This window comes from Bos indicus, chromosome 15 (assembly GCF_029378745.1).
Source record: "Bos indicus isolate NIAB-ARS_2022 breed Sahiwal x Tharparkar chromosome 15, NIAB-ARS_B.indTharparkar_mat_pri_1.0, whole genome shotgun sequence".
Classification (NCBI taxonomy): Eukaryota; Metazoa; Chordata; class Mammalia; order Artiodactyla; family Bovidae; genus Bos; species Bos indicus.
Window position 1 is genome coordinate 14,033,623 of NC_091774.1, and position 1,153,433 is coordinate 15,187,055.

The 1,153,433-nt window shown below is 40.2% G+C and overlaps 6 protein-coding genes, 1 long non-coding RNA gene and 1 pseudogene across 21 annotated transcripts; 5 read left to right on the forward strand and 3 right to left on the reverse strand.

Moving 5' to 3' along the window:
• The first annotated feature begins 62,898 nt into the window (after positions 1-62,898).
• On the forward strand, positions 62,899-63,982 carry LOC109568775 (protein phosphatase 1 regulatory subunit 14C pseudogene; annotated as a pseudogene).
• A 31,647-nt stretch (positions 63,983-95,629) lies between these two features.
• On the reverse strand, positions 95,630-137,864 carry LOC139187128 (uncharacterized). Of its 2 annotated transcripts, none has more exons than XR_011570767.1 (4): positions 137,269-137,864; positions 121,442-121,609; positions 97,501-97,565; positions 95,630-95,854 (listed from the first exon to the last, which is right to left on the reverse strand). It is a non-coding gene; the product is annotated as an uncharacterized lncRNA (long non-coding RNA). The 2 variants fall into 2 exon arrangements; XR_011570766.1 differs by lacking the exon at positions 137,269-137,864 and adding an exon at positions 122,576-122,958.
• Positions 137,865-192,132: 54,268 nt separating this feature from the next.
• JRKL (JRK like) lies at positions 192,133-195,956 on the reverse strand. The gene has a single exon (XM_019975593.2). It carries the CDS (start codon positions 195,339-195,341, stop codon positions 193,767-193,769), a length of 1,575 nt encoding a protein of 524 aa, XP_019831152.2. The 5' UTR covers positions 195,342-195,956; the 3' UTR covers positions 192,133-193,766.
• Positions 195,957-196,018: 62 nt separating this feature from the next.
• On the forward strand, positions 196,019-229,346 carry CCDC82 (coiled-coil domain containing 82). Of its 4 annotated transcripts, XM_019974977.2 has the most exons (10): positions 196,019-196,111; positions 196,407-196,587; positions 198,335-198,418; positions 201,458-202,200; positions 202,673-202,904; positions 212,933-213,016; positions 214,456-214,580; positions 217,653-217,823; positions 223,383-223,568; positions 227,376-229,346. In XM_019974977.2, exons 4-10 carry the CDS (start codon positions 201,472-201,474, stop codon positions 227,442-227,444), a joined length of 1,596 nt encoding a protein of 531 aa, XP_019830536.2. In that variant the 5' UTR covers positions 196,019-196,111; positions 196,407-196,587; positions 198,335-198,418; positions 201,458-201,471; the 3' UTR covers positions 227,445-229,346. The 4 variants fall into 4 exon arrangements, with proteins under 4 accessions (XP_019830536.2, XP_070623670.1, XP_019830543.2 ...); XM_019974979.2 differs by lacking the exon at positions 196,019-196,111 and having other exon boundaries at positions 196,232-196,587; positions 198,338-198,418; XM_019974984.2 differs by lacking the exons at positions 196,019-196,111; positions 217,653-217,823 and having other exon boundaries at positions 196,227-196,587.
• A 2,581-nt stretch (positions 229,347-231,927) lies between these two features.
• Positions 231,928-634,647, forward strand: MAML2 (mastermind like transcriptional coactivator 2). 2 transcript variants are annotated; one of them, XM_019974975.2, is made up of 5 exons: positions 231,928-232,847; positions 501,292-502,824; positions 614,920-615,123; positions 625,002-625,113; positions 630,326-634,647. In XM_019974975.2, the coding sequence occupies exons 1-5, from the start codon at positions 232,329-232,331 to the stop codon at positions 631,342-631,344; spliced, it is 3,387 nt and encodes a 1,128-aa protein (XP_019830534.2). In that variant the 5' UTR covers positions 231,928-232,328; the 3' UTR covers positions 631,345-634,647. The 2 variants fall into 2 exon arrangements, with proteins under 2 accessions (XP_019830534.2, XP_070623669.1); XM_070767568.1 differs by lacking the exon at positions 231,928-232,847 and adding an exon at positions 295,430-347,206.
• A 38,537-nt stretch (positions 634,648-673,184) lies between these two features.
• MTMR2 (myotubularin related protein 2) lies at positions 673,185-783,438 on the forward strand. 5 transcript variants are annotated; one of them, XM_070803343.1, is made up of 17 exons: positions 673,186-673,431; positions 682,026-682,096; positions 715,422-715,527; positions 738,012-738,211; positions 741,290-741,365; positions 747,918-748,012; positions 748,175-748,285; positions 750,356-750,457; positions 751,541-751,624; positions 760,161-760,310; positions 761,063-761,251; positions 769,172-769,357; positions 772,792-772,998; positions 776,084-776,176; positions 779,250-779,363; positions 781,174-781,350; positions 782,047-783,438. In XM_070803343.1, the coding sequence occupies exons 5-17, from the start codon at positions 741,320-741,322 to the stop codon at positions 782,206-782,208; spliced, it is 1,716 nt and encodes a 571-aa protein (XP_070659444.1). In that variant the 5' UTR covers positions 673,186-673,431; positions 682,026-682,096; positions 715,422-715,527; positions 738,012-738,211; positions 741,290-741,319; the 3' UTR covers positions 782,209-783,438. The 5 variants fall into 5 exon arrangements, with proteins under 5 accessions (XP_070659440.1, XP_070659444.1, XP_070659441.1 ...); XM_070803340.1 differs by lacking the exon at positions 738,012-738,211 and adding an exon at positions 684,321-684,504 and having other exon boundaries at positions 673,187-673,431; XM_070803341.1 differs by lacking the exon at positions 738,012-738,211 and having other exon boundaries at positions 673,187-673,431.
• An 8,268-nt stretch (positions 783,439-791,706) lies between these two features.
• On the reverse strand, positions 791,707-833,376 carry CEP57 (centrosomal protein 57). Of its 3 annotated transcripts, XM_070803345.1 has the most exons (12): positions 832,810-833,376; positions 829,939-830,016; positions 816,830-816,986; positions 806,276-806,455; positions 805,796-805,917; positions 803,706-803,822; positions 803,029-803,106; positions 801,131-801,238; positions 800,506-800,583; positions 794,734-794,972; positions 794,037-794,181; positions 791,707-792,905 (listed from the first exon to the last, which is right to left on the reverse strand). In XM_070803345.1, the coding sequence occupies exons 3-12, from the start codon at positions 816,948-816,950 to the stop codon at positions 792,675-792,677; spliced, it is 1,419 nt and encodes a 472-aa protein (XP_070659446.1). In that variant the 5' UTR covers positions 816,951-816,986; positions 829,939-830,016; positions 832,810-833,376; the 3' UTR covers positions 791,707-792,674. The 3 variants fall into 3 exon arrangements, with proteins under 3 accessions (XP_070659446.1, XP_019830913.1, XP_070659447.1); XM_019975354.2 differs by lacking the exon at positions 829,939-830,016 and having other exon boundaries at positions 832,810-833,375; XM_070803346.1 differs by lacking the exons at positions 829,939-830,016; positions 832,810-833,376 and adding an exon at positions 821,299-821,321.
• A 558-nt stretch (positions 833,377-833,934) lies between these two features.
• FAM76B (family with sequence similarity 76 member B) lies at positions 833,935-855,479 on the forward strand. Of its 4 annotated transcripts, none has more exons than XM_019975356.2 (10): positions 833,935-834,186; positions 835,037-835,101; positions 836,181-836,235; positions 837,267-837,422; positions 839,881-840,080; positions 843,698-843,745; positions 843,935-844,015; positions 844,664-844,796; positions 847,843-847,944; positions 852,842-855,479. In XM_019975356.2, exons 1-10 carry the CDS (start codon positions 834,100-834,102, stop codon positions 852,929-852,931), a joined length of 1,017 nt encoding a protein of 338 aa, XP_019830915.1. In that variant the 5' UTR covers positions 833,935-834,099; the 3' UTR covers positions 852,932-855,479. The 4 variants fall into 4 exon arrangements, with proteins under 4 accessions (XP_019830915.1, XP_019830914.1, XP_070659449.1 ...); XM_019975355.2 differs by having other exon boundaries at positions 833,938-834,186; positions 844,661-844,796; XM_070803348.1 differs by lacking the exon at positions 833,935-834,186 and adding an exon at positions 834,215-834,725.
• The last annotated feature ends 297,954 nt before the right edge of the window (positions 855,480-1,153,433 follow it).

The window sequence follows — 1,153,433 nt, forward strand, 5'->3', positions numbered from 1 at the left end:
AATATTCATTGGAAGGACTGATGCTGAAGCTGAAGCTCCAGTACTCTGGCCAGCTGATGCAAAGAGCCAACTCATTAAAAAAGACCATAATGTAGTCGGTAGTAACCACAGAGTTTTAATCTATTCCCTGTACAGATGGCTAACAAACACATGAAAAGATGCTCAACATCGCTCATTATCAGAGAAATGCAAATCAAAACCACTATGAGGTACCATTTCACACCAGTCAGAATGGCTGCGATCCAAAAGTCTATAAGCAATAAATGCTGGAAAGGGTGTGGAGAAAAGGGAACCCTCTTACACTGTTGGTGGGAATGCAAACTAGTACAGCCACTATGGAGAACAGTGTGGAGATTCCTTAAAAAACTGGAAATAGAACTGCCTTATGATCCAGCAATCCCACTGCTGGGCATACACACTGAGGAAACCAGAAGGGAAAGAGACACGTGTACCCCAATGTTCATCGCAGCAGTTTATAATAGCCAGGACATGGAAGCAACCTAGATACCCATCAGCAGATGAATGGATAAGAAAGCTTTGGTACATATACACAATGGAGTATTACTCAGCCATTAAAAAGAATACATTTGAATCAGTTCTAATGAGGTGGATGAAACTGGAGCCTATTATACAGAGTGAAGTAAGCCAGAAAGAAAAACACCAATACAGTATACTAACACATATATATGGAATTTAGAAAGATGGTAACAATAACCCTGTATGTGAGACAGCAAAAGAGACACTGATGTATAGAACAGTCTTATGGACTCTGTTGGAGAGGGAGAGGGTGGGAAGATTTGGGAGAAGAGCATTGAAACATGTATAATATCATGTATGAAACGAGTTGCCAGTCCAGGTTCGATGCACGATACTGGATGCTTGGGGCTAGTGCACTGGATGCTTGGGGCTAGTGCACTGGGATGACCCAGAGGGATGGTATGGGGAGGGAGGAGGGCGGAGGGTTCAGGATGGGGAACACATGTATACCTGTGGCGGATTCATTTTGATATTTGGCAAAACTAATACAATTTTGTAAAGTTTAAAAATAAAATAAAGTTTAAAAAAAAAAAAAGACCATAAAGCTGTGAAAGATTAATGGCAGGAAGAGAAGAGGGTAACAGAGGATGAAATAGCCGGATGGTATCACTGACTCAATGGACGTGAGTTTGAGCAAACTCTGGGAAACAGTAAAGGACAGGGAACGTTGTATACAGCAGTCCATGGATCTTGAAAAGTCAGACATGACTGAACAACAACAACAAATTTTCCTCTAGGGTCAACTTAGATTCCCATATCATCAGATATTGTTAAGGTTCAGATTTTATTGTTATTTTACCAGCATTTTAAATTCTAATTTTTCAAAATTAATATTACTTTCAGAAGACAGTATACATATTTTTAAAAGATAAAGTTAGTTCTGTTGCCATAAAATGTTAACTTTATAATGGATAAGAATGGAAATTTCAGCCCAACATTCTCAAAAATCCATTTATGTTCTACTGACAATTAAATTTTCCTTCAATTTTTCTCCTCCTTTTGTAACTCATTCACAAGGTCCTTTTGCTCCTTTCTGAAATGTTAAATTTTGAATGCACTATTTACTACCACCAGTTTTGTTGTTTCTTGGTTCTATATAACAGATAGACTAATAAGTGCCAAGAATTTTCTTCGCTAGGTACTTGTAAATCTCCTCATAATGTCTGTGTGTTTGACAACCTTCCTCCCCCTTGATAATCTTACCAAGAATTTCTTCAAGGTCATCAAACTTGAAATATATATTTGTAATCATTATATAGTAAGGTCTTCAAAAGGAGGACTTGTTTGGACATTTTTTGGTACAAAGTGACATTTATTCTTCGGCCAGTATCAATAAATAAGAACAGGGACAATTTATATGTGTGTCATCATTCAGAAAATTGACAAAAATGGCTAGAGAACTGTCTCTTAAGTAAACCAGTTATTTAGTATCTGGGTCAGAAAATGTATAGTGGTTAGGTTGATTTATCTTCCATGTTGTATGCCAACTTCTTCTTATCATCTGTTTCCTGCTGCTGCTGCTGCTGCTGCTGCTGCTGCTGCTAAGTCACTTCAGTCGTGTCCGACTCTGTGCGACCCCATAGACAGCAGGGATTCTCCAGGCAAGAACACTGGAGTGGGTTGCCATTTCCTTCTCCAATGCATGAAAGTGAAAAGTGAAAGTGAAGTCGCTCAGTCATGTCCGACCCTCAGCGACCCCATGGACTGCAACCTACCAGGCTCCTCCATCCATGGGATTTTCCAGGCAAGAATACTGGAGTGAGGTGCCATTGCCTTCTCCAATCTGTTTCCTAAGTGTAACCTATCAACTTTGAGAGATCACTCTCAGGATCAACAACAGTGTGTTAACATCTTTGAAGGCATTCATCATATATGTAAAAATCAAGAGTAAATTCCTTCTAAGAGTATATTTCTAAGATGTTTTTGGAAAGGGACAAAAAGTGTAACATAAATAAAAACAGAACACTTTAAAATTGGAATGCAGAATTCTGACTGTCCTGTCTAAATTCATGTCATAAGTAGAATCTGTGTTTATTTTTTTTCTAATTTTATTTTATTTTTAAACTTTCCATAATTGTATTAGTTTTGCCAAATATCAGAATGAATCCGCCACAGGTATACATGTGTTCCCCATCCTGAACCCTCCTCCCTCCTCCCTCCCCATACCATCCCTCTGGGTCGTCCCAGTGCACTAGCCCCAAGCATCCAATATCGTGCATCGAACCTGGACTGGCAACTCGTTTCTTACATGATATTTTACATGTTTCAATGCCATTCTCCCAAATCTTCCCACCCTCTCCCTCTCCCACAGAGTCCGTAAGACTGTTCTATACATCAGTGTCTCTTTTGCTGTCTCGTACACCGGGTTATTGTTACCATCTTTCTAAATTCCATATATATGCGTTAGTATACTGTATTTATGTTTTTCCTTCTGGCTTACTTCACTCTGTATAATAGGCTCCAGTTTCATCCACCTCATTAGAACTGATTCAAATGTATTCTTTTTAATGGCTGAGTAATACTCCATTGTGAATCTGTGTTTAGAAATCACAGGTATTACCTTGATATTTTCTCCTTCTTTCATCACTCCTAAAAGGCCGTATGTGCTTTTATTTTCATGTCTTCTCCCTATCCCACCATATAAGATTTTCTTACACTTATTTACTTTTGATTTCTCTGTAGTTTACCCTATGTGATCTTCTATACAATACCAAATCCCTACCAGTTCTGCAAAACACATTTCATATTGCTTTAAAGTGTGGTTTTTCTCAAACCCCAGATGCAGTAAATGTGAAACACTATGGCATGTGTAAATGCAAGTCACTACATTCATTTGGCTAAGACAACTTAATTGCTTGCAGAAGCAACTCCACTTTCATCTAGGAAAACAAGTCCAATGATCATTGGAAAGTGAGAATAAAAAAGAAATAATCCATCATCTGTCTGCCAGTGGCTCTTTTATAACACCTCTCACCACCAAAGAGTCAATGCTGGAGGGAGGGATGTCAAAGAGAGTGAGGATGGTGAACTGACAGCTAATGTTCCAATGAAATTACTGCTGAACCAGAGGTAGAAAAATAATACCAAGCAAATGTTTCAATTAGGAAAGAGCTGCATGCAATGACAGCTCTGAGAGCTTTTGTCACAATAAAATGTATAAAAGGAGAAAATGGTGTTTCTTAGAATTCTGAGCTTCTAAAGGGAGCAAATTAGAGAGATCTGGTAAGCTGTGAATAAAACAGAAGGCAGTCGACATTACCCAAGATTTTCAAAAAATTGTAACATATATATTATTATGAAAATTCACTACACCTCTTCTCTAACTCAGAAATGCATATGGAGTATTTAGAAGACCAAGGTTACAGAAGGAGAAGCAGGTGAGTCTAATCCCAACCAAACTACTTGGATATTTCACAATTGAGGCAGCATGGGATGGATGTTGGTGACAGAATCCTAAAGAATCCTATAAATGACCCTATATTTTAAGACCATCTGCAGATGTACAGGAGTTTGAGGGAGTAAAGGGAACTACAAGAGAAATCTTAAGGAAAGAGGATGCCCACTTGGGGCAAATGATTTATTTTGATGACCTCTGAAGATTTACTTCCACTGAAAGGCATGCTCAGGAGAGACCATAGTGCTTAGGTTGCTAAAACTGGCAAGAACTCTGCTGCCCAGGACAGATGACAGTAGGATATACCTTTGAGCTTCATACTGGTAGTCCCCAAGGATATTGTTTTATTTCTACCATTTGGTGGGACCTGTGAAAGCCTGGAACATTAGAGTTCCCTTTTGAGTGTGAGGTACATGAAAAATTAATCAAGGAGAATGCAGAAATTCTCTCTCAATTGAGCTGATATTAGATAGCAGTTTGTAGAGCTGTTCACTGGATGTTATCCTTGAAAAGATCAGAATAAAGGTCATCCAGTGACTCATTTTGCAAATGAGTAGAAAAACAAAATACCATGGAGAACTGTCTCCCAACACTGCCTTTCACTAATGGCTGTCCAAGGGATTAACATTTCTTCCAAAAATATTCATAGACCAAAGGAAGTACCACACCCCTACTCATACATTCTACCTTCAGAAAGTAATTGTATAAAAAACATTTATTCAAATACAATTTTCAGCATCTGATGCAATTTTTATCTCCTCATGCTCTTATCTACCATTTTGTAATGAACTTAGTGATTCTATTTCATAGTAAAATGCTCCATAATATTTACTGAGTATTTTTATAAGCCAGGTATCTTGCCAAGCACACAACATGCCTTATATCACTCAAAGCTTGCAATGAACTTATAATGAAATATTATTATCTCTATCTTATAGATAAAGAAACAGGACTTCCAGTCAAGATAGCATGGTAAGTCTCTGTAAGGTACATACACTCACACGTCCACCCACACAAAAAAGCACACACTCATGCACCAAACACACACATGTTCAGCCAACTGACACTGATATTCCAAAAAGAGTTGATAAAACTTAAAATGAAACATTATAGAGATGTAGCCATTTTCAAATATAATATTAATGACTATATATACCTGAAAAGCAACAAAAATAAAAAGCAGAAAGCAGAGGTAAAAAACAGCTTCCAGGGTTTCACATCTGAAAGTAGGCAATGGAATCTGACTCCTGAAAGGGATTGGAACTAAAACTATTCCCACAGAAGGTGAGGATCCAGAGCCAAACTCATTGCTTAAATAGGATAAAGCTTCCCTATTGGTAAAAGAGAACTGTAAAAGGCTGACCATTGTCATTGAACACATCTTAGATAAATGCTACATTTTGATAGAAACAGAAGGAGCAAAAATGCCTTCCTTACAGTATCTGGGCTTAGTCACCCAGAGGTTTCGTGACTGTTCTCTGATACACATAATACCAACATGGGCCAGGGGCTTGGAACACATAAAACAGTTCTAAAACTGGATGTACCAGAAGGATAACTAGTGAAAATAGGAACCTGAATATGGGGACAGGGAAGGGTAACAAATAGGAGACTAAAACAAGATGATAGACTTAAACCCAGACAGATCCACAAGTATGCTAAATTTTTTTATAATAAGCACTCCAATTAGAAGATAGAGATTTGGGAATGGATTTTTTAAAAACCCAACTACATACTTTTAATAAGAAACATGTTTTAAATAAAGACACAGATGGGTTAAAAGAGAAGAGATGGAAATACACATACTATTAAAACTCTAATCAAAAGAAAGCTGGTATGATTCAATTAATACCAGCCAGAGGAGACTTTAAAACAAAGAATATTTCCCAAGACAAGGAAAGGCATTTCATAATAATAAGATGGTTGATGGTTTATCAAGAAAACAGCAGTTCTTAATGTATAAGAACCTAAAACAGAGCATCAAAGTAAGTGAAACCAAATTAACAAAACTAAAAGAAAAAAAAAAAGATCATGTTTGGAGATTTCAGTACTCCTCTATCATTGATAGAAGAGCTAGGTGAAATAATCAATGCAAATTTAAAGAAAATTTTGAATAATACTGTCAACTTGTCCTAATCAAATGATAATGCAACACATCCAGAAGCTACAGCATACACAGTCTTTTCAAAAGCACATAGAATATTCACCAAGACAGACCATATGTTGACCTCAAAATAAACCTCAAATTTCTCAAAGTATTGAAACAATACAAAGTATTTTTGATCACAAAGAAGTTTAACTAGAACTCAACAATAATGATGTATCTAGAAATTCTCCAAATACTTGGAAATTAAGCATACATTTCTTAATATCCTAGAGGTCAACAAAAAATCAAAAATGAAGTTACAAAATATTTGAACTTAATGATAATAAGAAAACAATATGTCAGATTTTGTGGGATGCCACTTATGGCATTACCATAAGAAGTTATAGAGAAAAAAAAAGATTAAAGTAACCTAAAGGTAAATAGAAGGCTTTCCAGGTGGTGCTAGTGGTAGAGAACCCACCTGCCAATGAAGGAGACTCGAGATGTGGGTTTGATCCCTGGGTCGGGAAGATCCCCTGGAGGAGGGCATGGCAACTCACTTCAGTACTCTCTCCTGGAGAATCCCATGAATAGAGGAGTCTGGCAGGCGCCAGTTCATTGGGTCACAAAGAGTCAGACATGACTGAAGTGACTTAGCATACACGCACCCAAGATAAATATAAGGAATAAAATATAAAAAATACTTTCTCTAAATTAATAAAGATCAAAAATCAGAAAACAAAAATTAAAAAAAAAAACTCAACAATGAAATTTGGCTTTTTGAAAGATAAAAAATTGATGAATCCCTAGCAATTCTGATCAAGTTGAAAAAAAAAAAAGAGAGAGAGAGCAAGAAACACAAAATACCAATATCAATAATGAAAACTGGTACATCAAGACAGATCTTACAAACATTAAAAAAAAAAAAAGGAAATATAATTAACACCTTTAGGCATGCATTCTTCAGTCGATGGGGTCACAAAGAGTCAGACACAATTTAGTGACTGAGCAGCAAAAAGGCCAATACATTTGATAAAGTACATTAAAAGAACAAGTTCCCTCAAATACACCAATTAGCAAAATTAAAGCAAGAAGAAATAGGTAACATATATAGCATTTTCTTTGATAAAAGAAATTAAACCAATCATTTTTAAACTTTCTGAAAAGGAATCTCCTTCCAGGATGGCTTCAGGGATGAATTCTATCTATCATTAAGGTTAAAAAAAAAAAAAAAAAAGTCACCCAATACCACCCACACACTTTCAGAAAACAGGAAAAGGAAACACTTTCCAACCTATTTTGAAACCAATAGTACCATAAAATCAAAACTTGATAATGATATTACATGGAAAGGACATCTTTCATAAATATAAATGTAAAACATAAAATAATAGCAAATCAATCCAATATTATATTAAAAGGATAGTAAAATAAGAAAGGGAGAATTAATTCCAATAATACAAAGGGAAGAACTAGATAACCTCAATAAATGTAATAAAAGGATTAGTCAAAATCCAGCACTGCTTTAAAAAAAAAAAAAAAAACTCAGAAAACTAGAAATAAAAGGAAATATCCTCAATTTGATAGACGACTTCCACAAAAAGTCTACAGCAAACTTCACAGTACTAAAATATTAAACATTGTTACTCAAGTCACAAAAAAAACCCAGGAAGTATTTCTGCTCTCAGCACTTCTGTTCCCATTGTACTGGGATTCTGTCTGATAGAGTAAGGGAACAATTTTAAATAATAGTCATAAAAATTACAAAAGAAAAAGGGAAACGTGATTGTTTCTAAATTGAACAAGTGTGGGTGCATGTGTGCTAAGGCATTTCAGTCGTGTCCAACCCTCCGTGACCCTATGGACTACAGCCTGCCAAGCTCCTCTGTACATGGGATTCTCCAGACAAGGATATTGGAGTGGGTAGCTATGCCCTCCTCCAGGGTACCTTCTCCACCCAGGTATCAAACCCATGTCTCCTACATCTCTTGCATTGGCAGGCAGGTTCTTTACAACTAATGCCACCCGGGAAGTCCTTAAACAAGTGTACACCTAAAAAATTCAAAGGAGTCTAAAAAAAAAGTACTAGATCTCATAAATCAATTTACCAAGTTCAGTTGTGTCCTACTCTTTGCAATCCCAGGGACTGTAGCCCACCAGGTTCCTCTGCCCATGGAATTTTCCAGGCAAGAATACTGGGGTGGGTTCACATTCCCTTCTCCAGGGGATCTTCCTGACCCAGAAAATGAAGCTGGGTCTCCTGTATTGCAGGCAGACTCTTTACTATCTGAGCTGCTAGGGAAGCTCCCACCAAGTCTTAAGTACAAGGTTAATATATGAAATATATTTGTTCATGTCAGCAACAAACAATGGGGATTGAAACATTTTTTAATTACTATATTTTTTAGTAGCAGAAAAAAATCTAAAATAACCAGCAATAAACTACAGGAAGCTTGGGGCTGGTGCACTGGGATGACCCAGAGGGATGGTATGGGGAGGGAGGTGGAAGGGGAGTTCAGGATTGGGAACACGTGTACACCTGTGGCGGATTCATGTTGATGTATGGCAAAACCAATACAATATTGTAAAGTAATTAGCCTCTAATTAAAATAAATAAATTTAAATTTAAAACAATAAAAGACATTTAAGGCCACTATATAGAAAACTATAGAACATTATAGAATATTCTGAGAGAAATTGTATAAATAATACTTACTAAATAAATAAGGAGGTGTATCAGGTAGCATAATGGTAAAGAATCTACTCACCAATGCAGGAGACTCAGAGACGTGAGTTCCATACCTGGGTCAGGAAGATCCCCAGTAGTAGGAAATGGCAAATCCATTCCAGTATTCTTGCCTGGAAAATTCCATAGACATAGGAGCCTGGTGGGCTACAGTCCTTGGGATCACAATGAGTTAGACATGACTGAGTGACTGAGTGCATGTGTGCGTGCACACACACACACACACACACACCATATCAATAGGTTAGAAGACTCACTATTATAAAGATGCTTTTTGTCCTAATATTGGTTTACTAATTCAGTACAATTCCAGTCAAAATCCCAACACATTTTATGGAGAAATTGGCAAGCCAATACTGAAATTTATATAGATATACAAAGGATCTAGGGTAGGCAAAGTAAACTTCAGAAAGAAGGACAAAGTTGAAGAAAATACACTGCTTGGTTCTAATAGTTACTATAAAACTGCAGTGGTTAAGATGGTATCATGCAGACATAAAGACAGAAAGATAGAATGGAACAGAATAGAATACAGAAGTATGTGAGAGAGGTAGGCAAGAAAATTGTTGCAAACCTAAAGACCACTAAACATAAAAGAAAAATCATAAACTATGCATTGTAAACAGTAAAAACAACAGACATTGTTAAGAAAAAAAGAAAAGGAAAGCCAGATTGGGAGAAAATATCCACAACTGTGGTTGCTGTTCAGTCGCTAAGTCGTGTCCAACTCTTTGGGACCCCATGGACTGCAGTACACCAGGCTCCTCTGTTCACCATGTCCATTGAGTCAGTGATGCTATCTAACCATTGCATCTTCTGTTGCTCCTTTCTCCTTTTGCCTTCAAATTTTCCCAGCATCAGAGTCTTTCCCAATGAGTAAGTTCTTTGCATCAGGTGGCCAAAGTATTGGACCTTCAGCATCAGTCCTTCCAATGAATATTCAGGACTGATTTCTTCTAGGATTGACTGGTTTGATCTCCTTACTGTCTTGTCCAAGGGACTCCCAAGAGTCTTCTCAAGCACCACAATTCAAAAGCAACAGTTCTTCAGCACTCAGCCTTCTTTATGGTCCAACTCTCACATCCGTACATGACTACTGGAAAAATCATAACTTTGACTAAACAGACCTTTGTTAGCAAAGTAATGTCTCTGCTTTTTAATATGCTGTCTAGAGTTGTCCTAGCTTTTATTCCAAGGAAAAAGTTTTTAAATTTCATGGCTGCAGTCACCATGAGCAGTGATTTTGGAGCCCAAGAAAATAAAACCCATCACTGTTTCACTTTTTCCTCTTCTATTGGCCATGCATATATTTTTTTTTCCAACAATGTATCTTTTACAAATCAATAACATAAATGACTGAAAAGCCAATTAGAAATGAACAAAAGAATTCTAAGAAGTTCTTTAAAAAGCTAGACATACAAATAAAAAGTGAAAGTGAAGTCACTTAGTCGTGTCCAACTCTTTGCAACCCCATGGACTGTAGCCTACCAGGCTCCTCCATCCATCCATGGGATTTTCCAGGCAAGAGTACAGGAGTGGGTTGCCGTTTTCTTCTCCAGGGGATCTTCCCAACCCAGGGATCAAACCCAGTTCTCCCACATTGTAGGCAGACACTTTTACCATCTGAGCCACCAGGGAAGTCACCATACAATAAGAGATAATATTCAAATAAAAGTTTCATATCATATGTCATGAGTGAAATATAAATTGAAACCATGAGATGCCACTACACATGCAAGAGAATGGTAACCATTAAAATGGTTGACTATAACAAAAGAATATGAAGCACTTAGATAATGGATCTATGGTACAATCAGTTTGAAAAACAATAGTAGATTTTTTAATACATTTATGACCTAACAATTCCACTGTTGTTTATTACCAAAAAATTGAAAACTTGTCCATAAGCATATCAATTGCTGCTTTATTTACTTAACAAAAAAGAGTGTAGTATCCAGAAACAGGAGACTGTGTGGTGTCTTGAAATCCAAGTGAAGAAAATATTTCAAGAAGTGGTAATCAATTGTATCAATTTATAATGTTCTAAGTAATATGAGAACTGAAATGATCACTGGATTTAGGTAGGTCATTAAAACCTAAACAATATTAAGTATCCTAAAATTTAGTACAATTTTTAAAATTATTTTGCTTAATATAAAATGTTTCAATTAAGAGTAGAAATTGCATTACAATCTATTTTCCATTCTTCTGCCTTGCAACTTTGTTTCAATACACTTTTGGGGAACAAAAAAGGTGTAATGTTCTTCTTAAAATTACCTAACCTACTCTTTTAGAGTTTCCATAATAATCAATCCATTTATATCATATTGTTTTAATATACCTAACAGTCAATGTTTGCACAAAATATTAGCAGCTTTCACAATCAATAATTTTTACAACATTCCCTGTTGTAGTAATAAATTTATCCTTATGATCCCAAGTAACTCACAGGAATTTCAAGATATAAAGCATAAGTGAGATTTTGCATTATAGATATATGCTTACTTAAATGTGAAAGTGAAATTCTCAGATAATAGCAATTCAAATGAAAGTTTTGGTTTACTTACCTATATGAGTATGCTGATAAGATGGTAGCTTTCATGAGCACATAAACAGGCCAGATATGTCTTTGAAATGGACATTAGCTCTCCGACCTTCCTACTAGCAAGTATGAACAATATGAGACCAGGATGGTGAGCTGGTTGAGGCTAGTATGTGGAAGACCTGAAATGTTATCACAGAAATTTGACCTAAAAGCATCAAGTGAAAGGTTAAACTGAGTGACCTTTAAATACCTCCATCTTTGAATCTTTATAGCTCTGTAGTTCTAAGATTATTTCTCCCTGGAATCATTATTCACACAGACCTAGTAATTTTTTTTTTTTTTTTTTTTAGAAAGATGGTGTATCAGTTCCTGCAAAATTTCATTAAGCAGTAAGGAAACTATCCATTAAGTATTGTGCCCTTTAGGATAGTCTTCAAAGTGCTAGGTAGGTAGAATAGGGGAAAGGAGTCCAAAATGGCGGTGGCTAAAAGACAAGAAAGGGGAAAGCCCGCAAAAATAGAACAAAGGAAGGTCCAAGGACCAGAGTGAAGACCTCAGGTAAAACAAACAACACTCATGGCTGGCCCAATTTACATAAGAAAGGCCCGGGGCGGGGTGGGGGGGGGGGACAGTTAAAAAGAGGAGCCAAAGCCAGCGCGAGCACGCACACACGCGCTCTCTCTGTCTCTCTCTCTCTCTCTTCCTCCACCCCGCTGCTGCGTGCTGGGGCACTCTTCTCTTCATGTCTTTGGATCGACGTGCCCTCATGCCTCGAAGATGAATTTTCCTGCTATCTTCTAAATAAAATAGAGCTGTAACACTGAGCTGTAACACTGGTTTGTCTAAGAGCTATAACATGGTCCGTTTGAGATCTGAGAGCTATAACATGGTCTGTCCAAGACCCAAGAGCTGTGACACGCCGAGGGGGCTTTAATATCCATCACTCCAAATCTTTGTTGTGATGAGACAAAGAACCGAGGAGCATACCCTCGCATGACATCTATGGTGCTGTGACTCGGGTTTAACCTGGCTGAAACAACCTCTGTACAGAAGAGGCCAAGCACAGCAGAAGCCCACCTCAGTGAAAGCTCCCATGGTAGAACCGGAACACCAAGAAAATCCAGCGCAAGGAAAGGCCCATCGTCCTGGAAACCGGACAGCGAAAAATGAGCTCAGCAGAAAGCTCACTTGGCCCAGTCTAAGATTCCAAAAGATCTCCGGTTAAGGTAGGAGGTCCTCGCTCCTATGGCTGGAGGGACATATCCCTAACGAAATTTTAATTCCTTGACGATCTCTTGTTTCTTGTTTCCTCGAACCTCCTGCAAACATGCGGGCAACAGTGGGCACAACTGAGGGACTCTGGAGAGGCTACTCCTCAGCATGTCCCAAAGGCACTATCTGCTGAGCCCCAGTAGCTGTTACACAAGCCAGTGGGGGTTCTTCTGTCCTTTCTCTTCTCTGTGCCAAGAATCAGACCAATGAAAATTGTGAGCACTGGTCAGATATCTAGCAGATTTTCCGACAGGCTATGAAGGGGATTCCTTGGCACGTTTTTCCCACTGCTTTTTCCTCCTGTCCTTCAGCTCTCTTTCCCGGAACTTGAGCCCGACCAAAACCCAGGATGCCCGACTTCAGGACCTAATGAAGCTCAGGCTCTGATGTCTCGTTGCAAAAATTCAGTGAGAGACAAACCGATAGGTGAGAAGTGGATTTGTTAGGATTCAGAGAAAAAGCGCTGCACTCTACAGGGTACAGGCCAAGGAATGTGGCCTGGCTAGGTTTTGCGAGCCAGGCGAATTCATATGCTAATGAGTGGAAAGATCATCCCAGCCATTGGGGAACCACCCACTCCTCTGTCTTTTGGCAGTGGCTTAGAGCTGTCCTGCCACCTCTGGGTGTGTCTTTTGGCTTATAGATTGGGGATTAAGATTTACTTGAATTTGACTTGTCATCTTGGACCCAATTGATTATAATTGGCTTACATTATGCCCTTGTGCTATGTCATTCTTTCAAAGGTTGTGCTCTGTCCCCTTCCCTCCTGTTTCATGCTCTTTTCCTCAGCCCCAACAGGGCCCACGGTGTCACCTCTACAATCTTATGGAGGCACAACCAGAAAATAGTTGGCCCTTGGGATGGAAATACTGTATAATATCCAATCCCTCTAGATATTCAGCCCTTCACCTTCCATGTTTCCTACAACATGTGAAACATCAACATCTCCCAGTGAACCCACTAGGGTGGGCGACAGGCACACAGTGCCTGCTGGAAGTCCATCAGTTGGCATCCCTTCAAAGGCAATTGGGCTTCCAGGGATAATGTTTGCCACTTTGTGAGTTAGCCCTGCATGCTGTTTGGGCCCAAACCCCTACCACCCTTCTCCTAAAGTTACAAACATTCCCCTGGATCAAATCTCCTCTCCACTTTTGTGGAACATTTGGTCTGTTGCCTCTTAACAAATTTGTTCTTAAGCCAATTACTAACTCCTATAATCAGGACTCTGCCCCGTTGTAGGCAACATTGCTCCACCCAGCCTACTATTAAAATACCTTAATGTCTCTAACAGAGCCAGATAAACCACTCCTTTGTCACTACTTCTGTTATTACCTAAAGTGGATCTATGACAACGAAATGCTTACCATTGGAGACACCCTAACCTGCTCTTATGGAGGACTAGGGAAAGAAATCAGTGATTTATAACCCCTTAGAGCAGTACTACAATCCCCGACAGAATGTGGTCCACTGGAGAAGGAAATGGCAAACCAGTTCAGTATTCTTGCCTTGAAAACCCCATGAACAGTATGAAAAGGCAAAATGATAGGATACTGAAAGAGGAACTCCCCAGGTCAGTAGGTGCCCAATATGCTACTAGAGATCAGTGGAGAAATAACTCCAGAAAGAATGAAGGGAAGGAGCCAAAGCAAAAACAATACCCAGTTGTGGATGTGACTGGTGATAGAAGCAAGGTCCGATGCTGTAAAGAGCAATATTGCATAGGAACCTGGAATGTCAGGTCCATGGATCAAGGCAAATTGGAAGTGGTCAAACAAGAGATGATAAGAATGAACATCGACATTCTAGGAATCAGTGAACTCAAATAGACTGGAATGGGTGAATTTAACTCAGATGACCATTATATCTAATACTGCAAGCAGGAATCCCTCAGAAGAACAAGAGTTCTTGTTCTTGGTTCATGGTCAGCACAAGAGTCTGAAATGCAGTACTTGGATGCAATCTCAAAAACAACAAAATGATCTCTGTTCATTTCCAAGGCAAACCAGTCAGTATCACAGTAATCCAAGTCTATGCCACAACCAGTAACGCTGAAGAAGCTGAAGTTGAATGGTTCTATGAAGACTTACAAGACCTTTTAGGACTATCACCCAAAAAAGATGTCCTTTTCATTATAGGGGACTGGAATGCAAAAGTAGGAAGTCAAGAAACATCTGGTGAAACAGGCAAATTTGGCCTTGAAATACGGAATGAAGCAGGGCAAAGACTAATAGAGTTTTGCCAAGAAAATGCACTGGTCATAACAAACACCCTCTTCCAACAACACAAGAGAAGACTCTACACATGGACATCACCAGATGGTCAACACCAAAATCAGATTGATTATATTCTTTGCAGCCAAAGATGGAGAAGCTCTATACAGTCAGCAAAAACAAGACCAGGAGCTGACTGTGGCTCAGATCATCAACTCCTTATTGGCAAATTCAGACTTAAATTGAAGAAAGTAGGGGAAACCACTAGACCATTCAGGTGTGACCTAAATCAAATCCCTTATGATTAAACAGTGGAAGTGAGAAATAGATTTAAGGGCCTAGATCTGATAGATAGAGTGCCTGATGAACTATGGAATGAGGTTCGTGACACTGTACAGGAGACAGGGATCAAGACCATCCCCATAGAAAAGAAATGTAAAAAAGCAAAATGGCTGTCTGGGGAGGCCTTACAAATAGCTGTGAAAAGAAGAGAAGTGAAAAGCAAAGGAGAAAAGGAAAGATAGAGGCATCTGAATGCAGAGTTCCAAAGAATAGCAAAAAGAGATAAGAAAGCCTTCCTCAGTGGTCAATGCAAAGAAATAGAAGAAAACAACAGAATGGGAAAGACTAGAGATCTCTTCAAGAAAATTAGAGATACCAAGGGAACATTTCATGCAAAGATGGGCTCAATAAAGGACAGAAATGGTATAGACCTAACAGAAGCAGAAGATATTAAGAAGACGTGGCAAAAATACATAGAAGAACTGTACAAAAAAGATCTTCATGACCCCGATAATCAAGATGGTGTGATCACTGACCTAGAGCCAGACATCCTGGAATGTGAAGTCAGGTCGGCCTTAGAAAGCATCACTACAAAAAAAGCTAGTGGAGGTGATAGAATTCCAGTAATCTATTTCAAATCCTGAAAGATGACACTGTGAAAGTGCTGCACTCAATATGCTAGCAAATTTGGAAAACTCAGCAGTGGCCACAGGACTGGAAAAGGTCAGTTTTCATTCCAAGCACAAAGAAAGGCAATGCCAAAGAATGCTCAAACTACCACACAATTGCACTCATCTCTCACGCTAGTAAAGTAATGCTCAAAATTCTCCAAGACGGGCTTCAGCAATACGTGAACCGTGAACTTCCAGATGTTCAAGCTTGTTTTAGAAAAGGCAGAGGAACCAGAGACCAAATTGCCAACATCCGCTGCATCATGGAAAAAGCAAGAGAGTTCCAGAAAAATATCTATTTCTGCTTTATTGACTATGCCAAAGCCTTTGACTGTGTGGCTCACAATAAACTGTGGAAAATTCTGAAAGAGATGGGAATACCAGACCACCTGATCTGCCTCTTGAGAAATTTGTATGCAGGTCAGGAAGCAACAGGAAGCAACAGGAAGAACTGGACATGGAACAACAGACTGGTTCCAAATAGGAAAAGGAGTACGTCAAGGTAGTATATTGTCACCCTGCTTATTTAACCTCTATTCAGAGTACATCATGAGAAACACTGGGCTGGAAGAAGCACAAGCTGGAATCAAGATTGCTGGGAGAAATATCAATAACCTCAGATATCCAGATGACACCTGCCTTATGGCAGAAAGTGAAGAGGAACTAAAAAGCCTCTTGATGAAACTGAAAGAGGAGAGTGAAAAAGTTGGCTTAAAGCTCAACATGAAGAAAACGAAGATCATGGCATCCGGTCCCACCACTTCATGGGAAATAGATGGGGAAACAGTGGAAACAGTGTCAGACTTTATTTTGGGGGGCTCCAAAATCACTGCAGATGGTGACTGCAGCCATGAAATTAAAAGACGCTTACTCCTTGGAAGGAAAGTTATGACCAACCTAGATAGCATATTCAAAAGCAGAGACATTACTTTGCCAACAAAGGTTCGTCTAGTCAAGGCTATGGTTTTTCCAGTGGTCATGTATGGATGTGAGAGTTGGACTGTGAAGAAAGCTGAGCACCGAAGAATTGATGCTTTTGAACTGTGGTGTTGGAGAAGACTCTTGAGAGTCCCTTGGACTGCAAGGAGATCTAACAAGTCCATTCTGAAGGAGATCAGCCCTTGGATTTCTTTGGAAGGAATGATGCTAAAGCTGAAACTCCAGTACTTTGGCCACCTCATGCGAAGAGTTGACTCATTGGAAAAGACTCTGATGCTGGGAGGGATTCGGGGCAGGAGGAGAAGGGGACGACAGAGGATGAGATGGCTGGATGGCATCACTGACTCGATGGCTGTGAGTCTGAGTGAACTCCTGGAGTTGGTGATGGACAGGAAGGCCTGGCGTGCTGCAGTTCATGGGGTCGCAAAGAGTCGAACACGACTGAGCAACTGAACTGTACTGAGAGCAGTAAGAGGATAAGGCTTATGACTGTTACACTGTTTCCCAGTCTCAAGGCATGGGCTTGGACTGCTTTACATCATGACATCTATTCCCATCCACGTTGGACAAACCAGCAATGAGTTAAGATTACAACCCCTTAATCCTACCCAGCACTGGTCACACTGGAGATCTTGGGGACGCCTAAACTCCAGTCCGGGGGTCCCAGGAGGTCATCACGCCTTGACCTGCCTAGGGATCTGGTCCTCAGAAGGTTGTCACGCCTGAAGCTGCTTGGGGATCTGGCAGTCCCAGGGGTCCCAGGAGGTCATTACGCCTCGACCTGCCCAGGGACCCAATTCTCAGGAGGCCGTCACATGTCGGCCTGACAATTCGATCTCTAGGAGGCTTGACAATTCGATCTCTAGGAGGCTTGACAATTCGATCTCTAGGAGGCTGTCACGCCTCAGCCTGCCTGGGGATCTGCACCCTGACCCAGGGACGCCTGGCTCTCAGGTTGCAACAGTACTGGGTAGGATAAGCTTCAGAAAGACTCGCCCCTAAAAATGGAAATTGAAAGAGGCCTATTAGTTTTTTTCTTTTTCTTTTCTCCCTGTCCTGACTGTCTTTCAGATGGGAAATAACCAATCCACTTCCCAGCAGACGCCTTTGAGATGCATCCTTGATAACTGGAAGCTGTTCGCCCCTCTAGCTCTAAGGAGAAGTCGCTTAAAATTCTTTTGTGCCACTGCGTGGCCACAGTATCCACTGGGGGATGAGGAACACTGGCCTGAGGATGGGACTTTAAATTACAATACCATCCTGCAATTAGAATTATTCTGCAAAAGACAAGGGAAATGAACAGAGATCCCCATGTCCAAATTTTCTTCCAAATAAGATATATGAAGGAACTCTGTCTTAAGTATGGGATTGTCGTATGCCCTAAAAGTGAGCCCACTAGGCAAATGGTGTTAGGCACAGGCAACTAAGAAAAGGAACCCCCCGTAAAGGCTCACCTCCCACAGCTCCCGAGTTGCCTAGTGCTCCTTCCTTGTATCCAAACGTGCCCCCATATCTGGGAGCACCCCCTCCACAAAAGCCAGCTCGAATTTGTCCCTTAGTTGAAACTAGAGGAGAATTTGGACCAACCCGGGTCCATAAGCCCTTCTTCCTCTTAGAACTAAGACAGATCAAACAAGACCTGGGAAGCTATATAGATGACCCAGGCAAATATATAGATACATTCCAACATATTACCTCGGCCTTTGACTCTACGTGGAAAGACACCATGGTCATATTTAGTCAAACTTTATCTGATCCTGAACATACCAGGGTCTTAAAGGAAGCCTGGAGGTATGCAACAGGGCTTCACATGTCCAGTGATAGATACCCAGTAGGGGAAACTGCAGTCCTCTCCTCCGATCCTAATTGGAATTATAATGACCCTGAGCACATATGGGAAAGGGATCATTTTCTAATCTGTGTGAAGGCAGGAATGAAAGCAGCCCAACAAAAAGTAATTAGTTATGCCTGGGTCTCAGCAATAACTCAGGAGCCCAATGAGAATCCCATTGCCTTTCTGGAGAGGCTAAAAGAGGCCCTCCAAAAGTTTACCAACCTGGACTTAGACTCTTACAAGGGATGGGTGATTTTAAAGGACAAATTCCTGTCCCAATGTGCATCAGATATCAGAATTAAGTTACAACAGCTACAGCAGCAGGACCCTGCTGCCTCTTTAGATGAGATGGTCCAATACCTTTTATAACAGAAAACAGGAGAAGGAAAGAGACAAGGCATGCCCAGATGCTGGCCGCCCTCCAGAGAAGCCCTATGGCAAACCCCGAGTCTTTGAAGGACAAGGCATGATACAAATGCCTAATCTGTAGACAGGCGGGGCTTTGGGTCAGAGTGTCCAAACCGTGACAAGTCTCCTAAAACAGCTTGCCACAAATGCCATCAACTGGGACACTGGGCGGCACTATGCCCTCAGGACCCAAGAGCTTCAAGGTCAAGCACCAAGCCTTCCCTCACGATGGTTCAAGAGGACTGAAGTGGCCCGCTCCAGCCAGCCCGGCTGTCACAGATAACCATCACAGGCTGGAGCCCAGGGTGCAACTGGATGTGGCAGGTAGGTCCAAGAATTTCTTGGTTGACACGGGGGCTACCTACTCTGTCTTGATCTCCTATTCCAGAGCCTTCTCCTCCCAAACCTGTACCATTTTGGGTGCTACAGGAAAAACAACTACTAAAAGATTCACCCGAGCACTTCTTTGTTGCTGGGATGGACAAATATTTTCCCACCAGTTTCTGGTGGTTCCTGAGTGTCCTACTCCCTTAATGGGAAGAGACATACTCACTAAACTGGGGACCACCCTTGTGCTGGGAAGCTTTTCAGCCCCTAGAGCCCTTTAGCTCCTGGTTACTACTGAAGAACCCATTACACCTTCTCCAATAGGAAGGGACCAAAAACTATGGGAAGACAAAATTAACCCCCAGCTGTGGGACCAGGGAATTCCTGGACGAGCCCACCAAGCTGAACTGGTCATCATTGTCCTCCAGGATCCCACTCGATTTCCTAACCGGAAAAAATATCCCCTCAAAAGAGAGGCTTGGGAGGGACTACAGCCTTTAATAAATAAATTCCTTGCTTGTGGGCTATTGGTCCCCACCAGTTCACCATGTAACACCCCAATCCTCTCAGTAAAGAAAAAGGACAGAACCTGGCGAATGGTTCAAGATCTCCGGATCATAAATGAAGCTGTAGTCCCTCTCCATCCCACAGTACCCAACCCCTATGTAATCTTGGGAGAAATCCCACCCAGTGCCAAGTGGTTTACAGTCTTGGATCTCAAAGATGCATTTTTTTGCATACCACCAGCTAAAGAATCCCAATATCTTTTTGCCTTTGAGTGGGAAGCCCCAGGAGAAAAACACCAACAGATGACTTGGACAGTATTACCTCAGGGGTTCAGAGATAGCCCCCACCTGTTTGGACAGGCCCTTAGCCGGGATCTCCGAGTTCTGGACCTAGGACCTAATGGGAAAATATTACAATATGTAGATGAATGACCCACTAATCTACTCTCCTGATGAGAAAAGTGCCCAACAACGTAGAATTCAGGTTCTAAACTTTTTGGTAGAAAGGAGATATAAAGTCTCCCGTGCTAAGGCACAGATGATGGAGACAAAGGTCACTTACCTGGGAGTTCAGATTACACATGGGTCTAGGAGGCTGTCCTCTGATCAGGTACAAGGAATCCTCCAGTTGCCCTTCCCCCTCCCCCCCCCCCCACCCCCCGACTCAAATACAATTGCAAGCTTTCCTGGGGCTAACTGGGTATTGTAGAATCTGGATACCCAACTATGGACTAATTGCCCAGCCCTTATATGAAAGCTTAAAGGGACGAGATCATTCCATCCCACTGATGTGGGAAACTCCTCAAAAGAAGGCAGAGGCTACACTAAAACAGGCCTTAACTCAGGCACCTGCCTTGAGGTTGCCAGACCCAGAAAAAACATTCCAACTTTATGTCCATGAAAGAGAGGGAATAGCCTTGGGAGTGTTAACTCAAAGGTTGGGATCTGAGCCCCAGCCTGTAGCTTACTTATCCAAGAGGCTCCATCCAACCGCCTGAAGCTGGCCCTCCTGCCTTCGAAATCTTGCAGCTATTGCAATCATGATAGAAGATGCTTTAAAACTCTCCTTTGGAGGCAAACTATTTTTACCAGACACCAAGTAAAACAACTCCTAAATGGGAGAGGCCATTTATGAGTGTCTGATCAACGAATCCTCAGATATCAAGTAATGCTGATGGAAAATCCAGGCTTCACTATATCCCCTTGTGAGGTTCTTAACCCAGCCACCCTCCTGCCTACCCCCGAGGGCTCTCTCCCCTTTCACTCTTGTCTAGAAACCTTGGACCACTGGACAAAACCCTGAGAGGAATTGTTGGAAGATCCTCTAACCAATCCTGGGGAAATCTGGTACACTGATGGAAGCAGCTTTGTCTTGGATGGAAGAAGAAGAGCCGGGTATGCAGTAGTCCCCAATTTTGAGACCATAGAGGCTAAGCCTCTGCCACCAGGTACTTCAGCCCAATTAGCTGAGCTCATGGCCCTGACTCTAGCTTTAGAGTTGGGAAAAGGAAAAAGAATAGCCATTTACACTGACTCCAAGCATGCCTTTCTGGTGCTACATGCACATGTGGCTATTTGGAAAGAAAGGGACCACTTGACCACCTGAGGGTCCCCAATCAAATATGATGATCAAATTCTTAGACTCTTGGAGGCAGGGCATCTGCCCACTGAGGTTTCAGTCTCCCACTGTAAAGGACACCAAAAAGGGAGCACGGAAGTGGCACAAGGGAACCAAGCAGCTGATCAGGCAGCTAAGAGAGCAGCATTACAGAACAATGACCTTATAGGGATTGCCACCTTAGTTCCACAGACTACTTTGCCAGAAACTCCTTCATGTACTAAAGGTGAGACTCTTAAAGCTAAGAGTAAGGGCTGTCAAGAAGATCATATGGGGTGGTTCCAAAAGGAGGGACTCCTTTTTCTGCTTGGGAACCTCCAATAGAAGTTGGTTAACTCCTTACATGCCACCACTCATTTAAGGGAAAAGACCCTCCAAAGATTACTAGAAAGGTCCTTCAGAAGAACAGGCTTCCAAACAACTATAAGACAAGTGGTCTCCTCTTGTCCCACTTGCCGATTAAACAACCCCCAAGGAGCTTGAAGACCCCAGCTGGCCCAGCCCGTCCAACGATGTGGGACCTATCCAGGAGAGGACTGGCAGATGGACTTCACCCAGATGGCAGTTCCTCAAGGGTATAAATACCTATTAGTCATGATAGATACATTCACAGGATGGATTGAAGGCTTTCCCACCCAGACTGAGAAGGCTGAGGAGGTGGTAAAAAAAAAAACTATTCCATGAAATCATTCCAAGATTTGGTCTGCCCAAGTCATTACAAAGTGACAATGGGACATCATTTACTTCTAAGGTCACCCAAGGGGTCTCTAAAGCATTGGGCATTACTTATTACCTCCATCGTGCCTGGAAGCCTCAGTCTTCAGGAAAAGTAGAAAGAGCTAATCAATTCTTAAAATCAGTGATAAAAAAAATAACCCAAGAGACCTCCCTGAGTTGGAAGGAGGCTTTACCAATAGCTCTTCTCCACACCCATATTGCCCCTAAGAAACAGGTTGGTCTTAGTCCATATGAGATGCTATATGGGAGATCTTTTGTTTATGTCAATGACCTCTTCCTAGATCCAGAGGTTCGGACTCTCCAGTCTTATACCATGGCCATTGGACAATTCCAACAGGATATACGTTTGTAAGGTATAAACCAGGACCCAGAAGAGTCTAAGGAGTCACCACTATATGTTCCAGGGACTCAAGTCCTAATTAAAGTCTGGAAAGATGGGTCCCCAAGGGCTCAACTCCAGCCCACATGGAAGGGCCCCTACCCTGTAATAGTTTCTACCCCCACAGCAGTCAAGATACCAGGACATGACTCCTGGATTCACTACTCACAAGTCAAGCTGTGGAAGAAAACAGAAAAGGACAATCGATACACCTGTGATCCCCTAGGAGATCTCAGATTCCTATTCAGGACTACAAATGAGTGCCATTCTAATGAATACCCCCAAAATCTGCTTTCTGGGGACAAGATTTCTCAGGATAGCTCTAAAGACCCAACACAGCTTGGTAGGGACTGTACCCCAAAACAGACAGGAGATAGATCTTCTGATCCCTGAACAAGGAGGGACTTGAGCCATCCTGGTGATGTGAATTTAAAATTGGCTAATGCCCCTACTAGTCCTTGTTATGCTATACTGATGATGCTTATGATTATTCCATGTACTATCAATTGTCTAACCTGTTTGGTCTCTGCCTAGGTCAACAAACTACAACATATAGTGCCAGTTCAACAAAGATATAAAACTACAGCCAACCGTGGAAAATATCACACACCCTTAGATGGATATTGCTATAAGGACTCTGAGGCCTGAGACTAGAAAGAGGGGGAGGCCCAATACCCCTTGTCATCCCAGTTCAGCAGGAAGTAGCCAGAAAGACCTCAACCCCCTATTCACAAAGAATTGGGCCTCCCATCTCTTGAGGGGGGAATGTTAGGTAGGTAAAATAGGGAAAAGGAGTCCAAAATGGCAGTGGCTAAAAGACAAGGAAGGGAAAAGCCCATGAGTGAAGACCTCAGGTAAAAAAAAAAAACAATACTCCTGGCTGGCCCAATTTACATAGGTGGGGGAGAGGGCACATAAAAAGAGGAGCCAAAGCTAGCTCTCTCTCTCTCTCCCCCACACACTGGGGCACTCTTCTCTTTGCCTCTTTGGATCAACATGCCCTCACACCTCGAAGGTGGATTTTCCTGCTATCTTCTAAATAAAATAGAGCTATAACACTGATTTGTCTAAGAACCATAACACGTCTGTTCAAGACCTGAGAGCTATAACACAGTCTGTCCAAGACCCAAGAGCTGTGACACGCCGAGGGGGGTTTAATGTCCATCACTCCAAATCTTTGTTGTGACGAGATAAAGAACCAAGGAGCATACACTCGCGTGACAAAAGCATTCCAAACTGAAAAGCTTCAATTCTTGTCCTCAGTATATAAGAAATAGGGCTAGAAGGAAATTGATGGGTTTATAATAATTTGGGGGGTTGGTTTTGTCCCATGTATTTGAGTCACACGTGTTGTAAAGGAATTAATCGGTAGAGTACAAAGTTGATTTCTCCCATGCTTCTTAAGTCATCTGCCCTCCAGGGCCTGGCTCCTGACCCCAGATATTGAAGCTCCTATAAGCTCAAGACACACCCAAATACAAAGGGTCTGTGTTGATCAGGGAAGCCCAGAAGCCAGGTTGTACCACATGGAACATAAAATAGCAGTCCTCAGCTGGGAGCCAGAAGAACTGTATCTTAGTCCTGATAAATATTTGTAGCAAAAGAAAAGAAATACTCTCTGAATTTCAATTTATTTGAACACTTTTTCACACCTTTTCTTATATATCTCTACTTCCCACAGACTTTGAGTTCCTTGAGGACAAGAATCATGTTTATTTTATCACTTTCCCTTATACAGGAATGTAGGCCTGGTGCTTTGCCCTGGAGATGGAATAGTGAACAAAATTGATATTTACCTCCCAACAAGTAAGTTAACATAGTAATGAGAGGGTAACAGGCAGGAAGGCCAGGGGTCTCCAAATGGAGGAAATAGGCTGCAAGTGCCAGACATTTTTAATCTCTCTTAAGCGCAGGAGGAAACAAACTAGCGATATTATTTTTCCTTCTCTATACAAAGTTAAAAGGAGGTTTCTCTTAAAATACTGTGTTGCCATAATGACACCTGGTTTCACCTGAAGTTAACTATTCTCAAACCTTGAGTTAACCAGTGCATTTTTCTTATGGAAATGTTTGTCTTAAGCTATGTTAATGTACTATGCATTTACCCCAGACTCTGTCTTCAAGTCGGTTCCACCTAATGGCTCAGAACCTACTTGACAAACCAGTATGTTATACTCAGACATTGTTCCCCTAATCTATGTAAACGAAACTATTTGTATGGTAATCTGCCCTTCTACAAGATTCAAGTCAATCGTTTTATGGCCCGGGATGAATCTTCTGGTGCCAAGATTATCCCAAAATGCATCTTATGGATGAGGGGCCTGGTGCTATTCTGAGTTTTAAGACATTCCTTTCTTTCATTAATAGACTGCTAGTGACTATATAACATCCAGCTGAAGACTAGCAGGGGGGTACTCTTTCTGCCCCTTTCTGATGCCTATGTCAGAAGCTTTCTCTATCTCCTTTGTACTTTAATAAAACTTGATTACACAAAAGCTCTGAGCGATCAAGCTCGTCTCTGGCCCCAGATTGAATACTTCTCTGGAGGCCAAGAATTCCGATGTCTTTTCATTCAGCAACAACCTTTCAGTAACACATAATAAATGTTTGTAAATTAGTAACAATGTATCACCAAAGCAGAGGCTCAGTATAACTTATCCCTGAAAATTAAGGAGCATCTAAAATGGAGTAAGGGACCCTTCTTTAACTCTACATTTCTCTGTGCATAGCAATATTAGTGATTTTGCTAAATTTTATTGGAATTACCTCTTCATGGTTCCTTTCTCATCTGACTATGTATTCTTGTAAGGAAGGGGCTATTTATAGTTTCTGTATCAACCAGCATGTATCACAGGATCTGACACTTTTGTATGTGCTCAAAAATACTTGTTTAACATATGTTTATCCTTTGTAGTTTCCCAAGAAGAGAATTAACTCCTTTTTACCTGTGAAGTACCTATAGGACATCCAAGTGCTGATACTAAGTAGACATTTGGAAACCCAACAAAAAAAAGAACAGATAGGGTTCAGTAATCAAGTGAAAATTGAAATGACAAAATTGGAAAAAAGATTATTTAATACTTCTATGGTTCCTTTCAGATCCTGCACTATACAGCACCTATGTAACTCCTGCCTTGATAACTTTAACTTGAATTGTTGGCTGGGTGTTCAGTAGTTCAGTATTCAGTCATCTCTATGTGTTCTACTGAGTTATCAATTTGCTTCAGTCACTCAGTTGTGTCCAGCACTTTGCGACCCCATGGATTACAGAACACCAGGCCTCCCTGTCCATCACCAACTCCCAGTGTTCACTCAAGACTCACGTCCATCGAGTCAGTGATGCCATCCAGCCATCTCATCCTCTGTTGTCCCCTTCTCCTCCTGCCTCCAATCCCTCCCAGCATCAGAGTCTTTTCCAATGAGTCAACTCTTCACATGAGCTGGCCAAAGTACTGGAGTTTCAGCTTTAGCATCAGTCCTTCCAAAGAAATCCCAGGGCTGATCTCCTTCAGAATGGACTGGTTGGATCTCCAGTCCAAGGGACTCTCAAGAGTCTTCTCCAACACCACAGTTCAAAAGCATCAATTCTTCAGTGCTCAGCCTTCTTCACAGTCCAACTCTCACATCCATACATGACCACTGGAAAAACCATAGCCTTGACTAGACGGACCTTTGTTGGCAAAGCAATGTCTCTGCTTTTTATTATGCTGTCTAGTTTGGTCATAGCTTTTCTTCCAAGGAGCAAGCGTCTTTTAATTTCATGGCTGCGATCACAATCTGCAGTGATTTTGGAGCCCAAGAAAATAAAGTCTCTCACTGTTTCCATTGTTTCCCCATCTATTCACCATCGAGTGATGAGACCAGATGCTATGGTCTTTGTTTTTTGCATGTTGAGTTTTAAGCCAGCTTTTTCACTCTCCTCTTTCACTTTCATCAAGAGGCTTTTTAGTTCCTCTTCACGTTCTGCCATAAGGGTGGTGTCATCTGCATATCTGAGGTTATTGATATTCCTCCTTGCAATCTTGATTCCTGCTTTTGCTTCATTCAGCCTGGCTTTTGCATGACATACTCTGCATATAAGTTAAATAATCAAGGTGACAAAATACAGCCTTGATGTACTCTTTTCCCTATTTGGAACCAGTCTGTTGTTCCATGTGCAGTTGTAACTGTTGCTTCTCGACCTGCACACAGATTTCTCAAGAGGCAGGTCAGGTCATCTCTTTAAGAATTTTCCACAGTTTGTTGTGATCCACACAATCAAAGGCTTTGGTGTAATCAATAAAGCAAAAGTAGATGTTTTCTGGAACACTCTTGCATATTCAATGATCCAACAGATGTTGGCAATTTGATCTCTGTGTCCTTGGCCTTTTCTAAATCCAGCTTGAACATCATATGCTTCTGCATTTATTTTACAAAAATTGGCTCATATATAAAGTTTCTCCACTGTAATAAAATCCTTCCTACTCAGCTGGTGTAGATCTAACTCATTCTTACCAATGGTTGCATAATATTTCATGGTATGCTACTCATTAAAGTATATGACTACATTGTGAAAAGGAAGAGATCTAAAAATGCCAATGATCAAAAAAACCAAAGTTTTCCTTTCATCTCATAGTTCCAGACAGTTTTTCCCTCTCCATACACTGGCTACTTTGTTTCATATAGCTGTTTGGGGTCCAGCTTGATGGCAGTTCTCCTGTCCTGGACACCTGGCTTTCAGGGTTTGCTCTAGTCATTTCTAGCCCCACCCTGGGTGGAGAAACAAGCCTGAAGGATGCGTGTGGATCTAGCAATTGAATAAGTCACTTCTAGTCACAACCCATTGACAAGAACTAATTTACAAGGCCACGCCTAGCCCTGGGGTTTGTGGGGGGGGGGGGGGGGGTGAGGGGGCTGCCTTGGAAGACTCTGGCCAGGCAACCACATACATCCCAGATTTGCCCTGACTTCTTTAGAAGGAAAGAATAAACGTTGGTGGTCAACTGGCACTTTCACCACAATATAGACTTACCAAAATATCTTTAACCTTTCCCCTAATGATTTATCTCTATTCTTTTTTATTTACGCTTATCTTACTAGTGTTTTTGTTTACAAAAATTCCATGAAATGGAAGTATGATTTAATAAAGGTGGTCACATTGCTTTCCCAAGTGTGTCGTATTATTCTGCAATTCCACTAGTAATACATGGGACAGAGTGCTCTTTTCCCACCCTATTTGCTCCAACTCAAGATATAATCATTCTGCATTCTTTTGCCATGCTATTGAGTAGCAATAAATAATGTAGAAGCTCACTATTAATTTTAATTGGCATTATCTTGACCACTATAAAACTTTAGCTTCTATTATATATTTGCCGATCATTTGGATTACTTTTCTCTGAATTGGCTTTTAATAGCCTTTGTCTATTTTTCCATTGAGTTATTACTCTTTCTGTTGTCAATTTTATCTTGCTGACTTCATATTTTTAAAAATACAAAGAGATCTGATAGTCATGAAAATACGTATTTGTTGATTGATTTCTTCCCCCAATCCTCTCTGTACTTCATAAAAATCATAGACATTAATATATTCCAAAGGGTAATGTTTCAAATGCACTAGAATGTTTTCATGATCCCTTATAAATCTGAATATACAAGCCTGAGCTTAACCTGTTCTTTAATGAATAATCGATAGTGCAGGCTGATATTTTATTTAACAGTTTTAAAATACCACCACAAAAGGTAGGAATCAAGAAGTCTTCTTTTGTCAAGAAACACACAATCCCAGGCCTGCTAAACTACTCTGCCAATTGTAGAAGAGCTAATTCGTTGAAGAGGAAAGTGATCATCTTGTAAATAGAACACCAGGCCCCTGGTTCAAGTACACTGTGATTTGAGATTGATATGCAAGGCATTTGATGGGCTTAATTTGATCCCCAGTGATATGTAATCAACATTACAAAATTCTCACACATCACCAGGATGAATTTGGATAATCTTCCATTCTGCATTCAGAAAAACCCCTAAGCAGAGCACATCTGTAAGACTGAATAATTACGTCTATCCTCTTTCAGAAAGCTCAAGGAAGTTTGCAAGCAATAATTAAGTCCTGGAACATTTTTAAGTCATGGGACGAATATTTTCTCTTTATACACAAACTGCAGGATGAAAACAGTCAAATGATTAAATGAAAGAGCTAGTCAAAGACAGATCCCCGAAGGCTGATGTCAGAATAATACTCAAGCCACTATACTCTGTTTCTCTCCTTGTTATTTAAGAGGCAGGTCTCTTTAGGTCCTGGTTTAGCAAATGCAAGCAGCATAAAGGAGCCTACTCTGGAGCCAGTCAGCAGATAAACAAGATAATTTCACTTTGCTGAGAGGCCAGACTTTACTGTTCATAAGCCTAAGTTGTATCACACAAAGGAAGATTAAAAAATAAAAAAATGTTCGAGGACCTACGATGCTTTCTTTTGAACATTTGACAAAATTTGCCTAATTTTAAATAATAATAATTGTGTTTAGAATAATCTGACTAAAAGTATTAAAATCATTTTACTTTCATTTTCTTTTTCAAGGTACTTAAAAAGGGCTATCCTACCTAGGCTGGCAAAATTCAAATAAAATCTATTTTAAAATACATATGGCTAATAGAAGAATAATTTTCTTTAGTTTTGATACATTTGTAATAAAATTATCTTTTGTATATTTAATACATTATTCAGTATGGTAAAAATAAATATCAATTATGTATATGTCTCTGTTTGAATTGCAAATTTTATATAATATATGCACCTTGAATGAATGTTTATTTAGCTTTTGTCTTTTTAGAATTTTCCTTTTTCTTTAGTATACACTTTAGGGACATATGCATAAAGTCATTTTATTAAATCTGTTAAAGGTTTTCAAAATGATATTCACTGGGTAGAAGAAGACAGTTTATTTTTAGATGCACATTGCATTCTTGATATAATAATAATAATATTTAACTTACTGATAACCGTTTTCACAACTAAAACTTAGATTGGATTGTATGACTTGCAAACCATTTTCTATATATGCCATTTCACCACAACAATCTCATGAGTTGCATTTTATTATTATTCCCTTTTCATTGAAAGAGAAGTGACAATTCAGACAAATTAAGAAATCTTTTTCAAGGCCACACAGTTTAGTGACATAGCAGGGGCTGGAAAGCAGGTCTGCTGATTCCAAATCTGATTCCTTCCTACTATCTTGTTAGTTGTTATGAACTTATCTCCAAATAGAATTTTTGTTAAGGCTAAAGGGATCTTTAACTTAATCATAAGACTGTGCTGACTGGTTTCACTTTAAATTTATCTCCACAATCATAGATTCTCAGCACAGCCTGGCAGCCCTCCTACTTCTCATTTGTAAATTTGCTCTTCTACTCTCAATTTCATATTTTCCCTTTGTCTTCTTTCCTCAAACTTTTGCCGCCTACATATTCCTTTTCCCCTTCAAACTTGACTCATATTTCCCTAAAAAATCCTATGAGGACCTCCCAACCTCCCACCAAATCCACCAGGCTACCACAGTTGTTCCCTGACTCTCAGTCTCTACTTCTATTCCAGCAGAAGACAACCCTCCACTCCTATCAAAGAACAATCCCTCCAGTGGTCCTCTACACCTCAGGTCCTTTCACTTTCTTATAATCTTCCATCTTCATTAACCCAATATCCCAACTTAAAAAATAGACACCAAGAAAACTTCCCATGACTCCACATCCTATTTTCCTATACACGCCTTCTCACCAACCCAGGTAAAACTTATGAAGTGTTGCTTATACCCACCATCTCCATATTATAATGATCCACTCATCTTTCATTCCTGAGAAACCTATATGCAGGTTAAGAAGCAACAGTTAGGACTGGACATGGAACAGACTGGTTCAAAACTGGGAAAGGAGTACGTCAAGGCTGCATATTGTCATGCTGCTTGTTTAACTTCTATGTAGAGTACATCATGTGAAATTCTTGCTGGATGGATCACAAGCTGGAATCAAGATTGCTGGGGAAAATATCAACAACCTCAGATATACAAGAGATACCACTTTAATGGCTGAAAGCAGAGAGGAACTAAAGAGCCTCTGGATGAACATGAAAGAGGAGAGTAAAAAGACTGGCTTAAAATTCACCAGTAAACTAAGATCATAGCATCCAGTCCCATGACTTCATGGAAAATAGGAAAAAGTTGAAACAGTGACATATTTTATTTTCTTGGGCCTCAAAATTACTGCAGGTGGTGACTGCAGTCATGAAATTAAAAGACAATTGATCCTTGGAAGGAAAGCTATAACAAACCTAGACAGTGTATTAGAAAGGCAGAGACATCACTTTGCCAAAAAAGATCCATATAGTCAGAACTATAGTTTTTCCAGTAGTCATATATGGATGTGAGAGTTGGACTGTGAAAAAAGCTGAGCACCAAAGAATTGATGCTTTTGAACTGTGTTGTTGGAGAAGACTCTTGAGAGTCCCTTGGACTGCAAGGAGATCAAACCAGTCACTCCTAATATTCCATGAATATTCACTGGAAGGACTGATATTGAAGCTGAAACTGCAATACTTTGGCCAACTGATGCGAAAACCCTGGTGGAAAAGAACAAAAGACCCTGATGCTGGGAAAGATTGAAGGGAGAAGAAGGGGATGACAGAGGATGAGATGGCTGGATGGCATCACCAACTCAATGGAGATGAGTTTGAGTAGACTCCAGGAGTTGGTGATGGACAGGGAGGCCTGGTGTGCTGCAGTCCATGGGTTGCAAAGAGTCGGACAAGACTGAGCAATTGAACTGAACTGAACTGATAGCCAAAGCTATGGTTTTTCCAGTATTCACATACAGATGTGAGATTTGGACCATAAAGAAGGCTGCAGTCTAAAAAATGGATGCTTTCAAATTGTGGTGCTGAAGACTTCAGAGTCCCTTGGACCACAATGAGATCAAACCAGTCAATCCTAAAGGAAATTAACCTTGAATATTTATTGGAAGGACTGATGCTAAAGTTGAAACTGCAATACTTTGGGCACCTGATGCAAAGAGCTTACTCATTGGAAAAGACCCCGATGCTGGGAAAGATTGAGGGCAGGAGGTGAAGGTGGCAACAGAGGATGAGATGGTTGGATGGCATCACAGACTCAATGGACATGAGTTTGAACAAACTCCAAGAGATAGTGAAAAACAGGAAAGCCTGGCATGCTGCGTCCATGGGGTTGAAAAGAGTCAGATAGGACTTAATGGCCAAACAGTAGCAACAACTCATCTCTCAGGCTCCCAATCCTTCTACTTCACATAAAAATTACTTCTAAAGTCACATCAGTTCAGTTCAGTCCAGTTCAGTCACTCAGTCGTGTCCGACTCTTTGCGACCCCATGAATCACAGCACGCCAGGCCTCCCTGTCCATCACCAACTCCCAGAGTTCACCCAAACTCATGTCCATCAAGTCGGTGATGCCATTCAGCCATCTCATCCTCTGTCGTCCCCTTCTCCTCCTGCCCCCAGTCCCTCCCAGCATCAGGGTCTTTTCCAGTGAGTCGACTCTTCACATGATGTGGCCAAAGTATTGGAGTTTCAGCTTTAGGATCAGTCCTTCCAATGAACAGGACTGATCTCCTTTAGGATGGACTGGTTGGATCTCCTTGCAGTCCAAGGGACTCTCAAGAGTCTTCTCCAACACCACAGTTCAAAAGCATCAATTCTTTGGTGCTAAGCTTTCTTCACAGTCCAACTCTCACATCCATACATGACCACTGGAAAAACCATAGCCTTGACTAGACGGACCTTTGTTGGCAAAGTAATGTCTCTACTTTTCAATATGCTATCTAGGTTGGTCATAACTTTGCTTCCAAGGAGTAAGCGTCTTTTAATTTCATGGCTGCAATCACCATCTGCAGTGATTTTGGAGCCCCAAAAAATAAAGTCTGACACTGTCTCCACTGTTTCCCCATCTATTTCCCATGAAGTGATGGGACCAGATGCCATGATCTCAGTTTTCTGAATATTGAGTTGTAAGCCAACTTTTTCACTCTCCTCTTGCTCTTTCATCCAGTCTCCTTATTGCCAATCCAATGGTCACAACTCCACCTTCATCTCCCTCAAATGTCCTTCAGGAAGTGAAGTGCTAACTCTAGGCGCTAACTCCTCCATCTCCTTCCTACATTTCTGGCCATTCCTTTTCAGTTTTACTTGCTTGTTCCTCCTCCACTGTCAATCTCTAATCTTTGGAACTTTCCACTTTTCTATTTCCTTGTCCTAAGTAATCTCATCTTCCTCTCTACACTGACTTTGATTATCATCTATACAGTGAAAATTCAAAATGTCTGTGACTCTGCCCTTACCCCTGCTGTCTAAACTCATCCACAAATATGTTCATTCGCCATCGATCAGCATTCCACAGCTTAAAAGTCGAAAACAAAATTCTCTACTTTTCTTCTGCAAACTCATCTCACTGTCATATTCTCCACCTCAATAACCCAGGTATTCACATCAAAAACCTAATAGGCATTCTGGAGTCTTCTTTTCCCCTCAGATCTCCAATCTAATCAGTCAACAAGTCCTGTAAACTCTGCCACTGAAACATATACCCACACTTGATTTTCTCCATCTCCACTGCTGTTGAGCAGACTGATATCATAGCAGAAATTCTCACTGTTCTCACCTCAACAACTAACTGTGGGACAGCTAGTCTTTCTGTCTTCATTGTTGTCCACTCATATTTTCTTCAACTAGTCAAAGTGATACTTTAACAAGATAAATACGAGCAAGTCACCTCAAACTGAAAACACTTATTTTTTCTCATTGCACTAAAAATGAAATCCAAATCTCTTACCATAAGTAATAAAATCCTCTATAGTATTCAGTTCAGTTCAGACACTCAGTTGTGTCTGACTCTTTGAGACCCCACAGACTGCAGCACTCCAGGCCTCCCTACCCATCACCAACTCCCCCCGAATTTATTCAAACTCATGTCCATTGAGTGGTGATACCATCCAACCATCTCATCCTCTGTCATCCCCTTCTTCTCCTGCCTTCAATCTTTCCGAGCATAAGGGTCTTTTCAAATGAGTCAGTTCTTCACATCAGGTGGCCAAAGTTTTGGAGTTTCAGCTTCAACATCAGTCCTTCCAATGAATACTCAGGACAGACTGGTTGGATCTCCTTGCTGTCCAAGGGACTCTCAAGTCTTCTCCAACACCACAGTTCAAAAGCATCTATAATTACCACAAAATTCTAGAACTTCATTTCTTACCATTCAGAGAGATGATATTGCTTGTTATTCTCCAACTTCATCAATCTCCTTTCAAACATTCAAACATACCATGCTGATTTCTACCTCAGGATCTTTACAGCTGCTTTTTCCTCTCCTCAGAATTCTGTTTCACTGCTTAGTGACACCTCTTCATGATTTCAGATCTCAGTTAATATGCAACTTTCTCAAAGAGGATTTATAAGATCCCTTTATTGAATACTGTCATTTCTTAGCACTGAAATTATCTTATCATTTTTATAGTTTTGAGCTTTCCTAATAACTTCTGTACTTCCCAGACTAATACAATATCTCCAACTACAGAAATACTGTCTTTCTAATCCATATTATCATCTCTGGTGTCTAAAATGCTCTGAAGCATACTAAGTGTACAGTAAATATTTTGTAATGAATAACTTCAAGTTCATGAGTATTTGCTCACATTTAAAAGAGAAAATTCTAGAAACAATCCAGTCTGAATAACGTGTTCAGTAATTTTTAGTCTTCCTTTAAAACTCTTTAGGATATACTAAGTCTTTTGTAAAAAAAATAAAATAAAATAAAAACTCATCTATCCTACCTACCAGTACCTTAGCCCAAGTTTCTGTGGCATAATTCCTAGGCTACTTCAATAGCCTTATTATGTTCTCCCTACTTCTGCTTTTTTCTCTTTACAATGAATTCCACATATTAACTTTTAAAATATAAGCCTGTATACCATTCAAAATCTTCAGTGTCTCTCCGATGTACAAAATAATGTCTTATCTCTCCATGGTCTAGTTCCTAAACCTCCAAGTTCAGACGGTAAAGAATCTGCTGCAGTGCAGGAGACCCAGGTTCGATCCCTGGGTCAGAAAGATCCCCTGGAGAAAGGAGTGGCTACCCACTCCAGTATTTTGCCTGGAAAATTCCATGGACAGAGAATACTGGAGGACTACAGTCCATGGAATCATAAAGAGTTGGACATGCCTGAGTGAGTAACACATCCACTTTCATGCTCATACTGTGTTAATTTCTAAAATTATGCTTCTTTCATGCTCTTATCCAAATCTTAATGACCTTTAAAATCATTCTATTTTACCCTTGATAGACCTCCTGTTTGTTCCAACTACCACTGATCTCCCATTGCCTTTAAAGAAATCAGTATCTGTATGATATTGTAGCAATATCTGTTGACCCTTGATATTAACTTAATGCTGTTTTGCATTATTACTCAAGTATTTATGCAACACTTTTTTTCACTCACTAGTTATTTACTGAGCATCAACTGTCGACAGATATATACTGGATGTTACAGCTATATAAATACTAAAGTTCTCAAAGAAATCACTCACAGTCTACTAGAAGGGAATAATGCACGTGCTATGTTATTTTAATCTTTTCTAATACTTGCATTAATGCTATAAATTTCCCTCTAAGCACTGCTTTCACTGCCCACAAAATTTTGACAAATTATGTTTTCATTTAATTCAAAGTTTTAAAAATTTTTAAGATTTCCTCTTTGATACTTGTATTATTTGGAAATGTGTTGCTTAATCTCCACATATTTTGAGATTTTCCCATTATCATTTTGTTCTTATTGAATTCTACTATGGCCTGAAAGTAGAAATTTTACAATTTCTATTCTTTTAAATTTTATACAGTGTGTTTCATGACCTAAAATGTAATCTATCCCAGTGAATGTTCCATGTGAACTGAAAAAACTGCGTTCTGTGGTTGTTGGATAAAGTAGTCTATAGATGTCCAGTGTCTAAGTGATTGATATTTTTGTTGAATTCAACTATGTCCTAACTGATATTCTGCCTGATGGATGTGTCCATTTCCAATACAGGGGATTTGAAGTCTCTAACTCTAATAATGGATCCATCTATTTCTCTGAATTTCTATCAGTTTTTGCTTCATGTGGTTTGGCACTCTGTTGATATGTGCATACAGGTTAAGAATTGTTTTGTCTTTTTGGAGAATTGCCCACTTTATCATTATGTAATGCTCTTTATCCCTGGTAATTCCCTTATTTGAAATCTACTGTCTGAAGTTAATATAGCAATACCTGTTTTCTTTTTATTACTTTTAGCATAGTACAGGCTCCCTCTCCATTTGACTCTATTTGGGTTAGGAAAGGTTTCTAGCATTCCTACCTACTAGAAACCTTTCCTAACCCAAATGACATATAGTGAAGAGTATCTGCTTTCCAAAAGTTCACCTTACACCACTTCACTTTTACAACACCACCACCAAAAAAAAAAAAAAAAAAAAAAAGCCCTACATTAGTACCCATTTCTTGTTAACTGAAAGAAATCCAACGAGGATATTCACTTTTACAAAAAAAGTCATCACTATACTAATGTATGTCTTTTGTAAAAGCAAAGTGATATAAGCAAATTTTTGGAAATCAGGGGATACCTGTATGCTTCTCCATGCATTTGCTTTTACGGTATATCTATATCTAAAGTGGGTTTTTTGTACACAAAGTATAGCTGGATCTTGTTTTTTAATCCACTCTGACAACCTCTGTCTTTTAACTGATGCATTTAGACCACTGTCCTTCAAAGTGATTATTGAGGAGTGACATCAGCATCATGGTGACATATGTCATTCCTTTTTTCTCTCCCCTTTAACTTACAACTAATTGTACATTTATAACGAACAAAATGCCTCTCACCAGGACACCCAGCAACCAAACTCAAAGGCAGGGAATATTGTGACCTAACTGATAAAGAACTAAAAATGCCTATTACAAAAGAAAAAAAAAAATCAACATGCTACAAGAAAACTCAGAAAGGCAATTCAATAAATTCAGGAATAAACTTAATGAATAGAAAAAGTTCTTCACCAAGAGATTGAAATGACAAAACTGAACCAAAAAGACATTCAATAGCTGAGAAAATACTGAGCATATTGCCTTGGAAAATCATGAAGTTACAAGGTCAGACAGAAACAGAGGGAAAAAGAAAAAATGGAGGTACAAAGCCACCAGAAGGCAAATAAGATGGCAGAAGTTAAGTCCTGACATATCAATAATCACTCTAGATGCAAATTGAGTGAGTTCACCAGTAAAATGGCACAGAGTGTCTGGATAGATTTTTAAAAGGAAAACACTCAACTATATGCTGCCTACAGGAAACTCATTTCAGTTCTAAGGACACACACAGCATCAAAGTGAAAGAATGGAAGGTAATACTCCACACAAGTGGAAACCAAAAGAAAGTAGAGCTAGACATACTTATATCAGACAAAACAAACTTCAAGCCAAAAATGGCAACAAGAGACAAGGTTATTAGATAATGATAAAGGGGCCAATACATCAAGAAAATATGCATGAATGCGTGCTGAGTCACTTCAGTCATGTCCGACTCTTTGCAACGCCACAGTCTGAAGTCCACAGGCTCCTCTGCCCATGGGATTCTCCAGGCAAGAATTCTAGAGTGGGTTGCCATTTCCTACTCCACAAGAAGACATAACAATTTGTAAATATATATGGACCCAATATCAGAGCACTGAAATATAAGGAAATACTAAGTCTAAAGGGAAAAATAGACAACAATACAACAGTAGTACAGGAATTCAATACCCTACTCTCAGCAATAGACAGATCATCTATAAAGAAAATCAACAAGGAAACGCTGGATCTAAGATATATCTCAGACCAAATGGATTTCACAGCTATATATAGAACATGCTACACAACAACAGCAGAATACACATTTTTCTTAAGTGGCATGGAACATTCTCAAGAACAATAATAGGAAATAAAAGAATTCTTAGCAAATTTAAGAAGATTAAAATCATACCAACTATCTTTCCTGAGCACAATGGTATGGAACTACACATCAACAACAATAGGAAAGCTACAAAATCTATGAATATATGGAAATTACAGAGCACTCTTCTGAACAGCCAATGGATCAAAGAAGAAGTCAAAGGAAAAATAAAACTTTATCTTGAAATAAATGGAAAGGGAAATATAACATATGAAAACTTATGCTGCTGCTGCTGCTAAATCGCTTCAGTCATGTCCGACTCTGTGTGACCCCATAGATGGCAGCCCATGAGGCTCCCCCGTCCCTGGGGTTCTCCAGGCAAGAACACTGGAGTGGGTTGCCATTTCCTTCTCCAGCAAAAACAGTTCTGGGGAGAAAGTTTAGACTGATAAGTGCATATATTAAGAAATTTAAAATATCTCAAATAAACAACCTAACTTGATACCTCAAGGAACTAACAAAAGAACAAATTAAACTCAAATTTACTAAAAGAAGGAAATTATTATAAAGATTACAGCAGAAATAAATGAAATAGAGACCTGAAAAGTAATAGAAAGGATTGATGAAACTAAGAGCTTGTTCTTCCAAAAGATAAACAAAGTCAACTCTTTAGCCAGAGTGCCCAAGAAAGAGACAAGTCTCAAATACATAAAATTAGAAATGAAAGAGGAGTGATATAAGTGTACTACAGAAATACGTGGAAGCATTAGAGGGCACAATGAACAACTGTATGCCAACAAATTAGATGGCCTAGAAAAAGCTTGCTCAAAATATACAACTGAAACAGAAAGAAATAGAAAATCTGAACAAACAATGGGTAAAGACATTGAATCGGTAACGAAAAACCTCCCAACACAGAAAATTCCAAGACCAGACAGATTCACTGGTGAATTCTACCAAACATTTAAAGAATTGACAACAGTCCTCAAACTCTTCCAAAAAATAGAGAAAGGAACACTTACAAGCTCATTCCATGAGGACAGCATTACAGAAAAGAGCATCACAAGAAAAGTATAGAACACCATCCCTAATGAATAAAATCACAAAAATTCTCAACAAAATATTATCAAACCAAATTTAAGAAGACATAAAAATTATTATTCATCATGACAAGTGGAATTTATCCCTCAGACACAGGAATAGTTCAACATATGCAAATCAGTATGTTGTAACACATCACGTAAATAAAATGAAAAATAAAATCACATGATTATTGCAATAGATGCAGAAAAAGCATTTCACAAACTATACCAATCTTTCATGATAAAAACCCTAGGTAGGTTGGGTATAAAAGGAACAACTAAATTACATTCCTGTCTTACATCACTCACAAAAACTAATTCAGAATGAATGAAAGATTTAAGCACAAGACTTGAAACCATAAAACTCTTAGAAAAAAAAAAAATGTAAGGAAGAAGTTCATCAATATTGGCAGTGACTTTTTTTACATGACACCAAAAGTATAAACAACCAATCAACAAATGGGACTACATCAAACTTAAAGGCGTCTGTACAGCAAAGGGAATCATCAATAAAAAGCCAAACCACAGAAAGGGAGAACATTTTAGAAAATCATCTATCAAATAAGGAAATAATATCCAAAGTATATAAAGAACACAGCTCAATAACAAAAAACAAACAATTCAATTTTAAAATGGGCAAAATAAACAGACACATTTTTTCCAAATAAGATATCCAGATGGTCAATAGATATTTAAAAATATGCTTATTATCAGTAATCATCAGGGAAATACAAATCAAAATTACAATGTTCTTGTCACCTCACACTTGCTAGAATGGCTGTCATCACATAAATAAGAGATAACCAGTGTTGACAAAGATGTCAAGAAAAGGGAACCCTTGTACACCATTGATGAAAATATAAGTTGGTTCAATTACTATCGAAAACAATATGGAGACGGCTCAAAAAAATCAAAAATATATCTGCTGTATGACCCAGCAATTCCACTTCTGGGTATATACTTCAAGGAAATGAAGACAGACTCTCAAAGAGATAGTCTTCTTTATTCACATTCATGTTTATTACAGCATTATTTATAATGACTAAGATATGGAAAACAACCTAAGTGCCTACTAATGGAGGAATAAATGAAGTTGTACTCAGTGTTCTTCCTTTCTTTATGCAGATCCAAAGTTACTAACCTATATTATTCTTCTCCTCTCTAAAGAATCTCTTTGAACATTTCTTGCAAGGCAACCCTATCAGCAACAAATTCCCTCAATTTTTGTTTGTCTAGGAAAGTCTTTATTTCATCTTCATTTTAAAGGATGACTTCATAATTTACAAAATTCTGGGTCAGTGGTTATTTTCTCCCAGCACTTTACTCTATTCCTTTCTTTTCTTGCTTGCATGGTTTCAGAGGATTAGTCAGATGCAGTTTCTGTTACGGTTCCTCCCTAGATAAGGTTTCTGTGGTTTTTGCTGAGATATCCTAAAGCACAGAAATTTTTTCCTCAGTCATGTCTTGTCTACCAATAACACCATCAAAGTTATTCTTCACTTGCGCTACAGTGTTCCTGATCTGTAGTATTTCTTTTCAGTTTTTACTTAGGATTTCCATCTCTCTGTTACAGTGTTCATCTGTTCTTGCATGTTGTATACTTTATCCATTAGAGCCCTTAGCATAGTAAGCCCAGTTGTTTAAAACTCTTCATCTGATCATTCCAACATCCCTGCTAAGTCAGGTTCTAAGGCTTACTCTGTCTCTTCAAATTGTGTTTTTTGTCTTTTAGTCTCCAGGTAATTTTTTCTCAATAGCAAGATCTGGTGTACTGGATAAAAGGAACTATCATAAATATGCTTTTCATGATATGATGTTGAAGTGTGGGAGGTAAGGCATTCTAGAGCCCAACGATTAGGTATCGGTCCTTTAGTAAGCTTATTCCCATGAACCGTGAACTTCACAGGTTTTCTTATCATCATTCTCCTCCCCAACTTAGGCAGAAGAGGATTGCTGGAGTGGACTGGACTTCAGTATTTCCGTTCTCTCAGATGAGTTGGGCTCTAGTAATACCCCAGCAGGTTAGGCTCTAGGTAACTAATTTCCCCTAAGGGTAGGCTTTGTCAAGAAGAAGATAGTGGTCTGGCACTTTTCATTTCAAAAGGGTTCCTTTTTCCCTCCCTCTGCTAGAAGCATAAGGAGATTTTTCTCTTATATTCACTGTGAAAACTTGGTTTCTTGCAAAAACATAGGGGCCTCTCTCATACAGGTTCCCCTGGAGTTTTTAACTCTCAGACTTCTCATCACTGAAGCTGTGGCAATTTGTCAGTTGCAGTTCTGATTTTCCTAGTGATTTGTGCCTAATGTCACTCAACTGATAAAAGACAGATTCAACATAAGGAGCTGGGTCTGAATGACCATAAAGTTCAATTTTAACACTGTTCCTGAGTAAATATTTTATAGATATTAATATATTTTTATACTATCTTAATAAGAAACAGTGAAAAGTTTTATATACAAGTACACTAAAACCTCAGAAATGTAAAATATCCTTCTGTAGAATAAAGTCTCATAAAACAGCAACTATGAACTCCATTTGGAAATGAGGGACCTGCTCTCTGAAATCATACTGAAGGAATTTGATATTTTATCTGAATTAACACCTTAGCTTCTGACAAGCAATTCCACAAAGCATAAAGCCTTCCTGAAGTCTTCCTCTTATTGTTCTAAACACTGGAGTCTAAGATTCCAGAATATTGGCAGCTTGACTTGTAAACAGCCTCTCTGGATCTTTAAACTCTTCTGAGTGTCTGGTACCAGTAGGTAAACTAGGCATGGAGAATGCAGTGGGGACTCCAGGCTCTCTGAGTGTTCCTACAGAAAGACTCAGAGCAAAGATACTGAAGAGTGGGTGTACCTTTGATGGAGTGAATGAGAATATGCATTGATGAATGGAATTTTCTAAATCCATAAGGCTATAAAATTTTAAGGAAAGTGCATTGCAGATTTTTATCCTGGTGCCCTTTAGACACAGAAAATTGGCAGCCCACCTGCTGCCATCCCACCAGCCCAGGTCAACACAGACCACTGTATTCCAACATCCACTGTAGTGGCTTTAATTAAGTTATTCTGACTTTTCAAAACAGCAATAAAAGCTAGTAGTTAGTGAAAAAAACCTTCAGCGTGCTAAAAGAAAGTGCTAAGAGAAAGTACTAAAAGAATTCCAGCTGGAATTCTATGCCAAATTAAACTATTTTTTAGCATGGATAAATGAAGACATTTTCACACAAACAAAACTAAATGAATTCATCAACAGACCTCATTGAAAGAAGTTCTAAAGGGTGTTATTCAGGCAGAAAGAAAATAATTCTAAATATGAGGTATGGAATACAAGATTGTGCAAAAAAATTGATATGGGGAAATCCAAACTAATGTGACCATGTAAAAATAGTAGTAATGTCTAATTGGTGAAGTGGAAAAGGGAATAGGATCAGCCTAAAGGATTTGACACATATATTGGGCATATTTAAGGAACATCTACTCAGAGGGCAGTAATCTAAGTTAGTGTTCTGTTTCAAAGTTTTGCTTGGGAAGAGGGTAAAGATCTTGGTTTATTTCTGAATTTGCCAAGAGGTAAATAAGTAAATGGGCTTCCCATGTGACACAGTGGTAAAGAATTCGCCTGCCAGTGCAGGAGATATAGAAGACATGGGTTCGATCCCTGGGTCAGGAAATGACAACCCACTCCAGTATTCTTGCCTGGAGAATCTCCATGGACATAGGAGCCTGGTGGGCTACGGTCCATGGGATTACAGAGTTGGACATGAGTGCGCAACTGAGCACACACACACAAACACACACACACACACATAAACATACACACACACACACACACACACACACACACACACACAAATAAATAAATATGAGAAGAATAACTCCCAAGCAAGTGAGGCAGGGAGTAATAATGAGGGAGAAGAAAGAAAACAAATTGCCTACCCAAAAGGAAGAAGAAAGAGAAAACAAAAAGCTTCTAAAGAGAGAAAAAAGAAATAAGACCAAAAAAAAAAAAAAACTCTATCAATACTTTTAATCACTTCAATTAAAAGACAAAGATTATCTATTGGACTTAAAGAATTGTTAAGCATATTCTATTTCAAGAGACACAAAAAACTTTAAAAACATAAAATTTTCAAGTGAAAAGATGGAAAAATATGTGCAAATTAAATTTTTATCAAAATAAGTGTGTTTTTCAGATATAATAGACTTTGAAGCAAAAACAGTTAAACAAAAAGGTTGATACATAAAGGGTTTTATTCTCAAAGAAAATATAAAATTAGAAGATATCTCTAACTTAATAAAAATATTATATCCGTTATTGAATTCTCAATAATTCTCTAACATTTATCTGAATAACTATTACTTTTTCCAATAATTTCAGATTTTTCTCCATGACAAAATAATGACAACATAAAATTCTTTTAATTTTTATTAACATGTCTAGCCTGTGTGACAAAATCACTAAAGAGATTTTGCATAAAAATATAAAGTTAAGAGAAATAAGAAAAATGTATGAAAGACAAAGTTATCAAGGCTTACATATGTGTAACAGGAGAATGTTCAAAGCTATGGCATAGGTGTATACTGCCAAGCTGCAGACACTCAGCTGGGCTACGTGGATGTTCCTTTGTTTAACTGCTCCAGCTCTTCTGTCCAAGGCAGTCAACCGAAACAGAATGTATACGGTGCAGGACTCAGAGTAAATGAGCAAGGACACTCACAAGCAACTCACATTATGATGCAGAAATTGTTAAACTTAGGCTATTCAAAAATCCTGTATACATGGGCTCAAAATGTTCAATTTTTTTTCTTAGAAGATGCAAACACTTAGAAGATACATACCAGCACTTCCAAAGCCTTACAGATCTAAGATGCAACTCTAATACTGTCTCTCCCCAAGGTCCCTTTGGTGCTCTCTTCTGAGCTGTGGGTATGTACATGCTTCCGTTATATAAGGAGGTTTTTGCTCACAGATATCATCTCTTAATCATGTATTTGAAGTATCCAGCACAATGCACAGCATATGGTTGGTGTCTGATAACTTTTGTTTAATAGTTGATAATGAATTGATTGATTTAAATTTATATAGGAGCTCCTTTAAAGGAAGTAAACCTTTTTTAGCCTGTAAAATTGAGTTCAACATTGAAGTAATAATAAAAAGTGCTTAGCATGATATCAGGCCTTCAGTAAGTGCTCAATAAATGCTAACTATTAAAATCTCTGGTGCTGTTTATAGAATGATAGGTAGGTCAAGCCAGAAATTTTTAAACCTGCCTGTCAACCATATTTAATTAAACAAGGAATTTATGTATCACATTCAGAACTCAAAAAAATGAAGTTAATCTGTAGGAAAGACACTATGAATGATTTACTACTGCATAGTTAGAAGTCAGGATGCATTATTCACTTAAATCCTGTTTGCCCAAACCCAGAAATGAGATACTTTTTATGTCAAGCTACCTGTGCTGAATATATTTCAAGTAGATTTAATTACATTTGAGGAGAAATTCAGGATAAGATCTATGTAAATGTGTATATTCACCATTAGCTAAATTTTATCAACTTGCTTATACAAAATTAGAATTTTTCCATCCTCTGTCATATCTCCTTATTTGTATGTATCAGATATTCCTCAAGCCTTTCCCATTAAAAAGCAGTCTATTTCTCTGCAAAGATGTATTTAATGCCATTGACTCAACAGATAAAGTAATGGTTTTTGAAGATAGTTTTCTTCAATAATGTTGAGCATTGTAAACTCACAAAATCACAAATGGATTGTCCAAAATTAGACCTATAAACAAACAAAAATGTAGAACTTTCCTGGAACATGAATTTTTCATTAGAAAATTACCTATAGCACCATGTAGTAGAAAGCAGGCTTTAGGATCAAGCCAAGTATCTTAATCAATAAAATGGGGAAATAATACTCTACCTCTTACTATTGATTTTAAAAATGGAATAAAGTATGTAAAACACCTAAGACACTGCTTGTTATATAAAATACTAAGGCAATTTGTTAGCTTTCCTTCTTCCAAAAAACAGTAAGAAACTTTTTCCATGTAGAATTATGAATTTTCTTTTCTTTCCCTGTTATAACAAAGTATCTGGGCTTTGAGATTTGTGTTCACTTTAGCATCACAGCTTCCTGAACCATAGAGTTAGATCCTCATCTTAGAAGAGATTTTGTGTGATTGGTACAGAGCAAAGTTCTCTCTCCTTAGTTTTACTTTTGGTTCTTTGCAAAAATAAACTTTCTCTTAACAAAGGGTTTCTTTCTCAGGTCCTGATAGGCTTGACTCTCATTCAAGGATTTTGCTTTGACCTGATGTAATTTAATTTACTAGGATTCTCCTATCAGCATTATTAGACAGGAACATTTCATTTTTTAACATTTACTTAGCCATTTTTAAATGTTTAAATGCTTTAACCATCTTCCTTTAAGTAATGATTTTCCAGAATAGCCCTTTGTAATAGTTAAGCTATATTTGAAAGAATGTGGAGGAACTGGAAATAGTCCAAAGAAGAGCAGGGAAAATGATTAAAGGAATGGAAAATAAATTCTCTTAGAGTAAGCTACAGAGTTGGAGCTAAAAAGAGAAGCAAAGGTGTAATGTCACTGGTCTAGTTCTCCAAACCCTCAGACGAATCAGTTGGTGGCATTAGACAAACTAGAGTGGAAAGCCAGCACGCATACTTCTGAACCACAAGAGTAGAGAAAGTCTTCAAAGTCTCTCTAGTTCCAACTTCTGATTACTCTAGTCCTTTGCTGATTGCTCACTTCAATTGTAAATCAGAAGCAGAAAATGAACTGCCTTATATGAACTAACTCTGGTGATGGTTTGGTAATTTGAAGATTATGAGTGCGTTTTTACAATGAATAGGGTCTCCTTAGAAATTTGGGGGATTAACTTCACATCCAGTTATGACTCACCAGGACACTAGGATCTTATGAGAATCCTGTGATAATTAGTACCTGAGTCATCCAAGGAAAAACTGTCTATATTCCTACTCAAACACCAGTTCTTATTCTGGGAACAAGGGGAAAATGTATAGGTAATGACACTCTTCCAGTTTATAGTCCTCAAAAGCGTGCCTACACTAGTTATCTCGTATTTTCCTCTGCTCTTTGTCACAAAATTCCTGAATTACCTGGGAATCTACATAAAATGGACTTCATGCCATGTGGCTCCCAGTGAGAGGTGCCGGCAGATCAGAGGACAAAAGGAGAAGGTGGTCAAGACATCCCCTGCCTGACTCACTGCCTGCTACCGAGTTAGCTGAGGCTCTCCCAAAGCGCGGTGTTCCTTTCAGCAGGTGTTTCCCACATAGCTCTCTTTCCACGTTTGGTAACCACTTCATCTCCTTGGTGAGTGGGCTTCCCTTGTGGCTCAGCAGGTAAAGAATCCGCCTGCAATGTGGGAGGCCTGGGTTGGGAAGATCCCCTGGAGAAGGGAAAGGTTACCAATCCAGTATTCCAGCCTTGAAAATTTCATGGACTGTATAGTCCACGAGGTCACAAACAGTCAGACACGACTAAGCAAATTTCGCTTTCACTTTTCACTTTTTTCATCTCCTGGGTAACAGCTCCCTCAGTTGCTAGGTATAGGGCCCTGAACTCTTCTTTGCTGATTTGTTTAACCCCACTTACTTTATAAGCACTTCCCTTGTTAAACTCTGCTTATATTGCCCAGTTTGAATGTACAGTTTTTTTCAAGAATCTCAACTGATACAGTACCCCATAAGAATAAAGTGGTATACATGCACAGTCAAGGAATATGGATGCTTCTGAATGCTTTTCTCTGAGCTCCATAATTAAGAATTACGTTATATATGCATGTCTAAATGTTGCTGGGCTTCCCTGGTGTCTCAGATGGTAAAAAAAAAAAAAAAAATCTGCCAGCAATGCAGGAGACCCAGGTTTGATCCCTGGGTTGGGAAGATTCCCAGGAGAAAGGAATGGCTACCCACTCCAGTATTCTTGCTTGGAGAATTCCATGGACAGAGGAGCCTGGTGGAGTACAGTCCATGGAGTTGCAAAGAGTAGGACACAACTGAGTGACTAACACACTTTAGACAAGACAAACACTAAGTGATGCTAAAAGATTAATAAAAGTAAATGTCTCAATGTTATCTAGTCTTAAGCTCATAGAAATATCACCCCTCATTTTGTGTATCTCCAGATTATTCTGCTTATAAAGGGGAAACTATCATTGGTCAGTACAGTACTGTGACTTACAGACTTTCTGAAGCATCTACTCAAAAACAGTTTATATTTCCAAGGGCTGAATAATGTTTTGGGTGTCTTGGGGAAACACTATTGTGTTTTCCTTGATAGTCACACTCAAAATACTTCTGACACTAAATGTGTGGGGTTTTTCCCCTACATCAACCAATGTTCCAACAATAGTTGTGTGTCCTACAACTCAATTCAGTGCTGACACTGTCTACCTGGATTTAGTATCAGATTCCACAACTGAAAGGCTCATCAGTCACACCAGGCTCCTCCCATTTCAGATGCCAAGGGCAAGTTCCAGGTTGTCACCTGCACTTTTGACTGGTCAGCTCTAAATCAAGTTCCCATGATCCCCTCCTCAAGTTTGATCATTTGCTAGAATAGCTCAGAGAACTTGGGGAAATAATTCATACCTACTAGTTTATTATATAATAAAGGATATTGGAAGGATATGGATGAACAGCCAGGTAAAGAAATATATAGACCAAGGTCCAGAATTGTCCTGAACACAGGAGAGTCTGTCTCCATGGAATTAGGACACATCACACTAATCCCAGCACACACATCCTGCACATGAATGCCTTCACCAACCTGTAAGCTCCCCCAAATCACACACTTTGGGGATTTTATGGAGGTTTCATCATGTAGGCATGATTGATCATTAACTGTTTTCAGCTATTCTCCCCTTCCTTGAAAAAAGGGCTGAGTAAGGGCTGAAACCTCCAAGTTTCCAATCATGGCTTGATCTTTTTGATGACCAGCCCCTATCCAGCAGCCTGCTAACCATCACCTCATTAGAACAAAACACGATCCTATCATTAGAATATTCCAAGGAATTAAGGAACTCTGTGTCAGGAATAAGAGTCAAAGATCAAATACACTCCTAGTAACCTTATCTGGAGAAGGCAATAGCACCCCACTCCAGTACTCTTGCCTGGAAAATCCCATGGATAGAGGAGCCTGGTAGGCTGCAGTCCATGGGGTCGCTAAGAGTCGGACACGACTGAGCGACTTAACTTTCACTTTTCATTTTCATGCATTGGAGAAGGAAATGGCAACCCACTCCAGTGTTCTTGCCTGGAGAATCCCAGAGACGGAGGAGCCTGGTGGACTGTCATCTCTGGGGTCGCACAGAGTCGGACATGACTGAAACGGCTTAGCAGCAGCAGTAACCTTATCAACTAGGAAATTACAAGGATTTTTAGGAGTTCTGTGCAGGAACTGGAGGCAGAAACCTATATATAAATGTTTTCTATTATTTCTCACTGGACTATTTTCTTAACTTTTCTTCTGTGATTAAGCTCCCCAGGTTTTCTAAATTCAATCAAAGTTTACTGAACCCTTAGTATTGCCAAGTAAAATATTACCAATGAGTGTAGTGCAAATCCCAAATCCAGGATAGAATTAAGTGGAAGTGTTACTTTTCCTGGTTACCTCCCCCCTCCACCCCCTGCCAAGGAGCTCTGCTGCTGCTGCTGCTAAGTCGCTTCAACTCTGTGCGACCCCATAGATGGCAGTCCATCAGGCTCCACCATCCCTAGGATTCTCCAGGCAAGGATACTGGAGTGGGTTGCCATTTCCTTCTCCAATGCATGAAAGTGGAAAGTGAAAAGTGAAAGTGAAGTCGCTCAGTCGTGTCTGACTCTTAGTGACCCCATGGACTGCAGCCCACCAGGCTCCTCCGTCCATGGGATTTTCCAAGCAAGAGTACTGGAGTGGGGTGCCATTGCCTTCTCCAGCCAAGGAGCTCACAATCTAGTAAATGAGGTAGAAATATAAATGATCAAATATAAGACAAGACAGAATGAACTAGTAGGTCAATATTCATTTATTGAATATTTACCAGGCAAAGTGCTTGGTATTGAAGATAAAAAGATTAGTAAAATTGGCCCATACTCTCAAGATGCTCACAAATCTAGAGCGTCGCACATTGCAATTCACTGTGAAGAGTTCTTTGAAAGATACAAATTAAAAAGCAACTAATTCTTGTGATGGAGCATTTGAGAAAGATCACAAAGGAGATGGCATTTGAGGAAGATGAGGGACCTGCCTAGACAAAATCAAAGAAAAATGAAATTACATGGAGCGTTTAAAGACTGAAAAAAGGAAACTGGTGTGAATAGAGCATGAGACAGGCTTCAGTGGTAAAGACTCCACCTGCAATGCAGGAAACACAGAAGACTTGGGTTTCATTCCTGGGTCCAGAAGATCCCCTGTGGGAGGAAATGGCAACCCGCTCCACTCTTGCCTGGAGAATTCCATGAACAGACAGCCTGGTGGGCTACAGTCCATGGAATCATGAGGAGTCCCACAAAGAGTCAGACACAGCTAAGTGACTGAACAAACAGCATAAGACAGGGATGGGAGACACAAAATTACGAATTGGGACTTGGGGGTCTAAACCCTGGAAGAGTAAACTGAGGAGATAGTTACCATCAAAGATGAATTATTCACTGGGCTATTACAGCAGTTATAAGAAAAGTAGTAATGACATGCATCTGAATGAAATAAAAATAAGCAAATACATTGGATTTTCCCTTCCCTACTACACAATCAGTTCATATTTACTCCTACCTGACTTTTTCTCTTGTGCCTTATGAAGAAAGAATAATAAAAAGTCCAGCACATTTACAGATGAATGGTTTGACTTCACTTTAACAAAAATATTGAAACCCTATTCTTAATAGTTCTTTTATTTATTTATTTGGCTGCATCCGGTCTTAGTTAAGAATGCAGGCATCGCTAGTTATGTTGCATGGGCTTGGTAGTTGTGGCATGCAGGCTTAGTTACCCTGAGGCCTGTGGGATTTTTGCTTTAACCAGAGATCAAATCCATGTCCCCTGCTTTGGAAGGCAGATTCTTAACCACTGATGACCAGAAAAGTGTCCCCACTCTTTCTGAAGCACTATGCCAAGCACTAAGGAAGAATACAAAGCAACAAGATATTCTCTTGCCCCTCTTTTTATAAAAGAAAGAAGAGTGTTATGAAATAACTTGTCCAAGGCATTCATCTATGTGAAGGCAGCCTTAGCAATATTCCAGCTACTAGGATACTATGAATAGCATCTTCTTACTCCCCTAATTGCTTTCAAAGTATCTCTATATTATAAATAATACTTGACAAGAAATTGTACGATTCCATCACCTGCAACAGTGATAAATTAAGACTCAAGACCTTTACATGTTGATGTTGATCTCCACCAGAGCTTCCCAACAGAAAGCAAAACTGGAAAGCAGCACCAGGAAGTCTGAGAAATGTAGTTTGCAGAAGTCAGATCAAAACAAGAAAATGACAGGGAATGAGTCTGAGATCAAACAAACCAACGTCCTGCATACTCTATGTATGTTCTCCCTTGCCATCAGTAAGGTGTCTCAGCATCCTTGCCCCTCTTTCTCCTTGTCTGTATGCCTTCCTTCAAGGAAGGTCAATGTCTGTGTCCTTAGCCATTCATTTGTGAGAAATTGCTAGTACTTTAAGAATACACTGTACCTGGACAGAGGTTCCTGCAAGAAAAGCAGTATAATCACCTACAGAAAAGCAAATCAGAGGTGGTTTATGGGAAAGTTTCATATTTCAGAATGTCCTCAAAGAATGTTTAATGGCATCATCAAGCTGTTTTATGAATATCCATTCCTAAAAACAATGGTGATCATTGTCTAATACAGGAGTTGGGGAACCCCTTCTTCCCCACCTTGCCCCAGCGGCACAGCAGGAGGTGAGCAGCTGGTGAGCAAGCAAAGCTTCATTGCTATTTATAGCCAACCCCCATCATTCGCATTACCACCTGAGCTCTGCCTCCTGTCAGATCTGCAGTGGCATAACATTCTCAGAGGAACACAAACCCTACTGCGGACTGGGCATGTGAGGGATCTAGGCTGCTAATCTAATGCCTGATGATCTGATTCTGCATTATGGTGAGTTGTGTAATTATTTCATTATACATCACAATTTAATAATAAGAGAAGTAAAGTGCACAATAAATGCAATGTATTGAATCATTCCAAAACCACTCCCACCCACTTTAGTGGAAAAATTGCTCTCCATGAAACTGGTCCCTGGTGCCAAAAAGTTTCAGGAACATAGGTCTAATAGATTCAGGAAACTGAATATTGTCTTACCCTTTTATGAACTGTTTCTTAAAGTCACCTTTCTGGTACAATTGACCATGTCCTCCTGTGAAATAGAACTGTGCAGTGATGATATTGTAATCCCCAGCATTGTTTGAGCTCTTTAGAGTACCAGGTATTGGGCTAAACACTTTTATGAATCATCTATTTCTCCTAATCACCCCATGAAGTGGGGTGATTCAAAACACACTTTGAAGATAAAAGAAATGAGAGGAGGTTAAATAAATTATCAAGGTCACATGGCTTGGCAGACTAATACTCTAATCTAGGACTTAAAGACACTAGAATGCCCCCCCCCCCTCCATTTAACTATTATACTGGCTGGTAAAATGCTGTCGACCAGCTATTTCTTTGCATATCTTATATCTTTCATAGAATACAAGAGTGGGCAAGGTAAAAGAAATACACAAAAAGTGCATTCTCACCAAATATACGAAGCAAAAACATTACAAGCTGTCTTCTTAATCTCACAACAAATTAATTCTAGAACTCAATTTTGTCTTCAATAACTCTCAAGCCATCTAATTTTGAAGCGTTTATTACCAAAATGCATTTAAATGCCTATCTGTGCATTCTAAACTCAAGCTCTGTAGATCAATAAAACTCAAATTGCTTTTTAAAAAGAGATTCTAAGACTTATATTTTAAATACTTCAAAAGCAAGATCAAGATTACAAAGTGAGTTCAAGCTATGGAAAAACGCTAAGGAATATCAAAAGGTTTTCCCAAAACAAGCCAACTGATGCTTGGAAATTAGGAAAATAAGAAAGATAAACATTCTTAATTAAGTCAAACAGCAAGCATAAGAGAACATTCGCATCAAAATAGGAATTATTTTTCCTCTTCATCCTTTGTAATTCTCCACATTCAGCTATGTGAATACTGATAAAACATTTTTTTAACTTTGTCAAGAAGTAACTTCAGAATCACACTCCTCAAAAGTTATTTTCACTAATATTCACCTCATTATCCATCACCACTCTTAGTCCTTTAGGACCAGCGACTATCTGGTTCACTATTGTAGTCCCAGTAGCCCACAAAGCACGTGTGGGTAACTGTCAATGTTTATAGTATGCAAAATAAAAGAATGAATGCATCTACCCTGAAGAAGATTGAGATTTGTTTCATTCATTATCAAAAGACACTATAATTGATGAAAAAATACTGTCATCCACTGACTCTTATCCTTTCATATCAACTATCCCCTGAGGTCAATGTCTTTCTTAATACTTTCAGAGCAACTAGAAAAATAAGATTCTACTTGTTGTACTACCATGGCCATTGCATTAAGAAAAGTGTTTGTAGGAAGCTTTAAAAAATTGAAAAGCTAGAGATAATCTTGGATCTGCTAATTAGCACTATATATGCCAGTTATAGGGCTTTCCAGGTGGCACTAGTGATAAAGAACCTGCCTGCCAATGAAGGTTAGAGGTAAGAAATGCCAGTTCAGTCCCTGGGTGGGCAAGATCCCCTGGAGAAGGAAAAGGCAATCCACTCCAGTATTCTTGCCTGGAGAAACCCTTGGACGGAGGAGCCTGGTGGACTACAGTCCATAGGGTTGCACAGAGTCAGACATGACTGAAGCGACTTAGTACAGCAGATGGCAGTTATAAGAAGTGATAACAATCTGAAACAAAAAGATTTAGGAAGAGTACTTTGAAACAGTTCAAATATCACCTATTGCCCTGGCAAGATTATTTGCCATGCCCCTTTCAAAACTCTCAAAAGTACCTCAATTTAGATGATTAATTATACAGTTGTTCCAATTTTAATTTATTAATAAGTTCAATTCAGTTCAGTCGCTCAGTCATGTCTGACTCTTTGCGACCCCATGAATCGCAGCATGCCAGGCGTCCCTGTCCATCACCAACTCCTGGAGTTCACTCAGACTCACGTCCATCGAGTCAGTGATGCCATCCAGCCATCTTATCCTCTGTTGTCCCCTTCTCCTCCTGCCCCCAATCCCTCCCAGCATCAGAGTCTTTTCCAATGAGTCAACTCTTCGCATGAGGTGGCCAAAGTACTGGAGTTTCAGCTTCAACATCAGTTCTTCCAATGAACACCCAGGACTGATCTCCTTTAGGATGGACTGGTTGGACCTCCTTGTAGTCCAAGGGACTCTCAAGAGTCTTCTCCAACACCACAGTTCAAAAGCATTAATTCTTTGGCGCTCAGCTTTCTTCACAGGCCAACTCTCACATCCATACATGACCACTGGAAAAACCATAGCCTTGACTAGACGGACCTTTGTTGGCAAAGTAATGTCTCTGCTTTTCAATATGCTATCTAGGTTGGTCATAACTTTCCTTCCAAGGAGTAAGTGTCTTTTAATTTCATGGCTGCAATCACCATCTGCAGTGATTTTGGAGCACAAAAATATAAAGTCTGACACTGTTTCCACTCTTTCCCCATCTATTTCCCATGAAGTGATGGGACCAGATGCTATGATCTTAGTTTTCTGAATGTTGAGCTTTAGGCCAGCTTTTTCACTCTGCTCTTTCACTTTCATCAAGAGGCTTTTTAGTTCCTCTTCACTTTCTGCCATAAGGGTGAGGTCATCTGCATATCTGAGGTTATTGATATTTCTCCTGGCAATCTTGATTCCAGCTTATGCTTCTTCCAGCCCAGAGTTTCTCATGATGTAAGTTAGGATACCCCAAATCTCCTTCTTAATTGGTTCTGCTCTTATTCTATTTTTCTAAACTGTTTTCCTCATTTTTCAGACTGCCCTTCTCTCCCACTCTGTATTTATTTTGTCATTAGCAATGTGAATGAGTGATGAAATAAATATTATCTATTATTAAAACAAATTGCCAAAATACACTTTTGGTAAATAGTTGGACCTTGCCTAAATGAAGATCATAAAGAAAATAGAATTTTTATGAGTTCTGGAACAAATGAAAACACTCAGAATATATAGCATCAGTTTATGGCCAAAATATCTCTAGTTTCTTTAAGCAAAGTTTTTTTTTTTTTTTCAGTGTTACAAGTTTAAGGCCAGTTTTACTACAAAATTAAGGCAACTGAAGCACAGTTGATTCATTTTTTCAACTATCTCAGCCATCCATGCAAACCACTCCAAAGTCATTGAAGCCATGAAATCACTATTGATCATAAAGACAATTGAAATTAATAATCAAGTTCATAAGAAGATTGTATGCATGACCTTGCTTCAGTGGAGAAATAAATATGTATTTCTAATGTGTCTTCACAAAAGATGTTTCATAGGTTTCTGGTAAAGAAGAAATTTTTCTGAATGTATTCAATGGCGGAGAATGCAAGTCATTCCATGAATTCTCATTTTCTCGTTCATTCTTGCATAAACTTATTTTCTAAGGCCCTAGTAAGAGCCAAGGATTGTGTTACACACCAAAGATAGCAAAGACACCGTCTAAGAACCTAGTAGAGAAGACAAATCCCTAAAGATCGTACAATATGTTAAAGAGAGTGCTGTGCTGTGCGTGCTGTGCTAGGTTGCTTCAGTTGTGTCTGACTCCTTGGGACCCCATAAACTATAGCCTACCAGGCTGCTCTGTCCATGGGATTCTCCAGGCAAGGAGTGGGTTGCCGTACCCTCTGGCAGGGGATCTTCCCAACCCAGGAACTGAACCCAAGTTCAGTTACGTCTCCTGCATTGGCAGGTGGGTTCTTTACCACTAGTGATACACGGGAAGCCCTTGTTACAGAACCATGCTCCAAATGTGATGCAGTCACAGGAAAGAAATGATTAGCTGCATCAGGAGTGAGATAAGACCTTACAAAGGAAAAAAAAAAAAAAATTCCGTAGCATTAATGGTTTTCCTTGATCTGCCCAACTTTCTTCTCTATCTTCATGTAATATTTCCATCTAACTTTTCTCTTACCTATAATACCAGCTACTGGAAGTTTCCCAGATGTACCATGCTGTGTGTAATTTCCATGTGTGCTCAGTCACTTCAATTGTATCCGACTCTTTGGGACCCCATGGACTGGAGCCCACCAGGCCCCTCTGTCCTTGAGGATTCTCCAGGCAAGAATACTACAGTGGGTTGCCATGCTCTCCTCAGGGTATCTTCCCGACCCAGGGATGGAACCTGTGTCTTCTACATCTCCTACATTGCAAGTGGATTCTTTACCCCTGAGCCAGAGCAGAAGCCCATGATATATCCATACACTGTGCCTCTGAATGTGGAAATTCCGACTGCTGTGTTCTCACCCAATGCCTGTTTAATGGATTCCTATATCTCCTTTAAGATCCAGCTTATGTCTTTCCTGACCACCAATCCTGAGAAATTCCTCTTTTGAAAGTTTTGCATGTTTTTTCAGTGTGCTTTAGGTAGAGTTTTTCCTATATTCACCTATGATCCCCTGGTATCTTGCACAGTGTGTTTAGTAAGTATTTATTGAATGAATAAATGAAAAATTTAGCTAGATCTTAATGAGCACCACAAAATAATTAAAAGCTAAAATTTTATATGTATATAATATTGACTGTGTGACCCAGCATTTCTACTTCTAGTTATTTACTCAAGAGAAATAAAAACATATGTCCACATAAACATATGTACAGGAATAATACTTTATCCATAATAGACAAAAACTGGGAATAATCCAAATGTCTGTCAAGAAATACTACTCAGCAAGAAGAAGGAATTAACTATTGATTCTCAACAGCATCATGAATGAATATCAAAAATGTTAAGCTGAGCAAAAACAGCCCAGACACAAAGCAATACATACTGAATGGTTCAATTTATATGAAACTTTTGGAAAGACAAGTCTAATCTATGATGATAGAAATCAGATCAGTGGTTGCCTGGGGACAAAGAATAGTATCGACTGAGAAGGGATACAAGGGCACTTTTTGAAGTGAATAAAATAGTCTATATCTTGATTGTGGTGGTGGCCAGATGGCTATTTACATTTGTCAAAGAGTGTCAAACTCTACACATAAAAATGTAACCATTTTGTTACATATAAATTATACCTCCATAAAGTTCATCTGTTAAACTTTAAGATAATTTGCATCTACAGGGGCATATCAGATCTGGTGAACCAGAAACTCAGAGATTTTGAGTATCCTCCTTAATAAAAAATACAAAAATACATTAACAGCTCCTAAAACGAAGATCATGGCATCCGGTCCCATCACTTCATGGGAAATAGATGGGGAAACAGTGGAAACAGTGTCAGACTTTATTTTGGGGGGCTCCAAAATCACTGCAGATGGTGACTGCAGCCATGAAATTACTCCTTGGAAGGAAAGTTATGACCAACCTAGATAGCATATTCAAAAGCAGAGACATTACTTTGCCAACAAAGGTCCATCTAGTCAAGGCTATGGTTTTTCCAGTGGTCATGTATGGATGTTTCAGCTTTAGCATCATTCCTTCCAAAGAAATCCCAGGTTGATCTCCTTCAGAATGGACTGGTTGGATCTCCTTGCAGTCCAAGGGACTCTCAAGAGTCTTTTCCAACACCACAGTTCAAAAGCATCAATTCTTCGGGGCTCAGCCTTCTTCACGGTCCAACTCTCACATCCATACATGCCCATAGGAAAAACCATAGCCTTGACTAGACGAACCTTTGTTGGCAAAGTAATGTCTCTGCTTTTGAATATGCTATCTAGGTTGGTCATAACTTTCCTTCCAAGGAGTAAGCGTCTTTTAATTTCATGGCTGCAGTCACCATCTGTAGTGATTTTGGAGCCCAGAAAAATAAAATCTGACACTGTTTCCACTGTTTCCCCATCTATTTCCCATGAAGTGATGTGACCAGATGCCATGATCTTCATTTTCTGAATGTTGAGCTTTAAGCCTACTTTTTCACTCTCCACTTTCACTTTCATCAAGAGGCTTTTTAGTTCCTCTTCACTTTCTGCCGTAAGGGTGGTGCCATCTGCATATCTGAGGTTACTGATATTTCTCCCGGCAATCTTGATTCCAGCTTGTGTTTCCTCCAGTTCAGCGTTTCTCATGATGTACTCTGCATATAAGTTAAATAAACAGGGTGACAATATACAGCCTTGACGAACTCCTTTTCCTATTTGGAACCAGTCTGTTGTTCCATGTCCAGTTCTAATTGTTGCTTCCTGACCTGCATACAAATTTCTCAAGAGGCAGATCAAGTGGTCTGGTATTCCCATCTCTTTCAGAATTTTCCACAGTTTATTGCAATCCACACAGTCAAAGGCTTTGGCATAGTCAATAAAGCAAAAATAGATGCTTTTCTGGAACTCTCTTGCTTTTTCCATGATCCAGCGGATGTTGGCAATTTGAACTCTGGTTCCTCTGCCTTCATAAAAGTAAAAATCCACAAAAGCAAAGATATGGAAACAAGCTAAGTGTCCATCAATGAATGAACAGATGAAGAAGATGTGAGATATATCTATCTATCTATCTATCTATATATATATATATATATATGACACAATACTTTTTCAACCTTAAAAAGTTAGGGAAAACATGTACTAATGTATTAACACGTCTCTCATAAAAGAAAAGGGTCATAAAGTAAACTTTCAAAAAATAGGGGATACCTGTATTCCATTATCAAGTATATTACTTAAAAAAGTCATTTTGATCAGGCATCAATGAAAATCAAATCCTCTACTTAAGATTTTACACATTCCGGTGTTTGGAAAAATTCTCCCTAATTTGGCTTCTAGTTTTTACTTTTCAAATATTGTGTCTTCTCTCCTACCCACACTCCTGGAATCAAGTACTGCAGGGGACATTTGAATCACCGTAAGATCTCTGGCACTAGATGTTCCTGACCTAATGATGGTTAAGTTGGCAGATAGGACACTAGTACACTGAAATGTCCTGCAATGACATCTAGCAATAATTTATTTACACCAAGAAGTGACTGAAAACCATATAAACATACTATCAAACCCAAACTAAATGTATCTGAAACTCCACTTCATCTTAGATTTCCCACAGCCACATCAGTGTCACGGACACGAGGGTAACAAAGGGAAAAATTGGAGGGAAAAGAGATGGAAATTAGATTTTAAGTGATTGCTCTCAGAAAATACAACTTCTGCAAATTTTCCAAAAACATATGACCATTTGAGTACATTGCTTAATCTAATTCATTAGCTGCACAGTAAATCCACTCTTAATATTTCTTGTTCATTGATACAACAAATACTTTATTTTTCTAGCAAAGAAAAATTACAAAGATTCTTTCTGGACATAATCATGAACTTGGTAATCCTTAGTGAAATTTAGCATGAAGCTGTGTAATTCTATATTAATGATGTAGGCCAAAATGTTTCATATATGGGACTGAAGAGGACTGAAAAATGAGTTTCTTGGTTGGTTTCAATTTTGATAGTTACATTATACCTGCCAAATATCTGAACAATTCACATGCATCTTGTATCAGACTCATAACAGCTTCATGGAAACAATGAAAAACAATAGTACTTGCTGTGTAGCAAGGGGAATATATTTTTTGAGATTTGAAATCTAGAGTCAATGTTCTTCAAACAACTTAAAGGAGGGAATGACCAGCTTTCTGAAAGAATTTTTCCACTAAGCATTTCTCAAGAGGTTAGACAATCTATATATGTAATATAGAGATGTATAGACATTTACAAACACTCTTTTTCATTGTTTCTGGGGAAATGATCTTTCTCTGAGATTGTAAAATGGCTAGAGGAAGTACAAATGCTGATTGATCAGTCTGAGGAGACTAAAATGTATGAACTGGAGCAATATTTGCAATAAATCTTGTGTTTTCCTCAACACCTTGGGACTACTCAGAGAACGTGACTCTGCTTGCTATATATTTTAATACTTTCACAAATACTTTATTGCATTGCAACTCAAGTTTTGTTTAAATTCTTTTTTTAATTTTAGAAAGCAAATTTTATTAAATATTTTACTTCAAAAAATGTAGGTTAGCCTTCAAAGATACAAAGTATTTACATCAAATGATATTACAACATGTAGATGGTTTGTATCTCATTAATTTTAAAGATTAGGCAAATATAAAAAAGGGAAATTGGCAAATATTTCCTGCTCCAAAAGAAATACCATCTTTGTTGCTTCTAAGTTTCCTTCTCCATCTACCCAAGTGGTCAAGTAAAGGGGCATGCAAATAATTCACAGTCCTATGTTAGATCAGTAGACCACCTAGAATAACATCACAGAAGCCTTTAATAACCCTGGTCTACAGCTCACCCTCCTAGAGGGAGGGTGCTCTTGAGACAGATGGACTTCTACTTGCTTGCTCTTGAGACAGATGGACTTCTACTCTCGTTTAGCCCACGAAACCAGCTCTGTGTCTGCCTCATCCCCAGTCTCTACTCCCATTGCCCTACACTTGGGCATTTAACCTCTCTGGTAAATGGATCCTAGCTTTATCCATGGACTAAGACATGAACTTGGACTTTCTTTCCTTAAGACTAACTCTTTTCCAGAGGGATTTTTCAGTCCCTGTTGGTAGGAGAACATCTCACTAGTCTTACAGACATGTCAAGACACACCTGAATCCTGAGTAGAGCATAGCTTAGCTTCAAGGGATGGATCATACTATATTATGATTTGAAGTTGAGACAGAAAAAACTTTCTAACAAATAATTCATATAAACAAGTTAATGAAAAAGAGATTAATTGTGTGCATTTAAAATAAGCTGAGTTTATGTATGAAGAATTTAAAAATCTTATTTTTTAAACACTGGCAAAAATAAATCATTTTTTGGAAAGTACCTGTTGATATTATGTACATTTGTCCTTTTAGGGCCTCATTTGCCTGTTGCCTCTTTTAGAAAACTGATTGTTACCCCAGAAGCAATGAGTGGTTAACTCATCTTAACTCAATGCTGAATCTGAATCTTTACAAAAAGAATATAATCCATGAAAGCTACTATTGTTTTGTTGTATGACATAAAACAATGTTGCTGAATAATAGAATTCTATTAAGCACAAAATAATTCAAAAATTGGTTATATTTCCATTTATAACAGGAAAAATAGCATATAATAATGATATGGCAATATTTAAGTTTTCTGTATGAGAATTCTAGGATTTCTGCTCAATACTGTCATTTGCACACAGAAATTAAGATTTCTATGAACTCTAATAATTTATCTTTATTTCCACTTTAAAATTAGGTTTCGTGGTTATCACCATCTCAGGATTAAGACTATTTTTAGATCTCAGGTTCAAAATATAAATGGAAAAGGGATAGCACTATGTAAAAGCATGCTGTCATTATACAGAGTGAAATAAATCAGAAACAGAAAAACAAATGTCATATATTAATGCATGTACATATATATATATATATATGCATATATGGAAACTAGTAAAATGGTACTGATGAGCCTATCTGTAGAGCAGAAATAGAGATGCAGACATAGAGAACAGACTTGTGGACACAGAGAGGGAGGGGCTCAATTCAGTTCAGTTCAGTTCAGTGGCTCAGTCATGTCCAAATCTTTGTGACCCCATGGACTGCAGCATGCCTGGCTTCCCTGTCCATCAGCAACTCCTGGAGCTTATTCAAACTCATGTCCATCGAATCGGTGATGCCATCCAATCATCTCATACTCTGTCATCCCCTTCTCCTCCTGCCTTCAATCTTTCCCAGCATCAGGGTCTTTTCCAATGAGCCAGCTCTTCACATCAGGTGGCCAAAGTATTGGAGTTTCAGCTTCAGCATCAGTCCTTCCAATGAATATTCAGGACTCATTTCCTTTAGGATGGACTGGTTTGATCTCCTTGCAGTCCAAAGGACTCTCAAGAGTCTTCTCCAAGAAGTCTTCTCCAAGATAGGGTGGGATGCATTGAGAGAGTAGCACTGAAACATATACATTACCATATGTAAAATAGATAGTGGGAAGTTGTTGTATAACACAAGGAGCTCAACCTAGTGCTCTGTGTCAACCTAGAGGGATGGGAATGGGGCTGGGAGGGAGGCTCCCCAGGGAGGCAATATATGTATGACTATGACTGATTCACCTTGCTTTATGGCAGAAACCAACACAACATTGTAAAGCAATTATCATCCAATTAGAAATAAATTAAAAACTATTTTAAAGCCAAAACAAATATCACTGGGGGCCAGCTATATCTAACAGAAAAATAAATCTTCCAAATATTAAAAAATGCCATTTTTCTTCTTCTTCCTTTTTTTATAGAGGTTATGAAGTTGATGCAATCAACTATACATAAAATACAATAATATCAAAAATTTTCCAAAATTTTATAAAATCAAAGAGAACTAAAAAGAAATAGAAAATTAATGAACCCCAAGGGGAGCAGTAAACTTACATGTATAGAACACATACCATGTGTAAGACACTACAAATACACCTTATTAAATTTTTGACACAATATTTTTTAAATGACATTATTCTGATTAATAAATTATATAATTAAGATTTTTTAATTTAAGTAAACTTCTCATGTTATATGATTAGTAAATAGCAGAGCAAGAGTTTGATAAGAGTTTTTCTTAACTCAAAGTACAGGATTTTTCTCCCACATACACTATGCTGCCTTCAAGAAAATTAACTCCTGGGAGGCAGTCAAAAATTTTCATGGTTACCTGTTTATGTTCTGATTTATTTTACAGGTTACAAACCCAAATAATGAGTAAAAGACTTTTTAGACCTGCCAATGCCAAGGTTAACAGATAGCTGCTTCTCTACTGGTTTCAGTTGCATTCATGTGTTGACTTAAAAATCTTCAAGTTCCCATGTTAGCATTTGCTAAGTAATGTGTTCAATTCAAAAGTCCCAATGAGGATCCTCTACTACAACGTTCTCATTGATCATTTTCTCTAAAAATAAAATAATGAGATCTCATGGCATTGATATGCATTAGTAAGGCAAAGGAAGTAGAATTTGCTTTTTGATTTTCAAGAGACTAAAGAACTCAGTATGAGTCTTCTATTTCACTCATTTACTCATTTTTCCATTCATTCGTTCATTCATTAAACAGAATGCATCACATGCCTTATATTATTTTTGCTATGTATATAAATAAGTAAATGAGACAAAGTTTCTCTCCTCATAGAACTTATATTTTAGAAGATCATAGGGTGGAGAAGAATAAAATTTCAAATATTTATTCACCAACTCCCTTCCAATAAGGTAAGTTTGTTGGCTATGTCCCTCCGTTTAAGTCTATTCCTTCTTCAGGTGACCCTCTCTACACAACTAATCTATCCTGATACTCAGTTTGAGAGTAACTTGTCCAGTATACTTTTTGGGTTATTTTAACCCTGCCCACACCTTCATTAAACTCCTATCATGACGCTGTTTGGTTATGTCATATATTTCTTACTATCTTGGAGCAAATTTGGAAAACTCAACAGTGGCTACAGGACTGGAAAAGGTCAGTTTTTCATTCCAATCCCAAAGAAAGGTAATGCCAAAGAATGCTCAAACTACCACACAATTGCACTCATCTCACACACTAGCAAAGTAATGCTCAAAATTCTCCAAGCCAGGCTTCAACAGTATGCGAACTGTGAAGTTGCAGATGTTCAACCTGGATTTAGAAAAGGCAGAGGACCCAGAGATTAAATTGTCAACATCTGTTGGATCATAGAGAAAGCAAGAGAGTTCCAGAAAAACATCTACTTCTGCTTTATTGACTATGCCAAAATGTTTGACTGTGTGGATCACAACAAACTGTGGAAAATTCTTCAAGAGATGGGAATACCAGACCACCTGACTTGCCTTCAGGAACAGTTAGAACTGCACATGGAACAACAGTCTGGTTCAAAATTGAGAAAGAAGTATGTCAAAGCTGTATATTGTCACCCTGCTTATTAAACTTACATGCAGAGTATATCATGTGAAATGCCAGGCTGGATGAAGCACAAGCTGGAATCAAGATTGCTAGGATCTTGATAATAATCTCAGATATGCAGATGACACCACATTATGGCAAAAAGTGAAGAAGAACTAAAGAACCTCTTGATGAAAGTGAAAGAGCAGAGTTAAAAAGTTGGCTTAAAACAACATTCACCCCGGAGCTGGCGGCTGCGAGGAGCAGGTGCCGGCGAAGCCCTCGCATGCCGCTGCCCGGCCCGAGGTGGTAGCTGCGCCCGGCGCTCCGCCTGCCCTCCTCCGGGCCGCACTTCGGCTCCCACGCGCGCGGGGACATGTCGGTGGCGACGGGCAGCAGCGAGGCGGCCGGCGGGGCCGCGGGCAGCGGTGCGCGGGTTTTCTTCCAGAGTCCCCGGGGCGGTGCCAGCGGCAGCCCGGGCTCGAGCAGCGGCTCGGGCTCCTCCCGGGAGGACTCGGCGCCCGTGGCCACCGCGGCTCCCGCCGGGCACGTTCAGCAGCAGCAGCAGCAGCAGCAACAGCGGCGCCACCAGCAGGGAAAAGTGACGGTAAAATACGATCGCAAGGAGCTTCGGAAACGGCTCGTGCTGGAGGAGTGGATCGTGGAGCAGCTGGGACAGCTGTATGGCTGCGAGGAAGAAGAAATGCCAGATGTGGAAATTGACATTGATGATCTTCTTGATGCAGACAGTGAAGAAGAGAGGGCTTTAAAATTACGAGAAGCTCTTGTAGACTGCTACAAACCAACAGAGGAGTTCATTAAGGAGCTGCTCTCTCGGATAAGAGGCATGCGAAAGTTGAGCCCCCCACAGAAGAAGGCTGTATAATTCCAGCCCAGGTGGAACTCTGCTGGAGACCCAGGAAGGAATTTGGACTTCACGAAGACTTTTCATAAATAACTGTTGTCCTTATGAGCAACTTTTTTGGGGGTGGGGAGGGGTGGTATCTATTAGACATTTATTCAAGAGTGTTCCTTTTTTGGTTTTTAAAGGTTTGGTTGGTGTAATATTTTAATAGCAAAGATATCACAGACTCTGGCTTCAGCCCAACCAGAGAGCATCAAATCAGGCAGACATGCAAGGAGGGGCTGGACCAGGCAGCATCTTCTTGGAGAAACCAGATGTTAAGGACCTAATGATACAGGGATGATGGTTTTCTTACAGCTAGTTTGGTAATACTTTTTTCTTGAGTTGTACATTTGACACAAAGGTCGAATTTCTTGTACTTGTATATATCTACAGGCAACTAAGTTAAAATGTGGATGTGAGTTTTATTTCACACGGATGGAATAAACTTGTGGTCATCCTTTAATTGGAGGTCATGGCATGTGTGTTTTCAAGAGGCCACTAGGTCTTCTTCATGTGAGTGCTGGAGACCGCCAATGTTCACTTTCTACACCAAAGTGAAAAGAACTCAGCGTATCCGTTATTTTAATGAGCTACACTATGACAATGTGGAGTTGGTCAAGGGCTTAATTTATGGACTTTGTATTATTCTGTTAATTGGGATGCTTTGCCAGGTCATGTACTTATTGCCTCATTTGTGGTATTTTAAAGTTTTCTGAACCATTTCTTTGAATGACTATTCAAATTTCTCTAGAAATGTTCATACTGTCTGAGGGGTGTTTGGCGGTGGAACCAGAAAGCGCTGTGTAGCAATTCATTCTGTGCTTTCTACCAAATACCATATATTATTCTCTCTCCATGAAAGCAGGTCATAAGGAAGTGAGCAGATTATATCTTCCTCCTTAGAAATAGATCTGGGCATTTCTGTGCCTGGAGGGCATCAGACCAGATTGGGTGAGCTGAGCGATGAGCGGGTGTACAACTGAGAAAACCTCAGCTCCTCTGGAGAAAGTCGATGCAGGAGCATTGGCTGGTTTGGAAGTGTGGTAGAGATTTCCTTTCTGGCTTCTCTCAGTGGCTTATGGTGAGGACTCTGGCCCTAATTGTGCACCCTGATCCGATCCCTTTGCTTGGAGCTGAGCCTGGGGCATCTGCTGAGCCCCTCTCAGTTCTATACCGGCTCCTTGGAGAAGGATCAAAATGCAGTTGGATGTGGGTGGGGTCAAAGGTCAGAGTAGAAACTCTTGGTGTCCTCCAGGAAGCCCCCACTGCCTCCCATAGAAACCCCCCTCCCTACTGTAAGGTGTCTCTAGGTGGCCCTGTCAGAGGACAGGGGTCAGGCATTTTATATCAAGGGTGCTCTGAACATATTTTATTTTTTAAAAGAACTATGTTTGTGAATTTTAGGTACACTGGCAAGCTTTTGAAAATGTATTTAATTTTGTAATGTTTACCAATGATTTATTTACAAGCTATTTACTCGAATAAACGAAGCTGCTTACAAAAAAAAAAAAGAAAAAAAAAAACTCAACATTCAAAAAACTAAGATCATGGCATCTGGTCCCATCACTTCACGGCAAATACATGAGGAAACAATGGAAACAATGAGAAACTTTATTTTGGGGGCTCCAAAATCACTGCTGATGGTGATTGCAGCCATGAAATTAAAATACACTTGCTCCTTGGAAGAAAAGCTATGACCAAACTAGACAGCATGAGAGATTAAAAAGCAGAGACATTACTTTGCCAACAAAGGTCTGTCTAGTCAAAGATATGGTTTTTCCAGTAGTCATGTATGGATCTGAGAGTTGGACTATAAAGAAAGCTGAGTGCTGAAGAACTGATGCTTTTGAATTGTGGTGTTGGAGAAGACTCTTGAGCCTACCTGGACTGCAAGGAAATCCAACCAGTCAATTCAAAAGGAAATCAGTCCTGAATGTTCATTTTTGGAAGAATTGATGCTGAAGCTGAAACTCCAGTACTTTGTTTGGCCACATGATGCGAAGAACTGACTCATTTGAAAAGACCCTGATGCTGGGAAAGATTGAAGGCAGGAAAAAAAGGGGATGACAGAGGATGAGATGGTTGGATGGCATCACCAACTCAATGGACATGAGTTTGAGTAAGCTCCAGGAGTTGGTGATGGACAAGGAAGCCTGCCATGCTGCAGTCCATGGGTTCGCAAAGAGTTGGACACAACTAAGCAACTGAACTTATCTGAACTGAACATAGTGACCTAGAAAAAAAGAAGAAATGATCCAAGGAACATGATCTAAAAATTGACTTTTGAGTTAAGATGCCTCTGAATTTAAGTCTATGCTGCTATTGATTGCTGCTTGAATTTCAGCTAAACCAAGTATAGTTTAAGGACTATTTTTAGAAAAGAGGAAATACCTAGAGATTATAATAATGATATCCTTCATTAACCAAGCAGAAAGTTTCTTGTCCCATCAGAAAGCTTCTTGTCTCATTAACCCTATCATCTACTCTATAGGCCAGCTTGCCAAAATACAGAGCAGATATACTTTTCAGGATAAAATTGCATGAGAAGGAAATGATAAAGAGCACTTTTTTCATATATATGTAAATATACACTGAAATGAAAATGTCATATTTATATAGAATTTTATAGAATTCTGTATATATAGAATTATATAGAATTCCTTGCCTGTTCAAAACACTCACACAAGTATTAGATCATTATGCTCTATCCTACAACAACCATGAGCAGCAATATTAAAAAATCATCTTCAGCAGCAGAAAACCTGGTGGCAATAGAAAACCGGCATCACCATGGCATTTTGAAAGCATCATACTCTTGAAAACTCATAGAAGGATCCCACCTATAACTTAACACGATTGTGTCTTTAACATAGACTTCTTTCTAAGATCATGAAACATTCCAGAATTACATATTTACTTTTGATTGGCAAAAATATAGTAAAGTTGTGGACTGTGATGCTGTGCTATCCATTAGAAATTGTTTTCAGGAATTAGTTCTAAATTATAGATCATCTTTCTCTGCTGGAGCTTCCCTCATGGCTCAGATGGTAAAAGCATCTGCTTGCAATGCAGGAGACCCGGGTTCAATCTGAAGACGGAAATGGCAACCCACTCCAGTACTCTTGCCTGGAAAATTCCATGGATGGAGGAGCCTGGTGGGCTACAGTCCATGGAGTTACAAAGAGTCGGACACGACTGAGCAACTTCACTATCTCTGCTAATTTTTTTTAATTTTTTGAAATTTATTTATTTTTAATTAAAAGATTATTGCTTTATAATATTGTGTTGGTTTCTGCCATACGTCAACATGCATCAGCCACAGGTATACATATGTCCACTCCCTGTTGAACCTCCCTCTTACCTTCCACCCATCAAGGTTGTTACAGAGCCCCAGTTTGAGTTCCTTCTAGGCTGTGTGTAAACCACTTCTTTCAATAACACTTTTCACTTTTCCTACAAATAAGTTTCCGACACCAGGGATACCTAGACAAGATTAATATGACTTCCCCACTCATATAAATCTTTTGATTTGTTGCTGAATGGACTGTTCTTCGGCACAGCTATCTAACTTCAAGGGACAATGCTGTTTATCATTTGGTCTTGAAGGCAGTCGACCACATCTGGATATTATAGTACTTTGAATTGGGAATCCATGAAATATAAATGTGCTGCTATCAGCAGTGAGCAGAAATCAAATGAATCATGCTGGTTAGACATCCAAAGTGGTTTATACCTCCTTTACATTCCTGATATGTTAGTTAAAAATAAAAGACCGTTAATGTAGGAGGTACAGATATTTTTGGCAGCCAGACTTCAAACAGAATAAACTCAGGAGATGTCATTAAAAATTTCTAATATTTCATGTTTGTACTCTTCTCCCAGTGTTTTTAAAGAATCTCAGCTAAGCTGTGCTACACACCATAGCAAAATGTAAGACGGGCTTGCCAAATGCTTATCACCAAATATGTCCCTAGGTATTAAATTGAACTGTTTTATGAGACTGTCACCTGACAGGATTTAGCTGTGTTAGTTTACCTTTCTTATCTTTTATTGTCCATAATTCAGCATATAGGATATTGTCCATAAGCAAAGTTATGACATGGGCATTATTTTCTCTAGTAAACAACTCACTAAGCTTGGCAACTTTTGGTTAAAAGCAATATGTGGATGTGAAATTAGGTTGATTTGCTTATCTGCACCATAGACTGGTTTTGAATGCAGTTCTAAAAGAAGAATTATATAAATAATTTCATATATTTATACTTTCATTCATTTAAAAAGGTACCTTTTACTATCTTATGTTGTAGAAAGTTTCAAAACGCTTGCCATCATAGACCTTACACTATGAAATGTAAGTGAGGCAGACAATCATTACTGACAAATTTTCAATAATAGCAGCATCATTTTAGCAAGTTTATGGAAGCTAACAAAGCTGCTCTGCAGTACTATGCCAATTCAATGCACAAATTAATTTACTCATTCAAAAAACACTCAATGAGTGTCTATCATGGACAAAATGCTATTCAGACACTGGGGAACAAATCTCTGCATTAAACAGACATGAATATCTATGCCTATGGAATTTACACTCAAGGGGATGTAGACATACAATAAATACGTACTTTTTTAGATATTGGTAAGTGCAAAGGAGAAAAAGGAAGAAAATAAATATGGCTTGTCAGTAGAGAGCAATTTTAGATGGAGTAGATAAGAGGCATCTCTGGAAACATGACGTGGGAACACATGTAACTATATTTTAGGGTAAACATTCACTCGTCAAAGTGAATGGGTTTCTCACAGGAAAAAACATGAAGTTCCCAGAGGCAAGCATGGTCTATGTCCCATCTCAGGAGAAGGATGCCCAAAGCAAGCTATTTCCAAATAACCATAGTGAGATGAAAAATCTACATCTTATGGAATAGATTGTACCTTAGGATTAAAATATTCTAAAAACTCACTAACTGGAAACTTTAGAAAAGTTTTAGGGTTATGTTGTGCAAAGTGATCCTGTAGTGATAGTCTGTACACAGTTTTGATCTCATAACTTCTAACTCTGACATGTTTGAAGTGTTCTCTTTTAAGCCACCTTCTCGTTACTCTTAAGCTGCTTTTCGCACAAAATTCATTCATTATCTTCAATGCTATGTGGTTCACTGAAGCCCTTGGGCATTTTAATTTCTGAAGCAGGGAGTGAAGGTTGTCCTGAATTATATTGTAAATACTTACATAGAAGAGTAGCGCCCTCTGAGACCTTCAGAAAGTCCCCACACATATACACTATCCTACTGGGATTCTGTAGAATAGCAAAAATAGATATTAGAGAATCTACATTATATCCAGAGATGCAACCCTATCCTAGACATTACAACAGCAGAGATGGTGGTGACATTGGGATTGTTTGTTCTGCACGTTGAACTGTAGCCTAATCAAGTGTTAGTTGTTCAGTCGTGTCTGACTCTTTGCGACCCCATGGCCTGTAGCCTGCCAGACTCCTCTGTCTATGGAATTCTCTAGGCAAGAAAACTGGAGTGGGTAGCCATTCCCTTCTCCAGGGGATCTTCTGACCCAGGGATCCAACCCGGGTCTCCTCCATTATAGGCATATTCTTTATTGTCTGAGCCACCAGGGCTAATTAAATGACCTCTTAAAGTCAGTAAGAGTACATTTTGTTATGTCATTGTTTGATTTTACAAATCATTTCCTCTTACACTTGGGAAACTCCTGACTTATTGCTCTATCTTATTCTTTCTGATCTTTGATAATATTTCAGTTTTCATGTATGATGCAACTTCTTTGACCATTAAGTTTCTGGCAAGAACCAAGTCTTGCCTACATGGGCAGTTGCTCTTTTTACTACTTTGCGCGACCATTTTTCCTGGTTAAAATAGACCACAGTCCATGGCTCACCATTTATTCACTCAACAAGTAATGTCTGAGTACCTACTATGGGCCAGGCACTGATCTGAGTGCTGGGAAGAAAATGGGGCAAAAGATAAATTAGGAGCCTGCTCTCATGGAGCTGACATTCTGAGGAAATTCAGTAAGCAAAGGAACGTAACTGGACAAATAATTTAGGTAGTAAGTTTCATAATGAAAATCAAGTAAATGTGGAAAGAAATGAATGATAGATGTTTCTATGGAAATCCTCTCAACTTGAACTGAGTTTTTTATTTTGTCTATTATCCTGCCAGATTCCCTCTTGTTATCCTTTTATAGTAATACCTTCCCTCACCCTTAGTCCCTGGCACTAGCATGCGTAGCTTTGGATTTTTTAAATCTTCGTATAAATGAATCATACAGTATAACCTTTTGGGATTGTGTCTGATAGGTACAAAAGGTAGTGTGTACCACTAATTCAGTTCTTCTTATTGCTGAGCAATATTCCATTGTATGAATGTAGCATAGTCCGTTTATGCAATTACAGGTTGAAAGACATTGGGATTATTTCCAATTCTGGTGATTATGAAGAAAGCTACTATAAATGTTTGTGCACAATTTTTGTGTGAAAATAAGTTTTTATTTTCTAGAGTTTAAATACCTAGGACTTAAGACTACTGGGCTTCCCTGGTAGCTCAGCTGGTAAAGAATCTGCCTGCAACTTGGGAGACCAGAGTTCAATACCTGGGTTGGGAAGATCCCCTGGAGAAGGGAACAACTACACACTCGCAGTATTCTGGCCTGGAGAATTCCACAGGCTGTATAGTCCACTGGGTCCCAAAGAGTCAGACATGACTGAGCAACTTTCACTTTCTAAGACTACTGGAGCATATGGTAAATACATATTTACTTGGTAAGAAGCTGTTAAACTATTTTACAGAGTACCTCTACTATTTTACACTCCCAGAAGCAATATATGAGAGTTCCAGAAGCTCTACATCTTTGTCAGAACTTGGTACCACCAGTATATTTAATTTTATCCATTTTAAGAGGAGCATAGTGGTATCTCATCCTGGTTTGAATTTGCATTTTCCTATTGGCTGATGCTGATCATCTGTACTTGTTTGCTATCAATATATCCTCTTTGATAAAGGTCCAAGTCTTTCATCATTTTTAAATTTCCTTACTGTTAGGCTCAAGAGTTCTTTATATATTGGAATCAAGACCTGAATTTTAAAGTTCTGGTTCGAGATGATGGCATAGGGAGATCCTGAATTCAGCTCCCTCCACAGACACTTGAGTCTAAAACTATTTATGAAGCAATTTTTTCTGGAAAAACTGAAAGTGTGGCTGAGCAATGCAAACAAGAAAAAAAAAAAAAACATCAAAATAGGTAGAAGATACCAGGATGCAATCGCATCATGAACCCCATCCCGCCCCCACCAGGGCTTCCCTGGTAGCTCAGATGGCAAAGAATCTGCCTGCAATGCAGCAGACCTGGGTTCAATCCCTGGGTTGGGAAGATCCCCTAAGGAGGGGAATGGCTACCCCCTCCGGTATTCTTGCCTGGAGAATTCCATGGATGAAGGGGCCTGGTGGGCTACAGTCCACAGGGTTGCAAAGAGTCGGACACGACTGAGTGACTAACACTTTCACTTTTCACCCCCATCACAGTGACCCACAGTTGGAGAGAACTCAAAACCTGGAAGTTCATCCTGAGAAGCAAAACATTTGAACCTCACATCAGACACCCCAACTTATAAGATCTGCTCTTGAAAGACAAGCTTCCAAAACATCTAGCTTTGAAAGCCAACAGGGCTCTCAAACACAAGATCCACAGGACTGTTTGATCTAAGAAACAACTCTTAAAGGCCTCAGCCAAGGTCTCAGGTCAGAGGTGACAGATCACACCCAGAAATAAAGTGAAAGAAGCTCATTTGCTAATACCAAAGTGCTGATTCTGAGGGGCAGTGGAGCGGTGGTTTAATCCTAAATCATGTCTGACCCTTGTGACCCCATGGACTGTAGCCCGCCAGACTCCTCCGTCCATGGGATTCTCCAGACAAGAATACTGGAGTGAGTTGCCATTTCCTTCTCCAGGGGATCTTCCCAACCCAGGAATAGAACCCCAGTCTTCTGCATTGCAGGCTGTTTACCAACTGAGCTTCAAGGAAAGCTCCCCTGAGGGGCAGGCATCTAATTTAGTGTGCACATCTAGGAGTTTGCCGGAACCCTCTCTGGGGATTAAGACAGCAGGTGCCACTTTCACAATCTCCCTCTGCCTGGCTCCAGCCAGCTGGTATCATCTATATATATATTTTTTTAATTCTAGGGCTTTTATTTTTCTCTTATTTTTTCTTTTTCCTGTGGATATGATCTCTACACTTTCCCTCTGCCTTTCTACAGCCAGTAGGCCACGTTGTGCTCCCCTTCTTCCACACTCCAAAACACTATCTTCTAAAAGGCAGGATTTACACACATTTGGTGCCTGAATTTTGTGACTGCCGCCCAAGGGATGCCCTTTGATTGCTGGCTCTGGAGACCAGGGGAGACTGCATTGCTGGGTCCCATGGGACTGTAGCAATTGTAGAGAGTTTTTGCAGACTCTCACCACCAAGGCACTGCAGACAATAGACTGAAACATACACTCAGGTTTTCCATGAAAGAGGCCTATTTGCTCGTGCAGGACCTCTGCCCTGAAGGGCAGGCTCTGTCTGGCATGCTTCTAGTGGCTAATGGACTTGCTCTCAGGGAACAGAGGCCAGAGAACACATCCTTTGTGCACTCCCTCTGCCTCACTGGTGTGTCCACAAAAAGGAGCTTGTCTGGCACCCCCATTTTTGCAGTTGCCATCAGGGTACATGGTCTGGCTCTGGTGGCCAGTGGGGCTTATGCTCACCATTCCCCGGGACTGTAACCAACAGAAAAAGAGCTCTTAAATATCTACCAACCCAAGGGCACAGCCTTCCCAGGTAGTGCTAGTGGTAAAGAAGCCAGCTGCCAAGGCAGGAAACATCAGAGACTTGGGTTTGATCCCTGGGTTGGGAAGATCCCCTGGGAAGGAAAAGGCAACCCACTCCAGTTGAGTGGAGAATCCCAAGGACAGAGAAGCCTGGCGGGCTACAGTCCATAGGGTTGTAAAGAGTTGGGAACAACTGAAGCAACTTAACATACACACATGCACACACCCAGGGCACAGCAAGAAGCAACAAATACAAGAGCTGTCTTTCTGTGAAAGAAGGCTGCTAGCTAATCATCCTAGCTGCAGCCTGAGGGGCAGGCTTCCAATCAAACTCACATCTAAGGACTGGCTGTAATCCCTTCTAGAGACCTCTGAAGGCAGGAGCTACATGCAATCTCTCCTGCTGCTGCACAAAAGAAAGCCAAAATCTCCCAGAGGGGAGCTTTTATACATTTCTGTTGCCCTGACTCTTAATGCCTGGTGCTCTGATTTTTGTGACTGCTGCTGAGGGGACATGCCTCAACCCCTGGCTCTGGTGGCTGTGGGGGCTTGCATTTCTGGATCCCACAGGACACTAACAATCAGAGAGACCATTCTTGGTAGGTTACCACCCCCAGTACACTGCACAGTGACTGAAATACATATCTACTTTTTCTGTGAAAGAGGCCTAGCTCCTTGTCCTGGAGCTTTAGCTTGAGGGTCATGCTTCAGGTTTGACTCATAACTAAGGACCTACAGAGCTGCTCTCAGGGAACATAAGATGGTGGATGCCATCCTTCTCTCACCCCAACTCACCAGAATCTCCCAGAAAAGAACTTAGACACTCATCTGGAGCCCCATTTTTGGGACTACCATCCAAGGGACATCTCTATTAGCCTTGCTCGAGTGACCAGCAGGGATTACTCTTGAAGTCCCAGAGACTGCATATATTTTCATACTTGGGGACTTCTCTGGCAGTCCAGTGGTTAGGGCTTTCAGTGTACGGGGTGGGTTTGATCCCTGGTCAGGGAGCTAAGATACCAAGTGCCTTATGGCCAAAAAGCCAAAGCATGAAACAGAATCAATATTGTAACAATTCAATAAAGACTTTTTAAATGGTCCACATCAAAAAAATCTAAAGGAAAAAATAGCCTTAGTCAAAGGGTCTGGCTTCCAATCAGCCTGAATATAGGTGTTGAGATCCTCCCTTTTGGGACATTGACAGTTCTGGGAGAACTCTTAACTACTAGGAGATATTAAGCCTATAATAAACTACTTGGGGAATCATGAGGAATTGAGAGACTAAGACCTGGGGCAGAATTCAATAACAAGTTTCATCTACTCAAAGCCAGTCTTCAACACTGAGAGACATGGTTGTTCCATCTGCTGTATATAAACCGATACTGAGAATCAAGCAAAATGAACAGGAGTGTGTTCCAAATGAAAGAATACGATGAAACCTAAAAAAAGAATAATAATAACAACTCTAACAAAATGGAGATAAGTAGTTTACCAGATGAAGAGTTGAAAGTAAGGGTAACAAACATGCTAGCCAACCTTGGGAAAAGAATAAATGAACTTAGTGAGAATTTCAACAAAGAGATAGAAAATATAAGAAAGTACCAAATAGTAGTCACAGAGTTGAAGAATACAATAACTGAACTGAATGATATACTAGAGTTGTTCAAAAGCAGAATAGATGAAGTAGAGGAAACGATCAGTGAATTCAAAGACAAGTCAGTGGAATTCAGCCAAGGAAATAATAAATATCAATGCCAAAATAAATAAAATAGAGACCAAAAAAAGAGTTGAGAAGACTGATAAAACTAAGAGATGATTCTTTGAAAAGATAAAATTGACAAATTTTGAGCTAATGTGCATGCTCAGTGGTGTGCAACTCTTTGCGACCCCACGAGCTGTGTAGCCGCCTGGCTCCTCTGTCCACGGAATTTTCCAGGCAAGAATACTGGAGAGAGTTGCCATTTCCTATTCCAGGGGATTTTCTTGACCTGGAACCAAACTGGCGTCTCTTGTGTCTCCTGCATTAGCAAGCAGCTTCTTTACCACTGTACCACCGGGGAAGCTAGTGAAAGTCACGCAGTCATGTCTGACTCTTTGTGACCCCATGAACTCTGGGCCATGGAACTCTCCAGGCCAGAATACCAGAATACTAGAGTGGGTAGCCGTTCCCTTTTCCAGGGGATCTTCCCAACCCAGGGATCAAACCCAGGTCTCCCACATTGCAGGCAGATTCTTTACCAGTTGAGCTACTAGGGAAGCCCAGGAATACTGGAGTGGGTAGCCTATCCTTCTGCAGTGGATCTCCCCAACTCAAGAATCAAACCAGGGTCTCCTGCACTGCAGGTGGGTTCTTTACCAGCTGAGCCACCAAGGAATCCTAGACTTAAACACACACAAAAAGAAAGAGGACTCAAATAAACCAACCAGGAAAACAGTTGAGATGTTACAATGGATACCACAGAAATAAAGAGGTTTCTAAGAAACTAACTATGTTCAGTTTTATATTCAGAGTTGGACAACTTAGAAGAAATGGATAAACTCCTAGAAATATAAAACCTATCAAGACTGTATAAGGAAGAAAAAGAAGATCTGAGCAACCAATTACTAGTAAGAAGATTGAATTTGTAATCAAAAACCTCCCAATAAACCACAGTTCAGGGCCAGATATTTTGGTGAATTCTATCAAACATTCAAAGAAGAATTAATATCAGTTCTTTTCAAACTCTCCCAAACTCATTTTACAAGATTGGCATTACCCTGATAGCAAAACCAGACATGGATAACCCAAAAAAAGACAATAAAAGGTCAATATCCATGATTAAAATGATTCAAAAATCCTCAACAAAATATTAACAAACAAAATTTAACAATACATTAAAAGGATCATATAACATGATTAAGTGGGATTTATTCCAGGAATGCAAAGATGGTTCAACATCCACAAATCAATCATTATGATACACTACATTAACAAGACAAAGGAATGAAAATTATACAATCATCTCAATAGATGCAAGAAAAGCACGTGACAAAATTCAGCATCCATTTATGGTAAAAACTCAACTTTTTGAGAATGAGCTGTGAGTATAGAGAGAATGTAATAATAATAACAATATAATAACATTTTTTAAATTATAATGACAATCATTAGAAGAAATCTGAAAAAAATAAAAAATATGTTTTTAAAAAACAAACCTAATTCTATCACTCAGAACAAATGCAGAATATTTTAGTACACTTCTTTCTAGATCCCTCATCTCTGTAATTATATTTTTACATAGCTGTATGAAAATATATTATGAAAAATTACTGTTTTTAATACCTGAATTTTTCTCATGATAAAGGAGGTACATGTCTATAGCTACAGAATATGAAACTTGAAAAAATTTAAAAATTTAGAAATCAATCATTCAGAAATTTCAATGACAGCAATTTTCCTATTATTTCCTTATGATATTTGATGTGTGTGTTAATCTTTTAGATATCATACTGTATGCACAGATTTCTGGCAAAGTTACCAGAGGAGTAATCAAAAATCTTTGTTGAATCATTACATGAAGAATTCGGTAAAATATAATTAGTGCCATCTTGTATTTTCTTAGTCTTAAAATCTATATAAAATAAACAAAAATAAGAAAACACTGTTCAAGCTGCTTCAAAATTGTGTAAGCTCTGTGGATGGAGGCACTTTTACTGTTATAGAGTTGTGATAGCCACTAGCATTGACCACAAATTATTTTCTGTTCTGGTACTTTGTAGGTTCACACTTGATTTCTCCTTCCTTTCCTCTTTTGGTTTTGTCACTTATCCTGGTCAACGAGTTGTGAACAAAAGTGTACCCAGTACATCTGAAGACAACCCACTTAGTTGACAGTTTACACCCTCCACAATTCTCACCACCCACCCCCCACCCCAATCAGGTTGATTTGAAGTGTTTCAGGTGGTCCAGTTCAGTCAGTTCAGTTGCTCACTCGTGTCGAACTCTTTGTGACCCCATGAACCACAGCACGCTAGGCCTCCCTGTCCATCATCAACTCCCAGAGTTCACCCAAACCCATTCCATTGAGTTGGTGATGCCATCCAGTGATCTCATTCTCTGTCATCCCCTTCTCCTCCTGCCTTCAATCTTTCCCAGCATCAGGGTCTTTTCAAATGAGTCAGCTCTTCGCATCACGTGGCCAAAGTACTGGACTTTCAGCTTCAACATCAGTCCTTCCAATGAACACTCAGGACTGATCTCCTTTAGGATGGACTGGTTGGATCTCCTTGCAGTCCAAGGGACTCTCAAGAGTCTTCTGCAACACCACAGTTCAAAAGCGTCAATTCTTCAGTGCTCAGTTTTCTTTATAGTCCAAATCTCACATCCATACATGACCACTTGTATGGAAAACCATAGCCTTGACTAGATGGACCTTTGCTGACCAAGTAATGTCTCTGCTTTTTAATATGCTGTCTAGGTTGATCATAACTTTCCTTCCAAGGAGTAAGCGTCTTTTAATTTCATGGCTGCAGCCACCATCTGCAGTGATTTTGGAGCCCCCCAAAATAAAGTCAGCCACTATTTCCATTGTTTCCCCATCTATTGAACATGAAGTGATGGGACCAGATGCCATGATCTCAGTTTTATGAATGTTGAGCTTTAAGCCAACTTTTTCACTCTCCACTTTCACTTTCATCAAGAGGCTTTTTAGTTCTTCTTCACTTTCTGCCATAAGGGTGGTGTCATCTGCATATCTGAGGTTATTGATATTTCTCCCAGCAGTCTTGATTCCAGCTTGTGCTTCCTCCAACCCAGCATTTCTCATGATGTACTCTGCATAGAAGTTAAATAAACAGGGTGACAATATACAGCCTTGACGTACTCCTTTTCCTATTTGGAACCAGTCTGTTGTTCCATGTCCAGTTCTAACTGTTGCTTCCTGACCTGCATACAGGTTTCTCAAGAGGCAGGTCAGGTGGTCTGGTATTCCCATGTCTTTCAGGATTTTCCAAAATTGATTGTGATCCACACAGTCAAAGGCTTTGGCACAGTCAATAAAGCAGAAATAGATGTTTTTCTGTAACTCTTGCTTTTTTGGTGATGCAGCAGATGTTGGCAATTTGATCTCTGGTTCCTCTGCCTTTTCTAAAACCAGCTTGAACATCTGGAAGTTCATGTGGTAGTACCTGGGTTTTGGTCCCAGGAATATTTGAATGGGCATGGCAGTATTTGTGAGAAATAAACCTTTTTTTTTTTTTTTTAAGCCACAGAGATTTTGCCTTTATCTGCTACTGCAACCTATTCTAATGAGTAGAGAAGTTGGTACCTAGAATATGAGAGTTGTCATTAAAAATAATCTAAAGTTTATGGCATTAGATTTGGGCCAAGCAGCATGTTGAGAGACACTGGAAGGATGACACTCTATGTGAAGCAATTATGAAATATTTGGTAACACACTCACTTGCAATCAGTAGTGTGCTAGAGCTGGCTGTGTCCAGATCTGCATCCAAGAGATAATTGTAAGTATCTCTTCCAAACTTCAGGTTTTGTAATGCATGTTGCTAACTTAAATCTGCCATAGTGTGAGAATTTATACCACTAAAATTGGGAAGCACTACAAATCAAGGCTTTTTTTTATGAAGAGCCAGCTATTAAACATTTACCACCACGAAACCAAATGCTATAATTTATAAGACAGACTCCACATCTAACGACCTTGCATTTCTCCTGGGAGGTTAGCAATGTGTCCCAGTTGCTGTTTGTTGTACTTTGCAAAGTACTAAAAGAAAAAAGTAGACTCAGGAATTAAAAAAAAAAAAACAAAAACTGTTCCAGTTTTAAGCAGGAATAACAGAGACTAGAAATTTATATTTAGGGACTCCTAGAAGTGGAAAAGGCAATGGCACCCCACTCCAGTACTCTTGCCTGGAAAATCCCATGGATAGAGGAGCCTGGTGGGCTGCAGTCCATGGGGTCACTAAGAGTCGGACACGACTGAGTGACTTCACTTTCACTTTTCAGTTTCATGCATTGGAGAAGGAAATGGCAACCCACTCCAGTGTTCTTGCCTGGAGAATCCCAGGGATGGGGGAGCCTTCTGGGCTGCCGTCTATGGGGTCACACAGAGTCGGACACGACTGAAGCGCCTTAGCAGAACTAGAAGAGCTTAGTGTTTCTCAATCCGAAATAAGAAAAATTAGAACTTAATCTAACAGCAAGAATTAAATCAAGGTATATCATTAGACTCATTGTTAAAAACCTCTTAATGGATTAAGGTGGAACAGTGTAAATCCTTTCAATTTGTCAAAATTATTCAAGGAGAAACAAACCTTAAGTGTAGTTCTCTCAGACAGATAGAGTATGCTACCGCTAAGTCGCTTCAGTCATGTCCGACTCTGTGCAACCCCTTAGACGGCAGCCCACGAGGCTCCACCATCCCTGGGATTCTCCAGGCAAGAACACTGGAGTGGGCTGCCATTTCCTTCTCCAATGCATGAAAGTGAAAAGTGAAAGTGAAGTACCTCAGTCGTGTCGGATTCTTCGCGACCCCATGGACTGCAGCCTACCAGGCCCCTCCGTCCATGGGATTTTCCAGGTAAGGGTACTGGAGAGGGTTGCCATCGCCTTCTCTATAGATAGAGTATGCTTACTGGCAAATAGAGGGGACTAGAATCACAAATAAGAAGCCTACATTTTTAAAATACCTGTAAGTCAAATAAATCTGGAGCCTGTGAAGGAAGAGTAAGGAAATAGAGAGTTGGTGAGGAAAGGGGAGAAGAAATTCTTGAATTAAGAACGGCTCTTTGACCTGCCCTGTGAAAAGGAGGCACACTGAAAAGCAGATCAACCAAAGGGAAGGCACATCCTCTAATTCTCAGTTTTAGGTAGAGTCAAAGAGGATAATGAAAAAGGAAGAGCCCCAGGGATGTTAGAGCTAAGGCCTAGAGAACCATGGACTGAAGACCCCTCTTAGGAATCAGAATCAGGACTGAGGCAAATAGGATAGCAAGCCCTTGCAAATTCTCCCTAATAATGATGCTTAGAATGGCTGTGAACCAATGACTTCTGTGAGTCTTCCTTTCTATTACCAAACAAGAATGTTTATTCTGCTTGTCCTGCTCAACCATTGTATATTTGATTTGAAAAACACATAGCTAATCTTTTTAGCTCACAGATCTATGAATTAAGAGGAGCCACATCTGGACCTAATGAAATCACTAGGGCCTTCCCCTAACATCCACAATATAAACCACCATGAATCATCAGAAAATCCTAGACAATAACTGGAGGTTACATTATGTTACAACTGGTTGTTAGGACTGGATAAGATTGTTTTTTCACATGCAATAAATGATTATAATCAAGAACAAACAAATTAAAAAATGCTGGCAATAATATGTAGAGAAATTAGAAACTTTAACACATTGCTTGTAGAAATGTAAATTAGTGCAGACATTATGTACAGTAGTTTGGCATTTCCTTAAAAAGATAAAAAATAAAATTACAGTTTGATTCAAGAATGCCATTCCTAGACATATGCCACAAAGAATTGAAATCAGGTGTTCAATAAAAACTTTTACACAAATATTTACAACGGCATTGTTGACATTGGCCCAATGATTAAAAAAATTCCATCAGTGAATGAATGGATTAGCAAAATGGGGGTAGATCTATAAAGTTCCATATCATTCTGTCATATACATAAATGGAGCAAAATGGTGCATCTGCTCTAGAAAAGAGTATGGCGGTTTGTCAAAACCTTAAACATAAAATAATGAACAATCTGTTAATTTCACTTCAGTACATATATTCAAGTTTTGAAAGTAGAAATTCAAACATATATTTGTACACCTGTATTCATAGCAGCATTACTCAAACCAGCCAAACTGTGAATGCTACCCAAGTGTCCATGGATGAATGAATCTATAAACAAAATGTGATATATATACAAAGGGATATTATTTAGCCCCAAGAACTAAGGAAATTCAGACAATGCCACAACATGTATGAGCCCTAAAGTCATCATGCTAAGTGAATTAACCTGGTCACAAAAGGACAATTGTATTATTACATTTTTATGAGGTATCCAGAGAGGTGAGATTTAGAGAAATAAGGTAGAATGTGGTTGACAAGGGTTGAGGAGAGTAGTGTTTAATGGATGCAGTCTCACTGGGAAAAAATGAAAAAGTATGAGAGATGGATGGTAAAGATATTTGTGCAATAATCGGCGGCCAGGAGGACCAACCCCACATCCAAGAAGCAGTGGCTGCATGGGCGCAGGAGGGCCTAGAGGAGCTATCCCACGTTAAAGGTCAGGAAGGGCGGTGGTGAGGAGATACCCCTCGTCCAAGGTAAGGAGCAGCAGCTGCGCTTTGCTGGAGCAGCCATGAAGAGATACCCCACGCCCAAGGTAAGAGAAACCCAAGTAAGATGGTACGTGTTGCAAGAGGGCATCAGAGGGCAGACAACTGAAACCATACTCACAGAAAACTATTCAATCTAATCACACTAGGACCACAGCCTTGTCTAACTCAATGAAACTAAGCCATGCCCGTGCAGCAACCCAAGACAGGCAGGTCATGGTAGAGAGATCTGACAGAATGTGGTGCACAAGAGAAGGAAATGACAAACCACTTCAGTATTCTTGCCTTGAGAAACCCATGAACAGTGTGAAAAGGCAAAATGATAGGATACTGAAAGAGGAACTCCCCAGGTCAGTAGGGGCCCAATATGCTACTGGAGATCAGTGGAGAAATAACTCCAGAAAGAATGAAGGGAGAGAGCCAAAGCAAAAACAATACCCAGCTGTGGATGTGACTGGTGATAGAAGCAAGGTCCGATGCTGTAAAGAGCAATATTGCATAGGAACCTGGAATGTCAGATCCATGAATCAAGGCAAATTGGAAGTGGTCAAACAAGAGATGGCAAGAGTGAATGTCAACATTCTAGGAATCAGCGAACTCAAATGGACTGGAATGGGTGAATTTAACTCAGATGACCATTATATCTACTACTGCGGACAGGAATCCCTCAGAAGAAATGGAGTAGCCATCATGGGCAACAAAAGAGTCCGAAATGCAGTACTTGGATGCAATCTCAAAAATGACAGAATGATCTCTGTTCATTTCCAAGGCAAACCAGTCAATATCACAGTAATCCAAGTCTATGCCCCAACCAGTAATGCTGAAGAAGCTGAAGTTGAACGCTTCTATGAAGACCTACAAGACCTTTTAGAACTAACACCCAAAAAAGATGTCCTTTTCATTATAGGGGACTGGAATGCAAAAGTAGGAAGTCAAGAAACACCTGGAGTAACAGGCATATTTGACCTTGGAATACAGAATGAAGCAGGGCAAAGACTAATAGAGTTTTGCCAAGAAAATGCACTGGTCATAGCAAACACCGTCTTCCAACAACACAAGAGAAGACTCTACACATGGACATCACCAGATGGTCAACACTGAAATCAGATTGATTATATTCTCGGCAGCCAAAGATGGAGAAGCTCTATACAGTGAACAACAACAAGACCGGGAGCTGACTTTGGCTCAGATCATCAACTCCTTATTACCAACTTCAGACTTAAACTGAAGAAAGTAGGGAAAACCACTAGACCATTCAGGTACGACCTAAATCAAATCCCTGATGATTATACAGTGGAAGTGAGAAATAGATTTAAGGGCTAGATCTGATAGACAGAGTGCCTGATGAACTATGGAATGAGGTTCGTGACATTGTACAGGAGACAGGGATCAAGACCATCCCCATGGAAAAGAAATGCAAAAAAGCAAACTGGCTGTCTGGGGAGGCCTTACAAATAGCTGTGAAAAGAAGAGAAGCGAAAAGCAAAGGAGAAAAGGAAAGATATAAGCATGTGAATGCAGAGTTCCAAAGAATAGCAAGAAGAGATAAGAAAGCCTTCCTCAGCGATCAATGCAAAGAAATAGAGGAAAACAACAGAATGGGAAAGACTAGAGATCTCTTCAAGAAAATTAGAGATACCAAGGGGACATTTCATGCAAAGATGGGCTCAATAAAGGACGGAAATGGTATGGACCTAACAGAAGCCGAAGATATTAAGAAGAGGTGGCAAGAATACACAGAAGAACTGTACAAAAAAGATCTTCACGACGCAGATAATCACGATGGTGTGATCACTGACCTAGAGCCAGACATCCTGGAATGTGAAGTCAAGTGGGCCTTAGAAAGTATCACTACAAACAAAGCTAATGGAGGTGATGGAATTCCAGTTGAGCTATTCCAAATCCTGAAAGATGATGCTGTGAAAGTGCTGCACTCAATATGCCAGCAAATTTGGAAAACTCAGCAGTGGCCACAGGACTGGAAATGGTCAGTTTTCATTCCAATCCCAAAGAAAGGCAATGCCAAAGAATGCTCAAACTATCGCACAATTGCACTCATCTCACATGCTAGTAAAGTAATGCTCAAAATTCTCCAAGCCGGGCTTCAGCAATACGTGAACCATGAACTTCCTGATATTCAAGCTGGTTTTAGAAAAGGCAGAGGAACCAGAGATAAGATTGCCAATATCCACTGGATCATGGAAAAAGCAAGAGAGTTTCAGAAAAATATCTATTTCTGCTTTATTGACTATGCCAAAGCCTTTGACTGAGTGGATCACAATAAACTGTGGAAAATTCTGAAAGAGATGGGAATACCAGAGCACCTTAAAAAGCACCTGATTTTCTTGAGAAATCTGTATGCAGGTCAGGAAGCAACAGTTAGAACTGGACATGGAACAACAGACTGGTTACAAATAGGAAAAGGAGTACATCAAGGCTGTATATTGTCATCCTGCTTATTTAACTTTTATGTAGAGTACATCATGAGAAACGCTGAACTGGAAGAAACACAAGCTGGAATCAAGATTGCCAGGAGAAATATCAATAACCTCAGATATGCAGATGACACCACCCTTATGGCAGAAAGTGAAGAGGAACTGAAAAGCCTCTTGATGAAAGTGAAAGTGGAGAGTGAAAAAGTTGGCTTAAAGCTCAACATTGAGAAAACAAAGATCATGGCATCCGGCCCCATCACTTTATGGGAAATAGATGGGGAAACAGTGGAAACAGTGTCAGACTTTATTTTTGGGGGCTCCAAAATCACTGCAGATGGTGACTGCAGCCATGAAATTAAAAGATGCTTACTCCTTGGGAGGAAAGTTATGATCAACCTAGACAGCATATTCAAAAGCAGAGAGATTACTTTGCCAAAAAAGGTCCGTCTAGTAAAAGCTATGGTTTCTCCTGTGGTCATGTATGGATGTGAGAGTTGGACTGTGAAGAAGGCTGTGCGCTGAAAAATTGATGCTTTTGAACTGTGGTGTTGCAGAAGACTCTTGAGAGTCCCTTGGACTGCAAGGAGATCCAACCAGTCCATTCTGAAGGAGATCAGCCCTGGGATTTCTTTGGAGGGAATGATGCTGAAGCTGAAACTCCAGTACTTTGGCCACCTCATGCGAAGAGTTGACTCATTGGAAAAGACTCTGATGCTGGGAGGGGTTGGGGGCAGGAGGAGAAGGGGACGACAGAGGATGAGATGGCTGGATGGCATCACTGACTCGATGGACGTGAGTGAGTGAACTCTGGGAGTTGGTGATGGACAGGGAGGCCTGGCGTGCTGCAATTCATGGGGTCGCAAAGAGTCGGACATGACTGAGTGACTGAACTGAACTGAACTGAATGTAAATATAGTTAATGTCACAGAACTATGCACTTTAAATGATTTCCCAGCTGGCGCTAGTGGTAAAGAATCTACCTGCCGATGCAGGAGACTCAGGTTCAATTCCTGGGTCAGGAAGATCCCCTGGAAATGGAAATGGCATCCCACTCCAGCATTCTTGTCCAGAGAATCTCATGGACAGAGGAGCCTGGTAGACTACAGTTGATAGGGGCACAAAGAGCTGGACACTGAACACACAAGCATGCACAATAGATTTACTCATCATGAAACACATGAATGAAGTACTGACACGTGTCATATATGAATGTTGAAAACATCCTAAGTGAAAGAAGTCATACAGAAAAGTTCACCCAGATTAGACTCATCTTATGTGTTTTAATTCCATCAAGGTTGTGAAAATGAGGGAAAGTCACAAGAACACTTCAAGAAAAACAAAACTGGATGAGAATGAGAAAAGATATGTTCATGCTCTAGGGCAAGTGGTGAAAGTGGAAGTGGGCTGTGGAATTTATTATAGAAGGTGAAAATCACAATGATTTCTCATTTGTGAGTTAAGTGGGTGTTCCCTGGGACAGTGTTCCTTTTGCAGGTAAAACATAATGGAAGTTGTCCTTTAAATTGGCATGTGTCATAAATCAAGGAGTACTGAGGACACTGAACTTACACATAAGAGTACATTGTACTGCTACTGCAAGTTTTCTGTACGTTTAGAAAGTAAATAACTTTTCAAAACAAACATGTCAATACCCTGCCAGAAAAGTAAAATAAGATGTCAAGCTTCATTACAGGGGCCAAACCTTACTCAGATTCAGTTAACTCAAAATGGTTAAGCTGATTGCTCTTGTAGGAATCTATATATTATTAAGAAGTAATATGGGAAGATTATATTAGTAGTCACTATGTCATCTGTGTTGTGAATGACTTGAGATATGGTAGAAGCAAAGGGATTTTTGAATTACAATTTTCCATATCAAATCACCAAACAGTACAAGTAATACACGAATTTAGTAAAGCTGCATAATACAAAAGCAATACACAGAAAGCAGTTGAGTTGCTATACGTAATAAAGAAGTAGAAGCATCAGAAAGAAAAATTTAGGAAGCAATTCCGTTTACAATCGCATCAAAAGGAATAAAATACCTAATGCATTGCTCTTCATCTTGTTCATGTCGCCACTTGTCTCACTGTATCTCACTGTCCTCACTGTTTGCTGAACCCAGGGTAGGTAAGGCACGAGCTAAGAGGCTGGAAGGAGACTCAAGGAGCCACAGGAACTGCAGACACATTCATTCTCTCCTGGTTGATGCTGCAGCCATAGCAGCAGCCATAGCATAACCTAACATAACACAACCCCTCTCCTGACTGGCACAGTGGTCATAACAGTAGTCTCTCCTGGCTGGCACATTTCTTAGGTGGAGCTCACACAGGTGTACCACACAAAGTAGCCTGTGACAAAGTGAGTACCTCGTAATGTGCTTGCGCAATGCTATAAATGATCTCAGATGTTACATTGTCATTATCTACAAAACGTGGGGCCAGAGAGCCTGAACACCCCATCTTGGCTAATTTTCTCTCTCCCCACACTCTGCCCCTTCAGGGTCTCTCAGCTCATGTTCTATGTGCAGTCCACCTTGTACAACAGTCCCTTGGCAAGTAACAATAACCCTTGGATTTGCATCTCACAATAGCAGTAGCTACAAACACAAACAGTTACAGCCCCAATACGTAGCAAAAACCCAACATCAGGTGTCACCTGAAACTCATGTTGCAGTCCTTGCCCTTGTGGGGCTAGAATAGCCACCCACTGCACGTGGAGTGCCTTTATCTTCCATGGCCAAGTCCAGTCCATTGTCTGCCCTTGTGAGATTGCAGGAAATCCTCCACAGAGGCAACTCCACTCCTGCAGGGTTTTTAAGGACCTGCAAAACCCCCCACAGGCGCGGGGCCACCCCTTCAAAGAGGAGATTTTTGTGGCATTCACAGTCCACCCACAAGATTGCAAATGCTTTCACATTGTTATAAATCTGCAAGAGAATCAGAGGTTAGTAGCACATCACAGGACACAGCCTTCACAGTTCACTGTTCCACTAAATCTACAGACACAACCTAGATCTACATCACAGGACACAGCCCTTACAGTACACTTCCACACAAATCAGCCCACATCTGCATCCACATAACCTGGATGGGCCCCTGCCGGCTTAGGCTCCCTTTGGGATCCTCACATGTTCAAAATGGCATCTCACATGCTGTCCCTCTATTTCTCTCAGTAAGGACCCACAAATCTCCATCACAGGTGCCAGGCCCACCCTATGTCCCAGAGTCACAAAAGCCAAGCTGCCAAGGTTTCCCCTTACATTTGCCGAAACTGCTTACCCAAGTCAACCAGCTCCACCTGACTACATGTTCAATACGTCGTGAACTCAGTCACATCGGGGGCCCCTTGAGGATGCCCCCCCCCCCCCAGGCTATAGGCTGCTCATGCTTCACTTTCTGCTTCACAGTGGCCTCACTGTCAAGCAGGGACCTGCAGTCTCACAGAGTTCATCATCAACATCCTTAGTCTCACAATATTCATCATCACTGTCACTTACCACCTCACTGTCAGAGGTGCTGGGTTCTTCAGGGCTGCAGGGTTCTTGCTCTAGGCTCTATAGTGTGGCTCAGACAGTAAAGCATCTGTCTACAATGTGGGAGACCCGGGTTCTATCCCTGGGTCGGGAAGATGCCCTGGAGAAGGAAATGGCAATCCACTCCAGTACTATTGCCTGGAAAATCCCATGGACAGAGGAGCCTGGTAGGCAAATCCATGGGGTTGCAAAGAGTCGTACATGACTGAGCGACTTTACCACCTTGTTTGGCAAATGAGAACTCACCGCTTGTAATGCCTTTTCAAGGCTATCTGATAACCCATCTACCACTTCCCAGTCTTCCACCACAGCCCACACCAAGAGGATCGTGGCCACGTGGTACCACATGCCACCTAGTGGTCACTGGCTTCCTCCATCCAGTGGCGCCTCAGGCTCCTCTATCCACTGGATATCTGCCAACCACGCCAGTTGTATTGCACTTCATCCTATTCCTGGCACCAGTTGTCTGCTGTATCTCACTGTCCTCACTGTTCGCTGAACCCAGGGTAGGCAAGGCACAAGCCAAGAGGCTAGAAAGAGACTCAAGGAGCCACAGGAACTGCAGACACATTTATTCTCTCCTGGTTGATGCTGCAGCCATAGCAGCAGCCATAGCATAACCTAACATAACACAACCCCTCTCCTGGCTGGCACAGTGGTCATAACAGTATTCTCTCCTGGCTGGCGCTTTTCTTAGATGGAGCTCACACAGGTGTACTGCACAAAGTAGCCCGTAACCAAGTAAGTACCTCGTGATGTGCCTGTGCAGTGCTATAAATGATCTCAGCTGTTAGGTGGTCATTATTTATTAAATGTGGGGCCAGAGAGCCTGAACACCCCATCTTAGCTAATTTTTTCTCTCCCTACACCTAGGTATAAATTGAACCAATGACCTACACAATGAAAACTACAAGACACTAATAAAAAAGCTGAAGAAGAAAACTGTAAATAAAAAAAATATTTTGTGATCATGCATTGGAAGAATATTGTTAAATGTCCATCCAGCCTAAGCAGTGTATACATTCAGTTCAATCTCCAACACAATTAAAGTGGCATTTTTCAAGAAAAAGAACAAAGAATCCTATCATTTGTGTGGAACCAAAAAGGACCCCAAAGAGCCAAAGCAACCCTAAAAAAGGAGAGCACAGCTAGAGTCAACTCTCTCTCTGACCTCAAACTATATATCTAAGTTACAGGAACCAAAAAGGTATAGAACTGGTACAAAAACAGACACATAAACAAGACAAACAGACCAGAAAATGCAGAAATAATTCCACGTCTGTGTGATCAGATATTTTATGACATATACCCAGGACATATACCAAGGGAAGGACCCCCAATAAATGATGCCAAGGAAATGAGATACCACACACCAAAGAAAGACACTGGAAACTGTCTACACCATGCACAAAGCTACCTAAAATCCAGTTTTCCACATCAAGCCTTTTCTCTGAAGCCTCATCTGAAAATGGACCCCCTCAGCAGTCAGTCATATATAGGACATTTCTCCTCACTTTTCCTTCACCTTTCACTCCCACAGTGGTGCCTCCCAGCAGGTCCTGAAGATACTGGACCTCAGTCTACACAGACGAGGCTTCAGTGTTGTCCAGAAGCTGAAGTTCCAGTATGTCCTGAGGAGACCCACATCCCATCTATGTCCACTCACTCGGGCATTGTCTGGAAGCCAAAGTGATGGCAAATCTCAGACCCAGTTCAACCAAAGTTGTGATGCTAACTAGCTTTATAGGAGTCCACATGTATTAAGAGACTCCGTGAGAAGGTTACATTAGGAGCACCATGTCTATAGATGACCTGGCAAGTGCCCATGGTGGGCAGGGTCCTCCCCTAGGACTCAGGGACTGCAGAGAAAGAGATGCTGAACCAGGAGTTCTGGCTCCGCAGGGACCAGGCTCCATTCCAAGCAGCAGGAGTGGAGCTCTGAATTAAATTTTTTAAATTTTGTCCCATGGGAGAAAGACAGTATATGTTGCCTATAGGAAAGAATGAGCTAAATATTTGTGACCATATAGGTAGAATGTGATTGTTTTCAGTGATGGTCACTATAATTTCCAGCCCCACCTCTTCCAAAGTAGGATTTTACTCCTTCTTGGCTTCTTTCTGGATGGTTGAGTTTATTTGATCTGGAAATTGAGTTGTGAATAAAAGTAACACAAATCACTTATGATCCAGAATTTTTAACAGCCAAGGGCATGACCGTGCATAGGTCATTTTTTTCCTCTTCCATGATGATTGGCAGTGACCCAAATAATGACTGTTCTGACAACCTAGAACCTGGAACGCAGATTATACACAGAAAAGCCCCCTCTTCCAAGATGGAAACTGTGCCATGAGTAAGAAATAAAACTTTTTCATTTTAAGCCACTAAAAATTGTATGAGATTTTTTTAATGCCACTAGATATTTTATGACGGTAAGCATAAATTAACATTTATTTACTAATGATTTTTACTTAAATTCTCCTCTGAAAGTATCCCATTTTTAAAAATTTAGCTGCTTAAACAAATGTTGTTTATAACAGTATTATGATCAAACAAGTGAAGAAACGTCATCTAAACTTTGTAGCAACAGGTATAGCACAAGAAATATGCTTCCTAATGTTAGGAAATGTGATGAAGCAAAACCCAGGAGGGCCAAGTTTTGCCCACAGAGATGATGTTAAAACGTTTGCTTGCAAAGCTTCCTTAGATCATCCGTTTTTATTTATATCTCACTTTATCATCTCAACTGTTCTCATCTTGTGCTACTATATGTCAAATACTATATACTGGAGAGCATTTTTAAATTAATAATTTGCTACCCAAAGTAGATCATTTAAAAGATATACTCAGTATGAAATCAAATTTCAGTATGATTTTGTCTTCGCTTTGTGATATTTACATGTAAGCCCTGCATGTTATTTCTTTTTCTCTTGTCTTACTCAAGTAAGAAATCATTAACTATAGAAAAGATATGTAGATGCCACATTGGTTCACTGTTAATTTATGTTTTCTTTGTTTAAACTACCTTCTCAAATATTAATACTGGACATATTATACGTTCCAAATGTATTCAATTTCCAGGATGGAACATGCCTCATCCATAGTGCCTGTTTTAATAAACAGAAGGAAGAATTTCTGATAATCCCCACAGTTTGATGCTCTAATACTCTGAAGCAATACAGCTCATGAAAAGTTATACTCTCCAGAATGTTCTATTTCCAATCAATTCATATTCCCAAATCTGATCTTTTATCTATGGACACTATACTTGCAAGAATATAAGAGATTGTTGTAAGTTTCTCCTACTTCATGCTTCATGTTCTTAAAGTTGTAGTCTTTTTTAAGTAGAAAATTGTGCATAGGAATTCAAAAATATCAATGAATCACAGAACCAACAATCTTAAGAAGAGATGTGAGAATATAAGGATTACTGCTTAGTTTTCTGGTGGGCACTAATCCAGGATCTCAGCCCAGATATCCAGGTGAGAAAGAAGTATCTTCTAACACTCATCCAGCTAGGTAGGGCTTCTATGTTCTATGAGGCAAAGCACATAACAGGTACAATTTTTTCTCAATCCAGTTTTATGACTGACACTGTTGGTTGCTGGTACAATAGACATTTTCCCATTCTTCCTTGCTAAAAGAACCTTGATTGGGTGCTTATGTGTGTGACAATGTGCTTATACCTAGACCAATTATTGGTCACCACCTGGCGTGCTGCGATTCATGGGGTCGCCAAGAGTCAGACATGACTGAGTGACTGAACTGAACTGAACTGAATGTATTACCTTTGAAAGTGAGTAAGCTAGAGGGTGATCAAAAGAATTCATGCTTTTGAACTGTGGTGTTGGAGAAGACTCTTGAGAGTCCCTTAGACTGCAAGGAGATCAAACCAGTCAATCCTAAAGGAAATCAACCCTGAATATTCATTGGAAGCACTGATGCTGAAGCTGAAACTCCAATGCTTTGGCCACCTGATGTGAAGAATTGACTCACTGGAAAAGACCCTGATGCTGGAAAAGGTTGAAGGCAGGAGAAAAAGGGGGCGACAGAGGATGAGATGGTTGGATGGCATCACCAACTTGATGAACATGCGTTTGAGTAACTCTGGGAGTTGGTGATGGACAGGGAAACCTGGCGTGCTGCAGTCCATGGGGTCACAAAGAGTCAGACACGACTGAACTGAGGGGGTGGTCATGTGACCCAGTTCCAGGCAATGATGTAAAGTCTACTGAAGACTTGGGGTGGAGGGGGAGGGGGAGGTTTTCCTTTCATAATAAAAGAGTGGCCTGCAAGGAAATAGTTTGTTTTCGTTTTGTTTTGTTTTGTTGGCCCCTTTCCCCTTCCTTCCTGCTTGAGATAATGTTGTTTTGGGATGAAATATCTGGCGCTGTGGCAGCTATCCTGGTACAATGAGATGAAAATCTGAGGACAAAATACCAACACACTGAGGATAGCACTAGGATTAAATGAAAGATCCTGACTTCTTGATGTTGATGTTGGGCAATGGAAGCATGCAGAGAATACCTGACTTAAGGCTATTTCTTAAACAATAAATGCCCTTATGTTTCATACACTGTGACTCTCTTATTTGTAATTGAACTGAATCCAACTAACTTATAGAAGCACAGTTATCCTCTTTAGAATAACTTTTCCCCAGGTTTTGGCAGTTTTTTCTTTTTTTCCCTATGTCTTTGCTTTCCATATTGCTAGAGAATTTTATCTTTTTTAACTTCTTAAATTTTTTAGTGGAAATAAAGTTAGCACTAGGGGTGACTAACAAAATTCCACTTTAAATTGAAATTCCACTATTCATCTTTTGATGACTTTACTTTAAAAAAAGACTTGAAAGTCTCTGGAATGGGCCCCCCATACCACCACTCTATCCCTTTTTCTTCTATAAAAAGTGTATAATTCAAATAATCAGATTATCTTTCATATGGGTAGCACCTTACAAACAGATTTAACAGGCATTAACTCATTCGATTCTCAATTCAAAACATTCAACAAATATTTATTGTACACTTTAATCTCAATGCCCTGGGCTAAGTGCTGTGATGACTACAAAGATAAGGAATAGCTACTACTTCCATACAGTTCACATATAGTTGAACTGATAATCATATACACCTATCTCTAAGACAATTGTGACTGTTGTAAGTATAATATGAAATATAAGCTCTGTGGTTTTGAAGTGAGAAGTAGAAATTAGTGAATTCTCCATGGGGGAAAATCATTGAGTTTATGGCACAAAATTGAGTTTATGGCACCAGACACTAGCTACATCCTTGTCCTCTTTACTACTAAAAGATTATATTCATATAAAGGCTGCAGCAAACAGTATAAGAAACATGAAAGAATGATTTATACAGTGCACATCTGAATCCAGGTTCTGTTAGTTTCTGGTTTTGTGATTTGGCAGAAGTTATGTGACCTCCATAAATGTGTGTATTCACCTGTAACAAGGAGCTAACAAAAAGCCAATATTTCAGTGTTTGTTGAAAGGTTCAAAATAACAAACATAAAGCACTTAGTAAAAAGTTCATCTTATAGTGTTTGTTTATTATTTTTTTGTATTGCCATTGTGTTGTTGTTGATATCATTATTGTCATTTAGTGATACCAAAATGGGAACGAGGTTCTGTTTAACCAAGGTCAGAACATACAAAAGGTTCAAAATGTGAGGTTGGAGGCAGCATATAAGGGATAAAAGTGCAAAAAAAAAAAAAAAAAAAAATAGATAAACCAGGCAGAAGCACATCTTATTTTGTTCTCAATTCAGTTGAAGTTTGGTTCTGCTCATATATTCTGTGGGCCTTCCCAGGTGGCACCAGTGGTAAAGACCTCCCACCCCAACCACCACCAATGCAGGAGGCGTGAGAGATGTGGGTTCAAATCCTGGGTTGGAAAGATTCCCTGGAGGAGGGCATGGAAACCCACTCCAGTATTCTTGACTGGAGAATTCCATGGACAAAGGAGCCTGACAGGCTACAGTACATATGGTAGAGTAAAGAGTTGGACATGACTGAAGTGACTTAGCAGGCACACATACATCCTTTACATCAGCAGTCCCCAAAATTTTTGGCACCAGGAAGCAGTTTTGTGGAAGACAATTTTTCCATGGCTGAGGTGGGGGGATTTGTTTTGGGATGATTCAAACACATTGCATTTATTGTGTACTTTATTTCTATTATTATTATGTTGTGATATATAATGGACACAGTTCACCATAATGCATAATCAGTAGGGCCCTTGAACTTGTTTTCCTGAATTCAGGTGGTAATGCAAGCAATGGGGAGCAGCTTTAAATACAGATGAAGTTTCTATACATCTGTGTCTCTTTTGCTGTCTCGCATACAGGGTTATCATTACCATCTTTCTAAATTCCATATGTATGCATTAGTATACTGTATTGGTGTTTTTCTTTCTGTCTTACTTCACTCTATATAATAGGCTCCAGTTTCATCCACCTCATTAGAACTGATTCAAATGTTGATGTATGGCAAAACCAATACAATATTGTAAAGTAAAAAAATTAAAAATAAATACAGATGAAGTTTCGCTCTCTTGCCCACTGCTCATCTCCTGCTGTGTGGCCCAGTTCCTAATGGACCACAGACTGGTACAGGTTCCATGGCCCAGGGGTTGTCCCGTTTTATATGACTGGGCAAGAATACATTTATTCAACAAATAAGAGATGGCATTTTATAGTACCACCAACACAGACTGATGTTGAAGCTGAAGCTCCAATACTTTGGTCACCTGATGCGAACAGCTGACTCATTAGAAAAGACCCTGATGCTGGGAAAGATTGAAGGCAGGAAGAGAAGGAGACGACAGAGGATGAGATGGTTGTATGGTATCACCGACTCAATAGACATGAATTTGAGCAAGCTCTGGGAGATGATAAAGGACAGGGAAGCCCAGCATGCTGCAGTCGATGGGGCTGCAGAGTCAGACATGACTGAGTGACCGAACAACACAGGAGACTATAACCTTCCTCCTGTTTCAACTTGTGATTCCTATACTTGCTGTAATTTAAGAAACTAGAAAGCCTAATATGTTTTTTCATAGGTTTTATTATTACTTTGGTGTGGCAAGGGCAACAGATCAGGAGATGATTATCACTGGAAAGACAGTTTATTACTCACGGTTGCCAAGAGAGGGCATGGTACCCCATGCAGGGCAACATGGGTCAGTCAAAAGAGGAGAGGAAGGAACTGTGGGAAAGAGCATTTATTGTGGTTTCACAAGAAGAAACAAGCAAGACAGGGTAAGCCAGCTGAGGCTTGGCCACCTGACTAATGTCAGCAGGTTGCTCCTAGTGTCTAGCAGCTGATCCTGTGGTGATCCAGAGCAGGTGGATAGTGAGAGCTACATTCAGAAGGTGGCTGCAGGTGCGTGCTTTGCATTGGTTGGTTTGAATCTGAAAAGCACATTCACAAGGAAGTGCTTTACTATCTCAAGGAACTGCCAAAACCCAGATGGGGCGAGTCCTCCAGTGCCAGCAAGGCCCCAGATATCAAAGCATCAGAATGAAGAAAATAAAAGACATGCTTAACAGAGTATGTGAAAAGTAAAAGGAAATTGAGCCTGAGTTTGGGTCACTGCAGCTCTTTTCAAGTCCCAGGAGTAAAGTACTTGAGGTTTGGACTGTGAAACCATCTGTTCAGGAATTTCTGAGGCTGACTTTCTAGTCTCTGCTGTATTTCAGGTGGTAGAAGCTCCTGGTTAAGGAAGGTATTTTAACTGATAGAATATGTCATTAAAAATACCCTTGTTCTTGTTCAGCCACTCAGTTGTTTCTCTTTGAGACCCCATGGACTGCAGCATGCCAGGCTTCCCCATCCTTCACCATCTCACAGAACTTGCTTTAACTCATGTCTATTGAATCAGTGATGCCATCCAACCATCTCATTCTCTGTCGTCCCCTTCTCATCCTGCCTTCAGTCTTTCCCAGCATCAGGGTCATTTCTAATGAGTCAGTTTTTCACATCAGATGGGCAAAGTATTGGAGCTTCAGCTTCAGCATCTGTCCTTCCAATGAATATTCAGGGTTGATTCCCTTTAGGATTGACTGGTTTGATCTCCTTGCTCTCCAAGGGACACTCAGGAGTCTTCTCCAACACCATAATTCAAAAACATCAATTATTTGCTGCTCAGCCTTTTTATGGTCCAACTCTCACATCCATACATGACTACTGGAAAAACTATAGCTTTGACTATATGGACCTTGGTCAGCTAAGTAATGTCTCTGCATTTTAATATGCTGTCTGGGTTTGTCATTGCTTTTCTTCCAAGGAGCAAGCATCTTAATTTCATGGCTGCAGTCACCATCTGTAGTGATTTTGGAGCCCAAGAAAATAGAGTCTGCCACTGTTTCCATTGTTTCCCCATCTATGAACATGAAGTGATGGGACCGGATGCCATGATCTTAGTTTTTTGAATGTTCAGTTTTAAGCCAGCTTTTTCATTCTCCTCTTTCACTTTCATCAAGAGGCTCTTTAGTTACTCTTCACTTTCTGCCATAAGGGTGGTGTCATCTGCATATCTGAGGTTATTGATATTTCTCCTGGCAGTCTAGATTCCAGCTTGTGCTTCATCCAGCATGGCATTTCACATGATGTGCTCTGCACATAAGTTAACAAAGCTTACTCCTTGTCAAAAGACCAGTCCAAAAATGAAATGTTCAATTCTCAACTGGTATGAATAAATTTCCTTCTTCTAGACATTTAAGTAATCCCCATAGCTTCCTTGGTGGCTCAGACAGTAAAGAATCTGCCTGCAATGCAGGAAATCCAGGTTTGATCTCCAGGTTGGGAGATCACCTGGAGAAGGGAATAGCAGCCCACTCCAGTATTCTTGCCTGGAGAATCCCATGGACAAAGGAGCCTGGCGGGCTACAGTCCATAGCCCACGGGGTTGCAAAGATTCAGACATGACTGAACAACTACACTTTCATGTTCACATAGCTTATAAGAGTATTTTGTTTGTTTTACTTGATTTAAGTAAATTTTATTGCAGATGACCCTGAAATTTTTAACTGAAATTCATGCAGAAGATCATCCTAGATCTGAAGCTATTTAACATTTTCTTCCATCCTTCATCTTGGGGAGAAAGTGCTCTTCATTACATCCAAAGATATATGGCCACCAGTGTGGAAGAGAAAGTTGAGTAATTCACCCTGAGAAGATAAAATCAGATTTCCAAATGACCCTGGCAACAGGAGGAGTCAGAAATAAAAATCATAACTTTGAACTAATGTTAAGGAGCATTTTGAAATGAAAAACAAAGTGCAAAAATTCAGGATGAGCAACAGCTGACATTATGGAGCTACAAAGAGAGACTCACAGACATTGCTGACCTCAAGCTAAACAGGTTTCAGGAGTGGTTCTGTTATTAGTGGGGAAAAGTGAACTTTATTCTTTGAGATTCATAAATAAAAGAAGCAATAACATGAGGAATTCATGTTATTTCTGTATTTTTTGCACTAAATTAATTCAAGGGAGATGTATAGAATTTGGAAATGATTCAAAAGAGAGCAGCTACAATTTAAAAAAAATTTTTTTCAACAACTGTTTAGAATTCCCTGATGGTCCAGTAGTTAGGACTCTACTTTTTCACTGTGGTGGCCCAGGTTCAGTCCCTGGTCAGAGAACTAAGATCTTGCAAGCCATGTGGAAATCCCCAGGACAAGCCAAATTAATTATTTAAATAGTTTAATCTTGGGAACAGAAAGTTAACTGGGATTCTCAGGTGTCTACTTTATGTACATATACACAGAAGTGGCAATTGCCCACATGGTGTGAAGGTGCTCTTGCCTAAAAATATCTTCTGCCAATTAAACATAGTTTTACTATTGGAATATTATTCACAGCACCACAAAAGAGGTAATCTAAATCAAACTAATACTATCTTAATGGATATTCTAGATACCACCTAAAAGTAGCCAGTTAGCCACTGATTAAATACTTTTAGTAATGGCATATTAGCTATCTGATGATGATGGTGATGATGACTCCTATCATTCACTGACCACCTACTGTGGGCTACAAATTATGCTAAGACTTCTTAAAATATATGATAACACTCAATTATATTTTTAGTAGACAAATTGGAAGCCTGGCATGGTTAAGGCACCTGACTAATATTGCACAAGTCAGGTATATCTCATTTTATTGTGCTTTATTGTGTTCCCTAGATACTGTGTTTTTTTATATATACAAATTGAAGGTTTGTGCAACCCTTTGTTGATCAAGTCTATTGGTGCCATGTTTCTGGTAGCATTTGCTCACTTCATGTCTCTGTGTCACATTCTAGTAATTCTCTCGATATTTAAAACATCTTATTATTATATTTATGATGATGATTTCTGATACGTGATCTTTGATGCTATTATTGTAATTGTTTTGGCATTCTTTAGCAATAAAGTATTTTTCAATTCAAAGAGGTTCTTTTTAAATAAAGTACTTTTAAAATAAGGTATGTACTTTTGGGGGGATGAGGGGGACTTTCCTGGTGGCTCAGTTACAGAATCAGCCTGCTAATACTGGAGACACAAGTGATGCAGGTTTGATCCCTGGGTCAGAAAGATTCTCTGGAGCAGGAAATGGCAACCCACTCCAGTATTCTTGCCTGTGAAATCCCATGGACAGAGGAGCCTGTCAGATTAGCCAGGCTACAGTCCATGGGGTTGCAAAAGTCAGACTCAACTGAGCATGCAAATAGGTACTTTTTCAACATAATGCTATTGCACACTTAAAAGAATATAGTATAGTATAAATATAACTTTTACATACACAGGGAAACCAAAACATTCCTGCAACTCACTTTTTTGTGATATTCACTTTATTGCAGCCATCTTGAAGTGAATCCGCAATATCTCTGACGTATGCCTGAAGTTAAAAGTACACAGTCTGATTTTAGCATCTCTGCTGTTGACAAGACTAGGGAGCTCACCATTAAATACATAAGGAAACCCATACAAAGAGAAGTTAAGCAATATTCCAAGGTTTCGTGCAGGTCCAGCCTCAAGTTTGGCTCTGAACAGGGGGTCTGTCCAACTCCAGGGTCTTGGCACTGTCCCCTTGTGCCACACTGACTACTTGCTGACATCCAGAAACCTTCTCACACACTCACCATGCTCCTTCTCAAGCTGTTACTCTATGGAACTGCTGCAACTTGAATAAAATTGCAGACTCCTAGTAAATATCTGTTGAATAAATATAACTGAGTTGATGCAATAGCAAGCAAGCTGCATCATAAAATAATTACAATGTGATATAGAATTCAAGTTCCATGAAAACAAACAAATCTATCTAAAGAAATAAATATTGCTTTGCTGCAATTTGGTTCCCAGAAAAGGTAGCAGAATTCAAATCCTTTCTGTCTATCTGTGTAAATTTGCAAGGATTTTCTCTAAATCTGGCCACTGCATCATGGTTAACCTATTTAAATGTGTGGCCTTTGTTGTGACAAAGAGGTGGCAGAAATTCAAAGCCTTGTTTACTAAGAAATGGAGAGATTGTCAGAGAGCACATCTTTGGGCTCCCTGTGGCATATAGCAAATTCCCACTGGCTATTTTTATCCTCCAATAAAAAATAAAATAGGAGAGAACAAGATGGCTGAGGAAAAACTGGAAATAGAACTGCCTTATGATCCAGCAATCCCACTGCTGGGCATACACACTGAGGAAACCAGAAGGGAAAGAGACACGTGTACCCCAATGTTCATCGCAGCACTGTTTATAATAGCCAGGTCATGGAAGCAACCTAGATGTCCATCAGCAGATGAATGGATAAGAAAGCAGTGGTACATATACACAATGGAGTATTACTCAGCCATTAAAAAGAATACATTTGAATCAGTTCTAATGAGGTGGATGAAACTGGAGCCTATTATACAGAGTGAAGTAAGCCAGAAGGAAAAACATAAATACAGTATACTAACGCATATATATGGAATCTAGAAAGATGGTAACAATAACCCGGTGTACAAGACAGCAAAAGAGACACTGATGTATAGAACAGTCTAATGGACTCTGTGGGAGAGGGAGAGGGTGGGAAGATTTGGGAGAATGACATTGAAACATGTAAAATATCATGTAAGAAACGAGCTGCCAGTCCAGGTTCGATACATGATACTGGATGCTTGGGGCTAGTGCACTGGGACGACCCAGAGGGATGGTATGGGGAGGGAGGAGGGAGGAGGGCTCAGGATATATAAAATTAAAAAAATTTAAAAAAAAAAAAATAGGAGAGAACAAGATGGCTGAGGAGTAGGTGGATGTGAAGTACATCTCTCTCCATGGATACATCAAGAATACACCTTCAGACACAGAAGTACATTCAGAACACCAGCTGAGAGTGTACAGGCATACCTGATCAGCAGAAAAGAACATATAGACCCACACAAAACTCGGTAGGATGAAGGAACTAGGGTGAAAAACAGGAGTGTTAGTAGGACTGGACCTGCCCTCCACAGTGGGGAACTGAAGCAGGGGTCTGATCCCCACAACAGGGCAGTCGTCTGAGTCAGAGGAGAAACATTTAAGGCTGAGAGTGAAACAGCTGATCTGCGGCAGCCTGAATAGAATGAGAATCAGACAGTCCTTGCCACAGTCATACATACCCGGGACAGGGATGCAGGTCCCCTGGAAGGGACAGCAGCTGGGAGCTAGAGTTTAGGGATTGTGGAGCAATCCCAGGGCAAGGGCTGCTGTTGACTGTGGAGAGACGGATCGAGGGGGTGTGAGGGAGGAGACCGTGGTGGGAAATGCCTGTGGAGGAAAGCCAGGCAGCCACAGAAGCAAGGCAATATTGCTGAGTCACACATAGCGGGTGGAGCCATCACCATAACACCTCTCTCCCCACACACCAGCATCAGCAGCTGAACAATAGAGAGCCTGGCCCATCAAATGCCTGACACTGAACTACAGAGTAGAACTCCAGCCAGGGGGGGCCCTCTCTGTGCCTGACACACCGAACAACAGAGAAGGACCCCAGGCAAGAGAGCCCTCTAGGTGCCCAAATGGGCAAAGCTAAGGAGAAAGACTGGCCAAAGAGGCCTTCTGATCATCAGCTACAAGAGGCTTGAAAAAAGACTCTGATAGGGCCATAACTCATGCAGCAGAGGCAGTCCATGTCCCTGCACACTTGGTACCACCAGGGTTCCCGCAAACCAAGCAGCTGTGCCACCTTCATGCTCAACTCTCACTGGGGCAGAGCTGCCACAGGCAAAAAAGTCTTGCATCTATGCATGCAGGGTCACTTCGATTATGTCTGACCCTTTGTGACCTTGTAGACTGTGGCCTGCCAGGCTTCTCTGTCAGGGAGGGGGTTCTCCAGGCAAGAATACTGGAGCATATTAGCCAATACTGGTTGCCATACCCTTCTAGAGCACTATATTTCTTCCTGCCCTAGCTGCCAACTCCCCTGAATACCTGGTGCTGCCAGAACCCCTGCAACCCAAGCAGCCGCACCACCTCCACACCTGGCCCTCACAGGGGCAAACCCAAGTCCTCCAGGGCAGCCTCAGGAGCTAACCCCAGTGGACAACCCACATGCAGAAGTGGGAATAAAACCACAGTTGAAACCCAGGGGCAGTGCAGCTAAGGAAGACCCAAAACCTTCCCACCAGCTGTACAAGCTGCAGATTAAATCCACACGATCAACTAGGCAGACTCTGTGTCTATGGAATATATAAAAGTACATTTAGAGTGCCCACAAAAGAAAATGCACTAGTTCTGACAGCTGTTGACATTAGAGGCAACAATACACAGGAGTAGGACCAGATTAGAATCTGAGCTGCCCCCACAGCAGGTCCAGAGACCAGCACAGTGTTGGAGGGCATCCTAGGGAGGCGAGGTGGACTGTGACTCTCAGCGAGGGAAAGGACTCTGACAGCAGTGACTCAGGAAAAATATTTATTATTCTCATGTTTTGACTTGTTCTGTAGATTCTTTTGGATTTTTTTTCTTTTCTTTTTTTCCTTTTTTCCCTCCTCTGTTTTAGTTGTTGATTTTGTTGGCATTATGAAATCTAATTAATCTTTTGAGCTTTTTTTTTCTTTTTTTTTCTCAGTCACATTTTTTATTATTGTTATAGACCTCTGCCTCTACGTTGGGCTTTTGCACTTCTGTTGTTTTCCTTTTATTTTTTTTTCCTTTTTTTCTTTTTCCTTTATTTTTTCTCTTTTTATAATTTTAACTTTTATTTTTTTAATATGCTATATTTTGTCTACATTTATTCCTTTGTTTGCCTTTCCTACTGTTCTTTCCCCTTGCAGTTAATCTTAGTGTATATAAATCTTCATCTAAATGTATTTAACTTTGCCTATCTATTCTTTCTTTCTATTCTTTCTTTCTCTTCCTCTCAAACTACTTGTTAATTTTTTCATTGCTTTATTCCCCACTTGGCACCTTGCTTTAGTTTTGTTTTCCACTTTGTGCTTTAGTTAGTTTTGTTCTTTTCTGGTACACATAATTTTTTTTTTTTACTTTTTTTTAACTTTTTTTTTTTTTTTTTTTTTTTTTACTTTACAACACGTGTATACCCATGTAAACATAATTTTTTATTTCCTTAGTTCACTGGGTCAAACTATTGTACTTTATTTTTGATGGACTGTCTTGACTTTACTCTTGGAGTAGGCATTGGCGAACAACTCCAGTACTCTTGCCTGGAAACTTTCATGGACAGAGGAGCCTGGTGCCAACAGTCCATGGGGTCACTAAGAGTCAGACACGACTGAGCGACTTCACTCTCACTTTTCATTTTCATGCATTGGAGAAGGAAATGGCAACCCACTCCAGTGTTCTTGCCTGGAGAATCCCAGGGATGGGGGAGCCTGGTGGGCTGCCATCTATGGGGTCACACAGAGTCAGACATGACTGATGTGACTTAGCAGTTTGACTTTACTCATGGGTATATATGTATACGTGTATATTCCATTATTTTAGTTATTATTTGCCTGATTTGTAACTGTCATTTGTCTGGGGTTCATCTTTACTTTCTCATTTTTGGATATTTGTTTAAATCTCACTTAATAGCATAGCAAACCACTTGTGGAATCTTTGTTCCTGACCAGAGATCAAGCCCCGAGCCTTTGGAGTGGCAGCACTGACTCCAAGACCCTAGACTACCAGAGAACTAACCCTAGGCAGTGTCAAATAGTGAGAACTCACACAGAGGAAACCCCTTGAATACAAGATCAAGCATCACCCAACCACCATTAGTACCCTGTGCAGGACGCCTCATCTAAACAACAAATAAAACTAAAATATAAACTCAATCATCAGCAGACAGGATTATCACCTCACTCAGCCTTGCCCAGCAGAGGAAAAATAAATGAACAAACACAGAAAAATTCAGCACAATTCTCAACCTACACAAACCACTGGACAAACCTTAGGAGGGCAGAAACCAAAAGAAAAAAAGTATTCAACCTTAAAGCCTGGGAAAAGGAGACCTCAAACACAATAAGTTTAAAAAAAAAAAATAATGAAGAGGCAGAGAAATACTACACAAATGAAGAAATAAATGAAGAGGAATTAGGCAAACTACCTGAAAGAGATGGGAATACCAGACCACCTTACCTGCCTCTTGAGAAACTTGTATGCAGGTCAGGAAGCAACAGTTAGAACTGGACATGGAACAACAGACTGGTTCCAAATAGGAAAAGGAGCACGTCAAGGCTGTATATTGTCACCCCGCTTATTTAACTTATATGCAGAGTACATCCTGAGAAATGCTGGGCTGGAAGAAGCACAAGCTGGAATCAAGATTGCTGGGAGAAATATCAATAACCTTAGATATGCAGATGACACCACCCTTATGGCAGAAAGGGAAGAAGAACTAAAGAGCCTCTTGATGAAAGTGAAAGAGGAGAGTGAAAAAGTTGGCTTAAAGTTCAACATTCAGAAAACTAAGATCATGGCATCTGGTCCCATCATTTCATGGCAAATATATGGGGAAACAGTGTCAGACTTTATTTTTCTGGGCTCCAAAATCAATGCAGATGGTGACTGTAGCCATGAAATTAAAACATGCTTGCTCCTTGGAAGGAAAATTATGACCAACCTAGACAGCATATTAAAAAGTAGAGACATTGCTTTGCTAACAAAGGTTCATCTAGTCAAGGCTATGGTTTTTCCAGTAGTCATGTATGGATGTGAGAGTTGGACTATAAAGAAAGTTGAGCACTGAAGAATTGATGCTTTTGAACTGTGGTGTTGCAGAAGACTCTTGAGAGTCCATTGGACTGCAAGAAGATCCAACCAGTCCATCCTAAAGGAGATCAGTCCTGGGTGTTCATTGGAGGGACTGATGTTGACACTGAAACTCCAATACTTTGGCCACCTGATGTGGAGAGCTGACTCATTTGAAAAGACCCAGATGCTGGGAAAGATTAAGGGGAGGAGGACAAAGGGACGACAGAAGATGAGATGGTTGGATGGCATCACCGACTCAGTGGACATGGATTTGGGTGGACAGCGGGAGTTGGTGATGGACAGGGAAGCCTGGCATGCTGTGGTTCATGCGGTTGCAAAGAGTCAGACACAACTGAGTAACTAAACTGATACTGATACTGATACCTGAAAAAGAATTCAGAATAATGATAGAAAGATGATCCAAAACCTTGAAAACAAAATGGAGAAAATACAAGAATCAATTAACAAATACCTAGAAGAATTAAAGAATAAACATACATATAAAAATAAACAACACAATTACTGAAATTAAAAATATTCTAGAAGCAATCAATAGCAGAATCTCTGAAGCAGAAGAATGAATCAGTGAGCTGGAAGATAAAATGGTGGAAATAACTTCTGAAGAGCAGAATAAAGTAAAAGGAATGATAAGAACTGAGCATAGTCTCAGAGACTTCTGGGACAATATCAAATGCACCAACATTCAAATTATAGGGGTCCCAGAAGAAGAAGAGAAAAAGAAAGGGTGTGAGAAAATTTTGAAGAGATTATAGTTGAAAATTTCCCAACATGGAAAAGGAAATAGTCAATCAAGTCCAAGAGGCACAAAGAGTCCCATAGAGAATAAACCCAAGAATAAACATACCAAGACACATACTAATCTAACTAACAAAGACTAAACACAAAGAAAGAATATTAAAAGCAGCAAGGGAGAAGCAACAAGTAACATATAGGGAAAGCCTAAACATTTAACAGCTGACCTATCAGCAGAAACTCTGCAGGCCAGAAGGGACTGGCAGGATATATTTAAAGTACTGAAAGTGAAAAATCGACAACCAATATTATTGTACCTAGCAAGGATCTCATTCAAAATTGATGGAGAAATAAAAACTTTTCAGACAAGTAAAAATTAAGAGAATTCAGTACCACCAAACCAACTTTACAACAAACATTAAGGAGACTTATATAGTCAAGAAATATGAGAGAAAAAAAGATCTACAAAATCAACCCCAAACAATTAAGAAAATGGCAACAGGAACATATATACTTTAAATGTGATTGGATTAAATGCTCCAACCAAAAGACACAGACTGGTTGAATGAATACAAAAACAAGACCCATATACATGCTCTCCACAAGAAACCCACTTCAGATGTAAAGACACATATAAACTGAAAGTGAGAGGATGGAAAAATATATTCCATACAAATGGGAAACAAAAGAAAACTGGAGTAGCAATCTTCAAATCTGACAAAATCAACCTTAAAATAAAGATTACAAGAGATAAGGAAGGACACTACATAATGATCAAGGGATCAATCCAAGAGGAAGACATAACAATTGTAAATAGCTATGCACCACAAAGCTAGTGGAGGTGATGGAATTCCAGTTGCTGCTGCTTCTGCTGCTGCTGCAAAGTCACTTCAGTCGTATCCGACTCTGTGCGACCCCATAGACGGAAGCCCACCAGGCTCCCCCGTCCCTGGGATTCTCCAGGCAAGAACACTAGAGTGGGTTGACATTTCCTTCTCCAATGCATGAAAGTGAAAAGTGAAAGTGAAGTCGCTCAGCCGTGTCCAACCCTCAGCAACCCCATAGACTGCAGCCTTCCAGGCTTCTCCCTCCATGAGATTTTCCAGACAAGAGTACTGGAGTGGGGTGCCATTGCCTTCTCCAGTTGAGCTATTTCAAATCCTGGAAGATGATTCTGTGAAAGTGCTGCACTCAATATGCCAGCAAATTTGGAAAACTCAGCAGTGGCCACAGGACTGGAAAAGGTCAGTTTTCATTCCAATCCCAAAGAAAGGCAATGCCAAAGAATGCTCAAACTACTGCACAATTGCACTCATCTCACACGCTAGTAAAGTAATGCTCAAAATTCTCCAAGCCAGGCTTCAGCAGTACATGAACCATGAACTTCCAGATGTTCAAGCTGGTTTTAGGAAAGGCAGAGGAACCAGAGATCAAATTGCCAACATTCGCTTGATCATGGAAAAAGGAAGAGAGTTCCAGAAAAATATCTGTTTCTGTTTTATTGACTATGCCAAAGCCTCTGACTGTGTGGATCACATAAACAGTGGAAAATTCTGTGAGATGGGAATACCAGACCACCTGACCTGCCTCTTGAGAAACATAAATGCAGGTCGGGAAGCAACAGTTAGAACTGGACATGGAAAAACAGACTGGTTCCAAATAGGAAAAGGAGTATGTCAAGGCAGTATATTGTCACCCTGCTTATTTAACTTATATGCAGAGTACATCATGAGAAACGCTGGACTGGAAGAAACACAAGCTGGAATCAAGATTGCCGGGAGAAATATCAATAACCTCAGATATGCAGATGACACCACCCTTATGGCAGAACGTGAAGAGGAACTAAAAAGCCTCTTGATGAAAGTGAAAGTGGAGAGTGAAAAAGTTGGCTTAAAGCCCAACATTCAGAAAACGAAGATCATGGCATCCGGTCCCATCACTTCATGGGAAATAGATGGGGAAACAGTGGAAACAGGTTAGACTTTACTTTTCTGGGCTCCAAAATCACTGCAGATGGTGACTGCAGCCATGAAATTAAAAGATGCTTGCTCCTTGGAAGGAAAGTTATGACAAACCTAGACAGCATATTAAAAAGCAGAGTCATTACTTTGCCAACAAAGGTCTGTCTAGTCAAGGCTATGTTTTTTCCAGTAGTCATGTATGGATGTGAAAGTTGGACTGTGAAGAAAGCTGAGTGCTGAAGAATTGATGCTTTTGAACTGTGGTGTTGGAGAAGACTCTTGAGAGTCCCTTGGACTGCAAGGAGATCAAACCAGTCCATTCTGAAGGAGATCAGTCCTGGGTGTTCTTTGGAAGGACTGATGCTAAAGCTGAAGCTCCAATACTTTGGCCACCTCATGTGAAGGGTTGACTCATTGGAAAAGACTCTGATGCTGGGAGGGATTGGGGGCAGGAGGAGGAGGGGACGACAGAGGATGAGATGGCTGGATGGCATCACCAACTCGATGGACATGAGTTTGAGTGAACTCCAGGAGTTGGTGATGGACAGGGAGGCCTGGCGTGCTGTGATTCATGGGTCGCAAAGAGTCGGACACGACTGAGTGACTGAACTGACTAACTGGACTGATGCACCCAACATAGGAGCACCTCAGTACATAAGACAAACACTAACAGACATAAAAGAAGAAATTGACAGTAACACAATAGTAGTAGGAGACTTTAACACCCCACTCACAACAATGGACAGATCTTCAAAACAGAAAATTAATAAGAAAACACAAGTCTTAAATGATACATTAGATGAGATGGATTTCATTGATGTCTTCAGGACATTCCATCCAATTGCAGAAGAATACACCTTCGTCTCAAGTGCACATGGAACATTCTCCAGGATAGACCACATCTTGGTTCACAAATGAAACCTCAGTAAGTGTAAGAAGATTGAAATCATATCAAGCATGTTCTCTGATCACAACACAATGAAACTAGATATCAATTACAAGAAAAAAGGGGCAAGAAACACAAACACATGGAGACTAAACAACACGTTTCTAAATAACCAAAAGTTTACTGAAGAAATCAAAACAGATTCAAAAAATTTCCAGAAACAAATGACAGTGTAAACACAATGCAAAACCTATTGGCTGCAGCAAAAGCAGTTCTAAGAGGGAAGTTTATACAATACTATCTTACCTCAAGAATTAAGAAAAACATAGAATAGACAATCTAACTTTACACCTAAAATAACTGGAAAAAGAAGAAGAACAACAACAACAACAAAATTAGTAGAAGGAAAGTATCATAAAGATTTAAGCAGAAGTAAATGAAAAAGAAATAAAAGAAATAATAGTACTGATTAATAAAACTACAAGTTGGCTCTTTGGGAAGATAAACAAAATTGACAAGGCTTTAGCCAGACTCATCAAGAAAAAAAGACAGAAGAATCAAATCAACAAAATTAGAAATGAAAAAGGAGAAGTTAAAACAGACAATGCAGAAATACAAAGGATTACAAGAGAGTATTATGAACAACTATATGGCACTAAAATGGATAACCTCAAAGAAATGGACAGATTCCTAAAAGTTCAATCTTACAAGACTGAAACAGGAAGAAATAGAAAGTTTGAACAACCCAATTACAAGCACTGAAATTGAAATCAACAATTTCCCAAAAAACAAAAGTCTAGGACCAGATGGCTTCACAGGAGAATTCTGTCAAACATTTAGAGAAGAGCCAATTCCTATCCTTCTAAAACTCTTTCCAAATATTGCAGAGGAAGGAACACTTCCAAACTCATTTTACGAGGCCACCATCACCCTGAAACCAAAACCAGACAAAGACAACACAGAAGAAGAAAACTACAGGCCAATATCACAGATGAACATAGACGCAAAAATCCTCAAGAAAATTTTAGAAAACACAATTCAACAACAAATCAAAAAACTCATACACCATGACAAGTGGGGTTTATTCCTGGAATGCAAGGGTTCTTCAATATAAACAAATCAATCCATGTGATGCACCATATTAACACATTGAAAGATAAAAACCATATGATAATCTCAATAAATGCAGAAAAACCTTTGACAAAATTCAGCACTGATTTATGATGAAAACTCTTCAAAAAATGGGCAGAGAAGGAAACTACCTCAACATAGTAAAGGCCATATGTGGTAAGCCTACAGCAAACATTATTCTCAATGGTGAAAAGCTGAAAGCATTCCCCCAAGATCAGGAACAAGACAAGGGTGTCAACTTTCACCACTATTATTCCACATAGTTCTGGAAGTCCCAGCTACAACAATCAGAGAAGGAAAAGAAACAAAAGGAATTCAGATTGGAAAAGAAGAAGTAAAGCTCTCACTGTTTCCAGATGACATGATACTGTACATGGAAAACCCTAAAGATAGTATTAGAAAATTACTAGAGCTAATCAGTGAGTTTAGCAAAGTTGCAGGATACAAAATCAATACACAGAAATCACTTGCATTTCTATATACTAACAACGCAAAATCAGAACGAGAAATTAAGGAGTCAATCCCATTCACCATTGCAACAAAAAGAATTAAATATCTAGGAATAAACTTACCTAAGGAGACAAAAGAACTTTACACACAAAATTTTAAGATACTGAAGAAAGAAATCAAAGACAACATAAACAGATGGAGAGATAGTCCATGTTCCTGGGTAGGAAGAATCAAAATTGTGAAAATGACTATACTACCACATGCACATGCAATCTACAGATTCAATATGATCCCTATCAAATTACCAGTGGCATTTTTCCAAAAACTAGAACAAAAACTTTCACAATTCATATGGAAACACAAAAGACCCTAAATAGCCAAAGCAGTCTTGAGAAAGAAGGATGGAGCTGGAAAAACCAACCTTCCTCACTTCAGATTATACTACAAAACTACAGACTGCAAAGTTACAGTCATCAAGACAGTATGGTATTGGCACAAAACCAGAAATATAGACCAATGGAAGAAGATAGAAAACCCAGACATAAGCCCATGCACCTGTCGGTACCTTATTTTTGACAAAGGAGGCAAGCGTATACAATGGGGCAAAAACAGCCTCTTCAATAAATAGTGCTGGGAAAAGTGGACAGCTACGTGTAAAAGAATGAAATTAGAACACTTCCTAACACCATACACAAAGATAAACTCAAAACGGATTAAACACCTAAATGTAAGACCAGAAAATGTAAAACTCTTAGAGGAAAACATAGGCAGAACACTCGATGACATAAATCAAAGCAAGATCCTCTATGACCCACTTCCTAGAGTAACAGAAATAAAAGCAAATGTAAACAAGTGAGAACGTATTAAACTTAAAAGCTTTTGCACAGCAAAGGAAACTATAAGCAAGAACAAAAGACAACCCTCAGAATGGGAGAAAATAATAGCAAATGAAACAACTGACAAAGGATTAATTTCCAACATACGCAAGCAGCTCCTACAACTCAATGCCAGAAAAACGAACAACCCAATCAAAAAGTGGGAAAATGACCTAAACAGATATTTCTCCAGAGAAGTCATACAGATGGCTAACAAACACATGAAAAGATGCTCAACATCACTCATTATTAGAAAAATGCAAATCAAAACCACAAAGAGATATCACCTCACACCAGTCAGAATGGTCCTCGTCAAAAAGTCTACAAACAATAAATGCTGGAGAGAGTGTGGAGAAAAGGGCATGTTCTTGCACTGCTGATGGGAATGTAAATTGATACAACCACTGTGGAACACGGTATGGAGATTCCTAAAAAAAAAAAAAAAAAAAAACTAGGAAAAAAACCACCATATGACCCAGCAATCCCACTCCTAGGCAATATACCCTGAGGAAATCAAAATTGAAAAAGACACATGTATCCCATTGTTCATTGCAGCACTATTTACAAAAGCTAGAACATGGAAGCAAGCAAAATTGTCCATTGACAGATGAATGATAAAGAAGTTGTGATACATATACACAATGGAATATTCAGTTCAGTTCCAGCGTCTAGGTCTTTTCAAATGAGTCAGCTCTTTGCATCAGGTGGCCAAAGTATTGGAGTTTCAGCTTTAACACCAATCCTTCCAATGAACACCCAGGACTGATCTCCTTTAGGATGGGCTGGTTGGATCTCCTTGCAGTCCAAGGGACTCTCAAGAGTCTTCTCCAGCACCACAGTTCAAAAGCATCAATTCTTCAGCACTCAGCTTTCTTTACAGTCCAACTCTCACATCCATACATGACCACTGGAAAAACCATAGCCTTGACTAGACGGACCTTTGCTGGCAAAGTAATGACTCTGCTTTTTAATATGCTGTCTAGATTGGTCATAGCTTTTCTTCCAAGGAGCAAGCGTCTTTTAATTTCATGGCCACAATCACCATCTGCAGTGATTTTGGAACCCCAAAAAATAAAGTCTGTCACTGTTTCCACTGTTTCCCCATCTATTTCCCATGAAGTGATGGGACCAGATGCCATGATCTTCATTTTTCTGAATGTTGAGCTTTAAGCCAACATTTTCATTCTGCTCTTTCACTTTCATCAAGAGGCTCTTTAGATCTTCTTCACTTTTTACCATAAGGGTAGTGTCACCTGCATATCTGAGGTTATTGAAATCCTTCAATAAAAAAATTAATTAAAAAGTAAAAGAAGATGGATAACTCAAAAATAAAATAAAAGTTTTTAAAAATGAAATGGAGAGAGAAAACCAAACCACTGCACCTTCACCAGAAAATTGTTATCAACAGTAAATTTCACTCACTGTTAAACTAGATTCTAACCGGGTTCTGAGTCATTAAGACCTTGGGAACTTATCATCTGTTTGATTCACCTTTGAACCTGACTAAATAATCTCAACCAAGTTAACCATGTTTAAACATTTGGTAAAATACTCCCTTCCAGATGAAATGTGAGAGTCAGGGAGCACTTAAAAAGAGCTAAAGAAGATGAAGTGGACTGTGAAATTCTCAAATAAAATTATAAATTTAACAGTGTATGTATTTGGTCCTGATTGGTGTATAATCACTCAACTAATAGAAAGAAACTAATTTGCCATTACAGCTGTTTTGAAATTACATTTAAAGGCAGAATCCCAGTGCACTAGGAATTGCAACCACAGAGATACTGATGAGATTTTAGCTGTTAAAAAAAAAGTCTTTCTCTTTCATCTCACCATTAATAGTTGCTACAAACAGTAACTAAAAATGGAATTAGCATTGAAGTCTTGCAGGAGCAATGACTAAATGAGTAAGTTGGCACGTTATTCCAAGCCTGTTTCCAAGATCAGGGACTAGGAGACCACTTACTGAGCTTTGATGATGACTAATTTGTAAAAGTCCTTTTTACCAGGACCTAAATGCTGAAAATCTTAACCAAAAATGGCCCAAAGAATTGGGAATGCTGAAAAATTCCTTCATATTCATTTTATCTTTGAGAAGGAGAAATAGGTGTGCTCATACTCTTTCAAGAGCAAAACATCAGTTTATAACCTTGACAAATGAACGGACTGTGACAAGCAAGATTAACAGAGTATCAGACACTGATTATTTGGTGTAGATTGTTGCAAGTCAATTTAAATTATTAATGATTCTTACCTACATGGATAAGGCAATCTCTCTACGTAAATCTGTATTACAAAGCAAGGTTACTCAACCTTAATGCTATTGACATTTGGGGCCAAATAATTCCTTGTTGTAAGAGGCTGTCATGAGCATTACAGGATTTTTTGCAGTATCTCTGACATCTACCCACAAGATGCCTGTAGTATACACAGTCCCGCCTTACCAGTTGTGACAACCAAAAATATCTCCAGACATTGCCAAATGTCTCTAGGGAAGCAAACTAGTCCCTGGTTGGGAACCACTGGCATAAAGTAGTATCAGAAGCATATATGAGTTAAAAGGGCAGCACCACTTCCTTATAGAATATGAGGTCAAATTTCAAAAACTGTAATTAATTTTAGTGATTTTAATAGTGGCCATAAAATGGTTTAATTTCTCAGGAGGAAAAAAAATGGTTATTATTAGAACTTGGGATTCTCAGAAATCTATTTATAGAGCAAGGCTAATAACTTTAAAAAAAATCCAAGGTTAAAATTATCTGAGAGTGTACTAGTCCAGCAGTTAAGGGAAAACCCAGAACATAGGGGGCAGAGAATGGTGCTTACCTAGTGATATTTGATTGAAAACAAGCTGAGCTTGCCTCGCTGAATTCATGTCCCCTTTCCTCAGTACCCAACAGTTGATGACTGAAGTCAACACTTTCTATTTTTAACTTTAAGCAAGAAAAATGTTAATCACATCATTTCTTCATTTTTAAAAACATAATCTAGTCTCTTAACAAATGTGTGCTGCTGAATCCAGAAGATAAAGCTGATTTTCCTACTGTAACATACAATAGACTTTTATGACCTTTATTTTTCCTTATCTAAATTCTCCTCCAATCTTGAAATTAAATCCTAACAAAATTATTTTTACAAAAAAAAAAAAAATAGCATATGTCTTTTCTTCTAAATAATGACCATATAAGCCAGTCTGAAGACCATCTAGATATTCTATGGTATTTTGAGTTGTTCATTGATAAAAACAAAAAATAGTGTGTAATATAAAATAATATATCATATGAAAGGATGAAGTTATTCCATTCTGTAAACAGGAGAAATCTATAATCAATCATTAAGATATGGTCTATTTTGTTGGTATTAATGTTGCTAATCCATTGTCTTCTACTCAAACCACCAAAAGTGTGTGGCAGAGAAAATATACTTGCCCAGAAAGTCAACAAAGCTAGTTACAGTCCTCATTCTGTCACTGGCTCCCTGCATGAGCAGTTATCAGCTCTTGGCTGCCACTTCTTCACATGTATATTTAAATGGACAGAATCAGTGATCTCTAAAGTGGTTTCCAACTGCAAAAGTCCATGATTCTTTGTATTTATTTTCTTCTTAAATATGTTCGACACTACAATTTCAACAGCAGGATAGGGGAAAGATGAATGAAATGATATTACATCTCACATCAGTTCAGTTCAGTTCAGTCGCTCAGTCATGTCCGACTCTTTGGCACCCCATGAATCACAGCACGCCAGGCCTCCCTGTCCATCACCTACTCCCAGAGTTCACTCAGACTCACATCCATCGAGTCAGTGATACCATCCAGCCATCTCATCCTCTGTCATCCCCTTCTCCTCCTGCCCCCAATCCCTCCCAGCCTCAGAATCTTTTCCAATGAGTCAATTCTTCTCATGAGGTGGCCAAAGTACTGGAGTTTCAGCTTTAACATCATTCGGCATTGGAATCTTTTCAAAGACAAATTCCATGACACAGGGAATGGTCTGGCAGGATATAGCTATTCTTCTACTAGGAGGCCTCTGAATGTAGCAGGAATCCAAAGAAAGACAATGTAACAACAGGCTAGAGTTCTTTCCATGTTCAAGACAGCAATTAGGAGATTGGAAAGTTCTGTGAGAGTTTGGGGTTCTAGAACTGAAAGTGTTCTTGCAGTCCATTAGTCAAACTACAAAAGAGTGCATTGCAGAGACATAAACTGACATACTCAAACCTACAGCTTTCATCAGCAGAGCTAGAATCAAGATCTTAGTTTCTCTGCTTCCCTCTCCCCTGAAATGTATTCCACACTGAAAAGATGTTTATGAAACATTTGACCCAATTATCCAGGAGTATCTATGTCCTCATTATTACTACCTAGAAAGAGACACAGGAAGTGGTGAAATAGCCCTTTTGAAAGGAAATATATTGAATAATTAATACAGTGGGCTCTTCCAATAAGTTTGAAGAGTTAGTCATTCCTAACGCAATTTTCTTTGTGGAACTGAACAGAAAACAATCCTCATGTTCTGCTTTCTGCATATTTCCCAGAGATGCAGTAATGAAGAAACAGAAAATCAAATCAAGCAAGAAAGTATTTGGACATCATGAGAAGTAAATTAGATTTATGGTTTTCCACCTGGTTGCACTTCAGAGTCACTTGTTGAACCCAGATACCACCTAAGACCTACAAAACAAAGACCTCATAGGATTGGACCTGAGAATATGCCATTTTACAGCTTGAAAAATGATTTTGATGTATGTCCCAGATTAGAAATCATTGGATTAGATTTAATGTTTTTTAAGTTTCCTTCAAACCCAAGAGCCCTTGATTCTTTATAGCTAAGTAGACTTGAGTGGGAGTTTACTATCGTGTCAAGCCTGAGCAGAAATAAGTGAGAACTGAGAACCTCACCTGCATAGAATCCCATCTGGCTCTGGGGCACTATTAAGAAGCATTCAGACAGGTGGAGACTTATGCTGAAAAGGTCCTCTGAATACAACTATTCCCCTTAGGGTACCTGGGCCTGCTGAAAGTGAAAGCGTTAGTCACTAAGTCATGTCTGATGCTTTTTGACCCCATGGACTGTAGTCCACCAGGCTCCTCTGACCATGGGATTCTCCAGGCAAAAATACTGGAGTGGGTTGCCATTTCCTTCTCCAGAGGATCTTCCTGACCCAAGGATCAAACCCACGTCTTCCACATCATGAGCAGACTCTTTACCATCTGAGCCACCAGGGGAGGCACCAGAAGTGCCTGCTGAATTCCCCCAAAATGTCTCTCCTTCAGAATCTTAATGGGGAAAAAAATCATTTGAATGGATGAAGCTGTTATGCCATCTGAAGAGTCAGCACATACATTAAGACCATAGTCTCTCAGATTAAAGCTTTTGATTTACCTTTTTCTTCCCAGCCTGAGGATAGAGTGCTGAAACTGCTCTGGTCCTATACTGTGATACTTGAGTGACAATCAGACACAAGATACCCACAGTATTTGGCCAAGTGGGCATTCAATAAATGGCAGGAATTTTCCATAATCCTGGCACTATCCAGTGAGATATGAGATTGTGGAAAACCAAGAAACAGCATACAGGACAGAAATGTGGAAGAAGCAACTAGAAGCAAAAAATTCCCAAATAAGACAGAGGAGCATTCCATCCACTGACTTCAGAGCTTAACCTAAGCTTAAATAAAATGATATTCTCAACACTGTACAGCAAGGAATACTCCCCCATCCCTGTCTCTTTCCCCCTCTCCGTCTGTCCTTTCCTTCCATCTTTCCGCCTTGCTCTTTCTTTCTCCCTCTTCACATACACCATACCCTCTCCAGTAAAGAAATAAATAGTGGCACCCTTACAGCACAACAGGAAAACTAGTGTAGCTGGCAAAAAAAGCAAAGCCTTCTGCCACTAGCATCACCAGGCAGGTTGTACAAAGAGGAGTCACGACAGCCTGCTATTTTATAAGCCAAAGTGGGGGTGACCACGAGCAGATCAAAGCAAAGGAAATGTACCATAAAAGAGAAAGCACAGCTTTCAGCAGAAAAAAAAAAAAAAGCTGGAAATGTCCATAACACTTCTGCAGCCAATCTGGCATGCAAAAGTGAGAAAAAGAGAGGTTTTTGGATCCAAAATAATCAACCTCCTTTGTGGGTAAAGAGGCAGGACTCCAGGAAGCCACAGGTCCTCACCTAACCACTATAAGTCAAAGACAAGATGGGCATCGTGGACAAAGCACCACACACCCACCGCCCACCACAACCAAACATCTTCTAGTGTGAGAGAGATGCAGCACTAAGATCAGTCTAGGACTCTCACCATGTACCAAAAACCTGCAAGCCTCATGATTCTCAGAAGCACTTGGGCTCACTGTAACTCTAGGGAGAATTTCACAATAGTGAAGCTTATTTGGAAAACCACCTGCTGCTATTTTTTTGCATCTTTGTAATTTTTCTGATTCCCTCTCCTCTTTCTCCACCCCAAGAGTTAGTGTTTCTTCAATATCCATTATGTGTTAAGATGCTCAGATACAGGGATGAGGGCTGCAAAGGTGAATAAATCTTGGACGTTGTCTTCAGTGTATCTGGTACCCAAACAGATAGTGAGATGGTGTGATGTGAGAAGGACCCAGGAGAGTGAGAATCAGGTAGGAAGCTTGGTGCTTAATCTGCCAAGGAAATCAACCATGTTGGAAATGGACATTAAAGGGTCAACAAGTATTTGTGGCTGACAGAATGGAAAAAGCAATCTAGCAATCCCATTCCTGGGCCTGTACCTCAAAACCATAATTCAACAAGCCACATGTATCCTGATGTTCAGTGCAGCTGTTATTTATAACAGCCAAGCCATCTAAATGCCCATCCACAGATGAATAGATAAAGAAGATGTGGTATACACACATACACACACACACACAAAATTGAATATTATTCAGCCATTAAAAAATATTGAAATAATGCCATTTGCAGCAACATGGATGGAAACAGAGCTTGTCATACTGAATGAAGACAGTCAGAAAGTGCATGCGTGCATCACCTGGGAAGCCGAGAAAGACAAATATCACATGCTCAGGTGGCACAGTGGTAACGAATCCACCTGCCAGTGCAGGAGCTGCACAAAATGCGGTTTGATTCCTGGGTCAGGAACCCACCCCAGTGTCCTTGCCTGCAGAATCCCATGGACAGAGGAGCCTGGTGGGCTACAGCCCATGGAGTTGCAGAGAGTCAGACATGACTGAGCAGACAAACACACACACACACATTGCTTATATGTGCAATCTTTTAAAAAATAAGGGTACAAAGGAATATAGATACAAAATAGAAATAGTGTCACAGATGTAGAAAATAAGCATGGTTTCCAGGGCATAAGGGAGGGGATAAATTAGGAGTTTGGGACAGACATATATATACCGCTGCTACTGCTAAGTCACTTCAGTCGTGTCCGACTCTGTGTGACCCCATAGACGGCAGCCCACCAGGCTCCCCTGTCCCTGGGATTCTCCAGGCAAGAACACTGGAGTGGGTTGCCATTTCCTTCTCCAATGCGTGAAAGTGAAAAGTCAAAGTGAAGTCGCTCAGTCGTGTCTGACTCTTCACGACCCCATGGACTACAGGCTCCTCCATCCATGGGATTTTCCAGGCAAAAGTACTGGAGTGGGTTGCCATTGCCTTCTCCGATATATATATTACTATATGTAAAACAGATAATTAATAAGAACCTACTGCATAGCACTGGGAACTCTACCCAGTACTCTATAATGGCCTATAGGGAAAGAAAATAAATGAATAAATAAATAATTTAAAAAAAAAATAGATGTATGTTTATGTATAACTGAATCAATTTGCTATAGAAAAACTAACCCAACAGTGTAAATCAACTATGCACCAATAAAAAAAAAAAATTTTTAAGCAATCCAGACAGAAGTCCTTATGGGGATATACTTGGGGGAATGACTATGTTCCAAGTGGGATTTAGCCCAGGATAAGGCATACGTCAGGGGTTCCCTAGGCACTCACAGACATGACCTGCTTCACTCCCCTCTGAACCAAGTGCCCGCACAGGCCCAGGGTGGCTTAGAGCCCGAGGATGTGGCTGGGCACAGCTTTGTCACCTCACCCAGGCTTCCATACCCCTTAACACTCCAGTTCCAGAGACATCTCCCTCCCTGGGCTCGCCAAACTCTCAGGGAATTATTCCCTATGGTCTTAGAGAAGTTAAAAATCTACTTTTCCTAGTGGATGTTTTTCATTTTAGAAGATGACTTGTATTGACCCAAATAGAAAAACTGGAGTGTGAAATTATTTGGGGCAGAAGACTCTTTTTCACTGCCTTTAGCCTTTCTTAGGTTCCTCTCCCCATTTCCCCCACTTACCATATTTCTGAGCCAGAGGAGCACAGGTCCCCTGCTTACTGACACTCTAACTCTGATCTTTGATTTGCTGCTGATGCTATTGTTATCGCCGCTGAAAGTCACATCACTTCTTGCAGGAGTTCAGGAGATTTCTGCCTCATCTCTGCTACCCCTCCACACAACAGACAAGGTTCAAATGTGGAGCGTGGTTCTAAATGCAACTTACATTGCGGCCTGGAGCACAGACAAAATTCATCCAAGGTTTTGTGAGCTTATTGGGCTGGTACCTGTAACTCCACCTTTAGTTCTTCATACTTGTTGTTGTTAAGTTGCTAAGTTGTGTCCGACTTTTTGTGACTCCCTGGACTGTAGCCAGCCAGGTTCCTCTGTCCATGGTATTGTCCAGGCAAGAACACTGGAGTGGGTGCCATTCCCTTCTCCAAGGGATCCTCCTTACCCAAAGATCATATCCCTGTCTCTTGTATCTCTTGCACTGGCAAAGAGTCAGACATGGCTTAATGAATGAACAACAACAAATCTTGCATTCACTCTGATTTGTAAAAGAAGGCAACTGTCAGCAAATGTTTGAATTCACGACTAGGATCACGTCATGTGGGCTATACTCCTAAATCATCCTCCACTCTAGTGTTGACATGCTACCAAGCTGGAGGATCACTTGTTCAGCTTTGAGCTGAGAGACATAAACAGACATTTCTCAGTGGCGCATCTTATGTCAATAGTTCATATGTAGTGTTCAAAAGTGTCCAGTTCACTCTTAAGGAAAGGCATTCCAAATGGCTTGATCTGACTCACTATTTCACAACAAATAATTTGGAGAGTCTTATATTAAATAAACCAATCATCTTTTATTCTACTGTGGAATTGTCCTCCAATTGGAAATATATTGTGTTGAAGTTTTCAATATCAGTACATGTTTGCTTCATTTTAATAAGGAAAATACATTTTATTTTATGTTGCATATAAGCTAAGATTTCTTGGAATGCTATCATTAAAATTATTCCTTTTGAAAAGGCAAAATCCTATTTGGATGTCTCTCTCTCCTTTGAACAAAACTGCAAAGGGGGTTTCGGACAAGGTCTCAAGCCCTGCATTAGGCAATTCACTGAGAAACAAACAACCCAAGTCTCAGTAGCTTGCGACAGCATTTATTTCCCATCCCATGTCTGCACCTGTGAATGGACTAGGACTGCAGTCCCATTCCCTGTGTCCTTCTTTTCAAGCACCTCAGATAAAGGCACAGCCCTATCCGGGAAATGCTCATTTTTAGGGCAGAGGCAGTCACATCGGAAGCTTCTGTTCAAATATAGCATATGTGTCATTGGCTCATAGTCCATTAGTCCCCAGAAAAGTCGCATGGTCTAGCCCAACATCAATAAAACAGGAAAATACTCTCTGTCCAGGACAAGGGAAGAAATATTTGAAGACAATAATACAATCTATCACGGACCTTTCATGAATATTTACTTTCTTTCCCTTCTTACTCAAAATTACTCACCTGCTTGCAAGCAATACACCCAAAAAGTTGCATCCCATAATGGCTTTAGGTACTAGGTTGAAGATCTCATGGTAGTCTCTAAACCAGGCTTGAAACAACCCATACGTACCCACAGACAGTGGTGGAAGGGAACAGAATAGCTGCATTAAAAACCACCACTCAAAAAGAGGAAAGATGAGAAATATTTAGCCATCACTGGTATGCAGCAACTTTGAGAGTCTGCTGGGCAAACATCATGAGTCCCACCTTAGGGGAGGGAATATTCCGTGGGTCCTGCTACCCATGGGCAGCACCCTGGTCCCTCATTCTCTGTGACTCTGGACCCCATCCTCCAGGACACCTTCCATTAATGCTATTGGATGAATCTATGGAGGGCATTCTGGGCTTCCTAGGTGGGGCTAGTGGTAAAGAACCCACCTGCCAGTGCAGGAGACATAAGAGGCTTGGGTTCGATCCCTGGGTGGGGAAGATCCCCTGGAGGAGGGCATGGCAACCCTCTCCAGCATTCTTGCCTGAAGAATCTCCAGAGAAGCTTGGCAGGTCTATAGGATCACAAAGAGTTGGACACGACTGAAGCAACTTAGCACGCATGCGTGAAGGACGTTAGATACTCTACCACCCCAGATTTCTCAGCCTGCTTCTTGCCCAAATAGTCTCGAAATATCACAGTCTCTTTTAATGGTGTAGGACAGTGCTTTTGGCACTACAACTCTTTCAATGATCTTAACAAATTTTCCTCTCTTGGACTCCATTTCCATCTGCAGCTATCTCCACCACACTTATTTGATGGATGTAAGGTTTTCTCTAGCCTTAATAAACGGTGCTACAGGCTTGATCAGCTCTTCCAGAATCCTGTCTCTAGGAATTGTAGCCACTCCTGTAATTTCATCTCAGCCTTTGTCTTAATTAGTGGTTTTGGCTCAAAGTATTTCTCCATTTGACCTTTGACCAGTTGAAGATTAAAAACAGTCCCATTTTTCTACCCTAAAATCCCAGAATTTGAGCCTATTTTCTCTTTAGTTTCATCTTGCAAGTAGACCAGTTATTTTCTGGATTCATTTCATTTGTTAAATAGCCTGTCAAATGCAGCAAATAACAACTAACTCACACAAGGACAGTTCTGTTTAAACACCTTTCCACCTAAAGCTATAATAAGTTCATCACATAGGCTATCTGCCTCCCAAGTTATTGCTGCTGCAGAAGAAAAAAATTCTATTACATTGATCTGATCACTCTTTTTAGTTTCCAACAATAGTTTTTTTTACACCACCTACAGCTTTATCTAGCAGTTGCCACCTATTTTTATTTTCCTGCAAAAGTACCCCACTCCTCATACCCATTTTTATATTACTCAGCTTGCTGCACAAAAAACAACCCCCAAACTCCAGTGGCTAGCAACAACACAATTCTTGCTGACTTCATGTGTCAGTAGGTGCCACTCAACTCTGAAAAAAAAGTAAAGTGTTAGTCGCTCAATCATGTCCAACTTTTTGTAAACCCATGAACTGTAGCTCGCCAGGCTCTTCTGTCCATGGAATTCTCCAGGCAACAATACTGCAGTGGGTTCTTCCCGACCCAGGGACCCAGGTATCTCGCATTGCAGGCAGATTCTTTACCATCTGAGCCAACAGGGAAGCTCTCAGTTCCGAATACTTTGGTTCTGTTTCATGTACTATCTTCACATTCAGGGACCCAGGCTGAAGGGGCAGCCACTATGCATAAAGTATGCATTCTTGAGACAGAAAGGAATAGCAAGAGGTATTAAATCACATTTAAAGCTTTTGCTTGAAAGTAGCATAGTTACCGGAGAAGGCAATGGCACCCCACTCCAGTACTCTTGCCTGGAAAATCCCATGGACGGAGGAGCCTGGTAGGCTGCAGTCCATCGGCTCGCTAAGAGTCCGGCACGACTGAGCGACTTCCCTTTCACTTTTCACTTTCATGCATCGGAGAAGGAAATGGCAACCTGCTCCAGTGTTCTTGCCTGGAGAATCCCAGGAATGGGGGAGCCTGGTGGGCTGCCGTCTATGGGGTCGCACAGAGTCGGACATGACTGAAGCGACTTAGCAGCAGCAGCAGCAGCATAGTTACTTCTCACATTCCGTTGACCAAGTTCAGCATGATGGAATGGGGAAGTATTTTCTCCCAGGAAGAAGGTGGAGTAAAATGTTCAAATAACAATACCATCTTCCACATACATTACTGATAAACAGAGTTGTAAAACCTCAGATTTGTGGATATATAAGACCAACCCCAGAAAATTAGTGCAATGAGCAGGATCTTTATGAGATCAATTATATACTCATAATTCTGAAAAATAAGGAAAAGAAACCAATGAATTACTTGGATTTGTGTGTGCAACACCACAAAGATATGGTACCATAGTGATCAATATAACATGTTTCTATAAAACATGAAAGGAGAAGCATAAAGTTTCTTAATTTTGTACTTAATTTGTCTATTTTGTAAACCTAAAAAATTAGTGATGAAGTGTATTTTATGTATAGTTGCACAGGCAATCCTAATTTGCTGAATTTTTCCAGTTTACATTTGATGCAGTTAAAGACTTTGCATCACAATCAAAGGGAGCTTTAAGGGGGGTAAATCTGCCCAGAATCATGGGGGTGCTTCTTTTTATTTCTAAACAAATCACAAACCTTAGTAAATGCAGTTATTTTCATTTGAAAACGAGCCCTGCTGGGCTGAAACCTTCAGAAAGATGAGAGGGTGAATAGTGCCCTCTAGTGGTGAGTCAAAGCTTTTCACTCGGAAATAGAACAATGTGGGATTTTCAATTTCCTCGTTTATGCTTCTTGATCTGGACCCTGAAATTGAAAAAGTAGATTTTTAGAAACATATCAGTAACATTCTAACGTTCCTTTCCCCTGTGCCTGAAACTTGTTTATTTGATATTGAGAAGTATCAGACAATTCAATACTCCTCACATAGTAATAAAAGATGCTATTTAATCTTACTCTCTAATCCTTTAGCTGTCACAAATGTATATTCAATTTTATTTTTAAGAAGAAATAAAGTTTTTAATAACCCGGAGATTGAACTGGAGCAATCTGCAATTTAGATTTTGTTTTTATTGATTACCGGCCAATGTAATCACCAAGAAGAAATATCTAACAAGTTTCTAACTCCCGATATTTCCAAGATGATTACACATTTTATTAATCAAGGTCGCAGTCACCTCATTTTATTGGTGTCAATGAAACCCTGATGCTTTGTGTTAATTAAGAATCACCGAGGCAATGAAACAGATATTTTAAATGCTGCTGCTGCCGCCATTTATATGTGAGCTCCGGGTGCCCTCTGCTGGACAAAACAAATAGTTGGTGAAAAAGCCGCTTCTGTTCAGTTGTGGTTCAGCTGTCCCCTGCTGAGTTTCTATTCGAGCTAAAACTCCATTAATAAAAAAAAAAAAAAAAAAAGATATAAGCATTCAACTCATATAGAGATATGGGATAGGGCCTTATATTAAAATCCTGGAAGAAAAAGTCATTAAGGCTTTACTGTATCTACACGAATAATGTTCAAACACTGGACTTTTCTTCATTACTCAAATCTCATTTCAAATATGACTGCCTCTTGAGAAATTAGAAACTATTAGAAAACAAATGATGGTCAGATTCTTAATACTTTGTATCGACTTAATAGTGTAAATATAGAGTGAACTATATTCTTTTCAGAAATAAAAAAGTCATGGTCAGTATTCTAAAAGCTGACTTTTCAGCACTTAGACATGTATTTCTTCTTTCCACTAACAGAGCTAGAATCTAACTTACATGATTTTCGTCCCCTGAAGAGGAATGCTCTGTTCAAGTGCTGGGGCTGGTCTGCTCGAGGGCTCTCTAAGGTACCAAGGCAGTGTGTCCACTGTACAGCTGAAAACGTCAACATTTACAGTTACCAGCTCAAGTTTTAGAGTTGAAAGTTAGCAATATGGTCTTGGAGTGAAGTGGGGGGTGCTATTTTTTTTTTTTTTTTGGACATTCTGTAGTCAAAAAAAATGCTCTGGTATTGGCAGGGGCAATTCATTAATCCCATTGGTTAGACTTCTGTCGGAATGGGATCTTGCCCTTATAAAGCCTAGTCTGTATTATTTTTTAAAAAATTTCTCCTTCTCCTAGTCTTTCTAAGCTCTGAAAGACCTAAACTTATTTCCTGGAATTCCAGAAAAATCAATCTTTAAAAAGAAAATTAAAAAAACAGAATCTGTGTTCCCTGAACTCAGAAGCAAAACATCTTTTGTCTGCAAATACCTTTCTCTTGAGTATTATGAGTTGTACCAAAATATGAGATCATAAGCTAGTAGAAATGGAAAGTATAATGAACTTCCTCCATCAGCTGTTTTGTTGAGTTTAGTCGCTTTACAATGTTGTGTTGGTTTCTGCTATAGAGCAAACTGAATCAGCCATATGTATACACATATCCCCTCTTTGGGGGATTTCCTTTGCATTTGGCTCACCATATAGCATCGAGTAGAGTTCCCTGTGCATTACAGTAGATTCTCATTAGCCATCCATTTTATACATAGTAATGTGCATATGTCAGTCCCAATCTCTTGATTCATCCTCCACCCCGCTTCCTTCTTTGGTGGCCATGCATTTGTTCTCTACATTTGTATCTCTATTTCTGCTTTACAAATGGGTTCACTTGCACCATCTTTCTAGATTCCACATATATCCATGAATATACAACTGCCATTAGTTTTTAACTATTTCATAGTGGTAAGGTATGAATAACATAATCTGAAATATGATTACTATTGTAGATGTCACTTTTCTGCCATAAAAATGTCACAGGTTTCTCCCCAGAATTCCTACGTTGAAGTCCTAAACCTCTCCCCAGTTCATCAGAATGTGACTGTATTTGGAGATGAGATCTTTGAGTTGAAAGAAGGTCACTAAGATGGATTCCAATACCACATGGCTGGTGTCCTTATAAAAAGAGGAGATTTCAACACAGTAACACACAAAAGACCACGTGAAGAAACGTGGAGAGGATGGCCATCTACAAGCCAAGGCAGGAAGCCTTGGAAGAAGTCAGTCTTGCTGAAACATTGATCTCAGACTTAACCTCCAGAATTGTGAGGAGATAAATTTCTATTGTGGAAGCCTCCCACTCTGTGCTACTTTTATGGCAGCCTTAGCAAACTGATGCAAGAGGTGAACTTGGCGTATTTCTGGTTCTATAAGGTCAGGACAGGGCTTCCAAAGCTGCTTTTAGCATTTTCTTCGAGTTTTTTTGCCTCATGGTTGATAATCAGCCAATACAGCTCCAAGCTTCAGGTCTACATCCAAGAGAGAAAAAGATGGAAGAAAATGCTCTTTCTATCAAAAACTAAAAGATGTGACTTATTATTTTTTACCTGGACTCTATTATGTCAAGTATCAGAAAACTCAAAGAAGGTTAAACCCAAAAAGCACTGGTTTAAGAATGAGAAAATTCAGGGATAATGCCAATTTTAGGCTGACCAGATTCACCGATCAAATGATGTTATCTGGAGTGAGTCTCCCTCTCTTTTTTAATCTATTTATTTTTTATTGAAGGATAATTGCTTTACAGAATTTGTTGTTTTCTGTCAAATCTCAACATGAATCAGCCATAGGTATACATATATCCCCACCCTTTTGAACCTCCCTCCCATCTCCCTCCCCTTACCACCCCTCTAGGTTGACACAGAGCCCCTGTTTGAGTTTCCTGAGCCATACAGCAAATTCCCATTGGCTGTCTAATTTACATATGGTAATGTAAGTTTCCATGTTACTCTTTCCATACATCTCACCCTCTCCTCCCCTCTCCCCCTGTCCATAAGTCTATTCTCCATGTCTGTTTCTCCATTGCTGCCCTGTAAATAAATTCTTCAGTGCCATTTTTCTAGATTCTGTATATATGTGTTAGAATATGATATTTATCTTTCTCTTTCAGACTCACTGCACTCTGTCTAATAGGTTCTGGGTTCATCCACCTCATTAGAACTGACGGTATGGAGATTCCTTAAAAAAACTAGGAATAAAACCACCATATGACCCAGCAATCCCACTCCTAAGCATATACCCTGAGGAAACCAAAATTGAAAGAGATACATGTATCCCATTGTTCATTGCAGCACTGTTTACAATAGCTAGAACATGGAAGCAACCTAGAGGTCCATTAACAGAGGAATGGATAAAGAAGTTGTGGTACATACACACAATGGAATACTACTCAGCCATAAAAAGGAACACATTTGAAACTCTCTTTTGATTTTTCTTTTACAGTATTGCCTTTCCTCTCCTGCTTCTCAGAGATATTCATAGATATTCCAGGCTTTTTCCTCATGGCTACAAGATGGCTACTGTAGCTCTCACCTCACATTTTTTCAAGATCTGTCTAGCAAGAAAGAGTTCCTACCTCCTGTCATCCATGGGTAAGAAGACCTATGCTTCTTCCTTTGGCTCATCCTCCTGGCCTGATTATGAAGAATACTTCACACTGTTATCATAACCCAAGCGCTAAGAAGTCTGTGGTCACATAATAATGAGATGACCATCAACATTTTAAAGAGTAAATAACTCCTCTTTATTAAGCATATACTTTGTGCCAGGCTTGGTTCATCATCAGCTTGAATCATCACACAACTTAATGCAATAAAAATGTTATCTGACTTCAAAAATATTATCAAGTATTTATTTATCTTTAAATAACTAATCTTAAATTAGTCAAGTAAGTTGGCACAGATTGGTGAGGTAGAAAACAGAGCCAGGGATTTCATAAAGTTTCTAACTCTAGAATCTTCGTCTTCGTCACCAGTTAGCTCCACTTGAATCCATATTGTTTTCACAAAGCATGAACAGCTGTAGCCTTTTTTCTCCATTTCAAGAACCTCCCCTGCCATCTCTTCTGCCCACAGTCACCCAGTCTCTGCTTGCTAGGATTAAGCCTCTCCTCTATTCTTCAACTGAAAGGCTAATTGCTAACAAATAAATACTTGTCCCACCTTCCGCAGTCACTCTCCTTTTAGCAAAGAAAGACCTTCCCTTATTCAGCAAGGAGAATCATTTGAATTCTATGTAGTCACTCAACCTTTGCCCTTTACAAGCTTATCCATCTTTTTAAACTTCTCTGATTTTTTTCTTTTTCATCATGCAGTTTTACTTTCCTTGAAAAATAGTTAAGAGTCAGTCCTTAAAATATGCTGGTGATGCAAAACACTTGAAAATAAATAGACAGCAGTTCTACCACTAGATAAGGATCAAAATGAGGCCCTGTTTTATATTGTATTGCCTTCTTTTCACCAAAGATCTATTTTCAGTGCAGAGGTCCGGTGAGGTCAATAGCACCTCTGTGCTTAAATCAGAAGCTTGCTCGTTATTATCAGTGGCAAGCAGAGGGAGTATGACGCTGAGTGCAATTACAAAGAAAGTCGAAAGATATGCACCCTGTTTCTTTAGAGATAGAAAATCAAGAGGCTATACAATCATATTTGACAGATGCTGCTCTCAAGGCCACATCAGCTAGGAGGCATAATCTGGAAAATGAAATGTTAAAATGTAATTTAGCCTCATCTGAAGATTTGCAGGAGTTCTTTCTATTCTTCATCTGCACCCCCAACTTCTTTCTTAAGGAGAAGTGCTCTTCCTCTGACATCCTTAATAACTCTGTTGCTGCTGCTGCTGCTAAGTCGCTTCAGTCGTGTCCGACTCTGTGCGACCCCAGAGACGGCAGCCCACCACGCTCCCCCGTCCCTGGGATTCTCCAGGCAAGAACACTGGAGTGGGTTGCCATTTCCTTCTCCAATGCAGGAAAGTGAAAAGTGAAAGTGAAATCGCTCAGTCGTTCCTGACTCTTAGCGACCCCATGGACTGCAGCCTACCAGGCTTCTTTACCCCAGTACATAAACCTCATCGTATCACTGTTGTCATTTATGGAAGTGTGTGTGTGTATGTGTGTGTGTGTGTGTGTGCGTGTGTGTGTGTAAACATGCTCGGTTTTTAGTCATGTCTGACTCTGTGACCCCAAGTACTGTAGCCCCCCAGGTTCTTCTGTGGGATTTCTCAGGTGAGAATATTCGAGTGGTTTCCATTCCCTTCCCCAGGGAATCTTCCCAACCCAGCCATCGAACCCATGTCTCCTGTATCTCCTGCAATGACAGGCAGTTCTTTACCACTAGTGCCAGCTGGGAAGTGTCCACCCCTGTAGACTGAGTGTTCCAGGAGTGCAGAGCCTACATCTTATTCATTGCTTTCCAAGCCATGCCTGGCACAGTGCCCAATAAGCAGCACTTAGTGCATGTCTGTGGTTTGAAGGGGGAAATGCTGCACAGAAACGGTGGCTAGTCCTCAGCGTCCTCTGTGAGCACTTCTCCTCCACCCACTGCTGCTGCTGCCGCTGCTAAGTCACTTCAGTTGTGTCCAACTCTGTGCGACCCCATAGATGGCAGCCTACCAGGCTCCCCCGTCCCTGGGATTCTCCAGGCAAGAACACTAAATGGGTTACCATTTCCTTCTCCAATCCACCCACTGAGACAGCATCAAATAAACTTCAAGAGAATCTCCCCCTCAGGGGACAAAGGTCCCTGCCTACCAATGCTGAAGTGAAAGGGGTTGCCAGGACTGTTTCCAAAAGTTTCTATACCAGTCTTGTCAACAATACATTTGATGTCAGGCTCTGAGATTCACTGGCTGAGATGACAACTTTCCAATGAGTAAAATTCTCAGCTGCTGCTTTGGGATTGTGTTTATTTGTTATTTGTTTCCTACTCCCCTGCCCTGGCACCCTGCCAAACCAGAGAGGGCGCTCCTTCCCCCTTCCTTTACTTCATTTGGGTGTGTGTCCTAAGTCACTTCAGTCTTGTCTGCCTCTGTGACTCTATGGAGTGTAGCCCACCAGCCTCCTCTGTCTTTGGGATTCTCCAGGGAACAGTACTGGAGTGGGTTGCCATGCCCTCCTCCAGGGGATCTTCCTGATCCTGGGATCAAACCCACATATCTTATATCTCCTGCACTGGCAGATGGGTTATTTACCATGAGTGCCACCTATACAGAGGCTGGCAAAGACCACATGAAGTACTTTCCACAAAACTCTTCTACCCAGAGATCCCTCTTCTCATCTTTTGGATCATACATCTCCCCTTACTGGTTCTATAGGCAGAATTTTATTTGCAGTGCATATTTTACACTGGACAATTTACTATAAATAAGTAGGCATGGGAAGAATATGGGCTTCCCCAGAATATAGGCTTCTTTATTTAGCAATAGAGTCCACCAGCAATACAGGAGAGGCAGGAGATGCAGGTTTGATCCCTGGGCTCAGGACGATCCCTTGGAAAAGGAAATGGTAATCCACTCCAGCATTCTTGCCTGGAGATTTCCACCGAGTTGCCTGCCATGCTGCAGTCCATGAGGTTGCAGACTCGAGAATATGGATTATTCAAGACAATTACTAACTGTGGCAGGGTACCCTAAACCTGGATGGTAGGGGCTGTCAAAACTTGTTAGGAGGCTGTAAAGTGCATCTGAGATTTTTTTTCAGGGCAGAGCCCACCTTGTCCACTCGTGCCTGTCATGCTGCTTGGCACATGGTAGGCACTCAGTCAATATCTCCTGAATAAGTGAATGAAGACTCAAACACTGCCTTGTAGTAAGGGTTCATTAAGCCTCAAATAACTATATTCACCCATATATAGCTTTTGAGGAAATTTGTGTCTACATGTTCTTGAGAATTCTGAAGGTAAGATCCAGAAGACTACATGATGATGGTTCAAGATCTCTGATCTTCAGTTCCTTGTAGGAACAGTCAGAAAGAAAGAAAGGAGGGAAGAAGGAAAGAAAGAAAGGAGGAAGGAAGGAAGAAAAAAAGGAAGGAGAGAAAGAAAGGAAGGAAGAACAAAGAAAGGAAAGGTGGAGGAAGGGAGGGAGGGAGGACGGAAGGAAAGGCAAGGGAGGGTGAAGCAGACTGATCTGGTAACAAAAAAAAATTAAAATTATATTTTAAAAAAAGATCATAGACTCTGAAACCAGACTGCTCACGCTAAAACTAAATCAAACACTTAGTAGCTCCATGACTTTGAACAAAGCCTCTCTGCACCTCTCCCCTTCATAATAGGCACAGTAAAAATGATAGTGCGCATGACACAGGGCTGTGTAAGGACAATTACATAAGTTACTATACGTAAAACACTTAGAGTTTTGCCTGGCAAACTGTAGGTAGTCAACCAGAGTTTACAAATATTGTAGTGTGTGAAGCTCACTCTGCACCCCACAACTGAGCTTAATTGGGTTTCATAAATGTTTTGTACATTAAATTATTGTGCAGAGAGGCTATCCCCTTGAGAGTGAAGGATGGAACTTTTTCATTAGTAGGAATAAAATTTTTCCCCATCTGTCATTGTTTTAAAAAGTAGTTACAGGACAAGAAAAGAAAACGCAAAGGGCAGGTCTTGATCTAGTCAACTGAAGAAATATTCAGTCACAATGGATAGCTCACTGTTTAACAATATTTTTTTAAGCTCGCTCGCGCTCGCGCTCTCTCTCTCTCTCTCTCTCTCTTTTTGACCATGTCACACTGCATGTGGGATCTTAATTCCCAACCAGGGACAGAACTTGCACTCCCTGCCTTGCGAGCACAGTCTTAACCACTCAACAGTAGTTCTTAACCACTGAGGAAGTCCCCAGCTAACTGTTATGTTAGTCCCTAACACAAGAACAAATAGCCAGTAGTAATAAAAATAATAACTAACATTCATCTTTCTAACTGGATATATGTTTACTTCAATTCAACCTTATAAAGTAGGAACGATTACATGCGGAGGCTGCCCTCTGGCTGGAGAGCCAGCACCATGTACAGGATCCGTATTAGTCAGGGTAGGATCGGTTTTCTTGTGATTTAAACCCTCATAGGCTTAACACAAAACCAGTTTATTTCTCACTCACATTATGTGTCCCTTGGGATCAGCAGGAAACTCTGCTCCCCACACCTACCATTAGCTGCACAATTTGAAACATGCAGCTTCCTTATTGCTGCAGCAGCAAGGGGGGAAGTACATATGGGGCTTTCTGTGCTTCGGGCCAGGAGTGACCATGTCCTGTTTACTCAGCACTGCTGCTTCTTTGACGTGGGCCACACCTTAGGAATCTCTGAAATTTGGAGTGCCACGTCAGTGCCTGGGACTTGGCTAGGACTGGCAGTGTGGTCCAGGAGGTTCTCAACCCAGACCAGGACCTGCAAGGGCCCTAGCCCTCAATGCTCCTCTGGGAACTTTCTGACCCTGTATCACATACACGGAATCAACCAGATGTCCCAAGGAGCCCTGAGACCTGTGCCCATGGAAGCATCCTGGTACCATGAGTCTGGCTCTGGTTCCGGGAGGCCAGTCTGGTGCAGCAGACACTACTCCTGCTGGCCAGCAGGATCTTATACCAGATCAGGCTGCCGAAATGGTGATGGCACGTTCATTTGTGGTGATTCTCACTCACATTGGACAAAAATGTGTTCTGGGCTACCATCTGTTCCCCCCACCATCCCTTGGGCTTAAACATGTTTGAGCCTTAATGTCAGCTCTGTCTGTGTTCAGTTCACAATGCCATCTCCAGTGTATAGGACCCAAGCGTGACAGCAGGCATTCTTACTCTGTACCTCCCACTCTGACCTGCAGCACAGATACCACCCCTTTTGAAGGCTCTGTGTCACGTGACAGAGAGTCAGGAGGAAGGGATATATGTCTTTTTCAAGGGTAAACTTTTAGATCACTACTCCTTGATCTCAATGGACTTTTTCAATTGAGGTTTTCTTTTGCTTCCAATTATGGCAGCAATACCATATTCTTCTGAGTCTGTCTGAAGCAGTGCCAGACAAGGAACCAGACATTCCCTGTGTGAATGAGACCACTCCTCTCCTCTGCCCAGGGGCCTATCCTCCCTGCTGGTGTCAGTGTGTGGAATTCAGGGATGCTGTCAGCAAATATTTTGAAAGAGATCACATTCTAGAAATGCAAGGAGTGCATCCTTGAAGGCTGAAAAGAAGACATGGCTGGTAGGTGTGATGCAATTTACTTCCACCGTAAAATTTTAAACAGTACACTTAACATGACCAAAATTGAATTATCATTCACATTTTCTTTCATACAGGGTCCACACTTACATGTGTGGTCATCAACAGAAAAGCCTAGCAACAACCTTTGACAGAATCATTAGAAGCCAGTATTTAGAAGCAGCAGAATAGGTAATGCACTGTCAGAAAAGATGGTGTAATCAGAATGAAACACAGGGAATTAGAGAAGCACAGAAGCAGAAAGACCTATATTATTTCAAGACAAAAAAGTTTCCAAATAGCCACAGCCTTGTAATAATGGTGGTGCCATCTTTTAGCCCCAGTGGGAGATATGAAATTAGCCAGAAATGGTGCATTTGATAATAAAGAAGTCCAAAAGATGGTTCTTGATCTTGAATGGAAAGAGATGGTGGCTGGACACTACAAAAACCTTTATTTTCCCTGATTGAACAATAATCAAATACATAGTTATTTCTTCTATAACCACTAGTCTCACTCTTCATTGATAAATAACTATACTTACATGACCCCATGACTGTGTAATATATATTTAGATTGAATTGTTTAAATAGGCAGGAGTCTTGAAAATAATTTTTGCCCAGGATCACCCCACACCCTGAGTTGATCCTGCTTCCATTCACAACCATTGATCAGAACTAATCTTGTGGCCTTACCCAACTGCAAGGGGAATAAAAGTATATCCTGAGAACCCAAAATAAGAGGAGAACCATATACGATAGACAGTAGTAATCGTTGACACAGGAACTGGCAAGGATAGAGCTGACCTGGGTTTTCAAAGAATGGTCACGTTTTAGCAATTATAAGTTGCTCCCTATGGGCTTCCCTGGTGGCTCACTGGTGGAGATGTAAAAGACGTGAGTTCAATCCCTGGGTTGGGAAGATCCCCTGGAGAAGGAAATGGCAACCCACTCAGGTATTCTTATGCCTGGAGAATCCCATGAACAGAGGAAACTGGTGGGATACAGTCCATGGTGTCACAAAGGGTCAGACCCAACTAAGCGACTAAACAACAGCAAGTTGCTCCATGAGTTGCCATTTCCTTCTTTATCCCACAGCTGTTCTAAAGCCTCATCAAAAGTTAAGCCCTTGCCTACACTGTGCTGCACCACAGTCCCGTGCAGTGCTGAGAGCATAGATATGACAGAAGTCAGAGTTCCCAGGACTGCAAGAAGCAATCCGCAGGCATATCAGCTGTAGCCTTGGACAGGGTGGAGATGAGGATTTCAAAGCCAGGCAACTAAGGAGACAAAGAAATGACAGAACGGATAGAAAAAGAATTGATACAGAAATTTCTAGATAATTTCCTACAGACACTAGAAGAAAGAAGAGAACCTCTAAGAGAGGTGTGAGGCCCTGATGTGGAATGGGACTGACAGTCATTATAAACTTCAGTACACTTGCCTCAAAGTATCTGAAATTCTACTATGAATACCTGTCTCCTCTTCAGACTTTTGGTCTATGGTTCAGTTCCTCAAACTTCCCTGGTGGCTCAGACAGTAAAGCATCTGTCTACAATGTGGGAGACCCGGTTTGAGCCCTGGATTGGGAAGATCCCCTGGAGAAGGAAATGGCAATCCACTCCAGCACTATTGCCTGGAAAATCCCATGGACAGAGGAGCCTGGAAGGCTACAGTCTATGGGGTCGCAAAGAGTCGGACATGACTGAGTGACTTCACTTTCACTTTCAGTTCCTCAAAGCTGGATGTGACACCTAGACTCTTTCACCTTTATAAAGGTAACTCCACTAAAGTTACAGTGGGCATCATAAATGTGAAGTTATGTTATCTTTTTCTGTGACTTTTACATTTTTTGAAAGATTTTTTTAAACTAAATGATGGCCTTTGAACTTTGATCATTAGGAATTCAAACAGCTGGTAAATAAGATATTTGGGGGTGAGGGAACTTCTTGGTCCCCCTCAAACCTCACATTTGTGTACTTCTTCATCAGAGTGGCATCCACTACATGCAGGCATCACAAGATGATTGGCAGCTTAGGTACTGATCCTGCCCCCATAGTATCAGATCTGTTCACCTTCCTTCAGAGCCTCGTTTTAGGCTTTAACATGGGCTTACTGATACTCTAGAGACACAGAGCAACATGCCTCAGTGGCACTGATGGCTTGGAGAAATTCAGGCCATCACAATAATTCAATGGAAAGTAACTCCTTGGATGAAAGGGAGAAAGGTGAGGGAGGAGGGGCAGGGAGCGCAAGACGGGAGAGCAAAGGAACTACTGCTGATGTCACGAAGCAAGGTTCGTGGGATGAAGTTCCACGGAAGGAAAAGCGAAGCTTGCATACTCAGGAGATTCCTGTATGTAAAAGTGAAATGTGTTGTAACAAGGGAATAAAAGTTAAATGGTTGGGGGGTGGGGGGGACACATGAAATCAATAGATAGCAATGTCTGCAACTTTAAAATCTGCTATTTAGCTCCAAGTTCAAGTCTTATGACCAACAGAATTCAAGCATCCCTCTGGTACATAAAATCAATGAAGGGAAGAAAAAAATTCTGTTCTTCACTACAGCAACATCAGCATGTGAAATTATCTTTGAAAAGTTTCGGGTCAGGCATAGTGTCCAAGAGGAAATGGGCTTGAGACCAACTCAGTGGAAAGACTGGTGATTGACAGAAGGTAGAATTTCAGGAGGTGAGTGAAGGCAGCAGAGCAAGTGTTCATTCATCTATTCAACATATTTGCTTTTTAATAACTTTTGGGGGGAGGTCGTGCTGCATCTTGGTGTGATGCACAGGCTTCTCTAGCTGTGCCATGTGGACTCCAGAGCACACAGGCTCAGTAGTTGTGGTGCACGGACTTAGATGCCCTAGGAAACATGGGATCTTAGTTCCCCAACCAGGGATCAAAACCACGTCCTCTGCATTGGAAGGTGGGTTCTTAACCACTGGACCACCAGTGAAGACTCCAACAGAATTTATTAAGTATCTGTTCGGCAGTATGCTAGATGGAAAATACATAGAAATATATAATATATAGCCTCTCTCTCAAGGAGCCTCTATGTGGAGTGGATGAGAGACTGACAGGTTAACTCTAATTATAATATAGTAGGGAAATCATGGAGAAGGCAATGGCACCCCACTCCAGTACTTTTGCCTGGAGAATCTCATTGGACAGAGGAGCCTGGTAGGCTGCAGTCCATGGGGTTGCTAAGAGTCTGACATGACTGAGCGACTTCATTTTCACTTTTCACTTTCATGCCTTGGAGAAGGAAATGGCAACCCACTCCAGTGTTCTTGCCTGGAGAATCCCAGGGACAGGGGAGCCTGGTGGGCTGCCATCTGTGGGGTTGCACAGAGTTGGACATGACTGAAGTGACTTAGCAGTAGCAGCAGCAGCACCAGGGAAATCATAGAACATAAAGAAGTATTGATCAACCTTATATAAACAATTTCTTCTGTTCATTTTCAGAACTACAGGAGTCCTTAAGAGTTCAGAGAATGAACTGTGTACTTCGGCAAGATATATGAGACTTCCCTCCCACCACCACTCAAAATCTCTCTCTCTGCCACCAGCTACCCCATTTTATTTGATAGAATTGTGTTTGCAAAAAGTAAATGACTTAGTTAATTTATGCTCTCATCTAATTCTGCATCTCTCATCAAGTATTCAAGTACTATCCTATAAGCAATGTTGCTGCAGAAACTTTATCAGAATACCATAGAGGAAATTATATTCTAACAGTAGGCTGCCAAAGATAATTTACAGAAGAATAGTATTGACTGTCAATTCCTCCCAATAAAATCTGTGGACCAGTAACTTTGATAGAATCTTTAAAATGGCTCAAAATGAGAAATTAAGGCAGAGTATTGGTAGGGCTTCAAGATCTTGGTTGAGTAGTTTTATGGTGGTCTTGCAAATGGAAACTGGTTGAAATTGGTCAGAGTTTTATCATTATTGTTATTATCATCCAAATGCCTCTACCAAGATGCATTGAGGTAGGGTGTCTTGATGGGTAAGCTATTAGTCCTGTTAAGCTGTTTCAATGATTAACTTTTCTTTTTGACTTTTCTTTTTTTCATGAGCAGGCATTTCTTAAAGCAGATAACCAAGTTATTTTTACCTGGTCCCAGCACTGATTAACATAAGAACAAGAAACAACATCTAATCCCAGTATTATACAGTACAGAGACAAGAAAAATTTGATTGCAGTTCTTAGTAGTCACATAATTTCTTTTAAACATGTTCCCATTTAACAAGTAAAATTCCCAGGCTAAAAATGGATTAGAAGGACCATTATTCAAGTTAATACAACATCTATCCTGCCATTGTTAGCCACAGTGAATAATTAAAAATTAAATACAGATAAAATTAAGAAGTATAAATAAGGGGAGAGCACAAAAGTACTAACTTTTTAAAAAATCCAATATATTCCAAATACTCATCTGGACACAAGATTGTGATGAGGAATAAATGCAAAAAGATCGGTAGATATCACTAATCACCAATGAAATCTCTGAAGTACAAAAATAATCATAACACTTCACTTTCTATGAACATATATTTCTTCATCCAAATGTCCTAAAATATGATTTTTATTGTCTGGCCTCAGCTTCATCACCTACAATACTTTACTCTTATAATATACATAAAGTTCTTTCAACTATACCTGCTTTTTTAGACCTTTGAACACACTCTTGCTTCTGTCTGCAGTGTCTTACTCTTCTTTCCCCAGCCACCTGGATAATTTCCATTTATCTTTCAACAATGAATGTAAGTGGCACATATTTAAGAAAATGCCATGACACCGCCTGGTTATGTTCAGTGGTACTCCCCTTTGACCCTAAAGTAACCCATGAGTTTCTGACTCCCTACCAGATTTCACACCGGGTTATGTTTGCTATTCAGCTTGCCTCTAACATCTACTAAGAGCTAAGGACTATGCTTTCTTCATCCTGATATTCTTCTGTGCTTCGCAATATGACTTACACTTACTTTTTTAAGCTTTTATTTTGTATTGGGGTATATGGCACCCCACTCCAGTACTCTTGCCTGGAAAATCCCATGGACGGAGAAGCCTGGTAGGCTACAGTCCATGGGGTTGCTAGAGTTGGACATGACTGAGTGACTTCACTTTCACTTTTCACTTTCATGCCGTGGAGAAGGAAATGGCAACCCACTCCAGTGTTCTTGCCTGGAGAATCCCAGGGACGGGGAGGCCTGGTGGGCTGCTGTCTCAGGGGTCGCACAGAGTCGGACAGGACTGAAGCGACTTAGCAGCAGCAGCAGCATAGCCAGTTAACGACGCTGTGACAGTTCCAGATGAACGTCAGTGGAACTCAGCCATCCATATCCATGCATCCATTCTCCCCCTAACTCCCTCCCATCCAGGCCACCACACGACGTTGAGCAGAGTTCCATGTGCTATACAGTAGGTCCTTGTCAGTTATCCATTTAAAACATATCAGTGTGTACATGGCCATCTCAAACTACACTTATTTTTATTAAACTATTTCTAGTGAATGTAGTTGGAGAGTTTAAACCTATATAAAAGGATATTGACCAAAATGAGTTTAAGTGAACCCTCATATTATAGTAAATATGCTTTGCATGTGTGCTTTATATTTTGAAAAATTTTCCAAATTATTTCTTTAAACGATACTATGGAACTTTCTGAATTGTCATAAACCAAATGGAAAAGTATTGATTTGAGAATACTGAAGTTTACTCCTTATGCCTATCATGCCTTAGCCCACAGGGCTCTTTGTCAATCCAGAACAGTCAATTCTAATTAGGGAAAATTCAGATATTCAGCCTACCCAAGCAAGGGAAATGACAATATCCAATTTGGAGGATAAGTCTCTCGAGCTTCAGGAAATATTATCAAGGCTAAGCAATCAATACACTGACAGTAAAAATAAAGACACACTGAGAACCACAAACCAGACCTCGAGTAAAGGACAATTGCTAGATAAGATTGCCCAGGAAGTAATCATAAAAGATTTTGTACCAACCTCCCAGTAATATCTTAGAGAATTTAGTCCATTAGACATAGCTAGACAGCCACTTTCAGTCCTATTAATAATATATGAAATATTTTTAAATGACAACAAACATGCACCTATAATTATGAAACAACTCACATCCTCAGGTTTAGTGGTGTTAGGTTTTATCTTTAAAAGCTCTGTAAAGTCTCTTTGTGTGCCGTGTGTGTGTGCTCAGTAATGTCCAACTCCTCATGAGCCCGTTGACTGTAGTCTGCCAGGCTCCTCTGTCTGTGGAATTTTTCCAGGCAAGAATACTGGAGTGGGTTGGCATTTCCTACTCCAGGGCATCTTCCTGACCCAGGGATTGAACCCACATCTCCTGTGTCTCCTGCATTGGCAGGCGGATTCTTTACCACTAGTGCCACCTGGGATGCCCTGTAAGGTCTAATGAGGTTGAATACTTTATAGCCACAGATAACTTACCTGTCTTCACTTTCCTCGGCCCTAGTCAGCTCTGGGCCTTAGTGCCCTTCATCCATAGGCTCACTTTTGTCTGATTCAGCAAGAAGACATGAGCAGAGAAAGAAATAACATCTGAAATCTGGCATGAGTCCAGGTGTGGGAGATCAGGCTCTGTCCTCACTGGCCACATGCCCAGTCCATTGCCAATCGTCCACCTCAGATCCCGAGTAGCAGCCGTGTGTTCTGTAGAAACAAGAGTCTTTCCTGGAACCCCAGCCCACTTGCAGGAGTTGTTACAATTCACAGGCCTTGAGAATACTCGATCACCAGGAATGTTCTTTTGGATGCTATCTACACACTGAAGGTTCACCTAAAACTTCACTCCATGAAACATCATTGGATACTGTTTTAGGCAGCTTGGGCTGCTATAGCAGAATGCCACAGACTGGATTCCTTGAACAACAAAAATGTATGTCGCACAGTGGAGGCTGGAAAGCTCAAGATGAGGGTAATAACCTTTTAGGTTTCCGGTAAGAGCTCTCTTCCTGACTTGTCGACGGCCACCTTCTCAGTGCATCCTCCATGGAAGAGAGAAAGAGTGAAAACGGACTCTTTGGTGTTTCCTCTAACAAAGACACTGATCCTCTGGATCATTACCCCATCCTTATGACTTCATTGTATAAGTCATCAGTTCAGTTCAGTTGCTCAATCATGTCTGACTCTGTGACCCCATGGACTTACACAGCCCATGGAATTCTCCAGGCCAGATTACTGAAGTGGGTAGCCTTTCCCTTCTCCAGAGGATCTTCCCAACACAGGGATTGAACCCAGTTCTCCCGTATTGTAAGCGGATTCTTTACCAGCTGAGCAACAAGGGAAGACCTTGTAAGTCATAAGGTAACCTTAATTACCTCCTCATAGGCCTTTTCCCCAAACCCAGTTACATTGGGGATTAGGACTGTAGTATATGAATTGGGAGCAGCAGGGCATAATTCAGCCTGTAGAAGATATAAACACTAATCTAAATCTAAATTAAGCCTAGTTATCTAAGTACAATCAACAACAATAACAAAGCAACGTCTACTATTTATTAAAGGCTTACTTTCACAAAACTATTTCTAATTTTTAGAATAATATTACTTTTCCCTACTTTGTAGCAGAGGGAGTTGAAGGCTTGAGGTGTAAAAGCCCTAATCAAGGCCATACCACTACAAAAGGACAGAGTTGGAACTCAAACCCATATCTGTAGGAATTCAAAGTCCCAATGTAATGTGTCTACCATGACTTCTTAGGTAGAAACTATAATTCAGATCACGGATCAAGCTTCAGTCCCAGTGTCTTCCCTTTCCCCACCTGCCTGAACTGTGATCAGTAGTTTGCCTCATAGACACACCTGAGTTTTGATAATTATGGAGATGATAGCAAGTCAATCAAAAGGTCTATTCAATACCTAAGATCAGGCACTCGGTAGAGCACTAGATTACTTCTTAAATATCTACACATGGCTGAAAAGACTAATTTAGAACCAACAGATTCAGATGGTACTTTGGTTACTGTAATCAAATTTTGCAGCGATCTGCCTCTTTGATTCATGCTCTTCTTATTTAAAATTCTGCATTGCTCTTTATGATATACCAGCTGTTAAACTGCCATCACATCCATCTTCCTCTATCTTTGGCTTCCCAGCACAGCATCCATTTATTCTTTAATTCAAAATACATGATTGAACCTTGAACAACACAGGTTTGAACTGTGCAGGTCCACTTATACAAGGACTTTATCCAACAGTGAATACTACAGTACTTCATGAAATGGGGTTGGTTAAATCTGGGTTGCAGAACCATGGATACTGAGGAACCACAGATATAAAGGGCCAACTGAAAGTTACATGTGGCCTTCCCAGGTGGCTCCAGTGGTAAAGAATGTGCCTACCAATGCGGGAGATGTAAGAGATATGACTTCGATCCCTGGGTCAGGAAGATCCCCTGGAGGGAGGGTATGGCAACCCACTCAAGTATTCCTGCCTGGAGAATCCCATGGACAGAGGAGCCTGGTGGGCTACAGCCCAGGGGGTCACAGAATTGGATCTGACTGAAGTGACTTAGCACACACACACAGGTAAGTTATATGTGAATTTTTGAGTGCATGGAGGACCAGCACCCCTAACCCCCAAACCCCCACATGTTGTTCAAGTCTCACCTGTACTTACTGAGCCCCTACTAGCTGTCAGGCATGTGGGATACATGAGAGAACACAACAGATAGTATCCCTGCCATCATGCTAATATGCTAGCATATGGGAACAGAAACTAGTAGCCACACTAAATAAGCAAAATATATAATGTGTAGAAATTATAACACAGCCTATGGAAAAAGAAAGGGCAGCACAAGGTAGGGGAGAGCAAGAGCATGAGAGGAGAGGGTCATGGTAAACCTCTCTGAGAAGGAGGCATGGTCAAAGATATAAGGAGATGGCGCATATCTGAAGAAGAGCATTTCAGACACAGCAAACAGTAAAAACTTTGAGTGAAAACAGGTCTAGGAATGACTGAGGAAGAGCAAAGAGACCAGCATGGCAGGAGCCCAGTGAGCAGGAGAAAAGTCAGAGAGTTAATGGGGCACCAGATAATGAAGGGCCTCTGGCCATTGTAAGGGTTTTCATTTTTTACACTGAATAAATCAGAAAATGATTGCAGGATTCTGAAAGGAGCAACAATCATGACCAAACTCATATTTTTAAAGGATAATCATTATCCTGGCTTTTATATAAAGGACTGATTTTAGGGGAGCAAGAATAAAAGCAAGGAGGCCAGTTAGGAGGTCTTTGCAATTTTGTCGGGCAGGCGGGTTGTGGGGGGCATGGTGATGGTGGTGGTGGTGGTGGTGATGATGGTGGTGGTGGTGATGATGGTGGTGGTGATGGTGGTGATAGCGGTGGTGGTGGTGGTGATGATGGTGGTGATAGTGGTGGTGGTGGTGATGGTAGTGATGATGGTGATGATGGTGGTGATAGTGGTGATGGTGGTGATGGTGGTGATGATGGTGGTGATGGTGGTGATGGTGCTGATGGTGCTGATGATGGTGGTGGTGGTGGTGATGGGGGGAGAAGTGGTTAGATTCTGGGCATATCTTAAAAGAAAGAGATGCCTCATCACATGGATCCAGTTCTGCCAGTTCTTGAGGCAAAGGACAAGAAGCATGTCAACAGACTTTGACCTCAATGCAGGACTTCCCAGGTGGTGCTAGTTTGTAAAGAACCCACTTGCAAATGCAAGAGATGTTAAGAAACATGGGTTCGATCCCTGGGTGGGGAAGATTCCCTGGAAGAGAGCACAGTAACACACTCCAGTATTCTTGCCTGGAGAATCCCATGAACAAAGGAGCCTGGCAGACTATAGTCCATAGGGTCTCAAAGAGTCAGACACGACTGCAGGGACCTAGCACACATGCAGGAGGTGGGGTATGTAACATAGAGTCTAACATAGTAAGCACTTATTACTCACCAGTCACACTAAGAGTCCACCTAGTAAGATAGAAAACTAAAGCACAGAAACATTAAATGACTTGAGATCTGATGACTCAGGGACAAATACCTGGAGCTGATGCATCAAAGGTGGATCACAGTAACCTCTAAACTGCAGCAGTCCCTAACTCACCACCAAGGCAGCAAATCCATAATAAAGCAGTGACAACTAATGAACTTGATTCTGAAATGAATGAATCTCTTGGCACAAGGTGATTCTGTATGGGATGACAGCTAAGTAGAAATATGGCTGCTGCTGCTGCTGCTGCTGCTAAGTCGCTTCAGTCGTGTCCGACTCTGTGCGACCCCATAGACGGCAGCCCACCAGGCTCCTCCGTCCCTGGGATTCTCCAGGCAAGAACACTGGAGTGGGTTGCCATTTCCTTCTCCAATGCGTGAAAGTGAAGTTGCTCAGTCGTGTCTGACTCTTGGAGACCACATGGACCACCACCTACCAGGCTCCTCCATCCCTGGGATTCTCCAGGCAAAGTACTGGAATGGTTGCCATTTCCTTCTCCAAGAAATATGGCAGTTTTACATATTATCCTACTTCTTCAACAGTATATACATTGTGATTTAACACTTCTGTAATGGCTGGGGACAACATGAAACTTTACTAGAGCACTGGGTTCCAGAAAGCAGAACTGCTTATGCCATCTGGCTTTGGGGAAGGTTTGGGTATGATTCTTTGTTAAAAGAATATTTTGAAGTTTGAAATGAGAAAAAGAGACTAAGTGGCTGGAAGAATATGAGCAGTGTTTTTGCAGCATAGCCTCAGGAGAGATAAAGTGAATTGATTCAGAGTATAGTTAGGCTTTTGGGACTGCATTTCTGCTTCTGAGAAGGAGGAAACAAAGATGAAAGAGAAGAGGCTGACATGGGTGCTGCTCTCCTATGACTGGCATTTTCCTGTAAGGGAACAAATCCAAATGTGAGGTCAGAAAAACTCAAGTGAGCACCCTACCCTGCTCCAAGCTAAGGCATATGCTTATAGATTCCCAAGCTCACTTTTCATAAACATCCAGAGTTCTTCATGCCCTCAATGCTTTTAAGTCTTCCAAGTAACCTCTTATTTTGAACTAGAAATCATATTTTTAAGTGAATTTTTAAAATATAATCATGGTGCACTTCACTGCTGTAATAGGTAGAATTCGGGATAGTTCCCAAAATATTCCCATCCCTCTCCTTGTATGCAAACTTTCTCCCAGTGACTCAATCAGACACTCATCTAGTGCTGCTGTTGAGAAGTATGCTGCTGCTGCTGCTGCTGCTAAGTCGCTTCAGTCGTGTCCGACTCTGTGCGACCCCATTGACGGCAGCCCACCAGGCTCCACCGTCCTTGGGATTCTCCAGGCAAGAACACTGGAGTGGGTTGCCAATTCCTACTCCAATGCATGAAAGTGAAAAGTGAAAGGGTAGTCGCTGAGTCCTGTCTGACTCTTCTCGACCCGATGGACTGCAGCCCACCAGGCTTCTCCGTCCATGGGACTTTCCAGGCAAGGATACTGGAGTGGGGTGCCATTGCCTTCTCCGGTTGAGAAGTATACAGGGATAATAAAAGTCCCAAATCAGCTGACCTTAAGACAGGTAAATATCTTCAATGGGCCTTCAGTAAGCCTGACCTAATTAGTTGAGGCTGTAAAAGGAATTTGTCTCCTCCTGGTGAAAGAGGTTCAAAGACGGGGTAGGGTGGGGGTTTGGTGCAACAGAAATTCTTTGTTTCTCATTTTGAAGATGGGGGAAGCCAAATGGCAAGGAATGCGGGTGGTTTCTAGGAGCTGAGAGCAGTCTTCAGCTGACAGCCAGTAAGAAAACAGGAAAAAAGTCCTATAACCACAAGGAACCAAAGTCTTCCAACAACCTGAGATCATCCCCAGGTCCTCCAAAAGTAACCCAGTCTGGCCGGAACTCTGATTTCAACCAGTGAGACCCAGAGCACAGGCCACCTCCATGCCATGCCAGACTTTCTACACACAGAACTGTGAATTGCTAAACGGGGATTGCTTTCCTCTGCTGAGCTTATGGTAATCTGTTACAGAGATAAAAAACTAATACAATTGCTAAAGGTACATTTTAGAAAATAAATCACTAGTAGAACTATTTAAGATGTGATTAATTCATTGGAAAAAAACCTTTCTTCACAAGGATACTTTCCTTCATCTTCATCATCTATCAGAAGTTAATATTTCCTATTTTGGCATTTCTTAAAGCAAGCTATGTCTTACCTATGTGGTTGCTAAGTGCGAATCATAAGAGCTAAGTTTTATTATGAAACTTAGTCAGAATCAACTAGCAAAGAAAACAATTCTAAAAATGATTTCAGTAAATATGTTACAAATTAATTAATATGAAACCATCTGTGAATAAATTAGTCTACCCCTCAGTAGTTTCTGATAGATCTCATTATTCAAAATATCTCCCATTTTTCTTACTTGCTAATGAAGTTTATGCCACTTAAACTTTAAAAAGTAATTATTAAATCATATTATCAACAATATCTACTTTTCTACATATAATCCATATATATATTTAAACATTTTTAAAGCCTCTGCAGAACTCGAAGGAAAAAAGCTATATTAAAATATAACATCATAGTTTTTAAATGTAAAGAAATTCTAATTTGTATTTTGAGAATTTTAATCAGAATACAGGCTTTTCAAAATTCAAAACATTTCAACTTTAAAATGTTGATTTTCATAGAATAACTAGAACAATGTATATATACTAAAAATATTATTTAATATACCCCCCAAAATCCTATGCTTTCATATTTAGTACAAAATATTATTATAATAATACTCATATAAATAAAGCCTATATGTTCCCTCATACCTGTTGTTTCACAGGTAGCAGCAAAAACAAAAGTATTCAACTGTGACCTAGCGCTTCAGGGACAGGCAACTGCTGTTGCCAAGAGACTGAAACATCAGAGGCAGAATCTGGATTCTGGGATCGTGACTCAGTAAGATTTCTGGCACTTGCTGGATGTTAAAGGAATTTAATTGCCAGGGAAAACACAAACTTGACCAAGAAGGTCCTGTGATGGCTCAACTCCTAAAGCAATTCCCAGTCTTTATAAACTTGCCAGGAAAGTATTCAGCTAAAGCAGTAAAGCCCTAATGAAATTAGGCAGACTATTGACTACACCTGACAGAATTTCACTTAAGCAATAAAAAGGTATTTGGGGGCCACGTCAGCTACAAAGTCCAGAAGTTACACTGCCCCGAGGCACAGCTAGATGAAGTGCACAAATACTGTGTCCCTCAGACTCTCCTCATGGAGCAGGCATGAGCATCCCCAGCACCCCAAGACTGGCAAAGTACCAGTCTGACAGCTCCTATTGTATGAGAACATCTGCAAATCCCCTGAAGAGGTTCTGAGGAGTCTTGACAGCCCTGGTTTGGGGGCATATGCCCATGTCTGTAGCTGGGAGAAGAAAGGAATAGGTGTATGGTAGGCTAAGATTGTTACCAAGCCAAACTTGGGGACACTCTCCCATATACAATAAAGTCAATCTACTGATCGCAGGTTGTGGTGAAGCAAACCACAGGCTTTATTGCAGGAACCAAGCAAGGAGTACAGGTGGCAAATATTTAAAAGACCCTTAACTCCTTGATGGATTTCAGGAAAATGTTTTTAAAGGCAAGCTGACAGAGACAGTTGCAAGGTGCATGATCAGCTTGTGCACAATTCTCTGATTGGTTGAGGGTTAGGTAACAGGCTGCTTTCACAGGGGTTAACATCATCAATTGTTAGACTCTAGCCAGTCTAGGGTTTACATGCTCATGGTCATCATGAAGTTACCTGCTTCCATCTGGTGGACATTTTAGTATCTGCAGAACAATTCAGGGATGTGCATCAAACACCATTATCTATGTCCTTCACTAAGGAATTAAAGATTCTGTGACTGCCATGTGGCTGATTTACTGTTTAAATGGTTACTGAGTATCTTGGCCCAACTGCTGTTTTCTTTGTTATTACACATTCACATTCTTTCAATTGTTCATTCTTGAGCCAGCCTTTTGTGACTCAGGGGAGGCCTGGGAGACTAAAGCTTTCTACAAACAAGAGGCAGGTAGAGGACATGGAGGTGGGGGATGTCTGTCCCAGAAAACCCCATAGAGTCCTGCTTGGTTGCAAGGTGTGCAGTTATAATCAAAATACATTCATTTCCTTTAGAGAGGTCAGGTTCTGTGATCAGAAGAGGACTGTATGCCAGAAGATACAATATAAAAGACCCGAAGGAGTCTTTACACTTCAGAAGGGGAATACTCATCTATACCAGACTCAAGGATAGTCATTGATGATGGTGGACCAGGGAGATATTCCTGGCAAGGAGAACCTGTAAAAAAAAATTAGTCTGTCACCTGGAGGAAATCAGTCTGCTAGCAGAGCAGGGAGACCCTTTAGATATCTATCTAGCAAATGTCATATGTATAACAGTACAGCAACTTCACTGCATTCATTTCCTTCTATGAAATAGGAATTTTTATTATAATTAAAGGTGGGTGAGGACAAATTCTAGTGTCATGGGTAAAAATATAATGAGCTGGATTTACTGGAAAAACATAGATATCAAGAATTAGAATTCAGAGGCATAGAGTCTGCTTTCTCTCATCATCACCAAGAGGAGTCTGAAAAAATAAGCACATCATACTCCTTGACACCACAAGGTCCTTGTCTGCAGGAGAGGGATTGCTACTGAGTCCAACTCATTCTGGTCAATGCACAATCAGGAGATGAGGTGTTGGGGCAAGGAATAACAACTTTATTCAGAAAGCCAGGAGTCTGAGAAGATGGTGGACTATGTCCTAGAGAATCATCTTATCAAAGTAGAATTCAGACTTCTTTTATACTTAATAGAGAAGGGGTGTATTTGGCTGTGCACACTTCTTGGGCCAGAATCCTTTGTTCTTGAAGCTCTCCATATAGGTCATGTCACAATGTTCCTGTAAACTTCAAACAAGACAAATGTTATTCTCTATTCTGCATTTTTTAATTTCTATTTGAAAGGAGAAGTGTTACAACCGTAAAGATCAGAGGCTTGAAATGGGCTACCCTGTATATTTTAGGCTACAGGCAATTCTTAAAGCAAAAGCAATAGAATACAAAGGTTAAAGTAAAAGAAATAGCTGTAATACGGAGTCAGACTTATTCTTTCCTATTGCAGGATCCTGACTTTTGACTCTCTTAAAATGCAATCATGATAAGGTTGGGATAAGCATTATAAATTGAAAGGATTTAGGCACCAACGAGTCTGAGTAGAAATGCCAGCACAGTTGGGAATTGTCTAAGAATGCCAGCTGCTATCACTTTATTACTTGGAAGTAGTAACTGCTGTGACTGCTGGAAAAAGCCCTCTGTTACTGTGGGTCCAGACACAGCCACTCCTTCCAGAAGAGAAGGAGCGAGCCTCTGTACCTAAGCTGCTGGACAACTTCCCATTTCTCTTCCAATACATATTAAGTTTGTCATTTAGCCACAACTGCAGGGTCAAGAAGAGCCCATTCAAACTTAACCTGGTGTAATAAACACTACCCAAAGATGCTGGACTTGGAACAGAATAGAGAAATTGGTTGGGTCATCTCCTTTTAGAGAGGGTTTAGGTGTGGGATTTTGCTATTGTTCTTGGTCTTAAATGTGGGAAAATTTATAATGTGATTTGGAATGTTTCTAGAACTGGGAAAGTGGAATGAAGTCTTGGTGTAGGAGTCAGTACCTATGGTTTGCTAGGCAGTCCAGGCATGGCAAGGTGTAAACAATGTCAGCTATTGTTTTTGGCTAACCCATGGGGTCCCAGTGGGTTTTTCCTCATCCTTCTTCACCTGGCAAGAGGCCCACGGAAGCCTACTTATTCATTTCCCTCCTTTCTGTAGATACATTGTTTGAGTTATTTAGAAGCTGATGTGTAGCCTAAATAGCCCCAGGCAGAATCATTCCCTGGAATCAACTGTAAAGTACACCTTGCTACATCCATCCCTGCTCAGAAATTTATAGTGATTTCCCATTATAATTAAAGTCATATCCCTTACCATGGCCTATGAGAACTTCATGATCTAACTTCTATTTCCTTATCAATTTCTTCATCACTTGCCATCCTATGATCTTGCCAACACTCTTCAGCCATAGGAGGTATCTCTTAGTTCCTACAACATGTTAAGTTCCTTCCCATCTCAAGGGTGTTTTCTTTGCCTCACATTCCCTTAGATTCTTCTTGTGTTGATTCTTATAATTTTAAACTTATGGAAAAGTTACAAGAATAGAAAAATCAATACTTGTATACTAATTGTCCAGATTCCTCAATTGCCCCATTTGCTTTTTTATTCTTCCTATACATTTTTGTATGGTCTTGGCATTTATTTCAACCATAAGAGCTTACGTTGGAGACATTATGCCCCCTACTCCTAAATACTTTTATGTGCCTTTACCAAAAATAAGGACATTCTCTTTCAGAACTAGAACGTAATTAACAAAAATCAAGAAACTTAACAGGAATACAAAGCTATTATCTTATCCACTTTGAGTGTTAAAATTTCATCAGTTGTCCCAATGATAGCCTGTATCACAATTTTTGCTTTTCAGCCCACTATCTCATATAAATGCTTCATGTCACATCTCTTTACTCCTTTTTATCTGGAAATGTTCTCAGGCTTTATCTTTCTTACTCATTCATACATTAAACATATGGGAAATATCTTTTATACCTATCAAATATAGGCATAAATGTTTGTAACATCACGTGACTTCAGATTCCTTGAACTTAAATATTTTCTTCTAAAGACTGTTCTTCATAGGAATTGTTATATAAGTGTTTATCAAGTCCAAGCTTGTACACCTCACTGTATGACAGTCCAATAAGTCAAGAACTGAGTTGTTGGGATGGGATACAGCACCTTTATTTGGAAAGCCAGCAAACCAAGAATATGGTGGAATATGGTGCCCTTAAGAACCATCTTTCTCAGGTTTTGGATGCTAGTTTCTTTTATAGAGCAAAGACAGGGAACTGAGGAGATAAAGTGAAAAAGGAAATAAGTTGTTGTACAAGTTTCCTGGTTCCAGCCAGACTTCTGAAGGGATGTGTTAATTTCTTATTTCCTGTAGCCATTCACAGATGGACCTAGTCAGAATGGTTCCTGTGAGCTAAACAAAGGTATCTTAGCTTAACATCAGGCATGGGAGGTAGGGTTCCCAGAGATGCACCATTATGTATACCTTATATAGACAACATCTCTTTATAGTGATTAACTTGTAGTAAAAGCAGTTAGAATACAAAACTTAAAGTAAAAGAAACAGATCCAATATGGAGTCAGATTTGTTCCTCTCTATTTCATAGCCTGTAATGCTAAGATCATAATAGCCCTTACTTGCATAGTAGCAAGATCTCAGGTTCCTTCTCCTTGAAATACCCTATAACTAGGAAGCACAGTATTTGCAGACTCCTGTCAATGCCTGACTTTTGCTCTTGCATAACTCTGTACTGCAATTACCCTTCTAACCATGGCCTCCCTGGACTCAGGACTCTGCTGCCAGCAATTAGGTAACAACCAAATCATCTCTGAGTTGCTGCTGAAACTATACTCCATACAATTAACAAGAGATAGTAAGCAACAGACATTCTTGAACTTGTCTTACAGGTGAGGAGATAAGGGAAGAGCTTGTTAAAACTCCCTTGCTTGTAAATTGCCTTCCCAGTTTCACACAGACCAGTTGTTTTACAGGAACTTGGAGTCAGCTTCTGTCCAGTGTGGGGGCTTCCCTGATGGCTCAGACAGTAAAGAATCTGCCTGCAATGCAGGAGACCCAGATTCAACCCCTAAATCAGGAAGATCCTCTGGAGAAGAAAATGGCAACACACTCCAGTATTCTTGCCTGGAATTCCATGGACAGAGGAGCCTGGTGAGCTACTTTCACACTTTCACTTCTGCCCAGTGTGAGCCAGCTACAGCCAGTTGGGACCACCAACCCTAAACCTGGGCCTCACATATGTCTGATGAATGGCCTGTTGATATCAGAGGACTGGAAAACTCTGCCCTCAGTTCACCTGCTTTGTGAATATACAGAAACTTGTCGTCCAGAAGCACCTTCTCAAAATACCAATTACTTCACCTCTTCCCTGCCTCCAAGAACCTTTCCCCAAGCCTAAGACCATCTTGCTTACCCCATCCCAACCACCCTAACTTCAGGGAAGCAGATTTGATAATTGTACTCCCATATCCTTGACTGGCTGCCATATGAGTAAACTCTTTCTAGGCCTCAGGATCTCAGCGTTTGGTTTGCTGCATGTTGGCAAACGCACATGGTTTGGTAACACTGGGGCTGCTCCGTCTTCCACACTAGTCTCTAAAAGAGCAGTTCTCAAATTGAAGTGAAAGTGTCAGTTGCTAAGTCATGTCTGACTCTTTGTGACTCCATGGACTGTAGCCTGCCGGTCTCCTCTCTGTCCATGGGATTCCCTTCTCCAGGGGATCTTCTTGACCCAGGGATCGAACCTGGGTCTCCTGCATTACAGTCAAACTCTTTACCATCTGAGGCACCAGGCTTCCCTTGCCAGTTCTCAAATTGGCACATTAGAATCAGCTGGGCTACTCTTAAAAATTCTGGTGCTCCAGGCTAATTAAATCAGATTTTTTCTGGAAAAGAGAGATTCAAGTAGAATGATTGCTATCTCAAATCCTTTCTAAACATGGATACAGGTATGATTAATTATCTTTATCAGAACCTAAGCCAGTTTCTGCATCTGAGCTTTATGGAGTAAGTAAAGGGAATTTACAACATGTAAAATTTAAAAATCACCTTAACTTTGGCTACTTTATATGAATCCAGGCATCCTATATCATTCTCATGAGGCTTTTGCAGGGAACCTCCAGGTGTAGCTACTAGGCTGATTCCTTGTGGCAAAGAAAACTTCCAACCACCACTGGAAGTGTCTACAAGAATATCTAGACTAGATTCAAGAGAACAGTCACAAAAGGAGCTCCTTCTGTAACCAATCCAGAAGACTACCTCCTCATCCTCATTTCCTATTCCAGAGAATTTGTAATAGGAAAATCCACCTCCTTCAACACAAAGTCTGCTTGGTACCCATAGTAGCGGACCCAGCCTTGACCCCATGGGCAGTCTCACTAGATTGAGCATCTACAAACTAGTTTAGTTCTGTTTTATGGTCTTTCCCTGCCAGCATTCATCCCTGCAGTATTTTTGGCCTAAATTTCTAAAATACTGCTCAAACATAATCAAACATACAAATATCAAGCATACAAATAAACAAATGAATACATAAAAATAAACACATGTACACCCACATTTGCCCACATGTTCACACACAGTGAAGGCACATTGCAAATTAAATTTTTCATTTACACAAGAATTATCTCTCTCAAAAAAAAATACCAAGAGTTCTTCCTGCAATATAAAAACAATGTTTCACGAGCTGGAATCAAGATTGCCGGGAGAAATATCAATAACCTCAGATACGCAAATAACACCATCCTTATGGCAGAAAGTGAAGAAGAACTAAAGAGCCTCTTGATGAAAGTGAAAGAGGAGAGTGAAAAAGCTGGTTTAAAGCTCAACATTCAGAAAACTAAGATCATGGCATCTGGTCCCATCACTTCATGGCAAATAGATGGGGAAGCAGTGGAAACAGTGGCTGACTTTATTTTCTTGGGCTCCAAAATCACTGCAGATGGTGACTGCAGCCATGATATTAAAAGACACTTACTCCTTGGAAGGAAAGTTATGACCAACCTAGACAGCATATCAAAAAGCAGAGACATTACTTATGCCAACAAAGGTCCATCTCGTCAAGGCTACGGTTTTTCCAGTAGTCATGTGTGGATGTGAGAGTTGGACTATAAAGAAAGCTGAGCACTGAAGAATTGATGCTTTTGAACTGTGGTGTTGGAAAAGACTCTTGAGAATCCCTTGGACTGCAAAGAGATCCAAGCAGTCCATCCTAAAGGAGATTAGTCCTGAATACTCATTGGAAGAACTGATGTTGAAACTGAAACTCCAATACTTTGGCCACCTGATACAAAGAGCTGACTCATTTGAAAACACCCTGATGCTGGGGAAGATTGAAGGCAGGAGGAGAAGGGGACGACAGAGCATGAGGTGGTTGGATGGCATCACCGACTCAATGGACATGAGTTTGACTAGACTCCGGGGGCTGGTGATGGACAGGGAGGCCTGGCGTGCTGTGGTCCATAGGGTCACAAAGAGTCAGACACAACTGAGCGACTGAACTGAACTGAACTGAAAGAGTAATTTAATCCTTTGAACAGTTTATTTTGCCATTTTCCAAGCATTTCTATTTTCTCATTACATTCTATTTGTACACACACACGGTGGCTTTTCCAGAAGAAAGAACATTCTGCCGTAAATATGAATCCAAACCAGAGCCTCTTGCAAGAGGTAAATAGTCTGCAACTCTGACATGACAGCTCTTTAAAAGCTACTGTTATTCTGTCCAATGTTTTAAATATTGTAGAACAAACTCCACCTATGCTGAAGCTCAGGCCATGATGTGTTCTTCCAGAGCAGTATCTGCAAACAGAAAGCTTTTCCTAAGTACCAAGCCTAGAGCAAAGTTTCAGCTCTGAGATGATCAGAGAAATTGACTTCTGCATATCCAACTTCAACTTGCTCCAGAAACAAATGACTTTTCTCTCAGTAACTGCCAAGTCTTTCTGTCAAGCATTTTCAGTCTTCTTTTGGATTTGACTCAGAAATGCTATTACAGATACATCAGGTTTATTAACCCTGAATCATTCTTTACATAATTTGATGTTTCTTACAAGAGAACTTTTAAAAAATAATTGCATAGGTTTTCTTTTTTTGTTGCAAAATTAATAACTGTGCATTGTAAAAACTTTTGGAAAATGTATCTATGCAAAGGGAAAAGGCATTATCATTAAGGTCATCACCTAAATTTTACTATAGACATCTTATTGTAAACTTTCCCTCTACTGTTTTATGTGATATATGCATTTTAAATACAGAAGTGGAAACAAGAATTACAAAGTTTTGTGATTCATTTCTTATGACAAAATTATTTTTCCATGCCAATGAACAGTCTTCTACAAGATCACTTGTTTTTATAGTATATCAAAATAATTTACATAACCAGTCCCAAATTGTTAAGCAGGTTGTTCTTTATTTTCTCTTTTTATGAACAATATCTTTGTAACACAACCTTAGTCCATATCCATAGTTCTTTCCTTGGGATGAATCCCTGAAGGCAGAATTACTGGATTGAAAGTTGTGCAAATCTCTAATTTAAGAAAACAACCATTGCTAAAATGCTTTCAAGAAAATTTCATCCAATTTACCCTCATTTCAACATCTTTGGCAATAAATGACCCTAATTAATTTCTAATCTTTTATAATTTGATACCTAAAAATATGGACTCTCACTTTCTTACATCATTTTACATATTTTAATATAATGTTCTGACTACATGCAAAGTTGAACTTTTTTTAATTTATGAATTTATGAGTTTAATTTATGAATTGCCTGATGATATCTTTCTTATAGATTTGTAAGCTCTCCTTTATATGGAAGACATTAAAAATAAGTTGGCTTCTCTAAATGTTTCAATTTTTTACCACTCATTTCTCTTTCCAAAAAGTTCACAGTTATTTAACATGTATTTATTCAGTCAATATTAATAATTATATAAGAAAATCAACCAAACTTTGCTTACTGTCTTCAATTTTTGAGGTCCCACTTAAGAAAAGTCTGCTTCTCTCCACACCCTTGCCAGCACTTATTGTTTGTGGATTATTTTATGATAGCCATGCTGACTGGTGTCAGTGTAATTTTGATTTGCATTTCTCCAATAATTAGTGATGGTGAACACATCTTTTCATGTGCCTCTTGGCCTTATGTATGTATTCTTTGGAGAAATTTCTATTTAGGTCTTCTTCCCATTTTTTGATAAGTTTGCTTGTTTTCATGATATTAAGCCACATGAGCTGTTTGTAAATTTTGGAGACTAATCCCTTATCAGTCACATCATTTGGAAGTATTTTCTCCCATTCTGAGGGCTGTTTTTTCATTTTGTTTATGGTCTTCTTTGTTATGCAAAAGGTTTTGAGTCTAATTAATTTCTATTTGTTTTTGGTTTTTTATTTCTGTTACTCTGGGAGACAAAAAGATACTCCTGAGATTCATGTCAAAGAGTGTTCTGCCTAGGTTTTCCTCTAAGAGTTTTACATGTCTGGTCTCATATTTAGGTCCTTACTCCACTATTTTTGTGTATGGTGTTAATGTTCTAATTTCATTTTTTTGCATATCTGTCTAGTTTTCTCAGAACCATTTTTTGAAAAGATGGTCTTCCCTCCATTATATAGTCTTGCCACCTTTGTTGTAGATTAATTGACCATAGGTGTGTGGCTTCATTTCTGGGCTTTCTATTCTGTTCCATTGGTATATATATTTCTATTTTTGTGCCAGGATCACAGTGTTTTGATGACAACAGCTTTGTAGTGTAGTTTGAAGTCAGAAAGTCTGATTCTTCCAGCTCCATTTTTTTTCCTCAAGATTGCTTTGGCTATTCAGGATCTTTTTTGTCGCCATAAATTTTTAAGATTTTTTTTTGTTCTAGTTCTCTGAAAAATGCCATTGGTAATTTGATAGGGATTGCACTGAATCTATAGATTGCCTTGAGTAGTATAGTCATTTTGGCAATATTAATTCTTCTAATCCTAGAACATGGTATATTTTTCCTTCTGTTTGTGTCATCTTTGGTTTCTTTCATAAGTGTTTTACAGTTTTTGGAGTACAGGGCTTTTGTTTCCTTATATAGGTTTATTCCTAGGTATTTTATTGCTTTTGATATGATGGTGAAGGGATTGTTTCTTGAATTTCTCTTTCTGATCTTTCATTGTTAGTGTATAGAAATGCAACAGATTTCTGTGTATTAATTTTATAACCTGCAATTTTACCAAAGTCATTGATGAGCTGTAGTAGTTTTCTGGTAGCATCTTTAGGATTTTCTATGTATAGTATCATTTACAAACAGTGACAGTTTTACTTCTTCTTTTCCAATTTGGATTCATTTCTTTTTCTTCTCTGACTGCTATAGCTAAGACTTCCAAAACTATGTTGAATAAAAGTGGTGAGAGTAGACATCTTTGTTTGTTCCTGATCTTAGAGGAAATGGTTTCAGCATTTCACCATTAAGTATGATGTTAGCTATAGGTTTATAGTATATGGCATTTACTATGTTGAGATATGTTCCCCCTATGCCCACTTTCTGGAGAGTTTTACCATAAATTGGTAATGAATTTTGTCAAAAGTTTTTCTGCATCTATTGAGATGATCATATGGTATTTATTCTTCAGTTTGTTGATGTGGTGTATCACACTGATTGATTTGCAGATATCAAAAAATCCTTGCATCCTTGGGGCAAATCCCACTTGGTCATGGTACATGATCCTTTTAATGTACTGTTGGATTTGGATTGCTAGTATTTTGTTGAGGATTTATGTGTCTATGCTCATCCATGATCTTAGCCTGTAATTTTCATTTTTTGTGGTACCTTTGGATTTGGTATCAGGGTGATGGTGGCCTCATACAATGAAATTTGGAAGTTTTCCTTCCTCTGAAGTCTTTTGGAACAGTTTCAGAAGGATAGGTGTTATTTCCTCTCTAAATGTCTGATAGAATTTACCTGTGAAATCATCTGGTCCTGGACTTTTGTTTGTTGGCAGTTTTTTAACCAAGTTTTGATTTCAGTACTTCTGATTGGTCTGTTCATATTTCTATTTCTTCCTGGTTTAGTCTTGGGAGATTTTACCTTTATAAGAATTTGTCCATTTCTTCCAGGTTGTCCATTTTATTGCCATATGGTTGCTTGTAGTAATCTCTTATGATCCTTTGTATTTCTGTGGTGTCAGTTGCAACTTCTCCTTTTTCAGCCCTAATTTTATTGAGTCTTCTTTCTTTTCTTGATGAGTTTGGCAAAAGACTTACTTCAGTTTATCTTCTCAAAGAAACAGCTTTTAGTTTCATTGTTCTTTGCTATTGTTTTCTTTGTCTCTATTTCATTTACTTCTGCTCTGATCTTCATGATTTTTTTTTTCTTCTAATAGCTTTAGGTTTTGTTTGTTCTTCTTTCTCTAGTTGCTTTATGGGGAAAGTTCAGTACAGTTCAGTTCAGTTGCTCAGTCATGTCCAACTCTTTGAGACCCCATGGACTCCAGCATGCCAGATTCCCTGTCCATCCCTGGAGCTTACTCAAACTCCTATCCATCGAGTCGATATTGCCATCCAACCATCTCATCCTCTGTCGTCCCCTTCTCCTCTCACCTTCAATCTTTCCAGAATCAGGGTCTTTTCCAATGAGTCAGTTCTTCACATCAGGTGGCCAACATATTGGAGTTTCAGCTTCAGCATCAGTCCTTTCAAAGAATATTCAGCACTTATTTACTTTAGGATGGACTGATTGGATCTTGCAGCCCAAGGGACTCTCAAGAGTCTTCTCCAACACCACAGTTCAAAAGCTAAAATATTTCGACACTCAGCTTTCTTTATAGCCCAGCTCTCACATCCATACATGACTACTGGAAAAACCATAGCTTTGACTAGACAGACCTTTGCTGGCAAAGTAATGTCTCTGCTTTTTAATATGCTATCAAGGTTGGTCACAACTTTTCTTCCAAGGAGCAAGAGTCTTTTAATTTCATGGCTGCAGTCACCATCTGCAGTGACTTTGGAGCCCAAGAAAATAAAGTCTATCACTGTTTCCACTGTTTCCTCATCAATTTGCCATGAAGTGATGGGACCGGATGCCATGATCTTAGTTTTCTGAATGTTTAGTTTTAAGCCAAATTTATCAGTCTCCTCTTTCACTTTCATCAAGAAGCTCTTTAGTTCTTTGCTCTCTGCCATAAGGGTGGTGTCATCTGTGTAGCTTGAGGTTATTGATATTACTCCCAGGAATCTTGATTCCAGCTAGTGCTTTATTTGCCCAGAATCTCCCATGATGTACTCTGCATATAAGTGAAATAAGCACAATGACAATACAAAGCCCTGATGTACTGCTTTTCCAATTTGGAACCAGTCTGTTGTTCCATGTCTAGTTCTAACCGTTGCTTCTTGACCTGCATACAGATTTCTCAGGAGGCAGGTAGATGGTCTGGTATTCCCATCTCTTTCAGAATTTTCCACAGTTTGTGGTGATCTACAGAGTCACCATGGACTCTAGCATAGTCCATGAAGCAGAAGTAGATGCTTTTCTGGAACTTTCTTGCTTTTATGATGATCCACAGATGTTCGCAATTTGATCTCTGGTTCCTCTGCCTTTTCTAAACCCAGCTTCAACATCTGGAAGTTCACGGTTCATGTGCTGTTGAAGCCTGGCTTGGAGTATTTTAAGCATTACTTTGCTAGCGTGAGATGAATGCAGTTGTGCGGTACTTTGAACATTCTTTGGTATTGCCTTTCTTTGGGATTGGAATGAAAACTGACCTTTTCCAGTCCTGTGGCCACTGCTGAGTTATCCAAATTTGCTGGCATATTGAGTGCAGCACTTTCACAGCATCATCTTTCAGGATTTGAAATAGCTCAACTGGAATTCCATCACTTCCACCAGCTTTGTTTGTAGTGATGCTTCATAAGGCCTAGTTGACTTCGCATTCCAGGATGTCTGGCTCTAGGTGAGTGATCATACCTATGCGGTTATCAGGGTCATGAAGATCTTTTTTGTACAGTTCTTCTGTGTATTCTTGCCACCTCTTCTTAATATCATCTGCTTCTGTTAGGTCCATACTATTTCTGTCCTTGATTGTGCCCATCTTTGCATGAAATGTTTCCTTGGTATCTCTAATTTTCTTGAAGAAACCTCTAGTCTTTCCCATTCTATTGTTTTCCTCTATTTCTTTGCACTGATCACTGCTGCTGCTGCTGCTAAGTCGCTTCAGTCCTGTCCAGCTCTGTGCGACCCCATAGATGGCAGCCCACCAGGCTCCACCATCCCTGGGATTCTCCAGGCAAGAACACTGGAGTTAGTTGCCATTTCCTTCTCCAATGCATGAAAGTGAGAAATGAAAGTGAAGTCACGCAGTTGTGTCCAGCTCTTCACGACCCCATGGACTGCAGCCTACCAGGCCCCTCCGTCCATGGGATTCTGCAGGCAAGAGTGCTGGAGTGGGTTGCCATTGCCTTCTCCACACTGATCACTGAGGAAGGCTTTCTTATCTCTCCTTGCTATTCTTTGGAACTCTGCATTCAGACACTTATATCTTTCCTTTTCTCCTTTGCCTTTATTTTTTTTTTTTATTTTAACTTTACAATATTGTATTCGTTTTGCCATATATCAAAATGAATCTGCCACAGGTATACATGTGTTCCCCATCCTGAACCCTCCTCCCTCCTCCCTCCCCATACCATCCCTCTGGGTCGTCCCAGTGCACCAGCCCCAGGCATCCAGTATCGTGCATCGAACCTGGACTGGTGACTCATTTCATATATGATATTATACATATTTCAATGCCATTCTCCCAAATCATCTCAGCTATCTGTAATGCCTCCTCAGACAATCATTTTGCCTTTTTGAATTTCTTTTTCTTGGGGATGGTCTTGATTAGTGCCTCCTGTACAATGTCATGGTGGAGAGATCTGACAGAATGTGGTCCACTGGAGAAGGGAATGGCAAGCCACTTCAGTATTCTTGCCTTGAGAACCCCATGAACAGTGTGAAAAGGCAAAATGATAGGATACTGAAAGAGGAACTCCCCAGGTCAGTAGGTGCCCAATATGCTACTGGAGATCAGTGGAGAAATAACTCCAGAAAGAATGAAGGGATGGAGCCAAAGCAAAAACAATACCCAGATGTGGATGTGACTGGTGATAGAAGCAAGGTCCAATGCTGTAAAGAGCAATATTGCATAGGAACCTGGAATGTCATGTCCATGAATCAAGGCAAATTGGAAGTGGTCAAACAAGAGATGGCCAAGAGTGAATGTCGACATTCTAGGAATCAGCGAACTCAAATGGACTGGAATGGGTGAATTTAACTCAGATGACCATTGTATCTACTACTGCGGACAGGAATCCCTCAGAACAAATGGAGTAGTCATCATGGTCAACAAAAGAGTCCAAAATGCAGTACTTGGATGCAATCTCAAAAACGACAAAATGATCTCTGTTCGTTTCCAAGGCAAACTATTCGATAACACAGTAATCTAAGTCTATGCCCCAACCAGTAACGCTGAAGAAGCTGAAGTTTAATGGTTCTATGAAGACCTACAAGACCTTTTAGAACTAACACCCAAAAGAGATGTCCTTTTCATTATAGGGGACTGGAATGCAAAAGTAGGAAGTCAAGAAACACCTGGAGTAACAGGCAAATTTGGCATTGGAATATGGAATGAAGCAGGGCAAAGACTAACAGAGTTTTGCCAAGAAAATGTACTGGTCATAACAAACACCCTCTTCCAACAACACAAGAGAAGACTGTATACATGGACATCACCAGATGGTCAACACCGAAATCAGATTGATTATATTCTTTGCAGCCAAAGATGGAGAAGCTCTATACAGTGAACAAAAACAAGACCAGGAGCTGACTGTGGCTCAGACCATGAACTCCTTATTGCCAAATTCAGACTTAAATTGAAAAAAGTAGGGAAAACCACTAGACCATTCAGGTATGACCTAAATCAAATCCCTGATGATTATACAGTGGAAGTGAGAAATAGATTTAAGGGCCTAGATCTGATAGAGTGCCTGATGAGCTATGGAATGAGGTTCGTGACATTGTACAGGAGACAGGGATCAAGACCATCCCCATGGAAAAGAAATGCAAAAAAAGCAAAATGACTGTCTGGGGAGGCCTTACAAATAGCTGTGAAAAGAAGAGAAGCGAAAAGCAAAGGGGAAAAGGAAAGATATAAACATCTGAATGCAGAGTTCCAAAGAATAGCAAGAAGAGATAAGAAAGCCTTCTTCAGCGATCAATGCAAAGAAATAGAGAAAAACAACAGAATGGAAAAGACTAGAGATCTTTTCAAAAAAATCAGAGATGCCAAAGGAACATTTCACGCAAAGATGAGCTCGATAAAGGACAGAAATGGTATGGACCTAACAGAAGCAGAAGATATTAAGAAGAAATGGCAAGAATACACAGAAGAACTGTACAAAAAAGATCTTCACAACCCAGAAAATCACGATGGTGTGATCACTGACCTAGAGCCAGACATCCTGGAATGTGAAGTCAAGTGGGCCTTATAAAGCATCACTACGAACAAAGCTAGTGCAGGTGATAGAATTCCAGTTGAGCTATTCCAAATCCTGAAAGATGATGTTGTGAAAGTGCTGCACTCAATATGCCAGCAAATTTGGAAAACTCAGCAGTGGCCACAGGACTGGAAAAGGTCAGTTTTCATTCCAATCCCAAAGAAAGGCAATGCCAAAGAATGCTCAAACTACTGCACAATTGCACTCATCTCACACACTAGTAAAGTAATGCTCAAAATTCTCCAAGCCAGGCTTCAGCAATACGTGAACCGTGAACTTCCTGATGTTCAAGCTGGTTTTAGAAAAGGCAGAGGAACCAGAGATCAAATTGTCAACATCTTCTGGATCATGGAAAAAGCAAAAATCTATTTCTGCTTTATTGACTATGCCAAAGCCTTTGACTGTGTGGATCACAATCAACTGTGGAAAATTCTTCAAGAGATGGGAATACCAGACCACCTGACCTGCCTCTTGAGAAAATTTGTATGCAGGTCAGGAAGCAACAGTTAGAACTGGACATGGAACAACAGACTGGTTCCAAATAGGAAAAGGAGTACATCAAGGCTATGTATTGTCACCCTGTTTATTTAACTTATATGCAGAGTACATCATGAGAAACGCTGGACTGGAAGAAACACAAGCTGGAATCAAGATTGCCGGGAGAAATATCAATAACCTCAGATATGCAGATGACACCACCCCTATGGCAGAAAGTGAAGAGGAACTAAAAAGCCTCTTGATGAAAGTGAAAGTGGAGAGTGAAAAAGTTGGCTTAAAGCTCAACATTCAGAAAACAAAGATCATGGCATCTGGTCCCATCACTTCATGGCAAATAGATGGGGAAACAGTGGAAACAGTGTCAGACTTTTTTTTCTGGGCTCCAAAATCACTTCAGATGGTGACTGCAGCCATGAAATTAAAAGACCGCTTACTCCTTGGAAGGAAAGTTATGACCAACCTAGATAGCATATTCAAAAGCAGAGACATTACTTTGCCAACAAAGGTCCGTCTAGTCAAGGCTATGGTTTTTCCTGTGGTCATGTATGGATGTGAGAGTTGGACTGTGAAGAAGGCTGAGTGCCGAAGAATTGATGCTTTTGAACTGTGGTGTGGGAAAAGACTCTTGAGAGTCCCTTGGACTGCAAGGAGATCCAACCAGTCCATTAGAAGGAGATCGGCCCTGGGATTTCTCTGGAAGGAATGATGCTAACGCTGAAACTCCAGTACTTTGGCCACCTCATGCGAAGAGTTGACTCATTGGAAAAGACTCTGATGCTGGGAGGGTTTGGGGACAAGAGGAAAAGGGGACAACAGAGGATGAGATGGCTGGATGGCATCACTGACTCGATGGACATGAGTCTGAGTGAACTCCAGGAGTTGGTGATGGACAGGGAGATCTGGCGTGCTGCAGTTCATGGGGTCGCAAAGAGTCGGACACGACTGAACGACTGATCTGATCTGATCTGTACAGTGTCATGAACCTCCGTCCATAGTTCATCAGGCACTCTGTCTATCAGATCTAATCCCTTGAATCTATTTATCATGTCCACTATGTAATTACAAGGGGTTTGATTTAGGTCATATCTGAATGGTCTAGTGGTTTTCCTTACTTAATTCAATTTAAGTCTGGATTTTGCAATAAGGAGTTCATTTCTAAGCCACAGTCAGCCAGTAGTCTTGTTTTGCTGACTGTATAGAGCTTCTCCATCTTTGACTGCAAAGAATATAATCAGTCTGATTTTGGTGTTGACCATCTGGTGATGCCCATGTATAGAGTCTTCTCTTGCGTTGTTGGAAGAGGGTGTTTCTATGACCAGCGCATTCTCTTGGCAAAACTCCGTTAGCCTCTGCCCTGCTTCATTCAGTACTCCAAGGCCAAATTTGCCTGTTACTCCAGGTATTTCTTGACTTCCTATTTTTGCATTCCAGTCCCCTATAATGAAGAGGACATATTTTTTGCGTGTTAGTTCTAGAAGGTCTTGTAGGTCTTCATACAACCATTCAACTTCAGCTTCTTCAGCATTACTGGTTAGGGCATAGACTTGGATTACTGTGAAATTGAATGGTTTGGCTTGGAAACAAACAGAGATCGTTCTGTTGTTTTTGAAATTGCATCTGAGTACTGCATTTTGGGCTCTTTTGTTTATGATGAGGGCTACTCCATTTCTTCTAAGGGATTCTTGCCCACAGTAGTAGATATAATGGTCATCTGAGTTAAATTCATCCATTCAGGGAAAAGTTAGGTTGTTTGAGATTTTTTTTGTTTCCTGAGGTAAACTTGTATTGCTATAAACTTCCTTCTTAGAGCTGCTTCTGTTGTATCTCATAGATTTTGGATTATTGTATTGTCATTTTCATTTGTCTCCAGGTATTTTTTTATTCCCTCTTTGATTTCTTCAGTGATCTTTTTTTTTTCTAGTATTTTTTTATCCTGCACATGTTCACGGCTTTTACGATTTGTTTTCTTCTAGTTTACTTCTAATCTCATATTACTGTAATAGGAAAAGATGTGTGATAAGATTTCAGTTTTATTAAATTCACCAAAGCTCATTTTGTGGCCATGTATGGATGTGAGAGTTGGACTGTGAAGAAAGCTGAGCACTGAAGAATTGATGCTTTTGAACTGTGGTGTTGGAGAAGACTCTTGAGAATCCCTTGGACTGCAAGGAGATCCAACCAGTCCATTCTGAAGGAGATCAATCCTGAATGTTCATCGGAAGGCCTGATGCTAAAGCTGAAACTCCAATACTTTGGCCACCTCGTGCGAAGAGTTGACTCACTGGAAAAGACTCTGATGCTAGGAGGGATTGGGGGCAGGAGAAGGGGACGACAGAGGATGAGATGGCTGGATGGCATCACCGACTCGATGGACATGGGTTTGGGTGAACCCCGGGAGTTGGTGATGGACAGGGAGGCCTGACGTACTGCAATTCATGGAGTCGCAAAGAGTCGGACACGACTGAGCGACTGAACTGAACTGAATGTGTCATTTAAGGCCAGTGTTTCCTTACTGATTCTCAATTTCTCCCTTTATGCCTATTATGACTTGCCTTATATATCAAGGTGGTCCTAAGTTTTATATATATATATATATATATATATATATATATATATATATATTTACAATTGTTGTATCTTCTTCCTGAATTGATCCCTTGAGCATTATGTAAACATTCTTTGTCTCTTAATACATTCTGTAAAGTCTGTTTTGTCTGATAATGAGTATTGCTATTCCAGCTTTCTTTCAATTTCCATTTTTATGGAATACTTTTTCCATCCTGTCACTTTCAGTAGGTCTGAAATGGACCTCTTATAAACAGCATATATGCAGGTCTTGTTTTTGTATCTATTCAACCAGTCTATGTCTTTTGGTTGAAGCATTTAACCCACTTTCATTTAAGGTAATTATTGATATGTATGTTCCTATTACCATTTTGTTAATTCTTTTGGGTTTGCTCTTATAGGTCAGTTTTCTTCCCTTCCTCTCTTGGTCTCTTCTCTTAGGGTCTGATGACCATCTTTAGTGTTCTGTTTGGGTAGCTTTTACTTTTTTCTTTGTATCTATTGTAGTTTTGGGGTTTGCTGTTCCCATTAGGTTTTGATACAGCAGTCTATATATGTACAAAGTTGTTTTACATTGCTGGTCTCTTTTCCACCTAGAGAAGTTTCTTTAGCATTTATTGCAAAGCTGGTCTGGTGGTGCTGAATTCCTTTAGCTTTTGCTTGTCAGTAAAGCTTTTGATTTCTATGTCAAATCTGAAAGAGAGCCTTACTGGGTATTCTTACTTATAGGTTCTTCCCTTTCATCATTTTGAATATATCATGCCACTCGCTTCTGGCTTGCAGAGTTTCTGCTGAGAAGTCAGCTAATAACCTTATGAGGAGTTCTCTTGTATGTTTGTTGTTTTTTCCTTGTTGCTTTTAAATACTTTTTATTTGTCTTTAATTTTGCCAACTTGATTAATCTCAGCATGTTCTTCCTTGAGTTTATCTTGCCTGGGACTCTCTGTGCTTCCTGGACTTGGGTCACTGTTTCCTTTCCCCTGTTACAGAAGTATTCAGCAACTATCTCTTAAAATATCTGCTCAGGCCCTTTCTCTCTTTCTTCTCCTTCTGGGACCCCTTTAATGCAAATACTGGTGTTTTTAATGTTGTCCCAGAGTTCTCTTAAACTGTCTTCATTTCTTTTTACATTTTTTTCTTCATTCTTTTCAATGGCAGTGATTTACACCATTCTATCTTCCAGGTCATTTACATGTTCTTCTGCCTTAGTTATTCTGCTATTGATTTCTTCTAGTGCGTTTTTCATTTCAGTTACTGGATTGTTCAACTCTGTTTGTATTTTAGTTCTTCTAGGTCTTTGTTAAACTTTTATTGTATCATCTCAATCATTGCCTCCATTTTTTTTTGAGATCCTGGATCATCTTCACTATCATTATTCTGAATTCTTTTTTTTTTTTTTAATTGCCCATCTCTGCTTTACTTAGTTGTTTTTCTGGGGGTTTATCCTGATCCTTCTTGTGGGACTTATTCTTCTGCCATTTCATTTTGTCTAACTTTCTGTGATTGTGTTTTCTGTTCCATGGGCTGTAAGACTGTAGTTCTTTTTGCTTCTCCTGTCTGCTCTGTTCAGTAAGAACTTTTACTACCAACTTTTTGAACTCCATGTATGATAAACTGATTATCTCTGTTTCTCAGGGGTTTTTTGTGGAGAGTTTTCTCTTGCTTTTTCAATTGGGAGTAGTTGCTCTGCCTTATTTTATTTACCTTTCTCTGTTCCTATGAACTTAGGTGAAACATGTATCTATCATGATCTTGAAGAGGTGTTTTTATATGGGATCATCCCCACATAGGTTGTATGTGCTAAATGTCTTCAGTGCCAGGGCTAAATTTGATTTAGACACCAGCTGTATCTTTCCTTGTGGTGTACTGGCCACTATCACCTTGATAGAGGGAGCTAAAGCCTGCACAGGGTATGAGGTGGGACTTCCTTTCTGCTCAGTGGCCCTGTCAGGGATGTGATCTCCCAAGTTGCTGGAGCAGGAGCCCTGAAGTTGGACTCAAGCAGGATTTGTTCCCTGTTAAAAGTGTAATTTTCCTTCTCCCTGAACTGGGGCCTTTACCCCAATGAAAGGGAGTGTTGAAGTAATTTGTGGCCTGTGTGCTTACAGAGGTCCAATGTACTGCCTGTGTCAACATCTGTGATTCTAATAAGATGCACCCCAAGGTTGCATCCTTTACCCAATTGTGGTCATTCCAGATTAGAACAGTGCTGTGGTAGGGAGCGAATGGTGCTGGAGCATTCAGTTGGCTGGGACTTGAGTTCATGGTGGTTGTAGGAACTGAGGTGGCTGTGCTGCTAACAGAAGGGGGTTGCTTCTGGAGCACTGCTTAAATGCTAACAGTGGCCACCACTGCCCTACCTGGACTACATCCCAGATGCCCAGACTGCCTCTGCATGCCTAGTTCAAGTTTTTTTCCAGTTGCTGATAATGCTAGATCTGCTGCCAAGCTGTGGCATGAATTGAGCAGGGAAGATACATTTGCTTATCTTAGATTGGGGGGTGTACCAATACGGCCACAACAAGGATAGATCTCTCTCCACCCTCTCAGGGGGCAAGGCACACCCATGCATGCCCACAAGTGATGTCTAGTCTTCTCCAGCCTTTCTACTTGTCTTAGCAATTCTCCAAGCAGCCAAGGATATCTTGTCTTCCCTGCATAAGACCCCAAAACTGGGACATTAAGCTCCTGCCTTAACCCACTCATCCCCCTGGACAAGCGTCTGTCCCTGTACAGCCTTCTTTTCATCTTAGTCCCTTCCCAGAGGCACAGGTCCCAACTCAATGTTTTTGGGTGGTTTTTTTTTTTTTTTTTCCCCTCGCTATTTGATTATGTGGGAATATTTTTTGCAGCCTGGGTTACATAGGAGTTCTGCCAGGTTGCAGATAGTTTTCCATGAGAATTGTTCCACATGTAGATGTATTTTTGACATATTTATGGGAGGAGGCAAGCTACGCATCCTCTCTTCTTCCTCTACCATCTTAATCCCCATCCACATCACCTTACTTTTCAATGCGATTCGTGTGTTTGTCTATGTCCCTAATTAGACTATAAGCATCTAATGGGTAGGGGCTGTATCTCACCTTCCCTACTTTTATATTCCTAGTTACACAGTTTTGGCACATCAGCAGCATTTCAGTGAATGCTTTAAATCATGGATTAATTAAAAATAAAACCTCTTATGCTAAAGAACCAAATCAACAAAAAGTAAGATAATAGAGAATACACTTACATTCCTAACCATGCATTTTCAGAGACTCCACTCCATATTACAGGTAACCAGATGGGTCCCAGGCTAAGGGAATGGAGTGTAGTAAAGTAAGAAAAAGAGGCGAGGGAAAAAGCTGGCTTAAAACTCAACATTCAAAAAACAAAGATCATGGCATCTGGTCCAATCACTTCATGGCAAATAGATGGGGAAACAATGGAAACAGTGAGAGGCTTTATTTTCTTCGGCTGTAAAATCACCGCAGATGGTGATTGCAGCCTTGAAATTAAAAGACACTTGCTCCTTGGAAGAAAAGCTATGACCAACTTAGATATTAAAATGCAGAGACATTACTTTGCCTACAAAGGTCCATCTAGTCAAAGCTATGGTTTTTCCAGTAGTCATGTATGGATGTGAGAGTTGGACCATAAAGAAAGCTGAAAACTGAAGAATTGTGGCTTTTGAACTGTGGTGTTGGAGAAGACTCTTGAGAGTCCCTTGGACTGCAAGGACATCAAACCAGTCAGTTCTAAAGGAAATCAATACTGAATATTTATTGGAAGGACTGATGCTGAAGCTGAAGCTCCAATAATTTGGCCACCTGATGCGAGCTGACTCACTAGAAAAGACCCTAATACTGGAAAAGACTGACAGCAAGAGGAAAAGGGATGCAGTAGGATGAGATGGTTGGATGGCTCACCGGCTCGATGCACATGAGTTTGAGCAAGCTCCAATAGTTGGTTAAGGACAGGGAATCCTGGCGTGCTGCCGTCCATGGGATCTCAAAGACATTCAGACATGAATGAGTGACTGAAATGAACTGAATGTAAGAACTGTCGGCGGCACCAGTGGTCCTAGCTTTTCATTATATCATAACGTGCAAGAAAATGAGATTTTGTAATATTAAAAAATGAAACCTCTAGACAATAGATTTAAGAAAAGGTAAATTCAAATGTGGATTACCTCTTGACTCTTGCTCTGACCTTGGTAAGTTAAGGCAAACACTGAACAGTGAACTATTAAATAATTAGCACCTACTGTTTACTAATGTAACTCTTCCATTAAAATTTTAATAGGTTCAGAAATTGCAGATTCCGCTTTCTCTTTAATTACTCTCCCCTGTTTCCAAGAATAATCAAGTTAGCTATAGTTTAATTATGTAAACTCGAAATGCCATTAAAAAGCAGAGTCAATATTCTGAAACACCACAAGATGGGGATGTTACTCCATTTAAAATGGCCTTTTTTCTCCCTTTAAACTTTCTTCATAGGGCTTAATTAATACTTCCTCAAAATCAAGAGTTCAAGATCTTCTATAGTTCCAAATAAAGTTTGAATCAAAACTATTTAAATAACAAAATTGTAACAGTGATTTCCAGTTAAAATGTGTCCGGGAAGTATGAGTTCTGTTGCCTCTTCTCTCTTTATGCACATTTGTGTGTGTGTTATCTTCTAGGAGTTGGCCATCCTTTCTTCCTGTTACGCTATTGTTCTGTATGCATAGCTCCCATGCTGTGACTCTGCTACCACTATAATCATCTCTCTAAATTGTGTCCAGCTCATGTTACCATCCCAGGATCAAACAGTCACGTCTGCATTTGTCTTGGGAACATGTGTGTATGCCCTCCCTTCTGTTTCTATTCTTCCTTATCCCTTCTGTTTTTCCCATTTAAAAAATCTTAAGATAGCAGAAGATCCAGGTAGTTCACAGTCTCAAAAATATTTCTTTCTTTTCCCTACCCTTTAACTCTATTTAACTACTCCTATTTCTCTCCCTTACATTCACTAAATGTTTGATTTTTTAAGTAGCCATTATTATTAAACCAAATTAAGATATAGAAAAACACTTTATGTGTTTTATATGTTCCCTGAGTAAGGTATAGGTGTGTGTGTGAGAGAGAGTGTGTGTTTATAAATATTTTTTGTTCCTCTGGATGCCTTGAAGTTGATACAAAAGGAGTCTCCTATTCAATTGAGTTACATGATTTGTGGACACTGACTTAAGCAGAAAAGTAAATCTCATTTTGATCTACTATACCAGTCAGAAATCACAGTCTGCAGGGAGAATTTGACTTAGTTATCTATTGATCAAAATTTTGTGTTTTATCTAACATAGACTGAGTTGCTTGATTTCACTATCAAATTCATGAAATAAAAAAATATATATATATTTAAGTTACAATGGAGAGAACAAGATGGTGGGGGAGTAGGTGGACGTGGAGTTCATCTCTCTCCACAGATACATCAGGAATACACCTTCAGACACAGAAGTGCATGCAGAACACCAGCCAAGAGTGGACAGGAGTATCTAACCAGCGCAAGAGAATATGTAGAACCACACAAAACTCGGTAGGACTAAGGAAGTAGGGGGGAAAACTGGAGTGTTAGTAAGACTGGACCTGCCGTTGGTGGGCGGGGGAACTGAAGCAGGGGTCCGATCCCCACATCGGGGCAATTATCTGAGCCAGAGGAGAAACATTTAAGGCTGAGAGTGAAACAGCTGATCCGTGGCAGCCTGAATAGAATGAGAATCAGGTAGTCCTTGCCACAGCCATACATACCCTGGACAGATATGCAGGTCAGGGACGCAGGTCCCCTGGAAGGGACAGCAGCTGGGAGCTGCAGTTTGGGAATTGTGGAGCAATCCCAGGATGAGGGCTGCTGTTGACTGTGGAGAGATGGACCTAAGGGACGTGAAGGAGGAGACTGTGGTGGGAAATACCTGTGGAGGTAAGCCAGGCGGCCATGGAAGCAAGGCGATACTGCTGAGTCACGAGTAGGGGGTGGAGCCATCACCATAGCTTCTCTCTCCACACGTCAGCATCCTCAGCTGAACAGTAGATAGGCTGGTCCACCAAACACCTGATGAACTGAACTACAGAGTAGGACTCCAGCCAAGGGCCCCTCTTTGTGACTGATGCGCCGAAAAACAGAGAAGGACTCCGGGCAAAGGAGTCCTCTAAGTGTCTGGACAGGAGGAGATATGGAGAAAGACTGGCCAAGGAGGCCTTTTAATCGCCAGCTACAGGAGGCTCAAAAAAAAAAAAAGAGAGAGAGTCTGATAGGGCCATAACTCCTGCAGCGGAGGTAGTCCGTGTCCCTGCACACTTGGCAATGCCAGGGTCCCTGCAAACCAAGCAGCTGCACCACCTTCATGCTCAACTCACTGGAGTAGAGCTGCCACAAACAAAATAATTCTTGCTTCTATGTGTGCAGGGTCATATTGGTAGTGTCCAACTCCTTGTGACCCTGTGGACTGTGACCTACCAGGCTTCTCTGACAGGGGTTTCTCCAGGCAAGAATACTGGAAAGTATTGGCCAATACTGGTTGCCACACCCTTCTAGAGCACTATATTTCCTGCTGCCCTAGTCGCCAACTCCCCTGAGTACCTGGTGCTGCCAGAACCCCTACAACCCAAGCAGCTGCACCACCTCCACACCTGGTCCTCCCTGGGGGTGACCCAAGTCCTCCAGGGCAGCCTCAGGAGCAAACCCCAGTGGACAACCCACATGCAGAGATGGAAATAAAACCACAACTGAAACCCAGGGCCAGTGTGGTTAAGGAAGAAGACCCAAAAACTTCCCACCAGCTATACAAGCTGTAGATTAAATCCACACGATCAACTAGGCAGACACTGTGTCTATGGAAAATATAAAAGGCCACTGAGAGCTCCCACAAAAGAAAACACTAGTTCTGATGGCTGTGGACATTGGAGGCAAGAACACACGGGAGTAGGACCAGATTAGAATCTGAGCTGCCCCCACAGCAGGTCCAGAGATCAGCAGTGTTGGAGGGCATCCTAGGGAGGTGAATAGACTGTGACTCCCAGCAGGGAAGGACTCTGACAGTAGTGACTCAAGAAAAACATTTATTATTCTGATGTTTTGACTTGTTCTATAGATTCTTTTGGATTTTTTCTTTTTATTTTCCCCCTCTGTTATAATTGTCAATTTTATTGACACTATGATATCTAATTAAGATTTTGAGCTTTTTATTTTTCTAAGTTACATTTTTGTATTCTTGTTATAAATCTCTGCCTCTACATTGGGCTTTTGCTGCTCTGAGAAGTTCCCCCCTTCCTTTTTTTTCTCTTTTTTAAATTTTAGTTCTTTAAGCCTATTAATATTTTCTCTACATTTATTCTTTCCTTTGCTTTTCCTACTGTTCTTTTCCCTTGCAGTTAATCTTTAATGTATATAAATATTCTTTATCTAACTCTATTCAACTCTGCATTCCATCCTTTCTATTCTTTCCTTCTCTCTGAACATATTTGTTAGTTTTATTTTCATTGCCTTATTCCCGAATTGGCACCTTCTTTACTTTTCCAGTTCGTGCTTTAGTTAGTTTTGTTCTGGTAGATATAATTTATGGTTTCCTCTGTTTGCTGGGTCAATCATTCTACTTTATTTTTGTTGGACTGATTTGATTTTGTTTATGGGTGTATATGTATATGTATATGTGTATATTCAGTCACACTTATTATTGTTATAAACCACTCCCTCTACGTTGGACTTTTGAAGTTCTGTGGAGTTGGGGTTTTTTGGGGGTTTTTTCTCTTTCTCCTTCTGTTTCTTTCTTCCTTTCTCCTTTTTATAATTTTAATTTTTTTAAGCCTACAATATTTTTTTCTACATTTATTCCTTTGTTTGCCTTTCCTACTGTTCTTTTCCCCTTGCAGTTAAATCTTTCATGTATATAAATCTTCTTCATCTTCCTCTATTTAACTTTGCATGTATATCCTTTCCTTTCCTCTCAACATATTTGTTAGCTTAGTTTTCATTGCTTTATTCCCCAACCTGTCACCTTGATTTAGTTTTGTTTTACAGTTTCTGCTTTAGTTAGTTTTGTTCTTAACTGGTAAGTGTAATTTTTATTTCCTTTGTTCACCAGGTCAAGCTATTGTACTTTATTTTTGTTGGACTGTTTTGACTTTGTTCATGGGTGTATATGTACACGTGTATATTCCATTATTTTAATTATTATTTGCCTGATTTTGTAACTGCCATTTGTCTGGGGTTCATCTCTGGCTTCTTATTTATGGATATTTGTTTTAATTTCACTTAATGCAGCAGCAACAGCAGCCATAACTTGTGGAATCTTTGTTCCTGAGCAGAGATCAAGCTTTGAGCCTTTGGAGTGGGAACACAGACTCCAAGACCCGAGACTAGCAGAGAAATAACCCTAGGGACTATCAAATAGTGAAAACTCACACAAAGGAAACCACTTGAATACAAGACCCAGCATGACCTGACCCCCAGAAGCACCCTGTGCAGGCCGCCCCATCTAAACAACAAACAAAACTAAAATACAAACCCAATCATTAGCAGACAGGATTACCACCTCACTCAGCCTTGTCCATCAGAGGAAAAACAAACAAACAAAAATTAGCACAAATCTCACCCTATACAAAGCTTATACAAACCACTGGACCAATCTTAGGAGGAGAGAAACCAAAAGGAATAAAGAATTCAACCTTGAAGCCTGGGAAAAGGAGACCTCAAACACAATGTTAAAAAAAGAAAAATAATGAAAAGGCAGAGAAATACTACACAAATGAAGGAACAAACTAGAAACAAATAAATGAGGAGGAAATAGGCAATCTACCTGAAAAAGAATTCAGAATAATAATAGTAAAGATTATCAAAACCTTGAAAACAAAATAGAGAAAATGCAAGAATCAATTAACAAAGACCTAGGAGAATTAAGGAACAAACATACAGAAACAAACAACACAATTACCAAAATTAAAAATACTCTAGAAGGAATCAATAGCAGAATATCTGAAGCAGAAGAATGAATCAGTGAGCTGGAAGATAAAATGATAGAAATAATTTCTGAAGAGCAGAATAAAGTAAAAAGAATGAAAAGAACTGAGGATAGTCTCAGAGACCTCTGGGACAATATCAAATGCACCAACTTTCGAATTGTAGGGGTCCTGGAAAAAGAAGAGAAAAACAAAGAAAGAGAAAATTTTTGAAGAGATTATAGTGGAAAATTTCCCCAACATGGAAAAGGATATAGTCAATCAAGTCAAAGAGGCACAAAGAGTCCCATACTGGATAAACTCAAGGAGAAACCCATCAAGACACATATTAAACTAACAAATACTAAACACAAAGAAAGAATATTAAAAGCAGCAAGGGAGAAGCAATAAGGAAAATACAATGGAAACCCCTTATACTTAACAGCTTATCTTTCAACAGAAACTCTGCAGGCTAGAGGGAATGGCAGGATATATTTAAAGAACCGAAAGGGGAAAATCTACAACCAAGATTATTGTACCTGGCAAGGATCTCATTCAAAATTGATGGAGAAATAAAAAGTTTTTCAGACAAGCAAAAGTTAAGAGAATTCAGTGCCACCAAACCAGCTTTACAACAAATGTTAAAGGGACTTAACATTGCCAAGAAATACAAGAGAAGAAAAAAGACCAACAAAATCAACCCCAAACAGTTAAGAAAATGGCAATAGGAACATGTATATCAATAATTACTTTAAATGTAAATGGTTTAAATGCTTCTGGCTGAATGGATACAAAAACAAGATCCATATATACGCTGTCTACAAGAAACCCACTTCAGACCTAAAGACACATATAGACTAAAAGTGGGAGGATGGAAAAATATATTCCATGCAAATGGGAAGCAAAAGAAAGCTGGAGTAGCAATCTTCATATCAGGCAAAATAGACCTTAAAATAAAGAAGATTACAAGAGGTAAGGAAGGACACTACATAATGATCAAGGGATCAATCCAAGATGAAGACATAACAGTTGTAAATACCTATGTACCCAACATAGGAGCACCTCAATATATAAGACAAACACTAACAGATATAAAAGGAGAAATTGACAGTAACACAATAATAGTAGGAGACTTTAGCACCGCACTCAAACCAATGGACAGATCATCAAATAGAAAATTAATAAGTAAACACAAGTCTTAAATGATACACTAGGTGAGATGGATCTCACTGATATCTTCAGGACATTCCATCCAAAATGCAGAATATACTTTATTCTCAAGTGCATGTGGAACATTCTCCAGGACCGACCACATCTTGGGTCACAAATCAAACCTCAGTAAATTTAAGATTGAAATCATATCAAGCATCTTCTCTGACCACAGTGCAATGAAACTAGATATCAATTACAAGAAAAAAACTCTAAGAAACACAAACACATGGAGATTAAACAACACATTTCTAAATAACAACAGGTTATGGAAGAAATCAAAAGAGAAATCAAAAAATTTCTAGAAACAAATGACAATGAAAACACAACAAATCAAAACCTATGGGACGCAGCAAAAGCAGTTCTAAGAGGGAAGTTTATACCAATACAATCCTACCTCAAGACAGCTAAAACAACTGGAAAAAGTAGAACAAACAAACAAACAAAAACAAAATTAGTAGAAGGAAAGAAATCATAAAGATCCGAGCAGAAATTAAGGAAAAAGAAATGAAAGAAAAAATAGTAAAGATTAATAAATGAAAAGCTAGTTCTTTGAGAAGATAAACAAAACTGACAAACCTTTAGCCAGACTCATCAAGAAAAACAGAGAGAAGAATCAAATCAACAAAATTAGAAATGAAAAAGGAGAGGTTACAACAGACAATGCAGAAATACAAAGGATTATAAGAGACTATAATCTCATGGAGGAGGAGCCACCCCACGCCCGAGGCCAGGGGCGGCAGCCGAGAGGAGCAACCCCACGTCCAAGGAGCGGTGGCTGCGCGGGCGCAGGAGGGCCGAGAGGAGCTACTCTACGTTCAAGGTCAGGAGGGGCGGCGGTGAGGAGATATCTCTCATCCAAGGTAAGGAGCAGCAGCTGCACTTTGCTGGAGCAGCCGTGAAGAAATACCCCACATCCAAGGTAAGAGAAACCCAAGTAAGACAGTAGGCGTTGCGAGAGGGCATCAGAGGGCAGACACACTGAAACCATAATCACAGAAAACTAGTCAATCTAATCACACGGATCACAGCCTTGTCTAACTCAATGAAACTAAGCCATGCCATGTGGGGCCACCCAAGATGCCTGGGTCATGGTGGAGAGGTCTGACAGAATGTGGTCCACTGGAGAAGGGAATGGCAAACCACTTCAGTATTCTTGCCTTGAGAACCCCATGAACAGTATGGGAGGCCTGGCATGCTGCGATTCATGGGGTTGCAAAGGGTCGGACATGACTGAGCAACTAAACTGAACTGAACTGAATGCAAGATATTAATAATTGGGTAAACTGTGTGGGGAACTTCCCTGGTGGCTCAGTGGTAAAGACTCTGCCTGCAGCAAAGGAGACACATGTTTGATTTCTGAACAGGAAGATCCCCTGAAGAAGGAAATGGCAACCCACCCCAGTAATTTTGCCTGGGAAATTCCATGGACAGAGGGGCCTGGCAGGCTACAGTCCATGAGGTGGCAAGGATCCAACATGACTTAGCGACTAACCCACCACCATCAATCTGTGGGGGCATGGGAGCAGTAGGGAAGAGGAAGCAAATGAGAACTCTCTATACCTTCTGTATAATTTTTCTGTATACTCATAAATCTTCTAAAAATAAGTCTATTAATAAAAAACAGGTAACCTTATCACATTTTATGATACTTTATAATGGATATTATTCAGAGTGGCTCTGTGAAATTAACTGGAGCTCTAGTATAACATTGTCAGTTTCAAAGAAAACTCTGCATAAGGTGCATACATCTAGGTAGTCTAGTCATCTAAGGTACTTTCGACATTTTAAGGGATTTTTATCAGAAAATCTTTTCATTGTATGAAAATCATTCATACACGGTCCAAGCTTCTATTGTGGATGTGGGAAACTCTAATGATCTTAATATTGAAGATGGAGTTATGACCCTAAATTCCAAACCAGGGGTTGTGTCTTATTTATCTTAACATATTCTACCTTAACTAACCTTTGTATCAACTTTAAAACTTTTTGTCAAATAAATGATTGAATAAAGAAATTGCTGAATGAAATAAATCAATGCATATGTAGGTTGTATAACAACTTGTAATTGAGTCCTACTTGTAACTTCTGGTTTTGAATTACACCAATAAAAAAAGTATTTGGTATTCATCACTCCTCCTTTTTGATTTTGCTGAGCAAAAAGATAATTATAAACCCAATCTACAAAATTTTTAATTCACTTTGGCTAAAAATTTTTAAGAGTTTGAAGGTGTAAATCTCAGTTAGCATTTTAAAGATAAACTCAAACAAATGGAGACCTGTTATCATGAATGTTTTAAGAAAATGAATCTCATACGATTTGAATCAAAATGGTAGAGTAGAAGATCCTGAGCTCATGTCCTTCATGGACTCACCAAAATACACCTTGATGTAGTGCAACTATCTCTGAGAATGACTTGAAGACCAAAAGAGATATTCTACAACTAAGAATATTTTTTAAAGGCCACATCAAGAAGAGTAAGAGGAGAAGAGATGACGTCTAGTCAGAACACACACTCCCAATTGGCAACCCACAAGCAGGATGGATATCACAATTGTAGAGGTCTCTCTCGAGAAATGAGGGGTCTGAACCCCACAGTGTGCTCCCCAGCATGGGAGACCTTCATCAAGATGACTAGCCCACATAACATCTGGTTTACATCCAGGAGAGTTGAACGGTTATGGGAAACCAAAATTCCACTCTTGAAGAGCTTATGCACATACCTGCTCCAAGTTCCAGTCCTGAATCAGCAGCTTGAAAAGCACTTGGTCATATAAGAAGGCGATTCATTGACTGATTTTATAGTATGCGCCAGAGGGACAGGGATCCGAAAGAATTTTCTCTTGGACTGGAAATGAAGGCAGGCAGCATTATTTTGTTATCCTACCTGCCCCAGCACTGGCAGGCACCATTTCTGTCACCCTTCATCAACCTAGCTAACACTGTGCCTTGCCCAAGCATACCCGTGAGTACCACCACTTCTCAATTGACTATACCAGCTGCCCCTCCAAAGTGCCCTGTACTTCATCCCACTTGGGAGGCAGCACTGGCCAGCCACAGCACTCCTCCAAGTAGTTCCTGCACCAGGGAACCAGTCCTATCCCACCTGGTGAGTGGTCTTGAACAGCATCAGTGCCCCACCAAAAGGCTCTTGCTGCAGGGGACCAGTCCAACACACTAGCATGCCTGCAGCAGTCACAGCCCAAACACAAGAGGGGGGCCACAGCCTACACAGGAGATAGACCTGGAATATGTGATAAAGTGACCATAGGGAGTTGTGCCACTGCACCCCAAAGGACATATTCTACATGAGGCACTCTTTCAAAACTGGGAAATGTAGTTGATATATCTACTATATAGAAATAAACACAGAGAGAATTAGGTAAAATGAATAGACAAAGGAATACCTTACAAACAAAAGAAGAAGACAACCCTTCAAGGGAAAAAATAAGTAAAACAGAGATAAACAACAACAACAACAAAAAGTAAAACAGAGATAAAGAATTCAAAGAACCAGTTATAAAGATCCTCACAAAACATGGAAGAAGAATGGATGAACTCACTGAGAATGTCAGCAAAGAGAAAATATTAAAAATAATCAGAACTGAAGGCAATAACTGAAATGAAACACATGCTACAGGAAATCAACAGCAGATGAGAGGATGCAGAAGAATAAAGGCAGGATAGTAACACAATCAGAAAAGCAAAAGGAAAAAGAATTCCCCAAAACAAGATCAGTTTAAGCAACCTCTGGGACAACATCAAGCATACTAACATTTGCATCGTAAAGATCCCAGAAGGAGAAGAGACAGAGGACAGAAAACCTATTCAAAGAATTAATGGTTGAAAATTATCCTAACCTGGCAAAGGAAACAGGTATCCAGTTCCAGGAAGCAAAGATTCCCAAAAAGAATAACCTAAAGTAACCCACACCAAGACACACTATAATTAAAATGTCAAAAGTTAAAGATAAATACAAGCTTAAAAGCAGCAAGAGAAAAACCAGTTATGTACAAAGGAGCCCCCATAAGACTATCATCTGATTTTTCAGCAGAAAGGTTATAGACCAAAAGAGACTGGCATATTCAAAGTGAAAGTGCTCAGTTATGTCTGACTCTTTGAGACTCTATAGACTGTAGCCTGCCAGGCTCCTCTGTCCATGGAATTCTCCAGGCAAGAATACTGGAGTGGGTTGCCATCCCCTTCTCCAGGGGATCTTCATGGTCCAGGGATTAAACTCGAGTCTCCTGCACTGCAGGCAGATTCTTCACCATCTGAGCCAACAAGGGAAGTACTCAAAGGTAAAAACTTACAAACAAAATTACCCTACCCAGCAAGGTTATCATTCAGAATTGAAATACAGATAAGGAATTTCCTTGATAAGCAGAGCTAAAGAAATTCATTACCACTGAAGTGTCCTTACCAAAAAAAAAAAAAGTGTTTTCTTTTAAAGGAAAAAAAAAAGTTCTAACTACAAAGAAAATTATGAAAGAAAAAAAAGAAACTCACTGGTAAGGGCAAATATATACAAAAGATAGTGGATCAACTACCCATAAAACTGGAAAGAAGGTTAAAAGACAAAAGTAGTAAAAACCAAATGCATCCAAAATAAAGTACTACACAGAATTTTAAAACATTAGCAAGGGTGTAAAAGTGCAGTTCTTTTTAAATGAGTTCAAACTTAAGTGACCATCAACTAAAAATCAATTTCTATATACATAGATTGTTATATAGTAACCTCAAGGTAACCAAAAGCAAAAAAACCAATAACAGATACTCAAAAAATAAGGAGAAAGGAATAAAAAATTAATACCAAAGAAAGTCATCAAATAACAAGAGAATAGAACAAGAGAAGAAAGGAACAGAGAAGAATTTTAAAGACAACCAAAAAGCAATAAAATGGCAAGAAATACATATTTCTTAATAATTATTTTGAATGTAAATGGGCTAAATGCTTAAGTAAAGACACAGTGTAAATAAATGGATATAAAACAAGACCTATATACAAGATGCCTACAAGACACTCACTTCTAAAAACACACACAAAATGAAAGTGAACGGATGGAAAAAGATATTCCATGCAAATGGAAATGAAAAGAAAGCAGGGATTGCATATTTATGTTAGACAAAATACACTTTAAAACAAAGAACGTTACAAGAGAAGAAGAGTATTACATAATGATAAGTGGATCAATCCAACAAGAGGATATAATACTTGTAAATATCTATGCATTCAACATAGAAGCCCCTAAAAATCCTTGTGAATTTAAGTATAAAATGTCATTGAAAGATAGGCATAATACCTGCTTCACATATTTATTGTCTAATTCTTTCTGGATTTGCATTGTTCTTTTTAAGATTCTAAACTGGTGTGTTTTGATGGCAAAAAGTGGTTCTTTGAAATCAGAGAAATCAACTAAAAGGCTTCATTCCAAAAATCATACTTACTGTTAAAGAAAGTTCCTTAAGGGTTAGAACAGTGCCTGACCCAGAAGTACTGAGTAAATATTTATTGAATGCATAAATGAAAATTTCTTAAAGTATTTTTATTTTTATTTGGTAATATGATCAGCACTCACCCTACGACAATTCAGTGTGAAAGAATCACGGAGCCTTATGGTTAAAAAGGTAATCTCATTCAACAAACAATATGGTGACTGAACCCCTTCTTTAAAAAGGCCTAGTGAATAGGCTGTCTAATGGATCTTCTAGCTCTACAAGTGATGGAAAACTCCATACTTTTGAAGAAGTCAATTATGTCTGAAGATAACTGCTGGGGTCCAGCCCCAGCAGGATCAAGGGGTACCCTCAGGATGATGACCTAGGCAAAGGATAGCAAAGCAGAGAGCAGGGCTTGATCTTCCTTGATAAACACAGAAAGCCAATAAAGCTCCTGGCATGGAACTTGCTCTGCTCACGGAGGCTGCAGGCGCCCTCTCGGTGGGGTGAAGATACAGGATGCCCCCCTCCCTGGTGAAGACGCAGGGCGCATTTCTGATCGGGTCTTAGAAGCCCAGGCAAAAAAGTGAACTCAGAGAGCCCCTGTGCCCCAAGGACTCATCCTGAAAGAAGAACAGAGAGAGAAAAGGAGGGAAAAGGAAAAAAAGAACAACTCGGGGAGACCAAGCTTCAGTGAGCGAGGCCCATAACTTTATTTTCAAAAGGAACTTTTATACCTTTACTTGTACATAGAGGGAAATGAAAGATGCAAAGTCATACAGAGTCAGCCCAAACATTACATCTGTTTTGTCTTTATCAAAACCAGGATTTTTTCTGCATACCTTTCCCATAAACAATGTTGTGTACAATATCTTCTGGCCTTGGAGGCCTGTGGACATTTTATGACCCTTTTTTTTTTATAAAGGCTGCTGCTGCTGCTGCATCACTTCAGTCATGTCCGATTCTGTGTGACCCCAGAGATGGCAGCCCGTCCCTGGGATTCTCCAGGCAAGAACACTGGAGTGGGTTGCCATTTCCTTCTCCAAAACCAAGAGTCGGACACGACTGAGCGACTGAACTGAAGGATATTGGCAATTTGATCTCTGGCTCCTCTGCCTTTTCTAAAACCAGCTTGAACATCAGGAAGTTCACAGTTCACATATTGTTAAAGCCCAGCTTGGAGAATTTTGAGCATTACTTTACTAGCGTGTGAGATGAGTGCAATTGTGCAGTAGTCTGAGCATTCTTTGGCATTGCCTTTCTTTGGGAGTGGAATGAAAACTGACCTTTTTTTTTTTTTTTTTAACTTTACAATATTGTATTAGTTTTGCCAAATATTGAAATGAATCCGCCACAGGTATATCTGTGTTCCCCATCCTGAACCCTCCTCCCTCTTCCCTCCTCCCTCCCCATACCCTCCCTCTAGGTCGTCCCAGTGCACCAGCTCCAAGCATCCGGTATCGTGCATCGAACCTGGACTGGCGACTCGTTTCTTACATGATATTATACATGTTTCAATGCCATTCTCCCAAATCTCCCCACCCTCTCCCTCTCCCACAGAGTCCATAAGACTGATCTATACATCAGTGTCTCTTTTGCTGTCTCGTACACAGGGTTATTGTTACCATCTTTCTAAATTCCATATATATGTGTTAGTATACTGTATTGGTGGAAAACTGACCTTTTCCAGTCCTGTGGCCACTGCTGAGTTTTCCAAATTTGCTGGCATATTGAGTGCAGCACTTTCACAGCATCATCTTTCAGGATTTGAAATAGCTCAACTGGAATTCCATAAAGCCTGCTCACTCAGAAAACTTATTTTCCCTTGAAGTGTTTTTTCTTTATATTTCTAATCTATGTCAGCCTCAGAAAGTGCTAATCAAAGTTACATCCTCACAGAGCAAAGGTGCAGTAAGTTACAACAAAGAAGGAACCAATTAACTCAAAGGTCTGATGTGGTTAATTCCAAGGCTGCTACTCGTTTTTCTTACATTTCAACTATGTTAACCAATGCACTCCCGGGTGCCCAATGGATAAGGGATATGGGAACTTGGCAGCAAGCATTGGTTTAACAATGAAATCCTACACCAGCACTATCCTAATAGTTTTTAACTCTTTGAAAGGCTCTATATTTTTAGAATGTTTTAGACTTCCCGTGTCTCTCATGGTTGGGAGGCTGTGAACAGTCACATGTGTAGCTGCAAGAGTCTAGATAAACCTGTCAGGCAAGATAGAAAGCCATCAGAGGGGTTTGAATTGAAATACTCCTATCATGCCCAAGAGACTTATTAACTAAAGCCCTAAGTTGATTTTTTCCAGAGAAAGGTGGTCAGGGATAGCCCCCTGTTAATGACAGAAGAGTTGGTGAAAGGCATAATATAATAAACAGTAGACAGATTTTGGTTTTGGGGTAGATGCTCGAGCAGATTCAGGGGGTCCCTCGAGGCCTGATCCGCCTTTGCCTGTCAGGTCTCTTCCGCATGACCTTTGTCATGGGTGGGATCTCCCATGGTGGCTCCTGGCAGATAACTCTCAGTTCAGTTCAGTTCAGTTGCTCAGTCGTGTCTGACTCTTTGCGACCCCATGAATCACAGCACGCCAGGCCTCTATTTTCCTTCTTATACTTATTAGTGATAATCGAGAGGACTGGCCTGGGAATCGAATGTTGAAGTTCCCTGTGATCCGACTGATACCAACTAGTAGCAACTTCAGTTCAGTTCAGTCGCTCAGTCATGTCCGACTCTTTGCGACCCCATGAATCGCAGCATGCCAGGCCTCCCTGTCCATCACCAACTCCCAGAGTTCACCCAGACTCACGTCCTTCGAGTCAGTGATGCCATCCAGCCATCTCATCCTCTGTTGTCCCCTTCTTCTCCTGCCCCCAATCCCTCCCAGCATCAGAGTCTTTTCCAATGAGTCAACTCTTCGCATGAGGTGGTCAAAGTTTCAGCTTTAGCATCATTCCTTCCAAAGAAATCCCAGGGCTGATCTCCTTCAGAATGGACTAGTTGGATCTCCTTGCAGTCCAAGGGACTCTCAAGAGGCTTCTCCCACACCACAGTTCAAAAGCATCAATTCTTCGGCACTCAGCCTTCTTCACAGTCCAACTCTCACATCCATACATAACCACAGGAAAAACCATAGCCTTGACTAGACGGACCTTTGTTGGCAAAGTAATGTCTCTGCTTTTGAATATGCTATCTAGGTTGGTCATAACTTTCCTTCCAAGGAGTAAGTGTCTTTTAATTTCATGGCTGCAGTCAACATCTGCAGTGGTTTTGGAGCCCCAAAAAATAAAGTCTGACACTGTTTCCACTGTTTCCCCATCTATTTCCCATGAAGTGATGGGACTGGATGCCATGATCTTCGTTTTCTGAATGTTGAGCTTTAAGCCAACTTTTTCACTCTCCTCAAGAGGCTTTTTAGTTCCTCTTCACTTTCTGCCATAAGGGTAGTGTCATCTGCATATCTGAGGTTATTGATATTTCTCCTGGCAATCTTGATTACAGCTTGTGTTTCTTCCAGTCCAGCGTTTCTCATGATGTACTCTGCATTTAAGTTAAATAAGCAGGGTGACAATATACAGCCTTGACGTACTCCTTTTCCTATTTGGAACCAGTCTGTTGTTCCATGTTCAGTTCTAACTGTTGCTTCCTGACCTGCATACAGATTTCTCAAGAGGCAGGTCAAGTGGTCCTGTATTCCCATCTCTTGAAGAATTTTCCACAGTTGATTGTGATTCACACAGTCAAAGGCTTTGGCATAGTTAATAAAGCAGAAATAGATGCTTTTCTGGAACTCTCTTGCTTTTTCCATGATCCAGCGGATGTTGGCAATCTGATCTCTGGTTCCTCTGCCTTTTCTAAAACCAGCTTGAACATCAGGAAGTTCACAGTTCGTGTATTATTGAAGCCTAGCTTGGAGAATTTTGAGCATTACTTTACTAGCGTGTGAGATGAGTGCAATTGTGTGGTAGTTTGAGCATTCTTTGGCATTGCCTTTCTTTGGGATTGGAATGAAAACTGACCTTTTCCAGTCCTGTGGCCACTGCTGAGTTATCCAAATTTGCTGGCATATTGAGTGCAGCACTTTCACAGCATCATCTTTCAGGATTTGAAATAGCTCAACTGGAATTCCATCAATTCCACTAGCTTTGTTCACAGTGATGCTTTCTAGGGCCCACTTGACTTCATATTCCAGGATGTCTGGCTCTAGATGAGTGATCACACCATCGTGATTATCTGGGTCATGAAGATCTTTTTTGTACAGTTCTTTTGTGTATTCTTGCCATCTCTTCTTAATATCTTCTGCTTCTGTTAGGTCCATATCATTTCTGTCCTTTATCGAGCCCATCTTTGCATGAAATGTTCCCTTGGTATCTCTAATTTTCTTGAAGATATCTAGTCTTTCCCATTCTGTTGTTTTCCTCTATTTCTTTGCATTGATCACTGAGGAAGGCTTTCTTATCTCTTCTTGTTATTCTTTGGAACTCTGCATTCAGATGCTTATATATTTCCTTTTCTCCTTTGCTTTTTGCTTCTCTTCTTTTCACAGCTATTTGCAAGGCCTCCCCAGACAGCCATTTTGCTTTTTTGCATTTCTTTTTCTTGGGGATGGTCTTGATCCCTGTCTCCTGTACAATGTCACGAACCTCAGTCCATAGTTCATCTAGTACCAGATTAATCCTTTTATTGAGCCACAAACTAATTTCCTGCTGTTAGCAGATCAACAGGGAAATAAAATAATTTGTTGAGTGTTACCATGGGCTAAGAGCAATACATAACTGTCTCTGCTGAATTCCAAGTACCTAGAGCAGTGTCTGGAATATGTAAGCTCTCTGTAAATATTCATTAAGCATTATATTGTTAATGTACACTGCATTAATTATTAGTTGATATTAAACTATCCATAGCCTTCTTTTTATACTAACTCCCACAAACCACATTCTTCTCTTACACATATAGTGTTGAGCAGATTTGGACAAAAGAACACCAGTTGTCTTTGATAAATTTTAATTCATTAGATGATATAATTTATCATAGTCAATCATGTATGGATTTTTTTTAGTGCTACTCAGTTTTAACTATTAGAAAAGGGTATCCTAATCTAGTAAACAGAAATGTTCCATGTGTCTGTTTTAATTTTGAAGCTTTTTGTGTATTACCCATTTTAAAAATGTTATGTAACTTTGTATATTGTCATGAACTGACAAGAAATATATTGAATCCCTGAAAGCAAATCTCCTCTTTAGAATATATGCCAGCCTCTTTGTTAATCCAAATCAGTTTTAAGCTATTATTAGACTAAATTCATATATTCCAACTATTTAAGCCAGAAAGGTGACAACAGTCTGATTAGAAGGCAACTCTGTTAGCTCTAGGATATATGATTCATATTAAAACAACTATCATATAACTGTAAAAACAAGACACGTTAAAGACCAGGCATCTGTGCAATTCAATAAAACATTCACTACTTTAAGAGAGATTTCATGAAAATTCATTTAAGACAAAGCTCCCATCTTAGATATTTTAATACTTTTTGAATATAACCATTATAGAATACTTTAAGCTTTCTGCTTTTATTTGTATTTGGATCTTTCCTTTTTTTAAGCCAGCATTTAATCTCTAGGTAATATAGAATGGGTATTTTGTATAAATATCTGGAATATATGTTAAACAGTATATTATTTGTATCAAGTGTTTACAGAAACCAAATATTTAGTTAGCCGCTCAGTCGGGTCCAACTCTTTGCAACCCCGTGGACTGTAACCTGCCAGGCTCCTCTGTCCGTGGGATTCTCCATGCAAGAGTACTGGCTGCTGCTAAGTCGCGTCAGTCATGTCCGACTCTGTGGACCCCACAGACGGCAGCCCACCGTCCCTGGGATTCTCCAGGCAAGAACACTGGCATGGGTTGCCATTTCCTTCTCCAGTGCATGAAGGTGAAAAGTGAAAGTGAAGTGGCTCAGTCGTGTCTGACTCTTAGAGACCCCATGGACTATATAGCCCACAAGGCTCCTCCGTCCATGGGATTTCCCAGGCAAGAGTACTGAAGTGGGTTGCTATTCCCTTCTCCAGGGGATCTTCCCTACCCAGGGATCAAACCTGAGTCTCCTGCATTGCAGGTGGATTCTTTACTGTCTCAGTCAACAGTGAAGCCCTACATATTATGCTGCTGCTGCTGCTGCTAAGTCGCTTCAGTCGTGTCCAACTCTGTGCGACCCCATAGACGGCAGCCCCCCAGGCTCCCCCATCCCTGGGATTCTCCAGGCAAGAACACTGGAGTGGGTTGCCATTTCCTTCTCCAATGCATGAAAGTGGAAAGTGAAAGTGAAGTTGCTCAGTCGTGTCCGACTCTTTGCGACCCCAGAGACTGCAGCCTACCAGGCTCCTTTGTCCATGGGATTTTCCAGGCAAGAGTACTGGAGTGGGGTGCCATTGCCTTCTCCGTTACATATTATAAGCACTTCTAAATGATAACCTCAAAATAATTCTGGTTTTAAGAACCAATTGAGATGACCCAGAGGGATGGTATGGGGAGGGAGGTGGGAGGGAGGTTCAGGATGGGGAACACGTGTACACCCGTGGCAGATTCATGTCAATGTATGGCAAAACCAATACAATATTGTAAAATAATTAGCCTTCAATTAAAATAAATAAATTTATATTAAAAAAAAACAATTTGTATGCTAAAAATTATCAAAAATCTTCATCTCATTGATCACTAAAGTACGAGTCATTTTTCTAACATGCAAAATGTATGATTAAATCTAAAGCTCATGATCACACAAACCTGCAAGAAGAAACTGGGGGAAAAAAAAAAAGAAACTGGGGAATGATTATTTAAATTTTTGGTTATGGAGTAGCTAAATATTTGGGATGAATGAACAAATGATGAATAAATGACAAAATTTCATAGAAACATTAAAGGAACTTACAGAGTACTTGAATTAAAAGAAGGTGAATGTTTATCTAAGGGACATATTTTTTCTCATATGAAACATTATTTCCCTTTAAGATTAGAAAAAAAGGAGATTCTACTTATTAGGGTAAAAATATAGCTAAAAAATTAATTCATGGATAATTTATTTTTCTACATCACATTCAATTGTTTCATTTGTTAAAGTATCTATAATAAACAGAATAAAAATAAGCTAGCTGTAAATACTCAAGTGAAAATAGAAAATTAAGTTTAATTAAATGGTTAAATACAGCTCTTTGTTTTCAGTTGCCAAGGAGCTCTCATACTTTTCTACAACAAAAAAATGTGTCTTTACATGCCTCATACCAAAAAAAAAAGCCTTATCAAGTAAGTTTTTTATAAAGAATGAAATATGTACATTTTCATATAATATAATGTGTATAATATGTACCCCCATATAATATGTACTGACAATTCCCTATTACTTGTGTCAATAATAGTACCAGACAAATCCATTTAGGGTCTTTATCATTATTCTGTGAGGATGTGGAGATCAAACAGTAGAAGGAAGAGAACTGAGGCTCAGGCTATAGACAAAAATCAGCTGCTATGAAGGCATACGCTTTGTTAGATGGAGAGACAAAATGCATTATGTATAAAAAGGGGGAATGGAAGAGATACTTGGCTGCTTGATACCATTTATTCCCTTAATATCAGAGTGGCATCAAATACCAACCATCTCTCTCATATTTTGTCAAAAATATGATTAGTGAAAAAGTAGGCTCCCTGCTATTTGGTTTCTTTTCAACAGAAACTAAAACCACAAACTGTTCTCAGTCAACCTGAAATTATCCCAGTATGATATTTCTAAACTGTATTAAAAATAAATCTGCCATCATTGTGATGAATCATTTAATAAACATATTTTTATTTTTCTTATTAAAAAAGATAAATTATATAAATGCCTGTCACTAATATATTCCTTTACTTATACATCACTCCTTTTCAGCTTGATCTGTTCCTTTAAACTTGATGAACTTTTTTTTTTTATAAAATATTAGATTTGTATACTTGTAAGTTATTTGCAGCCAAATTTGATCTTTTTGTTTGATACCTTTAGCATTTACTGAAATGCCACTCTCCCCTTATGGAGATGTCTTCAAATTGAGAATGTTCAAATACTGTATAATTATAATATGAAAAAATAAGTGTCTTGACTTCTGTCTCATGTGAAGTGGAGATTAACCCTTTTATTCACACTAAAATAAGAGAAAGAAGCTTAGAGCATTGAAAACAGAGCACCAGAGCCTGATTGTATATATTGGCTCAACACATGGCAAATATCAACACCTAAAGTTGCCAAGCTTGACCTTTAATTCTTCCCTTCAACCACAAACCCCTATACTTTCAATTATCTCAAACTCCCACTCTTCATCTTTCATGCCCTCTAGAAGTACAGGAACCAAGAAATTCCAGATGTACAAGCTAGATTTAGAAAAGGTAGAGGAACTTGAGATCAACTTGGCAATACCCACTGGATCACTGAAAAAGCATTAAGTGAAAGTGTTAGTTGCTCAGTCACATCTGACTCTTTGCAACCCCACAGGCTGTAGCCCGCCAAGGCTCCTCTGGCCATGGAATTCTCCAGGCAAGAATATTGAAGTGGGTTGCCATTTCCTTCTCAAGGGGATCTTCCTGATCCAGGGATAGAACCCAGGTCTCCTGTACTGTGGGAGGATTCTTGACCATCTGAGCCACCAGGGAAGCCAGAAAAAGCAGAATTCCAAAAGAACATCTACTTCTGCTTCATTGACTACACTAAAGCCTTTGACTATGTGGACCACAAGAAATTGTAGAAAATTCTTAAAGAGATGGGAATACCAGACCACCTTACCTGCCTCCTGAGAACTTGTATGCAAGTTAAGAAGCAACAGCTAGAACCAGACATGAAACCACAGACTGGTTCAAAATTGGGAAACGAATACATCGAAACTGTATACCATCACCTTGCCTACTTAACTGGACTCAAGATTGCTGGGTGATCACAGGAAACTAACCAAAGTGATCACATAGATCACAGCCTTGTCTAACTCAATGGAACTATGAGCCACACTGTGTAGGACCACCCAAGATGGATGGGTCATGGTGGACAGCTCTAACAAAACATAGTCCACTGGAGAAGGGAATGGAAAACCACTTCAGTCTTGCCTTGAGAATGCTATGAACAATATGAAAAGGCAAAAAGATATGACACAGAAAGATGAACTCCCCAGGTTGGTAGGTGCCTGTGTGCTATTGGAGAAGAGTGGAGAAATAGCTCCAGAAGGAATGAAGATGCTGAGCCAAAGCAAAACAAATGCCCAGTTGTGGATGTGAATGGTGAAGGAAGTAAATTCTGATGCTGTAAAGAACAATACTGCATAGGAACCTGGAATGTTAGGTCAGTGAATAAAGGTAAATTGGAAGTGGTCAAACAGGAGATAGGAATCAGTGAACGAAATGGACTGGAATGGGCAAATTTAATTCAGATGAATATTACATCTACTACTGTGGGCAAGAATCCCTTAGAAGAAATGGAGTAGCCATCATAGTCAACAAAAGTCTGAAATGCAGTACTTAGATGCAATTTCAAAAATGACAGAATGATCTCTGTTCATTTCCAAGGCCAACCATTCAATATCACGGTAATCCAAGTCTATGCCCCAAACAGTAATGCTGAAGAAGCTTAAGTTGAACGGTTCTATGAAGACCTACAAGACCTTCTTTAAAACAAACAAACAAACAAAAAAAAAAAACAAAAAAAAAGATGTCCTTTTCATCATACGGGACTGGAATGCAAAAGCATGAAGTCAAGAGATACCTGGAGTAACAGGCAAGTTTGACCTTGGAATACAGAATGAAGCAGGGCAAACGCTAACAGAGTTTTGCCAAGAGCAGGACAGATCATAGCCAACACCCTCTTCCAACAACACAAGAGAAGACTCTACACATGGACATCACCAGATGGCCAACACCGAAATCAGACTGATTATATTCTTTGCAGCCGAAGATGAAGAAACTCTATACAGTTAGCAAAAACAAGACAGGGAGCTGACTGTGGCTCAGATCATGAACTCCTTATTGCAAAATTCAGACTTAAATTGAAGAAAGTAAGGAAAACCACTAGACCATTCAGGTATGACCTAAATCAAATCCCTTACGATTATACAGTGGAAGTGAGAAATAAATTCAAGGGATTATACCTGATGGACACAGTGCCTGATGAACTATGGACGGAAGTTCATGACATTGTATAGGAACCAGTGATCAAGACCATCCCCAAGAAAAAGAAATGCAAAAAGGGAAAATGGTTGTCTGAGGAGGCCTTACAAATAGCTGAGAAAAGAAGAAAAGCGAAAAACAAAGGAGAAAAGGAAAGATATACCCATCTGAATGCAGAGTTTCAATGAATAGCAAGGAGAGATAAGAAAGCCTTCTTCAGTGATCAACACAAAGAAATAGAGGAAAACAATAGAATAGGAAAGACTAGAGATCTCTTCAAGAAAATTAGAGATACCAAGGAAACATTTCATGAAAAGATGGGTACAATAAAGGATAGAAATGTAAAAGAAGCAGAAGATATTAAGAAGAGGTGGCAAGAATACAAGGAACTATATAAAAAAAGATCTTAATGACCCATAACTGCAATGGTGTGATCACTCACCTACAGCCATACACCCTGCAGTGCAAAGTCAAATTGGTCTTAGGAAGCATCAACATGAACAAAGCTAGTGGGGATGACAGAATTCCAATGGAGCTATTTCAAATCCTAAAAGATGATGCTGTGAAAGTGCTGCACTGGACATGCCAGCAAATTTGGAAAATTCAGCAATGGCCACAGGACTAAAAAAGGTCAGTTTTCATTCCAATCTCTAAGAAAGGCAATGCCAAAGTATATTCAAACTACCACACAATTGCACTCATCTCACACACTAGCAAAGTAATGCTCAAAGTTCTCCAAGCTAGGCTTCAACAGTACATGAACTGAGAATTTCCAGATGTTCAAGCTGGATTTAGAAAAGGCAGAGGAACCAGAGATCAAATTGCCAACATCTGTTGGATTATACAAAAAGCAAGAGATTTCCAGAAAAAAAAATCTACTTCTATTTCATTGACTACACCAAAGGCTTTGTGTGGATCACAACAAGTTGTGGAAAATTCTTGAAGAAATGGGAATAGCAGATGACCTTACATGCCTCCTGAGAAACCTGTATGCAGGTCAAGAAGCAACAGTTAGAAGCAGACATGGAAAAATGTGCTGGTTCCAAATTGGGAAAGGAGTACGTAAAGTCTGAATATTGTCACCCTGCTTATTTAACTTATATGCAGCAACACCATGTGAAACACCCGGCTTGATGAAGCACAAGCTGGAATCCAGATTGCTAGGAGAAATATCAATAACCTCAGATACGCAGATGACACCACTCTTATGGCAGGAAGCAAAGAAGAACCCTCTTAATGAAAGTGAAAGAGAAGAGTGAAAAAGCTGGCTTAAAACTCAACGTTTAAAAAACTAAGATCATGGCACCTGGTCCTATCACTTCATGGCAAATAGATGGGGAAGCAATGGAAACAGTGACAGACTTTATTTTCTTGGGCTCCAAAATCACTGCAAATGGTGATTGCAGACATGAAATTAAAAGACTCTTGCTCCTTGGAAGGAAAGCTGTGACCAACCTAGACAGCATATTAAAAAGCAGAGACATTACTTTGCTGACAAAGATCCATATAGTCAAAGCTATGGTTTTTCCAGTAGTCATGTATAGATGTGTGTGTCAGACCATAAAGAAAGCTGAGCACTGAAGAACTGATGCTTTTGAACTGTGGTGTTGGAGAAGACTCCTGAGAGTCCCTTGGACTGCAAGGAGATCAAACTAGTCAATTCTAAAGGAAATGAGTCCGGAACATTCATTGGAAGGACTGATGCTAAAGCAGAAGTTCCAATACTTTGGCCACCTGATGTGAAGACTGACTCATTGGAAAAGACCCTGATGCTAGGAAATATTGAAGGCAGGAGAAGGGGATTAACAGAGGATGAAATGGTTGGATGGCATCACGAACTCAATGGACATGAGTTTGAGCAAGGTCTGGGAGTTGGTGATGGACAGGGAAGCCTGGTGCCCAGCAGTCCATGGGGTCACAAAGAGTTGGACATGACTGAGCAACTGAACTGAACTGAGGGTGAAAAAAGAGTGAAAAAGCTCATTTAAAACTCAGCATTCTAAAAACAAAAATCATGGCGTCCAGTCCCATCACTTCATGGCAAATATATTGGGAAAAAGTGGAAACAGTGACAAATTTTTTCTTGGTTTCCAAAACCACTGTGGACAGTGACTGCAGACCTAAAATTAAAAGACGCTTGCTCCTTGGAAGTAAAGCTATGACAAACCTAGACAGCATATTAAAAAGCAGAGACATCACTTTGCCAACAAAGGTCTGCATAGTCAAACTCTGGTTTCTCCAGTAGATGTATGGATGTGAGTTGGACCATAAAGAAGGCCAAGGACCAAAGAATTGATGCTTTCAAACTGTGGGCTGGAGAACACTCTGCAGAGTCCCTTGGACAGCAAGGAGATAAAAGCAGTCAATCCTAAAGGCAATTAACCCTGAATAGTCATTGGAAGGACTGATGCTGAAGCTGAAGTTCCAATATTTTGGCCACCTGATGCACGGAGCCAACTCATTGGAAAAGCCCTGATGCTGGGAAAGATTGAAGGCAAAAGGAGAGGATGGCAGCAGAGGATGAGGTTAGATAGCTTCACTGACTCAATGAACATGAGTTTGAGCAAATTCCAGGAGATAGTGGAGGACAGAGGAGTCTGGCGTTCTACAGTCCATGGGGGTCTCAGAGTCGGTCATGATTCATCGACTGAACTAGTCCTTTAATCTTTCCTATTAATAATATAAAAACTAACATATTAGTTCACACAGTATTGTACATTATTTTATTTAATCTTAACAATCTGTAATATTATTCCATCTTAAAAATAGGACTCAGAGATTTAGAGACTTTTCCAATATCACATGGCTAGGACTTCTGATATCAAGATAAACAGAGACAGCAGCTGCTTCATTCTTATCTTACATCAAATATATAAATAATAGATAAATATGTATATACCTTGAAAGGAACCAAGTAGAGCTATCCTCAGAGAAGGAAATGGCAACCCACTCCAGTATTCTTACCTGGAGGATCCCAGGGACAGAGGAGCTTGTTGGGCTGCCATCTATGGGATCGCACAGAGTCGGACACAACTGAAGCCACTTAGCAGCAGCAGTGGCATAGCTATCCTCAAAACAGGAAGGTAAACTTTTGGAGGACCATAAACTATGTGTGAGAAAATTGTATTCTATATAATGAGGCTATGAGAGCTGGGACCAGGAATCTGGATATAACAAACCAGGAGACCTAATGCAAGAATCCAGGCATATATTAGGAAGCACCTGCCTCTTAGGGAGTTGTTCTAGAGCACCCCCTGCATCAAGGTAGGGCCAGATGATGAGTGCTTATCATTAGAACGTGAACAGAAATAATGTGTATCATTTCTGATACAAGGAAGTTAATAAGCAGAGTGTACTCTTTCCTCTCTCTAAAGAATCTCAGTGCAACAGTTTAAATTTCCCTTCCAGACTGGAATACTGCTTCTCAACTGAAGACACAAATTTAGACTTCTGACAACTGGGTGACTGGAAGCAAATTTGGGATCTTAAGCAAGGAGGTAATGGAAAAGGATGAAGTCACTCAGGAGTAGTAAAAACCAAAACCTTAAAATATAGAGGGTATAAAGAGCAGAAGCCACTGAAGGAATTAATAAGCAAACTAAATCATAATGGTTTCCTTACATAATTCTTATCACATTATACTGGTTGTTTTAAATGCTTATAATTAGACCAGATGGCTTTGTTCTTTTCAAATACATCATTTTTCTACCTTGATTTCAAGATCTGTAGGACATGAACCACTCTTCCCCTTTAAATACAGCAAGGAATTCCACTCCCTTCTCCCATTTACCCCACAAAAGCCCAAATCTCTCATAAAGGAAGTTTCTTAATTTCTGCATTATCCCCTGCAGGTAATCCTACTCTCACAAAGTCCTTGGCTATTATGAATGTGGGATTAGAGAAACTCTGTAATGCAGTTGATCAAGGCTCACCAATGGAAAACCTCATAAGACTAGTGAGATTGAGACCCTATGGATAATTTATAATTTAAATTCTTACCTGTAGCCAAGTGATCTTAAGCAATTAAAAGTATAAACTGAGCATCAGTATTTCCACCTAATTCATAATTTGGGGTAGTGATAGAAATACACTGCTTAGAACATAACATGGTATTCAGTAATTGGCAGCTTTTATAATTATGTTTAAGAAGAGTCTAAAACAGAACTTTTTATCTACCATTGTTGACAGTTTACAGAAACAAGCAAATAGCTATAAGCCTATGAATGAAGAGTGGTTTCTCACAGGATAGAGAAAGAGTCACAAGATTCACACTCAAGGCCACAACACAGTGAATCTTTTACTAGATATTAAAGTTTAAAACCACACAGCTTAACAGTCATGTTGACTTTACCACTAGGTGGCAATGATACAGCTGAATTTCACTGACAAGGTTAATTTAAAAACTGAGCAAATACATAAATTCCAATATTTTTAGTACATATTTTCATTTTAGAAAAATGAAAAATACTTTTATATACAATTTAATTTACACCAGAACATGTAATTATCTGATTCAATATGTATGCTAATTTCTGACGCTTTCTCTTCCGAGGCAATTCATCAAACAAACAATTTTAAACAGTTGTTGACACAGGTAAGTCTTTTTTAAAAATCTGAACATACATCATAAAGAGAACAGAAATTATGGAAAGCTACAAATATTTCTGAAACTTTAGAATTCACTTTAGAAAGCTTTAGAAAGTCACTACAAAATGCAAGTGTTTCAGTGAAAAAGTTTAAACATTTCAAAAATGACTTTTTTAAAATTTAGGGCCAAAACTTTTAAATTACAAATGAAATTAATATTTATATAGGCAAAGTCTTTTCAATGCCTTGAGTAAACCTACATTGTTAAACAAGTATCAAAATTCTGACAAATGAAATACCATTTTACAAATGTTAAAATAATTGTGATGAAATTCCTTAGAATCTGTCACTTTCCATAATTATTTCAGCTTTCCTCATAACAGATCATAATTTATGGCTTATTAAAAATAAAAACTCTTTTTCATTCTTTTCACATAAAGGAGAAATTATCACCAAACTTTTCAAATTATAACACTTCAAGTATATAGTAAAAAAGAAAAAAAAACTTACAAATACCCAAAATATTCCCTCACATATAGGTGGGTGCTCATATCACCATAGGTAACTTTACAAAACCTGTCCTATAATTAGATGAATAAATACTAGACCTATACTGTTATCCAATTAATAATACAATAAGATCCAATTAAAACAAGTCTATTTATTCCCTTTTTATAAATAACCTAAAGTTCCCCAAATTTTCTCCTCCCTGTTTCTACAAATGAATAAGTCAGAATATCAGCTTTCCAATAGTTTGCTAAGTTTTCTAGCTTTCGAAGTTAGCAACCACTTCCTATATTTATTTCATTTCCAGAGAAATCTTCCCTCTAAAACAAAGAAAAGCATGATTCCTAAGTTATTAATTCACAGATCAGTTTTCTCATTTTGAATTATTATAGATCACTCATTCCATCATTGTATACAAATATACAAATAATCACTTAAGATGGTTAGCACAATAAAAGATTACTGTGGCTGCCCTCACACAACAAATAAAAGATTCCAGGAAAGTGCTCTACCTGTTCACTGTTACCTGTAACTTCTGCTAGAAAATTTATGGAATACCACTGTAATGGAAGGGATAATTGTAGATCTATGAAAGTGAATACATATGCGTATATAACTTACACCTATACAGAATCAGCTTCTGATTACACAAATAAAGAGACAGATGCTACAAAACACATAATCCTTAAACTGCTTCAGATATCTATATTTCACAGGGCTGTGTCTGAGAACTCAGAACACCAAGAAAAGCCATATTGCAAAGAAGTCAAGAGTTACACAATTACCAAAACAATACTAACACTGATATGCCATTACTGACTTGAGTTTGCCATCTTTTGTTTATTTCTGATGGTGGCTCGAAGTTTACGAATCACCAGTCTATCAGGCAGAATCATATCACCTTGTTGTTCTAGATAATCCAATAAATTTTCAGTCCATTGGAGAGCAGCTGCATGATTAATATGTTTCTCTGGAATCAGTTCTATTTCCTCCTCCTCATTTTCACTGGATTCATCTGTGTGACCTTGTGCTCTTTTGATGATTTCGCTGTCAGTTAAGACTTCATAGCCTGGTTCAGTACTGTCCACTTCAAGCCATTTTTCAATGTTCTCAGTAGGCACATTTTCCAATCCTTTGGTGTGTTGTAAAATGGTAGCGATGGCAGCCACTGAGATATCTTCTTCATCGAAGTCCAGGCCTTCTTTCTCCTCTATGGTAGGGAGAATCTTCTTCCATGCTCTGCTGATGGTAACTGGCCTTACTAAATTCCATGCCATTGCTATTTCATAAAGTGCATCTAGTAGAGTTAGCTTCTTCCAGAATGATCTCAGGTCATTGCCTTCTTCCAAGTTGTTCTGGAGAAGACGTGCTCGGTAGTTCCTCTTCATTGTAGCTATGACTCCCTGATTCAAGGGCTGAATCAACGAAGCTACATTAGGTGGTAAATATTTAGCAAATATTTGGCCATCATCTGACCTGAGGACGTTTTCATTTGGATGTGTTGGTGAATTATCCAACAAGAGTACAGCCTTTTCTTGCAACCCTTTGGATCTTAAGTGCTCTCGAACTTGGGGCACAAAGATCTTATCAAACCACTGTCGGAAAATGGAAAGATCCATCCATGCGCCTTTTTGGCTGAAATAAGAGACTGGCAGGTTTGAGGTGTCAGTTGACTTGAAGGAGCGAGGTTTCTTTGCTTTCCCCACAACACAAAGCTTAAGTTTGTGTAAACCTGTTGCATTGGCACAACACATGATAGTGACTCTTTCTTCCATTGACTTGTGCCCAGGGACTGTGCATTTACCTTTGATTACCGAAGTCCTGGAAGGCAGGCATTTCCAAAACAGTCCAGTTTCATCTGCATTGTAGATTTGTTCCGGCTGCAAATTCTCTCGTTCAATATAGTCTCGAAAGTTGCTGCAAAAATCCTCCACAGCAGTCTCATCTCCACTTAATCTTTCGTTTCTAATATTGATCTCTCTAATGCTGTGCCGCTGCTTAAAACGAGTTAACCAACCAGCAGAGGGGTTAAAATCACCATCCATTCCCAAAGCATAAAAGAAGAATTCTGCCCTTTTTGCGCAAATTGGTCCAGACACGGGATTCCCTTTTGCTCTTTGCTGGTTGAACCATTCTAGCATCGCTTTGTCCAGTTCCTCATACATGGATGGTTTCATAGATTTCCTCTTGGCCAGAAGACTTGTGGAGTCTGAACTGCTTGCGTAAGTTATGATCTTTTCCTTATTTTTCCTTATATCTCGAACGGTCGTTTCACCAATTCCATAAATCACTGCCAGTTGTTTGGAAGAACCTCCATCTTCAAGTTTCTTTATTATATCAAGCTTATCTTTAATGGTCAACACCACACGCTTCCGTTTCCCTGACATGGTGAGGCTGTGGGACTCAGTTCCCACTCACACGGAAGCAACCCACACAATTCTACCTACTCTCACTGACTCACTTTAACACAGCCTTACACACTCACTCTTTCAACCTCACAGGGAACCCCGTGGCCCTGACCCCGTCCCTAGCTGGGCTTGGCCGGCGGAAGTTTCAGGGCTCAGGCCTTTAACTTTACTTGGGCAGCAGAGGAGGCCCAAGTCACCGCGGATAATCCGGATTACAAACATTTGTTTTATTCCCCCAGAGGCCTCGAGAAAGACTATCTCCCCATCGCGACCACAAACCTCCTTCAGGCCCAGATCGCGGGTCAACAGCCGTCACTAACCCCTGCCACACCCCAAAGTTACCGCCGAGAGCGGAAGAGTCAGGGAGTCGGGGACTGGCCCCCTTCCCCAGAGGGACGTGACGCTGGATTCCTTCCCCAGCAACCAGACCTTTCCACAGCAAGCCCCACTTCCCCGCGTCGGGCTTACTTAGTCTGCACAGTCCTCCCGGCCCCTCACAAGCCCGCCGAGACCCTCTCCCAACCTCAGTCGAAACCAGGACCCCTCGGCGGCGCCCTGCCTAACGCGCGGCAGCCGCTCCTCCCACTAGCGCACGCTCCCGGAAGACGCCCCCTCCCGCCACGCGACCCCGCCCCTCGCCCCGCCCAGAGGCGGGACTTCCCTTGGCTCCCGGAAGGAGGAGGAACGTCGCCTGTCCGGACTTGGGTACCTAGGCGGAGGCGGAGGCGGAGGTTGGGGAGGTTTGAAAGGTGAGAGCGCGGGGGCGGCGCGGGCTCCCTTGGGGCGGGGACTCGCTTTCGCTTCTGCTGCTGAAGGTTTGTTCGAGGGGCGGGGGAAGCCGCGCCTCGCAGCCTGCAGGAGGGAAACGTTCCCGCGGGCGCTCTCGGGGTGGGCGGGACTGCTCCCCGCCCTGCGCTTCGCTCCTCGCGCGCGCCGCGGGGATTGCGGCGGGCTGGTCGCCCGCTCCTTCCGCGAAGGGGAAGTGGGCCGGCCGGATGGGCGGGACGCAGTGGGTGACTTCGCGCGCTTCTCTGGTGTTTCCAGGTTCTCGTTTCTGGGGGTCGAGCTCCTGTAAGCTCTGGGTGTCTGTGACGTTCCGCGCGGGTTCTCGCCAAGCCGTGTCGGAGGGTCCCGCGTCCCAGTTGCGGCGCCCTTCCCATCAGGTGGCGAGTGGCGGGCGGGCGGGCTTGCTGCGCCAGGCGTCTGTGGCCCGCGGAGGAGCCAGGTTTGTATCACGAGATACAACCAGAGTATCTGGTGTTGTGCTCTGGTGTTAACTCCGAGAGGCTCTGTTCCTTCCTCAGCCCCTCAGCCCCACTCTATTTAGCGAACCGTCTTCAGGGTTATAGACTTCGGTGAATGCTGTAGTAGTCCGGGATGCTAGCTGGCAGGATTCACTGTATGCGAAATTGTGGAATACTGAACTGTGAGCCTCAGTGGGGGACATTGGCTTTTTCTATATATTTCTTGCTATTTTCCTACTTCTGTCGTGTAGCGCTGCCCTGTTTTAGTGGAAGAACTATGATACATTTGTTCCCAGCAATACGGTAAAAGCAAAAAAAAAAAAAAAAGGAATCATATTCTGTAGTCCTTAAATCATGTATTACTCTGGCTTGTTTAGATGCTCCTTTCATCAGATTGTGAGCTCCGTGGGAGCAGAGACGGTGTCGTTAAATTCTTGAGAAACGCCACAGCTCCGAATTGGTGCTAGCACATAGTATATGCATTCAGTGCTTTGGTTTGTTACGGTTTCCTGTCCAAACTGTCATACAAAAGGAAACCTTAAGGAGGGGTCATGTTTTTCAGATAGGGCGCATCCCTTCTGGTAGAATTTCAGGTAATGGTGGGAGTTCCACTGCCCTTCAAATTTTTAATTTTTAAACTATCACCTACATTGTTCATAGGGCAAGTGGGTGATTCTTAGAATGAATCTTTTTTTGATAAATTAATCTCAAAATCTAGAATAAAGGATATTTCTTCTGATGAGAAGTTCAGGTAGCATCAAAGTACCCCCTTTAGTTACCCCTGTGTTAGAGAAAGAGCATAAGGCTTATGGGTTATCGCCCTGACACTCTTTGGCAGAAAAGATAGTATGTGCATCTTAAGTGATTTTAACCATGAAGCACAAAGATGCGATAGTACTGATCATCTTCATTCACTTATTTAATGCTTTCTGTTTGGAGCCTCTGTTTTTCTCTTTGCCTAAAAGGTAAGGTATTATTAAAACTTTGCTTAAACAATGATTTCAAGAAATTGAGTGTATACTCAGCCTATGTAGAAATTACATCCATTTGCCTGGACTGTTTTCTGAGTGAATTCTAATGCTCAAGAGATGTTTTACCATCAACCTTTCATTTGTCTCCTCAAGTTCAGTTCACTCACCTTTTCCCTCTGTCATCCTTCTTCTCTCCCCAGCTCACAAAGTAAAAGTATCCACAATTTAAAAAAAGAGCCAGCCATAATCAAATTATCTTTTTCAATGACAGAATTTGGGACATTATTGACATTAAACAGCAGTTTTGAAATAGGAAAGAGGCCCTGGAAATTTGGCACTTGGCCAAATGAAATTTTATTTGTTTATATAAAGTTTGCCTCCTCAATATTCAACACTGAAGTTTTCCAAAATCAATTTTTTTCTCACCAGAGACTACCTTTCTTTGGAATCTTTACATTTGGATTCAATGGGGAATCCCTTAAATTTTGTGATCAGTGTCATCAGTATGGTGGTAGAGGGAAGCCTTCAAATTTTCATCTCTGTTGCACATTCTTGTTTTGCGTTTTGGATAAATAATTTATAGTTTCTGGCCTAACTCCTGTGCTCAGTTACATAATTTAAAAAGCATGTTTGTAAACTTACTAAGACTATTTTAATGATTATTTCCTGAAACTAAAATTTAGCATGAATGAGAGATACAGTAATGACTTTTTGAAAGCATAACTTTTCCTACTTTGTACACATATAATATTGGCAGCAGTCATTGTGTAACGCTGGACTGGGAATCAGAAGACCTGGTTTCTAATCCCTGTTCGGTCACTAACGAGCTGTGTGATCTTTGGTAAGTCATTTAAAATCTACGTCCTTGGCTTTGACTTTTATAATTGAAGATAGATAATATTTTCCTTCTAGGATCATTGTCAGGACTTTAAAATATATCTGAAAATGCACTGAAAATTGCTATACATAAAGGGTGTTTTAATAGCTTAACTCTGTGGCAGTCACAGGTATTTGTATAGTGTGACTTTCTTAGTTGTTTCTGCCATCAGGAGTCACCTCTTGATATGATAAATAGCTGTTTTGCACATGGTACAGTTTTGTAAGATAAACATCCAGCGTGTATGAAACTGCTTTGAGTACTAATAAAAATGATCTTTTACTTTAGTGTTCCTACTGCCCATTCTTTGTGTATCTGCTGAGGCCATATTTGTCTTTGGTTTTCATAAACTTTTTTTCCATTATTTCTCCCAATTCAGAGAGATTTTTATAAAACAGCCTTACCTTCTTGTTACAGTGAAAAGTACATATACAGTTAGCTTGTGCAAATTTATAACTATATGTGCTTTAAAAATACTTCTTTGTACTGCTGCTGCTGCTAAGTCACTTCAGTCGTGTCCGACTCTGTGTGACCCCATAGACGGCAGTCCACCAGGCTCCCCTGTCCCTGGGGTTCTCCAGGCAAGAACCCTGGAGTGGGTTGCCATTTCCTTCTCCAGTGCATGAAAGGGAGAAGTGAAAGTGAAGTTGCTCAATCCTGTGACTCTTCCTGATCCCATGGACTATAGCTTACCAGGCTCCTCTGCCCATGAGATTTTCTAGACAAGAGTACTGGAGTGGGTTGCCATTGCCTTCTCCAACTTCTTTGTACTACATGGCTTCAAAATACAATCTACATAATTTACCTAGTGCTTAATAAAAAGAAACAGTAATCTGTTTAAAACTTGAAAGAGAAACTGGATGGACATATTTTGAAGCACTATAGTGTACAAAAATCCATACTTTGAAAAGCAATATAGAGATCTTTAAAAAAAAGAGTACAGTTTTATTCTTTGCTGATATTAATACAGATCTTCTGGAAGATGCAATCTGACTGTAATTTCAAATAGCAGAATATTTGGTCTATGGACTAGGATTTGTTCGATTACTGTTACAATGCCGAATGTATTTTGTAGCAGTTACTGTCATAAGATTGCCTACATTATAATTTCTTTTGTATAGTCTTAGCAACTGTTGTTCTTATTTTGTACGAGTTGTTACCATTATAGAAGCAGTTACATTGTCTTATAAACATAACAGAATCTGTACAATCAAATAGGTGATATCTCTCCCCCACCAAAAAAAAGTAATCATCTTGGGGAGCCATAAACATCTTGGGGAGTGTTACTTGGTTCAGTAACACTTCCATTGCTAAAAAAAGATGTGACATTCTAGTTTTGGAATTACTGTCAGTTTGTAGCACATTTAAAAAATATCTTTAATAGTAGTTAGTCTTCATCTTTTCAAATTGGATTTTATTTCTGGAAGCTGGTAACAGTCCCTTCTGACTAGGACAAGTGAATAAAGTGGATATTTAAACCTCTCTTTAGTATAAAAAACAAAGTGTAGTATTTTCATATTTTTTGAAACTATGGTTTTTAGAAAATCTCCAAAATCTTCTGTGCCATGGTAGAAATATTGAAACAATACAACCTCAAAAGTGATTTATTTAAAGGAGATAGCACTCAGTTAAATACGTATGTTCTTACATGAGTATTTTGAGGTCATCTCATTGCATTGTGATCATATTTCTCTTTTCCTTAGCAGTCATAGAAGTATAAGTGTATATGTATATATATATGTTACTGTTTTTCTAGTTATCTTGTCTCTAATTGTTCCTTTATACTTGTGGATGATTTTGATGGTGCTCCTGCTGACTCAGTGTTAAAGACTGCCTGCAACGCAGGAGACCCAAGTTCGATCCCTGGGTTGGGAAGATTCCCCTGGAGAAGGGAATGGCATCCGACTCCAGTATTCTTGCCTGGAGAAGCCCATGGACAGAGGAGCCTGGCGGGCGGTAGTCCATAGGGTCACAAAAAGTCGGACACAACTGAGTTACTAACACTTTCGCTTTGTTTCACCCTTTTCTGAATCAGGAACTTAGAGCATTTGTTTTCCTTCCAAATACTGTGCTCTGTTTCGCCATTCAGCTGTTTTTTCATCTATGCTATTGGATTGTTAATAAGTTTTCTATTGGATTATGTTGTACCTTTAGTTTTTAACGTTTTAAGCCATTACCATTTTACTGAAGTATATAAAGGCTGAAATCTTAGTAGATAAGTTATTGCTTAGTTTTGCATCATTAACTTTTTTTATGTCTATTACTACTCTACAACTTTCTTCATAAATATGATTAATCTTTTGTGATATAATTCATTTCTCTGTTCAGAATCCTTCTTTGCTTATGGGAGGAATCCTTCTGTAATGCCACCCTACTTTTCTATATCAGTCCCTTTTTTTCCAGCATAAAGCCTTTTTTCGTGTCTTCTTGGTCATACTTATTTACTAAACGTGTTTGTTCTCAGTGCCAAAATTTTGACTTTATCATTTTTTCCTGACTGAAATCCCTTTTTCTTTCCTTCTCTCTGTTCAGATTTAATCATTTCTTCAGAGGTGTATCAAGTCATAGCTGTTCAACAAAATCTTCAGTGAAATACTTGCTGTTCAGATCTTCCTGCATCTTTACACTTTCATTGCAGTTACTTTTTATCACTAATTTTGTACTAAATGAATTCTACCTTGTATTTTTCTTAATTATTATGTTTCAGTGTTTTAGTTCTACACATGGATAATAATTGAAGAACAAAACCATGATTTTTGTATAACCCTCTTTCCTTAAAATATATATAGCATAATTCAGAACAGATGTTCATATGATGCTTTCATAGATGTTCAATAAATTATTTGTTGAATAAGTATTCTGCCATCTTCCCTCAGTTATTTCATGTGATTTTACCTTTGTGAACCATTTAATAACGTCAAATAAATATAGTTTGTACCATAAATGCATTCGTTGTTGTAATCTGATTGTCATTATGATATTCCTAATAACTTTATTTTGTAGAAGCTTAAGTGAAAATGGTACATGTTAGAAGACATGAATCAAGGAAAAATTCTAAAACACAAGGGCATGAACAGAAATCTCGAGTCGATTGGAGGCGGACTAAAAGAAATAGTCTCTTGCAGTTATGTGAGAGTGGTGACGAGCTTGAGAGTGATGAAGGTGGTGACGAGCTTGAGAGTGATGAAGGTGTTGACAGTAATGAAAGTGTTGACAGTGACGAAGATCCTGATAGTAACAAGGGGCCTGATTGCATTGAGAAGCCAGAAGATGAAAGAGAGCTTAAGTTAATTAACGTTGAAGGTGAAGGAAACAGTAGTAAGCATCTCATTAACACTGACAATAGTTCAACATATGAAGAAGAACAGAACAAAACTAAACATGGTAGTATTGACTTAGCAGATCATGAAAAGGGTCCAGGTCAAGAGGAGGGTGATCTCAACAAACACACTGGACAAATAACAGAGGAGGATTTAGAAGAAGAACACATCAAGCGAGGGAAGAGAAAAAGGATCTCCTCTGTGATGTGTGACAGTGATGAGAGTGACGACAGTGATATCCTAGTTAGGAAAGTGGGTGTTAAACGTCCACGTAGAGTGGTCGAAGATGAATGTTCTTCAGTGGAGATGGAGCAAAAAAATCCTGAAAAAACTTCAGCCACAAGAAGGCGAGAACAGCTGCAGAAACTGGAAGAACTCTCAAAACAGAGATCTCGTCAGAGACATAATAGTAGTAGAGATTTTGAGGTGTGTGATATTTTATTGGTTTTCTTACTGTTTTTAAATACTTATTTAAATTATTTAACTTTTATAAGAATTAAAGTGCTGAGTCTTCTCTTTTGCAATAATTTTAGAATTTATTTTTTAGTCAAGTATCCTTGGGCATGTTTGATTGCAGTATTGCATTAATAATATATTATTATGAGCCTCATTCCTTTGTTCTTTTTAAAAATTTAAAGATTTTGTCTGACTTTTCTCATTTTTTATTTCTACTTATAACCTTAATGTCCATTTTAAACATTTTATCACTTACCAGGGTATGTTATCTTTTTCCTAATTTCAAAAGTTCAACATCTAACATGACAAGATTTTTTTCAACCTTAAAGTATTAAATTTTCTCCAGATCATTTTTTGTTTCAGATTTGATCTTTTAATTTCACATCCATAGTGACAATTTTAAAGGTACACTTTATTAAAAGATATGTTTTAATTTAATTAGGACTCTGAAAAGAAATCCTCCCCCAGCAGTGATGAAAATGATGTTGAGGAGGAAGAGGAAGAAGACAATGATTATGAATTTGATGAAGATGAAATCACTGATGAAGATGGAGATCATTATATTATTGATGGCTTTGTAGTACAAGATGAGGAAGGTGATGAAGAGAATAAAAGCCAACAAGGAGAACAGTTGACTACATCACAACGGAAATCAATAAAACAGAATTCTTTTTGTAAGTTAAATATCAAGAGATGTTTTATCACTTATTGTAATTATTATATTATGTCGAGTATTGAATCAGCCTTTTACTATCATATTCTAAATCTTTGATTAGGAACTATGGTTTCATTTTCAGGTAACTTTGTCTGTCTAATAATAGTTTATTCCAGTGGTTTGTGAAAACCCTTTAAACTCTTAGAAATAATAGAGAACCCTAAAGAGCTTTTGTTTTTGTGGGTTGTATCTATCAACATCTACCATGGTAGAAATATAATAGAAATTTAAAATATGTTTATTAATTAAATGACTTAAAATTCTTGTGTGACAAGCTCATTACGTGTTAATATAGATAACACTTTCATGAAAAAATAACTTTTCCAAAAAAATGAGAAGAATGGCATTGTTTTACATTTATATTTAATATCTAGCCTAGTACAGGGCAGCTGGATTCTTGTATCTGCTTTTGCATTCAGTCTGTATTGACATTAAATTAGATGAAAGCAATTTTGTTTCGTAGAAGTAGATAGCTGGAAAAAGGAGGGTTGTTTTTAAAGCATTTTCAAAATTGTGAATATTCTCACTGACACTGCACCAAAATTCAACAGGTTTCTTAAAGAACTTGTTCTTAAGTTTCTTAAAGATTAGTTGCAGTTTGGAGTCTGAAAGCATATAAATGAACTTTTAGTACTTACATGTCACTCCATTAATACGTCTTTCAATTTGAATGGATCTTTTACCTATTCATGATTTTGTAACATCATGCGTTGGTTGTTTGGAAAATATTGCTTCGCTGGTTATGTGAAAGTGAAGTCGCTCAGTCCTGTCCAACTGTTTGTGACTTGGACAAAGCGCTACATGGACTGTAGCTCGCCAGGTTCCTCCATCCATGGGATTTTCCAGCCAAGAGTACTAGGGGTTGCCATTTCCTTCTCCAGAGGATCTTCCCGATGCAGGGATAAAACCCGGGTCTCCTGCATTATAGGCAGATGCTTTACCGTCTGAGCCACCAGGGAAGTCTATATACTGATTATATCTCTTTCTCTCTTTAGTCACTCAGTCGTGTCTGACTCTTGCAACCCCATGGACTTTAGCCCACCAGGCTCCTCTGTCCATGGGATTCTCCAGGCAAGAATACTGGAGTGGGTTGCCATTTCCTTCTCCAGGGGATCTTCCCAACCCAGGAATCAAACCTGGGTCTCCTGCATGGCAGGCAAATTCTTTACTGTCTGAGCTATGAGTGAATCTTCCATATTTTGACACATTTCACTATATAATATTTTAAAAATCACATTCATTAATATCACCACCAGTATCATCAAAAAATTCTTTAGGTATTGGGAAATTGTCAAGCTCATAGTAGCAAATACAAGTTTTTCAAAATTCTGATTTCTGCTCAAATACCAGTTTTTATCTTCAGTAACAAACACTGTGAGTTCTTGAAATGACAGATTCTCTTTGTTCATTTTTGATAAAATATTTGGCAGATGCCTGAATAACCATAGTTGGTCAACGGTTCTTTCAGGTAAACTTGGTATTTCAAATAAACCTGAAAAATGAGGCTCCCAACTTAGTTTTAAAAGAGGTATACTCAGATTCATGACTTAATAGAAATGGTAATTTTTACTGCTTCATCAAGGACATTTTAAATGAAAGTAGCTTTTTTACTGAATGCATAGAAATGATGACTATAGTGATTACTAGTAGTTTGATTCCACAGCCGTGATTCATGTTAAGGGGCCAGCTACCCTATCCGTAGTTACTTTTGCACCATCAGTGACAATGGCAAAAGCAACAGATAATTATCTTAATATTACAGCTTTGACTTCACCAATCCCCTTAAATAGACTTGGAGACTTACAGGGGTCTGTAGACCACACTTTGAGAACCACTGGTGTTATCTGGACTTTTGAAGTGTTATGCAGTGAAACCTGTCAGGAAATTAAAATCATTTTATATTTACATATAATAAACAATAGGACCCTAAAATATTAGGGTGTCTTTAAATGTGTATATTATTGTTCTGATCCCTATAATTGTACATAAATTTAAAGACTGTTTTTATGATGTTTTACAACTGTGGTAGAAACAGGATGTTGGATGAAAACTTTTTTTTTCCCCTTCAAAAATGCACATTTCCAAAAGGCATTTAAAAGGCATGTTTACTAAAGTTAAGTACAGTATGATTCAATTTAGATACTGTGATTTAAATAAAATAGTAGATTGAGGTATGAATTAAATTTCAAGAAAATCAAATAAATCAGGTACAGAGATGCCAGTGATAGTCATAGGCATCTGTATGTTGAAAATTAATGACTGTTTTCCTTATATCAGTAAGCACTGGTTCACATGCCATCAGGACATTTGAATCTCAGAGAAAGTCAGTTAGGATGTGTCCAATCATTCTGGATATTAGTATCTAGGATGTGATAGAACATATACTGAGAGATACCTACTCATAGGGGCTTACCTGGTGGCTCAGTGGTAAAGAACCCGCCTGCAATGCAGGAGATGCAGGTCAATCCCTGGGTTTGGAAGATCCTTTGGAGAAGGGAATGGCAACCCACTCCAGTATTCTTGCCTAGGTAATCCCATGGACAGAGGAGCCTGACGGGCTACAGTCCATGGGGGTTGCAAAAGAGTCAGACATGACTTAGTGACTAAACAACAACCACCCACTCATAGCCACTCCAAATAAAAGTCCAGCACATGGAAAGTATCTTAACTCTCTTCTCTATCCTACACTTTTATGCTTACCTTTGGTTTTTTAAGGGAAGTTTTAGATTTACTGAAAAGTTGAGTGGACAAGTACAGAGAGTTTCTAGATAACCCATCACACACAGTTGTCCTCTTATTAACATCTTGCATTATCTTGATATATCTGGTGCAGTTGATGAGCCAGTATTGATAATTGATACATTATTAACTGTAGTTCGTAGTTTGCATCTAGGCTCAGTCTTTGTGTTGTACATTCTGTGGGTTTGAGAAATGTATACTGATGCAACAGGTATCCACCATTACAATATCAGAACAGTTTCACTCCTAAAATTATCCTGTTCTCCACCTAGTCATCCCTCCCTCCTACCCCTGAACCCCTAGCAACCACTGACCTTTTTAATGTCTCCATAGTTTTGCCTTTGCCAAAATGTTTTTATCATGGGAATCATACAGCATGTAAGCCTTTTCAGATTGGCATATTTCACTTAATAATGCATTTAAATTTCCTCCATGTCTTAAGTGCATGATAGCTCATTTCCCTTTATCACTGAATAATAATCCATTGTATGGATGTACCACAGTTTTTTTATCTGTTCACCTGTTGAGGGATTATTTTGGTTGCTTCCAAGTTTTGGCAATTATGAATAAAGCTGCTATAAATATTTGTGTGAAAATTTATCTATGGACATAAGTTTTCAATTCATTTGGGTTAAATATCAAGGAGCCCTGTGCTTGTTTTTAATACTGAGCCTCTACACCTTAGAAGGAGATGTACCTCATTTTTATGCAATACATTTTATCCTTTATGTTCTTAATTGCAGCTTTTCCTTCTGACTCTGTCCTCACAATCTCCCTTTTCTCAACTTGTAACGGTATTAATGCCTTTTCTCCCTTGAGTTGTCATGTTCTTCTGTTAGCTGCTATTCTAAACTAATCTTTTTGTTCAGAGTTTCCCAGCAACTGCAAAGCACTGTACTTAGACTGTTATACCCATCAATCCAGTGAAATTGCTCTTACTAAAATTAGTGACAACTTTTAAGTTGCCAAAATGCTCTTTGGTCCTTATGTTAGCCTGATGTTGCTGTGTGTTTTGCCACTAGCCATTGACAGTTTTCATTTTCACAGGTTTTTGTTTTTTTGTTTTAGCTTCTTGTCTTCCCCTTTATAATATTGCATTCTTGTTTTTCCATTTGCCATGTAAATATTGATGTTTCTAACGGTTCCATCCTCACACTGCCTTCATTTTACTTGTGCTTCAGGCAGTCTCTGCCCCATAACTTCAGCCTAATCTCTGGGGAAGTTCCCAAGCTTTTATTTCCAGCACAGACTTCTCCATAGTGTAAGGCCCAATTTTTTAATCTTCTTACTGAACATTTTCATCACAGTGTCTTTCAGACACCTCAGACTCAATATGTACAAATCTAAATGATTAAGAGGGAGCATAAGGAAGTTTCGGGGTGGTGATAGAACTTGTGTTTTTGATTGTCATGGTGGTTACACAACTTTGTGTTTTGGTCATAGAACTATGCACCAAAAAGAGTGAATTTTATGGTATGTGAAAAAGTAAAACTCAATAAAGAAATCCAAATGGCCATCCCCACTTTCAAAAAATAACCTAGGTGGTTAATCAACTTCTCTTCTCTTTGTAATCCTAATACACATTAGACCTGCTGACACATTATAGGGACTTATTTAGTTGGATGGATGGATGATTAAAATAAACATATCAACTGAAGCTTCCTGAAGACAGAAAAATGTTAGGTATTACCAGATTTATTAAAACATCAGAGGAAAAACAAGCTACATATTTTAAGATGATAATTAATGACTTGGTTAATGTTTTTAATACTTATTGGTGACTGCCATTTATGAATATAGTAAGTATATGTAGTTTTTATATGCCAAGGGATTATGTTCTAAAAGTTGCTGTAAATTCATACTTACATTAGAAAAGGGAGAGACATTTCTTAACTCCAAATTCAGTTCTCAATTGAGACAATCAGTGGCATATGCAATTTTACCTTTTTGAAGAGAACAGTTCTACTATAGGAGGACATTTTCTCACTTCCTTGCTGTCTGCCATTTGGCTCTGAGAGGTATGTTTACCTATAGCACTTTAGAATAGTTTCCTTCCTACTGTATGGTTGAAGGACTTAAAGATAATCAGAGTATTTTCCTCTTCTCATCAATCCCTATTATTATTTATTCATATTTATTCTGAGACTGCAACTCCCAGAAAAGATACCAAAGGAAGTAGAGGGATGGACTAGCAGTGGCTCAATGAATTCCAGATCTATGTGGTTCACATGGTAATCTTATACACGGGTAGAGAGAGGGGAATACCTTCTGATTTGTAGGTATTAAAATTACATTATTCTTCTGGTACTCTATCATAGGTTCACAGTGACAGAGAACCAAGTAGTAAGTTATCAGAGTACATCTCAGCCTACTAGTGCCTTGGTAGAAAAATACTTGCTAGATTACTGGAAGTTAGAGTGAGTGAACATTAACTTGGTCCACCTAGCAATTAAGCAGAATCGTTCTATCAGTACACTGTGTAGGAGTAAGAACAATCTCACAACAGTTTATGTTAAATATTAAATCCTCTCCTCTGGAGAACTCCTCTTGTTCTAAGATAAATAAAAAGTACCTGTAAAATCATATGGCACAAAGGAAAGGTGATGTTACCCTGAAGACCCAAGCGAAGAAGATGCTCATGAGAAAATGTTTCATTAAAGGAAACGTAAGAAAATTGTACAAAGCATTTGCCTTGCAATCTTAAGGAAAAGAAATAGGAAATCATAAGGAGAGAACAATTGGAGGTGAAAGAGAAGTAGTTAAAGATAAGCTGCCAGAAAATGAAAAATATAAAATCAGAAATGAAGTATATATTGGAAGCAATAGAGAGCAAGTTAGCAGCTTAGAAATCTCATCAATAATATGTAGGTTAAACCCAAGAAGTTTCTAGTGTAAAGAGAAAAAATATTTCTGCAGAGAAGATAAAAGAATAGAAATGAAGACACTATTTCACAAATTCTTAGCTGGGAAAAATACATAACACATGGAAATCTGAAGAAAGAAAGTTATATAACCTTAGTGAGATATGTAAAAGGAAATTTGAATGTTCTGAAAGGCTTACCTTGTTTTTGGATATATAAAGACATGCAGATGTGAATTCAAAGGTATGATAGAAGAAAATATAACTTGAGTTGCCAAATGCACCTGTTTGTGGCAGATTAAAGAGGCTCACATCCTAAGCTGATGAAAAAGATTTTCAAATAGGCATATGAAGGAATATCTACAAGAGTAAAGAAAAAGTTCTCTAACCATTAGAGCTATAAAAATGGCATAATATTAGGTGCCATATTAATGTGTTACATATATCAAAAGAGAAAAAAATAATTTCAATAGATTCTAAAAACGTACTTGATAAAATTCAGTGCCCACACCTAACTTTTTAAGTCTTAAAAAATAGTATGAACATGTGTACTTTACATAACGAAGAATATTTTAGCCAAAAACCCAACATTGTAATGAAGCTCTAAAGATATTCTCTTTAAAGAACAAGACAATATTTCCTACTTTGTTCTAGATGTTTTCAACAATGCAACAGACACCAAAGTAAAACAAGAAATACAACTATGGAAAAGGAAAAGACATTTATTACTGAACATAATATGACTATATATACAGGCTATCAGTTTCTGACTGACTTAACCAAAGATGGAAAAGAGAAAGGATGTGAATATATTGAGAGAAGGAGTAGATACAGCATCTATTTCCATATTTTCCGAAATAGAGGGACACCTGTTAGAATAGAAAAAGGGTTCCTTTTATTGCTCTGCGCCTGCCCTTTTACACTGGACTCATATCTCCATTTGACGTGAAAGTAACCAACAATGCATGTGCCTCTACCAAACAGAATACTTAAAAACCTCTCTTGGTTCTGGAAATAAACTTAGCACTAGCAAGACCACATCCTTCTCAGGGTTAAGGGAGAAAGCGTTCAGTGCCCAGGAATTTGCAAACAGTATCTCTCCAGCTCTGCGATTTTCCAGGAAGCTCATGTTCCTTAGAAAAAGGCCTTAAGAATGACTAATGCACAATAAATGGGTAAAACTCAATAGTTTTCTTACATACTGTCAATAATTATTTAGAAGATATAATGTGGGAAAATTCCGTTTACACTAGTGAACAAAATAGTTACTAGGCCTAATCTTAAGAAGAAAAGCATAGCTTTATAGGTACAGGAATCAAGTTTACTGTGGAATAGAAAAAGAAATGTGAGTAAAAGAGATAAGAATGTTTATGGGAGGTATTAATAATAAGTTATACAAGAAGGTATATCTTCTGAAATTCTGCATTCAGCTTTGTGAACACAGTCTTAAAGTTTGCTTGGAAGAACAAATGTATGAGAATAACATTTTCAAAGCACAAAATGAAGTAGAAGGACTTGCCCCCACCAGATATAAAAATAATTATAAAATTTCAATAAATAAAGGAATGTAGTACTGACGTGAGAAAACCAGATCAGTAGTGGGAAGGTCACATGCTAAACAAAATCTTAGCATATATGTGAAATGCATGATAAAGGATGCACAGAAAATCAACAGAATGATTAAACTGATGATTGAATATAGGGGAGTTGATTACCTTCTAAAAATAAAGATGCCAAAACATGAATATTACTGGTTTTCTCCTGCATCTTTTTGACTTTTTTTATAATCAAGGAGGAAAGTTTTAAACAGTATTTCTGGGGTATCCTATAGAAGCCCATCCAATACAGGGATTAAAATGATGAGAAAGGCTCTGAGGAGGTCAGGATTTGGCTCTGCTTCTATCTAGTTGTGTAAGCTCGGATAAGTTATTTCATCATCATAAGTGTCCTAAGATAAAGGATTAATCCTAAAATAAAGGATTTGAATTTTATTTTCTTCAATTTCCCCATCCAACACTAAAATTACATGTTCTGAAGTATGAAAAGATTAAATCTAACTACCATGCAAAACACCATCTTTGTACGGGATTCTAACATGAAGTCAAGAGTCAGGTTGTCTGTTCCAACCTTGGTTCCAACATTTACTGGTTCTGTCATCTTGGGGAAGTTTTTCTTCCTCTCTGTATCTGTTTCCTCAATGAGAAATAAACTGAGAGTATTGATAGTACTTTGTAGGTTTGTTGTCAGAAATAAAGCAATGTATGCAAGTGCATAAAATGTTGCCTGGCCTTTACCTGCTCAGTAATATTTTTATTTCAACTTGAGAAAAAATTATGCCAAGAGCATAATTCCAACACCACCTACCCATCCATTCAAGCACAATGAAATCAAGGCCCTCTTCCTGACTCTTGTGAAGGAGATTCTGACACACATTAGTAGGAAAGGCATGCTGTGTTTAGGAGAAGAACTCTTCAGATGATTCTGATTCTCTGCCCTTTTGTTTCACTCCCAATCTTAAACACTATTAGCACTATCTTTGAAATAGAGCATCAGTTATTCAAACTCTATAACAGGTGAGTAACACTGGGTATTAGCATATTTAAGACTGGTCAATTCAGTGGAATAAAAATTATATATTCTGTTTCAGTTTTTTGATACTTAAATGCATGTGAAGGAGGGTCCATTTGATTTTTTTTCTCAACACAACAGTATTTCCAGAACAGTTTTCACCTAATTCAGTTTGGGAAGTGCTGCTGCTGCTAAGTCACTTCAGTCATGTCTGACTCTGTGCGACCCCATAGACGGCAGCCCACCAGGCTCCCCCGTCCTTGGGATTCTCCAGGCAAGAACACTGGAGTGGGTTGCCATTTCCTTCTCCAATGCATGAAAGTGAAAAGTGAAAGTGAAGTCGCTTAGTCATGTCAGACCCTCAGCGACCCCATGGACTGCAGCCTCCCAGGCTCCTCCGTCCATTGGATTTTCCAGGCAAGAGTACTGGAGTGGAGTGCCATTGCCTTCTCTGTGGAAAGTGCTAGACAGAATTTAAATGCATTTTAACATTCATAAATCAAGCATGTACCAACAATATACTTTTATATCCAAAGGTGGATGAAAGTCTAGTTGAAATTGAATTCTATTAAGCTATTATTTCATTTTTCAACTGTATTCATAAATGGCTATTGTTAGGTTTTTTTGAAATTTTCAATTAATCAGGTCTTTAAAGCCTAAGGTCCCCCGTGCAAATATATGCTGTTGTTCAGTAGTTTTATTACTGCTTTATTTTGGGCACTCTAGCACCTCACTGTTCATCGCAGCACTGTTTGTAATAGCCAGGACATGGAAGCAACCTAGATGTCCATCAGCAGGTGTTTTCTTAAAGATGGTTGCATAGTAAAAGTTTCCCTGGAGTCTAAGATTTATACAATGCTTTTAGTAACTAAAATGTAAATTAAAAGATTTCTTCATGTTAAATTTCATCTTTGTTTTATTTCAACTGAAATCAAAGTCAGAATCACTCATGGATGTTAATACTATTGATCGGTTTTATTTGCTCTAACCCTTGTTGATCATCTACTTTTCTGGAAACACTAAGGCAGTTGTTAATGTCTTCACAATGCCCAGAGCAGGGACAGGTGTCTTTGATGACAGCTTGGATCAAGGAAGGGGTCGTGTTTGACAGAGAACATTTCCACAGCCATAGTAAACCTTGACCCAAGAGAAATGGGAAACAGTAGGAACCTTCTCTTATCATTTCGCCTGACCCACCACAAGAGATGATTCCATGGACCAAACTGAGTTAGTAGGAAAGTAGGCTTTTATATTTGGCACGAAAAAGAGGAGACATAACTTTTCTTAATTGATGTGGAAAATCCTAAATCTGTGGCATCAGAAAGGATATTGAGTTTTTATAGCCATTGTCGTTCTGGCTAGGGTAGCAATTTCCTGAATAATTTCATATGTAACATGTTTTAGAGATAAGGAATAAGAGAGGAGTTCATTCACATACTGAGCAATCTACCTTTAGAGGTTTTCTTCCTTGCTGTAATTGTCAAGTTGATAATTAAATTTGAGTGCATTGGGGATAAATTTGATTTTTTCCATAAAATATCTTAATATTTCCTAAACAGTTTTACCTTAATAAGTTTGGAAAGTGAAAATGATTTGAAATAAGAACTTGAAACTGCGTTAGAAGTCAGTAAATCTGGAAAATGGAGATTTTCTCGGTGACCGGACAAGTCACTGAGCCAGCTAGAAAATTAGAATAATTAAGCAATTTCAGTTTATAGCATTAATTTTTTAGCCTTGGAGAAAGAAACTTATTGTATTTAAATAACTTTTTTGTCTGCCAGATTCTAATATTTATTTTAAATTAATTTCATATTTTTTAGGTGACCACTATACTCACTTTGAAAGAGTTGTGAAGGCTCTTCTGATCAATGCTCTAGATGAATCTTTTCTGGGAACATTATATGGTAAGTTAATAATATAAATGGAGCAATCGGGTTTTTTTCCCAATTTTTAAGCAATCTCATTGTTCATGTGTATGTGTATACTAAATAAAACCAAGGAGACCCAATCTTAAGGCCCTCCAGTTGTTCCCTCTAGAATCAACTATACCAAAAGTCCATTCACATCACACACTTGTTGGTGTTTATTATTTGTGATATGTGAAAGTACAAAAGGAATATTTTCCCTCTCCTTTGAGAGTTCACAGTGAACTTGAGGATATAGGGCATATATTAATAAAGCAATAGGGTAACTCAACACCAATGCCTTGTCCCAGCCTAAGCTTTAAGCTCCTTTAATTTCACCAACCTCTCCTTTGAGAGTTCACAGTGAACTTGAGGATATAGGGCATATATTAATAAAGCAATAGGGTAACTCAACACCAATGCATTGTCCCAGCCTAAGCTTTAAGCTCCTTTAATTTCACCAAACATTATATGCTTTTTTATGCTTTTGTGCCTTGTTGTTTCTCATTAGAGTATAATCCCTTTCTACTCTAGATTTTCTAAGTGAGTGTAAAGTAATTTCCACTATGAAAGTTATCTGTGACCCACTTAAGTAATATTTCTCATTCCCTCATCTATGCTGTTATCCTGAGTGTGGTGGCACTGATACATATGCACTTCTCAAATGTATTGAAACTGTATTTTTGCCTTCCTCCCTTCTTTAAGAGTGTGGAAAGAACCATACTTGCTATATACATACCCCTTGCATCTAGCTCAGAATCTGCCTCTTAATAAAGACTATAAATAATGCTGAATATCTACCTACATGCCAAAGAAAGATTTCATTCAAACTGTACTGAACAAATATCCATTGAGTGTCTACTAAGGACCAGGCATTATTTGAGGAAAACTGCAAGAATATCGCAATAACTATATGACATAGACGAATCTTGCCCTTGTGTTGCTTAAAGTCTACTGGGAGAGACAGACAATGAGTAAACAAAGATATAATATCATGTCAGCTAGAGATTCGTTCTTGAAAAATTATAAAACAGGATAAGGAGACCAAGAGTATATAGGACAGAAAAGTCTGTGTTAGATTGCTCAAAAAGGTCCCCCAAGTGTTATCTTCTGAACAGAAACCTGAATGAAGTGAGGGAGGAAGCAACGCATGAATCTAGCAGAGAGCACAGCAAGTGTAAAGACCCTTAGGAAAGAATAAGTTTGAGGTGTTCAGGGAACAATTAGAGGGCCTGCGTGGTTTCTTCCATTCCCTAATACTGTAATGGAATGATTTTCTTCAACCTTACTGGTTTTTTGTTTGTTTGTTTGTTTCTAATCAACCAACCAAGTATCTGCTTAAAGCTATGGGAAGAAATCTTTAACTGTTCCATTATTTAAATATTTTATAAGGGCAAAGTGATTGTTTTTGTTGTTGTTGTGATTGTTCCCCTGAACAGATGGCACCAGGCAGAAATCATATGCACAAGATATGTTGACTTCTCTTTATTATTTGGATAACCGCTTTGTTCAGCCTCGTCTAGAGAATTTAGTCTCTAGAAGTCGTTGGAAAGAGAAATACAAGGTATACAGTTTTATTTGTTTTTGAATCTCTGGTTGAGGGTGGGGTAGGATAGGAGTGACAGTCTTCTTGGAATTTCAATAACCAGTCACACTTCTTTAATTAATCTTCTAAATTATTAGCATTTTTCTTTGTTAGATAATCAGCTTGTTTCTTGTCTCTTCTAAGGCTATAATTGTTTTAATCATTCCCACTTGTTATATCTATCCAATAATTAAGTAGTTATAAATGATAATTTTAAAACATCTCTAGGGCTTAACCCATCTGGTAAAATGAGGAAATTGTCTCACAGGATGTTAACTGTTGCAGTAAAAAAGAGCTCCGTTATTAAAGAAGGTTGAGAAACAGTAGGTTTAACTTAACTGCTAGAGGGCTTTTCAAGAAGCATTATGTGTGAATTTATATTGTAAATCATCAAGAACACAATATAGAATATAATAATTTCCAAATTTGTGTTATACTATGAGGCTTCTTTTCGTAAAATACCTATTATTACCTTCTAGGATATTGGTTCCCATAATAGAGAAACCCTGACCTATGTGGTCTTTGACATCCTTCTCCACCTTAAGATTTTGTAATTCTACCAATTTGGGAGAAGATTCTTTTTAATTTATAAGATCTAATGGAGTCCATGTTATCCCCCTAGATTTCTATTTTATGATCTCTAATAGTAGAGGCTGTCCTATATGATTTACAAGATTTTTTTTCCTCCCTACTTCTAACTTTTTATCTTTTAATAATTAGCAAGAAGAAAAAGGCAAGATAGTAGAAGTTCAAGTTCTATATAGTCAGTCTTTCTAGCACCTAAATCATTAGCTACTCTCCCTCATTTTGTGTCAGGAGATTTGGCTTCATCCAGTGCCTGCTGCTGCTATACATTGGAGAAGGAAATGGCAACCCACTCCAGTGTTCTTGCCTGGAGAATCCCAGGGACAGGGGAGCCTGGGTGGGCTGCTGTCTGTGGGGTTGCACAGAGTCGGACACGACTGAAGTGACTTAGCAGCAGCAGCAGCAATGCCTGTTCAGCCTTGTATTACTTGAAGATAAATTAGCTACAAATGGTTTAGGTTTAAGGAACAATTATGGGATTACAAAAGAAAAAAAGAGTTAGAAGACTTCAATTTGGAGGATAGATTGAGTTTAGGGGGCTTCCCTGGTAGCTTAGCTGGTAAAGAATCTGCTTGCAATGTGGGAGACCTGGGTTCGATCCCTGGGTTGAGACGATCCCCTGGAGAAGGGAAATGGTACCCACTCCAGTATTCTGGCCTAGAGAATTCCATGGCCTGGATAGTCCATGGGGTCACAAAGAGCTGGACGTGACTAAGTAACTTTCAGTCACTTGAGTTTATATATTTCTTTTTGACTTTGAGTGATTTTAACTTCCATGCATTCCAGTTCTTCCTCAGATAGAGAAAATACTTACCCACTTTAAAGGGAAATATTTACTGATTTTTAAGGTAAAGTACATGGCACAGCTCTTAGAATATGGTATAACATATATCATTGTCTTTAATAGAAATAAAAGTAGCATATTGATCATTTAATTTTGCCAAGTAATTTATATGCAAAGTAAAATATTTTATCTGATCTTCAGAGTAACCCCCAAAGAAAGGTACTACTAGTTCCTCTATTTTACAAATGAGAAAATTGTAACCCAGAAAAACTTAATAACATAAGGTTACACAGCTAGTAATTAGTCAGGCCAATGTTTGAACCAAGCACAAACCTTAGGTTTAGGGTTTCTCAGACTTCAAAGCCCATCAATTCTGCTGTAATATGTTTTGCATACTATGATAGGTTATGCAGAATTTGGATAACCCAATGTTGAAATGATAACTGTAAGTTACAAGATAATATTAGCTTAAAAATTTAGACACATAGATAATCAATTCAGTACGATCTTGTTCAAAATAGGTTATGCTGCAAGAAATAAATAATGTGACAAAGTAAACCAACAGTGAAAACCTCAACAGCTTAACTAAACAAAATTTTATTTTTCACTTGTGTGTTCACTGTGAGTCAATAGGGGTGCTCTGTTAATTGTAGTCACTCAGGGAGCCAAGCTGATAGAACTTGCATCTCAGTATGTGCTTTGAATTCCAGAGAAGCAGGAAGGGAAGATGGTTAGTCACCTATTTACTCTGAATGTCAGCCTATAGTGACACATGTCATGAAGTACCATGAAATAAGAGAAACAATAAAAAGTACAAGACAATGTTGCTGTGAATTATAAATGTAAAAAGGAAACTCTACTGGATACTTAATTACTGTCAGGCTGATAGAGAATGCAGATTAGTGACCCTGTTAATATGCTCATTGTGTGCAGCTCAAATATTGTGGTAAACTAATCCACACTACTAATGAGAATAGGAGTGTCTAGCACAGGCCTAGAGCCTAAGCAGAACTGCTCAAGCACAAGTAATTTCACAGCTTAATAAAGCTTATTTATGAATGCCAAATATTTTCTCTGTTTATTCATTGCTAACTCAGCTATTAGACTGGCCATAGCAATACTGGCAATCTAGCAATCCTGGTTCAAACTTGTTTGTTTTCATAGTACTTTAGTAAGCAACTACAGGAGAATTAAATTATTTCTGGGATATTTTGTGGAAAATATAATTCATGCAATGGAGACTAAATGTGATCTTTTTTTTTTCTTGATTTTTATTAACCTAAATGAATTGATCTTTTAATTATATTATCCTGAATTTTTTTTCTGCTCATTCTTTCCTATTTTAACTAATTACAACATCTGGAGATAAGAGAGAGATGAAGTAAATTAAAACCTTAGTAGTAACTTACAAGTTTGAGAGAAATGAAGCTAGTTTCTTTCTTCATCTGGTTTCTTTTAACAGCCTAAATTATAATCCATTTTTAAAATTTAAATATATCTTGTCAAACACCTACTGTGTGCTCAATACTAAACTGAGACATACCAGTGTGTTTTGCTCTTATATCTTATTATATTATTATGATTCCTATTCTTAATTTTAATTTGGTTGGGCTCTTATATTTGATTTTGTTGTTGTATTTCTTATCCTTTAAACTTTCATTACATTTTGAAATTATTTTCAGGAGCGAGTAGAAAATTATTCTAGTGTAGATATCCAATTGAAGACATCTGAGAACTGTTTGTGCCAGGCTTGTGGGTTGTATCGCCACTGTGAATACTCAGTGCATTTATCAGGAAAGTTGTATGACACCAGGACCATGGAAACAGATGATTTCATGTCACACGATAAACAGGTATTTTTCCCCCTCTCATTTTAGTTCTTAAAAATCAGAAATTTTCACTAAATAAGCCTGTATGGTTAACCCTAACTTCTTTTCACAAATGGAGAAAGCACCAGGAGAAGAAAAAAGAGCACGGGGAAAGAGTGTGCCATTTTTTAATGTAAAAATGTGTGTTATACATCAGATTCACTCCAAATTCAGTCAGGTACTAAAATCAGTGCATGTTGTCTAAGTGTACATCACCCAAACTAGGAGAGGGTGAGGGGCATGAGCGAGAGGGGATAAGGATGAAAAGGGAGGTAACTGAGCCAGAGGAAGAAGAAATCCCTTTTGAGTCCCAAGGAGAATTTGACCCCAATGGAAATTTTAGGCCAGATCGTCTACCAAATTGACAATCTACAAACAAATAATTAAAGATGGCAACCCACTCCAGTACTCTTGCCTGGAAAATCCCATGGATGGAGGAATGTTGTAGGCTACAGTCCATGGGGTTGCAAAGAGTAGGACACGACTGAGTGACTTCACTTCACTACAGATGGTAAAGGGTCTGCCTGCAGTGTGGGAGACCAGGGTTTGATCCCTGGGTTGGGCAATCCCCTGGAGGAGGGCATGGCAACTCACTCCAGTATTCTTGCCTGGAGAATCCCATAGACAGAGGAGCCTGGCGGGCTACGGTCCATAGGGTCGCACAGAGTCAGACGCAAATGAGTGACTAACACTTTCAAATTCACCCCAGTAATGAGGTTTGAAGGAAAACTGTGCTTCAACTTAGACTACATCAGCGGTGTTTCAGAGCCTAGAACCATCACTGTATATTTAAGGTACTATTAATTTTGAATGAATAGACAAAACAGAAGAAAATATTTTAAATACATGAAGTATCTGATAGACAAGAGCAGAACAGTACAGTGTGAAGACAGAAAAAAAAAAAGATGCAGATGCAGACTACTTCTCTTTATTTTTTACTCTTTGTAAAATGATTACACTTACAAGTACAAAAAATATTAAAATTGAGAGCTTCCTCTAGACTTCCCTCTGTAGATTCCTCATCCACTGATACAGAGGACCAACTGTATATTTATTTTTAAAAACTCCATGTCTACATGGGTCCATGCAGTTCAAACCTATGTTGTTCACGGTTTAACTATACTATTTTTACACCTGTGGTTGGTTTAATCTGCAGATAGAGAAGCCCAAATGTAAAACTCTGGCATCTGCAGATTTTGCTATCAGGGAGGGTCCTGGAACCAACCCCTGAGGATACTGAGGAGTGGCTATAGTTTTAGCTACAACAGTCTTGGATAGAGTACTGAGATCAGAGCTCTGGACCACCAGCTTGTGGTGATATCTGAGGGCATTACAGGAGAAGGAAATCACCTGGAGGAAAGAGACTTGAGATCTGAAAGGCAGTTAGGAGGACTAACAAGTTTTTCAGTTTTGCCCAGAGTCTGTCCAGACTCCTCAAGACACTTAAGATCCAGTGAGAAGAGGCAGATGGCCATGTGTAATAAAAAAGGTGAAAAGTGAAAGTGTTAGTCATTCAACTGCCTCCGACTCTTTGCCACCCCGTGGACTGTATGGCTTCTCTGTCCATGGAATCCTCCAGGCAAGAATACTGGAATGGGTTAGCCATTCCCTTCTTCAGAGGATCTTCCCAACCCATGGATTGAACCCAGTTCTCCTGCACTCAGGCAGGTTCTTACCATCCGAGCCACCAAGGAAGCCTAACCACGTGTAATGCATCCATGCAAAGAACAGGCTGAGAGGGAATAGAATCCCTTAACTCAGCTTGTTGCACTTAACGTTTTTAGCTGTGCTTTGTTACTCAGTCGTGTCCGACTCTTTGTGACCCCGTGGACTGTAGCCCGCCAGGCACCTCTGTCCATGGGATTCTGCAGGCAAGAATGCTGGAGCGGGTTGCCATGCTCTCCTCCAGGGGATCTTCCCAACCCAGAGATCGAACCCAGGTCTCCTGCATTGCGGGCGGATTCTTCACGTCTGTGCCACCAGGGAAGCCCAGTGTTCTTAGAGACCTGGAAATAGACAATAGACTTCTTCCCATCCCTCTTTCCTTGAAGATCTTTTCTCTTTCTTCTCCATACTTTAATTTCCTTAAGGAACTGGTTGCTTCTCTGTATATGAGGGCCTAAAGAAATACCTCAAAAAGCTACCCACAGTGTTAAAAACGTGTTTAAAATGTGCATAATGCATGTTCATTGTATTTCCTTGCTTCAGTTTGTTAAACAGTGTCGATTCACATTCCTACGTGTTATGTCTAATAAATTACAGATCAGATATTTCTGTTGCTTTGCAGTCACCATCTTCTGCTTTAGGAAAATTGGATGACAATTTTTAGCTTTGTTTCTGATTAATCTTTGGCTATGTCAGGCCCCTAGTTCACACTGATAACTGAGATGACTCAGTTATCTTCAGATTTATCAGTTCATAGAACTATACTAACCCTACACAGTGGATTAAGGATCATTTCTGTATCACTTATCTGCTTTGAGATAATAATCACAAAACTTACCATTTCTCTTTCTCTCTGGCAATTTTTAAAAATATTGTCTTATCTTGTTAGAATAGCGTCTCTATTTTTTTTTTTTTTCTTTTTCTTTTGGCTACACTGTGTGGCTTGTGGGATCTTAGTTCCCCAACCAGATACTGAACTTGGGCCCTTAGCAGTGAAAGCACTGAGTCCTAACCACAGAGCCCCCAGATAACTTCCCCCAAGTAGTGTCCTTAATGTTTAGAAATGCAATTAGTTAATTAAAAGTACTGTCTAAATACATTTCTGGACATTTAAGGACACTATTCTAGCAGTATAGATTTGATTTACTTGCTTTTAGAACTTGCTGTGTTGTATAAACATTAATTCATAAGGTATAGTTGTCTGTGACAATACACTAAAACAGGGAAGGGGTGAAAGGAGAGGTCCACTTGCAGTGTATGCAACAACTATGTACATTTACTGTGTATATTTACTGCTTTTTATGAAGCCTTACTAACACTGATTTAGGCTCTTCCATATAAAATGTGCTCACATTTGGGGGAAAAAAATAGTATGAGAATATTCTAAAGGTAATTTTGGGTTTATTGACCTCCAGTGTCACTAAACTAAGTGTAAGGTAGACACCAAGAGGGTAGGAATTAGAAATGAAAAGGATTCTCAGTAGATAGTTTTGTTTCATACTGGAAAAAGAAATTAAAATAGAAAATCTTAAACACTTCTCCTTTCCTTTTGTTCCAACTCAAAATCTTTATACAAATAAATTCTTGTTTTGTGGAAATACAGAATACAATGTAATAAAAACAAAAAATTGTATTATTCTTCTACCATATCTTACCTAGACCAGCCATAAGAGAGTTCTCCTGCATCATCTACTTGAATGGCAGAAATGGACTTCCCCGTAGAGTTCACTGCGACTGTTGTATTATCTTTGTATTTAAAGTGGGAGGTATTGGCAGCTGAACTGTAATTTATATGACTGGTTTGATGATAATGTTTCAATGGGAACAGTGCTTACAGTAAGCAAGCCATGAACAGTAATACCTGATTGTTTCTGATGATCTGAAAAGCAGATTTTCCCAAATCATACAGAAATACGGATGTGCTTTTCATCAGCATTTTGAAATTTTAAGAAACGTTAGAAAATATCCCAAATGCCATCTTTACAAAACAATGCATCAAAGCTGTTACTGACCATCATATTTAACTTTTATTCATTTTTGCCAATATACTTTTGTATTGTTTATTTAACTCATCACCTGTGTGATCCCTACAGTGTGACTTCAGAAAAACAGCACAGTTCTTTGCCAGATAGACTACAAGTTGCATAGGTCAATAACGTAACTGTATCACTCTTACTGAATTCACGAAAGCATAACCCATCATGTATGTAGACACAAAGACAAATAACGTAAATTAGGAGGAACTTAGTCTATTTCCTGAGGTTACTCCATGAGAATAAGATTGGTCATGTTATAAAATTTGAAGTCCTTTCTGATGCATTTTCTACAGTGAGTGAAATAATGTAGGTACAGTTACATTTAATGAGGTCAGTGCGGTGACACTGTTTTCCAATTTTAGCTATAGATGTGTGTAACAAAGTACACATTGAAAACATTCTAAAAGAGAATGGATGGTTGAGTTCACAAGAAGAGTATTCTTAATCATAAGATCCTAGAAGTCCACATAAACATACAAATAAAAATTTTTACAGTTTGCTAATAATAAAATATTAATGTTTATAATTACATCAGACTCATTAATTAAGGGGCTTCCCTGGTGGTTCACCTGGTAAAGAATCCACCTCCAATGCAGGAGACCCCAGTTTGATTCCTTAGTTGGAAAGATCCCCTGGAGAAGGGGTAGGCTACCCACTCCAGTATTCTTGGGCTTCGCTGGTGGCTCAGACAGTAAAGAATCTGCCTGTAATGTGGGAGACCTGGGTTCGATCCCTGTGTTGGGAAGATTCCCTCGAGGAGGACATGGCAACCCACTCCAGTATTAGGGCTATGCAGGGGGCACTAAAGAACCCGCCTGCCAGTGCAGGAGAGGTAAGAGATGCAGGTTCAGTCCCTGGGTGGGCAAGATCCCTGGAGAAGGCAATGGCAGCCCACTCCAGTATTCTTAATCCCATGGACAGGAGCCTGGAGGGTTACAGTCCATGGGGTCACAAAAGGTCAGAAACAACTGAAGTGACTTAGCACACATTAATTAAGATAAAAAATATAACTAAACACAAAGTTATTTTTTGCTTTGCAGAATGTTTTGGAAAAAAAATATTTGGTTAAAAGTGCTCTATTTTTAATATTGGTATGAGAGCCTGTTTGAGTTTACATGTTTGTAACAGGAGTTCCCAACCTCCGGAATCTAATGCCTGATAATCTGAGGTGGAGCTGATGTTATAATGATAGAAATAAAGTTCTATCCCAAAATCATTCCCCTGTCCAGGTCTGGGGGGCGGGGGGGGGATGTTTTTCATGAACCTGGTTCCCAGTGCCAAAAATGTTAGGGATTGCTGGTTTATAAGATAGAAAATTATCATAATTCAGGCATTTTTACCTCAGTAACTGTGTGTATAGTAGCTTGCATGCTTTTCTTGCTTTGGGGTATGGCTATCCTTTTGCCTTACAAGCCATCTTTATCCTCTTTCCCAAACTTGACTAACTGTTTTCTAAAGACTTAGTTCACACATCACCTAATTTAGAACTGTTCTTTTTTCTGGATTGTGTTAATTGTCCCTTCTCGGTACCTTGATTGCCTCTTGTGCATTGCATTTGGCACGTTGTTGTTTTCTCCCAGCAGTGTAAATTCCCCTGGTATAGAAGGCACATATTTTATTTCTGTATCTCCAGTGCTTAACTCAGTACTTGAAACATAGCAGTTGCTCGGTTTTTTGTTAACTTGGTTGTATAAATAAAAGAAGGTAAAGGAATTATTGTATAAAAATTTTGAAAAATAATGCATGGATTCTATTTTAAAGAAAATCTGAAAACCAGAAAGGCTGTACTTTCACTACTATATATTCATTTCATATACCAGATGATGTTTATTTCTTGATTTAGGTGTTTACTGTTGGCAGAATTTGTGCTGAGCGAACCAGAATTTACCATAAACTGAAACATTTTAAATTCGAGCTGTACCAAGAGTGTTGCTCCATTGCAAAGACAGAAGAGGTTGAGGATGAAGAGGTTAAAGAAACAGTGGAAAGAATTTTCAGTCAGTCAGAAAACAGTGGCTGGATTAAGGAGGTAAGGTGAATAAAGAAGAACAATTTCATTCAGTAGGTTCTGCGGCCTACTACTGATCAGCAAAAGGATATGAATTATGAGAATAGAAGACAGTGACTTTTAAAAGAGAACCTCTCCTTCTCTCCCTGTCTTTGTATTTTCTCTTCTTCCACCCATTCCTTTCATGCTCATCATTGTCGTACCCTGAAGAAGTGCCCTGATGTTCTAAGTGTTCACTTAGCTCATCAGATACATTTTAATCAGCAGTAATACAGTCCTTTAATGAAGGACTCTGTCCTTTCACTTTTATGTATGTGTGGTTTTCCTTACATATATATTAAGTCCCCTTATTTTCTTCGACAAAGTTTAGGACTCACCTCTGCTTGTCTGCTTCCTATCTTTAGAATAGTTCTTGAGACCTGAGAGTGAAGAAGCCCTGGTGCCAATCTGAGGAAAGGACCTCGGCTGCCAGTTCTAATACACCCACATCCTCTTCCTGAGGACGTGGGACTGAGCAGTGAGCACTGTAACTGAAGATGAAGGGGAATGCAGAGGTTTCAGGCCACGGCACTGATTTTGATTCCTCCATATCCTGTTGATCACTAAATTTGATATCAAGGATAAAGTGGGGATTTTGAAGAGTGCACTGGATTCCCGAAGATCTGCTGGCAGCTCATAAGCTCTGGTCTGCTCACAGAGCTTTTAGAATTGTTACGGTACATGGAAAGAATGCAAGGATGCTAACATCGCAGTCTTCTAAAGCAAGTCCAGTTACATGACTGTGTAAGAGAGAACAGATAGGAGATTTTCAGGTATCAACTCAGATAGGAGTTGATACTCAGATCAACCATATATTTAATCTTAAAAAAAAAAAAAGCCTGAGTTATTTATATCATAGGGAAATTTGTAAAACAGGAAAATAAAAAGAGAGCTTGGAGAATAAATGCACGAGCCAAGGGAAAGAACACGAGAACAGACAAAACAGAACTTCTTAGGACATGGCATGTCCCACAGGGGTGTCCTGAGCCAGAGGAGGACATCAAGGTCGGATTCCCTTTTGACAGTTACCCACCCACCACAAACCATCAGCCAGGGGTCTCCTTGCCTGCTCCCCACATCTTGACCCTTCAGTTGTCTAGTTTCATTTTACTCTCTTCAGCTTTGTTTCTTTTACTTTGCTTCCACTTCTCTCACTCACTCACAGTTCTTTCCTCCCTATCCTTCTCTGTGCTTCCTCATTTGCCATGGGGAAGAGCCATCACTTATCCAGTAAGTCCCAACTTCGTTTTCCTCAGTGACATGAAATTCTTAAGTGCTTTTATTGATGCATCGAAGTGTTACCAACCCTCTAGTGGACTTGAAAGACCTTTTGGGATACCAATTAAAAGAATTATGTACTAGGTGTAGCAAAATTACTGTTGTATTGTACATACTATATAATAATTTTATATATGGGAAAGAACATTTAACTTCTTACAGAAAGAAGTAAAAGCATTTCCAAATCATGTACCTTAGAGAAAGCTTAACAAAGTTTGTGAAAACAGAAGGGACCTGCAAGAAGAAAAAGATTCTTAAGAAAGCCAAGCATCACATTATGCTTAAAAAAATAACACAGCATTGGGCATTGAAAGTATTTCAGGATGGTGCATATTTAGGACAACATGCATATTTTTTCACATAAAATACCAAACAACTTCGTTCTCTTTTTGAGAGCCCTCCTACTTTAAAAATATTTGTCAGTAGATATTCTCAAAAGATTTCCTAGAAACCAAAGAAGTTTATTAGCCAGTGTAAACCCATAGGCAACTTTCTGTGCTATGATTGAAGTGCAGAATTTATCAGGTGCCCTGACATTGCTCCACATCACTCCGCCTCCCCATCAGAATGTGTTTGCCTTCGAGTAGTAGCACTGCCTGTGTTCCTGTGCTGCATGCCTTCTTCTTGGCCACAGCTACCCTAAATCTTTAGAACCTGGGCTCTGTGCTCCTTAAGTGGCACGTACATGGCACTTTCTGCTCTTAGCTATCAGTTATCAGTGTGAGCCTCTTCTCTCACCTTGTACAAACTCTGTTCCTGTCTTTCCTCCCCCAGCTTGTGTTTCACACCTTGCTTTTTCCCTTACCTGCCTCTTCTTCCTCCAAGCATTTTTCTTCCATTATCTTGGAATCTCTCAGGATTTCTTCCCAAAGACCTGCCAACTAGACTGACTTCATTCTTCTTCTTCTTCCTCCTAACAGTTTAACTAGGAGATCTGATTTTAACCTAACGATAGTAAAAGGATAGGAGCAACTCAAGTGTAAGAAAAGAAAGAATGATAAGAAAATTATGATAAAATATATAATAACTATAATAGTAAAACATGCCTCGTTCTAAATTAGAAGTGAAGAACAGAATGTCATATGCCACTGGCAAATGCTGACAAACGATTTTTCTTTGAGAGTACCTTTGATGGTGGGATTTCCAGGGAAGTTGAAGACAGGATTGTTGGTATGAGGTAGTGAACACAGAAGACCAGGAAGTGAAAAAAGTATGTCAATAGGGACATCAGGTTTCAGTCCCTATCACCATAAACGTCAGAGCTATCAACACCATCTCTCGTTTTATTGGAAGCAGAAGCAGAGCTCATAAGGAGAGCTAAGAAACCGTTAGGTCAGTTCATCTCCCCAGCAGAAGGAAGCACTTGAACTCTGTCAACCTTGAAATCTCCAAACCGTCCCAGCTCCTCTCTCCTCTTGTCCGGCCCTGGTCTTTACTCTCCCATCTTCATTGCTGTCACTCAGATTTAGGCCTTCATTACCTAAATTATTATAGTAGACTCATAACTAGCTGCCAAACCATTCTAGACTGGATGTTTTACCCTTAAAAAAAAAAAAAAAAAATATATATATATATATATATATATACATCTCAGATTGTGTCAGTTTCCTGCCCTAACACTTTCATGGGGTCACAAAGAGTCAGACACGACTGAGCGACTGAACTGAACACCTTTGTCAGCTTTCCATTGCCTGTCACATTATTGCTAAACTCTGTAACCTCATCTTTCATACTTTTTATTCTCTGACCACCTCTTTGGTTCAGTCTTCTCTCTCAGTTCCCCTGGAAAACCTCAGACTGCAGTCAAACCCTGTACTTTTCTGTCTTGTCACTGTTTTGTGGATTTCTGTCTCCTAGAGAAAACTCTCCACCAGACCGTTGCCTACCAAGTCTTTTCCTCTAGGACAGCTCAAATGCCACTCTTCCTGGTCACCTCAGCTAACCATAACCTTTCTTCTGAACCCTCATAGCAGTGTCCATGTTCTTTATGCCCCTTGTTATTGGTTGTCATTGGTGAACTCTGTTCTTAGAGGCAGGGAAAGCAATGGAAAGGGCATGGCAACCCACTCCAGTATTCTTCCCTGGAGAATCCCATGGATGGAGGAGCCTGGCGGACTACAGTCCATAGGGCCGCAAAGAGTCAGACATGACTGAAGCAATTTAGCATGCGTGCGGATTAGCAAAGTATATGATATATGTTACATGTTTAACAAATTTTTGTTGAATAAGTTATTGAAGTTGTTACACTTCTACTATAAATATGATAATAGAAAACTTACAATTTACCAGACAGTTATGAAGTTAATAATAATGTTCATTTTGATCTCTTACCAATGCTTTCTATGAATTAGAAATGCTTATTTGAAATTGAGTCCCTGTTTATAATAAAAAGATATTTGTTCATGATTGCCATGAGATAGACTTGTTCCTATTTGTGTCTGTAGATTGAAAAGGCCTAGTTTATCTTCACTGCTTTGAGGAAAATAACTAGCTTTTTTATTGTATACACAGAAATATGGTCAACTTCAAGAATATCTCAATTTGGCGGATTACTTTAAAGAGGAGAAGTTTGAATTTTAACACATTTCCTTCAGAGAAGATTTTGTAAATTCCTGTAAATGTGAAGATCACAAGTCTTGTTTCTCTGTATCATGTGACCTATTCATATATTTTATGTATAGCTTCATGCAAAATATCTTGTGTGAAACATGTTCATCTTAATTTCCATGAAACAACACTCTGCAGTCTAATAAAACTTTTATCTACTGTACATAGAAAACACAAGCCTAACTTTAAGTGTATTTGAAAGTTGTATAACAGTGCCTTTATATCAAAGTTGTGAGAATGCTGATGCTGACTTTTCATGTGAAGAGTGCATACCTTTTTAAAAAGTATGAAATGGAAATTTTTAATCATGCATCTCTATTCTTATTTGTCTGTTATATGGAAATAATCCTTAGCTATATGAAGTTGCAGTTGAAAGTTGAAGATATGGTGTCCAAAAAGATATAGGGCAGAGTATAGGAAAAATGATGGCCAATTGGGAAGGGTGAAGATCGTGAATGATTTGTCAAAAAAGAAGTCCAAGGAAAACAAAAGAATGATCTCTAAAGTATCTGTAAAGACTTTGGGAGCATCATTTCTTGTATGTGACACTACAGACAAGTTTGAACCAACTGAAGAGTGAACGTACCAACTGAAAGTTAAAAATATTTTATCTATTCTTATAAATAGCATTCACTTAATTTATAAAAATGAAAGCACTAATGACTTTAAGGACTTTTAATGGCAGCTGACTCAGTTCCTAGGTCATGCTTCTTGTTGACTTGAAACATTTTTCTTGTTAGAACAGTATTCTGACTGTTGCTCAGGAAATGCTGATAAGTAGTTTTGCTGATGTCTGAGGTCATTGCAACCAAGCAAGCTTCTTCAGTAGGTGTTTGGAGAGTACAAGAGACTTTTGTACGTGATTACACCAAAAGAACTGCAAAGAGACAGGCTGTCAGGAAATGAAAATTAGCATGGATCAGGGGGCCAAAAGCAAGTAGTCTAGAAGAAAACACAATGTTGAAAAATTACAGTTAACTTTAGTAGGTATCATGACATACTGTATTATTTTATTATCATCATTGATAATATCACTGATTCTATATAACAAAAAATAGTTTGTAAGCTTACAAGTCTCACATACCTATGAAGTTTTGAGATCTTGACATTTATCACTATAGCATTAAATGCTTTATGTTAGGTAGCTATGAACAGTAAAGATGATGAGGAAGACAGATGGACAAATAAAAAGGAACTAATGCTTTAAAAAAAACTCATAGGGCCCTTACAGAAGCTTTAGAGATATAACAGGGAACAGTTCCATAAAAGGGGAAGACAAGGAAAAAAGAAATGTTTATTTTATTGGCAGCTGGATATAATTGAGCATATTTTCTCACTTGTCTGCTCTCATACTCAAATGAGTAGTTCTATTCACTACTCATTTCTTGGAGGTATTATAGGACTTGCTTAGACTCCAGCATGTTGATTGAGGTGTAATTGCAGCCCTGGAGCTATTCTGGGTATAGTCTGGTTTCCCTGTAACTCTTTGCACCCTTGATACTGAAGCAGCAAGTCCAGTGGTTAAGAAAGGTTAGGTTTGAAATCAGGCTTGAGTTCAAGTCCTGATCTGTTACTTCCTAGTTAGTTTAAATAGTTTATTTTCAATAAGCCTCAGTTTCCTCATTTATAAAGGGTTAATAATTCCTGTCCCTCAGGATTGTTGGTGGATTGGAGGGAGATATGCAAAGTACTGTGCCTGAAACAGTGACTAAATAAGTAGTAATGATGTGAATGGAAATGAGGTGGTGGATGATAATGATGTCGGCTTGAATTTAAATGGCTGTAAAGGGCAAATGTGTACAAAAGACTGTAAAGGAGTGTCCTACATCACTAGAATATAGTAGGAAAATTCATTAAATTGTTGCTGGACAAGTTTTTAAGGTGTGTTCTTGTCTAGCTTAGAAATAAAAGTTTATATCATTTAGAAATAGCAGCTTTGACCAAAAACTGTGTTACTTGTCAAAATCCATGCTACTGCAGAAGTGTAGCGTGAACAGTGTTTACATTTATTAAAGTTTTTCTCTTTTATCAAGTATGATTGCTGAATATAAAGTGCTGATAGTAACAGAAGATAATGTATAATGAATACACCTTTTAAAAACCAAGTCTGAAATGATCAGAACTCCTTCACTTTTTAATGACACTTCATGAGAGAGTTCTCCTTTCAGATTTGCATACCTAAAAAAGATATTTCTGCCTTTCTCCATGAGTGATGACGAACTTAGCCTTGGAAGGGACAGACAGCAGTATGTTCCAATGAAAAGTTAAAAGTTACATTCCATCAGAATGCACTTGTCCCAAATTCCAAAATAACATTCTAGAATTCGTGAAAATAAAATGAACTAATGTAGGCCAGCCTATCGAGAACTAAACTGTAGATAAATCCAGTCTTAAAGTGTTTGCACTGATCTTACTCATTTCTGTCCACAGCTCAGTTTGAAGCAGGACCTTGTCACTGAGATGCCAGAGGTGGTTTAAATTAACAAAGCCCCATTGCTTGACACCTCAAATCCAAATGACTTCCAAATGAGCATAACAGACTATATGGTCCTGACTAGAACAATATTGTGCTCACTTTAGTTTATCCTCCATAATTGGTAATCGGCAGAATCCAACATGCATTTTGAGAGCTTAAAGGTAGGATTATCTGAAGATGAGGAGACAACAATGTGTGTCAGAGATCTATTTGTTTTGTGTTAGTGAACTTGAAACTGGACTTCTGTATAATGATTTTCCTCGTTGTATATGTAAACAGACTACCGAGAAGGCCCCAGATCTTGCATTAGGTTTGTCATAGGGAATCTTGTATTTTCAGAAAAATCTGTTGTGTTTTTTTTCTTTCTGAGAACTGGTATTTGTAATTTCATCGTGGTAGAATATTTTAGTTATTTTTACTGATATGCTTGTGATCCCAGATTGACTTAACCAGAGACAGACAAAACAGGCTAGCAGGTAGACAGACTCGCCTGCCCTTTAGGAGCTAACGATGTTAATTTCTTCTCTGCACCCACTCCTCCGTTTCTCCCAATACGCACACACCCTACGCCTCCCTTTCTGACACCCAGGAACATTTCCTCCGTGTTCACCTAACTCTCGCTAGAGTGCTCAGGGGTGTCATTGACAACATACTGAAAAATGAAAGTGATATCCTCGGGGGGTGGAGAGGGGAAAGCGTAACGGAGATCTGGCAGGGAAAATACATCCCCTGGCCGGGAATTTCTGCACCATTTCGGGCTGGTGAAGTAGTCGGGTAGAGGTTGGGGAATTTCCCCAACGTCCCGCCCTCCTGCCCGAGCCGAGCCGGAGTGCGAGCTGCGCGCGCCGACGCCGAGATGCACAGGCTTCGGGATCCTCCACTTCTTGCCGCTGGGAGGCCCTCTGCGTTCCCCTTTCCCCGCGCCGGCCGCCTTGCTCGCCCGTGCAGTGGCACCCGCCTTCCACCAGGGAGCCTCGGGCGAGCGCTCCCCCGCCCTCCGCCCCCCACCCCCCTGCAGCTCGCTGGCTCTCTCTTTCTCCCTCTGTCTCACTCTCTCTCTTTCTCTCCCTCTCCTATCGGAGCACAATGAAAGCCTGTGTATCGCCGTGACTCCGGGCGGCGGAGCCAGTGTCAGCCCAGCGGCGAACAACAGACGGGAAAAAGAGAAAGGAAAAGACCGGCTACTTTCTTTTCCATCTCTAAAAGCGGAGCAATCCAAGAGATAGAACCACATTGCTTATTGCGAGTCCAGACCCTCAGATCCACTGGCCGGGGATGGAATGTACAAAAGTGGACAGAAAAGTGGCTGGACATGACTCGGTGCAATTTGCTGGAAGTTTGTAAGTTTGACCATCGTTTGTAAATTACTCTCGGAAGAGTTTGTCTCTCTTGATACTGTATTAGAATCGAGCCGGGGGTGAGGACTAGAAACGTAAGCGGGAAAGAAGAAGGAAAAAAAAAATATGTTGAAGGATCTCTCTCTCAGTGGCTAGTGACTTCAGACTGCTTTCATTTAAGGCTGGGAAACCTTAGAGGGAATGAGGATTTTACCGGTGATTGGATTAGCTGAAGAAAAAAGCATGGTCCAGAAGTCCAATTACTGACATTAACAATTGAAAAGCTGTCTCCCTCTTTGGGGAGAAGACCACATCCTACAGCACCCCCCAAAGAGGAGAAAACACCGGAGCAAAGGGAAAGGGAGGAAAAATTAAAAGCCAAAAGACAGTCTCTGTTTGATTTTTGTACGTTTTGAACATTGACTTCAAAAAGCTTCTGAAACAGCACTTTAAAAAAAAAAAAAAAATTGAGGAAAAGTAAAGGCCGTGGGTTACAGAGAGCATGGTAGATATGGGTTCCTCTGCAGAAACATCCCCATAAAAGAATCTTCGGAAACAACTAGGTGAGGGGGGGGAGTCCAGCTCTCTATTAATACCTCTCACAATTCCCTTTGCTGTCTGTTCCTGTCTCTTGCTTGACAATCCCTGAATTCTTGCTCTAACCCCCAGATCGTGTGTTTACAAAGTACCTAGTGGCTCTTGTCAGCTTGGTGGGTGGGGGGGGCGGGGGGAATCCCCACTAACTCGCTCCAACTTCTCCAGAGCTGTCAAATACAATTAGAGCAAGTTGATCAGGGTTTGTTTCCAACTTATCCTCTGCCATTGGTTTCTGTTCTTCCTCCTCACCCTCTTTTTACTCACTCCCCTCCCCCATACCTTCTCCACTACGCACCCCCCCACACCGCCCCCAGCCTCTGAAGACCTCTATTCATGTGGTCCTGAGCTCTGAGCGCACATTGTCAAAAGCAGATTTGCCTGTGCTAACCGGCTATAGCCTCCCACCACCTCACCATCCCACGGGCAGCAATCATTGTGTCCAGTAAGATGGGGGACACAGCGCCCCCGCAGGCCCCCACGGGAGGGCTAGGGGGGGCCCCCGGGGCGGGGCTCCTTGGAGGGGGCTCGGTCACCCCGAGAGTGCACAGTGCCATCGTGGAGCGCCTTCGAGCTCGCATCGCCGTCTGCCGCCAGCACCACCTGAGCTGTGAAGGACGCTACGAACGGGGTAGGGCCGAGAGCTCGGACCGGGAAAGAGAGAGTACCTTGCAGCTCCTGAGCCTCGTCCAGCACGGCCAGGGGGCCAGGAAGGCCGGCAAGCACACCAAGGCCACTGCCTCCACTGCCACCGCGACAGCCCCTCCGCCGGCGCCCGCCGCCCCTCCGACGGCTTCCCAGACGGCAGCGCCCGCGGCCCCAGCGCCCCCGCCGGACTATCATCATCACCACCAGCAGCACCTGCGGAGCAGTAGCAGCAGTGGTGGCAGTGGTGGGATCGATGGCGAGCAGCAGCAACAGCCACCGGCTTCCACCCCAGGGGACCAGAGGAACTCGGCCCTCATTGCGGTAAGACACCTGGTTTTCTCCTCATTCTGTCGGTGGTCTTGTGGCCTTCGGTCAGGGCGGACGCTGGTCTCGGCCTGATGCCGAGTGGAAGACAGTGCGGAGGGCTGCGGTGCCACCTGACCACCCCAAAGGCCGTTGGGCGTCTGGTTGGTGCTGTGTTGTTAAACCCTTCCTCCTCAAGTTCTGCGGTTGCTTGTGCATTGGTTTTCCTCCACCTGTAGAGTATTTCTTAAAGGGTAAGAAACTTGAGTTTCCCAGAGTTTTCTCTGGGGTCGGCAGACTGCAGAAAGGTTGGCTCCAAGCTGCAAGATCTGAGCCACTGAAGAAGGCCTTGCCTCAAGGAACCTCTCGCTTTGGCAGGCCAGCGCTGATTAGGCCCAACAAGCCATGCTTAGCCTGAAAGCGTGTGTTTAGCAGCCAGTCCAGCTGACCTTTAGCCAAGCCTTTTCCTTCTTGTCCCATTTCCCTTTCCTTCTTTGAAGTGGCCCCTTCTCCTTGGGTCAAGAGAACACAAGTGGTCATCCCTAACAGAGCAAGTTCCCTGAGCGCCCCCTCACTCAAAAACTTGGGGAATTCTCCCCAAGACGGGTGAGGGAATGTTTTTGAGAGGCCTGCTCCCTGGTTTCCCTACAGACTCCCCCACTGTCCCCACCTAGCTTCTTTCCGCAGGCACTGCAATCAGAGAGTGCTGACTTGCAGCCTTCAGTAAAGTGTGCAGGCACCAAGGGGCTGTTTCCAGTTTTTCGTCCTAGAAAGTGCCTTGTCCTCTGCCACTCCTGGCGACAGAGTACCCGACCTGAGAGTTGTGATTAGGCTTCTGGCTGGAAGTTCTTCCTCAGAGGCGCAGACACACCCCACCCCAAAGGGAGTAGTCCTTGACTCATTGGTTTCTGATGCCAGTCCTGGTCAGGTGATCGCCTGGCCTGTGCGGGCTTTCCCCCCAAAGCTGCTGGGGCCATGGCCTCTGGGTAGAAGGTGGAGCCCCGCAGCCCTGTGGCCCTGCAAGCTTCCTCCGTTTCTGAGTTCCTTGGGGCTTCAGAAGTCCCGTGTCCACTCGCGGAACAGCTTCCATGTGCCCAAGCCAGCCCTAATGAAAGTCAGCAACAGGAAATGGCCATCCAAGCTGAAATGTCCTCAAAAAGCCCAAAGGAGAGGAAGGCACTGGGTCGAACTCTTTCTTGGAGGGAGCTTGAGAAGGAGCTCTGGGGAGAGAGCATCCTCTAGCCAGGCCCCTGGAAGCTTCTCTGTGGTTCCTCCGTATCCCTGGCCTGGGTCTCTGGTGGTGAAGTTTCTAGAAAGTCTGGGGGCTGAATTGGTTCTGTTCTGTTCCACCACACACACACATTTTGCCTGGGATGCCTAGAACTGCAACTTCCTGGTGCCAATTCCAGATGAGAGATAACAGCTAACAGTTAAACTGCTCAATGTTTGTTGTTTTATCCTTGGATACAGTTAGCCTGTGGGGTTATTTCATGCTTTCAGGCCTAATTTCCATTCCTTTCCACCTGCTATATCCTCACCTCTCTCTGGAATTCCCTAGGACAGCAATGGGAGTTTGTTTCATGAAAGAAAGATGCTGGGGGTGGGGAGTAGTGGGTAAAGAATCACTCGAATGGAAAGAAGAATGAGGTTTGTATGTGTGTGTGTCACTGGCATTTGCGGCCAAAAGCATCTAAATGCCTTGATTGTCCTCAGTAAATTTATAATCTGTCTGCAAGTCTCCCAATAATACAGCCTTGTATGCTTCACAGTCTCCTGGTAAGTGTTTCTGGGGGTGATACAGGGAACTAGGCGCCCAGCCCCAGAGAAGACAGATCTCTGTCCTGAGTGCCAAGACTGGATGTGGCCTTCACATCCCAGCGGCTGCAAGGAAGGTGTCTGCTTATGGCCTTGTTCTTTCATTTTTTTTTTTTTTTTGCTCTCCTCCTACTTGGAAGGAAGCTGAGGCTGCCTCTTTTTCTTGGGGTTTTGGGGATGCGAAATGAAACCAACTTCAGTGGTGATTGTAACTTTATGTCAACAGTGTCCGTGCTGGGAGGTGTCTGGCCTCTCCCGGCTGGAGGCTTAGTGCCCTAAGAAGCCAGAGGTAGCTGCTCTGTCCCTCCTTTTCTAAAGGGGAATCTACTTTCTCTCTCTCTCCTCACTATCAGTCATCTCCTGAAACACCCCCTTAGAGGGGCTCCCTCTGCAAGCGCCGCGAGGATTGATGAGATGTGCTGTGCATGTAAGGAGTGAAAAGACCAGTGTATTTCTGATGGTGGCTTTTCACTGCAGACCTGTGCCATGACAAGGGGTGATCCACCACCCCCCTTTTGGTTATTGGAAATTCCCTTCTCCATTTTAGCTTCTAAATTTGGCTCTTTGTTACTCAGCATAGTACTCAGAGATGGTGATGCAAGTACTGTATTAACCTGATAACATTGTGTCCAAAGGGGAGGCCTGGGCGTTTGGGAGTGATTCACTAAGCCAGTTAAATCTGCTGGTCTCACTTCACTCAGGCTCTTCTTTTCAGAAACACCATCCATTTAAAGGGGCCTTTGCACAGAATGGGTGTCCCTTCTTACTGCTCTGTCCATAACCAGATTGATTTCTGTCTCGGTGTGTGGAAGGTATCCCTTTAATAGTTTATTCGTATGCCCTAAGTGGCCATAAATGTCCTTTGAAGAAAGGGAGAAAATATTGATCATCTAAAATCGAATATGCACAGTGCCCTCAGACGAGAGGTCTGTATCCTGCATACCTGCTAGTACAATGCCGTGTATAAAGTCAGTAATTTTTCAGTGAGAGTGGAAAGAGAACCTCCATTCTTTGGGTGATTGTTGACTTTGAGGGGCGTGATACCGCAAGACATGTACAATGTCTGAGATTTTCAATAGCCTAAGTTTCCAGAACAATGTCAGAATAACCTCCAAGCCGGTTCTAATTCTGTCCACATAGCCTAATTCTGTAGCCCTTACTCAGCCAATTTCTTCATTTAGCTCAAGTTCAAGTTCAGAGGAAGCCCCTTTACTGCAGAGACGGCAGGAACAGGGCCTTTCGGAGGGCCTGGATTGTAAGGGTTTAAGCAGGTCTGCCTTTCTAACCACTTGGAGCAGGCTTTCGGCACTAAATCATTTCCCGGTGAAGTATGTTTGAGTCTTTGAATGAACTGTGAAACTGAATAATTGCTGGTCCATGGGACAGAAAGGTTTAGAGCTTCCGTGGTGCATTATTAATCTTTCCCTTTTGCCTGAGACAGGCTCCTTTTTGTTGTTGTTGTTGCTTAGACTGTGTTGCTAGGATAGATAGATAAGTGGTTCCAAGTCATCTTTGGCTTCAGAGATTATCTTCTCCCTAACATAGTGTGGAGGAAAGAAAACAGATCGGACAAGGAATCTGTATCCTCGGTTCTGGGCCTGCTTGATCACTAACCAGCTGGGTGACCCAGGACAAGTTACTTAGCAGTCATCTGCAAGACAGAACAATAATGCTGCCCTGGCTTGTTGAGAAAAGAAATGAATGTGTGTGTTTCTGGATAGTCTTTGGAAAAAATTAAGCACTGCAGAAATGCAAGGCATTATTACTAGTATTACTAATAATAAATGCTAAACAAGGAATCATAATACCAGTTTTTCCAGGGATTAAAAGTGTACTTAAGCTTTCAGTGTCTGTTTTAAATAGTGAAATAGCTTTTATTGTAAATAGAGGGATTATATTTCAAATTCAGTGCTGTCAAGATAAAACTGAGTTATCAGTGTACTTAAGCGTTCTCAGAGGTCCCAGGAAATCCTAGTTAAAATGTGCAACAGTGTGAAAGTGTTTAGGGTCTTCTACGGCCCTTGCACAGACCTAAGCAGCTTCGGAAAGGTGTGTCTGTCAGAGTGTGTCAGGAATATTAGAAAAGTTGTTTGCACAAATGGTACAGGAAAGTTAAATATTTTGTCAACAATAGTCTAAAATGTTAATTGTTAGCTTAAGAAAGTCAAACAAGTTAAATCATTGCCAGAGTTCCCCAGTTATTTTTAACTGATAATAATCAAGTTTCCAATTGACAATTCAGAATTGGAGGGCTGTGCGTGGGATGGGGGCTGAGAATAGAAACACTTCATTGGCCAGATCTGCGAGTCTGTAGCTGTCCATGTGATGAATATCCTCCCTGGGACAGTGATAGGAGTGTTTACATTATTTATATATGCAGCCATCATTTCCTTAAGAACTGACCTATTTTTGTTCTGTTTTCCAGAACAAATAATAAAGAGAGAGTTCTTATTTATCCAGGACCTTCCTATGACTTCTTTCCAGTAAATATAAGATCTCACAAAGGCAAAAGAGTTCAAGTGGAGAGAGAAGTTGGTACAATCCTTTATCAAAAATGGATGGAAAGCTTGTTTTGCCAGCAGAGTAATGCAATTATGTCACCAAGACATCTTGCTTGTTTAGGTCAATGTTTGTTTATAGAAGGCCTCTGTTTTCTTTGAAATAATATCATTGCTAGGTAATGTTTATCAAGTTTTTCTAAACCTTAAAGTTTGACGCTGTATGACTCCCCTATGCCGGTAAACCTTTTGTTAAGTTACAAGACAAACATGGGTTTTCAAATGAAGTAGCTTGAGTAGCTGTTTTTGTTTTCATTGTTGTTGTTGTGTGTGTTTGTGTTTAGCCCTGCTATTTAATCTCCAAAAGCTTATTAGGGAAATTTGGGAAAAAAAAAAAATCCAGTTCTGCTATGCGTGGCAGCTAAACCATTCCAAGTGGACTCCACGACTTCCTTGTGCTTTAATCCTGTCTCTTTTATACATTCATAGGTAGGATCATGTTTAATGAAAACAATTCTAAATTCTTTCTTCTGCATTTTCATGATGATTTCCCTCACACTTTAACAGGTTCTGTGGGAGAATGGGAAAATACAGCTAAATACCTAGTCCCTTCTTACTTACAGGCTAGTTGGCAAATCAACACCATGTTTACACGGTAACAGTGAAATGCTTAACTGGGTAGAATGGACCAAAACTGATAAAGAAATTCAGAGAGAAAAGAATAAATATGTATTGAGCCCTAGAATATCCAGACACTGTTATTATGTGTTTATGTAATGCTCAAAAAAAGAGAGAGGTGACTAGGCAACATTAGACTAGTTTACAAATAAGGAAACTGAGGCTTAGAGATTTGATAAGTAGAAGAATTTCATGCACAGATTTTCTAGTTGAATCTTGTATGATCCCTACTTCACATCTTCTACCTGTGTGAGCTTGGGGAAATAATTTTCTTCTTTTGGGGTGTGAGTATCTTCATCTGTTGCTCAGTAGCAACCCAAATTGGATAGTTGTTATAATCTGTCTCAAGTATAAAATCTCATTTGGTTGGAACTGTGGGCATCAATATAAGCAGACATGATCTTAACACAGCACTAGTGTCTTTGGAGGTGCTCTGTTCAAGGATGGACAAGGATGTTTCTTTCCTTAAAAGTGGCCCTATGTGATATTGCTGTTTTGGATTTTTGTTGCAGTTTAGTCACTAAGTCATGTCCGACTCTTTGGAGCCCCATGGACTGCAGCCAGCCAGGCTCCTCTGTCCATGGGGTCCTCCAAGAAAGAATACGGGAGTGGCTTGCCATTACCTTCTCCAGGAGATCTTCCTGACCCAGGGATCGAACCCACATCTCTAGCCTACTTCAGCACTGGCAGGTGGATTGTTTACCACTGCACCACCTGGGAAATCTTCATCTGTAAAATAAAGCTAATATTCTTTAGCAAAACAATTAATGTAGTGCCTGACACATAGTGGGTGCTCAAAACAAGAGTGCTGTTAGTCGTCCAGCAGCAGAGAGAGTCAAACCCAGGTCAGGCAGTGCTGTAAGGAGAATGTAGGTTCCCAGCAGGCCTGGGAAGAGCAAGAGAGAAGATGGAAGTGAGTGCCGGGGCCAGTGAGTGCAGATCTGGGTAAACCTTGGTTGTTTGGGGACAGAGAGTGGAGCCTGGCTGACCCTGTGGTTGGATGTGAGCAGTGAGGGGCCCATGCAAAGTCGATCCTCCCACCCCGGAGGGTCTCGAGCTCCAGCAAGAGTGTATCAGTGAAGTGAAAGTCACTCCGTTGCCTCCGACTCTTTGTGACCCCATGGACTGTAGCTCACCAGGCGCCTCTGTCCATGGGATTCTCCAGGCAAGGATACTGGAGTGGGTAACCATTTCCTTCTCCAGGGGATCTTCCGGACTCAGGGATCAAACCCGAGTCCCCTGCATTGCAGGCAGATTCTTTACCATCTGAGCCACCAGGGAAGAGTGTATCGGAGGCCCTGGGAAATGGTCTGGCAAGGAAGGCTCAGAGGAGTCAGTGTCTCTGAAGCAATAACAATCCTTCATATACTTGAAGACAAGTATTACATTTCCCCTCCAGCAGCCTCTTCTCATCGCGCACTGCCTAAGTGTTCTCTATTACCTATCTTCAAGTCCCTTGAGCTGCTTAATGCCTTGCTATTTACACACTTCTCCCATTCACTGTGAGTTATATACAGTGTGACATGGCCTTTGGCATCGAAAGGAGATGGTTTTAAAAGCACAGTTGCTAGACGCAGAAGAGAAGCTAAAAGAAGCAGAACCAGCTACACCTCTTTTGATAGGCTGGCTAGGCCTTCCAGCTCAAATCAGGATTGCCCTCGTGGGTTCTCTGGATGTGTAAACTGACCTTTCCAACAAATGAGTTTACTAACTTGGAAAAGGTCTTTTCATTAAAACAAACAAACAAAAAATCGTGCGCAGAAATTTATAAGAAGCTGTGAGTCCAGATGGTCTTTGAGATGCGCTGGCTTTCTTCCTTGCTTTTTAATTGCCGGTGTGTTACAGACATCTTACTTGCCCTGAGGTCGGTCGGTAGCAGTTTCCCCTATTTGGTCCATGTTCACAGAGCACAGGGATGGCTCCCGGTGGAGTGGATGGCCAAGGGGAAGAACTAGCAACTCCTTCCGGCCTTGACTGGAGGCAGGATGCTGAGATACCAAGCACAGCTCCTGTGGGCTCTCTCTCCACCGCTCAGCTCTGGCCCTTTCCTACGCATATCCAAGGGTTGGGTGGAAAGAATGAAAGCTGTTCTGTTTCCTTGGAGAGAGGATGTAGAGAGAGGTTTACACATTCTCAATGAGGCTTGAATAAAGCTAGAGAGTAGGGTCGAAGGAATGGCTATAACAGTATTTGACATGCATTGTGGTCCCCGTGGGTCTTAATGGTTTTAGCAAAAGTCCTGAAATTTCTTATCACGATTGTGAACATGGGTGCTCTTTAGAGTTTGGGGAACTTATCCATTAATTCAATAAATAATTTATTCTATACAAAGACAATGAATATATCCACGATGAGCAATTTGATATAGCCTTTGTCTTTTTAGAATTTACAGTCTGAAATGGGTGGGGATGTTTTAACATCAGCTGACAGAGGCAAGATAAGCATAGCACTTAAGAATCTGGGGTGGGGGAGAGACGATCTAGTTTCAAATCACAGCTCCTCTCTCAGTGGCTCACCACTTCTTGGTTAATTAAACTCTCCAGTCTCAGTTTTCTCACCTGTAAAATGGAATGATAGTCCTAAAACTAACTACATAGGGTTGGTGAGTGAGGGAGGTAACTTCCTAGCACCTAGAGGAGGCTCAGTAACTTTTAACTGTTGTTCTTATTAATGTGAGAAGTGATATACGCAAGTCAGAGTCACGGTTTTCCCGCTCAGGATTCTACCTCCAAGAGGATGTCAGGGATATTTTGTGGAAGGATACGGCTTTTCTCTTTTTGTTTATTTTAAATGGATAGTGAAGTATACCACATTATCCAGTTTCCTTAAGGAGTTTACTATGGAGATGCTGTCTGGGACGGGTTTACATTTCTCTGAAATGGGTTGACTAGTACCCTTCTTCAGAACAAGATCAATTAATATCTCTTCCACTCCTGGGACTCCAGGATGCCTCATCTAGAACTTGACTAGAGTCAGAGATTGACTCCTTGCCTCTTCAAGAATAAAGGCTCGGTTTCCATTCAGTTGCCCAGGGAGTATGGTGGGTGGGTTGTGTGAGTCAATGAGAAATTGGGACTATCTGTTGAGAATTTGGAATGATTAGAATGGAAGAGTCCAAATTTACCCATTTAACTGAATTATTCATTCAGACTGATGAATAATTCTTAAGGGAATCTGGTCAGAGAGTCACAAAGAGGTAGCAGTTCCCTGCTGTGGAGATTTAAATGTGCGCTTTTGAGAGCCAGGTCCCTCTCTCGAGTTGCTAGGGAATCGGTCCTCTCACAGCAGCCGCACACAAACACGCAGCCCGAATCTGCCCTCTTCCCAACCCCGACCTGGAGCATGCTGAAAACGTCAAGCCTTGATGTGGTTCTTCGCCTGGAATCTCTTCTTTGCTCAGTACCTCCTCAAGTGTGACTTTCCATAAGAAATGCGAGGAGAATGTTGCCAAGGTTTCAAAGCAAGTTTCTGTGAGGATGATTCTTAATCAAAAGCACAGTGTTTCTGTGAAGTGACAGGATTAGAATGAGAATAGTCTTGTTCTCGGTGGATGATGTTTGAACAAGGACAGATTTGCTGGTTCTAACTCAGCACAGACTGTAGTTAAAACTTTTCTTTTAGTCTCTTTATTCACCATCATTTAAACTCAGACCCTCCTCCTCCTCTTGAAGGATAATATTCTGTGGCAAGGTACAATCAAACTCGTGTTGGGTTCGTTGTGCTTGATATTTGTTTTTAACAGTGTTCTTGCTTCCTGAGTCATAGCCGGTTCCTATGTTAGCGTGGAATCATTAACATTGTCGTTTTAAAAGTTCTCTTTTGTCAGAAATGTGGTTGAGTTTTCCAGCACTCTAATAACTCTCACCCACATGAAGCCCAGCATCTTGAATTCCTCACTGCACAACAGGCTTCTTTTCAGGTAGCTCTGAAGAATTTGAACAGAAAGTTAATTACATGTCTTTTCTTTTTTTTTCCCCAGAAAATTTACTTAAGGCCAAAGTTTGCTTCAGCTGCTAATAACTTACCAGGGCTTTGTTGGATACATAGTATAATCTCTTAGAGTCATGGTAACCAGGGTGCAAAGAAGTGGCTTAATTGAATACAGTGTGTACTGTGCTGTGTCTTTGGAATGACGATTGCCGTACTTCAGTGTACACTGCTCATTTCTGGAGGTCTCTGGAGTCTAAATTATGTAAAAATAAAAACATCCTCTGGCCGAGCAGCTGAGAAGCTAATTTTTCATTGTTGTTCACCTCAGTAGGCCCATACTTGCTAAACCGGCTAAGGCTTGCACATGTGATTGCCACACTGCACCGTGTAATTTCAGACAGCAAAACCTGTGTGCTGGTGGTATTATCCTCTTTGGTTGTTTCACAGAGGTGTTGAAAAAGAGCAAAGTACAGACACAAGGGTAAACGAGAAAGAGCAGCGGTCCTCCTGACGGAAACACCAGGCACAAGCGCGCGTTTAGGAGAGTTGCGCCCAAGTCCTGTAGCCATCGCACCGACAAGAGCTTCTTTTTCTCGCTTAGATTCTTTGCATGTGGGTCTTTTTGCAGGCTCAGTCCCCCAGAGAGAGATTCTGAGCTGTCTTTGTGCTAAATTAAACATCAGTGTTCTCCTTGGGAACCTGATCTTGCAAAGACTAGGCAACAATATCTTTCAGAGAACGCTCCCGGCTCCCTCAGGAAGAGACCAGCTCAAGAGCCTTCTTGCCTCCACTGTCGGCTTCGCTGCTGTGAGTGTGTGTTGTATGGGAAATGTTTTGTCTAACCTGGTCTAGACGCGCTTAGAGCAAGGGCCTGTACTCTTATTCTTGGTATAATGCTGGAGGACCCACGCCGCCTTAGAATATAATAAATGGAGATGATCCGAACAGCACCCAGATCGTGGAAGATTTCAACCACCCATGGGAAGGACATTTCTTGGCTCACTACCAGCCCCCTCCCCCAATTCCTAACCTACAGCAATGAGACAGGCAGTACGTGGCAAAATAGAAGCCATCTCATTTCCAACCTTCTCTCATCTCCATCTTGCCCCTCCCCCAAGAGGGCTATTGATGTAAAAATAGACACTATTCTATCAACGTATACAGTCTATAAGCCCTTTAAGAGATAACGGATCAAACCCTTTTCTCACAATTAAGAAATTAATTAAGACCCATTTAAAAAATTAAGACCCATTTAAAAGCAAACACTCCAGGTTCCAGTAGCAGTCGAGATAGAGCTAGAAATTTCTGACATCTATTCCCGCTTATAAAAAGTAGTCCCATTAATAAATCTATAAAAAGAACACTGAGGGGTAGTGTGGGATTTATATTCAAGGTTTGCAGTGCAGGAGACTCCAGTTCAATTCCTGGGTCCGGAACATCTGCTGGAGAAGGGATCAGATACCCACTCCAGTGTTCTTAGGTTTCCCTTGTGGCTCAGCTGGTAAAGAATCTGCCTGCAATGCAGGAGACCTGGGTTTGATTCCTGGGTTGGGAAGATCCCCTGGAAAGGGAAGGGCTACCCACTAAAGTATTCTGGCCTGGAGAATTCCATAGGCTCTGTAGTCCATGGGGTCGCAAAGAGTCAGACGCTACTGAACGACTTTCACTTCACTTTGGTAGTAGAAGGAACACAGAATTCAGAGATTATGGTGAGTTGTTTTTTAAGTGATCCCATGATTCCTTCCGTGCCACATGCCCTTCGTAATGTGACTTTAACTCTCCTTCCATTGGGAAGTGGATGCTCTTTCTTCCCTTGAAACTTGAATAGCCTTGTGACTTGTTTTAACCAAAAGTATGTGACAGAAAATGGCATTGCGCTACTTCTGAGGATGGGCTTTAAGAAGTCCTTCTGGATTTAAAATTTGTTAAGGGTTAGTCTTAAGTGTTCTTACCATGGATAAACAAATAAGTAAATAAAAATAGAGGACAGGAGAAAACTTTGGGAAGTGATGGATATGTTTTTGACCTTGATGGTGATGATTGTTTTCTGGGTGTTTACTTATCCCCAGCTCATTGAGTTGTATATGTTAAATAGATACAGCTCTTTATTGTCAATCATACTTTAGTAAAATGGCAAACAAACCAACAGAAAAATAAAACAACCTGCTTGGGACACTGAGACCACTGTATCATGAAGCTGGGCGTGCCAGCTGGAGGATGAGCATCCACATGCTGAGAACCGAGGTGCCCCAGCCTCCCACCAGCACCCACTGCCAACACAGGAGTGAGGCCATCTTAGATCAGCCAATTCTCCAGCTCAGTGCAGCCAGGTGAGTGAATGGGCCCCCGTGGGGTCAGCAGAGGACCTGCCCAGACAGCTTAGAGGATCATGGGAAATATTGCGTAATTGCTTCAAGCCACTAAGTTTTGAGGGTGGTTTGCAACTTAGTAGCAGTTGACTGAATCAGAACCAGAAAACCTTAGCATGGAAGACAGTCTGGTCTCTTAGGTGTATTACCCCAGGACTGGTTACTTAACATCTTTGAAGACTCACTTTCTGCTTTTTGGGATAATAGAAATTATCTCCAAAGGTTGTGAGGATTGTATAATGATAATAATCCATAAAAGAACCCACCATGTTGTCTGGCACGTGGTAGAGCTTAACAGACATTAGTTTCCTTGCTTCCTCCTTAGTCTCTTCACCCTGTATTATAATTCAGCTCCCCACCCTGCTATTTTACCATCTCACTTTCACTTCATGGACATCAGTGTTCTCATAGGCTCCACCAGCTCACCGCTCCTCTGCACAGTTTATTTTTTCCCTTCCGGATGACGGCTTGGTGCTGTCGTTCCTCCTAAGTACCAAATTTCCAGCGATTCTTGTTACGCTTCACAGAACACATCTGCCTTCGGTTGTCTCCTCTTGAAACAGAAAAGGGTTAACCTCATAAAGACGTCACTCCCCTTGCACTCTTATGCTGCCCCTGGGAGAGTCAAGCAGCATAGCAGATATATATCGGCAATGTAATTGCCTTCGGTCTTCTAGGTCACAGAAGACTTTGCCAGTGAGTATGGCGCCTGGGGGAAAGTAAACATTCTGTCTTGAAGAGCAGAGTGTCTAATGTCTCCCCTTGTTGTTGTTTTTGTTTTTTTTTTTTTTTTGGTAACAAATTATTCTGAGTGCCTCATTTTTTCCCTCTTATGCATCACAATAAATGAACAAATAAATAAAGAGGGAGTGATACAGTAATACTATATTTTCCTTCTTATACTTATTAGTGATAATTGAGAGGACTGGCCTGGGAATTGAATGTTGAAGGTCCCCGTGCTCTGACTGATACCAGCTAGTAGCAACTTAGTCAAGCCCTTTTACATCCCTGGAAAGTGCTAACTTTCCTTCCTGGAAAAACAATGAGGGGCACTTGGTAAGTGTCTTGGTCTGCCTCTGAGGACCCTTTTCAGTTGATACACTTTGAATACTTCCCTGATATTTTGCTTCTCTTTTTCAACCTTCAATTTCTCCTTAAATGTATCTGCTAGGAAGAATGGAGGGGCTCCCAGGTGGCTCAGTGGTAAAGAATCTGCCTGCCAAGCACTGAGCGCCAAAGAATTGATGCTTTTGAACTGTGGAGTTGGTGATGAACAGGGAAGCCTGGTGTGCTGCCGTCCATGGGGTCGCAAAGAGTCGGACACAACTGAGAAACTGAACTGCCAAGCAGGAGATGCTGCTTTGATCCCTGGGTGGGGAAGAACCCCTGGGGCAGAAATGGCAATTCACTCCAATATTTTTGCCTGGGAAATCCCATGGACAGAGGAAACTGGCAGGCTATAGTCCATAGCGCTGAAAAGAGTCGGACACAACTGAGTGACTGAGCATGAACAGGAGGAAGGGAAAGAAGAGGTGTCAAGGATGAAAATGTTTTGGTTTTTAGAGGAAGTGTTCATGAGGAGGGTCTGAAGTAATCTTGGAAGCAAGGTCCAGCCAACTGTGGCAGAGGGCAAGGGTACAGCCGTGTTAACTGCTCAGCACCGTTCCTGGAAGTCATGAACATGTAACTCTACATTGTTGTTCAGCAGCTAAGTCCTGTCCGACTCTTTTCAATGTCATGGACTCTAGCACGCCAGGCTCCTCTGTCCTCTACTTTCTCCAGGTGTTTGCTCAGATTCATGTCCTTTGAATCAGTGATGCTATCTAACCATCTCATCTTCTGCTTTTGCCTCCAGTTTTTTCCAGCATCAGGGTCTTTTCCAGTGAGTCAGCTCTTCACATCAGGTGGCCAAAGTATTGGAGCTTCAACTGCAGCATCAGTCCTTCCAATGAATATTCAGGTTGATTTCCTTTAGGATTGAGTGATTTGATCTCCTTGCTGTCCAAAGGACTATATCACACTATGAAAGTGAAAGTGAAAGTGAAATTCGCTCAGTCGTGTCTGACTCTTTGCGACCCCTTGGACTATACAGTCCATGGAATTCTCCAGGCCAGAATGCCAGAGTGGGTAGCCTTTCCCTTCTCCAGGGGATCTTCCCAACCCAGGGATCAAACCCAGGTCTCCCACATTGCAGGCAGATTCTTTACCAGCTAAGCCATAAAGGAAGCTCAAGAATACTGGAATGGGTAGCCTATCCCTTCTCCAGTGGATCTTCCCAACCCAGGAATCGAACTGGGGTCTCCTGCATTGCAGGAGGATTCTTTACTAACTGAGCATTTGATCTCCTTGCTGTCCAAAGGGCTCAAAAGTCTACTGTATGTCACTCTATATCTGACCCTATTTAATGGGATTTAGGATTCCAGTATGAGCAACACAGTTGTAGGACTAGAGTTTGCTTTATTAAATTGACTTTGGGGGAAAAACACTAATTTTCTTCACCCAGATCCTCCCAACTACACTTGGAACATTTCTGTGTGTAAAGAAGTTTTCCAATCTAGTACCCCTGTGAAGTAATTACAAGAAATATAAAACGTAAACTGAAAAGAAAAATATTCTTGTAGAGCCTTCCTTCCTCAAAAATTAAGTAATCTTTTTTCTGTATGCATCAGTCTCTCCATCTGTTTGTCTCTCTTTCATATACACAACAATTGAAAAATGCGGATTAATGGACACAGAATCTGCTCCAAAGAAAGGAAAATTTACCCAACCAAATATTCAATCTTGAGAATTTCTTTAATAGTACTCTTTTCTTCCCTATCTCTTGATTTAGTTAGAGCACAGCTCTACAAATTGAATCTTTACAACTCCTAGAATCTTGCGGGCCTGTGGGTCACATCTTTGGCTCCCTGTGAGTCCAGTGCATTTTCTTTCACAAAGCAAGATGGGGCATGAGTTGTGGTTGTTGTTTATTTTGTTTCAAATGGTTGACACACTCGGCTTCTCTGTTAGAGTAGAGCCAGAAACATGGTGATCTTTTTCCTGTGCATGCCTGCTAAGTCGCTTCAGGTGTGTCTGACTCTTGGCAACCCCGTGGACTGTAGCCCACCAGGCTCCTCTGTCCGTGGGATTCTCCAGGCAAGAATACTGGAGTGGGTTGCCATGCCCTCCTCCAGGGGATCTTCCTGACCCAGGATTGAACCCAAATCTCTTTAATCTCCTGGATTCGCAGGAGGGTTCTTTACCATTAGCACCACCTGGGATGCTGATATTTTTCCTAGGAACTTCTAAATTCGTCAGCTTTACTTCTAAGATTTTTTTTTTAAGTTGAAAATGCTTCATATTATGTTTTGCAACGTAGCTTTTCTTTTTAAAAATTCTAAGATAAAGGAAGTTGTGTTCCCTTTTTTACCCAGTAGATTGGGTATCACTTTTGCTTAGAAAATGTGCCCCAAATTCTCATTACACACACACACCCTTTGTTTATCATGGTTATTTTTCATCTATATAATATAGTATTATTAGTATGTAGAGACACAAGTTGATTATATGGGTGACTTTACAGAGAAAATAGAAGTGAGGAAATGTATGAAAGAGTATAGGGAAAATTCTTTTAAAAGGAAATTGCTCCAGAAGACATGAGTATGCCAAATTGCAGAGAGTAGGAGAGAGAATATTATATCCCAGTGGTAAGTATGGAGTGACAGATCTCCATTTGGTCCAAATTTCACTGCTAACTAACAGCATGACCTTGGGACCAGTCCTCTTTTCTTTCTTAGTATCCCCGTCTGCAACACCAAAAATTTGCATTCATCAGCGCTTTGCTTGGTTGGATTATTCTTGAAATACACTTTTTGGCCTATGTACCACCTTCTTGGAGAGACCTCCGTGGCTGCTCTAACTCATGTAGACATACAGCATTGATCTCTTCTCACTCGACTTCCCCTATCCCCTTCATAGAGGTTTTGTTGTCTTCATAACTTTTATCACTGTCTGAGTTCATGTTGATTCCTTATTTATCGTGCACCTCCTGTCTTTCTCCATGGGGTATAAGCTGTATGAGACCAGGGATCTTCTCAGTCTTGTTCACCCCATGTATTCCCAGCCCTGAGCAGTTCCTGGAATGTTTTGGATTCACAGTAAATATTCATTGTGTGAAGACTAGGATTAGTGACTTTTAAACTAGAAATGTCTTAGGAATCCTTCAGGGATATGTGATGGGCCTCCAGAGTCTCCACTTCCTGTTTAATTACGGGTATATTATATATCTGTGTATATATTATTTATATAATATGTATAGTATATATGTACATATACAAAGTTATGTGGGGGCTTCCCAGGTGACTCAATGGTAAAGAATCTCCCTGCCAATCAGGAGGTGTGGGTTTGATCTCTGGGTCGGTAAGATCCCCTGGAGAAGGAAATGGCAGCCCACTCCAGTATTCTTGCTTGGGAAATCCTATGGACAGAGGAGCCTGGTGGGCTACCGGCCATGGGCTCGCAAAAGAGTCAGACATGACTTAGCGACTAAACAACAACGTATGTAATTATATATGCGACCCCATGGACTGTAGCCTACCAGGCTTCTCCGTCCATGGGATTCTCCAGGCAAGAATACTGGAGTGGGTTACCATTTCCTTCTCCAGGGGATCTTCCCAACCCAGGGATTGAACGTGGGTCTCCCACATTGGAGGCAGACGCTTTAGCCTCTGAGCCACCAGGGAAGCCCATATAATATATACACATATGTAAATAATATAGACATATGAGTAAAAACTTAGTAATATATATATATATATAAAGCATATATAACATATATATAAACACTAAGGCACATGTGTATATCTATATTAAATATAATATATATAAACATCTTTATGTCTTTATATATATGTGTGTATATATATATATAAAGTCAGGCATATATTTATATGCCTTAATGTGATTAAAAACATGGCTCCAGTGACACAGTTATTTGAAGGATAAAGGGACATGATGATCTAAGATTGCTCCCAGATTGTAATTTTGTAGCCCACTATCTCATGAGTAGAAAATATTGGTGCAAAGGAAAGGATTATGGAATAGAAGTGACACGTATTGAGCACCTACTGTATGCTGGGTCCTGTGTCAGGCCCTTGGACCACACAGAAGAGACAGAGTTCCTGTTGGATGGAGTTTATATTTTAATGGGAAAGGGTGTAGGGACAGAGAGGAAGCAAAGGAATGATCCGTTTAACTAGTAATACAATAATGCACAGCTTATTGGTCCTTAAGTGGCTGACTGGAGATGGATCTGTGTTGATTAAAAGGAAGCAAGCACCCTGGGAGGTGGAAAGTGATGACCCTAAACGGTTACCCTCAGAGCTGGGAGATGGGCTCTTTGGCTGGTGCCTGCTCTGAGCCAGGACAGCTGCCCGCACAGGGTTCCTGCCGGTCCAGGCTGGGTGCTGCTTTGGCCAGGCTGTGCAAGATGCCGGTTCTGATGCCACTAGTGAGGGAAGCCGTGTCAGCCACCTTCTGTTCCCTGAAGCAGTTGTGATCATTTTGTTGGCTGTCACTGAAATTTGAGAATTAAGGAGAAATGACTGAAAGGCTCCTTTGGAGGAAAAGAAGAATATTATCCGTCTTTAGCTATAGAAACAGAGAAGCGACGATCAGGAAGTTAGCACCGGGACCGAAAGGAGATGGAAGCACAGCAGGATGTCAGACAGCAGGCAGAAGCGGGGCCTGGCATTTGCAACAGTCACCGTTGTGTTTCCCTACATGTGCACAAGCCATGCAGTTCTCACAGAAACCCTGTTTTGCGAATACCATGAGTGTAGCTTTTTTATTCTAATTGTGGGAAACAAAGTCAGAGCAGCTGAGGAATGCTAATAATATCTTACTTTTGAATAGCAAATCTGCAGTTTGTCACATGTGTATACACAAGCTATCTCTGTTTATCCCCTGGGGTATTATTATACCCATTTTAGAGACAGCTAAGTGGCTCCCTGCCTGTGCTAACTCCGCTAGTGACCAGAGCCGTCCTGACCCCTGGGTTCTGCAGGGCGCCCAGCTGGCAGAGTGCAGTAGCTGGGCCCCAAATGCACCACTGAATTTGCATCTACGATGAGGACATTGAGTGTCTTAAGCTCCCAGAAGCACACCCACACATATTTTCGAAGCAATGACTCGCCTAGAAAGAATGGCAGTCATGAATGGCATGAGGATGTCAGACACCCTGGGCACATCCAATCTAGAATAAGAGAAACTGGAAAAAGAGAGTCTTGCTTTGTTTTATTTTTTAATTCATTAATTTGTCAGAATACAAGTTGAAGTGAGAAAACTGTTTTAATTCATGAAAGCCTAGATTTTATTTCTTGTGAGTCTGGTAAGTCAACCCGCAGGTCTGGGGAAAAAGAACTCCAAGGTTGCTATGAAGAGAAACTTGATCTTGAATCAAAGAAGCAGATTCATGTCTAAAACCAAGATTGGTCTAAATTTTTCTCCTTGCTGTTGCTTATTTTGGATTCAGATCTTAGATGGAGCTTAAAGGAAAGACCAGCAGCTCTCTGCCGAAAAGTGATTTTGAATGTACTCAGATCCAGGTTGAAGGTGTTTTCCAGGCTGATGGGTGTCTTCTTAGTACCTGGAGAAAATATAGGTGTTCATAATTGTTAGAATTTTTGTTTCAAGATGGCAAAGTGCCTAATTTTCTATGTAGTTCCACTATTACAGTAGTGTCAAACCTCTTGTAAACAAGCGTTTGGTAAATGTTGTTGAACTAAACTGTGGTGAGCATGCATTATTGAAGGGACCCAATCCTTTATATTTCTGTGATTAAATGTACAGTGCACCAACTGTGAAACATTGGTCTTTAAGATATTCTTTTGGTTCAACATTTTAAAATTACACTTACTAAGTGTTTAACATGTCAGGCACTCTTCTAAGTGTTTTTTTGAGTAATAACTCATGTTTCCTCATAATCCATGATGAAGTAGATAGGTATGACCTTATCTAGATTGGACAGATGAGGAAGTTGAGGCATAAGATGGAGATATTGGCCAGGTCATTCAGTCATGCATGTGGAGTCCGGGTATGAACAGAGTGAATGAAGCCACCGCCCATGTATATAGTCATGGTAAATGACTACATCTAGGAGAAGGTAATTATACAATGTCAGACTCCAGCTCACACATGACCCAGGCTTGAGTTTGGAAGCCACGTTCAATGAGACATTTGAAAGTCAATAATGATTAGGATCATCGTCTGAAGTGCAGATAGAATTCAGAATGAATGCCTACGGGCCACAGGTTATTCTTTGAGACAGTTGCCATTTTCCCATTTTTTTAAAGATAGAAAGTGCTTGAACATATAGGATCTGTGAGTAACAAATATGTTTCAACTTGCATGCCAGGGGAGATTGATAGTAGTTACCCAGAGGACTGCCTAAAGGATTCTAAGGCAATATTCAAACTGGGTGGGAAAGAGGGCCATGGTGGTTCATTACTGATATCCTTAAAATTAAGGAATCCAAACCTGGAGGATCTGGAATATAGATTCCTGGTGAAATGTTGACTTTTCCCATGGAAAATGTATCAAGAACTGATTACACTGTGAGTGGGCCCTTTATAGAAGAAATTTAGGTTTACATAAGTTCATTGGAACTTAAAAGCCTCTTGATGAAAGTGAAAGAGGTGAGTGAAAAAGTTGGCTTAAAGCTCAACATTCAGAAAACTAAGATCATGGCATCTGGTCCCATCACTTCATGGGAAATAGATGGGGAAACAGTGGAAACAGTGTCAGACTTTATTTTGGGGGGCTCCAAAATCACTGCAGATGGTGACTGCAGCCATGAAATTAAAAGACACTTACTCCTTGGAAGGAAAGTTATGACCAACCTAGATAGCATATTGAAAAGTAGAGACATTACTTTGCCAACAAAGGTTCGTCTAGTCAAGGCTATGGTTTATCCAGTGGTCATGTATGGCTGTGAGAGTTGGACTGTGAAGAAAGCTGAGCGCTGAAGAATTGATGCTTTTGAACTGTGGTGTTGGAGAAGACTCTTGAGAGTCCCTTGGACTGCAAGGAGATCCAACCAGTCCATCCTAAAGGAGATCACTCCTGGGTGTTCATTGGAAGGACTGATGCTGAAGCTGAAACTCCAATAGTTTGGCCACCTGATGCAAAGAGTTGACTCATTGGAAAAGACCCTGATGCTGGGAGGGATTGGGGGCAGGAGGAGAAGGGAATGACAGAGGATGAGATTGCTGGATGGCATCACCGACTCAATGGACATGAGTTTGAGTGAACTCCGGGAGTTGGTGATGGACAGGGAGGCCTGGAGTGCTGCGATTCATGGGGTCACAAAGTCGGACACGACTGAGCGACTGAACTGACTGAAGTTCATTGGTGGTGTCTTAAGACAAGTAAGTCCCATGAAGACATTATAACATCTGCTTTCTCTCTCTTGAGAGCTCAGATAAGGTCACTGAGGCTTTCTTCAGGATTTTGTAAGGTGCAGTGCAAACTCAGTTGCACTTCCTCCCTGACTTGCAATAAGATTACCACGCCCCCAACCCCTTTTGACATGGAAATTCGGGAGATGCCATTACTCATGATCAATATTCTGAAGGAAATCCATTTTTGGTAGAAGCAGAGACAGAAACAATGTAGAAATGGGCAAATCATGCCCTAAGCATAAGTGAGGTCACTGGAACTTTCTTTAGGGAATCAAATCCTGCTATAATTGCTTTTAAAACATTTTTAGCAAATTTGTATTGAGCAATTGTATTCAGCCCACAGTAGGCACCAGGAATGGAGTGGTTCTGTGTCTCTTGGAAAGTATTTGCATATTATCAAGAATCTGCTTTCACCCTGGAACAGCAGTCCCCAACCTTTTTGGCACCAGGGACTAGTTTTGTGGAAGACAGTTTTTCCACGCACCCGAGAAGTGGGGAGAGGAGATGGTTCAGGAGGTAATGTGAGTGATGGGAAGTGATGGGAAACTGCAGATGAAGCTTTGCTTGCTTGCACCCTGCTCACCTCCTGCTGTGCAGCCCAGTCCCTAATAGGTTGCAGCCTTGTGGACAGGGGAGGTGAGCTGGGGTTGGAGATTCCTGCCCTAGAACATAAGAGATGTAGCATCTTGAGTTCTGGCACTCCCTGAATTGAATGCAGAATTTTGTGTGATGGCATACACACATTTTCCATGCGAACCTGGTCCATAGCTTTGTCAGATTCTCCAAAAATTCCAAGGGTTAAAGAACCTGGAGCTGAGGCTTGTGGTTTTGGGAAGAAGAGTCTAGGGAAACTAGGGTGGTATGATTCTTCAGTCTGCACAGGGCAGCCAGTTCTCAGAGATCTGGATGTTTCATTTCTTTTGCATATTGTTCATTCTGGCTTCAGTAATCTGAATAACAAGCAAGGTTTCTTCATGCCTAACGTAGTTCCTTTAACTTGGACTTTTGTTATCTATTTTGTTATCTATCCAAACATTTTCTTCTTTCCAAAAGGCAAGCAATCCTCAGGTAGTGGCTGGACTCTCCATTCTGTTTTGCTGTGTTGTTATGAGCCCCAACCTGCAATGTTTTCCTTTGTTTTTAAGTGACTGCCCACCATTTTGAGCCTTCCTTCCCTCCCACCTTGACCTCTTAACTCCAAATTTATGTCTCAGTGTCATCATGGGGAACTTTGCGATGGAAAGGGAAAAGCTGAATTGGAGCTTCGTCTCGGGGATTTTTCATAGTAACACTGACTCTTTATTATTAGCTGTGCACTCCAGGCTGCTGGAGTTCATATTTTGGCAGTAGACCATCAAACACCCTATTTTTAAGAGCCTTTAACTTAGTTGTAAACATGTGCTGTGACTGGGAACTCGCTTTCTTTACTCATATTTACCAAAAGTGGTTTAACTGTTGAAAAGTTGTTATAAAAAAAAAAAAAAAGCTCAGACTTTGGAACTGTTTTTCCACTCGTCTAACTCAAAACTCTGTGCGATCTAAAAAAAGAAAATTTGGCATTTAGTTGCTTAATTTGATGGTCCAGTCATATTGGTAATTTGAGGGGAGGAAGGAATGGAACTGCTGGGTCATTTTACTTTGACATATGCCCATCAGACTTGCATGGAGGGAATAATGGTTGCTATACTTGTTTACATGGTTCACCAGAACAGCTCAAAGAAAAGCAGTCCAGTACACAGAGTAAATTGCTTATGTCCTTACAGTCTTCTATATTTAGAATAAAAGCTTTCTATGGACATATTTCCTGCACACTCTTAATTCTGCAGACTATACTGGTCCCATTAAGAGAATATAAATAATACCCCAAACTCGTCAGCGTGCACCTATATACATGGATCATTGATGCCTGGGGGCCTTAAAGTCGTATTGAGAAATTTGGTGAAGGAATCACAAATATGTTTATTTCTTTTATCTCTGGGAGGAATTTCAGCAAGTATAACAAAACACATTTTAATCTTTTGAAGAGAATGTGACTTATAGCCCTAAAGCTTAAGGAATTCAAATGTTCAAAAGGAGGGGTTCAACTTTGACATCTTCCACTTGTGATTTAAGATTCTAAAAGTAACGTTAGGCAAATTCTTGTGCTCCATCATAAGAGAAACACCAGCTTTCCTTGAGAGTTGAGCCTTTCTAGAAATCATTTGCAACAAAAGAAAGCAACTGTGTTTCCAAGGTTGGCTGCATTTAGGAGGCGGAGAGAATAAACACACACAGGAGTGTTTGTGTTTCAGGGGTCATGAGCCCAGTGGGCAGCCATATGCCATGGGAGATGTCTGGCTTGGTAATCTGGCCAGTTGAGGAGGGCATCTTTTGTGTGCAGATCCTGCCGGAAGGCATCTTTCCTCAGTGTTATTCTCACCCCTCAGGCTGCCTCTAGCTGTTGTGTCCTCCCCACATCCCACACAGGTGAGCACCTACCCCTGCAGCACGTGGATTCCACGATGTCTGAGGACACTGGCCTCCTTGGTCCTTGTCCCATGGTGTGTCGTCTCACTGCCACTCTTCCTGCTCCAACTTTTAAGTCACTCACCTTTTCTCCTGTTTTCAAAGACAAGAACCTTCTGGTCCTGGTGGACATTCCTTCGGTTAAACATGCGCATGACCCTCACAAGCTCTTCTTGTCTCCCTCTTCTTAAAGTGATTAACAAATGGAAGACTCTCATGTATGTAAATCCAGAAATTCACAAGAGCATGTCTCCATGCGAGAAGAACGTGAACAGAGCGAGAGGAGAGGAAGACAGACGGCCCCACAGTGGCCTTGTGCCCGCTGTTCAGGGACAGGCCATGCCGTTCTGCTAGGGGCATCTCCAGAGTCAATGAAATGGACTTCCTTCTCTCTTTTTTTAATGTAGACTGTCTTAGACTCACTCAGACAGCAAAGCATCTACCTGCAGTGCAGGAGAGCCAAATTCCAACCCTGGGGTCGGGAAGATCCCCTGGAGGAGGGCATGGCAACCCACTCCAGTATTCTTGCCTGGAGAATCTCATGGACACAGGAGCTCCTGGCGGGCTACAGTCCACGGGGTTGCAAAGAGTCAGACACAACCGAGTGACCTGCACTTCACTTTGATGTGGACCATTTTTAGTCTTTGTGGAATTTGTTACAATATTGTTTCTGTTTTATGTTCGTTTGTCTTATTTGGTTTTCCAGCCGCGAGGCACATGGGATCTTAGTTCCCTGACCAGGGATCGAACCCGCACCTCTGCATTAGAATGTGAAGTCTTAACCACTGAGCCGCCAGGGAAGTCCCTGAGCTTCCGTCTAGAGTTGCCATGAACCTGAGTATACCAGAGAGTTAGGGAATGAGCTAAAAATTGTGTTCTTTAGGCAACTGACCAGAGTTGCTTTAGGGCTGCAGTGATGCTGTAAGTGGTACGTTTCATAATGACCCTTTTCCACTAGACTCCTGGTGCGTCATCAGACCTTTGATTGTACTTCGTTATTAGGTCTCCATCTCTTATCTCCTTGAACTACCCTGGAGGGTTCTCTGTAGCTTCTGCAGCATGATCTGATGGTTTTCACTAAGTAGTTTTGCATAATCTTTTGAGCACAGTATCACTTTAGGTAATTTACCGAATTCAGAAAAATCACAACCAATTCTCTCTCAGGACAAGTCTTCTCTGTATGAGCTGTGATATGTTCATTGAGTTTGTGGTACTTATTACAACCTGAAAGGGATCTAATCATTTTGTTTAACGGGTTGTACTTCCTCCACTATTGAATGTGAGTTTATAAAAACTTAGAATTAAAATTAATTTAATATCAGCAGGAAAATTTTTCCTAAAGATCAGTAAGAATATCTCTTCCCTCCCATGGGAGAGGAGGGTACTTGCCCCTGATCTGAAACTCTTTCAGAATAAACAGAACCATAAGACCACATCTGTGCCCTCCTGTAGCTACAAATGTATGCACATTAATGTTCAGTGAGTAGCAAAGAAAAAGTGGCCATCACGAATAAGAAGAACACGTATTTATGTTTTTAAAACTTTCGGGTGGGAGAAGAATTTGCAGAATTAAATTCTTAGAATTCTCTATAAAAAATTTTTAGCATGGATTTTTGTTCAAAAGTTGGATTTCTTGTTAATGAATAAAAAGATGAGTTGCTTGAATCAGTTATCTATTGATGCATAACAAATTACCCCAAAACTTAGCTGCTGAAAGGAGTAAACACTTCCTGTCTCATGTAGTTTTAAGGGTCAGGGCTTGGGGATTGCTAGTTCAAGGTGTCTCTTGAGGTTGTAGTCACCTCGAGGATTGACTGAAGATGGGGAATCTACTTCTAAATTCACTCACGTATTGGGATTGACAGGTAACACAGTTAAGTTTAAAATGGCTAACCAGCAGTGGCCTGCTGTATAGCACAGGAAACTCTGCTCAGTGCTATGCGGTAGCCTGGATGGGAGGGGAGTTTGGGGGAGAATGGATACATGTATATGTATGGCTGAGTCCCTTTGCTGTCCTCCTGAAACTCTTACAAGCATTGTTAATCGGCTGCACTCTAATGTAGAATAAAAAGTTAAAAAAAATAAATAAATTCACTCACGTGGTGGTTGGCAGGACCCAGTTCCTTGCTGGCTCTTGGTGCCTTGCCTCCTTGACCTCTCCATAGGCTGCATGTGCATTCTCAGGTCACAGCAGCTCACTTCCCGTAGACAGAGTGGGCCAAGAGGGAGAAAACCAGCTCGGGGATCACCGTTTTTTACAACCTAATCTCAAAAGGGACACACATTTGCTTGCACCGTATTCTGTTGGCCACATGGACCCACCCTGGTACAGGGTGGGAGGAGAGAGCATGAGACAGGAGCACCAGGAATAGGTGTTGTAGGGAACCATCTGGGAGGCTAGTTAATATCTTAAATGAGTAAACACTGGCCCATAAGCCAGGTTGCCATGTCCCCTACTATGATGTTAAGGAAGATTATACTACTGACTGTTCTAAAACTAGAGCTTTCATTCATTTCACTTGTGTTTATTGAGAGCCAGCTATGGGCACTTGGGATACATGAGGGAATAAAACAAAGGTCCTCAGCCTCATGAATCTTAACACTCATGTTTTATATTCTGCTTTGCATGCAGCAGATTCCATGGATCTGTGGGTCCTGGTGATTACAGTTAGTACCTGGACTTCACACCATTGTTGCAGGAGGGCTTGCATTTGACCAGCTTCAACTGGAACAGGGGTAACTATTTTATCAGCCAGAATAAAGGTAGACTTCTTGAAATATGTCATAACAATATAATCTCTCTAGTGATTGCATTCTTTTATTAACTCGATGTCTCAAATGATGACTTCTTTGTCTTTGATCAGTAAGTGAGGAAGTAGAGTACATTACTTAAGAATTAAGGGAAGTAGCATGCATTACATAAGAATAAAGGTTTGAGGGTCATACCCTCCCAGATTTGAGTCACACTCTTCTACTTTCTTACTGTTCTCCCTTGGGTGTGTTGTTTAACTCATCTGAGTCTCAGTTTTGTCGTCTATAAAATGGTGCAAACAATGTCATCCTTCTTGGAGCTGTAAGCCATAAATGACTGAAAGCACTCATCTGAAGATTTGTTACATAGATATCACTCAGTTTTATCTGCCTTTTCTTCATTCTGACTGCATCTGTGTACTGCACACAGACTCATTACCAAAGGTGCTGTCAGAAGTGACCCCTAGTTCAACCCACACTAAACCATTCAAGACATTAAGAAGCATTGTGTTGTTAGTTCCAGAAGTATGGTTGCTGCTAGTGTGTAAGTGGAAAGAATAGCTCAATCTGGGCTTCATAATTTGTGCTGAAGCCTTTGGTTGATCATCAGGACTTTACCATTTAGAAATGTAAAAATATTTTCAATATCCACCTGCTGGTTTCCTACTGATGCTGTTTCTGTTGAATATACTTTACTGATAAGTCATCTGTCAACAAAGAAACCTGGAGAAGACAGACTCATGTGCTCAGGGGTTTCTCTCTCATATTAGTCTTGGGCCCCTGAGCTAGGAAACCCCTGATTTTTCACTGAGCGGGCAGCTGCTTCCTGTCAGAGAGATGCCTGCCTTCCCAAGGCTGGGAAGCCTGTGGCCTCACTCTGGGTTCCTCTCTCACTTTCCTTCCTGGAGTAATATCATTAGAGAAACTGGCAGTGAAGAGGAAGGGACCCTTGTGACCGCCAGCGTCGGAAAGAATATACAGATTGAGCAGCTAGGTATATTTTAGTGGAGGGAAAAGTGTTAGTCACTCATGAGTATGACTCATTGAGACCCCATAAACTGCAACCCACCAGGGATTCTGTCCATGGCGTTCTCCGGGCAAGAATACTGGAATGGGTAGCCATTTCCTTCTCCAGGGGATCTTCCCAACCCTGCAATCAAACCTGGGTCTCTTGCATTGCAGGCAGATTCTTTACCATCTGGGCCACCAGGGAAGCTTGGGAGGTGCAGTATAATTCTTGGAGATATCTGGTAATCTGGAACTCTGTGCATTTTACACGCCCCACCCCGTTTCACTGGGCAAGAAATCTATACATGGGTGATACATAATCCCCTCAACCGTTGAAAGACATGAACAAATGTGACCAATTTCCAGGCAGTTGTGGGCTCTGGACTCTGGATTAGCTTAAGAAGAAAGGAATTCTAAAGACACCAGGAGGGTGGAGAGGACTGGGGAGCAAGGAACAGAAGCTTGAAGTCAGTCTTGAGTTTGAATCCTGACTCTGATACTGTGACCTTGAGGAATGGTATTTTTTAACCTATCCAAGCCCATTCATATAGAAAATTAAAATAATACCAACCTGTGAGAGTATGTAAATCACCTAGCAACTTGAACAATAAAAAAATAAACAAGCAGAAAAAGAAGATCCCAGAAAGCATTTTTTTTCTCCCTACGCTCTATCAGTTTTCTAAGTTAATCAATGTAGATCGTCACATTGTTTTTCTCAGGAAAAGATATTTACAGCTTCCAGGACTTCAGTTCTCAGCACTACTCAGCACTGGGGAGTGTGTTAAATTGCTGAGCTCCCCCAGCAGAAATTCAAAAGCTCTGAAGTGGGATCTTTCTAGAAGGGTCTCAAGCCACATTTGGAGGCACAGGCTTCGGAATAACTCCAAGTCTTGTAAAGTTTTGAAATTACCTCAGCGTAAACATTTCAGGCATTTGTGGAGATCAGATGGGAAACACATTCTTGTAGCTTTTGAACCACAGGTATTTTAGAGCTGTCAGTGATTCCCTGTGCCTTCTGGGTGCTTTGGAAGGCACCAAAGCAGAGATTTGTGAAAGTGCACCTTCCAGTCTGTGGATAATCTGTCAGCTTACTCTGTGACCGGGATGGAACCATTTACTTCTTTCCCTGGGCACCATTTAAAAATGCAAACATGAACAGGACACCCAGGAATATCTGTGGAATGTAGGCCTGAAGCTGAATGACAAGTAAAACCAGAGGGTTTGGAAAGATAAGGAAGGCCAAGAGGCTGAGTGCTTAACCTTGAAATGTGACTGCCCACCATGGTAGGAAGGACACTTGGAGCCCCAACAGCAGAGGAATCATCTGATTCTCTTATCTCTGTCTACTGGATCGTTTTCTCGATTCCTCCAAGACACAGCTTGAATCCCCTGTCTGGTCACCATCTTGGCCCAGGTCAGTACCTTCTCTGTACCTCAGCTACTGCAACAGCCAGTACCTCAGCTGCTGCAATAGCCAATGAACCCATGTCCCTGTTGGTACACATGCAGCCACACAAGTGACCTTGCTACATGAGAGCATACACGTCGTGTGTGTGCGTGCGTGCTAAGTCGCTTCAGTCATGTCCATCTCTTTGAGACCCCATGGACCATAGCCCATCAGGCTCCTCTGTCCCTGGAATCTTCCAGGCAAGAATACTGGAGTGGGTTGCCATGCCCTCCTCCAGGGGACCTTCCCCACCAAAGGATCAAACCTGCATTTCTTAGGTCTTCTGAATTGACAGGCAGATTCTTTACCATCTGTGCCACCAGGGAAGCCCATACCCTCTGCTTAAAAGTCTTCAGTGGCCGCCTGTTGCATTTAAAATAAAGTCCAAACCCTTTGCCCAACCTTATGAGTCCTGCACAGTCTGTTCCCTGCTGTATTTCTCAAGCCACCCTTGCCCTGCTTACCATGCTCCAGCCACGTGTGGAGCACTTATCTATCCAAGTGAGACAAGGTCTTTCCTTCCTAGAGCCCTTTCTTGGGTGATTTCTCTAACTTGCCACCTAACTGGCTCCCACTTAATTTTTAGATTCCTACTTAAATCATGGTCTTGCTAAACATCCCTTCTAAAGAGGTTTCTCTCCTGATATTCTGTATTTTTGCCATTTCTTTGTCTTCTATACAACAGTCATTACAATTTGCATTGTCTTTTTAAAATTTGGAGAAGGAAATGGCAACCCTCTCCAGTATTCTTGCCTGGAGAATCCCATGGACAGAGGAACCTGGTGGGCTACAGTCCATGTGGTCGCAAAGAGTCGGACACAACTGAGCGACTAACACACACACTTTAAAATTGACATTTTTTTTCCCCCATTTTGGTCCATCATCCTCTTCAGAGGACATTCTCTTCTTCACCAGTGTATCTGTGGTGAGTATTTGGTCGCTTGTGGAATGAGCAGAGGTACTCTGACTTACGAGGGTATGAAGAAGGATTTATTAGCGGGAATCACTGCTTCTGTTTTATAAGCAGTCATCCTTCTAGAATATTCCATGGAAGGCAATGTAGGAATGTGCCACAAGTGACTCACTGACCCAAACTGAAATTCGAGAAACCATAGATCCTCTGATTCTGTTCTTCAGAGAAGTCGCAGGCTGACATATTGCCCAAGTGAGAGCAAGGCTGGGTCCATGTGGTAGAACATGTGGTTATCACAGTTCACTGGTGCTTTTGGCAACTTTCTTGGCTCGGTCTGACTGTTGATCTGACCATTGGAAAGAAATGCATTCTGAAGTTCAGTTATAGAAAACTGAAGCATGTGTCGACAGGAGCAGGATCTCCACAACTTCCTCGCAACCAGCCCCTTTGTGCCTGCAGACACTTAAGGTGAGCTGCATAGCCCAGTGCAGGGTGATAAGGAGGTTTTGGGCCAGCTGTCCTCAGGGCCATGCCAGACTGCTCCCTTCTCTGTTGGATCTTCTGGGTACCATGAAGGAGGAGAGTGTGTCATTCTGATCTGTCAGTATAGGTGAGTGAATGCTATCTGAGGACAAACCACTAGTATTGACGAATAGAACATGAAAACACTCTGATTTCAAAGAGACAAAAATCTTTAAAGGGGCATATGAAAGAAATGTGGAAGCCATTCTCAACATCCTGGGACTCAAGGGCTAGTTTAAATGTTAAAGTTCAAAAGAGCTAGCCTTTGAATAAATAAATGGCAACCCACTCCAGTACTCTTGCCTGGAAAATCCCATGGACGGGGGAGCCTGGTGAGCTGCAGTCCATGGGGTCGCTAAGAGTCGGGAACGACTGAGCGACTTTACTTTCACTTTTCACTTTCATCCATTGGAGAAGGAAATGGCAACCCACTCCAGTATTCTTGCCTGGAGAATCCCAGGGACAGAGAGAGGAGCCTAGTCGCCTGCCATCTATGGGGTCGTGCAGTCAGACACGACTGAAGTGACTTAGCAGTTCTATTTTATATAGTACATACTAAGTTTATGGGAAATCTAATCCCAAGAGGTAGCAGGCTGAATGAACAGAGAAGTGTGAAATAAATTAGATCAACGTAAATATATTTTATATGGCTCCCCTGGTGGCTCAGTGGTAAAGAACCCACCTGCCAATGCAGCAGACCTGGGTTCGATCTCTAGTCAGGAAGATCCCCTGGAGAAGGAAATGGCAACCCACTCCAGTATTCTTGTCTGGGAAATCCCATCAACAGAGGAGCCTGGCAGGCTACAGTCCATGAGGTTGCAAAGAATCAGACACAACTTAGCTACTGAACAACAACAACAAAATATATTTTATAGATGATCAGAATGTGTTATTTAGGGATTGTTTGGGAGTATTATTTCTAATCTTTGAGATTTACAATAAGGATAACCATATTCTCCCATAAAATATTCTTTGGTACTATTTAGTCCCTTATCCTTTCAGTAAATATTTATTCAGCACTTTCTGTACACATGGAACTATATCATGACCACAGTCAAAAGTTGCCAGTTGTCCCTTGGGGGCAAAACCTGTCTGATTGAGAAGCTCTTTTTTAGCATATTCTTTAGAACTGAGGTAAATGGCCCAGGTTGCTGGAAGTAGATGAGGAACCCGATACTGTGTATCTCAGAAGCTTCCCAGTGTCTCCTGGGCACCTGGATGGAAGCTCTAGAGTTGATAGGTAGAAGCTACCTGCTGTTTCGAGTAGCACCAGTGTTTGGTCTTGTACGTCTCGTAAGAGCACATTGCCTCCCGGCTTCTGTGTCGCCGCGTTCCCGCTGTAGACTGCTGACTGCATTTGTCCCCTGGCCTACAGTCTGGACGGCTGCGGGCGGGTATGGAGTCCTGCCTGCCCCTGCCACTCCCATGGCAACTTCCCCTGTGAACCGTTTGGTGCCTCGTGTTTATTCTGGGTACAAAGTAAGTCTCCATTATCTTCTAAACAGAATAATGGAACAGGGTTGTACACCAGGCAGGAATTTGGGAGGCCTCTTGGAAAAGGGAGGAAAAGGTTGAAATATTTTCCTTGTGTTTTCGGTTATCTCAGCAGAAGGAATTGAAACAAAGAGAAGGCAGCGGCAGTGCCACGGGGCAGAAGGCTCATTATCCCTCTCAGATACGGCGGGGGGCGCCAGAAGGGGGAGGAGGCAGTGATTGTCTGGGAGTGGGTGAGGCCTCGTGAATAAAATCTGTGGTATGAGGAAATGGGAAACAAACTGGTCTTATTTGTATTAGGAAAGAGGGGGCTTCCAAGATGACTTGAAAATGATTCCAAACTACCATGCAAGAGTTAAAGGTGTGGACTGTGGAAAAATCCAGAAATGTTGCCCATGCCAGGGCCTACAGGCCGCTCATGTCTTCCCAGAAGCTGTGTGGGCTGGCTGGTGGGGCTACCAGACCCACTTTGGCTGTCTGTGTTGTTATCTGTAAAAATCTCAGCAGCCAGGGTTCAAGCTGAGCGAGGTCCCCTATGCAGAACTAGTCCCAGGAGACCTTAGAAGGTTTCCCTTCTTGAAAGCATTCTGCTTCAGTGTACCTCAAGTTTTTTCTTTTCATTTCCCACCCGAAGACCCCACTGAGGGAAGAAAACAAGCAAAAGAAACCTAGGAAAAAAAACACGCAAATTACTGGGTGCTCCTAACCAAACTACTCCAGGGCGTGTTTTCAGGATATACAGGGCATTTGATTCAGGCATCAGAATCACCTGGAAATGCTTGATAAAATGCGGATTCTGGGGTTCTGTCTCACAGCTAGAGAATCCGAATGTGTAGCCGTGCCCAAATAGCTGCATTTTCTTTTCTTTTTTAAAATTTTTTTAAAAGTTTAATTTCTTTTTAACTGAAGGACAGTTGCTTTCCAGTATTGTATTGGTTTCTACCAAACATCAATGTGAATCAGACATAGGTTTACCTGTATCCCCTCCCACTTGAACATCCCTCCCACCTCCCTCCCCATCCCACCCCTCTAGATCGTTATGGACATTTTCAATAACATATGAGAACTTACGTGAGGACCCGGATCTTTGTCTTTTATTCATAAAGGTCTCCTGGATACCTAGATCACTTCCTAAATACCGAAAATATGATCAGATCAGATCAGATCAGATCAGTCGCTCAGTTGTGTCCGACTCTTTGCGACCCCATGAATCGCAGCACACCAGGCCTCCCTGTCCATCACCAACTCCCGGAGTTCACTCAGACTCACGTCCATCGAGTCAGTGATGCCATCCAGCCATCTCATCCTCTGTTGTCCCCTTCTCCTCCTGCCCCCAATCCCTCCCAGCATCAGAGTCTTTTCCAATGAGTCAACTCTTCGCATGAGGTGGCCAAAGTACTGGAGTTTCAGCTTTAGCATCATTCCTTCCAAAGAAATCCCAGGGCTGATCTCCTTCAGAATGGACTGGTTGGATCTCCTTGCAGTCCAAGGGACTCTCAAGAGTCTTCTCCAACACCACAGTTCAAAAGCATCAATTCTTTGGCACTCAGCTTTCTTCACAGTCCAACTCTCACATCCATACACGACCACTGGAAAAACCATAGCCTTGACTAGACGAACCTTTGTTGGCAAAGTAATGTCTCTGCTTTTGAATATGCTATCTAGGTTGGTCATAACTTTCCTTCCAAGGAGTAAGTGTCTTTTAATTTCATGGCTGCAGTCACCATCTGCAGTGATTTTGGAACCCAGAAAAAGGGCACTATAAATACTTATTGAATGAATAAATGAGACAAAGCCTCATAGAATTTGTTCATTAGGTTTGCTCTTCTACTAAATAATAGCAGGAACCAGTGGCAGGAGAGAGGCATCCTTAATGGGAGGAAGATAGACTAGAAGAGAGGAAGGGGGAAGTCAGTTTGAAGAATGGGGCAATTTCTGGGAGGCTAGGCTTAGGTGGGGCGCGAAAATGGAGACTGACTGGAACTCTTAGTGGATCTTGGCAAATGAAGAAAGAAACTTGAGAAAAGGGAAATGCAATGAGACCGTGGTTACGGCAATGGTTTTTTTTTAATTTTATTTTATTTTAATTGGAGGCTAATTACTTTACAGTATTGTAGTGCTTTTTGCCATACATTGACATGAATCAGCCATGGGTGTACATGCAGTGGTTCTTAAAAACCTCAGTGAGCCTCCCAGAGGGTTTGTTAGACCTCTGATGCTCCTCCCCCTACCTTGAGTTTCTGATTCAGCAGCTCAGGGGCGGGGTCTGAGGATTTGCATTTCTGACAGCTTCCCAGGTGATGCAGCTGCTACAGTGAACTCTGAACCATTTAGTTGGACTCTTAGTCTCAGGAGTCAGATGGTTTGGGGTATGCACCCCAGCTCTACACCTTGCTACTTGTGGGACCCTGACAGTTTCCCTAACCTCTGTATCTCGGTTTCCTTCACGTGTAATATGGATAATAAAGATAGTTAAACATGGCAAGGCTTACTGAGCTGATGTGCATGAAGTTTTTAGCAAAGTCTAACACTTCCAAGCACCCACTATCTTAAAAATTATTATTTTATCTGGTGCCACTACATTTTTGGAGAAAAGCGAATATGGTTGTTATTCTAATGAAAGAGGCGATATGACTCATAGAGCTTTAATAACAGGATGGACTTGATCAGATTCCAACTTAGCTATTTGTTTCTCTGTCACAATATAGTATGTAATTGGCTGGAATTAATTCCTGATAAGAAAGCCATCAAAGGCTAATTTTCACAACAGGTAAACATAAATGGACTGAGTAGAGATGGATGGCACTAATGGTATTTCAGCAGTGTGAATGTAGTTAATGCCACAGAGCTATACACTTAAAAATGATTAAAACAGTAGAGTTAAATGGTAAGTTAAAAGAATCTATAAAGAATAAATATACACATATATGTATATGTGTGTGTGCTCAGTCGTGTCCCACTCTTTGCAACCCCATGGACTGTATGTAGCTCACCAGGCTCCTCTGTCCATGGAATTTTCCAGGCAAGAATACTGGAAAGGGTTGACATTTCCTACTCCAGGGGATCTTCCTGACCCAGGGATCAAACCCATGTCTCCTGCAGCTCCTGCACTGGGAGGCGGATTCTTTACCATTATGCTGTATATATGTATATAACTGTATCATTTTACTGTATATTTGAAACTAACAAAACATTGTAAATCAACTATACTTCAAAAAATATATATGTATATTATTGAAAAAATTTTTTATTTAGTGTATCAGAAAAAGTAAATAAATAAAATAGTAAATTTTAGTTGCATGTATTTTACCACAATTAAAGAAAATAAGATAGATGGCCTCAGTATTACTTTCCCCTCCATCCCTTATGATCTCCTATAGGGAAATTCATTTTACAATATATGTTAGCAACTATTGTCCAGATCAGCCTACTTAGTTTGAAGAGCGGCTAAATTTTGAAACACATATTGTACATCCTCTGGGAGAGCTCTCTAGGCATACCATTGTCAATGCAGTCTCTGATAAATCAGTTTTAAAGATGAATCCAGCGATGTTTTAAGGTCCCTAATATTGAATTGCAATCGCTTCTCATACACAAAAAGCCCACCTTTCTGGATTCTCGCTGGATGACTGAAAGAGAAAATGCCCTTAAGGACTTGGCCTGAGACAGTCTATCTTTTGCTTTGAACGTTCCCTTTGTAAGATGATGAACTTGGAGAAATATGGGCCATTCATACATTCTGGTTACATAGGCCTTTATCTGGTGTCTATAACCTCTTTTTTTATGCTTACATACTACCCTGGCAAGAAAAGATATCTTTGTTCTTAAAATCAAATACTACAGTAATAGGAAAAAAGAAAAAAGACCTCCTGATAAAAAGCATAAGAAGGATTTGGGAAAAATCATTTAGAAAATCAAATATAGGCAACTTTTAATTGCCCAACTCAGAGTGAAACTCAACATCACAGAGGTAGTCCCCCTATTATAAGCAAGTTAGATCCCCAAAGCTTGTAAGCACGCTGTGTATAACTTGGCGTACATTTTCCTGTAACACCTTCTACATGTAAGACTGTAGTTTAAACTTAAGCATGGATCTTGGAAAATCATAAAGAGGTCTTTGCTGGCCTCAGCTATGAGAATCCAGTCTAGGTTGCACAGTCTCTAGCCATCTGTAGCACCAGCCGCTGCTGCCATCCCCATGGGAGGCAGGTTGCAAGTTGTACATTCATATCTCAGCAATGACTAACATTCAAGGTTGGAGCTATTTCAGAAATCGCAGTGTGATTTTATAAGATGCTTTGCAGAAATATCTTAGGTAATAAGGATTTCTAATGATTTCATACAGTGGAATTAAACTATTTTGTGACTATCCAACTCTCTTTCTTTCTTCCCACTCTTCAGCCTCTTCTTGTATTTCGTATATGATTCTACTGCATGCCAGGAATGTGCTTACATAATTTCTCAAACTCTGAGTCAATGTATTGTAAATAAACATAGTGAAATGTAATAGAGTGATGAAGAGCTATTCAGACCTGGATTTTACTGTGGACAAATTACCTAACCTCTTTGAGCTACAGTGTTCTTATGTATAAAATGGAATAAGAACTCATAAAATGTTATCGTGAGAATTAAATGAGATAAAACATAAAAAGTGCTAAGCCTAGAGCCTAGACATAGTTGGAACTCCATTAAGTGTTGGCCATTAGTATTATTACATGCTTTCTTGAGCTATCTATTGCCACTTTTTTGGCATATGGTTAATGCACTCATCAGCATTTGCATAAATGGTGTTTTAAAAATATGTGTGATAAGCATCCTTTGTATTTGCATAGCAGGTTATAGCTTATAAAGGAATTTCTTCTTTTTTTTTTTTTGGAATCAGAGGAAGTGATGATCTCTCCTGTCTTTGCATAGAAGGAAACAGGCCCCAAGAGGAGACTTGGTTTGGATTGATTTAGGCAGAGTGAAGAGTCAGTCAGAGTCCAGACTCTTTGATCCAGTGCTTTCTGTGACTATGAGGAAGTGTCTTCTAATCACTGATACCATAGTATTGCCAACCTAAAACTAGGAGGAAAAAAGCTTACGTGTTTCTTGCTTTAATAATTCGTTTTTTAGAAAATATATCCAAGAAGTCACGCTTTCCGAATAGGGCTTCAATATTTAGTTTTCTTCCATGTACTGAGAATTTTTGATTCGTGTGCAACAATGTGGTAACTTGAAAAATGATTCCAGGGATTTCATGTTACTGGCAGTTTCAGCTCACCCTGGGGTGAAATCTTACATACTCTAGCCACCCCTAAGGTGATAATGTTGTTGAGATGGTGGAAACCATGATGAATTCTTAAGCAGAATGAATCTCCAAAAGGTTGTTTCAGTATTTTTAGCCCTTTTAAGTGACTTTGACTTTCCAAATACTGATTTTTAGATTACTTCATTTAAAAAAGAAAACAAACTTTAGAGTCTTCCTTGGTAGCTCGGTGGTAAAGAATCCTCCGGCCAATGCAGGAGACACGGGTTAGATCCCAGATTCAGGAAGTTCCCACGTGCTGCACCCATGTGCCACACCTACTGAACCCACACTAGAGCCCGGGAACCACGACTGCTGAGCCACAGGCCCCAGCTACTGAAGGCCATGTGCCCCGGAGTCTGCGCTCCACAAGAGAAGCCACCACAATGAGAAGCCTGCTGCTGCTACTGCTGCTAAGCCTCTTCAGTCGTGTCCGACTCTGTGCGACCCCATAGACGGCAGCCCACCAGGCTCCGCCGTCCCTCGGATTCTCCAGGCAAGAACGCTGGAGTGGGTTGCCATTTCCTCCTCCAATGAATGAAAGTGAAAAGTGAAAGTGAAGTCGCTCAGTCGTGTCCGAGTCTTAGCGACCCCATGGACTGCAGCCTACCAGGCTTCTCCATCCGTGGGATTTTCCAGGCAAGAGTACTGGAGTGGGGTGCCATTGCCTTCTCCAAATGAGAAGCCTACGCAACCACAACTAGAAAGTAGCCTTCACCTGTCACAATTAGAGAAAAGCCTGCACAGCAGGGAAGACCCAGCACAGCCAACAATAAATAAATTTGTAAAATTAAAAAAAAAAAAAAAACTCTACACTTCTGACACAACAATAACAGCTTTGGTTGTTTTCTCTTGAGTAGTCTCCTTTGCCTATCAGTTCTCTATGTATCTATAGTAAAATTTCCTTTTTGACATAATCACAATATAAACTTATAATTTCTTGGTTACAAGTGTGACATTAGTTTTTAAAAGAGCAAGTAGCAAGTGTTCTTCCTATCTGTCATCATGCAAATGTTGGAAATTAATAAGAGTCTCAAAAGTCATCCATTTGGGAGATGTAATATAATAATAGTCAAGTAGAACCCAAGCTCTACCATTTATTAACTGAGCAAACTGAGAGAAATGATTTCATTCTAAGGCATTAATTCCCCCCTCTATCAAATGGTGATGTAATTGAACCTGCCCAACAGAAGGAAATGGCAACCCACTCCAGTGCTCTTGCCTGGAGAATCCCAGGGATGGGGGAGCCTGGTGAGCTGCCGTCTTTGGGGTCGCACAGAGTCGAACACGACTGAAGTGACTTAGCAGCAGCAGCAGCAACAGGCTTACTGTGAGGGCTAAGTGAGAAGGTGTGCTCAGTAGTAGGTTCGATACCATCATCCCATCACCCCACCATCACCATCATCACCATCCATGATGGTCTCAGTAATCTTGGTACTGAGTTGTATGCCTCTCTCTATACAGATTCGTGGTTGTAGGTGAGAATTAATCATTTACAATTATGAGCAGAATAATGTGCGATAAACTTAAATTATGCAGTTACTACAGTCTTCCTACAAAACCACATCTATAGGGTTAAACTGAAGGGCAGTTTTGAGGCTTGGGCCTCTGAGTGTGAATGCATTGTCAAGCCCTTCACAGTAAAATACAATAGCATTCCAGATCTCAGTATGATGTCAGATACAATGGATTACTCATTTCAGTCGGAGTTTATTCTCTCCAAAAACCCAAAAACATTCATCCAGAAATTTCAAGACATACCGATGAAAACATTACCAGCTAAGTCCACCAAGGACACTTGATTTTCTCTCTTTAGCTCTTTACTTTGCTGAACTTAAGCAGTGAATTGTCTTTGTTTTGTTTTATTTCTTTTTGTTGCACTTTTAAATTTGGACAGGAATATGCAGAGCAGAAAGTATATAGCACATGTGTTGTTTACTGTGCATAAATGAAGGATTCATTCATTCAACCAATATTTGTTCAATATCTATTGTATTCATTCATTCAACCAATATTTGTTCAATATCCATTGTATTCAAGACACCAGTTTAGGCACATGATTCCCGACTTCAAGGACTTTAGATTCTAATAGAGAAATAGATTAAAAGCAAGCAAACACGACAAAAAAAAAAAACTGTAATAGCAAGTAATTTTTGACCACAGAGTCCAGCTTTCTTTAAATTTAACATAGAGGAGTAGGAATTAGCTATGAAAATAATTTTGGAAAGTGCATTCTGGGATGCTAGAGCAACTCTGTCCCATACCTCTTTTTTTTTTAGCTCAGTGCTTTATATCTGTGATCAGTTTCTTATTGATAAAAATTATATCATTAGATTGAAGGGTTTTGGAAATGATTGGATAATAGAAAATAAAACATAATGGAGTCTGTGGTAAGTGAAAAAGTGATGTCAGAGTTTAGAGTAATATCATAATTATTTAAATCATCACTTGAATAGACTTGGTGGGTTCGTATTCGAATACATGTAGAATCTTAAATAACACAGCAGTCACCCATATGTATCTTCAAAAGCCTTCAGTTACATTTCAGAATTCTGCTATTGTTTAGCAAATCATAGGATTTTTTTCCCTCCTGGTGTAGGATATCATTGAAATACCTAGGTGTAATTACTTCCATACTTTGTCATTAGTGTTTTATAGTCTTTATTACATGGGCTAACCCCCCAAATTGTAGCTGTGCTGAAATGAAATTTCCTCTGAAATTTTTATTCTAATTCTGAGGCTGAGGGGATCCCAAGTGTAATCTATAGCACTGTTTAAGGTTTGAGTGTAGAATTATAAAACCTTCCATGAGTATGTGCAGGGCTTCGCTATAATTCAGAATGGAGCAATCAGCATTCAAAACCACACGAAGCTGAGACTTGCCTTCCCCACCCCCCAATAAAGTGATCTCCACCCATGAGTCACAGATCTTTCATTCACTTGGGTTTGGTTTTAGTTCTGCTCCTGAACTCTCGTGGGCCATCCGTCGCCTAAAAATCAAATTAATACACAAGGAGAGATGATCATTGTAGGGTATTTGTGGGAGCCCAGACACTTCTTATGAGAAGAGATTGTCACCCCCAAGGATGTTATTTGAATCTGAAAAGAGGCGGTCGTAAAGGAAGTGGCACCACTTTAATCTGCTATAGGAAGCTGCCACCCTGCTCTAGGCGGCCTTCCCATCTGAGCAGAATGAGCATTCCGTTGGAGAAAGCAGCTGAGGTTTGAAAACGGTTCCAATTTTGCAGTTTGAGGAATGTGTCAGAGCTGCAGCTTTAAGATGGCATTTCCCCCTCTCCGCTGTGGAGAGAGTCCGGGCTAAAGTGAATGGGGGTTTTGTATGAAGGTTGCGGGCCAGCCAGAGCCACTTGATAATCAAGGCAGCAAAGCACATTAATCCTTCGGGAATATACTTTACATACGGCTTCTCACTTTTCTTTTAAAGTGAAAGTATATGTAAAACTTCCGTGTGCTCCTGGAGCTATCCTGCCTTTGATCTCATTTTAAGTTCTGTACTGAAGGCAACTTGATCTCTGTCGCTATCTCCTTTCATAGATAATAATGAGCACGGTTCTAGGAGGCTGGCTGCAATGATATCCTTTGCTGTTAGAAAAGGGGAGCGGGAGTAGGGATGGGAGCGATTGTTTGCTGTGTTGGTGACTGTGGTGTTGCCATGGGAAAGCTCAAGACTTCAGGAGAGTTTGTGTTTTGTTGGGCGAGGTGCCAAGCTGTTGTGACTTATTACAGCCCTGTGAGTGAGCCGCATGGAACAGTATCCTGTGTAGCAATTCAAAGGGCAGGATCGCTTTAATCAGGGAAAGATAGAGCGCTGAGTATTCACAGTATGCTTTATTTCAACTTGGAAATGATAAACAAAGCCAACATTTTGGTAGTCTCTGGGTTGGCTCTTTTACCTTTGGAGGAAAAACAAGTCAATTCTTTGCGCTCACCCCAACTCAAAGGCAAAATAAAACGCTTCTGCTTTACATAGAAAGACCCCTTGTGGAGAATGGTGTGCTCTCAAATAACCACTCCGCCCGCAAATGCTAGTTCATCTTGACTCAGCTTCAAGAAAAGCAAAACTTCACAGGCAGAGTTGATTTGGTGTGAAAAAAAAAAGTAGAAGTTTGGGAAGGTTACTTCTCGATTCAGACTTCAGACAGGCCTTTGCCTCACTTACCTGGGAGATTCGTCTATGTGTGCCACAGGGTCCAGCTTGGAAAGTGGTCCTGCCTAGATGTTCAGTCATTGTCCAGTCACGCCAAAGGCAAGGAGTTTTTGGTGGGGTTGTATGGCAAGTTGATATATAGATTCACGTAAAGGAAAAATCTGGAGCCTTGTAAATTATTTCGGCTTTTCAGGTCCCCAAATGCTGGCTCTGTCCCCCTTTCTGCAGTAGTCAACACAGCCCTCATTCTTTAGGAAGATGCCAAGTCTCCATTTCATTTTGTGCTGTGTAGACATTGCCTAGAAGTTCCCTTGGTGCCAAGTCTTTTGAAGCCTTTTGATCCATTCCAGGGAACTCTTGGAAGAGGAGAGAACTTCACGATTTCCATTTTTAGCCTAAAACAGATGTCAGCATGTTAACTCTTCTTCGTTTGGTGTCGGAGGCCTGGGCCTGAACAGCGATCACAAAGATACCACTGAAGTACTCCATGTTTTCTCAATATATTCTCATCCAGAGACTTGTAAGAAATACATATGTTGCAGATAAATGAAGTACCTGTCTTGTGGCATAACAGGAATAAAGGTATTTTTCATGTCTTAAAATACTGGAGTAAAAGTTTCACATGATAGATTTTCAATATTCATTTTACTTTATTTTTTTTTAAGATTTGAAAGGCTTTCATAGGTGGGTGAATAAAGAAAGTGTATGATTTCTAGCAGAAGATGATTTACTTCCCAGCTGTCTTTTTTCTTTTTTAATATGTCCATTTTCTATGAGTATTTCAGTTTATCTTTTAGAAACACTTTTCTGAGTGTTATTCTTGTGTTTGTTGCCAGATTAGCTATTTATTTCCACCCAATTTGACCTTAGAGGGACATATTTTATGGAAAAACAGATTATTTTAATCTGCTTTAATTTTCAGTTACTATATTTCCAGTTAACTGTTAACAATAGTTTTTTATAATATAGGAAAAAAATTCCTTTGTGTACTAGATGACTCAGATAGTAAATTACAGATATCTAGGTTTTGGGGGTTAGGAAATTGATGAGTTTTTTTTTTTTTCTCCCAAGTATTTTCTGTTTAGTGCAGTTTCACATGTATTTTAATATAAAACAAATTGTCTCATTATCATCATCGTTGTCATCATTGTCTTTTAAATAGACCTTATTTTAAAGAAAAATTTTACGTTCACAGCAGCGTTGAAAGGAGGGTACAGAGCTTTTTCCATAAATATACTCTCTGACCCCACACATACATAGCCACCCCCACTTCAACAACCCTCCCGCCACAGTGGTACATATGTTACAATTGATGAACCTTCATTGACACATCATTAATACTCAAGGTCCCTAGTTTACATTAGGCTTCACTTTTGGTGTTGTATCTTCTATGAGTTTTGACAAATGTACGATAACATGTGTCCACCATTATAGTATCGTACAGAAGAGTTTCACTGCCCTAAAAATCTGTGTACCACCTGTTCATCCCTCCCTCCCCCTGACCCCTTGCAACTATTGATATTTTTACTGTCTCCAGTTTTACTTTTTCTTTATTGTTTTAAAATGCATTATCTTTAATTTTTAAATATTTTTAAAGTTACTTTAAAATTTGAAAGCCACTTAAAATGAATAAAAGTGATTTTTTTTTTTAATCTCAGAACTTTATTTTTGCATTAAGAACTTGTTACAAATGGAATAATTCCTCCACCATACTTGGGAATTCCTTGACCTATATATATTTCAGAATGCCATTCTCAGTCAAGGGAATTGCAGACTTCTGGGGCTCTGGAATTTTCAAAAAGTGGTTTAAGTCAGTAGCTCCTTGAGTAGAAGCATAAATAGCATAATACATAACAGCATAACATGGCACAGACACATTTAGCTTTTTCTTTTCCAATGAGCCTTCTTCCTGGTTGACCCTGGCGTAGCTCAATGTGATCTGGGACTGCAGTTATCTACTCAGGTCTCCATGGCTCCTCTGCCTGGTCCAAGAAGAGTTATTTGAATACATTAATTACTTGTAGATCTATAAAAGGTTGTTAAGGAAATTAGGGCTAATGGGAAGCATGAACAACTTTTGGAAATAGATGCCACAAAATGTAAAAGGATGTTCTTCTAGTTGTCAGACAAACCTTGGTTTTACTCTCAGGAAACAGCATTGGATGGATAGGGTTGGGGCATCTCTCTCTTCTCTTCTAAATTCACTTCAGCCCACTTCCCATTTTGTATTTTAACTCTTGCAATACTTCCAAGCTGCCCTCTTATCCTTTCAACATATCTCCCATCCTTTTGCCAGTTAACTGATTAAATACATCTCTTGTTGTATCAAGTCCCTGCTTTAAATCTTTTAAATGGCACTCTTGGCCTACAGAAAAAAATCTGAATTTCCTTGCTGCTGCTGCTGCTGCTGCTGCTAAGTCGCTTCAGTCGCGTCCGACTCTGTGCGACCCCATAGATGGCAGCCCACCAGGCTCCCCCATCCCTGGGATTCTCCAAGCAAGAACACTGGAGTGGGTTGCCATTTCCTTCTCCAATGCATGAAAGTGAAAAGTGAAAGTGAAGTCGCTCAGTTGTGTCCGACTCTACAGACCCTGAGTTTTGTGAATCCCAGTGTCGGGCAAATTCTAAGTTTGTTACTTTACTGGAAACAACAGTGGTGGAAGCCAGCCTGACTCCTTATTCTGAGAGGTAAGAATGTGAACCCAGCCTCAACAGGACGGCCTGTCTCCCCCCACAGAATTGTAACCCTGGGGTCAAGGAGGGCTTGAAGCTGACTTGTAAGAAGTAGGACCCAAGCAGCCTTCATAGCTTCAAAGGACGGGAATGGGTGGATCCTGTGAGCATCAAAACGTGCTGAGTTGAGGAAGAAGCGGCACGTGTTGATGTGTATTGAGGGCCATAGTGGCTATTTACTTTCTTGTAAATTTTTCTACTCCTTATTTTCTTGTAAATAGTAATTTTACACTAAGTATTTGCTCATACAGGGCTCACTGACCTACGGCTGTCATTCTAATGAATGTTTGCTTTCACCTTGTCAGATGCTTGGATCAGAGGTCAGGTAGGATGGGGAAGGTGTCATCTCTAGAGTCTAAAGTGAACCCAGGAGTCAAAGAACTACCCTGGCCTTGTATGGGTACCAAGGGCAGCTGCTGCCCATCTGTGTCCCTCTGGGGCTCATTTGGTGTGTGTGTGGGAGGGGGCATCTGTTGTTACAGGACACTTACTATCTTGTCCAAAGGCCTATGACACAGTCATTACCACTAATGTACGCTCTTGGAAAGGAAACAGCTCAAAAGAGGAAAGGAAAACAGGTCCCTTTATTTTCCTTTATTTAAAAATTCTTAGATAAAGAATTATTAGGATGGCTGTCTCCACAGTTTTTTGTGTTGGTATGTACTTATAGCAGGACTCATGAAAACTGGTTCCTACTTGCTCATTACTCTATGACCCATTTGTTAAGGAAAACTTGCTATAATTCTATATTGTAGATAACTATAATTCTAGCAAGATGAGTGAAGGAAACAGCATCAATGTCAAAATTTACATGGATGGTCTGTGCTGACCAGAAGTCTAGTAAAAATGAATGGTTGAATTCATTATAAATTGGCAGAGTCCTTTTAGAAAACATTTTGGGAATATCTTTCAAGAGCCACAATAATATCTGTGCCCTCTGACTCAGTAAAGTCATTTCTGGGAACCTCTCAGAGGAAAGAATCCAAAAGATGGAAAAAGTGATATGCGTGAAAATAATCATTGTAAGGTTATTTATTATAATAACAAAAACGCTTAGAGACATCCACATGTACAACAGGAACATAATTAAGTAAATTTTACCTATATGAAAATCTGATTATGAAAAGCCCTGGAAAATAATAGAGATGAATTATAACAGAAGTCTTAAGATGGTGTGTCTTTGTGTATAGTCTTTGGTTGCGAGCAACAGACATGACTCTGGCTCATTTAATCAATGATGTAATTTGTTAGAGGGTCAGGGGGTTGCTCACAGAATTCGAGAAAAGCCTGAATAACCAAACCTTGGGAAGGGCAGGAATGAAGACAGCTCTGAGGCTCTAGGCAGCAGGAACTGGAAAGTCCTGTCTCGAGGGTGCCTCCTCAGGGGAGAGTCAGCTCTACCTGGTTTCTGTCCAGGTGTCATTCTCCGCAGTCTCCAGAGAATCAGAGTCCCTTGGATATGGCTTGGCTCATATGTCCACTTTGTGCACAGAGGAAGGAGGCCCATGATCAACAGTCCCACCCAGATCAAATGCAGAAGGGGCGGGTGGCAATGCTAGGGAAGTATCGGGGATCCTATTCACAGGGAAGAGGGAAGAGTGGATATGGAGCAGGCCAAAACAACACATGTATAGGATATGGTGAGATTTATTTTCTCTTCTCTTTGTAATCCAAACTTTCCTATATTTTTAAAATCAAGTAATTTTAATCAACAGCACGTCTCTCTTAGAAAGTCAGTATGAATAGAGACAACTCGCATTATATTGTTGCAGTAGTTAACACACACTGAAAATATTGACTGCATGAAGCAACTGAAGCATGAAAACAAATCTGTGTCTCTAACAGTAAGTAGAAATATCTTAATAAATGGAAATACTTGATGGGGCTTTGATGAGGATAAATGATGTAACACATGAGAAAGTTCTTTGAACAATGACTAGCACACACACAGAAAGTGTATATGAAACCCAAATAGAGATTTTAGGTGTGAAGAATGAGGTTGCAATAGCTCTTCAACGTTTATGTAGTAGGCAGAAAGCAACTGCCAAGTTATATATGGCAGGTGATAATGACTGTAAAATGTGTGAGTTATGGTTAGATTTTCTTTGCCAGTGCTATTAATTTTTTTTTTTTTTTTTAAGTAAAAATGTCAGCACCAAAGAACCTGGCAGTCTATAGAACCTGGTCGAAAAAGAGTCAGACATGACTTAGTGACTAAACAACAGCAACGTTGCACATGAGTGTATTACCTGAGTATGAATCCAAGAAGCACAGTTCATAAAGTGACTGAATAATTTCCCCAGCTTTGTGTTTCCTAGAATATCTCTGATGATGGCGTACATGTATGCTTAGTCACTCAGTCGTGTCCAACTCTTTGCGACCCCATAGACTGTAGCCCACCAGGCTCCTCTGTCCATGGGATTTTCCAGGCAAGAATATTGGAGTGGATTGCCATTTCCTACTCCAGGGGGATCTTCCTGACCTAGGGATCCAACCCGAGTCTCTTGTGTCTCCTGCATTGGCAGGCAGATTCTTTACCACTAGCCCCACCTGGGAAGCCCTTGATGACGGTATAAAAAACAGATCTATTCACAGATAACAAAGTGTTAGTCATTCAGTCGTGTCTGAGTCTTTGCAACCCCATGGACTGTAGCCCACCAGGCTCCTCTCTCCATGGACTTTTTCAAGCAAGAATGCTGGAGTGGACTGCCATTTCTTTCTCCAGGGGATCTTCCTGACCCAGGGATCGAATCCAGGTCTCCTACTTTGCAGGCAGTTTCTCTACCATCTGGGTCACTGGGGCATATACTTTTAATTTACGACTGTGAAAAGATGCATCATATAAGTTAGGAATTTGTTAGCATATATAAACTCTAGAGAAAAGTTCTAAGAAATATATTTGTTCATATCAGTTAGCCTTGGATCATACACAGAGTGGCGAGATAGTCATTCTGCTTTTGATACGTGTCTATGGACTGAAATTGATTGGTTTGGCCCCACAGTCTGAAAGTGGAATGGTTCTGCCCTGGAGTTTGATTACTACCAACCTAGTCTAAAGAGAGTTACTCACAGACAGGGCCAAGACTAGAATGAGGAAATCAAGACACATAGGGCATAAACTTTAAGAGTGAACTCGTTCTCAAGTCCTACATTTACCCAGTGTGAGTGTCTTCATAAATTCTACACTTCACTGTAGTCCCAGTCCTACTGACAGGAAAGCTGACATTTACACAGATTCAGAATTGCTAATTTCTAGGAAAAAGGAATCTGTTTTTACCAATCAGTCAGTCTCTCTGTTTAATTTTTGTGTGATAGAGTCCAAACAATATCTGAGACCCTTGGTCAGTTGGTATTAAAATCCTTTGTACCAAAGGACTCATTCAAAATCATGTGGCTAGCTATAATAAAAAATATTTAACATTTATCAAGTGCTTACTGGGAGCTAGAAGTGGAGCTAAGCATTTTACATTTTATCCTCCACATATTCCTATTCCCATGGTGGAGATCACCCACACTGAGGCATAGCCATTTAGATAATGTGACCAGGATCCCAAAGTCACCAAGGTCCCAGAGTCAATAACAGATTCAGGACCTAACTTCAGAGTCTGACTCCAAAGTCCCCATTCTTGACCCTGCTGTTATGGCACCACCATCCTGGCCTTTTACCGGGTTATTTCTAGTCCCTCCCTCCATCCTACTCACCTCCATAAGCTCTGGGGTCATGAATCCTCCCTTATGATGTCATCTGGTCCAGGGAGCCTCCCTTTCTCCCAACAGCTTATTGTCCTTTCACTGACTTCCCTTCCAGTTCTTTCCACCGTGCATGCTGAAAACTGTTTTCCTTTGTACAAAAAACCTCTCCCCATCCTGTTTCCACGTGGCAAGCCACTGCCTTTGCCTCCAACCCTTCAGTGAAACCTGGTTCTCTCCTAAGAACCTTTCCTTCCTTCTTTTCCTCTCAGGTAAAAGACGGATAAGCTTGATGTACCTCAAAGCCCTGATGTACCACGATGTACCACTTCGTGTACCTTATGTGTCAGCGTTATCTTAGTTCCACACCGCCTCTTTCAGCTTCTCCCTCCTCCTCTGAAATTCACACCATTCAGTTTTATTGCCTTTAATACGTTTTGTCATAGCTGTCTGCCGCTATTCAGGTCACTTCCACGCTTTGACAGCTGCCAAGGTTTCTCTTCCTCCCATCTACTGTCATCACCCCAGCAGATTTCACATTCCTGAAGGAAATGCTTCAAACACGCCAGCTCTTAGTTTCATGACTTCTGATTTCATTAGCGTTCACCTCAGCTCCTCTGAGAACTGGATTCCCATGGTCTCACCCTTGATTTTATCAACACCTCAGCCTGTCCTGTCAATGAAATCTCAAACTCTGATTATCACACGATCTCCCCTGCTTCCACGTCACCAGTGTCTCACCTCCTGTTCTTCCTTGTGGAGACCTCAGCAATCTTGACTGTTCCACGGTGTCTTCCTCTCTCCACTTCCTCTTGATTCTTTTTCTTGTTTTACCCACCCTGAGTCTCAAGGGTGGCAGGGGAACTAACTCTCTCACCAGCACTTTCGATTCTGTGACTTCTGTAGCACCTTTTCTCACTGTTTTGGTTTTGCTTTCCCAGAAGCTGGATCATGAGGAACTGAGTGGAGATAGTGGCCTTGGGAGGTGATTCTGGGAAGTCCGTGTAAGGACGTGGGAAAGTGAGATGGAGAGAAGGAAGCCGTGACAGGTGTGTTGAGCAGGTTGCTGCTGCGGGTAACCAGGGCTCAGCTTGACTGTGGAGCTTGGGCGAATGTGTGCAGCATGTCTCCGGGTTGCCTTCCCACCAGAGGCGTAGTTCTCAACCAACATCCATGGGTCGTGGGCTAAGGGATGCTTCCAGGGGAACTTCTTCCCTAGAACTTCTTGTCCTCTCCTTGTCTAAAGGCCAAGCTTGCTTCCACAGCTAGAGAAAGCCTCAAGGCAGAGGGTCGGAGCTGCTTGTATGTTAAGAAGTTGTGTGCAGAGGAAAGGTGGGTGCCAAGAATATATGGGTGGGTGCACAGGCAGCATCTTTTGTATTTATCTCCTCTGCAAAACGCTCAGTGTGGGATTGATCCTACAAGCTGCCTTCTGAATCCCAACCGTACTTTGTGCTATTCTGAATATCTAGTTTCTGATCTTGGCAGAACCCATAAATAACATTCTATGATCTTTTAACTCGTTGCCTTGCTTTCACGTTCCTTGGGATTTATGATTACAGTCAGATAGATTGAGTTCACATTCTGGCTCTACCACTTTCTGAATCTGGGCAGATAACAAACCTTTCCAAGCCACGCTTTCTTGTTCTGTAAAATCGGAATATTAGTGCTGACTTGATTTTTTTTGTTGTTGTTATAGATTGTTTGACGCAATAATAAATATTATTATATTTATTATAATATATACATATAATGTTTATAATAACACATACATATATTAACATATATAACATGTATTTTATATAACATAGATATAAATATATGGATATATGACCTAGCATAGTGACTAACACATAACAGGAACTCATTAGCTCTTCACCTGCTTAGTTACCTCCTCATATATAATCCCAGTGTTTGTAGCAAATGGCCTTGCCTTGTGTATCTCGCAGAGAAAGCAGACCATCAGCTCTTGACTCCACAACTTTTCAGTGCCCTCTCAGCAGAGAATACCTACCCTGTGTTTATACATTCCTTGAGTCTCAAAGAGAGGGTTCCTCTTCCTGTTCAAAGCTAACCTTTAACTCAGCCCATTTCTATTCATCCAGAACTTCATACCATCAGTTACTAGCATTCTTCTCCCGATCCCTTAGCCTTTCCATCCTCACGCTTTTTCTACAGAAAACTTTAAATAGTTATAATCATTTGACTCTTCTACACACTTCATTTTTACTTGACCCCAGTTGAAGCATGTAGCATGCTGTTACTAATTGAAGCACTTAGAAGATGTCCTTATATCACATAGCTGAAAGTATCAGTGCTGCAGAAAGGCTTGCAGCTTTCGACATGATCATACAGACGTGTGGGGGATATCCTAAAATGGTCCTGTTTCCTGGGCATAGTAGGTTTCTGGGAAATTGGGGGAAGCAATGAGAAGGTGAAGATGGGGTATAGGTGAAAGGCAGGAGTTAGGGCACGGAATAGGATTTATAGTCTATAAAAATCAAGGAAATGGAAATCTTTATAACTGTGTTTAAAAAGAAATGTTAACATATGGGTATTTCTATATTTCTCCCCTTATATAAAGCATCATTGGCGTACCAAAAATACTTTTATAAAGTTTTTAGACTTTAAGATTGTGAAGACAAAAACAGGTTAACAGACTGCAAATAAAGCCCCTCGGTGTTGCTTTCTATAGCAAGTAAACATATCCAAAAAAGAAAAAAATCTGTTTCTGTTATAGCTGTCAATTTACCGTTAGTATTGTTCTGTTATTTTGCAAACGTTTACAGAGTGCCTACTCTGCGGACTTTGTCGTTGATGCGCTGCTGTGCTCTGTGAAAAGACAAGAGCAGAAAGGGGAAGTTCATCTTAGTCTATGCCATGTACTGAGTGAGTCACTGGTCAGTTTGAACCTGTTCTTTTGATATTCTGGATGCTACAGCCAAGGTCATATCACTGTTTCTTATTTAATGGGAATTAATGAAACTTTTTCTGATAATTTGGGCTCCTGCTTTGACCAGACCTATAATTGCCATAATTTTATTGTTAATATAGACTCTGCAGTTTTATGGAAGGGAAGATGTTCTTTCTGTTAAAAGTTGACTGGGTACCACAATAAGGATTCAATTCATGTGAGGATTCTACTGTGGACTGAGTAAACAAATGAAGCATTTGTCCTCTTTTCTTTCAGTTTTCCTGTTTGTTCAGTGGCTATTATACTATTTTTTCTTTGTCATTCAAGGGTTGTTTCAAATATCTTGAATCATTTCTTGGCCACCAACCCAAAATGTTCCTTTCCCTTTTGTCCATTAAGATGCAGTACAATTAACAAGGCTCATAATTCTGTGTTCTTTAAACATTTTAGAGTTTAACAACGAATACTCTAACATTCTAATCCCTTCTTTCTCTTATTCACATCTGTACTTTATCCTTAAACTTTTGACCGGACAGTTAGGCACTTGAGGGTATTGCTTTTCAGCTTGCGGGCCATGACCCATTAGCTGGTCATGAAACCAAATTAGTGAGTTGTAACCACAAGAAAAAGTGAAGTGGGGCAGAAATTAATGAGTTGCACTGGTAAGAGTGAGTATTACTTTCTGAAATTTTGTTCCAGTTGTGTGTGTGTATGTCCTGGGTATGATCTAAGATACATTTCTTGATGTGGGTTACAGTCAAAATAGCTTGAAAACCGCTAAGAAGCAGTGCAAAGCCTACAAAGAGGAATTTGTGTTAGAGGAGTGATCAGCAATTCACTTGAGTATTAGTATTGAAGCTACTGCTTTATTGTTTATTTTTAACACTCTCATCAGACACCTCTTGGTACATGTATGTTCATGTGTGTGTGTGTGTGTGTACATGAGCAGCAGAACAGTGGTAATTTGATTGAAACCACAATGTAGTTTAATACAGTTGGGATTTTATCAAATAACATGACTGCACACTTAATCACTGTTGTGCTGCCAGGTTGAATCATAATGTAGGCTTCTGAGGGTCTTGGGATGAAACTGACTGCAGATGATGGACATTTGGTTGTCACTCTTGGGTCTTCAGCAGTGTGTCTGTGTGGACTGTCTTCTGTTTGTAAACAGAAGATGAGCTGTAGCTCATCTCACTTGGGCATGCCGGAAGCAGTTTTGAATGCATTGGTGTGAATCTGGCCTTATAAATTAGTTTGAAAAATGCCAGTTCACTTTTATGTTTCTATATATAGTAGAACATTTTATCCTGACCGTCTCTGTTTTTGTTGAAAGTTTATTCACCTGTGGTTTTTCTATGCCTCTTTAAAACTCTCTTAAAATATCAGTGTTTTCAGAAAAATTCTGACTATTGCAAAAGGGAATTTGTAATAGAAATTACATTTGCATATTTCAAAGTTAAATCCAAACTAAATAAGGCTTTCATTCACCCGGTGTTACCTCAGTTTTGGTGGAGCATCTGACTAAACTTTAGCTGGACAAGATTATTTGAAACTGTATGTCTACAACTGGGAGAAATTCCTAAATATGCCCTTATATTGAGGCTGCTGTCATTGCTCTGAATTCAGTCTTCTTGGCCAAAGGGAACAAAATTAACTTGTATTCAAATGCCTCATTTCCTAGTAAATTCTCTTAGGTATTAGAGACACAGAACCTTAAAATCCAACAGCTTGGGTTCCCAAATGCCACTTATTAGTTTTGTGGCAGAGAGCAATTTTCATAGCCTCCCTGAGCCTTATTTTTCTCATGTGTTAAATGGAGGTAATAATACTGTTTACATTATAGTGTCAATGAATCAAGGTAATGCATATAAAGGATAAAGCATGGTCCCTAGCATATTGTAAGTTTTCAGTAAATGCTATCTCTTTGTTTATTCTAGAAGAGATTCTCTTCTTATCAAAATTATATGAGAATTATATGAAGTCAAGATTTTTTTCTTGTAGGACATTTGATTACTGTACCTCTGAATAAACAGTGAGCTTCTTAGAAATAGTCGTTTCTGCCATCTCTTTCCTTTAGAATCCTTAAAGTTTTTCCTGTAAAAATTCATGCAGAAGATGCTCATAACAAGATGCTGATCATTTTAGCTACAACTGATGAAAATTTCACAAAATGATTGTTTCCTTTTCTTCCATCCTAAGTTAACCATGTGGTTTTAGTTAGGGCAACCACATTTTTAGAATTAATTGATGTGTTAAAAACACACACACACACACATTAAATGTTTTCGTATAATGGGTTACCTTTGATAGAACATCCTTGTTCCAGAGGAGAGAAAATTCACATCTCAGCTCTTTGTAAAGCGTTTCTGGAGCTGGCATTGTTGTCAAAAGGAAAATATTTGAGCTTGGCATTTGTAGGGGTTTCCTTTAAGAAGTACTTATTTCTAGGGGACAGAACTGCTTTGGGGCAAGAATAATTAAGAAAGAAGATATTAGTCTTTTGAAGAACTTTTAAAATGAATGTTTAAAAAATGAAAGCTAAGCCAATGCTGAAAATAATACTTAAAATTCACTAGTATCCCTCCAGAGTACTTTCTAAACTTTGGGCATTCAGCATTTATTTTCTAGCTGCAACTGGATAGTCAGTGCTTGCCTGAATAGCCGAGGTTAAATAAAGGGCTAAGAAAGTATTTATCCAATCCACTTTTGTAGACTCTGGATGTATGAACCATTTAAGTCATTTTATAGTTTTCCTCTCTACTCTTCTGCTAAATGTAGAAAACCTTCAGTGTTTTCATTTTTATTTGAAACTTTGACCAGTCTGTTCAGATGTGACTGTTTCACTTTCACTTCCTCTGATTGGGCTGACACATGAGAATGGCATGCTATCAGAATGATTATTCTTCTGTATACTTTCCATGGGCTGTGAAGCTGTGTCTAATTTTTTCAACCTGACATTTCTGAGGGTCCTACTGCTTGAGTCTTCAAGGTTGAAGTCCTGCTCTTGTTACCATTGCTATTTCCTTTTAGTTGGCAATGCTTCAAACTTTCTCTTTTTAGAGGCATTTGACTTATTTAGAGTTATTATCTTCATGTGCATCAAAAAAGCTGTATGATTTAACATGCTTCAGATAACCAAAAATGCAAACCCTATGCCCTTCCTCCCTTTCAGCATATGGGAGACTGAGGAAAATTATTCACTCTTCTAATGATTTCAAAGATGTAACAAAGTTTTACATCTGATTGCAGTGGGTTTTTTTATTTACTTGTTTTGGGTTTTTTTTTTTTTTTTAATGCAGATTTATCAATATTTTATTTGGGTTTTTGTCTCTGATAGTCTTATTTTTTTTTAATTAATTTTATTTTATTTTTAAACTTTACATAATTGTATTAGTTTTGCCAAATATCAAAACGAATCCACCACAGGTATACATGTGTTCCCCATCCTGAACCCTCCTCCCTCCTCCCTCCCCATACCATCCCTCTGGGTTGTCCCAGTGCACTAGCCCCAAGAATCCAGTATCGTGCATTGAACCTGGACTGGCATCTCGTTTCATACATGATATTTTACATGTTTCAATGCCATTCTCCCAAATCTTCCCACCCTCTCCCTCTCCCACAAAGTCCATAAGACTGTTCTATACGTCAGTGTCTCTTTTGCTGTCTCGTATACAGGGTTATCGTTACCATCTTTCTAAATTCCATATATATGCGTTAGTATACTGTATTGGTGTTTTTCCTTCTGGCTTACTTCACTCTGTATAATAGGCTCCAGTTTCATCCACCTCATTAGAACTGATTCAAATGTATTCTTTTTAATGGCTGAGTAATACTCCATTGTGTATATGTACCACAGCTTTCTTATCCATTCATCTGCTGATGGGCATCTAGGTTGCTTCCATGTCCTGGCTATTATAAACAGTGCTGCGATGAACATTGGGGTACACGTGTCTCTTTCCCTTCTGGTTTCCTCAGTATGTATGCCCAGCAGTGGGATTGCTGGATCATAAGGCAGTTCTATTTCCAGTTTTTTAAGGAATCTCCACACTGTTCTCCATAGTGGCTGTACTAGTTTGCATTCCCACCAACAGTGTAAGAGGGTTCCCTTTTCTCCACACCCTCTCCAGCATTTATTATTTGTAGACTTTTGGATTGCAGCCATTCTGACTGGTGTGAAATGGTACCTCATAGTGGTTTTGATTTGCATTTCTCTGATAATGAGTGATGTTGAGCATCTTTTCATGTGTTTGTTAGCCATCTGTATGTCTTCTTTGGAGAAATGTCTATTTATGTTTTGGTTTTGAATATATATTCTAATCTGCCGCAGGCTCACAGTTAGTACTGAATAAGTGGATTAAAATGATCAAGCTCCAGATTTGTAGTATGTATAACACGCCTCCTGAACTGGACAGAAACCTTGTTTGTGGATGCTTTCACAGTAAAAATGTAGATAGATGAGACAGGACAAAGGTAACGTCGTGTCCATTTTCGCGAGTGATTCTTTTTCAAGAACACATAGTTGCACACGGCTTCATAGCTGTTGCTTCAAAAAAAATGTCCATATTGTAAGGTATGGATACCATTGTCAAGCATAATCCAAGCGATATATGTTTACTTTCCATTTGAAAGTCAGTATGATATTTGAAAAAAGCAACATAAAGTAGAAAATTTACAAGTAATGATTAACTCATATATCAGATCTACTTTCAGTAACTTGAATGCACTCAGGGATTTTTGGGGCCATCTTATGTGACACTTTGCTAGACTCTGATCCCTATTTCTTCACTTGTTTTTATAGTCCAGTCCTATAAACTCACACTGTGCTGTTAAAAGAGCAGACTTATTCACAGATTTCCATGCCATCACGATAGCCATATATCAATGCACTGGAAGGAATAGAGAAATAGAAAAAGATTAAATTATTACTGCAAAAAATTAGAATAGTATTTTTTAATTGAAGTTCAGTTAATTTACAATGTTGTGTTAGCTTCAGGTATATAGCAAAATATATACATACAGTTATATGTATGTATGTATGTGTATATATATAAGAATATATGTATATATGTATGTGTATATATATAAGAATATATATATATATTTATATATAAGAATATATATATTTATATATATCAGATCAGATCAGTCGCTCAGTCGTGTCCGACTCTTTGCGACCCCATGAATTGCAGCACACCAGGCCTCCCTGTCCATCACCAACTCCCGGAGTTCACTCAGACTCACGTCCATCGAGTCAGTGATGCCATCCAGCCATCTCATCCTCTGTCATCCCCTTCTCCTCTTGCCCCCAATCCCTCCCAGCATCAGAGTCTTTTCCAATGAGTCAACTCTTCTCATGAGGTGGCCAAAGTACTGGAGTTTCATTCTTTCTGGAGTTATTTCTCCACTGATCTCCAGTAGCATATAAATATATATATATTTTTTTATATATATATTTCTTTCTCAGATTCTTTTCTGTTATAGGTTATTTGTTGTTGTTGTTGAGTCAGTAAATCATGTCTGCCTCTTTGCAACCCCATGGAGTGCAGCATGCCAGGGTCCTCTGTCTTCCATTATCTCCTGGAGTTTGCTCAAATTCATGTTCATTGAGTCAGTAATACTATCTAACCATCTCATTTTCTGCCACCATCTCTTTTTGCCTTCAATCTTTCCCAGCATCAGGGTCTTTTCCAATGAGTCAGTTCTTTGCATCAGGTGACCAAAGTACTAGAGCTTCAGCTTCAGCATCCGTCCTTCTAGTGAATATTCAGGACTGATTTCCTTTGGATTTACTTGTTTGATCTCCTTGCAGTCCAAGAGACTCTCAAGAGTCTTCTCCAACACCATGATTCAAAAGCATCAGTTTTTTGTCACTCAGCCTTCTTTATGGTCCAGCTCTCGCTTCCGTATATGACTACTGGAAAAACCAAGCTTTGACTATATGGGCCTTTGTTGGCAAACTGATGTCTCTGTTTTTTAATATGCTGTCTAGGTTTGTCATAGCTTTCCTTCCAAGGAGCAAGTGTCTTTTAATTTCATGGCTGTAGTCATCATCCGTAGTGATTTTGAAGTGCAAGAAAACAAAAATCTGTCCTGCTTCCACATTTTCCTCTTCCATTTGCCATGAAGTGATGGGACCAGATGCCATGATCTTCATTTTTTAAATGTTGAGTTTGAAGCCAGTTTTTTCACCCTCCTCTTTCACCTTCATCAAGAGGCTCTTTAGTTCCTCTTTACTTTCTGCCATTAGAGTGGTAGTATATGCATATCTGAGGCGGTTGATATTCCTCCAGGCAGTTTTTTTTTTTCCCCTCCAGGCAGTTTTGATTCCAGCTTGTGACTCACCCAGCCCGACATTTTACATGATACAAGTTAGATAAGCAGGGTGATGATACACAGCCTTGTCATCCTCCTCTCCCAATTTTGAATCAGTCAGTTGTTCCATGTCCAGTTCTAACTGCTGCTTCTTGACTTGCACACAGGTTTCTCAGAAAACAAGTAAGTGATCTGGTACTCCCATCTCTTTAAGAATTTTCCAGTTTGTTGTGATTCATACAGTGAAAGCAGAAGTAGATGTTTTTCTGGAACTCCTTTGCTTTCTCTATGATCCAGTGAATGTTGGCAATTTGATCTCTGGTTCCACTGCCTTTTCTAAACACAGCTTGTACATCTTGGAAGCTCTCGGTTCACATACTGCCAAAGCCTAGTTTGAAGGATTTTGAGCCAACCCTGCTAGCATGTGAAATGAGCTTAATTGTATGGTAGCTGGAAAATTATGTCATTGTCCTTTTTCGGGATTGGAATGAAAACTGACCTTTTCCAGTCCTGTGACCGCTGCTGAGTTTTCAAATTTGCTGATATATTGAGTGCAGCACCTTAACAGCATCATCTTTTAGGATCTGAAATAGCTCAGCTGGAATTCCATCACCTCCATTAGCTTTGTTCAAAATCATGGCCCACTTGACTTCATACTCCAGAATGTCCAGCTCTAAGTGAGTGATCACACCACTGTGGTTATCTGGGTCATTAAGACCTTTATTGTATAATTCTTCTGTGTATTCTTGCCACCTCTTCTTGTCTCTTCTGTTAGGTCTTTACCATATCTGTCATTTATCATGCCCATCTTTGCATTAAATGTTCCCTTGATATCTCCAATATTCTAAAAGAGATCTCTAGTCTTTTCCATTCTATTGTTTTCCTCTATTTCTTTGCATTGTTCATTTGGGAAGACCTTCTTATGTCTCCTTACTATTCTCTGAAACTTTGCATTCAGTTGGATGTATCTTTCCCTTTCTCCCTTGCCTTTCGCTTCTCTTCTTTCCTCAGCTATTTGTAAAGCCTCCTCAGGCACCCACTTTGCCTTCTTGCATTTGTTTTACTTTGGAATGGTTTTGGTCACTGTCTGTGGTACAGTGTTACAAACCTCTGTCCTTAGTTCTTCAGGCACTCTGTCTACGAGATCTAATCCCATGAATCTATGCATCACCTCCACTGTATAATCATAAAGGATTTGATTTAGGTCATATCTGAATGGCCTAGAAGTTTTCCCCTACTTCCCTCAATTTAATTCTGAATTTTGCAATAAGGAGCTCATGATCTGAGTTGCAGTCATCTCCAGGTCTTGTTTTTGCTGATTATATAGAGCTTCTCCATCTTTGGCTACAAAGAACATATCAGTCTAATTTAAGTACTGCCATCTGGTGATGTCCATATGTAGAGACATCTCTCAAGTTGTTGGAAAAGGGTGTTTGCTATGACTAGGGAATTCTCTTGGCAAGACTCTGTTAGCATTTGCCCTGCTTCATTTTGTACTCCAAGGCCAAACTTACTTGTTATTCTGGATATCTCTTGACTTTTTACTTTTGCATTCCAGTCCTCTATGACAAAAAGAACATCTTTCTTTGATGTTAGTTCTAGAAGACATTGTAGGTCTTCAGGTAACTGGTCAACTTCAGCTTCTTCAGTATCAGTGGTTGGGGCATAGACTTGGATTACTGTGATGTTGAATGGTTTGCCTTGGAAATGACCTGAGATCATCTATCATTTTTGAGACTGCACCCAAGTACTGCATTTCGGACTCTTTTGTTGACTATGAGGGCTACTCCATTTCTTCTAAGAGATTCTTGCCCACGGTGGTACATATAATGGTCATTTGAATTCAATTCGCCCATTCACCCACTGATTCCTAAGATGTTGATATTCAGTCTGGCTGTCTCCTGCTTGAATACATCCAATTTACTTTGATCCATGTGCCTATCATTGCAGTTTCCTATGCAGTATTGTCCTTAACAGCATCAGACTTTCACCACCAGACACAGCCACAACTAAGCCTCATTTCTGCTTTGGCCCAACTGCTTCATTCTTTCTAGATTGCCCAGTAGCATACTGGACACCTTCTGACCTGGGAGGCTCATCTACCAGGATCATATCTTTTTGCCTTTTCATGCTATTCATGGGCAAAGGTTATACAAGACGTTGAATATAGTTCCCTATGTTAGCAGTAGATTTGTATTATTTATCTATTTTATTTATAATAGTGTATATATTAATCCCAAACTCTTCATTTCTCTCCCTGTATTCTCACTATCCCCTCTGCTAATCATAAGTTTTTTTGTCTATCTATGAATTGATTTCTGTTTCATAAATGGGTCCATTTAAATTTTTTTATATTCCACATATAAGTGATAGCATATAATATTTGCCATTCTCTAACTTACTTCACTTCATATGATAATCTCTAGGTACATCCATGTTTCTGCACATGGCATTATTTCGTTCGTTTTTATGGCTAATTAATATTTAATTGTGCATATATACCACATCTTCTTTATCCACTCACCTGTTGATGGGATCTTAGGGAGCTTCCATGTCCTAGTTATTGTAAACAGTGCTGCTGAGAACAGTGGGGTACACGTACCTTTTCAAATTACAGTTTTCTAGTTTTTTAAGGAACTTCCATCTGTTCTTGATAGTAGCTACACCAGTTCACATTCCCACCAACAATATAGGAGGATTTCTCTTTCTCCACACTCTGTCTAGCTTTTATTGTTTGTATACTTTTTAATGATGGTCATTCTGACTGGTGTGAGGTGATACTTCATTGTAGTTTTGATTAACATTTCTCTAATAATTAGCTATACTGAGCATCTTTCCAAGTATATGTTGGCCATCTATATGTCTTATTTGGAAAAATCTGTATTTAGATCTTCTGTCCATTTTTTTTTATTAGTTTTTTTTTTTTTTTAATTAAGCTGTTTGAGCTGTTTGTATGTTCTGGAAATTAATCCCTTGTTGGTGGCATCATTTGCAAATGTTTTCTCCCAGTCTTTTGTGTGTGGTTTCTTTTGCTATGCAAAAGTTTTTACGTTTAATTAAGTCCAACTTATTTATTTTTGTTTTTATTTCCAAAACTCTAAGAGACAGATCCAAAAAAATATTGCTGTGATTCATGTCAAAGAGTGTTCTGTGTATGTTTTCCTTTAGGAGTTTCATACTAACTGGTCTTATATTTAGGTCTTTAATCCATTTTAAGTTTATTTTTGTATATAGTGTTAAAGAATATTCTAATTTCATTATTTTTTACATGCAGCTGTCCAGTTTTCCCAGCATCATGTACTGAAGAGACTGTCTTTTCTCATTGTATATTTTGCCTCCTTTGTTACTCATTAATTGATTAATTCCCAGGTGGTGCTAGTGGTAAAGAATCAACCTGCTGATGCAAGAGACTTTGGTTCGATCCCTGGATCAGGAAGATCCCTTGGAGGAGGAAATGGCAACCCACTCCGGTATTCTTGCCTGGGAAATCCCAAGGATAGAGGAGCCTGGTGGGCTACAGTCCATGGGGTTTCACAGAGTTGGACACAATTGAGCATGCATGCAAGTAAAAAGCAAAAGCATGGGTTTATTTATGGACTTTCTATTCTGTTTGATCTATAAGTCCATTTTCGTGCAAGTATCATACTGTTTTGATTACTGTAGCTTTGTAGTATAGTGAAGTCAGGGAGTCAGATTCCTCCAGCTGCATTCTTCTTTCTCAAGATTGTTTGTACTATTTGGGGTCTTTTGTATTAACATACAAATTAAAAAATTTTTTCTTTTAGTTCTGTGAAAAATGCCATTGATGATTTGATAGAGAGTGCATTGAATCTGTAGATTACCTTGGGCAGTATGGTCACTTTAACAATATGATTCTTCCCATCCAGGAACATGGTATATCTTTTCATCTGTTTGTGTCATCTTCAATTTCATTCAGCATCTTACAGTTTTTGAAGTAGAGGTCTTTTCCTCCTTAGATAGGTTTATTCCTAGGTATTTTATTCTTCTTCATGTGGTGGTAAATGAGATTGTTTCCTTAATTATTCTTTCTGATATGTCATTGTTAGTGTATAGAAATGCAACAGATTTGTGTACATCAATTAATTAATCCAGCAACTTTATAGAATTCATTAATGAGCTCTAGTAGATTTCTGGAGAAGGCGATGGCACCCCCACTCCAGTACTCTTGTCTGGAAAATCCCATGGGCGGAGGAGCCTGGTAGGCTGCAGTCCATGGGGTAGCTGGGAGTCAGACACGACTGAGCGACCTCACTTTCACTTTTCACTTTCATGCATTGGAGAAGGAAATGGCAACCCACTCCAGTGTTCTTGCCTGGAGAATCCCAGGGATGGCGGAGCCTGCTGGGCTGCTGTCTATGGGGTTGCACAGAGTTGGACACGACTGAAGTAACTTAGCAGCAGCAGTAGATTTCTGGTAGTCTTTTGACTTTGTATAGCATTATGTCATCTGCAAACACTGACAGTTTTACTCCTTCTTTTCCAATTTGGATTCCTCTTATTTTTTTCCTCTCTGATCACTGTGGCCAGAACTTCCAAAACTATGCTGAATCAAAGTGGCAAGAACGGGTATCCTTGTCTTGCACTTGATCTTAGAGGAAATGCTTTCAGCTTTTCCCCATTGATTATGATGTTAGCTGTGGGTTTGTCACATATGGCATTTATTATGTTGAGATAGTTTCCCTCTATGCCCACTTTATGAAGAGTTTTTTCCATAAATGCATGTTGAGTTTTATCAAAACCTTTATCAGTATCTATTGAGATGATCATATGGTTTTTATTCTTCAATTTGCTAATGGGCTATATCACATTGATTGATTTGCAAATTGAAAAGTCCTTGCATTCCTGGGATAAATGTTCATCAGTGATATTGGCCTGTCATTTTCTTTTTTTATGATATCTTTGTCTGGTTTTGGTGTCAAGGTGATGATGGCCTTACAGAATAAATTTGGAAGTGTTCTCTCCTCTGCAATTTTTTGAAATAGTTTCAGAAGAATAGATGTTAGAACAGTCTAGTCTTTAAGTGTTTCTGGGAATGACTAATGCATTTAAATGAATTCTGGCAACAGATATCCAGGGAAATTTCTACAGAAGAGAGGCATCATGGAGTACAACAGTGGAAAGAACCCAGTCTTCAGAGTCAAGTAGACCTAGGTGTACATAATGACTGTTCTATTTAATAAACATAAGCTTGGGGAAAATAAATGCACTGTTTATGGTTTTAGTTTTCTCCTCTACAAAATGGGTAATAATATCCACCCTATAGAATTGCTGTTTGGATTAAATGAGAAAAAGTGTCTCTAGCATTTAGTGCAGTGCCCAGCGCACAGGGCCATCCAATAGCTGAAAATTAATTTCCTTCCCTTCACAGGCTTCTCTTCCTTTCTTGAAGTCTGCCTATTTCTGCTACCCAAAGTGTTATTTTTAAAGCCACTTAAAATATAGTACTAGACTTTTATGATTCTGTGATAAATTAAGGTTTTTTTACATCAAACCAATTATATGCTGCCTTACTCAATAGTAAATATGCTTAGCTAGAAGAAACTGACTTATCTGAGTTCCATCCAAGGATGACAGCAGTGGTTCTGTGCTACAAAGTAGAATGGTGCATGGCAGTAACATAGGAGGTAATTTGTTATATGTGTTCACTGAATGGTGGCATTTCAGTATTCAAGTATTCCTAAAAATTCCTAATAATAGTGCTTTTCCTAATACGTGATATTCCTAACATATGCTGCAAAAAGATGTTCTAGTGGCGCACAGAACTGTGTCAGGAGAGAGCTAGACTTCTCAGAGTCTATCTTGTGGTGTTGCAGGAGGTCCTGGCCAAAGGTGATATACATCCAGGAGATGAAAACCGTAATAGCAAGTGGTTATCTTTTACATTGGCAGATGTTCTTATACCTTTCCAAGTGATTGTGATTAGCAGCAATATTTTCTGAATAAAAATGTGATATGGGCACACACACACACACACCCTTTTATGTGCATGTACGAATATTATACATGTACATGCACAAAAGATGAAAGTTTCCAAAAAGGTCCGAGGAGGCCTTAAGTAAAGTACTACCAACAAAAGGGAAAACAAGACTACAAAATTAAAGGGAAAAATAATGTTCTAAAACAGTGTTTTGAGTCATCTCACCTAAGATTTCACTTATCTGGAAGTTATCTTTCTGAAATCTCAGCAATGTAGAATATATCCAAGGACCAGGCAGTAAATAACACAATGCTTATGAAGAACTAATATAAATATCATAGAATCACAGAGCGCCGGGTTTGAGTTAATCAAATTCCCACTGGTTATCTATTTTCCATATGGTAATGTATATGTTTAAATGTTAGTCTTTCAATTTGCCGCTCGCTTTCATTCCTGCTCTGTGTCCACAGTCTGTTTTCTCCGCGTCTCCACTGCTGCCCTGCAAATGGGTTCGTCAGTACCATCTTTTCTAGATTCCACATATATGCATTAATATATGACATTTGTTTTTCTCTTTCTGACTTACTTCACACTGTATAATAGGCTTTGGGTTCATCCACCTCATTAGAACTGACTCAAATGTGTTCCTTTCTCTGACTGAGTGATATTCCATTATATATATGTATGATAGAGCAAATGAGACAACTGACAAAAGATTAGCCTCCAAAATATACAAGCAGCTCATGCAGCTCAATACCAGAAAAACAACCCAATCAAAAAGTGGCCAGAAGACCTAAATAGACATTTCTCCAAAGGAGACATACAGATGGCTAATAAACACATGAAAAGATGCTCAACACTGCTCACTATTAGAGAAATGCAGTCAAAACTACAATGAGGTATCACCTCACACTGGGTGGACTGGCCATCATCAAAAAATCTACAAACAATAAATGCTGGAGAAGGTGTGGAGAAAAGGGAACCCTCCTGCATTGTTGGTGGAAATGTAAATTAATACAATCACTGTGGATAACAGTATGTAGGTTCCTTAAAAAAACTACCATATGACCCAGCAATCCCACTACTGAGGGTATACCCTGAGGAAGCCATAATTGAAAAAGACACGTGTACCCCAGTGTTCACTGAGGCACTCGAGGGGTGGGATGGGGTGGGAGGTGGGAGGGAGGTCCAAGAAGGAGGGGACATATGTATACCTGTGGCTGATTCATGTTGATATATGGCAGAAACTAACACAATATTGTAAAGTAATTATCCTCCATTAAAAATTTTAAAAATCTTTTTTTAAAAAAGTAACTATCACATAGTTCTTTTAAAATTTTCTATTTTTCAAGCCTTTAATTATCAAACATTTTTTTCAAGTTTTTATGCCTTCAGAAATTAGATTAATTCATCTACAAAAAAAATTTCTCTGATATCATGATCTCAGCAAAAAATGACAATTCTAATAAGATGGAAGGGGTCAGAAAAATTATAAAAAGCAAAATGAAACACAACAGAAAAGCCCAGTAGCCAGAGACTATGGCACATTGCAGTACATGTGGAGTGTTTTGAGGGCTTTTCCACTTTTCAGTACAGTGTAATAATGATTGTTAATAATGGTGGTTCTCAGTTATTTAGACAGATTGGATTATGGTCAAAATATTCTTTAAACAAGCAGACAGTGTGTAAGACAATTTCTGAAAAATTCCAAGGCTCATTTGTGAAAGTAGGTAAATTTGGCACTTCAAGGGTAAATATCAAATATCTGAAATTTTACTTACATGAAACAATATCTCATCAGGATTTGTGAGGATTTGTAATGCATTTGTGGATTGTGGAGGTAGAATGTGATTCAGGCAACATGGAGCACATTAGAATCTTGAGATCTTGATTGCCTCATCAGTCAGCTTGGCCTCTGTGCTTCCACCAGGCTTGCCTGGCAATTGACTGTCCATGGGGATGAACGGTGCCTATTTGCAGGCTCGTGGAAGAAGCAGAATGGAAGCACCACAGTTATTTTGGCAGTAGCACTAGCTTTAGAAGTAGCAGCATCAATTACTATTTAATGAGCCACGTTCTCCCCACTGTCTTTTTCAAGCCACCAGGGTACCATTTTGTGCAGCAGAGTGGTAAATCAAACGGTACTCTACTGGGTTGAAAGAGTAACTGCATCACTTTTAGAGTTCAACATATTACCTGAATGTGAGAAAAGCTTTGGGGAGAATAAAGGCCATTAAGTGCCCCCAGGGTGTAAGATATTGCCCAAAGTACCAACATTTCCCCATTATTCTATGGGGCCAAATGGTTATCAGCCATCAAGAGGAGTTTGTCCAATGGTACTTGGTGTTCATTCTCTCCGAAAAGCTAATGAAGGAATAAAATATACTACTATTAAGTTTCAGAAAAGTGAGGGAGGTTAGAGACCTTTCCCCCTGATTCCAAGTATTAATTTAGTTGATATTTATACTCAATCTCCCTTCAAACATTTTAAGTAGTTTTATGTAATAAAAAGGACATTAAGTAATAAAAAAAAAAATTCAGGATGACCAAAGAAAGGAAATTCTGTTCCTCTGAATATGTGATGTGTGTGCCCAGTTCACTGAGAAAGTTAGACACATCAAATAAATACATGATGCCAAGTAAAAAACATGCTCTTAAAAACAAATCTAGCCACATTACCCTGTCCTACCTACACTCCATATTCCATGAATTCTCTCCAAAGGACTCAGGTGAGCTAGGTTTATGAATTTTTTTTAATTTAAATAAATACCCAATGTAATATGTTTAGTGACGATAAGCATAGTCTGCTCTTAACTAAAGTCTGATGGTTTTAGGCATCAAAAGAAACCAAGAAGGTTAACATTTATGGATATATTAAAACTCTGGACTCCATATTTCAAATCTGTCAGCAACTAAAAAATCATTTTATTAATTCTTCATCCACACGAGTTATATGGAATTGCACAAAATTTACGAAGTGCCTACTAAGGCTCCAGGCAGTGTAGCTATCAGGCTCTGTTCCTTGACATTAAGAGTCAGTATATTCCAGGTAATTTTATAGTCTGTCTAATCATATAAAAGTTGAGTTATTCCTGAAGCTTAATTGACTCATGCATAAATCAAAGTAACATTACTTAGGTGAGATTAGATTCTGCATAGAGTTAAAAGGATGAACCAGAAAAAAAAAAAAAAAAAGCATACAGGCTGAACACAGCTGTCTCATTCCCAGTCATGGTTTTTGAAAGCCAAATGTCAGGTAGAACTAAAGGCTTCGATATCAGTCCAAGTCATTTTCTATCCTTGTGCCATTTCATGACTAAAATACTAAAACTGAACATAGGCTTCAAAGAAGGTTAGGAAAGGAAGCAGGCTTTACCCATATCATGCTGCCTTTCCTCACAACTCTAACCCTACTTAAGTGCATGCATGCCACAGCCATATAGTCAGAAAAACACAAAGTATGAAAAAACATATTAAGAATTCAACCTGCTGGCTTCACTTATTAGTAGGAAAGTTACATTTTTTTTCATCTTCTAAAAAATGTTTTATTGAAGTATAGGTGACTTATAATGCGGTGTTAGTTTTAGGTGTACAGCAAAATGAATCAGATATATATATATATATATATATGTATATCTATCTCCATTCTTGTTAGATGCTTTTTCCATATTATTGCATTATCCATGTTATTGCAGAATATTGAGTAGAGTTCCCTGTGCTATACATATACAGGAGATCCTTATTAGTTTTCTATTTTATATATTGCAGTGTATATATGATAATCCCAATCTCCCAATTTATCACTCGCCCCTCCCCCCGCCATGTTTCCCCTTTGGTAACCATAAATTTGAGATCTGTGAGTTTGTTTCTGTTTTATATTAAGTTCACTTGTATAGTTTTTCATTAGATCCCACATGTAACTGACATTATATGATATTTGTCTTTCTCTGTCTGAATTCCTTCACTTAGGATGATAGGAAAGTTACATTTTTAACTTAAATGTGACCTTATCATTCCAGGGCGACCTTCACTGTATAATATAAAAACGTTTAAAGTTTTGCTAAACTTTCTGAAAATCATGAAAATGCATTTAAATTCATAATGTCTGAGTATTTGTATGCCACATATTTATTACCCTCAATAGCTTAATTTAAATTCACATTGGAGGCTAGTGAGCAGTCAGACTTGGTATTACATGAAGAATCATGGTATTACCCTTTACTGCTTAGCAGTTTGATTATCATTGTACAGGCCAGGTGGAAAATGTACTTGTCTCTTTTATTCCTTGTTCTAGATGGTAGCCAATTCACATAATCTGCAGAACAGTAGATATCCAGCCTCAAGTAACAGGATCCAGCTCGTGTTAAAAGATACTGCCTGTTTGCTCTAAACTCTGAGTTCTTTTTCTGCCATTAACTATTTCCATATATTAAGCAAGAATAGAATATTTCCTGTGGTTTTCAGGTGCTTTCCAAGATTTGTCATTCAGATTTATAGCACCCGATGTAAATATTTCAGTGACAGTGATAAATGTGTCAGGATACCATTCCACTTTGTCTCAGAGTTCACATGGGGCCCTTTTGGGATTCAGTGTCTCAGTTCCACAAATTTGCAAGCAAAGTGTATTTAATGATCCAGTTGATAAGCCCCTCCTTTCATGCAGTCTTTGTGAGTTAGTATGAAAATAAAGGACTAGTTTTTCCTTAGCCTTTTAGCTATTTAATCTCCTAACATGGAATTAAACAATAAAATGTATCAAAAGGAGAGTATTATGATGGTGAGAACATGAAAAGATAACATCAGTGCTTGATTCTTTCCTTACTAAGGTGACTGAGTATTTAATGACTTTACTTTGTAAGTTCACTTACTGTAAAGTAATCTACTTGCACTAGATTGTCTATTAGGACTGTTCCAGCTCCCTGTGTTTTGATTCTAAAATAAATATTATATTTAAAATTTCTGCCCTCTCATAGAAATTTTCAAACTAGGAAAAAGGACAAAAATCAAAGTTTATGTTTCTATAATTTTGTGAAATTAAATTTTCTTAGCGTATTCTGCTTAGGTTGCCAGTCTAAAACCACTGGTAAGGCCCTGCCCACTGAACATTGAATTTTGTTTTGCTTTTAAAAATGTATCCCATCCAAGGATAGAAATAGACATATGTATTCACATAATCCCCCTGCATCCTCCTGAGGGTTTTCATCAGATGAATTTCCCTCAAAGGGCCTTTTAGCTACCAACAGCTTCTCTTTAGGACATATATACTTCTGACTGTGGTCATTTGTTAAAGAGAATTTTAGCAGATGTTATTAATCAAATAAATTTAAGAGAGCTATTGCTTTTCACTTTCTCCCATGGTGTAACACACATATAATAACAGGTTGTCTGTGGTCCCCTTCATGAAACTCTCTGGTGACAATCATCTTTATTCATGTAAGCTCAGTTTACATCTTTTCTTCTTCGGATCTGTTAAGTGCTGGCTGCTGATTTCTTTCCACAATATCTCCATCCATTCAATTTCATCCCTGAAACATTCCATCAGACTGCCCTCTCTTGTGAATACATTCTTACCTTTTTTTTGAGCTCTAAAATATACAACTATCCATGACTGCATAATTTGGAGGCCATGTTAAGATCACTGGTCAATACCATGACAGTGTAAAGATTTGTTTAAACTGCGTAGTTCCCCATTGAAATGGTTGAATAGGTTTCTGTCTCAGAGATTAATCAGAAAGCTTATATGAAGCAAAAGTTATTTACCATCCTTACCACATACTTGTTTTTCTCATATATTTATTTTGACACACTAGAGAATTAGCATAGTCACTTATTCAACAAACATTAATTGATAGCTGATTTTGTAATAAGAATGATAAAAATGAATGATATAAGCCACAATTTATTGAGTGTCTGCTATATGCCAGATTCTAGGCTCTTTTATTGGAGAAGGCAATGGCACCCTACTCCAGCACTCTTGCCTGGAAAATCCCATGGGCGGAGGAGCCTGGTGGGCCGCAGTCCATGGGGTCGCTAAGAGTCTGACACAACTGAGCGACTTCACTTTCACTTTTCACTTTCATGCATTGGAGAAGGAAATGGCAACCCACTCCAGTGTTCTTGCCTGGAGAATCCCAGGGACGAGGGAGCCTGGTGGGCTGCCATCTATGGGGTCACACAGAGTCGGACACGACTGAAGCGACTTAGCAGGCTCTTTTTATAAATACTAAGAATAACAATTTAAGAAATTAAATCTCTTCTTCCTTTAGTGGGATTCACATTCTAAGTGAGGAGACAAGCATAAAAGCAAGTATTTGCAATACGTGCTTCAAGAGAAGAGGTGGTTTGGTATAATGATTAAGCAGAGAATTAAATGTCAGAATATCCGTTTACATGGTTTGAATCCTTGCTTAATACTAGCTTAGTAGCTGCATGACTTTGGACAAGTTCCTTAACCTCTCTCTGTGGTTCAATATCTTCATTTGTAAAAAGAAGAAAAATCAGGACCAAGAGATACAGTTGCACAGATTGTGCCCTGCACAACTCCATGAAGTCTTACGTGGCATCATTCAATAGTTAATGATGGGTGCCGCACAGGCTAATGATGAGAGTTAACAGAGAAAATATTTTTAAAGTGCTTAAACAATGCCTAGCACCTTACAGGTTCTGTTATTGTTTTTGTTTGGGGCTACCCTCCAGGCTCCTCTGTCCATAGGGTTTCCCAGGCAAGAATACTGAAGTCAGTTGCCATTTCCTTCTCCATATTATCACTGTAAAATGCTGAATTAGAAAAAGTGAAGACATTCTCTCTTTCTTTTTTTTTCTGACTGTGCCATGAAATCTTAGTTCCCAGGCCAAAGATTGAACCTGGGTCCTCAGCAGTGAAAGCGCAGAGTCCTAACCACTGGAACGATAGGGAACTCCCAAGAGACTGACTCTTCATTAGGAACAAATATTCATGGAGATTGTTCAAGAAAGTTAAGACATTGATTCAAGCTCATACCATTCTTTCATTAATTCCACTACTGTGGGGATTCGTATTCCTGGGGAAGGAAGTCTGCGTTGCTAGCAGAGTTCTAGTCCTGCATAAGTCACACTCAAAAAGTGTGACTTATTTCGAGCTGAACTAAATGCTATCATAGGTACTTTGGTGCCATCAGACTGGTGTTGACTCTCAAAGCCCCAAACAGCTAGTTCTATCCTAAAGACGCATTCAGTGTCATTGCTTGATTTACTGCTATATTTCCACATCTCTCCTTTGGAGAATGGCTTATCAATTCAGTATTGAGGACTAAAAGAGAAGAAACTGAAAGAGAAGAAACCATTATTCACTTAGAAAGATGAAACCATTGAAAAAAATAGTAGAAACAAGAACAGGAGGAAAAATGGGCTAGAGATGGTGATGTTTGATATGGAACGTGTGCAGTTAGGAGTATTAGCAGGTGAAATAGCAGATGGAAATGTTTATTGGATAGTTGAACTATGGGTCCAGGCCTCTGGAGAGGACTTAAGTCCAAGGACAGTAATTGAAAAGCTACATGCATGTCTTTGAAGATGAAATTTGTAGAGGTGGAAGATCTTTCCAAGTAGATAAACTGCAAGTTTATTATTAAATCAAGAATTGCCTACATTCCAAGGCTGTGCGTGGAAAAGTGATTTTTTTTTATTTGACTAGTAGGCAAGGGAGAAAGGAGTCTTAAGAACAAAAGTAATATTCTATAGAATCAAATGCTTACAGAAGTATGTAAGAGGATGAGGATGGAAAGAAAAGTGTAATAATCAAAAGGTTATACATGAACATCTAGAGAACAGAAGGACACGTATTTTCAGTGAACTTGGAGAATAGAAGTTATAGATGGGGCAGTAGAGATTGTGGACATAGCATTTGTGAAAAATTCTTTCAAAAATGTTAATAGTGTAAAAAAGAAATAGTTCCTAGGAAAGGAATTAGAGATCAGAATAGCATTATTTTTAGATGAGCACAATGAATACATTTAGCTGTTGTTGCTGTTGTTGAGTCGCTCAGTCATATCCAACTCTTTGTGACCCCATGAACGCCAGACTTCCCTGATTTTCACCATCTCCAAGAGCTTTCTCAAACTCATGTCCATTGAGTCGGTGATGCCATCCAGCCATCTCATCCTCTGTCGTCCCTTTCTCCTCCTGCCTTCAATCTTTCCCATCATCAAGGTCTTTTCTAATGAGTCAGGTCTTCGCATCAGGTGGCCAAAGTACATAAATAAGTGAAGAAGAGATTGAAAAGTAAAAGAAAGCAGGGGTAAATCGCTAGCGCATAATAGCTCCACTGAGAATGACTGGCGACTTGTGAAAACAGTTGGGCTTTGGAATGTAGAGGAAGGCTGTTGGTTGGTCCAGTAGGTTCATGAGTCATCATGTACCTCTTCTAGCTTCTTAAATGCTGGCTTCAATCACATTTCTCACCTTCTTAATGACTTCTCCAGCTGGAGACTCAAACTTAGTTCTTTGAGGGCTATGGGATTGTTTCTTTAGTGTCAGTTTTCATTTGCAGGAAGATTATAGCACATTTCATTTTTATTGGTATAAGGGCATCTTGATGTTCTCTTTCTATTAACCCTGTAAGTAGACATCAAAGAAAGTAGTACTAACCTCACACATCTTCCCCAAAAAAAGCACTTTAAAATGGAGTTGCCCTTGCTTAATTTCTGGTTAAAAAAAAAAAAAATGGATGTGACATTAAAATAGATAAAGAGGCTGCAATTATAATTTTGGTGTTAGACGTTAAGGCCACAGAGAGTATAAAGTTTAATAATTCTGCAGGGAATGAAGAAGAAACCCTACACCTTGACAGTTACCATCTCTTTAGTTTATGGCTTATTTAGGTTTCAGTTTTATAAGTGATCAAAAGTTAAAGTTTGTGGATTACACAATCTTTTGTTTGCCCTTGTTGATGGATTGGTTCCTGCTTTCCTGAGTTTTTAGTGGAAACAATTATATCATATAAGAAACTATCTCACTTGTTTCTATTCCCTGGCATCATATATGGAAAAATACAGCAGTTGGTTGAATTGTCTGCTAGAAACTGGCCTTTAAAGGAGAATATAAGAGGAAGAAATTTTGCAAGTGTATATTTTAAGGTTGAATTGAAAAGGGGAGGGGGGTTTAGGGGGGATGACTGAGTTCACATTCCAGTTTTTGAAGGTAATTTACTAATTGATGAAGGAAGTTACCTCTGAAATGTAGTATAAAATTTTTTTAATTTATTTAGATTTGAATGATAAAAGTTCAACGTGATTACTGTTGTAGGAAGATGATATCTGACCTTAGTTACGTTGTCTAAGCAGGATTTTCTGCCTTATTTGAACCAAGAAATCTTACTATTTCCTCTCCAATTGAATATTTCCAGCAAAAAGTATATCTTCTGACATTAAGAAGGAAAGACTACTTTAAACAGAATGAGCTTTAAGAAAAATATTTTTTTAAATCAGGAAAATTGCTACAAACTTCTGTTTCAGTTTTGAACACTGACCTAGCCTGGCCTACTGTATGAGGGTGGACATCAGTATACCTTGTCTTAGGCAGTAGATGTGTCCTTGAAAAGTTGTGTTGGAAACCAATTTTGGGATTAAAAAATAAATCACTCAAGTGGCTTGAAGTAAAAAAAATTCTGTTGTGAATTTTGTGAGTCTCTTGTGCAGTGGAGAATGCCTCCATGAGGGGCATTCACACCCCAAATACAGACACACAGACGTTTCTTTCTTTTCAATTCTTGTTTCTGTGGTTGTTATGGTAGTTTGTTCAGTATATCAGAGGGTCTTAAAGAGGGGAATCCATCCAACTTTCACTGCAAAATGTAATAATTCCCCCTTACAAATCAGAGGCAGATTTTATATTTTTGACGACCAGCTAATTCAGCTGATAACTGTAGGTAGAAGCCACTGTTCCTTTCCCTACAACCAGAGCCTCCCGCCATCCTGTGAGCCCAGGCGGGAGGGACCCCTGAGTGGAATCCACGGGGATGGCTGCCCTAGTGAGGCTCTGGGGTCCCTGTGTGAGCGCCCCAGGGCTGCTTGCTCCTCCTCCCCGGCCATAGCCATGCAACCCCAGGGAGTGTGCACCCTTGGCAGCAACACTAGCAGCGTCTTGGACAAGTGCTCAGTGTCCCATCCCCCGTCCTCCCCAGCCGTGGCTGTCCTCCGCGGGAATTACCCTCACGTGGCTGCTTGTGGGAACTGTGTGCCGGGCCTGTGCTTAGTCGCTTCAGTGGTGTCCAACTCTGTGTGACCCCTATGGATGGTAGCCCACCAGGCTCCTCTGTCCATGGCATTCTCCAGGCAAGCATACTAGAATGGGTTGCCATACCCTCTTCCAAGGGATCTTCCCGACCCAGGGACCGAACCTGCATCTCTTAGGTCTCTTGCATCAGCAAGTGGGTTCTTTACTGCTAGCGCCACCGGCCACCTGTGGCTCCCCCCATATTCAGTTAGATTGTTCAATATTTTTAATATTACTCCCAGTGACAACCATGTTGAATGTTCAGTTTTGTGGTCGATTTAAAAGCAAAACTTGTAAGCGTGTGATTTGAAAAGCTGCAAAGAGTAAGTACACTAATTTCCCTTTTAATATCACTGCTTCTTAAATAATGTTCCCATGTGCTACATTTGAAACCACCATTGCAAACTGCAGCTCCTTCATCTGAGAGTTAAACTGATGTCCTGTGTTCCAATAGTGTATCCGGTTAGGTGTTGGGGATACAGAAGTGAAGATATGGTACCTACCCTGGGAGCTCACAGTTGAAAGTAAGAGATGTATGTGCTGTATGAAAAGGGTAAAGTCTGCAAAATGGTGTTATGAAGGTAAATTAAACTGAGTTAAAAATTAAATTATACCGGGGGAAAGGACTTCTAGCCACTACTCATCGTTATGACTCAATATAACTCAATATGACTCCAGTTCACGTTGCAAATAGGGCATGGTGTGGTTGTCTTTAAGTAATGGAAATAGCTTGGTGTGAGGCAATTGAAGCCTTCGTTATAAGGCGGGTTCAAGCCCCAACCCACTTGACTATCTGTCAGGCTAATTGCTGATGTACTAAGATCCCTTTCAATTACCAATTTCCATGATTCCATGAAATCATCTCTGACCTCCTAAGAAGGAAATTTTTAAAAAATAGAGGATATAAAACAGAACAAACCAACCAGAATAGTAAAAATCTGAAGAAAAGAAATGAGTCTGGGCATTGTGCAGGAGAAAGAAGGGGTTCAATAACAGTTTCAAAATCTGTAGCTTTTCACGTGCCAGAAAACACATTTCTAGAAGGTGACACAGAGAAATTACTGCAGTTCATTGCCTTCCTTTAAAGTTTTTTTTAATTAAATAATTTTAGACTATTTCCCCTTTCTGTGAGAAATATAAGACCAGAGGGGCATGAATACTAATTTTTCTGTTTTCTTTTTACTCCACCTACCAACTCTACAGTGTCTGCTTTCCAAAATTAGTTTGAAAGCCCACAACCTGTGTCTGAACTGGGCAAAACAGCACAACAGTTGACACCTGGAATGAAAGAATAATTGTATGTGAGTCTGTTAATGGCTGTGTAGAGCTCTATCTCTATATGAACCTATTTATAAATACATTTTCTACATGACAGATGCATTTAGAGTAGAACTGATCCCAGCGTAAAATGGCATGAATAAAGTATTATTTCCAATAATGCCCTCACTCAAATAAGAGAAATGAGCTCTTGTAGTTACCATTTCCTCTATAACTTTTTTTGAGATGAAGAAAAATCCTTTTATAAAGTGCTTAGTTCCCCTAAGGACACAGACACGCTGTGGGTTACGATACATCCTCATCTGTGTAGGGGTTTACAGCCGCTCCTATAGCAGCCCCACAATAGTTCCTGCTGCCAGTTCCAGGTTGTTCAAACCTATGGGTCAGCAAAGACACAGGTGAGCCATAGGTATGGCTCATTCATAAAAGGAGAAAGTGCTTTCATGAAAAGCAGGTTAGGGGACTGGAGGAAGTCCAGGGGACTAAGGACAGTGAGAACTAGATTCAATACCCTAGTTCTTGGCTAAGCCCTGAGAAGTTGGTCAGTGGTCTTCCTCTTCCTCCTCTCCTTGTGTGTCTTCCCTTAAATTTTGTACAGAACTTGGTAGTTTGCAGAGGACTTCGATATACACCATCTCCTTTGCTGCTTCTATGTTCTGAGTGTAGGAATGAACAAAAGGTCATCATTAAGGACAGATTGTGAGTTTATGCCCTGAACACTGCAAAGTCCATCCCAGCAATGGGGAGACTTTCTTGATATTGCCTCTCTCCCTATAATCAAAATATAATCTATAATCAACTTGATCTTAGAGTCCCTCACTCTCTGCTCTCTCCTGGGTGATGGTGGATAAGTCAAGGGTTTTAAAACCTTGATCCTGTGCCCAAGCCCACACAAGTCAGCTGTGTGATTGCCATGTCTACTTGGATGACACCTGGGGGTCATGCCCTCTTCAATGTCCTAAACTCACATTTGTTCTTTCTCTCATATTCTTTATGATGGTCAATGATGGTCTTTCATCCCAGACAGAACCCTAGTGGCTCAGACAGTAAAGAATCCTCCTGCAGAAATATGAGGGTTCTTGTAAATTCCACCCTCTCACTAACCTTTCAGTTTCTATAAATGACCCAGTTCCACCCAGTTCCTCTCTTTTCTGCTGCTTTACTCTCTCATCTCATCCTCTCTTCTGGATTATCCCCACTGCCACAATGTTAGCTGCTCCCGATCTCACATTTACTCACTTTTACTGCAACAAAAATATCCCAAGCAGTTACCCTGATTTCAGGCTAATCCCTTCCAATATGAAGCTGCCAGGGTAGGTTTCTTAAAATGTTTATCATTAATTCAAAATCATCAGCAAAGTCCACAAAAACCTCTGTAATACGATGTTGCTGAACAAAATACTGGCAGCCCTAGAAACACAAGAACTATATTGGAAGGACTGATGCTGACGCTCCAATATTTTGGCACCTAATGTGAAGAGCCAACTCATTGGAAAAGACCCTGATGCTGGGAAAGATTGAGGGCAGGAGGAGAAGGGGGCGACAGAGGATGAGATGGTTGGATGGCATTACCGACTCAGTAGACATGAGTTTGAGCAAACTCCAGGACATGGTGAAGGACAGGGAAGCCTGGCGTGCTATGGTCCACAGGGTCACAAAGAGTCAGACATGACTAAGTGACTGAACAGAAAAAGAAACACAAAACTCCCTTAATGTCGCTGTGCTGGTCCCCCCACCTGGAATGTTCTTGCAGTCTGTTTAGAAAACTCCTGTGGACGCTTTAGTGCTTAGGGAATCATGGGTCATCTTATTAGGAAAGATCCACCACCTCCGCAGCTTGCTAGCCTGAGTTTGCTCCTCTTTCACCCTCTCCTAATACTCAGTCCACCGTATGGTATTACGTCCCATCGCTGCACTTCACGCATTGAACTCTGTTTTGCTGGGCTGTCCACCTCACTTCACTGTGAGCTCCTCAAGGCAGAGACTGGTTCTGAGGGGCTTATTAGCACAGTGACCAGCAACAGATGAAGCATTTGGTAAATGTTGAACAGAATCTGTTTATTTTTTCCAGAGCACAAAGCATGCATGAAAGATTAATTTACTCCACATGGGAAGTCGTTGCCCAGACTTACCAAAAGATCAGGGCTATATAAAGTGGTGTTACTTTTTCCCCCCCTTTTCTTTATTAAAATACTAAAAAGAAAATCACAGTTTAAAAGCTGGGACCTATGTAACTTATTTCTGATGTGAAAAATTACAGATGCATATTCCCACAGCACCTAAACTATTCCCTAGGGCCGTGCTTCTCCAAGTGTGGTCCCCAGAACAGCAGCAGCAACATCACCTGGGAACTTGTTACATGTGCAGATTTCTGGACCCCATCCCAGACTGTATGAACTGGAGACCCTGGGGATGGAGTCTGTGCATGCTCAGTCGCTTCAGTTGTGTCCAACTCCTTGCAACCCCATGGACTCTAGCCCACCAGGCTCCTCTGTCCATGGGATTCTCCAGGCAAGACTACTGGAGTAGGTTGCCATGCCCTCCTCCAAGGGATCTTCCTGACTCAGGAATTGAACCCACATCTCTTGTGTCTCCTGCATTGGCAGGTCAGCTCTTTACGAATAGTGTTTAGCCCTCTGTTTTACACAAATCCTCCGGGTGACCCTAGAGGTTACCCTAGTTTGACAACTACTTCCTGGGGTTAAAAAAAAAAAAAAATCTACCAAAGGATATTAGCATTTATAGAGCACCTGTTATGTGCCAGGCCATATTAACTTTGTTATTAACTTTTTCATGATGCCAGATTAGCACTTAAAGATTTAAATCTGCTAAGATACCTTTTATTCTGTTTATTCTGTATCTAAAAGTATTTTAGATACAACTGTCTTGAGTTTGCAATAGTTGCTGGCCAGGTAAAAATGGTGCATCCTCCACAAAGCAATTTTCCACTGCTCTCCAGGAGTGATTCTTCACTTTTTTACACTGGTTTGTGGCACTGAAGTGACACTCCAAATATATTGCCTTGAATCATAGATACCTACACAGCTTGCTTATCTCTCGAACTGTGAGCTTTTACAAAGTATAGACCCTGTTTTGTGTCTCTACCCTGCACTCTACTTTAGATAGTACTTTCCACATATGGGGCTTCCCTGATGGCTCAGCTGGTAAAGAACCCATCTGCAATGCAGGAGACCCCGGTTCAATTCCTGAGTTGGGAGGATCCGCTGGAGAGAGGATAGGCTACCCACTCCAGCATTCTGGCCTAGAGAATTCCGTGGACTGTATAGTGGGATCACAAAGAGTTGGACACGACTGAGCGACTTTCACTTCACTTCCACATATGAGCTAAACACGAGATAAATATCAGTTGGATGAGTGAATGACTCGTACATTTATCACAGTACTGTCCAGATTTAGGTTTGTACCATTTAGTTTGTTGCACTACACAGTACAGGGATTAAAAGCTTTCTTTTTTTTTTTTTCATCTAAGAAGCTGTTTATATGGAAGAGAAGGGGAGAAATAATTATGGAAATGGAGAAATAACCATATTTTCCCCTCTTTTTTTTTTTTTTTTTTGGTAGCTGTTTCTCAAGCCGCATCTGCCTGATTGTTGTTTTAAAGGCATAGATATTTTAAAGTGTGGATTAATGTAACTCCATGAATCTCAGAAGCTACCAGAATTGAATAAACTGTCCCAAGTATATAGTCCTGTTTGTTCGGTACCGTGGACATCAATACAAGTTGGCGTGACTTTAACACATCACTCTTGGCTTTGGAGGTGCTCTGTTCAAGGACAGACAAGCATGTCTCTTTCCTTAAAAGTGGCCCTCTGTTTTGGATTTTTGTTGTTGTTGTTTAGTCACTAAACGTGGGCTGTAGCCCACCAGGTTCCTCTGTCTGTGGGATTCTCCAGGGAAGAATACTGGAGTGGGTTGCCATTTTCTCCTCCAGAGGATCTTCCCAACCCAGAGATTGAACTTGTGTCTCCTGTGGCTCCTGCATTGACCGATGGATTCTTTACTACTGACCCCTCGGGGAAGCCTGTTTTGGATTTTAGGACTAAGCTTAAAAAAAGGGGGGGGGGCACTGAGAAGGGAAAGAAACTGTTCTTGCTATCCTCCCCCACCAGCAAAGAGACCATCGTCTCAGGATGAGGAATGGCCAGCGTACAACACGACACTGCAGAGTTATCAGGGATCCAGAGTGAATGTGCATAGTCTTCCGCAAAGTAGAATTAATCAGGCTAAAGGAAGAAAACGAAACACAAGTCTCTTACACTATATTCACCCCCCATTGTTGCTTTCTCTAGAAATGGAGAATGAGCCAGAAGACTTGTTATTTATATTCCATATTTTTTCCTTGAGATTCTGCGCTAATTGCTATGGACAGAAGATTTGAAAATTGTGATTTCCCTGCTCTCCTTCTTGCCTTGAACTTTATGAATTCTTAATACATCCGCCAGGCTAGACTTTTCCCAGTCATTGTAAAATCCTCTTTCTGAAGAAATGTATGTTTCTGGAGGTTGTGAATAGGGTCTTCTATGGACTAAAAATGTTCAGTTAAAGTAGACATAGAAATGAGTAAAAACGGAAATGAAATATTTTTATTGATTTGTAGCATAAGGAAGCATTTTGGCCTAAGCGCTACTATTTATATTGCATGAATGTTTGAATTACTGAAAAGTCATAGGTCAGGCAACAGTTTTTCTACCCTTTCCACTGTCCCATACGGAGAGCTGTACTTACAACAGCACTGATAGTGAACTTCACTTGAAGGTGTTGCAAGGTTTGAATTCTATAACAAGGAAAAAAAAATTCCTTGGTTTGTGGACAAAGGAAAATATGTAAGTTAGGATGTGCTTAAGAACTAGTTCATCAAATATGTTCTGAGCCATTATTCTGAAGGGATCTGTCATAAATGTTATTCCCTGCAGTATTGTTTTTAATAGTTGGAAGGGGGAAGTAACCTTAATGTCCACCCATAAGGAACTGACTATATTAAGATACATTTATTTAATGGAATATTATGCAACCATTAAAATTCAGGACATTTATATATATTAGGGCTTCCCCGATGGCTCAAATGGTAAAGAATCTGCCTGCAATGCAGGAGACCCCAGTTCAATTCCTGGGTCAGGAAGATCCCCTGGAGAAGGGAAAGGCTACCCACTCCAGTATTCTAGCCTGGAGAATTCCATGGACTGTATAGTCCATGGGGTTGCAAAGATCGGGCTTCCCTGATAGCTGTATATGATGGAATATTATGCAACCATTAAAATTTAGGACATATATATATTACAATAACATGGAATTAACTTGGCAAGGTATTAAATGAAAAAGGAGGCACCAAAATATCATTTGTACATGAACTCATTTATCTATCTCACATATCTAGGCCGAGAAGGCAATGGCACCCCACTCCAGTACTCTTGCCTGGAAAATCCCATGGATGGAGGGCCTGGAAGGCTACAATCCATGGGGTCGCTGAGGGTCGGACACGACTGAGCGACTTCACTTTCACTTTTCACTTTCATGCATTGGAGAAGGAAATGGCAACCCACTCCAGTGTTCTTGCCTGGAGAATCCCAGGGACGGGGAAGCCTGGTGGGCTGCCGTCTACGGGGTTGCACAGAGTCGGACACGACTGAAGTGACTTAGCAGCAGCAATAACAATACATATCTAGGGCTTCCCAGGTGGTGCTAGTGGTAAAGAACCCACCTGCCAATGCAGTATGATAAGAGTCACAGGTTCCATCCCTTAGTCAGGAAGATCCCCTGGAGGAGGGCATGGCAACCCACTCCAGTGTTCTTGCCTGGAAAATCCCATGGACAGAGGAGCCCGGCAGGCTACAGTCCATGGGGTTCAAAGAGTTGGACACGACTGAGTACGCACACACATACATGTCTAATGTGTATTTACATATATGCAATGGGATGAATGACAGCAGTTCAACAAAACAGTCATCGTAATGACCTCTAGGTGGCTGGATGCAGATGATACTTGTTTCTCTTTAGAGCTTTCTGTATTGTTTGAATATTTACAAAAGATTATCTTTTTAAAATAAATTAAAAATGTAAAAAAAGAATAGGTTGTATGAGCATATAGCTATATGAACTACATCACTCTATGCGGATTCTGTTTCAAATAATGTTTTAGTTTTCCAGTGCAATTCACCATTGCTACCCTTTTCATTTAGAAATATATGTAATGGATAGGTGACCTAATTTAATATTTCTGATTTTTAAAAAAACTCACAATAGATATAACTATGAGATTCATAAAGGATAAAGAAAAAATTGCATAAATGCACTAAAAAAATTTTTATTAGGATCAGAGAAATAAAAATATAATAATAGGAAAATTGTAGTAGAAATAGAGAGGTATGAGTAAAGATGTCCATAAAGAGAAAGATGAGAAATACTTTGAAAGAGAACTAAGAATAAATGAAACTACCAAGCAAATTTGCAAAACTCCAGAGACAGGACAATTGAATGATACTATCTTATAATGGTGACTGCAGCCATGAAATTAAAAGACGCTTGTTCCTTGGAAGAAAAGCTATGACCAACCTAGACAGCATATTAAAAAGCAAAGACGTTACTTTGCCAACAAAGGTCTGTCTAGTCAAAGCTATGGTTTTTCCAGTACTCACATATGGATGTGAGAGTTGGACTGTAAAGAAAACTGAGCGCAGAAGAATTGATGCTTTTGAACTGTGGTGTTGGAGAAGACTCTTGAGGGTCCCTTGGACTGCAAGGAGATCCAACCAGTCCATCCTAAAGGAAATTAGTCCTGAATATTCATTGGAAGGATTGATGCTGAAGCTGAAACTCCAATCGTTTGGCCACCTGATGGGAAGAACTGACTCACTGGAAAAGATCCTGATGCTGGGAAAGATTGAAGGCAGGAGGAGAAGGGGACAACAGAGGATGAGATGGTTGGATGGCATCACTGACTGAATGGACGTGAATTTGAGTAAACTCCAGGAGTTGCTGATGGACAGGGAGGCCTGACGCACTGCAGGCCATGGGGTTGCAAAGAGTCTGATACAACTGAGCAACTGAACTGAACTGAACCTTATAATGAGCATGAATTATGTGTTATAATAATTTAAACTAAGGATTTGAATCCCACAACAGTCCTAAAAATTTTGTAGTTTTTAATCTTCATTTTTTATATGAGAAATGAAGGCCTGGGAGAGGCAAGCATCTTGCCTTAAGTCACAAATATGGTATCTCTTTGCTTTTTACCAGGCATCCTAAAGGTTATTTTATTTAAACCTCAGAATAATTCTGGTTAAGTATCTCTCCATTTTACAGATGAGAAAACTGAGTCTCGTGGTCACAGAGTTGTTTGTCTTAACCCACATAGCTATGTCATAAAATAATCCAGACTCAAACTTAGATACCTTAACCCTAAATTCAGTGTTTGCTTGTTTGTTTTTCTTTTTTCTTTTAGCATTGTGGAGAATAGCTTGTAATAGAAAGGAAAAATGTAAATAAAGTAAACAAAGGGATAGAGATGAAAGCTACCAAAAAGCTTTCCAAAATTAACAACCATTTGTATAAACATGTGAAAGTAAATTACTTTCATTTGCATGAAATTACTATTTTGGGCTAGCGTAATTTTTCCCAAGCCAAATATTGATGAAACCTAGTAAATTCTGTCCCTTTTAATCTAAGTTGAACTTTTTTTTTAACTTCTCAAGAGGTAAATAAATGATTCTTCCAAAACCTTTGCAATTTTATGGGAAAGTAAGACAGACCATGCAAGAGAGACAAGATTATTGCCTTAATTTATAAACAGTGCAGAATTCAGATTGTTTTTCATTGCTATCGAAAACAGTACCATACTTTCAATGCAACTTGATGCCAGTTCTGATTGTGACTTTCCTCCTTGTTTCTATGGTAACAAACTTTACTGGATCAGCACTATATAAAAACTTTTTGCGTTGAAACAGGCTAGGAAAACCTGACTCTGTGTGCCTGATATACATAGTAGGGGCTGAATAAACATTTACTGGATGAAAGAGTAAAAAAAAAGTCTCAGCCATACAATTGCGTGCTAATCAGATGTGGTGCTAAAATTTGCATATGCAAACATCTTCATGGGACAGAACAAACTTTAGCAAAACGGTAAGGTGTAGGGTTGTTTTTGCTTCACTTTAGACCCAGATTGTAGCACAAAGAGAGCTAAGTTGAAGGTTTAAATGGCTTAATTGTGCAGCAAGTTAGAAGTTAAAGGGTCAGAGTAATGTTAAGTAAATGAAGCTGTTTTGGAGAAAACCTGTAATGCTACATTCCAGGTCTCCAAAGGCACAGTGCCATTTTTGTGTGTGTTAAATCAGTTTAAGGCCAAATACTGGTGTTTGCTGACTTCCAGAGCTTCCTTATGTTTCCACTCTTTGCAAAGCAACATAGCCAAGCGCACGATATGTGGTGGGCTGCTTCTGAGATTTTGCTTGGAAGGTATTTAAATACATGTTGTTTTTTGGGTTTTGTTTTGCCTTTAGCTCATAATTTGGTCTGTTTTTTTAAAACTTTTAAGTTTCTGGCATACATGCGTGCTGAGTTGCTTCAGTTGTGTCCAACTCTTTGCTATCCCATGGACTGAAGCCCACCAGGATCCTCTGTCCATGGGATTCTCCAGGCAAGAATACTGGAGTGGGTTGCCATCTCCTGCTCCAGGAGATCTTCCTGACCCAGGGATCAAACCTGTGTCTCCTGCGTCACAGGCGGATTCTTTACCCACCAAACTACTTTGGAAGCACTAAGTTTCTGGCAGTTGACCATTTACATTTTAAAAGATGTATGAAAATTATCATCCAGGTAAGGTGGGTATCTTTTGTGAGATCATGGAAACCTTTTAACATGGAAGAGTAAAGTAGTATGTGGGTATGTGGACCAAGGTTTTTTTTTTTTTTTAAACACATTATCAATTAACGCAACAAATATTTACAGAGTTCCTGCCATGTGCCAGATACCGTAGTAGGCATACAGTAAACAGAAGTTCAGCTCTCATGAAGCTTACATTCTAGTGGGGAAACCAAAATAAAAGCAAAATAAATAAATGTTAGATGGTGGCAATGCTGTGGAATAATATGAGGCAAAGAAAGGGGCCAGCTTTAAATAGAATGATCGTGCAAGCTTCACTATGAGGGTGGCCTTTGAGCAGGGACCTGAGTGAGGTACAGGAGAGTGCTGTGCACATAGCAGATAGAAGATCGTCAGCAGCCTGATCTAAAAGAGCAAAGGGTCTGAGACAGGGGCATCCCTGGCATGTTCTAGGAACAGCAAAGTGGCCAGCGTGGCTGGAGCAGTAAGCCAGGGAGGGAGAGAGGGGATTGATGTCAAAGAGGTGTTGGATTCTGGAAGAGGACGTGGGAGGCGGATTGTGAAGGACCTTGTAGACCATCGTTGAGAACTTTAGCTTTTGTTCTAAATGAGGTGGGAACTCCTTGGAGAGATTTAAGCAAAGAAGTGGCATAATCTGACTTGGGTTTTAAATGGATCGATTTGGCTGTTGTGTTTAAAAAAAAATAAAAAGACTGGAGGGAGAAAGGCCAATAAATTTAAAGATTGTATAGGAGCCTGTTGTATTAATCCAAATAAGAGATGATGGTGTCTCAGAACAGACCAATATTGGCAGAAGTGTTACGATTTGCTGGCTTCTGGATATCTCTTCATGATGACTGCGCTCTTAATGGCTTGGCTGTTAGGGGAGGAGGAGGAACCAACAACGACACTTAAGTGTTCTCCTGGAGCAAGTAGAAGGATGGGGTTGCTCCAGGCTAAGAAGGAGGAGACTGTCTTCTTCACAGATCAAGCTTTGGGGAAAACCATTAGGAGCTTATTTTAGACATGTTAAAGCTTAGATATCTAAGAGGAGATATCATTTGGACATATGAGTCTGGATTTCAGAAAAGATACCTGGGTTAGAGATATAAATTTGACAGTTATCAATGACTAGAATCATAGACATTATTTAAAGCTCGATAAGAGGCTCGATAAGAGGCCTGTGGGCTGAGCTCTGGGTCTCCCAACATTTAGATGTCAAAGAGATAGGGAGAGACACCCAAGGGAGATGTGAAGGAGGGGCGAATGAAGGGGAGGACAGATTGGGAGCCAAATGAACCCATTTCAGAGAAACATAGAGCAAAAGGCCCTTTTTTGATGGGCTGCATATATTTACCAGGATATGCCAAAGTGAGTAGAAGGAAAAAGGAGCTGTTTAACCTTGGTCCCTTTAGAATCACCCATCTAAATACTTTCTCAGGAGTATGTCACCCAACAGTCATTTAGGCCGACCAGAGAGCTGAAGCAAATGCGTGGTGCAATCATGATTCCTGTGACCAGCTGTCCCAGAAATCTCACCATAGCCACAGAATCATAGATGCTGACTTCCGACAAGTCCTGAAGGGAAACCCATTTTAATCTACCTGATATAAAATTCCCACTGTGAATTCATCCTGCCATTATTCTTAATCATCTTCAGTAACAGGTGACTTCACATTTTCGAGAACAGTGGTGCTTCTTTGAATTCCTCTAACTAGCAGCAGCTGCAGTTAAAAATGGCCAAGTCCTTAACATGGTACATGAATGAAGTGAACTTATAATGCTGACATTACATTGATTTATAACTTTTTGAGGATGTTTCTGAGTTTTCAGAGATTTAACTTAATCCATGTATGCCTTCATTCAAGCAGTCCAGCGTTTGCTTCATTTATTTTCCTCCAAAGTCATATTTTTGACTTTTCAAATGTTTGTTTCTGGGCAAACAAGGAAGAAAATATATTTACCTTTAAGATGCATGTGTGTGTATGTTCAATCGCTCAGTCATGTCCGACTCTTTGCGACCCTGTGGACTCTAGCCCGCCAGACTTCTCTGTCCATGAGATTCTTCAGGCAAGAATACTGGAGGGGGTTGTCATTTTCTCTTCCAGGGGATCTTCCCAATCTAGGGATTGGACCCAGATCTCCCGTATTGCAGGCAGATTCTTTCCAGCTCAGCCACCAGGGAAACCCTTTTTAAGATGTATGCTTGATTATGTTCTGGTTGAAGAGGAAGTTTCAGACGATTAAATAAAGCTAGCCAAATACCATCATAGCAGAACCTTCATAATAAACTAAAATCCTAGAGAGCAGAGGTGACATCCTCCTGGTTATAGAGGTATGTGCCTGTCAGGAAGAGAAAGCCAACTCCATGTTTGCAGAGTCAAGATGAAATCAAATGTCATACGGCTTCACAGGGGCCATATGTTGATGCCTCTTCCTATAGGAGGAATCGCTGAGTCGTTCGAAACAGAGTGTAAAAATAACAAACGGGCTGAATGAGCAGGCACAGTCAGGGCCTAGGAAGTGTAAGAAGCCCCCTTTTTGGTTTTGCTGATCCATTGGTGGGGGAGTAAGTCTATACACCATATACTCCAGCTCTTTTTGTAAACAGACGCAACTCACAGTCTCAGCCTGGAGTGCGGCCAGCTGAAACCAGCTCCTGGAGGAATCAAACCCCTGAAGGGGAAGCAGAGTCAGCAGTGCTTTCCTTATTCCCCCGCCTGCCAAGGCTACCCCGATCCAAAGCTTCTCTTCCACCTCCAGGCAGCACAGGGCAGTTAATAAGGCACGGAGAATGGGAAGCACACAGCAGCACCACGTGTGGTAAGCGGTAGGTAATTACATTTCAGTTGTTTAATTAAGTTTCACTTTCTGGCTGCCTTGGGGAAACTGTAGGGAAGGATTTTTGTTGTTGTTGTTTTCCCCTGATGCCTCCTTTTCTTTTGTCGCCTGGCTAGAAACTGAGCAGTTCCACAGTGTTGTTGAAATAGATACGCATGCTGCATTTGTGTTGGCTGAGTCCAGCACTTATAATCATATATTTCCTCTCTTTGGTCTCTGTGTGTGCCACTGTCTTAATATGTGGGGTAGGAATTTCATTCAATGAAGACATAATTTTTCTATTGTCTTAGGGCTTATTGAAACCAGCTCATTCTCTATTAGAATGTTTTTCTGTACTTCAGCCATCGGCTCAGCACTGACTCCGTTATTGTTTTTCACCCTTTTCTTTAAAGACTGTGTATTTTCTATCGAAGTCCAATGAGCTGATAAATTTTCTATACTTGCAAGGAAATCTTTTTCCTTTTTTTCCTACATTGTGCACATATTCCTAATATACAATTTATATTCCTCATATAAATTCCTATATATATATATAAGAATATATAAATTCCTATAGTGTGTATATATACTATAGGAAAGTATACTATACTATATAAAAGTGTGTATATATCCCTAAATATACAATTTAGGCACTAGGAATGCTATACCCTTCCTCGGAAGGCTGTGTGGCCATTCTTTCATTCTCTTAAAAATTACCTGTGGACCTACTATGTGAAAAAATATGTGATGTGCTAAATGGAAGAGTTACTTTTCCATAAGGTTATGGTTTAGTTAGTCTCCAGTATTTCTAAATTTATATGCCTTGAATATTCCGTCACAGAGGGGCCCCACTATGACATACCTCCCCGAGTATGATGATTATTGAGGTGTGTCCTTGGAACACATCCAGCCCCAGAAGGGGGCAAGGGTGTCGCAGAACAGGAAACCTAGAAGCGCATCCTGCCACTCAGCACCTAGGAAATAACATATCAATCAGTTTCCAGCTTCTCTCCTGGAAGTGAAGCCTGCATTTGAAACTGGTTGACTGCTTTGAGAGAGAATTCATTTTTCTCAAGAGATGTGGTCAATTTCACCTTATCAGTGACACTCAGAATGGCACCAGAATCTGGGTTTTGAAAGGCTGTCATCCTCTTAAAAGTCCAGCCCAGGACTGACGTAGGAGGGCCACAGTCGTCACTGATGAGTTGCCTGTTCCTTTTTCTTCTGAGCTCAGTTTCCACGCTGCAGGCTTCAGTGCACTGCAGCTACCTCAGAAGCCGTATTTCAGTTGTTCCCTCAAAGGATTACACTGCTTGCAGCAGTAATTCATGAGCAAGGTATCACTGTCATTTTCCTGTCGCATTTTCTGCCCCTGCCAACTCTTGCCTCCTCTTCCAAGCACTGGGGTCAGGAAAGGGCACTTACTTTTCTGTCCGTTTGCATGGACTAAGATGCTTTGCACTGAGCGTATTGGTCTGCCAACTTCTAGAGTCTGTCCACCTCTGTGGCAGTTTCTACCAAGATCCAACGAAAAGTCAGCTGACACTGTTTCGTGCCCTGTGCTATGCCCAGTCGCTTCAGTCGTGTCCAACTCTTTGTGACTCCATGGACTGCAGCCCACCAGGCTCCTCTGTCCTTGGGATTCTCCAGGCACGAATACTGCAGTGGGTTGTCATGCCCTTCTCCAGGGGATCTTCCTGAGCCTGGGATCGAACCCACATCTCCTGTGTCTCCTGCACTGGCAGGAGGATTCTTTACCACTGAGCCACCGGGAAAGCTCTTGTTTTGTGTCCTAAGGAGTAAATAGTATGTTTTGTTTCCATAGCAATTTGAATTCCTTATGTTAATGTTATAGCCCTGGTATGGCTAAGTCTCTGCCATCTGCTAACTTTTTGCTAAAGTCAGAGGGTCTTGCTGTTCAGAACTCCTCTTCTGATGAAAGGATTTATGTGTACGGCTGAAGAAACGTGTATTTAGTGTAGCAAATATGTCAGGGACTTGCACTCCTTTCAGCCTTTTCGTTTCAGAAGCATCTTGAGAAGTGATCCAGTCTCACATCTCTTTATTACAACATCGGGTACGATTTCTAATGCTTCATTTGCAGACCCTCCTTTATTAGCTTGAAAGATATAACTTGAAACTTCAATAAGGTAGAGTCCATGAGGAGAGATTCCAAAATGGATAAAATAAAGCTGAGGGAAATTAAAACAGCTTGCCCAGTCTGACTAAGAGGGTCAGGAATAGAACCTGACTCCTAATAGAACACATTTTTGTGTGGGTGGCACAAAAGAACAGGACATGTTAACAATCAGAAAAAGCTCAAGTTCAGCCATAAAGCATATTTGTACACACTGTTGCATATTGTGTTCAAATGACTTATTTTTGCCTCAGTCTGTTCCAGTGCACATTCCTGCCAGAGGTAGGTATTGGTTTGGAGATCATTTTTTCTCCTGCAGCACACAAGAGTCAGAGTTTCCAGATACGAAACTGAGTAGGGGGTCTGGGTCATACAAGACATGAACTGGTGGGGTCTGTGCTTTGTAACCAATTCAGCAACAGCTGGCAACACCTTGGTGTACGAGGAGGCTTTACAAACCCGGTCAGTTTCCATGGGGATGCAGAGTTGCTGAGGCAAATGTGGGCAAATGTAGGAAAGACAGCCCAGGCAGGAGACACTCGGGTACACGTGGCCACAACTCAGGTTACAGGATTCAGGGAAGTGATCCGGCTCTTATGTGAATTACAGTCAGAACCAACATTTACTTCACAGGGATTTTCTTTCATACATTATCTCAATTTTCCCTCACAAAGGCCCCAAGAAGGAAGTATGTTAGCACACTGTTACAGATCTTTTATGAGGGCAAACATAGTCTCTATCCGGGAGATTTCAACAGGCTCAAGGTTATACAACTAAGAAATAAGGATACACACAGTCAGGTCTCTTGATTCCAAATTGGGTGCCCTTTCATTTTTACTTTTGTATTTGTGTTTATTTTTTTATTGACGTATAGTTGATCTGCAATGTTGTGTAAGTTTTAGGTGTCCAACAAAATGATTCAATTATATATGTGTGTGTGTGTGTATCTCAGATTCTTTTCTCTTAGAGGTTATTACAAAATACTGAGTATGTTTCCCTGAGCTATGTAGTAGGTCCTTGTTGGTTATCTGTTTTATATGTAGTATTGTGCTTCTGTTAATCCCAAACTCCTAATTAATCTGCCTTTTGAGGTCCCACTTCCCTGGTGGCTCAGACAGTAGAAGCGTCTGTCTACAATGCGGGAGACCCGGGTTCGATCCCTGGGTCGGGAAGATCCCCTGGGGAAGGAAATGGCAATCCACTCCAGTACTCTTGAATGGAAAATCCCATGGACAGAGGAGCCTGGTAGGCTACAGTCCATGGGGTCACAAAGAGTTGGACATGACTGAACAACTTCGCTTTCACTTTAATGAGACCAACAACTTTGCCTACTCCAAGTGTTCTTGTGCCACCTCAGCCTCCCTCCACACCTGCAGAGACAAAGTACAGACTGAAGGCATTTCTGCTGTGCTTACAGGTGTGTGAACTCTCAGAACCCCACTCCACTTTCCGCTTCTTTCAGCACCATCTTTGCTCTCCCTTGGGGGGAATGCAGGTCACAGTGGGCTCATCTGCCTCTGTGGTCTTCATCCTTCACAGTGGACATCCGACTTCCTTTTATGGCATTCTGGATGAGTCATTAATAGTTTGATTTTTTGATTGAGAAACACTTTAGAAATGCCGAACATATTACTGTGATGAAATAACAATGACTAATATCGCTCTTAAATTGTTGGAATTATAAGGGCTTCAGCCTTTTTTTTACTCAATGTGTTTGTTTTGGTTTGTTTTATCTTGCCTTTCAAATGGTCTTATTGGCTTTGAAACGTTAGCAAGCAGTGTTGTTCTCTTACAGTTCTAGCTCCAACTTTTAGCAGCCATAGGAAGTAGATTCAAAACATACCTGAATTAGACATGGGATTTTACAGAACATTTTATTTTTACTGATTTGTGATAAAACTGAATAAACCACAATTGGTTAAAGTTGTGATAGTACAACTAATCTTAGGGTGAATAAAGTACTCTGGAGAAGTAAATTGTTTATGTAGACATAATAATACCATAGTATACTCAATCCAATAAAATACACAAACTAGAATAGGAATTTTCAAACGTTGAACTCCTGGAGGAGCAGTATAGTGATTACTGTCATACTTAGCCATGTAAAGATCTATAAACACTAGATGCAAAGTAAATGCAAAGTCTTTGGTTTATTAATGGATAACAGGATTGAAAACAAGCCAGAAAGTGCAGGCAGATGAGATTATAGTAAACCATAAGAATATGGCACTTGCAACCAAAAACTTGCCATTTCTGGGGTGGCAGATGAAACAGAGCATTAAAACAAGGGTTTTTAAAACATGGATTGAATTTTTTAAATGAAAACAAATGATAACAGGAAGAGAAAAACAAGAGGAAACAAAATGAGCAGGAATCAGAATACTGGGGGAAGTTTTTTTACTTGGATTTCTATGAATTCTAAGTATGCAATCGAGAATGCATTGAGGGTCAAGTTTAATCTTATCTATGAGAACATTATAAATTACTTTAAGTCAGCACATTTAGAAAAATAAAGAGCTGAATGTGTGACAGCTTTTTGTTTTATCATCATATGTAGAGTCGTGTCTGACTCTTTGCAGCCCCATGGGCTGTAGCCTGCCAGGCTCCTCTGTCCATGGGATTCTCCAGGCAGTACTGGAGTGGATTGCCATTTCCTTCTCCAGAGTAATCTTCCTGACCCAGGGATCGAATCCACGTCTCCTGCATTGGCAGGCAGAGCCCTTGACGATCACACCCTCTGTATAATTTTAGTCTACTTACATCTCAATTTCACTTTTAGTGACACTTAGGTCCAATTAGTGGTGCTCAGACTTTGGTGTAGGTCAGCATGTCGCAGGATGCTGGTGAACAGGGCAGATTTCTGAGTGACATCCCAGAAATTCTGGCCAGTACTACCTCTTGAGTGGGACCCAGCCAGATGCAAGGACTATAGACCACCTTTTGAAAACACTATCAGAGAATCATCAATCAGGAGGGAAGTGGCTCTTTGAGCCAGAGAATGTCATTCATTTTTATGAACTCTGACTCTATCGAATATAAGTTTTAAAATTTAAATTTTTGTTCATGGTGGTGGATTGGAAATATGACATCTTGCTTGTTAGTCAAAAAAAGGATTATACAGTTGTCTGTGATTATACAACTTGGTTGCTTATAATCAAACTTTTTAGAACATAAAACTGAAAGAATGACCTAATTCAACTCTTGATTTTATAAATGAGCCATATGAGGTTCACAGAGTTGAAGTAGCTTGCAGTATCATGTACGTTGCTAGTGACCACATAAGACTGTTTTGCCCTTTCCATTCCTTATGTTACATTTCTCTTAAAATTCTCTGATAGTGGTCCAGTATTATAAAAAGGACGGAGGATAAGCCAAGCATCCCATTAGCTGATATCTTTGCCTTATACAGAAAAATAAGTTTAGAACCTTGGGTAAAAATATATGCAGTCAAGAAAAGCAATTGCATAGTAACAATTATATGATATGTCTTGTCCTTCCTCTAAATAAATGTCATGAACTAGGGAATGGTGTAATTATGCTAAGTTGTTGCAGACATAAAAGTTTGAAACAAATTATGAGGCTCCAGGAAAGTGTCCGCTTGCAGTGCAGGAGACCCAGGTTTGATCTCTGGGTTGGGAAGATCCCCTGGAGAAGGAAATGGAAATCTATTCCAGTATCCTTGCCTGGAGAATCCTATGGACAGAGGAGCCTGGCGGGCTACAACCCATGGGGTCGCAAAGAGTCGGATATGACTGAGGGAATAAGCTCGCACATGCAGGATATGATAAATTGGTTTTACCTTCTAAAGAATATTAGGCTTCACTTGAATTTTTCAAAGCTGTCCTTTCCCCACAAAGTTTTCTGAGAATAAATTTTTTTTAAGACTTTTTTTTCTTCATGTGGAAGGTGAAGTCTTAACTACTAGACCACCAGGGAAGTCCCCCCAAAACTTCTTTGGTCTGCTGCCCCTACCAAATCCATTTTTTTTCGAGGGGGGAGGGTTTGTTGTTGTTCCGTTGGTCAGTCGTGACCCCATGGACTGGCGGCATGCCAGGCTTCCCTGTCCTTCACCATCTCCCGGAGCGTGCTCAAATGGGAGGCTGCAAATAACTGAACACTGATTGGTGGTGCTTAAAACAAACAGGGATGTTTCTTCTCACATTTACCGTATTTCTGGAGATAGGTCATTGTTGGTATTTGGTTGAGTAGCTCAATAATATCAAGGCTCAGTATCAGTATCTCTGTGATGCTCCTCTCCTTTCTCTCATAGTCTCAAACTCCAGGTGCCATATTGTCACTCAAAGTAGGACGAAGAGCTGGGCAACGGAGAAGAGCGTTGGAAATGGGGTGTGGGGTGGCAGAGTGTCTGCCACTCTCTTCGTTCGTGAAGAAACTTTTGTTTTTCGAGCATCATCTGGGTCTCATGGGGCACCTCCAGTTTGAGATGTCCTCTCTTCTTGTTCCTTCTTCTTCCTACCTCCATCCTTCTAGACTGTTCTACGTGGCCCCCAACACAAACACACCACACAGAGTGACCACATACCCAAGCCAAGTCAGAACCTGCATTTCAGAAGAGTCCTTTGATTGACAAGCCTTTAGGAATGTGTACGGGTGTCCCTAGGGCTATAGGAAGTTTGTTTTTTTTTTAATTATTATTTATTTTTAATTGAAGGATAATTGCTTTACAGTATTGCATTGGTTTCTACCAAACATCAACATATAGGAAGTTTTGCTGAATACACTCTCTCTGTGGATGTCCAGCAGCTCTTCTTCCCTGCTTCTTTAAAAGAATGATCAAATCCAAACATGACACACTGATGTTTTAAAAAAAAAAAATCAGAAGTCAGTACCTTGAAAGCGTATCCTAAGGCTTTTTTTCAGGTAACCTTTATACTGAACCATAAAAAGATTAAAGACATCTTCTGCTGGACTCAGGCCCTGTCATTCATGCTGAGATTGTTCGGTAAAAGAGGTGCTGACACCTTTGCTAAGAGGAGTCAAGGTCTTCCAAGCAGGAAACTGGCTTGATGACAATACGCTGACTTGTCAGTTAAGCCGGTGGCCGCTCTGGGCAATCACAGATTGGCTCTCGTTCTGACTTCTGACTTTGTGTGTGTGTCGGGGGAATCTTATGAGTCATGGTTAGCCTTTCCAGCCTGATTAAGTTTGAAGGAGCCTCTGGATTTTTGCAAAAAAAAAAAGGAGTTTGCCAACAGTTGTCTTCGGCACCCCCACTGGAGAAAGTCGGTTCAGAAATGGAAATTCTAGACAAACAACTGAAGCTAAAGGACACCTCCATGTGTAAACGCTTCCAGATGCAAACAAATTTTTCATTTCACTCTCTACAGTTTTCATTTTAAAGGGTTATTGAGATGGAAGCTTGGAGGAAAGTGCATTAGAATCATTTGCCCTGGTTTCCCATCCGAGTGAGGCCGGCTCACAGTTGCAAGGGGAAAACACTGTCTAAAAAATAAATCTTAATCAAGTCCCTGTAGTCTATCAACACATGCTTTTCAAAAGAAGCAAACGAAGAAACATCTGAGGAAAATAGGACTGAGTTGGTGGAACATCTTGAAGAGGGCTAGTCCCCTCTTAGAAAATTAAAAAGACATGCGGTAGCCTAGGAGCGTCAGTGCTTGTTAAATAGAATAACATAAAGGAGGAAATTCAAGATACAGCCATTTTAAAGTTTAAAACAACAATCTGCAATTCTTTGGATTCTCAGGTTGTTAGGATTGTTTTCACCCTTTTGAAGCGGTGCTGAACAGAGTTACAAATAGTGTTTTTGTTTTTAAATTGTTGGGCCAAAAACAATAAAAAATGTAATTTGGCCTATAAAATATTCTCTGCTCCCACCCAGCAAGCCTTCCTCCTGCTTCCTACCAGTCATCCCGTCCTCCTTCTACAGCTTCCTGTACAAAAGGCTAGGATACCAACATCTGCCTGAAGCAACCACACATGCATTTCAACCAAATAAATAAATAAAAAGGAACAAAAGTCTGGGTACACTAATGTTGCTCTTATTCTCAGCGGCTGACTGCCATTAGCCCTCTCTGGTTATAATTATAAGGTCTTTTAAGCCTTAGGCCGATGGGCCTGAGCTCATGGGTGATTTGGAATTTGCTGATAGTGGCTGGAATGAAGCATGGAGAATCTTTTAAACTTAAGGTCTAAGCTCACTGAGTTAGACCACTGTATTCTTGGGCTTAGATGTTTACTCAGTAAATGAGGCTCCTCGGTGGTAATGCCTGGACCATTGCCCAGCCATGTGGAGGGGGCGTGAGCGTGGATGTGACTTTTTGGGGGGAGCCTTCTGCAAATAAGAGCTAACGGGACCCTATTGAGAACGTTCACCTCCCAGCTCCTCTGTGCCAGCACAGTGGATAACAACAGGATGTGGGTTTCAAACACGTGTAAACTTCTTCAAGCTGCCTCTTTCAGTTTCACTCTTTTTTAAACTAGAAAATAATAATTCAGCTATTTAAAAAAAAAACCTTTTTTTTCTCACTACCAGTATTTTTTTTGTCATTGTCATATCCCATATCAGGACTTGATTCCATTCACATTTCTACAAGCCACTCAGGTAACTGAATTCATATCAACATGTATTTAATTAGGACATTATGCAAATGAAACAGCATATTTATGACACAGGTAGATTATGATGTACACTAAAAAAAGTTTCACTTTCTGTAAATGAGGAAATAGATTGTATTCATCATCAACTAAGGGTATTCTGTACCTCTAGAACTTGGTTGATGGTTTTAATGAACAGGACTAAAAGATGCAAAAGTCGCAAGCATGTTGGTTGTAAAAATCAAAGGCATTTAGCTTTAAATTAATTTCTTTTTAAATAACTTCTGAAGTTTGAGTAGGCCATAAAATTAGAATCTGCATGCATTTTTATCAGACCAGAGAATATAAGGCAGAATTGACTACCCATTATTTATATTTTCTGTTGTTTCTCCAATTCTCACCCTCCCTTTCATGGTCTTTGTTCTTCATCTCGATCTTCTCTTTCTTACATTTTTCTTTTCCCATCACCCTCAGGACACAGAATCAAGAGAGAATAGACGATGGTCACAATTGGTAAGAAGAGAAATTTTGTAGGTTTTTTTTTTTTTTTAATTGCAAGTTTTGAGTTGTTTTTGTACTTGAGGTATGCACATGCTACAAAGATTGCCATTTCAATTCATATTGTCTCGAAAACTCAGACTCCTTTCTAGTTTTTCTATATATAACGAAGACATTGGTGGATTGTAGGCTCTTTTAACTATGTTCACCGAACAAAATACCTTGAAAGGGACACAATTCCAAGTCATGTATCAAAGATTCGATTTGATGTATATTTACCAAATGCCTGACATCCCTATGCATTTTGTTGATTCGTTATAATACAATAGAGTGAATTCATGTTCTGTGCTGGCACTTGCTCTGTGATGAAAATCCAAAATTAAACAAGTCACAAGATTCCTACCTTCAAGTTTATAGTCTAATGGAAGAGTTGTTGTTATTTTAGACGCTAAGGTGTGTCCGACATTTTTGCAATGCCATGGAGTGTAGCCCGCCAGGCTCCTCTATCCATGCGATTTCCCAGGCAAGAATACTGGAGTGGGTTGCCATTTCCTTCACCAGGGAATCTTCCCCACCCAAGTAGAGTATCAAGGCTGTTCTTCTACTTGGCAGGCGGATTCTTTACCACTGAGCCACCGGGGAAGCCCCTAATGGAGGAGAAAGGAGTATAAAAAGATCAAGTTCAGGGTGATGAGAGAGTGTTACGATGACACAAAGAGCTGTGATTTTAAAACGATGATGCAAACCAGTTACCTCTTGCTTACGGAATAGATGGGCTACAGAAATCTGGTAATAAGACAAGTTTATATAAACTGAAACATTTTCCTACAACTCCACTGTAAAGTTGGATATGTTTTCCCAGGAAAATCTCCAAAATGCCTAATGCAAAATTTGAGATTGCAGAAAATACTCTGTTGTGCCTATATTTGGCCTCCTGAAAATTGTCTTTACAAGGCCCTCCCTGCTTTCATTCACAGCTCCCATCCTGCTCTTACTGTTTTCTTCTGGGTGTATTTCTCTATTTCTGGGACTACCACTGTCTTGGGACCGGAAGCATTCTTTTCTTTCTTACTGGGATTGCCTCTGTCTTCACACTCAGCCTCAGCAGCTCAGTTTTCCTCCTTCCTTTCTGTTGAGAGATTTATGGCAGCTCATAGAGTCTAACAAGACATATTCCAGCCTGGCATGTTGTGTGGTTTCAGCTGTGGAAGATGAATGACCTCTTATGTCTAGCTCAAGAATAAATATCTAGCTGATATTTATTGATTAATTGAATAAATACATATTGACGGCCTACTCTGTCCAATCAGAACACAATTTTTCACCTCCTGAGCTTACCAAGTAGCATGGGAAGATGAGCATTAAATACTCATTTGTTTGTAATTGTGATTATGGCTGTAGAGGGCAAGTATAGGTTTTTGTGAATAAATTGAAGTGAAACAGAGTTTGTCTAGAAGATGTAAGAAGATCAAGAAAGGCTTCCCTGAGGAGATGATATTTAAACTGAGATCTGAAGGATAAGTAGGAAATTCCTCCAGGCAGAGGAAAGAGTACAGGTTTGAGGGCAGGAAGAACATGGTAGTTTTGAGGAACTTAGAGGTTGGCGAGGCTGTGTGTGCGTGCATGCCAAGTCGCTTCAGTCATGTCTGACTCTTTGGGACCCTATGGACTATAGCCTGCCAGGCTCCTCTGTCCATGGGATTCTCCAGGCAAGTACACTGTGTGTGTGTCAGTTGCTCAGTCGTGTCCGATTCTTTGCAACCCCATGAACTGTAGCCCGCCAGGCTCCTCTGTCCATGGAGATTCTCCAGGCAAGGAGGCTAGAGTGGGTTGCCATGCCCTCCTCCAGGGGGTCTTCCCAACCCAGGGATCAAACCCCGGTCTCCTGCATTGCAGGCAGATTCTTTACCATTTGAGCCAGGAAAACGGGGAGGATATAAATTATAATCTAAATGTATTGTCCCCACAAAACAAAAAGACTGAAAATAAACAGTTCAGGATTGGTGCAAGACTCAGGAGTTCATCACAGGCTTTTTTAGGTATCACTTCGTCTTGTCTGAGTCTCAAGTGGTCCTAGGCATGACGGTGCCATTGGAAGGGAGAGGGCAGGGAAAGGTGTACAATGCCAAGTTCTTTATCAGAAAAGTTAGAAGCTTCTCTGAAACCCTCTTGTGAACTTCTGCCTGTGTGTCATTGGCCAGAACACAACCCAAATAGTAAGGAAAGCTGGAAAAGTGAGAATGTAGATTTACCAGCTGTGACCCTGGAGGCAGCCCAGTGAGAAGGGATCGGGAATGGATATTGGTTTCCTCAGTAAACAGTGTCTGATGTCAGCATTCTCCAGCTTCATGATCTTCGGCAAGTAACTCAACTTCTCTAATCCCTCTTCGGAAAAATGGGAGCAATGAGACTCTCCACCTCAATTGTTGTGGGGTTAACTGAAAGAATTTTTGTGCTGAGAACATAAGACGCGTTCAACCCATATGAGCTCGGGTGACATGCTTGACAGCTATGCTGCAGTCAGGTCCTGAAGAGCTCTGTAAGTCGTATTGATCATTTTGTGTTGATCCTTAGCACAATGAGAAGGTATCAAAGGATTTTAAGCAAGGAGGGGCATGACCACATTTGTGTTTTCAAAAGAGCCTTCAGTTTCTCCCCTAACAGATACAGCTGGTTGTGTGACATAGCAAATTGTCAGCACAAGGCTTTGCTTACCTGTGTTCCCTCCTGGATGACTTTTAATACTTTTTTGGCAATCTAAGTTGTTTTGAGATGTGTGAAATGAGAATCAAATGCAGGTGTTTGACTTCCTTTGATTTTTTAGAAAAACATCTTAACCCTGGGGCAATTTAATGCCAGAGTATCAACTTACTTTGATCAGGATTTTCAAATCTATTTGGCTGATAGTACACCTACAGAATAGGAAAAAAAAAAAAAAATCACAAAGATTTTACTTTGCTCCCTTGAGCTACTGCCCTACTATTAAGGACCACAGCAAGCTTACATGTTTAAAAAAAAAAAAAAAAAGGAAGAGCTCCAGCATTCCTTTCACACTCCCACTCGCCCCCGAGGTTCTTCCACTTCCTTCCTATGGCTTTTTTTAGAAGCGAGTGTGTTTTTCTCACGTCCGGCAACAAAGGATGTTTTTGAGCCACCACTGAGGTTTGTGTGTGACTGACTTTATAACTCTTTCTAGAAAGTGCTATCTCTATTTGCATAGATTAAGTCAAACTTTATCTTGAGTGACAGTCTCAAAAGACTATTTTTGTTTTTGTAAATGGATTTTTGCTGTTATTTAACCTCAAATAAATTTACTGATGTGTTTAAAATAATCTTAAGAGGACCTGTCAAAATTCCTTCACAACTCCTACATGAGTTTTAATCTCAAAAAAAAAAAAAAATTTTTGTTTGGATGATTCTTTCAGCATATTGTATTTATTCCTGTTACCTTGTTAAAGAGTTTATCATCTCTTCCTTAAATATGTCTGAAAGTGTCAAAATGTGTGTAGCTGGATGGCATGGTAGCTATGTATAATCTTTGGTGATTTTCACAGAGAAACATGCTTGTAACAGTCACCATGCCCTGTGCTGGGGCTATTGGATGTCTTGACATGAGGTGTTTTTATCTAATTGTAATTCTCTGAGCAATGAGACAAGGTGAAATCAACAAAACTCAGATGGCCGAGAATCGTGCCATAAATCCTGTGAGAGAATTTACCTTTCCATTGTCAGATGATATAAATCATTTAAAACATGTGCTGGAAGAGCTGCCCATTTTCTCGAGGGGAAATAGGGTTTACATTCCAGGTTTTACTTCTCAACCAAGAGAAAGATATTAAAAGAGCCTCCAAACCTTTTAGACACATTTTGGTGGCCAATCTATCCTGTGCTGCCAGCAGTAATCCCGCCAATGACATTATAAAGAGGCAGCATTCCATTGATTACAGGAACAATGGCCTTAGCTGCTTGGTTGGTAAACAAGATTGCACTGGAGATAAGTATCTGCCTTTAGTAAATGACAAGCCCCACCTATAATCCAGATAGGAAGATTTCTACTCCTTGTGAATTTTGTGATTCCTTTTCTGTTGGAGTTAAAGAAGTGGAGCTTAGCTTCCAAGATCAATTTAATGTCTAAATTCCTTGGCATTTGTCATGTTAAATCAGCACATCTCTGGAGGGTGGCTATAGTTATTTTAGCATTGATTTACCTCTAGTGGTGCAAAGCAAAGGAAGATCCAGAAAATCAAAGTCAGTTTTCGTAGGCCTTTTCTCAGAAACAAAGGGAAGCTGTGGTGTTGATGGGTTTTTTTTTTTTTACCTCTCATCTTTGCCTTCCATGCAAAATCACTCTTTATATGAGTTTCTTTCCCATACTGAATATCTGTTATAGGCAGAGCCTTGGGTATTTCTGTGGTTGGGGGATTATGCAAAATAATTTGAAGGCACACCAGCAGACTTTGAGGAACTAAGTACTCATTTAAAGAGATAAGATATTATAGTGGGAGTTGTGAGAGTGGGCGTGCAGTGTTGTGAGAACCCAGGCTTTCACATTATGCCTCATCTTGGATCCGGCCTCTGCCTACTACTTGAGCAACCTGTGCAGAGGATTTCATGTGGGTCCTCATCTGGAAGATGGAGGTAATAAAGACTCTTGCCTCGAGGTCGCTATGAAAGGGCAGCAAGGTCCACTTGACTAAGAACATGACCTAAACCAGACTGCTTGTGTTTAAATCCCAGCTGTACTGTTTGTAGCTGATATAGCCTTGGGCAAATCTCATCCTGGCTGTGTACCTCAGCTGCCTCATCTGAAGATGAAGACGATGCCGGTACCCACTTCACAGCGGTGCTGAGCATCTAAGGGGAGAGAGGAAAGGGAAACGGCTGAGAACAGTGCCCTGCAAGCAGCGTTACCTGAGGGTTTGCTTTCATTTTTGTGGGGATTCAATAGAACACATGTAAAATGCTTGGTTCACATGGAGGAGGTAACTAGTAACTATTACATTATGCAGAGAGCTCAACACAGCGTGTAGTATGTTTTCAGGACTCAGTAAATGTTTGTTAACATCATTATCTAGTGCATATGTCTTTGTGTGTGTGTGTGTGTGTGTGTGTGTGTGTGTATAATAAGGGAGAAAAGCACATATTCCCTAACAACACAAAAAACATAACTTATGGGTTAAAGTCTATAAGACAGAATGGATATCAGCCAAGCCACACATCTAGGAGAGTTCTTCCTATACTACCGGGCACCTGTTTTGTCCTTATTTAGAAGCCTATTTTTTCCACTGATGCTTCTCAAACATTTTCAACTGTGGTGGAACCCCTGAGTGAGTGAGTGAAGTCGCTCAGTCATGTCCAATTCTTTGCGACCCCGTGGACTGTAGCCTACCAGGCTCCTCTGTCCATGGGATTCTCCAGGCAAGAGTACTGGAGTGGGTTGCCATTTCCTTCCCCAGAAGGAACCCCTAATATTTCATAAATCAAAGGAATAATCACAACTGATTGTTCCTCCCACCATAGAAAGTTAAAATCAACTTGGCTTTTGGGCTTGACTAGAAACCTAATTAATAGTAATCACAATGCAGGCATGTTCCCATTTATAAATACAGTCCCAAAATTCAGTTATAAAACAAGAATTTAGATCGTATAATACCTCATAAAAATAATGTTACAATGATCATTAACATTCAGGCCTACCTATATAATTATCCCAGTATATTGAAGAAAAAAATGGTACTGCACATTTCTGCTAACCATGTATGAGTCGCGGCATGTAGTCTGACTTCTAGGTCGAGACGTAGAGACCTCCCCCCTGTGAAAATCCCAGAGGCGATGGGGATGAGAATCACCTCTTGTCTGTCCCCATCATCTTTAGTTTACTTGAGAGATAGGGGTTCGGGAGATATGGTTTTCATTATGCAACTTCAACCTTGGTTTTCTGTGCAAATCAATGGCAGAAAAGAAAGAGGGGTTACAGGGTAAAAATCACCATTGCTGGGACTTCTCTGGCAGTCCAGTGATTAAGACTCCAAGCTTACAATGTTATGTGGCAGCATGGATGGGCGGGGAGTTTGGGGGAGTATGGATACACATATATGTATGGCCAAGTCCCTCCGGTGTTCACCCAAAACTATCACAACATGAAATAAAAAAATTTTTTTTTAAAAAAGGACTCTAAGCTGCTCCTGCAGGGGCACAGGTTCAATACCTGCTCAGGGAAATAAGATTCTGCATGCTGCACAGCACAGCCGAAAAAAAACAAAAACATAAACATTATTAAAAATCACCATTGGTAAGTATGTGTCGTCTGTAAAGATTATTTTCTTATTAAGACCTTTGGCACGTTTCATTGTCCCCTATGTTCCTTTCACCCCCCACTCCACCTCTCCACAAATTACCCAAGGCCATGGTCCTAGGGATAACTCCACTTGTTGCTATCAGAGTTTTTCCTCCATGTACTCCTGATATGATATTGAAAGGCTTTCAGACTAAGACATCCCTGAAATCCCTCGTTTAAAAAGGCAATGTTAGAAGAAAACAGTTTGCAATGTCATTATCACTGTTAATTCCAAATTGAGTCAGATTTCACTGTTTCACCCTCACTACTGAGTTTGTATGCAAGGGCAGCCTGGCGGAGAAGCCAAATACTATGCCATTCTAGATGTGTCCATCAGGTGGTACTTCACACAGAACAGAAAGTGACAGGAGCTTTCTTGAGGATCCAAAGCTGGTAATATGACATCAGTTTTTCATTCATTCAACGAACACTGACTGAACTTTTAATATATGCCAAGCATTCTGATGGATGCTAGGTGTACAGCAGTGAAAAACAAATAATATGCCTGCTAAGGCTAGGCTGATGATAAAATACACTAACAGGTGAAGATAGTGTAGCATAAGGTGATAATTGCCATGAAGTGAAGTGAACTCGCTCAGTCGTGTGTCACTCTTTGTGACCCCACAGACTATAGCCCACCAGACTCCTCTGTCCATGGGATTCTCCAGGCAAGAATATTGGAGTGGGTTGCCATTTTCTTCTCCAGGGGATCTTCCCGACCCAGGGATCAAACCCAGGTCTCCCACATTGCAGGCAGACGCTTTAACCTCTGAGCCACCAGGGAAGCCTGGTGGGGATTAATTGCCATGGAGGGGATTAACTTTGGTTGGTTCTGCAGGAGGAAGTCAGGGAGCAGGCCATGTGACCATCTGGGAGAGGAGCTTTCAGGCAGAACAGCAAGGACAAAGCCTCTGAGCCAGGAGCATCTTTGTTGACACAGATGTTCCAGCTGGATCAGAGGAAGCTAAAGGAGATGGGTGGGAGATAAGGTCAGAGGGGTAGCAGGGGTACTTTGTAGGGCTTTGTAGACCACTGGGAAGATTTGCTCTTATTCTAAGTAAGAGAGGATGTGTTTTGAAAACAGAACTTTAGGAGTGCAATGTGTTGGATGTCAGGTGTCAAAGGAAGTGCAGAAGCAAGGATAACTCAACCTGTGTGGCTGTGTGCCTGAACTGTCATTTACTGAGCTGAGGAATATTATTGAAACATCATGTCTGCCAACAGGGGAAGAAGGAGGAGGGAGAATTAGAATTTTTATCTTGGACATGTTTAGTTTGATATGCCAATTAGACAACTTAGAAGATGTCAAGTAGGCAGGGGATAGGTTGGATGCAATTCATGGGTGAGATCTGTTCAAGGTGTACATTTGGGTATTTAGGACCACAAGACTAAAAACACCAGAGAAGAAGTGTAGATAGTTTTTTGGCTTAAACAAAAACAAACAAACCTATAATGGTAACTGGAGGCCATTCACCATCCTTATATCTTTTGGGGATTTTTTTAGAAAAAAAATTAGACAAAATATTAAAGCAAGCTTACAAAAGTAAAAATCCTTTGACTATCTTATTCTCTTTATGAGGAAAAGCCTGTTGTAAGATGTTTGTTTGGTTACTGTTTACTAAACCAACCTGATATCTAGAACTGTTTTGAGCTCAAAAACACAACCATAACATGCTTGATTAGAAGCTTTATATTATACTATAGTGATAAAAGCAATAGGAGAAATAAATGACGTATATCCAGTGATACTAAGGAAAAAAAAAGAGAGATGTTTGGACTGAGTGCTAAGACTCTCCAGTACTTAGAGGTCAGAGAGATGAACTGGAACTAGCAAAGGAGACAGAAGAACTGTGTCAGTGAAGAAGACGTGAGAGAAGACAGTGCCCCATAACACAAGTAGAGAAAGAAGTTAAGGAGAGAGTGTTTGTCCCTGTCAAATGCTACCAATAAATTAGATAATTTGAGGACTGATAATTGATTATAAAACTTGGTGAAAGTCATGATTTTCATTCAGAGCTGCTCTGAATAAACCAGCTCTTCTGGTCTGTAGTATGTACCAATTTCCATGCTGTAAATACTTCCATCAAGCTACCTATAGTTTGAGAGGAAGCTTGTAAAATTGTTGAATTTAACCGCTGGCTCCAGCTAGCTCCTGTGTACTCTGCTTGACAGGAGCCGTTTTGGTGGATGGATGGGGAGGGAAGTGGATTCATAGGAGATGAACTAGAAGAATTGGAGACAGTGAGTATAGACAACATTTTTTGAGGCGTTCTGCTATATAGAGATAAGGTGATAACCAGATCAAGATGTGTGGTCAAGAGTTTTTGTTTCTTTGTTTTTGGGGTTTTTTTTGGGAGGGGGGGTCTTTATAATAATAGGAGGTAAAGCAGCATATTTATATGTGATGGGAACGATTCAATTATAAATTGTTGAAGAAAGCAGAGAGAATTGCTGGAGAGAAGGCCCTGCTTGGGAGAAAGGGAAGGGTTGAATGCACAGGGAGAGGTGAGGGGTGGCTTGGTTTCAGCTGAGAGCCTGACAATTCCCTCGGAGTCCCAGCAGAGAACAGGGCAGCACTGCCCGATAGAACAGTGTGGGCCACAGCTGTAATCTTAAAATTGTAGTTGCTATGTTGAAAACACAAACAGGGAAACATTAATTTTAGTTCTTTGATTTAACCTGATATATACAAATTATTAAGACATGTACTGAATAGAAAGCAATTGTTTATGAGACATTTTACATTCATGATTGATAAAATTACAAAATCCTGTGTATATGACATACAAAAGCACATCTCAATGTGGACTAGTCACAGTTCAAGCGATCAGTAGCCACAGGTGGCCAGACTGGAGAAGGCAGGTATAAAAATGAGTGAAGGGCTTATTACGTCTTGCGGGGTGGGTCGGGGGGGATCGTAGAAGTTCTGTTTGCTTCTATTTTCTCAGTGAAATAGAATTCAAGGTAATCCAGCAACTGGGACTGAGAATTGGGCAGAAAGTGCTAGAGGTTTGAGGAGAGAGAAAAAGATGTGGAACAGTCATAGAGGAGAACAACAGAGTGAATGGAACCGGAGAAACGCACTAGGAATAGGGCGGAACTGATGGCGCACTTGAGGCTGTTGTTTAGTTGCTCAGTCGTGTCTGACTTTTTGCAAACTCTTGGACTGTAGCCTGCCAGGCTCCTCTGTCCATGGGGCTTCCCAAGCAAGAGCACTGGAGTGGGTTGCCATTTCCTTCTCCAGGGGATCTTCCCGACCCAGGGAGAGAACCCATGTCTCCTGCATTGGCAGGTGGATTCTTTTACCACTGAGCCACCTGAGATCAGTGATGCAGAATTTAACGTGAGACATGCAATCCTGAGCGAATGGTTTTCTTCAGCCACTTTCTGTCCTGCAGAGGTGGGGCAGGAGCATCTGCAGCGTGTACAAGAGTTGGAGTGAACCGGGTTGAAATGAACTGGAAAGCAGATGCCAGGCAGTCCATCCAGTAGAAAATGCTAAACTTTGCCCATAGGAAATCTGCCCTTTATTTTGTCTGATCTAGGCTTTCTATGTGTGGGTTGGCGGGTGAGGAGGAGGATGAGACATTAGGCAAGAGCATGTGGGAGGGTTTAAAAGCATAGTGACATTTTTCTTTTCGGCCACTGAACTCCTATCTTAGAATTCTTAGCAAGCTCTCCAAGTTCTTTCTCCAGGGTTGCTTCACTGAGCTGTGGGTGACCCATCTCTCTCTTTACTTAGAAGTCATCAGACTGTTTACTGAGGTTTATTCTTTTTGCACGGTCTGAATCTGATATATACTTGTCAGGACACAGTGGTGTGTTGAGCTGACTCTGTGTTGGTTGGAGCCCAGGAAGATGTTAATGAGGGCTCTCTGTTCTCTGCTTGTAACCTGAAGCTGCCAGTCAACAGAACAAATCAGAGGTTTCCAGCAGCACATTGAGGTCCTTATGTAAGGCAAATCACACGCAATTTTTGTCTTTGCAGAATTTCTTTCTGTATAATTATTCTTTTGATCATGCTACACATGAAAAGAAAAGCAACTGGGGGTATGAATCATGTCCTTGTTTTACTTGGAATTCAGAACTGAGACAGGGTGAAGAGTCTGAGAATTGCTGGTCTGAGGGAGGTGGTTCTCCGTTCTTAATCGACAAACTGGGTGCATGTCCTTCCTGCACGGTGTCCTCAGAGCAGACTTACCCCCTTGAACCCCCATCTCTCAGCCATCTTGCGTAGCTCCATTCCTGGGTGTGATGCTGAAGGGAGTATGGTCCGAACTTTCTCTACTGTGCATGTGGGAGTGCTTCCTTGTTCCTCAGCAAATAAGTTAGGGCCACTGGACTGCATTCGGACTCTTAATGAAATGTCTCAGGAATTTTCTCACTGGTTTGATATTAAAGGGATTGAGTGCTTAATCTGTACTGTGCCTTCGACTGCTTTTGGAATTAGTGGTTTACAAGGGGAGTTTGTGGACAACAGGAGTGGAGTTCACAAGTCCTCTGCTGTCTTGATGCCTTCCTTGACACCCGGACAGGATGGATCGCTTGAGCCCTGGTGCTCTCGTTGTATTTTGCACGTATTTCCCCCGCGTCCCTGAACTCGAAGTCCCTTTCGGAACTTCACGATTTTGCATCTGATGCTTCTTTGACCTTCCCCACCTGTAAATATCTGCTTATCCCTCAAAATCCAATAAATATTTGCGGAATGGATAAATGAGATGCTTTGTAGAGGAGAAGGCCATCCCTGAATTAGTCACTTTTTCTTATGAGTCCCACACACTTGGGTTATGCTTCATTTGGGGCACTTATCCGGTTCTTAAGATGAATTTACTTCTGGGTCTCTCAGGAACTCTCTCCAGTATAGGGCTGTTTTATGTACTTTTGTGTTTTTAGTGCTTAGCATAGTTAGTACATGGTGATGTGATGAGCCCTCACATTTTTGTTGAATGTGACATGCAAAGAATTAAGCATGATAGTGTGATTGACGTGCATATAGAAATAGTTGAATTGGACCACACTTTTATAGCCCATGCAAGGTCGTATTGAAAGTAAATCAACCAACTTGATGCATTTCAGATGAAATATCAAAACAAAGATGTATTGGCTTTAGCCCAAAGCAGAAGTTTATATAAAGGATGTAACCTTTTGCCCACCACACCCAGGAATTAAACTAAAAAGAAATCTAAAAATCCATTTATAGGTAATTTCTACTTGAAGCTTATAGGTATGAAAACAGATTTATTTAAAGTTTAATAACCAAATTTCATGTGGGTTCTTGTTTGGGAAAACTTTCACATGACATTAATATGCCGTAAATTGTGATTTACAAAAACATTCTCACATCCTGTCTGGGGTGAGATTGTAATTTGTCCGATGAACTTTCCACTGAAAAAGAAAATGGCAAAACTGACAAACTAATCTAGCTATGCACGTTTTGTTTTGGAAACTTGCTATTCCCAAATGTTCCCTGAATTTATTTTTGAAAATTCTTTGGGAAATTCAAGGGAAAAAATTGGTCTTTTGAGAAATACCTTGAATGTTAGATTTTGTATGTCAAAGGAGTATTGGATTTCTTGTTAGCAGGTTTTTGTTTTTTTGTTTTTTTTTTTGACCTTTTGCTTTTTTTTTCTTGTACTATTTATTGTTTCTACTATTTAGTAGGTATGTATTTTATTCTGATGTCTGAACTTTTAAAATATACTGTGTTTCTTATGTTTCAATTTGATAAAATAGATGTATAAGTTTAAAAAAATGTTTTGTGTATGTCTTATCTATTTGATTGAATGCGTCTTCCAGATAATAGACATTTCATATTGGATGGATGGATGGGTGGTTGCTTTGAGTGCAGGTGGATAGGTACAAGTCACAGCTTTGCTACATACTAACTCTGTGGACTACAGCAAATTAAAGATATAAACCTCTGTTTCTTCAAATGTGCATACTCATAGTTCTAGACGGGGTTGTGGAGATTAAAATAAATTATGCATGTAAAGAACTTTGTATCACAGTTGGCACATGGTGAGGGCTCAGAAATATTAGCTGTTGTTATTACTCATATTAACATAAGAATACATGGCTTTAACCACATAACCCATTTTTTTTTAAGAGTAAATTGTTACAACATGTAAGAATTATGAATGTATTGACTGTAGCAGATTTGATACCAGTAATTTTCTAATCACTATTGCTCAAATTCTTCCATCCATAGGAACAGGGAAGGGTAAAAGAACCGGAAGCTTCTTTATCTAATTTTAGAATTACAAGCATAGCTTAGATATGAAAACATTCAAAAGCTTTACTATGATACAACAGCTGGTTGTATTATGTACCATGCCTTATTAAAGCAGCATCATTTCGTGCAGTTTAAAATGTTTATAAATTCTAGGTAAGCATTCTTAAAATAGGTCTTTCCCTCTAGGGTGACACCGAGATTCCCAAAAAGGGTGATAATATTTTATTAATAAAAGATCTTTAATGGGGTTGCGATCATTAGGCAGCATTGCCCTCAGATTGTACAAACTTTCACCTAGCCTTCTCTAGAGGAAGAACCAGCCTGATTTTTTTAGGCAAAAGAGTTAGTCACTGAGGTCTGCTCTAATTCCGTTTTCCCAAAGAGAAGCCTGCGCAGAAGGAGGGCGCGCAGGCAACCGGAGGGGTTAGGTCGCGCTCAGCGCAGGCTGGCTGTTCCAAGGGCACTGTCCGCCTTCCCCCTGACTTGCACGGCCGGGCACCCCTTCTCGGCGGCCTGGGGGCCCCCCAGCCCCAGGCTGATGCCAACGGGCGGTAGGCTCCTCGGCCGAAGCTCTGCTAGGCCCGCGCGCCGCGGCTGGGCTGCCTCCCGGCGCGCGCGTACACACGCGCAGCTTGTTTGGAACTTGAGCAACGCCTCCTGTTTTCTTTCCACCCTATTTCTGTTTGTGCAGAGCTGGCCTTTTCTGGCAGGAAGTGCCAGCCATTTAAGGAGTGCAGGCGATTCCCGACAGCCGGCCCCCTCCCCCGCCGGGCCGCCTTGCTCCCAGCTAATTGGCCTGGAGACCGACCGGGCTTAGCCCTGCGAAGGTTCGCATTTTAAAAATGTCTTCTTTTGTCAGCTTGAGATTTTCCAGCATTTAAAAGCGGAAAGGAAGCGAGGAATACAAGGAAGCTATTAAAGATATATTAAATAAACTCTACTGGGAGCAAGCGTGTGTTTAAGAGAAAATCTGTAACTTTTGCAAGGGAACTTTTGGTGATTGCTTATTATTTTAACAAAGAGGGAGGGAAGGAGGGACAGAGAGAGTTGGTTTTGTCCCTGAACTGGAGAAGCAGATGTTTAAAGGAGAGGGGCAGGAAGCAGCTCTGACAAATGAAAGGATTTTTGATTGAGTTCATGAGCTAAAGTTTCCTGCCAGTAATTCATTCAACCCTAGGCTACATAAAAGAAAAACCCTCATAATTGAATTTTAATCGCCCAACTTTTTAACATACAACCAGAACAGTCAAGTAGAGCTGCCACAGGTAAAACAGAAATAACGCTGTAAACTGATCGTAGATGATTATTTATTGGCAGTTTTTAAAAAATTATGATCTCCTTTGCTTCATACTGCTCCTCCTTTTATGGGTGCCTGTGGACCAGAGGCTATCCTTACAGTCTGTGTAAGTTAAAATCCTTTGTGCAGACTTTTTTTTTTTTTCTTTAAGCTGTTTTGTGAGCAGGTGCAGATGGCTTTCATGATCTGAGCCAATTGAAATGTTCTGTTTCAGCCTGCAGAAACTGAGGTTTTAAAAAAATGAAACAACCGCGTTTTGTGCTGTATCTATAATTCAGCTGGAAAATGTGTTCTCCATTTTATGATGAAATCTGCCACTTCTGTTTCTTCTCTTAATGAATTTGGTTTGTTTACAGCCTTAAGGAAATCTTGTCACTAAAAGCCACCCTCAACATGCCTGCAGTATTTTTCGGTCTGATGATTTCACAACCAGGGCCATTGCAAAATAAGAGTAAATGGGTTTTTTTTTTTTTTTAATCCCTGGAGATTTTTAAGAACTTTTTTTTCCTTTCTTTTTTCTTCACAGTAAACAGTTTCAGGAAAACTTGGAAGCATTTGAGACTTCTGTACCTTTTCGTAAATATAATATTAAATAAGCCAGTTTTCTTAGTGAAGTCTTAGAGTCTTATACCAAGTGCAGAAAGTAGGGAGTCCATGCATCCTAAAAACTCTAGGTTTGGTGCTTGCATTAATGAGTCCTCCCACAAAACAAAGTCAAGAGCAAATTAACTCCTCTGGAATACAGAAGGTTCTGTGGCCCTCACTGGTGATAAGCCACAGCTCTGTACTCAGGCACACTCATATGGGCAGGCCATAAACCAAATGGCCATAGCCAAAATCCAGAAGCACAGAATGGGCTGCACCTTGAACTGAACAGACCCAAATGTCAAACTGTAACTGAACCAAAACATGTCCATAAGAAGGCCTGATGAACTAGTTTAAACCAGCATGATACTTACGTACTTTCTAACATGACTGAACAAAGCCAAACTAGAACTTCAAAAAAATTCCACAGACTTAGCTTGAAACAAACCAAGAGCTCATTGGTCTGGATCTGTGTTCCTGTGTTGTTTACGGGATCCCAGCTAGAAATGAAGGGTTTGGATCCTGCTCTGATATCGACCCTCACGATAATGACTGATCCGAGGCTACCAACTCAGGAAAGAAGTGTTAAGGGGCAATACCTGGTATGTTGTCAGTGAAACAGAAAAATCACTCAGTTGTGTCTGACTCTGCGACCCCATGGACTACACAGTCCATGGAATTCTCCAGGCTAGAATACTGGAATGGGTAGCCTTTCCCTTCTCCAGGGGATCTTTCCCAACCCAGGGATCAAACCCAGGTTTCCCACATTGCAGGCAGATTCTTTACCAGCTGAGCCACAAGGGAGGCCCTGAGATACAAACCCCAAAGGACAATGTTTCTCACCCTTGGCGCAACTGAGAGTTTGGACTGGATAATTTCCTTTGGTTTGGGGGCGGGAGGGGCGGCAGGGAGGGCTGTCCTGTGCATTGTAAGATGTTTAGCACCATCTCTGAACTCTACCAACTAGATGGACTAGATTCGAGTTTGGCATTGTCAAATATCTGGGGTGGGCAGTGAATTGCCACCTGCTGGGAACCACTGCAGTAGTCATCAACGTTGTTTCCAAAATGCTGTTGTATCAGTTGTATTGACTGTATTAATATCCAGGAGATATTGGAAAGAAAAGCTGTACATATTTATCTGCCCAGAAGGATCATCTAATAGATGTTTGTCCTTCGTTCAGAGCCGGTTTCTCTACTACAGCAAGAAGCCCTTTATGTTAGAAGCTAAGGAAAATACTGTAAGTTATAGAAGTTAAAAGTTATTTATAAGCACACATTTTTATAAAAACTTGCCCTCACACCAATTTATGGTGTCAATAATAAAATGATTCTAGAATCTTCTGACCACACAGTGTTTATCTTCATACTCTGAAAAAAAGTGGCAGAAATATTTCAACACATTTGAGTCTAATATTTCTAGTTCACAGTGTAGGGAGATGCTGTTTGATCCAGCCTGCCTACATACCCTACAATGAATTATTATATATCAGAGTGTTATTTCGGGAGAGACATCTTAATTATAACATTTTGTTGTTGTTGTTTGTGTGTATATAGTGTGTGCCTTTGAAGTAAAACTTACAGTTATTCTGTGCTTCAATGAGACTTTTCATTTTTACATATTGTAACGGTACCTTTCCCTTGGCAATTTTCATTTGTGAGGAAGACTCATTTGTACATCAGAGCATTATTTGGAACAGTGGGTTTTGCCAAGATTATAATGTGGTAATTGCATCTAAAATTGAGCTGTGCCAAAACACTGCAAAAGTAATAATAAATCCACTAAATATATAACACTGACACAGACAGTTCATCAACTTTTCTTTATATTGTGAAAAACAAACCAAATTTTCTTTTCTTTTTTTTTTTTGGTCTGTGAGGAAAACATGGGGAAAGAATCATCACCGTATAAAATTGAACAGCTAATCGAGTTTTCCAAATGGTTTACTTTAATGGTGATTTAGCATTCTAAGGCACAGACTCTTAGCTTTTGTTTAGCTTTGGTCTTTAATGTAGATTATAAATCTAACCACTATATAGCAACAAAGAAAAAAGTTATTGGTTAATATGTCCTCATACAATGTACCTGATGACAGTGCCTGTGAAGCTTTTAATAACAAGAAAATATTCCCTTAATCTCCATTGATCCCTACAACCACTCTGTTCAGAATCAATGATTTTCTTATTTTACCAATGAGAAAACTGAAGCTTGGAAATGTGATGAAGACATGAGCAGGTCAACATAATTGTGGGAGGGATCAGGGAGAGAGGGATACAAATATTCCAGAACTTACTGATCTATCTGCCTCTTTGACCATCATTCTGCTGTTATGTGGCCACCACTGTGCTCTAAGATGTAGGTGCCATTATTCCATTTTCTTAAGATAAAAAAACAGACTCTAAGTGGAAACTCTATGTGGACAGCTTGTAAATGATAGCCCTGGAATTTTGAAACCAGAACCTGTGACTTTTTTTTTTTTTTATTATTGATTCCCTGGTACCTTGAAGTGAAAAACATAAAAGAAACTCAAAGTGCATTAATTCACACTTCACGTGTAAACTCTTAAACATGAAAAAGTACAATCACATTATGTATGGCCTCAGTTTTTAGGAAAACCAAAACTTTCAAAGTTCTTGATTCTGTCCCAGGGATTTGCCTTTACTCTGAAATTGCCCACAATATCCAAAGTGTTTGCAGCATTCTGTGCCTGGCTTTCTGAAGAGCGCTGCCCTAGAGAAATGGTGGCACTGGCGATGACTCCAGAAAGAGTCAGAAGCTATTCACTTTCATCTCCTCCACTGTCATCACCCAGGAGAAGGAAGAAAATTTACCGCAGTGATCTGCTGTCTAGAGACCCTCCTTCTAATGTGTTGAATCATCCAAATCTGACATTACCTGCCAGCCACTGGAAGAATAGCACAGCATTTATGTTACGGAAAATCAGGATTGGGCCAGGCCATATCAGTGTGTTCAAGTGTGGGAGCTTGAGTATTTAATAAAACAGTTTTGACATTCTTAAGTGGGCTCCCCAGGTGGCTCAGTGGTAAGGAATCTGCCTGCCAGTGCAGGAAACGCAGGAGATGAGGGTTCCATCCCTGGGCTGGAAAGATTCCCTGAGGGAGGAAATGGCAACCCGCTCCAGTGTTTAATGGCAACCCGCTCCAGTGTTCTTGCCTGGAGAATCCCATGGACAGAGGAGCCTAGTGGGCTACATCCATGGGGTCACAAACAGTCAGACATGAGTGAGCGACTCAGCAGCACACACTACATTCTTAAAGATGTTAGTATGGTTTACATCTGTGATTGCAGTTGTACTGTGTCAACCCACCTCAGCCCTGGTGGGCCAGTCCGGGCCTCTTAGGTCTAGTCCTGGTGTCACATGCTGCTTCCAGCTTGGACTTGGGCCACAGCGCCTCTTCATCTGGGCTTCCCAGGTGCTGCAAGTGGTAAAGAACCTGCCTGCCATCACAGTAGATGTAAGAGACGTGGGTTCCATCCCTGGGTTGGGAAAAGCCACTGGAGGCGGGCATGGCAACCCACTCAGTTTTCTTGCCTGGGAAATCACATGCTCAGAGCAGCCTGGCAGGCTGTGATCCACAGGGTCCCAGAGTTGGCCACAACTGAAGCAACGTAGCATGCAGGCACGCATGCACCTTTTCGTTCTGTTTTTTCCACAGGCTCCTGAAGCCCAGAGTTGCTACTTACTCCTTTGGACAATGACCCTTCAACAGACCCCTGGTTAAATTCCTTTCTGCTTAGTTTGGTTTCTCCAAGAAGCTTCCACCAGTGACTCAATAATATTCTACGCCATTTTGTGAGCAAGTTCTTTATCTGACTGACTCTGTACATTCCAGACACTTGAATAAGTCACATTTCTTGTCTTACCTCTTCTAGTAGGTTCTGGCTCATCAGCAGACAAATACTGTATGACCTCACTTATATGTGGCGTCTAAACTACCACACTTATAGAAACAGAGGCTAGACTGGGGGTTACCAGGGCCTAAGAAGGTGAGAGAAATGAGTGACGGTGGTCAAAAGGTCCACACTTCCACTTATAAGATGAATGAATGGGGATCAACTGTACAGCATGGTGTCTGTAGCTAACAACAGTGAAATGCATATTGAAAGTTGCACTTTATATGAAATTGTAAATCAATTATACTTCAATAAAATAAACATAAAAAAAGGAAGTCGTTAAGAGTAAGTCCTAAATGTTCCCATCACAGACACATACACACACACCAAAAAATGGTATCTGTGAGGTTAGGATGTATTAGCTAACTTTATTGTGGTAATCATTTTGCATAAATGTTTATCAGATCATCCTGCTGTCTACCTTAAACACTCACAATGTTGTGTCAGTTACATCTCAATAAAGCTAGGACAAAAAAAAGCATTAGTAAGCACGCCTTGACATATCATATCTAAAATGGAAGTTTCGTCTGCAGCCGTAGTAGCTACAATGACACCTACTGTTGGAAAAGGAGTTATTGATCCAGGAGCTGAACTTGAACTTCTCTGGGGTGGGGGCAGGGGGATAGTTCAGAACAGTGACAACCATGGCTGTCATAGAAATACCACTGCAGAGACAACCAGGCTTGGATTCACCATGGAGATTACGTTCAAAATTGGGTTCTCTTTCCCTGGTCTCTCAAATGACTTCGAGGTTAGCCACTCAGAGAAAAAAATAGATCTTCTCTCACTAGGAAGTAAAGAATGTGCTGTTTGACTTGAAACATAACACAAATGTTCCTTGGCTCAGTTTTGTTTTGTGTCTGATGAGCCTAATGCTTCTCTTCCCCTTTATACAAACCCGTCACTGGTTTCTTAGGTGAGGTGTCCAAGCATGAAATGCTTAGATCAGACTTTGTAATAGTGTGAGTAACAGTTTTCCTGTCTCCTCAATATTAATGAAACAAGTAAAGCCTATACTAATGGCTTGTCCTCTGAGCAGGGTATTTCAGGCCTAATTCTCTTTAGAGCACAGCTGGCATGGAGTATGCAAAAGCTCTTCTGGTTCCTTTAGCCACTTAAGTACTAATTTGGTGGCATGGAAAACATTAGGCTGTGTTCATACAAGCAGAACAAAGCAGAATATTGAGCAATTTTATCAATGTAGTAATTCGGCTCAGTTGATGTTTCTACTTAAAACAGATGTTTGAGTTGTCAGGGTGCACCCAAAGTGTTGGTTGAAATAAACAGCTTAGCAGTTTCCTCTCATTGCACAAGCATTCTGAACAATGGGCAGGTGTGAACTGTGCAAATCTGTGAGCCTTGAAGAAAGTGGACAAACTGTAGAAGATTGTATCATTTTCCAAATGGGTTATACCCATAGCCAGACTCAATGAATGATTATTTTATTAAAGAATGAAGGAATGAACTGTTAAGTTTTGTAACCATTTTGGCCTGTACTTGATCAGTTAGTCAAATTTCATCCTCTTACTATGTGTTCTCCCTACATCTCCTCCTTCATTTACTTAGCTCTTTTTTTATGAATTTAGATATTCCACCCTGCAAGTAATGACTGAAACGGTCCCTTTCATTTGGCCGTGGCATTCCATATATATTTGTTAAAATTATCCCATTTGGGGGTTTCCACTGGATGACCTTACTGCTGTTTCTGATATAAAAGTTTGACCTGTAGTCACCCATAATACAACTGGCAAGCTACGTAAACTTTCAAGCTATATGAAAACTGCTGTTATGGATTGGGAAAAAAGTATTTATGGGATGTTTTCTGTGTAACAGTTCACTAGAAATTATGGAAAACAGCTTCATCCATCGGAAGCTGACAATCTCATTTGAGAAAGAAAACCAACTCACATGAACCAGTTATAAAGAAGAAATGAAATGTGTTATGCTGGCTGGACTCTTAGTGCTGAGAATAATAAAGTGTTAATTGTGTGGGAGACACAGTAAACCTCAAAGGCATTAAGGAAGGTAGAGATTAACATGGGCTGAGGCCATCTAGGAAGACTCTCAAAACAAACCAACAGTATTTATAGGCCCCTTCTATGTTCAAAGCTTCGTGAGGGCTGGAGAGAAGTGTGATCACAGAGATGGGACTTAAGCAGGATCCCAGCGGATGAGAAAATTACTGACTGGCCAAGAAGTGAAGGTAAAGTGAAATACAGGGCTAGGGGAGGGGCGGGGGCAGGGGAGAGAAGCAGCTCCGCTAATCAGCTTAACGCTGCAGTTCTTCCTTTGAAAACTCCTTAGACTGATGCAGATATGCCAGCTTAGATTTTTTAATCCATTTTGGCTCATGCTTGGTCTGCAAAATATTAGCATCCAGTTCAGAGGTTTCTCTGTAAGAGAGAGAGAGAAAAGCAGATAGTGCTGTTCTCGGGGATTTGGGAAGATGATCTAGCAGAAATGATGGATGGTGCACTAGTGTCTTTTTCTTGCAAAGAAAGGCACTACAGAAAACAAAGATGCCAGCTGAAAGTCTATCCTGTGTGGTAAATGCAGAGAACTCAGGATCGTGTGTGTGTGTGTGTGTGTGTGTGTGTGTGTGTGTGTGTGTGCTCAGTCATGTCTGACTCTTTTCGACCCTGTGGACTATAGCCCACCAGGCTCCTCTGTCCATGGGATTTCCCAGCCAAGAATACTGGAGTGGGTTGCCACTTCCTGCTCCAGGGGATCATCCCGACCCAGGGATCCAAGCTATATCTCTTGTGTGTCCTGCATTGACAGGCAGATTCTTTACCACCAGTGCCACCTGGGGCAGTATCCCTGAGAAGATATGAATGAGATGTTGGTAACCAAGCTTTATTATTCAGGGTTATTTGGGTTTGGGAAAGCGCTCTCATTTGTTAAGTACTTCTTCATGTTTCAAGATACGGTGTTTCAGAGTGAGCATTCATTATGCTTTCTAAATTCCATATATGCTCGTTCTTATTCAAAATCCCCTGCTATGGAGACCAAGAACTAGTCATTTCTGGTTCAGAGATGCAATGATACCTGCCAACACCTTTATTTTCCAGGCAGAAAAGAAATGGTAGAAAAATGTTTATTTTGAAGATAACAGGCTTGCTGGTTTTAAAATCATAGTCATTAGCATTGAGATCTAGTGCCTTTTCTGCTCTCTATTTCAAGCACTTGAGGTGTTTTGGGTTTTAGGATAATATCTCAAGTATTTTATTCTGTAAAGACAGCAGACACAAAAGTTCTTTTAGTTGTTGGGAAGGGAGGAGACTATTCCTGCTCTAGCATCATTTTGTTAATTATGTAGCCTTCTGTTGTGTGTCTAGAGAGAAATTGTGTCATGTAGAATATGCCCATAGCATTCAAGTTCGGATAGTGCACAGCCTCCTTCCTACTGAAACAAAGACATTTTGCTTTGATAATAAGTGCAAAGTGCTTTTTTGGTGTGCGGCCTCCTGCCATTTCCCTCAGGATTCCAAAGCGGCAGCAGAGACAGGACGCTCGCTTACCAAAAACACGACAGAAAAGAGCATTCATCTCTGGCACAAGCAGTACGGTGCATCTGTTCTAGGAAAGTGCGAGCCAGATGTGCTGCCTTGTCTGAAACAGATTTTATTGCTGTTTACATTCTCTTTCCAGCTCTAATCTGCAGCTTTCTGGCATGTCCATGATACGGTAGCGAGGGGGTATCATCACTTGGTTGTTAAATGCTTGAAATGATGTGAAACATTTCACTGTAAACTGGGGTTTTGAAGAAAGGCTTCTTTTTAAACTGATTTGGATTTCTTTAAAATAGCATACAATGAGGAAAGGTCTTAACCCTAGGCAAAGAGAAATTTAGAGGGAATTAATAAGGAATAGATGATCACGTGGGCTAACTCTCCATCGTTTATAGATAAAAAGTCAACCTTCAGGGAAGTGACTACTTGCCCAAAGTCGGATAGAGGTTTACTGGCAGAAGGAAGTTTAAAATCCAAGTATCTTGACTTTCGGTCTATAGAATGCATGCAGATTCCTCCAGGTCAGGAGACAGAAAACTTTGCTCTGTGAAGGACCAGACAGCGAATAGTTTAGGCATTGTGAGTCACATGGTTACTGTCAGAACCACTCAGCTCTGTCCAAGTACCTGAAAGTAGCCCCAGAGACAATATGTAAACAAGAGTGTGTCCGTGTTCTAATAAAACTTTATTTACCAAATCAGTCAGTGGGCCACATTTGGTCCTCAGGCCATGGTTCGCCAACCTTTGCTCTAGATCTTAAGGAAGAAAATAAGCATGAAAGTCTCCTTGGGAGCTTCTTTATGAGCCACATCCAAATTTGATCTGTCATGGAGAATGTCAGTTTTTCAAAGGTCCAGAGGGTGCAATTAGTTAGTTAAAATTGCTCTGACTTGGGCAAAACTGACTCTTTTTATAGCTTTCCTGAGAAAAGGTTGTGAGAATTTCAGTGTTGAAGAGTCATTCTTCAGGATTGTCCTTATGTCCCTACTGTTCCACTTAAATGTGGAAAATTTATGTTTTTATGTGCCTTTCAGAATTTAAATCCACTCACCAGAGAGGTCTTCTATTGTCACTGTTAGATTTTGTTAACTTGAGTAATCTCTTTAAAAATCTTTTTCAACTAAAAGTAAATAAATTTTTAAAAATATATTTTTCAGAAACAGGATTCCAAAGAGTTTTCCAGTTTATTAGCAGTTAAGAAATGAAAATCAAGTTTTTCTAAAATATCCTTATATTTGTATGTAGTATTTCTCTCGGAACAGAGAAATGTTGAAGTTGCTTAAGTTTGCATGTGTGTGTGTGTGAGAGAGAGAAAGAGAGAGAGAAAGGGAGAGAAGGAGAGACAGAAATAGAGATCTTTAGGAGGCAAATCAGAGGGATTACCTACATCTCTAACAATAGCTGGTCTGATGATGCTAAGTGAAATAAGTATGACAGATGAATTTAAGTACTATATCACTTATATGTGGAATCTGCACAAAATACAACCAGCTATTGAATATAACAAAAAAGAAGCAGACTCACAGATATAGAATAAACTAGTGGTTACCAGTGGAAAGAGGGGAGGGGGAGGGGCAGTATAGGGAAGAAGTTTAAGAGGTACAAACTGCTAGGTATAAACTAAGATACAAGATATAGAGTATAACATGAGAAATATGGCCAATATTTTATAATAACCATAAATGGGGTATAACCTTTAAAAGCTGTGAGTCAAGGTTGATCTGGGAGAATGTAATTTTAGTTCTTTTTCATTTTCTTCTTTGTATTATTTTATAAAGAATGGAGGAAAGCATTTACATATCTAACTTTCACCCACTATAAATGTTTCATTTTCAAAGATAATAGTTTTATCTATGTGTAACAATTATTTGAAGGGTAATTAAAAGGAAAGTTATCTATTTTAATGTTCCTTTTATTAGGAATTAATTACCATAATGCCTCACTCATTTCCTGTGGTTGTGTTGGTCTCTAAAATAAATTTGGCATGATAAATAACCCGACTATTCAAACTTGCTTTTCTTTTGGTAGTGGATATTACTTTTTTTTTCTCTTTAGTTTGCTTTAAAAGTTCATGTAAATGTTCTCATTGCATAATTGATGGTATTTTAAAAATTGGTCTATACGAGCAAATTACTAAGAGGTTAATATCCTTCTGAGGAGGCTTCCCTGGTGACACAGGCAGTAAGAATCTGCCTGCAATGTAGGAGACCCAGGTTTGATCCCTTGTTGGGAAGACCCCTAAAGAAGGGAATGGCTTACCCACTCCAGTATTCTTGCCTGGAGACTTCCATGGATAGAGGAGCCTGGTGGGCTCTAGTCCATGGGATTGGGAAGAGTTAGACACAACTGAACCACTAACACTTTTCACTTCTTTTTCATCCTTCTTCAGAAACTAGGCACATACTAAGACGTTGGGTTTCATTTTATTTTGTTTTATTAATGTCTACAGTTCAAAGCTTAAATAAGACATTTCTTTCTTTTCTCATCAGTCTCCAGGACTTATTAAAAAGGGGTAAAGAGAGGGCATCTTGACCAATCTCTGATCCTAATACTCCAATAATGTAACCCAAGCTTTCTGGCCCCCCTACATCTGTGGACCCATGTCCTCCTGGTAGAAATTCCCTTCTCCTCCTTTCCACCCACTCACATCCTACCCAGACCTCAAGTCCCTCTCTGAGGACTACAGGTCTTTAGAGATCTTTATTTGGATAACTGCCCACCACAAGGACCTTTACTCTTTTGGAATCTGTATGGCACTTTCAGTTTGTGCCAAACAATTTCTCACTTAATTATATGTTAATTTGGATCACTCTCTGATGGTTTAAAGCATAGTAAGAAGCACATCATCTGTGCAGCCATTTCTAGAAAAGGCAAATGGCTCATGGGGACTCATGAGAGTCACATCACTGAGATGTGATGCTTAGGGAGGGCCACACGTACCCACAGCGAGGAATCACTCTGGAGGGTTGGTTAAAATTAAACTCTGGCCCTCAGACCCACAAGCACAATGACTTGAATGTCAGTATACCATGTGTTGCTGCATCAACTAAGGCAAACTCACCTTCACCTGATGGTCAGAAGCTGATTAGAATGCTGGTTTATTCGTTTTCAACATGAAAACTCGGATAACCAGACACTCGGGTCCTCAGGTGAATGCATCATCTACCTCTGAGCAGGCTATGTGAGTTCCATTATCACCATCAGAACTCCTGGTGAACGTGGAATCAAGGCAAACGTGGTTAGTCAAATTATTTGAGTGTTCAAGGGATTAGAACAAAGGACTAATGACTGGTTCTAAGACTGGTGACGTGTTTTTGCCATAAGGATAAGCCTGCACACAGAATTGGAAAGGTAGTGACCTTTGGTGGGATAAGGTTGAACTCTAGACAGTGCTTGTATGAATGGTTACTCTGTGACTTTCTCAATGACCCTATGTATGAGCAACCAACCTTCTTTCCTACTAGCAATTTTTTTTCTATAGACTTTAAATAGACTTGGTTAGTTTCCAGTCAAGTCTTAGTCTCTTGAATTTGATTTTTTTTTTTTTTCCATCTCTGCTCTGAGCAGAGCAGAGATTTCCCATTATATGTAGGGAAATCTCATATCCGTCATTTCTGATTCCTCGGGTGTACATCTCATTGTTGCCTTCTTCTACCTCCTATAGTAGGTACCACTAAATATTGAGTGATTGATCATCTCCCAGCTCCAGTACAGAATCCTTCATGGCACTGACTGCATAAACATTTATTTATTCAGTGTTTAGGAAGCAAACATATTTAGTATCCACTATGTTCCAGCATTTTTGAAGTTAATAGGGATTCAGAGATGAGTAAAACACAATGCCTTTCCTTAGTAACTTCATATTTAAAAGACAAGTGTGTAAAACAAGTACAATCACATGTTTTGGGTGCCATGATGAGAATAATGGTGGGACATAAAAGAGCAAATAATTGATTTTACTTGTGAGAATCAGGAGAGTTTCCATTGAGAGGAAAACTATATTGATTAAAATTCCTTACACATGCAATTTTAATTGTAAATTGTCTTAGATATCAATTCAGATTTTAAAATCTTGACATCTTTTTCTCATTCATTCCATTCACTTGCCATTAAATACTCATGCCTAATCTAAGTTTGGAATGAAAATCACAAAACACATCTTTCACTATTTCCTGATTTACTAAACATGGAAATGTAGCTCAGGACCTGAGCATTTGGTGATCTCATGTGACCATGAGAACATTAAATTAGGAAGGAAGTGCAGGAGTGAATATGATGATCTCTTACAAAGCCTCCATCTGGGTAGAGAGGTAGGCATTAATTAGCCAGGCAAGTGTCACATCTATTCTATAGACATCACAACATATTAGGCTTAGTATCAACTCATTTCCTGTCAGCCATCCTCAAAAATACACAGGAATGAAATCAGAGAACCCGGTGACTCTGTAAATTTCACATTGGCCAAGACAGAATCATTGTATCTGATGCTAGCAGTCTTGAAAATCAGAAAATCCTAGAGTCAGTTGTCCATTTATACTCTTTAGTAAATAATTAAATCTTGGTGTATTCTCTTACTCATATGAAGAAAGACAGCTAGTATAATCTGGTCTTAATCTCAACAGATAGGATGCCATAAAATAAATGAGATGCAGTGCTGTTCTTCCAACATGTTAGCTACTTCAGTTTCCTAAATTTAAAAAAAATATGCATAAATCATCAAAAGAACATATGTATAAATCATTAAAAGAGCATTAAGTGAAATAATGCTTTTAAACTGAGAATCAATATGTACTAATATATATAAATATATATATTTGTAAGATAAAATGTATAAATGTTTGAAAGAATATTTTAATGCATTTTGATGTATTTTTATAAACTGGAAATTTTTGCACAAATGTTATCATATCCATATTCTAAAGAGCACAAGATTTACTTTCTAAAAATGGACCAAAGGACGATCATATGGTAGAACATCTTTCATTAATCAGACCAGATTTCATTAAAAGTGTTTTTTAAAGCTGTTTCAATTTTCACATAATCCTATTGAGGATAACAATTTTGAAAACTTGCCAACTGCTGATAAGAATAATGTTTGTATCCTAAGATAACATTTTCCTTTTTAAGAGAAGATTTCTCTGATTCTAGGATACCAAAATACAGCAAATAAATTTGTATTTTCCATATCCACATCCACTTTTCTGCCTTTTATATCTAGCTTTGATTTTGCAAGGTGGAATATTATGTGAAAGTAGACACCAAGTGGCTCTATTTCTTTCTGGCCCAAAGATTCCACAGTTTCTCCAATAGTTAAATAAATACCCCAAATAATTTAAAATGTCTGGAATAGCAGATTGTACTTTTTTTTTCCTGGTATAATAAAGTGAAGCACTCTTTCCTATTTGTATTCTTTATGGGTTTAAAGAAAATATTTGTGAATTTTTTTTTTTTTTTTTGTGAATTCTTAAGTGAGTTCATCAGTTCATATTTATTGATCTCTTGTGTTCAAGGCATCTTGGTAGGTGCTGTAGGGGTAATGCAAGTAGAAGTCTATATTCTACACCCAGGCTGCTGACAGACTAGATGGAAAGACTGTAGATACACGGTGGGAAATGCTTTGGTCTTCCCAGGTGGCTCAGAATTTAAAAATCCACCTGCAGTGCAGGAGATTCAGGTTCACTCCCTGAGTCTGGAGATCCCCTGAAGAAGGGAATGGCTACACACGCCAGTATTCTTGCCCAGGAAATCCTATGGACAGAGGATCCTGGTGGGCTACAGTCTGTGGGGTCACAAAAAAGGGACTAAACAATGCGAAATGCTTTACAATGTGATGCACAAGCATTATGGGGTAAGGGAGCCTCTAAGAAGAGAGCGGTGATCCAGAGGAAGGAAGGTCTGCAGCTCTTGGGGTCGCAGAAAGCTTCCTGGAGGAAGAGGTAGACCCCTGAAGGATTTTCCCAACTGCTTCCAAAAGAGCATGTAGAGTTATACCTCTCTGAGGTATAACTGCTCTTTCTAGGAAATAGAATTCGATTCTTTAAGTATTTAACAGCTTTTTAAACCGCATGTTGCTTTCTTTTTGCCATTAATATATTTCTTGGTGCTTTAGGGTTGGATTTGTGTTTTTCTCCTCTCTTTACTTATCTGAGAAATTCTGGCACTAGCCAGGTTTTGGGATGTTTTTGTTCAGACATTCTTAAGTTATTTGGTAAGAAGTAAAGTCTTTGTTGCATTTTTCTGCTTAGAAACTGCTTTTTCTTTGTCTTTGTTTAAATCTTGAACTCAGTAAAAAGCTCTTTATTTTTATAGGGTGTACTGCAAAGCAGTATCTTGGGAGGTGAAAGAAGAGAAAACACTTTTTTTCTCTTTTTCCAACTGGAAGTAGCCATATTTTCAGAAAGTATTTAATACATTTAAAAGATATCCCAAACAACCTTAACAAGAGAATGCATGCACACGGTTACATAAAAGAGCCCCAGCGGTTTCCATGCCCATATCAGCAGGCCTCAAAATTGCTTGTGAACGACGGGAAACCGTGGCCTTGTGCCAGCCAGAAGCAGCATCACCCGAATGGAATTCACAGTTACACTGTTAAGACTTATAAATACAGTGAGGGTCCGAGAGCCAGGACCTTGAGGCAAATCAGGCTTGTCTGGTCTGGTCTGGTCCGGCTGACTGAGCAAGCGAGCTCTCTTTGCACGAGGCCTTCCTCAGCATCGGTGACTAAACTTGTTTGTCCCCAAAGCTAAAATGTCCCAAGGGACAGGGGGATAGTAGCCATCCATTTTCTTGCCAGACACTCTCCTAAGCAGGGCAGGAAGTCATCCTGAAAGTCAGGGGGTACGCGGTTGGTCTGGGGACAGTGTTTGGAAGTCAGGAAAGTGCAACCATTTTCGAGTGTGAATTCATTTCCCTTTAGAGAAATTATGCCAAGTCCTAGGAACTGGGTGCTGTCACAGGAGATAAAAGCAAGTACATTAAAAAGTGGGTCTAGAAAGACTCATAGGAAAATAAAAATGCAGCCCAGCGATTACAGGGAGGGGTGGGTGAAGTTAGCTGAGGCCACCAGGAGGGAGCCAGGCGGCTGAGGTGACAGGAAGCCACGAATGACCAAGACTAGGCTGATCAGAAGCTCAGCAAGGAGTCTGTTCTCCCCTACCCTGCTGACCAAGAGGGGAAAACTGGAGAATTAAGTTCATCGTGATTTCATTCCACGGCTGGAGGTATAACCAGAAGCAGTTACGACAATAACAGCAACAACAACAGTAATCTCCTAAGCGCTTATTCTGTGCCAGGCTTCCAGCTAAATACATTCACTGTATGCATTTTCTCAAGCTCATGACAGCCGTGTGAGGAAACTATTATTGTCTCCATTTTACCCATGAGGAAACTGAATCTTAGAGAGGAAAAACGCATGCCAAAGGTCACATAACTGGATAGTAAGAACTTGGGCTGTACCCAAGTATGTTTAACTTGAGAGCTCAGGCTCTGAACACACACTGCACTGCTCATTTATTCACATATTCACATCTGTTTTACGTACCTACAATGTGCGAGGCACTAGAAGAGAAGAAAAGAGACAGCCCTCCTCCCCGTACTGCCTGAAACTTATTTCATGTGTTCATGAAGTAATGATATAAATATATAACTGTAATCTGTGACAAGTAATACTAAAGAAAGTTGATGGGGACACAGAATGCCTAGGTACTAAGATGAGTGTATCTTTGTTATTAAGGGAGCCTTGAACCATAATAAATAAGGTTAAAGAGAGGGATGCATACTAAGAATATGTGGTATTATTTAGGGGAAGTTAAGGAGCATTTCCCAGAGAAGGAGACACATGCTTTCTCTCTCTCTCTCTTTTTTTTTGTTTACATTTTTATTGGAATATAGTTGCTTTATAATTTTGTGTTAGTTTTTACTGTACAGCAAAGTGAATCAGCTATACATATACATATATCCCCTCTTTTTTGGATTTCCTTCCCACTGAGGTCACCACAGAACGCTGAGGAGAGTTCCCTGTGATATACAGTAGGTTCTCATTGATGGTGGTGGTGTTCAGTTGCTAAGTCGTGTCTGACTCTTTTACGACCCATTGACTACAGCACACCAGGCTTCCCTGTCCTTCACTATCTCCCTGAGTTTATTCAAACTCATGTCCATTGAGTCAGTGATGCCATCCAACCATCTCATCCTCTGTCGTCCCCGTCTCCTTCCACCTTCAGTCTTTCCCAGCATCAGGGTCTTTTCCAATGAGTCAGTTCTTTGCATCAAGGTGGCCAAAGTACTAGAGCTTCAGCTTCAGCCTCAGTCCTTCCAATGAATATTCAGGGTTGATTAGTTGTCTATTTTATACATAATATCAATAATAGTCTATGTGTGTCAGCCTCAATCTCCCAATTCATCTCATCCCCCCCTTTTGCCCTTGGTATCCATGTCTGTTAACATGCTTTCAAATCTGCAAGATTAAAGGCTGAAAACCAGGCAGAGAGGAGAACATGCAAAGTAGGAAGTACTAGAGCCCTGAGGCTGCAGAGAGCTTGACTCAGTCTGTGAATGCTTGTCCACAGGTAATGTGAATTACAGTGAGAATGTCACCTTCAAGGTGCTTCATATTCTTCAGCGGAACCTAAGATTTCTTAGTGTTTCCCCAAATGAATTGATATGAAAATACTCTCACTGTCCTTTATGCATTTTTTATTTGCTTTCTGCTAATTTTATCTGATGGGCTGCTCAAGGTTTTAGGGAAGCAAGAGCTACATCTGTCATTGTTGTATTACAGTTCCTAAGATTACATGCAGTTGGGTACTTAATACATGCATTTTTATGATAAAGAAGAAGAAGGGATAGTAAAGGTCAATTCAGAGAATAATAGAACGTAGTTACTTTTAACTGATATGCTCAATTAGGAATTGACGCTGAGTGTAAAAAAAAAATCTCATCTTTATATATTATATGAGCTAAGAAATAGATTCATTTTTAATTTTTGCTAAGTGAAGCTTTTTAAAATTTCCTGAAAGTAAATGGGAAATTTTCCAAATTAATGCTCAGCAGTTTGGCATAGGGTGGGGCAGGGGGGTGGGGGTGGGGAATCTTTTCACTAAAGCAGCTTTTCCAAGGAACAGATTAGTATTAATTAGGGACTGTTTTACTAATGGAATATTTTCCCTGCCATTGATGTCACTGTCCTTCATCCCTGAGGATGGCGTAATTGACAGTGGTTGTTCTTCTGTGTGATAGACAGACCACTTATCAAACTTCCATTTGTCATACACCCTGAGACAACTGGCCTTGATTTAAAAGCCTGAAGCTGTTTGTCAGGCCTGGCATTGTGTGGGGCCCTACCTGCTAAAATCATAATTGGCCCAGAGCCTTTTCTTGAATTCCACCTGTATTCTTTCTCTGATACACAAAATAATTCTTAAATAATTTTCCATTCAATTAGGTGGGGCTCCTCTTACTGTTTGTGGTGGATAAGATCGTGGAGAACACTGGAATTTAGAGCCTTTAAAAACACTCACCTTACCTGATTTGTCTTTGTGTTTCCAAGACTTAGAATAGTGACTGCCCGATAGCAGACACTTTCATACATATTTATAATGTAATTCGTTGACTGAATGCACTGCAGGTAGTACAAAGTAGGTTCCAGACCATGACTTTAGGCAACTGCTACGAATTTTTCCACCACTTCCATAAGTTAATGACCATAGATGTTAAACTATGAATATCTACAGTGAGCATGCGCGTAATATTTCTATACTATCTGTATCAGTTATCTATCATGAATAATGAGTTTTCTCAAAACTTAGCACCTTAAAGCAACCGACGTTTATTATCTCACAGTTTCTGAGAGTCGGGAATCTGAGAGCAACTTAGCTGGGTGGTTCTGCCTCGGCGTCTCTCATAAGGTAGCAGCAAGGCCAGCTGCTGGGGCTGCAGTCATCTGAAAGCTCGAATAGGCTGGAGGATCTAAGCCCACTTGTGTGGCTGTTGGCAGGAGACCCTACCACGTGGGCCTTTCCATAGAACAGCTAGATTGTCCTCATGACATGGCAGCTGGCTTCCCCCAGAGGGAGTGATCCATGAGAGATCATTTTTATGATCTAATTTCCCAAGTCGCATACTATCACTTCCACTTTATTCTATTTCTTAGAAGAGAAGTAAGTCACTACTTTGGCCACCTCATGCGAAGAGTTGACTCATTGGAAAAGACTCTGATGCTGGGAGGGATTGGGGGCAGGAGGAGAAGGGGACGACAGAGGATGAGATGGCTGGATGGCATCACTGACTCGATGGACGTGAGTCTGAGTGAACTCCGGGAGTTGGTGATGGACAGGGAGGCCTGGCGTGCTGCGATTCATGGGGTTGCAAAGAGTCGGACACGACTGAGTGACTGAACTGAACTGAACCGAAGTCACTAAGTCAAACCTACATTTAGGTCCTGCCTTGGAAGGGAGGAATATCAAAGAATTTGTGGACATTGGAAACCACTGAAATATCCAAATATTGAAATCTTTCCAATATATTTACATAAATTACATGTTTTTTAAGTGGTACAGTACTTCACAATGTTCCCTTTGTCAAGAAGCAGTGCTTTTAGACTAAGTGCTTTTCCTGGAAATCAGCAAACTGTTTTAAAGTATAAGTAATGCCATTTGAAAAGCAAACAACAAGAAAACTATTAACCATGGGACCAAGAACAACCAGTACTTGAAGAATCTGAATAATAACCTTTATTTTTATTTTTTATTCTGTTGTTTTCTATTTCTCTGAAGTTGATGTCAATAAATGGGGTCACACAGAGTCGGACACAACTGAAGCGACTTAGCAGCAGCAGCAGATGTCAATAAATTCAAATTAAAAAAAATTAAGAGCACCTACTTTGTACCAAGTACTGTGTTACTTACATGCAATGGAAAGAGAACAGGCATGGGTGCAGAGGTAAAAAGATATAATCTAACCTGAAGAAGTGGATAGTGGGGTAGAGATGATGGATGCATACACAAAACTTGATATAATTCCAAGCTCACTGAAATGAGTTTTCTAATAGAGCTACAGAGATAATGCTGCTGCTAAGTCACGTCAGTCGTGTTCGACTCTGTGCGACCCCATAGACGGCAGCCCACCAAGCTCCCCTGTCCCTGGGATTCTCCAGGCAAGAACACTGCAGTGGGTTGCCATTTCCTTCTCCAGTGCATCAAAATGAAAAGTGAAAGTGAAGTCACTCAGTCATGTCTGACTCTCCTCAACAGCATGGACTGTAGCCTACCAGGCTCCTCCATCCATGGGATTTTCCAGGCAAGAGTATTGGAGTGGGGTGCCATTGCCTTCTCCTGCTATAAGAACACAAAGAGAAGAAATTTAATTGAAATTGGAAAATGGGAAGACTTCTTGCAAGCAGTGCCACTTGAACTGAGCCTTGGAAGATAAAGGGCCATCCAAGTAGATGGAATCATGGTAGCAAAAACATAGAGGCGGGAAGGAATAGCTCTCCTGGGGGAGTTGTCGTGGGATGGGAGGAAGACTGGAATTTAAGGATGGAAGGACAAATTAGAGCAGTCGAATGCCATGAGAAGGAATACTCTGGGCAGTGGAAAGCTATGAAAAGGTTGATTGGGCCTGGGGTTTTTTTTTTTTGAATCATGTAAGTTTCAGGTGTGCATGTGTGCATGCTGAGTCACTTCAGTCATGTCTGATTCTTTTCGATCCTATGGACTGTATCCTGCCAGGCTCCTGTGTCCATGGGATTCCAGGCAAGAATACTGGAATGGGTTGCCACGCCCTCCTCCAAGGGAATCTTCCTGACCTAGGGATCAAACCCGCGTCTCTTACGTCTTCTGCATAGGCAGGCAGGTTCTTTACCACTGTGCACAGCAGTATATTTGGCATCTTTATACAATACAAAGTGATCACAATCACAAGTCTGATTACCAACCATCACCATAAAGTTGACCTCCTTCATCCATTTTGCCCACCTCCAAACCCCATTCACCCTGGTAACCACCCAAAGGATTTTGAACAGGAAGATTAATAAATGAATGAACATACTGATACTTTAAGAATTAAAACATGTGGCAATTGTAATAACTGTTTATTTTATGTTTACTATCTGCTAAGCACTTTATGTGTATTATCCCTTAGTCTTCAGTGCAACCTTACAAGTGTATTTCCATCACTGTTTTACTTATCAAGACAGTAAGGCTTAAATAGTTGAAATAAATTTCTCTGCAAGTGAGTGGCAGAGTTACGGTGCAAATCCAGGATTGTCTGACTTCACAGAACCATGTTTCTAACATGCATACATAACTCTTTCCTATATTATACATGAAATATGGAAGCATATTGAAGAGTACACATAGACTGTCAAAAAATACTTTAATAAACTGATTATGAGACCAAAGAACTTAGTATTCTTATCTTTTCCTCTTTTGTCCCTATCTGTAAGACAAATTACCTATTGAGAACACATTAATTAAGTTCCTGGGGAGAAAAATCCAATCCTATTGCACCTACACCAGTGACCATAAAGAGATGGTTCAAAAGACCAATATTATTGAGAATAGCTTCAGAAAGAAAATACTGCGCAGACCTGGCCTCTTACATTTGCAGGGCTCAAGACAAGACAAATGGTGGCCTCCATACCATATGTCTAAATATTAAAAAGTTATAAATTGGGTTAACAGTTAGATATTCTGTCTTTCTACTTTGACATATATGTTTATAGTGACAAAGGGAAAAAATATAATGGCACCCCACTCCAGGACTCTTGCCTGGAAAATTCCATGGATGGAGGAGCCTGGCGAGCTGCAGTCCATGGGGTCACTGAGGGTCGGACACGACTGAGCGACTTCACTGTCACTTTTCATTTTCATGCATTGGAGAAGGAAATGGCAACCCACTCCAGTGTTCTTGCCTGGAGAATTCCAGGGATGGGGGAGCCTGGTGGGCTGCCGTCTATGGGGTCGCACAGAGTCAGACATGACTGAAGTGACTTAGCAGCAGCAGGGTTCTTGTATGACTGCAAGTCAGCAAAATATCTAATGACTGAATTTAGTTATTGTTGTGGATGTTTGGATATTCTGTTCTTGGGTTGGCGATGTTTCCATGAAAACTAAGTTATTCACAATTAACAAAGTATTTATTAATCTATAACATTCATTTATTGCCTTTATTACACCAAAATCCTAATCTTGTTGTCACAGCAAAGATTTTTATGCAATTTTTTCTGCTGACTGTCATGATCTAAACTTTAAATTCTAAAGTATTAAAAGTAAAATGTAATTTTATTCAAGGTGGATACAAGTTTCATCACAAGGGTAGCTTAAACATAAATCTGACAAAGTAAAATTTTTTCGTGTTCTCAAAAGTTATTTTTCCTCTAAAATCTTTACTTTTCTGTAAAACAAAAGGTAAAATTTGGAGTATAATGAACGTAGATTTTAAATTAAAATGGTTTAAATGAAAATTTTATTTGGGGGGAAATTTAAATCTTATTAAATACTTTTATAAAGATAAAACTATGAGCAATTCTAATGATCGGTATTACGATAATTGCAAAAGACTATCAAACAGGTCACTTCTAGCCCTTTGTTTAACTTTAAGAATAGTAAGACTTGTTTAATATTATAAGATATTCTTCTGCCACGTGTGGATCTGTGGGGAATATCCTGCTAATAGGGGGTACTGCTGGAACCAGGAATCAGAACACAAACAGAAACAGCAAAGTGGAAGGTCAGCATTACTGGGAAATGGTCCCTCATTATCCTTTTGCATTCATGCCAAGAGGAAAGACTTGACAAGTTAATTAATTTTTCTTTTTCATACCTAAGTGCTTTCACTGCCCAAATCTCTCCCCACCTCCAAAGTGTCCCCTGACTTCGGCAGCATCAGAAGCCAGAAGGACCCTTCCCACCCTCAGAAGCCACTTTGGGCTTCCAAGATGCAAAGCCAGAGATCCAGAGAAGCACACCCCTGGAGCTGGAACACTGCTCCTCAGTAAGAGTGGATGTTTACGGTGACTAGTGGCATTGGGCAGCCCTGAGTGTCAAATTCCAAGTGACCACCTGTCTGCTAGTGCATTTCTTTTGTGTGTGTTTTTGATCCCCGTGGCTCTCCAAAGCACAAGGCTCAGGCTGCAAGGCTGGGACTGATCCCGAGGATCACCTGTAAGAGATTCAGCGCCCTTTGGTTTGTGACAGCTGGATGGCTTGTGGGGTGGAGTGGGTGGGGTGGGGGGGGTGTGGGGGGTAGAGGCTGCCCGCGTGAAGACTTTACCTGTGAACTTTTTCCCCTTGTGAAATAGTCTGGTTTTAATAAAGCCGCCAGATCCTACCCGGAGAAAATGAAAGATTACAAGGGTCTCAGTGAATAGGTGACAAAGTAGAGACGGAAACAGGGAGGAAATGAGGTGAAACACGAGGGAGTGATGTATTGGAAGGGGGAATGAAAACCAGTCGAGAATGGAGACACCTGAAGAGCTGCTCTGGAAACTCCGCTCACTCCTTGTGTACAAGGGACCTGCTCCTAAGTGTATTGACCTTGCTCTCTATTCGCATCTGCAAACAGGGCACATTGAGCTGTTTTCTATTAATGCTGAAGTACACTGAGGCTTTGGAAATCTTTAATAGCAAAATCAGGACCAGAGAACAGTCAAAAGAAAGAAAGAAATGGCTAGCTTGACTGAGCTGCCGCTCCATCTTCCCTGTACTGTGCAGAAGCGAACTGCTAAATGGTGATTTTGGTTTTGTGGTTAAAGTCAACTACTATGCAACTTCTTAAGTGGTTCATGGCTGTCCAGTGTTAGCCTTATAATTGAAACAGTATTTCCCGCTTTTCCCAGACTAATCGTTTTAGAGGTGGGGTCTCTAACCTCGGGGTCAGCCTGGCCCCTGCAGTGTTGAACTGCTCCCAAAATGGCAGGGGACACAGAACAGACGGGTCCCACTGAAGGTTGCAGGATGGGCACTTTGCTCACAAAACCGACTCGACCACTAGAGAAGGAAAGGCTTCAGACTGCCTCTGAGTCTTGATGGGCTTGGATGACTTTATTAATCAATAGAAACAAGATTGGTGGGGACTTGGGAACATGTTGTTCTCTGTGGGTAACAATGGCAATAACGAGGTCAATTGTCGTTAAGTCTAAACAATCAAAAGCTAAGAACTATATCACCCAGACTCCCAGAGTTGATGTTACTGACTTGCTGGATGGCGGCATTATAAACAATGTTGTGGTGAAATCATTATTTATTAATGACCATAGTGATAATAACTCTATACTGCAAATGGATTTTAGGGCAATATATCTCCTAAGTGCTCAATAAATATTTCTTGAAAAAAAATACTTGTTCTTTGGTTGGCTCAACAAATGTTCCTTGAACACCTGTTATGAGAAAGGCACTGGGTCTCAATGCAAAAAAATGAATTTGGCACAGCAGGAGCCTCCCAAGATATTGCAGTTTTGCAAATATTATGCTCATGAATGGATGCCCCCAAATAGTTTTGTTTTCACGTAGAGGGTTTTGAATGTGATTTTTGGAAAAAGCCACTGGAGAACTCAGAGGACATACTTGCAACTTGCATTTTGCTTTTTAACATATATATCCCCAGTTGCTCTAGTGATTCTAGTAAAACTGGAAATCCAATATCAAAAATCCAATCTCATGCATACTCCAGGATGCAAAAAAACAAAATCATTTTGTATTTAGGAGAGAATTTTCCACAGCATTTACAAAGGAGTTACAGTCAGGGGGAAAAAAAAAATAGCATGCATGACTTCGGATTGCAAGAAAGTGAGTCCCACTTAGCTTTTAAATTATGCAACTTCCTCACTGATGACTGAGAGAAAAATAAAGAGGCAGCAATAGTCAATAAAGAGTCAGGCAGGAAGTGTGCGGTGACCAGGGTCCCAGAGGGCTCCCCATGCTGGTGCCACTAAGGAAACAAGTCTCTAAGGCAGTTAAAGTTTTCCTGCTTGTCATATGCACAATGCAGTGGTTTAAATGTGTAGGTTTAGGGGAGTGAAGGGGAATAGAGAAATAAGAACATGAAATCTTTACCTTGTAGAGTGAATGAGGCTTGCTTATCCATCCCCAGGCAGTGCTTTTGTCTCTCTGGGTGACTGGGAATTTGGAGTCTCTGACTAGAGTCTCAGGCGCTGATTCGTCAGTCAATTCTTATAGGTTCTGACGAGCAATGGACACTTTGGGGAGTGTAGATTCAAAGAAGATAATAATAATAATATGACGATGATGCTGACCATGATTGCCTACCATGGGTCCGTGCTCTCTAAGAGTTGACAACTACACATACATCATCTTATTGAACTCAATGCTATAATTTACTGAGAGATGATGATAATCAGTTGAGACCTTAGAGATGTGTTTGTCCAGGGTTATAGAGCTAAGAAGGGAAGAACACCATTTGAAACCAAAATTGGTCTGACTCTAGGGCTCATGTGCTAAATCACAGAGCTATGCTACCACTGCCTACAGATTTCCCCCCAGGGAATTTATAAATGGAAGGTCAGTTCAAATAGTAAGCAGATTATGTCGAATGTCAAATGAATGGGGTAAATGGTAAATGCTGGTGAGATGTGGTGAGGCGATGGGGGGAGGCTTCTTGAACAAGGTGGCATTTATATCTGGTTCCTGAAGAATCAGATGTGCTTAGATTTCAAGGTGAGGGTTATATAGAAACTGTTTTTAAGATGTCATATTTTATCATCTTATTCCTCTTGACTGGCACTAATGAACATAAAAGATTTCAACAAAAATACATGGAGTGCCCACTCTATAAAGGGCATTATTTTTGTTGTCTTGTAGCTTTTTAGGGACTGGTTAATCTCCAGTGTCTTCTAGATCCATTAGACCCCGAGCCAGATGGCTCCATGGGACCCTGTGGAATGGCCAGTGCAACAGTCTCTGCCTTTGCACATACTCATGAAAAGAATGGCCCCTTGGGAATTTGGTAGCCCTGCAATCTAGAGATAATGTAATTCTGATCATAATTCAACTGCCCTCAGATATAGGGTTGCCAGATTTAGCCAATAAAAACACAAGAGGCTCAGTTAAATTTGAATTTCAGATAAACAACCAATGATCTTTTTAGTACAAGTAGTCCCAAATATTGACTGGAAGATGCTTATACTAAAAAAAGCTATTTGTTGTTTATCTGAAATTCACATTTAATTGGGCCCCTGCATTTTGTCTGGCAGCCATAGCAAGATAAGAATCAGAGGGAAAATTCTGAGATTTGAATTTCTTTGGCGTATGTAAAAACTCTCCTGTTTGAAAACATCAAATCAACTAAAAAAGAAAAGAAAAGTGATCACTAGGGCTGCACCATCCCATGAAATGTGTTCCTTTTTCACAGTGGAGCAGGAAAGGATCGCAAAATAGGTTTGTGGAACTGGTGTAAAATCCTTGTGTTTTAATACCTTATATTTTCATTCAAGAAATTCTGATCTTGTGATAATAATCAGGGTTGACCCAAGTAAGTAACTTGTTCTGTATCAAGATAAAAATACATTTCATGCCTTGTACCCTGAGGATAAGAAAGAGGCAGACTGAAAACTGGATTTCCAAGGAAAGCCCCCATTAAAGATGATGATTAAGAGGGGTTCATTGAGGAGGCATGTGCCTTCAGATTGAATTGTAAGAATGATGAGTGTTTTTAGAGTTGGAGTCAAATATCAGCCTTTAAACCAAGTTCAAGTCAATGCTGCAGCTGCCTTCTGTCACTGACACCATTGTGGAAAAATTTAAAGGCACACTCAAAATTTTTTTCTAGTGCATTTTTCAAAATGACTCAAAATTAATACAAACACCACCAAAGCAAAAAAAGCAAATATATTTACCAATTTAATATCTACCTTGCCAGTAATTAATAAACAAAAGAGAAGATTCTGCAGAGAAATAATGTACTTTGAGAAAATGTAAAGCGTTTGAGAGAATGTGAAATGGAGTCTTGAAAAGGGAGATACTTGAAATCACATTTGTACAGAAATCCTTTCAGGTCACAATCCCATAGATTACCAACATCTGCTAAGCCTAGATAGTTTATAGTGACTAAAATTGTTCTAATCTTCCTATGGAAGGCTTACCAAGGAAGTGCTGAAATACACTGGGTTAATACTGCTAAAAATGAACAGTCAAGAAAACGATGCATAAATTAACAGAGTGGCTACATAGTAAAATCTAATGTTTGTAACATATCTGAAGCAGGCTGTGTTTATCAAAGATAACCTCCTTTAAGATGACATATTCTCAGCTATGTAATCACCTGGAAAGTTGCCAGCTATTATTTGCCTTCACCCACTCCTGCCATCATCTGTGACTTGTCATCTTACCTTCAAAAAGAGAGGAGGACCTAAAGGTTGAGTCTATAAAATAGAAGGGAAGCCATAAAAACAAAAGCACAGATACGGCAATGAGGGAAGATGCTCCAATACACTGTCAGTGACTGGTGTTCTTTGTATGAAGCGTGAGCTTTAAGCTGATGAATCTGAAAGTGTATCTACCTCCCATGGCCTGAATGTGAACAGTACATTTAGTGCTATGTGAATTATGTACCACCAGCTCCTTCGAGTGACAGTTACCAAGTCTTATGATGTGGGTGTGTGTGTGTGTGTTTTTTTAAGATGGACAATGCATTTACACTTGTATAAGATTTTTTTTTAGTAAATGCATAGGTACAAGCATTCTCACTGTCCTCCAATAAATTTCCCAGAATCAAGAGAAACATTTAAATGACACAGAGGTATATACTGACAAGTTATAAAACAGCTGAGCAAATTCTTGTTATACTTTAATATGAGCAGCAGTAAAATGTGCTAAGAACCAAGTAAAGTGATTATGTTGAGTGCATTCGTACATCCTTTTAAGTAGAACGCCTGGACCTTATTTCCACACGTCCTGCTGCCTTGCTCTCATATTCCCTGGTCTCCAGTCATTCTCGCAAATTCTCTGAACACCCTACGCCATGGCCATTTTCTGCCTGTTTGCTTTTGCATGTCCTTCTGCCCCTGGTGGGTTTCCCCTCTGCCCTTTGTCTCCCTGGTGAAGCTCTGCTTAGCCTTCAAAACGTAATTCAAAAACCACCCTCTGACCTCTGCTCCCCAGTCTCCCCTCCACTGTGTTGCTCCAGCTTGCATTCACACCCTCTATGAGAAAGCACTTAACATGGATTCCCGATAGTGGCTTCTTTGCTTTCCTATCTCAGTGGGCTCCACACTTTTGCAGGGCAGGAACTGTGTCTTTTTCTACTTTTTATTCTTGGAACAGAGCATGATGTATGACTCATGTATATGCCCAGTCGCTCAGTCGTGTCCGACTGTTTGCAACCCCATGGACTGTAGCCTACCAGGCTCCTCCGTCCATGGGATTCTCCAAGCAAGAATACTGGAGTGGGTTGCCATTTCCTTCTTCAGAGGATCTTCTCAACCCAGGGACATAACCTGCATTTCCTGCTTGGTAGGCAGATTCTTTACCCCTGAGCCACCTGAGAAACCCATATGACACATATGGGTGGTCAGTAGGCTTTTGTTCAATGTCACCTGGAATATGCCACTGGCCTGGGCACTTTGGAGGAGGGATGGTGGTATAAGACAAATACAATACCACAGACTGACATATCTGAAACAGCTAGATAACAAAGCTCTAAACTTTTTAAAAGATTTTATTTTTTTATTGCCGTATCTTGATTTGTGATGATGTCTTAGTTTAAGATGTACAGCAAAGTGATTCAATTATATATATACATATAATCTGGGTTTTTTCAGATTCTTTTCCCTAATAGGTTTTTACATGCTACTGAGCACAGTGCCCTGTGCTAATCAGTAGGTCTTTGTTGTTTATCTATTTTATATATAGCAGTGTGCGTATATTAATCCCAAACTCCTGATTTATCCTTCCCCTCCCTCTTCCCCTTTGGTAAACCATCAGCTTGTTTTCTATGTCTTGGGTCTATTTCCATTTTGTATATAAGTTCATTTGTATCTTTTCTTAGATTCCGCATGCACACAATATCATATGATATTTGTCCTTCTCTGTCTGTCAAGCTCTAAACTTAATGATACCGGCAGTGAAAGTTGTAGCAGTTGAGAGACTGAAGAGTAAAATTCTGTGGGAAGAATTGGGTAAGTCGGCACGGAGAAGGTATAACTTGAGATGGGCTGGGACAGAGGCATTAAAACTGGAGAAGGCAGTGGCCTCCTCTTCCTGGGAGCTCATAGACTTCAGGAAAGAAAAGCCAGGACATCGACTGTGAAAAGAGAGCCAAGTATCAGTGCAGGGTCTATGTTGAAGGACAGGTTAGAATCTCCCCATTCTTCACTCTAGGTAGTGGTAGGATTCTTCTTCCAGCTTCCAGTGTTCCATCATCTTCCTTGGTCTAGGAGGCAGGCCTGAAAGGGATTCAGGTCTCACTGAAAAACTTGTGTAGACACTGTGTGTGGAGTTCCTGTTGGCTGGGGACACATAGATCTGCCAAGATGTTAAATATTTTTTTAGAAAATTGAGTCTGTAACTCTGCCTCAAGGTATGCAGTACCTATGCCGCCCTTCGAATTTCCTATTGTTATAATTTTCTGAACTATATTTGGGATCCCTGGTGACCTCAAGCTCAAAACCAGAAAGTCATTCTCATTTCTGTGGTGGTCCTCAATCATAACCCTTTCAATTTCTGGACTTGGAAATGTCATTTGATGATGAAGATAAAAAGTCCCAGGGTGGGAGGAAGTGAGTTATGGAGAGGGGCTGGCAGGCAGGAGCCGAGGCAGCGGTGGGGGACGGGGCACGGTATATCTGTGTTCAGCTGCAGGTGCGGAGGCGGAAGGGCAAGAGGGGCGGGCGTCCAGGTGGCAGCATGGTTCAGTGGGCAGGGCACTGAGCTGCTCATGGGCACGGTCGGCCTCCTCCCCTCTGCACCACCCTGAGCAAGCCACTGGCCATTTTCTCCCTTGGATGTCCTCATCCCAGAAGGAGGGCTAACGATGTGTATTCATCAGGGTAATCATGGCCCAGTGTCTCATTCAGAGCAGCTAATGGAGGTGGTCGTTAGACCTTAGAACACACGAAACAAAGCAGTAAGCAAGTAAGAATAACAGGAAGTGGAAGGGAGAGGACTCCGTGACCCGTAATGTTCTGTGTCATCTGCTGGTGTCACCGAGGTCATCAGGCCTCCATAAAGCTTTGTGACTTAGGAGGATGGCCATCCTGGGGACCTCATTACTGTGAACCCAGCAGTCCCCAGCATCTCAGCAGCATAGATTCTACCAAGAGCATTTATTTCTGTGTTGAAATTGCCCCATTCTCAGCCCATCCCCATTTCAACTTTGTACAAACATGAGTGGCCAATTCACTTTACTACACAAATGACTCATGATTTCATGAGCCACGTAGCTTCCTTCCCTCTTTGTACAGGAAAGGAGCACAGAGAGTCATGTCTCTTGCAGGCTGGGTCTTTTCTAGGTGTGAGGCAAATTCAGGGAGGGAACGGCTTGATGTGAGCTCAACAATCCAAGACCAGCTAGAGAATGAAACTGGTAATTAACTTCAAAAGGCACATGATTCTTCCTGAATCCTCAGCCCCTACTTCCTAGTGGACCTGAGTTTAAAATCTTATTTCTCATGAAAGGCAAAACTCATACATTTGGGGCATTTTTGTACAAATGGATATGATTGAGAATTTAAGGAGGAAAAGGCGACTTTTTGCAGTTTTTGGTACATGTTAGTTTTTTGACAACTGCTGAAATATAGCTGCATTTAGAGGGTAGTGTGGGTAGCCAACCACTGCTATTCAAGATGGGAATTTTGGCCAGGGACCTTGAAGCAAGTGTACAGCGTGTTCCACATGACTATGAACATTTCTCATCTGGAAGATAACTGCATCAACAATTCCTTGAGTTTTCTTGGTTATTTAAACCTTCTGCCTTGGAATTGAGTTCATGGCTTACGTACCAACATCGGCAACTGTTTCCTATTTTGTTGTAGGCTTTCAGGGAGGAAGAAGGAATCTGTAGAGGAAAATGGGAACAAATGATTCTGGAGACTTTACATCCCTTATTACATTTAATCCTTGTAAGAACCCTAAAAGTTAGTACTTTTTCCCTCCGTTTTATAGACCTTGAAAGAAAACTGAAGCTCAGAAAAGTTAATTTGTCTAAGATCTAGATGGCTAGAAATGGAAGTGCTGGAATTAGAATCCAGAATTTCTTAACTCAGAAGACTTTGTTCTTATCTACATCAGTTTACCAGAATAACCTGGGCATGGACTCAAAAAATCTATGCTGGAAATGTGCCTTTTTCTGGTTGTGAGGATGGATTCACTTTTTATTATTCAACTATTTAGGCTGTTTGTGTATTATATTATGCAGAAATTTTGAACATGAATAATAAATGAGGGGGAAATGCCTTCACTGCACACACGTAAACACGCAATCCATGTTGGTTTTTTTTTTTTTTTTTTTTTGCAACTGTCTCTGTTCCAAGACTGGGAATGAAAATAATTAGAATTTACTGTTGGGCGTCTGTGTCCACTTTAACCTGATCTATTTTGTCTAACATTTCTTTGCAAAGCTCTCAAATGCATTGTTAGCCTATCTGATCCTGTCGTCTAGAGACTGCGGAGTATTTCACATCTTACCCAGGGAACAGATCACTTTTAAGGAAGGGAAGGCATTCTTTGCTGACTTTTCCTCATTTAAACCCATTGAATTTTGTTTCAGCTGCCATTTTAAGAGCAAAGAAAAAGCAATGCATCTGTAAAGAGCTCTGTCACTTTACTCCATGTGATGACTAATGGTGAGGAACTTAAAACCTTATCCTTGGTATCTTTTGGAGTCCAGACAATTCAACACTCTCTTGGGATGAGTAAATATCAGCCTGTTCCCAGGAAGATTAACTAGTAAGATGATGGAAGAAAAGCTGCTACTTTTTAGAGGGCTATACTTAAACTGCCATCTCTACTTCTTAAGACAATCTCAGATGATTCATTTGCTATAATTCACGGTGCTATAATTTCTAGAAAGGAAAGATATTTAATACAGTTTTAAGAGTAGCAACAGTTTCTTTCCAAGATGTTAATTTTGGTCCCAAAGTTAATTTTTGTTAATGTAATACATTTACTGATCTTTAAAACACCATAAAATAGAGTTAGAAGACCTGGGTTCCGTATACTGACAGGCAGATCCTCAGTTTCTCTACCTGTTGTGGAGATAACAATACTTATCCAGCTTCGCTCATAGCCTTACATTTATGGAGGCGGGGGTGAGTGGGTACTGGGAGGGAATGAAGCAGATTTAAGTACTTTGAAAGTTCTAAGAGTCCCCATGGGAAGCAAAGCATGAGCTTTGTGGACAGAGAGCCCCAAATCTGAAACTTAACTTTGCTGTATGTCACCTGTCTGAGCGAATTTCCTAACTCTCTATATCTTGGCTAACTCATCTATAAAGTGGGCCCAAAATAGTCCCTGCCACATAGGATGCTTGTGAGGACCAAATGGATTACTCCCCTGAATGATCACATGAGGAAACTGAGGCCTGGTGGACAGTGTCTTTCCCTAGTTCTTCCGCCAACAAATACCTACTAAGTTATCCCAAGCAGCGTGCACGCAGGGATTCAAAAGCCATTGTCTGAATTACTATGCCACCTCAACTCTGAGGGAGACTTTTTTCTTTTTAATTGAGAGCTCTTTTTGCTCCTTTATTTCAGGAGGCCCGCTCATGTTGCTGACTCTCTCTTGTTTATGGGCTGATGACTCATTCATGAGTTATCTAAGCGTCTTGTTCCTTCTTTCTTCCTCTCCACTGCCATCTCTATCATGGGACCCTTTTCTCTCTTCTAGCACTTCTCCTGGAGATTGTGAAAGAATGGGGAACTGCAGTGAATTAACTCCTTGTTGGCAGCCCTGCCTCTTGAGAGAGAAGCCTCACCCGAGGCTACTGACTGAGAAAACAACAGCTGTCTACATTTCCTAACATGTCTCCTCACAACTTTGTCTTTCAGATTTCCTATTGTCTCGTTCTGGTCTAATTGTTCCTTCTTTGCTGGATCCTCTTCCCCGGCTCACCCCTTGAATGTTAGTGTTCCTTGGGGATCTGCCCTTGGACTACTCCTTTGATTCTGCTTGCTCTCCTGGGAGATCCTGTACACACGCCTGTCCTCAGTTACCATCTATCTGATACTGACTCCCAAGTCCTTTATCCTTCACACTGAATCTCTTTCTTAACCTCCAGATCCAGATGTCCCTTGAACACCACCACCTGTATGCCACATATCAAACATGTTCTGGTCAAAAGTGAACTTATTTGCCCCCCTCCATACACACACACACACACACACACACACAGAGTTTCTGGATTTGAACTCTAACCCCTTCCCATTCTCTCCACTTGGTACCCTGTGAGTCACTGTGTCTCAAGCATGATTGTATTGACCACTTTTCCTAAGTGCTTGTCATACAGGAGGCGTGTGATTTCTTCCTCAAAGGCCCCACACATATTTCTCATCTTCCCTTTTCTTACAGTTCCCCCTTAGGTCCCAGCAAGTGAGCCTTTAAGAAGAATCTTTTTAAATCCCTCCCATGAATAATTATTTGTTCCATCTTCTGTGCGTTCACCTCCCTTTATTCATAACTTTATGTTATGGTGTCTTTTTATTTATCTCTCTCCAATAAGGCTTTGAGCTCATCAGATTAGATAATAATATTCTTTTTTTTTTTAATTTCAAAGAAATTCCCTGTTTTATTTCCCTGTCATATTGGACAATGCCTTACTCACAGAAGGAATTCAATACAAATTTATTGAATGAATGCACTTATGACTATTATTAAGACCCAAGGAAAATTATTTATCATTCTATTTCCAGGGGAAAATATTTGATTATTGATAGTCGTTTATTAAATAATTCACTTACCACTCTACAAACTGATTAAGAAGAACCTTCACAAATGGCTTTGTTGTCACATCAAGATGTAAGAGTTGGAGTTGGGATTTCAAAAATATTTCTGAACCCTATGGCTTTCAAGAACTTTCAGGTCTCCCTATAGTTTAATTTTAATTTACTTAAATTGTTTAAAAAAGTAATCTTTATACTTATGCTTATTGACCCCAAATTTCTGACTATTATATTAAATCCAAAGATAGATGAGGACTTTAAATCTTAAAGTTTCCCAATAGATGGATAGAATGACATCAATATAACATGTAGTTTGAGAAAGTAATGCATATATGAAGCTATAGAAAAGGAAGAGATAAAGAATTTCAAAACTTAATTAAACAAATTATATTTACATATGCTGCAATATTAAATAAGTGTTAGGAGTTGAATGATATATTAGTTTTATAAAAGTATCATGAGTTGTTATTAATTGTCTAACACAGTGCCTAGAGATAAGAAAACAAGGATAATAATTATAATAACTGCCATTTATCGGGCACTTACTATATGATAGAGGATGTGATAAGGACTTTACATTCATCACTTAATCCTCCCAATACCTCTTTGAGACAGTTCCTGTTACTATTCCTGTTTACAAATGAGTAAAATGAATCTTGGAAAGGTTGAATGACATGGGAGGAAACGACAAACAACACTTTTTAGAGCCGTTTCATTGTTAAGTCTAACTGGTTGTTTGTTCTGTGTTATATGAGTTAATGCCTTTTAATCATTTTGATAGAAGGAAATGGCAACCCAATCCAGTATTCTTGCCTAGAGAATCCCATGGACAGAGGAGCCTGGTGGGCTGCCGTCCTGTCCATGGGGTCGCACGGAGTCAGACACCACTGAAGCACCTTAGCATGTGTGCATGCACTGGAGAAGGAAATGCCAACCCACTCCAGTGTTCTTGGCCTGGAGAATCCCAGGGACAGAGGAGCCTGGTAGGCTGTCGTCTATGGGATCACACAGTCGGACACGACTGAAGCAACTTAACAGCAGCAGCAGCAATCATCTTGATGTTGTATTAATTAGTAAATAATTGATAAATCATTTGATGAATTTGTATAAACTGTTTTGCTGCATCTAAAATGATAAGACATCTGGCACATGCTATAGTCATTATTGAGAATCATCAAAGTTAAGTATTGGTTTTCTAAAAGTATTGGTTGTTTAAATCCACCCATGGCTATGCTATGCTAAGTCACTTCAGTCATGTCCGACTCTGTGTGACCCCATAGACGGCAGCCCACCAGGCTCCCCCGTCCCTGGGATTCTCCAGGCAAGAACACTGGAGTGGGTTGCCGTTTCCTCCTCCAATGCATGAAAGTGAAAAGTGAAAGTGAAGTCGCTCAGTCGTGTCCGACTCTTAGCGACCCCATGGACTGCAGCCTAACAGGCTCCTCCGTCCGTGGGATTTTCCAAGCAAGAGTACTGGAGTGGGGTGCCATTGCCTTCTCCGAATCCACACATTAGCTTGCTTTAAAGTCCGCTTTTCTATCAAAGTATTGAACATTTATATCATTTCTTTTTAGATGCCAGATATAAAGGATGTTATACAAGCGAACAGATTTACAAAACAGACTCGCAGGCTTCGAAAATGAACTTATGGTTACCAAGGGTAATGATAAGGGAGAGGGATAGTTAGGGAGTTTGGGGTTGACGTGTGCACTTTGCTGTATCTGAAATGGATAACCAGGAAGGGCCTACTCTATAGCACAGGGAGCTCTGTGGCTGCGTGGATGGGAGGGGAGTTTGGGGGAGAACGGATACATGTATATGTATGGCTGAGTCCATTAGTTGTTCACTTGAACCTATCACAACCTCGTTAATTGGCTTTATGCCAAAAACAGAAAGTTTTTTTTTAAAGTCTTGTTCATTTGCTATAATGTATGCTTGTTTGTGTTTCCTGGAATTAGAACTCTTTTTTGAGTAGAAATATAAAAAGAGTTCTTTCTTTAAACAGGACAGTTGTCAGGAATGACCACTAATATATTTTTAAAACAGTGGGAGATTTTCAGGTCTGTTAGATGATGTAGGACCTGCCGAAGGGTAGTTAAAAAGAAAATAACTGATAGTAAGCTTTGTGGGCACTGTTCAAGTGTAAATGTTCTCAAAATCAGTTCAGTTCAGTCGCTCAGTCGTGTCCGACTCTTTGCGACCCCATGAATTGAAGCACGCCAGGCCTCCCTGTCCATCACCAACTCCCGGAGTTCACTCAGACTCACGTCCATCGAGTCGGTGATGCCATCCAGCCATCTCATCCTCTGTCATCCCCTTCTCCTCCTGCCCCCAATCCCTCCCAGCATCAGAGTCTTTTCCAATGAGTCACCTCTTCCTATGAGGTGGCCAAAGTACTAGAGTTTCAGCTTTAGCATGTTCCTTCCAAAGAACACCTAGGACTGATCTCCTTTAGGATGGACTGGTTGGATTTCCTTGCAGTCCAAGGGACTCTCAAGAGTCTTCCCCAACACCACAGTTCAAAAGCGTCAATTCTTTGGCGCTCAGCTTTCTTCACAGTCCAACTCTCACATCCATACATGACCACTGGAAAAACCATAGCCTTGACTAGACGGACCTTTGTTGGCAAAGTAATGTCTCTGCTTTTCAATATGCTATCTAGGTTGGCCATAACTTTCCTTCCAAGGAGTAAGTATCTTTTAATTTCATGGCTGCAATCATCTGCAGTGATTTTTGGAGCCCCCCAAAATAAAGTCTGACACTGTTTCCACTGTTTCCCCATCTATTTCCCAAGAAGTGATGGGACCAGATGCCATGATCTTAGTTTCCTGAATGTTGAGCTTTAAGCCAACTTTTTCACTCTCCTCTTTCACTTTCATCAAGAGGCTTTTTAGTTCCTTTTCACTTTCTGCCATAAGGGTAGTAGTCACGATTAAAAGAGCCTACAGATATTATAAAGCTTTTCCCCAGGTTAATTACTTTCAGAATATCTACTCATCACAGTATGCTATATAGGCTGCCAATAAAGAATCAGAAGTATTTTTTTTCCATGTTTGATCTCCAGAGTTTGATTTATAAATAGCAAATGAAGATGGAGCTTCTTTTATTATAGATTTTGAGGGGCATGGAAAATATTTTCTTGTCCCAAAATATTTTGTCCATAAAAAAGAAGAAAGAAAAGTTGTATGTTTTAAAGCAAGTCTTCAGTTGCTATTAACAAGTAACTCTCCCTGGGAGAGACAAGCCTGTATGTCTTCATCATATCATTAAGTAATCACACTGGGCAGCTGTCAAATGCAGATTCCCAGGCCTGGTCTCAAAGATTCTGATTTTATAGGTTTGGGATGAGATCTAAGAATCTGCATTTTAACAAGCACTTTTCTGTTCTGATTTAGATGGTCTTTACTGAAAAACCTTGATTTCGTGGATAACTGACATAAACTGGGAAGCAGAAGCACACATAAAAAGAAAAAGTGAAAATTTACCAAACTCAAAATTCATCTCCTTGAAAATACCATCTAGGTCTCGCCTTGCCTTGAGTCTGAATTTTATCACTTCAAGTATCACCAAGTGAAATAAATGAAATAAAAGCTCCTTAACTGACTTTAAAAACTCAAAAGGGGAAAAAAATGACTTTTGTTTGTTTCTGAAGGTTCTTTTTAATAGTCCCAGAAATGCTAAAAGTTGAGAGCAGAATGTACAAAACGTTCTTGAAATATATTTTATTTTGGGGTGCCAGGCACATTGGGTTTGTATCACAAAACACTGAAATAATAAAAAGCAGGTGCCCTGTCAAGTTTCTTTAGTAATTGGGAAACTAAGGGTTGATATATTTTGCAAAAATTTTTGACAGAACAACCCCAATGGATTAATCTAATGCCCTTGCTTTACACTGAATGAAATGGAGATTGGGGTGGGATAGTGTACTTAGGAATAAAGTAGATGAGACAAATTAGGCTCGAAACACTTCTTATGTTTTGTAGGAAACAAAAATTATTATTTTTTTTTTTTAGTTCACTGATATAAAATGTGCCCAGTTGTTAAGAAGAGTATTCCATATGATGGAGACTCTGAGTTTGGAAGTTTAGACCAAAACCTTGCAAGAGTGCTAGTATGGAGAAAACAGGAAGACAACTTCCTCTCTGAACATACACCATTTCCTGGGGAGGAAGTGGGGGCTTTAAAAAAAAAATGTTCTTTGTTGACTCTGTAACTGAGAGGCATCTAGTTAGTGATGACTATATATGTTTATACGATTAGTACATCGACTGTAAAAATAAATAAATATCCTGTAAGTACCTTCTCTATTTGATAACGGCAAGTTCAAAGCCCTTGGAGTAGTTGGTTGGGAATTTGTTGTACTTTATGATCATTGATTTACTCATAGCCAAGCATATACTGCCTAGACAGTTTGTAAGGGACAGCAGCTCAGCACCACGCTGTAAAGTGCATTTCAGCACTGCCCGTATTTTGAGCACAGTGGCATGGCCTGAAGCAGCCTCACCTTGCAGACAGAGTAGCGGAGGTGATATGGGCATTACCCAGGATGCCAGCACCAGTCCTCACAAAAGACCCGCTTTATGTGTAGGTAAAAAGAGGCAGCCCCAGGCAGTGATGTCAATCCGTGTGATCTGTGATCAGTTTGGTATATGGGATACCAGCTGGCTGAAACTTGTTTCTGGCCACTCTCATTTAAGGATGAAGCAACATCATTAAGGTAACCACAACTTACCATTCAGAAACTGAGGGAGTCGTGAGCATAAACCAAAAACCATGAGAACCTAGAATCGCTGAGTCTAAGACGGTTCTGCCCATTGACTTTTAAATAGCAACTTTAGCAATATATTGAATGTTTGGGCAGGATTTGCCCTGTAACCTTTAAAGGACTTAAAAGATGGACCAGCGAGTAATTGAAATGACATCCTTTACACAGCAGAAAGAGCACACAACAATGATCAGAGCGCCCCAAAGCCATAGATTTCCAGATTACAATAGAGAAATCTAACTGGAGCAGTGACAAGAAAACAAATCCTTTTACTGAGGACAGAGTAAATCTCTTTTAGGAAAACAAAAAGGGAAGTGGATTTAACATCTTCCCTTAAGATACTTTGAAAGAATGGTATGGCTCAGATTCACTGTGTTTTCTCTGGAGGTTGGATGATATTTTCCCTCACCTTTTTTATCCTCATAACTTTATGATTTCTATCATTTTTACCTTTCTATTATTCACCAAACAATATTTTAAGAGACCTTGCTAAAACCATATGGCCTCCTATTATTCCTTTTTATACCTCTATTATTTCCAGAAACGTCCAAAGTGTTTGATAAACAGTATTATGGAGTTGCAGACTTGCCCCAGATTCCATACCCAAGACAGTCTCTATTTTCTCACATAGTTAATTATACTTATATGTGGTATGTTCAGGCAAAAATAAAAGAAAAAAGAATCTGCATTCTTTTTCTTTTTGTCTAAAGAGGGCAAAATGAGATAGATTGCCTGATGACTATTGACCTTCTGGCAATTTCATTATCCCTACAATAATAATAACTTTTCAACAGAACTATTTACTTTTCTCTTGTATTAGTACTACTCATCAATCACCACAATTATCCTTTTGGCCTGAAATAAACTAATTTTTAATGACATATGAGCTACAATTGTTTTTTATGTTCACAAAGCTTTTTGAAAAGATTGAGGAACTATTTTTAGGTAACTGATCAAAACCCTTATTGCCTAACTTGCCCGATTGTGAAAATTAAGTTTTTCAAAACACAAATTAGGCAGGCATTGAGAACCAGAAAGCTCATATGACATACTGTTATTGCCAAAGACATTGATTTTTCTCTCAGCGTATATACAATCCTAATTTCTCCTTAAATGTGTAAAAATCTTCTGTTGAGGGCTTACTTGGATAACCCAAACAAAACACTCAAAGGATCAACAATAAAATGGAATTTTATTTTCTTTTAGGGATCAAGACCTCAATGTTTAGCTGTTTTTGCTCTCAGCCAGAAACTGGGGAGTCTTTCTACAGAAGTAACAAAGAAGAATGGGGATGGAAGGAGGAAGGCAAATCTTTGACCTCTTTAGGAAAGGAAGGACCCCATCAGGGTTCTGATGGCAAGACAGCCTCCAATGTGTTGAGAGAGGAAGTGAATGCAGCCCCTACAGGAATCTAACCACTGTGCTTACTACCAGCACATGTCTTCACCAGCACAGTGCTTGGATGCATAGTTGTGAGTCAATTAAAATTGGTGAAATTGAATTAAACTTAGCTTGAGCTTCTTGAAGGGAGTGACCATATCTCATATTTAATCCCTAAATGCAGTACCTGAAATATACTAGACACTAGATGTGTGTTTAATGATGAACCAATTATGGAATCCTTGGGAGTCCTTACACAGTCTCATAGAAATGATTTAGTGAAAGATATTGGGTGGATCTGTTGTGGTAAAGTACTCCCAATAATTGTTACTAACAGAACAATAAAGGGTAACAAGTAGGTCACTACAGTAACTGCTTAAGGACAGTCCGCAGATTCGAGCATTCAATTGCGTGGCAACCATATGGTTATGCATCTCACCATGTTGACATCATGCTGCAAAATTCACACATTATATAAAAAGAAATCGCACCAGGAAAGTACAGGCTACCACAAATAGTAGAGTGAAAAGCACATTACTGAAGTGTACTGCTTAGTAACAGATTTTGGGTATTTGAGCTGCTAATTCTTAAGGACTTCATTGATGCCAGTTTTAAGAGGCCCTCCAACCAATGTACAAAGAATGAAGGCTAAAATGAAAAAGAAATGTAGTAGAAGAGGAATGAGAGAGAGAAGTCAGTGAGTTAATTTAGGTGCAGCTAACGTTGCTTCTAAAACATGTGCACCCTCTCAGGCCCACCTTGGCAGGGAGTCAGGAAACCTGGGTCCTTGCTCTCTTGCTCTGCCTCTAAATAGATTAAGCAGATTTCTTCATCTGTAACATGAAGACGTTGAACAATTTCTGATATGAACTGTGGTTTTAAAAAAGCCAAAACACATTTAGGGTTTGCCAAGACCTCTTAATGCAATTGCTATTATCTTTATAAACACTATCAGTAGAATTATAAGCCCATAATTCAGCGACCTCTTTATTATCCTGAACATAATTAACTTGATATTACAGGTTAGGCTGTGTCAGCCATTTCTTAATAATGTCCCCTTTCCAAAGGAGAGCGCTTCTTCAATGTGCTTTGTTTCACAACACTTTCTCCTATTTCTGTTACAGAATCTGCCTGAAGCAATGCCTTTTACTTAGTCTGTTTGGATGTCTGTCATCCACGCTAGGCTCCCTTATTTGAGGGCAAATACCATGACTTACTTATCTTTTAGACTCCTTGCATAGGGCAGGGATTGACATGGGGTAGATGCTCAAAACACTGAAAAAAGTGAAAGTCGCTCAGTCGTGTCTGACTCTTTGCGACCCCATGGACTATACAGTTCATGGAATTCTCTAGGCTGGAATACCGGAGTGGGTAGCCATTCACAATACTGAAGGAATATTTAATAAACTTAATTGGGCAATAGCATATGGGGCTTCGCAAGTGCACTAGTGGTAAAGAACCTGCCTGCCAATACAAGAGACATAAGAGAGGTGGGTTCCATCCCTGGGTCAGGAAGATCCCCTGGAGGAGGAAATGGCAACCCACTCCAGTGTTCTTGCTTGGGAAATCCCATGGACAGAGGAGCCTAGCGGGCTACAGTCCATGGGGTCGCAAAGAGTCGGAACACGACTGAAGCGACTTAGTACAAGCAGAAGCGTACGTGTCAGACACCTTTTATTTGCCCCATCTGTTTGGATCCATGTCCACCCGTTTTCACCCTGTTCTAGCCAGAAGGTTCTTGCCTTTCAAGGTAGCCTACTGTGTAGGACTTTCTCTTACTTGGCTTCAGAATCTTGTTCCTCTTCCAGCCCTTCTAGAAATGCTGACTGTCTCTGCTATTAGCCCTGGGTTCCTGCTCTAGCCCTTGGGATTTCCCTGAATCTTACCTACACCTGGGTGATTAACCCTTCACCCACTCCACGAATTATCCTAATTGAAGCACACCACCTATTTCCTGCCAGGACCCTCACTAATAGTAGATAAGAGAAGGAAATGATTTCAGTTTAAAATGTGTCTTGATACTGACATTATTGAGAATAACCACCCTGAATTTTTTGATAAATATTTCAACAAGTAAATCCTTGTAAAGGCTAAGTGTTTTTGCATACGACTGACCTTCACTGAGTGACCCATCCTCCAAGTATGCTGTTACACATTCATCTCAGTGTCTACACCACAAATGCATTTTGCATTTGACTAAGGAATATAATTACTTATATTTACATTTGGCCATTGGTGTTTAAATGTCTTTCTCATGTCTTATAACCTCTTGCATTGGAATATAGTGCCTCAAGAGAAAAGGTGCCATCTCTTTCTTTTTAAATAAAGCCTCAGAGCTGGTGGTTCTATGGGTGAAAGATATCTTTTAAAAATCTAGATATTTATGATGATGAATACAGACTAATAAATGTAGAGCCATAAATGACAAGAAATATTTTGCACATTTTAAGGGCTAATTGATTGTACTTGATGCATTCTTTTCCAGAATCCACAATTCTTAAGAAAGTATATAACCAGTTTGTATATTCATGGCAGAATAACTTGAAGAATCATTAAAATGTCCACCTTTAAAGAGTGTTAAATGTATCAGTTTAGGCCACAATTCAGATAGGTAAAAGCATTTATCACTGATGTATAAGCACCATGAAGTCAGAGGTGTTTTCTATTTTGTCTACTGTTGACTCCCCAGTGCCTAAAACAGACACAAGCATTTAGAAAGTGTTCATTGTATTTGTTGGTTAAATGAATATCTTGGAATTTGGTCATATTATTGTTGTCTATTATGTTTTTGCAGTTGCCATATTGCCATTCATAAATGATCAGAGAGACAATTTAGGTTCGTTTTCTCAACCAATATTTATTTCATTCTTATTCTGTTCCTTTAAATAGAGTTTCCTTTAGGAGCTCATGTTCTACATCTGAAAAATGTTCTCTTGAACACAACAGAGTTATGGGTGGATTCCACTCAGTGGCTTTTCTTTTGCACCAAAATACCTTTGCTCAAAGCAAGCCTGTACCTCCACTCTCCCAATCTCTGATTTTTGCCAGCTTTGCAGAAATATACTGAAGCAATTAGCACTTCCTAAAGAGCCCCTGATGCTATTCTGGGATTCTGTGACTGGTGACCATGTTGTGCCTTTTCATGTGGACTTGATTACTCCAGTGAAACTGCTGGAAGGCTATTTTTTTCTTGCATGATATTTTTCTACCTCATCCACTATGGCCAAAACAGAATCTTCCTCCTTGTGTCTGATTCACATGAGGTTTGCAGGGTGTCATGGTTCCATTAGAGACTTTCCAAGGTCCTTTATTAGGCTTTTAAATTACTCCAGTTGATCTATATAGGCTTTTAAATTCACAGACACTTTGATTTATTCACAAACACTTTTTACTTGTTTGACTATAAATACGTCTTCGATGTGAGTCATTCTTCTGGAGTAGGCTTAGTGGTCTCAGAACTTGGAACACATTGAATAAAACTCCGAACTTAAAGTAATTGTTTCGTAATCCAAATAGATTTCTAGAGGTTGCAGAGTTTATGAGGGAATTGTACATGGCAAGACACTGTTATAATTGGGGAGTGTACATTCCCGTAGGGAATTAAATATCCTCCTCCTTCCTTTCCACCTTCCATTTCCCTCTTCTCCCTCCTACTTTTCTCCCTTTTTTTCTTTTTCTTGAGGATTCAAAGATCCACTTCCCCTTTGTAAATATTCACATTTACATGTAAGAGAGAAATGCTTTATAGATTCTTCAAGTAGGTACATATAAGTAGTTATAAAACAATATAAATATATATTGCTCAGAAGAATTTGTTCATGAAAATACAGATGACTTTTAAACAACATGGGGATTAATCTACATACAATTTATATCAACTCTCCATATCCTTGGTTCCTCTACATTCTCAGATTCAACCAACCACGGACTATGTAGTACTGTCATGGTTACTATTGAAAAACATCCGCATCTAAGTGGACTCAGGCGGTCCAGACCCACATTGTTCAAGGGTCAACTGTAACCCCTGATAATGTATTTTCAGATTTCATGCCATAAATGAATGAGATCTTTCTTTTCTTTTTTTTTTTTATTAAGAAAAGGAAAAGACAAGCAAAAGCAGTCTTTTTTTCAGAAGAGGTATGAGTCATTGTAATCTTACGAAATATTGCTTCAAAATCATAAAAGCAAAGAATTTCAGAAGTAAAACTTACCATCTTGGTTGCTTTTGTTACATGAAATTGTCTTTCCTATTTTTTTCCTCCTTGACCACCTCATTGTTCCTGTTATTTGAGTAAAGGATGGTGCCATTGCCCGTCCTTTATTGCTTTATACACTGGTGCTGTCTCCTGAAAGGGGTGTTTTCAGTCAGACTGACTCTTAATGCTATTTCAGTATTTCTCCACCCCATCCCTGCCTCCCTCCCCAGACACACATACTTTGCACCACTACAGTGGTTAACTTTTTAGAGCCCAGAAGTTGTGGAGATGTCTGCAGGAAGAAATGGCAGTGTGAGGCTTAACCATGACCTGAAGGAAATAATAAATTGCAGGAGTGTTTCTGGGAGGAACATGCTAACTTAGGACATCTTTCTCTGATGAAATCTGTTAGGCTTTAGTTTTCCAAATGTGGGAACTTTTGTTCTTGTTTTTCGCTTAGGCACAGGATAATTCCCAAGAGAGATTCCATTCATTCCTCATAGAGAAACAGAAGAAAAAGACTGAAGCTGAGCTAGTAGTTGTAAGGAGAATTGTGTTTACTCTGAGATCTGATTCAAAACCGGGGACAGGGAATATCAGCGAGTCCACACTAGAGCTTCTCCATTTGGTAGCTGGGGCATATAGTGCTCAACCATGTATTCTCTTGACCAGGGCAAGTCCCAGTCACTTAGAACACTAAGCCAGCAAATGCATGTCTACAAAGAGACTGATTGTTGGCAGTGTCATTAATGAGAGTCATGTTTACATTTTTACTGTTATTACTGAGTCCAAGCTTGTACTGCTCTCTGCATGACAGGCCAGTAAATCCAGAGATGAGTTGTTGGGGCAAGGAATAGTGACTTTATTTGGAAAGCCATAGACTGAGAAGGTGGTGGACTAGTGTCCCAAAGAACCATCTTGCCCCCAAGTTAGAATTCAAGCTTTTATACTAAAAGGGGAGGTGTGTGATTGGTTGCTACAAACTTCTTGGTGTGGGAATTGTTTGTTCTCGCAGCTGTCCAGGTAGATCAGGTCATGATGTTCCTGTAAACCTCCAACAAGACAACCATAGTCTCTGTTCTGAAACTGTTTATCTCTAGATGAATGGAAAAGTAGTATACCTTTAAAGATCAGAGCCTTGAGAATGGGCTATTTCAGACTATAGGCAACATTCTTAACCTGTAGCAAAGGTAATAGAATGCAAAGGTTAATGACAAGAAAGAAATCTAATATGGAGTCAGATTTGTTCTTTCCTTTATAAGATGACATTGTGACTGATGGTTCATGTTTTAACTACTATCTTCTAGTCAGTGATAACAATATAACAGAATGCCTCAGATATGTAGAAAGTACTTTAATTTCTTCATTTATCCAAGTTGATTCCTGACCACCCTTCCCCTGCTTATCGCTCAAGAAATAGTTTCAGCAAGTCCTCTTTATGCTAATAAGTGATACTCTTCTGGATGAAATACAAGCTGAACCTTGCCTAATGAGATGGTTGGTCTTCATTTTAGCATTAGACCAAACTGATGAAGCATACATGGATATTTGCATTCATTATTGTATTCATCTTTTATAGAAAATGCGAAGACTTCTGGTTTGGTTTGGCTTTCTGCCAATTAATGTTGCCACGGTTTTCCAGTGATGCATATTCACATGAGTCAACAGAAACCTTTTTGACTAAGCAGAGTTGGATTTAGCAATCCTGAGTGCACCAGGGCTTTGGATGTGGGGGAAACTAGAGTAACAGGGGGCCAGTGAGACCTCAGACAGAAGCACTGACAAATAGATTTCCAAAACAATGGAGTCACCATAGCCCCACAGCACCTCACGTCTCCCCAGCACAAATTCTATGTGGTGGATAAAGAAGTGCTCAGTTTATCATCTCTTGTTCATTAGACTCACAGCCCCAGAAACCTGGATCTTAGAGACAGTACAACTGCTTTGAGGAATGAGGCCCCAGTGCAATACCTCACCTCTCTTTTTGTCCATCCTTGAAGCCAAGTCTTCCTTAGAAGATTCCTAGTGATTTTTAACATATCATTCCAGTGAAGAAGCGTGCCACTTAACGGCAGATCAAAAGGAAAAGGCTAAAAGCCATTTCATAACATGATGTGGTAGGGAGGGGAGCAAATTCGTGGCCTTCATTAATAAAGATAAATTATCTCAAGTAAGGAATGTGTATCAGTCAGCTTTAGCTTCAGTTGTGAGTGACAGAAAACACAAAAATCCCAAGAAGTTAAACAGCATAAATGTTTGTTTCTCTCTCTTATGAAAGAAGTCCCAAGGGTTGGCCCAGGAGAGGGAGGCACTTCCCAGTGTTAGGGATCCACGCACCCCCTCACTGCTTTCCCAGCCTCAGCAACATGTGGCTTCCATGTGGGGGACAAGAACGCTGCGCCAGGCTCAGTCAGGAAGGAGGCGGCGGCCACAGCGGCAGCAGGGACCGCCCCTCTCTTAAAGGACTCCTTCCAGAAGTCTCTCACAACACTTCCATGTAAGCCTTGGTCACCTGGTCACCCCTAGCTGCGGGTGTGGTGGGGACATGTCACCTTTACTTGGAATAGTGGTGTGGGCAGCTGAAAACCAGGGATGGTGTGACTAATGAAGAAGGAACCTTGCCAGCAGTCGGCCCACTTCCAGAGAACTGGTGGTCTCTCCACAGGAGGTGAAAAGCCTTCTCTACCCTTGTCTTAGTCACAGAACACCTTGGGTATGTGTCCCAGGACCCACGCAGCAAAAGAGATATATGTGAACAAGTCAATTTAGAGGGAAACTGCCAGACGGTGTGAGGCCTGGACCCTCCGTCTATCTCAGGGTTTTGTTAAACGGTGTCACCTGTGGAAGAGCTGAAAGAACTGGTGATGTTTCGCCTGGAATTTACTCCTTTCTCAGGAAAACGAAAACCATGGGGAAGACATAACACCTGAATTAGAATGTGCCCAATCAGTGAGTCTGACCAGAGGCACCATGTGAAGGAGCATTTCCAGGTCCCCAGGGGAGTCCTGAGTTTGACTGAGCTGTGCCCAGAGAAAGTGGACTTGCTGCAGTCCCAGGGACTGAAGCAGTGACTGCGGGGTCCGTTGACATCTTTCTAACATGTTATCCTGGCTGTAGTCTTCCTGTCCCTCCAGTCCATTCTCCACGTTGCCATTGGCGAGCTTCTGAATGTAGAAAAGATCAGATAACTTCCCAGATCCCTGCCCCTCCCTCAGGGGCTTCCCATTGCTTTCTGCCACCCACTTCCTCCTGACCTGGTCTTGGCTTCCTGAGTCTGAGTCTCCAGACAGAATTTCCACTTCCCCCAGTGTGTCAAATTTCTCTCCCTTCTGGCGCTTTGCCCACGTCGTTCCCTCTTCCAGAACGTTCTCCTCCACTCTCACTCTCACACTTAACCTGGCTAACTCCTACACCTCCTGAATCATCACTTCCTCTCTGAAGTCTCTACTCCCACTCCCTCAGAAGGGGATTTTCCCGTAACTTCTGACACCTCGGTTAGCACAGCACTTTCTACGATTACTATGATTGCTTATTTAATGATCTGTCTTTCCAGCTAGACTGGAAGCTGTCTGTAAGTAGGGTCTGGTCTCCTGATCATCCTAGGGGCCTGAAAAGAATATGGAAACTTTATAGAAGATACTCAAGCATCAGCTGAGGGGACATAAAGGTTAAGGATGAGGAAAAAGCAATAGAGGCAGGAGTCAAGAGGAAGGGACCACACATTAAAGAATGTCTTTTGCTCCAGCCTCCCCCACCCACTCCCTGCACATTCTTTCTGGAGTGGTGATTTTGAGGCATGTGAAAGAAATACTTCTCTTGGGTTACTTGGATTGCCTCCTAGCCCCCAAAGAGTCAGAGCAACTGTTACAATGGAATTTGAAATACTAGCTAAGTTAATGGAGGTCAGAGTTACCGGGTCTGGATTTACAGCTCCAAAAAATTGACCCAGATTTATTTCCTATTATTCAAAATTAGTTATGTTGAAGGAGGAGCAAGGGGTTCCTGGTATATAGACTATCGCTAATGTGTCCTGGGACTTAAATCTTGTTTGGCTTTTTATCTGTCCTGGAGAACATGATTGTGGTTCTCAGTGAGTGGGGCGGCGCTGGGGGACCTGACTACAGAGTTTGCATGTGGGCAGCTCTGGCCCGCCAGACCTTCGTGATCTGGGCTGGTCACTCGGGCCTGCCTTTGCCTGGAGTGATTTTTCCAAGCTCTGAACAAACTCCTGCCCTTAAATACCTACTGCCATTTGCTTCTTAATACTTAACACGCTAGGTTTAGAGATGAGGCCTCAAATTCAAGGACCACGAGCATGACGCATTGATTTAAATTCACGTAGACACATATTGGACCCTTTTGTGATGTTTTGGAGCATTAGGCTGCAGGAAGTGTAGGTGAGGAGTGGAAACATGAGGAGTTTGAGACAGGAGAGACCAGGAATTCCAAGTAGGCTGAGCAGGTAGAGGACAAACTGCATTTAATGTATAACTTTGTTTAACCTTACTTTGGAGAAGGAAGTGGCAACCCACTCCAGTATTCCTGCCTGGAGAATCCTGGGGACAAAGGAGCCTGGCGGGCCACAGTCCATGGGGTGGCAAAGAGTGGGACATGACTGAGCACACACACACACTCACACACTCACACACGCACACACACACACTCACACACACACACATACACACACACACATACCCATACCCCAAATGTAACAGTTTCTTGTTCGGATCTGACAAGATGGTAGAAGAGTAACTTAGACCCAGGCGTGGACCTCCTCATGCCAGCATGGGGACAGGGTGTCCTCTGTTATCCCCTGGAACTGTTGTGAGATTCTCCAAGTGGTGTTAGCTTTAAGTGGGTAGGACTTTCAGCCCCACCTCTGTATTACCACTGATCAGTCACCTCATGGTCAGTCCCTGCCTGCTCTACAGATGCCCATGTCTCCTTTTCTTGGGACATACAGGCCATCAGAAAGTAGATGAATAGGGCCTTCCCTGCTGGTCCAGCAGTTAAGGCTCCCCGCTTCCAGTGCAGGGGGCCTGGGTTCGATCCCTGGTCAGGGAACTAGATCCCACATACTGCAACTAAAATTCCCTCATGGCAACTAAGAAGGATCCACATAGTGTAACTAAACAAAGTCCTGCATAACACAACGAAAATTCTGGGTGCTACAACTAAGACCTGGCACAGCTAAAAAAAAAATAAGTATTTTTTAAATAGTAGATGAATAGGCAAACAGACAGCACATTCCCAAGAGGAGAGATTTTGTGCTCATGCAGGCCAAGATAGTGGTCACCTTGAAAATGATTTTTTCAAGTCTCATCCTCTTCTGAGGCTGATTGGAGATAACTTTTCCTAGAATGAAAATCACCCAACCGGCATGAACAATTTATTTTCTTGATTGCTTCGAGAAAGTGCATGAACAACAATCTTATTGTCTCTTCCAGTCTTGCTTTAAAAGGCATGCAGCTGCTAATAATATTGTGCGTACAAAGCATTAATTAACAATAGTCCCTCTTTCTTTATATTTGCCCCCTAAAAATTTAATTGTTGATTACTTTAGTGCTGTAAAATGCACTGTTTGTGCCTCTTTCTGTAGATTTGCGTGCAGTGAAATTAAACATTTTAGATTGTGTCGGTGATCAGAAAGATTTAATTCTCTTGACATATACAATGACAGTGTTTCAATTCTATAAACAAAACCCACTGGTACAATTAATCATTAACCTACTTGCCGTAGGGATTAAGGGAGAGAGCGAATGTTAACTCTTTGTGACTCACTGTAAATCAGCAAGAGAGGAAAGATGGTAGAACGTGTAGGTTTTGTTGTCTAATAATTGACTACAGGTTGATAATCAGAGTATAATTTTCCAAAAAACTCCTAATATCCCATTTTTAAGTATATACATCCACACTTGTCTTTTTACTGAGTTATCTGGAATTCTTGTCCACACAGTAGATGGACGCAACCGGTTACTCCTGCAAGCTGCCTTTCCCTTGTATCGGATTCTAGTAAATCATGCCCCTCTTCTACTCAGCTTTATGCCTGTGTGTTCGGTAGCAGAGATTATTCTTTTTTGGTGAAGAAGACACTCAGAAGGCACAGACAGGTCATACTTAGTTTTCTGAGTTTGTGAGCTGATGGAGGAATCACATTGATCTTCTTCTGTCCTTACCACTGGAGGAATTAGGGAGTGCCACCATCCCTGGCCCTTCCTGTAGACTCATCCTCTGAGCTTTCCATCTTTGGCCACTTACTCCCTTAGGTCGTCTTGGGAGAATACTCTTACCCCTAACTGGAACTTACCCAGCACCGCCAAGTAGTGAATTATATTTGGCATATAATTCTTGGGGGTGTTTCTGTAAGCAGAGGTAAAATCTAAGAGAGCTCTGTGGAATATTCCGTAGATTTAAATATTAATTATATTTTTATACATTTATGTTATATATTATAACATGTATATATTTATATATTTGTAATAAATATGCTAATCATATTTTTCTCAGGAATACACCATCCTTTCACAGGTTTTTGCAGAGAGTGTCAGTGTCTCTGTCACTGTATATATATATATATGTATGTATATTTTGAATGAATGATCTATTGCATGACTTGTGGTTCTGTCAGAGATCAGGTCAGTAGGGAAAAAAGCCTACAGATGGGGGAGAATATGAGGTCAGAGGATTTGCTACAGCTTGGATGCCAACACTGTTCAAAATATTTGCCTTTTCTAATTTCATTTTGCCCACATAAAAACAATCAGGAAAAAAATCCAGGGTCTGAATATTTTTTAGTCTCTTGTTTCCCCGAGCAAGCATATGTATCACAGAATCGTATCTCATTAGGAATATTTAAGCCTTTTAATTCTAATTATAAACCCCACCAATTTGACAGTGTTCCTTTAAATGTCAGAGGCACTGGAGAGGTTGCGGGGCAGGGAGGGGCTGTGAACTAAACCTCTCCAAAGGATTTTAATGCATTCCCTTCGGTGTCTTTTCTTTCAGAGAATAAAGGGAGGGAAAGGAGCCAATGGACTCAGCCCTATAGCAACATTTTTCCCCAAGGAATTTTGTATTTAGTTTTTGTGCCTTTGGCTAATAAAGAAGAGATGAACATTTAGTTCATCCGAACAAAAGAAAGCAAAATTTCAAAATGTGGTTCTTTTACTTGCAGGTTTTCTGGATTTTATCTCACCCAACTTTAGGCTGTAAACTAGAGGACAAATTATTTAAGAAATTTATTCTTTCCTTGCAGTACACTGCTTTGTACTGAGGTGGCTTGTTTTTCTGCTCAGACAAAATAGAACGGAGGAAATTATCTTGTGGATTCAAGCTGAAGAAAGAGCCCCAACTCCATAATTTGAGCACCTAGCTACTCTCTTCCCCAAAAATGTAGAGAATTTCATAAATTCTCACCTTCACTTTGCTTATTCAGATGTAGGCTCCTGTTATGTATACACAGTAATACCAGTTCAAACACTGGGACTGAACTGACCTGTTAATAAAATTACCAAACTGGTCTAGTTAACTCTTACCTCCTACTCCCCGACCCTACTCTCAGTCCACTCTGCTACCCTGTTCCTCCAATTCAATTGACCATTTGTTTGCATGAATTTATTGGACTGACCACCTGGTGTGCTATTACAGAGGCCTGGTCTTTTTTTAAATTTCGGTGACCATCAGGTTTTGTTTCTTATTTTGAAGCCAGTTCTAGATTGTTTACCTTTTGATGGATAGAGACCCACGCTTTGTCTCATTCAGTTCCATTTAGACAAAGAGTAGGGGTGTGAAAAGTATGCTCGGGTTCAGTTAAAAAGAGGCCTAGATCCTCTCCCCTCTGGGAACTGTCCCCTCTGCAGACACAGCTACAGTGAGAATTAGAAAGGAACGACAGAAAGGAGAAACAAACCACATGGTGGAACTTGTCAGCTGCTTTTGTTAACATCTCTTAAAATTCAGGTCAGGGTAGTATATGCAGATCGCTAAAATGAGGAGATGGTCTGGTTAAAAGTCAAGTATGTGTTCCTCACATTTTATAAGAAAAAGGATAAAGACCACTGAAAAGTAAAGATCTTGCTCTTCGAAGAGAAATTTCCATTTTGTTACAAAGGAAAATGCTTCATTTGAAATTGGTAAATACATGGCTGCTTTGCAAACGTTCCAGAAAATGCAGTTTGTCTTTCTGAACCTCACAGGATTAGCTGTTGTGTTACAGTTCCTTCTTATTTCTGGAGCTGTAGATGTTATGTATAGGATAGCTCACAAACATCTATCAGCATGTCTTTAACATGGTGTTCTGTCAAGTGAATGTTGCAAGTCTGATCAAATTGATGGTGTCTTTCTAGGCGGCGAAATGCAATGCCACATAATTCCGTTCCCCGACATCATGTTTTAATCAATGGAAGATAGCAAGTGCCAGAGAATGAACAAAATGGTTCCTGAACCACTTACCCGAGTTTTAATGGTGTACCTAAAGATGTCATTCCTGGAGTTCATGGTATAGTAAATTATTCTAAGGCATATGCTCCACTAGAATTTTTATCTTAAAATAATTCAATTCTGGTTCATGCAAGGGCAGGGTCAGATGGCCTGCAGGAAGAAAGCCAGCTAAATTTCCATGATTCATGGTCATAGGCAATGCCTAGTTCAGTTGATCATTCATACTGGCATATGTCCCAAGTATAGGTCATCCCAGTTATGGATAACCTAACTGCCCTTAATAAGACTAAAAGATAGTCTTACTCTGCCTCCAGATAATTTGAAGGCTGTGAGTAAGTATCTAGAAGGGATCATTCCAGGGAATGCTATCTTAGAGACAAAATTCTTCTTAATCTTGAAAACAATCATCTTTGAACAGTTTAGATTTGGAATGGAAGACAAGGGATGTAATTATAAAATCACAAAATGTCTCATCATAGATTTAACTTCCGTTTTTCTTAAAATTTAGGTTCTCACCATTAGAAGCAGCTTCCCAGGTGGCTCAGTGGTAAAGAATCTTTCTGCAGTGCAGGAGACACGGGTTTGATCCCTGGTTGGGAAGATCTTCTGGAGAAGGAAATGGCAACCCACTCCAGTAGTCTTGCCTGGGAAATCCCATGAACAGAGAAGCCTGGTGGGCTACAGTCCAGGGGGTCACAAAGAGTCAGACATGACTGAGCACTCATGCACGCGCATGGAGGTCTTTGAGCCTTAACCATATCTGTGTGCAAGAGATGTTAACTCCTGTTCTAAGCCTCTTTACCTGATGGGTTCCTTCTTCCTTAGATTGAATTAGAAAGAAATCTGTCACAATGACACTCCTTGTGATAAAGGACCACAGAGGAGGATTGTAAGGACCTTGTCTTGGAGGTTCTGATGCATTTTGCATGTAATTTTTCTCTAAAGTGAGAGCAAAGCCCAACCTGCAGAGAAAGCACGTGGCTCCCTGCCTTGTCATGTCACAGGTTCCCAACCCTGTTCCTTGGCCAACCTTGACCCTGGTCTTTGGAGAAGGCTCAGGCTCAGCCTCACTTGAATTTGAAGCTTCTACTCTCCTCCTTTGGACTCTGCTTAGTCATGGTCTGGGCAACTGCAAAAGTCCAAACTTCACATAGTTATCTGGATTTGTGTGAGACTGCCTTATATGTCATCCAATTGGATATCCATCCATGTGGGGATTTCTGCCAGAATATCTCCATCTGTGGCCTTCCAGCTGGGCTGCTAGACCTCTAACACTCTCACCGACAGACCTTGTATTCCCTGAGGCTGTCCATTTCCTCTGAGTTGGGCTTCTTATAACTCTATGAATTAGTCCTAGACAAGAACTTGAGTCTACACCCAGTTAGTTGAACCCTTCTTTCGCATGCTCGAATTTCAGCTGATTAAAGATAACTCTTAAGCTTCCCGTAAGGTACTTCTACTGCTTAAATGTCCTCAGCTCTGTTTCATCTTTCTTATATCACAGTAGTTCAGATTCTTTCTCCATCTAGCCTGGCATGACCTTTAAACAAGTATCAGTTTGGCTAACTCTTTTCTAAAAGGGAAACCAAAAAACTGAGCAGCATACGCCTCATGGGGTTTGGCAAGAGCAGAATTGAGAACTAACTCTATATATGCAATCTCAGATAAGATTAGTTGTTTCAGCAGCAACATCGAGTGACCTGTGTCAACTGAAACTCTCCGTACCCCATTATCTCTTTCAGAACAGGCCCTCAGTAAAACTTTGATTACTTAAATTAAATCCTTTTTACACACGAGCCCCTGTTAGATTTCTTCTCTCCAACCCTATTCATTTTATACAATTGATATTTTATGTGCAAGTGCAGGGACTTAATTTTTATCCCATTAAACATCTTTTTAGAGCTGACTTGTGGTTCTAACTTGTTGAGATATTTTTTCTCTGTACTCAAATTCTGTACTCAAAATATTTTTTATTGCTCTCAGCTCCATGTCACTGATAAGTGGACTAAGCATGTTTTTCCAAACTTTAACCAAGTCACCAACACAGATTATTAAACAAGACGGAGAAGAGGTCAGAGTTCTGTGGAGTGCTGTAAGGGCTTTATGGGCTGTCATTCTTCAGGAAATCAGCTCTGTGTATGGATGTTTAACTCATTACAAATCCCTCTAAAAGAGGTGGCTGGTAGGATCATGGGTTCTATGGTCAAGTCGAAGTGGATTTCAAAATCCAACCTTTTTCCTCACTAATTGTGTGGCCTTGAACAAGTTCATTAAAATTTCTCATCAACAGACTGCTCATCTTCCTAGGTCTCAGGAGCAGACTGAATGAGGCAGTGGCTGTGAATTATGGACAAGTGCCTGGCACCTGTCTGCTACCCATCAGTATTCCCCAGCTCCTTCTCTCACCTAATTTTTCTGCATCTTATAAGGATATCACAAACTTTAGGTTCACTATTGAAAGTAAAAAATTCAATGATGTATTAAAATTGCTTCATCTATGTGGCTTTTTTATTTCCTCTTAACAAATTTTTCAGTATGAAATCATTTCCTTAAGGAGGGGGGATTTACAAAAAATAGGAATTAGGATTTTTTTCCTTCTTTATGTCATCTAGTAACATGCATCATTAATCTCAGCTACATAAATTCCTAGTATGCTTTGGCCCTGAACTTTAGAAGAAAAATTCTTTAGTCATCTTTAATATTTTATAATTATAATAGATTAAGCTAACTGAATCAAAATATAAATATCCTAGTTCCATCTTTTAAAGCTATTTCTTCTTGTGATGTATTCACTTCTGAATGAAAGTTTTACTTCTTACAAATGTTTCTGGGTAATGCAGCAAAGACACCTGTAATTGGATCTACAACCAACAAGGTAGTAAGTCAATTTGGAGTTCTTATAGTTACACTGTGTATCTACAGAATGAATATGATGAAACATGACATGAATTAGCAAATCTGTCAGGAGTAAAACAGGTTTGCTGTCACAAATTAACCAGTTTTACCACGATTTCAAGGCCATAGATTTTCAATTACCTGAAATTAGTCATAGTGGTAAGAGACTCTTTTCTTTCTAGTCTAGCCCACAACAGTGTTAAAGACTGTTTCAGATATTTCAAATGGAGAATCTAAACCATCCATTTAAAATGATTTTATAAGCTCATGTTCCCCTAAGAGTAAATCTTGGTGATAAAAAACACAAAGCTAAAATATATAGATAATATATGAAAATACTGGAGAAGGAGGTGGCAACTCACTCCAGTATTCTTGTCTAGAAAATTCAGTGGAAAGAGGAGCTTGGCAGGTGGGCCACAGTCCATGGGGGGCCACAAAGAGTGGGACATGACTGAGCACATATATAATAAGATAACATAAAGGTAGTAAATGAATAAGCACAAAACTTGTACTATACAAAATGTCCACTACTTTAAAAACAAAATCTATTTCAGTAAGAAGTCTAAATTAGGCCCTATTGGCTTTAATTGTATAATGGAAATCCATTTACATGCATTACCAAACTCTCATCAAATCATACCTCAGGGCACCAATAGGGAAATCACCTCTTTTATTAAACTAGATGTGTCAGGAGAGTAATGGGTGTAGAGGTGGTCGTTTCTATGAGTGGAACCAGATGTAGAAAAAAAAAAAAAAATCCAGTCCCTAGCACTTGAACTGGAATCTTCTCTTGGCTAATACAATGTGACTGAATTCCAGGAATGTTAGTCCAGTTCAAACAGGAATGGTTTCTCATCAGTGGCTCGTTGGACATTTGCAATCTTCTGCTTGTTTGTTTGTTGCATTCTTTTCTTTTTTTTCGTGAACTAGGGCACAGCACTTTTGCTGCGGCTCTGGCTGGCTCTGTAGAATGCTGCCTCATAACTTTTTCCTGTGGCACTTCCTTTCGGGGATGTTTCACATGTGCTTTTTCCCTCTGCCCACACTGTGTGTTCACCACCAAATTTCCATGGTCAGGCCCCGCCTACATGCCATTTTACTAGCCCGTGAACTCCTCGATCTTAGAGCGGCTCGAACTACCGCTCAACATTTTCATTACACCTTATGGAGAAGAAAACTGACTTCCTCAAAAAGGGCATAGAGTTCACGTAGAGAACTCGGTGTTTTCTAGGGCGTTTTCCTCTACGAGGGCGTCTCATGCCCGTTTCTTGCACTTGCCACAGTAAGAATATCTGCTCTCTCTTTGCTTGTGGGACCCCCTGCCCCAAGCCATTTTCCCCTCTTGACTGATTTTCCCATCAGAAGTTCTTCATTATGAGTCAATAAAATAATACTCTACAGTCACATCCCCAGGGAAGGGAAGGATTGCCCAAGTCTCTAGATTATTCAAGAAAGGAAGTGGCCAGGGGGTGGGGGATTTGTTTGGTTTCTAATTTCTGTGCAAAAAAAAGTAGATTTTAAAAACTGAATTAGGAAGGTAATAGGAACTGCTAAAATCAGACTATTTTATCTGTGTTTATAAGCTCCCAACTCGAGAAAGTTTGAGAAAAAGAAAACTTAAGGTTTCAAACATGTGCTTGTGTCTAAGCACAGACTTGGCAGCTTCTCATGTGGCTTTCACTAAACCTAAGAATTCTTATACAAGTGAGGTCTGTGTTCATCACTTTCCACCGAAGATTAAATAGTAGGGTGCTGTGGTGATGACTCTGGTTGCTAAGACTTCATTGCCAAGTCAGAAACATCTGAGGGACAACTCCATTTAACCAGAGGCCAAGGATACCTCGGCCGCCTGAGTGCCAGGCCAGATGCCAGCCAAATTCATCAGTATGCATAGTGCGGGAGTCAGGAGCAAAACCTCCTCAGGAGGTCTCAGTCCATAGACCAGGGTGAGAAAGAAGCAAGACGGAGGACAGTAATAAGTGGCCCATTCCCGGCCGTGACTCTGACACTTAAAAAATATAAGTAACACTGGAAGTTCAAGCACTTACTTCCAAGGCAGCCTAGAATAGAACTGGCTGTGATTTCTTAAGGGAAGCTAAATTAATACCCTTATTCTTTCACTTATTCATTCATTCACTTAAAATACAGATATTTCTAGGGCACCTAATGAAGGAGGCTGGTGGGCTAAAGTTCATGGGATCGCAGAGTTGGACCCAACTGAACAACTTCACTGGTTCAATGAATATTAAGGAAATTCCAAATACATGTCTTTTACCATAGCTAATGGGTGAATTTAAAGTTCTGAGGAAAAAAAAAGAAAAATAAGAACCCAGAATCTATATTTGAGCAATAATAAATCAAATAAAAGTATTTCTTTTAGACATGCTATGTGCGCACTTGGAGAAGGCAATGGCACCCCACTCCAGTACTCTTGCCTGGAAAAGCCCATGGACGGAGGAGCCTGGTAGGCTGCAGTCCATGGGGTCGCTGGAGTCCGACACGACTGAGCAACTTCACGTTTACTTTTCACTTTCATGCACTGGAGAAGGAAATGGCAACCCACTCCAGTGTTCTTGCCTGGAGAATCCCAGGGACGGCAGAGCCTGGTGGGCTGCCATCTATGGGATCGCACAGAGTCGGACACGACTGAAGTGACTTAGAAGAAATGTGTGCACTTCACATATCTTGTTTTTCTATCACACATAGCTCCTAAGAACAGTGTGGAGAAGGCCAATGAAAGGGGTGCTCAAGGGCAGCTTGAGTCACAGAGATGAGAAAAGCCCTTCAGAGGGTCCCTGGATACCCTGGCAGTTCGGAATTAAGTTAAAGGAACACAGCTTGGCCCCAGGAAAGGCAGAGGGGTATATAATAGCTAAGTGGCAGGGGTCTGGGGTGGTGGGAGTGTGGGCAAATGTGCTAAATCACATTGGTTTTGTTTGTTTCTTTGAGCTGTGATTTGAAAGTCACTGAAACCTGTTTCTTTAAATCCAGTTGCGTTTATCAAGTCACATCCTGCTTGTGATATTTTGTGCTTATGGAAACCTTTGTGAAGAGTCTCTCTCCCTGTGAGGCTCTGTGAACTGTAGTTGTTAGGGGTAGGACTCTGAGGCCAGAACCCACTGGGTTCCATTTGAGAGTCTGACACTCACCATCTGTGTCACCTTGGGAAGTTATTTCAAGCTCTCTGCATCAATTTTTGTCTTTAAGATGGGGATGGTAGCAGTTCGTACCGAGTGGAGTTGTGAAAATGGGATGATGATGCACATGAGTTACTCACCATGGTAGCTAACATTTGCAGAGTAATTATTCTATTAGCCCCTTCTGCCATCCCCAGACCACTCTTTTAATACAGTTGTGTGCATCTCTTCTTTCCAGGGACCTCAAAAAGTACTCTGTTTCTCCTGTGTTTTGATAGGCAATTTGTAAAAGCTAATATATAATTCATTTAGAAGCAAAACCTCATTATGCTCTATTGCTGTATGATTTCCTCTAGTGTGCAAATATCTGATGCTGCTTATTAAAGTAAGAAAGTACACTATGCCATCTACCAGAAGGGAGGAATTTTGAGTTCTCTGCTTCTGGGCTTCCCCACGTCCTGTGCACATGGATCCCAAGTCTCGTAGAAATGCAGATTCTGGTCGGCTAGGTCTGGGGGAGAGCCTGTGTTTCTGAGTCTCTGGCCAGCTCCCCAGCCATGCCAGGGCTGCTAGTCAACCACCCACACTGTAATCTAGACCCCAAAGCAGTAGCAGTGCCGGAGTGAGCAGGGCTAAAGAATTGGTGTGAACATTCCTCCGGTCGTGGGTAATTTCCTGGACAGCAGTTTTTCTGTGGAAGACCCAGTACTCAGCCCCCACAGACATGGCCAAACCTCACTGCAAGGCACCACCTTCTTACGCAAGCACCTGTGACAACATATTGGAAACAGGCTATAAAAAGGGAGAAACCTGCAGCCAGACACCTGGTCAGCCCGCAGCTGTTCAACCAAGAGAAAGCGCCCTGGTTTCAACACTTCGCTGGCTCCTTTTCTAAAAGGCCGGGTCCTCCCAAGGCCTGATTGTTTTCGAAAATCATGTGTAACAGAGGCTGATAGACCACACGAGGGAGCATCACAGACTTTACTTGACCTTGTCACTGTAGTCTGTAGCTCTGTGGACCATTCCTCACTCCTACATCAAAGGGACTTTTAAAATCAAGGTGTACAAAGCCTTGATTTAGTGGATTTGGGTGCCAGTTGGAGCAATAAAACATAGAATGGATTCTGTGTCTCCACATCTTCCCTTGACAGTTCTTCTGAAGGGGAAAAAGGGTAAATCCTAGAAGTACTTTTTTTTTTTAATGTTTAAAAATCCTAGAAATGTTGGACAGATATAAAAGTCATGACTGAATCCAGGGTCCCATGTACTCCGTTTGGAATTCAAGGTTTAATACAGACCCCCAATTATAAAGTGTTGCGATCTTCTCCTTTACCATTGCTCGTGCATATTTCTCTAACGTTGCTCCTGGGGTGTTGCTTGCCCTGGTCTGGTGACAAGAGATGAAGCGCTGCCCTGGGAACATAGTCCACCAAAGGTTCTCCCTGCTTCGCAGATGCAAATGCAAACTTGACCTCTGTATAGTCCAGGTAGCTTTCCCACAGTCTGTCTGAAAAGCAAACTTACTGATTTATTTCTGAATCCTCACCCAGCTCCAGCAAAATACTGGGTATTTTAAATAAAATGACAGTGAAAGGGACAACAGGGATTTATGAAAAGCATGCTTAGTAAGTTATAGAAATAGAGAAAAATAATAATGTAAAAAATGCAAAGTCAAGGGAGGAGTATGTGGAACTGTGTCGTTTCTGTGCAGTTTTACGGTAAACCTAAAACTGCTCTAAAAAATAATGTCGGTTAATAAAAGAAATGCAAAGCTCATGACCTTGGAAAATATAAGCAGATATGCTAAATACAGAAGCTCTAGAAAGGATGTTTAAGAAGAAAGGGCTTCCGGAAAGTTTCCTATTGTTGCACCACCATTAACTGGTATAATGAAAAAAAAAAAAAAAAATCCTGCTCCTCTGGTAGAAGGTAAGGAGCTCCCCCACCCCACTGCTTCTCAAACAAGAAAGAACTTTCTGGAGTGAGCTTACAGTAAGGCCTGGCTTTGAATCCAAGATCTGCCTTCCCACTAGCTATGTGGCTTTGGGCAAGCTACTTAACAGCTTTGACTGTTAGTTTTCTCATCTGTAAAATAATGTTCCTGTGACATGAGCATAATGGAGTTATTATGAGGATTAGATGAAATATTATAAATGAAACTACTAGCCCTAGTCTGTGCTTAGCAAATGTTAGTTGAAATTAATCAGCTTCTAGTAGCAATGCCCTGCTTTTGTGGTTTAATTCTCTGAAGATGTGTGTCAGGTCAATTCGATGGAAAGTCACTTGGTGGGGAAAGAAACTTGGAGAGGGATAAAGATTGCTTATATGCAAGTACATACTTAGACATCTGCCTGACGCACCGAAGGCCCCCAACAGATATTTGTCAAATGCAAAATGTTCTGGACCAAGAGTGTCCAGAGTGATTGATTTTGTTCTCAGAAGCATTGCTTTGAACCTCACAATTTCCAAAGTGCATTTATACCTATTTAATAAGATAAACCAAAACCTAGGAGGAAGGTAGGAAAGATCTTAGATTCTATTTTGTAGAAGTGGAAACTGAGGTACATAGAGAATCACACAAAAAAATTATCAAAAGAACAGAATTAGAATTCAGCTCTTCTAATTAAACATCAGTTTTTCCACTGTATCTGTTGAAAGTTAGCAAGTCTCTTTTCCCTATACCCACCAGTGGAGGGGGAGGGATACATTTTAAGCACGTAAGAAACCATAGATGAGTCATAAGCCTGAGTTTGGAAATTTGCATTATAAGGGAAGATTTGCTGAATTAGATAGTGGTTGCTCTTGATGCTGCATGAAGAAAAGGTGGCTGAGGACAAATGTAGAAAAGAATCCATTGGTGACCATATGTTTCACAAAAGCATTGAAAGAGTTTTATTCGTTCCTTTTCAGTCTGAGATTTGATGGGCACTGATGGCCACCAGCGTGCATTGGCTAGTGCACAGGCCACCCGAGGTAACTTGCCTGCTATATACAGTGTCAAGGCTGTTTTGACACTTGGCCAAAAGCTATATTTTTTACATCTTATGCTTGTTTTCAATTAATATATTTGAAAGTTTGATAAGAGGAGGTGATGGGGAGTATGGCAGAGCAAGAGAGAAGAAAGTTAAGAAAGGTTTTCCTAGTAATGGAAGGTTTTCTTGGTTATTGCAGTAGCTGCACAAACTGTACCAGCTGATGTTTGTATAGGTCTAGCAGAAAAGTAGAATTTTTTTTTAATGTTTTTGTAACATACGTAAGACTGTGTAAACATCGTCGTGACCTGGAGGTTGGCCAACTCCCAAATATCTCCTAAAAGAGGAGCAGGATAAGACGCAGTGGCAGCCAAGTAGCTACCAGTCACAGCTGCTTAGTGAGGGCCCCTGCATTTGAGTCCTGCTACTGCTGCTGCTGCTAAGTCGCTTCAGTCGTGTCTGACTCTGTGCGACCCCAGAGACGGCAGCCCACCAGGCTCCCTCGTCCCTGGGATTCTCCAGGCAAGAACACTGGAGTGGGTTGCCATTTCCTTCTCCAATGCATGAAAGTGAAAAGTGAAAGTGAAGTCGCTCAGTCGTCTCCGACTCTTCATGACCCCATGGACTGCAGCCTACTAGGCTCCTCCACCCATGGGATTTTCCAGGCAAGAGTACTGGAGTGGGGCATTTGAGTCCTAGACAGGCCATTACTGACATTAGAGTCTTCCCTGTAGGTAGACTTGGGTGGAAAGAAGCAGAAATATGAAGATTATTAAGAATTTGAGGACGGGGGTTAAAGAAATAAAGAAGGAGTTTGGCAGGTAATGGGAAGACTGGAGACCCTGAAGTCAGGTTTGATACTGAGATTTGATCCTAGGTACTTTCACCATTCCCTGGCTTCTGTAACATCTATTCACATTCTTCCTTTTGGACAAGTGAACTATGTCTCTTGCAATTGAAGGATATGTCTAGTTATAATGAGCCCAGGTGAACCAGGCTTTTCATTTTAAAGCCGTTTAGAAGGTAAGGTCACTGACACAAGACACAGCACCATGTTGCTGGGAAGAAATGTAACGTCAGGCAGAATAATACAGACTTGTCAGACAGTTCCACAGATCTAAGCTCCCAGGGACAAAAGCAGAATGAACTCTTTCTCAGGATGCTGTCTAATCAAATTCAGGCATGTGTACAGCCTGCAGCACTGCAAGATGACCATTTCATTGGACAACGATTATGAAAATTGGATTCCTTTTTTTTTTTTTTCAGAAGAGGGTCAAAATTAGAATTCCACAGAGCATTATCTTCTTCCCGCAATGGCCATGTCATTTTTTGTTAGAGACCGTGTTGCCTAGAAATCCTCCTGATCCTTTTGTTCTTCCTCACATCTAATCCGTGTTCAAGTCAGCAGCAAAACCGGGTACCAGAGATGTCCAAAGAAGCACAAGAGACAATTAACACCTAGCTCTTGGAACACTGGGGACGGTTAATAAGATATTGTGCCTCAGCTGTGTATGTTTTTATGTTTACCACAATCAGGCTTGATTAAAGCTGCCTTTTGTGACTTCCTCGTGGTGTCCGGAGTTTTAGGAGATTGGTTGCCCAGCTCCCATTTTTCGCCTCACAGGGAATCACTCCTACAGCCATTTCCTGATCTCTGCCAGGGATTAACTGATGTTTCTCTGTGGCTGGTGAAACAGCATCACTGAGGCCATCCCTGGAAGCTGGCGGGGGAGAATTTAACTCTTCAGATCAAATGTATTTGTACCATCCCTGGCTCTGTCTCCTGATCACAGCCAGGAGTCATTTCGGAGAGGTGGTCTGTGTATCTGCTGTTTCCTCAAGGGTGTGAAAAACAACCCACTGATGTGGAACCAAGTCTTCGCTGTGGCAGCCGACTTCTGTTTACCGCAGAATCGAGGCTCACGTCTTTAATCCCTCCCTATAAAGCTGTCTGAGAGAGCTGTACAAACCCACGGATGTCTTTTATTGTTTCTCTAAGCACTTTTAACATGTTTTCCCACAGTTTTTGTAAGTGTTGCTGTCTCAGTCTGGCTGTGTCAGCAAAAAAAAAAAAAAAGGAAAAAGAAAGATTTCCCTAAAGGGATGCTATTTCAATTTATTATTAGTGTTTTAAGTTAGAGAGTTAGAGGGGCTTAGAGAGTTAAAGAACATAAAATTATAGATCTCGTCAGGATTTAAATTGTATCTCAGATACAGAGTCATATTTAAATACATAGAAATACAGAACCAAGGTCTCAGGATATTCAGCCTTTCCCATTTCCCTCAAAAATCCCCTCAAAAACACCACTGTCTGTATTCCAATGTGAAAAAATGAATTATTCCCAAGCTCTGCTTTCTCTCATGGATATTCGTTTCTCCCCTACCCCACTTTCTATCTTTTATGGCTCTTCTTTTGATTAAATGTGGGCTTGTGGTTGCTAATAATTTCAGGATAAATGTTTTGATTGGATCCAAAGGGATTTGAAAACAATAGACACCGACTCAATGTCACTGCAGCTTCCGTATGAAGGAAGGTGTATTTCTAAGTGTGTCTTACGGCCTAGAAAGACTCGGCCGCAAGTGAAAACCCATCCCCCACAGCACTGTCAGCTTTTTAGGATTAAACACTGACATACCTTGTAATTTTGGCAGTGGGCTGTCATTTGGATAGTTGTCTGCAAATGCTGCTAATGTTATTTTGGATAAAACCTGTCTCATTACTGTGTAAGTTATGAAAAGACTTGAACTCATGTATCACCCTCATTCTCTCTCCTCTTCCCGTGTCACCCCTGTCCTGTTGTGATGCAGTGCAGTTCCCCGGGGACTGTAATGCCCCTGAAAATTGACAGTCACATTCTAGTGTAACATATTTTTCCCATTTAATAACATGGTCTGTGTAATGATTCATAATCCTCAAAGGGCCTCCTGCCAGTGACAAGTGAACTCAAGAAATTGAATACACCAGGTGGTTTGGTGGCGACTACACTTTTATGGTTCAATCAAGAGTTAAAGCAACAGTGTATCTGGAGAGATTTTGCTAAAATGGCCTTCAGCTCATATATTCCCATGTCTGGTTCACACATGGAAGTCCTGCTTCTTCAGGCCACTGTGGCCTAAAATAGGACCGTGAAGGGTATACTTGTTCCCTATGAGACAATCAGTCCTAAAAAGACAGGGATATTTTCTCTTTTCACCTCTGTATTTTTAGTGCCTACAATAGTGCTTGGCATATGGTGTGTTCAGTTATTATTTCTCTTGCCTGGTGGCATATCAGTCAAGAAAATAATCTTTGGTTTTGAGCTCCCGTCTATCACCATCACTACATCCAAACTCCACAAGGCCCCTTTAAACTCTGGAAGGGTTAACGTGACTGGCATTATTTGTCTGGCCCTCAAGCAACAAATCTGGGGCTTCTCTGGTGGTGCTAGTGGTAAAGAAGCCACCTGCCAGTGCAGCAGACATTAGAGACAGAGGTTTGATCCCTGAGTTGGGAAGATCCCTAGAGGAGGGCATGACAACCCACTCCAGTATTCTTGCCTGGAGAATCCCATGGACAGGGTAGCCTGGCAGGCTACTGTCCATGGGGTTGCAAAGAGTTGGACACGACTGAAGCGACTTAGCACGCACACACGCACGAGCAACAAACCTACTTCCTTCCCACCACCTGATGGCTTTCACTTGGAGCCCTTGATGGCCCTCGCTCAATCATCATCTCATCCAGCTCTGTTACAGCTAGGTGACCTCACGTTTTCAGTCTTCTCTTAGACCCCTCTAGGACAGAGCTGGAACTGAGACTTTCTGAGTGTCAAAACTTTGTGCCCACCCAAAAGAATTCTGAGAAATGGAGTATTCCTGCCATATCAGGAAACAAGAATGTCACATTTATCAGTGATTCTAGCCCTCCAAATGTGAATTTCTGAGCCCTTTAGGGCAGCCAGGAAGGAGAACAGTACCTGTTATCCAGCAGCCATGAGGCTGCAGCCACTCCCTGTGGTGAGTGCGGAGGTCAGGATGTGAAAAACACAGGAGACTGGCCCCAGAGAGCTGAGATGCATATGAAAGGAATGATGTCAGTGAGCCCAGACTTTTGCGTCTTCTCACAAATAGAAAAGTACCAAATTACTTGAGATACTTGGTTTTCTTTAATTCACAAAAATACTTTTGATGTTCTGACTACCTGCCCCTTGTTGCAAACTTCTACATAACCTGACTCCTCCCTCTATTCCTCAGAGCAGTTCTTTCAAGGTTACTTAAGATACTGCCTCCTGGACGTAAGTCTTAAAAGTTTTCACCAAATGAAACATAACTCTCACCTTTTAGGTTGAAACTATTCTTTAAGTTAACGATTCCTTTTTCCTGACCATCAACAGCAGCACCCCAGAATAGATCCTGGGCACCTTAGCTCCTTCCTACCTCAAGATGATCCCCCTGCCTTACTTCCTAAGACACTATTTTTTCTCAGAAACTTTGTTAAGATTTGTTATTCAGTTACTAAGTTGTGTCCGACTCTTTTGACCCCATGGAACTAAGTGTGATAATATATATGCTATCTAATATGGTATCTAGCATCAGGTAAACATTCAATAATTGATAGCTTATTCGTTTTTATAATGAGTTAAACTTTAAAATATATCTTTTGTAACTGTGAATTATGACAAATATTAAGCTCCTAATATCACAGATATGGAGACAACATCATGAGGTTTGGTAAGCGTGAGTTTGGCAGGGAGTTTAACCCTGCTTCAAGTCCCAGCTTTCATCATGACTTCCTTCATGACTCAGCATCTCTGAACCTCATCTGTAAAATTTGGGTCACAATACCTCATCTGGTAGGGACAAAGGTTAAAAGAGATGGTGCCTGTGATTTTGTGTTCTACATACTAAAGCATCATGCAAATCAAGGCATCTTCTTTCTCCCAGGCAAATGTATGTTATATGAATTGGGGGCAGCTTGTATTTTGCATTCACAAAATGTGACTTATGGAACTGAGATTTCAGAAAACATCAGCACAGGCACTAGAAACTGACTTTCAACTTATTTACAAATAGAGTCACAGAGAAAACAAACATATGGTTACCAAGGGGGAAGAACAGGAAGGATAAATTGGGAGATTGGGACTGACACCTACATATTACTATATATAAAGTAGATAACTAACTATATATAAAAGTATATATCACTAACTATATATACATACTGCTAAGTCACTTCAGTCGTGTCCGACTCTGTGCGACCCCATAGACGGCAGCCCACCAGGCTCCCCTGTTCCTGGGATTCTCCAGGCAAGAACACTGGAGTGGGTTGCCATTTCCTTCTCCATATATACATACTACTATATATAAAATAGATAAGAACCTCCTGTATAGAGAACTCTACTCAATACTCTGTAATGGCTTCTATGGGGAAAGAATCTAAAAAAGAGTGGGTATATGTATATGTATAACTGATTCACTTGGCCCTACAGAAACTAACACAACATTGTAAATCACTATACTCCAATTAAAATTAATTAAAAAAAAAAAAACAAAAACCTGACTTTCCATTTCCTTGGTGTGTTTAGGGCAAAACACACTAAAGCACTAAAGCAGAGGAAGGAAGACCCGTACAGCCTAGTCTTCCTTCTCCTCATCCTCCAGGGTATGACAGGGTCTGTGGGTCCCCTCAAGGCTTTTGCAACCAGGGGCTATGCTGGCAGTTTGTTTTGTACACCATTAAAAAAAAAAAATCCAACTAGAGCCAGGGAAATTTTTGTTGGCTTGAATATGAGGTATGTTTTTAAATTGCAGAACAAAGTTTAATTTGGTTTCCATTTCCCTTGATGAGGAATAGTGTCTCTACTGCAAGAAAACCTGACACTCCTTTATTCTTGCAAGCATGGTAAAAATTTTCTGGGTCACAAAACAAACACTAGAGGAAGAAATGAAGGTGCATGCAAGACGCTTAAAATAAATATTCCTCTGTGGTGATTATTAGAAGGCTTGGACTAAGAAGCTGTCAGCCCTAGGAGTTTGGGCCATCTTCCCTCTAGTTTTCTCTGGTTGCTTTGTTCCTCGTCGCTCGTACAACACATGCTAGTCAGAGCTGCTTCACCCCGTGTTTCCCGAAGTGCTTGCAAACGCTGAATGGCAATTATAAAACAATGCCTTAGGGTATATGGGCTCCAAGAATATCGCTCTAGCCGAAGGCCAACTCAGGAAGTGTTCCTTAAAACAAATCCACTGTCAGAGGGAAATGGTAGCGAGAGATTTGAATTATCCCAGGTGCCACACGAGACATTTAATTCAAGTTATCAATTGAATGCGTTTTAGGCTTTGTCAGTATCCCACCAGCCTAGGACACAGTCAGTATTCTCAAGGAGATTAGTTTCACTCAGGAGAGCAGACTCACAGAGCACTTAAATAATAAAGAAAAAGAATTGCTGCCTCTACATCTAGTGTGGAATTTCAGAGGAGGGAAATGACCGTAACCTGGTGTGTCCCAGGGAAGTCTTCCTGTAGGATGCACATTTGTTACCTCTGTGTCTTCCAGGACAAAAGAGGCAGACATCCCCCAATAGTGCCTTTTAGATCCTCTGTGACCACACAACTTGGCCTCTCAGATGGTAATAGTGGTAAAGAACCGGCCTGCCAATGCAGGAGACATCAGAGATGCAGTTTCGACCCCTGAGTTTGGAAGATCTCCAGGAGAAAGGCATGGCAACCCACTCCTTGTATTCTTGCCTGGACAATTCCGTGGACAGAGGAGTCTGCCTGGCTGGCTACAGTTCATAGGATCGCAAAGAATCGGACAAGACTGAAGCAACTTAGCATGTATGACTGTACAACCACTGAGTGAGCTGGGCAGGTTTCATTTGACAGAATGAAGGGAAAGAGAGGTGAGTGTGACCCTTCCACTGTCTGCAAGACGTGGATGGCAGGCTGGGTCACCTCCTACTCCTGCCTTGATGATTCTGGTGCTCACTCTCTCTTAGGTCATTGCTATTTGAATGTGTCTGTTACCATTTTGGAGAAGGCAATGGCACCCCACTCCAGTACTCTTGCCTGGAGAGTCCCATGGACAGAGGAGCCTGGTGGGCTGCAGTCCATGGGGTCACTAAGAGTCGGACATGACTGAGCGACTTCAGTTTCACTTTTCACTTTCATGCATTGGAGAAGGAAATGGCAACCCACTCCAGTGTTCTTGCCTGGAGAATCCCAGGGACAGGGGAGCCTGGTGGGCTGCCGTCTATGGGGTCGCACAGAGTCGAACACGACTGAAGAGACTTAGCAGCAGCAGTTACCATTTTACTCCACATACTGCTTAGCCCATGGGAGCTATTTCTCATGTTTCATTCTGTCCCCTTGTCCTCTAGAGAGGCAGGAGATAAAGTGGCCACATTCCTAAAAAAGTGCAAAAACATAATATATTAATATAACAGAGAAGACTTTTATGTCTCTGCCCCTCTTTTAGCTGATTCTAATCGGAATAGTGGGGCTTCCCTGGTAGCTCAGTGGTAAAGAATCCGCCTGCAATGCAGGAGACCTGGGTTCAATTCCTGGGTTGGGAAGAGCCCCTGGAGAAGGGAATGGCATCCCACTCCAGTATTCTTGCCTGGGAAACCCCATGGACAAATGAGCCTGGTGGGCTACAGTCCATGGGGCCACAAAAGAGTCAGACATGACTTAGAAACTAAACAACAAACAGCAGTCAGAATGGTATTGGAGTGAGGCAGGAGCTGGAGAAAGATGATGATTTTGGAGGAGAGAAGGCAAGAGAGAAAGCCTCTGTCCTTACCTTCTAGAATCCTCTGCAGCCTTTGGCGTGGCTGATGATCCCCCTTCTGCCTCCTAACATCTTTCTCCCTGTTGCTTCCACGGCATCCAGGGAGCCTGTCCACCTCCTCTTCTTCTCGTGAATCCTTCTGCCTCCTTCACCCAACGTTCTTCTTCACATCGCCTCGTAGATGCAGGTGGCCCGGAAGGTTTAGTCTCAGCTCTGTGTCTCCCACCCTTTCCCTCCCTGCCCTCTCAGTGCAGATGACTCTCAACATCTTAGCCGCTCCAACCAGACTGGATTTCTACCCTGAGCTCTAGACCTCTGTCACCAGGGCTTCTCATTTCTCAACTCAGGTCTCTCAGACTCAACCCATTACAAATGTGATTTTGCCCACTGAAACTCTCTGATCTCTTATTTCCAAGACCATTTTCCTTAGAATCCTTTTTCTTCTCTGCCGCTTCCTGAATGTCACAGAACAAATATAAGAGCCTCTTTCTTGGGTAGGGAAACATTTCCTGCAAGATGGTTTGTGGCTAATGGCTGCTGTGTGTGACCCAGGGCTCTGGAACCCATCTTCCACTGCCCCCTGCATTCCAGAGCCTCTGCAAAGGGGGAGGAGGGGTGGCACATTTGCATAGGCGAGAAGCTCACAAGAGATAGCTTGTAAATGCCAAAAATGACTGCTCTGGTGTGAGTACGGAGGGAAGGATGTTAGGGAGAAATATATTCTTAGCGTCCATGGCAATTGCAAAAAGGATGCCCGTTAGAAAGACATCCACCACTGGCATTTTGGCCCCCATTCAGTGCATGGTGTTTTATGTTTAGAGAGGTTGGAAAACATATGAAAGGGAATTACTCGTGTTTTTCCATCTGTACACATGTGCTTTCACTGGTGTTAAATTCTTGTTGCAAGAGTCTCTCATCCGGTAATGTACACACAGAAAGATATTCCCACCACTTAAAAAAATTATGATGATTAAAACCAGCTGAGTCAATTCACAGGGCATTGAAGCAGGACAAGTGAAATGTAAACCCACGTTCTCTGGAGCTGTAAATGCTTTTAACACATGAGCTGCTTCATGTGAAACTTATTCCACTACCAGTATTGTGTTTTCATATCACTGTTCTTAAGGTTGATATTTGAGGATGAAAAAAATGCATGCTTTGAGAGGAGGAGTTTCCCCCTAAATTTTGAAAGGTGGGCATCAGTGGCTAACAGACACAGAGCTTCCCTTCTAGGTAACAGGACCTGAGCAGAAATCAGTTTGAGGAAAGAAGCTGTCCCCTTGTTCCTATCACTTACATGCTTCTTGAAAACGGATTGTTTAATCTGGCTTCAAAAGTGAGACAGAAGTCACACATTTAGGAGACCCTCCGAACTCTAGGTCTCAGATGTACTTTCTTAGGTGATGAATGTTCCCGGATTATGGTTTATTATCTCCTTTTGCTTTGCTGATGAGTCATGAGTTATTCTGATGAGGGTTCATTGGAAAATACTACCCTGAAAGACTACTCAGCTCTGGCCATGGAGACAGTGGCCTCCTGTAAGGTTTTAAAAATTCGTTTATCCATTCAGCAGATGTTTACTGAGCTCGAATATTGTGACAAGGACAAGTCTAGACTTTTGGGATACATCAGTGTACAGAAAGGACAGAGGTGTCCATCCTGTTTATCAGCGCTTAGTACTCAAGCATGTCTCTGTACAAGGTGCTGGGGGAAGTTCTTGCTGGAACACCAGAGAGAAACATCAATGTAGCTGAAGTTATCAGGTTCAGGGGTTAGTTCATCAGTCCTTTGTCTTCAGATGGATAGAACTGAAGTTGAAGGATGCAGGCAAGGGCCTTCCACAGAGGCCCCCTCCCCCAAAGACTCAAAAAAGTCATTGTCGCTTCCCTCGTGTCCTGATTGTCCTTGCGTAAGCCCCATCCTTCAGCTTCTGCCATTTATTATTTGGTTTCTACCATCACCCTATCTCCAGCTCTGATTTGACTCTTTTTACCAGGTTTTGGGGCACTGTTTCATCTCCCACTGGAATGTAACTTTGGACAGTACTTACTTTCTGCTTTATTAATCTCATGTCTGCATTGACAATCAGAGTGAAACGCTACCCTTGATGTGGCATTTATTTACACCAATTGCTAGTAATTCATTTTAAAAAGCATTTGTTGAACACTCGTCATATTCAGGCATTTTACTGAGGCCCTGGGCACAGTGATACTCTCATAGTTTGCAGAATAGAGTGGGATTGTCAGAAAAATGAGCCAGTAATTAAGTACAATGCTTTGGGAATACAGAAAAGGAGCACCTATCCGGAGTGGGCAGAGTCTTGAGGCATAAGCAAAAATGAGTCAGGCATAGAAGCAGGAGCCAGGTCAAGGGGAAAATACAAATACGTATGCGATAAGGCCATATGTCACCATCAGACAGATAAAAAGAACAGTGAATACTGTGGCATTCTCCTGAGACCACATACAGTCTGAAGGCCCACTTCACTCTTCCTGCAGGGGGTTGTGCCTCCTTCTGCTCTGTGGTCCCCCCTGACCTGGGACACACAGGGCGGAAGAAGGAAAGAGGCAGGTGAGAAAGAACAGACAGGTGGAAACAGAGGGTTGAAGGAGTTTGCACCCAGTCAGATGTAGACAAAGAAGTAAAAACAGTCCATGCTCCTCTCTCACCCTTTCTCTCCACAGCTTGTAGCCATGTGCTTTAGCCAAGGCCTTCTCAAATGGCAAAGAATCCACCTGCCGATGCAGGAGATGCGAGAGATGCAAGTTAGATCCCTGGGTCGGGAAGATCCCCTGGAGGAGGGCATGGCAACCCACTCCAGTATTCTTGCCTGGAAAATTCCATGGACAGAGGAGACTGGCAGGCTACCGTCTATGGGGTTGCAAAGAGTCAGACACAACTGAGTAACTGAGCATGCACACACCTGTTTGGGGGCTTCCCTGGTGGCTCAGACTGTCAAGAATCTGCCTGCCCGGAGAACTGGGTTCAATCCCTGGGTCAGGAAGATCCCTTGGAGAAGGAAATGGCAATCCACTCTAGTATTCTTGCCTGGAGAATTCCATGGACAGAGGAGCCTGATGGGCTACAGTCCACAGGGTCACAAAGAGTTGAACACAACTGAATGACTAATTCATTTAGCCAAGAAGCCATCTGTATTTCACCACCTGGTAATCCATGCATCCACCCTGGAACCTCTCATTGTGACGAAAGGTAGCCTTTGCTCACCTTCCTGTCAAAATGCAGAGTCACAGACATCCTAGAGGTTCTGGAACTAGCCTTAGTTTTCTAAAAAGCTTCATCTGAAAGCGAACTATCTGTGATAAGACTAAATAAACTCACTGAGAGGCCAATTTTCTGCTTTTCACTGGAAGGATAATAATGATTCCACTGGCACTTGGGAGAAGATGGAAAGCATTTTCTGTCTCTGATTAATTTTTAAATGGAAAAACACTATAACTTAATTAATGGGTAGAATCTTTTGTCACATAATCTGGGCCAAGAAGGGAGAATTGACGAAAGATTAGGATTTCCTTGTTTGTTAACTGCTTAGAGCACACCAGCCAAGGGGGCATCAGCTGCACAGGTTTGGCAGAAGAGTAGAGAGATGCACCCACCTGTCTGCTGTGCCCTGACCCCAGAGAAAGGGACTATGTGGTGCAAACGTGCATGTACATTGTCTCAATTGGGTCCTCCTGAAGCACACATCTGGAAGGCACTTTCACTGTGGAGCATGCTTAGTGTTAATATAATGTGCAGCAGAATAGTTCAAGACTCCATGGACAGAGGAGCCTCGAAGGCTACAGTCCATGGGATTGTGAAGAGCCAGACATGACTGAATGGCTAAGCAGCAGCAACAGAGGCCATACTACATGTTAGGTTGTTGTTCAGTTGCTCAGTTGTGTTCGACTCTTTGCAACCCCATGGACTGCAGCACTCCAGGCTTCCCTGTCCTTCACCATCTCCCAGAGTTTGCTCAAACTCATGTCCGTTGAACCATCCAACCATTTCATCCTCTGTCATCCCACCATTTCATCCTCTGTCATCCCCTTCTCCTCTTGCCTTCAATCTTTTCCCAGCAACAGCATCTTTTCCAATCACAATAATAAAGATTTATCTCCCATTCCTTTTTCTTTCTCCACTGATGGCTACAATTCTGACAGCAGTTCCAGTGAGGGTGATTCCCAAACCAATACAGAATTCTCCAGCACTGTCTGGGTGTCCTGTCCTTCAGCTCAGTTCTGATAATGGTGTCGTGATGTCATCACCTGGTGATGGTGTCAGGCCCCATGGGTTAACAGCTCTGCCCTACAAGACTGCCCCTCCCAGCTTCAGACCCAAGTTAGCTGAGCTTCTGAGTGGCTACTCATTGGGAGTTCCAAGCACTCCCTCCTTGGATTAGATTGATTTGCTGGAGTGGCTCACAGAACTCAGAGAAACATTTTGCTTAGTAGATTATCAGTTCAATATGAAAGAATACAACTCAGGAATAGCCAGATGGAAGAGATGCCTAGAGTATGTGGACAGGGCAGGGCTTCCCCTATGGCTCCACAGGTAAAGAATCCGCCTGCAATGCAGGAGACCCAGCAGATATAGGGTCAATCCCTGGGTTGAGAAGATTCCCCTAGAGGAGGAAAATGGCAAGCCGCTCCAGTATTCTTGCCTGGAGTCACAAAGGATCAGACATGACTGAATGACTAAGAACACTGTGGGGACAGGACACAAAGCCCTCATCTCCTTTCTAGGCATGCCAAAATTTCCATGTCTTCATCAGTCTGGAAGTTGCCCAAATCCTGTCCTTTGGGGGTTTTAAGGAGGCTTCATTACCAAGGTACGATTGACTAAGTCATTGGCTATAGGTGATGGGATTCAGTCTCCAATCCCTCTCCCCTCCCAGGGTATTTGGGAGTGGGACTTAAAGTTCCAACTCTCTAACCTCAGGTTTGGCTCCATGGGCAACCATCCCCCATCCTTAGATGTGATCCAAAAGTTGCCTCATTAACATGACTAAAGACACTTTTATTACTCTCATCACTTAGGAAGCTCCAAGAGTTCTAGGAGCTTGGCGCCATAAACTGGAATAGAGACCAAATATATAGTTCTTATTATAAATCACAATACCACAATGGTCTAACAGAAATAAAGTCAAGAATGGGAGTTGGGTTTCCAGAAAAACAGGCACAGACTCACTGTTGCTAGTGCATTCAGATTTGCTCCCAAGGGTGTGAGCAGATGCCTTCCTACAGATGGCCCCAGCGAGATCCTTCAGGAAGGAGTAGCTCAAGTACCTGCCTCCTGATGGCCATCCCTAGAGCCTGAGGATGGGAGGGTGAGGCCTTTGGAGAACGTGCTGGATGGAGCATCAGGGCAGGAGGGAAGAGAAAAGCTCTTTGTTTCAGCTGCACTTCTTGGGTCCTGTTTCAGCTGAGCACTGGCGCAGACCACCCAGGGGAGCTGGCACTCTCTCTTCACCATTAAAAATCTGGGGGTGTTGCTATCGATTGACATTTGGAACTTGCCTCTGAGGTTAATACCAAGGCAACTGTTCTCTCTTAAGAGAGTCGTGAATTCTTTCAGGCCTTCAGTCAGTGGCTTGCCGTTCTCAGCCAAGGAGTCAGCGAATAAGAGGACTGAAGCACCCTTAAAGACACTTTAACCCAACCAGTTTTCATAGAAAGAAGAGGCCCCAGAAAGGCAGAGTGACCTTCCAAATGTCACATTGGTAATTTATGGCAGATTAATAATCATAAATTAACTCAACATGAAACTGATGATAAAGCTCAACCCTGAACAGCAAAACCTATGTGCCCTAAATACCATCATTCTGTTGCCAGTTCTTGGAAAATAACCCAAGAGGGATTACTAGGAAATTTTTCATCCACCCCCACAATCAGCCTTGCTTTGTGATGTGGATGTCCTTGTAGCAGGTCTCCACAGAATCCATTTTATGTACTTCATTTCCCTCCCTGATTGCCTTCCACAGAAGGATCCTGTGAGATTACCTTGATCTTCAGGACCCCTCTGGACTCTTTCCTCATATGAGAGAATGTGCAGTCCTGGGACTAGCAGCAGGTGAAAGAGTCTGAGGTACCAGCCAGGGCTAGTGGTTCTCAAAGTGTGGCCCAAGGATCATCCATCCAAACAGTGCTATTACAAATGCAGATTCTCAGACGGACTACAAAATATGTCAGAAAGGGGACAGAAATATGAATTTCAATTGGCTCCTTGCATGCATGCTAAGTCATTTCTGTCATGTCCATTTTTTGATGCTATGGACTGTAGCCCACCAGACTTCTGTCCATGGGACTCTCCAGGTGAGATACTGGATGGGTTGCCACGCCCTCCTCCCAGGGATCTTCCCAACCCAGAGATCGAACCCACATCTCCTGCAGCTACTGCATTGCAGGCGGATTCTTTACTGCTGAGCTACCAGGGAAACCCCAATAGGTTCTTTAGGAGATTTTAAAACATGCTAAAGCTTGAAAATCACTGCCCTAGGCTGTGGGTTGTTACATCTGGCCTGACCATTCTCATACCTGTGAATAAGGTGATATAATCTTAGAGTAATGTAGATAAATAGATAAATCTTATCATACTTTAATAATATCCATCCACTCATTAAGTCAGCTTTTATGAAGGGCTTTCTATCACTAGCAGCCTAATAGAATTAATAGAAATGGAGTACCTACCATATTCTATGTAATTGCTTTCATATTTTAACTCCTTTAATCCTTACAACACTATGGAGTACTACTATTATGTTCATTTAACAGAGGAACAAACCAAAGCACAGAGAGATTTTTTAAATTGTCTAAAGCTACAGAGCTTGTACATGGTTGAAGCAGAATCTAAATCCAAGTAGTTGTCTAAGAACTCATGACCTTAACCACTCCACTGAAGAGCCTCCTCAAGTATAAAGATGAGTGAGTCTGCATCATCAATGCAGGCCTTTCACCCCTTATCCAAGGAGCTCAGAGTCTAATCAGGAATCCAGACTTAATTACATTATGGTTTATTAACTGCCATCATCCCTGGAGGAGAAAATGGCAACCCACTCCAGTATTCTTGCCTGGAGAATTCCATGGACAGAGGAGCCTGGCAAGCTACAGTCCATGGGGTCAAAAAGAGTCGGACAGGACTGACTGACTAATACACACACAACTGCCATCATAGTGGTATGACCAGAATGCTATGCAGGTAAAGAGGAAATCATTAACTGCCCAAAGTGTCAAGAAAGTCTTCAAGAAGAATTCATACTTCCCCGCAAACAGGGATCCTGTTTGTTTGGCTTCCTTTAGCACAATTTTTTTTTTTTTTTTTTGCAATTATTAGATGCTAAAAATAATTATGTTGAATGAGTGAATGAATCAATGAATGAGGTGGTTCATTTCAAAGGGCACTGAAGGATAAGGAGGAAATTTTGTGACAAATAACAGGAAGAAGAGTGCGCACAACCCAGAGGAGTGAATGGTTAAAAATGGCTCTTGTTCTGGGAACAGAGATTCCATGTGACTAGAGGAAAGCATGCCAGGGAGGCTTGGTGGAGTGAAGTGAGGAGGGAGGAAGAGGAGGTGGGAGTGGAAAGTCTTTGATGCCACACGGAAGAATTTAGATTAGTCCTCTGGGCAGCCATCTTTGGGCCAGGGAGTGAGGTGATCAGATTCCTTTAACAGGAAGGCACCTCTTGAGGCCATTTTGAAGGCAGAAAGTGAATTGGAGTGAAGTGTACTAGGCGGAAGGCCGGCCAGGAGGGGTGAAGTGGTGAGGGTCCGAGACTAGAAAAGTCTGAGCTAACGCCTAAGGGCAGGGGGTAGACAGGGAGGGACTAACAAGAGACATATGCTTGAGGCCGAGGAGGCAGGATTCAAAGACTAAGTGAATACAGGATATCCAGATAAGACTTGTGATTTTTAACGTAAGTGGGGATGCCACTAACTGAAATGAGGAAAATAAAAATATAAAATAAAGATTAAAACAAATAAAATAAAAAGGAAAGTTTGAGGTGGAGAGAGTTAAAGAGTTTGCTTTTAAACAGGTGAGGTTTGCATCTTCTGTCAGCTTTTCCAATCTTTCCAGTGAAACTAAATTCCCAGAGGGCATTCATCGAGATGGTGGAGGAGTGCATTTGCCGATGAGATGTGATGTTTGGCGCCATCAGCCTCAGGATGGGAGTTGAAGCCATGGGAGCAAAGAATATCCTTAGGAAGAAAGTATTGAGGGGAAAGAGAAGAGGACTAAGAAAGTGTTCATAAAACTATGCTTTTAAGAGGTGGGCAGTCAGTACGGCAAACAAAGCAGAGAAAGATAACTTCAAATTATGCCGGTCTAGTGGAAGAGTCCACTATTTATTTATTCAGAAGAATTTTAGGAAAAGAAAATTCTTAAAAATTCTGTGTGTGTGTGTGTATTTTTGCTTTCTGGCCTATTTAGGTGTGAGTTTGTGTGTGATCAGTTGTGTCCAACTCTCTGCAACCCCATGGACTGTAGCCCACCAGGTTCCACTGTCCATGGAATTTTCCAGGCAAGAATACTGGGGTTGGTTGCTATTCCCTTCTTCAGGGATCTTCCCGACCCAGGGACACAATCCGTGTCTCTTGAGTCTCCCACATTGGCAGGCAGATTCTTCACCACTAGTGCCACCTGGGAAGCCCCCAAACTAAAAGCTGAAACCTAGAACACAGTGCTTGGTAGTGGATGCTTTGGGCACCAGCTCTCCTTCAGCTGTGAAAATCTATATATGCCATTTCTCCCAGTGAATGCCAAAGAGCCTGAGAGTGCAGAATCCTCCACCAAAGGTTTAGCTGTTAGTGTTCGACCTTAAGGCTTCCATGGTGGCAAGTAAGGAAAGTTTTCAAAGATCAGCAGTTACATTTCTCTCCTCAGACCTTCTTCCTTCCAGTTTCTACTTGGCATGGGAGCCACGGCTCCGCTGAGTCCATGAGCCTCCCCCAAAGCAGAGCAGAAAACAAGGAGAAAAACCTATTAGGTAAGATAACCACCTTCTCTTAAATTTAACTCCATAAACATTTTAACACTGATCCTTTACCTCAATTCGATTGGCTATTTGTAGTAGACCTGACTCACCAAATTCAGTTGGGGGTTTTTAGGCTGGTGTGTTTTTGCCACGTTAGTGGAAGTTTCCCTGGGACTGCCCATAGCCCGGCAGTCTTTCGCAATTTGAGGTGTGTGTGTGTGTGTGTGTGTGTGTGTGTGTGTGTGTGTGTGTAAAAGAGAGAAGAGAATGCTGGTGTTTAAGGAGAATTGTGGGGAAATAACATTTTACATAGGATTTTTCCTTGTGTCCATTAAGATGGCCGATGTCCTCATGGTCTGTGCTATGCGAGATACCTACACAAATATCCTGCCTAAGGCAGAGCAATTCACAAAATCATAAATACTGATGCCAAATAAATATGTGTGTGGGGGGAACATTCAACCTCAACTGATGTCAAAGGAATATAAATAAAATCAACAATACCGTGCTGTTTTTCTCCTTTCAAGTTAGTAAAGGTGTTTTAAAAATTACAATATCCTGAGTTGCTCAAGGAAATCAGAAAATGAGATGCTGGTTCTCTGTTGTGAGAATCTAATTACGTACAACCTCAATTAAAAAAGAAAGAAAAGTTACATTGTACTACAACCATGGCCCTCCAAGTGTGTTCCCCAACCAGCCACATCAATATCTTCTAGAAACTTGTTAGAAATGACAATTATGGATCTCTACCATACAGGTAGAAGGAAAATGGCAACCCACTCCAGTACTCTTGCCTGGAGAATCCCATGGAGAGAGGAGCCTGGTAGGCTACAGTCCATGGGGTGGCAAAGAGTCGGACACGACTGAGCGACTTCACTTTCACTTTCACCATAGAGGTACTACATTAGAAACTGGAACTGGGACTCGAACTCTGTCTTAACAAGCCATCCAGGTGATTCTCATGTTCAGTAAAGTTTGATAACTCCTTGGGAAAAAAAAAGGTTTTTGATAAGTTGTAATGTGAAAATAAGGAGAAACAGGCTACAAAACAATATATAATGATGTGAGGCCAGTTTCCTTGGAAAAAATATCTATGTGTATGCATGTCTAGCTAAAATATTAATAGGGTTTTTTTTAAGTAACTATTTATCTACAGATGGTAAATATATAGATCTATTTGGTTTTTGATGTTTTGGTTTGGTTTGGTTTTAATCTATTTGGTGACTTTCTGTCTTTTTCAAATTTTCTATAATAATTATGTGCAATTTTCTAGTAAAAATTGTTATTTTACAAAGTTCTTACCCCTGAAAGTTCTGAGCACCAGACATTTAAGGAAATAAATTGCCCAACTTCAGTGAAGAGAGAAACAGAAAGGATGGGTTAATTTCTCCCCTACTCAGTTCTGTGGGGAGTGTTACTGTTTTTAAAGCAGAACTTGACTTTTTTTGTACTCGCTTTAGTTATGAAAGTGCCGCAATAGCTGTCTTAAGCATCGTACATCAAAGGGTATGTGGTGAATGGTGAACATCAAGATTTCAGACTCAACTTCTTCTGAGACCATGACGGGGTGATTTTCTTTCTTTCTTTCTTTCTTTTTCCTATGTTGTGGGATGGTGGTTTTTTTCTGTGTTGTGTCCAGGAATTGTTCCAAGTTGGCATGTGCTGGTCTTCTGCTTTGGACAGGGTCACTTTGGGGCTTCGTCACAATCTGTATCACTCTAAAAAAATCAAGAGCATCTTCTGCGTTCTTGGGAGTTTCATGTAAAGAGCTCAATAGCAAGTGCTTTGTTGGCACAACCACTGAATATATCGGGTGGCCTCGGCCTTTTGTTATAGGACAGCATGACAGAGAAAAGACAGACCAGTTTCCTTGTAACTAGTTCTACGCCTGAGACAGGTCTCTCGTGTTCTCTGGGTCTCGCTGTCTTCACCTTTAAACTGAAGGAGTTGACAAGATGGTCTCTGAAGTCCCTCCCACCTCTGAATTTTGGCGCTTTTATGACTAGATTCGCAGAGATAAAGTGACCATAACCAGAAGGCAGTGTAAAGCTCTTTGATCTGTTTCATACAGTTTGGATTTGCGAAAGCCTGGTGGTATTTTTTTCAGAAGCTGAGACTTCCTTTCATGAGTGTCTTCCTGCTCTGGTGCTGAAAATCTATTTTGAGATATTTACTTGAGCAATATTATCAATGAGAAATGGTGTTTGGAATTCAGAACCCTTTCCATTACAGTACCGAGGAGCTGGAGTGCTTATAGTTAGAAACGGCCCTCTCTATAAATGTAGAGGGAGAAGGTGGACCATATAGCACAGGTCACTGGAATCTGAACTATTTATGAGAGACGACACAGCAGTTGTTGTTTTTTTTTTTAATTGGAGAATAATTGCTTTACAATATTGTGTTTGTTTCTGCCGTAAATCAGCATGAATCAGCCATACATCCCCTCCTTCCCACCAGTAGTTCTTCAGATAAGAGACTTGGATTCTAATCCTCGCTGTGACCTTGTCTAAGTATGTTCTCTCTCTTTTTTTCTCAGCAACAGTTTCCTCATTTGAAATATTTCTAATTGATCTGTAGTATTCTTTCATTTCTGAAAAAAATGTGAGTTTTTGATTGAAAAAAAAATGATATTATGAGGATAAAGACAATTGTCCTATCTGAGGAAGTCCCTCAGGAAATAACTGTTCTAGAAAAACAAAATTGTAGAGTTGGAAGAAAGAACCCTGTCGATCCCTGTGAGGATCTGAATCATTTCTATGGGATCTAGCTTTTCCTTGACAGGCAACAGGAGATGAACACATATGTCATCTGGGGCTGGCACTTGCCAGCTTTTGCTTGGGGTGCAGGAAGTATGTGCTTAAACTGCCGAGACAGCCCCAGGTTTGGGGAAGCGCTCTCTGCTCCTCCTCCTAACTGCAGAGTGTTCGCAGTGTGCGCTCCACTGTCAAGGAAGCACGGGAAGCTCACTTGGCACAGGAGTAATGTGAGTAATGAAGCTTTGGCTCTAGCCAGCATTCTAAAGCTGGAGTTTTGCAAAAGTTGCAAATCCCCAGAGGAAATGCTGGAGCACAGAAGGCTTGCATATCATGGATTACACTAATCCAGGCAGGAAGTGATAATGACATAGTTATACAAGCAGTGTTTTTCATGGCTAATTGGGAAGGATGGTCATTTAATTAAACTGCACCAGACCTTGGGGGTTTTTTGGTATCCAAGACAGCCTAAGAGCCCTTCCTAGACACCCTTCCTCGGGTCGCTTAAGCTCAATTGTAAAGGGTAGGGTCTACCTTTTTTATTAATTTCTAATATGTAATACCTAGTATCGTCCTTGGAACATAGAAGGTGCTAGACCTGGAGGAGAAGGCTTCTGAGTATGTTATTAGCCATATGAAATGCTTTAAGCCAAATAGAGATTCCAACACTTGATTTGATCAGCCTCTCATGGATGCAAAAACAGTTCTGGCCTGATTCTGCATGGATATGCTGATCATACACACAAAAATAAGGTAAAATAAAATAAAAATTAAGATTGATAAAGTAAAGAGAATTCCCCCAATGATGTTATACATATATATTTATATATGTAAAGTTAATAAAGTTAAATTATATATATATACATGTATATTGTCAGGATCAACACGTATATTGTCAGGATTAAAAATGCTTCTTTAATTAAAGAAAAAGCCTTTTGAAAGCTTAAAATGACTATGATGGCTGCATAGTGTATTAGAAGGGAGTAATGCATTGAGTGTCAGAAAAACTGGATTTCAGTCCCCTGTTGCTGACACCAACCTGTAGTAAGATACAACTTTCCTCATTCGCAAAATGAAAGGTGTGTATTGCAATGGTTATATTTCCCAAACCAAAAATTACCCCAGTTTTCATCATCTGGGAGACGAGGAAAGCTGGGTGATACAATTTGGGAGCTAAACTATGGGAAGTTTCTGGACACAATGATGCCATTCAAACAGAGGAATAAAATGTGACACTGTGCCTGTTGACTAAAATTCAAGACATATGGATGCCGAACGTGAAACAATACAGTCTTAAAAAGTTACAGTGCAGATCTTCTAATTATGTTTGTAGTGCCTTGAATTTTTCCTTCAGCAGAGGAGTAGAAAATTCCAGAAACTTGACGCTACTTGGGGGGTCAGCTTCCCATCATCCCTTCTCAGCCTGACGTGACCCTTCATGGGTCCTCTAACCTGCCCCCGTCCCATCTGATGGATTCCAAAACTCCTTTGTCTGTCTTACAGAGTCCAAAAATGAGCCCTTTAAGAGACTGTAAGAGATCCAGGCTGTTCTGCTCAGGGAATCATACTAGGAAGGAATGAGATTTATGAGATGAGGTAATAGAAATACAAATAGAAATACATTCTAAAGGAACTTTTTCCTCAAATGCCTATTTCCTTGGTGATTGATTTGTGTGGGGGAGGCCGAGGAGATTGAATTCCCTTGCTTTCCCCACCACATTCGTACTGTTTCAGCTTCTAAATGTTCCCCATCACAAGACACAGGCATCTTCTCAGAGACTAGTCCTTAGGGATGCTCTCCACTCTCAGCTCTGCAGTTTCTAGAGGCTTCTTGCAGTGACATTTCTACTTTCCACTGACGCTTGAGAAATTTTATTAAAATGGAAGAAGATTTATCCCCCCAGCCGAAATTGGGGTCACTGATACTCACAGAAAGGTGCAGTGACTCGCAGGTTATCCTGCAGCCGTTTGTCAAGCATGTAGAGTAATTTATAGGCAAGTGGGCACCAAGGGTCACCCCTGGAGGGTGCAGAGCAAACTACACTGCCCCCCAAATTTGTGTTTGTGATAAATAACAGAGGCTGTATAAGCAAGTCCCTACGGTTGCAGGAACAGAGCTACACAGATTCTATGCATCATTCTATTTAATCCTTAAGAAAAATTTGTAAATTAAGGATCATTAGACTTCATCTTAGAAATGGGCAAATTGAAGCTTAAGTCAATCAACTTACCAAAGTCCATGGGGTTTGTAAATATTACAGTTGCGTTCAAAACCAGGATTTCCTATTAAAAGAATAAAATAAGTCCATTTGGATCGACCTAGAGATTATCATACCAAGTGAAGTAAGACAGAGAAAAGACAAATATCATATGACATCACTTATACATGGAATCTAAAAAAGATAGTACAAACTAAGTTATTTACAAAGCAGACTCAGACATAGAAAACAAGTTTATGGTTACCAAAAGGGAAAGGTTGGGGAGGGTGGGAGGGATAAATTAAGAGTTTTGGATTAACATATACACACCACTCTATACCTGTGGTGGATTCATTTTGATATTTGGCAAAACTAATACAATTATGTAAAGTTTAAAAATAAAATAAAATTTAAAAAAAAAAAGAAGTATAGGAAAGTTAGGGTTTCATTTTATTAATTGTGGTGGCGGTTTTTTCACTGTATATACACACCAGGACTCCTCAAACTGTATGCTTTAAATGTATGCAATTTATTATGTGTCAAATATACCTCAATAAAGCTGTAATAAAATAATACTTAAAAAAAAAAACATATACACACCACTATATATAAAATAGATAACCAACAGGGAACTCTACTCAGTATTCTGTAATGACCTATATAAGAAAAAAATCTGAAAAAGAATGGGTGCATGTATATGTATTGGAGAAGGAAATGGCAACCCACCCCAGTACTCTTGCCTGGGAGATCCCGTGGACAGAGGAGCCTGGCAGGCTACAGTCCATGGGGTTGCAATAGAGTCAGACACAACCTGGCAACTATACACACATATGTATAACTGAACCACTTTGCTGTACACCTGAAACTAACACAACATTGCAAATTAATGCACTCCAATATAAAATTAAAATTAAAAGTACAGGGCTTTCTGACCCCTTAATGTCAACCAAGCTCAAATGACAGGAATACTTGTAAAGGGAAAGAAGAGGTACATGGCCTCCTGAAGGGTCCATGGAAGCAGGAGAAGCCTGGGCTCCGCCCCTGCTGTAAGTAGCTCTGTGCATTCTGTAATCAAAAGCATCTCAGGGATTTTGTAGGCTCTGAAGATAAGTCATTTCTGCCTGGTTTGCCCCTGATTTAATAACAAACTCTTATTGATCCCTTTCTATAGTGAAAAAGCCTCTGAGTAGGCAAGAGAGTAACAAAGTTTATTAGAACATATACTGTTTCCTAATTCAAGACCATAAGCACTACAGTGCAGGGCATGCCAACTAACTAAAATAAATTCAGAATGTGGTATTATTTTACATAAAGTGGAATGGGCATACTGAGTAGAGGCAATGGATCTGTGGCTCTTTCAAACGTGGTCCCTGGACCAGCAGTGTCAGGCCATCATCACCTGGGAATATATTAGCCATGCAGATTCTCAGGCACTACCCCAGGGGTGGGGACCAGCAATCTGTTTTGTTCACTGAAGTTTGAGAAACACTGGATTAGGAATTTGGCTGGTAATTGAATTCGGCTTGCTAGGAGATGGGGTAAGGGACGGACAGCAAATTATTCTGGGTAGGTAATTCAGGGCTGCTGACTTAAAAGCATTGAACTTCTTGCTACAGGGACTTCAGCAAGCGGATGAAGTGTGGATGGCAAACCTTTTAATGAAGTTTACATTTAGAAAGATCACTGCTTCGCAGTAAGATTCAAGGGACCATAACACTCTGAGCCAGAACTGGTCACCAATTTCTCCACTTTTTCCTGCCTTTTCTGTTCTTCCCACTCAAGTTTCTATGACAACAGTTCTGATACAATTTGTATTTATGAAAATCATATTAATTTCATTAGGGCCTCAGGGATTCTTACAAATCAATATTTTTCACATCTGTGGATCATAAGGAAGAGCAGCCTCCCTTTGCCCACTAGTCAACAGGAAACAGAAGGAGAGCTGTGCTCTTGTGTTAATTAGGAAGGCTCAAAGGCACAACTTTGGGAATTTTCACATTTTCCCTCTACTGTTGACTTTTTCCCCCAAAGAAGGCTTTATTTTGCTAACACAGCAAATCTTATTTCCGTTCCCAAAAGGTAAGGCTGAGAAAAAGGCTTACCCATATCCTCTTAACAAATTCCATCTACCTGGGCATTTGAATGATATGTGTTCTAAATGAGAATTTTAACAAGAGCTGGAGGATCATGGAAGAGCAATGCCCTTGGCTTATTCCCTGCAGGGTCGTCTCACTCCTGATCATTCTAGCTTGAACCTCGTGACAGCTCCTCTGTGAAATTAAAAAATAGGCTTCATACGTAAATTAGGACTTGCCAATTACAGCCTTCACCCCACAAAAGAAATCTGCTCTGATTTCAAGACTCTCTTCTTTACCTAGCATCAGACTTTGCAGAGGTTTGAGGAGTGGAGAATCCTGCCAGCTCTGGACACTTTCCCAAGCAGCTCATTGTGTGCTGACCTTTGAGAGCATTCTCGATCACTCCGGACATCCCCCGTGTCACACAGGAAAACCTAGACAGATGGTCAACCTGGGCAGCATCTTGCTTTCAGAGCCTGTCTCCATGTGTGGGCCTGGTCACCCCAGGACCGACAAAACAAAGCCAGAGGACAACTGGGTGGTCCACCATGTTAGGGAAACCAACACATGTCAACCGACTATGAGAATTGAGACTCTCTTCTTTTGTAAATAAACTATAAGTGTTCACCAAACCTTGGAGTCTATGTGACTCTGTAGCACCTCTTATCCATATAATTCATTTTAGCAGTAATCGTACCCTCTCAGAAAAACATGTTTTGTGTTTAGCCTTGCCTTCCCTACAGGACTTGAAATACCTTGAGAACAGGAAATGTGATTTATACTTTGTTTGAACACTAAAACCACAGCCCTGGAAACACAATAGATAATTCTCCTTAAGCTGAATTAAAACAGAATGGAATACAAGAATCAGGGATCTCCTCTTGAAGTCTGAAATAGGTACTTTAAGGGGTTAAAAATGAAAGGAAAGAAAAAACGAAATGCAATCTTAAATGATCAGGCAGTAAGGTTACAGAAGTTATTACCCACAGAGGTGATATAAACAGCAAATACATAGACTTTAAGAATTTTCTTTATTTGGATTCTTTGAAATGTTTGTGAACCACATATGTGAGCTTTATATCTACTTATCTACGTTAATGAAAGATCATAAGTATCAGTTCAGTTCAGTAGCTCAGTTGTGTCCAATTCTTTGCGACCCCATGAATCGCAGCACGCCAGGCCTCCCTGTCCATCACCAACTCCCGGAGTTCACTGAGACTCACGTCCATCAAATCAGTGATGCCATCCAGCTATCTCATCCTTTGTCGTCCCCTTCTCCTCCTGCCCCCAATCCCTCCCAGCATCAGAGTCTTTTCCAATGAGTCAACTCTTTGCATGAGGTGGCCAAAGTACTGGAGTTTCAGCTTTAGCATCATTCCTCCCAAAGAAATCCCAGGGCTGATCTCCTTCAGAATGGACTGGTTGGATCTCCTTGCAGTCCAAGGGACTCTCAAGAGTCTTCTCCAACACCACACTTCAAAAGCATCAATTCTTCGGCGCTCAGCCTTCTGCACAGTCCAACTCTCACATCCATACATGACCACAGGAAAAACCATAGCCTTGACTAGACGGACCTTTGTTGGCAAAGTAATCTCTCTGCTTTTGAATATGCTACCTAGGTTGGTCATAACTTTCCTTCCAAGGAGTAAGCGTCTTTTAATTTCATGGCTGCAGTCACCATCTGCAGTGATTTTGGAGCCCCAAAAAATAAAGTCTGACACTGTTTCCACTGTTTCCCCATCTATTTCCCATGAAGTGATGGGACCAGATGCCGTGATCTTCGTTTTCTGAATGTTGAGCTTTAAGCCAACTTTTTCACTCTCCACTTTCACTTTCATCAAGAGGCTTTTTAGTTCCTCTTCACTTTCTGCCATAAGGGTGGATAGATAAGTAAAATTATTTGGTTACTTAGAAAGTGAAGTCACTCAGTCGTGTTTGACTCTTTGTGACCCCACGGACTGTAGCCTGCCAGGCTCCTCCATCATGGGATTTTCCAGGCAAGAATACTGGAGTGGGTTGTCATTTCCTTGGCTACTTGCAAGAGTCCAATTTTATATAGCAAGAGACAACTTAAAAGATATGATTTTCATGCCTCCTGCATGTCATTCTTGTTAGTTGACTAACCAGTGGTGGTAGAAGAGCTAGCATTTAGTTCAACAGAAGGCTGATGAGAATCTGCCAAAGTCCCCATGTTCATGATTAAAATTACTTTCCTGCTGTAGTATCTGCCATTGTTCCAAAGACCACTAGTGGTTAGATATGTGTGTGTACTCAGTCACTCAGTTGTGTCCGACTCTTTACAGCCCTACAGACTGTAGTTTGCCAGGCTCCTCTGTCCATGGGATTTTCCCAGCAAGAATACTAGAGTGGGTTGCCATTTCCTACTCTAGACACAGATGGATAAACAATGTTTTCTGTATTTTCTGTGATTTCATGGACAAAGCTCCATGATGTTTGTGTCAAGATGTTTTAGGGAAAGTCTTTCACTTTGTACATTGAAATATCAAGTGGGACAGCCCCTCTGTCAACCAGCAACCACTCCCTGTCAGAAATGAAGCTTGTGTAGTCTAGATCCGATCCATTCCTACATACATCTTTTCTTCTGGAGTTTAGAAACTTCACTGCATTCTCCAAATGCCAGCTTTGAGAGACATACAAAGCACAGAATGTTTATCAGTCTCTTCTTGTAGTGTCTGGCTTTCTGGCACTTTCTTCCTCTGCTGCATCGTAACAATGCTGCCAGGGAAGCCATTGGAATGGCTCTCTCCAATGACTGCTGTTGTTAATACAGTGCGGAGTCTGCTGTGGCCGCCCGAGTGAGACGTGGCTGGGTACTTCTCAACCAGTGTAATTACAGAGTCCACCCACCAGCGCAAGTGAGACACGGGGCCAAGAGAACACTGAGTTTAGGATTCCGTTGTGTTTTGTTTTTATTGCCTCATAATACTGAAGTTTTAACTTGGAGATGAAACATTATATAAAGGGACACCGGTTTGCTTTCAGCAGTAATTTGTTTTTCAGCCCCAACGAGGTAGGGAGAGTTGTTGTTGTAGTTATTTAATCTCAGTGCTTCTGGATGAACAGGGACCGTTCTTTACCTCCTCTGGTCAAACTCTTTAGATGGTTTTCAGAAACTGGTTAGTATGTCCTCAGGTCACCCTGTGCTGAAGTTAAGTATCCTTGTTTTTCAAGTTAGAAAAAATGAAGCACAAAAAGCTGCTTAGGCAACTGACTTGGCCTGTCAGGGATGGGAGCCTGAGCCGCCACTGGGGAGCTCTGGGTATCGGGAGGGCGGGCGCTCTTGCCTGCTCGCTGGAGGGCCGTTGCGCGCATGCGCTGTCTGGGGGCAGCAACATGGCCGCGAGAGCAAGCGTCCAACAAGGAAACAGTGGCTCCAAAACGTCCCCCAGAGAGGCCTCTTCGCCGGCTGACAGTTACAGCAAGTGACCTTCAGCTTCACTCTGGAAAGTCCAAGTGACTAATTTAACGAACCTTTGTTGTGTGGTGGGTGGAGGGGGGAGGAGGCTGTCTGGGCCCGGAGCCAGTGTGAGCCATCTTCAGGCCACGCAGGGGGTTGAGGGAGAGATGCGAGCAGAAGGACTCAGAAGAAAAGGGGCTCCTCTACCTGGTCAGGGAAGAGATCTGACCATGTGGACAGATGGAGGCCCTGGGTGACGGAGGCGAAGCGTGTCAGCAAACCAGGAGCACTTCCTGTCTGCAGGCAGGCGGAGGGCCAGTTCTTCGATGAGCTGGAAATAGGAAGCGGCGGGGGGTGGTCAGCAGAACCCTTGTGCTCTGTGGGGTTTACCAAGCAAAGTGAAAGAGCTCGTTATGTCAGTGATCCAGGGAGCTTGTTTATGTGCTGTGTTTTCTTTTATGTTTCCTCTTGTAATACTTGATAGTACTCAATCCAAAGAGGCCACACCGCCCTTACGTCTGAGACCTACATCAGCCAGGAGCCATTGTTCGGGCTGCAATTATTTTGCCCGGGCCGTGTGGGCTGGATATGTTTAGATCATGAGTTAGCTCACTGATCTCTGCTTTCTCGAAAGCAGGAGGGGGCAGGGCAGGGAAGTTTCCTTCTGTCGCCCTTTATCTAAAGAAGTGACGATGCCTCCCAGGCTTTCTTACAGCACAAAGCCCTGTTCTAAGTGACGCGGAGGTAATGACTGAATATGGGACCAGGCCATTCTGCTGAGCCCAAGATTTTCCTCCTAGGTTTTCTTAGTGAATTGTTACAGCCTTGTCTAGTGCGTGGTATGGTTTGGAGGCAAATGAGACGTAGAGAAATGCATGAGGTCTCCTAATAGACAGTCTGACCCTGCCCTAAAGGGCCTTTTGAAGAACCATAACCAGCAAGAAGGCAGATGGAACTCAGATCGTTCTGAGCCCCACCAGCATTCCCAGGACCTTTCTTCCTTCACCTTTTCTTCCTCTTCTTCTTCTTTTAATATTTATTTATTTTACCTATTTTCATTTTTGGCTGTGCTGGCTGGCGGGTTCTTCGCTGCAGTGCACGGGCTTAGTTGCCCCACAGCACGTGAGATCTTAGTTCCCTGACCAGGGATCGAACCCACATGCCCTGCATTGGAGGGCGGACTCTTAACAACTGGACCACCAGGGAAGTCCCCTGATCAGCCTTTCTGACTCAACTCGGCTACTAATCTCTGCTGGAGTTTCTGAGGGAGACAAGCTACAGCATTCCTCTGTCCCACCGAGTCCCAAACAAATTGAGAAGCATCATCATTCTTCTTCTAATTTGATTTTTATTGTATATTGGAGAATAGGTGCCTTAGGCAGTAAAGAATCTGCCAGCAATGCAAGATACCCAGGTTTGCTCCCTGGAGAAGGGAATGGCTATCAACTCCAGTGTTCTTTTGCCTGGAGAATTCCATGGACAGAGGAGCCTGATAGGCTACATATAGTACATGGGGTCACAAAAGTGTCAAACACAACTGAGCAACTAACACTTTCACTTTCATAGTTGATCTACAATGTTGTGTTAGTTTCAGGTGTACAGCAAAGATTCAGTTACACATATACATATACACATTTTTTTCAGATTCTTTTCCCGTATAGGTTACTACAGAACATTAAGTTGTGATACAGTAGAAAACATCACCATTTTTAATTAAAAAAAAAAAAAAAAAAAAAAAGGACTACGGTGGGAGACTTAATCCACCAACTAGACTCCAAGTTTAGACAGACACCTTTCTCAAGGCTTGGGCACCAGGAAGGCCTAATGGGTGAGATTTACCTTCTGAAGAAGCAGAGAAGCATTCTCTGCATGGCTGTACCCAAGAGAAAGCAGAGCATTAGGAGCCACATGCCCCTGGCAGAGTAAATTGAGGGCCTGGAGGCCAGTGTTACAAATTGTGGGGCTTCATGGACGCAGAAAGTGAAGTCACTTCAACCTGACGCCTCCTCCAGAATGTCTTACCAGGAGTGTGTAGACTAGGCTAAAGTACCCTCTCTGCTCCCTGCATCCCTCCCTGCATATGGCTGTCTTGTCACATGTAATCCTGAATTATAACTACTGTTCACGTGCCTCTCTGCCCTGCCCTTCATTAGAATGATATCCCATTAGAATGGGTCCCTTCATCTTTCTGTCTGCAGTGCCCAGCACCCAGCAGGTACTGGTAAGAGTTGGTTAAATGGCACTGAACCAGGATACTGAATCTCGTTTACAACCCATACTGAAAAGACTTTGTTGTTGGGTGGTCTCAGAAACTTCTGAGATGTTTTCCTAAGTGTTCATTTACAAAGTCAGGATAAGCACTGATAAGAGGCAGCTCTAGAAGTTCTAAAGGAAAGCAAAAGCTATAATATGTAGATAAAAGCTGCAGAGGCTGTTGGCAGCCGATTCTGTTTATCAACGTGAACCTGTACAGAGGATGTTTGTGCAAGCATCCCAGTTGAGAGTTAGTGTATGTGCTGGTGATTAATTGAAAACATGTTGCTGGTGAAGGATCAATCCAAGATTTATCCAGTTACATTGCCTGCAGTGAAGTACAGTTGACCTCTGAATAACATGGGTTTGAATTGCACAGGTCAACTTATACACATTTTTGTTTTCAATAAATAAACACTACGGTGTTACACGACCCAAGGTTGGTTTTATGCATGGATGCAGGGATATAAAACTGTTAATTGCTCAGTCTTGTCCAACTCTTTGAGATCCCATGGCCTGTATGCTGCCAGGCTCCTACATCCATGGGATTTTCCAGGCAAGAATACTGGAGTGGGTTGCCATTTCCGTCTCTAGGGGATTTTCCTGACCCAGGGATCGAACCTGGGTATCCTGCATTGCAGGCAGACTCTTTACCATCTGAGCCACCAGTGAAGCCATGGATATAAAGGAACCTTGTATATGGAGGAACTGAGTATGTGAAGGGCTGACTATAAGTTAAACTCAAATTTTCAACTAAACACAGGGTTAGGACCTCTAACCTCCATGTTGTTCAAACTCAAAATTTGATGTCTAGAGCAACAGCAGCACCTAGGAGCTTGTTAGAAATGCAGATTCTTCCTGATCCCCCACTCTGCTCCTAATAATCAGAATTTTTGTGACAGCGTCTAGGAATTTGTTTTAACAAGCATCGTTGCAATGTGCTTCCTTTAGTGTGGGAAGAACAGATTTTCAGCGTCAAAGAAATGATGGTAAGAGTTCACAACATTTGCAAGGCGATGTTCCAAGCACTGTAAGTGTATTATCTCCATTATTCCTTGCATCAATCCAATGAAATGGTCACTGTGTTTCACTTGATTTTATAGATGATAAGACTGAGACACAAAGCCAGGGCTAGGGTAAGGCAAGAGAGGCAGTCTCCTCCTAGGGAGAGAAATTTAAGAGGGTGCCCCAAACTCAGTAATCAAGGTTAATAATATTTTAATGTAATATTTTTAAAAATCAAAAACAGTGCTAATAATTAGTAATGATCAGGATATCAAAGGTCCAACAAGCAGAATGGTTGCAATTACTTGTCAGGATGATAACAGTAAGAAACAGAGTCAAGACGAACCCAGGCTGGTTCCCTCCAGACACTGCTTTCTCAGTGGAGATGCCATGGACCACCTATCAACTCCCACTGCTGTGTTCTGATGGGGAAGGGAAGGGTCCAAGCCTAGGAGCAAGTAGCATTTGGGTCACAGGGATGCCTCATGGATCTGAACTCATTGGGACCTCAAGCAAAACAAAAAGCAAGCAAACCCAGCCACCTAAAAACGGAAGCAGAAAATTCAGATGGGTCCTCAATTTCACAGCATGGCCATCTCTGAACTTCAGTATGAAAAAGATGATTTCCAAAGCTTCCTCCCAATTTTTCTTCTGGCTGGCTCCTGCTCGGAGAATCAGTGGGGAGAGCTACTCTGCATTCTGGCTGTGGGAATGTGATAATTAGAATCACTTAATATAACTGCCCTCCTTGGTCCGTCCACCTTTGGAGAGAGAGAGATTGAGCGTTTCCCTTGCTTCCAATCTGTGAGATTCTGGCAGACAGGCAAGCTGCTTGTCTTGAGGGCTTGTCATTGAGAGCTGGTCACCTGGAATGCCCCAGCATGTTTGGGCTGCATTGTTCAACTCCATTGGTATACTCCCAGCAAAACTTCTCTCCTTCTTTGTCCAAATCAACATTGTGTGAACATGGTATTTCCTAACCTGAAAACATGGCATGTTTCTGCTACACCCACCATGATTCTTCCTTGCTTTATATAAATTGACTCAAAGGAATATTTGTGGTAAATGTGTTCATGTGTCAGGAGACTGAAACGTAGTTAGTTACAAACTGTACATGATACATTAACGAAGATCAAAGGGCTTACGGCTAGTTTCCACTTTTCCTCTCTTTAGTGGGGACAGAGTAGAAGATGTTCTAGAAACCTAGAATTCTTGCCAGCCATGTACCCTATGATATTTAAAGCAAATTGGAGGCACAAAATTTGAAATGTAGACGTTTGGACAGAGCATCTAATAGCTGGTCAGTTTCTCCACCTTCTTTTTTAATAGCTATAGTATTTGGGCTAAGTTGTTTCTCAGATGGGTCATTTCAAGTCAATGGAGATCATTTCCCAAATGTTATGAAGTAAGTGCTGAATGGGTTTCTTTGCTATCGATAGAAATACATGTTTACTCTTTTTCACCCTTTGAGTACAAACATTTCTTTCAATAATTTATCCTAGAAATATGTATGCTAAGTCGCTTCAGTCATGTCCGACTCTTTGCAACCTCATGGACTGTAGCCCACCAGGCTCCTCTGTCCATGGGATTCTCCAAGCAAGACTACTGGAATGGGTTGCATGCCCTCCTCCAAGGGATCTTCCTGACCCAGGGATCAAACCCGCTTCTCTTATGTCTCCTGCATTAGCATGCAGGTTCTTCCCAGGCTGCCTGGGAAGCCCAGAAATATGTATAGAGCATCTATTAGCTAAAATCATGAGAGACAGTTATATGGGGAAGCTGTGGTCTCTGCTTTTCAGGAATTTATAGATGACAGTCAGGAAATGTCACTGATAACTCTACTGCAAGATAGGACAGACTAAAAAGAAATAGCCTATGTACTTTGGATATTCAGAGATGAGAGAGACACACCTGGGAAGGATCTAAGAGGAGACACCTCAACCCCATGGATCAAAAGGATTTGTTAAGTGAAAGAGGGCTCCAAGTGAAGAGAACAGGAGTAAAGGCAAGAGGGTGAAGAGAGATGGCTGGAGCATGCTCCAAAACAGGGATGTGTCCTGAGGAGCTGGAAAGAAGCAGAAATTATTATGGGGGGTTTTGAACTACATTCATTAGGTATGAGGGAGCCAGTGAAGATTTTGTTTTTCAGCAGTGATGGAATATCAGTAAAGCTGTGCTTCTGAGCAGCGCTTTTCAGACTTCACTGTGCATTCACATCACCAAGGGATTTGTTAAGATGCAGTTTCGGGTTCAGGCAGGGACTTGAGAGTGTGCATTTCTAAGAAACTCCCAGGTCATGTCCTTGCTACTGGACTACAAAGCACGCTTTTAGTAAGAAGGCTTTAAAAATATGTGGTAATGGGAGATCAGAAACATTGAAGTGGAAGAAGGCTGGAGACTGGGAAAACAGGGCTTGGAACACTGGCCCAACAAGAGAAAAAGGAGGTCTGAACTAGAGTGGAAGACCATCTGGTGGAAGTGAAATGTGTGAGCTTGACAGCTACTTTACAAACCGTGAGGGAGAAGAGTCACTGTCACAGGTGACCCTAAGACCCCCAGACTGTGGGCACGGGTGCTGTGAGCATGCCCCTCCCCTCAGACTGTGCTCTGGTCACCCAGAACCACTCACAGTTCTCTGGACTTGCCTGCCTATCTGTCTGGACTTCTGTCACGTGCCTGATTCTGAAAGAAATACTAGGAAATGTATCTCTCAAGGCCCTCATCAGAATAACTCCTACAGAACCCATGCGACGCAGGTCAGGTGTTATCTCTTCCTGGATGCCTTCCTGGTACCCTCACCTACCCGCTTCCCCCAGGCCAGGTTTGGTCTCCGGCCCATGCGCTCTCAGGACATCTTGGGAGGTCTCAGATCAAAGCATGGTGTGTAGTCAGATGACATACCTGTCATTGACCCCTGCTTCTGGAGTGTAGGTTTTATCTTTTTAAGTTTTGCGACCTCAGTGTCCTAACGAGGTAGAGACTCATCAGTGTTTGATGAATGGATGGATGAGTCATGAGGAAGAGCAGAGTTTTACTCGCCTGGTGGCAGTGGCATTTGTTTTTGTCATGTCTGGCAAGAAAGGAAGTTGTTTACATGTTGAATCGAATCTAGTTTGGTACGTGGTAATTTTGAGGTGCAGAAGATCCAGGTGAAGATGTCCAACAAGTAGTTAGACATTTCAGTGTGCAACGTAGAAAGACACTGAGTGCAATGGCTTAGGAGTCGTATGCATGGAGGTGACAGTTAAGAGTACGGAAGGGGATCAGATTAAGACAGTGACGAAGAGAGACAAAGGGAGAGAGACAGCGGAGGAAAAGAGTCGCAAAGAGAATGAGACAGCAGACAGGGACAGATGGAGGTAAATGGAAGACAGCAACTTTAGGCCTTACTTTTGAAGCCCTTTCTTCTGTGACATCCAATGTGAGGGACACAAATGGGTCACAGGTCACCACATAAGGGCGATGTTAGTCCTAGAGGGCTTCAGGAGCCAGCAAGAGAGAGATCCTGCAGAGAAACAGGCTTAGATATGAGGTCAAGATCCAAAAACCAACTTCACATTTGGGTTATACAGGCCAGTTTCATGCCGCTCTACCTTCCGGCATGCGTGCCTGCTAAGTCAATTCAGTCGTATCCGACTCTTTGTGACCCTGTGGACTGTAGCCTGCCAGGCTCCTCTGTCCATGGGATTCTCCAGGCAAGAATACTGGAATGGGTTGCCAGTCCTCTAGGGGATCTTTCCAACCGAGGAATCAAACCTGCATCTCTTATATCTCCTGCATTGGCAAGTTGGTTCTTTACCATTAGCACCACCTGGGAATCCCCTCTACCTCCTACCTAAGTAGAATCTCATCCATCAAAATGTAGGTGAACTTGAAGCTTGGTCCCAACTCCTCAGCTCTTCACTTTCCAAACTGCTTGATGAGATAATCTGATCAACACACACATACACATATTACGACGTTCTGCTTTTTATCAGGTAGGCTTGAGTACATTTCAGAATAAGACTTCAGGCTAGAAGGTCATTTTCTCCAAAAAAGAACTCCCCAGATTTTATCCAGAGCAGTACAGTCCGCAGAAGAAATACCCAAATGCAGGCTGGTGGGCGCCCCACAAATCATTAGTGTCGGCACCTCCAAGGCCTGTAGAAAGAATGATCACATCAGGCTTTTTTATTCTTGTTGCCCAAAGCAGCATTTTAACAGACTTCTATTGTGTTTTCTCCATTCAGTTCACTTAGAGGGTGACATTTTGCCCTCAAATTCATATGCATAGTTGCTCTTAGAGACTTCCAGAGCTACATTCCTGACAAAATCAGACCCTCTGTTATATCTGAAACAACCCCCCAAAGAAAATCATCGGATCTGAATGAACAGAACAATTCTTTATGTCCACGGGAGACAGGCAGACAAAACCCAATAAAACCGAAGAAAGAAAGAGACATGGCCATGATTTGTTTTTCATAATTACTTATTCAGAGTAGAAAGGAACAGGGGAAGACGGTTTCTTTTAACATGTCTCGACGTGACGGATGAGGTGTGCTCATCAAGTGTATGCAGGAGAGATGAATGCAGGGCAGTCTTGTTAAAGGCGATGTTTCATGTTGGGCGGAGATATATTTCTATCTGCAATGCTGGAGATAAACACCCGGCGTTTTATTCCTCGTTTTCATTGTGCTTAAAGCCCCTCGCTGTTCTGTCAGAGTGGCAGGTGCTATGACTACCATGCATCAGACCTTTCTTTTCTATGTCCCATCACAAAAACAGTGCCCCCTCCTTCAAGACATGAAATAGAAATACCCTAAACGCATGTTTTCCTCCTAACAATACCCCCAAAACGTGTCTGTAATAGATGTGGAAATCATACTGGAGGGCAAAAAGCCTCCATCATCTCTGAGTTTATTTTCTCTTTCTAGTAACTCAGTCACTCAGTTTTCTTTGGTGCAAACCTCATCCCAGCCAGAAATCACGGGAGAGAAAGAAAAAAGGAAAGTTTTAGCTAAATTAATTGGCTTTGTTTCTTCAATTATGCACAAAAGGTAAACAAACTTTTTCTACCTACAATGCACAGCCTTTACTCATGGAAGAGTTGAATCCAGAAAATTCTGACTTGAACTGTAGAAGAAGTAAGTTGGATCTGTGATTTAGAAGGAAAGAAATTAGTGATACAGTTTTTCATATTTCTGACTAAGGAAGGGTGTTAATGCATCTTTGAACCATTTTCTAAGGCTTTTATAAATTCTAGGATAAAATTTTTTTAAAAGCAAGTACAGGGAGTGTCAAACTAAGTTTTGCCATAAACATTTATGTCTCCATGGTACAGTCATGTGAGGACCTAACTTGCATCCTAAGCCATGCAAGTGTGTGTATGTTTGGTTGCTCAGTCATGTTCGAATCTTTGTGACCTCAGGGACTGTAGCTCACTGGGCTCCTCTGTCCATGGAATTTTCCAGGCAACAATACTGGGGTGGGTTGCCATTTCCTACTCCAGGGTATCTTCCCCACCCAGAGATTGAACCCACATCTCTTGCCTCTCCAGCATTGGCAGTCAAGTTCTTTACCACTAGCACCACCCGGGAAGCCCACTAATAGCAATATTATAGCCAGTTCTTCCTAGTAATTTTAACTACAAGTCACAGTGGTAAGCATATATAGCCAGACTAATCTGGAGAATTTAGTAGCTTTCCATTTTTTCTCATTGAAACCTACTGAATCCCATAACCTTAGGGTTCCAAGAGATAGAATTTCCTATAAGAAATCTGACTTTCTTCAAACCATGAATTTTCTGCTACCAATAGCTTTAAAGTTCTATCCCAAAGGTGTTCCTATGTAAGACAGGACCCTAACACAGTACTTGCGACAGGTAAACCTTTCCCTTCACCTTGGGGTGTTGGAAGTGGATGGAAAAGTCATCCGTATTTTATGTGATCATACTGCATGTCACCGTGTTAGTGTGTGACAAGCTGCTCTGGTTGCAATCTTTCACATTTATAAATGTGTACCATTTTTTAAGGGCTTCCCAGTTGGCTCAGCGGTAAAGAATACGCCTACCAGTGCCGGAGACACAAGACACGAGGGATCGGTCCCTGGGTGGGGAAGATCCCCTGGGGTAGGAAATGGCAACCCAGTCCAGTATACTTGTCTGGAAAATTCCATGGGCAGAGGAGCCCGGCGGGCTGCAGTCCATAGGGTGGCAAAGAGTCGGACATGACTGAGCACACACACGTACTTTTTTTAAAGCCTTTACACATCATGATTTTGTTAGGACAGTCCCTTTATAGATTAGGAGACTGAGTCCTAGCAGGTTTAAAGTGACAGGTTATGTAGCTGATTCACAGAGGAGACAGGACCAGCGCCCACGTCTCTTAACATCTGGACCAGCCTTCTTTTACTATCCTAGGCTGTTGAAAGTTGCCAGCCTTATCATGTGCTTCTCATCTTTTCCCTGAAAAGTCACAAGACGGCACGATGTTATCTGGCCCATCACTGTAAATATTTTAGCATTTAAATGAGGAGAAAAAATGAGAGAGAAAAATGTTTCTATAGAGATCTTTTTCAAAGATAGGAGGGTTCTTGGGCTCCATCCAGAGAACATGAGTGTTTAATGAGACTATTGTCCACAAATCAGTGCCGGGGTAACAATAAGGGGGTAGCTGTTCAGTGGTTCTCAGTCTCCCTCAAGGTCTGCAGAGGGAAAACAGGAAGCGAGGTTAGTACTGACAGAAGCCACCTCTGGTCCTGGCCTTGAGGAACACAGGTCACTCTCTGAGTCTCAGTGTCACTGTCTCTAAAATGAGGGCAACTGTTCCTGTTTTGCCCAGCTCACAGAGTTGTTCTTGAGAATCCAGTAAGGTAATGCATTACAAATTCCTGGAAGACTAGTCACATTACATGCCATACAAATGTAAGGGATGCTTTTGAATATTATTAATGAATCACAGAGATTCCACTTCACTGAGAAAACAATGGAATTAAAAGAATGCACTTCACTCTAGATCACATTTCTTTCCCTCTTGAATCAAAAATAGGGAAAATATTTATTCCACAGGGTTTGTAGAAGAAAAAAAGGATGCAGACATAGAGAAGGGACATGTGGACAGGGTGGAATGGGTAGGAGATAGGGGTGGGTAGGAGACTGGGGAGGTGGGACGAATTGGGAGATCAGGGTGGGCATATATACACTTGTGCTTGTATGCTAAGTCACCTCAGTCATGTCCAACTCTTTGCGACCCTATGAACTGCATAGTCCGCCAGGCTCTGTCTATGGGATTCTCAGGTCAGAATACTGGGGTGAGTTGCCATCCACTCATCCAGGGTATCTTCCTGACCCAGGGATTGAACTCAGGCCTCTTATGTCTCCTGCACTGGCAGAATAGAGAGCTAATGGGAAGTTGCTGCGTAACACAGGGAGCTCAGCTCGGTGCTCTGTGATGACCCAGGCGGGTGGGATGGGGGTGGTAAGGAGGAGGCTCGAGAGGGGAAGGATATATATATACACACACACACACACAGCTGATTCACTTTGTGTATGGCAGAAACCAACACAACATTGTACAGCAATTATACTCTGGTGAAAAAGAATAAAAGGAAATGTCTGTAAGGACTTAGAGTAGTACTTATATGGTATATACATCTGGCATCTTCTTCAAAACTTCCAGTGATGAAACCTATCCCGCCAGATAGCCTAACAGATGATCCCAAGTAGGACAGTGAGTGTTCTTATTATTTGTTACTATTTCTGTCATTCTCAGTTTACTCCACTTCCTCTAATTCCACAATAAAAATAGAGCTATTCATCAGATAGCAAGCCCAGGGCTCCCTGTCTTCTAAGGTCAGCGACATGAAGGTTGCCACACAAATATTTGGGGGATTATTTAGTGATTAAATCTGGAGAGCTGAGCTGATGAAATTCTGCACATTTCCTCATATTGTTAAACAGAATCCCCTCTCCCAGATCCCTCCTCCTAGAGTTTCTGGAAGATTTGCCCATGACTAAACATTTCAACTAGCCCTGGTGTTAAATACTGATTGTTTATTTTCCTACATAAGCATTCTTCCTGACCATATTATGAAAGTTCTCTAGATGTATTTATATGTTTGGTTTGTGTCCCTCAAGGCCCTAACTGATGTTACTCAGCATCCACCCAGCAACATGCTTTCAGTTGTTAGTTACCTTACCTGGATAAGAAAGAAGCCTAATCAGTTAGGCAGCAGAATTTGGAAGAGGACTCCAAGCTCTGAAGGGAAAGCCCAGTGCTCATTTCTTTACCTATCTGCCTTCCTGCCACGGAATTATTAGGCCCTCAAAGGCCCATCATTTCAAAAGCTGTCCTCTTCCTTTATAATCTCCAGCCCTTCCCAGCGAGAACTCCAGCCTGATCTTTAGTACAATTGGGCTAACATCTTCAGACACTGCAGTTAGGTGTTTTGAAATAAAATGTGTAATTATGGTAGTGGAAAGCTACATCTGATTCCAAACAAACCTCGTGTTCCTCCAGCTATAATTAGAGAGCAAGGTTTGCAGCACACATTTTCCCAGCAAAGCCAGTTCAAGTGAGGCTTCTGTTCCTTCACAGGGGCTCCAGGAGATGCAGATGGTGATAGAATGATTGGACATTGGTCCCCCTTCCCAATTCTAAACAGTTTGTCCATCATCAATCAGAGACTAAAAAAGCACAGGGTATGTGTTAGGAATTAGTGTTTGGAGGTTTGGGTAGTAGTCTTCCAATGTGTTCATCTCTGAACAGGAACAAATTAGAACAGGAAGGAACGTTACAGACTCCCACAGATATCCATGGACCAACGTGTGCCGAAGTAAAAACGGTCTCTTAAATGCCTCCAGAGCCTTGCAGCTTTGGATAAAATTAGGTATTGTTTTGAATCATCGCACACATCCCTACGACTTAAAATTCATAATATTAGAAGCAGGTACCAGGCACCCAAAGGCTCAGAGGTGTTCCTGTTTCCTATTTGAGGACTGTCCCTGTGAATCTTCTCAAAAGTGTGCATTTTCCCACTGTCCTTGTAGGGCTTTTGTAATTAGGCATATTTAGCTGTACCATGTTATACTGCTACAGGAAGAATCTCATTTGTCAGCAGTTTTAAACTTTGCCAAATAAAGGCTTATTGGCAAACGGCAGTGAACACCCTGATAATGACCCAACTTTAGAAAACACACACCCTGCTGTGTTGTATTCAAGCCACAGTTCTATTGAAATAAAAAGAGAGAGACAATGCCTGCTTTCAGACACTAGAGATCCTTTGTATTCCAATAAAAGTCTAAATTAATGTTTTAAAAGGTTATTGCTATTTTTTCCCATTTAGCTGGCATCATTTATAACTCTTATTTAGACAAGGTCCTACATTATTTTACTATTTCTTTTTTGCACAAAAGCTAGTATTTGATTGCGTTAGATCATCGGCTTCTGGTTTTCATTAGACAAACCTGAAATACCCTATTATTAAGATTAAACAAAAAAAAATAGTTGTTTTCTTATTCTGAAACCTATTATTTTGAGGCTACTCTGACCAGAGGAAAAGAAGTCAGCTTTGCAGAACCTGACAGAGAGATCCTTCAAGAGGAGCAGTATAATCTCATCGATGCTGCACTTGGGTCGCTTGTGTATATGGGTCCTTTCCTAGAACTGACAGTGGGGAAGAGGGATAAGTTAATTCCTTGACATTTGCAATACTTTCTTTATTAAGAAAGAACTTTCAAGGTGCAGCATATGTGGTAAAATATACTGTTTATTGTAATGCCTGCATCCCTGTGAGGTGCTCCTGAAAATTTACAATTAGATGGCACTTGGACCTAAGGGTTGTAAGGGTCTTCCAGCTCTGTGTTATTTATACTTCTTGGTAATTTATTCAACATAAGGATCAGACTGAGCCATTAACAGTTGAGTGGCAGCCACAGTAGCCTAACAGGAAAACAAGGTCAAGATAACATACGCAAATCAGGACTCCCCTAACTCTCCCACCCATTCACTTGGGAACTTTTGCCTCCTCAATATCTCTCTAATAGATCAGAAATTCTCTAGAGGCATCTCTTATGGAGGAAGAGATGTATAGTATGTATGTATGTTATTATAGTAAGTATGTCTCTTCCTCCTGACTTATTCTGACTGGTCCATGGGACCTCAGTGACAAACCATCTCTCTAGGATGCCTGCCTCAGCCAAGTGAAGAGGAGGTGGGTGCCCTCCCATGAGCGTGCAGACTTCTATAGCTCTAATCATATCACCCTGTGATCATCTCAAGTTTGTTGGTTTCCTAAACTGGGTTATGAGCAATGTGATGTGAGGGACCATGTCTTTTCAATTTTAGATTTGTTGCATCTAGCCCACTACATGCCGCATAGTAGGTGTTTGCATGCTAAGTCTCTAGCCCACTACATGCTGCATAGTAGGTAGGTGTTAGCACGCTAAGTTGCTTCAGTCATGTCCAACTCTGTGTGACACTGTGAGCTGCAGCCCACTAGGCTCCTCTGTCCATGGGATTGTCCAGGCAAGAATATTGGAGTGGGTTGCCATTTCTTTCTCCAATAGTAGGTGTTTATTAAAGGTTGACTAGTGTCTTCTCAGACTAGCTTTCTTGACTGTGCCCTCACCTTCACCAGTCTCCTCTAGTTTTCCCACAGATTCCCCTGACAATAGCTGGCCCCACTGGTAACGTCAACCAGAGCATGGGCACCCACTGACATCAGGGTCTGTGTGGGTCATGGCCCCTCTGCCAATGCATGGACCCGGACTCAAATGCTGCATCATTTTGTTCACTTATACTACCTGTGTCTTTGCACCACCACCCTTCTTTCTAGGACATTCTAGGCATGGCCTTAAGAGGTGATAAGGAAAGCAGCCTGATAGCCGCAGATCTGCCAGGCTCAGCATCACTGCTTTCTCCATGACAGTGGTTCAAACTCATGTACCTTGGTTTTTATTTCTGAGAATGAGTTTCTCCTCAGGACACTCTCTGGCTCCTAATCTAAATGGACCTTAGTGGGATGTCCCTTCCCTGTGTCCATTTGATATACTCAAATATGTCTGATTCTGAGGGTTAACACAATGGCAGATCCCACTGCTCTGTAAAACTCTCAGTGCATCAGCAGACTTTGCTCCCATGGATTTCCGGAGAGGTGTCAAGGGTCCTGATGGGGTAAAATACAGGGCATTCAGTTAAAACTGAATATCTGATAAACAGCAAAAACATTTTTAAAGTATGTCCCAAATACTTCATGGGATATACTTAGGAAGTGCTGCACCTGGGCCCCAAAGTAAATACCTCCCCAGAAGTGATAATGGTATTGTCACATCATCCTTTATCCCCACCTACCTGAGGTTGTTGTAAGCCTTTGAGTATTGAACAGCTAATGAGAAAAATATAAATGGTCAACAGGGTGGTGAAATCAGGCAGGATGTTGTATGAGACATATACTAAAAAGTGACATCTGATGTTTACATAAAATGCACATTTAATTGGGTGTCCTGTGTTTTTATTTGCTACACCAGGCAGTCTTGCAACAAACAGCCATTTGAAGGACAGGGACAGTAATAATCCCAGTATGTCCCTGAAATGACAGCCCCAGGGCAGCCCTTGACAGAACACATGGAACTGTCAGCCGTCTCTGATCCCCTGACCCCCAGGCTCACCCCAATCTAGACGGCCTTCCAGGTTCTTAAGGGAGGACACAGCACCAAATCAGCAAGTTCTAGAGTCTGGTATATCTTACTTGTATATCTTGAGTGGTGAAAATCTTCGGGGAACTTCCCTGGTGGTCCAGTGATTAAGAATCTGCCCCTCAATGCGAAGGATGTGGGTTCAATCCCTAGTTGGGGAACTAAGATCCCACGTGCTGTGGAGCAACTAAGCCCATGCACCGTAACTATGAGCCCACATGTCACGACTAGAGTCCACATGCCGATACGAAAGAGCCCACATGACGCAACGAAGACCTGATGCAAGTAAAAGAATACAGTTTAGAGTTGGACCATAAAGAAGGCTGAGAGCTGAAAATAGATGCTTTCAAATTGTGGTGCTGGAGAAGACCCTTGAGAGTCCCTTGGACAGCATGGAGATTAAATCAGTGAATCTTAAGGAAATCAGTCCTACATATTCACTTGAAGGACTGATGCTGATATTGAAGCTCCAATACTTTAGCCACCTGATGTGACAAGCTGACTCACTGGAAAAGACACTGATACTGGGAAAGATTGAAGGCAGGAGGAGAAGGGGATGGCAGAGGATGAGGTGGTTGGATGGCATAATCAACTCAATGAACATGAGTTGAAGCAAACTCTGGAAGATAGTGAAGGACAGGGAAGCTTGGCCTGCTGCAGTCTATGAGGTTGCAAAGAATCGGAGACGACTAAACGACTGAACAACAATTTTAAAATATGTTTTTTTAAAAAAGGAAAGTCTTTGGGGGATGAGAGAGGTGGGATTTTAGAAGCTACCTCTAGCTCCGCTGCTTCAGGCTGAATCTTACGGAGTAGCTCCTGAGACGTTATTCAGAGAAAATCCAAGCTCCAGTGTGTCCTGTATAACTTCTGCTAGCCATTCTGCCCTGGGGACTGGCTTCGATTCATCTCAGCCTGCTCATGCTCTGCCCAAAAATCTAAGTGGCTCAGAAGAGGTGATAATGGCATTTTCTTGTCTTCCTTTATTCCTCATCTACCTGGGCTCATATTAAGCCTTTGAGGATTGAATAACTAACAAGAAAAATATAATTTGTCAACAGTATGATGAAATCAGGCCAAGGCAAGAAATGTGAAAATGAATTAACATGAGCAGGGTAGAATCTTAATTTTCTTCCCTCAGTCCTGGCTTTTGTGCTTGCCACAAGTCTAATGGAGGCCGAGATGAACCATGCCAATGCCTGGGATTTGTGACAAAACAAGAGGAGATAAAGAGGGATGAAATCATCCATGGAAGAAGGAAGCAATTAACCACATAAAGAAAGTGAAACATCATCAGTGATAAGCCTCGGCAGCAATTTACTCAGGTTTGGGAACTTTTTGTTCAGAAGGTTTTCAATAAGTTTTCCTAGTTTTCTACAACTTCCTTGATTCAATGGCTTTTTTTTTTCAAAAAGACAAAATTATGCAGTCATTACTGCCCACATACCCGTGTCTTTATTGTATCACAGTGATTAGATGTGGGTGGAAAGAGTGAAAATAGGCAACAGAGATGGAAATTTCAAAGGTCCTTAATGTTTGCCTTTGCCTAACTATTTTGCATTATATATCTTCCTTGACTTATGATGGGTTTATCAGGATGAAACCCAAATTAAGTCAAAAATATCTTAAGTTGAAATGCATTTAATGTGTCTAACCTACTTGAACATCATAGCCTGTATGTGTGTATTAGTCACTCAGTCATGTCCTGCTCTTTGCATCCCCATAGACTGTAGCCTGCCAAGCTCCTCTGTCCATGGGATTCTCCAGGCAAGAATACTGGAGTGGGTTGCCATGCCCTTTTCTAGGGGATATCCCCGACTCAGGGATTGAACCCAGGTCTCCTGCATTGCAGGCAGATTCTCTATCTCCCTACCTTAAACATGGTCAGAACACTTATATTTGACTACAGTTGGGCTAACTCATCTAGTGCAGAGCGTATTTTATAATAAAGTGTTGAATATCCCATGAAGTCCTATTGGATTCTGTACTGAAAATGAAAAAACAGGATGATTATGTTTTTAGGTGCTAAGTCCCTTCAGTCATGTCCGACTCTTTGTGCCCCTGTGGACCATAGCCTGCTGGGCTCCTCTGTCCATGGGATTTCCCAGACCAGAACACTGGAGTGGGTTACCACATCATCCTCCAGGATCAAACCCACATCTCTTAGTCTACTGCACTGTCAAGCGGATTCTTTACCACTAGAGCCACCTGGGAAGCAAAATGATTGTAAGGGTATCTGTTGTTTACCCTCGTGGTGGGTGGTTGCCTAGGAGCTGTGACATAACCAGAGAGTATCATACTCTGTATCACCAACCCAGGAAAAGGTCAGAATTCCCAATGTGAGATGTGGTCTCCATTGAATACGTATCATTTTCACACTATCATAAAATCGAAAAATATTAGGCTGAGCCATCATTAAGTCTGGGACGCTCTGAATTTTGGTCTTTGCCATCATCTGGTATTGTCTTGAGAGACAGAGCTTCTATACTGTTGTTCTGAAAAGCAACAGTCACAGCTGATTGAAGCAATTTTGAGGAGGTAAAAAGGGAAGATAGAGCCCCAGAAGTCTGATTTCCAGCTGTCAAATTACCTTTCTCTAGGGTTCATAGGTGGAGAAGGCAATAGCACCCCACTCCAGTACTCTTGCCTGGAAAATCCCATGGATGGAGGAGCCTGGTAGGCTGCAGTTCATGGGGTCACTAAGAGTTGGACACGACTGAGCGACTTTACTTTCACTTTTCACTTTCATGCATTGGAGAAGGAAATGGCAACCCATTCCAGTGTTCTTGCCTGGAAAATCCCAGGGACGGGGGAGCCTGGTGGGCTGCCGTCTATGGGGTCGCACAGAGTCAGACACGACTGAAGTGACTTAGCAGCAGCAGCAGGGTTCAGAAGAGTCTTGTGATAAAGAATTTAATGTGGTTGGACATTTACTATTCTCTTACAGATTGAGAAAAGGGAATTGTTATGTAGCCAATATCTGGAATAGTAATTATTGATTCTTTTGTCTTTTTTTAAAAATAGTTCATATACTATGTTATTGTATAAGTTAAGATGTACAATACAGTGAGTCACAATTTTTAAAGGTTATATGTACACCCTGGTGGCTCAGACAGTAAAGAATCTGCCTGCAATGCAGGAGACCCAGGTTCGATCCCTGGGTTGGGAAGATCCCCTGGAGAAGGAAATGGCTACCCACTCCAGTATTCTTGCCTGGAGAATTCCATGGACAGAGAAGCCTGGCAGGCTATAGTCCATGGGGTTGCAAAGAATCAGACACAACTGTGAGACTATTATTTTCACTTTTTTTCTACCTTCCTCCATTTATAGTTATTATAAAATATTGGCTGTATTTCCCATGTTTTACAATATATCCTTGTAGTTTGCTTTATACCTAGTACCTTAATCTTCTACCCCTGTATTGCCTCTCCCTGCTTCCCTCTCCTCAGTGGTAACCACTAGTTTGTTCTCTATATCCATGAGCCTTTTTTTTTTTTTTTTCACTATTTTATTGTATTTTCTAGATTCAACATATAAGTGATATCATGCAGTATTTATCTTTCCCTGTCTGACTTATTTCAATTAACATAATTTCTTCCAAATCCATCCATGTTCCTGCAAATGGCAAAATTTCCTTCTTTTTAATGGCTGAGTAGTATCCCTTTCTATATGTGTGCTACATTTTCTTCATTCTTTCGTCTGTTGATGGGCCCTTAGGTTGTTTCCATATCTTGGTAATTGTAAATAATGCTGTTATGAACATTAGTGTGCACGTATCTTTTCAAATTAGTGTTTTGGGTCTTTTTTTTCAGTTATACACCCAGGAGCGGAATTGCTGACTCACATGGTGGTTCTACTCTTAGTTTTTTGAGAAACCTCCATACTTTGTCCCACAGTGATTGCACCAATTTACATTTCCACCGACAATACCACTGTCTTTTATCAGATTGTAGATGATAAGCCTAATATATCTGATTTGTGTATAGATTTGTATTAGGAGAACTAATTTGGTCTGTGGTATATTATGAATAGATATGGGGGGAAAAGTTTTATTAGAACTTGGTTCCTGCATAATCCCTTTTTGAGGAACTGTAAGCATCAAATGACTTACTCTAGGCAACAAAAGTTGCGGGATGAACTACTTTCAAGAATGCTGGAAGTTACTGTATGAAAAAAGTGTGACCAACTATTTTTCACCTTCTTTGAAGAGGGAAGAGAAAACAGTTTAAATTTTAGAATGGGTTGTGAAATCGTTCTCATCAGCATTTTATGGTAGAAAACAGGACTCTTCCCCAAGTGTTTGAGAAAGGTAGTGATAGGACTCAGTAGCCTAGAACAATGTAAAGTTTTCCCAAAATTCACAAGTTTGAGGGGGGTCATAGAAACCCACTGGTCTCTAACTAGGAAGCTTCTCGGGCCCTTCTTATGCTGTGGTTCACAGGTTCTTCCAGCTCGGGCATTCATAAGTGAGGGTGCATTATCAAATCCATCCCCTGGTGGTTCATTCACCCAGCAACATTATTCACAACTCCCCCCATCTTTCTCACCCTCTCCAACACACAGGCTGATCACCTGGGGGTGAGGAAAACAGGAAGACTGAAATAAGATCTCCCATTAGCAGCCATTAGGAGCTCAAGAGCCACTGAAATAGATTTTTCATAAATTTCCTGAGTAGCCTTGTAGAACCCAAGATAAAGAGTAGTTTTTGCTCCTTCTTTTACAGATGGCATAAATAACTTCCATTGGCCACAAAGCTTTAGAGCTAGGAATGAAGCAAAGATCTCCAAGTCCAGGGACAGTAACATGAGCTCAGGTGGCTGTCTGGAAATTAGCCCTTGAAGAGGGTGACTAAGGAGGAGGCTTTGGGAAGAGAGAGAACTAATATGGGTATCAACATGGAATAAAGGAAAACATATTCTTTTTCATTGCTTCACATGCCATTTTGCTTCACTTCGCCATTTTCAGACTTTCCATTTTTTATTACAGTAGAGGGATCTTAAGTCATTTAAAAAGAAGAATCTGATATTTTTATTATCCTAGATGTATTAAGGCTTCTTTTGGCCCTAATAACTGTAAGGTGAATAACATTTACCATAGCCATTTCTGAATCATGCTGTCCAAAATGGGAATCACAGAGGCCAAAGCACAATTATAGCACAGTTCCTTGATGGGTATAGGAATACTCGTCAGGAACAGTATGGGAAGGGAATTTATTTGATGGAAAGAGACTGCCTTTTTAATATGATTAGTACATTAAAAAGGTTGTTTAAAAATAAAGGAGTCAAGTATGAAAGGTCAATATATTTAATAATTTTCAGGGTTAGCCCAATTCTAATTTGCTCACAATAATACACATTAGCTATGAGATTAATATTGGCCATAAACACCCATACAGTTTTCTCCACCCTCTCTCTCTCTCCGCCTACCTCCTCCCCTCACACACACACACACACACACACAGTGTGTAGTATGTTAGGCTGGAGCCTGGATGGTCAGTGAGTTTGTGGACAGTACAATGCTTGTTATTCTTCTCCTCTCCGAGAAGCCAGAAACAAAGGAATTCCACAGCTTAGATCATGTGAGGAAGCTCTTTCTGGCTCCCAGTAAATGTGTCGTCCAGTTCTCAAAATGCACCAGGCTAAAGTAAACTTAGACTCTTATCCAAAGTCTTTGCTGAGAAAACAAAAGGAATTAGGTTTTCCCTAAAGATTTTCCTAAACCAGTCAGATTTGCTTCTTTTGATCCAGGCGTATTAAAGACAGTAAAGAGAAATTTAGTCTTGGGAATTACTATTTTAAACAAAGGCCCAAAACAGTGGTGTCTATTTTTAAAGACTCCTCCTTCCTCTCCAGTAACCAAGCGCAAGGTAATTTGAATTCTGTTTCCAGTTAAGACAGTTAACTTGATTCTACTCTACAATTCAGTGGTCTCTCCTTTATACTTGATTTCTATGATATTAAGTATACACAACATTTCCTTTCCTTTTAACCCGGTTTCCAGTTACACTTTTCTGTGTATCTGAGATCTGTACTGTGACCTGCCTGAACTCATGGAAAGTTGACGACACTGAAAGAGAATTGTTGTAGTTAAACATCCTGATGGCACTTTTTGAAAACAGCAATGGAAGAAAAAAAAATAAATAAGTAACAGGGCACTCATCAGATGTGATTTTTGGCAGACATTTCACTTGGACTGCTCAGGGTATCCCCAGAAATCACAAACCCTCAAAGGTGTTCAGGGTATAGTAAATCGAGCAAGATAAATTATTTTAATGTTCAACTTATTGATTCAGTTCCTTTCTCTGCAAGTTTTTAGTAACATGGATTTCAATCTAAGTGAAAGGTCAGCTTTGAAGTAAGTGTAAAGATATTTACAGGAAATGAAGCAGAAAGTGAGCTTTCATGCATTTTCAAATGTGTCTATTATTCAGGGGAAAACGAACTGTGTCATCAGTCAAAAGAACAACAGATGCCTACCTTCTTATATTAAAGTTAAATGAATACCTACAATACCAGTAGTATGCTATTAACTCTGAAATTTGAAATTCACTAAGGTATGTTTTCCCCAACTTTGCTGTGAAAACAGGAAATAAACAACTGTGAATTAAGGTTCTAAGTAAATATGTAGCAGTTGTAGCTTGGGGGGAGACGAGGAAGACTGCCAAGATGAAATCATCATGGTGGATTTTTTTTCCAGTGTAGGATGCTAACTAGACATTTGTGACAACGACATAATCAACAACATCTTTAAATATTTAATTTCTTGTCAGTTGTTATCTAAATTGACTTCAATTCATGTTTATGTAAGTGTGTATGTATTATGTGCATGTGTATAACTAGATCTGTCAGAGGAAAGTGGCAAATTGAAGCAGTTATGTGGTTCATTCTGCAGGGTAAAAAGAGGAAGAGGAGAAACCTGATGGTGAAGAAAAAGACAATTTAGAAAATTGTAATTTACCATATAGCTTTATATTTAGGTATTGTTTGGACTTCCTCCAACAATATGTCTACCTACAAATCTTGTACTCTTTCCTACTCTAGGTCATCAGATTGACTCCTAGATGTGCTTTGATGGACACATAAGTGGGTTCACTGGCACATTAGTACAGGACTCCTTGGTTCCATGTTGGTCCTCAACTGGATTAGTTGGCAAGTTTATAGTTCAGCAGTAATTTAGTTCAGTAAATATCTAAAAAGTACTGACTGTGTTCCAGGCCCTTAGCTTGGTGCAGGGGCCACAGTTCATTTTATTATAATGTGTTTTGTCATTGTTGTTAAAATGATTGGAAAAGGAAATGGCAACCCACTCCAGTGTTCTTGCCTGGAGAATCCCAGGGACGGGGGAGCCTGGTGGGCTGCCGTCTATGGGGTCGCACAGAGTCGGACATGACTGAAGCGACTTAGCAGCAGTAGCAGTAGCAGTCTGATGTCCAAAGTAAAAGCAGAAAAGTAAGATGCAATACAAGACCTCCAGCTTACACATTCCATTGCCTGACACCAGGGTCTTCTGAGGTCAGGTGAGCATGATGGGACTGATTTGGCCAAGAGACCCGTGACACGTGTTTCACTGAAATCCTGTGGCAGAAAGGAGGGCCAGTGGAATACTGCCCCATGGCGGTTGAACATTGAAGTGTTCGGGTCAGGAAGACTTTGGTTACAAGTCATGCCTCCTTCATCCCTTCTTCCCCCAAACCCCAGCCCTGGACTCCCAATAGAAAGAGAATCATTTTGTTCAAAGGAGGGGGTGCTGTCACTCAGAGATGCGTGTCAATATCAGGGATTAAGAACACCTCCCTGAGCAGTGAACCAAAAGAATCTCTCCTCCAGAGGTGGAAGAGAACATGCCATTCTCATTCAGGAATAAAACAGCATAAATTATAAGAAATTATAAGAAAAGTCAGTCTTTACTTTGAGTAAGCACTCAGTCACTTTTCTATCTCCAGCACAAAAGTCACATAAAATCATTACCAAAAATTTTTTAAATTAAAAAGATCTGGGTTAGGACCTTAGTTCTGCCACCTAGTAGCTGAGTGAGCTTGAAAAAATTGTTTAACACATCTCAGTATCAGTTTCTTCCTCTGTAAAGCTACAGAAATAGTAAGATCTAATTCATAGGCCTGGTATGTGGATGAAATGAGATAATGTATAGAAAGCTTTGGTGCAATATCTGGCATTGGGCAAAGGTTCAATAAATGTCCCCTGTTATTTACAATCCCTCTTTCTGCTATGGCTGGGCAGCCGGAGGGGCTTCAGACACTGTGGATCAAATGTGTGGTACATGTCTGAAACTCACCTCTTAGAAGGAATCCTTGCTGTTTCTTGTAATAAATGATATGGCCAATGAGGAAATAGCAGTCAGTGGTATTTGTGTCTTTCCATGGTAACCATTTCTATTTACCCCTCTTAGCTGAGGAAATGAAGGCAACTGCAGCTGAATTAGTTGGAACATGCCATTCACTTTACCACAATGTGGTGAGAATAGAGACTATCATGATAAAATTTCTATGTGTCAGGTCATGGGCAATGTCAGAATTTGGCGGAGAAAGAGGATAGATTAATTTACATACAATGAAACTTCATTGGCTCATTCTTTTATTTCAGTATACTATTTGGACAAGAGTGTGGCAAATTTTAAATATATAAGAAGTATAATCCTCTAAGCAAATAAGTAATTCCAGAATCTTAAAGTATTTGGAAACTTTAGCGTGGTAGGGGAGAAAGATAATAAACAAGTAAATAAATAAGCAAATACAAAGTATTTCTAGTTTGTAATAAGGGCTATAAAGGAAATAAATAGGATTCTATCTCCTATACTTACTAGCAGTATGGTCTTGAATAAGTCTCAGATCCATGGAATAATAGAATCTGAAGCCATCTTAGAGATCATTACAAAGGCTTTATGAACTATAAGGCACTAAACACATACGAAGAATGATTATCAGTAATTTATAATTGTAAGCCTTTCCTACCTAGTAATGTAAGCAGACATTAAAGACTTCTATTGAGAGCCCATTTTTCTCCTCAGAAGTACAGTATGTTTCTTAAAGACATAAAACCCATTTCATTCAATATTCCATATTTTAATATATTCACTATTTTAAACTAGTTCCCTGCCAAGTGTTCTAGCCTAGAGAAGGGTGAATGTTCACATCATCTTTCAGAGGGAAGAAAACCAAGGTGTGTAATGATTATATGAATTGCCATGCATTTGCCTAGAGACAAAAAATGGCCCAGAAATAACAGATCTAGGTGCTTATGAAACTTTAAAATCAAAAATAATAAAGACAAATAAAAAATAAGAGCATATGTATTTAGCTACTTTTTCCCAGATGATGCTCAGTAAGAACTGAAATCAGAATATAGACTTCTAGAAAAAAGACAACAGCATATCTATGTCATATATAGAACCATTCTTTGTAATGATTCTCTTGTAATTTTTAATATGCTCAATATTGAACTTAAAAGTTCAATAGGAAATTTTAATAGGAAACATTCCATTAAACATCAAATGAATTCATATCCTAACTGATTTTCATTTAAAATTCTGAGTGTAATCATATTCACAGAACTTAATTAATGTCTGTGAAGTGCTTTAAGTACCTTGAATAAAGGTTATCAAGAAATATCTTTATCCAGGAGTACCCACACGAGGTTGTTTTATATGTCTTGTATCTCACCTACCTCCAAACAGAGTATCATGTGAATTAAAGCACTCACTGTATATCACTGAATGATATGTAACACTTAAGTAGTTTTACTCTATAATGTTTTTCCCACAAACATCACAGAGTAGCAGTATCTTGGGTGTGATCAAGTTCCAGGATTTAATATAAATCTTACCAGACTTCCAGATAGTTCACATTACTCAACCCAGACAAGATTGATGTATAAACCCAAATACCAATTTAGACCTTTTCAGTGAGAACCGTAACACACAGCAGACCAGAACACCCAAATGCACAGAGGAGTTCACCCTTCCTTTGTGTGTAAAGGAGACAAATTACAAGGTAAGTTCCTCATCGACTATGGAATCAGAGCCATAATATTTGGTAGGAACATTGCTGTGCTGTTATCAGAAAGCTAAGAGGATGCCGTATGTATCTCTCCCACAGGTGTATGTTTGCAGAATTTGGCTCATGTTTCTACATGAGACATACTATTCTTTGAGATTCCTCTTCTTTTATTGTTGCTATATGACCATCATTCACATATTGTTTATTCAAACTCTGTAAAATAAAAAGCTTTTAAGTTTCATTAGGTCCCATTTGTTTATTTTTGTTTTTATTTTCTTAACTGTAGGAGGTGAATCAAAAAGGATCTTGCTGTGGTTTATATCAAAGAGTGTTCTGCCTACATTTTCCTCTGAGTTTTACCGTGTTTGCCTTACATTTAGGCCTTTAATTCATTTTGAGTTTATTTTTGTGTGTGGTGTTAGGAAGTATTCTAATTTCATTCTTTTACATGTAGCTGTCCAGTTTACCCGGCACCACTTAATAAAGAGGCTGTCTTTTCTCCATTGTATATTCTTGCTTTCTCTGTCAAAGATAAGGTGTTCATGGGTGTGTAGGTTTATCTCTGGGCTTTCTATCCTGTTATATTGATCTATATTGCTGGTTCTGTGCCAGTACCATACTGTCTTAGTTCCTGTATCTTTGTAGTATAATCTGAAGTCAGGGGAGCTTGATTCCTCCAGCTCTGTTTTTCTTTCTCAAGGGGGTGGGATGAGGGGGTGGGATGAGGGGGTGGGAGGGAGGCTCAAGAAGGAAGGGTTATATGTATACTTATAACTGGTTCATGTTTTTGTACAGCAGCAACTAACATTGTAAATCAATAATATTCCAACTAAAAATAAATTTAAAAAGAAAACTTCATAAAATCAGATGATTATGCTATAGCTTTGTAAGTGCAAAAATAACTATGCTTCCTGCTCACATTTGATCTCTGAGATTGAAGTGTGGTTGATTCTAATGTAGACTCACTAAAGCATAGACTCTGGCAAATTATTGTGTGTCTTATTCACCTCTGAATCCTTAGCACCTTACAGAAGGACTTTCAAACAGTAGGTCCTCAGTAAATTCTTATAGAAGAAATGACTGAATAGATAAGTTGTCACAAATGCCTGGCTTCATTCCATATATGCATTTTTTTCCAAATTTCCTGCTCAGAGAATAACGTTTTAGAGATCCTTTTCTGTAAGTGGTATGGACGAGAGCAAAATATGTATATGTGCGCACTATTAACTGTGTATTTTGTTCCTTTGCCAAATACATGATCTTGGCCTACCAGAAACTTTGAAGTGTACAATGCATTGTTTTTAGTATATTTAAAATATTATGTAACCATCACCATTATCTAATTCCAAAATCTATTTATTATTCTATCAAGAAACCTCATACACATTAAAAGTCACTCACCATTGCCCCCTTTCTCTGGATTCTTGGACCACTAATCTACTTTCTGTCTCCATGAATCTGCATATTCTGGGCATTTCATATAAATGGAATTCTAAATATGTAATCTATCTTGAATAATGTTCTATGTACACTTGAGAAGAATATGTATTCTGTTGTTGCATGGAGTACTGTATATTATCAGTTAGGTTTCATTGGCTTATAATGTTATTCAAGTCTTCTCTTGATGGTCTGTCTAGTTATTCCATCCATTATTGAAAGTAGAGTGTACAATACCCTACTAATAATAGTTGGAAGTCAAAAACTATTATTGTTTTCTATCCCTTCTGACAGTTTTTTCTTTGTGTATTTTGAAGCTGCTTTCAGGTGCACATAGTTTATAATTGTTTTGTCTTTTAGAGAGATTAAGCTTTTCATCATTCTTTGCCTTTATTATGCTGCTCCCTTTCCTCAAGGCTATCTTTTCATGCCTACCCTGCTACAATTTTATGCATTCAAGACACGTCTTTAATGCTGTCTATTCTGAAGTAGTTTTCAGTCTTTCTGCTAGTTCTGCTCACTTCTACTTTTGTATAACCATATCTCTGCTATATAATTTGTGTTTTTGTGTTTCAACTCCTAATTAAATAGTCTGTTTCATCTTTGTAGCCATTCCATACCTAGCATGGTAGGTATTCAGAAAGTATTTCTAACTTCAAAAAGAATCAGCCCTGTTTTGAGTGATCCTGGATGGTATAAGACAATGGGTAGAAGTTACAAAGAAGTGTAATTTAGAGTTAAAGAAACTTAAGATTTTTTTCCCTTATAAAGAAATCTTAAGCCTTGAATGTAGGAATGGCAGATGATCTAACTATAGCAAATTATTCTTGCAACTAAAATCCAAGTTATAGATCTTACTTCATCTTTCATGTCCCTGGATTGGATCCTTTCTTCAAGATTAAAACAGTGAGCCATGGTACATATCATGGCTTGGCAAACTTAGAGCATTTTGGAATCTTCTCTCTTTTCCCTCTCTAACTTCTTGCCAACTGGAAGATTGTGATGAGGCATGAGGTAGGAAAAGCTGTTGAGTGAGGAAGGGGGAAAAAATGTCACACATCCCCTTTGGGTTTCTGAACCATGTTATGATTTCACTAGAAAAATGACATTCTTTTGGAAGTCGTATTGAAGAAGGTTCTGTGGCTCAGTGTTGTAGGTGGCTCCTCTGGTTTAGCCTTCTGCACAAGAAGCCCTGCATGGGAGGATTGGCAGCCAACTTCCTGCATGGAGTCCAAGTACCAAACACACAGACGTGTGTGTGTTCATGGACATACACACACAGAGTAAATGCTGGGAAAATAATCTTAAAATGAGGCGATAAAACTGCAACTTTCCACGGGCTTATTATTTCTTATAATCATTGGACATTTTATCTGCTCATCATTTTGCTCAGTTATGCTCTTGGAATCATCATAAACTGGGACAATGAGCTTGAGATAATCATTTGGTATATCTCAGCTGCAAAAAAACTTTTCCATTACACCTAGTAGTTCTTAGCCTTGGCTAAGCAGTGGGGCCATCTGGGGAGCTTTAAAAATTGCTTGTAGCTGGATCCCATACCCCAGAGACCTTGATTTCATTTGTCTGGATGGCAACACAAGTGTTAGAATTTTCAAATTTGCCCTTGATGATTCTAATATATAACTAAGGACACTAACTTGTTGTCTAGAAAAGTGGCTCTCAAAGTGTGTACCAGAAGCATCAGCTCATGCAGAAAAGCAATGTCTGAAACACCAGCCTAGACACACTAAATCATAAATTCTGGGGCTGGGGCTTAGCAGCACAATGTGTTTTAAAAAACCCTGCAGACAATGTTGATGTGTTCTAAAGTTTGAGAACCACTGGTCTAAAATGAAGACCTCTTTTTACTAATTACTAAGTGTTCTTTTAAAAAAGGTTAGTAAGATTTAGGACGCATCTGACACCAGGGGTAAAACTACAGTTGCGTGGCCCCTTACTCCACCTGCTGGCTCTCCATCCTTGCCCTGTGTCCGCCTCCTGGCTCTAGCTAGCTGTTTGCAAGCCCCACGCCCATGAGTTCCCTATTCCAGCACTGAGAAGGCCTTCTGGGATTATGGCCTTAATCTTGGCCTGAACCATGGCTCTTCAAAGGGACCCCAGGAGAAGATGATTCCACTGCTTCTACAGAGAAGCACATTAGAATGTTGGACACTGAATTCCTATATGTAACTGATTAGTGTGGAGCCATTTGGATAAAGCTGAGAAGAAAGTGTGGCATCTTCCTGCCTGGCCTTGTCATCCTTTCCTGAGGTGGATGGGCTAGGCCTGAGGTGAGATCACCAGATTTATGTCCTTTCCAGATGAAATGTGGAGCCTCTAGCAACAGGAGAGACCAAGCCTTGAGCCTTTGGAGTGGGAGCACTGACTCCAAGATCCTAGACTACCAGAAAACTAACCCAAGGGAATATCAAATAGTGAGAATTCCACAAAGTAAACCATTTGAATACAAGACCTGCATCACCCAACCACCAGTAGCACCCTGCGCAGGATGCCACATCTAAACAACAAACAAAAATACAAACCCAGTCAGCAGCAGGCAGGATTACCACCTCACTCAGCCTTGCCCATCAGAGGGAAAACAAACACTCAGCACAAATCTCACCCTATAGGAAGCTCACACAAATCACTGGACCAACCTTAGGAGGGCAGAAACCAAAAGGAAGAAAGAATTCAACCTTATTCAAAGAAAGAATTCAGCTTTCCTTGAAGCCTGGGAAAAGTAGACCTCAAACAATAACTTTAAAAAATAATGAAAAGGCAGATAAATACTGCACAAATGAAGGAACAAACTAGGAATACAGAAGTCCAAATAAATAAAGAGGAAATAGGCAAACTACCTGAAAAAAAATTCAGAATAATGATAAAAAAAAGGTGATCCAAAACCTTGAAAACAAAATGGAGAAAATGCAAGAATCAATTAACAAAGACCTAGAAGAATTAAAGAATAAACATACAGAGACAAGCAACACAATGACTTAAATTAAAAATACTCTAGAAGGAATCAATAGCAGAATATCTGAAGCAGAAGAACAAACCAGTGACCTGGAAGATAAAATGGTGGAAATAATTTCTGAAAATCAGAGAAAAGTAAAAAGGATGAAGAGAGCTGAGGACAGTCTCAGAGACTAATGGGACCACATCAGATGCACCAACTTTCAAACTATAGGGGTCCCAGAAGAAGAAGAGAAAAACAAAGGGCATGAGAAAATTTTTGAAGAGATTATAGTTGAAAATTTCCCCAACATGGGAAAGGAAATAGTCAATCAAGTCCAAAAGGTACAAAGAGTCCCATACAGGATAAACCCAAGAAGAAACATGCCAAGACACATACTAATCAAACTGACAAAGACTAAACTCAATATTAAAAGTAGCAAGGGAGAAGCAACAAGTAATATACAAGGGAAACCCCATACGCTTAACAGCTGATCTTTCAGTAGAAACTCTGCAGGCCAGAAGGGAATCGCAGGATATATTTAAAGTACTGAAAGGGAAAAATCTGCAATGAAGATTACTGTACCTGGCAAGGGACTCATTCAAAATTGATGGAGAAATAAAAATCATTTCAGACAAGCACAAGTTAAGAGAATACAGTACCACCAAACCAGCTTTACAACATATGTTAGAGGAACTTATATAGTCAAGAAATACAACAGAAGAAAAAAGATTACAAAATCAACTCAAACCAATTAAGAAAATGCCAACAGGATCATACTTATCAATAACTACCTTAAATGTAAATGGGCTGAATGCCCCAACAAAAAGACAGAGACTGGCTGAATGGATGCAAAAACAAGACCCATATATATGCTTCCTACAAGAAACCCACTTCAGACCTCAAGACACGTATAGACTGAAAGAGGATGGAAAAATATATTCCATGCAAATCGGAAGCAAAGGAAATATGGAGTAGCAATCATCATATCATACAAAATAGACCTTAAAATAAAAAAGATTACAAGTGATAAGGACGGACACTGTATGATGATCAAGGGATCAATCCAAGAGGAAGACATAATTATAAATATCTATGCATATTAAAAAGCAGAGATATTACTTTGCCAACAAAGGTCCATCTAGTCAAGGCTATGGTTTTTCCAGTGGTCATGTGTGGCTGTGAGAGTTGGACTGTGAAGAAAGCTGAGTGCTGAAGAATTGATGCTTTTGAACTGTGGTGTTGGAGAAGACACTTGAGAGTCCCTTGGACGGCAAAGAAGTCCAACCAGTCCATCCTAAAGGAGATCAGTTCTGGGTGTTCATTGGAAGGACTGATGCTGAAGCTGAAACTCCAGTACTTTGACCACCTGATGCGAAGAATTGACTCATTGGAAAAGACTCTCATGCTGGGAGGGATTATGGGCAGGAGGAGAAGGGGAAGACAGAGGATGAGATGGCTGGATGGCATCATGGACTCGATGGACATGAGTTTGGGTAAACTTCTGGAGTTGGTGATGGACAGGGAGGACTGGCATGCTGTGATTCATGGGGTCGCAAAGAGTCGGAAAAGACTGAGCAACTGAACTGATGCACCCAACATAGGAGCACCTCAATAAATAAGACAAACACTAACAGACGTAAAAGGAGAAATTGACAGTAACACAGTAATAGTAGGAGACCTTAACACCTCACTCACACCAATGGACAGATCATCAAAATAGAAAATTAGTAAGGAAACATAAGTCTTAAATTATACATTAGATGAGATGGATCTCATTGATATCTTCAGGACATTCCCTCCAGATACAGATGAATACACATTCTTCTCAAATGCACATGAAACATTCTCCAGGATAGACCACATCTTGGGTCACAAATCAAACCTCAGTAAATTTAAGAAAATTGAAATCACATCAAGCATCTTCTCCAACCACAATGCTATGAGACTAGATATCAATTACAAGAAAAAAAGTGTTAGAAACACAAACACATGAAGATTAAATAATACGTTTCTAAATAATCAACAGGTTACTGAAGAAATCAAAAGGAAAATAAAAAAAATTCTAGAAACAAATGACAGTGAAAACACAACTCAAAATCTATGAGATTCAGCAAAAGCAGTTCTTAAGAGGGAAGTTTATAGCAATACAATCCTACTTCAAGAAACAAGAAAAACATCAAATAGACAACCTAACTTTACACCTAAAACAACTGGAAAAAGAAGAACAAAAAACCCCCCAAAATTAGTATAAGGAAAGAAATATAAAGATCCAAGCAGAAATAAATGAAAAAGAAATGAAAGAAACAATAGTAAAGATTAATAAAACTAAAAACTGGTTCTTTGAGAAGATAAACAAAATTGACAAACCTTTAGCCAGACTCATCAAGAAAGAAAAGGGAGAAAAATAAAATCAACAAAATTAGAAATGAAGAAGGAGAGGTTACAACAGACAATGCAGAAATACAAAGGATTATAAAAGACTATTATGAACAACTATATGGCAATAAAATAGATAACCTGGAAGAAATAGGAAGATTCTTAGAAAAGTTCAATCTTCCAAGACTGAACCAGGAAGAAATAGAAATTATGAACAACCCAATGACAAGCACTGAAATTGAAGCTGTGAACAAAAATCTCCCAAAAAACAAAAGCCCAGGACCAGATATCTTCACAGAAGAATTCTATCAAACATTTAGAGAAGCGCTAATGCCTATCCTTCTGAAACTCTTTCAAAAAATTGCAGAGGAAAGAACACTTCCCAATTCATCCTACGAGACCACCATCACCCTGATACCAAAACCAAAGACAACACAAAAAAGAAAACTACAGGCCAATATCACTGATAAATGTAGATGTGAAAATTCTCAACAAAATTTTAGCAAACAGAATTCAGCAACACATAAAAAAGTTCATACACCATGATCAAGTTGGGTTTATTCTAGGGATGCAAGGATTCTTCAATATATGCAAATCAATCAATGTGATACACCACATTAACAAATTGAAAGATAAAAAGCCATATGATAATGTCAATAGATGCAGAAAAAGACTTTGACAAAATTCAGCACCCATTTATGATGAAAACTTTTCGAAAAATGGGCATAGAAGGAACCTACCTCAACATAGTAAAGGCCACATATGATAAGCCTACAGCAAACATTATTCTCAGTGGTGAAATACTGAAAGCATTCCCCCTAAGTTCAGGAACAAGACAAGGGTGTCCACTTTCACCAGTATTATTCAATATAGTTCTGGAAGTCCTAGCTACAGCAATCAGAGATTAAAAGAAATAAAAGGCATCCAGATCAGAAAAGAAGAATAAAGCTCTCACTGTTTGCAGATGACATTGAGACTGTACATAGAAAACCCTAAAGATAGTATCGGAAAACTACTAGAGCTAATCAGTGAATTTAGCAAAGTTACAGGATACAAAATCAATACACAGAAATCACTTGCATTTCTGTATACTAACAATGCAAAATCAGAGAAATTAAGGAATCAATCCCATTCACCACTGTAACAAAAAGAATTAAATATCTAGGAATAAACTTACCTAAGGAGACAAAAGAACTGGACACAAAAAATTATAAGACACTAATGAAAGAAATCAAAGATGGCATAAATGGAGAGATAGTCCATGCTCCTGGGTAGGAAGAATCAATATTGTGAAAATGACTATACTACCAAATACAACCTACAGATTCAATGCCAATCCCTATCAAATAACCAATGGCATTTTTCACAGAACTAAGAACAAAAAAATTTCACAATCCATATGGAAACACAAAAGACCCCGAATAGCCAAAGCAATCCTGAGAAAGAAAAAAGGAGCTGGAGGAATCACCTTCCTGACTTCAAACTATACTACAAAGCTACAGCCATCAAGACAGTATGGTACTGGCTAAAAAACGGAAATATAGACCAATGGAACAAGATAGAAAGCCTAGAAATAAACCCATGCACCTATGGGTATCTTGTTTTTGACAAAGGAAGCAAGAATATACAATGGGGCAAAGACAGCCTCTTCAATAAATGGTTCTGGGAAAACTGGACAGCTGTACATGAAAGAATGAAATTAGAACACCTCCTAACACCATACACAAAGATAAATTCAAAATGGATTAAAGACCTAAATGTAAGACCTGAAACTATAAAACTCTTAGAGGAAAACATAAGCAGAAGACTCAATGATATAAATCAAAGCAAGATTCTCTATGAGCCACCTCCTAGAGTAGTGGAAATAAAAACAAAAGTAAACAAGTGGGACCTGATTAAACTTAAAAGCTTTTGCACAGCAAAGGAAACTATAAGCAAGGTTAAAAGACAACCCTCAGAATGGCAGAAAATAATAGCAAATGAAACAACTGACAAAGGATTGATTTCCAAAATATCCAAGCAGCTCATATAACTCAATGCCAGAAAAACAAACAACCCAATCAAAAAGTGGGAAAAAGACCTAAACAGACATTGCTCCAAAGAAGACATACAGATGGCTAACAAATACATGAAAAAAGGCTCAACATCACTCATTATTAGAGAAATGCAAATCAAAACTGCAATGAGATATCACCTCACACCAGTCAGAATGGCCCTCATCAAAAAGTCTACAAACAATAAATGCTGGAGAGGGTGTGGAGAAAAGGGAATACTCTTGCACTGTTGGTGGAAATGTAAATTGATACAGCCACTATGGAAGATGGTATGGAGATTCCTTAAAAAAACTGGGAATAAAACCACCATATGACCCAGCCGTCCCACTCCTAGGCATGTACCCTGAGGAAACCAAAATTGAAAAGACACATGTATCCCATTGTTCATTGCAGCACTATTTACAATAGCTAGAACATGAAAGCAACTTAGATATCCATTGAGAGATGAATGGATAAAAAAGTTGTGGTACATATACATAATGGAATATTACTCAGCCATAAAAAGGAACACATTTGAGTCAGTTCTAACGAGATGGATGAACCTAGAACCTATTATACAGAGTTAAGTGTGTCAGAAAGAGAAAGATAAATACCGTATTGTAATGCATATATATGGAATCTAGATAAACAGTATTGAAGAATTTATTCACAGAGCAACAGTGGAGAAACAGACATAGAGAATAGACTTATGGACATGGGGAGGGAGAGGGGGGTGAGATGTATGGAAAGAGTAACATGGAAACTTACATTACCATAAGTAAAATAGATAGCCAACGGGAATTTGCTGTATGGCTCAGGAAACTCACATAGGGGCTCTGTATCTACCTAGAGGGGTGGGATGGGGCGGGAGATGGGAGGGAGTTTCAAGAGGAAGGGGATATATGTATACCTATGGCTGATTCATGTTGAGGTTTGACAGAAAACAGCAAAATTCTGTAAAGCAATTATCCTTCAGTAAAAAAAATAAGTAAATTTAAAAAAGAAAAAAAGATGGTTAAGAGGATTTAATCAGTTCGGGGGGCTGGGGGCGGTGGGGGGAGGTTGTCCATGTTACAGGCTGGTATAGAGTTATATAAATCTATCATTTTAATTTGGTGGTTGCCCCATATACCTTTTCCCCAAGTGGGATGCTTGTTAAATCTTGAATGAAACACTGTCTGGTGTACTTTTACCATGTAGATGGTTCCTCTGGATAATGTATAGCAAGGTCCCCAACCCACCAGGCAATGGACCGGAAATGGTCTGGGGTCTGTTAGGAACCAGGCCACACAGCAGGAGGTGAGTGGCGACTAGACAGTGAAATTTCATCTGCTGCTCCCCATTGTTTCCTGTCACTCACGTTACTTCCTGAACCTCCCCCCACTCCTCCAGCCCACCACACTCTACCTGTGGAAAAATCGTCTTCCACGACACTGGTAGCGCCAAAAAAGTGTAGTGAAGGGGAAGTCTCTCAGTTGTGTCCAACTCTTTGTGACATAGTCCATGGAGTCCTCCAGGCCAGAATACTAGTAGTGGGTAACCATTCCCTTCTCCAGGGGATCCTCCCAACCCAGGGATGGAACCCAGGTGTCCCACATTACAGGTGGATTCTTTACCAGCTGAGCCACAAGGGAAGCCCCAGAAATTTAGGGACCACTGATATATAGCACATCAGGCACATGTGCATGCTCAGTCATGTCCAACTCTTTGCCACCCTATGGACTGTAGCCTGCCAGACTCTTCTATCCATGGGATTCTCCAGGCAAGAATACTGGAGTGGGTTGTCATTTCCTACTCCAGAGGATTTTCCTGACCCAAGGATCCAGGGGTGGAACCCATGTCTCATGCATCTCCTGCATTGGCAGGCAGATTCTCTATAGCTATGCCACCTGGGAAGTCCACATAGCACATTCAGTTCCGTTCAGTCACTCAGTCGTGTCCGACTCTTTGCAACCCCATGAATCGCAGCACGCCAGGCCACCCTGTCCATCACCAACTCCCAGAGTTCACCCAAACTCACGTGCATCGAGTCGGTGATGCCATCCAGGCATCTCATCCTCTGTCGTCCCCTTCTCCTGCCCCCAATCCCTCCCAGCATCAGAGTCTTTTCCAATGGGTCAACTCTTCGCATGAGGTGGCCAAAGTACTGGAGTTTCAGCTTCAGCATCAGTCCTTCCAATGAACACCCAGGACTGGTCTCCTTTAGGATGGACTGGTTGGATCTCCTTGCAGTCCAAGGGACTCTCAAGAGTCTTCTCCAACACCACAGTTGAAAAGCATCAATTCTTTGGTGCTCAGCTTTCTTCACAGTCCAACTCTCACATCCATATATAGTGCATTACTCCACCAAAAAAAAAAAAAAAGGAAGCCCAACAATGGATTGTCCTAAAATAGACAATAATGTTAAAATGTCAGCCTGTGCCTTACTAGGAATCTCCATGTTTTAAATAAATCACAATTTTAGATTTCACACTTACTTTATGTATATTTTGTCAATGTCACATCAGTAGAATTCTGATATGCTTTCAGCTGAATGATTAATTTTTGATTTGTGCTTCTTTCATTATTAAAGAGTTAAGACCAGTTCAATGCTATTCTGCCTGGGATGAAGACATTTCTTTAACTCCACATCCAAGTTACTTACTTGTCTTCTGGTTAGATGCTGTATGGTAACATAAATAGAAATCACAATCCAACAGGAGATATCAGAATCCTGGGAGCCCCAGGTCCTCTGGGCTTAATGAAATGGGAAACTGGGTGATGTCTCCATGTCAGTTAACTCTAACACCTATGTCAGTGGGACAGATCATTGGTGTGTCATGTGTGAAGGTGGTGTGGCAGCATTTTAGAGGTAATGTTCATGATGATTCTAATAAGCAAATGATGAAGCAGACCAGGACTGTGCCACTCACACAGCATCGCTGGTGTCTCCTGGGAGATCTTTAGAAGCACAAACTCTCATGCCCCACTCCACACCTGCTGACTCAGAATCCATAGGTACACGAGCTCTCCAGGTGACTTGTATGCACATTAAAGCTTGAGAAGCACTGAGCTAAAGATTCACTTCACTTCACTTCACGTGTCTGCTTTCTTCTCCTTGGTCTACTGGAGTGGAACGTGCTACTTATAAAACAAGCAGCCTGTATTTCTCTCCATTCTGACATTTCCAATGGAAACAATAAGCTCACTAGGATGGGAAATCAGCAGGAATAGCTGACCAAGAAAGGAAGTTTAGATTGAACAAAGGTTTGGTTCATTTTTATAGCCCCTAGAGGAAGAACAATACTGTACAGAAGCTGTTAATGATGGACTGCATTGGAAGGCAGTAAGCTGTGCCAAAACTCAAATGTGTTTTCACTCTAAACTTCCCTCCAGATGTCCAGTTATATTGTAGAATTTCCAGCTGGTAAGAACCCCATAGAAATGGCTGGTCACTAAAACATACTTAGATATAAAGTAGATCCATATTAACTTTATTTTCAAGTTCTTCTGCTCTTTTAATAATTTCATTAACTTCCATTAGACAGCAAATGATTTGGTGTTGATTGAAAATGTCTAGTTGACCTTGATGAAGAGATTTCTAGTGGAGATTGTGCTCTGTTTAACAGCTCGCACAGGTAACTATGGCAACTCTCCATTTCAGTTATGAACATGTCATACAAACCCTAAGTGAAAACAGCTTCAACCTACCAGTCCTCTTTAATAAGTAATCCAATAATCGTGGACCATTCAATCCAGAGAAAAGGCTTTCTCTTAACTGAGCAGTAATTGAAATGGCACCAAGCAGGGAGAGGTATAGTCTTAACACGCTGGCCAACCTCTTAGCATGATTCCCTGCGTGCTGTTCAACAGGTCACCCATCCGCTTTGAACAGGTGAAGAGAAACCCGTATAACTGCTCAGGTAGTTTTTCCCACCTGTATTCTGTTCCTTTCAGAGTGAGCTTTACAAAAGGTTTCAAGAAACGGTGGCTGTGATTTCCCTAATTTGAAGGTGGAAACACTGAGTCAGCAAGAGATCGGGGAACCATGTGTTTTATGGCATCCTGCAGGAGCCATGCCTGAAATTACTGCCCTGACCTTGCTGCTCTAGCCTTTTTAAACTCCATTTGCTTCCCCACACCCGCCCCTCCATGCACTGTCATCAAGCTTAGTTGTCTGCTCAGAGACGCTCAGTGGCTCCCTGTTATCTACAGTCTGACGTGCACGTGGCATTTGTGGCGTGGTCTGCCCCCTGCCTGCCTCATCCTGGGGTACCTGGACCACACGCCACAGTATCCAGCATCACTGATCCTTGAGTATGACCCGCACTTTAAGCCCTTTATAACTTTGCCTGTGCCCATCCTTGACCCCCGTGCTGTTCTTTGCCTCTTGGTCTTCCATCTCGGAATCCTTCAGGCTCAGCTCAAATAATCTCTCTCCTGGCAAGTTCTTCCTAATCACCCTGATCAGAATCATCTGCCTCCCCTATGCTCCAGGAACACTTGGCTTATGTCTCTGTAGTTACACGGACTCTGAACTGACTCCTGTTACAGTGAGATGGAACACCCCGTGAAGGCAGGGACCGCCTCTGTGTTGGGCTTCCATCCTTAGGACCTAACACAGTGCCCAGCACAGGAGAAGTGCTCCTTCGGTGTCTGTGGAATGACTGAATGTGTAAATTAGATTTCTGTTGTGTCGCAGCCAATCTGACAAGATTGTCTTTCTCTCTACTTTCCAAGGTCATCCCCATCTCGAAGGTTCAACTCAAGTACAGTATACTTTTGGACAGCTTCTCTCATTTTCAACGTCTCAGATAACATCTCTGCCTGAACCCTGGCCCAGTACTTGCTTTCTCTATTACTCTTTTGGGTGCTGTCATTTTCTCTCATAAATTTTTACCATTCCATTTCCATACAGCATGTCTTTTCAACTAGACTCTAAGTGTCTGGTAACTAGAGATGATGTCCCATATCCTCCAGACCTCCTGGTGTAACACTTTCCACGTCATGGATGCTTACTCTGTAGTTACCACTCATGAGTCAGGATATCAGCAAAAGTACTACTATCAAAAGGAAGGCTTTTCCAGGGGTCCCTGAAGTCTGGGTTCCTGCTCTGCATGTGAATTAGCAGACACCTAGGCTGGAGACCACTGTGGGCCTCTTTCCCATTCTAACCCTGCAGTCACAACCGGAATCCTTTGCTTCCCAGCAAGTAAGTGAAAGTGAAGTCGCTCAGTCGTGTCCGACTCTTTGCAACCCCATGGCCTGTAGCCTAACAGGCTTCTCAGTCCATGGGATTTTCCAGGCAAGAATACTGGAGTGGGTTACCATTTCCTTCTTCAGGAGATCTTCCTGACCCAGGTCGGGAAGGATTGAACCCGGGTCTCCTGCATTGTAGGCAGATGCTTTACCGTCTGAGCCACCAGGCAAGTCAGCATCCTCTAAGGAAGGCTTTGATCCCCTATTTTCTCCTTTATTCTCCCAGCCTGACTCACATGACTGCCTGGCTAACATAACACCAGAAAAGCCGTTCTGGAGAATGACAAGGAAAGGGAAGAGGAGATGATGAAGGGCTTTATTGAATGTTGGTCTCACTGAAGAACCTTTACTCCTTACCTTTCACTTCACCATTAGTAATGTCAAGGGCTGCCAGGTGTCGTAAATAACCCAAACCGTTCATGACCCAGAGAACAGGCAGATAGTCCTGATTCACTTAGGGTTTCATAATGTGTATGCCAGGGACTTCCCCAATGGAAAAGAATCTGCTTACAATGCAGGAGATGCGAGTTCAATCCCTGGGTTAGGAAGAACCCCTGGAGGAGGAAATGGCAACCCACTTCAGTATTCTTGTCTAGAGAATTTGATGGACAGAGGAGCCTGGCGGGCTGCAGTCCATGGGGTCTCAAAGAGTCAGACACAACTGAGCACAATGACAGCAATAGACCCGGAGAGACGGGTGTGAGCGCACACCTGTGTGACGTGGACATTGTTCCAGTTGGAGTTAGTGCCTGCCTCCACCAGCAGCCTCCTGGCATGTCCCAGGTGCCCCCCCAAGAGCTCTCCTGCCCCTTCTGCCCACAGGTCCTGGGGGCTGAGACTGGGCGATGGGAGGTGTTTCCATGACCTCCCCGTGCAGCATGGCTCAGGGACCTCACGATTCAGCCTGTCCAGGCAAAGTGCTTCTACTTCAAGCGCTTGTCTCTATTCACTGTCCGCCTCTTCTCTCTGCTCGTTTGCTCCCCGCCCTCCACGGCCAGGGATCTGCATAAATCATGAACTTTTCAGGTCATTCAAGGGCAACTAATTAACCCTCCCCTTAGGAAAAGGCAGCAATGTCATCTCTTCCTAAGTGGTGGCTTAATGGCCGCAAGCAGATAATGCTTTATCAAGAGGCAATAATAAAATAATAAAAGGTGGCTCATGAGATAGGTAATAAATGATCCAAATTAGAGGATAAGTGCCAATTAATGTGGCCATCACCTATTCTCACTAGTGGATAACCTAGAGGGAAAGAAAGAAGCAAAGGAGACCCTGGGTTGGGAATTATGTTGAGAAAAAGCTACATTTGAGCTTAATACATAACCAGCTTCTTTTAGCAAACCATAGAAGGTTTAGCATTTGACTTCTGGATCCACATTTACTCTTTTAAGAATTTCTGTGATATGTGACTCTTCTCTCCATCTCATGCTCTTTCACTGGGTATATACATATATGTGTGCCCCCACACACTCACAAACACACATGCACACACACATACACACCCACACTTTTAACTTGAAATAAAAGCATGGTGATTATAAGGAGAAGACGTATCTATAGGGTTTTATCCCTTTAAATATGCTTTCCCAGGGATTATCTCAGTAAATATTTAAAATGACCATTTGAGTTAGGTAAGGCAGGTATTATGATGAACATCTTACCGATGAGGCACCTGGAACTGATCTGATAAAAGATTATAAGAGAGCCAGAGTTAAGGCTTTCTTTCCGGTCTCTAACCCAGGTGCTTCTCCCGCCTACCCCACTGTAGTCAAACCATAGAACACACAGCACTGTAGTCAGTGATCATCTTACCCCTCCTGTCAGCTGGAGCACTCGGGCAGGAGTAGGTCTTATTCAGGCCAGTTTCTAGCTCAGTGCCTGACACGGAGGACTACTGTGAGTGGAGGGAAGGGAGAGGATGAATGTCCTCAGGAACACTTGCAGAAGCGGCCCTGTGAAAAGATAGGAAGGGGGTCCATGGCGAGCAGGATGGGGGCATTTCTAAGTCATCCCTACCCGTGAAGCTTTCATCACTCTCCCTTCTTCCCCATCTTTGAATACTGTTCCTCAGCTCACATGGTCCTCTGGTTCATAAAGGCTGGAGTGGCTGCTCCTTCCCTTATTTGCCAGCCCAGCTCTTGGTGACTCAAGAGAAAACCCTGGGTGACTGTGACAAGCTCTTAGAACTGGCTGTAAAAGTGTTACATATCTGAATTTGGTCTTTCCTCGACAGGACCAGAGTCCCTTAGAAAGGACGGGGACACTGCATGCAACCACAAAGCCCGATGCACGTGGATCGTTAAACATGTCCAGGGCAAATGATAAATTGCCAGGCTCTTTATTCAACAAGCATTATTGAGCTCTTGTTAAGGTGCCACTGCACTGCGTTCAGTGCTGGGGATGAAGCGAACAACCAGACAAGCTTCCTGACCTGGAGGACTCAGCCAGGTGTAGAGATGGGCTGTTGTGGGATTACCAGGAAAAAAAAAGACTTTGAATGTCTCTCAGGCACACCTTGCCCAGGTAAATTCTAGTGACATCTTTTAGAGACCCGGCTCCTACTTCAAGAGGCTGCCTGGGAGCCAGCTGCAAGGCTGTCACAGGCACAAAGCGGGTAGGAAGCAAGGCAGGGAATGCTTAGAACAGTAGGGGCAGTAACTGATCATGAGAGAGACAGAGAGGGTATCTCACCACCTTGGACCTCAACTCCTCCCTGATGGTCCTGTGCACAAATGTCTCCAGGAGGAGAAGCCTCCAGCACTAAAGGGTTTCCAACCGATGGATTCAGCCAGCCCATGGCCCAGCTCGGGTCCCTGAAATGGTCCATGACATCATTCACTTGCCCATCAAGCCCATCAGGCAAGTGGCTATTAGACCTGTCGTTTCAGCACCAGCGCCATAAAGGGCATTCACTAGGCATAACCCAGGTTTGCAGCTTACATTTCCTCTGCCCTGGCCAGGACTGTGGCTCACATTTCACTTACATGGGGCTTTCTGAGTGCGAGACTGGGCATGTAAAGAATGGGATAATTGATCTTTTCCCTCCTGGCTGGAATCTGTGGTTGCATTCCCTCTAAACCGCACAGAATTCCGATTTGCTGCCGTGGATTTTACAGGGTCCTCTGTTAGAAATAAAAGCCCACAGGTGTGATGCTTTACTGCAGAGGTGGAGATAGAATTTCTTATGACTAAATGGCTTATAGTTTCTCGGAAAAACACACGCACACCGACCTAAAAGATCTGCCTTCCTCTGACCTCGTTTCTTATGTAATTGTCTCCTTTGTCTGGTTTTCTTTCCCTCCCTTCGTGGCTGCTCCCACAAACCCATTTTACAATAGGGCACTTAAGCAGACAGGAGAATTTTCTGCAACTGGGGAGAAGGCAGAAGTGATTTGGATGGCACCCATGGGAGGGGGGAAGGTTTCCTGGCCCATTAGTAGGGAATCGTGCCTTAGAAACTCAAAGAGATTATTTGCAAGTCAGGAGGCCAAGCCTGGGTCTACATGTCTAGAGAAATGTCTAGTGGACTGTGCTATTGCCCCGGGGCAACACTGCCAGACCAGTTATGAGGGCAATTAAAACCCCTGCAGACAGGACTATGGAATGGGCACAACGCTACAGAATGGGCACAAGAGTGCCTGGGTTTTCCCAGCTCTTCCTTTTCAGTCTGATTTCCTCTCTTCTTTACATGTTGCCAGAAAGAATGCCTTGCTGTGGTGATGCGAAGGCTGCCAGGACCCTCACCCATTAATCACAGCGATTAGAAGTTAATCCTAGATGAGTTCATTATAATTAACAAGGAACAGTTTGAGAAGCTGAAATTTAGATTTGAAGTAATGAAAAAAATATAAAGTGATGCTTCTTTGGAACATGTTTGTTGAGGGTTTATGCACACTGCACCCTCATCCATGTCTGTGAAATGCTTTTTGCCGTCAGGCAATGATACACACCGGACAAACATGAGTCTTTCCTTCCTGGTAACAAGGAATCACATCCCGTGTGTGAACGGCCTTGTCCTCCGCAGCAGGAAGTTCAATTCATAGTTGAACAAGTACTAATCGTCTCCTGTGTATCAATGGGAACACACTGTGATGAAGATTTCTGATACCCCAGCAAGTCTGGTCACCTCTAAGATCTGAGACCCTTGTGGCTCCTTCCATTGTCAATTGAGGTGATTCTCTCATGATCTGGCAGCTTCTTGGCCAGACCGGCTGTAAAATCCCTGTAAAATCCCATGGGCAGAGAAGCCTGGTAGGTTACAGTCCATGGAATTGCAAAGAGTCAGACACGACTGAGCGACTTCACATGGTCCTGGTCATGGCCAGCCTGGCTGTCCAGGGTGAGAGCAGACAGACATTTGGGTTCTGTCTGCAGGCTGGCGTAGAGGAGCGAGGGCTCTTTGGGGTCCAGCTTGACATCAATGGCTTCAGGAACCCTTACCTCTCTCTGTGCTCCCAGAAATGAGCCAGAAACCTGGCTTAGCATCCCCATGTTCCTTCACTTTCTCCTGACTCTGGTGTTCTTCAGATGAGTATGTATTGGATCTAGCTACCTGCCTAGGAGGATTTCTCTTTGCCCCATTTTCCCATCTTGTAAATTGAGGATCACAGCAGTGGTCCTGGAATGATTGCAAAAGGCAAGACATCATCCCTTGAGCAACTTGGCAGAAAGAACCAACATAAACATAGGAATCACGTAATTTAATTTTATTCTTCAGTTTTCTCCTTAAGTCTCTGAGGATCCTGTCCTCCAGGTCAGTGGTTTCTATCCCTCACTGATCTTCATAATCACCCAGAGACGCTTTAAAAATCCCAAGTCTTTGGCCCCACTTGGCTGAGATTCTTAATGCAGAAGGTCAGAGAGAACAGGGGATGAAGATGAAGAAAGGGAAGAGATAGGAGGAGTCTCAGGAGCTGCAGATGGCTCACCCGGGCCTCCGCTCCACAGCCCTACACAAACCTGATTTATTTTTTATTATTCATTTCCAAGAGTTAATGATACAATTATCCAAAAGCAATTAGATGTAGGGTGGAAACAAAGCGCTTAGGGGACTGGGAGAAAGGCTTATTGATGAGAGAAATGGAAGCTAAAATGTCACCAGCAAGTGATCTCTTCAAACCTGGACTTCCGGCCCCACACCTGGGCATGCGGAGGGGGCCTCTGCTAGGACCTTTGTTCAGTTCAGTCGCTCAGTTGTGTCCGACTCTTTGCGACCCCATGAACTGCAGCACACCAGGCTTCCCTGTCCATCACCAACTCCCAGAGATTGCTCAAACTCATGTCCATTGAGTTGGTGATGCCATCCCGCCATCTCATCCTCTGTTGTCCCCTTCTTCTCCCACCTTCAATCTTTCCCAGCATCAGGGTCTTTTGTAATGAGTCTGCTCTTCACATCAGGTGGCCAAAGTATGGGAGTTTCAGCTTCAACATCAGTCCTTCCAATGAATATTCAGGACTAATTTCCTTTAGGATGGACTGGTTGGATCTCCTTGCAGTCCAAGGGACTCTCAAATGTCTTCTCCAACACCACAGTTCAAAAGCATCAATTATTCCATGCTCAGCTGTCTTTCTAGTCCAACTCTCACATCCATACATGGCTACTGGAAAAATCATAGCTTTGACTAGACGGACCTTTGTTGGCAAAGTAATGTCTCCACTTTTTAATTTGCTGTCTAGGTTGGTCATAACTTTTCTTCCAAGGAGCAAGTGCCTTAATTTCATGGCTGCAATCACCATCTGCAGTGATCTTGGAGCCCAAGAAAATAAAGTCTGTCGTTGTTTCCCTATCTATTTGCCATAAAGTGATGGGACCACATGCCCTGATCTTAGTTTTCTGAATGTTGACTTTTAAGCCAGCTTTTTTCACTCTCCTCTTTCACTTTCACCAAGAGGCTCTTTAGTTCTTCTTCACTTTCTGCCATGGGGACAACAAAATTTCCCTCTTACTTCCCAAGAAGCAGATCACTCCTGATCCTTCAGGTCTCCAGTAGACATTGGGCCACCATCTCAGCCCCTATGGCCCTGCTCAGCTGTTGTCTAGCTTGAGGGAATGATTTTTCCAACACATATGTACTGAGCACCAAGTATTTCCCAAGTAAGCATGAGGGACTCCAGGGTGAGCAGACTGAAGGCCTAGGTCCTCTCCTGGAACTTACATTCTGGTGGGAAGAGAGATAAACAAACTCCTTCTTAAATAAAGAAAAGTATTACAAATTATAATAGTGGTTTAAAGGAAACAAACAAGGGGCAGGGGAGAGTAATTAGAGTAAATACGGTAACTCCAAGAAAGACAGAGCCAGGTGGTAGACAGAGCCTGCCCTGGGCTCTAGCCGCAGCTCTGATAGCCTTGGGCTACATGAGAACTTTTTGCCTGTTTTAGTTTCTCTTGCTGCCCTAAGCAATTACCACAAACTTGGGGGCTTAACATTGAAAACACAGAATTTATTACATGGCCGGTCTGGAAGGCAGAAGTCCAAGATGGGTCTCACCAGGCTAAAGTCAACATGTTGGCAGGGCTGTGTTCCTGGAGGCTCTAAAAGAGAATCGCTTCCCTGGTCTTTCCAGCTTCTACAGGCTGCCTTCGTGTCTTGATTCGTGGCTCCCTTCCACCTCCAAAGCCAGTAGTGTGGCATCCTCACATCTAGCCAATTCTGCTGTCACTCACTTTACTTACAAGGACTGTGGTGATGACATTGAGCCCGCCTGGAAAATCCAGGCTAGTCTCCCCATTTCAAGATCCTTAATGAATCACACCTGCAAAGTCCCTTGTACCAGGTATTCAAAGGTCCTAGGGATTACAGCATGGCCATCTTAGGGGGTGAGGTGGGGGGGATATATTGTCCTGTCTACTACAATGCCACGCCTGCCTGTCTTGCTCTTCATAACAAGAATACTGTTACTTTCTCAACCTACCTCAGAAGGTTATTGTAGAAGTCAAATATGGTAATGGGCATAGAAGTGTTTTCAACATTGTAATAATCAGTAGTTATAAGGAGTTCTGCATTTATTTTGCTGTAGAGAGATGGTGGGAGGATTCAGAGGAAAAGAAGAAACAGGGAATGGAACAGGAGGAGAAAGGTGCTGAAAGCAAAAATTAAAGGAGGAGGGTGTGTTTATCTTGGAAGAAACAAACCAAAAAGGTAACTTCTGTTGTCCTCAGTGACTTAGAAATATTATGAGGAGATTGCTCATCAGAAATATTCACTTCATGAAAGGCAGATTTTCTTGCATCACTTGACTTATTTTGCTCCTTCTCAACCTTCAAGAGTAAAATCAGACCCAGAAGATTGCTCCAACTGCGTTACTGTGAATCCGTCTTTCCATGTTGTTTTCTTTTCATCTTTTTTGCTTGTCTTTCTCTGTTTAACAAACATTTATTGAGAAATTACAGTATGCTTGTCATCATGCTAGGCTCCAGGGATTTAAAGATGAAAAAGACACAGTCTTTGCCCTCAAGGAGTTCTCTCACTGCCTTGGGTTCAAGTTCTCTGTGTGCCTGCTTGCTATTTCTACTGGAGGATGAAATACCTGAATATAGCTTTGCTTCTGCTATGGTACAGCGTCGGTGACTTACAACTGTAGGTTTAACTGATGTTGGTTGAATTAAATAGAGGACATGTTCTTCACCATCAAGATGATTTCTTGCCATAGTGAGGGAGTCTTTGATTTGTCTAGATTTAAGAAGAGACTAGAAATCTCTCTAGGATGGTTTGGATTCACTTGTTAAAAGGCAGGGCCCTGGATCAAATTATTTCTTAGGTCCTTTTCAGACTTATTATTATACCTCCTTTTGTTCCTTAGTTGCATGAGTTTATTCCTTGTCAGTTAAATATGATTATTTTAAGCATTTACTCATTTGGAGTGGGGTGGGCTTTCAGCGGACTACAGAACACCTTTGCGCTAAGGTGCTTCTAGTCTGTCTAAGCAGAGGATGATGTATTGTCTAGGCAGTGATGGGTTAGATGTTTCAGATCGCTTATTTGCCTCATCCATTCTTGATGCAGTACTCTAGAGCTCTTTCTCTGCCTCAGAGCTTGCTAGAATGCGTCTACATCATGACAGGTACTGAACCCACCAAGGAGTCCAAGGCCATGTTACTCTCTGAAAGCAATCAACTCTGGAAGAACAGGGCCAGTCCTGTACCCATGCTTTGTCCACTTGCAGGGTTTATTGTTTATCTTCTCCCCGCATTTGCTCATGACATTCTCATCCCTTGCACTGTCCTCCCCTCACATCACTTATCTAAACTCCGTCCATCTCAAATTGACTCTGCTTAGACCCATGAAAAGAAGTTGGACTTTAACCTTCTGGGCCACTCTCATTCAGACACCTAAACTCACGACTGTCAGTTCATTTGTACACCATTTGTGAATGATGTACTCATTAACCACAGACTTACTAACTGCTTTTTCTTTGTTCTTTAAAAATATATATATAACTTCGCTTTTGTTATTGTTATTTTAATGGGCTCTGTATTTTATTTCTGTATGTCTTCTTATGGCTACCCATAGTCCTTTGCATTTAGTAGGGAGTACTCAATAGAGTCATTATGTAGTGATTCCCTTAATGGACTGAATATTGAAGTCTCGGTCTCTTTGCCACACACACGAATCAGCATGATGGTCCACTTAGGGGAGCGCATTCAAGCTGGAGGAACCATTTGTTGGGGAAAAGCACTTAGGAGACTGGTTTCATTTTTCCACCATCTTCCTTCCAACCCTGCAGACATGGAGGGAGCTCGGCTTCATATGTTCCAGTGGCTGAACACCAGAAAGCTTAGCAGCTGAGCACAAAACCTGTCTCTAAATTCCACACAGAAGCCAGCACCTCCTACTTGCCATGTTGTCAGACCAGAGAGGAACGAATGCAGGCAAGGTACACGGTGCTGCAGGCTGACTCTGTGTGGGTCACGCTGCATTCCGGGGGCAACCACTGACTCAGAACCCTCAGAGTCACAACATGGTCCTCTTGCAGTGCAGGTTAGAATATTTGAGCTGTGTCTCCATCCTCCCTGGCCTGTCACCCCTGAGGGTGAAGCATACAGTTCCTCAAGTCCCCTTTATGAACCCACCCAGTGGGAAGGGACTTGCACAAATTTAAATGGATGGTGAGAGTCTGACTAAGAATGAAAAGCACACAGAGTTCAGGCAGCAGTACATTATCCACTCTTAGAGCGGTGTAGAGGGAGACAAAAAAGCACCACCCTGCCTCCAGCTAAGAAAGCGTGTGTTATTAACAGGAACTTAGTGCCTCTTTGGACTTCCCTGGCAGCTCAGACAGTAAAGAATCTGCCTGCAGTGCAGGAGACCTTGGTTCGATCCCTGGGTTGGGAAGATCCTGGAGAAGGGAATGGCTACCCACTCCAGTATACTGGCCTGGAGAATTCCATGGACAAAGGAGCCTAGTGGGCTACAGTCCATCGGCTTGCAAGAGTTGGACGAGACTGGTGCCTCTTTGCTGCCTACGATGCTGTGTCAGAGTCCCAGTGGGTACCTGGCTTCCTAGCCTCAGATTTGTCAGGGTGGGAGAGAAAGTTTACCAGCCTTCAGGGGACCCCTGAGCCCCAGAGTTTGACTCGAATGTGCTTAAGTGGCCGTGTGGGTTCATCAAAGCCAGTTTCTATAGGGCCCTATGAAAATGGTGTTCCAACAGACACTAAGACGGGATCTGATCCCTGGGCCTTGGAGTCTTTGAAGACTATGGTCTGCTTGTTCACAACTAGATCTCACATGTGTGGGACAGAGGTTGTCAGTGTTTGTAGAATGAGTGTCTGTAGGAGATAACAGGCAAGGCATATATTAGCCAATTTAATTATCTTAGATTTCTGAGCCAAGATTACTTGGAGGATTAGAGAAGTAAAAACAAGTTCACCTCTTATCAACAAACATTTAATATGCCCCACTCGGCTTCATGGGCTTTCCTGGTAGCTCAGGGGTAAAGAGTCTGCCTGCCAATGAAGGAGACATGGGTCCGATACCTGGGCCACGAATATCCCCTGGAGTAGGAAGTGGCAACCCACTCCAGTATTCTTGCCTTGCGAAATCCCTTGGACACAGGAGCCTGGCGGGCTACAGTCCATGGGGTCACAAAGAGTCGGACACGATTGAGTGACAGACCTCCTTTGCTTCAGCCCCTCTTCTCTGTGTGTGAAATTCCCAGGGTGGCCTCAGCCAACACAGGAGCCTACTGGTCCCCTCTTGCCTCTGGTTTTCCTGGTTCAAAACCTCAGCAGAAATATAACTCTGACACCCTGGGTTTCTAATGATGCCTCCCTTTCACTGTCTCTGCTTCCCATGGAGACTCTGGGTTGAGGTGTTTTTAATCCCAACAGCTCACCTTTTCCCGCCCCCGCCCTCCCCGCTTCTGTTTACCTCTTTGCCTGTCGGGATTGGAGTTCTTGGCTCTGTTTCACATTCCAGCTCTACCTACTGCTCGCCACGGGAGCCCAACAGATGGGGCCTGAGCCTCTTCTGCTGACAAAGACGCCTAAGTGTATGTCCTTCAGATCTGCCACTGAACCAGCTCTCAGGGCCGTCCAACAATGAGAGAGATGTTTCAGCATCCACAATTTCCTTTTATGGTGGGGGCTTCTCTGTTGGGTGGAACTTTAGATGCTGCTTCTTTATTTCTGAAAATATTTCAGGCTTTCCCATCCACAGCGCCAGCAATAGAAATCAATTAGATGTGTAGGGAGGGTGTGTGGGTATGAGATCACAGCCGAAGGAGCCAGAACACCGAGAGTGGGACTTGCAAAACCAAGACTACTTGGAGCCGACTGCAGGAGTTCCTTTAATGCTGAGGTTTTGGGTGGGGAGAGAGGAGGAAGGGAGAAGGAAAAGGAGTTGAGCAGATGAGGATAAAACAATGACCCTGAGACAGAGAAGCTACATCCTGTTGTTGTTCGCTTTAGTCGTGTCTGACTCTTTGCAACCCTATCGACTGTAGCCCACCAGGCTCCTCTGTCCACAGGATTCTGCACGGAAAATTACTGGAGTGGGTTGCCATGCCCTCCTCCAGGGGATCTTCCGGACTCATAGACTGAACCTGCGCCTCTTGCATCTCCTATATTGGCTGGCAGGTTCTTTATCACTAACGCCACCAGGGAAACCCTGGATCCCTTACCAGGAATCATCACTCTTCATGTCTCAGTCTGGACGATCTTTTGCCCCGGAGCAAAGTCTGGGCAATCGAAGAATGAACGGTCTGGATTTCCCTCAGAAGATTCCTTTTTCTATTTTTTATTTTTCAAAACCCCGCAACGCTGATAATGGCATGCCAGTTTCCTGGAGCAGGACTTCACCTACTGTATGATTTTTATTTTTAATTTTTCCAGGAGGCGCCTCTAAGCACACCCTCTGTGAGTGACTCCAAATACTTTCTCCCCATGAATAAATGAAGCATTGTGTACTCAGATATATCACTGCCTTCATGCGCTTCCAGTGGTTTCTAGGCATCAGTAGAGCTTAAAAATGTATAGCCCTCCACCCGCCTTTAGGGAGCCATAGAGATGCAGGGAGGAGACTCTGTGTTCCCTCAGGGCCAAACACCCTGGATTTAAGCCTCCATTTTTTTTCCTTTTTTCCCTCGTTAGTAACCATTTCAAATGCAAACCCGTAGAAGAACACATTCTCTTTATTCAAACAACAAGGATAGGGAAACATTAGGAGCAGAGTAAAAGCTGTTCAGTTGTGCCGGGATGACTCAGTCTAAAATAGTATTATAACTTGGCAGCAAACCCACTTCAGGGAAGCTGGTGGGAGACTAAAATAAAAGTTAAATTGAGGGGGTAAATCATTTTATCAGACTTAGGGTTTTTTACTTGATGTAATGAGATTCTCAATATAAAACGAGCTAATATACTAACCCAAGGGCCTAGATGTTTGAAGAAAGAATCTGAAAATACAGACTCAAAGTAACTAGCAGTCTGAAATAAAACCAACGCAGAGCAGGGAAATTTTTCTCATATAAATTTTGCCCCAGTAATGTTTCTTTTTGAACGGCATGATTAAACATGAATATCCCTTACTTGTCATTAAGAAAGTTGGGGGAGGGGAGACCCCTACAAAGTGTGGGGTTTTTTTCTTTCAAAGACTTCTCTATGACATGCTATTTTCCTTCTCTTCTGCCTGTTGTGTATCTATTAGAAAACCTAGGCCTGTTTTTGTGCAGTGCACAAGGCAGGCTGGGTTCTGACCGTTTGTAAAAGATGAGGCTGAACACATGTCTGTATTCTTGCCTGTTGCTCTCCGACTCTGCATGACTCAAAGGCAGAGTGGGCCCAGAGGGCAGAGGGCAGAGGCTTGCTGACAAATCCCCAAGGGGAAATCTCAGCTTTTCTTCTCAGCACCTGCCTTGGGGGCTTTGACACTTTCTCCCCCAGCCTCGCCTTTCCCACTTCTTTCAGAAGACACTTCACTTTAGACCCGGTACGCCCCTTATTCCACAGAACGGGGTGAGCAGGTCAAGTCTTGCCAGCTTTCCTTCAAACTAATTCAGTTACACAAGGAAGGGATGGCTACTGCCTGGGTGTCAAATCCACAGTCGTGGAGGGTGAAGCTGGGGCAAGCATGGAAGGTCAGAGCCCCCTCCCCAGACCTGGCCTAGGAAGTGGAAGCACAGAGAGGAGAGAAGGGTGGAAGAATGGTCCCTTTTTGGTTCTACAGATGGCGTCCATATCCTACGGGTATTTCAGAAACTGCACTCAGCACACTTATTATTGGTGAAATTTGAGGGAAGTCAAGGAGCATACCCAGTGGATCAGCCTTCTTTTTTTTTAATTGAAGTATAATTGATTTAGAGTGTGGTTTCTGTTATGCAGCCTAGTGATTCAGTTATACACAGATATATATATATATATATATACTTTCTCCTTTTAGATATTCTTTTGCATCATGGTTTATCACAGGATATTGAATATAGCTCCCTATGCTGTGCTGTTGGAGAAGACAATAGCAGCCTACTCCAGTACTCCTGCCTGGAAAATCCCATGGACGGAGGAGCCTGGTAGGCTGCAGTCCATGGGGTTGCTAAGAGCCGCACACGACTGAGCGACTTCACTTTCACTTTTCACTTTCATGCACTGGAGAAGGAAATGGCAACCCACTCCAGTGTTCTTGCCTGGAGAATCCCAGGGACGGGGGACCCTGGTGGGCTGCCGTCTATGGGGTCACACAGAGTCGGACACGACTGAAGTGACTTAGCAGCAGCATGCTGTGCTGTGGGGCCTTGTTGTTTATGCATTCTATATGTACTAGTTTGCTAACCCCAAATTCCCACCCCATTCTCCCCCATTCCCCTGCCCCCTTGGCAACCACAAGTCTATTCTGTCTGTGCCAATTCAGCTGCCCCTACAAGAGTGGAGGGGACGTAGCCCGGTTCTTAGACAGAACCCTGCTGTCACCCAGGACCGCAGAGCGGCAGGCCCAAGCCCGCTCTCTCAAGATGGATGTTCCTTCAGGTCATCCAGCACGCCACAAGCATGAAGCCAGAGCTCCGACTCTCCTCAGCAGTGCCCTGAGTCCCATTTCCTCTTTATCACCTCCCTCAAGGGCCTTCAGGCCTGGTCACCATGTAAATGGTGGCTTGGTTGTTGTTGTAGAGAAACCACCTTCATCTGTATGGGGTGCCCTCTCTAATCAGTGGGTGTGTCCATTGCCATTTCAAAAAATTGTTTATTTTCACATCTAGTTTATCTTTTCCCTCTGCCACGCTTATGTTTCTCCCCGACCTTCCATGTGGCATCGGGATCTGCTTGTTGTCAACAGGCAGCCTTTATAAGTACTCAAGGAAGAACCTGTGATGGGTGGTTGTTGCTATAGCAACTTTTTTTAAGGGGAAAAAAAAAACAACTGAACTTGAAAATGGACACATAAATCATAAGAAATTAAAATTTCTCCCTCAGAGAAGAATGAAGCTAGAATGTCTAAGACTCTCTCAACCCCATGAAAAGATTTGTATGAACCTTTTCTATGCATTGGATTACACATAGCAAGCTGTGGGCTCTGAATTCCCGGAATAATGATTCAGTGTGAAAATCAAACAGCTCCATTCTTTTACAAAGCATTTCTTTAATTATGGAGGAGATGGCCAACATGTGGGGCAGTGTCACTGTCAAGCACCTCAAGGTCATGTGTATGCAACATCTTACTTAAAAAACCGCCCATTCATATCTTTTAACGGGTCCCACCAATAAAGAAGGGCTGTTTCCTTTTCAGAGCTGTGGTGGTCCTGGCAACTTGATGTCAGCGTTTTCAGCTCTCACAGCAGGGAAATTCAGGTGAATTCCAAACTGTGATTAGAGAGATCTGAGTGGAGTTAAAAGGAGTCAAACAATAGGAGCACACTTCTCAGACACAGGCACGCAGACCAACTGCGTGCAAAGATAAATTGCATCTACGTATGACCGTGTTAGCTCTTGCCATCCAGCAATGAATTTGCTAGGAATAGGCAAAGGTCAGTGGGAGACAGGAAGAAAAAAAATCTCTTTCTACTGCCAACAGTACTAAAGAGAAAGAAAAAGGCACCTGTGACACGAGATATCCTGGAGGAAAAAAGAATGTTACTAAATGATATTGAAAGTTTAAAAATACGATGAGAAGCCAAAGCAAGAAATGAAATGATGTGTGCTTGTTCAGTGAACACAGATAACAGAGAATAGTCTGAATTGATGCCTAGATGGATTGAGGTTGTTGGATTGTTCTCTTGTCTTCTCCCTCTTCTCTGACTGTGTTTTCTTTGATGGAGAAAATGATAGGCTTCGTAATACATGGTGATAGGCATCCAAAGATCAAACTTCATTAGACCCTTCTTGTTCTGTAGCAAGAAACTATCTGGACAAAAGCAATTCCCATATGTGACCTTAATTTAACAAGCGATTAGACCCAATCCCAATGCTTTGAACTATCATCAGTTATCAAGATCAAGTAGGATTCCATTTTAAATAGGCTTCTAGTATCCTTGACTCCCCTTGTGACTCAGACGGTAAAGAATCTACCTGCAATTCAGGAGACCAGGGTTCGATCCCTGAGTTGGGCAGATTCCCTGGAGAAGGGAATGGCAACCCAGGCCAGTATTCTTGCCTGGAGAATTCCATGGACAGAAGAACCTGGTGGGCTACTGTCCACGGGGGTCACAAGAGTCAGACATGACTGAGCAACTAACACTTCCATTTTCATACTCAGTATCCTTAGATTTCCTGCAAATCAGTGCTACTGAAATTTTCACTGAAGCCACCCAATGCTATCCATCTTCCTTTGGGAAGTTTTTTGTTGTCCCTCAAACAGGATTTTCCTATATATAAATTTATTTGGACACGAAGCCCAAGGAAAAGAATACTTGGATACAGCACTTCTGTTTTCTCAGTGATACCTATCGTTCTTGGGGTCGGACTTCTCTTATTTCCTGGCTGATTTCAAATGCATACAGAATTTCCTAGTGCTTGCAGTCTGTTTACTCGTGGAAAAACAGGTGAACTCTATCTAGTATTTGAACAAGGAAACTCAGCCTCACTACCTCCCTTAATAGAGAAGAGGAGAAAACATGGAAGAAAATGAATGAGACAAAGGGGCTCGGCAAGTTGACAGAATCATCCCTTCAAAAATGTCTAACTGCATCCTTACAAAGTATTGTACGGACTTCTGTGAAGGATGTAAAAACTGATGAGGCAGGTAACTCCTTCTCGCTGCTATCCTGTCTCTCCTTCTTTCAGTCAAGCTTTTAGGAAAAATAATGTACCCACTTTGCTTCCTTCTGTGACTTCCCAGTCTGTCTTCAGCCCTTGTGATTTGACTCTTACCCCAACCATCATCAAATGTCAGATGCTGTGAATACAGCTCTGATTGTTTTTCTGTTTGTTTTATTTTTAATCGGAGGATAATTACTTTACAATATTGTGATGGTTGGGCTTCCCAGGTGGCACGAGTGGTAAAGAACTCGCCTGCTGGTACAGGAGACATATGAGGTGCTGTTTCGATCCCTGAGTTGGGAAGATCCCCTGGAGGAGGTCCTGGCAACCCACTCCAGTATTCATGCCTCCTCCACGGATGGAGGAGCCTGGTGGGCTACAGTCCATAGAGTCACAAAGAGTGGAACACTACTGAGCGACTTAGCAGGCACACACGTTGTGTTGGTTTCTGCCATACATCAGCATGAATCAGCCATAGGTATACATATGTCTCCTCCCACAGCTCTGCTTTTATTCCACATGACCTCTGCATCATTGGGTGAGGTGGCTCCCTCCCTCTGTAAAGCTCCTTTCTTCCTTCAACTCTTCATCTCCTCTACCTCATTCCTCAAAACCACTCTATCCTTAAGTTTTGGTGCTCCCCAGAGCTCCATTCCCATCTCTCTTCTCTTCTCACTCCAAACTCTGTTTGGACTCACAACCTCGTTCATTCCTTTGACTGATGCTTAGATGCATTTTGACCCAAACTCTGTAGGCAGCCAAAGGATCGCTCCCGATCTACAGACCCAAATATCTAATCAGTAAGGAGACATCTCCACTCACGTGACCTACAACATATCCAATCCAACATGTGCCAACTTAGGCCTATTATTTGCCTCCCACCTCCATCATGAACCCTGGAGAAGGACATGGCAACCCACTCCAGTATTCTTGCCTGGAGAATCCCATGGACAGAGGAGCCTGGCGGGCCACAGTCCATGTGGTCGCAAAGGGTCAGATACGACTGAGTGACTGACACTCCACCCCCATCATGAAACGTACTCCTCTCCCTACCGTCTTTTTCTCACACATGACGCCATCATCTACTCAGTCACTAATCCAGGAATCTGGATTTGGCCTTTCCGTCTATCACATTTCTGTCTTTTCGAATCTCCCACATATCTCACATGGAATTTCTCACACAGTTCACTTGGTTCCTGGTTCCTAAGTTCTTTCCTATCACCTCCATTTATACTGCCACCATCTTATCTCAAGTCTAGTTCTCACCATCCCTTACTGAGAGCTGAGACATTCTCACTGGTCTGCTGGCTTAAGCTCTCCTTTCTCCAATCCACTCACAAATATTTGACTGGTAGAGTATTTTTCTAAAATACCTTACAGATCATGTCACTCCCCTGCTTAGCCCTTTGATGCCTATGTATGGGGTCCACAATTAAGCTCATCTTTCTCTGCATGCTGTGCAAGCCAGGCAGGTCATCTCTTGCATCTCAGTGGCCTTACCTCTTACCCACCTTGCAGGCCTGCCTCATTCTTACCCTTACCTGCGATGGACAGTTACCTGAGGACCTCATTGTACCTCTAGTGCTTCCCTGGAATAACTCCCTAGCATGAAATGGAAATTTTCTCCAGTGAATGCATTTCATAAACAGCATGGATTTTCACAGTCAGGCAAATCTGGTTCAGTTATTAGCTTGGCCAAGTGGCTTAAATTTTTGTAGCCTTATTTTTCTCATCTATAAAATTAGTTTCCTTATATCTCCTCTCAAGGTAGTAAGGATTTAATAGTAATGATAAGAACAGCTGGTATTATTGGTCATTTTCTGCATGTCAGGGCTGTTTTAAGCACTCTACATGAATTTATTTAACCTTTGCATCACCTTTGTAAGTATCATTTTTATATATACCTTTTACAGATGAGAAATTGAGGTATAGAAGTTAAGTGACTTTCCCGTGGTCACAGTGATAGCAAGTCAGGAAGCTGGAATTCAGTGAGATGATATATGAAAAGTACTTTCTACTGAGTGGTCACTTGGTGAATGCTGTTGGCTCCTCCTCTTTTTTGCTGTGTGCTGAACACTCATCCAGATTTTGTTGAGACCCAGAAAACTAGATGAAGATAATAGCTGATGTTTATTAAAACTTAATTATTTGTCACATTTTGAATTCAGAGTTTACAGACATTACCTCATTGAGACTAACTCTAACTAGTGAGCTAGGCTCACTATCACTGAGCTGGGCTTCCCTGATGGCTCAGACAGTAAAGAATCTGCCTGTAATGCAGGAGACCCAGGTTTGATCCCTGGGTTGAGAAGATCCCCTGGAGCAGGGAATGGCAATCTACTCCAGTATTCTTGCCTGGAGAATTCCATGGACAGAGGAGCCTGGAGAGCTACAGTCCATGGGGTTGCAAAGAGTCGGACATACACATAACTACTGAGTTGGAACTATTATATCCATTATACAGAGAAGGAAATTGAGGCTCAGAGAGGTTAATTAAGCTATTCAAACTCTCATAGAGGACATAAGTGTTAGTGTGTGTTCGTTTCTCAGTTGTCTGACTCATTGTGACCCCATGGACTGTAGGTCACCAGGCTCCTCTGTCCATGAAATTCTCTAGGCAAGAATACTGGAGTAGGTTGCCATTTACTCCTCCAGGGGATCTGACAGAGACAGGACTTAAATCCAGATCTCTGAGGTCGAAACTTGGACTTTTAACCACCACAATGTATTATTGCCTCAAAAGACATTAGAAGACAGAAAACAGTGTTTACAATCTTTCTGGGGCCACTGAGAAAGATATAATAATAGTTATAAACCAGAAGCCTTAAAAACACAAAGAAAGCAAATCATGGATACAGTAGTTTACTGGGGACCAGAATAGTAGAGCAGTGATTGCAGTTAGGCTCTGAGAAGGGGTGCATTTTGATCTGGGATTTGAGGACAGTGAAAGAAATACACTGGTTGAAAAGAAAGACCCTCTTTGAGATTGAAATGGCATATGGGGAGAGATGACAAATGCAGAGAACCAGTCATGTATAAGGAAGTATTTTATCCTCTAGAAATCCAACTAGTGGATACAAGATATTAATCGTGAGCCAGGTACAGGGAAGAAATGTATGTTTGGGGATAGGGGCTCAAGTCCCAGAGGCATCAATCCTGCTGACATCCTGGATTAAAAGCAATTTACAAGGTTACAGTTGGTGAGCTTTCCCAGTTTAAATCTGTCCTGGGTTGTATCTAAAAGGCAAATGAAATAAACAGTAGCAATATTTTGGAGGATTAGGAGCTTTCTGAGTTAAGACTGTGCTTTTAATATTTTAAGCAGACTCAAGCAAGACAGTAAACAGTTTTCTTAGCAGAATGGTGCAAAATGAGCTCTTTTACTTGTCTGATTTATCCCATGGCCATTCATAATGGGGTGGACGGGTTGTTGTTGTTTTTTTTCCATCAGGGAGCAGTCAGTTAGCAGTCAACTCAAGGCCCGGGTTAGTACATTCTGCTGTCATTTATTTTAAGAATGATGAGTGTTGATTTATCATGAAATGAATTCACAGAAAGGAAGCGTGACATATTTCGGCTTAAAGATAAGTTTCAAGAAGAATGTAAGCCTATCCTAGGAAACAGAGGTTCTCATCAGCTGGGAAAAGGCTTTCTGCCTAGCCTACTGCTCTGACACAGGGAATTACTGTTGAGTCCCAATTTTGACTTGTTTAAAGGTTTATTTTCCAATCTAGGTGGGTTTATTTTCCCTCTTCAAAGAATATGGCCACACATGAAGGATTGGAACCTGTCAGGTGGAGAATTCATCTCAGTCATGTAATTACTGGGCTGAGCAGGTTAGATCAAAGTGAGGCCATTGTGTTGCTATAGGACATTGCTTCAAAGAGCAGTTGAACTGCAAACACTATAAAGGCTTTATTGTCCCTCATTTCATGTCATTTAAATCATCAACAATCATTTCCCATGAATGTATGGCAAATACTGGGATTTTAATTCCTGCTTGAAAAAAAATAATCTGCATTCAGACCTTCCTGGAAAGCAAAGGAAGTTTTCTATCTTCCATTATGCATTCTCATTTCCGGGCATGAAAGGCTTAAATTATCTGAAGTGTAGGTTTTGGTTTTTGTTTTTTTTTTTTCTCAATTATGACCAAATATCTCTGTAAACCTCTTCATGTTTCATAGAGCCGGTTAAGCAGTTTCCCCTTAGATGTGTCTTTGATGTGAAAATAAACACACGCTGGAGTGAAAGCTGAGGTCTCCCCAAAGGAACATCTCTCTGTATGGTTCATAGTTACTTGGGTTAACATTAGACCAGAGAAAACACACATCAACACCCTGCATTGAACTTAGATACAGTTGCTATAAAAAAAATATTTCTACAAAAGTTTCAAAAGAATGATGACCTCAATGCCAAGAACATCAAAGGAGCTGTTAGGTGCTTTCAGGTACTTTGCCAAACTACCTTCTAAATGCTGCTTAACATTCCTTTGTAATGGAGTTAAAGATGAGCCTGAAATTGCAGGGACCTCTTAAAAGGTCTGCTCATCCCTCCCACCTCTGTCTCCAGGTGATCACATCCAAACCAGTTAACACGTTGCAGACCTGGGTTGTCTAAACATGATTCAGATGGAAGTCTTATGTTCAGGATGTTCTTGTGCACTGAAGGGAGAATTGGTGGAGATATCATCTCTGGACCTCCCCTGGGTTAGGCCCTGTCGAGCTCTGTGCAGACAATGGGAACCCTGTTAGAATGCTGTTGTCATGGAATGGCCGCCCTCATTCTTAATTCATAATGCTCGCCTTTCATAAAGGCTGTGGAAGAGCTGGGTTAATGACCACACGTGGAAAGTTGAAAGAGAAACCAAAGTAAATGTGTGCATTTAGCCTCTGCTCAGCTTTTCAATGTTAATCAATCAAAAACAAAAAGTGCATTTACCTTATGAAAACTCTAACTGGAACATAATTATTGGTTTTATTACATCTTTGTTTTAGTTGAGAATCATTTGTTGTCAGTAACAGAAGGCCTTTTAAAGTATCAAAAGGGGGAAGATAAGGTGTAGGTGTGTGGCTGGGGGGAGATTTATTGGAAGGTTACAGGGTGTCTCAACTATGGGAAATACAACCGAGTCTCCCAAAGGGCTAGAACCAGGAATTGGAAAGCTTCAGGAATCTCGTCTGTCTGTCTCTCCCCCACTTCTTCCCCCTCCTCCTCTCTTTCTGCATGGTCTCTCATCCTGACTATCCCGGGCATCGGTCTCATTCTCCAATCTCCATAGACTTGCTTTCTCTGCCGCTCATTGTCCACAACTGAGAATGATTCCTGTACGGGCAGCCCTCTGCCTCTCCCATTTCAAGTGCACAGACTGTTGAGAAGGTCTTGTTTCAATTTCCGATTACTAAAATAATCATTAACATGGTTCAGCTTGAATCAAATGGCCACCCTGATCCAGTCTGCTTGGGGCCCAGGGAGATGGGACGTCCTGCCATCAGAAGCAAGCGCCCTACCAAGTACTCGTTAAGGGTGGTTATTTAGCAAGGGCAGCCCTCCTGAATAACACGTTCACTTCAGTCCTAATTCCATAGGTAATATAGATGCTGTATGTAGAAAAATTAGGAGACACATTCACGTGAGAAAGTGGGAGGGAAAAATCATCATCCTGCCAACCAGAAAGTACTTCAGAATCTTGAAGTGTTTCCTTCTAGACATTTTCACTTACTTTAAACAATTTTTTTTTTATCTCCTATTGGTTTGCATTACACTAGAGATGCAGTTCAGTGGTCAACAAGACAGACATGAAGTACAGTGGTCACCAAGACACCAAGCCTCCCTCTCTGGGGCACGTTATAACATGGGAGATGAACTAAAAAAATGGAACCAAATGAACACCAGTCTTCCAGAATTGCAATAAGCACTGTAGAGGGAACAATCAAGAGGTTGAGATGGAAGAGAACTCTGAGGGCGTATTTTAGGTCAGTGGTCATGGAAAACCTCTGCTGGGGTCACCATGGAGGAAAAGAAGGAGCTAGCTATGGGAAGAAAGGAAAGAGGTAGAGAGAATAGAGAGTTCCAGAACATTACACACTGAAGACCTGAAGCTGAAGGCACCTTTTATGTTTGGGGAAATCGTTAGAAAGCAATATGGCTGGAGCGTAGGCGTGAGAGGGACATCCATCTCCTTGCTGTGAGAGCACACTGGGATCGTGGCATTCGTGTGGGGGATAGAGGCAGTTATGTGGGGAGACGCAAAATGTGGGGTCAGATTCTCAGCAAGTGGGTAACTAACACTGTGCCTAAAGCAGAGGGGGCCTGGGGAAGGAGGAAGACCGTGGTCGAAGACAAGGAGACTGAGGGGAATAGGGAAGCTTAGTAGCTACGAAAGTCGGACAAACCACTGAGGATAAGAGAGAAACGCCTCCTGGAATTAGGAGTTGCTGAGGGTTTTATGATTATTATTATTTTACAAAAAGGGGGGAGCTTTCCAGTATCCAGGTTTAATCCCCAAATAATGAATCAACCGACAGCTCTGGGATGGTATGAGGGCTCGCTCTCTGCCACCTGGGGGTGTTCCTGACGTTCACACCAGCAAGCGCTCTGGAATGAGTCCAGTTGCCACCAGCATAAGGAAAGAAGAGCACGCTCTGAGAACACCCGTGCCTCTCCTCTCACTCCAGTACTTCTCGGCCCAGCGCCCAGCAGCCCCACCATTGGTCAGAGAGCCGCCAAGAATCAGTCCTATAGTTTATGAAGGGAGCGTGGCTCACGGCCAATGGCAGAGACTCATGGCCGTCCCGTAAACTGGCTCATCGAGTGTTCCCAGATCGCTGGCTGCCCAGTAAGTCAAATCATCCACCAGCGAGTTGGAGCTAGTGCTGGACTGAGCTCATGTGAGCACATGAGATGGACAAATGCTGTCTCTTCCACGGACTTATTGGAGTCACTAGGAAGTGGAAAGACAGGCAGACCTGAATCAGTGACCAAAGACAATATTAGACAGATCGTGCTAAAATCATTAAAGCAGGAAGAAAGAACATGAGGGAGACCAGAACGGGGGGCCTCACAGGGCAGATGCACTGACCTTGATCTCGGACCCTTAGAGTGAAAGCTTCCAGAGTGGGCCCTCCAGCTGAGGAGGAGAGTAGCCTCTTGACTGATGGTACTTAATACATTGTACATTCTGCTGAGGAGGACATTTAGAGATTTCCAGGGTACTGTCAACATTTTGATGAAACATTTGCTTTGGTTTTTGCTTCAATATATTTTGGGCAAAAAATGAGTCATGATTAAAGTGTTTCATGCACAAAGTGGTTGGGTTTTTCAGGCTTTTATAGACCCTTCTGTTCATTTTCTGTCAAACTCAGAGGATCCATCTCTGAAAGGTGGCCCCGCAGGGCCCTACTCTGTGACAACTGTAGCAACTAGTCAGAATGACCAAGGAGATAGTCACCAGTCACACTGGTTACTGCTGAGTGGATCTGGAGTGACACTGCTTAAGCTAGTAGACAATATGGTAGAATTCGTTGTTCAGTCGCTCAGTTGTGTCCGACTCTTTGCGACCCCATGGACTACAGCACGCCAGGCTTCCCTGTCCTTCACTGTCTCCTGGAACTTGCTCAAACTCATGTCCATCGAGTCAGTGATACCATCCAACCATCTCATCCTCTGCTGTCCCCTTCTCCTCCCACCTTCCATCTTCCCCAGCATCAGGGTCTTTTCATCCAAGAAGATGAGTCGTTCTTCTCATCAGGGGGCCAAAGTATTGGAGCTTCAGCTTAACTGTCAGTACTTCCAAAGAATATTCAGGGTTGATCTCCTTTAGGATGGACTGGTTTGATCTCCTTACTGTCCAAGGGACTCTGAAGAGTCTTCTCCAATACCACAGTTCGAAAGTATCAATTCTTCAGCTCTCAGCCTTCTTTATGGCAGAATACTTCTACCTTGAACTTTCTAATTTCATTTCAACATTCCCCTCTTGCTAGACAACAAGTTTTGTTGACACCGTCCTAGCAGTATAGCAGAATGTTGTCCAACAATTATTTGCATATCGGGGGGCATTTCCTTAGAAGGGAGAGGGACTCCTTCCTATCTTTCCAAGCAAAGGCCACTCCCCTCCACAGCTGTAATCCCATGCTCCCCTCTGCAGAGCAACCATCACATGGCACTGTTACTTTCCATTTTATTTCCAGACAGACTAGTACCTTCCTTTTCATTTGTTTGTTTTATCAGCTCTCACATTTATTGAGCACTGTGTTCCAAGACCAATTTTGCAGGCTCTTTGTGCTCTAAATAACAACCCTAAGACACTCGTAGCCTCACAGAACATCTACTTGTAAATAGATGTTGAATGCTAAGTAAATATCTGTTGAATGGATGAGTAAACAAATGCTGTTTTACACATGAGGAAAAGATCTTGTTGCCTTCAGTTTGCCTTTATCTAGCATATGCCTGGCATGTAACAGTCAGGACAGCAGGAAGCATCTCACAGGCTCAGACTCAAGTTCTGTCTTTTCTCCTGGAAAAGAGCCACCAGTGATGGAGTGCTGTCCTGCGCTGGGAGCACTGCTGGTGCTTTCTTACAAGGTCCCTGATCGTCCTAAACTCCCATCCTACAGTGAGAGAAGTGCCTGGTTCATGCTCAGTGATTAGGAGGGGAGCAGCCTTCGTATCCCAGGCTCACTAGCAGCTGAATTCATCCTCTTTTGAGATCGCACAGCCTCCTATTCACCTAGATAAAACAGGATGTCTGACATATCATATATCACTTATATGTGGAATCTGAAAAAAATAATACAAATAAACTTATTTACAAAGCAGAAATAAACTCACAGACATAGAAAATAAATTCATGACTACCAAAAGGAAAGAGGAGAGGGATAAATTAGGAGTTTGGAATTAACATATACACAATACTGAATATAAAAGAGGTAAATAACAAAGAGCTACTGTATAGCACAGGAAACAACATTCAGCATCTTGCAATAACCCACAATGGGAAGGATCTGCAAAAGAATAGATACATATGTATGCATAATTGAATCACTTTGCTGTATACCTAAAACTAATACAGCATTGTAAATCAACTATATTTCAATTAAAAGGAAAAAAAAAACCGAGACATCTACATCTCTGAGTTGCCTCAGAGAACCTATTTCTCATCTCTCTTCCCTCTGTGAATGTTTTATGAATTGATGATAAACTTGGAACATTCTCTAAGGACAAGGGATAGAAGTGTGCAAACGGAAAAATGCCATAATGAAACACCTTTCCTCTGCCCTGTAATGAGGAGTATGTTTCTGAGGAAATCTCCAGCTCTTCTGGTTACTCTTTTATAAGTAGCCATGACAATACAAGGGGAGGGAGAAGCATTAAAGAAGTTTTGAATGTGGGACTCTTTGGCATTTACCATCTTTAGAAGCACACTGTGTTGACTTGTTTTCTCTACAAAGATCCTGAATTTGCACTTCTCTGGTATCTACAGAAAAGTTTATCTTTGGTTTCATTAAAAAGAAACAAAACTGTTTTATTGACTTAAGTAGTCACATTTCTTAGAGTCCAGACCTAAGGGAACAAAGTTACGGAATAACTTTTCCATAGAGATCTAACATGCCTTCTCTGACACCTTCCACCTCATCCCCCCCCCCAAAAAAAAGCTTTATTCTGAAGGAGTAAAAATGGAAATTCCTGAAAATCATATAGGAAGCATGCCCAACTTCTTTGAGCAGCAGTGGTTTCATTCACATGGGGCAGGGAGTCAAGAAGGAGTCAAGAATTACATGCAAGCTTTGGCATCCACTCAGGAGGCTCAGCACCCCGTGGAATCCATCATGAAGCTTCACACGCCGCTTCACATTTGGTTTATGTGGATGATAACACGGTTCCGGTTCTCAGGGCTTCTTATTCCTGGACTTCAGGGTTCAGAGGAAAGTGATTGCTAAAGCACAACTCTACTGGAACCACTAAATTGCTTAATTTAGTTATTGGTTAATAAAATAATAAAATAATTACCACAGCCTTCTTACCATTGTTTTACTGCTCAGCAGTTAGAAGGGTCCAACTTCCCAAGTACTGAGATCATCCAACAAACTACTCTTTGAACACCTGTAATATGCCCAGCGCTGTGGTTAGGACTAAAAGGAACCAGTCAAATGTGTGCAAGTGCTAAGTCACTTCAGTCGTGTCCGACTCTTTGCGACCCTGTAGGGTCTGTGGGCTGTCAGGCTCCTCTGTCCATGGGATTCTCCAGGCAGGAATACTGGGGGGGTTGCTATGCCCTCCTCCAGGGGAATCTTCCCAACCCAGGGATAGAACCCGTGTCTCTTAGTCTCCTGCATAGGCAGCCAGGTTCTTTATCATGGGTGCCACCTGGGAAGCCATAAGACACCGTGTCTGCACTCAAAGAGCTTGAAATCTAGCTGGGCAAATCTTATTACTATATGGACATAAAACAATACCTCGCAATACAGGAAAGCACTAAAGGAGAAGCTCAAAGGTCTTCAACATCCAGGTGAGAACTAGGAGCTTTTTGATGTCTTCAGCAGAAGGCTTTAAAACCCTATCTCATTTTTGTAGGGGCAGGAGAGCCAGGGAAGAACCAGTCTTACCTTCAAGTACTGGGATGAGCTGGAACTGACTGTTTCAGGATCTCAAACATTTTTGCTTCAAGAATCAAATCAAGAGTCATAAATTATTGGGGTGGAGGTGGATCTCATGATGGTGGTGGTGGTTTAGTCGCTAAGTCTTGTCCAACTCTTACAACCCCATGGACTGTAGCCCGCCAGGCTCCTCTGTCCATGGGGTTTACCAGGCAAGAATACTGGAGTGGCTTGCAATTTCCTTCTCCAGGAGATCTTCCCAACCCAGGAACTGAACCCGGGAATCCCGCATTGCGGGCAGATTCTTTACCAACTGAGCTATGAGGGAAGCCCCCTTCTCATGTTATCTACCCTCAACCCTATATCTCATCAGCCATGAGTAAAATGGCCTGAGCAAAGTTTACCGGTGATGGCACCAAGATACCTACGTAAGGACCTAGGCAGTGGTAAATTTAGTTCTCGCATTTATTTCTTGTCGAAAAAGACAGAAATCTACTTAAGGAAAAAAAAAATTGTGACCTATGGACTGAATTGTTACCTTTGTGTAGTGTATTCCCTGTTTCCAGGGCAGCACAGGAGACAAAGAATGCATTTATTTTGTGGAAAGGGATGGGGGCAGGGAAAGAAACAGAAACCCGAGGATTGTGCAATCATGGCATTCTTAAATCCCTCCAGGAAGTTTATGTTTCGAGTCCTTTGAAAGAGAAGAACACAGCTGTTCAAAAAGGCGAGTTTATCAGGGGCCTGCAGCCCCCATTCCACCTTTAGTTTTTTCTTGGCCATTTGCTTCTCGGCACCTCCATCCGAAGCCCTCAGGGCAGGCAGGCCACCGTGTCTCAGGCAGGCAGGCCCGGTAGAGACCGCAGGCCTCAAATAGCATCGAGGTGTTCAAGTAGAAGAGTCAGAACAAGGATGAGAGTGAAAGGGAACAGGCTACTGGATCTCAGCAAACGGAAGTAGGGTGAGTTCTGCATGCAAACCAGACAAGACTTGCTGCGTTGAAATCCTTTCCAAAAGAAGTCCCTTCCTTGGATGGCTAGTGAAAGGGGGAGATTGTATGCATCATCTCACACATCAAACATAGTAATTTTGGGGTGCAGGTTTATTGTGCAAAACAAAAACGTGCCTCTCAGTCCACCTAGAAAAATATAAACGTTGGAATGTAGCATTCGCTTGATGCCTTTACATGCTGCCACAAGCTTCGTCATCTGCATATTTTCTCTCTTGCCAGAGATCACTGGATAGGGGATGGTTCAGAACCCTCTCTGCATGCTCAGTAAATCTTTCTGACTGACCGAGTGACCCTTTGTCTCCTCCCTTCCTTCTGTCGGAGCCTCGAGGGCGATGTTCTGAGCTTTCACTGTAAACCTCCAACCAGTGGCGACACCGTTCTCTGTCGTGTCCATCCCTCTGAGCCCCAAATGCCCTCACCCGTGCCCTGTGCCTGCCATGCGTCTCCGTTCTATCACCCCTTTGTCCTGGCTCTCTGCGTGCCCAGCGTTGAGAACAAGGTTGGCATGTGGCGAATGAAAGGCCGAAAGGAAAAGTGAACAGTCTAGTTACTGATTAAGGAGGAGGAATTTGGAACCAGACCAGGTTGGCCACCCGCCTCCATATTATTCGCTACGTGATCTTAAAGTTAGGAGTGGCCGTTTCTTCACTTCTAAGACGAAGATCAGAACACATGTGCAGAAAGCTGGGAGACGATTACATGGGACTCTACACAACTCTTCTTTGAAGAGCATCTGCCTTGAAATAAACATTCAGAATGCGGTAGTTCTCAGGGGAGCGCCTCTGGGGGGCCTTGGACAGTCTTGCTTTCGAAGGCCCTTCTTCCTTATAAAAATCTTAAAAATGATATTTTATAACTGTGTTAACATTAAGATAAAGATTTTACTAAGGCTTCCCAGGTGGTGCAGTGGTAAAGAACCCGCCTGCCAGTGAAGGAGATGCAAGAGACATGGGTTTGATCCCTGGGTCAGGAAGACCCCCTGGAGGAGGGCATTGCATCCTACTCCAGTATTCTTGCCTGGAGAATTCCAGAGGAGCCTGGCGGGTTGCAGTTCATGGGGTCTTAAAGAGTTGGACACGACTTAAGACAACACAACGTATTATGTATTAAAACATTTTCTCAACCTAAAAGTTCAATTTGTCTTCCATCTTAAATTATTTTCATGGGTCCCTAAGACTACTGTCGTCCCTTGGCCTTGGACCTACCCAGGGTTTAAGGGGTGCATCATCCTGACTGACAGATTTGTTTTGGAACTTCTTTCCTCTACCTTCTCAACACTGGTAACTGCTTTCTGAAAATTGTCTGGCCTCTCTGGCCTTCAGGATATACCCTGCCTCTACCTCCCCCCGCCCCCATCTTCCCAGCCACCTGAAGGTCTACACTGTTGGAGCTCGCAAGTTCCTTAGTCCAGCCACCATCTTTCTCAATGTAAACCCATGTCTTCACTCTTCTGATTGAGTCTCATTCCCTTAGGACCATTCCTGGCCTGATGAGGCGGCACTGAATTTTTCTAACAAACTATTTCTTACTATTTCTTCATGATATGACTCTCTGTGATCCTTCTCTACTCCTAGAATATTTGCATTTTGTCACAGAGCTTTTTGAGACTCTATGTCATCATTCCAAGCCAGATATCTGACAGAGGCATTTTAGTCCAACAAAGAAAATATTTCAGACCAAAGACTGAGCTTTGAGAATCCCTGAGATTGTATTGTGCCACCACCTCTATGCATTCATTGGGCCTTGATGACATAACTGTGACGAGAAGCTTCTACAAGGCAGGACATAGACTATCTCCCAATTCTCTTGGTTAAGGGTCATGCCTGATAAAGTCCTAGTGGAATCTCTTTATCCATAGAAATGTCTTCTACATGTCACTGGGGAAGACTTCTATTCCCCAGCTTAAGTCATCCATCCAGCTATGCTTGGTGGAGACCTTACACCATGTTACTGCTGCTGCTAAGTCACTTCAGTTGTGTCCGATTCTGTGCGACCCCATAGACGGCAGCCCACGAGGCTCCCCCATCCCTGGGATTCTCCAGGCAAGAACACTGGAGTGGGTTGCCATTTCCTTCTCCAATGCATGAAAGTGAAAAGTGAAAGGGAAGTCGCTCAGTCGTGTCTGACCCTCAGCGACCCCATGGACTGTAGCCTTCCAGGCTCCTCCATCCATGGGATTTTCCAGGCAAGAGTACTGGAGTGGGGTGCCATTGCCTTCTCCTTACACCATGTTACATGTGCCTAAAAACACAATTCTGGGTTCAGTTGGGAAAGCATTCTCAGAGATAACCTTATTTATAAAGGAGGGAACTATGGTCCATAGAAGAGAAAATTTGCTACCTAAAATAGCAAAACAAATTAATGCCTGAATCAGGACTAGACCCTGGGCCAGTGTCCTCAATACCTGTGTGTGGGCACCACTTCCCTCTTCAGGGCCTGGGTACCATTTACTACCCAGCACAGGCTCTATGATGGGAATGCTTGGTTTGATTCTAGGCTTTATTGCTTAGTATTTGTGTGTGACCCTAACAAAAGTCCATCTAGTCAAGGCTATGGTTTTTCCAGTAGTCATGTATGGATGTGAGAGTTGGACTGTGAAGAAAGCTGAGCACCTAAGAATTGATGCTTTTGAACTGTGGTATTGGAGAAGACTCGAGAGTCCCTTGGACCGCAAGGAGATCCAACCAGTCCATTCTGAAGGAGATCAGTCCTGGGTGTTCTTTGGAAGGAATGATGCTAAAGCTGAAACTCCAGTACTTTGGCCACCTCATGTGGAGAGTTGACTCATTGGAAAAGACTCTGATGCTGGGAGGGATTAGGGGCAGGAGGAGAAGGGGACGACAGAGGATGAGATGGCTGGATGGCATCACTGATTTGATGGATGTGAGTCTGAGTGAACTCTGGGAGCTGATGATGGACAGGGAGGCCTGGCGTGCTGCAATTCATGGGGTCGCAAAAAGTTGGACATGACTGAGCGGCTGAACTGAACTGAACTGAAGAGTTATTCAGTTTCCCAACCTCAACTGGGTCACCAGTAAAAGGGAGGGGAGAGGGTAGAAACAGTATCAACCTTACAGAGTTGTTGTCGCAAGGATTCTTAGAGTTGTTTGTGATAATTAAATGAGATTTAATTTAGCATAATTAATATGCTAAGCCCATGCACACCAGCCCTCAATAAATGACTTTGTTGTTGTTGTTATTATACTACTGCTGCTACTACCACCCCTAATTCTATCACTGCCTCTCCAATCCTGGTAACTTAGAGAAAGTGCTGGAGCTGCTTCCCAGGGTATGTACTGAGCTGCCCAGGGAGTGGCCTGAGCAGTAGGAGAATCTGGATGAACAGGTTTTTTCAAAGCAGTGGAAAATAAATCAAAGGCAATAACCCAAACCTGGAAAAAGAATGTTTTCCTTTGTTTGTTCTTTACTCAATGTGGGAAAAAAAAAAAAACCTTCAAAATGTAACTTATGCTGAAATAAATCAGCATGGCCACTTTTGAGGCAGTGTGGCTGACTCTGCGGTGTGTGCTCCTTCTGACCCCCTGGGGACAGTGACCACGTGCAGTGGGCGCCAAATGTTCTGATGACTGACAGTGTCCTGTGGTAATGTTGGCCTCGATCGGGGAGAGATGACCCTGGGAGTCAGGGAAACATGGAGAGACAGCAAAGATGTCTCTTATGAAATAAGAGCTCCACAACCAGGGACAAAGAGCTCCCTACCCTTTGTTGCAAACTGCTCATCACCGAATGTTAGATCTCATGGGACTTATTAGTTTGGGCTCTTGGCTGAAAGTAACAGAAGCCCAACTCATGTTAGCTTAAGGAAAAAGGAGACTTTATTATAAAGATTCCACAGTGTATCGAGGAAAACAAGGAGAGTGGTAGAGGTGGCCTTGAAATCAGGCCCTCAGATGCTCTCAAAATTTGTGTCCTTTCTCTCTACATCATTCTCTTTCTACAGACTTTCTTCCTCTGTGGCTCTGGTTGGTTTAATGATACAACACTTCACACAGTTTTATAAATGACTGTGTGTTAAGAGTGTTAGTTGCTCAACCATGTTCAACTCTTTGTGACCCCATGAACTGTAGCCTGCCAGGCTCCTCTGTCCATGGAATTCTCCAGACAAGAATACTGGAGTGGGTTACCATGTCCTCCTCCAGGGGATCTCCCCAACCTAGGGATCTAACCTGGCTCTCCCACATTGCAGGCAGTTTCTTTACCATTTGAGCCATAAGGGAAGCCCATAAATGACCATGCAGCCACCCAAAAAGAGCCTAGTGTCACTTTCTCCAATTTCAAAATCTTCCTGGAAGGAATGATTAGCCCAGCTTGGGTCAGGTTCCTTTTCCTGATTACTCATTAGCAATGGTAAAAAATAAACACTGGTTATACCAACATGGTACATCCACCGTAATTATATACACTTACGAGGGGGCAAAACCACAGGTAATGGGTTAATGAAACAGGTATTGTTGAACTACATGACAAGAAACATATTGTTCACATTCAGTCCTAGACCGTATCCCCGCCGTTCTCCGGTTCCTCATCATGTGACCAGAAATTCAGGATGTCTGTGTACTCACTGCCCCCTCCCTCTTACACAAGGCAAATCCTACCCCTAAACAAGCTGACTCTAGCATCAAATAGTGGAAATGACACACGCTTTTGAAATACCCAGTTCAGTTCAGTCGCTCAGTCACGTCCAACTCCGCAACCCCATGGACTGCAGCACACCAGGCCTCCCGGTCCATCACCAACTCCTGGAGTTTACTCAGATTCATGTCCATCCAGTAAGTGACGCCATCCAACCATCTCATCCTCTGTCATCCCCTTCTCCTCCCCGCTTCAATCTTTCCCAGCATTGGGGTCTTTTCAAATGAGTCAGCTCTTTGCATCAGGTGGCCAAAGTAATAGGTGCTCAGCTATATTAATTTCACTTTCTAATTAAGTTACCTGGAAATCTTCAGGACAGTGGGGGAGTGATGGTAAGAGAAAAGGGAGAACGGGAGAAGTGACAGAATTTTGTATCTGGGAAATGTCCTTCTGCCTCAGGTAATTTCTGGTTATCCTGAGCAAACATAAATAATTGACATGGTTCAACTGCACTGGGAAAGCCACATTTTCCTACATGTAGCCTCCCGCTTTAGAGGCAAAGCAACAAGCATCTCAAGATCAACGGTGTATGTTTTATGTTTCTTATTAATTTTCTGGTGTGACAGTATGGTTCTTAAATCTCTCTATATAATCTCTGAAGTTAATGGAATACAGTCTAATCACTGAATGAGTAACTGAAGTCCTTTAATATTTTGTTGCTGTTTAGAGAGATGCTCCTCTTTGAGAATATAATAAGCCATATTTTTTATAAAATATACTTATTCTATTGAGTTCTTATTTTGGTAAGCCCTGTGCTAAATATTTGCATGTCTCATGTCTTTCTTTTTTTGTAATCGTTTTGGTTTTTTGTTTAAATTTATTTATTTTAAATTGGAGAATAATTGCTTTGCGCTATTCTGTTGGTTTCTGCCGTACACCAATTTGAATCAGCCATAGGTATATGTATGTCCCCTCCCTTGTAAACCTCCCTCCCACCTCCCACCCCATCCCACCCCTCTGGGTTGTCACAGAGCACTGGATTTGAGTTCCCTGTACAAGCTTGTGGACACAGAGTGGGGAGGAGAGGGGAGGACGAATGGAGAGAGTAGCATTGAAACATATACAATACCATATGTAAAATTAGATAACCAGTGTCTCATGACTTTCTATGAGTTAAGTGCTATTGTGCCCATTTTCCAGGTAAGGAAATTGAGGCTTGGAGAAGTCGAGAGCTCAGTGACAGATTGGAATCTGAGCTCACCTTAACCAGTTCCAGAGCCTGAGTACTTAACCATCATGTAGTACTGCCTCTCTACACCTCGGTTTTGGCTAAAAGTCTTAGAGACAGGCCACATGAAAAATGAATCCCCAGGAAAATCTGTGCTTAGAGGGTCTCAGATGATAAGTGATAATACCGTAGATTCCATGCACCCACACAGTGTTGCTACAGGGGTTTGAATGCAAAGCCGCAGAATCATAGGAAGAAAACTAATTAAACAACAGAGGGAATGTCTCCTTAGACAAGGCAAACATTCTACCTACTCACTTAGAGGATAAGAGTGGTGAAGGGATTGAATCTCTGCAAAAGAAACTGAAAATTGAGTTTTAGCTTTAGACTCTGCGCTGTTTCCCATCTTGGTCAAAATTATGCTCAGTCCAGTGGCCTGCGTCTGTGTGGGTTGTGTGTGCATGCATTGGAATAGTTTGGCCTGTTGCAAAAAATAGCACCACTCTGGTGATTAACCATAGGTATTATCAATAACTCCCGATGACATGTGATGGATTCTTCGTCCACTGACCAGGGTACCAATCATGGGAACCTCTGTGACCTCCCACCTTTCATTGACCTACTCCTCCAGAAACATTTTGTTCTGTCTGTGCTACTGTTAAGTTTCCTTATCTTCCAGACTGGGCTGCATTTGTGCTTTTCTTTTTTGAATTCATCCTGCACATGTGTAAATGAAAGAACATTCAAATATTCTGTCTCTTTTGACTACACGCATATCTGGATTAATATCTCATGCTCTGTTTTTTTTTTCTATTCCCCATCTGTCTTTCAGCTCCAGGGTTCCTTGAAAAGAAAACAGATCGTTAACCTGTCTCCTGCCAACAGCAAGAGGCCCAATGGCTTCGTCGACAACTCGTTCCTTGATATCAAAAGAATCCGTGTCGGCGAAAATCTCGCTGCAGGACCAGGGGGCCTCCCAGTAAATAATGGACAAAGTCAGATGATGTCGGGGACCTTGCCCATGAGCCAAGTACCCTTGAGAAAGACTGCTGCGCTGCCGCCCCCTCCTACACACTCTCCTGGAAATGGTCTGTTCAACATGGGCTTAAAGGAAGTGAAGAAGGAACCTGGAGAGACGCTCTCTTGCAGCAAGCACGTGGATGGTCAAGTGACCCAGGAGAATATTTTCTCTAACAGGTACGGAGATGATCCCGGGGAGCAGCTGATGGATCCCGAGCTACAGGAGCTGTTTAACGAACTGACCAACATATCTGTGCCTCCCATGAGTGACCTTGAGCTGGAGAACATGATCAATGCCACCATAAAGCAGGATGACCCGTTTAACATTGACCTGGGTCAGCAGAGCCAGAGGAGCACTCCCCGGCCATCCTTGCCCCTAGAGAAGACGGTGATCAAAAGCGAATACTCCCCTGGCCTGACCCAGGGCCCTTCGGGCTCCCCGCAGTTGAGGCCCTCATCCGCGGGACCCGCATTCTCCATGGCCAGTTCAGGCCTCTCCGCTTCATCCCCGATCCCTTCAGTCCCCCAGAGCCAGGCGCAGCCCCCGCCAGCCACCGGAGCGGCCCGGGCCCTGCCCAGCTGGCAGGAAGTATCCCACGCCCAGCAGCTCAAACAGATTGCTGCCAACCGGCAGCAGCATGTCCGGATGCACCAGCAACAGCAGCAGCACCAGCCCACTAGCTGGCCAGCCTTGCCTTCCTCGGCAGGGCCCTCCCCAGGCCCCTTCGGGCAGGAGAAAATCCCTAGCCCCTCTTTCGGCCAGCAGCCGTTCAGCCCCCAGAGCACCCCCATGCCGGGGGTCACGGGCGGCAGCAACCAGTCGAAGGTCATGGCGAACTACCTGTTCAAGGCCAGCCCCTCGGCCCAGGGAGGGCCGCTGGACGTGCTCCTGCAGCCCAAGCCACAGGACCTCAGCCGGAGCTTTCTGAACAACCCGCACCCGGCCATGGAGCCCCGGCATGGCAGCACCAAGCCTTTGTTCCATTTTAACTCGGATCAAGCCAACCAGCAGATGCCTTCCGTGTTGCCTTCCCAGAGCAAGCCTTCACTCTTGCATTACACCCAGCAGCAGCCGCAGCAGAGCTCCATCACGGTTCAACCACAACAGCAGCAGCAGCAGCCACAACAACAGCAGCAACCACAACAGCAGCAGCAGCCACAGCCACAGCAGCAGCAGCAGCAGCAGCCACAAGCGCAGCAGCCAGCGGCCCAACCCACCCAGCCTCTCTCGAACCAGCCCTTGCTGAGGGCCCCATTACCACTGCAGCAAAAGATCCTCCTGCAGAAGATGCAGAATCAGCCTATCACGGGACTGGGGTACCAAGTCTCCCAGCAGCACAGACAGGTAAGGGCCGCGGTCCTCCCCACCCAGAGTCCCCAGACACCACGGAGCTCAGTCACCATGCTCTGGTTACCATTGTGCTTGTGTCAGGACAGAATCAAGACCCCAAAGACAGCAGTGGCCCTGACAGATGCCTCTGAAGACCTCCTGAGGGTTCCCTTGAGGCGTCCGGTGGCAAGAGCATCTTCCTTGTAGAGCGGCTCTGTCTCTGGGGTCTGCTCTTGCTTGTTAAGAATGTTGCCTGAGGATCGGTGCCTTTAGTGACATGTCCGGTTGTCAGTAATCTTCTGATAATGCCCATGCCTGGTGCCTATTCGTTCAGTCGATAAATCAGTCACTAAGTCGACATGCATGTCCTGAGTACCTGCCATGTGCATGATGTTGCGATTATGCTGAGTACTGAAATAAGGCCAGACGTGATATTAAGAGTGTTGAATGGCGAATATCCACCCACACCAACCCACTGAAGTGTCTAAATGTCCAGCCCATCATAGTAGATCCGGCTGTGACTCCATACTCGTGCATAAGGCTTGAGTACCCACCTCAAGTAAGACGTGTTCTCTGTCTGCAAGTTCAGTCTGGAGAGGGCGACAGGCTTTAAAAACAATCATTTTAATACTGAGTGGAAAGGATAATGATATGGAGCACGAAGGCTGGGTATTTACCGAGCAGGGGGACATCAGGGAAGATTGCTGGAGAAAGTCAAGTGTGAGTTAAGTGTTAAAGGGTGAAATTGTCATGACTACAAACAGAAAAAAAAAAAAAAAAAAATCTGTGGTTACCTTGTATCCTGCAGTTAACATAAAGCGGAGGTCTTATTCTGCCCCAAATAGGAATCCTATGAGGAGATAGCTCTGTCTCCAGAGCATACACTGGTGAATCAGAGCTGCTCCCCAGAGAATTTGAAAGGAAAAAAAATCCTTCCTGGAATAAGTGAAGGGAGGAAGGAAGGCAGGAAGGCAGGAAGGCAGGAAGGGAGACTGAATGTTGCTTTGTGCATGTAATTTGACAGGTCTCTGTTAGTGTCCAAGCACAGACAGCATGTGACATGTCAAAACAATATGTAAGGACAGTGTGACGGCACAGAGCCTAATTCCAGTCATATTCCTCGAGTAGTTTGTGTGGCTGCTGCCCAGAAAAGAATGCCACCAGCAGCACAGACCGTGGCCAAGCTAACCTTCGCCCTAGATATATGCCAGGAGAAAACCAGACCCAACCAGGATTCAAGAGCTGTGTCCCAAGTACAGCTCTCAGTTTTTAACCGCCTACAAAGTGTGTTTTTCTATCGTAGATTGTGAAGAATGGACTCAGAGTAGAATGCTGTGTATATTTTACAAAGTTCCATTTTTAACATGGGTAATTTTGGGATCATTTGAAAACAAACAGTATTGTGGAATTACTTTCTAATATTATGTGTAGCCATTTTGCTGTGAATGAATCTGGGTTTAAATTCTTACTCGGATATTCTAGCTGTATGAACCTCAAGCAAACTAGTGAACCTCTGTAAGCCTTAGTTTTCTCACCTGTAAATGAGGGTGGTAATGTATATCCTAGGATTTGGGGAGAATAAGTGATATCTTTCTCAGGCCAGCATCTAGAATAAAGTTGGCTATTACTGTGCTTATCATGGAAAAGGCCTTATATGATATCAAAATATTTTTAGCAAGCATTACTTTTATGCAGGAGATCCCTTGGAGTCAGTCTCAGATTTTAACATAAGCAATACTAAAGGAATAAAAGAGAACTAACCTTAGTTCTGTCTAGCACTATGGTGAGTGGGTAGTGATTTACATTTCCTGGGCCTGGACTTCTGACTGTAAAAGTGGAAATAATAAATAATGAGATATTACTGAGTCATGATTTATTGACTACTTATAACTGACATGACTTCTGTCTCCCTTACTGGTATCTCATTTTACTCATATAAAGTAATTACCATTATTCTCATGTTACAAATGAGGCAGCTGAAGCTCAGAGAAGTTAAGTAAGTTTTCCAAAGTTACACAGATAACAAGTAGCAGAGGCATGATTCTAATGGTCTACTTTGAAGGCTGTACTTTCAGCCATGAGGCTGTACCACTCACAAGTAGGATATGCTTGGAAATGAGTTTGTACATCATTGTGAAATTCTCAAAAGAAATATTTCGTATAATACTGAGCCATATTTACATAATCTACATAGCAAATTAAGTTTAGGGGGTAATAAAGTCTCATCTTGAATTACCTTCAGCATTCTTAAAGAAAAAAATCAAACAATATCTGTGTGACCTTTGATCTTCCTGAGAATGAGCATTACGAAGCTTAACCAAAATAAACAATGTGCAACAGGAAATATAGCTCTTTGGTGCCCCATCAGCCCTTCTTTGGGAGCCTTCCTGCCACCTCCAGCATCCTCTGTCCTGTTTCCGCCTCCATTGCTCATGTTAACAACTGTCCACCACATTTCTGATCGCTTGGCCTCCACCCTGGCTCCCCAGGGCCCAAGCACCCCAATGGGTGCTAATGGACAAACCGACAAGCATCTTCCAGTGTGTTAGATAATTTTTTACTTTTCCTGGTGCATGCGACACTTACAATGCCAAGATAATTTTCATCTTCAAGAAGGACCTCAGGTAGCAGAAATGGTGGTGACATTGGCTGGTGGCAATGGCTCTCCATTCAAAGCCTAAGCTCAGCCGTATCAATTGAACTGTATTGTCCCTTCCGACTCAATGAAGGATGACTTCGATGAAGTATGACTGAAGTGTCCTGTGTCTGAGTTGTGAGCAAGTGTATCACTGCTGCTAAGTCACTTCAGTCGTGTCCGACTCTGTGCAACCCCATAGATGGCAGCCCACCAGGCTCTCCTGCCCCTGGGATTCTCCAGGCAAGAACACTGGGGTGGGTTGCCATTTCCTTCTCCAGTGCGTGAAAGTGAAGTCGCTCAGTTGTGTCCGACTCTTAGCAACCCCATGGACTGCAGCCCACCAGGCTCCTCCATCCTTGGGATTTTCCAGGCAAGAGTACTGGAGTGGGGTGCCATTGCCTTCTCTATATCACAGCTCTGTAGTCAAATAAATGTCACCCTCTTGAAAGCATTCACTTTTAGAGGGCTTGGGTCCATTCTAATCATGGTGCTGTTGTTCGATACAGTTGCAGAGTTTTTTCCCAGGGATTGTCTTCAGAGCTTTTAGCACATCAAGGAGATTATTATTACTATAGTAATATTCATCTTGTCAGGGTTATTTTTGAAAACAGTCAAACTGAGTATTGCTGCTTTGGGTCAAAAAAACAAAGAATAGCTACAGTATGATGGAACTGCATTTCAAATTTTCTTTGTGAACTTTCTCTGAAGATAAAGAAAGTAAATGAGTTGCTGAAGATGATCATTTTGAGAAGTGATTTTCGCTTGGATGTACATATTTCTAGGTTTTTCCATTTTTATTGTCTCATCCAGTATGTTGCTAAGTATTCTCAGCTCAAAGAGGGTAGTTTTAACTCTGCCATTCATAGCAGAGAGTAGAGATCTGTGTTCTCATTTCAGATTAGCCAAATCTCTGATACTCATGACCAAAGTTATGGGCAAGCAGGGATTGGAAATTAAGCAGTTCTTATGTTTATCAACTAAAGAATCCTGAACAAAAATAGTAGTCATGGATTATTTTTTTTCTGCTTGTCATACTCACTTTGTGTCAAACACAGGAAGATTTACTAATGAAATATGCTAATTGGGACACTCTAGCTTTGGGAATGGTGGAAAGCCTGGCTCTCTGCTACAAAATAGTAGATTGAATTTGTTGATCATTTGTTTAGAATTTACCCAATAGGCTAGGCAAAGATGACCTTCTCTTCACCCTCAGAACTCTGAACCCACACAGGGCTGCATGCTCAGGCAGAGGCTGAAATTGAGGGGTTCATATGTCCTTCTCTCTTTATTGGGTACCCTGTTCTCCGAGATGTGAATGACATCCAAGAGTTGGATGCAGCATAATCGAATTGTTGGAGACATTTTTATCGTTCCACGCCTGGAGTGGTTTTAAGTAATCCATTCCCTGGAGGCTGGGAGAACAAATGGTATTTGGTGTTTCACAAAATGTCTTCAGCAACTCTGTCTTGCTGATGTTTGGGGCTTGGCAAATGGAAATCCCCCCTGGCTATAATTTTCTTCTTTTTCCTATTGGAAGGTTATGGGAGAGGGCAGGAGAGGGGTGTAGTGCATGCAGTTCTGATTTATCTTCAAGTCACTGAATACTTGCTTTAAGGTGTAAGAGAATTATTGGTTGACCAGGGCTCATGAGAGTTCAATTCAAAGCCTTAACCTCTTCAACTAGAATACGGTCTTTTTCAGAGCTATATAATCAGACACTTGAAAGCGTGATTTTTTTTTTTCTAACATTAGAGCCATGAAACTCGAGTGGATTCTATATTTGGTTTAGAATTTTCCCATCTCTAAAAATTCTGAGAGGGAAGGCAGCCAGTGAATGGATGGTTTGTTATGACCAAAACATAAATTTGTACATTTCCTTTTTAGTTTAAAGCCAAGTTCTTCGATCATATATTAAGAACCTCAACCCACTCTCTCTACCTAGCCAAGTTTATCCTTCAGTACTCTATATATCAACCATTGACATAAATCAAGCAGTGTTCTCCTCCCCTCATCTTTAGGTTAATCTTGGGTGTAGCTAATCTTAAAGATGAACACTCAAAAGATTGTTTCCCATTTGGCCTAGCTGAGGTTGGAGGAATGAGCACTTAACTGCAGCTCTCATGTACTGACAATGCTTCTGAATCCGTATAATTGCCCAGAGAAAGTTCCAGAGAAGAAATAGAACCTTCAATCAATTGGGAATGCCTTTTCCAGTAGGAAAATATGAATTCAGAGTTCTGCAACAATATACCATTCAATTCACCCCTTTGCTGGGGGATAGAGGGTTAAAGTGTCAGTCAATTAGGCTAGTGCCAGGGTTTGGTTTTAGGGGCCAGAATCAGGTGAGGGAAAGTCAGGAGCATGAAAGGCCAAAGACAGAACCTAGCCAAAATCCTAAAAATGCTGGGAAACAAGATTAGTCAGTATACTCAGAATCCAGGAGTGAATTTGAAATTTCACAAGTGATATCTAGAGTTGAAATTAGGATAGAGACTTGGGAGATGAGTCTAGGTGGTCATCACAAATGACCCTCAACCATTTGATGATTTCCATTATGACTTACCTTGGCTGGGTTAGGCTGGCAAAAGGAAAAAGAGCTGGTACAAATGTTGCCCATGGCAGGCGAGGAGCATTATTTTTATATTTTCATTTTATCTTTGATAGTTCATCATTTATGTTTACACAGGAAGCAAAATTTGTTTTTGATGCCCCATGAAACTAGTGCTAAGGCCAGGATCCAAAGTAAATTTCCAGACACACATGTTAATATAATTTGTACTGAAAACTCTTGACCGGCAAAATTAGCAGAAGAGATTTTGCTTGTGTTCTATTGGTGTTCATTGGTTTATTTTAACAAGAGTACCAACTCTGTGCCATATATAAATCATCCAAATGGTTGTTGTTTAGTCACTCAGTCGTGTCTGACTCATTGTGACCCCATGGACTGCAGCACTCCAGGCTTCCCTGTCGTTCACCATCCAAATGGTAGATATTATTAATCTTTCTTTTTAATATCAGTAAATGAGGACACTGAGCTTAGAGAGGTTAAATAACTTTCTCAGAGTTAGTCAGTAACTCATCTGATTTTAAGCCTACTGATAAATACCATGCTGCCTAAGGAAATAGCTATAGGTGGTCTGAGTTGTGCTAACAGGGCATTATTTATGATATCTGTGACATTTCACCATTGTCTACATTCTCAGTGCTTTCTAAATCAGGCAAAATTTAAGCCAGTTTTGTTGCAGTTGCCTTATCCCAATCTATAGATCTCTAGTCTCCTGTTTGCCCAACCTGGAGCCAAGAACTAAAGATTCTAAGCTAAATTGAGTACAGTTCTATTCTTCACTCTAGCAATAGCTGTATTCATTCATTCAAAAAAATATTTGTTGAGTACCTACTCTATCAGTACTATCTACTGATACTACAACTGAGAAAAAAGATGAAGGTGTGATGTAGTAAGGGGGAAAATAAAATATTTTAAGTTTTAAAAATTAAAACATCACAGAGTGTTTTCAAGTTGCTCTATTTTCATCATACTGTGGACTTACTCCTGCTTCTGTTGCTAGGCTGATTTGTTGCTGGGCTTACTGGTACCTCTGATCCCTGATAAAAATGGGAAAAACCCAAGGGAATGGTATGTAATTTAGTTTGCAAAGCAAAAAATCCAAAGGCTTTGTTAGATTTTTGAACTGATAAAGAAAATTTAACCACTCTCTTTTTCCTTTAACATGATCCATCAAGATTTGAGAAACTGTTCAGGGTCACAGAGTTTTACAAGAGGGTGAAACCATAATTCTTGCATGTATTCATTCATTCATATGATGAAAATTTATTGAGAACCTACAGTGTGTCTGGAATTGAAAACTAAAAGCTTAACTGATCCAGAGAACCTTCATTGCATTCATCTAAAAATCCGGAAGGCATGCTTCCTCTGCTCAGCTAGTTTTTAATCAGAAGGAGACATCTTTCCCTAATACTATTGGGTTCCCATTGGGTACACCTACTATCTCATCCTCATCCTGAAATCCACTTTATGTAGTAACTGAGCCCAAATCATCTGGGCTTTTCCCCAAGTTTTCAAGTTCAACTTTGAGCATGTTATTTTAACCTTTTATAGACTAGAACTCTGCTGGATATTCCACTTTCATTTCTATTTCACTTTATCATCCTACTATGCAATAGCTTGGATCACAATAAAGTGAATTGGTATAAAGCAACAATTAACTCTTGATTCCCTCCATAAAGAAATAAACACAGTAACCAGAAGGGTATGTTGGCCTTGGAATCATAATACATAGGGTTTAAATCCATCGTTAGGGGAATGGCTTCTATTATTCTCATTTCAAGGTCTTTGTCCATGGCTTACATCAGTCCATAAGAGCTATGCATTTAAAGCATTAGTGGTAATTTAGCCTGTTGAATACCAAGTTTCTAACTAGGGAAAAAGAGGGTATGAGGTTAAGAAATAGATTTGATCCTGGAGATGGAAATGCAAAAGGGTTAATGGAAAATCTGACAGATATTTAACTGTAATGTGCATTAATGTAAGTGACTCAAACAATCCCCTTTGCACCAGTTCTAATTAGTTTTGCCTTTTCTAATCAGATGTCAGTTCTTATCAGTTCGGTAGAGGGGGGTGGTGTGGATTCTTCTTGTGAAATCAAAAGGAAGCCAAAACCCATTTAGCCTGCGCACCAATCAGTAAATGTTCCTATTAATGGTTAATTAAAGTCAGGCACAAAGATTTGAGATTCAGAAGGTGTTTACAATAAGTTCTAGGTTTGAAACAAAAGACCACATAAATATTTAGACTTCTCAGATCAGAGAGATGTGATGTGAGTGAATCATCTTACTCTTTTATTAATGCATTGTGATGCAAGCAAGGAAGATTGAACTTACACACACAGAGCCCAGGCAGCTCTCTGGATGCTAATTAGAGAACTCTGGATGAATATTTGCATTTTATGCAATGAATCTGAACAATAAAGTGACACCTTCTTTAGAGCAGAATAGAGGGAGGCCAGTGAGTACTCTCCTGTGCATTCTGCAAAAATCAAGTTTCGAGGTCCCTGAGGATGGCAGAATGGAGGTAGCTGACCTGTTTCCCTTTCTTTCTACTGCTGATTCCCTCCACCATGAATCACTGGCATTTTCCACAGTTTGCTTTTCACAGGAGCTTAAGTCCAGCTCCACCTTTAGGAAACATGAACTTCATAAACAAGGAGCTTTTCTGGCCCTGCGTCCTGTGGCCCACACATCTTTGGCTCACATCTCGACTTTGTGTCTCTGAGTCTTTGTCGAGTCCCCTCTCCTGTTTCACTCTTTAGGAACAGACCGATTCTGAACTTGCCTCTTTTCCCTAGACTCCTTTGAGACCCATTTTATGGCAGGCCTGGAAAAGGGGGTGGCAAGGACATTTAGCCACTGGAGTTGTTATTGGCAACAAGAGTGAAGAGACTTTTCCTGGAAAAGGATGCGTGTTGGGGAGAGCCTGGTGAGCTGGCAGGCCACCTCTGGGTCCCGCAAGCCTCTGGCGCAGGTGAATGAACTGAGTGGACACACCCACGGGCAAAACATTATCCTTCTCGCATCAAGTCCTTGCTGTCTGGCCTGTGTCCTTGCCATCTTCCCAACCTGCCAGTGGAGTCAGCATTCTAAAATAGGATGTCTGTCACCTGCCTCAGCCCCTTAAGTGGTCTTCATTTTCTCAGAATGAAGTACAGCTCCTTGTGTAGCTTTGAAAGCCCCGTGTGACCCGGCCGCCACCAAGCACCCCAGATTAACTGGTTTCTATTCCCCACATTCTTCTTACCTTCGGCCCGCCCTTTGACCCCTCTGTGCCCTCTGATCCCTGGACACAGCGCCCTCCAGCTCTCTCCAATAGACGTGTCCCCCGAGTCCTGAGAAGTATCAGGCTTTTGCCCTCAGGCAGATCTTCAGACACGCTGTTCCTTCTTCCTGGAACATTCTCCTGCTCTACCCTGGCTGGCTAACCTAACCCTAAGCTTTCTCAGTCTCAACCTAACCATTTCTTCCACGGGGTTTCCCTGGCCTCCCAGTCTGGGTTAGCTCCCATGCTGTGTTCTCTGCTGGTTGCCCCTCCTTCCTCTCTTTCATCATCTTTGCTCTCGTGTGTCTTCCTCAACTGAACTACGGGCCACTTGAAGCCAGGAATCATGTCCCTCTTGCTCACCCTCATACTCCGGTCCCTAATATGTCTACTCTGTGGTTGGCACCTACAACATATTTGCTGAAGAAATGAAAAAAGGACTTGTACCACTGGCCCACCATCCTCCCCTCTGTTCTGAGGGCCTACAGTCACCAACTTATCCCCTCTCCTCCTCAGGAAGTAGGGACAGGAGCTAGCCCTTCCACCTTCCTCCATACCAACTCCGCCCTTCAGACATTTGCCCGTGGGCCTGACAGCAGTTCAGAGAATTCACTCTCAGCTGCCCCATGGGTTAATCCTGTGGAAAAAGATCAGGCACAAGCACTTTTGATGGAAGCTGGACTGACCTATACTCTGGGGAATCATGTAAGATAGAGTTTTATCAACAATTGTTGTTGCTGTTCAGTTGCTCAGTCATGTCTGACTCTCCACGACTCCACGGACTGTAGCACGCCAGGCTTCCCTGTCCTTCACTGTCTCCTGGAGCTTGCTCAAACTCATGTCCATTGAGTTAATGATGCCATCCAACCATCTCATCCTCTGTCATCTCCTTCTCCTCCTGCCTTCAATGTTTCCCAGCATCAAGGTCTTTTCTAGTGAGTCAGCTCTTCACATCAGGTGGCTAAAGTATTAGAGCTTCAGCTTCAGTCTTTCCAGTGAATATTCAGGCTTGATTTCCTTTAGGATTGACTGGGTCAATCTCCTTGCTGTCCAATATTGTTGATAAGAACAATAAAGAATTTTATCAATGATATTCCATGTGATTTTTTAAGCTTTTTTTAAATTTATTTTTTATTGAAGGATAATTGCTTTACAGAATTTTTTTGTTTTCTGTCAAACTTCAACATGAATCAGCCATAGGTATAGAACATCAATAATTACCAATAATGACCAAACTGGTCCAAACTGACTTCCCTGGTGGCTCAGACGGTAAAGCGTCTGTCTACAATGCGGGAGACCCGGGTTCTATCCCTTGGTCGGGAAGATCTGCTGGAGAAGGAAATGGCAATCCACTCCAGTACTATGGCCTGGAAAATGGACAGAGGAGCCTGGTAGGCTACAGTCCACGGGGTTGCAAAGAGTTGGACACGACTGAGCGACTTCACTTACTTACTTAATGACCAAACACAATCGCTCCTCATAAGTAATTGACAGGAACAAGTGATTATCATGTTGTTTTATAAGGTTGCTGATAGAGGTTACTGTCAGGTAATCTGGGAATACAGAGATGAAGCACCTAGTACAGCCTTGGGAACCAGAAAAGGTTTCCTGGAGGAGGTATCATCTAAGCGCCTACCTCAAGGAAGAATACGAATTAGTGAGGTAGATGGGAAAAGACCCTCCAAGCAGAGGCTGAGTTCTTTTGGAAGATTCCAAGCAGTTCAATGTGGCTGGACTGCAGTGTGCAAGGTCAGGAGAAGACAGATAAGACTAGAGTGGTAAGCGGGGCACCAGATCATAAGGAGCCTTAAACACCAGTGTAAGGAGGTTAGGAATTCATCCCGAGGGCAACAGGAAGTTATGGAGAGAAGCCTACAGGTTGTTTTTAAACAGAGGCATAACTGTTGCCTACCACAGAGTAGCTGTGAAATTCAGACATGTTGAATGTAAAGAAACAGATTTGCTCTGCAGAAAAGTTCCAGTGTAGGGAATACACTGGGGGACCCCAGGCAAGGGGCACAGAGACCTTCACCAGATCTATATGCCCAGAACATTCCAGAGATTTTGAACGTGCAGTTGCTGTGGGCCCAGGAAGCTCCTGCCTTCTGTCTAGGGCAGGGACCCTGGAATGTTCCTGTGGGTTCACTAGTCCTCTGCCCTGTCCCCCAACCCCCTACCCCCACTGCTCACACATGGCTTCTCTATGGCCAACTCTGGACTTCCACTCTTGCTGCAGAGGACTTGATCCATCCATTTGATCTCTTATAGCTCCCTTTCCATCTTCAAGCATGCTCAAGTCCTCAACACCCTTTCAAAATAACTTCTCATCAGCCCTCCCTCCCCTGTGACACCCCAATTTCCCAGTAACCAGGCTCAGGACCTCTGAGTCAGTATAATTCTTCCCTGTCCACCTCAGGCTACCTTCCCTGGTGGCCACGGAGGCCACAGATGATCATCCACACCTCTTTCTCTTCTCCGTGTCCACTACTGCGGCCCACATGTTCATGTTATTGCAATATTCCCCCATCCCTCCCAGTAATGGGCTGGGGAGTGGGTCTAAGAAATTCTGCCTTGCTCTCTACTCCTGAGGGCTGAAGCCAGTCGGGGTTCCAGACACGTCTGTGGCCTCCCCCCTGGAATTACAACCTTACCCAAGATCCAGCCCCTCGTTGAGGCTCCTTCCACTTCTCAGGATCAGCTCTCCTCCCTTTGAGGGTCTTTTGCTCAACCACTGCCTTTTCTCCACTGGCCACAGATCCTGTTCAGATCCTGGCGCAGACAGTTGTGAGATGTCCTGGACCCCCAGCCCTGGCCCCCTCCATCCCCGCCCTTACTGCCCATGCTGCTGCCATCAGCCTTCCTCAGGCTGTGAAATAGGGACAGTCCCGTCTCTCCCTCCTCTGGTGCACACAACTTAGGGAAAACTCCTCCAGCACAGTTTAAACATTGCATTATACTTCCATTTCAGTATCTGCTGGGCCCAGTGACCTGGGAATTCCTAGTGAGTCCGGTCCCTGCCATTTCCCTTCTCCCTCTGAACTCACAGAGCATTCTGCATCTCTTATTGCATTCATTGCTTTTTTTAAACCTTTAATTGTTGTTAAGTCTGCATTTTAACCCCTCCACTAAGCAGTAAGCTTGAGACCAGAGTTTATCATTCATCTTTGTACCTCCAAGGATTAACAGAGGAAGTCCCAACATACAGACACAGAAAGAGAGAGGAGGAAAGAAGAAAAGAAGGAAGGGAAATAAATCAGCTATACTCCAATAAAAATTAATTTTAAAAACTTGGTAAAAGATTAAAAAAATGAAGTTATGGTGTGTGTGTGTGTGTGTGTGAGAGAGAGAGAGAGAGAGAGAGAGAGAGAGAGAGAATGTGTTATAGGCTGTGTGATCTTGAAATCAAAGGCTATATGGTCTTAAATTATAGGTTTGAATAATTTGACACTGATCTGAATGTAAAATGTACATTAATGAGACTTTATACATTGCTTACTTCTAAAAATGTTGTAAGTGCCTTAATGACCACAGTCGTGGCCAAGTTACTTAATATCCCTGAAACTGACCTGCATCATCTGTAAAGTGAGAACACCACCTATTCTATAGGATTCTTGAACACAATCCATGAAATAACCCATGCGACAAATACAAGGCCTGCACCTGGTAGGCAATTCACAAGTGCTGGCTTGCTTCTCTTTACAAAATAAGGACCCTCCGAACCAAATCCATTCAAACAATCCAAATTAAATGTTAGTAGACACTTGCAACGGGTGATTTCCAAAACTGAACTCTCATTTAACTCTGTGTTTCCAGGCAACTAAAACAAAAGGAATCATGTGGGGAGGTAGGGGTTCTTTTTTTTTTTAATATAAAGGAAAGTGTCCTGATTCATCAATGCAAGCAGTTTTTCCTGGAAGTAAATTCAAAGCCCCATTTATCATTGGGGGAATTAGATAACGTGACGGGACGTCTTCCACTGGGAATCTTGTGAAGATGCTGACAATGTTTACTTCGATGTTTCTGTTATTAAGCTGCATTATGAAATCTGAAGCCAAAATCCTAGATTTTAGTTCAGTGACTCCTTTTCCCCAGCTAGCTGAGATAATGTGGTCAGATGTAATGTTTTCTACAACTCTGTTCAGTGGTTTTCTTACACTTTTAGCAAGAATACTTCTTTCCTTTCCTCCACCTTCCAGGTTTCCTTTAGGGCAAAGATTACAAACCAGAGTTCTGGTTTATCCCAAGAGCAGAATTTAGAGATCGTATAGGAATGCATAATTAAAATTCCCATTAGACTGCCTCACTCAAATATCAATTGTTTTGAATGAGTCTCTGGCAAACCCTTTCACTGTGTAAAGTAGATTAGACCTGTGGAATGTCTACTTCAGAATCAGATTTCAGGGAGACTTCTCAAATCCATTTAAGCTATAATCTTCTCCCTCCATATAAAACAAAACAAAACTTTAAACTTCAGATGTGACCCACCAAGCTCATTAAAAATCGCCATGAAAAAAAATCAGCAATTGGTATATTTATCATCCAACAAATATTTTAAGCACCTCATGTATACAGAAAACCATTCCAGCTGCTGTTCAGTCACTAACTCATGTCCAGCTCTTTGCAACCCCATGAATTGCAGCACCCCAGGCTTCCCCATCCTTCACCATCTCCTGAAGTTTACTCAGACTCATATCCATTGAGTCAGTGATGCCATCCAACCATTTCACCCTCTGTCTCTCCCTTCTCCTCCTGCCTTAAATCTTTCCCAGCATCAAGGTCTTTTCCAATGAGTCAGCTCTTCGCCTCTGTTGGCCAATGTATCAAAGCTTCATACAAACTCCATGAACAGTATGAAAAGGGGCCGCATGGGAATGAGAAATACAGCACAGGAATATTCTGGAACCAGACTTGTTGCTCAATATCGTACCTTGAGTAATCAGACTTTCTTTACTTCTTTTGTTACAGTTTTATTCTATAATCTGAATTTTATGTGTATAAAATAGAATTGTTGCTGTTGTTGTATAGTCACTAAGTCATGTCCAGCTCTTTGCAACTCCATGGACTGTAGCCCGCCAGGCTCCTCTGTATGGGATTTCCCAAGGCAAGAGTACTGGAGTGCATTGACATTTCCTACTCCAAGGGATCTTTCCAACCCAGGGATCAAACCCACAGCTCCTGCATTGGCAGGCAAATTCTTTACTGCTAAGCCACCAGGGAAGCCCAAAATATAGTTACTGGCCTCATTTTAAAATTTTTATTTTTATCAAAATAACATGCACATAATTCTAAAAGACAAGCAGTGCTAAAATGCAAAAGCTATTCGCTGGCACCCCCATCTCCCACCCTTAGTCTCTAGGGGAAACACTGTCATCATTTGAATTGCTTTTTCTGCATCATATTTCTAATTTTATCCATACCAAATACCTCTTGATTTATTCATTTTGAGCGCTACTTCTGATTATAATGGATGAAGATTTTCATTCTGTTCCCAGCCCTTTCTACCTCTCCCCCTTTGCTACCATAGGGTTATGTCAAAATTTTACTTAAGTCCTTATCAGTGTTTTCAGGGTCATGAAGAGAGAAATAGTGTTTCCTGCTAAGACCAGCAGTATATATAACTATAATTCCTCTCCCAAGTGACATGTCCAACTTTTTTTGTGTGTGTGAAGTTTCTTTGATTCTCTGGCTAAGTCTTCTCATACCATCCAGCAGCTCTGTAAAACATCTCAGTACATTTTCCTCACTTTGATTCCTGTCAGAGAATCTCTCTGCTCCGTTTCCTTTTCTAGGTTTGTTTCCCCTGGAGTCCTCTGTCCCCACAACGAGCCTGCTGGGTGTTCTCTAGGTCTGCTGACACAGCGTCATCCTAGGCCTTCATGCCACCGTGCTGGGAATCCCTTCAAGTCTTTCCTTTGTCAGAGTCCCTGTTTCTGGCTCCTTTGTGTTTCTCTATTTGTCTGTGTACTCTCATGTTGGTAGACTGTTGGTGGCTCAGGTGGTAAAGAATCTGCCTGCAATGTGGGAGACCCGGGTTCTATCCCTGATTCGGGAAGATCCCCCAGAAAAGGGAATGGCTACCCGACTCCGGTATTCTGGCCTGGAGAATTCCATGGACAGAGGAGCCTGCTGGGCTATAGCCCATGTGGTTGCAGAGAGTTAGACACGACTGAGCGACTTTGACTTTTCACATGTTTGCCAGTGGCTTCCTGAAAATCTTGAAACCTTCAGAGAAATCATAAGCCGTTTGAGATGATAAGGAAAAAATTTCAAAACATGAAGCAAGAAAATTGTTGACCATAGACAATGTCCTCGTAAGCGTACTTAGCTGTACCGTGTGCAAGAAGGAATGAGAAAGATCCTTTCGTTATTGAGCACCAACTGTGTGCTAAGTGCTCCTTATGGGACCTTCCTAAGAAATAGGAATCATTTTCTCCTCTTTTTAAAAAAGTTATTCATTTATTTTTGGCTACACTGGGTCTTCATTGCTTTTTGAGAGGGCTTTCTCTAGTTGCAGCGAGCAGGGGCTCCTCTCTAGTTGTATCATGCGAGCTTCTCATTGCAGTGGCTTCTCTGGTGGAGCTCAGGCTCTAGGGCACGCAGGCTTTAGTAGCTGCCGTGGGCTCTTTGCAACATTTGGGCTCTAGAGCTCGAGCCCATAGTTGTGGCACATGGGCTCAGCTGCCCCGCAGCATGCAGCATCCTCCTGAACCAGGGATCGAACCCATGTCCCCTGCATCAGCAGGTGGACTCTTAGCCACTGGACCACCAGGGAAGTCCTTCTCCTCTCCATCTATGAGGAAGTTAAGAACAGAGTGAGTTGGTATTAATAATTTGCCTGCAACGTATAGCTCTCAGGTGGCAGAGCTGGAATTCATATCATGTTTGTCTGCTTCTAACCACACTCTGTTCAGTGTCTCTCTTAGCCAACAAGCACGAATGCAGAATCCTTGCCCTCAAGGAGTTTGCTCAACTATGTCTTTAATCCAATGTCAGACAATTTTCTGGCCCAATATGCTGACTGCCCTTCTACATATGCGTGTGTGTTTGTGTGTGTGTGTGTGTGCAGTTTAACTCTGGTTAATAGAATATCTATTTTCATAGTCCCATGTATATCGTTGAATATTTTTTCTGTGAAATTCTGGAACAGAGCTATCTTCAAAGGAGATTTCTGTTCTTTATCCCCCTCTATTTATTAGGGATTAGGCAGTTACAGTCTGATCTGGTTACAACTGAAAATATGTGAGTGGTTTTGCCCTTCTCCCTGGTGGATTTTTGGTTTCTCTGCCAATCAGTTCATTGGCTGACATTTATCACATTTAGCTCCAGCCTAAGGGGACATCCCGGGTAACTAACTGCATAGAAGGGATGATGCATGCTTCTGGCTGTGTACTGTACCTGCGGGTTACACCAAGCTCTCATTACCTGGAAATCTGTACCGTTAGCTCTCTCAGAAACAAAGCAGGACAGTAAGTACAAGGGGTAGAAGCACAGGAAAGGGTTTTTAAATGAACGAAAGAAGATAGAATCAGTAGACATGTTACTAATGTGGAAGCAAACAAATACATGCGTGCACTTCATTCCTGCTGGCACAGTGAAGCCCTCCAACAGCTGTCCTCACCTGGAGGGCTTGACGCTTCAGCTACAGCTCTCATTAAAGGAGGGAGACTCTTGACACAGTAAAATTCTGGGGCTGGAGCAAAGAGAAAGTTCCTCCACACTCCTAGCACTGTTCTCTAGCAGTGTCTTGGCGGCTGTTTCAGTACACCGGCTCTCGGAGACAGAAACATGAGCCCTTTCATTCGGTAAACATGAGCCCTTTCATTCGGTCAGAAATTAGAAGCAGGTAACTGCTTTTTGAACAGTCTCCACTTTGGAGTGTTGGGTTCCAAAAGTTCACTTTTAATTTGCTTGTTTGGCACCCCTGGTGCATTTTTCCATAGGAACAATTTAAAAAAGGTTTATTAAGTCCTCAGGCGAGCGTGTTTAAAGTCTATTTGACTCATATGGATGGTGAGCGATTAGAGCACTAACCGTGATTTCTCTAACATTACATTAAGAAAAACAAAATTTGTTCAGTGTATGTTGATTGAGCCAGAAGCAGTGGTGGAATCAGGAATGCAATATATTTGGTGAAGCAGAGGATTACAGGACAGGGGAGACACATGTGCCCCAGGTGTGTATAGACACTTTGTCATGGAAACCCCCAGCAAGGGGCTCCCCCCCTTGGTTGGGCTCCAAGTTTGGAATGCAGAAAATAGGAGTATTTTTCTGCTGAACCTTCATGGCAGAGGTAAGCAAGCCCTCAGCCCAAGGGAAGGGAGAAAATGAGATTAGTCAAAACATCAATGGGAGGTGGAAGGAAGGTTCAAGAGGAGGGGATAAATGTATACCTATGACTGATTCTTATTGATGTATGGCAGAAACCAACACAACATTGTAAAGCAATTATCCCCCAATTAAAAATAAATAAAATTTAAAAGTAAAACATCAACAGGGAAGGGGCACAGAGCTCTTCATTCCTAAGGGTCATTTATAGACATTTATAATCTGTATGCAGGTCAAGAAGCAACAGTTAGAACTGGACATGGAACAACAGACTGGTTCCAAATTGGGAAAGGAGCGTGTCAAGGCTGTATATTGTCACCCTGCTTATTTAACTTCTATGCAGAGTACTTCACGAGAAATGCTGGACTGGATGAAGCACAAGCTGGAATCAAGATTGCTGGGAGAAATATCAATAACCTCTGATATTCAGATGACACCACCTTTATGGCAGAAAGGGAAGAGGAACTAAAGAGCCTCTTGATAAAAGTGAAAGAGGGGAGTGAAAAAGTTAGCTTAAAACTCAACATTCAGAAAACGAAGATAATGACATTGGGTCCCATCACTTCATGGCAAATAATGGGGAAACAATGGAAACAGGGACAGACTTTATTTTGGGGGGCTCCAAAATCATTGCAGATGGTGACTGCAGCCATGAAATTAAAAGACACTTACTCCTTGGAAGTAAAGCTATGACTAACCTAGACAGCAGATTAAAAAGCAGAGACATTACTTTGTCAACAAACGTCCATCTAGTCAAAGCTATGGTTTTTCCAGTAGTCATGAATGGATGTGAGAGTTGGACTATAAAGAAAGCTGAGCGCAGAAGAATTGATGCTTTTGAACTGTGGTGTTGGAGAAGACTCTTGAGAGTCCCTTGGACTGCAAAGAGATCCAACCAGTCCATCCTAAAGGAAATCAGTCCTGAATATTCATTGGAAGGACTGACGCTGAAGCTGAAACTCCAATACTTTGGCCACCTGATGTGAAGATCTAACTCATTTGAAAAGACGCTGTTGCTGGGAAAGATTGAAGGCAGGAGGAGAAAGGGACAACAGAGGATGAGATGGTTGGATGGCATCACCGACTCTATGGTCATGAGTTTGAATAAACTCCGGTAGTTAGTGATGGACAGGGAGGCCTGGTGTGCTGCAGTACATGGGGTTGCAAAGAGTCAGACACTACTGAGCAACTGAACTGAACTGAACTGATATCATGAAAGTGAAAATGTTAGTCACTCAGTTGTGTCTGACTCTTTGCGACCTCATGGACTGTAGCCCACCAGACTCCTTTGTCTAGGGAATTCTCCAGGCGAGAATAGTAGAGTAGGTAGCCATTCCCTTCTCTAGGGGATCTTCCCAACCTAGGGATCAAACCCAGGTTTCCAGCATTGCAGGCAGATTCTTTACCATCTGAGATACCTATTACCTATATACCTAAAGGTACCCATCTATATGGACTAAATTTTTGTGGACTAAATTTTGTTTATTTGATTTATCAAGATAAAACAGTTTTGAGGGGCTTCCCTGGTGGCTCAGAAGGTAAAGGATCTGCCTGTAACACAGGAGACCAGCACTCAGTCCCTGGGTCGGGAAGATCCCCTGGATAAGGAAATGGCAACTCACTCCTGCATTCTTGCCTGGAGAATCCCATGGACAGAGGAGCCTGGCAGGCTACAGCCCACAGGGTCGCACAGAGCAGTAGGCAGTGAGGGATATGCCAGGGAGACAGCTGGGCCCAGGGGCCCACCAGGCCGTGTGCTCCAGACTCCACACCAGCTCCGAGAGGCAGTGCTTGGCCGATGAGGCTATGTTTTTTGTGTGCTGTAAATCAAGTGCACAGAACTATTTGCTTCTGAAAAAGCAGTTCTCTTACAAGCACGATTATTCCTAAAATAAGGTTTCCACCCACGTGTGCAATGACATTGAAACTGCCTACATTGCCAAAATCGGAGGGAAAACCAGAGGGTCAGAGAGATGGGGTAAAATGTAGGAAAAAAGAGACCCCCAGGGAGAAAGAAAGGAAATTGGGGCCAAAAAATGCATTTCTGACCATCCCTTCCTCGATATGAAGATACTTTATAAGGCAATTTAAGCTCTGACAAATTGCCTGTTTCTGTGTGCTAATGCAGATGAAGCCAGCCACTCACAGATCTTTCCATTGGTGCTTCCTCTCACGTTTCATTCGGTGTGGGGGAGGGCAGGTGATGAGGGGCCTGCTGTAAAATTCTTTCACGTTTCTGTGAACACTTGCGGTGGGGTCAGATCTAAATGGATGTGAGCTCAGCATTGCATCCCAAGGCCCAAAGGTCAGGCTCCACTCGGACAGTTTTGACATGGACATTCGTGTTTGTAGAGCAGTAGGTTCATGAAGATCTCCAGAGAGTTCCTTCTCCTCGTACCTAGAGGCAAGAAGTTTTCTCACCTACAGGCAAGAAGTTTCTCAACCCTGTACATGATGTTGGGGAATCTCAGGGACCCTTCCTTGGTCCACCTTGGGTGCACACGTCCTCCAGGGATGCCAGAGGCAAATGGGTTAGAATCTCAGCAAGCCGTTCCTTGGGAGTGTGAGGGCAGTCCCGACTTCCATGGGAATGGGATTCCCTGCCAAATTCAGATGCCTCGGCTCCCCTGGGGGACCACGGCCCCTCCCAAGTGGAGGAAGTCGCTGGGAGAAGTTAAGCAGGCAGCTCTAAAGGGCTGTGCCCGTGTGTGTGTGTGTGTGTGTGTGTGTGTGTGTGTGTCTCAGTGAAAAGAGAGTAGCCTTCCAAAATTGCCTGCATTGTAGTACATGCGAATTTTAAATTTTTTTAATTAAAAAAATATTTAATACCTAGAATATGTATAGTTACATGCATGCACATAACTGCACACCAATCAATAGGAGAAAAGCAACAAGAAACCTCAATACAAAGATGGGAAAATGACACCAACAGGCATCTTTTGTTAAAAAAATTTATATAAAATAAAATAAGACTAATAAACACAGGATAAAATATACTACTGGTAAACAGGCAAAACAAATTAAAGCAACATGGCACCTTATTATATTCATTATGTAGGTAAAAGAAAAATATGTGGCATGTGTGTAAAGCAGTGATAACTCCTATGAGTTGTTGATTCAGTTCAGTTCAGTTCAGTCGCTCAGTCGTGTCCAACTCTTTGAGACCCCATGAATCACAGCACGCCAGGCCTCCCTGTCCATCACCAACTGCCGGAGTTCACTCAGACTCATGTCCATCAAGTCGGTGATGCCTTCCAGCCATCTCATCCTCTGTCGTCCCCTTCTCCTCCTGCCCCCAATCCCTCCCAGCATCAGGGTCTTTTCCAATGAGTCAACTCTTCGCATGAGGTAGCCAAAGTACTGGAGTTTCAGCTTTAGCATCATTCCTTCCAAAGAACACCCAGGACTGATCTCCTTCAGAATGGACTGGTTGAATTTCCTTGCAGTCCAAGGGACTCTCAAGAGTCTTCTCCAACACCACAGTTCAAAAGCATCAATTCTTAGGCACTCAGCTTTCTTCACAGTCCAACTCTCACATCCATACATGACTACTGGAGAAACCATAGCCTTGACTAGACGGACCTTTGTTGGCAAAGTAATGTCTCTGCTTTTGAATATGCTATCTAGGTTGGTCATAACTTTCCTTCCAAGAGTAAGCGTCTTTTAATTTCATGGCTGCAGTCACCATCTGCAGTGATTTTGGAGCCCAAAAAAGTAAAGTCTGACACTGTTTCCCCAATCTATTTCCCATGAAGTGATGGGACCGGATGCCATGATCTTCATTTTCTGAATGTCGAGCTTTAAGCCAACTTTTTCACTCTCCTCTTTCACTTTCATCAAGAAGCTTTTTAGTTCCTCTTCACTTTCTGCCATAAGGGTGGTGTCATCTGAATATCTGAGGTTATTGATATTTCTCCCAGCAAACTTGATTTCAGCTTGTGCTTCTTCCAGCCCAGCATTTCTCATGATGTACTCTGCATATAAGTTAAATAAGCAGGGTAACAATATACAGCCTTGACGTACTCCTTTTCCTATTTGGAACCAGTCTGTTGTTCCGTGTCCAGTTCTAACTGTTGCTTCCTGACCTGCATACAGGTTTCTCAAGAGGCAGGTCAGATGATCTGGTATTCCCATTTCTTGAAGAATTTTCCACAGTTTATTGTGATCCACAGAGTCAAAGGCTTTGGCATAGTCAATAAAGCAGAAATAGATGTTTTTCTGGAACTCTCTTGCTTTTTCAATGATCCTCCAGATGTTGGCAATTTGATCTCTGGTTCCTCTGCCTTTTGTAAAACCAGCTTGAACATCTGGAAGTTCACGGTTCACATATTGCTGAAGCCTGGCTTGGAGAATTTTGAGCATTACTTTACTAGAGTGTGAGATGAGTGCAATTGTGCGGTAGTTTGAGCATTCTTTGGCATTGCCTTTCTTTGGGATTGAAATGAAAACTGACCTTTTCCAGACCTGTGGCCACTGCTGAGTTTTCCAAATTTGCTGGTATATTGAGTACAGCACTTTCACAGCATCATCTTTCAGGATTTGAAATAGCTCAACTGGAATTCCATCACCTCCACTAGCTTTGTTCGTAGTGATGCTTTCTAAGGCCCGCTTGAGTTCACATTCCAGGATGTCTGGCTCTAATTGAGTGATCACACTATCGTTCAGAGTGATTATCAATAACTTGTAAATGTTGATTTTTTAAATTTCATTTGTATTTTATATTGAAGTTTTTAGCTGATTTACAATTTAATTTTTATTTTATATTGGAGTTTATAGTTGATTTCTAGTGTTGTACACTGGAAATTTCAGGGGTACAGCAAAGCGATTTAGTCATGCATGTACACGTATCCATGCTTTTTCAGAATGAGAGCAGCCATCCATTATAGTACCAGTGGAATTTTAAATTACACAGACAAAAAGCAGTAAAGAAACCAGGAGGGGAGCTGGCTTCTCTCTCCAAGCCTGGTGTTTCTGCTCAGTCAACTACAAGATACACACCGTTCACACTTTCAGGTTTTGGAGGCTTGTCTTTCTCCCCGAAGTGTCTCTGAGACTCAGCTCAGATGATATTTCAAGTGATTGTGAGATTCACATCTCACAGCAGTAGAGTCAGACTAACTCGTAATTTTTTTAAATGAAGAAGCTTTTCACCTACACGTTGCCCGATTCTCCATGTGGACACAGGGCATTCACAAAGCAGGATGCCACCTCCACCCCAACCCTACCCCTGGTTCACATCATGGTTCAAGCATAGAGACGCATGAGGAAGCTGCACAGCAAAGCCAGGGAGCTCAGATGCATGAGCCTGTGATTGACGATATGAAAGGTACTATCCGAACACCAGTTAGGAAGAGGAGAAACATTTTTTCGCATCTACCATTGTAGCAGATGACACACGAAACTGTGTATTCTCAACCACAAACCCCAGCAGCTTTTCCCATAACCTGAAAAGAGAAAGAAAAAGAGAACTTGGGGAAACTCCTACTCATCAGTCAGGTTTCCCCTTCAACATCACTTCCTTTAGGAAGCTGGTCAGACAGATCCACCCCCATTGACTTCCCCTTGCTCGGCCCTTCTCACTCTTTCCAGAATGATCTGTCTTGTTCACGAAACAACTGTCACCTCTTAATCCCCAGCTGCAGTATACACCCCAACAGTACACACCCCAGCACTTTGTAGGCACCTACAGCTGTGCTCCAGTAGTCCTGTACACATGTTGGGGGGTGGACCATAAAGAAGGCTGAGGCTGAAGAACTGATGCTTTTGAACTGTGGTGCTGGAGAAGACTCTTGAGAGTCCCTTGGACTGCAAGGAGAGCAAACCAGTCCTGGAAATCAACCCTGAATACTCATTGGAAGGACTGATACTAAAGCTGAAGCTCCAATACCTTATGTGAAGAACTGACTCATTAGAAAAGACCCTGATGCTGGGAAAGACTGAGGGCAAAAGGAGAAGGTGGCAGCAGAGAATGTGATGGCTTGATGGCATCACCAACTCAGTGGACATGAACTTGGGCAACTCCAAGAGATAGTGAGGGACCAGGAGGCCTGGCATGCTGCAGTCCACGGGGTCACAGAGTCCAATATGGCTTAGCGACTGAACAACAACAACACCTGTGTTCAATGATTGATGGAGTACTGAGGGGCCTGTGACACAGAAGTGAAGACAGTAGACTCCCTGTGGGAAGCAAGACATCGGACAACTTACTAGATTTTTTAATACTTATAAACACCCTTTCTAAAAGAAAACAAAAGGAAGGTTGAACTTGTGAGAACTCTACTGATAAAAGACAACTGTATTAGTTCTCTTTCTGATTTATTAACTTTACTAATAATAAATAATGAATAGAATCCTATTTCCTTACATTTCAAGTTTGCTGCCAGGGTAGCACAATATCAATAATAATAGTCTATGAATTTCCTTGGGAGAAAATTACATCAGGAAGAAAATATGACATATTATCAGTAGTTACTCTGGGAAATCTATTGATCAGCGGTATGGTATCTAACATTGAATTTCTAAACTTCAGAACTGAAAGCTAATATATAATTGGCCACGTAGCAATGCTTTAAAGAGTGAAATAGTCACGCTCAAGTTTCCTCTTACATTTCTTTGCTACCTACTCCTTTTGTCACTCTGTCATTTAATTCCTTTCTTTCAGAGGAACAATCAAAAGCAAAATATGTTATGCCCACTCCTTGGCCTCCTGTATCCATATAGCATTATTTCTTAAGCCCTGTTGGTGTGCTTGGCATAGCAGACACCAGAAAGGAAGTAAAGTCTCTCCCATAAGGGTTTGCTGATTCAAGTAGAGAGAGCCATCTACAAAGATAACTTGAAATGTCAGACACAGAAATCTAACTTTTATTCCAGTGTCAAAAATGGCTTGAAATCTTTTTCATATTAAGGATGCTCATCAGTACATTTTTCATTCCTCTCGCAGTACCCAGCATCTCCAGGCTTGATGCAGACAGAAAGATGGAACCCAAAGGTTGTTGCAAAGGTGAATGATTTTAGGTGGTCTTGACACCACCATCATAACCTGCACAAAAAGTGCACTAACCCTGAATCTCTCCTCCACATTGATCTCTCCAAGGATAGAGTCTATTGAAGAGATGAATCTTTTGAGACCATTTGCCTTGGTTGCTTTTTTGCTGGTTGTTTCTTGATGGAAATTACATTTCTCAGCTGTTGGTTGTAACTCTCATGACACCAAAAAAGAACAAGAACTTTATATACAGAATCCCATATTACCATTGTTTCTGGGTAGCCCATTGAATGTGGTGGGTACAGCGTGTGCCTTTCTTCACCCACTGCTACACCTGGAGAGTATGAGACTGTCCAAGGCCACACAGCTTTGATGCCATTGATTAATCAGGTGGCTGCATGCAAACTAGTAACCACTCGGCCTCCTTTCCTCCACATCACATGAAATAGATGATCAGACCAGATGTGTGGTCCCCAGACTTTTATCTTTCAAGATCATCTTTAGAATAAGGATGCTGACATAAATTTGCTATATTTCATTTTCTTGTGTAAAGGCACTGAACGTGAAAACAGCAACCACTTACTACTACCATCGTTTCATGAAAGAAAATGCATCTTAGCATTTAAAAAGTGGAAAAAAACCTGCAGAGTAAGGGTCAATTCTTTAAATTTAGCCATTTGAAAGACTCACAACACAAGGGTTCTATTTTGGTTCCATTGGTAACTGAAAACTTACTTGGAAATGGGTACATGTCCGTAGAACACCATTAGACAAGATGATCTGTGTGGCTCCTTCCAACTCTACATTTTAAGCACAACCCTGGAATTTACAAATGAGTACATAAATGAAAAGCCAACCAGAGAGGCATCACCATCTACTTCGTTAGACTGCAGGTGTTCATGTTTTCCAGCACCCAGCCAACTAGAACGTGGAAGGCACTGCTGACCACATCATACTATGTCCACCCAAAATAGTCGATGTCCTTCGCACCATTAAATTGTCATTGTTTTAGTTGAAGTGACTTCTTCCGTTAGAAGTGAATCTAGCAACAAGGAACTCAGATTTTTCAAATGGAGATGTCAAAGCGACAGGAGAATGTAAAAGCAAAATGAAAGTCTTTTTTGCAAGGCTCAATGGATGATTTTGCCCCAGACTCAAAAGTAACAGAATTTACAGCACAAAGAATGCAATACAATTTAGTTAAATTATTCAGTATTGTTACAGTATTAATGTTGCAGCCCAAGTCTCATTGTATAAATTAAATACACAGTCTGTTCCCTAAGATTGTACTTGGTTTCCATAATAGTTTTTTTAAGTCCTCACAGATTGGAAATATAAATATGGAAATTTATGGTTATCAATATTTTGAGCCAAATCCTAAGAGAAGGGGTTTGGACTGAGGTCTAAAAGTACTTAACTGAAATGGAGCCACCGAGAGACACGTTTAGTCTTGGAGGCACATGTGAGAAGGTGACAAATGCAGTTTATCACTTTGGGAGGTTTGGATTTGCCTTCTTGCTTCCTTTGGCAGCTCAGGGCAAGAGGCCAGCTTTGGCATTCATTGCTTTAAAGGCACAGTCACTTTGGCATGAGATTGGATCCCTGGTTCCGTACAGAGTTCATTTTGTAGTGAATCTGTTCTTAGAATGAAGTAAGTTTTTAGAAAACAGCCCTTTCCTAGAGAGAGAGCTCTTTGAAGCTGAGCAGACTCAACCCTCTTCCTTTTTTTCTTGCTGAACCTCACCCCAGCTGAGGGGGCAAAAATAACTTAGTTTATTTCAACTCTGTAAATGCTCCAGGGTAGGTTCAGTAGAGGTGGGATGAATCTTAGAGATGTTTCTAATAAAGTCATTACTCCTTTTTCATGTACACAAGAGAAACTTAGTAGCTTCTCCAAGTTGATTGAATCATCAGACCCCTGATTAGAGAATAGTGATCTGATTTCCAGAATAATAATGGACCCCCAAAATCAATTTCCCATAAATCTCTAGAATTGGAGTATTAGCAAGGATATACATAGTTCTATGTAAGAAGCATGAAAAAGTCTCTTGATGTATATGCCCTCAAGGTTTTACTATACAGAAATGTGGCCTGACTTTTAAGATCTTTAATTAGCAACTGGGCTAGGCAAGATCAGTGTAAATGGGAAATGGTGACTATCACTGAGGAATCTGAGAAATTTGGTAACAGCTTGAAATTTTCATTTTTTAAAAGAGTGAAGATAAACTAAATACATCTCTGTGTCTCCCCAAATCTTATACTCCACCAACTCAGTTTCCTTTATTTTTGTAATGTAATACACATTTTAAGGCTTTGTGGTGTATTTGGCTCAACAGCCAAGATAAATGAAGGAAGGACTCCTCCCTAAGGGTCTGCTGATGCAATTAGAGAAAGCTCCCTCGCAGGGCAATTTTTCTATGGCTGTGACTAGTCTGATCGACTGCCCGTGAAGACAACCAATCTTCAGAATGGCCAGTGGTGAAATGTCATGTTGACCTCTTTTAATCTATCTCTGTATATTAGGCACATGCAGGATGGACTGAGGTGGAGAAAGGAAACAGGGCCTTTGGGGTAGTACAGTTGGAAGACATGGGGTTTAGTGACTGAAGAAATAAAAGGATGGGGTAATACCCAATGCACACAAATGCCTATGTCTCTACAGCCCATCAGTATGGATAAAGTCAGTCTGTTCAGTTGCTCAGTCATGTCCAACTCTTTGCAAGCCCATGGACTGCAGCACATCAGGCTTCCCTGTCCAGCACCAACTCTCGGAGCTTACTCAAACTTATGTCCATCAAGTTGGTGATGCCATCCAACCATCTTATCCTCTGTCACCCCCTTCTCCTCCTGCCCACAATCTTTCCCAGCATTAGGGTCTTTTCTAATGAGTCAGCTCTTCTCATCAAGTGGCCAAAGTATTGGAGCTCCAGCTTCAGCATCAGTCCTTCCAATGTATATTCAGGACTGATTTCCTTTAGGATTGACAGGTTTGATTAGTCCAAACGGAACCAGTTTGATCAGTCCAAACTGGTTTGCAGTCCAAGGGGCTCTCAAGAAAATTAAGTCTGTCACTGTTTCAATTTTTTCCCCACCTTTTTGCCATGAAGTGATGGGACCAGATGCCATGATCTTAGTTTTCCTAATGTTGAGCTTTAAGCCAGCTTTTTCACTCTCCTCTTTCACTTTCATCAAGAGGCTCTTTAGTTCCTCTTCTCTTTCTGCCATAAAGGTGGTGTCATCTGCATATCTGAGGTTATTGGTATTTCTCCCGGCAATCTTGATTCCAGCCTGTGCTTCTTTCGGCCTGACATTTCACATGATGTACTCTGCATATAAGTTAAATAAGCAGGGTACAATATACAGTCTTGATGTACTCCTTTCCCAATTTGGAACCAGTCTGTTGTTCTATGTCCAGTTCTAACTGTTGTTTCTTAATCTGCATACAGGTTTCTCAGGAGGAAGGTAAGGTGGTCTGGTATTCTCATCTCTTGAAGAATATTCCACAGTTTGCTGTGATCCACACAATCAAAGGCTTTAGCATAGTCAATGAAGCAGGAGTAGATATTTTTCTGGAACTCTCTTGCTTTTTCAATGATCCAACAGATGTTAGCAATTTGACCTCTTGGTTCCTCTGCCTTTTCTAAATCCAGCTTGAACATCTGGAAGTTCTCGGTTCACACACTATTGAAGCTAGATTGGAGAATTTGGGGCATTACTTTGCTAGCGTGTGAGATGAGTGCAATTTTGTGGTAGTTTGAACATTCTTTGGCATTGCCTTTCTTTGGGATTGGAATGAAAACTGACCTTTTCCAGAGAGGTCACATAAGATCAAAACTGACATCTCACAGGCCAGAAGTTTCTTTCTCTACCTTCTCACCTGAGAATTCTGATCTTGTGCAAAGTTACTTCCTTGGGGGTCCCAAATAAGTGTTTTGCATACTTTCTTGAGGGCTTTCCCAGGTGACACTAATGGTAAACTACCTGCCTGCCAGTGCAGGAGATGGAAGAGACGTGGGTTCAATCCCTGGGTCGAAGATCCCCTGGAGGAGGGCACAGCAACCCACTCCAATATTCTTGCCTGGAGAATCCCATGGACAGAGGAGCCTGGCGGGCTACGGTCCATAGGGTTGCAAAGAGTCAGACACGACTCAAGTGACTTAACGTGCACACACACGCCTACCTTGGACCACTTAATTCAGAATCTCTTCAGTTTGAGCCTGGTAATCTTTTCTCTCTCTTTTTTTCTAGAAATATATTTAAAGCTCCCCCAGGAAATTCTACTGTGTGACAGAGTTGAGAACTACAGTTGTAGGGGAAGTACCAGGAGGGGGGAAGTTCACAGACTTGCTTTATCTCCAGCTTTGAAAAGTCAGGCTTTCTTACGTAATTTTGAAGGGAATCAACTGAGGTCAATTACTGTAGTAGAGAGAATCATCAAAGGAAAATTATCTTCTTTTCAATGGCTGTGCAAAGGTTCTCATAAAAATAGCTGTCATTGAGAATAAAACATTTCCGAAGTGAAGTGATAGATGCATTACTATTATGACTCAGGATATTCAGATAATTAAGAAGTAACACTTTTGTTGACATTTGACTACCTTAAGAAGAAAAGTTGTTGAACCAGAAATGTCAGTGGATGAGAAGTTTTTTAAAAAACCATCCTAGGCAGATAATTTCTTCCTAAAACTGCCTCTTTCCTAGGAGAGAATTTTCTATTTATTTGGTCCTATTTATAAGCATTACTTGATTCTGTCATCACCCTCAGGCTGACAAAGTAGGGGAAAAACATTAAAATTCTGTCCAGAGGTCAGCAAGACCTTAAATCAGCAACTTGAAACTACTAACTTACAGAATATGGTATTTGAAGCTGTTCTTTGAGAATGTATAAGTAAGATGGGTTTGAAATGAAAGCTAAACCAAAACACATATTCCTGGATATGCATTTTCCTGTCTCTGTTCCAACATTCATATTAACACAAAATATCATATTCAAAGAATTCAGTAGGCCCTGATAAACAATCATTTCCTTTCCTTCCTTTGACTCCCCTAGCAAAACTCTGAGGCAATTTTGAGATTCTAAATCCTGTTTATCAATGAGAGATTTTAAAACAAAATCCAAAAGGGATACAATTTTCAGCAGAAATGTTTCATATGTTGGTTTTACTTATCCTTCACAGATAAGGGGATCTGTGATAGCTTTGGGTTTTAAAGGGTTCTTGCTGACAAAATAGACTTGCTTTCTGGAATAGAAACATTACAGTTCTAGGGCCTTGCTGTTGGGTGCAAGAAACACATTTGCTTCAATAGAAATGGCCCATTGTTTTCTCTTGAAATTCATGCCCTGTTTCGGGGAAGAAGACATTTTAAAAGGCAGACTTTAAGAGCTGTTTTTAAAGTAGTGTCAAGCTATACTGGACAGATGGGCACTGAGACTGGAGATGCTATGGCCAGAGAAAAATGCGTGTAAGTGGAAGTTCATCAGCCGAAGGCAAGGGTTCTGAAGTGCAAGGCCAGTGGGCCTATTTGGGAAGGCAAGTTAGACGTCTGCAGTAGGCTGCCCTGAATGCTGGGCAAGTCTGGCCACATGTCTGTCAGGTGTCTCCCCAGCTGAGTCCTCCTCCGGCTTCCAACTCACTAGGGGGAATTGCCTAAGTCCTCAAGGTCTTTACAGGAGGTGACTATGAAATCACAGATGCAGGAACACACACACACACACACACACGCACACACTCATCTCCTCTGATGGCAACTCCATCACTCTCTCCAGCTGCACTCACCCCTGCAAAATGCACCAGGCTCCTGCTCATCTCAGAGTGCACTTTTGAGTCTCTCTCCACCCACCTCTCTAGCTTTCTTACCAGGTTTCCTTTTCTCCATCGTTCCGATCACCTAAGGACCCACTGTTCAATTTACTTGTCTGTTTCTGACTGTCTGCCGTGGCTGGAATGTAAGCACCGTGAAATCAAGGGGCTCTTTTAGTCTTACTCACTATTGTCTACCCAATATCTCAGTGTCTGGCACTTAGGAAATGCTCAATCAATATTTATTGAACTTGTAGAAGACATTTCATCCTACTCCTCATCCAATATAATCTGTTCCTAGAAGTCTGGTTCCATGATTCAGTGGGATCTGACCTCACTTTAGGTCAACTCTTATCCAAGGAAACATCACTAGGCCTTCATCAGTAAAGAGCATGTTGTTGTTGAAGTCGCCAAGTAGTATCTGACTCTTTTGCAACCCCACGGACTATTGCAAATACACCAGGCTCCCCTGACCATGGGATTTCCCAGGCAAGAATCCTGGAGTGGGTTGCCATTTCCTTCTCCAGGGGAGCTTCTCAACCCAGGGATTGAACCTGCATCTCCCGCATGACACATGGATTCTTTACCACTGAGCCACCTGGGAAGCCAAAGAGCGTGTAGAAAGGGTCTACAGACAGGTGGCTCAAGGCTGAGTTTAGCGGGGCTCATCCAGTCCTTCTGCAACACTGTATTCTCCTCTTGTTTCCCTGTGCCCTCCCTTTCCTCCTCCATGAGCCTCAGTGGCATTTAGGTTACTCAATGCCTGCTCAGCAGGGGCAGGGCATCCTTTGAGGATGAAAAGCTTGATCCTCTCCTTTGGGAGCTGCTGTTCTTCCATAACATTAGAGCTCTTGTACCCTCAGAAGAGCAGTGTGTGCCAGCCCCAGTGAGTCATTCAGCACATGGTAACACTGTTTGCACACTCGTTGCCACCGTGAGAGTTTTCTGTAGCAGGTTTTGCTGCTGGTTGAATTGCACAGCTCCCTGGCAGGGTACCTAGTGATTGCTAGTCATTGACTCTCTCCTTTGAGCAAAGTTTTCCATCCTTTTTGGAAGAGGCTGAGGAGGGAAAGGGGAGTGGGCCTACAAGGCTGGGTGGGTCAAAGGCCAACTTAACCGGTTTCCATGTTGAACCTGGACCAAGCGCAAAAGCAATGAGAAGGCTGGAGGTGGCCAAATCCCATCAGCCCCAGCTCTGCCCTCCATGGCTCCCCACACGGGGCAGTGCAGAGAGTGATTAAGAGCATCGGTTTTGCCATCAGACAGACTTTGGTTCAAATCCTGACTGTGTCAGTCCCTAGCTGTGTGACTGTCACCAAAGTACCTCCACTCTCGTGTTTTATCATCTATAAAATGAGAGTTTTATCCTCCGTACATGATTATTATAAGGATTAAATGAGACCGTTTTTGTTAAGCAGTGCCTGGGACATAAAAGTTCACAGTACAAGGCAACTCCCCAGACAAGACCTGAATCATCCTCTATGAATATTGGAGAGATTTATGGAATGAATCATGACTCTTCTTGCTAGATCTCTATGTTGTCATCCCAGAGGACTTTGGAAGACTAACAGCCAAGCTAAGGTTCTTTGCTCTGTCTTCGTGTGGGTGTATGTGTGTGTGCACGCACACACGTGTGTGTGTATGAGAAAGAGAGAGAGGAAAGAGGGAGACAGAGTGGGAGACAGAAACAAACAGAGGAGAGGGAGATAGAGACAGAGAGCGCATTATATACCAGGCATGACACAGGAGATTTAGAAAAACAAGCACCCTCTGCCCCACTGCCCCATGAGAGTTATTATCTGTAAACATGGATGCATTAGAAGAACTCTGTTCCTCTTGGCTTTGGGATAATATTTGATAAAACCAGCACATTCCTTAGTAACTCTTCTTGTACCTTTTTTATTCAATAAAAAGATACATATAAGCATTTTAAAATCTGCGAGACATGTATTCAGAACATTTTCCAAATCATTACCAAAAGATCACTTTTGTTCAGATACTCTAGGTTCTGGAAATCAGCTATTTCCTGTCCACTTTGACACAAAAACATTCCTTCTTGCTTTTTAAGAATACAGTCCCTTGTTAAGAAATTGGCTTTCCAGTTTAGAGCATGAATTCTAATCATTTCTAAACTTTTATTCCACACTTAGAATTCAGGCAAAAGGACAAACAGCAATGGAGTTTATGAAGCATGAAACTCCTACATGAAAAGTATTTAGAAAAAATCAGTTGTTTCCATGATCATAATAACAGTGATTAAAACCAACTAAAGACTTATTCTGGGCCAAACACAGTTCAAGCACTTTATGTTTTTAATTCATTTAATCCTTGTAATAATTTTTGGAGAAAGATATTATTATTATCCTGTACATATTATAGCACAATGAGGTGTGTGGGGATTATTTAACTTCACAAGATCATGCATCTGAATATCCCACCGTCTGAATAGATTGTCTTCTACAAGTATAAAGGTGAACTTTATTATTCATGGGAAATGAAATTGAGGCTTAGACAGGCCCAGAGACTTCTCCAAGGCACATAGCTGGTAAGGGTAGAGAAAAGACTTGAACTTAGGGATGTCTGAACCCAGAGCTTGGCTATATTCAATATGCACATATATATGTCACAAGTATTTTTCAGCATTCAGACAAACCCGGAAAATAATTTACATAAACATTTCATCAAGCTTTCCTCCTCATAGAATTTGAAAGGACATTAGAAGTCCTCTTGTCTAACTATCCACCTAAAGTGCACATCATTTTCTAGAGTGGACTTGATCCATGGTCACCCAGCTCCTACTTCCATCCGTCCATCCTCCAGGAACACAGACGGTCCATATCTGAATCATCCTCTTAGTGGAGAGTTTTCTTATGTTAAGCTGATGTGCCGTGACCTTACCTTATGCGTTTTATAATTTGCGAAGTAAATATTGTCATTCTTAGGAACCTTGGTACTAACCTGGCACCACATCAAATCATATATCTTTAGGGCAACAGAATAAGAAGATGTCATACAATGGCGTCCCATAGCTGGCCAACCACGAACCTTAGATCCCTTTGGTAAAAGATTTCTGGCCATCCTTGGCTTGTTGTACAGACATGAACTCATCTCACTTCTAAGCACTTAGGCAACATCTGAGCAGAAGTGAAACCCTTGGTTGAACTCTGGTCCAGAAGACATTGTATTAACAGGCAAAAAAAAAAAAAAAGGAAATTCAGGACTGGATTTGGGTGAGGAATTTAGAGACTTTGTTGGAATTAGTTCTAATCACATTAATTCATATCAAATACAGTTACAAAGGGATTCTCAAATCAGAAGAACTTAACATATTCATAAGTCTTTTTGTATGTGTGTATTTTTTAAATTAATTTTTGGAGGTATAGTTGATTTATAATATTGTATTAGTTTCTGCTGTACAGCAAAGTGAATTCATTATATATATATATACACACACACACACACACATACACACACACACACACACACACACATATATTCACTCTCTTTTAGATTCTATTCCCATAATAGAATCACAGATGTAGAAAACGAATTTATGGTTATTAGAGAAGAAAGTGGGAGGAAGGGATAAATTGGGAGATTGGGATTGACATATATATACTACTACATATAAAATAGATAACTAATAAAACCTACTGTATAGCACAGGGAACTCTACTCAGTACTCCGTATTTTTTTAATGAGCATTTACTGGGTAGCTATTTGAGAAACCTATGACCCCATAAAAAGCCCTGAGTTTTGGACTGAGGCAGCCTTGGGCACAGATCCCAGCTTTGTCCTTTTCCAGCTAGGTAACCCGAGTCATTAAAAACTTCTCCAAAACTTGGTATTCTCATCTATAAATAGGAGTAATAATATGTATCAGAGGTAATAATGGGACCACTGTGATGGCTAAGTGGCATAATGTATATAAAATATGCAGCATGCTCATTGGCACCTAGTAAGCACTCAGCACATGGTGGTGCTTATTACAGTAGCTATTCATTCAGTCATTCATTGACTCAAATAATAAAATTTATTGAGTTCTCATATAGTAGAACCATACATCGACGCCTTATGCCCTAGGCGTTGAAGGTAGAGCGCTAGGGGGGTGGGGGGGGGGGCCCGACTTCCTAGAACTTGCCATCTAGCTAGGAAAACAGACACTAAAACAGATACAAATAATAAAAATGAAGAGTGAGTTATGAGAGGGAAAGTACAGGGAAGTTCGGGGATGTGTAACTTTGTTGAGGGTGTGAATAGGGTCCCTGAAGAAGATTATGAGCCCTGAGGGGAGAGTCAGCAGCAGACAGAGGTGGGCAGAGATGGGTGGGCAGCCTGTCCCAGGCAGGGGAACAGCACACACAAAGCCAAGGAGTGAGAGAGCCGGCAAGGAAAGACGGATCGAGGGCCAAAGAGAATGACGGGAGGTTGGATCAGACTGGGGCCAAATGATGGAGACCCTTGTATGAGCCATGTTAAAGAGCTTGTTTGGCTTGATCCTAAAGTCAATGGGAAGCCACTAACAAGCTTTATTTATTGTGGGTTGCGGGGAGGTGTTGGCAACATAATCATACTTGGCTTCAGGGTAACAGAGAACAGGAGTTGGCCCTTGTCATGGAGATGATTATAATCTCATGGTGGGAGAGGCTGAAGGGGAAGAAAGGGGTCACAAAGAGAAGGACACAGTTAAAGAAGGTTCCAGGAAGAAAAGAATACTCTTAGGTACAAAGTTTTAGGTGAGACTTTAAAACAGGGAGTGGTAGTTGATACAGCATTTGAGACTCATCTTAAAAATAGGCATCCTTTGGGGATGGGGAGAAGGGACTGTCAGGGAGTTTGAGGTGCACAGGTCCACGCTGCTCTATTTAAAATGAATAAACAACAAGGACCGACAGTGGCACAGGGAACCCTGCGGTTATGTGGCGCCAGGATGGGAGGGGAGTTTGAAGGAAAATGGATACATGTGTATGTGTGACTACCCGCTCCAGCCTTCTTGCCTGGAGAATCCTATGGACAGAGGAGCCTGGCAGGCTACAGTCCATGGGGTCACAAGAGTCGGACATGACTTAGCGACTAAACCACCACCACCATATGTATGGCTGAGTTCCTTCACTGCTCACCTGAAATTATCGCGTTATTTATTAATTGGCTATACCCCCAATAAAAAATAAAGAAAAAAAAAAAAAAACGGACATTCTTTGGATGAGGAGAGCTGGTGGTGAAGGGGGCTTGCCCTCCTGGATACCTTAAGAAGTAAAATTCATAGCTGTACTGTCTAAGCACACCCAGATTCTGTTAACTGGTCTATTTGTACATTCCACACCCTTCTGCCAGGCCGTATTTCAGAACCCAGTTGGGAGAAAACTCTGCTACCTTTACCATAGTGCTTAAAACCCATATTCTGTAAATTTCAAATTATTACCATGTGTGACCCCCCCCCGACACCACCCCCCCGTCTTCCAGGGCCGTTTCCAGCCGGATGCCTATGTAAGCTTACAGCTTTCCAGAGCACTTCCTATACAACCCCTCCAGCTGTGAACTTTTTACCTGGGTTTCGCTGCAGTGTCTACATGCTTATTGAGAAGTTAAAACAGTACAGGAAATTCTACATCATCCCCCTGGCATTACCAGTTAAATCGCCGAGTGTCTGGCCCTTACGAGGTTGAGCCATTTATTATAAATGCCACATTACAGTTGCGGCAACTTTCTGTTTCTTTTGAGTCATTCTCTGTAAGATGAACCAAGACGAAAAGTACCCTGCTCCCGCCCCTCTCAAACTTTCTATTTACTTTCTCTTTATTGATTAAACGCATGAAAAGAACATCAGGGCAAGGAGCCATCGGATTGTTTTCAATACGATGGCTGAAATAGCTGTTTCTCTCTGAAATAAACTTTTTTCTTTAAGTCGGGGTGGGAGCGGGCTTCCTATTTTGTTCTGAGACTTCTCTTCAGTGACGTGCCTGTGCTGAGCACCGCTTTCACATTAACTGTCTGATTCACCTTACTTGGAACGTGGCAGGTTTTCAGTAAATGTGTCTCACGCTGCTTTAAAGAACCCTCCGTCCCAGAGGTTAAGTAACCTCTGGTCACACTTTGGATTTGTTGTTTTGGGTTAGTATTATTGTTACTCATGGCAATCAATTTGTCCATCAGAAAGGGTACCCCATGTGCAGCTGGGAAGCTTGTACTGCTCTAAGCCAGATAAAGTGAAAAGCAAAGGCTTTTTTTTTGCTCATAAAGAAGTACTAGAAAAATGAAACAGAAATTAGTTTTTCTTCTTTTGTTACCTTTATACCTTTGGGGTATATTTAATAGGGCTTTCCAAGTGACTCCATGGTAAAGAATCCACCTGCCAATGCAGGAGACGCAAGAGACTCAAGTTTGATCCCTGGCTTGGGAAGATCCCCTGGAGGAAGGCATGGCAACCTGCTGCAGTATTCTTGCCTGGAGAATCCCATGGACAGAGGAGCCTGTTGGGCTATAGTCCATGGGGTTGCAAAGAGTCAGACACGACTGAGCACAGCATATATTTATATTAAGCACGATTCATTTGAGATACTTCCTCCTTACACAAGAGAAAGCATCAGAAATGAGAAAACTGGAAGAAGGGAAGGGAAAATGGAAAAAACAGAGAAAGAAGAAACAAAGGGAAGTTTTGTTTGAAATGAAATTACTTACCTGGAAATATTTCTTTTGAAACTCTGACTTTCAGGTGTTTACACCTTTCCTACAGAAAGGAAGTTGCTTGTCTTATAGAATTGGTGGATCCTCGACTCTGTATTGGTGTCCTGATATCCAGAAGTCAAAACCAGACTGGTGGTAGACACCCATATTTCAAGGAAGCAGGTCTGGCTTCCTTTTTTCTCTCTATTTGAACAACTGGTACATTTAATAGAGAACTGTGTTCATCTTTTCAAACTCGCTTTCCACTTTTGTATTTTCTTCTTCTCATGATATTTTTCAGGAAAAGGGCCAGCATTACTTTGGTTTCTCCAGCCCTCAGTTACCCTTCAGATGCTCACTCTCTTGGGTGAATTTTTGTCCTTCACCCATCTCAGGAAATCACACCATCTCTTCATCCAAAATTGTGGTACTGGAGAATTGTGGTGCTAGAGAAGACTCTTAAGAGTCCCTTGGACTGCAAGGAGGTCAAACCAGCCAATCTTCAAGGAAATCAACCCTGAATATTCATTGGAAGGACTGAGGCTGAAGCTGAAATGCCAATACTTTGACCACCTGATGCAAAGAGCAGACTCATTGGAAAAGACCCTGACAGTGGGAAAGATTGAAGGCAAAAGAAGAAGAGGGCAGCAGAGGATGAGATGGTTAGATAGTATCACCGACTCAAAGGACATAAATCTGAGCAAACTCCAGGAGACAGTGAAGCACAGGGGAGCCTGGCGTGCTGGGGTCCACAGGGTCACGAAGAATCAGACATGACTCAGCAACTGAACAACTTCATCCAGAAAAACCTGAGGGAAAGAACAGTGCGGGCAGACAACTTCTTGTCATCAAAAGAATAGCTGTCCCTGTGCTTAAGACAAATTTAATTTAGAGGATTTCTAAATGCATCTCTATGGGAGCATTTTCTTGGGAATTTGACAACCAAGTCCCTCAAGGAGAAATGATCAAGCAAATAATGATTGTCCCCAAATCACCAGATATACAGGGCATAGCTGTCTGTTCATCGAGTTTCTTTCATCTATGCATATGCATAGATTTCAATTTCAGAATAACATGGGAGTCAAAGCTGCTGATTCCAGGTCCAAGTCCTCATGAGACCCAGACTCTTGCTTTCTTGGTTTCCCTTTCCATGACACTGAAGAATGCTACTTAGTACCACTGGTATCATGAGAAACAGATTATGATATTCAAGACACAGGTTTGGATTATCCACTCTTTGAGCTACTGCCTTGCACAGTTTTGAAAGGAGTAACTCTTTTAGATCCCAGCCACAAGACTACTATCAGTAAACTAAAACTTGGCAGTAACTGTAAAAGTGATGATTTAATTTTCAAGGGGCCCTAATTTTCTCCCAAGGAGTAGTAACATTAAACCTGGCACTTCAGTCTTTAAAAGGAGGGCCTCAGCTTTAAAGAACTGCAGCACATTTATACTCATGAAAAAACCACAACACCCTGTAATTTTCACTTAAATTCCCATTTTCTTCTCATTAGGTCTTTTTCTCATTTAGATCCAGGCCCTCTGTTCTTGCATTAATGTTTCCCATTGAAATGTCATAAAATGACTATTTGGGTGCTTTTCTGCTGTGTGATAATGTAGATAGTATTATTTTCAAAAAAAAAATCAGGATTATATGGTCTGAAAAGTCCAGATCCACTAACAGAGACATGGGGACCAAAATGTGTAATTGAAGGGAAATGTGCTAAATAACACGGAGCAGATTCTGAATGGTTTGACTTCTCTTGGCGATGTCAGGACATCACTGATTCACTGGAGTGTGAAGTGTCCTTTCTCCAAAAACTTCAATTGCATGTTTTGTCCGCTTACAATTGTGCCAGAAAATTCAGTCCTACGTTCATTTAGTCATTTATAAAAATGGACATTATTATGATGGAATCATTTTCTAGAACTCTTTTGAGCTTCAGGACATACTCTCCTCAGCTCACCACTCCAACTCTTGTCTTCAGCCATGGTAGCTGCACCACGTGAAGCTCCTTCCTTCCTGTCTTTGTCTGCGGTTCCCTCTGCCGGAAGTACCCTTCCCCTTCCCTTCTGGCTTTGCTCAACGGACTAGTCCTAGTTCATTGATCAGCTCCTTCTACAGAGTTCAGTGTTACGCATATTTCTGTTCTAGCATTGAATACATGAGTAACCGTAACTCTCCCATGGGATTGTCAGAAACCCAAAGGCAAGGACCACTTTCTTCCCATCTTTTTAAGTCTTTGGTGGCTAAGAGAATGTCTGTTCCATGGTGCTGCTGCTGCTGCTGCTAAATCGCTTCAGTCGTGTCCGACTCTGTGCGACCCCAGAGACGGCAGCCCACCAGGCTCCCCCGTCCCTGGGATTCTCCAGGCAAGAACACTGCTCCCAGTAAATGTTTTGGGGATATGTGAAAGAGGTTCATCTTATCCACTTCTATATCTCTTACATGACTTGGGCTTCTTTTTGCTTTCCTTGGCCTGATAATTCACCATAAAGCATACACTGCTGCTGCTGCTGCTAAGTTGCTTCAGTCATGTCCGACTCTGTGCGACCCCCATAGACGGCAGCCCACCAGGCTCCCCCATCCCTGGGATTCTCCAGGCAAGAACACTGGAGTGGGTTGCCATTTCCTTCTCCAATGCATGAAAGTGGAAAGTGAAAAGTGAAAGTGAAGTCGCTCAGTCGTGTCCGACTCTTAGCAACCCCATGGACTGCAGCCTACCAGGCTCCTCCGTCCATGGGATTTTCCAAGCAAGAGTACTGGAGTGGGGTGCCATTGCCTTCTCCCAAAGCATACACAGAAGTCTTAAAAGTAGGGGATTAAAAAACCTGAATCAAGGTCTACAAAAGGACAAGAAGTCAGCTAAAATCCAGCTCGAAATTTTTCTTAAAATTGCTGCTTACTACCATGCAGCTCTCATTTTCAAACCTGGTGCTGTCATCAGCTGTAAATGTAACGTGACTGAAGAAATTTCATTTCTGTTTTAGTCATAGTTTTGCAGTCACCGTCTTGGGCTGAATGTCCGTGGCAAAGAGAGTCAAGTTAAGAGCCCCAGTCCCCCACTTGCTAGCCCACTTTAGGGAAATCGCCCCAATTCTCTGTATCTTAGGTTCCTCCCGTGAAATGAGATAGCGGCATTTACTTCACAGAGCTGTGACCCGTGAATCCCTGTCACGCAAAGGCCTTGGCCTAGGATTGGTGGTGGGTCCCGCTGTACGTGGAACCTGGGACTGTTGCACTTGAACTCTGTGGGGCAAGAGGTATTCTGGCAGGCAGCTGGGCAGAGTTCTGGTGGTTCCTAAACCGAAACAGAGAGAACTGGGTTCTACTTAAAGCAAGCACCTCAGAGAGGCCATCTCCTTCTTGCTGGAAACTGCTGGAGGGTCTGTGGCCTCATCAGTGGTCCCTGCTCTGGAGATACGATGACAGATCCTGGTGTGAAGCGGGCAGTGTTGGCCAGCCCGCTCCAAAGGCATGGCATCCCCAACCCTCCCTGCGTTGCCCTAAGCTTGGAAGTGATCAGAAAAGAAAACCTGTCATGGGGGTCCCAAACATGCCCATTAAAGTTGTGCATCCTACACCTCAGACCCTTCCTGGAGCCTCACTGCTTCTGACACAGATTTAAGATATAATTATTAATGAATTTTCAGAAATGACTGCTGGCCTTGCAAATTAACATGGATTGTGAGAAAGTTGCTAGAAGTCAGGACAATTGTAGTGAACAGTGTTAACCGCCTGAGATTAAAAGAGAGACCTGGGGGCTTCCCTGGTAGCTCCATGGTAGGGAGTCTGCCTACCAGCGCAGGAGAAGGGGGTTTGATCCCTGTCCCTGGAGGAGCCCACATGCCATGGATGGACTGGGCCTGTGCCCACAACAGAGGAGGCATCACAGTGAGAAGCCCACACCTCAACCAGAGAGGGACGCCCACTTGCCCCCAAGCAGAGGAAAGCCCGTGCAGCCACGAAGTCCAGCCAAAAATAAATTTAATAAATAAATTAATTAAAATGTTGTTAATAGTCTGACTCTTCTGAAATGCTATTTAAAAAAGAGAGAGAGACCTGGAAAATCAGACACAGGGCAGTTTCACTGTCCAGTATGATAATGGATGTTCCTAAGAGATCACTCTGAGTCATGTTTTAAAAAAATACAAAAAACAGTTAAGTCATGTTCAATATCCTTTGTTTCCAATGGCAGGGCGATAGGAAATATTCTTTAAGGAAGAGTTCTGTTGAAAAGTTTTGATTTCGGTGGTCTGCAGAGTTTACTTACTTGGAACACCTTGTGCATGGCCCAAGTCAAATAAATGAAGTGTTGCTGTATTTGGAGACCAAAACATTCATTGTAATAATGTTAATTTTTTTAATACTTGCTAAGAACAGCTAGAAAACTGGCTTTTTTCACCAGAAGGTTATTAAGGATAAAATTCAACTGTACTCTGAGCTTCCTGAAGAACAGGGATATTTCATTTTGTTTACCGGGTCTAGATCAACTCTGAGGTGATGTGGTTTTGGATGGAGAGATGTGTTGATGCTAGGGAGTGTGATAACTGTGAATGTGTTACCTATTCTGATGCAGAAGTTTAAAAATATCCGAGTCTCCCTTCTCCTACTATCCATCTCAGTGATTTGGGGCAGATCCTTTTCATCTCTGGGTCTCATTTTCCTCATCTGTAAAATGAGATTGGACTAGATCATTGTATAAGGTTCCTCCCAATTTCAACAGCTCAGGATTTAATAGAAAAAATTAATTATTTTGCACATCTGACACATAGTTGCAAGTCTCAACTAAGTGATACAGATGAATGCAACAAACAGCAAATTTTATTGCAAATTTTATTGTTGTATTCTTGGAATACAACATCTTTGGAGCTTTGTCTAGTGCACATACTATGCAGTCAAAATGGCTTGTCCACATTTTTTTTTTTTTTGAATGAAAAGATTTGTGCCTCCCCCATGCATGTAGGGCTTGGCGCACTGTGAATGGTAGCCTACACATACGCAAATGAGAACTGGGAAGATAATTAAATCTGAGGTGGAAATAGAGTAGACTTGTGAATGAACAAAGGAAGTGTGTTTCTCTGGAAGCCAAGATGTCAAAGATACATTTTATTGGTACTGTACACTTTCAGCTTTCATAGAAATCAGTATTCAGCTGCTTCAAACATTCTAACTCTGCATTTCTCAAGAATCCGTTGTGTATATGAACTGCGGCTGAGGCAGGAGGAGGTGTCAGGGATTTTTAAATCTTGAACTTATAGAGAATCACAGACGTGTATGATGCTCTACACAAAGAATTGAACAGTCAAAATGTACTTGATTTTTGAGCTGAGAGTGAGAACAAAACGGATTCATTACTGAGACTTTGCTTCCAAAGCTGAGCTTCTATTTTGTTTCTCAGAAAATAGCCATGAAACTAAAAGGGGGAAAATGCAACTCAAAGGATTCTAAAATGCTTCCGAGCTGCATACCTTTCCAATGGCTCAGTTTTGGCAAACTAGTTCCAGACCCTACCCCCGTCCAAGCTCCCACTGTCCATCCTTGTGACTCATGCTCACACTTGGGGGCTAAGAGCCGCTCCATGGCTACAGGGACACGTATCAGAGGAAACATACACTGAAAAGAAACCCCAAGGTCCTCGGACCCAATCCTCTTACGTTACACAGATGGAAACTGAGGTCCAGGGAGGTGACTCTCTTCACATCCTGTAACACAGCAAGTCACAGGAGTCCTGATTTCCAACCCCTTGCTCTTTTCAGAGCCACGTTGATCCCTAACAAATATGTAATATAAAACAAGAGGACCAGACCCTTATTAAAAAAAAAAAAACAAAAAAAAACAACTAGCAGGGTTATAACACTCTTCTTTTTTTTCCTTCTTTTTTCAGAGGAACCATCTTTCACCATTGTTGCTTTTGTCTTGTCAGCTTCTTGTAGAAAGATGACTTACTGCTTGGAAATTCAACTTGGCATTTTCTTTCGACCAAGTGATCTTTTAAATGTAGCCAACATTTCTTTTGGAGTATGACTCCATTTCACATAACACATCCTAAGATTGATGTTTACTAAGTTGGTTGTTTAAATCATGTTCGGAGCTTGGTTACATGGGCTGTTTCTTTGTCTCTGTCTCTCCCTCTCTCTCCTTTTTCTTTGTGCTTGACACAAAAGGATGGGGCCCCCAGGATCATCTGGAAATGGATCAGTGTATTCATGTGTGAGCTTTACAAAGCACTGGAGCAAAGGTGTCATTAAACATTAGAAGTCATTCAATCACACCCATCTCTTCATACGCAGTAAAGAAGGCTCTGTGTGGTAACTATCCATAAAGCTTTGTGTATTCATTTACCCCTTGCTTCTTATAGGAACTGGCTCCTTTTTTTTTTTTTTCTTTTCCCTTCTCTCTCTCTCAGAGGAGGTTTAGGACTAGCTTTGTTTTAATACTCAGCTCTTGTTTGGTGCTGAAAGTAACTAAAGCAATAGGTTTTTAAAGAGAGCTTCTGGGTTTAATTCTGATTATGTTTCCTTTCAAATGACCGAGGTTTTCCTACTAGCCATGATGCTGCCATGGGCTTGGCAAGGAAAAAAGAATGACTCTTACCTTCCCAAAGGGAATTAATTGTCTATCCTTAAGTATGTTTCTAGCAGGCTTTTGTAAGTATCAAATGTAGGAGTCAATTAAGGGAGATTTCAATGTGTTAGTATCTTGTTTGTCTTGAAAAGTAAATGGAATTTATGAGAGTTTTGAAGCAGATGCCATCTGCTGGTTAGTTAAGATACTGTAACCAAAAACAATGTGAAGAGAAAACATATGAAACAGTATGCCTTCATGAGGGGACTGATTGCTAATTTAAGTCAACATCCATAGTAATCCCCAGGCCCTGGCTACAGTGCAATGTCCCAAATTTATTGTCTGCAGTCTAAATGTTGAAATTCATTTTTGTTTCTACATTGTAGATGTAGATGTAACATCTACAATGTTAGATCCCTCAGACTTTTCACCTAGTTTTCCAATCATGAGAATAAATGCAAAATAAGTGCTTATCTTCAGGGAAAAGATAACTTGTAATAATGCATTTGGAAGCCACTCAAGTTAGAGCCAGAGATAATATAAAAGAAAATGGAAAGAGACAGAGATGAAATAGGGTTATGTAGGAATAAAGAGTAAGTGTATCAAATCAAAACCACATGTAAGACATAAATACAGGCTAAATAGCTAATTCGTTCTCCAAGGGACCCATGAAAACTATTGATCTCCACCTAACACCCCCATATTGCCCCCTCATTAGAAGACCCATGGATAAAGCAGACATGCCTTAAATTACCCAACCTCCCTTAAAAATTATATATTACAGTCACAGTCTAGGTAACTCCTATTAATCCTGGATCCCAGCCTGGGTTCTTCCTTTGATTATCTAAGCAGGTTATTTCACATTTTAGGGACTCAGTGACTTCTTCTGTTAAATATTACTTGATCAATCTCACTGTCCTGTTTGTTGTTAGTTGCTTGGTCGTGTCTGATTCTTTGAGACCCCATGGACTGTAGCCCACCAGGCTCCCCTGTCCATGGGATTCTCCAAGCAAGAATACTGGAGTGGGTTGCCATTCCATTCTCCAGGGGACCTTTTTGACCCAGGGATGGAACTCGGGTCTCCTGCACTGCAGGCAGATTCTTAACCGTCTGAGCCACCAGGGAAGCCCATTTTACTCTCCTAGTGAGCTATTTTTAAAATTGAGATGCAAATTAATAGTATATCCATAAACAGAAGCCCCCCAAAACATCTCCATCTAGAGTTACACCGTAGAATTCTGTCACTGACAAGGCAGAGTCTGTGAAGGAAGGATGTTTCTCTGCGAGTAAAAAAATATCCTAAGAAGTGCAAAATTTCAGTCTGCAACTAACTGGAAGTCCTATGTGGAGTTTGCAGGAAGTGACTCACACATCGCTAGAAGATGGTTCTTTTTTATGCCCTCTACCCGAAGACTACACAACAGTAAAACCCGGCCCGTAAATGTCTAACATGAAGAACTCTCAGAGCGAGGGCACCCAAGTTGTAGGCTCCATCTCCATTTCCGAGTCACAGATCCACATATATGCCTAAAAGGAGGGAGGGAGCAGACAAAATACAGAACAGATGAAGCGAGAAAGAAAAGATGCTCCCAAACATATTCGTTGTTCGCCCACATGACTTACTGGTGTGTTAATGTCTCGCATCAGCCACGACTAATGAGAACGCTGCCCCTATTTCCCTTTTAGTTTATAAATGGAGTGGCATTATGTAATCACCCTAATGAGGTAATAGAAACATAAGTACACAGGAAAATTTGATAGGGTTTCTCCTAATTCATCCTGGGCTGCGTTGGTCACCCCCCCTCCATCCCATTAACCCTCCCTTTCCCCTCCACACTCCCCCCTCCGACTGGCTGAGTCTCTAGTCCCAGAGGACATATTGTTGGCTATTATTTATAATAAGTCTCTCTCCTCTTGGCAGGATATAGAACAGCTGTTGGTCTATTCTCTGCCACAAAGACCAACTTCCCTCTTTTGCCCTGGATGACTGGAAGAAAGTTGGGGCGAAGAGCAATTTATAGTTATGTTACAGCACCTCTATTTTCTTTTATGTTTATTTATATTGCTTCCATTTTTGTCTGGGGTTTCTGAGATAACCAGGATCACTCTGCTACAGAATTCTCATTTGGGGAGGCTCTGGTGGCAGTTGATGGCATTTTTTCTTCATTGAGTCAGACATGTTAGAACTCCGGGCTAGAGGAAATAGTGAACATTTCTTCTGTGAGAGTTTGAGAATCAATGTGGTTTCCCCCCCAACCCCGCCTCCGCTTCGGAACTGCCGAGTGTGTTCTATGTTACAGGGACAGTAAATGACTCTGAATTTTTCAGTGGAAGGCGCTTGTCGTCATCAGCATTCTGCCCCTGAACTGTAGTGGGGTCCCTGCTCAGTGAACATTTGGCAGGTGACCTGAGCACTGAGGAGGGTCTGGACCTGTCCACCGTTCAGTGTCAGGTTTTCTGACACACCAGCTCTTGAGTCTCAGTCCAGACGTCCAGGCCAGACAAGCCCATTTGGGGAGGGTCTTTTCCTGAGGCCTTTCGTCTTGGATTCCTTTTGACTCCGGGACTCATCCTAGGCCAAGAAGTCCAGGCGCTTGAGGTCTCAAAATCTCAGATGGGCACTGAATCTTTGGAGCATCTCTGGAAGTGGAATCTGGAGACAAGTTCTCTGTTCTTTTAGGACTTGAAGGAAATCACAAAGTAGGAAACTGGTCTGATACCCCAGACCCAGAAAAGACCCAAAATGGCTTTGACAGGAAGGAATCACCGCCCAGCATTATGGTCTCTCCTCGTGACAGAGTGTTTGGAACTGAGACGGGTTGGCAGCTGGTCAAGATTGTGTTTAGTGAAGACCAGGCACAAACAGAGTGGGGTGGTTCAATCTGAGGCACTGGGGTGTGGCAGAGAGGAGATGCACTTCTGGTCCCCTTATTTAGGTGAAAATAGTTTCGTCCGTATTAGTAACAGCTAACTTTCTCCGTTCAACGAGCCCTTCTCCTGGAGGAGACTTGGAGCGCTTGGAGAGACTTGGATTTCTGTGTGGTGGGAGCCTCTTTGTAAGGGTTCCTAAGGCACGTTCAGATTTCTGAGTCTGTGTTCCTGAGTGTGTCGCAGGCACCCTGATGGAACTGGAGGACCTCTGTCTTGTCTCTGAAACCTCACGGCCCACCCAGAGAGCACCTAATGGGGTTCTTGACAGACACACAAAGAAGCTGCATGGTTAAAGACAATACTAGGTGCTAAAGCCACTGAAATGCCTGCCTTTCTGATAATTTTCAGCATTTTGTGGACAACAGGAAAGAAGCAATTATAATAGCTGTGGTTTATAAAGTGCTTATATTGAGGATGAGGTGGTTGGATGGCATCACCGACTCAGTGGACGTGAATTTGAGCAAACTCTGGGAGATGGTGGAGGACAGGGGAACCTGGAGTGTTGCAGTCCATGGGTCACAAAGAGTCACATTCAACTTAGCAACTGAACAACAACAACACAGAGTGCTTATGACATGACAGGTACAGTGCTTGTCACTTGACATGTTACCTCATGATCTCATTTCTAAAAGGAATCATTGGACACAGAGAGTGTCACAGTGCTCACTTTTGCCAAATTTTGAGCCAGGCGCTTCAGAAGTGGAAAAGGAAGCTGATGAGAGTGGATCAGAGAGTAGCCTAAGATTTCTCTGGAGAAGGAGAGACTTGGGCCTGACCCACAATCAGATCCAGGTAAACTTACGGCCCTTTTTTTTGCCCTTGACCTATATCCCTGGTTATGCTGATGCTTCCTGAGCAGTTGCTTGTTAATGCAAATAAGTTGTAATTGGCAGGCTCTCGGGCATTGTAGGAGATGGAGAGGCAGGAGCGCCTTCATGAAAAATCCTTGCAGGAAGTCCTTGGTGGTCAAGGCCACATTTAGTAAAGACTTGGCAGAAGCAGAGTGGAGTCGTTCATCTGAGGCGTTAGGGTTTCGCTGGTGGCTCAGCTGATAAATAATCTGCCTGCAATGCGGGAGATCTGGGCTTGATCCCTGGGTTGGGAAGATCCCCTGGAGAAGGGGAAGGCTACCCACCCCAGTATTCTGGCCTGAAGAATTCAATGGACTGTATAGTCCATAGGGTCGTAAAGAGTCAGACAGAGTTGGACACTACTGAGCGACTTTCATTTTCACTTTCAGGGGGTGGAAAAGAGAAGATTGGCTTCTGATTCCCTTATTTATTTACATATGAAAATAATTTAGTAAATATTCATAATAGCTAACTATTACTAGAGTGCACACCCAACATGACATAATATGCCAGTTAAGCCAGACTGCCTTGAGTTCAGACTCCACACTAGAGTTGTAAGTTTGAGGGGACTGCTCTATGCCTCAACTTCACAGTCTGTAAAATATATAGAATACCTGCTTTACAGAATTCTTGATAAGGATGAGATGAGATGATGCATGTCAAGTGTTTAACATAATGCATGCGTGCATGCATTCGAAGTCACTTCAGTCGTGTCTGACTCTTTGCTACCCCCTGGACTATAGCCCGCCAGGCTCCTCTGTCCCTGGGATTCTCCAGACAAGAATACTGGAGTGGGTTGCCATGCTCTCCTCCAGGGGATCTTCCCAATGCAGAGATCAAACCATGTCTCTTATGTCTCCTGTATTGGCAGGCATGTTCTTTATCACTAGCACCACCTGGGAAGCCCATTTAACATAGTATCTGGTAGTTTAATAAATATTGGCCACTAACATCACTATTACTATGAATAATCAATGCATACCTCTTTTTCTATAAGATATGAAGGCGAAGTAAGAGAAAGGACCTTGTATATCTTTGTTTCTAGCACAATTCTTGGTACATTGTAGATTCTTAATGAATGCTGGCTGGCTGGCTGGATAGATAAATGAATTTGAGTTTATTTAGATAAAGGCACTGCCAAAAAAAATCTCATTCTTTCCAGATCCCTTCCTAGAAAGTCACGCCTCATATGTTGTACAAAGGAAGTCACCATGATACTAAACCACCTTGCAACATCCAGCAGGCAGTTCCTTAGGCACAACTAGACATTCAGGCTCACAAGACTACTGTTACACCATGTATGACATCAGCCTACCGAGACGGGTATAAGATAGAACTATAGTTGCCGGCAGATCAGCATCATACATTCTCCTGTAATCAGAGCCCGACCAGCACAGGTGTAAGCTGATGGACTCCATGTTGGGCAGGTGAAGGAGCTGCCTTTGCGTAAAAAAGCCTTATGTGCCACAGCAGTCAATAACTCTTACAACAACTCCAAAGACACAGCTTGCAGGGTCCTCTCAAGGGACTTCTAGTTATAAGAACTGCTGCACTCAGAGTGCAAAGCCTGGCATTCCCATCAGGTACTTACAGTTAATTTGTACTTCTCCCCCCACCCCCAGTCCAGATGCAGTCTACCAATGAGGGGTCATTTTTTTTTTACCATATGCAGTGTTGCCTAGTAACATAGTTGACACATACCATCTTTATCTGTTTCTAGGGAAACCAAGCTAAGAAGTTAACCAAAGGTCAGATTCTCATGCAAAAAGGGAAAGAGTTTTTAACTCTATGCCCACTCCATCTAAATAGTTACTTACAACGCAGTCTGAGAAACCTATACAGTATCCTTATGAAAAACTCATTCTTACATTCTCATACCTGCCAAATATATTTCCCAAAGTAGACTTATATAGGTGTGGCCACATTCTGCACCCTCCCTTCAACAACCAAGAGTCAAGTACAGGAATTCTCGACACTAGCCTGCCCCCACTGTCACCCATCCCCACTTCCATTCAGCAATCTCGTCCTCCAGAGACCAAGCACAGCTAGGTCTCTACACACACACTCTTACAAATGCACAAGAGATTTCAGTTTCCTTGGACCCATATCATCTTGATAGATTATCCTAGCCTAGAAGTCACCTAGATCTTCTGAGTTTTGCCCTTCCTTACAGAGTTGTTGGGAGGATAAAATGAAATTAAAAGACACAAAGCATTGAAAGGACCATAGTAAAAATTCAAACTAGTTTTCCTATTCAGTGAGTGGGAGTGAATTCCAAATATGGGTGAACAGCATCAGATCTGCCTAAGTGGGGAGCATAGAGCAGTCTCAACTTCCCTGATTTAAATTATTAGTGATGCTAGCCATCTTTACTAAAAGTAGTTAGGGAGATTTTTCTTTTGACCCATGGGAACCACTAAACTCTCCAATCATTTCATCTTTTAAGCAGCCATGATGTGGTAGAAAGTTTCTGGGTATGCGAAATTGTTTCAGTCGCATCTTTGCAACTATGGACCGTAGGCAGCCAGGCTCTTCTGTCCACGGAATTCTCCAGGCTAGAATACTGGAGTGAGTTGCCATGCCCTCCTCCAGGGGATCTTTCTGACCCAGGGATCAAACCCAGGTCTCTTAAGTCTCCTGTGTTACAGGGCTGTTCTTTACCCCTAGCGTCATCTGAGAAGCCCAGAGACTTCGGTTAGTACCAACTTGTCTTAGTATATTCATTTCCCTACCCCAGTGCTGATAATAGTTTCTATGTATTAAATTATTAACAAAGTGCTTTACTTACACTGTCTCATTTAATCATCAAATATCACTAACTATATTTCTCAGCAGAAACCAAAACTCAGAAAGACTAGAAGACTTTCCCAAGGTCACTCAACTGTAGTGGCAGAGCCAGGGACTAGGTCATGACTAGTATTAATATTAGACTGAGTCTCATGTGCTTTGTTCTGTGATATCTTCAGGGAGGTGGCTTCCTAGTTATACATTATCCCCATTTAGCCAATCTGTAAATGCAGTAGGAATGGATTTTACATTGCCTTTAAAAATTATTTTTACCTCCTTTCCCCAAAAAGAAAAAGGGATTTTATTGAAATAGGAAAAAGAGTTAAGTTTAGATGGAAATATATGTGAAACCAAAGGAAGTTCTCATTTTATTTGAATTTCTTTTCTCTGTTTTATATTGTTATCTATTCTAAAATATCACCAGGAAAAAAAAAAGGGCATAAAGTACAAAGGGAACTAAAGAAAAATAGAGCATAGCATGCACATTCTGAAGTCACCACAGCCGGTCCTGTCAGAGCCCTTTCAAAGGAGCAGTAATTACAATTCATTATCTACCTTGAAGACATGCTAAATAGCATGAGAACGGGTTCCAAATCAATAAAATTCTCTTTGAGATATTAGAAGCATCACTGGTTTATTATAGTGGAAAGTTTAATAGCTTTTCCCCAAATTTTCAACTCCATGTTTTGTCTACTTGTATTGTACTTGAACATGTATTCCTGCCAAAAAGAAAAATTAAGCTAAATTCTTCTACTTACGGCTAGCACGTTCCTACTTTGTTCTGATTAATCCACAGATCTGTGCAGGAAAGAATTTGCAGTTGGCAAGAAAAATTCTAAACTGGGCAGTTTAATTGTCAAATAAATTTTCAAACTTGCATGGAGTGTGGGGAGAAACGTAGACATGTCGGCATTTTGAACCCATAAATGCGTGTTTTCTTGTAGATCATGCCAATCTAAGAGAAGGGAAAAAAGAAAATGAATGACTTTGGTTCTGTCAGATAAAATCACTTTCTTTTTTCAGGAAACTTGAAGAAATCCATTCAGTCATATAATTTTTCGGTGAAGGTAAATGTAATAAAACTTTATAATTCACTTTATTTCCTTCAACCCCTCTTAAGACATTCTCTCAGAAAAAGAGTTGTGTGAATAAAATGACCTCCATGTGCAAAAAAAAAAAAAATTTTTAGTTAAGATCATTTCCTTCCTTTCTGAATTAAAGTACAAAAGATTAGTTTTATAGCAAATACAGGATGGATTTTATCAGAATAGTTTCATCCCCCTAAAGTTTATTTATTGGGGATATCAAAGGAAAACAGAGAATTGATATTTATTTATATTGTTTCTTGAATCATGTAGTTTTATAATACCTTTTTGATTTTTATACAATCTTATTTCTCAATCCAGATTTCTTTGATTTCTATTAACCAGCCCTCCCATTAAATAAAGGTTAGATAATTCAAATTGCAGTGTATGTGAAGGTTAGCAATGTTTCAAAGTGGAATACCTCGTAATGGCACCTGGTCTAGAGTGTCGGGGTAGCTAGAGTGAGTCCTGACTGTCCAAATAGGACGTGGAGAATGGAAATAGCACAGAGTGGAGAGAAACTCTAAGAGGTCTAAGCCTCTCAAACCTACTACTTCCATATTTTCTACGACAGACCATGAAGACAACCCATTCTTTATTCATACCTTAGCATGACTTCCTTTGACCAATTTCTTTTTCTAATATTTATTGAAATCATCTTCCCATGTGGTGCAGTGGTAAAAAAAAAAAAAAAAAATCTGCCTGCAATGCAGGAGACCTGGGTTCGATCCCTGGCTGAGAAAGATCCCCTGGAGAAGGAATGGCTACCCACTCTAGTATTCTTGCCTGGGAAATCCCATGGACAGACAGTCCATGGGGTCACAAAGAGTTGGACACAACTGAGCGACTAACACACACTGAGATAATATCTATTGAAAGCTTCCTATATGCTAAGAGGTGGGCTAGGCATTTTATTTAAATTATCAATTACCTAGTGGGTCCTCAGAGCATACCTGTAAAGTTCAATTAATCCCACTGAATGATGAGGAACAGGGTCTTAGAGAATGAGATGGTCTGCCCAAGGTTTCCTATGACGAGATGCCAGAACTGGGATTTGAGATAAAACTGCTTGGAGTTTGGATTGGGAAGGGAGTTGGTTGAGTGGCAAGAAATTGAAAGGAAATTTTGAACGGGGGCATTTGGGGCGGGAAAAGCATTCATGGATTCATTCAACAATTATTTGATTAGCTGTTAAGGGCCAGCCCGGTGCCACACCCCAGGGGAAATGAGAGTGAATGATAACTGTGAGTATTCTGTACTCCTGTCACTTAGCTGGGAATTGAGTAGCCAGGAGCAGCACTATAAACCCGGAGAAAGAGATGAGAAAAGGGAGGCAGAGGATCCCAAAGTCAAGCTTTGATACACATCCACTGAGAGTTTCACCTTAAACATTCATTCTTCCCGTCATTAGGTTCTGACCTGAGCTGGGCTGAGCTCTTTCTCCAGGATAAAACCTAACAAATACACCATTAGAAAGTCAGCTATGATTCTGAGGACTAAACATTAAAGAAAGTTGTAGTCTATAGGCCCCTGGGAGAGGCTTGATAATCATCCCAGCTGATCTGAAGGGCATAGATGTTGGAAGTGATGATCGAGATTCCATTTCTGCACCATGTCTTTCCCTAAGGAGACCCTGGCACTTAGAAGATACTGTACACACAACTGTGGGAGAGAAGGAAGAAGAAAAGGGAAGGAAAGAGCAAGTCCTTCTGGATCTCTGCTCAGAGTCTACCTGTCTTCCCTAGGGACCTCTGATATACATGCTATTTGCTTATGCAAATTCAGGGATGGAGAGTATCCTGTGTGTTAAAAATGTTCGAAGTAGCTCGGAACTGCACTATCCTATAAGCCCATTTATTGGAAACATTTGTCTTTTCATTTGAATGGAAGTTATATGTCTTAGAAAAATTGAGGTGAAAAAGGAATGCATTAGTCTGACAGAGGTAATCTACCATTCATAGTTTTGAAACTAGAACATTTTGCTGACAAAGAGAAATGTATTTTTAAGTCTGAGTTCTTTAAAAAAAAAAAAAAACCTTCCATCCTAGTCCTCTAGCTAGGCTATTTCTGCCAGCTCCTCAGCTCTGAACACAACACATTCTTGCAATTCATCACTTCCCTTGGCTCAAGCCAGCCTTTCAAATGGTTGGCGGCATATGCTTCTCATTAGCTCTGCCGCGGCCTCACCTGGGCTGCTCAGACTCCTCCCCCTGCTCCTCCACCCCCAATGCCCGCGCCTTCCCTCCTCCTCTTCCCGCACCAACCCCAGACTCATCCCCCCCGCCAGCTTCTCTTACAGAGCAGCACTGCCTGCTGGCATGGCAGGAGGCGAGCAGAGAAAAAGGAGCAGGAAACACCCGTTCTTTCGAAAGTCAATCCTGCGGTTGAACAGCCTTTCGTTCAGAAATAAGACCGAACAAAAGAGAAAGCCAAGGGCAAGACCAAAAACCATAACAGAAATGGAAACAAGAAAAAAGCAGAAGTCTGCTGACTGGGAGAAAACTAGAGAGGGGGGCAACAAGAGGTTAAGAGGGAAAAATTCCCATCGTTACATCACTTTGGCAACCACGTGTTTCTTTAGGTCACCGGTGTCTCTCTTGATTTATCTTCTAGGCCCTATAAGGGAGTTTTACCCATTTGGAGGGCATTTTCCGTTTAACGTTGTTAGAGGACTGACAAAAATCTTCCTTCCATTTGGTGAATTCCAGTTCCCTCTGTGACCCAGTGCATAAATTAAGAACTAGACTGAATCAAAGATTTTTTGATCAGCCCCAGAGACACTTTCCAATACTTACCAAATTCTTTTTTCATTTTCTCTCTTGTGCGATAGCTTTTAATTAGCATTTTTTATCTTTGTCTTACTTTCCAAAGGAATGGAGAAGGTGAGTTCTCTCAGTGTATCTCTGGAGTATACCTGGATAACTCTGATTCCAAACTATTCCAACCACAAGACTTAGAGTGAAGTTAGTGGGTATCTTTTTTGAAACTGATTATTAATGGCAAGAAAGGAATGTTGAAAGGATGAAAGCCTTCATCTCTGATGGCATTAGAAGAGGATCATAGAAATCTGAGGTTGCAAGGGACTTCAGAGATTTCCTAATCTACACCCTTCATGTTACAGATGGGGACTCTGAGGCTAAGAGGTGACTTCCCCACTGCCATACAGGGATGGGGTGCTGCAACAAGGATTCACCAGGGATCTTCAGCCCCAGTGCTGTTCTCTTTTCCATGTTAAACATATGCAAGCACCACACTGTCCCCCAAGTCCCTTTGTGCCAACATTAGAGAGAGGGCTGTGCAAAATGCCAACCAAGGATGGCTTTTTGTCCTCGATCTAAGAGTTAACATAGAACCTAATGAGCAGGTCTTACCAGATGGTTTCCCAGATGGCGCTCGTGGTAAAGAACCTGTCTTTCAATGCAGGAGACATGAGAGATGCAGGTTCAATCCCTGGGTCAGGAAGCTCCTCTGGAGGAGGACATGGCAACCCATTCCAGTATTCTTGCCTGGAGCATCCCATGGATACAGGAGCCTGGCGGGCTACAGACCATAGGGTCACAAAGAGACAGGAATGAGGTGACTTAGCATGCAATGAGTAGGACTGAGTTTGCCCAGTATTTAGTGACCCATGACACCCCCAGGACCAATTAGAAAACCTCCAGAGACAGAACTACCTCTGAGAAAATTAGAAAAATGTTCCCCTTCCTCAGGGCTTATCCACACCCCCAACCCTCACCCTACCCTGAGTACAAAGCCTAGCAAAATGCAGGCTGGATATATTTCAGTCCCCACTTGATCCATCACCTGGGTACTCTTAACGTGGGCAAAACTCACGTGACCACGTATGTCGGGGTCCTGACCAGGGGGTGCTCATGGATCAAGAGAATCACAGGTGCAGCCAGCCCCTTGATTCACAAAGAGTCATTCCGAGGTCCTCATCCGGAATAAGAGCCCTCTCCTTATAGTGGATAAAGGGGTGGGGGAACTCATCTTCAAGGACGTGGACAGGTTTTTTTTTGTTTGTTTTTTTCCTTAGCATCTCTTATTTCCAAAGAACTGAGCCAGATTCAGCTCTGAACAACATTGCACAGTCAAAGAAACATGCCAGAAAGACCTCTTTTCCTCTCGATCCGCCTCCTTTCAGCAGCCAGATGCTGCACCCCCTGTCCCCTACCTGCCCTGTCCCTCCTCCTGGCTTGCAGTCACAGTCTTTTCTCAGCTGTTCACTGACAGTGGCCTCATGCCTTCTTTCGAAAAGTAGTTAGTGAGAACTCAGTCTGTGACAGGTTTAAGGTTTTGCCCTTTCTGGGGTATTTATGTTTTAATAGAGACTCCCAAGCCCAGCACAATGCCTGGTATATAATGTCCATTCAGTAAATATATGAGAAAGGATGGAGGGAAGAGAATGGGAGGCATCTGATACTCAAAGAATGGTGAGATTCAGGTTTCATCAAGCAGTGCCCCGGAAGGGGAAAATTGGGGTCAGGAAACCTTTATAACCACCCCTACGTGTCCTGGCAGAGAGGCCTTCTGTTCTGTTCTGTTCTATATTCTCCAAAATCTTAAGACATCAGTGCAACCACATGGAAAACTGCTGCAGACACCCATATCCTGCCTCCAGATTCTTCCGGATATGCCTCTTTCTTGCCCAGCCAGATACCCCAGCACTTCTGAGCGCCTAGATTTTTTTTTTAGACTCTGTTCTGGCCCACGGCTTGGTTTCTGTTACTTATCTTGCCCCTAGACTAGCAATACAGTCCAGAAATTATACCTTAACCTTTTTAGCCTTCAGGCTGGTGCAAAGCAAGGTGTGATTTCTGGGATTTCTCTCTGGCACCAAATACTTTGCTCCCAGAACGGCAGGCCCTGGCCCCCTACTCACCTGACCAACATAGCCACTCACCTCTGTCTGCCTATTTTAAGGCCATGAAAGGGGCATCCCATAGTGACTAAAATCACTTACAGAATCCTTTCCTTGAGAGCTTCTGCTGGAGGTCGCCTCTCAGCTTTCTTCCTACGTATAATGTATCTTTCTGCTCCTTTCAGCTGGAAGTTCCTAGAAAGAAAACCATCTGCCATAGTCACCTCTGTAACACCATTTTTGCTGAGCACAGTGGCTTGTCTGTAATAATTGCCCCTAAGATATTTTTTCTTTGTTGAATTATTCAACCAGATATTTTATTGCCCGTGTAGTTTTGGTTGTTGTTTTAACCAGAGGAAATTAACAGGGATTTCTGACTGATTCTGCTCTTCCTCTGGTGGGAAAATTTTTATGTTAAATGCAAATTGCTTTGCCATCTGTGTGCAGCATACGTTCCGGAATCCTTTCCCTTTATATGGGGAAACCAGGTTTCCCACCAATGACCATGAACGTGCATTTGGCAGCCCTTGCAGCTCTTTCTCTGTAACCCAGATGGCAAAGTTTGCTTCTCATTTCCACTTGAGAATTTTTATAAGGCTTCTTTATGTTGCTCCTTCTTTTCAAGTACTTTTCTGTTCCTGGACAGAGGGTTTGAACCTTCTGTTTGGACCTCCCTGTCCATTACTGTCTAGTCATTGCACTGATTCTATGAGAGGAAGCCTATTTTGCTAGTTAGAACTCAAATCCACTTGCTAATGTGTCTGATCTTTTGTGTTTCTGCCTGGAAACAATATCGGTGTTTGTTGTTGCTCCTTCACTCCCTAGGCTGCCATGTAAATAGAGGAATAAGTTAGCTGAGCTAAGAGAAGACGGTGTTTTTCATATGTTCCCCAGCGGTGCTTGTGTGTGTGCTAAGTCACTTCAGTCATGTCTGACTCTTTGTGACTTAATGGACTGTAGCCCACCAGGCTCCTCTGTCCATGGGATTCTCCAGGCAAGAATACTGGAGTGGGTTGCCATACCCTCCTCCAGGGGATCTTCCCGACCCAGGAATCGAACCCACATGTCTTATGTCTCCTGCATTGACAGGTGGGTTCTTTACCACTAGCACCATCTGGGAAGCCCATTCCCCAATGGACCTCACCCTAAGTTAAAGGCAGTACCTGGGTTACAGAATGTTAAGCATTGGCTAGTAATCAGCATAATATTAGCCAGGGTTCAATTCTGCCCTTTAACATTGGATAAATGAGACACAAACCTGACTTAAAGATATAAGTAAGAGGAGACCCAATGGTGAAGGACTGTAACTTTTAGACTAAAGGTTTGGACTTCATCCAGTAGGGAAACACAGTGAGACTTCTAACAAAGGAGTGACATAAATGATTAGAAGGGCCATTCTGACTTCAGGGTGGAAGACCCGTGGGCATTCAAAGTCAGGTTAGGAGCCTGAGGCCGAAGTCCATGTGAGGAGAGGTGGGCCCAGATCAGGGAAAACAGTGGAAACAAAGGAAGGAGAATAGATTTGAAAGACGCTTCAGGAAAAACAATGGATCTTCTACCTTCGCTCTCTCTTCACTCACTCCAGCTCCTTTGACTTCCTTCCTGTTTCTCACACATTAGGCACACTCTTTTTTTTAATTGAGGTATAGCTGAGTTGATCCCCTGGAGAAGGGAATGGCTACCCACTCCGGTATTCTTGGGGCTTTTCTGCTGGCTCAGATGGTAGAGAATCTACCTGCAATGCAAGAGACCCAGGTTTGATCCCTGGGTCAGGAAAATCCCCTGGAGAAGGGACTGACAACCCACTCCAGTATTCTGGCTTGGAGGATCCCATAGACAGAGGAGCCTGGCGGGTTATAGTCCTTGGGTTCACAAAGAGTCAGATACGACTGAGCAACTAACACTTTCACTTTTTCACTTTTCACATAGCTGAGTTACAATGTTGTGTTAGTTTCAGATGTACAGCAAAATGATTCAATTACATATATATATATATATAAAATACACTTTTTCGTATTCTTTTCCATTATAGGTTATCACAGGATATTGAACATAGTTTCCTATACTATATGGCAGATTCTTATTAGTTATCTGTTTTATATATAGTACTGTGTATATATCAATCCCAATCTCCCCTTCTTTTTCCCTCTTGGTAATGTAGGTTTGTTTTCTACATCTGTGACTCAATTTCTATTTTGTAAATAAGTTCATTTGCATCATTTTTTTAGATTCCACATATAAGCAACACCATATGATATTTATCTTTCTCTCTCTGACTTACTTCACACAGTATGTCCATCTAGATCCATCTGTGTTGCTGCAAATGGCATTTACTTCATTCTTTTTTATGACTGAGTAATATTCCATTGTAAACATGTGCCACATCTTCTTTATCCATTCATCTGTCAATGGACATTTAGGTTGCTTCCATGTCTTGCCTCATGAGTGTCCTCACTGAATAGAATGCTCTTTTCCAGACTACCATGTCTCACTTCCTGAGATCCTTCAAGTTTTTGTTTGAACATCCCCTTCTTACTGAGTTTTACCCTGATAAACCTATTTAAAGGCTCCCTCATAGCTCAGTTGGTAAAGAATCCACCTGCAATGCAGGAGATCTGGGTTCGATCCCTGGGTTGGGAAGGTCTGCTGGAGAAGGGAAAAGCTACCCACTCCAGTGTTCTGGCCTGGAGAATTCTATGGACTGTACAGTCCATGGGGTCGCAAAGAGTCAGATACAACTGAGCGACTTTCACTTTCAAACATATTTAAATCCATACCCCCACCAAAAGTCATACATCAGAATGTTCATAGCAGTGGTATTTACAGTAGCCAACAATTAGAAAACATCCAAATGCCCATGAAGAACTGAAAGGCTCAAGTGTGGTATAATCACACCCTGGAATATACCATATAGTAATCAAAGTGAATGATTAACCTACAGCCATATGCAACAACGTGGATGAATCTTGTAAATGTAATGCTGCCTGAAAAGCAGTCTGATTTAAAAAGACTACTTAACAGACAATTCCATTTGTATAAAAGCACAGAAAGAGACAACACTGAGCTCTGTTATTTGGAGTCAGGTAATGGCTACCTTTGGCTCGGGAGTTGGTTACTAGAGGAGCACAAGGTGTGCTTCTGGGTTTTCGGGAAGATTCAGTTTTCTGTTCTGCACACTGGATACACAGGGTTCGTTCAGTGTGTGGAAAATTCAGAGAGTGGCTCCTTAATGGCATGTGCACTTTTCTTGTTTAATACTTCTGTTTATCTCTTTGGCTGCCCAGGTCTTAGTCGCAGCAGATGGGGTCTTTAGTTATGGCATGTGGAATCTAGTTGCCTGCCCAGGGGTCACACCTGGGCCCCCTGCGTTGGGAAGTCGAAGTCTTAGCCACTGGACCACCAGGGAAATCCCAACGTGTGTACTTTTCTACATGTATATTATACTTCAATAAAATTTTCAAAGTGCAACTCTTCCCCAGAGATACTTCTCATCTCCCTTACTCCATTTTTCCATAATACTTACTACTTTCTAATATAAGCTGCAATTATAGTGTTTATCACATTCTTTCCCCATTAGAATGTAAGTGGAGCAGGGACTTTGCTGCATTTTACTCACTTCTGCCTCTATATGACCTTGAAGTGTACCTGGCACACAATAGGTATCAGAATGAATGAACAAAACATTTCATCAGAAGGCATGAATAGAATGGGCCACACTCAAAGGTGCAAGTGGAACCTGGTTGAGGTCCAGTGTTGCCTTGGCAATTCCCCTTCCTGCGTGTGAGGATAGGCTGCTAGCCCCAAGGCTGTGACGGTCGTTCCCATGCCTGTCTCAAAGCTACTTCTCCAAGCTACTTCAGGACATTTAATTAAGAAGGCTGTTTCCTTATCCTAGAATATTTATGTTAACTGACCTGTATTGGAAACCTTCCTATCTTGAAAGGCAAGTTCATATGCCATCTTCTCCATAATGCCTCTCTTTAAAAACCTCAACCTAAATTCCTCTAGCTTCTTATTTTTACCCTTTCTGTACTCTTCTGGAATTGTTTTTATTCATTCATTTGCCAAATATTTATTGAGCATCTGATATTTTAAAAGTGAAGTCGTTCAGTTGTGTCTGACTCTTTGTGTCCCCATAGACTGTAGCCTGCCAGGCTTCTCCATCCATGGAATTTTCCAGGCAAGGATACTGGAGTGGGTGACCATTCCACTCTCCAGGGGCTCTTCCCAACCCAGGAATAGAACCCAGGTCTCCTGCATTGCAGACGGATTCTTTACCATCTGAGCCACCAGGGAAGTCCCAGATGCTATTTTAAGTCCAAAATTCAAGGCTGAAATTCAAGTCCTGAAAAATTCAAAAATTCAATTCAAAAACTGTCTTTCATGGGACTAAATTCCAGTAGGTAAATAGACAATAAACTAATAAATACATGTGTAAAATTATTTGGAGTTCGTTGAAAGAAATTAAGATAAAGAGTTGAAAAGTGATTGGTGGCTCAGTGGTAAAGAATCTCCCTGCCAATGCGGGAGAGACACAAGAGACACAGGGTCAATCCCTGGGTCAGGAAGATCCCCTGGAGGAGGGCATGGCAATCCACTCCAATATTCTTGCCTGGAGAATCCCCTGGACAGAGGAGTCTGGCAGGCTACAATCCATGGAGTCGTGAAGATTTGAACACAACTGAGTGACTGAGCACACACACACACACACACACACACACAGAGGGTGCTGTTTTAGATAAGTTATGAGGAAGACTTCCCTATATCAACAACACTGGGAGAGAGATGCAGATAAGTAAGGAAGTGAACTATGAGGAAGCACATTCCAGGCAGAGGAACCAGCAAGTGCAGACGGCCCGCCGTTAGAGCAGCCTTCTGTGTGAGTCGTGTGTGTGTGTGTGTGTTCCTCGGGATAAGGCTTGTGTGCCTAGCTTACTGTTTTAGATGCAGAAAATTCTGAGTGATTGAATTTATTCAAGATTTTGTCATTTATTAATCCATTTCACATTTTTACTGAAAGAAGCATTTCTAAAATGTGTTAAATAGAATATATCCCGAACTGAATTATGCAAAATCTGTTACACCACACACACACAGTTCTGTGGTCAAATAAGTGTAAGAAGTAAAGAGGAGTCATAATATTTACCAGTATAATGTGGACATTGCTAAGTCTCACAGTAAAAAACAAAATGCCTAAGTCACTATTTTCTAATGTATGTTTCTCCCATGGAAACATTAATAAAGCACAAAACACTAGAATTCCATAAAATTCAGTTTGGAATATGTCATCTCAGATTCCTTAATTTTCACATCAGGTACACATTTATTAAACTCCTAACATTTATCTGACTCTGTTTCATAATTTTATAGAATTAAATTAAAATATGAACACCAGAATCAGTTCAGTACAGTTCAGTCGCTCAGTCGTGTCTGACTCTTTGAAACCCCATGACTCACAGCACACCAGGCCTCCCTGCCCATCATCAACTCCCAGAGTTCACTCAAACTCATGTCCATCGAGTCGGTGATGCCTTCCAACCATCTCATCCTCTGTCGTCCCCTTCTCCTCCTGCCCCCAATCCCTCCCAGCACCAGGGTCTTTTCCAATGAGTCAACTCTTTGCATGAGGTGGCCAAAGTACTGGAGCTTCAGCTTTAGCATCATTCCCTCCAAGAAATCCCAGGGCTGATCTCCTTCAGAATGGACTGGTTGGATCTCCTTGGAGTCCAAGGGACTCTCAAGAGTCTTCTCCAACACCACAGTTCAAAAGCATCAATTCTTCTATGCTCAGCTTTCTTCACAGTCCAACTCTCACATTCATACATGACCACTGGAAAAACCATAGCCTTGACTAGACGGACCTTTGTTAGCAAAGTAATATATCTGCTTTTCAATATGCAGAATGGTGCAGTATTATTCAATCAATGACAGAAGATTATAGATTTTCAGCAGTCTCTTTCCTATGTTAATTTGGTATATATTTTCACAGCTCTGTGCTGCCTAATTTTAATATATATCTAGTGATCTTCACACTATTAACAAAGCTGTCTCTTGGGATATTTGTTTGCTGTCAGGATTAGGAGCTAAAATATCAAGGGACAGGTTTGTAAGCTTTGTTATAAACAAATAGCAGTTAAGAGAATAGAACGAAGGCTCAGAATGCCCAGTGAGAGTAGAGTCCTATGTGGTAACATACATCCAGACTCCATGAATGAGCAGCCTTTGAACACAGGTCCCTCTGCTTCTGACTGTCTGTGTATTTTTGATCTCTCCTGCTTTGCATGTCCTCTGTGAATTTCACTAGATGATTTGTGACTGCCTTAAAACACAGAAATCCTAGTATCAGTCTATGTTTCTTTGCTCCCTAATTGCTCCCTCTTTAAGTAAATATTTATTGGTTTGCCATGGTCATCAGCCAGCAGCAGATACATGTAATAAGGCTGAATTTGAAAGCAGCTCTCACAGTTGTAACTGTCTTACAACTGTGTCTGAGTGTTTTTGTCTCAAAATGCCTGTGTGTGTGTGTGTGTGAGAGAGAGAGAGAGAGAGAGGGAACGCTTGGACTCTTGGACTCTTGGATAAATTTAGCCAGAATTCTCATAGCCACTAGTAAATTTTAAAAGGTAAAAAGAGCACTTATTCTTATTTTATGGTGGGTGTGGCACTTAGCTTTACAGGTTTAAAGGCAGCAGGGAAACTGCAAAGCCAAGGGTTTTTCTGAGGCATTCGTTGCTATGCAGAAAAACAAGCCAAAGTTTTGCTTGTGGGCAGAAACATCCCAGAATGCATCTGCTGATTGGTCTGAAAGTGAGTCCTGGCAAGAGCCCAGGGCCACTGGCTCGTAAGTACAGCGCAGGAACAACCTAGGCAGCGTTTGGGATCAAATTTCCAAGATAGATCATGGTCAAAACTGTCTGCTTTGCTTTCAAAAACCTGCTGATGTTTGTTGGTGTCACGAGGTGTATACTTCGGTTCACTAGGAAGCAGGGCTTCCCTGGTGGCTCAGTGGTAAAGAATCCAGCTGCCAATACTGGAGACAGGAGTTCAATCCCTGGTTCGGGAAGATCCCCTGGAGTAGGAAATGGCAACCCAGTCCAGTATTCTTGCCTGGGAAATCCCATGGGCAGAGGTGCCTGGCTGGCTACAGTCCATGGGGTCGCAAAAGAATCAAGCATGACTTAACAACTAAAACAATAAGGCCGCAGTGCACGTGGACATTAGCAATGGACTGTCATTTCTGGAGAGTTTGGGACAGTAAGCATTATTTGGGGTGAACAGTTTCATGGTTTTGTATCATAAGCAGCTTGACTCCAGAGTCATTTTTACAATGGAACCACTTAGTTAAATCTCTAATTTTAAAGTTACGTGATTCAACATATTTTCAAAAAGTTTTTTGTAGCCAAGAATTATTTTTTACAACTTTTAAAGGTGACTTTGCATTTACAGTTATTAAAAAATATTGGTTATCTTTTCAAATCGTGAGATCTAACTTCCTTAACCGTTGGCCCTATTACTATCATCTAGTTTATAAGAGAGAGGTAAGGCTAAACCCAAGATCACAGTGTCCTCCTGTTACCATCCTGTTATGTGTACCTAAGACCTTGTCTTCTGTGTGTGGCACTTTCTTACGCCTCACTACAGCTGTGACTGTGGTGCTCACCAGGCCAGTCCCAGTGCTGTAAGTCAGATGGTGGTTGTGTTCTTCACCACCATATTCCTGCACAGAATAGTGCTAAAAGGGTGGGAAATGAATGAATGATAAATCACTGCTCGTTGTGAGAGTAGATAGAACTCTCCAGAGTGAACAGTAAGAACTACTCGGGAACCACAACAACCATCTTGTTTCAGTGGTTCCATCCTATAGACAGGATTATCTTAAACCCAGCTTTTTGTGATTGTCTAAGGTGATGGACAGGGAGGCCTGGCGTGCTGCAATTCATGGGGTCGCAAAGAGTCAGACACGACTGAGCGACTGAACTGAACTGAACTGTTTTGGTCCACTGGAGAAGGGAATGGCAAACCACTTCAGTATTCTTGCCTTGAGAACCCCATGAACAGTATGAAAAGGCAAAAAGATAGGACACTGAAAGATGAACTCCCCAGGTCAGTAGGTGCCCGAAATGCTATTGGAGATCAGTGGAGAAATAACTCCAGAAAGAATGAAGACACAGAGCCAAAGCTAAAACAACACCCAGTTGTTGATGTGACAGGTGATGGAAGTAAAGTCCGATGCTGTAAAAAACGATATTGCATAGGAACCTGGAATGTTAGGTCCATGACTCAAGGCAAATTGGAAGTGGTCAAACAGGAGATGGAAAGAGTGAACATCAGCATTTTAGGAATCGATGAACTAAAATGTTCTGGAATGAGTGAATTTAACTCAGATGACCATTATATCTACTACTGTGGGCAAGAATCTCTTAGAAGAAATGGAGTAGCCATCATGGTCAACAAAAGAGTCCGAAATGCAGTACTTGGATGCAATCTCAAAAATGACAGAATGATCTCTGTTCTTTTCCAAGGCAAACCATTCAATATCACAGTAATCCAAGTCTATGCCCCAACCAGTTATGCTTAAGAAGCTGAAGTTGAACAGTTCTATGAAGACCTACAAGACCTTCTAGAACTAACACCCAAAAAAGATGTCCTTTTCATTACCGGGGACTAGAATGCAAAAGTACAAAGTCATGAAACACCTAGAGTAACAGGCAAATTTGGACTTGGAGTACAAAATGAAACAGGGCAAAGGCTAAAAAAGCTATGCCAATAGAACACACTGGTCATAGCAAACACCCTCTTCCAACAACACAAGAGAAGAATCTACACATACACATTACCAAATGGTCAATACCAAAATCAGATTGATTATATTCTTTGCAGTTAAAGATGGAGAAGCTCTATACAGTCAGCAAAAACAAGACTGGGAGCTGACTGTGGCTCACACCATGAACTTCTTATTGCCAAATTCAGACTTAAATTGAAGGAAGCAAGGAAAACCACTAGACCATTCAGGTATAGCCTAAATCAAATCCCTTACGATTATACAGTGGAAGTGACAAATAGGTTCAAGGGATTAGATCTGATAGACAGAGTGCCTGAAGAACTATGGATGGAGATTCGTGACATTGTACAGGAAGCAGGGGTCAAGACTATCCCCAAGAAAAAGAAATGCAAAAAAGCAAAATGGTTGCTTGAGGAGGCCTTAAAAACAGCTGAGAAAAAAAAGAAGCTAAAGGCAAAGGAAAAAAGGAAAGATATCCCCATGTGAATGCAGAGTTCCAAAGAATAGCAAGGAGAGATAAGAAAGCCATCCTCAGTGATCAATGCAAAGAAAAAGGAAAACAATAGAATGGGAAAGACTAGAGATCTCTTCAAGAAAATTAGAGATACCAAGGGAACATTTCATGCAAAGATGGGCACAATAAAGGACAGAAATGATGCAAACCTAACAGAAGCAGAAGATATTAAGAAGAGGTGATAAGAATACACAGAAGAATATAAAAAAAGATCTTCATGACCCAGATAACCATGATGGTGTGATCACTCGCCTAGAGCCAGACATCCTGGAGTGCGAAGTCAAGTGGGCCTTAGAAAGCACTACTACAAACAAAGCTAGTGGAGGTGATGGAATTCCAGTTGAGCTATTTCAAATCCTGAAAGATGATGCTGTGAAAGTGCTGCACTCAATATGCCAGCAAGTTTGGAAAACTCAGCAGTGGCCACAGGACTGGAAAACGTCAGTTTTCATTCCAATCCCAAAGAAAGGCAATGCCAAAGAATGTTCAAAGTATCACACAATTGCACTAATCTCACACACTAGTAAAGTAATGCTCAAAATTCCCCAGGCCAGCCTTCAATAGTAAGTGAACCGAGAACCTCCAGATGTTCAAGCTGGATTGAGAAAAGGCTGAGGAGCCAGAAATCAAATTGCCAACATCTGCTGGATCATCAAAAAAGCAAGAGAGTTCCAGAAAAACATCTATTTTTGCTTTATTTACTACGCCAAAGACTTTGACTTTGTAGATCACAACAAAGTGTGGAAAATTCTTCAACAGATGGGAATACCAACCACCTTACCTGCCTCCTGAGAAATCTGTATGTAGGTCAAGAAGCAACAGTTAGAACTGGACATGGAACAACAGACTGGTTCCAAATGGGGAAAGGGATACATCAAGGCTGTATATTGTCACTCTGCTTATTTAACTTATATGCAGAATACATAGTGCGAAATGCCAGGCTGGAAGAAGCACAAGCTGGAATCAAGATTGCAGGGAGAAATATCAATAACCTCAGATATTCAGATGACACCACCCTTATGGCAGAAAGTGAAGAAAATCTAAAGAGCCTCTTCATGAAAGTGAAAAAGGAGAGTGAAAAAACTGGCTTAAAGCTCAACATTCTGAAAACTAAGATCATGGCATTTGGTTCCATCACTTTATGGCAAATAGATGGGGAAACAGTGACAGACTTTATTTTCTTGGCTTCCAAAATTACTGCAGATGGTGATTGCAGCCATGAAATTCAAAGACGCTTGCTCTTTGAAAGAAAAGCTGTGACCAACCTAGACAGTATATTAAAAAGCAGAGACATTACTTTCCTGACAAAGGTCTGTCTAGTCAAAGCTATGGTTTTTCCAGTAGTCACGTATGGATGTGAGAGTTGGACTATAAAGAAAGCTTAGCACCGAGGAACTGATGCTTTTGAACTGTGGTGTTGGAGAAGACTCTTGAGAGTCCCTTGGACTGAAAGGAGATCCAACCAGTCAATCGTAACAGAAATCAATCCTGAATATTCATTGGAAGGGCTGATGTTGAAGCTGAAACTCCAATACTTTGGCCACCTGATGCAAAGAACGGACCCATTGGAAAAGACCCTGATGCTGGGAAAGATTGAATGCAAGCGGAAGAGAGATGACAGAGGATGAGATCGTTGGATGGCATCACCGACCCAATGGACATGCGTTTGAGCAGGCTCCCAGAGTTGGTGATGGACAGGGAAGCCTGATGTGCTCCGGTCCACGGGGAAGCAAATAGTTGGACACAACTGAGCAACTGAACTGAATTGAACTGAACTGTGTTTGATATCATTCTGATGGGCTTAAATCACTCAGCAGATGAAGGATTTTTGGTTGGTTACCTGCTGGCTTTACAATAGATTATGTAACTTACCCTGGGTCTCATGATTGGAGCCGAGATTACAACCCAGGTCACCCTCTTCCAAGGTTGTCGGTTTCCATCTCATCTCTGTATGTGAGACAGTGTTTGATTTCAGGGAACAGAAATCTCCTCACTGTCTGCTGAATAAAAGATTTTCTGGATGGATACATTGAAGTCTTGGAGAACCCGATATTGGGAGGATACTGAGATTTAAGAAAATGAGAAAGTCACAGTAGCCATCTCTGTATTTCTCTCTAGACCTCATTGTCTCTTTCATTCTTCCCTCTACAAGGATCTTAGTTTCTTTTGCCCAGTATCTTCAGCCTGCAAGAGCTTTGGATTACCTTAATGCCAGTTCTTACACCACACGTCCAGGAACCAAAAACAGACAGACTAAGCCTACCCATCTTCTGTAGAATCCACACCCTTAAAAAAAAAAAGCTAGGAATTTGATTGACCTGGGCAAACCACACTGTTTCAAAGGAAAGTGTTATGAGAAAATAATGGGCATGCCTAAAACACATGCTATTTTATTTAGGTATTCTATTTCAAATTTTTAAAATTAAAATTTTAAATTACTTTTACTTGGCTTTATTCCAGTCTAGTTTTGTTTATTTTCCACATGCCTTCTGCTGATAATAGTCAACCTACCCTTTTTTGACCTATTTCACTCTTACCTTGATTGCCTCCTTACAGACTAGCAAACAATTCCAAGAGTCCAATATTTTTCTTTGTGGTAGTTATGCAAATGCTTTTATTTAGTAGTCAAATTCCAACTCTACTTCCTCTGGGTAGCTTTCCGTATGGTCCCTTTCCATACCCAGTGATGACATGCATCTATTCTGAATTCCAGTCCCTTTGCCTATGAGAAGAGCTCAGGTCATACTGAAAAGCACAGAATCTTTTTAAACTTTTAAACTGGGCCTCCCAGACACCCCTATGTCCCCTTGTGACCTAGAGCATATATGGAAAGAACCGTGGTTACAGTGATTGGGTCCAGGGCAAACTAATGGGCTCTATATGTTATACCAGACTTTGATTCTCTAATAAGGCAACTAGACTAACATCTGACTCAGACTCACAGGGGATGGTCTGAGGCTGGTGCTGAGGAATAGCACTTATCTTTTTCCTTAGACTATGCCTTTAAAATTTCACATCATACCTAAACTATCATGAATACTCAGTAAAGTATCAAAAATAATTTGAGGACAAGGAATTCTGGGCTGAACTTGAAATGTTTCAGGACTTTTCTTGTTACTTTTATATTACCACAAAGCTTTTTTGCATTAACTGAGAAGGAAGTTTATAGTAAGCTGATGGAGTCATTTTTAATTAAATGGTTTAATAAATAACAAATGTTTTTTTATTAATATCAAACTTTTAAACCAGAAGAAATTACATACAAACACACACATCAAAGTATTTGACCAACTGCCCTAGCGGGCTGGCTGTGCTGTTTTAGAAGCAACGAAAGAACAAGGAACTGGAGGTCTGATTCTGTGCTTCCTGGATCCAGTGTGTTAGTCATCAGATACAAAGAGTATAAAACTCTGGCTTTACAAGTGTTCATTATGTTATTAAACATCCTTATGAGACCAATTGCCCTTAGGCCACCTAAAGGACTAAGGTGTTTAGAATGCTGAACTGTTTAACTGTAATTATAACAATTAAAACCTTATAAAATGCATGAAATAAAATGGATTCACTGCTTCCACTTAATCTGATTTAAGAAAAATAGTTATAAGGAATATTGCTCTTTCCCAAAAAAGAGATTAAGATTTCAGGAATTGGCCAACAGTAGGGGGAGATAGGAGAAGGCAATGGCAACCCACTCCAGTACTTTTGCCTGGAAAATCCCATGGAAGGAGGAGCCTGGTAGGCTGCAGTCCATGGGGTCGCGAAGAGTCGGACACGACTGAGTGACTTCACTTTCACTTTTCACTTTCATGCTTTGGAGAAGGAGATGGCAACCCACTCCAGTGTTCTTGCCTGGAGAATCCCAGGGACAGCAGAGCCTGGTGGGCTGCCGTCTATGGGGTCACACAGATTTGGACACGACTGAAGTGACTTAGCAGCAGCTTAGCAGCAGGGGGAGATAAGAATAAAATAGAAGAAAAGATTTGCCTTAAAACCCCTTATAAAGTGTTTTTATTTTCCTGCTTAACAAATGAAACCCTCATCGTCTTTGCTTCTGGGAACAGTTTCAAGCCTAAGAAACACAGTTGGAAAAGTGCAGGGTTGCAGCCCATCCCCACTTAGTCGTTCCAGTTGGATTCGAATCGAGTGTCTCCCTTCCAAGAGTTCTCCGAAAATGCTCATGATAAGAAACGAAACCTAGCCCTGCAACCTGGAAGGCTGCACATTTACCCTCTGCCACCAGGTTTGCCAAGACATGGCTCAGGGTACACCCTGCTCTCCTCCTCTCATGAATCCTTTCACCAGAGCCCAGGTCTGCTCTCGACAACCAGTTTCTCCTCTCCGGCAACCTCTTAACAAAAGCATAAGCATAATCAGAATCCGTGGGAGTCCTTTTCATTCAATAATGACTAAAAAGCATTTCTTGAGCATTTGCAGTGCAGCAGGCCTAGGTCAAAACTGTATATGCACAACCCCTGTCTTCAAGGAGCTCACAGTCTTTGAAAGACTCATAGGCTTGCAGGTTATTTATTAAGCATTTCTAATAGCACTCCTGCCAAGCATTTTAATAGGCAATCTGGTGGATACAAGGAAGGCATGGTTCTTTATTGCCTGGAACTTGAAATCTAGAAAAGATAAGACACGGAGAAAGAACTATAAGTTAAGGCAGTATAGGGACTCCCGTGGTGGTCAGGAGCTATGACTCTATGCTCCAATGCAGGGGGCCCAGGTTCATTCCCTTGGCAGGGAAGCAGATCCCACATGCCGCAGCTGAGACCTGGCACAGCCAAATAAATAAATAAAAATTAAAAAAAATTTTTTTTTAAAGATAAGGCAGTATAACAGTAGGCACTGTAGAAGTGGTGCTGTTCTGTGCTCAGCCATGTCCAACTCTTTGGGACCCCATGGACTGTAGTCCCCCAGGCTCCTCTGTCCAAGGGATTCTCCAGGCAGTAATACTGGAGTGGCTTGCCATGCCCTCCTCCAGAGGACCTTCCCAACCCAGGGATCGAACCTGCGTATCCTATGTCTCCTGCACTGCAGGCGGATTCTTTACTCACTGAGCCATAGAAGTGGTAGCAGATATAATTGTCCCCGTGGCAGGTAATGTTTTGGAAGCCAACTCAGATACATAGTATAAGTGAGATACAAAGTAAAGGTCAGGAAGAGGAATTTGAATGAATTATGAGCTGCAGCCATCTTGGGAGATTACATTGATAGATTCCTTGACACTAAAGAAAAAGTTTTAAAAGAGCGAATGTTATATATATATATATATATTTTTTTTTTTTTTACTTTAGAGAATAAAGCTATAGGCTATTTTGAAAGGCTTTTCCCGTTCAAAAAAAAATTAGGCTTATAATTTACATACTATAAAGTTCTCTTAAGTGCATAGTTTCCCAAATGCATAGCCATTTAACTATAACCAGAATCTATTAATAGAACGTTTCATCACCCTAAAATTCCCGTGTTCTTTTTAATGAGATCCTTCCCCTACCTTCCGTCCTGGCAACCACTGGTCTGTTTTCTAACCTTATAGTCTTTTTGTATAGAATGTTGTATAAATGAAATCAGGTAATATGGAATCTTTTGCATCTGGCTTCTTTCCCTTAGCATCACGCATTTGAGATTCACGTAGTTGTGTGTATGAATAGTTTTTCCTTTTCAGTGCTTAGTAGTATTGCACTGTATGAGTATATCACAGTTTATTTAAACATTCACCAGCTAAGGGATATTTTTCTTGTTCCCAACTTGGTATTTGTGGGAACCTAAATTTTTATTTCTCTTGGGTAAATACCTAGGACTGGGACTGTTGGATCAGATGTTAAGTATATGTTTTTAAAAGTCTGCCAAACTGTTTTCCAAAGTGATTTCAACCATTTTGCTTTCCTGACCTCAGTGTTGAAGGGTTCCAGCTGGTCCATACTCAGCCAGGACTTACCTTGGCCATTCTTAATTTGAGGAAATTTAAGGCCATGGGCTCACTTTTAGATGGAGAGATAGCATGTCCCTATCTTGGCCCTCTGATGTACAAAGAACTAGATAATATAACACAAAAGTCAAGTAACTGGTATTCATTAAACTCTTTACCTGTACCATAGTATGCCATGCCCTGTGAGCAAGCACAAATGCATAAACCTGGACCCTTTGATCCAGGGAATCTTTTAGTCTACATTTTGCCAAGTTTTGGCAAAAAAAAAAAATCTTGGAAAAGACTCTGATGCTGGGAGGGATTGGGGGCAGGAGGAGAAGGGGACGACAGAGGATGAGATGGCTGGATGGCATCACTGACTCGATGGACGTGAGTCTGAGTGACAGGGAGGCCTGGCGTGCTTCGATTCATGGGGTCGCAAAGAGTCGGACACGACTGAGCGACTGAAATGAACTGAACTGATTGTGAGAAAAACTTGTTAAGGACTGTTTGTTTTTAAATATATTAAGGAATCCTCCTTTCTGGAAATTAATAGTTCACCTTAGCATATCAATGACTTTGAGGTATTTTGCTGTAAAAAAATTATTTCAGTTTGGTTTAATTACAATTTCCCATAGATGTGGAGATGTTAATTATATTTCCCATTTGGGTGGACAGTTGTCAGAGAAACATTTATTGAATACTTCTATTTTTTTTCTTGTGGATTTATAATGTCCTTACTCTCCATATGACAGCCTTCCTTGTGTTTGTGAGTCTATTTCCAGACTCTATTATATTCTGTTGATCTTTTCATTTCTTCCAAAGCCAATTCACAGTGTTTAAATTTCAATGACAAGTCATCACACACCTGTAAGAGTAATTCCCCCTACTTTGTCTCTCTTTTTTTCAAAAATATGGTAGTTATTTTTGAACTTTTATCATTGCACATGAATTTTTGAATGAATCTATTAAAAAAAGTTACCAGCAAAACAGTTCATCCAAACATAATATTTTGTTACCTGTCAACATACAAAATGAATAAAAATAAATGCTCTACTTGAGATGAGATGGAGTCTCTGGATGTGACCTCTAAGCCCTTCTCTCAGCCCTTGAAATCTTTCCTTCACCACACTTCTAAGATGTCAACTGAACATAGAATGAGAGCTTTTTTAAGCCAGTGAATGACTAATGGTGGGAATTTCCAGTCCACAGAGAGACAGGGTCAGAGGAGAAGATGGGAAAACAGATGAGGGGATACATGCTAACCTGGCTCATCTTTTATTAGAGTTTTTCCTATTACTATCCTTGACCAAAGTCCAGTAATTGGAAATCTACATTATCTAGATACATTATCCTCTGTAAAGTTTGTTCACAGGAAAGAATAATTTTGTCTTAATTATGACTCATTTTAGAAAGTGAAAAAAAATGTGGTCTCCCACATACATAGAGAATCCCACTGAGATGGCAAACAGCTATAAACCTGGATACTGTCTTTGGAAGACAGACCGGTAGAATTTTTGCATAATGAAAATCTCTCAGATCACAGTCCATTCCTATCAGGGGAATAATACCAAACAAAATGAGATGAGTACTGGTTAAAAGGTAATTTCCTGAAATAGTCTCATGTGAGACAAATTGAAAATCCACAATCCTTCAAGAAAGATTTTTTTTTCATTTCTTGATCTTCAAAAAATTGTTTCACTCTTCACTTCCCTAGCAGATGTTGCAAATTTCAGAAACAGGCAGGGACTTTTGGACTGAAATGAAAAATTAATCCACTTAAAAATATAAAATTCAGATCAACATGTTTAGAATATAGTAAGTGGGGCCTGAAAAGAGAATATCTCTGCTTGCAGGATTTCCTTTCCATGCTATTCAGATGCCATAAATCTGGCGAAGAGCACCACTGCCCTGAATGTGATGAGTAACATTTTTATAACCTTTTTTTTTTTAAACAAAATGGCCCATGTGTGGGGAATATATGAAAACTGGATGCTACTATTGATGAGATCTGGCAAATTACTGTGTGTTTAAGGCAGTACTGGTGGGAGGTACAATAAAAGATGCAATTCTATAAATTCTACACATGTATCATGTTTTACTCTGCCTTTCAGTTTAACCTTTAATGATAATTTATATATAAGTAAAAACAAAATGTGAAAACCAGAAGAAAAAGAATACCGTTGTGTATATTTCCATAATAATGTATGTTATCAATCCCTTTAGGACAACATTTAAGTTGTCATCACTCACACCCTTTTTTCTTAATTGAAGTATAGTTGATTTACAATGGTGTGTTAGTTTCAGGTTTATAGCAAAGTGATTCATATATGGATATACATATATATATATATTCTTTTTCAGATTCTTTTTCCCTATAGATTATCACAAAATATTAAATAGAGTTCCTTGTGCTATACAGTAGGTCCTTGCTGTTTATCTATTTTATACATAGTAGTGTGCGTATCTGATAAGGCAATGGCACCCCACTCCAGTACTCTTGCCTGGAAAATCCCATGGATGGAGAAGTCTGGTAGGCTGCAGTCCACGGATCATGAAGAGTCAGACACGACTGAGCGACTTCACTTTCACTTTTCACTTTCATGCATTGGAGAAGGAAATGGCAACCCACTCCAGTGTTCTTGCCTGGAGAATCCCAGGGACGGGGGAGCCTGGTGGGCTGCCATCTCTGGGGTCGCACAGAGTCGGACATGACTGAAGCGACTTAGCAGCAGCAGCAGTGTGTATATGTTAATCCCAACTTCCTAATTTATGCCTCACCCCTCACCTCTTCCTTTTGGTAACTGTATGCTTGTGAGTTTGTTTCTACTTTGTAAATAAGTTTATTTGCATCATTTTTTTTAGATTCCATATATAAGTCATATCATATAATGTTTTTCTCTGCCCAACTTATTTCACTTGGTATAATAATCTCTAGGTCCAATCCATGTTGCTGCAAATGGCATTATTTTATTCTTTTTTTTAACTCTGCCTTTTCTTAGAATACAAAATTCTTGTTTTATTCTTTTGACTACTTCCTAGATATCAGACTTTGCTTTTTAATTTTCTTTTTCTTTTTTTTTTAATTTTATTTTATTTTTAAACTTTACAATATTGTATTAGTTTTGCCCAACATTGAAATGAATCCACCACAGGTATACCCGTGCTCCCCATCCTGAACCCTCCTCCCTCCTCCCTCCCCATACCCTCCCTCTGGGCCGTCCCAGTGCACCAGCCCCAAGCATCCAGCATCGTGCATCGAACCTGGACTGGCGACTCGTCTCATACATGATATTACACATGTTTCAATGCCATTCTCCCAAATCTCCCCACCCTCTCCCTCTCCCACAGAGTCCACAAGACTGATCTATACATCAGTGTCTCTTTTGCTGTCTCGTACACAGGGTTATAAGAAAAGCTTATCAAAAACATGGTCATTCATTTATTACTTTTACAAATATCTACTGTGTGCCTATCATGTACCACTTTGTTGACCACTTAGAATATGGGAGTAAACGAGACAATCTTAAGCTCTCATAGAGTTTAGAATTCACAGGAGATGATAGACAATTAAGTCAATGGGGAAGAAAGCATGAGTGTAAAGATGGGAGAGATTTAGGGGACACTCTCAGGGGACCTGACCTAACCCTGAGATCCGGAAGGCCTCCAGAGAAAGTGGTGTTTAACCTGACCCTTGAAGAATAAATAGGAATTAGCCAATGACAATTGGTAAAATGTTTATAAGAGAGAATTAGAAAAGCCTTTCAGGCAGAGAGAATAAGAAGAGCCTTTCAGGCAGAGAGAATCGTGGTTGTGCAGAGGTGCTGTGTGCAAGTGGAGCATAAATGTCTTCAGGGAGCAGATTAGAATTAAAAAATATGTATTAAAAAAGTGTCTCATATTTAGCATGACATGTGTCCTCAAACTGTGGATGGTTCCCCTGCATTGGTTCGAATAATGTAGAGACATGCAGACAGCTAGACATACTTGGTGCCTCGTTTATGTTGAGTCCGTCATACAAACTGGAGGAGAATGAATCAGAACGTACTATGCTTTCTTTGTATTTCTGCCTTTTCACCTGATGAACTCCTAACTCTTCTCCAAGACCTGGCATATCGTCCCGTCGAGAAGGATTCCTTCCTGGGTCCTTCCTCCTCCAGTCCGAGGCAGACGCCCCTCCTCTCTGGTCGCACTGTGCTCTCTTGTCAGAACGCTCTTCTTGCTGTGTCTGTTTTCCAGCTCATCCCGCTGCTCAATTTTGAGTTTCTAAGGTGAGACAAGTGTAATGGAAAGAATAAGAGTAGCCTTTGAAGTCAGAGTTCATCAGGTGAAAAGTTGAAATCATAGATGAGCCATGTGCTGTGTATCCTTGAGAACTTACTTTTGAGACTCAGCTTCCTCATCTTAGAACTGGGGTAATCACGGTATACGCCTCTTAGAGCTGGTTTCAGTATTTGAGAGTAATGCACGGGAAGTGCTTGGCACAGGGTCTAGCTGTGATAACACTCTATAAAAATTTGGTGAATTTGATGAATGAATGAGAAAATGTGAAGCTTGCTCACAGGACTGATTGTTCGGTGCTCCTTTCCCTCCTTCCTGCTTTCTTTCCTTCTTTTTTCTTTTTATTGAAGTACTGTTGATTGATAAGAGAGCTTTCTTTACAGACTGTAGCCAATTCAGTGATCCAAGTCCCACGAGCTCAATCCTGGACATTGTCACCTTACCCAGCAGCTCCAGAGGCACAGATATCCTTCAAACAGGTGCTGATGGCAACAGCCTCAGCTGCTGCCCAGGGAGCTCAGCTTCTAATTTTATCCTAAGCTCTGAATCCAGACTCCCAGCTCCCTACCCTTCCTACAGGTAGAGGAAGAAACTTCTCACACTGCTGTTCCTTCACTTCTTCATTCACTCATGAAATATTTATTAAGTACCTACTACGTGCCAGGGACTGGGAGAGATATTAGTGATGGAATGGAGATTTGATGAGGTGTCTTCCTTATTATTAGGACACTAAAATCCATTGTATATGAAACCTTTTCTCCCCCTGGCCACCCAGGGAACACCTCAGTCCCACCTCATGATGTACCTCCTGTCCTCCTGACATCATTTCTTCTTTCCTTTTCCCGGTCTAGTAGAGTTATAAATATAAAGATATTCTCATATATTCTTTATACTCCATTGTAGCTATGTGTGCTGAGCACACAGGTGCAAAAGGAATACTTTTGATCACTATTACAATGAACTTTCACAGAGGAGATTACATGAAGAACAAAGGAAGAGGCCCAGCCTCCTGCCCTACAGGGTGCTGCTAACTGTGAATCCTTTCACAACAAGGGGAGTGTTGGGAGCATCTCACCTCATGGGGAGCTGATGCTTTTAGTGGTGTTGCCAAAAGGATGAGACACAGAGAAAATGATGTCCAAGGAGCCAATCAAATGTTAACTATTGTCTCTCTTGAGTGGTACTTATGACTTCAATTCTTGGAGAATATTGACATTTAACGGTTGTTTAATGAGCCCACCTTATGCTTTTTACACAGTTCAGTTCAGTCACTCGGTCATGTCCAACTCTTTGGACCCCATGGACTGCAGCATGCCAGGCATCCCTGTCCATCACCAACTCCCAGAGTCCACCCAAACCCATGTCAATTGAGTCAGTGATGTCATCCAACCATCTCATCCTCTGTCGTCCCCTTCTCTTTCTGCCTTCAATCTTTCCCAGGATCAGAGTCTTTTCAAATGAGTAACTCTTTGCATCAGGTGGCCAAAGTATTGGAGCTTCAGCTTCAGCATCAGTCCTTTCAATAAATATTCAGGACTGATTTCCTCTAGGATGGAGTGGTTGGATCTCCTTGCAATTCAAGGGACTCTCAAGAGTCTTCTCCAACACCACAGTGCAAAAGCATCAATTCTTCGGTGCTCATCCTTCTTTGTAGTCCAACTCTCGCATCCATACATGACCACTGGAAAAAACCATAGCTTTGACTAGACAGACCTTTGTCGGGAAAGTAATGTCTCTGCTTTTGAATATGTTGTCTAAGTTGGTCATAGCTTTTCTTTCAAGGAGCAAGCGTCTTTTAATTTCATGACTGCAGTCACCATCTACAGTGACTTTGGAGCCCCCCAAAATAAAGTCTGACACTGTTTCCACTGTTACTGCATCTATTTGCCATGAAGTGATGGGATCAGATGCCATGATCCTAGTTTTTTTAATGTTGAGTTTTAAGCCAACTTTTTCACTCTCCTCTTTCACTCTCATCAAGAGGCTCTTTAGTTATTCTTCCCTTTGTGCCATAAGGGTGATGTCATCTGCATATCTGAAGTTATCGATATTTCTCCCAACATTCTTGACTCCAGCTTGTGCTTCATGCAGTCTGGCATTTCATATGATGTACTCTGCATAGAAGTTAAATAAGCAGGGTGACAATACACAGCCTTGACATACTCCTTTCCCAATTTGAAACCAGTCTGTTGTTCCATGTCTGGTTTTAACTGTTGCTTCTTGACCTGCATACAGATTTCTCAGGAGGCAGGTAAGGTGGTCTAGTATTCCCATCTCTTGAAGAATTTTCCACAGTGTGCTGTGATCCACACAGTCAAAGACTTTGACATAGTCAATAAAGCAGAAGTAGATGTTTTTCTGGAACTCTCTTGCTTTTATGATAAACCAACTGATGTTGGCAATTTAATCTCTGGTTCATTTGTCTTTTCTCAATCCAGCTTGAACATCTGGAAGTTCTCAGTTCATGTAGTGTTGAAGCCTGGCCTGGAAACTTTTGAGCATTGCCTTGATAGCATTCGAGATGAGTGCAATTGTGTGGTAGTTTGAACATTCTTTGGCATTGCCCTTCTTTAGTATGGAATGCAAATTCAACTTTTCCAGTCCTGCAGTCACTACTGAGTTTTCCAAATTTGCTGGCATCTTGAGTGCAGCACTTTCACAGCATCATCTTTTAGGATTTGAAAGAGCTCAACTGGAATTCCGTCACCTCCATTAGCTTTGTTCGTGGTCGTGCTTCCTAAGGTCCATTTGACTTCAGACCAGGATGTCTGGCTCTAGGTGAGTGATCACACCATTGTGGTTATCTGGGTCATGAAGATCTTTTTTGTATAGTTCTGTGTATTCTTGGGGCTTCCCTTGTAGCTCAGTCGGTAAAGGATCTGCCTGCAGTGCAGGAGACCTGGGTTCCATCCCTGGGCTGGAAAGATCTCCTGGAGAATGAAATAGCAACCCACTCCAGTATCCTTGCCTGGAAAATCTCATGGACAGAGGAGCCTGGTGGGCTGCAGTCCATGGGGTCACAAAGAGTCGGACACAACTGAGCAACTAACACTCTGTGTATTCTTACTATCTCTTCTTAATATCTTCTGTTTCTGTTAGGTCCATACCATTTCTGTCCTTTATTGAGCCCATCTTTGCATGAAATGTTCCCTTGGTATCTCTAATTTTCTTGAAGAGATCTCTAGTCTTTCCCATTCTATTGTTTTCCTCTATTTCTTTGCATTGATCGCTGAGGAAGGCTTTCTTACCTCTCCTTGCTATTCTTTGGAATGCTGCATTCAAATGCGTGTATCTTTCCTTTTCTCCTTTGCCTTTAGTTTCTCTTCTTTTCTCAGCTTTTTGTAAGGCCTCCTCAAATAACCATTTTGCCTTTTTGCATTTCTTTTTCTTGGGGATGATCTTGATCACTGCCTCCTGTACAATGCCACAAACCTCCATCCATAGTTCTTCAGGCACTCTGTTTATCAGATCTAATCCCTTGAACCTATTTGTCACTTCCACTGTATAATCGTAAGGGATTTGATTTAGGTTATACCTGAATGATCTAGTGGTATTCCCTGCTTTCTTCAATTTAAGTCTGAATTTGGCAATAAGGAATTCATGATCTGAGCCACAGTCAGCTCCCAGTCTTGTTTTTGCTGACTGTATAGAGCTTCTTCATCTTTGGCTGCAAAGAATATAATCAATCTGATTTCAGTATTGACCATTTGGTGATGTCCATGTGTAGAGTCTTCTCTTGTGTTGTTGGAAGAGGATGTTTGCTATGACCAGTTCGTTCTCTTGGCAAAACTCTATTAGCCTTTGCCCTGCTTCATCTTGTACTCCAAGGCCAAATTTGTCTGTTATTCCTGCTGTTTCTTAACTTCCTACTTTTGCACTCCAGTCCCCTATAATGAAAATGACATCTTTCTTGGGTGTTAGTTCTAGAAGGTCTTGTAGGTCTTTATAGAACCATTCAGCTTCAGTTTCTTCAGCATTACTGGTCGGGGCATAGACTTGGATTACCGTGCTATTGAATGGTTTGCCTTGGAAACGAACAGAGATCATTCTGTCATTTTTGAGATTGCACCCAAGAACTGCATTTAGGACTCTTTTGTTGACTATGAGGGCTACTCCATTTCTTCTAAGAGGTTCTTGCCCACAATAGTAGATTTAATGGTCATCTGAGTTAAATGTGCCCATTCCAGTCCATTTTAGTTCACTGATTCCTAAAATGTCAATGTTACTCTTCCATCTCCTGTTTGACCACTTCCCATTTTCTTGATTCATGGACCAACATTCCAGATTCTGCTCTGTCTCTTCATTCTTTCTGGAGTTATTCCTCCACTCTTCTCCAGTAGCATATTGGGAACCTACCAACCTGGGGAGTTCATCTTTCAGTGTCCTATCTTTTTGCCTTTTCATACTGTTCATGGGGTTCTCATGGCAAGAATACTGAAGTGGCTTGCCATTCCCTTCTCCAGTGGACCACGTTTCACCAGAACTCTCCACCAGGACCAGTCCATCTTGGGTGGCCCTACACGGCATTGCTCATAGTTTCATTGAGTTAGACAAGGCTGTGGTCCATGTGATCAGTTTGGTTAGTTTTCTGATTGTGGTTTTCAGTCTCTCTGCCCTCTGACGGAAAAGGATAAGAGGCTTATAGAAGCTTCCTGATGGGAGAGACTGACTGAGGGGGAAACTGGGTCTTGTTCTGATGGACAGGGCCATGCTCAGTAAATCTTTAATCCAATTTTCTGTTGATGGGCGGGGCTGTGTTTCCTCCCTGTTGTTTGACCTGGGGCCAAACTATGGTGGAGGTAATGAAGATAATGACCTTCTTCAAAAGGTCCCATGCACGCACTGCACTCAGTGCCCCCAACCCTGCAGCACGCCTCTACTGACCCACACCTCGACACTCACGGGCAAGTCTGGCTCAGTCTCTTGTGGGGTCACTGCTCCTTTCTCCTGGGTCCTGGTGCACACAAGGTTTTGTTTGTGCCCTCCAAGAGTCTGTTTCCCAGTTCTGTGTAAATTCTGGCTGCTCTGTGGTGGGGTTAATGGCGACCTCCTCCAAGAGGACTTATGCCATACCCAGAGCCCCTGCCTCTGCAGCAGGCCACTGCTGACCCATATCTCTGCAGGAGACACTCAAACTCAGTCTCTGTGGGGTCTCCTGGTGCACACAAGGTTTTGTTTGAGCCCTCCGAGCATCACTGGTGGGTATGGGATTTGATTCTAAATGCGATTTCACCTGTCCTACCATCTTGCTGGGGCTTCTCCTTTGCCCTTGGACATGGGGTATCTTTTTTTGGTGGGATTGAACATTCTCCTGTCAATAGTTGTTCAGCAGTGAGTTGTACTTTTGGAGTTCTCACAGGAGAAGATGAGTGCACATCCTTCTACTCCGCTATCTTGGGAACTCAATATGAGAACCTATATTGATAAACATGTGTTTTTATTCAGGAAACTTTTTTTAAAACTGAAATATAATTGATTTACAACATTGTGTTAGTTTCAGATGTACGTAGTGATTCAATATTTTGTAGGTTATACTCTATTATAGGTTATTGCAAGATAATGGGTACAATCCTCTGTGGTATACAGTATATGCTTGTTGTTTATCTGTTTTATATATGGAAACGTGTATCTGTTAATTCCATACCCCTAATTTGTCCTTCTCCTTCCCTCTCCCCTTTGGTGCCCACAAGTTTGTTTCCTAGTTCTTTGAGTGCATTTCTATTTTCAGCAAACATTTATTGAGGATCTGCATGTATGCTGCTGGCTAAAGTATGATTCCTCTTCTTTAGATATACTTGGTCTAATGGAAGATGTGAAGACTAACAAATGAGCAAATCATAACATTATAGCACCAGAGGGGGATTATGCGCACGAGTCTAGGATTGATTACTGCATTTGAAATTTGAAGCAAGTTAATTACTTGCTTACAGTCTAACTGGGGATGGTTACTCAACCTCTCTGAGCTTCAGTTTTCTCATCTAAAAAGTGAAGATAACAACAGCATTAAGTTAGGAAAAATGTGTTGAAGAGTCAATGAGATTAGCTATTTATAATCTGTCTTAAGGTGTCTGAAACATTGTAAGCCCCCAAAAAGTGTTAGCTGTGATTTGTTTGTTCTTGTTTTTATTGCTGTTACTGTCAGAAGCTATAACACAGTCTGAACAGACTGCTATGGAACACTGCGAGGATGTGATGAATTTGACTTAGGCAAGGGTTTCCCAAGGTGGCATCAAAGCTGGATATTGAGGATGGAGTAAGAGGCAAGCATAGGGAGAAGCAGAGGAGGGGCATTGTGGGTCTCCAGAACAACATGTTCAGAGTCACAGAGTCATGAAAATACTGCGACAATCCAGAGAACGGTTCAGAGACATTCTTAAAGGTGAATGGGTAAGGTGGCCAAAAATTATCCTTAGACACAAGCTGGGGAGATAATATCTCTGCCATATAAAATGGACTTCCCTGGTGGCTCAGATGGTAAAGAATCTGCCTGCAGTGCTGGAGACCTGTGTTCAATCCCTGGGTCAGGAAGATCGACCTGAGAAGGAAATGGCTACCCACTCCAGTATTCTTGCCAGGAAAACTCCATGGACAGAGGAGCCTGATGGGTTACAGTCCATGGGGTTGCAAAGGATCAGACACGACTGAGTGACTTTCACACACACACATAAAATGGTTGGAAATTTGCTTTATAGCCAGTAGGAAGCCAAAGAAAGTCTTTTAATTAATTCCTTTTATCTCCCCCTACCACCAAACTACTCAGTAAGCAGATGGCTTTTTGCAGTGTGGACATGTAGCTGCATACCTAGAAGATGTAAAAAATACAGTGTAAGAAACTAGAGAAATTCTTTGATAATGAAAGCTGACATTTGTTTGAACATTGTGGATTAGAAAGAACTTTCATATACATGATCTGTTTTAAGCCTATGCTATCCCTGTGATTTGGCATCACTAAGGTTTCCAGTTCATATAGAGGAAAACTTGCACAAGATCACACAGTTAGGAAGCAGTGGAGCTGAGTCCATAAACCATCTAAGGCCCTGGCACTTTGCAAAAATGACCTTCTCAAGAAACTTACAGTTACCAAAGGTGAAAGTGGGGGGATAAATTAGGAGGTTGGGATTAACATATACACACTACTGTATATAAAATAATCTGACTGTATAAAATAGGAAACTGTATTATTTTGTAAGAACCTATAAGAGAAAACAATTTGGAAAAGAATATATTATATATATATGTATATATATTGTATATATTTACATCTGAACCACTGTCCGTATGTCTGAAACTAACATATTATTATAAATCAACTATACTTCAATTTTTTTAAATCACTAAAAAAAAAAAAAAAGATGACCTTCTCTACCACTGAAACTCTTTCACTGTCAATGTAAGATTTTTTACCCTGAATAAGAACTCTTGTCTATCAAAATATAGATCTTCCCCTCACTGTTTTAGTTCTCTAAAACACTGCTGAAATCTCCCTTAACCAGCTTATCCCTAGGCTTTGCTTCAGCTATTTTGTGCCTTTGATATCTGGATTTTCCATTTTTATGATCGTCCTATATCTTCATTTTCTCCAACCCTAGACAACTGAGAGTGTTTGCAGCTTAATTAATCTGTCACTTTCCTGCAGGAGACTTATCCATTTCGAAGGTGATTCTGGCCTTATTCAGCAAAATTGCCTTCTTGTTCACTACCTCGTGTTAGAAGCATCTCATCTTAATAACTTGATTCTTTACACCTCTTCCCTACTTTTCTCCTGGGCCTCCCTTACCTCTGCCTGACATATTCAGCTTGCTCGAAGCCTGATAATATTTGCACTGTGAACAACTTGCAAGGAAAATCTGCCAAGTAGAAACCTGGTGATGAGTGGCCACCCCCACCCCCACCCCATGTTTCCAGGCCCTCTCATGAGAACTCGGGGAGTCTGTCTGCATTTCCCTCAGGGCCCCAAAGATCCCCCTCCCACAGATGGGACACCCCATGCAGCAGTGTGGTCCAGCCTCACTCTATCCCACATTCCACATCAGTCTTCTAACTACCTGGGTGGTCCAGGCTCCAGCCCGGGGAGCCTTGCCAACTGCTGATGCCTGGCTCCCTGGCAGCCACCGAAGCTTCCACATGTGTGGGAACTGTGCTGGAAAGGTGAGGAGACAGGACTGGGCTCAGCAAGTGGGTGCACTGGGAATTCATCAAAGAGCAAGGAGGTCCTCCAGAGGCTTCAAGGCTACCCGGCAACAAGACATGCAAGCAGTGACTCCATCCTATGGCAACAGTGCCATCTGTAGCTTATCCCCTTGCACATCTGCCCAGTGCAGCTGCAGATCAGGAGAAGCCTCGAGGTTGAACTTGCCGGGTAGACGAGGGTCCAGGCTGTCAGTAGTAGCCTAATTAGCTCAATGTCCTGCCAGGGATGGTTGACTCTGGTCCACCCTCTGCAGAGAGGCTCTTCTGCCTGGTTCTCTAGGACTTCACGGTCCTAAACTCTCTTCTTCACTGAATCTTGTTTCAGGTCTACATACTTCCAATCCCAGGAGACCCCTGAGTTCCTTGAGTTCTTTGGACACAGGATCTTTCGCATCCCTTTCCTACAATGAGATAATTGCCTGGTTCTATTCAAATATAAAGAGGCCATCATCACTTATTTTTAAGGTTCAGCCTGATGCCACTGGGACTAGTTCATCTGCCTGTCTGTTCCACCCTCATTGCCTTAATACTACCTGTTATTAACAAACTTCTTTACAGTAGGCTGAGCGCTTCTGCAAGCACATGATCTTCACACGTGATCTTTACAAGACCCCCTGTCAGCCTCATTACGGGCCGCATTGTGTGCATGCATGCTAAGTCGCTTCAGTCATGTCCAACTCTGTGCGACCCCGTGGACTGTAGCCTGCCGGGCTCTTCTGTCCATGGGATTCTCCAGGCAAGAAATACTGGAGTGGGTTGCCATGCTCTCCTCCAGGGGATCGTCCCGACCGCATTAGAGATGTGTTATTAGCTTCATTTTACTCCTGAGCAGATAGACTCAGAGAGGTTAATTTCGCTGTGTGAGATCACGGAGCTAGTAAATGACACAGCTGGCACTCAACCCTTTGTTTTTGACTTTCAGGCTAAGATTCTTTCTTTTACAGACAGACAGGAACGGTGAGAGTGGACTAAATCCAACAACCATCACATATGTTCATGGGCCAAGTCACCGTTTTCAAATCAGTGTCCTTCTCTACACTCCCCACTAGGCGAAAGACTAATCCTAAAAGCCCTCTGCTCTCTGTTTGCCACCGTAATCCCCAAGATCCCATCTGTTATGTCTCTGGACACAAATACACGTGGCCCATTTAACTGCAGTGATTCAGGGCAGAATGGAAAGGCAGGAAACTGGGACAAAATTCCCTGATTATAACAGGGCAGCCTTTGGGATTGGGGGACAGATTCAGGACCGGGGCCAGCAACAGAGATCACAGTGACAGACAGAACACAGCAACAGATAACTGGTAGGGATACAGTTATTCATTCAGCACAGTGAAATTCAACAGTGTCTTCATGGTGTCCTGACGGCGGATGGATGGTATGGCTAGAGAAACAGGACGAGTGGCAGAAATCTAGGCAGACAGACAGGGTGAACTGGAATGGATGGTAAGGAGCAGAGTCACACAGGGCTCAGGAAGGCAAAAGGGAGACAACGCCTCTCACCCTGGAGAGTCCATGCCGCAGAGACTAGAATGTGATCACCGGCACCTGCTAGAGCCCCTTGAATCAGAACCAGCTTCGAGGTGTGAACTTGGTCTAGGAACGAAGGCATCGCCTTATTTTCAGAACCAAAGACTTGCTTTAGGACCACATTTAAAACCTAGCTTCAAAGGGAAGAGGGATGCTGGACCTGGGAACCGGCAGGACGTGTGCAAAAGAGAATTGTCTAAGAAAAATGAAAATCTGATGACAGAGCGGGAAAGACGTAGAAGCAGGGAAAGGGAGTTCAAAGGCATCTTGTGCCTTTGCAGTCTTTCACTCGGAGATGGTCTTGTGGCCGTAGTCGGCATTTAGAAGGGAGGTGAGATTCCATAGATGTGTGTTAATGTGCTGTGTTTGTTCTTCCCTTTCTGACTTACTTCAGTCCGTATCATATATAGGATCTAGAAAAGTGGTATTGATGAACCTATTTGCAGGGAAGGAATGGACTTGTGAACACAGTGGGGGAAGGAGAGAGTGAGACAAGTGGGGAAAGTAGCATCGACACATATACGTATCAGGTGTGAAGCAGATAGCCATCAGGAAGGGGCTATACAGAACAGGGAGTCCAGCCTGGCACTCTGTGATGACCGAAAAGGGTGGGGTGGGGGGAGGAGAGGGAGACTCGAGAGGGAGGCGATATGTGTATAATTATGGCTGATTTGGGGCTTCCCTGATGCTGGGAAAGATTGAGGGCAGGAGGAGAAGGGGACGACAGAGGATGAGATGGCTGGATGGCATCACTGACTGTGCATGAGTTTGGGAAGCTCCGGGAGTTGATGATGGACAGGGAGGCCTGGCATGCTGCAGTCCATGGGGTCACAAAGAGTTGGACACGACTGAGCGACTGAACTGAACTGAACTGAACTGGTAGCTCAGTTGATAAAGAATCTGCCTGCAATGCAGGAGACCCCCGTTTGATTCCTGGGTCAGGAAGTTCCCCTGGAGAATGGATAGGCTACCCGCTCCAATACTCTTGGGCTTCCCTGGTGACTCAGACAGTAAAGAATCCACCTGCAGTGAGAGATACCTGGTTTTGATCCTTGGGTTGGGAAGCTCTCCCAGAAGAGGGCATAGCAACCACTCCAGTATTCCTGCCTGGAGAACCCCCATGAACAGAGGAGCCAGGCGGGCTACAGTCCATGGGGTCGTAAAGAGTTGGACACGACTGAGCGACTAAGCACAGCACAGCACATGGCTGATTTGCATTGTTGTGCAGTAGAAACCAACACAACTTTGTAAAGCAATTTTCCTCCACTTAAAAAAAATTTTTAAATGAGGTAAGGATGCAGGAGGCCCCTTCTCAGTTGCTCTTCCTTTCCCCCTATTAAATCTGCAAGTGCAAAACTGTCCCATCTACATGCACTACCCTTCAATGACTTACACTCCCAGCACTGGCCATGTAGAACATGGATCCATTGACCAAAAGCTCTCATAGCCTCATTAAATGGCCCTAGACAATGGAATAGCATAAACTCCAGAACCAGGAGATTCACAAGGACAACCAAAATCTCATGTCTTTTAAGTCATGACTGTGGTGGGAGATTAATAAACTAGCAGCTGGATTTTTTTTATTTGAACAGAAGTTTCACTCAAAATGGACTACCATGTGCTACCATATCCTTCTAACATCCGGGTCTTCTGAATCTGACCTGTTCCCCAAGCTGCGCTGCTTCCAGCAGCTTGTCCATCCACTGTTCACTGCCAGCTCTCTGGTTCAACATCTACATTATTATTACTATTGTTGTTGTTAGCCTTTCACTGCTGATGTAGCTGTAATGGACAATTTAAATGTATTTGTATGAGACTCAGAAAGCTGAGTTACCTTAGCCCAGATAAAATTTGATATGCCAGGAGTTATATCTGAACTGACTGGAATGGCTAATTCTTTCTATAACATTTTCCCCATAATGTGTACTTTATTCAAAACCTTGTCTATAATTTTTGGAGCACATCCAGCAAGCATTTCCAACCAGAAGACTTCAAGATGAAGCTAGTAGCTGCCTATTTCAAAGGTATTAGAGACCAAGCCCTGCAGATATTACATTGAAAATGATGGCTATGATCAAGATAACTAAAAACTATCATTGGTACTCTTATAACCTCACTAGTAATGCTTATTAGTAGTATTGTTTTCCATATAAGCAAAACTAATGTGCAAAACTGCATGTATTATGAAGCAGATGGAATAAGGGAAGTGTTTACATTACTAAGTCATTTGCCATTTTCCCCTTAAATTACTTTCATAAGCATATAAACCCAAGCAAATAAAACCTCCACATTCCCTTCTGCTACCTCTCTGCTTTCCTACCCTCCTTTTCATCAGTACTCCTCGAAAAAGTTCTTCAAAACCCTGACTCTCACCTCTCCTCTCATTCTATCTTGAACCCATTCCAGTAAGGTTCTTGTGTCTAGATTTCCAGTGAAATAGCTCTTGTCAAAGGCATCAGTGATACCCAGTTGTCCATTTCAATGGTCAGTTCTCAACTCTCATCTTTTATGGCTTATTGTGTGTGTGTGTGTGTGTGTGTGTGTGTATGTGTGCGTGCGTGTGCATGTTCAGCTGTGTCTGACTCTTTGTGACTCCATGGACTGTAACCCACCAGTCTCTTCTGTCCATGGAATTTTCGAGGCAAGAATACTGGAGTGAGTTGCCATTTCCTTCTCCAGGGAATCAAACCCACATCTCCTGAGTCTCCTGCATTGGTAGGCAGATTCTTGACCACCAGCGCCACCTGGGAAGCCTTTCTTTATGTTCTTCTAGCCCATAATTCAGTGCAAATGAAACCTAGAAGAGCATTCTGAGTCTTTATATCCAAATGGACCTAAGAAGCCCTCTATTTATTTCCAGAAGCCCTTGTAAGATATTATAGCTATCATGAAAGTGAAAGTCACTCAGTCATGTCCGACTCTTTGCATCCCCATGGACTGTATAGAATTCTCCAGGCCAGAATACTGGAGTGGGTAGCCTATCCCTTCTCCAGGGGATCTTGCCAACCCAGGAATCGAACCGGGGTCTCCTGCATTGCAGGCGGATTCTTTACCAGCTGAGCTATGAGGGAAGCCCTGAGCTATGAGGGAATCCCACATTCCCACAATTAACATTCTTTTGTCAGAGAGGGTGGACATGCTTCCTTCAAACTTGGGGAGGAAGGGATTCCAAACATTGGCAGGAGTAGGGTGTCAGAGGGCACGTTGGAGGGGACCAGGTCTATGAAAGGTCCAGACTCTGGTGCGGGTGTTAATTTGATAAACTGATCACTCAAGCTTCCTGCTGCAGGGAGGAGTAGGATCTCTAGCTCTGGGACTCTTTGATCTCTAGTTTTCATCTTCTAGTCCTTCCCCTCTACTTCATTTCTTGGCCTCAGTTCTCTCCCAACGTGAACCACCACCAGATACAAGCAGGCAGTGTCCGTCCTCATGACTAGGCAGAGAGCTAGGTCATAAGTTGATCAATACCATTTCATTGCATGAAACTATCTACGTCTATCCACACAGTCACAGAGACCCAATCTGAAGTACTGAAAAGAGCTGACTGTTGAGGTCAATCGGTTTGCGTAAAGATTTAGCTTTGAGCCAAAGAACTTCAGAGCCAACCTGATGATGAACCTAAAGGCAGAGCCCAATGCCATTTTTTTACATGTATTAGGGACTCAGCGTCCTTTGTTTTTGGCTCTGGAAGCCACAAATATGTGGTCTCTGATGTATCAGTTCGGTTGTTCAGTTGTGTCCGACTCTTTGCGACCCCATGAATCGCAGCACGCCAGGTCTCCCTGTCCATCACCAACTCCCGGAGTCCACCCAAACTCATGTCCATCGAGTCGGTGATGCCATCCAGCCATCTCATCCTCTGTTGTCCCCTTCTCCTGCCCCCAATCCCTCCTAGCATCAGAGTCTTTTCCAATGAGTCAACTCTTTGCATGAGGTGGCCAAAGTATTGGAGTTTCAGCTTCAGCATCAGTCCTTCCAATGAACACCATCTGCCGTGATTTTGGAGCCCCCAAAAATAAAGTCTGACACTGTTTCCACTATTTCCCCATCTATTTCCCATGAAGTGATGGGACCAGATGCCATGATCTTTGTTTTCTGAATGTTGAGCTTTAAGCCAACTTTTCACTGTCCACTTTCACTTTCATCAACAGGCTTTTTAGTTCTTCTTCACTTTCTGCCATAAGGGTGGTGTCATCTGCATATCTGAGATTATTGATATTTCTCCTGGCAGTCTTGATTCCAGCTTGTGCTTCTTCCAGCCCAGTGTTTCTCATGATGTACTCTGCATATAAGTTAAATAAGCAGGGTGTATACTTAAATTTATTCTTTCTTTTAAACTGTAATACATGATACATTAAATGGCAATTATTAATAGTCACCATATTGACTGAGCTATGTTAATATGAAACACTGTTTATATATATGTTATAATATAACACTGTATCTGCTGCAGTCCCTACATTCACCATCTCCATTTCACTATTGAGAAAAACAGAGATCTTCATACTTGAGCATCTTGCCCAGGCTTCCCAGGTAGCTCAGTGGGTAATGAATCTGCCTTCAATGAGGAGACATAGGAGACACAGTTTCAGTCCCTGATTCGGGAAGATGTCCTGGAGAAGGGCAGGGCAGCCCACTCCAGTATGCTTGCCTGGAGAATCCCATGGACAGAGGAGCCTGGCAAACTACAGTCCACAGGGTCACAAAGAATCAGTCACGACTGAAGTGACTGAGTGTGCACACACGCACACACAACTTGCCCAGGATTTAACCTGAAGTTTAAGTGCAAAGTCCACGTTCTTAGCAAATTGTGCCATAATGCCTGCAGAAAATTAACTTTGGCTTCTGTCTTCCCTGTGATTCAAAGAATCTTCTACACATTTTAACATCCATGGGTCAGAGTTAATATGCCTCCATGAATTGCCTTCTTAACACTTTCATTTCACTATTCTGTGCTCTTCCTCATTTATTAGATTGGATTGGCTCAACAGAAAACGTATCTGCAGTTTCATGCTTTTATTTTAGCCAACTGGAATAGTGTTTACAAAATGATTTTTGCATATATTATCTCATATGCTACCCTGGGAATTAAGCATCATTCTACTTTTACAGATGAGAAACTAGAGTTCAAAAAAACGGAACAACTTATTCAGTGTGCTGTTATTCCTATAGCAAATGCAGGCCCTATATCTTCAAATTTTTTATTTGTTTCATAGACCACATTGGCTTATATTTTCATACTATGTGCCAAAAGTATATATATAACACTGCTTTATAACAAAGACTCTGGCTGAGTTTGTTGTGGTTTTTAGTTAGTCTCTAAGTCACGACTGACTCTTTGCAACCCCATAGACTGTAGCCCATCAGGCTCCTCTGTCCATGGGATTTCCCAGATAAGAATACCAGAGTGGGTTTCCATTTGCTTCTCCAGGGGATCTTCCTAACCCAGGGATCAAACCCGTGTCTCCTGCTTGGCAGGTGGATTCTTTACCACTGAGCCACCTGGGAAGCCTTCTGGCTGAGTTAGATTTGTATTACTTCTCGTACTAATTTTATAGAACTGACTCATTGGAAAAGACCCTGATGCTGGGAAAGGTTGAAGGCAGGAAGAGAAGGGGACAATAGAGGATGAGATGGTTGGATGGCATCACCGACTCAGTGGACATGAGTTTGAGCAAGCTCTGGGAGTTGGTGATGGACAGGGAAGCCTGGCATACTGCAGTCTATGGGGTTGCAAAGAGTTGGACACCACTGCGCAACTGAACTGAACTGAATATTACAGCAGGGCTCTGGAGTCAGGCTGCCTGAGTTAAAACTTTAGCTCCATCACTTACTATCTAGATGACTTATTTAATATCTCTAAATGTCAGTTCTCTCATGTGTAAAATGGGGATATTAATAGCACCATAGAAGTTTTATTCAGTTATGAAATGTGACAGTCCATAAAATGCCCAGCATGGTGACTGACCAATAGTTCCCAATGCATGAGAGTCATGTCACTATCTATGTATCATGACTCAAATAAGTATGTATTGGAGTTTCCTTGAGATTTGCATACCCATGATATGTAGCTTGCTTTAGTGTTCCATGCCATCTACACATAGTTCGAGAGTCCCTTAACTTGTAATTGATTTAGGTTTTTGCCCAAACACTTTGCCATAAGCCCCCAAATATTACAAACTTAGTTTCTAATTGGAAAAGGATTGAAGATAAGCAAAAAGTTCAAGCCAAATGTTGTATTTTAAAAGTAATTTGTGTGTGGTGAGGTGAATTTACCCTAACTATCGAGATACACAGAACCAGTTAGAGTAGATTACCATAAATTGAATTGAGTTGAAATGATCAAGATTGGTTGGTTTGTAAGAATAGAGTCTAAGACCATCTCAAGCCCTGAAAACTTTCCTTCTATAGTTCCTCATTGCTTTCCTTCACAGTTCAGAGTTCACTGTTGTTAGTTTTAAATGTTGGTCCCAGGAGGCTCCAGTCAAAAGATGTTCATTTTCTGATTGGGGTTTCCTAACAGGCTGCTTTTGATCTTAACATGAGTCAACGACCATTATGTCATCCCTGTCACATACATTTGTGTGAAGAGCTTAATTACCAATAATAAGATGGCCTTTTTGTTTGTAGAATGTCATTGTCATCCTCCTTAGTGAGTATAACTCAGCTTAAAGAAATTATAGCTCTATTCTAAAACACTGAGTACATCAGGAGAATTGCATATTTTATATTTTGTGATTGGATTTCATACTTTAGCTTTTGTATGGTAGACATCCTAGTTAAAATCTTCCACTTGAACTATAGGAGACTTGATATTACTTAATTCTGACCTGTTGGAAAAGAGGAGTTAATAAGTACAGAGAATCCTCAGGGTTACCTCATTTTGAATTTTGTTAGATGTGATGCTTGTTATTGGGGAAAAAATGTATTTGTTTTTATAACTGATTTCCCATGGTAATTTTGTTGTTACTTGCATTAGTGCTTGCCCCTTGCCTCCTAGAAGCTGTCTCATAGCTACTCTTTCCTCTTCATCTGCCCTCCTAGTTCATAGGCAACATGGTTACTGTTAGTGATATTTACATGGTGAACAAGAAAAAAACAGAACCTCCAAGTCATCTATTAAGATGAATATACCATTGCATGACCAACTAAGACAGATGAATAGTACCTAGTCAAGTAACTAAAAAGCACAGCTGAATAAAATGGTAATGGTGTTACTTAACATTACAACTCCGTTGCCTTGTGAAACAGAATCTTTTGAAGGAAGAATTCTGAAAATATTTTTACTGCTTTTCAAAACATGGTGCTTTGTCAACATAGAAGTTATTCTTATGTGGAAACAGTAGTGAAGTTATGTTCACTGCACAACTAAATTATATCAACTTGTCATTGTGTTGCTTAAGGAAACAAACAGATTTCAAAGGTTTATTCCAGAAAGCAGTGTTTAATCAATTTCTCCTACCATCTTTGAACATAATCTAGTAAGCAGATGTGGAGTTAATGGCTTATTATGTTCTCACTCCCTATATCCATTCAGAGTCTGCCAGGCTCGGAATAAAAGTCAAGACATGTGCACATAGAAACTCTGTAGATGTTTGGAGCATTTGAAATTAAAATAGTGAGAAGGCTGCCTAGGCGTCCCTTCAGACATGGCACAGTGGCGCACAGAGACAGGAAATATGCCAGACTGCCTCTGCGGGGAGGCTGCTGAGAACACGTGCATCAAGGAACAAGGAACCGCTTAATGATTAATCACTGTCAACCTTTGTTCTTGTTAAAGACTTGATTGTTGGACAAGGCTTGTAATGAGGGACTGTTTTGGTGTCTGTTGCTATGAGATTGTGTTCACTGATCCTCAGTGGATGTAAGTCGCTGTTCCCTTTTTGCCCGAACAGAATAAACTTGAATGAAAATGCTCTAACAGTGCCTGCTAGTGGTGCTTTGAGAAGAGGCTCTGGACATGCTGTTTACCAAATGTTCCTCCATTCCCGAAAGAGATAGCACATATCCAAGAGATCGGCTACGCTGAATTATAGCATATGAGATTTTAGCAAACAAAGAGCAGAGAACTTTTACAATAAAAGTGGATAGAAGTAGATTTGAAGAAAGTAACGCTATAAAGACTCTCCCCCAACCACATACATGCACATCTTTTTGGCAACACAGATGTTCGGAAATTAAAATTTTAAGTTGTGTTACCATTTCTCTTGCCTTCAACAAATAAAATGTTCAGTTGTGTCTTGAAAAACAAATGCTTAACCACCAAATCGTGTGAAAGGCTGAAGGATGTATTGGCATTTTCCTAAAGACTAAGAAAAAAAAAAATATTGCACGTACTCTGTCATTGTCTAGTTAGTTTCTAGACTTTTGCTTAACTATTTTTGAATCTTTATTTTATTGCTATAAAAGATCAATGGAACATTTTACAGGAAGAAAAAACTATTTTTAAATGTAGAAAGTTATTCTTCTAGGTTAATGTGACCTTAAAAGACCATCATTATAACCATCATTGCATCATTATCATGAAATTACTTTATAAATATACACTTCTGTGAAAGTACTAAAAGAATAACTAAAACTGTTGGTGACAATTCTCAGATTATGACTACTGCTCCCTAGCCAGAACTACTTCTCTGTGACAAAAAAAGCTTGCTATAGCTTTTTGATGACTACATGAAGCAACTTTTCTTCTGGGTTTTATAATATGCAACTATTTGGTTCTGAGTATCATTCTTCTCTCCTTTTTTAAAAAAATATATTGATTAATTTTGGCTGCATCAGATCTTAGTTGCAACACGTGCTCTCTAGTTGTGACAAATGGGCCCAGTTGCCCCAACGCATGTGAGATCTTAGTTCCCTGACCAGGGATCGAACCTACATCTCCTGCAATGAAAGGCAGATTCTCAACCACTGGACCACCAAGGAAGTTCCTCTTCTCTCCTTTTTGCTCTCTATTCCCCTTAACTCATATACAGGGTAATCAGGGAAGTTCAGCAGGGACTGTTAGGAACCCCAGCAATCTGAAATATGGCCTCTGTTGGCATCCTATGTCTCCACCTCGTCCACAGAAAACTATGGATGTTCCTCTGACATCAACAAGGATCCTGTAGCACCCAAGGCCCTGCCTCTTCCAGAGTGTCCCCTACATATAAAGGTAGGAAGGGACCCAGGAAAGGCCAGTTGATCAGCCCCTGTATCTCCCAGTTGATTTGTTCTTAATCTTCCCAGACAGGAAAACCAGTTTTTCATTTAAATCTCTAAATAGAAATCCAGCTTGCTTCCAAGAATAGTCACAATGTATATAACCTGTAAACACTTCAATTTTCATAGTCTTGCCTCTATGTTTATATAAGTATCCACATGTAATTAAAGATATAGAATGTAAATTTTCTCTGACCACAGTATTTATGTGTTGAAGTTACAATGGGGAAATATCCTAAACTGAGACAGAAATCAGGAGGTTCACAATGATAACAATAATTGTAACTGATTTGTTCATTTAAGACATATTATAATTTGCAGCAAGTGGATTATCCTCAAAGCTACAAATCGTTCCTGATTCAGTTCATGGAACTGCAACCCACTAAGGACTATCTTTCAATAAGACATGCTTTATAAATCTTGGTAGGACTGATTGTGTTTTCATCCTTGACCAGAGATATAAACAGTAAGGAATACTTGACCATTTTGTATGGTAGATCCTTGAACAAATGTCCTTAGGCAGTATTTCTAGTAGCTAGCGTAAAATCCTGTGGTGGGGGGGAAAGTACATATCAAAATAAATCACTCTGTATACAACAGTGTGAATGATTCTTTGCATTTAAGTAGAAACACTACTGCCTTCCTTTACTATAACAGATGCTTACAAGTAAATTACCATACTTTTCATGGCTTTCCTAAGAACTGAAGGGACCATATATCAATCAATGCCCATGTTGTTTTCTTCTACCCTCTAATGACCAATGTAGTAGTTAAGTACACAAGTTAGTTTCACTGATGTTAAATTTGACTAAAAGCTATTCACCACATACCAATAGCCTCTCTTTAATCTTTTATAAGTAATAAATACAATTAAGTTACTGGAATAAGCTGTATTATCCAGATTTATTGCTTTTCCTCTAAAAGCAGTGACCATCCCACTTTCTTTTATGACCAAGGACCAGGGGAAATCCAAAGATTAGTACCTTCTTGGTATGGAAATCTATAGCACAGTATATGAATGAATGTCATATTTCCTGGGACAAAACCATGAATCCAACTGCCAAAAAAAAAAAAAAAAATGATTAACGTAAAGAAAATGTGTGAAAAACATATTCAGATTTTTGAAAGACCAAGGAAAAGTTGCAGCATTGGGGTACAGGAGGACCGAGATACAAGAGGATGATCATCTTAGTGTTAGGTGATAGGTATTTATTTTAAAGGAACTGACTTGTCCCTCCTTTCATATGATCTGGATAGCTACATTAATATTACATTTAACAGTATTTTGGGGGGAAATTCCCTGGGTGTCCAGTGGTTAGGACTCAGAGCTTTCAATGCCAGGACCCAGGTTCAATCCCTGGTCGGGAACTAAGATTTCACAAGCCATGGAGCATGACCTAAATAATAATAAAAAATAGTATTACTTTGTTTCTAAAGAACTCAAAAATACTTTAAACTTACTTAACCCTCAAAATATTTATTAATTTAACTACCTTTCTAAAGTGGAATACTAATGCTTGCCTAATGTCTTTTAAAAAAAAATCAACTTTTTAAAATGCTGTCAACACAGCTGTGTCTACAAGGAGAAAACTGAAGTCAAGACCTGGCAAGAATTAAATAAGTATGATGAATTTCAACTAAAATTTTATCCAGTAAATTAAGTCTTTAGATAAGATAATCAAGCTTCAGCTTATACCAAAACAACTGGTTGATTTAGTTAATTTAAATAACTTTTGTAAGCCAATTTTTGGGTAATACATAGGCCAAAAAAAACTAGTTGAATGATTCTAAAGGGTAAAAAATATGAAAGTGTTAGTGGCTCAGTCGTGTCCAACTCTGAGACCCCATGGACTGTAGCCCACAGGCTTCTCTGTCCAGGGAATCCTTCAGGCACAAATACTAGAGTGTGTTGCCGTTCCCTTCTCCAGGGGATCTTCCCAACCCAGGGATCAAACCCAGGTTTCCTGCTTTGCAGGTGGGTTTTTTTTTTACCATCTGGACCACCATAACTTTTGCAAGCTAATTATTTGGAGATACATAAGCCAAAAAAATTAAAAAATAGTTGACTGATTTTAAGTTTCCATGATATTCAGTGTTGTGGCATCTCACATATTTGGCCCAAGTTCTGTTAAGCTTTTGGACAAGCTAGAAATTTTTAAAATTATTTTTGTGTTTATTTTGTCTTATGTGGATGGCTAGATAACAATATTTTCAAATTATAAAGGGAATCCAATTGGTTCAAATGTAGTCACAGTTTGATTTAAATATTCGGAAATGCCCAGATAGATATTAAATGAACTGTTATTTGGATCCAGCCAGCAGTTGAAGAGCTGTTGCAGGCCCAGATGTATATCTTTTTAGAAAGTACCACATGGATCTGGAAAACACAAAACAGTGTAAACATTGGAAACTGTACAATGTATCAGTCTCCCTTCCTGCATTCTCTTCTGATCAGCAGTTAGGAACATAAGCCACAAATGTTTACCCGGTTGAAAAATCACTGGACAGTTATGTTCCAATCAAGGATCTGTTTCCAGTTATATAACAGAATCCACAATCAACATACCCAGATTGCTCAGAAAAAAGGTTAAAAGTTCAGATAACCCTGTATATGCTGAATTAAAGTTCACAATTTTAAGCATAAGAAGATTTTATTGTGTCTTGAACTGACAAATAACAAGAAATATTCTTGGGCAAAGCATTTTGTATACTTGATACTGATATTTGCCTTTCACTGAAGTTTGTGAAAGCAAACTTCTAATAAACTTTCTAATAAAACCTAAATAACTGCAAATCATGTTAGAAATAAAGTTTGATTTTCAAGTGATTATTTATTATTTATACAAATATATACTGAATATCTATGTTATGTCAGGCTTATGCATGCTGGTGGGGATGCATAGATGAATAAAACAATCCATATCCTTAAAGTACTAATAGTGTAGTAAGATAAAACAAACATGTAAGTAAATAAGTTATATAGTCTATAAAATAAACACAAAATATATTTGAGACTCAAGCAACACCAGTTACCGCAGTTACCTATGTGACTTTGTCTGAATTCTCTAATACCTTTGTCTGAATTCTCTATTCAAATGAATTAATATGAAGAGTCAGCTTGTGAGCCCAAACTGTACTAGAAACTTTTGTAGATGAAAAAATGTCTTAAAAAGTGGTTGACAGCTAAAAATAATTTAGTCTACTCCACCTTGTAATTCCAAACAACAGAAACAGAGAAGCTAAAATACTGTGTGTGTGTGTGTGAGATACCCTTTGTATTATTACTCAACATAATTAGTCAAATTTTAGGTATGTTTTTCTAGATTCATAGTCATAAAGTAATAGCAGATCTGGTAATAGGTGTGTATCTGATTTGACCAATGTAGACAGACAAGATAATCAGACCAGAGAAAGTTGACCTTTCCCATTCTTATGTGGTAGACTTTTCATTTAAGGTTATCATTTTCCTAAAACATTATTTTAGTACTCTGCAGATCAAAATGTGTTTGTATAGTTTGCATAAATAAGATTTGGTAAATAACTTGATTTTCTGGGAATTGAGCCAAGTGAAACCTCTAAGCTTTTGAAGTTCATCCCATAGTGATTATTAGGGAGAACTCAGCTTTTTGAAGTCCCACTGAAGTATTTAGTGGCTTGCTTCACTAATCCAGGGGAGACTTCAGGGCTACATTTAACAGAGAGCAGATGGCCCCTTTTTTAATGTCCTTTGTGGTCATTTTAATAATACATTCAAAAATAGCTAATCATGCCACGTTAGAGTAGATGGACACATTTGAGAACAATGGCAATAGTCACTGTACTGTATCATTGCATTTAGATTTCCATGTCTGTCAGACAACCTGCAGGGCTTCCCTGGCGGCACAGTGGTAAGGAATCCATCTGCCAATACAGGAGATACAAGTTCAATCTCTGGGTCGAGAAGATCCCCTGGAGAAGGAAATGGCAACCCATCCCAGGATTCTTGCCTGGGAATTTCCATGGACGGAGGAGCCTGGCGGGCTTCAGTCCATAGGGTAGCAAAAAAGTTGGAGACAACTTAGTGACTTAACAACAACAGACAGACAACCTGCAATAACTAAGAGGTTCTGTCATTTTCCATAAGAGGAGATACAGCAGAATTTGTAGGCTACTTTGCAGGTCAATACACTTCATATATTTTAGTGCAGAATGGATATTCAGATTGCAAAAATTACCTCTAGCAATGTATTTTGTAGGTATATTTTACAGAATCAAGGAAAAATACAGATTCCTTTACAGAATCAGTTCAGTAAAGACAGATATTATTAACAAAGCTGTGTATATATGGTTCTACATTGTATCTTCCACACAGATACATATGAACAGGATCATTATTCAGTTTAATATGTCTTTCAACATTTCTGTCTCTAAGCTCAATTCATTTCCCTCAGTCACTTAAGAAGATAACCTGTCTGATTTCCCACTCTCTACCCTCACTTGGATCAATCTGGTATTTGTTCACTATATGCAAAACCACTGCATGTCCTGTTGTTAGACTGCATTTCAGACTCAATGGAATAAAGGAGTCAAATTATTTCATCACGGTGGTATTTATTGTCACCTTGATTTCAATACAAATGGAATTTCAACTATTCTAGCACTAGAATGGAATTTGAGATCTTAACCTAACTTTCTTTTCTTAATGTTGGAGAAAGTAAAGCCTAGGGAGGTAAGAAGAGAGGACTATGAAATTAACAAGGTTCACAGGTCACAGGAAACAAATTCCTACAAGAATCAATGAAAGAATGTTATAATGTGTAAGAAGTTAAAATGGTCAAAGAAAACAATAGTGTAAAATAGGTGCTAACTTTTCTTGAATACCTGCTCTGACCCAGAGACATGTTTTACCTACATAATCTAATTTAAGCCAACACGGCAATAGTATGAGGAAGGTGTTATTAATTAGTCACCCCTTAATAGTTAAGAACTGAGACATAGAGGCTTTTATAACTTGTCCAAGAACAATTAGTAAGTTATGGAGGAAACATTTCAACCCAGGCATTCCGACTACAAAAGCAGCATTTTTCATCATTATAGTATTTTTGTCATGAGATGTGTGAGAATTTTCTTAGGTTTCTCATCTCTCCAATCTAAAGACATAAAAAGCTGTAAGTAGTTTATAAAATTTTTATTAACTTGAAATTCTAGGGCCAAAATTCCATATTGATTTTTGTTCTATTTCCAAAGGAAAAAAATCTTATATTTTTTCCAAGGTATAGAAACCATCTTTGGAAATCTTAAAAATTCCAGATTTGTTTCATATATAATTTGGACATCATTTTGATTTAAAAACCATTCCTTTAAAAGAGATTTTTTGGCTCCTTTTGAACTGTGGTGTTATCCCTTCTGTATTCTCCATTACTATTTGTTACTGGATTGCCTTAACTTTTAATAAGAACCGGAAATGCTGATAACTTATCCCATTCAAAACCACAATACTTTCTAAAACATTTCTAGAGGAATAGCACAGGTTTAGGGTATGTGTTAGTCGCTCAGTCATTTCCAAATCTTTCCAACCCCAGGGACTACAGCCCGCCAGGCTCCTCTGTCCATGGGATTCTCCAGGCAAGAATACAGGACTGGGTTGCCATGTCTACCTCCAGGGGATCTTCCTGATCCGGGGATTGAACCCCAGTCTCCTGCATTGCAGGAGGATTCTTTACTGTCTGAGTCACCAGGGAAGACCTTAGGGTATAAAACTGGTTGCTAACGTATGTTGCTTTGAAATAAATGTTTTTGTAAACAGGCATTATAAGCTTAATGTAGTTATCCATTATACAAAGAGAGAAGAAAAGGGAGTAATATGACACAATTTATAGAATAAACTCAACAAAGAATAAAAGTATGCTTAAACACAAGTTCCTAGTCTTGTTTTAGTTGGTGGAGGCAGTGGTGATAATACTTAGCTGTTGCTAAATTCTACTCACTGAGCACATCTCTGGATGATTATTGTTGTTCAGTCACTATGTCCAACTCTTTGCAACTCCGAGGACTGCAACCCACCAGGCTACTCTGTCCATGGGATTCCCCATGCAAGAATACTGGCGTGGGTTTCCATTTCCTTCTCCACTGGATGACTAATGCTTGCTGGTTTATTGCTGATATTATTACAAAGATCACACTCTCCTCACTATCTGACAATCAGAAATTGTATATTATTTAGATCTATGCCTGTTGTTGGAGAAGGCCATGGCACCCCACTCCAGTACTCATGCTTGGAAAATCCCATGGACGGAGGACCCTGGAAGGCTGCAGTCCATAGGGTCACTGAGGGTCGGACATGACTAAGCGACTTCACCTTCACTTTTCACTTTCATGCTTTGGAGAAGGAAATGACAACCCACTTCAGTGCTCTTGCCTGGAGAATCCCAGGGACGGGGGAGCCTGGTGGGCTGCTGTCTATGGGGTTGCGCAGAGTCAGACACGACTGAAGCGACTCGGCAGCAGCAGCAGCATGCCTTGTTGTGTGACTATGTTTATATTTGTACTCATATTCAGTAAATATCAAATTGACTTGAGGAAATATTAATATTTATTCCAATAAATATTAATATAGCACATCTGCTACTATATGAAGCCCTTCATTTACTTTATGTCATTTGTTCTTAACCAGCACCTTTTGAGGTATTAGAATCCACATACAGCTTTGGAGAAAAATGGAGTTTGGATTTGAACCTAGTTTTGTTTGATCCCAGAATGACTATTTCACATTGCTGCCTACCCACTCAAATTGCTTTTAGAAAAGAGGGGTTTTTTTTAGATTGTTGCCTTTTACCTTGTTTTATTAAGCCTTCAAAGTATTTTGCAATTTCAAGGCATACATGTTAAAAAAAGAATCAAATTTCTTAACCTGTCTCCTCCACTTTAAAGTTGGAATTATAATTAAAACAGAATTAATGTGGAAATTAAAGAGGTAATAAATGTCACGCCTGCAACGCATGCCCTGGTATATAGCTTTCAAAACTGGCAACTGTCAGTAGAAATCGTATTTCATCAGTGAGCCTTCCTCCTGCCTAACAACACAGAGGCAGTAATTGTCATTGTCATCATCGTCATCATCAAAACCTCCATCATCACTCACCACTAGCTCTTTTCCTTCCTAACACATCCTTTATGCCCTGGGCCCGTCTCAGGCGGCACACCCATTAAAGCAACACTGGATGTAACAACTTCACTCCACCTTTGCCTTCTCTTCTACACTGGCCTGCCAGTGGCCTTTGAAAAGAGCCAGAGTTTTCATCCCATTTGCCTGACAGCAAGTTCTGTCCTCATTTGCTTCTTTGCACAGCTTCGTTTTTTCATGTATTTATTTACACAAAAACATGCATAGAGTCCAGTGTACCCTGAGAATATCGTGATGGACATTTATAATTCTAAGCATTTATAATGGGAGGTAGATATAAGCAAACAGGTGATTGTGATCCAGGGTGAGAAATGCTACCTATTGGATCAGTACCAGCTGTTAGGGGAGCACGGAAGAGCGCACTGCACAGCCTTGGGAAGTCAGAGGACATTCCCTGAAAAAGGACATCTGCACTGAGCCTGCAATGAATGTTTACTTGGTAGGGAAGGACACGGGAAGAGTCTCCCAGGCGGAAAGGACGTGAGCACATAGAAAATTGTGGAGAGGAGAAAGAGGTCTGGGATACTGGAGGATTTCGAGTGGTTTAATATCACTATGGTATAAAGTAAATAAAGGGCATGTTGAGAGATGAAATGGGAGGAAAGATACAGAGGCCAGATCATAGAAGGACTTACTTCTCTACTATTTGGGAGAGTTAGGATTGATTCCAAAGGCGGGGAGGATCCATGAATGGTTTTAACCCAGACTTGCAGGGTAGAGAATATATCCAAGGGGGAAATCATTTCTCTTCTTTCCTAAACGCCAACCTTTGGGGGATGGGAGGTGGAGTGCTCAACCTGAGGTCTCTGGATGGTCTATGGATGTTTTAAAGATTTGTAAGCACCCTGAAATTATAAACAAAATTGTCGACTGTGTGTGTACTTGAGGGGAGGAGAGTAGAGACCGAATCCACAGCTTTGTGAAATCTTCAACAGACACTGTTATCCAAAGAGAAGTTTGAAACCACTGCTCTAGGGGGAGCAAGCGAAAGCTAAGTTACAGAGCAGAAATTTCAGGTCTGCTACAAAGAGCCTTCTGAAGTTGAAGAGTTTCTCTTTTAAGAAAACGTTCTCATTTCTTCCCCTGAGTTACCAAACGCTTCCCACTCCATCCTGACCCGCTGACGTTTTGTTCCTGGCCACTCTCCCACCTAAATGCTGCTTCCTCGCTCATGGAACTGTTCTTCTGTGCCAACCCAAAGTAAATGTCCACCCCAGAGGCTAAGAATAGACGCAGTGTTCGGGTGACTTGAAAATTAGGTAACATCTGAAGAATGAACTCTACAGTGACCACAAACTCATTCTAATCATTTGAACCAAACAGATTGTAAACATGTGATCAAGGTTTCCCTGCGGGGTGGGGGAGAAGGTTCTGAGCAAAGCAAAGAAAAATGCCCTATCAAATAGAAGAGAAAAGCAGTTACTGTTCAGAGTTCCAGAGGACAAAGAAAAATATTAATCGAAATACATCCTTCTGTGTTTGCATATTCTACCTTTCAACATCTCCCGACCCATCCCCCAACCCCAAGCAAGCTAGTTGTATCTGAAAAGCTATCATTCTCTCCGGCAAATAGACTTTATGCCATTCATTTCTCCTTAATGTATTTTCCTGGATTTGGATATGGTTTTTCATCTTTTCACTTGGTTTTGTAACTTTGTTACAAGTCAATTCCTTAATCTTTCTGGACAGTGTCTTCAACTGTAAAATGCAGCTGGATGGTTGATCTGTAAGTTTCTTTTCAGTTTCCACTATTTGTAATGGTGGCTGGAGTGGAGGGCTGTTGTAAACAGATCTCATGATTGTTGTTGTTCTCATTCAGTTGCTGAGTTGAGTCCAACTCTTTGCAACCCCATGGACTGAAACACACCAGGTTTCCCCTCCTTCACCATCTCACAGAGTTTGCTCAAAGTCATGTCCTTTGAGTCAGTGATGCTATGAGTTGGTGACCTCATGATAGATATTTCTTAATTCCCAGCTTGCCTGTTGCTACCAAAATTGCTGGGTACTTTTCTCTAAGGCATTTTATCAGTTTAATGTAAAAGACCAAAATACTTAGCATGACTTGGATAGTACAGCCAAATAGAGCAAAGGTCAGCACATTTTTTCCATAGAGGGCCAGATAGCAAATATTTTAGGCTTGTGGGTCATAAGGCCTCTGTCACAACTATTCAACTGTGTCACAGTGTGGAACCAGCTGCAGACAATATATAAATGAATGTGTATGGCTATGTTCCAATAAAATTTTATTTACCAAAAAAGGTAGCCAGTTGGATTTGACTGATCATGTCATAGTTTAATGACCCTTGAAATAAATGATTGGAAACCCAAGACAGCAGTGTTCTATCCCTTCATTCTTTCTGTTTAAAGGTTGTTTCCTGGATGACTTCCTGATCTTTGTTCTGTTATCATTGTCACTGCTATTGTTGTGTCAAACAATAACTTTTCATTTATTTTAGCCACTCGCAGCCACCTCACCCTCCATGCCCCCAAATAAATATCTTAAGTGGGCCTGCGGTCTTGTCGGGAATCTGAAACAGTTAAGGCAGCTTGTTTCTCAGGCATAGAGATAAATAAATGGCTTCATAAGTTAGATAGCTCAGAAGATGAATAGCCTGGAGGAACAGTTGAGCTGTTAGTTCACGGAGACAGGGAAAGAAGAAGAGGGAAAGAGACAAGGGAGGGAAAGAGATTGATTGAAACAGCAAACCAGTTTGTGAGATCTACTGTACAAACTTGCCCAGCTGGGTACTTTATCTTGAATTTGTTTTGCAAATTGCAGATGCTTCACTCTAGGAGCCAAGAAAAAGAAAGGGCAGTCATTCCACGCCAAAACACTCTCATGGATCCTAAGTAACTTACATTACTTCATTTTTGTGGGGGAAAAAAAAAACCATTATATATTCCCCTTCCAAAATAAGTTAAGAGCAACAGAGAGCTCGTTTTACCCAGATGCCCAGATTATTAGTTTCTTTTTTTTTTTAATATTGAGAGAACAATGATTGTCTGATAACTGCTTGCTTTGTGAAACTTATTATGTCACTGTTCAGCCCACAAAACTGCTTTAACAGTAAAGCTGACTGAATTCAATGAGTCTTAATTTTTCAACGTACTTCAGTACAATCAAGGATATTTTTGTTTGCTGCTCTAGGACATGTCTAATTGGACTCCATTCACCTTTTGCTGAAATCAATCGTGCTTCACAGAACCCCTGCATGCCTTTCAAATGAAAGAGGAAATTCTGGCATTTTTATTAGCTAACATTTTTTTAAAAGATCTCTCACATATTGACCATGTCTTACAGAGCCGTTTTATCAAAGTCAGACCTGGGGCCCAGTCTATACTCTGGTGTCTGTTACTGAGGTTTGCGGGGTTTCCTTCATACATACTCTTCCTTTAATTATTTTATGCCTGAAAATTGTAAAGAAGAGGGTATTGGTGAATTAGCTGTTAGGACTAAAATAGTGGGGTTTGCTTCTAATTTTTAATTTGGACATTTTTTTCAAAAGGACTTCAAAATGTTTCAGAGGGAAACAGGTGATAAGGCGTGCGTGCGTGCTCAGTCGCTTCAGTCGTGTCTGACTCTTTGCGACCCTATGGACTGTAGCTTTCCAGGCTCCTCTGTCCGTGGGATACTCCAGGTAAAATTACTGGAGTGGGTTGCCATGCCCTTCTCAAGAGGGTCTTTCCAACCCAGAGATCAAGCCCAAGTCTCCTGCGTCTCCTGCATTGCAGGAGATTCTTTACCAATGAGCCACCAGGGAAGTCCTTAGGTGATAATAAGGACAGGTAATTTGTCCTCTAAGGAAAAGAGGGTCTCGTTTAGAAGAGTTCAGGTGTTTCCTTAATCTTCGGCCAGATTTCATTGACATAGTTTGTGATCTTGTCGAGTTAATGCTTCCCGTGCTGATCCACGGACAAGATCTAAGTCAATAAAGTAAACACATTTGGAAAGTATTCATTTGCCATATTTTCCATACATTAAAATATGTATCCAGTTTCCTATAAACATAAATCAACCTTACACGCTGCCACTCACTTGTGAGCATGTTTTGATTTATCCAGCTGAAAGGTTTGGTCATCATATATCTGATCTCCTCAAGCCCATTCTGGAAGATAAATCTCCCATCCATAGTCCAGCTGGAAAACTTGGAAACATAGACAAACTTCAGGGTTTTTCAACCAGCTGAGTGGTTTTTGATCCCCAAGGCCTGAAAGATGCATGATGCACAATAGATGTTCAACAAATATCTGTTGAATGAATAAGAGTAGTGGAAGATAACAGTTCTAAAAATATAGCTTGATTATGGGCAGAATTTTATTAAAAAGATACAGAAATGCTTTCATTGGTCTAGCAGTCCTGTGCAGGACTGAAATAAAAATTCAGAATCTTTAACCATATTTAAGTACTTGGCATACAATCCTAACTCAGTTGCTTAGCCAATGCTGTAAAAGAAATTCAAAATCTTAAATACATATCACAGACATATACACACACACAATCAGATGTGGAAAACTGTAAGTGCATATTAAATGTAAATTTATATTAAATCCCAGGAGGATAGAATCAGAAGCCTGTTTTCTATGTTAGCATCAAACACCATAATCTATCGGAAAAACAGAAAAAAAAAACACACACACACACACAAAATGAAAGATCATTCAAGTTCATAATTTGCACTAGTCTCTAGAAAATAAGTTTTCTACCATATAAAAGACAACATTAATAGAAATAGCTTAATTCATTCACAGTCTCACACACACACTCACACACACTGTCACGTACAGGCTGAGATTGTGCCCTTTTACCACGGTCTTCAAGCTTTTGAGGAGAAAATGAGTGTTGAAGGAGAAACACGTGGTTTCTATTAAGTCAAGTTCTTCATGGGCTAAGTGTAAGGCAAAGAGTGAGGCTGAGTATGGAAATCAGAGCCAACGGATGGGAGCATATTTTTCTTTCAAAATATTTTATGTACTAAAGTTTGCACAACATCTTGGCAATGACAGCAAGCCTGTGTAAGGAGGTGTTTGGTGTTTCATAGCTAACATAAGGGCAAAAAAATGTAGCGGCAGCCAAATATTACTTCCATCATGAGCAGAAAGAACGTGTGTGGTAGAATACATGGTAAGGCCCGTGGGCTAGAGACTACAAGGTTTAAAAATCTACAAAATTCCAAAAGAGAGCTTATCCTTATTTTTATATCTTTTAGTATTGTAAAGGAATGAAACTAAATTTGGCATAGTCCATCTGTTTGATTAGAGAGAGAAAGAAACAGAGTTACATTTTCTTGGCATGCAGATCTTTTATAAATCTTAGCAGAGGGTGGTTTTCCAGATTTCACTGGAAATTATTTTGATGGTGATCACCAATTCTGCCAACATCAAGCGTTCAGTCCACCACTTTCCTTTCTCTTTGTTTTTCCCCTAAATACATTCTTAATCTTCAGAACATAGAAGACTGCCTCGCACATAGGAGATACTCAGTAAAATTTTTCAAATTCATTGATGGATGGACAGATGGATGCACAGATGACAAGGCTGGGCATAAGGAGATCTGGACTTTAATCCTAAGGCAGTAGTATCATACCACCTAATGCAAATTATTACACATTGCTTTTTACTGCAGTAAATTTCAGTATATATGTGGTGTTTGTGATGTATGTATCATAGATTCCCAGCTAAAATGTAAGTCAGAGAGGTTTTTTTCCTTGGTTGGCCATGCTGTGCAGCACATGAGATAGTTCATCAATGCTCCCTGCATTGGGACTGCGGCATCTTAACCACCAGACCACCAGGGAAGTCCCAGAGATCTTTTTTTAATTGAACTATAGTTGATTTACAATGTTGCGTTTGTTTCCGGGTGTGCAGCAAAGTGATTCAGTTTATATATATATATTTATATATATAAACCCATATATACCCATATGGGCTTCCCTGGTGCTCAGATGGTAAAGAATCTGCCAGTTCGGTCCCTGGGTCAGGAAGATCCCCTGGAGAAGGGAATGGCAACTCACTCCAGTACTCTTGCCTGGAGAATTCCATGGACAGAATAGTCTGGCAGACTATAGTCCATGGTGGTCGAAAAGAGTCAGACACCAACTGAGCGACTAACACACAGACACACACACACACACACACATTTATATATATATTCAGTTTTATGTACATACATATTCAGTTTTATGTATGCGCAAAGAGTTGGACACGACTGAGCGACTGATCTGATCTGATCTGATATACAAGATATTATAGAAACCATTATAATTCATTACAAGACATTGATTATAGTTTCCTATGCTATAGTATGACCTTGTTGTTTATCTATTTTATGTATAGTAGTATCTGCTAATCCCGAATTTCTAATTTATCTCTTTCTCCATACTCCTGTCCCCTTTGGTAACTATAAGTTTTTTTTCTATGTCTGAGAATGTGTTTCTGTTTTGTAAATAAGTTCATTTGTATCATTTTTTTAGATTCCACATATAAGTGTATCATATGTTTGTCTTTGTCTGATTTACTTCACTTAGTATGATAATCTCTAGCTCTATCCATGTTGCTGTAAATGGCATAATTCTATTCTTTTTTATGGCTGAGTAATATTCCACTGTGTGTGTGTGTGTGTGTGTGTGTGTGTGTGTGTGTGTGTGTACATATATGCATGCAGGGGTTTCCCAGGTGGCTCAGCAGGAAAGAATCCACCTGCAACACAGGAGCCACAGGAGATGCCAGTTTGATCCCTGAGTCAGAAAGATCCCCTGGAGGAGGGCATGGCACTTGAGTATTCTTGCTGGAGAATCCCATGGACAGAGGAATCTGATGGGCTACAGCCCAAAGTATTGCAAAGAATTGGACCCGACTGAAGCTACATAGCACACGTGCATGCGTGTATACCACATCTTCTTTATCCATATAAGTGTTAATGGACATGGAGGCTATTTCCATGTCCTGGCTACTGTAAATAGTGCCACTATGAATATTGGGGTGCATGTATCTTTTCAAATTATTTTTTTAAATTTAACATTTCTACTAAAACAGTTTTCATGCAGCAAAAGAGTCACTGATGTATACAATAGTCTTTTGGACTCTGTGGGAGAGGGAGAGGGTGGGATGATTTGGGAGAATGGCATTGAAATATGTACAATATCATATATGAAACGAGTCACCAGTCCAGGTTCAATGCATGATACTGGATGCTTGGGGCTGGTGCACTGGGACGACCCAGAGGGATGGTATGGGGAGGGAGGAGGGAAGAGGGTTCAGGATGGGGAACACATGTATACCTGTGGCAGATTCATTTTGATATATGGCAAAACCAATACAATATTGTAAAGTTAAATAAAATAAAATTTAAAAAAAAAAACAGTTTTCATGGAATACAATGCTGAAATCAACAACAATAAGTTCTCTTAATTACTTTCACATTCCACTTAACAATACAGCCAAGTCATTTAATTATATTAATTTCCCTTTAATTTCATGGATTTGTAAAAAAATTAACTTCCAATCAATACACAATAAATTAGGTCATTCTTCTTTGTACAATTTGCATTTAACATAGTACCTGAATCATAATAGATACTTAATCATATTTGCTAAATAAAATTATTAAAATCACCCATCAAAATAGAATTTTCATCTCTTCCAGATCAATGGTAACTCTGTCTTTAGCTTTTTAAGAACTGTTCTCCACAGGGGCTGTACCAGTGTACACTCCCATCAACAGTGTAGGAAGATCCCCTTTTCTCCACATCCTCTCCCATTTATTGTTAGTAGATTTTTTGATGATGGTCTTTTTGACTGGTGTGAGGTGATACCACAGTATAGTTTTGATTTCTTTAATAATGAGGGATGTTGAGCATCTTTCTATGTCCCTGTTGGCCATCTATATGTCTTCTTTAAAATATAAAGCCAAAGATCTTTTTTTTTTTTTTTTAAGCCAGAGATCTTAACTTCAAATGCACACATGGGCCAGATAACTAATAGAAATGGGGGGAAAGGGTGCAAGTAATAAAATAAGAATAGTGGGGAGCATGGCCACCTGCATAGCACGAGGGCCTTGGTGTTTATAAAATGATGGGCGCTGAACATACACATGCCGTCCAAGTGCGTGTGAAGCACAAGCTCCTTCACAAAAGCAACAGTTTCTAAAACATCTCTGCTCCACACAAATAGAGAGATAGGGAAATAAGAAAAATATTAATTGCTATAATTTATCTAGTGCCTAGAACTGTTCTAAATTTCATCCAGCTTAATCTTAGGTCATAAATATAATTACCTTCACTTTATACAAGGAAATTAAGACAGAGTACATAGTAAATGTATACTGATTGCTTTGTTAAATTGGATGATAAAAACAGCACAGCAAAGAACAAAGTAGCAGGACCCTAAGCTGAACCCCTAATCCACAGGAGAGACGCACACTCCAAGGGAGAGTCTTGGTGGCTTGCAGGACCATCTTTCCCAAGAGTCAATAGATTTAAGGCTGAGAGCTCTGACTGAACATTGGGCACAGATGTGTTAGGAATAGTTCCATTCCTTTAAGATGCTCAGAGGATGTTCCTACCTCAGTTGCTGTCTAGTCACTCAGTCATGTCTGATTCCTTGCGGCCCCATGGACTGCAGCATCCCAGGCTTCCCTGTTCTTCGCCGTCTCCTGGAATTTGCTCCAATACTTGTCCATTGAGTCGGTGATGCCATCCAACCATATCATCCTTTTTTGCCCTCTTCTTCTCCTGCCCTCAATCTTTCCCAGCATCAGGGTCTTTTCCAGTGAGTTGGCTCTTCACATCATGTGGCCAAAGTATTGGAGCTTCAGCTTCAGCATCAGTCTTTCCAGTGAATATTCAAGGTTGATTTCCTTTAGTTTTGACTGGTTTGATCTCCTTGCTGTCCAAAGGACTCTCAAGAGTCTTCTGCAGCACCACAATTTGAAAGCATCAGTTCTTTGATACTCAGCCTTCTTGATGTTCCAACTCTCGCATCCATACATGACTACTGGAAAGACCATAGCTTTGACTATACAGACCTTTGTTGGCAAAGTGATGTCTCTATTTTTAATATGCTGTCTAGGTTTATCATAGCTTTCCTACCTCAGAGTTGACTCTAATTATTCTCACGAACTGGTGAGGAGGACCAGCTGCTTCCAGTCCCCCCACCTCTGCCTTTCTCCCCAAAACATGCCCTTTCCAGGTGCCTGATTGAGAGTTACCCCTGAAAGGAATGCTCAACACACGTTTGCTGCACAGAGAGATGGCTTGGCCCAGAGCATGAAGCTCTATCTCTTCCTATCTCAACTAAGAGACAGTATAGTGATTGAGAACTGGATTTCTGGAGTCAGGCAGGCCTGATTTAATATTCCTCAGCTGCTTAAAGCTAAGTGATCTCTCAGAGGCAGATTTCTCATCTGCAAAATACTAGTTCTTGCTCATTGTTCTGTGAGGAGGATGAATTGAAATAAATCACCTAAGCCGCTAAGCACAGTGTATACGTGCTCATGTTCAGTCGTGTTGGACTCTTTGTGACCCCATGGACTGTAGCCCCTCAGGCTCCTCTGTCTGTGGGGTTTCCCAGGCAAGAATACTGGAGTGGGTTACCATTTCCTTCTCCAGGGGATCTTTCCAACCCAGGGATTGAACCCAGGTCTCCTGCATTGGCAGGCAGATTCTTTACCACTGAGCCACTTGGGAAGCTCCATAAACACAGTGACTGGCCTGTAACAAACCTTAGTACATGGTCATTTTAGAATTATTTTGTATCCCTTTGCCCTTGAGGCAGTTGGTGAACTCTGTATCCCCAGGGATTACTGAAGCAAGACCGCATACCCGGGTTTTGGACTGGTGGCTTTTTTTTTTTCTTTTTTAAGCTCAACAGATAACTAAAGAAAGAGAAGGCAAGTCCACACATGGATTACCTACTGCTTACCACTCATCAGACATCATGGGAGCTGCTTTATCTTTTTAATCTCTTGTAACCTCACACAGTCCAGGTGGGAATGAAAGTTGAATTTTATTGCTCCCATATAACTAGTGTTTCTCAAAGAGCATTCTCTGGACCCATGAGCATTAGAATCGCCTGAGTAGGTACCTGATCTGCAGCCTCAGAGTTTCTGGAGCAAGGCAGATCCTTTGATTTAGTACTTGTATAATTTGTCTAAACTTGAGTTTATATTTTCTTGTATTTGATGTGTAAACATGTCATTTCTTCCTGGTAAGTTCTCCAAAATGAGGACTATGTTTTCTAGTTTTCTTGTAACCCCAACAGTATATAGCTCAATCCTATACACACACACCATTGGGAATTAGTAGAATCTCTGGCTGGGTTTAGCTTTGTGCCCTGGCATGTCCTGACCTGTCAATGCTGAAAGATTGATAGATACCTCAAATCAGAATGGCAGTTCACCAATACTATTTAATATGCAACTGTGAGTCTTTGACCAATAACTTCTAATTGTTCTTTTCATTTAGTGTGCTGCAGTTCCTGTCTTATTGATCAGGGAGGAAAATTAACAGATCTGGACATTAACCCTCCAGGTTCCTCTATCCATGAAATTCTCCAGGCAAGAATACTGGAGTGGGTTGTTATGTCCTCCTCCATGGGATCTTCCCGACCCAGGGACTGAACCTGGGTCTCCTTCATTGCAGGCAGATTCTTTATCATCTGAGCCACCAGGGAGACAAACCCCTGAAGGGTGAAATCCCTAACAACTTTCAGTGTTTGTGAAACAGAAACTCACAGGTTCTCCTTATCACAGAAAGCCAGGCCCCTTCTGTCCAAAATGGTTATCCAACATTTAAATGCATGAATTGAAATGATGTTTATTGTAGGATCAGCCATGATATGGGCTAACTTTAGGGAAAAGGAAGAACTTGTTACTTTATGATGTGTTTGTTCCTGAGCAATTGAGAGGTTTGCTGTACGTTTTTACGATAATTTTCTTTGAGGTTCCATAAACACCTTCTGGAATGTGGAGGTTCCCCCATCAGAGTCATATGAGAGCTTTTCCAGTTCCCTAATGTCATTAACCCAGCTGCTTTCGTTGCTGTGACATGCAATTATTTCTCCTACATTTAAAAAGCGATTCTCTGATCTCCAACCCATTAACCTTGTTTGATCTTAACAAGCTGAAAAATGTTTGGAATCTAAGCTTATGATCTCGGCGTGACTTTTTTTCTTTTAATTCACAGTAGCTTTCCGCCCCCCTCCCTTTCTCTTTTTCAGGATCAACACTCTGTGGTAGGCCAGAACGCGGGCCCCAGTCCAAGTCCCAACCCCTGCTCAAATCCAAACACTGGAAGTGGTTACATGAACTCCCAGCAATCACTGTTGAATCAGCAATTGATGGGAAAGAAACAGACTCTGCAGAGGCAGATCATGGAGCAGAAACAGCAGCTTCTCCTCCAGCAGCAGATGCTGGCTGATGCGGTAAAATGTTCTCCTAATTCCTACCGTGCATACCTGTTGGCCCAACAGAGGGAATTCATCAGTTTCCATTTCTACTTGCTGCCCTTGTATCTGTGTCCCTCTATGGCACAGCAACCAGGGTGTCTTGACTGTAAGAGAGATTAATTCCATACATAAAGTGCTACAGGGCAAAAAAAAAAAAAAAACTTGATTTACCAGGTGCTGGACAGTTGGAATCCACAGCACCTGGGCTGATTAGCCCTGCCCAGCCCAGGAATGTTCAGAACCACCACATAGGCCTTGGAATCAGGAAAAAGAAACCAGTGTTGTTCCACAGTGCCGAGGGGCAGAAAATAGGGACAAAACTTTAATCAACTCAAATCCAAACTGATTTTAGAGATAAAAGAGTTTTCAAAGCAGCTTTAAAAGCCAGTGTGGAGTTCCAAAACTTAAAATTTGGCTTCCAAAATAAAGTATCTCAGAATAGATTTCTTTCTTTCTTTCTTTTTTTTTTTTTTTTTTAAGGAAACTGAAAGTGTATTTCCCATTTCCTCACATTTAAGTGGCTTTACCTTAAAGGCTTGGGCTTCCCTGGTGGCTCAGAGGTTAAAGTGTCTGCCTACAATGCGGGAGACCTGGGTTCGATCCCTGGGTCGGGAAGATTCCCCTGAAGAAGGAAATAGCAACCCACTCTAGTATTCTTGCCTGGAGAATCCCATGGACGGAGGAACCTGGTGGGCTACAGTCCACGGGGTCACAAAGAGTTGGACACGACTGAGCGACTTCACTTTCACTTTCACCTTAAAGGCAAGGTCGTTCTCGCTCACATACTACCTAAGTATCTGCTCGTCCCTTCTGTATTCTCAAACTCATACATTCAACAACTGATCCAAACCCTTCCTTCCTCCTAAGACCAAAACCCCTTCTCCAGATTTCTTGATTCCCTTCAAACTGTTTGGCCGAATTAAAGAAGAAAGAGGAAAATTAACCATCTCCAGGTTGATAGAGCTAAGGTACACAGAAAATAAAATAAGGACAAATTTATCCTCAAGGAGCTTTGCAGTGAGCAGAAACCCAGGTGTAATAAGGGCTGTAATTCTTCAGTAAATATTTACTAATTCACAATGGGGCTACAGCCATAAACAAGACAACCCTGTCTATGTCCTTAAGGAGCTTAGAGCCTTCTGGAGGTGTCAAACAGGCAATTGTAATATATATGATTAAATACTGTGATGTGGGAACTACCAGAAATGATTTCAGAGAGCAAGTTATAGCTACTGAAGATCTGAAAGTGAAGAAGGAGATGGAAGGAAGAACAGGGGACTGTCCAACCAGAAGAACCAGCATATTCCAAGACTCAAAGTAATACAACATATTAGGCTTGCTGAGGGAGGTCATGTATACACAGATAGGGAATGAAAGGCTAGGAGGCCAGAGATCAGAGACCAGAGGCATTTGCAAATCAGAATTTGCATTGTCTGAAAAGCAATGGGGAGGACTTCAAAGCATTTTAAACAAGTACTTGATTCAGACTTGATTTGCAGCATAATAGGCACTTTCCAAGTAGCACTAGTGGTAAAGAACCTGCCTGCCAATTCAGGAGACATAAGAGATGTGGGTTCAATCCCTGGGTCAGGAAGATCGCCTGGAGGCACGCATGGCAACCCACTCCAGTATTCTTGCCTGGAGAATCCCAGGGACAGAGGAACCTGGCAGGCTACGGTCCATAGGGTGGCAAAGAATCTGACACAACTGAAGTAACTTAGCAACAAATAAGTACTTGATTCAGATTTGATTTGCATTATAATAAAGGTATAAAGGGCTCCCCAGGTGGCTCAGTGGTAAAGATTCTGTCTGCCAATGAGAGAAACATAGGTTTGATCCCTGGGTTGGGAAGATTCCCTTGAGAAGGAAATGGCAACCCACTCCAGTATTCTTGCCTGGGAAATACCATGAACAGAGGAGCCTGATGGGCTACAGTCCATGGGGTCCCAAAGAGTTGGTTTTTTGGGGAGCTTCCCTGGTGGTTCAGATGGTAAAGAAGCCGCCTACAATGCAGGAGTTACAGATTTGATCCCTGGGTCGGGAGGGTGGCTGGAGACCAAGAGGTATAGCCTAATGTGTGTATTTGTTGGTTAGTTTGAGACTGTATTATGAAATATTTAATTTATAGTGAAAAGTATAAATCATAATATAACAATCTTTTTTTTAAGACATGACAAAATGGAATTAATTTTAGAGTCCAGAGCATGTGAGAAGAAATAGTGAGAAATAAATGTGTTTGACTCAAATAAGGAGTAGTGAGAAATAAACTTACAGGTGAACTTGAGTGCTGCCCTAAGGTACAGGGGAACCACTGACCAGATGGCTAAATGACACAACTAATTTCTACCATAAATCACAGTTTTGAAAACTCCATTCCTCCTACCCACTCCCTCCCTTTCGATGATCTTCATAAACAATACAGCTTGGAAATAAGGGCAGTAGATGAGAAAAACAGATAATCTAAGATTGGCTCACTGGGTACACGTTCATCGTTGCCATCAACACTACTAATCTGTTGACTGATAGCAGGCAGAGGCTGAATTTCTGGATTTTCAGCTCTCATTAAAAGGCAAGGAGATATCCCCTGAGGGTCTTGTCCTGGCCCCATCCTAGCTCCCATGGAGCCCCGGTTGAGTCACCACTGGGACAGGTGCAAAGGGCAGAGGCATAAGCTATGGGAGATGAATGGGAATGAGGCTGCTGTTTTTGTGATTTTTATCAGCCATTCACATTTCTTTTTGTTTGGCCACCATTGAGGGTGCCTGTGCTTTTTAGCATATCCAGGAGGAAACCGTCTTTGATGCCACTTTACATTAGCATATGCTTTGTAGTCATTTGCAGTCAGTTGGCAAGGCTAGATAGGCGCCTAAATGGAGACATTTTTCTCATAAAAGTGTATTATCCTTGTTCTCTATTATTCTCCCACCAGTGAGACACAAAGAAGAGAGATGAGTAGAACTTGTTAACAATGGGCATCAGAATCACCAACATGTCTTGTGTACCTACTCTGTGCCAGGCACCATGCTGAGTTTTTACAGAATTAAAAGGATTAATCCTTTCAAGGGGAGTTTGAGGGAGGTCCTAGAGTTAACCACATTTTACATTTTGAGATGGCAAAACTGAAGCAAGACAGATATGGGCCACAGAAGATGATTTCTATGTTCGCTTTTTGGGTTCAAGATATCAGAATATGAGACACTGGTTGTGAAGTTAAATTTCATGTTGCACAGAAATAATTCACAGGGGTGGCCTGTGGGTTTCCACTTGCTTAGACTGGGGATGTCATTCTCTTGCGAACAGAGCCGTCTTCATTCAGTGTTGGAGTCTTGACTTTGCTGCTCTTCACCACAAAGGGAGCACCATCAGGTGACAAGATGGCAATTCTATCACAGCCCATGTTTAAGGCCATGAACTCTAGCTCATTTGTGAACAAGTACTTTAAGAAACTCAGGTTCCAGAGATACATATGTTACTATATGTTACTCTTTGAACAACCTAAGTAACCCCTCAGGAGAACAAAACATCAATAAGTAGGTTGAATATACACAAAAATAAACCCAGATTTGAAATCTAGTCCTTAATGGAGAACCAAGGGGCCTAATTATCACATGTGTGTGTGCATGAATTCTGTTTTCTTGAACAGAAACACCTAATTACATAAGAAAATAGAATGGATGCTTCTGAAAAAGAGAAGACTTCAGAAAGTCCCATGCTTGGCATAAAAATCAAAACTCTCAGCTTGCACAATAGTTTACAGCAGGAATGGTTGAATATTGCCACATTTGGGTTCATGGAACATCTCAAGCTGTTTCTTGAACATTTAGGGTTTGGGCAAAACCAGAAAGAGTTTCACCAACCACTTTTTCCCTTAATTTGTAAACCCATGTTTAAAAGAAATGTAATCCATATGTTTCTGATTCATTTACACTTAGCTCATCAAAATTGTGTTTTATATGAATTACTTGATGCCCCAAATTCCCTCTGAGCCTTTCAAGTCTTTCTCCTTTGAAACAAGAATTTGAATTTGGTTTGTTGTTGTTTTAAAGCCACTTTTTTTTTTCCCCTTTATAGTTGATTTATTCAACTTAGAAGGTTTGGAATTTGATGGGAAACTGAGAAATACATGGTTTAAGTGGTTCTAAATTAGGTAGCCCACATTTGACTTCCATCTAATTTACCCATCTGTTACAAGGTTTTCTTTTCTATTTATTGATTTTTCTGTAACTATATTGTATCTACTATTGTGAGCAAGAATCCCTTAGAAGACATGGAGTAGCCATCACAGTCAAGAAGAGTCTGAAAAGCAGTACTTGGATGCAATCGCAAAAACAACAGATGATCTCTGTTTGTTTCCAAGGCAAACCATTCAATACCACAATAAGCCAAAGTTTTGCCCCAAGCAATAACATCAAAAAAGCTGAAGTTGAATGGTTCTATGAAGACCTACAAGACCTTCTAGAACTAACACCCAAAAAAGATGTCCTTTTCATCATAGGGGACTGGAATGCAAAGTAGGAAGTCAAGAGATAATTGGACTAACAGGCAAGTTTGGCCTTGGAGTACAAAATGAAACCGAGCAAAGGCTAACTGAGTTTTGCCAAGAGAATGCCCCAGTCATAGCAAACACTCTCTTCCAACAACAAAGGAGATGACTCTACGCATGGACATCACCAGATGGTCAACACCAAAATCAGATTGATTATATTCTTTGCAGCCAAAGATGGAGAAGCTCTATACAGTCAGCAAAAACAAGACCGGGAGCTGACTATGGCTCCGATCATGAACTCCTTATTGCCAAATTCAGCCTTAAATTAAGGAAAGTAGGGAAAACCACTAAACCGTTCAGATATGACCTAAATCAAATCCCTTATGATTATACAGTGGAAGTGAGAAATAGATTCAAGGGATTAGATCTGATAGAGTGCCTGAAGAACTGTGGACAGAGGTTTCTGACATAGTACAGGAGGCAGTGATTAAGACCATCTCCAAGGAAAAGAAATGCAAAAAGGCAAAATGATTGTCTGAGGAGGCCTTACAAATAGCTGTGAAAAGAAGAGAAGCTAAAGGCAAAGGAGAAAATGAAAGATATCCCCATTTGAATGCAGAATTCCAAAGAACAGCAAGGAGAGATAAGAAAGCCTTCCTCAGTGATCAATGCCAAAAATAGAGGAAAACAATAGGATGGGAAAGACTAGATATCTCTTCAAGAAAATTAGAGATTTCAAGGGAACATTTCATGCAAAGATGGGCACAAAAAAGGACAGAAATGGTATGGACCTAACAGAAGCAGAAGATATTAAGAAAAGGTAGAAAGAATACACAGAAGAACTGTACAAAAAAGATCTTCATGACCCAGATGACCATGATGGTGTGGTCACTCAACTAGAACTAGATATCCTGGAATGTGAAGTCAAGGGGACCTTAGGAAGCATCACTATGAACAAAGCTAGTGGAGATGATGGGATTCCAGTTGAGCCAAAAGATGATGCTGTGAAAGTGCTGCCCTCAGTATGCCAGCAGATTTGGAAAACTCAGCAGTGGCCACAGGACTGCAAAGGTTTTCATTTCAATTGCAAAGAAACACAATGCCAAAGGATGTTCAAACTACCACACAATTGCTCTCATCTCACACACTCGCAAAGTAATGCTCAAAATTCTCCAACCTATGCTTCAACAGTATGTGAACCAAGAACTTCCAGATGTTCAAGCTGGATTTAGAAAAGGTAGAGAAACCAGACATCAAATGCCAACATCTGCTGGATCATGGAAAAAGCAAGAGAGTTCCAGAAAAACATCTACTTCTGCTTTATTGATTACACCAAAGCCTTTGACTGTGTGGATCACAACAAACTATGGAAATTCTTAAAGAGATGGAAAATTCTTAAATACCAGACCACCTTACCTTCCTGAGAAATCTGTATGCAGGACAAGAAGCAACAGTTAGAATTGGACATGGAACAACAGACTGGCTCCAAATTGGAAAAGGAGTACATAAAGGCTGTACACTGTCACCCTGCTTATTTAACCTATATGCAGACTACATCATGAGAAATGCTGGGCTGGATGAAGCACAGGCTGGAATCAAGATTGCAGGGAGAAATATCAATAACCTCAGATATTCAGATGACACCACCCTTATGGTAGAAAGGATGAACTAAAGAGCCTCTTGATGAAAGTGAAAGAGAAGAGTGAAAAAGCTGGCTTAAAACTCAACATTCAAAAAACTAAGATCATATCATTCCGTACCATCACTTCATGGCAAATAGACGGGGAAACAATGAAAACAGTGACAGACTTTATTTTCTTGGGCTCCAAAATCACCGCAGATGGTGACAGGACCATGAAATTAAAAGACACTTACTCCTTGGAAGAAAAGCTATGACCAACCTAGACAGCATATTAAAAAGCAGAGACATTACTTTCCCAACAAAGGTCCATCTAGTCAAAGCTGTGGTTTTCCAGTAGTCATGTATGGATGTGAGAGTGGACCATAAAGAAGGCTGAGCGCCAAAGAATTGATGCTTTTGAACTGTGGTGTTGGAGAAGACTCTTGAGAGTCCCCTGGACTGCAAGGAAATCCAACCAGTCAATCCTAAAGGAAATCAGTTCTGAATATTCATTGGAAGGATTGATGTTGGAGCTGAAACTCCAATACTTTGCCCACCTGATGCGAAGAACTGACTCATTGGAAAAGACCCTGATGCTGGGAAAGATTGAAGGCGGAAGAAGGGGACAACAGAGGATGAGATGGCTGGATGGCATCACCGACTGGATGGACATGAGTTTGAGTAAACTCCAGGAATTGGTGATGGACAGGGAGGACTGGCACGCTGCAGTCCATGGGGTCGCAAAGAGTCAGACACGACCGAGCGACTGAACTGAACTGAACCTATGCCAATTATTTTTATCTTCGAAAAATTGAGCTTCATGTAAAGCTCAATTCTTTGAGCTTCATGTAAAGTTGCAGTGAAACATTGTAAAAACTTCGTGATCCATACTGAGAAAGACAAAAGCATTTCCTGATGTCCAGAACTGATATGAAACTCACAGTCAGGCTATTTTCTTTTCTGTTGGACTTAAACAATTTTACAGAATACGAAGCTCAGACAGTATTGCTCTGAGACCATGATAAAATGAGACAAAAGAAGGCCACTTCATAATTTTGTCTACAAACTGACACAAACAAGGTCACTGTGCAACTCACAAAATAGGAAAATTTCCCGTCTTTTGCTGAATGCACGACAAATAGTTCTTTACTCAGTGATAGAATCGACCTCACTTTCTGATAGCTTACAACCTAGAACAAATCCTCTCTTCCTTAGACCCTCCCTAAGTCACCTAATCAAAGCCCCAATCCTGTAATATTCTACTACAGTTCTGCTGGGACACTGGGTTGTCCCTCATGATGTGTTTTCATCCTCCCTCCAGTGAATGGTAAACCCAGCAGGTGTGTTCCTGTTACTGAACGCGAATCCATGTGCCTGACACACGGTGAGTCCGAGCAACACAAAACGTCAGAGCTTGGAGCAGAGAAAGATTTATTGCAGGGCCAAGGAGACAGGCGGCTCATGCCCCCACACTCCAAAACCCCAGGAGGCTTTCAGCAAAGCACTTCTAAAGGCAAGGTGAGGGAGGGAGTGGTCAGTTATGGCAAATGTCTCAGTGTCCCAATTCTTTGTTTTTGCAACTGTCCAGGTAGGTCAGGTGACAATGTTCCTGAAAACCTCTAACAAGATAGATGTTATTCTCTGTTCTGCAATTTTTTATCTCTATATGAATGGACTCTTAAAGATCAGCATCCGGAAAATGGGATATCTTGTATATTTCAGGCTCTAGGCAACATTCTTTTACAGAAGGTGCAGAGCCATCATGACTAAGCACAGCCAACAGAGCACAAAGTTTAAAGGAAAAAGGAGCAGAGCTAACATGGAGTTAGATTTGTTCTTCCCTGCTACATTTGTGGTATTCTTTGGACTCATATGGGCCTTCCCAGGTGGCTCAGATGATAAAGAATGTGCCTGCAACTCGGGAGACCCCGGTTCAATCGGTGGGTTGGGAAGTTCCCCTGGAGAAGGGAATGGCAACTCAGTCCAGTATTCTTGCCTAGAGAATTCCATGGACAGAGGAGTCTGATGGGCTGCAGTCCATGCGATCACAAAGATTCAGACACTACCGAGCGTCGAACACTTGGCCTAATATAAAAACAATGCCCCTATTTCCTCTGTTCACCTCCAAACTCACCTACTCTAAAGATCTAAAGGGGGCTCATACCAGAAAGAAGAAAAGAAGGGAATCTGGGAAATGTCTGGATTCTGAGAATGGGTTGGCAGAGAAACGAAGCAGCAAGAAACCCTTGTATCATGTGATCAGAAAGCCTAAGTTTTTGACTCAGGATCGGGTTTCAGTTCTGCTACTGTGTGATCTTGGACAAGTTACTCAACCTAAGGAAGCTTCTGTTCATGGATTTGGGGAGGTCGAAGAGGACCCTCCCTCGGTGGGCCTTGGTAAAGACACAGAGGAGAAGCTGAGGTCTTACCCATGGCCGAAACAAGTTTATTGAAGGAAGAATAGAAAGAGCAGAAAAAGAACGTCAAGAGAGAGGTGGGCCAAGCCAAGAGAGGTACTGGGACCAGAGTGATGAGGTGGGGGCGGGGTGGGGGAGGTTGTTAAAGTCGCGGCTTTTACATATTCATTTAGGTGAGCGTGGATTGACAGTTTTGATTGACAGTTGCGAGTTAGGTAACAACAGGTTGTCCTTCCCATAATTCAGCCTGTTATAATCAGATGCATGTGTATATAGACTATTTATGAATCCTTAATAGGCTCCCGGCTGCCTAAGGTCACTTGAGAACACAACTGTGCATCAGTGGCCATGCACAGGAGTTGGAGAAGCCCCACTGGTTAGTTTTTAAATCTACTGGCTGCGTAGGGCGCATGCGCAGGAGTTGGACCCGTCTCTGGTTATTTTGTAGCGTATCTGTGAATTCTCCTGTGCCGCATTGGGGCGTGCCTGGGGTGGGCTTTAGAGATCAGCTTGCATCCTCTTGGCCAGGCCACCCCTCAGGCCTAACTTCCTACCTAACACTTCCATTCCTTATCGATTAAGTAGGATCAGTGTTCTTGCCTGGAGAATCCCAGGGACGGGCGAGCCTGGTGGGCTGCCGTCTATGGGGTCGCACAGAGTCGGACACGACTGAAGCGACGCAGCAGCAGCAGCAGCAATCAACCTTATGAAAGGGAAAGTGAGATAATATGCACAGAATGCCTATGTCAGTTATCTGATAGGTTATCTCCTCCTATCTCTCAGGTTGCCAAATTTAGCAAATAAAAACACAGAATACCTGAGTGTCCTGCATTTTACCTGACAGTCTTATTCCTATACCTTCCATACATGGTGGGACCAGAAGTACATAAAGTACAAAAAATATATCAGGTGTGCTACAAAACTAGAAATACCTATCTCTGAAGTCACAGAAAATCTGTCCTCTCTGAAAGCTAATTGCAAAGTAAAGAAAATGAGAGTAGTTACTAGACTCAAAACACACGTTGAATGTTAACCAGAGGTAGAAACTAAACTTTTATGAAGGAAATTGAAATCTAAAAGATCAGTCTCTAAATAAGGTCCATGATTCGCCACTGGCTTGAAACATGAAAACAAAACAAAAAACCAACTAAGATCCATGATTCTTAACTATGACTGCAAAATTGTTCTTACCTTTTGAGTAACAGTGTTTATTCAGAATTTGTTACCTTTTGAATAATAATATTCTTACCTTTTTGAATCACAATCTATACATTTTTACAAGTGAGAAACTAACAATGCAGTTTATTATATTTTCATTTGTGTTTTCTAGGAGAAAATTGCTCCACAAGATCAGATAAACAGACATTTGACAAGGCCACCACCAGATTATAAAGACCAAAGAAGAAATGTGGGCAACATGCAACCAACTGCTCAGTATTCTGGTAAGTGTTCTTAAAAATTAATAAAATTCCTAACTGTGAAAAGAAGAAGACTGTTCAGCTGTTAATATTCCCTCCTTTCCTCATTTCATATTTAATTGTAACATCTTTCTTAGACTCCTTCTCTAGCTCCCATTTAACTTTCAATCAGGACCAAATTGGACTATTTTTTAGTCCAAGCATCAAGTTTTTCTAACTTATTTTTGTTCCTCATTCAGGGTTTTCACTGCTCTTGGGATTACCTCTGAAAGTCTAAAAAGCATAAATATTTTCTAAATGCTTGGTTCAACCATTCTTCTCCCAACAGTGTATTTTGACCCAGACAGTGTTAAGATAAGCAGATATTTCACCCTCATGGTCCCGTTTGTTATTTGCATAGAGTCCAATCTTTCTGTCTCCACTTTGGGCTCATCTCCCTAAGACAAATAGCCCTATTACCAAAAAATAATTGAAAAGCAAATTACGTCTTTAGGAAGTCTCTCAAAATACCAAAAGTGGGTTACATGTAAAATATAAAGCAAGGGACTTCCCTGGTGGTGCAGTGGTTAAGGCCCCTGGCTCCCAATGCCTGGGACCCAGGTTTGATCCTTGGTCAGGGAATTAAAATCCCACATGTCTCAATGAGGAGTTGGCCTGCTGCAACTAAGATTTGTGCAGCTATATATATATATATCAAACCTGGGTTTGATATATATATGTATATATAAAGCTATGTATATAACATTCAGACAACTAAGATCATGGCATCTGGTCCCATCACTTCATGGGAAATAGATGGGGAAACAGTGGAAACAGTGTCACACTTTATTTTGGGGGGCTCCAAAATCACTGCAGATGGTGATTGCAGCCATGAAATTAAAAGACGCTTACTCCTTGAAAGAAAAGTTACGACCAACCTAGATAGCATATTAAAAAGCAAAGACATTACTTTGCCAACAAAGGTCCGTCTAGTCAAGGCTGTGGTTTTTCCAGTGGTCATGTATGGATGTGAGAGTTGGACTGTGAAGAAAGCTGAGCATAGAAGAATTGATGCTTTTGAACTGTGGTGTTGGAGAAGACTCTTGAGAGTCCCTTGGACTCCAAGAAGATCCAACCAGTCCATTCTGAAGATCAGTCCTGGATGTTCATTGGAAGGACTGATACTAAAGCTTAAACTCCAGTACTTTGGCCACCTCATGCGAAGAGTTAATTCATTGGAAAAGACCCTGATGCTGGGAGGGATTGGGGGCAGGAGGAGAAGGGGACGACAGAGGATGAGATGGCTGGATGGCATCACGGACTTGAACAATATGAGTTTGGGTAAACTCCGGGAGTTGGTGATGGACAGGGAGGACTGGCGTGTTGCAGTTCATGGGGTCGCAAAGAGTTGGACATGACTGAGTGACTGAACTAAATTGCTGTATATATAAAGCAAAACTTCTTAAAGGATCTCCCAATACAATATAGATGACAGATACTACCCCTAAAATCTCTCTCCTTCCACTCTCTGAACTCTAAAAAACCTCTCTCAAACCTAGCCTGTGTGGCCCCTGCTTTCTCCTAGTCAGCATCTATTCCAGTCTTTTCTGTCCAGAACTCTGTACCTTCTCATGTAAATTAAGCTTGTCCTTGAGTGTCCCAGATTCTCTCTGCTGTACCTGTTACCTTCATCTGTCCAGGAAACCATAAAGGAGATGCTCTAAAGAGGGAGGGGCTGTGAATATTTCTGTTCATTTCTATTTTCTGATCCTGTTAAGTGTAGTAATCAATATATCGTTCTAGTTTATTTAAACTCCTTCAAATGCACCAGATTGCCTCCTTCCACTAAAGTCAGGAATGGGACATATGTATTCCATTCTCTAAGATTGCTTTGCCTCAGGGCAAAACCAGGATTCTCTGTTTGAGTCTCTCCTCAAGAAGGTTGAATGACAAGATGGGTTTTATTTGGAGCATGGCTTCTTATACCACAGCCTTCTTAGCCCACCAGTGGGCTTGGGGTAAGCTAAGCGTACTTTGAAATATTATGTCACATTCGAAGCGAATGTTTGGGCTTTTCTTTTCCCAGCCATATGAGATTCCCAGTGAGAGCAGGGAGAGGCTGGCTGGTGGCTCTATGGTGTTGTCAGGGGTCCAGGCTTCTTTGTTTTCTATTCCGCCTTCTTGAGCACGTAGCTTCCATTGTAAGGGTTGCCTGGTGGCTACCACATCACCCAGCTTCGTGTCCATATTCCAGGTAGAAAGATGAAAGAAGGGAAAAGGTAAAATGGCCTTCCAAAGGAATCAGGTTCCCTTTTAAAAGTAGGTTTTTTTGGGATACTCAACTAGTAACTTCTGCCTTTAGCCAGAATTTATTCACATGGATCCCCCCACCCTGACCCCATCAGCAAAGAAGATTGCAAATTGTGGCTTTTCAGCTGGACACATTGCTGCAAAATGAAGGCTGTGTTTCTAAGGAAGACATGGAGGTTGGTTATTTCGACCTCTAAGTCTCTTCCACAGTGTATATGGGCGTTTGGTAAGGGAGGCATCCTTAGCGTCTAGCTGCTAACTCCCAAATGGGTAAGAATCACTGCACTAGAGTGCTGTATTTCCCATGTCTTCTAAGAATGAAATAAACATCAAGCACAACACAAACTCTTTTAACATTCTTTATTTCAATCTCAGGACAATAATAGTCACTTCGGCCAAATGTTAATCTTAGAAATGCTGTATGAAAAGCACCTAGAACAATTTCTACCACATATCAGGAGCCTCTAAATAGTAACTGTGATTAATATTTTGTGATCTTTATGGAAATTCTCTCTTTTCTGATTGTTTAAAAATATAGCTTTCAAGAGGGGTAGGATGGGGGAGGGGGAGGGAGGCTTGAGAAGAAGGGGATATATGTATACAGAGCTGATTCATGTCATACAGCAGAAACTAAGACAACACTGTAAAGCACTTATACTCCAATTTAAAAGATACTTTAAATGATAAATAATTAATAAATTTTAATAAATACTAACGTGTGTGTGCACATACTGTAAAGCAATTATACTCCAGTTTAAAAAATAATTTGATAAATAAATGAATAATTTTTAAGAGTGTAAAGTAACCTAAATAAAGGGTACAAATTTTGAAAAGAAAAAAAAAGACTTAATAACACCAACCAAATATATCAACTTTTGAAAGATGTCCTCTTAATACAGCATGTTCACTCTATAACCATCATCCTAGACTTTGTTCCTACAGGCTATCACCTTTGGAAAACTGAATTAAGTTGAATTTTTGAAAACTTGATTCTATGCTAATGTCACCGCAGATGTTTGCTACTTAAGTGACCCTAACAATAAATGTTTTGGGGGGAAAAAAAAAACACAGCTCTACTCACAAACCTTTTCAGAGCATATTGTTAAAATCGGGGGCATCTACAGGGAGTGATTTTTAAAGTGTCTGAAGTGTTTCCATAGCATTTCTATAATGGAAATTGCCTTTTCATGAAACCTCCAGATACCAAGATGATATTGCTTAATGGCATTAGCATCCTGTGAACTCTGAGTTATTGTCCAAGTATGTCCTATCTGACTCTGATCCCTCTTCATTAAACACTACCCTGCAAACACACACAGGGCCCTGTGCTACACCTGGAGATACAAGGAGACACAAGAGACTGCTCCTGCTTCAAGAGGAATGTAGTCTAGCAGCAGGTATTTTTAAAAAAACAGCAAGGACTTCTGTCTTTCAGGGTGTGTACCATGCTAGCTGTCCTCAAGCAGTAGAGGGTAGCCTCAGGTTATAATTGCAGCCATTCTCTTTTCACACACTGCCATTCTGATTTTCATATGTGTCTAATTATCTGTTTCTCAGTATCTCTGATTTCCAAGTTATAGCTTTGTTTCATTGTCTCATTCATTCATTCAATAATTATCAATTGAACGCACCATCCACTACAGTTCGAGAATATGATAGTGAACAAAACAGGCAAAATTTCTTTCTCTCAGGGAACTTAGCATCTAGCAGGCACGTTTATTTACCCTTCTGGCATTCCATTTTTACCTCTCAAGATGTCTTTCCCATGATGATTTTAACCTCCCCAAGCCAGGAAGATTTCAGTGTATTGATCAATCACTATCTGATAGGTAGAGCCTCCCTATTTAGCAGGCTGTGATTGAACAGCCCCACATTCAATCCCTTATTTACAGGCATTGATGTAGCCTCAACTGCAGCTCCATGGATTTCCCAGTACAGAAGCTAAATGCTACGTAAAACTTGAAAGAGCAAACGCAAAACTGATACAATTGTGTGAAGTTTAAAAATAAAATAAAAATTAGAAAAAAAAAAAAAAAAAGCCATATATATACACACAAAAAAAAGAAAAACTGGAAAAAAGATAAGCATTACTAAATTTCAAAAAAATAAAAATAAAAATCAGAATCTATGCTGTCAAAAAAAAAAAAAAAAGAAAGAGCAAACGCTACTTGAGAGAGGAGGCTGGAATATCAGGGAAAGCTTAACGAAGGAGCCTGGACCTTGGCCTGAGCCTTTGAAGAAAAGATAGGGCTTGGAGAAGTAAGAAGGGCATCATATGAGAAGGAAATGGCATGAGTGGAAGTAGCTCATGGTGTGTGGATAACAATGCCATGATGACTATACCTCCTAGAACAGACTATTCTCTGTATGGAAATAATCACTGGAGCAGGGATTACACTCAATTCCAAATGTTTGAAGAGATGGGAATTTACCCTTCTTGTGGCAAATTCTTGAGTGGGGATGATAAAGATGAAAACTGGACGTGATTTTCAAGGCCAAAGATTTGGACCATTGATCTAGTAGCCATGTATAAGATACATCCACGTGTTCTAATTTGGACCCTGGGGTAACCAGTAGCATGGATTTTACAACAGTTGGGAAGTCAACGATGTAGTCTTTGGTCTTGAAACAGAGTAAAGGTAATTCAAAATGGAAGATTGACTATCATTCCTCAGTGTTTCCAGGAGAGTAAAGTCTAAAAAATAGAACCATTCTATTTCAGTCTTTTTTCTATAATGTGTAAACTCTTGACCAAGGGATAACTTAGGGTGATACTTCCCCACAAAAGCTGTCTTATTCCTTTTATGTAGTATGCTGTGATGATTATTTCTCTTACTTTGTTCTTACACCCAGAGGCAGTCTCAGAGCTGATAAGCTATTGTCAACTGCTGTAAGAGAGGAGATAACCTGCTGTTTTGAACTAACATAATTATCTTCTTTTTCTTAGGTGGCTCATCAACAGTGAGTTTAAACTCTAACCAGGCTTTGGCAAACCCAGTTTCAACGCACACCATCTTAACTCCAAATTCCAGCCTCATGTCTACTTCTCACGGGACACGAATGCCGTCCTTACCCACAGCCGTTCAGAACATAGGGATATATGGGAACCTGCCTTGCAGCCAACCCAGCACATACAGCGTCACTTCAGGAATGAATCAACTGACCCAACCAAGAAACCCAAACCAACTGATGGCAAATCAAAACAACCCTCTGATGCCACGGCCACCCACTTTAGGGCCCAGTAATAATAATAATAATAACGTGGCCACTTTTGGAGCTGGATCTGTTGGCAATTCGCAACAATTAAGACCAAATTTAACCCACAGCATGGCCAGCATGCCAGCACAGAGAACGTCGAATGTAATGATCACATCCAACACAGCAACGCCAAACTGGGCCTCTCAAGAGGCAACAGCCAAACAACAGGAGGCGCTGAAGTCTGCAGGAGTGCGCTTCCCCACGGGCACGACTACAGCCTATGCTCCAAACCAGTCACTGCAACAGGCGGTAGGTAGCCAGCAGTTTTCCCAGAGAGCAGTGGCTCCTTCTAATCAGTTAACACCAGCAGTGCAAATGAGACCCATGAACCAGATGAGCCAGACACTAAATGGACAAAACATGGGTCCGCTCCGAAGTCTGAATCTCAGACCAAATCAGCTAAGCACACAGCTTTTGCCGACTATGAACCAGGCAGGGACAGGGCTGAGCCAGTCGAGGACAGTCAGCCAGCCACCCTCCCTGGCAGCCGGCGGTTTTCCTTCACCCAACCAAAGTTCCAGGGCATTTCAAGGAACTGACCATGGCAACGACTTAGCTTTTGACTTTCTCAACCAGCAGACTGATAACATGGGCCCTGCCCTAAACAGTGATGCTGATTTCATCGATTCTTTATTGAAGACAGAGCCTGGTAATGATGACTGGATGAAAGACATCAATCTTGATGAAATCTTGGGGAACAATTCCTAGAGGAGAAGAGGGAGACAGTTCACAAACTCCAAGCAGCAGAAGGCAGTATTTTACAAGGACTCTGGAAAGGCCAAACTGTTGCCTTTTAGTTGGACTCTAGGAAGATACCTTGGCTTAAAAATGGAAAGCAGAAAGTAACTGTAGTGGTGAACGTCTTGGTCCAAATGCTTGTTTGAAATTTCAAACCTGGAAGTAAAACATTGGGATCACCTTTGCCTGTCTAAACCCCAGGACAGTATCCAGTTTATCCAAACAGAACGATGATGTTGATGTACAATTAGTTGTGTAAAATAGGCTTCCCAAGCTCCTTTTCTCCCTGAAAGAAAAGTAATAGAACTTGTAGCTTGTTTGAACCCCATGTCATGCAGAGGTACTAGTTCCAAGCAACAAGCAACAAATCCCTTAATCTGCTCCAACAGATGTATGTGTGGTTTAACCTCTCCACTCCGTCTTTTCATTTAGGTTTCTTAAAACTTCCAGGGTAGGTTGAAATGTTATAGATTTGTTTGGAGTAACCAGTGTCCTAAGTAAGGGAAAACTGGAGAACACAGAGAATATCCAGTGGACTCTAGAATTTCTTCCCCAGATTCATCCCTCACTTTTTCAGTTTTCCCACCTATCCTGTACTTTAGCAAGATGCTGTGTCTAGTGAGGAACAGGAACACAGAGCTGGTCAACTTTTTTCCACAACCGGTTTCCGAACCCAGTTTCTGAATCTTAAGCTTCAATTATGGTCTGTCCTAATCATACTGAAATATTAGGGCATACCAGTCTGCATCAGATTTCACTCCCCTGGGCATTGCTTTAAAGGAGATGTATTAACCACAAATAACCTGAGGTGTTGCTTATTGTTGATGATGCCTGCTGGTTAGTATCCCCGCTGAGTGAAACCGAACCTGGCCCGCTCTGCTTATTTTGATGGTCAGAGACTGATTTGTAAGAAAAGGAAGTTTGGAGACCAAAACTGAAATTATAAAGTGTCATGTTTTGGTTGAAGATAAGAAGCAAAAGGTCAGAATTCGGGATGGTGGGTACATATCTATTTCATAGGGTTTGAAGGAAAGTGTAATTGAGACAAAAAAAAAAAAAACCAATCTGGCCTTATTTAGACACATTATTTGGCTGAATAACTAAATAGAATGTGATCTGTCAGTAGCAGTCTGCTCATTCTGTTGTCCCTGATGTGATGAATCATGCCACATGCTAGATGGGCCCTCCATATCCAGGTTTTCTCCCTCAGGGCAGAGCACTGTATCAGAGAAAGAGTTCCTGCTGAATTGTAACAGATCAGCTGTAAAATGGGGAAGATGTATGCTGATTTGGGATGTATGCAAAATATTACTATCATTTTCCTCATTACAGAGGAACACAGGTTATCTTTAGCCTGTTTAGTTATACACTCACGTATTCAAGTATCAAAAGATATTTAACTGAAATCATTCAATAACTCTTTAGATACTTGTTCTAGAAAGAACACATTTTGAAAGTTCTGCAAAGCCCTCTTGTGATCTTTAAAATGTCTAGAAGCACTCTCTTTCTTTTACACAATACCAACATCACTGGCCCAGAATCTTTTCTGTGCTAGGTTGTAAATATAAATAAATTACTTGTTTTGTAAACTTTTGTAAAGAATATTTTGGTAGAAATACTTAAAGCATATTCTTTGGGTTATATTTATACATATGTGAAATAAATATACTATCAAAAGGTTATATTTTATACAAAAAGTAAATTGTTACCTTTTGTATGCTAATATACAAAGTTTTGTATAATATGATGGTTTATTTTTAGCTCTTACTCTTCACCCTAGATGGTCAAGTGGGAACTTTTGAAAACTATCAAGAGGCTTGTTAGACAAATTTATATTCTGAAACCTCAATAAGAAAGCATTCCAGGTTTCAACTCTTTCCTTTTTTTTTCCCTGCTCCCAAATCCTTTTTTAAACCCACAGCTCTTGCGTCTTGTTTGATTATTCTGCTGTGCACAGTGTATTGGTCCTTGTTGCATATGGTCTACTGTGTGTCTTCCCATTTTTATAAATCAGTGTTGCTCCATGCAAAAAAGTACAGAAGAATTATGTACATACAAACACTTTGTTTTATGGCTCCTCCATGTTACTGTATATATATCTGCCAGCACGTCCCAGTTACACTCCTGTGATTCAGCTTATTTTTACCCTAACATAAATAGTATGTTTTTGTAGTAGATATCAAATTTAAGAGATAAAGCAATCAGAATGTTTGGATTTTCTTCTATCTTAATGTGAATTTCATAATTAATGTCTATTTATTCAGCTATTCATTAAAATACAGGATTCTTTGGAAAAAAACGGTGTAGTCTATAGTTTCTGTTTGTTGGCAGCCTATTACCAAAGATGATGTAAGCTGAGATAATGATGATTTGATAGACATTTGCAGCCAAAACTTCAGGATTTACAACTTAAAGGCTATGGGAATGCAATCTCCCTTTTACAGAAATACCAGACTTCTTAATTGTTGGCACTGCTTATCATTCTGACACAGTATCCATGAGGTAGAAGTAATTTTTCCTTTTTTTTTAAATTCAAAGACTAGAAAATAATTTAAGCAAATAATTCATTCTTGGCTTTGTGTTAAGCCCAATGAAGACAGATAACTCTGTTCTAAGTGAATGCACTAATATTACTTGCATTACTGTAACTGTACCCATAACTGTAAAGCTTTCAACTTGTAAGACAAGTATTTTGTATCGTGTATAATTTCATGTGTTAAAAAAAAAATAGCTTAAAAAATTCCGAAGTGGTTCTCTTGTATGAAATCATGTTTCAGTCACCAACAATACACTATCACAGAAAGTTCTGATGGGCAAATTTATTCTTTGGGAAGCTTCTACTACTAGTGAAGTGTTGACTTGTCTCATTTCAACATTCTTTACTTCACTTAGAAAGTTTGTATTAAGATCCCACATCCACAACAGCTACCAAATCCTGGAGAAACATCGCCTAATTCTCAGGCACAGTAAACCCTTGCCTGGCCTGCTGTGTGGCATTTGGTCAGCCAGGCTGGCTGAACACCGAACAAGGTAAACACAGTCTCACTGAGCATATTTACACAGTCCTTCTTGGGAGTCAAGGAGATTGAGAGAAAGATGGGCCTTTGCAGGAGACAAGGGAAACCATTCTGTTAAATTTTCTTGCTCAACTGTTGAAATATGTTGTTGGGGTTCCATTGTCCCTCCCCCCTCTGCCAAAAAAAGATGTGTGACATTATCCTTTTTATTAGCATTATTAATGGAGCAATAATAAAATTGATATTTTATGTCCAATGCCTGTCCAATGACTCTGGAAGGTTGTAAACAAATAAAATCAGCATCAAAGAGAAAGATAAATGCTGTATTCTAACACATATATATGGAATCTAGAAAAATGGTACTGAAGAATTTATTCACAGGGCAACAGTGGAGAAACAGACATAGAGAACAGACTTATGGTCATGGGGAGAGGAGAGGAGAGAGTGAGATGTATGGAAAGAGTAACATGGAAACTTACATTTCCATATGTAAAACAGATAGCCAACGGGAATTTGCTGATGGCTCAGGAAACTCAAACAGGGGCTCTGTATCAACCTAGAGGGGTGGGGTGGGGAGGGAGATGGGAGGGAGATTCAAAAGGGAGGGGATATATGTATACCTATGGCTGACTAATGTTGAGGTTTGACAGAAAACAGCAAAATTCTGTAAAGCAATTATCCTTCAATAAAAAAACAAATTAAAAAAAAGATTAACAGATTTCATCACACAAATACTTAATTTTTCTGTACTAAACAAAGACTGCCTACCTGCCTGCTGCTGCTGCTGCTGCTGCTAAGTCACTTCAGTCGTGTTCGACTCTGTGCGACCCCATAGACGACAGCCCACCAGGCCTCCCCGTCCCTGGCATTCTCCAGGCAAGAACACTGGAGTGGGTTGCCATTTCCCTCTCCAATGAATGAAAGTGAAAAGTGAAAGGGAAGTCGCTCAGTCGTGCCCAACTCTTTGCAACCCCATGGACCGTAGCCTGCCAGGCTCGTCTGTCCATGGGACTCTCCAGGCAAGAATACGGGAGTGGGTTACTAGGCCCTCCTTCAGGAGATCTTCCTGACCCAGGAAATCGAACCCGCATGTCCTTCAGCTCCTGCATTGAGGGTGGATTCTTGTCTTGGCCTAAGACAAATGAAGAAATATATTTTCAACATATATAATATGCAAATGATTTATAACCTTACTTTACTTTTAAAAGATACATTGGGATGTAATTCATATACCAAAAAATCTGCACAGTTTAAGTGCAAAAAAAAAAAAAAGTAAAAGACAACAAAAATAAAGATGAAATATATAATTCTAAAATTATCAAATCAATCCTAGTATGATGGAAGGATACCTGAGAAGAAAGAGGGTAGACATATGAGTGAAAAGAGAGAGAAAGCTCAGCTGCTTCCTCTGTTCTTCCCAAAGGTAGTACACGGGCTTAAACGGTTTATCCGCTATTTCCATTTTATATCTCTGTGGCTGTGTTTCCTCACTCTAAAATGAGGACTTGGGGCTGAGATGATTCTCATTTCTTCCCAACTCTAAAACTCTGTGATTGATTTTTTTCCAAAGCTAAGTGGAAACTTAACCAAAAAGACTCAAAGCATCATTTTCAAAATACAGAAATCACTGTCCAATCAACCTTTTGAAAAATTTCAGATTTCTAGTCAACTTTATTTACCAAAGCATCCTTCTCCTTGAAAATTAAATCATATGAGAATGAGATTTCATAAAAATAAGCCAGAAGTTGTTGATAGACAAATAGAAAAGTAATACAGATGTAGGTGCCCATTGACTAAAAACAAGTCCTAAAAATCAAAAGCTGGGATGTGATAGTAATTGGTCATTTTCTTGTGAGATCATAGAATTTCATAAAATATTTGCCTACCAGGGAGAAGAAATTCCATACTTTGAGTAGTGTACTTCACTGGATATATAATAACGGACTTTTGTGAGTTTTAAATGGCAGTATAATATCTTTTAAATACACTTCCTAAGTTCCTATAACAGATGAAGTACAGGTAATGCCCTACTATTAACTTCATTGTCAATAATAACATTACTAAAACACCACACCATGAGAATTAAGAAAACATATTGACATTAGATTTTTAAAACGAAATGCTGTCATCTCTGACCTGCATTTTGCCTTTTCATACTGTTCATGGGGTTCTCAAGGCAAGAATACTGAAGTGGTTTGCCATTCCCTTCTCCAGTGGACCACATTCTGTCAGATCTCTCCACCATGACCCGCCCGTCTTGGGTTGCCCCACGGGCATGGCTTAGTTTCATTGAGTTAGACAAGGCTGTGGTCCTAGTGTGATTAGATTGACTAGTTTTCTGTGAGTATGGTTTCAGTGTGTCTGCCCTCTGATGCCCTCTTGCAACACCTACCATCTTACTTGGGTTTCTCTTACCTTGGGCGTGGGGTATCTCTTCACAGCTGCTCCAGCAAAGCGCAGCCGCTGCTCCTTATCTTGGACGAGGGGTATCTCCTCACCGCCGCCCTTCCTGACCTTCAACGTGGGATAGTTCCTCTAGGCCCCCCATGCAGCCACTGATCCTTGGACGTGGGGTTGGTCCTCCAGGCCGCCGTCCCTGGCCTCAGGCGTGGGGTTGGTCCTCCTGGCTGTCACCCCTGACCTCAAAGAATTGATGCTTTTGAACTGTGGTGTTGGAGAAGACTCTTGAGAGTCCCTTGGACTGCAAGGAGATACAACCAGCCCATTCTGAAGGAGATCAGCCCTGGGATTTCTTTGGAGGGAATGATGCTGAAGCTGAAACTCCAGTACTTTGGCCACCTCATGCGAAGAGTTGACTCATTGGAAAAGACTCTGATGCTGGGAGGGATTGGGGGCAGGAGGAGAAGGGGACGACAGAGGATGAGATGGCTGGATGGCATCACTGACTCGATGGACGTGAGTCTGAGTGAACTCTGGGAGTTGATGATGGACAGGAAGGCCTTCGATTCATGGGGTTGCAAAGAGTCGGACATGACTGAGTGACTGAACTGAACTGACCTGCATGCAATAATATTAAAAGCGGGCTTTTGTTATTTTAAGTTTTCTTTTTGCCAAATTGAATCATCATTAGTGCTAGGATGTGCATAAATATGTAGAAACTTTTTTACAATACTTAGAATTCTACCAGAAAGAGGAAAGGAGAACGAGAGAATAGTATATTCTCCAAGCAAGAACACTGGAGTGGGCTGCCATTTCCTTCTCCAATGCATGGAAGGGAAAAGTGAAAGTGAAGTCCCTCAGTCGTGTCCAACTCTTTGCGACCCCATGGACTGCAGCCTACCGGGCTCCTCAGTCCATGGGATTTTCCAGGCAAGAGTGCTGGAGTGGGTGGCCATTGCCTTCTCCAATAGTATATAAAAGACTGTGTAAATACATAGGAGGTTTTTATAGGGTTCTTTCAGCAAAAAGGATAGAAGGAGGAAGGAAAAAAGGGAGAAAAAGACCTCCAACTTAGAGAAAGGAATTTACTGGTGGACATAGCTACAAAGGCCTGGGTTTAGGCACAGCTGAATCCAGCAGGTAACGTCATCAAGAATTGGTTCTTTTCTGTCCCTCACCTTTGCTGTCCTGTTCTCTTGACCCCATTCTCAGGCAGGCCCCTCTTCATGGTGGCAAGATGGTTGCTAGAAGCTCTAGACAAATCCTTGTAACTCCCAGTGCCACATGACCAACTTTGCATCTCACAAGCTTTGATTCGGGCATGTGCCCATCCCTGGACAATCACTTTGGCCAGAGAGGTGAGGTCTGATTAGCAAGTCCGGAGTCAAGTGCCTTTCCCTAGAGGCAGAGGAAGTGTTAATACTGCTGCTGCTGCTAAGTCGCTTCAGTCGTGTCCGACTCTGTGCGACCCCATAGACGACAGCCCACCAGGCCTCCCCGTCCCTGGGGTTCTCCAGGCAAGAACACTGGAGTGGGTTGCCATTTCCTTCTCCAATGCATGAAAGTGAAAGTGAAAGTGAAGTCGCTCAGTTGTGTCCAACTCTATCGACCCCATGGACTGCAGCCTACCAGGCTCCTGCGTCCATGGGATTTTCCAGGCAAGAGTACTGGAGTGGGTTCCCATTGCCTTCTCCGAGTGTTAATACTACCAAACTATATGAACCAAGAGTGGGACAGAGGTGATTTCTCAAAAGAAAATCTGATTGCTCTTGTCAGAAAAAAGAAGGTTACTGAGTCCAAGCTCGCTCTGCTTGCCGCATGTCAGGCCAATGAATCCAAGAGGTGTTGAGGCAAGGAATTGCTTTATTTGGAGAGCTGGCTGACTGAGAAGATTGCAGAGTAATATCTGCAAATAACTCTTATCTGGGTCTGGATGCCAGGTTCTTTTATCCATCAGAGATCAGGGATGGGGGGAGGTGAGGAAACAAAGTAAAAAGGCCATTAATCTTGCAAATACCCCCTAGAATGGCAAGCCTCAGGCGGGGGGATGTGTTAATTTTTTTCTTCCTGACATCCACAGGTGGACAGGGTCCTGAGCTAGGGCACTTTAACGGTCAGGCAGAGGGGCAGAACTCTCTGAAGCAGGCCTTTACGTGTGATTATAATAGCAAAAGCAACGGAAAGCAAGTCAAAGAAATAATTCCAACATGGAGTCAGAATTGACTTCTTGTGGCAAGAAGAGAGAAGGAAGAAGGGAGGGAAGGAGGGCAGAGGGCAAGGGAGGGAGATAAAGACGTCGAAAATAAAACCCCAAATATGTAGTGTCATTTATTGACTGCGGTATTTCCACACACACTGTTTTTCTCACATCGTCAGTGTCAAAATCTCACTAACAACTCAAGCATACTCAACTGCTTCCAAATCAAACCTACTTACTGCATCCACCTCCTAGTCCCACACACCCAAGTGAGATACACTCTCTTCTGCCAGGTCAAGATGAACCAGCGATCTAAGCTCAAAAGATGTTTATCCCCTCCCAGTGTATGCAGTTGGAGAAAGAATAGAATGGAGGTAATAAGGAGTTCTATTTGGAAGAGAAACTGACATGTAAACATCACATCCTTCCGACCAAGAAGAATCAAGACTGTTCTGCCTTGGAGCCTTCAAATCAATGGTCTGGGGAGGAGAAGCATTAAGAACTCCCCTCTTTCCTCAGGATGCATGCCAGCTGCATTTTACAATGGGAATAATCGCCCCTTTCCTCAGGAAGTATATTACAGTAGGTGCTGGGGTGGGGCCCAGGGGATCAGACTTATCTCAGGTCCCAATCATATCTCCTGCTACAATGCTCGTCTGTTTGAATGTGCAGGAATTTTAGTTTAGGACTGAGAGTTCAACTTGTCAAAAAGTATCACCGGCTTATAGTCAAGGAAATAAGAGCCACTTCAAATAGTTCGAGTGTCAGAGAAACTCTGATGCAAGGAATTGGTGCTAAGGATTGGTTCCATGGGTGACAGATGAGCTGAGAAGCTGAATGGGACGATGAGGGCATCCTGAGACGAGCAAAGGGTCAGACACGACGAGTGACCAACACTTTCACTTTCTTCAGAGCACAAGGTTTAAAGTAAAAGGAACAGAGCTACTATCGAGTCAGGTTTGTTCTTCCCTATTGCATGAGGAAGCATAGAAGTCCTCTTCCTCATTCTTGTCACCTTGTGATGACAAGATAGTTACCTTAGCCTCAAGTCTGTGTACCAAGCTGGAAACATGAAAGGCAAAATTATGAAGGGCAAAAATGTTACAGAAAATCTTTACCTTTTCATTTGGGAAAGGTCACTCTTCCTCAGAGACTTCTACCACACCTCATTAGCTATGACTGTGTCTATGGCCTTTCAGATCTTTAAGAGAGGCTGGGTATTAAGGATTTAGAGTTGTAGGCACTGTAGTAGGGGATAGCAAGGGAAACAGGTGGTTGGAAATGATGGTAAATACAAGTATAAGGACATGCATGGGAATGAAAAACATACATTCAACATGTTAGTCATCTTTGAGGGATTATAGAGAAATGTGATTGAGAAGGTACACCCAAGGGACTCAAATTATGTTATTTTCCAAGGAAAATTACATGACTGTTGTTTTTGATGCCTTTTTATATATCTGAAATAGATTCTTAGATATGAAATGAAAGCTAAGTTAAGTTATTTGGAGTTTTCACTAATAACATTCTATTGTGAATAAACGAATGAATATAAACAGTGATTGATTTAGATTTGTTGTGGTATGCAGATGAGATACACTGAAAGGCCCTCCCTAACTAAAATACTAAATTTTAAAATAAAAGGAAGGTTTCAAACTTACTGAAAAGCTACAAAAATAAAAGCTATGTGTGGTTGGCATAAGCAAAGTCATAAAGATCCATGGAGTAGAATTGAGAGTACAAAAATAAACCCTCACATTTATAGTCAAACTATTTTTGAGAATGCCAAGACAATTCAAGGGGGGAAAATAGTCTTTTCAAAAATAGTGTGGGTACAATGGATATCCACATGCAAAAGAATGGTGTAGGACTCCTACCTCACACCACACACAAGAGTGAACTTAAAATGGTTCACAAGACCTAAATTAAGGACTGTATAAACTTCTTAGGAAAAAACAGATATAGATCTCCACAACCTTGGATTAGGCAAGACAATTTCTTGTGCTTAGTCTCCCAGTCGTGTCCAGATCTTTGCAGCCCTATGGATTGTAGCCCACCAGACTCCTTTGTTCATGGGACTCTCTAGGCAAGAATACTGGAGAGGGTAGCTATTCCCTTCTCCAGGGGATCTTCCCGATCCAGGGACTGAACCCTTGTCTGCACTGGTAGGTTGATTCTTTACCATCTGAGCCAAGTTTCTTAGATATGACACCAAAAACATAAGCAACAACAACAACAAAAATAGATGAATTGGACTTCATCAAAAGAAAAAGCTTTTGTGAGCCAAGGCAACTATCAATGAAATGAAAAGACAGCTACAATATTAATATCAGGATAGATCTCCAGAGAAAAAGAATCACAGAACTAGTAGGATGTTTATACAGACACATACATATAATAAGTATATAAAAAACACTGAATTGGACATATCAAAGGAATCAATTTTATGTTCTGTGATTTATAGCACAATAAAATCATTTTAAAAAGAAAAAATAAAGGGGCATTAAAAAAAAATAGATCTCAGTGAGTTGCCACCAAAGTAACCAATATGCCATGCCCAGAAATGAAGCAAGACCAGGAATCTCTGAATATAAGCAAGTGTCAATATCAGCTTTGGCCCTGACAGTTCTGCGAAAATCTGGAGACCTTGAATTTGGATTTTGGCAACTTCACAGGGTGTGGGAACAGGATATAGAGCCAAGGGAATGTTCAAGATAAGAAGTCCAATTAAAAGATCCCTACAAAAAGCCACGAATACAAAAATATATAATCACAGCATAAGGGTGAAAATGAAATAAACCTTCCTCCAGTACAAAGGGGATGAATTCTTCCCTGGAAGTGCTCAGTCACTCAGTTGTGTCCAACTTTTTGCAGTCCCACGGACTGTAGCCTTCCAGGCCCCTCTGCCCATGGAATTGTCCAGGTAAGAATACTGGAGTGGGTTGCCATTTCCTTCTCCAGGGGATCTTTCTGACTCAGGGAACGAACCCAGGTCTCCTACATTGGCAGGCGGATTCTTTTCCACTGAACCACCAAAGAAGCCCTAACATATAATCAAAAATCACCATTCAAATGAGCTTGGGTTTATATTCATAGAAATTTGTACATTCCAAAACAAACAAACAAACAAAAACATGAGTGTAGAATTTTATTTGAATTATTCTCAGGTTGGTTGCACTCTCAGGAAAAAGAAAACAAATGCAATTCCTCTTTGTGCTTAGTCACTCAGTCATGTCTGACTCTTTGTGACCCCAAGGACTGTAGCCTGCCAGGCTCCTCTGTCTATGGGCTTTTTCTGGTGAGACTACTGGAGTGGGTTGTCATTCTCTCCTTCAGGAGATCTTCCCAGCCTAGGGATTGAACCTGCATCTCCCGAGTCTGCTGCATTGCAGGTGGATTTCTTTCTTTCTTTCTTTCTTTTTTAACCACTGAGCCACCAGGGAAACCCAGTTCCTCTTAGGAAGTTTCAATAGTTTTTCACTAAGTTCCAGAGAAAACCAGCATTACATCCATTATCAAAAATCACAAAACACACAAGTAAACAAAGCATTGTAAGTGAGAACCAGCATAAACAACAAACAGTAGAAGAAGACCTAGATGTTAGAAAGAACAGACACCAAAAAAAACCCCTAAATTTATACATATAAGTGAAATAAACAGAAAGAAAGAAATAGAAGATTAGAAATAAGAGCACAAATTGAATACTGTCCCTAGTAAATGTTTAAGCGTGCAGAGAATGTTCATAAAAGTTAATGACATTATATACCATGAAATAGTCTTGTCAAATTCCAAAGCATCAGTATTATACTGACCACATTCACCATTCCCAATTCACTTAAGTTAGAAATGAACTTTAAAATTATTTGGAAAACTCCATTCACTTGGAAATGTTTTAAAAATCTAAACAACTCATAGGCCAATGAAAAAACTGTAACAATATACAAAGTGTTTGTAACTAAACAAAAGTAGAAAATGTATGTTGGTTAAGGAGTTCTTGAAGAAAAATTTATTCCCTTAAATGTTTTTCATCTGGACAAAAATAAAAAGGCTAAGAATAAATTTTAAAAACTTAACTTGAAAAGTTAGAAGTGTGCTGTGCTTAGTTGCTCAGTCGTATCCGACTCTTTTCGACCCCTCAGACTGTAGCCCTCCAGGCTCCTGTGTCCATGGGGATTCTCCAGGCAAGAATACTGGAATGGGTTGCCATGCCCTTTCCAGGGAATCTTCCCAAGCCAGAGATGGAACCCAGGTTTTCCCCATTGCAGTAGGATGATAAATCTAAAGGAAGTGTAGGTAAATAGTAAAAATAGAAAAGTTTAATTCATAAAAATAAAAGCAAAAGCAAATCTGTAATTAAAAGAGTAACCAAATCAAAAATTGAGTCTTTAAAGACATTAAAAAACTATTGGAGACACTCATCAAAGGAAAAGGAGAGAAACAATTATTAAGAATTAAAACTAAATATAACTATTCACTACTATGAATCAGTTTATGGCAATACATTAGAAAATATAGAGATAATGAATGAACTACCACAAAATACTGCTCATCTAAACTGACTCAATAAAAAATGGAGAACCTGGATAACACGAAACATGGACACAACTGGGATACTCGTTCAAAACCTTACTGTAAGGAAAGCAGCAGAACAAAGCAGCTGAACAGAAAGGTTTTACTAAACAGTCAAAGAATGGTTAAGTTCAATTTTACATGAATTTTTCCAGAGAACTGAAAAACAAGTAATACTTTCCAACGCACTTTTTGAAGCTGGCACAACCTTGGTGCCAAAACAAGACATGGATGGAAGGCACATGATAGGAAAATTACAGACTGGCCACACTCATGAGCATAGTTTTGAAAATCCCTAAACCAAATTTTAGTCAACACAACCCAGTAGTATAGCATATAAAAAGCATAGTACATTATAACCAAGTTGGGTCTCTCCCAGGAATATGTTTGGTTTGATATTTTAAAAATTGATAGGAACAAGATAAAGATGCCACCTATCATCACTCTCACTCAGTCTATTCAATGCAATGAAATGAGAAAAGAAATAAAGCATATAAACATTGCGTAAGAAGGACAAAATAAACATTATTTGGATAATCACCAATAGATATGATTATCTATTTAGAAAACCCCCAAAGAATCCCAGGAGTATGTTTTTAATACTAAATTCATACATAGAAGCAATTTTGTATAATACCCAGGATCCTCTATGACCCACCTCCAAGAATATTGGAAATAAAAGCAAAAATAAACAAATGGGACCTAATTAAACTTAAAAGCTTCTGCACAACAAAGGAAACTATTAGCAAGCTGAAAAGGCAGCCTACAGAATGGGAGAAAATAATAGCAAATGAAGCAACTGACAAACAACTAATCTCAAAAATATACAAGCAACTCCTACAGCTCAACTCCAGAAAAATAAATGATCCAATCAAAAAATGGGCCAAAGAACTAAATAGACATTTCTCCAAAGAAGACATACAGATGGCTAACAAACACATGAAAAGATGCTCAACATCACTCATTATCAGAGAAATGCAAATCAAAACCACTATGAGGTACCATTTCACGCCAGTCAGAATGGCTGCGATCCAAAAGTCTACAAGCAATAAATGCTGGAGAGGGTGTGGAGAAAAGGGAACTCTCTTACACTGTTGGCGGGAATGCAAACTAGTACAGCCACTATGGAGAACAGTGTGGAGATTCCTTAAAAAACTGGAAATAGAACTGCCTTATGATCCAGCAATCCCACTGCTGGGCATACACACTGAGGAAACCAGAAGGGAAAGAGACACGTGTACCCCAATGTTCATCGCAGCACTGTTTATAATAGCCAGGACGTGGAAGCAACCTAGATGTCCATCACCAGATGAATGGATAAGAAAGCTGTGGTACATATACACAATGGAGTATTACTGAGCCATTAAAAAGAATACATTTGAATCAGTTCTAATGAGATGGATGAAACTGGAACCTATTATACAGAGTGAAGTAAGCCAGAAAGAAAAACACCAATACAGTATACTAACGCATATATATGGAATTTAGAAAGATGGTAACAATAACCCAGTGTACGAGACAGCAAAAGAGACACTGATGTATAGATCAGTCTTATGGACTCTGTGGGAGAGGGAGAGGGTGGGGAGATTTGGGAGAATGGCATTGAAACATGTATAATATCATGTATGAAACGAGTCGCCAGTCCAGGTTCGATGCACGATACTGGATGCTTGGGGCTGGTGCACTGGGACGACCCAGAGGGATGGTATGGGGAGGGAGGAGGGAGGAGGGTTCAGGATGGGGAACACAGGTATACCTGTGGCGGATTCATTTCGATATTTGGCAAAACTAATACAATATTGTAAAGTTTAAAAATAAAATAAAATTTAAAAAAATAAATAAATAAAATAAAATCGATTATTAAAATTAATAAATGTTAAATATTAAAGTGGTTTATTAAACTAAATATTAAAGTTGTTTATTAAAACAAAAAAATAAAAAGTAAAGCTTGAGAAACATCATTCATGATAACATCAAAAACAAAAATTTAGGATGTATTGAATATAAATAAAGCTCTCTATGAATAAAATGATTAAATTCTAATAAAAATCATTTTAAATGAATAGAAAGAATAGAATAGAAAATCATACCATGTTCTTGGATAGGAAGAATCCATATTTTAGTGTCTTGAACTTTATCAGAGGGACTTGCAAGGATACTTCCTGGTGGTCTCATGTCAATGATAGTAACAGATAGGCAATTTCCACAACCAGTCTTTACAAAGGCAAGGTAACCAAGGATTCAGTTCCCCAGGCAAGCTCCTCGAGAATTTCTAAGAGAAATTTATAATGGGTGGTAAAGGGGTTGATGAATACTAATAATAGTCTTAGGACCAACCACAGCTGTAGGGACTATACTTTGGCCCATTAACTCACCCATTGCTTAGTGCTTTATTGTTTTTCCTCTTTTCAGGGAACTGCATCTTGAACCTTGAAGAATCAGTGACAGGACAGAGTGAAAGTATTGCGGGGCTGGAGTGGATCTGAGTGGTACAATGGCTGCTTTGTAGCAGATCCAAAAAGGACTCCACTTTATTCTCTCAACCTATCCTGGACAGCTCTTGTGCAAGATGATTACTTCCTGTGTGAGATGATTACTTCCTGTGTGTCTCTGCTTCCGGGCACCCTCAGCAATCCACACAAGGGACAAGCCATAAGAGGAGTTGATGGCCTAGGGTGATATTCAACCAGTTTAGGACAAAAATTGGTGGATAAGTATTCTAAGTTCCACCTCCCTTAGTGGATAAATCTACTGTGTTCTTCATACTCTTTCAGAGCTGCCAGCAGGAATAAAACCATAGGGATCACTTGTTCGTGAACACACATTTTATCGGCTTTTCTTCTTTCTGAGTCTTATGCTAAGTCACTTCAGTCGTGTCCGACTCTGTGCGACCCCATAGACGGCAGCCCACCAGGCTCCCCTGTCCCTGGGATTCTCCAGGCAAGAACACTGGAGTGGGTTGCCATTTCCTTCTCCAATGCATGAAAGTGAAAAGTGAAAGTGAAGTCGCTCAGTCGTGTCCGACTCTTAGCGATCCCATGGATTGCAGCCTACCAGGCTCCTCCGTCCATGGGATTTTCCAAGCAAGAGTACTGGAGTGGGGTGCCATTGCCTTCTCCGTTCTGAGTCTTACTTCCTCCTATTTTATAATGCTTCCCAGAATCTTTTCCTAGAAAAGCTGCTTATACCCAAATCTTTGCCTTAGGATCTACTTTGGGGAGAATTAAACTAAAAGCCCAAATTGTCCATCAACAGTAGAATGGGTAAATTGAGGTGTTGTCCTGAAATAGAATGCTATGCTGCAGAAGAAAATTAGCTAAACACATCACCACAATGTTAAGGGGAAGAAGCAAGTCACCAAAATACAGCTCTATTCTGTTTCGCATTTAAAAAGCAAACTAAAGATATACTTTAAAGATGCAAATAAGACAGCAACGCTGAAAAGAAAAGCAGGAGAACCGTTATCATAAAAGTCATTCTAATAGTTGCCTCTGGGGTGTGTAACAGAAAGGGCATTTAAGGTACTGGCAATATTCTACTTCTTAACCTGGTTGTGTGTACGCCAGTTATTCTTTAAATTATACATATGCATTTTATTTATACTTTGTATAAATATACTTCTCTGTCATATACTTTATGACAAACAATTTTTAAGTGCTGTCACATTAGGTATGTGAAAGACAGAAGAAAGATTGCAATTAATCCAACAATTGATAACTACGGGCAAGCATTTTGCACTCAGATAGCTTAGCGAGTGTTTTCTTTTCATCCCATTTTAGTGAAATCAGAGATTGAAATCATACAAGATGCATTACATATGTGATTTATGCAAGAAAGATTTCAGAGACCTCCCATTTGCAAAACAATACCAAAAAGAAAGGCCTGGGTCCTCACATCAAAAAATTTATGTACAAAGGTCCTTTATAAGTTACATATTGTAGTATTTAAAATTTACTTTTTGTTAAAACTTTTAATTTATGTATATTTGTATGTATATAATCTATGTATGCAAATATATATAATTCTCTCTTTAATCCAATTTTATTTTCTTTCTAAAATTAACTGACCAACTACCAGCTCTGTTGACATCATACAGGAAGACATCTATTCTACTAAACATTAAAGAATAAACTAAATTTTTATAATTTGCATAAGGCTTTGTTTGAAAACTATTGGGAGGTGAGGATAGAATGGCACAGAGGTTATATATGTTTGAAAAGTAAGCTTGATCCTTAACATTCATTCCTGAGAAGATGTAAGGCTTAAATATTAAGGAAGATTATCTCCAGTGTGAATGGATACAACATAAATAATCTTCAAAGTAGTTTTTACTCATTACTCACTCATACACTAACTTGAAAGCAACATGTCACTTTACAAAGCACTGAAGAAATGTTAAATATATAAAAAGAGACATAGATACATAAACCTCATTTATAAATGTGTCTCCATTTGTGTAAATCTGCCTTTCAACAGTTACTGGAAAAATAGAAGATTACATCTAGTCTTTTGGTCAAAGTTAGCAGGGAAGTTTTGTTCATCTTTGGAATAATCAGAAGGTTTGAAGGATGTCTTAATCCTGCTCTGAGTGTGTCGAAGTAGACGTCTTTGTTCTTTCCACAAAACAAAGTATGAGTGGTGATGTGCAGATTGGATTCTGACAATTCAATCCAGATGACTACTTTATTATGGAAAAAATTCCACATCCCTTATCTCATCCAGAGAGTATATTCACAAAGAAGACACTATAATACAGTTGTAAATATTAACATGAAAGGTTATAAGGAAAAAACATAGCTGTTAAAGGGCAGTGACTGAGTGAATTCATTTAGTGTTACATATCTATCATGATATTGGTTATTAAGATTTTTTCAAAACTCATTTCAAAGGCTCTCATGTTAGCATTTCAAAGGTTGTGGATAATATTAGGGAGAAAAAGTTTCACTTCTTTTATATACAATAATAATAGAACTTGAAAACAAAATATGCAAAGGCTTATAAAATAATGTGTACTGGGGAGTTCTGAATGTCCATTGTGCCCACAGATGTCTTAGAACATCAAACTTGGGCACGTTTCATAGTAGTTTTTCTTTCCTGAAGAAGTTATTTGCACTTGGGCAGTGACATGAGCTCTCTTTGTGACAAGGAGAGAAAAGCTGATCATCTCAAAAAAAAAAAAAAGGGTAAAAATTTGTATCTCGAAATTTCACCGACCCTGGTTGCAAGTTATTAAATAAATAAAACACTGCATGTGTGTGTGTATTTACTTTTTTTAAAAAAAAAAAGTTCAAAACAGTCAAGACGTATTTCACCTCCAGGAAATATGTTCAAACTGTTTTGTTTTAAAGTTAAAACGTGGAGTGCTCCATTCAGAAAATTCAGATTTTTTTTTTTTAAGTTCATTTAACTCTATCATCTTTCCAAATATCTGATGCTTCTCATCCTACTGCAATATAAAGTCAGAAACTACATTATGGATATTTCCTCTTAGTCCTTTAATAACACAGTTGGATTAAAAGAATGTAGAGCCTTTATTAGCGGAGAAGGCGATGGCACCCCACTCCAGTACTCTTGCCTGGAAAATCCCATGGATGGAGGAGCCTGGGAGGCTGCAGTCCATGGGGTTGCTAAGAGTCGGGCACGACTGAATGACTTCACTTTCACTTTTCACTTTCATGCATTGGAGAAGGAAATGGCAACCCACTCCAGTGTTCTTGCCTGGAGAATCCCAGGGACGGGGGAGCCTGGTTGGCTGTCATCTATGGGGTCACACAGAGTCGGACACGACTGAAGTGACTTAGCAGCAGCAGAGCCTTTATTAGAGAACTAGAATTCCCATCTCTGTGAATAGTTCTTGAAGCTGCACTTCCCAAAGTATATTTCATGAACTACTAGTTCCAAGCTTTGCAACACACAAAGGGCTTCCATTGTCAGATTAGGTTGAAAAGTACTGGAATGCACTCTTATATCTATATAAGGGACACTGGTGTTTTGAAAGTTTTCTTTAGCAAACAAAACTGTTTAACTTATTTTTAAAACTACAATTTCCTAAAATTTTATTTGAGCTTTTTCACATAATCCCAATTGACATCCTATGCTATAGTTAGACAAATGTTGTACTGTGTAATTTAACCAAAGAGGGTATTCTGGCTGGACTTTAAAAGAATATCCATTTCTATAAAATTCAAACCTTGATATACTTGCATTTGGAATGAAAAAATACTTTCTATATAATAAAAGCCTAACGTGTAACTGATTTCTCTTCAAGATCAGCACCAGTCTTTTCAGAGATTGTATTTGTTTGTTTGCTTGGCCTTACTAAAGAGATACAGAGACCAAAGAAATTTCAGGAGCACTGTCTCACATAATATCAGATACTTTACAGATAATGATATCAAAAAGGTAAGTTTTCAAAGGAGAGGGTCAGAGTAAGGGAAACCACCTGACTTCTGCTATTTTGGAGGAAAGAATTTGGAGGAGGATGAATAGATAGCTGTCATTTAAAAGCTGCTTTTGAGGCTTAAGGCATAGAGCAGAGTCACAGAATACTGGTCTGCGTTATTAGCCTAAGGCATCTTTGAGAAAAACTTGGGTAGACAAAAGTAGCTAGACATTATATCTACTTTCATTATATCTCTTCTAGACGTTATATCTACTTTCACTGGAACCCTCCTATTACCTTTTTAACTGTTGCTGCTGCTGCTGCTAAGTCGCTTCAGTCGTGTCCGACTCTGTGCAACCCCATAGACGGGGGTCGGCTCCTCCAGGCTCCGCCATCCCTGGGATTCTCCAGGCAAGAGCACTGGAGTGGGTTTCCATTTCCTTTTCCAGTGCATGAAAGTGGAAAGTGAATGTGAAGTCGCTCAGTCGTGTCCAACTCTTCGTGACCCCATGGACTGAAGCCTACCAGGCTCCTCCGTCTGTGGGATTTTCCAGGCAAGAGTACTGGACTGGGTTGCCATTGCCTTCTTTAGTGCTGACTTATTACCTCCTCCCCGTTTTTTTTTTTTTCTTTTTATAAAGCAGGCTTAAATATATATATATATATATATATATATATATATAATTTGTTTATACTTTAGTTTGGCTGAGCCAGGTCTTAGTTGCTGCATTTCAGATCTTTGGTCTTCATGGCAACAGGCGGGATCTTTCGTTGTGGCATATGACCTCTCAGCTGTGGCATGTGAGATGTAGTTAACTGACTAGGGATCAAACCTGGGTCCCCTGCATTGGGAGAATTGAGTCTTAGCTGCTGCACCACCAGGGAACTCACTAATATTCCCTTCTAACTTACATGTTTTTTTTTTTTTTTTTTAAATCAGCTCTACGTAAAATCATGGGCTTCCCTGATGGCTCAGTGGTGAAGAATCCACCTGCAATGCAGGAGATGCAGGTTCAATCTCTGGGTCAGGAAGATCCCCTGGAGAAGGAAATGGCAACCCACTTCAGTATTCTTGCCTGGGAAATCCCATGGACAGAGGAGTCTGACAGGCTGTAGTCCATAGGGTCACGAAAGAGTCACTTAGTGACAAAACCACCTCCACCTAACATCACACATTGGTGATATAGTCACACAGTTTCAGCCTAATTTATTATTTCAACTATTTCATCTGTTAGTCCTCCAGTTGTAATTATTTTGCTGGATGTATCAATAATTCTTAATCCTTCTTTATTCTTCTTTTTACTTCCTATACCCCATATTTGCTTCTACTGTATTATTCCATCTGCTTACATTTTTTTTAATTTACACTTATTTTAAATGAAACAAAGATGAATATTTTTAATGATAAAAGTATTTACATTTCTCTTTTATCAATATAATGTTATAAAGATTATTTTAAAATACATTGAGTGTATTACACTTTATTTCTTACTCCTTGCTGCTCTTGAAACTTATTAAATGCCAAACAGCTAATATAAGGGAAGAAGCTGTAAGGACTGTCTACACCCTGAGTAATGGAAGCTGGGGGGGTTTTGCCTCTAGTGTACTCTGCCTAGTCCATCCAACTTCCCTTAGAACATTCCAGTCTCCACCCTATTTCTTTCAGTGTTGAAGTCCTTGAATGTATAAATTGGATAATAATATTTACCTATAGAAGATTCATTTGAGCAGTGAAAAAAATGCTATTTTTATAAGGTGATACATAACTAAACATTCATTTATCCAATCAATATTTATTCTAGTGAAAGGGGGAATTGAGAGGGTCTATTTTCAGATCATTCTACATATTGATAATAAATAACAACTACACCTTTAACAATTTATACTTATTAAGTTTTTTCTTTATATTAGACACACATTTAGCATGTCCTAATTTCATCTTTAAAAATTCTATGAAGTTTTTTTTATTATTTCTTTGGTACTAAAATAGAACTTAAAGCAAAGAGAGAGCAAATAAATTTCTCAGGGTCATGCAGCTGGTTAACTCATCAGCAGGATTAATTTCAGCAAGTAAGCAGATGGTTGTAAATCATCAGTAAATTATTTTTAATTTAGGAGGGCACAATATGTCAAAACACAAAGCTTTAAATATACTTTTATCAGTCTGCTTCCAAAGATCTATCTGATTTGCCTTGTTATCAAAGCAATGTTAAAAAAGGATTATTTAAGTGTATAGTATTAGTCCTGTTATGTTTATGATCCTTAATTTCAAAGTTTTATCCTGCCACCTTTGGCCATTATACTAGTTGACCAAGGCTTCCAAACACAGACAACAGTCTAGGAAAGCAAATAGTTTTTATTTTTAGCTGAAGCATCAGCCTTAAATCACCATCTCATAAACTATTCCATTGGACCAGAGTGGAAATATGTCAGCTCTATCTATATCTTTTGCTCTTCTTCATAGGTTTGGAGCCAATCCTATGAAGAATGGAGCCAATCTAAAACATCCATTCTTTATTCTAGAAATCTTCTTGGTTACCCTTGGATAAAAAAGATGGGGATGATCAACCTAGAAGATACTCCCAAGTGCAGTTACTTCTCCAGAGTCATGGGGTGGATGATTAAAAAAAGAGAGTATCCAATGCAGTTGCGTTTATAATCCGCGTATTTTGTACACTGAAATCTCTAACTCCAAAGGAAGGGCCCAGTTTGTATTCTTTTAAGGACTCTATGCTGTCCTAAACACATCTCACAGTGTTTTATATTTTAGGAATGTCACAGGGGTTTGAAGGACAGCTGTGAGCACAGTATATTGTGTGACCTATTAGTATTTTCCCCCAATTTCCATCTCTTCTCATGGGAACCAGGTCAAATTTGGTTTACAATGAAAGAACTCAATTGAGATTTTTAGAATGGTAGTGGCTGCAATTTTTGCTGAATTACTCATATAAATAAGAAATCCTTGGTGCTTCATGGTTAAGACTCAGAGCTCACACTATAGGGGGAACAGGTTTAGGGAACAAAGACCTAAGATCCCACATACCATGCAGATGAAGCCAAAAAAAAAAAAAGAAAAGAAAATATACCAAACACATTAACTATGCTATATAACTATTTGAACATCAGCTTATTTTAAGAGCAAGTCATCAACATATTGTTTACTTTGTTGCAATGCCCTTCCTGCCGTTTTTCACCTGGCTAACTCATATATCTCGATTTCAAGAGATCATCATTTCCTCTTAAGAGCATCACTACGAACAAACTACGAACAAAGCTAGTGGAGGTGATGGAATTCCAGTTGAGCTATTTCAAATTCTAAAAGATGGTGCTGTGAAAGTGCTGCACTCAAGATGCCAGCAAATTTCGAAAACTCAGCAGAGGCCACAGGACTGGAAACGGTCAGTTTTCATTCCAATCCCAAAGAAAGGTAAAGCCAAACAATGTTCAAACTACCACACAATTGCACTCATCTCACACGCTAGCAAAGTAATGCTCAAAATTCTCCAAGCCAGGCTTCAACAGTATGTGAACCAAGAACTTCCAGATGTTTAAGCTGGATTTAGAAAAGGCAGAGGAACCAGAGATCAAATTGTGAACATCTGTTGGATCATCGAAAAAGCAAGAGAGTTCCAGAAAAACATCTGCTTTATTGACTACACCAAAGCCTTTGACTGTGTGGATCACCACAAACTGTGGAAAATTCTGAAAGAGATGGGAATACCAGACCACCTAACCTGCCTCCTGAGAAATCTGTATGCAGGTCAGGAAGCAACAGCTAGAACCGGACATGGAACAATGGACTGTTCTCAAATTGGGAAAGGAGTACATAAAGGCAGTATATTGTCACCCCGCTTATTTAACTTCTATGCAGAGTACATCATGCTAAATGCTAGGCTGGATGAAGCACAATCTGGAACCAAGATTGCAGGTGGCTGCAGCTGCTAAGTCGCTTCAGTCGTGTCCGACCTGTGCGACCTCATAGACGGCAGCCCACCAGGCTCCCCCGTCCCTGATAATCTCCAGGCAAGAATACTGGAGTGGGTTTCCATTTCCTTCTCCAATGCATGAAAGTGAAAAGTGAAAGTGAAATCGCTCAGTCTTGTCCGACTCAGCGACCTCATGGACTGCAGCCTACCAGGCTCCTCCATCCATGGGATTTTCCAGGCAAGAGATTGCAGGGAGAAATATCAATAACCTAAGATATGCAGATGACACCACCCTTATGGCAGAAAGCGAAGAGGGACTAAAGAGCCTCTTGATGAAGGTGAAAGAGGAGAGTGAAAAAGCTGGCTTAAAACTCAACATTAAAAAAACTAAGGCCATGGAATCTGTTCCCATCACTTCATGGCAAATAGATGGGGAAACAATGGAAACAGTGAGAGACTTTATTTTGGGGTGGGGCAAAATCACTGCAGATGGTGACTGTGGCCATGAAATTAAAAGACGCTTGCTCCTTGGGAGAAAAGCTATGACCAACCTAAACAGCATATTTAATTTAAAAGTTTAAATTAAAAATTAAAAGTTTTTAAATTAAAAAGCAGAGATATTACTTTGCCAACAAAGGTCCATCTAGTCAAAGCTTTGGTTTTTCCAGTAGTCATGTATGGATGTGAGAGTTGGACCATAAAGAAACCGAGTGCCAAAGAATAGATACTTTTGAACTGTGGTGTTGGAGAAGACTCTTGAGAGTCCCTTGGACTGCAAGGAGATCAAACCAGTCAATCCTAAAGGAAATCAGTCCTGAATATTCATTGGAAGGACTGATGCTAAAGCTAAAACTCCAATATGTTGGCCGCCTGATGCAAAGAACTAACTCACTGGAAAAGACCCTGAAGCTGGGAAAGATGGAAGGCAAGACGAGAAGGGGACGACAGAGGATGAGACGGGTGGATGGCATCACCAACTCGATGGACACGAGTTTGAGCAAGCTCCAGGGGTTGGTGAAGGATAGGGAAGCCTGGCATGCTGCAGTCCATGGGGTGGCAAAGAATCGGACACGACTGAGTGACTCAACTCATCTCCTCTAGGAAGCCTCCCCTAGACCTCAGGTTGAGCCAGTTATCCCTATTCAATGCTTCCAAACTATCTTAAACTTATTTCTGATTATGTTACCTATTTTCATTTAAAAATTCTTAAAACAAAGAGCCACGTAAAATAAACTACTGAACTTACCACAAAAATGCTATTGCGAATGCTATTTCATACATTACTTTATATCCTTTAGGTTTCCTGAGTAGCTCAAACGGAAAAGAATCTGCCCGCACTGTGGGAGACCTGGGTTTGATCACCAGTTTGGGAAGATCTCTGGGTCATGAAGATCCCCTGGAGAAAGGCATGGCAGCCCACTCCAGTATTTCTGCCTGGAATTCCATGAACAGAGGAGCCTGGTGGGCTACAGTCCATCAGGTTGCAAGGAGTTGGACACGACTGAATGGCTTCCACTTTCTTTTTTCTTTTTATATCCTTTACATAAAATTTTTGTATACTCATGATTCCTCCTTTCTGATAATGAGGATGATATAACTGATTATGTAAGCTCTTTTGTATGGAAAAGGTGAGATTCTGATAAATATTTAAAAAACAAAATGTAGATGAAGAAGGCAACCTTTTAGTAAATTCCCTCATCTATAGCAAAGATGAATTATTAAGTCAGTATCTCTGGTTTGTTTCTCTTTTTAGTTTAGGTTCTTTGTTTTTTTGTTTTTTTTGAAGTAAACTGCAATGGCACCCTACTCCAGTACTCTTGCCTGGAAAATTCCATGGATGGAGGAGCCTAGTAGGCTTCAGTCCATGGGGTCACTAGGAGTCGGACACAACTGAGCGACTTCACTTTCACTTTTCACTTGCATGCATTGGAAAAGGAAATGGCAACCCACTCCAGTGTTCTTGCCTGGAGAATCCCAGGAATGGGGGAGCCTGGTGGGCTGCCGTCTATGGGGTCGCACAGAGTCAGACATGACTGAAGCAACTTAGCAGCAGCAGCAGCAGTTTAGACCTGTTTAAATACTCCTAGTGAATCTGGTTTCAGTACAGAAAGGGTTTATTAAACCTGAAATTGTATTCCAAGGGCTTAATTAAATAGATCTGGGTTCTGGAAGCAACGCTTCATGATTATCTTCCTTCCAAGTTGTTTGCACTAATCTTTTTTTTTCCCCCTCAAACGCTACATGCAATTTCCTTTTGCTGACCTTCCCAGCAAACACATAAATGAATTCTTCATATTTTGCAACTGCATCCCTGAGATGCAGGGGGTGGGGCGGGGAGTTGTTTGTGTTTCTGCTGTGTTTAAATTACTCCTAAGCATGTCACTGATTTTTTGTGATTTCCCACTATTTTGCTTCTCAATTTTTTTAAAAATCAGTACTTAATTTGCTGTAAGTCCTTTCGAGTATATGAATAACATTTATCAACATAGCTGTGTGATGATAGAATTCAAGCTTTGAAATTTAGAAGCAGAGATCTGAAGATCTCTATTATATGTAGATCCAAAGACCCATTTTTGGGTACTGCAAAAAATGTTGTTAGTTTTTGATCTTTGTCATACTTCACAGATGTTATATCTTGAAATATACAGGCAACTGTAAATGAGGAATAATGTGAAAGCATTTCAAAGAAATGAACATGCATTTTAGAACTAAACCTAGTGATGGATAGATTGCCTGGTAGGGGGAGAGAATACAAATATATTCTGCCAAGAGAACATATTCTTCAGGAAGTCATCCCTCACTCACTCAAAACATTGTTGGCAGTGAATACCATCTTCCCTTGTGATTAGGTGGTGTTCTCATGAACACTATCAAATCAGATCAAGAATTCTCTCGGAAGTGCCTGAGAGATATATTCATTCACTCAAATACGTGTTTATTGGGACTTCCCTGGTGGTCCAATGGTTGGGAATCTGCCTCCCAGCACAGGGTACATGGGCTAGATTCCTGGTCCAGGAAGATTCCACGTGCCCTGCAGCAACTAAACCGGTTCACCACAACTGCTGAGCCTGTGTACCCTAGAGCCTGTGCCCTGCAACAGGAGAAGCCGCCACAGTGAGACTCCTGTGCACCGCAACTGGGGAGGAGCCCCTGCTCACCGCCGGGGCTCAGCAGTGAAGAACCAGTGCAACCAAAAATGAATAAAGAAATTCAAAGGAAAAAATATGTATTATCGAACTGCCCACGTTTTGCCAAGCTCTCTTGTAGATGCTTGGAACACATCATTTGGCACAACTAACAAGGATTCCTAGTTAGAGGTGACAGATAATAACAATTGATGGAATAAATAAGTAAAGTATATGACAACAGGCAATGATAAGTAGAATGAAATAAATTAGAAGAGGATAAGGGAGATAGAAGTTCAGGGCTGTATGTAGAATTTATATGAAATGTCTCGAGAAGGAGACATGTGGGCAAAGGTTTGAAGGAGGTGTAAGAACATTAATATTAGGATAGAAAGTTGCTAGTAAAGATGTGTCCAAATCATCATGTTATGACAAGAGAGAAAAAAAGCAAAAAACCAAAAAACTCCAAGTCATTCTGACTCAATTTTACCTTCAGTTCTGAATGTTTCAAAGTAATGGCAGCCCTAAGTGAAGACAAGTAGGTTTTTGATTAGTTTTCAGCTCCAAACACAACCTTCATTTAAGGTCAAGGAGAGGTGGTTGTCTCATACACCCCCTTTAGTTAATACGAGCTGGAGCAAAAATGCAGTAGATGACCTTGGCGTATAGACAACTCACACCACATAAATGTGATATACATTAGATATCCAACATTAGATGCTCAAAGCAGGTACCAAAGCCTGACAGTTCATACAACACTTTCCAGGAGATTCAATAACAATACATCAAGATGCAATCTCCTCCAGGACAAATTCATCCTTCCCAAGATGCCAGAAATCTTTTATCTGCTTCCCAGTGCCTGAAGTAATATATCAAAGAGTCATGAAAATGCCATGAATGTGAAAGTAATTTTAATGAATCAAAGACAGAAGGCAACATGTCCACAGATGTGTAGTTTAGGAAATGTGATCAAGCTGAGACGATTCAGCTTACTCAATGGGGAGGTGACAGTTGATAAAGTAAATCACAGTTAAAGAGATCATATCATCTGAAAGTATGAGATTAACAGATTCAAACACAGAGACTTTTTGAAATGTGTTTCAGATAGCTGTTAATGTTGTTTAACACGTCCCCAAGGTCAGCTAGATGCCGGGGTCTTCAATTACTGACAAAATTTCAGCAATGTTCAGTCTTCTGTTCTTCTTTGGTCTGACTTAGATTGTATGTCCCTTTATTCTTTTAACGAACTAGATAGAAAACTACTATTTTTAGAACATGTGTAACATGTCAGGCACCATACCAGATGCTTTTACATGTATCATCTCATTTAATTCTCACATTCCAATGTGTATGTGTGTGGTTATGTAGGAAGCAGAGGGTTATGTAGGAAGCAGAGGGAAGAGTGGCTACATTTTATAGGAGCTCAAAGCTGTTAGATGACTGCTCTAAATTCACTAAGAAATATTAAAGCCTGGATTCTGCTCAGGATTTCTAGTTCTGTTAAGCCATATGCTACTCAGCAGAGCCATTATAATAATTACTATTTCCATAGCATCTTATTGTTTTATTACATTCATATTTTGATTATATATCATGATCCTAAGATCATCCTTGGAGAAGGCAATGGCACCCCACTCCAGTACTCTTGCCTGGAAAATCCCATGGATGGAGGAGCCTGGAAGGCTGCAGTCCATGGGGTCACTAGGAGTTGGACACGACTGAGCGACTTCACTTTCTCCTTTCACTTCATGATTTGGAGAAGGAAATGGCAACCCACTCCAGTGTTCTTGTCTGGAGAATCCCAGGGACAGCCTGGTGGGCTGCCGTCTCTGGGGTCGCACAGAGTTGGACACGACTGAAGCGATTTAGCAGCAGCAGCAGCAAGATCATCCCAGTTAAAGTTGGTTTTCTTCAGTTATCAAAATGCACTAAAGCCACATGTCTATCTTTTCAGTATAAGCTTTTATAAACTACATTTACATGACAAACTCTTTACATTTGCCTCTATCTCATGATGAGGAAAGAGACTGCATTTTCAGTAAATACAATAAATACAAAGTATAGCAAATTACTTAACTTCTCTAAGAGTGTTTCCTTAACTCTAAAACAAGAATAATAATCTCTATCTACTTAACTATCTCACAGGATTGTTGTAAGGTGTGATAACACTGTGTATATGAAAGAGCTTTAAAAATTATTTGTAGTAATGCTTCATATCAATGATTATTATTAAAGATCATTTTAGATATCTTTATAATACACTTTCTTCTTGATTTTCATTGCTTTTCAACTTACATAAATATATGTTCAATATCAAAATTTTATAATGTATCAAAATATATACAGTAGGAAGTTAAAATTCCATTTCACACTTACCTTTCTCAATCCGACTAATTTTCCTTTCCAAGAAGTGACAATGATATTAGCAATACTTGTTCTTGCAAATCTTTGAATATTCATTTATATTCATGAATTTAAATGCATTCATTTTTTCTAAACACATATTAATCAAATATATTTTACTTGACAATTTTTTGTTTATTTTTGTTAACAACATGTCTTTGGATAGTTGTGTGGTAATGTAGTGTTTTATAATGGATAACTAAGGTATTTTTATTGCGTACTTATGTGTCTATAATGTCCTCCTGCCTTTAATCTTTCCCAGAAGGAGGACATTTTAATGTCTATGTGTCTATAATGAGCACTCTTTAACACACACACATATATCTTCCTGTACTAGTAAGTATATTTAACTAAGTTAAACTCCTATAAGTGGAGTGTCTGGTCAAAGAGCATATTAATTTCAATAGTATGGTCAAAAAAATCTCCCAATAAGGCTGTGCTATATTATACATTCTCTGACAGTATACAAGCATCTGATAGTATACAAGCATCTTGTTTTGGATATTTGCAAACATTCAGTTCAGTTCAGTTCAGTCGCTCAGTCGTGTCCGACTCTTTGCGACCCCATGAATCACAGCACACCAGGCCTCCCTGTCCATCACCAACTCCCGGAGTTCACTGAGACTCACGTCCATCGAGTCAGTGATGCCATCCAGCCATCTCATCCTCTGTTGTCCCCTTCTCCTCCTGCCCCCAATCCCTCCCAGCATCAGAGTCTTTTTCAATGAGTCAACTCTTCGCATGAGGTGGCCAAAGTACTGGAGTTTCAGCTTTAGTACCATTCCTTCCACAGAAATCCCAGGGCTGATCTCCTTCAGAATGGACTGGTTGGATCTCCTTGCAGTCCAAGGGACTCTCAAGAGTTCTCCAACACCACAGTTCAAAAGCATCAATTCTTATTATCAATAAGTTTATCTTTGCCTATTCGATGAGTGAAAAAGTCGTTGCTACTTTCGCTGTTATTTACCCTATTATCCATGAGGTGTTGCGTATTTCAATGTATACGCTACTGTTGCTGCTGCTGCTAAGTCGCTTCAGTCGTGTCTGACTCTGTGAGACCCCATATACGGCAACCCACCAGGCTCCTCTGTCCTTGGGATTCTCCAGGCAAGAATATTGGAGTGGGTTGCCATTTCCTTCTCCAATGCATGCATGCATGCTAAGTCGCTTCAGTTGCGTCTGACTCTGTGCGACCCCATGGACAGCAGCCCACCAGGCTCCTCCATCCACAGGATTCTCCAGGCAAGATATGTTATTGGCTAATTGTACTTTTTTCATGAAATATGCTTTTTTGTTCTCTGTCCATTTTCCTGCTGAATTGTTGCCTTTCCCATGATTTATAGACACTCCATATATTATTACCATATTTCTCCTTTTTATTTTATACATAGCAAATATCTTATTCCAGATTGTCACTTTTATTTTTGTTTACAGTATCACTCACCAGAAAGAAGTTTCATATGTTTACATATTTAAATCTGTTAGTCTTTCCGTTTTTGGTTTCTGTTTTTCTGTCTCGCTTAGGGTCTTTCCGACCAAAAATTCTAAAAACAGTCTTTTGTATTTTCTTCTAGTACTACTGTTTTTACTATTCTTTGTAAGAAGACATATAGCTAGTTTCTACCTCAAATCATATATGAAAAGAGAGTTTTGATTGATTAAATATATATGTATCTATCTATTATCTATCTTTTTAATGTTTCCCACAATGGACAACCAATTGTATTAGCACCATTTTTTGAAAAGCCATTCATTCTCCACTGACTTTAAATCACTTTTACCATATAATTAATCTTCACACCTACATAAGTTTGGTTTTGGATGACACTCTAGTCTTCACTGTGCCTTGTAATATCTTCTTGTCTAGCTCTGTTCCATAAGACTATATATATGTATATTTGTGTTCAGTCTCCCAAGTCGTGTCTGACTCTTCGCAACCCTGTGGACTGCAGCATGCCAGGCCTCCCTGTCCCCCACCATCTCCAGGAGTTTGCCCAAGTTCATGTCCATTGCATCAGTAATGAAATGCATGTATATTATGTAACTGTAAAAAAGGGGTATTTATACTTTGGCCACCTGATGTGAAGAGCCAACTCATTGGAAAAGCCCCTAATGCTGGGAAAGATTGAAGGCAGGAGAAGAAGGGGGTGACAGAGAATGAGATGATGGTTGGATGGCATCATGAAATCAGTGGACATGAGTTTGAGCAAACTCCAGGAGATGGTGAAGGACAGGGAAGCCTCGCATGCTGCAGTCCATGGGGTCAAAGTGTCAGAAGTGACTTAGCAACTGAACAAATATTCTTTCTCTTAATACCATAAACATATTTTCATGGTTCTAAGTAGTTTTTCTTAATTATTATTATTATTATCAAATATTTATTTGGCTGCACTGAGTCTTAACTGTGGCATGTGGGATCTAGTTCCATGAGCAGGGATTGATCTCGGGCCCTTTGCATTGGGAGTGTGGAGTCTCTGCCACTGGGCCACCAGGGAAGTCCCTCTTAATTATTGCTTGAGTGGCTATAATCTATTATTTAGATGTACTGTACCTTATTTCTCCCCTATTCTTGGACACTTCTATTGTTTGTTTCTAAAGATATTGCTGCACTGAACAGTTTCATTCTCTCTCCCTCCCTCCCTCCCCCTCTCTCATTTAATTGGCAAATCCTCAGTAGTAGAATTACTGCATAAATTGGTGTGAATATCTTTATGGATTGTGCCACGTCTTGCCATATTACTAACAGGATTTCTTCAGTTTTCAGTGTTCTCAGTCATATATGAATTTACTTATTTCTAACTGCAGTCTTCTCAGTATTGAGTCTTACTTCTCAAAAATGCTGAATAATTTAGTAAAATATTACCTCAAGTTGCCCTGTGGATAAGACAATGGCAACGCCCTCCAGCACTCTTGCCTGGAAAATCCCATGGATGGAGGAGTCTGGTGGGCTGCAGCCCATGGGGTCACGAAGAGTTGGAAACAACTGAGTGACTTCACTTTCACTTTTCCCTTTCATGCATTAGAGAAGGAAATGGCAACCCACTCCAGTGTTCTTGCCTGGAGAATCTCAGGGACAGGGGAGCCTGGTGGGCTGCCATCTATGGGGTTGCACAGAGTCAGACACAACTGAAGCAACTTAGCAGCAGCAGCAGCAAGTTGCCCTGATAATCCTGTATGAAGCTAGTTATCTGTCCCAGTGTTCTGAATGCATCTTGTTTATTATATATCACAACTATATAATAATTGCTCTTTAAATAATAACAATAAAAACTTAATCTGTATTGTGAGCTTGAAAATGACATACAATCTTTGATTCCTTCAAGCTTCTATTTGTTAACTCACCATAATAGACAACATATTGTGGACTATGGGATAATTGAGTGCCAGTCCAATAAAGTCCAGTTTTAGACATTTATTTTTCTGGCACTCTGTGGCTATGGAGCAAAATAATCCCCAAATTAAATGACATATAATGACCTTTTGTTATGATCACATATTTTCCATATTTTCAACAGGGCACAGATGGCATAACTTTTTTCTCTTTCACTATAACTGAATAACTCAAAGGCTAACAGAGACTTAATGGCTGGGGGCTGGAATCAGTTGAATGCTTATTCACTCACATATCTTGCAGTTGATCCAAGATGCTGGCTAGAACTTTAGCCACCAATGTTGGCTAACAGCTGGAGCATCTCCATGTGATTTCCCCAACTGGTTCGGTTTTAAGGGCAAGTATCTTGAGAGAGAAAGTCAGGTGGAAACCATATTTTTCATGACTTAGCTCAGAAGTCACAAAACGTCACTTATTTTGGTAGTCATAATCTCATCTAGATTTAAAAGGAGAGAACATAGCCTGCCTCTCTCGATGGAGAAGTATTAACATCACATTGTAAGAAGGGGGAGGAGTGGGATAGGTTTATTTCTGCCACAATATTTGGAAAATATGATCTGCCATATTTGTCATTGCATTTCAACTTTTTGATATTCTTTTTGACTGATTTTGCAAAATATTTACATTTATGGATACACTTGTCTTTTATTTTTTAATTGAAGTATAGTTGACTCACCGTGCTGTACTAACCTCTGCTATCCGGAACTACTTGTCTTGAAAGACACAGATACACATTTTACATTTGCACTGCAGTTCTGTTGACACCATTTACAGTGTTTTCTGAGCTATTTATTCTACTGCCTTTTATTCTTTACTCAAAATAATATTTAACAACTTTCAGATGTTACTGTGGTTTCTGCTCTATCGTAGGGAGCTCTCCTTTGTTGTTCACTTAGCTTACAAGGAGAGCTGGTCATAATTTTAGCTCTATGTCAATTTATTGTTAGTGTCAAACTGGCCAAATACTCAAGTAGGGGGAAGAAATCAGATTGGAGGATTGATAACAAGGAAACCTAGGAAGAAATTGTAGATTGACATCTTGGAATGGGTCCAGAGTGTGAAAATTTTTATTCTATGCAAATGCCCACCAAGAAGAACCTACTATGGAAGAGACCCTAATAATCTAACGACAAGATGACCTACTTTTAAAATGTATTCATTTTTAATTGAAGGATAGTTGCTTTACAGTGTTGTGTTGATTTCTGCCACACATTAACATGAATCAGCCATAGGAATACATATGTTCCGTCCCTCTTGAACCTTCCATTGCACCCCTCTAGGTTGTCACAGAGCACCTGGTTGATTTCCATGCATCAAAAAGCATATTCCCACCAGCTATCTATTTTGCATAAGATGACGTATGTTTCCAAGCTACCCTCTCAATTTGTCCCACTGTCTCCTTTCCCACCGTGTCCACAAGTCTGTTCTCCATGCCGGTGTCTCCACCGCTGCCCTACAAATATGTTCATCAGTACCATTTTTCTAGATTCCATATACACGTGTGTTAATATATGATATTTGTTTTTCTCTTTTTGACTTACTTCACTCTGTATAACAGACTCTAGATTCATCCACCTCACTAGAAGTGACTCAAATTCATTCCTTTTTATGGCTGTGTAATATTCCATTGCATATAGTGAAGGACAGGGAAGCCTGGCATGCTGCAGTCCATGGGGTCGCAAAGAGTCAGACACAGCTTAGTGACTAAAGAACAACAATATATGTACCACAACTTCTTTATCCATTTATCTGTCGATGGACATTTAGGTTTATCCCATGTCCTCGTTATTGTAAATAGTGCTGCAATGAACGTTGGGGTACATGCAACTTTTTCAACTATGATTTTCTCAGGGTATATGCCCAGTAATGAGATTGCTGGGTCATATGGTAGGATTCCTAGTTTTTAAAGAAATCTCCATTCTGTTCTCCATAGGGGCTGTATAAATTTACATTCCCACCAAAAGTGCAAGAAGTTTCCCTTTACTCCACACCCTCTCCAGCATTTATTGTTTGTAGTTTTGATGATGGCTATTCTGATCCATGTGAGGTGATGCCTCATTGTAGTTTTGATTTGCATTTCTCTAACAATAAGGGATGCTGAACATTTTTTCATGTGTTTATTAGCCATCTGTATGTCTTCTTTGGAGAAATGTCTGTTTAGGTCTACAAGATGACCTACTTTGTGGCTATCAGTGAGAGCTTTCTTTTCTTAGCAAACCCCAGTACTTGTTCAATGAGTTTATAAACAAATACAGCAGGAATCTAAGTTGAAGATGGACTGAACAATATGGACTTTATTTTTTGAACAAAGCTTACCTAGTGACCTCTACTGCTGAGTGCCTAACCAGCTAACAGCAAAGATTAATGTTGAGTTTTCAATATGGTATATCATACCTGTAAGGGAGCAACTGGTCACCTAGTATAAACTGTCTACATTACTCATAGCCATTATGAAGTGGCTCCAGAAGAACAGATATTAACACTTCGTCTGCCTAGTTGTTGTTATTATTTAGTTGCTAAGTTGAGTCCAACTATTTTGCCATCCCATGGACTCTTTTGTGACCCCATGGACTGTAGCCTGCCAGGCTCCCCTGTCCATGGATTTCCCAGGCAAGAATACTGGAGTGGGTTTCCAGTTCCTCCTCCAAGGGATCTTCCCAACCCAGGGATCGAACCTCCATCTCCTGCATTGGCAGGTGGATTCATTACCATTGTGCCACCTGGGAAGCCCAATCTGTTTAATCTGGATGCTTAATTTTATTTTCTCTGTCTGTCATGCTTTTGCCCAGCACCAACTTCCTCAGAATTAACAAATGCTTTATTCGCTACCATCCCACATAACACTGCATTTGAATAATGGACTCATTTTACAGTTAAAGTGGGACAATGTGTAATTTCCATCAGATTCATGGGTATGACCATGTCCTGTCATCCAGAATAAGCTGGTATTAAATTGGAGAAGGCAATGGCACCCCACTCCAGTACTCTTGCCTGGAAAATCCCATGGACGGAGGAGTCTGGTAGGCTGCAGTCCATGGGGTCGCTAAGAGTTGGACACGACTGAGCGACTTCACTTTCACTTTTCTCTTTCATGCACTGGAGAAGGAAATGGCAACCCACTCCAGTGTCCTTGCCTGGAGAATCCCAGGGATGATGGAGCCTGGTGGGCTGCCGTCTATGGGGTTGCACAGAGTCGGACATGACTGAAGCAACTTAGCATAGCATAGCATAGCATTATTATAGAATAGTGAATACATAGTGAAGACTCAGTTATGACACTGTCCAAGGAACTATAAGATTGATGTTCTTTCGTATAGAATACAACACATCCTCTGAGACAGCTTCCAATATATGGCGCACTTTCCCTCATTGACATACATGGGTCTGTAACTCAAGGCATAGAAGTGAGAGTGGCTTCACTCACTGTCATACCTATCTATTTGAATAATGTTTGTTTCCATCTCCTTTTTGTGCTTAGGTGGCTAGAGGTATTAACACTCGAGAGATGAACAATTTCACAGGGGCCATAACAATGGTCTCACCAAAGTGGAAGTTAAGACTGCTCTCAGACCATTTTAATTATCCCCAATATCCATTTCCTGACTCTTGTGCAATTAAATTTAAAAAAAAAATTTGGACCAATGGACACTAAATGGACAGAATTCTAAGATCAACTACAAGATTCTTAACACTGGTGTACAGATCTTGTAAACTCCCTTGCCCCGAGTATGGCCAGATATGTGAATGTGGTGAAATTTCACTCCTGTGAAAGATGGCATTACATGGCAAAAGTACATGTATTTTGCAATAATCTCAATTAGCTGGTAAGCAGATTGTCCCAGTCAAGCCTTCAGTTGAGAAGAAAATCTGGTTAACATTTTGATATCAATTTAGTGAGATCCTGAGCAGAATACCCAGTGAAATCTTGCCAAGACTCCTGATCCATAAAAACTGTGAAAGTGTCAGTCACTAGTGTCCTATTCTTTGCAACCCCATGGACTGTAGCCCGCTAGGCTCCTGTGTCCATGGGATTCTCCAGGCAAGAATACTGGAGTGGATAGCCAATGCCTTCTTCAGGGGATCTTTCCAAGCCAGGGCTCAAACCCACATCTCCTGCCTTGACAGGGGGATTCTTTACCTCTGTGCCACTGGGGAAGCCACTGAGACTAGGTCCCACTTTCTTCATAGGTTTAATGTCAAGAAATTCCAATTTGTCTTTGGCATTTATGAACATTGCTTTGGAGTCTCTGGATTGTTTTATTTTTCTGCAAAGCACTCATGCCTCTTCTTCTTCTTCTTTTTTTTTTTTTTTTAAAGTAAGAAATTAACTTTGAAACAAACTGAAAATTTTGTTTTGCTTGTAGTAACAACTCAGGTCTTGCTTCAGTTCTTTTACCTGGAAGAGTAGTAGGATATTCTGTCTTTGGTTCTTTTATCTGAGCTACTTACATTCTGCCTTTATGTTATTCAAATCAAAATAGGGTTTTTTGGTGTTCAATTTTTTTTTAATTGAATGAAAGACTCTACATTCTATAGTGCTTCACACTTTTCAGAAGTTTACACAATTTCATATAATCTCATAATAACTCCCCCTTTTCCCCTACCACTGTATTGACCCTACCCCATTCCTTCTCCCCATTGATAACCAACTATGTTTGTTCTCTGAGTCTGTTAGTCTGCTTTTATTGTTTTATTCACTAGTCATATTCCACATAAAAGTGATATCATACTGTATTTATCTTTCTGTCTTATTTCACTTAGCATAAGGCTCTCCAAGTCCACTCATGTCGCTGCAAATTGCAAAATCTCGTCCTTTTTCACAGGTGAGTAATATTCCATATCTCATATTCTTTATTCACATCTGATTATGGACTCTTAGGTTGCTTCTATACCTTGGTAATTATAAGTAATGCTACTATGAACACTGCGGTACATGTATCTTTTTGAATTAGTTTTTGTTTCTTTTGGCTATACACCCAGGAGTGAAACTGCATGAATGCACTGGTATAGAGTTCCCCTCTCTGGTTTTCTGTTTGGGAATTCCTGTCTCATTCTCTAGCTACCCTGGGCTTCTCAGGCCAGAAAGATAGTGGACTATCTATGATAGTATTTTCCACCCTGTATTGAACCACAATTTTGGTCTATCCATAGGTTAAAGCTATCAAAAATTGGAAATTTACTCTGTGTAGGTAATTTACGCCATATTTTGACTTTGCCTGTTTCTGTTCACTCTCTTAACCCCTTGGTTAGTTTTTGCTTGTTTAATTCTTTTTTGTATTTTGTCTAGAGTTTATAGTTTTTATCTGTGGAAAGGTCAGTCTGTTCAGTTCAGTCACTCAGTTGTGTCTGACTTTTTGCGACCCCATGAACCGCAGCACGCCAGGCCTCCCTGTCCATCACCAACTCCTGGAGTCCACCCAAACCCATGTCCATCAAGTCGGTGATGCCATCCAACCATCTCATTCTCTGTCGTCCCCTTCTCTTCCTGCCTTCAATCTTTCCCAGCATCAGGGTCTTTTCAAATGAGTCAGCTCTTCGCATCAGGTGGCCAAAGTATTGGAGTTTCAGCTTCAACATCAGTCCTTCCAATGAACACCCAGGACTGATCTCCTTTAGGATGGACTGGTTGGATCTTCTTGCAGTCCAAGGGATTCTCAAGAGTCTTCTCCAACACCACAGTTCAAAAGTATCAATTCTTCGGTGCTCAGCTTTCTTTACGGTCCAACTCTTACATCCATACATGACCACTGGAAAAACCATAGCCTTGACTAGACGGACCTTTGTTGACAAAGTAATGTCTCTGTTTTTTAATATGCTGTCTAGGTTGGTCATAACTTTCCTTCCAGTTAGTAAGTATCTTTTAATTTCATTTAATTTAATTTAAGGTCAGTTTGTTAGGAGCTTACTATTCCTCCATACTAGAAGTGGAATTCTCTAAATCAAAATAATTAAAAAACTAAGTTTTGAGATAGAAATAGCTAATTATAAGGTTTATACATACTTGATCTTTCCAAGGATTATGCGTTTTAGCTAATGTTTCAGGAGAACTATCTATTTGTCATAAGCTACCATTTTAATTTTACTATGTCAAGATACTTTATTCTGATTTAAGCTGATGGCACAAACCTATAGATCCAGATCAGTGCTATTCAGATTGTTGTCCACCAACCAGTGCCTGTATATGAAGGTATTTGCTGCCTGTCCACAATGAGGACAGAACTGGGAATATGTGTTTAGAACTTTTCATGCAACTTTTATGGAGTAACTTTTATGCTCATTAAATATAAGAAAAAAACGGACTGTATTTTACATGCCTTTGGCTATTCTTAAATTTCATTTTTCTAGTAATTAATTTTTCTTATATTTCAATTAATATAGTTTATTATAATTTTTCTCATATTTTACAAGTAATGAATTTTGCTTATATTTCTTATATTTACACCATTGTTGGTGGTGGCTTTGAAATTAAAAACAAAACACAGGCAATTCTCACAGGTAATTTGAAAAACACTCGCCTAGATTTCAAATAAGTAAATAACTTTTGGGAAGGTCTCAAGGCAACCATTTAATAGGAGAGATGAGCCTAGACTGTTATTTGATTATAGTGATGGTTCCTGAATGAACCTGAGATAGGCTAAAATGTTGTTTTAAAAGATGATGAAACTGAGGTGCAGAAAGTCCTAATCAAGTTGATTTTTGAGGGGGGTATATGACACAGTAATTAACATGTCAGAAAAAAATCAGTGCTAATGTAACTTTCAGCTGAGATGAAAGTATTCTTTGTTGCTCAGTCTGAGAAGTTACTGTATTACTATTTAAGTTAAAAGTAAAGCAGTAAGTTCATAGGAACAACAAATAATAGCAATATACCCATTTACTGACCCTGCTGTGCAACGGACTGTGTACAGGAAAAGAAACTATTGCATGTGTATTTTTATTCCTATTTTAGAAATGAGAAAACTGAGTCTAGGCAAAGCACCTTAATCAAAATTATAGAGCAAATAAGTGACAGAATTGGGGGCTTCCCTCATAGCTCAGTTGGTAAAGAATCTGCCTGCAATGTAGGAGACCCTGGTTCAATTCCTGGGTTGGGAAGATCCCCTGGAGAAGGAACCAGCCACCCACTCCAGTATTCTTGCCTGCAGAATTCCATGGACAGAGGAGCCTGGAGGGCTACAGTCCATGGGGTCGCAAGGTTGGACAGGACTTAGCGACTAAACCAGCAGCACAACCACCAAGTGACAGAATCAGGATTCCAATTCAAATTTGTCTGGTTCCAAAGTCTCTACACTTAACATTATTGTTCTTTATTAATCACTAAATAGACCACAATACAAATTGCTGCATCATTACACAGATGGTTTCAAGTGCTCTACTAACATAGTGCTAAAAATGAGCTTTACTAAAAATTACTTGGCCAAAAAGTCCATCAAGTCAAAGCTATGGTTTTTCCAGTAGTCATGTATGGATGTGAGAGGTGGACTATAAAGAAAACTGATCACTGAAGAATTGATGCTTTTGAATTATGGTGTTGGAAAAGACTCTTGAGAATCCCTTGGACTGCAAGGAGATCCAGCCAGTCCATCCTAAAGGAAATCAGTTCTGAATATTCATTGGAATATTCAGATGCTGATGCTGAAGCTGAAACTCCAATAGTTTGGCTACCTGATGCAAAGAACTGACTCATTTGAAAAGACCCTGATGCTGGGAAAGATTGAGGGCAGGAGGAGAAGGGGACGACAGAGGATGAGATGGTTGGATGGCATCACCGACTCAATGGACAATAGTTTGAGCAGCTCCGGGAATTGGTGATAGACAGGGAAGCCTGGTGTGCTGCAGTCCATGGGGTCGCAAAGAGTCGGACTCAACTGAGTGACTGAACTGAACTGAAAAAATGAACTGAGTAGTAGAAAGTACAAGGGTGTCCCGTCCAAGGATTTTACCAAATTTAGATTGGAAAATCCATGTCAGGATACCAGGTGACAGTGAGCCAACAATTTGGATGACAGGTAGGGATGGAAAAGCATTAGCAAGTTTTTTTTCCCTAATGAATCATTGTAGATGTTTATTCTTGTTTCTGACTACCTGTTCTCTTTGCCTATCAGAGGAGTACAGTTAAGCTCTCTTTACAGATTATAGAAATAAAAAACATTAGTTGCCATCCAGTACCTGCCAAGCTAGAGAATGGAACAGAAAGGCCAAGTCTTTTCGCTTCAATACATATTCATTCATTGTAATAAGTACAACAGTAGAAAATTTTATTTTCTTGGGCTCCAAAATCACTGTGGATGGTGACGACAGCCATGAAATGAAAAGACATTTGCTCCTTGGAAGAAAAGCTATGCCAAACCTAGACAGTGTATTAAAAAGCAGAGACACCACTTTGCCAACAAAGGTCCATATAGTCAAAGCTATGGTTTTTCCAGTAGTCATGTACTGATATGAGAGGTGGATCAAAAAGGCTGAGCACTAAAAAACTGATGTTTTCCAATTGTGGTGCTGGAGAAGACACTTGAGAATCCCTTGGACAGCAAGGAGATCAGTCAATCCTAAAGGAGATCAATCCTGAATTTTCATTGCAAGGACAGTCACTGAAGTTGAAGCTCCAATACTTTGGCCACCTGATGTGAAGAGCCAACTCAATAGAAAAGACCCTGATGCTGGGAAAGATTGAGGGCAAGAGGAGGAGGTGGCAGAGGATGAGATGGTTAGATAGCATCACCGACTGTGATATGTGACATGATATGTGACATGAATGTGAGATAGTGATGGACAGAGAAGCCTGGCAAGCTGCAGACCATGGGGTCGCAGCTTGGACCGGACTTAGTGTCGGAGTCGGACAGGACTTGGTGACTGAACAATGAACTATAGCTTATATGGAACACAACTAGGTTAGCTGCTCTTCTGAGGAATGTACTTGCAAGTTAATATTTCACTGCTTCTATACCTTGAGACTTTCTTAAAGACATCAGTTATTGTCAGTGTAAATTACATCTAGTTTAAATCAACATAATTCTATTTATCCTAGCAAGGAAGCTTTTTTTAAACTACTCATTGTCTTGATTTCTTTCACAGAAATAATCTTTGCATATTTTTATACCACATACATGAGGTGACTGTGATTCAGTCTCAACCAGAGAAATTCCTTTATGATATCCTTTCTATGGCCTTCCTTTGTCCTCTGTAATAGAAAATTACCAGCAGAAGCACTTCCCCTTCACCCAGTTCCTGTTCTCTTATCACAGATTATCCCTTTACACTCCCTTCCTGCCTTGTTGGGGAATTTGAGAGGGCAGGGAAAGACTGCTAAACCGTTGCCTTCTATCCAATATCCACTGCAGCCAATGGTATTCATATCTAATCTTTTGCACATTTAACAGTTCCCTCAACAATTCCTCTTTCATACCTTTTGGGGTGGACAATGGATTAATGCCAAAGTGATTTTTTCCCTTCACACACTTCAAGACCACACAGAGTTTAATCCAAGTTACAGCAGGACTGATAGTTTCAGCTTTTATTTTTTTGTAGTGCCCTTTCTATAATGCTGGGCTGGGGGTGCAAGGGAAACAAGAATGATGAGCAGTCATTTTTTTCCCCTACCTGGTTTATACTTTCCATATTACTCTTACCATACCAATCACTTCTTGCTTCTCAACCTCCTCCTCTCCTGTAGCTATCATGTTTGAAACTGTGTTAAAAACTGCTTATACACACTAGTCCATTTCATCCTCACCACCCTTATGGAGAGGGTAGTAATACTACTTACATATGAGGGCTTTCTATGTATGAAGCATTGTTTTAAGTGTTTAACATGTATTAACTCATCTAGTCTGTGAAGCTGGTTTTCCTGTTTTACAGATTAAAAAGTTAATGTTCCATGCCTTGGATTACACTGCAAATAACTGAGAGAGGCAGGATTTGAATCCACTAACTTTAAAGTAGGCTTTAATTATGATTTAATGAGCAATTACTTAATCATTTTCAGCTCTTGACCTGATGAGTATTTCGCCATCTCACCTCTCACAGCCTCATCCTTTACGCGAACCTGTGTTCACGTCCTCCCTTCCTCATCCCCCACGTCTCTCTGCCTCTCATCCTACGGTTTGCCCACATCCTTTATTATTCTGTCCTCTCCTCCGACCCCCACATTCCCGTCACAATTGTCCCCGTCCTGAAGGTCCTTGTTTACAGACCCTCGTCCGTAATACTCGCTGCTTCCTTTATTATTTTTAAGACGGCCCCTCCTTCTGCAGCCTCCCGCTGGCCTCAGAGGAGCCTCGGCCCTCAGGCGCCGTCACACGCTCCCCGGCCCCCGGCGGCCGCGCGGGGTGACGGCCTGCGAGGCGCGCCAGGGCGGGCGCCCCGGCGGCGCCGCGGGCTCCTGCGGCTCCCGGCAGCGCCCGCGCGCGGTGCAGGCTGGGGGAACATGGCCGCTTCCGGTCTCCCTGCCGGGCCGGCGCGGGCCTGAGCGCGGGCCCAGCCTGTCGCACCCCACCTTCCGCTCCTCCCGCCGGGCAGCTGCGGAGGTCGCCGCAGGCTTTTCCTCCGGCTGCCCCCGCGCCGCGCCATGGAGAAGAGCTCGAGTTGCGAGAGCCTTGGCTCCCAGCCAGCAGTAGCACGGCCGCCCAGCGTGGACTCCCTGTCCAGGTAACTGGGGCCCGCCGAGCGTCCGAGGGGGATGAAGAGGGGCCCGGGACCCGCTGGACGGTGCCCACCTCTCGGGCTCCGGGACTGGGAAGCTGCGCCGGAATTCCTTCTTTCAGGCTGGGAACCTCTTCTTCCTTCCTCTCTGCGGGTTAGAGGCTGGGAAAGAGGAGGTTCAAACTCTGCGGTTCTTCATCGGCCTTACCTTTTGTATTCTGGTGTTTTTATCTGCGGTCGAGAACGCCTCAGTCCACTGCATCCTCTAATCTCTCATTTCCCTCTTAATTCATTTTTTGGACAGCCCTTCCCCGACTCTATCCCCTCCCCCCCATCTCCTCCCTGCCTTTCTCTCTCGACTCTTTTCTGAGACCCTTCTCCAGTCTTTTTTCCATCCGTCTTTCAGTCTTCGGTTTCTGGGTTCTTGCCCACCCTTTCCGCTCTTTCCCGTCACTTCACACTTCTTTTACGGTTTCCTTGCATTCTGATCTTCCTCCCTCCCCTCAACTTTGCTTTAAAATGTAAGTAAGAGTACCCACACCGTGAATCTTCCAGCTGAACGTTATTATTCCTGAGTAATGAGTGGTAGTTTTCATCCTTCCTGGGCTACCTACCGGTTCTCCAGGTTTCCATCTTGTATCAGCTGGGGTTTCCCCCCCTGGAATTTTGAGGAGGATTTTACTATGCAGCTTTCCACAGAGCTGTCGTGAATGTTAACTTGACGTGTTTCAAAGGCAGTTTTTTTCCTTTTATTTCAAAATAGTAATTTAAATTTTATTAAGAAATAATGGAAGACCTGTATTGTTATACTGCTACACTGAAATCAGGTTCTTTTCCTTTGAAAAAGTCTAGTTGTTATTAGTTATTAGATACTAAACCGCTGTAAACTAGCACATGTTTCTTTTTTTTTCCCGTGAATAAATTGGAGTTGCTCTCTTTTAATTCGTTTTCGACTCTGCTAAATATGGGTGATACTGCCGTTCTTTTTCCTGTTGCTGTTCAGGACCTTATTGGAAAGTCAGTCATTACCTGATCCCACCTTTCTTTATTAGATTCTCTTCCTAAATGTGTTCATAGCAACCTGCTCACCCTTTTTACAGTGTTTTTAACAAGCACAGTGTTGGTTTAATTGTCTTCTCTACTAGACTATAAGCTACTTGAGGGCAAGGATCATATCGTATTGGTTTTCATATCACCATCGTTTAACAGAGACCCTGCCTGTCAGAGGTGCTTAATAAAAAATTTTTTTTTTTTTTTGAATTTGTAGATTGAATTATGCTGGAGAGTGATTGTGCATTTGATTATGTACCAGTAGTGTGAGTTTGTTTCAGGTGCTCTTTAGGTTTATTGCTCTGAAATTTAGGTCTTCCCTCGTGGCTGGGAAGGTAAAGAATCTGCCTGCAATGAAATTTAGAAGCCTGGGGGATTTACACTCAGCTGTAAAATCATTCACAAAACAGATTGGAAAATTACAATTTTATGGGAAAGTTACAAATGGCAACTATGGCTCAGGATAGATAGATTGTAAAGAAAACAAATGAGACAACTGAAATAATCTCATCCAAGGGAGGATTTGGAACCACAGGAGGCAGCATAGTCTTGTTAGAAAGAAAGTACTGGATGTCAGGAGGCTCAGGCTCTGTAGTCCTAGGCTCAGTTTGTCATTTGGCCTGTCTCATTTAACCTCTTCAGTCTGCAATTTTCTCATCTTTTGAAATAAGGCAGGGGGAAGGGAGAGTTGATCTAGAGCATCTGTAAGGTCCCTTTAAGCTTTAAAAATCTGTCAGTTCTGTATCTTAATGATAATAACCTTTGTTTTGAATTTTTGAAATTACTCTAAATGTTTATATCACATAACTAGGTTAGTTTTGCCAGTTAAGCACATTTATTTACTAAAAGAAGCAGCCCAACAACTTCAAAGTTTATATGTATATATTTTAACTTATTAATGAAACATTAGGTTACATTTGAATATGGGAAAGTTAAGAATTCCTTGAATTTTGACTGGAGTTCGTTGGCTTCATCCTCTCCAGACAAAATTATAAGTCTGGCTCTACTTTCACAGGAAAATGCCAGTTTTCATTCCTGTTCTCTGGGAAAGTAGAAAAATAACGTTTATTGATTGTCTATAGAATTCATCCTGCTAAATTCTTTCATATCTTATTTTGTGAATCATTACACCTATTTGTGGCACTCTCTTTAATCAACATTATAGGATAGCTGGATTGTAGACACTTGTTAGAAAGCTTAATTTTAAATTTAATTTAGGGTAACAGTCAATCACAGGTGATTCTAATACAGAGGGAGGGTGGACAACTATGGTGACAACAGCAATGTTAGGTACCTACCCAGATTAAGTTTATTACTTTTATTATCCTATGATTAAGTGAAATATTGGTGTTTGAACTATATTATCTCAGTCTTGCAGAAATCTCATTCTTAAATTGTAGTTCTACTTTCATTGTATACAATTAGAAAATTCTCTTTTTCTTATTTTCAGTTAGGAAAATTGCCTTGTGAAATTACTTTGATATCTCCTGCAAAATAATAGTTAATAATTCTACTCAGTGTATTACAGATTGTGATTTGCACATGAGATTACCAAATTTCTGCTGAGTTTAGTTTCAAGGAAAATTTTGCTTATGTTTTCTATTTGTTTCAAAATGGAAATTATGTAGCTGCATCTTCAATTTGGCAAAAAGTCTTCAGTCAGATTTATAACTGAAGTTGGAAATATATTCATCTTTAATTCCTTCAAATACTCCTACTATTAGATGGAGCCAGTTTAAATATTATGTTTAAATGTGTTAGTTTGTAAAATGTTTTATACTCTTCTGGGAAGTAGGAAAAATATAAATCTGTAAAATAGTACCATAACCCATGTGGTTGCCCATTGTTTTTTGGAAAATGACACACTCCATTTAGGTTGAGTGATTGGCTCTTGTGGGATCTGTGGTTCACACTAAACATATGTTGAGTTTTAATATCTATATATCCACAGTCTATGTATATCTATAAATTTGTAGTCAGCTCAGAATTGCTATTGCTTCTAGCTTTGCCTTGTAGGCCATGATAAGCCGTATCTTTGTTCACAGAAGAGCAATTTCATTCTTAATATGATATTCAGATAGTAGTTTCTATCAACTACAGCTGATTAGCCATTATGTCATGTTGCATGCTTAAGCTAATTTTCTTTGGTGAGTCCTGCTTGGTATTGCTTACTTGAGTGAACTGTTCAGCAGCTCTTGTATATCCTGCTGTTGTCCATTCATCACACATGTCCTGCCCCACCGAGAGAGAGAGTTGTGAAAAAATTCATTTCAGCACACTGATTTTCTGACTGTATTCCAGATGGCCTTGCTCTGATTTTTGTGGTCAAACTATTGATAAAACAATCCTGTGGGCTGGATACGGTAGCTAGGGTAGACGTGAGCTTCAGAACCGTAGAAGTTATACAGCAGAATTTAACACTGTATTGATAATCATCTGGCTTCTTAGTCTGTTTTTTTCCATCTTTCAGTTTGTACACTGTTAGAGTATGTACTGCTTAAGTGGGTTTCTTTGATTATTTTTTACTGTGCACAATTCATGCTAATAAATCTAGTGCCAGAGAGGCACCCAGTAGATGATTGAATAAAGAAACGTTGACTGAATGTTCAACACTTGTCTTACTTGTTGTTTCTACTCAAAGAATTAAAAGGTTTTCCAAAGTGAAATGTGGCCTGTAAAGTCACAAGTTCAGGTTCAAGCTGACGGATGCCCTTGTGTGAAGCCTCTTGACACCCTGGGCGTTTGTATTGTCCGCATTATCTTTTCTGTGCCCACTCCTCTGTCTTCAACAACATTGTTTCCTTAGCCTACTGGATTTTCCATCTGTCTTGATTACTTTGGTCTCTTTCTCTCGAATTTAGTTTGTCAGTTATTTAATCTGTATTTCTTTCATCTAATATATCCTCATTTTCTAATTTCTCTGGGCACCATTTGTTTGTCTCAGATTATTTTTGGTTATCAGTTGATTTCTAGCGTATAAATTCATTAGCATTTATGAACATCTTATATTTACATTTAACTTAGATTGAAACAATCAAAGAGGAGGTGCACATAATATAATCAAAAAAGTAGCTCCAGCTAATTACATTTTTGAATTGCATGTCTTCCTTAAAATTATCATCATTTGAAAACAGCAGATCGTGAATTTCTGTTTCTATGAATTTTGATGATACTTACAGCCTGAAGGGGCTTTCTTGGTGGCTCAGCGGTAAATATTCTGCTGGCAATGCAGGAGCCGCAGGAGACACAGGTTCAATGTCTGGGTCAGGAAGATCCCCTGGAGGAGGGCATAGCAACCCACGCCAGTGTTCTTGCCTGGAGAATCCCATGGACAGAGCTGCCTGGCCAGCTGCAGCCCTTAGGGTTGCCAAAAGTTGGATACAAGTCAAGCAACTTAGCATGCTTGTATACACACACACACATAGCCCGAAGAGGTAGGAGTTTTTAAGATTTCTAAACTACATTTCACTGGAGGATCTCATTCCTGGTTTCAGCCCCAAGGTCACTTAGAAGTGAGGCCAGTAGGAAGTATCCTTTCAGGTTGTTTTTTTCAGTAGTGCTGATGGATTTGTATCCAATGACACATTCTTACCAGTTCTCCTTTTGACTCTTGGCATGACTTCTGAGGCAGCTGGCTGGGTTAGTGGACTATAGCTACAGAATAAAGTGAAGTTAATACATTGTATCTCCAACCTTGGCCTTATTATTAACACCTTGCATCAGACATTGAACATTTGACAGCCTAAAAATTACTTATTTTGAGTTTCATTATAACAGGACCCTAAAAGAACCTTAAGGTTCTATTAGATAAGATCCAATATTATTGTGAACTAATCAGTACTTATGTATATTTTTCTGGAAGAACATGTAAAGAGCTTACTTATTGATCACAGTGTTCGGGTTAATACTAAAGTTGAAACTGGGTCCTGTGTAGGATTTTTACCTGCTTACTCTGTCATCATCAGTCTTCTATTAATATAGCTCAGTAGTTCTAAGACAGTAACATCAGCATCCCTTAGGAATTTGTTCAAATACAGGTTTCCTGGCCCTGCCTCAGATGTAGCTGATCCAAAGCTTTGGGGGTGGAGACCAGCGTTTGTATTTTATCAGGACAGCCAGGTGATCCTGATGCATGCTGAAGTTTGGGAACCACTGTTATTGAGTCTTTTACTGATGGTTGCTTAGTAACTCCAAGCGCATTACTTGAGAGCACTTTTGTAAAAATATTCACTGACATAATGAAAGGTAAAAGTCCATCTCTTGTGGATTTATTATATTTGGCTTTTAGGAAATTTCCTGAGAGCTTTTCTTTCTTAGCCACAAAAAAGAACACCAAAACAAGAATGTATGTTTTGGGGCTTATGAAAATAGGTCCTTGGTGAGATACATTAGTGGTAACATACAATTTTTAAAACTATTAAAAAGAATTCCAGAAGGCTATCACCTGAACCAATAAAGGATTATGTCCAAGGGAAGGAAATAACCCAAATACAGATGTTCAGAAAGCAGTGAGTTTATTTTGGAAAGCTTCCAGTTAATGCTATTGTATTCAAACTCACCAGGGACAAAGGTTGCGTGTGATTCAGGAAATTCTCCAGATTAGTATAGAGTATTTTCTTTCTAAAGGAAGTTAGTTTTGAGTTGGTAAAGCACTTGCAATGTCTTGGCCTACTCTATGATTTAGTTAAATCAATGGATAGGATTAAAGCTATTGAGAGGTGAGAGTCGTGCATAGGGAGTGATAAGCTTGCTTTACATGGGAAGTCAGGTTAAAAATGGAACTATATAAAATGAAAAGATTGATACAAAGCGGTTATAATTAAAGGGACAGGGAAGATGCCCTTTTAATGAAAATAGTAACCTCAGTAACCTCAATTCCCTTTCCTGTAGCTTTATTACACAGAACTAACTGTGGTATCCCTCTTAATGTGTTTCTATATATGTACCAGTGTTGTCATCACTATAGATCACTTATGAGCAAGTTTTCTAATTCTTCTCCTGGCCAAGTACCTTAGTACTGTGGCAGTAATTGCTGATGAATTTTCCTTCTTTAAAAGACTTCACTGGATGAGATTAACTCTTGGGCTGTTTAAGTAATTCTTAGTCTAGGTTAAATAAGGGCAGATGCTATATAATAAAAATTTTAAAATGTTTCAACCTATACACTTCAAAAAACCTAAATACACTTACTTGGAAAACTCTTCTTTCTTCTTCATTTTTTTTTTTTTTTTTTAAGTTTAGGTTTAGCAGAGTATAACAGAAAATCCAAAGTAAAACTTGTCATAAAACAAAGATAATTTTGTGTTATTTTGCCCCACATAAAACCCAGGAATAGTTAATACAGATCTGATACAATGGATATAAAGTATCCAGGACATAGACTCTTTCTAACTTACTGTATCTTACATTCCAATGTTACCATGAGAGCCAGAATTACTGTTGCAGTTCTTTAACCACTGATCTTCCTGAGTCCAAAAGGAGGACAGGAAGAAGAAAGGCATGTTGCCTCTATTTAAAGGATACATTTTTTGAAGTCACATACCACCTTCTAAGTTTACATCCAGTTTGACAGATCATGGTCCCATGCCATACCTACCACAGTGGAGGCTAGATTATGCAGTCTCTTCTGGGAGGCCTTATTCTAAACTGAAAGTTGGAAATGTGTGTCTAAGGACTAGGAGAGAATAGGTATTGAAGACAGGCAGTAGCTTCTCCCATATATACAGATAAATCTTCTTAAAGCAAGGAAAATATTTTTCAGTTGAAGCGTACAACACTTAATTATGCCAGAGACATTCTTAGATTTGCCTGCAGTGATCACAATGGAAAATGCCTGGAAAGAGAGATAATATATTGTAGCAAACCAAAAATGAGAACTGTATCTTGGAGCCCTCTAAACTTTTGATTTTTTAAGCTTTTTACTTTTTTGTGTGTGTATTATCTTAGGCTAGATTTTTATAATCTTAATCTAGGACCATACAGTGAAAAGGATGCATTTATTTATTCCCGTGGCACTAAGTGAAAAGCAAATAGAAATCAAATGAAGAGTGACCAGCTGTGCTGTTTCATTTGAGAAGCTCAAGGAATTGTTGGGTAAAGCGGTGGTGGTCTGAGGGAGTGGCCTACACTGCTTATTCCTTTGCACTTTGGCATTCATTTCGAGGCCATGTATCCATGTGTTTTATATCCTCCCAGAATGCTGCATCAGGTTATATTCAGGTATTTTCTCTCATTTCAGTTGAGAAGATTTGGTCTTCATAAGGAAAGGAAAGCAGGCGGTTCAGGGCCATGTTAATTTATGAATGCTTTTGCCAATATCTTGTGTTTATTTTTGTATCTTCAATCTAAAAGTTCTATGCATTTTTGTTACCAAACTTAAATATTGATATTTTAAGCATGTCATGTCAAACATAAGAAGTTTAATCATTGGGGATTAATAGAGGAGGGTAGAGGAGTCTCTTCTGGGAGACTCCTGTGACTCATTGTGCTCAAGGGATTTGATAGGCATGAGTAACAGACATATCCATCTTCTTTCTAACAGCATTGGCAATACTGAAACTAGCAAGTGGGTAGTTGCTCAAGTAAGACTTTGTTAGGAAGTTGTGTGTTAGCCAAAGGTGTAATAACTTTGACTCATGATGGGCTAGTATCATGAGCCTTAATTTTCTTGAATTGAGCCAGGACACCTGGCAAAGGTCAAGAATAAAACTTTACACAATATAAATGTCCTCTGTTACTGGTACTGGATAATATTCTTCTGTTACAACCAAAAGCAGTACCTAAAAATATGAACACCTGAGATAAACTTTGCTTTTCAAGTGAAAGTTGTCCTAGTAAACGATAGTAGTAGTATCAATAGTCACAATAATGTAAATAAAAGCACTTAATGTTTATTGAGTGCTTACTGTGTGCTTGGCATAGTGCTAAAATTCCTTATATGCATTTTCCCCTTTAATTCTCCTAATTGTATGAAAGAAGCAGTATTAGTATTCACGTTTTACAGATGAGAAAACTGCAGATTAGGGAAAGCAGTTTGACATTTGGACCCAAGTTCTGTTTAACTTCAGGGGCTCAGTACCAAAATGAACTCATCATGCCTGGCGATCTGGTGCCCCAGCTCCAGGGCAGAACTTGGTTCAGCAGTGAGAGGGCAGTCCCAGGCAGGTCAGGTGGGTGTCTTGATGGGGAAGTGAGTTTCCTTGACCAGTTGCACTTTCTGCTGAGCAGAATGATGAGGTGCACAGGATATTAAGTTCAGAATTTTGATCTTTGGAGAGAATTTTCTCTAGTTTTGAATGTTTTTTTCTTCCAACGGAAAATAGGATAATTTTTTTTTCTTTGCCTAAATAGTAAGAGGATGGTATCACTTTCAGTTAGAAGAACAGGCTTACATTTTGAATATCAGATAAATTAATAAAGAGTAAACATGATGCCAAAACCTCTTTCTCCCCGTCCCTCCCCTTTAGGCTTTACAGAGTACTTTAGACTATTTTACTGTAGGATTCCTTAAATATCTGAATTCCCTTAAGTTCCTTTGTGTTTGTTTACAGTTAATGTGTTAAGAGCCATTGACATTTGAAGATCATCAGAAGTGAAGATAAAACATCTCAAAAATTATAATGTAAGTGAATGGGAAAATGGAAATAAAAAATGGACGGAAGTTAATATTGCCAACAATATTTCTGCAGTTCATATATTATCCCAAATGAAATTTATGTGTATGAGTAACCAATAACTTCAAACTTTAGTCCCAAATCCAAGTTCTGGTCCTTAAATTCTGTTCTCTTCTACCTGGGGAAAATAGTCACCAACTTTTAGTCATCAGTAATTTCCCATTAAAATTCTTTTGGCTTCCATGTACTATTTTTTGCTTTTTCCTTCCTAGACTTTGCACTTTGACAAGGGCTGATGTTGTATTTAAAATTGTATGTGTGTGGAGACTGAGGTCTTCACTTTCCAGCCACTGATGTATGTTTTATGCAGTTTTAATTTTACTATTGTTCTGTATTTCTTAGGCAAAAATATGACCAGTAAGCTAGCTAGCCTCTCCCTTCCTTCCCTTCTGTCTTCACCCACTCCCTTCCTTCCTTTCTTACTCTGTATAAATATTTGCTTAACATAGATAATGTCCTGCATGTTGAGCTAGATCTAGAATTCCTGAATACAACCTTGGTGCTGAAATGAGTAATGTCATCTTTTTGTACAGATAGGGCGTTAAAGATGAGCTAGTTAATTTCTCAAGTGTGCCTGAGGCCCGCCTGCACATTTCAGTCACTTGTGGTGCTTGATGAGCATTTAGTTTCCTAGGTTCTGAACCAGACATTCTGAATCCTGGGGAGTGGGCCCAGGAATCTCTCCTTAAAGTGAGAACCACTAATCCAGATATTTTTGGATTCTAGTACAACTGTGTAAGTTTGTAGTTGAGGGAATAGACCTAGAGAAGTTTAGTAACTTAACCCAAAGACACCATAAGTGTTTGAAGGCCAGGAATGGTTTGGTGGTGTTTTCTCCAAAGTCACAGAGAAATATTTAGTGCCAGAAGTGATCTTCTGACTTCTGCTTCTAGACTTCAAGTCATGGCATGATTTTAGTTAGGTCAGACCATTTGTGTGTGTGTGTGTGTGTCTGTGTGTGTGTGTGTATAATCATAAGCAGTTCATCACTGTACCTGAAAAAAACAACTAAAAAAAAAACTGAAGAACATGAACTGTTTGTTTCTTCATCTTCAGTCAGATGGATGACTGGTTCTGATTTTGAAATCATTGGGTGGGAAAAAGCCCCTGGTAGTCCAGTCCAGAAAGAGTAACCCCTCTCCCCCCCGCACCCATGGCACTATCTCTACTTGGTCTTTAAATTTTATGCTTCTGAAAAGGAAGGATCTGATTTCATTTTTGAATGATGGTAGCTAATAGTAGGTGCTTGATAAATAGTATAAACAGGTTGCTGTTAAAATTTTTTTCCCCCCTTTGGATTCTATAAGATACTGTTAGGAGTGGTTTTATTTTCTTTGTACAGAAGTTGATAGTTTATATGCTAAGCCAGAGACCTTAAATAATTGAAGTCATTTGTATGTATGATACTCCATTGTTATAGTTCACATATATCATATAGTTCATATGTTCACAATATCTCTGAGTATGAAAATATTCTAAAGTGTTTTCTGAACTATATGTGAATTAATTTTAGTGTTGTATTTTGTATTGTATATGGTATAATGATAATTACTGAATTTTAACCTTACATTAGTAAATGTATTTATTCAATTTTCTTTGAAATATTCTTTAATTCTCAAATTAACTACAAAGTTTAACTATAAAATGCTGTTAACTCAATTTTCCAGGAATTTTTGAACATATTTTCACTGTAAGATTTTAAAAAAGGGACATTTAAAGTCACATACTCATTTCTAATAAGTTGTATTTTTGTAATTTAAAATTTTCTTCCCATTAAATACTTTTTTTACTCTTTTTGTAATCACAGACTTAAAATTGTACATATGGTAGTTCTAAAAAGGAGTCTTATCTACTATGCAGTGTAAATCCTTCATTTTTTGTGTGTGTTGAGACACTGAAGTTAAGGGACTCGCCTAACAGTGGAATTTTTATAAATATTAAAATACACATGTGAGCAAACAGTAATATTGTATTTCTATAATGATAAGTATAAAATGCTTTGAACACTGTAAAAGTATCACACAAATGTAATGTATTATGGTTACTGCTCTGGTGATAATATGTGCACTTAGTTTTCTTATGATTAGATTAAAAACATTTACTGTTTAAAATCAGAAAGAAAAGTATGCAGATGCTTGTGACATGGTCTGTTCTCTTATTTCTTCTGTTCAGATTTTACTGTGTCTCCTTGAAGTACACGGTACTAGAATAGATACTTTGTGGGTTACCAGAGAAATTTCTCTTTCCCTGTGGTAGTCCGTCCACATTGTCACCTTATACAATTACACAGAGTGCTCAGAATGATACTTCTATATTGCAAGACTTCTGTCAGCAGTTTTCTTTGGGGAAAAAAATGGTGAGTGAATGAATGTTCAGTATTGTTCCTCAATGTAATCAAAGTAACTAATGGTAATGTTAACACATTTTGGTGTAGTTTATAGTTAGAAAAGTGTTTCACCTACATTATCTCTTGTGAGGAGATTCTCATTGGACAGCTGAGTAACTTGAGGCTCAAAGGAGTGAATGACTGTCCATTGTCCCTGCTTAGAAGAGATTGAACTAGAACTTGAACTGTGACTCTAAATGCATGCTGTTTCCCTGCCCTACATAAATCATTGTATGGATGTGTTCAAGTTTCATGGGGTATACATTTTGTTTTTAAAAATAAACTCTAAATATTGGAAAATTAATGATAGGTTTACCTTGTCCAGCCAGTCCAATTATTTTCTTTGGAAGTCTGACTCACTTTTGGTACTCTTAAAATGCTTAGCAAGAGATGAAGGTTTATTTTGAATAAAAGGTATATTCTTAGCATGGCTACCAGTGTGTGCTGCATAGAATTATTTGAGTGTTTAAATGTTTAAAAGAGTAGTAATTATAGTCTTTAGAAGTATGTTGAACTATGTAAGCTAAAAATTTGTGCTATGTAATATATAATATATACAACCTAATGTAGTGAAAAGTCTTGGTACTTTCTTAGGACTGAGTATTTTTAGTTTGGATTCTGCTTCTTAACTGTGACTTGGCTTGATTTCTCTGAGCCTGATTCCTTTATCTGGAAAAAGGGTAAAACGATACTTACTGTCTTTATAGAATTGTTGTGAGACCTGAATATGATGATTTATCTTGATGACAGTAATTAAAAAAAAATAGCTAATGCTTATGTAGTGTGTACTATGTCATAGGCACTGTTTTAAGTATTTTATGTATAGTCATTGAATTCTTATAACAGTCCTGTGAAGTATGAGAATTATCACTATAGATGGGGAAACTGAAGCGCAGAGAGTTTAGTAACTTCCTCGAGGTCACAACAGAGTGGTAGAATCATAATTTAGTACCAGACAGTCTAGTTCCAGAGTCGGCAATAAGTATGAAAGAGACTATGTATGAGAGCTCTTTGACATTTGTAAAGGGCTATGCTAATGTTAAGTATTATTACTTTAAAAATATTTTACGAGAGATGTTTTCCTCATCTTCATTATATAGCTAGAGGGGAAAAGGCAAAAACAAGCAAGAAAAAGCAACCAGCTTAATCTGGTAAATAATGAATAATATTCAAAATTAAGGGAGGATAAATCACTGAATGATGCCAGTACACTAGATTTTTAATTTAACTATTCCAAGCTAGGAAGAGAAAGAGACATTGAATGATCTTATTTTCCTACAAAATGTTTCAGTGACTGCAGAACAAAACAAAACACCTATGTTAACTTCACTTATATTACTGAAGTTTTTGCAGAAAACTTGTATCTCATGTTGATGGGGTTGTGACCAATTAATAGTAATAATTTGTTTTTCTCTGATTTGGAAAAGCAAAAATGTCCGTCTAGATAACTTGAAGAATAGATGCGTGACTTCAGAGTTTTAATAATGAATTATATTTGCATGATGGAATGAGAAAATTACATGCAAGGTCATTTATCAGTGTGTGAATTCCCCATGTATTTTCTGTACTTGTTCCGGTAAAAGTGTTGAGCAAGCATTTACAGAATAGGTCAACTCTCCTCTTTGCAGTGTTTCTGCCCTGATACTTCAATTTGGATGGAACTGTTTGTTTCTAAAAGGAAATGCAGTATCTGTGTAGTGTGCTTTGAGCTCTAATAATCTTACCAGCTTTCCAATAATCTTTCTCAGCTAAACTGATCTATACGTAGCTTTCCCTCTCTAGGCTTTGTATGAAACCATGTGAGTTTTAATTTCTACTCTCATCAGAGTTTGAATCAGGATTTTTGAAGGGGTTCTGAGAAACTCTTTAAAAAGCAGTTGTTGAGGGTGTTGGAACTTCTGGTCCCTTCTGCTCTCCAGTTCTTACCCCATCCTCCATGGGCACATTCCTTTTGGCTAGAATACTTTGGCTTTCACCTATTTATTTATATTTCCAGATACGATCTTTGAAGAAACTGTACTCTGTAGAAAAAAAGATGTATGTAAACTATTTTCTATGCAACCTGGTTTTTCGTACTTTCTCTTGCATTACCAAATAATATGTCCTATCTTTTAGTTAGGAAAATGTAGTCGGTAGATCTGAAACTAAAATAATAAAAATTAAACTATAACCAAGGTTGCATGTACCTTAGAACCTAGAGATTTTCCAGATGTCAACTTGCACCAGCTGTCTCAGAGCTCAAATTCCCTTTGTTTCTCTGAAGAATACAGAATGTAGTCTCATCTTTGTTAATCAGATGCCATGATGATAAGATCACTGTGCCACCTCTTTTAAACTATGGGTTGGTTAAGTAAAAAAAAAAAACAAAAAAAAACTCAGGTTTCTGGTGTACCATTTAAAAAAATAATTACTATAATTTGTAATTAATTTGTTTGGGGAGTCGTTTTTCTGTTTTGGAGATCCTACAAATATTCTGACAATAGGTCTTTTGTATCCCAAGTGCTTTATACACAGTGCAGGCCTTTTATTTATTTTTAATAAAACTTTCAACAGAATGATGAATAGAGCATGAACAGTGCTTATGTACTGTAGTCTATTGTGTAAGTATTGACAGCAAAATTTGCATTTCTAGAAAAGCCTGTTCACAGTTAGAATGTAGAGTACATTCTTTAATGTTCTTGGACAAACATGCTATGTATGTGCTCAGGACATTACTTACAGGAGAATACTTCTTTGAAAAGAATCTTTTCTTCCCATGGAATACTGAAGAAAAATTAATATGGCTGTAGGAGTGAAGCCATTTATATAAGGCAAGTGATTTAAATCTTACTGTAATGACTGTGGTCAATAGTAACTGGAAATAAAAGAAATGCAAGCTTTCTCAGATTCTTGGGAGGCATTAGTTGATTAGGATATGTGAAAAGATAGGTGAATTGTACTTGAGCTAGGAGTGTAAAGTGTGGGCATATTTATCTGCACCCCTAATTATCACAAACACTTTCTTCTGCTATAATAGAAATATTTTTTACTGGATTTTGAATTATTAAATCAGAACTAAGAGGAGTATAAATCTATTTTTTGGCATCTTCTGATGCTTGAGTTTTATTTTTCGGTTTGTTATTGTGAAATACACCAAGTGTTGGTGTGTTGGACAATAAAGTGATGCTAATTAATTCCATTACGGGCAGCAGAGTCAGGAGGGTTGGTACATTGCTGGTAGTTACACTGAAAAATGCTGGTGATGGAATTGGTTTATTTGGGCCAGTCTTCTGTTTGAATCTGTCAGAAGTTACACAGGATACGTGTATGCATGTGTGTAACATATACATATTTATATATATTTAAAAATTTTCCCCTTGATGTTTGTGCTTAGAATTAAGTGATTTGTCCATTAACTAAAACTTTTTATTTTAAGCTTAAAAGTTTATACATTTAGTTATCTTAGTCAAATGAGGACATTTTACAGTGCACATCTGAGTGAAAAGTACTTTTAGTGCCACGAACTTTGCTTCATTTTAATCTTATTAGTGGGTTACTTGAAAGGAGACCTTTATTTTTTATTTTATCTTATTTTCCCTTCTGATCAGGGTACTCTTGTATTTTCACAATGCTATTGGTTTAACACTTTCTACAAGTTAAGAGTTTAGCACTAATTACTTTCTACAGGTCATGTGTTTTTTTATCCTTATTATGGTCTTAATAAGGTATCATTACCTTATTTTATAAAGAAAGATGTTCGACTAAGTAACTTGCCTGAATTATTATCTGCTAAGTGGTGAAACCAAGTCTTTGTGACGCTGCCGCTCATGTTTTCAGCTCCTGAGTGCTCCTGAGTCTGCATCTGTGCTCTGAGCTTTGTATTCTCTGCTGTGTGTCTGCTGCATCCTTTATATCCCTTCATTTCCACACTGTTCTCTTATGAAATACTTAGATATCTAGCATCTTCGTTGTATTCTTAAGTCCCATGAAGAAAATGAATCTGTTTTCAACACTATCCCTAGTCCCTGACACATGGGTGATGTCAGTAACTGTCAGAGGGGAGGGTATGAAACAGCTGACTTTAGGAAGTTCCTGCTTCACAAAGGGAGAGGGAGAGAGTGAAGACCAGAGGGGAGATGGCTGAGTCCTTTAGTGAAGGTAGAGATTCCAAGTCTCCATCCTGGCAAGGAAAACTGATGGGTACTTTGAAGCATGGGAATATTTGAATGTGATGTGACCCCTACTAGCAACTGAACAGGAACAAGTATCTGGAGACAGATTTTTCTGCTTTTGCAGCATTATCAGGGATGCTTGTAAGTTCAGTAGTATGAGGTAAGAAATACTTCTGTGTAGGTACCCAGATTTGTTTGTTTAGACATGACTGTCCTAAGGAGCAAGTTTTTAGCCTGATTAATTCTCAAGAATAATTATAACTTTCACCAATAAGTATAACTTAAAATCTGATTGAAACAAATAATTGAAAAGTGGGGAGTACCTTATCTTATTTAATGATACTGTTATGAAAAGCATATAAAAAGTAACTTCTGCCTGCCTACCAATAGTTAGTTTGTATAACTCTGTTCATCAAAATGCTACACTTTGAAGTAGTAGAGCTTTTGAGACCAAAAGGGTGGAACACTGCTGTTAGGAATAGTGTAGCAAGGGAAAAAGACATTCTGTTAAAATAACAGCAGACCAGTAAATGTGTGGGAATGACTAAGAGTCAGATGATGGGATTTCTGTTTTGATCTTGTGGTGGAAAGAAAACTATGTCACTCTGGCTGACATAGTGGCAGAACTATTGAAAAATAGTATGACTAGAGCTGTCCTGTATTATGCTTCTCTTTGTTGTTGTTCAGTCGCTAAGTCCTGTCTAACTCTTTGCAACCCCGTTGACTGCAGCAAGCCAGGCTTCCTGTCCTTCACTGTCTCCCGGAGTTTGCTCAAACTCATGTCCATTGAGTTTGTGATACTATCTAACCATCTCATCTGCTGCCCTCTTCTCCTTTTATCTTCAGTCTTTCCCAGCATCAGGGCCTTTTTCACTGAGTCAGCTCTTTGCATCATCTGGCCAAAGTATTGGGAGTTTCAGGTTCAGCATAAGTCCTTCAGTGAATATTCAGGGTTGATTTCCTTTAGGATTGACTGGTTTGATCTCCTTGCAGTCCAAGGGACTCTCAGGAGTCTTCTTCAGCACCACAATTTGAAGGCATCAGTTTTTCAGCACTCAGCTTCTTTATGGTCCAACTCTCACATCTGTACGTGACTCCTGGAAAAACTATAGCTTTGACTAGATGGACCTTTGTTGGCAAAGTGATGTCTCTGCTTTTTAATACACTAACTATGTTTTTCATAACTTTCCTTCCAGGGAGCAAGTGTCTCTTAATTTCATGGCTGCAGTCACTGTCTGCAGTGATTTTGGAGCTCAAGAAAATAAAGTCTGTCACTGCTTCCACTTTTTCCCCTTCTATTTGCCATTTGTATTCTCTGCTGCCTTTCTGTTGCATCTTTTATACTCCTTCACTTCCACACTGTACTATTATGAAATACTTAGATATCTAGCATCTTCCTTACACTCTAAAGCCATCACTTATCACTAAGATGTGATGAGACCAGATTCTATGATTTCAGTATTTCAACTGTTGAGTTTAAGCCAGCTTTTTCACTCTCCTCTTTCACCTTCATCAAGAGGCTTTTTAGTTCTTCTTCACTTTCTGCCATTAAAGTGTTGTCATCTGCATATCTGAGGTTGTTGATATTTCTCCCAGCAATCTTGATTCCAGCTTGTGATTCATCCAGACTGCCATTTCACATGATGTTCTCTGCATAGAAATTAAATAAGCGGGGTGATAATATACAGCCTTGACGTACTGCTTTCCCAATTTTGAACCAACTTGTCTTTCTATGTCCAGTTCTAACTGTTGCTTCTTGACCTGCATACGGATTTCTCAGGAGGCAGGTAAGGTGGTCTGGTATTTAAGAATTTTCCATCTCTTTAAGAATTTCCACAGTTTGTTGTGATCCACACAGTCAAAGGCTTTAGTGTAATCTGTGAAGCAGATTTGTTTTCTGAAATTGCCTTGCTTTCTTGCCCCTCTTACTGTCTATATACCTAAGTTCTATTCTTTCATGGATATGTGTAGATGTTCATTTGGTTATTTTGTGGAGCCAGACATTAACATTAAAATAATACTGACTTGATTCCTTTAAATTAGGAGTAAAGAGAATAATATAGTTTAGGGTAGAATGAAAAATGGTTTAAAGAGGAGAATTCTGCTGAAAGTGGTTTCTCATTTACGAGGGCTGTGGCTTTGCAAATTTGGATAAGCACATTTGTGAATGTGAATTGTTTGCATGTTCATGTAATCTTTAACTGCTCTTCCTAAGGATAATATAATGAATCAGAATTTAGAGTGTAAGCATATAATGGCAATTTTATTCTGAGATTTTTTTTAGCCTCTTGAGAAAAGCAGTCTACATATGAATAAATCTGTAGAATAATTAGTATTATTAACAAGAGTATTCCACAGTGCTGCTGCTGCTGCTGCTAAGTGGAGTCAGTCGTGTCCGACTCTGTGCGACCCCATAGACGGCAGCCCATCAGGCTCCCCCATCCCTGGGATTCTCCAGGCAAGAACACTGGAGTGGGTTGCCATTTCTTTCTCCAGTGCATGAAAGTGAAAAGCGAAAGTGAAGTCGCTCAGTCGTGTCTGACTCTTAGCGACTACCAGGCTCATCCATCCATGAGATTTTCCAGGCAAGAGTACTGGTGCCATTGCCTTCTCCAATTCCACAGTGCTAGTTATATTTTAATCAGCTTGCTTTTGAGAAAATATTCTCTCTATAACAACTTTATTAATTTCTAAACTGTGTTTTATTTATGCTTTTTTTTTTGACATAGTGCACTTAATTTAAGTAAAGACATTACTACTGTTGACGGCAAAAATTGTTTTGCCTACTCTTGAGGTATTAGGATTGCTTTTGCGCCAAAGTACACTTACCTCTCCATTATTTTGAACTGTGTTAATTACTTGCAGGTTATGCAGGGAATGTTCTATTTATTTATGGCTTAGATATTTGAACCTCTTTGGTGATTTTTTGTACCTCCATTAAAGGATTTATAGGAAAAAAATAATTATAATTTGATATTATTTCTTAATGATCCTGATTGAAGGTTTGGGTAGAAAAATGCCAATGCTAATTGAAGATGAATAAAATTGCATGATGTTGGTGCTGTGTAGCAGCCTTCATATAGGAAAGTTTATGCAAAATAGCTAAGAAGTAATACTGACAGCAAAGTCTTTGAATCACGTTTTCATACTGACAGCGAAGTCGTTGAATCATGTTTTCATATGGGACAATAGTTTATTTGTATGTATGTGTACATGTGCGTGTTTAGGAAGGGATAGTCAGAGGCATTTTGACTATCAGGAGCTGAAAGGAATATTAAAAAATGATAAAGTCCAGTTTAGCAAATTTTTCCAATAGTTAGAACCATAGCTCTTTATTTGTAGTCTTAGAATTTTATGTCTAAGATTTGTGTGCTCTGAGTCACAGGATCTCAGATTTGAACTTTTGAGACCATCTTGTACAGCAGCTCCACCCCTCACATCTTCCTTATGACTTGAATGTCATCACTGAATTGAGTTCATTGAATGTCATTGAATGTCATCGTTCACAAAGGCCTCACTTTCTCAGCACTTCCTGTACCATTTTGGAGGTCACTCCAAAGAAGAGGCGCTGGATATAGGAAATGACCCTTTTGGTAGCCTGTCAGTTAAAGGGACTATGGATAGTGGAGAATGATTGCTAAGTTTGGAAACACTTGTGTTTCTCATGTATGCTTATATTTGGAGAAATCTTTTTTGTCATGGGGGGGGAGGTGGCATTTAGTGATTAAAGCAGATACTATGGAATGGCTATAATTTAATTTGAATGGCAACAACTACAGTTATTTTAATCTTCACTTTTTGAAATCACTTGGTGAATATAATGATACTAATCGGTCATGAAAAAAAAAGTATCTGGACCATGAACCTGTGATTCCATATGTCATCTTCTCATTTGTGTGACAGATTCTACTCAATCTGGATTTTATCAAAAATAAGATGATGTATTTTTTTTTTTTTTTTTTTTTTGGGACATTTGGTGACTTCCACAGGTCTTTTATTGTTTGTCTGACGGTTTTCCCTAGTGGCTCAGATGGTAAAGAATCTGCCTACAATGCAGGAGACTCCAGTTTGATCCCTGGGTTGGGAAGATCCCCTGGAGAAGGAAATGACAACCCTTTTCAGTATTCTTGCCTGGAATATTCCATGTACAGAGGAACCTGGCAGGCTGTAGTCCATGAGGTTGCAAAGAGTTGAACACGACTGAGTGACTAACAGTTTATTGTTTGTAATGATAGATTTGATCATCTCAAATATTTATTTAATGTCTTTTCCTATAAATCAGTTATCCTTTAAAATTTTTTTAGTATAAATTGATCTGGCTTAATATTCTATTACTGTCATTTTAAATATAATAGATACGTTGTAAATGCTAATCTCTAAAGAGCTGATTTTTATTTTTGAAGTTTTCTTGATGAGCATGCATTTATTGAGTTTGAGCATTTCACCTAACCAGAAAACATAAGCTTGCTTGAAAACACTAGCAAAGAATTGTAGGAAGTAGCTGTGAAGCAAAGATGAATGTGGTGAGAGGGTATATAATTCAAGGAATCATCTGAGAGGAATGGTGTTAGTCTAGAAAGTCTTCCTGATGCCTAGTTTCTTAGATAGCCCCATATATATCTGAAACATTTTAACAGTAGCTTCACTTTAATATGTTATCAGTGTTGAATGCTGGTCCTCCCCCTGTACCCCTAGTAATGGTGTTTATATAGAAAATAATTTTAATGCTTAGATAGTATTTTCACATTATTTTCACTTGGTCTTTGTAACCATCCAGTAAGATAAGAAGAGCAAGTAGTATTTTTATCCCTGTTGCAGTATGAACTTGAGGCTCTGAGAGGCTAAATGACTTTCCGTGACTCATGAGACCTAATTTTCCTTTCTTTCCTTGTAGCTTAAACTTACATGTCCCAGTTAGAATGAGAGATTAGTTATGTGTCAGCATCTGCCAAAATGTCCCATGCTTCTTATTGTGAAGATGCTTTTCAGTATGGTTACTTATAGTAATCCACTATTAAACACATAATGGTAGATATCCTTTTTTGGTCATGAAATAAAATAGTACACAGCTTTTGTGATGAAAGTAGAAAGGATCTTATGTTTCCAACAGTGATTTAATAATTGGAACGGATTGCTAGAAGGGAAATATGAAACTTTCTTTTCCAGAAGTTATTTTTGCTTTCTTGTCATGTTTTAAATAAATTGTATTAAATATTCTCTGGCAGAGACTATCCGATTGTGGATAATTTAGCTTCTTGTTTCTTTAAGGATCAAATTGCTGAGAGTGTCATTTTTCTTAATTCTCCAGCCCCGCATTTAACCTCATTCTGTTAAAACTGGAGTTTTCTGATGATAGTAGGAGGCATGCTATTCCAGTCTCCATTAGATACAAATAATATTTTACATTGTTCTGGTGTTTCTGTCAGGTAGTATGCTAAACTCTTTGAATGCATCATTTTATTTAATCTTTACCAGTATTTGAACTCTTCCTGGCATATGGTAAGTAAGTACTCACTGAGTATTAACTAAATGGAGAAAACAGAAAATAAGTAAAACAACAAGTGTATCAGATTTGGAAAAATAAAGCCGGGAGGATGAGTAGAGAATGAGTGGGTGGGTTTGGAGTTGTTCGCAATTTTAAATGGAATGGCCAGGGAAGGTCTCACTATGCAGGCAACATTTGAGTAAAAAGGCTGGAAAAAGGAAGAAGTGCAATATTTAGAAGAGAGTTACAGATAAACAGAAAATACTAAGAACTTGAAGTTGGACCTTGCCTGGTGTGTTTGAGGAACAGCGAGGGCTCCACTGTTGCTGTAGTACAGAGAAGCAGAGGGGCGATTGTGGAAGGCTTTGGGGGCATTTTAAGGACTTAATGGCTTTTGTTCTGAGTGCTGAGGGAGAGGAGCGGGAGGTTTTTTTGCAGAGGGGTTACTATGTCAGATGTTTCAGAATGTTAATCTGACTGCTGTGTCGAGAACAGACTAGGATGCAGAAGCAGGGAGACTGGTTGGTAGGCAGTTGGAATCATCCAGAAGGCAGATGATAGTAGCCAGAAGAGTAAAGAGACTTGTTTTGAGGGTGCAACCAGGCAGATTTCCTGATGGACTGACCGTGTAGTATAGGAGAAAAGTCAGAAGTACACTCTAGAGTTTTTGGCTCAAGAAAGTGTAGAAGGATGTGCTCAGTTGTGTCCGACTCTTTGCAGAATGTAGCTTACCAGGCTCCTCTGTCCGTGGAATTACCCAGGCAAGAATACTGGAGTCCGTTGCCATTTCCTTCTCCAGGGGATCTTCCTGACCCAGGGATCGAGTCTGTGTTTCCTGCATTGGCAGGCGGATTCTTTACCATTGCGCCACCTGGGAAACCCAGAGGTTAGAATTACTATTTACTAAGATGTTAGAGCTAGTATCAGGAAGAGCAGGAATTTGGTTTGGGGCATATTAGATGTTCACCTGAAGGTGTTAAGTAAATTTGTAATTAGAATCTGGATTTCAAGAGAAAAGTGTGCGATGGTGTTTAAATTTAGGCTCATCAACTTAGAGATGTTCAAGTTATGAGACTGGGTGAGATTATTAAGGAGGGGAGGTGTGCATAGAGAAGATAAGAGTTTCAAGGACAGAGTTCAGGTGAAATTCAGTGTTAGGAGGTTCAGAAGAGAAAAGGAATCACCATAGGAGACCTGAGAGGAAGAGGGGCTCACGAGGTAGCGATAAGAGTACAGTGTTTGGGAAGCCGAGGATAGGAAGTCTTTGAAGAAGGAAGGCTCATCTCTGTCAAATGCTGCTTACAGATGGGGACTGAGTATTGACAACTGACTTTCGTGAAGTGGAGTTCTTGATGGCTTGATAAAAGCATTTTGGTTGACCTGTTGGAAGCAGGTTCAGAGAGAATGAGAAGTGAGGAGTTGGAAGCAGTGAGTAGACTTCTGTTTCTAGGAGTTTTGCCATAAGGAAGCTCAAAGAAGCAAATTGGTATCAGTAGGGGTTAAGTTAAGAGAAATAATAGCATGTTTCTATGTTGACTGGAATGACTGAGAGGAGAAGAAAATTTTTCTGTTGCAAGAACCAGAGGGAAAATTGCTGCAGGGATTTTCTTGCAAAGATGAAGGGAGATAATAGTTTAGTGGAGGAGCTGGCTTTAGATGGAATTATGGATGCTTTCCCTCCAGTAAGAGAAGGAAAGGCGGAGTACATGGACACACGTGCAAAGAGATTGTAGTTGAGGGAGCCTGTGAAAGATCTATTTTGATTACTTCTGGATTTTTCAGTGAAATGGGAATCTAAGTAACCTACTGATATTGAAGATGGAGAGGGCAATAGAGGATGGGGAAAGAAAAGACCATATGAAATAGTTGTGTGGAAGAATGGGAAACATAATGGACTAGAGAAATGTAGTGTAAGTCAAAGTTGCCTGAATGAATGAACGAACAGGTGCTTGACCAAGTAACATGTAAAATCTTGGTCCACTGCTGGGTGGGGAGGCCCTGATGCCAGGAAGAACCTTGTTAGCTACTTTCCTTGGTCTAACTGGCACACTGGTTTCTCCATAAGCAATACTTGGGATCATATTTTGACCCTTTTCTCTCCCTCTCTGATCATCTCAAGTCAGTTGTTGAGTTCTGTTGATTCTGTCTCCAGTGTCCTTTGCATCCACTCCTATTTCCTTTCTCTGCTAGTTTAGGCCCTTAATACCGCTACCTTGAGGAGGTCTCCTAATAGTTTCCAAATAGGTTTTCCTGCTGTTATCATCCATTCTTTGACCCACTGTTAAAATGATTTTCCTCAAGCACAGAGACTTTTCAGTGTCTTCTCACTGCTTTCAGAACCATCTAGATATCAGGTTATTTTTTAGGACTTGTACAATCTAATAACATCTTACCTTTTTTGCTGTATATCTGATTGAGCTTGTAAGTATCTCATGCTTCAGCCAGAGTGGTCTGCCTCTAACAGTGGCCTTAAAATGTCTTGAATTTCCTAATTCTTTTTCTTTTTCTTATGTTGTTTATTTAGTGAAATTTTTGAGACCGTATTGAACCTCCTCTTCTTCTTGTTAGTTGGCCAAGTCGTGTCTGACTATTTGTGACCCCATGGACTGCAGCACGCCAGGCTTCCATGTCCTTCACTATTTCCCAGAGTTTGCTCAAACTCTCATGTCCGTTGAGTCAGTGATGCCATCCAATGATCTCATCCTCTGTTGTCCCTTCTCCTCTTGCCCTCAGTCTTTCCCAGCATCAGAGTCTTTTCCAGGGAGTTGGCTCTTCGCATCAGGTGGCCACATTACTGGAGTCTGAGCTTCAGCATCAGTCCCTCAAATGAATATTCAGAGTTGATTTCCTTTAGGATTCACTGGTTTGATCTCCTTGTTGTCCAAGGGACTCTGAAGAGTCTTCTCCAACACCATAGTTCAAAAATGTCAATTCTTCGACACTCAGTTTTCTTTATGATCCAACTCTCACAGTTGTACATGACTATTGGAAAAGCCGTAGCTTTGAATATATGGACCTTTGTTGGCAAAGTGATGTCTTTTCTTTGTAATATGCTGTCTAGATTTGTCATAACCTTTCTTCCCAGGAGCATGGTTCTATATTCTAGCTAACTTCAGATGTTCAGTTCAGGTCAGTCACTCAGTCATGTCCAACTCTTTGCGACCCCATGGACTGCAGCATGCCAGGCTTCCCTGTCCATCACCAACTCCCGGAGCTTGCTTAAACCCATGTCCATTGAGTCGGTGATGCCATCCAGCCATCTCATCCTCTCTAGTCTCCTACTCCTCCTGCCTTCGATCTTTCCCAGCATCAGGGTCTTTTCCAGTGAGTTAGTTCTTTGCATCAGGTGGCCAGCGTATTGGAGTTTCAGCTTCAGCATCAGTCCTTCCAATGAATATTCAAGACTGATTTCCTTTTGGATTGACTGGTTGGATCTCCTTGCAGTCCAAGGGACTCTCAAAGAGTGTTCTCCAACACCACAGTTCAAAAGCATCAGTTCTTCGGTGCTCAGCTTTCTATATAGTCCAACTCTGACATTTATATTTGACTACTGGAAAAACCATAGCTTTGACTAGACAGTCCCTTGTTGGGAAAGTAATGTCTCTGCTTTTTAATATGCCATCTAGATTGGTCATAGCTTTTCTTCCAAGGAACACGCATCTTTTAATTTCATGGCTTGCAGTCACCATCTGCAGTGATTTTGGAGTCCAAGAAAATAAAGTCTGTCACTGTTTCCATTGTTTTCCCATCTATTTGCCATGAAGTGATGGGACCGGATGCCATGATCTTTGTTTTTTGATGTTGAGTTTTAAGCCAGCTTTTTCACTGTCCTTTTTCACTTTGATCAAGGGGCTCTTTAGTTCCTCTTCACTTTCTGCCATAAGGGTGGTGTCATCTGCATATCTGAGGTTATTGATATTTCTCCCGGCAGTCTTGATTCCAGCTTGTGCTTCATCTAGCCCAGTGTTTCTCATGATATACTCTGCATATAAGTTAAATAAGTAGGGTGACAATGTACAGCCTTGATGTACTCCTTTCCCAGTTGGGGACCAGTCTGTTTTTCCATGCCCAGTTCTAACTGTTGCTTCTTGACCTGCATACAGATTTCTCAAGAGGCAGGTCAGGTGGTCAGGTATTCCCATCTCTTGAAGAATAATCCACAGTTTGTTTTGATCTACATAGTTAAAGGCTTTGGCGTAATCAATAGGCAGAAGTAGATGGTTTTCTGAAAGTCGCTTGCTTTTTTGATGATCCAGTGGATGTTGGCAATTTGATCTCTCATTCATCTGCGTTTTTAAATCCAGCTTGAACATCTGGAGGTTCATGGTTCATGTACTGTTGAAGCCTGGCTTGGAGAATTTTGAGCATTACTTTCCTAGCGTGTGAGATGAGTGTACTTAAAGATGAACACCCCAGGTCGCTAGGTGCCCAATATGCTACTGGAGAAGAATGGAGAAATAACTCCAGAAAGAATGAAGAGATGGAACCAAAGCGAAAACAATGCCTGGTTGTGGATGTGATTGGTGATGGAAGTAAAGTCCGATGCTCTAAAGAGCAGTGTTGCATAGGAACCTGGAATGTTAGGTCCATGAATCAAAATAAATTAGAGGTCAAACAGGAGATGACAAGAGTGGACATCAACAGTTTAGGATCAGTGAACTAAAATGACTGGAAGGGGTGAATTTAATTCACATGACCATCATATCTACTACTATGGGCACGGATCCCTTAGAAGAAATGGAGTAACTTCATAGTCAACAAAAGAGTCTGAAATGCAGTACTTGGGTGCAGTCTCAAAAATGACAGAATGGTCTCTGTTTCCAAGGCAAACCATTCAGTATCACAGTAATCCAGGTCTGTGCCCCAACCAGTAATGCTGAAGAAGCTAAAGTTGAATGGTTCTATGAAGACCTCCAAGACCTTCTAGAACTATTACCCTAAAAAGATGTCCTTCTTGTCATAGGGGACTGTAATGCAAAAGTAGGAAGTCAAGAGCTACCTGGAATAACAGGCAAATTTGGCCTTGGAGTACAGAATGAAGCAGGGCAAAGACTTACAGAGTTTTGCCAAGAGAACGCACTGGTCATAGCAAACACCATCTTCCAACAACACAGGAGAAGACTCTACACACGGACATCACCAGATGGTCATTACTGGAATCAGATTGATTATATTCTTTACAGCCAAGGATGGAGAAGCTCTATATAGTTAGCAAAAACAAGACTGGGAGCTGACTATGGCCCAGATCATGAACTCCTTATTGCCAAATTCAGACTTAAATTGAAGAAAGTAGTGAAAACCATTAGATCATTCAGGCATGACCTAAATCAAATCCCTTACGATTATACAGTGGAAGTGACAAATAGATTCAAGGGATTAGATCTGTTAGAGTGCCTGAAGAACTATGGACAGAGGTTTGTAACACTGTACAGGAGGCAGTGTTCAAGACCATCAGAATGGCAGTGCAAAATGGAAATGCAAAAAGGCAAAATGGTTGTCTGAGGAGGCCTTACAAATAGCTGAGAAAGGAAGAGAAGCTAAAGGCAAAGTCGAAAAGGTAAGATATACTCATCTGAATGCAGAGTTTCAAAAAATAGCAAATAAAGCCTTTGTCAGTGATCAGTGCAAAGAAATAGAGGAAACCATAGAATGGGAAAGACTAGTGATCTCTTCAAGAATATTCGAGATACCAAGGGAGCATTTCATGCAAAGATGGGCTCAATAAAGGACAGAAATGGTATGGACCTAACAGAAATAGAAGATATTAAGAAACGGTGGCAAGAATACAAAGAACTATACAAAAACGATCTTCATGACCCAGATAACCATGATGGTGTGATCACTTACCTAGAGCCAGACATCCTGAATGCAAAGTCAAGTGGGCCTTAGGAAGCGTCATAACGAACAAAGCTAGTGGAGGTGATGGAATTCCAGTTGAGCTATTTCAAATCCTAAAAGATGATGCTGTGAAAGTGCTGCACTCAATATGCCAGCAAATTTGGAAAACTCAGCAGTGGCCGTAGGAGTGTTAAAGGTCATTTTTTTCCCCAATCCCAAAGAACCTTCTGAAGCTGTTAGTCCAGATCCTTAAGTTCTTCTCTCTCATTTATTTTTTGTATTGTATATTGTGTCGTGCAGTAAATACTTTGGAGTGAAAGTTCACTAGGGGCAGCAACCTTGTTGTTTATCTCTGTATTAATACCTAGTAACTCCTAGAATAGTAGTATCTTGCATATAGTAGGTGCTCAACAGTATTGATGAAATTAAACTTGGATATGAAATAACCAAAAGAATATGCTAATTAGAGCTGAATTTATAATATCAGAACTGGTAAAGACCCTTTTTTAAAAAAAAAAAAATTCAGATCATTAATAAATATATTGCTAATGCTAAGTCACTTCAGTAGTGTCCGACTCTGTGTGACCCCATAGACGGCAACCACCAGGCTCCCCTGTCCCTGGGATTCTCCAGGCAAGAACACTGGAGTGGGTTGCCATTTCCTTCTCCAGTGCATGAAAGTGAAAAGTGAAAGCCAAGTCGCTCAGTCGTGTCCGACTCTTAGCGACCCCATGGACTGCAGCCTACCAGGCTCCTCCATCCATGGGATTTTCCAGGCAAGAGTACTGGAGTGGGGTGCCATTGCCTTCTCCGTTAAATATATTAAGGAGCCATTTTAAAGACTTGGTAGAGTCAAAAGCCAAAGTGGAAGGAATTGGTGAAGGAGTGGGTACTAAGCAAATGGAACCATTGAAGATAGACAATTTGCTGTAATGTGGAAGGTAGCTAAACTCTTAAGAAATGGAATATGGTGTGCAGATTTGGAAAGAGACTGGTGAAGGAAAAGCACATGTGGTGTTTGAAAGAAACATGAGCGTGTTGGCAGAAATGCAAGTACCAAGATTACTCCAAGTCATGTGTTTTCGTTTTTCACCTTGGCAGAGGCTAAGCACTCCAGTGAGTCAGGCCACTGAAGCTAATAATGAGTCCAGTGTGCTGAGGCCACAGGTTAGGTGAAGAGTGCAGATCACAGACCGGGAAGCCTCGTAAACCTGGGCACGGCGGCCATGGGCAAGGACGACGCTCCTGAGTCACTGGGCTTACGTTCTTGTGTTCTCCTTCATTCTGATGAAATTATTTATTTAGAAAAGTTAACTTAACCAACTGTATGTATATTTTTATGGAGGTGTCTCCCATAAATTACTACAGATATGTTTTGAAATTTATGATGTTTGATACAGAATCGTTAAGCTCAGGAATCTGAATGGAGGAAGCTGTTGATGATGTGTGGTAGGGCCAGGGAGGCAGACGGTGAAGGTCTTTCCATTGCACTTGAAGTGACATGATGGGAAGACTTCTGTGGCCCATCTGTGGTGGTTTTTTTTTCAAAAAAGGAAAAAAGAATCATTACTTAGCTAATTAAAATGTTTTTCAAGTGTATTTTAAAAGATATAGTTTCTGATGAAATCACTTGATATAAAAACAATGAAAATATTTAATTTCATTGTTTAAATACTTAAACAGTGAAAGGTAAATAGTTTCTGATAAAAGTCACTTGATATTAAAACAATGAAAATATTTCTTGATAGAGTATTATTTCTGTTTATCTGTAATTGGGGTGTTGAGTTTACAAAGTGATAGCCCAGAGTTTGTAAAATAAGTGTAGCTGTTGGATTTAGTTTCCTTTTGACTCGGTTGTATGAAATACAATATTGGAATATTTCTATTTAAGCTGTGAGTCTTAAATAAAATTTATTCAAGTCTCTGATTACCTAATTAGAAAACACTTAACGTATATATACACATACATGCACATATGCCTTTTGGACAATTTCATTTTTCAGTATTTGTATAGATAATTGTGTGAATATTTCAAAAGGTAGAATACTCATTTCTGAAGCTCTGGACTATGTTAGAACTAAAAGAGGCCATCAAGACATGATTCTTGACCTTAAAGTTCCTGACGTTGGAAACAGTTCAGGGAATAGTTTTCATGAGATTTTCAAAGAAGTATCTGACCATCAAAAAGCTAACCACTAAAATAGTCAAATCGGTACTTTTCACGGATAATGGAGCTATAATGGAGAGTGGGGATTAAGGCTGCAGATACTACTGTTAGCTAGAATGGACTAAAATCCTGGTTTCTTAATTCTCAACAACTTTTTCTTTAACCATTTGGGAAATAGCAGTCCAAAAAAAAAAAAAAGATTCCCACCAGTTGTGTATTATTTGTCATTCACATAAGACATGGTCTCTCTTTTAAAAAAATATTTATTTATTTATTTATTATTTTTGGCTGTGGTGGTCTTTGTTGCTGCATAGGCTTTTCACTAGTGCAGAGAGCAGGGATTAGCTGCTCTGCGCGGGCTTCTCACTGCCATGGCTTCTGTTGCAGAGCACAGGCTCTAGAGCGCGTGGCCTTCCGTAATTGGTGGCTCGTTGGCTCAGCAGTTGCAGCTACCAGCCTCCTAGAGCACAAGCTCAATAGTAGTGGCCTGCAGGCTTAGTTGCTCTGCAGCATATGGGGTCATCCCACATCGGGGATTGAACCCACGTCTCCTGTATTGGCAGGTGCATTCTTTACCACCGAGCCACCAGGGAAGCCCTAAGACATAGTCTCTTTTACAAAATGTTTGCTCTATGTCCTAAGAAATTTTTTAATAGAAATGGAATACTGTATATATGGTGTATATATTAAAAAATCCTCAGTAACTCCAGAAGGAATATGAAACTATCTTCCCCTACTTTTGAGTTTTTTTTTTCCCTCAGTTTCAAATGGTTCAGCTGAATGTATTTCTTCTTTTCTCCAATCCTTAAGTTATTACCATTTTCTTTGAGTTTTTTTTTTTTTTCCCCTAGCCCTTATTTGTAGCTCTTATGGTATTATTGATGTGCCTATGTGGTATATAATGTCTGTTTCTGGCTGAAGTCTCAAGGGCAGAGGCTGTTCTGTAATCTAGTGTTTCGTATAGGTTCAGTTCAGTTGTGTCCAAGTCTTTGTGACACCATGGACTGCAGCACGCCAGGCTTCCCTGTTCATCACCAACTCCTGGAGCTTGCTCAAACTAATGTCCATCAAATCGGTGATGCCATCCAACCACCTCATCCTCTGTCGTCCCCTTTTCCTCCTGCCTTCAATCTTTCCCAGCATCAGGGTCTTTTCCAGTGAGTCAGTTCTTCGCATCAGGTGGCCAAAGTATTGGAATTTCAGCTTCAGCATCAGTCCTTCTAATGAAAACCCAGGACTGATCTCCTTTAGAATGGACTGGTTGGATCTCCTTGCAGTCCAAGGGACTCTCAAGAGTCTTCTCCAACACCGCAGTGCAAAACCATCAATTCTTCGGCGCTCAGCTGTCTAAATAGTCCAACTCTCACATCCATACATGACTACTGGAAAAACCATAGCTTTGACTAGACAGACCTTTATCAGGAGAGTAATGTCTCTGCTTTTTATTATGCTGTCTAGGTTGGTCATAGCTTTTCTTCTAAGGAGCAAGTGTCTTTTAATTTCATGGCTGCAATCACCATCTGCAGTGATTTTGGAGCCCAAGAAAATAAAGTCTGTCACTGTTTCCATTGTTTCCCCATCTATTCGCCATGAAGTGATGGGACCGGGTGCCGTGATCTTTGTTTTTTGAATATTGAACTTTAAGCCAGCTTTTTCATTCTCATCAAGAGGCTCTTTAGTTTTTTTTCCCTTTTTGTTATAAGGGTGGTGTCATCTATGTATCTGAGGTTTTTGATATTTCTCCCAGCAGTTTTGATTCCAGCTTGTGCTTCATCCAGCCCAGCATTTCACATGATGTACTCTGCGTATGAGTTAAATAAGCAGGGTGACACTATACAGCCTTGACTTACTCATTTCCCAATTTGGAAACAATCCATTGTTTCATATCTGGTTCTGACTGTGCTTCTGGACCTGCATACAGATTTCTCAGGAGGCATGTTAGGTGGTCAGGTATTCCCATCTGTTGAAGAATTTTCCAGTTTGTTGTGATCCACACAGTCAAAGGCTTTGATGTAGTCAATAAAGCAGAAGTAGATGTTTTTCTGAAACTCTCTTGCTTTTACAGTGATCTAGCAGATGTTGGCAATTTGATCTCTGTCTCCTCTGCCTTTTCTAAATCCAGCTTGAACATCTGGAAGTTCTCGTTTCACATACTGTTGAAGCCTGGCTTGGAGAATTTTGAGCATTATTTTACTAGAGTGTGAGATGAGTGCAATTATGTGGTATTTTGAACATTCTTTTGCTTTGCCTTTTTTTGGGATTGAAATGAAAACTGACCTTTCCTTTCCTGTGGCCACTGCTGACTTTTCCAGATTTGCTGGCATATTGAGTGCAGCACTTTCACAGCATCATCTTCTGGGATTTGAAATAGCTTAGGTAGAATTCCATCACATCCACTAGCTTTGTTCATAGTGATGCTTCCTAAGGCCCACTTGACTTCACTTTCCAGGATGGCTGACTCTACTTAAGTGATCACACCATTGTGGTTATTTGAGTCATTAAGATCTTTTTTGTACAGTTCTTCTGTGTATTCTTGCTACCTCTTCTTAATATCTTCTGCTTCTGTTGAAGAGAAGAGATCTCTGGTCTTTCCCATTCTGTTGTTTTCCTCTCTTTCTTTGCAGTGATCACTGAGGAAGGCTGTTTTATCTCCCCTTGCTATTCTTTGAAAGTCTGCATTCAGATAGGTATATCTTTCCTTTTCTCCTTTGCCTTTAGCTTCTCCTTTTCTCAGCTATTTGTAAGGCCTCCTCAGACAACCGTTTTGCTTTTTTGCATTTCTTTCCTTGGGGATGGTCTTCATCACTGCCTCCTGTACAGAGTCACAAACCTCTCTCCATAGTTTTTCAGGCACTCTGTCTATCAGATCTAATCCCTTGAATCTATTTGTCACTTCCACTGTATAATCGTAAGGAATTTGATTTAGGTCATGGCTGTATGGTCTAGTGGTTTTCTCCACTTTCTTCAATTTAAGTCTGAATTTGGCAATAAGGAGTTCATGATCTGAGCCACAGTAAGCTCCTGGTCTTGTTTTTGCTGATTGTATAGAGCTTCTTCATCTTTGGCTACAAAGAATATAATTAGTCTATTCTTGGTATTGACCATCTGGTGATGTCAATGCGTAGAGTCTTCTCTTGTGTTGTTGGAAGAGGGTGTTTCCTTTGACCAGTGCATTCTTTTGGCAAAACTGTATTAGCCTTTGCCCTGCTTCATTTTGTACTCCAAGGTCAAATTTGCCTGTTACTCCAGGTAGATTTTGACTTCCTACTTTTGTATTACAGTCCACTGTGGTGAAAAGGACATCTTTTTTGGGTGTTAGTTCTAGAAGGTCTTGTAGGTTTTTATAGAACTGTTCAACTTCAGCTTTTTCAGCTTCTTCTTGCTGAAGCTAAAGTCCATGCCCCAACCATATGCCCCTGTAGTTGGGGCATAGACTTGGATTACTGTGATATTGAATGGTTTGCCTTGGAAACAGAGATCATTCTGTCATTTTTGAGATTGTACCCAAGTACTTCATTTCAGACTCTTTTGTTGACTATGAGGGCTACTCCATTTCTTCTAGGCGACAGGGGAAGGTAGTTAAGGAAGGAGTTGGGTCTGGTATGGGAAATCTGGGGACAGCCAGAGAAGAGCTACATCCTGCAGCCAGATGTACAGCAAAGTTTTGTATATAGGGTTTTATAATTGTTAATTTTTTTGAAGAAATATGTGTGTTATGCAGTGAATCAGTATAGACAGTTCAATATTGAAAATTGAATCAGTATAAACAGTACATCAATATAAACGTAACCAATTACAAAGGTTTTGAAATGACTTATTGAATCAGTAAGAATAACAGGACTGATTTATTGTGGAAAATATACCTTCAGAATAAGTTTGAGGTGGTTAAAAACCAGAGTTGGTCAGAAGAGAAGACAGTTTGGAGACTAAGTTAAAAAATATTTAGAGTGGAAATGGAGAAGACTGATTCTCATGACCAGTGGCAAGGAACAGGTGTGTCTGCTGCTGTTGCTGCTAAGTCACTTCAGTCGTGTCCGACTCTGTGTGACTCCATAGACAGCAGCCCACCAGGCTCCCCCGTCCCTGGGATTCTCTAGGCAAGAACACTGGAGTGTGTTGCCATTTCCTTCTCCAGTGCATGAAAGTGAAAAGTGAAAGGGAAGTCGCTCAGTTGTGTCCAACTCTTCGAGACCCCATGGACTGCAGCCTACCACGCTCCTCCGTCCATGGGATTTGCCAGGCAAGAGTACTGGAGTGGGGTGCCATTGCCTTCTCCAACAGGTGTGTCTGGCTGGAGTGAAATGTAAACTTGAGCTAGAATTAGATATGGTGGAGCACCTTGGCACTCTGAATACTGTTAAGAGATTTAATTTGATTTGGAGGTAATTGGGTAGCAGTGTGTGCACTTTCATCATAATGAATGCAAGTGCTAAATAATTGTTGGAGTGATGTTAGAAGAAAATTATTCTTATAGATTTGAATATTATATATTAAAAAGTGATGGGACTAACATCACTGAGAACATCCAGTTAAGAGTTGATTCTGGCTTTTTTCATCCAAAGTGTATTGAGCTAGAGTGAGACATGAAAATGGGAAATAAAAATCATATTCAATGTGAAAGAAAGGAAGGGAAGAAGAAAAAATAATATAAACTGTTCCTTAATGGACATGACTTCATGCAATTGAAGTGGCTGTCAAATTGAAGTAAACAGTTTTGGGAAAGTAGTTCTGTGGAAAACATAATAGGCAAAAGAGCGTTAATTTTTACTCAAATTTTTTCCAGAGAAAGGTTATTTTTGGTGACATAATTAGTTGTCTTCTGGTAGTACTACCATGTTTCCTTTTTATTACTTTATAGAACACTTGAGCTTTTTAGTATAGAAAAAAGTTACTTTTATATTATCAGTTTCAAGTTGGATGTCTTTCACTTCTGAATCCATATTGTCTAACATAATGTTTTCCAAAATATAATTTCTTATTTTGTGAATACGAGGTCTTCAATTATAGTTCTTGCTGTCTGCTCCGCACCCCGACCCCTTATAAGCCTAAGGTATAGTCACTGAGGCACATTTGTATTCTGACTTGTATGTCACAGCTGGAAGTAGTAATAATGAGAAGTGAAACAGCAACATTGCCACTATAATTTTTAAATTTATGCAGCTAATCTGACTTGGGGTGGGGTAGTTTCTGTGTAATAACATTTGTTGTAAATAATAGCAGTTAGTCACGTGGTGCTACTTTTTTTTTAGACGCTTTACATATTTTGTTGTAAGCAAGTTGAGGAAACGATCTTTGGTGAAGGATCTTGGAATAGCAAACAACAACAAAAATGTCGGAGAAGAGGGACTCATAGATGAGTAAATACAATAAAATTTTACAGGTATTGCAATAGAAATATGTACAGTGTACATTGAAGGAAGAAGCAGTTATGTTTATAAGATGGATAGGGACAAACAGGGAAGTGTATGAAGGACATTACAGGCAAAGACAGCAGAGTCAGCAGCAAAGGTGCAGATGCATGAGATGGCTAAAGAACTTAGAGAGTCTGCATGCCATTCCCAGTGGGTTCAGTTGAGTGAAGCTATGGCTAGATATATGGAACAAAGGCCCGATCATGGAAGACTTAAGGTGTTGTGCTAAGGAGTTTGGGCACGATTCTGTAGGCAGTATATAGTCAGTTCAGTTCATTTCAGTCGCTCAGTCATATCCAACTCTTTGTGACCCCATGAATCGCAGCACGCCAGGCCTCCCTGTCCATCACCAACTCCCAGAGTTCACTCAAACTCAGGTCCATCAAGTCGGTGATGCCATCCAGCCATCTCATCCTCTGTCGTCCCCTTCTCTTCCTGCCCCCAATCCCTCCCAGCATCAGTCTTTTCCAATGAGTCAACTCTTAGCATGAGATGGCCAAAGTTTTGGAGTTTCAGCTTTAGCATCAGTCCTTCCAATGAACACCCAGGACCGATCTCCTTCAGAATGGACTGGTTGAATCTCCTTGCAGTCCAAGGGACTCTCAAGAGTCTTCTCCAACACCACAGTTCAAAAGCATCAATTCTTCAGCACTCAGCTTTCTTCACAGTCCAACTCTCGCATCCATACATGACCACTGGAAAAACCATAGCTTTTACTAGACAGACCTTTGTCGGGAAAGTAATGTCTCTGCTTTTGACTATGCTGTCTAGGTTGGTTATAACTTTCCTTCCAAGGAGTAAGCATCCTTTAATTTCATGGCTGCAGTCACCATCTGCAGTGATTTTGGAACCCCCCAAAATAAAGTCTGTCACTGTTTCCACTGTTTCCCCATCTATTTCCCATGAAGTGATGGGACCAGATGCCGTGATCTTAGTTTTCTGAATGTTGAGTTTTAAGCCAACTTTTTCACTCTCCACTTTCACTTTCATCAAGAGGCTTTTGAGTTCCTCTTCACTTTCTGCCATGAGGGTGGTGTCATCTGCATATCTGAGGTTATTGATATTTCTCCCAGCAATCTTGATTCCAGCTTGTGCTTCTTCCAGCCCATCATTTCTCATGATAAGTTAAATAAGCAGGGTGACAATATACAGCCTTGACATACTCCTTTGAAGGTTTAAGGAGGGATTGCAAGTCAGAAGCACAGTGGGATATCACTTCATACCTGTTGTTGTTCAGTTGCTGTTCAGTCACTCAGTCCTGTCCCACTCTTTGAGACCCTGTGGACTGCAGCATACCAGGCTGCCCTGTCCTTCATACCTGTTAGAATGGCAATTATCAAAAAGACAGAAAATCGTGAATGCTGGTCAGGATATGGATAAAAGGGAACCCTGGTAGACTGTTGGTTGGAATATAAATTGGTGCAGCCACTACGGAAAAAGGACGGAGGTTCCTCCAAAAATTAAGCATAGAACTACCATGTGATGCAGCAATTTGACTTCTGGATATTTTTCTGAGAAAAACAAAAACACGAACTTGAAAAGGTATTTGCACTCCCACGTTAACTGCAGCATTATTTACAGTAACCAAGACATGGAAGCAACCTAAAGGTCCATTGATGGGTGAATGGATAAAGAAAATGTGCTACACACACACGCGCGCACACACACACACACACACACACAGATACACACACACAGAGACACAGTGGGTGGTATTTAACCATAAAAAGAAGAAAATACTGCCATTTGCAACAGCATGGGTGGATCTTGAGGGCATTATGTAAGTGAAATAAGTCAGAGAAAGACAAATGCTATATGATGTCACAAATACATGTGGAATCTGAAAAACAAAAACCAAACTCATAGGTACAGAGTGCGGATTGGTGGTTGCCAGAGGCAGGCGATTTGGGTTGGGAGGAATGGGTGAAATGGGGAAAGGTGGTCAAAATACATACCTCTGGTTATGAAATAAACAAGTTGTGGGGATGTGATGTATACCATGGTGACGATAGTTAATAATAATGTTCAGTTGAGAGTTGCTAAGAGAGTTGATTTTAAAAGTTCTCATCAGAAGAAACAAATTGTTAATATATGTGGTGATGGATGTTAATGAGATTTTCTATGATTACTGCACAGTATATACAAATATTGAATCATTAGGCTGTACATCTGAAACTAATGTTATATATCCATTATATGTCAGTTTTTTAAAAAAAGTCTTAAGCAGAGGAATGATAGGATCAGATCTGTTTTTGAAAGATCACTTTGGTATTAGTTTGGAATGATGTATTGAATGAGTAGTTGAGGGAAAAGGTGTTGCGCTAAGACAGTAAAAATTAAGATATTAAAAAGGATACATTCAAGAGATGGTAGGGAGGTGGACTCTATAGAACTTTGGATTGGTTGGAGTGATTGGTTTGGGAAAAAAATGGTGATGGTTTAGAAAGCTCACTTGGGAAGTGGGAGTATTGCTGAGCACTGCCTGGGGTCTAGCTAATATTTCTAACGGTGAGTTTAAAATGGCCCCATGTGAGGATTTACTCCATTAGCACAGAAGAAGGTAGATAGTTATATTGATCTGAATTTAGGGATTAGCAGGGCAGGGGTGGTCAGTGGATAGAAACAGGACACTGAGTGTTTTTTGAAAGAGAATGTAAACTGTTACACTGGGTATTTGAGGTTGGATGGAGAAGGAGGTGAAGTGGGGGAGAGAGAACAATAAGCATGAAGAATAAGGACAAACGGAGAAGTTGAGGGATGAGTTGTCACCACTGGATTGAAGATTCGATGAAGGGAAAGTTAAGAAAGTGAGATGTTTGGAAAGCATAGCGTCTGCGGTCAGATACTGGTTTCCTTGAGTTTTCGATGACAAAGACTGGGTAGCTTCCAGAAATGGTAAAGTGCGGTATGTGCTGTAGAAGCACATTGCTTAGTTGGGGATGTAGATGAGGAATGTAGGAAGTGAGGAATTTTGAGCTAGGTGGTTGCTAGTTTGTCCCTGTGAACATTAAAATTCCCACCACGAAGGCCAGTTTTGGAGTAGAAAGAAGCTTTAAGAGGAGAAAGTGAGCCAGGTTAGTAGAAGTCTTCGCTAATGTGAGAAGCAGTGATTAAAAGGGGAATGGGTGATAGAGAGGTTGTATGCCCAAATACCAAGCACCTCGGAGGAAGAAGGCTGTTATATATGGAGATGGAAAAGTAACACTAGTGTGAAAGCATGAGACAGGAGCTGGGGGAATGCTGGTTTCACCTTTGGATTTTGTTAGATGTCGGACAAGAGTCTTCTCTAGAAAAGGCTGCGGGGAAGTGGGCTCCTGGAAGGAGATCTCAGCTGAAGCAAAGAGGTAGAGGGGAGAATTTGGTTGAAGATAGAAGAGAATTTATTCCATATGGCGTAAAAAGTCCAGTGTAAAGGAAAAGTTAGCTGAAGGAAGACTTGGGCAGGGAAAATGGACAGAGGAAATACAGAGTCGGACTTGAAGGTCTGGCATTTTTGAAGAGGTTCAGGATGACAAGGATAATAAGAATGTTTGGATTGAAGTTTGTGTGGTGAAGTTTATGGGCCTAGGAAAACTGAGGACCAAAGCGGCATTGGTTACTTAGTGAGATTGTTGTTGTTGAGTTGCTGAGTCATGTCTGACTCTCTGCGACCCCATGGACTGTAGCCCACCAGGCTCCTCTGTCCATGGGATTCTCTAGGCAAGAAAACTGAAGTGGGTTGCCATTTCCTTCTCCAAACTTAATGAGATTAGCAGACTGTAGTCTTTGGTCAGAATTCAGATGCCTTGCCAATTCTTATTCTCTAGCAGTTTATCTTTTAAAGGGAGGAAGCAGTGTAACTAAAGAGCTCTAGTCTAAAGATTTAAATGCCATTATAGAGTATAGGATTTGGGTATCCTGGTGGCTCAGAGGTTTAAGCAACTTCACTTCACTTCATAGAATATAGGCAGAAGTATAGATGATTGGGTTTTATTCCACTGGATGACCTAGGAAGACTTCTTGGAAAAACCGGCCTTTTAACTGGGTCTTAAAGAGTAAGTAACAGTAGGATGTTAATAAATAGAAAGAGAATTAGCTCAGTCGTGTTCAACTCTTTGCGATCCCATAGACTGTAGCCTGCCATGCTCCTCTGTCCATGGAATTTTCCAGGCAAGAAGACTGGAGTGGGTTGCCATTTCCTTCTTCAGGAGACCTTCCTGACCCAGGGATTGAAGCCGGATCTCCCACACTGCAGGCAGACTCTTTACTGTCTGAGCAACCAGGGAAGATAAATGGGCATTCTGTTTTGGAGTTGCATGAGCAATGGTATGAATTCAGGGAAATACAAAGCTTATTTATGGGACAGTTCATAAAAGGTAAACATAGAGGGCTTGACCTCAAGATGAACAGTGGAGAAATGGAAAAGAACAGTGGAAGTGAAGTAGCCTAGTAGCCATGGTGATCAGAATCATGTACAAAGCCCATATGACAGGGGACAAATAACTTGAAAATAGAGCTCTGCATTCTGTTGCCACCTTCAGTCTTGAGTATCCAGTTCATGTTTATACCAGAACTTTCAGCGGTTGTGGTGGTGGTAGTGGTATGTGTATCTGTGTTTGCTATAATCACAAGAACAATACTAAGATATAGTCACACGTGTGTCCCCTCCAGCCCCTTAAATTTCATGGACCAAAATTGTGTCACATTCTCTCCTAGACACAAAAGAACCAAAAACAAGCATGTCCTCTTGGGCTCATCGTAACTGTCCTCATGCAGATCAGGAAAGAAAGGACTGTGTATATATATGGAGTAGGCAGCAAACAATATTTGTCAGAGTACTGTGCCTAAATTTTTATTGTTTTCCTTGTTATTTTATGTTTAGTGTTATTTTAATTAATCCTAAATTGGTACAGAAAAAAAGAAATCATTCTCAGCCTATCAATTTCTCTTTCCTTACACTATAAAGCTCGAAAATAGAATTCTTATGACTGTTCCCTTGTCATATTATAGTTTCTTGGACACAAAAACAATTAACCACAATTATACTTTGAAATAGTTAAAGGGATGTTTGTATTTGAAAAACATTTTTTTGAAGTGTTCCCAGTGGAATGGCATTTTCATTCATTTAAATGAAGTGATTATTTTGAGGGAGATGATTTTCGCATTGTATAAATACATAAAAACGTAGATAGCATGATTTTATACATGGAACATTGTAAAAAACTGTACAAAAAGCTAATACATTCAGGAAAGTAGCAGGATACAAAATCAACATGCAGAAGTCAGTTGTTTCTATATACTAATAATGCGTTTTCCAAAAAAGACATTAAGGAAACAAATTAATAGCAAAAAAAAAAAAAATACAATACTAAGGAATAAAACTATCCAAGGAAGTTAAAGACCTGTATGAAGAAAACTATAAAACAATGATGGAAGAAATTGAAAAAGACACAAATCGATAGAAAGTTATCCTGTGTTAATGAATTGGTAAAATTAATCTTGTTAAAATGTCATTGCTGCCTAAAGTGATTTACAGATTCAATGCATGCTACATAAAAATTCTAATGACATTTTACACATATAGAAAAAACAATCTTGAAGTCAGTATGGAACCATGAAAAACCCAAAATGGCTAATGCAGTCTTGAGCACAAAGAACAGAGCTGGAGGGATCACACTTCCTAACCTCAAGCTGTATTGCAAGGCTGTGGTTATCAAAACAGTGGACAGCAGAACAGATTGGTAGAACTACACGTGTATACATACAGTCAATCTACCTTTGAAAACAGCACCAGGAATGAACAGTGGGGAAATGATAGACTCTTCAATGACTAGTGTTGGTGAAAATGGATATGCATATGCACAAGGGTGAAATTGGACCCTTATAATACATCACACACAGAAATCAACCAAAGTGGATTAAGCATTTAAAAGTAAGACCTGAATCTGTAAAACTCCCGGAGGAAAACATTGGGGAAAAGTTCTTTGGTACTGGTCTTGAGAATGGTTTCTCGGATTTGCCACCGTTAGAGGGCAGGTAACAAAAACAAAAACAAACTATTAGGACTACATCAAAGTGACCGACAGAGTGAGAGAAAATGTTTTCAAATCCTATCTGATAAGGGGGAAAAACTTGTCTGATCAAAAGGGACAGATTTTCAGATATAAATTATGTCTGGGTACCTAATATATAGCATAGTGACTGTAGTTTAATAATATTGTATACTTGAAATTGCCAAGATGGTAGATCTCAAATTGTCTCACCACAAAAAGAAAAGTAACTGTGTGAGGTTATGGTGTCTCAATTAGCTTTATTGTGGTGATCATTTCATAGTGAATACATATATCAGAATATCATGTTGTATACCTAAAATATATACAGTATTTTTAGTATCCAAACCTCAATAAAAATGAACTGGCAGTTATTTGAGGGGAGATGATTTTCACATTGTAAACATAATTTATAGTCGCTACATGCAGGTATTATGGTGGACAAATTTTAAAACAAAAATATGCTTTCTAAATATCACAACCTCAAGGTGGATTATTCCATCAGAATCTTGACTTTTTGTGTGAAGTAGGCTTTTAATATGTTGGGAGTGAAGCTTTAGAAAAATGTATTTCTTAGTCAGAACTTTAAGTTTCAGTTCAAAATGTTTGGGATTTTCCTACCATTGATTTTTCTTCCTTAAATAATGTAAGTTTCTTCTACTGATAAAAGGAAATGATGTAAATCATACAGTTTGTGGCATTGGTTTATTGTCACTGTATTTTTTAATTTAATAAACATAATACACGTTAACTATATACAAAGGCACTGAAGTAGATTTTATAGAAAATAAAGACACAGTCGTCCTTCTTGGGACTTTGAAATTTTAATTGGTGAGACAACATTTACATACTTGAGACCAATAAACAGTAAAAGGCAGTATGTGATCAGGTATCCAAAGTTCTATAAGAATTTAAGAGAATAAAAGTATCGAGTGTGATTACTTAGTGTAATGGAAAAAATGGATATTTAACATAGGATATTTAACATATTTAACATATTTAAATTGTGTGTTAAAAACACACAATATGGTTGTGGGGGAAAGTTACAAGGTACAAGGACAGGCTTGTCTTTCCATCATTATCTTTTCCCCTTCTGCTCATCTGGCCCTGCCAAACTATTTGTAGTTTCTCAAGTGTTCTACGCTCTTTGATAATTCTATACTTTTAGTGTTTTTTGTTTGTTTTTGGAATTCCCTTGCTTGTTTGTCAGCCTGGCGATTTCCTATCTTTCAAGCCTCAGTTCAGATATCACCTGCTCTGTAATGTCTTCCCTGAACTTTCCTGGGTAGAGTTAGGTACTTTCTTTTCCTTTTTCCGGATTCATAATCATGGTGCTTCTCTGTCTCTCTGCTCTCTGTCCACCTAGGGGGTGTATGTATGTGTATAGTTAGAGTTATCACATTGCACTATTTATCTGTCTCTTCAACAAGCTTGTGAGCTTTATGAACGTGAGAGCTTTGCCCTATTTATCTCCAAATCATAGTGCCTGGTGTAATGGTTTTTTGCACATTGGCCTGATAATTGAGTGATTAATTGGATGGTTAGATAAAAAGAAAGAATTAACCTGGAGTGTACTCATAAATACTGGGGAAGCCTGTCTAGAGGGAATGTGGATGGTAAGACTACTTAGCCCTATTCTTAGGAATAGAGCTTGCAATTTACCAGTATTTAGAGATAAGATTGAATAGGCAATATTGGACTGGTTGGCAGTAGAAGTTTTAATAAACAGTGGGGTTACAGTTAATGAAATTTCTGAATTTTTAACACGCCCATTTTTCAAATGTCCTGTGCTTTTGTATCTTGTAGTGCTTCCACTTCTCATTCAGAGAATTCAGTGCATACAAAATCAGCTTCTGTTGTCTCATCGGATTCCATATCAACTTCTGCAGAGAACTTTTCTCCTGATTTGAGGGTATGTATACTGTTCCTGAGTCCTAGTGAAGTATTTGCTATCAGCTGTTTGTGGCCACACTATCAATATAACTTTTAACTAATTAGGCAGGAGACATTGATGGAGCATTCTCAAAGACCTGAATCTGTATGTAATATCCTAGAACAGGCTATTCTTACTTATCCATAAAAAAGAAAAAAAAATGTGTTTCATTTCTGAATTTGATGTCTTCTAAGTTCTTTGCCAAAAGGTAATTAATGAATTCTGTAGTGGTATAAAAGATTTTCATGAATACTCCCATAATGCTTTACTCCCAGTCATAACTAATATTTATTGAGTGCCTACCGTGTGCCAAATGTTGTTCTAAATACTTTAGTGAAATATCTCTTAAAATACTTCCACCAATTCTGTAAGGTAGAAATTATTATTACCATCATTCTACAGATGCCAGTAACTCATAGAGAGATTAAATAACATGTCCAAGGTCTCATAGCTAATAAATCTTATTGTCAGTATTCCTGCTCATGTAGTCCAGTTCTGGAGCTAAGTCACTTAAATACTGTGCTGTTTGCTGCATATCTTATTGTAGTTTATAAGTCAGTCAGTTCAGTCACTCAGTCATGACCAACTCTTTGCGACCCCATGAACCGCAGCACGCCAGGCCTCCCTGTGCATCACCAACTCCTGGAGTTTACCCAAACCCATGTCCATCAAGTCGGTGATGCCATCCAACCATCTTATCCTCTGTTGTCCCTTTCTCCTCCTGCCCTCAATCTTTCCCAGCATCAGGGTCCTTTCCAATGAATCAGCTCTTCGCATGAGGTGGCCAAAGTATTGGAGTTTCAGCTTCAATATCAGTCCTTCCAAAGAACACCCAGGACTGATCTCCTTTAGGATGGACTGGTTGGATCTCCTTGCAGTCCAAGGGATTCTCAAGAGTCTTCTCCAACACCACAGTTGCATTAAGGACCTCTGGGCCTCTTGATAATTTTGAAGTTTTTTGGCCTACTTCTGATCAGCTTTTATTAGTTAAAAACTATCATTTTAAACCTCATGTGACTGATAAAGAACTCATATTAGGAAGGGGAGAAATACTGCTTTTATTTCTAGCCTATACTTAAATTATTGTTATATTCTACCTGCTGTTTCTTACCTAAAATATGTTAAACCGTTTGTGTGTTCCTGTGAGAATTAGTTTGTTTAAATTCCTTATGGTTACATTAAATTTGGTTAAATTCCTAGGCACACATGTGAAATGCAGTACATTGTAGGAAGCTGAAAGAAGGCCTTCATTGTCAGCTTCTCTGCATACAGACCCCCTTTATTTCCTCAGGATGTTGTATGTACGTAGGAGTGGTTTACATTGGGAAAAGTAGGGGTCAAGGCAGAAGGAGAAAGGGACGACAGAGGATGAGATGGTTGGAGGGCATCACTGACTCAATGGACATGGGTTTGGGTGAACTCCGGGAATTGGTGATAGACAGGGAGGCTTGGCGTGCTGCAGTCCATGGGGTCGCAAAGAGTCATATGTGACTGAGTGACTGAACTGAACTGAATGTTAAACTATATGTTAAATATTTTGATTTCTTATTTTGAGTAAAGTTTTAATTTTAGAACAGGTTTAGATATACAGAAAAATTGCAAAGATACTACAGGGTTCCCATATATGTGACATCCAGTTTCCCCTGTTATTAATATCTTATAATACATTAGTATGGTATGTTTGTTAAAATTAATGAACCAATGTTGATACATTATTATTAAATAAAGTCAAGGCTGTATTCTGATATCCTGAGTTTTTATCTAACGGCCTTCTTTGTGTTCCATGGTCCGTATCACAGTGTATTTGGTAGCTGTGTCTCTTTAGGCACTTCTTGGCTGTGATTTCAGACTTTCTTTTTGATGAGACTTACTTTCTTTTCTTTCTTTCTGGCACTAGTGGTAAAGAACCTGCCTGCCAATGCAGGACAGGTAAGAGACATGGATTTGATCCCTGGGTCAGGAAGATCCCCTGGAGGAGGGCATGGCAACCCATTCCAGCCAGCATTCTTGCCTGGAGAATCCTATGGACAGAGGAGCCTGGTGGGCTACAGTCCATGGGGTTGCACAGGGAACGTGATTGAAGCGATTTAGCACACATGCACGGTTAGATACTTTGTAGAATGTTTGATGCTTTACCCTTAATTAGACTGGGGCTATGTGTTAGACCACAGATATGAAGAACCATTTCATCACGTCATATCAGAGGTAGTGCGTACTGTCAACATAGTTTGTACTGTCCATGTTGACCTTAATCTCTTGGTTCAGGTAGTGATAGGTTCTGTCACTGTAAAGTACTCTTTTTTCCCCGCTTCCTGCCCTTACAGTGTACTCTTTGAAAGGAAGTAACTATGCACAGTCCATGCTTAAGGAGCCCAGATAGAGTGGAACACTTTTTATTTCTTTTGCATGAGAGATTTGTCTCTTCTGCCTCATTTATTGAGTTATGCAGTTATTTATTTATATCAGTGTAGACTCATGGATGTTTATTTTATATATATTATAACGCAGTATTACTTTGTGGCTAAACTTGTTTCAGTTTCAAATTGGGAGTTCTTTCAGTCAGATCTTGTGTCCCTTTGACACACTCCCATTATGGTGTTTTTTTGTTGTTTTTGTCTGTTTTTTGTTTATAGTCACTCTTCCTTACTTTTTGTCACTGTAAGATGCTCCGCGCTCATCCTGATGCTTCCCGCCTCAGGCCTGAAATCATCATCCGTTTCTCAGGGGGCCAGTTTTCTTTTATTGGAAAATGGCTTTTGAAAGCTAGATCTGGGCACCAGGCGTGCTCACTTTCTTTTTCTTCCCTCTCTCCTCCCCTCCCCCCTCCTTTTCATTCTTTCTGTTTAAGATTTATTTATTTATTTATTTATTGGCTGTGGTGGATATCCATTGCTGTACATGGGCTTTCTCTAGTTTTGGCGAGCGGGGGCTGCTTTTCCTTACAGGGGCTTCTCTTGTTGGGGTGCACAGGCGCGGCATGAGAGCTTCAGTAGCTGCGATGCCTGGGCTCAGTGGTGTGGCTCGTGGGCTTAGTTGCTCCGTGGCATGGGGACCCTTCCCGTACCAGGGATGGAACCGGTGTCCCTTGCATTGCAAGCTTGGATTCCTGGAGAAGCCCGTCTTTCTTTCTTTTTAACAAAAAAAGGTAACACAGCACTTTTTTTCTCCTTCTGAAGCAAAAGATCATTTGCGTACATCCTATTTGGAAATAATGAGAATCGTGATCACATATGCAAGTTTGTCTGGAGTAGTCTTATTTTATGCTATTGTCTCTTCAGGTTTAACAGTAGACACAAAAATGTCCTGAGTTATTGACTCTCTTAGCACTAGGATACTAAAGGAATCTGTTAAATTTATACATCAGCTCCATGAGTTTGGGATTGTCCCCATTAGTGCCTTAATTAGTTCAGTATCTTTCACAACTTAGTGGGGCCCTGAGATAATTTTCATTAGAAAAATGAAGAGAGTTGTTAAATGTTATAGCAAGGAGTGTTAAATGTTATATTAAGGAGAAGGTCATTTTGGACACCAAAGGTTAACGGTACTTACCATGGTAGGGTGCCTGAACGGCAGAGAAAAAAAGGAAATTAATATTTTTAGGCTGATTGTTTTCATGTTCCTTCATTTTAAAACATACCTTTGATAATTAGATATACTCTTTACTTGAATCACAGTCTTTTTATTTAGTTGTGGGAAGGAGATGAATGAGGAGCATCTAATATCATTTCAGAAATGAAGCCTGATGTCAAATGTATATGTAGGGTGGAAGGAAGGATGTGCTTCTCATAACTGAAAAAAATCCAGTGTGTTACCTGGATAAATATTTATACAAGCTTCGTCTCATCACAACAATCCTGTGAGACAGATATCACTATCCTATTTGACAGAGGGGCAGCCTGATACTCAGGACAGCTGAGTTACATGATGTGCTTAAAGACACACAGCTCGGTGTTGCCATTTTATTTGGTCTTGGGTTGGTCATATTCCTGTACAGCATGTTACCCAGAGAGACTGTGCTCCTGTGATTTTGCTGCTGAGTTTTTTCAAATGTGAGGTGTCTGTTAGTCACTCAGTCGTGCCCAACTCTCTGTGACCCCGTGTATGGTAGCCCACCAGGCTCCTCTGTCCACGGGATCCTCCAGGCAAGAATACTGGAGTGCATTGCCATTCCTTCTCCAGGGAATGTGAAGTGAGAAGTTCTTAATTCAAAGAAGTATCTTTAAGACATTTTTTGAGGTAGAAGTAGCAGTTTTCAGCATTCCTTAATAAATGAGAATTGCTTTTCTCCTTAATTCTAAAAGAGGGTTTTTTCTAATAAAATCTGATTTCTCCCCTTTCTCAGTTTCGTTAGTTGTTGATATTTTGCTTTTAGTATATATACCTTTAGCTGTAAAATGGTAGTGCTCTAGTTAATTATAGGTGGAACCCACTGCAGACAGCTATGTGTTTTTCTGTCACTGATCACATTTCGGCTTTGCTTGTAAGATGAGGGGCTTGGCCTGCAAGTCGTCATTCACAGATGATGTGAAGTTGGTTAACCTCTGGGCTTTGAGTTCTCCGTACAGTGTCACTTTATCTCTGCTCTGAGCCTCAGCATTTTATAAGTTCCATTAATAACAGCTTTTAAATAGAAGTAGAAAGAACACGATGCGTTTAAAAGCTAATACATTTTCATTAAAAATATTAAATCAGATTGTATAGGTTTTCTGCTACAAGTACTATGAAGTGACTCTTTCTTCAAAGGATAGTGTTGTAATAGAGGAACACCTGTGAAAGCTTCTGTTAAGAATTTCCTATTCAGGAGAAGGAAATGGCAACCCACTCCAGTACTCTTGCCTGGAGAACCCCATGGAGGGAAGAGCCTTGTAGGCTACAGTCCATGGGGTCGCAAAGAGTCGGACACAACTGAGCAACACACCACCAAAATCACTGCAGATGGTGACTTCAGCTATGAAGTTGAAAGACACTTGCTCCTTGGAAAAAGCTGTGGCCATCTTAGACAGCATACTGAAAAGCAGAGATGTTACCTTGCCGACAAGGTTCCGCCTAGTTGAGGCTGTGGTTTTTCCAGTGGTCGTGTATGGATGTGGGAGTTGGACTGCAGGGAAGGCTGAGCACTGAAGAATTGATGCTTTTGAAGTGTGGTGTTGGAGAACACTCTTGAGAGTCCCTTGGACAGCAAGGAGATCCAAGCAGTTCATCTTAAAGGAAAGCAGTCATGAATATTCATTGGAAGGTACTGATCCTGAAGCTGATACTCCAATACTTTGACCACCTGATGCGAAGAGGTGACTCATTTGAGGGGACCCTGATGCTGGGAAGGATTGAAGGCAGGAGAGGAGGGGGACAACAGAGGATGGGATGATTGGATGGCATCACTGACTTAGTGAACATGAATTTGAGTAAACTCCGGGACTTCGTGATGGACAGGGAGGCCTGGCGTGCTGCAGTCCATGGGGTTGCAGGGAGTCAGACATGACTGAGCAACTGAACTGAGCTGAGAGGGGTGGGATGGAGAGCGAGTTGGAAGGGAAGTTCAAGAGGGAGGGGACATATGTATACCTATGGCTGATTCATGTTGATGTTTAACAGAAAACAACAAAATTCTGTAAAGCAATTGTCTTTCAATTAAAAAAATAAATAATTTAAAAAAAAAGAATTTCCTATTCAAACAAGGTTGTTTGCTCCCACATCAGTAAAGCAGAATCGAAAATCATCAGGGATAAGGGGTATTTACTCAGGTAGAATTCCGTTTGTGTTACTCTTTCACCTTGTAAGCATAGTTTGTTCTGGAAGAAGTCATATACAGATTTAATCCAGTAGATGTGTTTCTGAAAAGCTGAGCACAGTCTCAGGCTTGGTAAATTGAATCATGCTTCCTCAGTGATAATAATTGTAGTGTTTTCTGTTTGCTTTGTTTTTCACTTTGGCACTCGGCCTATTGAATTTCATTTAAAAACTTAAAATCGTTTCATATAAAAATTTTCATGATCAAATTATTTTAAACTAAGTTTTCCGTTTTAAAAAGCAAGCTTTCTTTAATACAACTATGTTCTTACTAAGAACATAGTTTTAGAGTTTGACAGTAGAATTAAGAACCTAGGAAACTTGTGTTTGGTTGATTTATTTGTTCACCAAAGACTAAAATCTCATGAAATACAGAACTTTAAAATTCAAATGCACAGCTCTGTTTATTTATAGAATGTAATTTATATGGCCTTGGGCTTTAATTAAAGCATATTCCTTAAATGGTGGTGATTAAAAGATAAGTTAAAAGTCAGGCTGTGCAATATTCCCTTTCCTTTTTTGATGCCTTTGATATGGCACTTACAATGATGTTTGTCTGCAATTCAAAATCGAATTGTATTGATACTGTATTCTGTGTTTTTTATCCCATTATTTTAGAAGTCCTGAGACATATGATCAGAATATGAATATGTATTTATATAGTTTATATATGTGTATATTTGAGATAAAAGTTGTAGTATTTTGGGTTTTGTTTATAACCATCTTTCCTTATCTTGAAATATTTAATGGGCTTAAATCAAGCAAATGTGATTATCCATTCAAAATTTGTGTTACATTATTAATATTTCTTTATGAACCAAAGGTTGGAGAAGGCAATGGCACCCCACTCCAGTACTCTTGTCTGGAAAATCCCATGGACGGAGGAGCCTGGTAGGTAGGCTGCAGTCCATGGGGTCGCTAAGAGTTGGACATGACTGAGCGACTTCACTTTCACTTTTCACTTTCATGCATTGGAGAAGGAAATGGCAACCCACTCCAGTGTTCTTGCCTGGAGAATCCCAGGGACGGGGGAGCCTGGTGGGCTGCCGTCTGTGGGGTAACACAGAGTCGGATACAACTGAAGCGACTTAGCAGCATGAACCAAAGGTCACAGATAATTGGATTATTTCTTCTAGAGTACATATGTGAATGTAGTATTGACACATTCTGTAAGTATGCAGGTCTAGTCAGAATGAGTTAAGGCTCATAGAGCAGATGTTAGGTAAATGTAGAACAGTTTCTGTTATACATAGTTATTTTAATAGCCCGAGCAAAAATTGATTGAAGATAGCCCTTATTTGTGATTAACACCACCACCCCTCATACCAGTGTTACCTCTTAGCAGCCTACAAATTGAAAAGAACAACTTAGGCAAATAAAGGACATCCACTAAAAACTCCATTATATGCCTCATCCTTAATGGAAGTACGTTAGAAGCCATTTCCTTTAAACTTAGAAACATGATGCTGGTTTCTGTCACTACTTCCAACATAATGCTAGAAGTCCTAGCCAGTAAAATAAGAAAAGGATAAATAATATAAGGGATGAAAAGAAGCAAAACTTTCATTATTTATTGATGATTGTTGATATAGAAGATTTAAGAAAAATCTATTATGTACACTTCTGGCACTGATGCTGGATATAAGATAATTTAACAAAAAAAAATCATACTTCTATACCTCAGCAAAAATGTTTAGATAGTGTGATTTTAAAACTATTCTAGTCACAAGAGCAACAAAATTACATCACTTGTCTAATAAAAGATATGTAACAACTTCATGGAGAAAATTATAAAACTTTATTAAAGAGCCTAAAACTATCTCAAATATATGAGTAGACAGAAAGGCTTGGGAATGTCAAATATTTTCAATATATCAGTTAACTCAGTGTCATTTCAAACAAAATTCAAGTTTATCCTGTAGAACTTGGCAAGCTGATCCTAAAATTTATATGGAAAGATAAAATGTCAAGATTACTAATAAGAAAAATGAAGCAGGAGGATTCATTTAGTTGAGTATAAAGCTAAAGTAATTAGTACAGAAATAGATGAATGAAAAATAACAAAGTTCAAGAACAGATATTTATAGGAACTCTGTATTGGAGTTGGTATAATAGATCATTGGGGGAGGAATCAGCCATATCAGCCATATGGTTAGCCATATTGGAGAAGAATAATTGAATTCTTAATTCAAACACAAAAATTGAATTCTTTAGACTTAACATTGAAAAATCGAAAATTTAAAATATCATGTCTTTATAACATGTCAGGAGAGAATGTTAAAATAAGACCCAAAGTATTAACCTTAAAAGAAAAGCTATAGAAGGCCCCCCTAGTGGTTCAGTGGTTAGGCATCCGCCTTGCAGTGCAGGGGACTCGAGTTTGGTCTCTGGTCTGGGAACTGAGATCTCACATACCGCGGAGCAACTCAGCCTGTGCGCCCCTGCCGCCGAGCCCATGCGCCGGCACTGGAGAGTCTGTGAGCCGCGATCCCGAGCGCTGCAACTAAGACCCAATGCAGCCAAATAAATACGTATTTTTAAAGATATAAAAAATAAATTTTAAAAGTTTTGTTTATAAAAAATAAAACAAAAAATTTTATTGTGCTAAAATGGTAATGAACTTTTCCTATTTGATTGCTGTTCATCTTACCTCTATCAAATTAAGCTCTGCAAAGGCAGGAACCTTGGTTATTTCTCTAGTATGTAGAATAGTGCTTGAATCAATGTGACTTAAAATCTATTTCACACATGTGGCCAGTTGCAACCTAAAGCTCCTTGGGATGCTGGAACATTCATCCTCCCATTTGCTATATTTAATTGTGGTGGAAAAGGTTGAGGAGCATTCCTAATTGACTGCAATTTGAAACCACCTGTTGGCTACATCTGGGAAACTAAAGAAGAAAATTTTGTGTTTTATTCATGGTTCCCAATGAAATCTATGCATTTAATGGCAACCCACTCCAATATTCTTGCCTGGAAAGTCCCGTGGACAGAGAAGCCTGGTGGGCTACAGTCCATGGGATCACGGCTTAAAAACTAAATAGGATTCATTCACTCACTGCACTCTCTTGAAATTTCCTGAGTGGGGAGAAAGTATCCAGTAAGACCTGGCCTCAGCCAGCGTGAAGGTTAGAATCATGTAGTGGAAAAGGAGATAAGCAAATCAGTGATTATTGTGTGACAGGTACTATCGCAAAGGTATACCTTGGAAGCAGAAAGGGCAGAACATTGTAAAACAGTTTATAAATAAATAAAGTTCTACTACATTTAAACATAAAGTATTTGGAGGGTATTTACAAAAAATAAGAGTTTAAAGAAAAATAAACTTTCTGGAAAGAAAAAGAGAATATACTATAAGATCGATACAGATAAGAATGTATCTGTTGTCCTTTCTTGTATCCTTAGAGCTTAGTATTTGGAATGTGGAAGGTACCCAGGAAAAGTGTTTTTGACTAAATCAGTTGAAGAGAATGAGAAATATTCAGTTATTTTCTTTTTTAACACAATGTCATTATCTTCTGAAGAATGCTCGTTTCCCTTTACTTTCCATCCTCAGTAGTCCCCTAGTTCTTATGTCTGGTAGACTTGTTGTCTACTGAAGCTAATGCACCGTCGCAAAGCTCCTTTCCTTTGACATCACTTTCCATGTGTGATACCCCGGTTTAAAAATTCTTCAAGGGATCCTTGTTTCTTACAGTGGTGAGTGCAGACTTCTGAGCCTTGTGTTCAGGGTTCTTTGTGTTTGGTCCCATCACAGCTGTCACACTGCATCTCCCACTGTCCCCAAGTATGACCCCACCTTTGTTGATAGGGATTCTTCAGATAGTCTCTCACCTGTTACGCAAAATGTGCTCATCTCACGTCCTTTCATGCTCACTTGCTCACATATCTGGAGTGCACTCTGCTCTTCAGTGAAGCAAATGATGCTCAGTCTGTTAATCACAGACTCCCTGCCACCTCTGTGCCTTCTAGCCCATTATGATCTTTATTTTCTGATAGAAGATACTTAGATAAGTCAGAGAGATAGCAATGGTGAAAAGACTTTACAGAAATTATATGAGGTGAATTTGGAAGACACAGGCAGTCACTAATGTGTGCCTCCTTCATGGAAATCCCCTTGAAAATGTTTATGGTTGTCTCATTTCCATGCTTAATAAAGAAAAGACTTCAGACCATACCCTTATGATTTCCATTTTACTGAAACTTTTCTCTCCAGAGTTACCATTGGCTCTCCTTTCTAAAAGTTTGTATCTTTTATAATAACCTTGAGAGTTTTTTTTTTAATTATAAAAGCAATACAATGTAATAATAATTTGTGGGAAATAGAAACAGGATTAAGGAAAAAATAAAAATCACCAGTGCTTCTACTCTCACCATTACTCTTTGGTACACAAAAGAATCTTCCTTAAAAGTTCCTTAAAAGTATTTGATACCACCCCCCCCCCCCACCCCCGCAAATCTTCCTTTAAAGTTCCTATGTAGAACTTTTGAGTATCGGAGTAAAAGCTCTTCAACTCTACTGACCATAAGTTTATGATATCAGCAGTTGGCTAAGTTATGAGTAGAGTCTTGACTATTATACTGTTCAATGGTCTGTAGCCTATTTATTGGGTTTGTAATTATTTTGATGTGATTTTCAGATTATATTACGTATAATATTAATGCCATTAAGGCTTAAAAGAATAAAAACTTTAAATGTGTTAAAAGTTTCAGTAAAAACAGCCAAATTATAATAGAAATATATATAGAAATTATTAAAAAATTAGGAAGTGTGGAAAAACTGATGAACATAAAAGTATATTTAATACAGTCATGATGCAGCAGGGATAATAATGACTGTATTCAGTAGATGGTAAAGAAATAAGGAAAACTCTGCCTAGAGGATATTTAATTAGGTGGTGGTTGTTCAGTCGCCTAATCGTGTCCGACTCTTTGTGACCCTATGGACTGCAGAATCAGCATAGACAAGTAGAAAGTGAGAAACTGCAGGGGCTTCCCAGTCTTAGGTGGGTTTTCATAGTTTTGTGAGATTTACCAATAGGAGCCCTACCAGGTTCTTACAGTGAAGGCTTAGAAAAATTCTCTTTTGATACTGGCAGAGGGAGAGGAAAAACAGCTATTTTGAAAATGTCCAGAACATTCTGTTTTTCTTAAACCTGCCCTAAAAAGAACCTGTTTTGCTAGCCTAGCCTGTGAGTTTTGTCAGAGCCTAACTGATCTGGGGGAAGGGAGATACCCAGTTCCAACCTCCTCTAACCTTCCCCATGGGTGAAGAGAAATACAAACTGCAGCACCCTCTGGCCAACCTGTCCTATGTGGGTGGAGGTGGGACAGAGTGAAAGTGTTAGTCCCTCAGTTGTGTCCGACTCTTGATGACCCCGGGAACGGTAACCAGCTAGACTCTTCAGTCCGCGGAATTTTCCAGGCAAGAATACAAGAGTGGCTTGCCATTTCCTCCTCCAGGGATCAAACCCGGGTCTTCTGCATTGCAGGCAAATTTTTTTTCACCGTCTGAGCCCCAAGGAAAGAAGCACTTGTAAATGTCACAGTCTTTATAAAAGGCAGAGGACTAAGAGATTGAGACACAGGACTATGGGACATTTCTCCTCCCACCTCCACACCTCACCACCACTCTGCTGCTGCTGCTAAGTCACTTCATTCGTGTCCGACTCTGTGTGACCCCACAGACAACAGCCCACTAGGCTCCCCCGTCCCTGGGATTCTCCAGGCAAGAACACACCACCACTCTAGGAGACTGTTTATCTCAGCTCTTCTTACCTGGTGCATTATGTTCAACTTTTAACAAAAAATTACAAGGCATACTAAAAACCAAAATTAATATGTAAGAATTAACAATTTTATATTTCTATTATAAAATAGATCAACAAAAGAAATTTATATTTCTATTATAGAAATACTTAAAAATCTCAGGGAGGGAAGGAGCCTATTTGTAGCAAAAATTAAAAACATAAAATACCTAAGAATAAACTTAAGGTATAAGAAGAAACTATATGAAGAAGCTTTAAAACTCTGCTGAGTAATATTAAAGTATACTTAACTAAATGTAAAGTCATACCTTGATTTTTGATAGAAAGGCTCACTATTGTTCAGATTTTAATTCTTGCTTATTCTGTAAATAATACAGTTGATTTGACAAACTGATTCTCAAATTTATAATGGCAAAACTCTGGAAGCAGTAGAAGTGTTTTTTGGTTGAGGGGATGGTTAAATAAATCAATTATTTACATGTTTACAATTCAATACTATATAGTATTTGGAAAGAAGAAATAGATCTTCACGTGTGGACATGAAGATGTGGTTAAGATTGGTTAAAAAATTAAGGACAGAAGAGTATGTTTAAGTTTATGATTGTTGGGAATTGTCAGGGGAGGGCTAGAAGAAGCTATGATACATAAACAGGTGGTATTAATTAGAGATAAAGTAGAATGGAAACAAGAAGACATGTTTGGAGGTGGTTTGAACAGTTCCAAGTAAAAATGAATAAAGGGCATCACTAGGGTAATGACAATGCAGAGTAAAGAACAGGTCTGAAAAAATATTTATGTGGACATAATGTGTTAAAGCTGCCTGAGTGTTTCAGATTGAGGGAAAGAAGCCAAAAATTATGACTCCAGGTTTCAAAAGTGAAGAAAAGTGCAAGTGTTAGTCAGTCGGTCATGTCCAAGTCTTTGTGACCCCGTGGACTGAATGTGTGGCCGCCAGGCTCCTCTGTCCGTGGAATTCTCCAGGCAAGAATTCGGGAGTGGGGAGCCACGCCCTTCTCCAGGATTGAAATCTGGTGGTGATTTACGGGTTTACTTCTTTCTGTCTGACTGTCTCTCTTTTGTGTACTTTGTTGTTCCTCTCTCCTCCTCTGGACAAGGTGACCCTAATATGTCCTTCATCACTTGCTCCCCGCCAAGTCCCACTCCTCTGCTGTTCCTTTTTCATGCCTTCAGCTTTCATGTCTTTGCTTCTGGTTGTGTTCTCTTTCTCAACCTCTGACCCATCGTATCACTTGCTGTACAGTTACAGTAGGATGCTTTTATGTCATGATCATAGTCTTAGCACAGTCATACATCTGTTCAGATCAGCTGCTGCTGTGAGGGGTATGTATGTCACCTTGGAAAAGTTGCTTAACTTCTGTAAGGGTCAATTATTACCTCCTTTATAAATGGGAATAAAATGCTACTTCTCTTTCAAGGTATTATGAGCACTAAATGAATAATCCTCTACAAGCAGTGCATTAACCAGGCCAGTTCAGGTGGTGGTTTCTGTGTATTAGGTGAAATGAAAGTAATGAGATGTCTCCCTAGCTGTCTACATCTGTCTTGTTTGTGGTAGAAATTGTTACAAGCCGTCCTTTATTGGAAAGAACTGTTCTTTATCCTTAGTTTATATCCTTCTAACTTTCTGCTTTTAAAAGTCTCCTTTCTTTTATGAAATGATATTGCTAATAGATGGTAGTTGTTTGGGTTAGTGTTCTCAGTTATGAAAAAAAAATAGTTGCAGCCCTACATTATTCCCTCTCCAACCTGCACAGTTTTTTAAAATGTATATCTTGTATTAGTATGCTGCATTTGTTATAATTGATGAACCAATATTGACACATAATATTAATTAAAATCCATGGTTTACATGAGGGTTCACTCTTGGGTTGTATATTCTCTGGGTTTCAACAAATGTATAATGACATGTTTCTCCCGTTACTGTGTCAGGAAAAGTTGTTTCACTTCCCTGAGAGCACTCTTTACCCATCTCCCTGTCCCTCCCCCATCTCCCTGAACCTCTGGCTACCACTGATCTTCTCCCTGTCTCCATAGTTTTGCCTTTTCCAGAATGTCACATAGTTGCAATCATCCAGTACATAGCCAGATTGGCTTCTTAGCAATATGCCTTTATGATTCTTCCGTGTCTTTTCAGGGCTTGATAGCTCATCTCTTCTCATCACTAACTAATCTTCCTTTGAATTGATACACCACAGTTAGTTTATCCATTTACTTACTGGAGGACTTTTCAGTTGCTTCCAAGTTTTAACAGTTACAGAATACCTTGCATTTTAAGATTTAAACTTGAAAATTTTTCTTCATATGAGGTGTATTCATTCCTAGGGTTACTGTAACAGAATATGCAAACTGGGTGGCTTAAAACAATAGAATTTTTTTCTCTCACAGTTCTGGAGTATGTATAAGAAAGATATATATATATATATATATATATATTTATTTATATATAGATCTTCATCTTTAGCTCTTAGAGCTCCTAAAACTTGTCTTATCACTTCTAAGTGATAAGAGCCAAAGAAGCATCTTTGGTTATAATACTTGGCTTTTTAGTCTCTGGTTCCAGAGTGATAAAAGTAAAGAGCATCTTTTGTTATTCATAATACACCCTCTTGGGTCACACCTGAGTTTATGTTAATGAATAACTCTTGGAAAGCCCCTAAGGATGGGGCCTGGTTATCATGGGAACCCACCCTTGATTACTTTTGGAACTTTCAGCCTCTTCCATCTCTGGGGAGGGGAAAGAGGCTGGAGGTTGAGTTGATCACTAATGGCCATAATTCAGTCGATCTAGTAATGAAGCCTCCATAAAGATACCCTGACTGAGGGATTTAGAGATCTTCCAGATTGGTGCACACTTTAAGGGTATGGAAATTTCAAGGTGTGGAAATCCCACACAGCCTTATACCACATACTGGTATCTAAGTGCTGTTCTTCATACAAATCTGGCAAATGTAGGTGAGATGTTTCCCTGAGTGTTGTGAGCCATTTTAGTAAATTACTGAACTGAAGAAGAGCTTGTGGGAAACTTTGATATATGAATGTTTGGCCAGAATTCAGATGACAGTCTAGGGTTTGAGATTGGTGCTTGAAGTGTAGGGGCCGTCTTGTGGGACTAAGCCCTTACAGGGTGTGACCTGCACTAACCACTGGTGACAGTGTAGTAACTGAGTTGTAGGATACCCAGGTGGTATCCGCCAGGAACTGGAGATTTCCTTGGTATGGAAAAACCTGCATATCTAGTGTCAGAAGGGTTGAGAGAAAGGATAGAAAAAAAAAATTTTTTTTTTTTTGACTGTTTAGGAGGCTTGTAATCTGAAATCAAGGTATTGGGAGGGTGGTTACTTCTGAGGGCTCAGAGGTTCTCAGAGCCCTCACAGTCTGTTCCATACCTCTTTTCTAGCTGCTGGGGAAGACCCATGATTCTTGGTATTCCTTGGCTTGTAGATCCATCACACTAATCTCTGCCTTCATCTTCACATGACGTTATCCGTGTGTCTCTGTATTTTCATAAGGATGGCGTCCTACATAGACGGCGGTCATACTGGATTAGGGGTCCACCCTGTCCGGTATATCCTCGTTGAACTAACTGCATCTGCACTGACCATATTTCCAAATGAGGCCATGTTCCTAGGTGCCATCAGTTAGTACCTCTCCCTATCTTTAAATAACCTGTAGCATGAAGTGATGCTTTCCAGCCTGCTCCTGTGTGCATACTCTCCCTTTTTTTTGTCATTGTTGAATCATTGATGATGATGTAATATTATCCAGCTCTTACTAATTGTGGTTTCAGCTGAAAACCAAATTTTCCTTGGCAGTGTTATAAAAAAGGGCTTCCTTGTGCTTGAATTTGGATGTGTTTTCAAATACATAACCAATAAGATACATCCCAGATGCTGGTGTGTGGCTCTACCCTGCTCAGATTGGTTTTTATGGTTCATTTGCGTACTTTGTGGTTTGTCAAGTATAAAAATAACAAGTGAAATTGATGTAAAATGATTTTTTTCTTAGAATTAGCCAATGAAGGAGATTTCTTCTTCTTCTTATTTAGTTTTAGTACATAAAGAAACTGTAGAAGCTAGTTTATAACTTCTACAGACTCATTTTCCCCTTTTAGGTGGTTATAATTTAGTGTTTTGCAGATTTCAGAAAGAATTCTTTTCCTGTTTTTCTGTTATCTTACATTCCATGTGAAAACTGACCCCTAAGCTTGCCAATTTCCAGATCATCATTATAGACAAGGTTTCTGAATTTCCTTTATGATAGTTTCCTAATCAGAGAGGAGAGAAAGGGAGGTTGGTTAGAGTCTCATGGAAAGTTACTGAGCACTCTGAAAATAGTTTGATAAAAAGGCCATGGAAGAAAATGGGGAAGAAACATGCTTGGACATAGGACAAAAGTGAATTCTGTTTTAGGAATAAAAAAAGTTATAAATTTCAATCTATGTGGGTTTTTTTGTTTGTTTGTTTGTTTCCACCAGCAAGATTTTAATGTGTTCAATAGACTTTCCTTGAAAAGGGTTACATATTGTATTAACTGCTATTAAAGAGCAGATTTGATATAATCTTTATTGATAGTGGAAGACAGAGGAACCTGATGTGCTACAGTCTGTGGGGTTGCAGAGTCAGACACAGTTTAGCCACTGAACAACAGCATCATCTGTTGATATAGCCAGAGCTCCTGAGTCAAGTCAGCGTCTAATGCAGCTGACTGTGAACAGATTGGCTAGCCAATTAGTGGTTCAGTAGGAGAACACATCTTATGTATTCCAGAGGGTGTCTCCTGAGGGGAATGTCTGTCTTCCTCTCATACCTGAGTGTTACATAACGTTCTCTCTGCTGAAGATATTGGCATGTGAGTGCTGACACACCTAATCAGTCTGGCTTTGCTGTCTTAGTTTCTCTACTCTCATTTGAGGAAGGTAGGACCCTTGTATTTTTGAATTCTTTGTTTTTACCTTAACTCCTTTTTCGTTTAATCTGTGTTGCCTTTTTCGTTACTGACATATCTGAAATGCAGTTCTCTTCAAGTAAAAATCATCATGTATGACAAAATAATTGTTTGCATTTGTTTTATAAACCTAGGGTCAAATTTGATCACTTCTTCCAACAGTTTATCTCTTATCCCTCTTTATTTCTCTTATCATGGACTAATTTAGAATTTTGGTGTTTCTCTCCTAGATTGTTATCTTCTCATCTTTATCATATCAGTTTTGTGCACCTCTTTGACCATGCCATTTACCTCTGTCAGAGACCTGCAATGGTTTTCCTTTAGATGACTGGTTAAGTTTAATATTCTTACTCTCCTCCCTCCATGTATTTTATTATAAAAATTTCCAAACACATTACTGAGTTATATGAATTCTCTGTGCTGCTAAGTCCCTTCAGTCGTGTCCAACTCTGTGCGACCCCATAGACGGCAGCCCACCAGGCTCTGCTGTCCCTGGGATTCTCCAGGCAAGAACACTGGAGTGGGTTGCCATTTCCTTCTCCAATGCATGAAAGTGAAAAGTGAAAGTGAAGTCGCTCAGTCGTGTCCGACTTAGCGACCCCATGGACTGCAGCCCACCAGGCTCCTCCATCCGTGGGATTTTCCAGGCAAGAGTACTGGAGTGGGGTGCCATTGCCTTCTCCGATGAATTCTCTGTATGTTGAATATTAACCTCTTACCAATTAATGTGATATGCAAATATTTTCTCATTTGGTAGGTTGTCTTTTATTTTGTTGATGGTTTCCCTTGTTGTGCAGAAGTCCTTAGTTTGATATAGTCCCACTTGTTTATTTTTTCTTTTGTTGCCTTTGTGTGTGTGTGTGTGTCAAATCCAAAAAAAATTGCAAAGACTGATGTCACTGATGTCAAGGAGCTTGTCCTCTACATTTTCTTCTGGGAATTTTTTGCTTTCAGGTCTTAAATTCAAGCCTTTAATTCCTTTTGGGTTGATTCTTGTGTTTGGTGTAAGATAAGAACTTCCTGATGTTCAAGGTGGTTTTAGAAAAGGCAGAGGAACCAGAGATCAAATTGCCAACATCCGCTGGATCATGGAAAAAGCAAGAGAGTTCCAGAAAAACATCTATTTCTGCTTTATTGACTATGCCAAAGCCTTTGACTGTGTGGATCACAATAAACTGTGGAAAATTCTGAAAGAGATGGGAATACCAGACCACCTGACCTGCCTCTTAAGAAATCTGTATGCAGATCAGGAAGCAACAGTTAGAACTGGACATGGAACAACAGACTGGTTCCAAATAGGAAAAGGAGTACGTCAAGCCTGTATATTGTCACCCTGTTTATTTAACTTATATGCAGAGTACATCATGAGAAACGCTGGACTGGAAGAAGCACAAGCTGGAATCAAGATTGCCGGGAGAAATAACAATAATCTCAGATATGCAGATGACACCACCCTTATGGCAGAAAGTGGAGAGGAACTCAAAAGCCTCTTGATGAAAGTGAAAGTGGAGAGTGAAAAAGTTGGCTTAAAGCTCAACATTCAGAAAACGAAGATCATGGCATCCGGTCCCATCACTTCATGGCAAATAAATGGGGAAATAGTGGAAACAGTGTCAGCCTTTATTTTTGGGGGCTCCAAAATCACTGCAGATGGTGACTGCAGCCATGAAATTAAAAGACACTTACTCCTTGGAAGGAAAGTTATGACCAACCTAGATAGCATATTCAAAAGCAGAGACATGACTGCCAGCAAAGGTCCGTCTAGTCAAGGCTATGGTTTTTCCTGTGGTCATGTATGGATGTGAGAGTTGGACTGTGAAGAAAACTGAGTGCTGAAGAATTGATGCTTTTAAACTGTGGTGTTGGAGAAGACTCTTGAGAGTCCCTTGGACTGCAAGGAGATCCAACCAGTCCATTCTGAAGGAGATCAGCCCTGGGATTTCTTTGGAAGGAATGATGCTAAAGCTGAAACTCCAGTACTTTGGCCACCTCATGCGAAGAGTTGACTCATTGGAAAAGACTCTGATGCTGGGAGGGATTGGGGGCAGGAGGAGAAGGGGATGAGAGGATGAGATGGCTGGATGGCATCACTGACTCGATGGACATGAGTCTGAGTAAACTCCAGGAGTTTTGATGGACAGGGAGGCCTGGCGTGCTGCGATTCATGGGGTCGCAGAGTCGGACACGACTGAGTGACTGAACTGAACTGAACTGAAGAGCCCAATTTCACTCTTTTGCATTTGACTATCCAGTTTTCTCAGCACTATTTATTAAAGAGACTGTCCTTCCTCGTTGTATATTCTTGGCAACTTTGTGGTAAATTAATTGACCATATATTAGTGGGTTTATTTGTGTGCTGTCTATCCCATTCTATTGATCCATGTATTTTTCTAATGACAATACCATACTGCTTTGATTACTATAGCTTTGTAATATAGTTTGAAACCAGGAAGTATGATGCCTCCACCTGTGTTCTTTCTCCAGATTTCTTTGGCTGTTCAAGATCTTTTGTGGTTTCATACAAAAGATCTATTTCTGTTGAAAAATGTCAGTGGAATTTTGATAGGGATTGTATTGAGCTTTTTATTTTAATGTCAAAATTTACCTCTTTTTATATTGTATATTCATGAAGAAATTATACTAGCTCTAGTTGTTTTTAATAGTCTTTTCCTTTAAACTATATAATATGTTTAAAATTAAGTGGTTAATGTACCCATCCTATTACAGAATTTGAGTTTTCTGAATCTCACTGTATATTTACCTTTATCAGTGAGTTGTACATTTTCATATGTTTTCATGTTACTATTAGTGTCTTTTTTTTTCATTTCAACTTGAACTCTTTTCAGCCTTTTTTTTTGTAAGTCACATCTAATAGTGATGGTTTTATATGACAGACCTAACTTATTCATCTGGGAAAGTTTTTATTTCTTCTTCATTTCTGAAGGATACCTTTGTTGGATAGAGTATTCTTAGCTGGTAGTTTCTTTCTCTGAATAAAAGAAATGTGGAATATCATTCATTCCACTCTCTTCACCTGTAAGGTTTCTTCTTGGAGATCTGCTGATGGCCTAATGGGGCTTCCTTTGTAGGTTACAGTCTGTCTTACTGGTATTAGGATTTTCTGTTTGTCTTTGGTTTTCTCAAGTTTCATTATAATGTGTCTTAGAGATAATGGGGGGAATCTGTTAGCTTCATGAACTTGGATGTGCAGCCTTCTCTCCAGGTTTGGGAAATTCTCAGCCACTATTTTTTTTTTTAAATGAGCTATATTACCCCTTTCCTTTCTGTTCTCCTTCTGGAACTCTAATGGTTCTGCTGTTTATTCTTGATGCTGTCCTATAGATCACGTGGACCCTTTTTATTCTTTTTCATTCTTTTTTCTTTGTTCTCCTCTGACAGAGTTATTTCAAAGTTCTGTCCTCTAACCATGGATTCCGTCTTCTGCCTGTTCTGTTCTGCTGTTGATGCTTTCTCTTACATTCCTCATTTCATTCATTGAATTCTTTAGCTCCAGAATCTGTGTTTAGTTCTTTTAATGATTTGTCTCTGTTTATTTCTCATTTTGATCATGTATTTTTTTTCAGGTTTTGTAACATTGTCTCTTTATTTTCTTGTAGTTCACTGAGTTTCCTCGAGATGGCTCTGTTGAATTCTTCATGGGATAAATCACGTTTCTCTGTGTCTTTGCCTTAAGTTGCTGGAGGATGATTATGATCTTTTGGAGTGTCAGGGTTCCCTTATTCTTCATGTCCCTTGTCGTTTTACACTGCTGTTTTGGCACTTGAAGTAACAGTTAACCTCCTCTAATCTTTACTAGCTGAGAGATACTTTTTGTTGGTCTGGTTTATGTTCTTGGGAAGGGTGATACTGGCAAAGGTCTTTCTACCCACTCTAATGTCCAAACTTGTATTTTTCTTGTTGTTCTTCTGATGGGAGTGCTGGAACTTCTTTAGAAACCTGAACTTCCATAAAGGCTTTCTCATATGTGGGTATCTGTCCAAGTCCGTGTTTTCCAGGTACTGCAGCTAAGAGGGGTTAGAGTCAGTTCACAGGCTCCTGCTGGCTCCACATCCTGTACAGGTTCTTTGTGCTTGTTACACGTTGCGCAGGTGGATGAGGCTCCTTCTAGGTCCTCAGCGTATGGTGCTGGGTTCCATAGCTCCCATGAGGCACTTTTGTTCATTGTTAGATGCCAAATTTTAGAGGTTAAAGGGCAACAAAAACAAGAGACGTCTTATGCTACCATGATGCTAACCCTCTTGCTGCTTTCTTTAGAACGGTAAGTTGCTTGCTATTGTGTAGCTAAGTCTTGGAGTTTAATAGTTTGAGAGTTAAATATATGGTTCCCATTATGACATCCTATCTCAAATATTAATCCTTGTGTATTTTATAGCAGAGGAATAAAGCACCATGTGAATAAGCCATTGTGACAAGAGACAGTGCAAATTTATGTTGATGCTTCTGTTAAGTGAATAAGTGTTTCTTACATTTTAATAGCACCTTGTAAGTCCCTTTATGATACAGTGATCTCGTTTCATATTCACAAACTTGTAAGGTGGATATTAATATTACCTTAATAATATAAATGGTGAAACTAAGACTCAGAGTTGTATGGTGGCAGTAAATGTTTTTTGGTTTTCTTTTTTTGTGTGTGTGTTTTTTTGATGGCAGGGTAGTTAGGATGTAAAACTTGTCTTTGCTGGATACCAGAAATTTATTATATATATTTTAAATTTCATTCCCCATTTTCAGCTTAATTACTGCCTCAAGTAATTTCTTTGTCTTTTTTTCAAAAGCAGGACACATGCGCTATGTTTTTGTTGACTTGGCATATCTGAGAATGACTTCTGTATTAGAGTGATCACAGACTTTTCCTTTAAGAATCCAATAACATTTTCTTATTGTTTTCTGGGATAGTTTTACAAAGAAACCTGAAGATAGCTGGGTTTTGCTTTTGTATGTAAATTCTCTTTTAAAAAAATTTTGTCTTTGTAGCCATAGTTTGTCTTTACATTGCAGTTCAAAAAGTTTTGCTAAGATGCACCCATATATGTCTCTGTTCATTGATTTTTTAAAATTTGGAATACAGTAAACTAGTCTGATCAGCAAACATAGAATATCTTTATTCAATTTCAGAGACATGTTCTTCAGTTACATGCTGGATTATTACTTTTAACTAGTTTTAATTTTTTCCTTTAAGGAATAGAATTATTTTATTGGTTATCATCTTCCCTCATGGTATTTATGTCTGTTCTTCTCTACAAATTCTTAGAGGACTTTCCATGTTTGCCCTCTACATAAATGCTGCTTTCTGAATAATTCATTCAATTCTTTATTAATACCAGCACAGGTTTTATTTCTATTACATTAAAATTTTTTGTAAGCAGTTCCTTATTTTACCCATTTCTCTTCGTTTCTGTCTCTCCTTTCTGTTCCTGTTTCCTGGGGGTATGGCTCATTTACTTTTAGGTATGCAGATAGCTTACAGATTGTTTCTACTAATGCTTATAGAAATTATTTTCAGAAGACTGCTATTTTTTTTTTTTGAGCTTCAAGCTGATACTTCTTGTCAAATAGTCTTTTTTTCTAGGCTCCCCCTCCCCTTTTTTTCCTTTGGTTTTGTTACGGATAGATTTGTTCAGAGTCAGTGTTTGCCAGTAAACAAAGTGTCTGGATTGCCCATGGCCTGCCTTGTTCAGTTGTTTGAGTTTCTTTTTATGCCAGTATCTTGAGCTCTAAGTGAGTTGTTCCTGTAAAACCTCCAGTGTATACCTGGTATTAAAAAGTCTGTCATCTGGTGCAGATTCTCCAAACAGTGCTGTCCCTCTTGCTTCTCTTCATTGTCTTGCTCTCTGACGTTCTAGTCAGAGTATGAGAGAGACTACAGTTCTTGACGTGTACTACTGACATGCATTTCTCTGTGTCTTTTCTCACCTTGCAAAGCTTTACTTACGAAGATTATACCTCGTCACATACTCTGCCAGAACTGCCTTTGTCTCCACGCCTGTCTGCAGTGCACATATTTTCTGGGGATTGTAGCTTCCTACTGAATGCAGAAATATAGAAAGAGAGGAAATCATGGGGAACAACACTAACAACTACGAGAAGTAAACCTGTGCAGTAGAGAACTAGTGTCCAGCTTTGTAAGTGACATGAACGTTGTATTTCCAAATCAAGTGGTACAGATGGGCACAGAATAAAGTATCTTCCCTTTATATGATCTGTCACATGTGTTTGATTTTTTCAGTATACTGTGTTAGTTATTATTTGTATCTTTTGTTTTCATACTTAGTAGAAATTCTTACCAGATTCTGACAGTCTTGTTAGTCTAAATATTTTGCTATTATTATTGATGGAAAATACTTGTTAAGTATATTTTTGTGTCAACTCTGATATAAATACTTTGTGTATTAACTCATTTAATTTATAACAACCCTTTTGTGGAGTACTGTGATTATGACCATTTTATAGGTGGGGAAAATGAGGCATAAAGAAATTGAACACCTTGTCTAAGAGTACTTAGATAGCATGTAGCATAGTTAGAATTTGAAGCCAAGAAGTTTGTATATATTTTCATTGTGCAAGTTTTCATCCTGATTTTGTGTATCTTCATAGGTCCACCCTCTCTCCTTCCTTCCCTCCTTATCTCTCTTCCTTTTTGCTTACATTTCTTTTATGACTACATAAAAGATTATATCAGGAACTAGCAATGAGATACCATTAAAAATGTGACCTTTTTTTGAGTTCTAGAATGCAGAATATTAAAAAAGTATATATGTGTGTATATATTTTAGTTCTTTAGGTATTGCTTTATGAAATAAATTATTAAATTTTCAAAAGTGAATTTGTTCAGCTTGCACATGTATTAAACAGAAGTAATTTGTTCATTGTAGTTCTTCCTTTATTGACCTTGGTGAGTGTTGGGCTGTAGCAGTAATGTTTAACCCTTTTGTCTCAACCTCCCTAAGTGCACAACTTAAACTTGGGAATGACTTGATTATCAGTAAGAATTAGATTCATTGGATTAATGCTGCTTAATTCAGGCACCACAAGACTGATGGCTGTTGAGCACTGGAAATATGGCTGGTCTGGTTGAAATGTGCTAGAAGTATAAAACATACTCTGGATGTTGAAGGCTTAGTATGAATAAAAGAATATAAAGTATCTTTTGCTTAAAAATACTTACTATATCTTGAAGTGATTGTTTTTGAGTTGTTGGATTAAGTAAAATATATTATTAAAACCAATTTTGACTTTCTTTTTACCTTTTTACGGTTAAAGGATAGTTAAAAATGATGTGTGTACCTCGTACTTTATTTTTGTTGGGAATTCAAAAATGTGTGCACTATGGTGCCTCCCCCAGAGTCTTGGAGGGAGGAAAGCAGACAGCAGTTGGAGTGGTGGGTAAGTGCCAGAGAGGGGCTCGCGCCTGCAGACCTCTGACCTAGTTTCCATGGCCTGCGGAAGGTGGCCTTTCATGCAGTTGTAGTACCTTGTGTTTTCTTCCCTTTTACCTTCTTTTGAGGACTCTCAGTCTACTTTTTGGATGGAGTGAAATAAAAGGCAAATGCTATATAACAAAAAAAAATTGAGAATCTTTTTTATAGTTGTTTTGGTTCTCAGTCTAATGAAACAAATCAAGGTTGAAGTAGAAGGTCTGAGTCTGCTCATAGAGACCACTGCTTGCCCACCTTCTACGAAATTGACTTTGACAATCAAATGGCTAGTAGTGCCTCTTGCTCAGTATGGAACACAGATCGGTTTGAGATCTCTTGACTTCAAACATTAAGCGGTTGGATGTATGGAACTGTATAGTCCAAGAGAAATATTGGCTGACGATATAGATTGAAGTAAGGTAAGGTCATAGGTAAGGTATGAAATCAACAGGAAGTGAGTAAAATGAGAATTGGGACAAACCACTGAGGAATAAGTAAGGTTAAGAAAAGGGAATAGAAAGGTCATTGAAAAAGAGTGGCCAGAGAAGGAAGTGTTTAGCCAGGAGAGTGTGCTCTCAAGGAGCAGGTAAGTGCAGGTAGTATCAGATGTAGCTAGGAAATAGAAATAAAGACTGAGAAATATCCATTGTCTTTAATAATGACGAGGTTATTGGGGAAAAAGGGCTTCCCTGGTGGCTTAGACGGTAAAGCATCTGCCTGCAATGCGGGAGACCCGGGTTCGATCCCTGGGTCGGGAAGATCCCCTGGAGAAGGAAGTGGCAACCCACTGCAGTCCTCTTGCCTGGAAAATCCCATGGATGGAGGAGCCTGGTAGGCTACAGTCCATGTGGTCGCAAAGAGTCAGACATAACTGACCGACTTCACTTTCACTTTCTATTGGGGAGAAAGCAGGTTCCCTGCAAGAAGTTGGGTTAGGTGGCAAAGCCAGATTGTAGAAGGTTGAGGAACTGATGGAAGGTAAAGAACTGGGGACAGTGAAGGTTATTGTTTGGCAGTGAAAGAGGTGAAAGTTAAGGCTATTGAAAGGTTGTGGGATATACTTAGCATAGAACAGTTGCATGGGCGCATGCATGCATTTGTGTGTGTACATGTGCTCTGTGGGTTGTAAGTCCATTAGAAAACCATGATTCTGTATCTTTACATTCTTGGAATCCAGTGTAACACCCTTCATAAGGTAACTACTCAGTGAGTGTTGTTGATCTTTAATTTATTAAATATCTCTTTTTCAACAAGATTCTTTATCAACATCATTTCCAGATTCTTTAAACATTAAATCTACATAAAAGTTTGATTTTATGTAAGTCTTAATGCAGTAAGGCACTTGAATATGGCTGAAGGGAAAGAAAATGAGCTTTGTAGTCCACCAAAACTATTAATTCAAATCTAGGTTCTGACACTTTTTAGCTGTAGGATTTTTTACAAGATAATTGTTGCTTCTGGCCTCTTTTTCCTTATCTAGGAAATAAGGATAATGATACCTTCCCTTATAGGGCCATTGTAGGAGTCAGTAAAAAACGTAAAGTGTTCTATGCAGTACCTTCTACAAAGTAGGCACTTGGTAAATTTTTTGTAGAAAAATAGCAGCTTCATGTGTTATACATGCCAATATTACAGTCTTTATAATTTGATTTAAAGTAGTATATGTGATATAATGCTATTACTTTAAATAAGACCAAGCATACTCAGTTGAAATTTAAGTTAAAAATTAGCCTTTGAATAAAAAATTGTTTCTTTTCTTGCCCTCTCCTCTCTTTTCCAATCCAGGTCCTGAGGGAGTCTAACAAATTAGCAGAAATGGAAGAACCACCCTTGCTTCCAGGAGAAAATATTAAAGACATGGGTCTGTACTGGTATTTTTTGTCAGATTTCCTCCTCTGTGACTGTACAGACTATTCAGTGTTTCCAGTGTACAAAGAACAGGCTCACTTTGCAGACACCTCCTATTTGACAGACTCGTTCCTGACAGCCTTCCCAGCCTCCAGTGTGTTCTCGATCTAGACCTATTGACTGTGTTTGGATTTTGACTAATGGAAACATGCCATTGAGTTATATTTTGCTGCTTTTCTGGTTTGAAAGAAGGTGACTTATTTTAAAAACTGTTGTGGAATTCCATCACAGTAAATTTTATTATTTTGACTTACTGCAGTTAGATAGTGAGTTGAATAGATAAAAAATTGAATTGTCACTTTGTACAAGTAATTTTTCTTGAAACACATTCTCTTTTTACTTCTTTATTTTTCCTCCTCTGAATAAATTTGTCAATTTTTGGATAAATATATTTCATCTACATTGCAAAGTGAGTCCTTTGCATGTCAGTGCCTTTCTTTATCCAACCTAAGTAACTAAGTATTAACTTACTGTGTGGACTGGAAACTGGAAACACACTTTCAAGCTATTTTTTTGTCCTTATGCTTTTACTTTGTTACATTTGTGTGATAATATACAAAATACCCATGGCTTTTGTATTTTTAAGATATTTATTTATTTATCAAAGTATAGTTGACTTACAGTATTAGTTTTAGGTGTTCAGCATAGTAATTTGATATTTTTGAAGATTAAACAGCATGCATAGTTATTATAAAATATTGACTATATTCCTTGTGCTGCGTATTACATCCTTGTAAGTTGTTTATTTTGCAACTGGTAGTTTGTACTTCTTAATCCCCCATACCTGTTTTGCTCCTTTCCCCACCCCTCTACCCTCTAATAACCCCTACTTTGTTCTCTGTATTTGAGTCTGTTCTGTTTTGTTATATTTATTCCTTTGTTTTGTTTTTTGATTCTATGTATAAGTGGAAATATATGGTGTTTGTCTTCCTGTATGACATATTAAATATAATATCCTCCAGGTCTGTTCATATTCTCACAGATGGCAAGATTTCATTCCTTTTTAGGTGTTCATTAACAGAAGAATGGATAAAGAAGATGAAGTATATACAGAATAACCATATGATCCAGCAGTTCCACTCCTGGGTGTATATCTGGGGGAAAAAAGCCTTAATTAAGAAAGATACACACACCCCAGTATTCATAGCATTATTTACAGTTGCTAAGATATGGAAGTGAACTAAGTGTTCATCAGTAGATGAATAGATAAAGAAGATGTGGAGTGTTTGTGTGTATATATGGGAATGTTTGTGTGTGTGTGACATGGAATACAACTCAGCCATAAAAAAGGATGAAATTTTGCCATTTATAGCAACATGGATGAACTTAGAGGTCATTATGCTAGATGAAGTCAGTTAGAGACAAATACTGTATGATATCACTTATATGTGGGATCTAAAAAGTAGAGCAAACTAGTGAATATAACAACAAAAGAAGTAGACTCAAAAGTATAGAGAGCAAACCAGTGGTTACCAGTAGGGAGAGGGAAGGGGGAGGGGCGAAGTAGGGGCAGAAGATTAAGACATACATGCTATTGGGTATAAAATAAGCTACAAGGATGTATTGTACAACACAGGGGATATAACCATTATTTTATAATAACAATGAATGGAATACTACCTTTAAAAATTGTGAATCACCATGTTGTATACCTGTAACTTAACTGTACAGTACAGCAAGTACATGTCACTTAAAAAATGAAAAGGTTGTATGCTTGTATTCACAAAAGAACTCTAAAGAAATAGTGTAAGATGATTGAGAAAAAGATGTGGTATACACACATACATACGTACACAATGGAATATTATACACCTGCTAAAATACTCATAGCTTTTGAGAAATAAAGTAATGTGTAGGTGAATACAGTAAGTGATTTCTTAGTCACCTTTCATTTTATCGTCAATCATATTTTTAAAAAGAACTTGAAAGTGATAGTCGCTCAGTCGTGTCCGACTCTTTGCAACCCCGTGGACTGTAGCCCACAGGCTACTCTGTCCATGGGATTCTCCAGGCAAGAATACTGGAGTGGGTTGCCACTCCCTTCTCCAGGGGATCTTCCTGACGCGGGCATTGAACCCGCATCTCTTGCGCCTCCTGCAATACGAGCGGATTCTTTACCATCTGAGCCACTGGGGAAGTCTTAAGCCAAGTGTCATTTACTTGTGTAAAAATAAGCAGACCAAAGGGGACCTTACTCTGTGCTGTTGTTGCCTATGGCACGTTTAGCTCCTTCATGTTTAGCATTTCTCTCTCCTTAGTTTTAACTCTTGGTTGAATACTTGCCCATTCCTTTTTTCCCGCTACTCACTTCAGGTATCCTAAGTTCTCCTGAGCTACTTGTTCAGTAAGGTGTTATGTATTATTACTATATAATAATGATAATTACCATTACTGAGTGCTTACCATCTGATTTAATCATCCTCACGATGACCTTCTGAGGAAGATGCTGATCCCATTTTGCAGATGAAGAAACTAAGGCATAGGAAGACTGCCTGGCTAGTAAAGTTATATCTAGCACTGTGACAGTTTTTTTCCCTCTTCTAAGCCTAAAAGTGTATGCTATTTCCAGTATAATAAATTACCTTATAAAAGAGTTTCAAGTTATCACTCAGTCTCTTTTGTTATCTTCTTTTTTAGATAGCAACACTCCATTTAGGACTTCATCCTTGGCTTGTTTCCCTTTCCTCTCTTATTTGTTCTTTTTGGTTGATGCTATCTAATAAGTTAGTAGCTTTACCTACAATGTATTTACTGATGACTCCAGAATTTGTTGCTTCTAGTGTGAACCTCTGTCCTAATACAGATAAATGATGCCTGCATTTTAGATACTTGGCCATGGATATTCTATAGATATCCTTATACCCAACATATCCAAAACTGAAGTCATCACCTTTATTTCTAAATTTATTCCTTTTCTTCTTTCCATCAGTTAACATTAACACTGGTTGTCCATTCACTCCAGGCAGAAATCTGAGAGTCATCTTCAGCTGCTCTTTTTTTTCTGAGCTCTGACATTCAATCAGTTACCAGATCCAGAAGAGTAATCTCCAAAAACTTATTGAGTGTTATCTTTTTCTCTCAGTTTTCATGAGCCCTTGGTATAGTATTTATGTTGAATTTCCTGTACCTATGAGAAACTTTTAGGAGTTTAGGAGAGAGATTAGGTTAGAAGTCATATTTTGGAATCATCAGAATATGGATATTAGTTGAAAATGAAAGTACGAAAATAACTCAGAGTGTATGGAGTAAAAACAGGGCCAAGAACATAGCTTTGGTAGGCATTTTATAATTATATGGTAGAAGTCCCAGGGAGGAGGAAATTAAAAAGGAATGAAGAGAATGTGATACAGTATAAATTAGAGCGATCCAGACTGTATACTTTGTCCAAATAATTGCTTTACTTTCCCACGTCTGTGTTTTAGGTTCTTCTCTTTACTGAATGCTGTATTAGCATCTCTGCCCATCTAAAGGGTACTAACCATTGGGGCACAGCTCACATGCCTGTGTTCCTTGAACCTTCTCTGATCCCATAGCTTAGTGGACTTTCCTTCTTTATATTGCTTAGAGGGTGTTTTTGTGCCTCTCTGCACAGATTGTGTGCTCTCGTACATTATATTTATGTGCATATACTTTTCACGCTTATAGATACGTATTCTCAAAGTCATTTTCGTCTACCCCGTAGAAACTTTTATGGATTCTTTGTGAGCTTAGGGAAAATTTGAGAAGATCAGTAAATCTAAGCTCTTTTGGCATCTGGCGGTATTAGTATTGCAAAATTTAGAGAAATACCTAATATATTAAATAAAATACTCTGATTCAAATCGTCAGATAGACTTGATTATTAAAAAAATTAAATGTAATATAAAGTATGAAAAGTGAAAGTGAAGTCACTCAGTCATGTCCGACTCTTTGCTACCCCATGGACTGTAGCCTACCTGGGTCCTCTGTCCATGGGATTTTCCAGGCAAGAGTACTGGAGTGGGCTGCCATTTCCTTCTCCAGGGGATCTTCCCAACCCAGAGATCGAACCTGGGTCTCCCACATTGCAGACAGATGCTTTACCGTCTGAGCCACCAGGGAAGCATGAGGCTAGAGTACCCTTGAGTATATTAATTCATATAGAAAATTAGTTCATATAAAAAATTCATTTACTTTAGACCAACTAACGTTCCTAGTTGGTTTAATGTAAATTTGCAGTTTAGACATTTTTTTAAAAGTCACAGTGGTGTTAGAGACATCAACAGAATGCTTTAACAGTCGCAGCAGTAATCGAAAGGTATTGGCCCAGGCACATCAGCAGTAGAGATGGCCCCAACTGCAGTATTTCACCCTTTAACACAGGAGACAGACTGTGTTACCTGAGTGGCTTAAAAGTGGCTTAAAAGTGACAAAATTGAGTTAGTCACTCAATTATGTCCAACTCTTGGTGGCCCCATGGACTGTAACCTGCAAAGATCTTCTGTCCATGAAATTTTCCAGGCAAGAATACTGGAGTGGATTGTCATTCTCTTTTTCAGGGGAAGGGAATCTTTCTAATGCAGGAGACCCAGGAAGTGAACCCAGGGTCTCCTGTGTTACAGGCAGATTCTTGACCATCCGAGCCACCAGGGAAACCGTTTGCATGATGCTGTGGAAGGAGGTTTGAGTTTGCAGTCGTGGAAACTGCACTCAAGTCCTAATCTTAGCAGTTACTGGTTCTGAAGCATTAGGTGATTCGTTTTACTTCTGTGAACCCTGGCGTTCTCATCTGAAAATTGTAGGTAGTTAGAGGTCTTAATGTTTAAAGGTGATTTTGAAGGTTAAGGCAGGTACTCAGGTGAAAAGTACTTTATAAATTCTGTCAGTGCTGGTTTTATTGTCATTTGCTCTGATAAGTTTCCTAGTCACAGTCTTTCTTCTAATTCATACAAGCCCTGCTAGGCATAAATTCTCTCTTCAGAGTGACCTAGTTGCTACCAGCCTGAGGAAAAAGATAAAAGGGACAGAGCAAAGCAGAGCCTAATGATGATAACAGTAACATAGCTATAAGCTCTTGTGTTTGGTAGAGTACTTTTAATTTTGGAAGCACGTTCATGTATATTATTTCATGGTTTTATAGTAAAGAGGAAGTTGTAGCAAAACTTTGGACTGGGACTAAGAGAGACATATCCTGTAGAGTACAGAATAATAAGATTGATTTTCTTGTGTGAGTGAAGAAAATTGGCTCTGGAAAGAATCCAGGAATGTTTTTAGTAACACTGAGTAAAGCTTTCCCAATTGAGGTAAAATTTCATAAGGGCAAGAAATTGTATGCAAGTCAAGTTTATGTATCTTTCTTTAATGATGGGTTTATTTAATTTTAATATCTTCCCTCTAAATGAAACATTGGAAATGCATTGGAAACAGTGATTAAAAAAATGTAGCTCATACTTGTACATTCCCAAGGGAGCCATTTTGAAGGTTAGAAATGTATGTTAGAAGATCAGTCTCATTTCAAATTCCATACTAAGCAGTCAGTCCTTCACAGTGAGGAATAGAAAGCAAACTCAGGAAGTTGCATGCCTTATTAAGCATATTTCATGTTCCTGAGTTTTCCCAGAAGCCCCTTGAAAGGTTCTTAGAAGTTTTTTGCTTCTAATTGTGCCTTAGTTTCTTGGAACAATGAAGATACTCGTTTATCTGCTGATTTGCTGCAATGATGACATAGCAGGGGTTTATGAATATTTTAAAATAGAAAAACCTTTGTATTGGACATATGAACACTACCATATTAAGTATTACTTTGAGCTAGTGGTAGTCAAGTTATCCTGCTTAATTAATGCATGTTCTAAAAAGAAATAATACTGTATAGATTCATCATTTAACATTTAATTAAACAATGTGATTATTTCTCTACAAAGTTTGACATCTGTTTCTTAATCAGGTACATAATACCCTCTTATTATGCTATTATATTTTTCTAAGAAATCATAGTTCATATACATTTTATTTTCTCTACAGTATTTTCCCCATAAATATAATCAGGTCAGAAGTTACTGGTATTATGTTTTAGGTATTGTGTGTTCAGAGGAATGTTGACAAACTAGACTACGGTCAGAAGAAAACCAGGAGACTGGGGAAGAAGATCTAGGAGCTGTGATTAGATGATGGGAGGATAGTGACTTGAGACGTTGATGGCTGTTCCCACCATTACCGCCCCTCCTCCACTCACTGCTCCAACTGCCATGCCTGTCTGTCCATCAGGGAGGGTGTCCGCCTTTGTTTCCCTGTGTCTGTCCAGAGTAAAGAATGTCCCTCTGTTTCTTTAGTCCTTCCCACTTATTCTGCTTTCCCTCCCCAGCTTGTAGTGCGTGGTTGGAAGCTTGGATTTAGTTCCCGAGGTCTCTTGGAATCACTGATCCTGTGATTTTCAAGCATAATTTAAACTGGTGGTCAGAATGCTATTAAATTTTACTTGTGAAAGATCAGAGTGTAGTTTTTAATAGTGTACAATAGAGAATAAATTGTGGGCTCTTTTTCTTTTCAGCCAAAGATGTAACTTATATATGTCCATTCACTGGTGCTGTACGAGGAACTCTGACTGTTACGAATTACAGGTTATATTTCAAAAGCATGGAACGGGTAAGACTTGCTGGATTAGATTTTTTTGTGTGTACATCTGTGTATTGTTTGTACATCTTTAATCATTTTTAGTTAAAACATTTCTAGTTAAATATTTTTCTCAGCTATAATTATACAGTATTAATTGCTCAGTTTTAATGTTTTTTTTTTCCCTTCTTTTAGGATCCCCCATTTGTTTTAGATGCTTCTCTTGGTGTTATAAGCAGAGTAGAAAAAATTGGTGGTGCTTCTAGTCGTGGTGAAAATTCTTATGGACTGGAAACTGTGTGCAAGGTAAATGTTGTAATATGTATGCATTTTTTTTTGGTTTGGAAAGCTTTCTATTAAATAGAGCCAGTGTTTAGAAATTGTTTTCCAAAATATCAAATGGATTTCATGCTAGAAGCGTCATTCTAGTAGAATAAAACAACATTTAGGAGTAATAAAAAGGTTGTGAATTTAATTTACAAATTAGAAACATAAGGCTCTGAGCAGTGAAGACTTGTAGTACTTTGTAGTGAAAGAACTCATTATGATATATTTACCTCTTTCCTATTTTTAGTTTTCATAATTTTTCTTCTTCTGAAACAGTAGTGGGGAAGACTTCGTTTGGTAGACCTTCTGTATTTTATTATCTAACTCATTCTATAAATGCATTGATACTTACTGCTTACAGTGAACAATGTCAGATTTGTGATCTCTGAAGAAGATTTAGCTTTGGGACCAGGGACCAGGCTTGATCACTCAAGAGCTTCTGTGTAGCAGAGTTTTATTAAAGTATAAAAAGGGACAGGGAAAGCTTCTGACATAGACATCAGAAGAGGGACAGAGAGTGCCCCCTTGCTAGTCTTAGGAAAGGGAGCTATATACCTTTTCAGTTGGCTGTTACAGTTGGCCAAAAATGTAAAAGCAAAAAAAAAAAAAGCAACAGCACATTCATAACTTTAAAGATCCTTTCTTATGACAATCTTAGAAGTTTTATCAATCTAGTATTGAAACTAATGCCTTAGTAATTACTTGTATGCTTTTCCATTATCATTGGAAGGCCTTTAAGAGCATAATTAATAGCTGTCAACCAAGTGACAGGCACTTGATTGCTCTTCTGTGGTGTAGGAGTAAATACAGCTAGAATGGATATAAGAGGGCATGGAAGAGGGTGATGGGGAAATGTTGATCATTTTAAATATAACTTTTCCCATAGAGCAAGACCATTATCAGTAAACTCATAGGCCCTTTATCAGTTAAACTTGTAGGGCCCCTGCTACAGTACTTATGGAGAACTCTGTGTTTAACAGAATGATTATGAATATCTATTTGTTGTAAACATATTCACTAAGGAAAAACAAAAGCTTAGGTTCTCACACATTGGTTTAAGAAGGTGGCTTTCTAATTTTGGATCAGATTTGTAATAAAATATTCTACTTGTTCACGTTCTGTAGGTGCATTGTGGTTCCTGTGCTCATTTTTACAGGATGCAGTTTAATGAAGCTATTTTGAATTCTTTCTAGATGAAAACAAAATGAATAGTCTTGAAATTATTCTTAATCCCAATTTTTTTTTAGTGCTGCTAAGATCTCACTAAATTGGAATGTGAGTATCTACATTCAGTCTGAGTATAAAAACCTACTTGAAAACAAATAAGGAAAGGGAACTTTGGTTTTTATATCTGAGTATAGAGCCTGGATGATATCAACCAAACTATTCAGAATTTTTGCTAGTAGATGATTGAAGAACCTGGGACCTGGAATGGAGGAAGACCTTTAGGCAGAGTTTTGGTTTTATCAGTCTAGTAGCCAGAGACTTATGAATTAAAGATTCAATGGAAGTGAGTCCTGGGAAGGAATTATAAATAGGAAAATGATCACCAAGCTTAAATGGAATGAAGACTTTATGAAATATACAACAATAGCTAATCAGGTTTTTGGTAGGGAAATTCATAACAGAAAATGGCCTTTAACGGGGAAGGACATACTGTTGACAGTGTGTGTGAGTCATGTAATAGCGTGATTTCAGATATAACACCTCTAATCTCTGTGCCTACATCAGATGCTGCCTCCTTCAGTGGCCCAACTTGAATTCATTTTATTTTATTTTATTTTATTTTTTTCCAACTTGAATTCATAACCAGAGGGGAGTTTTCTGTCCTCCGAATCCTACCTTGTATCCTGTGTTTATTTTTATTTCTCTTAATAAGGCATTGTAACTTCCCTTCCTCCAGGAGCTGTTGTCTGATCTATTTTTGTATCCCTCTTTCACAGATCTTAAGGTTTTACAAGATAGTTCCAAGCTGCCTTATTTTATTTAGTCATTAAATAAAAAGTGAGCAAACAGTGATAGGTGACTTGATTCCTAACTCTTTTCTAGGATATTCGGAATTTACGATTTGCTCATAAACCTGAGGGGCGAACAAGAAGATCAATATTTGAAAATCTAATGAAGTACGCATTTCCTGTCTCTAATAACCTGGTACGAGATTTCTTCTATATTTGAAAAATCTGTATTATAATTATTGATGTAGTGTAAAGAAACTTGTCTAGGCTATCTAGAATCTTGGTGTTTACAGTCTCACTTTGCCTTTTAACCAGATGTGTAGTTTAGGTTTAATTTAATATATGGGACCTGTCTTTTTAAGGTATAAAGTGAGGAAACTGGACTGATTTCTGAGGTTCATTCCTGCAGATTGACATTGTTTAATTATGTGATCTTTATATCCAGGATGTTTCCGTGATGAAAAGCTGTATGTGAAATCTCCTTTTTAATTGAGAGCTGAGAGTTAAGTCTAGCAATATTAGGAGGAAAGCGTGGATCAATACTTAGAACTGAGTTTCTTCTGCGTGCTATTAACAGTGTTAGGTTTCCTCATTTATTTTATATAATCTAATGTCCAAAGTAGCCTTATGGTGGTAACTATTATTTATTCATATTTTAAAGTTGAAACCAGAAGCAGGTAAGCAATTAACTCAGTGGCACAATTAGTAAAGAGTAAAATTTAGAATTGGTTTTGGTTTTCTGATTCAAGTTTAAATGCTTTTCATCATAGTTGTTCCTGCCATTTTGTCCATATTAATGATAAATTAAATTTTCATTTTTGATACACAGATTGCCTGCCCCCAAATAAAAAGTTTTTTCAGGATGTTTTAAAATATGTTGTGTAATCTGTAAAGCTGCTTTAACTGCTGACATCTGTGGTGTCTAATTAATTAATTATGTCAGAAGTTGTCTTTTTTATGTAACGTCTTTAATTATTTAGAAGTAAACCTAAAACAGCTACTGAAGATATCTGAAAGAATTATGGTAATATGTTAGCATTTGATAAATCTTGGTGGCAGGCCTTTGTGCTTTTCTGTGTTTGAAAAATATAAAAAAAAACAATAAACTTTCAAAATAGCAAAACAGAAGCTAAAAACAACAATTTAAAAAAAAGGATACCAGTACAAAATATCCTTTCAGATAAGTCAATGAAAACTTGGGATATGATAGAGGTACATTTCTGATTCATTACTTTCTTAAAGGTCTTTTTAAGCTATTAACTCTGTCTACTTTTTGTAGTCTCTTTTTGCTTTTGAGTACAAAGAAGTATTCCCTGAAAATGGGTGGAAGCTATATGACTCTCTTTCGGAGTATAGAAGGCAGGTAAGTACTTAAAAAAAATTTTTTTTTAATATTCTGTATTCTTTAATACAACAAAACTTTCATGAATAGAAGTGAACAAACAGCTTTATATAGTTCTGTGGTCTTTTGTTGTTGTTTTTTTAAAGTAATAACCCATAAGGGAAAAAAAATTTTTAAATATACATAGCTGAATCACTTTGTGGTACATCTGAAACTAATTCAATATTGTAAATCAGCTGTACTCCAATTTAAAAAAGAGTAAATAAACAGATATACACATTCAGAAAAGAGAATTATGAGATTAGGAAATGCAGTAGTCAGAATAGAGCATTGGACTCTATACAGGTGCTTTATGGTCTTTGACTTTAAAAGATTAAGAATTAATCTGTTAATTTATTGACTTTTTGCTGGAGAGTTAGGCACTTTGTCTCTGGGTCAACTACATTAAAGTCTGTTGGAGAGGACACTACTTGATGTAGTTTGTTACCAAAGAAAATGAAGATAATCTCTTTTTTCTGTTTCTTGTTTTCATTGAAGTATAATTGACATACAACATTATATTAGTTTCAGGTATATCACGTGATGATTTAATATTTATATGTATTGGGAAATGATTACCACAGTGTCTTGCTAACAGCTCAACTGTGTCACCATACACAGTTACAGAATTTGTTTTCTTGTGATGAGATCTTTAAAGATTATTCTCTTTGCAGCTTTCAAATATGCACTACAGTATTAATTATGGTTACCATGCCTTACATTATCCCTGTAACTACATTTACTTTTTAATTGGAAGCTTGTACCTTATGACTTCCTTTACCATTTCTGCCCCCTCCTGACCCCCTACTTCCAATAATCAACCATCAGTCGGTTCCCTTTATCTATGAGTTTGGGTTTTTTTGGTGGTTGTTGTTTTTTAATTCCACATGTAAGTGAGATCGTCGTACAGTATTTGCTTTTCTCTGTTTTATTTCACTTAATTTACATCCTCAAGTTCCATCCATGTTGTCACAGAGTGACAAGCTCTTTTTCATGGCTGAATAAAATTCCATTCAAGAGCCAACTCATTGAAAAAAACCCTGATGCTGAGCAGACTAAAGGCAAAGGAGAAGGAGCAGCAGAGGATGAGATGGTTAGATAGCATCACCGACTCAATGGACATGAATTTGACCTGACTCCAGGAGACAGTGGAGGAAGAGGAGCCTGCTGTGCTGTAGTTCATGGAGTCTCAAAGAGCTGGCCGTGACTTAGTGACTGAACAGCAATATAATTCCATTTAGAGTGGCAGTGATCTCTCTATCTTACTAAATATATGTATACATATGTGTGCTCAATTGCTCAGATGTGTACTACTCCTTGAAACCCCATGGACTGTAGCCTACCAGGCTCCTCTGTCCATGGGATTTTTCAGATAGGAATATAGGAGTGGGTTGCCATTTCCTCCTCCAGGGGACCTTCCCGACCCAGGGGCAAACCTCTGTCTCCTGCATTGGTAGGTGGATTCTTTACCACTGAGCTGCCTGGGAAACCCCCGTATATTATTATGTATATGTATTACATTTTCTTCATTCATTCATTCATCAGTGGGCACTTAACATTGTGTCCATATCTTGGCTATTGTAAATAATGCCGCAGTGACAGGGGAAGCGTGTATCTTTTTGAGTTAATGTTTTCAAAATGGAATTGCTGGATCATATAGTAGTTCTATTTTCAGTTTTTTGAAGAACCGCCATACTGTTTCCCATAGTGGCTGCACCATTTGCATTCCCAGCAACAGTGCACAAGGGTTCCTTTTTCTGCACATCCTTGCCAACACTTGTGATTTGTTCTTTGTTTTTTTATTCTTTTATGATTATGATTCTAACAGGTTTGAGGCGATATCTCATTGTAGTTTTGATTTGCATTTACCTTACATTAGTGATGTTGAGCGTTGTTTCATGTGTCTGCTGGCCATTTGTATGTCTTTGGAAAAATTTTTATTCAGATCCTTTTCTCATTTTTAATTGGATTTTTTGTCATTTTTAAGTTCTTTATATATTTTGGATATTAACAGCCTTATCAGATACATGGTGCTCTATGGAACTGGAGAAAATATTTGCAAACCATGTATCTGATAAGGGTATTAATATCCAAAATATATAAAGAACTTGAACTTTAACATAAATGTTGAGACTAAAGATAGAGCATCAGAGTATTCCTTTGTCTTTCTTGTAAATTAAAAGTTGAATTCAGTAATTCACTATATAAAATTTAAAAGATATAAAAGGATATACTTAAAGGAAGGTTTTCCTTTGGGGCCAGCATTTTCCCCAGCTGTCCCAGCTCTTCTCCCTTTAGGAAATAATGTTACTTACCACGTGTATATCCTTTCAGAGATTTTATGCTGCATAGCCCATGGACAGAGGAGCCTGGTGGGCTGCAGTCCATGGGGTCGTGAAGAGTTGGACATGACTGAGCGACTTCACTTTCACTTTTCCCTTTCATGCATTGGAGAAGGAAATGGCAACCCACTCCAGTATTCTTGCCTGGAGAATCCCAGGGATGGGGGAGCCTGGGGAGCTGCCATCTATGGGGTCGCACAGAGTTGGACACGACTGAAGTGACTTAGCAGCAGCAGCCTGTATATGTGTGTACATTATTATTTTTCTTTTAAAGCAGATAATAGCATTCTCTGTACACTGTATGTTTCTTTTTCACTTAATACATTTTGGAGATTATACCGTCTCAGAATCATGGGCCACTCTATTCTTTTTTTCTTTGAAAGTGAAATATCGTTCACATACCATAAGATTTTCTGCTTTAAAGTGTACACCCCACTGTTGTTTAACATAGGAAGCTGGGCAGCTGTCACCACAGTCTGCTGCCAGAGCATTTAGGAGACTCCACTTTTGAAGGCTAGCTCTAGCTCTTGCTTAGTTCTCACACTTAGATGTGTGCCTCAGTGCCTTTATTTTTCACTTAGAAGAACTACCTTTAAGGATTTTTTGAGGAGTTAGTGTGATATGCAGGAAGGTGCATTGTAAACCATAGAAATCTATCTAAATGATTATTATTGTATTTATTACATTGTAAAGCTCTAGAAACAAATCATGATTGGTTGGCTTTTTTGTGTGCTCTTGCTGAAACACAAAAGGAAAGTCACATTAAATGCATAGACTTATTCATTATCGTGCCTAAAGAAATTAGATTATGTATTTTTTTAAATGGACAAAACTATGAATAACCATTTAAGTTTTCTGTATGGGAGAATATTCTTTAATTGTATCTTGGCACATGTAGTGATTTACAGAGGACTCTGAAATTTGTGGGTAAGGTAAAGAGAAATCATCAGGTTGCTAAAATGGTAAAAATCAGTAAATAAAAATGAGTATTGTCTTCTGCACAAATAATCATAATGGTAGATATCTTGGTTAACAAATTTGTAGAGCACTCAAGTACAGCCAAGGAGAATAGAATTTTATTCTCAGAGCTGAGATGTAACTAACAAGGAAAGCTATAATCCAGTTAATTTGATTATAAATTGACTCTGACAAATGGATACATTAACTGAAGGGCAGTGATTTTGTGGAGAGTAGAAAGATGTATGTCAGAGATCAACAGTTGTCAGTATGTCTTTAACAGTGTCTACAAAGAAAGTATGTGCTGACTAGCCAACTCCAGTTTGCTGCTTGGAAGGCAGTTCCTTTGATGGAGATGGTTATGTCAATTTCTCTAAGAATGAGGAGAACGAGAGCCATTAATGGCTTACTTCAATGATTCTACTCCCACCTAGCCATTTTTCTGAAGTGTGCTGTGTGCTCAGTCACTTGAATTGTGTCCGAATGGTTCTTTTGTGACCCTATAGACCGTAGCCCTCCAGGGTCTCTTCCCAACCCAGGGATCGAACCTTCATCTCCTGTATCTCTTGAATTGCTGAGCCACCAGGGAAACCCATTTTTGTTTTTTTCTGAAGAAGATGACACAATCTCAGTGGTAACAGCAGTTCTCCCTGGCAGTGATTTTTGAAGGATATGGGAAGGTGGTGAGAGAGAGAGAGATAGGAGTTAAATACCTGGATTCAGGGTGGTATACTAGGATCTCAGGAGATCTGACCCTTTCAGCGTTGACTCCATATTTTCTAAGAAAACTTCAAAAGCCAATTTTTCTTCTTGTAGAAGCTTCCTTATGGTTCACTGATTTCTTCATTCATTAATCAGATTCATGTATCACCTAGTGTGTATTAGTGGCTAAAACAGAAAGACACAATCCTGACTCCCAAAGGATACATGTTTAATGGCAGATTCAAAGAAATAAACTAATAATCAAAATATACGGTCATGAATCCTGTGATTAATAGAGCGAGTACTCCGGTAAGAGAACATGATGCCATCTGGAAACGGAAGGTGTTTGGTTTAGGGTGGACTACAGCAAGCACCAGAGAATGCTGCAGAGTGGCCAGAGATCAGTGGGGAAAAGGAGGGGTGTGAAGATCTTTGCCAAGTCCTGTATAGAGTTCTAAATGTATCTGAAGAGAAATAGGTAGCCGTTGATAGTTTTGGGCAGAAGAATGACATGATAACTTTTGCATCTTAAAAGAATTTTGAGGCAGTGTGGAGAATGGATTGCAGAGGTACAGAAGAGAAGTGAGGCTTGAGAGGAGTGAGCAAACTTTTCTGGTGCTTTTGGAAGAAAAAAAATCCTAAAAATTGATTGTTGATTGGATGAGTTAAAGATGGCACTCAAGTTTCTTGGTTCTAGACCATTCAGATATGACCTAAATCAAATCCCCTGTGATTATACAGTGGAAATGAGAAATAGATTTAAGGGACTAGATCTGATAGGTAGAGTGCCTGATGAACTATGGACAGAGATTCGTGACATTGTACAGGAGACAGGGATCAGGACCATCCCCAAGAAAAAGAAATGCAAAAAAGCAAAATGGCTGTCTGAGGAGGCCTTACAAACACCTGTGAAAAGAAGAGAAGTGAAAAGCAAAGGAGAAAAGGAAAGATATAAGCATCTGAATGCAGAGTTCCAAAGAATAGCAAGGCAAGATAAGAAAGCCTTCCTCAGCCATCAATGCAAAGAAACAGAGGAAAATAATAGAGTGGGAAAGACTGGAGATCTTTTCAAGAAAATTAGAGATACCAACGGAACATTTCATGCAATTATAGGCACAATAAAGGACAGAAATGGTATGGACCTAACAGAAGCAGAGGATATTAAGAAGAGGTTGCAAGAATACACAGAAGAACTGTACAAAAAAGATCTTCATGACCCAGATAATCATGATGGTGTGATCCCTCAGCTAGAGCCAGACATCCTGGAATGTGAAGTCAAGTGGGCCTTAGAAAGCATCACTGCGAACAAAGCAATTGGATGTGATGGAATTCCAGTTGAGCCATTTCAAATCCTAAAAGATGATGCTGTGAAAGTGCTGCACTCCATATGTCAGCAAATTTGGAAAACTCAGCAGTGGCCACAGGTCTGGAAAAGGTCAGTTTTCATTCTAGTCCCAAAGAAAGGCAATGCTGAAGAGTGCTCAAACTACCGCACAATTGCACTCATCTCACACACTAGTAAAGTAATGCTCAAAATTCTCCAAGCCAGGCTTCAACAATACGTGAACTGTGAACTTCCAGATGTTCACGCTGGTTTTAGAAAAGGGAGAGGAACCAGAGATCAAATTGCCAACATCCGTTGGATCATTGAAAAACCATGAGAGTTCCGGAAAAACATCTATTTCTGCTTTATTGACTATGCCAAAGCCTTTGACTGTGCAGATGACAATAAACTGTGGAAAATTCTTCAACAGATGGGAATACCAGACCACCTGACCTACCTCTTGAGAAATCTGTATGCAGGTCAGGAAGTAACAGAACTGGACGTGGAACAACAGACTGGTTCCAAATAGGAAAAGGAGTATATCAAGGCTGTATATTGTCACCATGCTTATTTAACTTATATGCAGAGTACATCATGAGAAAAACTGGGCTGGATGAAGCACAAGTTGGAATCAAGATTGCCGGGAGAAATATCAATAACCTCAGATATGCAGATGATACCACCCTTATGGCAGAAAGTGAAGAAGAACTAAAGAGCCTCTTGATGAAAGAGAGTGAAAAAGTTGGCTTAAAACTCAACATTTAGAAAATGAAGATCATGGCATCTGGTCCCATCACTTCATGGCAGGTAGATGGGGAAACAATGACAGACTATTTTTTTGGGCTCCAGAATCACTGCAGATGGTGACTGCAGCCATGAAATTAAAAGACACTTACTCCTTGGAAGAAAGGCTGGGACCAACCTAGACAGCATATTAAAAAGAAGAGACATTACTTTGCCAACAAAGGTCCGTCTAGTCAAGGCTGTGGTTTTTCCAGTATTCATGTATGGATGTGAGAATTGGACTATAAAGAAAGCTGAGTGCTGAAGAATTGATGCTTTTGAACTGTGGTGTTGGAGAAGACTTCTTGAGAGTCGCTTGGACTGCAAGGAGATCCAACCAGTCCATTCTAAAGGAAATTAGTCCTGAATATTCATTGGAAGGACTGATGCTGAAGCTCCAATACTTTGGCCATTTCATACTAAGAACTGATTAATTGGAAAAGACCCTGACTCTGGGAAAGATTGAAGGTGGGAGGAGAAGGGGAAGACAGGATGAGATGGTTGGATGGCATCACTGACTCCATGGACATGAATCTGAGTAAACTCCGGGAGTTAGTGATGGACAGGGAGGCCTGGCGTGCTGCAGTCCATGGGGTCACAAAGAGTCGGACACAACTAAGCGACTGAACTGGACTCAAGTTTCTTAATTGAGTACTTCCTCTATAAACTCACCAGTTCATTGTACGTTATTTTTTTATTATTGCATGTAAATACATTTTAAAGATCTCTAATTAAACCTTTCTTTTATTTCTGAAAATAAGTTCGGATTTTACCTGAGTATAAAGTTGAGGAAGGCAAGAGGGAAGGAGATATGTAGATCATAGGTAGCAAGTTGGGGCCAGGCTAAATAAATGGGGTTAATACTGTGTAAGGCATTGATGATAAAATGACTAGTGGAAGTGGAAACTCTGTTGATAATATTTACCACATGATTACAGGGAAGGAATTTTGCCTTCTTTTTGATTAAAATTTAGTAAATTTATTTTTACTTTTGGCTATGCTGCGTTTTTGTCACTGGACTCGGGCTGCTTTCTCTGCAGCGCGCAGGCTTCTCCTCCTGCAGCGCAGGGGCCCCAGGTGCGGGCCTCAGAGCTGCGGCACGTGGCTCCTAGAGCACGCAGGTTCCAGCACAGGCTCAGGGATTGTGGCGCATGGCTTAGTTGCCCCGTGCCATTTGTGATCTTCCTGGACCAGGGATAGAACCCCTGTCTCCTGCGTTGGCAGGTATATCCCCATCCACTGTACCGCCAGGGAATTCTTTCTTTATTTTAATATCTTCTTGGGTATTTGGCAACAACTTGAGAAATACCCCTTTGGAGGAGAAGTACTCCTGCACTTTCATTTCAGGTTTTTATAACAATTTTGTGAATAAGGATAGTGAAATTTTTCTTGAGGCACAATGTATTTTATTATAAAAAGGATGGGTTTAGAATTTACATGGAATTTTTTACTACCTTTAGTCAAGTTATAAGCTGTGCCACAATTTCTTCATCTCTACAGTGACGTTAATGAAACCTGAATACAGTAAAGTGTGTGTGTGTGTGCACGTGCATGCATGTGTAGGCATAACGCCTGCAGACAGTAAATGCTCAATAAATGTATATATATATATTTACTGTAATTTGGTTTCTTTTGATTCTTTTTCTGTTTATTGTCAGAGGTAATAAAATTAAAAATAAATGTATTTTCTTAATTCTAAACACTTACTGTAATGGCTTTATTTTCTATACTAATGGAGGATGGAAATTTTAAAGTGTCTTATTAAGTAATTGTATATGTGAAGTGGTATATTAGTTATAAATAAAACAAACCTTTAAGGACCAAAGTTTAACAGTTGATGTGTATTAAAAAATAATGTTTTGTTTCTCTTGCTTCTTTTTTTGGGGGGGGGTGGCTTTGCCTTCTGTTACTTTCTTGTTTTTCTCATATGTTTTACATTAGCGACATTAATACTGTAAGATTCACTTAATGTATATAAGTGATAAATATGTGCATAGCATTCTAGTGGATGCTTAGTGCCTGCCCTCAGACATTTCTTTGTATAGATGAACAGCAGCACAGTCAGTCATCCAGTCAAACTATATGAGACTGTTCTTTTTAAAGACAAGAACATTTTTATTTTTAGTCTTACTGTTTCCTTTGTTTGATATGTTTAGGACAGACCCAGCACTCAGTCAGTATTTAATGACATAATAAATCTGTTAACATAAAACTGAGTGCCAAATGAATACAGATTTTCTTTGTTATAAGGTCTCATCCTAAAAGCCTGATCACCATAGGCAGACAATAACTATTCCAACAACTTAAAAGATAGTGGAGTTTAAGAGAAGTTGAGTAGGAGCCTTCTGTTGTAATGTTTTCAGATATTTCTCTTAGGCAGTGATTTGTCTTATGTTTATTTAACATGTAGGGAATTCCGAATGAAAGCTGGAGAATAACAAAGATAAATGAACGATATGAACTCTGTGATACCTACCCTGCCCTCTTGGTTGTTCCGGCAAATATCCCTGATGAAGAGTTGAAGAGAGTGGCTTCCTTCAGATCGCGGGGCCGTATCCCAGTAAGTGTGAAGCTGTGCTGAAGCTTCCCCATTGCTTTTGTGCTCCACATAGTGCAGAGGATAATGAATAGGGGAGTGGGTGCGGGATAAAAATAGCTACAGCAGCGGGTCCTCTGTGGGGCTATTAGGGAATGAGTTATTGAGTAAAATTAAAACCAGAGGAAAGACTTACACTAAAGAGGTTTCTGGAGAGTTTGAAATGGGTATAAGAGAGCTGCTCAGAATTGCATGGCTCTTAACTTGAAGTCAAACTTGGCTCTGGTATTATTCACTATTTCTTTATCTTATACAGTTGGTCATAGTGATAAATGCTCTCTTCCTTTAAATCTTGGAATGAAGAAAACTGTACAAATTTGTGATGAATTTCTGTATTCTGGAAAGATAAGTTCTAATAATTTTAGGTACAAAAATGTGTAGACTCTGAACACTATAGTTGGGCATTTTTGCTCAACTTTAAAAATGGAGTTTACCTAAGCTCCCTTTTAATGTATTTTTTTCCCTAGAGACAACACTTTTAATTAATGACTCTTCTAAATCAATATCTGATTAACTAATAAGACCAAGTTTTCCACATGCCAGAGTTGACTTGAAAGAAAAATGATGATTTTTTATAGCAGCTTCATATTTCTTTTCATGGTTCGGCTTTGAATCCAGTTAGAATGTAAAAAGAAAGAGTTTTATTGAGTAATGTTTTGGGAAGAACTCTAGAGAAGCATGTCAAAGGGTGTGTTGCCACTTTTCCCCCCATTAAGGTTTTGTCATGGATTCATCCTGAAAGTCAAGCCACAATCACTCGGTGTAGCCAGCCCATGGTAGGGGTGAGTGGGAAGCGAAGCAAAGAAGATGAAAAATACCTTCAAGCCATTATGGACTCCAATGCCCAATCTCATAAAATCTTTATATTCGACGCCCGGCCAAGTGTTAATGCAGTTGCCAATAAGGTGAGATCCTCTTATAGTAATTAAGATTATAGTTACAGTTTCATGAGTTTGTCAGGAGGTAGTTCAGTGGTAAAGAATCCACCTGCAATGCAGGAGAGCCTGGTTTAATCCCTGGATTGGGAAGATCCCCTGGAGTAGGAAGTGGCACCCTGCTCCAATATTCTTGCCTGGAAAATTCTGTGGACAAAGGAGCCTGAGGGGTTACAATCCATGAGGTCACAGCGAGTTGGATGTGACTGAGCACGCGCACACGTACACAGTGCAGTAGGATGAGTTTAGGCTTTTCATTCTGTAGGCTAAAGATACAGATTCTAATCCTGGCTCTTTACTTGATAGTATAACTTAAAAAATTTTATTTTTAATTTTATATTGAAGTATGGTTGATTAACAATGTTGTTTTAGGTGTACAGCAAAGTGACTCAGTTATACATGTATGTTTTCTTTTTCAAATTCTTATTCCTATATAGGTTATTACAGAATATTGATCAGAATTCCCTGTGCTTATTGATCCTTATTGGTTTTCTGTTTTCAAAACAGCAGTGTGTACATGTCAATCCAATTTAATTTTAATCTTTTTAGTAACTTTAATTGGCTTATTTGTAAAATGAGAATCATAAAAACTAACAGAAGTGTTTTAGGGGCAAAACTCACCTGATAAACTGTTGTTTTAGGAGCAAAACTCTCCCTTCTCCAAACTGGGCACCAAACTGAGTTTGTGAGACTGTAGTCTGCACAGCACCCTTGTAGGAATCATGCAGAGTTCTCAGTGCTGCCCTCTTCTGGCAGGTCTCTGCCTGTACAAGCTAGTCACACTGAAGACTGGCAGTTAGTTGAAGCAGTGGTCCTGATTTCTGCTATAGAATAAGTACTAGCATTGTGGAAGCAGAAATTCTGGTCCACTTTGAAAAATCTACTACTGGAGAAGAAAAGAGAAGAGAGATAGTTTAGCTTTAAAAAATTGCCTCTCAGATAAGACAAAGAAAAAAACCCACACGGCCTCCCTCTAAAATTAAAACACCCCAAATTCTATAAATAAATAAGAGATACACACCATTAAACCTTGACTGTACTTCCAGACCCCTGTGCATATGTGTGTACTCATATATTTAAGACAGAATGGGATAATTGCAACTTCCTTTTTTAATTGATGCTGTTTCTTTCTATGCCAATAAACATACATCTGTAACATTTTAATTGTATGATAACTAGTAACACCAATTGTTTTTGGATATTTAGGTTATTATTTTTTTCTTTTTTTGATTCTTTTTTGCTATTATAAACAATGCTGGAGTGATCATCCTTTAATTAAATTATGGAGCATGTACTTAATTATTTCAATCCTGTTTAGTGTTTTGAGGACACTTTGAATTCCAGGCATTCTCTGTTAAACTGTAAATATTTCCCCTTAAAGGCGAAACAGGACAGTGGACATATGAAATTGGTTCCCCAGGGACTGGTGTGTATTTTCCCAGTAATTACTTATACCATGAGTTAGTAGGAATGAGACTCATTATCTAGGATGAGGGACTTCCCTGGTGGTCCAGTGGGTAAGACTCCATGCTTCTGATGCAGGGAATGCTGTCCTATTCCCAGTCAGGGAACAAGATCCCACATGCCGCAACTAAGACCTGGTATGGCCGAATAAATAAATAAAATATAGTTTTTTAAAAAGATGTTATCTAGGATGAGAGGCGTATAAAGCAGAAAAGGGAGTAGGCAAAATGTTATACTCCTTGTAAAATGATTCCCACATGTATTTCACTATGGAAATCTCTTTCTTAATAAAGACTGGTATATTTTATGTATTGGGACATTTTTCTTATCATAAAATGTGTAATAGACAACAAAAATCTAGGAAGGGATAGGCAAAGTAAAGGAATGAAAAGCACCTATAATTACTGATCTTTGATATATTTTCTCCCACTATTTTTTCTGTGTATTAAATATTGATTATTTTGTTTCATTGTTTTTCATTTTTATAAAAAATATTTCTTTCCAACAGCTGTTCTTGAGAAATACTTTAATAGCACTCATTATATAGCTATGTCATTGTTTACTTAATCATTCTTCTAATATTAGATGTTTAATATTTAGTATTTTAAATATAACTAAAACAAGTACCTTTTGTTGACATTTTTGTTCCCTAGCTATACCATTACTATATCCTAATTTAAAATACTCATATTTTTAAAAGTTTTGCACATATTGCCATTATTCTTCAGGAAAGTTAGTTTAGCAGCTAGATAGATACCTTTTTTCTTGCTGTTTTATTGAGATATAGTTGACATAGAAAAGTATGTAAGTTTGAGGTATACAGCATATTGATTTGAAATATATATATATTGTGAAATGATCACCACAGTAAGCTTAGTTAACGTTTATCACTTCACATAGTTATGCTGTCTTTTCCCTTGTGATGAGAATTTTTTAAATTTACTCTCTTAGCAACTTTCAAATATATGATACAGTCTTGTTGACCATAGTCATCACATTGTACATTATATCCCCACAACTTATTTATCTTTTAACTGGAAGTTTGTACCTTTTGACCACCTTCACCCAATACCCACCAGCTCCATCTCCCTTTTAAAATTTGCAAAAGGATACATATTTGTTGCAACAAATATTTTTGTCTTCATGGTAAGAATATTTTTTATAGCAGTGTGAGTATGTGTGAATAGTGTGAATATGTGTGATACAACAATGTGTGAAAGTGTATGAAATGTGTGAAACAGTGTGAATATGTGTGAAATAGCAGTGAATATGTGTGGAACAGTGTGACTGTGACAACTTCTTTTGCAGTCATGAGCCATATCAAGAATTAAAGCTTTACTAGCCACTAAGCCTTCCATGTGTGCCTTACCCCAATTAGATTTGCCTTCTACCCCTGCCAAGGTAACCACTACCCTAACTTTTACAGTAGTCATCTTCTTGCATTACTTCATCTGTTGTTACTGAAGTGTACGCATCACTGGTCTCTGTAGTTTAGCCTTGCCTTGTGAAGATTGTGTTTGTATGTCTTTTAAGCCTCTCTTCATCTACAGTCTTCCCCTTGCGCTTCCCTCCCAGATTCCCCGCTTCTCTCCAGTATATTTTACTGCAGAGTTTCCCATAGTCCATACTTTGCCGATTGTGCTATGGTATAGTTCTTCTGTCCTCTGAATTTCCTTCACATGAATTCAGAGGTTTATTCAGATTTAGGTTCAATTCCTTTGGCAAAGCTGTAGGGGATACATCAGGAGGCACACTATTTGTGGCTGATTCTTCTTTTTGGATATTAGCAACTGATCAAGCTCAATGCTGAGATCTGTTACTTCAGTGGGGTTGCAAAATGGTGATACTCTTAAGTTCATAATTCTTTTCAGCTATTAGTTGAACTCTTTCTAAAAAGAAGCACTTTCTCTTATCTAAATTGTGGTTAATCAGCAATTCAGTTCATATAAGAAAGCCAGGGTAAATACTTGATTCTTTTTCCTTATTTACCAGTTTTCCCAATAATAAATTGACTCTCTACCATCCCATGAGAATGACTAATATTGTAAAGTGTCATTATGCATGCACTGGGCTTCCCAGGTGGTACAGTGGTAAGGAATTTGCCTGCTAGTGCAGGAGGCACAAGAGACACAGGTTCAATCTCTGGGTTAGGAAGATCTCCTAGAGTCAGAAATGGCAACCCACCCCAGTATTCTTGCCTGGAAAATTCCATGGATAGAGTAGTCTGGTGGGCTGTAGTCCATGGGGTCACAAAGAATTGGACACAACTAAACACATTGATGATCAGTCCCTTAAATCTATTTCTCACTTCCACTTGTCTAGTCAAGGCTATGGTTTTTCCAGTAGTCATGTATGGATGTGAGAGTTGGACTGTGAAGAAAACTGAGCACCGAAGAATTGATGCTTTTGAACTGTGGTGTTGGAGAAGACTCTTGAGAGTCCCTTGGACTGCGAGGAGATCCAACCAGTCCATTCTAAAGGAGATCAGCCCTGGGTGTTCTTTAGAAGGAATGATGCTAAAGCTGAAACTCCAGTTCTTTGGCCACCTCATGTGCAGAGTTGACTCATTGGAAAAGACCCTGATGCTGGGAGGGATTGGGAGCAGGAGGAGAAGGGGACGACAGAGGATGAGATGGCTGGATGGCATCACTGACTCGATGGATGTGAGTTTGAGTGAACTCCGGGAGGTGGTGATGGACAGGGAGGCCTGGCGTGCTTCGATTCATGGGGTCGCAAAGAGTCGGACACGACTGAGCGACTGAACTGAACTGAAGCACATGTTGTGTTTGTATGTAGTCAGCAATTTCTAATTCATGCAGATAGTATTAGAATTTTTTTTCCACCTTTTATCAAAAGGAGACTTCAAATTACCTCCCGAATTTGTTTGGCATGACCATAGTAAATAATCTTTAGGCTTCCCTAGTGGCTCATCGATAGAGAATCTGCCTGCAATGCAGGAGACATGGATTTGATCCCCAGGTCGGGAAGATACCCTGGAGGAGGGCATGGCAACCCACTCCAGTATTCTTGCCTAGAGAATCCCGTGAACAGAGGAGCCTAACGGGCTACAGTACACGGGTTCGCAACAAGTTGGACACGACTGAAGTGACTGAGCCGCACACATGGCAATCTTTGCTATCTGGTATGATAAGATACAGCAGAGTCATCAGGAAATCTTGTACGTTTCCTGTCCCAGGCTTGGAATAGCCATCTCCCTAAGAAGTTCTGGTTTCTGTTAGTAGGAGATGGTATTTGAAACCATAATTTGGTGCTAAGGATTCTTATTTGCTACTGGACTGGTCCAATTTCTGAGTCTTTACTGAATAGACTAGGAAATGGATAAAGCCAGGAAACATTAATATATTTTTAAAGATAAAGTACTTCATGAGTTCATACTGGTTCTTTCAGTTTGAATTCAGTGTTGAGTTGTTACATGTGTGCATGCATATGTATGTTTGGCTCTTTACGACCCTATGGACTGTGGCCTGCCAGGTGCTCTTTGTCCATGGGAGCCTCTAGGTGAGAATTCTGGAGTGGGTTGCCATGCCCTCCTTCAGCGGATCTTCCCGACACCCCATCTCTTATGTCACCTACATTGGCAGGCAGGTTCTAACATAACTTCTTCAAAATTACCTGTGTGACTTCTTCCTTCCCCACCAGGAATGCTGATTCTCAAAGTCAGAGGGAATGATAAGATTTGTTATGTTACATAATTACTCACTTGCTTTATCCTACCGTGGTGCTAGAATAACAGTGTTACTAGTATCCCCAGTACATTTAGGGAAAAATTTTTTTGGACTTGCTCCCATTGTAAAATACATGTGTTGTATTTACATTGTCAGAGTAGGTAGTCTTTACACTCCCTTCTGTACACTTCTCCCTTTTACCTCTGACTTCTAGCTGTATTTTGTGCACGCAACCATTTCTTATGTGGAAGTCTTTAGTCTTTTTCTTTTGTCTGAAGTTGTTCTCTTCTAAGTATTTCAGCAGAGCTGATAGAAACAATATTCTGAGTATTCACCTGCTGATAGCAGCTTATGAGGGACTTCCCAAGTGGAGCAGCAGAAAGAATCTGCCTGTCAGTACAGGAGGCCCAAGAGACGTGGGTTCGATGCCTGGCTTGGGAAGATCACCTGGAGCAGGAAATGGCAACCCACTCCAGTGTTCTTGCCTGGAAATTCCATGGAAAGAGAAGTCTGGTGGGCTACAGTCCATGGGGTCCCAAAGAGTTGGCCACAACTGAGCATGGACACGGGCTGGGGGGAGCAGCTTATGTTCCTTATATTTATGTTGGTTTTCCTGGGCATAAAATTCTTGGTTCGCATTTGATTTTCTTGAATGTCTTAAAATTGCCTTTTTTTTTTGTCATAAAGTTTCAAAGTCTAATCATAAACTAAATTTCTTTTCTTTCTGAGTCACTCTTTTTACTTCGACGTACAAAGAATTTTCTCTTTTGTTTTTCTTTCAAGTCCAGTTATTTTGCCAGAATATGTCTTCATGCTGTATATTTTGGGTTTATATTATCAGGTATGCATGTGTGCTGTTTTCATTGGGAATTTCAATTTAAAAGCATCATGACTGTTTTCTTTAATCATAGTTCTTAGTATTTATTTCATTTCTTTGTTTTGGCTTTCTTCTTCAGGACTGCTATTACCCCTGGGTTGTCTCTTCTTTGCCTCTGTTCATCATTTGTCTCTTTCTCTTGAATCTTTTTTATGTCTAATTCCTTTTTTTTATATATTTCACTTTTCACTGTTTCTTTTAATTTAATATCCACTGTATTCGTTTGCTCTTGAGTTTCTTCTAATTTGGTCTTCATTTCTAATTTTTTCTCTTTTATTTCTATTTGTTTCCTAGTTCTTTCACTTAATCTGTGAGTTTCTCTAATAACTTGTCTGTTAGAATGGACAGAACCCTTCTCGGTTTCAGCTGCACTTCTTAGATTGACCTGTTCTTTCCTGTAGTTCTGGAGGAAGAGAGCTAAAACCAGGAAGCAGAACAATAAAAACTGTAAGACTCTCTTGTGATTCCCTTGTTCTCTAGTCCATCTTATATGCGTTGCTTCCTTCTGCATTTCCTTACGCATCCTTACGATAGCATTGAGATCTTGTGACTGTTGGCGGCTTTGGGGTTTGCTGGAATGCTCTGTCCTCTAGTTCTGTCTTCAGTGATTTTTTTGTGTGTCTTCGGTTTTACTATCTAGTTGCTCTGTTTTTAAATAATACCAGTTGTATTGAAATATAATTCACATGAAATGGATTCTTAAAGTATGTATTTCAGTGTTTTTAGTATATTTTCAGAGTTACATGACAACATTTGACATACTCATCAAGTTCTACGAGTCTTGATTCCAGAGCATTTTCGTCCTGTGTTTTCGTGACAGGCTCTGTGTAGTTGCAGTATGGCCATGTTTCTAGGATTTGTTGCAACACATTTGAATGTCCCTCTGCCCCTGATGTGAGCTGTCCCTACTCTCCAGAATAATCCTTGTTAACAGGGACCTAATGAAACGCTGTTAATTTTGTACTTGTGCCCATCTTGACTCTAAACCATTTCCCAAGCTGTCAGTGTCAGAAAGGAAACTTGAACGTCTACTCTTCACTAATTTGTTGTTAGTTAAGAGGTAAGTTTTATTGTTTTCAAAAATGTGATCTCTTAATTTTATATAACTACAGTGACTGTTCCAGTATCTTCCTAATTTTTTTTCCATTAGTGTTCAAAGAGGTGTGATTTTATACCTGAGATAAGAGGCATATTTTATCCAAAAGGCAAAAGAATATTTTATTCATAAAACAGAGAAAGATTCAACCCAGAAAAATTTGGTTCTTCTTTCCAGCTGTAGCTTACTGTGAACACCAACTATTTCTCATTCTATTCTGTAGATGTACATTTATCTCTTTGAAAATAGTGGTAATATTCTGTAGTACTCTGTGCTTTTATATTTGTTTTGTCTTTTTGTTTAATAATAATTGTGCAGTTACCCTAGAAGTCAGTCACCGTGATTACAAAGCACTTTGCAAATATTAAGATGAAGTGAAGAAAAGCATGGGTCAGGTGTAAACTAGACAGATGTCCCTGCACATGGAGCTTCAGTCTTCTGTATGAAATTGTGTTTTGGTAGGACTTGAGATATGGATAGTGAAATTACAGTGCTTTAAGTACCTTCCTATATGTTATCATATATAATTTTAATAACAGCAACAAGAGGAAGTCAGGTGAGCATGTGTATTCTTGTTTTATGAAGAACGTGTGGGACAGCGTGGTTAAGTTGCCCTGAGCCAGCCACATTTTCCCATGGAGTTTCCTGTCCATCAGTCACATGTATCAGCTTTGATGCTTTTGGGTAATTTATGGCACTCTTTCAAGGATGTCATCATACCATGAATATGCATTCATTTTTTATTTCGTGTGATGTTATTTTTTCAGGCAAAAGGTGGAGGTTATGAAAGTGAAGATGCCTATCAAAATGCAGAACTAGTTTTTCTAGATATCCACAATATCCATGTTATGAGAGAATCTTTACGAAAACTTAAGGAGATTGTGTATCCCAACATTGAGGAGACCCACTGGTTGTCTAACTTGGAATCTACTCACTGGCTGGAGCATATTAAGGTGGGTATATGTTACTGTTCTTTAAACTGTTAGAGACTGTCACACAAGGACTTTCTCTGCCCGCTTGTGTGTTGGCTCTTACAACTGAAATCAGGATCAAAGTACCTTTTTAAACAGTGAAAAATTGATCACTACTTTGATAATTAGAACTACTTTTAAGTTTTGGTGTTTGAATGAATTAGGTTTCTGTATTATGCATTTGGTTCTGTTGTACTTTTTTTCCCCTTTCTTTCCTGCTGCTGCTGCTGCTGCTAAGTTGCTTCAGTCATGTCTAACTCTGTGCGACCCCATAGACGGCAGCCCAACAGGCTCCCCCGTCCCTGGGATTCTCCAGGCAAGAACACTGGAGTGGGTTGCCATTTCCTTCTCCAATGCATGAAAGTGAAAATTGAAAGTGAAGTCTCTCAGTCGTGTCAGACTCTTAGCGACCCCATGGACTGAAGCCTACCAGGCTCCTCAGTCCATGGGATTTTCCAGGCAAGAGTACTAGAATGGGATGCCATTGCCTTCTCTGCCTCTCTTTCCTATCCTATCTGAATCTGCCCATCCTTCAGTTCCCAGTTCACTTCTTTGATAAAGTCTTCCCAGATGGAATTCATTTCCATTTTCTCTGAGCTTTTCATTTTACTTTTCTTTCCAGCTAATCAGATGCTCCCATGTACTTGATTTAATTACTTTTATGTGTCAATTAACATAGATTGCTGATTCATGGAGAGTAGGACAGGATAAATCATATTTCTTCTTTGTCCCCACAGGAGCCAGTGTAGTACTATATGATGTAAATAAATCAGCCAATAAATAATTGTTACATAGTTTTTGAAAACCATTCCGGCCAGGCACATGAGGTGAAGTAGTTAAATGAAGGAGACTGTATGAACCTCAGCTTGCCTAAACATAACATTTGAAGCACTAAACATTGTTTCAGTTATTATAGTTATAAATATTTTCAGATAGGTCTGAATTTCAGTATCATAGCTTACCAAAATATATATCTCTGTATATTATATATAGATCTCTATATAATATATGAGCACATATATTAATATTAGGAAATAAATGGAAATAGGATTTTTCATGTTAAAGAGTATGAAGAGCTCACATGAAGAGCTCTAAAATTAAGAAAAATTGAAGGCTAAATTGACCTCTTGAGAATTATAAACTATTTTGATTATTGTTTCTCTTCTAGAAACACAGAAGCTTGAATGTAGCAAAGTACATGAACATTCTTCTTTTAGAGAGCACGGTCATGGGGACCGTCTATTACATTGTATGATGTGTAAATAGAAAACCGTAAGACTTGATTTGGAACTGACATTCACTGCAGCATTCTGTAAATTACAGGTCATTTTTTAGCAGGTACAACATTCTCTCCAAAAAACTGGCCATAACAGAAACACATTTCCTTGGACGAGGTACAGTTGTGCCTGGACCACCTTCTCCTCCTTCAGTCTTCACACCTGTAAGGCTTACCCGCTCACTTTCTTTAGATCTCTGTTCAGACATCAACTTCTCAAAGGTGCCTTTCCTAACCACTCCATACACAGTGACAGTTCTGCCTATGCTCCCTAGTGCTGGATGGTACTTTTTCACTTGTTGCCCTCTGACACACTGTTTCTTTCTCTGCATCCGGCCGGCCTCACCTAAGTACAATATAAACTTCATTACGCCCAGCACTTTGCTCCGTTTGCTGCTGTGTAGTTCCAGCACTGTGAGCAGTGCCTGCTGCGTGGTAGAGGACTCCAAAAATGCTTATCTTTAAGGGAATGAATGGATGAAGACGACCACTTTGGAGAACTCTTCCTTGTTGTCTTAGCTTTCCAACTGTTCTAACCCTTTAGGTCAATGATGTGTAATTTTGCATGTATATTTGACCCATGTGCTCTGTGTGTGCTCATTCACTCAGTCATGTCCGAGTCTGTGATCCCACGGACTGCAGCCAATCAGGCTCCTCTGTCCACGGGATTTCCCAGACAAGGATACTGGAGTGGGTTACCATTTCCTTCTCCAGGGGATCTTCCTGACCCAGAGATCAGACCTGCGTCTCTGGTGTCTCCTGCATTGGCAGGTGGATTCTTTACCACTGTGCCACCTGGGAAGCACCATATTTGAATTACAGGTGGAAGTTATTTAAAAGAGTGAGTTAGGAATAATACAGACCAGGCTTTTTTTTAATCTTTTTTTTTTAATGCTCACAGATAACTCTGATGCATAGACAAGATTGAGATTGCTTCAGAGTACCCCACTTCCAAAATATGCCTACGATTATGATTAAAAGGAGATCATCATAAAATTCTCTAAGCCTAGTATAGCATTTCTTTTATTTCACTCTTATCTATGTTTGTGTAATCATGCTGTTCTTAAAGTATGATTGGGCCATTGCAGAGTAGAAGGGGGCTCTATTGTTCAGTTTAAAGGATATTATACTGTGTGTTTCTCTTTGCTGCTGCTAAGTCGCTTCAGTCATGTCCGACTCTGTGTGACCCCAGAGATGACAGCCCACCAGGCTCCCCTGTCCCTGGGATTCTCCAGGCAAGAACACTGGAGTGGGTTGCCATTTCCTTCTCCAATGCATGAAAGTGAAAAGTGAAAGTGAAGTCGCTCAGTCGTGTCCGACTCTTAGCGACCCCATGGACTGCAGCCTACCAGGCTCCCCTGTCCATGGGATTTTCCAGGCAAGAGTACTGGAGTGGGGTGCCATTGCCTTCTCCAGTGTGTTTCTCTTTAGGTTACATCTAATTCTATCTAGTTTTAACTCAAGATCAACTTAAGAGAAGGTAAATTGTTTTGCAGAGAGAGCTTGCATATTTAAACAAAATACCTGAAATTATTTTAGATACCAGTGAAATTGACATGATAATATATTGGTCCAATGAGAATTTTTCATTCATACCAATATGTAAAAGTCAGCTTTCTCTAAAATTTTATGCTTTGCTTGCTGTGTTGTATAAAAACAGTAGAGTGAATGCTATAGAAACTGTAGAATATTTTCTAATATCTAACTTATACTGCTTTCATATTTATTCTGATTTGGTTAAGTATCACTGTTTTGAGTAACAGGTAAGAATTCAGTTGGTGTATTATTTTTGCTTAAATGGATGATGTTGGAATATTTGAAGAATCTTAGAAATAGGTCTCTTTGGAACTTAATCCTTCTTTCTTATTAGTCATACTCTTGATTTGTTTAAAATCCGAAGTTACCTTTTGTTTGGATATTTCATTGTGTGGATTAATAGGAGTCTGCGTTTTTGAGATTTTTCAGTTTTAAAAGCAAAGCGTCAGTATCTTCCACCATTCACAAAAATTCCTTTTAGGAAAGGACTGATGTTCTTTTCTCCACCTGTTTTTGAGATAGTCATCTCTGAACAGAACTATTACAAATTTTGAGGAGTAAAGCATTTAATTAAAAAAATTCATTTAAAAAATCCTTTTTTCAGCTTATCCTTGCAGGGGCTCTCAGGATTGCTGACAGGGTGGAGTCAGGAAAGACGTCTGTGGTGGTGCACTGCAGTGATGGCTGGGACCGCACGGCCCAGCTGACTTCCCTGGCCATGCTCATGCTGGACGGATACTACCGCACCATCCGAGGGTTTGAAGTCCTCGTGGAAAAAGAGTGGCTGAGCTTCGGACATCGATTTCAGCTTGTGAGTGAAGAACCTTGACTCGGGGTATCACATGTGCATCTCACACAAGGCGTGTGAAGATCATGTCTTTTATTCACTTGATATTCATGTAAGACTGACCCTTTGTTCTAATGGGGTAAACTTCTCAACAGAAATTTGTCAGATTATTTAGAGGATCCTGAAGACGAGAGGTAAGATTCTCAGAGGCCTTGAAGCCCCCAAGAGTGTGGTTTTTGGCAGCATTTTCCTAGGTTAGCTGAAAGACTTTCTGAAATATGTTTGCCCAGATGCTGTCTCTAATGTTAGCTATTAGTATCCACTAGCAGTGTTTATTTTAAAAAACCTTGCAAGAAATGGATATTTAAAGGTAGTCTGCTGCTTTAAACTTGAACTATTAAATAAAATTGGTCATCTGGCGTATCCATTCAGATGGCTTATATTTTTCAACTCTCTATAAAATGTACTTACCATGATAAGACTGTTAAAAGAGTGACGTTTCGGTCTTCCAGTGCTGCACATGTTCATATAAGTGTAACCAAAATCATAAACATTTCAGACTGCTTGAAGCTGCAGTGGATTCCTAAATTGCTGACTCTGACTACCTACTCCATTTTCCCCCTCCTGATTGTTATCTGAAAGCAGGATTTGACAAAGCACATCTGATTCAGAGGGTATGTGCACATGTTTAATATAGGGTAATGATTCTCAAACTTTTTGATTTCTGGACCTCTTTCCATTTTTAGCAATTATTGATGACCCCAAAGAACTTTGTTTATATCAGTATTTTCCATATTAGAAATTAAATTTTTTAAATGTATGTATTGTTTAAGGAAATAATCTATTTTCTTAGTCCATTTAGGCTACTTTATTTCTGTTTTGACAGCTGGAAGTCCAAGTTAAGAGTGCCAGCATGATAGGGTTCTGGTGAAGGCCCTCTTCCAGATTGCAGACTGCCAACCTTTCACTGTTATCTCTAATGGTGGAAGAGGGCTGGGGAGCTCTTTGGGGCCTGTCCCTTTTGATAAGAGCACTAGTCTCATTCATGAGGTTTCCACCCTCATGACCTTGGTAGCTCCTAAAACTATCAAATTGAGCATTCGATTTTCAATATGTGAATTTTGGGGGACACAAACATTCAACCCATAGTCCTCTTATATATTAGCATGAATAACACTTTAAAGAAAAGTAACTAGCATAATATGTTAGGCAAGCATGAAGTTTTATGAGAAGAGTGGCATTATTCTACATTTTTTACAAGTTTCTTTAATATCTGGCTTAATAGAAGATAAATTTCATATCTACTTCTGCATTCAGTCTGTTGCAATATGTTCTGTTGATTGAAGACATGAGGAAAATTTGACCACATGCAGATAATATAGGTTGAAAAAGGTATTTTAATTTTTTCCGGAGAATTGTGGATAGTTTTCTTTGCTACTGTGCCAAAACTTGACAAATGGAAGTTTCTTAGTGGTTATTTGTAATGTGGAATCTAAAACTAGCTCGATGAGATTTTTGGTGTTTGTTCTATTAAATTCCATTGGTGTGTCTTGCATTTTGAATAAGTAGATCTTTTACCTTGCATGACTTTGTAATATCATGTGTTGGTAATTGGGAAAATACTGGCTTAGTGATTTACACAGCTCCTCCAGTCTTAATGCATTTCATTATATATCATAAAATCACAGATACTAATACTACTACTAATTTTATCAGAAGAGTCTTTTAAGTACTATCAAACTCAGGTAAATTTTTCCCTCAAATTTAACTTTGATTCAACAGCTTGAATTTCATCATTGGTAACAAATACTGTCCATTGTTTTCCTTGAAGTGACACATTCACTTTTGTACATTTTCAAAAAAGATATCTACAAGATATTCAGGTCTTAGTAACCATAATTCATATATCAGTTGTTCTTTCATGTTAAAATGATGGTCCATGGAAAGCTGTGTTTCCTGCATTCTACTTAAGTCTGCAACAGAAGCACGTTATGTGTACTTCCCATTTTGTTACATAGGATACTTAAAAAATTATACTCCAAGGTGGAGATTTATTAAAGTTAATAAGAATTTTTACTGCTTCATCAAGGACATGGGCTTCAGAGAGATTGGCTTTTTTTCTTCATTTAACTGCAAGTGTTTGGTAGGGCAAACATAATAACTATAGTATAGCTTGATTCCAATGCCTTGTTTCCTGATTTCCTCCTAAGGTACCAAAAGTTTTCTTCCCTCATCACCTTTACACCATTCTGGAGGAGGACATGGCAACCCACTCCAGTATTCTTGCCCGGAGAATCCCCATAGATATAGGAGCCTAGTGGGCTGCAGTCCATGAGGTTGCAAAGAGTCGGACACAACTGAGCAACTAAGCACGGCACAGTGCAAATGTCAACCCACTGAAAAAGGCAAAGCATGTCTTAGTAATATGAAAATAGTTTTGAACTCTCAGACCTCTCCCACTGCTGGAAGTCTGGATCACTCTTTTAAAATCACTGCCTTGGGTTATAGGGTAGGTGTTTATCTCAGTCATCTGGAGCAGAGGTCCTCAGAGGAGAAAAAAGATAAGAAAGTAGGTGAGTGCATGCTTGAGGGGAGATGTCAAGCATTTTTTAAAAGTTTTCAGGGGTTTGTGCTGATGTGATTCTTTTTGAAAGACCGCCTGGAGCTCCAATGCAGTAGGTCCCCCTCATGCCCTGGCCAAGGTGCTAAAGGAGACCTGTGCTTCCTGGGGCTAGTGTACCAGGAACTGTTAATGTTCAGGGCATAGTAAATCTTCAGGACAAAAATCTGGGCTCTGAGGTCTGACTTCCCGTCTCCCATTGTCAGCTTTTTAGGATCTAAGCTTCATTTGTTAAACACACTTGTAATTCCTGTTACAGGTGTCTCCTGCCAGGAAATAATTGGACAGGTTGCAGATTGAAATGCTAATAGACATTTCTCCTTGGTGGAATTGAGTGATTTCTGTTTTCCTTGCAGTGTTGTTTCAAAAAGATTTTCTGAATTTATAAAATATTGAGCAAAGGTTACTTTTCTTGAAAAATAAAGTTATTTTCATCAAAAAGGTAAAAAATCCTACAAAGCTTATATAATATTTCACTCTTTGCTTCAGAGAGTTGGCCATGGAGATAAGAACCATGCAGATGCAGACAGATCACCCGTTTTTCTTCAATTTATTGACTGTGTCTGGCAGATGACAAGACAGGTAATTTATCTGGGATATCCATTCTTAGATCTCTCTTTTAAGCTATCCAGTCAGAGTTGCGTTTGGTCACTGACTATCTTACATTTCATGTAAAGTAGAAGTTCTTATAAGTTTCCTAGATACTAGAAGTATTATCACATTAAATTATTTCACTTAATATTTTTAACTTATGTTAAATAATGATAATATATTCACTCAAAAATTCATTTATACATTGCTAAAGTCTGGTGGGCTGCAGTCCATGGGGTCACTACAAGTTGGACGTGACTGAGCGACTTCACTTTCACTTTTCACTTTCACGCAATGGAGAAGGAAATGGCAACCCACTCCAGTGTTCTTGCCTGGAGAATCCCAGGGATGGCAGAGCCTGGTGGGCTGCCGTCTATGGGGTCGCACAGAGTTGGACACGACTGAAGCGACTTAGTAGTAGTAGTAGTAGTAGTAAAGGAGGTAAAGGAATGAAATAGGCAAGATAACTCAAAATGAACTCCTATTTTAGGCAGTTTTGATGAAAAAATGTGTTTAGATGGAAATCATGGCAACATATAGATGAAATAGATTCAGTTTTTTTGTTTTTAGGTATGGAGCGAGAGATTATGTGCTTTAGAGCCATCAACATTCTAGAAAATGATTTAAAATATTACCGTGAATACAGGTTTAGTGTTTTGGAAAGATACAAGAGGAGATTGAAAAACACCTGATTTATGAGATAACTTTACTAATGAGGTAAAGAGTTCATGTCTTAAAGATGTTTAACTCATGATAAATGATCTGAGAACCCCAAAGTTAGGTACAGCTCAGTGGTATATCAGTTATTTATCCAGGAGTTTTATTAGACCTCAGACCACTGGGAGCCTGGTTGGTTTTTCGTTGGACTGCCATGGGAATGTCCAGTAGGGCACTTGCTGGCTGTGCTTGGCATTAGCATTATATTTCAGCTTCAATAAAATATTCTTTACTTCATTAAGAGAAAAACTAAATAAGACCTTTTTTTTTTTTTTTAAATCATTTGGCTGTACCTCTATATTGGCAGTACCTCTATATTGGCAGTGTGGAGTCTTACCCACTGGACTGCCAGGGAAGTCCGGACCCACTTTTAACTATTACCATATTCTATTTTAAGATAGTATTTGACAGTGTTGGGGAAAATCACATATGCCTTATCAGGGGACTGCAAAAGGCGTCGCTGATGGTTAAGTGTACTGCTTTCCAGGGAGAATATCTTGAAAGGAGCAACTCTTGCTTCTGGTATATTTGTTAGAAAAACAAAAAGATCACATTTACCGATTGCATAGGAGAATACATGACAAATATATTTCTTTCTTAGTAATTGTGTTAACTTTTTATATGCCATACATCTAAAAGCAGTTTACTCTTGATTTTGAGCTTAAGTTGCTAAGTAATGTTAAATCTTATTTCACTGATAGAACTTAAAATACACTATATATGTATAAGTAAAAAAAAATGTATTTTTTGTTACATAAGTGTATATAATAAATACACTTTATTATACATGTCTGCTTATGTTTTTCTTTGGTATTTTCCTCCTGACCATGTGAGATAGTAATAATGTTTGTTGGCAGTCATCAGTTTTATAAATAATTGAATGTTTGTGCAGAGACTTAAATAGCAAATTTATCAAAAGGACCAGTTGTGTTACAATTAGCCAGATTCTATGTCTCCTCCTGCCCTCATCATCATCTCTCACTGCTGGGATCAGGAAGCTGGATGAAGGGCCCTTCAGATTTTAAACATATAAGGAGAACAAAATATTCCTTCTCTGCTCAGGATTTTAAAAACAATAGCAGCAACTAATGTTCTATTTAAATAATGCTATTTTAGTTGTGTTTGTGAGGAAATTCCACTAATTAAGCTGTTTTCTCATAACTGAGCTAATAGTTTTGCCAAGAAGATGAAAGGCTAATCATGGGCTTAACTTCTTTGAATTGCTATGTAATAATGTAGGGTGCATTCATGGTTGGCTAACAAATAAGCTGTTTAAGAGTAACAGTACAGGAGATGGGATTTATTCTGTAAATGAATGGATGGAATTTGACAAAGTTTTTATGATTAATTGGCTTTATGTTGGCATGTGCTTTATCACCTGCTTCATTCACTTCAGAACCACAGAAATTATTATTCAAGAGTAAATTGTTTAAGAAGATAAATTTGCCTTGTTATCCTGCTTATAAATTTAGGAAATTTGAAGGCAAAGTTGTCTTCACTCTTGTCCCTTCTGTGTGCAGTTTGTGCTGTTTTCACCCACTCTCGGGCAGGGATCATTGTAGGAAGACTTGGCACCAGTATTTATTTACTAAGCCCACAATCCAAATATTCATGGAATTCCTTTTCACAGTCCTATAAATGGCACAGTCTTACATAGAAGCTTTCAAATAATTCTTGAAACAGTAAATGGTTAGGATGGATTATACTAAATCCCTTACCTTCCTGGGATCTGTAATTGGTCCTTGATAAATTACCCCCAAATTGTGTTGTTTGTGTAAGACATCCAGTCAAACACCTGTCCTAGTTAAAGAGAGTGAATTTTCTCTTTTAAGAAAGGCTGCCAAAGTACTGGATTATAAGATATGGTTTGAGTGCATGTTCCTTGAAAAGATGAGTAAGGTTGGCTTTTAAACGAGCCACACATCTCCTTTTCTCGAGACATTGATATTTTTTGTGTAATTCCTAAAAACTATGCTGTTGAAAATTTAAAGAAAAATCTTACTATGTTGCTTATGGTCATTCTTGGCAGAGAAAGACAAGTCAGATCAGCCTCAAGTTGAGGGTTAACTGATATAAATGGACAGAAGAACAGCAAGATCACAGCATTCAGATTCTTACTGTACAAGAAAAGGAGATATTAGGAGAAATTATCTCAGCAAAGTGATATTTGCTGAAAACCAAGCAAATATTAATATTAATAATACTGTAATAGCTTAGAAATATATAGTTTTTGAATACTGTTTAGCCTAATTTTAAGAAGTTTTACAAAGCACCCCCCAATGTACAGGGATGAACATGCTTGGGAAGCTGTCCTAATTATTTCTGTGTTTTGCTGTTTGATTTGCAGTTTCCTACAGCATTTGAATTCAATGAGTATTTTCTCATTACCATTTTGGACCACCTGTATAGCTGTTTATTCGGAACATTCCTCTGTAACAGTGAACAGCAGAGAGGCAAAGAGGTAACACACGACCCCTGCCTGTCCCGCCTGTCTCTATACATGCTTTCTCCAGTGAGTGCAGCCTGGGATGGCGTTCAGCGGAACAGTTGTTCTTTTGCATGATGCCTTTGGCCATGTGTTCTTTTATATACTGTAGTATGCTCACTTCTTTCCACACGTCTGAGCTTGATCCATCTTAAAGCACCTCTGTCATGAGGATGGGTCGGAGGCAGCGTCTGCTGAATGGAACTCAAGTATGTGGTGTCTTAGGAGCCCTCGTGTACCTGTTACCACACTTCCTGCAGGATGGAAGTCCATCAAAAGCAGGGGCAGCAAGATATAATTAGCAAAAAATACACATTTGAATGAACGCACAGCTCAATTCCCAAATACATTCTCATACATATGAACCATTTTAGTTTTTTTTTAATTGTAAAATAATAGCATAAAACATTCAAACACTGAGAAGATATTAAGGAGAAAGTTAAATTTCTTACCCCACTTGCCGAGGGATACCACTTTTCAGTGGTTGGTATTTATAAGAAATGTAGAACGATTACGTTTCAAGTTTTACTTCTGTGTTCCTCAGAACACATCTGCCTTATGTATGAAGTTCTAAATTATCTTGATTAGTGTCTCCCGCTGCTTCAATTTCCATTCTTAAAAAATGTGACTCTCAAATAGGTTTTTCATGCTTTTCTGTAAAGCCTAGTGGCAAAGAATGCTTGGTCTGGAGCTAGGCTGCCTGGGTTCAAATCTTAGATCTTTCACTTACTGTGTGAAGTTGAGCAAGTTAATTTCAGCTTCTGTAAAGTAGGGATAATAGTACTTAACTTATGTACTTACTAGTGCTTACTGTTGTGAGGATTAAATAAAATAAACCATACAAAACACTGCGATAATGGCCATTAGTAAGTGCTTCCTGGACTAGAAGTTCCTTGAAGATAGATGCTAAATTTTTAAAATCACCCTTACATCTTCAGTAAATATTTCTATGCACACAAGCCAATCAAGAATTTATTGAATGTTAGATAATCAGTGGATAACTTCCAAAGATACTTTTAGTTTTTGAGAGCCTCAAGTAGGATTTACTATATCTTAAAAAAAAAATGTTTTTAAAACTGAGCTATAATTTGCATTCCATAACATTCACTTTCAAAGCATATAATTTAGTGATTTTCAGCATATCTAGAGTTGTATAGTCATCACCACCATTAATTTCAGAACATTGGGAAGAAACCCCATGCCTGTTAGTAGTTACTACCTGCCCATTCCCGTCTCCTCTCAGACCCTAGCAGACTCCGTAATCTCTGTTGGTTTGCCTCTTCCGGACGTTTCATAGAAGTGGAATCGCTTGGGATGTGGCCTTTGTGTCTGGCTTCTTTCAATTAGCATACTGTTTTCCAGGTTCAGTTTGTTTTTATCATCATTGTTTCAGTTCCTTTTTATTACTGAATGACACCCCGTTGTACCGTTGTCGCATTGCATCCGTCTACCGGTGATGGACTCGGATTGCTTCTACGTTTCGGTCGTTGTGCCCGATGGCCGCTCTCACCATTGTGCACAGGGTTGCTTGTGCATGTGTTTTCACTCGTCTTGGATGTATCTAAAGGGTGGAATTGCTGCTATGGTAACTCTGTTTACCTTTTTGGGGAGCTGCACTGTTTTCCACTGCTCTCTAATTTTAATCGAAGTGGTGCTGTTGCCAAAGTGTCTGAGTTCTGTCCCTCTAAAACAGTTTAAATGATCCCAAATGCCTTTTGACAAATTTCATCTAAAGTACCATTAGCTTGTGTAGTGGAGAACCTTAACCTATTTTTCCTTCTTATAGAATCTTCCCAGGAGGACTGTGTCGCTGTGGTCTTACATAAATAGCCAGCTGGAGGACTTCACTAATCCCCTCTACGGGAGCTATTCCAATCACGTCCTTTACCCAGTAGCCAGCATGCGCCACCTAGAGCTCTGGGTGGGATATTATGTAAGGTGGAACCCCCGGATGAAGCCCCAGGTATATGCCCTGCAATATCCAGTGAGAGGTTTTATCCAGGCGGTTGTATGAATTACTTTTGTCCCCTATACAGTGGCTAGAAAAGTTATCTGTGCATATTTAAAATTTCCATTTTTTCCTGTTAACAGTCACGGTGGGATAGTGGAAGAAGCACTGCGGTAGGGATGAGTGGTGCCCTGGCTCTGTTGTGACTGGCTTTTTGGCCTTGCACAGGTCACTCCTGCTCATTCTCATCTTCTCTCCTCCGTTAAATGAGGATGCTGGGCCGGATAACTTGTAGAGGTTGGGGAAAATGCTTTAGGGGAGTTAAAAGCCATTTTTTAAAACGTTACAGAATATTTGCTGCCTAGAACTGTTTAAAGGACTAAAAGTCTGCAACTAAATGACAGGAAATCTTTAAGTATTGGCTTTTAGATTATGTCGTTACTTAATTATTTGTTGCATTTGGCCAAGCACCAGTTTCAGGGTGTTCTGTGGAAAGAAACACCTGGGGAGACCAGGGAGGCCAGTGAAAGAGCTGCGGGTCAGTGGAGTTGTTGAAGTTGGTTTTCACTGCTGTTCGGGAAAGGTGGGCGTGGTCGCATAGCTGAAAGGACACACTGGACATTTAGGGACGAAGCTAAATACCAGAATGATTTGACTTCGGGTTTGTTCCGGATTGCTTAGTTAAGTAACTTTATGGTATTGCTCTCGTAGGAGCCCATTCACAACAGATATAAAGAACTTCTTGCTAAACGGGCAGAGCTTCAGAAGAAAGTAGAGGAGCTACAGAGAGAGATTTCCAACCGATCAACCTCATCGTCAGAGAGAGCCGGCTCCCCGGCGCAGTGCGTCACGCCTGTGCAGACGGTCGTGTGATGCGCCGCTCGATGGGGCGCGGTCGCCGTGAACTCTGATGACAGTGGCAGCTTCATGAGGAGGAGGGCTTCTGAACATAGAACCCGTCTGGGAGAGAACTTCAGTCACTTTATTTATTTCAGATCTCTCTAGGATGAGTTCAGAACTGTAGCGGTGCAGGTGGTTTAAGGGAAATAACCTCACGTGTAATTACATGATTACAACACTAATCTTCTAAGTCGCCCAAAGAATATTAAAATGCTTGAATCCTGGCTCCACAGTGGGAACAAGTTTCTGATTTTCAAAGGAAAATACTGTCTCAGAAGTTTTGGTGTCTGCTAAAATCAAAACACAAACTACTTGAGAACAACACTTCTTGGCGGAAGAGCGCTCATTGCACAGAAGGTGGAGCATCAGTCTTCCAACCAATCCTGACATTCCGTGGACTTGGGCATACTGGGCCCCATGTAGATAAATCAAGATGGGTTAATGCTCCTTTCTCAACACCATGGGTTTGTCTTTTTTGTAGTAAGTAATTTACTTTTACCATTCAAAACCCATGTTCTTCATATGTAATAGGGTATATGATATTGAGGATACTATAGTGTAGTAGTAGTTCAAAATTATTGCCGTCATTATTTATGTGCTTAATTTAAGATATATTAGGTAGCTATTCCAAAACGATGCCTTACAGATGTGCTTGGGAGGAGACTGCAGGGCAGAGAGTGGCAGCCGTCCAGGATTTCAGAGAGTTCCACATCCTTCAGATCAGTTACTGAAAACATCATGAAACGTATTTTGAAAACTCATTATCTGCCCTACTTTATCTTATTTACTTTTTTGTATGTGTTTGAAGACAGAAGTTAATTGTTGAGTTTTGAGGCTCTATTTAAAAGTTTAGTAGGATTGACGTTTTTATGAAGTCTGTATAAAGAGCATATGATGAGAAGTACTGTGCTCAAATTTTACATGAAATATTTTACTGCTACTTTCCTTTGCAAATTCTGTAATTCCACCAAATGATTAAGTCTACCAAAGAACTTATTGCATGTAAAGATATATTACAATCTCCATGCCAGTAAAGGGAATCCTGCCTCACTTTTTGCCTGCTACAGGAAGAGTCTAGCGCTGGTATAAACACTCAACTCCCTGGTGTCTGTTTTACTCTGTATAAGAGCCATATGTTATATACTGTAACACAAAGGAGCTTCTTGTCCCTTGGGTCTTTAATTAAAAGAAAATTTCAACTGACTTTTAAACTTTGTCCTTGTTCTAAATTGTCTTAAGTTGCATTTGCAGAAATTTTTTTTTTTTTTTGAGGAAAGGGTGTTTCATAGCAGCTGCTTTAAGAGAAATGTTCAATTTGAACTGACAGGGAATTCCCTGGTAAGTCCAGGGATTAGAACTCTGCACTTCCACTGCAGGGGGCATAGGTTCCACCCTGACTGGGGAACTAAGATCCTACATGCTGCAGCCAAAAAAAAGATATGTAAAATTTGAACTGATAAATAATACTCAAAAATAGCATTTTTTTACTCGTTAACTCAGTAGACTGAACCTATGCCCTGCTCTTGATTTTGCAATGAGTAAGTATAATTTCTGTTATTAATATATCCAATATTAGCAATAAAGGACAGAAATAATATGGACCTAACAGAAGCAGAAAATTTTAAAAACAGATAGCAAAAATATACAGAAAAACTATACAAAAAAGGTCTTAATGACCAGGATAACCACAATGGTGTCATCACTCAACTAGAGCCAGACACCCTGGAGTGTGAAGTCAAGTGGGCCTTAGGAAGCATTACTACAAACAAAGGTAGTGGAGGAGATAGAATTCTAGCTGAGCTCTTTAAAATCCTAAGAGATGATGTTGTGAAAGTGCTGCACTCAGTCTGTGAGCAAATCTGGAAAATTCAGCAGTGGCCACAGGACTGGAAAAGTTCAGTTTTCATTCCATCCCAAAGAAGGGCAGTGCCAAAGAATGTTCAAACTACTGCCCAAGTGCACTCATTTCACATGCCAGTAAGGTAATGCTTAAAATTCTTTAAGCTAGGCTGCAATAGTATGTGACCCTAGAACTCCAGATGTACAAGCTGGATTTAGAAAAGGCAGAGGAACCAGAGATCAAATTGCCAGCATCCATTGGATCATAGAAAACAAAGAAATTCCAAAAAAACACATCTACTTCTGCTTTATTGACTACACTAAAGCCTTTGACTGGGTGGATGACAACAAACTGGAAGATTCTTCAAGAGATGGGAATACCAGACCACCTTACTGCCTCCTGAGAAACCTGTATGCCGGTCAAGGAGCAACAGTTAGTATTGGACATGGAACAACGGACTGGTTCCAAATTGGGAAAGGAGTATGTCAAGGCTGTGTATTGCCACCCTGCTTATTTAACTCACATTTGGAGTACATCATGGGAAATGCCAGGCTGGATGAAGCTCAAGTTCTATCAAGATTTTTGGGAGAAATATCAATAACCTCAGATGTGCAGATGACACCACCCTAATGGCAGAAAACAAAGAACTAAAGAGCCTCTTGATGAAAGTGAAAGAGGAGAGTGAAAAAGCTGGCTTAAAACTCAACATTTAGAATACTATGATCATGGCATCTGGTCCCATCACTTCATGGCAAATAGATGCACAGACAGTGACAGACTTTATTTTCTTGGGCTCCAGAATCACTGCAGATGGTGACTGCAGCCATGAAATTAAAAGATGCTTGTTCCTTGTAAGAAAAAGCTATGGCAAACCTAAACAGCATACTAAAAAGCAGAGACATCACTTTTCCAATGAAGGTTTGTATAGTCAGAGCTAAGGTTTTTCCAGTAGTTATGTGTGGATTTGAGAGTTGAACCATAAAGAAGGCTGAGCACCAAAGAACTGATGCTTTTGGACTGTGGTGTTGGAGAAGACTTGAGAGTCCCATGGACTCAAGGAGATCAAACCAGTCAATCCTAAAGGAAATCAACCCTGGATATTCATTGGAAGGACTGATGCTAAAGCTGAAGCTCCAATACGTTGGCCACCTGATGCGAAGAACTGACTTATTGGAAAAGACCCTGATGCTGGGAAAGATTGAAGGCAGGAGAAGTGGGTGACAGAGGATGAGATGGTTGGATGGCATCACTGACTCAATGGACATGAGTTTGAGGAAACTCCAGGAGATGGTGAAGGACAGGGAGGCCTGGCGCGCTGCAGGCCATGGAGTTGCAAAGAGTCGGACACAACTGAGCGACTGAACAACAGTAAGCAAAAGTGGTACCATGATGATTTGGTCATTGCCTGAAATTTGTTACAAGAATGTTTATAACAGTATTGACGTGACCAGTCCGTTAATATTAAAGCTACGTTTTCTACTCCAAATACTTTCTAAATCCGTTCTCCATCCATTTTGCGATTTCCCTCACTTACCTTTGCGGGAGTCTCCGAAATGCAGTGCCTGTAAGATAACCCTGTAGTGAAGACGTCAGCATCATGATGGCACAAGTGCTTCCTTTTCTCTCCCTTTTACTTGTAACGAATCAGACATGCATAACCGGACAGAAGTGCCTCTGCACAGCACACCAGGACACCTGAGATTCCTCCATCTGCGTATCTGAAACTGGCTGGATGAACCCCCAGAGGAGGCCCGGGAGCCGGAGATTTGTGGTGACACTGGCTGCAGCGGCAGCGCCGACCTGCCCAGCAGAGGAGGGGCAAAGTGAAAGGGGCGAGTACAAGTCTGCCCAGCTCTGGGGCTGCAGTTGGAGGGTCCCACTGCTCTTCAGCAACACCCTGGGTTTCTGAGGAGAATCTCCATGACAGACCAGTAGTTAGTAAAGAGATTGAATCAGTAATCAAAAAATCAAAAATGCCACAACACAGAAAGCTGCAGAGCCAGATGGCTTCCTTGGTGAATTCTAGCAGTCATATAAAGAATCAATACAATCTTCCTCTTGCAAATACTGAGGAGGAGGGAACAATTGCACTTATCTACAAGTACATTGATACCAAAACCAGATGAGGATACAAAAAAATTAGACTCGTATCTCTGCTGAATATAGATACAGAAATCCTCTTAGCAAACCAAATTCAAGAACACATAAAAAGGATTATATACCATGACCAAATGGGACTGATCCCTAGTATGTAAGGATGGCTTAACATATGCAAATCAATAAATGTAATATATCATGTCAGTAAAGTGAAAGAAAAGCTACATGACCATTTCAGTAGATGCAAAAAAAGATAAACATCTTCCATGACAAAATACAACATCCTTTCATGATAAGAACCTTTAACAGATTGGGTAAAAAAAGAATATATCTCAGTAAAGGCTGTATGCCCCAAACCAACAGCTATCAATGGAGAAATGCTGAAAGTTTTCCCTCTAAGATCAAGAAGACAGTGAGGCCCACTCTCACCACTCTTGTTCATTATAGTATTGGAATTCCTAGTTAGAGCAGCTAGGCAAGACAGAGAAAAGGCATCCAAAATCAGGAAGGAAAGAGTAAACTTCTCTATTTGCTGATGATTTGATTTTATACGGATATAATTGTGGTGTCAACCAAAAAACTATTGGAACTAATCAACATTTTCAATAAAGTTATATCATGCAGAAGTCAGTTGTATTCCTTTACAATAATGATGAAGTACTGAAAACTGTCCCACTCAAAATAGCATTAAAAGCAGTAAACTGTTGAGGAAAAGTTTAAGCTAGGAAAGTGAAAGATCTGTACAATGAAAACTACAAGACTTTGTTGAAGGAAATCAAAGAGGACACAAATGGAAACACATCCTATGCCCATAGAATCGAAGAATTAAAATCGTTAAGATGACTGTTACTGCTCAAAGCTATCTATAGATTGAATGCAGTTCCCATGAAAATACCAAAGGCATTCTTTACAGACACAGAAGAAACAATCCAAAAATTTTTGTGGAACCACAAAACAAAACCCCAAATAGCCAAAACAATCCTGGGTAAAAAGAACTAAGCTGTGGGAATCATGTTTTCAGATTTCAAACTATACTATTAATACAAAACCACAGTAATAAAAACAGTATGTTACTGGCACAAGAAATAGACACACTGACCACTGGACTAGAAAGACCAGAATTAAATCCCACTGAGAGAAAAGGCAAAGTGTTGGTAGCTTAGTCATGTCCACCTCTTTGTGACCCCCATGGGCTGTCGCCTGCCAGGCTCCTGTGTCCATGGAACTCTCCAGGCAACAATACTGGAGTGGGTTGCCATTTCCTTCCCCAGGGGATCTTCCTGACCCAGGGATTGAACTTTGGTCTCCTGCATTGCAGGCAGATTCTCTGCCATCTGAGTCACCAGGGAGGCCCCCAGTCAACGAACATTTGATGAGGGAGCCAGAACACCCAGTGGGGAAAGGTAGTCTCTTCAATAAAGTTCTGGGATACTGGAGAAACACATGCAGAACAAACCAAATTGGATGCCTGTGCTGTGCTTAGTCGTGTCTGGCTTTTTGCCACCCTGTGGACTGTAGCCCACCAGGCTCTGCCGTCTATGGGGATTCTCCAGGCAAGAATACTGCAGTGGATTGCCATGCCTTCCTCCAGGCAATCTTCCCAACCCAGGGATCGAACTCCTGCATTGCAGAAGATTCTTTACCTTCTGAGCCACCAGGGAAGCCCAAGAATACTCAAGTGGATAACCTATCTGTTCTCCAAGGGAACTTTCTGACCCAGGAATCAAACTGGGGTCTCCTGCATTGCAGGTGGATTCTTCAGCTGAACTAGCAGGGAATCCCAAATCAGATGCCTACCTAACGCCATTCACAAAACTTAAATAGTGGTGTTGTGAATAAAACAGCCTAATGTGATATTAATAAGGCAATGAGGGGCAATTTTTGAAATGTAATCAAAGAAGGCCTGCTTTGAATATATTAACATAAATCATACATTAAAATAATTAACTTGAAATGAATCAAAGCCTTAAACCTAAGACCTGATGCCATAAAACTTCTAGAAGGGAAGATGCACAATATTGGTCTTGGCAATGATATTTTTTGGACATGATGCTAAAAGCACAAACAACAGAAGCAGAAAAGAAGGGAGACTACATCAAACTCAGAAGCTTCTGCACAGCAAGAGAAAGGGTGAAAAAAATAGGCTAGTGAAAGGGAGAAAATTTTTACACCCCAGAGTAAGTCCCACTATAACAAACCTTCAAGCTGGGACTCTCAAAGACACAAACAGGCCTTCACAGGGCCAATCACGTAAGTTCAGGTGTCTTGGCGTACATAATCGTGCCTGCATCCTCTACAAGTGGTTGTGCGTTTGTGCACTTTGCTGTACACTACCATAGTGTACAGTACTTTATTTCAAGCCCAGGATGCACAGAAGCAAGCATAAAAGCAGTGGTGTATAACCAACTGTGTGAGTTGGGTACCTAGGCTAACTTTGTTGTACTTACAAACTGGACCTACGAATGTGCTCTTGGAATGGAACTGGTTCATACGTAGGGGACTTACTGTATTAAATAAGAGGTTAATATCCAAAATATATTTAAACAAAAATGCAACTTAGTAACAAAAAAATCCAAATGAAAAATGGACAGAACTAAATGGACATTTTTCCAAAGAGGACATCAGAGTAGTCCATGGGTACATGAAAAGGTGTTCAGCATGCCTAACCTGCAGGGAAATGGAAATAAAAACCACAGTGAGGTACCAACCATACCTGTTAGAATGGTTATCATCAAGAAGATACGTAACAGGTGCTGTCTGGTGAGGCTGTGGAGAAAAGGGAACCCTTATACAGTTGCCAGTTAAGAGGGGTGAACTGTGCAGGTCCACTCGGATGTTTTTCAATAGTTAGATACTACAGTATGACATGATCTGAAGTTGGATTTGTGGGTGCAGACATACTGTTCAAGGGTTAACTGTACACAGTTGATGGGAATGTAAACTGGTCCAACTGTTATGTAAAATACAGAGGTTCATCAAAAAATTAAAAATAGATCTCATACTTCCAGGTAAGGAACCAAAGTAAGTGAAAATAGGATTTCAAAGAAAATAATGCATTATTCCCATGTTTACTGCAGCATTATTCACAGCAGCCAAGATATGGAAGCAACCTAAATCCATCGGTGAGTGAATGGATACAAATAATGGATATATACACACAGAATATTATTCAGCCTTGAGAAAGGATTCCAGTCATTTGCAACATGGAGGAGCCCTGAGCACATTACGCTAAGTCAGAGAAGGACACTGTATGGTCTCATATGTTGACTCTAAAAACATCAAACTTATAAAAATCAGTAAAATAGTGGTTAGCAGGAGATGGACAAAATTGATGTTAAGGGTACAAACTTGCAACAAGTAGTAAATAACCCATAGAGAGAAAGCACAATATAATGAGTGCAGACAACAATATTGAACTATAGTTATATAATGTGATAAATGGTACTACAGTGGCAATCATATTACAATATATAAATGTATCAAAGTAACACACTATACACCTTGAATTTGTACATTACATGTCAAATTTGTTCTATTTGAAAACCTTACAATAAAGATGTTTTTAACAAAGCTACTTACAAGCTGTGTTCCAGCAGTGTCATTTCAGGGATTGGAAGTGACACCCATTTTGAAATGCATGTAGTTAAGTATTTAGGAAGACATAATAAAGATTGTTTCCAACAAAGCTACTTGATGCTGTATTCAGCAGTATTATTTCAGTGCATGCAAGTGATACCCATTCTGTAATGCATGTGTTCAAACACACTTGTAATAAAGGTGTTCCTGACAGAACTAAAAGATAATCCACTGGGGTGTGTTTGGAAGCTGGGGAGAGCAGTCTTAGCACTTTTATATCTACAGTTATACTATGTTTATCTGACTATTGGTTGCACAGGTCTACTTTTTCCTTTATGATTAGGGATATGAAATTTACAGACAAACTTGTGTGGTTAAGTCAAAGCTCCTGAGTCTCCTGGCACTTGTCTGCTTACCCTTCTATTCTCACTGGCATAAACTCAACTTTTATGTACAAGTACTACTCAACTGGTCCCAATTCTCCTACGTAAAGTGCAGATTCCTGCATCCTAGCCTGTTTCGTTATCCTGTGGACCTGAAACTGTTCTCCCTCAAGGCCATTGCTGTTGTGTGGGTGAGGAGTCATTGCCTTCCCCAGGAAATGATCCTTGCTTCACCACTCCCTTCTCTGCCCCGCCCCGCCTCCCTCTGCACCACCACAGCACTGCACACCCCACCCACCACTGTCCCAGAACGCATCGTCAATGCAGTAAAAGGCCTAATACGCTTAGTGACCACAGCCACTGCATTTCATGCTGCTAGTCTAGACAAAATCCTAGAACTCCATTTCAACCCCAGGCAAAAAGGAATCTCTTTAATATCTACTCAATGTGTTCACTAGCACTAAATTGGGAAAGGAGTACATTAAGGCTGTATATTGTCACCCTGCTTATTTAACTTACTTGCAAAGTACATCATGAGAAACACTGGGCTGGAGGAAGAAGCACAAGCTGGAATCAAGATTGCTGGAAAAGTATCAATAACCTCAGATATGCAGGTGACACCACCCTTATGGCAGAAAGTGAAGAGGAACTAAAAAGCCTCTTGATGAAAGTGAAAGAGGAGAGTGAAAAAGCTGGCTACAAACTCAACATTCAAAAAACGAAGATCATGGCATCTGGTTCCATCTCTTCATAGCAAATAGATGGGGAAATAATGGAAACAGTGACAGATTTTATTTTCTTGGGCTCCAAAATCTGCAACCATGAAATTAAAAGACGCTTGCTCCTTGGAAGTAAAGTTATGACCAACCTAGACAGCATATTGAAAAGCAGAGACATTATTTTGCTGACAAAGGTCCGTCTAGTCAAAACTAGGGGTTTTCCAGTAGTCATGTATGGATGTGAGAGTTGAACTATAAAGAAAGCTGAGTGCCGAAGAACTGATGCTTTTGAACTGTGGTGATGGAGAAGACTCTTGAGAGTCCCTTGGACTGCAAGGAGATCCAACCAGTCCATCCTAAAGGAGATCAGTCCTGAATATTTATTGGCAGGTCTGATGCTGAAGCTGAAACTCCAATACTTTGGCCACCTGATGTGAAGAACTGACTCTTTGGAAAAGACCCTGATGCTGGGAAAGACTGAAGGCGGGAGAAGAAGGGGACGACAGAGGATGAGATGTTGGATGGCATCACTGACTCGATGCACGTGAGTTTGAGGAAACTCGGGAGATAGTGAAGGACAGGGAAGCGTGGCGTGCTGCAGTTCATGGGGTTGCAGAGAGTCAGACGTGACTGAGAGACTTAACAACAATAAAGAGTGTCTTATATACTGTGAGACAGTTCAGTTTTGTTGGATCTGGTTTCTGTGTAAGCATGAAAAAGGCAAATTATGTATTAAATACCATATATCCTTACTGTTTCTCATAAGAGGTTAATGTTCTATTTAAAAATGTATTTTTTTTGAGAGATTACAACAAATAAAGCCTTTATTAACAGGCTGCTAAGGAAAATTTCAGTGTTTCCTTAAAAAAGCTGCTTTATTGATTTCAGTGGCAAATTTATAAAGTTAACATGTCTTGAACTATTCAAAACTATGATTCACATTATTAACAATGACAATTACATGTGTACAGTTAATATTGCACTCATACTGTACACAAAATTAAATAATCAGGGATTTTGAGTTTAAGATTAAAAACCATAATGCCTTGAAATGAATAGCATGATTACAAACAGGTATTATCTAAAAATACATATGTATATACTTTACAACACCTCCCTTTCTCTCTTCATTTGAAAACCTCATTTACGTCATTAACAATTTGTTTATAGTTTTAAAAATGCTTTTGTGATTTTCACATTTAACTGATTTAAAATGAATGCATCTTTAAAAATTTTAATGGTGAATTAACATCAATGCAAGTGTATTTAATACTGACCAATGTCTGTAATGTCAAAAAGCAAAATAAAGCAATCCTCTTAAATATGTATAAATATTTAAATATAGAAAACCTCCATCAGTAGTCAAAATGGAGCATATTTAATGGTTGTATTGAAAAGTAAAAGCAGGCGATTCATGCCAGGGAAGATTTAAAAATGAGACTTTTCAAACAAACACTGCCTATGGGATAGCCTCATACTTTGATAATTTAAACCTAATTTTACTTATATAATAGAACTATTTAAAAAAATCACACCCACAAGTAAAAAATTGGTAATTTGTTTACAAAGTGCAACATCTCAGTACAGCAAATTCATCTCAAACAAAGAAACAGAGTATGTGTGGCTTCTTGGCCTTTAAAACTACCCCCCGTTTCTGTTTAGATGGCTACCATTTAGTTGTGATGTGTGGCACAAGAAGCCTATGTAATGTAGCGTGGGTCCCTAAATGCCTGCTATTAAGTAATTCCAACATGAGACCTGGAAAGTCAATATCTGATTGATGAGGTACAGATTATGTGAATAAAATTTATGACCTGGTACCAGTCAGTAATCCCAACACAAACTATTGCTTTGTAATGAATTCTGTATGGATTGCATATCTTTCAATAACTGAAGATTTTTCCTGCTTTTTTCTCCAGGTCTCGGTTTGGCAAAGTCCTTCTTATTTGTGGTCCCTGTGGTTGTAGAACGGCTGCTGCTGTTTCCTTCCTCATCAAGAGTCTTTCTGGTGGCTTTTAATTCCTTCTTCTGCTTCTCCAACTTTTGCTTCTCCAGCTATACCAAAAAACCAAGGCAAGAAAGAAAAAGGAAAGATTAATAAAAACATATGCTTGCAAAAACTGGTATTTTTAACTCTCATGCTAACCAAAACGCATATATATATTTTTTTTCCCCTGGGTTTTTTTTAAAGCCTTCAAAAACCTATTGTACTAGTGTATAGTGACATCAAAACAAGAGGAGAAATCAATTCTGGTGCTACACCAGAAGTTAGGATAACGCTGCCAAATGCAGGACAGGGTGTGTGAGAAGCAAGAAGGTTTGGGGGAAGTCAAGGAGGAGGCAAAAACTCCCACACGGGTAATGGAAGACAAGAAGGATTTTAAATAAATGAGGAAGAGAAAGGCATTCTTGAAACTAGTCTGAGCAGAGAGAAGCATGTTCTGGATAGATGGAATGTAATGGTTATGTATTAGTACTATGAAAAGGATTTTTTAATTTTATTATCTCTCTTTTAGAATAATTTAATTTCAAAGAGGGAGCTTTATTTTTACTTTAGCTGTTGGCTAAAATAAATTGCTGCTGGTGTTTAATTAGAAAAAGGTAAATTTAATGTACAGAAAACATTAACCCTGGTAGTCCGGTGGTTAAGAATCTGCCTCCCAGTGCAGGGAACACAGGTTCAATCCCTGCTTCCTGGAAGCTTCCACATGTCTCGGGGCAACTAAGCCCGTGTACCACAGCTCCTGAGCCTGCACGCCGTCATCACTGAGCCCACGCGCTGCAACCACTGGAGCCCACGGGTAGAGCCTGTGCTCTGCCAAAGAGAAGCCACCACCACGAGAAGCCCACGCACCACAACCCGCCAAAAGCAGTGAAGACCCAGTGCAGCCAAACACAGATAGAGAAATCTCTTTCATGTAAGAACATTAAATATATTCAGTACTTGGAAGATGTATTTCAGATGATAAAATCTACTCCAAGAGACTACAAGACAGTGTCTTCCTAGCCTGCTTAACACCAGTTCTTAATAACTAATGAACTGAATTAGTAAATATCTACAATAAGGAAATATTTCTTATAGCTATCTATGATACAATGTCATCAATTTACTTGAAGGAAAGGGTTTTTTGTTCTGTTTTATTCTTGTTTTTTAATCATTAGAAATGAGTAAAGGAAAACAGTTACCTGGGCTTGATATTTTCGAACTTTAGTTATCTGATTGGCTTTTGCCTCCATCCTTCCCACTAACGCCTCCAGTTCACACTCTAAGTTGTCTTTCAGTTCAACAGTTGGTGATTCTTGGATAAGTTTTGCAAGCTGCTGGTGATCACTATATAAAACACAGAAGAGGGCTTCGTTTCCTATGTTACACGGCTAAGTCCACTACATCTCCCTCACCATGGGATCCCTGCTTTGCCCATTAAAACGTGACTCATTTTTTTTAAATAGAGCAAATTTCCTTATTATTAATGATAGTAAAGAAGTCCAAAAAGGGTACCAGAGGCACAGGAAAAAGTTTAAAGCACTAATTATCTATCTCCCCCACAGAGCATTACATAATGTAGAAAAGGAAAGCCCAGAGAAGGATTCTTGTCCTTCACTCACTTCCTAACTTATCAGTTACATTTAGATAAACTTAACTAAACTTCTGGTCTTCAAAACATTTAACAGTAATAGAAAAGGGAGACACTTTGCCCAGAAGAGCTGTTATTTGTTAAAGTCCTAGTAACTTGTTGAGTGATTGGTAAAATGATTGTGTTCAGTAAATATTTCTTGAAGTATTTAAATATGATAGAATTATTAAAGTCACCAAGAAGTTAAAATGAGGTTTTAGAATTAAATGAAATTAAAAAAAAAAAAAAAAGGAAACAGTGAAACTCACAAGCTCATTTGCCCAAATTCATCTTGTAAAGTCTGTAGGACTTCAGACAGCTCTTCATTAACACTGCTAGAGGAGGGAGGTGTTGCTGACTTCTTGCTCTTCCCAGTTCGTGAAGACACTTGTTTTGCCAAAGGGATACTGCTGACTACGCGATCGTTGCACAAGACTTTGCTGTGTTGCTTCATTAGATGCAAGACATGCTGAACATTGGCTACCACTGCATGGCTGGGGCTGGTGGACTGAAGAAAAGAGAAGTAACTGAGGCCACATCTTCTGGAAAAATGTTTTTACCCCCTAACCTGGGTAAAAAGACTCTTTCCTTTCCCACAAAACCCCTATGATACAAACTTCCAACATTACAAGTGCATTTCCAGTCTGCCTCTTACACTCCACCCTACTGTCACGCATGTGGCTTAGTGCCCACCTCTGTCAGTTATGGAAGAACATCCCAACTGTCTGTCCTCCTGTTCCCTGTCTCTTAACTCCACAGTGCTATCAGTTGTCCTCCTAAAATATTATTCTGGTCATGTTCTCCTATTTAACACAATCTGATCTTAGGCCCGCTGACTCTAAATGTACAAACTCCTCGCATAGAAATCAAGGCCCTGTGGACACTAAGCTGCAACTTCGACACCTCAGCCTTATGTCCCAGTGTCTCCTACCTGCTCTGCACTCTTTCAGTAAACTGTACTTGCACATGCCATTTCTTTCATGTGCCAATAAAAAGAAAAGTACACAGTTCCTTATATGCTTTGTAAAGACTTTCTTAAAACCTCCAGTTCATTCATTGGTCTAGTCTCAGATGACCTATGGCATGTATCTCTATCACAGCATTTATCACAATAGATTGTTAACTGCATTTGCATGTCTATTTCATCTATTAAATAGTGTAAGTACTTCCAGGTGATAGAGACTGTTACCATATTTATTTCGCTGTCCTCTAGTAGGAAGCACTAAGTTCATGTCTGTCATATAAACAGCAGGAAAAACCTGGCAGCCCTCTCAAAACATTTTTGTTTTTGAACACTAAACAACTGTCTCAATGTGCAATTTCAATGTATAAACAGACAGTTGGGCCAACTTGGCTCCATAAGCATCAGCTAGACAGACTGTTTAAAATGCAGATTCCTGGGCAGCACTCCCTACTCAATCAGTTCAGGGTCAAGGCTTAGAAATGTACATTTAAAATTTGCCAATTGATTCTGATCAGCCAGATTTGCAAACCACTCTGCTAAGTTAAACAGATGCTTTGTTTACCCTAGTTTTTATGGTTAGGTAGCAAATCGAATTTAGTAATTAAATTAAACACTTAAATTGGTATTAGCTTTCCTGGTGGCTCAGGTGGTAAAGAATCTGCCTGCAATGCAGGAGACCTGGGTTCAATCCCTGGGTTGGGAAGATTCTCTGGAGGAGGGCATGGGTACCCACTGTAGTATTATTGCCAAGAGAATTCCATGGACAGAGGAGCCTGGCGGGCTACTATTGATGGGGTCACAAAGAGTTGGACATGACTGACTGTGTATATAATATACAAAGATGCATATACAACATCCAAGTGGGGTTTATTCTAGGGATGCAATGATACTTCAGTATGTGAAAATGAATCCATGTAATCCAGCATATCAATAAGGTGAGAAAGAAAAACCACATAACCATTATCACTTGAAAAAAAGCATGTGAAAAACTCCAATACCCATTAAGGGTATAAACTTTTAGCAAACTAGGAAGAGAGAGAAATTTCCTCAAGTTGATGAAGAGCATAGACAAAGAGCTTAAACCTAATATACTTATTGGTGAAAGACTGAATGCTTTCCCCTGAAGACCAGAAAAAGGCAAGGATGTCCATTCTCATCACTGTTACTTACAGCATGATACAGGAAATCCTAGCCCGTGCAGTAACACAAGAGAGAAGTAAAAAGGTACACAAATTAGAAAGGAAGAAATAAACTATCCTTATTTACATATGACATGATTTTTTACAAAGAAAAGCTTCAATTCAGTCAGTTCAGTCGCTCAGTCATGTCCGACTCTTTGAGACCCCATGGATGCAGCACGCCAGGCCTCCCTGCCCATCACCAACTCCCGGAGTTTACTCAAACTCGTGTCCATGGAGTCAGTGAGGCCATAGAAAAGCTTAATAATAATAAAAAAAAAATTCCTAGGACTAATAAGTGAATTCAGCAAGGTCACAGAATGTAAGATAAACATACAAAGCCCAAACATACTACTAATGATCATGTAGAAACAAGGTGAAACTCAACACAATTCACAACTGCTAAAAAAAACTGAATACAAATCTAACAAAACTGGTATGGGACTAATATGTTGAAAGGCCTGATGAAAGAAATCAATGATCTAAATAAATAAGAGATACACCATTCTCACGGCTATCAACAAGGATGTCAATTCTCCCTAACTAATACATTCCTATCAAAATCCAAGCACGACATATTTTTGGTAGAGAAGTTTAGTCTAAAATTCACATGGAAAGATGAAGTAGAAAAGCTTAAAGAATTTTGAAATTCTTTTTTGTTACTTTTCTGACCCTCCTTAAGATAATTTTATGTCTACTGAATTTAGAAATGAAAAAACTGTAACTTGTATTTGTCTTAAATTTCATTTTTTTCTAGCAATTAACTTTTATTGCATTTTACAAGTGTATTAGTTTATGACAATGTATAAATAAAAATAACTGGCCTTCACACTAGACAGTTTGGGATATACTCAAATTGATAGCACATTCTTAGCTGTTTGACTAATATTTCACAAAAAGCACAAATTATAACTTGTAGAGACCTCAGGGCACCTGAAACTATCACAACACTGTTATAGTGGCTCTGTGGGAGAAGCCAAGGGTGGGATGATTTCAGAGAACAGCACTGAAACGTGTGTATTACCATTTGTGAAAGAGATCGCCAGTCCAAGTTCAACGCAACAAATGGGGCTTGCAAAGCCAGTGCACTGGGACGACCCAGAGGGACGGGATGGGGAGGGAGGGGGGTCTGGGATGAGGGACACATGTACACCCATGGCTGATTCATGTCAAAGGTATGGCAAAACCACTACAATACTGTAAAGTAATTAGCCTCCAATTAAAATTTAAAAAGTTGAAAAAAAGACGACTTTGGGTTGAAAACCCTATCTTTGAACCTGCCCTGTTCAATCTATTAATGACGTCGATGGGAATTACCAAAGATAAGCAAATTAAATTTGGGGATAATACAAATACAACAGAAAACTGAACTAATCTAACATGGGTTCAGTTCAGTTCAGTTCAGTCGCTCAGTCGTGTCTGACTCTTTGCGACCCCATGAATCACGCATGCCAGGCCTCCCTGTCCATCACCAACTCCCGGAGTTCACTCAAACTCACGTCCATCGAGTCCGTGATGCCATCCAGCCATCTCATCCTCTGTCGTCCCCTTCTCCTCCTGCCCCCAATCCCTCCCAGCATCAGAGTCTTTTCCAATGAGTCAACTCTTCGCATGAGGTGGCCAAAGTATTGGAGCCTTAGCTTTAGCATCAATCCTTCCAATGAACACCCAGGACTGATCTCCTTTAGGATGGACTGTTTGGATCTCCTTGCAGTCCAAGGGACTCTCTAGAGTCTTCTCCAACACCACAGTTCAAAAGCATCAGTTCTTTGGTGCTCAGCTTTCTTCATAGTCCAATTGTCACATCCATACATGACCACTGGAAAAACCGTAGCCTTGACTAGACGGACCTTTGTTGGCAAAGTAATGTCTCTGCTTTTCAACATGCTATCTAGGTTGGACATAACTTTTTTCCTAAGGAGTAACCGTCTTAGTGACATGAAATCTATTGTTGTAAATTCTACTCAGTGGGGTTTTTTCTGCTCTCAGGGATACATATAGATGATGATGAACTTTTGAAGATAGCTTTATTTTTATTCTTACCTTCTTCTAGGTTACTAAATGTTTTTCTTCAGCGATTCATGATAAGATGTGCTTTGTGAGTTCCTTAACCACTTCACTCCATTGCTTCCTAAACTGAATATAGGCCTCTCAATTTGTGACCAGCACAGAATAGAGTGTCATGTTCTGGAGGTCTAGGAATTCAGCCTAGTATCTAATTCATGTTACAGGGAAGCCTAACATCCCTTTCACTCGTTAATTCCAGAGTCAACTAAAGTTGACTTTTACTCAGGTCTTTTACTTAGTCTTAGCATCAGCCTTTCTAGGTCCTATATTTGTGGAATTGATTTTTTTACACAGAATTTTTAATTAAATGAAGCACACTATAGGAATTGATTCACCCTTTGCCAACAAAGGTCCATCTAGTCAAGTACTTTGGCCACCTCATGCGAAGAGTTGACTCATTGGAAAAGACTCTGATGCTGGGAGGGATTGGGGGCAGGAGGAGAAGGGGACGACAGAGGATGAGATGGCTGGATGGCATCACTGACCCGATGGACGTGAGTCTGAGTGAACTCCGGGAGTTGGTGATGGACAGGGAGGCCTGGCGTGCTGCGATTCACGGGGTCGCAAAGAGTCAGACACGACTGAGCGACTGAACTGAACGGAAGCATTTCCAAGTAAAGCCTTATAGAAACGTGAAGGGCTGTCTGAGGTATAATGAGGTTTCATCAGTAGTGTGTTTGGACAGAGTCTAGGACCATTATGCTGAATGTTTACATAATGAAAACATTGGACGGGGAACTGTTATTAAATGGGTTCCAAATATAACTGAACATCAGACTGAGACTGGGCACCAATTAAATATACTTTCTAGGCCCCACACCTAAACAATTCTGATTTAGTAGAATTGTGGTGAGGCTTCATAATCTGCTTTTTCAAATGCACAGTCAATGATTCTGATACAGCTGGTCATCCTTTAAGAAACTGTTTCCAGCCCAACTCAGAGATTCTATAGCAAAGCAGAACCATGGTTAGGAGCAACAGATGACAAGAAAAAACGTAGGTCAAAAGGTATCTGCAATCCAAGAAGAGGTTAATAAATTTAGGGTAAAGGACAGCCAATGGCAAAATTTTTAAGGAATGATTTGTGCCACGCACATCTATAAAGGACAAGTGGAAAAGCTAGGAAATTGTTCCTTCCCCAAGCTTTCACTGAGAATTTACTGTGGGTTAAAGTAAATAAATAAAATGTATTCCTCAAGCCTCTGAAACTCACTATCTAGAGTTCGGTATTCAAGGTATTGAAACAGCCAGCAACACAAACATTAATGAAAAAAGTGGTATAAACTAATACAATGTTAAGCACTTCTTAGAAATCATCCAGTACTTGCTGCTATTTGACAAAATTACCATCCCCACATTTTTAAGCACTAAAGGAACTTAAGATTCAAGTCTATGTGTGGCTGCTTCTCCGAGAATCAATCCTTAAGCAATAAGCATATGAAGACAAAGAGGACGTGACTTCTTTTCACTTAAATGTCTTCAATCTATACCTAAATACAAATCAACAGAGCTGATATGAAAATTCTGGTGCTACAAATATACAGTTTCCCATTTCCTTTCCTATCCATAACCATACCTTCACCAAACCAGGGTCTCTGCTTTTGTTCATTACTTCCTTCCACATACACTCCACCTGCTTTAAAGTGTCCCACCGAGCCTTCCCCCTGTTCCCCAGTCCTATAAAACTTTCTTCCATCTCCTTCTTACAACACTAGGATCCCTTGGTAAAAAAGCAGAATAAGTTTTCACCATTTATAGGTATACAGGCAAATGAGTGGATTTAATTCAAAGATCTAAGTTGTACAAAAAAATTCAGAGTTCAACCAACTCACCTTTCCAGCTACAAATGGCATATCACCCAAGCATAATCGATAATGTGGCTGTACAGCAAAATAGTTCCTAGAACCCTTCTGCATGGAAGAGAAAAAAGGAAAGAACTTTTACTCACATGACGGTAAGAGCTGCCTATATAAGACTAACCTGCAACTTCACATAACTGTTGGGCTCCTGCTTGTTTTATCTCTACTGGCATTACGGCCAGTGCTCCTCATAATACTTTTCAACACACATCTTACCCCAAGGAAAGGCTAAGAAAGAAAAAAAATAGTACCTGACAAAACAGCAGTTAGTGTCAGTAGAGAAATTCTCTGTGTGTCTATATGCACGTACATACGTATACACACACACAAACTTTCAAGAGCAAAGGGTAATTAATGCAATACTGAATAATAACTAATATTTGTGCAGTGCTACGTAGTTCTAAAATGTTTTCATATTCATCATCTCACTGTTAGGGTTAAAATTTAGAAGGTATTACTTATCCCCATTTTCCCAGTGAAGAAACTTAGAATGAAACAGATTTTACTCATCCAAGACTGACGGACCACATGGTTTATGAGTACTTTCACATAAACTATGCCTAGCAATAAACAGTACCTTATGGTTCTTTTTTCATACCTTTTCTGGTGGTTTTGACTTCTTTTTTTTAATTCTTTTTGTATTGGGAACACATGAAGTTGCCTTATCTTCATAGATAAGTCTATTTACTTCTAGACCAGTCTGCAACTAGGAAAAACATGAGAGCCTAAAGTTAATATTGAAGAAATAAAAGTTATGACTCAATGCCACGTAAAGGCCTACACAAAACCTACAGCACTGTCATACAGTACAGATTAAAAAACACATCACAGCTGTGTAACTGTGTCTGGTCATAGCTATGTAACTATGCCTTGAGTCAATCTGTGAACATGTGTCCACGATTTTAAATCAATACCACGCTCTCATTTTATCTTGAAGTACTGTCCTATAATTTGTCCTCTGACTTAGCCTGGCTCCTTTTAGTTCTTTATTTGAGGTTGGTCTTTAAATTTTATCTAACAAGTTAAAGCCAATATTTCTAACTCAACCAACGTTTCAGTATTTTCTTCTTTTCATACACGGCATGTACAACAGTGCTAGACACAAAGCAGCTGGACAACAAAGTACAATCTTCCTCTTTTAAAAGCTCATAAGCTTAATGTAAGAAAAAGGAACTGGAAATCTATGTCCAAAGGAACTGGAAGGTATGTCAGAGAATGTAATTAAGCCCTTTTCTCTAGAAGCTTGCTGCTGCTAAGTCACTTCAGTCGTGTCTGACTCTATGCGACCCCATAGACGGCAGCCCACCAGGCTCCGCCGTCCCTGGGATTCTCCAGGCAAGAATACTGGAGTGGGTTGCCATTTCCTTCTCCAATGCATGAAAGTGAAAAGTGAAGGTGAAGTCGCTCAGTCGTATCCGACCCTTAGCGACCCCATGGACTGCAGCCTACCAGGCTCCTCCATCCATGGGATTTTCCAGGCAAGAGTACTGGAGTGGGGTGCCATTGCCTTCTCCATCTAGAAGCTTAGTAACTACATTAATTTAATATAGTGAAAATGAAAGTGAAAGTGAAGTCGCTCAGTGGTGTCCGACTCTTTGTGACCCCATGGACTGCAGCCTACCAGGCTCCTCCATCCATGGGGTTCTCCAGGCAAGAGTACTGCAGTGGGGTGCCATTGTCTTCTCCAGGAGATCTTCCCAACCCAGGGATTGAACCCAGGTCTCCCGCATTTCAGGAAGACGCTTTAACCTCTGAGCCACCAGGGAACTGCAGCAATTTAATACAGTAGAAATTCCATAGGCAACTACTAAGGATTTCAAAAAGGGCTGCTGTTTTCAACCTTTCCTTAAAAAATATAATTACATACATATGTACGTGTGTGTGTTGTCTTGAACGGTGGTTTTCAAACCTATGAAACAAAATTGTCTGAGTTTTTGAGAAAAATTCCGATCATCACACTGCTTCACCTATCCCACCTGGTGACCACGGCATGGGATAAAAATCCAGGGCTAGGAATAAGCACAGTTCATTTTCCTCATATGGTGGCTTTAGTGAATTAGTACAGGTCACCAACTATTGGGCAGCCCACTACCTTCACTACTGACCTGGTGTCTGGAGGCACCAAAGAAGAGAAGCTCTTATAAGATGGGATTACTGAATGAGGCTTTCAAACATTTCCAATGGTGACTGATGTGAAGTTTTATACGATTGTAAAGTTTTATATGATTATATGTATAGATTCTGGTATTTTTTGGTCTATTGATTAAAAAAAAAAGCTGGCTCAAAGTCCACAACTGGAAAAACCCTAAAGAATTGCTCAGCTTTTACTATCTGCCTATAAAAAAGTTTAAATTTTTCACATGAAGCTAAGTCTGCAAATTTATATACTGGACCATTCTGAAATATAAATAATCAAAGCAGTGCACATCTACATCTATTTATACATAAAGAATAGCAGGAAATGTGAGGAGCCTATCTGCTTACATTTCAACTTACCTGGGCTGCCTTAGCTTGCATTCGTTTCCTTTCTTGTTCTTCCTGACGGAGTTTTGCTTCCAACTCTTGCATTTTTTTCTAGTGATAAAAATATTAAAAGTGGTAATAGTGAAGAGAGTTTCAATGCGTTTTTGTTAAATTTTAATATAAGCAACATAGGGAAGTGTAAAATTTTAGCATGGTAAATATAAGCCCGTGAGTTCACCCTAGTAATGGCTCTGGGCTTGCCAGCATCCATGACTCTGCCTTAAGACTTAACAGAATTACGAGCGAAATCCATGGCCAAAGAACACAGCCTCCGTATGAAGGCCTATAGGCTACATGGAAGTTGGATCTGGAACCTTACAGTCTCAGTGGTATTAAGTACTTCCCAAATCAATCAATTAAAAGTAAAATTAGTTCAGAGAAAAACTTAAAGTGATACAAGACTTAAGGATACTGAAGAACATTTCATCTGTCAATATTTTCAAAAAGAACTCTTTCCTTAGGTACACTACTATTGTGAAATGTGAACTTTCTCTCCAAATTTATGTTTCTTCCTTAAAAAAAAAAAAACCTCCTATGTGTTTCTTTGCTATAAGGTCACTTTTTTCCTATAAAATATCTAGTATCATAAAATGACCAATTTTACAAAAGAACCAATATTATGCACTGGTGAGGAAGAAATTTTCACTGACTTCTGCAAGGGCCTGCATTGTGGTAAGCTTGTTATACTCCTGTTCCAGAAGGTCTAATTTTTCAAGCTGGTTTTGAACATGTGTTTGATCATGTTGTCGTTCTCTTTCCAGGGAGACCTGGGAAACAATATTAAATATAACATGAAAATATAGCATGATAATCTGACAAAAAACTGAAAAAAACCAATACAGAGTATAATAGGCTACTTGTCTTTTCACAGAACTACTTAGATACTGCAGAGAAATTCTAGGAAAACAGTATTAAGATGAAACCATAGAAATGTTAACAAATACAAGTGAAATCTTCTTATCATATACTATCATAACATGTGGTTCTATACACTGATAATACTCTTGACAGTATTCACGACACACAGGCTGCACACAAATACTTGTAATTTGTCTGGTTTTCTTAAACGGTTTTAATTAAGGCACTAGTCATGGTTTTGGCATCTACCATTTATACTTCCTCTGAATTCTATGCAAAGCATCCATCATTTTTTCTTTTCTGAGGTTTATGGTTAAGGATTTGAAGACTGCCACCTATCAGAGTTAATGACTGTCAGTCACAGGATAAACTAGAATAATTAAACTAGAATAAGAAGTGGAAATATGCTAAATTGAAGTATACACATAAAAAGTCCAAACACTAAGCATTTGAACTTGTAAACAGCGTATCTTCATATACAAGTCAGCAATAGGCATCATACTAACAGAAATTTGAATATGACAAAATAATACAAAATAATACATTTCTCAGGAATTTGTGTGAACTACCAATTTCCTCCTACCCACCTTAGTGGATAGTAACTGTCCTTAAAATACATTAAGTTAAAAATTGGCACAAATCACATTTTTTCAGTACTGGAACCATTCTTATTAAATGAATTATTCAAAGTTTACTGATGAAAATAGAGCTTAATTCAAAGACATATTTATGTATAATAGATGTATTAGTCAAGACATCTCACTACCGTTTTATAGGTGCTTTCTAACCTGTGAACTGAAATATCCTAATAAAGAGAATTACTATATTGCTTACTGAACATGCTTGGCTATTTCCAATCATGTGGCAGATCACCTCCTTCCCCACTCCAACTATCACATAAAAATGTTAGACCCAACTGGAAACAAGAATATAAGGTCACAATAAACTCACTGGCATAGTAAAGAGAACTATAATATAATTCACACTAAAGAACTGCTGAAACATTCTCTTAAATACTGTCATGCAATCAAGTATTTCTTTTAGGTCTAATATCTCCAACTATGACTAAAGGCTAACTGAGGTGGAAAGCATTCAATTTTTTTCACACTGCAGAGTGTCCAACAAAATATTCAATTTCTGTATAACAAAATTAAGATGCTAAAAAAGTATTCATGATGAATTCAAATTCTAGATTTATAATAGGAAAATGAGGCATGTTTTAAAAAATATATTTGAGGCTGATGTTGAAGATGTTCTCTCACAAATGTATAAGTTATTTATACCTCTGATATGACAGAACAAAATATTTTTGCTGAAGTAACAACTGTGAAGAGCTTTTCAGAGTATAAAGAACTTTGAAACATGCTTCCTGACTTGAGTCTTTTAAACAAAATGCAAGAAGCAGAGAGGTACATAATATGCTTGTTTATGCTTTTTATAATGTACAAAGAAGTTAACATGATTTGAAAATACAAGTGACAGTATTTTTTCAATATAAGTAAACCTCTACCAAACACAACAACAACGAAAGAGAACAATCAAATCTTCAGACACTATAACCGATCCCAAGTAATTTCAGTCCTGGGCTATTATACCATCCCAAAGCAGAAGCTATAGAGAATATGTCAGTGTGTATGAGGGTCATCCAAAAAGCAAACTCTTCTTTACAGCTTTGCTGAAAGAAAAAAAAACAACCACTTTTCTCTCAAAGTTTCCACTAGCAGTTTTTCAAAATGACAGCTACTATTACCTTTTAAGATAGACAGAGAACTGATTATTTGTAACAGCACCGTTAGTCCTCACTGAGTAAAAAGGTCTTTATATCCACCTAATTTTCTCTATAGCTAACTTCTCTTGACAATGACTCTGTGAAGTAACAAACCTGTTTCTCTAATACAGATGTCCTCTCCATTTCTGCATGCTTTATCATGTTCCGCATGTATTCCAATTGTTTTTCTAAAAGATTACATTTATTTTCTGCAGCTAACAACTGAGATGTCAGTTCTAAAAAGAAAAACAGAAATTAGCTCACGCGCAGGACAGTTTAACAATCTGTTTAACATGAATCTACAGTATATATAATAAACATTTTCCAGTACCTCAGGAAGCGTTTTCAGAGGACCTAAGTCATTCACTTTCTGTATGTTAGTCTAATCGGCCTTGCATTCAGATAATAATTTTAATGCAGGACATCAGCACTTGTTCCTCAAAATGCACTCAAATATGATGCAGTTTTGTAGTGCTAGAAGACACTAAGCACTAGAAAACACTAATGTGGAATTTCTTTTAGAGTAATTTTTTAAAGAGTAATTTCATAATACTTATTTTGATAGTGTTTTATTTCCCTCATAATTAAACAAACCTTGATTGTGCTTTGATTCCTCGTTCTTTGAATTCTCCCTTTCCTGTATCTGTTCATCCAATACTTTCTTATATTCAATCGTTTCCTTAGACAAGGTTTTCACACTTTCTTCTGCCTGAATCCTTTCAAGTTCTAAACGTCGAATTTTATCTTGAAGATTCTTCAGAGCAGAAAATATAGCTGTCAAATACAAATATGGATATTATAAGATACTATCCATGGAGAAGTTTACTGAAAAAGAATAAATTCATCTAAATAAAAAATAAAATTGATGGAGGATAGTTGTTTTTAAAAAATCTCTTTAAAGACATCTTGTGAATCTCTGAAATGCTGCCATGGTAAAAACATTTTAAGGATTTTATAAAATGGTAAAAATATTTAGCTAATCATACAAAAGCCACGAACTGTGCTAAGGCATATTATTAACTACCAATCTTTTGTTTTACTAATAAGATCACATGAAGAATCCAATTATAGAGTAAAAAACAGTTACGCACAAAAACTGGAGAAGGAAATGGCAAACCACTCCAGTATTCTTGCCTGGAAAATCCCGTGGATAGAGGAGCCTGGTGGGCTACAGTCCACGGGGTTGCAAAGAGTCAGATATGACTGAGCACACACATACAAGCACAGAAAGGACTATTTTTTTGATCTCCAAAAAACCCTAAGCACTCTGGCCCTCAAAACGCTTCCAATTATAATACGTATTCACTGTAGAAGGCAAATACAACCAAGAGGAGAACCACTACCCAGAGATAATGACTATCAATTCTGGTCATTACTTAAGAGAGAATTTCCCTGTCATCAGTTAGGAGCTGAAAACCAAAGTTATTAGATCAAAGACTATTTATGTTTAAAGGTTCCTGAATAGAGCCAAATACCTTAAAAAAAAAAAGGCTGTATCAATTTACACTTTTATCAGAAGTACCTGTATTTGCCAATACAGACCATTATTAATTACAAGGTCACTGCCATTCTGATTAAGAAACCCAGGGTACTCCAGTTATTTTATTTTGCATTTCTATTAAAAATTTAAATATTGTGATATATGAATTTCATATAAACGTAAGTTCCTATATATCATACAGCAGTGTTAACAATATTCAATTATTTTTATTCTTTTCTTGCTTGAAAATTAAAGTATTTAAGATTATATGAATTTCCTTCCAACTACTACAATCCATAAGTTTAGTACTTCTCCATGTCAATCTACAGGTACATTTCTAGAACTCCATCTTTATACATACTTGTCTATGAACTTTCTATTCCACTAATGTCTATTTCTGTACCAGCTGCACACTTCCTATTTTTACAGCTCTACAATCTGTTACTAGTTGATATGGTGAGGCCATCCTTTATCTGAGTGAAGCTTTCTATTAAAAGAAAAAGTGCACTTCTCACACATTATTCTTTAAGTGATATTCATAATACTAAAGTTTCCACTGAGGAACACTGCACAGCTCTATTCAGGTCTTCAAGTATTCTCTTAGCAGAGCTTGTTCTGTGTGCTGATATACCACAGGGGACTCTGCTACCACAGCCTCCTTCCCAGGCCAGGGAGCTGGGCTATTCCAGTTCCTTTTCTCCAATTAGACTTCCAAAGGAAGTCACTTCATCTGGGCCTCAAGTTTTTATCTACAGTTGCTACCTAGATTTAAAATCCCAACTTCTCCCCACAGTTCAGTCGCTCAGTCATGTCTGACTCTTCGCGACCCCATGAATCGCAGCACGCCAGGCCTCCCTGTCCATCACCAACTTCCGGAGTTCACTCAGACTCATGAGCATAGAGTCGGTGATGCCATTTTCCCCTACTGTACCCTAATACCTAAGGCTTTTATACGGTATCAAGACTCCTAATAGTGTCTCTGAGGCTTTCAGCCTTAAATTCATTGTATTTCTGGCACCTAGGTATTTCTTTCTTGCTTTAAAGCTGGGTTTTATTTACTTCTTTTGTTATACATTTGTCTATTTGTCTATTACACTACTGTCTGACAGTAATACTGCCATCATCCTTTTTATTTGCTATGCTCCTTACTTGTCTCTGCCAACTTTTCACTTTTAATCTGTGTCATTCTGTTTGAGCATAAATTGACTTTTGAGTTGTTTTTTCAAACACAGTCACACTTGTCATCCTATGTGATAAAGGTCGCCCTACTTTTTCACTGTATTTTATGTTTTCTCATTTCATTTCCTTGGCTTTCTCATTATTTTATTTTACTATAAGTATAGTGAACTGTTTGTGTTATTCACCTCTTTTCCTGGTAATTTCCTCTTACATCAACATGGCTGTAACTATAATTGATGTGTTCGTTTAGTATCCTCTCACAAACCTGGCCACCACTGACTGACCTACAAGGGCACTCAAATGAAGCCCAGACAACGGCTCTCTTCTTGGGATTTTTGGACTCTGGTCCAAAAAGGTGAAGTTAACTTAAAACTCAAGTTTTAGTAGCCATGTTTCCCGATATATGGAAAAAGCGAGTCTGTGGCTAGAGAGTGAAGTTAGCTGTAAGAATTAAAAACAAAAAACAAAACAACAAACAAACAGATGGAGAGAAACTATTGGCCATGTCTGAGTACCTGGTTTCCAATGTTCTTAAAGCCCATCTGTGTATCTGCCATTCTTTTCTTGGTTGTTCAATCCTTCCTTGCACGTTTGTAAACCAAAAAGATTCCTCTTTGCCAAAGCTAATTTCATACTGGGAATTTCTTATAACTTAAGTTTTTATTGGCTGCTTTTTCCATTCTAAGTTTTATTAAATAAATCTAGTACTGTGAAGACAAAAAATGATTTTATTCTACCAATGACCTATATTTAAAAATATATAAAAACCTAAGTTCATATGCACACACATCCCTGAAAACATTTTCAATGTCAAAAATGAAATTTTACACAAAGAGTTCATGTAAGAAATATGACAAACTTTTATTCCATCTATTTATTTTCCAGTTAAAAAACTGGGTTTTTTTGATCCAGACGATTAAATAGCTTACATTATTAAGACTTACATCTTCACTTTAAGAGTTAAAAGAAAAACATTCTAGGTGACAAAATGATTGGTCTTGTTTTTCTTTTCTTGTAGAAAAGTATGTGAGTGAACTCTTGTACCACTGCATCATTTATGTTCAAATAACTACATTACCTAGAAAGACCCTTGAGTGAAAAATATTTTATGTAGAAAAGAATAATGAAAAATTCAGAGATTTTTAACTTCATATATTTACTGGGAAGGGATACAGTGGAAATACATTTCTAGAACAAGAAGTATATTCAAATACTGAAAGATGGAAAAGAGTGACATATTGAAATACAATGTCATACTTATTTGCTTTATTTTCACAAACAGACCTTTCACAGCAAACACTAGATTTAAATTTTTTATCCTCTTCACCCTCAGTAACCTGAACACACATCTGAAATATTAAATACATTTTGGATAGCTGAGTATGAGAGAAAACTGGAAACCTTAGCATTAAAGACAGACATTGAGTTCTCCTTAAACTTTACTTCATCATCTCTGAAATGTGAACTCCATATTGGAAAGACAGAACCTATTATTCATAATTGAAACTCCAACGCTACATACTCTGTATGGTACATAGGTGGTACGCAGATAATGTTCAACAAACGTATCTAGGAAAGTCTCCATGATTAATTTAAAATTAGAAACAAATGGCAGCAACCTCTTGAATTCTTTTATTTAACAAGATTAAACCTCCTATTACTAATTTATAATTCATTCCATTTGCCTAAGACAGGCAGTGATTCCCTTCGTTTGCTGCATTTTCTCCTGCACTATTTGGTGAGCTTTAAAAAATCCTAATGCCCAGAACATAACCCATAAAAACAAGTAAACTAAAAATATCAAAGGACATTTGGAATGAAAGCTATGGATCCAAGAAGATCCTCAGGTGGTTCTAACATGGAAAAGTTTGAAAACTCTCTAGTAACATCTAGGAGCACTAAAAAACACAAAGACTTTCTCTTCTTTACAATCCCAGTTTGTTACTCATTCATAACTTGGGGTGCATGAGGGGTGCATTAAGCCTAGCAGATCTCAGCATCACCTCATTAACAACAAAGTTGGGTCTATTGTTATCTAGAATATTTCTATCACTAATGTATCAGCATGTTTGCTATAGCTTAAGTAGGGTGAGGGGGAGACCCAAATCACTAGTACACATTTTTCGATTTCCCAAGTATTTTTCTGTCTTGGTATCTCTCTAGCCTTTTGGCTATTTCCACTTTTTAGTTCACCATTTAAACAGCGCTCTTTTCCAGTACCCTTTTCCCTCTCTACTCTCTCTCCAGAGAAATCCTTCCATACACATGGCGTCATTCACTGTTGTATACCTGTTCATGTCTGAGTTCATCAGTGCAGAGTTCTCTTACACTACACTTATATTTTCCTTTGCTTACTAGTCACCTCCACTTAACTCACAGGCATCTCAAATTTGATATAGCCAAAATTAAATTATCTTTCTTGGAAAGATCCCAGTTTTCCTATAATCTGTCTTAATCACACCATCTTTTATCCACAACAGAAATCTTGGATTCAAAGATTGCTCCTTCTTCATTGCCCACATCAAAAATATGGATAAATCTCCCAATCTCCATTCCAACAGGCATTGTTTCAGTTTAATTTCTGATCAAAATTTCAGTCCAACAAACATTTACAGAGCACTCTGTAAGATAAAGGAGAAAGTTACAAGTCCTTGCTTTCAAGGAGCTACTATCTAGTTTCTGGAAAGAGAAGCTATTATGTACTCTTCCTACCTCTGGTAAAAAATATTTACAGAAACAAACATTACTCTGCATGTACTCATCATCTTTATTATGTTGCTTCTCAAAGCACAGCATATGGCCCTATGGTGGGGGGTGCTTATTACCAGGTCTGTGAGATCACTGTATTTGTGAGATCTGTGAGATCACTAGTGTTTGTTTCCATTATACTATTAATACTGAGATTTTAATATTTACTCTTTCCACTGTGTTGATATTTGTAAAGATGATGCAAAAACAATGCTGGGTAAAATTGTTAATTTTAGCACAAATCAAGGTCCTGGCACTATAGTTTTGGCATTGTACTCTTCACCACTGCTCCCAGTAACAAAAAACAAAGTCGTGTGTTTACTGCCCTTGATAAAGCAGTGAAAATCAAATCTCAAGCCTTGAGTACACATCCACTTAATACTGCGTAAAATACATAACACATCTGTAAAGTACATAACAAAGGCCAATTGTCGTGATGTATGAATGTTTGACTTCTGAACAGAACAAAAACCATTTCCTTTAAGGAAACACCAATTTTATTTTGAAAGCATTTTTGTTAGACCAAGACTACTCAGATGTAAGGAATTCAGTAGTCATTCTGAGAATCTAATGAGCTTGTCCTGAATTTCTGGAATGACCTGGGCCTTCAAAGATCTGAAAATAATTGCTGTCAGTGGTAAAATTCAAGTGAAAACCCTAAAATATTAAAAGTTATCTGTTTTGAGAGTTATAGTTCCCCAATATCAAGATTTTCTTCTACTGAGATCAATGATATTAGCAAATTAATTTTTTGATATTGTATAATGAAACATCAGATTTGAAAGTGTGGATAAGTCAATACAATTAAAAACATCGTGCATGGCTAAAGAGCAATGCAACGTTCAAAACAAAACCAATGGATTTCAGTGGAAAAGCACTAAAATAAAAAAAGTTGACAGGCTTGAACATTTAACTTGTAGGAATTCATTTTTGGAATGTTCTCTAGGTTACTAACTGATAAGGTAGCTTTGTACGACTACGGCACTGAGTCCTGCTGTACCAGTCTGCCCAGGCTGTATAAACAATGTGCTTTATGGGAAATATCATGATTGGCCGAGCAGGCACAAAGTGTTTGTGGAACCGACTCCAGATAAGAGCCCTTGTCTCGAAGCGTAGTTGTGCAGTTTACTGCTGGAGGAAGAAGTGTGTTTTGTGTGACCATGAGAAAAAACTTCAGGACTCTGAATGTGGATTTCTCCAGATGCCACTGTAATAAATAACAGTTGTAATTACAACTGCTTCTGAATCTTAAATTTAATCTGCGACAATGTAGATGGTCCCGAGGTCCCAGAGTATGAAAACCTTTGTTTTCATAATCCACATTCCAACAAAATTTTAAGAAACTATTATTTGCCAAGTTGCGATGAAGTATCAAGGAAGAATAGCCAAAAATTGTTAGCAAAGTATTAAAATTTTACTCCTTTTCCAACTGCATGCCTGTGGAAGGCCAGATTTTCTTTCCCACACACTTTAATCAAAATAATTTATCATCATAAGTGGAGTGCAAAAGTAGATATGTGAGTTAAGCTGTCTTCTATTAAGCCAGAAATAAGAGATTTACACAGTGTAAAATAAAACAATGTTACTCTCTGTAGTATGTTTTTTAAATTTGGGAAAATAGCCTTCATTGAAAAACTTATATACACACGTAATGAGTTTCCTAGACCAAAAATAAAAAAATAAAAATCTGAGAACCAACACTTTAAAGGAGAACAATCAGATGCACAGTAAACTGTTATTAATATCTAACAGAATAGCTATAATTTGACTCCTTTATTGGTCCCCAAATCACTGAATTTGTAAAAGATACATCAAGATGTTTTTTCTCTCAGTTTTTATGGGGAATAACAACAAAAAGGTTTTTTGTTTTGGGACAACAAAAGACCTCAGATTAGCTGCCATCAGCCCCACCAGTTTATCTCAGCCTGCTGTACACATATTACGATTTTACTGTCCACAGGTACTATGGTATGTGATTAAAGGTTAGAAGGCACTGGCCTAGTAGAACTGCCTTACAGCTGCTTATCTAGCTTTAAGCATCTAAGCCATTCGTCACATTACTATCATTTGAAACGTACTGAATAACATGAGCTATAAATTATAGTGAAAGGTTTTGGAATGGTGTTGTCATAGTACATTTTTTGATGTCAGTAATAATTTCGAATTTGTTCATTTCTTTCTAAAGTTTAAAATTAATGTGAGAATTACAAGAAGAACAGTTAACTGTTCTTAAGAATTAACTGTTCTTTAATTATCTCTTTCCATGGCATTAGTCAAATTATACTTTCAAAGTGATTTTCAGATAGCAAAGTGAAATGGTTATTTATTAATGAAAATGCTAAACTATAACTAAACTAAAAAAGGTTTAGTTTTCCCCCTCTCACGTATTAGTGAGAAAAAAACATTTACTAAGTAGAAGAGAAAAGTTTATCATAGTTGAGTATTCATTCAAAATAAGCCTTCACTCATTCAGTAAATATCTGAAGGTTCGTTCAGCAAACTGGGGAAAAAGTGGAAAGAGAAAATGGTTGTGACACTGCCTATGTGAAAGTGACCAGCTTTGAGATGTTTCTTCATCAGTCATTTTCAATATACCCACCTTATACAGTTTTTCTGAGAGGTTTAAATGAAATATACTTGCTTTGTCTGAAATGTTACTGCATTTTATTCTTTTCATGTTTTAAAATTGCGTTTAATCATTTGTACCGTGGCAATTATACTTACTAATGATTTTCTAGATGAAAGAAGTGTTATATTTTATTCATGTATGGGTTAAACAGGTGTTTGCAAATTAGTTTAGGCACCCTTTTGTTTCAACTGAGAAATGCATTGCAAATATCTTGAAAATTAATCTCACAGTAACACTATTTTATAAACTATGCACTGACTGTATAATGGAGTACGAGGAAGATAACAGTATCCAAGTATGGTTATGAATGTAAATTTGAGCCCATAATGGGGCCTTGAAACTGTTTGCTGAAATAAATTTAATCTGAGGTCTTTTAAGAATGTTAAAAATTTAAGTGTTTTTTAAGGATTTCTACCAAGAAACGTCTTAGAAAACACTGTATCTCAAAGATGATGATAAAGAAATTGCTAATTTAATGGTTGATAAAACAATTGATAAAGTGCTACTCATCAGAATACAGCAGTTAAAGACTGGCAATTTAGAAAAATAACAAAAGTTGTGTAACTTTCAAATATCCAAAAAAGCAAAAATAAATAGCTGAAATCGACAGTGGAGCAAAAATCAATTAAATTTTATTAATAATTTCTTAAAAAAAAATAAGCACACACAAAAACATGCCGGAGTTCTAGCAGGAACACAAAGTCTAAGAATAAGATATCAAACCAACCATGATATTACATCTAATTCTGATCTTTACATTCATATTAAAAAGAAAGCAACCTTTTTTTTAAAGTTCAGAGAAAAGCAAATTACTAAAGAATAACAAAAATTAAATGGGGCAAATTTACTTAGTGAAGAGTTAGCAAAGGTTTTATCTAGTGTGTTCACAATAAAGCTAAATTCTGCTTGTGAGTAATTAGTGGCTTTCAAGAATGAGAGAGTTGAGGGCAGGGAAAAGGAGAGAAGAAGAAAGTAAACAAGAGAAAAAAGAATGTGGAAGGCAGTAAGTTTCTTTTATTCTTTCAGAATGTGGTGTTATGAGCTATTTAGCAATGCCCCAGGATAATTAGTAAGATCCATTATAGTTTTACTGTTATTTTCGGTATCAATCCAATGATACCAACTTTTAACACAGGATGATTAGAGACAGAAACCATCACCCCTCAAACAAAGTGTGGGGCTATGAGACATGAACAAAGGCCGGAGAGGGTCCAGAAGAGACATGTGAGGAAACAGAGAGAGGTAGAGGGAGTTGGTAGAGAAGACTTCTCAGAAGAAATACATAATCTCGGTTTCAGAGAAAGAGTATAATTCTACAACAGAAAATTTCACTAAAGGGTACAGCATGAGAAACGCTTGTCAACTTAATGTGGCTGGCGTGGTAGGCAGAAAGGACACCCAAGGAAGCCTGTGTCCTAATCCGAGAAGCCTTGAATACCTGTTACATGACAAAAAAGACTTTGGGAGATGTAATTAAAGCTATGGACTTTTCAGATAATGAAATTATTTCTGATGATTTGAGTGGGCTCAACGTAACTAAACACATGAACCCTTAAAAGTGGACAAGAGATATCAGAGAGATCTGAAGTATGAGAGCGCCTTGACCCACCATTCCTACCGGGGACCTTAAGAAAAGCGCGAGAATGCAGACAGTTGCTAGGAACAAGGACTGGCCCTGATCAAAAGTCAGCAAGACAGTGAACCTCAGTTCTACAACAACAAGGAACTGAACTGGCCGAGAACATGAATGAGCTAGCAGAAGGTGCTGCCTAGACTCTCCAGTAAGGAACACAGGCCAGTCAACACCATGATTTCAGCCTCGCAGGACCCTAAATAGAGAAACCTGCGGACCTCATTCAAGTTTCTGACCTACAGAAACTGTGAGACAATACATTTTGGTTATTTAAAGCTGCTAAATTTGTGGTAATTTGTTAAGGCAGCAAGAAAACTAATACAGACGGTAAGTTTCAGGAAAAAAACATATTTCAAAGTAGAGCAAAGGATGTGTGGGTAAGGAAGAATGGAGGAGCTGACAGGGATGAAACTGTAAAGCAGGTACAGTCCAGGGTATAAGAAATCTACAAGTGTTATTTAAGGCATGGAGAGATGCTGAAACTTTTAAAGTGGGAGAGACGATGAGTAACAGCAAGTGGCAGCAATGCTCTTCACTGGGTATGAGTACAGGTTGTATTACAATTATCAGTGCACTAGATGATGAAAACCTGAACCAACCAATGAGAATGGAGAGACAGAACCAGTAAGTTTGGGGGGCATTTCAGAAGCAAAACACAAGGCTTGGTTCCTGAGTGGTGCTGGAAATGAAAAGAGCAGTCCTAGATAATTCATAGCTTAGTCCTGATGATTAGGTGGATGATAATGTTTACTCAGGGAACAAAAGAAAGGCAAAATATTTTGAGGTTAAAACAGGAATGGGTAGGGCTTCCCCGGTGGCACAGCAGCTAAGACTCCACACCCCGAGTATAGGGGCCTAGGTCTGATCCCTGGCCAGGGCTGCAGTACATGGGGTCGCAAAGAGTCGGACACAACTGAGCGACTAAGCATGCATGCACACACGCGCACGCGCGCGCACACACACACTAACAAGGAACTAGATCCCACACGCCCTAACACACACACACACACACGCACACACATACACTCTCTCTCTCTCTCTCTCTCTAACAAGGAACTAGATCCCACACACCCTAACAAAGAGTTTGTATGCCACAATGATCCCACATGCCGCAACTAAGACCTATTGCAACTGAATAGATTAAAAAACACAAAACAGGAAGAGGGACATAATTTTAAAATAAATGGAAAACATAAATTAAGAGTTTTAAGCACTGAGTAAACACACAAAGGGCTTCCTTGGTGGCTCTGTGGTAAAGAATCTGCCCACCAACACAGGAGACCTGGGTTTGATCCCTGAGTTGGGAAGATCCCCTGGAGAAGGAAAGGCAAACCGCGCCAGTATTCTGGCCTGGGAAATCTCATGGACAGAGAAGCCTAGTGGGCCACAGTCCATGGGGTCGCAAGAGTCGGACACGACTGAGCAACTAAACGACAACACACACACAAAGGCAGCACCTATTTCGTTAGGCTCTATTACCTCTGCTGTTGCTTTCCGGGTAGGCAAATGTAGGCTTATTTGGGGAGCGTCGCAGATCACTGTTAAGGAAAGGCTTATCGGGTGGATATACTACATATGGAGATGAGGAATGGCGAACCATACTTCCATTAGACTTTGATGGTTCTGCTAAGATGTTCTGAAAAATAAAAATGTGAAATTACCTTTCAAAATTTTAAATCACATATATTATGAATATATACCTATGTTCCACTGATAGCGACAAAAGAAGAAATAAAAAGTCAATGATCATACACAACAGAATTTAATCATTACTCGAAAATAATAAAACTTTTAAAGTGCTTCACATGTCTAAATGTAGCCATATGCCAAATACTATAAAAAGGAAATAATGTTCACATAACTTGAATACAATTGCTCCATAGAAATACTTAAACGTGGTACTCACAATGAATTTACTTTCTTTTAAAAATACGTACTGTAAGATATATATTCAGAAAAGTAAATAACTATCTTCTTACAGTATCAGAAACCGCTACAAAGAGACTAAATTAGTCTATTCCCAGTCAACTACATACTTCCTAAGTATCTATCAAATATCCAAAACTCTGGGGGTATACAGAAAGAAAATAAGGTATAGTCCTTATCTCAAAAATTTTACATTCAGTTAGGGGAGAAAAAAGGAAGGAGCTACTAGAAAACATTAAGTCTTATCAAACACCTAAATATAAAACTTCATTTCCACATATACATCATTTTGTCATTTGTCATATTGTTTAATTTGGGATTATGTTTTACATGATGATTTTCAGTGCATGATAATATTTTGCTTGTTGTAGGTCAAGTGCTGGTAGAAAGACCCAGAGTGGGAAAAGCTCAAGTGGAAGATATGACTCCTAGCTGCTCAAAACTAAGACATCCATTTTTCTTATTCAAACAGCCACAGTAAACTAGGTTCTCAACTCTTACCTTTGGGGAACTATGATTATAAAGTATACTTGTAATAACCTGAGTCCAGAAAAGTAAAAAGGAACAATGAATATTTACAATACAGAACAATGCCTCCTGGGATAAACAGAGGCCATCAAAATAACCATATTTTACCTAATTCTTATTAAAAATGGTGGACTGTATTTCTACAATAAAAGCCGTGCAATTTTGCAGCTGATTTAAGAAAGCAAATAAAAAACACACACTACGGGTGTGAAAACTAAAAGCGAGGGAAAAGGGCTTGGAAAGAGTAGGAGATATATCTCAAGAAGTTCTCAAATCAATGCTACTCTGCTGTGAAAAGTCTGTTCACATGCAACAAGGACTAACAGCTTGCAACTTTTGGGCAAACTGACATCAAGTTTTGGAGGTGGCTGGAAAACAGGGTGTCTTTCAATTCTTTGAATATATAATATCGCCAAAGCTCTCGCAAAACACCATGAATATTCACATAACTTTAAGTACTATTCTTCACAGAGAGCCTTTTATCTCCATACCTATGAGAATCCTATCATTTAAGTACTATTCAAATAACAATGGTTAGGAAGCATTTAATGAACATATAAACCATGAGCAAATAAACTTATGATTTTCAAAACAAATTTTATCAGTATTACCAAACATGGTACAGATATTAACAAAAGGATTGTGTATAAATAATTTACCAAAAACCAAAACAAAAAGTAAAACACCCAAATCAAAAAATGAGAATCTTTGCTAAATTCATCACCTACTAGACCTTGTAAAGTGAACAGTTCAAAATTTGTATTTCTCGCTCCAATAAAAGTAATTCCAACCTCAAAAAAATCTGTTACATATATATCATCAAAATACTGCTTGGGCTGGGTCAATTGACAAAAATTATGCAAAGTCTTTTAATATAAAAAGGCAAGTTATAATGAATTGTTTTGGACTAGTAATTCTAAATATATTCCATTTTCTAAGTCTGTCACCTCATTTTGAACATCAGCGTTTAAGCAATGAAGTCAGTGTTACTATGAATGCTTTGGACACTGTCCTCATTTGCTGCCAGAAGTCTGAAGCAAAGAATCGGAAGTCACCCCAAAACAAAAGCAAGACAGAAAATAAAACAGCTTTATAAAAATTAATTATAAGAACTATTCTGAAATAAAATTAAACCAAGAAATAAGAAACTGATAACAATTACATATACAAAGTATCTATTAAAAATTGTAAAGGATAAAATGTGGTACTTCAGTCTTAGAAGTGAAATCCCATCACATGCTACATAATGATGAACCTTGAGGATTTATGCTTAGGGAAATAAACCTGTTCCAAAAAGACAAATATTTTATGATTCCATTTACATGAGATATTTAAAGTAATTAAATTCATAGCAACAAAGTAGAAATGGTTATTAGTAAGACTGAGGAAGGTTGCAAAGGGGAGTTGTTTAATAGGTTACAGAGTTTCCACTTTGCAAGATGAAAAAGTTCTGAAGATCTGTTGCACAACAATGTGAATATATTTAATATTACTGAACTGTACTTTATAAATGATTAAGATGGTAAGGTTGGAGAAGGAAATGGCAACCCACTCTAGTATTCTTGCCTGGAGACTCCCATGGACAGAGGAGCCTGGTGGGTTACAGTCCATGGCGTCGCAGAGTCGGACAGGACTGAGCGACTAAATAACAAAGATGGTAAGGTAGTAGATAAACACCTAAGATTATAATACTTTGGCCACCTGATGCGAGGATCTGACTCATCAGCTCATTCCCTGATGCTGGGAAAGATTGAGGGCAGGAGGAGAAGGGGGTGACAGAGAAGGAGATGGTTGGATGGCATCACTGACTCAATGGACATGAGTTTGAGCAAGCTCCAGGAGATAGTGAAGGACAGGGAAGCCTGGTGTGCTGCAGTCCGTAGGGTTGTAGAGTCAGACATGACTTAGCAACTCAACAACAATCAGACTCGAGTCCTCACTCATTCAGAGAAACACTTTTTCAAGCTCACCCATGACTTTCACAGTGCTGAACTCACTGATCTCCCAGAAGCACGTGATACAGCAGATCACTTCATCCCAACACTTTCTTCAGTGGAAGGAACACCACAATCTGGTTTTCCTTCTAACACACCAGTGTCTCCATCAGAATCTCTGGCTCTCTCTCACTTTCCCCTTTCTAACTTTAATGCTGGACTTCTCTAAAGCTTAGTCTTTCCTCCTCTTGTTTCCATCTACATGGATACCTTTGATGATATCATCAACTCTCAGGGCTTTCAAAAAGCCTCTGTTTGCTGATAACTTCCAAGTATGGAATACACACTTTTCCCTCTTGAAATTCCATACTCAAATCAACCTTCCTACGTGCTTCCTCCACTTGGATGTCAATGAGTATCCCAAACAATGTGTCTATAACCAAGTTATTGAATCTACTTCTCAAACCAACTCCTCTCATAAGCATAGCACAATAACTGCTACCACCACCTACCTAGCTGATCTGGCCAAAACCCGTGGATGAGTCATTTCTCCTATATATTCCACATCCAATCTTTCAGTAAATCTTGCTGGGTCTCTGTCTTCACAATATAGTCAGAAACTCTACAACTTCTCATCAATTCCACTACTAATTCTCCGTGATCTTTCTGTCTGGACTACCATAACAGCTCCCCTCCCCCCCGAACCATTCTTGCCACAGTCCCCACAACTCCATTTTCCAGATAGTAGTTGTTATGATTAAGAAAATAATTCAAGTAATGTCCTTAATCAAGCCCTCCCAACTGCCTTCCGTCACAAAATAAAATCCAAATTTTTTACCATGGCTCCACATTATCTGACACCAGGCTGACATTGACCTCATTCCTCACCAGTCTCTCTCTAAACTACCTACCCACCCTCCCTCCAGCCCCAGATTTTCCAGCCATACTGACCAACTTCTGGATTTCTACAATGCACAGTACACTCCATTTTCATTTGCTACATTTACTCTGCTCGGAAAGCTCCCTTCCACACACCACTCAGTTATCTATTTGAAAGTCTGTCGGTGAGGTAAGGGGAGATTGGTTCAAGACGGTGGAATAGATGGATATGAGTTCATCTCTTCCTGTGAAAGCACTGAACTGTAACTAGCTGTGGAACCATTGTGGACAGGAGGATGCGGGAACCCACCAAAAAGATACCAAAGGCAAGGGAGAAGCCACAAGATGGAAGGAGGGATGCAACCATGATAAAGTCAAATCCCATACCCACCAGGAGGGCAACACACGAACTGGAGAACAATTACACCACAGAGGTTCTCCCACTGTTGTGAAGATTCCAAGCCCCACATCAGGCTTCCCAACTTGGGGATCTCACAAAAGGATCTGACAAAGATCAATCCCCAAGGAATCTGACTTTGAAGGCCAGTGGGATTTGACTGCAGAACATCCACAGGACTGGAGGAGACAGACTCCATTCTTGGAGGACACAAACAAAATCTTATGAACACCAGGGCTCAGGGAAAGGAGCAGAGATCCCACAGGAGACTGAACCAGACCTACCTGCTAGCGTTGGAGGGTCTCCTGGGGAGGCGTGGGCTGGCAGGGGCTCACAGAGGGCACAGGGGCACTGGCTGCAGCAGGCCTGGGAGGTGGCCCCCTGGCGTAAGCCCTCTTGGAGGTTCAATTCAGTTCAGTCGCTCAGTCCTATCTCTTTGCAATTCCATGAATTGCAGCACGCCAGGCCTCTGTCCATCACCAACTCCCAGAGTTCACCCAAACTCATGTCCATCAAGTTGGTGATGCCATCCAGCCATCTCATCCTCTGTCGTCCCCTTCTCCTCCTGCCCCCAATCCCTCCCAGCATCAGCCTTTTCCAATGAGTCAACTCTCCGCATGAGGTGGGCAAAGTATTGGAGTTTCAGCTTTAGCATCAGTCCTTCCAAACAACACCCAGAACTGATCTCCTTCAGAATGGACTGGATGGATCTCCTGGCAGTCCAAGGGACTCTCAAGAGTCTTCTCCAACACCACAGTTTAAACGCATCAACTCTTCGGCGCTCAGCTTTCTTCACAGTCCAACTCTCACATCTATACATGACCACTGGAAAAACCATAGCTTTGACTAGACGGACCTTTGCTGGCAAAGTAATATCTCTGCTTTTGAATATGCTATCTAGGTTGGTCATAACTTCCCTTCCAAGGAGTAAGCGTCTTTTAATTTCATGGCTGCAATCACCATCTGCAGTGATTTTGGAGCCCAAAAAAATAAAGTCTGACACTGTTTCCCCATCTATTTCCCATGAAGTGATGGGACCAGATGCCATGGTCTTGAATGTTGAGCTTTAAGCCAACTTTTTCACTCTCCATTTTCACTTTCATCAAGAGGCTTTTTAGTTCCTCTTCACTTTCTGCCATAAGAGTGGTGTCATCTGCATATCTGAGGTTATTGATACTTCTCCCGGCAATCCTGATTCCAGCTACTGCTTCTTCCAGCCCAGTGTGTCTCATGATGTACTCTGCATATAAATTAAATAAGCAGGGTGACAATATACAGCCTTGAGGTATTCCTTTTCCTATTTGGAACCAGTCTGTCGTTCCACGTCCAGTTCTAACTGTTGCTCCCTGACCTGCATATAGGTCTTGGAGGTCAGTCCTACCTAAAGTCTGTAGATTCCAGGGCTGGGTCCCTCAGGCAAAAGGACTGACAGAGGTGCAACAGAGCCCCACCCACCAGCAGACACTTGGATTCAAGCTTTACTGAACGTTTGCCCTGCCCACCAGAGTCAGATCTAGTCTTTCCCACCACTAGTCCCTCCATCAGGAAGCTTGCCCAAGTCTCTTGGCCTCATCCACCAGAGAGCAGACAAAAGAAGCTAGAAGAACTACCTTCCCACAGCCTCCAGAATGAAAACCACAATCACAGAAAGAAAATCAAAATGAAAAGGCATTTTTTCTAGATTCCATACATATGCATTAATATGTTATACTTATTTTTCTCTTTCTGACTTTTTCACTCTGTATAACAGGCTCTAGGTTCATCCACCTTATTAGAACTTACTCAAACTCATTCCTTTTTATGGCTGAATAATATTCCGTTGTATATGTACCACAACTTCTTTATCCATTCATCTGTCAGAGGACATCTAGGTTGCTTCCAGGTCCTGGCTATTGTAAATAGTGCTGCAATGAACACTGGAGTACCTGTGTCTTTTGCAATTATGGTTTTCTCAGGGTATATGCCCAGCAGTGGGATTGCTGGGTCATATGGTAGTTTCACTCCTAGGTTTTTTTTTGTTTTTTTTTTTTTTAAGAAATCTCCACACTGTTCTCCATAGTGGCTGTATCAATTTACATTCCCACCAACAGTGTAGCAGGGTTCTCTTTTCTCTACACCCTCTCTAGCATTTACTCTTTGTAGATTTTTTGATGATGGCCATTCTGTCCATGAGGCCATTTTGATTTGCATTTCTCTAATAATGAACAATGTTGAGCATCTTTTCATGTGTTTATTACTAGATTTATTAATATATAATAGACCTGCATGTCTTCTTGAGCTGCCTGTATATTTTGGAGATTAATCCTTTGTCAGTTATTTCATTTACAATTATTTTCTCCCACTCTTAGGGCTGTCTTTTGGATAATTTTTCAAAAGTTTTTTCACCTTGTTTAATTTCCTTTGCTGTGCAAAAGCTTTAAAGTTTAATTTAGGTCTCACTTGGTTATTCCTGTTTTTATTTCCAATATCCTAGGAGGTGGGTCATAGAGGATCTTGCTGTGATTTACGTCAGAGTGTTCTGCCTATGTTTTCCTGTAAGAGTTTTATAGTTACTGGTCTTACATTTAGTCAGGAGAGGTTCGGATGAATTGAGAGAGTAGCACTGAAACATATACATTACCATATGTAAATCAGATAGTATGAATTGGCTGTATGACGCAAGCTCAAGCCTGGTGTTCTGTGACAACCTGGAGAAGTGGGATGTGGGAAGGAGGTTCAAGAGGGAGAAGACATATGTATACCTATGGCTAATTCACGCTGATGTATGGCAGAAACCAACATTATAAAGCAATTATGCTCCATATTAAAAATAAATTTAAAAAAGTTAAAAGGCAGAAGATTCTGTCCCAGATAAAGGAGCAAGATAAAGCCCCAGAGAAGTCTGTGAGTTTTCCCTGCCTATCTAAAGTTGCACCCTTTGTCATTCTATCTTCTTACCCTTTTAAAAACACTTATTCCTACATGATATATTTATTATCTCTATGTCCTGTGAAAAAATAAAAACTATGTATTTAGTTTATATCCCTGACAGAGATTTTAAAAACTCTTACAATTTTTAAGTGATGGACAGTCTTTGTTATAGTGGGGCCTCTGATAGTAAAAACAAAACAAAACAAAAACCTACCAGGCAATTAGCCCTCAAGAGAAGGGGCTAGAGCTTGAGTCCGATCACCAATGGCTGATGATTTAATTTATCATACCCACATAATGTAACCTCCATAAAAAAAACTGTTGAACAATGAGGCCCCTGGAGTGTCCAGATTGGTCACAGAAGCTCGTTTACATCTTACCCTGTGTGTCTCTCCATTTGGCTGTTCTGGAGTTGTATCCTTTATTTAAAATGAAAAAAGTTTTAACTGTAAGTGTAGTGTTTTCCTGAATTCTGAGTCTTTCTAGCAAATTACTGAATGTGATGGGGGAGAGTTAGCAGAACTCCTTAAGCTGCAGTTGGCTGGGAAGAAATAGATTCCTTGGGGACATCTGGAATTTGCAGGTGGCAACTGAAATGGGGCCAGTCTTTGAGACTTAGTGTCTGCACTGCACTATCTCCAGCTAATGTCAGAACTGACTGATGGCACAGTTGGCACAGAAAAATTGGATGTTGAAAAAACATAGTCATCCTATTAAGAGTTTAAGTTCCAAACAGATAATAAATGCTTAATCTGTTCAATGAATTATATAAATATTCTTCAAAATAGGAAAACTTCATAGTGTTTATAATACTGAATTATTCTGTTCAATAAAGTTCTAGAATTTCCACCGAAGAACAGCAGAAGACCAAGAATAGCTGCATTTCTCTTGAAGAACAAGGCAGATAGTTGCACTTAGATTAAAAAAAAAAAAATCAAAATCATTAGGAAAGTGAGTAGAGACACAGGCAGAGACAAATACAACAATGGGACAAAGAGCCCAGTAACACAGCCACACACATATGGAAATTAATATACTGACAGCTGGAATGGTAAACCGCTAGGGAAAGAATGAGCTTCAACAAGTAATGCTGAAATAATTGTGCATCTTAAATAAAACATGAAATTGGATCCCTACCTCACAGCACACTAATTTCAAGCAAATGCCCCAACTTTAAAATATGTAGAGAAAAATATGGAAGAATATCATTAAGGCTTTGGAAGAACTTAACCAAGGAAGAATTTAACCAAAAAATAATAATCCTAAAAGAAAGAATAACTTTTATTACATTAAAACAATGAACTCTTGTTCATCAAAACATATCATAAAAAGACAAACCAAAGAGTACTAGAATACTCCTGATAGATAATAAACACCTAGAATACATCCAGAATGACTATAAATCAGTTAAAAAAAAAAATCGAAAGCAGGCAAAAGTTACCAACGGGCATTTCATAGAATAACAAAACCCACAAGATTAGCAAAATTATGAAAAGAAAAAAAGCATCTTCATCAATGAAGAGGGCGCACAAATAACAGGATATCACTTCACAGAACCTCTCAACAACAAGACACATCACCTGTTAAAATAGGATAGACCTATTAAAATAGACTAAAGGAGATTGTTGATGGGAACGCAAACTGTAACAATCACTTTGGCAAGCAATTCAGCAATTCCAAATAAAGCAAAGATGCACCTACTCTATGACCCAGTATTTCATTAAATTATTAACTGAACTATTTTCTCTGCATTCTCTTAAAAAAAAAAAAAAGTGTTCTCAGTTTCTGAACATATACTACAACCCGTTACTGAGTTGCAATTCGCAGCCCAACCACCACTTGTAAAATTGCTGCTTCTCAGACCTTTTGGTGCCAGGCAGCCCTTACACTCAAAAATTGCTTAAGACCCCAACAAGCTTTTCCTTATAAGTGGGTTACATCAGTTGCTATTTATCACATGACAAAATTAAAACTGAGAAAATTTAAAGATATTTACTACCTTAAAAATAATAAATCCATGTTAGCATAAATATAATTTTTGAATAAAAATTAACTATATCACCCAAAAAATTAAGTGGCACTGTTTTACATTTCTGCAAATCTCTTTAATTCTTGACGTAAAAGAAGGCTGCTAGATTTTATTTGCTTCTGTATTCACCCTGTTTTGGTTGATGTATATAAAGAATCTGGTTTCCCACAAAGTGGCTGGGTAAGGAAGGATACTGAAGACCTCCTCAAAGGTCTTCAGACCATTCTGAAAACTACCATTCTAGAGAAAATTTTGCACATAAGGAACATACAGAGATGATCACAACAGGACTGTTCATTATAGCTGGCAAATATATGAACAAATCCTAAAAACTCCAAAGCCCATCAAGATACTATAGTACACAGAAATATAAAAGCACAACATTTGCTAGTTGTAGAATTCTGAATTAACCTTTCTGTACCTTATTTTGCTCATTTGAAAATGCAGATACTAAAGCCAATCTCATAAAATTACTTTAAGGATTAGATATGTTAATATATGAAAAGTATTTAAAATGCCTGCCAGATAATGAGTGCTACACAAGTATTACACATTATTATAACCTCAAAATGTGTGTGTGAAAGAGTGAGAGTAGAAGACAAAAGCAGGAAGATGCACAAAGGGGCATGAATGTATTCATTTTATGGTTCCCAAAAATAAATCTCATATGAAATCTATGAAACAATCATAAAACACTTCTAAGAAAAATAAATAAAGAGCAAGTTTGTTAATGGGCCTGGATAAAAACCCAGAGAGACCAATTAGGAGACTAGCTTGTTAAGTCCAAAGTGACATTAAGTGTGTGTTGACCAGACTATTCAATCCATGAGTTCTCAGGCCAGAATACTGGACTGGGTTGCCTTTTCCTGCTCCAGGAGATCTTCCCAACCCAGGGACTGAAACCAGGTCTCCTGCATTGCAGGCTGATTCTTTACCAGCTGAGCCACCAGGGAAGCACAAGACTACTGGAGTGGGTAGCCTATCCCTTCTCCAGGGGATCTTCCTAACTCAGGAATCAAACCGGGGTCTCCTGCATTGCAGGTGGATTCTTTACCAGCTGAGCGAAAAGCAAAGACTGACCATTAACTAATGGGAAAATGTAAAACAAATTAAAAAAAAAAAAAAAACACACAGGAAAGATATTGTTACAACACTATGCTGACTATATACTTTTGTATCAGTATGCCTGATCATACTTGTTAATATTTTCCTGATACTCTCCACTAGTGAGTTGATACATAGCAGTCATTCAATAAATGTTAGCTGCTAGCTGTCACTCTTCCTGCTGTTGTTGCAGTGAAAGGCTTATAAGAACAATTCAAATGTATCACCTACTTCCACACTGTTCACATTTGAGATTTACACCTCAACTGCTATTTACAGATTGTGTTATTTGTGAATTTACCTAAGAAAAATCCTTGCCTACTAAAAGCATCTCCATTTATACTACACCTAAACTGGGTCCAGGGCTATCCCCTTGGTTCTGCACTAAAGAATTTGCCTGCAACGCAGGAGCCCTGAGTTCAAACCCTGGGTCAGGAAGATCCCCTGAGGGCATGGCAACCCACTCCAGTATCCTTGATTGGAGAATCCCATGGACAGAGGAGCCTGGCAGGCTACAGTCTATGCAGTCACAAAGAGTCGGACCCAACTAAAGCAACTGAGTACCCATGCTGGATTTATCAATGTTAAATACACAGAAACTGTTAATATTCACAACTCTGAAATCTCATTATGAGTAGCCTGAGTTCATGTTGTAGGTTTAAAAGGTCTTTTGTTGTCTTATTTTATGAGCAGTTGTCTGTTAAGCTAAAGTGCTTTATAAATTCTGCTATAAATGCCAGGCTTATTTTTGATATGACAGTTAAAGTATCAAAGCATGGCCATTATACATTGATAAATTGTCATTTTTGTTTTGAGACATAGTGACTTCCAAATTAGACATTTTGATTTAAAAGATCAAGTTAAAAGAGTTACACTTTGACGTGTAAAGCATTCTAGATATTCTTAAGAGTACTCTGGAAGCTGAGAATCCACTTAAAGCTGAGCTTAGATATAAAAATATGTTTTCTATTAAAAACTCTATAGCATTTCTGTCCCCTGGAGAAGGAAATGGCAACCCACTCCAGTATTCTTGCCTGGAGAATCCCATGGGTGGATGAGCCCGGTAGGCTACAGTCCACGGGGTCGCAAAAAGTCGGACATAACTGAGCCACTTCACTTTCAGGATTTCTGTCCAGGTTACCTTAAAAGACTAAGGGTTAACCACACCCCAGTAACTACTTCGGCTAGATGGCCTTGGCAGACTTCAGTTCAAGTCAACATTTATAGGCGTTTTCCTTTCTCAGTCTCCAAATGATGTTTTAAGAGTGGTGAAAAACACATCTCTCCTAATATTATTTATTTTTTTCTCCCAATTAAGTTTAATCACAACTCCTATATAATCTCAAAACCACAATCACAGAAAACTAACCAATCTAATCACAAGGACCACAGCCTTGTCTAATTCAATGAAACTATGAGCCATGCTGTGTAGGGCCATCCAAGACAGATCGGTCATGGTGGAGAGTTCTGACAAAATGTGGTCCACTGGAGCAGGGAATGGCAAACCACTTCAGTATTCTTGAGAACCCCATGAACGTTATGAAAAGGCAAAAAGACAGACAGGACACTGAAAGATGAACTCCCCAGGTGGTAGGTGCCCAATATGCTACTGGAGATCAGGGGAGAAATAACTCCAAAAAGACGACAGCCAAAGCAATGAAGAGATGGAGCCAAAGGAAAAACAACACTCAGTTGTGGATATGACTGGTGATGGAAGCAAGGTTCGATGCTGTAAAGACCAATATAGCATAGGAACCTGGAATGTTAGGTCCATGAATCAAGGCAAATTGGCAGTGGTCAAACAGGAGATGGCAAGAGTGAACGTCGACATTTTAGGAATCAGCCAACTAAAATGGACTGGAATGGGTGAATTTAACTCAGATGACCACTATATCTACTGCTGTGGGCAAGAATCCCTTAGAAGAAATGGAGTAGCCATCACAGTCAACAAGAGTCTGACATGCAGTAGTACTTGGATGCAATCTCAAAAACGACATAATGATCTCTGTTCGTTTCCAAGGCAAACCATTCAGTATCACGGTAATCCAAGTCTATGCCCCGACCAGTAATGCTGAAGAAGTTGAAGATGAACAGACCTAACTAACACCCAAAAAAGATATCCTTTTCATTACAGATGACTGGAATGCAAAAGTAGGAAGTCAAGAAATACCTGGGGTAACAGGCAAATCTGGCCTTGGAGTACAGAATGAAGTAGGGCAACGGCTAATAGAGTTTTGCCAAGAGAATGCACTGGTCACAGCAAACACCCTCGTCTAACAACACAAGAGACGACTCTACACATGGACATCACCATCAACACCGAAATCAGATTGATTATATTCTTTGCGGCCAAAGATGGAGAAGCTCTATACAGTTGGGCTAAAACAAGACCAGGAGCTGACTGTGGCTCAGATCATAAACTCCTTAATGCCAAATTCAGACTTAAATTGAAGAAAGTAGGGAAAACCACCAGACCATTCAGGTATGACTTAAATCAAATCCCTTATGATTATACAGTGGAAGTGAGAAATAGATTTAAGGGACTAGATCTGATAGAGAAGCGAAAAGCAAAGGAGAAAAGGAAAGATACATCCATTTGAATGCAGAGTTCCAAAGAATAGCAAGGAGAGATAAGAAAGCCTTCCTCAGTGATCAGTGCAAAGAAATAGAGGAAAACAAAAGAATGGGAAAGACTAGAGTTCTCTTCAAGAAAATTAGAGATACCAAGGGAACATTTCATGCAAAGATGGGCTCGATAAAGGACAGAAATGGTAGGGACCTAACAGAAGCAGAAGATATTAAGAAGAGGTGGCGAGAATATATAGAACTGTACAAAAAAGATCTTCATGACCCAGATAATGATGATGGTGTGATCACTCACCTAGAGCCAGACATCCTGGAATGTGAAGACAAGTCGGCCGGTGGAGGTGATGGAATTCCAGTTGAGCTATTTCAAATCCTAGAAGATGATGCTGTGTAAGTGCTGCACTCAATATGCCGGCAAATTTGGAAAACTCAGAAGTGGCCACAGGACTGGAAAGATCAATTTTCATTCCAATCCCAAAGAAAGGCAATGCCAAAGAATGCTCAAACTACCGCACACTTGCACTCATCTCACATGCTAGCAAAATAATACTCAAAATTCTCCAAGCCAGGCTTCAGTAATATGTGAACCGTGAACTTTCAGATGTTCAAGCTGGATTTAGAAAAGGCAGAGGAACCAGGGATCAAATTGCCAACATCTGCTGGATCACTGAAAAAGCAAGAGTTCCAGAAAAAATCTACTTCTGTTTTATTGACTATGCCAAAGCCTTTGACTGTGTGGATCACAATAAACTGTGGGAAATTCTGAAAGAGATGGGAATACCAGACCACCTGACCTGCCTCTTGAGAAATCTGTATGCAGGTCAGGAAGCAACAGTTAGAACCAGACTTGGAACAACAGACTGGTTCCAAATAGGTAAAGGAGTACATCAAGACTGTATATTGTCACCCTGCTTATTTAACTTATATGCAAAGTACATCAAGAGAAATGCTGGGCTGAATGAAGCACAAGCTGGAATCAAGATTGCCAAGAGAAATATAAATAACCTCAGATATCCAAATGACACCACCCTTATGGCAGAAAGTGAAGAACTAAAGAGCCTCTTGATAAAAGTGAAAGAAGAGAGTGAAAAAGTTGGCTTAAAGCTCAACATTCAGAAAACTAAGATCATGGCATCTGGTCCCATCTCTTCATGGTAAATAGATGGGCAAACAGTGACAGACTTTATTTTGGGGGGCTCTAAAATCACTGCACATGGTGACTGCAGCCATGAAATTAAAAGATGCTTACTCCTTGGCAGGAAAATTATGACCAACCTAGGCAGCATATTAAGAAGCAGAGACATTACTTTGCCAACATAGGTCCATCTAGTCAAGGCTATGGTTTTTCCAGTAGTCATGTATGGATGTGAGAGTTGGACTATAAAGAAATCCGAGCACCAAAGAACTGATGCTATTGAACTGTGGTGCTGAAGAAGACTCTTGAGAGTCCCTTGGACTGCAAAGAGATCCAACCAATCCATCCTACAATCAGTCCTGAATGTTTACTGGAAGGACTGATGTTGAAGCTGCAATTCCAATAGTTTGGCCATGTGATGCAAAGAGCTGACTCATTTGAAAAGACCCTGATGCTGGGAAAGATTGAAGGTGGGAGAAAAAGGGACAACAGTAGATACGATGGTTGGATGGCATTACCGACTCAATGGACATGAGTTTGGGTAAACTCCAGAGTTGGTGATGGACAGGGAGGTCTGGTGTGCTGTAGTCCATGTGGTGGCAAACAGTCGGACACTACTGAGTGACTGAACTGACTGATATAATCTCATCCATCTACTTACACGTAATAGGCTAAGCTTGTCTTTCATCTTCCCTTTTACTGACTTAGTTCCTGGATAACTCCAGTTATCACCTTCCTTCTTTCCTGTTAATCTTCTCTGACCTCTCCACACACTTCATTGTGCCTTCATTGTGCTGAAACCCTGAATATCACTTCTGGCCTCAGTAAAACAAATTTTAGCAACAGTCACCAAAAGGTGAAACTGGGAAAAGGTGTATTTTCGCCAAAGTGATTCTGCTGTTACTGTCTCCCTAAATTTTTCCCCATTAACTTCTATGACAATCTTACCCTAATATTCTCCCTCTTTTCTCATATTTTAACAATTCACCTAACCGAACTCTACCTTCACACTACCTCTGCCTATTTCAAATTATTTCAAGTTTTCTGAAAGCACTTGTCTTGACACATATTCCAAATTGCCTGCGGTGCCTTTTTCTCCTCCCTTTGCGTCTTCTGTGACAAGCATTTCCTATTCCTTCACCACTCAGCTAGTTTCGTCTTCCCCACCCCAAGAACTGCTAATCACTTTAACGTAGGTTCTTCTACCAGGTTGGTATTTATCAAACTGTACTGTGTAACAACCTAATTACGTGTAGCTTCTCTTCAGTGCTTTCTTCCTTAGTAGCAAGGATTCTCCCCTATTCATCTGTGTAATCCTAGAGTCTGTCTGTATGCCACTCAGGTTTGCTAGATAAAGAGCTAACGGCTCCAACTTGAACTTCTTCACATTCATTACTGCCTATCTACTCCCAATGCAAAGGGTCCCGCTCCAACCAAATACTAGTACCTTAACAGGCTAGCGATTCTTCTAGAGACCAATACAGTATTTAACATCAGCTCTCCCTGCTGATTTGCAACCCGGGGTCATCGTAATATGGTGGAAGCGGGAAGAGCGCGCGCGCGCTCGGGGTAGGCTAAGCACAAATCGAAGTTTCTGGGAGGAAGGGAGGAGGCACTGAAAGCAAAGAAATCCGCAGAAGCACTCGACTGCGTACAATTCAATAGCTGCCAATCAAGCCGACGAACTAGAGCGCCCACCTGGTCTCGGAGTTTCCAAGAGGGGCCGTTACACCCACGTGACCCGGGAACGCGGTTTTCGCGGGCCAAGGTGTAGGTAGCCATCCCTGCGAGTCCAGGCAACGTTCTGCAAACCAGGGCGGCTACGCCGAAAGGTGACGGGGGGAGAGACAGACCTGAGTCGTCTCAATTGCAGGGTGCAGCCTCAAACGAAGCAGTGGGCGCCGAGGCAGCAACGGGGCCACCCCGCGGACTGGGGGAGACGCGGGACCGAGAGCGCTCTGAAAAGTGAGATAATGCACAGGGGGCACCGGGACCGACTCAGGGTCTGTTCGGAGGTCAACGGCTTCTTACCGAGAACTGAGAAGCCGAAGTCTCAGAGACCGATGCTGCCGCCATCTTCCAGCCCGCCCAGGGGAGCTCCGCAGCCCCGGCACGCTCTGGGTTCGCGTGACTGTTCTTCAAGATTCGCGAGCCGCCCGCCAGGGGCGACCCTGAGCCGAACCCCTGATGGAAGGGGCTAGGGTGCTGGTGCCGGGTCTGGAAACCCCTGCCACACACCCCCAGCGGGACGCCCACGCTCGGAGCGCACACGGAAAGGACCACACGCCCTAACGGACGTCCTGAGCAGCCAATCAAGAGAGCAGGCGTCTTCCGGTGGCGGGAGAACCCGCCTCTTCCCTCGGTGACGTCACAAGGTAGCTCGTCGCTGACAGAGCGCCGCCGGGACGCGGCGGGCGACCGGGCGGCGCTCCTGAGGGGCTCCTGCGCAGAGGCGGGCCTTCTCGAGGGGGAAACCTGGGCGAGGGGTTTTGGTGTCTCCAGTGGCGAGTGAGTCGAATGGGATAAAATAAAACCGAATTCGAAGCTCAAAACTCTCCATCACTTCCCTCGGGCTAAACGCCGGAGAGAGCTTGAGTTTGACCCGGGGACGCCTCTCCAGGTGAGGTACTTCCCTTTCGGCCAATAACAAATACGATAAGGAGGAGCCTAGAGATTTGGTCCAATGGAAGTCAAGGGGAGAAAAAAAAAAAAAAAAGAGTCGGGGCAGAGAGTAAACCTCCACAAACAACTGCCCAATTAGATTGGGAGCTCCCACGCAAACCTGGGACTGGCTGCTGGAAATAGCCGCGACCGGGGCCTCGGGGCGGGGCGAGTTTAAAGCTGCTTTCGCGCGCTGAGGCCGTCTGGCTGTTATTGGCCAGCGACGTCCTCCTTTTGTGGGCGCGCCCGGCGTAACGGGGGTCAGAAGCTAGGCGGGGCGGCCGAGTGACGCAGTCGCCGCCTCAGCCAATCAGGGGTGGGGAAGGGGAGGCCGAGGAGGAAGCGGATCTGCCGCCGCGCAGCTAAACCGCAGCGAAACTCCCCGCTTCGTCTCCCTCCGCCGCTCTCGGGGCCTAAGCGGGAGCGGCTGGGACGGCGTCACTGGGTGGGCTGGGGCGGAAGTGGAGGCGGAGGGAGACGGCTGCGGCCGCGGGGCCTCGGGCTCTGGCGGCGAGGGTCTGGTGGGCGCGAGGCCGAGGGCGGGGGAGGAGGAGGAGGAGCCCGCGCGGCCCGGGCGGCGGCGGCGGCGGCGGCGCCCGAGTTCCCCGTGGGGCCCCGCCTCGGAGCGGGCGGCGGTAGAGGAGGAGGCTGAGGAGCAGGATGGCGGCCTCGGCCCTGTACGCCTGCACCAAGTGCACCCAGCGCTATCCCTTCGAGGAGCTCTCCCAGGGCCAGCAGCTCTGCAAGGTCCGTGGGCGCTGGGTGGCGGGCGGGCGGGGTTTCCTCGGCCGTGGCCCGAGGGAGCTGGGTGCCCGTGTGGCACTGCAGCCCCCCCCACTCCTCCCCCTGTGTCTCCTCGCTGGCGTTTTGGGGGTTTGGAGTTCTCGCCTCCTCACCCAGAGACCCGGTTCTCCGAGGACCTGGGCATCCGCTGGGAAAGCCCCTGAGAGGAGGACAGAGCCGTGCCCTCTTCCAGGCGGCCCGAGAAGGGTCCGGGCCCCAGCAACGTTGAGGGGGTCTCGGGGTGGGGCTGCGTGAGGCAGCCACCTGTCTATGCCGCAGAGACCCCGGGGTGGAGACGTTTTCCTCTCGGTTTTCTGTCTGGTCTGTCCTCTCCTTCCACCGGGAGGCAGAGGACGGTGTTTGCACTTTCTTGCTAGGAACCCGAAGCCGCAGAGCTGATGGCATCCTCCTTCCCTGTCCGGGAAAGCGAAGCGTCTGGCTTGGGAACAGAATGCTCTAAGATTTGGAGCTCCTCCCATCCCATTAAAGCCGGGATGCTGTCTGTGAGCGACGGTGCAAAATAACAAGTAGTTTCACATTTACCCAGTCCTTGGGGTCGGCCCTGACAGCGTTCTGTAATTTTCATCTGTTGAGTACCCCCCACATCTAATAAAGACAAAGACACCTAAGCCTTCCCTAAGGAATTATGCTGTAATTGGCCACTTACTTGATAAAATCACTCAATTGTCTTCGTTGGGGGACAGATTTTATTGACATTTCAGGCATTTGACTAGGTTGAGTAATAATTCTCCACCAGAAAAGTGAAATTTGGGACTTCGAGATAGATACTGATTAATATATTGTCTTATTACAGGAATGTCGGATTGCACATCCAATTGTAAAATGTACTTACTGCAGATCAGAATTTCAACAAGAGAGGTTTGTATATTGAACAGTTTTTGATTGTTAAAGGCAAAGTATTGTCTGTAAGGAATACTTGAGGCTTGTAACCCCATATATTAAAGCTCTTTTAAATAAAATGCTTTAGTTTCTCAAAATTTTAGTTGTAAGCACTTACTACATGTTTCTACATAGTAGGAGAGAATGTTCACCAAAAATTAATGAGTATTTTACAGCTATACTTTATACTTGAGGAAATAAAAAATATTGCAAGGAAAATATACAGCCTTGCTAATGAAAAGTGCTGATATCAATTGTTATTGTTAAGATGTGGGGGAAAAAAAATGACAGGATCATCTTTTGTAGTTCGGTGGTTAAGTGCCTTCCAATGCAGGGGGGTGCAGGTTCCATCCCTGGTGAAGGAGCTAAGATCCAACATGCTCTCAGGCCATCAAAAAACAAAACACAAAAACAGAAACAGTACTTTAACAAATAATGTTTGTTTGTTTAAAGTCCGAGTAAGGCCTTTAAAAATGGCCCACATCAAAAAAACTTAAAAAGGTAGAACGTTAGTGCTGACATGGACTTGAGGAAAGGTCTACAGCAAAGTCTAGTAACTTGTCACCAGTGGAAGAAAAACACATACCTTTTAATGGAGTGATTCCTGTTAGAGCCTCAGTACCCATAGAAGAGCTTATAAAAAGAATAATGAAGAAGAATAATTTCTTCACAAGTAGGTATGAGTATCATAATAGTGAAGAGCGAACAATGGAAGGTTATGTAGGCACTGATTCTGTGCATACATAATGGCAAGTGTGAAGATTGCCATTGTAAATGTGTAAATAGGAAACAATAAAATTTTAGTTTTGTTTGCATTTAAAATATGCAATAAAAACATGTAAAAACATTTATCTTAATTAAGAGGAGTAAACTTAGATAATACACAGCCCTGAAAAGATCTTATGTTGGTATTTTTGAAAAATTCTCTGTGTTAGAATAAGTTTTAAGTACTCCTAAAGCAAATAGTACACTTTTACTGATAGTACACTTTGACTACTTGCTTTAGTTCAACATTGTGCTGCATAAGTTTCATCATCTATATACAATTTCCTTTTCAGCAAAACTAATACAATTTGTAAGAAGTGTGCTCAAAATGTGAAGCAATTTGGCACTGTAAGTATATCTTATATTTTTATCTTATTGGCATTGATCTGTTAATGTTTTCACAAAGGTTCACCTTTTAAAAAAAATATATCGCTGTGTTTTTAAATGTTTCAAAGTAGCAAAATATTTCAGGAAAGAAACTTTCTATGGAGGGTCAACTGGGAAGACAGCATTTTAAAACAGTCATATTATGTGCATGTTTATATATATTGAATTTCAATGTGATGTTTATGATCTTATTCTTTAAAGACTAAAATATAACAGACTCCTGATTTTAGAGAACTTACATATTCATAATTTGCATAATTATATTTTCCACCTTCCTCAGAATCTCTGACAGTTTTTGTATATGGCACAGTGTTTAGGCATTTAGTCTCAAAAGTCAAGAAGTTATCCTAGTATAATTCTTTTCTTTTATGTATATTGCACTCATTATTGGTATGTTACAGTCATGATTAGTAAAATTGCTGGCCTTAAGGCTTTCTAAAATCTGGGTTGTCTTGAATGTCAAAGAAAATGAAGGTATGTTTTAGTTGAATTTGCTTGTGCCAAATTTTTTAGTTGAAAACTCATCTGTTCATTGCATCATCTGTACTTATATATGATGAAAACTGCTAAATGTATGCTGAATAAATGATAAAGTAATTAAACTAACAGGACATTAAGTTAGTAGAAATTCTTTCCCTCAAATATGGATATATGAAACTTTTCTCTAAGTGTGTGCCTTTGATTGGAACTTTTTTACATGTAGCTTTTGTATTATATAACATACTGTGCAAATCATAAATACATTTCTCATGGTGTTATTTATCTGTTTAATAGAGTAAAAAGTTTCATGAGTCTAGAAATAAGTGTTAGTAAATGAATCAAATGTCTTTGACTACAATAGAGCAACATAATTAACAAATTTTTTCGCCCATTATGACATTTCCTTAATTAACTCCTGAAATGTGTCCTGTGCACTCAGATTAGGTTATGCACCAAAATTTTAGTATTTTTAAATGTCTCAATTAAAGAAAATACATATCTGTTTTTTTCAGCCTAAGCCCTGTCAGTACTGTAACATAATTGCGGCATTTATTGGTACAAAGTGTCAGCGTTGCACAAATTCAGAAAAAAAATATGGACCACCTCAGACTTGTGAGCAGTGCAAACAACAATGTGCTTTTGATCGGAAGGAGGAAGGAAGAAGAAAGGTATGTTTTATTTATATTATGACATCTTCTGGAAATTAAATACATCACAAACAAGTTGGAAGTTTTTACGATTAATACATTACTGAAGCTTGATATATTCTTTGAGTCCCTGAAAGCAGGTGGTTAGATGATAGTTCACAAACAGTACATTTTCTCCTTGGCGTCATATGTAGATTCATCTTGATCAATCAAGGTTACTCTATTTTAAAAAGGGGGCTTACCTGGTAGCTCAGCTGGTAAAGAATCCACCTGCATTACAGGAGACCCCGGTTTGCTTCCTGGGTCGGGAAGATCCCCTGGAGAAGGGATAGGCTACCCACTCCAGTAGTCTTGGGCTTCCCTGGTGGCTCAGACGATAAAGAATCCACCTGCAATGTGGGAGACCTGGGTTCCATCACTGGTTGGGAAGATCCCCTGGAGGAGAGCATGTCAACTCACTCCAGTGTTCTGGAGAATCCCCATGGACAGAGGAGCCTGGCGGTCTACAGTCCGTGGGGTCGCAAAGAGTTGAACATAACTGAGTGACTAAGCACAGCACACATACTTTAAAAAATATTCTGTGATGACTGTTCTGTACTGTTTGGCTCCAACATTTTGTGTGGAAAAATTGCTGACTGCTTTTAAATCCTTTCAGCTACTTAACCTTTTGCTAGTTACTTGATGTTGCTAGTGTGAAAAAATACCTGATGGCGCATCAACATATATATATTTCTAAGTTAGTCATGTGCCTTTTGATTTGAGGCTCATATTTTATATCATTTTTTTTTTTCCTCTACCTGTAGTGAAAGTATGTGTATGTGTGTGACATTCCTCTGCTGAGCATTCATTCACACAGGCTTCCTGATGTCTGTCAGTGTCAACTGATTTGGAGGATGAGTGTCAACTTTGAGGGGCTCTCCTAGGTCCCTCCACACCAATATATGTACCCTAGTTGGAAAACGTGTCCCTTCAGCACTCTTGTGTGAACAAATAGAAGATATAAACCTAATTTTTATCATTTTAGTCTTAATAATTTTGGAAAGAAATCTCCTTTTCTCCCCATTGATAGGCATACAGTGGACTTCCATTGTTTGTCATAGTTTTGTTCTATAAAAGTACTGCGAACACTGAGTTAGTGAATACTGAACTGTGGCTCCTAGGGTAGTACGGGATTAGGTTCCTGCCTCTGGTCACAATCTGGTAGAGTCAATCAATATCTAATCCTGTTTTGTATATGTCTCTGTTTAAAGACACCTTACTTAATATATATTGTTGATTGATTACATTGAACTTGGAGCAAACAGCACTATAACTGCCTGATTGAATCTTACCTAACACAGGTGTTTTCCACTTAAGGGCTTCCGGAGTGGCTTAGTGATAAAGAATCTGCATACCAATGCAGGAGACATGGGTTCGATCCCAGGGTTGGGAAGATCCCCTGGAGGAGGAAATTGCAATGCACTCCAGTATTCTTGCCTAGGAAATCCCATAGACAGAGGAGCCTGGTGGGCTACAGTTCATGGGTCACAAAAGTGTCGGACACAACTTAGCAACTAAACAACAGTTTTCCACCTAAGGTACACAGCCACTTTGTGCTTAGAAACACTACATTACTCTAGCGTTATACTTGGGGACAATGTTAACAGTGAAATCACCAATAAAAAACAGTAAAAAACAATAAAAAATAAATCCAATAAAAATAAAACAATAAAAAACACTAAGTAGACTGTGAAAAGGATACTTGTTTATAATGTGAGAGCTGAAAAAATGCAGCAGAACTTTACCTTGTTCAGCCTCATCTGGGAACATTTGTAGTCCAGCTACACAAATTTTGTGCTGCTCTGTGCATGTGGGTTTCCACTCCAATATTCTAGCCTGGAGAGTCCCATGGACAGAGGAGCCTGGCAGGCTATACAGTCCATGGGGTCGTGAGAGTTGGACACGACTTAGTGACTAAAGAGAGATGCATGTGGGTGAATGATCACAAAAGTGCTGCAAGTTGATTTAGGGGTGACACAGTTTTTAGCTTGTTAGGTGGTGAATTTACAAATGAAAATTGGTTGTGTGTCATTCAATCTCTCCTTTTTTCTGTAAATTAACAGTTTTGCTGTCATGATAGATACTTTGTCTTTTTAGTAATAACAGTGATTTAAGAATTCAGGTTAGTGCTTAGATAAGGTTTCTTTGAAATATATCTGTCATCAATTTATGTTTATTTTCCAGTAATAAGAAAACAAATTTCTCTCTATAAATTCAAATTCATCAAACAAATGGATGTCCGTATATCATCCTTTGCCCTTTTGTGAGCCTCTAAACAAGGGTTTTCCCAAGATTCAAACAGTCTAATTTTACTTCCATTTTGCAAAAATCTGTGTGTACAAGAGAGAGAGTCAGAAGTTGAACAGCTTATCTTCACCTGGTTTCACTTATAGCCAGTTACGGGTACATTTAATCTAATATAAGTATTCTCTTTTAAAAGGTTGATGGGAAGTTATTATGCTGGCTTTGTACTTTATCATACAAGAGAGTTTTACAGAAGACAAAAGAACAGAGGAAGAGCCTTGGATCTTCACATTCAAATTCATCATCTTCATCTCTTACTGAGAAAGACCAGCATCATGCAAAACACCACCACCACCACCACCATCACCACCATCGTCACAGCAGTAGTCATCATAAGTAAGTACTTTGAAAGCGTGTTTTCCAAAGTCCTCTGTGGCATTTTAATACCTGCTTTTGGTGTTTAACTTTTTGTAAATGCTAGCTGTGTACTAGTTTAGTATGTGGTAAGCTTCTTGAGTGTCTAGGGCAATTTCCTCACTTTATTCAGTGTACAGGATTACACATAGTGTGTTAAGTTGTTTACCATAAATGTGAAGATCGGACATTTCGGGAATTACAGTATAAAGTTATCATGTAATGAAGTCAAAATACAAGTACACAGTTAATACTTCATTGATTCATGTTATCAAAAACCTCAATATTCAAAGAATCGTTAGGATTTTACTTGTAAAAATTACATTTGCCTCAGTTACTATTTGGAGAAGGACATGGCAACCCACTCCCAGCACTCTTGCCTGGAAAATCCCATGGATGGAGGAGCCTGGTAGGCTACAGTCCATGGGGTTGCGAAGAGTCAGACACGACTGAGCGACTTCACTTTCACTTTTCACTTTCATGCATTGGAGAAGGAAATGGCAACCCACTCCAGTGTTCTTGCCTGGAGAATCCCAGGGACGGCGGAGCCTGGTGGGCTGCCGTCTATGGGGTCGCACAGAGTTGGACATGACTGAAGCGACTTAGCAGCAGCAGCAGTTCCTATTAACTTGTTTTAGTTAAAATAAATTTTAACCAGTGACTAGGAAATGTATTTTGTATTTTTGGAGAACAGATTGTAACACTATCATTTGTGACTGTGATAGAAGCATTCTAAACATTGAAGATTCCCAAAATGTGAGACAAAAATCTTTGTGAGTAGTGGTACTTTGCTATTTTTAAAAACAGGAACTGTATTCAAATATCAGCTACTTGATTTTTAAATTGCCTTAGGAAGAAAAGTTAAATAGTAGTAATATAGTAATCCTTAATGTGTGTAAAGGTTTTTTTTTTAAATGTGGCTTTAGTCTTCATGGAAAATCAAGACTATTAAAATGTAAATTAAATACAAAAATTAAAATGGAGAAAAAAGGGACATGATACACACTGAGTTTCAGGAGAATTTATTATATTTTCTCAAATTTCTCTGAATGATTTTCAAGTTCTAGGTAGTCAAAACATAGTTTCATGTACAGAAAACTGATGTCTGCCACATTTAGGAACACGGATGATACATTTGGAGTATTTTATAGGTCTGTCTAGTAAACAACGTTTGACTCTGAACTTTAGACAAGCACACGTATCAGATTATGGGGGTTCATTGAGGCACTGATACTGTTTGCTTCTCTAGCCATTTTTCATTTGTCGCTGTGCTGTAGTGCTTTCTGAATGTAATGGTGGTAGATTACATAGTGCTTTCTAACCTGGCTACTTTGAAGAAATGTTCTGATCTCTGTATTGGAGAATTACAGTAAGGAGCAAAGGAACATAAATCTTCCTTATTTTCACTTCTTGCTTTAGGGAAAAATATGAAAAAATAACTACCATGATGGTGACTGGCAGACCTACTTCTCAGACTCAGCTGACATACCTCTTTTCCTTGTGCTTTACGGATAAATTTGTTCTGGCATGAGGTGAAAGGACACACGCACATTGTGTTTATTAAGATCTAACATTGTCACAGTAACTTAATCTTTTGAAAGAATGACAGGTTTCAAAAGTAAAGGGAAAGAGAGTGGATTGATTTTTTAATTTTCCTTTTGATTATTTAAGAGGTGTAAATACTATTTTGTATGTGATGAGTAGGCAACCAGTTGGTGGAGTCATATCTGAAATTCAGTGGATGAGGATGATTACAGACAGTTTACATATTGTGATATAAATTGATGGGTGTTGGAGGAAGGAAGAAACTCAGGTTAATATGGATACAAGAAAAGCCCACCTCAGAAAGCTGAGATTCCAAGTGTTTCTATTAAGTCACTATTGTGGTTTTTCTCATTTCAAGGTCTGGACTTTGCCAATGCATATGACTTGCCAGTGCCCTTAATGAAATTTGTAAGAGAAAATGGCAACTGAATTCCTCAGTAGTGTTACTGTTTCCCACCACAAGTAGAGAATAGCTCAGGTTGATAGAATTTCAGCTGTTGTTTCCCCGGCTTATTTATTTATAGCTGATTCTTAAGAACATGGTTGAAAAACTTGTACATCTACAACAGCAATAAATTTTATACACACACATAAACACATGTACATATTTCTATTGTGTATATAGCACTGTACTAAATATTTTACATACATAACTCATTTAATCCTCATGTTCCCTATAAGCTATGCATTATATCCATTTTGCAGATGAGGTAATTAAGGCTCAGGGATTTTCAGTAAGTTGCAAAAGGTCGCACAGCCCAGGTCATCTAACACCTCTTATATTGTATAAGGTTCAAGTGGACCCTTGAACAACAAATTTAAACTGCATAGGTCCACTTATATACTCAGACTTTGTTTTGTTTTACTCAATATTTACTGTAGTTCATGATCTGTGGTTGATTGAGTCTAGATGCAGAACCTCCTAAATGGAGGACTGACTGTGCAAAGATTTTCAACTGCTTGGAGGATCACTGCCCCCAAAGCCCCACATTGTTCAAGAGGCAGCATTTTACGTGGTTTCTGATACATACATAGGAGATGCTCTGCACATGTTGAATGAATAAACTAGAGGTTAGTGAAGGATTGGCTAGTGGGAAAATACGGGAGAAAGGTATGGACATTTCATAGTGAATTATTAAGTGGTTATTAGTATTGTGGCATAATGCAAAAGAAGTAGTACTGTAGTAGTAATTATAAGGAGCTTACCAGGTGGCTAAGTGGTAAAGAATACATCTGCCTGCCAAGCAGGAGACCACAAGTTCGATCCCTGAGTTAGGAAGATCCTCTGGAGAAGGAAATGGCAACACATTCCAGTATTCTTGCCTGAGAAATCCCATGGACAGAGGAACATGGCAGGTTAGTCCATGGAGTCGCCAAAGTCAGACATGACTTAGTGACTAAACGGCAGCAGTAGTTATAAGGAAAAGTAAAATCACTTGTTTCTATGAGATTTCCCCATATTTGCAGCTTGACTGCTCTAGAGTACAGCCTAATGAAAGACTGGAGACTTTGGAGGAGAGGATTCTTAGGAAAAGTAGAAAAGAAAGAAAGAAATTCAGGTATTTCCTGGTTTAACCTGACACACTATTCTGAGCTACCTGAGTTACTCTGGTTCATCTCCATGTAGGATTATTAGGAAGGCCTTAACTTTAAGATAAAATATCTTCTGTCTAAAATAGTAAGGGTAGCCTAAGTAAGACGATTTTCCAACTTTATCATTATAGAACCCTATTACGTTCATTTTCATGCTCATATACCCTAACCCTTAATGTGATATTAAATTGAATTATAAAAATACTAATTAAAAAGAAAATCCAATCCCTATCATTGTATTTTTCTTAACAAGATGGCCAGTAGTCATTTGATTAGAATTTATTTTATTAAAATGTGATTTATTCAATATATTAGCTTAGTCTGAAAACTTAGTTGAATATGCCATTCATTGAACAAAAGAGTGTAAACATGTATCATTTGATTCCATTGGGAAGAATGCTGTTAAAATGTTGATGTTTTAAATAAATGTTGTTATTAGATGTCATTTATGTATTTTTCAGAATCAGCAATCTGAGTCCAGAACAAGAACAGGGACTGTGGAAACAGAGGTAAATATGTTAATATATTTCCTGAAATACTTTGACATGTATTTTTTAAAATGTGACATTTCTTCACCTTTGTTACTTAGGCTTTAAAAAAATTGATATTCAGTAATGTTTTAGGGGAAGAAAACTATATTTTCCTTTGGTGCCTCTTCCCTTTTTACTCTAATTATTTTTATTAATGTTTGGTTTCAGCCATAAATCCTCTGCAGCAATTCAGAATGAAACTCCAAAGAAAAAGCCCAAATTGGAATCTAAGCCATCTAATGGAGATAGGTAAAAATTAATTCCTTTAGTGCTGTGAAAATTCAACTTAGTTGAACAATCATGGCTGGTTGCCAGTTATTACTAGGTAAAAGAATAGAAACATGTATCTTCTACATTGACTTCTTTGAGTCACCTTGAAGAGTAAACAAAATCAGTTAAAATTTTTAACTTAATTTTAGTAATAAGAAAGTGGCACTGAACTATGTTATTCTATTTGGGGCATAAATTTGGGTTTTGAAAAAAAATTTCTGAATTCTCTGTATCTTAATTATTCTTCAGTGAAACACAAAACTAATTGTGATATTTGAGATTGACCTGCTTGGAAAATGTTTTTAGATTTAAAGTATTATGAGAGTGACTTTGTTTTAGTTCATTAGCCAAAAGTTTGCTGATGTTACTGTACAAATTGGCTGCCTATTGCTTTACACTAGAAGTATTGACCCCCTAAAAGCTAATACTGAATTATATTTCTGCAGGTGTATGTAATGTGTGCCATTAGTAAGGTAATTTGCCAGTTGCATCCATTTCTGTCAGGTACATATTTTTTTGCATTAGCCTTAAGGATGTTTGTGGAATTGTCTAATTTATGCAATTTGAACACCTGCTAATTTTCTTTCTACTTCATTTAACTGTATTTTACTTTTTTCTTTTTAGTAGCTCTATAAATCAGTCAGCAGATAGTGGGGGAACAGACAATTTTGTCCTTATAAGTCAACTGAAAGAAGAAGTGATGTCACTTAAACGTCTCTTACAGCAGAGAGACCAGACCATTTTAGAAAAAGACAAAAAGGTAAGTACATGGTTCACTGAAGCCTGGTAAGATTTACACCTTGACTATTGCTTGATAAATGCAAATTTTACTAGACTTTGTTTAATAACTTCTTAATGTGTGTTGTGCATGATTCTTACAAGACACAGAAGTGCAAATTGGAACCTAAGCCATCTAATGATGATACATAAAAACAGTATTTCAGAATTTTAGTTCTAAGAATTAGTTGAGGGCTGTAAAATTCTATTAATTTCTGGATATTAGTTTCACTAAGCCAGAAATCTAAAGTTAGGTCTAATGTCTTAATTTGAAAACAAGATATAAATGAATATTGTGTCAATTCTTTTGATAAAGTAATTGAATTGAATGCAGTCTTTTATATACCAATTGTCTATTTCAATCAGGATCAAATAACAGGTGAAAATTAATGCTATGGGAATTTCCTATGTGATAGTGATTAGCTATATATAAGGTGGAAAGTAAATCCGCTTATTGGAACTTTTATATAAGTTAGATCAAGAGGAATAATCAAATACACAGTCTGTTTAGTAAAAAGTTGTAATACTTTCTTTGTGTACTTTAGCTGAATTGTACCTCTTTGGGCCTCAATTTTCTCATTTTAAAAATGAGAGTATTAACACCATCTCATGGGATGATTGTAATGAAATGAAAATGTAAAGTCCGTGTATAAGTGCTCATAGCTGCTATTACTGGGGTCTGGTCATCTTTGAGGGTAGAACCTACTTCTGTACTTGTTTTATGGTCCTGGACTATCTAGTTTGACCTACTTCAAACATTATTGCAATAGGAAAACATTAAAAATACTCTTCTTAAAATTACGAACAAGACATAATTATGAATACAGCTGTCTCTGAGTATCCACGGTAATGCTTGAATCTAAGTTGGCTTATACTTCTGACATTCATGTAAAAAAATGTAACTTTTACATTACATTTTCCCTGACCTTGATGGTTAACAGATTTAAATTTATTTTAATACATTTGTACCTTACCTTTTAAGCAAATTCAATTTTTGAAATTTAGAATTGACATAAAAGTAGCAAAATTATGAGTGTCTTATTTTTTATGGTTCTTTTTGCTTAGTAACAGAATATTTTCGGTTAGTTTTTATGAAAATTTGTTTTACACTCAAAATTTCAGAGAAATTTCTGTTACACAAAGACAGGTCTATCTGTACTAACCTAGATAAAAGTTGAGTAAAATGGTAAGTTTACTATAAAATAGCAATGATTCCAAAACCAAGTAGTAATGAATTGTGGAATTTTGGCTTCCTTAGATTTTGTTTTCTTTTTCTAGCATGACTAGACTGTTCCTGCACTTAGGTAACAGTTTTCTGTTTTTGTTAGTGTTCCTTTTTTCTTAAACACTGATGGGCATGGAAATTCGCAGTATTTTGAGCAAAATAATTGTAAGCCTAAAAATAGCTACATATTTACACCTTTTTCTTACAATGTAAGTGTAAGACAGTCATGTTATTTTCTTGAATTTAGTTCACTTCATTCAGTGACTTCTGCAGCCAGCCACATACTAGATCAGAAGGATAAAAAGATAGAATAATAATAAAAAAAAAAGACATGTTCTTATTTTTCAGAACTTTAATAATATGGAGGCAACTTAGAACATAGAGATGAGAATATCATAGTTTATCTGTAGTGAACTGGTGTTTTAGCACAAGAATTCCTCTGTAATATAGAAAGCAGAATTCAGTTATTCTTTGAATTTGACAAAAGCAAGAGCTTTTATTCAGAAAATCAGAATATAAGATACTGTGACTTCCTTTTTCTCTTTTTGGTGTACTTCTTTGTTTAGTGATTACTGGGTAATTACAGAAAAGAACCTGCAAACCTTTAAAACTTACATAATGAAAACCATTTAAAAATAACCAGAAGCATGTAGAATCTACAAAAGTGGTAAAGATGATCTTATTTGTAAAGCAGAAGTAGGTATGCAGACATAAAGAACAAACATGGATACCAAGGGGAAAGGTAGGAGTGGGATTGACATTACTATACTGTACTGCTGTGTATAAAGTAGATATCTAACGAGAACCTGTAGCACAAGGCACAGGGATGTCTACTTGGTGCTTTGTGGTGTCCTAAATGGGAAGGAAATCCAAAAAAGAGGGGATATACGTATATGTAAGGCTGATTTACTTTGTTATACAGCAGAAACTGACAGAGCAGTGAGAAGCAACTATATTCCAATTTAAAAAAATAATGAAAAGCAATCAATCTATAAAAATGACCAGAATCTATCTTCTACCTGGTTCTTTTATTGAAATTATATAATACCAACTTATTTTTTAGTGTGAAGTCATGAGATTTTATATCTTTAGGCCATCTATATTTATGAAGAAAAATTGTCATGTAGTTAGCTGTCTTTCTCAAATCCCTTAACTTTTTTAAGTTGTCTAAGCGCAAATTTTAAAGTAACCCTCTTTCCTTTCTCATTCCATGTTAGTTGTATTTCTGTGTTTTGTTCTCCATCTTTACCTCAGATCTTAGGTGGTATCAGATATGGAGTTCTGGACATAAAGTTTAAAGGAAAAAGCAATATAGCTTTCAGTTGATAAAACTGTTTCTCTGATTTTCATACTTGTCCAGTGTGAACCTTTTTTCTTCTATCATTGAAAGATTGTTTTAACCTGAAACCAGTTGTATTGTTTACTTTGTTTTTATATGTGAAGTATGTTTTAACCGAAGCATTTTCCAAAGCATTAACCACTAAGCTTTCCTGTTGGCATACCAGTTGCCAAATTCTGTGTCCAGTGAAACTACCTTAAAAAGAAACAAAAACAGCAACTTCTCAAAATTTTACTGATGTTTCAATATTATCGTAATATTAGTGTTAAACTAGTAAATTAGAATTCATTTCACAAAACAGAAATTCTAGATAAGTTACAAAATGCAGGAATCTGTTAACATTCTCCATTTTATAATGAATTGTGAGTTTACTGTGAAAAATATTTAAAATGGTGGGTGTTTGTTTATCAGGTTGTATATATGCATATATATGAATATTTATCTATATATTTTTTAACCTTTCAGTTAACTGAACTTAAGGCAGATTTTCAGTACCAAGAGTCAAACTTGAGAACAAAGATGAACAGTATGGAAAAAGCTCACAAAGAAACAGTGGAACAACTCCAGGTAAATGAGATAATTTATGTAAACTGTTAGGCAAGGATGGCTAAATGTGGTTAATAGTATTCTTTCTCTTAGAATCATATTGGTATCCCTACTTTATGCATATCCAGAGCACTTTCAGCTTTGATTTTGAGTTTATAATAGTTTTTAATCCTGCTCCCATTAAAAGTTGTTGCTTGAAATCACTTGATAGAGGGGATTCAGTAGATTAAATCTGAAAACTTTTGCCTGAAATTTAGATGGAGTTTTCAGATTCGTGAAACTAAGGTGAAAATTAAGTTTAGTACACTGTGTAGCTATTCTTCTGTTTCCTCCCAGATATGGAGGAGAAGTAGAGGTACACACCAATTTTTAGGGACCTCAAGTGAAGGAAATTCATGCTGCATGCAGAGATGCAAGGCCCAAGAGTGCACCTTAACCTTTGGACTACGATTTCCAAAGTGCCAAGCAGAGCTCTGGGGTTTCTTGGTGGCTCAGATGGTAAAGAATCTGCCTGCAAAGTGGGAGACCTGGGTTTGATCACTGGGTTGGGAAGATCCCCTAGAGCAGGGAATGGTAATCCGCTCCAGTATTCCTGCCTGGAGAATCCCCATGGATAGAGGAGCCTGGCGGGCTACAGTTGATGGGGTTGCACGACTTGGACACGACTGAAACAACTCAGCAGCAGCAGCAAATAGGGCTCTCAGTATCCACAGGAGGGATCCTGTACAGGCCAGCCTCCGAGTACTGCAGGGTGTACTCGGTAGGGTTTCTGTATGTAGAACAACTGAATGGTGATGCCAGGAGTCACCACAGTGACAAAGAGGGTGGTGTCTGAGGTCTGGCACACAGAGATGGAGCACATCCAACATAGACACAGGTTATCCCCTTCTTCAAGCCTTTTTTCACCCTGGTCTCATGAATTTAAAAATCAGATGCACTAAGTTAATTACATGTTCTATTAATTTATACATTCTGACATTTGTTGTCTTAAAAGCATAGAAGATGGCAGCACACAGACTTCGGGCCATCCGTTGGGAGAGTGCAGCTTGGGAAGGAAGGAATTAATACTGCCCTACCTTTTTTTTTTTTTTTTTTTAAACATTGTAACACCAAGGGATATTTGCTGTTCCTATCTTTTGGTTTTGTGTTCTTCATTCTTTTAACATAGCTTACATTGAGTAAGATTGTAAAGTGGATTAGGAACTTGCTGAAATTCAAGGTAGAGGTTGGCTAGTCCTAATGCTGATCTTACTGTCAAAGAATTGTGAAGAGAAACTTCCGTAGAACCTGACACATAGTAGATGTTCAGTTAGTTTGCCGAATGAGTGGTGATTTATGGAAATACCCATCAGCCCTCTTTTCTGAGAGATTTGCCCTTTTTATATACTAGGCTTCTTGTACATTATCGTTTCTCATCCACCAGCAAATAGTAGTTTCATTTTGTGTTACTCATTCAGTTGTTAGGGCTGACTGATAACTGGAAATAAAATCTTCTGCATGGTGATCTCCAGTTTGATGTAGCCAAAACATGAATAAATTCAGAATGATACAGCAAAAAACCTGTGAGGAGTACTTAAATTTGATAAACCTTAGTACATCTCACTGTTCAGAAGAGCAGTTCGTTGTTTGATTTTGTAGTTGTAAGCACAGGGGACTTCTCTTTGACATTTTAGTCTGTTTAGTATCCGTAGCCCACCTCTTCTTGGTTGATAGCTGAAATTTCATAGAATAATAACTAATAATAAGATGAAAGTGTACATTTTCAACATAATTTTACATAGGCTGTCTTATTTGCACCTTAGTGTAACTTTGAGTTATGTGATGTCCTCATTTTACACATGAAATTGTGGAAACGTAGTCAGAAGTGGCATAGAAACCTACATCTTCTAACTCAGATTTAACTATACTTTCTTCTGTTCTGCACTGTCTCCCACCTCAGGTTACTCAGGTTTTGTGTTTCATTCTTGCTGTTAGACCACTTCCCTATTTGTGTTATTATTGGTGACCTTCTGTCACAGTTAAGTATCCTCTTTTAACCCCATTCCCCTTAGCAGCCATGTACTAGTAAGGTTCTCTACCTGAGTAAATATAGTGAACTGTTGTTCTTATCTTTTTGTGATAAGAAACTGAACACTGAAGCAGAAAATTTACCTTGTTCTAATAGCTCTCAAAACATTTGAAATTACCAAACCTGAAAAATAATCATTGAGCAACACAAAAAAACTGTCCCCCCCCAAAAAAAAACCCTTAACAAAACCCAACCAACCAAACAGTAACCAGATTATCTGAAATACCAGGAATATCCAATAAAAAATACACCTTCATTTAGGGGATAAGGTGATAAAAAGGAAAAGGGAAATAACATTTGAGTGCCTGCTGTATACCAGCCACTGTGTTAGGTTAAGTGTTTTGTATATTTGATTAGTTCTTTCAACCCTTGTTGAGATGGATGGTGTGAGTACTGTTTTACATATGAGAAAATAAATTTCAATTACATAGCAGATAAATGGCAAAACCAGGAATCAGAGAAGCATCTGTGATTAACACATATTCTTTCCTTTAGGCCAGCATTTCTAAACATTTTCAACTTGCTTAGGAGTTCTTAAATAATTGATTTTTGCATGGTGTGTAATAAAGAAGTAATAAATACGAGGATAAAACTTTTAATGCATGTAACTAAATATTATTATAAAGTGTATTTTAATTGTATCAGAATAAGATTTAGACTTGTCTCCTTTTAGCAACTGACCGTTGATTTTTCTTAAAGGCTTTTTTCTTACATAATTTATCAGCAGATTTAATGATGTGATTAGGATACTAAATAATACATGCAGATTGAAAATTCGCTGATAAAGAATTAAAAGGAAAAACTTTTCAATACCTAATGTTTTTTTTAATATTTATTTATTTTTAATTGATGATTGCTTTACAATATTGGTTTGATGTCTGTCATCAACATATATTAACCATAGGTGTACATATGTCCCCTCCCTCTTGAATCTCCCTTCCACCTGCCGCCATCCCCACCCCTCTAGGTTATCACAGGGCCCCAGTGTGAGTTCCCCGAGTCATACAGCAAATCCCCATTGGCTGTCTGTTCACATATGTTAGTGTATGTGCTGGGCGAAGGCAATGGCAACCCACTCCAGTACTCTTGCCTGGCAAATCCCACGGATGGAGGAGCCTGGTAGGCTGCAGTCTATGGGGTCACTAGGAGTTGGACACTACTGAGGGACTTCCCTTTCACTTTTCACTTTCATGCATTGGAGAAGGAAATGGCAACCCACTCCAGTGTTCTTGCCTGGAGAATCCCAGGGACAGGGGAGCCTGGTGGGCTGCCGTCTCTGGGGTCGCACAGGGTCAGACATGACTGAAGTGACTTAGCAGTAGCAGCAGTGTATGTGCCTCCATGCTGCTTTCCATTTATCTCATCCTCTCCCTCTTCTCCCCCACCCTTGTAATATCTAACGTTTGAGTTCTTGTATTTCATACTTAGAATATGACAATTATAAACTCATTGATATTTTGTTTATTTTTTAATCATGAATGAGAAAAGGTAGTTTAAAAGTTAACTTTTTAATGATTTGCTATGTCATTGTAAACACTTCTACATAATGTAGCTTACAGATCTGACAGAGATCTCTTTGGAGCAACTTTGCAAACATTTCCTTTTTTTATGCCCTTCATTAGTTTGTATTTTAAAATTTGTTTCTTAAGATTCCTTGTTTTAGCCAGTGAGTCTATTATAAATTAAGTAATATATGTAGCTAACAATGAAAAGAAAACAATTTATGACTACCGTATTTACTAGGATGGTCAACTGAGTGTTACACCAGTTAATAATGAGTGGGTGTATTTGACTTTCACTAACTGCCAGGCATTCTCATTGATTTGTCCTCTGAGTTTCTCAAACTAGTTCTAAAGGGAAAATAAAAATCCTTTTAGATTCTTTATGGTTCTCTGAAATTGAATTTGAAACTGAAAGTCCTAATTATAACCTTAATTATTTAATAATCATGGAATAGAGAAATGCTGTTAATCATGCAGTAGAACGTAAAAAATTGATTTGACTTGCAAATATAAGATAGCTAGGTTATTTGCATTTTGGGGGTCGTCATGGGTATTAATTAGGGAGAATTTGATTGGAGAAGGGTGAGGTGCTAAGTACAAAGCCTGAGACAGGTTAGGCAGTGTTACCTTGCCATACAAAGGCTAAAATTAGAAGATAAAGCACTGAGGTTAAAAAAGTCTAGATAATAAAAAGATCTTAAGACCTGTAAAGGAAAATGATTTTCAAACATAAGCCACAGTGATGATGTATAACTACTCAAATTATATCAAAGCCAATACCAGATTAACTGTATGCCAGTTAAAGGAACAACAAAAGACCAGAAAGGTGTGGTTCTGATTGGTGCTTCAAAAAAAATTATTTAAGTCTTGTTAACAGAGTAGTCTGTTTGGCAAAGCAATAAAGTCTGTACATTTTTGCAAAAAGGACCTTTTATGCGTGTTTTATAAGGTATACACATCAGAATGAAGGTCTTTATAGTTCTGGAAATGGTCCTCTCAAATTATCACTTGAATTATTTGATCTTATTCATTATAAAATAATACTTATATTCATAGCTTTTGCTTCATGTTTTTACAATAAAGCTGAAATATTTTCCCCGTATTTAAAAACTTGACCCTGTTTTAAATGGATTCACTTTAAGTTGCTTTTTTTGTAACCAGTTGAATCTGGACAACAATTGCATTAATATGGACATTTACAAAGGGGGCTGACAAACCAATCTAAAGTTTTCCTTTTACATATCAAAGAGATGAGCCTAAATACCTCTTTCATTCTGATAGTGTGTATTCTTCAGCATGACTTAATATTTGAAATATTTTTAATGGTAAATGTTTTTGTCTCCCACAGGCCAAAAACAGAGAGCTACTCAAACAGGTTGCAGCGTTGTCAAAGGGTAAAAAGTTTGACAAAAGTGGAAGCATATTAACATCCCCTTGAGAAAGTGCTTATTCGTTAAGTGTTTCTGCTGAAAATGTAAAATTTGAAAAAAATTCTGTGAAGCCCTTAAATTCTGTGTAGTGAAAAAATATTTTTGCACACCAAATGAATTGGCGTGTTTCCTATTCACTTTTGTAATTGATATACAGCATTTTTTAAGTTGTAAAACATTCAAATGAAACTTCAACTGGTTTGAAGTAACTTTTTAATTATTTGATATCCAGGAACTTTTTTGCCAGCAATAGTATTGTTGTAAAGGAGTGCATGACTAGTGCCCTTTATAAAATGCAACATGCAATAATAGAGTAGGATGGTTTTCAGAAGTCAGAACAGCAGGGCTTTTTGTTTGTTTTTTGTTTTACACTATGCTAATTTCATATAAACAGTTTTCAATTCAGAAATACAAAAACTTTTGAACAAGAAAAATTGTGAACACTGGTTTTTTGGTAATTGTGTTTATACTTTTCATCAACATGAAATAGGAGAGAATCATGGTGCTTTTATTAAATGAACTTCAGAGTATATGTAAATATGTTTTTAAAAGTTACATTGTTAACATTAGTTAGTAAACTAGTATTTTCATTATTGGTATAGGAATTAATGTTTATTGTACAGTATCCAAGGTAAAATGTGTTTGTTTTGTAAAAACTACTGTAGATTTTTACTTACAAGTGCCTTTTTGCCACCTAATGTTTTTATTTATAGGAATGCTGATCTTTTGTACATACGGTTTGTTTTAAAATCATGTTTAATAAATGTTTGTATATAAATGCATATGTACAGAAGCCTATTTCAGAAGGAAAAGTTGCTAGTAAAATGTTTGCGGTTGCATTAAGAACTGACAATGCATTAGACTTGAGATGATTTCGTGGTTTGTTTCTGTGTGGTATGGGAAACTGTTGGTCATTGAATTCATTGAATTATGTTAAAATACTTCCCAAAAGATTTAATTTTAAATCAGTATGGGTAGAATAATTTTATTTTTTATGTCATATGGCTTCATGTTCATATTTTGTGAGTTACATGTTTTATTTTTCTTTTATTAAAATTAAAAAAAAATTTTCTTCAATGGTCCATATATCTGCTTTCTCTATAATATGTGGTTATCTAAGTTAATATTTATGTATACCATACTTAAATTGTAAGTTTAAAGCAAATCTGGAAAAATTAAATATCTTTTATATCATTCTGTGATTATCTTTGAATAAATTGGAATCTACTGTAAGATTCAGGCACTATTTATAAGAAAATTATATCAGAGTCTTTAAAATTGTCTATAAAAGGTTAAAGGTAGGGTGGGATAGGTTAGGAGAAATTATTGACTAATTGCATTCTGATCCAGTGGTTTTCAGCCTGTAATAGAATTGATCTCCTTCTTAGTAAATGCCAATTCAGACTTTTCAGTTCATTTTTAAAATATCAAACATTGCCAGGTATACTGTACAGAGTAGAAAGTCTCCTCTTAGGAATTTATGGGCAAGGATAAATTTGTTTTTAGTAAATTGTTACTAAATTTATCAGTTTTGAAGATTGGTTTCTAAGAATGTCCTATCCTCTTTCCTCAGAACACAGGATGATTGTATTAATTGTTTTTAACATAATTCATGTTTCAGTAGATTGTTCCTAAAGTTTCATTTTAAACTGATTTCAAATAATTTTTTATCCAGTTTGAATACATATAATCTAGGGTAATTTTCAAGTGATAGTAAAATATTGAATCAGTCAGACTTGGAAAAATTAAACCAGTTTGTTTTTATGAGACCTCATGCAATAATTTTCCTAAATTTAGTACTCTCAACAATGATAGCTAATGCCTTCCTAACACAGATTTTAATGTTTTCAGGATTTGCTAAATTCATAATACAGTCATTACCTTTCTTTAAAATTTATACTGTTTGTATTCTGGATTCATAGCCATTTGTCAATCCACAGTGGTCATTGTGGTTTTAAAATAAACTGTGTAATAGTTCTTACACCTTGTTGGAGCTGCTACAAAAGAAAGGTGCCCCTTCTCCTTTTTTGTAGGTAAGTGATTAAAAATTGAAATCAATCTAAATAATTAAGCTTTGTAAATTCGGAGGCTAAAACATTTTAGGGGCTTCACAGTATTTAGTCCTAATTAAATTCCTCTCTTTATTCCATGACCTGGTTTTATAACTTAATTATTTTGCAATTGTATAAATTAGTAATGAGTCCCAGTCCTGGATCTGTAGTGTATTGACCTAATGACCTAATATCCTCTCAATGTGGACCTGTAAGGAGATACTATGGTGTGCCGTATATTGTGCTTTTTTAGGCTGCTTTCAGCAATTGATTAGCATTTACCAGTGAGGGTCATTTTGGCTCCAGTTATTTATGTATTAATAGCCTGTGAATATTGCAGTCCTTTTTAGATTGTATTGGTTTAAATATGCATTCTGCAGTGAACCTGTTAAGCTGTTCACATGTATAGACTATTGAAATACTGTACCTGTACACATCTGACCGTTGACATTTTGTACTTTTTTCTAAATCCAATATTTCACAATAAAAACTCACCAAAAATTTTGTATTGGTTTATTGCTGCAGTAACATCTTTCCATAGATTTAGTGGCTTAAAACAGCACAAATCAGTTCTCTTACAGTTCTGGAGGCCAGAAGCCCCAAATCAGTCTGATGGGGGTGAAGTCAAGGTGTGGGCAGGGCTGCTTCCTTCATGAGGCTGCAGGGGAGTAACTATCTCCTTGCCTCTTCCAGCTTCTGAAATGCATTTCTTATATTCTGTGGTTCTTTGCCACTTGCTCCATCTTCACACTCAAACTACAGCATCTTCAAGTCTCTGCCTCTGTGGTCATAGATCTCTTGGTCATAGTGTCTCCTTCCTGCTTATTAGGACCTTACAAGGATGAGGACGTTGTCGGGAGCTCGTGGATGATCAACACAGTCTCCCTGTCTCAAGTCTGTAACTACATCCACATACTCCCTTTTATCATGTAAGGAACATAGTTGTTTATATGTTCTAGGGATTAGGACTTGGACTACTCGAGGCAACATTATTGAGGCTGCCATAAGCTTCCAGTTTTCCCAGTACAAGGCTCTAAAACAATAGATTTGAGAGCATTGATGCAGGCCAAATGTAATTTTCCTACCTGTTAAGACTGCTTTTGTGAAATACTTTTCTGAAAAAATGTTGTAAATTTTTATTGTGCTATTTCAAAGCAACAATAGATGCATCAAGCTATATGTAATTAAGCCTTTGCAAGTGCTGGAACGTGACTAGAACCATGCTAGATGATAGAATGAGAGTTATGATAGAATAAGAGTTATGATAGAATAAGACTTGAAGATTATGACTTCTTAATTTATAGCCTGTGTGTGTGTGTTGCTCAGTCGTGTCCGACTCTGTGACCCTATGGGCTGTAGCCCACCAGGCTCCTCTGTCTGATTCTCCAGTCAAGAATACTGAAGTGGGTAACCATTCCCTTCTCCATAATTTATAGCCTAGCTGGGGAGATAATATACATGAAAAAATACCTAGAACTTAACTTCAGTATTAAGGCAATAGAGGCTAACAGCTTTTAGCATGAGCATTCCCATAACTGTGGGCAAGGTTAGTCTATATCATTGTTTTCTCGAGCCTGAGCATGTGTCAGTCAGGGATGGGGTGGTGGGGCTCAGCCCAATTCTTGAGTCCATACCTCTGGGATGGGGCCCCAGACAGACATTTCAGACTCAGGTGGGCCTGATTCCTCTGATGCAGAGCCCACACCTTAATAAGCAATTTAAAAAAGCTTGAGAAGGTTTAAGGGACATTGAGTGGAAGCCATGTTGAGAATTGGAGAATAAATTTGGAAAAGGTTTTGGAGATGCATTTTAAAAGCAGTTTGGGTAGAGTCTCCATAGAAGGAAGAGATGTGAGACCAGAATCATTTTTTTCCAACTGCTTTATTATATAGCCAAAGAAACGGAGCAGGCAAGGGCAAATGACTTAAGTATTGACTTTTATTAATGTCCTGACATTTTCTAAAAAGCATTTGAGGTCGCTTGGTTTAAGTGATTTGTAACTAGCCAGTTTGCAACATAGTTAAAATCAGTTTTAGGGAGAAATGTGTATAGTCATATCAGAGTTACCTTGAGGATAGGGAAGAAAGTCAATTGGATGCAACAAGCTTACGGGCAGAGAAAATCTCCATTCTCAGCAATGACTTGACATATAAGGCACAGACTTTGTTTTTTTAATTGACAAGGAAATGGTGGATGACTCAAGCCCAGTGTTTCTTCTCTCATGTTTAATGTAATAGGGTTGTATTTGGAATATGTAGTGCTACTCACCACTTTTCAAGAAACACATAGTATGAAAAGTTATATGATTAGAGGGTTGAAAACGATTTTGACCAGAATGATTGACTTGTTTCCAAAATAGAGACGAGACCCACAACCCTATCAAAACGAGGCCAGAGAAATGAACAGACGGTCATAGGATACATGCATACGGTTCTTAACCTTGTGAAAAGATACTCAACCTCACTTAGAAAAATGAAAAAAGTACATGGGGAGACTTCCTTGGTGGCCAATGGCTAAGACTCCATGCTCCCAATGCAGGGGGCCCGGGTTTGATAGCTTGTCGGAAGTTGATGGAGTCACCATTTCTTACCTATAGGTTTGTGTGTGTGTGTTCAGTCCCTCAGTCGTATCTGATCTTAGTGACCTCATGGACTGTAGCCCGCCAGGCTCCGTTGTCCATGGGACTCTCCAGGCAAGAATACTGGAGTAGGTTGCCATTTCCTTCTCCAAGGGATCTTCTCCACCCAGGGATCAAACCTGCATCTCTTGTGTCTCCTGCATCTCTTGCATCTCCTGCATTGGCAGGCAGTTTCTTTGCCATTTTGCCACCTGGGAATAGGTTTGCAATATTCCAAATCTGACAAAATATTTGTTGAAAAAGTTTTGGGGAAAGACTCTCCTACATTCCTATTTGTCATTGCAAAACAGTCACTATGGAAGTATATTTCAATAACTAGCAAAATTACATATGCAATTGTGCTTTGACTTGGCAATTCAATTTCTAAAAATCTCTCTCAAACACACACATATATGTTTTTGAATATATAATATATAATCATATATATATATATGTTCAAGAGATTGATTAAAAACTATTGTATGTCCATGTAATGAACATACTATATACATTATATATATACATATATATATGATGTAGCTATAAAAATAGCTATTTCTCTAGAAGCAATTTCTCTCAATTGTTAATTGAAAGAAGCAAACTAGAGGAAAGTATGTTAAAAGCAGGTTACTATTTAAGAAGGATAGGGCTCTACACATGCACACACACACTCTTGTACACATACAAATATCTGCTTATACATTTTTAAAACCAAAGGTTTAACCATGACTTTTAAAAAATGGTTATCAATAAGGGACAGGTGTAGGAATAGGCTGGAAGGGAAGTATTTTTACAGAGTTATAAAACAATAAAAACATAAACGAAACAAATGTACCCAAATATATAGCCAATTGCTGCCAGCAGATAACTATAATAATTGCTATAAATGCAGTAATTTGTACCTCCCTAGTGGGCGTGTCCTAAAGTAAAAAAGAACTCCAAAATCATCTTAGTCTCTTGACAATCCTATTGTTGGTGACAGTGTCAGCATTCTGAGATTATTGTGTGGGATTAAAACATTGTGGAATAAGGCAAGAGAATAATTTTATGATTTTCTAATTCCATTATTCCTTTCATTGTTTAGGACTAGGATTCTTGGCTAAAGAAAAAGGAAATATAAATGGAAGTTTAATATAATCTTGTTTTTAATTAGAATTATCAGCATAAACTCAAGTTACTTTAAGAAGAAATAGATGTATTCAATAGGAAAAGTATAAAATGAGCCTATAAATCTTGTCAGGTCAGATAGCAAGGAAATTATCAAGGACAATTTAGCGGACTCTCAAAAGACTCATGAGCCAGGCAGAAGATAGCACAATTTGAACATCGATACAGAAAATAATATCTGTAGTGGGTGGAAACACTGAGTATGTTTAAAACACAAGAATCCAAATGAGACTAAATGAAGAGACAAACACACCATACTATAACCAAAGCACCAATTGCTCACCATTGGAAGATGCTAGCAAGCTAGCTCATCATTTTGAAAAGTTGTAAATAAACAAAGTAATTCAGTATTTCCTACAGTTCCCATACAAACTCCCATACCTCTGGGTATGCAAACTAAATGAGGGACACTTTTTCTTTAAAAAAAACAAAACCAAAAAACAAGTTCCACTTAATGAGTGAAAAAGGAATGATGGAATTGCAATATCATTTTGCACCTTCCAAAGAATTAATGAAGATAATAAACGTTGGTCGTGCTATTGATGAGCTGCTTAAAATACACAGAGATGCTTTCTTTGCATCTCTGAGGGAGGCGCATACTACTGCCCATAGCGTTATTTTGCCAAAAAGAATCAAACTTAAATCTGATCGAGCATCTACCAATTTACAGGAAAGAGAACAATGTATATTGTTGAATGACACCAAAGGGATGGTGCTGGCACAATTATTTCTTCAGTAACTTTTAAGGAGAAAAAAACTGATGGAGGGAAGTTGAAGGGGAAACATACAAGGTGAGAGGTACTAAGAAGGCATCAACCAATCACAATGGGTGGACCTGATCTTTAGATCTTAAATCAAAGACACAAAAATTAAAAAAAAAGTTTCTAACATTTATGACACAATTGGAAATTTGAATACCCACTGGTTATTTAATAACAGTAAGGAACTATGTTTACTTGTTAGGCTTTATTGCAGCTATGTTTAAGACACTTACTAAAATACAGTGAAATGACATGTTTTGTATTTGATTCAGAACAACAGAGGGAGGGAGATGGATGGCAATATGAATGAAGCAAGATTGACTGCAGTTGGTAATTACCAGAAATGAGCAATCGGTGTATGGCAGTTTATTATACTCTTCAGTTCAATTTTAGTGTGTTATTTTTTTATAATAAAAAATACTACCACCACTACCACCACTATCAATTCTGCTGAATAATGGCTCACCTTAAACAATACACCTTTATTGAAAAAATCAGGGACAATACCAAAAAAAAGAGTAGAGATAAGGAAAACAGACCACCCACAATTCCACTGCTGGGACATTCATGTTTCTGTTGCACAGATATTCTTCTAGCATTATCTGTAAGGGCTATAATCATGTTACAATATAATTTTAATTCCTTATTTTCATTCTTCCTTTCTCCCCTCACCTTCATCACAAAAGCAATTCCTACATTATAAAACCATTTGTAGTCATTTCATAGGCATACATGTATGGCAGAAGAGCCCATTATTTTTGGAATTAAATCTGGTTTCAAAGCCAACTCTGCCATTTATTAACTAGATATCTTGGGAGTATATTTATTACTATCCCTGAGTCTCAGTTTCCTCATCTGTATCTCAAAGAATTTATAGCATTGTTACATTTAAATAAGATAAAGTGTTAATATACAAAGCCCTTTACATATTCTCTGGCACATAGTAGACATATAACATGATGAGGCAAATGTTTACGTAATCAATTAAAACTTTTAAAAGAGAACATGAAGACTAACTGTGCCTTTTCAGTTTTCAGGCACATCTTTTGATGAGTCAGATGACAACAGACTACTGGGATTGATTCGTGACTTCACAGTTTTTAACTATAGAACTAATTTTCTTTTATCAAGTAAAATCTTATGAGGAGTCCCATTATGTAAAACAAATAAAAGCTGAGACTCTTTGGTTGTAGTCAAGGCAAGAATGATATCCCTTTCATTGTAAGATTCACTACAGCACATGTATCTATTCTTTTTCAAATTCTTTTCCTTATTAGGTTGTTACCTAATCCTGAGCAGAGTTCCCTGTGCTACACAGTAGGTCCTTGTTGGTTATCCATTTTAAATATGGCAGTGTGTACATTTCAATCCCCAACTCCGTAACTAAAGATAAAGGGTGATGTTCTGGAAGTCATGTGTCTTTGTATGTAGATTTTTTTCTTTAAAAAATCTTAGTAGCTAAGTATCTTAGTAGCTCCCTTCTTAATGTTGTCATTAGTGAATAGCTGTAATTTATCATACTTTCTGCAATAACTTAATTATCTGGTTGTTTCTTCTAGGTTGTGAGCTCCTGCGAATGAAGATCTATCTTGCATCTTTGTAGCAACTGGCACAGTGCCTGGCATCTAGTACATAAAAGATGTTTATAATTTAATAGGAAATTCACTCCTCTGAAAGGAAAATACCTGCACAGTAAGATGACAGTCATTGAGAGTCTCAATTAATTCAAAATTAGCAATAACTCAGACATAATTCTAGTTACTAAGATCTTTAGATGATGTGGCATTATCAAGGACTCTTAGCTACCAACATGCACTAACTCAATTTTTACTTAATCAACTAAAACTTTTTAAAGATAACAGGAAGACTGTGCTTTTCAGTTTTCAGGCACATCTTTTGATGAGTCAGATGGCAACAGACTACTGGGATTGATTCATGACTTCATAGGTTTTAACCATAGAACTAATTTTCTTTTATCAAGTAAAATCTTATCAGGAGTCCCAATATGTGAAACACATAAAAGCTGAGACTCTATGGTTGCAGTCAAGGCAAGAATGATATCCCTTTCATTGTAGGATTCACCACAGCACATGTTGGTGGCTAAGAGTCCTTGATAATGCCACATCATCTAAAGATCTTAGTAACTAGAATTATGTCTGAGTTATTGCTAATTTTGAATTAATTGAGAATCTCAATGGCTGTCATCTTATTGTAGAGGTAATTTCATTTCAGAGGAGTGAATTTCCTATTAAATTATAAACATCTTTTATGTACTAGATGCCAGGCACTGTGCCAGTTGCTACAAAGATGCAAGATAGATCTTCATTCTCAGGAGCTCATAATCTAGAAACAACCAGGTAATTAAGTTATTGCAGAAAGTATGATAAATTATAGATATTGACTAAAGATAACATTAAGAAAGGAGCTACTAGGATAAAACCATTTTTTTAAAAGAAAAAAAAATCTGCATACAGACACATGACTTCCAGAACATCACCCTTTTTCATAAATACATATAATTTTTTTCATTTCTTAAGTTCATTAAACATTATCTATAATATTATCTATAAGGTACTGACTCCCAAACTTATAGCAACAGTCTGGACCTCGCTCCTGATTTTAGACTGTCTAATAACATCATCTCTGTTGGGTGTCTGCAATGCCTCTCAAAGCTAACATCCACAGTTGTGTGCTCCTGATCTGGGTCCTCAAGTCCAAACAACTCCAGAGCCAGGTCTTCCTGCTGTTTTCCCACCTCAGTTAATGGCAACATAATTCTAGTTGTTCAGGCCAAAATCTTGGGTGTCAGCCTTGATTCTTTCTCCCTCTCACTCCATATCTGTCCTTCAAATCTTTCCGTCAGCTCTAATTTCAGAATAAATCTAGAATCTGACTGCTTTTTACCATCTCCATGCCTAGCTGTTGCCTGCCTCAACAGAGAAGCAGAGAGTGATCTTTATTAAATGATATCATATTATATCATGTCATCCCTCTAACTCCTACTCCAGTGGTTCTCAACTAGGGGTTATTTGTAGTGTTAGCAATGCGTGCGTGCGTGTGTGTGTGTGTGTGTGTGTGTTTGGAGTAGTACTACTAACATTGGCTTGGTAGAGGCCAGGGATCTGCTGAACATCCTACAATGCCCAGAACAGACAAAGAATTATCAAGCTCAAAATGTCAATAGTGCCAAGATTGAGAGACCCCTGTCCCATTCCAAACCCTAAAATGGCTTTTCATCTCAACCCTTACAAAGGCCTAAAAAGCCTTGACATTAACATAAAGTTTCTACAGTCCTACAGCACTTATGGCCCACCAAATGAAGCAGCTATCCCCTTTTAATTTTTAATTCTGTGATTTAAACATTAAATAGGAATGAAATTTATGTAAAGGTTTTACTGATTTTAAATTCCTGCTTATGTCCACCAGGGGGTGTGCTTCACTGCTAAATAATACTATACAATTTTACTGTGCAGAGGAGTCACCCTGGTAAGAGCAAGCATTCTCATAGCTACCTTTGTAAAAACAAGTTTTGGCATGTATGAGCACACCCCTGTGGCTCTGTCAGTAAAGAACCCGCTTACAGTGCAGGCAGGAGACCTGGGTTTGATCCCTGGGTCCGGAAGATCCCCTGGAGAGGAAAATGTCAACCCTCTCCAGTATTCTTGTCTAGGAAATCTCATGGACAGAGGAGACTGGCAGGCTCAGTCCACCGGGTCGCAGAGTCAGACTTGTTTTAAGTGGGATAACCCATTTGCAGAAACAATTGGTTTTGCACAAGTCCCACAACTTTTCAATTCACTCAGCCGATTAGCTCACATAAAATGAGTTTTAAAATGTTTGGATGAGTTATTTTTGAACTCAGAAACACTATTTTAAAAAGAGTTACTCTAAAGATTTGTCTTGATGTTTTGTATATATGTCTTTCTCCAAAGCCAGTCCTGCTAAAGCACTGGGTCATCTGTTTGGGCCTTCCTCCTCCTACGTGGGAGGGACTCCCTGGAGACAAGACACTTACTTAGGGGCGACCTAACGGATCAGGGAGTCAGCAGTCCTAAGTCAGAAGTCCTGCATCTCCAGCTAAGCTGTGTCTCTAGAGAGGCGTGACACGGCCACTACGTCACCGAGCAGGTATGTCAACATAGCCTGGAGTCCTGGGTCGTATGACATGGCCTGTGTAGTCATCGACAGTGGCCTGCAACCGGGCAGATTTCGGGGCTGGAGTGCTGTCCTTTGAGTCAGGCTGTGAATGTGTTGGACTGCTGCTAGATGACATTTCTTTGTAGAGCTTTTCTCATTTTTGCACATCTCATGTGACATGGATTTTTCTTTGAGAGGGTTGTTAGGCCTCCCTTAATCATGAGTAATAATGGTCTGCCAAGATATCGGGAACTCATATAGACTGGGCCATTCAACTTCTATTTTTTTTAACTATTATTGTTTTGTTTTGTTTTTTTCTTGGCCACATGGTGAGGCATGTGGGATCTTAGTTTCCTATGCCCCCTGCCGTAGAAGTGTGAAGTCTTAACCACTGCACCCCCAGGGACGTCCTTTCAGCTTCTCTTGAAAGCCCCTCTTTTTAATAATCTTAAGCAATCAGTGCAGCCAGAAAATTGTTTCTCTCTTGCCCAGAGAACAACTAACCAACTGCTAGTTCTTATAACCAGGATGGGGCTTGTGAATTTTCTTAGTGGGATAAATCTCCAACTTATTTTTTTGAGGCTGTAAGCCAAATATATTACATGCATGAGCATTCTGAATAATAAATCTGGTGTGTGGCATGTTATTTCAGGGTACAGTTTTAGAGATGCCCTGAAAAGTAATGAGTGAAGCTGGAAGTCATGATGGAGCAGAACAGGTGTGAGGAGGTAATATGAGAGCCTGGAGTGTAGCTGGAAGGAAAGTGGAGCGTTAGGAAAAGCAGAGTTCAAGCAGAAATCAATAAACACCATAGGCCAGCCTAATTACTGCATCCAACTTGTGTTTATATGAAAATGACTTTATACAAGTCTGACTGAGTCTGGGGTGATGGCATAACCACCTTACAGCTGGGTGCCTATATAGTCAAACTAAAAGCGAAAACTAACAATTGGTTTAAAGAGAATGTATGTGCTGGTGCTGGACGCTTGTCATGTCCGACTCTTTGTGACCCCATGGACTGTAGCCCTCCAGGCTCCTCTATCCACAGGATTTTACAGGCAAGAAGACTGGAGTGGGTTGCCATTTCCCCCTCCAGGGATCTTCCCAACCCAGGGATTGAACACATGTCTCTTAGGTCTCCTGCATTGGCAGGCGGGTTCTTTACCACTGAGCCAGCTGGGAAGCCTATATATACATACATATGTGTGTGTGTATATATATATAATATAATGAAAAATAGAGAGTAGATCTATTTGAATCTGCATTCTTATTACTTTACATCACTTTCAAATTGTCAAGTTCTTTTCTATATACCTTTTATTAATGCAAGTTGAAGGTTTAAAAATGGCTGCGGGGATTCAGAAACTTCCTTTAGAAACCATTCCCAAGCACCTCTCAACAGGAATGAAAGGCTTTTTGTCGAATGTTTTCCTTACACCACCTTGTGATTTCCTCAACGCAGCAGCACTAGGCAAACAGAAGTCACGGTGCTGGCTTCTGATGTCACTGCCTGCCTGCTCCTGTGGTTACCAAGATGGACCCTGATTCTGGATCATCTGTGTTGGTGGAGTGGTCTGGCTCCAGGCTGTGAATATCTGTGTAGCTGTACAAACCAGAAGGAGAAAAGGGCATTTGTTAGTATTTAGTCTCTCCTCGTCTATGGGATCACACAGAGTCAGACACGACTGAAGCGACTTAGCAGCAGCAGCCCCAGCAGTCTCTCCTTTGTTAAATCAATTTGAGGATGTTGTGATATAAATATTTTTGAAATATAAAACACTCCACATTCTCTGTGATTTCTAAATCAGCAGTCCCCAACCTTTTGGGCACCAGGGACCAGTTTCATAGAGGATGATTTTTCTCATAGATTGGGGTGGGGAGGTATGGGTTGGGTGCACTTTATTTCTATTATGATTATATTAATATCAGCTCCACTTCAGATCATCAAGCATTAGATCCTGGAGGTTGGGGACCCTTACTATAAACAATTGTTCCTAATCCACTAGTCTCAAGGTACTTAATGTTGAAGGAAAAAAATCTTTCAGAAGCATTTGAAAGGAAGTGCAAAACAAACATTTGAAGTAGAAATCAGGCTATGAATTTGGCAAATGCAAACATCATTTGTATTAGGATATGGAGAGTTGGACTGTGAAGAAAGCTGAGCAGTGAAGAATTGATGCTTTTGAACTGTGGTGTTGGAGAAGACTCTTGAGAGTCCCTTGGACTGCAAGGAGATCCAACCAGTCCATTCTGAAGGAGATCAGCCCTGGGATTTCTTCGGAAGGAATGATGCTAAAGCTGAAACTCCAGTACTTTGGCCACCTCATGCGAAGGGTTGACTCATTGGAAAAGACTCTGATGCTGGGAGGGATTGGGGGCAGGAGGAGAAGGGGACAACAGAGGATGAGATGGCTGGATGGCATCACTGACTCGATGGACATGAGTCTGGGTGAACTCCAGGAGTTGGTGATGGACAGGGAGGCCTGGCGTGGTGCAATTTATGGGGTCACAAAGAGTCGGACACGACTGAGCGACTGAACTGAACTGAACTGATGGATTTAAAAATCATGTTTGAGATGCCAAGATACAGTAGATAGTAGATTCCAAAGTGAGATGAGCCACCCTTGGGGACTTGGAAAAGGAGGTAACTGAAAACTCAAGACACAAATCTTTATTTTTTCTAAATTGAAGTATAGTTGATTTACAATGTTCTGTTAATTTATGCTATACAGCAAAGTGATTCAGTTATATACATACACATTCTTTTTCATATTCATTCCATCATGGTTTGTCACAGGCTATTGTGTATAGTTGCCTGTGCTATGCAATAGGACCTATTGTTTATCCTTTGTACAGATAATACTGTGCATCTGCTAATCCCAAACTCCCAATCCATCCCTCTCTCACCTTCTGCCCCGTTGGCAATCACAAGTCTGTTCCCTATACAGAATGCAAATTTTAAACCTCTCCCTACACTGAGGGTTTAAAGGTTGAGAGTCATACCTAGGAGAAGATTTGTTTGGACAGAGCATAGCTGTAAACCATTCTCTCCACTCAAAGAGGTAGTTGGGGTGTGAACCCCATGAAAAGAGAGGATCTTCAGTGAATTTACTTGAAGAGCTTGGTTTGTTCCTTGCCCCTGGGGAGATAAAGCTTCTTCCTAGGAAATTAATTCTGAGAGAGTTGACTGGCTTGGCTAGTTTCTCTGATGGTACCAACTAAGAACATGGTCCTGCCTTGAGATTGGTTTCTGTTCTCAGAGATTATTGCATCAAGCGTCCATGTGTAGTGTTTCCAACTGTGGGAATGTGACTTAGCCAACTAGGAGCTGGTCTGAATCTTGTCCGAGAGGACTGCTTTGGATGAGTAGGAGATGAGCAAAGAGGGGATCCCAGCGAAGGGTCTTCAGTGAAGAGTCAGAAGACAAACCTGGACGTTAAGGCGTCCAGTAAGCCACAGGAAACTCTCTTGTTCATGCTGTGGAACGTACAACACGATGATGCCCATGGCCTGGCTGGAGATAGCAGAAGCACTCAGGAGAGCACCAAGTCCCAGCACAAGAGAAGACGCCAGATGTGACACTTGGCAAACTCAAAGAGCGAAGCCATCTCGGAAAAACGTCAGTCCAGTTCAGTTCAGTCACTCAGTTGTGTCCGACTCTTTGCAACCCCATGAACTGCACTCCAGGCCTCCCTGTCCATCACCAACTCCCAGATTCCATCCAAACCCATGTCCATCGAGTCGGTGATGCCATCCAACCATCTCATCCTCTGTCGTCCCCTTCGCCTCCTGCCCTCAATCTTTCCCAGCATCAGGATCTTTTCAAATGAGCCAGCTCTTTGCATCAGGTGGCCAAAATATTGGAGTTTCAGCTTCAACATAAGTCCTTCCATTGTCATTAGAGTAAAAACTCCTACTCTGTTCACTGCTCTTCATCTCCCTGCTTTGGTGCCCCTGGGTCAGAGACACTGGCAAGCTGGCAGAAGAAGACAAAAGGGAAGTGAGAGAAGAGAAGGCTGGGACCTCTCTCCCCACTGCAGTGGCTAGTCCACAGCGATCCTCAGCTGGAGAGGAGAATGCGTCTCAACAATAATAATGTTTTTATTATTAGTAGTAGTATTTATTATTAAAAAAATAACGTTTTATTATTATTATTATTTTTTTTTATTTTAAAGACTTTTTTGATGTGGACCATCTTGTAAAGTCTTTGTTGAATTTGTTACAATACTGCTTCTGTTTTGTGTTTTGGTTTTTTGGCCATGAGGCATGTGGGACCTTAACTCTTTGACAAAAGATTGAACCCACACGTCCTTCATTGAAAGGCAAAATCTCAACCACTGGACCATTAGGGAAGTCTCTTAATATTACAATCTTTGTTTTAATCAACACGTGAAGTGATAGTCACTCGGTCGTGTCTGCCTCTGTGACCCCATGGACTGTAGCCCACCAGGCTCCTCTGTTCATGGACTTCTCCAGGTAAGAATACTGGAGTGGGTTGCCATTTCCTTTTACAGAGGATATTTCCAACCCAGGGATCGAACCCAGGTCTCTTGCATTGCAGGCAGATTCATTACCAGTGAGCCATTAGAGAATCCCTAGTGAGAATCTTAAAGCAGTGGATTCCAAGAGATTCAGTGATCCAGCCACTGCTTAGGGTCCCCAACATTCCACCTGAGCTCCTGGGAACTCATGAAGGACTTGCTCCCAGTGAACAAGGCCCAGAATTTAGAGAAGGAAGATCAGCCAGAACGAATAACACTGCACAATGAACTAGAGCTGCTGATGGGGAGAGAGGAACATTCAAACAGAAGGATCATAAAATACACTTGAAGCACAGCCAGCATGTGGAGAGGGAAGAGACTTTCTTGACCCCAAAAAGAGGATTTCCTAGCCAAACATTTGCTGATTGGGACTAGTGGGTCTGGAAGAATAATAGCAAAAAATAAATCCAAAATGCAAAGTAGAAATGATGAGAAAATATATTTTTTTCCTAAGATATATTTAGGAGCCCTGACATGAAAAGTAGTGTAGCAGTAATTTTAAAAGAAGTCCTAGAAGAAAAAAATCAAGTAGAGAATTAATTAAATTATAGTAGAAAACTTCCCAGAATTATGAAAGACTTGAGTCTGCATATTGAAAGGAATCAGTGAGTTTCTGGTAGTATTGATTTTTTTTTTTTTTTTTTTTTAAAGAAGACATGTCTTGGTAATTCTAAGGGTGGGAGGAAAAATCTCACAAACTTCCAGACAAAAAGACTTTCCAGAAAAGTCAGATTTCCTACACAGGATGAGGAATCAGCCTTCTTATTGATAATAGTAGCAGCAACAGCAAACTAACATCCCAAAAAACTACTTAAAAAAAAAAAGCCTGCAATCTAGGAATCCTACAACTAACCAATGATCATTCTCTTGTCAAGATGAAAGGAATTTAATTGTGGTTGTGCCAGTAATCAGAGACTCTAGCATCTATCTTCTCCATATGAAGAAATGATTCTAGAAACGACACCAAACAAAGGAATGGAAAAACAAAATCAGTATGGAAATGTCGAAGGGAGGAAACAGTGATGAGAAACCAGGCTTGCAAAATATATTTATTTTAAATCTAATAGATAATATTAGCCTGGGAGATTTTAATATGTTTAATATGAAAATGAAAATGTTAGTTCCTCACTTGTATCCAACTCTTTGTGACCTCATGGACTGTACAGGTTCCTCTGTCCACGGGATTCTCCAGGCAAGAATACTGGAGTGGGTTGCCATTCCTTTCTCCAAGGGATCGTCCCGACCCAGAGGTCAAACCAGAGTCTCCTGCATGGTAGGCAGATTCTTTACCATCTGAGCCATTAGGGAAGCCCATTTTAATAATATGAAGTGATAAATATGAGCTCTTGAAAAGACAAACCAATGATTTTAACTATCTCAGCAAAGTCTAAAAGTTGGAGATAGGAAGAAGGACTAAATTTTTCCATTCCTGAAGTTTCATGGTGAGGAAGGCAGGCTGTCAAGGACAGGAAGAGAAAGGGGAATGAGTATATTTTAAAACTTGGTATCATTAGGATCAGGAGAAAATGGAAAAAATAGGACACCTGGGGTAGAGGAGAAACCACTGGTATCTCTTCTTCAAATAAAACAGAAAAGCCTAAGCATGATTGAGAGCACAGAAAGGGACTGCAGCCATCAATGAAATGAAGGGGAGGTGAGACTTGCAAAATAACGGGAAAAACTGGACTGAAAGCAGCTTGATCACACCAACAAAAATAATGAAAAGGCAAAAAGGAAACCTTATTCAAAACATAACCACAGGAAGGTAGAAATGACAGAAATGTGGAACGGTTCAAAGAAGAGAAGTGACAAAGAAAAGGATTGTGCCATAAGAATCCAGTATGAATATATCACATTTATTCATCTATTCATATGCAAAAAATTATGGGGGTATGTACTTGTAAATGTTTTTAACTACTGATCAAGATTTTTTTTTAATTTTTAGAAGAAAATCCTTTTGCTTTATGTAAATAAAGATAATAGTGCAATAAAAATATTAATAATAAAGATAAGGGCTTGGAAGATTCCCCTAGAGAAGGAAATGGCAACCCACTCCAGTATTCTTGCCTAGAAAATCACATACAGAGGGGCCTGGTGGGCTACAGTCTAAAGGGCCACAAAGAGTTGGACACAATTGAGCATAAGCATATATACAAAGTAAACGTGGAATAACAACTCATGTGCACTGAACTGCAAGGAAAAATGTAATTTGGAAAAGTAATTCCTCCAGATCACTGAAGTTTAATTAAGTCAAAACATTTAAACTAGATTTTGATGATGCTCCTCTTCCCTCCCCACTACGCTTGCCAATATTTTTATATATAACACTTTCTGACATTCTTTGATAGTGATTGCTGGAAAGAATTTAACTTTCCCTTAACTCAAAGATAAGACACATCACATGTGACTTAGCACATTGTTGCTTACCAAGGCAATAAAATGTGGTCTTTAAGAACCAAGGCTTTAACTATTTACAATAGCCAAGACATGGTAACAACCTAAATGTCCATATGCAGGTGAATGGGTAAAGAAAATGCGGTATATACACAATGGAATATTACTCAGCCATCAAAAAGGATTAAACAAAGCCATCTGCAGTAACATGGACGGACCTAGAGATTATCATACTAAGCAAAGTGAGTCAGAAAGAGAATGACAAATACCATGTGATATAACTTCTGTGTGGAAGCTAAAATATGATACAATTCAGTATATCTATGAAATGAAAACAGACTCAAAGATATAGAGAAGAGACTTGTGGTTGCCAAGGGGAAGAGGGTGTAGGAGAGGGAAGGATTGGGAGTTTGGGATTAGTGGAGGTAAACATATATATAGGATGGATAAACAAGATCATACTGTTGTATAGCACAAGGAACTATATTTAATATTCTGTGACAAACCTTAATGGAAAAGACTATGAAAAAATATGTATATATATATCTGAGTTGCTTCACTGTACAGAGGAAATTTGCAATAAAATTGTAAATCAGCTATTAATATTTAATAATAATAATAATAAAAGAACCAAGACTTTAGACTCAGGCACTCATTCAAATTCAGACTCTGTTATTATCTGACTGTGCAACGCTGGGTGAGTTACTTCGCCTCTCTGAGCCTCAGTTTTGTCATTAAAATGAACGTCGGTCACATTTGTTGTCAGGTTTATATAAAGCATCTAAGATGCTGATCCCATTAAATGTTCGATTAATGGGCTATGATTATTCCTTATAAAGGTAAATATAGGACTGAATAAGATAGGACACTGGAACTTGCTCACTTGGAAAATCCTTGATAGCCACTTTCTTGTTAATTATTTGTCTCTTCTGAATAAAGAAGAGTGATATCTCTGTCACTGCATAACTTCCAGAGCTGAGTTTCTAGTCAATTAATTATTGAATCAAAGTCCATTGTGATGTATAGAAAGAAATGTGAAATGGGGAGTCCTTGAGAAGATAACTTTTCTTATTTTCATCTTACTTTGCTCAGTTTTAAATGCAGTAATACTGCTGTAACTATCACTGCCTGGGGCTGTGAGGATCAAATAAGATTGTGATTATGAAAATTCCTATACATTTCATAAGCTGCCATAAATGTTATTGTTCTTTAAATTGTATTTTTTCGACTGTGCTGGGTCTTCGCTGCTGCATGGGCCTTGTCTAGTGGTGGGAAGCGGGGCTGCCCTCCAGTGCAGGGCGCTGGCTTCTCACTGGTGGTTTTTCTTGTGCAGCAGGGCGTTCTGGGTGGCGCTGGTGGTAAAGAACCCACCAGCCAATGCAGGTTAGACGTAAGAGACACCGGTTCTATCCTTGAGTTGGGAAGATCCCCTGGGGAAGGGAATGGCAATCCGCTCCAGTATTCTTGCCTGGAGAATCCCACGGACAGAGGAGCCTGGGGGGCTACAGTCCATGGGATCGCACAGAGTCAGACCCAGCTGAAGCAGCTCAGTATGGTACAGACTCTGGAATGTGGGTTTCAGTAGATGCTGCACGTGGGCTTGATAGTTGCCATTCGCGGGCTGCAGGGCACAGGCTCAATAGTTGTGGCCCATGGGCTTAGTTGCATTTTGGCATGTGGGATCTTCCCAGACCAGGGATTGAACCCATGTCTCCTGCCCTGGCAGGTGGATTCTTTACCACTGAGCCACCAGGGAAGCCCAAATGTTATTGTTATTAAAGACCAAGTAATACACGCTCCCTTGGAAGCTGAGCCAAACCCATTGGAGTACCTTGAACTTGACACACTCTGAATTGTGCCGTGTTCTATGGACTGCCACAAGAAACAAGTCAGATGCCCTTTCAGTAAATGTCCCCCTGGACCACAAGTTCTCAGTGAGCTCTGGAGATAGCTGTTTTCTTTGACTGCCAGCATTTGCTACTCTGACTCTTCTTTAGTCTTTCTCCCTCTTGTCTTTCTCCTGAGTAATTTTTATTTTGTTATTTTTGCTTGTTTACTGTTGCTTTGTTTTAATTTTGCTGTGCTAGTGAGTTGCCTGACTTTCCTGGCCAACAGAGACCAAAGAAAGTGCTTTTTGCAATTTTAGTATCCTAACCAGCCAGCCAACAGATCCAATTCGATAAATGGGACCTTGAGCCAAGATGATCATGAATATGAATGAAAGTCGCAATTAGGATGATCCAGTATGTACCAAATTATTTTGTTGAGGCCATGAACCATATAACACCCTGCTGTGGGGAAAGGCTTTCCCCTGAAGGCAATAGATATTCCCACTGTCATAACCTGAGATAAGTGAGGACCGTGGTCTGGGGGAGGGAGGCCTTTGATTCCTTTCTGGGGCTCTGTGTCAGTTTGCTACTGAAAGTGAGGTCCAGCTGCTTGCCTGCTCAAAAGCCAATACTCAAGAGGCAAGGCTGGTGGAAAGTTTGCTTTATTTTGGAGACCAGCAATCAAAGGCTGATTCCCCACTGACAATCAATGAGCAAGAGCTTTTAAGGGGAACTTTCAAGGGTGCACAGACAGAGGGAGGAGGCTTCATGCAAAGCAGCACCATCAGTTCTGACAGTATCTTGAAACTGATGATGAGGTGGTCTAATCAACATCATCTTTATTGCTCCCATTTCCTTGAGGCCAGTTCTTGGAATTGTGGCAAGCTTCTATCATGACTACAGTCTTGGCATCATGTAGTTAACTTCTTTCACCTGGTGGGGGTTTCAGTATATACAAAACAGCTCAAAGGATATAGCTCAGAATATTATTTATAGCCCTTGAGGGAGAACTAAAGATCTTTGATTTTGTTTAATGCCTAATTGATGTGAGAGTTGGACTGTAAAGAAGGTTGAGCGCTGAAGAATTGATGCTTTTGAACTGTGGTGCTGGAGAAGACTCTTGAGAGTCCCTTGGACTTCAAGAAGATCAAACCAGTCAATCCTTAAGAAAATCAACCCTGAATTTTCCTTGGAGGGACTGAAGCTGAAGCTCCAATACTTTGGCCACCTAATATGAAGAGCCAACTCATTGGAAAAGACCCTGATACTGGGAAAGATTGAAGGCAGGAGGAGAAGGGGATGACAGAGGACGAGACGGTTGGATGTCATCAATGACTCAATGGACATGAGTTTCAACAAGCTCCGGGAGATGGTGAAGGACAGGAAAGCCTGGCGTGCTGCAGTCCATGGGGTCACAAAGAGTTGGACACAACCGAACAACAACAACAACAACAACAACAAATGTCTAAACAATTATTTGGTTTTGTTTGGTTGCTGCTGTTGCATTTTCTCACTTCTCTGATTAAACTTATTCTTTGGCTAAAGCTTTTCTATAGACAAAAGTCAGTGGAGGACACAAGGCAGGGGTCTATCCTGGGTAGGGGAATAGCCCCATAGGGTCCTATTCTGTTTCAAGTAGGCATGGTCTCTGAAGGGTGGGGGACCTGAAGCAGAACAAGCTGCACCAGCAACAAGAACAGGTAAGGAGAGACTGGTGCAAACAAATAACCTCTTCCTTGTGGCAAAAGTTTCCCTGTGGCTCAGACCATAAAGAATCTGCCTGCCATGCAAGAGACCTGGGTTTAATCCTTGGTCAGGAAGATCCCTTGGAGAAGGGAATGGCAACCCACTCCAGCATTCTTGCCTGGAGGATACCATGGACAGAGAAGCCTGGAGGGCTGGACACGACTGAAGCTACTTAGCATGTACACACGCATGTGATGTACATAGCATCTCACTCCTTTGGGCTTCCCTGGTGGCACAGACTGTAAAGAATCTACCTGCAATGAAGGAGACCCACCTCCAATCCCTAGGTCGGGAAGATCCCCTGCAGAAGGGAATGGGCACCCAACTCCAGTATTCTTGCCTGGGAAATGGACAGAGGATGGAATCGCAAAGAGTGGTACATGACTGAGCGACTACCACTCTCACTTTCAATGCTCTAAGGAAACAGGCATGCAAGAACTAGGGTGGTTATTAATGTTGTATGTAACAAATTACCACACAATTTAGTGACAAAAGCATTCACCATTTAATTATTCTGAATCCATTATCCTGTGGGTAAGGATTTCAGATGGGACACTCTCTAATAAAAATTAAGTGGAGATGATTCGTCTCTGCTTTATAATACCTCAAGTCTCAGCTGAGAAGACTCAGATTTCTGGAATGACTCAACTGGTAATGGACTGGAATCAGCTGGAAACTTCTTCAACTGCCGGTGTGGTGCCTGCTGAGCTGGTATAAAGACTGGGTTTGACTGGGATTCTCAACTGGAATGTCCACATGTGATGTCTCCATGTGGCCTGTGACTTCTCCATGCTTTGCGTACAGTGCACCGGTGCAGCCACAATGACTGGAGCTCCCTGGCCATTTATGACCCAGCCTTGTAAGTCACATTGTATCACTTCGACTGTATTGATCAGCAGTCCAAAGCCACCCTGATTCAACTGGGGCACTGACATCATTTCCCAACAGAAGACGTGTCAAAGAATTTGTAGTAGGTTTACAGCCACCACAGATAGTCACGTGTGCGGTAGTCAAATGGTCAGAAACTTATCAGGGAAGCAAAGCAGGAGCACAAAGGAAACTCAGACTCAGCTATGGCTGATAAGAGGTATGGCAAGGAAAGTAGTTTTCAGATCCCCCTCCTGGTCGTTAACACTGCTACAATCCTAGCCAGATCAGCCTGGGCTCAGGAGCTGCAGGGGAAGGGTATTGAGGGCCCTGGCGAGGAGGCTTTGGACAGGTCACCATGGAGTGAACTTCGGGAGCCCTCTCAACCAAAGCGGACTTTGGGCTCTTATGCAGGGAAATTTGTGCAGTGATTATATTGAGGATTTACTTCAATTTGGGAGGTGAAATAATGACACTTGTTATGTTAAAAATGGCAATACCTTTTGTTTTTATAAAGAATCCTTTTTTTTTTTTTTAAAGAAACATGCTAAGGTGTATATAGATAAAATGATATGATATATTTACCTTAAAATAATCCAGTGAGAAGATGGGGTATAGGTGAAACAAGATGGGCTATATGTTGATAATATTGAAACTCTGAATAGTACATGGGTGGGCTACTATACTATTTTCTCTTCTTTTGTGTTACTTCCCCTTATATGTCTTACCATGTATCCAGTTCAAGGTTGGCTCAATTCTGAGAGGTTCAGATATATTGACCATAATCATTGCTGAAATGGTAACCCCTTGGGAGTTCTTGCCAGGCATAGAGAATGACTCCTTCTGTACTGCTGTAGCTCTGAGCACGTCTCCCTAAAATGACTTCATTATATCATAATGATCCAGTTACACATCTTGCTCCTTTAGGAGACTGTGAGAATCTTGGGAACAGCCACCATCTCCAGCCACCAATAGGGAATGGCTAGGATAAGGCATGACATGTAATAAGAGTGAAATAAATAATTCAGTGTTTCTGAATTAATAAATAAATGAAAATGCCATTTAACAAATTAATTAAAATAGTAAAAACAAAATAAAATAAACATCTAGCCTGTAACTGCCTGGCGGGTAACTGTATCATCCCTTGGAAGTCAATTAAGAAGGAATTGTTTTGAATGCTTCCTTCTATTGCTCTTCTGGAGACTGGAGGGAGAGAAATAAATTTTGGTTAAATGTCATTGAAAGTTCTCTTGTTTTATTAACTGCCCACCTGGAGACATTTAAAGACCTCATTTAATTAAAATGTTCACTTCCAATGACTGGCCAAGAGGCCTTTGTTCTTCCTGGATTAATTAGATGTACCCTTTTGGGTTAAACAACAAAGGCAGAAGTATTTCTTCAGAAGGTGTCTGCTGGTAATAATAGATATTACATTGGTCAAAGGCAATAAACCCTAAGTTGGTCTCCCACCACCACTGAAGTGTGGCCCACATAGATGGTCCCTGCATGGGGAGTTGGACTCTGAAGAGATGGATAATTAGGCAAGAAATTCTGCTGAGAGACATTTTGAATGAAGTGGGGGACTTACTACATGGGGGAATCCAGAATCAAGAATCCAAATGAACAAAAGCAGTGAGGCAGAGAGTTGTTGCTAAGTGAAGAGGTACACACATTCATTTAATGGAAATCCTGACAAAGTAACCATTTAGGATTTCTTTTTTTTTTTTTCTTTTTTTTTTTAAATTTTATTTTATTTTTAAACTTTACATAATTGTATTAGTTTTGCCAAATATCAAAATGAATCCGCCACAGGTATACATGTGTTCCCCATCCTGAACCCACCTCCCTCCTCCCTCCCCATACCATCCCTCTGAGTCGTCCCAGTGCACTAGCCCCAAGCATCTAGTATTGTGCATCGAACCTGGACTGGCAACTCGTTTCTTATATGATATTTTACATGTTTCAATGTCATTCTCCCAAATCTTCCCACCCTCTCCCTCTCCCACAGAGTCCATAAGACTGTTCTATACATCAGTGTCTCTTTTGCTGTCTCGTACACTGGGTTATTGTTACCATCTTTCTAAATTCCATATATATACGTTAGTATACTGTATTGATGTTTTTCCTTCTGGCTTACTTCACTCTGTATAATAGGCTCCAGTTTCATCCACCTCATTAGAACTGATTCAAATGTATTCTTTTTAATGGCTGAGTAATACTCCATTGTGTATATGTACCACAGCTTTCTTATCCATTCATCTGCTGATGGACATCTAGGTTGCTTCCATGTCCTGGCTATTATAAACAGTGCTGTGATGAACATTGGGGTACATGTTTAGGATTTCTTTGACCATTTGTTCTTTTCTTTTTCCCAAATCTTTTCAATGATGAAAAGGGATTACTGTGATCTTTGAAGGGGAAGGTTAAGTCTTTTGTAGTTTAATGTTAATTTTACTTAAATCGGAAAATCATTTTGCTTAAAGTATAACAGAAAAACAGCATTTGACTTTCAGTTCCAAATATGATAATGTAACTGAGATTGGACTTGTTCTCCCACCAGAAACACTAGAAAATTAGACAAAAATACATTAAACAACTGTCTTCAGACTCTGGGCTTCCCAGGTGGCTCAATGCAGGAGATGTGGGTTTGATCCTTGGGTCAGGAAAACACCCTGGAGAAGGAAATGACAACCAACTCTGGTATTCTTGTCTGGGAAATCCCATGGACAGAGGAACCAGGTGGGCAAAGGGCCATGGGATTGCATAAGAGTCAGACATGACTTAGAGACTAAACAACAGCAACTTCAGATTTTGGGTAATAGGCAGTGCAGCACTGTGATCTTTAAGAGATTACAGTAAATGTAAGAAAGCAATGTGGAGTCATCCTTTCAATGACCTCAGCTCATAGAGGGAGAGTCTAGGCAGAGCGCAGTGACCCTTTTGCATTGAGGACACAGAAACCAGTGGCTGGGAAGGCTCAGACAGCTGCAGTCTTTAGGTCAGGGAACTGGACCGTAGGGCACCATGCAGAGAAAGAGCACCCTACACTTGCCCAGAGGTCCACTGGAGTCTATAAATGAATTGTAAGCTTTGCATGCAGAGGATGAAAATCCCTCAAAGCCAATTAAGGAACCACTAGGGAGGTGCTTATTTAACTTATATGCAGAGTACATCATGAGAAACACTGGGCTGGAAGAAGCACAAGCTGGAATCAAGATTGCCGGGAGAAATATCAATAACCTCAGATATGCAGATGACACCACCCTTATGGCAGAAAGTGAAGAGGAACTAAAAAGCCTCTTGATGAAAGTGAAAGAGGAGAGTGAACAAGTTAGCTTACAGGTCAACATTCAGAAAATGAAGATCAAGGCATCTGGTCCCATCACTTCGTGGGAAATAGATGGGGAAACAGTGGAAACAGTGTCAGACTTTATTTTTTTGGGCTCCAAAATCACTGCAGATGGTGATTGCAGTCATGAAATTGAAAGACACTTACTCCTTGGAAGAAAAGTTATGACCAACCTAGATAGCACATTGAAAAGCAGAGACATTACTTTGCAACAAAGGTCCATCTAGTCAAGGCTATGGTTTTTCCAGTGGTCATGTATGGATGTGAAAGTTGGACTGTGAAGAAGGCTGAGCAATGAAGAATTGATACTTTTGAACTGTGGTGTTGGAGAAGACTCTTGAGAGTCCCTTGTACTGCAAGGAGGTCCAACCAGTCCATTCTGAAGGAGATCAGTCCTGGGTATTGTTTGGAAGGACTGATGCTGAAGCTGAAACTCCAGTACTTTGGCTACCTCCTGCGAAGAGTTGACTCATTGGAAAAGACTCTGATGCTGGGAGGGATTGGGGGCAGGAGGAAAAGGGAACGACAGAAGATAAGATGGCTGAACTGAGGGAGGTATAAAACAAGCAATTCTCAGAGATCACACTTGACTAGAATCTATTTGAGTTCCAAGTAGTCATAGTAGTAAGACACTGAATATTAAATGGGGACTCAAGAAAGCTCACACTTTAGTACTAAATCTAGACTAACCCTAGAGTAGAGGCTACTCTTGACATTCCTTAAAACTTGAAAGCAAACTTCAAAAAGATCAAGCTGATTCACAGAGAAATTAACCTCTTGCCAAAACAAACTTTCAGTTCAGTTCAGTTCAGTTGCTCAGTCGCGTCTGACTCTTTGCCACCCCATGGACTTCAGCACACCAGGCCTCCCTGTCCATCACCAGCTCCCGAAGCTTGCTCAAACTCATGTCTATTGAGTTGGTGATGCCATCCAACCATGGATGTCATCCCCTTCTCCTCCTGTCCTCAATCTTTCTCTGACTTTTCCAAAGAGTCAGTTCTTCGCATCAGGTGGCCAAAGTATTGGAGCTTCAGCTTCAGCATCAGTCCTTCCAAGGAATACTCAGGACTGATTTCCTTTAGGATTGACTGGTTTGATCTCCTTGCAGTCCAAGGGACTCTCAAGAGTCTTCTCCAACCCCACAGCTCAAAAGCATCAATTATTTGGCACTCAGATTTCTTTATAGTCCAACTTTCACATCCATACATCACTACTTGAAAAACAAACACACTTTAATGAAAACCAATAAAATCTAGGCATTCAAAGTGTAACAGTCACAATCCCCAGCATCCAATACAAGTTATTACATGTGTAAAAAGCAGGACAATGTGACCCATAACCAGGAAAAAGTCAATCAGTAAACCTAGAAATGACAAGAGAAAATTAACATGTAACGGCTTTATAAGTGCTATAAAAAATATGCTCAGGTATTTAAAGAGAAACATGAAGTTAGTGTGTGTGTCTATGTGTGTGTTAGTCATTCAGTCATGTCTGACTCTGCAAAACCAGGCAAGAATACTGGAGTGGGTTGCCATTTCATTCTCCAGGGGATCTTCCAGACCCAGGGATTGAACCTGGGTCTCCTGCATTGCACACAGATTCTTTACTGAAGTTAGTGAGGAAAGAAATAAAACATTTAAAAAGAAGAAAATGGAACTTTCAGGAATGAAAAAATCAATATCTAAGATAAACATGTTACAGAATGAAAATACAGAAGATTAGATTGTGTAGAACAGATTAGTTAAGTTGAAGATGCAGGAATAGAAACTATCCAAATGGAAGCACACAAAGAAAAAGTAAGTGAACAGCTCCTCAGTGATCTTTCCAAGAATTTCAAGTACTCTACATATGTGAACACCGAAAAATTGATACTTTTGAATTGTGGTGTTGGAGAAGACTCTTGAGAGTCCCTTGGACTTCAAGGAGATCCAACCAGTCCATCCTAAAGGAAATCAGTCCTGGGTGTTGTTTGGAAGGACTGATGCTAAAGCTGAAACTCTAGTACTTTGGCCACATCCTTCCAAGAGTTGACTCATTGGAAAAGACTCTGATGCTGGGAGCGATTGGGGGCAGGAGGAGAAGAGGACGACAGAGGATGAGATGGCTGGATGGCATCACAGACTAGATGGACATGAGTTTGGGTGAACTCCAGGAGTTGGTGATGGACAGGGAGACCTGGTGTGCTGCAATTCATGGGGTTGCAAAGTTGGACACGACTGAGCGACTGAACTGAACATATGTGTAACTGAAATCCAATAAGAAAGGAAAGGATAGAAAAAGTATTTGGTGAAATAAAGAAAAAAATTCCAAGTTTGATATAAACCATAAAATAATATGGTCAAGAAACTCAACAAACCCCAACCAATATGAACAATCACATAAACAAGCAAAGCCCCCCAAACCCACCAAGGCTTATCTTAATCAAATTACTAAAAATAAATGATAAAGAGATGATTCTAAAACAGCCAGAGGATAAGAGAATATCATATTATATAAGAGAACAGATAAGAATGATATCAGACTTCTTATTAGAAAGAGTGTGAGCTAATACATAATGGAAAAACATTTAAAATGCTGATAAAAGTACAAAGAAAAAAGCAAACTTGCTAACCTAGATTAAGTTATATTAAGTCTATATTAAGCAAAAACATCCTTCAGAAAATAAAGATGAGAAAAAATGTATTCAGACAAATACAAACAGCACAGGACAAGATTATGGATTTAAACCCAACTATATGAATAATTGGAGAAGGCAGTGGCACCCCACTCCAGTACTCTTGCCTGGAAAATCCCATGGATGGAGGAGCCTGGTAGGCTGCAGTCCATGGGGTCGCTAAGAGTCAGACACGACTGAGCGACTTCACTTTCACTCTTCACTTTCATGCATTGGAGAAGGAAATGGCAACCCACCCCAGTGTTCTTGCCTGGAGAATCCCAGGGACAGCGGAGCCTGGTGGGCTGCTGTCTATGGGGTCGCACAGAGTCGGACACGACTGAAGCAACTTAGCAGCAGCAGCATATCAATAATTTATGAAATGTAAATGAACTAAGGATCCTAAATAAAAGACCAAGATCGCTAAACTGGATTAAAAAAAAGCAATACTCAACTCTGTGATACCTGCAAGAAACCTATTTTTAATTATCAAAAACCAGGTTAAAGTTAAAAGAATGAAAAAAAAAATACCAAGGAAAAACTAATCAAAAGAAAGAGTGACTGTATTAATATTAGATAAAGTAGACTCAGAACAAGGAATATTACCAGGATAAAAAAGGACATTATGATCTAGGCTTCTACTTTAAGAATCTGCATGTTGTACACTACAGAGGAAATGAAACCCAAAATAAACAGAAGAAAAAAAATAATAAAGATAAGGACAAAAGTTATTAAATACAAAGTGAGAGAAAATAAAACCAGAAAATAAAACCAAAAGCTGATTCTTTGAAAAAAATAAAAGCAATAAAATAGATAAGCCTTTAGGCAAGCTGATCAGAAAAAAAAAGAAAAAAGATACACCTTACCAAATATCAAGAATAAAAGGATTGGGACTTCCCTGGTGTGCAGTGGTTGAGAATCTGACCTGAGATGCAGGGACTGGAGTCTGATCTCTGGCTGGGGGAACCAAGGTCCCACATGCCGTGCTGCAACTAAGCGTAAGCACAAATACTGAGCCCGAGCACCACAACTAGAGAGCCCACCCGCAATGTGCAAAGAGTCTGCATGCTGCAACCAGGATTAGGTGCAGCCAAGTCAATCAATCAACCAACAATAAAAAGAATAAAAGAATTTATCACTATAGATCCTGCTGCATTAAAAGAAAAATGAGGAAGTATTGTGAACAACTTTATGCCAAAAAATTGACAACTTAGATGAAAAAAGCATTTCTTGAAAAGTGCAAATTACCAAAACCAACTTAGGTAAAATAGAAAGTCTATATAGCCTATATCTATAGAAGATACAGCATTCAAAACTAAAAGATGTCCTATAAAGACTACTGCTGATTTGCTAGGTTGCTTCATTGGTGAATTCCATCAAATATTTATCGAAGAAACCACATGTTTTACACAAACTTTTTTGGAAAACAGCAGAAATATAAGTACTTCTTATTTGTTTTATAAGGTCAGCCTTAGTCAGATAAAAAAAAACAGACTGAGGTATTACAAGAAAACTGTGGACTCGTGTTCCTCATAAACATTGAAACAAAATTACAAATGATCAGAAAATGGAATCCAGCCATACATGAAAGAAATAATACAAAATGAACAAATAAGATTTATCCTAGGAATGCAAAGCTGGTTTATATTAAAAAATCAATATCAATCACCATGTCAACAGAATAAAGAAGAAAAACAATATAAGCCTCATTACCTACAGAAAAAGCATTGAACAAAATTCAACATATATTCATGGTAAAATATCTCAGCGAACTAAGAATAAAAGGAAACTTTCTGATCTGATGAAAGGCAGATACAAAAAAAAAAAAAAAGAAAAGAAATCACGTCTAACATCAGACTTAATGGTGACGGACTCAGTGTAAGATTGCGAACAAAACAAGGAGGTCTGTTTTGTCAATTCTACTCAGCGCCTCATTGGTCCTAGTACATGGTCAACATCTGTGCAATAAAGGCAGACAAATAAAAAAGCATACAAATTACAATGGAAGAAGTAAAACTGCCTTTATTCAAGTATGACATGATCATATATGTAGAAAAACCCTAAGGAATCTATAAGAAATCTATTAGAATTAAGTGGAAAGGTCATAGGATAAAAGTTAGTATGCAAAAAAAAAATGTATTTTTATATATTAGCCATGAATTACTGGAGGATCCAAGGAAAAATAGTGATCCCAAAAAGTGGGGTAAAATGCATGAAGTAATCAAGGATGAACTTAACACTAGGTATTAAGACTGTACACTATGAAACTTGAAAACTACAAAATGTTGCTGAGAGAAATGAAAGGACACTTAAATAAATGGTAAGATATGTGTTCACGAATTGGAAGACTCCGGATTAAGGTATCAGTTCTCACGGACATAGAATTATAGCTCAATCATAGCATAATTTTGTGGGGGGGCAGGGGAGAAATTATCAACTTGATTCTACAATTTATATGGAAATACAAAGGACATACAAGGTCAGAACAATTTTGAAGAAGAACAAGAGTGGAGAATTTTCACTACCTGCTTTCAAGATTTCTAAAAGCTATGGTAATCAAGATAGCATGGTACTGATGTAAGGCTAGAACAGAAGATAGTCTGTGTGTGTATATGTGTGTGTGTATTGAATTAACTTTGAAGAAAGTCTTTTTCACAAATGGTGCTGGAACAACTGGGTGTCCACTTAGGAAAAAAATGAACATTGTACTTCACATCATTCTCACACAGTACTTTGAAATGTTGAACAGACATAAATGTAAATGCCTAAACTATGAACTTTTTAAAGGAAAAATATAAGAAAACCTTTGTGAACACGTACTGGCATAGATTAGGAACACAACATGAAATGTGAAGGAAAAGTTGAAAAATTTAACTTTATCATAATGAAAATTTTCTGATCTTCCTAAGATACCATTAAGAAAATGAAAAGGCAAGCATAGGAAAAAGTATTTTCAAAATATTTTCAAAATATATATTTCAATATATATGCATATATATGTGTATATATATATATATGTAATGGAATAAAAAGGAACAAATGTGAATCAGTTGAACTGAGGTGGATGAACCTAGAGCCTGTTATACAGGGTGAAATAAGTCAGAAAGAGGAAAACAGTTATTTCATATTAACACATATATATGGAATCTAGAAAAATGGTACTGAAGAGCCAATTTGCAAGGCAGGAATAGAGGTGCATATGTAGAGAATGGACTCATGGACACGGTAGGGGAAGGAGAGGGTGGGACAAATTGAGAAAGTAGCATTGACATATATACACTATCATATGTAAAACAGATAATAGTGGAAAGCTGCCACATAATAACACAGGGAGCCCAGCCTGGCACTCTGTGACAACCTAGAGGGGTGGGATATGGGGATGGTGGGAGGGAGGCTCAAAAGGGAGGGGATTTAGGCTGATTTGCATTGTTGTACAGCAGAAACCAACACAACACAATTGTAAAGCAATTATCCTCCAATTAAAAAAAAGTGTATATGTATATATATACACACACATGCATATATATATATATGTATATATATATGGCAAAAAACTTGTATCTTTAATGTATAAAGAACTCTTAGAATTCAAAAGAAACCAAAGTAGAAAATGGGCAAAAGAGTTAACAGATACCCTAACCAAAGACATACAAATGGCCAGTAGCACATGAAAAGGTGCTGACCATCACTAAATATCAGAGAATGAAAGTTAAAACACAGTAAGATATAATCACATATCTGCTGGAATTACTAAAATTTAAAAAAATTGATAATATCAAGAATTGACAATAATGTGGAGTAACTAGAACTGTTGTACATTACTTATAGGAACACAAAATGGTAAGACACTTTGGAAAACAATCTGGCCAATTTTTATAAAGTTAAACACAGATTTACCACAGGACCAGGATTCATGCCTAGGAATCTATCCAAGAGAAATCAAAAGCATACGTCACACCAAAAATTGTACATGAACATCCACAAAAACTTTATTCATCAGAGCCAAAAGCTGCAAATAATTCAAATGTCCATCAACAGTTGAATAAAACAAAATATATCTATTCACAGGACCACTACTTTGCAATAGAAAGAAGCAAACCACTGCAATATATAAAAACATGAGTAACTCTCAGAAACATGTTGAATAAAAGAGAACACACAAAAGTGAATTTATATGAAATTCTAGCAAAGGCAAAACTCATCTGTAGTGGGAAATGAGTGATTGCTTGGGGACTGGTGTGGGAATAATTTACTACCAAGGGGCACATGGGAAATTTTGGAGGAATGGAAATGTATTCATGATGGTAGTAGTTACACAGGTGTATACATTTGTCAAATCTCATTATACTGATTGTACTGAACGTTTAAAATGGGAGCATTTTACTACATATAATTTATACTTCAATTAAGTTGACTTCTTTTTGTGTGTGTGTGTGACTGTACTGGGTCTTTGTTGTCTGATGTGGGCTCTAGTTCCTTTGACCAGAATGAACCCAGCCCCTCTGTTTTGGGAGCATGGAGTCTTAAGCACTGGATGACCAGGGAAGTCCCTGAAGTTAATTTTTAAAAAAGCACTTTTCATTGCGAAAGAGGAAAGCCATTATGAAGCATGAGTCCCTGAGATGATCACTAGTCAGCCAGCAACTGTCATCCTGCTAGCTGTATGAATTCACGTTACACGGACTCACTATCCAAGGCAGGATGAATATAGCCCCCCAGGTGAGACTGTGGGGGTTTTGCAATCCATCATGGTCTCTGCAAAGGGAAGGTGTGAATCAGAGACCCCCCCAGGAGCGATAAGAGGAGAGGCCAAAGAGCACCCGTCTGCCAGGTGGTAAACAGTGTCTGACTCCTCTCCACTTCTACTAGGGCCTAGAGAGATCTGAGTAGGGGGCAAAGGCCAGACAAATGTGTGTGTGTGTGTGTGCGCGCGCGCGCGCGCGCGCATGCGCGCGTGCTCAGTCGTGTCCAACTCTTGGCGACCCCATGGACTGTAGCCTGCCAGGTTGTTCTATCCATGGAATTTTCCAGGCAAGAACACTGGAGCAGGTTGCCATTTCCTTCTCCAGACAAACATGTACATACTATTTATTCCTTGGTAGACTCTTGGTGGGGGCTTCCCAGGTGACACTAGTAGTAAAGAACTCTCCTGCCAATGCAGGAGACCTAAGAGATGTGGGTTTGATCCCCGGGTCAGGAAGATACCCTGGAGGAGGGCATGACAACTCACTTCAGTATTCTTGCCTGGAGAATCCCATAAAGAGAGGAGCCTGGCAGGCTACAGTCCATAGGGTTGCAAAGAGTCAAACAAGACTGAAGCGACTGAGCACGCACACACACACTCTTCGCTGCCTCTGCCTGTTGAGAAATGAATTCTAAGAGATGCAGAAAAGGGAACAGTGTGTTACATTAAGAGAGACCCATTGACGTGAAAACAAGGATCATAAGTTCATTAACGCTGTACTCCTAGTCCTGCAGGCTTACATGGTGTTTACCACGTACCAGACATTCTACATAGACAGATAAACATAGATATACAGATAGATAGTACAGAGATTATATAAACCATATTCAGTCCTCTTGCTCATCCTCATTATCATCCCTGTCTGATAGTTTAGAAACTAAGATACAGAGAGGCTAAATAATTGGCTCAGAGTCGCACAGCTACTAAGAGACATCCAAGATTTAAACCCACATAGGACAGTCCGCAGTCCACTTTGAGTTGTTGCATAACTCTACCAGGGGTACTGTGAAGTTATCAGAGCTTCCGAATTTCAGATTCACAAGTAGAATCAAGACGGCCTTCACCTCAGCCCTCAGACTGAGAAGTATGAAAAAATGACCGTTCTCTCTTCCTTTGCTCCTTCTCTCCCTCCCTCCCCTTTTTCCTCCCCTCTTCTCTGTTCCTTCCTCCTTTCCTTCCTTCTTTCTCTTTCCCCCTCTTTCCTGAGGGTAAATGCCTGTCACTTACTTGATTTTTCATTTAACGAATACATTTCGTGCAGACTCCATGGGCTTGATATTATGTCCACTACTGGGCATTCAGAAGTAAATAAAATGCAATCTTGACTTTCAAAGGACCAGACATTCCTCCGAGGTGAATTTGTGAAAGACCTATAGTCAAAGGAGAGTGTTGCACACCTGCCACCCCAGTGCAAAGCAGGTATTGAGGCAGCAAGACTTGCATGCACATTATCAGAAGCCTGTCTGCACATCTGACGGTCACACCTAGGCCTCCTTGGGTGGTCCTCTCAGCTTTACCATTAAAGCAATCTGAAGCCATAAAATCATTAGGGTTGCAAGCTTTTAGAGGATTAATGTTCTAACAAATTGGGTGATTTTGCCCAGCGTGGCTATCGAGGATAACATACTGTGAATTTACTAAGCTCATCTGTGACCAGATTCCTCTGCAGGGTAATTGAAAGTGAATGGAAATGGCTATTTATGTATTCACCGCCATTAGATGTTGCTTTCATCTCTTGATTTTGTCAGATGATGAGTCAAAATAGACACTGAGATCATTGCCTGCAGGCAGCACTTTGAATGTTCAATTAACTAGGGCCTGAGTGTAGCACTGGTCTTGAAAAGGCAGATGGTGGGGGAAGCTGCACTGTTAGGCTTCAGAGATGCCCCTCCAGCTGGATGGGGATATATGTCTGAATTGTGTTTCCTTTTTTTAGGGTTTGATGACCACTGGGGTGTTTGTGGCTCTTAGCTATATTCACAATCCTACGGTGGTGGTGCATAAAGTTTTTACATGGATGCTAAGAAATAATTTTAAAACCACACACACACACAAAGAGTTCATGGTGAAATACATTTAGGAAGTCAATGCATATTGCAGTGTATTTCAGAGCCCTTAGGATACTTCCAGTAATTGTGAATCTCTAACAGAGGGAAGTAATAAAGTTATCAAAGGTATGCAAGGAAGTCAGCATTTACCAAGCCTCCTGGGCTTCCCAGGGGCGCTAGTGGTAAAGAATCTGCTTGCCAATGCTGGAGACATGGGTTCGATCCCCGGGTCAGGAAGATCTGCTGGAGTAGGAAATGGCAACTCACCCCCGTATTCTTGCCTGGCGGGCTACAATGGGGTTGCAAAGCATTGGATGTGACTGAGCATGCACATACCTATGTACTGTTTATTACATTAAATGCTTTACATAGGTTACCTCGTTTAATCCATATAACAATTCTATGGCACATCTTTGTTTTTTCTGGCATGACGGTCCCGAGGCCAGGAATGCTTTAATATCTTTGCCAAAGGCATTATGAGTGAGTGACTTTGCTGTGATATGAACCAAAATAGTTTGGTGGCAGAATCCATGGTCTTGACCACAATGCTGTATCTTCTTCCTTTAAAAATGATTTTTTTCCCAAAGAGTATCTTCCTCAAGCAGAATCCCATGGGACATACTTTGAGAAGGGCATCCCCAGGATAAAGACAAGTATTGCCGCAGCTCAGGCTGAAGACGTTAATAACAGGATGATATAATAATAAGGAAACACAGCGCTGAGGTCAGACATTCTGTGTCTTCCCCTATTTTGCTCCTTTCCTCTAAGTACCAAATAAATGAATGAGTCCTAGCCTGGAATCAGACCTGACTCTCCATTTTCCTGAACATCGAAGTTGCCTTGTGCTGATCTAGCTCATCCTTTACATTTCTTGTCAAGTATCACAAAGACTCCGACAATATTATTTCATTAAACTCTCCCACTTTTGAGCACATGTGACCAGCCAGGCCCTTTGCTGGATGTGGTATTCAGCGGATTCAGGCACAGCTGCAGGAATTTTACAGAGATACAAAACTGGCTTTGCTGGTAAGCCTGATTAGGGAACATGGTTTAGAAACAGCATCTCCAGTGGGCCACCTAAGACTTAACTCCTGGATGAGGCAGACTTACCCACCCAGGGCTGGAAGGACAGTACAAGTCCTCACTCTCCAGCCTACCTTGTACACTTACCCCAGAGAAGTGACAGAATACCGATGTTCTGAGGGCGGTCAGCCCGAACGGGGAGGCAGATGGCGCTGAGGTGAGCATGTGTGGTTTCTTCCCCTGCACTTCCCAATGAAGCAAGCAGTCTAAACGGAGTGAGGGAGGGCTGTGAGAGACATTAGAAGTTCCTCCTGTGCTTTTGTTAGAAGGAAAAATAGACATTCCTGCTTCTCTCTAGCTGGAAACAAGTAGTGGGGAAAGAAGTTTTCTCCCATCCTGGATGTTGCTGACAGGAGATGAAACAGCTAAATGCATAGAGTCTCTCAAGGAGCTCAGAATCCAGTGGAAGAGACAGGCAGACAAAGAGACAAAGGAAATATTGTGAAATGAAAATATGCACGAATAGGGGATAAAGCAGAATATAGGAGAGATGTCATCTCAGTTTCAACAACTTAAAATTCACATTGTTTCCTTCCCTCTGACAGGATTATATTTTCATGTATTAGTTAATCATTAGTTAATTAGTTAATCATGTATTAGTTAATCATTCATTCATTTATCCAACTGTTCATTAATCAAACATGCATTGAGTACTAAGGTGCATTGAGCCCTGGAGATACAAGGCTGAATAAGATGAGGCCAGAAACCACGTCCCCCCTTAAAATGTTTTTTACTTTAGTTGGCTCTTGTATTGGTGAATTAACTCATTACCAACCACTGATGCACAGGTTATGTGGAAAGTCCTCAGGGAAATGCCATGCACCAGGTAAACTTGGGGAGAGTTGTACTACGGAGTTGGGCCGCCATCAGAACACTATACCTTGGAAGGGAGGGGAGAAGGAAAGTATAGTAATAAATGGGTGAAGAACCTCAGAAATGAGTTTTGGAGGGTCTTCCAGTTTTCAACTACTCCACAATTTTGCCACATAACAAAAACATGTTTCTTATTAAGATAGGCTGGTACCCATAGAAGTTCAAATGAGGTCCCAGGAAAGTCTTAGAACTGAATTTCTAAAGCACCGACTGATTGGACTATTCTGATGTCAAAAGATGTGAACTGGTAATTATTCTATTTGTGAAGGGAATATGGAAGGATCGAGGACTTGAGATGGAGAAGCTAAATTAGCCCTAATGAAATATAATGGATGTAGAAACTAGGGTATCCTAGTTTCCATAAAATGAGATATGGAAATAAAGAGTGAAAACAACTATATAAAATGTACTTGCTTGAACTAAAAGGGGACAAAGCTATTACTTGCCAGTATGAAGCATTGTTCTAGAGGAAAGGATGTGGGCCTTTACAGAATCCTCACTCTTTTTTTAAAAAAAAAAAAGTAATATATTTTATTTATTTTATTTTTTATTGGAAAATAAATGGTTTAGGAAAAGCAGAGAAGACTTACACTCAAAATATAAAGGCTGTAGGGTAACCAGATACCCAATTCTTTTTTTTTTTAATTTTGTTTTTTAATTTTACAATATTGTATTGGTTTTGCCACATATCAACATTAATCCACCACAGGTATACACGTGTTCCCATCCTGAACCCTCCTCCCTCCTCCCTCCCTGTACCATCCCTCTGGGTCGTCCCAGTGCACCAGCCCCAAGCATTCAGTATCGTGTGTCGAACCTGAACTGGTGACTCATTTCATGTATGATATTATACATGTTTCAATGCCATTCTCCCAAATCATCCCACCCTCTCCCTCTCCCACAGAGTCCAAAAGACTGTTATATACATTGGTGTCTCTTTTGCTGTCTCATATACAGGATTATCGGAGAAGGCAATGGCAACCCACTCCAGTACTCTTGCCTGGAAAATCCCATGGAGAGAGGAGCCTGGTAGGCTGCAGTCCATGGGGTCGCAAAGAGTCAGACATGACTGAACGACTTCACTTTCACTTTTCACTTTCATGCATTGGAGAAGGAAATGGCAACCCACTCCAGTGTTCTTGCCTGGAGAATCCCAGGGACAGCGGAGCCTGGTGGGCTGCCATCTGTGGGGTTGCACACGACTGAAGCGACTTAGTAGTAGTATACAGGATTATTGTTACCATCTTTCTGAATTCCATATATATGCGTTAGTATACTGTATTGGTGTTTTTATTTCTGGCTTACTTCACTCTGTATAATAGGCTCCAGTTTCATCCACCTCATTAGAACTGATTCAAATGTATTCTTTTTAATGGCTGAGTAATACTCCGTTTTGTATATGTACCACAGCTTTCTTATCCATTCATCTGCTGATGGACATCTAGGTTGCTTCCATGTCCTGGCTAATATAAACAGTGCTGCGATGAACACTGGGGTACACGTGTTTCTTTCAATTCTGGTTTCCTCAGTGTGTATGCCCAGCAGTGGGATTGCTGGGTCATAAGGCAGTTCTATTTCCAGTTTTTTAAGGAATCTCCAGACTGTTCTCCATAGTGGCTGTACTAGTTTGCATTCCTATTTTAATTGGAGGATAGCTACTTTACAATATTGTGATGGTTTTTGCATACATTGACATGAACCAGCCGTGGGTGCACATGTGTCCCCCCATCCTGAACCCCCCTCCCACCTCCCTCCCCACCCCATCTCTCAGGGTTGTCCCAGAGCACTGGCTTTGAATGCCCTGCTTCATGCATTGAACTTGCACTGGTCATTTATTTTACATATGGTAATTAACATGTTTCAATGCTATTCTTTCAAATCATCCCACCCTTGCCTGCTCCCACAGAGTCAAAAGTATGTTCTTTACATCTGTGTCTCTTTTGCTGTCTTGCATGTAAGATCATTGTTATCATTGTTACTATCTTTCTAAATTCCATATATTTGCATTAATTTAGAGTATTGGTGTTTCTCTTTCTGACTTACTTCTCTCTGTGTAATAGGTTCCAGTTTCATCTACCTCATTAGAACTGACTCAAATGCATTCCTTTTTGTAGCTGAATAATATTCCATTGTGTATATCTACTACAACTTCCTTATCCATTTGTCTGCCGATGGACGTCTAGGTTGCTTCCATGTCCTAGCTATTGTAAACAGTGCTGCGATGAACACTGGGGTACATGTGTCTCTTTCACTTCTGGTTTCCTCAGTGTGTATGCCCAGCAGTAGGATTGCTGGGTCATATGGCGGTTCTATTTCCAGTTTTTTAAGGAATCTCCGCACTGTTCTCCATAGTGGCTGTACTAGTTTGCATTCCCACCAACAGGGTAAGAAGGTTCTCTTTTCTCCACACCCTCTCTAGCAGTTATTGCTTGTAGATTTTTTGATGGTGGCCATTCTGATGCATGAGATGATACCACATTGTGGTTTTGATTTGCATTTCTCTAATAATGAGTGATGTTAAGCGTCTTTTTGTGTGTTTATTAGCCATCTTCATGTCTTCTTTGGAGAACTGTCTGTTTAATTCTTTGACCCACTTTTTGATTGGGGTGTTCGTTTTTCTGTTATTGAGCTGTATGAGCTGCTTGCATATTTTGGAGATTAATTCTCTGTCAGTTGTTTCATTTGCTATTGTTTTCTCCCATTCCTAAGGCTGCTTTTTCACCTTGCTTATTGTTTCCTTCCTTTTGCAAAAGCTTTTAAGTTTAATTAGGTCCCATTTGCTTATTTTTATTTCCATTACTCTGGGAGGTGGGTCATATAGGCTCTTGCTCTGATTTATGTCAAAGAGTGTTCTGCCTGCGTTTTACTCTAAGATTTTATAGTTTCTGGTCTTGCTTTTAAACCTTTAATCCATTTTGAGTTTATTTTTGTGTATGGTATTAGAAAGTGTTTTAGTTTCACTTTTTACACATGGTTGACCAGTTTTCCCAGCACTACTTGTTAAAGGAACTGTCTTTTGTCCATTGTACTTTTTTGCTTCCTTTGTCAAAGATAAAGTGTCCTTAGGTGCATGGATTTATCTCTGGGCTTTCTATTTTGTTCCATTGGCCTCTATTTCTGTCTTTGTGCCAGTACCATACTGTCTTGATGATTGTAGCTTTGTAGTATAGTTTGAGTCAGGAATGTTGATTTGTCCAGTTTCATTCTTCTTTCTCAAGACTGCTTTGGCTATTCAAGGGTTATTGTGTTTCCATACAAATTGTGAAATTATTTGTTCTAGTTCTGTGAAAAATACCATTGGTAGCCTAATAGGGATTGTGCTGATTCTGTAGATTGCTTTGGGTAGTATACTTATTTTCATGATATTGATTCTTCCAATCCACAAATGTGGTATAGTTCTCCATTTGTGTTATCTTTGATTCCTTTCATCAGTGTTTTATAGTTTTCTACATATAAGTCTTTTGTTTCTTTAGGTAAATTTATTCCTAAGTATTTTATTCTTTTATATCCTGCAACTTTACTATATTCATTGATTAGCTCTAGTAATTTTTTGGCAGTATCTTTAGGATTTTCTATGTACAGGATCATGCCATCTGCAAACAGTGAGAGTTTTACTTCTTTTCCAATCTGGATTCCTTTTATTTATTTTTCTTTTCTGATTGCTGTGGCTAGGACTTCCAAAACTATGTTGAATAGTAATGGTGAGAGTAGGCATCCTTGACTTATTCTTGATTTTAGAGGAAATGCTATTAATTTTTCCCCATTGAGGATAATGTTTGCTGTAGGTTTGTCATATATGGCTTTTATCATGTTGAGTTATGTTCCTTCTGTGCCTGCTTTTCTGGACAGTTTTTTTTTTTTTTTTTTTACCATAAATGGGTATTGAATTTTGTCAATGACTTTCTCTGCATCTATTGAGATAATCATATGGTTTTTCTTTCAATTTGTTAATATGATGTATCACATTGATTGATTTGCAAATACTGAAGAATCCTTGCATTCCTGGAATAAAGTCCACTTGGTCATAATGTATGATCTTTTTATGTTGTTGGAGAATCCCCACTCTTTAAATGCTATGGTTGAGAGGGCATGGGAGAACCATCTGCCCCCTTCCCAAACCCAACTCAGCAGTTTTGATCCTGTGCTACCATTTGTAACACCAACACACCTAACACTAACCATTTAACGCTAACCATGTAACACATTATGTAGCTTACTTCTTTATTATAGTTCTTATTTATTGTCTGTATCCTCCACTAGAATATAAGCTCCACAAGGGCATGGACCTTTATTTATTTCTCAATGTATACCAAGAGCCTACTTGAGGGCATGGCAACCGGAGGTTTTTAACTATTTGTTGCATGATAAATTCTTTGCCATACTCCATCAAGGACCTAAACTGGAGGTAATTTTATGAAAAAGAGAAAAAGTACTTTTATGGAAAAAAAAAAAAAGTATCCTTTGAAAAGAAGAGCGAGTGGGTTTAATAGAGCAGTTCTCAGGGTCTGAATTAGAGAGGAATACACAGCCAGGAAGTGGAAACCAATTTGGTGATTTGGTTAGACAAACAGCTTCCCATGAGGTATTTGAATAAGAAAACTGCTGCAAGAAACTTGGACTTATAAAATAATATTTTTTCTACCTCCGTGTCAATTTTTTTAAGACAAAAATGTTCAGGTGATCTTTATATCTTGTGATTATTTAATTCCCCTGTCTGGTGGGAAATCATTGGTTATCTTGTTTCATGGCTTACCAGACCCAGGTAAGCCCTATACAGCTGGACTATTTAGGAATCTACCTGCAATGCAGGAGATGTGAGAGACGTGGTTTGGATCCCTGGGTTGGGACGATCCCCTGGAGGAGGAAATGGCAACTTGCTCCTGTATTCTTCCCTGGGAAATTCCATGAACAGAGGATCCTGGTGGTCTACAGTCCATAGGGTCACAAAGAGTCCCACATGACAAGCAACTGAGTGCAAAGATTCAGTAAAGTAGATGGAGGCCATCAGTGAGCTTGAAGGTCTTCACTCAGCTGCTGCAGTGGATAAGGCATAGAAAATTGTGTTTTTCCTTCTCTATTCCTATAATCATTTTCTCTTCTGGAGACTGGGTTAATTATATCATGGCTATTTTAGATTGCTTCTGACTACATAATGTGTGAGCTCCATGTTTTTTCATGCAATAAAAGGAAGGTTCATTCTTGGGTCCCTGAAATAAAAAAGAAAACAATAGCCAACATTTGTGCAATCATAGTCACCAACTTTATTTCTTTAAGTCATCACCACCAAGTGGTGCTGTGATCGTACTATTATTTGCAAAGACCCAAGACCCAGAGTTGTCAAGTTCTTTGTCTAAAAATACCCAGCTAGGAAAGTATTCCAGGTGACACTCAGACCCATGTGTTGGAACTCAAAACGCTGGGCACTCACTCTCTACTGCTCCTAAGTTATCATAGTCTTTATGCAATAATAGTCTGATTGTTATTCTTGTCATAACATTCTGCCTAACAAATTATAGACTATAGACTCTTGAACTTTATGACACAATCTTTTTTCAGAGTAAAAACTTTTTTAAAATTTTTTTAAAAATTAATTTATTAAAAAAATTTTAAATATAAATTTATTTATTTTAATTGGAGGCTTATTACTTTACAATATTGTATTGGTTTTGCCACACATCAACATGAATCCACCACGGGTGTACACGTGTTCCCCATCCTGAAGCCCCCTCCCACCTCCTTCCCCATACCATCCCTCTGGATCATCCCAGTGCACCAGCCCCAAGCATCCTGTATCATGCATACAGCATGGACTGGAGATTTGTTTCACGTATGTTATTATACATGTTTCAGTGCCATTCTCCCAAATCATCCCACCCTCTCCCTCTCCCACAGAGTCCAAAAGACTGTTCTATACATCTGTGTCTCTTTTGCTGTCTCTCATATAGGGTTATTGTTATTATCTTTCTAAATTCCATATATACGCGTTAGTATACTGTGTTGGTGTTTTTCTTTCTGGCTTACTTCACTCTGTATAATAGGCTCCAGTTTCATCCACCTCATTAGAACTAATTCAAATGTATTCTTTTTAATGGCTGACTAATACTCCATTGTGTATATATACCACAGCTTTCTCATCCATTTGTCTGCTGATGGACATCTAGGTTGCTTCCATGTCCTGGCTATTATAAACAGTGCTGTGATGAACATTGGGATACATGTGTCAGAGTAAAAATTTTTAATTATTAAAATAATATTACAATAAACTTTACCTTCCAATTTTATTTACTAGTTTCATTTCTCTAAAAATATACAAAACTTTGAGTTTAATATCAAGATCAAATCTGAACCATTACTGTTTTTTTTTCCTATGCTGCAACTTGAGTAGCCAGAAATAACATGTAAACTTCTAACCTTTTTTTCACCTCACTGCTACCAATCTCTTATGCTACAAAGGCCAACAGAATAGGATTATTGTGTGGTGGAATCCAACAAGAGCTCCCTTTAAAAGCTCTGCTTGAGTTGTTATCTATTCTAATAGTGTTTTACCATTAAGTTCAGTTCAGTTCAGTCGCTCAGTCATGTCCAACTCTTTGCGACCCCATGAACCCAGCACGCCAGGCCTCCCTGTCCATCACCAACTCCCGGAGTTCACTCAGACTCACGTCCATTGAGTCAGTGATGCCATCCAGCCATCTCATCCTCTGTCGTCCCCTTTTCCTCCTCCCGCCAATCCCTCCCAGCATCAGAATCTTTTCCAATGAGTCAACTCTTCGCATGAGGTGGCCAAAGTACTGGAGTTTCAGCTTCAGCATCATTCCTTCCAAAGAAATCCCAGGGCTGATCTCCTTCAGAATGGACTTGTTGGATCTCCTTGCAGTCCAAGGTACTCCCAAGAGTCTTCTCCAACACTACAGTTCAAAAGAATCAATTCTTCAGCACTCAGCTTTCTTCACAGTCCAACTCTCACATCCATATAAGACCACTGGAAAAACCATAGCCTTGACTAGACAGACCTTTGTTGGCAAAGTAATGTCTCTGCTTTTCAATATGCTGTCTAGGTTGGTCATAACTTTTCTTCCAAGGAGTAAGTGTCTTTTAATTTTACCATTGCTGCCGATGCTAAGTCACTTCAGTCGTGTCCGACTCTGTGTGACCCCAGAGACGGCAGCCCAATAGGCTCCCCCATCCCTGGGATTCTCCAGGCAAGAACACTGGAGTGGGTTGCCATTTCCTTCTCCAATGCAAGAAAGTGAAAAAATAAAGTGAAGTCGCTCAGTCGTGTCCAACTCCTAGCGACCCCATGGACTGCAGCCTACCAGACTCCTCCATCCATGGGATTTTCCAGGCAAGAGTACTGGAGTGGGGTGCCATTGCCTTCTCCGAATTTTACCATTAGGTAGCTTTAATTTTTTGGAAACTAAGTAAGCCTAAGTCATTTAATCTTGTTTATGTTAAAACATGCATTTTGAAATGTTCTGAAAAAGCATCTATTCTGGTAAGAATTATTGAACAATTTTCAAATTCTGCTATATGTGTTTATTCTTGCTTTGGTGCAGTGCTGATTGCTGGCCCTCAGATCCAATCCTTGCCCTGCCCCTGCTTGGGTGGGCTGATCCCTGTAGGCTCTTTCCTAGGTTCATGTGTCAGCTGGCTTCTGGCTCGATGTGGTCAGTGGTAAGCCCTGAAGGAGATGGGAGGATGAGAGAAATGGAGATGTCAGAGTTTAATAGGGATCTATTAATTAAACTATTGGGCTTCCCAGATGGCATTCGTGGTAAAGAACCCACTTGCCAGTGCAGATGACATAAGAGATGTGGGTTTGATCCCTAGGTCATGAAGACCCCCCTGGAGGAGAGCATGGCAACTCACTCCAGTATTCTTGCCTGGAGAATCCCCATGGGCAGAGGAGCCTGGTGGGCAACAGTCCATGGGGTCACAAAAATTTGGACAGAACGCTTGAAGTGACTTAACGCACCTGTAATTAAACTCTTATGGTTTATTACAGGATACTGAATATAGTTTTCTGTGCTACACAGTAGGACATTGTTGTTTATCCATCCTATATATATGAGTTTGCCTCTGCTAATCCCAAACTCCCATTCCTTCCCCTTCCACCTCCCTGTTTCATAACCACAAGTCTGTTGTTCATTTCTATGTGTCTTTTTCTGCTTCATAGATACATTCATTTGTTGATTTAAACTCCACATATATGTGATATGATCTGATATATGTTTTAACAGGATCAACTCTGGTTGCTGTGTTGACCCATTAAAAGACCCAAGGCAGACCCATTAAAAGATCTCTATTACACCCCTGACATCTCCATTTCTCTCACCTTCCCATCTCCTTCAGGGCTTCCCATTGACCACACTGAGCCAGAAGCTGGAAGTCCATTGCTATGAATTGCAATCAGAGTCAGTGATGGCTTAGATGAGAGTGTCAGCAGGGGAGGCAGTAGAAAGAGGTGGATTCTGGAGGTAATTTCGAAGGAGAGATGATGGAATTTGTGGAAAGATTGAATGTGGGGTGAGAGAAGAAGAAAAGAATAAAAGTGATTCCAAATTTTGGCTTATGCAACAAGAAGGATGGAGCTGCCGTCAGCTGAGTGCGAGAGACAGCAGGTGGAGCAGGCTTTGTGTGCATGTTCAGTGTGAGATGCCTGTTGAACATCCAAGTAGAGATGAGGATCAGACAGTTGGACGTCACGGGTTTTTAGTATAAAGCTACCAGACTGGGGGACATTACCAGTGAAGCAAGGGACACTAGGCGAAAGGAGAGGTTCAGGGGCATTTGAATGTCAGTCATACTGGATGGATTGCTAGCCTGCCCATGCAAGAGAGAAAGGAGAAACCACCATCAGGGAGAAGATGGAAACCTCAGGGGGGCAGATCAGAACAGGAGCCTTGTTCACTTGTCACTTCCTCTCCTCCCTGACTCCACATCAGAGGACAGGAAGCAGGAAGAGGAGGGGTGAAAGGGGGAAAAGTCAACCAATGTGCTCCTCACCCTCCTCCAAGTTTCTGGAGTCATTAGTCTAGTCTGCCAGGGCAGGGAGAAAGAGGACTGAGAATCAAATTTGAGACTGAAGTCAAAGGAGCAGCACTCAGTTTTTAAATCCACAATGTGACTATTTGAATAACTGAAAGTGGCTACAAAGTTATGGAGCCGGAATGAGACGCCTGAAGGGAGCCTGCTCCCTAGCCTGGAAACTGATGTGTGCTTCTGACTAATCCAAACTTGGGTCCACTTGCCTGCCCGCGGTGAAGTTAATCTACTGACACCAGGTTGTGACAAAGGAAAGTCCAGTGTTTAGTGCAGGGTGTAAAGCAAGCAGTCCAGGTAGCTAGAGCTTATAAGGCCCGAACTCTCCAAAGGCCCTCAGGGAAAGGGTTCAAAGACAGAGTGGGGGAAGGCGGTTGTAGAGTGTGATTTTTATCTCGTGGACAGTCTTCTGATTGGTTGGCAGTAAGCTAATCATGAATGAACACCATCAACCTTCTGGTTCCGGCCATCTGGAGTCCACATACTTGTGGGTAGCATGCAGTTAACTTCTTCCACCTGGTGGGGGTTTCATTAGGATATGTCTCAGAATATTATCGATAGCCCTTGAGGAGGAACTAAAGGTCCTTGACTTTTATTAATGGTTCAGTTCAGTTCAGTCGCTCAGTCATCTCTAACTCTTTGTGACCCCATGAATCACACCACGCCAGGCCTCCCTGTCCATCACCAACTCCCGGAGTTCACTCAGACTCATGTCCGTTGAGTCGGTAATGCCATCCAGCCATCTCATCCTCTGTCGTCCCCTTCTCCTCCTGCCCCTAATCCCTCCTAGCATCAGGGTCTTTTCCAATGAGTCAACTCTTCGCATGATGTGGCAAAGTACTGGAGTTTCAGCTTTAGCATCATTCCTTCCAAAGAAATCCCAGGGCTGATCTCCTTAAGAATGGACTGGTTGGATCTCCTTGCAGTCCAAGGGACTCTCAAGAGTCTTCTCCAACACCACAGTTCAAAACCATCAATTCTTTGGCGCTCACAGTCCAACTCTCACATCCATATATGACCACTGGAAAAACCATAGCCTTATCTAGACGGACCTTTGTTGGCAAAGTAATGTCTCTGCTTTTGAATATGCTATCTAGGTTGGTCACAACTTTCCTTTCAAGGAGTAAGTGTCTTTTAATTTCATGGCTGCAATCACCATCTGCAGTGATTTTGGAGCCCCCCAAAATAAAGTCTGACACTGTTTCCACTGTTTCCCCATCTATTTCCCATGAAGTGATGGGACCAGATGCCATGATCTTCATTTTCTGAGTGTTGAGCTTTAAGCCAACTTTTTCACTCTCCTTTTTCACTTTTATCAAGAGGCTTTTTAGTTCCTCTTCACTTTCTGCCATAAGGGTGGTGTCATCTGCATATCTGAGGTTACTGATATCTCCCGGCAATCTTGATTCCAGCCTGTGCTTCTTCCAGCCCAGTGTGTCTCATGATGTACTCTGCATATAAGTTAAATAAGCAGGGTGACAATATACAGCCCTGATGTACTCCTTTTCCTATTTGGAACCAGTCTATTGTTCCATGTCCAGTTATAACTGTTGCTTCCTGACCTGCATATTCCCATCTCTTTCAGAATTTTCCACAGTTTATTGTGATCCACACAGTCAAAGGCTTTGGCATAGTCAATAAAGCAGAAGTAGATGTTTTTCTGGAACTCTCTTGCTTTTTTGATGATCCAGAGGATGTTGGCAATTTTATCTCTGGTTCCTCTGCTTTTTCTAAAATCAGCTTGAACATCTGGAAGTTCACGATTCACATACTGCTGAAGCCTGGCTTGGAGAATTTTGAGCATTACTTTACTAGTGTGTGAGATGAGTGCAATTGTGCGGTAGTTTAAGCATTCTTTGGCATTGCCTTTCTTTGGGATTGGAATGAAAACTGACCTTTTCCATTCCTGTGGCCACTGCTGAGTTTTCCAAATTTGCTGGCATATTGAGTGCAGCACTTTCACAACATCATCTTTCAGGATTTGAAATAGCTCAACTGGAATTCCATCACCTCCACTAGCTTTGTTCGTAGTGATGCTTTCTAAGGCCCACTTGACTTCACATTCCAGGATGTCTGGTTCTAGGTGAGTGATCACACCATTGTGATTATCTGGATCATGAAGCTCTTTTTTGTACAGTTCTTCTGTGTATTCTTGCCACCTCTTCTTAATATCTTCTGCTTCTGTTAGGTCCCTACCATTTCTGTCCTTTATCAAGCCTGTCTTTGCATGACATGTTCCCTTGGTATCTCTAATTTTCTTGAAGAGATCTCTAATCTTTCCCAATTCTGTTGTTTTCCTCTATTTCTTTGCATTAATGGTTAAACTGCTATTACTTTGTCTTGCTTGACCGTTTTCCTTTCTTTCTGCATTTTCTGTCTTCTCTGATTAAATTTCCTCTTCAGAACTTGGGGAAGGTATAGGAGGGTAAAGTTTTTCTACAGAAAAGAGGCAGGTGGAGGACTTTGGGAAGGTATCTGTTACAGGAAGGCCCCATAGAGTCCCTGCTTGGTTACAGGGTGAGAACACTGTTAGTTTTAACACTTATTAGGGAAAAAACCTTTTAATGTTCACAACCTGTGAGAGACTACTCATGGAACTGGCATATCAGTGTCTGATGCTATGAGATCAACAAGAGATACAGCTATGGACTTAAATTCACTCACCTATAAAAAGAAGTAGGTTGGATAACATGATAATCTCTAAGGTCATTCTCAAATCTCAAATTGTATCATTTGATTTGAAGCACCTAAGTTCAGTGTTATCACATTGGCTGGTGTGAACCAATAGTTTGCTAGTGATTTTTTTTCTCTGAAACTACATTTATGATAACAGGATTTGACCACTCGAGTAAGAGTGAAACTAAAATGCTTTTTAAATTCGGTTACTAAAATACTTTTAAGATTCTGCTTTTAAAGGAAGCATTACCAATAATAAGAAGCAATGTAATTTCTATCCATATGCATCCCAAGCATATCAATGAAATTTCAGTTTATGCAGACACTTACTTCACTGGGTTTAATGAGAATCTAAAAATAAGAACTAATGTCCTATGTGGAGATAAACACGTTGACAAATTTCTTTGACACAGAGTTCCCAACATTGAGGAACACATTCTTCCAACTCATACTTTGGCCTCTTTAAGCCCTCGGATTACTCTCTTCTAGCAAACTCAATGACGGATGTGTTCCAGAAATGATTCCTGTAATTCTTCCACATTAGTGTAGAAATCAGCTAAGGTCGCAGAATGCAAATCAGTAATTTTACCATACAAAATTTATTCTAGCTTTCCTCCTGGGAAAAACCTTGTGATTGAAATACACCAGTTTTTGAGCATATTTGAAGCCCATTTTGCAGCTGCAAATACACAAATATTAAAACTGGAGCAGCAACTAACAGTCATGGTATCTGAGTGACTATGTTATAAAATATATAAAACATGGCATCTGGGTGACTAAATTATAAAAGAAGAAAAGCTATCTGAAATTGACTCTTGGAATTCATTGCTATTTTGAGCAAACTTTTTCCCTAAAATCTAGAGGATAGATAAAATTACCAACAATAAGATTTGGGGGAAGCTAGGTGTATCATTTCAGTGCAAAACAAACAAACAAAAAGGATGTTTAAATATCTGATCTGAGATACTTATACAGTCTTGTTTCTTTGGCAGGTGTAGACTGACCACCTGATTGGAATTTTCATAGAGATGGAGGGATGTAGAAAAGTGCATCTCAATCATTTATTCTTTCATTTAGTAGGAACTGAGGCGAAATTTTCAACTTTAGTCAAAAGTAGTACTAAAATCAGAGAAGGCAATGGCACCCCACTCCAGTACTCTTGCCTGGAAAATCCCATGGACGGAGGAGCCTAGTAGGCTGCAGTCCATGGGGTCGCACAGAGTCGGACACAACTGAAGCGACTTAGCAGCAGCAGCAGCAGCAGCAGTAATAAAATGATAAGGCAAGGTGCTAATTTCAGTAAATTTGAAAGGGTTAAAAAGTGTAAACTTAATAGTTTTTATCCAGAATATTGAGGTGTTGTGATGTTTTTCCTGTCTTGTATGACTTAAACTTTTATTTCTGTATATATTACTTAAAAATTCTAAAAATGCTATTTTATTTGGAAACAAAAAATGTGAATATTATATATATCACATATTAATAGTGGTAGTAGTAGCAGTGAAAGTCACTCAGTTGTGTTCGACTCTGTAACCTCCATGGACGCCAGCCTGCCAGGTTCCTCTCTCCATCGAATTCTCCAGGCAAGAATACTAAAGTGTGTTGCCATTTCCTTCTCCAGGGGATCTTACGAACCCAGGGAGCAAACCTGGGTCTCCTGCATTGCAGGCAAATTCTTTATCATGTGAGCCACTAGAGAAACCCCATAGCTTATATATGTGTATATACATATTATATATGCATAGATATATATGATATTAGAGGAGAAAAAGTGGAAGCAGTGACAGATTTTATTTTCTCAGGCTCCAAAATAACTGATGATGGTAACTTCAGCCATGAAAATGAAAGATGCTTGCTCCTTGGAAGAGAAGCTATGGCAAACCTCAGTTCAGTTCAGTTGTCACTCAGTCATGTCCAACTCTTTGCAACCCCATGGACTGCAGCATGCCAGGCTTCTCTGTCCATGAACAACTCCTGGAATTTGCTCAAACTCATGTCCATCGAGTTGGTGATGCCATCCAACCATCTCATCCTCTGTTGTCCCCTTCTCCTCCTGCCTTCAATCTTTCCCAGCATCAGGGTCTTTTCCAGTGAGTTAGTTCTTTGCATCAGGTGGCCAGTGTATTGGGTTTTCAGCTTTAAGTTCAGTCCTTTCAATGAATATTCAAGACAAATTTCCTTTAGGATTGACTCGTTGGATCTCCTTGAAGTCTAAGGGATTCTCAAGAGTCTTCTCCAACACCACAGTTCAAAAGTATCAATTCTTTGTTATTCAGCTTTCTTTATGGCCCAACTCTCACATCCATACATTACTATTGGAAAAACCATAGCTTTGACTAGATGGACCTTTGTCGGAAAAGTAATGCTTTTAGATATGCCATCTAGGTTGGTCATAGCTTTTCTTCCAAGGAAGAAACATCTTTTAATTCCATGGCTGCAATCACCATCTGCAGTGATTTTGGAGCCCAAGAAAATAAAGTCTGTGTTTTCCTTGTTTCCCCATCTATTTGCCATGAAGTGATGGGACCAGATGTCATCATCTTTTTTTTTTTTTAAATCTCAGTTTTATTTATTTATTTATTTTACTTTACAATATTGTATTGGTTTTGCCATACACTGACATGAATCTGCCTTGGGTATACATGTGTTCCCCATCCTTAACCCCCCTCCCACCTTCCTCCCCATCCCATCCCTCTGGGTCGTCCCAGTGCACCAGCCCTGAGCACCCTGTATCATGGCATTGAAACATGTAAATTATCACATGTGAAACGAATTGCCAGTCCAGGTTTGATGCATGATCTTCATTTTTTGAATGTTGAGTTTAAGCCAGATTTTTCACTCTTCTCTTTCACTTTCATCAAGAGGCTCTTTAGTTCCTCTTCGCTTTCTTCCATAAGGGTGGTGGCATCTGCATATCTGAGGTTATTGATATTTCTCCTGGTACTCTTGATTCCAGCTTGGGCTCCATCCAGCCTGGCATTTTGCATGATGTACTCTGCACATAAGTTAAATAAGAAAGGTGACAGTATACAGCCTTGAAGTACTCCTTTCCCAATTTAGAACCAGTCCATTGTTCCACGTCTGGTTCTAGCTGTTGCTTCTTGACCTGTATACAGATTTCTCAGGAGGCAGGTATGTTGGTCTGGTATTCCCCTCTCTTTAAGAATTTTCTACAGTTTGTTGTGATCCACACAGTTAAAGGCTTTAGTGTAGTCAATGAAGCATAAGTAGATTTTTTTTTGTGGAATTCTCTATTTTGTGTATGCATATTAAGTGTAGCACTTTCATAGCATCTTCTTTTAGCATTTGAAAAAGCTCTGCTGGAATTCCATCACCTCCACTAGCTTTGTTCGTAGTGATACTTCCTAAGGTACACTTGACTTCGCACTCCAGGATGTCTGGCTCTAGGTGAGTGATCACACCATCATTGTTATCTGGGTCATTAAGATCTTTTTTGTGTAGTTCAATGCTGTAAAGAACAACATTGCATAGGAACCTGGAATTGACAAACCTAGACAGTGTATTAAAAAGCAGAGGCATTACTTTGCTGACAAAGGTCCATATAGCCAAAGCTATGGTTTTTCCAGTAGTCATGTATAGATGTGAGAGTTGGACCATAAAGAAGGCTGAGTGCCAAAGAATTGATACTTTTGAATTATGATGTTGGATAAAACTCTTGAGAGTCCCTTGGACAACAAGGAGATCAGACCAGTCAATCCTAAAGGAAATCAACCCTGAATATTCATTGGAAGGACTGATGCTGACATTGAAGCTCCAGTGCTTTGGCCACCTGATGCAAAGGGCTGACTCACTGGAAAAGACCCTGATGCTGGGAAAGATTGAAGGCAAAAGGAGAAGAGGGCAACAGAGGATGAGATGGTTAGATAGTACCACCGACTCAATGGACTAGAACTGAGCAGACTCTGGCAGTAGGAGGCAGTATAGGACAGGGAAGCCTGGCATGCTGCAGTCCTTGGGGTCACAAAGAGTCAGAGATGACTTAGTGACTGAACAACAGCAACAAAAGTATATATGCATATATTTTTATCTCCATATGAATATATATATTTATGGAGAAAGAGAAAAATACAAAATATGACATATGTGAGCATCTAATATGTACAACTTCCTTATATGGTTTCTCACAGTAAACTGTGAGATTATAGCTTTACTTACAGATGAGGAAGCATGCTCAATAAATCTTAGAAACTTCTTTGAGATCACGCAGCTAGTTAACGGTAGATAAAGATTGATTTTAGTCTATTTGATTTTAATCCCATGCTCTTTGCACACTGCTGTGTCATCCCCTTTCTGAAAACCCACTAAGGAAGCAAGACAAATCTATAAAAGAAATGAATAAGTGATTATTTGTTTTACAAAGGAATTCTCACTCTGGATTTTTTTTTTCAGTGATGGGTGTTTAAAATAGCATTTGCTTGTATATGCAATTCACTGCATAGAGTTTTCAGTAATGTAGGTATTACATGTATTATATGAAGTATTTTTTTAATATAAATTTATTTATTTTAATTGAAGGCTAATTACTTTACAATATTGTGTTGGTTTTGCCATATATCAATATGCATCTGCCACAGGTGTACACGTGTTCCCCATCCTGAATCCCCTCCCTCCTCCCTCCCCATACCATCCCTCTGGGTCATCCCAGTGCACCAGCCCTGAGCATCCTGTATCATGCATTGAACCTGGACTGGCGATTTGTTTCACATATGATATTATACATGTTTCAATGCCATTCTCCCAAATCATCCCACCCTCTCCCTCTCCCACAGAGTCCAAAAGACTATTCTGTACATCTGTGTCTCTTTTGCTGTCTCACATACAGGGTTATCGTTACCATCTTTCTAAATTCCATATATATGCATTAGTATACTGTGTTGGTATTTTTCTTTCTGGCTTACTTCACTCTGTATAATAGGCTCCAGTTTCATCCACCTCATTAGAACTGTTTCAAATGTATTCTTTTTAATGGCTGAGTAATACTCCATTGTGTATATGTACCACAGCTTTCTTATCCATTCATCTGCTGATGGACATCTAGGTTGCTTCCATGTCCTGGCTATTATAAACAGTGCTGCGATGAACATTGGGGTACCTGTGTCTCTTTCCATTCTGGTTTCCTTGGTGTGTATGCCCAGCAGTGGGATTGCTGGGTCATATGGCAGTTCTATTTCCATTTTTTTATGGAATCTCCACACTGTTCTCCATGGTGGCTGTACTAGTTTGCATTCCCACCAGCAGTGTAAGAGGGTTCCCTTTCCTCCACACCCTCTCCAGCATTTATTGCTTGTAGACTTTTGGATTGCAGCCATTCCAACTGGCGTGAAATGGTACCTTATTGTGGTTTTGATTTGTTTTTTCTCTGATAATGAGTGATGTTGAGTATCTTGATGAAAGTGAAAGAGGAAAGTGAAAAAGTTGGCTTAAAACTCAACACTCAACTATATGAAGTATTACAAGTATTGTCAGCCCACAAGTAAAACTACTGAACCCGCATGCCACAACTACTGAAGTCTGAGCACCCTAGGACCCGTGCTCTACTAAAGAGAAGCCACCAGTAAGAGCAGCCCGCACACCACAGCTAGGCCGCAACTAGAGGAAGCCTGCACGCAGCAATGAAGACCAAGGGCAGCCAAAAGGAACTCTTTAATTAATTAATAAAATGAATGTAATAGATGTGTTCTGGGTTTCAAAAGATCTATGTTGCTGTACTCCATACATATTACTTACTGACATCTTGACCAATCCTTTGAAGAGAACAGAAATGACCCTGAAAGGAGACCATATATGTGATGCATCAGGCTTGTCATAAACACCAAGGTTTATCAAATCCTTAAAGTGTGTCAAATAGTGCTCAGGCCAGGGCAGACAAATGTACAAAACAGTTTTTCTACCGTCAAGTCCCATGAATAGTATGGCTCCAAGGTAATAATCAGAGATTTCTATAGATACAGAGATAGAGAGATACAGTCACAGATTTATAGTGATGTATTATACATCAGGTTTCCCAAGCCACATTGGGTAAGAGGTAAAAGAAGAGGATCAGAAAATCAGTACAAATATATTATTTCCTTCACTCTGCCTATTCACTCGACTCCTTTAAAACCATTACAGATTATTTCTGAGCTGTCCTTAGAGAGAGTCTCACTATAATGGACATGCACAAACACCATTCTACTTTTTTCCAGCCACAGCTTCTCTGCCTAGGGTAGAGTCTGCTGCCAACTTTCCCAATGCCAAAGAGCAGATGCTACTGCCCACGGCACTTGGCTTGGCTCCCTCCTACCTCCTGGCCCCAGCTTTTCCCCATACTAAAGCCATTTCATTGTGCCAAAGTCACCAATGGGGACAGCTTTGGTGCAGAAATCTCATGCTGTGTTCTTCACTGGTCTGTGGAGAATCCCTCTCCCTCTTCTGTATCTCATTCCTAGTCTCTGTGTAACTCATGTCCTCAGGCTTCTTCTGTGGATAGAAATAAAGCTACCTTAGCGTGTGCTTCGCTCAGTCACATCTGACTCTTTGCAACCCCATGGACTGTAGCCTGCCAGGCCCCTCTGTCCATGGGATTCTCCAGGCAAGAAAATTGGAGTGGGTTGCCATGCCCTCCTCCAGGGGATCTTCCTGACCCAGGGATCGAACCCAGGTCTCCCGCATGGCAGGCAGATTCTTTACCATCTGAGCCAAGAATGTCCAAAATTTTCCTTTGTCTTCATTTATTGAACTTCAGTAAATTAGTAGTCCCCGCCCATGTCTGCGTATCTTAAGTATGGGAATCTGAGAGTGTTTCTGTACATGCAGAAACAAGCCTGTTCAGATTTTTCTACCGTTTGAGTCCTCTCTAGACTTGCTTTTCTATTCTCCAGTCTCTTCCCTCCAGGCAAAGAATGCTTAAAAATACAGCCTTCAGAATCATGAGCCCCAAACACACAATATTGGATTCTTTACAGCACTGAGTCCTTATAATAAAAATGTCCATGTTTGGCTTAAACAAAGCAAAGTTAGTGTCTCTTACTTTCAACAAAAAGAATCTCAGCTGAAACAAGCGTGGAAGGAGGGAGTGGTTTGTTTATCTCTGAACACGGTTACTTTTTCTGTTCTGAATCCTTCCAGTTCTTCAGAATTCCCAAGATTATCCCCAAGCTCTCCATTGCTAGTTATATCCTACAAAATGAGTCTCTCTCAGATGAATTAATGTTGAGGGCTTAACTCGTTTTTCTGATGTGATTTGTTGTCAGCGTTAATTAACAGAACAGATTGTTGGGTAATTTCCTTTTCCTCTGATACTGCGAAGTTTAACATTCTCAGTCTCATTAATATATTTATGTGTTTTATAAACAGTTAAATTGAAAAATGTTCTTTTAATAAACAACTCTCAGTGCATCTGTACTGCAAATAATATGGACTTCTAAAGGTCTAGTCCTGGCTATACACTGAGAGACCTGTAATTTGGTCCCAGGCAAGGAGGCCCATCATTTATTTGTTGCAAGACATTAAGTCAGGCATTTAGTATCCCTAAAATTATTGCACCACCTTTAAAACAGATGACAGATGTTGTGAAAAGGGCACTGTTATGAAAAGGCAAAGTGCAGGGTATTAATAACAGAAATAGTAAACAGAAGACATTGAGAGTACTTTCTCAGTTTCTTTGTAGAAGATGTGTACAACTTTTTCTTGAGAGCTTTTCATAATACGTTTGAAAGTACTACAAGAAAAATATTCCAAATAGTATTAAAGCTAAAATTAGTAGAGAAATAATGATGTATTTGAATGAATAAATATCTCTGGCAGTTGTTCAGTCACTAAATCATGTCTGACTGTGCAACCTCATGAACTGCAGCATGCCAGGCTTCTCTGTCTTTCACTATCTCCCTGAGTTTGTGCAAACTCACATCCACTGAGTCAGTGATGCCGTCCAACCATCTCATCCTCTGTTGTCCCCTTCTCCTCTAGCCCTCAATCTTTCCCAGCTTCAGGGTCTTTTCCAATGAGTCAGTTTTTCTCATCAGGTGGCCAAAGTATTGGAGCTTCAACTTCAACACCAGTCCTTCCAGTGAGTATTCAGGGTTGATTTACTTTAAGATTGATTGGTCTGATCTCCTTGCTGTCCAAGGGTCTCTCTAGAGTCTTCTCCAGCTTCCAGAGGGAAGCTGGAAGGCACAAGCTGGAAGGCAGAGGAACCAGAGATCAAATTGCCAGCACATGCTGGATCCTAGAAAAACCAAGGGAATTCCAAAAGAACATTTACTTCTGATTCATTGACTACACTAAAGCCTTTGACTTGTGTGGATCACACCAAACTATGAAATATTCTTAAAGAGATGTATTTTAATGAATAAATATTTTTGGCAGTATATAATATATATTTAGGGCTTCTCAGGTGGCACTAGTGGTAATGAAACCACCTGCCAATGCAGGAGTCATAAGAGAACTGGGTTTGTTCCCTGGGTTGGGAACATCCCTTGGAAGAGGGCATGGCAATCCACTCCAGTCTTCTTGCCTGGAGAATCCCATGGACTGAGGAGCCTGGCGGGCTACAGTCCATAGGGTCACAAAGAGTCGAACATGACTGAAGTGAATTAGCACACATGCACGCAATGCATATTTATGAATTCATTAGAATGAACTAAGAATATGTATTTGTCAAAATCTTCTTTGTAGGCTTTTTAGTGCTTGTTGCAGGTGATATCTTCTCTAGATTTATTATAATCAACCTATCTAAACAGTTGCTAACTCAATCACATTTTAGGATGGGGAGAGGGGAGGCAGGGATAAAGTTTAATTCTGTGTTTGCTTCAGGGCTGCTGATATTAATATGCTCAATTTTTCAATAGGTGCTAGACACCATCATCTGAATTACATTAAAAATTAAGATTAACCAGGCAATGGATTTGGGACTTCTGATGATTGTTCACCGGAGAACATTTTCTTATTTGACATTCCAAGTATTGCTTTCTCCTTTCACTCCTATACTAACAACACCTTTTTTTTTTAATCATCATCTTACACACAGCTATTGTATGTTTGTTGAGCCCTTTGGTTCAGTTTTAGTATCCTTGGAATTACTAATGCAACACAACATCACATATCCAGAATATGATTGTGACTCAGTTATCTAATACATGTAAAATGACTAGAAGAGTGTGCTCATATAACGTCAACGTAATTTAGTATGGGTGTGTTTCTATCAAGTCAATTAATTTAAATAGAATATACCACTAAACATATTACACTGCAACTACTAGCCTGTATTTTTATTCAATAGAAATACATGGATTCTTCTAATTATCAAAAAGTCTGAGTTAGTGGTATACAAGTCAATGAGGTAATGTCTCCTACATGCAGTTGTGTCCTCTAATTTTTTCTCTTTCTCTGTAACATCTTCCCTGCTTCCAGAAATAAATCAGAAGAAACTTCCTTTTGCCCTCTGCAAGATAAATTGAGCTTCCTTGTGTGAAAGCAAAGCAAGTAGAAAAAATGATTTTTTCCATTTTGGGCAGCTCTGCTGAGTTGTAGTGTCATTGCACAGCAGGCTTTTATAGATAAGAAAGTCAGGTTTTGGGGGACAAGAGTTCTCAAGGAGAAAGAAGCATATTTGGGGAGAAAGGAGAAAGCATACCTGGCAAGACTGTGATTTGTGATCTACTTGAGAAAAAGGAAGACAGCATTATGGGATAGAACATGGACTAAGGGAGCTGACTTGTGCAAGGTTTTAGCTGAGCCTGAAAATAGACATTAAGTGTGCCTTGCAGTTTATAAAATCACACTTAATCTTCATACCAACTCTGAAAAGTAGGTATTATACTCGTGAGGAAATTGTAGTTCAGGGAATTAAATGACTAATAAGGGACAGGATGAGGAATTTGATGCCAGATCGTCTGATTCTATTAGATCCATTCAAGTCCTGCCTACCCCACCTTTCATAGAGTCTTCTTTGTCATCAACAGAAAGTGTTTGTTAGCTGAATTAAAAGTCAGCCTGTGGTTGTGGGGCCAGAGTAAAGGATAAAGGGCATGGCAACCCACCCCAATATTCTTGCCTGGAAAATTACATGGACAGGGGATGTTGCTTCCTCCTTTGGGATCAGTCTTAGGACATCTTTACACATCTGTAACCATTAGATTTTATAAAATCCTCACAGCATAGTCTCTCTCTCACTCTTTCAGTATTTGCTGAATGTCATTGCTTCAAATTAGATAAGTTCCTGAGGGCATGAAGCAGGTTTGTTTTGCTCACCACTTTATAGGCAATAGTCCAATACAACGCAGGAGCATAGTAACATTTGGATAAATTTAAAATTATCCAATTATCCAACTATGGATAATTTTAAAAATAAATGTTCTTTTTAGAACAGTTTTATTGATATACAGAATTATTGTGAAGATGGTACGGTCTTTCCGTATATTCCACTTTCAGTTTCCACTATTATTAATGTCTTACATTAGTGTGGAACATCTGTCACAATTAGTGAACCAATATTGATACTATGCGGAGAAGGCAATGGCACCCCACTTCAGTACTCTTGCCTGGAAAATCCCAGGGATGGAGGAGCCTGGTAGGCTGCAGTCCATGGGGTCGCTAAGAGTCGGACATGATTGAGCAACTTCACTTTCATTTTCACTTTCATGCATTGGAGAAGGAAATGGCAACCCATTCCAGTGTTCTTGCCTGGAGAATCCACGGATGGGGGAGCCTGGTGGGCTGCTGTCTATGGGGTCGCACAGAGTCGGACACGACTGAAGTGACTTAGCAGGAGTATTGATACTATGAGCCTTCCTGGTGGCTCAGATGATAAAGAAATTGCCTTCAATGCTGGAGACCTGGGTTCGGTCTCTGGGTCAGGAAGATCCCCTGCAGAAGGGAATGGTATCCCACTCCAGTATTCTTGCCTGGAGAATTCCATGGACAGAGGAACCTGGTGGGCTACAGTCCATGGAGTCACAAAGAGTAGGACATGACTGAGTGACTAACATTTTCACTTTCAGTTTTCAATGATTTCATTCAGAAATCCTTTGAACTCTAGTTTTCTTAAAATCCAATATCCTTTTAATTTCCAGAATCTCATCTGGAAACTGCATGCTGTAGTCCACGGGGTTGCAAAGAGTCAAACATGACTGAACGACTGAACAACAACATCTAGGATACAATATTACACTCAATAGTCAAGTCTCTTTATGGCTGTGACAACTTCTCAGACATCTCTGCTTTGAGGACTTTGAAAATTTTGTGGAACACTAGTCATATATTTTGTAGAATGTCCCTCAGTTGAGATTTGTCTGATTTTTTTTTTTTTTCTCTCATGCTTGGATTGGGTAATGTGTTTTGGGGAGGATGACCACTTAGGTAGAGTGTCATTCTCACTATATCATATCAAGGGTACATACTAGCCATGTGACTTATCACTGTTTGCCGGGAGCCGGCATATTGCATATTGAGTGCATATTGCATATTGCATATTGAGTGCAGCACTTTCCACAGCATCATCTTTCAGGATCTGGAATAGCTCAACTGGAATTCTATCACTGCCGGGAGCCAGCGTGAGGAGCTCCACCCATGACAAAGGTCATGAGGAAGGAGGCTCGGCATACGCAAAGAGGGGATCGAGCCTCAGGAGTCCCCCTGGAAATTCTCGAGCATCTACTCCCAAAACCAGAGTCTGCCTACTTTCTGTTTTGTGCTTTCACCTGCACCTCTGACTTTATGGGGGGCTGTCCCCCACTACCTCTCTCTGAAAAAAAGAGTTAGCTTACAGCTCCAGTTAATAATTCCTGGGTGTGACAGTGTTCAACCTACAAACTCCTTTGGAAATCCTCTAGCCTGCCTGAATAGGTTTTTCCGGCCACATGTGATTGTTCAGAGCCTCCCAACTGTGAGAGGCAGAAGATGTTCTAAACTGTCTAAACACAGATTCATTTGAGTAGTTAAAAGATTGATTAGAAATTGTATTGGTGAAGGGTTTTTCACTTATTGGGCCAATGTTTGCTGCTAAGTCTCCATACTCCTTACCTACTGTGTCCTTGGCAGTGTATTGATTGATATAATGGGTGTATAGAAATGTAAGTAGTAGCCTTAATGTTTGTAACCTTGGACCCTTGAGTTAATTCTTTTCTTGATTGAGCCCACCACACCTTTGCCCTATAGGAATGCAGCTTTGTCCAATGCTTTTTTGGAGGCTTGTGCCTGACTTTGGAATAATCACCTTTAGAGAAAGATAAGTTTCTTAAAATGTTAACAGGCCTCCTGGCCAGAAGATGATGTAATTCACCTGAACTTTTGCATATGATAAGTTTGAAAGCCTGGCTTCGATTAGGACCAGGAACTGCTGTCCCTGCATGACTCCACCCCTTCCCCCATTATCCTCTATGCACAACTTAAGGTATAAAAACTACTTTGGAAAATAAAGTGCGGGCCTTGTTCACCGAAACTTGGTCTCCCCAGGTCGCTCTCTCTCCCAAATTCTGGCTGAGTCTCCATCTGGAGCGTGGAACCCGCCATGCTTGCTAATTATGCCTGGGCTTCTAAGATCCGACCGGGGAGGCCTCAGTGTCTCCTCTCCTTTGGGAGAACGGAGGGATGCCTGCTGCCTGCGTAAGTGGTGCAAACTTCTTGTCTTGAAGTTTCATTGGTATCCCGCGTAAACCAAGCTACTCAGCCTCTTTTCTCCACTGAATTTCCTCACTGAGCTATCCTCATTCTATTACTCTTTATATCCTTAATTAACGTTTAATTAAGCAGTTGTTTCCTGATCCTCGCCTATGCCGTCTCTCCTTCGAATACCCTGGATCAGCCGGGGCTGGACCCCGGCAACTGTTGATGTTAACTTCGATCACCTGGCTTGAGGCAGTGTTTTTCAGGTTTCTTCACTATAATGTTACTCTTGTTTCTCCCCTTCCATTGTACTATTTGGAAGAAAATCATTATGTGAAGCCCATCTTTAAGTACTGGGGATAAGTTGCATTTTCTTTAGGGTGGAATATCTACAAACAGTATTTGGAATTTTTCTGCTCAGGAGATTTATTTCTACTCTACTTACTTATTTATCTAATCATTTACATCAGTGTGAACTCATGGATACTTACTTTATGCTTTGGGTTAGAATCCAATGCAACGTTGTTTTTTTTTTTTCCTGAAATTATTCCAAAGTTTGTCACTAGGAACTGTTTCAGTTGGCTCCTGTATACCTTTGACACTCCCCCATCCCTCATCAGTGCAGGGTTTTGTTTTGTTTTGCTTGCGTGCTTTCTGACACTACAAGTTGCTCTAGGCTCATTTTTCTTATTTTATGTGGAAGTCCTAGAATCATCTATTTCTGCAAGGAATTCTCATTCCTTTTCTTGGAGAATGGTGTTAGGAACCAAGATCTGGGCACTAGAAATGCTCATTGCTGTTGAAGTGTCATTGCTTCTGAGTCCTCTCAGATGACAAAGCAAGGAGATATGCGTGTGTATTCTTACCAGTATTTATACACATATCTATAAATATTTTTATATGAAACCATTTGTATCTATGTTGAGATAAATATTAGCTTATACTGATGCCTCCAACTCTAACTTGTTACCACATGGACTGTTCTAGACTCTTCCCATTGCTTGTCTGTAATCTCCCACTCCAATAGTGGGAAACCTGGCTTCCATCATTTGCTATCATTTATGTACTGATTCATTTCCAATATCCATTAGTGGTTTTAGAATTATTAACCTATATTTCACAGGAAACAAGTTTATCAACTATAGAACATGTAGAACCCTTTTAGACTTATAGACTCCACTGATTTCCAATGTTTTTTGGGACAGCACCCTAATTCTTTGCTGTCTTCATTGTGGTTGTTTCATAAATCTGTAATATATTTAGATTCCTTTGTCACAGTCTAAATTCAATGCTGGGATCCTCTGACCTCCAAAACGATTTTTAAAATATTTGCATACATTAAGGTTGCACGTTGTGTTGTAATGTTCTGTGGGCTTTGACAAATGTGTAATGTCACATATCCACTATTTCAGTATCATAGAGAATAGTTTCATCACCCTAAAAATCTTCTGCATTTCACCTATTCAACCCTACCCACTCACCTCCCACCTGAATATCTGGCAACCACTGATCTGTTTAATGTCTCCATAGTTTAGCCTTTCCAAAAAGTCATATAATTGGAAGTACACAGCATTTTTTTTTTAAACTTTACATAATTGTATTAGTTTTGCCAAATATCAAAATGAATCCGCCACAGGTATACATGTGTTCCCCATCCTGAACCCTCCGCCCTCCTCCCTCCCCATACCATCCCTCTGGGTTGTCCCAGTGCACTAGCCCCAAGCATCCAGTATCGTGCATCGAACCTGGACTGGCAACTCGTTTCTTACATGATATTTTACATGTTTCAATGTCATTCTTCCAAATCTTCCCACCCTCTCCCTCTCCCACAGAGTCCATAAGACTGTTCTATACATCAGTGTCTCTTTTGCTGTCTCGTACACTGGGTTATTGTTACCATCTTTCTAAATTCCATATATATGCATTAGTATACTGTATTGGTGTTTTTCCTTCTGGCTTACTTCACTCTGTATAATAGGCTCCAGTTTCACCCACCTCATTAGAACTGATTCAAATGTATTCTTTTTAATGGCTGAGTAGTACTCCATTGTGTATATGTACCATAGCTTTCTCATCCATTCATCTGCTGATGGACATCTAGGTTGCTTCCATGTCCTGGCTATTATAAACAGTGCTGCAATGAACATTGGGGTACACGTGTCTCTTTCCCTTCTGGTTTCCTCAGTGTGTATGCCCAGCAGTGGGATTGCTGGATCATAAGGCAGTTCTATTTCCAGTTTTTTAAGGAATCTCCACACTGTTCTCCATAGTGGCTGTACTAGTTTGCATTCCCACCAGCAGTGTAAGAGGGTTCCCTTTTCTCCATACCCTCTCCAGCATTTATTATTTGTAGACTTTTGGATCACAGCCATTCTGACTGGTGTGAAATGGTACCTCATAGTGGTTTTGATTTTCATTTCTCTGATAATGAGTGATGTTGAGCATCTTTTCATGTGTTTGTTAGCCATCTGTATGTCTTCTTTGGAGAAATGTCTATTTAGTTCTTTGGCCCATTTTTTGATTGGGTCATTTATTTTTCTGGAGTTGAGCTGTAGGAGTTGCTTGTATATTTTTGAGATTAGTTGTTTGTCAGTTGCTTCATTTGCTATTATTTTCTCCCATTCTGAAGGCTGTCTTTTCACCTTGCTAATAGTTTCCTTTGATGTGCAGAAGCTTTTAAGGTTAATTAGGTCTCATTTGTTTATTTTTGCTTTTATTTCCAATATTCTGGGAGGTGGGTCATAGAGGATCCTGCTGTGATGTATGTCTGAGAGTGTTTTGCCTATGTTCTCCTCTAGGAGTTTTATAGTTTCTGGTCTTACGTTTAGATCTTTAATCCATTTTGAGTTTATTTTTGTGTATGGTGTTAGAAAGTGTTCTAGTTTCAAAGGAAAAAAATCTTAAAAATTAGGGCAGAAGTAAATGCAAAAGAAACAAAAGAGACCATAGCAAAAATCAACAAAACCAAAAGCTGGTTCTTTGAAAGGATAAATAAAATTGACAAACCATGAGCCAGACTCATCAAGAAACAAAGCGAGAAAAATCAAATCAATAAAACTAGAAACGAAAATGGAGAGATCACAACAGACAACACAGAAATACAAAGGATCATAAGAGACTACTATCAACAATTATATGCCAATAAAATGTACAACGTGGAAGAAATGGACAAATTCCTAGAAAAGTACAACTTTCCAAAACTGGACCAGGAAGAAGTAGAAAATCTTAACAGACCCATCACAAGCATGGAAATTGAAACTGTAATCAAAAATCTTCCAGCAAACAAAAGCCCAGGTCCAGACGGCTTCACAGCTGAATTCTACCAAAAATTTAGAGAAGAGCTAACACCTATCCTGCTCAAACTCTTCCAGAAAATTGCAGAGGAAGGTCAACTTCCAAACTCATTCTATGAGGCCACCATCACCCTAATACCAAAACCTGACAAACATCCCACAAAAAAAGAAAACTACAGGCCAATATCACTGATGAACATAGATGCAAAAATCCTTAACAAAATTCTAGCAATCAGAATCCAACAACACATTAAAAAGATCATACACCATGACCAAGTGGGCTTTATCCCAGGGATGCAAGGATTCTTCAATATCCCCAAATCAATCAATGTAATACACCACATTAACAAATTGAAAAATAAAAACCATGATTATCTCAATAGATGCAGAGAAAGCCTTTGACAAAATTCAACATCCATTTATGATAAAAACTCTCCAGAAAGCAGGAATAGAAGGAACATACCTCAACATAATAAAAGCTATATATGACAAACCCACAGCAAACATTATCCTCAATGGTGAAAAATTGAAAGCATTTCCTCTAAAGTCAGGAACAAGACAAGGGTGCCCACTTTCACCATTACTATTCAGCATAGTTTTGGAAGTTTTGGCCACAGCAATCAGAGCAGAAAAAGAAATAAAAGGAATCCAAATTGGAAAAGAAGAAGTAAAACTCTCACTATTTGCAGATGACATGATCCTCTACATAGAAAACCCTAAAGACTCCACTAGAAAATTACTAGAACTAATCAATGACTACAGTAAAGTTGCAGGATATAAAATCAACACACAGAAATCCCTTGCATTCCTATACACTAATAATGAGAAAACAGAAAGAGAAATTAAGGAAACAATTCCATTCACCATTGCAACGGAAAGAATAAAATACTTAGGAATATATCTACCTAAAGAAACTAAAGACCTGTATATAGAAAACTATAAAACACTGGTGAAAGAAATCAAAAGGACACTAATAGATGGAGAAATATACCATGTTCATGGATTGGAAGAATCAATATAGTGAAAATGAGTATACTACCCGAAGCAATTTATAGATTCAATGCAATCCCTATCAAGCTACCAATGGTATTCTTCACAGAGCTAGAACAAATAATTTCACAATTTGTATGGAAATACAAAAAACCTCGAATAGCCAAAGCGATCTTGTGAAAGAAGAATGGGACTGGAGGAATCAACCTACCTGACTTCAGGCTCTAATACAAAGCCACAGTTATCAAGACAGTATGGTACTGGCACAAAGACAGAAATATAGATCAATGGAACAAAATAGAAAGCCCAGAGATAAATCCACCCACATATGGACACCTTATCTTTGACAAAGGAGGCAAGAATATACAATGGATTAAAGACAATCTCTTTAACAAGTGGTGCTGGGAAATCTGGTCAACCACTTGTAAAAGCATTTTTTTTTTTTTAAACCACTGAATGATATTTCATTGTATCAACGTAGTAATGTTTGTTTATCCGTTCCTATTGAAGAGCATTTTTGTTGCTTGCAGTTTTGGGCAACTATGAATAGAGCTGATATAAACATTCACATGCAGCTTCTTATGGAGAAGGCAATGGCACCCCACTCCAGTACTCTTGCCTGGAAAATTCCATGGACAGAGGAGCCTGGTAGGCTGCAGTCCATGGGGTCGAGAAGAGTCAGACACTTACTGAGCGACTTCACTTTCACTTTTCACTTTCCTGCATTGGAGCAGGAAATGGCAACACACTCCAGTGTTCTTGCCTGGAGAATCCCTGGGATGGGGGAGCCTGGTGGGCTGCTGTCTATGGGGTCGCACAGAGTTGGACACGACTGAAGTGACTCAGCAGCAGCAGCTTTTTATGGACATTGTTTGCAAATAAGTTGGGCAAACACCTAGAAGCACAACCGCTAGTAAGACTATTAGTTTTATAAGCAACTGTCTTCCAAACTGTATGTACCATTTTGTATTCCCACCAGCTTTAAATGAGAGTTCCTATTGCCTCACCTACCTCTGTGCACTTAGTATTGTCAGTATGTTGCATTTTAGCTGTTTGAATAGGTATGTAGTGTTATCTCTTTGTTGTTAAATTAACGAATTTTTCACAGGGAAGAGTACCATTTACTCATGTTTCCTCTAAATATGCAATTTACAAATTACCTTCTGGACCAAACCCTCGTTTTACAAATCAGCAAATTGAGGACCAGTTACTTTTCAAAGTCCCAGTGGCATCTGATAGAAGGGAAATCATACCAAGGCTGTTAGTGGGGCCATTTTCTACAATCAAAAAACAAACAAAACAAAAATAATAATATGGTTAAGTTTGTTGGATAGAGTTTGAAGAAGTCACATGGCAAGAGATGTTTTTTGAGAAACAGAGACACGAACTGTGAGCATGAGCTGATCCCTTGTGCCAGGCATTACATGGGCTCAGGTGATGGGGCCGTGTTTCTGAGGCTATGATGGAAAGTCATTGAGTATGCGATCCTGTTAGCTTTATACTGAGAACATTTCTACTTCCTGACTCTATGATTGCATCTTTTTTAAAACCTACAAGGATTAGAGTAAATCCATGGGACACTGGAAGGGGAAATATATCCCTCAGTCCTTTGTGTTTCCTGTTTGTAAAACAAAAATATGGACTAAGTACACTTGCTGTTTACCTAGAATTTTTGTCTGGATATAAGAATCTTGACTGCAGAGTTCACTGAAGTTTCATTATAGTCCAGAAGTCTTGATGTAACAATATATGAGGAAATTCCTTATCTTGGATTTTATTAAGAAAATAGAAGAATTAATCTGTGGTTAGTGAGTCTATATTATAAAATGAAAATTATATGAACTTGACTACACAGCTAATATGAACAAATAGTAGTATATAACAAACTAAAAACCCTGTTCTGGTAGTAATTCTGATTCCTCCATCCCAAAGAACTGTTGAAATCCTCTGCTAGACATGACCAAAGAAAACAAGCATTTTTGTTTTAGTTCTTTATCCAGGGCCTACCTTGCTGTACTGCTGTGCCTCACACTCTTACATCCCAGACTCCATGTGCAGATAGATTACTTTCTTCATCGGTTTTACATCTAATTGCATAGAATTTTCTGTATTTCTATTTGCAATTGCCCAAAGTGCAGATGTAGTGTTCTGAGTGAAAGGTGTTTATTATCTCTAGCCATTTTTTTTTTCATGTAATTGCTCAGCCATAATCAAATCTCTACAAGACACTGGATTCAGCTTCCCCTATTGCTTTGCACATGCATGCTCTGATGCGTGCTGTCCTGGTGATTTTTGCTTTGTGGAGGGAAAGAGCTGCTGCTTAAGTAGGGACGACCTGAGAGTGTTCCCCAAAGGTAGAGAATTCGTGGATTCTTTAGACTGATCAAGTGAGCATTAATAATTACCTGGTGTGGCGGTTGGAATGGGAGCTCCCAGTGTTATTTTCCCTACCCAGAACTGGCTGGGGGGTGACCCTGTGTGCCAACCTCCTTTTAACAGCAACACTTCCTAGAGGCAAAGAATGCCAACTGTGTTGAACCATTTTGGGATCTGTAATTTCTGTATACTTGTCTGACCTGAAGGCATGAGATGGATCTCAGGAGCTTGGCTATAAGATTTGTTGATTTTATTCTCTTCTCTTTCAACAGATGGAAGATTGTGGTGGTGGAAGCCTAAGGAGCTCTCCCCCAAGACCTCACTCTTGCTTCAAGATTCTCAGGTCCTTTCTCTTTTATTCCCTGAAAGATCTTCAGAGTTAGGCAATTTAGAGTCACATTGATGTTGCCGCACACCCGCAGTGGTGTAGGATGGATAGAGTGCCAAGAAGAAATTTCCTTAAGGAGGAGGCATTTCTTACTTACAAGGTGTGGATTTAGAGACTCTAAAAATCCTTTTTGACTCCTTTACTCAAGCATTTCCCTTCCTGATCCTGTGAAAGTTCTTGGAATGTCCCCAAATCACCTACTCCCTCAGGTTTGGGTGCTAAACTCTTTTGTGAAGTACGTGTGCTGTGTAGGTGCAGGAACCAAGAAGAATTGAACTCAGATTAATTTATCAGTTGCTATGCTATGCTAAGTCACTTCAGTCATGTCCGACTCTGTGCGACCCCATAGACGGCAGCCCACCAGGCTCCCCCGTCCCTGGGATTCTCCAGGCAAGAACACCAGAGTGAGTTGTCATTTCCTTCTCCAATGCATGAAAGTGAAAAGTGAAAGTGAAGTTGCTCAGTCGTCTCGAACTCTTAGCGACCCCATGGATTGCAGCCTAACAGGCTCCTCCGTCTATGGGATTTTCCAAGCAAGAGTACTGGAGTGGGGTGCCAAGCCATAGTAATTTAGCAAGGGGATAGGATATGCCTGAGGGAAAAGGATGTGAGAGAGGTGAGATTTGATATGGGAAGAGAAGTGATTCTTACTTTGGGTGGTTTTAAATTCCTTAGAGAGTATTTCAAAGACCTTCTCCCCGGGGTGGGGGGGGGGGGGGGGGGAAATACATACAATGGAAGTGACTTTTGCACCTGGGCACGTTCAAAAGTAAAAACTTAGAGGCAATGTTTTGTTTGAAAAGCCCTTAGCTAATCTATGAAGAATCGGATAAGTGGTTTAGAGGTATTTTGCTTTTCAGTAGTTTTTACGCATATTGGAATTTGATTATCACTGATCTAGACCAAAAGTGGTATAAAAAGAATATATATATTCTGATATCTGGCCCTACACAACATTCCGCCTTTGAAGTACCTATTAAACTTCAGAAGGAGAAAGGGAGTGTCAATTCCTGCCTGCAGGGTATATTCCATTCTGGTTTGGACTATTGAGCCACTATAACCTTAATGCATGCTAATAGGTTTGTTTGTGGTTGAAAGTTAAAAGTAAGTAGTTGCAGGTCTAGATTCTAAAGCCAGAATAGAAGTTAAATTTGCTGTTCCCCTGAAACCTACACAAAAGTGTAAATCAACTAGACTCCAATAAAATTTTTTAAAAAAGGAAAAAGTCTGTATACTCTAGAACCCGTAAAACAAAAACTGATTTGCTAATGTTGCATTCAAAGGGAAACATGAGTACAGTGTCCAATGTTTTAATATAAAATAAAAAGCATTCATCGCCCCCCCAAATTTTTGGACAAAATGAGGCCCCACTGCACACACACAGGCTAACTCCTGTTTCAGAGCATTTGTTATTTCAGGTGCTTGAGGGGATAGAAAACAGAGCAGCTGGGAAGGGAATGGGAACGGAAGGTGATGAGAACAGGGCAGAGAACAGAGAGCGAGGGGGGAAGAGAGAGAGGTGCAGAGGATTGTGTTAAAGCCCCTCTGCTGACCTTGATTTTTCCTTGGACCAGCCCCAGCTGGAGACATTTCTCCTTTGTAAAATTCCCTTTGCTCTCTCTTTTCTTTGCTTCTCTCCACCCACCCCCACCCCCCCTTCCATATGCCTAGAGTTCTCCCCTGGTCTCTTAGCACTCAGCAAGTGAAGCCCAGAGGAAGTTCCCAGTTGAATAAAGGAAAAGCATCAAGCAGTCTTATCACAACTTCCCTGATTCCTCTGGGTCATCTTGTTATTAATTTTCTTATGCAGTGTTTCTGTGAGACAGCTGTGTTTTCAGCTGGAGAAAAGCTTGTGACCTAAAGGACAGGGGAAAAAAATTGCCATTAAGAAAGGGAGCGGAGAATCTGAAAAGTCAGGATTTCTTTAAATAGCATCAGCTGTAGTCAGTTTCCATATTTTCTACAGCATCTTGCCCAGCTGAATAGAAAGTAGATGGCCATTCTCTCTAGTCTGATGGTTTCCAATTTCTTTTTTTGGCACAGGATCATGAACAACAAATTTCTTAGTATCTGGAGAGACCATTCATTTATTCACTCTTTAAGCAAGTTCATAAATTTGTTAGTTGGGAAGTTAATAAGTGATTTAGGAGCTCTGGTCACTGCAAAAGCTATAATCTCTCTACTGATATGTAAAGACACAGCTCTGCTTCTGACCCTATTTCCTCATTATATAGGAAATAAAAGGGAGCCCATATGATTGATTTCTTGTTTGTTTATTGTCCAGATTAAATGAGATGATGTAGTATGTGAAAACGTCCATCGTAATTTAGCACCTGCAAATAGCTTGGTACATGTTAGTTTCACCTTCCTTCTCTGGACATATATCTCTGCATTTCACAAGTTTCTATTCCCATCAGAACCTAGGGCCCATTACTCAGAACCCTAATATGTGGCAAGAAACAATAGGACACATGTATTCGTGCTAAAGCCACTGGGGAATATTCTAATGGTACACACGGAAGCATGGCCCTGGCTGGGTTTGATATTCATTACAATACATTTCTATCCGTTTAAGTTATTTCTCAAGTTAAAACTCCCCTGGTTATCTGGACACATATCTCCACCCGATCAAGATGGAAAATTTGTGAAATCCTTTGCCACATATGTAATCTGCAAACTTAAGGATTTTGTGGTCAAATTGCTGGATTTTAAAATTTCTGTCTCAAATATAGTTATGCTTTCATGCAAGTTCCATGAGTACAAAGTTTTTGTCCCTTTTCTTCTTTTCGTTGTAGAGTCCCAGTCTCCCAATCACTTAGTGAAGAGTCTGACATGTAGTATGAACTAAAAATTATTTGTTGAATAAATGAATGAATGATTTTGTTTAAGCAGCCTAATGAAAGAACCAGTCCAGACTCTGCCTCTCTGGAATGTCTGAGAATATTTAGAGATATTCTCAGGAGTGCTGAGAAAAAATGCTTTTGAGCACCTGCTAAGTGTCTGGCATTGCGTTGGGCCCTTGGGGTTTTAATAAGGCAGCCATATCCCCTGCCATGAAATGAGCATATAGCTTAGCAGAGAAGAGATAGTGTATTACAAACTGAATACTAGAGGACTGGTTTATGAGGAAAAGAAGGTACAGAGTGTGTGGGGGCACTGTAGAGGGTCACGCTCTGTGAGCAAAGACAAAGTTTCTAAAGCAAGGGTTAGAAAACGTGAAAACATCTTGAAAACTTAAAAACGTATTTCAGGTGAAAGGTACTATTATTCAAGTCCTTGTGATTACTAGCTATCTGCTCTGTCTATTTCTTGGGATACAGAGGGAGGTACATAGTTGTTCCAATGTATATATGACCCTGAGAGGCAGCTAAAGAACCAAGCCTGAATAGGACTGCAAGCCACTTGTTCTAAAATTCTTCTTTTGAGGAAACATCTGTCTCTCTTTCGGGATGCCAACAATCACGTGGGCCTTCCAGCATTAGCATCTTTTCCAGCCATCTGCAGTGTTTGCCTTGCCCACACACAGGCTTCATCACTGCACACAAACACTCCTCTTTGCCCAAACTTCAGTACCAGGCTTTACTATGAAAAATTCTGCAAAACCTCCTTGAGACCACCTCAAAGTTTCATAGTCCATGCATCTGTTCCCACGACATGGCATTGCAGGTACTTTATTTACAATATATCCCCTTTTTAGTTCATGTGAACGCAAGGGAAAATACAGGAGAAAGACACTATGGTTTGTAGATGTTTTTATTTTTTGGTTGTCATTGTTTTTCTCTAGAGTCAGAGGCTAGAAGACAGCCTGAGATGACATTTGGTTTCATTTCCTATTAAGCAATCACATAGGCCCACTTTTAAATCAAATCTCCTACTTTTAAGTCACTTGAGAGGATGAAATTCTGTAGGTTTCTCTGGTAAATTATTCCAGGGTAAATAAAGCTTGTTTTCAAAAATGTCTTTTATATTTAATTCAAATATTTCCCATCACCTCTGAGGATAAGTTTTAAGTTTCAGAGGTGTAGTACAGAGCTAAGGTCTTGGAATCAGGCAGATCTTGGTTCAAATATGACCCCTGCTTCAGATGAATTGTGTGACTTGAGACAATTACATGACCATTTTGTATCCTGGTTTTCCCATATGTGACCTGAAGAAAATAACACTTAAAGAAATAATGTCTGTAATCCTGACATTGGCCTAATTTCTCTCACATAATGAATGTTTGATAAATAGTACTTATCATTTTTTTCTGTGTCAAGTGTCTAATTATATTTGGGAGCAGGAATCATGACTTGTCTTGGTTTATATGCTGTACAGCCCTTAGACAGCACTGTGGATACAATAGATACTCAGGAATTATATATAAATGATTAAAAAAATAATGATAGTAAGTGGAAGAAACAACTTGCTCTTCTCTTAACTAGGTCTATGACAGGGCAAATCATTTGTACTTTCTGAATCCTAATTTCTTCATTTGTAAAATTGTTGCTTCATAAAGGACCTTTTGCAGTTGAATATTTCTGAGGAGTATTTATTCTGCTTTATCAGCACTCCAGAGAAGGATTGCCGGGGACCAGCCCCGACTGATCCAGGGTATTCGAAGGAGAGACAGCGTAGGCGAAGATCAGGAAACAATTGCTTAATTAAACGTTAATTAAGGATATAAAGAGTAATAGAATGAGGATAGCTCAGTGAGGAAATTCAGTGGAGAAAAGAGGCTGAAATAAGGATAGCTCAGTGAGGAAATTCAGTAGAGAAAAGAGGCTGAATAATTCAGCCAGAAGGTAAGAGAAAGAACGACATGGTGAGACCAAGTTTCGGTGAACTAGGCCCGCAGTTTATTTTGCAAAGTAGTTTTTATACCTTAAGTTATGCATAGAGGATAATGGGGGAAGGGGTAGAGTCAGGCAGCAAGCCAGGCTTTCTTCCTGCAAACTTATCATATGCAAAAGCTTAGGTGATTTACATCATCTTCTGGCCCCGAGGCCTGTTAACATTTTAAGACCCTTTCTTCAGAAAACTTATTTTTCTCTAAAGGTGATTGGTTGGAGCCACCCTCCAAAAGCATTAGATAAAGTTGCATTCCTACAGAGCAAAGGTGTGGTGGGCTATAACAAGAAAAAGAATTAACTCAAGGGTCCCAGGTTACAAACATTAAAGCTACTACTTACACAAATTATATTAATCAATACACTGCCAGGGACACAGCAGGTAAGGGATATGGAAACTTAGCAGCAAACATTGGCCCAATAAGTGAAAATCCCTTCACCAATACAATTTCTAATCAATCTTTTAACTACTCAAAAGAATCTGTGTTTAGACAGTTTAGAACATCTCCTGCCTCTCACAGTTGGGAGGCTCTGAACAATCACATGTGGCGGGAAAAACCTATTCAGGCAGGCTAGAGGATTTCCAAAGGAGTTTGTAGGTTAAACACTGTCACACCCAGGAATTATTAACTGGAACTGTAAGCTAACTCTTTTTTCAGAGAGAGGTAGTGGGGGACAGCCCCCCGTAAAGTCAGAGGTGTAGGTGAAAGCACAAAGCAGAAAGTAGGCAGACTCTGGTTTTGGGGCTAGATGCTCGAGAATTTCCAGGGGGACTCCTGAAGCTCGATCCCGCCTTTGCGTATGCCGAGCCTCCTTCCTCATGACCTTTGTCATGGGCAGAGTTCCTCACACTGGCTCCCGGCAGTGATAGAATTCCAGTTGAGCTATTCCAGATCCTGAAAGATGATGCTGTGGAAAGTGCTGCACTCAATATGCAATATGCAATATGCACTCAATATGCAATATGCTGGCTCCCGGCAAAGGATGTTGTTTAGGCAAAATTTCTGAGCCTAAGAATGAATTTTTATTACTAATATGATTTTTAAATACTTTCATGTATTTTATATAGCTACATTTTAAAACATCTTTCAGGGAAAGTGTTAGAAATTTTGTCATATTTTCTTGATTAGATTTGAGATAAATGGAGGTAAATGTTGAGTTCCTGTTCCCTTCAGTATTATTTCACGAACAGAGTAGAACCAGTATTTAATACTGGTTGCCAAAATGAACGGAGAAGGCAATGGCAACACACTCCAGTACTCTTGCCTGGAAAATCCCATGGATGGAGGAACCTGGTAGGCTGCAGTCCATGGGGTCATGAAGAGTCGGACCCTTACTGAGTGACTTCACTTTCACTTTTCACTTTCATGCATTGGAGAAGGAAATGGCAACCCACTCCAGTGTTCTTGCCTGGAGAATCCCAGGGACTGGGGAACCTGGTGGGCTGCCGTCTATGGGGTTGCATAGAGTCGGACACGACTGAAACATCTTAGCAGCAGCAACAGCAGCCAAAATGAAAGTGGAGGTGGGGGAAGGAGGTCTAGGAGCAAATTCCAGAACAATCAAGTTTATCTGTTGTTCCAGTGACTAATGGCTTCAGCTCTCTCCCTGGAGTGTTTCCAAAGCTCTTTACAGGATGTTCACCTTGACTCTGCCCAATATTCTCAACCTCAGCTAAATGAAACTACATTTTATGACAGCTTAGAAGGTGCAGAATGTAGCTTGTAAAGCCTGGGTACAGTTCTTAGACAATGATAAATTCACACATATTCATTTAACTGTATCGATTTCTCAGTATTTTAGATGGACAGAGGATCGAGGTGTGTGATGGGGAGAAAGAGGAAAATTCCTCCCCATTGCTTCTTAAATAGCCTTTGGAGTTTCTTTCTACATGACTCTTTTCTTAAATGTTGAAGGTTCTAAGATGAATATTAACTACATCACAAAATTCTAAGAAAATGAATTATTTTGTCAGTTTTACCTAGAACTCTTGTGGATTCCCAAAGAAAATGGTAACCTTCAGTTAAGTGGATAAACCATTAGGTGAAGAAAGGAACATGTTGGTCTCAGCATAATCTTCTTATCTGATCCACCAAACTGCGAATCTCATGGAGTTCCCAGTATATACACCCGTGTTGACTGAAAGTGAAAAGTGAAAGTGAAGTTGCTCAGTTGTGTCCGACTCTTCGCAACGCCATGGACTGCAGCCTACCAGGCTCCTCCATCCATGGGATTTTCCGGGCAAGACTACTGGAGTGCGTTGCCATTGCCTTCTCCGACAGAAATATTAGTGATACATAAATAGGAACAGGTAAATAAGGCTTTATCCTTATGCGTGTAGACTTATATAAATCTAGTTTTGTGATATTCTACAATGGAATTATGCTAGTATTTATTTCTTTGACAGGTAGGTGGCATTTCGTAGACTTTTGGATGGACTAACTTGTAACCTGGGAAAATTATTTGTCCAACTTCACATTAATTGATGACACCAATGAGAATAAAGTGTAGGTTACTTGATAGAATTTCACAGCTTTGTTCCATAAACACTAGATTCATATCTTTATATTCAGCAGTTTGACTTTATGCCAATGAAATCAACAGAAAGAAATCCAAACTTAAGGAAATTTCCATGTTGAATCAAATAATTGTAAACAAGTTATTTTTTCTTAACTTTCTAAATACTATGCCAGTGATTTCATTGGATATAGAGGAGAGTCTTTCCTTTGAGAACTTCCTTTCTCACAAATTGATTAAAAATGTACAATCCAGGAAATCCTTCTGGTACAAACCGGGGGAAGTTGATATAAATGAAAACAGGTAAAATGAAAACAGTGGGTAGAATATGACATATTTATTGATAAAATATCATAAACAGTCATGAAAGGCACAATATAATTCAGAGTCCACTAACATTTATTTTGATATCATTATTGCATATATTATCTTATTTAATGTTTACATTAAACTAGTAAAGTAGCTTTGACTACCCCTCAATGCTCTTTTTTGAAGACAAGGAAATGGATTCAGGGAGAAGTTACTTAATAGCCCTAAACAAGTATCTGGTATGTGTGGGAACCCAAATTCACTTCTTGTTCCATCCAACTCAGTGGTTTTCCTCTTTTTGCTGATGACTGCCAACCTTTTCTCAGTTAACACACCTGATGACTTCTGTCCATCCACAGCAGTCTTCCTCTCTGAGCTGGGAAGGGAAAAGTTTTCCCTTGAGATTCCATCAGAAACTATGTATGGGTAGATGTGTGTAGCTTGCAAAAGATGCCAGAGATAATTCTACTTCCCTACCGCACACTTCAATGGACATTCTCTGTGTTATCTCACATATTTTACCATGATGGTTTTATTTAAATCTATTGATTTCAGAATAAAATGTCTTCCAGATCTCTTATTTAATAACTCTGCATTAATTTTTTGTATACATTTACCAGGCAATAAGTTTCATAGACTGTTTTTGGGTTAACATATTTCTTTCTCCCAGAAGTAAATCTTGAAATATGTGGGGCAAGAAACTCTTAACATATAGTTATGTTAAGGCTTAAATAGGGGAAAAAACTCCATCAATTCAGAGGTTATAATATAAAACTGGAAATCTCTGCTTATTTCTCATCTAGTGAGAGTCTTTGACCTTGCCTAGACCAACCTAGATAGCATATTAAAAAGCAGAGACATTACTTTGCCAACGAAGGTCCATCTAGTCAAGGCTATGGTTTTTCCTGTGGTCATGTATGGATGTGAGAGTTGGACTGTGAAGAAGGCTGAGCGCTGAAGAATTGATGCTTTTGAACTGTGGTGTTGGAGAAGACTCTTGAGAGTCCCTTGGACTGAAAGGAGATCCAATCAGTCCATTCTGAAGGAGATCAGCCCTGGGATTTCTTTGGAAGGAATGATGCTAAAGCTGAAACTCCAGTACTTTGGCCACCTCATGCGAAGAGTTGACTCATTGGAAAAGACTCTGATGCTGGGAGGGATTGGGGGCAGGAGGAGAAGGGGACGACAGAGGATGAGATGGCTGGGCATCACTGGCTCGATGGACGTGAACCTGAGTGAACTCCGGGAGTTGGTGATGGACAGGGAGGCCTGGCGTGCTGTGATTCATGGGGTCACAAAGAATCGGACATGACTGGCGACTGAACTGAACTGAACTGAACTGAAGATGCATTAATGTAGTAGGAATCATTCCATTGAAGCTCACTCTGATACTCACATGCTCCCTAATATGCTGACAGGATTGGGGTGTAATTCCTTTCCCCATCCTTGTACACACAGGGCCTTTATTTCCTGGCCATGGTCATCATTGGTCCCCCTTGAGGCTCTCCACCCCAGCCACGTGCTGCATCGCCCACAATCCCCTCTCTTCGTCTATGGCATGTTGGCCAAATTACATCCATACTTAATGTTCTGTTGTGTTTTTTACTGGTTGCCTTGGGATTCCATCACAGTTTCCTCCAAATGTTGTTGTTGTTGTTGTTTTTCAATTTGTTAGCAAAATGAAGTGGTGAGCTTTATGCTGTTGAACTGGGCATAGGAGGAATACAACATTAGAGGATTAGGACTATGTTGTTCATTGAATGTAGGTGCCCTGAGCCATCTGGAGGGCTTCCCAGGTGGCTCAGTGAGTAAAGAACCCACCTGCAATGCAAGAGATATGGGTTCAATCCCTGGGTGGGAAAGATCTGCTGGAGGAGAGCACGGCAACCCACTCCAGTATTCGTGCCTGGAGAATCCCATGGATAGAGGAGCCTGGTGGGCTACAATCCATGGGGTTGCAGAGTCAGACACAACCGAAGTGACTGAGCATGCACACACGCCAGCCATCTGGAAATAACGTAGTTTGAGTTCTATAGCTTTTATCTTCAGTCTTTATGACTCATACTGCCTGCTAAAAAGAACATTTCTACTTTCTCTCCATGTTGGTGGTTTCAGTATCAAAATGATATCCTTTCAAAATCTTTGGCCAATTTGGATTTCACAGAGAGCACAGCCATTTCAGGTTTTACCTGAGGGAAAGGAGCTGTTACTTTTTGTAAAAAAGCTGCTGTTTGTCAGGAGCCAAATCAGGAGAGGCTTTTTCACAGCTGGCCTTGATTGTTCTAAAACTCTTGTTGGAGCAGCTGTGAGTCAATGGCTCTGGTTCTAACCTCAGAAATCAAATGAAAGAAGGGAGTCCTATATTTTATATATTCATCACTATCTTTTTACTGTTTACTGTCTGTTCTGTCTGGGCTCTAGTGTTAGCGGGATGATGGAGTGACCGAGCCCACAAATGATGTAATTTTAGGAACCGATGTAATTTCCAACCTTTTTCAAGACATCTGAAATCTTACACTGAGAGCCCTTCTCCTGGGACTTGCCTCAAGAGTTCCATATAAAAGTGCAAATACCACTGGGAGGTATTGTATTTTAAGACTTACACGTCTTTGCACTTAGAACACCTTAAGGCAATGTCAATCCACACCTGAGGGATATTCATTGACAACTACCTGAAAGCAAAATAACAGGAAAAACAGTGCATCTCACAGTTTGCCAGGAAATGGTGCTAAAACAAACCAAGGACAAACTTTGTCAAGTTCACACATTCTTGGTCCTGCGTATGTGTGCAATAATCATCCTATTGCAAGAGGTTTTGGCACATCACATTTGCAGGACACGTATTTATAGTTTATTGTAAAAATTAACAATGGTAAGCATTAATCTCGAACAGTAGACAGGCTAATGTACAATGTTAAAATGTGGAATACATTATTTTCCTGCAACTGGTCAAAATGTAATTGAAAAATTGAGAGTGTATTCATCTTTCAAGTAAATGACAGATATTGTTGCTTTTGTTAGTTACTCATTCAGATAATGGTGGCCCATTTCCCTCCCTTGATGAGGTCAGAAGGGATTCCCTGGAAGGATGGGAAGCAGAAGCAACCTTTACGGACTTGAGAGTATGTGGACCCGGACTATGCTTCTCAGAGGGGTCAAAGAGCATGGGGGTCAGCTCACAGGGGCATGTCCCACTGGGTCATCAGCACAGAAGGGCCAGAAGTAGAAACTGGAAGAAGAGTTCAGAGATTCAGAGGAAACGAGAGCAGAAAGAGAAGACTGTAATAAATGAACTGCTTGGACAAGTACTGGATGCTGAAGACAGGGCCAAGAGTGGATCTTTGTGGATTTGCATCATCTAGTGGAGAAGGTAATGGCACCCCACTCCAGTACTCTTGCATGGAAAATCCCATGGATGATGGAGCCTGGTAGGCTGCAGTCCATGGGGTCGCTAAGAGTTGGACATGACTGAGCGACTTCACTTTCACTTTCATGCATTGGAGAAGGAAATGGCAACCCACTCCAGTGTTCTTGCCTGGAGAATCCCAGGGACGGCGGAGCCTGGTGGGCTACTGTCTATGGGGTAGCACAGAGTCGGACACGACTGACGCGACTTAGCAGCAGCAGCAGCAGTGGTTAGTCAGGTGTCTGGGGTACTTGTTCATAGTGTCTGGGATAGGATGAATCTATTCTCTGTTCTATTTACTTAGATGTGTATGTGTGTATGGTGTGTTGAGTATTTCCTGGGGGCCAGGTTCCTGTTAGACCTTGTGAATATAAATACCATCACCACCAACACTTACTCTTATGCACTGCAATAAGTGATTTATGTATATTACTCATTTAATTCTCATAAAAATCCCATTAGGTGAATGTTATCTTCTTTTACATATGGGGAACAAGTTCTATGGTATCAAAAAATATGTCCAGGGTTACATGGGATACAACTGATAAGAGCTGGAAATTGAGCTTAGTTTACACATTTTTCTAAAATTTATGATCTTAGCTACTATGCTTCAGAGAAGGCTATATACATTAATCTGTTTATAAATATTAATGAAAACAAGGAATTCAAGAATTTACGTAGCATTGGCTGGGTAATTAAAATTAAGCTTGTTAGGTTATTGGGTCATGAGGAACCCCTAAAGCAAAGAAAAAATTATTCAGTCTTCAGCTTTGCAGGTACTTCTTTTCCACTTTTGCCCATCCTCACTCCATCCTCTCATCCACTGTGTTGTGAAGATAAGAGAGTACATGATTAACAACTGGATTCAGAACTCTCTCACAAAGATAAGTTCTTATGAGGAATTATGCAAAGCACAGTGAAATAAGTTCTGAAGAAGAAAGCGTAAGATCAAAAGAAAGCGCCTATCTGGTTTAAGGCCCCACTCTGAGTGCTATGTGATATGAATGAATATCTTGCATCACCACTGCCCTCCAGGAGCAGTTACCCCAAAGCACACGATACCTAGTGAACCAGCAAAGAATTAAATAAAAAAACCTCCAAGAGATGTCACTAAGCAGTTTAATTGAGAAATAATTTCTCTTTGTGTATGGTATGAGGAATCATAGAGACTGGAAAGAAAGCTTGCATTGAAGTTAAAAAAAATTAGTAATCGAAAGATGCACAGGGTTTGACTTGGAGGTGAGGCTGAGGGAGTAGGAATGGAATGAATGAAGCCATGGAAAACAATGTAAGAGATGAGGAGGAATTCAGTTTCATGCAGACTTGGATCCAAGGACTGGTGGCAGGTAAGGCCAAGAAAGTGGGCTGGTGCAGAGGGGGTCAGACCGGGTGTGTGGGCGGTAAGAAGAAATCTAAAACTGTCCCTCCACACTCCAAAATACTCCTCTTTCTAATCTTCAGAGCTGGCCCTTCCTTCCTCTTTCTTTATCCTACAGTCCAGGACACATGTGTCCCCCTGATGCTTATAAATATTAGCGTTGGCCCTGGGCTTTCAAAGCCTTGGGTATTTGGGATGCTGACCAAGAAGGGCCTTTGTGAGCAGTGTAGTGGGGTAGATACACTAGGTGGAGCTCTCCAACCAAGGCAGGAAGAGCCTCCACTGACTAGGCAAAGTCTGACTGAGGTCTGCTGCTGCTGCTGTTAAGTCGCTTCAGTCGTGTCCGACTCTGTGCGACCCCATAGACAGCAGCCTACTAGGCACCTCCATCCCTGGGATTCTCCAGGCAAGAACGCTGGAGTGGGTTGGTCTACCCTCCCCTAAATCTGAAGTGAGTCACTTTCCTACTCAGTAAAGGAGTTACCATGACTTGTTTTAGTGAATCCCTCATTGCTTTAATTTTAACTATTTAGCTTTTTCATGATATTGTTGAGGTGTGGGGGCTGGGAGATTTATTTCTTAAAGACGTTTTTGAAGCTTATTTTGGCAGAGGGAATTGAGAGCTGCATTAAGAGCTGGTGCTATTCTGCCTGGATATCAGGTAGACGATGATCTTTTAAATGCAAAAAACTTTCTTGCCATTGAGTGTCTGCTTTGTTTCTTTCCTAGTACTTTAAGTTTTCATATTATTGCTAAGCTTTATGGCAATAAATAACTAATCAGTAAGTACAGCCCTTTTTCAGAAGTGTGAAGGAAACTCTATTTCTGCTTGAGATAAGCCTTGAGAATATTTAGAACAGAAGCTCAGTGTAAGTGGGGCAAGAGGCGTTTTCAGTGGTGGGTCATTAAGGGAACACGCATTCCACCACCTGGTCCTTGGCCCCGTGGGGAGAGTCAGGGGTTGGCCCAGCGTAGGGACTCAGGAAACCATGAATTGAGCACCCATTCTATCCATATTTATCTTTGTCCACTTTTACTTCTTCTTTCCCTAAAGACTAAAGCAAAAATTTCAAGGGCTAAGTGGAAACATTAGGGCCACTCAGAGCTGCCCTGTGACTTCGTCTTTTCAGAGCTGGTGATTCCCGTTCCTTTCCCATTTTCCCATTCCTCTTGTGACTGCTGTGATCTTCTCTGGGACTGATGGCCCCACACTCTTCCATTCCACCTGGACCTATTGCCATGTCTTTCTCTTACTCAATTAAAATGACCCTATTCCATGCTTGTGATGACTTAATAGCTTAGTCCTTACAGTACGGTTATGATTTCAAAAAATTTAAAGTTCACAACTACACTTATACTTTTGTAACCCCTTGACCCAGCTTTAGACTTGTAAAAATATGCTCACTGTATTTGAGATCCCTTGCTAGTTAATCTGAAACAATGGCCTTAGCAGTGCCTGAGTAGAAGCAAAGCATGTCAATCACCCCTTCCCCTCAACTACATGTTAACATCATGCTTGCCTCAACAAAAGGAGTGAAGAATTTCAGGCACATGTCAGGCTGATGAAGGAGATGGCTTGTGGGTGACCAGGTCATCAATTTCTGTCAAATCACACCTCTATGGGGAGAATTTTATATTACACAAAATCTCTTGGATCCCTTCTTCTGCAGCTCTGTACCCTGCCAGTATGTTGGTATGGCATATCCAGATAGGAATAATCTTGCTGGAGCAACATTCTGGAAGGCTTGTTACTAATGTCTGCTCACTCAAATCACCAGAATCTGATTATGATTGTCCACTGGGCACAGACATTCCAGGTAATTATTTATTATGATATTTTCTGTGGAGTTTCACACTGGGTCTAGTAATGAGGACAAGAAGAATTAAATGAGGATAATTAAACAACATATACTAGGTCCCACTTACTAAGTAAACAAGCAAAAATATACATACACATAGGTACACACCAAATTACCAAATCTTACACATTCAAGCAATCACAAGATTTCCCATCTTAACTCCTTAGAGAACTGGTAAAGATTTGGTCAGGAATGCCTAAGGGAAATATCTATGCCCAGTTCCCCTCCCCATTTTCATCTTGTTCTAGGATGTGATTTTGTTATCTTCTGTATGCCACACTATTCCTTATTCCTCACAGGTCTGTGTTGGAATGATTTACTTCTTGAATCAGAGCTCTTATTCTACTTTAGAATTCTCAGGCTCTCTGCAACTGCTCAGAATTCACACTTTGAGTTTCTATCAGCTGTATTTCAGCAGTTAAAGAATCCGCCTGCCAGTGCAGGAGACACAGGAACTGCAGGTTCGATCCCCGTGTCAGGAAGATCCCCTGGAAGAAGAAATGGCAACCCACTCCAGTATTCTTGCCTGGAGAATCCCATGGACAGAGGAGCCTGGTGGGTTACAGTCCATAGTGTTGCATAGAGTCTAGCGTTGCACACAGTCGAACACGACTGAAGTGACTGAGCATGCATTCATGCACTCATGTGTTTCTTTAATGACCCTGCTTCCAAAGTACTACTGCCCAGGTCTGTGTAGTGTTGGAACTTCTGGAGATTTTCCTTTTTTTTTTTTTTTTTCCCATCAGTGTACAGTGCTGGAAATGATGTAACACTCTCCTATGCTTCACTTTTTTTTCTTCAGCCCTCTCATTTAGTGGAGGCATTATGAGTAGCTGTAGACATAACTGGCTGTTAATTGAAAAGAGAACAACTTGTAGACCAACTAATACCTTTTATAATGATCAAACCAAAGTCTTAACTGTTATAAAAGTATCATTAATTTTAGACTACTTCCCCCATCAATATGAAATATGTGGAGGTCTTTAACGATTTTTTTTGCCTATTCAGTTATGAAAACCTAAGTCTGATACTTGGGTTCTCATCTTCATTCCTGTCTTAGGGCCAAGACAGCAAGCAGTGCAGCCCATGGCACTTCTGCTGAATGTCTCCAGCCTTCTTCCACAGCGAAACCAGTCCAAAGAAAAAAGACAGTGTTACTAAAAACCACAAACTGTGATTGGTGGGGCAGGTCATGGGAAGGAGAACAGCTATGGTGCTCCTCCTCTCCAGCAGAAAGGATGCAAGCCCTGAGACTCTCCTAGCCTTATAAACCCTTCACTACCTTAATGGCTAGTTGCTGGGTGCCCTGGTTGTAGAGCCTGGCGGGATTTCAGTAACCAAGCTGCACCCAGTCTTCCTACTTTCTTTCTCTCAAGACAGCGGCAGAAACCTCAGTGGTCAGTACTGTGTTGGTTAGGAGGTAAAATTCTAGACTGAACTGGGGATCACAGAGACTTTTTCATATTCTTTTCCATGATGGTTTGTCACTAGATATTAAATATAGTTCTCTGCTAAACAGTAGGACTTTGTTGTTTATCCATTCTCTATATAACAGTTTGCATCGACTAGCCCCAGACTCCCAATCCATCCCTTCCCTTCCCACTCCACATGGGCAACCACACAGGTGTTCCTTATGGATAGAATGTAAGTTTTTAATTGAACTGTAAAACACCTTTATCATTTGAACACTATTGGTTAGAAAATGGCATGATTCAAGCTGGTGTGAAAATTGTGTGTGTGTATATTTGTGTGTGTGTATTTGTGTGTGTGTATTCACATGACTCCTTTCCCAGATCCTAAAGTCTTACAGTGACTCACTGCTTTCTTTCCTCCCAACAAATAATTATCATTATGGATTGAATTAACTGGAAATGACATAGAGCAATGTTTGATTTTATGATTACTATAAATCAGTAGTACCAGAAAAATATTGGCTTGATAGATCTGGACTCTTTAGTCTGAGTTCCCTGAAGGTCAGAGTTTCTTCAGCATCAGTAGGGTATGTAGCCTGTCTTCAAGTTGCTTTTCTGTTTGGAGCAGAATAGACAAGGGAGAATACTTTTAAAGCCCTCTTATAAAAATGCTTCTCCTGGTTACTGCCTGAATAAGTGGCTTAACCATTTGGGTTCTTTTTATGGGGAAGTGTTTCTTTATTGGAGTAAAGAAAGTTAACATGCTTTGAGAACAGAGGCTGCTTTATGCAACTCTTAACACAGTAGTAAGATGGTACTCAGGTTGCATTTGCTGATTAAGTGATTGCAAAGTCAACTCTAATCTGCTGCTCGACTCCTCTATTAATGAAAACAAATGTAATCCTGGCACAAAAACTTTAATCTGGAAATGGCTTTTAGAAATCCACTCTACTGAATAAATGGTCCATTAGAGCCCATCAATATTAAGGTTAAGAAGGTACATTAGACTAGATGGAAGTGGGAGTCAAAGGGGGTGAGGTATATTTATTTCAAGATATTAATAGAGAAAAAGTTGACATCTAAATTTTTACTTGTTTTCTATTCTTACTGTCAGTCTAAAATATTATAATGTCTGGAAATTATTAAGAGCTCAAAAGGGTTAAGGTTTTACTCTACCTGTAATTTAATACATTAGTCTGCTACAGTTCAATCCCTGGGATGGGAAGATCTCCTGGAGAAGGGCATGGCAACCCACTCTAGTATTCTTGCCTGGAGAATTCCATGGACAGAGGAGCCTGGTGGGCTACAGTCCATGGGGTTGCAGAGAGTCGGACATGACTGAAGCATCTTAGCACACAGTGTCATAGATATAGGCAGAAGACACAAGACTTCTGGGCCAGAGGCAAAAGACTTTATTACTCAGTGACACAGAAGTAGAGTATCAGGATTTTCTTGTGGCAGTTCCTTGAGTCCTGGTTCTCACAGGGTAATACAAAGAGGTCTAGATGACAGCTGCACATGCAGAGTGTTTCATGACAGGAGAGCTACCCTCAGCTTGGGGAACTCAAATCCATTACAGTGATCAGTGAGGAAGCCTGCCCTTTGCTCCAGAGGAAAATGCTCTATCTTCCAAGGCTGCTTTCTATACAGACATCCTTGAAAAGCTACTTCAAAACTGAGGAAGTCAGTGCCTTTGCTAACGAGATGTGCAGAAAAATGAGTCCAATGGAGAAACTGTCCTGAAAGAATGTGATCTCTATCCAGCGATCTAACGTGATCGCTGTCTGCAGTGCAGAGAGCCCACTGCAGCTCTCTATCCCTTTTGCACTGCTATCTTTAGGCTGCCATCTTAACTGGAATGTAGTGGTCCTCACTGCCTCTAGTTTCTGCTCTCAAACTGGCCTTAGAATGATGCTGGGTATTTTTATTTTCCTTGGTTCTGAACACCTGAGGATTCCCAGGGATCTTTGTAATCCATAAAGATGATTGAAACACACACATTACCATATGTTGAACAGATAGCCAGGGGAAATTTGTTGTATGATGCAGAGAACCCAAAGTGGATGCTCTGTGACAACCTAGAGGGGTGGGATGGGGTGGGAGGTGGGAGGGAGGTTCAAGAGGGAGGAGACATATATATCCCTATGGCTGATTCGTGTTGATGTGTGGTGGAAATCAACACTATATTGTAATTATCCTCCAAAGATAGAATTTTAAAAATTAATAAAACTAAAATTAAAACATTGAAAATAAGGTGATAAGTCCACTAAACCTCTGGCAGGAGGAAGTAATGTTTCTGGGGCCAATGCTGATACCTGCTTGGCCTAGGCATAAGGAAGGAAGAAAAAATGAAAAGGAGAGGAGAGAGATACAGCGCAGGAGAGAACGGACAAATGAAGACTAACAGGGAGAGAAAGAAGAGAACTAGAGATGCCCCCCTACCCCCATTTTAATTAAAGGGGCTATGCATTCAGGGGAATGAGAGATAACGAGAGCAGACTTATCTGACAGGATTTGACAGCCACTGATTATGACAGGCTGATGAGTAGAAAACCCAAGAGAAGGAGAGAAAAGAGGAGAGAGGGCGGAATCCATGGCATAGTTCAAATCTAACTGCATTCGTTGAGCTTTTTTCTTTGAGTATTTTTATCTGCCATTTCCAATAGAACCAGGGACAGTATTTAGCATCTATTTATGAAAAGTAAAGCCGTGAGTCATAGAATGATGGTAAGGCTAAGGCCCCAGAGGAAACTGTGGGTAGCAAAGAAATCAAGCTTTCACATATTGAACTTGCTGCAAAAGATAAAGATGCTTTTTAAAAAAGTTCCTCTCTTTGGTAGAGTGAAAAATTTAAGGGAAATTTGAAGAAAACATGTTATGTAAGTTAGAGGCAAATGGTTACATTTTACAGAGAAACTTAAATTAATCCAGAGTTCTCTAAAGCTGGGAATGTGGACTCCACTAGTACCAACAGCCTTTGATGGTGAAGTGTGCCTCTGCCTGTAAGGTACCATCTTGACTGAGCTTCTTAATTTCCTCAACAACCATCCATGACTTTACTAAATCTCTTTGATAGCAGACGAAACACTGGCACAAAGCTTAAATGACCTGCCCATTAGTGGGCCAAAAACATGGACTGAGTCACCTGACTCCAAGCCCAGACTTTGGTTCATGGTGTTAGACTGTAATGGAAACTAATAAAGTGAAAAAGCAAGGGAGAAAGCATGCTATTTCTTCCTCTTTCCTTTTGCTTAAAGTTGATCCTCCTCTCTAAGACAGACAATATGGCAGGCTACTTTGCCACACTCTGCTCATGCAATGGACAGCAGCAGCAGCAAACAGATGCCTGAGTCAGGGGATGTACTGGTCCAGTGGGCAGAGATGAGCAGCCGCCTCCTGGGACCGTTCGTGCAGAAGGGCCTTAGTTTCTAAAAGGTAGAGAAGGAGAGCTTTCCAGAGCAGCTGCCATCAACAACAATGTTTTTGGGTTCTTATGTTCTGATTTTTTTTTTTTTTCAGAAAGTAGTTGAATTTCCTCATGAAATACTGTGGTCTTTCTCATCATCATTAAAGTGGTTCAACCTGCTGGGCTGGAAATTTGTTTTGTTCGAGCCCAGCTTTTTTTGGAACTGCTGTCTTGCACAAGTCCTGGAATCCATGGAGACGAGGAGTTAATGGGTACAAAGTGTTAAGTCCTGGGTGAATGAAAATTACAACTATCATCCAAGCAGCATCCTAAATCAATGCTTCTTTCCTAAGGAGATGATGACTTATGTTAGCCTTATCCAGAAAAGAAATTCTAGCCAGTTTTCTCTTTTACCTCCCCACCAGTTTCCTACCTGGTCTTGTCTAGCCCAGTGCCCTTCTGCTTCCCTTATTTCCTCCTGTAGGGCATGAATACTACTTTTAATCTCAGGGAGGTATTGTTCAATGATCACTACTCTATTCTGTGTGTTATCTATGCATTGATCCTATAAAATATTGTCTGTCATAGCGCAAAATTGTCTCAAGGGCATGGAGTTTGTTATGGTGAACTCTGTCTATAAAAGTGACAAACACAAATATGTGTTGAATAACACTTCATGTTAACTTGAAGACAAAGTTAACAATGATAAGGGCGACAAGCTTTTTCACGGTTTACTCAAAGTGTGTAAAGTGAAATCGCTCAGTCGTGTTCTACTCTTTGCAACCCCGTGGACTGTAGCCCACCAGGCTCCTCCATCCATGGGATTCTCCAGGCAAGAGTACTGGAGTGCGTTGTCATTTCCTTCTCCAGGGGATCTTCCAGACCCAGGGATTGAACCCAGATCTCCCACATTGCAGGCAGGCGCTTTACCATCTGAGCCACCAGGGAAACCCAAGGAAAGTGCTAAATGTATTCCCAAAAGTCTTCAGAAAAAGAGCCTCAGATGCACTCAAAATCATGGAGAGTGAACAAAAAAGGAGGAAGAAGGAGAAGGAGGAGGAGGAGAAGGCAAGAAAGAAGGGGAACAGAAAAGGAAGAATGTTACTCTAGTCTTGCCCTTTCAAATCTGTGGAGAGCATTTCCACTTACACATTCTGTCATGATGTGAAATTCAACTCTCCTTCACCCAAACTCTCTGTCTTCCCTCTCAAAGCAGCCCTCTTGATTAGCATCTCCATTTCAGATTTATTCTCATAGCTTCCAAGCTCAAAACCCCTGAGTCCTTTTTTATTGCCGCCTCTCTCATACACTCATGTCCAATCAGTAATCAAGTCCTGTTGTTTCTGCCTTCAAAATAATTTCCCTATCTTTCCCTTTCTGTTTCCATGGATACCATCAAATCTCCCTTTTCGCTTCATGCCTGGACAACTACAGTAACTTCCTGAGTCTCTTGGCTCCAATCTACCGTGAATACAGCTGCTATGGAATAATTTGTTTGGTCATATCACACCACTGTCCAGAAACTCTCAGTGGCTGATCATCCTTCGAGTCTAAATCCTTTAAAGTAGCTTGCATGGTCTTCTGTAATCTGACCATATTTCAAGGATTTCTGTTCATTTACGTGATGCTTTTGTGCAAAACTGAGGAGGTACCCACTGCAGGCATAGAAAGCCTGGTGATGTAAGCTTACAAAGAGAAGCAAGTGTTTGTGTGAACACCCTCTGAAGGGTGGTTGCATCTCAGGAAGCATGCCTTTTGCTGTGGGGTACACAGAAACCCTTGGAAAGTAAAGGACATGCAGTGTTTCAACCCTCAACCTCTCCAAGTCCCTTGCAGGTACAATCTCCACAACCATTGGCAGAGCAGCCTTGCAGTCCACTTGTTCCAGCTGACTTCCTTTGCTCCTGAGTTCACACAACTTTGATTTCCTTGAGCAAGCTGTACTTAGTTTGACCAAAGTACCCTGACTCGTGTTTTTTGCATTTCCTGAAATACACTTCTGCTTCCTCATAGCTGGGTCATTCTTGATTGCCCTTCAAAATTCTCCTTTAGATGTTATTCTTCTGGGAAGCGTTTTCTAATTCCACAGTCTGAAAAAAACTCTGACCTCCTAGATTCCCAGGCCATGATGCATAATCAATCATAGTGCAGAGAGGTCAAGAGTGATGACCCACAACTCAGATTGTGGGCCAAAGCAAACACTTTTCAATTCTATGATAACTGACTTTATCTTGCCCTGGACTTCTCATTTCTGGAATGTTGGAAATCTTTAAACTTGCTCCTGAAGTAATTCTGTTCCTTTTGCATAATCAGACAATGCAAATGTTCTAACCCCCGTCTCAAGGGAGTTGGTGTGTGAGTGGGAGAATGTTTGCATGGACCAGTCTATCCAGGAAGAGGTGAATGGTTTCTGTGTTGTCCTTTCTGCTTCCTTCTGATTCTCTGTTAAGCTCATCTCACCTAGTATTTGGGAGGCAGCCTCTGTGTACATTAAAGCTGCTACTGAGCATCTGACTGTTGGAACTCAGAGTCTGTTATCCCAAGGTGAGTGATGCATGGTGATCCCTCCTGAAGAGCTCAGCTGTTACCTCCTGCCAATCGGTGACCATGTGGTGCTTCAGATTCCCAGGGACTCCATCTCGTATCCTGTTTGGCCTGCCTTTGCCTCTAGTCAGTTCACAGCCAGCATGCATGGTTCACATCCCAGGAGGCATCCAGGAGCTTCGGGGTTCCTTCCACATCTGGTAAGTACCAAGGCAGAGTCGAGTGCACCACACCAGTCCCTTCTCTGCAGACACCTCCTCCAGTCTTTGCTGCTTCAAGGTCAGTTTGGACAGCCTGGGAGAACACAGCACTAGCAGGGATGCTCTAAATTTCTCCCTCAATCTGTCTGGGGTTTTTGTGGCAAACTCTCTTACCAAAAACCCCTCCCATTTCCCTGTTCTGGGGATAGACTCAGGGACCCACGACCATGCTCTCTGTGCCCTGACCTCCTTAATTTCTTTTTTAGTTGAGAAAAATGTTAATCAAGCACTTTTAGCTGAACCACAGGTTGGTAAAATTTACTTTCTCATTAAGACCTCTCAAGAAATACTTTCTCTCAAAACATGTGTCCTCATAGCACAATCTCTAACTAAAAAAGAGAAACTAAGTGTGAAAAACACCAGCATCTCTGATACACAGAAAGTCTTCTTTGAAAACTCCCATATATGACAATAAGGAGTATTTTCTGTGGGCTCTGACCTCCTTCAAATCTCCTTATCTGACCTCTGTTTCTCAAGTCAGGAGTTCTTTCTTTCCCCTTCCTACTCCTTAGGTGGATGGTAATTTCCCTCTAGTTATAAGCTTAAATTTATCTCTATTTAGAGCTTATAATAAAGTTATATGTTTAACACTTTCCTTTTTTTTTTTTTTTTTTTGCTCCTGGTATGGAAAGGTCAAGTTACTGAACTTTAGAGATACCTTTATTTTTTAGCAAGCTCTGGCTTATGTCACTACAATCTTGCCATGGGCTTCAAGATCCTCTCTTACAAATCAAAAGCTGAACAGTAACTCTTTCTTTGTATTCAGCTATAACAACAACAAAAAAGATCGTCCCAGAAGTAACAATGCATCTGGTTTTGTAGAGAAGAGTTTCACACAAGGAAGAATGAAAAAGGAAATTAGTATATTGCAGAAATGTTATCTACTGCTGTACAAACACCTATACTGTAATCACAGTTTCCCTGGTCTGTCTTCCCTTCAGTACTAAAAATCTACCATGGAATGTGTCCTATTCAGTTTTGCATCCTACTATAAATAAAACAAAAGCAAGGTTTAAGACTACCTCCTAGCCATCCCTGGTCCACTGGGAATTACAGGGGAGAATCTCAAAGGAAAATAAATGATTATAATTTCAACTCTCAAGCATGGAGTAGCACATGTATGGTGGAGAAGATGAATAAGCATCATTCTGGAAGTTTTTGGGCTCTTAACCAACTATATCCTACATTGATTGGTTGGTCACATGAGAATTTTGAAATCTTGTCAATGGGTCTTCATAGGGGAAAAAACCATAGATATATGCTGTGTTGTTTTAGGCTTCTTTTAAGAGAATACCATAGGTGGCTCAGACAGTAAAGAATCTGCCTGCAATGTGGGATACCTGGGCTCGATCTCTGGGTTGGGAAGATCCCTTGGAGAAGAGTGTGGCAACCCACTCCAGTATTCTTGCCTGGAGAATCCCATGGAAGAGGAGCCTCGTGGGTTACAGTTCACGAGGTCACAAAGGGTTGGACATGACAGAGAAACTGAGAATATTTTATATTTTAGGCTTACACTCTTCAACAAAGGTAGAGGAGAATCTGTTGACCAAAAGGAGGAAGATTTGTTTCAAGTAGAAGATGTGCAAACATCATCCAAAAGGAAATTCTCCCAAAGGAAAATTTCCTGGGGAAATCCACTAACACAGAGTCGAAGAAAATTTACTTTCATAATCTAAATGTTTTTCAAACTTTATTTAATGTAAAACGTTTGTTTTCCAAATAAAGTCTACAAGTCTAATAAGTAAGATAAATCAAAGTGAAGTAACAAAGTTTGCATTATCTCAGAGACTTAAATCCTCATCGGTCTTCAGCATCTCTCCCACGGCCCTTCTTTCACCTGCACACTATGCTGAGGACAGATGGAGCTTGGTAGAGGATCTGACAAATTCACCATACCCCTTCCATGTAGCAGGAGCTTTGTTACCTTCTGCTGCAAGCTTTTATAAACCCAAATGTGGTTAAAAGAAAGAACTACTTTTCACAATACATCTAGTCAATCTGCAACTTGCTTTCTGATGAGCTATTTGAAAACACACGTGTTAGAAGAGCTGTGAGGTTAGCTATTTGCTTACATGACCAGGTATGCGCATCAAATTTGGTTGGGGAAAAAAAGAAAAAAAATATTGACTTCATTTTTTATTATGGCTTTGTTTTCATATATTCACTGTATACAGATAGCATGACTGAATTTTCTGAACTAGAATTTGGATTTGGTATCTATTTCTGCTTTATTGACTATGCCAAAGCCTTTGACTGTGTGGATCACCATAAACTGTGGAAAATTCTTCAAGAGATGGGAATACCAGACCACCTGACCTGCCTCTTGAGAAACCTGTATGCAGGTCAGGAAGCAACAGTTAGAACTGGACATGGAACAACAGACTGGTTCCAAATAGGAAAAGGAGTACGTCAAGGCTGTATATTGTCACCCTGCTTACTTAACTTCTATGCAGAGTACATCATGAGAAATGCTGGGCTGGAGGAAGGACAAGCTGAAATCAAGATTGCTGGGAGAAATATCAATAACCTCAGATATACAGATGACACCACCCTTATGGCAGAAAGGGAAGAAGGACTAAAGAGCCTCCTGATGACAGTGAAAGAGGAGAGTGAAAAAGTTGGCTTAAAGCTCAACATTCAGAAAATGAAGATCATGGCATCTGGTCCCATCACTTCATGGCAAATAGATGGGGAAACAGTGGAAACAGTGGCTGACTCTATTTTTCTGGGCTCCAAAATCACTGCAGATGGTGATTGCGCCATGAAATTAAAAGATGCTTACTCCTTGGAAGGAAAGTTATGACCAACCTAGACAGCATATTCAAAAGCAGAGACATTACTTTGCCAACAAAGGTCTATCTAGTCAAGGCTATGGTTTTTCCAGTGGTCATTTACAGATGTGAGAGTTGAACTATAAAGCAAGCTGAGCACCAAAGAATTGATGCTTTCGAACACTGGTGTTGGAGAAGACTCTTGAGAGTCCCCTGGACTACAAGGAGATCCAACCAGTGCATCTTAAAGGAAATCAGTCCTGTGTGTTCATTAGTAGGAATGATGTTAAAGCTGAAACTCCTATATTTTGGCCACCTGATGCGAAGAGCTGCCTTGTTTGAAAAGATCCTGATGCTGGGAAAGATTGAGGGCAAGAGGCGAAGGGGATGACAGAGGATGAGATGGTTGGATGGCATCACCAACTCAATGGGCATGGGTTTGGGTGGACTCTGGGAGTTGGTGATGGACAGGGAGGCCTGGCGTACTGTGGTTCATGGGGTTGCAAAGAGTTGTACATGACTGAGTGACTGAACTGAACATTGTCTGACAATGGGAATGAGTCTTTCAAAATCTAGGTTATCTATATAGTTCATTATACGGTGGCAGTTTAGTGTAGTCAGGTCAGAAAGGCCTGGTTTTGAATCCTGATTTCATATATTTTGAGCACATCTCTTGACTTCCCTATGCCTCCATTCCCTCACCTAAATATGGGATAACTGTACTATGTACAACTCTTAAAGATGTTCTCAGTGCAAATAAAATCACAAAGGTAAAGTGGCATAGTACCCTGCATGTAGTAAATGTTGGCTATTATTACTATTACCAGGCTGGCAAAAATAATATTTTCGTGTTGGTATCATTTTTTGAATATGGTCAGCTCTTAATGAGTAATGAGCAAAGGACAATTCATTCCTGTATACATCTGTATATTAAGATATACTTGTACTGGTTGGCGCTAGAAGCTGTGGTAGACACTAGGAGTACAAGGCTAGTAAGACTCATCCTCCATCCTCAAGGAGTGTGCCTTCTCATGGTGGATCCAGAGAAGGCCAATGACCACTCTCAGTAGACCTGTGGAAAACATAGTTCTACTGATTTACACAGGGTGTGATATAGATGGATAAAAGGAAGACACCTCAATGCAAGTGTGTCATTAAAACAGGTTTTCAAGAAGGTTGGAAGTGAGCCAATATTTGAAGAATGAGTTGCAAAATTGTGGACACAAGGAACAACATGTCCAAAAGGACTAGAGATGAGAAACATCTTGACATATTACTCAACTTGTAATAATTTAGTATGATCCAAATGGAAGGTACATAGAAGAGAGGATGAGTTGGGGAGTTGAGTTAAGCAATTGCAAGATCTTGTAGGGTGTTGCACACTAAGAAAAAGAATTTGGACTTTATCAAGAAAAATGAAGAGTTGTTAAAGGAGTGTAATCAAGGGAAACAATATCAGCTTTGCCTTTTAAGAAGTCATTCTGGGGTGGAGAATGACTTGTATGGGGATGAACTGATAAAAGGATGATCAGTTAGGATAGGAAAGCAATTAGGAAGCTATTGCTATAATTAAATATGAGGAGGTCAAAGAAAGAACTAAGGACTGAGAGTAGGTATAGAGAAAGTTGTGTGGTGGGGCAGATTCAAGAGATATTTAGGAGGTAGAATCTACTAGGACCGGGTGAGTGTTTGGACTGGGGCCCTGTTGGCAAGGGAGGAAAGAAAGTATAGACAACGTCTATCCTATTCTACTTTGGGTGATATTTATCTAGATGGCAACTGTAAGAAAAAGGCACTGATTTGGTAATGAAAGAATGAGTGGACGTAATGAATGTGAAGACTTTTTGGGTTTTAAAGACTAGCTGTTCCATAAGCAGTTGGATTAGGGATCTCAAGTTTAACCAAGAGGTACAAGCTGGAGAAATGGGCTTCCCAGGTGGCACTATCAGAAAAGAACCTGCCTGCAATGCAGGAGATAATGAGATGTGGGTTTGATCCCCAGGTTGGGAAGATTCTCTGGAGGAGGGCCTGGAAACCCACTTCAGTATTCTTGCCTGGAGAATCCCATGAATGGAGGAGCCTGGTGGGCTACAGTCCATAGGGTCTCAAAAAGTCAGACACAACTCAAAACACCTAGCATACATGCACAGGCCAGAGAAATATGTTTGGAGTCAATGATACATGCATAAGAAAGAGGTGATATTCTCAAGGAGAGTACACAGAGTAGAAAAGCTAGGGTAAAAATAGAACCCCAGGAGGCAATAAATGTAAGATTTAATTAGAGACAGTAAATTCTACACAGGAGATTGGAAAGAAGCAAAAACAGGGAAACCAGGCAAGGACAGGGTTATAGAATCCATAGGAGGAAATGGTTTCATTAAAGAGAAAGTAAGTGCATCAAAACCCACAAAAGTCAAGAGAGAAAACTTTGGAATGTCCACTGAAACTTGGAACCAAGGGAAGTCACTGGCATTTTGCAGGAAAGTAGAGTCAGTGGAAAAGTCAAGTAGACATTGAATGTCTAATTGTATGGCTGTAAAGGAAAGGAGACAGAGTGGGATCTTATGGAAGTGGGAGCTTGAGGTTAAAAAAGTAATTTTGGGGGGCATTTAAACCAGTCATTCACTTTCTCCCAGATTTGTATTTGAGAAGTCTGGCGTGACTCAATGGATCCTCTGTTTGGGGGTCTCAAAAAAAAAAAAACAAAAAACAACAAAGTGTCAACAAGGCTGGCTCTTATAAAGAGGATTTGGGGAAGAATCCAATTTCAAGTTCTTTCAAGCTGTTGGCAGAATTCAGTTCCTTATGGTTATAGGACTTAGGTTTCTATTTTCTGGCTGAGTCCTTCCAGTAGAGGCTACCTGAATTCCTCATTAGGTGGTCTTCTCCAGCTTCAAAGTGACAACAAATTGAATCATTTTCATGCTTTATATATTTTTTTATTTTCTTACCACTAGCTTAAATTTCTTAAAATTCTTAATTGTAAAATACATACAGTATAAAATTTACCATTGTAAACATTTTTAAGTGTACAATTCAGTAATGTTGAGTATATTCACAGGGTGCAACGAATCTCCAGAACTTTTTCATCTTGCAAAACTGAAACTGTACCAATTAAACAGAAACTCATTTCCCCCTCTCTCAGCCCCTGGAAACCACCATTCTACTTTCTGTTTCTATGAATTTGGCATTCTAGATATTTCATGTAAGTAGAACTATACAATATTTGTCTTTTTGTGACTGGCTTACTTTGCTTAGCATGATAGTTTCTTTTCTTTTTTTTTTGTTTTGTTTTTTTTTTTCTTTTTTAAATTTTATTTTATTTTTAAACTTTACAATATTGTATTAGTTTTGCCCAACATCGAAATGAATCCGCCACAGGTATACCCGTGCTCCCCATCCTGAACCCTCCTCCCTCCTCCCTCCCCATACCCTCCCTCTGGGCCATCCCAGTGCACCAGTTTCAAAGTTCATCCATGTCATAACATGTGTCAGAATTTCATGGAGAAAGAAAATTTTAAGATGGAAAATATGAGACAATAAATGGATGGAACAGGCCTTAGGAAAGGAAACAACCCATGTATTAAGACTGGAGAAATCCTGCTTGAATTCCTACCACTTGAGAGTTATTGCTTGTTCTTCAAGATCTTTCATTCTTTCAATCTCCCAGGTAAAAAGCAAATATATCTGGAGATGAGTAAGCCATTAAATAGCCGATAATTGATCAGTTGGCAATTGGTTGAAATCTAGACACTACAAGAAATGAGAAGACAGTGTCCAAGGATCAGACTGGTGGTCAAAAGTCATCCTTCCTAAGAATCCTACAAAAGTCTTGTAGATTGTCTTGGAATGGAAATTATGGCTTTACCAAAGAAGATTTGCAATTTCATTTAGTTTGGTTTAGGTGGGTATTATTCTGTTTTTGAACAAGAAGAGATTGTTGACAAAGGAACAGAGACCAGAAAGACCTCAGTGAGTGGGAAATCAGACTGAAACTAGAATTTCCATAGAGAATCACTTTTTCAGAGCAAATCAATTGTACCTGGAGCCTTGGAAATGACTATATTGCAAAGGGTTCAGCTCTCAGGGGCCTTATGAGACACTTTATATCTCCAGCTATGGCCCCCTCCTCTGACCTCTTGTATACTCAGCTACTACTTGACAAATGGACTGGAGCCTGCCAGATTCCTCTGTCAATGGAATTTTCCATGCAAGAATACTGGAACACTTTGCCATTTTCTACTACAGGGGATCTTCATAGCCCAGGGATTGAACCTGCATCTCTCGTGTGTCCTGCATTGGCAGGAATATACTTTACCACTAGCACCACCAGGGAAGACCTTAGATGACTAAGGAATCTCAAAGTTAACATGTCCAGCACTGTACCCTGGGTTTCCTACTTCTCTCCCAATTCTGTGCCTCTCCTATTTTCCCCCAGTTCAGAAAATGTCTTCAGTATCAATCCATTTGTTTAGGCAAAATTCTGGAGGTTTTCACATTTCCTTCATGCAATCTATCAGCAAATTCTGGCAGTTCTATTCCAAGAAACTTTTACTTCTTCCCATCTTCCTTGAATCATCCAGTTCAAGCATCAGTACTTCTCATCTATACTGAAAGACCTGTTAGGTCTATTGCAGTTGACCTAACAGGTCTTTCTGCCCCATTTCTGCCAGCCTTAAATCAATTCTCCAAACAGCAACCTCAAAATCTCTAGATGTCTTTTCACTGCACTTGGAGTGAGATCTTAAGTTTTCTATCATGGGCCCTGGAGCCTGTTAACATGCTGATCTCATCTACTATTTTCTCTTTTCTAACCACTCTGCAGCTGCTTCTGCCTCCTTTCTATTCCTCAAACTCTCAAGTTTTGTTCTCCTCTGAAGGCTCTTCTTTCCACCTGGAAACACTCTTCCTCCAAATCGTGTCATCACTGTCTCCTTATGGGTATTCTGCTCTCAGGTCAAATGTTGCCTCCTTAGTAAGTCTATCTAAATCTACAGAAACCTTTCACTCAGTCACTCTGTGGCACACCACCCTCTTCATAGATATTTTCTGTGTCTGGAAAGATCATTTTTATCTATATGCTTATCATGAGCGTACAACCACCAAGGAGAAAAGATCTAGTCTGTCTAACCACCGCCTTCCCAGAATGTAGAACAATTTCTGGTACAAGGTAGGTGTTCAATAAATGTGCATTGATTGAATAGGTGAATCCTTTGCAATCCTTTACAAAAATTCTTTGAAAATGCTGGTGGATTAAACAGATGGCAAGCAGGGCACCTTGTTTTCACAATGGATTTCTGTTCTTGTGAAAGATGAAACAAGAACATATTATTCAACGAATTAACAATAACAGTTCTGGATTCTTCCGGTTACAGGGTAAATGTGTTTGAAGGTGAAAACAATGTGGTGTTGATCTCCTTTCCTGGCTTTGCAGAGAACCAGGAAGATGAAATCAGTGATTTCAAAATGAGTCACTGGAAACAGCGGTTTTCAAAGAACACACCTTGAAGTTTAAACCAGGTGACACAGAGGGAGGAAGAAAAACATGACAATCATTTAGACTTTGTAACTTTTCAGCAGTTCAGTATAGGTTCATCTGTTAAAATATGTGCACTAAAGCATGGGCTTTGGCACCCTCAAGCAATGAGTGATCCTGGGTCCTCATGGGTGGCTGTTTTCCTGATAGTTGATGGTTAACTTGTAATTGCTGTAACTGATCTTTAAAAAAAAGGGAAACATTCTAAAATTTTCCCCTAATTAAGGGAGGCAATGGAAAAAAACATGGGCTTTAGAAAAGCAGGATAGACTTGGTCTCTGTCCAAGTTCTGCAACTAAAAAATTCTGTGACGTTGGCACTTAACCCTGAGCTGCAGATTCTTTATCTGGAAGATGAAACTAACAATCTCTCATGGATATGTTATGTGGATGAAATGAAGCAATGGTTATAAATATGTCCTTATTCAAGATAGGAACTTCAGAAATGATAAATAGTTTGAAGACTATTAGTAAAACATATTCTTTAAAGATATCCAACAACCTGTATTCTTTTCTAATGCCTTTGTTAATACTATGAGCAGAATATTTGTGATGTTAACATAACTAGAAATGTATGTGGTGTGAAATATGAACACAAATATATGTCAATACCTCCTGCAGCATTAAAATTCTCCTTTTCTGAAGATGTTCCTGATTTCAGATTACTTTGACTTGTTTGACCCCATCTCATGAAACAAATGAAATAGGGCAAATTTGTAAGTTCCAGGGAAGACTAAGATGGCCACTTTCCTGCAAAATGAATTAGTTCAGTAAAGGCTACTCTTCCACAGGTGGACCTCAGATCTTCTAGAAGCCCTCCCTTCTTGGGCTTTAAGGCAGTGTTTTCTAAGTTTCTTCCATAAGACTCTGAACCCAGGAGATGTCCCTCTGAAAAAGGTTCTGCGGTGAAATACATTTGGGCTGTAAGGCAGTGTTTTCTAAGTTCCTTCCATAAGACTCTGAACCCAAGAGATGTCCCTCTGAAAAAGGTTCTGCGGTGAAATACACAGTGATTATCTCCAAGACTGTAGAGGAAGAAAGTGTCCTAGGGGAAGTAAAAAGCATTCAAATCTATTTAAACTATTGTTTGTTAAACTATTGGACTATACTTTTTTTTTTTTTTAAATAACATAACACTAATTAACAGGAAGTTTGCTTGCTATAGAATACATTGGTAGTAATACTGCTTTAGGAAAGGGCTATGTTTATTAATAAAATAAAACTGCCAAGACCGTCATGATTGTCCCTGTAGGGAAAGAAGAGACATCATTCCCACCCCGAAGTTTTACCACTTTTCATGGTAACAGTTGCCTGGGGAACATTTTGAAAATGTGGGGGCACTTTTGTCTTCCAATGTGATCATACTTGAGCACTTACCTGGGAAAAACATTATCCTTACTTTATTTTTCTTTTATATTATAGTTTGAGGATTATAAATTTATATATGCAGATCAGTTATATTATCTCTGAATTGTATTTTAGGGTAGCAAAGAGAGGACTACAAAAATTTGTTCTAGAAAGATGTCACTGGTTTGATAGCTATGGGAAACATTCACTGAGGATTTCTCACTAATTTTGATTGTCATCTCCATTTAGGTGTAGAAGTGTCAGAACGTCCTTTCCTCAGTTTTGTCCCAAGCATGGATAAAGATACTTGCCTCCATTCCCTCTGAGCCTGAAAAGTCTCAAATGAAAAGGAACAAAACAAAGCAAAACTCTGATAGCAGGGAAATAAGCAAGGAAAGTTGGGAGGATCCAAAGTAGGAGAAATCTACACAATCTGGCTTATAAGATATAACTGTGCAGGGTCTTGCAGACTCTGTCCCAACCCTTTGGTGGGCTAGGGATAAAGAAATGACTGACCTGAGTCTTTATCTTTTTAGCACTTCAGCTCCATGATGGACAGGTCATGGTGGAGAATTCTAACAAAATGTGGTCCACTGGAGAAGGGAATGGCAAATGGTATTCTTGCCTTGAGAACCCCATGAACAGTATGAAAAGGCAAAAAGATAGGCACTGAAAGATGAACTCCCCAAGTCGGTAGGTGTCCAATATGCTACTGGAGAAGACTGGAGAGATAACTTTGGAAAGAATGAAGAGACGGAGCCCAAGCGAAAACAATGCCCAATTGTGGATATGATTGGTGATGGAAGTAAAGTCCAATGCTGTAAAGAACAATATTGCATAGGAACCTGGAATGTTAGATCCATGAATCAAGGTAAGTTAGAAGTGGTCACACAGGAGATGGCAAGAGTGAGCATCGACATTTTAGGAATCAGTGAACTAAAAGGGATTGGAATGGGCACATTTAATTCAGATGACCATTATATCTACTACTGTGGGCAAGAATCCCTTGGAAGAAATGGAGTTGACTCATAGTTAACAAAAGCATCTGAAATGCAGCACTTGTGTGCAATCTCAAAAACGACAGAATGATCTCTGTCCATTTCCAGAGAAACCATTCAGTATCACAGTAATCCAAGTCTATACCCCAACCAGTAATGCTGAAGAAGCTGAAGTTGAATGGTTCTATGAAGAACTCCAAGACCTTCCAGAACTAACATTCCCAAAAGATGTCCTTTTCATCATAGGTGACTGGAATGCAAAAGTAGGAAGTCAAGAGATACCTGGAGTAACAGGCAAATTTGGCCTTAGAGTACAAAATGAATCAGGGCAAAGGCTAACAGAGTTTTGCAATGAGAATGCACTGGTCATAGCAAACACCCTCTTCCAACAACACAAGAGAAGACTCTATATGTGGACATCACCAGATAGTCAATATTGAAATCAGATTGATTATATTCTTTGCAGCCAAAGATGGAGAAGCTCTATAAAATCAGCAAAAATAAGACTGGGAGCTGACTATGGCTCAGATCATGAACTCCTTATTGGCAAATTCAGACTTAAATTGAAAAAAGTAGGGAAAACCACTAGATCATTCAGATAAAACCTAAATCAAATTCCTTATGATTATACAGTGGAAGTGAGAAATAGACTCAAGGGATTAGATCTGATAGATAGAGTGCCTGACGAACTATGGACATTGTACAGGAGACAGTGATCAAGACCATTCCCAAGAAAAAGAAATGCAAAAAGGCAAAACGGTTGTCTGAGGAGGCCTTACAAACAGCTGAAAAAAAGGGGAGTTAAAGGCAAAGGAGAAAAGGAAAGATATAAGAATCTGAATGCAGAGTTCCAAAGAATAGCAAGAAGAGATAAGAAAGCCTTCCTCAGTGATCAATGCAAAGAAATAGAGGAAAATAATAGAATGGGAGAGATCTCGTCAAGAAAATTAGAGATACCAAGGGACCATTTCATGCAAGGATGGGCACAATAAAGGACATAAATGGTATGGACCTGACAGAAGCAGAAAATATTAAGAAAAGGTGTCAAGAATACACAGAAGAACTGTACAAAAAAGATCTTCATGACCCATATAACCACAATGGCGTGATCACTCACCTAGAGCCAGACATTCTGGAAGGTGAAGTCAAGTAGACCTTAGGAAGCATCACTACGAGCAAAGCTGGTGGAGGTGATGAAATTCCAGTTGAGCTATTTCAAATCCTGGAAGATGAACCTGTGAAAGTGTTGCACTCAATATGCCAGCAAATTTGGAAAACTTAGCAGTGGCCACAGGACTGGAAAAGGTCAGTTTTCATTCCAATCCCAAAGAAAGTCAATGCCAAAGAATGCTCAAACTACCACACAATTGCACTCATCTCACATGCTAGCAAAGTAATGCTCAAAATTCTCCAAGCCAGGCTTCAACAGTACATGAACCAGGAACTTCCAGATATTCAAGCTGGATTTAGAAAAGACAGAGGAACCAGAGATAATTGCCAACATCTGTTGGATCATCAAAAAAGCAAGAGAGTTCCAGAAAAAACATCTCCTTCTGCTTTATTGACTATGCCAAAGCCTTTGACTGTGGAACACAACAAACTGTGGAGAATTCTTCAAGATATGGGAATACCAGACCACATTGTCTGCCTTCTGAGAAATCTGTATGCAGGTCAAGAAGCAACAGTTAGAACTGGACATGGGAAAACAGACTGGTTCAAAATCGGGAAAGGAGAATGTCAAGGCTGTATATTGTCACCCTGCTCATTTAACTTCTATGCAGAATACTTCATGTGAAATGCTGGGCTGAATGAAGCATAAGCTGGAATCAATATTTCTGGGAGAAATATCCACAACCTCAGATACTCAGATGACACCACCATTATGGCAGAAAGTGAAGACAAACTAAAGAGTCTCTTGATGAAGGTGAAAGAGGAGAGTGAAAAAGCTGGATTAAAACTCAACATTCAGCGCCCTCTGCGGCCCGGTCCTCCGTGGAGGCGGCGCGAACGGCCAGGGGGCGGCGGATGGCTCTGCGGGGCCTGGCAGGCTCGGGGCCCGGCTCCCGAGGGCCTATTTAAAAAAAAAAAAAATAAATAAAACTCAACATTAAAAAAAATAAGATCATGGCATCCGGTCCCATCACTTCATGGCAAATAGGTGGGAAAACAATGGAAACAGTGACAGACTTAATTTTCTTGGGCTCCAAAATGGCTGCATATGGTGACTGCAGCCATGAAATTAAAAGACTCTTGCTCCTTGGAATAAAATTTATGACCAACCTAGACAGCATATTAAAAAGCAGAGACATTAGTTTGCTGACAAAGGTCCATCTAGTCAAAGCTATGGTTTTTCCAGTAGTCATGTATGGATGTGAGAGTTGGACTATAAAGAAAGCTGACCTCCAAAGAACTGGTGCTTTTGAACTGTGGTGTTGGAAAAGACTCTTGAGGGTCCCTTGAACTGCAAGGAGATCCAACCAGTCCATCCCAAAGGAAATAAGTCCTGAATATTCATTGGAAGGACTGATGCTGAAGCTGAAACTCCAATACTTTGGCCACCTGATGCGAAGAACTGACTCATTTGAAAAGACCCTGGTGCTGGGAAAGATTGCAGGTGGGAGGAGAAGGGGATGACCGAGAACGAGATGGTTGGATGGCATCACCGGCTCAATGGACATGAGTTTGAGTAAGCTCTGGGAGTTGGTGATGGACAGGGAAGCCTGGCGTGCTGCAGTCAGTGGGGTTGCAAAGAGTCGGACAAAATTGAGTGACTGAACTCTCTCAGCTCCACGAGTTTACTAGCAGTTATTAAACTTGTGACTCAATAAACACTTTCTTAGGAATCTACATGCTACAAAGCCCAGGTTACAAAAGAAAGTAATTTAGTTTTCCTCTTGAATTTGTTGGAACCCTGTTCAGTGTCTTGTGGCAGAAAAACCAAACTTGTGTTAACCCAGAATGTTTCATTACCTCATGTAACCACACTAGATGTTTTTTACTCTAGAGGTCAGCATCCAGGGTTGACATGAATTTGTCAGGAATGTGGCATCCTCCAGCTTTCTTCTCTGCTGTCTCTTAGGAGCACTGAGTGTTATCTATGATGGCTACCAAAGTCCCAGTTATTTGCCCACATCAGCCATCAGAAAGGAGAAAAGAAAGAAGAATCACATTTTATCCCTGTTAGGATATTTTCTAGAGTTGTGCACGCCATTTCCATTTCCATCCCATTGGCAGGAACTTGGTCATATGGTTGCATATTGCTGCAAAAGTGACTAGGAAATAGAATCTTCATTAGGAAACCCCTGACTAGCTAAAATCAGTGGATTCTTCATTAGTTATTAATGACATCATACACGTTGGGTGTGACCTTAGGAATGATATCATACACTTTGAGTGTGACCAGCTACTTTTACAGATCTCACAGTCATGCATCTCTTATTTTAATACAACAATGATATTCATATGATAGAAAATTTTCACATGCATTAGCAGGGAAATGTTTTCTATGAGGAAATGTTTTCTCAGGTGTGTACAATTAATTTTCTTCTCTGATTTCTGCATCACTGGTAGCTAAAACACCTTCAAAATACTTTTCTTCCATTTTTGTTATGAGGTGTAATTTAATGATTCTCTTTTTCCAACTATATTTAGCTTTCTGATACCAGTTTGGTCTGAAATATCAAAATTATCCCTTATAGAAATGCACATGATGCAGTCAGCTTCAATTATTTGTATGACATTATGATTTGTCATTGAGCCAGAAAAATGATAATTATGATGTTGCACGGTTGAGAACTAGAGAAAGTAGTGTAAATTCTTCAGTTTATGGAAGGGACATCTTATTCTATCTCTGTAGGCTTATATGAAACCTGTTCATCTGTATCACAGAGAGTAGATAAATAATTTTGTCCAGATTAACTGGTATGCTTCCCCTTGCTTTTCTTTCTTTTTTTTTTAGGTTTGGTGTGGGACCTGGGATCCTGCGTTTCTAAACTCACAGGTGGGTGTCAGGGGCACTGATGCACCTCATGTTGAGCAGAAAAATATCAGAGGTACTATTTCTGAGCTTGTTTTTTTCCTTACTTTTTTTTTTTTACCACTTTATTTATCTTTTATTACTGAATTTTGTTGTTTTATTTTCAACACCAATAAGAATCAGCTGGGTGAGATGAACAGGGAGAGTAACATGGAAACTTACAATATTATATGTAAAATAGACAGCCAGTGGGAATTTGCTGTATGACTCAGGGAACTCAAACAGGGGCTCTGTGACAATCTATGTTTAGATTTTTCAATTTAATTTTTAATTTTATATTGGCATATGGATGATTTAAAACATTATGTTCATTTCGAGCCTATGGCAAAGTGATTCAGTTATACATGTACACGTACCCATTCTTTTTTAGTTCCTTTGCTTTTCAATGTAAACTTTGGGTCCTCATGTTCTACAGCCTTTAGGAGCCCCTTACTCTAAATAATAATAATAAGTAGAGAGGAAGAAGAGGCAGAGAGGGAGGGGAAGGGGCAGAAAGAGGGGGATGAATAATGTAAGAGTTCTTTCCATGTGCACAGAAAATGCAATATTTTATTTTAAATTTTTGTAACTTTAAACTTTTTATTTTGTATTGGGGTATAGCCAATTAGCAATATTGTGGGAGTTTCAGGTGAACAGTGAAGGGACTCAGCCATACATATGCATATATTAATTCTCCCCCAAACCCCACTCCCATCCAGGCTGGCACATAACATTGAACAGGGTTGCATGTGCTATACAATAGGTCTTTGTCAGTTACCCATTGAAAATGCAGTATTTTGTTGTAACCCCTCTCCATGTGTTACTGAGAATCCCCAAGGAATGCTCACATGCCCCACAAATCTATCCTGTTTGTGACTTGTCCCCTTAGCTGCTCATTCTGTTCCAGATGACTCCTCTGTGCTCTGGGCATCCCTTGCTAGCTCATAACCAACCTTTCAAAGCAGCTACTGCTTTCGTTGCACTGATTGGAGAAGGAAATGACTACCCAGTCCAGCATTCTTGCCTGGAGAATCCCATGGACAGAGGAACCTGGCAGGCTACAGTCCCTGGGGTCCCAAGAGTTGGACACAACTGAGTGACTTAGCACACAAGCCCATTCCTTAATTCCCAAAAGCACTGGTGGGGCTGAGCTGTAATGGTTAACAAAAGTGACTCTTGGCTTGGGAAAGCAAAGGAAAGGCAAAAAGGGTGAGCTTAAGCTTTTTCACCAGCTGCTGATAACTCCTGGAGCCTCCTGCTCATTGCCAATCCAGAGGGGAAATCCCGTCTTGAGTCACTTTCTCAACAGAACTTCAGGAGTTCTTTCTTTCCCACAACAGTGCCTTTGCCCACGTTCCTCCCCGTCTCCCTCCTCCCATAGCAAACCATGAGGTCCAGCGCTGGTTAAGGCAACTGAGAACATGGAGTCTATTTATTTTCTCTTTTTGTAAGATTATCAACTACATTTTACATTTGTAGACTTTTGCCTTTCATTTAAAAATAAGGAAATTTAAATCAAGGAATGGCTTCACTGAGATGCCACACTTCTGTTTACAATCCAGTGCCAGCAAAGTGAGTGTTAAGGCTGGTTTTGTCTCGATACAGTGAACAGAGAACACCTCCACTTCCTGCTAAACTATATGCCAGGTGTCATGGCTTAGATGGAGCCCCTGGGTGTTTCAGTGAGAACGGGGCACAGTGCAGGATGGGGCACAGAGCTGGTGGCTGTTGGTGTCTCCTCTCTGCCCACTCCCTGTGGATAAGGCTCTGCTGTGTCCTCTCCCACGGTGCCAGGGCAGCTGCTGCTCACCACTGCTGGTCCAACCCCTGAAACGCAACTCCGCCACCTTCATGTTGACTTACATTTGTCATTCTCTTCCTTTGTTCCCACTTTCCATCTTTCCAGCCTCTTATATTTCCTATCCTTTTACTCATGTATCTTACATTTTGCCATCTAATGAGAATTTTTCCTTCCATCTCACAGCCAGGTGGCGCTAGTGGTAAAGAACCCGCTTGCCAATGCAGGAGACACAAGAAACTCAGGTTCCATCCCTAGGTTGGGAAGATCCCCTGGAGGAAGAAATGGCAACCCCTGGAGGATTCTTGCCTGGAAAATTTCAGAGACAGGGGAATCTGGAAGGCTTACAGTCGATGGGGTCACAAAGAGTGGGACATGACTGAGCAACTTAGCACACATGCATAGCACAGAAAGTCAGCATCCTGTGTCTCCCTCATTGGGTGCTGGGTGTTCTCAGAAACTGCTTCTCTATTGCTGAGAGCTGTTCACCTTTTGTTCAAGTTTCTCAGGCATTTTTGCACCTGTTCCACAAGTCTAATGGCTCCCAAGGACTTCAGGTATGACAGCCAGCGTGTCCTGTTCATGGATTATTGAAATGCTCCTCAGAATTCCCCATGCACTGCATACTAGAATGTACAGACCTAAAACAGAGGCTGTATTTTCCAGGAAGGCCCATTTCAGCCTTGGTATGTTTTCCGGTTCTTGATGCTCTAGAAAGATACAGTTCTATTCTACCCATTATAGGTTTGAAGGGATTGTGAGTTGCTTAAAAGATGATTTGGGTTTCAAAATTAGCTGTAAAGGAGAAATTGCTCCAGGATGATATAATATGGATATGGGGCTCCCCAGGTGGCTCTGTGGTAAAGAATCTGCCTACCAATGCAGGAGATGCAGGAGACATGGGTTGATCCCTGGGTCAGGAAGATTCCCTGGAGAAGGAAATGGCAATCCACTCCAGTATTCTTGCCTAGGAAATCCTGTGGACAGAGGAGCCTTGAGGGCTATAGTCCCTGGGATCGCAAAGAGTTGGACATGACTGAGCAACTGGGCACACACACAATATGGATATATGAGAAAACAAAAAGGGGGGGAGAATAGGATTCTATTAGTTGGGCACTTTTTGATTGTAAGTAACAAAAACCCTACTAAAATTAACTTAAAGAAACAGGGAATTCATTGGTCTATGTGATTAGAAAGAATGGGGTGGAATTGGCCTTCAGGGCAGCTGGTATCAGGGCTCTCTCTACTTCTCTGCATCTGTGCTCCCTTTTGCCTGGTGATGCTCTTCTCTTCTGTTTCAGAGAGATTTTTTCCCCATACAACATGGCTAAGGGGGCACACTTGATTTATTCATCACTCCAGGTTCTTGGCTTGAAGAAATTCTTCCTAGCTCAGTGACCGTAGAGGATCAGGTGGACCTTTCTCCCCCTGCTTCAGTGCATATAAACCACAGGGAAAGATTTTGTGCAGCTCAGTCACAGTCTTGGGCCTGCCACATTGCTGTAACTGGCTCTACCTGCCCTGTTCCTAGTCCCTTGCCCAGGCCTGCGACAAATGGTGTGTGTGTGTGTGTGTGGTGCATCAGGGTGGTGGGGGCTGTAATTGGCAACCCCCTCCCAGTATCATGTTAATTTTTGAGGGCAGTAGCAACAGTTACTCCCAAAGAAGCAGTTACCTGAAAAAGGAATAACTATCAGACAAAACAATTGACATTTACTACAGGGATGAAGAAAGTAATTAAGATTTTCCAACTTTGGAGAGAAAGTAAACAGAAAGTAGAATACTAATAGAAAAAACATGGAGGAAAAAGGACAAATTTGTAGAGAGAATATGAAATAAAAACTATTATGACAATGATAAAATATTTGACAGTAAATATTTGAAGTTTTTAGGCATTGTAGGATAGTTAACAGTAGGATGTATGGTTTTGCTGTGCAGTTGCTCAGTTGTGTTGACTCTTTGTGACCCCATGGACTGCAGCACACCAGGCTTCCTTGTCCTTCACCATCTCCTGGAGCTTGCTCAAACTCATGTCCATGGAGTCAGTAATGCCATCCAACCATCTCATCGCTGTCTTCCCCTTCTCCTCCTGCCTTCCCAGCATCAGGGTCTTTCCCAGTGAGTCAGCTCTTCCAGCAGGTGGCCAAAGTATTGGAGCTTCAGCTTCAGCATCAGTCCTTCCAATGAATATTCAGGGCTGATTTCCTATAGGATTGACTGGTTGGATCTTGCTGTCCAAGGGACTCTCAAGAGTCTTCTCCAGTACCACAGTTCAAAGGCATCAATTCTTTGGCTCTCAGCCTTTTTTATTGTCCAGCTCTCACATCTTTATTGCAAAATTCAGACTCAAGTTAAAGAATGTGGGAAAAACCACTAAGCCATTCAGGTATGACCTAAATCAAATCCCTTATGATTATACAGTGGATGTGACAAATAGATTCATGGGATTAGATCTGATAGAGTGCATGAAGAACTATGGATGGAGGTTTGTAACACTGTACAGGAGGTGGTGATCAAAATCACCCCCAACAAAAAAGAAATACAAAAAGATTGTCTGAGGAAGCCTTACAAATAGCTGAGAAAAGAAGAGACACAAAGGCAAAGGAGAAAAGGAAAGACATACCCATCTGAATGCAGAGTTCCAGAGAATAGCAAGGAGAGATAAGAAAGCCTTCCTAAGAGAACAATGCAAAGAAATAGAGGAAAACATGGAATGGGAAAAACTAGAGATCTCTTCAAGAAAATTAGAGATACCAAGGGAACATGTCATGCAAGGATGTATGATTAAAAGTAAGATAAACTAAAGTTTGGAAATGATTTGAGGACTAGAATAATGTCTATTGATAGAAAGATCAGTGGACTCAGTTACTTGGCTTACGTTTCATATACTTGTTGGTTTAGAAAGGCACTGGGTGAATTCCCTGGAAGACTTGGACTTCAAAGTGGATTTGTAGTGAGGAAGAAAGAAGGAACAGAGGGGGGAAATTTCTCTGGAGTGAGAGGTGAGTGTGTTTCAAAGCTTGAAAGAGCAGGAAAGTGTAATAGTGACCTTAGCCAGAATTCCCATCTGTGAACCAACACGGCCAAGCACAGGCAGCCTGAGCACCAGAGGAAATTTCCAGTGAGAACACGAAACAGTCTCATCTGGATGGAGGCTTGTGCCAATGTCAGGAGGGACAGAAACAGTACAATACTGGGAAGTGTGGCCTGTGTTTGGCCCTGTAAGGTCCACGAGTTCATGAATTATTCTTTCCTTAGGAAATAAACAGTTGGAAATCAAATGAGGTAAAAGGAAAATTACTCGGTAAGAGCAAAGCGTCACCTCCTTAGGGTTCCTGATTAAGTAAATCCACACACGTAATCTCAGGAGAAACACTGTTACAAATACCTAGTTCTTCCAATCCTTTTATCAGCTGTATGATGCTGATCAGAAACTTCGTATAGTAAAACACCCTGTGTCTAGGTTGATGATTTGGTGTACTACCAGGAGAAGAGTAGGTTTCGATCCCTAGCTTTACCACTTGGGTATGACAGTCACTCAACTGTCTGAGTTTTGATTTGCCCACTTGGAAATGGGGAATCTGGAACTAAGAACCTTGACCTTTTATTTCTAATTTAGTACAGCACTTTCCCCTAAAAATCAACATTTTCCCTCTCAAAGCGTGTAGTTGTGCAAACGGAATGAAAAGAGAATACATAAAAGCACTGTACAAAGTGCAGACAGAGAGGATGATGAATGTTGATTGAGCACAGACTATGATCTGGGAATTTGGGATACACAGATGACTGAGGCATAGACTTGCCCTTGAAGGGTGAGGTAGAGAGAATAAAAGCCGACCCCAAATTCCACATCCTGATCTTCCCAGTCTGTGAATATGCTACCTTCCTTGGGAAAAGAGATTTTGCAGATGTGGTTAAGTTAAAGATCTTAGAAAGGTTACCCAAATTATCTGGCAGGTCTAGTGTAATTGCAAGGGTCTTTATAATGGGTCTTCCCTTATAATGGTGGCTTAGATGGTAAATGATCTGCCTGCAATGCAGGAGACCCTTGAGTTCGATCCCTGGGTTGGGAAGATCCCCTGGAGAAGGAATGGCTACCCACTTCAGTATTCTTGCCTAGAGAATTCCATGGGAAGTCCATGGGGCTGCAAAGAGTCGGACACCACTGAGTGACTAACACTTTCAATTTTTTTTTAATAATGGAAAGATGCAGCAGTAAAATCAGAATCTGAGGAGAGGAGATGTGATAATGGAAGCAGAGATCCAGGTGATGTGAAGACCAAGTGTCAAAGTCGAAGTCAAGGAGTGCGGACAGCCTCTAGAAGCTGAAAAGCAATGATATGGATTCTCCCCTAGATCCTCCAGAAGAACCGTTTTGCCAACAACTTGATTTTAGCCCTTAAGACCTATTTGGGCTTCTGATGCCCAGAACTGTAAGATAATAAAGTTTTGTTTTAAGCCACTAATTTTGTGATCACTTATAAGAGCAGCAAGAGCCTTACAGTGTATGTGATGAGAAGATCCATAAACAAAGACTTTCAATCTAGAAAGATTGTTGCTGTGATAGGGGTGTGCACAGTGTCCTGTGTGACACGCAATGCCCTCTCACCTAGTTTGAGCATGTTTGGAGGGTTGCTCAAAGAGGGATTTCTCATGTAGATGAGCTTGGTCTTAAAGATGGCATATCCCTTGCCTATAGTGTCAGTGTCTCAATTTTTTTTTTTTTTCCTATCAAACACTATCCTAAATATTTAACTTCCTAAAAACTTTCATTGTTTATTTTGGCTTTCTCTTGAAAGTCAAAGTATTGCTTCTTTTCATCTAATGATTAAGTTACTCGACAGTTGTCTGCTGAGCTGTTTCTGCTCTCCATTTCTGCTTCATTCGTCTATGCTATCAGAATTCTTTGAGCTTCTGCCCCCATAATTCTTTGAACTGTTCTCTTTGAGGTCACTGGTGTGCCCCAGCTATCAAAGCATTAAAAAGAAAAAAAAAAAAGGTATTTCTTGGCTCTACTGAGCACTTCCTCAATTTGACATACTCTTTTTTTCTGTTTCCTTCTGTTAGCCCCCTCTCTCCTTTTTCTTCTTGTACTTCATGATGTATTTAGGGAGAATCACAAATGGGCTGGGGTTGCTAAAACACTCTTTATGGGGGAGAAGCAGTGGGTAAGAGGCTGAGTGGGTGGTAGTAAGGTTTTCCAGGCCATGATAAGGTACTTGGGCTTTATTTTGTAAGCAACAGGGGCCATTGGAAGTTTTGGGTAAGAAATAGATGTAGGTATCCCTTGGACTTTTCTCAGTATGCCGGGGCCTCTCAGGCTGTTTTGCTCAGGTGGTAAAGAACCCGCCTGCCAATACATGCTAGATGTGAGATGTGGGTTCGATCACTGAGTTGGAAAGATCACCTAGAGGAGGGCATGGCAACTCATTCCAGTATTATTGCTAGGAAAATCCCATGGACAGAAGAGCCTGGTGGGCTACAGTCCAAGGAGTTGGAAACAGTTGGACATGATGGAAGCAATTTAGCTCATAAGATTTTTGTTGTTCACTCACTCAGTCACGTTTGACTTTTTGTGACCCCTCCATGGACTGCAGCATGCCAGGCTTCCCTGTCGTTCAGCAAGAGATAATGATGGAGTGGAGGGAGATTCCATCATCAAAGATTTGGGGAACATAAGGAAAGAAAATGAAAAAAATTGAGAAAATGAAAAATGTTGTATTTTACTTTTTGTGTGCTTTGGCATCTTAAAGTTCCTAGGAAATCCTGGAGTAGAGAAATTTGTTGACCTTTGTTAACTTACTATTTCTCAGATTTATTTGACCATCGGAAACCCCCTCTTCATTTCCATATAAGATCTATTGGTAGGTTCTAGTGTTACTCTTTGGGTAATCCCTTCTTCCCTTCCTCACTCTTTGGGTAATCCCTTCTTCCCTTCCTCCATGATTTCTTAATCTTCTCTCTTTTTTCTCTTTCATTCTTTATAATTGTTTATCCACATAATTCCCAATGAGAATTATGATTCTGTAATTTGTTCTTCAAAGAACCTAAGTGAGGAAGATACGCGTCTACTTATAATGTTTATTAATCTCATTTTACTAATGTGATCTTTAGCTCTAGTTTATTTAAAAAAAAAATCAGTGTTGATTATTCTCACTTTTCTCTCTTCAGGCACAGTGCAGAATTTTCTCCATTGATCAATTAACTGGAAAAACACCAGTCAGAAACTGATACTCTTAAGAATCAAATTGGACAACTTTTTCAAGTAATACACAGAAATAAATTAAAAATGGATTAAAGACTTAACTGTAAGACCTGGAATCATAAAACTGCTAGAAGAAACCACAGGCAGTATTTGACATCTGTCTTGAACAGGTTTCCTCAGGCAAAGGAAACAAAAGCAAAAATAAACAAATAGGAAGGACTACATCAAACTAAAAAGTTTTACCATGGCATAGTAAATTGTCTACAAAATGGAAAAGTCATCTTCTGAACGGGACAAAATATTTGAAAACAATGTATGTGATAAAGGGTTAAAATAAAAAATATATAAAGAACTCATACAACTCAACATCAAAAACCAAACAACCTAACTGAAAAATGGGCAGAGGACCTGAATAGATATTTTTCTAAAAAAGACATGGAGATGGCCATCAAGCACATGAAAACATGTTCAATCAAGGAAATGCAACTCAAAACCGTAATGAGATATCACCTTGTGCCTGTCAGAATGTCTATTACCAAAAAGACAACAAATAAGTACTAGCAAGGATGTGGAGAAAAAAGAAACCCTCTGGCACTGCTGGTAGGAATGTAAACTAGTGCAGCATTTTGGAAAAGAGTTTGGAGCTTCCACAAAAAGCTAAAAATAGAACTACCATAGGATACAGCAACTCTACTCCTGGGTATTTATTGGAAGAAAATAAGAACACTAATTACAAAAGATGCATGCTAAAATCTTTGACTGTGTGGATCACAACAAACTGTGGAAAATTCTTAAAGAGATAGAAATACCAGACTACCTTACCTGCCTCCTGAGAAATCTGTATGCAGGTCAAGAAGCAACAGTTATAACTGGACATGGAACAACAGACTGGTTCCAAATTGGGAAAGGAGTACATCAAGGCTGTATATTGTCACCCTGCTTATTTAACTTAAATGCAGAGTACATCATGCAAAATGCTGGGCTGGATGAAGCACAAACTAGAATCAAGATTGCCGGGAGAAATATCAATAACCTCAGATATGCAGGTAACACCACCCTTATGGCAGAAAGTGAAGAGGAACTAAAGAGCCTCTTGATGAAGATGAAAGAGGACAGTGAAAAAACTGGCTTAAAACTCAACATTCAAAAAACAAAGATCATGGCATCCTGTCCCATCACTTCATGGCAAATAGATGGGGAAACCATGGAAACAGTGAGAGACTTTTTTTTGGGGGGGGGCCTCCAAAATGACTGTAGATGGTGACTGCTGCCATGAAATTAAATGACCCTTGCTCCTTGAAAGAAAAGCTATGACCAACCTAGACAGCATATTAAAAAGCTGAGGCATTACTTGGCTGAAAAAGGTCTGTCTAGTCAAAGCTATGGTTTTTCCAGTAGTCATGTAGGGATGTGAGAGTTGAACCATAAAGAAAGCTGAGCACTGGAGAACTGTTTCTTTTGAACTGTGGTGTTGGAGAAGACTCTTGAGAGTCCCTTGGACTGCAAGGAGATCAAACCAGTCAATCCTAAAGGAAATCAGTCCTGAATATTCATTGCAAGGACTAATGCTGAAGCTCCAATACTTTGGCCACCTGATGTGAAGATCTGACTCACTGGAAAAGACCCTGTTGCTGGGAAGGATTGAAGGCAGGAGGAGAAGGGGCTGACAGAGGATGAGGTGGTTAGATGGCATCATCAACTTGATGGACATGAGTTTGAGTGGACTCTGGGAGTTGGTGGTGGACAGTGAAGCCTAGTGTGCTGCCATTCATGGGTTCACAAAGAGTCGGGTACAGCTGAGCTACTGAACTGATTTGTTTTTTGTTTTTTATTTTAATTTTATTTTATTTTTAAACTTTACAGAATTGTATTTGTTTTGCCAAATATCAAAATGAATCCGCCACAGGTGTACGTGTGTTCCCCATCCTGAACTGATTTGAACTGAACATGCATACTTGTGTTCATTGCAGCATTTTTTGCAATAACTAATGGAAACAACACAAGTGCCTAGCAATAAATGCATGGATAAAGAAGATGTCATAAATATAATATAATATAATATGGTATAGTATAAAAGATATATATTTGCCATACGATTTTGCTCATTTCACATCCTTGCAAGGTTATGATCAAAATCCTTCAAGTTAGGCTTCAGGAGTGAATCAAGAACTTCTAGATGTACAAGCTGGGCTTATAAGAGGTAGAGGAACCAGAGATCAAATTGCCAACATTCCTTGCATCATGGAGAAAGCAAAGGAGTTTCAGAAAAACATCTACTTCTGCTTCCTTGACTACGCTAAAACCTTTGACTGTGTGGATTATAGCAAACTGTTGAAAATTCTTAAAGAAATTCACTTTACCTGTCTCCTGAGAAACCTGTATTTGGGTCAAGAGGCAACAATTAGAACTGGAGATGGAAAAATGGACTGGTTCCAAATTGGGAAAAGAGTACATCAAGGCTGTATACTGTCATCTGTTTGTTTAACTTCTTTGCAGAGTACATCATGCAAAATGCCAGGATGGGTGAATCACAAGCTGTAATTAAGATTGCTGGGAGAAATATCAACAACCTCAGACATGCAGATGATGCCATTCTAATGGCAGAAAGCAAAGAGGAACTAAAGAGCCTCTTGATTAGGTGAAAGAGGAACATGAATAAGCTGACTTGAAAATCAACGTTAAAAAACTAAGATCGTGGCATCCAGTCCCTTCACTCCATGGCAAAGAGAAGGGGAAAAAATGGAAGCATTGACAGACTATATTTTCTTGAGCTCCCAAATCGCTGTGGACATAGACTTCAGCCATGAAGTTAAAATATGCTTGCTCCTCAGAAGAAAAGCTATGACAAACCTAGACAGCATATTAAAAAGCAGAGACATCACTTTTCCCACAAAGGTCTTCATAGTCAAAGCTATGGTTTTTCCAGTAGTCATGTATGGGTGTGCTTGCCTGGTGGCTCAGATGGCAAAGAATCTGCCTGCAGTGCAGGAGACCCATGCTTGATTACTGGTTCAGGAAGATCCCCTGGAGAAGGAAATGGCAACCCACTCCACTATGCTTACCTGGAGAAATCCGTGGACAGAGTAGCCTTCCAGGCTACAGTCCATGGGGTCGCAAACAATCAGACACAACTGAGTGACTAACACTTTCACGTACAGATGTGAGAGTAGGACCACCAAAGAAGGCTAAATGCTGAAGAACCAGTGCTTTCAAATTGTGCTGGAGAAGGCTCCTGAGAGTCCCTTGGACTGCAAGGAGATCAAACCAGTCAGTCCTAAAGGAAATCAGCCTTAATATTCATTGGAAGGACTGTTGCTGAAGCTGGAACTCTAAGACTCTGGCTACCTGATGTGAAGGGCCAGCTCATTAGAAAAAGCTCTGATTCCTCAATCTTTTGAGGGTAGGAAAAGAAGCGGGTGACAGAAGATGAGATGATTAGATAGCATCACTGATTCAATGGACATGACTATGAGAAAACTCCGGAAGTAGTGGAGGACAGAGGGGCCTGGGGTTACTGCAGTCCATGGGGTCACCAAGAGTCATACACAAGTTAGCAACTAAAGAACAACAGCATAGTATACAGTATGTATAATATAATACAAGATCCCATTGCATATATGTGTATGTATATGTGTGCACATGGATGGACCTATATGGTATTATGCTAAGTGAAGTGTCAGAGGAAAACAAATGCTGTATGACTGCAATTAAATGTGGAATCTAAAGAACAAAGCAAATAGACTAGTATATCAAAATAGAAATCAGGGGTGTAAATACAGAGAACAAACAGGTGGTTGCCAGAGGGGAGAGGGGTGAGAGTAGGTAAGAAATAGATAAAGAAGATTGAGAAGGACAAAATTCTAGTTTCAAAATCAATGAATCACTGGTATGAACTGTATGTGTTGGGAAATATAGTCAATAATTGTGTAATATCTTTGTATGGTGACATTTCATAACTAGACTTATTGTAGTGATCATTTTGAAACGTGTATCAAGTTATGAGGTTGTGTGAGAGGAGCTAACATAGGGTTGTAGGTTACTTATACTTCAAAAACAACCAACTCATGGAAAAAGAAATCAGATTTGTACTTACTAGAGGTGAGGGGTTGTGGGGAGAGGGAACGGGAGGAAGACAGTCAAAAGGTACAAACTTCCAGTTATAAGATAAGTATGTACCAGGGATGTGATGTACACCATGATGATACACACATGCATACATGATACAACTCTTTCAAACTAGACCAACTGGTGTATCTCCTAATGGCTGGAGTTTTGCTCTTTCCAAGTATAGAACTAGAAGAGGGGAAGACATAGGAGAACAGTGAATTGAGCAGAGAGAGGCTTCTCATTATGAAAGCTTGGTTCAGAGTAGTCTACCAGATCTTTTATTTCAAAGAGGCCAAGTCTTTCCCAGGAAGACTGATTACAACCCAGTCTTAAAGACCGTCAGAGCCGGATTAGACCCTACTGTTCTCTAGTTTTGCTCCTTCAGCAGAAAGACAGAGGGTGAGGGGACTGGGCCCTAAGCCAAGGGCCTGTCTGTAGAAAGTTCTGAGAGAAGGAATTAGGTCTTCTAAGTCATTATTCAAGGCAGCAAATTTTAAAATGCCTTTATAAAAGGCTGAATTCCTTGGGCTCTTAAATGACAGTCTCAGGCTGGGGACTTACCTGCCATTCAGCCCAGTCAGGCAGACATCAGTGGAAGGTGAGCCATTAGAGGTCTTTAGTTAATTAGTATTTGAATGAACAACAATGTCTTCAGTTAGAAGAGCAGTGAGAGGCAGGGGGTTTAGGGAAGTGTTTGGGTGAACCGTATTTTGGATTCAGGCTAAAATGAGATTTTCCTTTAAATGTCTAATTATTTTACCAGAATCATATTTCATGTGGCAATTTAAAATGTCACTAAATAGTAGCTAAACTGAAATGTTCATAGTTGAGGAGTTAAGGAAGGAGTGATTATAAGTCCAGATATGATTTTTAGTGATATCTGGAGTGAAAAAATACTTTAAAAAACTTACCACAAACAAATATCTTTGACTTCTTTAACTCTATCTTGTATCACTTAGCAATATTGGTTTTCTTTCCTTCCTGCCTCCCTTCTTTCCTTTTTAAAATTTTTTGAACACACCTAACCTGCTCCCACTTTAGATTCTCTGTACACACTTTCTCCTTTGCCTAGAACCCACTTCTGACTTCTTTTCATTCTCCAGAACTTGGCTAAAATATCACCTCCATCCTCTCTAACTTATTAATAGATTCCAACCTGTTATTCTCCTTGATGCCATCCACTGATGTGATCTCATCACAACTTGTAATTATATGTTTGTTGTCTGTCCCCTCCTGCTAATCACTAAGCCCCAAGAAGAGGTACTCCATCAGTCAGAGTCCCAAGGGGGAAAGATGGCAAGCTGTCAAAGGACACTTTGAGCAGGGCTTGCAATTGAGGCTAGTTGCGTTGGTCAGGGGAGGATGTAGAAAAACCACAGGGGATAGTTCAGTACCCCAGAGCTAAGGGCAGGGTCATGGATATCCTCAGCCTGAAGGGGTAAGAGAGAAGGGAGCAGCCACTGGAGCTGGGGGAAGAGAAAGCTGCAAACACCTGGAGTGGAGTGATGTCTTTTAATTGAGGGAGACAGCCAACCCAAGCTGACACCACAGAAAGGGAGCCAGGGTCATAGATACTCCCTGCTTCACTCTCCTTTCCCCTCCAAATCTGCTGAGAAGCCAGGGTCAGGGATGTTCACTGATGTCATTTGGCAGAGAAGAACATGGAGAAAGATGGAGATCAGATTAGATGTGGAAGATATCCAGTCCAGGAGCCAGGTCTGCCTAATTTGTCTCAATCCCCAGCACCCAGAACAGAGCCCATGAATAATAAACAAAGTGAATTTGTTACTAAGCATCTTTTTATTCCACTCTCCTCTAACTCTCTTTCTTTTTAAATGGATGATATGGAGATCTGCCTAATTCAGATGAGTACGAGCACCTTTAAGTAGGTGAGAGTTCCAGTCATCCCTTGAGGAATGAGAATTTGATGAGGCAGAGGGAAGTGACAATATATCAGATGTGTGTGTGTGTGTGTGTGTGTGTGTGTGCCCAGTCAAGCCCAACTCTTTGCAACTCCATGGACTGGAGCCCGCCTGGCTCTTCTGTCTGTGGAATTCTCCATGCAAAAATGCTGAAATCAGTAGACATGTCCTCTTCCAGCTGAACTTTCTGACCCAGAGTTCAAATCTGGGTCTCCTGCATTGCAAGCAGATTCTTTACCGTCTAAGCCCCCAGGGAAGCCCAATACATCAGGGGGCAAGGGTAAAGTAGCATCTTCCCCTTCAGAGAACAATAGCTGGCTTTGAACTCTTATGGTGTTACATTAGCTAGGGAAGGAATCTGCCAGACTGGATACAGAGTCAGGAGGCACAAGCTTTGTGTGGAAGGAGGTTAGGAAACAGCAGCCAGCACTCCACTCACACCTCCCAACCCATTTCCTCCTTCCCAGTGGTGAGGAGATGGTGAGAACTGAAGCAATCTCCTGTCCCAGATATGAACCCAAGTGTTCAGGTTGGCAATTCTGCTTTCTCTGGACTATTTCATGACAGAAATCAACTTTTGACTTCTCTAGCCATTGTTTGTCTCTTTGAAACAGCAGCTCAACTTCATCCTAACTGAAGCAGAGAGATTTCCAGAGGATGAGGAGATAGGCTCCTAGAGGTGTATTTTTTTGGATGAGTCTGACAGTCTTTGGAGGAAGGACTCAAAATAAAGAGTGAATGACATAATAACTGTGTCACTGGGAGCTTTAATATGAAGTGAAAAGAATGCAATAACTCTTGCTCTGTGGTCTCAAATATACAGGGAGGAAGCGTTTCATAGTGAAGGTGGCATGTGGATCTTCCATGCAAAATCTAAACATCATCAGAGCAGTCTGGGATATCACCTTGGTGACCTGGCATCAGGAGCTGGGTTGGGGGTTGGGATATAGAAAAAGGTAGCATGGTGGGATATTGGAGGTGATTTATTTTGAGTAGGAAGCTCTGTTTGAGCGTTCAATGAGCAGTTTTGAATTGAAAAATGACTATAATCACTATACTATTGATTTTCTGACCCCTCTGTGCCCCAGAGAGGTAGCCCTGGGAAATAATTATTATTTTGCTTACTTATGATAGTAGAGTTTGAAGTTAAAATTGAAATAATCATGATTTGGTTAGAGAAGGGTGACATGCAGGGAGAAAGAAGGAAGCTTGGATGCCCAGAGAGGACTTACTGCTAGGTGGGGAAAGCAGAGTATATGTTACTAGGAACTCAATGTTCTCAGTGCCTCAGAATTGACCAGCTCTTGGGGGCTTAATCAAGATAATAGAACTCATAGGATCTGGGTATGTAAATTAGAATTTGAAGTATTCATTTATAAAGTAGCTTTTCTTTGCAGTGTCTGAATTTTATAGAACTAACATCTATGCCCTCTGCTTCTAGTGTTAGCATATGTAGGAAGTGAGTTACTATTGCATTTAAAACATTCAGTTCAGTTCAATTCAGTGACTATCATGTCTAACTGTTTTGAACCCATTGACTGCAGCATGCCAGGCTTCCCTGTCCATCGCCAATTCCCAGAGCTTGCTCAAACTCATGTCCACGGTGATGCCATCCAAACATCTCATCCTCTGTCATCCCCTTCTCTTCCCGCCTTCAATCTTTCCCAGCATCAGGGTCTTTGCCAATGAGTCAGTTCTTCACATCAGGTGGCCAAAGTATTGGAGTTTCCTCTTCAGCATCAGTCCTTCCAACAAATATTCAGGACTGATTTCCTTTAGGATTGACTGATTTTATCTCCTTGCAGTCCAAGGGACTCTCAAGAGTCTTTTCCAACACCACAGTTCAAAAGCATCAATTCGCTGGTGCTCAGATCCATACATGACTACTGGAAAAACCATAGTTTTGATGAGACGGACCTTTGTTGGCAAAGTAATGTCTCTGCTTTTGAATATGCTGTCTAGGTTGGTCATAGTTTTTCTTTTAATTTCATGGCTGCAGTCACCATCTGCAGTGATTTTGGAGCCCAAAAAAGTAAAGTCTGTCACTGTTTCCATTGTTTCCCCATCTATTTGCCATGAAGTGATGGGACCAGATGACATGATCTTTGTTTTTTGAATGTTGAGTCAATTAAGACAGCTTTTTCACTCACCTCTTTCACTTTCATTAAGAGGCTATTTAGTTCCTCTTCACTCTCTGCCATGAAGGTGGTGTCATGTGCATATCTGAGGTTGTTGATATTTCTCCCAGCAATCTTGATTCCAGCTTGTGCTTCATCCAGCCCAGCATTTTGCATGATGTACTCTGCATTTAAGTTAAATGAGCAGGGCGATGGCCTTGACATTCTCCTTTCCTGATTTGGAACCAGTCTGTTGTTCCATGTCCACTTCTAACTGTTGCTTCTTGACCTGCATACAGGTTTCTCAGGAGGCAGATAAAGTGGCCCAGTATTCCCATTTCTTTCAGAATTTTCTACAGTTTGTTGTCCTCCACACAGTCAAAGGCTTTGGCATACTCAATAAAGTAGAAGTAGATATTTTTCTGGAACTCTCTTGCTTATTCAATGATCCAACAGATGTTGGCAATTTGACCTCTGGTTCCTCTGCCTTTTCTAAATCCAGCTTGAACATCTGGAAGTTCCTGGTTAATGTACTGTTGAAGCCTGTCTCAGAGGATTTTGAGCATCACTTTGCTAGTACATGAGATGAGTGCAATTGTGTGGTAGTTTTAACATTCTTTGGCATTGCCTTTCTTTGGGACTGGAATAAAAACTGACCTTTTCCATCCCTGTGGCCACTGCTGAGTTTTCCAAATTTGCTGTCATATTGAGTGCAGCACTCTCACAACATCATCTTTTAGGATTTGAAATAGCTCAACTGGAATTCCATCACCTCCTCTAGCTTCTTTCATAGTGATGCCTCCTAAAGCCCACTTGACTTCACATTCCAGGATGTCTGGCTCTAGGTGAGTGATCACACCATCATGGTTATCTGGGTCATGAAGATCTCTGTGTAGTCTTGCCACCTTTTCTTAGTATCTTCTGCTTCTATTAGGTATCTTCTGCTTAGTATCTTAGTATCTTCTTAGATACTAAGATATCTTAGTGTCTTCTGCTTCTGTCCTTTATTGTGCCCATCTTTGCATGCAAATATTACTGATATGTGCCTATCTTTGCATTTAACATATTACTGATAAGTAATCATACTATTTTGGGGGGCTCCAAAATCACTGCAGATGGTGATTGCAGCCATGAAATTAAAAGATGCTTACTCCTTGGAAGGAAAGTTATGACCAACCTAGGCAGCATATTAAAAAGCAGAGACATTATTTTGTCAACAAAGGTCTGTCTAGTCAAGGCTGTGGTTTTTCCAGTAGTCATGTATGGATGTGAGAGTTAGACTATAAAGAAAGCTGAGTGCTGAAGAATTGATGCTTTTGAACTATGGTGTTGGAGAAGACTCTTGAGAGTCCCTTGGATGGCAAGGAGATACAACCAGCCCATCCTAAAGGAGATCAATCCTGAGTGTTCATTGGAAGGACTGATGTCAAAGCTTAAACTCCTATACTTTGGCCACCTGATATGAAGAGCTGACTCATTGGAAAAGACCCTGATGTTGGGAAAGATTAAAGACAGGAGGAGAATGGGATGACAGAGGATGAGATGGTTGGATGGCATCACCAACTCAATGGAGATGAGTTTGGGTGAACTCTGGGAGTTGGTGATGGACAGGGAGGCCTGGCGTGCTGCGGTTCATGGGGTTGGAAAGAGTTGGACATGACTGAGCAACTGAATTGAACTGAATCATACTAAGTGAAATAAGTCAGACAGAAAAAGGCAAATATCATATGATATCATTTATATGTTCAGTTCAGTTCAGTCACTCTGTCATGTCCGACTCTTTTTGACCCCATGGACTGCAGCATGCCAGGCTTCCCTGTCCATCATCAACTCCCGGAGCTTACTCAAACTCATGTCCATCAAGTCGGTGATGCCATCCAACCATCTCGTCCTCTGTCTTCCCCTTCCCTTCCTACCTTCAATCTCCCAGCATCAGTGTCTTTTCCACTGAGTCAGTTCTTCACATCAAGTGGCCAAAGTATTGGAGCTTCAGCTTCAGCATCAGTCCTTCCAATGAATATTCAGCACTGATTTCCTTTAGGATTGACTGGTTTGATCTCTTTGCAGTCCAAGGGAGTCTCAAGAGTCTTCTCCAACACCACAGTTCCACATTTATATGTGGAACAACAAAATATATATATATATAATAATACAAACAAACTCATTTATAAAGCAGTAACAAGACTCACAGACATAGAAAACAAGCTTATGGTTACCAAAGGGGAAAGTACCTGGAGGGATAAATTAGGAGCTTGGGATTAACATATACACACTACTGTATATAAAACAGTTAAAAAAACAAGGTCCCACTCCATAGCACAGGGACTATATTCCTTATTTTATAATAGCATATAATGGAAAAAAACCTGAAAAAGAATATATATGTATGTATATATGGGTTTCTCTGGTGGCTCAGATGGTAAAGAATCTGCCTGCAGTGCAGGAGACCTAGCTTCGAAATCTGGGTCAGGAAGATCCCCTGGAAAAGGGAATGGCAACCAGCTCCAGTATTGTTAACTGGAGAATTCCATGGACAGAGGAGCCTGCCATGCTACAGTCCATGGGGTCTTAAAGAGTCAGATACAACTGAGCAACTAACACTTTTCATATATATATATATATATATATATATATATATATATATATACACACACATATCTGAATCACTTTGCTGTACACCTAAAACTAATACAACATTATAAATCAATTCAGTTCAGTTCAGTTGCTCAGTTGTGTCTGACTCTTTGCAACCCCATGAATCGCAACATGCCAGGCTTCCCTGTCCATCACAAACTCCCGGAGTTCACTGAGATTCATGTACATCGAGTCAGTGATGCCATCCAGCCATCTCATCCTCTGGTGTCCCCTTCTCCTTCTGCCCCCAATCCCTCCCAGCATCAGAGTCTTTTCCAATGAGTCAACTCTTCACATGAGGTGGCCAAAGTACTGCAGTTTCAGCTTTATCATCATTCCTTCCGAAGAAATCCCAGGGCTGATCTCCTTCAGAATGGACTGGTTGGATCTCCTTGCAGTCCAAGGGACTCTCAAGAGTCTTCTCCAACACCACAGTTCAAAAGCATCAATTCTTTGGCGCTCAGCTTTCTTCACAGTCCAACTCTCACATCCATACATGACCACAGGAAAAACCATAGCCTTGACTAGATGGACCTTTGTTGGCAAAGCAATGTCTCTGCTTTTGAATATATATCAGCAAAAAACCTAAAAAATAAAACATTACTGATAACTAGATTATACCATGGGTTAATTATCATATTTTTTTGAAACAAGACCAATACCACATTAACTGTGCTCATTTGACATTGCTTCCAAATGTTATAAACATAAAAATGTGGAAATACATACATCATCTCTTGCTGCTGCTGCTGCTAAGTCGCTTCAGTCGTGTCCGACTCTGTGCGACCCCATAGACAGCAGCCCACCAGGCTCCCCCATCCGGGGATTCTCCAGGCAAGAACACTGGAGTGGGTTGCCATTTCCTTCTCCAATGAATGAAAGTGAAAAGTGAAAGTGAAGTCGCTCAGTTGTGTCCGACTCTTCGTGACCCCATGGACTGCAGCCTACCAGGCTCCTCCGTCCATGGGATTTTCCAGGCAAGAGTACTGAAGTGGGGTGCCATTGCCTTCTCCTAGAAGTGACAAAATACTAAAATGATCTTTGGTTTTGGGATGAGCAGAGTTTCAAAGGAGAACAGGTAGACCATTGGATCTTTGCTTTGGCTCCAAACCAAAAGACCTGGAGTGGCATTTGGAAAAGGAAGTGAGAGGCCTGCCTTCCTTGGAGAGCTAGTAAAACTTTACAGATGAAAAAGGTAGGATGTGGAATATTGAACAAACATAGTCGATTTCTACTTATTTGGATTTGCCTTTAGTCACATAATTAAGTTTTAATTACCCTAAAGGAGAGTGAAGTTTTAATATTTAAACAAGAAACATTCATTCATTCAGTAAATATCTGAGTACCTGTCACAGGCCAGGCACCATGATAGATGCTGCGAACACCGTGACCAGCTAGACAGTGTCCTCCCGCATGGAGCCGACAGCTCCATGACAACTGAGACAGTGATGACAACTGAGACAGTGTAGTCCAGCGCTGGGGAAGCTCAATGAACAGTGACACGACCACTTCAAAGAACATTCTAGTGGCTTGTTCATTTCCTCCACTCAGAGCAATGCTGGGCCAACAACCAATTCTTGCTCTCTGGCCCTCTGTCGGCTCCATCTTATTCACATCTACATTTTCCCCTCTGGAAACCAATTAAAACAGCAGTGTTGATTAGGCATCAGGTTTTTCCTTTTATTTTTTTCCCATGAATGTAGGCATTTTCTTTTCTGTCCACGATCTTTTGCTTGCAGAATACACTTTATAAAGCGCTTTCTGGAGATAAGAGAATCATATCCATTAAGAACTGATTTACTAGCTTAACCTTCAGAGAGAAGTTTTATTTCCAAGCTCTGGTGGGCACCTCAATGTTACCTCAACTTCAAGGACACAATATGCCAGTTACCAACACCTACCGCATTTACTGAGCACTTACAATGTAGCCAGCACCGTGTTAGACATGCAGGGTATGAAGATCAAAAGGATATGGTTCTTGATCTCTAACAGCTTATGGCTGATGTATAAAATGATAACTTGTCCAATGAGACAGCTTGTGCTAAATCAGGGCTGTAGACAGGAAGTGCTAAAGAGTTCTGTGGAGGAAAGATGTGGGTTGCCAAGATTTCAGCAAAGATAGGCTCCTAGTTCTCCTCATTGAATTCCTTCCTGTTATCACCAAGACAAGTTAAAAGTCCATCCAATCCTAAGCATTTGGGCCAAGGCTATTTTTATAAATTCATCTTCTTATCTTTACCACTATATGATGAATTCTTTTAGTTTGGGTTAAACTTAATCTCTACCCAAATTGGCTCTCAGTAAAGTAAAAAAAAAGTGAACTATTGAATATACTGTACTAGGTACAACGTGAGAATACAAACATATAAGGCCTCTCTTCCTTCTGAGTAGTTTGCAGTCTGATTTAAGGCAAAGTGATGAAAATCCTGAAGTTAAGATACAGAATAATATTATATAAAACCTAGAGTTAAATATTAAAACTGTGCAGTGCCATTAAGGAAACTCTACAATCTTGTTGTTGGAAGGTTTTCATTCACCTGGTAAAGCAAATTTTTTCTAGCACCAATGGAATGAAAGTCATGGAAAAGTGACTCAGAACTGAGTGAGCTGAGGCAGGGAAAGGTGGGCTTAGCCATTTTAAGTGGTGAGTGATGGCAGCTGAGGAACAAGAAGTAGCTTTTTCAGGACTTAGGCCATGCTGGGGGTTGGCTGCTCTCCTGTGGTCCAAACAGTGCAGATGCCTAGAGAGGGAGGGTGCCCTTTTCAGGTCGCGTTTTGTGAGTCCTTCACATCCCGTTCTCAGAGCTCAGGTGTGCTCGCCTCTCAGGAGGCAAGCAGGATTCCTGGACAGGAATCCAGGCAGGGGCTGAAACATAAGGAAGTTTGAGCGAAAGTCCCATTTGTTGAGCACAGCCTGCGTTCTAGGCATTCTCCTTACATGCATGCTAAGTCGCTTCAGTCGTGTCTGACTCTTTGCGGCCTTATGCACTGTAACCTGCCAGGCTCCTCTGTCCATAGGATTCTCCAGGCAAGAATACTGAAGTGGGATGCCATGCCCTTCTCCAATCTAGGCATAGTACATGGTAAATATTTTGCTTCCAATATCTTATCTTATTTTCAAAAAGTTTGATATAGTATGTGTTGTTATTCCCCTTGTACAAGTGGGAAAAGTGAACCTCAGGGAATTTGATGGTTTGTCTCAGATCAAATGCCTAGTCACTGGTACAGCTGGAATTTCAACACTTATCAGACTCCTAAGCCTGTGCTCTTCCTACATCTTAGTCATAGGGGATGCTGAGAAGACATGCATCTCTCTGGCAGCAACCACACAGGCCTCAACCCCTTAGCAAGGTAGTGGTCTTGCCTTCAGCAGTGTAGAAGAGAGAAAGAGGGAAATCATGTTTCTGAATGCTTCCCTGTGGCCTGGACTGTAGTTTTAGCTATAGGTTTCTGCCGACAGAGATTACCACCCACATGCACCATATCTATAATTGTTGTTGTTTAGTTGCTAAGTCATGTCCAACTCTTTTTGACCCCATGAACTGTAGTCTGCCAGGCTCCTCTGTCCATGGGATTTCTCAGGCAAGAATACTGGAGTGGGTTGCCATTTCCTACTCCAGGGGATCTTTCTGACCCAAGGATCAGACCCATTGTGTCTCCTGCATTGCAGGCAGATTCTTTGCCACTTGGGAAACCCTGTTTATAATTAGAAAATATGAATTTAACTCTAGGGAAGGCAGTGAGGCAGCAGAATGCAACATCCCCTTGTATCCTGTATGCATGCGGTAAACATTGAGCAGAAAAAAATTTTTAACATGCCCAGATGATGAAACAGCTGGTGTTCATCAAGACATTCCAGTGGAAAACTCATGAAACTATAAAAATTCTGTTTAATCCTCACTGTCACCTCTTGCCCCTTGTCAGTAACTCTTGAAGAATAATGACATGAAAGATATTCCCAGTTTAGAGTTCTTTTCAATTTTTACCAACCTCCCCCACCCCCACCCCACCCCCAGTGAAGAGTTTTCCTGCCCTTCTACTTCTTTCAGACACAGGATAGGGGCAGAGATGTGCAGTGGAATAAAACACAGGTAGAGGAATTAGGAGGCCTGGACTCTAATCCTAGTTTGCTGATAATAGTTATATAATTTAGGGCAAGTAACTTTGGATTCTTTGCTGCCATTACCTTACTGGAGACAATGGACTATGACAATACTCCAGTGAGAGGACCAGTGATCTAATTATTAGAGAATAAAGCTAAAGGGATTTGGGAAGAGGAGAGCATCCTTTTTTGGAGATGACAAGGAAATATTTTACTCTTGATGTTTAATAGAGATTTAAAAAATACAGATAAAGTAGGAATTGAACATCAGTAAGATGCAAACTTGTCATTGTAACATTGCTTTGGAAAAACTCCTTCTTGATCATGACGATTAGAGAAATGGAAAAGAATTGCAAACATTAGCACTGAATTAAAGAAATCCATCCCATCTTTGGTCCACATAGTTTTAGCCACAGAAGAGCTGCCTTTTTTGGGTTTGTGTTTGTTACAGATATGAAAATGTTAACTTCAGAATCTGATCTGGTTATTTGTTACTGTAAGAGTTTGCCAGTCCTTTCTCCTCTTTCTTTTCACATTTATAATTCAAGAATATCTGGGTTAATAAATAGTTTTATTTGCAAGTGACAGTAACCCAACTTGAATGGTCTCCAGCAGAAAATGGAAATATAACAGTGCATGTAACCGAATTGTGTGAGGGACATGCCAAGCTTACTTTGAGATGACTTGAACTAGAATTAAAATGCTTTCAGAATTTTCTTGCTTTTTCTTTCTTGTCTTCATTTCTGCTTCTTGGCTGTATTCTTTTGGGTGCTTAATTGCTTAACTTCAGGCTCACATTCATTGAGTCTTTTAAGCAGAGATATGATCCCCAAAACTTCTCCCTGGAAGGAAAAGGGACTTCTCTCTCCCAACAATAATTTAAAAAAATACTGGCAAAGTGTTCTGATTGGTTTGATCTGGGTCCTATGCCCATCAACAGGACAAGTAGATATTGCATGGAAATTTTCCTGTTCTATTGGAATTTCAGCTAAAGTTGAGTTTCGTATCTTCCTATGTGATCCATCACCCCAGGATTTTCTTAGATCCCCTCCCACTTGGTTGTTTCCTCTAGAATGTTTTATGAACGTCTCCATTATAACACATATTTCATTGCGTATGATTATATACTTATATCTCTCACTTTTCAGATTGTGAACTCTTCCAGATTAAGGTCTAAGTTTTGTTTACCTATATTATCCACAGCATCTAAAATGATGCCTAGAACTTGCATGCTAAGTCACTTTTGTCCTATCTGACTCTGCAACCATATGTACGGTAGTCCATCAGACTCCTTTGTCCATGGGATTCTCCAGGCAAGAATACTGGAGTGGGTTGCCATTTCCTCCTCCAGGGGATCTTCCTGACCCAGGGATCTAACCTGCATCTCTTGACTCCTGCATTGGCAGGTGGGTTCTTTACCTCTAGGGCTGCCTGGGAAGCCCTGCCCGGAACTTAATAAGACCTTAGTAAGTAATCGTTGATGATAAATTGAAAGGATGAATGGACAAAAGTATAGGATGTTTGGAATAAGATTTTGCATTCAATTATAAAATGTTAGCTCACCAATTGAAAGGCAGATTGGTGAATGGATTTTTAAAATGATTCAACTATATGCTGTCTCCAAGAGATTTATTTTAGATCCAAAAATAAAAATAGATTGAAAGTGAAAGGATGAAAAAAGTCACCCCATGCAAATAGCAACCAAAAGAGAGCTTGGGTAGCTATACTAATTAGACAAAACACACTCCAAAAATTGTTATAAGAGATGAAAAAAGTCATTATATACTGATAAAAGGATTAGTTGATCAGGATGGTATAATTATACACATACCTGCACTGAACGACAGAGCCCCCCAAATGTGGAGCCACATCAACAGAATTGAAGAGGGAAATGGAGAGTTCTAAAATAGTTGGAAACTTCAATATGTCATTTTTGACAATGGGTAAAACATCTGGACAGAAGATAATAAAGAAACAAAAGATTATAAAAATTATAAGTGAAAATTTATGAGCAAGTCTTCATGACCTTGGATTTGACAATGGACTTAGATATGACACTAAAAGGATCCACACACAAAAAGATAAATTTGGCATTATCAAAATAAAATATTTGCACATTAAAGGGCATTATCAAGAAAATGAAACAGCAACCTACAAAATGGGCAAAAATATTTTCAAATCACATATCTGATAATGACCTAGGATGCAGGATATATAAAGAACTCATACAACTCAATGACAAAAAGAAAAAAAACCTAATTCAAATATGAGCAAAATATATGAATAAATATTTCTCCAAGGAAGATATACAAATGACTAGCAAATACATGAAAATATGCTCAGCATCATTATTCATTAGGGATATGCAAATCAAAACAAAATATCTCACCACGCCACACCCATTTAGATGGCTATTTGAAAAATGGAAAATAACAAATGTTGGTGAGGATGTGGAAACCTCATACATGGCTGATAAGAATGTAAAATGATTCAATCACTGTGAAAAACAGTTTGGCAATTTCTCGAAAAGTGATTCATAGAACTATCATTGTTGTTCAGTCGCTCAGTTGTGTCTCTTTGCGACCCATGGACTGCAGCACGCCAGGCCTCCCTGTCCCTCACTATCTCCCAGAATTTGCCCAAATTCATGTCCACTGAATTGGTGATGCTATCCAACTATCTCATCCTATCTGTCATAAGACCCAGCAATTCCACTCCTAGGTATATAACCAATATAAACCAAATGAAACCACCTACTCAAATACCTGTACATGAATGTTCATAGCAGCATTATTCACAATAGCCAAAATATGGAAATGACCCAGATGTTCATCAATGGATGAATGGATATAAGCGAATTGTGGCTTATATATACATTGGATATTATTTGGCCACAAAAGGAATGAAGTACTGATACCTGCTACAGTGAAGATGAATCTGGAAAACATTATGTTAAATAAAAGAATCTAGACTAAAAAAGGTCACCTACTGTATGTTTTCACTTATGTGGAATATTCAGAATAGGTAAATATAAAGAAACAGCAGATTGACGGTTGTCAGGAGTAGGAGGGAGAGAAAATCGGGGAGTAACAACTTAATGGGTGAAAAGGAAAAACGAAAGTGTTAATCACTTAGTCATGTCCAACTGTCTGTGACCCGCCAGGCTCCTCTGTCCATGGGATTCTCCAGGCTAGAATATTGGAGGAGCCATTCCCTTCTCCAGGGGATTCTCCCTCCCCAGAGATAGAACCGAGGTCTCCTGCACTGCAGGCAGATTCTTTACTGGAAACAGCAGATTGATGATTACCAAAGGCTGTGGGGAGAGGAGATTGAGGAGTAACCATTTAATATGGGTACAAGGCTTTATTTTGGAAAGAAGCAGAGGTGGTGTTTTCACAGCATTTGGACTTTGGCCACCTCATGCGAAGAGTTGACTCATTGGAAAAGACTCTGATGCTGGGAGGGATTGGGGGCAGGAGGAGAAGGGGACGACAGAGGATGAGTTGGCTGGATGGCATCACTGACTCGATGGACGTGAGTCTCGGTGAACTCCGGGAGTTGGTGATGGACAGGGAGGCCTGGCATGCTGCGATTCATGGGGTCCTAGAGAGTCAGACACGACTGAGCGACTGATCTGATCTGATCTGAAATGCCTCTAATTGTTCTCTTAAAAATGATACATTTTATATTATGTGACTTTCACCTGAGGGAGACTGGTAAGAAATGAACATGTTTTCACCAAGGTAGTTCTTTATTAGAGCAAATCTGCTTTGTTATAATCCCATGTGGTTTAAAATCCCTGACTTGTAGAATTTCAGGAACTCAAAAGTTGAAACTCTTAAAGTGAAGTTTGCCACCACTCCATATAGCTGAGAGAATCTCAGAATTTACCAAGAACATGCGGATTCTTTGATACATACATACCTGCTCATCATATTCATCTATCATTGAACACCTATTTCAACAATCAAACCTGTGGCTTTTCAATTCTATCACCCCGACTGGTCTGATCTAAGTTCCTTCTTGTTTCTGCATTATTATTTTTCCTTTAGGGTTGTTTTTTTCCTCCTATGGAAAGTTGTGGTTTGTCAGACTGAAGCAAAACCAAACAAAACAAAGAAAACCCCCAATAACAACAAAAAACCCTCTGATGATGAGCCAGAAAATAGTTTCTGCAAAGGAATTGAAGTTGGAAAGCCCATGGAACAGTGTCCAACACTTGACATCGAAGAAGACCATTGCTCATGTGATCCTGAGTGTGTAAAAAGCTCTGCTAAGCAAAACCCATTCTAATTTATTTAGTCTAAGAGTTTATTTCCATTTCATGCTACAGTGAATTTACAACATGATGAAAAAATCCAACCTTGCTATCCTACCAAAAATTGAGCCACTCTCAGCTTGGGAACAGTAAGTCCAAAGTGCAGCCTGCTTGGTCAGTCTTTGTTCATCCCCTCAAACTGACCTCTTGGTGTGTTTAAACTGTAAAGGCACTTTCCTTTGTGACGTTTTCAGTGACCACATCAACTGTCTCCCAGCAGCGTGCAGTGTTGAGACATGTTTTTCTCTCAAGTTTGCATTTTCTTGTAAAGTGCAATAAACTTGCCCAGAAAATACTTCTATCAAACCTTATATTTGATTCTCTGGGGTTTCTGTGCAGTACATTGTGTTGCTCCTGACATCACGGTCTCCATGGCAACTCCTGAATGAAATTCTTCATGGTCAAAAAAGGAGAAAAAATAGATGCAAAGAAATTTCTCTTCAATCTTAATAGACTTGGTCATTTATTGTTGAGAGGAGAGGGAATAAGAAGGATTGAATTGTATTACTTGAGGTTAACCACAGAAATTTCAAGTCACACTCTTAAGCCTCTCAATCAGGAATCTCCATCTTTCCAATTTCTTCTTCATGCTCTCCATAAAAGGTATGGTAATGTAACTGTTATGAGGCTTATTTAAATAGGTATTCTGGGTATTAAGTGAAAGAAGACTTGACTGAGAATATGGAAGAGGGCCTATTGACAAGTCCCAGGTTTAAGAGCCCCCTGTCATGGTAAACAGTTTTATGACTGTGTGATCTTCATCTAGTCAATCAACTTCTCTAGAAGTTTACTCAGTTGCTAAACAGAAGGCAGTACTCATTTTGCCACCCCTAGAGGGTACATTGTAAGGATAAAATATTTGATTTTTGTATATCTCAGGTTATGCATTTTTGGAAACCATGTAGCAAAAAATATAGTTTTTAAATAATCATTTATATAACATATTTCAACTATAATAGCTGACACAGCCATAATTCTTTCTAAGAAAACATATCTCTTGATTAAGAAGGGGTTTAGATAACCATAGTTAGTGCTATGTAACTCCACCTCACCACAGCCTAGAAGTTGGTATGTAAAAAATCCATAATCCAGCCTGGTATAAAAGAGGAGGTGAATAAATGAGATTCTCTCTGAAATTTATACTGGAAAATGATAAGAATCAGTATCCAAAACTGAGAGATATAGGTAGAGAACAGTCACAGGGAAGAACCAGGCCAATGGAGACAGTGACATTTATGAGAAAAAGAATACAGGCAAAGTAGATATTATAAAACACCAGATACTATTAATATGAGCTCAGTAAAAAGTACAGAGAAAAAATGAAAAGGTTAAGTCAGTTGTGGTGGCAAGAGAAAAATTGTTTATGTTTGCAGAAGGAAGTTAAGAGATACCACTTATTAAACAAACATTAGTTTGATACCTATTGTACAAAGCAGAGCATTGGGGATTCAACAGTAAGACAGTTCTGATTTCATGGTGCCAACAAATGAACAGGTTACTATATTGAATAATATATTCTAAGTACCATGATAGAGAATATATTAGATACTGTGGGCAGTTTAAGACTTGCCAAAGAAATTGTCCATTTAAAATTTTATCAGGTCTGGCCTATTGGACAAGTAAAAGTAATTCTGGTGAATGTGATAGTAAAAGATATTTTAAACTATTGAAAAAATATATGAAAAGGCTTGGTAATGAGACATTGGCAGTTTTCCAGCACCAAGACACATACATTTCTATAATTAGTTTCATTCTTCTAAGCTTTGCTTTGAGCCAAACTTTGCTCCTGTTAACCTGCAGGGTCTAACTAAAGCAAATGGCTACAAGACTTAAGACAGTTCATGTGAAGCCAAGGTATAGAGACATATGACATTGTCCTGCTCTTAAGTTTATGGTGTATATGAGCAGATGGACTATCAATAAGAAATAAATATGAGAACTAATAAACTATAGTATGTTCTAAATTCCAAGTTATAAATACTTAAGTACATATAGGACAGTAAATGGTATATGAATTCAAAGATGACAAGCCATAATTTTAAATTTTAAATATAAGCTTCTCTTAAAAAGAGATATTTTCTTTGTGTTTACAGATATTTTCTTTGTGTTTATGGGGTTTTACATAAAACATCTTATAGGTATAGCAGTCTGTTTTAAGCTGATAACAACTTCAACTGCATAAAAAATTTTATACCTTTACTTCCCTCACTTCCTTTGTGTTATTAACATCATGATTGATATTTTTCATATTGTGTATCCATTCATATATTTTTATACTTATAATTATTTTAAATAAATTTGTCTTTTAACTTTTACATTAGAATCAAAAGTGTTTCACATAGTGCCATTACAGTATTATAGTATTCTGTTTGTATATAATATACAAATATACTTACCTTTAAGGCTTCCCTTAAAGGTAGGAGAAGGCAGGAGAAGAAGGGGACAGCAGAGAATGAGATGGTTGGATGGCATTACTGACACAGTGAGTTTGAGCAAACTCCAGGAGATGGTGAAGGACAGGGAAGCCTGGCGTGCTGCAGTCCATGGGGTTGCAAAGAGTTGGACACAACTGAGCCACTGATCAACAACAAAATCCTTCCCTAGTGGCTCAGATAGTTAAGAATCTACCTGCAATGAAGGAGACCTGGGTTCCATCCCTGGGTCAGGAAGATCCCCTGGAGAAGGGAATGGCAACCCACTCCAGTATTCTTGCCTGGGAAATCCCATGGACAGAGGAGCCCTGAGGGCTACATTCCATGGGGTCACAAAGAGTCAGATGTGACTGAGTGACTAACACACTTCCATTTTCTTTTCCACTTTATTTTTTTAATTGAAGGATATTTACTTTACAGAATTTTGTGGTTTTCTGTCATTACATCAACAAGAATCAGTCATAGGTACACCCATGTTCCCTCCCTCCCTCCCATCTCCCTCCCCATCCCATACTTCTACATTGTCACAGAGATCCTGTTGAGTTCCCAGAGTCATACAGCAAATTCCTGTTGGCTATCTATTTTACATACAGTATTACAATTTTCCATATCACTCTCTCCATACATCTCAGCCTCTCCATCCTCCCCTCCCACCATGTCCTTAGGTCTGTTTTCTATGTCTGTTTCTCCATTGCTGCCCTGAAATTAAATTCATCAGACAATTCTTTCTAGATTCCGTATATATGCATCAGTATATGATGTTTATATTTCTGACTTACTTCACTTTGTATAATAGGCTCTAGGTTTGTCCACCTCATTAGAATTGACTTAAATGTGTTCTTTTTTATGTCTGAGTAGTATTCCATTGTATATATGTACCACAACTTCTTTATCCATTCATCTGTTAATGGACATCTAGGTTTCTCCCATGTTCTAGTCACTGTAAATAGTACTGCAGTGAACAATGGGATACATGTGTCTTTTTCAATTTTGGATTCCTCAGGGTTTATTCCTTAGTGGTGGGATTGCTGGGTCATATGGTCATTTTATTCCTAGTGTTTTAAGGAATCTCCATATCATCTTCCACAGTGGCTGTATCAATTTACATTTCCACCAGCAATGCAAGAGGGTTCCCTTTTCTCCACAACCTCTCCAATGTTTATTATTTGTAGACTCTTTGATGATGGCATTCTGACTGGTGTGAGGTGATACCTCATTTTAGTTTTGATTTGCATTTCTCTAATAATGAGCAATGTTGAGCATCTTTTCATGTGTTTGCTAGCCATCTGTATGTCTTCTTTGGAGAAATATCTGCTTAGGTCTTTCCCCCACTTTTTGATTGGGTTGTTCATTTTTCTGGTATTGAGTTGTATGAGATGCTTGTATATTTTGGAAATTAATTCTTTATCAGCTGTTTCCTTTGCTATTATTTTCTCCCATTCTGAGGGTTGTCTTTTCAACTTGTCTGTAGTTTCGTTTTTTGTGCAAACTCTTTTAAGTTTAATCAGGTCCCACTTGTTTATTTTTGTTTTTATTTCCATTGCTTTAGAAGGTGGATCATAGAAGATCTTGCTTTGATTTATGTCATCAAGTGTTCTGCCAATATTTCCTCTAAGAGTTTTATAGTTTCTGGTCTTACACTTAAGTCTTTAATCCATTTTGAGTTTATCTTTATATGGCATTAGGAAGTATTCTAATTTCATTCTTTTGCACGTAGTTGTCCAGTTTTCCCAGTACCATTTATTGAAGAGGTTATATTTGCCCCATTGTATATTCTTGCCTCCTTTGTCAGAAATAAGGTACCCATAGGTGCGTGAGTTTTTCTCTGGGCTTTCTCTCTTGTTCCATTGATCTATATTTTTGATTTTGTGCAAGTACCATACTGTCTTGATGACTGTAGCTTTGTAGTATAGTCTGAAGTCAAGAAGGTTGACTCCAGCTTCATTCTTCTTTCTTAAGACTGCTTTGGCTATTTGGGGTCTTTTGTGTTTCCATATGAATTGTGAAATTTTTTGTTCTAGTTCTGTGAAAAATGCCATTGGTGATTTGATAGGGATGGCATTGAATCTGTAGATTGCATTTGGTAGTATAGTCATTTTCACAATATTGATTCTTCCTATCTAGGAGTGTGGAATATCTCTCCATCTGTTTATGTCATCTTTGATTTCTTTCATCAGTGTCATAATTTTATGTACACAATTCTTTTGTTTATTTAGGTAGGTTTATTCCTAGATATTTTATTCTTTTTGTTGCAATGGTGAATGGGATTGGTTACTTAATTTCTCTTTCTGATTTTTCATGCAAGTGTTTTCTGTGTATTGACCTTGTATCCCATGAATTTGCTGAATTCATTGATTAGTTCTAATAATTTTCTGATAGTTTCCTTTGGGTTTTCTATGTATAGTATCATGTCATCTGCCAACAGTGAGAGTTTTACTTCTTCTTTTCCAATATGGATTCCTTTTATTTCTTTTTCTTCTCTAATTGCAATAGCTAGGATTTCCAAAACTACGTTGAATAATAGTGGTGGGAGTGGACACCCTTGTCGTGTTCCTAATCTTAGAGGGAATGCATTTAGTTTTTCACCACTGAGAATAATGTTTCACATGGGCTTATCTTATATGGCCTTTTCTATGTTGAGGTAGGTTCCTTCTATGCCCATTTTTTGAAGTGTTTTTCTAAAATCATAAATGGGTGCTGAATTTTGTCAAAGGCTTTTTCTTCATCTATTGAGATGATCATACTATACCCAGCAAAGATCTCATTCAAAATTTATGGAGAAATCAAAAGCTGTACAGACAAACAAATGTTAAGAGAATTTAGCACCACCAAACCAGCCTTACAACAAATACTAAAGGGAATTACATAGCCAGTAAACACAAGAGAAAGGAAAGACCTACAAAAGTGAATTCAAAACAATCAAGAAAATGCCAATAGGAACATACATATCAATAATTACCTTAAATGTAAATGGATTAAATGCACCAACCAAAAGATGCAGACTGACCAAATGAATACAAAAGCAAGACCCATATATATGCTGTCTACAAGAGACACACTTCAGACCTAGAGACACATACAAACTGAAAGTAAAAGGGTGGAAAAAGGTATCTCATGCAAATGGAAACCAAAAGAAAGCCAGAGTGACAATCCCTATTTCAGACAAAATATACTTTAAAATAAAGAATATTATAAGAGACAAAGAAGGACAGTATATAATGATTAAGGGATAAATCAAAGAAGAAGACATAGCAATTGTAAATATTTATGCACCCAACAAAGGAGTACCTCAATACATAAGGCAAACACTAACAGGCATAAGAAGGGATATTGACAGTAACACAATAATAGTAGGGGACTTTAACACCCCACTTACACGAATGGACAGATCATCAAAACAGAGAAACAATAAGGAAATACAAACATTAAATGAAGCATTAGATCAAAGGGACCTAGTTCATATCTTCAAAATTTTCCATCCAAATGCAGAAGAATACACTTTCTTCTCAAGTGCACATGGAACATTCTCCAGGCTAGACCACATCTTGGGGATCACAAATCAAACCTCAGTAAATTGAAGAAAATTGAAATTGTATCAAGCATCTTCTCTGACCACAATGCTATGAGACTAGATATCAGCTACAGGAAAAAACTTCAAAAAACAAACTCATGGCGATTAAACAATACATTACTAAATAACAAATATGTTATTGAAAATATAAGAAAGGAAATCCAAAGATTCCTAGAAACAAATGAGAATGAAAACATGAAAACCCAAAACCCATGGGATTCAGAAGAAGCAATGCTAAGAGGGAGGTTCATAGCAATACAACCCTACCTCAAGAAACAAGAAAAGCATCGAATAGGCAACCTAACTCTATACCTAAAGCAGCTAGAAAAAGAAAGCAGCTAAAAAATATCCAAAGTCAGCAGAAGGAAAGAAATCATAAAAATCAGAGCAGAAATAAATTGAAAAGAAATGAAGGAAACAACAGCAAAGATTAATAAAACTAAAAGCTGGTTCTTTGAGATGATAAACAAAACTGACAAACTACTGGCCAGAGTCATCAAGAAAAAAGAGAGAAAAATCAAATCAACAAAATTAGAAATGAAAAAGGAGTGTTTACAACAGACAACACAGAAGGATCGTAAGAGAATATTATGAGCAACTATATGCTAATAAAATGGACAATCTAGAGGAAATGGACAGATTCTTAGGAAAGTTCAACCTCCCAAGACTGAACCAGGAAGAAATAGAAATTAAGAACAAGCTAATCACAAACACTGAAAAAAACAAAAGCCTAGGGCCAGATGGCTTCACAGGGGAATTCTATCAAACACTAAGAGACAAGCTAATGCCTACTTTTCTGAAACTCTTCCAAAAAACTGCAGAGGAAGGAACACTTCCAAACTCATTCTATGAGGCCACCATTACCCTGATACCAAAACCAGGCAAAGACAGCACAAGAAAGAAAATTACACACCAATATCACTGATGAACACAGATGCAAAAATCTTCAACAAGATTCTAGAAAACAGAATTCAACAACACACTAAAAAGCTCTTTCACCATGATCAAGTTAGGTTTATTCCAGGGATGCAAGAATTCTTCAACATATGAAAATCAATCAAAGTGATAGCCCATATTAACAAATTGAAAGAAATTATCATCTCAGTAGATGCAGAAAAAACACACTTCCTTTAAGAGTAAGTTTTTTACTTTCATATGCTTCAAATTTCTTTCTTTCTTTTTTTTTTTTAAAGAGAGCAATGGTGCTTTAATGAAACTGTTTTTCAAATCTGCAAACACATTAGGTGTGAAGTAAATGCTTCAAATTTCTGTTCACCATCTTTATTGGTTCAATTTGAAGAACTCCCTTTAGCATTTCTTATAAGGCATTTCTAGGGGCTACTAACTAACTCCCTCAGATTTTGTCTGTGAAAGTCTTTATCATTCCTTCATTTTTGAAGGAGAATTTTGCTAAGTGTAGTAGTCTTGATGATAGCTTTTTTCTTTCAGTACTTTGAGAATATTATATAGTATCTTCTGACCTACAAGGTTATTGCTGAGAAACCTTCTGTAGTTTATCTCCCCATTGACATAGCAAATTACTTTTCTCTGCTGCTCTCCAAATTCTGTCTTTGACTTTTGACAACTTGATTACAATATTCTCAGTGTAGACGTCTTTGTTTCACCTGTTTTTTTGGAATCCTTTGGGCTTCTTGGATCTGGCTATCATTTCCTTCATCAGATTTGGAAAGTTTTTGACTATTATTTCTTTGAATAAGATTTCTGACTCATTCTTCCTCTTTTCCTTTTAGGATATGCATATATTGGTCTAATTGATAATGTTGCCTAAGTCCCGTAAGCTTTCTTCACTCCACTCCAATTTTTTTACCTTTTCTGTTTCTCTGGATAATTTCAAAACTTCTGTGTTTAAACACATTGATTCTTTTTTCTGCTTGATCTAACCTGCCACTGAACTCCTCTATTGAAATTTTCAGTTCAGTTATTCTTCAGGGTTCTTCAGTGCTAAGATTTCTGTTTGATTCTTTTTTTTTTTTTTTGGTATTTTCTGTCTCTTAGTTAAAATTCTCACTCTTTTTATGCTTTCTTCTCCTGAGTTCATGAATATCTTCCTCTTTATCCTGAATTTATTGAGTATTTTGAATTCTATGTTAGGTAATTCATATATTTCCTTATTAGTAATGTCAGTTTCTAGAACATCTTGTTCTTCTATTTAAGGCACGGGTCCCTGTTTCTTCACTTTCCTTGAGTCTTTGTGTTTGTATATGCAATTAGAAAATACAGACATCTCTCATAGTCTAGAACTAATACAAAAAAAAAAAAAGAAAATTATATCACAACAAAAAATTAGGCAAAATACAAAGAAAGACAGCAGAAGAGGAAAAGAAAAACAAAAGAACTATAAGATAGAAAATAAAAATTAACAAAATCACAACAGTAAGTCCTTCTCTATCAGTAATTGCTTTAAGTGTAAATGGATTAAACTCCCTGATCAAAAGGCATGGAATGGCTGAATGCATTAAGAAAATCACAGTATTCAACTATGTGCATTCTATAAGAGACTCATTTTAGTTTTAAGTCTCACATATAGGCTGAAAGTAAAAGGAGAAAAAAAGATATCCCATGTAAATGGTAAACAAAGAGAAGAGGCTATAGTTACATCAGACAAAATAGACTTTAAGCCAAAAACTGTCACAAGAGACAAAGATGAAATTATATAAAGATTTATATAATGATAAAAGGGTCAATTCACCAGGAATATATAACAGTAATAGATACATATGCACCTAACATCAGAGCACCTGAATATATAAAGCAAACTTTAAAGAACTGAAGAAAGAAATAGTAACATAATATAGTAGACTTAAATACATCATTTTTTTCAACAATGAATAGAACATCCTGATGTTCTGTTCATCAGGATAATAAGGTGAACTTGAAGAACACCATAGTTGAAATGAACTTTATAGACATATGCAGAACATTCCACCAACAACAGAATATAGCTAGTACTTGAACAATAAGTGTTTGAACTGTGTGGGCCCGCTCACATGTGGACTTTTTTCAATAGTAAATGCTACAGTATAACATGATTCATAGCTGGTTGAATCTGTGGATGTGGCACTGTGGATAAGGAAGAACCATGGAGTTTATACCTTAAGGAAATGAGACAAAGAAGAATGAACTAAGCCCAAAGTAGTAGAAGGAAGAAACTAATAAAATATTGAAGCAGAAATAAATCAAATACAGAATAGACAAACAATAGAAAAAATTAGTAAAAAATAAATATATTTTTTAAAAGATTAACAAAATTGAGAAAACTTTAGCTTGACTAAGTAAAAAAAGAAGAAAAATAAATAAATGACAGAAATAAAAAGGATAAGAGACATAAAAAGAAATAAATCATAAGAGAAATAAAAAGGATCATAAGAACAAAACGTTGGGTCATCTGAAGAAACAGGTAAAATGGTAGCAGCCTATAATTTACTAAGATTGAATCATGAAGGAATAGAAAATCTGATCAGACCTGTAACTAGTGAGGAGATTGAATTATAAATCTCAGCACTCCCATCGGGCTTCCTAGGTGGTACAGTTGTAAAGAATCTGCCTGCCAATGCAGGAGATGCAAGAGACATAGGTTCTATTCCTGGGTCGAGAAGATGCCCTTGGAGTAGAAAATGGCAACCCACTCCAATATTCTTGCCTGGAAAACTCCATGGTCAGAGAAGCCTGGCAGGTTACAGTCCATGGAGTCGCAAAGAGTCGGACACGACTGAGCACGTGCGCGCGCACACACGCACCCAATTAAAAAAAAGCCTAGGCCTAAAAGGCTTCAATGGTAAAGTCTACCAAAAATTTCAAGAAGAATTGATACCAACACTTCTAAAACTCTTCCAAAAATTAAAAAAGGCAGTAATGCTTTGAAACTCAATATATAAGGCTGCTGCTGCTGCTGCTGCTAAGTCGCTTCAGTCGTGTCCGACTCTGTGCGACCCCATAGACGGCAGCCCAACAGGCTCCCCCGTCCCTGGGATTCTCCAGGCAAGAACACTGGAGTGGGTTGCCATTTCCTTCTCCAGTGCATGAAAGTGAAAAGGGAAAGTGAAGTCGCTCAGTCGTGTCCGACTCTTAGCGAGCCCATGGACTGCAGCCTACCAGGCTCCTCCGCCCATGGTATTTTCCAGCCAAAAGTACTGGAGTGGGGTGCCATTGCCTTCTCTGAATATATAAGGCTAGCAACACCCTGATGTCAAAACCTGACTTAGACACTGCAAGAAAAGAAAACTACAGGTCAATATTCCTGATGAAGAGTGATGTAAAAAATCCTCAGCAAAACACTACCAAACTGAATCCAACAGCACATTAAAAGAATTATACACCATGACTAGGAGAAGGCAATGGCACCCCACTCCAGTACTCTTGCCTGGAAAATCCCATGGATGGAGGAGCCTGGTAGGCTGCAGTCCATGGGGTCGCTAAGAGTTGGACATGACTTCACTTTCACTTTTCACTTTCACGCATTGGAGAAGGAAATGGCAACCCACTCCACTATTCTTGCCTGGAGCATCCCAGGCATGGGAGAGCCTGGTGGGCTGCCGTCTATGGGGTCGCATAGAGTCGGACACGACTGAAGAGACTTAACATTAGCACGCCACGACTAAGTGGGAATTATCCTTGAGATTCAAGGATGGTTCAACATATGAAAATTAATTAATGTGATATATATACCACATTAACAGAACAAAGGATTAAAAAAAATTCCCATGGTGCCTATCAATGGAGGCATTTGACAGATTCAACATTCTTTCATAGTAAAAACTTACAGCAAACTAGGAATAGAATTTACTTCCACATAATCAAGGCTATGTATAAGAAGCCCACAGCTAACATCTTATTCAATGGTGAAAAATGGAGAGCTTTCCCCCTAATATTTAGAACACGGCAAGGATGCCCTACCTCTTGCCATTTCTATTCAACATAGTATGGAAGCCCTAGCCAGACCAATCAGGGAAGTAAAAGAAATAAAAGGCATTCAATCAGAAAGGAAGAAGTAAAGTTATCTCTGTTTGGAGATGACAGAATCGTATATATAGAAAACCCTAAAGACTGTACAATATGCTGTTAGAACTAATAAATGAATTCATTAAAATTGTAGGATACAAAGTCAACATGAAAAATCAGTTGTGTTTCTGTACACTAAAAACAAACTACTTGAAAGAAAATTAATAAAACAATTTCATTTACAATAACATAAAAATACTTAGGAGAAAACTTAACCAAGTATATATTGTACACTGAAAACTATAAAACACTGATGGGTGAAATTAAAGAATACAGAAATAAAAGGAAAGACATCTTGTGTTTATCTTTTTAAGATTTAAAATTGTTAAAAAGACAAAATTACCCAAAGAAACCTACAGATTCAATGTAATCTCCATCACAGTCCCAATGGCCTGTTTTACAGAAATAGGAAAAAAATCCCCAAATTCACTTGGAATCACAAAGGACCCTGAATACCCAAAAACAACCATGAGAAAGAATAGAGCTAGAGACATCACACACTTCCTGACTTCAAAATATATTATAGAGAGGCACAATAGCAATGAGGGAAGTCATGGAGTCCCTGTCTCCCCACACCTAAGACACTCACTCAACACTGGTGGGAGATCTCCAATGGCCAGACTGTTGGGAGGAGCCCCAGGGGCAACCAGCTTGTGGGAGCCTGGTTCACAGGCCAGAGATCAGGCTTGAGTGCCCACCCTTGCCACTATTATTCAATATATTTTTGGAAATCCTAGCCACAGCAATCAGAGAAGAAAAATAAATAAAAGGAATCCAGATTGGAAAAGAAGTGAAACTCACAGTGTTTGCAGATGACATGACATGGTACATAGAAAACCCTAAAGATGCCACCAGAAAATTACTAGAGCTAGTCAATGAATTTAGTAAAGTTGCAGGATACAAAATTAATACACAGAAACACTTGTATTCCTAGATACTAACAATCAGAAAGAGAAATTAAGGAAACAATTCCACTCACCATTGCAACAAAAAGAATAAAATACCTAAGAATAAATTTACCTAAGGAGACAAAAGACATTTTGTCTATTCAACCTCCTTACTGGTTATAGGTCTCCTCAGATTTTCTATTTCTTCATGATTCACTCTTGGTAAATTATAGGTTGCTACGATTTTACCTATTTCTTCTGATGATCCAATGTTTTGTTGTATAACAGTTCATAGTAATTTCTTATGATCCTTTTTATTTCTGTGTCATTTATTTATTTGAGCCTTCTCATTTTTTCTTAGTCAAACTAAAGTTTTGTCAATATTGTTAATCTTTTTTCAAGACCTGTATGCAGAAAACTATAAGACACAGATGAAAGAAACCAAAATCAATAGAAATAGATGAAAAGATATATCATGTTCTTGGAGTGGAAAAATCAATATTGTGCAAATAACTATGCTACCCAAAGCAATCTATAGATTCAATGTGATCCCTATCAAATTATTAATACCAATGGCATTTTTCACAGAACTATGACAAAAAGTTTCAAAATTTGTATGGAAACACAAAAAAACCACAGGTAGCCAAAGCAATCTTAAGAAAGAAGAATAGAACTGGAGGAATCAACCATCCTGACTTCAGACTATACAACAAAGCTACAGTAATTAAGACAGTGTGGTCTTGGCACAAAAACAGACATACATGATCAATGGAACAAGATAGGAAGACCAGAGATAAACCCTTGCACCTGTGGGTACCTTATCTTTGACCAAAGACAATATACAATGGAGAAAAGAAAAGCCCTTTCACTAAGTGGTGCTGAAAAAATTAGACAGATATGTGTAAAGGAATGAATTTAGAACACTTCCTAACACCATACATAAAGATAAACTCAAAATGGGTTAAAGACCTAAATGTAAGACCAGAAACTATAAAACTCTTAGAGGAAAATATAGGTGGAACACTTTGATATAAATCACAGCAAGATCCTCTATGATCCACCTCCTAGAGTAATGGAAATAAAAACAAAAATAAATAAGTGGGATCTAGTTAAAAGATTTTGCATAACAAAAGGAACTATACACTAGATGAAAAGACAGCTCTCAGAATAGGAGAAAATAATTGCAAATGAAACAACTGTCAAAGGATTAATCTCTAAAATATATAAGCAACTTCTGCAGCTTAATACCAAAAAGACAAATAACCCAGTCAAAACTGGGCAGAAGACCTACACAGACATTTCTCCAAAGAAGACATACAGATGGCCAACAAACATGTGAAAAGATGCTCAATAGGACTCATTATTAAAGAAGTGTACATTAAAACTACAATGAGATACTACCTCATACTGGTCAGAATGGCCATCATCAAAAAATCTACAAACAATAAATGCTGGAGGGGGTGTGGAGGAAAGGAAACCCTCTTGCACTGTTGGTGGGAATGTAAATTGACACAGCCACTATGCAGGACAATATGGAGATTTCTTTAAAAACTAGGAATAAGACTACCGTATGACCCAGCAATCCCACTTCTGGGCATACACCCTGAGAAAACCATAACTGAAAAAGACACAAGTACCCCTCCATTCTTTGCAGCACTCCTTACAATAGCTAGGACATGGAAGCAACCTAGATAACCACTGATAGGTAAATGGATAAAGAAGTTGTGGTACATATATATATAATGGATTATTTACACAACCATAAAAAGGAACACATTTGAGTCAATTCTAGAGAGGTGGATGAACCTAGAGCAGCTTATACAGAGTGAAATAAGTCAGAAAAACAAATATCATATATTAATGCATATGTGTATATAGATGCATATCTGGAATCGAGAAAAATGGTACTGATGAACTTATTTGCAAGGCAAGAATAGAGATTAGACATAGAGAACAGATTTGTGGGCACACCAGGGCAAGGAAAGGGTGGGACAAATTGAGAGAGTAGCATTGAAACATATATATTATCATATGTAAAACAGATAGCTAATGGGAACTTGCTGAAAACACAGGGAGCTCACTGTGGTACTCTGTGGCGACCTAGAGGGGTGGAATGGGGTGGAGAATGGGGAGGAGGTTCAAGAGCAAGGGGACATATCTATACTTGTGGCTGATACATGTTTTGTATAGCAGAAGTGAACACAATAATGTAAAGCAATTATCCTCCAATTAAAAATAAATTGAAAAAATATTATATAGCCACAGTAATTCAAATAATATGGAAATGACATAAAGATAGGTATATAGACTTTTGGAACAGAATAGACTGCAAAGAAATAAACCCATGTATATCTGGTTTATTGGTCTTCAACAAGGATGCTAAGAACAGACAATGGAGACAATTTCTTCAACAAGTGATGTTGAGAAAACTATATATCTATATGCAAAAGAATAAAATAGGACTCTTAGGACACACAAAAAAATCAACTCAATATGAGTTATAGGCCTAAACAGAAGACCAGAAGCTGTAGAAGTTCTAGACAAAAATATGGGGGCGTTGGGGAGGATGTGGATAAATTGTGTTTCTGTTGGGAATATAAAACGGTACACCCATTATGGAAAGAAGTATGGAAGTTCATCGAGAAATTACCATATGATCCAGCAATCCCACTATTTGTTACCTACCCAAAAGAACTGAAGTCAAGATTTTGAAGAGATATTTGCACTCCCATGTTTAATGCAGTGTTACTCACAATGGCTAAGATGTGTAAACAGCCTAAGTTTCTATGAATAGATGAATAGATAATGTGGTGCATACATACAGTGGAATATTGTTTATCCTTGAAAAAGAAGGAAATCGTGCCACGTGTGACAACATGGATGAACCTAGAGAAAGTTAAGTGAAATAAGTCAATTACAGAAGTATGAGTACTTCATGGTTTCACTTTCATGAGCTATCTAAAAAAGTCAAATTCATAGAAACAAAGAGTAGAATGGTCGGTTCCTGGGGCTGAAGGGAGAGGAAAATGTGAAGTGGTTATTCAATTGGTATAAGGTTTCAGTTATTCAAGATGGATAAATTCTAGAGGTCTGTTGTAAAATATTGTGTCTACAGTATTCAATTGAACGTTTAAAATTTTCTTAAGAGGACAGATTTCATGTTGAGTGCTCTTAACACAATAAAAAAAAAGAAAGATATTTGGCATGTGTCAAAATTTTATTTAAGTGATTAATGGAGGGGCCATCAGAATGACAAAGCTAGTTCAACAAGGGTGAGAATCTGGGATTTATATACTCAGTGGAAATAAGAATGGTGAAATGAGATTACTAAACTAGATAAAATGAATCTGGACCCTAATGAATTGTTAGCCAAAGTGACATTTCTCTAGAGACTCAGATGAATCTCAGATGGCCCTAGTATGACACTAAAAGATCACAGAATCATCTCTTTGCCTTATTTACAAGTTCTGGATGCATTTCCCTGAATATTGCCTCTGCTATCACAAGCAAAGGGCTTCCCAGGTGGTGCTAGTGGTAAAAAATCTGCCTGCCAATGCAGGAGGCGTAAGAGATGCAACTTTGGTGGAGGGGATGGCACTCCACTCCAGTATTCTTGCCTGGAGAATCCCATGGACAGAGGAGCCTGGTGAGCTGTAGTCCACGGGGTCGAAAAGAGTCGGATGCATCTAAGCGTATTACAAGAAAATCGAGTCTCATTCTAGGTAATGCATGTCCTCACACTGACATAAAAGCTGGCCTCATATATTTTTGTGCTAAGGTTGTTAATTGAACTTGTTGCTTAGTTAACTGCCTCCTATAGTTTTTAAAGATTGTTGAAGCTAGACGTAAACAATATATAGCATACACACAGAGTCATGAGGGCTTCCCTGGTGGTTCAGATGGTAAAGAATCCGCCTGCAATATGGGAGACCTGGATTTGATCCCTGTGTTGGGAAGATCCCCTGGAGGAGGGCATGGCAACCCACTCTAGTATTCTTGCCTGGAGAATCCCCATGGACAGAGGAGCCTGGTGGGCTTCAGTCCTTGGGGTCACAAACAGTCGGACACGACCGAGAGACTAAGCGCAACATGTAGAGCCATGAAAGTGAAAGTGTTAGTTGCATTTGACTCTGTGACCCCATGGACTGAAGCCCATCAGGCTCCTCTGTCCATGGGATTCTCCAGGCAAGAACCCTGGAGTGGGTTGCCATGCCCTTCTCGAGGGGATCTTCCCGACCCAGGGATGGAACCTGAGTCTCTCACATTGCAGGCAGATTCTTTACATCTGAACCACCAGACATGACTCATACACTAATGGTACAATAATTTTTATTACTGTACCAATTCAGTGATAGCTATTATATGTAATTTCAGAAACTATGTTTTCCTATTGTGTACATTTTGTTCTATTTGGCCTGATTCATTTACATAAGTGAAGCAAGAAGTATTGTTTCATAAGCCTTTTTATTGTATTGTCAGCAAAACTAGAGAAAAGCTCACCTAATTAATTTCTGTCTGGAGGTTAGGGAGGAATCTAGGGTTGTATTTTCAATAGCCTTCATCAAACGAGAGTTTTTTTTTTTTTTTTTTTTTACTGCTCTTAGCTTATCTATCCTGAAGGCTAAGAAACTGAAACTAAGAAATTAATCTCCATCAGGTTTTAACTGTAGTACCCATAATCTCTAATGAATTTCTTCTTCTGCAATGCTTCTCAATTCAGTGAGATTCCTGGCCTGACAGGAAGTGATCTTTACTACCAGCTGTAAGCCATAGACCTCCCAAGAAGGCTTTGTAGATATTGATTCCACATAAGAAGTATAGATTTTTTGAGACAGACAGAGATTTGCTCCTTCATGGTGGGCCCTTCATACATAATGAAATGGAATTTATTTTCTAACATGACATTGCCAGCATAGCCTTGGTTACACAATAGATCTGTTCAATTATATCCTGGCTTAAATACTGATTCCTAAAAACCACACATGCATAATTATAATGCCATTAAATGTGAAGCGTCTCAGTTCAGGTAGTGGCAATATCTGCTCACTGTCCTAAGTATTTTGTAAACAAGGCAAACAATATCTTACATATTTTCTGTAGAATCTTGCTAATTAGAGATAACTAACATCTAAGTACAGTTTGCTCATTTAAATATGAATTATAATGAAAAACTGTAAAGTGTGAATTTAGTAGTGTTTTATCTCCTCTTGTCAAAGGTCAATTGTGACTTTTGTAAGTTTAGCTAAATGTGAAAGCAGCCTTTTGGATTCCAGTATAACCAGACTCAGCATCATCCTTATATTCCCTTGATGATTCATTAGTTTATAATCTATATTAAGATTTCCCAGAGGATATTTTTACTTAATTCTGAGGCATCAGTGGGAATAAAAAGCATTCAGAGTGTGTCCTTTCAGTTTTCATAAGTATAGCCTGTTAAACTGAGTATTAGAAACAGAATAAGAGGGAAGAAAAAGGAAAATCTACATTTATCAAACAACAGAACTTTAAAAACATTACCAGCAAAATTTTTAAACAAATGACTGTATGTGGGTTTTGCTCATCGATTTTATTCAACGCTATGGCATCCCAGGTGTCTCCTGCAATGCAGGAGACATGACTTCAATCACTGGATCAGGAAGATGCCCTGGAGAAGGAAATGGCAGCCCACTCCAGTACTCTTGCCTGGAAAATCCCATGGACAGAGGAGCCTGGTGTAGTAGCCTGTAGACCCCCTGCAGTCCATGGGGTCACAGAGTTGGACAGAACTGAGGACAGGACTGAGGACAGGACTGAGGGACTAACAGTTTGACTTTCACTTTATGGCATCACAGGTGCTGCAGTGATAAAGAATCCTCCTGTCAGTGTAGGAGACATGGCGACATGGGTTCCATCCCTGGGTTGGGAAGATCCCTTGAAGTAGGAAATGGCAACCCACTGCAGTATTCTTACCTGAAAAACACCGTGGACAGAGGAGCCTGGAGGGCTATAGTCCATGAGGTCAGACGTGACTGAGCGCACATGTAACTTATTTCCATTCTGTTGCCTCTTGGGTCAACTACTATCTCCTTTCATAAGGTCTTCTCTTGGACTGAAGTAGTACTGGAAATCCTGAGTCAGGACTCTTGTAAGGGTTGTAAGTGCTGCTCACAGTGCTGATGTCAACTCATCCTGCAAAGACTTCACTCATGAATCTTTCCCTTGAGGTACTGGTAGTTAAAAGTGCCTGTTATAGTCCTTTCCTCCAACACTCTAAGGTGATCCTTCTTTGCTATTTCTCCTACAAGATCTAATTTCTAGCCTATAGCTAAAAGAAGAGGCCTTCGTGAAAGGTGAGAGGAGAAGAAACCACCTATTGATGACAAAAATGAAAGTCTGGGGTAACTTTTTGTCAATAAAGGAATGAGAAAAATTATGAGAAAACCAGTGAGTAATTTGTCAACCAAGAAAGGTAATAGTGTCCATCCTAACCAATAAAAAGATACAGACTCTAAGTGGTAGTGGTATAGTCACTCAGTCATGTCCACCTGTTTGTGACCCCATGGACTGTAGCCTGCCAGGCTCCTCTGTCCGTGGGATTCTCCAGCTATTCCTTTCTTGAGGAGATCTTCCTGACCCAGGGACTGAACCTGGGTGTCCCGCACTGCAGACAGATTTTTTTTTTTTACCATCTGAGCCACCAAGAAAGCCCTAAGTACTCTAAAAATTACCCCCAAAACTGAAACCTCGAGTATAAATTGAGAATTATGGCTAGGAAAATGGAAATTGAAGAAAAAAAGTTATACATTGAATCCATTGTACTTAGAAGTGATGGGGTTATAGTTTGTGATAATAGTTTTGGATTTGTTGGGCAAGTAATTATAAATATACCAGCTAAGGAAGACATTATATACTCAGAGATATGCTGTGAGCATCAGGTGAGATTAAAAAATATTGGAAAGGGGACTGACCATTCAAAAAAGGTGCTAGGCAGAGTATTTCTATTGATTTCTGTAGTTCTCAAACAATTCCAAAGAGCTGTTTATTCACTGTGCTGGTGTCAATTTGGAAATTACTGTGAAAAAAGGGGAAAAAGAAGGAAAACCATGTCAAAAATTACTATTAAATAAAGCCACCTGGACTGTTTTTTTTTTTTTTTTAAGGAATCTCATTAGTTCCCAAGGTAGCTTTTTCAGCTATTTGAAAAAAATATTTTCTCAGGTCCAGCCTGATGACTGGAGGGGCCAAGCGAGGAGCACCCAACCCTTGGCTCTTGGAGGAGCCGGAGGAGACCAGAGGCTTGGGTTTTGATGAAATCCGGCAACAGCAGTAGAAAATTATCCAAGAACAGGACGCAGGCCTCGATGCCCTTTCCTCAATCATAAGTCGCCAGAAATAAATGGGGCAGGAAATTGGGAACGAACTGGATGAGCTAAACAAGATAATTGATGACCTTGCCAACCTGGTGGAGAATACCGATGAGAAACTTCGCACTGAAACCAGGCGTGTGAATCTGGTGGACAGGAAGTCCACGTCTTGTGGGATGATAATGGTTGTCTGGTTGTCCAGTGGCTGGGACTCTGTAATCCCAGCACAGGGGACCTGGGTTCAATCCCTGGTCAGGGAACTAGATCCTACATGCTGCAACTAAGACACAGCACAACTAAATAAGTAAATAAATAGATAGATATTTAAAAAATATTTTCTCTATCCACTGTTCATTTGGCTGTTTAGCTACAAGTAGAAGTTTGTATAAGTATCCAATTCTTATTTTTCTAGGTGAAAATCAATGGACTTAGAGCCAGTTTTAGTTTTCGAAAACAAAGTCAAATTTAAAAGAAACCTAAATATGAAAGACATGTTTGTCTTTTCTTCCAAGATAGTACTCAGGAGTCCCCTCAGCTTTGTGTCTGGAGAAGGAAGGAGCCCCACATCCCATCTTTTCTTCTTGTAGAAATTCTACGAGGCAGGTAACCTCACACCTGCTCATGCCCATCCTAAGTCTACCCATTGCCATGTCGGCACATTTACTTTTCTCTTAGAAGCCCTCATTTCACTCTGTGCTCATCCTAAATGCCACCAAAATGCCAAGATAGAACCCCACTCTCCATGGAGTCAGTTGTACTTCTAGCTTTTATTTACCTCCCTTTTACAGACCAAACACAGTGCCCAGAGGGTATTTCATGGTGCCCAGCATTTCTGAGTTGAATTATGCTTTTCTGTAATGTAAAACATCATAAACTCTCACATGGTAGTGATTATAATTTTATGTGATGGAAAGAATTCAGAGAATGAGTATTCCCAGTCTTTTACCTCCTTCTGCCTACTCAACAGATTGTGACTTTGTTTGGTTACTTCTCTCCAACCCTCCAAATTTACAGATGAGTTTTTTGGGCTTTTCGTGGAAAATCAAGATGCAGAGAGGAGAGAGGGAGAAATAAGGGCCTGATCTTGGAGGAGTGTGTGCCTGAAAGGACGAGAATTGTGGATGCAATGACTAAAAAAATAATGAAGAATTATAACTTAAGACTATAAATCTTATTTATGATAGTCAAGAAATTTTAGTAAAGGTCTTAAATAATTTTGAAATTATTTTCTTATTTGGCTATATTCTTTTGACTACAGCAAAATTTGGGGACTAAACTTCATGGTTAGATTTCATAACTGCTCCATTTCATATCAATTTATTGAGAAATTGTGTGCTAACTAAAAAGAAGAGCACTCTTTTGGAGTGGATAGAGGCGATATAGTATGGATTTTTGAGACAGACCGGCTTGGTCAAATTCTACAATTTATAACTTGTAAAACTTTGGGCCAATTGTCTAAATAACCTAAGCCTTGAGTATCTCATTCTGTTTCTTTTAAAGAGGAAAACAGTAAATAAAAATGGTGATGATGATGATGATGATATTAGTACCTAACTTATAGATGCCTGACACCAAGTAAATGCTCATTAATATTACCAACTATTGTTATTATTGCAATCCATATATGATTAGTTCCTTTGGAAAAAACGGTGGGAAAGGTATTAAATATCAGGTTTTTGGGCTCCAAAATCACTGCAGATGGTGATTGCAGCCATGAAATTAAAAGACGCTTACTCCTTGGAAGGAAAGTTATGTCCAACCTAGATAGCATATTAAAAAGCAGAGACATTACTTTGCCAACAAAGGTCCATCTAGTCAAGGCTATGGTTTTTCCAGTGGTCATGTATGGATGTGAGAGTTGGACTGTGAAGAAGGCTGAGTGCTGAAGAATTGATGCTTTTGAACTGTGGTGTTGGAGAAGACTCTTGAGAGTCCCTTGGACTGCAAGGAAAGCCTACCAGTCCATCTTAAAGGAGATCAGTCCTGGGTGTTCATTGGAAGGACTGATGCTGAAGCTGAAGCTCCAGTACTTTGGCCACCTAATGTGAAGAGCTAACTCATTGGAAAAGACCCTGATGCTGGGAAAGATTGAGGGAAGGAGGAGAAGGGGAAGACAGAGAATGAAATGGTTCAGTGGCATCACTGACTCAATGGACCTGGCTTTGGGTGGACTTCGGGAGTTGGTGATGGACAGGGAGGCCTGGCGTGCTGCAGTTCATAGGGTCACAGAGTCAGACACGACTGAGTGACTGAACTGAACTGAACTGAGAGTGGTTCAAGAAGGACTGTTCATGGGGTTATTTCTCATTGTATTAAACTTTCATCCATGCTTTCAAAAATTACATGAAATATACATATTCACTGTGGAATAATCATAAAATGTAAAAAGTAAAAGGAAGGAAAAGGTCATCCAAAACATCATCTCTAAAAAAATTACTATTAATGCTTTCCTGTATTTTCCTTTAGAATTTGTGTGTGCGTGCTTTTTGATTAATATTTGTTTTAAAGCAAAAGAAGGATACAATTATATGTTTTGCAAACTGCTTCCTACACTTAGTATGTTGTAGATATTCTTCCATGACAATATCTATATTATATTTTCAATTGAAATCTTTGTATAGTATTTTCTTTTATGGATGTTTCATAATTTATTTCACTCATACTGAAGGTATAGTTTTGAATTTATGAATGGTCCTAAATGGTGAGACAGAGGCAGGAGTCAAACTAAAGGCAGTTAGAACAGCAGTTTCCAAGGTTCTAATATGTTTTTTTCATTGTGGGAGAGGGCCAGTGTGATGCCTGGTTAAAGAGCAGATATCCGAGGATTCTGAGTAACAGACTGGTGCAGTCTACTTATTTATTATTTTTTCAAACAATTCAGTAGCCACACGAAGATTAGAATGAAGGCAGGGAGTTAGGAAGAGTGGAATCAGGAATGATGGAAGAGAATGACGGTAACTGGACTAGGGTAGAAACTGCTGTTGCCATCTTGAAATTCTGAATAATGTATCTTTGAACTTGAGTTTTGTAAGTGAAAGTTTGATGGGATAATGGATCATGTACATGAGCAAAGGAGAAGTGTGCCGTATGTGTGCCTGTCACTCCTTGCTGTCCCATTTGCATACAGAATTTGCAGCACCCCAGGAGCACAAAGTTCTAGTGGGCAGATAATACATGAGAGTTTAGCAAAACTTGGACCAACTATAAGGTAAGTATATTACATCTAAGACTGAGTAAGCAGGGGCACTGACAAGAACACTTTCCTTTTGAACCAGAACTTGCTTTGAAGTGCAAAAAGAAGGCAGTGGTGTTCTAAGAAACATGAAGTACCAAAAAGCCCTATCATAACCTCTCTTAATCATGTTACTTCCTGTATCAGCCAACCGCTTACACTGAAAATGATGACATTGAAAAAATGAGAAAGATAAGGCAGCTCATAATTCCTTTTGTTTTTCATCCCTCCTCACTTATCAGTAAACTGAGGGTAGAGAGCATTAGTAGAAGGTGCCTCTGTATCAAGAAGTGAAATAGAAATAATTGAGTTAGTTTTGTACAACTTTCCCACTCTTCTGATAAGAGTGAGATACATACGTATAAACTATGAACTGTGACTTGTTTAATTTTGGTGATTTTTGCATGCAAGTTAAGTGCTCTTCTTTTGTACTTAAAACCAACTTTGCACTATGTATGAGAGCAATAAATAATGATAATATGATACAGGATGCTTGGGGCTGGTGCACTGGGATGACCCAGAGGGATGGTATGGGGAGGGAGGTGGGAGGGGGGTTCAGGATGGGGAACACGTGTACACCGTGGTGGATTCATGTTGATGTATGGCAAAACCAATACAACATTGTAAAGTAATCAGCCTCCAATTAAAATAAATAAATTTATATTAAAAATGATAATATAAATTTTAAATCTTTCTTTATATAGAATGACTTTAATTGCTATGGGGAAAAATTAAACAAGAAAAGAGAGCATGAGATGAAAATGTGAGCTTCATGGAGACTTTAAAATTTGAGCTAAGACATACAGGAGGTTAAAGAGGGAATCATGTGCAAATCGGAGAGGATGGCATTGCAGGAGGGTGGAATCAGGGCAGCTGAGCTCTCACTGCACAGAGCTCTAACTGCAGAGTGTTTAGAGGAGCCCTGGAGAAATTAGGGCCATGAGGACCCTGAGGAATTTGAATGACATTCCTGAAAATTACAAGAAGATATGTGAGTTGGAGAAGAGTGAACTAGAGGGAGTATGGTTAAAAGGTAATGGGGCGTGGGAGTGTGTGGACAAGGATATCTTGCAGGCCCTTGACATGACAGTAAGTTGTTTGGCTTTTGCTTCAAGTGAAATTGGCTTTTACATTGCAGGGTTTGGGACAGAGTGGTGAAAGAAATGAATAAAGACATGAATTGAAGTGCTGGCTCTATTATTTATCAGTCAAGTATGTTTCTTACCATTTTTTCCTAAGGTTTACTTTCTTTCCTTTTCACTTGGGATTAATAATTCACCTAACTCAGAGGGTTGTGAGAATAAAATATGATACTCTATATGAAGTGCTTAGCACAGTTTTCAGTTTAGTTCGGTTCACTTCAGTCTCTCAGTCATGTATGAATCTTTGTGACCTCATGGACTGCAGTACACCAGGCCTCCCTGTCCATCACCAACTCCCAGAGCTTACTCAAACTCACGTCCATTGAATTGGTGATGCCATCCAACCATCTCATCCTCTATTGTCCCCTTCTCCCTCCTGCCTTCAATCTTTCCCAGCATCAGGGTCTTTTCCAATGAGTCAGTTCTTTGTATCAGGTGGCCTAAGTATTAGAGTTTCAGCTTCAGCATCAGTCCTTGCAATGAACATTCAGGACTGATTTCCTTGAGGATGGACTGGTTGGATCTTCTTGCAGCCCAAGAGTCTCTCAAGAGTCTTCTTCAGCACCAAAGTGCAAAAGCATCAATTCTTTGGTGCTCAGCTTTCTTTATACTCCAACTCACATCTATACATGACTACTGGAAAAACTATAGCTTTGACTAGACGGATCTGTATTGGCAAGTAATGTCTCTGCTTTTTAATATGCTGTCTAGGTTAGTCAGACCTTTTCTTCCAAGGAGTAAGCGTCTTTTAATTTCATGGATGGGAGAATCAAGTGAAATAGTGTATGTAAAGCTCCTTCCAGCACAGAAAAAGGAACCCTGGGGCTCTTACCCCCTTAAAAAAAAAAAAAAAATTTCATGGATGCAGTCACCATCTGCAGTGATTTTGGAGCCCCCAAAAATAAAGTCTCTCACTGTTTCCACTGTTTCTCCATCTATTTGCCATGAAGTGATGGGACTGGATGCCATGATCTTAGTTTTCTGAATGTTGAGTTTTAAGCCAACTATTTCACTTTCCTCTTTCACTTTCATCAAGAGGTTCTTTAGTTCCTCTTCGCTTTCTGCCATGAGGGTGGTGTCATCTGCATATCTGAGGTTATTGATATTTCTCCCGGCAATCTTGATTCCAGCTTGTGATTCCTCCAGCCCAGCATTTCTCATGATGTACTCTGCATATAAATTAAATAAGCATGGTGACAATATACAGCCTTGACATACTCCTTTCCTGATTTGGAACCAGTCTGTTGTTCCACTTCCAGTTCTAACTGTTGCTTCTTCACCTGCATACAGGTTTTCTCAGGAGACAGATAAGGTGGTTTGGTAATCCCATCTCTTGAAAAATTTTCCAGTTTGTTGTCATTCACACCGTACATAGATGTTTTTCTGGAACTCTCCTGCTTTTTCAATGTTCCAACAGATGTTGGCAATTTAATCCCTGGTTCCTCTGCCTTTTCTAAGTCCAGCTTGAACATCTGGAAGTTCACGGTTCACATACTGTTGAAGTCTGGCTTTGAGGATTTTGAGCATTACTTTGCTAGCACGTGAGATGAGTGCAATTGTGCAGTAGTTGAAGTGCAAAGTAATTGTCTTTCTTTGGGATTGGAATGAAAACTGACCTTTTCCAGTCCTATGGCCACTCCTGAGTTTTCCAAATTTGCTGGCATATTGAGTGGAACACTTTCACAACATCATCTTTTAGGATTTGAAATAGCCCAACTGGGATTTCATCACCTCACTAGCTTTGTTCATAGTGATGCTACTTAAGGCCAGCTTGACTTCACAGTCCAGGATGTCTGGCTCTAGGTGAATGATCACACCATTGTGGTTATCTGGGTCATGAAGATCTTTTTTGTATAGTTCTTCTGTGTATTGTTGCCACCTCTTCTTAATATCTTCTGCTTCTGTTAGGTCCATACCATTTATATCCTTTATTGTGCCCATCTTTGCATGAAATGTTCCCTTGGTTTCTCTAATTTTCTTGAAGAGATCTCTAGTGTTTCCCATTCTGTTGTTTTCCTCTATTTCTCTGCACTGATCACTGAGGAAGGCTTTCTTATCTCTCCTTGCTATTCTTTGGAACTCTGCATTCAGCTGGGTATATCTTTCCTTTTCCCCCTTGCCTCTAGCATCTCTTCTTTTTTCAGCTATTTGTAAGGCCTCCTCAGACAACCATTTTGCCTTTTGCATTTCTTCTTCTTGGGAATGGTCTTGATCACTGTTTCCTGTACAATGTCAGGAACCTCCATCCATAGTTCTTCAGGAACTCTGTCTATCAGATCTAATCCCTTGAATCTATTTGTCACTTCCACTGTATAGTCAAAAAAGATTTGATTTAAGTCATATGATTTAGTGGTTTTCCATACTTCCTTCAATTTATGTCTGAATTTGGTAATAAGGAGTTCATGATCTGAGCCACAGTCAGCTTCCAGTCTTGTTTTTGCTGACTTTATAGAGCTTCTCCATCTTTGGCTGCAAAGAATATAATCAATCTGATTTCAGAATCAACCATCTGGTGATGTCCGTGTGTAGTCTTCTCTTTTGTTGTTGGAAGAGGGTGTTTGCTATGACCAGTGCGTTCTCTTGGAAAAACTCTTTTAGCCTTTGCCCTGTTTCATTCTGTACTCCAAGGCCAAATTTGCCTGTTACTCTGGGTATCTCTTGACTTCCTACTTTTGCATTCCAGTTCTCTATAATGAAAAGGACATCTTTTTTGGGTGTTAGTTCTTGAAGGTGTTCTAGGTCTTCATAGAACCATTCAACTTCAGCTTCTTTTGCATTACTGGTTGGGGCATAAACTTTGATTACTATGATATTGAATGGTTTCCCTGGAAATGGACAGAGATCATTCTGTCATTTTTGAGATTGCATCCAAGTACTGCATTTTGGACTCTTTTTTTGACTGTGAGGGCTACTCCATTTCTTATAAGGGATTGTTGCCCACAGTAGTAAATATGATGGTCATCTGATTCACCCATTCCAATCCATTTCAGTTCACTGTTTCCTAAAATGTCAGTGTTCACTGTTGCCATCTCCTGGTTGGCCACTTCCAATTTGCCTTGATTCATGGACCTAATATTCCAGGTTCCTGTGCAATATTGTTCTTTACAGTACTGGACTTTACTTCCATCACCAGTCACAGCCACAACTGGGTGTTGTTTTTGCTTTGGCTCCATCTCTTCATTCTTGCTGGAGTTATTTCTCCACTGATCTCCAGTAGCATATTGGGCACCTATCAACTTGGGGAGTTCCTCATTCAGTGTCTTGTCTTTTCTCCTTTTCATACTGTTCATGGGGTTCTCAAGGCAAGAATACTGAAGTGGTTTGCCATTCCCTTCTCCAGTGGACCACGTTTTGTCAGAACTCTCCACCATGATCCATCCATCTTGGGTGGCACAGGGCATGGTTCATAGTTTCATTGAATTAGACAAGGCTGTGGTCCATGTGATCAGTTTGATTAGTTTTCTGTGATTGTGGTTTTCATTCTGTCTGCCCTCTGATGGATAAGGATACGAGGCTCATGGAAGCTTCCTGATGGGGGAGACTGACTGACCAAGGAAACTGGGTCTTGTTCTGATGGGCGGGGCCATGCTCAGTAAATCTTTAATCCAGTTTTCTGTTGATGGGCAGGGCTGTGTTCCCTCCCTGTTGTTTGACCTGAGGCCAAAACTATAGTGGAGGTAATGAAGATAATGAAGATCTCCTTCCAAATGTCCCATGCATGCACTGCTCACTCAGTGCCCTGACCCTGTACCAGGCCACTGCCGACCCACGCCTCCGCTGGAGACTCCTGGTCACTCATGGGTAAGTCTGGTTTAGTTTCTTGTGGGGTCACTGCTCCTTTCTCCGGGGTCTTGGTGCATACAAAGTTTTGTTTGTGCCCTCCAAGAGTTTTTTTCCCAGCTCTGTGTAAGTTCTGGTGGCTCTATGCTGGGGTTAATGGCAACCTCCTCCAAGAGGGCTTATGCCATACCCAGGTCTGCTGCCCCCAGAACCCCTGGCCCTGCGGCAGGCCACTGCTGACCCACACCTCTTCAGGAGACACTCAAACACTCAGGGGCAGGTCTGGCTCAGTCTCTGTGGAGTCTCCTGGTGTGCATGATGTTTTGTTTGAGCCCTCAGAGCATCTCTGGTGGGTATGGGGTTTGATTCTAAACATGATTTCCCCCCTCCTACCATTTTGCTGGGGCTTCTCCTTTGTGCTTGGACATGGGATATATTTTTTTTTGTTGGATCCAACATTCTCCTGTCAACTGTTGTTCAGCAGCGAGTTGTAATTTTGGAGTTCTTGCAGGAGATTAGTGCACATCCTTCTACTCCCCCACATAGCACAGTGTTTGACTTTTGCTAAATGCCCAATAAATAAATTTATTAATAATGCTATTGTAATAATAGGAGCTCATATATATTAGTACTTTCCTTACTGTGCATTTAAAAATTTCCCAAGAATCAGGAAGAGTAATCTTTTTAAAGCTGTCCTTACTTAGATAAGAATGACCAATATATTTTAACCATATAGAGTTATTTCCCATTTTAAATGAGGTTACTAATTAATCCACTCAGATTAAAAATAGTTTTTTCAAGTAAAGCAAAAATGTTAATATTCTCTTCATTTAGGATTGTTATATCCTCTTGATGAATTGACCCTTATTATAAAATAACCTATTTTTTCTAACCACGAGTAATATTCTTTACTCTCAAGTTTTGCATGTGTGCATGCTCAGTCATGTCCAACTTTCTGTGACCCCATGACCTGTAGCACACCAGGCTCCTCTGTCCATGAGATTTCCTAGGCAAGAATACTGGAGTGAGGTGCCATTTCTTCCTCCAGGGGATCTTCCTGACGCAGTAATGGAATCTGAGTCTCTTTCATGTCCTGCTCTGACAGGTGAAATGTTTACCACTGCACCATCTGGGAAGATCAGCATGCACATGTGTTTTGCTTTAAAAAAAAAAAAATCTAATCAGGCTTTATCTGTATTTATTTGGAGTGTTTAGAACATTTATGGTTAATTGATTATTGATATGGCTGATATGAGTCTATCATCTTACTTTTTATTTTCTATTAATATTTACCCCATTAGTTTTTTGTTCTCCCTTTCTCATTTTTCTGTCTTCTTATGACTTAATCTTTTTCATGTTATTCCATTTTTTCTCTTTTGTTGGCTTATTAATGATTGCTTTTTGTTTTTGTTTTTTTAATGGTTGCTTTATGGCTTATATCTTTAATTTGTCACAATCTACCATCAAGTGATATTGTATCTATTTCACATATTTTACAAGAACCTTTCAATAGTATATTTCTAATTTTTTCCTCTTGGCCTTTACCTTACTGCTGTTGGGCATTTTCTTATTCCATATGTTATAAGACCTACACTACATTGTTACTGTTCTTGTCTAAACAGTCAATTATGTTTTTAAATGATTGAAATAATAAGAAAAAGATCTTATATTTTACTCATGTAATTACTATTTCTGCTGAGTAACAGTGAATCTAGATAACACAGGAGAAAACCTAGATGACTTTGGATATGGTGATAACTTTTTAAATACAACAAAAAAGGCATAAGCCATGAACGAAATAACTGATAAGTTGGACCTCATTAAAATTAAAAACTGCTTTGTGAAAGCCAATGTCCAGAGAATAAGAAGAGAAGCCACAGACTGGGAGAAAATATTTGCAAACGATGCAGCTGATAAAGGGCTGTTAGCCAAAATACACAAATAATTGTTAAAACACAACAATTAGAAAAGAAACAACCTGATTAAAATATAAGCCAAAGACTTTAACACCCAGCTCACCAAAGAAGATAAATAGATGGAAAATAAGTATCTGAAAACCCGAGCCTTAGGCTTATTGCAGCTTTATTTATAATTGTCAAAAGTTGGAAGCAATTAAGATGTCCTTTAGTGGGTGAATGAATAAATAAACTGGTACATTAAGATAATGGAATATTATTCAGTGCTAAAAAACAGCCTTTAAGCCATGAAAATACATGGAGGCAATAAATATGCATATTACTAAATAAAGGAAGCAAATTTGAAAACACTGCACACTGTAGGATTCCAAACAGATGACATTCAGGAAAGGAGACAATAAAAAGATCTGGGTTGAGGAGGGAAGGTTGAATGGACGGAGCACAGAAAATTTTTAAGGCAATGAAAATACTTTGTATGATATTATAATACTGGGTACATGTTATTATACATTTTTCCAAACTCACAGGATATGCAAACATCAGGAGTAAAATATAATGTATAAACTTCGAATGATTAGGATGTGTCAGCAGATTCATCAATTTAACAAAGGTACTGGTCTGGTTCAGTTCAGTTCAGTTTAGTCACTCAGTCGTGTCTGACTCTTTGCGACTCCATGGACTGCAGCACACCAGGCTTCCCATTCCATCACCAACACCCAGAGTTTACTCAAACTCATGTCCATCAAGTTGGTGATGCCATCCAACCATCTCATCCTCTGTCGTTCTCTTCTCCTCCTGCCTTCAATCTTTCCCAGCATCAGGGTCTTTTCCAATGAGTCAGTTCTTCACATTAGGTGGCCAAAGTACTGGAGCTTCAGCTTCAGCATCAGTCCTTCCAGTGAATATTCAGGACTCATTTCCTTCAGGATGGACTGGTTTGATCTCCTTGCAGTCCAAGGGACTCTCAAGAGTCTTCTCCAGCACCACAGTTCAAAAGCATCAATTCTTTGGCGCTCAGCTTTCCTTATGGTCCAACTCTCATATCCATACATGGCAAATGGAAAAACCATAGCTTTGACTAGACAGATCTTTGTCAGCAAAGTAATGTTTCTGATTTTTAATATATTGTCTAGGTTGGTCATAGCTGTCTTTCCAAGGAGCAAGTGTCTCAATTTCATGGCTGCAGTCACTGTTCACGGTGATTTTGGAGCCCAAGAAAATAAAGTCTGTCAGTGTTTCCATTGTTTCCCCATCTTTTTGCCACGAGGTGATGGGATCGGATGCCATGATCTTACTTGTTTGAATGTTGAGTTTTAAGCCAGCTTTTTCACTGTCCTCTTTCACTTTCATCAAGAGGCTCTTCAGTTTTCTTCACTTTCTGCCATAAGGGTGGTGTCATCTGCATATCTGAGGTTATTGATGTTTCTTCCGGCAAACTTGATTCCAGCTTGAGCTTCATCCAGCCCGGCATTTCACATGAAGTACTCTGCATAGAAGTTAAATAAGCAGAGTGACAATATACAGCCTTGACATACTCCTTTCCCAGTTTGGAACCAGTCTATTGTCCTATGTCTCATTATAACTGTTGCTTCTTGACCTGCATACAGATTTCTTTGCAAAATTATAGATACTATCTATAGTAAGAAATGGACTTCCCTGGTGTCTGAGACAGTAAAGAATCTGCCTGCAATGCGGGAGACCTGTGTTCAATCCCTAGTTTGGGAAGGTACCCTGGAGGAGGGCATGGCAACCCACTCCAGTATTCTTGCCTGGAGAATCCCCATGGACAGAGGAGCCTGGTGGGCTACAGTTCATGGGGTTGTAAAGAGTCAGACATGACTGAGTGACTAAGCACAGCACTTAGTAAAAAATGACATAGCAAAAAGTATTACCTTCTCTAGTTCATAAGCATGAATTTAGGGGAACATAGTAGTAGTAAAAAAAATCACAAAGAATCAGAATTGCAGGAGAATTGTGGGTTCAAATCCTCATAGGTGGAGGAACTGATGTCCAGAAGAGAAGTGTGACTTGATCAGGGTCCTAAAGGAAACTGGAGAGGTGTGTTAGGGAAGAACACAGCTAAGTAGATCAGGATAACTGAATCGATACATTTGATGGTCCTCAGATTAATTGACCTAAACTGTACTTTCCTGAGAAGAAAAGTACAGTTTCTCTTGTACTTTTCACAATAGAAGACTCTACACATGGACATCACCAGATGGTCAACACTGAAATCAGATTGATTATATTCTTTGCAGCCAAAGATGGAGAACCTCTATACAGTCAGCAAAAACAAGACCAGGAGCTGACTGTGGCTCAGACCATGAATTACTTATTGCCAAATTCAGACTTAAATTGAAGAAAGCAGGGAAATCACTAGACTATTCAGGTATGACCTAAATCAAATCCCTTATGATTATACAGTGGAAGTGAGAAATAGATTTAAGGGCCTAGATCTGATAGAGTGCCTGATGACCTATGGACTGAGGTTCATGACATTGTACAGGAGACAGGGATCAAGACCATCCCCATGGAAAAGAAATGCAAAAAAGCAAAATGGCTGTCTGGGGAGGCCTTACAAATAGCTGTGAAAAGATGAGAAGTGAAAAGCAAAGGAGAAAAGGAAAGATATAAGCATCTGAATGCAGAGTTCCAAAGAATAGCAAGAAGAGATAAGAAAGCCTTCTTTAGCGATCAATGCAAAGAAATAGAGGAAAACAACAGAATGGGAAAGACTAGGGATCTCTTCAAGAAAATCAGAGATACCAAAGGAACATTTCATGCAAAGATGGGCTCATAAAGGACAGAAATGGTATGGACCTAATGGAAGCAGAAGATATTAAGAAGAGATGGCAAAAATACACAGAAGAACTGTACAAAAAAGATCTTCACAACCCAGATAATCATGATGGTGTGATCACTGACCTAGAGCCAGACATCCTGGAATGTGAAGTCAAGTGAGCTTTAGAAAGCATCACTACGAACAAAGCTAGTGGAGGTGATGGAATTCCAGTTGACCTATTTTCAATCCTGAAAGATGATGCTGTGAAAGTGCTGCACTCAATATGCCAGCAAATTTGGAAAACTCAGCAGTGGCCACAGGACTGGAAAAGGTCAGTTTTCATTCCAATCCCAAAGAAAGGCAATGCCAAAGAATGCTCAAACTACCGCACAATTGCACTCATCTCACACGCTAGTAACGTAATGCTTAAAATTCTCCAAGCCAGGCTTCAGCAATATGTGAACCGTGAACTTCCTGATGTTCAAGCTGGTTTTAGAAAAGGCAGAGGAACCAGAGATCAAATTGCCAACATCCACTGGATCCTGGAAAAAGCAAGAGAGTTCCAGAAAAACATCTATTTCTGCTTTATTGACTATGCCAAAGCCTTTGACTGTGTGGACCACAATAAACTGTGGAAAACTCTGAAAGAGATGGGAATACCAGACCACCTGACCTGCCTCTTGAGAAATTTGTATGCAGGTCAGGAAGCAACAGTTAGAACTGGACATGGAACAATAGACTGGTTCCAAATAGCAAAAGGAGTACGTCAAGGCTGTATATTGTCACCCTGTTTATTTAACTTATATGCAGAGTACATCATGAGAAACGCTGGACTGGAAGAAACACAAGCTGGAATCAAGATTGCCAGGAGAAATATCAATAACCTTAGATATGCAGATGACACCACCCTTATGGCAGAAAATGAAGAGGAACTCAAAAGCCTCTTGATGAAAGTGAAAGTGGAGAGGGAAAAAGTTGGCTTAAAGCTCAACATTCAGAAAACGATCATGACATGTGGTCCCATCACTTCATGGGAAATAGATGGGGAAACAGTGGAAACAGTGTCAGGCTTTATTTTTTGGGGCTCCAAAATCACTGCAGATGGTGACTGCAGCCATGAAATTAAAAGACACTTACTCCTTGGAAGGAAAGTTATGACCAGCCTAGACAGCATATTCAAAAGCAGAGACATTACTTTGCCAACAAAGGTTCGTCTAGTCAAGGCTATGGTTTTTCCTGTGGTCATGTATGGATGTGAGAGTTGCACTGTGAAGAAGGCTGAGCGCCGAAGAATTGATGCTTTTGAACTGTGGTGTTGGAGAAGACTCTTGAGAGTCCCTTGGACTGCAAGGAGATCCGACCAGTCCATTCTAAAGGAGATCAGCCCTGGGATTTCTTTGGAAGGACTGATGCTAAAGCTGAAACTCCAGTACTTCGGCCACTTCATGGGAAGAGTTGACTCATTGGAAAAGACTCTGATGCTGGGAGGGATTGGGGGCAAGAGAAGAAGGGGACGACAGAGGAAGAGATGGCTGGATGGCATCGCTGATTCGATAGACATGAGCCTGAGTGAACTCCAGGAGTTGGTGATGGACAGGGAGGCCTGGCATGCTGGGATTAATGGGGTCGCAAAGAGTCAGACACGACTGAGCGACTGATCTGACTGATCTGTATTTTCCTGGTGGCTCAGATGGTAAAGCGTCTGCCTACAATGAGGGAGATCTGGGTTCAATCCCTGGGTCAGGAAGATCCCCTGGAGAAGGAAACGGCAACCCACTCCAGTACTCTTGCCTGGAAAATCCCATGGATGGAGGAGCCTGGTAGGCTACAGTCCATAGGGTTGCAAAGAGTCAGATACGTCTGAGGGACTTCACTTCACTTCAGATTAATTAGTATCAATTGATGTTCTTAAGTGAAGCCTCATGTTGAGTCCTATACTTATGTTGAGATAGTATTTATGGAGCTAAAATTGGAAAACAAAAATGAAGATATTGTGACCAATTCCATCCTTTTTCTCATTTCTAATATTCTATGACTCCTTGGGTAAAAAACTTCAGGCAGGCTTTGATTTCAGATAGAATTCTTGCTGTGTGTTTTTTGAGCAGCCCATCTGTTTAACCCTTACCATTAGCTTTGCATAATTCTATGGTGTAAAGCCGGTATTGCAGACCAGTGGGTAGCAGATATGCAAAAGCTGTGTCCATATGTTGTACCACAGGAGTGGACAAATGCTAGTTAGGAAAGGAATGATGAACTCTAGTGTCAGACAGCCTTGATAGAAATCAGGCCGTTGATACTTATGACTGTGTTGTCCCTTTGAGTTGATCCCTGGGATCAGCGCCAGAAAAATAAATGAGAACCAGAGACCAAATTAAGTGTTGCCTGATCATTATGTCAAGGACAAAAGCAGGAAGATAAAAATTGCAAAGCCAAATAGACATCCGACAAAGGGGAAATAATGGCAGCTGTAACCATAGTTTGGAAATAAGAAGTGGAACAAATGAGCCTGAACTTGCTCACCATCTGTTCAGAAACAAGAGGCACCTCAGAAAGTACCCTGGCCTTGGTGGTCTGGTGACGGTCTTCCACATCTTTGCCCAGCCTCCTGTGGATGGGGTAACTTGGGAAAGGTAGCCTGTTTGTTTTTTTTTCCCTGAATTTCAGTTTCCTCATCTGTTAGGTGGAGATAATGACACCCCTCTGTCTCCAAGATCAGCACATATTAGTCCTCTAAGAACTTTGCTTGCTCTAACATCTGCTGCCCATCTCCAGAACCCAACTTCTGGCATTAGTGTCTTTCTATGGCTATAACCATGCCCATGACAAATGCTGTTACCATATGTGAGCAGGAAAATACAATGCAATAGCAAGAATGTGGGATTCTTACTATATAACTCTGACTTCCAGTCCTTCTTCCATTCATGGATGATGCTGAAAAATTACTCATCTTTTCTGGGTCTCAGCTTCCACACACTCGCATGGTTGTTGTGAGGTAATGCTCAAAGTACTTAATACAATGTCCTGGCACATAAATAATTTTTACCATCCATCCTACAGACTGCTAAACTGTATTATTACTGTTGCTGTTAACATTGTCAAAGTATACATTTTAAACCTTTAAAAACATATACAAATCTATACTGAGTACACCTCAAAGGTTAGTTGAAATCATGAAAGAGGGAAGTGGCAGGATGGTAAAAGAGACTCAGAAAAAAAGAAATACATATAGTTGGTGAAGGAGAGCATGATGATATATGGTTAAGTCACATACAGAACTGTCAATGTCTTAAGAGGCCAGGACAACTCTAAAGTTATGCTTTTTACTTGGAATTTATTAACCTTTATCTCCACTGGACAAAGATATCTCACAATTTATCAATCTTCTATAAGTTAATACTTAATCTTATGCAGGGTCTGAGCCTTAATGAATAATAAATATGAAGTCAAGTTAAACGATGGCTGTAGAGAATCAGGAGTCTCAATAGCAGGCTTGTTAGCAAATGCCTTACCATGATCACGGAAGATCTGGTATCTCCTCACCTCACTTCCAAGCTTTAGGTAATTATTTTCTCTTTGGGTTTGGTCAATGAATCATTTTCCTGTCTAAGTCCATGGTTTTCTGGGACCCAGGCTTTGTGGGGGGTGGGGGGAGTCAAGCTAAAACATCCCACATTCTGACCTTTTGTAACCAAATTAAATCATCATTAATATCTTCATGTTTGAAAATTTGAGGACATTCGGTAATGCGGAAGGGAAAAGAAACTAGAGCCTGGAGCTGAAACAAGTTTAATTTTTATTTTCATGTGGAGTGTGACCTCTTTTTGGGTGGAGTATTTAGAAACGGGCATGTTTCGCATCCACAGCAGCCAACTGCATGGGAGCATCAGACAATTACATCCGTATCTGAGCAACATTTCCCTTAAACCTCGGCAGTCATCCCTTTCTCCCTGTCCTCTTCAGATAAAGGTCCTGTTTGTTTTTTCAAGCCATTTCATTTTCCTTTATTCTTTATCTCTCTCCCTAATCTTTCCCACTTTTTTCTCCTGTTCTTCCTGGGTATTTATATTTACTTAGAGCAATTTTTCCTCCTTTCTTTTTTATTTTTTGACTCTTTCCTCTTGGAGTGATTGAAAGCCCAAATGATCTGTTTTCTCTCTTTCTCTCCTTTCTCTAGCTTGCTTTTATAAGCCCTCAGCTGTTTCTTTGCTTCTCACAACCCAGGCCCTTTGATCCCTATTTGTCCTTTCGACTCTCACATATTGTTGAGCTTTTAGAGGAAGGACAAGAGAAGAATAGAAAGATTTTAAGACACATCAACATATATTTTGGAGAAAAATCTCTGATTAGTCTTTAATCCAAGATGCCTTCTTTGATCACATTGTTAAATTAGATAAACAAAAATTACTTTAAGAAACTGTAAAGTAATAAAAAATAAACAAAATAAAACTGTAACTGCCAATACTGCCATAAATTTTCAAGAAAGAGTTTTTTTTGTAAGCCTGCTTCATATACATAAACATTTTCATTTCTGTATTTTCCTTTTGTCTTTGTCTTCTGATATACATGCTTTTGCAGGATTGCATTTAAAAATCTCTTTATTTAGCTTGCACCATAGATATGTGAGCATATCTTGCAGGTGTATTAAGGAGTAGACAAAATTTGGCAGTTTAAAGCCTGGGGGGCACTGTGATCATTTAGGGTGGGAAACAAAGCCAGACCTTCAGAGATCTGTGTCTATTGCCATGCTGTATGCCATAATGTTTGAATCACCTTACTCTGATCACATGGTCAGGCAGATACAGTTCTGCCTTCCACAAGTAGACAGTCAGTCATGAACTTGTTTCCTAAGTCACTTGGAGCAGAGGACAAGCTAGTTAATAAAGGACATTTGGATGCTTGGGGCTGGTGCACTGGGACGACCCAGAGGGATGGTATGGGGAGGGAGGAGGGAGGAGGGTTCAGGATGGGGAACACATGTATACCTGTGGCAGATTCATTTTGATATATGGTAAAACCAATACAGTATTGTAAACTTAAAAAATAAAATAAAATTAAAATGCAAAAAATAAAAAATGAAAAAAGAACCTCCGTTGTGTGAATGAAAAGTGGCTTTATTAAATAGAAGGTAAGAATCTGAGATCTGCATTCAAGTCCTGCTACTTGCTGGTTGCATGATCTTGAGTAAGTACATAAATTCTTCAGGTTTTAGTTTCTTCTTCTGTAAAATAGAAATATTAATGGAGACATTAAACACTATTTGCAAAGATATCATATGAATATAATATCAGTGGAGATATTGCATGTTATACAGTAGTTCTCCTTCATCCAGTTTCAGTAACCCATGGTCAACCACAGTTCAAAAATATTAAATAGAAAATTCCAGAAATAATTCATGAATTTCTGAGTAGTGTGATTAAATCTTGCACTGCTTTGTCCCACCTGGGATATGAATCATCCCTTTTTATAGTGTATCTATGCTGTACATTCTACCCACGTGTTAGTATGGGAAAAAACAGTGTATATATAGGGTTTGGGCTTCCCTGGTAGCTCAGCTGGTAAAGAATCCACCTGCAATGCAGAAGACCCTGTTTTGATTCCTGGGTTGGGAAGATCCACTGGAGAAGGAATAGGCTACCCAGTCCAGTATTCTGGTTAGGAGAATTCCATGGACTATACAGTCCATGGGGTTGCAAAAAATAGAACACGACTCAGCAACTTTCACACATAAAATTCAGTGCTATCCTCAATTTCAGACATCCACTGGAGGTCTTGAAACATATCCTCCATAAATAGGGGGGGACTACTGTATACCCCTTAATACAGTGTTAAGATACACATTATCAGAAATGCTGAGGAAATGTTACAAATCTCATATTATCATTTGCTTTTCTGTTCATCAAGATTGCTTGTAAGAAGGAAATGAATTTTCAAGGTTAATTACAGATCTGTATTATTACTATTTTTCACAATCTCTTCCAACTTACAAATGGATATCCACTGGAAAATGGGAGTAATTAAGGCAGTAACTATTTAAAAATAGTGTTCTGAGAATCAGTTAGTAGATCAATGAGATAGCATGAAGTTCAGAAATAAGCCTACATTTATAAAGAAGTTTAATGTATGATAAAAATAACATTTTAGATCAGTGAGCATTTTTATGACAATATACCCTTGCATGAAATATGAAATGTCCACATTTTCTGACTCAGCTTAATCTTTTACATAAAGAAGTGCCTTGAATTTTGTTTTAAATTTTTACTAAATTATTCAAGGTAGTGAATTAAATTTTATTCCCCAATTTTCAAAGAAATAAGAGAAAAGATAGTTAAAATTGGTATGTCCTTAACAATGTTGTAAAAAGATTGCCATAGGAAATAGACATTTTAAAGAAATTTTGGAGGATAGAAAGAAAGTGGAATCAGATTAATGAAGATAATCAAAAGTATCTAGATATTTTAGGGAAAATGTCAGCAAAAAAGTACCTAGAGGTGGAGGTAAAAATCGGAACCATTGATTTGGGAAACAAAAAAGAACTTTAGAGCATTCTAATTTATTATTGTTATAGACATTCAGGAGAATACTTCAGACTCGAAATAAGAACAGGCTGCAGTGAAGGAGGAAAAATAAGAAATAGTTCTTACAAGTAATAATCATGCTTGCTATTTTTCAACAGAAAGCTTGAAAACCAAATTATAGATCTAGATAAACCAAATTATAGATGAAGATAAAATCTCCAAAAATGTAGAGAAAAATTGGAATTGAAAAAGAAAAATGAGAAGTCAAGGAAGTCAGATACAGAAGCTCATTATCTGTTTATAGTATTTGAAACACATTGATGCTCCTGGAAATTAAAAAAAAAAAAAGTTTAGCATGGCAGCCTAAGGTTTAGCAATTGATCTGAATTTATATGGAAATTTATACATGGTAGATGGCATTTTAAATGAGTGGGCATTTAGGGGAAAAGGGTCACTGGTCTCTGGGAGCATTGTCAAATCCTTTGCTTTACTCCCAAATTATTTTATTAGATGCAGAACTTATGCAGATACACCAGAAGCTCTTGTAACCAATGTTTCAAATTTGTAAAGTTTTATATGTTTATTTTCTTTCTTTCTTTTTTTTTAAAATTTTATTTTATTTTTAAACTTTACAATATTGTATTAGTTTTGCCAAACATCGAAATGAATCCACCGCAGGTATACCTGTGCTCCCCATCCTGAACCCTCCTCCCTTCTCCCTCCCCATACCCCACCTCTGGGTCGTCCCAGTGCACCAGCCCCAAGCATCCAGTATCATGCATCGAACCTGGACTGGCGACTCGTTTCATACATGATATTACACATGTTTCAATGCCATTCTCCCAAATCTCCCCACCCTCTCCCTAAAAGTATACTTGATCTCCTAAGGGAAGGCAGAAATGCAGTAGGAGCAAAAGCAGGGTGTAGCTCTGCTTTAGCAGGTGGGAGCAGGGCAAAAAGAAACAGTTTGGGGAGTTTTTCCAGTCCTGCCCATGTTGTGCTCTGTTAAAAAAGGCTGTTGCTCTTTTACAAAACTGAAAAAGAACAGACAGCAAGTAATACTCAAATCTTACTCTTTTCCAAGCTTTTATTTTTCCTTGAGAAGAAAATGGGTCTGGCTATGTAAATATTCCCCCAGACAACTTACATAACCTTAAAGAGAAAAATCAAAGAAAAGGACATATGGCCACCTTAACCATTTTGTGAGCTGAGAGCAGAAAGGAAACTTTGATTATAAGTCTTAGGTATCTCACACACATTGGAAGGAGGGAGTGAAAACGTTATGTGGTACTAAGTCAGGGTGGTCAGTCACTTTCTCAAACTAGAGTGTGAACATTTTCTTGACTCTCCATAGCGATTTAAAAAAATTGTGTTTAATTTGAAAGTAACCTAAATACATGAATATGAAGTTTTCCTGGGCCATCAGATGATTACCTAAGTACTGCCACGTAATTTCTGTATTGGAGTTGACTTTTATGTTTGCAACTTTATTGGCCTCAAATTGAAAGGAAAAGAACAGAGAAAAAATTAATGCATTAATAAAGGCCAGTGACATCAAGATGCAGGCAGTGAATGCAAGTGTCATAGGAGTTAAATGAAGAACTGTGTCGGGAACACCAAGTCTTCAGTGCCTGGAAGCTCAGGCTGCCAAACCTAAAAATCCGTGTTCTGGCATCCAGGACCACAGTCACTGAGTAAAGAGAGATTTTATTTCAGCAAAGTAACATGCATCGTCTGTCACCCTCAATTAATAGACTGAATTGTCTTGGGTCTAGAAATTTATAGTCATGTGAACATAAAGAATTTATACCCAGGTTTATGTTTGCACGGATTTAAAGAGCATGCCAATAAAAAGTAAAAGTTAGAGCTGTGGGTGCTGGGGTTTTTATTGAGACACACATCACTTCTGATCCAAGCTAGCTGACCCTAGTGGGTCCTCCAGCCCATAAAGCTTGTTGCATGTGGTTGGACTGGAATAGAATCAAGTGCTCATGTGACTTGGCCCCTGTGTTTCTTCTAGAAACAAGCCCCTCTAGGGTGTCTTCTTCAGTTTCTAGCCAGTTTTTTTCATGTTTTAATTTTCCATTCATGAATAAGTCTCTTTCCTCAATGCCTACTTAGTCATGCATACTTCATGCAAACAAGAGAATGGGATGTTTTGGAAGATCGGGGCTTGGGTTCCTTCTGAGAAAAAAAGTCTTTGGTGGTGGTCAGTTTGTAGCTCACACAAAACAAGATAGCCCTGTTGGGGGGCATGAACACTATCCCAGACTATCTGAAAAGTCTTTGAAATCATCCCAGCCTTCCTATGGTCAAGACTAGTGCCCTGATGGAAATTATGACCACTCGCACTCAGCCAAGAGCTGACCAAATCCTTCTCTTTAAGACAAAGAGTTTAGGGCTCCTGGAGCTCTTTGGGGTAGGTGTTAATAAGGTGGAAAGATGATGTGTAGCTCAAATTAAACTAGAAAAACCGTACATGAGTTTATGATATGAACATTGCCATCTCAAGCAGATAAAGCACTCCTGATTGCTGACAAGTGCATTCTTTTCCTATAGTCACATTGTGAATGCTGTGGTCTGAAATGTTCACGGCTCCCTCCTCCCCCCAACCAAATTCTTATATTGAAACCCAACCCCCCAAAAGATGATGCATCAGAGGTGAGCCTTTGGGAGATGCTTAGATCATGAGGGTGGTGCTCTCATAAATGGATTAGTGTTCTCATAAAAGGGACCTCCTCAGAGATCTTTTGCCTCATGTGCAGACACAAGAAAAAGGCACCAGTTTTGAACTCAGAAGGAGGCCTTTGCTGGAAGATGAGTGGGCTGGGGCCATGTCTTGAACTTTTCAGTCTTTAGAACGGTAAGAAATAGATGTTTGTTTTTTATAAGCTACCCAGTCTGTGATATTTTGTTATAGCGGCCCAAATGGATTAAAATAATGATGAAAAGATTACTTGATAAACATGCAATCAGAACCAAGGGAGTCAGCTGGATTATCTGTCTGGTCTGATCAGAACGTGATTGGCTTCTGCAACCCTCTTCCTCCCATGGAGGCGGACCAGGCACACAAACCTCATAGACCTCCCTCCTTCACAGTGCTGGAGTGAGTCCAGCAGCATTTGCTTCTGTCATTTTCCTGGATGCTTTTCTTTCTGTTTGATGCATCGCTTCTTTAAATGTGTGAATAATTTAAATCTGCTTCTAACCAGGACTTGCAGGCCTAAGCCTTTTTTTTTGTTAACCTTTAATTTTGTATTGGGAAATAGCCAATTAACAATGCTGCCATGGTTTCAGGTGAATAGGGAAGGGACTCAGCCATATGAATGCATGTATCCACTCTCACTCAAACTCCCCTCCCACCCAGGCTGCCACATAACACTGAGCAGAGCTCCACTGTACAGTAAAGTCTTTGCTTTTAAGACAACCTTATATCAGGTCAGTTTATTTCCCTTCCTCTGTACTTGTCACAACAAAAATTTGGAGGGATGGACTACAGGGTTTAAAACAACAAACAAGTTACAATTGCAAGTTATTTAACAGCAGGCTCTGTTGTGTATGTCTTCCCATAATTTAATCTATTATAATCAGCTGTATACATGTTTAGAATATTTATGAACCTTTAATGGGCTCCTGGCTGCCTAAGGTTACTTGGAGAAGGCCCTGTGGTTAGCTTGTATTCACTGTGTACTTGAGGTAGCATGTGCAAGACTTGGAAAAGTCCCTGTAGTTATTTTGTAGCATAAATGTGAACTCTCCTGGGTGTGTCTGGGATGGAGTTTAGAGATGAGCTGGAATCCTTTTCAGCTAGGCCACCTCTCATTGCTCATGTCTATCCTCCCACCTAATGCTTAGCTGTCAGCTTTGAACCTCTGTTGATTTTATTTTTTTTTCCTATAAGCTAATCTTGTTAATTTTGTTTCCAAGTTCAGTGTATCTCATGGTTACAGCTTGTTTCTTTCTTTTACTTCCTGCTGGTTGATTGAAAGAAAACTACCCTGATGTATGCTGTGGCCTCTCCAGTGTTTCCATATAGGAGAGGCATGGGCCTGTGATCTCATGGGAGTGGGAAGTGTAGAGGACTCCTCTGAAGCTGTTTTTGGGATCATGCCCATTACTTTTATGTAGAAACTGTTTATTTGACAGTAGCTGAAGCTGTGTTTACATAATAATCGATTTTACTTGAGTTAGGTGCTTAGAGTGGTTTGGGTGATGGGGTCAAGGAGAATTGTGTGTATTTTTGCTTCCTGATGACACCATCCTTATGGCAGAAGGTGAAGAGGAACTAAAAAGCCTCTTGATGCAAGTGAAAGAGGAGAGTGAAAAAGTTGGCTTAAAGCTCAACATTCAGAAAACGAAGATCATGGCATCTGGTCCCATTACTTCATGGGAAATAGATGGGGAAACAGTGGTAAGTGTCAGACTTTATTTTTTTGGGTTCCAAAATCACTGCAGATGGTGACTGCAGCCATGAAATTAAAAGATGCTTACTCCTTGGAAGAAAAGTTATGACCAACCTAGATAGCATATTCAAAAGCAGAGACATTACTTTGCCAACAAAGGTCTGTCTAGTCAAGGCTATGGTTTTTCCAGTGGTCGTGTATGGATGTGAGAGGTGGACTATGAAGAAAGCTGAGCACCGAAGAATTGATGCTTTTGAACTGTGGTGTTGGAGAAGACTCTTGAGAGTCCCTTGGACTGCAAGGAGATCCAACCAGTCTATTGTAAAGGAGATCAGCCCTGGGATTTCTTTGGAAGGAATGACGCTAAAGCTGTAACTCCAGTACTTTGGCCACCTCATGTGAAGAGTTGACTCATTGGAAAAGACTCTGATGCTGGTGGGGGATTGGGGGTAGGAGGAAAAGGGGACGACAGAGGATGAGATGACTGGATGGCATCACTGGCTCGATGGATGTGAGTCTGAGTGAACTCCGGGAGATGGTGATGGACAGGGAGGCCTGGCGTGCTGTGATTCATGGGGTCGCAAAGAATCGGACATGACTGAGTGACTGAACTGAACTGAACTGAAGGCACCTCTTAACCCTCAGTACATGGTTTAGCTCTTCAACCTAGATCATAGACTGGTTTGCAATATTCCTGGATATGAACTTAATGAACTGGCTCTCTCCCAGAAACCTCCTTACTTGTTTCACTTGTAACTCAAGTCACTTGTTATTTTATATGTGCAGATATCTGTATGCCCTGTGTGTTTTACGCCCTAGTTTTTCAAGTCTGCAAACCACTAACTTTGTCAGCAAAAGGACCACTTTCTTTTGCAGATAGCCTCTTTTACAGAGAGTAAACAGGCTTTTCCCTCCCGATTTGCACAATTCTATTTTGACCCCAAGCAATACAGACAGTGCTTGTGCAATCATTCTGGTGTCTGTCATTAACCCATGGTAATTTCAGCCAGTGCCTTGCTGCCCAGTTTCCTCCTTGAATTCTGATAGCAAGGTCACATTAGAAGGGGAATGTTGTGGGAAGAAATGGAAATGACTAAAGGTTGCAAGTGTGTGTGTTGGCAAGGGGAGGGTTGGGTGCAAGTATATTCCCTTTAATTATACTTAAAAGTCAAATGTAAATTATATTACTGGTTGTTTGGAGATCCATGGTTTTTCTTCCACCCATTAATATAGAGTATGAGTTCCTATTGCTGCTGTAACAAATGATGACAAACTTAGTGGCTTAAAAATAACACAACTTTATTACCTAACAGATTTGAACATCAGAAATCCAAAATGATTCTCACTGAGTTAAAATCAAAGTGTTTATAGGGCTGCATTTCTTCTGAAGGCTCTAGGGGAGAATCTGTTTCCTTGACTTTTCTGCCTTCTGCCCACATTCTTTGGCTTATAGCTCTCTTCCTCCAACTGCAAAGCCAATGATGTTGGGCTGAATCCTAATGCTGCCATCTTCCTGATTCTCTTCTGCCTTCTTCCTCTTCTTTTAAGGACACTTTTGACTACACTGGGCCCAACTGAAAAATCCAGGATTATTTCTCTGCTTTAAAGTCAGTTGATTAGGAGCTTGGGATTAAAATGCACACACTACTATATATAAAATAGATAATCAACAAGGACTTACTGTATAACACAAGAAGCTTTACTCAATATTCTAAACCTACATGTGAAAAGAAGGGATATATCTGTATATATAACTGAGTCACTTTGCACTTGAAATGAATATAACATTGTAAATCAACCATATCCCCAAATAAAACAAAGATTAAATTTAAAAAAGATAATATTCTTGCTTGATTTTGTAAGAGGTCACGTGATCCATTACAGAGACTCTCAAATCTGAAATTGTGTCAATTGTCAATAACACAACATTTAATGGACAGCCATCTGTCTCAAAAAAGCTTATATAAAATAAATGAATACATTAAAAACTTTAATTCAATCTGCAGCATTAATTCCCTTTGCAATCCTAATTTCCTTTTGCCATGTAACCTAATAAATCACATGTTCCAGAAATTAGGACATGGACATTTTCAGGGATGGGAGAGAGCCTTGTTCTGTTTACCAAACATGGAAATCAAAACAATCTGTAAAAATGTCTGCATGAGTACTCTTGCTTTCATGCTCCTTAAATTAAATGTAGGTTGACATCTTTAAATGTATTAAGACTCCATAAATGTGTGATAACCTCTCATGAGTTCCTTCCTATCATACTGCTATTGCTACTGCTAAGTCACTTGAGTCATGTCCGACTCTGTGCAACCCCATAGACAGCAGCCCACCAGGCTCCCTCGTCCCTGGGATTCTCCAGGCAAGAGCACTGGAGTGGGTTGCCATTTCCTTCTCCAATGCATGAAAGTGAAAAGTGAAAGTGAAGTTGCTCAGTCGTGTCCGACTCTTAGCGACCCCATGGACTGCAGCCTACCAGGCTCCTCCATCCATGGGATTTTCCAGGCAAGAGTACTGGAGTGGGGTGCCATTGCCTTCTCTGTTCCTATCATAAGTTCCTACCAAACAGAGACCTTTTTAGTCTTTGATTCCATGTCACTGAAACATCTCTTTGCCCTTCTTTATTTTTCTCCCTCACAGGCCTCACAAACACGTGGACTTTCTAGCATCAGTTACTTCTTCGGATTAGGAACTGTCTCTTCAATTCTTTTAAAATTAAATTATAAAATGTGGTAACACATCAATCTACTGTTTACACAATTAAAACCTTGGCATGTATAAATGTATCACGGAGTTTAGATGGCTACCTGGTTGGATGCAGGGCAGGTAAACTAGATAAATTTTGAGTTGAGGGAAAATAAAGGAAACATTTAAGTCTTGGGACATTGGAGAGACAAAGAGTAGGAGGGATTACTGAATTAGAGGATAGTGCACATGATTCGGAGGGCCTCAGGGAGACATGTTCATTCATAAATTCAACAAATAGTGTTTATTCTAAATAGTAACTATGTGACATATTGGAGTTTCAAACGAGAACCAAATACATGTGAACAAAATATCCAGTAGCTTCCCTCCTAGATTTTATTAATAGTTTAGGAGCACTCAATGGGACACCATGAAAGTAAATGCATTTCTTTGTCCATTTTTTTTTCCTGTGTTTAAATCCTTGTTCCTTTACTAAGCATGTGACTTCTCCACAGTTACATAGAACTTTGAATCTTGGTTACAGACTTCCCACATATTGTAGTGGTCTGATTTATACAGTTCAAGTGGACTCAGTATACAGGGACCTTAGCATTAGTAAGGAATGTGTTATACTGGTGTTGTGTACGCACAACATGGACCGTGCACAGACCGCAAGTGACAGCTTGAGCAGTTTTTAAGAAGTGGTTCCCCTCATGTAACTTCCATCCAGATTCAGGGATCACTAGCACCCAAGCATCTTCCCTTTTATCTCCTTTCAGTTATTCCTCAGTCAATACATAATCACAATTCAGACTTCATTTCCTATGGATCAGTTTTGGCTGCTTTTAGATTTTACATAAATACAATCACATAATATCTAATCTTTGGGTCTATGAGACTTATCCCTATGCTATGTGTTTTAATGGTTTGTTTACTTTCAATGGTTTATACAATTTCATTGTAGTAATACCATCATGTTTTTTATCCCTTCTAAACTTTTGAAAAACATCTGAATTGTTTCCAATTTTTGGCTGCTTTGAATAATGCTTCTATGAACATTCCTATGTGCACTTTTTGGTAAATTTCATTGGCATATATGCCTCCAAATTAAATTGCTAGGATTTGGGTATGTGCACTTTCAGTTTAAGTAGATACTATCAAAAGTTTTCCAAAGTGGTGCTACACATTTTTATCCTCACCAGCAGAGCTTGAGAGTCCATTCGATCTATCATTGCCAATGACTGAGTAATTTTAGCCGTTCTAGGGGGTACGCAGTCTCACTGCATTGTGGTTTAAGTTTGCATTTCCTAGATGATTGATAAGATGAAGAATGTTTTTATACAGGTATTGGCCATTTTCATATCTTATTTTGTGAAAGAATGTATGCAAGTCTTTTGTCCATCTTTGTTTGCATTTGGGTAGAAAATAATACCATTTGCTCTTGAGATAATCTATTTCTTTAGAATGTTTGTCTCTCAGCTTAAGCTAATAAAGGAATAACCAAGGTTTGCTCATCTCTCAGTTGTGTGTTTCATTGGTATGAGTCCATTCACCAGTCAGCGCTCCCCTGGTGGAACTGATCAAATGGAAGCTGTGAGCTGGCCAACCTGAGGATGAGCCTGGGGGCCTGACCATCCTGCCAAGACCGGTCTGGACTGAAATAACACTGCAGTTCTTCCTGCAGTCTTCCTCCTCCTCTGTCTTCTCTTCCTCCTTCTTTTGACTACTGAGTCAACAGGCAGATGGCCACAGATAGAAGTTTTTCATTTGATGACAGAGTTTAATACAAGTGATGGCTGCTGTAAATGTTTTCCAGGATGCTTATTTATTGGATTATTTTATGAATCTATTTTCTGCCTGGGATGACTACTTAGTGATGAAAGAGTTTAACTTTAGGGAGTCTCACAGTCACATGGACAAAGGTACAGACCTATTCTTTCCCTCCATGCCAACAATAAGAGCTGTATTTTCCTTCCACGGGGGTTTTTGGCCACTTTTACTGGTATGACATCGCTCGCAAAGTAAGCCTAAATCACCTTTCTTACTGTCAGCCTTCCTCCCAAAACCAAAGCCCACCCCTGGGATGCTCTCTTTCCACATTCTCGTACACCTCCTCCTCCTTCCCTTATTACATAACCATCCAGAACCCTGTGTGCTTCTTCCACCTCAGGCTAAGATGTCATCACCTCCAGCTTTGGATGGGCTCTGTGTTTGGATGGGCAGGCTCCAAGCAGCATTTCATCAGCCCATGCTGTGCTTAGGACTGCCAAAGGTAGAGCCCCTGCCAGTGACGCGCACTTAGGCTAATGGCCTGTGGGCTTCTGGGAAACAAAAGGGCAGGGGATGGCAGACAGCCATCAGAAACTGGCAGAAAACTGGGCTCTTTTTGTGTAAAACCATTAAGAAGAACATGAATCAAGTAGAAAGATATGCAGAGGCTCTGGAAATATGGTTGTGTTCTCATCTGTACCTCTCAAGGAGCAAGAAATTGAAAGAGATGGCTAGGATCCCAAATCCCCAAGTCTTTGACCTCTACTGTCTCAGGAGCAGGAGGAAGGGATGAAGCAGGGACAGAGAACAAATGCACTGTTACTCACCCTAAAGCTTTAGTCCAAGTTTTAGGTCCTGAAGCAAGAAAGAATAAGCCAATTCTCTCCACATGACAGCACTTTATGAATTTAAAGGTGGTGATCCTGACTGCCCTGAGTCTGCTGATGAAAGTGTGGAGGTTGAATCAGGAATAAGGTTTGAGCTTCTTTGGCCAATCAGTGAGTCAGTTAAATGTGTGAGGTGTCTAGTAAGTTCATGGCATTATGTAGATGCCAAAGGGGATACAGAATCACAGCCAACACTTGTATAGTTCTTTCTTTGTGCCAACTACCATTCTAAAGGTTTAATCCACACAACTTTTTAATGAACGCGCCATTACTAATACCACTTTACAGACGAGGAAACTGAGGCTCAGAAAGGGTAAGTCACAAAATCCAAGGCTGCATGTTAAGTCACAGGGGTAGGATTTATATCCAGGCATTCTGGCTCTCTACTATATGGTCTTCTCTGCTAAACAAATGCTGCCTCCTTACAGAAAAAGAGATAAGAATTCTCCTGGGATGTTGCTCATGAGAGGATATTAAATGTACATGTCTGTAGTCATAAGTTCGGAGAGACCATGGTCTGGGCTGAAATGGATAAAGAAGATAAAGTGTAAAGGAGCCAATCCTTGGAAATTTGTGCAAGATTTCAACAAGTGCAGACAGAAGTACAGGTTTAGGACGTTTTGGGGTACTTTTAGAATTTCTGCCCCTACTAATTGCCAGTAGGGATTATCAAGCCTTGTGACAATGAAAAGGTCCTCCATAGGTTTGTAAAAGCCTCCATGTTGAGAAGAGCTAAGCCACAAGTACTATAGCTCAGGGCAGTAATCCTCATGTGTATCAGAGTCAGCTGGAGGGTTTGTTAAAACACAGACTGCTGGGCCCTGCCTCTTGAGTTTCTCATTCAGTACGTCTGGGCTGGGGACTTCCCTGTTGGCTCAGTGGTAAAAGAATCTGCCTGCAATGCAGGAGATACAGGAGGCACGGGTTTGATCCCTGAGTTGGGAAGATCTCCTGGAGGACAGACACAATGGCAACCTACTCCAGTATGCTTGCCTGCAGAATCCCACAGACAGAGGATTCATAGTGTCAGACAGACAGTCCATAGTGTCACAAAGAGTCGGACACTACTGAAGTGACTGATACATGCACACACATCTGCAGTGAGACCCAAATATTTGAATTTCTAACTAATTTCTAGGTGATGCCGAGAATGTGGGGACCTCACTTTGAGAACCATTGACCTTGAAGCTGAAGCCAGCAGCACATAAGAGTAAGGAGAAGGGTATGGGATGAGTGCAGTAGAAAATAAAAATGAAGAAATAGAGTGACTGTCAAATAGTAACAGCCAATTCTAGTGGCAATTTATTTTGAGACAGTACTGTGCAAAGCACTTGACATATGTTATTTCTCTTAATCCTTGCCACAAACTGTAGATTCCATTATTTCCAGTTTACAAGCTGAGAAAACTTAAATATATTAGGAAAATTTCCAGGTCATGTAACTTTAAATTCACATCCAGCCACTTCTAGGGTACAACCATGAGTCAATACCGCTGATCCATAACTCTGAGAGGTGTTTCACTGTGATGTGCTAGGAAGTACATATTCTTTCAAAGTTTCCAATTAGTGATGTAGCAAGACAAATGTGATAATTAGGATAAATTATTCTGATAGAATTGTGCAATGTTTACGGTCTGAGAGGATGGCTATCGATCTTTACAGAAACACAGGCATGATCAAAATTTCAGGACCAACACTCTGCATCATTTCCTACCTATTTGCAAAGTGAGTGACATGTCAAATGCCACCACCATCAGGATTTTCATTAACACTAGATTTCTTTTCATTTCATAGCTGATATTTAAAAACATAGATTTTGAAATCAGAAGACTTTCATCTTGGATCTGTTGCTTATACTTTACTCATTTTTTCAAAAATATTACCAAAATACGCTAAAAATGGTGATAATTTTTTCCTTTTGCAAGCTTTAATTGGCCATCATTTTGTTTTGGGACAACTAACCAAATCCAAGTTAAACTTTTCTCACTGACTGCGTTTTAAATCTCTTTGTCTTTGGTGTCTACAATTCCTTTAGGATATGTCTAGGTGTGGATTAATTTGTAAACTTCTTGGATTTGAGTTGGTGTCCTTCTGAAAATACACTATTCTTATTTCTTCAAATAGTGCTTCTTCCTCATTCACACTTTTATTTTCTTATGGAATTCTAATTAGAGCATGTTGAATTTTTCCATTTTCTCTGCCTAGTTTATTAATCTCTTTCATATTTTCAGTATGTCTACTTCAGAAGCATTCTGTATAATTTATTTTTCTTTTACTAAGTTTCTCCCCACTTATTTCTAATGTTATTTAATCCGTTCATTGTTAAATTTCATTAAATTTATTGCCACATTAATTTTCAAATTATATTTCTTTCAGATCTGTCTTTTTTAAATAGTCTTTTGTTTGTTACTTATGTTTTCAGATTTCACTCTTTGAAATATATCAAACATTCTACTTTTATATCCAAAATCTGTAATTCTAGTATCTGGAATTCTGTTTGTATGATTCAGCAATGTTATTTTTTCAGGTTCTTACTCATGGTTCTTTGTTTACTTGTGCATTTGTAATTTTTGGCTTTTATCTCGTATCCCTTGGATTATTATCTGAGAGAATTTTTTCAGGTCATGTTGAAATTAAAGTCCTTTATAGAGAACTTTATTTTGCTTTTTCTTATCACCTGGAAGAAAGCAGTAAAATCCAGGACACTTTTATATAAAAATTTCTATTTGAATTTTTTTGTATCATCCACAAAATTTTAACTTGGGTCAAAAACCTGTTTTGGGGCTGGCTTATGGTTCCATATTCTTTTTTTTAACATAAATTTATTTATTTTAATTGTAGGCTAATTACTTTACAATATTGTATTGGTTTTGCTATGCATCAATATGAATCCACATTCTTAAGAGGGATTTTTTTTCCCTTTACATTTAGAGCCGGAGTGAAGAAAAATGTTTTCTTGCTGTCTACCTCTAAGAGGAAACTGCATTCCAAAGAAGTCTCAACTTTAGATGAAGGCCTACCATTAGACATCTTACTTTAGCTGTGTCCTAGGGTTCACCTCCTTTCCTCTGTGCCTTGTATGACCTAAAAACATATGTTCAAGTTCACCAGTGTTCAACAGATTCTCTTCGGGCCAAAGCTGGATTTTGCACTTACTTGTCTTCTATCTTTACATATACTTGCTCTTGCCAGTATAGTGATGCAATAAAATATGGACTCTGTGGGAGAGGGAGAGGGTGGGAAGATTTGGGAGATTGGCATTGAAACATGTATAATATCATGTATGAAACGAGTTGCCAGTCCAGGTTCGATGCACGATACTGGATGCCTGGGGCTGGTGCACTGGGACGACCCAGAGGGATGGTATGGGGAGGGAGAAGGGAGGAGGGTTCAGGATGGGGAACACATGTATACCTGTGGCGGATTCATTTCGATATTTGGCAAAACTAATACAATATTGTAAAGTTTAAAAATAAAATAAAATGTTATTGGGGGAGGAGCCAAGATGGCGGAGGAGTAGGACGGGGAGAACACTTTCTTCCCCACAAATTCATCAAAAGAGCATTTAAACGTCGAGTAAATTCCACAAAACAACTTCTGAATGCCGGCAGAGGACATCAGGCACCCAGAAAAGCAACCCAACTCTTCGAAAGGAGGTAGGAAAAAATATCAAAAACAAAAAAAAAGAGACAAAAGAGGGAGGGACGGAGTTCCGTCCCGGGAAGGGAATCTTAAAAAGAGAGAAGTTTCCAAACATCAGGAAACCTTCTCACTGCTGAATCTGCGCCGAGCTTTGGAAGCACAGAGGGCAATATAACAGGGAGAAAAAATAAATAAACAATTTAAAACTCGCAGATTGCGAGCCCTACGGTAACTCCCCCAGCAGAGAAGCAGCGCAGACGCCTGCATCCGCCATTAGCAAACCGGGGCTGGGCAGGGAGGCGCGGCGCGGGCTGCATCGCTGAGAGTAAGAATCTGGCCTGAATACCCTGAGCGCTATCTGAGCGAAATAATTTGGGCTAGCAAACCAGACTGTGGGATACCTACCACGCGAAAAGCCAGCCCTAACCTAAGACCGCCAGGCCCGCGCACGGAACAAAGGACTGAACAGAGATAGCCGGCTGCAGACCTTGCCCCTCCGGTGACAGGCACCCAGAGCCGGAAGGGGGCAATCGCAGCCCCAGAGAGACATTATCTATTAAACTGTAAGCAGGCTTCTTTGCTAACTAAAACTTCTTGGGGGTCTGGACGGTCAACATCTGCCTGAGAAGGTGCGCCGGTTTTACATCCAGATATCCGAGTGGCGGGGAGGCGATAAGTCGCAGCATTGGCGCTCGCCTGGGAAGAGCAAATTGGCGCTCGGACCTGGGAAGAGCACAAAACGTAGGCCCAACTGAGTCTGCGCCTCTGAGGACTACCCGAGTGCCTGAACCTGAGCGGCTTGGACCTGGGAGGTGCATGCAGCCCAGGGCCAGCCTCGGATTGTTCCCGGCGGAACAACCTAGAGTCCGAGCAGTGTGGACAGGGAGGCTACACGCGCCGTGAGCGGGGGCAGACCCAGGGTGGCTGAGGCACTGCGAGCCCACGCCAGTGTTATTTGTTTGCAGCATCCCTCCCTCCCTCCCCACAGCGCGACTGAACAAGTAAGCCTAAAAAAAAAAAAAAAAAAGTGTCCTCCACCGTGCCCTTTGAGTCAGGGCGGAAACCAGATACTGAAGAGACTAGCAAACAGAAGAAGATATAACAGAGGGAAACGCCTTGGAAGCTACAGGCAATAGATCAAAACCCTGTGGTTACTACGGACTACATAGGAAGGGGCCTATAGATCTTGAGAAATATAAATCTGACCAAGGAACTAGCCAAAAATGAACTGAACCCACAACACCCACAAAAAAAAAAACCCAAAAAAGCCCTAGATATATTTTTATTATTTTTACGATCATTCTTTCTTTTTTTTTTTTAATAAAAAAAAAAAAAATTTTAAGTCCTCTATTGTTCCTTTAATTTTCACTTTTATAACCTATTACTTTGCAAAAAAAAAAAAAAAAAGACCCTATTTTTTTTCTTCTTCAGCAAACTTCATATATATATATTTTATAATTTTTTGACCTTGTTTTTTTTTTGTTTGTTTTTTTCTTCTTTTCTTTAACACTGTATTTTTGAAATTCCAAACTCTACTCTAGATTTTTAATTTTCGCTTTTTGGTATATGTTATCAATTTTGTACCTATAGTTTTTTTTTTATATAATTTCTGTGACTTTTTTTTTTTTTTCTTCTTCTCTGTTTCTTTCTCTTCTTCTTTTATATAACATTGTATATCTGAAATTCCAAACTTTACTCTAGATTTTTAATTTATGCTTTTTGGTATTTGATATCAATTTTGTACCTGTATTTTCTTTATAATTTTTGTGACATTGTTCGTATTTGTTTGTTTGTTTTCTCTCTTTATTTTTCTTCTTCTTCTTTTTTTTTTTTTTAACATTGTATTTTTGAAATTCCAAACTCTACTCTAGATTTTTAATTTTTGCTTTCTGGTATTAGTTATCAATTTTGTACCTGTACTTTCTTTATAATTTTTGCGACCTTGTTTGTTTTTGTTTGTTCGTTTTTTCTTTCTTTTCCTTCTTCTTTTCTTTAACATCGTATTTTTGAAATTCCAAACTCTACTCTAGATTTTTAATTTTCGCTTTCTGGTATTAGTTATCAATTTTGTACCTGTACTTTCTTTATAATTTTCACAACCTTGTTTGTTTTTGTTTGTTCGTTCTTTCTCTCTTTCTTTTCCTTCTTCTTTTCTTTAACATCGTATTTTTGAAACTCCAAACTCTACTCTAGATTTTTAATTTTTGCTTTTATGTATTTGTTACCAATTTTGTACCTTTAAGGACCCAATCTTCAGGACCCATTTTTCACTAGGGAGTGAGATTACTGGCTTGACTGCTCTCTCTCCCTTTGGACCCTCCTTTTTCTCCACCAGGTCGCCTGTGTCTCCTCCCTAACCCCTCTCTACTCTACCCAACTCTGTGAATTTCTGTGTGTTCCAGACGGTGGAGAACACTTAGGGAACTGATTACTGGCTGGATCTGTCTCCCTCCTTTTCATTCCCCCCTTTTATCCTTCTGGCCACCTCTGTTACCTTCCTCCTTCTTCTCTTCTCTGTATAACCCCGTGAACATCTCTGAGTGGTCCAGTTGTGGAGTGCACATAAGGAAGTGACTACTGGCTAGCCCACTCTCTCCACTATTGATTCACCTCATCTCATTTGGGTCACCTCTAACTCCCTCCTCCCTCTTCTCTTCTCCATGTAACCCTGTGAACCTCTCTGAGTGACCCTCACTGTAGAGAAACTTATCATCTTTAATGTAGATGTTTTATCAGTGGTGCTGTATAGAAGGAGAAGTTTTGAAACTACTGTAAAAATAAGACCGATAATCGGAAGCAGGAGACTTAAGTCCAAACCCTGACTCCAGGGAACTCTTGACTCCAAGGAACATTCATTGACAGGAGCTCATCAATTGCCTCCATACCGACACTGAAACCAAGCACCACACAAGGGCCAATAAGTTCCAGGGCAAGACATACCAAGCAAATTCTCCAGCAACAAAGGAACACAGCCCTGAGCTTCAAGATACAGGCTGCCGAAAGTCACCCCAAAACTATAGACATCTCATAACTCATTACTGGACATTTCATTGCACTCCAGAGAGAAGAAATACAGCTCCACCCACCAGAACACCGACACAAGCTTCCCTAACCAGGAAACCTTGACAAGCCACCTGTACAAACCCACACACAGTGAGGAAACGCCATAATAAAGAGAACTCCACAAACTGCCAGAATACAGAAAGGACACCCCAAACTCAGCAATTTAAACAAGATGAAGAGACAGAGGAATACTCAGCAGATAAAGGAACAGGATAAATGCCCACCAAACCAAACAAAAGAGGAAGAGATAGGGAATCTACCTGATAAAGAATTCCGAATAATGATAGTGAAATTGATCCAAAATCTTGAAACTAAAATGGAATCACAGATAAATAGCCTGGAGACAAGGATTGAGAAGATGCAAGAAAGGTTTAACAAGGACCTAGAAGAAATAAAAAAGAGTCAATATATAATGAATAATGCAATAAGTGAAATTAAAAACACTCTGGAGGCAACAAATAGTAGAATAACAGAGGCAGAAGACAGGATTAGTGAATTAGAAGATAGAATGGTAGAAATAAATGAATCAGAGAGGATAAAAGAAAAACGAATTAAAAGAAATGAGGACAATCTCAGAGACCTCCAGGACAATATTAAACGCTACAACATTCGAATCATAGGGGTTCCAGAAGAAGAAGACAAAAAGAAAGACCATGAGAAAATACTTGAGGAGATAATAGTGGAAAACTTCCCTAAAATGGGGAAGGAAATAATCACCCAAGTCCAAGAAACCCAGAGAGTACCAAACAGGATAAACCCAAGGAGAAACACCCCAAGACACATATTAATCAAATTAACAAAGATCAAACACAAAGAACAAATATTAAAAGCAGCAAGGGAAAAACAACAAATAACACACAAGGGAATTCCCATAAGGATAACAGCTGATCTTTCAATAGAAACTCTTCAAGCCAGGAGGGAATGGCAAGACATACTTAAAATGATGAAAGAAAATAACCTACAGCCCAGATTATTGTACCCAGCAAGGATCTCATTCAAGTATGAAGGAGAAATCAAAAGCTTTTCAGACAAGCAAAGGCTGAGAGAATTCTGCACCACCAAACCAGCTCTCCAACAAATACTAAAGGATATTCTCTAGACAGGAAACACAAAAACGGTGTATAAACTCGAACCCAAAACAATAAAGTAAATGGCAACGGGAACATACTTATCAGTAATTACCTTAAATGTAAATGGGTTGAATGCCCCAACCAAAAGACAAAGACTGGCTGAATGGATACAAAAACAAGACCCCTACATATGTTGTCTACAAGAGACCCACCTCAAAACAGGGGACACATACAGACTAAAAGTGAAGGGCTGGAAAAAGATTTTCCATGCAAATAGGGACCAAAAGAAAGCAGGAGTAGCAATACTCATATCAGATAAAATAGACTTTAAAACAAAGGCTGTGAAAAGAGACAAAGAAGGTCACTACATAATGATCAAAGGATCAATCCAAGAAGAAGATATAACAATTATAAATATATATGCACCCAACACGGGAGCACCACAGTACATAAGACAAATGCTAACAAGTATGAAAGGAGAAATTAACAATAACACAATAATAGTGGGAGACTTTAATACCCCACTTACACCTATGGATAGATCAACTAAACAGAAAATTAACAAGGAAACACAAACTTTAAACGATACAATAGACCAGTTAGACCTAATTGATATCTATAGGTCATTTCATCCCAAAACAATGAATTTCACCTTTTTCTCAAGCGCACATGGAACCTTCTCCAGGATAGATCACATCCTGGGCCATAAAGCTAGCCTTGGTAAATTCAAAAAAATAGAAATCATTCCAAGCATTTTTTCTGACCACAATGCAGTAAGATTAGATCTCAATTACAGGAGAAAAACTATTAAAAATGCCAACATATGGAGGCTGAACAACACGCTGCTGAATAACCAACAAATCACAGAAGAAATCAAAAAAGAAATCAAAATTTGCATAGAAACGAATGAAAATGAAAACACAACAACCCAAAACCTGTGGGACACGGTAAAAGCAGTCCTAAGGGGAAAGTTCATAGCAATACAGGCACACCTCAAGAAACAAGAAAAAAGTCAAATAAATAACCTAACTCTACACCTAAAGCAACTAGAAAAGGAAGAAATGAAGAACCCCAGGGTTAGTAGAAGGAAAGAAATCTTAAAAATTAGAGCAGAAATAAATGCAAAAGAAACAAAAGAGACCATAGCAAAAATCAACAAAACCAAAAGCTGGTTCTTTGAAAGGATAAATAAAATTGACAAACCATTAGCCAGACTCATCAAGAAACAAAGGGAGAAAAATCAAATCAACAAAATTAGAAATGAAAATGGAGAGATCACAACAGACAACACAGAAATACAAAGGATCATAAGAGACTACTATCAACAATTATATGCCAATAAAATGGACAACGTGGGAGAAATGGACAAATTCTTAGAAAAGTACAACTTTCCAAAACTGGACCAGGAAGAAATAGAAAATCTTAACAGACCCATCACAAGCATGGAAATTGAAACTGTAATCAAAAATCTTCCAGCAAACAAAAGCCCCGGTCCAGACGGCTTCACAGCTGAATTCTACCAAAAATTTAGAGAAGTGCTAACACCTATCCTGCTCAAACTCTTCCAGAAAATTGCAGAGGAAGGTAAACTTCCAAACTCATTCTATGAGGCCACCATCACCCTAATACCAAAACCTGACAAAGATCCCACAAAAAAAGAAAACTACAGGCCAATATCACTGATGAACATAGATGCAAAAATCCTTAACAAAATTCTAGCAATCAGAATCCAACAACACATTAAAAAGATCATACACCATGATCAACTGGGCTTTATCCCAGGGATGCAAGGATTCTTCAATATCCGCAAATCAATCAATGTAATACACCACATTAACAAATTGAAAAATAAAAACCATATGATTATCTCAATAGATGCAGAGAAAGCCTTTGACAAAATTCAACATCCATTTATGATAAAAACTCTCCAGAAAGCAGGAATAGAAGGAACATACCTCAACATAATAAAAGCTATATATGACAAACCCACAGCAAACATTATCCTCAATGGTGAAAAGTTGAAAGCATTTCCTCTAAAGTCAGGAACAAGACAAGGGTGCCCACTTTCACCATTACTATTCAACATAGTTTTGGAAGTTTTGGCCACAGCAATCAGAGCAGAAAAAGAAATAAAAGGAATCCAAATTGGAAAAGAAGAAGTAAAACTCTCACTATTTGCAGATGACATGATCCTCTACATAGAAAACCCTAAAGAGTCCACCAGAAAATTACTAGAAATAATCAATGACTACAGTAAAGTTGCAGGATATAAAATCAACACACAGAAATCCCTTGCATTCCTATACACTAATAATGAGAAAACAGAAAGAGAAATTAAGGAAACAATTCCATTCACCATTGCAACGGAAAGAATAAAATACTTAGGAATATATCTACCTAAAGAAACTAAAGACCTATATATAGAAAACTATAAAACACTGGTGAAAGAAATCAAAGAGGACACTAATAGATGGAGAAATATACCATGTTCATGGATTGGAAGAATCAATATAGTGAAAATGAGTATACTACCCAAAGCAATTTATAGATTCAACGCAATCCCTATCAAGCTACCAACAGTATTCTTCACAGAGCTAGAACAAATAATTTCACAATTTGTATGGAAATACAAAAAACCTCGAATAGCCAAAGCGATCTTGAGAAAGAAGAATGGAACTGGAGGAATCAACCTACCTGACTTCAGGCTCTACTACAAAGCCACAGTTATCAAGACAGTATGGTACTGGCACAAAGACAGAAATATTGATCAATGGAATAAAATAGAAAGCCCAGAGATAAATCCACGCACATATGGACACCTTATCTTCGACAAAGGAGGCAAGAATATACAATGGATTAAAGACAATCTCTTTAACAAGTGGTGCTGGGAAATCTGGTCAACCACTTGTAAAAGAATGAAACTGGACCACTTTCTAACACCATACACAAAAATAAACTCAAAATGGATTAAAGATCTAAACGTAAGACCAGAAACTATAAAACTCCTAGAGGAGAACATAGGCAAAACACTCTCCGACATACATCACAGCAGGATCCTCTATGACCCACCTCCCAGAATATTGGAAATAAAAGCAAAAATAAACAAATGGGACCTAATTAACCTTAAAAGCTTCTGCACATCAAAGGAAACTATTAGCAAGGTGAAAAGACAGCCTTCAGAATGGGAGAAAATAATAGCAAATGAAGCAACCGTCAAACAACTAATCTCAAAAATATACAAGCAACTCCTACAGCTCAACTCCAGAAAAATAAACGACCCAATCAAAAAATGGGCCAAAGAACTAAATAGACATTTCTCCAAAAAAGACATACAGATGGCTAACAAACACATGAAAAGATGCTCAACATCACTCATTATCAGAGAAATGCAAATCAAAACCACTATGAGGTACCATTTCACACCAGTCAGAATGGCTGCGATCCAAAAGTCTACAAATAATAAATGCTGGAGAGGGTGTGGAGAAAAGGGAACCCTCTTACACTGTTGGTGGGAATGCAAACTAGTACAGCCACTATGGAGAACAGTGTGGAGATTCCTTAAAAAACTGGAAATAGAACTGCCTTATGATCCAGCAATCCCACTGCTGGGCATACACACTGAGGAAACCAGAAGGGAAAGAGACACGTGTACCCCAATGTTCATCGCAGCACTGTTTATAATAGCCAAGACATGGAAGCAACCTAGATGTCCATCAGCGGATGAATGGATAGGAAAGCTGTGGTACATATACACAATGGAGTATTACTCAGCCATTAAAAAGAATACATTTGAATCAGTTCTAATGAGGTGGATGAAACTGGAGCCTATTGTACAGAGTGAAGTAAGCCAGAAGGAAAAACATAAATACAGTATACTAACGCATATATATGGAATTTAGAAAGATGGTAACAATAACCTGGTGTACGAGACAGCTAAAGAGACACTGATGTATAGAACAGTCTTATGGACTCTGTGGGAGAGGGAGAGGGTGGGAAGAATTGGGAGAATGGCAATGAAACATATAAAATAACATGTAGGAAACGAGTTGCCAGTCCAGGTTCGATGCATGATGCTGGATGCTTGGGGCTGGTGCACTGGGACGGCCCAGAGGGATGGTATGGGGAGGGAGGAGGGAGGAGGGTTCGGGATGGGGAGCGCATGTATACCTGTGGAGGATTCATTTTGATATTTGGCAAAACTAATACAATTATGTAAAGTTTAAAAATAAAATAAAATTGGAAGAAAATAAAATAAAATAAAATACACCAAAAAAAATAAAAAAAAATAAAAATAAAAATAAAAATAAAATAAAATGTTATAAATGCACACACACACACACACATGCACACACACACAAACATCTTAGCCATTTTTCTCAGAGAAGTTGTTCAGGATATCTAGTCTAATACATTGCAGAAAATGCAAACCTCAAGTTAAACTGAAAAAATGTTGCAAATTTTATCAAAAAAGTAGAGAAAAGGCAATGATTTTCACTGAAAGATATCATTAGGTAAAAATGGTAAGTGAACTCCCTGAAAAATGGAAACTATATATATATATATATATATATATATATATATATATATGTATCTTTAGAGCCTACTATTATGTCCAAGACATAATATTTGTTGTTGTTTAGTTGCTAAGTTGTGTCTGACTCTTTTTCAAGCCTATGGACTGTAGCCACCAAGCTCTTTTATTCATGATTTTCCAGGCCAGAATACTGGAGTGGGTAGCCATTTCCTTCTCCAGGGGATCTTCCTGACTCAGGGATTGAACCCACATCTCCTGCATTACAGGCAGATTCTTTACCTCTGAACCACCAGGGAAGCCCAAGACATAATAAGAGTTTCATAAGTAGCAAATGAATACAATAAACATTTATATTGCATTAGTTCAGTTCAGTTCAGTTGCTCAGTCGTGTCTGACTCTTTGTGACCCATTGCATAGGAGGCTTCAAATAATTTGATCAGTATAACACATTATTAAATGTATTTGTACATATACTTAGATCAGATCAGATCAATATATATACTTAACTGGTTCCTAAATATTCAGACACCAATATATACATATATTGTATATGTTATATGTATATATTGTATATTATATGTACGTAAATATACAAATGCATATACATCTATACATAGATCTCTCTCTATATATATCTCACGTGTACTTTACTAGGTGATTCTACCATTCTAACATAGTCACAGTTATTGGTAAGCCTGGGACACCTCTGATAAGCTAGCCGGAAGTTCATACTAACAGGCAGGAACATATTTCAGCAACCTTGATAAGAGCTAACTCATTTCAGATTTTGAATTCAAAACAGGTCCATCTAACTTAACTCTAGACGGTGATACATTTACATGTGTAAAAATTGTACATGGAACTTTCCCATGGCTCTGTTTCTGAGCTCAGGGAAGAGTGGCTGTTGAACACAGAATCAGAAGTAGAATTGGGACAAGGAGAGTCCCTGCCAAAGCTATTCCTCTTACAACTAGGAGCTCTTCAAAACCCGACAGAAAAAGAGATATGGAAACAGTAAGGGTTTTTCATTTCTGTCAGCTCAGGTTCTGAAGTATATAGCTAATTCTGACTGGCTGGCAATATGTGGTGTAGCTAACTAACATTGCTTTGTGATCAGGAACTGTTTTATCTCTTTAAAAGGAGTTAAACAAAACTAGTTTCAAATCTGGCATTGTCACTTTTTGTCAGCAAGCAAGCTATTAACCCTTTCGAGTCTCTGTTTCATCAACTGGGAAAAGCAAATAATAACACTTATAAGATTTTTAAAACACTTTGCACCGTGCCTTATACATAGACATACAATAAAATTTAGCTGTTAGTAATTGGTGTTGCTTTCCTTCTCAATGAAGCCTAGTGTAGTGTTTTTTGCACAGTAGGACAAATTAACTAAAAAAACCAGCCATCTTCACTTAAGAGTCTGCCCACATTTCTGTGCCTTTGGCTTTCAGCATAGTAAAAAAAAAAAAAAAACAACCACACACACACACAGGAATCAGGGTGATTCTTTGTTCAGCGAAAACAAAGCTATATAGAGACCTATTCACTTCCACTGTTAAAGAAACTCGTGAAGAGGTTTTTCAAAGAAGAGTGTGTTCCTTGCCAAAAGGTAGAAAACGTCCCCGGCACCTGATGCCAGCTTCACCTTGGAACCAGCAGCCTCCACCCTGTCTGCCCCGCTTTGGCAGAGCTTGTGTACTTCCATTGACTCAGTATGCTGACACACAGCTCTGATGCCACTGCAGCCACTACCCCCGTAATCTCTCTCAAGGAGTACTATGTATTCCTGCCAACCTCTGCAAAGCGATTAGAGATAAAGACTGATTTTCTGGAAGACCTGCTTTGGGGCCTCGGTGAGGGTCCCTTCAACTATTTCCTTTGTTTGCTTGAGGAACTCCCACCTGGCCCCTAACAATTCAGCTTGTTCTCAGAAAAAAATACGGAGTCCTAAAAGGAGCCTTTCCTCCTGGTTCAAGGAAGCTCTGAAAAACTGGCACAGGTTGTCAAATAGCAAGCAGAGGGATAGTTCTATGGCGAGAGTTAGGGAGGGATAGAGTTCTGTGGTCAGAACACAGAACCATTAATAGGGCTGCAGAACTTCTTTCCAAAACCCACCATCTCCTTCTCCCTCCCATTTTAAAACTTGATTTGTGGCTGTAAGCTAATTACTTAGATGTCCTGAACTTCAAGGTTCTCCTTCGTTGACTGAAAGCAAGATACTTTGCAGAGGCATTTTTGATTTCCTTTTTTTTTGTTTAAAATTTTTTTTGAGTTTTATTGAGATATAATTGATGTATAAGATGGTATTAGTCCAAGATGTACAACCTAATGATTTGACATATGTATATATTGCTGAATGATTACCACAGTAAGTTTAATTAACATTCATTACCTCAGTAGTTACAATTTTTTTTCTTGTAATGAGAACTTTTAAGGTCTATTCTTTTATAATTTTCACATATAGTGTAGTCACCATGCTGTACAGTCCATTCCATTCCAGAACTTGCTTATCTTACAACTGGAACTTTTTACCTTTTTGATCACACATTTTCTTCATCCAACACCTGCTAGATACGTTCATGCCATGTACCTTGATTAGTGTGTTGGATGGGCTTTTGCTGCATGCACTTTTAGAGCTTCCTTCGGACACAGCTGAGTGACTGAACAACAGCAAAACCCTTATATCCAAAATAGCGGGTATAGAGTGAGCTGCTTAATCAGAGTGTGTTGTGTGCTTAGTCACTTAGTTGTATCAGACTCTTTGTGATCCCATGGACTGCAGCCCTCCAGGTTCCTCTGTCCAAGGGGGTTCTCCAGGCAAGGATACTGGAGTGGGTTGCCATTCCCTCCTCCAGGGGATGGTCCCAACCTAGAGATCAAACCCAGATTTCCCGCATTGCAAGCAGATTCTATACCATCTGAGTCACCAGAGAAACTCACTTAATTAGAGGGGGATCTTTAATAGTGTTGTGTAGAGAATAGTGTGGCATCCATGATTCTGCCCATAAAACAGGACAGAAACTGTTTTGAACTACATCTTGAACTACAATTATGAAATAACTCTTTCAGCAAGAATAGAATAAAATAAAAAATATTCTTCCTATTGTTTTACTGGAGTAGGAGGTGGTACTCAGATGAAGAATCCGGTGCCACCAGGGCAAACTAGGCTCAAGGACACTTGACTTGCCGACTTGTCTATTTTCCAGTTGTGAGAAGTTTTATGCTCAACTTTTCTAGTCCCATGCCCTTATTTTTAAATGCCGTATTGTACTAGCTGGGACATCTAGGACAATGTTGAATAGAAATTGTGAAAGCAAATATCTTTTGCCTCATTCCCACGTTTAGGAAGAAAGGATTTTGAATACATCTTTTATCATATTGGGCTGCCCTGGTGGCTCAGATAGGAAAGAATCCACCTGCAATGCCTGAAATCTGGGTTTGATCCCTGGGTTGGGAAGACCCCTGGAAGGAGGGCATGGCAACCCACTCCAGTATCCTTGCCTAGAGAATCCCCATGGACAGAGGAAACTGGCAGGCTACAGTCCTTGTGGTATTTCCCTTCCATTTCTTGTTTCCTGAGAATGAATGATAAATTTTGTTAAATACTCTTTCTACATTTATTGATATGATTACCTAGTTTTTCTTTTTAGTTTATTAATAGGGAAACATGTTGATGAACATTGAGTATTAAGCAACCTTGCATTTCTAGGAAACACTTCAGTTGGTCAAATGTATTTCTTTTTGTATATTGGTAGATTTGATTTGCTACCATTTTTGCTAAGGATGTTTGTATTTATGTTCATGAGATACATTGATTTGTTTCCTCTTCTTATAGTTTCTATGGTTGGTATCAATGTAATGCTTTTATTTTCTGCAAAAGTTTGTATAGAGGTAGTATTATTTCTTCCTTAAATGTTTGGTAGAATTTATTATCTCCAGTGCTGCCACCTAGGACCTAATGTTTTCTTTGTTAGAAAAGTTATTAAATTGCATTTTCTTTAATATATATGCTACTATTGAGATAATCTCTTTTATCTTGAATGAACTTTGGAAATTATGACTTTCAAGAAATTTTCCATTTCAGGGGCCAAATGTATTGGTGTAAAGCTATTCATCATATAATATCTATTTGTTTTAATTTTAATGCATCTAGATCTGTAGTGATGCCCCTGTTTCATTTCTGATTTTGATAGTTTGTATTATTTCTTTTTTCTCCTGATAAATATCACTAGAAATTTACCAATATTACTGATCTATTCAAAGAACTAACTTTTTTTTGTTAATTTTCTCTTTTGTTTTTTTTTAATTTCTTTAATATTTGCTTGTATCTTTAATCTCACTTTATGTTATTTTTTTATTTTTCAAATTTCTTACCATGGAAGCTTAGATTAGTGATTTAAGATCATTCTTGGTTTCTAATATAAGTACTTAAAGTCACAAATTTCACTCTAAGCACCCTACTGATTTTTTTTTTTTTTTTTGGTGTTTTAATCTTAATTGAATTCAAGATATTTAAAAGTTTCCTTTTTCATTCTTTGTTTGACCTGTAAGAGAATCCCATGGACAGAGGAGCCTGGCAGGCTACAGTCTATAGGTTTATAAAGAGTCAGACATGACTGAAGCAACTTAGCATGTATGCATAGGTTATTTGGATGTGTGAAGTGAAAGAAGAGAGTGAAAAATTTGGCTAAAAACTCAACATTCAGACAACTAAGATCATGGATTCTGGTCCTATCACTTCATGGCAAACAGATGGGGAAACAATGGAAACAGTGACAGACTTTATTTCTTTGGGCTCCAAAATCACTGCAGATGGTCATTGCAGCCATAAAATTAAAAGATGCTTGCTCCTTGGAAGAAAAGTTATGACCAACCTTCAGTTCAATTCAGTCGCTCAGTCGTGTCCGACTCTTTGTGACCCCATGAATTGCAGCACACCGGGCCTCCCTGTCCATCATCAACTCCCGGAGTTCACTCAAACTCATGTCCATCAAGTCAGTGATGCCATTCAGCCATCTCATTCTCTGTTGTCCCCTTCTCTTCCTGCCCCCAATCCCTCCCAGCATCAGAGTCTTTTCCAATGAGTCAACTCTTCATATGAGGTGACCAAAGTATTGGAGTTTCAGCTTTAACATCAGTCCTTCCAATGAACACCCAGGACTGATCTCCTTTAGAATGGACTGGTTGGATCTAGACAGGAGATTAAAAAGCAGAGACATTACTTTGCCAACAAAGGTCTGTCTAGTCAAAGCTATGGTTCTTCCAGTAGTCATGTATGGATGTGAGAGGTGGACTATAAACAAAGCTTAGCACAGAAGAATTGATGCTTTTCAACTGTGGTGTTGGAGAAGACTCTTGAGAGTCCCCTGGACTGCATGGAGATCCAGCCAGTCCATCCTAAAGGAAATCAGTCCTGAATATTCATTGGAACAACTGTTGCTGAAGCTGAAACTGCAATATCTTGGCCACCTGATGTGAAGAACTGACTCAAGAAGAATCAATATAGTGAAAATGAGTATACTACCCAAAGCAATTTATAGATTCAATGCAACTCCTATCAAGCTGCTGCTGCTAAGTTGCTTCAGTTTTGTCCGACTCTGTGCAACTCCATTTTCATAGAGCTAGAACAAATAATTTCACAATTTGTATGGAAATACAAAAAAATCTCGAATAGCCAAAGCAATCTTGAGAAAGAAGAATGGAACTGGAGGAATCAACCTGCCTGACTTCAGGCTCTACTACAAAGCCACAGTCATCAAGACAATATGGAACTGGCACAAAGACAGAAATATAGATCAATGGAACAAAATAGAAAGCCCAGAGATAAATCCATGCACCTATGGACACCTTATCTTTGACAAAGGAGGCAAGAATATACAATGGATTAAAGACAATCTCTTTAACAAGTGGTGTTGGGAAAACTGGTCAACCACTTGTAAAAGAATGAAACTAGAATGCTTTCTAATACCATACACAAAAATAAACTCAAAATGGATTAAAGATCTAAATGTAAGACCCAAAACTATAAAACTCCTAGAGGAGAACATAGGCAAAACACTCTCCGACATACATCACAGCAGGATCCTCTATGACCCATCTCCCAGAATATTGGAAATAAAAGCAAAAATAAACAAATGGGACCTAATTAAACTTAAAAGCTTTTGCACAACAAAGGAAACTATAAGCAAGGTGAAAAGACGGCCTTCAGAATGGGAGAAAATAATAGCAAGTGAAACAACTGACAAACAACTAATCTCAAAAATATACAAGCAACTCCTGCAGCTCAATTCCAGAAAAATAAATGACCCAATCAAAAAATGGGCTAAAGAACTAAATAGACATTTCTCCAAAGAAGACATACAGATGGCTAACAAACACATGAAAAGATGCTTAACGTCCCTCATTATCAGAGAAATGCAAATCAAAACCACAATGAGGTACCATTTCATGCCAGTCAGAATGGCTGCAATCCAAAAGTCTACAAGCAATAAATGCTGGACAGAGTGTGGAGAAAAGGGAACCCTCTTACACTGTTGGTGGGAATGCAAACTAGTTCAGCCACTATGGAGAACAGTGTGGAGATTCCTTAAAAAACTGGAAATAGAACTGCTTTATGACCCAGCAATCCCACTGCTGGGCATACACACTGAGGAAACCAGAATTGAAAGAGATACGTGTACCCCAATGTTCATCGCAGCACTGTTTATAATAGCCAGGACATGGAAGCAACCTAGATGTCCATCAGCAGATGAATGGATAAGAAAGCTGTGGTACATATACACAATGGAGTATTACTCAGCCATTAAAAAGAATACATTTGAATCAGTTCTAATGAGGTGGATGAAACTGGAACCTATTATACAGAGTGAAGTAAGCCAGAAAGAAAAACACCAATACAGTATACTAATGCATATATATGGAATTTAGAAAGATGGTAACAATAACCCTGTATGCGAGACAGCAAAAGAGACACAGATGTATAGAATAGTCTTTTGGACTCTGTGGGAGAGGGAGAGGGTGGGATGATTTGGGAGAATGGCATTGAAACATGTATAATATCATATATGAAGCAAATTGCCAGTCCAGGTTTGATGCATGATACTGGTTGCTTGGGGCTGGTGCACTGAGATGACCCAGAGGGATGGTATGGGGAGGGAGGAGGGAGGGGGGTTCAGGATGGGGAACACGTGTATACCTGTGGTGGATTCATGTTGATGTATGGCAAAACCAATACAATATTGTAAAGTAATTAACCTCCAATTAAAATAAATAAATTTATATTAAAAAATTAAAAAAAATGAAAAGACCCTGATGCTTGGTAAGATTGAAGGCAGGAGGAGAAGCGGATGACAGAGGATGAGATAGTTGGATGGCATCACCGACTCCGTGGGCATGAATTTGAGCAAACTTCAGGAGTTGGTGATGGATAGGGAAGCCTGGTATGCTGCAGTCCATGGAGTCTCAAAGAGTCTGACACAACTGAGTGACTGAACCTACTGACTAATGATTCTATGACAAATTGACACCTGAACACTATAAAATATACTTCATAATGACCTTATATTTCTTTTTCTGAATTCTACCTTAATGGAGAGTAGGAAATACAGTTACTTAAGGTTTGTTTAGTGTTTTTATGATTTTTCCCCATCTTTTTACTTTTAAATTCTATTTTATACTTGAGATGGATTTATTGTAACAGTATTTAGTTGGGTCTTGCTTTTTAATCCAATATAACAATAAATTATTGTTACATTTTACAATTAAATTGTTTACAATTTAAATTATTTATAATTTTGCAATTGTAAATTAAAATTTTAATTTTGCAATTAAATTATTTAATATAATTATTTATTTCAATGTAACTATCACTAGGTCTAGGATTTAAATCTACAGTCTTGTTATTTGTTTTCTATTTATTCTGTTTTATTAGTTTTTTGGGTTAGGTAATATTTTATGACTACCTTCTAACTGCATGTATAACTTTCCCAGCCAAATCCTTTTGTTTTATTTATTTAATTTTAGTGGTTGCTCTATGGTTTGCAAAATATATCTCCAAATTACCAGAGTCTACCTTTAAGTATGGAGAAGGCAATGGCACCCCACTCCAGTACTTTTGCCTAGAAAATCCCATGGACGGAGGAGCCTGGTGGGCTGCAGTTCATGGGGTCGGTAGAGTCGGACACGACTGAGTGACTTCACTTTCACTTTTCACTTTAACGCATTGGAGAAGGAAATGGCAACCCACTCCAGTGTCCTTGCCTGGAGAATCCCAGGGAAGGGAAGCCTGGTTGGCTGCCGTCTATGGGGTCGCACAGAGTCGGACACGACTGAAGCGACGCAGCAGCAGCAGCAGCAACCTTTAAGTAATATATCACTTCGCGTATAGCCTGAGACTTACAGCAGTATGCTTCCATTTTCACTGTCCTTTTCCTTTGTGCTGTTTTTGTCATACAGTTTACATATGTTATAAATTCAATAATTTATTATTATTATTGCTTCTATCTAAACAAAGTTCTTTTAAAGAAATTTTAAAATGGGAAGAAATACCATATATTTACCCATAAGTTTACCACTTCTGGTGTTCTTTTTTTGTGAGGGTCAAAGTTAGCATCTAATATCAATTTCTTTATGCTTGAAGAACTTCCTTTAACATTTCTTGTAATGCATATAAGAGCATCTATACCATTTTTCTATATCAGACCACCTTACCTGCCTCCTGAGAAACCTGTATGCAGGTCAAGTAGCAATAGTTAGAAATGGACATGGAACAACAGACTGTTTCCAAGTTGGCAAGGAGTATGTCAAGGCAGTACATTGTCAGCCTGCTTATTTAACTTACATGCATAGTTATATAACATTATGCAAAATGCAGAGCTGGACAAAGCACAAACTGAAATCAAGATTGCCAGGAGAAATATCAGCAACCTCACATATGCAGATGATACCACTCTAACGCAGAAAGGGATGAAGAACTATAGAGCCCCTTGATGAAAGTCAAAGTGGACACTGAAGAAGCTGGCTTAAAACTCAACATTCAAAACACAAAGATCTTGGCATCTGGTTCCATCACTTCATGGCAAATAGATGGGTAAAAAGTGGAAACAGTGTCAGATTTCACTTTTTTGGACTCCAAAATCACTGTGGATGGTGACTGCAGCCATGGAATTAAAAGATGCTTGGGCTTCCCTGATAGCTCAGTTGATATAGACTACCCACTCCAGGTCTTCTCTTGTGGCTCAGCTGGTAACAAATCCTTTTGTAATGCAGGAGGCCCAGGTTTGATCCCTGGGTTGGGAAGATCTGCTGTAGAAAGGAAAGGCTCCCCACTCCAGTATACTGGCATGGAGAATTCCATGGACTGTATAGGCTATAGGGTCACAAAGAATTGGACATGACTGAGTGGCTTTCACTTCACTACTTCTTGGAAGAAAAGCTATGAGAAACCTAGACAGCATGTTAAAAAGCAGAGACATTACTTTACCAACAAAGGTCTGTATAGTCAGAGCTATGGTTTTTCCAGTAGTCATGAATGGATATGAGAAGTGGACTATAAAGAAAGCTGAGCACCGAAGAATTGATGCTTTTGAACTGTGGTGCTAGAGAAGACTCTTGAGAGTCCCTTGGACTGCAAGAAGACAAAACCTGTCAATCCTAGAGGAAATCAACCCTGAATATTCATTGGAAGGACTGATGCTGAAGCTGAAGCTCCAATACTTTGGCCACCTGATGTGAAGAGCCAACTAACTGGAAATAACCCTGATGCCGGGAAAGATTGAGGGCAGGAGGAAAAGGGGACGACAGAGAATGAGATGGTTGGATGGCATCACTGACTCAATGGACATGAGTTTGAGCAGCTCCTTCCTCTATATGAATGAATGAATGAAGTCGCTCAGTCATGTCTGACTCTTTGCAACCCCATGGACCATAGCCTGCCAGGTTCCTGTGTCCATGGGATTTACCAGGCAAGAGTACTGGAGTGGGTTGCCATTTCCTTCTCCAGGGGATCTTCCCCACCCAGGGATCGAACCCAGGTCTCCCACATTGTAGGCAGACGTTTTACCGTCTGAGCCTCCAGGGAAGGTCTAATGAGAATTTCTTTCGTCTCAACTGTGTGAGTCTTCAAAGCTCTGGGTTCTTCCTTTCTTGAACTATAGCCTAATAATCTCCTTCAGTGGCAACCTGGGGGTTTGTAGGGCTCAGTTCACTTCTTTGACTTTTCTCAAGGATCATAGTCTTCCACTACTTTTGACCAATGTCTGAAAGCCACTGTTTCATGTATTTTGTCTATATGGCCTGCTACCTATGGTTTATGAATATTTGTTTCGCAGTTCCTTTATTAGTCTCTGCTCAAAGGAATCGCTAAGAGTCAGACACGACTGAGTGACTAACACTTTCATACCTTCAAACTTGTTTTATCCTGAAAGCCCCAAATGGATCTTTATTATTCATTTATTCTTTGCATTATTGCTGAAAAACTGTGTGAGGCAGAGGGGAAATGGGTGAGTGAGACACCATTACTATCCCAGAGAGCTACCTGAGCATGTGGGAAACACAATTTTAAATAATAATTTGGCTATAGGGCTGCAATATGCACAAGATGGCTATTATAAGAAGAGGAATGAAGTTTCATGGGAAGAAACTGGGATTGATTAGAAGGGAGGAATAGGTAGAGTTTTCTTAGGAGCTGACTCAACTGTGGTACAATTCAGCAATCTGTGTCCTGTTAAAAACTGAAAAAGAAGAAGACAAGTTTCTGAGACACAGGTTATAACTCTGTGGTATTCTTTGTGAACTTAACAGACTTGAATACTTAAAATTCATATGGTATTAATAGAAAGGTTTAACCTCACTACATTAAGATGGGAGAACAAAGCAGCTGAGAGATGAAGTATTATGGAAGAATTTAAAACTACAATTCAACAGTAATTAATAATTTTTGCTTTTTTATTAGTCACATAATTATTCCATTGAATCTTTGTAACAGCTCTATGAGACAGTGCCATTATTATCAGCTCTCTTTTATGATGAAGAAATTGATATATAAACAGGTTAAGTAAATTGCCATAAGCCATGAGAATTGATGCTTTCAAAGTGTGGTGCTGAAGAAGACTCTTAATAGTCCCTTGAAGATGAAACCTGTCAATCCTAAAGGAAATCAATACTGAATACTCATTGGAAGGACTGATGCTGAAGCTCCAATACTTTGGTCACCTGATGCAAAGAGACAACACATTAGAAAAGACCCTGATCCTCGGAAAGATTCAGGGCAGGAGGAAAAGGGGGTGACAGAGGATGAGATGATTGGATGGCATCACCGACTTGATGGACATGAGTTTGAGCAAACTCCAGGAGATAGCAAAGGACAGGGAAGCCTGGCATGCTGCAGTCCATGGGGTTGCAATGAGATGGACACAACTTAGTGACTGAAGAACAACAGCAACAGCAATGTGTACTATGTGACAGAACTGGTGTTCAAGCTGAAGATGTCAGGAACTAGAGTTGTGTTCTTAACTGCTACACTAGTGGTTTTTGCTCTCCAAATCAATAACTGTGCATGTCATATCTCACAGACATCTGCTAAAAATTCTTAAAAGTAATAAACTCAAATAATATTTAATATTTGTAGTCATATAATTATCTATTATGTGAATTCTATAAATAATTTTATTCATTTATACTTTATAGAGTAGATTTTTGGAAATTAGACACAGGGTAAATGAGTAGTCAAAGAAATTAAAACTGGATCAGTATGACACACTATTTTTCCATTTGCCAAACTGATGAATATCAGAAGCCATATGGATAACTAGTACTAAAAGGGTAGAAAGGGTACGAAGAGATACTTTTTAAAATTCATGGTTAGATACTAATCTAGGAAAGAGAGACTTGAAAAAGTTTCACTTTCAAGTCATGTTGTCTCAGTTTAAGCATAATCACTATGCTTTATGCTTTTTATGAAAGTGTTGATTTTTTTGTATTTAAGTTTTCAAAAAATATGATATTCTTTATCTAATTTCATTGGTTTTTAAATTGTCCAGTCTGTAATTTTCTAAGGATAACCAAAAATTGAGCCAAAAATATATCTTTCATCAGGTTTCATTTCTAGCTGAAGTTTTACACCTTTTGAAATATATCAAATCCCCAGAGGACTATTGTTTAAAAACTATGGATTGGCAAATTATAAACATAGAGCTTTCTTTGTGAACGTTTTTGAAAATAAATTCAATTTGTTTAATGGAAATCAGGCTATTCAGATGTTTGCTCCATTTTATGTCAGTTTGATAAATCCTATTATGTAATAATATGCCCATTTCAGTTAGATTGTCAAATTTATTGACCTTAAACTCTTCAAATAGTCTTCTATTTTCCTTTTAATGTGTGAATAATCTGTAGTGATATACTTTCATTCAGTCTTGCTATTAATAAATTGCATTTTCTATTTTTTGTTAGTCTTGCTGGAGGCTTAGTCATTGTATTAATTTCTTTTGCCTTTGCTAATTTTCTCAATTGTTAAACTATTTTTCATTTCATTGATTAATGTTGTTGTCTTTATTATTTACTTCCTTCCACTAACTTTGAGTTTACTTTGCTTTTCTTTTTCTACTTTTGCTGGATGAGATCATAAGGCATTAATAAAGAAAAGAGAAGGAAAAAGAGAAGGCAAAGAAAGATATAATACTAAGGGAGAAATGCAGTTGTTTCTGTTCACAGAAGATATGATTGTTTTCATAGAAATTCTTATGTTAAAAATAATAAAAGTTTAAAAGAATAAATAAGAGTGCTAAAACATACATAAAAAGGTTAGAAAATAAGATTGATGAACTCTTCCAGGAAATTTCAATATAAAGGTTAAAAAAATGGAAACTAAGTGAGGAAAGAAAAATTAAAAGGTCAGTTCAGGGGGTCTTTCAACCATCTGTAGTTTGAATAAGAGAGAATAAAGAAAGTAAAAATGATATTATTATGGAAATAATACAAAAAACTACCCCCAAAAATGTTGTAATGTGTGTAATTCTTTAGAAAGGTTCTACTGAATGTCCAGCACTGTTATAACTGAAAAAATATAAAAAACCAAATATATATATATTCAATTAGACTTGTAATACTTTTCCAACTAATTTTATGAAAATAAAATCCAACTTTTTCTACTTTTCCATTAATTTTAAAAAGCTTATATATGTGTGTGATATTTAAACAAGCATAAGAGCATATTTATATCAAAAGATAGTTGATTTAAAATGTTTTTATACTCTTCCAATTAACTTGAAAGACTATATATTTGTATTTATGCGTCTATTAAAGAAGGAGACATTATTGCCTGATGAAAGACCAGACAAATTTAGGAGAAAGCTTATTAATCAGAGCATGGAAAGAGGGAACATATTAATGCTTAATGAGCAGTAGGAATTTTATATATAAATATAAATATATGTGTGTATCTTATATTACCTTCTCAATAACTGTATGAGGCAGGCATTGTTATCATCATTTTAGAAATATTAACACACATATTAGTGGAACAGTGGAACAATGTAACAATGGAAATAGTAAGAAACTTTATTTTCTTGGGCTCCAAAATGACTGCAGATGGTGACTGCAGTCATGAAATTAAAATATGCTTGCTCCTTGGAAGAAAAGCTATGACCAACCTAGACAGCATATTAAAAAGCAGAGACATTACTATGCCAACAAAGGTCCATCTAGTCAAAGCTATGGTTTTTCTAGTAATCATGTATGGATATGAGAGGTGGACTATAAAGAAAGCTGAGCACCAAAGAATTGTTGCTTTTGAACTGTGGCATTGAAGAATCTTGAGAGTCTCTTGGACTGCAAGGAGATTTAACCAGTCCATCCTAAAGGAAATCATTCCTGAATATTCATTGGAACAACAGATGCTGAAACTGAAACTCTGATACTTTGGCCACCTGATGTGAAGAACTGACTCATTTGAAAAGACCTTGGTGCTGGGAAAGATTGAAAACAGGAGGAGAGGGAATGACAGAGGATGAGATGGTTGGATGGTATCACTGACTCCATGGACATGAGTTTGAGTAAGCTCCAGGAGCTGGTGATACACAGTGAAGCCTGGTGAGCTGCAGTCCATGGAGTTGCAAAGAGTTGGATACGACTGAGCGACTAAACTGAACTGAACTGAACTGAACACTCATGTGGTTAACAATCACCTGGACATTATATAAATTCAGATCTATATGATTCCAGACCACTTTCTCATCCTACTTTAGCAAGACTTGAGAAGTACCTTTAAGAATGGTTAGATGTAAGCACTATTTAAATACTTTTGGATATTACTTAGCACAACTTAAGGTATTTCAGGCTTCCCTGGTGGCACAGATGGTAAAGAGTCTGCCTGCAATGCAGGAGACCTAAGTTCAATCCCTGGAGAAAGGAATGGCTACCTTCTCTAGTGTTCTTGCCTGGAGAATCCCACGGACAGAGGAGCCTGGAGGGCTACAGTCCACGGGGTCACAAAGAGTTGGACACGACTGGGTGACTAACACACACTACAAGGTATTTCAAATATAAGAGGTAAATGGAAATTTCCTTCAGTAATCCATTCACCCAGCAAATAGGTATTGAATTTCTACTTTATGCCAGGCACAGATGTGATAGGATTCAACACTGCCCTTGCACCTAGGCTGGTGCTTCCAGGACTGTGGGTTGGGGAGAGAGGGTGCAGGACATGGCAGCATAATGTGGTAAGTACTGTGATGGGAGAGTTTGATGTACAAAAATGCACCCAGAACAGACACCTAAAGGAGGCCTTCGAGAACAACTTACTGATATAGGAAAGATGAGTCTGTGGGGTTAGACAAGTGATTGGAGGTGAGGAGCCAAGGAGGGGAGTGGGGAGGGGGCACAGGTGATGAAAGTATTTAGTCAGAGGGATCTGGTTGTATGGACATAGCTGATGTTGCAGAAGCCTCAAATGGCCTGCCATGTTGTTGAATACTTGTTGGAACATGGGTGGGTAGGCAGAGAAGCAGTTAGTGGATGGAGGAATAATTGGGGAACATAATCCAGTAATTACTGTAGGAGCATGAGAGGAGAGTTATTGACCCAGAAATTCCCTGTAAAAGGGCTTTCTCTGTCCTTTCAATTCCCAGAGACAGATTGTGCTGATGTCGGAGGGAAAATGTGTGCTTTTATCCCTCCTATCTAAGTAGGTCAGTATTTGCTAACACTCAAGGAGTCTGTATTATTTTCCCGTCGGCTAGAACATTGTGCTAATGAGGAGTGGGTCACAGGTTTAATCCCCTTATGGGCCTCTTAGCTTGGCTCTGTTCCGCAGCCACAGACAGCACCCCTCACCCTGGGCTGTGCTTTCTCAAACGCCAGTCGCTGGCAGGAGAAGCCTGGTAAGACCTTTTGGACAGATTAGAGAAAACTCATCACCACTCAGGGCACCAGAGGGGGACTGCTTCCAGTGAATGTTCCACTGACAGCACATAATCAATGTAATTGTGGTTTTCTAAGAATTCAGAAAGCATTTCGTGTTACTCCCACTAAATCTCTAAGCTCAGCTCCTGTGGAAAATTTGCAGCCAAAGAGCTGCAATCAGCTAATATTCTCCTCTCTCCCCTCTTCTGAGTATACTAAGAATATTTATTAAACGCCTAGTGAATTTTGGAGTTTCGATGATCCTGTCACAAGAGGAACAAAGATACAGTCCATCATGCCCAGAAGTTTAAGCCCCAAATATCACAATATTCTTTCAGCAGTGACTTTAGAGTAAAATCCATAGATCCAGCTCTGTGCCAGACATCTAGAAGAAAAGATGCACTAATTAACAGCTATTGCATATGGCCTGTGTGCCAAGCACATAGCTAAGTACTTTACAGTGATTATTTCATTTAGTGTTCAAAAATAGCATGTCAAAACTCAGGTGGGCCAAGTCCTTCCCCACTTATCTCCTTCCTCTTTGCTGGGACAAGAGGTGATAAAATACGAAAATGTGTGGCCATAGGAAAAACCACTATGGCTGGAAATTCTCCCCAAAGGAATTTTTAGGCAGAGAGGTCTGAATAAGTACAAGTGTAACTAATGTTTATTGTACACTTCCTGGGGGGTTGTTTAGTCGCTAAATTGTGTTCCAACTCCTGCGACCCCATGGACTATAGCCTGCCAGGCTCCTCTGTCCATGGGATTTTCCAGACACGAATACTAGAGTAGGTTGCCATTTCATTCTCCAACACTTTCTAGGTGGCAGGCATTTTTCTGAGCACGTCATATCATTCAAGCTCTTTAACCCTCAACTCAATTCTATGAAGTTAGGCTCTATTATTACTGATGTTTTGTCTGTGAGGAAATGAATGCAAAGTAGGACAATGAAGTAAACCTGTCCAAGTTGACATAGGAAGTAAGTGACTTCTTCTTAGAGTCAGGTTGTACCCGAGGTTTTACCTTAGTTATATCTTCAGTGATGTACCTATGCAAGCCTTCCCCCCCCCCCCCCATCCCCCTGCTTTTTAAAATCAGGTTGAGGTCTTACTATTGAGTTGTAGGGGCTTCTCTGGTAGCTCAGTTGGTAAAGAATCCACCTGCAATGCAGGAGACCGCAATTCGATTCCTGGGTCTGGAAGTAACCCTGGAGACGGGATAGGCTATCCTCTCCAGTATTCTTGGGCTTCCCTGGTGGCTCAGCTGGTAAAGAATCCGCCTACAATGCAGGAGACCTGGGTTTGGTCCCTGGGTTGGGAAGATCCCCTGGTAGAGGGCTTGGCAACCCACTGCAGTATTCTTGCTTGGAGAATTCCCATGGACAGAGGAGCCTGGCGGGCTACAATCCATGGTGTCGCAAAGAGTCAGATATGACTGAGTGACTAAGCACAGCACATTGAGTAGTAGAGGTTTTTTTAAAAGAAGTATTTTATTCTGTATATAATTATCAGAAAAATAATTTGCAGATACTTTCTCCAAGTCCTTTTAGTATCTTTGAAGGGCAAAACTTTTAAATTTTGTTGAAAGCTAATTAATAAAAATTTTCTTTTATTGTTCATGCATTTCTATATGTCCTAGCTAAATAATCTGTCTTGAGATCACAAAGATTTCCCTTTATTTTTCTTTTTGGAGTTTTATAATTTTTACTCTTATGTTTAAGTCTCTATTTCATTATCAGCTAATTTTGATAAGATGTGAGAAAAAGGTTAAAGGTTGTTTTCCCCTATCGATACCCAGTTTTTCCAGCATCCTTTGTTTCAAATGGCAGATTTGCTGACAATCAAAGTGTGAGGGATACATGTGTATACAATAATATTTTTATTTCAATTGCCAAATAATTTTTCTGCTAAAATATAGAAACACAGTGGACTTTTATTACCATGACCATCTTCAAATTGCTTGGCATCTCTATTGAAAAATAATTGCCAAGTCAGAAAAGAATCACTTCCCACTACATATGTGAGTCTAGATTTGAATTGATCATTCTGTTCTTACCAAGCTGTCTTGATTGTTAGAGTTTTGTAGTAAATTTTGAAATCAGGCCAGGTAAGACTTCAAACTTTGTTCCCTTTAAAAAAAGTTGCTTTGGTTATTCTAGATCATTTGTTTCTCCCCATAAAGTTTAGGTCAATATGCAAATTTCTACAACAAATCCTTGCTGAAATATTTTGATTGGAATTGTCTTGAATCTATATACCATTTTGGCCAGATATACAGATTCAAGATATATTATCATTTTTAATAATCCATTATCTGATTTATCCCATTATGTTTCTAATGTCTATAAAACCTGTGGCGATCATGCCATTCTGATTCCTGATATGGCAATTTGTATTCTCCTTTTCTTTCTTCCCCTCCCTTAACTCCTTCCTTCCTTCCTTCTTTTCTTTCTTCTCTCCTTCCTTCTTTACATCCATCCATCTAACTAGATGTTTGACAATTTTACTGATCTTTTAAAAGAACAGCTTTTGACGTTGTTAATTTTCTGCAATGTTGGTGTTATATTTTATTTATTTCTAGCTTTATCTTTCTTTTCTTCTATTTATTTTGCTCTTTCTTTGTAGTTTCCTCAGGTAAAAACTAGTTCACTGATTTTATTTTTATTGGGGTACAATGGATTTACAATGTTACATTAGTTTCAGATGTGCAGCTGTGAATCTCCACTCTTTCTTTTTTTTGGGGGGGGTACTTTTCCTTGGAATCAAGATTGCCAGGAGAAATATCAATAACCTCAGATATGCAGATGACACCACCCTTATGGCAGAAAGTGAAGAGGAACTAAAAAGCCTCTTGATGAAAGTGAAAGTGGAGAGTGAAAAAGTTGGCTTAAAGCTCAACATTCAGAAAACGAAGATCATGGCATCTGGTCCCATCACTTCATCGCAAATAGATGGGGAAACAGTGGAAACAGTGTCAGACATTATTTTTTGGTCTCCAAAATCACTGCAAATGGTGACTGCAGCCATGAAATTAAAAGACGCTTACTCCTTGGAAGGAAAGTTATGTCCAACCTAGATAGCATATTGAAAAGCAGAGACATTACTTTGCCAACAAAGGTTCGTCTAGTCAAGGCTATGGTTTTTCCTGTGGTCATGTATGGATGTGAGAGTTGGACTGTGAAGAAGGCTGAGCGCCGAAGAATTGATGCTTTTGAACTGTGGTGTTGGAGAAGACTCTTGAGAGTTCCTTGTACTGCAAGGAGATCCAACCAGTCCATTTTGAAGGAGATCAGCCCTGGGATTTCTTTGGAAGGAATGATACTAAAGCTGAGACTCCAGTACTTTGGCCACCTCATGTGAAGAGTTGACTCATTGGAAAAGACTCTGATGCTGGGAGGGATTGGGGGCAGGAGGAAAAGGGGACCACAGAGGACGAGATGGCTGGATGGCATCACTGACTGGATGGACGTGAGTCTGGGTGAACTCTGGGAGTTGGTGATGGGCAGGGAGGCCTGGCGTGCTGCGATTCATGGGGTCGCAAAGAATCGGACATGACTGAGCGACTGAATTGAACTGAACTGAACTTTTCCTATATAGGCCACTATGGTATTGACTAGAGTTTCCTGTGCTATAAAGTAGGTCCTTAATTAGTTACCCATTTTATATATAGTGGTGTGTATGTGTCAGTCTTCCAATTGGAAGATCCCAATCTTCCAACTTATTCCTGTCCCCCTTACACCCAGTAACCAAATTAATTAAATTTTAATTAATTTTAATTAATTAAGATTATTTTATCAACTTAATTAATTAAGATTATTTTTTACCTCTGTAACTCTATTTCTCTTTTTTAATTAAGTTCACTTGTAGCCTTTTTTTTTTTTTAAGATTCCACATATAAGTGATACATGGTATTTGTCTTTTGCTGTCTGACTTACTTCATCAATATGGGATCTCTAGGTCTATGTATGTTGCTTCAAATGGCATTATTTTGTTCTTTTTAATGGCTGAGAAATATTCCATAAAGAAAGCTGAGTGCTGAAGAATTGATACTTTTGAACTGTGGTGCTGGAGAAGACTCTTGAGAGTCCCTTGGACTGCAAGGAGATCAAGCCAGTCAATCCTAAAGGAAATCAGTCCTGAATATTCATTGGAAGGACTGATGCTGAAGCTGAAACCTCAAATATTTTGGCCACCTGATGTGAAGAACTGACTCCTTGGAAAAGACCCTGATGCTGGGAAAGATTGAAGGCAGGAGGAGAAGGGGATGACAGAGGATAAGATGGTTGGATGGTGTCACTGACTCGATGGACATGAGTTTGAGTAAACTCCGGGAGTTGGTGATGGACAGCGAAGCCTAGGGTGCTGCAGTCCATTGGGTCACAAAGAGTCAGACACAACTGAGTGACTAAACTAAACTGAATATTCCATTGTGTATCTGTACCACAACTTCTTTATCCATTCCTCTGTTGATGGACATTTAGGCTGCTTCTGCATCCTGGCTATTGTAAATAGTTGCTGCTGTTAACATTGGGGTACATGTATTTTTTGAATTATGGATTTCTCCAGACACATGTCCAGGAGTGTGATTGCTGGATCACATGGTAGCTCTATTTTCAGCTTTCTAAAGAACCTCCATACAGTTTTCCATAGTGGCTAATTTGTTGTTCAGTCACTAAGTCATGTCCAAGTCTTTGTGACCCCATGGACTGTAGCAGGCCAGGATTCTTTGTCCTCCCCTATCTCCCGGAGTTTGCTTAAATTCATGTCCATTGAGTCAGTGATGCTATCCAACCATCTCATCTTCTATTGTCCCCTTCTCCTTCTGCCCTGAATCTTTCCCAGCGTCTATGTCTTTTCCAGTTAGTCAGCTCTTCACATTAGATGGCCAAAGTATTGGAGGTGCAACTTTAGCATCGGTCAATGAATATTCAAAGTTGATTTTCTTCAGAATTGACTGGCTGATCTCCTTGCTGTCCAAGGGATTCACAAGAATCTTCTCCAGCACCACAATTTGAAAGCAACAGTTCCAGCTGTACTAGTTTTCATTCCCACCAATAGTGTAGGGGGTTTCCCTTTACTCTACACCCTCTCCAGCATTTACTGTTTCTGACTTGTATGAAGTGATATCTCATTGTGGCTTTGATTTGCATTTCTCTAATAATTAGTGATTTTGAGCATCTTTTCATGTGCTTTATTTAAATCATCTGTATGTCTTCTTTGGAGAAATGCCTATTTAGATCTTTTGCTCTGTTTATTTTTTTGATTGAGCTGTTTGTTTTCTGATAATGAGGTCCATGAGCTGTTTGTATATTTTCAAGATTAATCTCTTGTCAGTTGTTTCATTTGCAAATATTTTCTCCCATTCTTCAGGCCATTTTTTCATCTTGTTTATGATTTCCTTCACTGCTCAAAAGCTGTTAAATTTAATTGGGTCCCATTTTTGTTTTATCTTCATTACTCTAGGATGTGGATTGAAAAAAATCTTGCTGTGATTTATGTCAGAGAGTGTTTGCCTGTTTTCCTCTATAGGTTTTGTAGTATCTGGCCTTACATTTATGTCTTTAATCCATTTTGAGTTTATTTTTGTATATGGTATTAGAGTGTATTCTAATTTCATTCTTTTACATGTAGCTGTCCAGTTGTCCTTATAGCACTTATTGAAGAGACTATTTCTCCATTTTATATTCTTGCCTCCTTGTTATAGATTATATGACCATAAGTTAAGAGTTATTCTCTGGACTTTCTACCCTGTTCCATTGATATATATTTCTGTTTTTATGCTAGTACATACTGTTTTGATGACTGTAGCTTTGTGGTATGGTAAGCTCCCTACTTACAAACCTTCAAGTTGTGAACTTTCAAAGATGCAAACATGAGTTCACAGTCCAATCATATAAGTCAGTTCACGTGTCTGGGATGAACTACTGTATTTTCAAGGTACTGTATTATAAAACTAAAAATGGTTTTTGCTTTTTGTGTTTGTTTTTTATGTATCATTTGTGTGAAAACTATTATAAGCCTATTTCAGTACATTGCTACATAGGCAATTGTATTAGTTTGGTACCTAGGCTAACTTTGTAGGATTTAGGAACAAATTAAACTTAGGAACACACTCTCAGGATGCAACTCATTTGTATGTAGGAGACTTACATATAGTCTGAGTTCAGGGAGCCTGATTCCTCCAGCTCCATTTTTCTTTCTTGCTTTGGCTGTTTGTGATCTTTTGTGCTTCCATACAGATTTAAAAATTTTTCTATTCTAGTTTCATGAAAATGCCATTGGTAATTTGATCAGATTACATTGAGTCTGTAGATTGCTTTGGGTCAGTTCAGTTCAGTTCAGTTGCTCAGTCGTGTCTGACTCTTTGCGACCCCATGAATCACAGCATGCCAGGCCTCCCTGTCCATCACCAACTCCCGGAGTTCACTCAAACTCATGTCCATCGAGTCAGTGATGCCATCCAGCCATCTCATCCTCTGTTTTCCCCTTCCCCTCCTGCCCCCAATCCCTCCCAGCACTAGGGTCTTTTCCAATGAGTCAACTCTTCACATGAGGTGGCCAAAGTACTGGAGTTTCAGCTTTAGCATCAGTCCTTCCAGTGAACACACAGGACTGATCTCCTTTAGGATGGACTGGTTGGATCTCCTTGCAGTCCAAGAGACTCTCAAGAGTCTTCTCCAACACCACAGTTCAAAAGCATCAATTCTTCAGCACTCAGCCTTCTTCACAGTCCAACTCTCACATCCATACACGACCACTGGAAAAACCATAGCCTTGACTAGATGGACTTTTGTTGGCAAAGTAATGTCTCTGCTTTTCAATATGCTATCTAGGTTGGTCATAACTTTCCTTTCAAGAAGTAAGCATCTTTTAATTTCATGGCTGCAATCACCATCGGCAGTGATTTTGGAGCACAGAAAAATAAAGTCTGACACTGTTTCCACTGTTTCCCCATCTATTTCCCATGAAGTGATGGGACCGGATGGCATGATCTTCATTTTCTGAATGTTGAGCTTTAAGCCAACTTTTTCACTCTCCTCTTTCACTTTCATCAAGAGGCTTTTTAGTTCCTCTTCACTTTCTGCCATAAGGATGGTGTAATCTGCCTATCTGAGGTTATTGATATTTCTCCCGGCAACCTTGATTTCAGCTTGTGCTTCTTCCAGCCCAGCATTTCTCATGATGTACTCTGCATATTAATTTGGGTAGTAGAGTCATTTTTACAATATTGATTCCTCCAAGCCAAGAGCATTGTATATCTCTCCATCTGTGTCATCTTTTATTTCTTTCATCAGCATCTTACAGCTTTCTGAGTACAGATCTTTTGCCTCCTTAGGTAGATTTATTCCTAGGTATTTATTCTCTTTCATGCAATGGTAAATGTGATTGTTTCCTTAATCTCTCGTACTGATCTTTCTTTATTAGTGTATAGAAATGGCAAGTGATTTTTGTGTACTCATTTTGTATCCTGCAACTTTACCAAATTCATTGATAACCTCTAGTAGTTTTCTAGTAGCATCGTTAGGATTTACTATGTATAGTATCATGTCATCTACAAACAGTAACAGTTTTGCTTCTTTTTCAATTTGGATCCCTTTTATTTCTTTTTCTACTCTGATCACTGTGGCTAGGACTTCCCAAACTATGTTGAATGAGAGTGGCAAGAGTGGACATCTTTGTCTTGATCTTGATCTTAAAGAAAATGTTTTCAGCTTTTCAACATGAAGTATGATGTTAGCTGCTAAAACATTTCATTTGTCATGCATGGCCTTTATTATGTTGGGGTAAGTTCCTCTCTTAGCCCACTTTCTGGAGAGTTTTTTTTTTTTTTAATCATAAATGAGTATTGAATCCTGTGAGATTTTTTTCTGCATCTATTGAGATGATCATATGATTTTTATCTTTCATTTTGTTCAGGTGGCGTATCACATTGATTTATTTGCATATAACAAAGAATCCATGTGTTCCTGGTATAAATCCCACTTGATCAGTGTGTGTGATCCTTTAAATGTGGTGTTGGATTTGGTTTGCTAGTATTTTATTAAGGATTTTTTATCTATATTTATCAGTGACATTGGCCTGTAATTGTCTTAGTTCACTGATTTTAGATATTGTTTTCTTTTTCTTTTTTTTAGATATTGTTTTCTAATGCAAACATTTAAAGCTATATACTTCTTCCATATACTGCTTTAACTATATCCCACAGATTTTGATGTGTTTTGTTTTTATTGCCATTCACTTAAAAATATTTGATAATTTCTTTTGTGATTTTTTTCCTGTCATGAATGATTTTGAACTGTTTTAATTTCCAGATATTTAGGGTTTCCTAGATGTCTTATTGGGCTTTTCTGGTGGCACTAGCTAGCTAGCTAGTAAAGAACCTGCCTGCTAATGCAGGAAGCAAGAGATGTGCGTGCAATCCCTGGGTCAGGAAGATCCCCTGGAGGAGGGCACAGCAACTCACTCCAGTATTCTTGCCTGGAGAATCCTATGGACAGAGGAGCCAGGGGGGCTGCAGTCCTTAGAGTCGCAAAGAGTCAGATACAACTGAAGCAACTTAGTGCACACACACAGATGTCTTATTAATTACTATTGCTTTCCCATTCAACTGTTGTAGATTGTGATGGCTAATTTTATACGTCACTTGGCTACACTACCCTACCTAGAACATCATTCTAAACATCTCTGTAAGTATTTTTTAGATGTGATTAGCATTTAAATTGGAGAAGGCAATGGCAACCCACTCCAGTACTCTTGCCTGGAAAGTCCCATGGACGGAGGAGCCTGGTGGGCTGCAGTCCATGGGGTTGCGAAGGTCAGACATGACTGAGCAACTTCACTTTCACTTTTCACTTTCATGCATTGGAGAAGGAAATGGCAACCCACTCCAGTGTTCTTGCCTGGAGAATCTCAGGGACGGGGGAACCTGGTGGGCTGCTGACTATGGGGTCGCACAGAGTTGGACATGACTGAAGCGACTTAGCAGCAGTAGCAGCAGCAGCATTTAAATTAGTAAACTCTGAGTAAAGCACGTTACCCTCATAATGTGGGTACTACTTGTCTAAATAGTTGAAGGTCTTGAGAGAAAACAGGTCCCCTGAGTAAGAAGGATTCTGCTTCCAAGAAGCCTTAAGACTTGACCCTGTAACTTTAACTCTTCCTTTGTCTCCAGGCTATTGGACTGTCCTGTAGATTCTGGATTTGCCAGCCCCCACAGTTATGTGAACTGATTCCTTAAAATCTCTTTCTCTCTAATGTGCTACCTAGCTAGCTAGCTAGATGTATATGTATATGCTTATATATGTATGTGTGTGCGTGCTCAGTCGCTTCAGTTGTGTGTGACTCTTTGCAACCCTATGGACTGTAGCCTGCCAGGCTCCTTTGTCCATGGGATTCTCCAGGCAAGAGTACTGGAGTGGGTTGCCATTTCCTCCTCCAGGGGATCTTCCCAACCCAGTGATTGAACTCGCTTCTCCTTCATTGCAGGCAGATTCCTTACTGCTGAGTAACAGGGTAAGTCTATATATATATATATACACACACACACACACACACAATATAGATATGCACACACATTCTGTTGGTTCTGTTTCTCTGGAAAATTCTAATACATAGGTAGAAAACACACTGTTTTAAATTTTAATCCATATTAAATTTATTGAGATTTGTTTTATGACCCCAAATAAGACCATTCTTGGTGAATGACCATCTCCTCTTAAATTCATATACATTCAGCTGCTGCTTGATGTAGTGTTCTATAAATGTTAATTTGGTAGAGGTAGTTTACAGTGATGTTTACATCTTCTTGATCATCACAAATTATTTTATCTAGCTGTTATAAATGGAGAAGGAAATGGCAACCAACTCCAGTGTTCTTGCCTGGAGAATCCCATGGACAGAGGAGCCTGGTGGGCTGCTGTCTATGGGGTCACACAGAGTTGGACACGACTGAAGCGACTTAGCAGCAGCAGCAGCAGCTGTTATAAAAATGTCTATGACAAAGATGTTAACAGTATCTTATTGTGACTATGTATGTCTGTCTATGACTCCTTCAAATTCTGTGAAAATCCACATATTTTGAGTTTCCATTGTTAAGTATGTATTTGTTATACTTTTTATGTCATCCTCATGATTCTTCTTTTTTATCATTTTGAAATATCTCTTTATTTCCAGTAATTCTCTTTGCCTTAAAAACTCTACTGTATATAACATTGCTATAGCCACTTTAAGCTTGGTAGGCTTGTGGGTCATGTGGTATATAATTTTCCAACCATTTACTTTTCATTTATCTTTTTTTATGTTTTATATTTAAAATGTCTGTTGTAGGAAGCATATAGTGAGTCTCAGTTCTTTATGAACTCTCTCGTAATTAGACTGCTTACACCATTAACATTCAATATGCTTTTGTGTGGTTTAAGTCTACCATCTTACCTTTTTTTTCTGATTGCCACTTCATTTTTTGTTCCTCTGTTCCATGTTTTAATTTTTACTGCTTCTTTTTAATTTATATCTTGATTCTTAGACATTTTTCAAGTGTAAATGTTTATTGGTTTGCTCTAGGGATATACATTCCTAAACTTTCACATCTGCTTAGAGTTAATATTATATTACATCATATAAAGTATAGAAACTTGGCAATCATATACATCCCTTTATAACCCCCCACTGGTCTTTATGTTACAGTAGTCATATGTATTACTCCTATATAAACCGAATACTCCAACAGACAGTGTTATAACTTTTGCCTTAAACACATGTATTTTAAAGGACTAAAGAGGTCTTTTCTGAGGACTGTATTTTCGAGCAGTTTTAGGCTCGCAGGAAACTGAGGAGAACGTGCGGAGCTTCCCCATCTCGCTTCTGCCCCGCTGTGCAAAGCCTCCCCGTTTACTGACATCCGCCGTCAGAGTGGCGGATCTGCTAAAACTGATGAATACAGAGTGACACATGCTACCTGCCCAAAGTCCATGGTTGACATTGCAGTTCACTCTTGGTGGTGTATTTTCTATGAGTTTAGACCAGTGCATAATGACATATGGGGCTTCCCTGGTGGCTCGCAGGGTAAAGAATCTGCCTGCAATACAGGAGAAGTGAAGTGAAGTCACTCAGTCGTGTCCGACTCTTTGCGACCCTGTGGACTGTAGCCCACCAGGGCTACAGGCTCCATCCATGGGATTCTCCAGGCAAGAATACTGGAGTGGGTTGCCATTGCCTTCTCCAAACATTCAATCCCTCAGTCAGGAAGATCCCCTGGAGAAGAGAATGACTCCCTGCTCCAGTATTCTTGCCTGGAGAATTCCATGGATACAGGAGCCTGGTGGGCTCCAGTTCCTGGGGTCCCAAAGAGTCAGACAATGACTGAGGGACTAACACTTTCACTTTCATGATGGATACATAATAACATGTATCTATCATTATTGTGCCATGCAGAGTGTTTTCCCTGCCCTAAAAATCCTCTGGGTTCCAATTGTTCATCCTTCCTTTCTCAACCTGGATCTTTTTACTGTCTCAGTTTTGCCTTTTCTAGAGTGTCATCTAGTTGGAATCATTTAGTATGTAGCCTGTTCAGATTTCTATATTTCACTTAATTAGTTAGTTATTTCATTTAAGTTACCTCTATGTCCTTTCATGACTCGATTACCCACTGCTTTTTAACACCACAGCATGTTCCATTGTTTGGATATACACAGTTTATTTATCTATTAACTTACTGAAGTGTATCTTATTTGTTTTGGCAGTTATAAACAACACTGCTATAAACATCTAGGTGCAAATTTTTGAATGGACCTGAGTTTTCAACTCCTTTGGGTAAATATCAAAGAGTGCAATTGCTGGATTGCAACTGCATGATAAAATATGTTAAATTTTGTAAGTACTTACCACACTGTCTTCCAAAGTTTCCGTACCATTTCACCTTCCCACAGCAATGTATTAAAATTCCATTGCTCTACCCCTTCACCAGTATTTGATGTTGGCAGTGTTCTGCATTTTGGCCATCCTAAAAGGTGGGTAGTGATATCTCATTGTTTCTTCATTTACATTTTCCTGATGACATATGATGTGAAGTATCTTTTAGCATATTTGTTTGCCATCCATCTATCTTCTTTGGTCAGGTTTCTGTTAAAGTATGGCCCATTTTTAAATCAAATTGTTTCTTTTCTTATTATTGAGTTTTAAGAGTTCTTTGTATATTTTTGGATATTTTGTATATATATTTGTATATTTTGGATATCAGATATATCTTTAATAAATATTTTCTTCCAATGTGTGGCTCTTATCTCATTCACTTGACATTGTCTTTCACAGAGCAGAAGTTTGATATTTTAATGAAGTCCAGCTTATCAGTTCTTTCTTGGATGATGCCTTTGATGCTTTATCTAAAAAGTTTCTCCATATAAACTCTAGATTTAGTTTGAAATCAATACCCACAAAATAAATTTGCCTTGAATCTATAGATCAACTTGGAGATAACAAACATCTTGTCAATATTAAGTCTTCCTTATCCATATACATGGAGTATCTCTACATTCATTTAGTTCTTCGATTTCATTCATCAGAATTTTGTAGTTCTGATCTTTAAGATCATATAGATCTTAAGCACATTTTGTTTGATTTTTACCTATTTCATATTTATACCTAAGTATTTCATATTTTGGAGCACTAATGTAAATGATACTGTTTTGTTATCTGAAATTCCACTTGTTCATTGCTGATATATAGAAAAGTGATTGACTTGTATATATCCTGTATCCTACAACCTTGCTATAATTACTTACTGGTTCTGGGTTGAGGAGGCAGGTATTTGTTTTTTGTCTGTTCTTTCAGGCTTTCTATGTAGATGATCATATCATTTGTGAACAAAGATAGTCTTCCCCTGCTATCTGATTTCTCACCATCAAATACGTTTAAAATGTTTTGTATACCTGAGATAAATCCCACTTGGTCATGTTATATAATTCTTTTTATACATTGTTGGATTTGGCTTGCTAAGATTTCATTGAGAATCTTTGCATCCACACTTATGGGAGATATTGGTCTGTAGTTTTCTTATTTTATCTTTGTCTGGTTTTGGTATTAAAGTAATGCTGACCTCACAGGATGAGTGTGAAATTATTCCTTCTGCTTCTGTCCTCTGAAAGAAATTGCAGAGAATTAGTATAAATACTTCCTTAAGTGTTTGGTAAAATCCACTATTAAGCTCATCTAAACTGATGGCTGCGCGGGCGCAGGAGGGCCTAGAGGAGCTATTTCACATTCAAGGTCAGGAGGGGCAGTGGTGAGGAGATACCCCTCATCCAAGGTAAGGAGCAGGGCCTGCGCTTTGCTGGAGCAGCCGTGAAAAGATACCCCAGGTCCAAGGTAAGAGAAACCCAAGTAAGATGGTAAGTGTTGCAAGAGGGCATCAGAGGGCAGACACACTGAAACCATAATCACAGAAAACTAGTCAATCTGATCACACTAGGACCACAGCCTTGTCTAACTCAATGAAACTAAGCCATTGCCCATGGGGCCACCCAAGACGGGCAGGTCATGGTGGAGAGATCTGACAAAATGTGGTCCACTGGAGAAGGGAAAGGCAAACCACTTCAATATTCTTGCCTTGAGAACCCCATGAACGGTATGAAAAGGCAAAATGATAGGATACTGAAAGAGGAACTCCCCAGGTCAGTAGGTGTCCAATATGCTACTAGAGATCAGTGGAGAAATAACTCGAGAAAGAATGAAGGGATGGAGCCAAAGCAAAAACAATACCCAGTTGTGGATGTGACTGGTGATAGAAGGAAGGTCCAATGCTGTAAAGAACAATATTGCATAGGGACCTGGAATGTCAGGTCCATGAATCAAGGCATTGGAAGTGGTCAAACAGGAGATGGCAAGAGTGAATGTCGGCATTCTAGGAATAAAATGGACTGGAATGGGTGAATTTAACTCAGATGACCATTATATCTACTACTGTGGGCAGGAATCCCTTAGAAGAAATGGAGTAGCCATCATGGTCAACAAAAGAATCCGAAATGCAGTACTTGAATGCAATCTTAAAAACGACAAAATAATCTCTGTTCGTTTCCAAGGCAAACCATTCAATATCACAATAATCCAAGTCTATGCCCCAACGAGTATCACTGAAGAAGTTGAAGTTGAACGGTTCTATGAAGACCTACAAGACCTTTTAGAACTAACACCCAAAAAAGATGTCCTTTTCATTATAGGGGACTGGAATGCAAAAGTAGGAAGTCAAGAAACACCTGGAGTAACAGGCAAATTTGGCCTTGGAATACGGAATGAAGCAGGGCAAAGGCTAATAGAGTTTTGCCAAGAAAATGCACTGGTCATAGCAAACACCCTCTTCCAAGAACACAAGAGAAGACTCTATACATGGACATCACCAGAGGGTCAACACTGAAATCAGGTTGATTATATTCTTTGCAGATGGAGAAGCTCTCTCTATACAGTCAGCAAAAACAAGACCAGGAGCTGACTGTGGCTCAGACCATGAACCCCTTATTGCCAAATTCAGACTGAAATTGAAGAAAGTAGGCAAAACCACTGGACCATTCAGATATGATCTAAATCAAATCCCTTATGATTATACAGTGGAAGTGAGAAATAGATTTAAGGGCCTAGATCTGATAGATAGAGAGCCTGATGAACTATGGACTGAGGTTCGTGACATTGTACAGGAGACAGGGATCAAGACCATCCCCATGGAAAAGAAATGCAAAAAAGCAAAATGGCTGTCTGAGGAGGCCTTACAAATAGCTGTGAAAAGAAGAGAAGTGAAAAGCAAAGGAGAAAAGGAAAGATATAAGCATCTGAATGCAGAGTTCCAAAGAATAGCAAAAAGAGATAAGAAAGCCTTCCTCAGCGATCAATGCAAAGAAATAGAGGGAAACAACAGAATGGGAAAGACTAGAGATCTCTGCAAGAAAATTAGAGATACCAAGGGAACATTTCATGCAAAGATGGGCTCGATAAAGGACAGAAATGGTATGGACCTAACAGAAGCAGAAGATATTAAGAAGAGGTGGCAAGAATACACAGAAGATCTGTACAAAAAAGATCTTCATGACCAAGATAACCATGATGGTGTGATCACTGACCTAGAGCCAGACATCCTGGAATGTGAAGTCAAGTGGGCCATAGAAAGCATCACTACGAACAAAGCTAGTGGAGGTGATGGAATTCCAGTTGACCTATTTCAAACCCTGAAAGATGATGCTGTGAAAGTGCTGCACTCAATATGCCAGCAAATGTGGAAAACTCAGCAGTGGCCACAGGACTGGAAAAAGTCAGTTTTCATTCCAATCCCAAAGAAAGGCAATGCCAAAGAATGCTCAAACTACTGCACAATTGCACTCATCTCACATGCTAGTAAAGTAATGCTCAAAATTCTCCAAGCCAGGCTTCAGCAATACATGAACCGTGAACTTCTAGATGTTCAAGCTGGTTTTAGAAAAAGCAGAGGAACACAAGACCAAATCCCAACATCCGCTGGATCCTGGAAAAAGCAAGAGAGTTCCAGAAAAACATCTATTTCTGCTTTATTGACTATGCCAAACCTTTACTATGTGGATCACAATAAACTGTGGAAAATTCTGAAAGAGATGGGAATACTGGACTACCTGACCTGCCTCTTGAGAAACCTGTATGCAGGTCAGGAAGCAACAGTTAGAACTGGACATAGAACAACAGACTGGTTCCAAATAGGAAAAGGAGGACGTCAAGGCCGTATATTGTCACCCTGCTTATTTAACTTATATTCAGTGTACATCATGAGAAACGCTGGGCTGGAAGAAGCACAAGCTGGAATCAAGATTGCCAAGAATAATATCAATAATCTCAGATATGCAGGTGACACCACCCTTATGGCAGAAAGTGAAGAGGAACTCAAAAGCCTCTTGATGAAAGTGAAAGTGGAGAGTGAAAAAGTTGGCTTAAAGCTCAACATTCAGAAAACTAAGATCACGGTATCTGGTCCCATTACTTCATGGGAAATAGATGGGGAAACAGTGGAAACAGTGTCAGCCTTTATATTTTTGGGCTCCAAAATCACTGCAGATGGTGACTGCAGCCATGAAATTAAAAGATGTTTACTCTTTGGAAGAAAAGTTATGACCAACCTAGATGGCATATTAAAAAGAAGAGACATTACTTTGCCAACAAAGGTCCATATAGTGAAGGCTATGGTTTTTCCAGTGGTCATGTATGGATGTGAGAGTTGGACTGTGAAGAAAGCTGAGTGCCAAAGAATTGATGCTTTTGAACTGTGGTGTTGGAGAGGACTGTTGAGAGTCCCTTGGACTGCAAGGAGATCCAACCAGTCCATTCTGAAGGAGATCAGCCCTGGGATTTCTTTGGAAGGAATGATGCTAAAGCTGAAACTCCAGTACTTGGCCACCTCATGCGAAGACTTGACTCACTGGAAAAGACTCTGATGCTGGGAGGGATTGGGGGCAGGAGGAGAAGGGGACGACAGAGGATGAGATGGCTGGATGGCATCACTGACTCAATGGCTGTGAGACTTAGTGAACTCTGGGAGTTGGTGATGGACAGGGAGGCCTGGCGTGCTGCGATTCATGGGGTCGCAAAGAGTCGGGCACGACTGGGCAACTAAACTGAACTGAACTGAAACTGATGTTGTTTTGGAAGGTTATTAATCATTGACTCAATTTCTCTAATAGGTATGGGGCTTACTCAGATTGTCTATTTCTTCTTGTGTGAGTTTTGACAAATTGTGCATTTAAAAAAATTGGTCCATTTCATGTATGCTATTAAATTATGGGCATAGAGCTGTTCATTATATTTCTTTATTATCCTTTGAATGACCATGGGATCTGTAGTGAGATCGAATTAAAAGAGATGTCCCTCCTTTCATTTCTAATGTCAGTAGCTAGAATGTATTCCTTTTTGTTAGCTAGCCTGGTTAGATATTTATAGATTTTATTGACATTTTCAAACAACTAGTTTTTGGTTTCATTAATTTTCTCTATTGATTTCCTGTTTTTAGTTTCTGGTCTATATTTAATTTATTTTTATCTGTTTACTTTGGATTTAATTTGCTCTTCTATTTCTAGTTTTCTAAGGTGGAATCTTAGACTATTGGTTTCAAATCTTTCTTCTTTTCTAGTATATACATTAAATACTATAAATTTCAAACTAAGCACTGCTTTTAATGCGTCCCACAGAGTTTGATAAGTTGTATTTTAATTTTCACTTAGTTCAAAATGTTTTTAAGGTGCTATCAGAATTCCTTTTTTGACTCAAGTGTCTGTCTCTTCAAATTATGTTTTCTGGCTTTCAGTATACCTTGCAATTTTTTCTTGATAGCTGAACATGACATACACAGTAAAACGAGCTTCTGTAAATAGACCTTCAGTACTGAGGTGCTGAGGTGTAGTGGGCAAAGTGTTCTATAGTCCTATGATTAGGTCTCAGTCATTTAGTGAATCCATGCTTCCGCTCTGTGATCTTCACAAGTGTTTCTCCCTCTTTAGGTGGAACAGGGTTGCTAGAGATGGCTGGGGTTAGGTATTTCCCCACCCCTAGGTCAATTAGATTCTGGTAATACCCAAGCAAATCCCATGACTTCATGGCAAATAGGTGGGGAAACAATGGAAACAGTGACAGACTTTATTTTATTGGGCTCCAAAATCACTGCAGACGGTGACTGCAGCCATGAAATTACAAGATGCTTTCTCTTTGGGAGAAAAGCTATGACCAACCTAGATAGCATATTAAAAAGCAGAGACATGACATTACTTTAACAAAAGTCCATCTAGTCAAAGCTATGGTTTTTCCAGTAGTCATGTATGGATGTGAGAGTTGGACTATAAAGAAAGCTGAGCACTGAAGAATTAATGCTTTTAAACTGTGGTGTTGGAAAAGACGCTTGAGAATCTCTTGGACTGCAAGGAGATCCCACCAGTCAATCCTAAAGGAAATTAGTCCTGAATATTCACTGGAAGGACTGATGTTGAAGCTGAAACTCCAATACTTTGGCCACCTGATGCAAAAAAACTGACTCATATGAAAAGACCATGATGCTGGGAAAGATTGAGGGTGGGAGGAGAAGGGGATGACAGAGGTTGAGATGGTTGGATGGCATCACCAACTCCATAGACATGAATTTGAGTCAGTTCTGGGAGTTGGTGATGGACAGGGAAGCCTGGTGTGCTGCAGTCCATGGGGTCACAAAGAGTTGAACATGACTGAGCAACTGAACTGATGTTAATATCCAAGCAGGTAAGGCTCTGGTTAACTAGTTTCACCTGAGGGCATGCCGTGTTAAGAAAAACAGAGTGCTCTGTCTTATTTCAAAATAGTTCCTTTTTCTCTCCCCCTGCCAGAAGCTGGAGGGGATTTTTCTCGGATATTTACTGTAGGAAGCTGATTGAGCACATGAAAATGAATCTCACAACACAGTTTTTGATTTTTCATTCTGTTTAGCTTTTTATTTGTTGTTAGGACAGAGTGGTGACTTCCAAGCTCCTTATCTGAAGATCCAAATTTCCCTCTGGTAACATTTTTTTTTTTTTTTTCCAACTGGAAGAGCTTCCTTTAGCACTTTTTAAAAAAAGAGTACATTGTCTGGTGACAAATTCTTTTTGTTTATTAATAAGTCATGTGAAAATGTCTTTGTTTTATTTCTGAAGAATCATTTTGCTGAATTTAGAATTACAAGTTTATGGATTTTCTTCCTCCAGTAGCTTAAAGATGTTGGTCCTTTTTTGTTCCTAATGAATATTTGCAGTCATGCATATTGTTCCTCTATATTTTTGTGTTTTTTTTTTTTTTTTTTAGCTGCCCTTAGGTTTTTTTTCTTTATCTTTGATTTTTAAAAGTTCAAATTCTGATGTAACTAGGCATGATTTTCTTGAATTATTCTGTTTAGATTTTACCAAGTTTCTAGAATATGTAAGTTTTTGTCTTATGTCTTGAATCAAATTGGGAAATTGTTTTGGGCTGAATTATCTACCTTCAGAGAATTTGCTAAAGTCCTAACCCAGGTACCTGTGAATGTGACCTTAGCTGGAAATAGGGTTGATATAAGTAAGGTGAGATGTGGGCATTTGAGTAGGTCCTACTCCTGTGTGAGCAGTGTCCTTACCTGTGGCGGATTCATTTTGATATTTGGCAAAACCAATACAATATTGTAAAGTTTAAAAATAAAATTAAAAAAAAAAGATTAAAAAAAAAAAAAAGAAATTTGATGCAAACACATACAGGGAGAGCACCAGCTGATGCCAGTGTCTGAGAGTAGAGTCATGCAGTTACAAGCCAAGAACACCTAGCATCTATGAAGACCAGCGGAAACTAGAGCAAGGCAGGAAAAGATTCTACCCAGTCTTAGAGAAAGCATGGCCCCACTGATGCCTTTATTTCATGTTTTAACCTCCAGAATTGTGAGAGGATATACTCTCTTGTTTAAGGCACTCAGTTTGTAGTACTCTATTACAACAGCTCTAGGAAACCAACACAGAAGTTTTCAGCAGTTATTCTTTAATTTTTTTTTCTTTCTAAATTATTTTTCTTCTTTTTCTGGGACTCTAATTATATGTATGTTAGACCATATGATATACAGATCTTAGAAGTTCTGTTCTTTAAAATAATTTTTCTCTTTAGTTTTCAGATTGTATAGTCCTACTGATCTACTTTAAATTTTACTCTGTTTACTCTGTAATCTCTGTCTTGGTACCAAGTCCATACAGTGTCATTTTATTTCAGAATTTGTAGTTTTGGGTTCTACAATTTCCATTTGGTTATATTTGTATAGTTTCTATTTCTCTTCTTATGTTTTCTACATTTGTATGTATTTCAAATAAGTATTCCCTTTGTCTGGCTTCTTGCCTCTTGGAAGGAAAGCTATGACAAACCTAGACAGCATATTAAAAAGCAAAGACATCACTTTGCTGACAAAGGTCCGAATAGTCAAAGCTATATTTTTCCCATAGTCATATACAGATGTGAGAGTTGGACCATAAAAAAGGATGAGTGCTGAATAACTGATGCTTTTGAACTGTGGTTCTGGAAAAGGCTTGAGAGTCCCTTGGACAGCAAGGAGATCAACCAGTCCATCGTAAAGGAAATCAACCCTAAGCATTCATTAGAATGACTGATGCTAAAGCTGAAGCTCCAATATTTTGGCCACCTGATGCAAACAGCTGGCTCATTGGAAAAGACCCTGATGCTGGGAGACATTGAAGGCAAAAGGAGACAAGGGTGGCAGAGGATGAGATGATTAGATAGCATCACCATCTCAGTAGACATGAACTTAAGCAAACTCTGGGAGATAGTGGAGGACAGGGAAACCTGCTGTACTGTAGCCCATAGGGTCACAAAGAGTTAGACACACTCAGTGACTGAACAACAATTAAGTATTCCCTTAGCACATTAAACATAGCTATAGCTTCTACTTTAAAGTCTGTTAATTCCAATTTCTGGATCTTCTCAGGGTTGATGTTTATTGATTGTCTTACCCTTAAGTTATATTTTTCTGGGTCTTTACCTATTGGTATATTATGAATGCGACATTTTTTTTTTAGATTCTGGTTTTTATAATATTCCTCTGGAGAGTGTCAGTAGCTTTGTTTTAGCTGGCAATTAACCCAGTTGGAATAAGACCATCAAGCCTATATCACCTTCAGTGGTTGATATTCAATTCTCAATTCAGTTCTCATAGCCTTTCTAAGTTGGTTTCAGTTTGTTCCACACATGCACAGTTCAGGGATTAAGCTGAGACTTGCAGAGGTGGTTTGAATATCAGTTCAATTCTCAAAGCCCTTTTTATGTTGGTTTTCTTCTGCCCCACCTATGTGCTGTATAGGAGAGGAGCTGAGATATGTGATTTCTTTAACAGAATTAAGGGATAGCATTTTCCTGACCTCTCCTTTCTCAGATTCCCCCGTTTCACTTTGGCTTGCATAGCCTGCTTTCACTAGTTCCTCTAGCTGAAAAGACACTAGGGTTCCTTTTAGATTTTAGTTGCCATTGCTGTTCTGCTTGGTGACTGGTTCTGACCCTCAGAGAAAAGAATCAGGAGAAACTAAAAACAGGAAACACACCACCATGTTGATTCTTCTCCAAGTTTTGATTTTCTTTTATACTTTTTATGCTTTTGATTTTCTTCAACTTTTTATTTTAAAATAATTATGATTTCACAGGAAGTTGCAAAAATCATACAGAGCAGTCCCAAGTACCCTTCAACCAACTTCCCCCCCAAAGTTACATTTACATAATTATAGTACAATATCAAAGCCAGGAATTTCATATTGGGACAGTGTGTATGTATAGTTCTGTCATTTTATCAAAGGTATAAGTTCACATAACCATGACCACAAGATACAGAGCTATTCAATCAGCACAAAGATGTCCCTAATGCTACCCATTTATAGTCACATTCAAACCCTCTCTCCATCATCCTTATTTAGGGGCAACCATTAACCTACTTTCCATATCTATAATTTTGCCTCTTCAATAATCTTATGTAAATGAACCACACAGTTTGTGAATTTTGACTTTTACCACTCAGCATAGTAATCTTGAGATCAATTCAAACTCTTGCATGCATCAATAATTCATTCTTTTTGGTTGTTGGGTAGTATTCCATGGTATGTATATACACAATTTGCTTTTTCTTTTACAATCACAGAAAACTAACCAATCTAATCACATGGACCATGGCCTTGTCTAACTCAATGAAATATGAGCCATGCCGTGTGGGTCCACCCAAGACGGATGGGTCATGGTGGAGAGTTCTGACAAAATGTGGTCCACTGGAGAAGGGAATGGCAAACTACTTCAGTATTCTTGCCTTGAGAACCCCATGAAGAGTATAAAAAAGCAAAAAGATAGGACACTGAAAGATAAACTCCCCAGGTTGGTTGGTGCTCAATATGCTACTGTAGATCAGTGGAGAAATAACTCCAGAAAGAACAAATAAATGGAGCCAAAGCAAAAACAACACCCAGCTGTGGATGCGACTGGTGATGGAAGCAAGGTCCAATGCTGTAAAGAGCAATATTACATAAAAACCTAGAATGTTAGGTCCATGAACCAAGGTAAATAGGAAATGGTTAAACAGGAGATGGCAAGAGTGAATGTTGACATTTTAGGAATCAGTGAACTAAAATGGACTCAAATAGGTGAATTTAACTCAGATGACCATTATATCTACTACTGTGGGCAAGAATCCCTTAGAAGAAATGGAGTAGCCATCATAGTCAACAAGAGAGTCTGAAATGCATTACTTGGGTGCATTCACAAAAATGACAGAATGATCTCTGTTTATCTCCAAGGCAAACCACTCAATATCACAATAATCCAAGTCTATGCCCTGACCAGTAACTCTGAAGAAGCTGATGTTGAATGGTTCTATGAAGACTTGCAAGAACTCCTAGAACTAACACCCAAAACAGATGTCCTTTTCATTATAGGGGACAGGAATGCAAAAGTAGGAATTCAAGAAACACCTGGAGTAACAGGCAAATTTGGCCTTGAAATACAGAATGAAGCAGGGAAAAGGCTAATAGAGTGTTGCCAAGAGAATGCACTGGTCATAGCAAACACCCTCTTCCAACAAGACAAGACTCTACACATGGACATCACCAGATGGTCAACACCAAAATCAGACTGATTATATTCTTTGCAGCCAAAGATGGAGAAGCTCTATACAGTCAGCAAAAACAAGACTGGAAGCTGACTGTGGCTCAGATCATGAACTCCTTATTGCCAAATCCAGACCTAAATTGAAGAAAGTAGGGAAAACGACTAGACCATTCAGTTCAGTTCGGTTGCTCAATTGTGTCCGACTCTTTGCGACCCCATGAATCACAGCATGCCAGGCCTCCCTGTCCATCACCAACTCCCAGAGTCCACCCAAATCCATGTCCATTGAGTCGGTGATGCCATCCAACCATCTCATCCTCTGTCGTCCGCTTCTCCTCCTGCTCTCAGTCTTTCCCAGCATCAAGGTCTTTTCAAATGAGTCAGCTCTTTGCATGAGGTGGCCAAAGTATTGGAGTTTCAGCTTCAACATCAGTCCTTCCAATTAACACCCAAGGACTGATCTCCTTTAGGATGGACTGGTTGGATCTCCTTGCAGTCCAAGGGACTCTCAAAAGTCTTCTCCAACACCACAGTTCAAAAGCACTCAGCTTTCTTTATAGTCCAACTCTCACATCCATAGATGACCAAAGGAAAAACCATAGCCTTGACTAGATGGAACTTTGTTGGCAAAGTAATGTCTCTGCTTTTTAATATGCTGTCTAGGTTGGTCATAACTTTTTTTCCAAGCAGCAAGTGTCTTTTAATTTCATGGCTGCAGTCACCATCTGCAGTCATTTTGGAGCCCCCCAAAATAAAGTCAGCCACTGTTTCCACTGTTTCCCCATCTATTCCCCATAAAGTGACGGGACCGGATGCCATGATCTTGTTTTCTGAATGTTGAGCTTTAAGCCAACTTTTTCACTCTCCTCTTTCACTTTCCTCAAGAGGCTCTTTAGTTCTTCTTCATTTTCTGCCACAAGGGTGGTGTCATCTGCATATCTGAGGTTACTGATATTTCTCCCGGCAATCTTGATTCCAGCTTGTGCTTCCTCCAGCGCAGCGTTTCTCATGATGTACTCTGCATATAAGTTAAATAAGCAGGGTGACAATATACAGCCTTGATGTCCTCCTTTTCCTATTTGGAACCAGTCTGTTGTTCTATGTCCAGTTCTAACTGTTGCTTCCTGATCTGCATACAGGTTTCTCAAGAGGTAGGTCAGGTGGTCTGGTATTCCCATCTCTTTCAGAATTTTCCAGTTTGCTGTGATCCACACAGTCAAAGGCTTTGGCATAGTCAATAAAGCAGAAATAGTTGTTTCTTGGAACTCTCTTGCTTTTTCTATGATCCATATGACCTAAATCAAATCCCTAACTATTATACAGTGGAAGTAAGAAATAGATTTAGGGGACTGGATCTGATAGATGGAGTGCCCGATGAACTATGGACGGAGGTTTGTGACATTGTACAGGAGACAGGGATCAAGATAATTCCCAAGAAATAGAAAATCAAAAAAGCAAAATGGCTGTCTGAGGAGTCCTTACAAATAGCTGTGAAGAGAGAAGAAGCAAAAAGCAAAGGAGAAAAGGAAAGATAGACCCATTTGAATGCAGAGTTCCAAAGAATAGCAAGGAGAGATAAGAAAGCCTTCCTCAGTGATCAGTGCAAAGAAATAGAAGAAATCAATAGAATGGGAAAGATTAGAGATGTCTTCAAGAAAATTAGAGATACCAAGGAAATATTTCAAGCAAAGATGGGCTCAATAAAGGACAGAAATGGTAGGGACCTAACAGAAGCAAAAGATATTAAGAAGAGGTGGCAAGAATACACAGAAGAACTGTACAAAAAAAGATCTTCATGACCCAGATAATCACGATGGTGTGATCACTCACCTAGAGCTAGACATCCTGAAATGCAAAGTCAAGTGGACCTTAGGAGGCATCACTATGAACAATGCTAGTGGAAGTGATGGAATTTAAGTTGAGCTATTTCAAATCCTAAAAGATGATGCTGTGCAAGTGTTGCACTCAATTTGCCAGCAAGTTTGGAAAACTCAGCAGTGGCCATGGGTCTGGAAAAGGTCAGTTTTCATTCCAATCCCAAAGAAAATCAATGCCAAAGAATGCTCAAACGACTGCACAATTGCACTCATCTCACACGCTAGTAAAGTAATGCTCAAAATTCTCCAAGCCAGGCTTCAATATGTGAACTTTGAACTTCCAGATGTTCAAGCTGGATTTAGAAAGGGCAGAGGAGCCAGAGATCAAATTGCAACATCTGCTGGATCATCGAAAAAGCAAGAGAGTTCCAGAAAAGCATCTACTTCTGCTTTATTGACTATGCCAATGACTTTGACTGTGTGGATCACAACAAACTGTGGAAAATTCTTCAAGGGATGGGAATCCCAGACATCCTGACCTGTCTCTCCTGAGAAATCTGTATGCAGGTCAGGAAGCAACATTTAGAACTGGACATGGAACTACAGACTGGTTCCAAATAGGAAAAGGAGGACATCAAGGCTGTATATTGTCACCCTGCTTATTTAAGTTATATGCGGAGTACATCATGAGAAATGCTGGGCTGGAGGAAGCACAAACTGGAATCAAGATTGCCAGGAGAAATATCAATAACCTCAGATATGCAGATGACAGCAACTTTAAGGCAGAAAGTGAAGAAGAACTAAAGAACCTCTTAATGAAAATGAAAGAGGAGAGTGAAAAAGTTGCCTTAAAGCTCAATATTCAGAAGACTAAGATCATGGCATTAGGTCCCATCACTTCATGGCAAAAAAAATGGAGAAACAGTGGAAACAGTGACAGACTTTATTTTTGGGGGGGCTCCAAAATCACTGCAGATGGTGATTGCAGCCATGAAATTAAAAGACGCTGCTGCTTGGAAAAAAAGTTATGACCAACATAGACAGCATATTAAAAAGCAGAGACATTACTTTGTCAAGAACAGTCTAGTCAAGGCTATGGTTTTTGCAGTAGTCATGTATGGATGTGAGAGCTGCTTTATAAAGAAAGCTGAATGCCAAAGAATTGATACTTTTGAACTGTGGTGTTGGAGAAGATTCTCGAGAGTCCCTTGGGCTGCAAGGAAATCCAACCAGACCATCCTAGAAGAAATCAGTCCTGAATACTCATTGAAAGGACTGATATTGAAGCTGAAACTCCAGTACTTTGGCCACCTTATGCGAAGAGCTGACTCATTTGAAAAGACCCTGATGCTGGGAAAGATTGAGGGCAGGAGGAAAAGGGGATGACAGAGGATGAGATGGTTGGATGACATCATTGACTCCATGGGCATGAGTTTGAGTAAACTCCGGGTGTTGGTGATGGACAGGGAGACCTGGTGCGCTGCTGTCCATGTGTTTGCAAAGAGTCAGATACGACTGAGTGACTGAACTAAATTGAATTTATTTATTTTAGTTGGAGGCTAATTACTTTACAATATTGTTTTAACACAATTTGTTAAACTATTTACATATGAGAAACACTTTGATTGTTTCCAGCTTTAGGCTATTACAAATAAAACTGTTGTGAACAATCATATGTGGAGTTTCATTTCTATGAGATAAATGGCCTAAAGCTCATGGGTCATGTGGTAAGTGTATATTTAGTTTCCTAAGAAATTGCCAAAATATTTCTCAGATTGGACATACCATTTTTTCTTTTCCCCATCAATAAATGAGAGACCCAGCTTTTTCCACATCCTAACCGTCATTTTAGCTGTTTTAATAACAGTGAGTGATAGCTCACTGCGGTCTTAATTTGCATTTCCCTGAGATGTTGAACATCTTTTCATTTGCTTATTTGACATCTGTACATGTCAAATAGTGAAATATTTCAGTGAAATAGTTCTTCATGTCCTTTGCCCGTTCTCTAATTGCATCATTTTTAGTTTGGATAATGCTTTATATACTCTGAAAGAAAAGTGAAAAGTGAAAGTTAAGCTTCTTAGTCGTGTTTGACTCTTTGCCACCCCATGGACTGTAGCCAGCCAGGCTCCTCCATCCATGGGATTTTCCAGGCAAGAATACTGGAGTGGGTTGCCATTTTCTTCTCCAGGGGCTCTTCCCAACCCAGGGATTGAGCCCAGGTCGCCCAAATTCCAGGCAGACTCTTTACCATCTGAGCCAGCAGGGAATACCTTATGTACTCTAGATTTGTCAGATATATGATTTATAAATATTTTCCCCATTCTGTAGCTTGTATTTTGATCCTTCTAACTGAGTCTTTTTCAAAACGAGTGTTTTAAACTTTGGTAAAGTCCAATATTTGATTTTTCTATTATGGACAGTGCTTTGGGTAATAGTCTAGGAAGTCTTTACCAAGTCCTAAGTCCTGAAGATTTTCTCTTATATAATTTTCTAAAAGTTTTATAGTTGTATGTTTTACATGTAAGTCTATAATCTAGTCTGAGTTAATTTTGGTGAAGGATGTGAGGTTTATATTAAGGTTCAATTTTTTTTTTTTTTGTCTATGGATAAAATGCCAATTGATCCAGCATCGTCCATTGAAAATATTGTCCTTCCTCATTGAATTTTTCCCCATAGTTTTGTCAAAAGTCACTTGGCTTTAATTGTGTGGGAGCTATTTCCGGTTTTCCTATTGTATTCCACTAATCTGTCTATTCTTCCATCAATATCACACATTCTTATTATATAACTATATAATAAATCTTGAATTCAAGAAAAGAGATACTTCCACTTTATTCTTCTTTTCAGAATGATTTTTAGCAAATCTAGATCACTTGCCTTTTTGTAAATTTTAAAATAATCCTTTTTATGTCTAACAAAAAATATTGTTGGGATTTTGATAGGAATTGCACTAAACCTGTGTGTCAATGTGGGGAGAATTAACCCTAAACTATAGTGAATCTTCTAATATTTACATGAAGACAGACAAGTGTTCCATTTATTTGGGTGCTTTTTGATTTCTTTCAACAACATTTTGTAGTTTTCAGCATAGAAGTCCTGTGTGTTTTTGTTAGATTTACTCTGACAACCAAATATTTATTTTAGAGTGACTGTATATGCCATTGTGTTTTTAATTTCTGTTTTTACATGTTTGTTTCTATTTCTATAGAAATACAATTGCTTTTTGTATTTTTATTTTTTATCCTGCACCCTTACTGAACTCACTCATTAGTTCTCAAAATTTTTAGTACATTCCTTGGTATTTTTCTCCTTAGACCATCAATTTGTATTATTCTTCCTTTCTGACGTTCCAAGATGTCTTATTCTCTAATTTCCACTATGCTCAGATAACATTCTTAAGCTATTCTTTGAGGTTTGCTGGTGAGAAATTTTGTTAGTTTTCTGCATGCTTTTTTCCAGTCTGGTGAGGATGAAAAACCCACATGCCCACTTGGCCCTCTCAGACACTGAACTGGGGGGGTTCTGTGCCTCTTTACAGCCTGATATGTGTGGAAGTTTAAGCTTTTCATCTAGCCTTTGCTGGCAGAGATAAGGTAGGGTCATAGTCTTTTCTGTAATAGTTGGCTTAAGTAAAATTTTGATCTAAAATGTTCTGTTTCCTTAACTTCCCTATACCTGATCTTTTGACTTTTAAAGACTATAGGCTTTCCTGAGCTTTTTTGTTCATGTCTCCTGGCTTTGCAAATTTCCAGTTTCTACAATATACAATCTAGGCTGTTTGAGGCAAAAGAAAGTCCACAGAACTTCTCTCTGTGTCATTCTTGGGGCCCCAGATTCTCTAGTCAGCCTGCCTTTTTCTGTCCACTTTTCAGTCTTCTTATATTTGCTTTATATGCAATGTCCAGGGATCTTTCAATGTACTCAGCAGGAAGAATAGGGTAAATATGTCTACTCCATATTCCCAGAAATAGTTCTTAAGTACTTTTGAGAGTTCTCAGATAGTTGATTTTGTATAGCTGTAATGAGTGCAAAGGATGGGCTATTGGGATTTTACTCTGCCAGAGAATTTGGAATTCTCAATTTTTTTTTTTTTAAAAGAGTTTGAAACATGTAAAGGGAACGTGTTTTGTATTAACTAATACTCTTACCATTTGCAACATTCTTTACTCATCTTAATCCAAATTTCCCTCTGATATCATTCCCTTCTGCTTATAGAATTTCAGACTTTAAGATTTTGCATAGTGAAGATCTACTGCCAATAAATTATCTCAGTGCTGGTGTCATAAAATTTTTATTTTGCCTTCATTTTTGAAAGATATTCCTATTAAGCATAGAATTTCAGATTGACAAATTTTTTTATCACCACTTTCAAGGATGTGGTTCTATTATCTTCAAATTATGTAGTTTCTTGTAAGAAACCTGCTCACATTCTTACTTTAGTTCTACTCGAAGTAATGTATGTGTGTATTCTTTTTTTTTTTCTAATTTTATTTTATTTTTAAACTTTACATAATTGTGTTAGTTTTGCCAAATATCAAAATGAATCCGCCACAGGTATACATGTGTTCCCCATCCTGAACCCTCCTCCCTCCCCATACCATGTATTCTTTTCTCTAGATGCTTTTGTGAGTTTCACTTTGTCACTGGTTTTCAGAACCAAATTATGATGTGCTTTGGTGTGAATTTCTTTATTTGACTTGGTTTTGATAACCTTTGTAAATGTATGGATTTGTAGTTTTCTTCACATTTGAACATTTGTTATTATTATTATTTCTTCAAGTATATCTCCTTTTCTGGAACCACAATTACATGTAGTGTATTGTACAATTGCTTGATACTGGCCCCCAGCTTACTGAGGATCTTTTCACTCATTTCAGGTTATTTTTCTCTGTGTGTTTCATGTAGTATAACTTTTATAGCTTTGTTCTAAAATTGCTATTCATTTTTTCTTCAGTTTCTAATCCTCTGTTAATCCCATCATCTGGTGTATATTTTGTTTTACATACTGTATTTTTCATTTCTAGAAGTTTAATTTATATTTCACATATCTATCATTTCTCTACCCATTGTATTCATGTTTTCTTTAAATTCTTGAACTTATTTAGGATTTAGAATAGCTCTTTTGAGGTACTTCTTTAATAATTTGGGTAACTGTTTTACATAAATCATTGATTAATTTTTACTTCAATGGACTTTATTATTTCTACTTTGTAATTAAGAAAACTAAAGCTCAGAGAGGCAAGTTAATTTGCCCAAGTAATTTAGCTAATATGTAGAAAATTAGAGCCCAAGATCATTTAATTCTAATCTTCATCCTCATAGCTTCCATGCTATGCAATATTAACTCTCTTAACTGGTTGTTTGAACAAGTATTCTACTTTTGTAAACTTCAGTTTCCATGACTATAAAACTAGAGATCGTGAAGATACCTACTTCACAGCATTGTATATTAAAACCACTTTTCCTCTTAAGTTATATTTGCTGCAGTTGGGATAAGAAACTTGTTTCATTTCAGAGGACAGAACAACAATAACAGAGCTAAGCATGCATTTGGATAGGTGGGTAGGGAGACAACACTTCGTGGAAAGCTCATATAAGTAAGAAACTTGAGGACACAGGATCATTCCCGGCAGAGGTCCTTGATAGGAAGCAAAAAGCATTAGTGCTCCACTCCTTCATAAATATTTCTGGTACTGCCTGAATATGTCAGAGAAGCTATAGTTTTAACTGTGAACTTACTGTGAACTGTGAACTTAAAAAACTGTGAACAAGTTTTAAAATGTGAACTTACCATTCTGACATAAATATAGTGTGGAAAATAAAGATTGTTATATATTGGCCATCTAAATAACCTCTCCCAACAATCCAGGTGGTGATAATGATCAAGATGGCATCTACTGGAAGAAATTTTTATTGTTTTAGATAATTCCTTCTTCCTAGATTTATATCCCTTTTCAGAACCTTATCTATGACTGGGAGAGCTCAGTTTATTTGCCCTATGTATCCAGAGTACATTAATGAGTTCCATGATAGATATATTTCTTTTTTATTAATTTTTGTTGTTGTTGTTGTTCTTTGAGCTACTACTAAACAGAAACTTTTCTAGGCAACAATCTCGAAAATTCATGCAGGGTTTCCTATTGATGCTTCTGAATCAGTGTTTTCAAATTGTGGTTCTGGAGAAGACTCTCAAGAGCCCCTTGGACTGCAAGGAGATCAAACCAGTCAATTTCAGTATTTATTGGAAGGGCTGCTGCTGAAGCTGAAACTTATTGGAAAAGATCCTGGTGCTGGGAAAGAGTGAAGGGAAAAGGAGAAGGGGACAACAGAGGATGAGATGGTTGGACGGCATCACTGACTCAACGGACATGAGTTTGAGCAAGCTCTAGGAGATGGTGATGGACAGGGGAGGCCTGGCGTGCTGCAGTCCATGGGGTCACAAAGAGTCAGACATGACTGAGTGACTGAACAATAACAACAAAACACTCAGTACTAGGGATACTGAGTTACATGACATGAAATATCTGCAGCTATGGAATTCATAGACTAGTGAGAAAAATAAAATATGAGTTAAACACAATGTAATCATAGGTCTATCCCAGAAGGTGTGGGAAAACCCCAGACTGAGTATCCCTGAGCCATCTGGCAAATGGACAGACAAGACTCTGAAGGGATCCTAGGGAAGGTTAGGCTTGACTAAATTCTGAAAGGTGAGGATGAGTTTGTCAGGAGTGGAAGTCACAGCAGGGAAGGAGGTTCTCAGCAGAGGGAGGGAAGCATGTCTGAAGGTTTGCTAGAGTGGGAGTGTAGCATCTCTCTTATCTGTAATTTGTTTTGACTGGGGTTCGGGGGGAGATAAGACAAGACAGGTAGCCAGGGCTCAGACCATGAAGGGGCTATTATGTTTCTTGGTCACAAGGGAGTCTGAATGTGCGAGCGTGGGTGAGAAGGTATTAATTCATATCCACACTGGAAAAACAACTCAAAGTACAAGGCTGGTTGCTGACAAATCGGTGGCCTCAGATTTGTGTCTGATCCCACACGGGGGTTGACACAGAAATACCGACAACTGACTGGCTCTAAGCTCCCAGACAGCGAGGAAATCTGCTGAGTGGAAGCCTTTGGGGTCTGACTATGGGATAAACAGCTTTGCTCAGAGCTCTGCCCTCTGGGTAAACAGTGCCTTGTTTCTGAGGGGAGGCAACTCCGCTGGGGGTGGGTGGTGTTGGCTCTTGAGGCAGAAATAGTGCTGCCTGGGCTTGTGCAGGCTTTTGAGTTTGCAGGCAGACCGCAGGAAGCTGACAAACCCAGAGAGGCATGGACGTGGTGAAAAGAGCACTGTCAAAGACTGAGAAAATGTTGAAAACCAAGTGGGGAGTAAGGAGAGGGATGCCCACTGTTAATACCATCCTACCGCAGAGACCTAGGGCTTGCTGTTCCCTCCTCAGCTCTATAACTAAGGCTACCTGGTACCAGGTTTCACATAAGTGCTTTCTTTACAGAATAATAACAATAGCGGATATATTTTGAGTGCTTGCTTTGTCGCCATGTACTGTTCTAGATACTTCCCATACTGTGACTCATTTAATTCTTACATCTACACTGTGGAAGTTAAAAATACTATTTCATGTTACAGATGAGGAAACTGAGTCTCAGAGGTGAGGTATGCCCAATATTACACATGCAGGAACTAACTGTGGACTTCCCAGGTGGCTCAGCGATAAAGAATCCACCTGCAATGCAGGAGCTGCAGGAAATGCAGGTTCAATGCCTGAGTCAGGAAGATCTGCTAGAGAAGGAATTGGCAGGCTCCACTGGCAACCCACTTCAGTATTCTTGCCTGGAGAATCCCATGGACAGAGGAGGCTGGCAGGCAACAGTCCCTGGGGTCTCAAAGAGTCGGACATGACTTAGAGACTAAACAACAAGGAAATGAATAGTGAATCTGGGGTTTGGGCCCATGCAGTGGGACTTCACAAACCCCTGGTTCATTTCTCAATAACTCTGTAGCATAATTTTTCCTTATGTATGGATGGGAAAACTGAGAATAAGAGTAGGTAAGAAAATAGTGGAGCTGAAATGGACCTCAGTCCCTGACTTCAGTTCTAGTTGCTTTCCACTGCACTCCATTGGGAACAGGTGTACTTTCTGTCTCTATGAGACTCTTGCCTGATTGGAGCAATATCTGGACCTGAATTCAGGAAACAGGTCTGTGGGGAGGTCCAGCAAGACCCTCTTGCATAAAGGTGGCCCCCAGAGAGCAAAAGGTGTTAACCAAAGAATCGGCAACATCCACCAGGCAGGGACCATCACCAAAGGCCTACCTTCCCTGCTCTCACATCTCAAAAAGCAGAGAACTTAAGCCTTGGAAAGAGAAGTTGGGAAAATATTCCAGACCCAGACATGGACCACACTCTCCTTCACTCTCCAAGGAGCTGGAGTAGAAAAGGACACAGAAGAACAGCCCTCCTCCCTACCCCCCTCAGCCATTTTACTCTAACCCCTCAAGCTGCACAGGAGATGTAGGGAGGAGTAAATTGGTGTGAGCTGGAAATTTTCACATAGACTTTTTGCTAACAAATTAAAGAAAAATTATGTAACCTGGGAAGTTTTGGAATCTGCTCAAGGCATCATTAAAGGAAAGGAAGGGAAGAATCCTGAAGAATCCAGGGAGCATAGGCAGTGACAGAAAGATATAAAACTGTTTTATGAGACTGTTTAATCAACTGGATACATCAGCCACCTACCAACACAGGCATTCCAACATAGGCTGCCCTTCCTGTCCTCATTTTACTCATTTTCCTTTGTTCCTCCTTAGAAGACCTCTCACTACAATCCCAATGTTTGTTACCACGGCAGTACTCTTTCAGTTCATGGTTACAAGCTGACAGTTGTTTATTCTCTAGGATTCATACTACATTCCCTTCCCATGTTGAAGCCATCTAAGGCCAAGATACAGTGGTTGTGCAAAGTTTAGAACAAGTTTTAATAAAGCATCAATGGTTTCGTGAATCAGGCTTTAAACACACCCAGAAAATGGATTCTATAACCCTGTTAAGCTCACTCCCTAAGATCTTTCAAACTCATCATTGACACTGCAGAGACAAAGTGTGAGCTTTAGGTCTACTGGGGAAAATAGGCTATATGTCCTTCTACAGTAAGTCTGGATGTCCCACGGATAAAAATCTGCATCTTAGAGCGCTGGGGACAGAGGTGGTTTAAGGCACCTAAAAGGCACAGCCCTGGTGAAGATAGAGTTGACCTGTCTGAGATCATCCTGCCTTAGTGGTTGAAGCATAAATACTTGGGAAGACCATGGAGTATGGAAAGGGAAGAGCATAGCTCTAAGTTTTCCAACTGAGATGTTAATTGTAAGTTTAATTTTTCTGAGAAAGTTTGACTCCTGCCAGACCTCAGGTGTCTCCATGAGAAGAGAAAACTTAGCTTACAATGTCAGGCCAATGCTCAGGGGATATCAGAAACTCCTAAAAGAGGAGTGAAGGAAAGAGGGTAGGTATGGTCAAGGCACCCTCTAGGATGCTTCCCATACCATAAACACACTTACGAGTTTCTCTTCATGGCCTAGAATTTTTTTTCTATTTTATTTTAACTTTTTAAATACATTTTTTTGGAGTATAGTTACAAGGAGATCAAACCAGTCAATCCTAAAGGATCAGTTCAGTTCAGTCGCTCACTCATGTCCACCTTTTTGTGACCCCATGGACTGCAGCATGCCAAGCCTGTCTGTCCATCACCAACTCTAAGATTTTACTCAAACTCATGTCCATTGAGTCAGTGATGCCATCCAACCATCTCATCTTCTGTCATCCCCTTCTCCTTGTGCCTTCAATCTTTCCCAGCATCAGGGTCTTTTCCAATGAGTCAGATTTCCTCATCAGGTGGCCAAAGTATTGGAGTTTCAGCTTCAACATCAGTCCTTCCAGTGAATATTCAGGACTGATTTCCTTTAGGATGGACTGGCTGGATCTTTTTGCAGGCCAAGGGACTCTCAAGAGACTTTTCCAACAGCACAGTTCAACAGGATCAATTCTTTGGCCAGAATATTTATTGGAAGGACTGATGCTGAAGCTGAAGCTCCAATACTATGGCCACCTGATGCGAACACCCAACTCATTAGAAAAAGACCCTGGTGCTGGGAAAGATTGAAGGCAGGAGGAGAAGAGGCAACAGAGAATGAGATGGTTGGATGGCATCACTGATTCCATGGACACGAACTTGAGCACACTCTGGGAGACGGTGAGGGACAAAGAAGCCTGGTGAGCTGCAGTCCATGGGGTTGCAAAGAGTCGAAAACAACTTGGTAATTGAACAACAGCAACAGTAGTTGCTTTACAATGCTGTGTTAGTGTCTGCTGCATCTGCATGGTGGAGAATGGATCTATCATCTTTAGGATACTTCTACTGCTGCTGCTGCTGCTAAGTCGCTTCAGTCGTGTCTGACTCTGTGCGACCCCATAGACGGCAGCCCACAGGCTCCCCCATCCCTGGGATTCTCCAGGCAAGGACACTGGAGTGGGTTGCCATTTCCTTCTCCAATGGATGAAAGTGAAACGTGAAAGTGAAGTCGCTCAGCCGTGTCTGACCCTCAGCAACCCCATGGACTGCAGCCTACCAGGCTCCTCCATCCATGGGATTTTCCAGGCAAGAGTACTGGTGTGGGTTGCCATTGCCTTCTCCAGGATACTTCTAAGACCACCTTTATATTATTTTAAATTTTAATCTATGCCTCATACCAGGGAAAGCAAACTTCATATAATTATGGCTTGTCATTATCTTGAAATATTCCAGATGGTTAATTCAGGCATTCATGCATTCATTTGTTGAATAAATAATTGTGGAATACCAACATATGCCAGGTACCTGGCTTAAGTCTCCAAGTTCTCAATGTTTCTGGGCCACTTGGAGGCCCAGAAAAAAGATATCTCATAAAAACAGAGGCCTTTACTCAAACTGAAAAAAGGTGGGTGTGAGAAGGATGATGGGAAAAGTCACAAATTTTAGGACAACCAAAAGCTTCCTGGAGAAAAGAATATGAAAAAAGAGAAGACTTTCACTTTGTGCTCTTGTTTTTCTGGATACAGCAATCACAGAAGCGTGTCAGGTTTTGATGGGGGGACCTTGACATGAAGCAGGTACCATCCACTCCTTTTAACCCTTGGGAATTAGTACATCTCAGTGGCACTTTCCACATCCTGATGGAACTGAACAAGCTACTTGTATTTTATAGCAATAGTTGTCTGTATTTTCTGTCCAGATGAAAACTTTGTCATCTTTGTGTTGTTTCAGTATAAGATAGAAGTGGGATTTGAGAAGCAATTACAGCTTTAAGGAGGGAATTGCTTCCCCTCACGCTTTCTCAGCCTATTTAGTGAAGCAATTTGGATTGCATTTTGCTTTTAGCTCCACTCTTGTGTAGGTAAAGAAATTACTGCATGAGCTCACCCTTGGCCCCCAGCCCTGGGCTATCATGCCAGTAAATCTATGATAGCAGAGTCAGCATACCAAATGCCTATATCTTTATTCTAATCGCAACATGAACTGGACTCAAAAAAATTCCTTTTTCCATATCATTTTTATCCTGAATCTTTCAAGCCATGGGGCCTTGCTCTGAGGCATTTATTTTGTTGGGAAGGGATGGGAAAGAAATTTAAAATCTGCTCTAAGACACTCACACTGTCTTTTTCACGTGGGGTGGGAGGCAGGCAGAATACTTGGGTGGCCGCTGGATGATACTGTATGGATGTGGGTGGACCTTTCTAAGGATGTTTTATGGTATTATTCCCTGGTGGCTTAGATGAAGAACCTTCCTGCAGTGCAGGACCCCTGGGTTTGATTCCTGGGTCAGGAAGATCCCCTGAAGAAGAGAATGGCAACCCTCTTCAGTATTCTTGCCTGGAGAATCCCAAAGACAGAGGAATTCCATGGAATTACAAAGAGTCAGATACAACTGAGCAACACATACACACACACACACACACACACACACACACACACACTCACACATCCATAAAGGGGCACAGCAAAGATTTACTAGGGCTTTGAGCAAAACCCAGACCAAAGCCTCTTCTCATTTTTTAAAAATGGGATTTGAAATTTTTTTTTTTTTTGCATTGCTCTACTCTTTTGTGACCAAAGAATCCCATTCTCGTGATATAACATATGGAAACTACAAATAAATTTTAGAAAGCCAAAAAGTGGCATTTACAGTCCCACATCTTACTGCTAAGCTACATTGAAATCAATATTCCCAGTGATAAACAGAAGCCCTTTTAATGATGCTCCCTGTGCTTTGGGACCTTGGCAGAGTCTCTGGCCTGCTATTCCACTTGCTGGAGTTGGCGGTTGATTCTGCAAAACAGCCCTACAACCCTCGTCCTTGTTCTCCCTCAAGCAAAAGTGCCAGGCAGCATGTTTGCTTTGCCCACGGCCTCCCCACAGGTCAGCAGCTCCGGTTCTTTGCTCAGTTCAAGCGTCTTAAATGAAACTTGAGCACTCAGCAGGGCCCCACAAAGTCGCACAGGAGAAATCTGGACGGGGTCCTAGCCTGATCCCTCCCTCATCCCCCCACGCTCACCCCTCCCCATTGGCAGCGGCAATGGAAAGTCCTGGTGGGAACCACGAACTCTCCTTTATCCACAGTCTTGGCGTGGAATCAGGTGGCTGACACCAGGGACAGCTCTCCTGAGGGAAGCACTTGGGAGCCCCTGGCCTTGACCTTCAGCAGACACCATTCCAAGGCCCTTTTAAAATCAGGACAGCTCAAGATCACTTTTAATTGTGGAGGTGAGACTTGAGAAGAGTATTAAAAGTGAGGCATGATTAAGATGACTGGAGAAGATAAGAGAAGAGAAACTTGGATAGAGCTGGAGACTCAAGATAGGAATAATCTCCTGAGACACTCCAAATGGCTGAGGCCCCTCTCCTGAGGACTTTTGTCAAAGTGCTTATCTTCAGGACCAGAATTTATTGTAAACTCTTTGGACATAAGACAAGAGAGTTAAGTCCTCATCCTTATCTGTTCAACTGCATATGGTCAGACCTAACACAGGTGTATCACTGAGTTGTTTACTCACTCAGTTGCGTCTGACTCTTTGCAACCCCATGGACTGCAGCACGCCAGGCTTCCCTGTCCTTCAGCATCTCCTGGAGTTTGCTCAGACTAATGTCCACTAAGTCACTGATGCTATCCAACCACCTCATCCTCTGTTTCCCCCTTCTCCTCCTGGCTTCAATCTTTCCTAGCATCAGGGTCGTTTCCAATGAGTCAGCTCTTTAAATCAGATGGCCAAAGCATCGGAGCTTAGCTTCATCATCAGTCCTTCCAATGAATATTCAGGGTTGATTTCCTTTAGGATGGATTGGTTTGATCTCCTTCCTGTCCAAGGGACTTTCAAGAGTCTTCTTCAACACCACAGTTTGAAAGCAACAGTCCTTCAGCGCTGAGAAAAGCCAGTGAGAGAGCACTTAATAAACGCTTATTGGCCTGAACTGAAATGTCAGTGTGAGAAAAGCTCGGCAGGTGCAAGAAAGAGTAAGACAGGGGAGAGGTAGAAATACAGCTGGAGGGGAAGTGGGCATTTTCTCTTCCCACAGGTCTTGCCACTGAACTCTTTTGTGTAGTCAACCAAGATTTCTGAGAACCTTTGCGTAGGCTCTGCTCAGGGGTGAGAAGTAAGATGGCAAATGTGACCCTACTGTCTCCTCCCTCTCAGAACATCTTATTTCCTGAGCAGATGGAAGCCAGGGGACCTCTGTCATCTCCCCATCACCATCACCTACCCTGCCTGCATTCAGACCCACATATTCTGCCCACCTTCCTGTTATGCACAGAAGCGGGTCTTGCTGCTACCAGGCCCCAGCCCTCCCCTGGGTGCTGCTTCCTCTCTTCTTTCATTTACTCAGGGATTTTGTTTTATCCCCCTCTTTCTCCAGCATTGACAATTTCCCCGTCTTTGCAGGATCATTCTCATCTACATAACAGTTTGCTTTATTATCTCCCATCTTAGTTGTTGACCCATTTCTCTGCCCTCACTGACAGCAAAACTCTTCAGAAGAGTTATAATGTGTTACATCAGTCATACCACGTTGTTGTTCAGTCACTTAGTTGTGTCCGACTGTTTGTGATCCCCTGGACTGTGGCACGCCAGGCTTCCCAGTCCTTTACCAACTCCCACAGTGTCCTCAAACTCATGTCCATTGAGTCAGTGATGCCATTCAACCATCTCATTCTCTGTCACCCCCTTCTCTTCTGGCCCTCAATCTTTCCCAGCATCAGGGTTTTTTCAATGAGTTGGCTCTTCACATTGATGGCCAAAGTATTGGAACTTTAACATCAATCCTTCCAATGAATATTCATGGTTGATTTCCTTTAGAATTAACTGATTTAATCTTCTTTCTCTCCAAGGGACTCTCAAGAGTCTTCTCCAACACCACAGTTCAAAAGCATCAGTTCTTCAGTGCTCAACCTTCTTTAGGGTCCAGCTCTTACATCCATACATGACTATTGGAAAAACCATAGCTTTCACTAGATGAACCTTTGTTGGCAAACTAATGTCTCTGTTTTTTAATATGCTGTCTAGATTTGTCATAACTTTTTTTCCAAGAGCAAGCATCTTTTAATTTTATATCATATCATATCATATTATTTGTCTCTAACTCTTAGCCTCTTATATTCTCTTTAACCCACTCAAGTCACATTTGTATCTCTGAACTGTATTGAAAAATGCTCTGGTTAAGATCACTAATGATTTCCATCTTGCCAAAACTAACAATCTGCTCAAATAATACCTTGCCCTAAGTTTTCAATCTCTCTGCTAATTCTTACTGTTCTTCAAAACCCCATGCTCTTTCCTCTAAAAACTTTGCTGCTTCCTTTTCCTGGAATGTGCTTCCTTCAGACTTTCACCAGTTTCCATCCCTAACTTCAATAAAATCTTTGCTCAGGGAAGCCACCTTGACACCCTAGCTGAAAATCATATCCCTTATGATCCCCTGTTCTACCCTCTACTCCCTTGCCCTGTGTCTTCCCTCTTAGCATTTATCATGCTTAAAAAAGATATGTTTGCAAAGTAGTTTAGGTATGATTTCTTGGGGAATTATAAACTTCAAGAGCTTAGGAACTTTGTCAGTCGTCTCCTTTTCAAATCCCCAGAACCCAGAAGAGGGCTGGTACACAATCAGCCCCAAATGGATAGTTGTTGAATGATGAATAGACCAAGGCACAACCCTGTCCCTAAGGAACTCGTAGTCTAGCTAAGGGTAGTAATGATTATCATGATGACGATGATGGTACACGATACTAAGTGCCACATATATTCATGGGCTTCCCAGGCAGCCCTGGTGGTAAAGAATCTACCTGCCAATGAAGGTGATGCAAGAGATGTGGGTTTGATCCCTGGATCGGGAAGATAAATATATACAAATATATATAATCATTGCATCTTTATAATAATAAATGAAGTTATGAAACTGCTAAAGTAGGTGGTATCATGCCTACTATATAGATAAGGAGACAGAGGCTTTGGAAGTCACCTGTATAGCCTGCATGGGGCTAGTCATCAGGAAGAGCCATGTCTCAAACAACCTCTGACTGCAGAGCCGTGGTCTTCAACTTCCAGCTCTTTGATCTTCCAGTCTGACAGTCTGTGAAAAGTTCACCCCATCTACTCAGGTTGTCTGAATGTGGATAAGGCAGTTCCGCCTACTTGTGAACAGCGAACACCCATTTATGCTTGCTTAGGAGAAAAGAGTGCTGACTACTCATTTTGCTATGAAAGCACTCTCTATGCCAGAAGCCAAAATACACAGAGTTGGTAAATATTTTGTACTTGGTTACAAGCAAAGACCCAAATCCAATTAATGTTGGCTCCGTGTGATATGGTTGTTCACTAGTTTTAGGAAATATGTAGGTAGGTTTGATTCCAATTTGAAGACATTCCTTGGTCATATTTCAGCTGAGTGTTTTAGGAAATTAAAACCTTTTGATCCACGGAGCTTGTTTCTGAGTTCAGCACAGTTTGTTCCCCATCATGGTTTATAGTCCGTTTTGGTGCAAGGCCCTGGCTATTGGGTTTCCTGTAGGCCCATAACCTGTCCTCACGAATATGGAGAAGCCAAAGAAAAACTCTGCCCAAAGACTGTGTGTGTGGGTCTTGCATCAAGCCAGGATTGACAGCCTTCTTCTTGGCCAGCGACATATGTAATTTTAAGTTTCTAGTAATCACACACATAAAAAAGAAATAAGTGAAATTAATTTCAATAATAGATTTTATTTAACAAAGTATATCTAAAATATTATTTCAACATGAAATCTGTATAAAGAATTATTAAATCTAGTCTGTATTTTCAGCTTCCCCAGTGGCTCAGTGGTAAAAGATTTGCCTGCAGTGCAGGAGATGTGGGTTCAATCCTGGGTCAATAAGACCCCCTAGAGGAGGGCATGGCAACCCACCCTAGTATTCTTGCTGGGAAAATCCCATGGACAAAGGAGCCTGGCGGACTACAGTCCATAGGGTTGCAAAGAGTGGGACACGACTGAAGCAACTGAGTGCAAGCACAAGCATGGGTCTGTATTTTACACTTACAGCACATCTCAAGTTAAACTAGCTACACTTCAAGTGCTCATTAGTCACATGTGGCTAGAGTGTCTATCATATTGAATAGTGTATCTCCAGAGTGTAAGAATAGATTTTGATTTTGTTGTTGTTGAAGATAATGGTAATGATGCAATTATTATTAACTTTGAATGTGCCAGACACAAAGCATCATTACCTGTTAAGAGAACTTAGGGTTTGTATAATCTAAGTTATCCATTCGATGCTTGGCTCTTTTCTAAAGTATCACCTACAAGAGGTCATTCAATATCTACTTACACAGGAATAGGGAACCCATGCCCTTTGAAGTAACTTATTACATCTCCACCCATCTTTATTTATGGCAGTATACCTTTTATAGAGCTGGAAAATGGCCCATTAGTATTTCTTCACTTTGTGGTTCTGCACTTTGAAGCCAGAGAGAGTACACCTGATTCCACTTACGTGACTTTTTATATTTGAAGATAACTAGCCTGTCTTGTTGAGTCAACCTTTTCTAAATAAACTGTTTTATTGCTCCCATCATTACTCCTGCTATTTTCAAGTATTCTCCACATTCTGTCCTGTGAACAGGTTCTAGATTATCAATGTCCATCTTTAGGTTTGATGCCCAGAGATGAATATATTGTTCACAGATGGCCCCACCACCCTTTAATATAGTGAGGCTATGAACTCTTGGCCTTATACATTACACTTCTACTGCACCATGGTCACAAATTGCTGTTGACTATCCCTTGGACTGCAAGGAGATCCAACTGGTCCATTCTGAAGGAGATCAGCCCTGGGATTTCTTTGGAAGGAATGATGCTATAGCTGAAACTCCAGTACTTTAGCTACCTCATGTGAAGAGTTGACTCATTGGAAAAGACTCTGATGCTGGGAGGGATTGGGGGCAAGAGGAGCAGGGAACAACAGAGGATGAGATGGCTGGATGGCATCACTGACTCGATGGACATGAGTCTGAGTGAACTCCAGAAGTTGGTGATGGACAGGGAGGCCTGGCGTGCTGCGATTCATGGGGTTGCAGAGTCAGACACGACTGAGCGACTGGACTGAACTGAACTCATACTGAGCTCCTTGGCTCCAAAAGACCTAAACATGGCCCCCGTGCACATCTTCCTTCTGTTTATATGTGTACACTTATATACGGACCCAAGGCAATGACATCAGCTTGGCATGGTTCATGTCTCATCCAACTCTGGGGATTTAGAGCCAACAAAATTAAGGAAAATTATCCAGGTGATAACACGAGAGATTTAAAAACATTATTATTTGCATTGTGGTTGTTTAGTTGCTAAGCCGTGTCCAACTCTTTTGTGATCCCATGGACTGTAGCCCACAAGACTCCTCTCTCCATGGGATTTCCCAGGCAAAAATAGTGGGGTAGGTTGCCATTTCCTTCTCCAGTTATTTATATAATACATATGAATTATTATACAGGAAACACTGTATTCCTTTAGATATAAATTATGTGCACTTTCAATTTTCAATGTGAAAAAAACTAAAAAGTTACTTGCTTAGTCATGTCTGACTCTTTATGATCCCATGGACTGTAGCCCACCATGCTCCTCTGTCCGTAGAATTCTCCAGGCAAGAATACTGGAGTGGGTAGCCATTACCTTCTCCAGGGGATCTTCCAAACCTAGGGACTGAACTGGGTCTCCTTCTTTGCAGGCAGAATCTTTACTGTAAGCACTGATTGTTTGCTTATAGTAGGAAATATTGTTATCATTATTTCTTACAATCTGAAATGCTAAGATATTTTTGCATACATTACTGAGTGTATTAGTGGGCGCTTTCAACTAACTACCCATCATTAGCAAATTTTGATGAGAGAACTCTTTGTATTTTTATATGTCATCAGTAAAAAATATTGAGTCTGTTATATCCTAACACAAAGGCTTACAGCATGAGGTCTTCACTAAGTAGTACACTTCAGGTGAATGTGTTCAACCAATTTTAAACTACCCAATTTTCATTAAACTGGTTGATATTTCTCAATTTTAGAAATGTTTTGGCTATGCTTGTAGGCCTTAGAACATATTTTCTGGCCCTCTTGGGACTCTCTTATCCTCATTTCTGCCTGGAAAATTTCTGCTTGACCTTTGTGTTTTATTTTTGTTATCCCCATTTGTTCTGCTTTAGGTGCCATTCTTATGAGCCCCCGCAGTGTTATATACTGCCCTGTTATAGCCATCACCACACTCCTTTGTGATTTTCTGTGTATCTGCCTCTGTCTCTACTGGACTGTAAACAGTGTTAGAAGAGGAGTTGGCACTCATTTCTTAAATGTCTAGCGAAGTACAAAGTACATGCTCATTAAATACTTTGGGGTTAAATCCTCATGATCACACGTGGAGGTAGTTATTATCTTCATTTTATAGATGAAGCAATTGAAACTCAGACAGTGAGCTTATTAAGGCACAGAGTAGCTGGCAAAGCTGTGGACAAGGCCCAGGGTTCTGGATCTGGACTTCAGGCTATCATCATAAAACCAGTTACACATGCCTTTGATACCCTTCTGGAGATCTGAAGTTCCTTAACAGAGGGCAGTGCCTTTACGATCTTACTGAAGATAAGGCTTATAATGAAAGCATCAGAAGGAGGGAAAGCACAATAGACTGACTTCTGATAACACTAGACTATTCAGGACTGAGGCCAGATTATCTCCTAGAAGCAGGTTCTGACTTGAAGGGAGAGTGAACCTAGGGTTCTTGTCAAGCAAGTCTGTGGAATCACTTTCTGTCAGCCTCTCAGTTTCTCAGAGTAGATGCTTGCTAATTATTTGGCTTGTTAGCAGTTAGATAAGAACAGGCCTCCGTGCCTCATTCCTTTTCATGTGGACAAATGTAATCAAAACTGATTTATTGCAAAAGTACTGTTTTATTGCTTATAAAATTACACGTTTTTTATTAAAAAATTGAAAAGATAGTTTTAAATATACCTAATGACATGCTTTACCTTTCTCCTTTTACAAATACATACGTGCCTTCTCTAATTTGGGATCAATCATTATGTGTTCTTTTTTCCCTAATACATTAAGAATTTTCCTATATCAAAAATTCCCTGCCATATGATTGCATAGATTCACTCTGTGCACAGTCCACAAATATATCTAACCAATCCTTATTGCAGATATTTAGGGCTATTTCAACTTTCAAATTCTATAAATAATATGTCAATGCTCATCCCTGAATGTTAATCTTTATAAACATGGCTGATTAATGAGAGATTTTTTTTTTTCACTCGTCTAATTGGTCATGCGCTATTCTGAGTATTAGGATACGAGTTTCCCAGAACTGGGCCTTCACCTTAAAGTGCTTATAGGATTTGGACCCTCAGCAGTAATCAGATTGAATCAAAGATTAGAATTCCTGCTCCCCAGTACCTAGATTGGGAGGCTTGAGGCCCTCCATTGCACTCCCCATTTTGTTGTGGCGACCCGTATGCTGATTTCCAGGGTGGGGCTGGAGGCCTCCTTGTTTTCAGTCTGGGCTCCTTATCTCTGTCCCTGGGTCTCAGTGCCAAGCTAGAGAAGGAGAGTTAGCATGGAGAATGAGGTCAGCAGGAAATGTCTCTGCCCAAAGGCAGGAGAGAGACAGAGAGCCCAACTGAGCAAAGGAACGAGATGAACACATATTCTCTTTCCTTTTTTTCTAGTCTTTCTTTCTTTCTCTCTCTCTTTCTTTCTTCTTCTTCTTTTTAACCCAGGGAAGTAAAGAAAAACAACGGCCTAAATAAATACTGCCCTGAGGGCAGCCTGAATGGGCCTGACTTGAACAGAGTAGCTTGTTACCCTGCTGCCATAATGACCCTTACAGGGTCCAAGAAAATGCATGGATGAACTCACTGGATTGAACAACACGCTCAGTGTCTTGAGAACAAACAGACTTTTCTTTGGTGTTAGTTACAAACGTCTTTTCTTTTTGCTTGTTCAGTTCAGTTCAATTCTCCAAGAAGCAAGAGCTAATCTCCTGTGAAAGTTCAGGGAAACGCATGTGACACAGCTCCGAGCTGCCTTAACCACATGTCGGGGGAAGGCCCCTGATTGGCTTTGGGAGGGGGGAGGTTCTGCCTTCTGTCCCAGCCGCCCTACCCTGTGTCTAAGGGAAGAATCATCATGCAGAGCCTGAGCTTTAGTTTTCTCATCTTCAGAATGGAAACAGGAGTAGTCCATCCTATTGACCATGCTAATTTATAGATTTTTTATTTTATGGATTCATTCACCTATATAGCACTGAGCTCTGTGCACCAAGCCAGAGACTGAGGATACAAAGGCACAATTTCTGCCTTTGAAGAACTCAAAGTTAATGGGAATCCTAGACAATAATTGGTCAGTTACAATGCAATATTATAGGGACAGGAGAAGTAATAGTATCACTTCAGTTCAGTTCAGTCACTCAGTCGTGTCTGACTCTTTGCTACCCCATGAATCGCAGCACGCCAGGCCTCCCTGTCCATCACTAACTCCCGGAGTTCACTCAGACTCACGGCCATTGAGTCAGTGATGCCATCCAGCCATCTCATCCTCTGTCGTCCCCTTCTCCTCCTGCCCCCAATCCCTCCCACCATCAGAGTCTTTTCTAATGAGTCCACTCTTCGCATGAGGTGGCCAAAGTACTGGAGTTTCAGCTTCAGCATCAGTCCTTTCAAAGAAATCCCAGGGCTGATCTCCTTCAGAATGGACTGGTTGGATCTCCTTGCAGTCCAAGGGACTCTCAAGAGTCTTCTCCAACACCACAGTTCAAAAGCATCAATTCTTCAGCGCTCAGCCTTCTTCACAGTCCAACTCTCACATCCATACATGACCACTGGAAAAACCATAGCCTTGACTAGACGGACCTTTGTTGGCAAAGTAATGTCTCTGCTTTTGAATATGCTATCTAGGTTGGTCATAACTTTCCTTCCAAGGACTAAGCGTCTTTTAATTTCATGGCTGCAGTCACCATCTGCAGTGATTTTGGAGCCCCCAAAAATAAAGTCTGACACTGTTTCCACTGTTTCCCCATCTATTTCCCATGAAGTGGTGGGACCGAATGCCATGATCTTCGTTTTCTGAATGTTGAGCTTTAAGTCAACTTTTTCACTCTCCTCTTTCACTTTCATCAAGAGGCTTTTGAGTTCCTCTTCACTTTCTGCCATAAGGGTGGTGTCATCTGCATATCTGAGGTTATTGATATTTCTCCCGGCAATCTTGATTCCAGTTTGTGTTTCTTCCACCAGTATTTCTCATGATGTACTCTGCATAGAAGTTAAATAAACAGGGTGACAATATACAGCCTTGATGTACTCCTTTTCCTATTTGGAACCAGTCTGTTGTTCCATGTCCAGTTCTAACTGTTGCTTCCTGTTCCATGTCCAGTTCTAACTGTTCCTTCAAGAGGCGGGTCAGGTGCTCTGGTATTCCCATCTCTTTCAGAATTTTCCACAGTTTATTGTGATCCACACAGTCAAAGGCTTTGGCATAGTCAATAATGCAGAAATAAATGTTTTTCTGGAACTCTCTTGCTTTTTCCATGATCCAGCGGATGTTGGCAATTTGATCTCTGGTTCCTCTGCCTTTTCTAAAACCAGCTTGAACATCAGGAAGTTCACGGTTCACATATTGCTGAAGCCTGGCTTGGAGAATTTTAAGCATTAGTTTACTAGCGTGTGAGATGAGTGCAATTGTGCAGTAGTTTGAGCATTCTTTGGCATTGCCTTTCTTTGGGATTGGAATGAAAACTGACCTTTTCCAGTCCTGTGGCCCACTGCTGAGTTTTCCAAATTTGCTGGCATATTGAGTGCAGCACTTTCACAGCATCATCTTTCAGGATTTGGAATAGGTCAACTGGAATTCCATCACCTCCACTAGCTTTGTTCGTAGTGATGCTTTCTAAGGCCCACTTGACTTCACATTCCAGGATGTCTGGCTCTAGGTCAGTGATTACACCATCGTGATTATCTGGGTCATGAAGATCTTTTTTGTACAGTTCTTCTGTGTATTCTTGCCACCTCTTCTTAATATCTTCTGCTTCTGTTAGGTCCATACCATTTCTGTCCTTTATCGAGCTCATCTTTGCATGAAATGTTCCTTTGGTATCTCTGATTTTCTTGAAGAGATCCCTAGTCTTTCCCATTCTGTTGTTTTCCTCTATTTCTTTGCATTGATCGCTGAAGAAGGCTTTCTTATCTCTTCTTGCTATTCTTTGGAACTCTGCATTCAGATGTTTATATCTTTCCTTTTCTCCTTTGCTTTTCACTTCTCTTCTTTTCACAGCTATTTGTAGGGCCTCCCCAGACAGCCATTTTGCTTTTTTGCATTTCTTTTCTATGGGGATGGTCTTGATCCCTGTCTCCTGTACAATGTCATGAACCTCAGTCCATAGGTCATCAGGCACTCTATCTATCAGATCTAGGCCCTTAAATCTATTTCTCACTTCCACTGTATAATCATAAGGGATTTGATTTAGGTCATACCTGAATGGTCTAGTGGTTTTGCCTACTTTCTTCAATTTCAGTCTGAATTTGGCAATAAGGAGTTCATGGTCTGAGCCACAGTCAGCTCCTGGTCTTGTTTTTGCTCACTGTATAGAGCTTCTCCATCTTTGGCTGCAAAGACTATAATCAATCTGATTTCAGTGTTGACCATCTGGTGATGTCCATGTATAGAGTCTTCTCTTGTGTGGTTGCAAGAGGGTGTTTTTTATGACCAGTGCATTTTCTTGGCAAAACTCTATTAGCCTTTGCCCTGCTTCATTCCGTATTCCAAGGCCAAATTTGCCTGTTACTCCAGGTGTTTCTTGACTTCCTACTTTTGCATTCCTGTCCCCTATAATGAAAAGGACATCTTTTTTGGGTGTTAGTTCTAAAAGGTCTTGTAGGTCTTCATAGAACCGTTCAACTTCAGCTTCTTCAGCATTACTGGTTGGGGCATAGACTTGGATTACTGTGATATTGAATGGTTTGCCTTGGAAATGAACAGAGATCATTCTGTCGTTTTTGAGATTGCATCCAAGTACTGCATTTCGGACTGTTTTGTTGACCATGATGACCACTCCATTTCTTCTGAGGGATTCCTGCCCACAGTAGTAGATATAATGGTCATCTGAGTTAAATTCACCTATTCCAGTCCATTTCAGTTCTCTGATTCCTAGAATGTCAACATTCACTCTTGCCATCTCTTGTTTGACCATTTCCCATGCCTTGATTCATGGACCTGACATTCCAGGTTCCTATGCAATATTGCTTTTTACAGCATTGGACCTTGCTTCTATCACCAGTCACATCCACAGCTGGGTATTGTTTTTGCTTTGGCTCCATCCCTTCATTCTTTCTCGAGTTATTTCTCCACTTATCTCCAGTAGCATATTGGGCACCTACTGACCTGGGGAGTTTCTCTTTCAGTATCCTATCATTTTGCCTTTTCATACTGTTCATGGGGTTCTCAAGGCAAAAATACTGAAGTGGTTTGCCATTCCCTTCTCCAGTGGACCACATTCTGTCAAATCTCTCCACCATGACCCGCCTGTCTTGGGTTGCCCCACGGGCATGGCTTAGTTTCATTGAGTTAGACAAGGCTGTGGTCCTAGTGTGATTAGACTGACTAGTTTTCTGTGAGTATAGTTTGAGTGTGTTTGCCCTCTGATGCCCTCTTGCAACACCTCGCCTGCTCCAGCAAAGCGCAGCCATTGCTCCTTACCTTGGACGAGGGGTATCTCCTCACCGCCACCCTTCTTGACCTTCAATGTGGGATAGCTCCTCTAGGCCCTCCTGTGCCCGTGCAGCCACGGCTCCTTGGAGCCGGTATGCCTCACATACCCTCTTAATTTAATAAAAAGTTCTCTAAGTATCTTAAGGATGTATCTCATAGGCCTTCTTAGTAAAAGTATTGTTTCCAAGATTCATAGAGGCATTTCCCCACAATAGCCTCACAGGTGGCCCAAAGTTGAAAAGAACTCATCTTTAAGAGATTTATGACAGTGACTTTTTGTTTATTGAAATAAATTTTATTAATTGTTACATAAGCAACCCACAAAATTTTAAAAGAATTTATATCAATAGGGACTTAAAGGGACAGAAACAGTACAAAAAGAAAAGATGTCTTTTCTGTGAGCAAGAAGCACACTGAGAAAATTACTCAGCTGAAAACACAGGCAGGGAGTGGAATCAAGAGAACAGAGAATGGACCCGGGAGTCATGGAGAATTCCTAGGAGCATGATTCAGGCCTAATCATAGAATAGAAAACATATTCTTGATTCAGTTTCAGAATTGTTATGAATCAGTGACTGCAATGTTCCTTCTATTGCCCTCCTTTCGGAACAGGATGATATATTTCAGTTTTCCTATTCCTTATCACTACCTTGGGGGTGAAGATAGAAAAATGCCTCTTTAGATTGAGAGGAGGTGTATCTAGAGAACTGGACCCGAGGAGACTCATCTGTTTATTGATATAATTTGGGCAATGACATGTTGAATCTCAGGCCTGAATCCAATGCCACAAGATGAGACTTTTAAAGGAGGAGGAAGTGAATGTATTTTGCATATATGAGAAATCTAGATGACTTTTGGTAACAGAGATGACTGTGACAATTTTAAAATGTAGCTACAGATTCTTTAACACTCCTATTAAAAGAAGTTATCTAAATCCTCTCCACTTGAACCTACAAAGGCTTGTGACTGCTTTGACCCACAGAGTCCTGTTATCCCCAGCAGGGTCACAGACACGTCAGTAAAGACATGTTGGATTTTTCAGAATAATCTGACCCCAAAGCTGAATATCACCAGGTAACCTCCATCAATAACATGCGAAAGAAATGAATCACCTAGCTAACCCCTGCCTAAATTCCTAATTTACAAACAAATGACCTCTAAATAAATGGCTATGGTTTTTAGTGACAAATTTTTTGGATAGTTATACAGCAGAAAATAACTGTAATATCACTCAAGGCCAGCTATAATGCCCTGTGTCTATGCCTCTATGAAACTCTATCCTCTTTAAACTATGTAGTATAATTATCTGTGAAAGACCTATATTCTGAAAAATATAGAATACTGATGAAGGAAATTGAAGATTATATAAAATGAAAAGATATACTGTGCTCTTTGATTGGAAGAATGTATGTTATTAAAATGGCCATACCACCCAAAGCTATCTACAGATTTAATGCCAACCCTATAAGACACCCCCGAAATTTTTCAAAGAACTAGAGCAAATTATCCTAAGTTTTAGATGGAATCACAAAAGATCCAGAATTACCAAAGTGATCTTGAGGAATAAAGTTCAAAGCTGGAAGTATCATCCACCTTGATTTCAGACTATACTACAAGGCTACAGTAATCAAAACAGCACTGAATATGCACAAAACCAGACACATAATGGAACAGAATAGAGATCCTAGGCTTCAACCTAGACATCTATGGTTAATTAATCTGTGATGAATGAGACAAGAGTACATAATGAAGAAAAGACAGTCTCTTCAGTAAGTGATACCAGTAAAACTGGATAGCTACATGTAAAAGATTGAGAGTAGAACATTTCTACACACCATACACAAAAATAAAGTCAAAATGGATTAAAGACTTAAATGTAAGACCTTAAATCATAAAATTCTTAGAAGAAAACATAGAACACTCTTTGACATAAATCACAGCATTATTTTTGTGGATCTGTCTCCTAAGGCAAAAGAAATAAAGGCAAAAATAAACAAATTGACCTAATTAAATTTAAAAGCTTTTGCACAGCAAAAGAAACCATCAACAAAACAAAAAGACAATCTACAGAATGGGAGAAAGTATTTGCAAGTGATACAACAGACAGGGGATTAATATAAAAAATATATTAATAGTCATAAAACTTGATATCAAAAAATAAGCAACCCAATCAAAAAGTGGGCAGCTATGTTCCCCAAAAAGACATACAGGTGGCTAACAGGCACATGAAAAAATGCTCAATATCACTAATAATCATGGAAATGCAAATCAAAACTATAATGAGATATCACCCCATTCCTGTTAGGATGGCTATTATCAGAGAGTTCATAAATAACAAATGGTGATGAAGATGTGGAGAAAAGGGAATCCTCCTACCTTGTTGGTGGGAAGGTAAACTGATACAACCACAGTGGAAAACATGGAAGTTCCTCAAAAAACTAAAAATAGAGCTATCATATGACCTAAAATCCAGGGTATATATTCAAAAGAAGGAAAGTACTAATTTGAAATGATACACGTATCCCCATTTTCATAGCAGCACTAATTACAATAGCCAAGACATGGAAGCAACCCAAGTATCCACCTAGATATTAATGGATAAAAAAGTTGTAATAGGTATCTGCAGTGAACTATTGTTGTTGTTGTGGTTTAGTCACTCAATCATGTCCAACTCTTTGCAAGCCCATGGACTGTAGCCTGCCAGGCTCCTCTGTCCATGGAATTTCCCAGGCAAAAATACTGAAGAAGTTTGCCATTTCCCTCTCCAAGGGATCTGACAGACCCAGGGATCGAGCCTGAGTCTCCTGCATTGGCAGGCAGTTTCTTTACCACTGAGCCACCAGGAAAGCCCAAAATGCCATAAAAAAGAATGAAATTCTGCCATTTGTAGCAATGTGATGAAACTGCAGAACATTATTCTTAATGAAATAAGTCAGAACAAAAAATATAAATGCTCTGTGATAATCGCTTATATGTGAAATCTAAAAAATGAAACAAATGCAAGTATATAGCAAAACAGAAATAGACTCACAGATATAGAAAACAAATGAGTGGTGCCCATTGGGGAGGGAAGGGAGGAGGGGAAGATAGGGGTATGGGATTAAGAGGTACAATCTACTATGTATAAAATAGACACAAAGATTATACAGCACAGGGAGTTATGGCCATTATTTTATAATAACTTTAAATGGAGTATAATCTATAAAAATGCTGAGTCACTATGTCACATCCCTAAAACTAGTATAATATAAATCCACTACGTGTGTGCTAAGTCACTTCAGTTGTGTCCCACTCTTTGTGTCCCCATAGACTGTAGCCCGCCAGGCTCCTCTGTCCATGGAATTCTCCAGGCAAGAATCCTGGAGTGGGTTGCCATATCCTTCTCCAAGGGGATCTTCCCAGCCCTGGGATCAAACCCTAATCTCTCACATTGCATGCAGATTCTTTACTGTTTGAGTTACTTGGGAAGCTCCACCAGGCTCCTTAGATTAAAACAAAAAACAAAAAACTGCAGAATAATTATCTATTCATTTGCTTGTGTCACCTTCCTGGTGAGTGCTTCTTGAGGATAAGGATGGTCACTAGCATCAAGAACATTAGCTTGCATAGTAGGTATCCAATATATTTCTTTTTCTTTTTCTCACCCTGACATATATATGCATGCAAATACAATATATATATATATATATATATATATATATATATATATATATATATACACATACATATAAAGAATGCTGGAGTGGGTTGCCATTGCCTTCTCCAATGCATGAAAGTGAAAAGTGAAAGTGAAGTCGCTCAGTTGTGTCTGACTCTTCTGACCCCATGGACTGCAGCCTACCAGGTTCCTCCATCCATGGAAGATTCCAGGCAAGAGTACTGGAGTGAGGTGCCATTGCCTTCTCTGATATATATATCAGAGAAGGCAATATATATATAATTTTTCTATGGTTAGAGTGTGGATGGAGAGTTTTAAACATGTTCCTTTGTTGTCGCTCTGGTCTCATTAGATTGAGTTTGGGTCTTCTGACTTCCACTATGTCCTATAGGACTATAGGCTTGGTCTGTTTGTGGATATTTCTATGAGGGGCATCCACTAAAATAATAATAATAATAAAAAAACAGGCCCAGAGTAGTTAGTTCCTCTGGAAATATACGTGGATTTGAAACTAAAGGGGATAATTGCTGTGCAGGAACATGTTTTGAGTTTTGCCTCTCCCAGAACCTTTGAAAAATAGAACATAATGTGTAGCCAAACCTCAAATACCCCTGGGTTTGCACATCTCTAATAATCCCATCCAGATACAGTTACTTTCATATAATAGAGTTCTGGCTCCAAGGTTTCTCCAGTATGAAAAACAACTCCTAGAGAGAATTGGTCTTCTGAGAGCAGCAGCCTGCCTGATTCTCCCACAGCTGCATAGTCACCCCAGAAATTGCAGACCTGACTCTCAACCTTCCTGTTTCAAAAATAATCACTTTACTTCAATGTGTGAAGAGTTTAACACTGAAAAGAGTTGGGATCGAAGCCAGGCTTGAATCCCAGCTCTGTCTCTCACCAGCCATGTGACTGTCAGCAAGTTACTTAATCTCTCTGAGCCTGTTACCATATAAGCAAAAGGAAGGAATACTAGTGTTTGCTTATAGGGTGGTTGCAAGCAATGACTTGTTGGTACAATTCTTCCCTTCCCTTCTCCACTTTTTCAATAAAAAATTATCTGACTCTGTTCAGAGATACTGGATTGGTCACAGTTACCCTGGAAGCCTATTATCTTGCCTCTTTTCATGAGAGAAATGTGCCAACCCAGTGCTTGGCATAAAGTGTGAGGGAATCAATATCACAAAGGAATATGTGTGTGTGTGTGTGTGTATACATATACATGGAATATATACATATTCAAGTTTATTTTTCTTTAGTTCATGACCTGCCCCATTTTCCTGTGATTTCTACTCTTAAGCTGTCAAGGGCAGAGTTCTATTGTTACATGACTGTATTTTCTGAACTACAAATAAGGATTCACGGGTTCACAAATACAAATGTTCTTAAGGGGGCAACATGACTCAACATTTTAAATAGAGACTGCCTTTAAAAAATGTAGGACATATGGTGACCATACCCATAGTTCTCAAAGCCAGATGCTGACTGGCTCCAAGAGAAGAAAAACAAAACAATCAGAAATCTCTTCTATTTGCCAAAAGAAATCTTGTGTCTCTCCCAATGTTATTCCTTTAGATATCTTTGTTTGAATTGGGCCTGTTCACCAGTTCCATTTCTAGTACCATCTCTGGTGATGGGGGAAAGAAAACACCTTCATGTTCATTCATGTTAGCAAGGAATATTTTTTTGGATGGATTTTAGAAGCAAAGAAAATTGGAAAATTGGTTTGTGTGTGTACAAAGCTAGTGGAGGTGATGGAATTCTAGTTGAGCTCTTTCAAATCCTAAAAGAAGATGTTGTTAAGTTGCTGTTCTCAATATTCCAGCAAATTTGGAAAACTCAACAGTGGCCACAGGACTGGGAAAGGTCAGTTTTCATTCCAATCCCAAAGAAAGACAATGCCAAAGAATGCTCAAACTACTGCACAATTGCACTCATCTCACACACTAGCAAAGTAATGCTCAAAAGTCTCCAAGCCAGTCTTCAATAGTACATGAAGCATGAACTTCCAGACATTCAAGCAGGATTTAGAAAAGGCAGAGGAACAAGAGATCAAATTGCCAACATCCGTTGGATCATTGAAAAAGCAAAAGAGTTCCAGAAAAACATTTATTTCTGCTTTATTGACTATGTATGCCAAAGCCTTTGACTGTGTGGATCACAACAGACTGTGGAAAATTATTCAAACAATGGGAATTCCAGACCACTTGACCTGTCTCCTGAGAAATCTATATGCAGGCCAAGAAGCAACAGTTAGAACTGGACATGGACCAACAGACTGGTTCCAAATCGGGAAAGGAGTACATCAAGGCTCTATATTGTCACCCTGCTTATTTAACTTATATGCAGAGTACATCATGAGAAATGCTGGACTGGGTAAAGCACAAGCTGGAATCAAGATTGCAGGAGAAATATCAATAACCTTAGGTATGCAAATGACACCACCCTTATGGCAGAAAGTGAAGAAGAACTAAAGAGCCTCTTGATGAAAGTGAAAGAGGAGAATGAAAAAGTTGGTTTAAAACTCAATGTTCACAAAACTAAGATCATTGCATTTGGTCCCATCACTTCATGGCAAATAGATGGGGAAACAATGGAAACAGTGACAGACTTTATTTTGGGGGCTCCAAAAGGACTTCAGATGGTGACTGCAACCATGAAATTAAAAGACCCTTACTCTTTGGAAGAAAAGCTATGACAAACCTAAGCAGCATATTTAAAAAGCAGAGAGATTACTTTGCCAACAAAGATCTGTCTGGTAAAGCTATGGTTTTTCCATTGGTCATGTATGGATGTGAGAGGTGGACTATAAAGAAAGCTGAGCACTGAAGAATTGATGCTTTTGAACTGTGATTTGGAGGAAGACTCTTGAGAGTCCCTTGGACTGCAAGGAGATCCAACTGGTCCATCCTAAAAGAAATCAGTCCTGAATATTCACTGGAAGAACTGATGCTGAAGCTGAAACTCCAATACTTTTGCCGTCTGATGTGAAGAACTGACTCATTTGAAAGTAATTAGTCTCCAATTAAAATAAATAAATTTAAACTAAAAAAAAAGAAAAGACCCCTATGCTGGGAAAGATTGAAGGCGAGAGGAGAAGGGGATGACAGAGGATGAGAAGGTTCGATAGCTTCACTGACTCTATGGCCATTAGTTTGAGTAAGCTATGTTGGTGATGGACAGGGAGGCCTGGCGTGCTGCAGTCCATGGGGTCACAAAGAGTAACTGAACTCTTAGTGTTACTCACAGTTACTCACATGACTGAGTAACTGAACTGAACTGATGTGGTTTCTTTTCCTTTTTTCCCCCTATACAGACAGTCTTCTGCTATAGCTTTTCCTTCTGGTGTCTCACTAATTAATAATAAGTATTTTAAAAATATAACAAAATTATTATTATTACTAACCACATTCTATGTGATGGGTATTTGTCATGCATTTTCTCCTAGGTATATTTAATGGACTGCAAGGTAGGTATCATTGTCTCCAGTGATTAGAGTGATTAAGAAACTGGTCCAAGTTCATAGAATTAGTAAGTGATAGAATAGGGATTGGAGAAGGCAATGGCACCCCACTCCAGTACTCCTGCCTGGAAAATCCCATGGACAGAGGAGCCTGGTAGGCTGCAGTCCATGGGGTCGCTAAGAGACACGGCTGAGCGACTTCACTTTCACTTTTCACTTTATGCATTGGAGAAGGAAATGGCAACCCACTCCAGTGTTCTTGCCTGGAGAATCCCAGGGATGGGGGAGCCTGGTGGGCTGCTGTCTATGGGGTCACACAGAGTCGGACACCACTAAAATGACTTAGCAGTAGCAGAATAGGGATTTGAACCCAGAAATATCTGCCTTTGATCCCCAAAATATCGATTAAACATGTACTGAACATGTACCCAGTGCTGCACTAAAATATTTAATAAATTACTTTATCTGATCCTCACAGCTGCCAAGATTAAGAAATTTCTCAGGGTCATTGAATTTGTAATCAGAACCAATTCCACATTCTTCTTTTCTTTCTTTCTTTCTTCTTCTTCTTCTTTTTTTTTTGAGTACATTTTCAGAACTTTTTCTAAGCCCCTGCATGGCATCTGGTAGCAGAAGGGCAAAAAAACAAAACAAAACAAAACACCTCAATCTTGTGTTTAAAAACTTGAGTCCTAGGAGGATATTGAATGAAGAGAACATGCATGGAAGTTGGGTCTATTACCATCACAGAGTCCTAACCCTTAGTATGAATGAGTTTATTGATGGTAAGTAGTGGAAGGCTTCTCTTATAGCTCAGGCGGTAAGGAATCTGCTTGCAACGCAGGAGACCTGGGTTCAATTCCTGTGTTGGAAAGATCCCCTGGAGAAGGAAATGACAACCCACTTTAGCATTCTTGCCTGAAGAATCCCATGGACAGAGGCACCTGGCGGGCTTCAGTCCATGGGGTCTCAAAGAGTTGGACATGACTTAGTGACTAAATCACCACCAAGTAGTGGGAACAAAGCTGGGGAGTACAGAGGAGAGTTTGGGAAGTGGAATTAAATTAGAAAAAGGAACATCAGAAGTTGAGTCTCAGCACTGTGTAGGGCTAGATTTTGTCATTTTAAATCATCTTCATTTTGGCCAAAAATATTTATTAGGAAAGGCTTCAAATTACAGAGTAGAATCAAGAAGCAGAAAAAATTGGTGTCTAAAGGGTAAATGTCAGAGAATAAAATCATTTTGATTTTGGTCGAAGAAACAGGATACTTCTTTTAAGTGATTCTGCTGTAAATGAGAAAAAGAGAAAAGCATTTTAAGTTATCATCTTAAATAATTTCCAGTTGAGATTATCAAGCTATTTCATTCATCCTTCTCATTTACCTCCTCCAACATTTAGCTGCCCAAATGAATTTGACTACTTGTAGAGAAAGCATGGGGGAAACACTAACATTCTCTGTGTTCATTTTGACCTTAAGTTTCTTAATTTTTATTTTCTGAATGAATTCCCACTAATCCCAGTGACAGAATTCTTAATATTTGTGCTCATCAGACTCAATATGGAATATATAGAAAAAATCAAAAATCAAACTAAAATTTCCCACAATCCCACTATTCTGATATTGTTAGCATTTTGATATATTTCTAATTTATTTTTCTTTTTATTTTAAAAATGAGATTATAAAAATACTCTTGTTTTACTCCAAGTATCTCTTAAGCATTTGCCCATGTCATTAGTGTTTGAGGACATATATTTTAATCACAGTTAAATGTGCATCTGCATATTGTAGTGTATGTAAGCCATCCTCTGTTATTGGATATTTAGATTGATTTCAGATTTCCACCATTACAAATGTGGTATTAATTTTTGTACATAATCATTCCATGGCCCATACCTCTTTTAGTACACCCTCTGCTCAGCATGTCTCAGCTTTTTTTCTTTCACAGACATGACTGATAGTATTCACGTTTGAGACTTTTCCTACAGTCGTGTGTTAGACTTACCTAAGGCTATATCCAATTTCTTGTGTTTTAATTAAATGTAATACCTATACATTTTTCTTTCCCTCCATGCAGAAGGGTTGAGATGAGTAAAAAGTGATGTGAGGGATTTCCACGAGTCCACTATATTTTATAAATAAACACTGTATGAATTTCAGTACTGTATTACTAGTGATAATTTATTTCAAACATACCTTATAGCTGATTGTGCCACCTAACTGGAAAAGCACTGTTTAGCTGACCTAAGCAAGCCCTCTTGTATTCTCTGAGTGGTTTGAGCATACATTCACATCGAAGACCATATCTAGCTATGATTTCTGCCTTTAGAAATAAATGCACTTGTATTTATTTACATAGTATTACATAGGTGTAAATTACAAGATGTAGACAGAATTAGATCTTCATGTGAGAAGGTAGCAGTTTAGGCTTTGGGAAGGGCTGAATAAGCATAAATGGATACTTCTTGTGTGTCTCCCCATCCTACTCCGGTCCAAAGGTTCTGATGAAACTTTCCTGAGGGCTAGCCCCTTCCCGTGCAACCTACTCTGAATCACTGCTTCAGAGAGAGCAAAACTAAGCCTTTCTGTTCTTCCGGGACAACATCTGTGGTCTGAAATCCTAGCTAATTCAGCTGCCTATTTCTTCATCTTTGAGTAAGGTAAGGTCAAGACTTTTTTTTTTTTAGTTTGGGAGATGCATTAAGATTTACCAGAACTGAAAAGCACATGGGTTGAGGCATGTGGGTGGTAACTTGATATTATCTCCTCCAGGGACAGTGTTCTACTTGAAACATTTGTAGGATGTGACCTTTTCACAGCTGAGAAGGGCAAGCCATCTCGGTTTGTTATTGACAGAGTGGCCCAACTTGATGGGTCTGAATGTTGCATCTTAGAATAATCTAATCATAGGTAAAAGACATTTACTTACTGGAAGAATTTTAATGCTGTATTAGTTGACCTTTTGTCTGCGATGAAAGCACTAAAACTAGAACTAGTTGTTTTTTTTTAAAGGGAATTAATTTTGTTCATTACAACAAAGAAATTGTTTAACAACCAAATTATGGGAAGAACAAGGATGCTTTCCGGTAAATAAACAAGAAACTCTCTCTCCTTGCTGCCCCTCATCCCCTACCCTTTCCAACTCTGGCCTGGTCTTCTTTCCTCATAGGAAATTCATTCTGTGTCACTCTGCAAATTAGTTTTGTCCACATTGCTGAAAACGTGGGGTGGGGTGGGAGTGATAACTCCAAGCTTTTTTAAAATTTCTTTTAGTCTTACAGTTTCTACCCCTTGGGAGGACCAACAGACTTTTCTACCACCTCAAGTCCAAAACTCTACCAAAAGATTCCTTGGCTGGTTTGGATTAGGGGAACAAAGAGGTGTCCTGAGAAAAACAGAGACATTAACAAGGAAAGTTTCCCCTAAAAAAAAGTGCTTACTCCATTAGGCTGCCTGAAAGCCTTCTGTTTCAGATGACTTGCTGATTTCCTGAAGAAGGGAGTGAAAGGGAGTTGAAAAGGGAGGGAGAAGACAAGGAAAAAGTTGTGTGTGTGTGTGTGTGTGTGTGTGTGTGTGTGTGTGTGTGTGTGTGTGCACATGTGCGCTCAATCATGTCTGACTCTTCGCAACCCCATGGACTGCAGCCTGCCAGGCTCCTCTGCCCATGGAATTTTCCAGCAAGAATACTGGAGTGGGTTGCCATTTCCTTCTCCAGGGGACCTTCCTGACCCAGGGTTTCAACCTGTATCTCCTGTGTCTCCTGCATTGACAGGCACATTCTCTACCAGCTGAACCAACCAGGAATCCCTTGAGTGTTACAGGATACATACCCAAGTGGCTTATTTTTCCTGTTGCTCATGATTCTGTTTCTCCCCTCAGTTCTCTGGCACTAAGGTTCACAAAGGGAGGCTGGAAGTCATGAGGCTGGAAGACTCATCTGGAGCAGGAGCTGGGTATATTTTGCAGGGTGTCAATTCCCCTGGTGAGTTCTAGCTGCAAAACAGTAGAGGTGTGTGCTCTTTCCCACACCCTGGCATTCAGCTGCCTTCCTCTGCGGCCAGCTGAAAACTGTATGCTAATGGGAAATGCATATGGTAGACCCAGAAAAGCCACAATGTCAAAAGCAATAGGCAGTGGACCAGGCAAGTATGAGATAGGTCTCTACTGGCCTCTACCACCATTTCTACCTGAAGTTTCAACATGAGTAATGTTTGACATCCATGACTTTTCCTTCAAAATTTCCCTGCCCAAGTCCATGCAAAGGACAGATGGTATGATATAGGTACATGGCCTTGAGAAGCTGACTTTGGATCTGTGCCTAATTACAAATGTAATTATATATATAAGTTATTATAACTTTTACCTTTGGTGGAGATATCAAACTTAAAAGCCTAGATGCCAGGCAAGTTACATTAAAAAAATGTTGTAGAAAGGATGAAATGAGAGATTATATTTTCTTCTAGCAGGTTATGGTTATAGGGCTTACTACTGTCCAAATATCTCTCTTTTTTCTTTAAAGAGAACATGTAAATCCAGCCTTTTCAAGAATGATTGAACATGGCCCACCCAAATGCATAAATGGACGGTTTTCAGGCCCTTTCACTCTGTAGGACTCAAACTTTCAGCTCTGTCTTCCTGTTTTTGGAGATCTGGCCTTTAGACTCCCTTTGGCATTGTATGTTTCTGTTCTTTATTTGGTGGTCAGAGAAGTTGTCTTGTTTTTTGAGCAAGGCTACATCTTTTTATCTTTCACTTCTCATTTTACCTAACTTGTCTGTCTTTGAGTGGGGAAGGAACTCACAGCAACATTTTGACAAGAAACTTTGGCTCATGCTCTTTCAACTATACCATATACACTTGGTTAGGATGCTTTATTCTGTTATAATTCAATCCATCTCAACTAAAAGGATTGGATTTATTAAATTCCCTGCTGAAATTCACATAGCATATGTCTACAGCACTATGAAAGGAAAAATCAAATTAGTTCGGTGTATTTTTTCTTAGTAGACTTATGCTGTTTTCAAGCAATTGGTACTTTCTTTGCTCAGTGCTATCCAAACATCTATTTAATAATTTATTTTAGCATTTTGCCAGGAATAAATAGGCAAGCTCAGTGATCTAGCTTTCCTGAAACATTTCTTTCTCTTCCTTTTCAAAGTTAGGACAGCATGTGCCTGTAAGTTTTTGAAACCTTACTTATTCTCATAATCATTAAACTACAGCCTTGTATCAATGGCACAAAACTGGAGGAGAAGCCAAAGTATTTAAGAATAGTATCCAAACTCAGAAGATCTTGACAAGTTACAGCAATGAACTCAATTTCATGAAATAGGTATTAAAAAGTAGCAGCTATACTTAAGGAAACAAAACAACAAAACCCCCAAGAAATATGAGAAGAAATAAAAGATTTTGGTTGACTGCCAACTCAGTGGGAGTCCTGAGGGTGATGTGGTTAAAAAGGTCAGAAATAAAACACAAGCAAAAGCAGAAAAACACAGATTGAGAAGTAGTACAATGTTCAGAGACATGGGTGGCAGTGAGAGTTTTTTCAAAACTGAAGCTTGGACTTCCCTGATGGTGGAGGGGATGGGAGGCTCCCTGCCAGTGCAGGGGGCAGGGGTTTGACCCCTGCCCCAGGAAGAGTCTTTGTGCCATGGAGCAGCTGTGCCCACTTGCCACAACTGCTGAGCCCGAGTGCAACTCCTGATGCCCGTGTGCCTAGTGCCTGCGCTGCAGCATGAAGCCTACGCACCGCAAGAAATAGGAGCCCCACTCACCACAACTAGAGAAAGCCCACACATGGCCAGGAAGACCCAACACAGCCAAAAATAAGGAGTAAGAAATAAATATGAAGCTCATAGAAGAGCATCTACCTTAGTTGATGGAAATAAGGCTACCACTGGCTGGAATTACAGAGTTTACCCATATTATAAAATATATGAACAAAGTATCTTTAAGGTCCTATATCTGATGTCCCCCATAAACTGCACATAAACACTAAGGAGAGTAGATTATATGAAGTCCCAAAGCAATTTAGTTTAATTTCCAAATCAAACTACCTTTTCCCCTATTCCTCTTCTGGAGTGTCCTCTCTCTGAAGAGGTGTCCTGCCAAACACACACAGACACACACACACACATGATAACACTGGTTCCCTCCCTTTCTCAATGACTCTCAGTGTCCAGTCTATAACCAGACGTAGTCACATTCCAACCCCCACTGGTCCAGGGTAATTGTACCTCCCAGAGTTTTCCATTACGCCCGAGCAGACCTGTATCTCAATGGCCATCGCACAGCACACCCAGTTTCCTGTTTCCCTCCCACCCTCCACCTGTCCCTGCCCTTCCTGGTTTACAAGCATCTTGAGACCAAAGGCCCTGTTTTTTCCATCAGCCCCAATACCTGTCACGTTGCTCAGCACAGAGTGCTTTCTCAATAAACACTTGTAGAGATAAACGCTTAGATAAACCTGGAGGAGAGAAGTCACAAAAAGCTCTGCAAGAAACCTTCAAATATTTCCAAATAGACTTATTGAAGAGGTGTTAGACCACAGGGTGAGCCTGATAAGTAAGGCGATGTAGTGATGAAAAGTGCAGAGTGTGGAGTCAATTGCCCATGTTCAAGTCCTACCTCCTCTGCTTAACAGCTGCAGGGCCTTGGTCAAGTTATTCATCCTTCCGTGCCTCACAGGTAAAAGAACACCTATTTCACTGACTTGTTGTGAGAACTGAACAGGTCAAAGCAAGTAGCACGTTTCAAAGAATGCCTGGTGAGTAAGGCTTAAGTACACACCAGCCGTGACACTGACCATGATTCTTCTTTTGCATCTCAGCCTGTAATACTCATGTTCAGTGCTCATCCACCACAAAGCAGGCTCTAAAGCAAGATTTCAGTCAGTCAGTCAGTTCAGTCACTTAGTAATGTCCGACTCTTTGCGACCCCATGGATTGCGGTACTCCAGACCTCCCTGTTCATCACCAGCTCCTGGAGCTTACTCAAATTCATGTCCATCAAGTCAGTGATGCCATCCAACCATCTTGTCCTCTGTTGTCCCCTTCTCTTCCAACCTTTCTTTCCCAGCATCAGGGTCTTTTCCAGTAAGTCAGTTCTTCACATGAGGTGGCCAAAGTATTGGAGTTTCAGCTTCAGCATCAGTCCTTCCAATGAATATTCAGGACTGATCTCCTTTAGGATGGACTGGTTGGATCTCCTTGCAGTCCAAGGGACTCTCAAGAGTCTTCTCCAACACCACAGTTCAAAAGCATCAGTTCTTTGGCACTCAGTTTTCTTCACAGTCCAACTCTCACATCCATACATGACTATTGGAAAAACCAAAGCCTTGACTTGACAGACCTTTGTTGGCATAGTAATGTCTCTGATTTTTAATATGCTGTCTAGGTTGGTCATAACTTTTCTTCCAAGGAGCAAGCGTCTTTTAGTTTCATGGCTGCAGTCACCATCTGCAGTCATTTTGGAGCCCCCAAACATAAAGTCGGTCACTATTTCTGTTATTTCCCCGTCTATTTGCCCTGAAGTGATGGGACCAGATGCCATGATCTTCGTTTTGTGAATGTTGAGTTTTAAGCCAATTTTTTCACTCTCCTCTTTCACTTTCATCAAGAGGCTCTTTAGTTCTTCTTCACTTTCTGTCATAAGGGTGGTGTCATCTGCATATCTGAGGTTATTGATATTTCTCCCAGAAATGTTGATTCTAGCTTGTGCTTCATCCACCCCAGCATTTCTCATGATGTACTCTGGATATATGTTAAATAAGCAGGATGAAAATATACAGCCTTGACGTACTCCTTTCCCGATTTGAAAACAGTCTGTTGTTCCTTGTCCAGTTCTAACTGTTCCTTCCTTACCTGCATACAGATTTCTCAAGAGGCAGGTCAGGTGGTCTGGTATTCCCATCTCTTTCAGAATTTTCCACAGTTTATTGTGACCCACACAGTCAAAGGCTTTGGCATAGTCAATAAAGCAGAAGTAGATGTTTTTCTGGAACTCTTTTGTTTTTTTGATGATCCAGCAGATGTTGGCAATTTGATCTCTGGTTCCTCTGCCTTTTCTAAATCCAGCTTGAACATCTGGAAGTTCAAGGTTCATGTACTGTAGAAGCCTGGCTTGGAAAATTTTGAGAATTACTTTGCTAGCGTGTGAGATGAGTGCAATTGTGCAGTAGTTTGAGCATTCTTTGGCATTGCCTTTCTTTGGGATTGGAATGAAAACTGACCTTTTCCAGTCCTGTGGCCCACTGCTGAGTTTTCCAAATTTGCTGGCATATTGAGTGCAACACTTTCACAGCATCATCTTCTAGGATTTGAAATAGCTCAGCTGGAATTCCATCACTTCCACTAGCTTTGTTCATAGTGTTGCTTCCTAAGGGCCACTTGTGTAAAGCAAGGTTTACACAAAAGTAATGTATTTTGAGGACTATTATCAAAGAACAGGAGTGTAGGCCAGTGAAGGTTAAAATGCTAAGTTGCTAAGTCGCTTCAGTCGTGTCCGACTCTGTGTGACCCCATGGACTGCAGCCTACCAGGCTTCTCCGTCTGAGGGATTCTCCAGGCAAGAACACCGGAGTGGGTTGCCATTTCCTTCTCCAATGCATGAAAGTGGAAAGTGACAGTGAAGTTGCTCAGTTGTATCCGACTCTTAGCGACCCCATGGACTGCAGCCTACCAGGCTCTTCCATCCATGGGATTTTCCAGGCAACATTACTGGAGTCGGGTGCCATTGCCTTCTCCCAAAGGTTAAAATGAAGGATAAAAAAACTTCCATCCTGCTAGAAACCTTCTAAGAAACTATGTAGAGTGCATCTTGAAATGGAATAGAAGAGGCTGTATTAATCCACGGACTTCTGTCCTCAGTGGTCAAGAGCTATCCATAGGGTAATTCTCTTTCACCTCCTATTTGCATCTTCATCAGAATAGCTGGGGCTTCCCAGGTGGTGCTAGTGGTAAAGAAACCACCTGCCAATGCAGGAGACAGAGGAGATGCGGGTATGATCCCTTTGTTGAGAAGATCCCCTGGATGAGGAAATGGCAACCCACTCCAGTATTCTTGCCTGGAGAACCTGACGGACAGAGGAAACTTGCAGGCTACAGTCTACAGGGTTGCAAAAAGTCAGACATGACTGAAGTGACTTAGCAGACACACCCACACAGAACAGCTGAGTAAACCTTACCAGTGGAGAAAAAGAGGTCTTAGGAAAGACTAATGTATATTTAGTATATATAACAATGTAATGTATTATATAAAGAGATACATAATGTAAGATATATATGTATATATACACATATAAAAATATACACATAGTTTTATATGTGTATACACACGCACACACACACATATATATATGGATTTCCCTCCTAGCTCAGTTGGTAAAGAATCTGCCTACAATGCAGGAGATCTAGGTTCAATCCCTGGGTAAGGAAAATCCCCTGAAAAGGAAAATTGCAACCCACTCCAGTATTCTTGCCTGGAGAATCCCTGGCAAAGGAGCCTGGCAGGCTACAGTCTACAGGCTATCAGACATGATTTAGTGACTAAACCACCATATATGTAAATGGTGGTTTATACATATATAAACCACAATATATATATATGTGTGTGTGTGTGTGTGTGTGTGTGTGTGTGTATATATATATATATACAGGGCTTATATATATACAGGTATATATATATATATATATATATATACACACACACACACACACACACACACACACAGAGCTTCCCAAGTGGGGAAGTGGTAAAGAATCTGCCTGCCAATGATGCAGGAGATGCAAGAAACATGGGTTCAGTCCCTGGGTCAGAAAGATCCCCTGCAGCAGGAAATGGCAAAATACATATGCATACTTCCTCTATATTATATACACACATACAAGGCGCATTGTACCTAAGGTAACATGCTGTCATTTATGTCTGGGTGCTGCAAGTAGCTGGAATAAACAAGGAAGCAGAGTGGATGTGAGGTGGGCATAAGGAATGGTGGGCATAAGAGGTCCTGTCTCTGTGGTATAGATAAACTGATTCGGCTCCCAGGAGTGGGGACATGGCTCACCCTGACCAATCAGAGTTCTCCACCCACCTGCCACAGATAGAGTTTCAGGAATGGATATGCAAGCCTGGGTTGTTTTATTGCTAAAAGAGAACATATCTGTCCTTGCCCAGAAATGCAAAGTAGCTGAGCATCATATAGTCATATTCTTTGCAAGACTGGAAATCTGAATTCTCTACCTCAGAAAAATGTTGGTGGGAGCAAGACAGGGAGGTGGGGAAATAGTATGTGATAGTAGGAGGACCCAGGAGGATCCAGAGAATATACAAACACTTCCTGCTGTGTATTTCACTGAAAGTACCTGTGTCTTACCTCTTACTGTTATAGTCTATTGTTTTGAGGTGCCCTGAGGCATAGTTCATGGCATCTGGTCCCATCACTTCATGGCAAATAGATGGGGAAACAGTGTCAGACTTCATTTTTGGGGGCTCCAAAATCACTGCAGATGGTGATTGCAGCCATGAAATTAAAAGACTCTTACTCCTTGGAAGGAAAGTTATGACCAACCTAGACAGCATATTAAAAAGCAGAGACATTACTTTGCCAACAAAGGTCCATTTAGTCAAGGGTATGGTTTTTCCAGTGGTCATGTATGGATGTGAAAGTTGGACTGTGAAGAAAGCTGAGCACAGAAGAATTGATGCTTTTGAACTGTGGTGTTGGAAAAGACTCTTGGGAGTCCCTTGGCTTCAAGGAAATCCAACCAGTCCATCCTAAAGGAAATCAGTCCTGGATGTTCATTGAAAGGACTGATGCTAAAGCTGAAACTCCAGTACTTTGGCCACCTCATGCAAAGTGTTGACTCATTGGAAAAGACTCTGATGCTGGGAGGGACTGGGGGCAGGAGGAGAAGGGGACGACAGAGGATGAGATGGCTGGATGGGATCACCGACTCGATGGATGTGAGTTTGAGTGAACTCCGGGAGTTGGTGATGGACAGGGAGGCCTGGTGTGCTGGGATTCATGGGGTCACAAAGAGTCATACATGACTGAGCGGCTGAACTGAACTGAAGTGAGGCATAGTTAAAATAGAAGCAGTTTTTTGAGAGCAAGAAGGATGATAAAGAGCCAGGCATATTCCTAAGACACAGAAACTATGAAACAGGGTACATGTTCAGAGACCAAGACTCAGTAAGATATATTGTTGTGCTTATTAACAAGCTACCCAGTTGCTGATTGAGTTTTTAAGGGAATTGTACTGCTAGAGAAACCCTAATCCTGCAACTTCTCAACCCTAAAAAACCCCTAAAATTCCAAATCTGTATCCAGAGCCAATGCAGTTAGATTTAACAGATACAGGGCCATTCTCCAAAGAGGAATCATGTGACACTGGGCACCTGGAGCAGAACCTGGAGTCAGCCAGGACGGCCATCCACTGTCTTACTGCACTGCAGGGAGGGATTCCTTGCTAATTCTGTCCACTTGTGTGAGATCTGTTGTGATCTAGTAATCTTTGATATTGTCTTAATTTCTCTCCTTTTCCAACTGGGAATTTGAATTGCAAATATTTTATTTCCCCCTCCATATTGCATGTTCTTTTTTTGAGGGAGACTGCTTTAATATATCACTTAGTAATGTATTATAAATCCTACATCTAGCCCTGCCCTAGAAGAATGCTTGTCAGTTGGACAACTTCAGTTTACAACTAGGTGCAGGACTTAGGAGTAACTGAATATATCTCTTGGCAGAGGAATGCCCTGTCTTTCCTGTTGTATATGGAGCAATTGACATCACGTGGGGAGAGGGGTATATGTGAAATGATCTGTGCACCAAGAATGAGGTTTTGTCTATGCAGTATCATTCTTCACTCCTTCTTTGGGGTAATTCTCTTTATCTTGTTTTATGGGGATTCTGTTCAACCTATGTGGTTCAAGAGGGACTGATTCCTCTTCCCCAGCCCTTGGTCCCAAGAGATAGATGTTTGACTTAAAACTGACGGACCAGGATTCTCTAAGCTCAAAACTATAGTTACTGGCACACAGATGAGTGGGAGACAGTTCAATCAAGTTTCCCAGGGCTTTGGAACCTCTGGGTCCAGCCAAGCCTGAACAACTCTGGGGGACTCTTCAATTAGTCCACTCTTAAAAACCAAAATAATTTGAGTTAGGAGTTATGACTTGCAACTAAAAGATTTATGGCTAGTCCTCAGCTTCTTATATAGGAAATATTTCCTAACATTCAGACTTAGCCAAGAATGGAAAAGACTATTTTGAGTTCCCTTTCCCTGGAGGTTATCCAGTAAGTGGATGGTAACCACATCTACAAAATGCATTCAGTCACTACTCGAAGAGAGACAACTTAAAATCTCATCCAGGACTGTATTCAGCTCTCAGTCCATAAGCTCTAGATGATGTGTTGGTCTATCAAGGCTCGATGTGACTTCTGTTAGTGCTGAGATGTATTCCCAAGGATTAATGAAAGAGAAAGATACCTGGGGATGGTTATTGGGTAGACAGTCAATCCCATGTGCCTTACCACTCAGCAGAGATTTTTGTTGAGTATCTCATATATTCTCCAAATGAAAGTGAAAGTGAAGTCGCTCAGTCGTGTCCGACTCTTTGCGACCCGTGGACTGTAGCCCACCAAGCTCCTCTGTCCTTGGGATTCTCCAGGCAAGAATACTGGAGTGGGTTGCCATTTCCTTCTCCAGGTCTCATTCAAATCTGATATGCCCTATCCTATGAAATAAAAATAGGACAAAATCAACTTAAAAAAAAATCCTTTTCCTAGTCTATTTTGTTTAAATTATATCCTCTTATCTATTCCATCTCTAGTGTTAGTAGGTAGTTGCTCAACCCCCCTTTCTCATTAGGCATTAATTTAATTTACCATCACTTTATAAGTGGGAAATGAGTGTTGAAATTTCTCAAGCCTGTATAACTTCACAGAGCTTGAGTTATCTAATTTTGATGAGGATTACTGCCATAGAGTACATATTTTTGTTGTGAGGCATCTGTACAAAAGACATTGAAATTCTTGAAGCAACTTAGATTGCAAGAGGTTGAACATTTCCTTCTGTTACTGTTTTAAAAAATAATAGTCATAGTGCCTGTGGCTTGCGAAGGTTTATGGGAAGCCATGAAGAGAAGCTGTTGTATGAAAGGATGCTTATTAAAATCCTACATACATTATGTATGAATCTGCACTTTTTTTGACCTCCTCTCTTGGAACTATCCCAATCCAGATTACACCAGGCTGAGCTGTAAAACTCAGAGAAAACTGAAAGCCTCTTTAATTGGGGCATTAGGAAGTTTCAAAACAGCAGTTCAAGAAAGCCTCTCAAGGATTTAAGTTTATCAAAATATATAAGCCAAGTTCTTGTGCTAATGTCATGTTCTACCCTGAGAAAGATAGTTCCAGTCAACACTGGGCACAGCAGGCTGGCGGCCGGTCAAAAACAGACATCGCAAGCCTTATAATTGGGGACATAGTAAGTGCATGACAGAGGGTTCTGCTTTTATATTTACAAACTAGAGATTCTCCACTTCTCAGCCTTAGCAGACATAAATGAATAGGTGTTTAGTGTAAAGGGAAGATAGAAATAACACAGAAAGAGCAGATGCTTTTTTTTTCAGGCACATTTAAAATGCTCAGAACCAGCTGGTATGGAATTCTGGGAGGAACCTTAATCTTTTGATCTAGGGAAAGGCATCTTTGCGGCTTGAAAGGCAGAGAAACAAAAGGGGCTGTACGTCTCCTCTAAGAGCTGAAAACTCCCATTTGGTGAGGAGAAGGTGACGGTGAAGGTGAAGTCGCTCAGTGGTATCCAACTCTTTGCGACCCCATGGACTGTAGCCTGCCAGGTTCCTCCATCCATGGGATTTTCCAGGCAAGAATACTGGAGTGGGTTGCCATTTCCTTCTTCAGGAGATCTTCCCGATCCAGGGATTGAACCCGGGTCTCCCGTATTGTAGGCAGATGCTTTACCGTCTGAGCCACCAGGGAAGTCAGGGCATGAGGAGGGCGTGGTTGAAATCAGGCATGCAAAAATAAATGACGGAACCACCCACCTCTTCTCCTACTCAACTGTTTGAGCTAGGGGTTCAGGAGTGCTGGCACCCTGACCCTCAAGGAACAACTCAGAGGGGATGAAGCTATGGTCAGGATTAGTGGTGGTAGGAGAGGTTGTATATAAATATGCCCTAGGCATGCGTGCTAAGTCACTTCAGCCGTGCCTGACTCCATATGACTGTAGCCCACCAGGCTCCTCTGTCCATGGGATTCTCCAGGCAAGAATACTGGAGTGGAGTGCCATGCCCTCCTCCAGGGGATCTTCCTGACCCAGGGATAGAACCTGTGTCTCTTATGTCTCCTGAATTAGCAGGCGGGTTTTTTACCACTAGCACCATATGGGAAGCTGGACACCTGGGCAATAGGAAAACTTTTCTTGGAAACCTGAATAATACATATGAGTCAAAGACAAGTATCAAATCTCTGAAAACACCACTTAGGAAAATGCATTTTGGCTTTCCTGTAGATCCCAAAGTATGTTTGACCCATTTTCTTATCATTATCTGCTCTGTAACCACTATCTGTTTAAACTTTTTGGTATAGCTTATATCTTGTTGTAGGCATGAGCATAGCAAAACAACTCTTGGAGACATTCATTCCAGCTTTTTCCCTTTTTTTCTTAAGCATGACTGAAAATGCCAACTGTTCATTGTGCTAAGTAGTTAGGACAGAAATTAATAAACCCAGTTCTGCCTTGAAGGAATTTAGGGGTCTGGTTAAAAATTAGTGACTGACCCTTCTGGTTTACCTTCTCTCCTTCCCCAGACCACAAAACATCATAGTAAAGGGATATAAAGATGTGGTAATCCATAAGAGCAAAATGAATGGCAGAGATGATGACAAGAGAGCAAATTTTTGGACAAAAATTGCAGATAGAAGAGAAGTGCACATTGAGAGGAACGGAAGAAGGTAACAGTCCAAAGCTCTCCTGACAGGGATATAGAATTCAGTGAGAGATTCGCCAGCAGGTTCCACAACTGACATCATAAAAAGATGTCCTTTTCATCATAGGGGACTGGAATGCAAAAGTAGGAAGTCAAGAGATACCTGGAGTAACAGGCAAGTCTGGCCTTGGAGTACAGGATGAAGCAGGGCAAAGGCTAACAGAGTTTTGCCAAGAGAATGCACTGGTCATAGCAAACACCCTCTTCCAACAACACAAGAGAAGACTCTACACATGGACATCACCAGATAGTCAATATTGAAATCAGATTGATTATATTCTTTTCAGCCTAAAACAGAGAAGCTCTATACAGTCAGCAAAAACAAGACCTGGAACTGACTATGGTTCAGATCATTAATTTCTTACTGCAAAATTCACACTTAAATTGAAGAAAGTAGGGAAAACCACTAGGCCATTCAGGAAAGACCTAAATCAAATCCCTTATGATTATACAGTGCAAGTGACATAGTAGATTCAAGGGTTTAGATCTGATAGACAGAATGACTAAAAACTATGGATGGAGGTTGTTAACATTGTACAGGAGGCAGTGATGAAAACCATTCTAAAGAAAAATAAATGCAAGAAGGCATAATGCTTGTCTGAGGAGTCCTTATAAATATCTGAGAAAAGAAAAGAAGCAAAAGGCAAAGGAGAAAGGGAAAGATATACCCAATTGAATGCAGAATTCCAGAAAATAGCAAGGAGAGATGAGAAAGACTTCTTAAGTGATCAATGCAGAGAAATAGAGGAAAATAATAGAATGGGAAAGACTAGGTATTTCTTCAAGAAAACTGGAGATACCAAGGGAATATTTCATGCAAAGAGGGGCACAATAAAGGACAGAAACAGCAAGGACCTAACAGAAGCAGAAGAGATTAGGAAGCGGTGGCAAAACTACACAAAACAATGGTGCGAAAAAGGTCTTAATGACTTGATAACTATGATGGTGTGGTCACTCACCTAGAGCCAGACACCCTGGAGTGTGAAGTAAAATGGGCCTTAGGGAGCTTTACTACAAACAAAGTGTAAGTGATGGAATTCTTACTGAGCTATTTCAAATCCTAAAAGATAATGCTGTTAAAGTGTTGCACTCACTATGCCAGCAAATCTGGAAAACTCAGCAATGGCCACAGGACTGGAAAAGATCAGTTTCATTCCAATCCCAGAAAAGGCAATGCCAAAGAATGTTCAAACTACTGCACAATTGCCCTCATTTCACATACCAGCAAGGTAATGCTCAAAATCTTCAAGCTAGGCTTCAACAGTATGTGAACCAAGAACTTCCAGATGTACAAGCTGGATTTAGAGAAGACAGAGGAACCAGAGATCAAATTGCTCACATCCATTGGATAATAGAAAAAGCAAGGGAATACCATGGAAACATCTATTTGTGCTTCATTGACTATACTAAAGTCTTTGTGTGGATCACAACAAACTGTGGAAAATTCTTCAAGAGATGGGAATACCAGTCTACCTGACCTGCTGCCTGAGAAACCTGTATGCAGGTCAAGAAGCAACAGTTAGGACCAGCCATGGAACAGTGGATTGGTTCAAAACTGGGAAAGGAGTACATCAAGGCTGTATATTGTCACTCTGCTTATTTAACTTATATGCAGAATACATCATGTCAAATGCCAGGCTGGATGACTCGCAAGCTGGAGTCAAGATTGCTGGGAAAAATATCAACAGCCTCAGATATGCAGATGATACCACTCTAATGGCAGAAAGTGAAGAGGAACTAAAGAGCCTCTTGATGAAGGCAAAAAGGGAGAGTGAAACAGCTGGCTTAAAACTCAGTATTCAAAATACTAAGATCATGGTATCTAGTTCCATCACTTCATTGCAAATTGATGGGGAAAAAATGGAAAGAGTAGCAGATTTTATTTTCTTGGGTTCCAAAATTACTGCAGAAGGTGACTGCAGCCATGAAATTAAAAGATGCTTCTTGTAGGAAAAGCTATGACAAACCTAGACAGTGTATGAAAAAGCAGAGATATCACTTTGCTGACAAAGGCCTGTATAGTCAAAGCTACAGTTTTTCCAGTAGTCACTTACACATGTGCGAGTTGAATCATAAAGAAGGCTAAGCACCAAAGAATTTATGCTTCAAATGAACTGTGGTTCTGGAGAAGACTCTTGAGAGTCCTTTGGACTGCAAGGAGAGCACACCAGTAATCCTAAAGAAAAACAACCCTGAATATTCACTGGAAGGGTTAATGCTGAAGCTGAAGCTCCAATACTTCGGTCACCTGATGCGAAGAGCCGACTCACTGGAAAAGACCTTAATGTTGGGAAAGATTGAGCCCAGAAGAAGAGGGTGACAGAAAATGAGACAGTTGGATGGCATCATCAACTCAGTGGACATGAGTTTGAGCAAACTCCAGGAGATGGTGAAGGACAAAGAAGCCTGGCATGCTGCAGTTCATGGGGTCACAAAGTGTTGGACACAACTTAGTGACTGAACAACTACTGCTTTGAATTTTCAGTACTGCTAGCCTTGAATGATGGCTAATCACATCCCAGATGAATTCCATCCCTTTTAGGTACCATGGAACAGAGAGAGCAGGGAAGCAGATGAGAAAGCTCATTCACTGGTTTGCACAGCAGAAGACAACTGGCTCCATTTGTGTGTAAACTTGTAAATGGAAAGTGAGCTGATTTCATCTTCCAAGCGTCCCATGACTGCAGCCAACCTTTAAAGAAAAAAGACTGTGGAGCGACATGCTCTCTTGTTAGCATAAAATAATTAGCTAAGTACAAACGGGAAACAAACCAAATGGTGAGGGAGTTTCTGTTGTTTACTTCCTTTCCAATTCTGGACTGCAGTTTCCAAAAGCAACAGGAAGGCAGTTTTGCCCCCAAAATTTTCAAACCACATAAACCATTCCAAACTCCCTTTGATATGCCCCAGCCATCCAGCAGTTCCCGAGAAATCATTCCAGCTTGCTTTCCTTTTCGAAGTCATGATGTGCAGCAGCTCTACATGGAAAGGTACACAGTCAGCCCACGAGCCCATAAAAGGCTCTGACACAGTAAGATAAAGGACCCATAATTTTTCTTTGAATTTTCTCCTGTCGCCCCAACCATAAAATGTGAGAATGCTGACTTATGCAACCAGGGCTGGTCAGTGGGTGGGGTTTCCATTTCTGTTTTTTTGGATAATTCAATGAGAAACAGATTAAATATTCATAGCTCTGCCCTCAGTCTCTTTTTGCAGAAGCCAAAAACTGTCAGGCTGTTTGTAGAGGAAAAAAAAAATTTTTTTTTTTTTTCCAAATGTCTGTGGTAAGTTTCCCAAGAGTATGGAGGTGATCTGAGCACCAGTGTCAACTTGACATTAAAAATATTTCTTTAATTAAGAGTTTTCTGATTAAATATCCATTGCCAGTAATTTTGGAAATTCAGAAAAATATCAAGAAGGTAGAGTTGATGGCTGCTTGCTGATTAATTAATAGGATATATGTGACGAGGAAAGGGGGAATTGAGTGTAGTGGTTCAGATGGTAAAGAGTCTGCCTGCAATGCAGGAGACACAGGCTCAACCCTTAGGTCAGGAAGATCCCCTGGAGAAGGAAATGGCAACCCACTCCAGTATTCTTGCCTGGAAAATTACATGGACAAAGAAGCATGATGGGCTACAGTCCATGAGGTCGCAAAGAGTCAGACATGACTGAGCACCTTTCACTTCTTCAGGTTTCTGACTAGAACCACTGAGGCAGAGAGGAACATTAGCTCTAAGAGCTATATGTTAGGAAAAAGATAATAAATCATTTAGGACATTTGAACTTGTGCAAATAACATCTGAATGGTTAGCCACAGAAGGAGTGGGAGAAGCTGCTCAGAGCTCAAAGAGAGATAAGAACTGAAGACACAGATTTGAAAGTGCTCTGTAAGCATATGGCATGAAAACTGTGGAAGGAGGTGAGAGAGCCCAGGGATAATGGGAAGCGTTGAAAGGGAATCAGAGATGAACACGAGGAAACAAAGAAGACTGAAGAAGTGTCCAAAGAAGTAAGGTGAAAACTCAGTGGAACGCAAAAAAAATGAAGCCAGTTGGTGTAGACAACATTTTCAAGAGATTTAGTTGTGAAGAGGAGGAGCAAGATGTCAGGGGCCTGTATGCAAAATTGATTTAAGAGATGGGGTGAGACTTGGTCTATCCAATCTTTTAAAAATTGTTTATTTGTTTATTTATTTGGTTGTGCTGGGTCTTAGTTGCTGCATGTGAACTCTTAGTTGTGGCATGTGGGATCTAATTCCTTGACCGGAGATTGGACCTGGGCCCCCTGCTTTGGGAGCATGGAATCCTAGCCACTGGACCACCAGGGGAGTCCCTCAGTCTTCTTTTACAACACAGAGTATGGAAACGCTATCTATACATAGAAGTGTAGATACTTCTATGACATCAGGCCTTAACTTCTCATTCACATCTACTTGGAAAAAAGCACAACTTTGTCTAAATCCAACACTCTACCTACTGCACACCAGCACTCAGGGGGCTCAGCATTGACAGAGGAAAAACACAGGATCATACTGATGAGTTTCACTTCTGTCTCATGATAATTAACCTCAGTGGGTTCTTAGTGCTCCCCAGCAACCCTGCACATCCTTCTGATTCACTCTCCCTTCCACGTGATTATTTGAGACCTTCTCATCCCTCAACAAATCTCCAGCCCCTTCTGCTCCATCCTCAGGCTTAGCTGATGGCCTGGCTTCATATTTCACTGGGAAAAGCCAAACAATTAGAAAAGAATTTCCACAAGCTCCAGACCACATCTCCCCATTGGCATACATACCGTGGTTACTCTAGATGAACTGTCTAGGCCCCTGTCCAGCTCCCTGTCCTGAGCTCAACATTTCGTTCCACTCATCCCTGCCACACCTCCAAGCTTTCTGGGCTGTCTTCCATAATCAGGCAACTAAAGGGTAATGCCTGTCCACACAGGTTGACTCCCAGACCAGTATCTCTTCTGATAGCTTGGTGGCTGTAGTGTGCTTGTTGTCAGATGCATCCAGTATGACCTCTGAATATGTCCTAAGCTTATTTCTCTTGCTCCATCTTGATTTACTTTCATTTGCACATTTTCTGCTGCAGCAGTCAGACTAGTTATATAGTCTCTACCCAAGCTGTCTGGTTTCTTTCCTGTGTGCCTTTACTTCTGCAGTGTCCTCTGCTTGGAATGATATTCTTTGTGCCTCACTCTGAGCACAACTTCCCAAACTTTTCCTCCTGTCTGGCTAATTCTGCACCAAATTTAACACTGAAAATGCACAACTTTTACCACCAACAGTGAATATCTTTTTTTAAAATTATTTTTTATTGAAGGATAACAGCGTTAAAGAATTTTGTTTTCTGTCAAACCTCAACATGAGTCAACTATAGATATACATATATCCCCGCCCTTTTGAACCTCCCTCCCATCTCCCTTCCCATCTTACCCCTCTAGGTTGATATAGAGCCCCTGTTTGAGTTTTCTGAGCCATACAGCAAATTCCCATTGGTTATCTATTTTACATATGGTAATGTAAATTTCCATGTTACTCTTTCCATATATCTCACCCTCTCCTCCCCTCTCCCCATGTCCATAAGCCTATTCTCTTTGTCTGTTTCTCCACTGCTGCCCTGTAAATAAATTATTCAATACCATTTTTCTAGATTCCATATATATGTGTTGCTGCTGCTGCTGCTGCTAAGTCGCTTCAGTCATGTCCGACTCTGTGCGACCCCATAGACGGCAGTCCACCAGGCTCCACTGTCCCTGGGATTCTCCAGGTAAGAACACTGGAGTGGGTTGCCATTTCCTTCTCCAACACATGAAAGTGAAAAGTGAAAGTGAACTCGCTCAGTCATGCCCGACTCTTCGCGACTCTATGGACTGCAGCCTACCAGGCTCCTCCATCCACTCTGTGCAATAGGCTCTAGGTTCATCTACCTCATTAGGACTGACTCAAATGTGTTCCTTTTTATGGCTGAGTCTTTGTCAACAAAGGTCCGCCTAGTCAAGGCTATGGTTTTTCCAGTGGTCATGTATGGATGGGAGGGTTGGACTGTGAAGAAAGCTGAGCACCGAAGAATTGATGCTTTTGAACTGTGGTGTTGGAGAAGACTCTTGAGAGTCCCTTGAACTGCAAGGAGATCCAACCAGTCCATTCTGAAGGAGATCAGCCCTGGGATTTCTTTAGAGGGAATGATGCTGAAGCTGAAACTCCAGTACTTTGGCCACCTCATGTGAAGAGTTGACTCATTGGAAAAGACTCTGATGCCGGGAGGGATTGGGGGCAAGAGGAGAAGGGGACGACAGAGAATGAGATGGCTGGATGGCATCACTGACTCGATGGACGTGAGTCTGAGTGAACTCCGGGAGTTGGTGATGGACAGGGAAGCCTGGTGTGCTGCGATTCATGGGGTCACAAAGAGTCAGACACGACTGAGCAACTGAACTGAACTGAATATTCCATGTATCTTTATCCATTCATCTTTCGATGGACATCTAGGTTGCTTCCATGTTCTAGCTATTGTAAGTAGTGCTGCAATGAACAATGGGATACATGTATCTTTTTCAATTTTGGTTTTCTAAGGGTATATGCCTAGGAGTGGGATTTCTGGATCATATGGTGGTTTTATTCCTAATTTTTTAAGGAATATCCATACTGCCTTTCATAGAGGCTGCATCAATTTACCTTCCCATCAATAGTGCTAGATCATGCCCTTTTCTCCACACCCTCTCTAGCATTTATTGTTTGTAGACTTTTTGATGATGGCCACTCAGACTGGTATGAGGTGATATCTCATTGTAATTTTGATTTCCATTTCTCTAATAATGAGCAATGCTGAGTATCTTTTCATGTGTTTGTTAGCCATCTGTATGTCTTCTTTGGAGAAATGTCTATCTAGGTCTTTTCCCCACTTTTTGATTGGGTTGTTTATTTTTCTGGAATTGAGTTGTATGAGCTGCTCGTATATTTTGGAAATGAATCCTTTGTCAGTTGTTTCATTCACTATTATTTTCTCCCATTCTGAGGGTTGTCTTTTCACTTTGTTTATACTTTCCTTTGCTGTGCAGAAGCTTTTAAGTTTAATCAGGTCCCACTTGTTTACTTTTGTTTTATTTCCATTACTCCAAGAGGTGGGTCATAGAGGATCTTGCTTTGATTTATGTCACTGAGTGTTCTGCCTATGTTTTCCTCTAAGAGTTTTACAGTTTCTGGTCTTACATTTAGGTCTTTAATTCATTTTGAGTTTATCTTTGTGTATGGAGTTAGGAAGTGTTCTAATTTCATTCTTTTTTTTTTTTTTTTTTTTGTCCATGGTGTTGCAAGGAGTCGGACATGACTTGGTGACTAAACAACAAGAACAACAAATGTTCCTGTTATTGTGTCTGGCTGATTACAAGTATTACCAGTCTGAAGGGAAAGCCTTCAGATCAGGGCAAGGCTGTACCGCGGGCTGGGAGTCCTTTGCATGAGCTTCTGAAGTCATAGGCTTGGCCCCAGTCCTTGCTCTTCTCTTTAATATTTTTTTTTCTTCTTTATTTTTACATGTGTTCCCCATCCTGAACCCTCCTCCCTCCTCCCTCCCCACACCATCCCTCTAGGTCGTCCCAGTGCACCAGCCCCAAGCATCCAGCATCGTGCATTGAACCTGGACTGGCATCTCGTTTCATACATGACATTTCACATGTTTCAATGCCATTCTCCCAAATCTTCCCACCCTCTCCCTCTCCCACAGAGTCCATAAGACTGTTCTATACATCAGTGTCTCTTTTGCTGTCTCGTATACAGGGTTATCGTTACCATCTTTCTAAATTCCATATATATGCGTTAGTATACTGTATTGGTGTTTTTCCTTCTGGCTTACTTCACTCTGTATAATAGGCTCCAGTTTCACCCACCTCATTAGAACTGATTCAAATGTATTCTTTTACATATGGTTGCATGTGGTTGTTCAGTCTTCCCAGCACCATTTATTGAAGAGGCTGTCTTTGTCCCCATTGTATATTCTTGCCTCCTTTGTGAAAAATAAGGTACCCATAGGTGCATGGGTTTAGGTCTGGTCTTTCTATCTTGTTCCATTGGTCTATATTTCTGTTTTTGTATCAGGACCATACAGTTTTGATGACTGTAGCTTTGTAGTATAATCTGAAGTCAGGAAGGTTGATTCCTCCAGGCCCCTTCTTTCTCAAGACTGCTTTGGCTATTTGGGGCTTTTGTGTTTCGGTATGAATTGTGAACTTTTTTGTTCTAGCTCTGTGAAAAATGCCATTGGTAATTTGATAGGGATTGCATTGAATCTGTAGATTGTGTTTGGTAGTATAGTTATTTTCACAGTATTGATTCTTCCTACCCAGGAACATGGAATATCTCATGTGTTTATGTCATCTTTGATTTCTTTCATAAGTGTCTTATAATTTTCTGTGTGCAGCTCTTTTGTCTCCTTAATAAGTTTATTCCTAGATATTTCATTCTTTTTGTTGCAGTGGTGAATAGGATTGATTCCTTAATTTCTCCTTCTGATTTTTCATTGTATATTTCATTCTTAGTGTAAAGAAATGCAAGTGATTTCTATGTTTTGATTTTGTATCCTGCAACTTTGCTAAATTCACTGATTAGCTCTAATAATTTTCTGATACTATCTTTAGAGTTTTCTATGTGCAGTATCATGTCATCTGCAGTGAGAGCTTTATTTCTTCTTTTCCAATCTGGATTCCTTTTAATTCTTTCTCTTCTCTGATTGTTGTAGCTAGGACTTCCAGAACTATGTTGAATAATAGGGGTGAAAGTGGACACCTTTATCTTGTTCCTGATCTTAGGGGGAGTGCTTTCAGTTTTTCACCATTGAGAATAATGTTTACCATAGGCTTATCATATATGGCCTTTACTATGTTGAGGTAGGTTCATTCTATGCCCATTTTTGAAGAGTTTTAATAAAAAATGGATGCTGAATTTTATCAAAGGCTTTTTCTGCATCTATTGAGATGATCTATGGTTTTTATCTTTCAGTTTATGAATATAGTGTATCACATTGATTGATTTGCATATATTGAACAATCCTTGCATCCCTGGAATAAGCCCAACTTTATCATGGTGTATGAGCTTTTTGTTGTGTTGCTGAAATATGTTTGCTAAATTTTTTTTGAGGATTTTTGAATCTATGTTCATCATTGATATTGGCGTGGAGTTTTCTATTTTTGTGTTGTCTTTGTCTGGTTTTGGTATCAGGGTAGTGGTGGCCTCATAGAGTGAGTTTGGAATTGTTCCTTCCTCTGCAATTTTTGGAAAGAGTTTTAGAAGGATAGGCATTAGCTCTTCTTTAAATTTTTGAAAGAATTCTCCTGTGAAGGTATCTGATCCTGGGCTTTTGTTTTTGGGGAGAGTTTTGATCACAACTTCAATTTCAGTGCCTGTAATTGGGTTGTTCATAATTTCTATTTCTTCCTGGTTCAGTCTTGGAAGATTGAACTTTTCTATGAATCTGTCCATTTCTTCCAGGTTATCCATTTTATTGCCATATAGTTGTTCATAATAGTCTCTTATAATCCTTTATATTTCTGCATTGTCTGTTGTAACATCTTCTTTTTCATTTCTAATTTTGTTGATTTGATTCTTCTCTCTTTTATTCTTGATGAGTCTAGCTAAAGGTTTGTCATTTGGTTTATCTTCTCAGAGAACCAGCCTTTCATTTTATTAATCTTTACTATTGTTTCTTTAATTTCTTTTTCATTTATTTCTGCTCAGATCTGTATGATTTCTTTCCTTCTAATAATTTTTTTCTTCTTTTTCCAGTTGTTTCAGGTGTAAATTTAGATTGTGTATTTGGTGTTTTTCTTGCTTCTTGAGATAGGAATGTATTGCTATAAACTTCCCTTAGAACTGCTTTTGCTCCACATCATAGGTTTTGAGTTGTCGTGTTTTCATTATTATTTGTTTCAGAAATTTTTTGATTTCCCTTTTGATTTCTTCAGTAACCTATTGGTTATTTAGAAAAGTGTAGTTTAATCTCCATATGTTTGTGTTTCTTTCAGTTTTTTTCTTATAATTGATATCTAGTCTCATAGCGTTGTGGTCAGAGAAGATGCTTGATATGATTTCAATTTTCTTAAATTTACTGAGGTTTGATTTGTGACCCAAGATGTGGTCTATCCTGGAGAATGTTCCATGTGCACTTGAAAAGAAGGTATATTCTTCTGCATTTGGATGGAATGCCCTGAAGATATCAATGAGATCCATCCCATCTAATGTATCATTTAAGGCTTGTGTTTCCTTACTAATATTCTGTTTTGATGATCTGTCCATTGGCACCCCACTCCAGTACTCTTGCCTGGAAAATCCCATGGATGGAGGAGCCTGGAAGGCTGCAGTCCATGGGGTCGCTGAGGGTCGTACACGACTGAGCGGCTTTCCTTTCCTTTCCATTGGTGTGAGTGGGGTGTTAAAGACTCCTACTATTATTGTGTTACTGTCAATTTCTCCGTTTGTGTCTGTTAATGTTTGTCTTATGTATTAAGGTGCCCCTAAGGAAATGGCAACCCACTCCAGTGTTCTTGCCTGGAGAATTCCAGGGACGGGGGAGCCTAGTGGGCTGCCGTCTATGGGGTCACACAGAGTCGGACACGACTGAAGCGACCCAGCAGCCGCAGCAGCATGTTAGGTGCATAGATATTTACAACTGTTATGTCTTCATTTTGGATTGATCCCTTCATCATTATGTAGTGTCCTTCCTCACCTCTTGTAATCTTCTTTATTTTGAGGTCTATTTGTCGGATATGAGAATTGCTACTCCAGCTTCTGCTTACCATTTGCATGGAATATATATTTTTCATCCTCTCACTTTAAGTATATATGTGTCTTTAGGTCTGAAGTGCGTTTCTTGTAGACAGCATATATATGGGTCTTGTTTTTGAATTCATTCAGTAAGTTTGTCTCTTTTGTTTGGAGCATTTAATCCATTTACACTTGAAGTAATTATCAATATGTATGTTCCTATTGCCATTTTCTTAATTGTTTGGGGTTGATTTTTTAGATCTTTTTTCTTGTCTTGTATTTCTAAACTATATAAGTCCCTTTAACATTTATTGTAAAGCTGGTTTGGTGGTACTGAATTCTCTTAGCTTTTGCTTGTCTGAAAAGCTTTTAATTTCTCCATCAATTTTGAATGAGATCCTTGCTGGGTAAAGTAATCTTGGTTGTAGATTTTTCCCTTTCAGTACTTTAAATGTATCCTGCCATTCCCTTCTGGCCTGCAGAGTTTCTGCTGAAAGATCAGCTGTTAAGCATATGGGGTTTCCCTTGTATGTTACTTGCTGCTTTTCCCTTGCTGCTTTTAATATTCCTTTTTAGTGTTTAGTCTTTGGTAGTTTGATTAGTATGTGTCTTGGTGTGTCTCTCCTTGGATTTACCCTGTATAGGACTCTTTGTGCCTCTTGGACTTGATTGACTATTTCCTTTTCCACTTTGGGGACATTTTCAATTATAAATCTCTTCAAAAATTTTCTCATACCTTTTCTTTTTCTCTTCTACTTCTGGGACCCCTATAATTTGAATGCTGGTGTGTTTGATATAGTCTCAGAGGTCTCTGAGACTATCCTCAGTTCTTTTCATTCTTTTTACTTTATTTTGCTCTTCAGAAGTTATTTCTACCATCTTATCTTCTAGCTCACTGATTTGTTCTTCTGCTATTAATTGCTTCTTGAGTATTTTTAATTTCAGTAATTGTGTTGTTTGTCTCTGTATGTTTATTCTTTAATTTCTCTGCTTCTGCTTCTGCTAAGTTGCTTCAGTCATGTCCGACTCTGTGTGACCCCATGGCAGTCCACCAGGCTCTGCCATCCCTGGGATTCTCCAGGCAAGAACACTGGAGTGGGTTGCCATTTCCTTCTCCAGTGCATGAAAGTGAAAAGTGAAAGTGAAGTCACTCAGTTGTGTTGGACTTTTAGCGACCCCATGGACTGCAGCCTACCAGGCTCCTGCATCCATGTGACTTTCCAGGCAAGGGTACTTAATTTCTCTAGGTCTTTGTTAATTGATTCTTGCATTTTCTCCATTTGTTTTCAAGGTTTTTGATCATCTTTACTATCATTGTTCTGAATTCTTTTTCAGGTAGTTTTCCTATTTCCTATTCATTTATTTGGACTTTTGTGTTTCTACTTTGTTCCTTCATTTGTGCATTATTAGTCTGCCTTTTCATTATTTTTTTTCAACTCATTGTGTTTAAGGTCTCCTTTTCACCAGGGCTTCCCTGGTGGCTCAGATGGTAAAGCATCTGCCTGCAATGCAGGAAACCTGGGTTTGATCCCTGGGTTGGGAAGATCCCCTGGAGAAGGAAATGGCAACCCACTCCAGCACTCTTGTCTGGAAAATTCCATGGATGAAAGAGCCTGGTAGGCTACAGTCCATAGGGTGGCAAGGAGTCGGACACAACTGAGCAACTTCACTGGTTCACTTCCCCAGGCTTCAAGGTTGAATTCTTTCTTCCTTTTGGTTTCTGCCCTTCTAAGTTTGGTCCAGTGGTTTGTGTAAACTTCATATAAGGTGTGATTTGTGCTGAGTTTTTGTTGTTGTTGTTTGTTTGATTTTCCTCTGATGGGCAAGGCTGAGTGAGGTGGTTATCCTGTCTGCTCTTGATTGGGTTTGTATTTTTGTTTTGTTTGTTGTTTAGATAAGATATCCTGCACAGGGTACTACTTGTGGTTGGGTGATGCTGGGACTTGTATTCAAGTGATTTCCTTTGTGTGAGTTCTCATTATTTGATACTCCCTAAGGTTAGTTATCTGGTAGGGTCTTGAAGTCAGTGCTCTAACTCCAACTGTTTTTCCAACTGTTTGTGACCCTATGGACTGTAGCCCACCAAGTTCTTCTGTCTGTGGAATGTTCCAGGCAAGAATATGGGAGTAGGTTGCCATGCCCTCCTCCAAGGGATCTTCCTGATCCAGGGATTGAGCCCCCCATGTCTCTTGTGTCTCCTGCTTTGGCAGGTGGATTCTTTACCACTGCACCACCTAATCAAGTCTATAAGTCCTCTGAACTTCGGTTTCTGAACCTGTAAAACAGGGATGATAACACTTACCTCAAATTTCTGCTGCAAGCATTAAATTAGATAAAGTGTGTACAGCACTTGACACAGTGCCCAAGAGACAGCTATTGCTGTATAAATGTTATTTCCTCCCCCACATACTCAGCAGCTAAATTATTTGTCCAAAACTCATTTGCCAATCAGCAATTTTATTTCCTCTGGCTGGAGCTGTGGAAGTTATGGATACAGAAGAACCCACTAAGATCCCTTTTGATCTTACCGGAAAGCCTTAAGATAGAGGGCAAATGAATGCTGAACTGACTGGGATGATGAAGAGTCTCAAATAGGATTTAGAGAGGAGAAATATTAGAAAATCAGTGAAATTTGGCTAGAGTAGGAAAAGGTGTTACTAGAATTCACTGGGAAGCCATAGAAAAGTATACTAGAAAAGAATGAGTTTCATTTCAGGTACCTCTTCTAAGGATTTGGTTGTGATGATGAAACAGAGCAAGACCCTGTAGTCCTTGTCCCCCAAGTCCTTTACCTGCTTTTATTCTGTGGATATACTTTAGCCAAAGAATAAGTTTAATCAGAGAAGTGAGAAAATGCAGAAACAAAGGAAAACAACCAAAGGAGACCAAATAATAATACTGTAGTCACTAACCTTTAGCTGCTTCTCAAGGGCTATAGATAATATTCTGAACCATATCCTGTGAGCTGTTTTTTAGATACTGAAACCCCCACTGCATGGTAGAAGTTAACTACATGATGACCAGAGTGTAGCTATGACATAAACTGTATCAGTTCCAAGAACTGGCCTCAAGGAAATGGGAACAAACCAACCCTGGAACCGAAGATTCACTGTGCTTAAAACAATCAAGATGACATTAGTGGGACAACTGATGACGAACTACAAGATTACTTTCAGAGCCAACTGTACTATGTCTGCCTGTAGCCCACTCCCTTAGCCTATAAAAGCCCTTGCCCACTCCCATTGATTGTCAGTGCGTAGGGGTGGGGAGCAGTCAATCTTTGGACAGGCATCTGCACTCCCTCTTTGTTGCCAGCTTGCAAAATAAAGCAAACTTTTCTTTCCAGCAATCCTGTCCCTTTTTTTGGCTTTTTTGGCAAGCAGCTGGACCCCACTTTCAGTTACAAGAAGGACAAGCTCAGGTCCTGAGAGCAAGAATGCCCTGCTTGATCACTAATGTCTGCTGTGACTATACAATGGGCTTTCCCCAGACAGATGCAGCTGCCTGCTTACCGAGACCATCCCAGAGTATCATGGGAAGGTGAGGAATGAAAACTATTCTTAGCTGCCCCTTTCAGAGGCTTTCCATTCTTTTTTTCCTTTTGGTGCCTCAGACTTGGGCTTATCAATCACCTCACTCTGACCGGGCTGGTTGGGCAGGACCTGCTACATTCTGGAAACTTGGCAAGCTCACCATCACAGTTCTTACAATTTAAAAAAGGTGAAAGTTCTGTCCTGTGAAGAACTAAGGTTTGCCAGTGGCCTCCAGGGAAGCACCATTATAAAACGTCTGATGGTTTCTGTCCTAAATATGCCACATTGTGAAAAATGATGGCAAGAATGTTAATTCCAAGTAGGCTTCCCTGGGGTTCCTCACATGGAATAAACTGGGTTACCTGAGGATGAATGGTGGCTCTGTCATCAAATATGGAATATTCTGCCATCTTTCATCTGTCCTAATGGTCTCTCAAGTCATGATATCTGTTAGGAAGCCTCAGTGGGAAGGATCAGGCCACTTCACACATGACTAGAAGGGACCTCAAAGGTTTATCTAGCACTGAGTCACAGTGGTAAGGGAAGGATCTAAATTACTCTTAGAAAGTTCTAGAAGATTTTGTATTTTGATGTTTCCTTAAAAGACATCTATGTTCTGTGAGGAAGGCAGAGTTAAAAGACTTTGCCTCATGTCTTTGCTAAGGGTTGATATTAAGTGACATATGATATTAAGACATACATGTCCTATGCATAGCATCTATAACACATCATCTCTGAGGAAAGGACTGAGTTCCCTTGCCCCCTCAAAGACAGCAATCAGCAAACGATTTATTCAGCAAACTCTTAGGGCTTATCAAGGTGGCATACTATATGTCGCGTTCCCAAGGGAAGCTCATAACATGGAATGGCCACTGCCTACTCCACCACCCCATTCCCCCTCCAGAAAAGTTGAATTGCCATGGGAACAGACAGAAAAGAATGTCTGATGTGCTGCTTGGAGGTATGCTCAAGGATGTGAAAATACAGACTTATGAGGAGGATGTCGGGGTGCGTCTGCATTCCAGACAGACGGCCAGTCCATGCAGAGGCCTGGATGCATGACGGGGCCCAGCTTGTTTGGCAAGTCAAGAGCAAAGGGCGTAGCGAAGAAGTTGTTAGAGATGGGAGGCACAGACTTCCCACAGTAAGTGGGAAACTTAGAAGCCAGTCTACTTCATCACAGTGGTAGATGGCTCTTTTCTACTATCCCTTTGGCCTGTCTCCACTCCTTATGTCAGTAGTGCCTTCAACACTACTGTGAAGCTGCCCAGCCACCCTTGCTTATCTTTTAGTAATGGCAACCCCTTTCCCCCTGGAGAATCATCCATTTCCTAGTTTTATACCATGTGGTTTGGATGCAGCTGGGCCTCTCTCCTGACCATGGGGGAAGCTTTGTGAGCCAGGAGTAGCCAATCAGAGCATGGCATCTACTGGCTGCTGTAATAGGCTAAGGAATGAGTATGTGACTCAAGCTAGATCCTTAAGACCTAGTGTTAGGAATTTTGCTGCATTTTTGGAAAGAGAAACACTCCACTGTTACCCTTGTGCTTCCCAAGTGACACTAGTGGTAAAGTACCTGCCTGCCAATGCAGGAGACATAACAGACACAGATTCGATACCTGGGTTGGGAAGGTCCCCTGGAGGAGGGCATGGCAACCCACTCCAGTATTCTTGCCTGGAGAATCCCATGGACAGAGGAGCCTGGCAGCTACAGTCCATAGGGTCACAAAGAGTCAGACATGACTGAAACGACTTAGCAGGCATGCATTGTCACGTTATCCTCATTCCCTTGGATTATGTGAACTTTTAGTGATTTTTACCATCACTTAGAGAAATGACTCTAGAAAGAAACCATTATTGAGAATAACAAAGCTAAGAGGTGGTGAAAGACGAATCACATATATTTTCTGAGCACCTGGATCTATTAATAGTTATACTTGTAGTCAACTCAGCTCTTTGTTTTTTACAGTGACATGAAACAATAAGCCCTTTGTACAATTAGATATGTTGCTTGCAAGCAAAGTGGCTTCAGAGGCCCTAGCCGCTGTCACTTCAGTGAGTCATACTGCCTTGGGATATTTATTAACTGGATTTGACTCAAGGACCCGAGTCTTGGAAATCTTTTAATTCTCCAAGGAGGACAATTATTCAAATAGGAAATGTTGGATGGCCATTGATCCAAACACACTTAGCTGCTTTGACTCCCTATCCAATATGGGCTTCTTAATAAATGAATGTGCTTCCATTCATACACAGAGTTGGAAGGAGGACTGTCCTACTCTGAGGTTAGGAAGTCTAGCCTTCAATGATGAAGTCCCTCTTGAAGATTCATACAGGGCGGGCACAGTAGCTCTAGGGGTCTTGCCACTTTGACAATGCTTATTCTCCTCTTGGTCTAAGCAGTTGATATTTAATTTACACATTCTATTTCTTGGCCTTGACATAAAATAGGACTTCTTAAAATAGGAGTTCCTGCTGGAATACTGCACTCATTGGCCAACAGTAGTTATCACTCGAGTCTGCTCAACCATTATAGGTAAAGAAAGTAAAAGGATTTGGAATCAAATAGACCTCAGTTCTTTTTGCCTTTTCATACTGTTCATGGGGTTCTCAAGGCAAGAATACTGAAGTGGTTTGTCATTTCCTTCTCCAGTGGACCCTGTTATACAAATAGACCTTCAGGACCCAGATATCCACAGTGCTGTGATCACTCACCTAGAGCCAGACATCCTGGAATGTGAAGTCAAGTGGGCTTTAGGAAGCATCACTTCAAACAAAGCTAGTGGAGGTGATGGAATTCCAGTTGGGCTATTTCAAATCCTAAAAGATGTCGCTGTGAAAGTGTTGCACTCAATATGCCAGCAAATTTGGAAAACTCAGCAGTGGCCACAGGACTGGAAAAGGTCAGTTTTCATTCCAATCCCAAAAAAGGCCAATGCCAAAAAATGTTCAAACTACTGCAGAATTGCACTCATCTCACACACTAGCAAAGTAATGCTCAAAAGTCTCCAAGCCAGGCTTCAACAGTATGTGAAATGTGAACTTCCAGATGTTCAAGCTGGATTTAGAAAAGGCAGAGGAACCAGAGATCGAATTGCCGACATCTGTTGGATTATCAGAAAAGCAAGAGAATACCAGCAAAGCATCTACTTCTGCTTTATTGACTATGCCAAAGCCTATGACTGTGTGGATCACTACAGACTGTTGAAAATTATTAAAGAGATGGGAAAACCAGACCACCTTACCTGTCTCCTGAGAAATCTGTATGCAGATCAAGAAGCAACAGTTAGAACTAGAAATGGAACAATAGACTGGTTCAAATTGGAGTACATCACTTTGGAGTACTCAAAAGGAGTACATCAAGGCTGTATATTGTCACCATGTTTATTTAATTTATATGCAGAGTACATCATGAGAAGTGCTGGGCTGGATGAAGCACAAACTGGAATCAAGATCACCAGGAGAAATATCGACAATCTCAGATACGCAGATGACACCACCCTTATGGCAGAAAGTGAAGAAGAACTAAAGAGCCTCTTGATGAAAGTGAAAGAAGAGAGTGAAAAAGCTGGCTTAAAGCTCAACATTCAGAAAACAAAGATCATGGCATTGGTCCCATCACTTCATGGCAAATAGATGGGGAAACAATGGAAACATTGACAGACTTGATTTTCTTGGGCTCCAAAATGACTGGGGATGCTGACTGCAGCCATGAAATTAAAAGACACTTTCTTCTTGGAAGAAAAGCTATGACCAACCTAGATAGCATATTAAAAAGCAGAGACAGTACTTTGCCAACAAAGGTCCATCTAGTCAAAGCTTTGGTTTTTCCAGTAGTCATGTATGGATGTAAGAGTTGGACTATAAAGAAAGCTGAGTGCCGAAGAATTGATGCTTTTGAACTGGAGAAAACTCTTTAGAGTCCCTTGGACTGAAAGGACATCAAACCAGTCAGTCCTAAAAGAAATCAATCCTGAATATTCTTTGAAAGGACTGATGCTGAAGCTGAAACTCCAATACTTTGGCCACCTGATGCTAAGAATTGACTCATCAGAAAAGACCCTGATGCTGGGAAAGATTGAAGGCAGGAGGAGAGGGGGAAGACAGAGGATGAGATGGTTGGATGGCATCACTAATTCAATGGACATGAGTTTGAGCAAGCTCTGGGTGTTGGTAATGGACAGGGAAGCCTAGTGTGCTGCAGTCCATGGGGTTGCACAGAGTCGGGCATGACTGAGCAACTGAACTGACTGAGACCTCAGTTCCAATCTGGTTTCAGCAAATTTTCGTTATTTGACTTTGGACAGTTACTACTTAGCTTTTGTGAGCTTCAGTTTCTTTGTCTATAAAATGGGGCTAATAATTAACATTTAACTCAGGAATTATTTGGACTCATTAAAATTTAAACCACATAGCAAACTTGTCTTTCAGGGTCACCATATTCTGACTTCCACTTACTTTTCCAATCTTTTCTCCAGTCTCCCTTCTCCACCCCCACACAAACTCAGTTGCAGCTGCACAGATCACACCTGAATGTGCTTTGCACATCCATCCTAGTGGCTTTGGCCCTATAGTGTCTCTAATCTGGAATATTCCATTGTCTGTGTTTAAGACTCAGCTCACATCTTACCTCTTCTATGAATCCTTCTTTCACAATCCTTACTTTGATCTCCTGGACAATTTCTGATTGAATACACTTACCATCTTTTATTGGATTTTTGCTTTCTCTCATATCTTGTGTCCCCAACTATATCACATTTAAACCTCTTTGCCCCCCTCACCCACCCAGTATCATACTGGAGTATATGGTACCATCATTGAGTATATGGTACTCAATGAATATTTGCTGAATGCTTTATCTTGTTTCTGATTCCCTCATAGCTAAGTTGATAAAGAGTCTGCCTGCAGTGCAGGAGACCCAGTTTCGATCCCTGGGTCAGGAAGATCCCCTGGAGAAGGAAGTGGCAACCACCCCAGCATCATTGCCTGGAAAATCCCATGGGCAGAGGAGACTGATGGGCTGCAGTCCATGGGGTTGTAAAGAGTTGGGCATGACTGAGAGACTAACATTTTATCTTCTTCCTAATCACTTGTTATTGGGTAACACTGAAATCCTACTAGCAAAATTTTAAAAGAGGACCTACCTCTCTAGCTCTCTAACTCCCACAAAAGTCTGTACAGCTGGAGTTCAGGCCTGTCTTCTGCTTTTAAATTTGCAATTGGAAACATATGGTGATTTGGAAGCCAGCCATTTTTTTTCTTCTTTCTTTTTTTCCCCCTCTCTCTAAAGAAACCTTTAAAACCTCACTAAATATGTCAAAAAACAGCAATGAAAATGTCAAAAGATTGTAATACTGCTTATTGCAAAACACACACACACACCCTTGCTGGTCTGTTTACAGAGTTCCAAGTTGAAAAAAAAACAAGTACTAATTTTAGATTTTGGTTTTTTCCTTTAAGTCATAATAAGAAAAAAACACAAACATCAACTGAAACCCCAGTGAACAAAACCTCTTAGTCATACCCACCAGGCACTTTCAAAAACCAATTTTCAAGAGAAAAGATTCTAATTCTTAGGTCACTGAATCATGAATCCTGCCACCCTGATGAATAGAAGGAATTGAAAGCACCACTAATGGAATCTTGTGGTCTAGCCTTGGATGGGAAAGTGAAAAATGGGAGCCATGTCTTGCATGCTGTTTTCCTCACCTCACTGAAACCCCTACAGTGCCTGGATCCATAGATCATAACCCCAGAGGGAATGAGCCACTTTATTTCTCATTGACAGCAATGCCAATCTTTTGACATCTCAAAAATCATCAAGGCAATCAGTATTGAATCGTGTATTGAAATTTTGACTTCCCTTGGGAGATCACCACCCAGCACAAATGAGTTGTTCCTAACAAAGTCCTGACTTTCTAAATATTTTGGTAATAATATCTCAGTTTTCACTGCAGGGATGGGAGACAAAATGGAGGAAAAAGGGTGAGCGTTTCTCAATTGTCTTGCTTTCTCCAGGCAGAATTCCTGACTTCTAGGAACTGGGGTCCCCAAAGCAGTGATGTCTTTCCCAGAATATCTCAGGAGACTGACATCTTCAGGCCATTTAGTTCTGCTTCCTCTGTTCCCTGATTGATTATAAGCATCAGTAAATGTTTTGAAGCCAAGGCAAACAGAACCTTCAAAAAGATTTTTGTGTGTCATATGATCACTGTCCTTTATGTCTTAATTGGAGCAACTTTTTTTTTTTTTAAACTGTAATCATTGGGACTTCAGTGATCTTTTTTTAAAATATAAATTTATTTATTTTAATTGGAGGCTAATTACTTTACAATATTGTATTGGTTTTGCCATACATCAACATGAATCCTCCATGGGTGTACACGTGTTCTCCATCCTGAACCCCCCTCCCACCTCCCTTCCCACGCCATCCCTCAGGGTCATCCCAGTGCACCAGCCCTGAGCATCCTGTATCCTGCACAGAACCTGGACTGGTGATTTGTTTCACATATATTATACATGTTTCAATGCCATTCTCCCAAATCATCCCACCCTTGCCCTCTCCCACAGAGTCCAAGATCTCTATCACTAGCCAAACCATTATTCAAGAACCAGCCAAATTTCAGATTCTTTTTTTTTTTTTTCAAGTTGTGGGAAACTTTTATTTGTCCAGTTTTTACACTTCTGTTTTATTTTATTTTTATAAAAACGTGTATTAATTTTGTTAGAAATTTTTTTTATATTCTGATTTTTTTTAAATTTTATTTTATTTTTAAACTGTACAGTATTGTATTGGTTTTGCCAAATATCGAAATGAATCCGCCACAGGTATACATGTGTTCCCCATCCTGAACCCTCCTCCCTCCTCTTTTTGAGACCTTCCTGACCATCTCAGTCCTCCAAGAGGCTTCTCTCCTCTCAGACCTTAGAAACCTTGATCATCCCTCCTTTGTTATTCACTATCAGCTTCATTCTTTTTCATGTGGGTAAGACTTCTTTTCCCAAGCAAACTGGTGGTGTCTTGTCTTATTTTAGTATGGTGTTTAAGGAAACCACCCTGCCCTAGACATGACATTGAGCTAGTTACATAAACTCCTGTGCCTCAGTTTCTTCATCTGTAAGATGAGGATAATAATAGTATCTAATTTATAAAAATATAATGAATATTAAAGGACTAAATGGCTGTGAAGTGCTTGAAACAGGCCTGGGAAATAGTAAACACTAAATAATGTTTATGTGAACTTGCTCAGTACCTCTT

What these genes read in the sequence shown, in the direction of transcription:
- FAM76B (XM_070803347.1), top strand. Translation starts at nt 834,621, where the DNA reads ATGGCATCCTCCTTCCCTGTCCGGGAAAGCGAAGCGTCTGGCTTGGGA. An exon ending in TTTTAGAAAAAGACAAAAAG is followed by an intron (nt 844,797 to 847,842) that starts GTAAGTACATGG and finishes TTAACCTTTCAG; the next exon opens with TTAACTGAACTTAAGGCAGA. An exon ending in AAACAGTGGAACAACTCCAG is followed by an intron (nt 847,945 to 852,841) that starts GTAAATGAGATA and finishes TGTCTCCCACAG; the next exon opens with GCCAAAAACAGAGAGCTACT.
- MAML2 (XM_019974975.2), top strand. Translation starts at nt 232,329, where the DNA reads ATGGGGGACACAGCGCCCCCGCAGGCCCCCACGGGAGGGCTAGGGGGG. An exon ending in GGAACTCGGCCCTCATTGCG is followed by an intron (nt 232,848 to 501,291) that starts GTAAGACACCTG and finishes TCTGTCTTTCAG; the next exon opens with CTCCAGGGTTCCTTGAAAAG. An exon ending in TCTCCCAGCAGCACAGACAG is followed by an intron (nt 502,825 to 614,919) that starts GTAAGGGCCGCG and finishes TCTCTTTTTCAG; the next exon opens with GATCAACACTCTGTGGTAGG.
- MTMR2 (XM_070803339.1), top strand. Translation starts at nt 673,352, where the DNA reads ATGGAGAAGAGCTCGAGTTGCGAGAGCCTTGGCTCCCAGCCAGCAGTA. An exon ending in AGCGTGGACTCCCTGTCCAG is followed by an intron (nt 673,432 to 715,421) that starts GTAACTGGGGCC and finishes TGTATCTTGTAG; the next exon opens with TGCTTCCACTTCTCATTCAG. An exon ending in TTCCTGTCTCTAATAACCTG is followed by an intron (nt 750,458 to 751,540) that starts GTACGAGATTTC and finishes TACTTTTTGTAG; the next exon opens with TCTCTTTTTGCTTTTGAGTA.
- CEP57 (XM_019975354.2), bottom strand. Translation starts at nt 832,854, where the DNA reads ATGGCGGCAGCATCGGTCTCTGAGACTTCGGCTTCTCAGTTCTCG. An exon ending in CCCGGAAAGCAACAGCAGAG is followed by an intron (nt 806,456 to 816,829) that starts GTAATAGAGCCT and finishes TGTATTTGACAG; the next exon opens with CTATATTTTCTGCTCTGAAG. An exon ending in CATCTGTATTAGAGAAACAG is followed by an intron (nt 803,823 to 805,795) that starts GTTTGTTACTTC and finishes ATTGTTTCCCAG; the next exon opens with GTCTCCCTGGAAAGAGAACG.
- JRKL (XM_019975593.2), bottom strand. Translation starts at nt 195,341, where the DNA reads ATGTCAGGGAAACGGAAGCGTGTGGTGTTGACCATTAAAGATAAGCTT.
- CCDC82 (XM_019974977.2), top strand. Translation starts at nt 201,472, where the DNA reads ATGGTACATGTTAGAAGACATGAATCAAGGAAAAATTCTAAAACACAA. An exon ending in TTTTCTGGGAACATTATATG is followed by an intron (nt 213,017 to 214,455) that starts GTAAGTTAATAA and finishes TCCCCTGAACAG; the next exon opens with ATGGCACCAGGCAGAAATCA. An exon ending in GTTGGAAAGAGAAATACAAG is followed by an intron (nt 214,581 to 217,652) that starts GTATACAGTTTT and finishes AATTATTTTCAG; the next exon opens with GAGCGAGTAGAAAATTATTC.